This window comes from Hordeum vulgare, chromosome 1H (genome assembly GCF_904849725.1).
Source record: "Hordeum vulgare subsp. vulgare chromosome 1H, MorexV3_pseudomolecules_assembly, whole genome shotgun sequence".
Lineage (NCBI taxonomy): Eukaryota > Viridiplantae > Streptophyta > Magnoliopsida > Poales > Poaceae > Hordeum > Hordeum vulgare.
In genome coordinates, this window is record NC_058518.1 from 337,090,816 (window position 1) to 338,244,248 (window position 1,153,433).

The following is a 1,153,433-nucleotide window of genomic DNA, read 5'->3' on the forward strand; positions in this document are numbered from 1 at the left end:
GGTAGTTGTTGAAGTTGACCACGGTCAGCTGAATGCTCAACTCATCGTTGAGTCCTTCCATGAACTTCTCCTGCTTGGCCGCATCATCGGCCACATCTTCAGGTGCATATCGGGCGAGCATGCTGAATTCATCAACATGCCGAGCCACAGAGCGATTTCCCTGGCGTAAGTTGTGAAATTCACGCTTCTTCAGACTCATGGCTCCAGCTGAGACATGAGCTGTGCGGAAGGCTTGCTTGAACTATTCCCAAGTAAAACCAGCAATGGGGTATGTGGTGGTGTCGTTCTCCCACCATGTAGCTGCGGGGCCTTCAAGTTGATGTGCGGCAAAGCACACCTTCTCAGCTTCAGTACATCCAGCAGTGATTAGTTCCCTCTCCAACTTGCGGAGCTAATCATCCGCCACAATGGGCTCAACGCTGCTGGAGAAAGTCGGAAGGTTCAACCTCAGAAAACGGGTGAGATTGTTGGCCTCGGGTGGATGATGGTTTTTGTTATTGTTCTGTTTCTGAATGATCAACTGCATCAGGGTATTCTGCTATTGGATCAACTGAATGAGTTCCGGCGGGAAATTGAAGGCAAGGTCACGTCTCGGAGGCATCTGGTGGTTTAGAGGGATGGAATTAGCATAGAACAAGGGTCTAAAGAGAAAATACACTACCCATATGAAATGCAACAAACAATTATCACACCACACATTTATTCATTAATCTTCTCAAAAGGTTCAAACACGGGGATACAAGTTTGCGATAACCTAAACATCGGCCTAAACGTTTAACGATAAGATAAATTGGTGGACTTGTCTATGTGTCCTCCTCAGAAATGCATGGTGGTGGGTCCGTTGGTAGAGCCTGCTTCATAGTCCTCCTCGTTGCTGATCAAGGGGGCTACGTCTCCTTCAGGGTGAAGATTTTCGCCCATGTCAAATTCTTCCTCCAGATATGCGACGCTAGCCTTCAACTTCTCAATCCTCTGCAGGAAGTCCTTCACCTCCAATTCGTGCTCGTAGTGGGATTCTCGGGCTTCTTCTTCGAGGTCGAGTTCGCGGAGCGTCAGTTGCTTGATCTTCTTTGTGTCCTTGCTTACATGAAGCTCCAGAGTCCCGATGTATGTCTCCAAGGTGTGGGCATAGGACATGAGAGTGTCTTTAGTCTTGGTCTTGATGATTTCTCCATGTACTCCTCTTCGGGAGACTGTGAATAACTCTGGTGAAATGGGACAACCTCTGTACACCTCCTTGATACGTCCGAGTGCACAGTGAACCGCCATGTCCCTTCCAAGAATCCAGCTGGGTGCGATGAACTTGAAGTCCACAGGTTCTGTGCGCGGCTCGAAAGTTCTTTCGGGGATGTGCACCTCAATCTTGTAGCGTGCATCAGCCGGGTAAGACATGGTAGGTTTTCCGATGATGGTTGGCAGAGCAATCCTTAAGTCCTTGGTGATCTGCATCACCTCCTTTCTGAAGGGCATTGTTGCGTCAGGCTGGCAAAACTCCGTGAGCTTAACTAGGATGAAGGTGGCCATCTAGAAAATATTGGAAGATCGGGGAGAAGTTAGAAATGAGCAGAAGAGAAATATAGAAGATTTATAGATATAAGAAAATAGTTTTCTTCTTAAGGCTTTTACAATCCTAGAGGTTACGTCTTACGGTCAGCGTGTGCTCTGATACCATATCTGTAGCGACCCAACCTGAAACGACCAAGTCTCTGGTGTTTCTGTACCATCCCGAGATCATGCTGGTACACACAGTACATCAATGTATATATCGAGAGTTCAATCACACATCTGTATTAATCAGATCTCATACCGAGTACTTTATTACAATAAAGATTACAATAAAGAGGCTGAAGGCCAACTCATGAGATAACTAAATGAAGACTAGCAGAATCTTCAAAGGTAGTTGAGTCCGTCTGACTCCAGGGCATATCACCGAGCGTAGATCGTGACCTCACTCCTCGTCGGAAAATTACTCTGCAACATGACATGTTGCAGCCGTGTAAGTCAGCATATTGAATATGCCGGCAAGTCACAAAAGAGAGAGGTGAAAAAGTATCATCTATACTATATGCATATATGGCAGGTGGGGTTGTAAGTTTTTAGCAGGAAGCAAAGTTTTTTCCTACAACAAGAGAGGGGCTAATTTTTTTTACTATATTGTTGGTTGTTAATGAGATGGTTCCACCAACCATATCTGATACCCAAGTTGTCAATAATACCCACATCTTTAATATTATTTGTGTTGAGAATTCCAGATAATTTCAGTTCCTTCGGCTCAAGTTGTCCATGACCGTGGACACAGCTAACCGATTAGGTTAGGGTACTCTGCAGAGTTTTGCACACGTTCCCCACAAGATTTGATCGCCTCCGGTGGATTCCTCGCACTTCAAGGTGTTTGAGAACCGAATGATCAAAACATGGTCTTTCAACGGGTTCCTTTGAGCCACTGTCGGTGCCCATCCAATCCTACCGTTCTTCTACATCTCATAGCACCGCCCGTCCAGAGTCACCACGTTGTCCAACGAAGCCAGATCCCATAATGACTTGTGGCTGTGCAGGTAAGCCTTGGGTCTTGAAGCATCCATCCATCTCTTCGTGCTTGTGTGAAGCTTTCCGCAAGATGTCATGGCACTTCCCCATGCATCCCGGGTCCTTCGCTGGTTTTCCCGAGGGAGCCCATCTGAACCGTCCTTCACCCAAAGGTGTATTGCATCACGAGGTCTCGAAAAGTCTTGAAATAACCGGTCTTGATTATTAAATTCTCATAACACTCGTGATAAACACCCAACCAAAACCCCGTCTACTAAAAGCATAGCAAAATAAAAATTTATCATCCCGGGCCAAGTAACAAGGGTGATGGGTGCCTACCACATGATACTACATCAAGAACCAATTTTTTCCGAGTACCTACTTTGCATGCAATAGGTGAAAAAGGTAGAACTAGATGCATATAAAACAAAGGTAAAACATGATCAACGTGACTTGCCTTGTTGACGACTGTCGAACTCGAGCGCTTCTAGGTAATAAGCTTCGCACTCCGGATGATCTAACGAAACAATAATATCACACAATAAGCATCACAATAGCAAGTAATCAAAATAAAGCAACAAACAAAAAGTAGCTATAATATAAGAGAGAAAAATTGTCCTACAAGAACTAAAACAGAATCTGTTTTGTTGAAAATCTCAAGGTAAAATATCCAAACAATTCTGAAATTAAACCTACTAATAATTAAGATCAATAGTGATCAATAGCAAAAAGAATCAACTAAAAATCTGTTTTTAAACTCCACATATTAACAAAACAAGATTTAAATCAAATCTGTTTAAATTCAAAATTTATATTTTCAAACATGGTTAAATTTTATATCTACAGAAACTACATAACATTTTTGATCGAATGCAAAAAAGAATCACCTAATTTGGAGTTGTAGAATAAAAGTTATAGGGATTCTAAAATTTGGTTCAAATCTGTTTTTAGAATTAAAAAGAGAAAAAGAATAAAAGACTAGGCTACGTGGCAGATTTTTATTGGCTGGAAGTGTGTGATGCAGGTGCTAAACTAGCGGATGGCCGCAACTTAAAGAAAAACTCTTCGGCTAAAGTTAACTAACACAAAGCCGAATGGTTTTTTATACAAAACTGGAAGGGTATCTACTGATCTAATCTAGGGCGGAGATTGTAGATCCTACGGTGGAGGCAGAAGAGGGAGCTCACCGTTGGCTGTAGAGAAGAACTCCGACGAGGTTGCTCCAGCCGAAGGGGAGGGTGGCAAGGGGGGTTGCTTCGGTGGTAGTCCGTGGAGGCGGAGGGGTCCGGGCGGCGGGGAATGACTCCGGTGAGTCCCTGGTGGCGTCGGATGGCGCTAGGGGGCGACGGAGGGGTGCGGCAGAAGCTTGCCGAGCTTCGGCCTAAGCGGCACTTCCGGCGAGGTGGCTGGTGGCAGTGTGAGGCGAGGAGAGGGGCGGATCTTGGGGAAACAAAGAGAGGAGGGGGCGGGGGCTTATATAGGGGCCTCGAGGTGGCAGGAGGGAAAGGGATCAGCGAGATCCTCTTGGGATCCGGCGCACTGGTTCAACGGCACGAGCCCGTGCACAGAAGGAAGGGGATCGGGAGGTAGGGAAGAAGGGAATCGGGCCGGATCCGATTTCCCAACTGGCCGAGGGTGGTTTCCAAAAAAAACGATTAGGTTTCCTTTTAATTAAAATAGGAAAGAAAACTACAAAAAGGAAATAAATCCTTTTCCAAAAATATAAGTATTATATATCATAATTATCACAAAAATATTTCTGACAACGCGGACATTTTGTTTTTCACAAAATAAATACTTTATAAAAAATATATTTTTAAAATCCAATAAAAATCCAAATTTTGTCTTTTAACATTTTGGCACTATTTTTCTTCTGACTTTTTTTTGGGTGTCATGTTACCTCCTCTCTTTCTTGCTTGGCAAGTATTTGTGAGGAAAAATTTGTGGGTGAAATTTCTTGTGCCAAAATAAAAATTTCAAATCTAAAACCAAAAGAAATTCGAATGCCACATTCATACTAATAAAATGCATAGATGCTTAACTACAATTGTAAAACATTCCAAATTGAAAATTTGGGATGTTACATCGAATGAGTAAAAATATGCATACCAGCATGCTCACACAATAAGATGTCAATTAAAACAAGACAAACATACAAAACCACTCTAGTATGTATCAAGCACTTTGGCAATGACATAGTCATCTATGTATGAGTATGTTAATTAGGAGCCAAGTAAGAATACTTGATCATAGGTCATTCTCATCGTTTAATCACAAGTGGGGTTGCCAGTTTTACATAAAGCTTTTAATGTGTTCACATATTGTGAGATGCTTTGACTCAAATATTAGAGTAAAGCTCCCTCTTTGTTGTTGAAGACTTCATGTAGGTGTTGTAGTAGTGGATGCTCATAGTTGATGAAGATCATCTTGAGTTGGCAACTATCCTTGTTGTTTTGTATTCTTCTCACCTACATGGGTTAGTCCCACACAAGGAACAAATACAAGGATATCTATGGACGTGGACTGAAACACATGTAAGATGATGTCCCTTGATACATTAATTACCTTGCTCCTTGCTTACCTATGAGGGAATGTGTGACTCCTTGAACTATTGCATAAGGTTGGAGTTGATTGCAAATAGTTCTTGCCAATGATGAATGTGAGTAAACTTTGTTGGTAGAGTCACCCCTCAAGAACTTCTCTAGTTCTTCTTCTCGGGGACGCACATCAACTTGATGGGGATCCTTGGAGTTGAGGTAGCACTTGATGAAGTAGAGATAGTGGGGTCCTTGGGAACCCACTTGACCATGAGTTGGCATTCTTCGTCATATGAGTCAATGTCCTCTTGAAGCTTATCCTTGCCCTTGAGCTTGTGTTCTTGTGGTGGAAGGTCATCTTCAACATTTGTTCCCTTGGTGAGAGTAGGATCGTACTTCACCTTTTGAGGAACAAACTTCGCCTTGGGGTATTGATCTTCTTCCCATTGAACTCCATTTGCATTCAAATAGCCAATGCATTGGTTCTTTCGGTTCCATCCTTGCTTGTGTACAATCTCCTAAAATTGCTTACTTTCGGCAAGACTCTTGTAGACACCTTTCTCTATAATCCCTTTCAATAAATCGTTTCCTTGATCAAGTGTAACTTGGCTAAGAGAATCATTAGTGGAATCAATAGAACTCCTAGAAGCAACATCATTTGATTTAGCATTTTTGTTGTTGCTACTAGATGAAGAACCATTCTTGCGTGTGTTACTATTTTGCTTTGTTTTAACTTCCAGAACAAAGGTAGACAAGAGTAAACATTCGGTTAGATAAGATGAACTCTTCTTTCGAAGATCGTCATTGATAGATTTAAGAAACTCATGTTCTTGCTCTAAATTTAGCTTCTTGAAGCGTAACTTCTCATGAGTTCTTAGAAGCTCTCTATGATCTTCTTGAGTATATTCATGGGCTAACTTAAGAGTGTTTAATTGCTTAGTTATATGTTCAATCTCCTTCTTATCATCATCACATGACTTATCTTGACTAGCATGATTATTATCAAGTTAATTTTGACTAACATGACTAGTTTTATCAAAGATCAAGTCATCATATCCTAGTAAGTCATCCTCATCACTATTAAAGCCAACATATCTGTGGTGTGATACCTTGGGGCCTTTAGCCTTGAAGCTACTTCCACTTCCTTCATTTGGTGAATCAATTATGCCATAGGAATTGGGGATAGGAGTGCTAGTCTGGAAACACTTTCATCTTGACTACACTTGAAGTTCAAGTGGTAGCTTCTTTCAGATTGGTTGCGAGATTCAGAGCCAGAAACCCATTCACCAACATGAGCTTGATGTATTCTTCATGAGAATCTCTTGGTATACATGTCCTTGTTCTTTGAGTCCTTGCTTCTTCGGGAGAGTCTTCGTTCATAATGATCTTCTCTACTCCTTCCCTCTCTACAAGGTGACTCATATCTTGAGCTTCTTCTTCTAGGTGACTCTTATCTTCTCTTGGAGGGGGTTGAGAACTCATTGGAAAAGTGTCCGGGCCTTCCACAATTGTAACAATTTCGGCCACGACTAGATGAGCGCTTCCCTTCATATCTTGAGTTGTAGCTTCTCTATTTGCCTCTATTATTGCATAACTAGTTGAATTTCTTGACCATGAGGCCTATATCCTAATTGGTAACAAGGTTGTCACTTAAGGTAGTGCGAGTGTCACTTGAAGCTTTGTATGCACCGCTTGACTTGTTTTGAAGTTGTTCTTTATCCTTGAGTGACATTTCATGAGCAACAATCCTTCCAATGACTTTTGTAGGCCTAAGATCTTTGTAGTTTGGAATAATTCGGATCAATGTGCACACAGTGTTGTACTTCCTTCCATGGCTCTAAGGATCTTCTTGATGATGAATTTTTCGGTCATCTCTTCGCTTCCTAAGTCGGCAATCTCATTTGTGATGAGAGCAAGCCCAGAGTACATTTCAGCGAATCCTTCACCATCCTTCATCTTGAACTTATCAAGTTAACTTTGTAGCACATCAAACTTAGATTTCTTCCAGGATGTTGTACTGCTATGGCGAAAAAAATCTTCTGTCATCTCTTGAGCTTGCGTTGGTTTTTCCCTTGAAGAGGAAAGGGAGATGCAGCGCAGGAGCAGTAAGTATTTCCCTCAGTTTGAGAACCAAGGTATCAATCCAGTAGGAGAATCGCGTCAAGTCCAGAGTACCTGCACAAACACAAAAGAGCTTGCACCCAACGCTATAAAGGGGTTGTCAATCCCTTCAAGATTGATTGCAAAGTGAGAACTGAAGGCGGAAAGTGCAACGAAGTAAGAGTGTAAGGCTGAAAATATGGTGTGAAGTAGACCCTGGGACATAGTGTTCACTAGAGGCTTCTCTCAAAATAGCAAATATTATGGTGGGTGAACAAATTACTGTCGAGCAATTTATAGAACCGCACAAAGTCAGGACGATATCTAAGGCAATGATCATACATACATGCATCGCGTATGAGACAAGTAAACTGATACTTTCTCCATCTACTACTATTACTCCACACATTGACCGCTATCCAACATGCATATAGTGTATTGAGTTCATGACGAACAGAGTAACGCCTTAAGCAAGATGACCTGATGTAGAAGGATAAACTCAAACCAATGATGAAAACCCCATCTTTTTACCCTTGATGGCAACAACACGATGCGTGCCTCGCTACCCCTTCTGTCACTGGGTGAGGTCACCGCACGGTATAAACCCAAAACCAAGCACTTCTCCCATTGCAAGAATCATAGATCAAGTTGGCCAATCAAAACCCACAACTCGAAGACAATTACAAGGATATGAAATCACGCATATAAGAGATCAGAAGAAACTAAAATAAGATTCATAGATAATCTGATCATAAATCCACAACTCATCGGATATCGACAAACACACCGCAAAAGAAGATTACATGAGATAGATCTCCATGAAGATCATGGAGAACTTTGTATTGAAGATCCAAGAGAGAGAAGAAGCCATCTAGCTACTAGCTATGGACCCGTAGGTCTATGGTGAACTACTCACGCATCATCGGAGAGGTCATGGTGTTGATGAAGAAGCCCTCCATATCCGAATCCCCCCTCCGGCAGGGCACCAGAACGTGCCCCAGATGGGATCTTGCGGAGACAGAAGCTTGCGGCGGCGGAAAAGTATTTTCGTGGCTCTCTTGATTTTTTCTGGGATTTTAGGGAATATATAGGTGAAAGAGCTAGTGCAAAGGAGGCCCAGGGAGCCCACAAGCCTGGTGACCCTCTGCCTTGGCACTGAGTTAATAAGTTAGTCCCAAAAAGATATAAAAGGCATACAAAACATCCAAAGTTTGACAAGATAATACCATGAAACCATCAAAAATTATAGATACGTTGGAGACGTATCACGCATCCCCAAGCTTCAAGCATCCCCAAGCTTCAAGCATCCGCAATAGAAGTGATAAAGACTGAATTTTTGATGTGGAATGCTACCTAGCATCGTTGTCCTTTGTAACTTCTTTCATGTGACATGAATGTTCAGATCCATAAGATTCAAAACAATAGTTTGCTATTGACATGAAAACGATAATACTTCAAGCAAACTAGCAAGGTAATCATGAACTTTCAAAATAACAAGGCCAAACAAAGTTATCCCTACAAAATCATACAGTCTGGCTATGCTCCATCATCCCCACACAACTAATGTAAATCATGCACAACCCCGGTATTGGCCAAGTAATTGTTTTCGCACTCTTACTTTCTCAAACCTTTTACAACTATCACGCAATACATGAGCGTGAGCCATGGATATAACACTATAGGTGGAATGGAGTGTGGTGGTGGTTGTGGGACAAAAAGGAGGAGATGGTCACATTGACTCGGCGTATCAAAGGGTTATGGAGATCACCATTAATAGATATCAATGTGAATGAGTAGGGATTGCCATAAAAAGGATGCACTAGAGCTATAAGTATGTGAAAGCTCAAAAGGAGAACTAGTGGGTGTGCATCCAACTTGCTTGCTCACGAAGACCTAGGGAAATTTGAGGAAGCCCATCATTGGAATATACAAGGCAAGTTATATAATAAAGATTCCCACTAGCATATGGTGGTGACGAAACGAGAGGCTCTCAATCATGAAGAACATGGTGCTATTATGAAGCACAAGTGTGGAAAAGATAGTAGCATTGTCCCTTCTCTCTTTTTCTCTTTTTTTATTTGGGCTCTTTGGGCTCTTTTTCTCTTTTTTTATTTTGTGGGCAACTTTGGCCTCTTTTTTTCCTCACATGGGACAATGCCCTAATAATGATGATCATCACACTTTTGTTTACTCACAGCTCAAAGCTTAGAACAATGATGACTCTATAGGAAATGCCTCCGGCAGTGTACCGGGATGTGCAACGATCTAGTTTGGCGTATAACGTTGAAACATCTCGCTAGCTATCTTACAATCATCCAATGGAAATATGAGAGTTGCATGGCAATATATCTCGGAATAGCTATGAAAATGCCATAGTAGGTAGGTATGGTGGCTGTTTTGAGGAAGGCATATACTGGGTTTGTGCACCGGCGAAAATTGCGCGGTACTAGAGTGGCTAGCAATGGTGGAAGGTGAAAGTGCATCTATACCATGGACTCACATTAGTCATGAAGAACTCACATACTTGTTGCCAAAGTTTTTATTAGTAATCGAAACAAAGTGCTAAACACACACTCCTAGGGGAACGGTTGGTAGGTGTTAACCATCGCGCAATCCCGACCTCAACACAAAGGATGACAATCAATAGATCAATTATGCTCTGACTTCCTAACATAGCGGTTCACCATACGTGCATGTTACGGGAATCACAAGCTTCAACAAAAGTATTTCTAGATTCACAACACCCTACTAACATAACTCTTAGTATTACCAAATCCACGTCTCAAAACTAATTGAGAGGAATCAAAACTTCTCTTTCTACTCAATGCACATGAAGATGGAGGTTTTTGTATCCTCTTTGGGTACCTATCACCTTTGGGACTACTTTCATAGGACAAGACAACTACCAAGTCACGCACCGCCGTGCTCTAAAAGATCTAAGTGAAGCACATAGAGCAAAATGGTCTAGCTCAAAAGGTATAAGTGAAGCACGATGAGCATTCTAGCAAAACCACGATGAGTGCGTGTCTCTCTCAAAAGGTGTGCAGCAAGGATGATTGTGACACAACAAAAAAGAAAAGACTCCTACGATACAAGACACTCCAAGCAAAACACATATCATGTGGTGAATAAAAATATAGCTCCAAGTAATGTTACCAATGGATTGAAGACGAAAGAGGGGATGCCTTCCCGGGGCATCCCCAAGCTTAGGCTTTTTGGTGTCCTTGAATTTGGCTTGGGATGCCTTGGGCATCCCCAAGATTGAGCTCTTTCCACTGTTTTGACCTTTGTCCATGAGAACATCACCCAAAACTTGAAAACTTCACAACACAAAACTTCAACAGAAACTCGTGATATCATTAGCACAAGTAAACAAACTACCACCTCCTTAGGTACTGTAGCAATCTAGATTTCTATTTATATTGGTATTAGATTACTGTATTCTCACTTTTCCATGGCTAATACCCCCCGATACTATCCATAGTTTCATCAAAAGAAGCAACCAACTCAACAAAAACTGAATTTGTCAAGAACAGAACAGTCTGTAGCAATCTGTATACTTCGTATACTTCTGGTACATCACAAATTCTGAAAAAATACGACTGCCTGGGAAAAATGCATATCAACCAGAAGCAAAAAGAATAAACTCAAAAGCTCTTTCTGAATAAAAATGAAAAATAATATCGTGAGCGAAAAGTTTCTGTCTTTTTCCAGCAGGATCAAACAACCATCACCAAGACTAGTGATAAAGGTTTTGCTTGGCTCAAACACAAAAAGAAACACAAACGACACTATCATAACATAATTATGATGGTTTGGACGCAAAAAAATAGAAAGAAAAGATAAATTCATTGGGTTGACTCCCAACAAGCGCTATTGTTTAACACCCTTAGCTAGGCATAAAGCGATAGAATCACGTATCGTCGTCTTTGGTGCTCAAACCATAAGTAGCGTGATCACTCATCATCTACATGTCTTCATATTTCTTACTAGATGATTCACCACTACTTTTAGGAACAAAAACAGACTTGGTGACTTTATTGTGGGCAAAATTTGGAGTATTCTGCACATCGGCAAAAGCGGAACCCAAGTTGGTTATAACATCCTCTAGTTTGCGAATCCTAGCGGAGTCATGTCCTAATTTTTTGTTAACTGTGGGTTCCTTCTCCTTTAAATTTTTCAAAACCATTCCCACCTTAGATCGGTACTAAGTGATTTGATTGTGGATCTTTTTATCCAAATTCTCAGTAAGTTCGATCGCAACAAATTTATTTTCAATGACATCCAGCCTACGCATCACATGTTCCAGAGTTAAAGTAGTTCCATTAACCATGAGTGGGGGTGAGCCTACCAAATTTATTACAGCTCCATAAGAATCAAAGGTATGGCTACCCAAGAAATTTACGCCTACGATGGTGTCAAGAATATACCTATTCCAAGGAGAAATGCCCACATAAAAACTGCGAAGCAGGACGATAGTGGATTGCTTATGAGTAGATCTACTCTGAGCATTGCAAATCCTATACCAAGCATCCTTTAAGTTTTCTTACTCAATTTGTTTGAAATTGAGAACTTCGTTCTCGGGAGTATCGTTCGAAGTGGTGGATCTAGCCATGAGGACAGATAGACTATCCCACACAAACGATCAGAAAGAAAGCAAGAGAAAAGGGTGAACGAAAAAGGCAAACGAAGAAAAGGTCAAATATTTTTGTAAATTTTTGTTTTTCACAAGAGGGGGAGAGGAAAACGAGAGTCAAAAAAGGTAAATGCAAGAGATGAGTTTGCGACACTTACTTGGATGAGTTCTTGACTTGATCCTCCCTGGCAACGGCGCCAGAAATCCTTCTGCTACGTCGACGGAAATCTTCTGTCGTCTCTTGAGCTTGCTTGTTTTTTCCCTTGAAGAGGAAAGGGTGATGCAGCACAGGAGCAGTAAGTATTTCCCTGAGTTTGAGAACCAAGGTAGCAATCCAGTAGGAGAATCGCGTCAAGTCCAGAGTACCTGCACAAACACAAAAGAGCTTGCACCCAACGCTATAAAGGGGTTGTCAATCCCTTCAAGATTTATTGCAAAGTGAGAACAAAAGGCGGAAAGTGCAACGAAGTAAAAGTGTAAGGCTGAAAATATGGTGTGAAGTAGACCCGGGGGCCATAGTGTTCACTAGAGGCTTCTCTCAAAATAGCAAATATTACGGTGGGTGAATAAATTACTGTCGAGCAATTGATAGAACCACGCAAAGTCATGACGATATCTAAGGCAATGATCATACATATAGGCATCACGTCCTAGACAAGTAGACCGATACTATGTGCATCTACGACTATTACTCCACACATCGACCGCTATCCAGCATGCATCTAGTTTATTGAGTTCATGACGAACAGAGTAACGCCTTAAGCAAGATGACATGATGTAGAGGGATAAACTCAAACCAATGATGAAAACCCCATCTTTTTACCCTTGATGGTAATAACATGATGCGTGCCTTGCTACCCCTTCTTTCACTGGGTGAGGTCACCACACGGTATGAACCCAAAACCAAGTACTTCTCCCATTGCAAGAATCATAGATTAAGTTGGCCAAACAAAACCCACAACTCGAAGAGAATTACAAGGAATTGAAATCATGCATATAAGAGATCCGAAGAAACTCAAATAAGATTCATAGATAATCTGATCATAAATACACAATTCATCGGATCTTGACAAACACACCGCAAAAGAAATTACATCGGATAGATCTCCATGAAGATCATGGAGAACTTTGTATTGAAGATCCAAGAGAGAGAAGAAGCCATCTAGCTACTAGCTATGGACCCGTAGGTCTATGGTGAACTACTCACGCATCATCGGAGAGGTCATGGTGTTGATGAAGAAGCCCTCCGTATCCGAATCCCCCCTCCGGCAGGGCACCAGAACGTGCCCCAGTTGGGATCTTGTAGAGACACAAGCTTGCGGCGGCGGAAAAGTATTTTCGTGGCTCTCTTGATTTTTTCTGGGATTTTAGGGAATATATAGGCGAAAGACCTAGGGCAGAGGAGGCCCATGGAGCCCACAAGCCTGGGAGGCACGGGCCCCCTGGCCGCGCCATGTGGGCTTGTGGGGTCCCTGGTGACCCTCTGCCTTGGTTCTCAAGTCTCCCGATCGTCTTCTGTTTCGGAAAAAATCTTTTCAGAAGTTTTGTTCCATTTGGACTCCATTTAAGATCCTCCTGTGAAAAGGGTCAAAACATGGAAAAAACAGGAACTAGCACTTGACACTGAGTTAATAAGTTAGTCCCAAAAAATATATAAAAGGCATACAAAACATCCAAAGTTTGACAAGATAATAGGATGAAAACATCAAAAATTATAGATACGTTGGAGATGTATCATGTACCTCTGTGCATATCAACCAAAGTATCCAAAAAATTTATGCATTCTCAAGGCGGCTAATCTTCTTGAACTCTTCGGGGCATAGACCGTTGAATAGAATGTCACATGCTTGAATGTTGTATTGCAACATCTTCAATTCTACCGCAGTCGCTTCACAATCCGGTTCCTTCACAATCCAACATGAACAACAACCCAAAAGGCGGGGTTATAACCAAGAATATGTGTTTTCATTTTATGCTTCCAACTAGCAAAGTTTGTACCGTCAAACTATGGACCTCTAACATGATAATTTCCCTAACTAGATGCCACACTCTCCTAGGTTGTGAAACCAATGTGGTGAAGACCAAAACTCTCATACCACTTGTAGGATCCGAAGTATGTCTAAAGGGGGTGATTAGAATAAATAGCCAAATAAACTTAGCCTTTTCCCAATTTTAATAGTTGGCAAGTTTTAGCAATTATACCAAGTCAAGCACACCATACACATGCAAGTCTAAGAGTATAGCAGCGGAAAGTAAAGACATGCACATCTAAGTAGAGGGAAGAGATAAGAATATCAAACACAATGGGGACACGAAGATTATTCTCATCGTTCTGATAGGTGGTGCTATCGTACATCCACACTGATGGAGACTTCAACCCACAAAGGGTAACGGTCGTGAGAGTCCACGAAAGGCTCCACCCACAAGGGTCCATGAAGAAACAACCTTGTCTATTCCACCATGGCTTGTGTCCATGAAGGACTAGCCTCACTCGTGGTAGATCTTCACAAAGTAGAAGATCTCCTTGCCCTTACAAACTTCTTGGTAAAACTCCACGCAAAGTCAAAGGCTGCCAAGCGACACATAACCAATCTAGGATACACCACTCTCCAAAATGTAATAGATGTGGTATGGATAATGAACTCCTTGATCTTGTGCTTCAAAATATAGTCTCCTCACCATTCAATAACTCTCTCACAAATTTTGCTTGGTAGAAGAGCTTGATTGGGTGGAAAGCAACTTGGGAGGCTAGAAATCGAGATTCATATGGTTGGAGTGAAATATCTTGATCATAAGACATGAGTAGGTAGTTCTATCTCAAAAAAATAGATAGGGAAAGTGTTGGCTTTGTTCTGAGTGCTCCCTCTACGAATGAGAAGGAGGCGGAGGGGTATATATATGCGTATCCTAAAATCCAACCATTACAACATTATTGCCCAACTCGATGAAACTGAAGCAAAAGCTTGGTTGCACCGATTACTGCAAAATCTGGCAACTTTTGGCATTTCGGTGAGACCGATATATAGTTCTCGGTGAGTCCGATTTGGCTGGCCTAGGCAGTTACATAGACTCGGTGGCACTGATTCGTAAAACTCAGAGATTCCAACTTTTAGCAAATGGATACCTCGGAGTTGGTCATTGTTTTTTGGTTGCACCAAAATTAAACATGGTGTCACCGAGAAGGTAGGGCTGGCTCTAGATCTTTCTAGGTTAAAGCTCAGTAGGGCCGATTTTAGAAACTTGGTGGCACCGAATTTGGACTTTGGGGTTTGGACATAATGTTTATGTGGGTGATTTTCATGAGGATTTTTGGTGGCTAAATCTAAGCACTTGAGCAATGAGATCATCATGGATACCTCATCCCCTTTTAATAGTATTGGTTTTGTTATGGACTAAAATGTTATTTCTCACAAAATGCAAAATGTACAGTCGTGAAGCTTGAAGCCATTTGATGTTCCTTGTATCTCGGGGGTCTGATCACAATCCTTTCCAAATCCATTCATTAAACTTTTCTTGAAATATACTTGGTAGAATCATTAGTTCAATGAAATATACATTGTTATTAATTACGAAAACTATCTAGGGAGAAGTTGTGATGTCACTTGCCCATCAATAAGTTAAATATTTGGTGAATGGGAAAGAAATGTACCACAAGCGAGATGGTATATTTTGTATATATAAAGGTCATATGAGCAATATATTTTTACATGACATAAAATAATTCATGAAGGAATTTGTAGAGGATACATATAAGGTCATGAGAGCGTCAAGAGAATATGTTGCATCTTAGTTGGTTATCTTGTAAAGATTGTGTCAATAGAAGTTTTCTGTGCATGCAGATTTCTGACATTTTGTGCACACTACTAGTGGGACATATATACAAAAGATCAATTAGTGATGTTAAAGTTCATTTTGACTACACTAAAAGTACGAGCATAATATTTGGAAGGATAGAAATTTAAGTGAGTGTCAATTACATTATTGGTATCAAAGGTAAGTCGACATAAAAGTAACCTCAATAGGCATTATTGAACAATTATAATAGAAAGAAGAAAATAATCTTTTGTATTAACAAGAAATCAAAAATTATAAGATCTCATGTGAAAATTGAAAGAAAACCTTAATTAGTTAAAGGTCTCCATAGAAGTGTGGGTGTAGTACGAAACTAAATTTGTTATTTCGGAAGTTTTTTTTTTCAAAATCCCTCGCTACATGTTAGTGAATTAAAAAGTTTTACAATCATTCAACACAACAATAGACATGTAGGGCGAAGCACTATTAGGAAGCACACCATACGACCTATTATCAAACCTTACCTTATGAATGCCATGCGTTATCACATTAGCCTACCAATGAATCTTGTTAATCTTGAAGTTAATGGAAACAAGAGTGATACTAAGTACTTCCTTCTTTAGATCAATAAGATGGGACATGTCGAGGGTTTCATTTGCAAGGAAAGAATCCATGAAGGGAACAATCAGTTTCCAAAATAAGCGGCTTGTGAAGGGCAATACCAATATATAATCCGAGGAGGCATGCCCGAAGCTACGCTTTGTCCACACACGCACATGCCCCAATAAAATACTATGATGATATGATGACTTCACTAAAATGATCTCTACCCACAACCCCCATACTAGGTGTGTTAATGCTCTCGAAAAAACCGACGTCAATATTGATCTTAATATACTTAGCGGACCATGGTTGCCAAGGTACAAAGCTCCTCATTTTTAAGTATTACCGGACCTTAAACCATACATCCCTCCCTCCCTTTATAGCTAAACTCCAACTATGTATTGGTGTAGGAAGACAAGAAATTCTTTCAGAAATTATCCACAAAGATATAAAAGGAGGATATTGATTCTTTCCCCTTTCCATAACTCAAACCATTTCTGCAATGCTAAGATCTCCAAAAGATCAATAAAATTTGCTCGCGTACATGCAACCTCAGCAGATCCAAAAAATAAGAAGCGAGTCTAATTCCAAAATTTTAAATATATCATCTCCACAAATATTCACATGTCCCCAGAGCCAACCGTAGAGCATGAACCTTAGGACAAATCACTAGAGCATAAAAAAAAATCATCTTGAACACCACAAATAGAGGACAACCTTGTTGTAGTTTGGTTGTGAGGTACTCTACTAACCAGAACCACCAAGCTCCTAGACGTATCATGCCAGGCAAAGATTCTAATATTTTGTGGAACATTGTCCTTCCAAATAATATCTCAAAGAGTCATTTCCCCATTCACAACGCACTAGCTTGTCCCCTATCTTCCTTGCAATCTTTGAGATTTGCACATTTAGCAGAGAAAATACCATTCTTCTCGTAGTGGCACGCAATGGAGTCTACCTGTCTCGAAGACCGAAGACACATCTTTACGATATCCTTGGCATCATGGGGGTAGAACAAGTCCCAAATAAAAGTTTCACCCCATCTTCTCAACCTAGTCGTGAATAATTCCAACACCCATTTTTGTCTATTTATGTTCCTTTTAGGCCAAAAACAATTAACCAAAATTCCTTGGGAGCGAGTTATCTCTCCGGATATTTATACCAGTGACATCAAACACTCTCCAAATGAAACCCTTTTTAACCAGTTTCGGACCATGCGTAATACATTGCCAATTCACCGGCATGGACTGGGTGGAAGACAGAGTTTATAAGATGCCCATGGGGATAATACTTTGCCTTCAGCAACTTCGCACATAGAAGGCCTTGGTAAATCAGAAATCACCATGCATGTTTGGTCGGAAGCGCTTGACTGAATAACCTTAGATCACAGAAATCCATACCGCCCTCACCTTTTGGTCTCGTTAGTTTGTCGCATGCCATCCAATGTGTTTTCCTCTTAAACTTTTTCTCGTCACCCCACCAAAAAATATTGATGATCTGAGATAACTCCTCACAAAGTGAGACCGGATATTTGAAAATTCCCATGTCATACACGAGAAGATCTTGCAAACTGCCTTAATTTGAATTTCCCTGGCCCCGCCAGGGGCATATTTTTTAATCGAGTCACATACCATTTCAAAGCTTAATCTTTGGTAGAATGAAATTTACCAGTTTTCATTCTACCTTGTAGCAGTTGTAACCCAAGATAATCATCTTCAAAACCATCGTGTGTAAAAATTTAAATTACCATGGTAGGCACTTGATCTTCCAAATTGTACTTTTTTCAAACATTATCAAACACTTATTTGGGCTCGATAACTAACTAGTCCGCTTCTCATAAACCATCATTTGAAAAGATAAATACTTGATCCATGGACCCCTTAAAAAATAGGAGACTATCATCAACAAATAATGATGGGATATGCCTAGAGCTTGTCTATTAAACAGAAATCTTGAAGAACTCCCTTATCACAAACATCCTTTAACAGCAACGAAAGAGCCTCAACCATATTGCAACATTCATCGTTTCCACTTCCAAGAGTGTAAAATAGGCTTGCATTGTTGGCTTGCAACACCCCGAAGGATGCTCGTAGCATTCCTAGCGACCATTCACACAACGAAGGAATAGAGGCACCCCGAACGTACGACACCAATGGACACCCTTTAAGTGTTTGCAACCAGACTATAGCAATGTGTTTGCATCCTTGCAACACCCAAAGGTTGGCCTTGCATCGGGTTGAAGCATGCATGGTAGAGCCACCATCTCTAGCTTGTAGTAAGCGACGTCAGACATTTTGGTTTTCAGTACACGTTTGGTCAGTATTGCAACATGCATGGCACCACCTTGCTTAGTAGTAAGAACGAGGAGTGGGGAAAGTTTGTGGAGGATGTAGCGGGAAATATCAGAAAGTGGGGAATGTGTCGTGCGGACCACACACATGCGGTGTGCGCTGGGGAAGGCCAACACGAGCATGCTTTTGTCCCATCCCCCTCCTGCTATTTTTCTAACTGTTTACCGCAATAAAATTGGTCACATTTTGTCCCTCCATACATGTTGAAGAAAGGCCTAGCCGCATGAAGATACATATCAAAACAGAAACTACAAAAGAATAAAAAGATCGGTAATAATGGAAGAGTGTGATCAAGTGCGATTTAGAATGTGGATTTCATCTCCTCCCACAAATGATGATCACAATGATACCTAAACATTCGTTACGCTGGCTCACGTGATAGATTCCCACACGTGGTCATGCAACCACTCACAGGAAACACGTCGCCTCACACCACTTCGTTGCACCTTTCTCTACTTCATTGGTATTTTTAATCTGACAATATAGCCTCATGACACTATCACCTGCTCAAGAATCAACTTGTACTCAAGTTGGAGCATCCAGGTAGTGTTTATGTGCCACTTTGTGATCCTCCCATGTTGCCATAGACACTAGAAGGGAACTCTAGCGTACCAGGATTTGCAGGCGAGCAACATTACCTTTCTTCACCAAGCACATGACTAAGGTCGTTTCATTTTGCTGTTTGGAACTCTCGAGTTCAAAAATATGTGGAAGGGATATGTTGTGTTAAGGGATGTAAATACGATTGGGTGATCTGACGCATGTGACTTGAGTTGAGATACTTGGAGCACCATGTGAACCTAAATATCTTCACGAAGAGAGTCTATTGATATGCCAATGCTCTAGTGCAAGCTAGAATTGAGTAGTTGGTAGAGAGTTAGTATGAAAGCTTTGGGTAATTTGTGATGGATCTTATGATGCATGTATAAAAGAAATCTTTGGAGATCATAGTTCTTTGATTATTGTTGATCAATATACGGTTGAGAATGATAGTATTTCTCTCACTTATGATAGTTCTATTTATTTTCGAGTTCTCCATCCCATACTTTACATGAGAAATATGCTTAGTTTAAGGATTGCAATTGTGATTTGCAACTGGCTTGTGCTCATAATGATAATAATTGTAGATGTACTGATGTTTTTGATTCCTTAGGCTTGCAATTACTATGAGAGAGAAGCTATAACCATCAAATCCCACTCTATCTTCCCAGTATATTAAAATTACAAGAAGCTTCTTTTGTAGTCATTGTCTTCACCCACCTAGCATAGTTTATTCATGTATGAAATGTCGATTCATAGGAAGAGAGTAAATTCTAGCAATATTATGAGTTATGATTACAAAAATGAAAGGTGTTCTCTAGCCTTCTTAGTGGAATGCTATTAATTGACCTAGAGGCCATCAAAGTGATTACATGACAAATCAGTCTCTGATACCATATGGTATGTCTCGTCGTGGCTTAGAAAGAGAGGTTGAAAGGACATCATAGTATCATGTTTTTTGGTGATAGTTTCATATTATTAGGAGGTATCTAGTATTTGTGAGTATATGGAAAAGTTATAACCTCCATGAGATGAAACAAAAGGTGGCTGGAAAATGCACAATTCAAAACTATACAATAGGACATTGCATTTTATTTTTAGTTAGTATTCCATATATATGAGTTGATAGGAACAACATGCTATTAAGAGTGATTACATGATAATAAAGAGTTGTTCATGTCTAAATACAAAAATCCTAGACATGCGAAGCCTCTAAACCTGTTCACGAGGGGGTGGCACCAGATTTGACCTAGGAGCTCTTGGAAAACCCATAGATATATTCCTGGATAGGTTCATATTCTTGAGGGTCCCATAGCCTCTAGTATTGTCTGAATTTGTGAGTACTTGGCACGTCTAAATATGTGTGTACAATCAAAATAATGGGAGGAGTGCATCTAAGCACCCCTTTCTTACCTAGGGGGCATGACTAGATCTCTCTCTCCCCCCACCATAGTCATGACGTTAAGCTCACGTTGCTTCCCTTATGACCAATCAAATTTCGTTTCTTGAGAGGAAAATGGCGAACCCTAGATTTGTTATCCCATCAATGTGGAATCCCCCAAGAGTCCTTTATGCTAGTTGTTACTCTTTGGTTTTTGGAGAATCCTAGTTGATTTGAGTTAACTTAAGATCTTCAAGTATGTTGATTTTGGTCCAATGGGTATATGACAGTTAGGAGGGTCACCCGAAGGCCTACCACTTAGTGATTGAGCATGTACTTTGCCAGATGAGGATCAAGGAGAAAAAGGCTAGGCACTTGGTTTTATGAGCGCTGGTTTGGCTAATGTTTCTCCAATGGAGAACAACATCCTCCCAAGGGTGTGAAATTTAGGATATATATATTCATGTTCATGCAATGTGGTCATATTGTTCTTGAGCTTTACTACTTGTTAGATTGCTTTCTTGCTAACTTAACTTAATTATCTAGTTGCAAGTGGTGTTGTGTCATATATGTTGATTCACCTTAAATGCATTTTTGAAGTTATTACTTTACAATCGTTGATATGAAGTAAGAAAGTTAAAATTTAGTCATATATTCATCGCTCTGTAATTGATATATTTGTTCCTTCATAGGCCTAGCATTAGGATATGTATGGAGCAAAAACTACAATCGGAAGAAGAATAGGAAAATCGAAAGTCAGGGGCATGTGAGATTCATAATGTGTTTTCATATGTTTCTGCTCGTGATGGTCACCGCGAGACTCATATAGAACCATTACCACCTATGGAGAGTGGACCAAAAATGAGAGCGGGGATTGGTTGAAATTTTGTACTAAATGGGAGGAAGAAAAAAAACTAACATAGAAAAGTGCATGTATCATGTGTGTACCACGAGGCTTATATAGAATCATTACCACCTATGGAGAGTGGACAAAAAATGAGAGCGGGGATTGGTTCAAATTTTGCATTAAATGGGAGGAATAAAAAAACTAACATAGAAAAGTGTAGGTATCATGTCTGTAATAGGTATTCATAGCCATTTGAGAATATATATTGAGGCATTTAGTATCCCATTAAAATGTACAAGTTAAACTTGTAGAGTTGACTACATGAAACGTATTATTAAAAAAGTATGCTCTCATGTTTTTCAAGTTTTGAAGTCACAAAGCTATTAGCAAGGTAATCATCTTGCATTTTGTTTTACAACTTTGATAATCTTCAATTGAGAGAATGCACACTCAACACTAGTGGTGGAAAATGGAAGAGTGATTAGCAAAGGAATCAACATGTCAACAAATGTCACATATCCTGCATCATCTTTTCAAGACAAGACAACTACGAAGTGCAACCAAGGTAGTAGGCTTCTTGAGACCATCATTATTTGAAGCATTTAAACCAAAATAGTTTAATTGACACTCCAGTATAATTAATTGTTGATGTGTCAAATTTGCTAGATAGAACTTCTCAACCATTTTGCAGATGTCTTCAACATTGAAAGATGTAAATCCATTTTTTTACTAGAATAACACCTACATATAAAAGACCTGTCACTTTTTATTCAGTATCATATTCAACTAATTCAATTGGTCGTCCAATATCATTAAGAATATCTCCACTCAAAAGTTACACTCTCTAGTGAACTACTATCTTGACGAAGAGCACACCCCACCACATAGATTATATGTATCCTCCATGTCAGGAATATCAATGTCATGATACATACATAACTTAATGATGGCTAGATAATATAATCTTCCCACCCTCTATCTATTCTCAATTTCTAAAAGGCATATGTTGATGAAACTAAAAAAAAATAGTTACTCTCAATTTTTGAAAAGAGCGTTTGTGGATCAACCCAAATAAATAGCACCCATGATGTCTTATGGTTTGTAAACCTTTTCGATTTCCATTATTTCCCTCATCATACATAGGCCAAGTATAAACTCAAAGTTGACAAGGTAGATTTAGGAAGCATCAACCCTGTGTGTATGAACGGTCGTGCCACAAGCTATATTTTATAGAAGAGAAGTTGTCGTATTACACATATCCATAAGGGTAGATTCAAAATCTAAGTGAGACAAACCCCCATCCAATGTTTCCTTATGAAATTGAAATTCTCTTCCTTAGTGGGTTTTGGTGATAATTCCAATATGAAATGAAGAATAATCTTGTGTGCTAAGTATTTATAGGATGGATTCCTCAAAGAGTAGAAGAAATATGAATGTGGAATCTCATTTCACTAACAAAGAAGGCAATATACTAAAATTCATAACATTTTGTATTCACTCGAGTATAGGAAAACTGTACGATTAAGAGGGATGCTCAATGGAATTATGGTGGAACTCATTCTATTTTGCAAGATACCAAAATACACATCCCAATCTATACCATATATAAAACTTCCCAAATAGCCAAAGAACTAATCTTGAAACAATCAATTTGGGTTGTTTGTGCGCTTGCCAAAGGTTACGGCGACCAGCCTTCCTAATGTGTTTTTAGCCATCTGTCTAGATTTAATGGTGAAAGAGATTAGAATTTTTCGATTCCCAATAAATGTTTCCACGATTCCCAATAGATCTTTCCACAATTTGGAAAAGTTAGTAAAATCGCCTTATGTGTATCTCTACATTTATTTGTTTCACATCATTCAATTTTATTACATCTAATCATTTTCGTAATTCCCATTACCCATAGTCTAAGAGAGACAACATGGTTCCCTAAACGAGCTGCCACACTAGCAAGTTGTCGAATCATCAATAGAACTTGGCAAAGGGGATTGCTGGTGGATTTGTATTATTACAATAGGCAATAAGCTAGAAATAGCCAGCCCATCCTCAATCCTACAAGTCCTTTTATTTTGAATTCCTTGGCATAGTAGGCGTACTATTTTTTGCGAGAATATGCATACTATTTGTGTGGTAAATTGTGATATAGGAAATTGATTGTAGTTGCTATATAATTATGTAGTTCTTCCATAATTTTTTGTGTATACACTATAAAGAGGCCCCACTTTGTCCTCTTGCACTAGGGCCCCTGATGTGTCAGGAGCGGCCTTGCTTCTGGTAGTGGTTTCGACTAAATAATAGAGCATGTGTTGTTCTCCTCGAATACGTTCTAGAGTCATCTCTGAAATCCTTAATTATTGAGTCCTCCCCATAATCCAACAACAATGGAATCTGATGCTAATTCTGACATTGATACATCTCTAACGTGACTACAATTTTTATTGTTAAATGCCATAATATTATCACTTTTGTATGCTTTATATGCCATTTATATTATTTTCTGGACTAACCTATTAATTTAGTGCTAGTGTGAGTTCTTGTTTTTTCCATGTTCTTCGTTTCTAGAAGAACCATATCTACCGAAGTCCAAATATGTTGAAACTTTTTCTTGATTTTTTCTAGAACATAAGAGACCTTAGAAACTTTGAGGGGGCAAGAAGCCCCATGAGGGCCCACAAGCCAGACATGCCCACCTTGGGGCGGGGGGCAGGAGCGCCCCTTGACTGGTGGGCACCCCGTGGCTCTGCTTGACCTAAATCCTGGCCAATAAATTCACATATATTCTGAAACACTCATAATGAGACTGAAAACAATTTAGTCGCCGCCACAAGCCTCTGTTCCACCGTGATCCCATCAGGAGCCCTTTTCGATTACTCTGTTAGAGGGGGAAATCATAGGGGAGGCTATCTTCGTCAACATTGATGCCTCCATGATGATGTGTTAGTGGTTCCTTCACGACCTACAGGTCCATAGCAGTAGCTAGATGACTTCATGTCTCTCTTTTGATCTTCAATACAATGACCTTTTCAAAGATCATTCTGATGTAATCTTTTGCAATGTGTTTGCTGGGATCCGATGAATTGTGGGTTTATGATCAGATTATTCATTAATCTATTTTGATTTCTTGAGACTTCTTGCTTAATTCTATAGCTTTGTATTTCTCTCAGATCTACCATTCTACTTTGGCCAAATTTGATTGATTTATCTTTAGTGAGAGAGGTGCTTTGTAGTAGGTTCGACCTTGCAGTTATCCTGTCTAATGATAGAAAGGAGAAGGACATGTGTTTGTGTTATTGCTGCTAAGTATAAAGCAATGGGTTTTAATCATATTGATTGGTCTTGTTTTGTCTACATTTTGTCATCTTGCTTATTGTGTTACTCTATTTGTGATGAACTTAATACTCTGAGATGCATGTGATAACCCACAAGTATAGGGGATCGCAACAGTTTTCGAGGGTAGAGTATTTAACCCAAATTTATTGATTCGACACAAGGGGAAGCCAAAGAATATTCTCAAGTATTAGCAGTTGAGTTGTCAATTCAACCACACCTAAAAGATTTAGTATCTGCAGCAAAGTATCAGTAGCAAGGTAGTATCATCACATCTAGCAGCAACTCTAGCAATTTGTGCATCAAGGAATGCACCTAATGGCAAAGAAGTATCAAGTATAGCATCATCATAAGCATCATGGGCAGCAGAAGTAGAATCATCAAGCACAGGAGACACATCAAGATTTCTAGCAGGAGGTGGTGTCGAAACTTACTCATAACTGAAGGTGAATCAAGTGCAGAGCTAGATGGCAGCTCCTTACCTGTCCTCATAGTTGAGGGCAAGACTTTAGTTCTTGGATCTTTCGGATTCCTCATAGTGACCAGCAGACGTAAATCCCAAGTGACTCAGAGAATAGAGCTATGCCTCCCCGGCAACGGCGCCAGAAAAAGGTCTTGATAATCCACAAGTATAGGGGATCGCAACAGTTTTCGAGGGTAGAGTATTCAACCCAAATTTATTGATTCCACACAAGGGGAAGCCAAAGAATATTCTCAAGTATTAGCAGTTGAGTTTTCAATTCAACCACACCTGAAAGATTTGGTATCTGCAACAAAGTATCAGTAGCAAGGTAGTATGATAGCAGCAGTAGCAACAGTAACCAGTAGCAGCAAAGTGACAGCAGTAGCAGCAGTAGCTACAGAGTAACAGTAGCAACAATGACAGAAGTAGCGGCAAAGTAACGTAGCAAGAACCAGTAGGAAAAACTCGTAGGTATTGGATCGGTGATGGATGATTATGCCGGATGTTATTCATTATGCAACAATTATAACACGGAGAGATATGTAACTAGCTCCAGTTCGTCAATCTAATGTAGGCATGTATTCCGTATGTAGTCATACGTGCTTAGGGAAAAGAACTTGCATGAAATCTATTGTCCATCCCTCCCGTGGCAGCGGGGTCCTAATGGAAACTACGGGATATTAAGGTTCTCCTTTTAATAAAGAACCGGACCAACACATTAACACTTGGTGAATACATGAACTCCTCATACTATGGTCATCTCCGGGAGTGGTTCCGGCTATTGTCACTCCGGGGTTGCGGGGTCATAACACATAGTAGGTGACTACAACTTTCAAGATAGGATCAAGAACACACATATATTGGCGACAACATAATAGGTTCATATCTGAAATCATGGCACTTGGGCCCTAGTGACAAGCATTAATCATGGCAAAGTAGTAGCAACATCAATCTCACAACATAGTGGATACTAGGGATCAATCCCCGTCAAAACTAACTCGATTACGTGATAGATCTCATCCAACCCATCACCGTCCAGCAAGCCTACGATGAGATTACTCACGAATGGTGAAGAGCATCATGGAATTCGCGATGAAGGAAGGTTGGTGATGACGATGGCGATGATCTCCCCTCTCCGGAGCCCAGAATGGACTCCAGATCTGCCCTCTAGAGGAAGAACATGAGGTGGCGGTGCCTCCGTATCGTAAAACACGATGAACTCTTCTCCTCGATTTTTTTTCTAGACGAAAGAGGCTAAATAGAGCTGAGATTGGAGGCGGTGGAGCTTCATGGGCCCCACAAGCCTCCCAAGCGCGGCCAGGGGGCCCGCGCCTAGTGGGCTTGTGGGCTCCACGCTCCCTTCCTCCGTTGATTCTTGCGCCAGTTTTTTTGTATATTCCACAAAAATTGCCGTAAATTTCTAGGTCATTCCGAGAACTTTTATTTCTACGCAAAAACAACACCATGGAAATTCTGCTGTAAATAGCGTTAGTCCGGGTTAGTTCCATTCAACTCATGCAAATTAGAGTCCAAAACAAGGGCAAAAGAGTTTGGAAAAGTTGATACGACAGAGACGTATCAACTCCCCCAAGCTTAAAACCTTGCTTGTCCTCAAGCAATTCAGTTAACAAACTGAAAGAGACAAAAGAAAAACTTTTACGAACTCTGTTTGATCTTGTTGTTGCAACTATGTCTAACTCATATCCAGAATTTCAGCAAGATCACAAGCAAACCACATAAGCAAAAGACATCTAGGTCTCACGGTAAACTCATATCAATGGCATAATTAACTAGCGAGCAAATAATAATAGGTTTCAAACGTCAACACTTCAATCAAAACAATCATGAAGCAGTACGAACAGATGGTATCTCGCAAGATCTTTCTGAGACCGCAAAACATAAATGCAGAGCACCTTCAAAGACCAAGGGCTGACTAAACATTGTAATTCAAGGCAGAGAAGATCTAGTCACAGTCATACTCAATAGCAATTAAAAGCAAAGCATAAAAATGACAGCGGTGCTCTCTAATTGGTGCTTTTATAAGAAGAGGATGACTCAACAGGAACATAAATAGATAGGCCCTTCGCAGAGGGAAGCATTGATTTGCAGAGGTGCCAGAGCTCAAGCTTTGAAAACATATATAATAATTTTGGGTGGCATGCTTTCATTGTCAACAAAATGACCAAGAGTTCTCACCATCTTCCACGCTACACATGCTATAGGTGGTTCCCAAACAGAAAAGTAAAGTTTTGACTCCCCCACCACCGATCAATCACACTCCACGACTAGCCGAATACTTGGGTGCCGTCCATACCAACATCAATCCAGGGGGAGTTTTGTTTGCAATTATCTTTTCGATTTGAGCATGGAACTGGGCATTCCAATTACCGGCCCCTTTCTCGTGAATGATAGTGAATAAACACATATCGAGGATAACACGCCTAGCATGGAAGATACTGATAGCCTCCTGTCACCACATGAGCGGTTCGGGCATGCAAAGCAGATTATTTCTTGAAGGTTTAGAGAGTGGCACATGCAAATTTACTTGGAATGGCACGTAGATACCGCATATAGGTAGGTATTGTGGACTCATATGGAACAACTTTGGGTTTATGGAAGTGGATGCACAAGCAGTATTCACGCTTAGTACAAGTGAAGGCTAGCAAAAGACTGGGAAGCGACCAACTAGAGAGCGACAACAGTCATCAAAATGCATTTAGGTTAACCAACATTGAGTGCAAGCATGAGTAGGACATAAATCACCATGAACATGAATATCATAAAGGCTATGTTGATTTTGTTTCAACTACATGTGTGAACATGCGCCAAGTCAAGCCACTTGAATCATTCAAAGGAGGATACCATCTTATCATACTACATCATAGTCATCTCAAAATTAATGTTGGCATCCAAGACAAACAATTATAAGCTCCTAGCTAATTAAGCATGGCATCAGAAACTATGATCTCTAAGTTGTCATTGCAAACATGTTTCTCTCACAACAAAGCTGAATCAGGAACGATGAGCTAGTCATATTTACAAAAACAAAATAGATCGAGTTCATACCAGCTTTTCCAGGGTCAACCACTTCATCATATATCGTCATTATTGCCTTTCACTTGCACGACCGAATGATGTGAACAATAATAAGAGTGCTCGTGCATTGGACTAAGCTAGAATCTGCAAGCAAACACAAAGGAGAAGAAAAAGTAATATGGCTCTTTAACAGATAAACAGATATGCATGCGAGAGCCACTAAACATTGTAACCATGGTCTTCTACCTTGACCCAAAGAAAAAGAAAACTATTTACACGGAAAAGCTCCCAACAAGCAAAAAGAAGAAAAGAAAATCGTTTTGGGTTTTTCTCAAACTAGAAAAACACATGAGAAGAAAATGAGAAAATGAAATAAACTAGGATGGATGATAAAGTGGCAAAGTGTGAACACCGACTAACAAAGTGAAAGCGTAAACAAGAATATAAAGTCGGTGAGAAAAAATTACTCCCCCAAGCTTAGGCTTTTGGCCTAAGTTGGTCTACTCCCAAGGATGGTTCGGGCGATACCCAAAATCATAATGGGGGTTGTACGGGAGCGCTGCAGCCACTTCCTGAATAGCTGCCTCACGGAGACGAGCAGCCTTTGCCTCCCTCTCATACTCCTGTGCCTCTCCTCTGGTTATGTAATATCTCCGTTTTACCTGAAAGTCAAAGAAGGCAGGAGCAGGAAGGGTAATATGGAAAACACGCTGCCGGTTAAATATTAAACGGTATAGGAGGGATTCATCATCCCTCTCAAGGAACTGATAGCGTGTCAAAGCGGCGCAATCAAGGGAAGCTGTATGGAGTGGGGATCTCCTTCGCGGATAGGTACTCGAAGAAAATTTGCTATGCGAGTGGCATAGATGCCACCAAAGAAATCCCCTTCATTAGCATTATTATTCAGCCTCCTTGCTATTATATCTCCAATGTTGAAACTTCTATCACCCGTTACTGCGCTCTTAAGAATACTAAGGTCGGGTGCGTAGAGGTGACAATGCTCAATCTTGCCATTAATGCATCTACCTATGAAGAGGGCAAAGTAATGCAAGGCAGGAAAATGAATGCTCCCCATGGTAGCCTGTGTAATATCTCTAGTTTCTCCGATAGTTATACCAAAGAAAAAATTGCTAAGCAAAGATTTAGGAGGATCATTGAGACTACCACAAATAGGTATCTTGAAAATTCTATTGAAATCCTCTAAATCCATGGTATACGATTTGTCACAGAGATCAAATAGTACAGATGTGTCACGGCCAGCTGAAAATTTGAATCAACGAACAAAAGAGGCAGTGAGAGTAACATATTGTTCACATTTATCACAGATGAATTATTCGAGTCCGACATTGTGAACAAGTGTATCAAACTCGTCTTTCAAACCTGCCTCAATCATGAATTCATTAGAAGGCCATTCACATGGTTGTACCTGTGCGTTCCTTGGTTGGTAAGGGTCGGGCTCCCGAATTGCGAGACAGGGACCTCTCTTGCTTGAGGAACCACCATGATAGTTTTTCCTGAACATCTTCCTTTGCTGAAATTTTCAGTGACTCTAAGGAAAAGTGAACAAGGCCCAACGAAACTTGTAGCAACTACTCCCACAAGTGCCTAGAGGCCATATTACGCATCAAAACTACTTGGGACCAGCTAAAATTAGCATGCAAAGCTCAAGAACAGGGTCACCAAGGCAGCAAAAATACGCGAAGTATAAGGCACTAGAGAAAAAACTAATTGGACCAATGGAGGAGTCAGTTACGAAGGAGCAATTTCCCCAAAACAGTTTGGTGAATGGTGCTTTGCACAAGGATATCGAAAATCCCAGCAAGAAGAGCAACAACACGTGTTTGAGCTGCGAAACAATTGTTTTTCTGGAGGTAGGAGAAGCAGATGGGAGCTAGAATGAGTGAAGGGGGTACACGTGGGCCCCACAAGCCTGGGTGGCGTGGCCAGGGGGGTGCCCGTGCCTCCAGGGCTTGTGGCTCACTGGTGCAGCCCCCTGACTAGCTCTTCGTCTCAGTATTTTTCAAAAAATCCAGAAAATATCATACTTGATTTTCAGGACGTTCAAAGAACTTTTATTTTCGGGGTACTTTTCTAGTGACGCTAAGACAGAAAATAGGGAAAACTAAACTAAATCTATCGTTTTTCTTCTAAGCTACCGAAGGTGAAAGCTTGGAACAGAGGTTTTTGACTCCTCGATTCATCCATCGCATGGTCATCGAAAGAAATCCGTCAATGAGGTTGATCAAGTCTCCTTGACAAACTTTTTCGAATCGCAAAATGAAACGGAGAATTTTCGAATAGTCACTAGGTTACCTCAATGGGGATGTGCATCTCCCAACATGCAAATCATACTTCATTTTGACAGGAGGTATAGGGCATTCAAAGCTCCCAATAAGAATCGATGAACTTTTTTTGATAGCATTGATGCAATGTACTCGATATTGTTTCTTCAGAAAGTGCACCGTATGCTCATTACCGTTGACATGGAAAGTGACATTGCCTTTGTTGCAATCTATAACAGCCCCTGCAGTGTTTAAAAAGGGTCTTCCAAGGATGACCGCCATGGCATCATCCTCGGGAATATCTAGAATAACAAAGTCTATTAAGATAGTGACGTTTGCAACCACAACAGGCACATCCTCGCAAATGCCGATAGGGAAAGCAGTTGATTTGTTGGTCATTTGCAGAGAGATTTCAGTGGGTGTCAACTTATCCAGTTCAAGCCTACGATAAAGAGAAAGAGGCATAACACTAACACCAGCTCCAAGGTCGCATAAAGGAGTTCTAACATAGTTTCCTTTAATGGAGAAGGTCCTATGGGCACTCCGGGATCACCTAGTTTCTTAGGAGTTCCACCCTTGAAGGTATAATTAGCGAGCATGGTGGAAATCTCAACCTCAGGTATCCTCCTCTTATTAGTCTCAATATCCTTCATGTACTTAGCATATGGAGACATTTTGAGCATATCTGTGAAACGCATTTGCAGAAAGACACGTCTAACCATTTCAACAAATCTCTCAAAATCCTCATCATCCTTTTTCTTGGATGGTTTGGGAGGAAAGGGCATGGGTTTCTGAACCCATGGTTCCCTTTCTTTACCATGCTTCCTAGCAGCGAAGTCATTCTTATTGTATCTCTTACTCTTAGGTTGTGGGTTATCAAGATCAACATGTTCAATCTCCACATCCTTATCATTGCTAGGTTGAGCATCATCATGAACATCACTATTGATATTATCATTAGGCTCATGTTCATCATGAGATTGTGTTTCGGCATCAGAAACAGAGACATCGTTTGGACTCTCAGGTGTAATAGGGTTGCTAGTGCGCAAGTTCCTATCATCTTTGTTCTTCTTCCTAGGATGACCAGGTGCATCAGTGCTAACCCCCTGAGAATCTTGTTCAATTCTCTTAGGATGACCCTCAGGATACAAAGGTTCCTGGGTCATTCTACCGCCTCTAGTGACGACTCTGACAGGATTGTCATTCAACTCATTGAGCAAGTCATTATGAGCCTTAAGTACTTGTTCTACCTGAGTAGTATCCATAGAGGCATGTTTACTCAAGAGCTTAAGATCATTGACATTTCTGTCCACACAAGCACTCAAATGACTAAGCATACGAGCATTCTGTTCCAATTGTCTGCTAACATAATCATTGAAACTTTGCTGTTTGGCAACAAAGTTATCAGATTCATCCAGGCATAAGCTAGCAGGTTTATCAAAAGGAATATCACTCTCATCGAACCTACGAAGAGATATTACCTCTACTACCTGTATCGGGTTATCAAGACCATGGATCTCTTCAATAGGTGGTAGATTTTTGACATCTTCAGATTTAATACCTTTCTCTTTCGTAGATTTCTTAGCTTCTTGCATATCTTCAGGACTGAGGAATATAATACCTCTTTTCTTCGGACTTGGCTTAGGAGGTGGTTCGGGAATAGTCCAAGCATTCTCATTGCATAAGATGTTATTCAATAGGATCTCAGCTTGTTCTAGAGTTCGTTCCCTTAAAACACAACCATCACAACTATCTAGGTGGTCTCTAGAAGCATCGGTAAGTCCATTATAGAAGATATCAAGTATTTCATTCTTCTCAAGAGGGTGATCAGGCAAAGCATTCAGTAGCTGGACGAGCCTCCCCAAGCTTGTGGGAGACTCTCTTCTTCAACTTGCACAAAGTTGTATATTTCCTGCAAGGCAGCTTGCTTCTTATGGACAGGGAAATATTTTTCAGAGAAGTAGTAGATCATATCCTGGGGGTTACACACACAACCAGGAGCAAGAGAAGTGAACCAAGTCTTAGCATCATCCTTTAGCGAGAAAGGAAACCACTTAAGGATATAGTAGTGGCAGATCTTTTCCTCACTAGTGAATAGGGTGGCTATATCGTGCAGTTTGGTAAGATGGGCTACAACCTTTTGAGACTCATAACCGTGAAAAGGGTCCGATTCGACCAAAGTGATTAACTCAGGGTCGACAGAGAATTCATAATCCTTATCGGTCACAAAGATAGGCGAAGTAGAAAACTTCGCGTCGTATTTCATCCTAGCTTTCAGAGATTTTTCTTTCCACTTGCGCAGTAATTTCTCAACATCATAGCTATCCTTAGCTATCTCTCCCTCCATAACATAACACTCAGGCATATCAGGCAATTCATATCTAGGAGAGCTAGTTCTAGCAGGCAAAATAGCAGGTTCTACTTCAATAGTATCAGCAGTTTTCAGAAGTATCATCACATCTAGAAGCAACTCTAGAAATTTGTGCATCAAGGAATGCACCTAGTGGCAAAGAAGTATCAAGCATAGCATCATCATAAGCATCATGGGCAGCAGAAGTAGCATCATCAAGCACAGGCGACACATCAAGATTTCTAGCAGGAGGTGGTGTCGCAAACTTACTCATAACTGAAGGTGAATCAAGTGCAGAGCTAGATGGCAGTTCCTTACCTGTCCTCGTAGTTGAGGGCAAGACTTTAGTCCTTGGATCTTTCGGATTCCTCATAGTGACCAGCAAACGTAAATCCCAAGTGACTCAGAGAATAGAGCTATGCCTCCCCGGCAACGGCACCAGAAAAAGGTCTTGATAACCCACAAGTATAGGGGATCGCAACAGTTTTCGAGGGTAGAGTATTCAACCCAAATTTATTGATTCGACACAAGGGGAAGCCAAAGAATATTCTCAAGTATTAGCATTTGAGTTGTCAATTCAACCACACCTGAAAGATTTAGTATCTGCAGCAAAGTATCAGTAGCAAGGTAGTATGATAGCAGCAGTAGCAACAGTAACCAGTAGCAGCAAAGTGACAACAGTAGCAGCAAAGTAACAACAGTAGCAACAGAGTAATAGTAGCAGCAGTGACAACAGTAGCGGCAAAGTAACGTAGCAAGAAACAGTAGGAAAAACTCGTAGGCATTGGATCGGTGATGGATGATTATGTCAGATGTTATTCATCATGCAACACTTATAGCACGGAGAGATATGTAACTAGCTCTAGTTCGTCAATCTAATGTAGGCATGTATTCCGTATGTAGTCATACGTGCTTAGGGAAAAGAAGTTGCATGACATCTATTGTCCATCCCTCCCGTGGCAGCGGGGTCCTAATGGAAACTACGGGATATTAAGGTTCTCCTTTTAATAAAGAACCGGACCAACGCATTAACACTTGGTGAATACATGAACTCCTCATACTATGGTCATCACCGGGAGTGGTTCCGGCTATTGTCACTCCGGGGTTGCCGGGTCATAACACATAGTAGGTGACTACAACTTGCAAGATAGGATCAAGAAGACACATATATTGGCGACAACATAATAGGTTCAGATCTGAAATCATGGCACTCGGGCCCTAGTGACAAGCATTAAGCATGACAAAGTAGTAGCAACATCAATCTCAGAACATAGTGGATACTAGGGATCAATCCCCATCAAAACTAACTCGATTGCATGATAGATCTCATCCAACCCATCACCGTCCAACAAGCCTACGATGAGATTACTCACGAACGGTGAAGAGCATCATGGAATTGGCGATGAAGGAAGGTTGGTGATGACGATGGCGACGATCTCCCCTCTCCGGAGCCCAGAACGGACTCCAGATATGCCCTCCAAAGGAAGAATAGGAGGTGGCGGCGCCTCCGTATCGTAAAACGCGATGAACTCTTCTCCTTGATTTTTTCCCGAACGAAAGAGGCTAAATAGATGTAGTGCCCCATGTGTAACCTTCCCTATTTTGGAACCATTGCAAGTGGGTCCACTTGTCAGAGATTATGATGTTATAGTTGGTACCATGATTTCATGTGTGTTCCTTACAATTTCCTTCTCATGCATGCATGATAGCATATCATTGCATGCCCTTGTCTTGTGTTGTTGCAATATGATCCTAGCATTTCATGTGGTGTGGTGATCTTGTGGTTAGCTACCTTGTGATGCATGTGACCTTGTATATGTGATGAGGTGCTGCTATGATGTCATGTGTTGGAGTACTAAGAGTAGTGGTGATTGTCATATTTTTTCAAAACCCTCTATTTACTTGCAAACCCTTTTCTCTCCTCATTCTCAAGTTCAAAATTCCACCTTATTATCTCTTCTTTAAAAAAATGTCTTTTGATTAAGGAATATTGTGGGCATATCTCGGGTGCTAAATTTGGTGTTTTGAAAAGTGTTTTGAAGGTGTAAATAAACACAAAACAGAATCTACAATGCTGTTTTGTATTTATTTCATATGCAAAAAAAATCATTCTGTTATTTTATTTATTTAGCTTGCTATTTTTCAGGCCGAGAAACATTTTTGGTTTAATTTATCTTCTTTCTTTTTCTCTGTGGCCTTTTCCCTTTTCTCTGTGGTTTTATCTAATAGGAATTGCAGGGAGGGCCTTTTTTCTTTTAAGTGATGCTCTGGTGGGCTTCCTCCCACCAGAGAGGCCCAGCTCTCCTAGTAGCGCAGCAAGCACAGCAACAGGTCGTCTCCTTCCTCGGCTGTCGTCACCCCACTACCACGCCAACACCACCGTCGATCCCCTCTTCCCTTTGATCTGGTGGCTCCAAGCTCGCCTCCCGAGACGTTATAAGGAGCCCACAGCCTCCCCACCACTCTAGGGCTCCCGTTTTTTCCTTCTCCTCCCCCTCGCGCTGTCAAGGCAGGACCCCGAAGGCCACGCCATGAGAGGAGCTCGATGAGCTCGTAGCAGCAGCAGGCGCCGACTTCTCGCCCCTTCAGCAGCACCAGGAGGACGCGGTGACCGAGGAGATCGTGTTCCCGCAGCTACCCGATGGCTTCTTCCTCGACATCCTCGATGTCCATGACGTCCTCTTCTTCCCCGGCCGGCCACCTCCTCTGCTTCGGCTCGCTACCCTTCTTCCTCTCCGTTCGATCCTGTCGATGAGCCTAGGTGAGCTGCAGCGCCTCTTTCCGCTCCCCCTCTCTGCTTAGCGCGCGTAGACTAGGAGCGGCCGATGCCCTGCCGGAGTTCGACGGTAGACCACAGCGGTAGTAGCAGCAGCAGCTCCGGTGCAGTAACATGGTGCCAAGCGAGCACCTTTTCCTGCGCTTTGTACGAAAACGGAACCCCTGGGTTCCCCGCGTCCCCCGCCGATGTTCCTTCCTGCCGTAGGTGGTCGTGGTAGACGCCACCAGCTTCCTGTGATTCAGTCGCCGGCGGGATGCCCCGTACCAGGGGCGTGGTTCTTCAGAGCTAGCTCCCCTTCTCTGTCAAGTTCAACAGCGTAGCAAAGTGGAGTTGGTCTCTGCTTGTTTCCAACAGGTGTAGGGTTCGAATCCCCCTGGCGCAGCAAGCCCCTTTTTTTTCTTTTAGGCAGCAGTAGCATTTGCATCAGCAGGGCAGTTTTACCTGCTTAGTTATCTTACCCTGTCGAGCTAGCGCATGGTAGCAGGGTGGTTTGCTCCACAGGGCAGTACCAGGGGCACCTGGGATCGAATCCCAGGCCTGCCCATTTTTTCCCCTTTCCTTGCTCCTTTTATTTTTCTTTCCCTTGTTGTTGATTTTTATGCAGCCCAATGCTCTTTGTAGCCCTATAGTTTTCATGCACATGTAGGTTAGGAATTACCCCCCCCCCTCTCATAATCTGCTTGGAAGTTTGTGTGTTGCTAGTTATGATCCATGTTTATGCATTGTGAGTGAAGAAGTTGTATTTAGTAGAGCTTGTGTAGATTGTTTTATGCTAGTAGGATTGCAAGCATAGCCTTTTGTTGTGTGTGATGCACTAGAGTTTCATGTGAAAGTGCATCTTATGAGGGCTATGTTGTGTGTATGTTTGCCATGTGATGCAAGCTATGTTTAGCATGTGTAGGTAGGTGTGTTGATCTTGAGCTTGATGTGCTTGTGTGTGGAGTGGAGTAGATGTGTGTGTGAGAGGCACTCCACCTTTGCAAAACGAGCTTTGCACCTCACATGACCATATGTGAGAGGGCATGGTATGTTGTTTGTGTGGTTAGCTTGGTAGTAGTGTTATGAAGTTGATGTGCATGACACAAACATGGGGTTCAAACCCCCATGTCACTTTGTCATTGTGCACATGAGCTCAACCTTTGTAGTTGTTGATAGTGGAACTACAAGAAATGATGCCCTATTCACTAGGCATGATTTGGAGTAGTTTCCTCTCCCTTAATTTGTGGTCACTTGTTCCAAGTAAGTGCCCACATATTATATATGATTTTGGGGTAGAATCTCCCAAGTAATCCAGTGGTGAAGTTAGTTTTTCCATTAGGATACTTTGTGGAGTTGACATATTCAGATTTGTTGCAAGTTTGCTCTTTGTTTCCATGGAATAGGTGGAGCCCAAGGGCATGAGCTTTTGTGTGGTAGTAGTAGGAGTTTTGCTCTACATCATAGTGGTGTCATTTATCACTTGGTGCTAGTTGCGTGCAAACTATGCCATAGGTGGTGTTTTTATTGCTGTCAAAAAGCTTCAGAACAAAGACAGAAAGTCGGGTGCAGGAATTTTCACTAAGTCCCTGAGATCTGATGGTTTTGGGAAAGTTTGTGGCCTTGTATCTTCTAGAGTTTAATTCCTTTTGTTGTGATTCATGCTGGTGCTTGTAGTGTTCTTGGTGGGGCTACATCCACATATATTATTTGTCATATTTGGTGGGCTGTAGCTAGGTAGCATGTAGCTCACAAAGTGCTAAGATGCAGATTATGGCAGATTATGTAGTTTTGTCATTTTGATGATTGTGTGAGCTTAGTGGATGTTGTGGTGCTCTTCCTTGCTCCAATCCATTCATGTTGGATTGTTACATGTCTTGGCAATCTGGGAATACCAGATTTGTGCCAATTGTGAGTGTGGTGTTGATTCTTCCACGTAGGGCTTCATATCTTGTGTCATTGATTCCCGTTGATCCGTAGCTCCGTTTGCAATGTTATTTATATGGTTTGGCATCGTTTTCACGAGCCGCATCTGTTCATGCCATCCTTATGCATGTCAAAATAGCTTAGTGTACAGTTCTGTCCAGAAACTTGCAATAGTTTATTTTGCTTGTGCTAGTGATAGAAATAGTGGTGCATGCTCAATTTTCTCCTCATGCATCATGTGATTGTTGCATCTTGTGGTGCTGCTGTTCATTGGCTGTTATTCTTATGTTAGGTAGCACCGGGATCGGAGAACGAATACGTGGAGTCAGGAGAGTACGTGCATGACGAACCAGAACCATTCCAAGCTGAGGATATCGCAGGCAAGATGACATGACCTTGATTCCATATCTAGACTTGTTATGTTAGTTTCGTTTCCATGTCATATTGCTCGCTGCCTACCACTGAAACTAAATTGCCTCTTCATGTGCCATGAGCCCAAACACTGTTCCCCCTCCTAGCAAACTTGTATGGCTAAGTAGGCTTTGCTCAGCTACTAATGATAGCATTGCTAGATGCAGGTGCTTTGACGCATGTGCCAACATGAGCTTGATATCATTGTGTAAAATTCAGTCATTTAATTAATGCACCTATATACTTGGTAAATGAAGGGAGGCCTAGCCTTTTGCCGGGTGTTTTGTTCCGTTATTGCCGCCTTAGATTACCTGTTACCGGTGTTTGATTCCATAATGATCGCTCCTAACACGTTCGGGGTTGTTATGGGGACCCCCTCGATAAATCGCGTAGTGCTAAGGCTTGTCCGGCAGGACCCAACATTGGTGTTAATTTTCTAATCACTTAATAAACTGCATAGGGAATGATCAACCCGAGGATCTTTAAACAACAACCCGGGCCAGTGCTCCTCATGAGTGTTGGTCCAAACTGGTCTGCCTGCGGGGCCACCACAAGGAAACTTGAGGTTTGGTACCTGTAGCTAGTTCCATCCGGCATGTCCTAAGACTGAGATAAGCAGCTCTTATCGGGGTCGTCGACACGTCGGGAGGTCCTGCTAGTCTTGCCTTACCTTAGCGATATATCTTGCGTATAGGAATCCCAGTGAAGCTTTGGTTTCCTCTAGAGTTGAGGTTTTCCTCTAAGGAATCCGACAAGATCAAGAGATTCGTGATAGAGGGTTACTTTGCGGCCTGTGTACGTTTGTGATGGACCAATTGGAGCACCCCTGCAGGGTTTAATCTTTCGGAAAGCCGTTCCCGTGGTTATGTGGCAACTTGGAATATTTTGTTAACATCCGGTATTAGATAACTCAAACATAAGCTAATAAAATTGCCAACCGTGTGCGTAACCGTGACTGTCCCCCTCGATAATCTCTCTTCGATCGGGAACACGGTGGGGTTATGAATGCCGTAGGTAGGTGTTCAGGATCACTTAGTGAGCAAGTTATCACGACCGCTAGTGCATACCACCTTCATAATTGCTTTACGTAAGTTAGCCACTAAATCAAGCTTAGGATGCTGCAGCCTTATACACTTCACCTAATCCCTACCTAATAACATGACTAGTTCTCGCACCAAGGCCTTAGATTGCTGAGTCCCCGAGGCTCACGGATTCCTTCTAAACACCCAACAGGTACAGGTACCCCAGAGACAGATGATCCCGACGGCACCCAGCTGGCGTGGCAGTACGACGAGGAGACAGACCGCCTCTACGTGAACTATCTAGAGGACTGAGGCGTGGTCGTGATCGTGGGCCTGCAGGCCGGGAAGCATAGCATTTTCATGTTTTGTAGTCCGTAGTAGAACTACCTTGATTGTATCTGTGACGTACTCTGAGTTATTAATAAGAAGACAGTTGAATCCCGAATTGTCTACTTTTATTATTCTATTGTGCTATGTTACTTGCTTGCGAAACGCTTAGATGCGCTTCTTTCCTATTCGGGGGGCCTCGACCCCCAGATCGGAAAGGACCGCATCTTGGTCGTTACAAGTTGGTAATGAGAGCCTTACGACCATAGGAGCCTTTGTGTGATCGTATTTGGCCGAGTCGAGTCTAGAAAATGTTTTGAGTCTTAGTTATATCGGAGAGTAGGATTCTTTTTTCTCCTCTTCTATGCTCTGGTGAGGTACCCGTCTTAGGAAATCATTAACTCTACTCCTTTTCTCGCTCAATTTTTTTTTAGGATCACACGGGTATTTGTGAAATCTATATGATTTCGATGTGACGGAATCCTGTCCTGGTGCCTCCTATCTGCTCTAAGTATCAGGGGAGTTGAGCTCCAGGGATTATCGCGCACATTGCCATCATTCAGATTTCTGAGTATCTAAGAACGGAGGGTGTTCATTATTGCTTCAATACTGGTAGTGGTGAGATAACCCCGATGTCCCCAGTACTGGTGTAGATTGTTCGGGGGTACTACCACACTTGGTATCATTGTGATCACGAGGATCTGTTGTAGATGAAGGTCCGAGATGCTGGTTGTGTGTTGAAGGATGTGATACAGGTAACGGGTTAGTTTAGGAGTTGTGTGAAATACTCCTTGTATCCGTGTACCTGATTGCATGACCAGTTATTTCAGGAATTCATAGGTGGGAAATCTAGTAGTATCTTATAGGACTATCTTCCTACAGACGCTTGATTGAGGTTTGGGAAATCTCGGTCATATGTTTGTTCCGAGCAGTTCTAGCTCACACTTGTTTGTAGTGGTCCTTATCGGAATTTTGTCATTTGTTACTTTGAGGATGCACTCTTGCTATGTTGTTCGAGTGCAATGCTAAATTCTATTCAGATATTCTATCTTTTGATTCAGCAATATCTTCAATTATTCTGTGGACTAATATGTTGTCCGTCTTCAGGATGGCTCCACCGACTCGTCAGACCCCAGCGCGTGAGGATATGCCGCCTCCACCTCCTCCTCCTCCGCCGCCGCCGCCTCCTCCTGCAGAGGTCTGGCAGGTGATGATGGCAGCTACTAATGCAAACACTCAGATGTTGTTGCAGTTGATCCAGGAGAGAGCCAATCATCAGCAGGGCAATTTCCAGCAGGGTGGCAATCACTTCGCCAATCTGAGTCAGTTCCTGTCAAACCAGCCTAAGACGTTCACTTCTTGCGATCAGCCTTTTGATGCAGAAGATTGGATCCGTGATATGAACAAGCATTTCGAGTGTAGCAATGTGCGTCCGGAGGACTATGTCAAGTTTGCAACGTTTCAGTTGAAGGGACAGGCTTCTATATGGTGGCAGCAGCTCAAGGACTCCACAGGTGACACGGTGATGTCTTGGGACGAGTTTTGTCGTGACTTCAGGTCCCACTACATCCCTTCCAGTTTTTTGGAGGAAATGCGTGAGAAGTTCAGGCGTTTGAAGCAGGGCAGCAATTCTGTGTACAAGTACAATGTCGAGTTCCACGAGCTGGCACGCTACGCGCTGCAGGATGTCCCGGATCAGAAGAGCAAGATCTACCAGTTCAGGGGTGGCTTGAAGGAAGACTTGCAGTTGGCTCTTGCGTTGTACGATCCTGAGGAGTTTGACAAGTTCTACAACCTAGCTCTCAGGGCAGAGGCAGCCTTGCTCAGGGTGGAAAACTCCAAGAAGCGCTTCAGAGATTCCAGCTCTTCCTCGACTCAGGTGGTTCAGAAGCAACAGAGGTTTTGGGTTTCTCCTCCTCCTCCTCGGCACTCACAGCAGATGAAGCACTCAGGTGGACGTGGTTCTTCCCACCCACCCAACCCTGGCTTCCAGCAGAGATACCAGCATCAGAAGCAAGGGCCTCCTCAGATTCAGTTCCGGCAGCCAGCAGATGTCACTTGTCACAAATGTGGGCAGAAGGGTCACTATGCCAACAAATGTACTTCTCAGCTCCGACTGCCGCCTCCTCCTCCAGGAAAGCCTCCAAGCAACGCTCTTGTCAAATTCAACCCCAGATCCGCTCGAGTCAACATGGTGAACGCAGCTGAAGCAGACAACTCCTCTAATGTGATCATGGGTAACCTCCTCGTCAATGATATCCCTGCTAAACTGTTATTTGATTCTGGTGCTTCGCATTCCTTCATGTCATACCCCTTTGCATTTGGTAATAATATTGCGACCGAGTTCCTTCCCAAGTCATTGCAAGTTGTGTCTCCGGGTATGCGGATGAGCTCTCAGTTGTTCGTCCCAGATGTTTCTGTCAAGATGGGAGCTTATGCTTTTCTGGCATCTCCTATTGTCTTGGGCAATTCCGACATTGATTTGATCCTTGGTATGGAATGGTTGGCCATGAACAAGGCGTCAATTGATTGTGAAGCTAAAGAAGTCAAGCTTACCCACTCTTCGGAGGATGTGATTATATTCGCGGCGCGCGATGATACAATCCGTGTGTTCTCCTTGAATGAAAAGGGTGAGATCAATCCTTTTGAGCAAGTTCCAGTGGTCTGTGAATATCAAGATGTGTTTCCTGAAGAGCTGCCAGGCATGCCTCCGCACCGTGAAGTTGAGTTTGTCATTGAGCTTGAGCCAGGCACACAGCCAGTGTGCAAACGGCCGTACAAGCTGGGTCCAGAAGAATTGAAGGAACTCAAGAGGCAACTCGATGAGCAGGAGCGTTTGGGTTTGATCAGACCAAGCTCGTCTCCGTGGGGATGTGGTGTTCTATTTGTCAAGAAGAAGGATTGTTCGGACCGGCTGTGTGTCGATTACCGCCCATTGAACAAGAAGACAATCAAGAACAAATATCCACTTCCGAACATAACTGAGTTGTTCGAACAGTTGAAAGGTGCTAAAGTATTCTCCAAGCTTGATCTCAGAATGGGCTATCATCAGATTCGCATTCGCGAGGAAGACATTCCGAAGATGGCATTCAGGACTAGTTTTGGCTCGTATGAGTATACAGTCATGTCTTTTGGTCTGGCTAATGCTCCTCTGACATTTTGTCGATTGCTAAACTATATCTTCTCCCCACACAAGAATGAATTTGTCTTGCTCTATCTCGATGACATTCTGGTCTTTTCTAAGACTGAGGAAGAACATGAGAAACATCTCAGGTTGGTGCTTGATAAACTGAGAGAGTACAAGCTGTATGCCAAGTTTTCCAAGTGCGAGTTCTGGCTGAAAGAAGTGGTTTATCTTGGGCATATTATCTCTGCCGAGGGCATTAAGGTTGACCCGTCCAAGGTTCAAGCCATTGTTGAATGGGAACCTCGGCAAAATGTGAAGCAGCTTCGAAGCTTTCTCGGGCTTGCTGGATATTGCAGAAGGTTCGTCGAGAACTTCTCCAAAATCGCCAAGCCGCTCTCTGGTCTTCTTCAGAAGGGTGTTAAGTATGTTTGGTCTCCAGAGTGTCAACTGGCTTTCGATACACTCAAAGAGAAGCTTATCTCCACTCCGGTCTTGGCCCCTCCGGATGATTCCAAGCCGTACCAGGTCTTTTGCGACGCTTCTCTCCAGGGTCTTGGTGCAGTCTTGATGCAAGATAGGAAGGTGGTTGCTTATACCTCCAGGCAGCTGAAGCCTGCGGAGAAGAACTATCCCGTGCACGATCTCGAGCTAGCAGCTGTTATGCACGCCTTGATGACTTGGAGACATCTCTTGTTGGAATGTAAGGTTGAAGTTTTCACCGATCACAAGAGCCTCAAGTACATTTTCACTCAGCCTAACTTGAATCTTCGGCAAACACGTTGGGTGGAAATGCTCCAGGATTTTAATCCGAGTGTTGAGTACTCGCCAGGCAAGGCAAATGTTGTGGCAGATGCATTGAGCAGGAAGGCATATTGCAACAGTCTGATTCTGCAACCTCTCCAGCCGGGTCTTTCTGAGTCTTTCAGGAAGCTTAATCTTCAGCTAGTACCTCAGGGTTTTCTTGCGAACCTTCAGATCTCTCCTACCTTGGAAGATCAGGTCAGAGCAGCTCAGCTACTTGACGCTATGGTGGAAAAGGTCAAGATTGGCGTGGGAAAGAGTCTCCCCAAGTATAAGTGTTTCACTCTTGATGCGAGGGACACATTGTTTTTCGAGGATCGCCTTGTCGTCCCAAAAGGTGATCTCATGAAGGTGATCATGGAAGAAGCTCATAACTCTGTGCTCTCTATTCATCCTTGAAGCTCCAAAATGTACCATGACTTGAAGCAGACTTTCGGGTGGACTCGTATGAAACTTGAAATTGCACAGTTCGTAAACGAGTGTGATGTATGTCGAAGGGTGAAAGCAGAACATCAACACCCAGCAGGCCTCTTGCAGCCTTTGCCGATTCCCGAGTGGAAGTTTGATCACATTGAGATGGATTTCGTCACTGGGTTTTCGAAGTCCAAGAAGGGCAATGATGCTATCTTCGTCGTCATCGACAAATTGACTAAAGTGGCTCATTTCCTTCCAGTCAAGGAGTCCATTTCACTAGCTCAGCTGGCAGAGTTGTACACCTCCAGGATTGTCTCTTTGCACGGCGTACCTATGATGATCTCTTCAGATCGCGGAAGCATCTTCACTTCCAAGTTCTGGGATTCCTTTCAGTCTTCTATGGGCACGAAGATCCGCTTCAGCACAGCGTTCCACCCTCAAACTAGTGGTCAAGTGGAGAGAGTGAATCAAGTTCTTGAGGATATGCTGAGAGCTTGTGTTATCTCTTTTGGCATGAAGTGGGAAGACGATTGTCTACCTTTCGCGGAGTTCTCGTATAACAACAGTTATCAAGCTAGTTCTGGCAAGGCTCCGTTTGAAATTCTCTATGGCAGGAAGTGCCGTACTCCGCTCAACTGGTCCGAGACCGGCGAGCGTCAGATCCTTGGCAATGATATGATAGAAGAAGCTGAGGAGATGTGTCGGATCATTCGCGACAACCTCAGAGCAGCTCAGTCCCGTTAGAAGAGCTATTACGATAGCAAGCACCGTGACATGTCTTATGAGCTTGATGACTTTTTCTATCTCAAGGTGTCGCCTATGAAGGGTATGCAGTGTTTTGGCATCAAAGGCAAGCTTGCACCTCGTTTCGTTGGTCCGTTCAGAGTGGTTGGCAAGAGGGGCGACCTTGCGTACCAACTCGAGCTTCCGTCAACCTTTGCAAATGTCCATGATGTGTTCCATGTTTCTCAGCTTCGGAGGTGTTTCAAGACCCCCGAGCGCACTGTGCAACTTCAAGATATCGACCTTCAGCCTGACCTTTTTTATCACGAGCATCCAGTTGCGGTTCTCGAGGCGACTAAGTGCAAGACCCGTAACAAGACTGTCAAATTTCTCAAAGTGCAGTGGTCTCACCATTCCGATAAAGAGGCTACGTGGGAACGCGAGGACCACCTCTGTTCCGAATTTCCCGATTTCTTTCAGTCTTAGATCTCGAGGGCGAGATCTTCTTTGTAGTGTGGGAGAGTTTGTAGTGCCCCATGTGTAACCTTCCCTATTTTGGAACCATTGCAAGTGGGTCCACTTGTCAGAGATTATGATGTTATAGTTGGTACCATGATTTCATGTGTGTTCCTTACTATTTCCTTCTCATGCATGCATGCATAGCATATCATTGCATGCCATTGTCTTGTGTTGTTGCAATATGATCCTAGCATTTCATGTGGTGTGGTGATCTTGTGGTGAGCTACCTTGTGATGCATGTGACCTTGTATATGTGATGAGGTGCTGCTATGATGTCATGTGTTGGAGTACTAAGAGTAGTGGTGATTGTCATATTTTTTCAAAACCCTCTATTTACTTGCAAATCCTTTTCTCTCCTCATTCTCAAGTTCAAAATTCCACCTTATTATCTCTGCTTTAAAAAAAAGTCTTTTGATTAAGGAATATTGTGGGCATATCTGGGGTGCTAAATTTGGTGTTTTGAAAAGTGTTTTGAAGGTGTAAATAAACACAAAACAGAATCTACAATGCTGTTTTGTATTTATTTCATATGCAAAAAAATCATTTTGTTATTTTATTTATTTAGCTTGCTATTTTTTAGGCCGAGAAACATTTTTGGTTTAATTTATCTTCTTTCTTTTTCTCTGTGGCCTTCTCCCTTTTCTCTGTGGTTTTATCTAATAGGAATTGAGGGAGGGCCTTTTTCTTTTAAGTGATGCTCTGGTGGGCTTCCTCCCACCAGAGAGGCCCAGCTCTCCTAGTAGCGCAGCAAGCCCAGCAGCAGGTCGTCTCCTTCCTCGGTTGTCGTCACCCCACTACCACGCCAACACCACCGTCGATCCCCTCTTCCCTTTGATCTGGTGGCTCCAAGCTCGCCTCCCGAGACGTTATAAGGAGCCCACAGCCTCCCCACCACTCTAGGGCTCCCGTTTTTTCCTTCTCCTCCCCCTCGCGCCGTGAAGGCAGGACCCCGAAGTCCACGCCATGAGAGGAGCTCGATGAGCGCGTAGCAGCAGCAGGCGTCGACTTCTCACCCCTTCAGCAGCACCAGGAGGACGCGGTGACCGAGGAGATCGTGTTCCCGCAGCTACCCGACGGCTTCTTCCTCGACATCCTCGATGTCCATGACGTCCTCTTTTTCCCCGGCTGGCCACCTCCTCTGCTTCGGCTCGCTACCCTCCTTCCTCTCCGTTCGATCCCGTCGGTGAGCCTAGGTGAGCTGCAGCGCCTCTTTCCGCTCCTCCTCTCTGCTTAGCGCGCGTAGACTAGGAGCGGCCGATGCCCTGTCGGAGTTTGATGGTAGACCACGGCGGTAGTAGCAGTAGTGGGCCAATAGCTCCTGTGCGACGTCTTTCCTGGGAAGTGGAAGCAGTGCGACATCTTCCGATGGAATAGCTCTCGTGCGACGGTTTGCAGGGAGAAAATAGCTCACGGCCACACATGCGATAAAACCTTAGTCAACTAGTCCAATTTGCGTTAAGTCATGTCTTATCTAATTAGGGCCCAAATTAATTAGCACCGCATCTCGTGAAACTGCCCGACTAGAACTGTCCGAAACTGCCCGACATCTTCAGCTCCGGCGGCGGCTACGGCGGAGGAGCCCAATTTCTCGGCGGCGGCGTAGCCCCCTTCCGGCGGCGGCCATGGTGGTGAGTGAATTCGATACTCTAGTCCCAATCCCCTCCACCTTGTAGATTTGAGCTATCTGTTTTGCTTGGTGAAATCGATAGAAGGTGAGAGGGGGCGGCGCGGTTAGAGGAGCCCGTGGTCAGGTCGAGAAGGAGCCGCCAGATTCAGCTTCGAATAGGTAATGCGCCTCCCTTCCGCCCATTTTGTGAGTGCGATTGAAGGCAATCTTTGCTCTGTCTCACGCTGCCCGCCCGCCTATAACAGAGGGAATGCTGCTGAAACATTTGAATTTGCAATCAATTTCTTTCCATCGATGGCAAAATAAGTTGATGGTAGCATTGAGAATATCCAGAGAGACACAATTGTGAAATGGGAGGTTGATTGTGCCGAAATTGATCCCAATGAGATACAGTCGATGGAAGAGAAGGCAGTGAGTAAATTGGTGGAGAAAATTGGGGAAACTGTGCTTTGGGGTCCAGAGCAAGAGGTTTCACTATTGCAGTATGATGATTTCAAAGGAGAGTATGTCAGAATTGAAGATGGTGAAGATATTGTTGTTGAAATCGATAGGCAAGAGGGCTGGGCAAGCCTCAGGGCTGAATTTTTTGCTGAGCTCGTTGATCTGAATATTGACTCGAAGGTAGGTTATGTGCCGTCACACTTGGCTATGCAGAAGGCAGATGATGATTGGTCTTCGCAGAGGCATATCATTCCCATTATTACGGATCTAACAGTAATAGCCGATGGGGCTAATGCACATGCAGAAGAGGGAAATGTTAATGTCGTTGATTGGAATGCAGTTGAGTTGGAGGAGCCTACTGATTTGGTCATTGCACCAATTGCTGACACTGAGATGGCCAAACTATTTGGCATTCCAATCGATGACAGAGATGAGGAGGAGAGGGATGAAGCTAATACAAGTGATAATGATGACAGCGAATTGAGTGATGTAGATGAACAGTTGATGAAAGATGTTGCAGATGATGTAGATGATGCACATGATGAAGAGCTAGTGCATGTGTATGACAAGGAAAACCCTGTCATTCGAGTGGGGAAGTTGTGGCCAAACATGGATGAGTTCAGGTTGTCTTTCAAGACTTATGCAGTCAGACATTAGTTTGATGCCAAGACAGTTTGGACTGATAGAAAGAAGTTTTATGCTAAGTGCAGAGGTTTTGATGGTAGTGGTAGGAGGGCTTGCAAGTGGTACATCTCTGCTAGACTGCAGCCAGATGGAACTACTGTGAGGGTTAACCAAATCCCTAATAAACATACTTGTCTCACAAGTTCACAGAAAAAATCAAGCATGACATCACGGATTTGGGTTGCGGAAAAGATAACTCCAATTTTGGCCAAAACACCCAACACTACTGCAAAAAGACTCCAAGTAGACTTGGAAAAGTTGTACCCCATTAAACTGCATTATACCACAGTGTGGAAGGCTAAACAAAGGGCAATGAAGAATTTGTATGGTGATTGGGCAAACACATTTAGGCTGCTTTTCAATTTCAAAGCAGAGGTGGAGAAAAGGTCACCTGGCAGTGTTGTCGAGATAGATACTGAGGTATCAGAGGATGGCAAGGTTTATTTCTCCAATTTTTTTATGGCTTTAAAACCTTGCATCGATGGCTTCAAAGCAGGATGTCGTCCATATTTGAGCATAGACTCATCATTTTTGACAGGCAAGTGGAATGTTCAGTTGGCAGCATGTAATGCTCTAGATGGACATAACTGGATGTTTCCTGTTGCTATTGGCTTGTTTCAGTCAGAGACAGAGGCTTCATGGACATGGTTCATGATGCAGTTGAAAAGATGCTTAGGGCCAGTGTCACCTTTGGCAATACACACAGATGCATGCAAAGGTCTGGAAAATGCAGTTAAAAATGTGTTCCCACATGTTGAGGAAAGGGAGTGCTTCGGCCATTTGTGGATGAATTTGATCAAAAAATTCAGAGGAAATGAATTTGGGAGAATGTGGCCAGCAGCAAGATCTTACACTAAACACAGACATTCATATCATCTTAGTAAGGTAATGGCAACATGTGAGGAGTTTAGTACATGGATGAACACCTACCATTCTTTATTATGGTACAGGTCAGGATTCAACACTGCCATCAAGTGTGACCATATCAACAACAATTTGGCAGAAAGTTTCAACAACAAGGTGAAGCAGCTAAAAGATTTTCTTGTGCATGACATGGTTGATAAAATCAAGATCATGCTCATGCGGCTGTGGGAATTGAGAAAAAAGATTGCTGATTGTCTGCAAGGTGATAAACTTCCAGCAGTGGTGCAACAGGTGGTCAACAGAAGCAGAGTTCTTACACATTTGTCTGTTGAAAAATCATCACTGTGGGGTGCTGAAGTTAGAGATAACAAGACTGGAAGGAGGCATGTTGTTAACACTGAATTGCATGATTGCAGTTGCCTCGAATGGCAGGCCACTGGTAAACCATGTCATCATGCCATTCTATTCTTAGCCGGCCAACCAAAGATAAATATGCATCCATATCTGCATGAGTATTATTCGGTAGCAAAATTCAGAGCTGCATATGCAACTCCAATTCCACCTCTTACAGATCAGGAACAGTGGCCAGAAGTGCCGCTTGAATATTCCATGTGTCCACCTCTAACAAAAAGAAAGGCAGGCAGACCTAAACAGAGTAGATTCAAAGCATGGTTTGAAAAAGGTGGGAGTAGTAAGAAGGGCAAGAAGGACAAGAAAGATGCAAAGCCAAAAAGGGCTCAAAAGGGTAACAAAAACAGATGCAAAAGGTGCCAAATCCTTGGGCACAGAGAGGGATCCAGACTAGGCATTTTCTCTCCACCTAATCCAAGAAAGTATGTGCTTGTTTATTTGTGTTTGTTCATATTCTGATTTTGTTTAAATTATAAATAAGTGGCATGCTTTGTTGTTTTCAGGAGGAAGCTTCCAAGTCAGCCTATTGTTGTTGAACAGTGTTGGCCAACAAAAAGAGCAAGAGTGAGTGGCAGCAGAAGGCAAACAAGTGAGTGGATGGAATAGTTTGGTGCTGCAAGTGACGAAATTGAAGCTGTGCACACTGTCGAAACTGTCGAAACTGAAGTTGTGCACACTCTCGAAACTAAAGTTGTGCACACTGTCAAAACTGAAACTGAAGCTGTGCACACTGTCGAAACTGAAGTTGTGCACACTGTCAAAACTGAAACTGAAGTTGTGCACACTGTCGAAACTGTCGAAACTGAAGCTTCTATCGAGTTTCATGAGGCGATAGCATCGAGTCCAGTGAAGAAAACCAAGATGATCAGTGAACTTGTGTGTGCAGTACAACCAAAAACAAGAAATGCCAAGGCGAAGAAAGGTACACGGCGTGGTCGGAAGATATAGAACTGTTGATCATTTGAAATTTATGGCATGTAATAAATTTTGTTGGGCACTATGTACCCACATGTTTCCATCAAAACTTGTTTGACTATTATTGTTTTCAAACTAAATTTCAAATTTGATGAAAATAAAAATTTCGGTTTAAATTCAAATTTGGAGTAAGTTGAACTTTTGACTCGGGTATGATGTTTCAATGCTACCACAACAACTCAAATATGGTTGTTATGTCATCATTCTGAGCTCTTTTGTTAAGTTAGAGCCATAGTCATGAAAAATGTGTGACAAACGACCTCATAAGGTAGGGTAAACGCCATCTTCTTAAAGGCATTTTCCTGCAAATGTATATAAACCATGTTTATATATATTTTTGGTTGCTATGCAATATAATAGGACTATGGGCACAAGTTTTGATTTTTTTTGATTTTTTTTGAATTATTTGTGCTCATTTGAAAAATAGTCAACTTTTTCACAAAAACGTTGGCCGACTCAAAATCAAAGTTTATATTTTTGTTTGCTAAGTATGTGATATAAAATGATAATGTGTGCTGGTTTATTATTTTTTTGAATTAATTATGTTCAACCCTAGCTCATTTCGTCGATATCGTGAACGTGTGAATTTTGGTTTTAAACTTTGCATATAACAAGTTTCCATTTTTTTTATAGCAACTCAGTTGAATAAGTACACAATGTGCGCTGGTTTTGTATTTTTTGTATTTTTTTGAATTACTTGCTCTAGCCTAGATCATTCCATCAATAACATGAATTATGTGAATCTTTTTCATTTAAACACGGATATAACATGAATCAATTTTTTTATAGCAACGTAGTTGCATCAGTAGACAGTGGGAGAAAGTTTCATATTTTTTTGAATTTTTTTGAATTTTTTGTGCTCAACCCTAGCTCACTCCAACCCTAAACCCCGAAAAACCCATCCTAAACCCCTCTAGTACATTGTACATTGTAACAAAATCCCATCTTCTTGAAGGCATTTTCCTGCAATTGTATATAAACCATGTTTATATTTTTTTTGATTGCTATGCAACATAATAGAACTATGAGCACAAGTTTTGATTTTGTTTTGATTTTTTTTGAATTATTTGTGCTCATTTGAAAAATAGTCAACTTTTCACAAAAACGTTGACCGACTCAAAATCAAAGTTTATATTTTTGTTTTCTAAGTATGTGATGTAAAATGACAATGTGTGTTGGTTTTATATTTTTTTGATTTTTTTTGAATTAATTATGTTCAACCCTAGCTCATTTCGTCGATATCGTGAACGTGTGAATTTTGGTTTTAAACTTTGCATATAACAAGTTTCCATTTTTTTATAGCAACTCAGTTGAATAAGTACACAATGTGCGCTGGTTTTGTATTTTTTGAATTTTTTTTGAATTACTTATGCTCTACCCTAGATCATTCCTTCAATAACATGAATTGTGTGAATCTTTTTCATTTAAACATGGATATAACATGAATCAATTTTTTTATAGCAACGTAGTTGCATCAGTAGACAGTGGGAGAAAGTTTCATATTTTTTTGAATTTTTATGAATTTTTTGTGCTCAACCCTAGCTCACTGCAACCCTAAACCCCATAACCCCGGAAACCCCATCCGAAACCCCGCCATGTTTATAGCCGTCGATTATTGTTGAGTGAGCGGTTGGATCTAACGATCCGCGTTTGTGATCCGCTCGTGATCCGCGTGTGCTGATTGGCTGGCGAGCGGGGGTTTGAATCGAGGGCCCGAGTGAGGGCCTGTCCGTTGGATCTAGTTAGTTCGGTGAAGATCCGACGATTGGAAATGAATCGGTGCATGGATGTGGCGTACGCGCCCCTGACTTCGTGTGCTTCTTTGTTGCATGACACGCGTCGGTTTTTCTGCATGCATGCACGCGTCGCATCAGAGCCATTAGCAGCGCATCGAGGACCGCAGTCTGAATGGGCTCTGAATATGAGGGGTGTGCTCGACGCGGTGCACCGACGAAAGTGTGAACACCGGGCGTGCTCGACCCAGTCCTTGACGCAGTGTGTGAATCGGCGACGCACCCTTTGATCCAATAGGCAAATGCAAATGGGCGGCATCCATTAATTGCCGCAACTGAATCGACGAACCGACGCAGCCCAAAACCTGCTATTTAACCCTCCTCTGCCCCGTGCACATCTTCATCTTCCTCCTTGCCCTCCTTCTCCCCAGCCCCCCTCGCATCACATCGAAGCAACCGCAAGCCCCGACATGGAGTTCCACGGCTCGACGTTCCAAGCGCCCGGCACCAGGCCGGAAAGGATGTACCCCGCTGGGGTCGTCGTGGAGAACCAGCTCCGGGTCTGGGCCATGTCGCGCTGGCGGGGTGGACGGGAGTTCGCGGGGCACTTCCTTCGCGCCCTCTAACGCCACCTCCCTGTGGGAACTCCCCAGATGTTCACCATCGACGAGTCTCGCATGGGAGGAACTGGCATGATCGTGCGCTTCCGCAACCCCTACGACGCGTATCACCTCCTCGGCTGTGTCTGGTTTGGGGGGTGCCAGTTCATCTGCTTCACCACCTACAACATCTTCACCGACCTCGACAGCATCTGGCCCAACGAGCACGCCATGCACACCCTCCCCTACTACCTGCCGGCCGACGACGATGACGAGTGAGGGCGCCCGAGGAGTGAAGACGTGCGCCCGTCGCCCCTCCATGCCGGGTTTATCGTAGTTTCTTTCTTATCTATCGTATCTGTAATGTTAAACACTATCATATTTGTAAGTTTATTGTAATCGCCCGTACTGTTGTGCCCTACGTACTGTTGTGCCAGTTTATGTGATGCCCGTGTTTATATCTTATCTATGTTGTGCCCTACGTACTGTTGTGCCAGTTTATGTGATGCCCGTGTTTATATCTTATCTATGTTGTGCACATCTATGTGTTTATCTGTCAGTTTATATATTTATCAGTGACGCAGTGCACCAGGTATTGGGCTGATCCTTTCTTTTCACCATTCATGGTTCTGTGTTTATCTTGTCACCATTCACCAGGAACTAATCTCTCGTTTGGTTGACCCAGGAACAGCAAGGCAGCAATGGAGGGGGTGCCAATGGAGCGCAGCCGCAGCGACCAAGGGGCGGGCCAAAAAAGAAGCAGACAGAACCTGTTCCAGCCGGGCCCGTTCCAGCCACTGTTCCACGCATCATAGGCGATTCTGCAGCGAGTAAGGGGCAGAAAAGGAGCAGTCAGAAGACGTGCCCGACGTTCCTCACGTGTAGTTGCCCCGTGTAGTACTAGCTCTGTAGATTTTACACTTTTATCTTGCAGGCCGCTTAGGCCATGTTTGTAAATAATACAGATCAGATTACATGTTCAACCCTGTTAAGATAAATGAACTTGGATTGTTGTATATAATCCGTCGTTTTTATTTCCTATTGAAAATCATACATGACCAGTCAAATAATTTTGGGCCTGGTTATTCCTATTGAAATCAGTAGTACCTTTTGTAAATTACACCTTTGGGCCTGGTTATATTCTGTCGTTTTTATTTTGGGCCCAACATCTATTCGCCAGCCCACGAATAATTTTTTTGTACTGAAACTGAACTTTGTTTCGTCTCGCACTCGGCAGCCCAATTTTGTTTTTTTACTGCAAACTGAATTTGGGTGTGTACTCTGTTAACTTAAGAACAAAAAACAGAGGAAACACAACATGAAAATTCAATAATTTGTGTTCCAAACTGCTGATTCATTTAAGATACATGAACTTGTCATGGCGCACAGATCACATCATCTACACTGGACAGACCTAAATGCCCCCTCTAATGACGATGAATAGCAAGTAAAACATAAACAGAGCAATGACACAGCAATAAAAAAACACTGCCATGATATTTGCTTGCTTCTGCAAATCGATCATCTCCCTTTGATTTTTCTTTATCTTCTTCAGTTCATCGGTCAGTTCAGACTCCAAGTACCTCGCCATCGGCACAACTCTGCCCGCCCCTCTGCCCGAGCTCCCCCAATTCTCCATCTGCGGCACCCCGCCCAAATTAAGCTCCGAGGTTGCGGCCACGCTAGAATCAATGTAGCCCTCAGATTTAATCCTCTGAACATATTCATCAATCCACTCGAAATGTGTGCATTTCTTCAGGATCTGCAAACAACAAAACGAACCCTAAATCTCAAATTCGAGGAGAAAAAACAAAATATGGAGAAATCAAAGCAAACAACAGCGAAAGAACGGGCTTAGAACCGAGATCTAACCTTGCCATCCCTTCCTGCCATTGGTTTGCTCAAGCATTTCACAAACTCCCGCCAAGATTGCCATTCTCATCCGTCTTAGTCACCAAACATTTGAGAGGCTCTGGGCGCGGGCAGTTAGGGCACCTTGTGAGCATCACTGGACCATACTGATGCCAGTTTGATTGCGTGGCGGAGGAGGTGGACATCTGCACTAGGTCGCCGGAGACCCGAGGAAGAAGAAGAATGGGGAAAGGGGAAAGCAATGGGCGGCGGCGGACGTACGGGCACGGGCGGAATCGCTTCTAGCCGCGACGAGGTAGGTCCCGCGCTTACTGGACAAGTGGTGGGTCCCGCGCTTATGTGGATACGTTGTGGGTCCAACCCATAACAACTAATGAGGATATCAGTTCAGCTTAAGGGCCATGTCGCACAGGAGCTATTTACTCGCTCAAAAGTGTCGCTGCCGAGCCACTCTGTCGAACAATGTCTCATTCCATCCAATTCCCAGGAAAGACGTCGCACAGGAGCTATTGGCCCAGCAGCAGCAGCTCCGGTGCAGTAACATGGTGCCAAGCGAGCACCTTTTCCCGCGCTTTGTACGCAAACGGAACCCCTGGGTTCCCCGCGCCCCCCGCCGATGTTCCTTCCTGCCGTAGGTGGTCGTGGTAGACGCCGCTAGCTTCCTCTGGTTCGGTCGCCGGCGGGATGCCTCGTAGCAGGGGCATGGTTCTTCAGAGCTAGCTCCCCTTCTTTGTCAAGTTCAACACCGTAGCGCAGTGGAGTTGGTCTCTGCTTGTTTCCAACAGGTGCAGGGTTCGAATTCCCCTGGCGCAGCAACCCCCTTTTTTTGTTTCTTTTCGGCAGCAGTAGCATTTGCATCAGCAGGGCAGTTTTACCTGCTTAGTTATCTTACCCTGTCGAGCTAGCGCATGGTAGCAGGGTGGTTTGCTCCATAGGGCATTACCAGGGGCACCTGGGATCAAATCCCAGGCCTGCCCATTTTTTCCCCCTTTCCTTGTTCCTTTTATTTTTCTTTCCCTTGCTGTTGTTTTTTATGCAGCCCCATGCTCTTTGTAGCCCTATAGTTTTCCTGCACATGTAGGTTGGGAATTAACCCCCCCCCCCTCTCATAATCTGCTTGGAAGTTTGTGTGTTGCTAGTTATGATCCATGTTTATGCATTGTGAGTGAAGAAGTTGTATTTAGTAGAGCTTGTGTAGATTGTTTTATGCTAGTAGGATTGCAAGCATAGCCTTTTGTTGTGTGTGATGCACTAGAGTTTCATGTGAAAGTGCATCTTATGAGGGCTATGGTGTGTGTATGTTTGCCATGTGATGCAAGCTATGTTTAGCATGTGTAGGTAGGTGTGTTGATCTTGAGCTTGATGTGCTTGTGTGTGGAGTGGAGTAGATGTGTGTGTGAGAGGCACTCCACCTTTGCAAAACAAGCTTTGCACCTCACATGACCATATGTGAGAGGGCATGGTATGTTGTTTGTGTGGTTAGCTTGGTAGTAGTGTTATGAAGTTGATGTGCATGACACAAACATGGGGTTCAAACCCCCATGTCACTTTGTCATTGTGCACATGAGCTCAACCTTTGTAGTTGTTGATAGTGGAACTACAAGAAATGATGCCCTATTCACTAGGCATGATTTGGAGTAGTTTCCTCTCCCTTAATTTGTGGTCACTTGTTCCAAGTAAGTGCCCACATATTATATATGATTTTGGGGTAGAATCTCCCAAGTAATCCAGTGGTGAAGTTAGTTTTTCCATTAGGATACTTTGTGGAGTTGGAATATTCAGATTTGTTGCAAGTTTGCTCTTTGTTTCCATGGAATAGGTGGAGCCCAAGGGCATGAGCTTTTGTGTGGTAGTAGTAGGAGTTTTGCTCTACATCATAGTGGTGTCATTTATCACTTGGTGCTAGTTGCGTGCAAACTATGCCTAGACAAAGTGGGCATGTGTCTGAAAAAGTCCAGCTTAGTGAAATCTGGAATTTCACTAAGTCTGAGATTCTGGAACCATTTTCTTCTCCTATAGATGAGGATGTGCTGGTCATTGTGTTGAGAACTAGCCTTAGCTCTGTGCTAGGTTTTTGGACCTGATAGGTTTGTGAAGCTCCCTGTCAGATTTCATATCATTTGGAGTCCGGTAGGTGGTGTTTTTATTGCTGTCAAAAAGCTTCAGAACAAAGACAGAAAGTCAGGTGCAGGAATTTTCACTAAGTCCGTGAGATCTGATGGTTTTGGGAAAGCTTGTGGCCTTGTATCTTCTAGAGTTTAATTCATTTTGCTGTGATTCTTGCTGGTGCTTGTAGTGTTATTGGTGGGCTACGGCCACATATATTATTTGTTATATTTGGTGGGCTGTAGCTAGGTTGCATGTAGCTCACAAAGTGCTAAGATGCAGATTATGGCAGATTATGTAGTTTTTGATGATTGTGAGAGCTTAGTGGATGTTGTGGTGCTCTTCCTTGCTCCAATCCATTCATGTTGGATTGTCACATGTCTTGGCAACCTGGGAATACCAGATTTGTGCCAATTGTGAGTGTGGTGTTGATTCTTCCACGTAGGGCTTCATATCTTGTGTCATTGATTCCCGTTGATCCGTAGCTCCGTTTGCAATGTTCTTTATATGGTTTGGCATCGTTTTCACGAGGCGCATCTGTTCATGCCATCCTCATGCATGTCAAAATAGCTTAGTGTACAGTTCTGTCCAGAAACTTGCAGTAGTTTATTTTGCTTGTGCTAGTGATAGAAATAGTGGTGCATGCTCAATTTTCTCCTCATGCATCATGTGATTGTTGCATCTTGTGGTGCTGCTGTTCATTGGCTGTTATTATTATGTTGGGTAGCACCGGGATCGGAGAACGAATACGTGGAGTCAGGAGAGTACGTGCAGGACGAACCAGAACCATTCCAAGCTGAGGATATCACAGGCAAGATGACATGACCTTGATTCCATCTCTAGACTTGTTATGCTAGTTTCGTTTCCATGTCATATTGCTCGCTGCCTACCACTGAAACTAAATTGCCTCTTCATGTGCCATGAGCCCAAACACTGTTCCCCCTCCTAGCAAACTTGTATGGCTAAGTAGGCTTTGCTCAGCTACTAATGATAGCATTGCTAGATGCAGGTGCTTTGACTCATGTGCCCACATGAGCTTGATATCATTGTCTTAAATTCAGTCATTTCATTAATGCACCTATATACTTGGTAAATGACGGGAGGCCTAGCCTTTTGCCGGGTGTTTTGTTCCGTTATTGCCGCCTTAGATTACCGGTTACCAGTGTTTGATTCCATAATGATCGCTCCTAACACGTTCGGGGTTGTTATGGGGACCCCCTCGATAAATCACCTAGTGCTAAGGCTTGTCCGGCAGGACCCAAAATTGGTGTTAATTTGCTAATCACTTAATAAACTGCATAGGGAATGATCAACCCGAGGATCTTTAAACAGCAACCCGGGCCAGTGCTCCTCATGAGTGTTGGTCCAAACTGGTCTGCCTGCGGGGCCACCACAAGGAAACTTGAAGTTTGGTACCTGTAGCTAGTTCCATCCGGCGTGTCCTGAGACTGAGATACGCGGCTCTTATCGGGGTCGTCGGCACGTCGGGAGGTCCTGCTAGTCTTGCCTTACCTTAGCGATATATCTTGCGTATAGGAATCCCAGTGAAGCTTTGGTTTCCCCCAGAGTTGAGGTTTTCCTCTAAGGAATCCGACGAGATCACGAGATTCGTGATAGAGGGTTACTTTGCGGCCTGTGTACGTTTGTGATGGACCAGTTGGAGCACCCCTGCAGGGTTTAATCTTTCGGAAAGCCGTGCCCGTGGTTATGTGGCAACTTGGAATGTTTTGCTAACATCCGGTATTAGATAACTCAAACATAAGCTAATAAAATTGCCAACCGTGTGCGTAACCGTGACTGTCCCCCTCGAAGATCTCTCTTCGATCGGGAACACGGTGGGGTTATGAATGCCGTAGGTAGGTGTTCAGGATCATTTAGTGAGCAAGTTATCACGACCGCTAGTGCAGACCACCTTCATAATTGCTTTACGTAAGTTAGCCACTAAATCAAGCTTAGGATGTTGCAGCCTTATACACTTCACCTAATCCCTACCTAATAACATGACTAGTTCTGGCACCAAGGCCTTAGATTGTTGAGGCCCCGAGGCTCACAGATTCCTTCGAAACTCCCAACAGGTACAGGTACCCTAGAGACAGATGATCCCGACGGCACCCAGCTGGCGTGGCAGTACGACGAGGAGACATACCGCCTCTACGTGAACTATCCAGAGGACTGAGGCGTGGTCGTGATCGTGGGCCTGCAGGCCGGGTAGCATAGCATTTTCATGTTTTGTAGTCTGTAGCGGAACTACCTTGATTGTATCTGTGATGTACTCTGAGTTATTAATAAGAAGACAGTTGAATCCCGAATTGTCTACTTTTATTATTCTATTGTGCTATGTTACTTGCTTGCGAAACGCTTAGATGCGCTTCTTTCCTATTCGGGGGGCCTCGACCCCCAGATCGGAAAGGACCGCATCTTGGTCGTTACAATAGAGCTGAGATTGGAGGCGGTGGAGCTTCGTGGGCCCCACAAGCCTGCCAGGCGCTACCAGGGGGGCCGCGCCTAGTGGGCTTGTGGGCTCGACGCTCCACTTCCTCCGTTGATTCTTGCGCCAGTATTTTTTATATATTCCACAAAAAAACCCATAAATTTCCAGGTCATTCCGAGAACTTTTATTTCTGCGCAAAAACAACACCATGGCAATTCTGTTGAAAACAGGGTTAGTTCCATTCAAATCATGAAAATTAGAGTCCAAAACAAGGGCAAAAGAGTTTGGAAAAGTAGATACGACGGAGACGTATCAGCATGCTGGATAGCGGTCTTGGGGTGGAGTAATGGTAGTAGGTGTCAGTAAGTTTAGTGGTCTAGTTATCACACACGTAATGCCTATGTAATGATAATGTCATGGATGATCTTCATAACTACGCACAATTTTGTTAACTGCCCAATAGTAATTTGTTTACCCTTTGTTATTTTTCTTTTGGATAGATGCCACTAGTGAACGTATGGTCCCCGGGTCCGTTCTCAATTAATTTTCAAGTTTCTACAATTGTTATCATTATCTTGCTATCACTATCACTATTTTCATTTAATCTTGTAACTAGCAAGAACAAGAGGGTGACGACCCCCTTGACTTTGTTGGGTGCAAACAATTATTTTGTTTATGCACAGGTGTTGCTAACGTTGTTAGTGTGGTGGCTCCTACTGGTTCGATAAACCTTGGTTCTTAATTAAGGGAAATACTTTCTACTGCTATGCTAAATCACCCTTCATCTCGAGGGAAATTCAACCCCTTGTTCGGGATTATCAAGCACGTATTCCGGCTTGACACTAGAGCCTCTGATTTCAGCCGGAAAGTGTGGTCCAGAAGTGACTCTAGAATTTGGGACATGCCAGAAGCTCAGTTCGAAACTTCCACGACACACTTCCGGGAGGTGACAAAAGCCCTAACGACCATATTTTAGTGGACATATATATATGGCCACTTCATCTTTCCCAGGGGTTATTCTTTCTCTCTCTCTTCATTTTTTAAAAGCTAGAAATCTTAATAAAGTACTATAGGATGGTCCAAAGATGACACATCATCAGAGACCCTTTGACGAAACTGTGTGCGATGCATGAATCGCAAACAGTATAGTTCAAGCTTTGTCGCCAATAACGAAAAATGTGTGCGATGGCGGATCAATCAAATATGATTCATAAAAATGTTGCATGTGCGATCTATGGCAGACAACTTGTTCTTATGAATCATTTGTGATTAGCAAACATAACACAAACTATTATAAAGGTCCAGATGTGTGCGATAGACGACGCACAGTTCACTATGAAAAATTGTGTGCGATGATACAACTGAGCACACATGATTTAGAGTAACTAGGTGTGTGTGATAAGTGGCAAACAAGTCAACAATCAAAGTCATGTGAGAAGACAGATAATAACACAAACGAGTCATTATGACAAACTATGTGTGTTGTGTGTAGACGGTAGCTGGTAAACAATTGTGAGCGACTGTTAAAATCATTGCTAACGTGATCCTTAATTTAATTGTATGAGATGTGCTTTCTCTGTTTGCACATATATGCTATGTGTACGGAACAAAAACATATGTAATTATAAGAATATTATTGCATAACCAAAAAAGAACGTGATGCCATTTCAAATATTGTATCTCAAATACGAGAAATATTACAAGGTTCAAATTCCAGCTTTAATGGACCAAATTCAAAGATGAAAAGGTTCAAAATGATATTAAAAATCAAATTCATCTTCTTCAGAATTTGAGTCATGCAATATTTCTGCGATGGGATCCGCCACCGAGATGTCATTTATTGGCTTGGCACAGTGACTTCTGAATAATCTGTCATTTGAAGTTCCAAACTAAATCTTAGCTTCTGCAAAGGCTTTTCCATTCAACTGTAGACGCCTTCGCTGACCAGCAAAGCATTCATTTCGGTGCACTAAATATAGGGCAAACCTCATTACCTTGAGCACCCTTTCTTCTGAACAAAGAATCTGGCTACTTGAATCTTTTGTTTGGTGCCTCGATACTGGTTGAAAGTAATTTCGTTGAGATGGAAATCAAGGCATTCGATGAGATTGTTATATTGCGCCACATTTTCCACTTTCGGTCCTGCTTGTATGTGCAAATGAAGACAACATATCAGTGCCTAGATGTAGTTTTCTATATTATGTGCATCTTTGATTTGCCGGATTTCTAACATACACTAATACATTGAGATGTCATCCTCAATTGTTCATGATTAACATCTCAAAAATATGTATTGCAATCCTACAAATTTTCTTTAGAACTCCTTATACATTTGTCATTGTAATGACGGGTAAAGTACCAAAAACCGATCTTCACTATGTTTAACAGTTAAGAGGAATGTAGCATCACCTCAATATATAGCTTCTCCATGCACGACAAGCATATAAGGAATCTAACAATTTCATCCAGAATGGGGCTGATAGATTGTAGTGCCAGGATCTTCACTATGTGCATATATAGAGTTAAGCCCGTGGGAGTAAATTTCTACATGACAGAAAAACATAGGTTAACAAAAATGTGATAAAATGTGATGTACAATAATAAGAATGAGAAGAAGAATGTTGTACCTGAACTGGTATGTATCCAGCTGTAACAAGTTCGGAGAGTTCAACACATGAATAACCCAACACTTTCAATTTAGGCGTGTCAATGAACTTGGTTCTTGTTGGACCTTCTTTATCAAGTACAAACAATCTCTCAAGGAAAGGTGCATTCTCAATGACCATATCGTGAAACACCGTAGCAGACAGCATGTTGTAGCACCAACCATGAACAAAAATCGTACGGAGATTCGTCGTAGTGACGTGGAGGCTACTGAACACAAACATCACGTGAAAATGAAGGTACTGAAGCGCATTACAACCACAGAGCAGGAGTTCAAAATCCTCCTTCGATATGCTGACGGCAATCAGCTCAATGTCCTTCAGTTTAGGGAGATGAAGAACGTGTGCGACATTAATCCGAGGGAAAAGGCAGTCCATGAACGTAGCAGGGCGCAGCGTTGGCATGAGGCGGAGCGCGGACGGAGGCAGCGAGCGCCCATGTGGAGCTGCAAAACTAAGGTCCTCAAGCTGATCTAGGGCGGGGGATAAGATGTTGGGGAACGTTGCATGGGAAACAAAAAAATTCCTACGCACAGAAAATACCTATCGATGGTGATGATCATCTATGAGAGGGGAGAGTGAATCTACATACCCTTGTAGATCGCTAAGAGGAAGCATAAATAACACAGTTGATGTAGTGGAACATCTTCGCGATTCAAATTGCAGCCCATCCTGCGATCTCATCACGATCCGTTCCGCGATCCCATGACACCTCCGCGTTCAGCACACGTACATCTCTATGACGATCCCCGCCTTCTTGATCCAGCAAGAGAGGCGGAGAGGTAGATGAGTTCTCTAGCAGTGCGGTATGGTGGTGGTGGTGGTGGATCTATTCCAACAGGGCTTCGCCTAAGCGCTGCTGAAAAACCGATCTAGAGGAAGAACACATCTAGAGAGAAGTAGAGGGAGCACGTGACAATTAGGGTTAGCCCTCACCTCTAAAACCTCTAGTATATATAGGAGGGAGGGAGGGGAGGAGGCAGCCTCAAACACTCAAGGCTTGGCTGAAATTGGAGGTGCAGGAGTCCTACTCCAATCCTACTAGGAGTAGGATTCCTCCTCTCCACTTGGAAACCCTTTCCACCCTTTCCACCTTTGGGTTTCTTTCCTTCCACTTGGATACTTTTCTGGAGTTCAAAACCCACTTTCCTATATATAATCATTTACCTCCGGGCCATTCCGGAGCTCCTCGTGATGTCCGGGATCTCATCCAGGACTCTGAACAACTTTCGGTTTCCAAACACACATAACTCAATAATACCGAAACGTCACCGAACCTTAAGTGTGCAGACCCTGCGGGTTCAAGAACTATGCAGACATGACCCGAGACACTCCCCGGTCAACAACCAATAGCGGTACTTGGATGTCCATATTGACTCCTACATATTCTATGAAAATCTCTATCGGTTGAACCTCTATGTCAAGGATTCATTTAATCTCGTATGTTGTTCCCTTTGTCCTTCGGTATCTTACTTGCCCGAGATTCGATCGTCGGTATCTCCATACCTAGTTCAATCTTGTTACCGGCAAGTCTCTTTACTCGTTCCATAATACAAAATCTCGTAACTAACTCCCTAGTCACATTGCTTGCAAGGCTTTTTGTGATGTTGTATTACCGAGTGGGCCCCGAGATACCTCTCCGTCACACGGAGTGACAAATCCCACTCTTGATTCATGCCAACCCAACAAACACCTTTGGAGATACCTGTAGAGCACCTTTATAGTTGATGACCCACAAGTATAGGGGATCTATCGTAGTCCTTTTGATAAGTAAGAGTGTCGAACCCAACGAGGAGCAGAAGGATCTGACAAGTGCTTTTCAGCAAGGTAATATCTGCAAGCACTGAAATTATCGGTAACAAGTAATTGTGTGGTGAGATGAATCGTAGCAAGTAGCAAGTAACAAAAGTAGCAACGGTGTAGCAAAGTGGCCCAATCCCTTTTGTAGCAAGGGACAAGCCTGGACAAACTCTTATAGGAGGTAAAACGCTCCCGAGGACAGATGGGAATTTCTGTCAAGCTAGTTTTCATCATGTTCATATGATTCGCGTTCGTTACTTTGATAGTTTGATATGTGAGTGGACCGGCGCTTGGAACCGCCCTTACTTGGACAAGCATCCCACTTATGATTAACCCCTCTTGCAAGCATCCGCAACAGCGAAAGAAGAATTAAGACAAAGTCTAACCATAGCATTAAACTAGTGGATCCAAATCAGCCCCTTACGAAGCAATGCATAAATTAGGGTTTAAGCTTCTGTCACTCTAGCAACCCATCGTCTACTTACTACTTCCCCATGCCTTCCTCTAGGCCCAAATAAAGGTGAAGTGTTATGTAGTCGACGTTCACATAACACCACTGGAGGAAAAACAACATACAACACATCAAAATATCGAACGAATACCAAATTCACATGACTACTTATAGCATGACTTATCCCATGTCCTCAGGAACCAAAGTAACTACTCACAAAGCATAATCATATTCATGACTAGAGAGGTAATGATTAGCATCAAAGATCTGAACATAAACTCTTCCACCAAATGATCCAACTAGCATCAACTACAAAGAGTAATTAACACTACTAGCAACCTTACAAGTACCAATCGGAGTCGCGAGACGGGGATTGGTTACAAGAGATGAACTAGGGTTTGGAGATGAGATGGTGCTGATGAAGATGTTGATGGTGATGAGTCCCCTCCGACGAGAGGAGTGTTGGTGATGACGATTGCGACGATTTCCCCCTCCGGGAGGGAAGTTTCCCCGGCAGGATCGTCCTGCCGGAGCTCTAGATTGGTTCTGCTCAAGTTCCGCCTCGTGGCGGTGCCGAATCCTCCGAAAAGTCTCCTCTTGATTTTTTCCAGACCGAAACCCTTCTTGTAGAAAAAGAGGGGGGCCAGAGGGCCAACTGGGAGCCCACAAGCCCCCTTGGCGCGTCCAGGGGGGTGGCCGCGCCTAGCACGCTTGTGGCCCCCTACTGGCGCCCCTCCGGCACTTCTTCAGCCCAGTGTTTTTTATAAATCCCAAAAAAAATCCATGTTGATTTTCACGGCTTTTGGAGTTGCGCAGAATAGGTATCTCAAACTTGCTCCCTTTTCAGGCCAGAATTCCAGCTGCCGGCATTCTCCATCTTCATGTAAACCTTGCAAAATAAGATAGAAGGCATAAGTATTGTACCGTGAAGTGTAATAACAGCCCAAAAAGTGATAAATATCAACATGAAAGCATGATGCAAAATGGACGTATCAATAGTCACCCAGTAAAGTTGCGAGGTTTGATACACATAAGGTATTCCTCACGTGTCCGGGAGTTGCATGATCTCATGGTCATAGGAACACAGTAGCAATAAACTGACACACTCATATGCTACGTTTATAGTTTAGGTCTTGTCCATCACATCATTCTCCCAATGATGTGATCCCGTTATCAAGTTACAACACTTGTCTATGGCCAGGAAACCTTGACCATCTTTGATCAACGAGCTAGTCAACTAGAGGCTCACTAGGGACAGTGTGTTGTCTATGTATCCACAGATGTATTTGAGTTTCCAATCAATACAATTCTAGCATGGATAATAAACGATTATCATGAACAAGGAAATATAATAATAACCAATTTATTATTGCCTCTAGGGCATAGAGCCAATAATCTAGTTCACATCACTATGTGATTGCAATGAATCTAATACCCATACAGTTATGGGGCTTGATCATGTCTTGCTTGTGAGAGAGGTTTTAGTCAGCGAGCCCGAACCTTCCAGATCCGTGTGTGCTTTACAAATCTCTATGTCATCCTATAGATATTGCTACCACGCACCATTTGGAACTATTCCAAATGAGTGCTCCACTATACGAATCCGGTTAACTACTCATAGTTATTCGGATTAGTGTCAAAGCTTGCATCGACGTAACCCTTTACGATGAACTCTTTAATCACCTCCATAATCGAGGAAAATTCCTTAGTCCACTAGTTACTAAGGATAACTTTGACCGTTGTTCAGCGATTCAATCTTGGATCACTCTTTGTACCCCTTGACACACTCATGGCAAGGCACACATCAGGTGCGGTACACAACATGGCATACTTTAGAGCCTACGACTAAGGCATAGGGGACGACCTTCCTCCTTTCTCTTTCTTCTGTCGTGGTCAGGCTTTTTGAGTCATACTCAAAATCACACCTTACAATACAGTCAAGAACTCCTTCTTTAACCGATCCATTTTGAACTCCTTCAAAAATCTTGTCAAGGTATGTATTCATTGAAAGTTTTATCAAGCGTCTTGATCCATCTCCATAGAACTCGGTGCTCAATGTTCAAGTAGCTCAATCCAGGTTTTCCTTTGAAAAACTCCTTTCAAAAACCCCTTTATGCTTTCCAGAATTTCTCATTATTCCCGATCAACAATATGTCAACCACATATACTAATCATAAATTCTATAGTGCTTTGATACGTCTCCAACGTATCTATAATTTTTCATGGTTCCATGCTATTATCTTGTCAACTTTGGATGTCTTGTTTGCATGATCATGCTATTTTATATCTTTTTTGGGACTAACCTATTAACTAAGTGCCAAGTGCCAGTTCCTGTTTTCCCCATGTTTTTGACCCTTTTCACAGAAGGATATTAAACGGAGTCCAAACAAAATAAAACCTTCGCAAAGATTTTTTTTTCCGTAACAGAAGATACGCAGGGAACTTGAGAACCAAGGCAAAGGACTCCGAGGGAGGCCACAAGCCCCCTAGCCGCGGCCTTGGGGCGCACCTACCAGGCTTGTGTCCCTCCATGGATCGTTTCCCTACTTCTTCCGCCTATAAATCCCAGAAAAATCTCAAACTGCCACAGAGAGCCTCGAAAATACTTTTCCGCCGCCACAAGCTTATGTCTCCGCAAGATCCCATCTGGGGACCGTTGTGGTGCCCTGCCGGAGGGGGGATTCAGACACAGAGGGCTTCTTCATCAACACCATTGCCTCTCCGATGATGAGTGAGTAGTTCACCATAGACCTTCGGGGCCATAGCTAGTAGCTAGATGGCTTCTTCTCTCTCTTGGATCTTCAATACAAAGTTCTCCATAATCTTCATGGAGATCTATCCGATGTAACCTTCTTTTGCGGTGTGTTTGTCGAGATCCCGTGAATTGTGGATTTATGATCAGATTAGCTATGAATATTATTTGAGTCTCCTCTGATCTTATATGCATGATTTCGTATCCTTATAATTCTCTTCGAGTTGTGGGTTTCGTTTGGCCAACTTGATCTATAATTCTTGCAATGGGAGAAGTGCTTGGTTTTGGGTTCATACCTTGCGGTGTCCTCACCCAGTGACAGAAGGGGTAGCGAGGCACGCATCGTGTTGTTGCCATCAAGGGTAAAAAGATGGGCTTTATACCTATTGCATGAATTTATCCCTCTACATCATGTCATCTTGCTTAAGGCATTACTCTGTTTGTTATGAACTCAATACACTAGATACATGCTGGATAGCGGTCGATGTGTGGAGTAATAGTAGTAGATGCAAACAGTATTGGTCTACTTGTCTGGGACGTGATGACTATATGTATGATCATTGCCTTAGATATCGTCATGACTTTGCACGGTTCTATCAATTGCTCGACAGTAATTCGTTCACCCACCGTAATACTTGCTATCATGAGAGAAGCCTCTAGTGAACACTATCGCCCCCGGGTCTACTTCACATCATATTTTCAGCCTTACACTTTTACTTCGTTGCACTTTCCACCTTTAGATCTCACTTTGCAATCAATCTTGAAGGGATTGACAACCCCTTTATAGCGTTGGGTGCAAGCTCGTTTGTGTTTGCGCAGGTACTCTGGACACTTGGCTTGATTCTCCTACTGGATTGATACCTTAGTTCTCAAACTGAGGGAAATACTTACTGCTACTGTGCTGCATCACCCTTTCCTCTTCAAGGGAAAAACCAACGCAAGCTCAAGAGGTAGCAAGAAGAATTTCTGGAGCCGTTGCCGGGGAAGGAGGATCAAATCAAGAATAGTCTCCCGTCAACTTGCCAATTTCTGGCGCCGTTGCCGAGGAGTATCATGGCAAGAATAGTCTCCCTTCAACGTGTCAATTTCTGGCACCGGGGACTATTCTAAGTGAAGCTTATCCAAGTAACTTCCGCAAACTCATCTCTTGCATTTACTTTTTTTGCCTTTTGCCTCTCGTTTTCCTCTCCCCCACTTCTGAAAAAACAAAATTTACAAAAATATTTGCCTTTTTTGTTTGCCTTTCCTCTGCTTGTGTGCTATGTGCCTTCAATATGCTTGCATCTTTGCTTGCTGAAAATCTATTGATATGGATCCTCATCCACTTGGTAATCTCTTTAAGAGATCCAATTATGTTGAACCAATTGCTAGTGAGTTGAGTGCACTTGACTTTCTCTATGGAGTTTTGCTTGAGATGCGTGAATCTGAAAATCGTGATGAAGAAATTTACGAAGTGATTCACGAGGGTTCCTTTAATTAAAAGCATGATTGCAATGATTTCATTATAAATTCTATTAATGATAATCATGCTAAAAATATGCAAAACCCTAAGCTTGGTGATGCTAGTTTTGCTATGTCCACTACTTGTTGCAATGATCATGATTGGGGTAATGATTTTTCTTATGATCTTGAAAATTTGTTTAAGCCTCATGATGAATATGATATTTGCAATAATATTGAAAGTGGGTTTGGAGAAGTCATGACTTTAGTTTATGATAATCCCACTATTTTTGAAGAGCGTCAACTTTGCATGCATGTGGATCATGAAAAAAATATCCTATATGATAGCTATATTGTTGAATTTGTATATGATCCCACATGTAATTGTTAGGAGAGAGGAAAATATTGTGGTAGAAACTTTCATATCACTACATCACCTCTCGTTATGTTGAGATTGCTATTGTCTCTTTCTTCTTCCTTGCATATGGTAGTTATTGGTTGTCTTGATAATTTGTTTTACTATAAAATGCTTATGCATAGGAAGTATGTTAGACTTAGATGTGATTTTCACATGCTTTATGATGCTCTCATTGTGCTTCAATTCTTGTCTTTTGTGTGAGCATCATTGAATTATCAATGCCTAGCTAAGGGCGTTAGACAATAGCGCTTGTTGGGAGGCAACCCAATGAATTTATATTTGCTTTTTTGCTTTATGTTTTGTTGTGTCCACACCATCATAATTATTTTATGATTGTGTTTTTTATGTTTCTTTTTGTGTCTGTGCCAAGTAGAACCTTTATGATCAGTTTTGGTGATGGTTGTTTGATCGTGCTGAAAAAGACAGAAATTTGCGCTCACGAAATTATTTTTAGTTCCTATCCATAAAGAGCATTTGAGTTGATTCTTTTTGCTGCTGGTTGATATGCCAATTGTCCCTAATTTTCGTAAGTTTTCAGAATTTTTGAGATGTCAGAAGTATACGAAGTATATAGATTGCTACAGACTGGTCTGTTTTTGACAGATTCTGTTTTTTTGTTGTTGTGTTGATTGCTTATTTTGATGAAACTATAGATAGTATCGGGGGTACTAACTATGGAAAAGTTAGAATACAGTAATATAACACCAATATAAATAGAAATCAAGTTTACTACAGTACCTAAAGAGGTGGTGGTTTGTTTTCTTATGCTAATGTTATCACGAGTTTCTGTTTAAGTTTTGTGTTGTGAAGTTTTCAAGTTTTGGGTGATGTTCTCATGGACAATGGGATAAAGAGTGGAAAGAGCTCATGCTTGGGGATGCCCAAGGCATCCCAAGCCAAATTCAAGGACACGAAAAAGCCTAAGCTTGGGGATGCCCCGGGAAGGCATCCCCTCTTTCATCTTCAATCCATCAGTAACATTACTTGGAGCTACATTTTTATTCACCACATGATATGTTTTTTGCTTGGAGTGTTGTGTATTATAGGAGTCTTTTATTTTTGTTGTGTCACAATCATCCTTGCTGCGCACCTTTTTGAGAGAGACGTGCACTCATCGTGAATTTCCTAGAATACTCATTGAGCTTCACTTATATCTTTTGAGTTAGGCAATTTAGCTCACATGTGCTTCACTTATATCTTTTGAGCTAGATAATTTTGCTCTAGTGCTTCACTTAAATCTTTTTAGAGAACGGCGGTGTCATATTTTGGAGAAATAAGAACTCTCGATCTTCACTTATATCTTTTTGAGAGTGCTCTCTCTAATTAACTTGGTGATTGGCGTGTCTTATGAGAGTAGTCGTAAAGATGATAGGCATCCAAAGAGGATATAATAAAAACTTCCATATTCTTGTGAATTGATTAGTAAAGAGAAGTTTGATTTCTCTCAATTAGTTTTGAGATATGGATTTGGTAGTATTAGAGTTATGTCAGTAGGGTGTTATGAATCTAGAAATACTTGTGTTGAAGTTAGTGATTCCTGTAGCATGCACGTATGGTGAACCGCTATGTTAGGAAGTCAGAGCATAATTGATTTATTGATTGTCATCCTTTGTGTGGTGGTTGGTATCGCGCGATGGTTAACACCTACCAACCCTACCCCTAGGAGTACACGTTTAGCACTTTGTTTCGATTACTAATAAAACTTTCGCAATAAGTATACGAGTTCTTCATGACTAATGTGAGTCCATGGTATAGATGCACTTTCACCTTCCACCATTGCTAGCCTCTCTAGTGCCGCGCAACTTTCGCCGGTGCACAAATCCACCATATACCTTCCTCAAAACAGCCATCGTACCTACCTATTATGGCATTTTAATAGCCATTCTGAGATATATTGCCATACAACTCCCACCGTTCCGTCTCATGACATGTGCCGTCACTTTCATATTGCCATTGCATGATCGTAAGATAGCTAGCGAGATCTTTCAACGTCATACGCTAAGCTAGATCATTGCACATCCCGGTACACTGCCGGAGGCATTTCCTTTAGAGTCATCATTGTTCTAAGTGTTGAGTTGTAAGTAAATAAAAGGGTGATGATCATCATTATTAGAGCATTGTCCCATGCGAGGAAATCAAAAAAAGAGGCCAAAGATGCCCACAAAAAAAATGAAAAAGAAGAGGCCAAAGAGCCCAAACAAAAAAGAAAAAAAGAGAGAGAAAAAAAGAGAGAAGGGACAATGCTACTATCTTTTTCCACACTTGTGCTTCAAAATAGCACCATGTTCTTCATGATAGAGAGTCTCTCGTTTTGTCACCTCCATATACTAGTGGGAATTTTCATTATATAACTTGGCTTGGATATTCCAATGATGGGCTTCCTCAAAATTTCCCTAGGTCTTCGTGAGCTAGCAAGTTGGATGCACACCCACTAGTTTTCCTCTTGAGCTTTCACACACTTATAGCTCTAGTGCATCCGTTACATGGTAATCCCTACTTATTTACATTGATATCTATTGATGGGCATCTCCGTAGCCCGTTGATATGCCGAGTCAATGTGACCATCTCCTCCTTTTTGCCTCACAACCTCCACCACACTTTATTCCACCTATAGTGCTATATCCATGGCTCACGCTCATGTATTGCGTGAGAGTTGAAAAAGTTTGAGAAAGTAAGAGTGCGAAAACAATTACTTGGCCAATACCGGGGTTGTGCATGATTTAAATTTGTTGTGTGGGGATGATGGAGCATAGCCAGACTATATGATTTTGTAGGGATAACTTTCTTTGGCCTTGTTATTTCAAAAGTTCATGATAACTTTGCTAGTATGCTTGAAGTACTATTGTTTTCATGTCAATAGTAAACTATTGTTTTGAATCTTAAGGATCTGAACATTCATGCCACATGAAAGAAGTTACAAAGGACAAATATGTTAGGTAGCATTCCACATCGAAAATTCAGTCTTTACCACTTCCCTACTCGAGGACGAGCAGGAGTTAAGCTTGGGGATGCTTGATACGTCTCCAACGTATCTATAATTTTTTATGGTTTCATGCTATTATCTTGTCAACTTTGGATGTTTTGTTTGCATGATCATGCTATTTTATATTTTTTTGGGACTAACCTATTAATTCAGTGCCAAGTGCCAGTTCCTGTTTATTCTGTGTTTTTGACCCTTTTCAGAGAAGAATATTAAACAGAGTCCAAACGGAATAAAACCTTCGGAAATATTTTTTCCGTAACAAAAGATACACAGGGAACTTGAGAACCAAGGCAAAGGACTCTGGGGGAGGCCACAAGCCCCCTAACCATGGCCTCGGGGGGCGCGCCTACCAGGCTTGTGCCCCCCCCCCCCCGTGGCTCCTTTGCCCTACTTCTTTCGCCTATAAATCCCCGAAAAATCCCAAACTACCAGAGAGAGCCACGAAAATACTTTTCTGCCACCGCAAGCTTCTGTCACCGCAAGATCCCATCTGGGGACCGTTCTAGTGCCCCTTCGGAGGGGGGATTCGGACACGGAGGGATTCTTCATCAACACCATTGCCTCTCTGATGATGCGTGAGTAGTTCACCACAGACCTTCGGGTCCATAGCTAGTAGCTAGATGGCTTCTTATCTCTCTTGGATCTTCAATACAAAGTTCTCCATGATCTTTATGGAGATCTATGTGATGTAACCTTCTTTTGCGGTGTGTTTGTCGAGATCCGATGACTTGTGGATTTATGATCAGATTATCTATGAGTATTATTTGAGTCTCCTCTGATCTTATATGCATGATTTTGTATCCTTGTAATTCTCTTCGAGTTGTGGGTTTTGTTTGGCCAACTTGACCTATAATTCTTGCAATGGGAGAAGTGCTTGGTTTTGGGTTCATACCGTGCGGTGCCCTCACCCAGTGACAGAAGGGGTAGCGAGGCACGCATCGTGTTGTTGCCATCAAGGGTAAAAAGTTGGGATGTATATCTATTACATGAATTTATCCCTCCACATCATCATCTTGCTTCAGGCGTTACATCATATTTTCAGCTCTACACTTTTACTTTGTTGCACTTTCCACCTTCATATCTCACCTTGCAATTAATCGTGAAGGGATTGACAACCCCTTTATAGCGTTTTGTACAAGTTTGTTTGTTTTTGCGCAGGTACATTGGTGACTTGTCTTGGTACTCCTACTGGATTGATACCTTGGTTCTCAAACTGAGGGAAATACTTACTGCTACTTTGCTACATCACCCTTTCCTCTTCAAGGGAAAAACAAACGCAAGCTCAAGAGGTAGCATGCTCCCACTCACTTCTTTGGAAACACAAGTTTCTCATAAACTTTTATAAAACCAAAAACTTTGATCATCTCATCAAAGCGTATATTCCAACTCCGAGATACTTGCTCCAATCCATAGAAGGATCGTTGGAGCTTGCATACTTGTTAGCATCCTTAGGATCGACAAAACCTTCTGGTTGTATCACATACAACATTTCCTCAAGCAAACAATCAAGGAAACAATGTTTTGACATCCTATCTACAAGATTTCATAAATAATGCAACAACTGCTAACATAATTCCAACAGAGTCTTAGCATCGCTACGAGTGAGAAAGTGTCATCATAGTCAACTCTTTGAACTTGTCATAAACATCTTCGCGACAAGTCGAGCTTTCTTTGTGGTGACTTTTCACCATCATCGTCTGTCTTCCTTTTAAAGATCCATCTGTACTTAATAGTCTTACGACCATCAAGTAGTTCTTCCAAAGTCCACACTTTGTTTTCATACATGGATCCTCTCTCGGATTTCATGGCCTCCAGCCATTTGTCAAAATCTCGGCCCACCATCGCTTCTCCATAGCTCGTAGGTTCATTGTTGTCCAACAACATGACCTCCAAGACAGGGTTACCGTACCACTGTGGAGGAGTATGTGACCTTGTTGACCTACTAGGTTTGTAGTAACTTGATCTGAAGCTCCATGATCACTATCATCAGCTTCCACTTCAATTGGTGTAGGCGCCACAGGAACAACTTCCCGCGCCCTGCTACACACTTGTTGAAGTGACGGTTCAGTAACCTCATCAAGTTTCACCATCCTCCCACTCAATTCTTTCGAGAGAAACTTTTCCTCGAGAAAGGACCCATTTCTAGAAACAAACACTTTGCTTCCGGATCTGAGATAGGAGGTATACCCAATTTTTTTGGGTGTCCTACGAAGATGCATTTATCCGCTTTGGGCTCGAGCTTATCATGCTGAAACTTTTTCACATAAGCATCGCAGCCCCAAACTTTTAAGAAACGACGGCTTAGGTTTCTCCAAACCATAGTTCATACGGTGTCATCTCAAAGGGATTACGTGGTGCCCTATTCAAAGTGAATGTGGTTGTCTCTAAATCCTAACCCATAAATGATGTGGTAATTCGATAAGAGACATCATAGTATGCACCGTATCAAATAGGGCGCTGTTATGATGTTCGGACACACCATCACACTATGGTGTTCCACGCGGCATGAGATGTGCAACAATTTTCACATTGTCTTAATTGTGTACCAAACTCGCAACTCGGATATTCATCTCTATGATCATACCGTAGACATTTTATCCTCATGTCACGACGATCTTTAACTTCACTCTCAAATTACTTGAACCTTTCAATAATTCAGACGTGTGATTCATCAAGTAAATATACTAGTATCTACTCAAATCATTTGTGAATTAAAAAAACATAATGATATCCACTGTATGCCTCAACACTCATTGGACTGCACACATCAAAATGTATTACTTCCAAGAAGTAACTTTCTTATTCCATCTCACTGGAAAATGAAGCGTTCAGTCATCTTGCCCATGTGGTATGATTTGCATGTCTCGAGTGATTCAAAAATCAAGTGAGTCCAAACGATCCATCTGCATGGAGTTTCTTCACGCGTTTATACCAATATGACTCAAGTGGCAGTGCCACAAGTAAGTGGTACTATCATTACAACTTTATATCTTTTGGCATCAATATTATGAACATGTGTATCACTAAGATCGAGATTCAATAAACCATTCATTTTAGGTGCAAGACCATTGAAGGTATTATTCAAACAAATAGAGTAACCATTATTCTCTTTAAATGAATAACTCTATTGTGATAAACACAATCTAATCATGTCTATGCTCAACACAAACACCAAATAACTATTATTTAGGTTTAACACTAATCCCGATGGTAGATGGAGCGTGCAATGTTTGATCACAACAACCTTGGAAACACTTCCAACACATATCGTCACCTCGCCTTTAGCTAGTCTCCGTTTATTCCGTAGCTTTTATTTCGAGTTACTAACACTTAGCAACCGAACTAGGATCTAATACCCTCGTGCTACTAGGAGTACTAGTAAAGTACACATCAATATCACGTATATCCAATATACTTTTGTCGACTTTGCCACCCTTCTCATCTACCAAGTATCTAGCGTAGTTCTGCTTCAGTGACCATTCCCCTCATTACAGAAGCACTTAGTCTTGGGTTTGGGTTAAACCTTGGGTTTCTTCACTAGAGCAGCTACTGGTTTGCCGTTTCATGAAGTATCCCTTCTTGCCCTTGCCCTTCTTGAAACTAGTGGTTTTACTAACCATGAACAATTGATGCTCCTACTTGATTTCTACTTTCACGGAGTCAAACATCGCGAATAACTCAAGGATCATCATATCTATCCTTGATATTTTATAGTTCGTCACGAAGCTCTAGTAGCTTGGTGGCAGTGACTTTGGAGAACCATCACTATCTTATCTAGAATATCAACTCCCACTCGATTCAAGCGATTGTAGCACTGAGACAATCTGAGCACATGCTCAATGATTGAGCTTTTCTCCCTTACTTTGTAGACAAACAATCTTGTGGGAGGTCTCATACCCCTGAACAAGGGTACGAGCATGAAATACCACTTTCATCTCTTGGAACATTCAAAACGTCTTCGGCGCCTTAATTCTAAGCCGTTAGGCATTACGCACTGAACTATCACGTAGTCATCAAAAACGTGTATGTCAGATGTTTGCAACATCCACAGACGACGCTCGGGGTTCAACACACTGAGCGGTGCATTAAGGACATAAGCTTTCTGCGCGGCAATGAGGACAATCCTCAGTTTACGAACCCAGTCCGCATAATTGCTACTATCAACTTTCAACTAGATTTTCTCTGGGAACATATCTAAAAAAGTAGTGCTACAACGCAAGCTACAAGATAATTTGCAAAGACCTTTTGACTATGTTCATGATAATGAGTTCAATTAATCATATTACTTAAGAACTCCCACTCAAATAGACATCCCACTAGTCATTCGATTGGCGCATGATCCAAATCGACTAACTCAAGTCCGATCATCACGTGAGTTGAGTATAGTTTCAATGGTGATCATCTCAATGTTGATCATATCAACTATATGATTCATGCTCGACCTTTCGGTCTCTTGTGTTCTGAGGCCATGTTTGTACATGCTAGGCTCGTAAAGTTTAACCCGAGTGTTCTGTCTGTGCAACTGTTTTGCACCCGTTGTAAGCGAACGTTGAGTCTATCACACCCGATCATCACGTGGTGTCTCGAAACGATGAACTGTCGCAACAGTGCACAGTCGGGGTGAACACAATTTTATCTTGAAATTTTAGTGAGGGGTCACCTTATAATGCTACCGTCGTTCTAAGAAAAATAAGGTGCATAAAAGGATTAACATCACATGCAAATCATAAGTGACATGATATGGCCATGAACTTGTGCTTCTTGATCTCCATCACCAAAGCATTGGCATGATCTCCATCGTCACCGGCACCGCACCATGATCTCCATCATCTTGCCGCCATCGAGGTTGTCACGCTATCTATGCTATTACTACTAAAGCTACAACCTAGCAATATAGTAAAAGCATCTGCAAGCACAAACGTTAGTTTAAAGGCAACCCTATGGCTCGTGCCGGTTGCTGTAGCATCGACGTGCAAGTCCATATTTAACTATTACAACATGATCATTTCATACATCCAATATATCATATCATGTCTTTGGCCATATCACATCACAAGCATACCCTGCAAAAACAAGTTAGACGTCCTCTAATTTGTTGTTGCATGTTTTACGTGGCTGCTATGGGTATCTAGTATGATCGCATCTTACTTACACAAAGCCACAACGGTGATATGCATATTGCTATTTAACCTTCTCCAAGGACCGCCTCGGTCAAATCCGATTCAACTAAAGTTGAAGAAACAGACACCCGCCAGTCATCTTTATGCAACAAGTTGCATGTCAGTCGATGAAATCGGTCTCTCGTAAGCGTACGAGTAAAGTTGGTCCAGGCCGCTTCAATCCAACAATACCGCCGATTCAAGAAAAGACTAAGGCAAATTGAACATCAACGCCCACAAACTCTTTTGTGTTCTACTCGAGATATCATCTATGCATGAACCTAGCTCATGATGCCACTGTTGGGGAACGTTGCATGGGAAACAAAAAAATTCCTACGCACACGCAATACCTATCCATGGTGAAGATCATCTACGAGAGGGGAGAGTGAATCTACATACCCCTGTAGATCGCTAAGCGGAAGCATATATAACGCGGTTGATGTAGTGTAACATCTTCGCGATTCAAATCGCAGCCCGTCCCGCGATCTCATCACGATCCGTCCCGCGTTCCCATCACGATCCATCTCGATCAAGTGCCGAACGGACGGCACCTCCGTGTTCAGCACACGTACAGCTCGATGACGATCCCTGCCTTCTTGATCCAGCAAGAGGGACAGAGAGGTAGATGAGTTCACCAGCACGGCGGCATGGTGGTGGTCGTGGTGGATCTATTCCAGGAGGGCTTCGCCTCGCTGCTGAAAAACCGATCTAGAGGAAGAATAGATCTAGAGAGAAGTAGATGGAGCACGTGGAAATTAGGGATAGCCCTCACCTCTAAAGCCTCTAGTATATATAGGAGGGAGGGAGGGGAGGAGGCAGCCTCAAACACTCAAGGTTGGCCGAAATTGAGGTGGAGGAGTCCTACTCCAATTCAACTAGGAGTAGGATTCCTCCTCTCCACTTGGAAACCCTTCCACCTTTTCCACCTTTGGGTTTTCCTTCCTTCCCACCTCCAATCCGCCTTGGGACTTAGTGGAGGCTTAGGCCAGCCCACTAAGGGCTGGTCCACGTCCTCCCATAGTCCATGAGACCCTTTGGGGTGGGTGGGCCCACCAGGTGGACCCCGAGAACCCATTCGTCAATCCTGGTACACTGCCGGAAATGCGTGAAACTTTTTCGGAGTTCAAAACCAACTTTCCTATATATCAATCTTTACCTATGGACCATTCCGGAGCTCCTCGTGATCTCCGAGATCTCATCTGGCAGTCCAAACAACTTTCGGTTACCAAACACACATGACTCGATAATATCAAAATGTCGTCAAACCTTAATTGTGCAGACCCTGCGGGTTCGAGAACTATGCAGACATGACCTGAGACACTCCCCGGTCAACAACCAATAGTGGGACATGGATTTCTATATTGACTCCTACATATTCTATGAAGATCTCTATCGGTTGAACCTCTATGTCAAGGATTCATTTAATCTCGTATGTTGTTCCCTTTGTCCTTCGGTATGTTACTTCCCCGAGATTCAATCGTCGGTATCTCCATACCTAGTTCAATCTTGTTACCGAAAATTCTCTTTACTCGTTCCGTAATACAAGATCTCGTAACTAACTCCTTAGTCACATTGCTTGCAAGGCTTGTTGTGATGTTGTATTACCGAGTGGGCCCCGAGATACCTCTCCGTTACACGGAGTGACAAATCCCAGTCTTGATCCATCCCAACCCAACAGACACCTTTGTAGATACCTGTAGAGCACCTTTATAGTCACCGAGTAATGTTGCGACGTTTGATACACACAAGGTATTTCGCCGGTTTCCAGGAGTTGCATGATCTCATGGTCATAGGAACAGATACATTGACATGCAGAAAACAGTAGCAATGATGTGATCTCGTTATAAAGTGACAGGATCATATGCTACGTTTATAGTTTAGTTCTTATCCATCACATCATTCTCCCAATGATATTATCCCGTTATCAAGTGACAACATTTGTCTATGGCCAGGAAACCTTGACCATCTTTGATCAATGAGCTAGTCAACTAGAGGCTCACTAGGGACAGTGTGTTGTCTATGTATCCACACATGTATTTGAGTTTCCAATCAATACAATTGTAGCATGGATAATAAACAGTTATCATGAAGAAGGAAATATAATAATAACCAATTTATTATTGCCCCTAGGGCATATTTCCAACATAAGAACCACTCGTGAAACTTGGATTCAGCCTTGTAGTTGGAACGTAACTTGTCGATGGCAAGGCGTCTCACTGGTGCAGTGTGCATAGCGACGATGTGGGGCAATGCGTCCAAGCGTTGGCGATCCCTGTTGCAGAGCTCGTTGTCGTCGAGTGTTCAAGGGGTGTGGAGTTCCATAGGGGGCGCCACCGCCTCGAGAGGATGATGGTCTACACAACAGATTTGATGTGGAGGAGGGACATGATGGTTACCAACATCTCGTTGGGCATGCTGCTAATGAAGTCCACGCTCGCCGGAGGCTCTTGTGGTTCAGCCTCGACCTGCCACCACTTTTTGGCCACCTTGTCCTCCATAGAAAAAGGAGACAATCCCCTGCGGCAACCCATATAGATAAGAATGGATGAGAACGTGGAGCATTATTAATGGAGAGCTTGGGAGCAAGGCCGGGCTATGGGTGGAGGTCAAAGGGCTCGATTTTCGGTGAGTGATGCTCCCCTTTGAGCCATCCTAAATGGTTTCTAACAACCAAGCATTCTGGGCTTCTTTCCTATCACATTCCAAATTACCTTGCTTTAATTTATTGCAAATCAGTACAAACCTACCTAACCTGGACGTGTTCCCACTTAGCAGTTGTTTACTAGTAGGCTATAAAAAACACCTACTCGAAAATTACCACGCATTCCTCTCCCGTCACCAAAAAAACATGCCTTTCTTTGTTAGCCATTCATTTCGTCTGCCATGGTCGGTATGAGGGGGGTTCTGGGTCGAGATATAACAAAGGAAGGAAGACCCAGAACGTGGAAGCAACAGACATGTCCAGCCGTTGTCACGCCCGGAAAGCGTCAGAGAGCTCGAGCCACGCTGTGTTTGCCGCAGCAAAGATGTCCGGCAGTGCCGCAGACGTCTCGGAGGATCTATCATGGAGAGGTGACTGCTCTCACAATCACAAGCGCATTCGCCTTGGAGGCGAACTTGGTGAGCTGGCAGTGTTGGATTCCTCAGCCAACCACAACATTTGCGCTGAGCTAGACAAAAAGGAGGCGATGATCGATGCCTGGGTCAAGCTGCTAGAGAAGAGCGATGCTTCAGTTCACAAGGTGGCCAGCATCGCGGTAAAACTTATGGAGGAGAATGCCGCTTGGAAGAAACTGCTCGAGGAGAAAAGTGCCTCACAGGGGAGGGTGAAAGAACTCACCAAGGGACTTTTGGGAGATTTGGCAAAGCTCCACATCGAGCACGAGGAGCTGGTGAAGGAATTAGTGGCGCGGGTCAAGGAACTTCATGCGTCCGTGACCGAGAACATCGACGCTCTCAAGCAAAATACTGCGCCATGGCTACAATGCGGAAGATGGCGGAGGAGAGGCAAGAGGAGATGGAGTTCGTCAAGATGATGAAGAAGGAGATTAAGGAACTCCGCACCCAGCAATCCATCAAGAATTAGATAGCAGCGACCCAGATCGTTGTCTGTGTATTCCTTCTTCAGCCTCTTCCTTCTTCTTTTGCCCCTCTGTCTTTGGGGAGTTGTCGCACGTGGCATTTTGTATTATCCTGAATATGTAAGAGAATTATTATCCTTTGCGAGTGCAAATTTGTCGTTATATTATTTCGTTTGTAGGTACATGTATATGAGTCGAAAACAGACAAAAATTCAAGTTCTTGTTGAGGCACGAACAAAACAATAGTTACGTTGAGCGGGCCAATGGGATCACAAGCAAACTAGTCCATCCATTGAGGCGCGTTAACCGCATGATAAACAACGGGTTGGGCCCCTTTAATTCAAAATTTGGGAGCGAGGCGAGTGGTGGTTGGAGGTCAAAGTATCGCTTCTCGATAAGCCTTCATAGTAGACTGCTCTTATCCGTCCCGTCGAGCATGCATGACAGACAGCTCTTACGCAACCTGTTGAGCGCGCACGGTGGACAGCTCGCATGTGTCCCGCCGAGCCTATGCGGCGGAAAGCTCACATGTGTCGTGTCATCAACCAGCTTCACGCACGACACCCCCATATAAGGTAAAAAAAATTGGAGGAGTGGCACTAAATGGTTATCATACGAGTTTTGTATTTAGAGTAATTCAAAAACTGAGATTATCGACGATTGCCGTCGAGCTATCATGCCTAAATGTTTCTAATTCATTCACATTTGTTGCATGGGACCTAAGCAATCAACGAGGGACACAAAATAATTTTTCAATGAATTTTCGCGCATGAGAGCATGTGCTTCTAGTTCAAAGTTTGAACTACACATATTAAATCCCTAGAAAACTCAATTAGTGTATAAAAAGGACCGAATTGGTGCACTACAGGACGCATTGAATGTTGTTTCGCCACCAAAGGTGACATGTTCCCTATCGAAATCATGAGGCCAGAGCATGTGCTTCTAGTTCAAATTTGAACTACGCATATTAAATTCCTATAAAACTCAATTAATGTATAAAAAGGGCTGAATTGATGCACTAGAGGATGCATTGAATCTAGTTTCGCCACCAAAGGTGACATTTTCCCTATCAAAATCATGAGGCTTCTTGCATAAGCTTTGGCTTGTAAGGTGCATGTCCCAATATTTGTCCCAAATTCATCAGAAAAATGCACACCATATATGTGTCGTGGCATGACACTGTGTAAGTTCCATGAATTAGTGACGAGCTTTGTTTTCTCGGGGATTTTCAAACCAAGATTCTCAATGTTTGCATCCTAGTCACAACGCCACGATGTTTGTAATTTAGTGACCTTCACTGCATGGGATCTAAACATGGGCCCAAGGACAGAAAATGGTTTCTAATCCATTATGGTGCCCCCAAGCACGTGCTTGTAGTTCAAATTTGAGTTCTTCGCATTAAGTGCATGCCTAGAAAAAAACAAATGTCGGTTTAACCACAAAGGTGAGATGTTCCCTATCGAAACCACGATGTTTCTCATGGGGAGCTCCAGATTGTAAGAGGTTTGTGTCAAAACTTGTCCCAGATTGGTCAAAAAAATTACCATGTCTTATAAGTGTCGTATGGACACCCTAGTTTCAATAATTTCATATGAGTTTCAGGTTTATTGTAACGCCCCGGACACACCCGCCGGCGGTCGTTACTCCTGGCGGGATCTAGACTGTCCCCACATATCTTAACCTGAGAGTTCTGTCCGAATGGGCTCCCGGAAAAGAAGGAATTCCTTATTGATATGAGTAGTCTATCATCCCTAATAAGCCAGGCTATCACATTTATGGAGATTTAAAACCAAACTTTCTCAATGTTTGTAGCCTAGTCACAATGCCGAGATGTTTGTAACCATTGCATGGGATCTAAACAGGGACCTAACACTAGTAGAAAAGAGGGCTGTGGTCCATTTGACGAAATCCCATTAGTCCTGGTTCACTCACGAATCGGGACCCATGTGGGCATAGGTCCCGGTTCGTGAGGCCAGGGCGCCGGCCGGGCCTCGTGGGCCATTTGTCCCGGTTTGTTTGTCACCTTCGGTCCCGGTTCCAGACACGAACCGAGACCAATGTGCCTCGCTCCTGGCCCACAACCAGTCTTCCCGGTTTGTGGCTGGAATCGGGACCTCAGGTTGTCCTTTGGTCTCGCTTCCAGCCACAAACCGGGACCAACGGTTGGCCTACATATACCCCCGCGAGCAAAGCAGTGCAGTGCTCGGTTTATTCGGCCGGCCGTGGGAAAGCTTTGTGGTGCTCTAGCTCACCTCCTATGCACATGACGTGTTCGATGAAATGCCCGAGCCACACTTAAGCTTTCTCCTTTAGAAGCTCCTTGTCCAAGCTCCATTTTCATCAAGATTTGTGTAGTTTTCAATACACTTTATTATATAACGCACGCAGATGAACCGTCAATGGATGTACGGTGACCGACGCACCTCCGAGTATATTAATGGTCTGCATAATTTTCTCGAAGCAGCTAAGGCAAACAAGCGGAATGGTTTTATGCATTGTCCATGTACTGTCTGTAGGAATATGAAGGAATTCTCTGACTATAAAACCCTTCACTTCCACCTGCTTCAGAAGGGTTTTATGCCACACTATAATGTTTGGACCAAGCACGGAGAAAGAGGGGTTATGCTGGAAGACAGCGTAAAAGAAGAGGATGATGACAACTACACGCCCCTTGAATACGGTGATGCTGCGGGAAGCTGGAGATCAAGAGGAACCAGACGATGTGCCTGATGATGATCTTCGTCGGGTCATTGTTGATGCACATCGAGAATGTGAAAGTGAAAGGGAGAAGTTGAAGTTCGATCACATGTTAGAGAATCACAAAAAAGGGTTGTATCCAAATTGTGAAGATGACAACACAAAGATCTATACCACACTCGAATTGCTGCAATGGAAGGCAGACAATGGTGTATCTAACAAGGCATTTAGTTCACTACTGAAATTAATGAAGAAGAAGCTTCCAAGGGATAACGAATTGCCCGACAGTACGTACAAAGCGAAGAAGGTTCTATGCCCTCTAGGATTGGTGGTGCAGAAGATACATGCATGCCCTAATGACTTCATCCTCTACCGTGGCGCGTACAAGGATTTGAACGCATGCCCGGTATGCGGCGCATTGCGGTATAAGATCATAAGAGATGACCCTGGTGATGTTGAGGGCCAGCGCACCGGGAAGATGGTTCCTGCCAAGGTGATGTGGTATGCTCCTATAATACCACGGTTGAAATGTCTCTTCAGAAACAAAAAGCATGGCGAGTTGCTGCAATGGCACATAAAAGACCGTAAAAAAGACGGGAAGTTGAGAGCACCCGCTGATGGGTCGCAGTGGAGAAAGATCGAGAGAAAGCGGAGCGACTTTACACGTGACCCAAGGAACATATGGTTTGGTTTAAGTGCAGATGGCGTTAATCCTTTTGGGGAGCAGAGCAGCAAGCATAGCACATGGCATGTGACTCTATGTATGTATAACCTTCCTCCTTGGTTGTGCATGAAGCGAAAGTTCATTATGATGCCAGTGCTCATCCAAGTCCATAGGCAACCCGGCAGTGACATTGATGTGTACCTAAGGCCGTTAGTTGATGAACTTTTACAGCTATGGAATGGAAATGGCGTACGTGTGTGGGATGAGAACGAACAGGAGGAATTTGACCTACATGTGTTGTTGTTTGTAACCATCAACGATTGGCCTGCTCTTAGTAACCTTTCAGGACATACAAACAAGGGATACAACGCATGCACACACTGTTTAGATGACACCGACAGTATATATTTGGACAAATGATGGAAGAATGTGTACATGGGGCATCGTCGATTTCTTCCGACCAGCCATCAATGTCGAAAGAAAGGAAAGCATTTCAAAGGTGAGGCAGATCACCGGAAGAAGGCCGCCCTCCGTACTGGTGATCACATACTTGATATGGTCAATGATTTACAAGTAATCTTTGGAAAGGGTCCTGGTGGACTACATGTTCCGAATGACGATGTGGGACACACACCCATGTGGAAGAAGAAATCTATATTTTGGGACCTACCCTATTGGAAAGACCTAGAGGTCCGCTCTGCAATCGACGTGATGCACGTGACAAAGAATCTTTGCATGAACCTGCTAGGCTTCTTGGGAGTGTATGGGAAGACAAAAGATACACCGGAGGCACGAGAGGAACATCAACGTGTGCATGAAAAAGACGGCATGCATCCAGAGCAGTATGAAGGTCCTGCCAGCTACGCTCTTACCAAAGAAGAGAAGGAAATCTTATTTGAATGCCTGCTCAGTATGAAGGTCCCGTCTGGCTTCTCGTCGAATATAAAGGGAATAATAAATATGGCAGAGAAAAAGTTCCAAAACCTAAAGTCTCATGACTGCCACCTGATTATGACACAACTGCTTCCGGTTGCATTAACGGGGCTTCTACCGGAAGACATTCGATTAGCCATTGTGAAGCCCTGTATTTCTACACAATATGTTCCCCTTTGAGAGGTTCATGGGAGTCTTAAAGAAATATGTTCGTAACCGCACTAATCCAGAAGGAAGCATCTCCATGGGCCATCAAACAGAGGATGTCATTGGATTTTGTGTTGACTTCATTCCTGACCTTAAGAAGATTGGTCTCCCTCAATCGCGGTATGAGGGGAGACTGACTGGAAAAGGCACACTAGGAGCGGAGTCAATAATGTGTACAGACGGGTATTCTTGGGCTCAAGCACACTACACAGTTCTACACAATTCTACCTTGGTGACCTCGTATGTCGATGAACACAAGAATATTCTGAGCTCCATACACCCGGAGCAGTGTGACGACTGGATTACATTTGAACACATCAGGACTTTCAGCAGTTGGTTGCAAAAACGTCTCATGTGTGACAACACTGTTTCTGATGAGATATACTCGTTGGCCACGGGACCATCTTCAACTGTATTGACTTACCAAGGTTACGAGATAAATGGGAATACATTTTACACGATCACCCAAGATCAAAAGAGCACCAACCAAAACAGCGGTATCCGCTTTGATGCAGCAACCAAGAGGGGAAAGGACACATATTATGGTTACATAGTGGACATATGGGAACTTGACTATGGACATGATTTGAAGTTCCCGTTGTTCCATTGCAAATGGGTCAATCTGTCAGGAGGCGGGGTACAGATAGACCCACAGTACGGAATGACAACAGTGGATTTGAACAATCTTGCGCACGCAGAGGAACCATTTGTCCTAGCCAATGATGTGGCGCATGTTTTCTATATGAAGGACATGTCTACCAAACCAGCAAAAGAAAATATAAGGAAGCGAATACATCATATGATGAGCCAAAGCACCACATAGTTCTTTCAGGAAAAAGAGACATCGTGGGATTGGAGGGCAAGACAGACATGTCTGAAGATTATGAAAAGTTTCATGAAATTCCTCCCTTCAAAGCCAAGGTTGACCCACGCACCCTATAAAATGATGAAGATTATCCATGGTTACGGTGCAATAAGCAAGGAACACAAGCGAAGAAAAAGTGAAGAAATTAAATGCCCTTTGTAACAGATGAGTTTTCGTATGAAATCCTCATACTTCGAAAGAGATTGTCCATTTTGTACACGAAGTGCATCCAGTTTTTGCGCAACCCTCTCAGCTTTTTAGCACGTGTTATGTGGGTGAAATGATGATATCATGCCAAGTTTCAACCTTTTCAGAGTTCATTTCTAGTGCTTTTCAATTTAAGGGTCATTTAGCTCAAAAAATCGCTAAATGCATGAAAAATACCAAATGAAGTCAGAAATAGTTAAAAATTGATGATGTGTCTTTGAATGTAGCATTTTGAACACACAAGAAGTTTGGAGTTCAAATAAGTTGAAAAAATGAAATATCTTTATAACAGATGAGTTTTCGTATGAAACCTCATACTTTGAAAGAGATTGTCCGTTTTGTACACGAAGTGCACCCAGTTTTTGCCGCAACCCTCTCAACTTTTTAGCACATGCTATGTGGGTGAAATGATGATACAATGCCAACTTTCAACCTTTTCAGAGTTCATTTGTAGTGCTTTTCAATTTAAGGGTCATTTAGCTCAAAAAATCAGTAAATGCATGAAAAATACCAAATGAAGTCAGAAATAGTTAAAAATTGATGATGTGTCTTTGAATGGTGCATTTTGAACACACAAAAGGTCTAAAGTTCAAATAAGTTCAAAAAATGAAATCCCTTTGTAACAGATGAGTTTTCGTATGAAACCCTAATACTTCGAAAGAGATTGTGTGTTTTGTACACGATGTGCATCCAGTTTTTGCCGCAACCCTCTCAACTTTCTAGCACATGCTATGTGCGTGAAATGATTATACCTTGCCAACTTTCAACATTTTCTGGGTTCATTTGTAGTGCTTTTCAATTTAAGGGTCATTTAGCTCAAAACAAAAATGAGTAAATGTATGAAAAATATCAAATGGGCCGACGGACCTTTTGTCCCGGTTCTAGCCAACAACCGGTACGAAAGTACTCTTCTTCCCGCCCTTTTGGGCCAGCGGAAGTGTGGCTTTGGTCCCATATGGTGCCACAAATCGAAACCAAAGGTTTCACATATAGTGCGGGAGTTGTCGAAATTGACCTTTAGTCCCGGTTGGTGTAACAACCCGGGACTAAAGGTGTGCTTTGGTCCCGGTTTGAGCCAACAACCGGAACAAAGGTCTTCGTATATTGCGGGAGTTGTCAAAATTTCCACCAACATCCATCCCCCCCCCGTTCTCTCTTCGTCGTCGTCGCACCCGAGCCCGTCGTCGCCGGCCCGCGCCTCCTCCACGAGCCCGTCGTCGCCGTCGCCGTCGCTCACGATGCCGTCGTCGCCCCGAGCCCATCGCCATCGCTCACGAGCCCGTCGTCGTCGCCGTCGCCGTTGCCCCCAAGCCCATCGTTGTCCCCGAGCCCATCGTCGTCGTCGTTGCCCGTCGCCGTCATTGTAGTAGCCCCCGAGCCCATCGTCGTCGTCGTCGTCGCCCGTCACCCGTCGACGTTCTGAAGCCTGCCGTCGTCGCTTGTTGACGCACCGGTAGCACGTCCATCGATCTCTCCATCTCCCTATTTGCGAATCCATGTGTGTGAGAAGACGTAGTTTAATTGCGAATCCATGTGTGTGTATTATAGTCATATTAGAATATGTTGGGTGCATTTTTGAACCCCCCAATGTGACACAAGTTATAAAAATTATAAAAATATTTAGATTAGATTCAGTTTCAATAGCAAATAAAGTTATAAAAATATTTATATTAGATTTAGTTACAAATTAATTTTTTATGTTAATATTTGGGATTATGTATAAAGGGCTTCCCCCACTTTGTAATATTTGCACAAACAATGGATATTCCAAGAGACATGGAAAAAGAAGAAATTTTGGGGGATATAATCCACGGCGACGGTAGTAATGTCGAATTTTTGCTCAGCGAACTCGGTGACTACCAAATCCCGGAGGTAGGATATTATCACGATGGCTTCGGTGATCGAACAATGGAGAAGGAAGGACATTATCATGATGGCTTCAGTGACTACCGAATCCTGGAGGAAGGACACCATGATGACGGCTCCGGTGACCGAACGGAGGAGGGAGCTATTGAAAAGTCCAGATGGAGCCAAACTTCGGTAAAGAGACGAGGCCCGACGAGAAGGTTGGGCAAGGATCAAAAGTTCACGATCATAGAACTGTCGAACGATGGCCTACCGATTGTACCCAAGTGGACCAGGGACGCATTTTCTGCTTAGTGCGAAGCTATTGTCAGGGACAGCATCCCGATCAGCATCAAGCAATGGAATAAGCCTAAGGGCGACAACGTCCCTGAAGGTGATTATGTCACCGATAGGCTGAAAGATGATCTTTGGACCACGTTGAAGGAAAATTTCACCCTACCGCCTGAGGAGGATCCAAATAAGCCAGTTATAGAGCCACTGGTCAAGGCATGTGCTCTCAAGAAGATGGAAGAACTATTCAAGAGGTGGAAGAAAGAGTTGAAATCAAAGTATGTCGACCAAGGGAAGACTCCAGAATTCGTCGGCCGATTTGAGAATATTAGAGATCACTGGCCCGCATTTGTGGCCTACAAGTCATCAGACAAAAGTAAGGAAATGTCAGAGAGAAACAAGAACAATGATGCAAAGAAGCAGTATCACCATCACACGGGGTCAGGTGGCTAACTGAAAGGCTGTCCGTTGTGGGACAAAGCTGAGAATGACGTGATTGCTAAAGGGGTCCAACCACAGACATGGAACTCGCCCGACCGTTCAAGGAATTGGTTCTTCGGAGTTGGGCGAACTTTGGATCCCGAAACAGGGGAGTGTGGTTGGACGGACGAGCAACTTGCAACACCCGTCAACAAGCTTCAGCAGTGTATCACCGCAGCTCGAAAGACGAAAGCGGAGCTGAGCGACATGCAGAAGAACAAGGCAAGACTACAAATTCTAGAGGAACTTCACGTTGTGGAACGTTGCATGGGAAACAAAAAATTTCCTACGCACAGGAAGACCTATCATGGTGATGCCCTCTACGAGGGGCGAGTAGATCTACGTAGCCTTGTAGATCGCTCAGCGGTAAGCGTTAAGAAACGCGGTTGATGTAGTGGTACAACTTCGTGATTCAAATCACCGTCGTCCCATGATCCGTCCCACGAACGATTCCGATCTAGCGCCGAACGGACGGCACCTCCGCGTTCAGCAAATGTACAACTCGACGATGATCTTGGCCTTGTTGATCCATTAAGCAAGACGGAGAAGTAGATGAGTTCTCCAGCAGCGTGACAACGCTCCGGTGGTGGTGACGATCTACTCCTGCAGGGCTCCACCCGAGCTCTGCAGAAATCTGATCTAGAGGTAAAACTATGTGGAACAGCCTTGAGTTGCACGTGGCAAAGTTGTGTCTCAAAAAGACCTAAATCACCACTATATATAGTAGGAGGGGAGGGGCAAGCCTTGAGGCACAAGGGCCTCAAGGTGCGCCGGCCACCAGGAGGAGGGGGACTCCTCCAATTCGGTTTGGGAAGGAGGAGTCCTCCTCTTCCTTCCCACCTCCCTCTTTCCTTTTTCTTTTTTTTCCATTGGTATTTTCTTATGTGGCGCCATAGCCCTCTTGGGCTAACTCCACAAGCCCACTAGGGACTTGGTGCGCCACCCTAGGGCCTTGGGCTCACTCCCGGGTGGGTGGGCCCCTCCCGGTAAACACCCGGAACCCATTCGTCACTCCCGGTACACTCCCGGAAATGCCCGAAACTTTGTGGTGACCAAATGAAACCATCCTATATATCAATCTTCGTTTCCGTACCATTCCGGAAACCCTCGTGACGTCCGTGATCTCATCCGGGACTCCGAAGAACATTCGGTAACCACACATATAACTCAACTATACAAAAACATCATCGAACCTTAAGTGTGCAGACCCTGCGGGTTCGAGAACTATGTAGACATGACCCGAGAGACCCCTCGGTCAATATCCAATAGCGGGACCTGGATGCCCATATTGGATCCTACATATTCTCCGAAGATCTTATCGGTTGAACCTCAGTGTAAAGGATTCATATAATCCTGTATGTCATTCTCTTTGTCCTTCGGTATGTTACTTGCCCAAGATTCGATCGTCGGTATCCGTATACTTATTTCAATCTCGTTAGTGTCAAGTATCTTTACTCGTTTCGTAATACAAGATCCCGTGACTTACACCTAATCACATTTCTTGCAAGGCTTGTGTGTGATGTTGTATTACCGAGTGGGCCCCGAGATACCTCTCCATCACACGGAGTGACAAATCCCAGTCTTGATTCATACTAAATCAACGGACACCTTCAGGGATACCTGTAGAGCACCTTTATAGTCACCCAGTTACGTTGCGACGTTTGATGCACACAAGGTATTCCTCCGGTGCCAGTGAGTTATATGATCTCATGGTCATAGGAACAAATACTTGACACGCAGAAAACAATAGCAAGAAAACGACACGATCAATATGCTACGTTCATAGTTTGGGTCTAGTCCATCACATGATTCTCCTAATGATGTGATCCATTTATCAAGTGACAACACATGCATATAGTTGGAAAACCTTGACTATCATTGATCAACTGGCTAGCCAACTAGAGGCTTGCTAGGGACATTGTTTTGACTATGTATTCACACATGTATCTATGTTTACATTCAATACAATTATAGCATGGATAATAAACGATTATCTTTAAACAGGAAATATAATAATAACTATTTATTATTGCCTCTAGGGCATATTTTCAACACTTCAGAGCCAGCGAGCTGTCGACCAACCATCTCAGCGGCATGAAACTACCCCAGAATTTACCCCGTCATCTCAACGGAGAAGCAGCATAGTTTCCACGGAGCTCGTTCAGCCTAACTTCACGGCTCCTAGCTACCCCGTGGATACTATCACGGAGTCTCAACCTTGCGAGCTTTTGACGAAATGCTGGAACCTCACTTTCAAGGCTGCTATCGGCGTTGTTGCACCTCCTCAATCCAAAGGAACTTTTCACTGCCATCCGATTCCACATGGTTATGCTCTTGTGATGGTGGATGAAGTAAATAAGGATTTTGAGCAGCTCAAGCTTGACCACCCTACAGGTGAAGATGAGAATAATAAGCTGGTTCATGCTTTCAGGAGTACATGTCTATGGCCGAAGGAGTACATCAATCTTCCAAACTGGACACCTCCTCCTCCTCCTTCGACGAGTGATCAAGGCACTCCTCATCCTCCTCCGGCGACTGATCAGGGCACTCCTCATCCTCCTCCGGTGAATGATCAGGGCACTCCGGCTCCTCCAACGCGTGAGGGCACTCCGCCTTCTTCTTCGGCTCCTCCTCCGGCGGGTCAGGGCACTCCGCCTCCTTCTTCAACTCCTCCTCCGGCGCGTCGGAGCAGTCCGCCTCCATCTTCGGCTCCTCCTCCGGCGGGTCGGAGCACTCCGCCTCCTTCTTCGGCTCCTTCTCCAGCGCGTCGGAGCCGTCCTCCTCTTTTGGCTCCTCCTCCGGCGCGTCGGAGCACTTCGCCTCCTTCTTCGGCTCCTCCTCCGTCGTGTCGGAGCACTCCGCCTCCTTCTTCGGCTCCTCCTCCGCCGCGTCGGAGCACTCCGCCTCCTTCTTCGGCTCCTCCTCCGGCGCATTGGAGCACTCTGCCTCCATCTTCGGCTCCTCCTCCAGTGCGTCGGAGCAGTCCTCCTCCTTCGGCTCTTCCTTAGGTGCGTCACAGCAGTCCGCCTCCTCCGCAACAGCGGAAGACAGACATCGTCGCCGCTCCACCAAAAGTTACACAAATAAGAAAGATGCCGCCTCCTCCTCCTTCTCTCAAGTGGAAGAGAGACTCCGTCGCCGCTCTGGCGGCTTGCAGTGATGCAATGTTATCAAAACAAAGAAGTGGGAAAATAATTCCCCAGCTCGGCCAATAGAAGAAGCAATCGTGCCCCCCGCTCAAGGTGTCTAGCGATATCGTCGTCGCTAATGATTTGGGGTTGCTGCCTGGTACCAATCCTGGTGATTACGTGAGCGGTTCAGGAATTTTTAAGATGGCTGAGGTAATGATACGTCTCCGTCGTATCTATAATTTGTTATTGTTTCATGCCAATATTCTACAACTTTCATATACTTTTGGCAACTTTTTTTACTATTTTTTGGGACTAACATATTGATACACTGCCCAGTGTCAGTTCATGTTTGTTGCATGTTTTTTGTTTCGTAGAATATCCATACCAAACGAAGTCCAAACGTAATAAAAACTTACGGGGATTTTTTTGGAATATTTATGATTTTGGGGAAGAAGAATCAACGCGAGGCGACGCACAGAGTGCCCACAAGCCCTATCGCCGCGGCCAGGGGTGGGCCCGCCGCAGGGAGCTTGTGTACACTCCTTAACGCGGTTGGTGCCCTTCATTCGCCGCTAGAAAGATAATATCCGGAAGAAAATCGTGTTAAAATTTCAGCCCAATCGGAGTTACGGATCTCCGGGAATTTAAGAAACGGTGAAACGCAGAATCTGGGAGCGCAGAAACAGAAGGACACAGAGAGAGATATCCAATCTCGGAGGGGCTCTCGCCCCTCCGCTGCCATGGAGACCATGGACCAGAGGGGAAACCCTTCTCCCATCTAGGTAGGAGGTCAAGGAAGAAGAAGAAGGAGGGGGGCTCTCTCCCCCTCTCTCCCAGCGGCGCCGGAACGCCGCCCAGGACATCATCGTGTGATGGCGATCTACACCAACACCTCCATCATCTTCACCAACATCTCCATCATCTTCCCCCATCTATATTCAGTTGTATGTTGATAGGACTATGTATTGGCAGGCTAGAGTGACAGAAGCTTCAAACCTAGCATAGAAATTGATGCATATGGGATTGAAGGGGGACCAATATATCTTATTGTTATGGTTGGGTTTTACCTTAATGAACGTTACTAGTTGCGGACGCTTGCTAATAGTTCCAATTATAAGTGCATAGAATTCCAAGTAAGGGATGACATGCTAGCAAAGGCCTCTCCCACATGATACTTGCTATCGATTTAGTAACGCAGTCAATTGCTTAGGGACAATTCCGCAACTCCAACCACCACTTTTCCACACTCGTTAGACACTCGTAGTTTTTTTGTTTATCTAGCCAGCCCCTAGTTTTATTTACGTGTTCTTTACTTTCTTGCAAGCCTATCCTATCACTCCTACAAAGTACTTCTAGTTGCATACTTGTTCTAGGTAAAGCGAACCTAAAGTGTGCGTAGAGTTGTATCGGTGGTCGATAGAACTTGAGGGAATATTTCTCCTACCTTTAGCTCCTCGTTGGGTTCAACACTCTTACTTATCGAGAAAGGCTACAATTGATCCCCTATACTTGTGGGTTGTCAAAACCTTTTTCTGGCACCGTTGTCGGGGAGCAATAGCGTAGGGTGAATATCCTCGTGTGTGTTTGTTTGCTTTATCACTAAGTAGATTTATTTGTTGTTCTAAGCTGTTCTCTATCTTTAGTTATGGATATGGAACACGAAATACCAAAAACAATTACGTGTACTTGCTACTCATGGAGATAGGGAACCTCCTAAAACCCTCGAGGCTCGTTATGTGGAAAATATTATGCACTTCTTTAATGATCCTGAGAAAGCCCCATTCAATTATATAATGGGATACACGTTGGATCAACGTGAATACTTTAGGGATTACCGCTTGACTCAAAAAGGGAAACTTTTATGGGATCAAATCCATTTGTTGAAATGGTATGTTTGGGAACTATGCAAGAGATATGGTGTTACTTGTTGCTCTAGGATGAAGGCTCCACACCTTCCCTTTTCTTGTGAATTTAATGATCATAGAACCTTGGCTTCTTATGCTAATGGTATATATGATTACTATGATGTGGATCAAATAGAAGAGTTTGTTGCTTTTATGGGTGCTTATTAAATTGAGGCTCTGTTTAAAAGGTATGATGATAATGATGATGCTCCTTACCGATCTGAAAAATTTTCTATGCTTCGTTATTGTTATACTAATTATGAATATAATGCCCATATTGAACAATTTAAGGATAAATCCTATGCTGCCCAAGAAGAGACTATTATTTTGTAGGAAACTATGGAAGAAGGAAATGCTAAAATTGTGAGCTCATTAGATGAAAAAGATGAAGAGGAGAGCGAAGAACAAAAGGAGGAAGAGCGGACTAGCTACCCGTGTCCACCTTCTAATGAGAGTAACTCTTCTACTCATACATTATTTAATTTCCATTCGTTCTTACTGAAGGATGAATGCTATGATCCCTTGGATTCGTTTGAAATATCCCTTTTTGATGAACTTGATGCTTGCTATGCTTGTGGCCATGATGCCAATATGAATGATGCTTATGAATATGAGCTAGCTATAGTTCCTTAGGTTACACATGATGATTTTGATGAATATAATATGCATGTGCTTGCTGCTCCTACTTGCAATTATTATGAGAGAGGAACTACATCTCCACCTCTCTATGTTTCCAATACGATAAAATTGCAAGAAACTGCTTATGCTATGTATTGGCCTTTACTTGATGTGCATGAATTGTTCTTTTATGACATGACAATGCATAGGAAGAGAGTTAGACTTTATCATTGCTTGATATATGTTACCTTGTGCTCACTACTAAATTTCAAATCATTGCTAATTAAAATTGGCTTTGATATACCTTGGGATCCGGGTGGATCCATTACTTGAGCACTTTATGCCTAGCTTAATGGCTTTAAAGAAAGCGCTGCCTCGGAGACAAACTGGAAGTTTTAGAGAGTCATTTATTTCTGTTGAGTGCTTTTATTTAGTTTAAAACAAAAAAAATATAGAGGGGAACTTAAAACTTTTTCAAAAAGAGAAGCGATTGAATGGTGATGCATTGCGGAAGTGAGGGTCGACCTTGAACACTTGTGTTCATGCTCATGGAAACAACGTAGAACTTTTCATGGAAGTTTCTCACAAAAATAATAATCCCCTTGTACAATTCCTTTGTATTTTAAAAATAATGTGCCAAGCAAAGCCTTTACGATTAGTTTGGGTGATAGTTGTTTGATCACGCTGAGAAAAGACAGAAACTTTATGCTCACGAAATTAATTTCAATTTTTATTATGGAAGATATTTTGAGTTAATTCGTTTTGTTGATGATTGATATGCAAATTTTCCAGACGTTCGTAAGTTTTCAGATTTTTTGAGATATCAGAAGTATATGGAATATACAGATTGCTACAGACTGTTCTGTTTTGACAGATTCTGTTTTCTTTGCATTGTTCTGTTATTTTGATGAATCTATGGGTAGTATCGGAGGGTACGAACCATGGTGAAGTTGGATTACAGTATATATAATGCTAATATGAATTTAGAATGAGTTCACCACAGTACTTTAAGTGGTGATTTATTTTATTATACTAACGGATCTCACAAAGTTTTGTTGAGTTTTGTGTGATTGAAGTTTTCAAGTTTTGGGTGAGAGCACGATGGATGAAGGAATAAGGAGAGGCAAGAGCCTAAGCTTGGGGATGCCCGAGGCACCCCAAGGTAATATTCAAGGAAGACTCAAGCGTCTAAGCTTTGGGATGCCCTGGAAGGCATCCCCTCTTTCGTCTACAATCTATTGGTAATTTTACTCGGAGCTATATTTTAATTCGTCACATGATATGTGCAAATGCTTGGAGCGTCTTTCATGTTTATTTTTCCTTTTTCTTTTATGCACCATGCCGGAATGAGATAATCCTTGGTTGGCTTTATAGAATCACTTATATCTTTTGAAGTTTGGATTGCCTATTTCCCTACACATAGAAAACTGCCATTTGTAAAATGCTCTTTTGCTTCACTTATATTTGTTAGAGTGGGGCATATCTTTTGTAGAAAGAATTAAACTCTCATGCTTCACTTATACCTATTTAGAGAGTTAACAGGAGTTGGTCATTCACATGGTTAGTCATAAAATCCTACATAAAACTTGTAGATCACTGAATATGATATGTTTGATTCCTTGCAATAGTTTTGCGACATGAATATGTGATATTAGAGTCATGCTAGTGAGTAATTGTGTATTTTTAGAAATACTTGTGTTAAGGTTTGTGATTCCCGTAGCATGCACATATGGTGAACCGTTATGTGATGAAGTCGGAGCATGATTTATTTATTGATTGTCATCCTTTGTGTGGAGGTCAGGATCGCGTGATGGTTAACTCCTACCAACCTTTCCCCTAGGAGCATGCATGTAGTACCTTGTTTCGATGACTAATAGACTTTTGCAATAAGTATGTGAGTTCTTTATGACTAATGTTGAGTCCATGGATTATACGCACTCTCACCCTTCCACCATTGCTAGCCTCTCTAGTACCGCGCAACTTTCGCCGGTGCATTACACCCACCATATAGCCTCCCTCAAAACAGCCACCATACCTACCTATTATGGCATTTTCATAGCCATTCCGAGATATATTGCCATGCAACTACCACCGTTCCGTCTCATGACATGTGCCACCACTTCCATATTGCCATTGCATGATCGTAAGATAGCTAGCATGATGTTTCCATGGCTTGTCCGTTTTTTGATGTCATTGCTATGCTAGATCATTGTGACGGTACACTACCAAAGGCATTTCATATAGAGTCATCATTGCTCTAACAATTGAGTTGTAAGTGTGATGATCATTATTAATAGAGCATTGTCCCATGTGAGGAAATAAAAGAGGCCAGCGAAGCCCATTTACAGAAAAGAGGCCAAAGATGCCCACCAAAATAAAAAAAATAAAAAAATAAAAAAGAGGCCAAAGACCCCACAAAAAATGAGATAAAAGAGAGAAGGGACAATTGCTTCTATCCTCTTTCCACACTTGTGCTTCAAATAGCACTATGATCTTCATGACAGAGAGTCTCCTATGTTGTCACTTCCATAAACTAGTGGGAAATTTTCATTATATAACTTGGCTTGTATATTCCAATGATGGGCTTCCTCAAAATTGCCCTAGGTCTTCGTGAGCAAGCAAGTTGGGTGCACACCCACTAGTTTCTTTGGTGAGCTTTCATACACTTATAAGCTCTAGTGCATCCGTTGCATGGAAATCCCTACTCACTCACATTGATATCTATTGATGGGCACTTCCATAGCCCGTTGATACACCTAGTTGATGTGAGACTATCTCCTCCTTTTTTGCTCCACAACCACCATATTCTATTCCACCTATAGTGCTATGTCCATGGCTCACGCTCATGTATTGCGTGAAAGTTGAAAAAGTTTGAGAACACTAAAGTATGAAACAATTGCTTGGCTAAAACCGGGGTTGTGCATGATTTAAATACGTTGTGTGGGGAAGATGGAGCATAGTCAGACTATATGATTTTGTAGGGATAACTTTCTTTGGCCATAATATTTTTTGAAGACATGATTGCTTTGCTAGTATGCTTGAAATATTATTGTCTTTATGTCAAATGATAGACTATTGCTTCGAATCACTCGTGTTTTAGTATACATGCCATGATTAGATTATATGATCAAGATTATGCTAGGTAGCATTCCACATCAAAAATTATCTTTTTTATCATTTACCTACTCGAGGACGAGCAGGAATTAAGCTTGGGGATGCTGATACGTCTCCGTCGTATCTATAATTTTTCATTGTTTCATGCCAATATTCTACAACTTTCATATACTTTTGGCAACTTTTTATACTATTTTTTGGGACTAACATATTGATCCAGTGCCCAGTGCCAGTTCCTGTTTGTTGCATGTTTTTTGTTTCGCAGAATATCCATACCAAACGAAGTCCAAACGTAATAAAAACTTACGGGGATTTTTTTAGGAATATTTATGATTTTTGGGAAGAAGAATCAACGCGAGGCGATGCACGGAGTTCCCACAAGCCCTGTCGCCGCGGCCAGGGGGTGGGCCCGCGGCAGGGGGGCTTGTGGACACTCCTTAAGGCGGTTGGTGCCCTTCTTTCGCCGCAAGAAATATAATATACGGAAGGAAATCGTGTTAGATTTTCAGCCCGATCAGAGTTATGGATCTCCGGGAATTTAAGAAACGGTGAAACATAGAATCTGGGAGCGCAGAAACAGAAGGACACAGAGAGAGAGATCCAATCTCGGAGGGTCTCTCGCCCCTCCACTGCCATGGAGACCATGGACCAGAGGTGAAACCCTTCTCCCATCTTGGGAGGATGTCAAGGAAGAAGAATAAGGATGGGGGTTCTCTCCCCCTCTCTCCCGGCGGCGCCAGAACGCCACCCGGGACATCATCGTGTGACGGCGATCTACACCAACACCTCCGTCATCTTCACCAACATCTCCATCATCTTCCCCCGTCTATATTCAGCGGTTCACTCTCCCGCAACCCGATGTACCCTCTACTTGAACATGGTGCTTTATGCTACATATTATTATCCAATGATGTGTTGCTATCCTATGATGTCTGAGTAGATTATCGTTGTCCTATCGGTGATTGATGAATTGCTATGATTGGTTTAATTTTCTTGTGGTTATGTTGTTGTCCTTTGGTGCCCATCATATGATCGCGCGCGTGGATCACACCATAGGGTTAGTTGTATGTTGATAGGACTATGTATTGGCAGGCTAGAGTGACAGAAGCTTCAAACCTAGCATAGAAATTGATGCATATGGGATTGAAGGGGGACCAATATATCTTATTGCTATGGTTGGGTTTTACCTTAATGAACGTTAGTAGTTGTGGACGCTTGCTAATAGTTCCAATCATAAGTGCATAGAATTCCAAGTAAGGGATGACATGCTAGCAAAGGCCTCTCCCACATGATACTTGCTATCGATCTAGTAACATAGTCAATTGCTTAGGGACAATTCCGCAACTCCAACCACCACTTTTCCACACTCGTTAGACACTCGTAGTTGTTTCTTTATCTAACCAGCCCCTAGTTTTATTTACGTGTTCTTTACTTTCTTGCAAGCCTATCATATCACTCCTACAAAGTACTTCTAGTGTCATACTTGTTCTAGGTAAAGCGAACGTAAAGTGTGCGTAGAGTTGTATCGGTGGTCGATAGAACTTGAGGGAATATTTGTCCTACCTTTAGCTCCTCGTTGGGTTCGATACTCTTACTTATCGAGAAAGGCTACAATTGATCCCCTATACTTGTGGGTTATCAGGTAACAAAATAAGAAAAATATAAATTCATGGTCGGGAAGCCTCTCGTCAAACCTGGTCATCCTCCTCTAACACCGAGGATGCACAAATTGCATTAGTGGTACATGAACATCTTCCGGGAGAAAACTAATGTGTATATGAGACTGAAAAAAGATCACGAATTCATTGGAGCTGCAGTGCTGCTTGTTGAATTTGAGGAGTTATTTCAGTTATACAATGACCTAGCCCTCGACAAACAACTCCTGACTTCCTACTGTTTCTAAGTATTACTTCTATAGTTAACTCTCTAGCTCAGCTCGTTCATTGCATGTATCTATAATTATCCTCACTATATATATTATGCAGACTGAAGATCGTCGAATTAAAAAAAAGCAGGAATCTTCGACGTTGGGTTCATTAGCCCAGAATAGGTAAATGTATTGTCAATGTGAAATGAAACCAAAGAGACCAAGGTTAAGTTGCTAAATTCGTTGCTTGTAAATCAAAACAAAAGGGAAATACTCTTTCCATACAACTTCAGGTGAGTTTTGATGTCTTGTCTACATACTCGGTTTCGCTTACTCGAGGTTAATTAGTAAATGTAATTGATGAGTTATATATGTGTGCGCAGTTACCACTGGATTCTGCTAACCATTAAGCTTGATGCAGCAAAAGTAATTGTCTTAGACTCGAGACGTAAAGATCCCGAGGATTATGCGGACATGGCTGCAATGCTCAAGAAGTAAGTTCACTCAATACCGGGACCATACCGGCATGCAACTTTCGTTAATTTCCTGATATCAAGTAATCATTTTCTTTGCGTGGCAGGATATGGAAGAAGTTCACGAATAAGGTTCGCGGTATACCCAAAGAGTTGCAATGTACGCACCCCCAGTAAGTAGTACTAGCTAGCTAGTTCCGCACATCTCTAATTGATTCAAATTTTCATCAATATATCATTACCATGCTTTCTTATCAGTTTGATTAAACTCTATATATTCTCGTAAAGTACTTGTACCAGGTAGTTGGGACTGAAAAATGTGCATACTACGTGTGCGAGTTCATTCGCCTCTCGACCTCTCGGCGGGGCATCTCTGATGAACAATTTGAAGTACGTAAATAACATTCACAATTTTATTTTATATATTACCATCAATTGTGTTGAGTTTTATTCATATATATATGCATGTATTGACCTCCTTCTTTAAATTAGATTTTGAAGAAGCGGGATGAACCCCTATCAGATGATGGCATACGAGTAATTAAAGAGGAATTGGCGGGATTCCTTCTTGACCACGTCATACCTTGTGACGGAGAATACCATGTGAGCTATTTGTGATTGGATCTTAGGTAGATGATGTTAGGTCTTGTAAAAGATGTTAAGTATTGTAAATGGTTTGCTTCATTTTCTTATTAGCTATCGTCATGTTATCTCTCTATGTATAGTAGCTAGCGTCGACCAAGCACAAAGAAAGAGAGGACACTTCTCTCTATTAGCTAGCTAACACAATATGAAACCACTAAATTAACCCTCCAAACACCTCTCCCCCACCCCACGTAAAAAAACAAAAAAACCAGCTCTGGGCAAATGCGGCGCGTGGATGCCATGTTGTCCCGGTTGGTGTGACCAACCGGGACTAAAGAACCTCCTGCCCGGGCTCGCCGCAGCGGCCACATGGAGACCATTCGGTCCCGGTTCATAAGCATACTGGGACTAAAGGTTTTGGGCTTTAGGCCCGACCATTTAGTCCCGGTTCAAGAACCGGGGCTAATGGGCCTCTGGAACCGGGACAAATGGGCCATTTTCTACTAGTGTAAGGACATAAAAATGATTTCCCAACCCATTTTGGTGCCCTGGAGCATGTGCTTATAGTTGAAATTTGAATTATGTACATTAAATTGATAGAAAAGCTCAATTAATGTATAAAGGACGCCAAATGAGGCGTGAATAATTCCACATTTTAGCATTGGACTTGTATTAGCCTATGTTGCATGTAGAAAAAAATATCAACACAAGAAGAGATATTGAATGGTGTTCCCTCAAGAGAGGTGACATGTTCCGCATTGAAACCACGATGCTTCTTGAGAGAAATTTTGTTGTGCAAGAGACTTGTCCCAAATTGGACAAAAAATTACCATGTCGTATAAGTGTCGTGTCATGACATCGAGGTAAGTTTCAAGAATTTCAGACGAGTTTTGGATTGTGGCGATTTAAAAGCCAAGTTTCTCAATGTTTGTGGCCTTGTCACGACTCCGAGATGTTTGTAATCCATTCACGTACATTGCATAGGTCCTAAAAAGGAACCCAGGGACACAAATATGTTTTTCACCCCATTTTGGTGACATGGAGCATGTGCTTTTAGTTGAAATTTATATTATGCACATTAAATGCCTAGAAATTAATTATTGTAGTATAGAGAAGGCCAAAGGAACCATGAATAATTTAAAGCAGTTCTATACGACCGCATGGAGCCCATGCGTGTGTAAGCACGGTGTGCTCATGTGTCGTGCTAGCTCGAGCTTCCTTCTTTCATAAGTTATCCAATTTGTATTAAAATGGTGTTCTATCCAAACATGCTTCTCCCGCCACTCCCCCAATCGGTCTCCCGCCACTCCCCCAATCGGTCTCCCGCCGAAGCGCTGGCCCCGTCATCAACCTCCTGGACGAGGAGGACGAGATGGAGTAGGCCGAAGAGCAGCTAAAAGTGGCATCACGCCATCGAGCATGAGTGAGACGTCATCATCAGCCCATGCAAGTGTCGACAGGTGGCACCATGCCACCATCGCACACGGTTTATAGTACTACCAGAAATGTCCGCGATACATAGTTGGTCCCACGAGGTTCCCATCAGGGCATGCCTTGTAAATGATAGGAGGCAACCCTTGCAGCTTCCCAACCACTAACGCAGTCGAATGGAACTCGGAAGTTAAGCGTGATTTGGGTGGATTAGTCCAAGGATGGGTGACCGGTTGGGAAGTTTCTAGGTCTCATGGTTCATTTAGGCGGTGTGATACGATCACTACACGCATTTATCAATGATAGATGCCTGTAGTGATATGTCATTCCGACTAAATAAATCTTGAGATCCTTGTTTTGAAAATGACCATGATTTCCATTTGTTATTTTCCAAATTTCAAGGATCGATGACATGTGTGTGTGTGTGTCAACCCATGCCTGTTTGTTGGCCATGCCTACGTTGTGCGGTTTCCGATGACAAACCTATCACTGGGCCCTTAGAGTTTGTCATGCCATTTAGTGACAACTCTGGAACGCCAAGGATGGGTGACAATGTGTGTGTGTGTGTGTGAACCCATGCATGCATGTGTGTGGACCATATGCCTTTGTTGTGCGGTTTTCAATGGCACACCTATTGGTGGGCCCCTAGAGTATATCATCTCGTTGATTAACCATGCTAGAACGCCAAGGATCGATAATGTGTGTGTGTGTGTGTGAACCCATCCATGCATATGTGTGTGGACCATATGCCTCCATTGTGCGGTTTTCAATGACACACCTATCGGTGGGCCCCTAGAGTCTGTCATCCCTTTGAATAACCATGATGGAACACACAGGATAGATGACGTGTGTGTGTGTGTGTGTGAACCCATGCATGCATGTGTGTGTGGACCATATGCCCCCGTTGTGCGGTTTTCAACAACACACCTATCGGTGGGCCCCTAGAGTATGCCATCCCTTTGACTGACCATACTGGAATACCAAGGATTGATCGATGACGATGTGTGTGTGTGTGTGGACCATGCATGCTTGCATCCATTGTGCAGTTTTTGACAACACATCTATCGATGGGCCGCTTAATAGGGTATATATATCCATCTGATTGACAATGCTGGAATGCCACCCTAGCTACGTGCCATGTGTGTGTGTGGGTGGGCGAGCGGTACCATATATACGTCCATAACCTAGGTAGTAAACATATAACCAATCTTAAGGGGGGTATGCCCAGTTTTCTCAGGTAGGTGCATGCACATCATAGTGTCGTGCATTGTGTATTTAGACACCATGCCACACCCTTTTCCTATATGCATTTGGCCACATGCACGGCGATGTTGTTCTTCTAGCCCCGCTCAACCGATCTTCAACGACATGCCAACTCATGGGACCGCGTGGTCTATATATCCCTCTTGACCGACAACAATATGTGATGGTTTAACCAAATTAAGGTATAAATTCTCTTGGTTGTCTTATGACAAGTGAGGCATGGCTAAATGTGTGACAAAGTTAGATCCGGGTCATGTGTTCATAGGATCCCCCCCCCCTCTGAGACATACTGTAGGGACAACACCCTACGTTTATGTCATCAACCCTTTTCTGACACACTAGACACTTTTAGGCGTGCATGCTGAAAGCACATATGATCCCTTGGTAGTTTTGATAATTTATGAGAACACACATTCTCTCTTGGACTAACACTTTTACCTATTATATTTCAGGTATAGTCCACACAGAGCATTGGCTATAGGATTGTGACGAGAATCCCCTTGATACAAGGAAAGGGGTAGGATTGGCTTAAGCTTCAAGCAATAAGACTCCACATTTTACATTTGTGAGAATTCACTTTGAGTCCATAGCAAAGCCAATACTATTAAAAGGGGATGAGGTATTATGATGAATTGGTTGCTCAAGTGCTTAGAGGTCGCCACTAAAAATACTCAGCCATTCTCCCACAAAATATCTCTGTCCAAACACAAATCAGCAAAATCGGTGCCACCAACAATTTCCATTCAGCCCTACCGATTTTAGACTTGACAGAACCTATGCCAAACCCTACCATCTCGGTACCACCAACTTTCAGATCGGTGCCACCGAGATTCAGTCACCAACTTTTTGTTGAGTTGATTTCAAGAATAGTAATTTCCGAGTTGAAAATCGGTCTCACCGAGATTTGGAAACTGGACTAGGTCATCGTATCGGTACCACCAAGATTCCTATATCGGTCTCACCGAGAATTCAAAAGTTTCCATATTTAGTGAAAGTCGGTACCTCCGAGATTCATTTTCGTGTCACCGAGTTGGGCAATAATGTTGAAACAGTTGGATTTGCGGGATGCCTATATATACTCCTCCACCTACCTCTCATTCAAAGAGGAAGCACTCAGAACACACTTACACTTTCTAAATCCATTTTTCTCAAAGAGAACCACCTACTCAAGTGTTGATATCAAGATATTCCATTCCAATCATTTGAAACTTGATTTCTAGCCTCCCCAAGCTGCTTTCCACAAGATCAATCTCTCCTACCCCTGCCAAATCTGGGGTCCAAAATACATCCTAACGCATGAGTGCGTAAGATTATATGCAAAACATACAAGCACTCACTTCGCAACCTCTTACCGATACCACCAATGAATCAATAAGGAAGGAACCAAGTGACCGGCAAGGATCAAGTGATATCGCAAAGATGGGAGCCTACTGATGTGCACAAATTTTTAAGTGGACAATAGTCGTCTATGTATCCACATCGAAACTTGCATACATAAAACAGTCACAATTGATAAGAACATGATATGCACAAGTAAATCCATTATCATACACATGTTATCCTAACATAAGAGCAAGGCACATGGCACAAAGATCATGTCACAAATTGATCTCATTCGTATAACCATGAATTCCTAAGAAGATACCAAATACTACGAGCAATTATAGTGTTTTTGGAATTTTCATAAAAAATTTACATGAGAGAATATGTTAGGAATTGATATGCAATGAATTGCTTATTTGTCATGTCTTGGGATAAATGAACCATGAATATGATTATGTAGATCCCCATTAGATGATTCTACTCAATTTTCTAACCGTTGCAATAGAGTGTTTTCAAGAACATGCAGCAAAACACAAATAGAATAACTACTATTACATGCTATTATGCAACCTACACAAGGTTGACTCTACTTATATACATGCATGAAGTAAATACTTGTTACCAAGAAAGCATTGGTATGGTGTATTAATGACTGAGTCATATACTCTTGGCTCTAACCTCGTGGTGACACCACCTTCATTATGAATAAGCCAAGACAACAATACTTCTCCAATGTACCTAGATCACTTTTAAGTACAATATGGTCCCCAAACTTATTGGGTCCAAAGTAGTTAGTCTAACTACAATATATAGGGCAAAAACCACTGAATTATGTGCATATAGATATGAATTTCAATTTCATGCACATCTTAGCTTTGAAGGATATGACAGATTTACCATACATATATTGGATCAAAAATAAAGTAAACAAGGCATGAGAATTTACACATAGTAAATATGCCTACAGAAGCCTACCAAAATCCAAAGAGATACAAATTGGATAAATGAACACATAATTGTTAATACTTCCCATAACCTCACCAATCATTCATGTTGTCCAAAATAAATCAAGGTGACAAATCAACATATGATAGCACATTGCTGATGCAACAAAAGACCTTCCAACGGTGCCAGAAACACGTGCTGACGGGAGACTATTCTTGTCTTGATTCTCCTCAGCAACGACACCAGGAATCCTTCTGCTACGGCTACGCCTTAGGGACTTCCTTGGAAAATATGCAAACGATTCCCCCGTGGCCTTGGAGCCTTGCCTTGGTGTTCCCTCGAAGCGGAAAGGGTGATGTGGCACAGCGGTGGTAAGTATTTCCCTCAGTTTTGAGAACCAAGGTATCGATCCAGTGAAGGAGTATCACAAGTACCTACACAAACACAAAAAGCTTGCTCCCAACGCTATGAAGGGGTTGTCAATCCCTTATAGATTGTTTGCCAAGTGATAACTGAAAGCAACAAAGTAACAAAGCAAAGTAAAAGCGGAGGTGTAAACGATATGTGTGAATAGACCCGGGGGCCGTAGTGTTCACTAGTGGCTTCTCTCATGAAAGCAAGTAGACGATGGGTGAACGAATTACTGTCGAGCAATTGATAGAACCGCGCAAAGTCGTGACGTCATCTATGGCAATGATTATATCTATAGGCATCACATCCAAAACAAGTAGACCGATACTTTCTGCATCTACTACTATTACTCCATACGTCGACCGCTATCCAGCATGCATCTAGTGTATTAAGTCCAAAAGAACAGAGTAACGCCTTAAGCAAGATGACATGATGTAGATGGACAATCTCATATCTACGACAAAGCCCACCTTGTTACCCTTGATGGCAACTACACGATGTGTGCCTTGGTGCCCCTACTGTCACTGGGAAAGGTCACCACACGGTATGAACCCAAAACCAAGCACTTCTCCCATTGCAAGAATCATATATCTAGTTGGCCAAACAAAACCCAAGACTTGGAGAGACTTACAAGGATATCAAATCATGCATATAAGAAATCAGCAAAGACTCAAATATATATCATAGATAATCTGATCACAAATCCACAATTCATCGGATCTCGACAAACACACCGCCAAAGAAGATTACATCGGATAGATCTCCATGAAGATCATGGAGAACTTTGTATTGAAGATCCAAGAGAGAGAAGAAGCCATCTAGCTACTAACTACGGACCCGTAGGTCTGAAGTGAACTACCCACGAGTCATTGGAGGGGCGATGATGTTGGTGAAGAAGCCCTCCAACTCCAAACTCCCCTCCGGCAGGGCACCGGGAAGGGTCTCTAGATGAGATCTCGCGGAAACGAAAGCTTGCGGCGGCGGAAAAGTGTTTTCGTGGACGCCCTGATTTTTCTGGATTTTCAGGGAATTTATAGGCCAAAGACCTAGGGCAGGGGAGCGCCAGGGGGGCCACAAGCTTGGTTGCCGCGGCCTCCCCCCTGGCCGCAGCAACAGGGCTTGTCGGCTCCCTGTGGGCCCACTTGCTTGGCCCTCAAGCCTCCTCATCTTCTTCCGTTCTGGAAAAAATCATTTTGGGGATTTTATTCCGCTTGGACTCCATTCCAAAATCAGATCTGAAAAGAGTCAAAAACACAGAAAAAACAGGAACTGGCACTTGGCACTGAGTTAATAAGTTAGTCCCAAAAAAGATATAAAAGGTAAACAAAACATCCAAAGTTGACAAGATGACAGCGTGAAACCATCAAAAAATATAGATACGTTTGAGACATATCAAGCATCCCCAAGCTTAACTCCTGCTCGTCCTCGAGTAGGGAAGTGATAAAGAATGAATTTTTGATGCTTTCATGCTACCTAGCATAGATGTCCTTTGCAACTCCTCTTATGTGACGTGAATGTTCAGATCCATTGGATTTAAAACAATAGTTTGCTATTGACGTGGAAACAATAATACTTCAAGCAAACTAGCAAAGTAATCATGAACTTTCAAAATAACAAGGCCAAAAGAAAGTTATCCCTACAAAATCATATAGTCTGGCTATGCTCTATCATCATTGCACAACGAAGTTAAATCATGCACAACCCCGGTATTGGCCAAGTAATTGTTTTCACACCTTTACTTTCTCAAACTTTTTCAACTCTCACGCAATACATGAGCGTGAGCCATAGTTTTAGCACTATAAGTGGTGTGGAGTGTGGTGGAGGTTGCAAGACAAACCAGGAGAAGATGATCACATTAACTAGGCATATCAATGAGCTGTGGAGATGCTCATCAATAGATATCAATGTGAATGAGTAGGGATTGCCATACAAATGATGCACTAGAGCTAAGAGTGTGTGAAATATCTTAAAGAAAACTAGTGGGTGTGCATCCAACTTGCTTGCTCACGAAGACCTAAGGCAATTTTGAGGAAGCCTATCATTGGAATATACAAGCCAAGTTATATAATGAAAATTTCCCACTAGCTATATGGTGGTGACAAAACGAAAGACTCTCAATCATGAAGATCATGGTGCTTAATATGCACAAGTGTGGATAGGTGGTAGCATTGTCCCTTCTCTCTTTTTCTCTCATTTTTTTGGATGGGCTCTTTGGCCTCTTTTTTTGGTGGGCATCTTTGGCCTCTTTTATTTCCTCACATGGGACAATGCTCCATCAATGATGATCATCACACTTACAACTCAAAACTTAGAGCAATGATGACTCTATATGGAATGCCTTCGGTAGTGTACCGTGACAATGATCTAGCATGGCATAGACATAAATGGAAACATCATGCCAGCTATCTTACGATCATGCAATAGCAATGTAGACGTGGTGGCACATGTCACGGTGGTAGTTGCATGGCAATATATCTCGGAATGACTTTGAAAAAGCCATAGTAGGTAGGTATGGTGGCTGTTTTGAGGGAGGCTAATGGTGGGTTTTGTGCACCGGCGAAAGTTGCACGGCACTAAAGAAGATAGTGATGGTGGAAGGCGAAAGTGCATCTAAACCATGGACTCAGCATTAGTCATGAAGAACTCATATACTTGTTGCAAAAGTTTTATTAGTAATCGAAACAAAGCATTTAACGCATACTCCTAGGGGAAGGGTTGGTAGGTATAAACCATTGCGCGATCCCGACCGCCACACAAAGGATGACAATCAATAGACTAATCATGCTCAGACTTCATCACATAGCGGTTCACCATACGTTCATGCTACGGGAATCACTAACTTCAACACAAGTATTTCTAGATCCACAACACCTTACTAATATAACTTCAATATTACCATAACCACAACTCAAAACTAGTTGAGATGAATCAAACTTCTCAAACTATTCAATGCACATGAAGGTGGAAGTTTTTGTATCCCTTTGGATAACTACCCCTTTTGAGACTACTTTCATAGCATAGATCAACTACCAAGCCACGCACCGACATGCTCTAAAATATATAAGTGAAGCACATAGAGCAAAATCAACTAGCTCAAAAGATATAAGTGAAGCAAATGTGAGCTGAATTGTCTACCAAAGGATATAAGTGAAGCTCGACAAAATCACGGTGAGTGCATGTATCTCTCTCTAGGTGTGCAGCAAGGATGATTGTGACACAACAAAAATAAGAGACTCCTACGATACTCCAAGCAAAACACATAACATGTGGTGAATAAAAATATAGCCCCAAGTAACGTTACCGATGGATTGAAGACGAAAGAGGGGATGCCTTCCTGGGGCATCCCCAAGCTTAGACTTTTATGGCATCCTTGAATCTCTTGGGGTGCCTTGGGCATCCCCAAGCTTGAGCTCTTGCCACTCTTTATCTTTTTGTCCATAAGAACTTCACCCAAAACTTGAAAACTTCACAACACGAAACTTAAACAGAAATTCGTGATAACATTAGTATAAGAAAGCAAACCACCACTTCCTTAGGTACTGTAGCAAACTTGAATTATACTTATGTTGATGTTGGGTTACTGTATTTTCAATCTTTCATGGCTAATACCCCCCGATACTATCCATAGTTTCATCAAAATAAGCAACCAACACAACAAAACAGAATATGTTAACAGCAGACCAGTCTGTAGAAATCTGTATGCTTCATATACTTATGGTACTTCCAAAATTCTGAACAATTACGAAAGTCTAAAGCATTTACGTAGCAATCAGCAGCAAAAAGAATCAACTCAAAAGCTCTTACAGAAAAAAAATGAAAATTATTTTCGTGAGAAAAAAGTTTTTGTCTTTTCCAGCATGACCAAACGATCATCCCCAAGACTAATCATAACGGTTTTTCTTGGCACAAACGCAAAAAGAAACACAAAAAACACAATCATAACAGAATTATTAAAGTGTGGAAAACACAAAAGAGAAATAAAAAGGATTGATTCGTTGGGTTGCCTCCCAACAAGCGCTATTGTTTAACGCCCTTAGCTAGGCAAAAGGTGATGGAATCACGTATAATCATCTTTGGTGCTCAAACCATAAGTAGCGTGATCATTTATCATCTTCAGATCTTCATCTTTATTGGATGACTCACCACTAGCTTTAGGAACAAAAACTGACTTGCCGGTCTTTTTGAGAGTGAGATTTGGAGTATTTTGCATAGCGGCAAAAGCGGAACCCAAGTTGGTTATGACATCTTCTAGTTTGCCAATTCTAGAAGAATCATTAACTATAAGTTCCTTCACCCTTAAATTTTTTTAAAAATTTCCCACTTTGGATCCGTACTGAGTAATTTGATTGTGGATCTTTCTATCCAAACCCTCAATAAGTTCAACTATGGCAATTTTGTTTTCAATAGCGTCAAGCCTTTGCATCACGTGTTCCAAGGTTAAGATTGTTCCATTAACCATGAGAGGGGGTAATCCTACCAAATTCATGATAGCACCATAGGAGTCAACAATATGGCTCCCCAAAAAATTCCCGCCTATGATGGTATCAAGAATATACCTATTCCAAGGAGAGATTCCAACATAAAAACTGTGAAGAAGGACGGTAGTGGATTGCTTACGAGTAGATCTACTTTGAGAATTGCAAATCCTATACCAAGCGTCCTTTAAATTTTGTTCCTCATTCTACTTGAAATTGAGAAGTTCGTTCTCAGGGGTATCGTTAGGATTAGTGGGTCTAGCCATTGATGGACTATCCCACACACAAACGAGCAGGAAGTAAACGGGAAAAAGAGAACGGAAAAAAAGGCAAAAGGCAAAAGAAAACGGCAAAGGAGAAAGGCAAATGAAAACGGCAAATGTGAAGTGGGGGAGAGGAAAACGAGAGGCAACTGGCAAAAAAAGTAAGTGCAGGAGATGAGTTTGTGAGACCTACTTGGATAGATCTCTCCTTCCTCGGCAACGGCGCCAGAAATACTTCTGCTGATGCAACAAAAGACCTTCCAACGGTGCCAGAAAGATGTGCTGACGGGAGACTATTCTTGTCTTGATTCTCCTCAGCAACGGCACCAGGAATCCTTCTTCTACGGCTACGCCTTAGGGACTTCCTTGGCAAATATGCAAAGGATTCCCCCGTGGCCTGGGAGCCTTGTGTTGGTGTTCCCTCGAAGCGGAAAGGGTGATGTAGCACAGCGGTGGTAAGTATTTCCCTCAGTTTTGAGAGCCAAGGTATCGATCCAGTGAAGGAGTATCACAAGTACCTGCACAAACACAAAAAACTTGCTCCCAATGCTATGAAGGGGTTGTCAATCCCTTATAGATTGTTTGCCAAGTGATAACTGAAAGCAACAAAGTAACAAAGCAAAGTAAAAGCGGAGGTGTAAACGATAGGTGTGAATAAACCCGGGGGGCCGTAGTGTTCACTAGTGGCTTCTCTCATGAAAGCAAGTAGACGGTGGGTGAACGAATTACTGTCAAGCAATTGATAGAACCGGGCAAAGTCGTGATGTCATCTATGGCAATGATTATATCTATAGGCATCACATCCAAAACAAGTAGACCGATACTTTCTGCATCTACTACTATTACTCCACACGTCGACCGCTATCCAGCATGCATCTAGTGTATTAAGTCCAAAGGAACAGAGTAACGCCTTAAGCAAGATGACATGATGTAGATGGACAATCTCATATCTACGACAAAGCCCACCTTGTTACCCTTGATGGCAACTACACGATGTGTGCCTTGCTGCCCCTACAGTCACTGGGAAAGGTCACCACACGGTATGAACCCAAAACCAAGCACTTCTCCCATTGCAAGAATCATAGATCTAGTTGGCCAAATAAAACCGAAGACTCGGAGAGACTTACAAGGATATCAAATCATGCATATAAGAAATCAGCAAAGGCTCAAGTATATATCATAGATAATCTGATCACAAATCCACAATTCATCGGATCTCGACAAACACACCGCCAAAGAAGATTACATCGGATAGATCTCCATGAAGATCATAGAGAACTTTGTATTGAAGATCCAAGAGAGGGAAGAAGCCATCTAGCTACTAACTATGGACCCGTAGGTGTGAAGTGAACTACTCACGAGTCATTGGAGGGGCGATGATGTTGGTGAAGAAGCCCTCCAACTCCAAAGTCCCCTCCGGCAGGGCACCGGGAAGGGTCTCCAGATGAGATCTTGCGGAAACGGAAGCTTGCGGCGGCGGAAAAGTGTTTTCGTGGATGCCCTGATTTTTTCTGGATTTTTAGGGAATTTATAGGCCAAAGACCTAGGGCAGGGGAGCGCCAGGGGGGCACAAGCTTGGTTGCCGCGGCCTCCCCCCTCGCCGCGGCAACAGGGCTTGTCCGCTCCGTGCGGGCCCACTTGCTTGCCCTCAAGCCTCCTCATCTTCTTCCATTCTGGAAAAAATCATTTTGGGGATTTTATTCCGTTTGGACTCCGTTCCAAAATCCATCTGAAAAGAGTCAAAAACACAGAAAAAACAGGAACTGGCACTTGGCACTGAGTTAATAAGTTAGTCCCAAAAAGATATCTCTACCTAATAAAAAGCAAATAGTGTTTCTGGTCGTACGTCATTAAAATTGCCCCTGAAGTTGGCTTAAATTATCTACTATGCCATCCATAAGTGAAAAAAACGGTTTGGAAAATTTGTGTGAAAGCGGCCGTCAGCTGCGGTTATTAATATCTGAGAACTAAAAGAATCACTAGCACGGGCGTTGCTTGGTGGCCAGAGCGCGTGTCTTCCACGGGGAAGACCCATGTTCGATCCCTGGAATGCACCTTTTATCATCCCTTATTCTTTCTCTTTTTATAGCAACATGGGTTCATGGACGAGCCCATGTTTTATTATTTCAATATTTTTCTTCTATAAATTAGTTTGTAATTTTCTGAATTCCATTTTTTTGTTTTGAAAAAAATCTTCATGAAATCAAAGAATGTTTGGAAATTTTAAAAAAAAAGGCTTAAAAAATTAGAAAATGTTCACGGATTCATAAAATGTTGATGGTTTTCAAAAACTGTTCGCATATTATTAAATAATTTACAAAATGTCTATGAATTTTTTTAAAATGTTGAGAAAAACTATAAAAAACACGAATTTCCAAATTTCTTCCCCATTTACAAAAAGGTCCATCGATTCTAAAAATGTTCACTGAGTGAAAAAACTATCCATGCATTTCAGAAAAAAGATAAGTTTACATCAATTGACAAAACTTGATCACATGAACACTGCTTTTCTCTTTTGATAGCAGCAAACACAAGTTCATGGGCCAGCCCATGTTTTATTAATTCATTTTTTTTCTTATTTAAATTAATTCATGATTTCACAAAATTTCATATTTTTAGTTTTGAAAAAAAAATGTTCATGAAACCATAGAATGTTTGGGAACTGAAACATAGGTTCGGGAAATAATAAAACATGCACGGTTTAAAAAATGATGAATTTTAAAAATTGTTCACATATTATAAAATGATTCACAATTTTGAAAAATATATTCAGCAAGTGTAGAATGTTCATGATTTCTATAATGATCATTTATTCAAAACATATCCATGAATTCGAAGAAAATGTCTATGTAATAAAAAACAACATTGAGAAAAACTATAAAAATCACGAATTTCAAAAATTATTCCCCAATTTTAGAAAGTTCATAGACTGTGCAAAAGGTTGTCCATGCATTTCAAAAAAAAAATATAAGTAAACATCAATCAACAAAATTTGATCACACGAACATCATGACCATCATTAACGAGGATGGGAGAAAAGATAGGTGGCAACATGATGGGACACCGTGTTAAATAAAAAAATAGAGGATGCTCATATGTCGAGGTATTGAGTTATATTATACTTATTTGGCTATAACGTAATATTTTTGTCTCCCGTTGCAATGCACGGGCATATTTGCTAGTAAAAGGTAAACAAAACATCCAAAGTTGACAAGATAACAGCGTGAAACCATCAAAAATTATAGATACGTTTGAGACGTATCACACATCAGGTTCAACACATGAACCAAACAAAACAGATGAGCATATAAGATATGCGTTGCTCATATTCTTACGTGCATATCTCACTTAAGTGGATATATTATAGTAAAAGTAATAAGATAATAACTCCCACAATACCATAAAACTAGTAATAGGAACTCAAACAAAAGCATGGGAGATTACCGGGAGACAAATGAATTTCTCGGCTAGTTATGAAATGCCAGTAGAAGCAAAGACGATATAAAGATGACCATGAAACTCTACCATACAAGGAATACCATGTGTAAGAGAACATAATGGTAATTACAATTATCACTCGGTGATAGATTCCAAATAAGCACAAGGTCATTTATACTCACACAAGCATGATATGATAGTTTAGCAATAAGCACAATGCTTAGATACCATATTATTAACATGCCAATTAGCTAGATCATCATGTAGAGAAACAATTGGAAAGGCATATATCATATATACCCTTCTTTTAAGTATGATCTAGAAGCTAAACCATGAATAAACCTGTAGTAGAATGTCATACTCACACACATCTAAGGAATTAAACAACAAAAGAATTATTATGCAAATAGAGACGTGTTGAGCATGGCAAGCCACAAAGATATAAAATAATCTCAATAATAGATTCTAAGTGGCATAATCAAATGTTTATATTACCAATGATTGTGATATGCACAAAGCATATCACTCCACCATAATGTGATAATCCATGTATTTTCCACAAGAGGCAATTAAAATCCAACTAAAGATGATCAATAGATGAGAATTTGAACTTCAAATGAACTTGACATACCACATAGTAACTGGATAACCTTGCACCATAAATACTAGGTGGTGTCCAATATATACACATTTTAGGTTTGTGATGTGCGTAGAGCATAACACTCCCCCATAATGTGATGATCCATTAATATCTCAAAAGAGCCCAATAAGGTGCAACCAAGATACAAGTAAGGATCAAGACTACACACACAACTATATGGCATGCATAACAACCTTCGCATGCTAGATAACACAAATCAAGCATACTAGGAGGCACAACATATCAAAACACATGCTAGGTACCAAAGCTAAACATGAGAGGGGCTAGTAACTTTCAATGTGGACAATATATACAAGTTACCGCTAGGAGAGGCATTGTAACGACAAATATGATGGTAATATTCTTGACTTTTCTTGAACCATAATAAATGGTGAAAATAATTTTTCTTCATGAACTAGCCAAGTCTTCAATGCCCTCCACACACCTATCAAGTTTGAGATTGATGGTCCCCAACCAAGTTGGGTCCTAAAAAGTTAGTAACAATAGGCTTGGCAACCCAAATGATCTTATCGAATTCCGAACCACTTTGGGCACCAACATACTTGGCAAACAAATTGCCAAAAATATCCTTCCTAAGTGAATAATGATCATTGATAATTGGAGGCTTAGAGATGTTACCAGTGGGGCATGTTGAAGTTATGTGCCCCTTCTTTTGACAGATATATCAACATGTAATCCCCTTTTTGTTCTTCTTCTTTACTTCCTCAACTTGGGAAGAAATAACATGTTTTTATCATGCACAGTGGTCGTTCTAAAACATGAGGTTGAGCTCGAGATTGAGCTTGAGGTCTCTTCCCATGTAGCATATCTTTATAAGCCCTTATCTTTAATGGACAAGATCTCACATGATGCCCAACCTTTTTGCACTTAAAGAAAGAAATGTTGGACTTGTTCGTGGCTTGATCTTATCCCCTTTTCTTGTTCTTGGACTTCTTCTTATTGTAATGATAACTATGTCCATCATCACACTTTTCCAAGTCTTTCTTCAAACTAGTGACTTGGGCCTTAAGCTCATTAATTTCTTCTACATGGTTAGTTTCAGCACTAGAAAAGAGAGGACTAGTGGAAGTAGAAACTTCGTGGTTAGAGCAACAAGAAAATGTTCGAGGAGGTGTCAACTATGAAACAATTCCACATTGTCTTAAGTGAGCACCAAACTCGCAACTCGGATACTCATCTCCTCCATCGGGTCATAGGAATTTGATCTTCTTGTTACGATGATTTTCAACTTCACTCTGAAATTGATTGAACTTTTCAATCGTTTGAGACTTGTGTTTCATTAAGTAAATATAACTATATCTACTCAAATCATTAGTGAAGGTGAGAAAATAACGATATCCACCGCACGCCTCTATGCTCATCGATCCGCTCACATCAATATGTATGATTTCCAACAAGTCACTTGCACGCTCCATTGTTCCGGAGAACGGAGTCTTAGTCATCTTGCCCATGAGACATGGTTTGCATGTGACAAATGATTCAAAATCAAGTGACTCCAAAAGTCCATCAGCATGGAGTTTCTTCATGCGTTTTACACCAATATGACCTAAGCTGTAGTGCCACAAGAAAGTGGTGTTATTATTATCAACTCTACATCTTTTGGTCTCAATGTTATGTATATGTGTATCATCACTATTGAGATTCAACATGGATAAACCCCTCACATTGGGTGCACGACCATAAAAGATATTACTCATATAAATATAACTACCATTATTCTCTGACTTAAATGAGTAACCGTCTCGCAATAAACAAGATCCAGATATAATGTTCATGCTTAACGTAGACACTAAATAACATTTATTTTGATTCATCACTAATCCCGATGGTAACTGAAGTGAGATCGTGCCGACGCAATCGCATCAACCTTGGAACCATTTCCCACATGCATCATCACTTCATCCTTCGCCAACCTTCGTTTATTCTGCAGTTCCTGTTTCGAGTTGCAAATGTGAGCAACAAAACCGGTATCAAATACCCACGCACTACTACGAGAGATACTGAGGTACACATCAATAACATATATATCAAATATACCTTGTTTGGCGTTGGCCGCCTTCTTATCGGCCAGATACTTGGGGCAATTTCGCTTCCAGTGACCAGTTGATGGCCCACAAGTGTAGGGGATCTATCGTAGTCCTTTCAATAAGTAAGATTGTCGAACCCAACGAGGAGCAGAAGGATCTGACAAGTGGTTTTCAGTAAGGTAATATCTGCAGGCACTGAAATTATCGGTAACAAGTGATTGTGTGGTGAGATGATTCGTAGCAAGCAACAAGTAACAAAAGTAGCAACGGTGCAGCAAAGTGGCCCAATCCCTTTTGTAGCACAGGACAAGCCTGGACAAACTCTTATAGGAGGAAAAACGCTCCCGAGGACACACGGGAATTTCTGTCATGCTAGTTTTCATCATGTTCATATGATTCGCGTTCGTTACTTTGATAGTTTGATATGTGGGTGGACCGGCGCTTGGGTACTGCCGTTACTTGGACAAGCATCCCACTTATGATTAACCCCTCTCGCAAGCATCCACAACTATGAAAGAAGAATTAAGACAAAGTCTAACCATAGCTTTAAACTAGTGGATCCAAATTAGCCCCTTACGAAGCAACGGGTTTAAGCTTATGTCACTCTAGCAACCCGTCATCTACTTACTACTTCCCAATGCCTTCCTCTACGCCCAAATAATGGTGAAGTGTTATGTAGTAGACGTTCACATAATACCACTAGAGGAAAAACAACATACAACACATCAAAATATCGAACGAATACCAAATTCACATGACTACTATTAGCATGACTTATCCCATGTCCTCGGAAACAAAAGTAACTACTCACAAAGCATAATCATATTCATGACCAGAGAGGTAATGAGTAGCATCAAGGATCTGAACATAAACTCTTCTACCAAATAATCCAACTAGCATCATGTCACATCCCTAACCCTTAAGCAAGATAGCATTGTGCTCATGTCTTCTTTGCATTTGCATCTAAGAAGTTTCAACAAAAACAACAAAGTGGCAGAGGAAAAACTCAAAACCCTAGCCACCATTTCAATTAAAGGAAATCTCAAACTAGTTCAAAATCAATGAACCCAAAATGGCCTCAAGAAATGTTCAAACTTTCTGATAAATCATGAAAGCAAATGAGCATTGGAGAAAACTATTTTCTTGACACTTTAAGCTTTTTGATTAAATGAAAAAGGCTACTGGTTTCAAGTTTTAAATTTGAAATCAGAAACTATAAATTTCCAAAAATGTTGAAAACCTTGGAAATGGTTGGGGATATTATAACAAATATTTCAGGAGGTCTAAAATAGTTTTTACTTTTTGTTTTGGAGGTGAATTAATTAGCAAAACAATAATTAGCAAAACAAAAAAAACAAAAACAGAAAAAAATGGAAAAACCTTACCTGTCGCCTAAGCCTGGCCCGGCCCATCCCTGGCTCGTCCCCTCCCTCGGGCCAGTAGGCAGCAGGAGGTGGCCGCCGCCCCCTCCGGCCCGGCCACGCACCTGCGTGCCTTCCTGGCCGCCGCCTCGCGCTAGCGACGACGGGGATAAGCTCCCCAGGGCCTCCCCTATCCATTCCCTGCCTCGGTTCTCTTCCTCCTACCGGATCTCCTCCTCCTCCTTGCTGCCGCCATTAGAGCCGAGCTCGAGCTCGAGCTGCCCGTGCCCCTAGCCATAGGATTCCCTCCCAGAGCACGCCATTAGCTCCGCCTCGTCGCCCTGGTCATCTCTGCAGAAGTCGAAGCTTCCTCGAGCCCTGCAACGCCCGCAACGCCGTCGTCTTCCACCTCCGGCCGTCGGACCTCTCCCGTCGATTCGTCGCCCCCAGGCCTTCCCCGAGCCGTCTAAGCTCTGCTCTGCACTCCCCGTGAGCATGCGGTTGTTTCCCCTAAGTTTTCCCCGTCGATCCCCTCCTCTAGCTCTAGTTTCACCGGAGCCCGACGAGGACCGCCGCTGCCGCTCGTCGCCGGTAGCCCTCCGATGATCAGCTCGTCCTTCCGAGGGCACCAGCAGCTCCAGGTCGGCGCGTAGATGCTGTAGCAGCTAAGAACCGAGCGTAGATCCCTCTGATTCAACGACCTCGATGACGCCCGAGCCTTGGCCGCCGCCAAGCTCGTCGCCGGCGTCATCTCCGGCCAGATCAGCCCCGGCTAAGTGTAGAAATGAAGCTGCAGGAGACGTGACGTTCCTCTGGTGCTCTCCGCGCAGCATTTGGCCCCCTGTGCGCCGTTTCCGAGCCCCTCCGCCATGCTGGTGGTCGCCGGTGGATGTCGACGTGGCAAAGCTAACCCAGCAGCTCAGCAGTTAATCACTCGCTGACAAGTGGGCCCAAGGCCAACTCAAACCTCAGTTAGGGCTGGTCAGCGCGGGATTAGTCCCTCAGAGGCTGACCAGTGGGGCCCCCCTGTCAGGTTTGACCTGAACAGGTCGGCTGACCTGCTGACGTCAGTCTGGTGCAATAAATAGAATTTCCAGTATAAAACTAATTCAGGAAATTGCTAAAAATTGTAAAAATCATAGAAATTAATCTGTAACTCCAATGAAAATTATATATGAAAAAGTATCAGAAAAATTCAAGGATTCTGATTATGCTATTTTCAACCATGTTTAAAAAAGTTACAGAACCCTAAATTGTGGAATAAGGAATAATTCAATTCTTATAATCACTTTTTAAATGGAATTTGCAAAAATATTCAAATTTCATTATATATACAATGTTCACCACTGTCCTAATTACAAATCAGTACCATAACATGACATTTCATGCATGTTAACATCAAGTTGATCTGAGCATCAGGTCGAATCAATTAAACCGGTATCCGAGAATACCCCATTTGAATTGCTATTCGAATGTGATTCAAATCAACTCTAAACCTAATACATGTTGAAAAAAATAACTTATCACCTTGCATTCTCATGCCATGCTCATACATCATTTTGAGTGCATATGATTGTTATTGAATGTTGCCATTCATTTCGGTAGGCTCCGCACCCCCGGATTCCACCGAATATCCGTCTGACGGATATCGTTCCTCCTCTGAGCAACAAGGCAAGCAACCCTTTTGATCATCCCGATAATTCCCATGTTCTTGCTCCTACACCTATTTATTGCATTTAAGATCAAATGCTTCAACTGCTTTTGCCACGATAGTTGAACCCACTTCCTTTGCATGACTTAACCTTGTCACAGTAAATAGCCAAACCTTGCAACCTATCATACCTGGTAGTTGTTTGAGCTATGATGTGCCTTATCCTGCTATGCATGCTATGCTTAGAGTTGTGTGTGGTCTGTCATCTAGGAGATGAACAGAAATGTGGAATGTGTTCGGTAGGCAAAGGTTGTGTGTTGAACTTGAGTTGGTAAAGGTACCGGTGAAAGGCTGTGTAGGAGTACATGGCGGGTTGTTTCATTGGAACCGTCCTTAGGAACTGAGCTCCGTGTATGTATTCCAAGACTAGATACTACCACATGTTGGGCCCTGAAATATGACCCCGCTCGGCCTATTAATCGCGTAGTACCCGGTCCAGGAGTTGCAAGTAGTTTCTGGTGTTTATAGTAATGCTGGAGGCCGTGCATGGTGCTGACCTGAGAGGTGGGCCGTGATGCGGTAGGCAGTGGCACGGTGTACCAAGTGGCACCCGGATGGTGGGCTTGGGAACCCTGCGCACATCGTTTGAGGCCGTGGCGGAAACCTCGGCCGAACTTCCGTACGGGTTACTCTCAGATAGGCGATAAACCTGGACTAGGTACTAGTGTGGTTAACGGTCGTGGCCGACTCCCTCGCTGGGCTTCCGCTTGAAGGTTGCCGAGGTGCATGACGTGCACATAGCGATAAGTGGCGAGAGCGTGTGTGACGAAGTACACCCCTGCAAGGTTATGATCTATTCGAATAGCCGCGTCCGCGGATATGGACTACTTGGAGACATATGTTGTTCATAGATAACTTCAATGGCTACTCATAAAATTGTCAAGATAAGCGTGAGTGTCGTGGACGGCATTTCCGTATGGAGACGGAATGATTCCATGATAGTGTATTGTTGTGGTGTTAGTGGACTCGTGTGCGAGAAATCAAGTTGTCAAAACTAATTTCAAAATGCAAGTTGTCTAGCCACGAGTCAAATGCTGGCTTCCCGCATGAAACCCCACAATACCTTTTGATACCTTGCATGAGTAGTTAGTTCTCCTAAAGTCTTGCTGAGTACCTTCGTACTCATGTTTGCTTAATAAATGTTGCAGAGGTTGCTAATGACCCTAATGGAGGGTTCTTCGTAGACATCGACGACGACGAGTAGCTGGTGTCCCAGCTACGATCTAGCCCTACGTCGGCTCTGTAGTATAGTCAGGCCATGTGCCTTCTAGTTGCACTGTCTATTCCCAGACAGTTTATAACTCTTCCGCTGGCTTGTATTGTATGACTGCTATTATGGGTCGTGAGACCCTTAATTTGTAATATTATGTGTGTGGCTCTTCCGAGCCTTTTAAATAAAGGTTGTATGTTTATGGTTATGTTGTGATGCCATCGATGTATCTATACATATCGGTATGTCATGCGTACGTGTGTCGTACTTGATATGTATGGGGTTCGATTACCTAGTCGTGAACTTTAGTAGCACTCCTTACAAGGAAATTCCCCTTTGTGATCCAACGAGCCTTGGTAGTTCGCTACTGCTCCGGACACATTGGTTGACCGGCATGTGTCCTTCTTAGCTGCTGTGTCTGTCCCCTTTGGGGAAATGTCACGCGATGTAATGGAATCCTTGTAGCTTGCTACGACTCTCCTACATTCGCTGATGACCGACACCTGCTTTGTTGGGTCATGTATGCCTGTCCTTGTGCAGTACTGCCACTTTGGTTTATGACTAGACATGTCAATCCGGGTTCTTTGACATTGGATTGCTAGCGACACTATCACATACGTGAGTCAAAAGAGGCAAACGGTCCCGGCTAAGGTAAGGCTGCAGCCGTGGAGTTAACCGTGCGTGAGACCACAAAGGGATGCGATGTGTTACAGGCTAGATTCCTATGGCTTAGGATCGGGGTCCCGACACATCAACTACAAAGAGTAATTAACACTACTAGCAACCTTACAAGTACCAATCAGAGTCGCGAGACGGAGATTGGTTACAAGTGATGAACTAGGGTTTGGAGATGAGATGGTGCTGATGAATTTGTTGATGGTGATGAGTCCCCTCCGATGAGTGGAGTGTTGGTGATGACGATGGCGACGATTTCCCCCTCCGGGAGGGAAGTTTCCCCGGCAGGACTGTCCTGCTGGAGCTCTAGATTGGTTCTGCTCAAGTTTCGCCTCGTGGCGGCGGCGAATCCTCGAAAAAGCCTCCTCCTGATTTTTTCGGAACGAAACCCTTCATATAGCAGAAGAGGGGAGACAGTGGGCCAGCAGGGAGCCCACAAGCCCCCTAGGCGCGGCCAGGGGGGTGGCCGCGCCTACCAGGCTTGTGGCCCCCTGGTAGCGCTTCTCTGGCACTTCTTTGGCCCAGTATTTTTTATATATTCCCAAAAAAATCCACATTGATTTTCACGGCTTTTGGAGTTGCGCAGAATAGGCATCTCAAACTTACTCCTTTTTCAGGCCAGAATTCTAGCTGCCAGCATTCTCCCTCTTCATGTAAACCTTGCAAAATAAGAGAGAAAAGGCATAAGTGTTGTACCGTGAAGTGAAATAACAGCCCAAAAAGCAATAAATATCAACATGAAAGCATGATGCAAAATGGTCGTATCACCAGTCCCCTTGCAATAATAACACTCAGTTTCCGGCTTAGGTCCAGCCTTGGGTTTCTTCGTCAGAGGGGCAATAGGTTTTCCACTCTTCTTGGAGTTACCCTTCTTCCCCTTCTCGTTTTTCTTGAAACTGGTGGTCTTATTGACCATCAAAACTTGATGCTCTTTCAGGATTTCTGACTCTGCAACTTTCAGCATCGCAAACAGCTCGGCGAGTGACTTATTCATCCCTTGCATGTTTATAGTTCAACATGAAGCTATTATAGCTAGGTGGCAGTGACTGAAGAACTCTGTTAGTGATAGCCTCTTGCGGAGGAGCAATCCCTAGCTCAGCTACACGCTTAGAGTATGCAGACATTCTGAGTATGTGTTCACTCACAACCCCGTTCTCCTCCATTTTGCAAGCAAAGAATTTATTGGAGGTTTAATACCTATCGATTCGGGCATTCTTCTCAAAGATAAAATTCAACTCTTGGAACATCTCATATGCTCCATGATGTTCAAAACGTCTTTGAAGTCCCGGTTCTAAGCCATACAAAAATGCACATTGAACTAATGAGTAGTCATCCTTACGCGACTGCCAAGCATTCATAACGTCTTGGGTCGCCGTTTCGTGCGGTCCATCACCTAGCGTTGCATCAAGGACATATTGCTTTTGGGCATCCATGAGGATAAGCCTCGGATTAAGGACCCAGTCAACAAAGTTGCTTCCATCATCTTTCAGCTTAGCTTTCTCTAGGAACGCATTAAAATTCAGGGTTGCTACTGCGCGAGCCATTGATCTACAACATAAAATTTTGCAAATATTACTTAGACTATGTTCAAGATAATTGAGTTTAGCTAATCATATTACTAATAAATTCCCACTGAAATCGACATCACTCTGGTCATTCGAGTGTCGCACGATCCAAATTCACTAACTCAAGTCCGATCATCACATGAGTTGAGTATAGTTTCAATGGTGAACATCTCCATGTTGATCATATCAACTATATGGTTCATGCTCGACCTTTCGGTCTCTTGTGTTCCAAGGCCATGTCTGTACATGCAAGGCTCATCAAGTTCAACCTGAGTGTTTTGCGTGTGCAACTGTTTTGCACCCGTTGTATGTGAACGTAGAGTCTATCAGACCCGATCATCATGTGGTGTCTCAAAACGACGAACTGTCGCAACGGTGCACAGTCGACGAGAACACAATTTTATCTTGAAATTTAAGCAAAGGGGTGCCTTATAATTCTACCATCGTCCTAAGAAAAATAAGGAGCATAAAAGGATTAACATCACATGCAAATCATAAGTGACATGGTATGGCCATGAACTTGTGCTTCTTGATTTCCATCACCAAAGCACCAGCATGATATCCATCATCACCGGCGCCACACCATGATCTCCATCATTGTGCTGCCATCGAGGTTGCGCGCTAACTATGTTGTTACTACTAAAGCTACTACTAGCGTTAAACCAAAGCATCGCCAAGCGCAAAATAATTAAAGAGAACCCTATGGCTCTTGCTGGTTGCCGTAGCATCGACGTGCAAGTCGATATTTTAACTGTTACAACATGATCATCTCATACATCCAGTATATCATACCATGTCTTTGGCCATATCACATCACATGCATACCCTGCAAAAACAAGTTAGCCGTCCTCTAATTTGTTGTTGCAAATTTACGTGGCTGCTATGGGTATCTAGTACGATCGCATCTTACTTACGCAAAGCCACAACAGTGATATGAAAATTGCTATTTAACCTTCTCCAAGGACCGCCTTGGTCAAATCCGATTCAATGAAAGTTGAACAAACAAACACCCGCCAGTCATATCTATGCAACATGTTGCATGTTAGTTGATGAAACCGATCTCTCGTAAGCGTATGAGTAATGTTGGTCCGGGCCGCTTCAATTCAACAATACCGCTTAATCAAGAAAAGACTAAGGACGGCAGCAAACTGAACATCAACGTCCACAAACCACTGTTGGGGAACGTTGCATGGGAAACAAAAAAAACCTACGCACACGCAAAACCTATCATGGTGATGATCATCGACAAGAGGGGAGGTTGTATCCACATACCCTTGTAGATCGCTAAGCGGGAAGCGGTAAGAAACGCATTGATGTAGTCGAACGTCTTTGCGATCCAAATCGCAAGCGTCCCACGAAAGCCTTCCCGATCTAGTACCGAACGGACGACACCTCCACATTCAGCACACGTACAGCTCGACGACGATCTCTGCCTTCTTGATCCAGCAAGAGAGATGAAGGGGTAGCTGAATTCTCCGGCTACACGACGGCGTGCCGGTGATGGTGGTGGAGCTACTACGGCATGGCTTCGCCTACCATACCGAACTAGCTACGGGGTGTCACGAAGTGGTGGAGGGAGAGATGGCTGCACTTTGGCTTGGGGTGCCAAAATCCTCTCTCACCTCCACTATATGTAGGTGGGAGAGAGGGGTGGCCCCCTAGGGAAAAAACCTAGGGTCGGACGACGCAAGAGGAGAGGGAGGAGTCCTCCTCCAACACAACTTGGAAGGAGGAGTCCTCTTTCCCCAATTCGGTTTGGCCTCCTCTCCTTTCTTTCTCCTTCTTTCGGTCGAAGTGGCCTTCTTGGGCTGGCCACTATCCCACTAAGGGCTAGTGGGCCTCTTTGGTTCTCTCCCAGGTGGGTGGCCCCTCCAGGTGGAACTCCGGAACCCATTTGTCACTCCCGGTACTTTACCGGTAATGCCCGAAAAACTTCCGAAAGCCAAATGGATAATTCATATATATCAATCTTCGTCTCTGAACCATTTCGGAAACCCTCGTGACGTCCGGGATCTCATTCGGTACTCTGAACAACATTCGGTACTCCGAACAACATTCGGTTACCAACATCAATAATCCAACTATATCGAAACCTCACTGAACCTTAAGTGTGCAGACCCTACGGGTTCGAGAACTATGTAGACATGACCAAGACACTCTACGGTCAATATCCAATAGCAAAGAAATGGATGCCCATATTGGATCCTACATATTCTACGAAGATCTTATTGGTTGAACCTCTATGCCAAGGATTCATTTAATCCCGTATATCATTCCCTTTCTCCTTCGGTATGTTAATTGCCCGAGATTTGATCGCCGGTATCTCCATACCTATTTCAATCTCGTTACCGGCATGTCTCTTTACTCGTTCCGTAATACAAGATCCCATGGCTAAATCTTTAGTCGCATTGCTTGCAAGGCTTGTTTGTGATGTTGTATTACCGAGTGGGCCCCGAGATACCTCTTCGTCATATGGAGTGACAAATCCTAGTCTTGATCCATGCGAACTCAACGGACACCTTCGGAGATACATGTAGAGCACCTTTATAGTCACCCAGTTACGTTGCGATGTTTGATACACACAAGGCATTCCTCTGGTGTCAGTGAGTTACATGATCTCATGGTCATAGTAATGTATACTTGACATGCAGAAAACAATAGCAACAAAATGACATGATCACATGCTACGTTTCTAGTTTGGGTCTTGTCCATCACATCATTCTCCTAATGATGTGATCCCGTTATCAACTGACAGCACTTGTCTATGGATAGGAAACCTTAACCATCTTTGATCAACGAGCTAGTCAACTAGAGGCTCACTAGGGACATTGTTTTGTCTATATATCCACACATGTATTCGTGTTTCCATTCAAGGCAATTCTAGCATGGATAATAAATGATTATATTGAAATAGGAAATATAATAATAACTATTTTATTATCGCCTCTAGGGCATATTTCCAACAGCACCCCCAAGGTAAAATTCTAGGAAGACTCAAGCGTCTAAGCTATGCGATTCCTCGTAAGGGATGCTCCGTAAGGCATCCCCTCTTTCGTCTTAGTCCATCGGTATGTCACTTGAAGCTATATTTTTATTCATCACATCATATGAGTTTGCTTGGAGCATTGTTTGCTTTATTTTTCTTTTCATTTTAGTTTTCCAGAATCATCTTTTGCTGTACACACCAACCTGAGAGAAATACACATCTATCATGATTTTTTAGAATACTCTTTGTGCTTCACTTATACCTTTTGAGCTAAACAATTGCTCTGGTGCTTCACTTATATATTTTTTAGCATGGTGGCATGTAGATTTTGTAGTAATATTTGAACTCTCATTCCTCACTTATATTTGTTTGAGAGTTAATAAACAATAGAGGTAATTTCCATGGGTCCTAAAGCTAGTCAAAAAATAACAGGTATTCAATGGATGATAATCAAAACCATCATGTAGGACATAAAAGAGAAATTGTGGTTAATGATATTGATATGGTAATATGAAAAAGGTGTGAGTGCATTATTGTTGATTCATAGAGTAGCGTTACTGAGAGATGTGAATTCCTTGATTCTCGTCATATTAAAAGGGCTTGGCGGGGATGTGTGAGCATTTCTATTCCTTGCTGAAATCCTAGTGTTGTATTGAGTCGGAGTCCCGCGATGGTTAATTCCTCCCAACCCTCTCCCTCGGGGCATGCGGGGGGTGCTTTGATTTTTTATGAAACTAATATAACTCTACAACAATCATATGAGTTCTTCATGACTAATGTGAAACCAAGGACAAACGCAATCTCACCTTCTCATACTTTGCTAGCCTCTTGAGTACCGTGCATTGCCCATTCTCACATCGAGGGTCAGTGTGAACTTTCCCTATGCATCCAAACCCCGTGGCGTGATATGCTATGTCACACATAGACCTTTCTTTATCTTCCTCAAAACAGCCACCATACCTACCAATCATGGCATTTTCATATCCATTCTGAGATATATTGCCATGCAAATTCCACTGTTACATCATATGACTAGTTCATTCATCATCATATTGCTCTGCATGATCATATAGAGCTGACATAGCATTTGTGGCAAAGCCACCATTCATAATATTGATGAATACATGTCACTCTAGCTCATTGCACATCCTGGTACATGATGTCTACTACACAACTTGTTCTTGTAGACTCGTGTTGGGCTTCCAAGCATAGAGTTTGTAGGACAATAGCAAATTTACTCAAGTGGATGGCCTAAGGTTGATCAATCCATGGGAGTCGTAGGATGAAGATGGTCTCTATCAAACAACCCTACAACCAAATAACCAAGAATCTCTTGTGTCCCCAACACACCCAATACGATGGTAAATTGTATAGGTGCACTAGTTCGGCGAAGAGATGGTGATACAAGTGTAATATGGATGGTAAAATTATATTTTTATAATCTGAAGAATAAAAATAGCAAGGTAGCAATTCAAAAAATGTAGCACAAACAGTATTGCAATTCTGGAAAATGAGGCCTAGGGTCCATACTTTCGCTAGTGCAATCTGTCAACAATGTTAATATAATCTGGATCACATAACAATCCCTCAACGTGCGATAAAGAATCACTCCAAAGTTCCTATCTAGCAGAGAACATAAGAAGAAATTGTTTGTAGGGTATGAAACCACCTCAAAGTTATTCTTTCCGATCAATCTTTCCACGAGTTCATACTAAAATAACAAGTTATCCTTTCCGATCGATCTATCCAAGAGTTCATACTAAAATAACACCATAACAAATAATATTCATAATACTCAATCCAACACAAAGAACCTCAAAGAGTGCCCCAAGATTTCTACTAGAGAAACAAAGACGAGAACATGCATCAACCCATATGTATATATTACCCCAATGTCACCTCACGAATCTGTGAGTTGAGTGCCAAAAAATATATCAAGTGAATCAATATGGTACCCCATTGTCACCACGAGTATTCATAGCAAGACATAAATCAAGTGCTCTCAAATCCAAAAAAGTATTCAATCTGATAAAACAAAATCTCAAAGGGAAAAATCAATTCATCACAACAAGATAGAGAGGGAAAAACACCATATGATCCAACTATATTAACAAAGCATGTGATACATCAAGATCATGCCATCTCAAGGACACGAGAGAAAGAGAGAGAGACTAAACACATAGGTACTAGTGCAAACCCTCAGCCCCGAGGGTGGACTACTCCCTCCACATCATGGTGGCCATAGAGATGACGAAGATGGCCTCCGGTGATGAGCTCCCCCTGCGGGAGGGTGCCGGAACGGGCTCATGGTTGCTTTTTCGTGGCTATAGAGGCTTACTGCAGTGGAACTTCTGATCTAGGGTTATTTCTGGGGGTTTCTATATTTATAGGGTTTTTGGGTGTTGGAATCACGCCAAGATGGGCCACGAGGTGCCCACTACCCACCATTCCACGGGCAAGGCCTCTAGCGCGCCCCGGTAGGTAGTGGCCACCTCCTTCACCTGCTGGTCCTACCACAAAGCTTCTAGTGCCTCTTTTGTTCCAAAAATTTGTCAAAAAGTTGCATTGCATTTGGAGAACTTTTATTTCTCCACAAAAAAAACACCACAGTAGTTCTGCTGAAAACAATGTCAGTCCGGGTCAGTTCCTTTCAAATCATATCAAAACTATATAGAATTTTTTTAAACATGGCATGAATACTTCATAAATTATAGATACGTTGGAGACGTATCAGCATCCCCAAGCTTAATTCCTGGTTGTCCTCGAGTAGGTAAATGATAAAAGAAATAATTTATGAAGTGTGAAAGCTAGCATAGTGCATAAGTTTGATCAATGATAATTTCAATCACTTTTCCTAGCACCATAATAACAACTCTTTCTCATAAAACTCATCATGATAAAGTAGCAATTGAAAATGGAATTTTAGATGTGGAATTCCACCTATCATATTCCTCATATCCTCTGTTCTTTATAGCATGGAGATGTGGACTTGTAGATTATTCAAAGCAATAGTCTATAATTTGACATGAAAACTTTAATACTCAAGCATATCAACAGGCAACCAAGTCTTTCAAAATATCAATGCTAACACTGCCCCTAGCCCATCATGCTCAATCATTGATCCATTCATGCAACACACCCAAATATTAGCTACATCTAGTGTTCACGTATGATAACAGTGTTCCGTAGTTGGTGATTTATAAGAGAAGACGGAGACTCAAATAAATTTTTTTGCATAAAAGTAAACAGATAGGCCCTTTGCAGAGGGAAGCAGAGATTTGTAGCGGTGAGAGCACAAAGCAAAAAAAATTGAGAGATAAAATATTTTGGGTGGCATGATTTTCCTGTCAAGGAAAACGACTAAGAGTTCCCAGTATCTTCCATGCCAAAAAAATCATAGGTTGTTCCCAAACTGAAAATAAAGTTTATTCCTTTTTCCACCATTCTTTCACACTCCATGGCTAGCCGCATCCACGGGTACCGTCCATACCAACACTTTCCAAGGAATTTATTATTTGAGAACATAAAATAAATTTATTTTCATTTCGGGACTGGACATTCCTATTACCTCCATACTCTCGTGCGATGAAAACTGAATAAACACTCATCTTAAGAATAACCTATTTAGCATGGAAGATACCAGCCACCCCTCGCCACTTCATGAGCAGTACGGGCACACAAAACAGAAGTTTATTTTGAACATTAGAGTTGGGACATACAAATTTAATTGGAACGACACTGAAATACTGCATATAGGTAGGTATGGTGGACTCATTTGGCTCAACTTTGGGTTTAGAATTTGGATGCACAAGCAGCATTCCCACTTAGTACAAGTGAAGGCTAGCAAATAGATTGAGAAGCGCCCAACCAAGGAACGAGAACCATCATACGCAAACATTAAACATAACTAACACCGAATAATGCAACACAAGTAGGATGTAATTTCATAGCATAATTATGACTTCATGTGCATTCATAGGGAATCACAAACCTTAACACCAATATTCTTACTAAACCATAATTACTCATCAACACAACTCACATAACACTATCTTCATATCGTAAAACTATTGCAAAGAATCAAGTTTAACATCCAATGATCTTAATGAAAGTTTTTATTATATCTCCCCTGGATATCTATCACTTTGGGACTAATTTCATTTAGAGAAAATTGTCATTGCAAATAACAAGCTCTCAAACAAATATAGGTGAAGAACGAGAGCACAAGTTTCTTTAAAATTTTCAAATCTCAAAATAATATAAGTGAAGCAAGAGAGGATTTATTAAAAGTTTCTACTAACTCTCAAAATAATCTATGTGAAGCATGAGAGCATATTTCTTCAGAATAACAGCACTACCATGCTCAAAAAGATATAAGTGAAGTACTAGAGCAATTCAATCAAACTACTCTCAAAAGATATAAGTGAAGATCAATGAGTAGTCAAACAATTAAGTAGCTATGTGAGTACTATCTATCAATAAATATTTTCAGATGTGATATTTTATTTAAAATAGCAAATAAAACAAAAGACACTCCAAGAATATCACATATCATGTGGATGAATAAAAATTTAGGCTCAACATAGGCTAACCGATAATTGTTGATGAAGAAAGGTGGGATGTGTAGCATCCCCAAGCTTATACGCTTGAGACTTCTTGAAATATTTACTTGTGGTGCATTGGGCATTCCCAAGCTTGAGATTTTTTATCTCGTTCAATCCTCTCATATCCCGGATTCTCAAAAACTTCATCCACGCAATACTCGAAAAGAACTCGTGAGATAGGTTAGTGCACATAAGCATAAATCAACTCTTTATGTACTGCCAACACAAGTTGCATAATAATTTTCAAACATTAGGTATTGTATACTACCATTCCACAACTTATATCTACCAATATAAGCTATGGAAACTATGGGATAAGCAGATAACAAAACTATGACAGCAATCTGTCTAAATAGGACAGTGTAGCAATCTACTTAAAAGTTGTACTGGTGTATCTCAAAAAATCCTGAAAATTTAGGACACAATAAATAATTTGTATGAAAGTACTATGTAAACATTTCAAATACTTTCCATGTTCCAGTAAAATAAGATAATTCGAATACGATAGCATAAGCATTCTAAAGGCAATTCTTGGAACTTTTTATTGAAAAACAAGATTATAAATAAAATATAAGAGAGAAAACAAAATAAAATGATGCTCCAAGCAAAACACATATCATGTGATGAATAAAAATATAGCTCCAAGTAAGACATACCGATAATGTTGGAGATGATAGAGGGGATGCCTTCCGGGGCATCTCCAAGCTTAGACGCTTCATTATTCCTTGGATATTACCTTGGGGTGCCTTTGGAATCCCCAATATTAGGTTCTTGCTGCTCCTTATTCTCCTCATATTGGTATATCACCCAAAACTTGAAAACTTCAATCACACAAAGCTTAACAGAACTTTGTGAGATGGGTTAGTATGATAAAAATAGATCATTCACTTAGGTAATGCAATGAGAAGATTACTAATTGTTCTCACATGATTCCTACTGTATTATATCATTCCCATAATTTATATCACTCAATATAATCAATGGAAATACTAAAACAAGCAAATTATGCATGCAAAACAGAATCTGTCAAAAACAGAACATACTATGAAGATATGAATGAAAATTATACTTCCCTCACTCTAAAATTCTGAAAAATTAGGAAAACACATAGAATTTGCATAAAAACATTGTAGAAATTTCAGAATTTTTTGATGCTCCAGTAGAATCAGAGAAATTCTGCACTAGACATAAAAGTTTCTGTTTTTGCGTAGAATCAAACAAGCAAGTATCACACTATCCCAAAGGCTTTACTTGGCACTTTATTGAAATAAAAGCTATAAAATATGATGACCACAGTAGATAAATCATGTGAACACACATAAACATAAAGTAAAAGTGTTGGGTTGTCTCCCGACAAGCGCTTCTCTTTGCCTTTTAGCTAGGCATGATGATTTCAATGATGCTCGTATAGGAAGTAGTAATTGAGGCATGCAAGAGAGCATCATGAAGCACATGACACGCACATTTAATTCTAACCCACTTCCTATGCATATGGATCTTGTAAGCAAACAATTTATTGTAGCAAATAATCAACTTGCATAGGAAGGCAAAACAAGCATGACTTCAAAACTTTGAACACATAGGGAGGAAACTTGATATTGTTGCATTTCCTACAAGCATATGTCGCCCCTCATAATTGTAACATCCCAATTTTCCCAATTGGGAATGTTTTACATTTGTAGCTAAGAATCTATGCATATTGAATGGCAATAAAGATGTGCATTTGAATTCTTTCAAATTTTTTCTTTTGCATTTCTATTTGTTTTCTTCGTGCAAGAAGTGCCGGGAAATAATTTCTTGCAAGCAAGAAAGAGCAGAGGAAAATGACCCTCCAAAATGTGAGGCATTTTTGAAATATTTTGAGCCAAGAAAAACCAAAGTTTTATTGAGAAAATAATTGCAAACAGAAATTAAAGCTTTTAGGGTTTTTGTGAAAAAACATTTTTTAAAAGTTTTTATTTTGGTGTTGGAAAAATGATAAACGAGTATGAAATATTTTTCTGAAAATTTTGGTATATAATACCCCATATAAATTATTTTCATTTTGTTTCCTTTTATTTTTTTCTCTTGCTGTTTTAAAAAAAATCTTTTTTTGGAAGGCGCCATGGGCGCGATTTACTTGCGCCAGAATCCCCCCATCGCTGGGAGAGATCCGTGGCCAACCGCCGCAGCGCACCCCCCTCTTCTTTTTCTTTTTTTCCTTTTCTTTCTTTCCTTCTTTCTTCTTCCTGTTTCCTTCTTCTCCCGTGCCTCTTTCCTTCCCCAGCGACTGGCCCTCCCATGGCGTGACCTCCTGATCCGACGGGATCTCCCCCCCCCCCCCGATTCTCCCTTCCCCTTCCTTCTCTCGGCCTCCCTCGCCCCCTATATAATCCGCCGCCACAAGCACCCCCTCGGGCCCCTCCTCCCCACGCGAGAACACCCCTCTCCCCCACGCACCTCGCTGGAGCCAGGCTCTAGTAGGAAAACACCTCGCCACCCCAACCACCCGACACCACCAGAGAAACCCCCTTCGCCGCCGCACCCCATTTTTTCCCTCAGATCGCCCCCTCGCCGCCCTACGCCTCCGCCCCTCCACTCGTCGGAGTTCGGCCGGCACAGGAGCTCCCCAGCCTCCCCGAGCTCTTCCCCGGCCACGAGATGCCTCGCCGTCGCCGCCATCCGACGGAGGAGACCCGCCGCCACCTCCCCAACACCTTGGACGCCGTCACCGACCACCGCAGCGACGCCGCCGACGAGCACCACCTCTTGTCTTGCCGCAGCCGAGCCCAATCCCCTGCAACTCACGGTGAGCCACCCCCCACCTCCCGTAGCCGTTAGATCAAAGATAAACGCGCTAGATTAAATGTTAAATACCCCTTCGGTCTTTTAGATAAAACCGAACGGTTTTTCCCGTCACTCATTAGTTAGCCGGTGCTTTTGCATACATACCGGTCGTTTGCTGGTTATCCCCGCAACACACACCCCCCTTAGCGAGTCAGGAGCTGCCACCTACCCCCCCCCCCCCCCCCCCCCCGTTGACTAGTTAGTTTTCTGCTTATTCTGTTTTATTTCAAAAACAGAGAAAGTTCTAATTTTTTTTGGCTCATAACTTTTGATCTAGAGATCCAATGAGGTTGATTCTTTTTCGAGTAGATCACAATTTTTCTGTAGTTTTTACAAACATATAATTTGTCTATGTTTGAAGTTTTCAAAGTTGTTTTAGATCAGATTTAGTTTAAACCTTGTTTTGCTTATTCCAGGAGTTTAAAAAATGATTTAATCTGATTTTTTTTGCTACTGCTTCCTAGTGATTATATCTTTATGTAGTATAATTTTCAGATATTTTTAAATATTTTTTCTTAGGGTTTTAATAGAAACAATTTCTGCCTTAGTTAGGTGAAGTGAATTATTTCACTTTATGCCATAGCTACTTTATGCTTGTGATGTTATTTTACTTGTTGATGATTGTAGTGCTTATGGTGTGTACTTGTTTGTATCGGTAGATCACCCGGAGTGCGAAGCTTGTTACTTAGAAGCGCTCGATCAAGACAACTATCATCAAGGCAAGTCATTTTGATCATACTATCTCCTATGTTTTTCTATGCATGGTAGTTTCACCTTTCTTTGCCCAATTGCATGCTGAGTAGGTACTTGGAAATTTTAGTTATAGGTTGTAGTATCATGTGGTAGGCACACAACAACCCCGATACTTGGCCCGGGTCGACAAATTTCATATTGCTATGCTTGAGTAGACGGGATTCTGGTTGAGTGCATAACACGAGTGATGCGAGGATAATTAAATAACCAAGACCGGTTAAGTCAAGATTTTCAAGACCTCATGAAGCAATGCAACCCTGGGTGAAGGACGGTTTGACGGGCTCCCTGGAGAAACCAGTGGACGACCCCGGGATGCTGGAGACGTGCCATGACATCTTGCGGAAAGCTTCACCCAGGCTCGAAGAGACGGACGGAGGCTTCAAGACCCAAGGCTTACCTGCACAGCCACAAGTCATTATGGGCTCTGGCTTGGTTGGACAACGCGGCGACTCTGGACAGGCGGTGCTAGCAGATGTAGAAGAACGGTAGGAATGGATGGGCACCGACAAGGATTCAGAGGGACCCGTTGAAAGACCATGTTTTGATCATCCGGTCTTCAAACACCCTGAAGTGCGAGGACATACCCGGAGGCGATCAAATCTTGTGGGGAACGTGTGCAAAACTCTACAGAGTGCCTAAACCTAATCGATTAGCCGTGTCCACGGTCATGGACAACTTGAGCCGAAGGCATTGAAATTTCCCTGAACTCTCCACACAACTTAATAATGACGTGGGAATTATCAACAACTTGGGTACGAGAATTGGTTGGCGGAACCATCTCGTTAACAACAAACAATGTAGATTTTGCTTTTCAACCCTCTCTTGTTGTAGGAGAAAATTGGCTTTATGCTAAAACTTATAGCCCCACCTGCCAAATATGCATGTAGAGATAGTTGGTTATTATTATTTTTCCCTCTCTTTGATGACTTGCCGGCATATTCAATATGCTGACCTACACGGCTGCAACGTCTTATGTTGCAGATATGTTTTCCTCGACGAGTAAGAGTACGATTCAGGGTTACGGTCTACACTCAACTTGCCGTTGGTGTTTATTGGGACTCCACTCCCTCTGACTGTTTCCGCTGAGATTTTTAAGGTATATATCAGTTTTACGCTATTTACATGTGATTGCACTTTGACATATACATTGATGTACTGTGTGTGCCAGCATACTGATCCAGGGATGGCACAGAAACACAGAGGCTTGACTCGTTTTGAGTCGGGTCGCTACAATAATAAATTTCAGTAGCATCATGAAAGAATTCAACAATATAAGTATCACATAAAGCATTCTTTTCATGATGCGCAAGTATAGAATTTTTATTACTACCCACACAAGCAAAATTCTTATCATTCATAGTATTGGGAGCAAACTAAACAAAATAACTATCATGAGATACTTGATTGATATAATCCATGTGAAAATTAAAGTAATGATGACATGTTTCATGGTTATCATTACTCTTTATAGCATACGTGTCATCACAACAATCATCATACATAGGAGCTTTGTTGTCATAGTCAATTGAAGCCTCTTCCAAAATAGTGGACTCATCACTAAATAAAGTCATGACCTCTAAAAATCCACTTTTATCATTATGAAAATATTCAACACCCTCCAAAATAGTGGGATCATTAGTACCAAGAGTTGACACCCTTAAAAACCCACTTTCATCAATATAATCATCATAAATAGGAGGCATGCCATCATTATAATAAATTTGCTCATCAAAACTTGGTGGACAAAAAATATCATTTTCATCAGACATAGCATCCCCAAGCTTGTGGCTTTGCATATCATTAGCATAATGCATATTCAAAGAATTCGTACTAACAATATTGCAATCATGCTCATCATTCAAGTATTTTATGCCAAACATTTTATTGAATTCTTATTCTATCAATTGAGAATAATTTTCCTTTCCATCATTTTCAAGAAATACATTACAAAGATGAACGATATGAGACCACCTCAATTCCATTTTTTGTAATTTTCTTTTTATTAACCAAACTAGTGATAAAACAAGAAACTATAAGATTCAATTCCCAGATCTAAAGATATACCTTCAAGCACTCACCTCCCCGACAACAGCGCTAGAAAAGAGCTTGACGTCTACTACACAACTTGTTCTTGCAGACTCGTGTTGGGCCTCCAAGCGCAGAGTTTTCTAGGAAAGTAGCAAATTTCCCTCAAGTGGATGACCTGAGCTTTATCCATTTGTGGGAGGCGTATGATGGAGATGGTCTCTCTCAAACAACCCCACAACAAAATAAGAAAGAATCTCATGTGTCCCCAACACATCCAATACGATGGTAAATTGTATAGGTGCACTAGTTCGGCGAAGAGATGGTGATACATGTGCAATATGGATGGTGAAATTATATTCTTATAATCTGAAGAATAAAAACAGCAAGGTAGCAATTCATAAAACGTAGCACAAACAATATTGCAATTCTGGAAAATGAGGCCTAGGGTCCATACTTTCGCTAGTGCAATCTTGAAAATGAGGCCTAGGGTCCATACTTTCGCTAGTGTAATCTGAATAAATCAAAACAGGAAGGTAGCAATTCGTAAAAAGTACCACAAACGGTATTGCAATGCTTGAAAATGAGGCCTAGGGTTCGTACTTCCGCTAGTGCAATCTCTCAACAATATTAATATAATTGGATCACATAACAATCCCTCAACGTGCAATAAAGGATCACTCCAAAGTTCTTATCTAGCACAGAACATAAGAAGAAATTGTTTGTAGGGTATGAAAGCACCTCAAAGTTATTCTTTCTGATCAAGCTTTCAAAGAGTTCGTACAAAAATAACAAGTTATCATTTTTGATCGATCTATCCAAGAGTTCATACTAAAATAACACCATAACAAATTCAGATTCATAATACTCAATCCAACACAAAGAACCTCAAAGAGTGCCCCAAGATTTCTACTAGAGAAACAAATACGAGAACGTGCATCAACCCCTATGCATAGATTACCCAATGTCACCTCGAGAATCCGTGAGTTGAGTGCCAAAACATATATCAAGTGAATCAATATGATACCGCACTGTCACCATGGGTATTCATAGGAAGACATAAATCAAGTGCTCTCAAATCCATAAAATTATTCAATTCGACAAAATGAGATCTCAAAGGGAAAACTCAATTCATCACAACAAGATAGAGAGGGAGAAACACCATATGGTCCAACTATATTAACAAAGCCCATGATATATCAAGATCATGCCATCTCAAGAACATGAGGGAGAGAGAGAGAGAGATTAAACACATAGCTACTGGTACAAACCCTCAGCCCCGAGGGTGGACTACTCCCTACTCATCATGGTGGCCATATGGATGATGAAGTTGGCCTCCGATGATGAGCTCCCCCTTCGGGAGGGTGCTGGAACAGGCTCTCGATTGGTTTTTCGCGGCTACACACGTTTGCGGCGGCGAAACTTCTGACCTAGGGTTATTTCTGGGGGGTTGTGTATTTATAAGATTTTTAGCATTGGAATCATGCCAAGATGGGCCACGATGTGCCCACTACCCATCAGCCCACAGGAAAGGCCTCTGGTGCGCCTTGGTGGGTAGTGGCCACCTCCTTCACCTTCTGGTCCTAACATGAAGCTTCTAGTTCCTCTTTAGTTCCAAAAAAATGTCAAAAAGTTCTGTTGCATTTGGAAAACTTTTATTTCTACACAAAAAACAACACCATGGTAGTTTTGCTGAAAACAATGTAAGTGCGGGTTAGTTCCATTGAAATCATACCAAAACCATGTAGAATTGTTATAAATATGGCATGAATACTTCATAAATAATAGATACGTTGGATACATGTCAGTACACTACCAGAGGCATTCATATTGAGTCATGTCGAGATTTGATGAGTTGCAAGTAAATAGAAGTGTGATGATCATCATTATTTGAGCATTGTCCGAGTGAGGAAATGATGATGTAGACTATGATTCCCCCACGAGTCGGGAAGAGACTATAGGAGAAAAATAAATATGGGGGAGACCAAATGAGCCCACCAATAAAAAAATGAATTAGAGAAAAAGAGAGAAGGGACTTCGATACTATGCTTTACTACACTTGTGCCTCAAAGTGGCACCATGTTCCTCATATAGAGAGTCTCATGATATGTAACTTTCATATCCTAGTGCGAATCATATTATCATTATTGCAAACTCGGCTTGCATATTCTGATGATGGGCTTCCTCAAATTCCCGAGGTCTTCATGAGCCAGCAAGTTGGATGCACGCCCCAGTTAGCTTCATTTGAGCTTTCATACACTTACAGCTCTAGTGCGTTATTTGGATGTAAATCCCTACTCCTTGCATTGACATCTACCGATGGGCATCTTCATAGCATGTTGGTACGCCTAGTTGTTATGAAACCATATTCTCCACTTTTACCCCTTTGATACCTACTGAAAGTGCGTTATATCGATTTGAGGGGGGTGAATAGGAGATTTTTAGAATTTCATCACTGAGGAAATTCCTTTTGAGGAAATTCCTCACTAATGACTAACTTAGAGCGGAAACAGTAAAGGATCAGAAGTGCAAAGTTTCACAACAACCGTTTTTCAGAGTGAAGAATGTGAAAACAGATTGCACAGTGAGCAGGCACGCGGAATACAGATGAGAAACAACTAACGTGAAGAATTTGGGGTTGAGGGAATTCGGAGAAAGTCTTCAGCAAATTCTTCAAACAGTCACAGTGAAAGTCATCAACACAAAATACGGGGAAAGTAAAGAGTTGAGGAATTAGAACCCGTTTCTCAGTGAAGACAGTCGTTGATGACCCAGTTCCAACTGCTGTGACAGTCGTACATCTGGTTTGGAGCGGCTTGGTACTGAAACCAAAGGACACCCAGTCCCGGGACACACAGTCCCTACCGTATTCTCCTTGAGCTAAGGACACACAGTCCTCGCCCAACACTCGTGGTAAGTCTTCAGGGCAGACTTCCAAACCCTCACAAACTTGGTCACCCGGTGATCCACAATTGACTGCTGGAAAGCTCTAGACCATGACGCCTAACCGTCTGGAGGATGCACAGTCCTCAAAGGTAAAAGGCTTCAGTCCCACACAGGAACAACTTCTTCAGTGATGCTCAATCACTAGGTTTGGTTTGTGGTTTTGGTGGGTGGTGTATTTCCTCACTGATGATTTACTCTCGAAGGCTCTGAGGAATTTGGGTTGCTCTTATGACAAGTGTCAGTTTCTAACGGAGCAGCCAACCAGCTAATGGTTGTGGGGGTGGCTATTTATAGCCTGGGAGCATCCCGACATGATTTGACACTAATGCCCTTAATAATATGACCGTTGGAGTGGATAAGACCAATGACTTGGCGTGGCTATCGAAACGGTCGGGACCCTCAAGTGTGAGAGTCCTCATGTCACTCGTATTCCTCACTTGAGGCTTTTGGTAGGATTTAGGCTTGGGTTGAGCATCATGAGGAAATTCATTCCATAGTGTAACTTCGACCCCCTTTAATAGTACGGTGTTCCTATTACTCAAATGCGAAGAAAATAAAACAGAAAGTGTTAATCTTCATGTTTCAAATTCTTCAGAGTGATTTTCTTCAGGACACACCGGACTTCTCAATATTAGTATCTTCATGAGGAATATCAATTTCATCGCAGATTCCTCGCGATTCATTTCTTCAGCTTCAGACCGATTTCTTCAACTGAAGACATACATTTTTAGGGGTCGATATTCTTCAAATATCTCAAACTCCTCAATGACTTATATATCCTGTGTACACTCACAAACACATTAGATACTTAACCTATAAGTCTTCAAACCACGAAAATCACTAAGGGGCACTAGATGCACTTACAATCTCCCCCTTTTTGGTGGTTGATGACAATTAGGTTAAGTCTTCAACAGGGATCAAAAATATGAAGTGTAAATACTCATTTGAGGAATTTGAAATCAAGATTCAGAGAGACTCCCCCTGAAGATGTGCATATCTTGAAGATTTTGCTTTTCACAGCAAATGCACATTGATGATTTATATCATGGAGATCTCCCCCTGAGTCTTGTAAATCATGCATACATGTAACATCTCATATGAAGAAAATGAATATGCATGATGACAAATGGTATCTGACGAATTCCAGCATGCGTGCATTAAAACTTGAGGAATAAGCATGCGAAAAAACGTTCAAAAGCGTCAGAGTACCATCAGGCTTAAGTTACAACTCATTACATAAAAACTTCAGAAGAGCCAAGAGTTTGTAACTTAAATATAGTTCATAAGCCCCAAAAATATCCCGCTTTAAGACTAACTCTCAAGTTTCTCCCCCTTTGTCATCAAGTGACAAAAAGGGACAAACTGAGGACTAACGTCCGTGAAGATTTCACTTCGTGGCAGTTGAGGAAGAGCCGTGATGCTTCTTGGGAGTAGTCTTCTTCCTTGGACCGGTAGCAGTGTCGAGTTGTTCTTCATCAGTTTCAGCAGTGCGGAATGAAGAAAAGGAGCTGTCTTCAAGGTCTGGCACTGGAATAGGCCTGAACTTCATCTTGGAAGGCCACGACCATTCAAAGTCTCGCTCAAAGTCCGGGCCTACTGCCTTCTTCAATCACAAATTTTCCTTTTCCTTCAATGGACTTTAAAGTCTTCTTGTTGACCCGGATAGGAGGCATATAACCAACATGGTTTTGGCACTCAGCGAGAAAGTTGATGCCTGTCCTTGTCCTGATGAATCTCATGATCCATGGAGCATATATCTTGTGATCAAAAGGACACATAGCATTGTCGGCCAAAGTCCTCAAGAAGAAATCATGGATGTTGATAGAAATACCATGAATGATGTTGAAGAGGATATTCTTCATGAGGCCTACAACATCTTCTTCATTGTCATGGCCTTTGATCGGTGCGAGCACACTGTAGAGTATTCTGTAGACAGACCTGGGTGTGTACTTGAGCTCGTGGACGAGGAAGGTTGTTCTTGGAGATTTTCCTTCAGCCAAAGGCTTCATGAGGACTTCCATCATTCCATTTGGCAGCTCACGCTCACCATAAAGCTTCACAGCCTCATCTGAGGGAATTGGTACGGGCAGTTCTCTGAGGAGTTCAGTAGCAGGAGCCTTGTAGTGAGTGTTTTGGGTCATCCAATCAAACACCCATGTGTTAATGTCTTCAGGGTTGCCAGATATGTGAAGAGTGGCATAGAACTGAAGAATTAACTTGCTGCTCCACTCAGATATGTCGGAGCACATTGGGAGTAAACCTGCATCATGAAGGACACTCAGGACTGGCTCCAGGCACGGTATTGCTTCAAGCTCAACATGAGGAATATGCCTGTGTTGGAATATCTTGTTTCGTCCACAGAGCACAGAGGCATAGTAGTTCATCTGAGTCCTAGTCCAAAACTTCAGATGCCTCATTTGAGGCTTGTCATAGGGGTTCTCTCCGATGAAGTACATGCGTTCTTCAAATCAATTTTCCTTTTGAAACTTTGGACGCTTGGAGAACGGCTGACGCTGAACTGGCTAAAGATTTTGCTGAGGAATAGGAGGGAAGACAACAATAGCAGTCTCTGGCTTGAGCACAACGAATGCATTGTCTTGGGCAGGTGCATTCTCTTGAGCATGTTCCTCAGGGTGAGGAATTTCAGCAGCTGGTACTTCAGGCTGAGGAGATGGTGCTTGCTCTGGCTGAGCTTCAGGCTGAGGAATTTCTGCTTCTTTCTCAGTTGGAGGAGTTGGATCAGCCTGTTCCTCATCTTGAGGAGTCTGCTCAGAGTGTTGAATTTCGTCAGCTTGAGGATTTTCAGCTTGTTTTTCCTCAGCTGGCTTTGTCGCAGAGGCAGTTTCATCAGCTGGTGCAGCTGATGCTTGAACATTTTCTGTCTGAGGAATGAGAGGTTGAGGACTGTCGTCTATCTGAATTTCCTCATCAGTGTGTTCTTCAGGGGTGACATCTTTCATTTCCTCATCTTCCTTTTTCGTGGGATCATCAATGATGACCATCTCATAGGAAGGAGCGACATTCAGGGGCACAGGGTCCAGAGGAGCAGATTCTTCAAGTGCTTTGAGGCGCTTCGCCCCTGTTTCTTCTTCCGCTGAGAAGGCCTTTCTCTTTTTGGCTTCCTTTTCAGCAGCCCTTGTTTTCTTCACGTCTGATGCAGACGGAATCATCTTCTTCACCTTTGAAGCTTTTGGTGAAGGGGTTCTCTCTACAGATTCTTTAGCTGGTATTGAGGAACCAGCCGGAACAGAGTCATCAGCCTGCTTTGATGAAGCAGCTGGATCAGGAGCAGTCTCATCAGCGGCAGCAAATTCATCAGTTGAAGTTTCCATGATGATTTCTTCAATGGCCGGTTCATCAACACGGCGCTCTTGGTGTACTTCCTCAGCTTGAGGAGCTTCCTCCTCATGAGGAGATTCATCTGTTGGCTCCTCAATCAAGGGCTGAGGAGTTGGTGTTGGGGGTGCGGCTCTCTGGTTGTAGTCATCAACAACACTAGTGGCCAGCTTGATGAAATTGCTCTTGAGGCTTTTGCGATCTGACAGCTTTGCGTACTTGTCAGTCAATTTTTGCAGCTCTGCCTGTGTTGTCACCAGTGCATCAGGAGTCAATTTGAGGAGATTATGCCTGAGGAATTTCTCCTTTTTGATCTTTGCAACTTTGGCCTGCCTGGCCTGCTGTTCTTTCCACTTGGCTTCATTTATGAAAGTGGCCACCATGTGGCTGATGCCAGGGGGAAGTTTCAAGTCATCAATAGGAGTGTTTGGGTCCTCATACCAGATGTTGATGTAGTCAAGGAGGACCTTGGGGTCCATGGCCAGAGGAATGGCACTGCCTGATGCTTGAGCTACTCTTTCCTGCTTGTTTCTGATGATGGCTTGCAGGGTTTGATCATCATATTCATCACTGTCATCGGATGCAGATGGGACGGTGATGATTTTGTTGGGGCTTGGCAGAGTTGCATGTTCAGCAGTTACCAAAGTCTTCGCAGGAGGTGGTGAAGACTTTGTCTCCGAGCTGGTTGCAGCTGGGAGTGAGGAGCTGGAGCTGGCAGTCGTAGGCTTCATGACCTGCTTCTGTACTGGTTTCTCTTGAGGCTTTGGAGGTGGAGCTGAGGATTTTGGTACTGAGGAGATTGGTACTGAGGGCTTTGACGCTGATGGTTTTGGTGTTGAAGGTTTTAGTAATGAGGGTTTTGGTGCTGAGGGTTTTGTGACACAAGCCTGAGCAGACTTCTCTTGAGGCTTTGGAGCCCTTGGCTTTGATGGCACAGACTGCATTTGAGGAATTTCTGAGCCTGAGGTTTCTGCAGCTGAGGAATTAGCATCACCTGAGGCAGCAGCTGAGGATTCATTAAATTTCCTCACTGCAGCTTCTGCCTGTTTCTTGAGCTTAGCCAGATGCTTTTCTTTCTCATCTGGATAGTCATCAATGGTCATGAGGCTTGAGGGATGTGCTACTTGATGATCCTCAAGTGGGGCCCGTCTGCCACGGGGCTTCAGAGCGAATTTCTTCGCATACTTGGCAGTCACAAACCTGTATTCCTTCCATTCTTTTGCCCATCGGCGTTCTATCTTCTGCAGCCGTATTTTTCTCTTGGCCATTGTCTCATTTTCATCAGGCGTGCAGTAGTCCAAGTAAATATCCTCAAGGATATCCACAGCTGTGTTTTGCTCAAGTTTCTTTCCTCCCTTCTGTTTTCTGTCATCCTCCATTTTCTTCCGTTGAGGATTTTGCTGATGAGTTTGAACTCTTGAGGATTCTAATGAGCCTTGAAGAGTTTCTTCCAAAAATGCTGCAAATGAGTTAATGTGATGAGAACCGAGAGATTCATCAGCTGACATGTGTGTACCTGTGAACAGAGTATAGTTGCGAGGAATTTGGAGAGGTCATATGCGTTCTTAGATTTGAGGAAAATGAAAAAGTTTGAAGTTTGAGGAATATAACTAGTGCTTGAGGAATTTGCCTAAGCATACTGTTCTTGGGTTCCGGAGTTGTACAGATCCGAAAATTCGCACAATTGAGGAATCTTGTGAAAATCTTAGATGCTTAGCATAGTTCATCAATGATGTGGTGATAGGCAGTGTTTGAGGAATCAAGTGCTTATCGTTTCTTGAGGAAAAACAGATTTCACATAGAAGATGTAAAATTTTAGATCTAACTTGCTGTAAAAATGGGATTTATTTACCCTGGAAGGTGCGCACGAAGAGCACAGAAAGGTGTGTGCAGATAAGCTCTTCGGTTGAGTGTCCAATGCACCCTAACCCGGCGACAGAGGACGTCTACGGCGGTGGCGGACGAAGATGGTCCGACTCCAGCGTGGTTCCGGCGACGGAGAAGTTCAGGCAGTGAAGCTCTTCCTCACCGGCGACGAGACTACCAGCGATGGCGCTAGGGTTCGGTGGTGTATGTTGTGGGAGGAGAGTGATGGAGCGAAGAAGGGTATGCCGAGGGGGATAAGGACATATTTATAGCCAAAAGTTACTGTTGGCGCGAAAAATTTGGACCAAACCGCCCCTGCCTCTACGTCTCCGCAGGACACGTGTAGCTCCCGAATAGTGTGGTGGAGATAGTGGAGATCGTGGTTATCCGATCGTGGGAAGTGGGGTTCAGTTACTGTGTATTTAAAGAAACAATTTTTTGAAGATTTGAGGATTTTCGTCACAAAATCATCATCTCACACGGACGGAGTGAGGATTTTGAACAAAGTTTCAAGTAGAACGCATATGGAGAATTGAATAGACTGGATGAGTATAGCATAGAGGGTTTTTAGGGTCTGATCACATTCACTTAACAGAAACATCAACTTGAAGAAATAGCAATAAGTGAATGCTATTGAGGACTAGAAATCACAGTCTATCTAGTCAAATGAAAGTCATCAAGTGTTTTTGATGATTTTTGTAATAAATCATCACAATGAAGAACAGTTGTTTTGAAGAAAAACACATTTTGAGGAAATTGATCATTTGAAGAAAATCAACTTGAGGAATTTCACATTGGGCGGTGGCGTGACCCACCATATAAGAATGTTGATTACAGACGCCGCGTACAATTGTCATAGGGCCCTGAGAATCAATTTCTTCGTTAATTTCTTCACATTCAGAGTGACATTCTTCATCAGTTGAAGAAAATCGATTCATCATGTGTTGCACATCTAAGTCATCAACTTTGCATAAGTGTTAGGATGTGTGCATGCTTTTACAAAACACTTGAAGATTCTAAGATATTTAGCTCACACCGCAACTTGCAAAACCTTTTCTCATCCAAGGGCTTAGTGAAGATATCTGCCAGTTGATCATCAGTCTTCACATGGTCGATGAGGATATTGCCCTTGAGGACATGGTCCCGAAGAAAATGATGACGAATCTGGATGTGCTGGGTCTTCGAGTGCTGTACTGGGTTGTATGCAATCTTGATAGCACTCTCATTGTCACAGTAGAGAGGCACATTCTTCATGTTGATGCCGTAGTCCTTGTGGGTTTGCTTCATCCATAGCAATTGAGCACAACAAGAACCAGCAGCAATGTACTCAGCTTCGGCGGTGGAGAGTGATACGCAGTTCTGCTTCTTTGAGGACCAGCAAACTAGTGATCTTCCGAGGAAATGGCATGTGCCACAAGTTGACTTGCGATCCACACGGTCACCAGCATAGTCTAAATCAGAATACCCTACCAGATGAAGAGTGGAGCCCTTGGGATACCATAATCCTAGTGTTGGTGTGTGAGCTAAGTATCGAAGAATATGTTTCACAGCCTTATGGTGTGATTCCTTCGGTTTTCCTTGAAAACGTGCACACATGCAAACACTAAGCATTATGTCTGGCCTAGATGCACATAGATACAATAAAGATCCAATCATAGAACGATATACCTGCTGATCGAAATCTTTACCATTTTCATCAGTGCCGAGGTGGCCGTTGGTAGGCATAGGAGTCTTGGCACCTTTGCATTCGTGCATGTCGAATTTCCTCAGAACATCCTTGAGGTATTTCTCTTGTGATATGAAGATTCCATTGCTTTGTCGACGAATTTGAAGACCTAAGAAAAATTTCAGCTCCCCCATCATGGACATCTGATATTCTTCACTCATCATGTAAGCAAATTCATCAATGTATCGTTTGTCAGTACAGCCAAATATGATATCATCGACATATATTTGACACACAAATAGCTCATTATCATAGGATTTACTGGAAAGAGTTGGATCGAGTGAACCAGGTTTCAAGCCTTTCTTCATGAGGAATTCCTTCAATGTATCATACCATGCCCGAGGGGCTTTCTTGAGACCATAAAGAGCCTTTTTGAGTCTGAAGACTTTGTCTGGATTCTTTGGATCCTCAAAACCTGGGGGCTGAGCAACATATACTTCTTCCTCAAGCTTACCATTGAGGAATGCACTTTTCACATCCATTTGATATAAGATGATGTTATGATGATTAGCATAAGCAAGTAGTATTCGAATAGCTTCAAGTCTAGCAACAGGTGCAAAAGTTTCATCGAAATGTATTCCTTCAACCTGGGTGTAGCCTTGGGCTACAAGTCGTGCCTTGTCCCTCACCACTTGACCGTCCTCATCTTGCTTGTTTCGGAGAATCCACTTGGTGCCGATGATATTGTGCTTGCGAGGATCTGGTCGTTTGACGAGCTCCCATACGGCATTCAGCTTGAATTGAAGAACTTCGTCTTGCAAAGCTTGGATCCACTCCGATTCCAGAAAAGCCTCAGCAACTTTTGAGGGTTCTGTGATGGATACAAAGGAGAAATGCCCACAAAAGTTAACTAAGTGTGAAGCTTTTGAGCGAGTGAGAGGACCTGGCGCGTTGATGTCGTTGAGGATTTTGTCAAGTTCTACTTTATTTGGAATCCTCGGATGAGCTGGTTGAGGATTTTGTCTGGGCTGAGGAAGTGGTGCTGGTGCAATTTCCTCAGGAGCATCTTCTTGGTTTCTATCAGCGATGGGGATCGTTTCTTCACCAATTTCCTCAGTGGGGACAATGTCTTCAGTAGGCTTAAGCGTTATTGCTTCCTCAGGAGACAGTTTATCTGGATCATAAGGCAATTGCTCTCTTTGCGAGCCATTAGTTTCATCGAACCGCGCATCTACAGTCTCAACAACTTTGTTGTGATAGTTGTTGAAGATTGTGTAAGTGTGCGAGTCCTTTCCATAACCGAGCATAAAACCTTCATGTGCCTTAGGTGCAAATTTTGAGCTATGGTGAGGATCTCTAATCCAACATTTTGCACCGAACACTTTGAAATAACTTACATTGGGTTTCTTGTCAGTGAGGAGTTCATATGAGGTTTTCTTGAGGAATTTGTGAAGATATACCCTGTTGATGATATGGCATGCAGTGTTGATTGCTTCAGGCCAAAAGCGACGAGGAGTCTGATATTCTTCAAGCATAGTTCTTGCCATTTCAACCAGAGTCATGTTCTTCCTTTCGACGACACCATTCTGCTGAGGAGTATAAGGAGCAGATTATTCGTGAGTAATACCAAGTTCATCAAGATAATCATCAAGACCAGTGTTTTTGAACTCGGTTCCATTATCACTCCTGATATGTTTGATCTTGATGCCAAAGTTCGTTGAGGCCCTTGAAGAAAATCGTTTGAAGATTTCCTGCACTCCAGTTTTATACACTATGATATGCACCCAAGTATATCTGGAATAATCATCAACTATGACGAAGCCATATAAAGATGTTGCATTTGTTAGTGTGGCATAGTGAGTAGGTCCAAATAAATCCATATGAAGCAATTCGAATGGACGTGTAGTGGTCATGATAGTCTTAGAGGGATGCTTGGATCTGGTCATTTTCCCAGATTCACAAGCACCGTAGAGATGATCCTTGAGGAATTTGACTAATTCGATGCCGATGACATGCTTCTTCTTCGTGAGCGTGTGCAAATTCCTCATGCCTGCATGACCTAGTCTTCGGTGCCACAGCCATCCTTCTGAGGTTTTTGCTAGTAAGCAAGTGGCTGGTTGAGGACCTGTAGAGAAATCAACAATGTACAAATCCCCTCTTCTTACACCTTCGAAGACTTTGGATCTGTCAGATTCCATGATGACTACGCATCTATATCTACCAAAGATAACAATCATATCAAGATCACAAAGCATCGAGACTGACATAAGGTTAAAACCAAGGGATTCAACAAGCATCACTTTGTCCATATGCCTATCCTTGGAAATAGCCACTTTGCCAAGTCCCAATACCTTGCTTTTACCTTTGTCAGCATATGTGATTTGCTTCAGAGGTGATGGAGTTAGTGGCATATTCATCAATAAGCTTTTATCACCAGTCATGTGATGTGTGCAGCCACTATCAAGAACCCACTCAGTATTCTTGGGTTTGTCATCCTGCAGATGAATTAGTACAGCTTACCATCTCATATGCTTCAGATTTGAAGAATATGATACTAATTTCATCAGATCAGTAATTTCATCATAACAGAACTGTAAGGACGTGTGAAATATTTCTATTTCATCAATCATTAGCTTGCGTCCTATCAAGCATTTCCTCAGGTCTCCAGCAAATTCTTCAGATGATGATTTTCATCTGGAGACCTGACCTGCAGAAGTGATTTCCTCAGGGTTTGATGTCCTTTGAGGCTTTTGTACATGCCTGTTACGTACAATTCCTTCAACCCTGCATTTTCATCAGTAACATTTGTGTTTTCCTCAAGTGAGGAAATAGACACAACAGGTGCAGTTGAAGAATTTGTAGCAATAGTAGCATTTGATGATTCTGGTGAGGAATTAGCAGTTTCAAGTTCAATGCATTTAAGACATGGAGGAATGAATTCAACTTGACCAGCGCTGATCTGTTGAGCTAGTAATGAATCATTTTCCATACGAAGATCATCATGAGACATCCTCAGCTTCTCAAGATCAAGCTTCCTTTGAAGAAATTCATAGGAAAGCTTCTCATGATCAGTGAGGAGTGTATCATAACGATCCTGAAGATTATCAAATCTAGACTGAATACTTTTCACATCTTCAGTGAGGATTTGGGTAAGATTCATTTCATCATTCAACAGATCATCACTTTTATCTAGCAATTTCCGAAGCTTTTCCAGAGCAGTTTGTTGTTTAGTGGCAATGATAGCAAGTTTACTGTAACTGGGTTTTTTATAATTATCAGGTTCACAGTCACTTGAATCAGAGGAGGAGGCATTATTTGGTACCTTTGAACCTTTTGCCATGAAGCAATAGGTTGGAGCGAACTCATCAACATAGTCATCAGTATGGATGGTGCAATCATTTTCTTCAAGATTGAAGATTGACTTGCTGACGAAAGTGGTTGCCAGTGCAAGACTAGCCTGTCCGGAATCTTAGTCTTGATCAGAACCCTCTTCTTCATCACATTCCTATGATTCTGCCTCGGAGTCCATTTCCTTTCCAATAAGTGCCCGAGCCTTTCGGAAACTAGTCTTCTTGTGCGATGAGGGCTTTGAAGATGAGGATTTTGAAGATTTCTTCTTCTTCTTCGAGTCATCAGAACTGTCATCCTTGTATTTCTTCTTCTTTGATTCCTTTCCCCAACGGGGACAATCAGCAATGTAATGACCTGATTTCTTGCACTTGTGACAGGTTCGTTTCTTGTAGTCCTCAGATGAAGATTCTGATTTCCTCATGTCTCTTCTTGAAGATTTACCGAACTGACCACGTCGTGTAAATCTCTGGAATTTCCTTACGAGCATTGCAAGCTCCTGTGCAAATTCTTCAGGGACACAAATACTGTCATCTGTGTCTTCGTCTTCAGATGAGGAAATTGCTCTAGCCTTCAGTGCACGTGGTCTGGAATAGCTTGGTCCATATAGATCTCTCTTTTCTTCTAGCTGGAATTCATGAGTATTTAGCCTTTCTAGTATATCAGCTGGATCAAGCATCTTGTAATCTGGTCTTTCTTGAATCATCAGAACTAAAGTATCAAATGAAGAATCCAAAGATCTCAGCGGTTTCTTCACAACTTCGTGATTAGTGATGTCTCGAGCTCCCAGTGCTTGCAGTTCATTTGATATGTCAGTGAGGCGATCAAAGGTGTCTTGGCAGCTTTCATTCTCATGTCTCTTGAAGCGATTGAAGAGATTGCGAAGAATATAAACACGAGAGTCACGCTGAGTTGATACTCCTTCATTTACCTTGCACAGTCTCTCCCAGATCAGTGTTGCAGAGCCCAAAGCACTTACTCTTCCAAACTGGTCTGGGCTTAGATGGCCACAGATGATGTTCTTCGCTTGAGAATCGAGTTTCTTGAATTTCTTCACATCAGCAGCAGAGACACTGGCAGAGATGATGGGGACGCCATGTTCCACAATATACCAGAGATCATTATCAATAGCTTGTAGATGCATTTGCATTTTGTTCTTACAGAAGGGAAAGTTCTTTCCTTCGTAGGTAGGACATCCTGTAGTCACCTTAAACATGCCTGCAGTCGACATAACTAAAACTCCAGGTGGTTAAACCAAAATCACACAGAACAAGGGAGTACTTGCTCTGATACCTACTGAAAGTGCGTTATATCGATTTGACGGGGGTGAATAGTAGATTTTTAGAATTTCATCACTGAGGAAATTCCTTTTGAGGAAATTCCTCACTAATGACTAACTTAGAGCGGAAACAGTAAAGGATCAGAAGTGCAAAGTTTCACAACAACCGTTTTTCAGAGTGAAGAATGTGAAAACAGATTGCACAGTGAGCAGGCACGCGGAATACAGATGAGAAACAACTAACGTGAAGAATTTGGGGTTGAGGGAATTCGGAGAAAGACTTCAGCAAATTCTTCAAACAGTCACAGTGAAAGTCATCAACACAAAATACGGGGAAAGTAAAGAGTTGAGGAATTAGAACCCGTTTCTCAGTGAAGACAGTCGTTGATGACCCAGTTCCAACTGCTGTGACAGTCGTACATCTGGTTTGGAGCGGCTTGGTATTGAAACCAAAGGACACCCAGTCCCGGGACACACAGTCCCTACCGTATTCTCCTTGAGCTAAGGACACACAGTCCTCGCCCAACACTCGTGGTAAGTCTTCAGGGCAGACTTCCAAACCCTCACAAACTTGGTCACCCGGTGATCCACAATTGACTGCTGGAAAGCTCTAGACCATGACGCCTAACCGTCTGGAGGATGCACAGTCCTCAAAGGTAAAAGGCTTCAGTCCCACACAGGAACAACTTCTTCAGTGATGCTCAATCACTAGGTTTGGTTTGTGGTTTTGGTGGGTGGTGTATTTCCTCACTGATGATTTACTCTCGAAGGCTCTGAAGAATTTGGGTTGCTCTTATGACAAGTGTCAGTTTCTAACGGAGCAGCCAACCAGCTAATGGTTGTGGGGGTGGCTATTTATAGCCTGGGAGCATCCCGACATGATTTGACACTAATGCCCTTAATAATATGACCGTTGGAGTGGATAAGACCAATGACTTGGCGTGGCTATCGAAACGGTCGGGACCCTCAAGTGTGAGAGTCCTCATGTCACTCGTATTCCTCACTTGAGGCTTTTGGTAGGATTTAGGCTTGGGTTGAGCATCATGAGGAAATTCATTCCATAGTGTAACTTCGACCCCCTTTAATAGTACGGTGTTCCTATTACTCAAATGCGAAGAAAATAAAACAGAAAGTGTTAATCTTCATGTTTCAAATTCTTCAGAGTGATTTTCTTCAGGACACACCGGACTTCTCAATATTAGTATCTTCATGAGGAATATCAATTTCATCGCAGATTCCTCGCGATTCATTTCTTCAGCTTCAGACCGATTTCTTCAACTGAAGACATACATATTTAGGGGTCGATATTCTTCAAATATCTCAAACTCCTCAATGACTTATATATCCTGTGTACACTCACAAACACATTAGATACTTAACCTATAAGTCTTCAAACCACCAAAATCACTAAGGGGCACTAGATGCACTTACACTTACCACCATATTCTATTCCACCTTATGTTATGTCCATGGATCATGCTCATGTATTGCGTGAAGAATAAAAAGTTGATTGACTTTGAAAAAGTATGATCCAATTGCCTCACTTGGACACTATGGTGCTTAACATTTGTATCAGCGTGATGAAGACAAAGACATGCTTTGCTAATATGAAAGGCTAATGGGGTAAACATTCTTTTAGGATCGCATACTTTAAAATATTGATGATTTTGTTGCTTGTGCTTATAATTATTACTATGTTGATGTTTGTTAATTCATCATTTCTTAATGAGCTTACATACAAAAGACTACATATTGGATAGCATGTCACATCAAAAATTCTATTTTTATCATTTACCTACTCAAGGACGAGCAGGAATTAAGCTTGGGGATGCTTGATACGTCTCCAACGTATCTGTAATTTTTATTGTTCCATGTTGCTATATTATCATCTTTGGATACTTTTGGATCATAATGCACCAACTTATATTACTTTTGAGCACTAACCTATTAACCCAGTGCCAGTGCCACATGTTGTTTTCTACGTGTTTTTTTTTGTTTTTTAGGTTTTCAGTACCAATGAGGTCCATTTTCCACGAAACTTTTTGGTGATTTTTTTTGACCAAAAGAAAACCTGGAAACTCCGAGAGGAGACCCGGAGCTCCACGAGGAGCCCACAAGGCAAGAAGGCGCACCCTGATGCCTTGTCAACTCCCTGTGGCCCCTCTTGCCCCGTTCTCTAGTCTATAAATTCTCTAATGTTCCAAAAACCCTAGAGGCATCAACATAACACTTTCTACGCCGCCTCAAGTCTCTATTCCACAGCAATCCCATCCAAAGCTCTATTTGGGCACTTTGTTGGAGGGGGGATCGATCACGAAGGGCCTCTTCATCAACCTCGGTGCCTTCGTGATGATGTGTGGGTAGTTCACCCGAGACCTATGGGTCTGTAGTCAGTACCTAGATGGCAATCTCTCTCTCTCTTGATCTTCAATAACAATGATCATCGCATCTTTGCTTTGATCTATCCTATGTAATTCTTTTTGTTGGGATCTGATGAATTGTGGATTTATGTTCAGATTATTCATGAAAAGTATTTGAGTCTTATCTGAATTATTATCGTTCTGATTTGTATGATCATCATAGCTCCGTAAATCTATCCGATCTATTGAATTGCTTTGACCAAGTAGTTTGATCTTTCTTTAGTGGTAGATGTGTGTTGTAGTGGGTTCAACCTGATGAATTTCTATAACCTAGTAATAGAAGGGGACAAGTTATGTCTTTGTGTTGCTGCCACTAAGGATAAAATGATGGGGTTTATTCATATTGATTGAGTTTACTTTGTCTACATCATGTCATCGTTCCCCAAGCATTACTCTGTTTTACTTCATACTCTAGATGCATGCTAGATAGCGGTCGATGGGTGGAGTAATAGTAGTAGGTGTTGGCAGGAGTCGGCCTATTTGCTTATGGACGCGATGCCTATATACACATGATCATCACCGTGAAAATCGCATAACTATCTGTTGTTCTATCAATTGCCCAACAGTAAAAAAATTACCCACCATATGTTGCTTTCATGAAGATGCCACTAGAGAACACTACGACCCCTCGGTATATTCACTTATATATTTAGAAAACTTATATTTTCCTTGTTGCATTGTTTTATATTTATTTTAGTTACTATTCTTAACAATTATCTACACAACTCACTTGCTTGCAAATACCAAGAACAAGGGGATTGACAACCCTCTTGCCCGCGTTGGGTGCAAGAAGTTTGCTCTTTCGTGTACAACCACTGAAGATGATTGAGAATTGATATTCCTATTGGTTCAATAAACCTTGTTTTCTTAATCGAGGAAAATACTTACCCGTCATATGTCATTGCCGATGATGACGACGACCCTGAGTTTCTGCATAGGATGTAGATGGCATCACTTTGTCCATCTAGGAATCGGGCCTCGATACGTTCCTGTGCGACAAGGATGACTGTCGTCTCAGTGTCGGTGTGGAACAATGTATTGCATCTGCGGATTCCATTTGCAACGCGACTACGGATGTGAAGTGGTAGAAACGATGGGAGACTGCGAACAGGAAGCGGCTGATGAAGAACTCAGATGCAGTTGGCAAAAAGAGTCGGGAGCAGGACTAGAAGTCGGCCGAGCAGGCCACTGCATGCCTCTCAGCTGTGTTGGAGGCGAGTGCATGTCTTGCAGCTGCAGCGGCAGCCGTGGCACCAACGACCAGGGACAAAACTCTTGCGAGAGCGGCGCCCATCTGTATGCCGATGGCCCACGCGAACGCCACGACGGCTTTGTCGATGATGGTGGCTTCCCTAGGGAATGCTAAAGCGACAAAGGTAGCTTCGTCGATAGCGGCATACCTGGCGAGTGGCCCCGTACTTGCTCCGACTGATCTAGACCCGCCGGTTGTCATCGTGGAACCACTGGAGCTCATCGACTTGACGAGCTCCTTTGAAAACTCCTTCTGAGCCGAGGAAGGTCATGACGACGATGGAGGCGCGGTGTTTGTATGCATCCATGGTCTAGTGAATACTTTGTGCAGTTCATCTTTATTTAAATTGATGAACTGTTTCTAAATTATATAGTGTATGAACTAATGTCAACTAATCCGCTGCGAAATAAGGCATCTTGTGGTGAAAATTAGCCTAATGTTTGTGTCATATGTTTGTGGGCATATGAAAATTTAGGATGAATTTCATGTTTGCGTCTGAAAATGAGATGAACCGTGTGAGACGAACCCGCCTTGAGAAATCTCATAAAAAGTTACCCACCTTGAGCGATGCAAAAACTTGTGGTTTCGCGACACGGCATTCGTTACAGCGCACACACTTTATTATGTTTGGATCGTGTGTGATCTTGGTTGCTCCCGCCCTGCTCCAGTTCCTTTAGCAAAATTTAAGTGGAAGCGGTATTTCAACTACCGCCCTCCCTCGTCCACCATCGACCCTATAGTAAAATTTCAGCTGCAAAGGTATTTGAACCGTCGCCATCCCTCGTCCACCAATATCTCCACCCACATCATTACTACTAAAATTTTCAATAGCAGCGGCACATCCACAAACACACCACCTTTCGTCCACAGCAAGCCCGTCTCCCCTTCCTCCCTTACTTGAACCTAGATCACCCCCGTCGCCGCCTTCCACCACAAACCTCATCCGGTCTGCCCGTGCATCATAGCTAAACAAGTTCAGGGTCACGACCGATCCACATACACCATCGCTGCCCTGAGTTTTCAGATGAGGCCAGCGGTGTCCCTTTCCCCCAGATTCCCATCCAATACTCTATATAATCGCAACCTAATCATCCCGACCACATATCCCGTGGAGCTCGAGGAGCGTGCGAGCAAAAATAGATCTATAATGGCGAGGTGGGCGTCGTTCGTGTCGACCCTTCGATCCAGTAGGAACACGTCACTCAGGAAGCCAGTGAGGATGTTGACTATGTTGCCATGCCGAAGGCTGCAAGTCTGTGGGCTCGCGTATTCCTGTATCTCATGAGAGCCGGCTACGACATCAAGCTCATCAACATCACCGGCTTCACTCGAGCCACGGCATAGTTAAGTTGTTCACTGGAACGCCTCTGGTTCAACCGTCGCCGATCTCTTCAAAGGCCCTGCCGCTGATGTCCTCCGCCTCGTGGTTATGGATTTGCAATCCTTCTATGCCATAGAGCCCCTTTTGTCATTTCTGAAGGAAATGTTCTACGAAGGTGGCTTAGGATCCGTAGCTCCAAAGTTATATCTCACCGACCAAGATAAGCGCACACACTACGGCTGTTACAAGGGGAAACATCCTATCTGCGACATGAGGAGTGCACCGTGGGCACCACAAATTCCAAGTAAAGGAGCCCATCCATGACAAGTGAGGCAACATCCTTTGAGAAAATCATACTTTTTCTAGCTAGCCCTCTTATGCCCATTGTTATAGTAGCTTTTGCCATGAGATAATCATGCATTGTTTAATTGAGCAGTTGTCCAGTTTTCAAGCAGATGCCTTGCTTTTCTGCATCTGGTTGTAGGTTGGTTCCATTGGGTATTTGTCCAGTTGTCAACGGCTATAGTTGGTTGTTATAGTGAGCATATATGCCTTGTTTCTTTCAGTTATTCGCAATGTGATGTTCATTGTGCAAGTATGAACTATTCAGTTCAATTTCATCAATACTACCTGGTATGTCTGGTAATGTTAACTAGTGCCCTTAACTCCCGCTTTAAACATGTATGGATTCGCCCACCTTCCCTTCATCATTATTTCTCTGAATTTGGTTGTCAGGTTGGTCGTAGTGAGCATTTGTCTAGTTTTCAAGCAGATTCCTTGCTTTTCTGTATCTCGATGTTAGGTTGATTGCATGGAGCATTTGTCTAGTTTTCAAGCACATGCCTTGCCTTTTTGTATCTGGTTGTTAGATTGGTTGCATTGAGCATTTGTCTGGTTTCCAATGGCCATATTTGGTTGTTATAGTGAGCATATATGCCTTGTTTATTTTGGAGCCGGATACCTTCTATATCCAGTTCCATTTATTTCAAGCAGATACCTTGTATATTTGGTTGATGTTAAGCCTATTGTACTTATCATGACTTTCCATGTACTTGCACAAGACAACAATGGGAGTGGCCGATGTTTTCCACCAAGGTTTTTTCATCCCTCTGCTTATACTCCATCTGTTCCATAATGTAGTGCATATAGATTTTTTGAATAGTCAAACTTTGCAAATTGTGAACAAATGTATAGAGAATACTATTTATATATACCACACTAAAATGTATACTGTATGAAAGTAAAGTTTGTGATGTATCTAATGAAATGGAATTGCAATTCTAGATGTATATGTTTTTATCTATAAACTTGGTCAAAGTTTGTGAATGTCGACTTCTCAAAATGTTTATAGACAACACAATGTGGAACTGATGGAGTAAAATACTACACCATTCTGCAACTGCATTTTAGCTTCTAATATTGGCTTGTTGCTTGTAGGTACATATGTCCTTCGTAAAGATCCATGCATGGACCCTTTTTGAGTGTGGGGCAATGAAATATTCTTGAACTAGCATCAAGTGAGGAAATTGATAAGGATTTTTAGGGAAAATAGATGAACGATGCCAATTAGACTATTTGTTTATGCTCTATTCAACACAATAATGAGCTCTAGGATAATAACTACGAACTCTGTAGCCTTCTATTAGTACTACCCATAATGAGTTGTCACACAACAATGTCCGAATCTTTTTCTTTTGCAGTGGTTCCCAAAGCTATTTACTCAAGATTACCTTGCAAAGTACATGATTGGTGGACATGCAATGAAGGTTAAAGTGTATCGTCGAGACTACAATGAGTATCGGGAAGTCGTAATGAAGACATTGAAGGATGGGCAGGCGACCATCACTAGGGCTGGCCTAGAGTTGTTTGTGCTTTAGGCATGGAGGAGGGCACAATATGGGGATTCCGCTTCACCTTCTCCAGCAACCAGAATGTATTTCAGCAATCTCTTTGTCGTCTTTAATACAACCATGGATCCATCATTCTTTATATGTCCCTTCTATAGCTTTCCCTTTCTTGCAAATTGATTCTTATGTAGTTCTTGAGCATATGTACATGTGAATTCATATTGCATTTGTTCTTCAACCTATATTTAAACATGATTTCCTACTTTCAATTTTAAATTATGTGAATTATGAACACGTGTATTAAATTAGGGGTAAATTATGCTTTGTAAGACATTACAATGCAAACAGTTTGAGAAAGCAAAACATTTGCAATCAACTTTAAGATCACAAACGTTTCTCCAGTCGTGGCGTGTGCAATGAACCTCTGCTGCGCACATGGTCAGCCGACAAATAGTGTGTGAGATTAACAACACTAGCACACACAGTTACTTATGAAAAAGTGCTACTGATAGTATCCTTATCACACACGATTTGGTATCGTGAAGTGTTTATGATGTTGTGGCCATCGTAAACATTGGTCAAAGAAGAACGCGTGCGATAGGCCTTCATCTCACACAACCACATAGGTAGTTTGGATTAAACGTTTGGGAAGTATGGATCACATGTTTGGAAAATTTTGTAATTTACAAACGTTTATGAAAAGTGCCATGTGTGGGATAGATTCAACCTCCGCACATGGTTTTACAAGGATAAAGGTATGCACTCTTATATCCTATCACATACGGTCATAGTGGAACTAAATGTGTGTGATCATCCCCTTATCATACATGCTTTATAATCATGAACTGTTTGTAATTCGGTGCACATCATAAACGGTGCACCACAGAAGAGCTCGTGCGATGTTAGTGTGATCTCACACCAGTTGCAAGGATTGGCTTTATGGGAAGTCTGCCATATCTCAAATGGTTGATCGGTGACTCTCGTTTGCAATAGATGCGGACATCCCATAATCTTAATTTTGCCAAACATTAGCATTCATTGGTCACCATCGCTGACGATTTTTCTCTTTCGTGTGGGATGGACCCCCCTATCGCCCACACATGCAAGGTGGCAGTTTCAAAGTACGTCGTGGAAGGGGGTTAAAAACCGTTTGTATAGCACGTCGTGGCATGATACGTCTCAAACGTATCCACTTCTCCAAACTCTTTTGCCCTTGTTTTGGACTCTAATTTGCATGATTTGAATGGAACTAACCTGGACTGACGCTGTTTTCAACAGAATTGCCTTGGTGTTATTTTTGTGCAGAAATCAAAGTTCTCCAAACGTCCTGAAAATTTACGGAGATCATTTTTGGAAAATATGATAAATACCTGCGCGAAGATCCACCTGAGGGAGTGGGCCAGTGGGCCACAAGCCCTGCCTCCGCCACCCCCCTGGTGGCGGTGGGCAAGCTTGTGGGGCCCACACGGCTCTGCCACCCCCAATCTCAGCTCTATAAGTTCACTTTCGTCCCAGAAAAAATAAAAAGAGAAGAGTTCGTCAGGTTTGCGGTACGGAGGCGCCGCCACAACCTGTTCTTCATCTGGAGGGCAGATCTGGAGTCCGTTTTGGGCTCCGGAGAAGGGAAATCGTCGCCATCGTCATCATCAACCTTCTTCCCTCTCCAATTCCATGAAGCTCTTCGTTGTTCGTGAGTAATATATTCGTAGGCTCGCTGGGCGGTGATGAGTAGGATGAGATCTATCATGTAATCAAGTTAGTTTTGATGGGGATTGATCCCTAATATCCACTATGTTTTGAGATTGATGTTGCTACTACTTTGCCATGCTTAATGCTCGTCACTAGGGCCCGAGTGCCATGATTTCAGATCTGAAAGTATTATGTTGTCACCAATATATGTGTGTTTTAGATCTGATCTTGCAAGTTGTAGTTACCTACTATGTGTTATGATCCGGCAACCCCGGAGTGACAATAACCGGAACCACTCCCTGTGATGACCATAGTCTGAGGAGTTCATGTGTTTACCAAGTGCTAATGCATTGGTCCGGTTCTTTATTAAAAGGAGAACCTTAATATCCCGTAGTTTCCTTTTGGACCCCGCTGCCACGGGAGGGATGGACAATAGATGTCATGCAAGTTCTTTTCCCTAAGCACGTATGACGACACATGGAATGCATGCCTACATCACATTGACGAACGGGAGCTAGTCACATATCTCTCTGTGTTATAACTGTTGCATGATGAATATCATCCAAACAAATCACCGACCCATTGCCTACGAGTTTGTCCTACTGCTGCTGTTACTTGTCTTGCTCTGCTGCTGTTACTACTGTTGTTGCTGCTGTTACTTGTCTTGCTCTGCTACTACTGTCGCTTGCTACTGTTGCTACTTGCTACTGCTGTCACTACTGATGTTCCTTGCCGCTGCTATTGCTCGTTACACTGCTGCTACCTGCTACAATTTTGATTCGCTGGTCGTTGACGGGAACTGACAATTTCCGTCAACGAGGCAACTTGGCGCCATTGATACGACGGTTAGGAATAGTCTGCCTTATCACCAGATCGTTTCTGACACCGTTGTTATCATACTACTTTGCTACTGATACTTTGCTTGTAGATACTAATCTTTCAGGTGTGGTTGAATCTAACACATTCAGCTTCTAATACTTGAGAGTATCCTCTCACCTCCTATAGGCGATCAACAAATTTGGGTCGAATACTCTACCCTCGAAAACTGCTACGATCCCACGCGCTGGTGGGTCGTCAACAACATTCTTCTAGTTTCGGTTGCCGGAGAGTGCTAGCAGCATTCTTCTGGTGCCGTTGCAAGGGAAGGTCTGCTCTTACGGAGTCATGGCACTAGTGATAGCTCCGACTTCTCTCCCTAAAATTATTCCACACATTTGAGGGAAAATATGGAGTAGCCCCTCCTCTATATTCTCACCACATGAATTAGGGTTCCCCTAAGATTTCATTTAGGATTTTTTCTCTTGGAGGTTGGAGAACCCTTGGCGGTAGAAGCTCTCCGATGAGGAATCAACGTGTGATTTACCCACAAAAAGTTTCTGAAGGCTTGGAGGCCACCTCAAGGTATACCACTATTGGTTTGCAATCACCTTCGTGGTGATATCTCAAATAGAATAGGGGCAAGCCTTCGTGATGTTGGTGTGACTTTGTGGTAACACTCGTCCCTCCAACGGTGACTAGCTTCCCTTCAAGAAGTGAGCATTAGGATACATCCTCGTCTTTATGTATTTGATTACCTCTAACCTTAGCAAATTTACTTGTGATTTACTTTGGTCACTTGACCTTGCATTCACGACATCTTGTTGAGCTTATTATATTATGCTTGTTAACGAACCATAGAAATTGTTTAGGCTCACCTTTAATATATTGCATTGCATGAACTTGCTAATAACTAAGTAAATTTTTGTAATTTTACCAATTCATCGGCCTCTAGGTTCATATTTATCCGTTGACATGGATGCTTTTGTGCCTTGATTTGATTCCCTCCTTGGCATGTCTCGATCTTGTCCATTGCAAGGAACGTGCAATCTAAGACACTTGGGCATCATGTAGCTCATCATGTAACTTTGACAAGGAGTCATTTTTTATGACGTATATATTTTTTTGATGAAAAAACTCACTAACGAGAACCACATCCTTGTGTGCACAAACTAGGAAATGCTGCAGACAATGTGAAAATCAGTGGACATAGTATGCATATATAGAATCCTTGATGAAAGTGTTTATAATAAATTGAATCCGCCTTTCATATTTATAGCCCCGTCATATCCTCAGCCATGTATATTTTGAACATCAAAGTAATATTGATACAATAAAACAGAGAATTACTCCTTTATTGTTAGTGCTTTTGGCATTCTTTACATGTAACATATCAAAGAACAATTATTGTGGAAAACCTTCTTTATCGAGAAATATGAACACTACGACCATTTGATCTTTTTAGAAGCATCGCATGTTTCATCCACTAGAACTGAGACTTTTGAAATCACTAGTCCCTTGGAGGATATATTGCCTAGCTGTCATTGTGTAAATGAGGTCTCATGTTAAATTTCATGGGATGTGTATTGGCAACATCAAGAAGCATGGCCTAAAACTATGACTCTGATTTTCGTATTGAATCATGCAAGAAGCTTTACCAATTCAACTAAGTTCCCTATGTTTCTTGACTCACGTGTCTCGCGGTGGCCATTGAAAGCACATGATTGTAAGTTGACCCACTCCGGATTTGAACTTTATGTTCTTTCCCATAAAATAATCTCTTTCCTCCATCTTAGTTTGCACTTCCATTGTGATTACTATGTGGTTTTGTTGGTCCAACATAGCTTGACAATCCCTCACTACATTGTTGTGTTCAGAGCACATATTAGATCCAACATGAACTAAGAATGAACACCTTCCCCATTATTAGTTTCTTACGTTGGTCTAAACAAGGAGTTGTGATGGCTTCAAAACCACTTTGTTTCTTGATGTTTTGTTGTCGAGGAAGCAAACAAAGCAATATGTACGTTGGCCGCTGCTACTAAAGTATTCTAACCATGATGGGTAAGGATTCGAGCCTGCCAAATTGGAAGCATTGTTGGTGTCCAGATCTTCTACAAGGTTAATACTTCTTCAGTTTGGGTTGCATCAGACCTAGTTGGGAGTATGCTCTTCACACTTCATCTGCCACATTAAGGGGGTTTTGGTAAAACTTTGAGCACAATACATGATCTCTCTCGAAGGAATCAACGCTTTGAAATACGAACCCTCATTTTCTAGATCTTCTTCATTTTCACCTTGATGACATTCTTCATTAAGAGGTAGATGGTAGTTCAAGAGGCAAAAAGACCTCACTTCAACACTTGCGTCATATTTTCTTTGAAAGGGATTCCATACTTGTTTATTTCAGAATATTGGTACTCGTGCTGGAATTTACAAAAAAACACAACCAAACACCAATAATTCTACATAGGTTCTTTAACTCGAAGCAAACTACTTATTTACCAATCTAAGGTGAGGTGCTCTACAATTTACATTGCAATATACAATTGTATAACCAAATTCTGCATATGACATACCAATTAAAATAGCTTTGTAAGAATATTTCTCCTCCTCCCCCAGATTTTTATAGTTGCAGATTCACTTGATTGCTTGATCTGAGAAAGAATTCACTAGAAAAGAGGTATTACTGTTGGGGAACGTCGCATGGGAAACAAAAAAATTCCTACGCGCACGAAGACCTATCATGGTGATGTCCATCTAAGAGAGGGGATTTCTGATCTACGTACCCTTGTAGATCGCACAGAAAAAGCGTTAAGAAACACGGTTGATGTAGTGGAACGTCCTCACGTCCCTCGATCCGCCCCGCGAACCGTCCCACGAACCGTCCCGCGATCCGTCCCACGATCCGCTCCGATCTAGTGCCGAACGGACGGCACCTCCGCGTTCAGCACACGTACAGCTCGACGATGAACTCGGCCTTCTTGATCCAGCAAGAGAGACGGAGAGGTAGATGAGTTCTCCGGCAGCGTGACGGTGCTCCGGAGGTTGGTGGTGATCTAATCTCAGCAGGGCTCCGCCCGAGCTTCGCAGAAACGCGATCTAGAGGTAAAACCGTGGAGGTATGTGGTCGGGCTGCCATGGCAAAAGTTGTCTCAAATCAGCCCTAAAACCCCACTATATATAGGAGGGAGGGAGGGGAAGAGGCAGCCTCAAAACCTAAAGGTTTGGCCGAAATTGGAGGTGGAGGAGTCCTACTCCAATCCTACTTGGAGTAGGATTCCACCTTCCCACTTGGAAACTCTTTCCACCTTGTGTTTTTTCCTTCTCAAACCTTATGGGCCTTAGTGGGAACTTATTCCAGCCCCCTAGGGGCTGGTTTATCTCTTCCCATAGCCCATGAGACCCCTTGGGGCGTGACACCCCTATTGATGGTCCCCGGCACCCCTCCCGGCACTCCCAGTACACTACCGATGAGCCCGAAACTTTTCCGGTAATGCACGAAAACCTTCCGGTAACCAAATGAGGTCATCCTATATATCAATCTTCGTTTCCGGACCATTCCGGAAACCCTCGTGACGTCCGTGATCTCATCCGGGACTCCGAACAACATTCGGTAACCAACCATATAACTCAAATACGCATAAAACAACGTCGAACCTTAAGTGTGCAGACCCTGCGGGTTCGAGAACTATGTAGACATGACCCAAGAGACTCCTCGGTCAATATCCAATAGCGGGGCCTGGATGCCCATATTGGATCCTACATATTCTACGAAGATCTTATCCTTTGAACCTCAGTGCCAAGGATTCATATAATCCCGTATGTCATTCCCTTTGTCCTTCGGTATGTTACTTGCCTGAGATTCGATCGTCAGTATCCGCATACCTATTTCAATCTCATTTACCGGCAAGTCTCTTTACTCGTTTCGTAATACAAGATCGCGCAACTTACACTAAGTCACATTGCTTGCAAGGCTTGTGTGTGATGTTGTATTACCGAGTGGGCCCCGAGAAACCTCTCCGTCATACGAAGTGACAAATCCTAGTCTTGATCCATACTAACTCAACGAACACCTTCGTAGATACCTGTAGAGCATCTTTATAGTCACCCAGTTACGTTGCGACGTTTGATACACACAAAGCATTCCTCCGGTGTCAGTGAGTTATATGATCTCATGGTCATACGAACAAATACTTGACACGCAGAAAACAGTAGCAACAAAATGACACAATCAACATGCTACGTCTATTAGTTTGGGTCTAGTCCATCACATGATTCTCCTAATGATGTGATCCCGTTATCAAGTAACAACACTTGCCTATGGCCAGGAAACCTTGACCATCTTTGATCAACGAGCTAGTCAACTAGAGGCTTACTAGGGACAGTGTTTTGTCTATGTATCCACACAAGTATTGTGTTTCCAATCAATACAATTATAGCATGGATAATAAACGATTATCATGAACAAAGAAATATAATAATAACTAATTATTATTGCCTCTAGAGCATATTTCCAACAGTCTCCCACTTGCACTAGAGTCAATAATCTTGTTCACATCACCATGTGATTTCAACGAATCCAACACCCATATAGTTCTGGGGTCTGATCACGTCTTGCTCATGAGAGAGGTTTTAGTCAACGGTTCTGAAACTTTCAGATCCGTGCGTTCTTTACAAATCTTTATGTCATCTTATAGATGTTGCTACTACGTGCTATTCGGAAATGCTCCAAATATCTACTCTACTATACGAATCCGTTTCATACTCATAGTTATTCGGATTAGTGTCAAAGCTTGCATCGACGTAACCTTTATGACGAACTCTTTAACCACCTCCATAATCGAGAAAAATTCCTTAGTCTATTTAATAACTAAGGATAACTTTGACCGCTGATCAGTGATTCAATCCTGGATCACTCTGTGTACCTCTTAACAGACTTGCTGCAAGGCACACATCAGGTGCGGTACTCAGCATGGCATACGTTAGAGTCTACGGCTAAGGCATAGAAGACGACCTTCGTCTATTCTATTTATTCTGTCGTGGTCGGGTTTTGAGTCTTACTCAAATTCACACCTTACAACACAGTCAAGAACTCCTTCTTTGTTGTTCTATTTCGAATTCCTTCAAAAACTTGTCAAGGCATGCATCTTGTTGAAACTTCTATTAAGCATTTTGATCTATCTCCATAGATCTTGATGCTCAACGTTCAAGTAGCTCAATCCAGGTATTCCTTTGAAAAACTCCTTTCAAACAACCTTGTATGCTTTACAGAAATTCTACATTACTTCTGATCCACAATATGTCAACCACATATACTTATCAGAAATTCTATAGTGCTCCCACTCACTTCTTTGGAAATACAAGTTTCTCATAAACCTTGTACAAACCCAAAATCTTTGATCATCTCATCAAAGTGTATATTCCAACTCCGAGATGCTTGCACCAGTCCATTGAAGGATCGCTAGAGCTTGCATACTTGCTAGTATCTTTAGGATCGACAAAACCTCCTGGTTGTATCACATACAATGTTTGCTCAAGGAAACCGTCGAGGAAACAATGTTTTGACATCCTATGTGCAATATTTCATAAGTAATGCAGCAACTACAAACATAATTCTAACAGACTTTTAGCATTGCTACAAGTGAGAAAGTCTCATCATAGTCAACTGTTTGATCTTGTCGGAAACATCTTTGCGACAAGTCGAGCTTTTCTTAATAGTGACTTATCACCATCATCGTCTGTCTTCCTTTTAAAGATCCATCTTTACTCAATAGTCCCATGACCATCAAGTAGTTCTTCCAAAGTCTACACTTTGTTTTCATACATGGATCCTCTCTCGGATTTCATGGCCTCCAGCCATTTGTTGGAATCCGGGCCCACCATTGCTTTCTCCATAACTCGTAGGTTCACTGTTGCTCAACAACATGACCTCCAAGACAGGGTTACCGTACCACTCTGCAGTAGTACGTGACCTTGTCAACCTACGAGGTTTGTAGTAACTTGATCCGATGCTCGATGATCACCATCATCAGCTTTCACTTCAATTGGTGTAGGCGCCACAAGAACAACTTCCTGCGCCCTGCTACACACTGGTTGAAGTGATGGTTCGATAACCTCATCAAGTTCTACCACCCTCCCACTCAATTCTTTCGAGAGAAACCTTTCCTCGAGAAAGGATCCGTTTCTAGAAACAAACACTTTGCATTCGGATCTAAGATAGGAGATGTACCCAACTGTTTTGGATATCCTATGAAGATGCATTTATCCGCTTTGGGTTCGAGCTTATCAGACTGAAACTTTTTCACATAAGTGTCGAAGCCCCAAACTTTCAAGAAATGACAGTTTAGATTTCTCTAAACCTCAGTCTATACTGTGTCATCTCAACGGAAATACGCGGTGCCCTATTTAAAGTGAATGCGGTTGTCTCTAATGCATAACCCATAAACAATAGTGGTAATTCGATAAGAGACATCATAGCATGCACCATAGCAAATAGTGTGTGGCTATGACGTTCAGACACATCATCACACTATGATGTTCCAGGTGGCATGAACTGCGAAACAATTTCCACATTGTCTTAACTGCGTACCAAAACTCGTAACTCAGATATTCATTTCTATGATCATATCGTAGACAGTTTATCCTCTTGTTACGACGAACTTCACTCCAAAACAGAATTGAACTTTTCAATATTTCAGACTTGTGATTCATTAAGTAAATACTCTTGTATCCACTCAAATCGTCATTGAAGTAAGAACATAATGATATCCACTGCGTGCCTCAGCACCCATTGGATTGCATACATCAAAATGTATCACTTCCAACAAGTTACTATCTTGTTTCATCTCAATGAAAACAAGGCCGTGCTCATGTGGTATGATCTGCATGTCACTAGTGATTCAAAATCAAGTGAGTATAAAGATCCATCAGCATGGAGCCTCTTCATGCAATTTATACCAACATGACTCAAGCGGCAGTGCCACAAGTAAGTGGTACTATCATCATTACCTCGTATCTTTTGGCACCAATATCATGAACATGTGTAACACTGCGATCGAGATTCAATAAACCATTGAAGGTGATTATTCAAGAAAATAGAGTAACCATTATTCTCTCTAAATGAATAACCGTATTGCAATAAACACGATCTAATCATGTTCATGCTTAACGCAAGCACCAAATAACAATTATTTCGGTTTAACACCAATCCCGATGGTAGAGGGAGCGTGCGACGTTTGATCATATCAACCTTGGAAACACTTCCAACACGTATCGTCACCTCGCCTTTAGCTAGTCTCCGTTTATGTCGTAGCTTTCATTTCGTGTTACTAATCACTTAGCAACCGAACCGGTATCCAATACCCTCGTGCTACTAGGAGTACTAGTAAAGTACAAATCAACATCATGTATATCAAATATACTTCTTTCGAATTTTGCCAGCCTTCTTATCTACCAAGTATCTAGAGTTGCTCCGCCTCAGTGACCGTTCCCCTCATAACAGAAGCACTTAGTCCCGGGCTTGGGTTTAATCTGGGGTCTCTTCATTAGTGCAACAACTGCTTTGTCGTTTCATGAAGTATCCATTCTAGCCCTTGCCTTTGTCGAAACTTAGTGGTTTTACTAACCATCAACTATTGATGCTCCTTCTTGATTTCTACTTTCGCAGTGTCAAACATCGCGAATCAATCAAGGATCATTGTATCTATCCTTGATATGTTATAGTTCATCACAAAGCTCTCACAGCTTGGTGGCAGTGACTTTGGAGAATCATCACTATCTTATCTAGAAGATCAACTCCCACTTGATTCAAGCGATTGTCGTACTCAGATAATCTGAGCACACGCTCAATGATTGAGCTTTTCCCCTTTACTTCGTGGACAAAGAATCTTGTCGGAGGTCTCATACCTCTTAACAAGGGCACAAGCATGAAATCACAATTTCATCTCTTCAGAACATCTCTTATGTTCCATGACGTTTCAAAACGTCTTTGGCGCCTTGCTTCTAAGCCATTAAGTACTTTGTACTGAACTATCGTGTAGTCATTAGAAACGTGTATGTCGGATGTTCACAACATCTACAGACGACGCTTGAGGTGCAGCACACCGAGTGGTGCATTAAGGACATAAGCCTTCTGCGCACCAACGAGGACAATCCTCGGTTTTACAGACTCAGTCTGCAAAGTTTGCTACTATCAACTTTCAACTAAATTTTCTCTAGGAACATATAAAAACAGTAGAGCTATAGCGCAAGCTACATCGTAATTCGCAAAGACCATTAGACTATGTTCATGACAATTAGTTCAATTAATCATATTACTTAAGAACTCCCACTCAGAAAGTACATCTCTCTAGTCATTTGAGTGGTACATGATCCAAATCCACTATCTCAAGTCCGATCATCACATGAGTCGAGAATAGTTTCAGTGGTAAGCATCTCTATGCTAATCATATCAACTATACGATTCATGCTCGACCTTTCGGTCTCATGTGTTCCTAGGCCATGTCTGCACATGCTAGGCTCGTCAAGCTTAACCCGAGTGTTCCGCGTGTGCAACTGTTTTGCACCCGTTGTATGTGAACGTTGAGTCTATCACACCTGATCATCACGTGGTGTCTCGAAACGAAGAACTGTCGCAACGGTGCACAGTCGGGGAGAACACAATTTCGTCTTGAAATTTTAGTGAGAGAACACCTCATAATGCTACCGTCGTTCTAAGCAAGATAAGGTGCATAAAGGATTAACATCACATGCAATTCATAAGTGACATGATATGGCATCATCATGTGCTTCTTGATCTCCTTCACGAAAGCACCGGCACGATCTTCTGGTCACCGGCATCACACCATGATCTCCATCATCATGATCTCCATCAACGTGTCGCCATCGGGGTTGTCGTGCTACTCATGCTATTACTACTAAAGCTACGTCCTAGAAATATAGTAAACGCATCTGCAAGCACAAACGTTAGTTTAAAGACAACCCTATGGCTCCTGCCGGTTGCCGTACCATCGACGTGCAAGTCGATATTAACTATTACAACATGATCATCTCATACATCCAATATATCACATCACATCGTTGGCCATATCACATCACAAGCATACCCTGCAAAAACAAGTTAGACATCCTCTAATTTGTTGTTGCATGTTTTACGTGGTGACCATGGGTATCTAGTAGGATCGCATCTTACTTACGCAAACACCACAACGGATATATATGAATTGCTATTTAACCTCATCCAAGGACCTCCTCGGTCAAATCCGATTCAACTAAGGTTGGAGAAACCGACACTTGCCAGTCATCTTTGAGCAACGGAGTTACTCGTAGCGATGAAACCAGTCTCTCGTAAGCGTACGAGTAATGTCGGTCCAAGCCGCTTCGATCCAACAATACCGCGGAATCAAGAAAAGACTAAGGAGGGCAGCAAAAACGCACATCACCGCCCACAAAAACTTTTGTGTTCTACTCGAGATTACATCTACGCATGAACCTAGCTCATGATGCCACTGTTGGGGAACGTCGCATGGGAAACAAAAATTTTCCTACGCGCACGAAGACCTATCATGGTGATGTCCATCTACGAGAGGGGATTTCCGATCTACGTACCCTTGTAGATCACACAGCAGAAGCGTTAAGAAACGCGGTTGATGTAGTGGAACGTCCTCACGTCCCTCGATCCGCCCCGCGAACCGTCCCACGAACCGTCCCGCGATCCGTCCCACGATCCGCTCCGACCTAGTGCCGAACGGACGGCACCTCCGCGTTCAGCACACATACAACTCGACGGTGATCTCGGCCTTCTTGATCCAGCAAGATAGACGGAGAGGTAGATGAGTTCTCCGGCAGCGCGACGGCGCTCCGGAGGTTGGTGGTGATCTAATCTCAGCAGGGCTCCGCCCGAGCTCCGCAGAAACGCGATCTAGAGGTAAAACCGTGGAGGTATGTGGTCGGGCTGCCATGGCAAAAGTTGTCTCAAATCAGCCCTAAAACCCCACTATATATAGGAGGGAGGGAGGGGAGGAGGCAGCCTCAAAACCTAAAGGTTTGGCCGAAATTGGAGGTGGAGGAGTCCTACTCCAATCCTACTTGGAGTAGGATTCCACCTTCCCACTTGGAAACTCTTTCCACCTTGTGTTTTTTCCTTCTCAAACCTTATGGGCCTTAGTGGGAACTTATTCCAGCCCACTAGGGGCTGGTTTATCTCTTCCCATAGCCCATGAGACCCCTTGGGGCGTGACACCCCTCCTGATGGTCCCCGGCACCCCTCCCGGCACTCCCAGTACACTACCGATGAGCCCGAAACTTTTCCGGTAATGCACGAAAACCTTCCGGTAACCAAATGAGGTCATCCTATATATCAATCTTCGTTTTCGGACCATTCCGGAAACCCTCGTGACGTCCGTGATCTCATCCGGGACTCCGAACAACATTCGGTAACCAACCATATAACTCAAATACGCATAAAACGACGTCGAACCTTAAGTGTGCAGACCCTGCGGGTTCGAGAACTATGTAGACATGACCCGAGAGACTCCTCGGTCAATATCCAATAGCGGGGCCTGGATGCCCATATTGGATCCTACATATTCTACGAAGATCTTATCCTTTGAACCTCAGTGCCAAGGATTCATATAATCCCGTATGTCATTCCCTTTGTCCTTCGGTATGTTACTTGCCTGAGATTCGATCGTCAGTATCCGCATACCTATTTCAATCTCATTTACCGGCAAGTCTCTTTACTCGTTCCGTAATACAAGATCCCGCAACTTACACTAAGTCACATTGCTTGCAAGGCTTGTGTGTGATGTTGTATTACCGAGTGGGCCCCGAGATGCCTCTTCGTTATACGGAGTGACAAATCCCAGTCTTGAGCCATACTAACTCAACAAACACCTTCGGAGATACCTGTAGAGCATCTTTATAGTCACCCAGTTACGTTGCGACATTTGATACACACAAAGCATTCCTCCGATGTCAGTGAGTTATATGATCTCATGGTCATAGGAACAAATACTTGACACGCAGAAAACAGTAGCAACAAAATGACACGATCAACATGCTACGTCTATTAGTTTGGGTCTAGTCCATCACATGATTCTCCTAATGATGTGATCCCGTTATCAAGTAACAACACTTGCCTATGGCCAGGAAACCTTGACCATCTTTGATCAACGAGCTAGTCAACTAGAGGCTTACTAGGGACAGTGTTTTGTCTATGTATCCACACAAGTATTGTGTTTCCAATCAATACAATTACAGCATGGATAATAAACGATTATCATGAACAAAGAAATATAATAATAACTAATTATTATTGCCTCTAGGGCATATTTCCAACAATTACACACACTAAGGAGACGGTGATTTAGGGATTGGAATTGCAGGACGATCAAGCAAGAGGGGAATAGGGGAGGAAGAAGACTTAGCATTAGCAGGAGCCATGAGGGGGTCAGACGAGAGAGGGGATACAACAAGAGATGTGAAATAGGGATGAGGCCATGGGGTGTGTTGTGAAGTTGGACTTATCGATTAATCATCATTATCATCCTTCGAGAATCTACCTCTCAACCTCTCATAACCACAAAACCCACCCAAACAATGGTCGCATGTCTTATAATTAGTTTTGCGCTTTGGGAAGGGGTGTCCAAAGCCCCGAATGGCCCCCACTAAGCTCCACCATTGCTAATTACATTGTCCTGCATGCCACCCCTTCCTCTTATTCAAAGGGTCGCGTATCTCACTCACAAAATATAGGGCCTCACACCATTTTGTTGTTGACTTCCTCTTACTCTTTCATAGTCGGATGACACACTATAGCTCATCCTATTAGTTTCGTGTGACACGCCAAAACTCTAAAACTTGAAACACTTGCTATTTATGTTTTGCACTACATGTTCGGCAAGCATGCCAAAAGCAAGCACCCTCTAGTCGATACCTTGAGGGCTCTATAGGCGACCTTCATGTGGGTTTGCATATATTCCATGGAGATGCAACAATTTGCTCCTTCCACGACACTAAGATGATGTTCCCACTATGTTTGTGTTTGAGACTATAATTGGATTAATACAACAAGCCCATCCTAAATGATGAGCAACGCAAACATGTTCTGGTTATGCACAACAAGGAACCGAGCATTTGTCTGTGTTTACATAAGACATTTAGGCTCCTTAACAAGGGGACGATATTTTAGACAGATGGGTGGGGTTTTTGAGCCGAATAGGAAGAAAAGTGTGTGACAATGTTAACTTTTAGTGTTGACTCTGGTGTAAAGACAAATTAACATTGACTTTGTATAACATGTAAAAAAATTGTATGAGGCCTATAAAGTTCTTGGATAAGTGTTGAGTTTGTAGACCCTCATGATCTACAAAACCAATATGTTATCCACAATGTAAGTAACTCATGTAACTAATACAAACCTTTTCAAATAGGTATAACAAATAATCTATCAACAAACTATTTTATGTGATAGAATCCTATATACCAAAGAAATTCATACCCACTAACTTATTTATCTCAACACGCAAGCATGCCACCTCATCATACAATTATGAATGTGATAATTCCCACCTCAACATACAAGCATGCATGAGAAAATACCCACCACAATTTAATCATTGATAAGTCTCCAACGAGTCTATAATTTTTTATTGTTTCATGTTGTTATATTATCAATCTTGTATGCATTATATGCCATTTTATAACATTTTTGGACTAACCTATTAAATTAGTGCCCAGAGCTAGTTTTTGCTTTTTGCCTATTTATTTTCTTAGCACAAAATCCATACTAAATGAAGTCCTAACACGATAAAATTTTATAGTGATTTTTTGGACTATGTGAGGCCCTAGAAGCTTGGGGGACACCAGACGATGCCCAAGGGAGCCACTGTTGTGGAACGTCGCATGGGAAACAAAAAAATTCATACGTACACCCAAGATTAATCCATGGAGATCAACAACTACACGGGAAGGGGAGTGCATCTACATACCCTTGTATATCACTAAGCGGAAGCATTAAGAAATGCGGTTGATGTAGTCGAACGTCTTTGGAATCCAATGATGGTACGTCTCGCGATCCAACCACGAACGTCTCGATCAAGTGTCAAATGGACGATATCTCCGTGTTCAGCACACGTATAGCTCGATGACGCCTTTGCCACCACGATCCAGCGAGCGAAGGTGAACTAGTAGCTTGAGTTCCCCGGCAGCACAACGACATGGTGGCGGTAGTGGTGGAACTGTCCTGGTACGGCTTCGCCAAGCGGTACTGGGACAGAACGAGAGAGGAACTACGAGAGAGAGAGGAGGGCTGCGTAGTGGCGTTTTTCAGGTGCGGCTCCCTCCCTCTCCTCTAGTGTATATAGGAGGAAGGGAGGAGGGGTGTCGCCCAAGGGTTTTCCCTACGGTGAGGCATTGGCCACCAAAGGTGGCTTGGCCCCCAAGCTAGATCGGGCGCCGGCCTATTCCGGGCCAGCCCACCTCCTTGGCCGCATGGGCCTCAGGTGGGATTGATTGCCAGCCCACCTTGGGCTTGTGCGTCACTTCTCATAGCCCATGGGCCCCTCGAGGGTAGGTGGACCCTCCCGGTGGACCCCAAGAACTCTTCTGAAACCTCCTTCACAAAATCGGTAACCTTCCAAAACTCTTCCGGAACTCGAATACCAACTTGCCCTATATCAATTTTTACCTCCAGACCATCCTGAAGCTCCTCTTCATGTCCGAGATCTCATCCGGGACTTCGAACAACCTCCAGTCACCAACACAATAACTCAACTATAATAGATTGTCACCGAACATTAAGTGTGCAAACCCCGCGGGTTCGAGAACTATACATACATGACCAAGACACCTCTACGGTCAATAACCAACAGCAGGACATGGATGCCATATTGGTTCCTACATATTATACGAAGATCTATATCGGTCGAACAATGATGTCAAGGATTCACCTAATCCTGTATGCAATTTTTGTTGTCCACCGGTATGTTACTTGCCCGAGATTTGATCGTCGGTATATCTATACCTAGTTCAATCTCATTATCGTCGAGTCTCTTTCCTTTGTAAAACAAGATCCCGTGACTAACCCCATAGTCACATTTCTTGCAAGCTTATTGTGATGTTGTATTACCGAGTGGGCCCCAAGACACCTCTCCATCATATGGAGTGACAAATCCCAATCTTGATCCATGCCAACTCAATAAATACCCTCGGAGATACCTGTAGAGCATCTTTATAATCACCTAGTTAAGTTGTGACGTTTGATATACACAATGCATTCTTCTCGTGTCAGGAAATTGCAAGATTTCAATGTCATAGGAACACATACATTGACATGCAGAAAGCAAAAGTAGTAAACTTGATATAATCAAACACTATCCTTACGGTTTGGGTCTTGTCCATCACATCCTCCAAATGGTGTGATCCCGTTATCAAATGACAACTCATGTCTATGGCTAGGAGACCTTAACCATCTGTGATCAATGAGCTAGTCCAGTAGAGGCTTACTAGGGACACTTTGTTGTCTATGTATCCACACATGTATTTGAGTTTCCAATCAATATAATTATAGCATGGATAATAAATGTTTATCATAAACAAGGAAATGTAATAATAACCACTTTATTTTTGCCTCTAGGGCATGTTTCCAACAGTCTCCGAGTTGCACTAGAGTTAATAATCTAGTATTACAAGGTAATAAATCTAACACCCATAGAGTTATGGTGTTGATCATGTTTTGCTCGTGGAAGAGGTTTAGCCAATGGATCTGCAACATTCAAATCCGTATGTACTTTGCAAATGTTTATGTCCTCCTTCTTGATATAATCACAGATGGAATTGAAGCGACGCTTTACGTGTCTCATCCTTTTGTGAAACCTTGGTTCCTTGGCTAGAGGAATGGCAATAGTGTTGTCACAAAATAGGATCATTGGATCCAGTGTACTGGGCATAACTCCAAGATCCATTATGAACTGCTTCATCTAGACACCTTCCTTTGCTGCTTCAAAACAGCTATGTACTCCACTTTACATGTAGAATCACCTACCACGCTCTGCTTGAAACTGCACCAGCTTACCGCTCCACCATTTAGAGCAAATATGTATCTGGATTGAGACTTAGAGTCATCTGGATCAGTGTCAAAGCTAGCATCGACGTAACCCTTTACAACAAGCTCTTGAACACCTCATAAACGAGAAACATTTCCTTAGTCCTTTTCAGGTACTTAAGGATATTCTTGACCGTTGTCCAGTGTTCCACTCCTGGATCACTTTGAAACCTTCCGGTCATACTTATGGCAAGGCTGGCATGTGGTCTTGTGCACAACATCGCATACATTATAGAGCGTATGGCAGAAGCATAGGGGATGACACTCATCTTTTCTCTATCCTATGTAGTCGTTGGGCATTGAGTCTTACTCAACTTCACACCCTCTAGGATAGGTAAGAACCCCTTCTTGGACTGATCCATTTTGTACTTCTTCGAAACCATATCAAGGTATGTGCTTTGTGGAAGTCCTATTAAGCGTATCGATCTATCTCTATAGATCTTGATGCCTAATATGTAAGCAACATCTCCGAGGTCTTTCATTGAAAAACTCTTATTCTAATATATCTTCATGCTTTCCAAAAGTTCTACATTGTTTCCAATTAGCAATATGCCATCCACATATAATATTAGAAATGTTATAGAGCTCCCACTCACTTTCTTATAAATACAAGCTTCTCCATAAACTTGTAAAAACCCAGACGCTTCGATCACCTCATCAAAGCGAAGATTCCAACTCCGAGATGCGTGCACCAGTCCACAAATGGATCGCTGGAGCTTGCATACTTTGTCAGCATTCTGTGGATCGACAAAACCTTCTGGTTGCATAATATACAACTCGCCCTTAAGGAAACCGTTAAGGAACGCTATTTTGACATCCATCTTCCAGATTTCATAATCGAAAAATGCAGCTATGGCTAACATGATTCTGATGGACTTAAGCATCGCTACACGTGAGAAAGTCTCATCATAGTCAACTCCTTGAACTTGTGAAAAACCCTGTGCCACAAGTCGAGTTTTAGATACGGTGACATTACCGTCCGCACCCGTCTTCCTCTCAAAGATCCAATTGTTCTGGATAGCCATTCAACCTTCAGGTAATACTTCCAAAGTCTACACTTTGTTTTCATACATGGATCCCATCTCGAATTTCATGGCATCTAACCATTTGTCGGAATCCACGCCCACCATTGCTTCTCCATATTTCATAGGTTCATCATTGTCCAACAACATGACCTCTAAAATAGGATTACCGTACTACTCACGAGCAGTACGTGTCTGAAAAGGATCGAGATGGACCTAGAGGGGGGTGAATAGGTACAAATCCAAATTTTAATAATTACTTAGCAATTTTAGGCAAAAGTGCGGAATATGAGTGTAGGCCTAATAATTGCTACGACAAGGAGTAAGCTATTTAGAGTGAAGTAAGACAAGCGGTAAACAATAATCAAATACAAGTACGTAATAAGGATTAACACAAGTAGAGAGTTAGGGTTAGGAATAACCGAAACTCCAAGAGAGACAAGGATGTATCCCGATGTTCACTTCCTTGGAGGGAAGCTACGTCACCGTTAGAGGGGCGGATGTTACCACGAAGGCACACCAACGCCACGAAGGCTCACCCTATTCTCCCTTTGAGATAACTCCACGAATGTGTTTCTCAACCACTAGTGGTAAGCCTTGAGGTGGCTTCCAAACCTTCACAAACTTTTCGGGGGAAATCACAATGGTTTGATTCCTCTCCGAAGACTCCTACCGCCTATGAGTCTCCAACCTCCAAGAGTAACAAGATCACGGGGATTGCTCAAAACTTGCTCAAATCACAAATCACTTTGGTGGGAAGGAGGAGAGGGAGACGATCTATCTTTTGATTGGAACAACACTCAAAGGGACTCACAAATGCTCTTGGGACCTAGGATTTGGTGTAGACAAGAGTGAGTGAGAAGAAAGGTGTTCTTGGATGTATTCTAGCTGTGTTGAACACACTTTCACGAGGTGGGAGAAGAGTATATATAGTGGGGAGTGAGAAACAGCCGTTGGGGACACGTTAAGTCACACAGGGTCCGGACGTCCGACAGTTGCCGGAAGTCCGGGCGTCCGTGAGGGGTCGGACGTCCGACAGGGGTCGGTCGTCCGAGGCCTGTAGATATGATTGAAAATACTGTGAATTGAACAGCAACCGGACGTCCGGAGAAGAACGGAAATCCGAGTTATTCGACTCAACTTCTTCTGGTGGGAGGTCCCCGATTTCCGAAGGGGAACGGACGTCCGGCCCTCGGACGTCCGGAGAGAGCCGGAAATCCGAGTTATAGAGCTCATGATCTTCTGGTGCAGGGCTCCGGATTTCCGAGGCTGGTCGGACGTACGGCCCTCGGATGTCCCGAGGGAGCCAGAAATCTGAGTTATATGACTCACAAACTTCTGGTGGAGGGCTCCGGATTTCCGAAGCCTGCCGGTCGTCCAGCCCTCGGACGTCCGGAGGGAGCCGGACGTCCGAGACAATAGACATGTTTTGAGATAAGAACGGAGTGGAGAATATGTGGTATTGGGTATGACAGTGAAGATGTGGTACGAGCAAGTTCATCGCAAAACCTGTGATCCCCTCTTAATAGTGCGGGATCCCTATACTCAACATCAGTAAACTCAAAAGAATAGTCTACATCATCTTTTTTTAATCCCGAGCCTTCCCGAAATATAATTCCCGATCTTCTCAGACCACCTTTGGCACATAATTCTCAATCTACTAAAGTACTTGCCATCCTGAGATACACTCAACAAATAGGATTAGTTTCCTATGTATGTGTTGTCTTTAACACCAAAAGTCGATTAGGGGCATAGCATGCACTTAAAATCTCCCCCTTTTTGGTAGTTGATGACAACATATACATAGGTCTGAAAAAGATTTAACATACATTATAGTCTAGGAGATATTTAGTACGGAGCTCCCCCTTAGTATATGCATGATAAAATATCGAAGCTCCCCTTTAATGTGTTTATCGAACATATAATGGATCAACATGTAAAGATAATAGATCATCATAGAAAGACAATAGATCATCATAGAAGTAGTGGAGCAAAACATAATAGTCTATGATGATATCATAGCAATCCATAGCAATCACAATCATTCATAAGTAGCCATACATGAGTTGATCCATTACATTAAATCTCCAAAGACTAAAAACTACGATACATTACTCCCCCTTTGGCACCAAGTACCAAAAAGGGAGGCACCAACAGCACCAACCACGCTCAGAGCTCATCAGCATCATCAGGCAAGCCACTGCCACCAGCCTCGTCAAGGAAATCAGCCCACTCAGGACCAGATGGGAAGCCAAAGTCAGTAGGAGGAGCAGCAGGAGGGGCCTCATCATCACTCACATCAAGAGCGCCCGAGGCTCTCAGACGAGCCTTGAGGGCATTCTTGGAGGAGACTAAGCGAGAAACCACATCATGGGTTTGACCACACTAGAAGGAGACGGCCTTCATCATAGCAGAATGTGCCTTGCCAAGGAATTTGGCAATGCGACCGAGAGGAGCGGAGCTAGATGAGGGGGTGGCTGACCGGGCAGCAGTGCGGCGAGTGGATATGGAGGGTGAGGGGGTTTTCTTGGGAGCATAGTTATCCGCCATGTGAGCGGGAATGAACCACTTGCGATGTGTGTGAGTGACAACCACAGAGAAATCAGCAACATGGTTAATAAGAGCCTGGATGTAGGGGGCATGAGGAAAGGCTCGCTTGTACTGAAAGCTAGCAAGCCGAATCTCATGCCAGAGAAAATGAGGCACATTAATTTTGCTCTTGGGGTGCTCGTACAAGTGAGACATGATGTCAATACAATAGCCACTTCAAGAACCCTTATCACCCATCTTGGGATAGATGGTGCGGATGAGACACTGAAAAATGATGAAGTAAGGTAAGCGCCAGATGGATACCTGGTTAAGGTCCTTCATGCGTTCATCCGCATCAAGCTCACTTAGTGGTTTGAGAAGATACCCACACGCCTCAATGGACTTAGGCGCATGGTTAGGATCAACCTATGTATTTTGAAGCCGGAGTTGGGGAAACCAAGTGCGGCAACAAATGTATCATAAGAAGCTATGAAGCGAACATCAGAGGTGATCCAGCTGACAGTGTGGTTTGGAGCAAAGTAGCATGTGGCATAGAACTGGTGAATGGCAGCAGCATTAAAGTCGCGATGAAAGGCAAACGGGGCGGCAAGCCTCGATGCCTCAATAAGCTCAATGGCACCCGAATATTTCGTCGGGTGCATGCGAATATGCTCAACATCTATATAGAGATGAACAGATAAACCCTTAGGAACTATGACGGTGGTAAAAATGTCCGCCTGGACGTGTGTGCGGAAACGTGAGTCCATAGAGTCACGTACGACAGCGTATTGATCAATGTCGCGGTGGAAAGTGAGGTATGACGACTTGGCAAGTGTGGTGAAGTTTGTGATTGCATGACCTAAGGTAGCAGGAGGTTCTAGTGAGATGCGACGAGCTTCACCTGCGGGCTGGGCAGGAGGAGGTGGTGGCATGTAGGACACCCTCGAGTCCCGGGCTTTGGCTTGGACCTCCGATCGGCGTGCTGGTCAGCAAAGTCCTCGGCGGCAAGCTCCTCCTCGAAGTCGGGGTCATCACCATCAGACGACGAGGGGAGTTGTGGAGACGGAGAACGCCGGGCCAGAGGACGCCGGGCAGTCCATTTGAAGGGACGGCGTGGCCCATCCGAGTCCGACCCCGTGCTAGGAGGGGCGCGAGATGATGAGCCAACCACGTTCTTCCGAGCGACGTGCTTGCTCTTCGGCATGGTGCACAATATCCTATGCGGATGAAAAAAAAATCCCAAATAAGGAACGAACATGGAGACTTGGGAGAGAGAGGGAACCAAAACAAACGCGAAGGGAACAGAGGAGCAACCTGTAGATGGATCCCGCGAAGGAATAGGAGGAAGAATAGGAGGATCCACGGAGGAGATCGGCCCGATCTCGAGTCTGGCGGCGCTGGCGGGAGCTCCTGGAGCTGGCGGCGGTGGATGTAGGGGAGAAAAGGGGCGCGTGAGGGCTAGGGCAAAGCCCAGACCCGCACCCCGGCTATTTATAGGCCCGATGCATCGGACGTCCGACAGTCGTCGGACGTCCGGAGGGGATTGTGGCGTCGGACGACCGACACTGGTCAAATGACCGGAAGGGGATTTGCCGCCGGACGTCCGAGACATGTCGGACGTCCGAGAAGGAGGAGGAGGCAGAGGCTGATTCTGGATTTTTTGTTTTGATGATGAGATGATGACTTGCATGGTTTCTCACAAAAAGTACGAACATAGTTGCCTACAAGCATTACATGTACTACTTGGAGACAGAAATTGATTTATGCGTACTTTGTAAGCTTAAGAACAGAAAATTAAGACTCACTCCCCCTAAATGCATGCCCACATCAAGACACAAACATAATGTGAGTGTGTGTATGTGTGCAAGGTTTCAAGATATGTTGTCAAGCTCCAAGATACCAAGTTCACGCCTAAGTTGACAGAACCTAGCTACGCTAAGTGGCTTGGTGAAAATGTCGGCTAACTGCATGTCGGTACCCACATGGGTAATATCAATGTCACCCTTTTGCACATGGTCTCTCAAGAAATGATACCTAATATCACTATGTTTTGTGCGAGGGTGATCAATGGGGTTCTTGGAGATCTTTATGGCACTTTCATTATCACAGAGAAGAGGAACGTGTCGATACGTGATACCATAATCCTTTAGTGTTTGCCTCATCCATAGCAGTTGGGTTGCACAGCTTGTGGCTGCAATATATTCGGCCTCGGCCGTGGAGAGAAACACAGTTCTGCTTTTTCGAGGACCAACTTACCAAGGAGCATCCAAGAAACTGACATGCACCGGAAGTGGATTTCCGTCCCACTTTATCACAGGCCCAATCCGCATCGGAATACCCAATAAGATCAAACTTTGCATCCTTAGGATACCATAAGCCTAACTTTGGGGTGTGAACAAGATACCTAAGAATATGCTTAACCGCCATGTGATGGCTTTCCCTAGGGGAAGCTTGAAATCTAGCACATATGCCTACACTTAACATGATGTCCGGTCTAGATGCACAAAGATAAAGTAGCGAACCAATCATGGAGCGGTAAGTAGATGGGTCAAAAGGAATATCGTTTGTGTCTTCATTTAGAACTACATCGGTGGCCATGGGTGTCTTCATTGGCTTAGCATTTGTCATATCAAATTTTTCAAGAATGTCCTTGAGGTACTTAGTTTGAGACAAGAAAATCCTTTCTTGAAATTGTTGTATTTGAAAACCAAGAAAGAACTTCAAGTCCGTGTTGAGTGACATCTCAAAGGTCTTGGTCATGGAAGCCGCAAACTTCTTGCATAAATGGATGTTAGGGGAACCAAAAATGATGTCATCTACATAGATTTGGCATAAGATCAAATCACCATTTTCCCTCTTAGTAAAAAGAGTGGGATCGATCACCCCCACCACAAAGCCATCATCGAGTAGGAACTTCTTAAGATGATCGTACCAAGCACGGGGTGCTTGTTTGAGGCCATACAGAGCCTTGTGAAGTTTATATACATGGTCTTTGTGGTGAGGGTCAACAAACCCAGGTGGTTGTGATACATATACCTCTTCTTGTATAGGACCGTTAAGAAAAGCACTTTTCACATCCATTTGATGCAAAGTAAAACCATTGAAAGCAGTATAGGCCAATAAAATGCGAATGGACTCAAGACGAGCAACAGGGGCGAAAGTTTCACCAAAGTCCAAACCTTCAACTTGGGAGTACCCCTGTGCTACTAACCTTGCCTTGTTGCGTAGGACAATCCCGTTCTCATCTTCCTTGTTCTTGAAAATCCATTTAGTTCCAATGACATTATGTTCCTCGGTTGGTCGTTCTACCAATGACCACACTTCATTGCGTGTAAAACTGTTTAGCTCCTCTTGCATAGCAAGGAGCCAGTCATTGTCACACAATGCATCCTGAACCCTGTGTGGCACGGTACTAGAGACAAACGAAAAGTGAGCACAAAAGTTTGTTAATTGTTTACGAGTCACTCTACCTTCCGACACGCCGGTGAGGATTTGATCAATATCAACACGACCGGCCACACGTGGCATGATGGAGGTCAAGGTTTCACGAGGTTCGACTTTGTTTCCATCATCAACGTCCTCAACATATGGATCATTTATGTGCGGAGGAAGATATTCCTCTTCGCGTTGCACCTGTTGAGGTTCATCATCAAACATACCCATACTTTGGTCTACCTCTTGAAGATCAACTTGTTCTTGAGTGTGATCAGGGTGAGAGACATGTTCTCCCACTTGATCCTCAACAACTGGCATGATGTGTGTGCTAGTATCCTGTGGAGGTACGGGCAGTGAACTGTCTTGAGGATGAGAAATACTCTCATCATCTTCATCATCATCATGGGGTCTTTGTTCCATGGGAAGAAGTGCACCTACACCCATGTTTAAGATATCTTGTGGGGAGTCTTCTTCACCTGCATCATTTAGATCAACTTGCTCCCCATGGGAGCGGTTAAATTCATCAAACGTCACGTCACAGGTTTCTATAACACATCCAGTGGATTTGTTGTAGACTCTGTAGGCGTGAGAGTTTGACCCATAGCCAACAAAAATCCCTTCAGTTGTTTTGGATTGAAATTTTCCTAACCGTTCCCGTTTGTTGAGGATGAAACACTTGCATCCAAACACACGAAAGTACTTAACATTGGGCTTGTTCCCAGTTAGGAGCTCATATGGAGTCTTCTCCAATATTGATCGACGGAAGAGCCGGTTTGATGCATGGCATGCTGTGTTGACGGCCTCAGCCCAAAAACTATGTGGTGACTTGTATTCGTCTAACATGGACCTTGCCATTTCCACAAGTGTCCGGTTCTTCCTCTCTGCCACACCATTTTGTTGAGGGGTGTAAGGTGCGGAGTACTGATGTTCAATTCCCTCATCGCTAAGAAATTCTTCTAGGGTGTAGTTCTTGAACTCAGAGCCATTATCACTTCTTACTGCCTTGATGTCCTTGTCAAACTTCCGCTGGGCTTGTTTGGCAAAATCAATGAAGGTGATCTTCGTCTCGTCCTTGGACTTGAGAAAGAACACCCATGTATATCTTGAGTAATCATCAACAATGACTAGGTCATACTTTTTCCCTTCAAGACTTTCCCATGAAGGAGGCCCAAACAGATCCACATGAAGGAGCTCTAACGGCCTCGAAGTGGATACAATGTTCTTGGGTGGATGTTTTGATTGATGTTGTTTCCCAGCTATGCATGCACTGCACACACGATCTTTCTTAAAAGATACATTTGTTAGTCCAAGGATGTGATTGCCGTTTAAGAGATTTTGAAGATTTTTCATGCCAACATGGGCGAGCCGGCGATGCCACAGCCATCCCATGTCGGCCTTGGCCATTAGACAAGTTGTATGGAAGGTGCTCTCTTTCGAGAAATCAACCGTGTAAAGGTTGCCATCCAACTCTCCAACAAAGGCCACTTCGAGAGTGTCTCTCTTAAAGACTTTCACATTCGTTAGTCCAAATAATGTGTCATAACCGACGGAAGCCAATTGGCGAACTGAAACTAAATGATATTGAAGAGATTGGACAAGCATGACATTTGCAATAGACATGTCATTAGTGATTGCCACCTTGCCCAACCCAATTACCTGCCCTTTCGACCCTCCACCAAATACAATGCTCATGTATGGTCGAATGGCTTGCATGAAGTCATAGAGCAAGTTACTATCTCCGGTCATATGATTGGTGCATCCACTATCGATCACCCATTTGGCTCCTCCGGAGAAAACAGCCTGTAACGAATTAAGACTTGGTTTGAGGTACCCATTTGTCATGGGGCCTTTCACATTAGTTACAAGAGTCTTAGGGACCCAAATAGCATAGAATCGGAATGCATTACGGTGATCAACGAATTTAGCATAGACCTCTCCTTCCTTTGATTTGCGTAGTACATAGGATGGAGGCATGAATTCGGTTGTCTTGTTGTGAGTAGGCGAACCCCTAGTGGCCGATCCACTCACAACCTTACCTTTCTCCTTGTGTCCCTCTCGTACAAATATTTCTTTAAGCGGAGTGGTACACTTGAGAGGAGATGCACTTTTCTTGGCAGTGCTTGGGTTGAACCCAAGCCCTTCCTTGGCGAAGCCTCCATTGTGTCGACTTAAGATCTCATTGAGAGTCTTTTGTCCTTGTGCACATGTCATGAGACCTCTGTCTAACTGTGTCTTTAGCGAACAGTTTTCCTCAAGAATAGATGTCAGTTCACTACTAGAGTTAGTAGTGCAGGTATCAACATTAATGATAGGTGAGGAGTAGGCCTTAGCTAGAGTGTCAAGATAAGTAACCTTAAGTGCCTCAAAGCTCTTTGTAAGAACAGTGAGTTTCTCTTCCTTGTCTTTGAGAGACAAGGATAGACGCTCACAGTCCTTAGAAAGGGAAGCATGAGAGTTCACAAGTCGGTTTTTATCATTTAGTAATTCTTTGCACACAGATTCAGCCTTTTTCAAGGAGGCAAGATCATTAGCATGTTTATCAAGGTTTTCACCTACTTTTGAGCATAGTGCATCATTTTGTGCTTCCTCATACAGGACTTTCTGCTCAAGGATTTCATTTCTTTCCTTCTCCTCAGTGATGAGGGTTTCGAGTTCCTTGATGGTATTGGTGTGCTTACTCACCATTTCCATAAGTATGCGAAACATAGTGAGCTTCTTTCCTTTAAGAGAGCACATAAATTTGTTTATTTTAGCAAACATGGGATGATCTAAGTCATTATCCTCATAGTGATCTTCTGCATCAAGATACTCATCAGATGGAGTAGAAGCTAGACTGAAAGAGTTTAATCGTGGAGTTACCTTAACCTTATCATGGGAGCTTTGGTCTTCCTCATCTCCCATGGCAGTCTTTGCCATCAAACACTTGTGAGCGTTGCCCTTGTAGTCCTTCATATAGTTGTAGTGAACAACATCACCACTTTTGTTGACTAGCCTCAAGGTGTTTTGTGAATCCTGAGCTACTCCGGCAACTCCACCAACATCTTCTGGATCTGATTCTTCTTGTGCAACCATTGCTCTTCCATCTGTCCTCTTGAACTTGGAGTTCATAGGGTTTGGCAACTTCTTCTTTACAAAGGTCTTTGGAAACCTTGGTTTGTCTTCTCTCTTCTCATAAGGGCAGTCATTGGAGAAGTGGTTGGTTTCCTCACAGTTATAGAATTTCCTTACCTTCTTCTTTGGGAATCTTCCCTTGAACTTTCCTGCACTGAACTTCTTTACAAAGAGAGCAATGTCCTCATAAGATGGGCTTTCATCAGAGTCAACATCATCACCATCTTCGCAGTCATCATCACCCTCTTCTTCTTCACTTTCTTCTTCGTCACATTCATGCTTGGCTTTCAAAGCAAGATTGATCTTTGATGTTGAAGTGCCATGCATGGCAAGGTGCTTTGTTGCATTTGCCTTTGACTCTTCAAATAATTGGAAAGTGGATATGATGTCATCTGGAGTCATTTCTTTGAACCCATGGTGCTGCCTCATGTCCCATACCATTTGATGGTGATACGGAGCAAGAGCATGAAGTAACTTGTCCACAAGAAATCTCTTGGTCAGATTGAAACCATCTTGCGTCTTGTCACAGTCACATGACTCAATGTCTGCGGCAAGAGTCATGAGCCGTTCTAGTAGTTGCTTGGGATATTCACCCTTTTCCATATAGAAATTCTGTAATTGCCCCTTGGCAATTTCATATTGAGCAAGCCGAAGAGTGGAGGTACCGGTCTTGGTCCTTATAATGCTATCCCACAGTTCCTTGGCACTTGCGATGTGAATGTAAGGTCTTCGTTGCTTGTCATTCATTCCTTTTCTTATGCACATGATCGCAGTGTCATTGAGATGCTTGTCATAAGTTTCTCTGGGAGTGAGGCACCTTGGATCTACAGGATTGTACCCATGCTCGAGGATGTCCAACATCTCGTCATTGGCGTACCTAAGATGATCTTGCATACCAACTCTCCACAAAGCAAAATCGGAATTGTCATCAAGAAAGGGAGGTTTTCCTCCAGGATTGTACTTAGGTTTCTCAATTTGAGATCTAGCATAAAGCCATGGAACACTGGTTTGGTTCCTTTCCGGAGGTTGTTGGCCAAATGAAGTACCGTGCACATGTGGCCCTGAGGCCCTCGGGGACGTGGTTGTCCCCGTGGTTAGTGATGCTAGTCTCATTTGGACCATGGCCTCAAGAGAAGCATCATGATCCTCTTTTTTCTTGGTAAGGGTCCGTTCCAGGTCCTCAGAGGTGAAAGACTTGACTTCCGAGGAAGTCCCGTCCCTCTGCACTGGAGCTACCATAGCTGGAACCCCGTCCATCTCGCTCTAGGGCGGTTAAGCCACAAGAATAGAGCACGAGGCTCTGATACCAATTGAAAGGATAGAGATGGACCTAGAGGGGGGGTGAATAGGTACAAATCCAAATTTTAATAATTACTTAGCAATTTTAGGCAAAAGTGTGGAATATGAGTGTAGGCCTAATAATTGCTACGACAAGGAGTAAGCTATTTAGAGTGAAGTAAGACAAGCGGTAAACAATAATCAAATACAAGTACGTAATAAGGATTAACACAAGTAGAGAGTTAGGGTTAGTAATAACCGAAACTCCAAGAGAGACAAGGATGTATCCCGATGTTCACTTCCTTGGAGGGAAGCTACGTCACCGTTAGAGGGGCGGATGTTACCACGAAGGCACACCAACGCCACGAAGGCTCACCCTATTCTCCCTTTGAGATAACTCCACGAAGGCGTTTCTCAACCACTAGTGGTAACCTTGAGGTGGCTTCCAAACCTTCACAAACTTTCCGGGGGAAATCACAATGGTTTTATTCCTCTCCGAAGACTCCTACCTCCTAGGAGTCTCCAACCTCCAAGAGTAACAAGATCACGGGGATTGCTCAAAACTTGCTCAAATCACAAATCACTTTGGTGGGAAGGAGGAGAGGGAGACGATCTATCTTTTGATTGGAACAACACTCAAAGGGACTCACAGATGCTCTTGGGATCTAGGATTTGGTGTATACAAGAGTGAGTGAGAAGAAAGGTGTTCTTGGATGTATTCTAGCTGTGTTGAACACACTTTCACGAGGTGGGAGAAGAGTATATATAGTGGGGAGTGAGAAACAGCCGTTGGGGACACGTTAAGTCACACAGGGTCCGGACGTCCGACAGTTGCCGGAAGTCCGGGCGTACGCGAGGGGTCGGATGTCCAACAGGGGTCGGTCGTCCGAGGCCTGTAGATATGACTGAAAATACTTTGAATTGAACAGCGACCAGACGTCCGGAGAAGACCGGAAATCTGAGTTATTCGACTCAACTTCTTCTGGTGGGAGGTTCCGGATTTCCGAAGGGGAACTGACGTCCGGCCCTCGGACGTCCGAAGAGAGCCGGAAATCCGAGTTATAGAGCTCATGTTCTTCTGGTGGAAGGCTCCAGATTTCCGAGGCTGGTCGGACGTCCGGCCCTCGGATGTCTGGAGGGAGCCAGAAATCCGAGTTATATGACTCACAAACTTCTGGTGGAGGGCTCCAGATTTCCGAAGCCTGCCGGTCGTCCGGCCCTCGGACGTCCGGAGGGAGCCGGACGTCCGAGGCAATAGACCTGTTTTGAGATAAGAACAGAGTGGAGAATATGTGGTATTGGGTATGACAGTGAAGATGTGGTACGAGCAAGTTCATCGCAAAACCTGTGATCCCCTCTTAATAGGCGGGATCCCTATACTCAATATCAGTAAACTCAAAAGAATAGTCTACATCATCTTTTCTTAATCCCGAGCCTTCCCGAAATATAAATCCCGATCTCCTCAGACCACCTTTGGCACATAATTCTCAATCTACTAAAGTACTTGCCATCCTGAGATACACTCAACAAATAGGATTAGTTTACTATGTATGTGTTGTCATTAACACCAAAAGTCGATTAGGGGCATAGCATGCACTTTCAGTGTCCTTGTTGACCTACGAGGTTCGATAGTAACTTGATCTGAAGCTTCACGATCACCATCACTAGCTTCCTCTTCAACTGATATAGGTGCCACAGGAAGATCTTCCTGTGTCGTGCTACTCTCTGGTTGAAGTGATGGTTCAATAACCTCATCAAGTTCTATCTTCCTCCCACTCAATTCTTCCGAGAGAAACTCTTTCTCGAAAAAAGGTCTCGTTCTTAGCGACAAACAATTTTCCTTCGGATCCGAGATAGAAGGTGTACCCAACTATTTCCTTTGGGTATCCTATGAAGATACATTTATCCGCTTTGGGTTCAAGCTTATCAGGATGAAGCCTTTTGATATAAGCATCGCAGACCCAAACTTTAAGAAACGACAATTTAGGTTTCTTGCCAAACCATAATTCATACGGTGTTGTCTCAAGGATTTAGATGGATCCCTATTCAATGTGAATGTAACTGTCTCTAATGCATAACCTCAAAACGGTAGTGGAAAATTGGTAAGAGACATCATAGAATGCACCATATCCAATAAAGTACAATTACGACATTTGGACACAACATTACGCTATGGTATTCCAGGCAGCATGAGGTGTGAAACAATTCCACACTTTCTTAAGTGCATGCCAAACTCATAACTCAGATATTCTCCTCCTCAATCAGATCGCTAAAATTTAATCTTCTTGTTATGATGATTCTCAACTTCACTCTGAAATTGCTTGAACTTCTCAAACATTTCAGAGTTGTGCTTCATCAAGTAAATATACCCATATCTACTCAAATCATCGATGAAGGTGAGAAAATAACGATATCCAACGCGTGCCTGAACACTCATTGGAACGCACACATCAGTATGTATGATTTCCAACAAGTCACTTGCTCGTTCCATTGTATCGGAAAACGGGGTTTTAGTCATCTTGCGCATGAGGCAAGGTTTGCATGCATCAAGTGATTCAGAATCAAGTGAATCCAAAAATCCATCAGCATGGAGCTTCTTCATGCATTTTATACCAATATAACCTAAGAGGAAGTGACACAAAAAGTGGTAATATCATTATCAACTCTACATCTTTTGGCATCAATGTTATAACTATGTGTATCATCAGTATTAATATTCAACAAGAATAAACCATTCACATTGGGCGCGTGCCCATAAAAGAAATTAATCTTATAAATAGAACAATCATTATTCTCTTATTTAAATGAGTAACCGTCTCGCATTAAACAAGATCCAAATATAATGTTTATGCTCAACGCACTCACCAAATTACAATTATTTAGTTTTATCACTAATCCCGATGGTAATCAAAGAGCGAGCGTGCCGACGGCAATCACATCAAGCTTGGAACCATTTACCACGTGCATCGTCACTTTGTCCTTTGTCGGCCTTCATTTATTTTGTAGTTCCTCTTTCGAGTTACGAATATTTTTTTGAAAGGGGAATATATTAATATCAAGTTGACACCAATTACACCGAGCCTATGCACCAACAAGATGTTTAAAAACATCTAGGATGCATAGAGCCAAAAAATAAAATAAAAATAGAAAAAAAATAAAAGAAAAAAAACGCTATGGTGATCAATCACCTGTAGTAGCAACACTCTAACCACCACCAAAGACAACACCCGAACTACAAAGAAGGTTGTCCAAAAGCAACGCCTACACGAAAGTTGTCATTGCCCGATCAAAGATCGTAGGTTTTCACCCAAGAGAAAAATTGTGTTCCCAAAACATTGCCTTCAACAAGACCGCTACCACGCACAACCAATTAAGGCCAGACGTTGGGTTTTTACCCTGAAAATCATGACTCGGTACTCAAAGAAGCACCACCAACAAAGAAGTCCTCCAATGTTGCCGCCCCCACTAACGGAGGCTGCTACTACAAGTCACATACTACCAAGCTCATTGGAACTCGTGCCTAGTCTAGATAGGAACATACCCGCAAGCCAAGTCTGGACAACCGCCTCTGAAGCAAAGTCTTCACCGCATCCAAGACACCGCTTTCGCCACTTGCAGGTCCTCCAATCACGCCATGGCATTCTTCGCATGTGTTGATCCCTTCAAAAATCTTGATGCAGACATGTCCCAAGGTGTCAACAAAAACAAAGCTTAGCGCTACCCCAGTGAATTTGGTTATGCTAATGTTGCTGGTGCACACGATCGACCCCTCTCCAATCAAGGTGTCCAAAAGGCGTTTGATAACCCACAAGTATAGGGGATCAATTGTAGCCTTTCTCAATAAGTAAGAGTGTCGAACCCAACGAGGAGCTAAAGGTAGGACAAATATTCCCTCAAGTTCTATCGACCACCGATACAACTCTACGCACACTTTACGTTCGCTTTACCTGGAACAAGTATGAAACTAGAAGTACTTTGTAGGAGTGATAGGATAGGCTTGAAAGAAAAGAAAGAACACATAAATAAAACTAGGGGCTGATTAGATAAAGAAACAACTACGAGTGTCTAACGAGTGTGGAAAAGTGGTGGTAGCAGTTGCGGAATTGAACCTAAGCAATTGACTACGTTACTAGATCGATAGCAAGTATCATGTGGGAGAGGCCTCTGCTAGCATGTCATCCCTTACTTGGAATTCTATACACTTCTGATTGGAATTATTAGCAAGCGTCCGCAACTACTAACGTTCATTAAGGTAAAACCCAACCGTAGCAATAAGATATATTGGTCCCCCTTCAATCCCATATGCATCAATTTCTATGCTAGGTTTGAAGCTTCTATCACTCTAGCCTGCCAATACATAGTCCTATCAACATACAACTAACCCTATGGTGTGATCCACGTGCGCGATCATATGATGGGCACCAAAGGACAGCAACATAACCACAAGCAAATTAAACCAATCATAGCAATTCATCAATCACCGATAGGACAATAATAATCTACTCAGACATCATAGGATAGCAACACATCATTGGATAATAATGTTGGAATTATGCCCTAGAGGCAATAATAAATATAGTTATTATTATAATTCCTGTATCAAGATAATCGTTTATTATCCATGCTATAATTGTATTGAATGAAGACTCATTTACATGTGTGGATACATAGACAAAACACTGTCCCTAGCAAGCCTCTAGTTGGCTAGCCAGTTGATCGAAGATAGTCAGTGTCTTCTGATTATGAACAAAGTGTTGTTGCTTGATAACTGGATCACGTCATTAGGAGAATCACGTGATGGACTAGACCCAAACTAATAGACGTAGCATGTTGATCGTGTCATTTTGTTGCTACTGTTTTTCTGCGTGTCAAGTATTTGTTCCTATGACCATGAGATCATATAACTCACTAACACTGGAGGAATACTTTATGTGTATCAAACGTCGCAACGTAACTGGGTGACTATAAAGATGCTCTACAGGTATCTCCGAAGGTGTTCGTTGAGTTAGTATGGATCAAGACTGGGATTTGTCACTTCGTGTGACGGAGAGGTATCTCGGGGCCCACTCGGTAATACAACATCACACACAAGCCTTGCAAGCAATGTAACTTAGTGTAAGTTGCGGGATCTTGTATTACGGAACGAGTAAAGAGACTTGCCGGTAAACGAGATTGAAATAGGTATGCGGATACTGACGATCGAATCTCGGGCAAGTAACATACCGAAGGACAAAGGGAATGACATACGGGATTATATGAATCCTTGGCACTGAGGTTCAAACGATAAGATCTTCGTAGAATATGTAGGATCCAATATGGGCATCTAGGTCCCGCTATTGGATATTGACCGAGGAGTCTCTCGGGTCATGTCTACATAGTTCTCGAACCCGCAGGGTCTGCACACTTAAGGTTCGACGTTGTTTTATGCGTATTTGAGTTATATGGTTGGTTACCGAATGTTGTTCGGAGTCCCGGATGAGATCACGGACGTCACGAGGGTTTCCGAAATGGTCTGGAAACGAAGATTGATATATAGGATGACCTCATTTGATTACCGTAAGGTTTTCGGAGTTACCGGGAATGTACCGGGAATGACGAATGGGTTCCGGGAGTTCACCGGGGGGCAACCCATCCCGGGGAAGCCCATAGGCCTTGGGGATGGCACACCAGCCCTTAGTGGGCTGGTGGGACAGCCCAAGAAGGCCCTATGCGCCATAGGAAGAAAATCAAAGAGAAAAAAAAGGAGGAGGTGCGAAAGGAAAGAAGGACTCCACCCACCAAACAAAGTAGGACTCGGTTTGGGGGGGGGAGATCTTCCCCCCTTGGTTCGGCCGACCCCCTTGGGGCTCCTTGAGCCCCAAGGCAAGGCTCCCCCTCTCCCACCTATATATACGGAGGTTTTAGGGCTGATTTGAGACGACTTTTCCACAGCAGCCCGACCACATACCTCCACGGTTTTTCCTCTAGATCGCGTTTCTCCGGAGCTCGGGCGGAGCCCTGCTGAGACAAGATCATCACCAACCTCTGGAGCGCCGTCACGCTGCCGGGGAACTCTTCTACCTCTCCGTCTCTCTTGCTGGATCAAGAAGGCCGAGATCATCGTCGAGCTGTACGTGTGCTGAACGGGTAGGTGCCGTCCGTTCGGCACTAGATCGTGGGACTGATCGCGGGACGGTTTGCGGGGCGGATTGAGGGACGTGAGGACGTTCCACTACATCAACCGCGTTCACTAACGCTTCTACTGTACGGACTACAACAGTACGTAGATCACACATCCCCTCTCGTAGATGGACATCACCATGATAGGTCTTCGTGCGCGTAGGAAAATTTTTGTTTCCCATGCGACGTTCCCCATCAGTGGCATCATGAGCTAGGTTCATGCGTAGATGTCTTCTCGAGTAGAACACAAAAGTTTTTGTGGGCGGTGATGTGCATTTTGCTGCCCTCCTTAGTCTTTTCTTTATTCCGCGGTATTGTTGGATTGAAGCGGCTTGGACCGACATTACTCGTACGCTTACGAGAGACTGGTTTCATCGCTACGAGTAACCCCGTTGCTCAAAGATGACTGGCATGTGTCAGTTTCTCCAACTTTAGTTGAATCGGATTTGATCGAGGAGGTCCTTGGATGAGGTTAAATAGCAACTCATATATCTCCGTTGTGGTGTTTGCGTAAGTAAGATGCGATCCTACTAGATACCCATGGTCACCACGTAAAACATGCAACAACAAAATTAGAGGACGTCTAACTTGTTTTTGCAGGGTATGCTTGTGATGTGATATGGCCAACGATGTGATGTGATATATTGGATGTATGAGATGATCATGTTGTAATAGATAATATCGACTTGCACGTCGATTGTACGGCAACCGGCAGGAGCCATAGGGTTGTCTTTATACTAACGTTTGTGCTTGCAGATGCGTTTACTATTTTGCTAGGATGTAGCTTTAGTAGTAATAGCATGAGTAGCACAACAACCCCGATGGCGACACGTTGATGGAGATCATGGTGCGGTGCCGGTGACAAGAAGATCGTGTCGGTGCTTTGGTGATGGAGATCAAGGAGCACGTGATGATGGCCATATCATGTCACTTATGAATTGCATGTGATGTTAATCCTTTTATGCACCTTATTTTGCTTAGAACGACGGTAGCATTATGAGGTGATCTCTCACTAAAATTTCAAGACGAAATTGTGTTCTCCCCGACTGTGCACCGTTGCTACAGTTCGTCGTTTCGAGACACCACGTGATGATCGGGTGTGATAGACTCAACGTTCACATACAACGGGTGCAAAACAGTTGCGCACGCGGAACACTCGGGTTAAGCTTGACGAGCCTAGCATGTGCAGACATGGCCTCGGAACACATGAGACCGAAAGGTCGATCATGAATCATATAGATGATATGATTAGCATAGGGATGCTTACCACTGAAACTATGCTCAACTCACGTGATGATCGGACTTGAGCTAGTGTAAGTGGATCATGAACCACTCAAATGACTACAGAGATGTACTTTTTGAGTGAGAGTTTAGCAAATAATTTGATTAAGTTAAACTCTAATTATCTTGAACATATTCTAAGTCCACTTTGAATATATTTGTGTTGTAGATCATGGCTCACGCGACAGTCACCCTGAATTTTAATACGTTCCTAGAGAAAGCTAAGTTGAAAGATGATGGAAGCAACTTTGTAGACTGGGCTCGTAATCTTAAGCTAATATTACAAGGTGGGAAGAAGGATTATGTCCTTAATGCTGCGCTAGGAGATGAACCACCCGCTACGGCTGATCAGGATGTTAAGAACGCTTGGTTAGCACGTAAGGAGGACTACTCAGTAGTTCAATGTGCAGTCTTGTATGGCTTAGAACCGGGACTTCAACGTCGCTTTGAGCGTCATGGAGCATTTGAGATGTTCCAGGAGTTCAAGTTTTTCTTTCAGAAGAACGCCCGGATCGAGAGGTATGAGACCTCCGATAAATTCTATGCTTGCAAGATGGAGGAGAACTCGTCTGTTAGTGAACATGTGCTCAAAATGTCTGGTACTCAAACCGTCTAGCTGAGCTGGGGAATGAACTCCCGCAAGAGGCTATGACTGACAGAATCCTTCAATAACTGCCGCCAAGCTATAAAGGCTTTGTGTTGAACTATAACATGCAAGGGATGAACAAGTCACCCGACGAGTTGTTTGCGATGCTGAAAGTCGCACAGTCTGAACTCCGTAAAGAAAATCAAGTGTTGATGGTGAATAAGACCACTAGTTTCAAGAGAAACGGCAAAGGCAAGAAGGGTAAATCAAAGAAGAGCGGCAAGCCTGTTGCCAATCCAATGAAGAAACCCAAAGCTGGACCTAAGCCTGAAACAGAGTGTTACTATTGCAAGGGTATGGGTCACTGGAAGAGCAATTGCCCCAAGTATCTGGCAGATAAGAAGGCGGCCAAAGAAAAATCAGGTATATTTGATATACATGTTATTGATGTGTACTTAACCGGCTCTCGTAGTAGTGCTTGGGTATTCGATACCGGTTCTGTTGCTCATATTTGCAACTCGAAACAGGAACTGCGGAATAGACGAAGGCTGGCGAAAGATGAAGTGACGATGCGCGTAGGAAATGGTTCCAAGGTTGATGCAATCGCCGTCGGCACAGTTTCACTTCAGTTACCATCAGAATTAGTTATCAACTTGAATCATTGCTATTTAGTGCCTGCGTTGAGCATGAACATTATATCTGGATCTTGTTTATTGCGAGACGGTTACTCTTTTAAGTCAGAGAATAATGATTGTACTATTTCTATGAGTAACATCTTTTATGGTCATGCACCCAATGTGAGAGGATTGTTCATATTGAATCTTGGTAGCGATACACACATACATAACATTGAGACCAAAAGAGTTAGAGCTAACAATGATAGCGCCATATTTTTGTGGCACTGCCGCTTAGGTCATATTGGTGTAAAGCGCATGAAGAAACTCCATGCCGATGGACTTTTGGAGTCACTTGACTTTGATTCACTTGACACGTGCGAACCATGCCTCATGGGCAAGATGACTAAAACTCCGTTCTCCGAAACAATGGAGCGTGCAAGTGACTTGTTGGAAATCATACATACCGATGTGTGTGGTCCGATGAGCGTAGAGGCACGCGACGGATATCGTTATTTTCTCACCTTCACTGACGATTTGAGTAGATATGGTTATGTCTACTTAATGAAGCACAAGTCTAAAACATTTGAAAAGTTCAAGCAATTTCAGAGTGACGTTGAAAATCATCGTAACAAGAAGATCAAGTTCCTACGGTCTGATCGTGGGGGTGAATATCTGAGTTTCGAGTTTGGTGCTCACTTAAGACAATGTGGAATTGTTTCACAGTTGACACCGCATGGAACACCACAGCGTAATGGTGTGTCCGAACGTTGTAATCGTACTTTATTAGAGATGGTGCGGTCTATGATGTCTCTTACCGATTTGCCGTTATCGTTTTGGGGTTATGCATTAGAAACAGCTGCATTCACTTTAAATAGGGCACCATCAAAATCCGTTGAGACGACACCATACGAACTGTGGTATGGCAAAAGGCCAAATTTGTCATTTCTTAAAGTTTGGGGATGTGATGCTTATGTCAAAAAGCTTCAGCCTGAAAAGCTGGAACCCAAAGCGGAAAAGTGTGTCTTCATAGGTTACCCAAAAGAGACAGTTGGGTACACCTTCTATCTCAAATCCGAGGGCAAAGTGTTTGTTGCTAAAAACGGAGCTTTTCTCGAGAAGGAGTTTCTCTCGAGAGAATTGAGTGGGAGGAAGATAGAACTTGACAAGGTTGTCGAACATCTCATCCCTCTGGATGGTGGCGCAGGGCAAGTAGAAACCTCTGTCGTTGCGACGCCGGTTGAGAAGGAAGCTAATGATGATGATCATGAAACTCCGGTTCAAGTTTCTGACAAACCACGCAGGTCGACGAGACCACGTGCTGCTCCAAAGTGGTACGGTAATCCCGTCTTATCAATCATGTTGTTGGACAGCAATGAACCTGCAAATTATGAAGAAGCAATGGTGGGCCCAGATTCCAACAAATGGCTAGAAGCCATGAAGTCTGAGATAGGATCCATGTATGAGAACAAAATGTGGACTTTGGAAGTACTTCCTGAGGGCCGCAAGGCTATTCAGAACAAATGGATCTTTAAGAGGAAGACAGACGCTGACGGCAATGTGACCGTCTATAAAGCTCGACTTGTGGCAAAGGGTTTTTCAAAAGTTCAAGGAGTTGACTACGATGAGACATTCTCACCCGTAGCGATGCTTAAGTCCGTCAGAATCATGTTAGCAATAGCTGCATTTTTCGATTATGAAATCTGGCAGATAGATGTCAAAACGGTGTTCCTTAACGGTTTCCTTAAGGAAGAATTGTATATGATGCAACCCGAAGGTTTTGTCGATCCTAAGAATGCTAACAAGGTGTGCAAGCTCCAGCGATCCATTTATGGACTGGTGCAAGCATCTCGGAGTTGGAACAAACGTTTTGATGAGGTGATCAAAGCATTTGGGTTTATACAAGTGGTTGGAGAATCTTGTATTTACAAGAAAGTGAGTGGGAGCTCTGTGGCGTTTCTAATATTATATGTGGATGACATATTGTTGATTGGAAACAACGTAGAGTTTTTGGAGAGCATAAAGGATTACTTGAATAAAAGTTTCTCTATGAAGGACCTAGGAGAAGCTGCTTACATTCTAGGCATTAAGATCTATAGGGATAGATCAAAACGCCTGATAGGACTTTCACAAAGCACATACCTTGATAAAGTTTTGAAGAGGTTCAAAATGGAACAGTCCAAGAAGGGGTTCTTGCCAGTTTTACAAGGTACGAGATTGAGTAAGACTCAGTGCCCAGCAACTGATGAGGATAGAGAGCATATGCGCTCCGTCCCCTATGCTTCAGCCATAGGTTCTATCATGTATGCAATGTTGTGCACTAGACCGGACGTTAGCTTGGCCATAAGTATGGCAGGTAGGTTCCAGAGTAATCCAGGAGTGGATCACTGGAAAGCGGTCAAGAATATCATGAAGTACCTGAAAAGGACTAAGGAGATGTTTCTCGTGTATGGAGGTGACGAAGAGCTCGCCATAAAAGGTTACGTCGATGCAAGCTTTGACACAGATCCGGACGACTCTAAGTCGCAAACCGGATACGTATTTATTCTTAATGGGGGTGCGGTAAGCTGGTGCAGTTCCAAGCAAAGCGTCGTAGTAGATTCTACATGTGAAGCGGAGTACATGGCTGCCTCGGAGGCGGCAAAGGAGGGTGTCTGGATGAAGCAGTTCATGACGGATCTTGAAGTGGTGCCAAGCGCACTAAATCCAATAACCTTGTTCTGTGACAACACGGGTGCCATTGCCTTAGCAAAGGAACCACGGTTTCACAAGAAGTCCAGACACATCAAACGACGCTTCAACCTCATCCGCGACTACGTCGAAGGGGAGGACGTAAATATATGCAAAGTGCACACGGATCTGAATGTAGCAGACCCGCTGACTAAACCTCTTCCACGGCCAAAGCATGATCAACACCAGAACTGTATGGGTGTTAGATTTATTACAATGTAATTCGCATGATGATGTGAGGGCTAGATTATTGACTCTAGTGCAAGTGGGAGACTGTTGGAATTATTCCCTAGAGGCAATAATAAATATAGTTATTATTATAATTCATGTATCAAGATAATCGTTTATTATCCATCCTATAATTGTATTGAATGAAGACTCATTTACATGTGTGGATACATAGACAAAACACTGTCCCTAGCAAGCCTCTAGTTGGCTAGCCAGTTGATCGAAGATAGTCAGTGTCTTCTGATTATGAACAAAGTGTTGTTGCTTGATAACTCGATCACGTCATTAGGAGAATCATGTGATGGACTAAACCCAAACTAATAGACGTAGCATGTTGATCGTGTCATTTTGTTGCTACTGTTTTTCTGCGTGTCAAGTATTTGTTCCTATGACCATGAGATCATATAACTCACTAACACCGGAGGAATACTTTGTGTGTATCAAACATGGCAACGTAACTGGGTGACTATAAAGATGCTCTACAGGTATCTCCGAAGGTGTTCGTTGAGTTAGTATGGATCAAGACTGGGATTTGTCACTCCGTGTGACGGAGAGGTATCTCGGGGCCCACTCGGTAATACAACATCACACACAAGCCTTGCAAGCAATGTAACTTAGTGTAAGTTGTGGGATCTTGTATTACGGAACGAGTAAAGAGACTTGCCAGTAAACGAGATTGAAATAGGTATGCGGATACTGACGATCGAATCTCGTGCAAGTAACATACCGAAGGACAAAGGGAATGACATACGGGATTATATGAATCCTTGGCACTGAGGTTCAAACGATAAGATCATCGTAGAATATGTAGGATCCAATATGGGCATCCAGGTCCCGCTATTGGATATTGACCGAGGAGTCTCTCGGGTCATGTCTACATAGTTCTCGAACCCGCAGGGTCTGCACACTTAAGGTTCGACGTTGTTTTATGCGTATTTGAGTTATATGGTTGGTTACCGAATGTTGTTCGGAGTCCAGGATGATATCACGGACGTCACTAGGGTTTCCGGAATGGTCCGGAAACGAAGATTGATATATAGGATGACCTCATTTGATTACCGGAAGGTTTTCGGAGTTACCAGGAATGTACCGGGAATGACGAATGGGTTCCGGGAGTTCACCGGTTTGGGGGGGAGACCTTCCCCCCTTGGCTCGGCCGACCCCCTTGGGGCTCCCCAAGGCAAGGCTCCCCCTCTCCCACCTATATATACGGAGGTTTTAGGGCTGATTTGAGACGACTTTTCCACGGCAGCCCGACCACATACCTCCACGGTTTTTCCTCTAGATCGCGTTTCTGCGGAGCTCGGGCGGAGCCCTACTGAGACAAGATCTGTTGGGGAACGTCGCATGGGAAACAAAAAATTTCCTACGCGCACGAAGACCTATCATGGTGATGTCCATCTACGAGAGGGGATGAGTGATCTACGTACCCTTGTAGACCGTACAGCAGAAGCGTTTAGAGAACGCGGTTGATGTAGTGGAACGTCCTCACGTCCCTCGATCCGCCCCGTGAACAATCCCGCGATCAGTCCCACGATCTAGTACCGAACGGACGGCACCTCCGCGTTCAGCACACGTACAGCTCGACGATGATCTCGGCCTTCTTGATCCAGCAAGAGAGACGGAGAGGTAGAAGAGTTCTCCGGCAGCGTGACGGCGCTCCGGAGGTTGGTGATGACCTTGTCTCAGTAGGGCTCCGCCCGAGCTCTGCAGAAACGCGATCTAGAGGAAAAACCGTGGAGGTATGTGGTCGGGCTGCCGTGGAAAAATCGTCTCAAATCAGCCCTAAAACCTCCGTATATATAGGTGGGAGGGAGGGGGCCTTGCCTTGGGGCTCAAGGATCTCCAAGGGGGTCGGCCGATTCCAAGGGGGAGGACTCTCCCCCCCCCCCCCAAACCGAGTTGGACTAGGTTTGGTGGGAGGGAGTCCCCCTTCCTTCCCACCTCCTCCTTTTTTTTCTTTCTCTCTTGATTTTCTTCTCCTTGGCGCATAGGGCACTTGTGGGCTGTCCCACCAGCCCACTAAGGGCTGGCGTGGCTCCCCCAATGCCTATGGGCTTCCCCGGGGTGGGTTGCCCCCCCCCGGTGAACTCCCGGAACCCATTCGTCATTCCCGGTACATTCCCGGTAACTCCGAAAACCTTCCGGTAATCAAATGAGGTCATCCTATATATCAATCTTCGTTTCCGGACCATTCTGGAAACCCTCGTGATGTTCGTGATCTCATCCGGGACTCCGAACAACATTCGGTAACCAACCATATAACTCAAATACGCATAAAACAACGTCGAACCTTAAGTGTGCAGACCCTGCGGATTCGAGAACTATGTAGACATGACCCGAGAGACTCCTCGGTCAATATCCAATAGCGGGACCTGGATGCCCATATTGGATCCTACATATTCTACGAAGATCTTATCGTTTGAACCTCAGTGCCAAGGATTCGCATAATCCCGTATGTCATTCCCTTTGTCCTTCGGTATGTTACTTGCCCGAGATTCGATCGTCAGTATCCGCATACCTATTTCAATCTCGTTTACCGGCAAGTCTCTTTACTCGTTCCGTAATACAAGATCCCGCAACTTACACTAAGTTACATTGCTTGCAAGGCTTGTGTGTGATGTTGTATTACCGAGTGGGCCCCGAGATACCTCTCCGTCACATGGAGTGACAAATCCCAGTCTTGATCCATACTAACTCAACTAATACCTTCGGAGATACCTGTAGAGCATCTTTATAGTCATCCAGTTACGTTGCGATGTTTGATACACACAAAGCATTCCTCCGGTGTCAGTGAGTTATATGATCTCATGGTCATAGGAATAAATACTTGACACGCAGAAAACAGTAGCAACAAAATGACACGATCAACATGCTACGTCTATTAGTTTGGGTCTAGTCCATCATGTGATTCTCCCAATGACGTGATCCAGTTATCAAGCAACAACACCTTGTTCATAATCAGAAGACACTAACTATCATTGATCAACTAGCTAGGCAACTAGAGGCATGCTAGGGACGGTGTTTTGTCTATGTATCCACACATGTAAATGAGTCTTCATTCAATACGATTATAGCATGGATAATAAACTATTATCTTGATACAGGAATTATAATAATAACCATATTTATTATTGCCTCTAGGGCATAATTCCAAAAAGATCATCACCAACCTCCGGAGCGCCGTCACGCTGCCGGAGAACTCTTCTACCTCTCCGTCTCTCTTGCTGGATCAAGAAGGCCGAGATCATCGTCGAGTTGTACGTGTGCTGAACGCGGAGGTGTCGTCCGTTCGGCACTAGATCGTGGGACTGATCGCAGGACGGTTCGCGAGGCGGATTGAGGGACGTGAGGACGTTCCACTACATCAACCGCGTTCACTAACGCTTCTACTGTACGGTCTACAAGGGTACGTAGATCACACATCCCCTCTCGTAGATGGACATCACCATGATAGGTCTTCGTGCGCGTAGGAAATTTTTTGTTTCCCATGCGACGTTCCCCATCAAATAATATGTAGCATAAAGCACCATGTTCAAGTAGAGGGTTCAGCGGGTTGCGGGAGAGTGAACCGCTGAATATAGATGGGGGAAGATGATGGAGATGTTGGTGAAGATGACGGAGGTGTTGGTGTAGATCGCCGTCACACAATGATGTCCCGGGCGGCGTTCCGGCGCCGTCGGGAGAGAGGGGGAGAGAGCCCCCCTCCTTCTTTTTCTTCCTTGACCTCCTCCCTAGATGGGAGAAGGGTTTCCCCTCTGGTCCAGGGTCTCCATGGCAGCGGAGGGCGAGAGCCCCACCGAGATTGGATCTCTCTTTCTGTGTCCTTCTATTTGTGTGCTCCGAGATTCTGCGTTTCACCATTTCTTAAATTCACGAAGATCCGTAACTCCGATTAGGCTGAAATTTTAACACGATTTTCTTTCGGATATTATCTTTCTTGCGGCGAAGGAAGGGATCCAACCGCCTTAAGGAGTGGCCACAAGCCTGCCTGCCGCGGGCCCACCCCCTGGCCGCGGCGACAGGGCTTGTGGGCACTCCGTGCATCGCCTCGCGTTGATTCTTCTTCCCAAAAATCATAAATATTCCAAAAAAATCCCCGTAATTTTTTATTACGTTTAGACTTCGTTTGATATGGATATTCTGCGAAACAAAAAACATGCAACAAACAGGAACTGGCACTGGGCACTAGATCAATAGGTTAGACCCAAAAATAGTATAAAAAGTTGCCAAAAGTATATGAAAGTTATAGAATATTGGCATGAAACAATCAAAAATTATAGATACGACGGAGACGTAACAGCATCCCCAAGCTTAATTCCTGCTCGTCCTCGAGTAGGTAAATGATAAAAAGATAGTTTTTGATGTGGAATGCTACCTAGCATAATCTTGATCATATAATCTAATCATGGCATGAATACTAAAACACGAGTGATTTGAAGCAATAGTCTATCATTTGACATAAAGACAATAATATTTCAAGCATACTAACAAAGCAATCATGTCTTCTCAAAATATCATGGCCAAAGAAAGTTATCCCTACAAAATCATATAGTCTGGCTATGCTCCATCTTCCCCCACACAACGTATTTAAATCATGCACAACCCCGGTTTTAGCCAATCAATTGTTTCATACTTTAGTGTTCTCAAACTTTTTCAACTTTCACGCAATACCTGAGCGTGAGCCATGGACATAGCACTATAGGTGGAATAGAATATGGTGGTTGTAGAGAAGACAAAAAGGAGGAGATAGTCTCACATCAACTAGGTGTATCAACGGGCTATGGAGATGCCCATCAATAGATATCAATGTGAGTGAGTAGGGATTGCCATGCAACGGATGCACTAGAGCTTATAAGTGTATGAAAGCTCACAAAAGAAACTAGTAGGTGTGCACCCAACTTGCTTTCTCACGAAGACCTAGGGCAATTTTGAGGAAGCCCATCATTGGAATATACAAGCCAAGTTATATAATGAAAATTTCCCACTAGTATATGGAAGTGACAACATAGGAGACTCTCTGTCATGAAGATCATAGTGCTATTTGAAGCACAAGTGTGGAAAGAGGGTAGTAGCAATTGTCCCTTCTCTCTTTTCTCTCATTTTTTTGTGGGATCTTTGGCCTCTTTTTTAGTTTTTATTTTATTTTGGTGGGATCTTTTTTATAAATGGGCTTCGCTGGCCTCTTTTATTTCCTCACATGGGACAATGCTCTATTAATGATGATCATCACACTTACAACTCAATACTTAGAGCAATGATGACTCTATATGAAATGCCTTCGGTAGTGTACCGTGACAATGATCTAGCATAGCAATTACATCAAAAAATGGACAAGCCATGGAAACATCATGCTAGCTATCTTACGATCATGCAATGGAAAAATGGAAGTGGTGGCACATGTCATGAGACGGAATGGTGGTAGTTGGATGGCAATATATCTCGGAATGGCTATGAAAATCCCATAATAGATAGGTATGGTGGCTGTTTTGAGGGAGGCTATATGGTGGGTGTAACGCACCGGCGAAAGTTGCGCGGTACTAGAGAGGCTAGCAATGGTGGAAGGATGAGAGTGCGTATAATCTATGGACTCAACATTAGTCATAAAGAACTCACATACTTATTGCAAAAGTCTATTAGTCATCGAAACAAGGTACTACACTCATGCTCCTAGGGGAAAGGTTGGTAGGAGTTAACCATCGCGCGATCCCGACCTCCACACAAAGGATGACAATCAATAAATAAATCATGCTCCGACTTCATCACATAACGGTTCACCATACGTGCATGCTACGGGAATCACAAACCTTAACACAAGTATTTCTACGAATACACAATTACTCACTAGCATGACTCTAATATCACATATTCATGTCGCAAAACTATTGCAAGGAATCAAACATATCATATTCAGTGATCTACAAGTTTTATGTAGGATTTTACGACTAACCAAGTGAATGACCAACTCCTGTTAACTCTCTAAATAGGTATAAGTGAAGCATGAGAGTTTAATTCTTTCTACAAAATATATGCCCCGCTCTAAAAAATATAAGTGAAGCAAAAGAGCATTCTACAAATGGCGGTTTTCTATGTGTAGGGAAACAGGCAATCCAAACTTCAAAAGATATAAGTGACGCACAAGAAGCATTCTATAAAGCCAACCAAGGACTATCTCATACTGGCATGGTGCAAAAAAGAAAAAGGAAAAACACAAAAGACGCTCCAAGCATTTGCACATATCATGTGGCGAATTAAAATATAGCTCCGAGTAAAATTACCGATAGATTGTAGACGAAAGAGGGGATGCCTTCTGGGGCATCCCCAAGCTTAGACGCTTGAGTCTTCCTTGAATATTACCTTGGGGTGCCTCGGGCATCCCCAAGCTTAGGCTCTTGCCTCTCCTTATTCCTTCATCCATCGTGCTCTCACCCAAAACTTGAAAACTTCAATCACACAAAACTCAACAAAACTTCGTGAGATCCGTTAGTATAATAAAATAAATCACCACTTCAAGTACTGTTGTGAACTCATTCTAAATTCATATTAGCATTATATCTACTGTAATCCAACTTCACCATGGTTCATACCCCCCGATACTACCCATAGATTCATCAAAATAAGAGAACAATGCATAGAAAACAGAATATGTCAAAATAGAACAGTCTGTGGCAATATGTATATTCCGTATACTTCTGATATCTCAATCTTTTTTAAATATTACGAACGTCTGGAAAATTTTCATATCAATCAGCAGCAAAAAGAATCAACTCAAAAGCTCTTCCAGAATAAAAACTAAAATTAATTTTGTGAGCAGAAAGTTTTTGTCTTTTCTCAGCGTGATCAAACAACTATCACCCAAACTAATCGTAAAGGCTTTACTTGGCACATTATTTTTAAAAACACAAAGGAATTGTACAAGGGGGTAATTATTTTTGTGAGAAACTTCCATGAAAAATTCTACATTGTTTCCATGAGCATGAACACAAGTCTTCAAGGTCGACCCTCACTTCCGCAATGCATCATATTTCAATCGCTTCTCTTTTTGAAAAAGTTTTAAGTTCCCCTCTATATTTTTTTGTTTTTAAACTAAATAAAAGAACTCAACAGAAATAAATGACTCTCTAAAACTTCCGGGTTGTCTCCCAGGCAGCGCTTTCTTTAAAGCCATTAAGCTAGGCATAAAGTGCTCAAGTAATGGATCCACCCGGATCCCAAGGTATATCAAAGCCAATTTTAATTAGCAATGGTTTGAAATTTAGTAGTGAGAACAAGGTAACATATATCAAGCAATGACAAAGTATAACTCTCTTCCTATGCATTGGCATGTCATAAAAGAACAATTCATGCACACCAAGTAAAGGCCAATACATAGCATAAGCAGTTTCTTGCAATTTTATCGTATTGGAAACATAGAGAGGTGGAGATGTAGTTCCTCTCTCATAATAATTGCAAGTAGGAGCAGCAAGCACATGCATATTATATTCATCAAAATCATCATGTGTAATATAAGGAACTATAGCTAGCTCATCTTCATAAGCATCATTCATATTGGCATCATGGCCACAAGCATAGCAAGCATCAAGTTCATCAAAAAGGGATATTTCAAACGAATCCAAGGGATCATAGCATTCACCCTTCAGTAAGAACAAAGGGAAATTAAATAATGTATGAGTAGAAGAGTTACTCTCATTAGAAGGTGGACACGGGTAGCTAGTTCGCTCTTCCTCCTTTTGTTCTTCGCTCTCCTCTTCATCTTTTTCATCTAATGGGCTCACAATTTCAGCATTTTCTTCTTCCATAGTTTCCTGCAAAATAATAGTCTCTTCTTGGGCAGCATAGGATTTCTCCTTAAATCGTTCAATATGGGCATTATATTCATAATTAGTATAACAATAACGAAGCATAGCCAAATTTTCAGATCCGTAAGGAGCATCATCATTATCATCACACCTTTTAAAGAGAGCCTCAATTTCATAAGCACCCATAAAAGCAACAAACTCTTCTATTTGATCCACATCATAGTAATCATATATACCATTAGCATAAGAATCCAAGGTTCTATGATCATTAAATTCACAAGAAAAGGGAAGGTGTGGAGCCTTCATCCTAGAGTAACAAGTAACACCATATCTCTTGCATAGTTCCCAAGCATACCATTTCAACAAATGGATTTGATCCCATAAAAGTTTCCCTTTTTGAGTCAAGAGATAATCCCTAAAGTATTCACGTTGATCCAACGTGTATCCCATTATATAATTGAATGGGGCTTTCTCAGGATTATTAAAGAAGTGCATAATATTTTCCACATAACGAGCCTCGAGGGTTTTAGGAGGTTCCCCATCTCCATGAGTAGCAAGTACACCTAATTTTTTTGGTATTTCGTGTTCCATATCCATAACTAAAGATAGAGAACAACTTAGAACAGCAAATAAGTCTACTTAGTGATAAAGCAAACAAGCACACACGAGGATATTCACCCCACGCTATTGCTCCCCGGAAACGGCGCCAGAAAAAGGTCTTGATAACCCACAAGTATAGGGGATCAATTGTAGCCTTTCTCGATAAGTAAGAGTGTCAAACCCAATGAGGAGCTAAAGGTAGGACAAATATTCCCTCAAGTTCTATCGACCATCGATACAACTCTACGCACACTTTACGTTCGCTTTACCTAGAACAAGTATGAAACTAGAAGTACTTTGTAGGAGTGATAGGATAGGCTTGCAAGAAAAGAAAGAACACGTAAATAAAACTAGGGGCTGGTTAGATAAAGAAACAACTACGAGTGTCTAACGAGTGTGGAAAAGTGGTGGTAGGAGTTGCGGAATTGTCCCTAAGCAATTGACTACGTTACTAGATCGATGGCAAGTATCATGTGGGAGAGGTCTCTGCTAGCATGTCATCCCTTACTTGGAATTCTATGCACTTATGATTGGAACTATTAGCAAGCGTCCACAACTACTAACGTTCATTAAGGTAAAACCCAACCATAGCAATAAGATATATTGGTCCCCCTTCAATCCCATATGCATCAATTTCTATGCTAGGTTTGAAGCTTCTGTCACTCTAGCCTACCAATACATAGTCCTATCAACATACAACTAACCCTATGGTGTGATCCACGCGCGCGATCCTATGATGGGCACCAAAGGACAGCAACATAACCACAAGCAAATTAAACCAATCATAGCAATTCATCAATCACCGATAGGACAATGATAATCTACTCAGACATCATAGGATAGCAACACATCATTGGATAATAATATGTAGCATAAAGCACCATGTTCAAGTAGAGGGTACAGCTGGTTGCGGGAGAGTGAACTGCTAAATATATATGGGGGAAGATGATGGAGATGTTGGTGAAGATGATGGACGTGTTGGTGTAGATCGCCGTCACACGATGATGTCCCGGGCGGCGTTCCGGCGCCGCCGGGAGAGAGGGGAAGAGAGACCCCCTCTTTCTTCTTCTTCCTTTACCTCCTCCCTAGATGGGAGAAGGGTTTCCCCTCTGGTCAATGGTCTCCATGGCTGCGGAGGGGCGAGAGACTCTCCGAGATTGGATCTCTCTCTGTGTGTCCTTCTGTTTCTGCGCTCCCAGGTTTTGCGTTTCACCGTTTCTTAAATTCCCGGAGATCCGTAACTCCGATTGGGCTGAAATTTTAACACGATTTTTTTCCGGATATTATATTTCTTGTGGCGAAAGAAGGGCTCCAACCGCCTTAAGGAGTGGCCGCAAGCCTGCCTGCCGCGGGCCCACCCCCTGGCCGCGGCGACAGGGCTTGTGGGCACTCCGTGCATCGCCTCGCATTGATTCTTCTTCCCAAAAATCATAAATATTCCAAAAAAATCCCTGTAAGTTTTTATTACGTTTGGACTTCGTTTGGTATGGATATTCTGTGAAACAAAAAACATGCAACAAACAGGAACTGGAACTGGGCACTAGATCAATATGTTAGTCCCAAAAATAGTATAAAAAGTTGCCAAAAGTATATGAAAGTTGTAGAATATTGGCATGAAACAATAAAAAATTATAGATACGATGGAAACGTATCAGCGTCATATAATCCATTTTTTGTTTTCCTTTCAAGGAGAATCCCAGAACTCACCGATGGGTAGATCAAAGAAGGTTGAACCACCATTGCCTCGACATGTTGCCATACTAGAGCCGCCCCCGTAGCTCAAAGGGAGGAACCCCCGTGACAAGCAGACTCACTGCACACACTACTACGAACTGGTATCAAATAACCAGGCACTACTAGGAGAGCTAGTAAGGTACACATCAATAACATGTATATTATATATACTTTTGTTGATGTTGCCAGCCTTCTTCTCAGCCAGATACTTGGGGCAATTCCACTTCCAGTGGCTAGTTCCCTTCCAATAGAAGCACTCAGTCTCACGATTGGGTCCATCCTTTGGTTTCTTCACGAAAGTGGTAACTACTTTGCCGTTCTTCTTGAAGTTACCCTTCTTTTCCTGGGTGGCGGGTCCACCCCCTGTCTCCCTCCTTTGGCCTATATTTACTTCCCGAAGCGAAAACCCTAAATATATATCCCGCATCGCGAATTTCACCACCGTTTTGCCGTTGTAGCGCTTCCGAGATCGCGAGCGCCAGGAGACCTCTTCCCGGCACCCTACTGGAGGGCGGATTGACCTCCGGCAGCTTCTTCACCACCATGGACACTTCCCGGACGTGTCGTGAGTAGTCCTCCTTGGACCATGGGTCCATGACTAGTAGCTATGTGATGTATTCTCTCCAATCTTGTGCTTCAATGCTTAGCCCTTGTGAGCTGCCCTACATGATCAAGGCATCTATGTAATTTACCTGTTGTTGCTATGCTGAGTTTGCTGGGATCTGATGGATTATGAGATTATGTTCAGATTGTGATGAGTTATATATTTGGTTCTCCTTTTATATTTTGTTCTTGAGTAATTCATGCATGTTCTCCATTGCTTTATATTGCTTTGGCCAAGTAGTAGATTGTAACTCCAAGAGGGAGCGTTATGCATGATCGTGGGTTCATGCCCCCTGATGTATAGCTTGAGTGACAGAAACATGAGACTAGGGGATGTGTTGTTGCCACCAGGGAGAAAACAACGGTGCTTGTAACCACGGTTGCAAGGATTGTTTACCTTATGCAAAGTTTGTTATTGCAGTTGTCCGTTGCTTTGAGTTTACACTTTGGGTGGGGCTCGCAACTTAATACCAGCGAGATGTTCTGGATAGATATCTCAAGGTGGATGATTAGTGAGTAGATGATGATGGATAAATGGTCTACTTGTCTTGGCGTACTGCCCATACTTATGAGCCTCTAACTTTCTTGTAGCATGATTAGCATTGCGGTGCGTTTATAATTCTGTCAATTGCCCAGCTGTAATTTGTTTACCCAACATAGTTGTTTATCGTCTTTTGGGAGAGAGACATCACTAGTGAACATCATGGGACTCTGGTCCATATTTCCACCATTGTTTACACCTCCACCATTTACTGCTTTTTTTCCTTTTCCGTTGCAATCACCATCGCTATTCCCGCTTGTGTTTGATCCTTTGCAAACGATAAGGCCGGAGAGATTGACAACCTCTCTAAACTCGTTGGGAGCAAAGTTATTTGTTGTATGTGCAGGTCCACGTCTTCTACTAGCGCCAGAACAGCAGACACCTACTTGTTAATCCTTGGAGTCCTCCTGGTTCGATAAACCTTACAGTCCCCATGTAAGGTAAATCTGTTGCTGACTACATCTCAACCTTCCAGTTGGGGTAACCAACGAGGGACGAGAAGTATAGTTCCATCAACTCGTCATCAGGCACTCTCTCTATTTCCTTACGGTTTAAGAGCAATTTTGGTTTACCAAAATGCAGGCACTCTGTTTTTTGCGACATCGAAATTGACGCGTGAACCGCATCATACTGAAGAACGCATTGCTTCCGACAAAAAACCGCACTGCATATGACGGGCAAGTGAACTTCATGGTTTCTTTTGCCGGACGTAAATTGTCTCACACAAAAAAGTGAAGTGTGCTTCACATCGCGTGTAAATGAACCGGACACTATAAAGAAATGAATCACATCACTTTTTAGTAGTTTTCATAACTTTTTCTGGACTTCACATTGGGAGTAAGTGAACCGCCACACTACCGAAAACGAACCTCATGGGTTTTTGTTGTCTTTCTTCATACTTATTTTTTTTATGCGTGTAGACTAGGGTGAGTGGACCATAGGGACTGACCAAATGAACTACATTTTAACAAGAAATGAGCTTCTTTAGATGCTTTTCGTTTCTGTTTACAAATGAACCATACAAGAGAACAAGGTGAGCTTCAAACCATACATATCCATTCATTACTTTTATACATCATTAAAAAACTGCTTGATGTCCCTTTAAGATGAGAACAAAAACATAATATAATATACAAGGTATTGCAAGGTCAATTCATAAGAAAATCCAACTCGCCATGAGCAGATGGCCGAACTGCATTCTAGAATGGTCCAACTGCACGCGTTAGCATGGAGCAACCGCATGACACACACAAAGGGAACTTCAAAAATAAAAAAATTGACGCGCACCACCTCGCCCAAGTGAGCTGCATTTTCTTAACACTGCGAGCTAAAAAGTTTTAGAGAACTGGACTGGTTATACGAAGCACGCATCAACACTACAAAACTTGCAAGAGGTAACCAGTGCACAAATTTTCAGCCATCTGAACTTCATGAGGGGCACCGGCGAACGACACACGCACGCTCCACGGACTGCAAGGTCGACTGCTTGCACCTGCATGTTGCACATCAAATCAAAGTGGAGCTTCTCCTCACGGGGACGCCAATGAGGGAAAGAGATGAGGAGAGGAGTGGTATGGAAGGGGTAGGAGGCCTCTAGACGGTACAACATGGCCTCGGGGCCCCTAATGGCTGGGGAAGAGTGGGCCTCGTGGGGGCGCGTCGGATCTGGCGATGAGAAGGGTTGCCGGCATGGAACACGCAATGGCCTCGATGAACCGCGTGGAGAGGAGGGGCTGTGGGGCTGGATCAGGAAAGACGAGTTGAGGCTCGGCGGCGACTTGTGGGGCGGTCGACCACCCGAATCCTACGTCGGCGGGGTCGACATGAATGGTGGGAGTTTGTAGCACTATGTGTGCACTGATTTTAGTAGAGAGGTTGTACAAACCTCTAAGGTTTGTTTCCATAGTGGCCTTAGTTTCTTTTATTAGCTTGATTTGACAGTAGCTCGCCAATATGGTAGGTTCAACGGTTTTTATCTTTGATTGCCCAAATACACTTCATCTTTTCATATCGTTAAAAGCATTATTTCCAAGAAAGTCTTTTTTCAAACGTAGAATCCAAAATACGTCCATGAAATAGAGGTAAGCCAACATAAAAGCTTCTAAGGAGTAATTTACTATGACTCTTGGGATTAGCTCTCATTTATATTTCTAATAATCTATCCCAAGCTTCCTTTAAAGATTCATCACCCAAGTTTTTAAAACCTAGAACTTCTGAACCTTCTCCCAAGTAAGGAGGAAGAGGCATGTCCACACGAGAAGTAGCCATAGCAGCGAGCAAACAAGCAAACTAGCAAAGATAAATATTTTTGATTTTTGATTTTTATAGCAAGAAAAATATAACAGCAAAAAAAGTAGAACAAGTGAATGATAGTTTGTGTGAAGGTACCTGATAGGAAATTGATGATACTCCCCGACAACGGCACAAGAAATCCTTCCTGATACTTATGATCTATGTTGGGTTTTTCCTCGAAGAGGAGGGAATGGTGCAACACAATAAAGGTAAGTATCTCCCTCAGTGATAACGAAGTTTATCAAACCAATAGAAGAACCACGCAATTTCCCATCTTCAGCACCTACACACAAAAGAGCACACACTTGCACCCAACGCGGGCAACAGGGTTGTCAATCCCCTTGAACTCGTCACTTGAAAGCGATAAATAGTGATAGATAGATAGTTTAAATATATTAAATATAAAAGTAAATACAAATAATAAAAGGCAACGAGGTATTTAGAGTTTGTGTAGATATATTTTTGAATAGACTCAGGGCCATAGTTTTTGCTAGAGGCTTCTCTCTCGTAGAAAGCATATAGTGGGTAAACAAATTACTGTTGGTCAATTGCTAGAGAAGCACATAATTATGTACTCCCTCCGTCCTAAAATTCTTGTCTTAGATTTGTCTAGGTATGAATGTATCTAGTCATATTTTAGTATTTAGATACATCCATTTCTAGATAAACCTAAGATAAGAATTTTGGGACGGAGGGAGTAATATTTATTCATGGGAATGATCACACATATAGGCATCATGTCCGTAAGAAAGTAGACCGACTCCTTCCTACATCTACTACTATTACTCCATCCATCGACCACTATCCAGCATGCATCTAGAGTATTAAGTAAAAACGGCATAATGCTTGGAGGACAACGACATGAAGTATACAAAGTAAATCCAATTAATATGAATGAACCCCATAGTTTTTCTCTTAGTGATAGAAATACAATACGTGTCATGTCCCTTTCTGTCACTGGGATTGATCACCGCAAGATTTAACCCACTACAATGCACATCTCCCACTGAACATAAATCAATCTAGTTGGCCAAACCATATCGACAGATCGAAGAGAATTATGAATCTATCACAATCATGCATATAAGAATTCAGAGAAGACTCAAATATTATTCATGAATAATGTGAACATAAACCCACAATTCATTATATCACAACAAACACACCGAACAAGAGTGGTTACATAAGATAGATCGCTACGGGAATCACGGTGATCATGGCAACGAAGAACATAGAGAGAGATAGCCATCTAGGTATTAACTACGGACTCGTAGGTCTGTGGTGAACTACTCACACATCACCATGGGAGCAGCAAGGTTGATATAGAGGCCCTCCGTGATCGATCCCCCCTCCGGCAGGGCACCACAACAGGGCTCCAAATGGGCACACGACAGAACAGAGACTTGCAGCAGCGTTTTGAAAGGCTCTCTAGGGTTTTTGGAATATATGTGAATTTATAGGCCAGATAACGAGGCTGGAGGAGCTGGGAGGTGGCCTCAAGCCATTAGGGCATGGCCACCTCCCCTGGGCGCGCCTTGTTGGCTTGGGGGCGCCTCATGTGCCATCCGGTCTTCCTCCATAGTTTCTAGGTCTTTATTTAGTCCATAAAATATCATCAAAAAGTTTCGGGGTATTTGGACTTCGTTTGGTATAGTATTCCTGAAAAGCCAAAAACATACAGAAAACAGTAACTGGCACTTCACACTGGGTTAATAGGTTAGCGCTAAAAAATAATATAAAACAGAAATTAAATGCCTAAAAAGCATCATAGAATGATAATATATATCATGGAACAATCAAAAATTATAGATACGTCGTAGACGTATCACCTCTCCGTTGCCTAACTATCAACCGCGTTGATGCGAGACTTTCTATATTTTCTTCTTCCTATAACCCCAATCATCATTTTCTTTGCCATCCAAAGTGCTAAGTTCATGTCTCATGCTCATTTATTGAGTAAAGTTGAAAAAGTTGAAACGAGAAAAAGTATAATACAATTGCTTGATTTGGCATCCGGGTGTTCATGCTTTATACTTTATGCTAGGAAGACCGATTTATGCCATGCTTACATGATTAAATGTTTTGGAATAACATTCTTTGGCATTCTTTATTTTCAAATACAATTATTACTTTCTAGCATTCTTGCATAGTACCATTTTATCTAATAACTCAAACGCTTCTGAATATTCGTACCATGAAGAATTACATGTAAAACATGCTAGGTAGCATTTCATATAAAAAATTCTATTTTTGTCATTTACCTACTTGAGGATGAGTAGGAATTAAGCTTGGGGATGTTGATAAGTCTCCCACATATTTATAGTTTTTGATTGTTTCATGCTATCATATTATCAATCTTGTATGCTTTATATGCCATTTTATATTATTTTTTGGGACTAACCTAATAAATTAGTGCCCAATGCTAGTTTCTATTTTTTTGCCTATTTCTTTCTTCGCACAAAAACCATAGCAAACGAAATCCAAACACGATGAAATTTTATGGTAATTTATTCTAGATTAAGAGAAGCCCTAGAAGTTTTGGGGGTCACCGGGCCATGCCCGAGGGGGGGGGCACAAGTTCAGGTGGCGCGCCCCAAGGGCAGGGCACACCATGTTATCTTGGGGTGGGGGCTTCAATTGACGTAATTCGAGCGCTATATATTCGCAAATAGTAAGAAACCCCAGAGCGAGACCCAAAACAATTTATCATCGCCGCAAGCCTCTATTCTTCTGCGACCTCGTGTGTAGACCTTTTTCGAAGTTTTGTCAGAGGGGGAATCCATCACGGGTGCCATCTTCATCAACGTTCCTACCTCGATGATGATGTGTGAATAGTTCCCACAAGACCTATGGGTCCATATCAGAATCTCTCTCTCTCTCTCTTATGATCTTCAATGCGATGATCTCTTCGGAGACCTAGTCGATGTAATTCTCGTGGTGTGTTTGTTGGGGTCTAATGAATTGTGGGTTTAGTATTAGATTATTCATTGAAAGTAATTGCATCTTTTCTGATCTATTATGTGTAGTTTGATAGCTATGTATGATTTCTGATCTATAAGTTTTCTTTGGCCAAGTTAATGATCATATCATCACAGGGAGTAGTGCATAGTAGTGGGTTCAATCTTGCGGTATCCTTACTTTGTGACAGGAGGATATGTAAGGCACATATTGTATTGTTGCTACTAAGGATAAAACAATGGGATCTTAACATATTGATTGGTCTTATCTTGTGTATATTATGCCATCTTGCTTCAAGTATAACTCTTTTTGTTGTGAACTTAATACTTTGAGATGTATGTTGGATCACGGTCTTTGGATGGAGTAATAGTAGTAGGCGCCAGTAAGTTTAACAGTCTACTTGTCACGGACATAATGCCTATATATGAATTATGCCATGAAGAATCACAATCATAACTATGCGCTTTTCTATCAATTGCCCAACATTAATTTATTTACCCACGTATTATGCCCATGAGACTAGTGAGCACTATGGTCCCCCGATCCACTTTCCTATTGAATACTAAAAATACAAATTGCTTGATGTTCTTATTTACTTATTTACTTTATTCTATTATTTCTCTGTCACTACCGAATTTAATCCTTGCAATCAGCGGGAACAAGGGGATTGACAACCCTCTTGCCATTGTTTGGGTGTGGTCATTTGCGTTGTGTGTGTGTGTGTGTGCAGGTATTGGTGACGTTATATGTGTGGTGTCTCCTATTGATTCGATAACCTTGGTTCTTAACTGAGGAAAATACTATCTGCTACTATACTGCTTCATGCTTTCCTCTTCAGGGAAAACCCAACACCTAAACCAAGTAGAAATCATGTATGAGAAAATGTTTTTCATTAAATTATTCTATTTATATTCAATGAATACTGTTAGAACTATATACATAATCTATATGCTTAAGGTTGGTCAAAATAAAAGTATCATGGGTAGTGTCATGCATGTCAACTAGACATTTTTGGAGAGGTAGCACACAATTATATATGGAAAGAGATGTTTGAGTATCATAGCATGATAATACCGCATCATATTAAATGATGTACTAGTATGTGTCATGCATGACAATAAATGAAGTAATTATGGTATCCCCTCCCTTCTAGTTTATAGTGGTTACTTCAAAAATTTCACCAACCAAGATAGATGGTGAGTGGTGGAATAATTTCAGTAGTTTACATATGTATTCAATTAATGGGCTATTTTTTCTCAATCATTTATGTTTACAAATGTGTTAATTGCAATGCATGCATTCATGACAAATAAATGATCAAAAACTTTTATATACATTGATGAGTTTTCTCTTTATTCTTGCATGCAACGGTTTTATGCACCTTGAAATGTGAACAATGGGAAAACATTTTTTTTAAATAATCCCTAGAAACAGGAAGGGAAGGAGTAACAAACTATGATACTCTTCATTATGGAGGTGGTATCATACACTAGTATCATTTGCTTGATAGTAGTATATGATACTTACCATTGTGACCAGCCTAAGAAAGTCATCCCCACTAGCTTATTTATCTCAACATGCAAGCATGTCACCTCATCATACAATTATGAATATGATAAAGCCCACCTCAACATGCAAGCATGCATGAGAAAAGACCTACCACAACATTAAACCATGCATGGAAAAACATTTTTCATTAAATTATTCTACTTATTTTCAAAAAATATTGTTAGAACTATACATAATCAAATATAATAATTCATATGTATTTCTTAATCTCATGTTATAAGCCTAACTTTTCATCAACAGATTCTCGCAGCATTGCGCGAGGTATCCTTTAGTTAACTTAAAACTCCAATGAAGTGGGGCATGGTAGAGACTTCTTAGTGAGGTTATTGGGGATGCAAAGAGAAACCTTGAGACTAGCACTCGAGCTCAACTCCGGACGACTAAAAAATAAAGGAACGAGCATGAGCACAAATCACCATTCAACTAAAAATGAGTTGAACCAGCTCATTCAATTTTGGCTTCATACACCTTGCAACAATGTAAATGTTAGGGCATATTTTCAAGTTTTCATAGGTACATATATATGCAACTAATTTATTTGCACTTCCCATTGTAATGCAATAATTTATTATATAGGGTAGCTACAAGTTAACGAATTTCTTACATGCATTACATATTTGTATTGTTTTGAAATTATGACACGTGTGTTATAATTTATTCTGTACCTCCTTTTGTTTCACAAATGGTGCATCAAAATTTAGTTTCATCACCACATTTCCATTTTGAATGGTGTGTCTAATATTTCTATTTATTGTCATTGCGGTATACCATGTTTCAATTTTTTACATTCTAACAAGTGGAGATTTTAAAACATTTTCTCTTCCTCAAAAGTGGCCTAAGATCAAGAGCTTACTCCCAAACTCGACCTCTAGATCAACACAAACCGAATTAGCATGTTTTTATTAAACAAACTCATCATGTTTGCAGCTTTAGATGTGCAATGTGATACGCGCATCAAAAAACACATGCATGCCCGCTTGTACGTAACAATCAACCACCAACCACGACAAAATAATTACAATGGAAAGTAATTATTGAAATTTAACATTTTTTTGCCAGTTAGGAATCTTACTAACCAAAATACGGTCCAGAATACACACACACATAGATTACGAAAACAATATTTTCTCTGGCCGTTATGATATGATCTTTTCTAGAATTGATCAAAAATCAAAGAATTGATTCTAGAATTGAGGTGGACTACATGAAGCACTATTTCAAGGGCTTTTAGACACCAAATCATGTTTTTTTTTTAACTTTTGGGACCACACAGAAACGTGCGGTATTAGATATGATCCGGCTTATTTAAGACTATACATTTATCAGTTGCTCAAAGCATTCCCGGTTTACTCGCATCCGAATTAAGTTTTCCTTGCTTATCTCGCTCGTTTATTTATGAGCTTGGATATAGTTGCCGGCGTCCGTACACACCAGTCCTTTCCTTCCCCTCCCCGCAGACGATCCCCCCCCCCCATCGGAAGCCCAGCATCGGGAGGCGGAGATCTACCAGGCAGTCGGCCGCACGCCGCTCCCTCGCTGCCACTGCCCACCGCGTCCACTGACAGACCGGTCCCACGTACGCTGGCCCCGCATGTCAATGACCGGTCTCGCCGGCAGGTCGCCCCCACGTCTCCGCCCCCGCCACGTCACGGCCGAAATCATTAGTATTTTGCTCCCTTTCGCGACCTCGTTTGTTAAGCGTCCTTCCGTTCGCTATCTCCTCTTCCTCTTCCTCTCCTCCCCTCTCTCCAGCGTAGCCCCCCCCCCTCCTCTCTCCCTCCCTCTCTCTAGCATCTCTCCTCTCCCTCCTCCCAGCTCGCGCGGGAGGCACCGGTCAGAGGCCAGGCCGAGCGCGGCGGGGCGTGGGGTGGGTGAGCTCCGCTGGTCCCGAGGGCGTCGGAGGGCCGTCGGCGCTGCCTCCGGCGGCCGGTCGTAGCGACATGGGCAGGAACGGGAGCGTCAAGCGCGGCGCGGCCGCCGCGCCGCCTCCGTCGTTCACGCTGAACCCGGCCGACTACCGGCTCATGGAGGAGGTGGGCTACGGCGCGCACGCCGTCGTCTACCGCGCGCTCTTCCTCCCCAGGAACCACACCGTTGCCGTCAAGTGCCTGGATCTCGACCAGCTCAACAACAACATCGTGAGCATCCGTCTCGTCCCGTCCCGTCCTCCCTCCCTGCTCCCGTGTGGCTTCGGCGTTGGGTTGCTTCTGCTGTTTGATCTGGCGAGAGATCCATTGGTTGATTGGAGTGGATCCTACTGCTGATTTGGTAGCTTTGGAGATCGCGATGGAATTTGGCCTATCTGGCGTCCTAGTATTAGCCTATCATGCTCCAGGATTTGCTTCCACATGATACACTGGCTGTTAATAAATTATCATTTTAATGATGCGCCACTAGTCGTTGTGAGGAGGTTAGAAATAGAACGATCAGCTGAGTCCTGTGTATGCAGCATTTTCGATTCTTAGAGTGGCTGTGTTTTTGGATGACCTTTTTTTGCTTGCAGCTGGTTGAGACGGTGGGTTGTTTTTGCTAGAATGCCTACTACGGCACGCAGTGTCCGTTACATCATGGCTGCGTCTCGCTCACAGGCGGGCAGACAGATCGACCGAACGGCACACATCATGGTTGTGCTGCAAGACTCACATTTTGCACGCTGCGCGTTACTAGTCCTTTTTTTTCTTCTATCATTTACTTTGAGCATTTTTTTTGCCGATGTATGAACCTGATGGCGGTGGGTATGTCAAACACAGTGTCACTGCCAGAACCCTGCCTGGAGAGGGGAGGCACTTGAATTTGCATGCATGCTGCATGAGCAGGGACGCGGTCATGCAGCTTGGGTTTGTGCTTCCAGTTGGGTGGGCACACGTGTTCGTTGACGACGAAGGTCTTAGGAGAAGGGAACGTTGTCGTTTACTAGAATTCATGACTCATAGATAGATACAAGGATCAGCATTTCCTAGTGGTACGTAAGATTATGCGGTTTGTACCATGACATTATCCATTTGGGGGATTTGGGAGGATGTCTTTATTAGGGACTTATTATACATCTCTACATGTACCTTTACGCCATACATGTATGCGAATGCTAACAAGCTCAAGTATCAGGGTAATCAAAGTTCAACCAATGCCTCTTATATTTATGATTCACCCTTTACGTCACCAAAGAAAAGTAATAGCGTAAACTCGTGATTCTTATTTTCTAAATTCCAACTTTAGTTTCTCCTGCACCATTTGTCTTTAGTGCACTCGAAGACATGCATACAATTTTCTCTAAAAGAAACCCAAATTGCATACCAAATCATCATACAAGGCTACTTGCTTTGGGGGAGTTAGTGATATCTTTTTCGCATATGTAATATGTTAACTAGGGGTGCAAGTGCCGTCCCGCTTCTTCCTGCAAAACTCATAAATTAGCTCATCAGTTTCTGTAAAATTAACTCTACATTTGTAATGTGCTATTGTCCGCCAACCCGCCCCACTTGCATCCCCAATGTTAACACCGTGTAGTGCCAACTGTCAACACAATTCTTTTCTTGGTTTCTTTCCTTTCCGGTGGCTATAAATAAATTTAGATCTTACAAATATATATATCATTTGCAGGATGAAGTACAAAGGGAGGCTCAAATAATGAGCTTGATTGATCACCCTAATGTCATCAGGGCTTACTGCTCGTTTGTCGTGGAGCACAGTCTTTGGGTGATAATGCCATTCATGACGGAGGGTTCATGTTTACACTTGATGAAGATTGCGTATCCTGAAGGTTTCGAGGAACCTGTTATTGCATCAATTTTAAAAGAAACGCTCAAGGCTCTGGAGTACCTTCATAGGCAAGGACAGATCCATCGTGATATCAAGGTTTGCTTCTATAGAAGATTCTTGTGTAGTTCTTATAGTGTTTGATGTGGTTTGTGATGATTCTTTGTTTTTGCTCAATATGGCTCTATGCAGGCTGGTAATATCCTTATTGATAGTGCTGGCGTAGTGAAGCTTGGGGACTTTGGTGTTTCTGCTTGTATGTTTGATAGAGGTGATAGGCAAAGATCTAGGAACACATTTGTTGGAACTCCATGCTGGTAAGTGAATTTATGTATCTCGATGCTAGGGGTCAAATTAATACTGTATTATAGAACTTGAGAATGTTCTGACCCCCCTTTTTTTTCTTCTAATTCTACCTTTTAGGATGGCTCCAGAAGTGCTCCAGCCTGGCACTGGATATAACTTCAAGTATGTTACATTGCTAATTGTGCATACAAATGCACATTCCTTTTGGTAACAAATGCATTTTAGGAACTGCATTTGTTGTTTGATTTTATGTCATAAAGAGCGTCACTTTAATCACCTGGGACATCTTCTATCCATTGTACCTTTGTGTTATTATTTTCCATATGAATTCATTGCTATTATTCTTTTTAATAACCATCACCGCAAAAATGAAGGTTTGCTAAAATTACATTTCTGGAGGTGGTAATAGCCGGACCCGGGTCACACATCATCATCTCACTGGCAAGGATGGGGCTATTCTTTCCATTATGAATTACAAATCTATAATATAGTAAGGATAATGTATGACTATAGTATAAGACAAATATTGTATCTCATTTTGAAGTCAGCCCGTTCTTGCGATTTTGGCTTTCATGTTAATATTTCATAATGATGTCATGCTTGCTTTTAGTGCTCCAGAAAAGTTAATCTTCACAAAGCTGTTCGGTGATAGTCTGTCCTCAGTAAGATACCAAGATAACTCATGCCATGACATTGACAAATCACCTGTTGTTCGGAGACTTTCTTTCATATTATATTAAATGGCTTGTCAAGAGTCAGCACCCTGATGCTTTTTTGGCATGTTATTTACTAATAATCGAGATGGACTAACAGCTAATATCCATATTTTTTACAGAGCCGATATATGGTCGTTTGGAATCACTGCACTTGAACTAGCGCATGGACATGCTCCATTTTCGAAGTACCCTCCTATGAAGGTAACAATTTGGTTTGATTTGCAATAGAAAGTAATTAATCATTTGCGGATTTTTTTTCTTTTGATATTCTGGTGGTGTATGGGTTGGTGATGACTAATAATTTTTCCATGCCTCAGTGAGTCATTGCACTTGCTCATACTAATATTATAGTCCAACAGTATACTCTACACACTTATTTGTATTCTATTTCCATTGGCCAAGGTCCAAGGGCATCTGGTGGTCATGCCATGTCTTCATACTCCCTCTGTCCAAAAAAACTGTCTCAACTTTCTACTAGCTTTAGTACAAAGTTGTATTAAGCTTAAGACACTTATTTTGGGACGGAGGGAGTATTGAACAAGGGCAACATATTCATGCAAATCCTCATGTTTATTAAATATAATTCCTCTCGGCTACAGGTTCTTCTCATGACTCTCCAGAATGCGCCACCTGGTCTTGACTATGACCGAGACAGAAGATTTTCGAAGGTAATTTTGATCCTTTCAGCTAATTATTGGTTTTGGACCGTTTATGTGGTTACAAACTATGATAGAGTATATTCTACTGTTTACCTTTTGATGAAGCATTTTCTCTTGTAATCAGGCATTTAAAGAGATGGTTGCGATGTGCTTGGTAAAAGACCAAACAAAGAGGCCGACGGCTGAGAAGTTGCTCAAGCATTCATTTTTCAAAACTGCAAAACCTCCAGAATCGACAATGAAGGGTATCTTAACTGATCTACCTCCTCTATGGGAGCGTGTAAAGGCACTCCAGGTAACTACTATTCTTCTTCTTTTTTGTCTCAATAATCGAAGCAATGTATTTTCATATCTAATGCTTCTAACATATTTCCAGCTTAAAGACGCAGCACAATTGGCTTTGAAGAAGATGCCTTCTTCTGAGCAGGAGGCACTTTCCCTGGTTTGTGATATTAAACCTTCGTGTTTATATTTTATGGTTCTGTTTCAGTTAGTTCTCATGTGTAGTTAAGGCTATTTCGCATTTACAGAATCCAGTTATTCCGTAAGTTTCTTAGTGACTTCTAGAGCAGGCCAGATCAACCTGTGAATTGTTGATTCGGAAAAACACACACATCAGTGCTGCCTTTGAAAGTGCAATCTAGCATAATGAGTGTTGTATACGTCATATAGTGCGCATGGTAGGTAGACAGCCCTAGGTTGTGGTTGTTTTTGTTGGATATACTTTGCGATTGATTGGATTTTTTCACTAGATATCAACTTAGCAAGGCATAGGCGCATAGTGCTATGTTTTTCAATGATGATGAATCATTGTATCATACAGCAGAAGTTATCTTGTCAAGGTTGTTTGAAAATAACAAATGCAATGTTTAGTATCATGATGGTAAAGTTTAGAAACCTGACAAGAATGACCGTAAGACAGGCTTCTGGTACTTGGGGAATTAGGACCCTAGAACATCAAGAGAACCTTCTTATGTTCCGCATTTCTCTTTCTTACCTTCGCTCATCTGTCTCATACAACTGTTCCATACGTAGTCACATGTATCTGCAATGTGCAACGAATGTCTCTTCTCTCGCTATAAATTCTGTTGGAAATTGCACTTATATGTTCCAGTTCCCTATAAATTATTCAACATTTTGGATTTACAAATGTCTGTCCTTTTTAATAATCATAGATGTTAAATCTTCCTTCGACCAACCTAATTGTTTCATGTGCTTGATCGGTTTATCCAACAGAGTGAATACCAGCGAGGTGTTAGTGCGTGGCACTTTGATATTGAAGACCTCAAGGCTCAAGCATCACTAGTAAAGTTTACTGTTTTCTGTTAGCTTAACTTCAGTTCTACATTAATTGCATTATTATTAAGCTGTCTAAACTTCCAGATTTATGAAGATGAACCATCTGAAATGAAAGAAGATGATGTTGCTGCAAGAATCACTGAATCTGAAAAGGTTTTGTAGATTCATGACTCCCTTTCTTTACAGAAGAGTCCTTTAACAGTCCTCTTTAGAAAAGCTTCAACGTTACTTTCCAAGTGGAAGAAATGTCATGAATTTGGAATATTGTCCATCATTCAGCAGAACCATCCAAATAGCTTATATTGCAATATCCTCCTTATTTTTTCTTGTTGGCCAAACATAGCAATCTCAATGTGTGCGATGCTCTCTGTGTTTTTGAATTTTAGTTGTTGCTGCTCATGATCAAACTGTTGATTGGAATGTCCCACTGAAAATTCTTAACTATGTCTATGGGTGTAAGTTGTGTCAGTGAGAAATCATCATAACACCAGGCTTGTTATGCAAAATGAGGGAGGAAAAACTAGACTTCATAACCATATTGACATTTTTTACTTCATTCCGAATTTATCCTTCTGGAAATTTCTGGCTGGATCTAGGCTGATCCAGCGTCAGCAAACTTCAGAAATGCACCATGCGATAACTGTATAGGATACCTAGGTGCTACGCGGCTCCCATTTTATCAGTTAATTTCACAATATGAAGAAATGCACATATTGGATATTTCTGGTGTGACAGTTCTTTTTTTCGTCATCAGAGTTTATATTCGAGGAACCCTTCAGGACAGTCGCCATCTGCAAATGAAAACGCCTGCAGGTTAAGCAAAAAACTGCTACATATTGTTAAGTTTATTTACAACCTTTTTCTTGATATTTACCATCTGCAAATGAAAATAACTATAGCAAAGCCAAACTCTTGGTCATCTTCTGGTGATAAATCTTCTAAGAACGTTAAAGTGTGTACCTGTTGATTCTGCATATAACTGCAGAAGTACTGGTACAATTCAAGAAATCTAAGTAGGATGTTGTGGATAGAGAAAGACCAGTGACTTACATGATGTTAATATTTTGATTTTCAGCACATTATTCGTCGTGAAATTAATATCTCCTGTTGCATTTCAGTGAAGAAACCTGTACGACGAATCCTGATTGTAGAAGGATGCCCAATGGACATGCAAATTCTAGATCAGAGAATGATTCATTGCCCTCTACATCAAAGGAACCAGAGTCAAAATATTGGAGAACTAATATTGGACAGAAACAACAGACTTCTGGGGCTCCAGTTGAAGGTGGTGTTAATAGCTCAACAACTGAAAGGAGCCATAATTTTGAAAGGTCTGTTATCTTTACAACATTTTGTTTTCTTAGAAGTCTTATTCTGATTTCTTGTTGTGGAAGAACACTTCATCGTTTTCGTCATCAGTTTATCCTATATTAATATTCAATCATCCTTCTTTGTCATGGCAGGGATGCAACTGGTGACAAACATGGAAGTGATACGAGAAGAGCCGCAAATCTTAGTGGTCCGTTATCATTGCCAACTCGTGCCTCTGCGAACAGTTACTCAGCTCCTATACGATCTTCAGGAGGTACAATTCCATAGACACGTCCAGTTTTTGCTCTGGCATTGTTGCAGTACAGTACTCCCTCCGTTCGTTTTTGTAAGGCGTTTTAGACAGCTGGTTTTGAACTGTTTAGAGACTGTCTGAATAGGCTAAAACGTCTTATATAAATGAACAGAGGGAGTAGCATATACTAGGGCTTCTCTATTTCTCCTGTTCAACTGTGGCCTTCAAACATCAATTTTGTTTCCGATTTATGTGCTTTCTGGATGAGTGGTGCTGGAGGAGTTTCTTTTGATCATTGTAGGATATGTAGATTCATTGGGAGATAAATCTAAACGTAGCGTCGTGCATATTAAAGGCCGCTTTTCTGTGACATCTGAGAACGTTGATCTTGCAAAGGTAAGCAAATTTGGTGGATAAACTTAAAGGTGACAGTACAGAGCCTAAATGTTTTCTTTAACATATCCTTACTTTACAGGTTCAGGAAATTCCATTGAGTAGCATCTCACGCAAATCACCACATGTAAGATTGTTATGAACATTAACATTACTAGGCTATTTTCAGGGCATAGTTGTCTAGGTTAATTTGAATCTACAGCAGTCGTGTACATTTGCGATTAATACCTTTCTCGTGCAGGGTATACAGCTAAGAAAATCTGCAAGTGTTGGTGATTGGATTGTCAATGCCAAACCAACGGTATAATTCTTCTATCCGAGGTTTATTTGCTTAGTTTCACTTTCTTAAAGATACCATGTGAAAGGATTTTCCTTTTTAGTGGAGAGATGAAGACACACCTAAATGGCACACTGCACTTTAGTGATCTAAAACGCCTTATATTTGTTTACAGAGGTAGTAACCTTTCAAAATGGCAATAAACCTTAGAGATACCCATAGAGACAATCCATCATTTCTGTCCTTTTTGCAACTTCTGCTGTAGCTGATCAAGTTTTCTTGATGCATGGATGCTACAGTCTAACAGTCATCATCTGAAGGAACTCTGCAATAGCTCGGTATCATCGTCTATTCTCATTCCCCACCTTGAGAACCTCGTGCAACAGACTACGCTTCAGCAAGTATGGAAGAAGCTTGAACATGTTTAAGAATGTGTGATGCATGATAAGTTATATAGAAGACATTTATCAATTCTTGTAATTTTCTTACCTCAGGATCTGATCGTGAACCTACTAAGTAGCATGCAACAGAATGAGAAAGCTGACGGTAAATGTTTCTCTTCTGGCTATGAAATTCTCCTTATTTCTTTGGTTAAATCTTAAATCTCGTATTTTCTTCAGGTGCACAGTCTGGAACGTCGTCGCAAGTCCGAAATATGCAAAGTGGGACAGTGGTAAGCAGCGATGGTGTATGATTTCTTGTATTGTTAAGGCCTATCCTTACTGAATGATAGCGGTTCCTCAAGAAGATTGTTTGTCATCACTGAATCCTTTCTATTGTTTGGCAGGTTGAAACATCTAATACTGAGAAAGAACGGTCATTACTTGTTAAAATTTCAGAGCTGCAGTCTAGGTAGGCCCACTGCCTTGCGAATGATCTCACAAACAATTTCAACAAACACATCACTGAAACAGTTCTAGCATATTTACATGTTTATATGGCAGATAAATTGTTATTATGGTGACATCATGTTTAGTCTCGGAGATGCTGATTTGTCGGTCATCAGATTGAATCAACTTTTAATATTCCTATTAGATGCTCTGTAATCTTTATTTTTGAACATATGTATACATTGTATCAAGTTCATTGACTTCCCTTTTTTCCTGCAGAATGATTACTTTGACTGATGAACTGATTTCAGCTAAGCAAAAACATGTTCAGGTTGGTATGAACATTTGTCTTAGTTTGTCGCAATACATTTCTTATGCTGGCATTTGTTCATGGATGAATGAACCTTGATTTATGATGTCTCTTCCCGAATCGTTTTCAGTTGCAGCAAGAGCTTAATGCGTTATACTGCCGAGAAGAAATAGAAGACATTAGGGACGAGGACAACGAGGAAACATAGCAAGGTGAAATGTTCAGCTGATATGGGTACCCGCACTTAGCTTTTGCAGCATCAAGAGTTTCATAAGAGAAGCAGTACTTGCATAAGCTATATATATATATATCAACCGAATAAGCGCCGTCAGAAGAAGAAAATGGTCGTTGAAGGTGGACGTGCTCTTTGGCCTGTTGCCATCAGTGTGTATATTAGTTTTTATTTAGCTTCTTTTTCGGTTTAATTTATTCAATAGGTTTTTGGTGGGTCATAAATTGCGGTCCTGTGTATTCCCTGCTATGGCCACACCTATCATTCAAACATTTGTGATTATCCCGTAGATTGTGTAGGTGCCCGTTGGTTCGAACAGCATGCAGAAGAATGCAAAATAAATAAATTGTACTTTATCCAGCAGTGGCATGCACTGTATAATTCTGTTGCCAAAGCATTATCATTTGGCACCTTGCAGCCCTCCATTGCAGGCTGCAACGGAGGAACTGGGAAATCAATAGATTGGTGATATCGCTGAACATTGAATTGAAAATGACGATCTAGCAAGAATGAATACAAATTTTCATGTGTACTTATGGATGGCTCTTTCCAAAACCTAAACACAAAAGATAATCGCGCTGTCTGCTTCACTTGCTGAACAAGAACAAGGAAGCATGGCACTGTTTGTCACAAAATACAGATTACGTTTTCCGCTGTACTTCTGGATGGCTGTGAGAGTTGTCCAAGGCACAAACATATACTGATAGAAAGAAGAAAAGATCACCAAATTGTGTTTAGAGGAAAGAGAAAGCCGCCTACATTACAGTAACAATTAGTACAATGCAAAATTCACCCTTGTCTAGGAGTAATAAACAAAGGAAGCAAGTTTTACAACTACAACAACAGCAGTACATCTACGTTTGCCACTTGCCACTACGTCCTGTTGCTAATCTAATTGCTTTGTCTTGTCACCTTCCATGGTTGAGCTGCTAGGACCTTCACCGGCCTCATGTGCCGCATCGCGGCCCTGGCTGCGGACCTTTTCTGAGTACTTCGCAAACGCAGCGGTAAGGGCTGATTTGACATCAGAGCCTTTCTTGTTCTTGGATGTGTCTGACTTCTCTGGAGTGCCATCGTTGGTCGATGAAGGCTGACCAGATGCTTTCTCTCTGTCGGGAGTATCAGGTACTACGAGGTTTGGGCGGGGTGTAACTCGTTTAAATGGCTCATGGAAAGTATCATGGAGTCGCTTTACCTGCATTCGACAAATTCTACATGTTAGCCTAGCAAAACGTGGCCTTTCACGTTATTAAGCGGAAAAGTAAAACAATGAAAACATGACACATGGTTCTAGCTTATATCTTCAGGATGATCGATAAAAAATATGTTGGGTAATGACATGAACCATGACAAATAAAATTGGAGGTTTAGAGTGGCACCTTCCGCTCGCCAATTCCTGGACAACGAGCTAGTTCTTCCATAGAAGCATCCATGATTCGAGAAAGTGACTGCAAATACAAGACCCGATGCATGTAACTATATTGTGAATTGTTTGATGGATGATCTCGTCACGTGAAATGCTACTATTTTACAGTCATAAAGCTGTATGCAACGAGTACATTATGGAAGACAATGTAATAGTTCCAGTTCTTATTCCATCTTACCCCAAAAGACGAACCAAGTGTGATAACATCTGTTTTGTTAACACGCCGGATGGATGTAAGCGCATGAGTGAACTGCCAAAACCAGAACCAGAACATAAATGAGTAATACACCAAATAATGATCGTTGTTAACACAATGGACACTGCAAACAGGGCAATATAATTGAGTATTGAAACCAACAAAAATTGATCGTTGTTACACCAAATAATGAATGAACTTCTAATAGTCAGCCCAAAAGAACTATATAACTTCTGTATTGAAACCACTTGCAATGCTTGGACCTTGATAAATGAAAAAACAATATTGAGTCCTGCTGAAGTTGCGTATTTCTTTCCCCAAATCTTAATTACTCAACGTACTTATTAATCCGTCCCAGTCCAGTAAATGAGATAGATAGATTAAACCATGTTGTAACTGTAAGGGTGCATACCCGAGATAAATAATCATTATCAGTGTGCTCGCGAATGCTGTCAGCTGGCTTGTTTTCGAACACTTTAATAGTCTCCAAGTACCTGCCACATTCCTCCAGACTACAAGAGAGGACAGTTTGGTCAAAGAGCATATTAGTAAGCCTTTGCAACCAAAACAGTACATCATCATGTTGTTACTAAAACTTTCCAGTTAGCATGCTGGAAAGCCATTAGCATTTCTTCAACATGTACATGCATCCATTCTTGAAACTAATTTTCGTATGCAAAATGCTCAACAAGTATTAGATAACGAGGTTACTTAACAGTGCACCATCACAGTTTTATTTCAGTGCAAAGGAATCTAAACAAAAAGATCTTATAATTGCAATTACATTTATAAAGAACTGAAGCAACATTGCAAATTAAAACAAAGGGAATATAATTAAACATGGTATTGCATAATGCCAGCATATAAGAATGTTCTGAATAATACCTCCAACCACACAGAAGGGTGCAGTCATGCAGCAGTGATGTTCTTGTGATTTCATGTAAAGGCTTTACTACATCTTCCTGATCATAAAGTATATGAACATGGGTTAATAAATAACTTTTTTGAGATGTCTCAAAACTTCATTTCCGAATTAAAGCAAAATATGTTAGTCAGACGATTCAAACTCACAATATCAATATGGCACAAGATGACACGGAGTTTGAAATTCTTTTGGAGCTCCCTTATCCGATAGTACAAGTAGTCTGGGTGAAGAAGATGGTACCTGAGACTGCATCCACCAAGGTTACATGGTAAGAATCATGCCACTACCTCACGGTACACACCGTGGCACAAAACCTTTACTAACAATAGGTGACGCAAATCACTGAGACCGCAGCACTACTGCTCCAAACTAGTTGTCTAATAAGTAAATTGGTAGTGCAGTGCGCTATATGAAATGCCAGGGTGTTAAAAAACGGTCCCACACGAACCCATGAAATACGGAAGTGGGCAGTCTAGTTAAATTCCTTTCATGACCTGCCAATCGACCGATCAAGTTAGTACAAGAAATGAACTACAACCTGAAAAAAAATGTGTTTGAACACCCCTAGCAAAGTGTATCCGTTAGATGCACAGTACTTTCGCGTATCTCTGGTTCTAATAATTGAACTACAACTTGAAAAAAACCGTTTTCAAACACCCCTAGTGAAATGTAACCGTTAGATGCACAGTACTTTCGCGTATCTCTGGTTCTAAGAATTGGTTCCCAATGGTAACTATACATGCAGTGAAACCAACAAACAAAATAAGGGTGTCCCTCGTCAGCTCTGTTTTTGGTGGAATAGGCTAGTTTAACGTTACTTTTGATTCCCTGCCATCCTTCTTTCTGTTTGTTTATTTATCCTTGGTTTTGTTTGAGTTTTACTTTGTGCCTTCTTGGCATTGTTCTTCTAATGGAAAAAGAAACCAACAAATAGAATGATAGAGCAAGAACCTTATGTAGAGTGCACATGATGATTGCCCAATCACGTAGTCCGGAACGATGTCAGCGAACGTCCACCTCGCATTCCTGATGTGCTTCAGTAATGGGTTCCCTTTCTGCCAAGTAAAAATGAATAAAGACTCCAAATTTCACCCAGAAGGAGAGGGGGGGGGGGGGGGGGGATTACCAAACCATCACCACACTCCATTACCTGCCTATTGCTCACCAAAATGGAGTTCTTGCTCTGGGACGGCGTAGTGGTGGCGCCAGCCAGAGGCGGCCTGTTCAAAGAAACCGGACCTAGAGGGGTGAGGCCTCACTGAGAGAATCCGAGGAGAGGGCGAGGGGGGTGGTACCTCGGGGAGGTGGATGGCTGTGGAGGCGGCGGGGGAGGGGAGTAGAACTCGGAGGATTTGAGGAAGGAGAAGGCCTCGGAGAACGACGACGACGACGAAGAGCCGGCGGCGGCAGCGGCGGCGCTGGGGAGAGGAGGGTTGTAGGAGGAGGGCGTGGAGGAGGAGGAGGAGGCAGCGGCTCCGTTACCGAAGACCTCTTGGTAGGACGGGATCTTTATGAGGTTCTTGCCGGAGTCCGGCCGCTGCCGACCTTGCTCTCCGTCCATGGCGCGCGGGGACGTCAAGGGAGGGGACGACCCGCAGGCCCGACTACTGCCTCGCTGCAGCGTGGGGACGGCTATCAGGCTATTGTGGGCTCGTTGCGATGGTTCGACCTGTTAAGACTGTCGGCACGGGCCGGTCATGGACTAACGGAAGCTTTTAAATGGTGATAGCCCATGGGCCTAAGAGGCCAATTTGGACTAGAAGTTGACGCGCACTTGGCTGCGCCTATTTTTATTGTCGAATTCTCAGGAAAACAAAATTGTCGCGTTGGTTGTGTACCTTTTTAGCCGTTTTATGTACTAGTAAAAATGTCCGTGCATTACATCGGAAAAAAAATATCATCACACCCCGTAACCTATTACACGAGTAGTTGTTTGATTTATGACCCACATTAAACAGATAAAATGTTTCTGTTACCATGAGCAAACGGCTAGAATAAACCTCATTAAAATAGCATGAGTGATTTATCCAAGGACAAATCTCCCCTAATAATAAAGCGCACATCGCTTCTGTCGTCGTCGGTCATTTTGCAGAAAAGCCCTCGCAGTTTTAGTTAATTAACCCACAGTCCAACTTTAAGTCAGAACGAACTGTTTTCTGTCCTTTTGCAGAAAAGTCCTCACAGTTTCGCGGTCCATCTTTTAGTCAGAGCCGAACCGTTTTTTTTTCATAGAAAACTCCCTGATGTTTCAGGTAATCAACCCGCCGTTCCTATTTAAGTCAGCCGAAAAAACCCTGACTTTTCAGTTAATCAATCCATATTTTATCTAAAACAAAATTATCCATATCTTTTAAACCATAACTCCGATTTTAATATGTTATATATGAAATTTGATTGAAAAATGTGTAGAATCTAAATAGGATGTTATTTTAGCTGTTGAGTGCTTATTAAATATTATTTTTGGTGCAAACTTAATCTGTAATGCACTGTCTTTTTTTCTCTCTTTCCGACGACCATACGAATTGCAATAAATATCCATTAAATTAAAACCAAATTGAGAGGAAAGAAAACATCGTTAACCACACATGCACACCTTTGAAAAATCTCGTAGGGAGAAACAACATATTTCTCATCTTATTCTGAGTGATTGTACTTTCAAAGCGTGTGTTATTTTCTCTTCCGTTGCAACGCACGGGCTTTTTTGCTAGTAGTAGCTAAAACAAATACTACTGGCGGAAGGAAAAAAAAATAAGGAAATGGAGAGATTATACTTGGGAGTGCACAAGAAATAAGGAAATGGAGAGATTATACTTGGGAGTGCACCAAAGATTATTCCAAAGGAAGTACTTTCTTTTAGCCAATCGCTCAAAGCAAAAGATTAGTGCAATGGGTAAGAAGTACACATCTTCACAGAATATCTAGTTTTTGTAAATCATGTGCTCTACAAATTTCTGAAATGTGCCATTATAATTGTACAAAAATCTTGCTTTTGAAATCTGCCACTGTAATTGTACAAAAATCTTGCCACTAAAATCTGCCAACTGTCCACATAAGTTCTTCACTTCGGTCATAACCCAATTGATGAAAATAAGAAACTCTGCTAGTTGCATATATTTTAAAGCAAGAAAATAATTAATAATTACACCTCTCCATAGCCGGTATTTTCATCCAATTGGGTTTCTCCACCAGTGTCTACTCATTCACAATATACAAAGAAATTTAGATAACAGAACATTGTAGATCAGTAGGAAATTTTCATGGTAAAATTCATGTCAACAAAAAAACACAAGCATAGAGCCATCATGAGATTTGGGGCCACAAAAGTAGTAAGGAAAAGGAAGAAACAAACGAAGATAAGGACATTTTTGCTTGGTAGTACTCGTTGATCCGTGCGGAAGAAAAAGACATGAGACTCGACAGAGAAGCGCTGATCTACGTTGTGAACACACCCATCAGTTCATGCACATAAAGGGCACCATCCTTGAGCAAAATCAACTGAAAAAATTAACGTCAAAAAGAGAGGAGTATATCTTCTAAACTCAAATTATAGCTACAACAAAACAATGCTCGGCCTTCTCAAGCAAGGGCAAAATTCAGAGATGTACGTACTGAGGAGGTGTTCAAGATGAGCAGACGCGAGGCACTGGATGTCAAGAGGTACAAGGGTGTACATCATCGGCAGCGCTGGGGATTTGGCCGCTGCTGATGAAAGTATGACGTCTTTGCTCTCAAACACCACCAGATGGTGGTAAACTTCAGTCGTAGAGAGGACACCCAACCGAGAACATCTAAAAAAACACAAATCGTTAATTTACTCTAGTTTATTCTTGATAGGAAAAATAAGCAATAGCGTTGTAAAATAAAAGAAATTGTCAGATTCAGTAGCTTCATATGATAAATCAAATGGGCAGACGACGGTACTCGATAATCAAGTGGGTAAGATACACACATATCAAATATTATTTTACTAAGAGAATATTCTGCTCGCGATTCATGATTTCCTCTCCAAGAAATAGAATCTCCACTATCAGTTCCTATGTCTACAGGAATAAAAACAACAATCACACCCTTGAGCATGCAACTGAAACTCAATAGAGCACAAACTTTCTACAAACAGAGTCTACATTGACAAAATCCAATTGTGTTCCAGTCAGGCCTTCAGCACATGGTACATCAAACTGAATTTTGAGAATTTTGACAGCTCCTAGCCTCCTACTGCTCCTAGTGACAGTTCATTGAATTTTCAGTTGTGTGAAAGTACAACCGTGAAAATATATGCAGTTTTAGCAATCTTACAGGATGGCCATTGATATGCAACACCTCTCAGATAATGACTGTATATTCAGTAATTCAAACTCAAATAGGATGTTCTGCACCACCACAATTGTTCAAATGTACAGAGACTGCATATGTTCAAAATTGGATGATCTGCTCTTATTTTACAATATTAGCAATATTTGATCTAGACAAACATTCAATTTCAGCATCAGAGGTTCAAGATTTCAATACCTATCCCATGCGGCTCGTCGTCGCTAGCAGCAGCAAAGGTGGGGGCTCTGGAGGAAGCCAAGGTCGCCGATCACGCAGACAGATGCAGATGCGGAGAAACTGTTGGAAATATGCCCTAGAGGCAATAATAAAATGGTTATTATCATATTTCCTTGTTCATGATAATCGTCTATTGTTCATGCTATAATTGTATTAACAGGAAACAGTAATACATGTGTGAATAAATAGATCACAATGTGTCCCTAGCAAGCCTCTAGTTGGCTAGCTCGTTAGTCAATAGATGATCATGGTTTCCTGATCATGGGCATTAGCTGTCATTGATAACAGGATCACATCATTAGGAGAATGATGTGATGGACAAGACCCAATCCTAAGCATAGCACTAGATCGTATTGTTCGTATGCTAAAGCTTTTCTAATGTCAAGTATCTTTTCCTTCGACCGTGAGATTGTGCAACTCCCGGATACCGTAGGAGTGCTTTGGGTGTATCAAACGTCACAACGTAACTGGGTGACTATAAAGGTGCACTACGGGTACCTCCGAAAGTGTCTGTTGGGTTGGTACGAATCGAGATCGAGATTTGTCACTCCGTGTGACGGAGAGGTATCTCTGGGCCCACTCGGTAGAACATCATCATGAGCTCAATGTGACTAAGGAGTTAGTCACACGATGACGTGCTACGGAACGAGTAAAGAGACTTACCGATAACGAGATTGAACAAGGTATAGGTATACCAACGATCGAATCTCGGGCAAGTTCTATACCGACAGACAAAGGGAATCGTATACGGAATTGATTGAATCCTTGACATCGTGGTTCATCCGATGAGATCATCGTGGAGCAAGTGGGAGCCACCATGGGTATCCAGACCCCGCTGATGGTTATTGGCCAGAGAGGTGTCTCGGTCATGTCTGCCTGTCTCCCGAACCCGTAGGGTCTACACACTTAAGGTTCGATGACGCTAGGGTTATAGGGAATTGTTATACGAGGTTACCGAAAGATGTTCGGAGCCCCGTATGAGATCCCGGACGTCACGAGGAGCTCCGGAATGGTTCGGAGGTAAAGATTGATATATAGGACGGATGGTTTCGGATACCGGAAGGGTTACGGGCATCACCGGTAACGTACCGGACCACCGGGACCACCGGAGGTGGCCCCGGGGGACCACCGAAGGGGGGCAACGACCCCGGGAGGTAAGGTGGGCCAAGTGGGGGTGGGAACCAGCCCCTAGGTGGTCTGGTGCGCCTCCCCACTCAGCCCAATGCGCAGGGGAGAGAAAAGGGGGGGCAAACCCTAAGCCAGGTGGGCCTAAGGCCCACCAGATGGTGCGCCACCCCTCCTCCCCCCTCTGGCCGCCGCACCACCCATCTGGGGGGGGGGGGCTGCCGCACCCCCTAGGGTGGGAACCCTAGGGGTGGCACCCCCTCTCCCCTCCCCCTATATATATCGGGCACTTTTGGCCATTGAGACATAGACTTTTCCCTCTCCCTCGGCGCAGCCCTGCTCTTCTTTCTCCTCCTCTCTGCCGGTGCTTGGCGAAGCCGTGCCGGGAGACCTCGTCTCTCCATCAACACCACGCCATCGTGCTGCTGGAGTTCTTCCCCAACCTCTCCCTCCTCCTTGCTGGATCAAGGTGTGGGAGACGTCACCGGGCTGCACGTGTGTTGAACGCGGAGGTGCCGTAGTTCGGCACTAGATCGGAATCGCTGCAAGTACGACTGCATCAACCGCGTTCTAGCAACGCTTCCGCTTAGCGATCTTCAAAGGTATGAAGATGCTCTTACCCCTCTCTCGTTGCTGGTCTCTCCATAGGAAGATCTGAATATGTGTAGGAAAATTTTGAATTTATGCTGCGTGACCCATCAGTGGTATCAGAGCCAGGTTTTCTATGCGTAGATTCTATGCACGAGTAGAACACAAAAGTTGTGGGCGATGATTTGTCAATTTGCTTGCCGCTACTAGTCTTATTCTTTTCCGGCGGTACTGTGGGGTGAAGCGGCCCGGACCGACTTTACACGTACGCTTACGTGAGACTGGTTCCACCGACAGACATGCACACCGTGCATAAAGGTGGCTAGCGGGTGTCTGTCTCTCCTACTCTAGTCGGATTGGATTTGATGAAAAGGGTCCTTATGAAGGGTAAATAGCTTTGGCATATCATCGTTGTGGCTGTCACGTAGGTAAGAAGGCGTTCTTGCTAGAAACCCAAATCAGCCACGTAAAACTTGCAACAACAATTAGAGGACGTCTAACTTGTTTTTGCAGGGTTTGACATGTGATGTGATATGGCCAAAGTTGTGATGTTGCATGTATGATGTATGAGATGATCATGTTATTGTAATAGGTTTCATGACTTGCATGTCGATGAGTATGACAACCGGCAGGAGCCATAGGAGTTGTCTTAATTTATTGTATGAGATGCAACGCCATGTGCTTACTACTTTTACTTCATTGCTAACGGTTAGCTATAGTAGTAGTGATAGTAGTAGTTGGCATGACGACTTCACGGAGACATGATGATGGAGATCATGGTGTCACACCGGTGACGATGATGATCATGCGATGCCTGAAGATGGAGATCGAAAGAGCAAAGATGATAATGGCCATATCATGTCACTATATGATTGCATTGTGATGTTTATCATGTTTTACATCTTATTGCTTAGAACGACGGTAGCATAATAAGATGATCCCTCTTAAAATTTCTAGAACGTATTCCCTAAGTGTGCACCGTTGCGAAGGTTCGTTGTCTCGAAGCACCACTTGATGATCGGGTGTGATAGATTCTAACGTTCGCATACAACGGGTGTAAGCCAGATTTACACACGCGAAACACCTAGGTTGACTCGACGAGCTTAGCATGTACAGACATGACCTCGAATACAAGAGACCGAAAGGTCGAACATGAGTCGTATGGTTGAATACGATCAGCATGCAGTTGCTCACCATGGTGACTAGTCCGTCTCACGTGATGATCGGACACGGGTTAGTCAACATGGATCATGTATCACTTAGATGACTAGAGGGATGTCGATTTAAGTGGGAGTTCATACTTAATTTGATTAAATGAACTTAATTGTCATGAACTTAGTCTAAAAGTTGTCTTTATAAATATTGTAGATGGCCAACGTCAACCTCAATTTCAACGCATTCCTAGAGAAAAACAAGCTGAAAGATGATGGTAGCAACTATGCGGACTGGGTTCGCAACTTTAAGCTCATCCTTGAAGCAGCTAAAAAGGCTTATGTCCTTGATGCACCGCTAGGTGACCCTCCCGCTCCCGCAGCAGCCCAGGACATTCTAAACGTCTGGCAAACGCGGAGTGATGACTACTCTCTGGTTAGGTGTGGCATGTTATACAGTTTAGAAACGGGGCTCCAAAGGCGTTTTGAGCAACACCGGGGCATATGAGATGTTCCAGGAGCTGAAGCTAGTTTTTCAAGCTCATGCCCGTGTCGAGAGATATGAAGTATCCGACAAGTTCTTTAGCCGTAAGATGGAGGAGAATAGTTCTGTCAGTGAGCACATACTCAAAATGTCTGGGTTACACGGTCGTCTCACTTCACTTGGAGTCGAACTTCCGGATGATGCTATAATTGACAGAATCCTCCAGTCTCTCCCACCAAGCTACAAAGGCTTTGTGCTTAACTACAAAATGCAAGGGATGGAGAAGACCATTCCCGAGTTGTACTCGATGCTCAAATCTGCAGAAGTAGAAATCAAGAAAGAGCATCAAGTGTTGATGGTCAACAAGACCACTAGTTTCAAGAAAGGCAAGGGTAAGAAGAACTTCAAGAAAGACGGCAAAGCTGTTGCCGCGCCCGGTAAGCCAGATGCCGGGAAGAAGAAAAAGAATGGACCCAAGCCTGAGACTGAGTGCTTCTATTGCAAGGGAAAAGGTCACTGGAAGCGGAACTGCCCCAAATACTTAGCGGACAAGAAGGCCGGCAACATTAAAGGTATATGTGATATACATGTTATTGATGTGTACCTTACCAGCACTCGTAGTAGATCCTGGGTATTTGATACCGGTGTTGTTGCTCACATTTGCAACTCAAAGCAGGAACTGCGGAATAAGTGGAGACTGGCCAAGGACGAGGTGACGATGCGCGTCGGGAATGGTTCAAAGGTCGATGTGATCGCCGTCGGCACGCTACCTCTACATCTACCATCAGGATTAGTTTTAAACCTTAATAATTGTTATTTAGTACCAGCTTTAAGCATGAACATTGTATCAGGGTCTTGCTTAATGCGAGACGGCTACTCATTTAAGTCAGAGAATAATGGTTGTTCTATTTATATGAGTGATATGTTTTATGGTCATGCTTCGCTGGTGAATGGTTTATTCTTGATGAATCTTGATCGTGATGTTACACATATTCATAGTGTGAGTACCAAAAGATGTAAAGTTGATAATGATAGTCCCACATACTTGTGGCACTGCCGCCTTGTTCATATCGGCGTTAAGCGCATGAAGAAGCTCCATACTTATGGACTATTAGAGTCTCTTGACTTTGAATCATTTGACACATGCGAACCGTGCCTCATGGGCAAGATGACTAAGACTCCATTGTCAAGAATAATGGAGAGAGCAACCGACTTATTGGAAATAATACATACTGATGTGTGTGGTCCAATGAACGTTGAAGCTCGCGGTGGTTATCGCTATGTTCTCACTCTCACCGATGATTTGAGTAGGTATGGGTATATCTACTTGATGAAGCACATATCTGAGACGTTTGAAAAGTTCAAGGAATTTCAGAGTGAGGTTGAGAATCAACGTGACAGAAAAATTAAATGTCTACGATCTGATTGTGGAGGAGAATATTTGAGTCACGAGTTTGGCACACACCTAAGGAAGTGTGGAATCGTTTCACAACTGACGCCGCCTGGCACACCACAACGCAACGGAGTGTCTGAACGTTGTAATCGCACTTTATTAGATATGGTACGATCTATGATGTCTCTTACCGACTTACCGCTATCATTTTGGGGATACGCATTAGAAACTGCAGCATTCACTTTAAATAGGGCACCGTCTAAATCCGTTGAGACGACACCGTATGAACTATTGTTTGGCAAGAAACCTAAGTTGTCGTTTCTTAAAGTTTGGGGCTGCGATGCTTATGTGAAGAAACTTCAACCAGAAAAGCTCGAACCCAAAGCGGAGAAATGCGTATTCATAGGATACCCTAAGGAAACTATTGGGTATACCTTCTATCTTAGATCCAAAGGTAAAACCTTTGTTGCCAAGAACGGATCCTTTCTAGAGAAAGAGTTTCTCTCGAAAGAAGTAAGTGGGAGGAAGGTAGAACTTGATGAGGTAATTACACCCCCTCTCGAACAGGATACTAGCGCAGCACGGGAAGTTGTTCCTGTGGCGCCTACACCGACTGAAGAGGAAGTTAATGATGATGATCATGAAGCTTCGGATCAAGTTACTACTGAACCACGAAGGTCCACAAGGGCACGCTCCGCACCAGAGTGGTACGGCAACCCTGTGATGGAAATCATGTTGTTAGACAACGATGAACCTTCGAACTATGAAGAAGCGATGGTGGGTCCGGATTCCAACAAATGGCTTGAGGCTATGAAATCCGAGATAGGATCCATGTATGAGAACAAAGTATGGACTTTGGTGGACTTTCCCGATGACCGGTGAGCCATAGAAAATAAATGGATCTTCAAGAAGAAGACTGATGCAAACGGTAATGTAACCGTTTACAAAGCTCGACTCGTCGCAAAGGGTTTTCGACAAATTCAAGGAGTTGACTACGAAGAGACTTTCTCTCCCGTAGCGAAGCTGAAATCAGTCTGAATCATGTTAGCAATTGCCTCCTTTTATGATTATGAAATTTGGCAAATGGACGTCAAAACAGCGTTCCTTAACGGGAACCTTAAGGAAGAGTTGTATATGATGCAACCAGAAGGTTTTGTCGACCCTAAGGGTGATAACAAAGTGTGCAAGCTCCAGCGCTCCATCTATGGGCTGGTGCAAGCATCTCGGAGTTGGAACATTCGTTTTAATGAGGTGATTAAAGCGTTTGGGTTCATACAGGTTTACGGAGAAGCCTGTCTGTACAAGAAAGTGAGTGGGAGCTCTGTAGCTTTCCTCATACTGTATGTGGATGACATTTTATTGATGGGGAATAATATAGAGATGTTGGAGAGCATAAAGGCCTATTTGAACAAGAGTTTTTCAATGAAGGACCTTGGAGAAGCTGCATACATATTAGGCATCAAGATCTATAGAGATAGATCAAGACGCCTCATAGGTCTTTCGCAAAGTACATACCTTGACAAGATATTGAAGAAGTTCAATATGGAAAACTCAAAGAAAGGGTTCTTGCCAGTTTTGCAAGGTATGAGATTGAGTAAGACTCAGTCGCCGACCACGGCAGCAGATAGAGAGAAGATGAGTTCTGTCCCCTACGCTTCAGCCGTGGGCTCTCTAATGTATGCAATGCTGTGTACCAAACCTGATATAAACCTTGCCATAAGTTTGGTAGGGAGGTACCAAAGTGATCCAGGTATGGAACACTGGACAACGGTCAAGAATATCCTTAAGTACCTGAAAATGACTAAGGAAATGTTTCTCGTTTATGGAGGTGACGAAGAGCTCGTCGTAAAGGGTTGCGTCGACGCTAGCTTCGACACAGATCCGGATGACTCTAAGTCACAGACCGGATACGTATATGTGTTGAATGGTGGGGCAGTGAGCTGGTGCAACAGCAAGCAAGAAGTCGTGGCAGCATCTACATGTGAAGCGGAGTACATAGCTGCTTCAGAAGCAGCTCATGAAGGAATTTGGATGAAGGAGCTCATCACCGACCTTGGAGTGGTTCCAAGCGCGTCGGGTCCAATGACACTCTTTTGTGATAACACTGGGGCCATTGCCATAGCCAAGGAGCCCAGGTTTCACCGGAAGACGAAGCACATCAAACGCCGCTACAACTCTATCCAGGACCATGTCCAGAGTGGAGTGATAGATATTTGTAAAGTACACACGGATCTGAATATTGCAGACCCGTTGACTAAACCTCTTCCACGAGCAAAACATGATCAACACCATAATGCTATGGGTGTTCGATACATCACAATGTAACTAGATTATTGACTCTAGTGCAAGTGGGAGACTGTTGGAAATATGCCCTAGAGGCAATAATAAAATGGTTATTATCATATTTCCTTGTTCATGATAATCGTCTATTGTTCATGCTATAATTGTATTAACAGGAAACAGTAATACATGTGTGAATAAATAGATCACAATGTGTCCCTAGCAAGCCTCTAGTTGGCTAGCTCGTTAGTCAATAGATGATCATGGTTTCCTGATCACGGGCATTAGATGTCATTGATAACGGGATCACATCATTAGGAGAATGATGTGATGGACAAGACCCAATCCTAAGCATAGCACTAGATCGTATTGTTCGTATGCTAAATCTTTTCTAATGTCAAGTATCTTTTCCTTCGACCGTGAGATTGTGCAACTCCCGGATACCGTAGGAGTGCTTTGGGTGTATCAAATGTCACAACATAACTGGGTCACTATAAAGGTGCACTACGGGTACCTCCGAAAGTGTCTGTTGGGTTGGTACGAATCGAGATCGGGATTTGTCACTCTGTGTGACGGAGAGGTATCTCTGGGCCCACTCGGTAGAACATCATCATGAGCTCAATGTGACTAAGGAGTTAGTCACACGATGACGTGCTACGGAACGAGTAAAGAGACTTACCGGTAACGAGATTGAACAAGGTATAGGTATACCGACGATCGAATTTCGGGCAAGTTCTATACCGACAGACAAAGGGAATCGTATACGGAATTGATTGAATCCTTGACATCGTGGTTCATCCGATGAGATCATCGTGGAGCAAGTGGGAGCCACCATGGGTATCCAGACCCCGCTGATGGTTATTGGCCAGAGAGGTGTCTGGGTCATGTCTGCCTGTCTCCCGAACCCGTAGGGTCTACACACTTAAGGTTCGTTGACGCTAAGGTTATAGGGAATTGTTATACGAGGTTACCGAAAGATGTTCGGAGTCCCGGATGAGATCCCGGACGTCACGAGGAGCTCCAGAATGGTCCGGAGGTAAAGATTGATATATAGGACGGATGGTTTCGGATACCGAAAGTGTTTCGGGCATCACCGGTAACGTACCGGGACCACCGGGACCACCGGAGGTGGCCCCGGGGGACCACCTAAGGGGGGCAACGACCCAGGGAGGTAAGATGGGCCAAGTGGGGGTGGGAACCAGACCCTAGGTGGGCTGGTGCGCCTCCCCACTCAGCCCAATGCGCAGGGAAGAGAAAAGGGGGGGGGGGCAAACCCTAAGCCAGGTGGGCCTAAGGCCCACCAGATGGTGCGCCACCCCTCCTCCCCCCTCTGGCCGCCGCACCTCCCATCTGGGGGGGGGGCTGCCGCACCCCCTAGGGTGGGAACCCTAGGGGTGGCACCCCCTCTCCCCTCCCCCTATATATATCGGGCACTTTTGGCCATTGAGACATAGACTTTTCCCTCTCCCTCGGCGCAGCCCTGCTCTTCTTTCTCCTCCTCTCTGCCGGTGCTTGGCGAAGCCCTGCCGGGAGACCTCATCTCTCCATCGACACCACGCCGTCGTGCTGCTGGAGTTCTTCCCCAACCTATCCCTCCTCCTTGCTGGATCAAGGTGTGGGAGACGTCACCGGGCTGCACGTGTGTTGAACGCGGAGGTGTCGTAGTTCGGCACTAGATCGGAATCGCTGCGAGTACGACTCCATCAACCGCGTTCTAGCAACGCTTCCGCTTAGCGATCTTCAAAGGTATGAAGATGCTCTTACCCCTCTCTCGTTGCTGTTCTCTCCATAGGAAGATCTGAATATGCGTAGGAAAATTTTGAATTTATGCTGCGTGACCCATCAGAAGCCCCCCCCCACCACCAGCAGCAGATGCGGGGGAAGACAGCAGCAGCACAAGACGCTGATGTAACGCCCAAAATGCGACCCTATCCTTAATTTGGCATGAGGGCCTCGTCGGGGATAGAAGCGCATCTCGTCGTTTCGCAAGAATGGATATCGTTACAAGTACATGTACTGAAGATAAGAGTATATGAAATTGGCTTACACTCGCCACATGCTATATCAGAGTCACATCACTACAATACATAAATATCATGAAGAAGAGCAGGGTGTGACTACGGACGAAAACAAACGAGAAAAGAAAACGACGTCCATCCTTGCTATCCCAGGCTGCCGGCCTGGAACCCATCCTAGATCGATGAAGAAGAGGAAGAAGAAGCAACTCCAAATGAACAATCAACGCGCTCGCGTCAAGTAACCTTTACCTGTACCTGCAACTGGTGTTGTAGTAATCTGTGAGCCACATGGGACTCAGCAATCTCATTTCCAAAGGTATCAAGACTAGCAAAGCTTAATGGGTGAGGTATGATTAAGTGGTGAGGCTGCAACAAGCGACTAAGCAATATATGAGGTGGCTAACTTACGAGTACAAGAATAAAGAGGGGGGGGGTGATCTACGCATAGCGGACGTGAACTACTGGTGATCAAATGAATGATCCTGAACACCTACTTACGTCAAACATAACCCCACCATGTCCTCGATCGGAGAAGGGACTCGCCAAAGAGACAATCACGGTTACGCACTCAGTTGGCAAGTTTTAATTAAGTTAACTTCAAGTTATCTAGAACCAGTGTTAAACAAAGTTTTCACGTTGCCACATAACCGCGGGCACGGCTTTCTGAAAGATTTAACCCTGCAGGGGTGCTCCAACTACTCCATCACAAACTACCACAAGCCACATAGAAATCCCTCGATCACGAAACTCGCGATCTCGTCGGATTCCTTAGTGGAAAATCTCAACTCTGAGATTACCCAAAGCTTCACCGGAATCCCGATTGCACAAGATATTTCGTCAAAGGTAAAACTAATCCAGCAAGGCCGCCCGACGTGTCGACGAACCCGATATGAGACGCGTATCTCGTTCTCAGGACACGATGGATGGGTCACACTAGGGGTATACCAAACCTCGGGTTGCCCCGCCGTGGCCCCGCAGTCTGCCAGTATGGACCAACACTCATGCGGAGCACTGGCCCAGGGGTTGATTAATTATCCGCGGGTGCCGGCAGGTCCCTATGCATTTATTTAGTTATTAGGCAAATGTAAAACCAAAGTTGGGCCTTGCCAGACCAGTCTTAATCTAAAACGAATTATCAAGGGGGTCCCCATAACAATCCCGATTAGGAATGCTCAATTATGGAACATAACACCGGTAGCCGAAACTAAGGGGGAAAAGGTGGAACAAAACACCAGGCTAGAAAGGTCGAGCCTTCCACCTTTTACCAAGTATATAGGTGCATTAAGTTAAATAGCATTAATAGGGTGATATAACAAGAAACCCATGTTATCACATGGAAGCAACTGCACCTGCAACTAGCAACGCTAACACATGGTTAAGCAAGCGGTAACATAGCCAATCAGTGGTTTGCTAGGTTGTGAACGGGTTGAAGGTTTTTCATGGCAATGTTGAGAGGCTAATGTTTAACAGGTGGTAGGCAACGAGACATAGCGACAGAAATGATAATACTAGCATGGCAATGATAGTAATGGTATCTGGGGAAATGGTCATCTTGACTGAGATCCCGCTTGGAAGAAGAATGACTTCGTGAAGCAGACGAACCGATGTAGTCGAACGGGTCCTCACTTTCCGACACGCTTGCGGAACTCTATCGAGACGAAGGAAACCGGAAACAAGAATCCACACACGATACTCACCACACGATGCACAACACATATGATGCATGAACAGTTGAATATATGCAAGACATGGCATGACAATTCACAACAATCAAACACTACACATTAAGTGAAGTTCAGTATGCAACGAGTTGCATATTGACGAAACTCCACATACGAATTATTTAGTTCTATCCCGATTAAGTACATGGCAATATTAAATGTGGTTAAACATGGCAAAAGGTGAAGCGTAATTAAACTACCTACCTAGGCATTTTAAATGAGGTCGGAAACGACATATAGCATCTCCGAGATGACCTCATGCGATTAATTTATAATTCTGTCCAGATTTGAACTAACATGTTTAAATGTTTGTTAAACAGCAAAATAAATATATGATGACATGAATGCAATATGTGTGCAACGACAGTCAGAAGCATTCCAAAATATGCAACCCGCAAGATGATATGAAGCTACACGAGATTCTAAGCAAGTTTCATATAGGTCACGATCAAAACGGAGCAACGGTTCAACATATACAAGCTAAACAAGAAATCACTACAATTTGCCAAAATAAGCCACATGGCATTTTCTACACCCTCGAACAACTAGCTAGACAAATCCAAAATGCTCAAACATGGCATGAGACAGCATAGGGCAAGATGCACTACAACATACTACTAATAACATCTAGCATGGAAGCATGGATCACTAAGAAAAGAAATTATAAAATGGCATCTCACACACAGTTTCAGACTTAGTGAAAATATCAATTTATGACAGTGCAGTTTTTGATCTGAAGGCATATTGACAGCAGCAAAATTATATGCTACAGGGCACCAAATGGCATGAAAATTGACAACATGCTAGAGAATCTTAAGGGCTACAACTAACTCCATTGCACCAACCTCAAAAGAGCTACAGATCACTAGATAAACTCATGGAAAGACAGCAACAAAATATAACAGATTTCAGACTTAGAAATATTTCAGCATCTCCAAATCAGCATTATTTTCTAGCATGTTGAGAACGAGCAACCAACACCTAAACATGGATTTCTAATGCAACCAAAATTACCAGAGGCTAGCATACATATCCAAGGGCATATCTCTAGTTGACAACTTATTCATGTCATGCACGGATTAAATCACACAAAATAAACAAAAGGGAACCATGGCAAAATATCGCGCGCACTAACTTGTTCAAAAGCTAAAACTAAATGCACAGTTAAATTCTATGGATTTTTCTACCTGGAAAACATATATAACATGTGGGGTTGCAAAATAAAAATAATGTCACATGTATATGCGAGAAGATGTCCTAAACATGATATAGCAAACTAGCGACGGAATCCTACATGCAAAAATACCAACAACTACTCTAAAATACATGGCAAAAGGTCCCAAAAATGTGAGCATTTCATCTATGGGGTTTGAGCAATCTGGACACGCACAAAAATTAATACGGGATAATCCCCTATTAGGACAACACGTGTTTCTAGGTATATGGCAAGTTAAATCACTACAAACATGCATGCAAATTGTAAAATCATAATCTGCGCGGAAAACTAACCAAGTTACATATATAAATCGCTCCGATCCGACATCCGGATTAAAGTCTATGGGCGTTTTAATATCTAGCAAATTCCTGAAATATATATTAAATCGCAGGACCTAAATAAAATACTACGCCGGATCTCGACTATCGTGCCTAAATTGTGCATGCGCAAGATACTACATAGCGCCTAGTGCGCAAAATAGAGGCAGCAGGGGGGGCTCACCTGATGGGCTCGGCCCAAGTCGAAGAGGCGGAGGCGGCCTGGAGCTGGGCCTAACTCGGCCGGGGAAGAGGCCGATTGGGCCGAGGCGGGGGCGGTCGGAGGCGCTAGCCTGCTCCACGAACGGCGCGGGGCGCTGGCGCTCGCCTCGTCATTTCCTCCCGAGCCCGAGGTCACGAGGACTTGGCGACGCCGGCGGCGCAAGGCGGCACGCAGGCGGCGAGCCACTGCAGCGGCGGCGGGGATGCCTCCCCCGGACCGGATCTGGCCCAGATCCGGCCGGCGGCGGCGTAGGGGGGCCCCCGGCGGGATGACGACAAGGGAGCAGGCGGCGGTGGCGGCGTGGAGCAGATGGCGCTCGGCTCGGGGTTGCACGGAGGCAGGAGCTCGGCAGCTCACGCGGCGGCTCCAGCCCGAAACAGATCCGGCGAGGTCTGGGGCGACCGGAGGTGTGCAACCTCTTGAGCTTGTGTTGGTTTTTTCCCTTGAAGATGAAAGGGTGATGCAGCACAGTAGCAGTAAGTATTTCCCTCAGTTTGAGAACCAAGGTATCAATCCAATAGGAGTATCAAGATGAAGCATTGATGTACCTGCGCAAAAACAGCAAACTTGCACCCAACGCTACAAAGGGGTTGTCAATCCCTTCACGATTGATTGCAAGGTGAGATGTGAAGGCGGAAAGTGCAACAAAGTAAAAGTGTAAGGCGGATAATATGATGTGAAGTAGACCCGGGGGCCATAGTGTTCACTAGAGGCTTCTCTCAAAATAGCAAATATTACGGTGGGTGAACGAATTACTGTCGAGCAATTGATAGAACCGCGCAAAGTCATGACGATATCTAAGGAAATGATCATACATATAGGCATCACGTCCAAGACAAGTATACCGATACTTTCTGCATCTACTACTACTCCACACATTGAGCGCTATCCAACATGCATCTAGTGTATTGAGTTCATGACGAACAGAGTAACGCCTTAAGCAAGATGACATGATGTAGAGGGATAAATTCATGCAATAGATATAAACCCCATCGTTTTACCCTTGATGGAAACAACACGATGCGTGCCTCGCTACCCCTTCTGTCACTGGGTGAGGTCACCGCACGGTATGAACCCAAAACCAAGCACTTCTCCCATTGCAAAAATCATAGATAAAGTTGGTCAAACAAAACCCACAACTCGAAGAGGATTACAAGGATATGAAATCATGCATATAAGAGATCAGAAGAAACTCAAATAAGATTCATAGATAATCTGATCATAAATCCACAATTCATCGGATCTCGACAAACACACCGCAAAAGAAGATTACATCGGATAGATCTCCATGAAGATCATGGAGAACTTTGTATTGAAGATCCAAGAGAGAGAAGAAGACATCTAGCTACTAGCTATGGACCCCGAAGGTCTATGGTGAACTACTCACGCATCATCGGAGAGGCAATGGTGTTGATGAAGAAGCCCTCCGTGTACGAATCCCCCCTCCGGCAGGGCACCAGAACGTGCCCCAGATGGGATCTTGCGGAGACAGAAGCTTGCGGCGGCGGAAAAGTATTTTCGTGGATCTCTGGCGTGGTTTTGGATTTTTCGGGAATTTATAGGCGGAACAAGTAGGGCAGAGGAGCCACAAGGGGCCCACAAGCCTGCTAGGTGTGTCCCCCTGGCCGCGCCTAGGGGGCTTGTGGCCTCCCCTGGTGGCCTTTGCCTTGGTTCTCACGCTCCTGGCGTATCTTCTGTTCCGGAAAAACTCTTTTCGGAGGTTTTATTCTGTTTGAACTCCATTTAATATTCTCCTCTGAAAAGGGTCAAAAACATGGAAAAAACAGGAACTGGCACTTGGCACTGAGTTAATAAGACAAGGGCTAGGGTTAGGTGTTTCCAGGGCCGATTTCGACCGCGATCGAACGATCCCGGACACGGGGGGTGGCTAAGTGGGTTGTGAAAAATAGACTAGGTGGGGATGAGAGGGTGGTTTGCGGCACGACGACAAGAGTTTTAAAATACTGAAACAACCGACAAATAAACCGATGACCGCACTGCTAAAGTCGTCCGTTGAGGTACCAAACGACCTCTGATTACAACGAAATTTGGCAGGCGGCCTACCTATAGTAAAATAAGACTGCACGCCAAGTTTCAACCCAATCTGAGACTATTTTTAACGCACTTTTAAAAAAAAGATTTTAAACGATGCCGCGGGCACGTGCGGGTGTGATCAGGTTCAGAACGGGCAACGACGAACACGGAGAAAACCGACAACTAATAACGAATGCAATTTTTGAAAACTGGCGGCAACGGAGATGCCGGTGCAATGCAGATGATGCGAATGATGCGACAAATAAAAATAAACACATGCCAACAACGGAAAAGAGGGGAATCTTCTGGAATGTCGGTCTCGGGCTATCACAGCTGATCAACCCAAAAAATATAGCCGCTGTCCAAAATATCCAAGCAGAGAAGATAACAGGTGAAAGGACGTGGATGTCGCCTAGAGGGGGGGGGTGAATAGGCGCTTTAAAATAATTAAGGTTTAGGCTTGAACAAATGCGGAATAAAACTAACGTTTAATATGTAAAGCACAAAACCTCAAACAACTAGGCTCACCTATGTGCACCAACAACTTATGGTAAGCAAGATAAACAACTAAGTGATAGCAAGATATATGCAAGAGACAATATGGCTATCACAAAGTAAAGTGCATAAGTAAAGGGTTCGGGTAAGAGATAACCGAGGCACGCGGAGACGATGATGTATCCCGAAGTTCACACCCTTGCGGATGCTAATCTCTGTTGGAGCGGTGTGGAGGCACAATGCTCCCCAAGATGCCACTAAGGCCACCGTAATCTCCTCACGCCCTCGCACAATGCAAGATGTCGTGATTCCACTAAGGGACCCTTGAGGGCGGTCACCGAACCCGTACAAATGGCAAACCTTGGGGGCGGTCACCGAACCCGTACACGTGGCAACCCTTGGGGGCGGTTACCGGTACCCGTACAAATTGCTCGGGGCAATCTCCACAACCTAATTGGAGACCCCGACGCTTCCCGGAGCTTCACACCACAATGATTGAGCTCCGAGACACCACCAAGCTTCTAGGACGCCAAAGCATCCACGAAGAACAATATCTAGGGTACTAAGTACCAAAGGTAGTAAGCCTCTCAACTTCTCACTTCCACGTATCACCGTGGAGAACTCAAACCGATGCAACTAATGCAATGGCAAGAACACACGAAGTGGTCAAGTCCCTCCACAACAACGAAAGCTATGGAGAAATATGAGAGGAAGAACAAGGAGCTCACAAAGAACTCCAAGATCTAGATCCAAGGGGTTCCCCTCACATAGAGGAGAAAGTGATTGGTGGAGATGTGGATCTAGATCTCCTCTCTCTTTTCCCTCAAGAACAAGCAAGAATCATTGGAGGGACTGAGAGTTAGCAAGCTCTAAGAATGTCAACAATGGAGGTAGAACAAGAGCTCAACGGATGGATAAGACCAAGGGGGAAGAAGACCCCCTTTATATAGTGGGGGAAGGAATCATACTGTTACCCCCACTTACAGCCCGAGCTCAGCGGTACTACCGCTGACCCTCCGGCGGTACTACCGCTGGCTGCAGCGGTACTACCGCTGAGCCCATGGTAGCGCAAAGATACTACCGGGCCAACCACCGCCAAGAAAGTCTTCGCAAAAATGTCTGACGCAGTACAACCGCAAAGATGACGGTACTAAAATCTTGGAGCAGTACTACCACTGACCAAGGGCGGTACTACCGCTGGGACAGCGGTACTACCGCCAGCTCTAGTGGTACTACCGCTAGGGCCAGCGGTACTACCGCCAGCTCTAGCGGTACTACCGCTAGGTCCAGCGGTACTACCGCTAGGTCAAGCGGTACTACCGCTCGCCACTGAAACAGCCATAACTTTCGCATACGAGCTCCGAATCGAGCAAACCCAAGCTTGTTGGATTCAGGACGACAAGAGCTATCCAAACAGCGATAGAAATCTTAAGACCATGCAGATATGAAAATGCCAATGATATAGAGATGTGAGTCCTCTATGAATGAAGAACCGGCAAAAACTCCAACCTCGAAAACATCATAGTAGATGCATATGGACTCCATTTTCGATGAACTCGAGCTTGTCATGAAGATGACCATAAGCTCTAAAACTCACAAAGAGACACACCAAACAAGAACCAAGAAGTATGATGAAAGGATGCAAATGGCTTGATCTCTCAACGAACGATGCGATCAAGCTACTCACTTGAGAGTGTTGGGGAACGTCGCATGGGAAACAAAAAATTTCCTACGCGCACGAAGACCTATCATGGTGATGTCCATCTACGAGAGGGGATGAGTGATCTACATACCCTTGTAGACCGTACTGCAGAAGCGTTAGAGAACGCGGTTGATGTAGTGGAACGTCCTCACGTCCCTCGATCCGCCCCGCGAACAATCCCGCGATCAGTCCCACGATCTAGTACCGAACGGACGGCACCTCCGCGTTCAGCACACGTACAGCTCGACGATGATCTCGGCCTTCTTGATCCAGCAAGAAAGACGGAGAGGTAGAAGAGTTCTCCGGCAGCGTGACGGTGCTCCGGAGGTTGGTGATGACCTTGTCTCAGCAGGGCTCCGCCCGAGCTCCGCAGAAACGCGATCTAGAGGAAAAACCGTGGAGGTATGTGGTCGGGCTGCCGTGGAAAAGTCGTCTCAAATCAGCCCTAAAACCTCCGTATATATAGGTGGGAGGGAGGGGGGCCTTGCCTTGGGGTCCAAGGACCCTCAAGGGGTCGGCCGAGCCAAGGGGGAGGACTCTCCCCCCCCCAAACCGAGTTGGACTAGGTTTGGTGGGAGGGAGTCCCCCTCCCTTCCCACCTCCTCCTTTTTTTTTCCTTTTTCCTTTGATTTCTTATCCTTAGCGCATAGGGCCCTTTTGGGCTGTCCCACCAGCCCACTAAGGGCTGGTGCGCCACCCTTATGGCCTATGGGCTTCCCTGGGGTGGGTTGCCCCCCCGGTGAACTCCCGGAACCCATTCGTCATTCCCGGTACATTCCCGGTAACTCCGAAAACCTTCCGGTAATCAAATGAGGTCATCCTATATATCAATCTTCGTTTCCGGACCATTCCGGAAACCCTCGTGACGTCCGTGATCTCATCCGGGACTCCGAACAACATTCGGTAACCAACCATATAACTCAAATACGCATAAAACAACGTCGAACCTTAAGTGTGCAGACCCTGCGGGTTCGAGAACTATGTAGACATGACCCGAGAGACTCCTCGGTCAATATCCAATAGCGGGACCTGGATGCCCATATTGGATCCTACATATTCTACGAAGATCTTATCGTTTGAACCTCAGTGCCAAGGATTCGTATAATCCCGTATGTCATTCCCTTTGTCCTTCGGTATGTTACTTGCCCGAGATTCGATCGTCAGTATCCGCATACCTATTTCAATCTCGTTTACCGGCAAGTCTCTTTACTCGTTCCGTAATACAAGATCCCGCAACTTACACTAAGTTACATTGCTTGCAAGGCTTGTGTGTGATGTTGTATTACCGAGTGGGCCCCGAGATACCTCTCCGTCACACGGAGTGACAAATCCCAGTCTTGATCCATACTAACTCAACTAACACCTTCGGAGATACCTGTAGAGCATCTTTATAGTCACCCAGTTACGTTGCGACGTTTGATACACACAAAGCATTCCTCCGGTGTCAGTGAGTTATATGATCTCATGGTCATAGGAATAAATACTTGACACGCAGAAAACAGTAGCAACAAAATGACACAATCAACATGCTACGTCTATTAGTTTGGGTCTAGTCCATCACGTGATTCTCTTAATGACGTGATCCAGTTATCAAGCAACAACACCTTGTTCATAATCAGAAGACACTGACTATCATCGATCAACTGGCTAGCCAACTAGAGGCATGCTAGGGACGGTGTTTTGTCTATGTATCCACACATGTAAATGAGTCTTCATTCAATACAATTATAGCATGGATAATAAACTATTATCTTGATACAGGAATTATAATAATAACTATATTTATTATTGCCTCTAGGGCATAATTCCAACAGAGAGCCCCCCTTGATAGTACAACAATCTATCCTAAACAGAAAACCTATCAAGGGCAAACCTATACCTTGCACCTCGTCCTCTTGAGCTAGATGATGATGATCTTGGCTTCCTCACGATGGACCACCTTTCTTGATTGCGTTGGCTTGATGAAGACTAGTTGATTGCTCCCCCATACTCACTATGGGTGAGCCACTCTTCAGCATATCTTTACAAGTCCATTGCCACCACAATGTACGACAAGCTTCAAGCATGATATCTTCGTGCTGATCCACTTGAACTTGCACACCGCAATCTCGATGACGATCACCACTTGACGTCATCATTCATGGGTTGTATGAGATCTTCCTCTAGACGCAAGCCCATGGAAACACACCTAACCCCCACATAGAACCCTCACAAAGACCATGGGTTAGTACACAAATACGTACTGGACAATGCTTACCATACCATGGGATCACTTGATCCCTCTCGGTACATCTTGTACGCTTTCTGTGTTGATCATCTTGATTTACTCTTTGTATGACGATCTTGATCAACCTTGTGTCTCTATGACCATTCTTTGTATAATACCGTGAATACCACCTTGGTCATCATATAAACTCCTTGAACCCAATAGATGGACTTCAAGAAGTGCCTATGGACAAATCCTATAAATATAACTTAAGGCAACCATTAGTCCATAGGAATTGTCATCAATTACCAAAACCACATATGGAGATATATGCTCTAACAACAGGAAATTTAGAAAAAGGGTCGACGCTTGTATCATAGTAAAAAGATAAAACAGGATAGTCATATAGTCAGTGTTACTCATAAACAGGGTCACGTGCAGAATCCGACTTGTATTCGCAGACAGGGTGTCCGACTGGCAAGTTTTATTTCGTTGGCATGTCAATTAACAATTTGATCCGACCTTATAAGGTTGTCCCATTAGGAAAAACAATTGGACAATTGGACATGACAAACATTCAATTTCAGCATCAGAGGTTCAAAATTTCAATACCTATCCCACGCGGCTCGTCGTCGCTAGCAGCAGCAGCAAAGGCGGGGGCTCTCAAAAATAGATGCAGCGGCGGAGAAAACCCCCACCACCTCCAGCAGCAGATGCGGGGAAGACAGCAGCAGCAGAAGACACCGTAGTCACCGGATTTATCCACGGTCCGGCGGCCGAAGTTGATGAAGTACTTGCGGTGGCGGTGGTCACCTCGCCTCCGTGAACGCAGGTGGGCGGCGGCGGTCGCCTACGTGGCAGCGGTGCAGGGCAGCGCGGGTGGGAGTCGATGTTGTGCCCTATGGTGGATGAGCTGGTCACCTCCGTGGGCGGCATGCCAAGGTGGGGCAGCGGCGACTGTTGCCCCCTTAGCTACGGCGCAACTGGAGGAAGGTGACGGAGGTGAGAGGCGCAGTTGGGCGGTGCAAGTGGTGTCGGCGTTCGGCGCAACATCAGATCAACCGTCGCCGGGGTGGGGCGGGGTAGGAGGTGGCGGCGCGCTGGAGGTTGAGATTGGATCGGGAGGTGCCTGCGACTGCTTTTTTCTTTTATTTCGCCTGTACCGCTTCGTTGACTTGTATTGGTATAAGGACCGCGCATTGAATAGAGAAAACATGACGGACTTTTTTGTAAAAATGCCGCAACGGACGACAGAAGCAGTCGCGGCTTTATTATTAGGGAAAGATTGTTGATTGGTGTGTTTTCAGGGGTGTTGTTGATGTTTGTTGGATGATGTGTGTGTGCTATGTCATTTGTTTTTGCAGGCCGTTGGTGTGGCTGGCTTAGTCCATTTTTTGCAAGTGAAATATTTGTATTACTCAAACAATCAAGGAATTACAATCAGCGGTAGCTAGCTCAACCGCATAAGAGGGACCAGAGCCGAGCCAAGTCATTGTTCTTCCCTCTACATGAGCAAAATTCGCTAGACTATTGCTAACCTTATTTTGATCACGACTTATATGAGTAATACAATTATCACGAAGAGATAAGAGAAATCCGATCTCTTTAACTAAAGAAACATAGATAGACCTATCCAGATCTCGCCCTTGGATCATCTTGAGTGCAACTAATGAATCCATCTCAATGACAATGGGGAGCTCACTACGCTGAACTGCAAGCGATAATCCTTCCACATGCAAGCACACAACTCTGCCTATAACGCTTCACGACATGAATACAACGCCATGCAAGCGGAGAAGATAATGCCTCCTTGATCATATCGAAGCGTCATACCTACACCCGCAACACCGCTGAATGAGACCCATCTAAGTTGAGGTTAACCCACCCAGTTGGCGATGGAGACCATGGTGGGGCTGCCGCAGGCGTAACTCGAGCAGGAGTTTTCTGCAGCATATTGTCATATGATATGATTGTTTTCCCTTTATCTTCATCAAAATTTGAGTTTAACTTTATAGCAATCAGGGACTCAAGATAGCTGAGAAGGAACCTCCTGGAAACTTGAAGTGGTGGCGACTTCTTGTGGTGTATAATCTCATTGCGGATGAACCAACAGTGCCACATCGTCATGAGCAGCATGCACCTTTCTGTTTCATGTACGGGTTGGAGTACATGAAATAACCACTCTTTCCCTATGTTTTTACTTGATCAATAGTCGGAAGCTTCCACACCTTCGCCATATGGCACCACAGCTCACGAGCTCTAGGGCATCGGCACAAGGGATGAAAGTTATCCTCCGGTTCCAATCCAGAGACAAGACATATATCAGTAGTGTCCAAAGTTATCTTATGTTTATTAACCCACGTAGGAAGTGAGTCCGAGACTACACACCATGTAAAATTCCACACTGTTGGAGGTACACTAGCAGACCAAATCAGTTTCCACATTACCCCTTCGGCCATCTGGGTTAGAGCTTGATGAAGAAGCATGTTCTCTATTGGTTTCCTCAAAACTAAGCTCATAAGCAGTTTTAACAGAAAATGTCCAAACCTTCCCGGACCCTAAGCTAAAGTATCCTCCTCATGTCTTCGGGAAGCTCTGATTTTGAGGATCTCCTCAACATTACAAGGCAAGAAGTAGTTCTGTAGTAGCTCAACATTCCAGGAACCATTAGCATCAAGAAGTTCATATACGAAGCGAATGCGGCAAAGGCCTTTTGGTGATACCGGTTTAAAATAATATGGTCTTGGTATCCAGTTATCTCTCCATACTCTTATGCTTGCTCCATTGTCGACCCTCCATACTAGCTCTTTTTAAAATAGCTCAAGACCATAGCTAATTGCTTAGACATGAGTTTTAACTATGAGTGCATGATTGGTGGGCGATAGTGACCGTCCTGTTCAAATTTGAACTAAAATCTATTCTAAAATAAGTATTGTGGTTTTAATTCAAATTTAAACTAAAATCACGACACTTATTTTTGAAATGGAGCGGGTATATGATACCCCGTGTTTTGTTGGAGGAAACAATTACAATATATTTCAATGTGATTTGATTGTATGAAGCATGAATAACTGAATTAATAATACATGAACTAAAACTAAAACTACATTTTATATATTATACTTAGATTATTATATAGTTGAAAAACATATGTTGAATATAAGGGGTATAATATAATAGAAAAAAAGTTACATGCACAATGAGTGCGCCCTTCATGAGGTGGAATGTGTGGTAAGGTGTGTTGTTTGCGTGTTGAGATAAATAGAAGTAGTGAGTGTTGAGATAAATAGAAGTAGTGGAGATCAACTAATGATGAGAAAATAATTCCATACATATTTTAATGGACCTTTAATGAGGTGGCATGTGTGCATGTTAAGATATATTCTCTCCGTTCCTTTATGTAAACTGTATAATTTTTGACATGGTGATCAAGACACATAATTATAGAAAATGAAGGAAGAAATTATCCTTGGCAAATCTATTGGTTAGTGGCAAGTAAACTAGTTAGTCCATGAAAGAAAGTGATACACACAATGGAGAGAGATAATTATTATTTTTTGGGGAGTACTAGGCGTCGGCGCGCCGGCGCGAGCGCTAGCGCCGGTCGCAGGTTGACCACCCGATCTGCACCGGGGACCGTCAGATCTTTCCATGCAACATTTTTATCTCCATGCAATAAATTTCGACGTTATGCAGCATTTTTCGCAACAGTTGCAACAAAAAAAATTATAGCAAAAAAAAATCTACATGATCGTAGCAAAAAAACGAAGAAGATGATGCGTGGTAGCAAAAGTTAAACGCCGGTTGTAGCAAAAATCTACCTGACGTGTATGCAACCTTTTCAGTGAACGGTTGCAGCAAAAAATGATGCCGGTTGTAGCAAAAAATAACACGGTTGTAGCAGAAGTCAAAACGTCGGTTGTAACAAAAATTCAATGAACTTGAGTTGCAACCAAAACGTATATGCAACTTTTTTACTGTGCAAATCTAGTAAATAAAAAATACTTGTAGCAAATATGAACGCTGGTTGCAACAAATTTACACGAGAAAAAAGCTGCATGAAAAACGTTTGTAACAAAAAAAATACACGGTTGCAGTAATTTTTACGAAAAAATGTTGCATACACCTGCGAGCGAGCGCGACCCGCGTGCGACCGGCCGAACGATTCGGCCGGCGCGCCGGGGAGAAACGTTTCCCTTATTTTTTGCTATAGAGAGAGATACATGCAATCGGAAGAGAGATACTCTCTTTTTTTCGGGGAGTGAATAAAAATAGAATTAAGAGGAATTAGAAAAAATGCTTCTTATATTATAAAATTTTATTAAAAAATAAATACAACTTATATAAAAGAACGGGGAAGTAAGAGATAGGAGGGATCAGCTATATAGGTATACGATTCGTTATCAGTTAGTGACACGAGTCTAAGCCGTGATGCAGTTGTATATGTAACACCTCACACAAGAAAATTTGCATGTAGGCCACATACATCCAATAGTGGCATTTTTTTTGTGTTTTGACCCCTTTTTTTAAAAGTCGATCCAAATCTAACCCTAGTTTATAAAAAATGGTGATTTGACCCTTTTCTACCGCCAAGGTGATGGAGATTGTTGCATGAAAAATAATTCTACACACATACAAGATCTATCCATGGAGATGCATAGCTACGAGATGGAGAGTGTGGCTACATACACTTATAGATCGCTAAGCGGAAGCGTTAAAAACGCGGTTGACGTAGTCGTACATCTTCACGATCCAATCGCGATCCGTCCCAATCTAGCGCCGAACGGACGACACCTTCGCGTTCAGCACACATGCAACTCGATGACGTCTCCACCTCGTAGATCCAGCGAGCGAGGGCAGAGTAGTAGATGAGTTCTCCAACAGCACGACGGCGTGGTGACGGTGATGGAGCTAATCTAGGAGGGCTTCACCAAGCGCTACTGGAACTAGAACGAAGGAGCAAAGAGAGAGGGAGGGAGGGCTGCCGCCAGGGGTGTGGGAATAATGCGTGGGCAGTCCACCCTCCTCTCATATATATACACTGGACAACGGGAGGACGCCGACCCCTCTAGGGTTTCCCTCGAGGTGGTGGCGGCACCCTCGGGGGCTGCCTTGGCCCCCAAGGCAAGGGGGTAGCGGACACCCTAGCCCACCCTTGGCCGCATGGCCCACAAGTATAGGGGATCAATCGTAGTCCTTACGATAAGTAAGAGTGTCGGACTCAACGAGGACCAGAAGGAAATGACAAGCGGTTTTCAAGAAGGTATTTTGTGCAGGTGTTGTGAATAACAATAGTAGATAGTTTTAAAGCAAGATGATTCGTAACAACTAACAAGTGACAATAGTAAAAAAGGTACAACAAGGTAGCCCAATCCTTTTTATAGCAAATGACAGGAATGAAATTACTCTTATATTAAGCAAGCGCTCCCGAGGACACATGGGGATTTCTGTTTAGTCATGTCCATCTTGTTGAGTTGTTTCGCGTTTGCTACTTAAATAATTTGATAAGTGGGTGGACCGGTGCTAAAGTGATGTTCTTACTTGAACTAACAACCTACTTATGATTAGTCCCTCTCGCAAGCATCCGCAACTAAGAAAGAAGAATTAAGATAAATCTAACCATAGCATGAAACGTATAGATCCAAATCAGCCCCTTATGAAGCAACACATAAACTAGAGTTTAAGCTTTTGTCACTATAGCAACCCATCATCTACTTGTTACTCCACATTGACTTCCCTTAGGACCATAACAAGGTGAAGCGTCATGTAGTCGACGTTCACATGACACCACTAAGAGAAGTAACAACATACATATCATCAAAATATCGAACGAATACCAATTTCGCATGATTACTTATAACAAGATTTCTCCCATGTCCTCGAGACCAATAGTAACTACTCACACTTTATCAACATGTTCAAGATCAGAGATATAATGATAATGATTAAGGATCTAAACATAGTATCTTCCACCAAGCAATCCAACAAGCATCAGCTACAAGATGTAATAAACACAACTATTAACTCACAGGTACCAATATGAGGTTTTGGGACAAGGACTAAATACAAGAGATGAATTAGGGTTGGAGATGATATGGTGCTAGTGAAGATGTTGGTGAAGACTGGTCCTCCCATGAAGGATGAAGCATTGGTGATGACAGTGTCTTTGATCTCTCCCTCCCGGAGAGGGATTCCCTCGGTAGAATATAAGTGCCAGAGTGCAAACAAGCCTCTGCCCGGGTTTGTGGCTTGAGACGGCGACGCTTTGTCCCGAGAGATTGCTTATGATTTTTTCCAGGGTAAAACACACCATATAGGAGAATAGAGGGGTTGGGAGACCTGTAGGGGCCCCATAAGCCATCAAGGCGCGGCAAGGGGGTGGCCATGCCGTGTTGGCTTGTGGCCAGCAGGTGTCCCCCCTCTGGTATATTTTGGCCCAATAATTCTTAAATATTCCACAAAAATTCTCCGTGAAGTTTCAAGTCATTTGGAGTTTGGTGATTTTTCTGCCTTTTTCTTGGTTTCCCGGTCTAGAATTCCAGTTTCCACATATTTTCCTCTTTGTGATGTACCAGAGAGAAAGGGCATAAGAATTGTATGATAATAGGTAATAATGGACAATAATAACACAAATATCAATAATAAATCATGATGCAAAATGGACGTATCAACTCCTCCAAGCTTAGATCTCGCTTGTCCTCAAGCGAAAGCTGAGCTCGAGAATAATGACCACATGATTTGAGAGAGAGAGAGAGAAGTCGATAAAAACATAATATGGACATGAGAGCATCATGAATGTTAACATAGCAACAAGTTTTCCATCATATAGCTTTCTCATAAACAAGTAACAATCTATTCACAAAAGAGGTAGTATGAAACATAAACTTTATTGACAACCAAAAAATAGTGCCATTAGCCATTGAGATAATAATAATCCATCATATTAAAGAGAAGAGTCTATGTAAGAGCTTTTATTTCTAGCAAGTTTGCATACTCAACTATCATGTAGCCTTCTATGATTGTTGACACACATTGCATATTTTTGGAGCTAATGTTTCCATCGGACACGTAGGAAGATGGGGGCTTCATTATCTTTGCCACCCAACTTATTTACTTCAAAGATAATGTCATCAATAATGAATCATGATCACCTACATTCAGCTGGATATATTTGTCTGGATCTTTCCTCAACACATAATGCTTGCCGACTAAAGAGTTAATAGGTAGGAACAAGGGGAAATATCATTGACTCTTGCACGAAAATAAATTCTTGCAAGAGATAAAAGATAGGACCCTCACAGAGGGAAGCAGAAGTTGTCATGCGCTTTTATTCGTTATGAATGTGCAAACTCTTAATGCAAATGAACGCCACTTTGTATTGCCCCCTGTGATAGTGAACTTTATTATGCACTATGTCGCTTTTATTTCAAGTCTATCACAAGATCGTACAGAGCTTATTTTCACTTACAATAAAAGATAATACATATTTAGTGGCAATTTTTATTGCTTTGTTCACCGATGACAACTTACTTGAAGGATCATATTTAGTCCATAGGTAGGTATGGTGGACTCTCATGGAAAGAAACTAGGCTTAAAGGGTTATGGATGCACAAGTAGTATCTCTACCCCTTCACCCACCTCTCATGTGTGGGAGAACCACTCAGAACACACACTTCATTACCAGATCCATTTTCTGAAAGAGAACCACCTACTCATGTGTTGACACAAGATATTCCAATCCAATCATTTGAAACTTGATCTCTAGCCTCCCCAAACTGCTTTCCACCAAATCAACCTTCCCTACCCATGCATATTATGTGAGAGAGTGATTTTGTGTTGAGAGACTTATCTTTAGAAGCACAAGAGCAAGGATTTCATTGATCTGCCATATCTATTACCTTTTGGAGGGTGGTGCTTCCTAGATTGGTTAGGTGTCGCTTGGAAGCCTTCTACTTTGTGTTGTGGAGTTGAACCAAGATGTTTGTAAGAGCAAGGAGATCGCCTACTTCGTGAAGATCTACCGTGAGTAAGGCTAGTCCTCCGTGGACGGAAGTCGTGGTGGAACACACAAGGCTGCTTCTTTGCGTACCCTCCGTGGACTCTCACATCCGTTACCCTCCGTGGGTTGAAGTCTCCACTAACATAGACGTACGATAGCGCCACCTATCGGAACCATGCCAAAAATCACCGTGTCAACCTCATCGTTTGATTTCCCTACCTTACTCCTCTACATTATAGCTGCATGTTTTACTTTCCACTACTATACTCTCAGATCTGCTTGTGTAGGGTGCACTAGACTTGTTAGAAATGCTAAATTTCCGCCCTTCTAGAAAATGAGTTAGGCAAGAAATTTATCTTAACAAGTAGTCTATTCACCCCCTCTAGACACATCTTCTATCGACCCCTCAATTCTTAGGTTTGAGAATATTATTCTGATCCTGGGATCGAAATAGTGTTACTCCATATATATATACTAGCACCGAAGATGCGCGGTGCACGCCGCGCCCGTCACAAGCCTCGTCTATATTTTGAATAAGTAATTCAATTTTTATTTTTATTACACGTGTTTTTTCATGTTTAGCTGGTTGGAATTGTTTACTTTCATTTGTCTTTTATATGATGAAAAGAAGGTGTAAATTCGTTTTGACATGGTTCATTGGTGCAATAAAGTTATCAATAAAACATTTACATCTTTCGTAGTTATTCTTTTTGTCCTTGTGTGTAGAAATGCCTGACTTGTTTTTTGTATTGAGCGACAATAATTGTTGTTGGTGGCGTCCATTTCATGTGTTTTAATAGAACTAAAGCGTTTTAAGGATCATGCGATTGAAATTTTGAACGAGTTGTGATTTATTTATGCAAAGATTTAAGTATTACACATACGGTACAGAACAAATCATTCTAAATACGATGCACAAAGTGAAAATCTTTTTCTAATCTGCTTGTGGGTAAATCATTTATGTTTTTCCTTTTTGTCCTTGTGAAATTTCTTCAACATATGAGGCCCGACGACATTCAATAAGAGAAGAAGAATCAATGCTATGATATTTCTTAACTGTATTGTTTCTTATCATGGTGCCAAGGACTTCTTCTTGCATGAACTTTGTATATTATATTTGTATTTGGTTTGCTATGCCTTCATTGTAGTGATCTGGGAGTTTTAGTATGCGAATAATTTTAAAATCAGCAGCATTATTTTTTTTAGGTGTGAGTATTGTCGATAGAGTGAGATTTTTCTTATCTTGCATGGTGAAGGAAGGATGGTGTGGTGAGCGACGATCATAATGGATGTATAGGTTTAGTAGATCGTAACTCAACAGTAGGTAATACAACAAAACTAAGAGAGGAAAATAATCATTAATCTTTTTATAAATAAACTTTGGTTTTCCTTTTTGTATTTTCTCGGACTATTGTTCATGCAGATGCACTGTGTTGGTACTATTTCGGTTTAAATTTTAGGTATTGTTAGTACAAAGTTTTTTTGGTGGATATGGATATATTCCAGTTTATTCAGTGGGCATGGAAACAGGTCACATGAAACACTGTTCCATACAAAGTTACTGTTTTGAAAACAGTGTTCTCTTAAATTCAGGTTTTACTCGACTATTAGAGGAAAATAAAACCATGGGGCAACATTCTATAAGAATAAATCTAAGGAAAAATAAAATGAGCAATGCTATCTTAAACAATAAAAGAACTTGGTACCCAAGATGCCATCTTTTCCTTGGATTTTTGCTTCGTAGTAAAATTGGAGTGGAAGGACGATCACTTTATTATTACTAAGAGCAATGCTAATGGGTAAAATTAATTATTACATAATATGAATATAGATTGGATCAAACTAAGTTGGTATTTATTAGGCCCATATTTTTAACACTAAGAGCAATGCCAATATGTAAAATTAATTATCACATAATATGAATATTGACCAGGTCAAACTAAACTCGTATTTGTTCGGGTTTTTTACCTGTGTGTTTTTAAGTAATATAGATCTGTGTGTTTTTCAATTTAGGATATTATCTATAAATAAGTCTACAAGATAACATAATATAATTGTATTAGAGAAAACCCGTAACTGAGTAGGAATAATAATAATAATAATATTGGAGTACTTTCTACATGTAAGAGGGCAATAAAATATACATGAAGATCTTCTTTTGGAAATGTAAAAACATATGATAATATACAACATGTAAAAAAGAAGCCAATTTTTAATGGATACTATTCATAAATAATACTATTATATAAAAAATAGGTGATGCTATTCATAAATAATATTTTTCACAAAAATCCTTCTGGAAATCTGAAACCCTATGTTCTTTTTTTTATTTAAAAAGTGTTTTTTTCTTCTAAAATACTGTTCACAATCGGGGGGATTGTTTACCGTGATACTATTCAATGTTGAACACATTAATAAACACTAGAAGACTGAATGATTAATATTCACGGTTACTATTTGCATGTTGGACACGTAAATAAAGAGTAGAAAATTGAAAACAAAAATCAAAAAAGGAAAAAAGTAAAGCTACCCGCTCTAGTAATGAACAGTAGAAGATAAAAAAAAATCAAAAAAGGAGAAAAAGGAAAGCTTCCCGCTTTAATGTATACTTCCTTCATTTATAAATATAATACATTTTAAAGATTTTAATAGGGACTACATACGAAACAAAATAAGTGAATCAACACTCTAAAATACGTTTACATACTGTATGTAGTCTATATGCGTTTATATAGGGTCGCGCTATTCGTCACCTTGGGTGAGGAATAGTTATTCTTCACACCACCTCTATTTTAACATCAATGCACTGTAATTTTAAATTATGTAAACTTTAACTTATTTCATATGTAAAAAAAGACCGTAAGAAAATATAAAATCACCGTAAAAATATTTTATGTCACGTAAAATTACAAACATTAAAAATTTGTTTAAAATACAAAATAAATGCATTTTTCTTGTCTTGTGACCTCTATTTTTGTTTTCTTATATCAAATTTTACATAATAAATTAATATAAATGTAACTATTTGTATTTCAAATGTAATTTATTTATAAAACAATCATAAGATTATCTCGGATGAAGAATAACTTGTTCTAAACCCTGAGTGATGAATATAGTTTCTATATATATATAAAAGAGAAAGAGAGAGAGAGAGAGAGAGAGATAGAGCAAGGAGTCATGTTACTCTATACAAAAACTGAACCGCGCCGACAACAAATTGAGAAAAGTTGCAGCCCGCACAAAGTAAAAGCTGGCATAACCTTTACAACAAATGTGAGCCGTGAAACAGCAACCATCGTGCGATGACACATAACCGGCCAATAGCGGATGGAAGCAGCGAATCGGGTCGACGACGTGACGTGGATCAAAACGCTGCACGAAAAGTTCAACAACAAAAGATCATATATTTAAAAATTTAGATGCGACGTTGCTAAATCTGACCACAATGAGCAGTGGCGGAGCATGAGCCAAATATTAAGGGGGGAGGGGGCAAATAACTGAATATGACAGTAAAAGACCAAGTGATTATAGAGGTTGGAAGATTAGTAGATTGATTAGGTTTATTTGACAAAAAAAATCTAGGAAGGAGGCCAGGGCCCCTAATTGTCCCTAAGAAGCCCCGCCACTGCCAGTGAGTAACAATCTATGTGAAACAGACGCTCGTATACTCATACTTATGCAAATATCAAAGAGAACGAAAAACGACAACCAGTGCGACAAAAAAAACTAATCTAACAACGCAAATATCAGCACAACCCAAGAAACATGTATGTGAACAAAGCCGTGTTGCATGAAATATACTCCCTCCGTTCCTAAATACAAGTCCTTTAAGAAATTTCACTAAAAAACTACATATAGAATAAAATGAGTGAATATATACTTTAAAATATGTCTATATACATCTGTAGGTAGTCTATAATGAAACATCTAAAAAAATTATATTTAAGAACGGATGAACAATCGAGTGGTGAACAACTTAGGTGTAAAATCATATAGATGAGACTTAGCAAATCCAAAAGACAAATAAATAGAAATAACGATATTTAAATTAAAAGTAAAAGCAAAAAAGCAAACAAAAAATACGTGTGGCATGTCCATTTTCTGACTTCATTTTTCCACATGCTGTAAAACAACAAATAAGAAAAAAAATATTAAAAAATGCAACTGGTAGTACGCTGCAGGGTGTGTTTGTGCAAGCACATGCAGCGGAAGAATAACAACGAGAAGAAAACAACGCACTGAGCTGAGAAAAGAAAACTAATCTTAAAAGGCTTTCATCCTATGGTGATAGAGTTAGATGCGAGATACTCCCTCCTTTTAAAATATAAGACCTTTTAGGGATTTTGGATTTTACTAGAAGACTACATACGAAGCAAAATGAATGAATATATAGTCTAAAATATGTCTATGTACATCCGTATGTAGTTAATACTATAATCTCTAAAAGGTCTTATATTTAAGAACGAAGAGAGTACTATTTTACATTTAGATGTGAAATAGTAAATTTAATAAAGAAATATATGATCATTTAGATCACTAATAGTGACCTAAACGGTAAATGCCCAACTCAGAAGGAGAGCATATATCTAGAATTTACTTAACTTAGAACATCTCTAACACACTACATATATCGTCGGCCCGTAAAAATCGTTTACAATTGATGAAAAAACGTTTTTACGAATCGGTGTGGACGACGGCCGAGCAGACCCCGCAAAACGGACGTGTATAAAAGGATATTTGCGGCCGCCGCCCACGCCGGCCCGCAAATCAGTTATTTGCCTTTCAATTTTAAGCATGAAAACACATTTATTTGCTTCTTTATTTTTTAAAGACATTGGATACATAATAATTCACCAAACCTTTGCTAAAATAACAAGGCCAAAGAAAACAAGAATCACAATTAGGCATTTTAGAAGATATCCAACTTCTATAACTGCTCCCACTAGTTGGACCAACATCTTCTCCTTGCATTTGTTATTGATCCGTGGATTCTTGATCTTACATTCTTCATTCTTCGGCTTTGATTCTAAAGAATTAGATATTGCTTCCCCTCTAATTTGTTTTCTAATTGCACATGCAGCCGCATCATTAGACTCGATTATACTAAGGAATGCACGAACATTTATTAAGTTTCTTTCTATCAATAAATCGATGTATTTTTCTTTCCAATATCAAAATGGGCATCCACCTTCCTACACACACAAACACCTCAATAAGCTATGAAAATTTAACCAAATAAGTTGACAAAACCAAACAAAAAGAACATACCCCGTCGTTATTGCATTTAAAGAATACTCATCCGAGGTGTTGACGCGTGCTAGATGTCAGCCACGACACTGTCTCTGTGCAGTAATCGCACTCTATGAGCGACATCGGCAAGCCAGCGAGCCGCTGCGCGAGCACCGAGCCAGAGCAATGGTCGGAAGAGTTTTTGCCGGCAAACCGACGACGGCGACTAGAGGCCGAACCGGTACCTGCATGGGACGATGGCGCTTTGTCGGGGCTGTGATGGGTGCTCCCCAACCAATTCATGCCTTGGTGCAGCCGCCGGTGACCGGAAATGCCAAATCCGGTGACAGCAACAAACAAGCCGCCGATTTGCAACTTTCCGGCCAGCCGAGGCATGAGGGAGTGGCGAAGGTCAATCTCGGGCGTGTGGTGGCCCGCCGGCATGATTACGGCGGCTGATATGGCCGAAATCGAAGGCGACAGCCCGGTGACGGTGGGTGAGGGTAAAGCGCGGGCTGAAATGTTCCATCCACTAACCGCTCCCGATATATACACGGCACCAACGGGGCGTGAGGGACAACCTGCGTTTTTACGGGTTGGCGTGGGCATTTTGCCGCGCCCGTAATTTCTTTTACGGATCGAACGCGTTCGTGGCGTCTCGTCTGACAACATTTTTCACCCCGACCCATATTTTAATAGTTATTTTACGGATCGGGGCAATATACGGGATGTGTTAAAGATATTCTTGGATATGTATGTGCGTGCATTGCATGTACATAATATGCTTGAAAGAGACATGCATATATAGTTGCGTAAATGTGCATGCGAATATATTCAACACCAACACATACACTTGGGAAAGGACAACCTTTTAGATAACAATCTGTAAAAGAAAGGGAAAATATCTTATTCCAAAATCCACCACACATGAGCAAGTGCAGAGAGAAAAGAAGGGAATAGATCTACACCAATAGAAAAAAGCTAGAACAATTGAATAATATATATAGCCCTATCGGTTCAAGAGGATGAAGCTAGCCCATTAGATGGTAAGATTACGAAGGATTTTCCCAAGATTTCGAGAATGAGAGTAGAAGAACTACTATCCTATCTGGATTCTTGGTATCATGTGTCGTCCTTCTAGACCGAGAGGCTGTTAGCGCTTGCGAATTTGGTGCGCAAGAGATGATGCCATTGCTGGAGGTATATAGCTAGGATTTCTCCGTGTATTAGCAGTGACTAGCAAAAGGACCCATGCGTTGCAACGGAAGAAAGAAATACCACACGGCACACGCTTTTAATTTATAAAAAAGTCTATAATTTAAGAATTTATAGTTACGATACAAATAAAGATGGTCTTATCCTACAAAAATGCAGTTCAAAATTTCACAGGTCTTCTATTTTAACACGGCTTGCATGTAGATTTAATACGTACAAAGAATCAGTCAAGTGACCTTCAGTTTCATCTCTAATCCTGATTTTGTTGACGTGTTCATCCCCAACCCGGATGAGTACCGGTATGAAAGAAAGACGAATAATGACCTATTTATTAAGATTGCACCTAGATAGTATTTTTATTAAACGTTTAACAGATAAAATAATATCATATTTAAATTCTACATATTTTTCTAATCAAATTCCATGTATAATATGTTAAATTTAGAGTTACGGTTTAAAAGATATGAGTATTTAAAAAATATTTAATATATACTACGAGTTTAATGTCATAAACAGTAAGGGCTTTTTTGTAAAATCAACTCGGTGGGTTTTTCGACGAAAGCAATAGCCTCTTTATTATTAGGTAAAGATAAAGATTTTCGTGGGGTTTCCACCGCCTTATATCGTGGAATATTAGCAACGATCAGACGGACCCAATTCCATATCTCTCTGCTGAATTGGAGATCCACGAGAGTTGGACCCTCAGATCCCTCGCCCCCTTCGTCTGAATTTCCACATCCCAAACCAAACCATGATACTTGAATCTCACATCCCCTCAACTCCTATTTCCCATCATCACCTCCATCTCCAAACGAACGCGGATCTGCTGGTAACCAGGTTACTCTCAAGGATTGAAGAACAATCAACTTGTTCCTTCCCATTCCCCGGTCCCTCGTAAGAGCATCTTCAACAAGCGTGTAACCGCGCGAAGCGCTAAAATAAGAATACAATGTTAAAATAGTGTTTTTTGCGCGACGTACACCGCTGGATCCAACGATCGTTGTAAAAAATTGCGCGTGCGTCGCTCCAGCACACGTGTTAAACTTCCAGCACGTGCGAGCAGCTAGCGCGCTCGAGAGGGGGACATGTGGCTTCACGACGGGCGTCGACAAAACGCCATCCGCCGAGGTCGGACGTGGCACCATGAAAAGACCGCACGCGAGATCTTTGGTTGGAGGAGCACCCGCGGAGGCGAAGCCAAAGCTACCAGGCTAGAGTTGGCGGCGGCGACGGAGGGGTCGCGGGCGTAGGAAGGGGTGAGGGGGATATCGGCGCGGCCGTCCATCGGGTGAATTCACCGACGTGGTGTTGGAAATATGCCCTAGAGGCAATAATAAAGTGATTATTATTATATTTCTTTGTTCATGATAATTGTCTATAATTCATGCTATAATTGTATTAACCGAAAACTGTAATACATGTGTGAATACATAGACCACAACATGTCCCTAGTGAGCCTCTAGTTGACTAGCTCGTTGATCAATAGATGGTCATGGTTTCCTGATCATGGACATTGGATGTCATTGATAACGTGATCACATCATTAGAAGAATGATGTGATGGACAAAACCCAATCCTAAGCATAGCACAAGATCGTATAGTTCGTCTGCTAGAGCTTTTTATAATGTCGAGTATCATTTCCTTAGACCATGAGATTATGCAACTCCCGGATACCGTAGGAGTGCTTTGGGTGTATCAAAGGTCACAACGAAACTGGGTGATTATAAAGGTGCACTACAGGTATCTCCGAAAGTGTCTGTTGGGTTGGTACGAATCGAGACTGGGATTTGTCCCTCCGTGTGATGGAGATGTATCTGTGGGCCCACTCGATAGTGCATCATCGTAATGAGCTCAATGTGACTAAGGAGTAAGCCACGAGATGATGTGTTACGGAACGAGTAAAGAGACTTGCCGGTAACGAGATTGAACAAGGTATAGAGATACCGACGATCGAATCTCGGGAAAATACCATACCGGTAGACAAAGGGAATTGCATACGAGATTGAGTGAATCCTCGACATCGTGGTTCATCCGATGAGATCATCGTGGAACATGTGGGAGCCAACATGGGTATCCAGATCCCGCTGTTGGTGATTGACCGGAGAGGTGTCTCGGTCATGTCTGCATGGTTCCCGAACCCGTAGGGTCTACACACTTAAGGTTCGATGACGCTAGAGTTGTAATGGGAATAGTACATGGTTACCGAAGGTTGTTCGGAGTCCCGAATGAGATCCCGGACGTCACGAGGAGCTCCGAAATGGTCCGTAGGTAAAGATTTTTATATAGGAAGTCGAGTTTCGGCCACCGGAAAGGTTTCGGGGTATATCGGTATTGTACCGGGACCACCGAAAGGGTATCGAAGACCCACGTGGAGGGGCCACGATCCCCGGAGGGCCACAAGGGTCGAAATAAGGTGGGAGCCAGCCACCTAGGTGGGGCTGGCTCGACCGACCAAGGCCCATGGGCGCCTAGGGCTGGGAACCCTAGGGCGATGGTGGCCCACCTCCCAACTTGGGAGGCAAGCCACCTCCACCCTGGCCGCCGCCCCCTCCCTCGCTGCCGCACCCACCCTAGATTGGTCTAGGGTGGCCGGCCCTCCTCCTCCTCTTCCTCCTATGAATACCCAAGGGTTGAGGGCTGCAAGACACACCAATTTCTTCCTCCCTTGGCGCAACCCTACTCTTCCTCCTCCTCCTCCTCCGTAGCGCTTGGCGAAGCCCTGCCGGAGTACCAGGCAACTCCACCGTCACCACGCCATCGTGCTGCCGGCATTCTCCCTCAACTTCTCCTCTCTCCTTGCTGGATCAAGGTGAAGGAGACGTCACCGGACTGCACGTGTGTTGAATGCGGAGGCGTCGTTGTTCGGCGCTTAGATTGGAATCTTTCGTGATCTCAATCGCTACGAGTACGACTCGATCACCCGCGTTCATAGTAACACTTCCTCTTACCGATCTTCAAAGGTATGGAGATGCTCTACCCCTTGCTCGTTGCTAGCATCTCCGAGATTGATCTTGGTGCTTCGTAGGATTTTTTTGAATTATTACTACGATCCCCAACAGTGGCATCATGAGGCAGGTCTATGCGTAGATTCTATGCACGAGTAGAACACAAAAGTTGTGGGCGATGATTTTGTTAATTGCTTGTCGTTACTAGTCCAATCTTTTTTCGGCAGTATTGTGGGATGAAGCGGGTCGGACCGACTTTACACGTACGCTTACGTGAGACTGGTTCCACCGCTTGACACACACTTGTTGCATAAGGTGGCTAGTGGGTGTCTGCCTCTCCCACTTTAGTCGAATTGGATTCGATGAAAAGGGTCCTTATGAAGGGTAAATAGCATTGGCATATCAATGTTGTGGCTGTCACGTAGGTAAGAAGCGTTCTTGCTGGAAACCCAAATAAGCCACGTAAAACTTGCAATAACAATTAGAGGACATCTAACTTGTTTTTGCAGGGTATGTTATGTGATGTTATATGGCTAAAAGGATGTGATGATATATATGTGATGTATGAGATTTATCATGTTCCTGTAATAGGATTCACGACTTGCATGTCGATGAGTATGACAATCGGCAGGAGCCATATGAGTTGTCTTAATTTATTGTATGAGATGCAACGCCATGTGATTACTTTACTTTATTGCTAACCGTTAGCCATAGTAGTAGAAGTAATAGTTGGCGAGACGACTTCGCGGATATACGATGGAGATCATGGTGTCATGCCGGTGACAATGATGATCATGTCGTGCCCCGAAGAAGGAGATCAAAGGAGCAAGATGATATTGGCCATATCATGTCACTATATGATTTGCATGTGATGTTTATCATGTTTCTATATCTTATTTGCTTAGAACGACGGTAGTAAATAAGATGGTCCCTCACTAAAATTTCAAGAAAAGTGTCCCCCTAAGTGTGCACCGTTGCGAAGGTTCGTTGTTTCGAAGCATCACGTTATGATCGGGTGTGGTAGATTCTAACGTTCACATACAACGGGTGTAAGCCAGATTTACACACGCAACACACTTAAGTTGACTTGACGAGCCTAGCATGTACAGACATGGCCTTGGAACACGAGAGACCGAAAGGTCGAACATGAGTCGTATGGTTGATACGATCAACATAGAGATGTTCACCATTGATGACTAGTCCGTCTCACGTGATGATCAGACACGGCCTAGTCGACGTGGATCATGTATCACTTGGATGACTAGAGGGATGTCTATATGAGTGGTTGTTCATTAAATAATTTTGTTAGATGAACTTAACTATCATGAACTTAGTCTAAAAATGTCTTTACAAAAATTGTAGATCCAATGGCCAACGCTCATGTGAACCTCAATTTCAACGCGTTCCTAGAGAAAACCAAGCTGAAAGACGATGGTAGCAACTATGCGGACTGGGCTCGTAATTTAAAGCTCATTCTCATGGCTTCCAAGAAGGCATATGTCCTTGATGCACCGCTAGGTGACCCTCTCGTTCCCACAGCAGCCTAGGACGTTCTGAATGCATGGAAGTCGCGAAGTGATGACTACTCTCTGATTCAGTGCGACATGCTTTACAGTTTAGAACCGGGGCTCCAAAAGCGTTTTGAGCGTCATGGAGCATATGAGATGTTCGAGGAGCTGAAACTGGTTTTCCAAGCTCATGCCCGAGTCAAGAGATATGAGGTCTCCGACAAGTTCTTCAGCTGTAAGATGGAGGAAAATAGTTATGTCAGTGAGCACATACTCAGAATGTCAGGGTTGCACAACCGTCTGTCTCGGATGGAAGTTAATCTTCCGGATGACACAATTATTGACAGAATCCTCCAGTCGCTTCCACCTAGCTACAAGAGCTTCGTGATGAATTATAACATGCAAGGGATGGAAAAATACCATTACCGAGTTATATTCAATGCTGAGATCAAGAGAGGTGGAAATCAAGAAGGAACATCAAGTGTTGATGGTGAATAACACCACCAGTTTTAAGAAAGGCAAGGGTAAAAAGAACTTCAAGAAGGACGGCAAAGTAGTTGACGCGCCTGGTAAACCAGTTGCCAGTAAGAAGCCAAAGAAGGGACCCAAGCCTGAGACTGAGTGTTATTACTGCAAGGGAAACGGTCACTCGAAGCGGAACTGCCCCAAGTACTTAGCGGATAAGAAGGCCAACAACGTCAAAGATATATATGATATACTTGTTATTGATGTGTACCTTACCAACGCTCGTAGTACCTCCTAGGTATTTGATACCCGTGTTGTTGCTCACATTTGCAACTCAAAACAGGAACTGCGGAATAAGCGGAGACTGGCAAAGGACGAGGTGACGATGCGCGTCGGGAATGGTCCCAAGGCCGATGTGATCGCCGTCGGCACGCTACCTCTACATCTACCTTCAGGATTAGTTTTAAACCTCAATAATTATTATTTAGTACCAGCTTTAAGCATGAACATTGTATCTGGATCTCGTTTAATGCGAGATGGCTACTCATTTAAATATGAGAATAATGGTTGTTCTATTTTATGAGTGATATGTTTTACGATCATGCCCCGTTGGTCAATGGTTTATTCTTGATGAATCTCGAACGTGATGTTACACGTGTCCATAGTGTGAGTTTCAAAAGATGTAAGGTTGATAATGATAGTCCCACATACTTGTGGCACTGCCACCTTGGCCATATCAGTGTCATATGCATGAAGAAACTCCATGCAGATGGACTTTTGGAGTCTCCTGATTTTGAATCATTTGACACGTGCGAACCGTGCCTCATTGACAAGATGACTAATACTCCGTTCTCCAGAACAATGGAGCGAGCAAACCAACTTCTTGGAAATAATACATACTAATGTATGCGGTCCAATGAGCGTCGAGGCTCGCGCTAGTTATCGTTATGTTCTCACCCTCACTTATGACTTGAGCAGATATGGGTATGTCTACTTAATGGAACACAAGTCTGAAAGTTTTGAAAAGCTCAAGGAATTTCAGAGTGAGGTAGAGAATCAACATGACAAGAAAATAAAGTTCCTACGATCTAATCATGGAGGAGAATATTTGAGTCACGAGTTTGGCACACACTTAAGGAAATGTGGAATTGTTTCACAACTCACGCCGTCTGGCACACCTCAGCGTAATGGTGTGTCCGAATGTCGTAATCGCACTCTATTGCATATGGTGTGATCTATGATGTCTCTTACTGATTTGCCGTTATCATTTTGGGGATATGCATTGGAAACTGCTGCATTCACTTTAAATAGGACATCGTCTAAATCCGCTGAGACGACACCGTATGAATTATAGTTTGGCAAGAAACCTAAGCCATCGTTTCTGAAAGTTTGGGGCTGCGAAGCTTATGTGAAGAAACTTCAACCTGAGAAGGTCGAACCCAAAGCGGAAAAATGCGTCTTCATAGGATATCCTAAGGAAACTATTGGATATACCTTCTATCTCAGATCCGAAGGAAAGATCTTTGTTGCCAAGAATGGATCCTTTCTGGAGAAAGAGTTTCTCTCAAACGAAGTAAGTGGGAGGAAAGTAGAACTTGATGAGGTAATTGTACCTCTCCTCTCGAACCAGAGAGTAGCGCAGCGTAGGAAAATGTTTCTGTGGTGCGTGCACCAACTAGAGAGGAAGTTAATGATGATGATCATGAATCTTCGGATCAAGTTGCTACTGAACCTCGAAGGTCCACAAGGACACGTTCCGTACTAGAGTGGTACGGCAATCCTGTCATGGAAATCATGTTGTTGGACAACAGTGAACCTTCAAACTATGAAGAAGCGATGGCGGGCCCGGACTCCAACAAATGGCTTGAAGCCATGAAATCCAAGATAGGATCCATGTATGAGAACAAAGTATGGACTTTGGTGGACTTGCCCGATGATTGGCGAGCCATAGAAAATAAACGGATCTTTTAGAAGAAGACTAACGCGGATGGTAACGTGACCATCTATAAGGCTCGACTTGTCGCTAAGGGTTATCGACAAGTTCAAGGAATTGACTACGATGAGACTTTCTCACCCGTAGCGATACCGAAGTCGGTCCGAATCATGTTAGCAGTTGCCGCATTTTATGATTATGAGATCTGGCAAATGGACGTCAAAACGACATTCCTTAACGACTTTCTTAAGGAAGAATTGTATATGATACAGCCGAAAGGTTTTGTCGATCCTAAAAATGCTCACAAGGTATGCAAGCTCCAGCGCTCCATCTATGGCTGGTTCAAGCATCTCGGAGTTGGAACATTCGCTTTGATGAGGTGATCAAAGCGTTTGGGTTTGTACAGACTTATGGAGAAGCCTGTATTTACAAGAAAGTGTGTGGGAGCTCTGTAGCATTTCTCATATTATATGTTGATGACATATTGTTGATGGGAAATGATATAGAACTTTTCGAAAGCATAAAGGCCTATTTGAGTAAGTATTTTTCAATGAAGGACCTTGGAGAAGCTGCTTACATATTAGGCATCAAGATCTATAGAGATAGATCGAGACGCCTCATAGATCTTTCACAAAGCACATACCTTGACAAGATATTGAAGAAGTTCAATATGGATAAGTCGAAGAAGGGGTTCTTGCTTGTATTTCAAGGTGTGAGGTTGAGCGCAGCTCAACGACCGACCACGACAGAAGATAGAGAAAAGATGAGTACTATCCCCTATGCTTCAGCTATATGCTCTATTATGTATGCCATGTTGTGTACCAGACGTGATGTGAACCTTGCCATTAGTTTGGTAGGGAGGTACCAAAGTGATGCATGAGTGGATCATTGGACAGCGGTCAAGAATATCCTTAAGTACCTGAAAAAGACTAAAGATATGTTTCTCATTTCTGAAGGTGCTAAAGAGCTCATCGTAAAGGGTTACGTCGATTCTATCTTCGACACAGATCCAGATGACTCTAAGTCACAAACCGGATACGTGTACATTTTGAATGGTGGGGCAGTCAGCTGGTGCAGTTGCAAGCAAAGCGTCGTGGCGACATCTACATGTGAAGCGGAGTACATAGTTGTTTCGGAAGCAACACACAAAGGAGTCTGGATGAAGGAGTTCATCACCGACCTAGGAGTGATTCCCGATGCATCGGGGCCGATGACTCTCTTCTGTGACAACACTAGAGCTATTCCCATTGCCAAGGAGCCCAGGTTTCACAAGAAGACCAAGCACATCAAGCATCGCTTCAACTCCATTCGTGGATACATCTAGGATGGAGATATAGATATTTGTAAAGTACATATGGATCTGAATGTCGCAGTTTCGTTGACTACATCTCTTCCACGAGCGAAACATGATCAACACCAGAACTCTATGGGTGTTCGATTCAACACAATGTAACTAGATTATTGACTCTAGTGCAAGTGGGAGACTTTTAGAAATATGCCCTAGAGGCAATAATAAAGCGGTTATTATTATATTTCCTTGTTCATGATAATTGTCTATTATTCATGCTATCATTGTATTAATCGGAAATCGTAATACATGTGTGAGATCCCGTATGAGATCCCGTATGTCACGAGGAGCTCCGGAATGGTCTGGAGGTAAAGATTTATATATAGGAGGTCGAGTTTCGGTCACCGGAAAGGTTCCGGGGTATATCGGTATTGTACCGGGACCACCGAAAGGGTATCGGAGGCCCACCGGGAGGGGCCACCAGCCCCGGAGGGCCACAAGGGCCGAAATAAGGTGGTAGCCAGCCACCTAGGTGGGTTGGCTTGGTCGACCAAGGCCCATGGGCGCCTAGGGCTGGGAACCCTAGGGCGATGGTGGCCCGCCTCCCAATTGGGAGGCAAGCCACCTCCACCCTGACCGCCACCCCCTCCTTGGCCGCCGCACCCACCCTAGATTGTTCTAGGGTGGCCGACGCTCCTCCTCCTCTTCCTCCTATAAATACCAAAGGGTTGAGGGCTGCAAGTCACACCAATTTCTTCCTCCCTTGGTGCAGCCCTGCTCTTCCTCCTCCTCTGTAGCGCTTGGCGAAGCCGTGTCGGAGTACCATGCAGCTCCACCGTCACCACGCCGTCGTGCTGCCGGAGCTCTGCCTCAACTTCTCCTCTCTCCTTGCTGGATCAAGGTGAAGGAGACGTCACCGGGCTGCACGTGTGTTTAACGCGGAGGCGCCATTGTTCGACGCTTAGATCGGAATCTTCCACGATCTGAATCGCTACGAGTACGACTCCATCACCCACGTTCATAGTAATGCTTCAGTTTAGCGATCTTCAAAGGTATGAAGATGCTCTACCCCTTGCTCGTTGCTAGCATCTCCTAGATTGATCTTGGTGCTTCGTAGGATTTTTTTTGAATTATTACTATGATTCCCAACATGTGGCACAGGGCGAGGCAAAGGCGGGGCGGCCAGAGAGGGTGGCTTCAGGGCCGAGTGTGACACGCGCGGGAGCGGGCGCACGATGTCGTTTCGTCCCGTGCGCTAAACCATTTATGCCGTGCACGCCTTTCTCGCGTCTTCGCTGGAGGGTCCGAAATGGTTGCACGCGCAAAAAATACAATTTATCCAGCGCGACGCTAATATCAAACGCGTGTTGAAGATGCTCTAAGCGATGCGTAGGCCAAACTCTTTCCTTCTAGGCTCCGTCGGAGCATCTCTAGCAGACCTCGTATAAAGCCGCACCCGCAAAATAACCGCCAAAATATGGGTCGGCGCAAAAAATGCTGCCCGATCAGACCCGCAAATGCGTCAAACCCGCAATTTTTTTAAGGAGAGCAGCAAAATCCCCCCGACCCGCGAAAACACAAGTTTTCGCCTCGCCCCTATGGTGCCCCGTATCCCAAGAAACGGTTGGCGGGAGGGACATTTCAGCCTGCGCTCTTTCCCCACTCCCTTCCGCCGCCGCCCGTTCGCCACTAGCGATTCTGGACAAATCAGCGGGCGGAATCGCGCCGCGGGGGCACCCCTACCCTTTTCCGTCGAGCCGCTGCAACGGCTCCCCGGATCCACCAATCCACCGCGATTGGAGAGCCACTGCCGGAGATGGAATTGAGCCCGTGCGAGAAGTTTTTGCTCGATGATTCATCCGATTCAGATGACTCGGATGTTGATACGATGCTTCTCACCTTTTGCTACTCCCTCCTTCCATCTATATAAGGCCTCACCCCAAATTTCATTTTTCCATCTATATAAGGCCAAACGAGGTAACTGATGCGTCTTCCATTTAATTCCCTCTCACAGGTTGCGCGCTCCACTTTTGTTGGCCAATGCATGAAGTCCTAGAGGAGTTATTGTTGAGCTGCATGCAGAAAAAGGGGAGAGGAGGTTGCATGTGAGGGATTAATCTCGGCACCCAAAAAAACTTGCATGAGATTTGGTTGGCCAAGTACTATTCCCAACATTTCCTCCTCTTATTATTCAACAACCATGGTATGAGAGATTCAAAAGTTAGGCCCTATATAGATGGAAGGAGGGAGTAGCAGACTTTGGTGATGGCCCTTGCCATGAAGGAGTACGAAGACGAGAACTGAAAGAGGCGGCGAGGATCAATCATCGGCCGTCTTTGCATTCCTCAAAATCGCCAGCTCGGAAATGAGATGTTGATGCAAGACTACTTCGCAGACAATCCAATATATCCGCCGCACCTCTTCCGGAGAAGGTACCATGTGCGCCGATCCTTCTTTGTGAAAATTGTTCAAGCTTGCGACGCCAATTGTCTGTATTTTACTCAAAGAAGAAATACCGCAGGCTTGAAGGGATTTAATGCATATCAAAAAATCTCGACAGCTATGCGAGTAACTACAACGACATTCCGGCTGACTATGCCAATGAGTACCTTCGCATTGGTGAAGATAGTACAATTGAGTCGGTGCGTAGGTTTGTCAAAACGACCATCCGTGTCTTTAGTCATGAATATCTTCACGCATCGAACGAGGCCATTGTTCGTGGTCCTGCTCGGTTTTGGGACAAGCGATCCTTGAAAAATATCATGACATGTTGTGTTATTCTTCACAATATGATTATCAAAGATGAAAGAGACATCAACTTGGAGTTCTTCTACGACAATGTGGGTAGCCATGTCAAACCAGCTAGAGACCCTAACCGAATCAAAGCTTTTCTTCAAACCTACAAGGAGATTGAAAATGCAAGCACCCACTGTCAGCTTCAGATTGATCTCATTGAGCAACATTGGCAAAGGGTTGGATAGTAACACATTCCATTTTTCCATTCATTTTCATTTTATTCACGTGTGATTTGTATACGAGACAAGTTTGGTATTGAATTATTTAGTTTGCTAGGATGATTTGAATAATCATTGTATTGTAATATTGACATTTTTTATATATTACACATTAGTAATTCTGATTTACGGGGTTTGCGGGTCGATGCGACGACGCCCGAGCAGACCCCGCATAGCCGATCCGTAAAAGAGCATCTTCTGCGAATATCTTTTTTACGGATCTGTTTTACGGGATCTGCCTCTCTCCGCACAAACGTCGGCCCGCAAAACCGTTTTTCCGCAAACTGTATACTAGTTTGACGGATTTAGTTTATATGAGGTTTGCTAGAGATGCTCCTCTTTTAGGCGCTCGGATGAATCCCGATGTTTCGTGGTTTATGAGCGCCTGCATCCGCACTAGGTTTAGAAAATAGTACAAGTCCTAACCATTCTTGAAGAATTATTTTGTTCCTTCGACAAGGAATGGAAGCAGAAACGTCAACCCGCCCTGTTCAAAAAGCAGACAAGTAAGAAACCTCAGGCTTGCCCGCTGTATTCAAAGTCAAACCCACCGTCGCCCCGGCCACCAGACCTCTCCGACTGCGTTCGCCTCTATAACAACAGCTCCCCGTTGCCTCTGTCTCGCCTCCGCTCACACGCACACGCACACAGGTCCCGGTCCACACTTTCAGCCGCTGCTACACCAAACCAAACAGCGCACGCGCGACCGAGAACCAGCCCACCGACGACCGCGCGCGCGTCCGTAACCGCGGTCATCCATCCATCCATCCATGGCGCAGTCGCACAGGCGCGTGCTCCGCGTGGCTCCGCCGAGCTCCGCGGGGGACGGGGAGGCGTTCCCCACGGTGCAGGCCGCGGTGGACGCCGTGCCGCTGGGCAACAGGGAGCGCACCGTCATCCGCCTCGCCCCGGGGGTGTACCGGGAGCCCGTCTACGTCCCCAAGACCAAGAACTTTATCACCCTCGCCGGCGCCTCCGCCGAGGCCACCGTCATCTCCTGGGACAACACCGCCACCCGCATCAAGCACGCCCAGGTACTCCCTGGTCCCTACCTCCTTCCTGCTCGGTGAAATTCCCCTGCGAAGAATTGGATTGCTGCCTCGGGATCTTGCAAGATTTGCTTCCATTTCACATGCTTACATCGCCAAATGCTTTTTCTCTAAGCTCACGGGTCTGCTCTGCACTGCCAGGCAGGCCCACTTTGATATGCTTTCATCCCTTCCCCGTTGACATGGTTAGCAGGCCGGCAGATAGTAGATTATTACAAGTCATTTTCTATGTTTGATGGAAGTTTATAGGTATAATATCCATTGCGTCACACCCTTTCATGACTACTTCCATTCTATGATCTTATAATGTGTTGAAGATGGACAAGCGGGTAATTTAAGCAAACATTAAGCCAAATTATTATTTTTCATACAGTAATTCATGTTTATGCTTTGGAAAAGGAAGAATTCTGGTTCAGATAAGTTTAACCTAAATTTGGCTTCACAGTTCTGCTAAATGTGTAATGCGTTCATTCTCCGTAGTCTTAGTAATTCTAGTATCTCTCGAGTTGACCAACTGTACTTTATACTGTCATAAAGACATCCAGGGTCATTGGGACAGGAACATTTGGCTGTGGAACGGTTATCGTCGAGGGAGAGGATTTCATTGCAGAGAATATCACGTTTCAGAACTCAGCTCCCCAGGTACTGGTTGTTGACCTATTCTCCTTGTGCAAAGAGATGATCATGCAATGGGTGTGGGAAGTTGACGTATTCTCGTTGTGATACAGGGATCCGGGCAAGCAGTCGCAGTCCGGGTAACAGCAGATAAGTGTGCCTTCTATAGTTGTCGATTCCTTGGTTGGCAGGTATGCATATTTCGTCAACTCCTGGTTAAATCACCGCATTACTCAGAATATTAAGCAGCATTACTTGTGTGATTTTAACTTGGACTTAAATCATGCAGGATACATTATATTTACATTATGGAAAACAATACTTAAGAGACTGTTACATTGAGGGTAACTGTGACTTCATCTTTGGTAACTCTATTGCCCTTCTGGAACATTGCCATATACATTGCAAATCAGCAGGATTTATTACTGCCCATAGTCGGAAATCCTCTTCAGAGTCAACTGGCTATGTGTTCCTAAGGTGACCTATCACATGCCCATTGTTAGATCTTTTCAACTTTAGTTAGCTCATTAATAAGTTTTGTATGTAGCTTGAGCATTTCAATACGCGATATCTTATGCCTGCTTGTTGTCACACTCAGGTGTATTATTACAGGAAATGGAGAAGCTGGATATATATTCCTGGGTCGGCCATGGGGGCCCTTTGGGAGGGTTGTCTTTGCGCACACTTTTATGGACCGCTGTGTTAAGGCCACTGGGTGGCATAATTGGGACAAATCAGAGAATGAAAGAACCGCTTGCTTCTATGAGTACAGGTACTAGATTCATCAGAGTTAGAAATTTTAGTCCGATATATATGAACCTTAGATGTTCATATGCTACAATGGAACTTCTGTATGGTCTTGTCACTCACATCGATCCCTGATAAACAGTTGAACTTATGCTTCAGGAGTGATTCTGATTGCAATGTTCTTCACGATTAATAACTGCTATGAGATGCATGGCATATGTTGCTATGAACGTAGCACATCAACTCGGGTTACGCATATTGGTACTCAACCAAAACCCAAACCGAACCAAACTTGGGTTACGCATATAGTTTTTGGTTTTTGTTGCAGTAGTAAAATCCTTTACCATTCTAGGGTCGGTTAGTTTAGTATAAAACTGAAAAAGAAACCTGGTAAATTACTGAGCTCTAGGCCCAGAAAGGTTTCCTGCTCCCAGGCTTCCTGCAAAATCCTTCACCATTTTAGGGTGTATGCTGAACAATAGTAAAACGTTATCATCACATTTTTGAAATTTTGTCAACTTTGGTTAGTTTGGTATGTACCAAAACATTGCCAAAACTGCTTGATATTTATTGAACCGAACTCTATTTTGCTTCCATATCGTATATACCAAACTTTTAGTACCGTATTTAGCGAAAAAATGTGTTTACTGCAAACACCGTGTTTACGGAACCAAGCTAACCAAACTACCAGAATGCACACTTCTTTTTTTTTGGTGTGCTACATCGTTAACCTTCTGTTCATTATTTTTCCGCAGGTGCTCAGGGCCTGGTTCCCGGACATCAAGCAGAGTGGCTTGGTGTAGAGAATTGCTTGACCTTGAAGCAGAGCAGTTCCTCACACACTCGTTCGTTGATCCAGACCTTGATAGACCATGGCTTCTCCAGATGATGGCGATAAAGATACCAGCCTCAGCGTAGTCTGATCACAGGATCCTAGTTCGAACCTCCTTTGTAGCTTATCTAGTAAATAAATTTGGGGAATGTATTATAAGTTTGTCATATTTAATCACTTTTGTATCCACGTTAATCATATATTCTTGGGCACCATTAGGTAGCAGCGCCGCATGGCTGTCTTCCCATGTGGTGGTTCCCTTCTCCCTTTTTCTTGCGTGCAACTATGACTAAGCATGACATCAACGAAGATTCTTTCAAATTTGAGTTTAATTTTTTTTATATCCTAAACCGTTAACTTGATTGACGATCTGCTTTCATCATTAGCTTTCTCATCGATATCTTTGAAACTAGAACCCATGTTTGCATATTTTGATTTTTTTCCATCCATATTTGCCAGATTATTACTACTTACCATGTTATTAGCCACTTAGTTGTCAAACTGAATTAACTTAGTTGCCATATTGTTGAACCTTGATATATACAACTAAAGTGCTTGGTTCATGGTACCTGTGTGGAGTGATACCTCTTTTTTACTTATTTTATTCTAGGGGAACCTCTTTTTACTTATTGTTCACAGTAGAACATTCACTCTCCAGCTATGCACACCATTGCAATGTTTAGAAACACACAAAACTATTGCATAGTAACTACACATAATCAGCATGGCAACTATTCATGATTAAAGATGGCAACTATGTTAGCATAATCTAGCAATTGACGGTGAGACAAAATAAGTCTTAACATGTCAGACGGTGTTGGGATATTTCCCCTGACATGAGCCGGCCAGTCCAGGCCGGATCACGCAAGACGTGGGGCCAAACATAAGTCGACCCATGTAGGGCAAAGGCCCACTTACCTGCTTCGGAGGACAACGAAGACTAGGTCACTGGGCCGGCCATAACGACAACGGATCGAAGAAAAGGAGGCTTAAGCCAGCATATCCAATCCCAGCTTAGAGGGAAATCCACTTCGATCAGGAGTAGGAGATGTGCAAGACACAGACTCATTGTAAACCCAGGGGCTTGATCTAGGATATAAAGCCGAGCCCCGGGCGTTCCTAAGGAGATAGATCCAAGTTGTAATCTCTCGAGAGCTAGGTTAGCGAATCCACATCCTTGTAGTCGAGTTCACCATCAATATCATTCAAGCAGGAAGTAGATCTTTACCTCCATCGTGAGGGGCCGAACCTGGGTAAACTTGTGTCCTTCGTTCCCGACCAATCCTGTTCAAGAAACCACTTAGTTGCGATGGCTTCTAGACTTAATATTTTCACAAGGACATCTGCCGTGACAAAACCAGGACAATTAGCGTCCACCATGGGGCCTGCGCACAGTGGTGTTGAGTTCTTGGAGGGAGCTCTCCGAGGGTTCGAGGGATACGCGATCGGCCGAATAACGAAGAGCCGCCGTGGCAAGCTCTACATCGACGAATCTGACTAGGGTTGCGTGGCCTACTCAATCGAGTAAGGGAACCGACTCCCCTTCAGCAAAATACACGTCTTCATCGGCAAGATCGACGAATCTAGGCCCAAACCGGACATCATCCCTGACCTCATCAAGCCGGATCGTCGCACCAGACTCTACCGAACTCAAGCTGTTTGGACTCACGCTTTCGTCCGCTCCACTGATGGAGTCGACCTATCAGGGGATTCCACGTCTAGCGATGATACCCTTGTTTACTCTTACGGGAAATCCTCGGTCAGTGATACCGAGTCGATTCTCGCACTTTTTCAACAATAGGCTGGGGGCTAATCTGTTGACGAGATCGATCCGGAGGTTCTCAAGCCGCCACATTGCGCAACCGTCTACATGGCAGCGAATCATAACACAGCCAGGACTATGATAGTCCAGAAATCCACAACGACTGGTGCTGCGGCCATAGAGGATGCCTCAACGGCGGGTTTCTGACATAGCCGACTCAAATAACACTTCTGCTTCGGTACACCCCCCTAACACAAGGACGACCGAGATGGCCGATACCTCTTCATAACAAAGGACAGGATGGTCCTTCGAAAATATCCGCGACGTATAGCCGCCGGGGTGACGTGTCGTTAGCGCGCGAACCGCCATGACGTGGCACGTCCACGTCGTCTCGCGACGGTTCCCGAGGCCGCCGCCTTCAATCGCGCAGTCTCGTCGCCAGTGCGTCCCGTCGTTTCGGGGGCAGTTAATACCCCACCCGCGTCAGTGCGTCCCGTCGTTTCGCCGTCTCCCGAGGGAGCCATTAATGGCGGCAACGTCGTCAGTGTCTGGGCACGTCGTTCCCTGGCGGCGCCGCCAGCTGACCGTCGGTCTCCGCCGTCTCCCGAGGCGACGCGGGCTATTGACCGCGGGTCCGACGCGTTCCCGAGGCCGTCGCGCTCCCGAGGCACCGCGTTTACTCCCCCGGAGTAACGCCGACCACCTACCCCGTCGCCTCCCCTCCCCCCGCTGCGCTATAAAACCCGGCGCCCCCAGCACGTCGGCCCCCATCTCTTCCCGACGTCCTCTCCCCTTGCTGCCCGACGACCTCCTCCCTCCCTCCTCCGGCGACGCTCTCTGCCCGATGTTCTCCTCCCTCCCCCTCCTCCACCGACGATGGACCACGCCGGCGGGAGCAGCTCCGGTGGCGGCGGCGACCCGGAGAGCAACTGGCCGAATAGCCTCGACCAGCCGGCGATGGAGGAGCTCCACCGGCTCGGGCTCCTCGTCCCGCTGGGCTGCCGCCTTGCGAAGCCCTGGCGGGTCAGCAAGGATGGCTACCCGACGAAGGGTGACCCGCCGACGGCGGAGGAGCTTTGCACCCACCACGGCGGCCGGTACAATTCCGCGGCCTTCACGCCTTCTGGGACGGTAAGAGTTACTATGCCGTTGTCGCGCAGCTCCGCCCGAGGAGGCGGGCGGCCGTCCCCCAGCCCCCGCCGGCGGCCCCGTCGACGTTCCCGCCGGTTCCCGAGGAGGTCGACCTGCCGCCGGAGCAGGTTGTCCTCCGCGAGGACGGCGACCCCGACGACACGCCAGGGCTCCTCGTCGCCCTGCGCGCCTCTCAGGCGGCGGTGGCGGCCGCCGCGACAACGGAGGCGGCGAGGGAGAAGGCCGAGATCGCGTCGGCCATCCAAGCGGCGCATGCTATGGGAGCGGCGGACCTGCAGCCCGTCGCCGGCGATGATGATGATGACGTCGACTGGGACGGCCTCGCCGTCAGTTCCGACGAAGACGACGGCTCGGACGGGGGCGGCGCGGGGGTTCGGCAGGATGTCGTCTACGTCGACGAGTTCGAGTAGTTTTTTTAGTCGTTTTAATGAAAATCGAGTTATATTCGAATGTAATCGTGAACTATGTTTTATTAAGTTATGTATCAAAATTTATTATATTATCTAAGTTATTTATCGAAGTTATTATGTATTATTTTTCATAATATTTTAAATTTGTTTGACTATTTTAAAAAAATTAGAACTTCCATAAATTATTAGAAATAAATGAAAAATTTAGAAAACGATAAAAAAATAAATAAATAAACAAATTATTAAAATAAAAATAAACGATAAAACAAATGCTCTTGGGATCTAAGATTGGGTGTAGGCAAGAGTGAGTGAGGAAGAAGGTGTTCTTGTAAGTGTTCTTGCTGTGTTGGACCCCCTCTCACGAAGTGGGAGGGGGGTATATATAGTGGGGAGACTAAAATAAACCGTTGGGGTCACTTAAGTCTGACAGTGGTCGGACGTCCGATGGTTTCCGGACGTCCGAACGGCCACAGAGGTCGGACGTCCGACAGGTGTCGGACGACCAAGGAAGTGTTCATATCAGTTGGCCACTGTATAGTCGAACAGGGACCGGACGTCCGAAGATAGGGTCGGATGTCCGAGAGCACGGCTCTGTTCAAGGGCACCGAATTTCTGGAAGAGGTGGGACGTCTGGCCCTCGGACGACTGGAGGAAGCCGGAAGTCCGAGTTTTTTGACTCTGGTGCAAGGCTCTGGATATCCGAAAGGGGTCAGACGTCCGACCCTCGGACGTCTGGAGGAAGCCGAATGTCCGAGGCTTTGGTTCTGTTTTGGAAACATCACAAAGGAGAAATGGAGATGTAGTTTGAACAATTTCATCGCAAAACCCGTGATCCCCTCTTAATAGTGCGGGATCCCTATACTCAAAAATAGTAAATTAAAGGATAGGCTACATCATCTTGTTTCTCAATCCCGAGCCTTCTTGACATATAAGTCCCGATCTTCTCAAGCCACCTTGGCACATAATTCTCGATCTACTAAGAGTACTTTAAAAGCCATCCTGAGATACACTCAACAAATAAGATTAGTTTCCTATGTATGTGTTGTCACTAACACTAAAACTCAATTAAGGGCATGACTGCACTTTCAACATGTTGGAAGTGTAATGAAGCAGTTGCTACCCCCATGTGTCGACGTCTAGGGGGGGGGGGGAGGGGTAGACGGCGGGGGGCCATTTCTGTGATTTTTGTACAAAATAAAATAAAATAATATGTAAGTGGTGTAAAAATTGTATAGAATTGTGCATGTGATGCTGTTTTCATCATGTGAGTCTGTAAAAAAACATGGGGTGCTGTCTTGACTGTCAAAAATGAAGGTGCTCCGAGACGGAGCCTACAAGGCTAGTCTGAGAGACCCGTTTTAGAGTAGTTGATTTTTGGACCAACTCCGAACGATCTCATATTTTGGTAGGCCCTTGGTGTTGATATTATAGGTGTGCATGCGAAGTTTGAACGAGTTTCGACAAAGTTGGCAAGATTTGTCACGTTCGGGACTTTTTTGGGCATTTTAGACGGAAAAATGCAGAAAATGGATAATCATTGCAAACACATTGAAATTTGGCATGCTTGGTTTGCACGATGTAGGTAGTCACTACAAAAAATTACACATAATTCTGAGTCTCTGAAGATCCAGTTGCTTCACAAACTGAAGGGTGCGGGAGAAAGGTTCATGTGTATACACTACGGATTGATCGGAGTGAATACACGGTAATGCTCACATTGATCATCAGGGTAGCATGATGGTGTAGGATGTTTGTAAGGCTTTTCCTAACATGTTGGAGGTGTAATGAAGCAGTTGCTACCCCCATGTGTCGACGTCTAGGGGGGTAGACGGCCGGGGGCCTTATTTGTGACTTTTGTACAAAATAAAATAAAATAATATGTAAGTGGTGTAAAAATTGTATAGAATTGTGCATGCGATGCTGTTTCCATCATGTGAGTCTGTAAAAAACATGGGGTGCTGTCTTGACTGTCGAAAAATGAAGGTGCTCCGAGACGGAGCCTACAAGGCTAGTCTGAGAGACCCGTTTTAGAGTAGTTGATTTTTGGACCAACTCCGAACGATCTCATATTTTGGTAGGCCCTTGGTGTTGATATTCTAGGTGTGCATGCCAAGTTTGAACGAGTTTCGACAAAGTTGGCAAGATTTGTCACGTTCGGGACTTTTTCGGGCATTTTAGATGGGAAAAATGCAGAAAATGGATAATCATTGCAAACACATTGAAATTTGGCATGCTTGGTTTCCACGATGTAGGTAGTCACTACAAAAAATTACACATCATTCTGAGTCTCTGAAGATCCAGTTGCTTCACAAAGTGAAGGGTGCGGGAGAAAGGTTCATGTGTATACACTACGGATTGATCGGAGTGAATACACGGTAATGCTCACATTGATCATCAGGGTAGCATGATGGTGTAGGATGTTTGTTAGGTTTTTCCTAACATGTTGGAGGTGTAATGAAGCAGTTGCTACCCCCATGTGTCGACGTCTAGGGGGGGGGGTAGACAGCCGGGGGCCATATTTGTGATTTTTGTACAAAATAAAATAAAATAATATGTAAGTTTTGTAAAAATAGTATAGAATTGTGCATGTGATGCTGTTTTCATCATGTGAGTCTGTAAAAAAACATGGGGTGCTATCTTGACTGTCGAAAAATGAAGGTGCTCCGAGACGGAGCCTACAAGGCTAGTTTGAGAGACCCGCTTTAGAGTAGTTGATTTTTGGACCAACTCCGAACAATCTCATATTTTGGTAGGCCCTTGGTGCTGATATTCTAGGTGTGCATGCCAAGTTTGAACGAGTTTCGACAAACTTTGCAAGATTTGTCATGTTCGGGACTTTTTCGGGCATTTTAGACGAAAAAAATGCTGAAAATGGATAATCATTGCAAACATATTGAAATTTGGCATGCTTGGTTTGCACGATGTAGGTAGTCACTACAAAAAATTACACATCATTCTGAGTCTCTGAAGATCCAGTTGCTTCACAAAGTGAAGGGTGCGGGAGAAAGGTTCATGTGTATACACTACGGATTGATCGAAGTGAATACACGGTAATGCTCACATTGATCATCAGGGTAGCATGATGGTGTAGGATGTTTGTAAGGCTTTTCCTAACATGTTGGAGGTGTAATGAAGAAGTTGCTACCCCCATGTGTCGACGTCTAGGGGGGGGGGGGTAGACGGCGGGGGGCCATTTCTATGATTTTTGTACAAAATAAAATAAAATAATATGTAAGTGGTGTAAAAATTATATAGAATTGTGCATGTGATGCTGTTTTGGTGTTGATATTTTAGGTGTGAATGCCAAGTTTGAACGAGTTTCGACAAAGTTGGCAAGATTTGTCACGTTCGGGACTTTTTCGGGCATTTTATGAAGAAAAAAAAGAATTTTTTTTGCCAATCGTCGGCTGTAACGACGTGGTCGCGACTGTTTTCGACGGGTCTACCGGCGTGCCCTCATCTATCGGGATTTGCTTCCCTCGTCGGGTCTAACGACGTGGTCGCATCGGTTTCCGTGATTGTTGGGACTTCCTTATCACGTCGCGCCACCTCGACCCCGCACCTAGCCATACCCTCCCGCGACGTTGCAGATCCATCCGAGTTGAGGTAACACCGCCGCCGCCGCCGTCACAGGTAAACCTAACGCCGACGTCCGTCCGTTTGAACCTAACGCCCACTACCGTCCCGACACGTGTCAGTACTGACGTCGGGGTTCTTGTCAGGCAGTCGGGCGTGTCGCCGCCGCGCTGCTTCACGGGGGTCTCGCCGAGCGTCATTAGTACTGACGTCGGGGTCTCGTCGAGCGTCATTAGTCCGCCGTCGAGTCGTGAGGATCAGCGCGCCCCCGTCCGTCAGGGTTTCTGCCACAGTGACGTACGACGTCGTCGCGCCGTGATAAACTCACCGATGTCACAAGGTACTAATGTTCAATGTTTGTTAATTTTTAATTTTCTGTAATTTCTGGAAAAATATTATAAATTAGTAATATGTACTATAATTTTGTTTGTGTAGTATGGAGGAGCACAATGCAATATATTGTTCGATTGAAAAATGGTGCACATTAGTGGAAAAGTTGATTCCGAAGCAACGTTTGCGGCTACGTGGTACTAGCTTACAAAATATGTTGGGTATTCCTAGTGTGCTTATGAGAAAGAATCTACTTCAAACGTTGATTAAATCGTTTGATGTGACTAAAAGAAGGTTTGTTTTGCAACCTAAAAAGGTTGAGATGACAGTACGGTCCGCTGATGTGTTCCACATTTACAGATTAAAAAATAAAGGCAAAGATGTGATAAAACATTTAGCAACACTAGAAGAGGGATCAAAAGATTATGTACCAAGTAGATTCTTGAATGAAAAACTGGTACAATAGTCATAGACGAGTTGATCGATCATATTGTTAAGTCTGGATCATTTGATGATGATTTTGTGAGGAGGGCCGTACTTGTTCTTATTGGCACCGTCATAGCACCACACTCCACAAAGACTGTTCCTCGTCACTTGTATTCATTGGTGGAGGATGTAGACACTATCAAGTTATATAACTGGAATGCGTTTATGTTACACGTGTGCATTGATGGAATAGCAAAGACAGTTAAGGATCAACACAAATTCAAATGGCCGATCGGCAACTTATCACTAATTCAGGTATTTTATTAATGCATTTTAAATTTGTTTATAAACTTGTAATAGTGCTAATATTTTATGTACCAACAATACTCATATTGGGAAAAAGTGCAGCCGACAGGTATAGACGAACCTTTGTCATATGAGTATCCACTAATGCTTAATTGGTCTGAAATTAAGGCCAAGAAGCGTGACGAGTACAACTCAGAAAACGAGCGTGGCCATGGGAAGGTAATAAGTTATGCCTTATTGTCAAGTTATTTCTTTTATCACTGTTTATGTCATTTAATTGAGTGTATTTCGACATTATACAGTTCCATGATGTAATTGGGGAAGATCACAGAGAAGCGAAGGTAGCCAAAGAAGGAACACTTCCGGAGGTGGAGGCACGAGCAGAGACATCAAAACGGAATGGAGGTGCAAGTGGAGTCATCAATATCATGAAACAAATTTAGAAGGATGTTCTTACCCTTCCCAAAAAATGTGCCGAGGTAAATATTGCATCATCACTTATTAATTGTAAGATGCCATGTACTGAAGGTGTTCAATTTATTCTTGCAGATCGTCATTGAGAGGCTTAAGAAGGAAGGTTTAATATACAAACCTTCCTTCAAGGACATCAATCCTTCTGGTCGTCGTTGTGCCGTCCCAGCCCTGTAGCGACGATCTGCGCCAGCCCCATCGCTTTGTTGTTCTGGTCGTCATTGCGTCGCTGCGCCGCCATCCCCCGTCGCTGTCGCTGTGCACAGTCGCTGTGTCACTGTCGCTGTCCCTGCCCCGTCGCGCGCGCCCGACGTCGTGTAAAAAAAATATAAATAATCCATCGCGGGGCGACGGCTGGAGTCGACCCGGTGACCCGGCGGTCAGTTTATATAAAGGCACTGGGCTACCGCCGCTGCGCCAGCGAGCATGTTTATATTAACGTCACGTCGCGTTGTACATAACAACGGTCCAGCGGCCTCGCGTCGTACATGACGTCGATCCAGCGGCCTCGCGTCGTTAGTAACGTCGGTCCAGCGGCTGCAGCGACGGACCAGCGGCTACAACGACGCTCAGCGACGGTACAACATAATATCAACACTATTAATACAAATCAGAACATCATAATTAAGAAAACACCTCAAAAATGTCTCATAGATAAATATAAAATAGAATTTCAGTACAACGACGACGCACAACGACGGTACATTTCTCACATCACACAAAATATAATATTTCAAGTACAACTTAATTTTATTAAAATAACAAATGTATCATATTGTCTTCTTTTAACAAATGAAGCATCATGTTTACCGTTCGTACCTACATAATAAATATAAAATATTTGTTAGAAAATAAAGTCAATAAAATACATCATTTGAAAAAATTAATTTGTGTAAAACGTACCTCTTACTGCATGTTGCCTTGTTATGACCCGGATTGTGACATAGGCTGCACAAAGGACCACAATATTTTTCGTTAAAAGATTTTGGTCTACCATTTTTCGTAACTTCTGGACCACCTTTCTTGGTTTTTTTAGGTGCACCCTTGGATCTTATATTCGCAAGATCACCAATAGTACCTCGACTTTCTTCAGGTGCATTTGCAATCATCCTCTTATACCTTCTCTCGCCTATCATTTCTTCAAGTGGGATCTTTCTCTGTAATATTATATTTTCCAGACACTTCATCAAATCATCGAACAAGAAGGTATCATTTGATGCAACATGGAAAGCTTGTGCGCCTCTTATGCTAAGCCTACTATACCGAGAACATTGTTCTTCCCCTGACCAACCCCAGCCAAAAAGATCACTCTTGCGCTGTGCAGGCAATCCATGTGTCACATGTTTCGTCAACCGACGTAGCACACAACAATTTGGTATTTCAGACAATTTAAGAACATTCACCAGCATAAATAAAATATGTTTGCAAGGCAGCCCTTTTCGAACCATCCTTCCACAACTACATGATATCGTTTGATCTGAGTTATTTGGTTCATATATAACATCATACCTGAACTTGTGATTATTCTGCCATGTGACAATATAAGTAGACCGCTGAACTCCCACAAGCGTCTCAAATATCTCCAATTCTGCCAGCTTCAAAAGATCTTTTTGCAGAATATAAAAATTAGCTGGGGTGAAAACAAGGGCAGCATGATCCTCAATAGCCTTATATGCAGTAATTGATGGTGGAAGTGACTGATTAGCAGTGCAATCATCGTCCGCCTCGTTCTCATGTAGGCGATCTAAACAGTTCTCATAATGTACTAGCAGATCAACAATAGTCATACCATAGTCCAAATGGAGATGAAGGGAGGAGTTCAGACTTTCGCTTCTCTGATTTCTACGCATACCAAGAAAAAATTCATCTGAAAGATATGACGCTGCCCATAGTGTCTTCTTTCTGTACATCCTGTTAAGCCACTTTTCAGTTTTATGTGTCTGTCACCTAACAATGAAAGCATTCCATCTCTTCTCAAAGTTGGCTGGCGAGGTCGCATAATAAATCAGTGATTTGAACTCCATAAATGATTTCTGATAAAGGTGCCTCTGCATATTTTTCTCCACATGCCATGAACAAAGACGATGGAAAATATCCGGAAGAACAATACGAATAGCTCGAATCATTGAAGCGTCTCCATCTGTGATTACTGATTTTGGATTTACCTGACAATTTGCTTTCAGAAAGGTCTCGAGCAGCCACACATAGGTTCCTTCGGTCTCGTCAGTCACAATGGTGCAAGCAAACACGGTGGTGCAACGATGATTATTAACACCGGCGAATGGGATGAACGGCATACCGTATATTTTTATCTTATACGTGCTATCAAACACAACCACGTCTCCATAATCCTGATAGTCTCGCCTAGACTGTGCGTCACACCATAACATGCTCTTCAATCTCCCCTCTTTATCCAGCATATACTCAAAAAAGAAGTCCGGATCTTTCTCCTTTCTACTCCTCATTATACCAATCGCCGTGTCAGCATCACCTTTAGCAAGGAGCTTCCTTTTCTCTCTGCACCATAGGTTGTACACATCACGCCCCACAAGTCTGCATTTATCATACGAACCATATCTGCTGACGAAGTTATCAACTATGACGTGCTTTCGGATCCCCTTCCCTGATAGTGCTAAAATCTCCGCCTTCCGGAAATCATCTATCCGTCTATGTGACCACAAAAATGGCACCTCATCGGGTCGAGCGAGGTCATGGTTGTGCTCATCAAAAAATGTCGCGACGAACCAAACTCCACGGGCTTTATCCAGTTTCACCACCAAGTGCGCACCGCAATCACAATGAGTCCCCCTTAACCTGCGGGTGTGGCCATCCATGGTTATGAATTTCCTCCGCCGTCTTCCTGCTCTGAAGCAAACAAACCGCATGAACCTTATAATTCCTGCAGGACCTTTTCCTCATTTCACCTTCTCTTTCTTGATGCCGAACCCACGCTCTTTCGCTTGATTGTTGTAGAACATGTACACATCCCCTTGGGATTTAAATGTCATTTCCATAACCTTACAATGCGTATCCAGCATCTTTTCCAACTTCTCAGTCTCCGCAATGTCAATCTCTACTTCACCGTCATCATCGATACAATCATTTATGACCTCCTGAAGAAATACATAAAAAACCATGAGAGTTATGCTCTATCATAATCTAGTTCACACTACTGGCTACCGTACAAAAATGATTGAACATACCTGATTTACATTATCGTAGAAAGAGTCATCCTAATTATTTTTCGCATTCTCAACATCCACATCTTCCTGTACAATAAATACACACATGAAATAAACATTGTATTGTATTTTACAAACTTAAAAATCTAAATATATATCACTTACGTTTTCACTGCATGTATCATATTCATTATTTTGAAAATCCTCCGAAGGTAAATTATCATATGAAGACCATGATTCATTGGCGCTATTATAATCATCATCATTAATAGAACTGTTGTCAGTTGCATCACCGGTATCTATATCATACTCATCCTTCAAATAACCAGTGTACTCCTCCATTCAAACACGTCAAGCACTATACAACAGTAAATATATAAAAAAAATTACAATTAAATTTTTGTATAAGACTCGGTTTTATTTCAACAGCTTAGGTCGCAAACCTACGATGACTCCAGCGGCAGGGGATGATCCTTGATGGGGCGGCGGCTTGGTGATCCGGAACGAGGTGGCTGAGTGGCGGTCGGGAGCGGGGTGACGTCGTCGGCGGCGATTGCCAGGTGGTCGGCAGTGGTGAACGTGGACGAGTCGGCGGCAGAGTGGTTGCCGGGAACGGGGCGGCGTCGTAGGCGGCGATGTGTGGATGGGCGGCACTGGCGAACGCGTGGACAGGCCGGCGATGGGGTGATCCGCGGCGACGTGGTGGTCCGGAACGGGGCGGTGTCGTCGTGGGCAATGTGGAGAAGGTGCGGCGGGGGCTGATCGTCACGGGCGTCGGCGGCGGCGAGGTCAACCGCGGGCGACGTGAATTAGGTCAAGCGACGGGCTGGCCCAGCATGAACGACGAGTCAACCGGGGGTCGGGGGCGTGGGGTGCGACGTGATGAGGCGACAGTTTTCCACGTCAGCGGTGCCGACGTGGCGAGGCGGGGCGGGGAGGGCCGACGTGGCGGCGTACGTATATACTGTACGCGAATACGTTTGAAGGAAATGACCTTTCTATCCTTCTACGTTTTGGGGGAGGGGGGTGTACCAAAGTGGGACTCCTCAAATAAACGGTCGTCTCAAGCATTGTTGGAGCTGGGAATTGTCCTGAGCGCTCTCTTGGACGAACGTAGCGCGAAGGTTGCGAAGCTTCGTGAGCTGATGACCAAGGTCGAGGATGATATCAATGCAAAAATACTCGCGTGGCGGATTTACAAGTCCGTATCCTGAGTGAAATTAAGCGCCTACAAGAAGAGGTGGTTCGTCTCGGTTTCCATCAAAACAAGAATTATGTCGTCCACCAGAGGAGGCATAAAAGACGTCTGCCGATAACTTTTTAGCCGACTCGCTTATTTGATACTCCCTCCTTTCCGGTTCATAAGACGCTCAACCTATGCTGTAGCCTCAACTCAGCGCAGCACAACCGACTTCACGGTGCAGCACAGCCAACTTCACGGGGTGCCAGCTTAACTAGCAGGACCATTGGAACATCTTGCTTGGGTCTGACTTTGCGTAATGTGTATGCCCCTGATTTCAAGGGTCCTTGTAAAGTCCCTAGTTACATAGCTATTTTGGAGCCGACTGAGTGGATGAGAGCTATGATCTAGCCATGGATATGTTGGAGGTCAGCGTTGCTGTCTGTGCAAGATATCTGACCATGATGTTGGAAGGACCAACATGCACGTGGTTGGAAAACCTGCCCCCAACTCAATTAACACTTGGTAAGAATTGAAGGAGCTCTTCATTAAGAATTTACAAGGAACCCGCAAACACCCAACAACAATCGTTGACTTAGAGCATTGTGTTCAGTGTAACGATGAGTGTGCGCACCACTGGTCACGTTGTGTTGCACATATTATTCACTCTGTAGACAACATTACACTTGTTCTGGCTGTCCTTGTCCTGGAATGGAACTGTCACTTCCAGCCTTTGGTCCAAAAGCCTAGATGTGTGGAAAGGAAGATCAAATACATGGGTGATCTCATCGATGTACTTACTAGATTTGCTGAGTCGAATAACACAAAGGATCCATCCTCGGACGATGATAAATTTAGGAAGGGCAATAAAAACGATGGCATTAAGGGCTATCAACAGAATAACCAGGTGCAAAACAACAATGGCAACCATGGCAACAATGGTGGAAGCAAACGCAAAAATACCGACGAAACTTCAGAGTTTGTTGCCAACACTAACACCAACTTCAAGAACCAGCGCCCGAATAATAATTCTGGTCGTCCCTACAATGGAAATCATCACCTAATTATGAGGAAGCTCTCAAAGGCTTCTGCCCTAAACACGGTGTGGATGGTAAGCCGACAACTCATTCCTGCGAAAACTGTGACATCATGCAGGAATTCTGGAATTAGGCTTCTCAGAACCACCAAAATAATGGCGGCAATGGACCCCTTGGGAAACCATCAAGCTGGCGGCTTAGGAGCCAGCTTCCAGGGAAATTATCCCGGATTTGGGTTTCGAGGATCAGGCGGCCATGGGTCTCGCATCCAGGGTCTCGTAATGGTGGGGCAATAATCAACGACGTGGTGAGAGAAATCAAAATCAGGGAAATCCATCCGAGTTTCACAGCAATCCAAAGTAGTTGAACAATGGGAAATATCATGTTTTCACAACTAACACTTGAAAGCATGACTGAAAACTTCAGAAATGAGTCATCAACTTGGTTGAGCCAGCAGCTCCAAAGTATTCAATCTGGCTAGAATAACTTGTGACTTGGAGTCTTGTGGATCACCTTCCCCGGGTCGATAATATGGGTAGCATTGCACTAGTGGTAGCACCTCAAGTTGGTGGGTATATGCTGACTAAAGTACTCATGGACGAAGGGAGTAGCATCAACATCCTCTATTATGATACTTTTAAGCGAATGAATTTGTCATAAACACAGCTTAAGCCGTCTTCTAAAGTTTTCCATAGAATCGTTCTTGGTAAGTTGGCATACCTTATTGGAATGATCTCTCTCAAAGTTTCTTTTGGCACCGAATGCAACTACAGATTTGAGTTCCTGACATTTGAGGTGGATAAAATAAAGAGTACTTATCATGCCCTATTTGGACGGCCGGCTTATGCTCGTTTCATGGCACGACCATGTTTCGTTTACTTGAAGCTCAAGATGCCAGGACCCGACGACACCATCACAGTTAATGGTAATAGGAAAATCGATCATGAGTGTGAGGAAGGAGATGCAACTTACACTGAGATAGCCTGCATGGCTCAGGAGCTGAAATTTTATCAAGCTAATGTTGACCCGACTGATATGACCTCTTTGAAAAAACCAACCACTGAGTCAGATCCCTTGTCGGTTGAAGATACTAAACAAGTTGATTTCACCCTTGGTGACTCGTCTCAGCATTTCACCCTTGGGGCAAATATGGATCCTAAATAGGAAAGCGTGCTCATCGAGTTCATCCGTGAGAACCAGGACATTTTTGCATAGAAACCTTCTGATATGCCTGGTGTTCTCACAGAACTCATTGAGCACTTCCTAAATGTTGATCCCAAGATGAAACGTGTTTGACAATTCCTCCTCCGTTTTAACGAGAAGAGATGGAAAGCCATTGGTGAAGAGATAGCCTAACTGTTGTCTGCGAGATTCATTGTTGAAGTTTTTCACACTGAGTGGCTAGCCAACCCCATGCTCGTGGTGAAGAAAAATGACACGTGGCACAAGTGTGTGGATTACACCGACCTCAACAAAGCCTGCCCCAAGGGTCCTTTTGCTCTTCCACGCATTGATCATATTATTGATTCTACTGCTCGGTGTGAAAGTTTGTGTTTTTTGGATTCTTACGTACTCCGATTATCACTAAATCAAGATGGAGAAGGAAGACCAAGAGAAGACTTCATTTATCACACCTTTTGGAGCTTTCTCCTATACGTCAATGCCCTTTGGTGTAAAAAGTGAAGGAGCAAGTTATTAGCGTTGTGTTTAGAACTGCCTCCACACTCAGATTGGACACAACTGAAAGGATCGATATGGTTGACTAGCGGGGGGGGGGGGGAATGGGCAACTACCAATTTTTAGCTATTCTTAACAAGTTAGAGTTAGCAACATAAAGGTTCTCTAAAATGACAACTAGGTGAGCAACCTATATGATGCTACCAACTCTTATCGCTAAGGCAAGTAAGAAATACTCTACAACAATAACATACACAATGTAAAGGTTAGAGATAACCACAAGTGGAACCGATGAAGACGAGATTGTGTTACCGAAGTTCCTTCCCTTTGACAGGAAGTACGTCTCCATTAGAACGGTGTGGATGCACAATACTCCCCAATAAGCCACTAGGGCCACCGTATTCTCCTCACGCCCTCAAACAATGCAAGGTGCCGTGATTCCACTATAGGTGCCCTTGAAGGCGGCGACCGAGCCTTTACAAACAAGGTTGGGGCTATCTCCACATAAAGCTTGGAGGCTCCCAACTAGACCACAGAGTTTCACCACAATGGAATGTGGCTCCGAGGTGACCTCAACGGTCTAGGGTGCTCAAACACCCAAGAGAACAAGATCCACAAGGGATTAGTGGGGGGAATCAATTTTCTCTTGGTGAAAGTGTAGATCTAGGCCTTCTCAACCAATCCCTAGAAAATCAACAAGTTTGATTGGCTAGGGAGAGAGATCGGGCACATATGAGCTTAGGGAGCAACAATGGAGTCTTTGAGGGTCAAAGGTAGGGTTTGTGAGGTAGGTGAACCCTTTATATAGTGGGAGAACAAAATGAATCGTTATCCTCACTGTCAGCACGCTCCTGGTGGTACTACCGCTTGGGCGCAGCGGTACTACCGCTAAGGAGGAAGTGGTACTACCGCAAGCCCCAACGATACTACCGCCAGGAGCTGGCGGTACTACCGCTAGGCTGACACAAAGCCACGGTAGTATAAATACTACTACCGAGTCTACCATCGCCAGAAAAGTGTTCGCAAAAATTCCGACGAAGTACAACCGCTCAGAGAGGGAGGTACTACCCAACGGTACTACCGCCAGGAGCTGGCGGTACTGTTGGAAATATGCCCTAGAGGCAATAATAAATTAGTTATTATTATATTTATTTGTTCATGATAATCGTTTATTACCCATGCTATAATTGTATTGATTGGAAACACAGTGCATGTGTGGATACATAGACAAAACACTGTCCCTAGTAAGCCTCTAGTTGACTAGCTCGTTGATCAAAGATGGTCAAGGTTTCCTGACCATAGGCAAGTGTTGTCACTTGATAACGGGATCACATCATTAGGAGAATCATGTGATGGGCTAGACCCAAACTAATAGACGTAGCATGTTGATCGTGTCATTTTGTTGCTACTGTTTTCTGCGTGTCAAGTATTTGTTCCTATGACCATGAGATCATATAACTCACTGACATCGGAGGAATGCTTTGTGTGTATCAAACATCGCAACGTAACTGGGTGACTATAAAGATGCTCTACAAGTATCTCCGAAGGTGTTCGTTGAGTTAGTATGGATCGAGACTGGGATTTGTCACTCCGTGTGACAGAGAGGTATCTTGGGGCCCTCTCGGTAATATAACATCACACACAAGCCTTGCAAGCATTGTGACTTAGTGTAAGTTGCGGGATCTTGTATTACGGAATGAGTAAAGAGACTTGCGAGTAAACGAGATTGAAATAGGTATGCGGATACTGACGATCGATTCTCGGGCAAGTAACATACCGAAGGACAAAGGGAATGGCATACGGGATTATATGAATCCTTGGCACTGAGGTTCAAACAATAAGATCTTCATAGAATATGTAGGATACAATATGGGCATCCAGGTCCCGCTATTGGATATTGACCGAGGAGTCACTCAGGTCATGTCTACATAGTTCTCAAACCCGCAGGGTCTGCACACTTAAGGTTCGACGTTGTTTTATGCGTATTTGAGTTATATGGTTGGTTACCGAATGTTGTTCGAAGTCCTGGATGAGATCACGGACGTCACGAGGGTTTCCGGAATGGTCCGGAAACGAAGATTGATATATAGGATGACCTTATTTGATTACCGGAAGGTTTTGGAGTTACCGGGAATGTACTGGGAATGAAGAATGGGTTCCGGGTGTTCACCGGGGGGGGGGGGGGGCAGCCCACCCCGGGGAAGCCCATAGGCCTTGGCGGTGGCGCACCAGCCCTTGGTGGGCTTGTGGGACAGCCCAAGAAGGCCCTATGCGCCATAGATAGAAAATCAAAGAGAGAAGAAAAAAAGGAGGTGGGAAAGGAGAGAAGGACTCCACCTTCCAATCCTAGTTGGACTAGGATTGGAGGAGGACTCCTCCTCCCCTTGGTGGCGCAGCCTTGGGGCTCTTTGAGCCTCAAGGCAAGCCTCCCCTCCCCTCCTCCTATATATATGGAGCTATTAGGGCTGATTTGAGACAACTTTTGCCATGGCAGCCCGACCACATACCTCCACGGTTTTACCTCTAGATCGCGTTTCTGCGGAGCTCGGGCGGAGCCCTGCTGAGATTAGATCACCACCAACCTCCGGAGCGCCGTCACACTGCCGGAGGACTCATCTACCTCTCTGTCTCTCTTGCTGGATCAAGAAGGCCGAGATCATCGTCGAGCTGTACGTGTGCTGAACGCGGAGGTGCCGTCTGTTCGGCACTAGATCGTGGGACGGATCGCGGGACGGTTCATGGGACGGTTCGCGGGGCGGATCGAGGGACGTGAGGACGTTCCACTACATCAACGCGTTCACTAACGCTTCTGCTGTGCGATCTACAAGGGTACGTAGATCGGAAATCCCCTCTCGTAGATGGACATCACCATGATAGGTGTTCGTGCGCGTAGGAAATTTTTTGTTTCCCATGCGACGTTCCCCAACAGTGGCATCATGAGCTAGGTTCATGCGTAGATGTCTTCTCGAGTAGAACACCAAAGTTTTTGTGGGCGGTGATGTGCGTTTTGCTGCCCTGCTTAGTCTTTTCTTGATTCCACGGTATTGTTGGATCGAAGCGGCTCGGACCGACATTACTCGTACGCTTACAAGAGACTGGTTTCATCGCTACGAGTAACTCCGTTGCTCAAAGATGACCAGCGAGTGTCGGTTTCTGCAACTTTAGTTGAATCGGATTTGACCGAGGAGGTCCTTGGATGAGGTTAAATAGCAATTCATATATCTTCGTTGTGGTGTTTGCGTAAGTAAGATGTGATCCTACTAGATACCCATGGTCACGACGTAAAACATGCAACAACAATTAGAGGACGTCTAACTTGTTTTTGCAGGGTATGCTTGTGATGTGATATGGCCAATGATGTGATGTGATATATTGGATGTATGAGATGATCATGTTGTAATAGTTAATATCGACTTGCACGTCGATGGTACGGCAACCGGCAGGAGCCATAGGGTTGTCTTTAAACTAACGTTTGTGCTTGCAGATGCGTTTACTATATTGCTAGGACGTAGCTTTAGTAGTAATAGCATGAGTAGCACGACAACCCCGATGGCGACACGTTGATGGAGATCATGGTGTGACGCCGGTGACAAGAAGATCGTGCCGGTGCTTTGGTGATGGAGATCAAGAAGCACATGATGATGGCCATAGCATGTCACTTATGAATTGCATGTGATGTTAATCCTTTATGCACCTTATCTTGCTTAGAACGACGGTAGCATTATGAGGTGATCTCTCACTAAAATTTCAAGACGAAATTGTGTTCTCCCCGACTATGCACCGTTGCGACAGTTCTTCGTTTTGAGACACCACGTGATGATCGGGTGTGATAGACTCAACGTTCACATACAACGGGTGCAAAACAGTTGCACACGCGGAACACTCGGGTTAAGCTTGACGAGCCTAGCATGTGCATACATGGCCTCGGAACACATGAGACCGAAAGGTCGAGCATGGATCGTATAGTTGATATGATTAGCATAGATATGCTTACCACTGAAACTATTCTCGACTCACGTGATGATCGGACTTGAGATAGTGGATTTGGATCATGTACCACTCAAATGACTAGAGAGATGTACTTTTTGAGTGGGAGTTCTTAAGTAATTTGATTAATTGAACTAATTGTCATGAATATAGTCTAATGGTCTTTGCGAATTACGATGTAGCTTGCGCTATAGCTCTACTGTTTATATCTTCCTAGAGAAAATTTAGTTGAAAGTTGATAGTAGCAAACTTTGCAGACTGAGTCTGTAAAGCCGAGGATTGTCCTCGTTGCTGCACAGAAGGCTTATGTCCTTAATGCACCACTCGGTGTGCTGCACCTCGAGCATCGTCTGTAGATGTTGTGAACATCTGACATACACGTTTCTGGTGACTACACGATAGTTCAGTACAAAATACTTAATGGCTTAGAAGCAAGGTGCCGAAGACGTTTTGAAACGTCACGGAACATAAGAGATGTTCTAAAGAGATGAAATTGTGATTTCATGCTTGTGCCCTTGTTAAGAGGTATGAGACCTCCGACAAGATTCTTTGTCCACAAAGTAGAGGAGAAATGCTCAATCATTGAGCGTGTGCTCAGATTATGTGAGTACGACAATCGCTTGAATCAAGTGGGAGTTGATCTTCCAGATAAGATAGTGATGGTTCTCCAAAGTCACTGCCACCAAGCTGTGAGAGCTTCGTGATGAACTATAACATATCAAGGATAGATACAATGATCCTTGAGCAATTCGCGATGTTTGACACTGCGAAAGTAGAAATCAAGAAGGAGCATCAATAGTTGATGGTTAGTAACACCACTAAGTTTCGATAAAGGCAAGGGTTAGAAGGGATACTTCGTGAAACGGCAAAGCAGTTGCTGCACTAATGAAGAGACCCCAGATTAAACCCAAGCCCGGGACTAAGTGCTTCTGTTATGAGGGGAACGGTCACTGAGGCGGAGCAACTCTAGATACTTGGTAGATAAGAAGGCTGGCAAAAGTTGAAAGAAGTATATTTGATATACATGATGTTGATGTGTACTTTACTAGTACTCCTAGTAGCACGAGGGTATTGGATACCGGTTCGGTTGCTAAGTGATTAGTAACACGAAATGAAAGCTACGGCATAAACGGAGACTAGCTAAAGGCGAGGTGACGATACGTGTTGGAAGTGTTTCCAAGGTTGATATGATCAAACGTCGGACACTCCATCTACCATCGGGATTGGTGTTAAACCTAAATAATTGTTATTTGGTGCTTGCGTTAAGCATGAACATGATTGGATCGTGTTTATTGCAATATGATTATTCATTTAAAGAGAATAATGGTTACTCTATTTGCTTGAATAATCACCTTCAATGGTTTATTGAATCTCGATCGTAGTGTTACACATGTTCATGATATTGGTGCCAAAAGATACGAGGTAATGATGATAGTACCACTTACTTGTGGCACTGCCGCTTGAGTCATGTTGGTATAAATTGCATGAAGAGGCTCCATGCTGATGGATCTTTATACTCACTTGATTTTGAATCACTAGTGACATGCAAATCATACCACATGAGCAAGGCCTTGTTTTCATTGAGATGAAACACGATAGTAACTTGTTGGAAGTGATACATTTTGATGTATGCAGTCCAATGGGTGCTGAGGCACACAGTGGATATCATTATGTTCTTACTTCAATGATGATTTGAGAAGATACAAGAGTATTTACTTAATGAATCAGAAGTCTGAAATATTGAAAGGTTCAATTCTGTTTCAGGAGTGAAGTTCGTCGTAACAAGAGGATAAACTGTCTATGATATGATCATAGAAATGAATATCTGAGTTACGAGTTTTGGTACGCAGTTAAGACAATGTGGAAATTGTTTCGCAGTTCATGCCACCTGGAACATCATAGTGTGATGATGTGTCTGAACGTCATAGCCACACACTATTTGGTATGGTGCATGCTATGATGTCTCTTATCGAATTACCACTATCGTTTATGGGTTATGCATTAGAGACAACCGCATTCACTTTAAATAGGGCACCACGTATTTCCGTTGAGATGACACAGTATGGACTGAGGTTTAGAGAAATCTAAACTGTCGTTTCTTGAAAGTTTGGGGCTTCGACACTTATGTGAAAAAGTTTCAGTCTGATAAGCTCGAATCCAAAGTGGATAAATGCATCTTCATAGGATATCCAAAACAGTTGGGTACATCTCCTATCTCAGATCCGAAAGCAAAGTGTTTGTTTCTAGAAACGGATCCTTTCTCGAGGAAAGGTTTCTCTCGAAAGAATTGAGTGGGAGGGTGGTAGAACTTGATGAGGTTATTGAACCATCACTTCAACCAGTGTGTAGCAGGGCGCAGGAAGTTGTTCCTGTGGCGCCTACACCAATTGAAGTGAAAGCTGGTGATGGTGATCATCGAGCATCGGATCAAGTTACTACAAGGCTCGTAGGTTGACAAGGTCGCGTACTACTGCAGAGTGGTATGGTAACCCTGTCTTGGAGGTCATGTTGTTGAGCAACAGTGAACCTACGAGTTATGGAGAAAGCAATGGTGGGCCCGGATTCCGACAAATGGCTGGAAGCCATGAAATCCGAGAGAGGATCCATGTATGAAAACAAAGTGTAGACTTTGGAAGAACTACTTGATGGTCATAGGACTGTTGAGCAAAGATGGATCTTTAAAAGGAAGACAGACGATGATGGTGATAAGTCACTATTAAGAAAAGCTCGACTTGTCGCAAAGATGTTTCCGACAAGATCAAACAGTTGACTATGATGAGACTTTCTCACTCGTAGCGATGCTAAAAGTCTGTTAGAATTATGTTAGTAGTTGCTGCATTATTTATGAAATATTGCACATAGGATGTCAAAACATTGTTTCCTCGACGGTTTCCTTGAGAAAACATTGTATGTGATACAACCAGGAGGTTTTGTCGATCCTAAAGATACTAGCAAGTATGCAAGCTCCAGCGATCCTTCAGTGGACTGGTGCAAGCATCTCGGAGTTGGAATATACACTTTGATGAGATGATCAAAGATTTTGGGTTTGTACAAGGTTTATGAGAAACTTGTATTTCCAAAGAAGTGAGTGGGAGCACTATAGAATTTCTGATAATTATATGTGGTTGACATATTGTGGATCAGAAGTAATGTAGAATTTCTGTAAAGCATACAAGGTTGTTTGGAAGGAGTTTTCAAAGGAATACCTGGATTGTGCTACTTGAACGTTGAGCATCAAAGATCTATGAAGATAGATCAAAAGCGCTTAATAGAAGTTTCAACAAGATGCATGCCTTGACAAGTTTTTGAAGGAGTTCAAAAGAGATCAGCAAAGAAGGAGTTCTTGGTTGCGTTGTGAGGTGTGAATTTGAGTAAGACTCAAAACCCGACCCCGGCAGAATAAAGAGAATAGACGAAGGTCGTCTTCTATGCCTTGGCCGTAGAATCTGAAGTATGCCATGGTGGGTACCGCACCTGATGTGTGCCTTGACTCAAAGTCTGTTGAGAGGTACAGAGAGTGATCCATGATTGAATCACTAGCAGCGGTCAAAATTTATCCTTAGTAACTGATGGACTAAAGAATTTTTCTCGATTATGGAGGTGGTTAAAGAGTTCGTCGTAAAGGGTTACGTCGATGCAAGCTTTGACACTAATCCAAATAACTATGAGTAGTGAAACGGATTCGTATAGCAGAGTAGATATTTGGAGTATTTCCGAATAGCACATAGTAGCAACATCTATAAGATGACATAAAGATTTGTAAATAACACATGGATCTGAAAGTTTCAGAACCGTTGACTAAAACCTCTCTCTCGAGCAAGACGTGATCAGACCCCATAACTATATGGGTGTTGGATTCGTTGGAATCACATGGTGATGTGAACTAGATTATTGACTCTAGTGCAAGTGGGAGACTGTTGGAAATATGCCCTAGAGGCAATAATAAATTAGATATTATTATATTTCTTTGTTCATGATAATCATTTATTATCCATGCTATAATTGTATTGATTGGAAACACAGTGCATGTGTGGATACATAGACAAAACACTGTCCCTAGTAAGCCTCTAGTTGACTAGCTCGTTGATCAAACATGGTCAAGGTTTCCTGACCATAGGCAAGTGTTGTCACTTGATAACGGGATCACATCATTAGGAGAATCATGTGATGGGCTAGACCCAAACTAATAGACGTAGCATGTTGATCGTGTCATTTTGTTGCTACTGTTTTCTGCATGTCAAGTATTTGTTCCGATGACCATGAGATCATATAACTCACTGACACCGGAGGAATGCTTTGTGTGTATCAAACGTCGCAACGTAACTGGGTGACTATAAAGATGCTCTACAGGTATCTCTGAAGGTGGTCGTTGAGTTAGTATGGATCGAGACTGGGATTTGTCACTCCGTGTGACGGAGAGGTATCTTGGGGCCCTCTCGGTAATACAACATCACACACAAGCCTTGCAAGCATTGTGACTTAGTGTAAGTTGCGGGATCTTGTATTACGTAACAAGTAAAGAGACTTGCCGGTAAACGAGATTGAAATAGGTATGCGGATACTGACGATCGAATCTCGGGCAAGTAACATACCGAAGGACAAAGGGAATGACATACGGGATTATATGAATCCTTGGCATTGAGGTTCAAACGATAAGATCTTCGTAGAATATGTAGGATCCAATATGGGCATCCAGGTCCCGCTATTGGATATTGACCGAGGAGTCACTCGGGTCATGTCTACATAGTTCTCGAACCCGCAGGGTCTGCACACTTACGGTTCGACGTTGTTTTATGCGTATTTGAGTTATATGGTTGGTTACCGAATGTTGTTCGGAGTCCCGGATGGGATCACGGACGTCACGATGGTTTCCGGAATGGTCCGGGAACGAAGATTGATATATAGGATGACCTCATTTGATTACCGGAAGGTTTTCGGAGTTACCGGGAATGACGAATGGGTTCCGGGTGTTCACCGGGGGGGGGGGGGGGGGGGCAGCCCACCCCGGGGAAGCCCATAGGCCTTGGGGGTGGCGCACCAGCCCTTGGTGGGCTGGTGGGACAGCCCAAGAAGGCCATATGCGCCATAGATAGAAAATCAAAGAGAAAAGAAAAAAAGGAGGTGGGAAAGGAGAGAAGGACTCCACCTTCCAATCCTAGTTGGACTAGGATTGGAGGAGGACTCCTCCTCCCCTTGGTGGCGCAGCCCTTGGGGCTCCTTGAGCCTCAAGGCAAGCCTCCCCTCCCCTCCTCCTATATATATGGAGCTATTAGGGCTGATTTGAGACAACTTTTGCCACGGCAGCCCGACCACATACCTCCACGGTTTTACCTCTAGATCGTGTTTCTGCGGAGCTCGGCCGGAGCCCTGCTGAGATTAGATCACCACCAACCTCCGGAGCGCCGTCACGCTGCCGGAGGACTCATCTACCTCTCTGTTCCTCTTGCTGGATCAAGAAGGCCGAGATCATCGTCGAGATGTACGTGTGCTGAACGCGGAGGTGCCGTCCGTTCGGCACTAGATGGTGGGACGGATCGCGGGACGGTTCGTGGGACGGTTCGCGGGGCGGATTGAGGGACGTGAGGACATTCCACTACATCAACCGCGTTCACTAACGCTTCTGCTATGCGATCTACAAGGGTACATAGATCGGAAATCCCCTCTCGTAGATGGACATCACCATGATAGGTCTTCGTGCGCGTAGGAAATTTTTTGTTTCCCATGCGACGTTCCCCAACAGGTACTACCGCAAGCCCCAGCGGTACTACCGCTAGAATTTCTGCAAAGGCTGAGAGAGACCAAGAGGATGCTCCATTGCCGCAAAGAGAAAGTGGTGGAAATAAAAATGTGCGCGTGAGAGAGTTGATTCCACCCAAACCTTTCTGACGCGGACCCCCTCTTAATAGTACGACTTTCCTACTACTCAACACTAACACAGATAATCGTAGGAAACACCGTGCTCTAACAACACCGAGGGGCGACGAATCATCTTGTGCTTCGTTATGTATTATCTGAAATGCTCAACGCACACGATTAGTCTGCAGAGGTGCTGTCATCAATCACCAAAACTACTTAGAACAAAATATTCCCTAAAAACAACATTCACACTTATGTCGATGACATCGTCGTCAAGTCGAAGAAGATGGAGATATTGATGGTTGATCTCACGGATACATTTGATAACCTGCGAGTTTATCAGATGAAGTTGAACCCGACCAAGTGTGTTTTCGGTGTTCCTGCAGGAAAACTGCTGGGTTTCCTGGCCTCTGAGTGTGGCGTCGAGGCCACCCTAGATAGGACTCGATAGATCACCTCTTTGACCAAGCGACCAACATCAACAAAGTAGAAAAGCTCACGAGATGCATTGCAGCTTTGAGCCGGTTTATAAGCCATCTTGGTGAAAAGGTGATTCCCCTATATTGGCTTTGAAGAAATAAAATACTTCTGTGTGGGATGATCTGCATAACAGGGCATTCGAGGACATTAAAAAACATATTTCTGAAGCACCAATTTTAGCTGCTCCTCAGGCGAAAGAGCCCATGTTATTGTACATCGCTGCTAATAATAAAGCTGCCAGTGTGGCAATCACAGTGGAATGCAAAGAGGCAGGCAAGGAGTATCCAGCCCAAAGACCAGTATATTATGTCACTGAAGTACTGACCGAGTCAAATCAGAGATATCCACATCGGCAAAAAGTGGGTTTTGGCATTTTCATGGCTAGTCGCAAGCTAAAGCATTATTTTCACGAGCATCCTACCACTTTGTCACTTTTATACCTTTGGGAGATATCATCCAAAACAGAGAACCACGAGACAGATCACTAAGAGGTCTATCGAGATTGGTCCACATCACGTGAAGTATGTGCCCCGGACGACCATCAAGTCCCAAGTTTTTGTGGGTTTCATTAACATCTCGACCGAGTTGCAGGCCCCCGAGGAGATGCTAGATAATACATACTAGACAATACACTTAGATGTTTCCATACAATTGCAAGGCTCGGGGCTTGGATTGGTTCTAACTTCCCCGCGAGGTGATAAGTTTTGCTATGTTTTGAAACTCATGTTTCTATGTACCAATAATGCATCTCAATATGGGGCCTTGCTTCATGGGCTACGAATGGCTAAGGAGATGAATCTCACCCGGGTCAAATGTTTATACGACTCAGATTTGGTGGCTTAATAGGTTTCAAGGACTTGAGACTCTAAAGATCCCCTAATTGGGGCTTACAGGCGTGCTTTTACTGTTATCGCTAGTAGTTTTGTTGTTTACCAGGTTAATCATATTTATCGCCGACAGAATGAAACAACAAATGCACTATCTCTTTTGGGTTCTTAGTGCAAGCCTGTTTCGCCTAATGTTTTCCTTGATTTTCTGCATAACCCATTCGTCAAGTTACCAACGAAGGAAAATATTGCTATCCCTGACCGAGAGTCGGAACTAGTGGTTGTAGTACATGCCAACTCGGGTTGGACAATACCTTTTATGGCATATATTAGACATGGCGAGCTCCTGAAAGAGGAAATCATTGCCCGACAAATTGTGAGGATGTTTAAGTCTATGATGGTAATCAATGGCAAGTTGCACAGGAGCAGGAATACATGCCTTTTTCAATGTTGCGTTTCCCTCAAGAAGGTTGTCAGATTCTCAATGAGATCCACCTAGGTGATTGCGGTCATCATGCTGGCTCAAGGTCCTTGGTCTCAAAATCTTTTTTACATGGTTTTTACGGGCTCACAGCTCACACAAACGCGGAATATATCGTCCGTAATTGTGATGGATGTTAGAAATTTGCATGTTAGGATCATGTGCCGGCTCAAGAACTCTGGATCATCCCAATTACTTGGCTCTTCACAGCCTGGGGCTCATCATGGTTGATCCTTTTAAGAAATCAAATGACAAAAAGACTCACCTTTTGGTTGCAGTCGATAAATTCACCAAGTGGGCCGAAGCTGAAGCAATTAGCAATTATGATGCAACAACAACTATTAAATTCCTCAGAAAGTTGATTTTTTTTGCTTTGGTTACCCACATACCATTATCATCGATAATGGCACCAACATGTCCAAAGGAGCTATGAAGCATCTTTGCCAGAAGGAACACATCGACTTGATGTGGCTCTAGTAGCGCATGTGCAGTCCAATGGTCAAGTAGAGCATGCCAATCAGGAATTATTGTGTGGGATTAAGCCAACACTCATGATTCCCCCTGAGCGTACTCCTAGATGCTGGGTTGAGGAGCTTCCTACAATCCTTTGGATCATACATACTACTCCAGTATGTCCACAGGTAGACACCTTTTTCCTGGTCTATGGTGGAGAAACTGTATTGCCAAGTGATATCAGTCATGATCCCCGAGAGCTGCAACATGTGTTGAGGAACATAATGAAAAAGCTCGTCAAGATTCTCTTGATGCTCTGGAGGAAGAACATGACCTTGCAGCAACACTTTCAGCAATATATTAGCAAGACCTACATGGCTATCATAGCCATAGGGTGCGAATCCATACCTTTCACGAGGGTGGCTTAGTGCTCCGTTTGATAGAAGAACATGGCAGGTATGCATAAGCTGTCACATCCTTGGGAAGGACCTTTCATTATCAACAAGAACCTCAACAATGGGTCATATTATCTCATTGATATACGTGAGTCAGATAAGTCACTTACCTGTGGAGAAGAGAGCATAAGGCTTGGAATATTGCACATCTTCGGCCTTAGTACACTTAGAGCCATTGACTTCGGTCGTGTGTGAATACCTTCATCAGTGTACACACACATTTGGTGATCAATGAAATGAAGTTGGCATCTTCGGAACCTGGAGTTTGTCGTTTCATCCCAAATATTGTGTATTAAGTCTTTATTCTTTGACCATTGGTCACTTGGGGGCTTCCTACTCATCCAGTTTAGCCATTAATATCCCTCTTCACTCGGCATATGTCACCATTATGCTTGGTTAAATGTGCCTGCTAGCTTGATGCTACTCTGACAAGGTGACTCAGCTCTACTTTTGATAAGTCAGTCACATTGATGCCTATTATGGATTGTGTTGACCCTGAACTTACCAAAGTTAAAACACCGGCTTAAGTCACGCGGGAGCCGGCTTTCAAAGAGCTAGGATAAACCATAAGATGCTACAAGGCCTGCTTCCACAGGAAAGCAAACCAAGACTCAAGCCTTGAAAGTCATTCTTATGTCATGCCTCGAAAGCCGACTTTTATTCTAAAGGTACTTTTTATATATGTATATGTGTGTAGATTTCAACAATTTTCTTGTGCGGGTTCATAAAATTCCTGGTCATAAATACCGGGTCACAAAATATATCAGGTCATAAACTTGCTTGGGTCTTGGAAGTTCATTTTATGCTCTGAATCAGAGAGCAACACTTAATGGATTTGTTAAGATATCTTTTACCGGTTTGCACTGCAATCATGACTAAGGACTCGATCAAACTATTATCACTATATATGACTAGGTTAAGCAAACATATATGATAAACTGGTCCTACTTCAAAAGTGCGGTACTCAATGCATGAAGGTACTGCAAAAATATGAAGTTTGACATCACAACATCTTACAAGCCCTTATATGCCATAATATATTGGTTTTTTGCAGAAGTACACAAACTACTCTGCGTCTTGGCTAGACTGGTCCTCGATGAGTTGAACTTGAGCCAGCTTCTCAAGGAATAACTGTTCAACACCCTCGTTGTGCCTTGTCATTGTTAGTTCATGCGCAGATCTTACCGTCTCTTGAACTATTTCTTCTTTTTCATCCTTCTTTGCAGGCTCGCCACCATTGTTCTCACTGAAAATCTCGTACATAAGGAGAAACTGTTCTGGATCATCTTCAGTTGGAGCGCGAGGAGGAGTCGACATTGAAAGATTACCTGAACCGGCAGACACTTTTGATGAAGAAGGTTCTGTTGGGTCTTTTTTCTTGCTTACCAGCTGAGGGAGTCCGGGATTAAGGGGTCCTTGGATGGTCGGTCCATTGCTCACGGACCGATCTAATGGGCCACATTATTGAAGAACGGACTACGTGAAAACCTCGTGGACAAGGAGGAAGGCTCCAAAGACTGGTGTGTCATCCAAGTTGAGTAGGCTAGATCGGCGCCTCTGTCCCCGACTCAAGGTCGGTTGTATGTAACCCTAGGGACCCATGGTGTCTATATAAACCACATGGTTTCATCTGCATAGGAAGGTTGATTCATCTAGGGTTTTAGCTTACACAATCTCGAGGTAGATCAACTCTGTAATCCTCATACACCACCAATACAATCAAGCATGACGTATGGTTTTACCTCCTCAAGAGGGCCCGAACCTGGGTAAATATTGTCTCCTTCGTCCCCTGCAACCCATCGATCCAAGATCCACAGCTCGGGACCCCTTACCCGAGATCTGCCGGTTTTGATACCAACATTGGTGCTTTCGTTGAGAGTTCCGCTGTAGCATTGTTGAAAGGATTGTTGGCCCGCTTAATCATAAGCGACCGAGTCAGCAATGGGGCCATCTTCATCCCCGGGCACGTTCTCACGTTCGGCGGCTTCACACTTCGCGCCGACGCGATCGGACTCAGATACGTCTCCAACGTATCTGTAATTTTTGATGGTTTCATGCTATTATCTTGTCAAACTTTGGATGTTTCGTATGCCTTTTATATATTTTTTGGGACTAACTTATTAACTCAGTGTCAAGTGCCAGTTCCTGTTTTTTCCTTGTTTTTGAGCCTTTTCAGAGGAGGATTTGAAACGGAGTTTAAACGGAACGAAACTTCCAAAAAGATTTTTCCGAAACAGAAGAAGACCGGGAAGCTTGAGAACCAAGTTAGGGGGCCTCCAGGGACCCCACAAGCCCCCTAGCCGCGGCCAAGGGGGCCACGTCTCCCAGGCTTGTGGGCTCCCTGGGCCTCCCCTGCCCTAGGTCTTTCGCCTATATATTCCCATAAATTCGAGAAAAATCAGGAGATCATCGAAAGTACTTTTCCGCCGCCGCAAGCTTCTGTCTCCGCAAGATCCCTTCTGGGGCACGTTCTGGTGCCCTGCCGGAGAGGGCATTCGAATACGGAGGGCTTCTTCATCAACACCATGACCTCTCCGATGATGCGTGAGTAGTTGACCATAGACCTACGGGTCCATAGCTAGTAGCTAGATGGCTTCTTCTCTCTCTTGGATCTTCAATACAAAGTTCTCCATGATCTTCATGAAGGTCTATCCGATGTAATCTTCTTTTGTGGTGTGTTTGTTGAGATCCGATGAATTGTGGATTTATGATCAGATTATCTATGAATCTTATTTGAGTTTCTTCTGATCTCTCTTATGCATGATTTCATATCCTTGTAATTCTCTTCGTGTTGTGGGTTTTGTTTGGCCAGCTTGATCTATGATTCTTGCAATGGGAGAAGTGCTTGGTTTTGGGTTCATACCGTGCGGTGACCTCACCCAGTGATAGAAGGGGTAGCGAGGCACGCATCATGTTGTTGCCATCAAGGGTAAAAAGATGGGGTTTTCATCATTGGTTTCAGTTTATCCCTCTACATCATGTCATCTTGCTTAAGGCGTTACTCTGTGTCGTGGTTATAAGCCTGACAGTAGATGTGTAGGGTACGAAAGGATTGGCAGAGCCTTAGGTACGGCGAGGTTGTATGAGTTCAGGCCCCTCTACGGTGGAGGTAATGGCCCTACGTCTCAGTGCTCTGGGGAGCTTGTTGTCGAGTGGAATATGGATTACAGTGAATTGCTAACCCCTGCACCAGTGGGGAAGGGTGGCTTATATAGAGTGGGCTGCCCTTCACAACGGTTCGGTGCACAGGGGTGGAGTAGTGGCGAATAAATGCCTACGTTACAAGTAACGTATGTCTTAAATCCTAATAAAGGCACTTGGGAGCGTATGATCGTTTCCCTCCAGGGGGGTTATGATGCACAGAGTGGAATCCAGTCGGTTAGTTTGATACACTCCGAATGCTCATCTCCGACTGGGTGCTGGAGGATTCGTCACCGACTGGATGATGGGAAGTCCTTAATTCAGTCAGAACTGACTAAGGGCCTTATCCTTTATGAAGGGTAGTCCTTGGGTAGGACTTACAGGGCAGGCCTATGACCCTACCCTAGGACTATAACCCCATCATTAGTCCCCGAATGGATTGGGGTTGGAACGACGAAGCGATGCTTGGAGTACGGATCCGACTGGTACGGATGCGACTTTGGCGTTGTTTGCCTCGATCCATTTTATCTTCTTTGACCAATGATCCGAGTGGATGTATTTGTGAAACGAACCGTCAGGGACTGAGTGCTTCCGTGGTATCTTTTGACGTGACCAGTCAACTGACGGCGGCGGATTTTCCGGGATCCTCAAATTTCGGTTGCCGCACGCTCAGCGGGGATGACGACATCGCAATCGAGTAGTACTTGACGCCTCGATTCCCGCGCCTTCATCTTCTCCACTAATATCGCAGCCGCCGGTCGGGGATAAGATTTCGGGGCCACTTGCTAGTGACCCAGTCGGAACCCTATTTAAACTTCTGCGGCGAGGGTTTTTCGTTACACTCGCCGGATAACTTGCATTTGCTCTGCTTCTCTCGCCATCCCCTGCGCATCCCAAGCTCCTTCCTTCTCCTTCACTCTCACGAATCTGCAGCCTCCGCCATGACAAAGGGGCAGACTAGCAAGCTAGAGGCGCGGAAGAAGAAGGGGAAGGCGGCGGCTCCTGCTCAGCGGCGGCAGCGAGCGCTACCGGCGGGTTGGATCCAGGGGGACTTCCTCTCCTCCACGGTGACGGAGGAGAACTTGCTGGAGTTGGTGGAGCATGGGATGATTGCGCACAAGTCGTGGAGGTTGCCGGCGGAGAGCGAGACCGAGCCGACGCCCCGGGAGGGGGAGCGCATCTTGCTGCCCAGCCACGTGCATCGAGGTTTCTCTCTGCCTCCCCATCCCTTCTTCAAAGGTATAATGAACCACTTCGGGGCGCAGCTCCACCATTTTCCCCCAAACGCCATAGCTCATCTCTCTGCCTTCGTCGTGTTGTGCGAGTGTTTCATCGGCTGTCCTCCCCATTGGGGGCTTTTCAAACACATCTTCTCTGCTAGATCCCAAACCATCAAACGACTTAACCAGTCAGATGATAAACCTCACCTCCTCCAGCTCTGCGGAGGCTTAGGCTTCCAAAAGAAGAGTAAAAGTAGCTATCCCGCTCTTCAGTTGAGTGAATCTGTTAGGAACTGGCAGTCGACATGGCTCTACTGCCAGGACGTTGCATGCCCGAATGCCACAACTGGACTGCCTCCTTTTAGCTTAGACCGACCGGCTCCGCCTAAGCAGCTCGCGCTCACGAAGGCGGAGAAGGTTCAGATCCGGCCTCTGGTAGATGCGCTTGTAGATGTCTCGTCCGTAGGGGAGTCACCGGCATAGATTTGCTGGTGGTTTTCCTGGGTCGGCGTATCCAGCCCCTGCAAGCTCGACACCACGCCATGTGGCACTACACGGGGCCTGAGGACTCCACTCGGACGAATGTCGAGTGCGTGACCGGGGAGACGGTGGCGTCGTGGGTCCTCAACATCACGGGCGCTTGCGAAAACCCCAGAGGGGCCGGGCGAGTGAAGGCCTTCCGCGCGGACAACCCTCCTCCGAATGAGGTGAGTAAAACTCGTCGAGTGCGCACAATTGTCTTATTTGTCGCTTTCTTGAATCACTGTTTGACGTCTGATGTTGTCGACTGTATCTTGTGCAGGAGTGGACTAACTGGTTTTCCCCTGTCTCGAACGGGAATCCGGCCGAGGAGGAGGAAGGCAGCCAGGAGGACAGCGTGGAGAGCGTCGAGTACGTCTCCGACGGTGGGGAGACGGAGGAGGAGTCCGAAGAAGAAGAGGAGGAAGATGAAGAGCAGAACTCGCCACCCCCACCGCCAGAGCTTCGAACCAAACGCCGTCATGAACCCGCGGCTCCTTCGGCCCCTCCAGCATCCTCGAGTGCCCCGCCAGCCGCTCCTGTGGTTCCGAGCGCCTCACCAGCCGTTCCCGTGGTTCCGAGTGCTCGGAGCACCAAGAGGACCAGGGACACTGCTGTTGAGCCTGCGGGTCAGCCCTCTAAGGTGGTCAAACCGAGTGGATCTAAGCCTCGGAAGGCTTTGCCGCGGATGAGGGTCACAGTTCCCGTCACCTCAACGTAAGTGCATTGTTCTTCTATCTTCTTCCGGTATTCGATTGAACCCCTGTTTATTGGTCGAATGAATTTCACTCGACAGAGTTGCCACCTCTGTCACCTCTCCGGCATGCCAGGGGGACGATCCCATGGACATGGACAACGTTGTCACATCCCAGCCAGGTGTGTCGTGGCGATTCCGAGAGTTTACATTATTGCATCACGAATTCTGTCTTTGGTCTTGCCTTTTTCCTATGGTCTCACGCTGTTCAGTCGGGTTTCCCCCAGGGGTGATTTATGTGGAGGAGAGCGACCAGGGGAGGTCTGAGCAAGCTGCGGTGCCTGTCCTTGAGGCTGTTCTGCCGGTTACTACTCTCGCCATGGACGCGCCGCCGACTGAGGCGATGCCGTCGACTGAAACGGCGCTGATCGCTGCTGAACCGACTGGAGCAGGCCTTGGGATGCCCAAGGAGTCTCCTACGATGCCAGGTCCGTCGACTGTCCAGTACAACGTCTAGCGCCTCCCGGAAGATCAGGTGGGAGCTGCCAAGGGGGCCATGGTGCAGGCGGAGCTGATGGCGGGAGATGCCAAGAGAGCGTACGACTCCATCGCGTCCGTGTACAAGCGAAGCTTGGAACTGCGGAACGATATCCGAGTAAGTGGGCTAGTAAGTATTTACTTTCCTCTTGTAACCCAGTGGGTGTGAGCAATGCACTCGGATAGAGTATGATTATTTTGCAGTGGGTTCACTCTTAGTGAACCCAGTGGGTGTAGTCCCCGAGACTTCTGTCGAGTGCTTGCACTGGCAGTTGTCTTTATACACATTTCCTTTAACTTGATCAGATCAAAAACTAACCTGTTCGAATGTTACCGGTGGGGGCACTCCGAGTGCACCTACTGGATGAGTCCCCGAGAGTAATTTTACTCAGGTCGGGTAGTAGTAACCTCATAGGTTTGTTTGTTGTCATGTATCTCAATAGGGCTGACCTATTTGAGCTTCATGCCAGTGGGGTCACTCTTAGTGAACCCACTGGGTGTAGTCCCCGAGACCGCTGTCGACTGCTTGCGTCGGCAGGGGTCTAAAGAACTTAGAATTTTTATTGTTGTTCTTGTTGAATTTGTCTGATCGTCTTTTGACGCTGACTTGCAGAAAACTTGCGAGATGGGAGCAGCGTACGAGACTCTGAGGCTGAAAAGGTTCAGTTTGCTGGGGAACTGGATGCAGCAATGGTTGCCTTGGCTGGTATGAAGGATGTTCTGGCTGAACGAGAAAAGTCCTTGGAGGAGGCCCGTGAGGCAAACAAGGCGTTGGCGGCTAAAGTGGAAAAAATGGGGAAACAGAGGACCGAGCTGATGGGACAGATGCAAGTGTTGAACAGACGGTGTATAGCACAGGAAAATTTCGTCAGTGACTGGGCCCGGAAGATGGTAGCGCTTCTCGGTGGTAAGTTCTATTTTTCCGAGTGCTTGTGGACTGTGCATTGCATTCTGCGCTTACTGTTTGCTCGTCCTGTCTTTGCAGATTTTTGCATGCACGCTGAGGCTGAAACAGCTGACGTTGAGCGTTCGATTCTTCTGAACGTTCCACTCGGCGATGACGCCAATCGAGATATGCTCTGAGCGCACATTCGCCTGGGCAAAGTGGGACCTTTCATCGGTCGACTGAGAGAGGTCGTCGGCCGAATCGACAAGGAGCTTTGGCCTGAAGACGAGACTCGGCACGAGATGGAAGGCTTGATGACTCGGCTGGAGGAGGTCCCGAACCTAGTGCAGGCGTGGAAGAAGTCTGCGGCTCGCTGTGGTGCGGACGTCGCTCTGTCGCTGGTCCGAGTACACTTCAAGGAGGCTCGCGAAGAGAAGCTGAAGGCGTTGCAAGTCGCCAACACCAAAAAGCTTCGATTCAAAGATTTCATGGAGACCTTCCTTGAGAGTGCCACTCGTATCGCAGACGGGATCGACCTCGACACATTCGTGGAGCCTGCCAGTCCCAGTGCCAGTCCTGACGATGTTTAAGAAAACTTTTACCTCGGTATGCCGAGTGTTGGTTGTAAGAAACTTTGGCCACTGTTGTTGGCCGTCACATTTGTGGTTCGGTGTGGATAAGCTTGATCTACACTGAGCCACCTATCCTTAGGCGAACTTTGAGTTTGAATCGAATCTTTGTCTCTTCTTTTGCCAAAGAGTTGTTGACACGATTTTGGCTCGTGGTTTTTGTTTGGCGTTTCTTGGTGAAGCCAATGGCAAGCATGCAGAGCATGTAATTGTCAGTTGTCTTGACATCTGCATGAGCCTCACTGAGGGTCTGCTGAGTCTCCGAGTGGATCTGCAAGATACACTCGAAGGCAATTGAGTACTTAGGCGATTCGTGATCGCGACTAAGTCTTCGAATGCGACTGTAAGGTCGTACTCAGAGCGAGTTGGTACTCATGTAATTGTCAGTTGTCTTGACATCTACATGAGCCTCAATGAGGTTCTGCTACTCATGTAATTGTCAGTTGTCTTGACATCTACATGAGCGTCACCGAGGGTCTGCTGAGTCTCCGAGTGGATCTGCAGGATACACTCGAAGGCAATTGAGTACTTAGGCGATTCGTGATCACGGCTAAGTCTGCGAGTGCGACTGTAAGGTCGTACTCGGAGCGAGTTGTTAGTCATGTAATTGTCAGTTGTCTTGACATCTACATGAGCCTCGATGAGGTTCTGCTACTCATGTATTTTCCAGTTGTCTTGACATCTACATGATCCTCACCGAGGGTCTGCTCCTCATGTAATTGTCAGTGTTCTTGACATCCACATGAGCCTCAATGAGGGTCTGCTAAGCCTCCGAGTGGATCCGTGAGATACACTCGAAGAAAGCTTTCTATTTGAAGCGATTCTTGATCGCAGGCAAGTCCCCGAGTGCGACGTTAAGTGCACACTCAGAGAAAGTTTGTACTTAGGCGATTCTTGATCGCAGCTAAGTCCCCGAGTGCAACGTTTAGTGCACACTCGGAGAAAGTTAATACTTAGGCGATTCTGGATCACAGCTAAGTCCCCGAGTGTGACGTTTAGTGCACACTCGGAGAATGTTTGTACTTAGGCGATTCTTGATCGCAGCTAAGTCCCCGAGTGCGACGTCTAATGTACACTCGGAGAAAGTTTGTACCTAGGCGATTCTTGATCGCAGCTAAGTCCCCGAGTGCGACGTTTAGTGCACACTCGGAGAATGTTTGTACCTAGGCGATTGTTGATCGCAGCTAAGTCCCCGAGTGCAACGTTTAGTGCACACCCGGAGAAAGTTAATACTTAGGCGATTCTGGATCGCAGCTAAGTCCCCGAGTGTGACGTCTAGTGCACACTCGGAGAATGTTTGTACTTAGGCGATTCTTGATCACAGCTAAGTCCCCGAGTGTGACGTTTAGTGCACACTCGGAGAATGTTTGTACTTAGGCGATTCTTGATCGCAGCTAAGTCTCTGAGTGCGACGTTTAGTGCACACTCGGAGAAAGTTTGTACTTAGGCGATTCTTGATCATAGCTAAGTCCCCGAGTGCGACGTTTTGGTGCACACTCGAAGAATGTTAATACTTAGGCGATTCATGATCGCAGCTAAGTTTTTTTTGATACCGGAGTCTGTGACCGCGGAAGAATTTAGAATCTGCAAAAACTCAATCTGCTTTGTATTACTTCAACGATACTTGTTCTTTACATTGCTTCAGTCGACGGTCACGTGTAGAAGCGCTTCTGGAGATCTCCGTTCCATGCTCGCGGTTTGTCCGTTTCCCTATCGATGTTGTAGAGTCGGTATGCTCCGTTGTTCAGCACCTTGGAGATGATGAAGGGTCCTTCCCAGGCGGGAGCCAACTTATGAGGTCTCTGCTGATCCACTCGGAGCAGCAGGTCGCCTGCTTGGAATGTACGACTCCTGACATGTCGCGCGTGAAAGCGCCGCATATCTTGTTGATAAATGGTTGAGCGAGTCAGTGCCATCTCGCGCTCCTCCTCTAGAAGATCCACTCCGTCTTGCCTTGCTTGTTCTGCTTCAGCTTCAGAGAAGAGTTCAACTTGTGGAGCGTTGTGAAGCAAGTCACTCGGAAGGATTGCGTCTGCTCCATAAACGAGGAAGAACGGGGATCACCCTATAGATCTATTTGGGGTTGTGCGGAGACCCCAAAGCACCGAAGGTAGCTCGGTGACCCATGCGCCAGCGGCATGTCCCACCTCTCGCAGGAGTCGAGGCTTCAAACCTTGCAGAATAAGTCTATTCGCCCGCTCTGCTTGCCCGTTTGTTTGGGGATGCGCCACAGATGCAAAATCCACTCGGATACCTTGGCCTGTACAGAAACCTTTGAATCTGTCCGAGTCAAAGTTTGTTCCGTTGTCAGTGATTATGCTGTGAGGTACCCCGAATCTGGAGATGATGTCCCTGACAAACTTGATGGCCATTAGGTCGTCGAGCTTCTTGATGGGCTTGGCTTCGATCCACTTTGTGAACTTGTCGACTGCCACCAACAGATGTGTGAATCCCCCTTGGCCTGTCCTGAATGGACCGACTGTATCTAATCCCCATACCGCAAACTGCCAAACAAGAGGGATTGTGTTCAACACAGATGTTGGTTTGTGGGACTTGTTAGAGTAGAACTGACAACCTTCACATCGGTCGACCATATCTTTCGCCATTTCATTCGCCTGCAGCCAAAAGAAGCAGCTCTGAATGCTTTGGCGATGATTGCTCTTGAGGAGGCGTGATGACCGTAGGTTCCCGAGTGAATTTCTTCCAGGATCAACTGTCCCTCCTCAGGGGAGATGCATCGTTGAAGGACGCCTGAAATGCTTTCCTTGTACAACTGGCCATCAATGACAGTGAACGACTTTGACCTGCGGACGATCTGTCTAGCTTGGACTTCGTCTTCCGATAATTCTTGCCTCAGGATGCATGCAATGAATGGCACAGTCCACTCGGGAATGATAGCAAGAATCTCCATGATCAAATCAACCACAGCAGGGACTTCGACTTCAGTCGGATCTGTGGAGCTCTTTGGTTGTACTGGTTCCGCTGTGAAGGGATCTTCTTAAATGAGGGTAGGTGGAGGTGCTCGAGGGAGACGTCACTCGGGACTGGTCTCCGAGTGGATCCGAGTTTTGCCAACTCATCAGCTGCTTGGTTTTTCAGTCGCGGAACGTGGTGGAGTTCCAGACCTTCAAACTTTTTCTCGAGCTTCCTCACTGCATTGCAGTACGTGGTCATGGTGGGGTTCGTGACGTCCCACTCCATCATCACTTGATTGACCACCAAATCCGAATCGCCATAGACCATCAGGCGACGGACACCGAGTGAGATGGCCATGCGAAGTCCATAAAGGAGAGCTTCATACTCTGCCTCGTTGTTGGAGGAATCAAAGTGTATCTGCAGCACATACTTGAGTTTGTCGCCCTTTGGCGATGTGATCACAACGCCAGCGCCGGAGCCATTCAACATCTTGGACCCATCGAAGAACATTGTCCAATGAGCCGAGTAGATGTGGGTCGGTTGCTGTTGTTCTACCCATTCTGCTATGAAGTCAGGCAGAGCTTGAGACTTTACAACTTTCTTGGCCTCGAACTTGAAGTCGCAGTACAACATCTCCATTGCCCATTTCGCCACTTGGCCCGATGCGTCCCGATTGTGGAGGATTTCCGACAACGGAGCATCAGAAACGACAGACACCGAGTGATCTTGGAAATAATGAGCCACCTTCTTCTCAGTCATGTAAATCCCGTAGATAAGTTTTTGATAGTGGGGATACCTCTGCTTGGAAGGAGTCAGGACTTCGGAGACATAATACACTGGCCGCTGAACCTTGTATGCTTTGCCTTCTTCTTCCCGTCCGACTGTAAGAACAGTGCTGACGACTTGATTTGTAGCCGCGATGTTCAGAAGAAGGGGCTCTTTACTGAGCGGAGCAGTAAGAACCGGCTGGGTGGAAAGTAGGACTTTGAGGTCGTCGAATGCGACTTGGGCCTCGTCTGTCCACTCGAAGGTATTTGATTTTTTCATGAGTCGGTACAGAGGAAGTGCCTTCTCGCCGAGTCGACTGATAAACCTTCTCAAAGCCTCTAGGAAACCTGTGAGCCTTTGAACATCGTGTATTCTGACCGGCCGCTCCATTCGGATGATGGTCCCGATCTTTTCGGGGTTGACATCGATCCCTCGTTCAGAAACGAAGAAACCAAGTAACTTTCCGCTGGGAACACCGAATGAACACTTGGCTGGGTTGAGCTTGATATCGTACCTACGAAGGTTGGCGAATGTTTCTGCCAAGTCAGTCAGCAGGTCGGAACCTTTGCGTGACTTGACTACGATATCATCCATATATGCCTCCACATTCCGACCGATCTGGTCGAGGGGGCATTTTTGGATCATGCGCATAAAGGTTGCTCCTGCATTCTTCAAACCAAATGGCATAGTGATGTAGCAGAAGCACCCGAATGGGGTGATGAAGGCTGTTTTTAATTCGTTGGGGCCATACAGACGGATCTGATGATAGCCCGAGTAGGCATCAAGAAATGACAAACGCTCTCAACCCGCAGTCGAATCGACAATTTGATCGATGCGGGGGAGCAGAAAATGGTCTTTCGGGCAGACCTTATTGAGATGCTTGAAGTCGATGCACATTCGGAGCGACTTGTCTTTCTTGGGCACCATGACAACATTGGCGAGCCACTCGAAGTGGTGTACCTCACGAATGAAGTTGGCTGCCAAAAGCTTGGCTACCTCTTCTCCGATTGCCTTCCTCTTGTGCGCGGCGTACCGACGTAGGCGTTCTCGGACAGGCCGAGCGACAGGATCCACATGCAGTCGGTGCTCAGCCAACTCCCTGGGTACACCTGGCATGTCAGAGGGCTTCCATGCGAAGATGTCCCAGTTCTCACGGAGGAATTGGATGAGCTCGGCTTCCTATTTAGGATCGAGGGTGGTGGAGATGTTCGTCGGGGCAGTGTTGTCGTCCGTCGGGTGGATGCTGACCTTCTTCGTCTCTCCCGCCGACTGGAATGCGGACTCCGAAGCTGGCTTCTTCGAACGCATCAAGTCAGCGGGGTCGACTGTCTTCTTGTACTCGTTAAGCTCGAGGACAACCATCTGCTGATCGGCGATCCTCGATCCCTGCTGCGGACACTCCTCGGCCCGCTGCCGATTGCCTGTGATAGTGATCACACCTTTCGGGCCTGGCATCTTCAGCTTCAGGTACACGTAACATGGACGGGCCATGAAACGCGCATACGCTGGGTGGCCCAGAATCGCGTGGTACGCACTCTGGAAGCCCACCACCTCAAACGTCAGCTTTTCCTTGCGGAAGTTCTTGTCGGAGCCGAAGACGATGTCCAACGCGATCTGGCCAAGTGACTTGGCCTTTCGTCCAGGGACAACTCCATGGAACTGCATGCTGCTCTCGCTGAGTTTGGACATCGGAATGCCCATCCCCTTGAGAGTGTCGGCGTACATGATGTTCAAGCCACTGCCGCTGTCCATGAGGACTTTGCGCAGTCGGACTCCTTCCACCACCGGGTCGATGACCAGAGCCTGCCTCCCTGGGGTGGGTACGTGTGCTGGATGATCCGACTGGTCAAAGGTGATCGCAGTCTGAGACCATTTGAGGAACGTCGGGTTGGTCGGCGTGGCCATGTTCACCTCCGTGTTCACCAGCTTCAGTCGACTCTTGCTCTCAACGTTAGCAAAAATCATCAGTGTTGCATGGACTTGGGGGAACGGATCCTCCTTGTCCTCCTCATCCTGCTCATTGCCCTTTTCACTCGGTTGCCCTTCGCCGAACCCCTGGATCAGGAGGCGACATTGCCGAGTGGTATGCTTTGGATATATGGCGTTGCCCTCTTCATCCATCTTCGTGTGGACCGGACATGGCTGGTCCAGGATGGGGTTGCTGAACTGCTTCTTCTTGGGGGTGAATTGAGCCTTCCCCTTGCCTTTGAACTTGGCATTGGTAACAGCTGCGGCTTCTGCCTGCGGGGTGGACGGAGCTTTCTGCTTCTGCTTTCGAGTGTTATTCCCATCTCCATCGGCGACTGCTTTGTGCTTGCCGCTAGGGATGCGGTCCTCTTCTTCGCCATTTGCGTAGCATGCTGCTATCTCCATCATCTTGCTCATGGAGATGTCGCCTGTTCGACTGAACTTCAGGTACAGCTCTCTGTACCGCACGCTTGCCTTGAAAGCACAGGCTGCTTGGTGCTCTGTGACGTTCTCCACCGTGTGGTAGAGGGTCGTCCAATGCTGAATGAAATCGCGCAGGGGCTCATTCTGCTTCTGGACATAGTGCTGGAGCTCCACGAGGCCAGCACGACGTTTGCACGTCCCTTCGAAGGTCCTGATGAACACTCGGGCCAGATCTGCCCAGTTGTAGATGCTTGAGGGAGCCAATTGGTTCAGCCACGCTCGTGCCGAGCCGTCGAGCATCAGAGGGAGGTGCTTCATGGCGACGTGGTCGTCCCCTCCTCCGATCTGGACCGCCACTCGGTAGTCGTCCAGCCACGTTTCTGGCTTGGATTCTCCTGTAAACTTGCTGATCCCCGTCGCCAATCGGAAGTTGGGAGGGATGTCAGCCGACCGGATGGCTCGACTGAAACACTCGGGACCAGAGACGATGGTCCTGCTTCCACTCGGACGGTCCATATCGTGACCATCGCGGTGGGCTCGGCCCCTGTCGACCCTCCGCTGGACGATATGCCCTCTCGCGTCGGGCCTTGGATCGTAAGTGTCACCGACTGAACGCCGATCATCATGATGTCGGGGCCCGTAGGGCCCACCCCGCGGAGGGGTGCGTGAACTGCGACGATCTTCGGGATTTATGGAACGGCTGCCTCCCCTGTGTTGCTGATGAGAACCAGGGCTGTGAACTGACCGATGCGTGTTTGCATGAACAGAGCTATTGTGGATCCTGTTGTGCGACTAGGAGACCGCCGAATTTTGCTGCTGTGCCGTGTGCAGCAGGGCGCGGATTTTCTCGATCCCCCTACCAGCCTCTGAATCAGTCGGCTGAAGGGAATCGGCTATCTTGGCGACAGCACCCAAGTTGAGGATGGGTGTGCGGAACACCTCCACGTTGCTCCGCCAAGTGCGCCGACTGGCAGAACGGCGGGGCGGACGGCGAGCGCCGGATGTTTCGCCGATCTCGTGCTCGTTCCGGCCAGTTTGGCGGGGACTTTCATGAGAGTTGGCCATGTGCACTTCTGCTGCAGGCCCGCGACCCAAGTACTCAGAAGGAAACTCAGTCGGAACCGAGTCCGAGCGCTGGGACGGGGGGCAACCACAACCGACTCTAGGACCACCACTTGTGAAGTCGCTTCTGGCGCGCCTGGGCGTGTTGCACCCAACGCTGGAGCCGCGGACGGCGGGACCGCTTGTTGCGGCGCGTGACGGCAGTGAAGGTAGACACCGGAGCCGACTGTTGGAGAAGAAGAATACCGCGGGCGCCGGCACGGAAGTGCGTAGCCCCGCGACGGGGGAGCGCCTCGACGTCTAGAGGGGCATCCCGAAGCCACGCCGAAACGTCGACGATGAACGAGAGAGCATCGAAGAGGATCTCGTGACCCATGCTCAAATCTCCACCGGATGACATGACGAAAAGATGTAGTCGCAAACTCGCCGGAAGTCGCTTAGACGCCTGCCCCACGGTGGGCGCCAACTGTCGTGGGTATAAGCCTGACAGTAGATGTGTAGGGTACAAAAGGATAGGCAGAGCCTTAGCTACGACGAGGTTGTATGAGTTCAGGCCCCTCTACGGTGGAGGTAATAGCCCTACGTCTCAGTGCTCTGGGGAGCTTGTTGTCGAGGGGAATATGGATTACAGTGAATTTCTAACCCCTGCACTAGTGGCGAAGGGTGGCTTATATAGAGTGCCCGGCCCTTCACAATGGTTCGGTGCACAGGGGTGGAGTAGTGGCGAATAAATGCCTACGTTACAAGTAACGTACGTCTTAAATGATAATAAAGGCACATGGGAACGTATGACCGTTTCCCTCCAGGGGGTTACGATGCACAGAGTGGAATCCAGTCGGTTAGTTTGATACACTCTGAATGCTCATCTCCGACTAGTTGCTGGAGGATTCGTCACTGACTGGATGATGGTAAGTCCTTAATTCAGTCGGAATTGACTAAGGGCCTTATCCTTTATGAAGGGTAGTCCTTGGGTAGGACTTATAGGGCAGGCCTATGACCCTACCCTAGGACTATAACCCCATCACTCTGTTCGTCATGAACTTAATACACTAGATGCATGCTGGATAGCGATCGATGTATGGAGTAATAGTAGTAGATGCAGAAAGTATCGGTCTACTTGTCTCGGACGTGATGCCTATATGTATGATCATTGCCTTAGGTATCATCATGACTTTGCGTGGTTCTATCAATTGCTCGACAGTAATTTGTTCACCCACCGTAATATTTGCTATTTTGAGAGAAGCCTCTAGTGAACACTATGGCCCCCGGGTCTACTCCACAGCATATTTTCAGCCTTACTCTTTTACTTCGTTGCACTTTCCGCCTTTAGATCTCACTTTGCAATCAATCTTGAAGGGATTGACAACCCCTTTATAGCGTTGGGTGAAAGCTCGTTTGTGTTTGCGCAGGTACTCTGGACTTGACGATATTCCTACTGGATTGATACCTTGGTTCTCAAACTGAGGGAAATACTTACTGCTCCTGTGCTGCACCATCCTTTCCTCTTCAAGGAAAAAACCAACGTAAGCCCATCCTCCGTCAACGTGTCAATCTCTGGCACTGTTGTCTGTTGCCGCAGCAGAAGAATTTCTGGCGCCGTTGCCGGGGAGGATCAAGTCAAGAACTCATCCAACTAAGTGTCGCAAACTCATCTCTTGCATTTACTTTTTTTTTGCCTCTTGTTTTCCTCTCCCCACTTCTGAAAAACAAAAATTTACAAAAAAATATTTGCCTTTCTGTTCGCCCTTTTCTCTCGCTTGCTCTTTGTTTGCTTGTGTGCTTGCTTGCTTGTCGAAGTCACCATGACTGAAAACACCAAACTTTGTGACTTCTCGAATACTAATAATAATGATTTTATTAGTACTCCGATTGCTCCCGCCACTAGTGCGGAGTCATACAAAATCAATGCCACTTTGTTGAATCTTGTTATGAAAGATCAATTCTCCGGCCTTCATAGTGAAGATGCCACATCCCATCTTAATACCTTCATAGAGCTTTGCGATATGCAAAAGAAGAAAGATGTGGATAATGATATGATTAAATTGAAGCTTTTTTCCTATCTTGTTTCGAGATCGAGCAAAAACTTGGTTTTCGTCTTTGCCCAAAAATAGTATCGATTCTTGGGATAAGTGCAAAGATGCTTATATATCCAAGTATTTTCCGCCAGCTAAGATTATCTCTCTGTATAATGATATCATGAATTTTAAGCAACTTGATCATGAACATGTTGCACAATCTTGGGAGAGAATGAAATTTATGATTAGAAATTGTCCTGCTCATGGCTTGAGTCTTTAGATGATTATACAAATCTTCTACGCTGGCTTGAATTTCGCTTCTAGAAATATCTTGGACTCCGCCTCAGGTGGAACATTCATGGAAATCACGTTAGGAGAAGCCACAAAACTCCTAGACAATATCATGACGAACTACTCTCAGTGGCACACTAAAAGGTCACCTACTAGTAAGAATGTACACGCTATAGAAGAAATTAACTCGTTGAGTGCTAAGATGGATGAGTTAATGAATTTGGTTGCTAGTAGAAGTGCTCCTTTAGATCCTAATGATATGCCCTTGTCTTCCTTGATTGAGAGTAGCAACGCTAGCTTGGACGTTAATTTTGTTGGTAGGAATAACTTTGGCAACTCCTACAACAATACTCGTGGAAATTACAATAGATTACCCTCTGATATGGAGAGTAATATCAAAGAGTTTATCAATTCGCAAAAGATTTTCAATGCGTCCATAGAGGAAAAACTACTCAAAATTTACGATTTGGCTAAGAGCGTTGATAGAATTTCTATTGATATTGATGCTTTGAAAGTTAGATGTGCTCCTCCCAAGATCAATACGGATGAAACTTTGAAAGCTATGCGTGTTTCCATGAGTGAGAGCAAAGAAAGAACCGCCCAAATTCGTGCTAGACATGAATGGCTTAAAAGGGCGTGTTCTCGTGATAAGAATCACAAAGATCTTAAAGTGCTTGGTGTGACTCCCATTGAATCTTTGTTTTCTTGTGTCAAACCTAATGATGATGGGGCTGGATATGAATACACTTTGTTTGAAAAACGCCCCAATGATTCGGAGTCCATCTATCTTGATGCTAAAAGCATTGAAAGTGGAGTAGAAGATATTTAAACTTTAAGTAGTAATGATTTCAAGGAATTCAATTATGATAGTTTCTACTTGCTTGAATGCATTTCCTTGATGCAATCCATGCTAAACTCTCCACACGCTTATAGCCAAAACAAGGCCTTTACCGATCATATTGTCGAAGCTATGATAAAATTCTTGAAGAGAAACTTGAATTGGAAGTCTCCATCCCTAGAAAGCTTCATGATGAGTGGGAACCTACTATCAAAATAAAATAAAAAACTATGAATGTAATGCTTTGTGTGATTTGGGTGCTAGTGTTTCCGCGATTCCAAAGTCTTTATGTGATGTTCTGGGTTTTAATGAGATTGAAGAGTGTTCTCTTAATTTGCATCTTGCGGATTCTACTATCAAGAAACCCATGGGAAGGATCAATGATGTTCTTATTATTGCAAATAGGAACGATGTACCCGTGTATTTCATTGTCCTTGACATTGATTGCAATCCTACATGCCCTATTATTCTTGGTAGACCTTTCCTAAGGACTATCGGTGCTATCATCGATATGAAGGAAGGGAATATTAGATTTCAGTTTCCTTTAAAGAAGGGCATGAAGCACTTTCCTAGAAAGAAAATAAGATTGCCTTATGAATCCATGATGAGGGCTACTTATGGTTTGAGCACCAGAGACGACGATACGTGATTCTATCGCTTTATGCCTAGCCAAGGGCGTTAAACAATAGCGCTTGCTGGGAGGCAACCCAATGAATTTATCTTTTTATTTCTGTGTTGTTGCGTCCACACCATCATAATTCTGTTATGATTGTGTCTTTTGTGTTTCTTTTTGTGTTTGAGCCAAGCAAAACCTTTATGACTAGTCTCGGTGATGGTTGTTTGATCCTGCTGGAAAAAGGCAGAAACTTTTCGCTCACGAGATGATTTTTCATTTTTATTCAGAAAGAGATTTTGAGTTGATTCTTTTTCTTCTGGTTGATATGCCGTATGCCCAGGCAGTCGTAAGTTTTCAGAATTTTTGAGGTACCAGAAGTATACGAAGTATACAGATTGCTAAAGACTGGTCTGTTTTTGACAGATTCTGTTTTTGTTGAGTTGGTTGCTTGTTTTGATGAAACTATGGATAGTATCGGGGGTTACTAGCCATGGAAACATGAGAATACAGTAGCTCAACACCAATATAAATAGAAATCAAGATTGCTACAGTACCTAAAGAGGTGGTAGTTATTTCTCTTGTGCTAATGTTATCATGAGTTTCTGTTTAAGTTTTGTGTTGTGAAGTTTTCAAGTTTTGGGTGATGTTCTCATGGAAAAAGAGATAAGGAGTGGAAAGAGCTCAAGCTTGGGGATGCCCAAGGCATCCGAAGCCAAATTCAAGGACACCAAAAAACCTAAGCTTGGGGATGCCCCGGGAAGGCATCCCCTCTTTCGTCTTCAATCCATCGGTAACATTACTTGGAGCTATATTTTTATTCACCACATGATATGTGTTTTGCTTGGAGCGTCTTGTATCATAGGAGTTTTTTATTTTTGTTGTATCACAATCATCCTTGCTGCACACCTTTTGAGAGAGACATGCACTCATCGTGATTTTGCTAGAATGCTCATCGTGCTTCACTTATATCTTTTGAGCTAGATAATTTTGCTCTGTGTGCTTCACTTAGATCTTTTAGAGCACCACGGTGCGTGACTTGGTAGTTCGCTTATGCTATGAAAGTAGTCCCAAAGGTGATAGGTACCCAAAAAGGATACAAAAACCTCCATCTTCATGTGCATTGAGTAGAAAGAGAAGTCTTGATTCCTCTCAATTAGTTTTGAGACGTGGATTTGGTAATATTAAGAGTTATGTTAGTAGGGTGTTGTCAATCTAGAAATACTTGTTTTGAAGTTAGTAATTCCCGTAGCATGCACATATGGTGAACCACTATGTTTGAAAATCGGAGCATAATTGATCTATTGATTGCCACCCTTTGCGTTGAGGTCGGGATTGCGCGATGGTTAACACCTACCAACCCTTCCCCTAGGAGTATGCGTTTAGCACTTTGTTTCGATTACTAATAAAAACTTCCGCAACAAGTATGTGAGTTCTTCATGACTAACGTAAGTCCATGGTATAGATGCACTTTCACCTTCCACCATTGCTAACCTCTCCAGTGTCGCGCAACTTTCGCTGGTACACAAACCCACCATATGCCTTCCTCAAAACAGCCACCATACCTACCTACTATGGCATTTCCATAGCCATTCCGAGATATATTGTCATGCAAGTCCCACCGTTCCGTCTCATGACTTGTGTCGTCACTCTCATATTGCCATTGCATGATCGTAAGATAGCTACCGAGATGTTTCAACGTCATACGCCAAGCTAGATCGTTGCACATCCCGGTACACTGCCGAAGGCATTTCCCATAGAGTCATCATTGTTGTAAGCTTTGAGATGTGAGTAAGTGTGATGATCATCATTATTAGAGCATTGTCCCATGTGAGGAAATAAAAAAAGGCCAAAGAGCCCAAATAAGAAAAAAGAAATAAGAAAAAAGAGGCCCAAGTGCCCAAATAAAAAAAAGAGAAGAGAGAAAAAGAGAGAAGGGACAATGCTTCTATCTTTTTCCACACTTGTGCTTCATAATAGCACCATGTTCTTCATGTTTGAGAGCCTCTCGTTTCGTCACCACCATATGCTTGTGGGAATCTTTATTATATAACTTGGCTTGTATATTCCAATGATGGGCTTCCTCAAAATTGTCCTAGGTCTTCGTGAGCAAGCAAGTTGGATGCCCACCCACTAGTTCTCCTTTTGAGCTTTCACATACTTATTTCTCTAGTGCATCCTTTGTATGGCAATCCCTACTCATTCACATTGATATCTATTAATGGGCATCTCCATAGCCCTTTGATACGCCGAGTCAATGTGACCATCTCCTCCTATTTGTCTCACAACCACCACCACACTCTATTCCACCTATAGTGCTATATCCATGGCTCACGCTCATGTATTACGTGATAGTTATAAAAAGTTGGAGAAAGTGAGAGTGCGAAAACAATTACTTGGCCAATACCGGGGTTGTGCATGATTTACATTAGTTGTGTGAGGATGATGGAGCATAGCCAGACTATATGATTTTGTAGGGATAACTTTCTTTGGCCTTGTTATTTTGAAAGTTCATGATTACCTTGCTAGTTTGCTTGAAGCATTATTGTTTTCATGTCAATAGCAAACTATTGTTTTGAATCTTACGGATCTGAACATTCATGTCACATGAAAGAAGTTACAAAGGACAACTATGCTAGGTAGTATTCCACATCAAAAATTCAGTCTTTATCACTTCCCTACTCGAGGACGAGCAGGAGTTAAGCTTGGGGATGCTTGATACGTCTCCAACGTATCTATAATTTTTTATGCTTTCATGCTATTATCTTGTCAAACTTTGGATGTTTTATATGCCTTTTATGTCTTTTTTGGGACTAACTTATTAACTCAGTGCCAAGTGCCAGTTCCTATTTTTTCCATGTTTTTGACCCTTTTGAGAGGAGGATTTTAAACGGAGTCCAAACGGAACGAAACTTCCAAAAATATTTTTTCCAAAACAGAAGAAGATCAGGAAGCTTGAGAACCAAGTCAGGGGGCCTCCAAGGACCCCACAAGCCCCCTAGCCGCGGCCAGGGGGGCTCCCTGGGCCTCCCATGCCCTAGGTCTTTCGCCTATATATTCCCATAAATTCCAGAAAAAATCAGGATATCATCGAAAGTACTATTCCGCCGCGGCAAGCTTCTGTTTCTGCAAGATCCCATCTGGGGCACGTTCTGGTGCCCTGCCGGAGGGGGATTCGGATACGGAGGGCTTCTTCATCAACACCATGACCTCTCCGATGATGCTTGAGTAGTTCACCATAGACCTACGGGTCCATAGTTAGTAGCTAGATGGCTTCTTCTCTCTCTTGGATCTTCAATACAAAGTTCTCCGTGATCTTCATGAAGATCTATCCGATGTAATCTTGTTTTGCGGTGTGTTTGTCGAGATCCGATGAATTGTGGATTTATGATCAGATTATCTATGAATCTTATTTGAGTTTCTTCCGATCTCTCTTATGCATGATTTCATATCCTTGTAATTCTCTTCGAGTTGTGGTTTTTTTGGCCAGCTTGATCTATGATTCTTGCAATGGGAGAAGTGCTTGGTTTTGGGTTCATACCGTGTGGTGACCTCACCCAGTGACAGAAGGGGTAGCGAGGCAAGCATCGTGTTGTTGCCATCAAGGGTAAAAAGATGGGATTTTCATCATTGGTTTGAGTTTATCCCTCTACATCATGTCATCTTGCTTAAGACGTTACTCTGTTCGTCATGAACTCAATACACTAGATGCATGCTGGATAGCGGTCGATGTGTGGAGTAATAGTAGTAGATGCAGAAAGTATCGATGTACTTGTCTCGGACGTGATGCCTATATGTATGATCATTGCCTTAGATATCGTCATGACTTTGCACGGTTCTATCAATTGCTCGACAGTAATTTGTTCACCCACCGCAATATTTGTTATTTTGAGTTTAGCCTCTAGTGAACACTATGGCCCCCGGGTCTACTCCACACCATATTTTCAGCCTTACTCTTTTACTTCGTTGCACTTTCCGCCTTCAGATCTCACGTTGCAATCAATCTTGAAGGGATTGACAACCCCTTTATAGCGTTGGGTGCAAGCTCGTTTGTGTTTGCGCAGGTAATTTGGACTTGACGAGATTCTCCTACTGGATTGATACCTTGGTTCTCAAACTGAGGGAAATACTTACTGCTCCTGTGCTGCACCACCCTGTCCTCTTCAAGGGAAAAACCAACGCAAGCCCAACCTCTGTCAGCGTGTCAATCTCTGGCACTGTTGTCTGTTGCCGCAGCAGACTCCTTGGCCAGATCGGAGGCTTCGTCCCTGATCAGGAGATAAGGTTCGGGAACATCGAGTTCTCCGCCGTCTCCTAGGGAGATCTTTTCTCCACTAAAATCATGGTTTCGTCCGATGAGCCCCAAATTCCTGAAGCCTTGACTTTGGGTCTCTTGTCCGGTCATGACCTCGGTTCCATCTTTGTCGGAGAGTTGGGTTTGAGCCCGGATCCGACTGCAACGCCCGGACAACTGCAAACGGCCATTGACAAACACACATCCCTCGCGGAAGCTACAGAGGTCAGCTCCAAAAACCATCAAGAAATCGATTAGGACAACCTCTCAATGTTAAACGAGACGCTCGACTAGATCCAACCGCTGAAAATCGCGGACGACCTGAACTCGACCTATATTCGGAGCGTTCCAGAGGCGGATTATGAGGAATCTTATGGCCCACCCACCACCCACTTGGTATCCACTGTCGAGGATTTAACCGACATGTTGGATTACGCGTGTGAGGAGGCTGAAGACATGGATTACGAGGCCGATGACCCGGCCCCTGTAAAAACCGGGCGATGGACCACCACCTCCACCTACAACGTCTAGATGGAGGACACACCCAACGGCAATAGTGATCATACCCCCATACAAAACGACGATAAGTCTGGGGAGAAGCCATTAAAGAGCTGAAGGAAGCACAAATAATCCAAGGCGGACAAGGGAAGGGGGACCATATAGGGCACCGAGGAGAACACAACCTAAGAGGACACCGGTAACCTCGGACCTCCCGAGCAACCACCGGAGGACCCGAACAAGCCCGAAGGCCAGTCCGATCCCGACGACCCCGATGATTCACACAACGACAACTACCTCCCTCTTGACAACACGGAGGACAGCTTGGAGGCCGAAGACTTCACATTTCCCGAGGACCCTGAGGGTCAGGAACGGTTCAGACATCAGCTCATAACTACCACCCGCAGCCTTCAGGCGAAGCAAGAACGGCTCCAAGACGAAGAAGACACCATCAACTATAAATGGACAAAAGTACTCGAAACCGAAGAAGGATATGGCACCGAGTGGCTGGCTCAGAACAAAAGCTACCCACGTCGGTGCCTGCTGCCTCAGTTCGATGACGACGCCCTAGAGCCCGTGTCCCCTAGGGACACACAATACAACCAGCCCGATGGAGCACCTCGAGGGCGCGACACAGCGGACGGAGAAGCCGATTATAGACCCGGCCCCCCTAGGAAAGGAAAGGAACATGTGCAGCCCAAGGGAAGACACGACCTACGTCACGACTTGGACAACAGAACAGGTCGCAACAGATCCATTTATGGATCCATAAGGTACTCTCCCAGTCGATGGGTGGTACGTCCACTTTGCATCATGCTTTTATATTGATATTTATTGCATTATGGGATGATAATACACATTACAGTACAATACTTATGCGTTTTCTCTATTATTTTACAAGGTTTACATGAAGAGAGAGAATGCCGACAGCTGGAATTCTGGACTAGAAAAGGAGCAAATTTGAGTGACCTATTATGCACAACTCCAAAAGTCCTGAAAACTTACGAAGAATTATTTTGGAATATATAAAAAAATATTGGTGAAAGAAATACATCACGGGACCCACCAGGTGGCCACAAGCCGGGGGGCGCAGCCTACCCCCTGGGCACGCCCTGCAGGCTTGTGGGCCCCCTGGCAGGCCTCCGATGCCCATCTTCTGCTATGTGAAGGGTTTTGACCTGGAAAAATCCATATAATAACTTTCGGGTCGAAGCGCCACCGTCTCAAGGCGGAACTTCAGCATAACCAATCTAGAGCTCCCGCGGAGCTATTCTGCCGGGGAAACTTCCCTCCCGGAGGGGGAAATCAAAGCCATCATCATCAACAATGATCCTCTCATCGAGAGGGGGTCAATCTCCATCAACATGTTCACCAGAACCATCTCCTCTCCAAACCCTAGTTCATCTCTTGTATCCGATCTTTGTCTCAAAACCTCAGATTGGTACCTGTGGGTTGCTAGTAGTGTTGATTACTCCTTGTAGTTGATGCTAGTTGGTTTACTTGGTGGAATATCATATGTTCAAATCCTTAATGATTATTAATACTCCTCTGATTATGAACATGAATGTGCTTTCTGAGTAATTACGTTTGTTCTTGAGGACATGGGATAAGTCTTGCTATAAGTGATCATGTGAATTTGGTATTCGTTCGATATTTTGATGAGATGTATGTTGTCTCTCCTCTAGTGGTGTTATGTGAACGTCGACTATATGACACTTCACCATTATTTGGGCCCAGGGGAAGGCATTGGGAAGCAATAAGTAGATGATGGGTTGCTAGAGTGATAGAAGCTTAAACCCTAGTTTATGCGTTGCTTCGTAAGGGGCTGATTTGGATCCATATGTTTCATGCTATGGTTATATTTATCTTAATTCTTCTTTCATAGTTGCAGATGCTTGCGAGAGAGGTTAATCATAAGTGAGATGTTTGTCCAAGTAAGGGTAGCACCCAAGCACCGGTACACCCACATACAAAATTATCAAAGTAACGAACGCGAATCATATGAGCATGATGAAAACTAGCTTGACAGAAACTCCCATGTGTCCTCGGGAGCGCTTTGCTTTCTATAGGAGTTTGTCTAGGCTTGTCCTTTGCTACAAAAGGACTGGGCCACTTTTCTGCACCATTGTTACATTTGTTACTTGCTACCCGTTACGATACCTTATCACAAAACTATCCATTACCGATAATTTCAGTGTTTGCAGAGAATACCTTACTGAAAACCGCTTGTCATTTCCTTCCGCTCCTCGTTAGGTTTGACACAATTATTGAAAGGAGTACGATAGATCCCCTACACTTGTGGGTCATCAAGACTCTTTTCTGGCACCGTTACCGGGGAGTGAAGCGCCTTTGGTGAGTGGAACTTGGTCAGGAAAAATTTGTATATTGTGCTGAAATTTACCATCACTTGTCACTATGGAAAATAATCCTTTGAGGGGCTTGTTCGGGGTATGTTCACCCCTACCGGAAGCAAAAATGATGCTCCTCAACCTGCTGCACCTACTGAAAATATTTATTATGAAATTCCTTCGGGTATGATAGAAAAACTGCTAGCTAATCGTTATGCAGGAGATGGAACACTACATCGTGATTTGCATGTAATCTATGTGGATGAAGTTTGCAGATTATTTAAGCTTGCAGTTTTGCTCGAGGATGATGTCAAGAAGAAAGTATTTCCTTTATCTTTGAAGGAGAAGGCATTGACGTGTTATAGGCGATGTGATGATATTGGATCATGCAACTACAACCGATTGAAATTGGAATTTCATCACAAGTTTTATCCTATGCATATGGTTCATCGTGATTGGAATTATATTTATATTTTTTGGCCTCATGAAGGAGAAAGAATCGCTCAAGCTTGGGGGACGCTTAAGTCAATATAATATTCATGCCCCAATCATGAGCTCCCGAGAGAAATAATTGTTCAGAATTTTTATGCTCGGCTCTCTGCTTAGCAGTCCCCGGCAACGACAATAGAAGAATGTTGTTGACGAGTCCCTGACTTGATGCCTTCGCGACAATAGAGCCAGAACTGCTCCCAGTTGCTCAAGAATTAGCAATTGTCTTGCAATGGCCCACCAGCGCGTGGGTTCGCAGCAGTTTTCGAGAGTAGAGTATTCGACCCAAATTTGTTGATTCGCTAGGCAGGAGGTGAGAGGATACTCTCGAGTATTAGCAGCTGAATATATCAGATTCAACCACACATGAAAGATTAGTATCTACAAGCAAAGTATCAGCAGCAAAGTAGTATGATAACAACGGTGTCAAAAACGATCTGTTGACATGGCAGACTATTTCTAACGGTCGTATCAATGGCGCCAGAAAAGTATTGTAGTAGGTAGCAGAAGTGTAACGAGTAACAGCAGTAGCAAGGAACAACAGTAGTGACAGCAGTAGCAAGTAGCAACAGTAGTAATAGCAGCAGAGCAAAACAAGTAATAGCAGCAGTGGGACAAACTCGTAGGCAATGGGTCGGTGATTCATTTGGATGATATTTATCATGCAACAGTTATAACACGGAGAGATATGTGGCTAGCTCCCGTTCGTCAATGTGATGTAGGCATGCATTCCGTGTGTAGTCATACATGCTTAGGGAAAAGAACTTGCATGAAATCTATTGTCCATCCCTCCCGTGGCAACGGGGTCCAAAAGGATACTACAGGATATTAAGGTTCTCCTTTTAATAAAGAACCGGAACAACGCATTAGCACTTGGTGAACACATGAACTCCTCAAACTATGGTCATCACCGGGAGTGGTTCCGGTTATTGTCACTCCGGGGTTGCCGGGTCATAACACATAGTAGGTAACTACAACTTGCAAGATCGGATCTAAAACACATATATATTGGTGACAACATAATAATTTCAGATCTGAAATCATGGCACTCGGGCCCTAGTGACAAGCATTAAGCATGGCAAAGTAGTAGCAACATCAATCTCAGAACATAGTGGATACTAGGGATCAATCCCCGTCAAAACTAACTCGATTACATGATAGATCTCATCCTACTCATCACCGCCCAGCGAGCCTACGAATAGATTACTCATGAACGATGAAGAGCTTCATGGAATTGGAGAGGGAAGAAGGTTGATGATGACGATGGCGACGGTTTCCCCTCCCCGGAGCCCAAAACGGACTCCAGATCTGTCCTCCAGATGAAGAACAGGATGTGGCGGCGCCTCCGTATCGCAAACCCGACGAAATCTTCTCTTCTGATTTTTTCTGGGCGAAAGTGAATTTATAGAGCTGAGTTTGGGGGCGGTAGAGCCACGTGGGCCCCACAAGCTTGGTTGCCGCGGCCATGGGTGGTGGTCGCGGCAACAAGGCTTGTGGCCCAATGGCCCATCCCCTCCGGTGGATCTTTGCGCAGGTATTTTTCATATTTTCCAGAAAAATTCTCCGTAAATTTTCAGGATGTTCCGAGAACTTTCATTTCTAAACAAAAACAACACCATGGCAATTCTGCTGAAAACAGCGTCAGTCCGGGTTAGTTCCATTCAAATCATGCAAATTAGAGTCCAAAACATGGGCAAAAGAGTTTGGAGAAGTAGATACAACGGAGACGTATCAACTCCCCCAAGCTTAAAACCTTGCTTGTCCTCAAGCAACTCAGTTGACAAACTGAAAGAGAAAGAAAAACTTTGACAAACTCTGTTTGATCTTGTTGTTGCAACTATGTCTAACTCATAACCAGAATTTCAGCAAGATCACAAGTTAACCACATAAGCAAGTGACACAAAGGTCTCACGGTAAACTAATATCAATGGCATAATCAGCTAGCGAGCAAATAATAATGAGTTTCAGATACCAACACTTCAGTCAAAACAAGCATGAAGCAATATGAATAGGTGGTATCTCGCTAGCTCTTTCTGAGGCCGCAAAACATAAATGCAGAGCACCTTCAAAGATCAAGGTGTGACTAAACATTGTAATTCATAGCAACGAAGATCCAGTCATAGTCATACTCAATATCAATCAAAAGCAAAGCATAAAAATGACAGAGGTGCTCTCTAATTGGTGCTTTTATAAGAAGAGGATGACTCAACAGGAAAATAAATAGACAGGCCCTTCGCAGAGGGAAGCATTCATTTGTAGAGGTGCCAGAGCTCAAGCTTTGAAAACAGAGATAGTAATTTTGGGTGGCATGCTTTCATTGTCAATGCAATGACCAAGAGTTCTCAATATCTTCCACACTACTCATGCTATAGGCGGTTCCCAAACAGAGAAGTAAAGTTTTAACTCCCCCACCACCAATCAATCACACTCCATGGCTAGACGAATCCTCAGGTACCGTCCATACTAACATCAATCCAGGGGGAGTCTTGTTTTACAATTATGTTTTCAATTTAAGCGTGGAACTAGGCATTCCAGTTACCGGCCCCTTTCTCGTGAATGACAGTGAATAAACACATGTCGAGGATAACACGCCTAACATGGAAGATACCAATAGCCCCCTATCACTACATGAGCGGTTCGGGCATGCAAAACAGATTATTTCTTGAAGGTTTAGAGAATGTCACATGCAAATTTACTTGGAACGGCAGGTAAATACCTCAAATAGGTAGGTATGGTGGACTCTCATGGAAAAACTTTTGGGTTTATGGAAGTGGACGCACAAGCAGTATTCTGCTTAGTACAAGTGAAGGCTAGCAAAAGACTGGGAAGCGACCAACTAGAGAGCGACAACAGTCATCAAGATGCAATGAGTTTGACTAACATGCAGTGCAAGCATGAACATGATATAAATCACCATGAACACGAACATCATAGAGGCTATGTTGATTTTGTTTCAACTACATACATTAACATGCGCCAACTCAAGCCACTTGAATCATTCAAAGGAGAATACCATCCTATCATACTACATCATAGTCATCTCAAAATCTATGTTGGCATTCAAGACAAACCATTATAAGCTCCTAGCTAAATAAGCATGGCATCAGAAACTATGATCTCTAAGTTGTCATTACAAACATGTTTCTCTCAGAACAAAGCTGAATCTGGGACGACAAGCTAGTCATATTTACAAAAATGAAATCAATAGAGTTCATACTAGCTTTTCCAGTCTCAATCACTTCATCATATATCATCATTATTGCCTTTCACTTGCACGATCGAACGACGTGAACAATAATAAGAGTGCTCGTGCAATGGACTAATCTGAATCTGCAGGCAAACACAAAGGAGAAGACAAAGTAATATGGCTCTTTGAAAGCTAAACAGGTATGCATGCAAGAGCCACTAAACATTGTAACCAATATCTTCTACCTTGACCCAAAGAAAAAGAAAACTATTTACACGGGAAAGCTCCGAACAAGCAAAAAGAAGAAAGGAAAATCTTTTTTGGGTTTTCTCAAAAGGACACAAAAAACAAGAAAACAAGAAAACGAAAATAAACTAGCATGGATAATACAGTGGCAAAGTGTAAACACCGGCTAACAAAGTGAAAGCATAAGCATGAATGTAAGGTCGGTGAGAACACGTACTCCCCCAAGCTTAGGCTTTTGGCCTAGCTTGGTCTACTCCCAAGGACGGTCCTGGAGAAACCCAAAATCATAATCGGGGTTATACGGGAGCGCTGCAGCCACTGCCTGAATAGCTGCCTCACGAAGACGAGCAGCCGTCGCCTCCCTCTCATACTCCTGTGCCTCTCCTATGGTTATGTAGTATATCCGTTTTACCTGAAAGTCAAAGAAAGCAGGAGCAGGAAGGGTAATATGGAAAACACGCTGCCAGTTAAATATCAATCGACATAGGAGGGATTCATCATCCCTCTCAAGAAACTGGTAGCGTGTCAAAGCGACGCGGTCAAGGAAAGCTATATGGAGCGGGGGATCTCCTGCGCGGATGGGCACTTCAAGAAAATTTGCTATGCGAGTGGCATAGATGCCGCCAAAGAAATCTCCCTCAATAGCGTTCTTATTCAGCCTCCTTGCTATAATAGCTCCCATGTTGAAGCTTTTGTCACCCGTAACTGCGCTCTTAAGGATACTAAGGTCGGATGCGCATAGGTGACAATGTTCAACCTTACCGTTAATGCATCTACCTATGAAGAGGGAAAATTAATGCAAGGCAGGGAAATGAATGCTTCCTATGGTAGCTTGCGTGATGTCTCTAGTTTCTCCAACAAATATACTAGAGAAAAAATCTCTAACCGAAGATTTAGCAGGATCTTTAAGATTACCCCATCGGGTATTTTGCAAATCCTATTGAAATCCTCCAAATCCATGGCATAGGATTTATCATACAGATCAAACAGTATGGATGAGTCACGACCAACTGAAAATTTAAATCTACGCACGAAAGAGGCAGTGAGCATAGGATACTGTTCACATTTATCTGAGAGGAATTCTTCTAACCCGGCATTGCGGACAAGTGTATCAAACTCATCCTTCAAGCCTCCTTCGATCATGAACTCATCGGAAGGCCATTCACATGGTTGTATCGGTGCATCCCTTGGTTGATAAGGATCGGGCTCCCGAATAGAAAGACGGGGACCCTTCTTACTTGAGGAACCACCATGAAACTTTCTCCTGAACATAATTTCTCTTTGCTGAAATTTTGAAGTTCAAGAGAAAAGTGAATAAAGACCAACCACACCTTGTAGCAACTACTCCTACTAGTGCCTATAGACCGTATCACGCGCTAAAACTACTTGGGACCAGCTAAAATCAACATTTCAAGCTCAAGAATAGGGTCACCAAGGTAGCAAGAATACGCAAAGGATAAAGCACTAGAGCAAAAGCTAATTGGACCAACGGAGGAGTCACTTACCAAGGAGTAATTTCTCCAAAACGGTTCAAAGAATGATGCTTTGAGCAAGGAGATCGAAAATCACAGCCAAATGAGCAAGAACACGGGTTTGAGCTGCGAAACAATTTTTTTGGAGGTAGAGGAAGAGGATGGGAGCTGGAATGAGTGGAGGGGGCCCCTGTGGGCCCCACAAGCTTGCTTGCCGCGACCAGGGGGGTGGCCGCGGTGACAGGGCTTGTGGCCCACTGGGGTGGCCCCCAGGCCAGCTCTCTGTCCCCGTATTTCTCAAATATTCTAGAAAAAATCATACTAGATTTTCAGGACCATGGGAGAACTTTTATTTTCGAGGTATTTTTCTCCGGGATGCTAAAACGGAAAACAAGAAAAACTAAACTAAACCTATCATTTTTCTTCTAAGCAACAGAAAGTGAAAGCTTAAAACAGAGGTAAGTGACTCTTTGATTCATCCATTTCATGGTCATCGAAAGAAATCCGTCAATGGGGTTGATCAAATCCTTATGACAAAACTTTCTCGAATCGCAAAAGAGAACGGAGAATTTTCGAATAGCCACTAAGTCACCTCAATGGGGATATGTATCTCCCCAACAAGCAAATCATACTTCATCTTGACACGAGGAATAGGACATTCAAAGCTCCCAATAAGAATCGATGAAGTTTTTTCGATAGCATTGATGCAATGTACTTGATATCATTTCTTCGGAAAGTGCACAGTATGCTCATTACTGTTGACATGGAAAGTGACATTGCCTTTGTTGCAATCTATAACAGCCCCTGCAGTGTTTAAAAAGGGTCTTCTGAGGATGACAGCCATGGCATCGTCCTTGGGAATATCCAAGATAACAAAGTCTGTTAAGATAGTGGTGTTAGCAACCACAACATGCATATCCTCGCAAATGCCGACAGGGAAAGCAGTTGATTTATCGGCCATTTGCAGAGAGATTTCAGTGGGTGTCAACTTATCCAGTTCAAGTCTACGATAGAGATAGAGCGGCATAACACTAACACCGGCTCCAAGGTCACATAAGGCAGTTCTTACGTAGTTTCCTTTAATGGAGCAAGGTATAGTGGGCACTCCGGGATCACCAAGTTTCTTAGGAGTTCCACCTTTGAAAGTGTAATTGGCAAGCATGGTGGAGATCTCAAGATCTGGTATCTTAGGTTTATTGGTCACGATATCTTTCATGTACTTGGCATACGGAGACATTTTGAGCATATCAACTAACCGCATCTGCAGAAAGACGGGTCTTATCATTTCAATAAAGCGCTCAAAATTCTCATCATCCTTTTTCTTGGATGGCTTAGGAGGAAAGGGCATAGGTCTCTGAACCCATGTCTCTCTTTCTTTACCATGCTTCCTAGGAGTGAAGTCATTCTTATCGTATCTCTTAGGTTATGGGTTATCAGGATTAACCGTAGGTTCAATCTCCACATCCTTATCATTGCTAGGTTGAGCATCATTATGAACATCGCTGTCCATATTGTCACCAGGTTCATGTTCATCACTAGATTATGTTTCTGCATCAGACACATAAATATCATTTGGTTCTTCAGGTGTGACAGTATTTGGTGAACTAACATGCATGTTTCTATAATCCTTCTTCTTCTCCTTAGGATGACTTTCAGGATACAAAGGTTCCCGAGTCATTTTTCTTCCTCTAGTAATGACTCTGACAGAGTTGTCATTTAATTCATTGAGCAGGTCATTCTGAGCTTTAAGTACTTGTTCTACCTGAGTAGTAATCATAGAGGCATGTTTACTCAGAAGCTTCACATCATTGACATTTTTGTCTACACAAGCACTTAAATAACTAAGCATACGAGTACTTTGTTCCAAATGTCTGCTAACATAATCATTGAAACTCTGTTGTTTGGCAACAAAGTTGTCAAATTCATCAAAGCATAGGCTAGCAGGTTTATCAAAAGGAATATCACTCTCATCAAACCTACGCAGAGAATTTACTTCCACTACATGTATCGGGTTATCGAGACCATGGATCTCTTCGATAGGTGGTAGATTTTTGACATCTTCAGATCTAATGCCTTTCTCTTGCATAGATTTCTTGGCTTCTTGCATATCTTCGGGACTGAGGAATAGAATACCTCTTTTCTTCGGAGTTGGCTTAGGAGGTGGTTCGGGAATAGTCCAAGCATTATCGTTGATCAAGATGTTATTCAGTAGAGTCTCAGCTTGTTCTACAGTTTGTTCCCTAAAAACACAACTGGCACAACTATCTAGGTGGTCCTTAGAAGCATCGGTAAGTCCGTTATAAAAGATATCAAGTATCTCGTTCTTCTTAAGAGGGTGATCAGGCAAAGCTTTCTCTAGCTGGACGAGCCTCCCCCAAGCTTGTGGGAGACTCTCTTCTTTGAGTTGAGCAAAGTTGTATATTTCCTGCAAGGCAGCTTGCTTCTTATGGGCAGGGAAATATTTCTCACAGAAGTAACAGACCATATCCTGGGGACTACTCACACATCCAGGAGCAAGAGAAGTGAACCAGGCTTTAGCATCATCCTTTAGAGAGAAAGGAAACATCTTAAGGATATAATAGTGGCGGATCTTCTCCTCACTAGTGAAAAGGGTGGCTATATCGTGTAGTTTGGTAAGATGGGCTACGACCGTCTCAGACTCATAACTGTGGAAAGGATCATATTCGACTAGAGAGATTATCTCAGGATCGACAGAGAATTCATAATCCTTGTCAGTGATAAAGATAGGCGAAGTGGCAAACTTCGGGTCGTATTTCATCCTAGCTTTCAGAGATTTGCCCTTCCACTTGAGAAGTAATTTCTCAGCGTCATAGGCATCCTTACATGCAAGAAAATCCTCAGCTATCTCTACCTCCATAACGTAACCCTCAGGTATATCAGGCAATTCATATCTAGGAGAGCTAGATCTAGCAGGAGCAAAAGCAGGTTCTATCTCAATAGTATTGACACTTTCAGAAGCATCACGAGCATTGGCAGTAACTCTAGCAATATGAGCATCAAGGAACACCCCTAGTGGCACATCAGTAAAAGTAGTATCTCTAGCAGTATCAAGCATAGCATCATCAGGAAAAATAGCATATCTAGCATCATCAGGCAAAGCAGTATCAAGCATTATATCTCTAGCAGTATCAGGCATAACATCTCTAGCAGTATCAACCATAGCATCTCTAGCAGTATCAGGCATAGCATCTCTAGCAATATCAGGCATAGCATCTCTAGCAGTATCATAAGCATCATCGAGCACATGCGACATATCAAGATTTCTAGCAGGAGGTGATGTCGCAAACTTACTCATAACCGAAGGTGAATCAAGTGCAGAGCTAGATGGCAGTTCCTTACCTCCCCTCGTGGTTGAGGGCAAGACTTTGGTTTTTGGATATTTCAGATTCTTCATAGTGATCGGCAGATATAAATCCCAAGTGACTCAGAGAATATAGCAATACCTCCCCGGCAACGGCGCTAGAAAAATGCTGCTTAGCAGTCCCCGGCAACGACACTAGAAGAATGTTGTTGACGAGTCCCTGACTTGATGCCTTCGCGACAACAGAGCCAGAACTGCTCCCAGTTGCTCAACAATTAGCAATTGTCTTGCAATGGCCCACCAGCGCGTGGGTTCGCGACTGTTTTCGAGGGTAGAGTATTCGACCCAAATTTGTTGATTCGCCAGGCAGGAGGTGAGAGGATACTCTCGAGTATTAGCAGTTGAATGTATCAGATTCAACCACACCTGAAAGATTAGTATCTGCAAGCAAAGTATCAGTAGCAAAGTAGTATGATAACAACGGTGTCAGAAACGATCTGTTGACACGGCAGACTATTTCTAACGGTCGTATCAATGGCGCCAGAAAAGTATTGTAGCAGGTAGCAGCAGTGTAACGAGTAACAGCAGTAGCAATGAACAGCAGTAGTGACAGCAGTAGCAAGTAGCAACAGTAGTAACAACAACAGTGCAAAACAAGTAACAACAGCAGTGGGACAAACTCGTAGGCAATGGGTCGGTGATTCGTTTGGATGATATTCATCATGCAACAGTTATAACACGGAGAGATATGTGGCTATCTCCCGTTCGTCAATGTGATGTAGGCATGCATTCCGTGCGTAGTCATACGTGCTTAGGGAAAAGAACTTGCATGACATCTATTGTCCATCCGTCCCGTGGCAGCGGGGTCCAAAAGGATACTACAGGATATTAAGGTTCTCCTTTTAATAAAGAACCGGAAGAACGCATTAGAACTTGGTGAACACATGAACTCCTCAAACTATGATCATCACTGGGAGTGGTTCCGGTTATTGTCACTCCGGGGTTGCCGGGTCAAAACACATTGTAGGTAACTACAACTTGCAAGATCGGATCTAAAACACACATATGTTGGTGACAACATAATAATTTCAGATCTGAAATCATCGCACTCGGGCCCTAGTGACAAGCATTAAGCATGGCAAAGTAGTAGTAACATCAATCTCAGAACATAGTGGATACTAGGGATCAATCCCCGTCAAAACTAACTCGATTACATGATAGATCTCATCCTACTCATCATCGCCCAGCGAGCCTACCAATAGATTACTGACGAACGATGAAGAGCTTCATGGAATTGGAGAGGCAAGAAGGTTGATGATGACGATGGCGACGATTTCCCCTCTCCGGAGCCCAAAACGGACTCCAGATCTGTCCTCCAAATGAAGAACAGGATGTGGCGGCGCCTCCGTATCGCAAACGCGACGAAATCTTCTCTTCTGATTTTTTTCTGGGCGGAAGTGAATTTATAGAGCTGAGTTTGGGGGCGGCAGAGCCACGTGGGCCCCACAAGCTTGGTTGCCGCGACCAGGGGTGGTGGCCGCGGCAACAGGGCTTGTGGCCCACTGGCCCATCCCCTCCGGTGGATCTTTGCGTAGGTATTTTTCATATTTTCCAGAAAAATTCTCTGTAAATTTTCAGGACGTTCCGAGAACTTTCATTTCTGCACAAAAACAACACCATGGCAATTCTGCTGAAAACAGCGTTAGTCCGGGTTAGTTCCATTCAAATCATGCAAATTAGAGTCCAAAACAAGGGCAAAAGAGTTTGGAAAAGTAGACACGACGGAGACCTATCACTCTCTCGTAATGATCAATACATGCTTGATACTTCTTGTGCTGGTTCCTTTATGAAGAAAGATATTGAATTCAAATGGGACTTATTGGAAAGAATTAAACGCAACTCTAAAGATTGGGAACTCGACGAAGGTATAAGTCTTAAGTTTGATTGTGTTAAATCCTTTATGGATACCGATGCTTTTCGTGATTTTAGCACTAAATTGTAACACCTGGTTTTCGCTCCTGTTTTTTCCTTTGCGGGATTTGACTCCCGTCTTTTTTCTCGGTGTTATCGGATTTCATTCACTCCTAGGTATATGAAGATGGTCATCTATCCTTGCCTTCACCATCCAACCAGAGATTCTCCCCAGTCCAACCTTGCCACCCAAGATCTATCTCCGGACCTTGCCATTGAAACCCTACCTTCCAAGTTGCCGGAAGGGAAACCCTAATCCATCGAGTTACAAAGGAACCCCAAATTCCTTTGCCCTGTTGCCTCCCAATATTTTCCCAGTGATCATCCTTCATCTTTAAATGCTGGATATGCAAAAATATTGCCAGGTCATTTGCAATATTTTTCATTTATAATTAATTCCTTTAACTGGCAGAAAAAGGAATTAATTATAAATGAAAAATATTGCAAATGACTTGGCAATATTTTTGCATATCCAGGAAAATATCTATCCATCTCCAAAGTGCATGAAAACTTGTGGAGATATTTTTTGTGATAATATTGAGGTCCCATAAAATATCGGCCATTATTAAATGGGAATTTTTTTTCTTTTTCCTATTTAAAGTGAATATTGCATTTTGGGCACTTTCTAAAGGAACTACCTACTTGGTAGTTAGAAAAAATCCCAAATAATTTGTGGAGCTTCTCCTATACATATCTTCCCCATTTCCACCAATAACCCAAGTTTCATAGTTCAAACTTTGAGCACAACATCAATTTGCAGATTCTGTCTAGTTGGGCAAGTTGCAAAGGAAGTGCTCTATTCCTTTATCTATTTCAGCTGAAAGTTTTCATGGTGATTAGAAATGATAATTCACTCGTGGAGACCAAAAACCAACTCAATCCATCTATCCATTTCTCCACAACAATTTTCCCAAGTTTCTGTCCATTTGAAACCTTTGTGAAGGGAGTATCACTTTGGTATTCTCAAATGAGCTAAAACTTTTCGAGTATCTCCATATATTCAAATAACCTCCCAATACCAAATTTGAACCAGATTTATCTAGCGATTCTTCCCTAGCATTCTCATTTCCATTTCTGTCCAGTGTGCAAGGTTGCAAAGGAGGTACCATCTAGAGTGGTGCATTTGTGCTATAACTTGGCCAGGAGGGTCACCCTGGTGAATGATCAACCTCCGCCCAAGACCAGGACAAGATCAGCACTGTGGTGGCCACACCACATGTCAAACACTTGCTGGTCAGAAACCTTGTGAGCTCTCATCTATTATCTCTTGCCCCCACTCCCATCCAAACCGTGTCAAGTCAAGTATCTGACCTCTTGTGCATCTGTTTGACATGTCCTAGAGCCAAACAGGTGCTCTAGACGTGTGGTACTGGTGGTGACCATGCAGTGAGCGCGTCCAAACAGCGCTCTACGCCTCTTTCTCCGGCAGGCCTCCGCTCGTCTGGACATGTCCAGTGGCTTCGTGACGGCCGCGTGCCCACTCTCCGGCACCTTTCTCCTCCTCGTTCCCTCTCCTCGCGCCACGGCGAGCGCCATCGTGGCACTGTCCCGCGTGTGAACCCAGTCGTCGTTGTTTTCTCCCCTGTCTTCTTCCTCTTTCGAGCTCTCTCGAGCGCCCTCGAGCTCTCTCTCCGTCCCTTGAAGCCACTCGAGGCCGCTACCGTCTAGCCAACTCGCCTGCAAACGCCAGTGCGACGATGAGATCTCCATGGCGGCATCCTCATCCTAATCCAACGGCCGCCTATAAGTAGGCCACGACCCGAGCCTCCCCGGGCATTCCCAACCACCTCAACCTCTTCTTCTCTCTTGCATAGGTCTCCGCAACCTCTGAGCCAAGCTGGAGGAGCTCTCCTCACTGCCCTCTGCCGCCATGGCCGCCGCCTTTTGTCTCCACCTCGACTGGCCACCTCAGTGCGCCCCCGCCTCCGCCTCAACCACCCACGGGCGCGGGAAGGATCCGCGAGCCCATCCCCATAGCTGGCCGAGCCCGCCGTGCCTTGCCTCTCCGGCATCTGCCATGGTCGTTCGCCCCTGTTGCCCTGTCGGGAGGTAGAAGAAACTGAAAGTGCGTTATATCGACTAGAGGGGGGGTGAATAGGAGATTTTTAGAATTTCATCACTGAGGAAATTCCTCACTAATGACTAACTTACAGCGGAAACAGTAAAGGATCAGAAGTACAAAGTTTCACAACAGCAGTTTTTCAGAGTGAGGAATGTGAAAACAGATTGCACAGTGAGCAGGCACGCAGATAACAGATGAGGATTAACTAGCGTGAAGAATTTGGGGTTGAGGAATTTCAGAGAAAGTCTTCAGAAAATTCTTCAAACAGTAGCAGTGAAAGTCATCAACACATAATTTGAGGAAAGTAAGGAGTTGAGGAATTAGAACCCGTTTCACGGCGAAGACAGTAGTTGATGACCCAGTTCCAACTGCTGTGACAGTCGTACATCTGGTTTGGAGCGGCTTGGTATTGAAACGAAAGGACACACAGTCCCGGGACACACAGTCCCTACCGTGTTCTCCCTGGGCTAAGAACACACAGTCCTCGCCCAACACTCGTGGTAAGTCTTCAGGGCAGACTTCCAAACCCTCACAAACTTGGTCACCCGGTGATCCACAATTGACTGCTCGAAAGCTCTAGACTATGACGCCTAACCGTCTGGAGGATGCACGGTCCTCAAAGGTAAAAGGCTTCAGTCCCACACAGGAACAACTTCTTCAGTGATGCTCAATCACTAGGTTTGGTTTGTGGTTTCGGTGTATGGGGTATTTCCTCACTGATGAATTACTCTCGAGGACTTTGAGGAATTGGGTTGCTCTTATGACAAGTGTCAGTTTCTAACGGAGCAGCCAACTAGCTAATGGTTGTGGGGGGCGGCTATTTATAGCCTGGGAGCATCCCGACATGATTTGACACTAATTCCCTTAAATAATATGACCGTTGGTGTGGATAAGACCAATGATGTGGCGTGGCTATCGAAACGGTCGGAACCCTCAACTGTGAGAGTCCTCATGTCACTCGTATTCCTCACTTGAGGCTTTTGGTAGGATTAGGCTTGGGTTGAGAATCATGAGGAAATTCATTCCAAATTGTTACTTCGACCCCCTTTAACAATACGGTGTTCCTATTACTCAAGTGTGAAGAAAATAAAACAGAAAGAGTAAACCTTCATGCTTCAAAGTCTTCAGAATGATTTTCTTCAGGACACACCGAATTCCTCAGTTTCAATATCTTCATGAGGAATATCAATTTCATTGCAGATTCTTCGTGATTCAATTCTTCAGCTTCAGACCAATTTCTTCAACCGAAGATATACATTTTTAGGGATCGACATTCATCAAATATTTCAAACTCCTCAGTGACTTATAGATCCCATGTACACTCATAAACACATTAGATACTTAACCTATAAGTCTTCAAACCACCAAAATCACTAAGGGGCACTAGATGCACTTACAGAAATAGGCTAGGAGGAGAGAGAGAGATGAGGCGGGGCCCACGCGGCAGCCAGAGAGAGAGAGAGAGAGAGAGAGAGAGAGAGAGAGAGAGAGAGAGAGAGTCAACCCGCCAACTGGATAAATGGACGCGCCCCCAACATGTTTCCATTTTCCCTGCGGGAAGGTGCATTCTGCCCAAATCCGCGACTAGTCGCTCTGCCCAGGGACCTGGATGCAATTATTTATTTTGCGAACTAGTCCCCGGCAAACAAACACCCATATCTTTTCACCTGAGACTCCAATTCCGGTGATTCCAATGCCCACATCTTCATCTCGTCGAGCCCGTTCTTATGTTATTGTTTTCACAATGACTTCACATTGTGAAAAAGATCATGTTGCCCTTGCCTCCAATCAGCCCTCTCTGAGAGAGAACCGTTCCGGCGTGTCGTTCCGCGGCTTCATCGCACTTCTTCCGGAGTATTCCTTCACCCCCAAGCAAGCCGACCATCTAATATATGCCCTAAATCATTGCTTTGTGTTATGATTGCGTGTTTGATTAATAATTATGACTATGATAGGAATAGTTAAATTTATGTTAGATTGCACTTACTGATTACATTACTTGCACAATTGGCTATATGATAATTGAAAGTAATCTATATTAATGCATAGTAGCTGTCATCTCAAATTGTCGTGAGATATAACCGTTCTTGTTAAATGCTGCTACAGGGGAATGTAGTCGGTTGATCTAGAGTCACCTGTCCGGGCTTATCCGTGCAGCCACATTTGCCGATATGGGACGACCTTGACTTGGTCTGATCGCGTGCTCTTTCATCGGTACCACCAGACAGGGAAGGTTATGCACGCGCGCTACCTTGGCACGGTAGGCGCCAATAACCTTGTGATCCAGTTGAGTTGTTTTGTGCGCACGTCCCCGTTTGGGACAGTTTAGTTTGGGCACGACGGTGGCAGGTGTCATGAGGACACAGGGGCCGCCCGAGGCAGGACTCCGGGGGAGGATGAATGCCGGTGGTATGATGGGAGAATCAGGGGTCAGACAAGTTTCGTTGGAGCAACACTGGTCCACCCGAATGGGATCACGAGGTCAGTGCTCCATGATGTGGGTAAAGTGTGCCACCTCTGCAGAGTGTCAAACCTATTCGAATAGCCGTGTCCACAGTATTGGACAGCCCATCCAGACCCCAGTAGGTGGTCAACCGTATCAGTGATAATAATGATGGAAGAACTCGTCTTGTGCAGACATCCGATGATGTCAGGAATATGATATGTTAGCCATGGGTTGGCTATGAGGTGAGTGGTCGGAGGACCACATGAGTTGGATTGGATTTGGATCAGATTCAGATTGGATCATGAGAATACTCGGAGTATAATTTATTTACTTAATATGCTTTATCATACTTACTTTAGTAGTTACCTTGCCGGATAAACCTATTATACCATGATATTTAATCGTGCTAGATAGGTAAGCTATGCCATGATGATTAATATTGCTCTGGTATCAAATGCATGCTTGAATACCATGGATTGCATTGCTTAGCGTATATGTTAGTTTGGTTTTGCTTGCGAGTACATTCAAAAGTACTCATCGGCTTTTAACATGGCCAGGTTCATATAAGGATCCGTTGCCCGTCGTCGAGGAACCGGAGCATTCGCAGGCTATAAGAGTAGCCTAGTCTGATCCCCGTGGACTGGAGCCGCACCAGGACCATGCTGCCTTAGATAGAGCTTTTCCAGCTGCCATCACCCTTGTAGTTCATCATGTAAAAATATTATATTCATTAATAGAAATGCCTATGTTCATGATACTTGTTGTAAATGTGCATGCCAGAGTGATTTCCTGGGTTGGTATGCGCGACGACCGTTTGGCTACAGTGGTAATCAGGCGGGGCGCCACAAACAATGGTATCAGAGCAGCCAAGCTGACTATAGGTTACCCTAGCCAGACTTCACTTTCTTGTGTTCAGTAGAAAGCCTAGATTGATTTTAGCCATCTTTGCCACATGGCACGGCTACTATTGTTCATAAGGCAACCCCATAGGTTTTCGGCTCCATCAGACCCCAACTCTCATGGCCTTTGCCTCCAGTGTGAAATGCTTACACCCGGCAACGACCCATGAGCCGTGAAACCCCTAGGCAAATGAGATATCCTTACCCCTGCTTGCTAGCCATGAAATTTATCTCCTCACTCTAGTTTCCTTTGGGAAATGCTTATAAATTCCATCTTTCCCCGATAACCCTAGAATCGTTGACTAAGCCATTTTGGCTATGGTCCTGTGTCGAGAGTGATGTTCTCTAAGGAAGTAGTAGGAGCTTGACACCAGTGCTACGAGGAACATTGTGGTTTCGCTTCTAAATCCTTAGAGGTGCATCGAGTGCGCTATAATAGTTATACTAGTGGATCCTTGGCCATGTGTATAAGGTCCGCAACACTTGAGCTTTATTTGCTTTTTGGTTTTTCAAAGTTCTTGTTTCTTCTGTCGATTCTGTCTTTCCGCTCCGACTGGATCCATGTATAAGAGTTACCTAAGAAGATCAACATACAACTGGGATAATACCCAATAATTCCCATTTCAACAAAAGTCAAGCCATGCCAACTGCCTGATATTCAAAACATTACCACCGGATCTGTCAAGAATGAAGAAGGGGTCAGAAGCAGAATTTGTGTGCAATAGACAAGGCCAGAATATACTTAACAGAGTTTGCCTCATAAGAGATCACGCTTGAGGAACAGTTAGATGAGCTACCAAGAAGGAACAGCATGCACCCAAGAATCATTTATCACCCACCAAGGACATATTTCAAGAATGTGAATGAGCCAAAAGCAGCAACAAAACTCCGGTACGTTGGTACAAATTTCAAAGCATATTTTGAAGTTCACCAGAACAAATACAAAGTTTTCTGGGCACCGTGAACAAGGTTTGCGAGGAATATGGATAAGTTTGCTGTTGCCAGAATCAATGAGAACTTCGCATGCGTGGAAGCTTAGTTGAACCAAATGGAATTATCTGCCAACTGCTTATTATCAACAACACCTCGGTTGAATGCAAAGGGTATTTTGAATTAATCGTCAAGTTTGCACTAGCCGTGCAACCTTTACAACAGCGATGATCAGACCAGCAGAAGGACAAGCGATGTGCATGACCAATGGAATATCTTCAGTCAAGGTATGTCCTATATCAAGTTGTGGCTCTGCTATGGGTAAAATTTTGGATACTTCAAAAGGAAGCCAGAACCAGCCCTAGATCTAACAATACGTCCTAGCAAAAGGCTTATGGTATAAGGAACTCGGCCTCCCCTCACAAGCTACCAAGAAGACCTTACCAGACTGCCAATCTTCCTTGGTACGCCACTCGGGGAGAAACCCTTCTGGGATACGGCAGCCCCATCTTCCATAGTGTGCTACCGCGGAGAATTTCCGACATAAGGACCCAACCTTCAGCGGTAAGGCACATGAAGGAAAGATTTTGAGGTATGGTACCCAGCCTTCTTCAGCACACTACTCCAGCAGAAGCTTCGAGCATGAGGAATTCAGTCTTCGCCGTCGTGCCTAGAATAAGTGTGTTAGGAGCAAGAACCAGTCTGGATACACAAAACCAAGTGGTTATGAAATAATTTCTCCTACACGTGCATATGTTGTGAGCATGCAGTCCAGTGGACCAGTTCATGTGAGCCACTCATACATGAGAATAAGTGTGTCAGAGAAACATTGGCCCTATGTTTAAAAGAAGAATATGAGCATAGAAACCCCTACGAGATATGCAAGAGTAAGTTGTGAGAACATGAGAACACACGGGGAAAGCAATACAGGAATAATGTTGGCAGACATGAAAAGTACATCAAAGGAACCTTCAAGAACCAAAGAAGTTGTGGACAAACAACCTTCATGATGGTTAACAAGATACAACTTCGCAGACACAGAGATATTACCACTTTTTGTCAGGCTCTTGCATATGCGGCCACAACAATGCACTACTTACGATTACATGTGAGTTTGCCGCACTCATCATGAATATGGGCCATCAACCCAGATAAGAGGCTATGCCCTAAAAGATACACCAAGTGATAACCATACTATGCTTATATATAAGAGCCATCTCCACAAGCAACATAGTCTAAACAAGACATTATGATAGAATGGCTCAAAGCACGTCAATACCAACAACTCATAGACATCATGAAATCAATAAGAGATTACTGTCTATGATTATTTTGTGATCATGCCTGACATTTCAGTTGAGGATATAGCAGCGATAGCTCGGTCATGTTGATTCCTTGAGTTATGGATCACCTAAGGGAAAAGTTAGGATGCATAATCCAGAAGCAAACATTAGAATGGAACTCACAGCCAGACTGAGCATCCTGACACAGCAAAAATAAAGCCACTCCCATTCACTCGAGGACATACGAGCATGTGAGCCTGGTACCAGGAAAGGATGTATTACCCATGACAGTTAGGGTACAAAGCATTACAATAAAGTTCGAAGCAGATATTTCCAGGCCTTGGAAACTAAGCTATTTGTTGGTAGTACCCGTTACCTCACCCCGCAATATCACTATTAGAATAAAGGATACACCTAGAAGGAAGGAGAAGGATTCAAGAAAACTATGTGCAGAGACAACACCCGGTCCCTCCGAAGAGGCAGTTAAAAAGGTCAAAGAACCAATGAAGGAAGGACAATTAATGGATCCTAGTCGCACACAGGTAAGTCCCCCTTCACTGAAAGATAAGCTTGGAAATCCCGAGGACAAGATTTTCTTAAGGGGGTAGGTTTGTAACACCCTGGTTTTCACTCCTGTTTTTTCCTTTGCGAGATTTGACTCCCGTCTTTTTTCTCGGTGTTATCGGATCTCTTTCGCTCGTGGGTATATGAAGATGGTCCTCTATCCTTGCCTTCCCCATCCAACCAGAGATTCTCCCCAGTACAACCTTACCACCCAAGATCTATCTCCGGACCTTGCCATTCAAACCCTACCTTCTTAGTTGCCGGAAGGGAAACCCTAATTCTTCCAGGTACAAAGGAACCCCAATTTCCTTTGCCCTATTGCTGCCCAAACTTTTCCCAGTGGTCATCCTTCATCTTTAAACCCTGGATATTAAAAAATATTGCCAAGCCATTTGAAATATTTTTCATTTATAATTAATTCCTTTTTCTGCCATTTAAAGGAATTAAATCCAGAAAAAATATCTATCCATCTCCAAACTTCATGAAAACTTGTGGAGATATTCTTTGTGATCATATTGAGCTCCCATAAAATACTGGCCATTATTAAATGGGAAAAAATTGCCTTTTCCTATTTAAAGTCAATATTGCATTTTGGGCACTTTCTAAAGGAACTACCATTTTGGTAGTCAGGAAAAATCCTAGAATAATTTGTGGAGCTTCTCCTATACACATCTTCCCCATTTCCACCAATAACCCAAGTTTCATAGTTCAAATTTTGAGCACAACATCAATTTGCAGATTCTGTCTAGTTGGGAAAGTTGCAAAGGAAGTGCTCTATTCCTTTATCTATTTGATGTGAAAGTTTTCATGGTGATTAAAAATGATAAGTCACTCATGGAGACCAAAAAGCAACTCAATCCATCTATCCATTTCTCCATAGCAATTTTCCCAAGTTTCTATCCATTAGAAACCTTTGCGAAGGAAGTATCACTTTGGTATTCTCAAATGAGCTGAAACTTTTCCAGTATATCCCTATATTCAAATAATCTCCCTATACCAAATTTGAACCAGATCTATCTAGCCATTCTTCCCCAGCATTCTCATTTCCATTTCTGTCCAGTGTGCAAGTTTGCAAAGGAGGTACCATCTAGAGTGGTTCATTTGTGCTAAGACTTGGCCAGGGGGGTCACCCTGGTGAATGATCAACCTCCACCGCAGAATAGGACAAGATTAGCACTGTGGTGGCCACACCACATGTCAAACACTTGCTGGTCAGAAACCTTGTGAGCTCTCATCTGTCATCTCTTGCCCTCACTCCCATCCAAACCCTCTCAAGTCAAGTATCTGACCTCTTGTGCATCTGTTTGACATGTCCTAGAGACAAACAGGTGCTCTGGACGCGTGGTGCTGGTGGTGACCATGTATTGAGCGCGTCCTAACAGCGCTCTGTGCCTATGTCACCTCGGCCAGCTAGCCTCCGGCAGGCCTCCGCTTGTCCGTGCATGTCCAGTGGCTTTGTGACGGCCGCGTGCCCACTCTCCGGAACCTTCCGCCTCCTCGTCCCCTCTCCTCGCGCCACAGCGAGCGCGATCGTGGCACCATCCCAGGTGTGAACCCTGTCTTCGTTGTTTTCCCCCCTGTCTTCTTCCTCTTTTGAGCTCTCTCGAGCGCCTTCGAGCTCCCTCGCCTTCCCTTGAAGCCATTCGAGGCCGCTACCGTCCAGCCAGCTCGCGTGCAAGTGCCAGTGCGACGATGAGATCTCCAAGGCGGCATCCTCATCCGAATGCCATGGCCGCCTATAAGTAGGCCACATCCCGAGCCTCCCCGGGCATTCCCAACCATCTCAACCTCTTCCTCTTTCTCGAAGAGCTCTCCCCGACCTCTCAGCCGAGCCGGAGGAGCTCTCCTCGCCGCCCTCTGCCGCCATGGCCGCCGCCTTCTGTCTCCTCCTCGACTGGCCGCCTCAGTGCACCCCCGCCTCCGCCTCGACCACCCACGTGCGCGGGAAGGAGCCGCGAGACCATCCCCATAGCTGGCCGAGCCCGCCGTGCCTTGCCTTGCCGGCATCTGCCATGGTCGGCCGCCCTTGTTGCCCTGTCGGGAGGTAGAAGAAACATGCCAGGAGGAGAGAGAAAGATGAGGCGGGGCCCATGCGTCAGCCAGAGAGAGAAAGAGAGAGTCAACCCACGAGCTGGATAACTGGACGTGCCCCCAACGCGTTTCCGTTTTTCCTGCGGGAAGGCGCATTCTGCCCAAATGCGGGACTAGTCGCTCCGCCCAGGGACCCGGATGCAATTATTTATTTTGCACACTAGTCCCCGACAGACAAACACCCATATCTTTTCACCCGAGACTCCGATTACGATGATTCCAACGCCCACATCTTCGACTCGTCGAGCCCGTTCTTTTGGTATCATGTTCACATTGAGTTCAAATTGTGAAAATGACCATGTTGCCCTTGCCTCCAATCAGCCCTCTCCGAGAGAGAACCGTTCCAGCGTATCGTTTCGCGGCTTCATCGCACTTTTTCCGGAGTATTCCTTCACCCCCAAGCAAGTCGACCATCTAATATATGCCCTAAAGCATTGCTCTGTGTTATTCTTGCGTGTTTGATTAATAATTATGACTGTGATAGGAATAGTTAAATTTCTGTTAGATTGCACTTACTCATTACATTACTTGCATAGTTGGCTATATGATAATTGAAAGTAATCTATCTTAGTGCATAGTAGCTATCATCTCAAATTGTCGTGAGAGATAACCATTCTTGTTAAATGCTGCTAAAGGGGAATGTAGTCGGTTGAAGTAGAGTCACCTGTCCGGGCTTATCCATGCAACCACATTCGCCGGTATGGGACAGCCTTGATTTGGTCTGGTCGCGTGCTCTTTCATCGGTACCACCAGACAGGGAGGGTTATGCGCGCGCGCTACCTTGGCCCGATAGGCAACGATAACCTTGTGAACCAGTTGAGTTGCTTTGTGCGCATGTCCCCATTTGGGACAGTTTAGTTTAACCACGATGGTGGCAGGTGTCATGAGGACATAGGGGCCACCTAGGACAGGACTCCGGGGGAGGATGAATGCCGATGGTACGATGGGAGAGTCACGGGTCAGACAAGTTTCGTTGGAGCAACACTCGTCCACCCGAATGGGATCATGAGGTCAGTGCTCCATGATGTGGGTAAAGTGTGCCACCTCTGCAGAGTGTCAAACCTATTCGGATAGCCGTGTCCACGGTATTGGACAGCCCGTCCAGACCTTAGTAGGTGGTCAACCGTATCAGTGATAATAATGATGGAAGAACTCATCTTGTGCAGACATCCGATGATGCCAGTAATATGATATGTTAGCCATGGGATGGCTATGAGATGAGTGGTGGGAGGACCACATGAGTTGGATTGGATTTGGATTAGATTCAGATTGGATCATGAGAATACCTGGAGTATAATTTATTTACTTAATATGCTTTATAATACTTCCTTTTGTAGTTACCTTGTTGGATAAACCTATTATATCATGATATTTAATCCTGCTAGATAGGTAAGCTATGCCATGATGATTAATATTACTCTAGTATCAAATGCATGCTTGAATACCGTGGATTGCATTGCTTAGCGTATATGTTAGTTTGGTTTTGCTTGCGAGTACATTCAAAAGTACTCAACGGCTTTTAACATGGCCAGGTTCACATAAGGATCAGTCGCCCCTCCTCAAGGAACCGGAGCATTCGCGGGCTAGAAGAGTAACCTAGTTAGATCCGTGTGGATTGGAGCGGCACCAGGACCATGCTGCCTTAGATAGAGTTTTTCCCGCTGCCATCACCCTTGTAGTTCATCATGTAAAACTCTTATATTCATTAATAGAAATGCCTATGTTCATGATACTTGTTGTAAACGTGCATGCTAGAGTGATTTCCTGGGCTGGTATGCGCGGCGACCGTCTGGCTACAGTGGTAATCAGGCGGGGCTCCACATAAATATGGACTTGACCCTGAGGTAGTAGCTTCATTCTGTGAATCTTTTGCTACTCATGTTGTTCTCCCCAAGGATAAGTGGTTTATATATCATCCTCCCATTGAAGTTAAAGTGGTTGAACCTATTAAAGTTGAAGAAGAAACTATTTTTTGTAATGCTGATCCTGTTATTCCTACTGCTTATATTGAGAAACCATCCTTTCCTGTTAGAATAAAGGAACATGCTAAAGCTTCTACTGTGGTTTGTAAGAGTTGTATTAGAACACCTATACCTCGTGACCCAAGTAAAGATGAACCTAATGTTGCTATGGTTAAAGATCTCTTGGTTGATAATATTGATGGGCATGCCATTCATTTCTGTGATGAAGCTGCTAGAATTGCTAGACCTGATACTAAAGGTAAACATAGACCTATTGTTGGCGTGCATGTTGTTTCTGTTAAAATAGGAGATCATTGTTTTTCATGGATTATGTGATGTGGGTGCTAGTGTGAGTGCAATTCCCTTTACCTTATACCAAGAAATTATGAATGATATTAAACCAGCTGAATTAGAAGAAATTGATGTTACCATCAAGCTTGCTAATAGAGATACTATTGCGCCAATTGGGATTGTTAGAGATGTTGAAGTATTGTGTGGGAAAATAAAGCATCCTACTGATTTTCTTGTTCTTGGTTCCCCACAAGATGATTTTTATCCCATTATATTCAGTAGACCCTTCTTGAATACTGTTAAAGCTAAGATTGATTGTCAGAAAGAAACAGTTACTGTAAGTTTTGGGGATGTGTCTCATGAGTTAAATTTCTCTAAATTTCGTAGAAAACCCCATGACAAAGAATTTCCTAGTAAAGATGAAATTATTGGTATCGCTTCTATCGCTGTGCCTCATACTGATCCCTTAGAACAATATTTGCTAGATCATGAAAATGCTATGCATATGAATGAAAGAAATGATATAGATAAGATTTTCTTTGATCAGCAGCCAATTTTGATACACAACCTTCCTGTTGAAATACTTGGGGATCCTCCTCCACCCAAGGGCGATCCCGTGTTTGAGCTTAAACAATTACCTGATACTCTGAAGTATGCTTATGTTGATGAAAAAGAGATATATCCTGTTATTATTAGTGCTAATCTTTCGAGCATAAAGAAAAGAGATTATTGAAAACTTTGAGGAAGCACCGTGCCGCTATTGGATATGCTCTTGATGATCTTAAGGGCATTAGTCCCACTCAATGTTAGCACAAAATCAATATAGAGCCTTGAAAGGATCGATATGGTTGACTAGAGGGGGGGGGGGTGAATAGGAAACGACCACTTTTTAATTAATCTTAGCAAGTTAAGGTAAACAACATATGGGTTCACAAATATTACAACAATGGGGTGAACCCTAATGAAGCTAATAACGAGAGCTACTAAGACAAGTAAGAGATAGACGACAACATAAGCATACACAAAGTAAAGGTTAGAGATAACCACAAGTGGAACCGATGGAGACGAGGATGTGTTACCGAAGTTCCTTCCCTTTGACAGGAAGTACGTCTCCATTGGAGCGGTGTGGAGGCACAATGCTCCCCAATAAGCCACTAAGGCCACCGTATTCTCCTCACGCCCTCGCACGATGCAAGGTACCGTGATTCCACTATAGGTGCCCTTGAAGGCGGCGACCGAACCTTTACAAACAAGGTTGGGGCAAACTCCACACAAAGCTTGGAGGCTCCCAACAAGACCACGAAGCTTCACCACAATGGAATGTGGCTTCGAGGTGACCTCAACCGTCTAGGATGCTCAAACACCCAAGAGTAACAAGATCCGCAAGGGATTGGTGGGGGAATCAACTTTTCTCTTGGTGGAAGTGTGGATCTAGGCCTTCTCAACCAATCCCTAAAGAATCAACAAGTTTGATTGGCTAGGGAGAGAGATCGGGCACTTTTGAGCTTAGGGAGCAACAATGGAGCTTGGGAGGGTGAGAGATCAGGTTCCACAGCTAGAAGAACCCTTTATATAGTGGGGGAAAAATCCAACCGTTTTCCCACTCTCAGCCCGAGTCTAGCGGTACTACCGCTGGATGCAGCGGTACTACCGCTGGCTACAGCGGTACTACCGCTGGGCCCCTGGTAGTGCATAAGCACTACCATCGCCAAGAAAGTCTTCGCAAAAAGGTCCGTCCACGTACAACCGCTAGGCAGGCGGTACTAAGCTCCTGGAGCGGTACTACCGCTGACCAGGGGCGGTACTACCGCTGGCTGCAGCGGTACTACCGCTTGGCCCAGCGGTACTACCGCTGGGGGACCATTTGCATAGAAGAGGGAAACACAAAGGCAGGAGCCACTCCAAAGATGCTGGCAAGGGGAAAATATGTGAAGTGTGCGCGTGCAAAGATTGATTCCACCCAAACCTTTCCACTACGGTTCTCCTCTTAATAGTACGGCTTTCCTCTGACTCAAATAAAGAGAATCGTAGAGAACGCCAGCCTTCTGTTCCACGAACGAGGGGGCGAGTCGTCTTGTGCCGTTGACGTGTGTTATCTGAAATCTTAATCACACACGGTTAGTCCTTTGCGGTACTGTCATCAATCACCAAAATTACTTAGGCATAAACTATGCCCCAACAATCTCCCCCTTTTTGGTGGATTGATGACAATACCGGGTTTGCACAGAGAATAATATGAGAACTAAAAGATAGAGATATATAACAAAAAGGAGCATATGACTCACATCATATGATGGAAATAAATCTCTCACAAGTTCATGTCTCACAAAAGATAGCAAAATAGAAGCAAACCAAGTTCGAAGCAAAACACGAAAGATAAGCAAAGCAAAGCAAAGTTTGACTCTCAAAGCAAATCCTAGACTCTCTCCCCTTTTGGCACAAGACACCAAAAAGGGGCACACCTAACGCCACAAGTGGTTACTCCTCATCCTCAGCATCGCCAGACTCGTCCGTACCCTCTGGATCATCCTGCTCCTCCTCTTCCTCCTCAGCGCCAGACCACTGGTAACCTTGAGCCCGCATCCAAGTAGCCTCTGGAGTTATGTTGTCCTTTGATCCGCTGGAGATGTCAACATCAAGAGTCCTTAGGACACGCTTGTGCCTCTGACGGTTCTCCTTCTGAGCCACGTGCGTCTGGTACTGGCCCTTAGCCTGCATACAGAAGAGAGTCTTCATCTTATCCTGCAGTTTGATGGCCCAAGATGGCATGGCAGAACAGCGGGACTGAGAGGCGGTTCCTCTGTCAGCAGCAGTCTCTGTGTCAGTGTCCATGTGCTGAGAGGAAGTTGAGGGGTTGGCCCATTTATCCTTGACGCGAAGCTTGACAGGATCGTGCACAATGTAGTCAGCCTGAATGTATAACTCCTCCTGCGGATAGGTGTCTTGCCACTTCTGACGGATATAAGCAAACAGATAGGGCCCGTAGATGGGAACCTTGCGCATCATGATGCAGTTCCAGCGCTCAGTGAACATCACATCAGAAATATCAAGAGGGGCAGAATCCTTAGTCATAGCCTCCTCACAGAGCAGTAGCATCTCAGCCAGAGAGCTATGTACCTCGTCGAAGTTGCCAATGCGAGGAAAGAGGGTGTTGCGGAAGATCCGATGCATAATGTCCAGATGCTTGGGGAGCACACCTTTCTTCACATAGAGTTGCTGCAATCTGTCCTTGACGGAAGCCCTATCAGTGGGAGGTACGACATGAGGACGTGACCCAAGTGGAGTGTCAGCGCCCTAGAAATCAACCTTGAGGAATGCCATGAATTCACGCCAGGTACCGGTCATCTTCTGAGTCCCAGTCATCCACACCATGGAGCGCTCGTCATCAGGCGAGAAGTGAACGGTGACATAGAACTGGGCAACAACATTGGGGTCAAAGTCTGTCTTGAAAGATATGATATCCTTGATGCCCAGTTTGTCAATCAGAGAAAGAGCATCAACAAAATAGTCCATTTTCCGCTGAAGGTGAGCCAGGTCAATCCACTGAACGGGGACAAAGTTCTTCTTGAAATGGTTGATGATATCACGGTAGATCCTGCAGTGATCCCTTGTCCACACATGCTCGACATTCTTGATCACAGCCCGCTCTTGGAGATAGTGGTTTTGGGTGCGGAACCGCAGAAAATCCTTAGGGGGCATGGTGCGGACGTTGATCCCCTTATCCTTGTGAGCGGTCTTCTTGAAGGCCTGCTTTTTGGGTTGCAGACCTGAAGTGGCGGAACCCTCTGGAGCCTCTGGATTGCGAAAATGCTTGGATTGTGTGTCCCGTGGGGGGTTCGAGCGGCGAGCACCACCCGACACAAAACACACACCGAAAACGAGCGACAAAGAGGAGTCAAGGCAATGAACAAGAAAAAGCAGAAAAGTAAACACTCATTGCCAAGCACACGAGAAGAGTACACAAAGAGTCCTCCTGGCGGTAGTACCACTGGGGTCCTAGAGGTAGTACTGCTACCCTTGGCGGTAGTACCGCAGGGGTCCTAGCGGTAGTACCGCTACCCCTGGCGGTAGTACCGCTGGGGTTTGATATTCAGATCTGTAATAAAAATAGACCCCATAGATATGGCTACACGAATTTTACGAGGGGCATGGGTTGTGTATGAACATTAAGAACTCCACCACAGCCCTAATCACAAGAGGATCACAAGTACCATCTAAATAAGCACATGCCTAGTCAAGAGAGAGCAAGTTTTAGATCTAATCCAAACATAGTTCAAGTGCTTGATCTAAAACATGTAAATCCTAGGGCATGGCAAAATAAAAAGCAAAGATTCATAGGACCTACACTCCCTCAAATATCTCCTTCATGCCATCCAAGAACAAGGCACAATATCAAAGACATGGATCCAAACCACCAATGATCCTAACCCTAGAACAAGAACATCAACCAAGAGAAGAAGGAGAGGAGCTTTACTGGGGTCGATGGCACTTGGAGGAGGAAGGAGAAGTGAAGCAAATCCTCCAACTCAACGGAGAGAAGGAGCTCCACGTATAGAGATCGAAATAGGAGGAGTTCGGGGTTGGGGAGGGAGGATCCGCGAGGTAGAAGAAAGAGGCAGCAAAAAAAACGGGCTCCCCCTCCTTTATATAGCCCAAGGGGTACGGGCCAGCGGTAGTACCGCTGTGGTCCTGGCGGTAGTACCGCTACCTGCCGATAGTACCGCTGGCTGCAGCGGTAGTACCGCTGGGGTCCTGGCGGTAGTACCGCTCCCCCTGGCGGTAGTACCGCTCCCCCTGAGACAGCCCTAAAAATTTCCTAGTTAGGTCGTGGTAGATTGGGATCCTGGCGGTAGTACCGCTATACCCAGCTGTAGTACCGCTGGGGTCCTGGCGGTAGTACCGCTACCCCTGGTGGTAGTACCGCTGGCGTCCTGGCGGTAGTACCGCTACCCCTGGCAGTAGTACCGCTGCAAATGTCACAACGGGACCTAGGAGAAGAGAAGAACGTGGGCAAATGACAAGTAAGTGGAAAAACAAGATAACACCAGAAATATATACTGACTTGTCATTTTATGTCCTTTCTCCGATATGAGAGAAAGGTGGGGGGGGGGGGGCGGTGGCCGAGGCCACCTATGTTTGAGACAAAGGTATGACACCGCGAAGAATTATCCTTGGGTTCATGACCAATGCTCGTCTTTGAAGCACAAGTGCCATTTGGCAATGGCTAAAGTGAAAGACTAGATCGATTTATGCATAATGGGGGGAGGAAAAGTTCATTGAGAGAACAACACTCCCCCTATGTCCATGCCTACATCTAGACCAAAGATAGAATGCATAGTGAGGTGCAACATGCCTAGCTTCAATCCACATTACTTGAATCAATGATATTTAGCTCATGCCTTAACTCCCGGAACCTTGCTTCATCTAGAGGCTTAGTGAAAATATCTGCAAGTTGCTCTTTAGTGTGGATGAAGTGAACCTCAATATCACCTAGCTTGATATGTTCACGAATGAAGTGATGACGAATATCAATATGCTTGGTTTTGCTATGTTGCACTGGGTTGAGGGAATTCTTGATAGCACTTTGATTGTCACATAGAAGAGGCACTTTGTCACAAGTGACACCGTAATCCTTTAAAGTTTGCCTCATCCATAGCAATTGTGCACAACAACTTGCAGCTGCCACATACTCAGCTTCGGTGGATGATAGAGAGACGCAATTCTGCTTCTTTGAAGACCAACTTACCAATGAGCGACCAAGGAATTGGCATCCTCCAGAAGTTGACTTCCTCTCCACACAATCTCCTGCCCAATCCGAGTCAGAATAGCCAACTAGATTGAAGTTTGCTCCTTTGGGATACCAAAGACCAAAGTTTGGGGTATGAGCCAAATATCGAAAGATTCGCTTAACAGCCATATAATGACTTTCTTTTGGTGCGGATTGAAACCGTGCACATATCCCTACACTCAACATAATATCCGGTCTAGATGCACAAAGGTAAAGGAGGGATCCAATCATGGAGCGATATACCTTTTGATCCACTTCTTTACCATTGGGATCACTGTCAAGCTTGCATCTTGTTGGCATGGGGAACTTGACCGGTTTGACATCTTCGAGCTCGAACTGTTTGAGCATGTCTTGAGTGTACTTGGCTTGTTTGATGAAGGTCCCTTCTAGGCCTTGTTTAATCTCGAACCCGAGGAAGAACTTCAACTCTCCCATCATGGACATCTCAAATTTCTCAGTCATTAGTGCAACAAATTCTTCATTGAAGGAAATGTTAGGAGAGCCAAAGATAATATCATCAACATATAGTTGGCATATGAACAAATCCCCTTTAATCCTCTTAGTAAAAAGAGTGGGATCTATCTTCCCAATTTCAAACCCACGATCTTGTAACAACTCAGTAAGATATTCATACCACGCACGTGGGGCTTGTTTAATGCCATAGAGTGCCTTATTAAGTTTGTACACATGATTGGGGAGCTTGGGATGTTCGAATCCCGGGGGTTGTTTGACATAGACCAATTCATTTAAAGGACCATTAAGAAAGGCACTTTTCACATATATTTGTTGTAATTTTAAGTTATGATGAGAAGCAAATGCAAGCAACATGCGAATAGATTCTAGACGAGCAACAGGGGCAAAGGTTTCACCGTAGTCGATACCCTCGACTTGGGAGTAGCCTTGAGCCACCAATCTTGCCTTGTTTCGAATCACAATCCCATTGGCATCTTGCTTTTTCTTGAATATCCATTTGGTACCGATGACATTATGTTCCTCCGTTGGCCTAGGCACTAAATCCCAGACTTGGTTGCGCTCGAAGTTGTTAAGTTCTTCATGCATGGCCATAAGCCAATCCTCATCATCGAGCGCTTCCTGTACCTGTTGAGGTTCACAATACGAAACAAACGCGTGATGCTCACAATAATTCCAAATTTGTTGACGGGTGGATACTCCCCTTTTCAAACTGCCAAGTAAATTCTTCATAAGATGTGACTTGACTCTCAGCTTGTTCGCAATCTTGGCTGCTCGATGCTCCAAGAGTTCTTCATTGGATAACAGGGGAGCATCGACTTGTTTACTTTGCTTTCCCTTGCGTCTTGAGCCTCCCTTGGCACCAGCTGTTGGTGCTGCAGAAGGGAATTGTGAGACAGTATCCTGATCATCTTGTCCTTCGACTCGAGCAGGTTCACTAGTTTGTTCTTGTATTTGTGGTTTCTCTTGATCTTGATCTTGTGCTTCTACTTGGTCTGGATCTCGTGGTTGCACTTGATCTTGATCATGAGCAGGTTCGGAGTCTTGGGAGAGTGCTTGAATATCATGAGACACATCATCATTGTTGGGCAATTTATCTTGACCTTGAGCTTGTTCATTTTGTTGAGAGTCTTCTCTTTGTTCATCGGAAGCGTGTGGGGCTTGTGGAGGTGATGGCTCCACTTGAGTAGAGCATTGTCCTTCTGCTTCGGCCACAAGGGGTTCCTCAATGGGGAGTATTTGGCCAATCCCCATTCTTCTTATGGCTTGGGGAGGAATTTCATCACCTACATCACAAAGACCACTTTGCTCCACTTGGGAGCTATTATTTTCATCAAACTCCATGTTACACGTCTCCTCAATGAGTCTGGTGGACTTGTTGAGGACACGGTAAGCATGAGAGTTTGCAGCATAACCAACAAAGATGCCCTCATGTGCTCTAGAATCAAATTTAGCTAAACGTGCACCTTTCTTGAGAATGAAACACTTACAACCGAATACCCGGAAGTACTTGAGATTGGGTTTGTTTCCAGTTAGAATCTCATACGGAGTCTTGTTCAAGCCTTTGCGGATATAGAGCCGATTGGATGCATGACATGCTGTGTTGATGGCCTCTGCCCAGAAGTTATATGGAGATTTTAATTTTGCCATCATTGTCCTTGCAGCGTCTATCAAGGTCCGGTTCTTCCTTTCTGCCACGCCGTTTTGTTGTGGGGTATATGGTGCAGAATATTGGTGTTTTATTCCTTCATCACCTAGAAACTCATCCAAGGTGTAGTTCTAGAACTCGGTGCCGTTGTCACTTCTAATCATCAAGATCTTTGCTTCATGTTGACGTTGGGCTTCATTAGCAAAGTTGATGACAGTTTGTTGAGTTTCACTCTTCTTTTTGAAGAAATATACCCAGGTATATCTTGAGTAGTCGTCAACAATCACCAAGCAATACTTTCTACCTCCAAGACTATCAAATGAGGGAGGTCCAAACAGATCCATATGGACAAGCTCCAATGGCCTCTTAGTGTAGATAAGAGTCGTTGGACGATGAGCAGTTTCATGAATCTTTCCTTCAATGCAGGCACTGCAAACACGATCTTTAGCAAAACTCACATTTGTTAGTCCACGAATATGGTCCCATGTCAGAAGACTTTGTAGAGATCTCATATTGACATGAGCTAAACGGCGATGCCAAAGCCAACCCACATGAACTTTAGCCATTAAACATGTCGCGGTCTTAGTGGGTCGCTTTGAGAATTTCACCACATAAAGACCATTTTCAACATATCCAACATAGGCTACTTTAAGAGTCTTGCTCCTCAGGAGGACCACAGTATCAAGATTAAAGAATGTGGAAAAACCCATAATTGAAGTTGACGAACCGAAAGTAAATTGTAGTCAAGTGACTCAACAAGCATGACCTTCTCAATAGATAACTCTTGAGAGACGACCACCTTACCAAATCCCAATACCTTTGACGAGGATGCATCGACGAATTGGACATGGGTGGGCATAGATGGAGAAGGATGCACATCCACCACTAAGTCCTTGCTTCCGGTCATATGATTTGTTGCTCCACTATCGAGCAACCATGACACCCCACCAGAAGCAAACTCCTGCAATAAATCAAGGCTTGGTTTTAGGTACCCATTTTTTAATGGGTCCTTTCATGTTAGAGACAAGGGTCTTAGGAACCCAGATAGCCCATTCAATATACTCATCGTAGGAACCAACAAATCTGGCATAAACATGCCCATCACTAGCACAACATAAGACATAAGAAGAATTGAGTTTGTCAGCTGTGTTAGTTGGAATGGTTTTGCCCTTCTTGAGGTTTCCATAGTCCACCTTGTTCCTGTTCACCTTCTGAGTCCCCTCACCCTCTTTGACAAAGATTTCCATGAGGGTAGGAGATCGTTTGTTCCTGTTCCTCCTTTTACCTTTTGACTTGGAGGAAAGTCCAAGTCCCTCCTTTCCTACAACACCTTTTTGAGTGCTCAAGAGGTCGTTCAGGCTCTTCTCACCTTGTATGCATGCCACAAGGCCCTTCTCAAGTTTCTCCTTTAACTTGGCATTTTCCTCCACAAGATGTACATGCTCACAACAGGGATTAGTTGCACAAGCATTATCAATTAACACAAAGGGAGGACAAGTAGAGATCTCCTTGGTAAGCTTTGCTTGGAGTTGATCATGAGACTCTTTCAGAGAGAAATGAACACCTTTCAAGACCTTGTGGGCCTTGTCAAGTGTTTCAAACTCCTCTTTGAGTCTGTCATGGCCAATCCCAAGAGCATACTTTTCAGACTTAAGCATACGAGTAAGAACAACATCATGATCTAGTTTCTTTTGCATTTTAGCGTAGTCATCGTTATATGACTCCTCAAGAGCCAAACGAAGAGTGCGCTCCTTTTCTAGAGCAGTAGATAATTCAGCAATTTCATCGGCATAGTCACGACTGTGTCCTTGAAGCTCGGAGATGGTCTCCTCATGAGACTCAATGAGGTCAATGGCCTCACCCAGTTGTTCCAAGAGAGCAACAAAGTGCTTCTTGGGTTCTCCCTTAATAGTGCACAGAAACTTGTCAAGATCATGCTCATTAAGTTCCCCAACAACACTATCATCAACACAATTTAACAATGAAGGAGCAGTAGCGATGTTGGTCTTAATGATGGGAGTTACCTGATTGATACCTTTTGCCATGAGGCACTTGGTGATGTGGTTCTCGTTGGGGGCGTTGAAGAGAGACACCTTCTGGGGAGAGGTAGTGGCAATAGAAACAGTTGCCGTTGCCACTATATCATCATCATCATCATCATCGGAAGGGTACTCTTCAAGGGCCACCATCCCTTTTGGGTGGGGTTTCTTCACAAAGTTGTTCTTGATTGGAAATGATTTGGTTTTGTCTTTGCGAATGAGCTTGCCCCCGTTGTCTTCCCTTTTCTCATAGGGACATTCGGCCACGAAGTGACTCACGTTACCACAGTTATAATATGTCCTTACTCATTGTTTGGGTTTGAAACCACTCGAGTTGTTCTTGGTGAAGGTGGGTCTTGAGTTCCTCTTGTTGCCCCAGAATTGCCTTGATGCCAAAGCCATGTGCTCATGATAGGCATACTTTGTGTCTTCAGGGCAGCTCTCCTCTTCCTCATCCTCTTCTTCTTCTTCAAGCATTGCTTTTGCTTTCAACGCAAGGTTGGGTGAAGTTGTCTTTGAGCGAACACGAGCAAGTGCATTGTCGGCTGTTTCGTTCATGATTAACATTGCAATGAATTCATCCAACACCTCACTGGAAGACAAGGAGTGGAAGTCTGGCTGCTGACGAATGAAAGATGACATGGCTTTGTTGAAAGGCATGATGGCTTTGAGAAACTTGCGCTTGACCCATGTATCATCCACATCCTTGCTCCCATGATCCTTGAGTGCCACAGCAATAGCAGTCACCCTCCGATAGAGATCACAAGGGTCCTCGTCTTCCTTCATCACAAACTCATTGGTCTTATCAAGTATCACTTCATAGTTGGATCGTTGAATGCTTGAGCTTCCCTTGTACAACACCATAATATGCTCCCAACAATCCTTGGCCAATGTGAAGGGACGCAAGTGAGGAAGATCTTCAGGTGGCACTGCGGACTGGAGAATAAACAAAGCGGAGTGATTGTATTGATTGTCTGTATCTTCTCTTGGAGTGAGGTTGCTTGGATCATGGAGATAATATCCTTGCTCGATGATTCTCCACAAGTTTGTTGAGTTGTGATTCAAATGAGACTTAATAGAAAATACCCAGTTAGCAAAGTCACCTTTTACAAGCTTAGGAGGAGGACCAACATGATTAAGACGCGGTGCGGGAACGGATCCTCCATAGACCATGGGGGGTGGAACTGAGGCATATGTTCCAGTCCCATCCTTTTCGTGAGATGAGGAAGGTCGCATACCTTTAGCCGCTTCCTTAGAGGAGTTGGCCTCCGAATCGATGACGGTGGGTTTAACCACTATAGCCGGTTCGGGTGGACTTTTAAAACCCTCAATTAACTCTTTAAGCATGGTCTTGACTTTGTTCGTCAAGGACGTCTTGAGGGCGGCCATAGCCGTATTCAAGTCGTCCCTTGTGACCGAAGTCAAGTCCATGGCCTCGGGTTGCCCATGGTTAATTCCCTCTTCGCCTTCCATACACTTCGGGTGGTTAAACCCTTAATAAAGAGACGTGGCTCTGATACCAATTGAAAGGATCGATATGGTTGACTAGAGGGGGGGGGGGTGAATAGGCAACGACCACTTTTTAATTAATCTTAGCAAGTTAAGGTAAACAACATATGGGTTCACAAATATTACAACAATGGGGTGAACCCTAATGAAGCTAATAACGAGAGCTACTAAGACAAGTAAGAGATAGACGACAACATAAGCATACACAAAGTAAAGGTTAGAGATAACCACAAGTGGAACCGATGGAGACGAGGATGTGTTACCGAAGTTCCTTCCCTTTGACAGGAAGTACGTCTCCGTTGGAGCTGTGTGGAGGCACAATGCTCCCCAATAAGCCACTAAGGCCACCGTATTCTCCTCACGCCCTCGCACGATGCAAGGTACCGTGATTCCACTATAGGTGCCCTTGAAGGCGGCGACCGAACCTTTACAAACAAGGTTGGGGCAAACTCCACACAAAGCTTGGAGGCTCCCAACAAGACCACGAAGCTTCACCACAATGGAATGTGGCTTCGAGGTGACCTCAACCGTCTAGGATGCTCAAACACCCAAGAGTAACAAGATCCGCAAGGGATTTGTGGGGGAATCAACTTTTCTCTTGGTGGAAGTGTGGATCTAGGCCTTCTCAACCAATCCCTAAAGAATCAACAAGTTTGATTGGCTAGGGAGAGAGATCGGGCACTTTTGAGCTTAGGGAGCAACAATGGAGCTTGGGAGGGTGAGAGATCAGGTTCCACAGCTAGAAGAACCCTTTATATAGTGGGGGAAAAATCCAACCGTTTTCCCACTCTCAGCCCGAGTCTAGCGGTACTACCGCTGGATGCAGTGGTACTACCGCTGGCACTCCAGCGGTACTACCGTTGACTGCAGCGGTACTACCGCTGGCTCTCCAGCGGTACTACCGCGGGGCCCCTAGTAGTGCATAAGCACTACCATCGCCAAGAAAGTCTTCGCAAAAAGGTCCGTCCACGTACAACCGCTAGGCAGGCGGTACTAAGATCCTGGAGTGGTACTACCGCTGACCAGGGGCGGTACTACCGCTGGCTGCAGCGGTACTGACGCTCGCACTCCAGCTGTACTACCGCTTGGCCCAGCAGTACTACCGTTGGGGGACCATTTGCACAGAAGAGGGAAACACAAAGGCGGGAGCCACTCCAAAGATGCTGGCAAGGGGAAAAATATGTGAAGTGTGCGCGTGCAAAGATTGATTCCACCCAAACCTTTCCACTACGGTTCCCCTCTTAATAGTACGGCTTTCCCATGACTCAAATAAAGAGAATCGTAGAGAACGCCGGCCTTCTGTTCCACGAACGAGGGGGCGAGTCGTCTTGTGCCGTTGACGTGTGTTATCGGAAATATTAATCACACACAGTTAGTCCTTTGCGGTACTGTCATCAATCACCAAAATTACTTAGGCATAAACTATGCCCCAACAAGCCTGATGCTAAACTAGTTGTTGATCACCAACGACGGTTAAATCCTAAAATGAAGGAAGTGGTAAGAAATGCAATACTAAAGCTTCTAGAGGCACGTATAATCTATCGTGTTGCTGATAGTAGATGGGTTAGTCCCGTTCATTGTGTCCCTAAAAAGGGAGGTATTACCGTTGTTCGTAATGGTAAAAATGAATTGTTCCTGCAAAGAATTATTACAGGATATAGAATGGTAATTAATTTTAGGAAATGAAATAAGGCTACTAGGAAAGATCATTACCCGCTACCTTTTATTGATCAAATGTTAGAAAGACTATCCAAACACACACATTTTTTCTTTGTAGACGGTTATTCTGGTTTCTGTCAAATACCTGTGTCAAAAGAGGATCAAGAGAAAACCACTTTTACTTGCCCTTTCGGTACCTTTGCTTATAGACGTATGCTTTTTGGTTTATGCAATGCATCTGCTACCTTTCAAATATGTATGATGGCTATATTATCTGACTTTTGTGGAAAGATTGTTGAGGTTTTCATGGATGATTTTTCCGTTCACGAAACTTCTTTTGATGATTGCTTGAGCAGCCTTGATAGAGTTTTGCAGAGATTTGAAGAAACTAATCTTGTCTTGAATTGGGAGAGGTGCCACTTTATGGTTAATGAAGGCATTGTCTTGGGAAACAAAATATCCGAAAAAGATATTGAAGTTGATAAAGCTAAAGTTGATGTATTGAAAAAATGCCGTGTTCAAGAAATATCAAAGGTATAAGAAGTTTCCTTGGTCATGCTGGTTACTATAGGAGGTTTATTAAAGACTTCTCTAAGATTTCTAAGCCTCTCACTAATCTTTTGCAAAAGGATGTTCCATTCATTTTTTATGATGATTGTGTAGAAGCATTTGAAATTCTTAAGAGAGCCTTGATCACTACACCCATTGTTCAACCACCTCATTGGAATCTACCCTTTTAAGTTATGTGTGATGCCAGTGATTATGCTGTTGGTACTGTTCTAGGGCAAATAGTTGATAAGAAATTAAATTTCATCCATTATGCTAGTAAAACTATAGACAATGCTCAAAGAAACTACGCTACCACTGAAAAGGAATTTTTAGCAGTTGTGTTTGATTGTGATAAGTTCAGACCTTACATTGTTGATTCCAAAGTAACTTCTCACACTGATCACGCTGCTATTAAATACCTTATGGAAAAGAAAGATGCTAAACCTAGAATTACTAGATGGGTTCTTTTGCTACAAGAATTTGATTTGCATATTATTGATAGAAAGGGTGCTAATAACCCCGTAGCAGATAACTTGTCTAGACTAGAGAATGTTCTTGACGACCCACTACCTATTGATGATAGCTTTCCCGATGAACAATTAGCTGACATAAATGCTTCACGCAGTTCTCCTTGGTATGCTGATTATGCTAACTACATTGTTGCTAAATTTATACCGCCTAGTTTCACATACCAACAAAAGAAAACGTTCTTCTATGATTTAAGACATTACTGTTGGGATGATCCACACCTTTATAAAGAAGGAATAGATGGTATTATTAGACTTTGTGTACCTGAGCATGAACAGGGACAGATCCTACACAAGTGTCACTGCGAGGCCTACGGAGGACATCACGCTGTAGATAGAACTGCACACAAGGTATTATAATCTGGTTTCTATTGGCCTACTCTCTTCAAGGATGCTTGTAAGTTTGTCTTGTCTTGTGGTGAATGTCAAATAATTGGTAATATTAGTAGACGTCAGGAAATGCCCATGAATTACTCTCTTGTTATTGAACCAGTTGATGTTTGGAGTTTTGAATATATGTGAGCTTTTCCAAAATCCAATGGGTATAGTCATATTCTAGTTGTTGTTGATTATGTTACTAAGTGGGTAGAAGCTATTCCAACTAGTAGTGCTGATCATAACACTTCTATTAAAATGCTGAAAGAAATTATTTTCCCTAGATTTGGAGTCCTTAGATATTTAATGAATGATGGTGGTTCACACTTTATTCATGGTGATTTCCATAAATTGCTTGCTAGGTATATGTTAATCATAGAATTGCATCTCCTTATCATCCTCAGTCTAGTGGTCAAGTAGAATTGAGCAATATAGAAATTAAATTGATCTTGCAAAAGACCGTTATTAGATCTAGAAATAATTGGTCTAAGAAACCTGACAACACGTTATGGGCTTATAGAACTGCTTACAAAAACAATATGTGTATGTCTCTGTAGAAAATGGTTTATGGTAAAGCATGTCACTTACCTCTAGAGCTAGAACAAAAAGCTTATTGGGAAATTAAAGAGCTTAACTATGATTTCAAACTTGCTGGTGAGAAGAGGTTATTTGACATTAGCTCGCTTGATGAATGGAGAACCCAAGCCAATGAGAATGCAAGTTGTTTAAAGAAAAGGTTAAGAGATGGCACGATAGAATGATACAAAAGCGTGAATTCAATGTAGGTGATCATGTCTTGCTATACAACTCTCGTTTAAGATTTTTTGCAGGAAAACTTCTCTCTAAATGGGAAGGCCTTACATTATCAAGGAAGTATATCGTTCCGGTGCCATCAAGATCAAAAACGCCGAAGGCACAAATTTGAAGGTGGTAAATGGACAAAGAATCAAACATTATATCCGAGGTACTCCCATAAATGTTGAAACCAATATTATCAATACCATAACTCCGGAGCAGTACATTAGGGAGACCTATCAGAGCGTTTTAGACTCCGAAAAGTAATAGGTATGTGTTACGATAAGCAAACCGACTCCAAAACTTTTCCAATGGGAATTTTTACCAGTTTTAAAATATTTTGAAAAATAGGAAAATTCAAAGTAGTCCGAAGAGTTCACGAGGAGGCGACAAGGCAGGCGGGCGCGACCTACCCCCCTGGGTGCGCCCTGCAGGCTTGTGGCCACCCCGTGTATCCTCTAGACTCCGTTTTCTTGTGGAATACTCCTTCGATCGGTAAAAAATCATTATATAATCTCCCGAAAGTTTTGACCTTCGTATCACAACAGTATCTTCTGCTTTCGTCTTGAGATGTTTCTGCAGCAGATTTAAAGCAAGATGTCTTCGCAAGAGTCGGTCGGGGAGAGTCGTGCCTTTCACCTGACACCGGGGGCCGGAGCATTCAGCAAAGCCAACCACTTCTGGTAGGACACGGAGGAAGAGATGGAGGCTGACTTGAAAAGGATATATGCTATGGAGGAAGACCAAGAAGTTATCTCTCGTCTACTACCTGGAGTCATATTGGAAGAACTTCGGACCTCAACAATTCCGAATTCGGTTATCCCTCCCAATGCTAAATTTCTTACTTAAGAAAATATGAAAAAGAGTGTTGCTTTCCCCCCCGCAGCAATGGAACATCCATGGGTTATGGGAGCTCTAACCGTCACTGGAAAACTTTGCAAGGAAATAATGGATCTTAGACAGTGAAATAATAAGCCTGACGAGAAGAATCACATTCTGAGGGGCATCATCGCCAAGAATATAAAACCACCACCTCCGAAGAAAGAAAACTAAACACATGGGTATAGGGCACTCCCCTTGGCTTGTGCCAAGCTTGGGGGAGTTCCCCGGTATCATATCACCATCAAATCTTTTACTTTCTTCGTTTTTCCTCTTTGATCCTTTTGGTTATATCTTGATCTAGTAGAATAAAGTTTTAGTGAGATCTAGTTTCGAGTTTTTCTTTATGTTCCCCCTATGTAAGCAAGTACGAGAGTTATATAATGAAGAGTAGTTTTGAGTTGAGGGATTTAATTGCTTGCTATGATCTTAAGAATTAGAAATAGAAACAAATATAGAATAAAAGCAAAGACTATATATAACGATCTTATGGGGAGTGATGACTTCACATATAAAAAGTATCTTGATTGAAATTTGTTGTGAGTTGACAAAGAAAGCTATCGATCATTGTTGCAATTAAAATTAAGTAATAAAGAAAGAGAGGTTCACATATAAATATATTATCTTGGACATCTTTTGTGATTGTGAGCACTCATTAAAATATTATATGTTAAGAAGTTGATATTGGACAAGGAAGACAACATAATGAGTTATGTTTGCTTATTTCCGAATAGAAGTTATATGGTTATAGATCCTTCAACATGTGCTGCTTGCTTCCACCCCATATTAGCCAAAAACTTCCGCACCAAGTAGAGATACTACTTGTACATCCAAACACCTTTAACCCAGTTTTGCCTTGAGAGTCCACCATACCTACCTATGGATGAGTAAGATCGTTCAAGTAAGTTGTCATTGGTGCAAGCAATAAAAAATGCTCTCTAAATATGTGTAATATATTAGTGTGAGGAAAATAAACTTTATACGAACTTGTGATATAATAGAAATAAAATTGTCAGACTGCATAATAAAGTTCTTTATCACAAGGGGCAATATAAAGCGACGTTCTTTTGCATTAAGGGATTGCGCATCCAACTATGAAAGCGCATGACAACGTCTTCTTCCCTCTGCGAAGGGCCTATCTGTTACATTTACTTTCTTGTACTTACCTTTATGTAAGAGTCATGGTGATCGTCACCATTTCCTTTATTTCGCCTTTATATTTTGGAAAGCATCATGTGTTGGGGAATGATATAGACAAATATATCCACTCGGATGTGGGTGATCATGAGTTATTATTGTTGACATTACCCTTGAGGTAAATAGTTGGGAGGCAAAACTATAAGCCCCTATCTTTCTGTGTGCTCGATTGAAGCTTTGACCTCATAGGTACTGCATGAGTGTTAGCAATTATGAAAGACTATAAGATGATTGAGTATGTGGATTTGCTTTACAAGCTCTTATATTGACTCTTTCCTACGTTATGATAAATTGGAATTGCTTCAATGATTGAGATCATAGTTTGTTAGTTCTCAATAGAGTTCTTGATTCATATTTTACCTTGTGAATGAATTATTACTCTAGCATGAGAAATTATATGTCAATATGTGTTGTTGCTCTAAAGATAACCATGATGCCTTCATGTTCGTATTTTATTTTTATCAACACCTCTATCTCTAAACATGTGGGCATTTTTCTCGACCTCGATTTCGCTTGAGGACAAGCGAGGTCTAAGCTTTGGGGAGTTGATACGTCCATTTTGCATCATGCTTTTATATCTATATTTATTGCATTATGGGATGACAATACACATTATGGTACAATACTTATGCCTTTCTCTCTTATTTTACAAGGTTTACATGAAAAGGGAGAATGCCGACAGCTGGAATTCTGGACGAGAAAAGTTGAAAATGTGAGAGACCTATTCTGCACAACTCCAAAAGTCCTGAAAACTTACGGAGAATTATTTTGGAATATAAAAAAATATTGGGCGAAAGAAATACATGAGGGAACCCACTAGGTGGCCACAAGCCAGGGGGCGCGGCCTACCCTCCTGGGCGCGCACTGCAGGCTTGTGGTCCCCCTGACACTCCTCCGGTGGCCATCTTCTGCTATATGAAGGGTTTTGCCTTGGAAAAATTCATATCATAACTTTTGGAGCGAAGCGCCGCCGTCTCGAGGCGAAACTTCGGTATAACCAATCTAGAGCTCCGACGAAGCTATTCTGCTAGGGAAACATCGCTCCCGGAGCGGGAAATCGAAGCCATCGTCATCAACAACGATCCTTTCATTGATAGGGGGCAATCTCCATCAACATCTTCATCAACACCATCTCCTCTCCAAACCCTAGTTCATCTCTTGTATCCGATCTTTGTCTCAAATCCTCAGATTGGTACCTGTGGGTTGCTAGTGGTGTTGATTACTCCTTGTAGTTGATGCTAGTTGGTTTACTTGGTGGAAGATCATATATTTAGATTCTTAATGATTATTAATACTCCTCTGATTATGAACATGAATGTGCTTTGTGAGTAATTACGTTTGTTCCTGAGGACATGGGATAAGTCTTGCTATAAGTAAACATGTGAATTTGGTATTCGTTCGATATTTTGATGAGATGTATGTTGTCTCTCCACTAGTGGTGTCTTGTGAACGTCGACTACCTCACACTTCACCATTATTTGGGCCTAGGGGAAGGCATTGGGAAGTAATAAGTAGATGATTGGTTGCTAGAGTGATAGAAGCTTAAACCCTAGTTTATGCGTTGCTTCGTAAGGGGCTGATTTGGATCCATATGTTTCATGCTATGGTTAGATTTATCTTAATTCATTTTTCGTAGTTGCGGATGCTTGCGAGAGAGGTTAGTCATAAGTGGGATGTTTGTCCAAGTAAGGGCAGCACCCAAGCACCGGTCCACCCACATACCAAATTATGAAAGTAACAAATGAGAATCATATGAGCATGATGAAAACCAGCTTGACAGAAATTCCCATGTGTCCTCGAGAGCACTTTGCTTTATATAAGAGTTTGTCCAGGCTTGTCCTTTGCTACAAAAGGATTGGGCAACTTTGCTGCACCATTGTTACAAATTTTGCTTTCTACCCGTTACGAATTACCTTATCACAAAACTATATGTTATCGATCATTTCAGTGCTTGCAAAGAATACCTTACTGAAAACCGCTTGTCATTTCCTTCTGCTCCTCGTTGGGTTCGACACTCTTACTTATTGAAAGGAGTACGATAGATCCCCTACACTCGCGGGTCATCAATGGGATGGAGACCGACCTCGGTTTACCCACAACAACACAGACCGGGAGTCATATCGGACACAACCAACATCCATCTCCGGCACTGTATAGCCCGGGTGAGAGGTGCCGCCCACCCATTTTGCTTTACAGATGAGGTCATGCAACACTAATTCCTGGAAGGGTTTAAACCCCTGAACATAGAACAATATGACGGGACTACGGATCCCGCTGTGTGGATAGAAGATTTCCTTCTACACATCCATATGGCCAGAGGGGATGACCACCATGCCATCAAGTACCTGCCCCTAAAGGTGAAGGGGCCAGCGCGACACTTGCTAAACAGCTTACCTGAAAATTCAGCCGGGAGTTGGGAAGAGCTTGAAGAAGCCTTCCTGTCTAATTTTCAGGGAACCTACGTCCAACCACCGGACTCCACCGACCTGAGCAACGTCGTCCAAAACACGGGCAAATCGGACAGAGAATTCTAGAATAGATTCCTAACCAAGAAGAACCAGATCGTGTACTGTTTGGATGCCGAGGTAATAGCTTCCTTCACACACAATATCCAGGACGAATGGCTGGCTCGCCAGCGCGGCCAGGATAGGCCGATAACAATGTCAGCTCTCACTTTCCTCATGACTGATGAGCCACAAGTATAGGGGATCTATCGTAGAAGTTTCGATAAGTAAGAGTGTCGAACCCAACGAGGAGCAGAAGGATCTGACAAGTGGTTTTTAGCAAGGTAATATCTGCAAGCACTGAAATTATCGGTAACAAGTGATTGTGTGGTGAGATGATTCGTTGCAAGCAACAAGTAACAAAAGTAACAACGATGCAGCAAAGTGGCCCAATCCCTTTCGAAATAAGGGACAAGCCTGGACGAAGTCGTATAGGAGGAAAACGCTCCCAAGGACACACGGGAATTCCTGTCATGCTAGTTTTCATCAAGTTCATATGATTCACGTTCGTTACTTTGATAGTTTGATATGTGGGTGGACCGGCGCTTGGGTACTGCCCTTACTTGGACAAGCATCCCACTTATGATTAACCCCTCTCGCAAGCATCCGCAACTACGAAAGAAGAATTAAGAAAAAGTCTAACCACATCATTAAACTAGTGGACCCAAATCAGCCCCTTACAAAGCAACGCATAAACTAGGGTTTAAGCTTCTGTCACTCTAGCACCCCTTCATCTACTTGCTACTTCCCAATGCCTTCCTCTAGGCCCAAATAATGGTGAAGTGTTATGTAGTCGACGTTCACATAACACCACTAGAGGAAAAACAACATACAACACATCAAATTACCGAAAGAATACCAAATTCACATGACTACTATTAGCAAGACTTATCCCATGTCCTCAGGAACAAAAGTAACTACTCACAAAGCATAATCATATTCATGAACAGAGAGGTAATGAGTAGCATCAAGGATCTGAACATAATCTCTTCCACCAAGTAATCCAACTAGCATCAACTACAAAGAGTAATTAACACTACTAGCAACCTTACAAGTACCAATCGGAGTCGCGAGACGGAGATTGGTTACAAGTGATGAACTAGGGTTTGGAGATGAGATGGTGCTGATGAAGATGTTGATGGTGATGAGTCCCCTCCGATGAGAGGAGTGTTGGTGATGATGATGGCGACGATTTCCCCCTCCAGGAGGGAAGTTTCCCCGGCAGGATCGTCCTGCCGGAGCTCTAGATTGGTTCTGCTCAAGTTCCGCCTCGTGGCGGTGGCGAATCCTCCGAAAAGCCTCCTCTCGATTTTTTTCCGGACGAAATCCTTCTTGTAGCAAAAGGGGGGAGCCAGAGGGCCAGCTGGGTGCCCACAAGCCCCCTAGGCGTAGCCAGGGGGGTGGCCGCGCCTAGCAGGCTTGTGGCCACCTGCTGGCGCCCCTCTGGCACTTCTTCGACCCAGTATTTTTTGTAAATCCCGAAAAATCCTCGTTCAATTTTTACGGTGTGTGGAGTTGCGTAGAATAGGTATCTCAAACTTGCTCCTTTTTCAGGCCAGAATTCTAGCTGCCGGCATTCTCCCTCTTCATGTAGACCTTGCAAAATAAGAGAGAAAAGGCATAAGTATTGTACCGTGAAGTGAAATAACAGCCCAAGAAGCGATAAATATCAACATGAAATCATGATGCAAAATGGACGTATCAACTCCCCCAAGCTTAGACCTTGCTTGTCCTCAAGCGAAAGCCTAGCTCAAAAAATATGTCCACATGTTTAGGGAGAGAGGTGTCGACAAAACAAGATACGAACGTGCATGCATCATGATCATGATCAGAACAGCAATATCAACATATAATCTCTCATGCTAAAGTGACAGTTCCTTCACAAAGTAAAGCATGGATCAAGAACCTTACCGAGAAGTAACAACCGATAGCCTTTAGTCATTGAAGCAATTGCAATTTATCACAACATCCGAAAGAGTCAAATAAGAGCTTGTAAAGCAAATCCACATACTCAATCATCTTTTCATTCTCTACAATTGCTACAACTCACGTGGTACTCATGAGATCAAAGTTTTAGCTGGACACAGAGAAAGATAGGGGCTTATAGTTTTGCCTCCCAACAACTTACCTCAAGGGTAATGTCAACAATAATAATTCATGAATACTTACTTCCAAGTTGACATATGAATATAGATCTTTCCCAAGCATATGATGTTAGTCAAGATAAAGGCGAAATAAGGAATTGGTGAAGATCACCATGACTCTTTCAAGGACAAAAAGTAAAGGTACAATATAGGCCCTTCGCAGAGGGAAACATAGCTTGTCATGCGCTTTTGAGGTTTGGATGCGTGTCCTTTTAGTGCGGAGGAACGTCACTTTATATTGCCTCCCGTGATAAAGAACTTTATTATGCAGTCAGTCGCTTTTATGTCTTCCTCATCACAAGTTCGTACAAAGCTTATTTTCCACACACTAATAGATCATACATATTAGGTAGCAATTTGTATTGCTTGCACCGATGACAACTTACTTGAGGGATCTTATTCAATCCATAGGTACGTATGGTGGACTCTCATGGCAAAACTGGGTTGAAGGTTTATGGATGCACAAGTAGTATCTCTACTTGGTGCGGGAGTTTTGGCTAATATGAGGTGGAAGCAATCGTCACATGCTAAGGGATCTCTTATCATATAACATTGTTCGGAACCAAGCAAACACAATTCATTATGTTGTCTTCCTTGTCCAACATCTACTTCTAAGCATGCTATAGTTTAGTGAGTGTTCACAATCATAGATGGTGTCAAAGATGATATATTTATATGTGAACCTCTCCTTCTTTATCACTTCCTATTAATTGCAACAATGACCAAGGTCTACACTTGTCTACCCTCAACAAGTTTCAATCATCATTCTTTTTATATGTGAAGCCATCACTTCCCATAAGATCATTACATGATCTTTCATGCTTTTGTTCTTTTCTCACTCTTTTGATCGTGGCATGAGGCAAAGCCCTTCAACTAAGACACTCTTTATTATATGGCTCACGAGCTCGAATACATCGGGGGTGACACGAAGCAAAACTCAAGCCTAAAACACTAAGACCTTTATTCTACTAGAGAAAGAGAAAATTGAAAAGGAACAAACTAAAACAAAGGTAAAGGCAAAAGATGTGATGGTGATATGATACCGGGGCAACTCCCCCAAGCTTGGCACAAGCCAAGGGGATTGCCCATACCCATGTTTAGTTGTCTTCCTTTGGAGGTGATGGTGGTGGAGTTGTTTTGTCCGTTGATTCCAAGAGGGCCATCAATCTTTGATTTATACCTTGGAGATCTGTGATATGTTTCTCCAGCAAAACAACTTCACGGGTGAGATAAGTATTGCGAGCACGAGTTGTTTCACAAAACCTCAAGAGTTCAATCAAGGATGGAGACACTAGGTGGAGGTAGGGTTGGAGGAAATCCACTTCTTCAACTTCTTCTTTGTTGAACACAGATTGTGCTTCGTCCCACGCCTGATTCCTCTCCTTAGTTCTGCCCTTGGTTTCTTTAGGTAGCCTTTCCTTAGCCTCCATGACCTCCATCCTTTTCAGATCAACATTTACTTCTCCATAGACTTGAGGGAGATTGTTCTGCCCCACAGACTCCCGAGACGAAATCTTGCTCTAAATCTGCGGCAGTAAACAGGCTCGAAACGAAAATAGAGGAAATCTGCGTGATACGAGGGTCAGACCTTTCGGGAGAAGATATAATGATTTTTTTCCAGACCAGAAGGAGTACTCCGCACGAAAATGGAGTCCGGGAGGCACACGAGATGGCCACAAGCCCTCCAGGCGCGGCCAGGGGTGGGCCCGCGCCTAGCAGGCTTGTCGCCTCCTCGAGCGCTTTCCGAACTACTTCCATTTTTTTCAAAAATTCCAAAACGGAGAAAAATTCCTACTGGAAAAGTTTTGGAGTCTATTTTCTTAACGAATCACATACCTCTTCGTTTTCGGAGTGTGAAACAGGCTGATAAATGTCCCTTAGGTATTCTTCCGGAGTTATGGTATTGATAATATTGCTTTCAACATTTATGGGAGTACCTGAGAAATAATGCTTGATTCTCTGCCCATTTACCACTCTCGGACAATTACCTTCCATGTTGTTGATCTTGATAGCACCGGAACGATATACTTCCTCAACACTATAGGGACCTTCCCATTTAGAGAGAAGCTTGCCTGCAAAGAATCTTAAACGAGAATTATATAGCAAGACATAATCACCTACATTGAGCTCACGCTTTTGTATCCTCTAATCATGCCACCTCTTAACCTTTTCTTTGAACAACTTGACATTCTCATATGCCTGAGTTCTCCATTCATCAAGCGAGCTAATATCAAATAACCTCTTCTCACCAGCAAGTTTGAAATCAAAGTTGAGCTCTTTGATTGCCCAATAAGCTTTATGCTCTAGCTCAAGAGGTAAATGACATGCTTTACCGTATACCATTTTGTATGGAGACATGCCCATGGGATTCTTATAGGAAGTTCTATAAGCCCACAATGCATCATCGAGCTTCTTAGACCAATTCTTTCTAGACCTGTTGACAATCTTTTGCAGAATTAATTTAATCTCTCTATTGCTTAGCTCTACTTGACCACTGGTCTGAGGTTGATAGGGAGACACAATTCTATGATTGACATCGTACTTAGCGAGCGTTTTACGGAAAGCACCATGAATGAAATGTGAACCACCATCGGTCATTAGATATCTAGGGACTCCAAATCTAGGGAAAATAACTTCTTTAATCATCCTGATAGAGGTGTTGTGATCAGCACTACTAGTGGGGATAGCTTCTACCCACTTAGTGACGTAATCAAGAGCAAGTAGGATATGATTATACCCGCTGGATTTTGGAAAAGGTCCCATATAATCAAACCCCCAGACATCAAATGGTTCAATGACAAGTGAATAGTTCATAGGCATTTCCTGACGTTTACCGATATTACCTATTCTTTGACATTCGTCACAAGACAAGACAAACTTACGGGCATCCTTAAAGAGAGTGGGCCAATAGAAACCTGATTGCAATACCTTGTGTGCAGTTCTATCTCCCGCATGGTGTCCTCCGTAGGCCTCAGATTGACACTTCTGTAGGATCTGTCCCTGTTCATGTTCAGGTACACAACGTCTAATAACACCATCTACTCCTTCCTTATAAAGGTGAGGATCATCCCAAAAGTAATGTCTCAAGTCAAAGAAGAATTTCTTGTTTTGTTGGTATGTGAAACTAGATGGTATATATTTGGCAACAATATAGTTTGCATAATCAGCATACCACGGTGCACTACATGAAGTATTGATGACATTCAGTTGCTCATCGGGAAAGCTATCATCAATAGGTTGTGGGTCATCAAGAACATTCTCTAACCTAGACAAGTTATCTGCTACGGTGTTATCAGCACCCTTCCTGTCGACAACGTGCAAATCAAATTCTTGTAGCAAGAGAACCCATCTGATAAGTCTAGGTTTAGCGTCCTTCTTCTCCATAAGGTACTTAATAGCAGCGTGATCAGTGTGAATAGTGACTTTGGAATCAACTATGTAAGACCTGAACTTTTCACATGCAAGCACGACTGCTAAAAATTCCTTTTTCGTAGTAGCATAGTTTCTTTGGGCACTATCTAGAGTTTTACTAGCATAGTGAATAACATTCAACTTCATATCAACTCTTTGCCCTAGGACAACACCAACAGCATAATCACTAGCATCACACAAGATTTCAAAAGGTAAGTTCCAATCAGGTGGTTGAACAATAGGTGCAGTTATCAAAGCCTTCTTAAGTATTTCGAAGGCTTCCTCACAATCATCGTCAAAAACAAAAGGAATATCCTTTTGCAAGAGATTGGTAAGAGGCCTAGAAATCTTAGAGAAGTCTTTAATAAACCTCCTATAGAAACCATCATGACCAAGGAAACTTCTTATACCTTTGATATCTGTTGGGAATGGCATTTTCTCGATTGCATCAACCTTAGCCTTGTCTACTTCAATACCTCTTTTAGAAATTTTATGTCCCAAGACGATGCCTTCATTAACCATAAAGTGGCACTTCTCCCAATTCAAGAAAAGATTGGTGTCTTTAAATCTTTGTAAGACTCGATCAAGGTTGCTGAGGCAATCATCAAAGGAAGACCCATAAACGGAGAAGTCATCCATGAAAACCTCAACAATCTTTTCACAAAAGTCAGAGAATATAGCCATCATACATCTTTGAAAGGTGGTAGGTGCATTACATAAGCCAAAAGGCACACGTCTATAAGCAAAGGTACCGAAAGGGCAGGTGAAAGTGGTTTTCTCCTGATCAGGTTGTGCAACTGGTATTTGGGAGAAACCAGAATAACCGTCTAGAAAGCAGAAGTGTGTGTGTTTAGACAGTCTTTCTAGCATTTGGTCGATAAAAGGCAAAGGGAATGATCTTTCCTAGTGGCTTTATTCAATTTCCTAAAATCGATCACCATCCTATAGCGAGTAATAATCCTCTGTGGGATCAATTCATCCTTATCATTAGGGACAACGGTAATGCCTCCCTTCTTAGGGACGCAATGCACCGGACTCACCCAATCACTATGAGCAACATGATAGATAATACCTGCTTCCAGGAGCTTTATTATTTCTTTTCTTACTACCTCTTTCATCTTAGGATTCAATCTCCTTTGATGATCAGCAACTGGTTTGAAGTGAGGATCAGTTTTAATCTTGTGCTGGCATAGAGTGGGACTAATGCCCTTAAGATCATCAAGAGTATATCCAATAGCAGCAGGGTGCTTCCTCAGAGTTTTTAGTAACTTCTTTTCTTCATGCTCTGAGAGGCTAGCACTAATAATGATAGGATATATCTCCTTTTCACCAAGATAGGCATACTTAAGAGTATCTGGCAACTGTTTAAGCTCGAACACAGGATCACCCTTTGGTGGGGATGGATCCCCAAGCAGTTCAACAGGCAAGTTATTCTTAAGGATAGGATATTGTTCTAAGACAACTCTATCTATCTCATCCCTTTCATCCATATGCATATCATTTTCATGCTCAAGCAAGTATTGCTCTAAAGGATCAGTAGGAGGCACGACAATAGAAGCCAAGGCAATAGTTTCATCCTTACTATGCAACTCTTTTTCATGAGGTTGTCTACCAAACTTGGAGAAATTGAACTCGTGTGACACACCTTCAAAGCCAACAGTGACAGTTTGCTTCTCACCGTCAATATGAGCATTGACAGTATTGAGAAAAGGTCCGCCAAATATGATGGGACAAAAGCTATCTTGGGTGGTAGCAAGAACGAGGAAATCAACAGGATACTTCGTTTTACTGCACAAGATTCAACATCCCTAACAATTCCCACAGGGCAGATAGTATCTCTATTGGCAAGCTGAATAGTGACATCAATAGGATCTATCTCAACAGGTGCAATCTCGTCTTTGATTTCATCATATAAGGATTGAGGTATTCCACTAACACTAGCACCGACGTCACAGAAACCATGATAATAATGATCTCCTATCTTAACAAAAACAACAGGCGTGCCAACAAAAGGCCTATATTTGTCTCTAGCGTGAGGTTTAGCAATTCTAGCAGCATCTTCACAGAAGTGAATATTATGTCCCTCAACATCATCGGATAGGAGATCTTTGATAATAGCGATGCTAGGTTCAACTCTAATTTTCTCATGGGGTGTAGGTGTTTTAATGTAGCCCCTACGTATCACAATTGAAGCTTTAGAATGATCCTTTATCCTAACAAGGAAAGGTGGTTTCTCAATGTAAACACTAGGAACAATAGGATCATTATAGGCGATGACTTTCTCTTCAACTAAATTGGGTTTAACTACATTGACTTCTAAAGGGGGATGATATTTAAACCACTTCTCTTTGGGTAGATCAATATGAGGAGCAAATGATTCACACAATGAAGCTACTATCTCAGAGTCAAGTCCATACTTAGCGCTAAAGTCACAAAAAGTATTTGTTTCAACAAAGGATTTAACGCAATCAAACTTGAAATTCATACCTCACTCCTTACCTTCTTCAAGCTCCCAATCTTTAGAGTTGCGTTTAATTCTCTCCAATAAATTCCATTTGAAGTCGATATCTCTCTTCATAAAAGAACCGGTACAAGAAGTGTCAAGCATGGTGCGATCATCATGAGAAAGCCGAGCATAGAAGTTCTGAATGATAATTTCTCTCGAGAGATCATGGTTGGGGCATGAATATAACATTGATTTAAGCCTCCCCCAAGCTTGAGCGATGCTTTCTCTATCACGAGGCCAAAAATTATAAATATAATTCCGATCACGATGTACTAAATGCATAGGATAAAACTTTTGATGAAATTCCAATTTCAACCGATTGTAGTCCCATGATCCAGTATCATCACATAGCCTATACCATGTCAACGCCTTATCCTTCAAAGATAAAGGAAATACCTTCTTCTTGACCTCATCCTCGGGCAAACCTGCAAGCTTAAATAAACCACAAACTTCATCTACATAGATTAGATGCAAGTCTGGATGTGATGTTCCATCTCCTGTAAAAGGATTAGCCAGCAGTTTCTCAAGCATACCAGAAGGAAATTCAAAGCAAATATTTTCAGTTGGTGAAGGAGGTTGAGGAGAAAATCTTTGTGCTTCCGTTCGAGGTGAAGATACCCCGAACAAGACCCTCAAAGGATTTGTTTCCATAGTGACAAGTGACAATAAATTTCAGCACACTATATGAATGTTTCCTTACCAATTTCCACTTACCAAAGGCGCTTCACTTCCCGGCAACGGCGCCAGAAAAGAGTCTTGATGACCCACAAGTATAGGGTATCTATCATAGAACTTTTGATAAGTAAGAGTGTCGAACCCAACGAGGAGCAGAAGGATCTGACAAGTAGTTTTCAGTAAGGTAATATCTGCAAGCACTGAAATTATCGGTAACAAGTGATTGTGTGGTGAGATGATTCGTAGCAAGCAACAAGTAACAAAAGTTACAACGGTGCAGAAAAGTGGCCCAATCCCTTTTGTAGCAAGGGACAAGCCTGGACAAAGTCTTATAGGAGGAAAAACGCACCCGAGGACACACGGGAATTTATGTCATGCTAGTTTTCATCATGTTCATATGATTGGCGTTCGTTACTTTGATAGTTTGATATGTGGGTGGACCGGCGCCTGGGTACTGCCATTACTTGGACAAGCATCCCACTTATGATTAACCCTCTCGCAAGCATCCGCAACTACGAAAGAAGAATTAAGACAAAGTCTAACCATAACATTAAACTAGTGGATCCAAATCAGCCCTTTACGAAGCAACGCATAAACTAGGGTTTAAGCTTCTGTCACTCTAGCAACCCATCATCTACTTGCTACTTCCCAATGCATTCCTCTAGGCCCAAATAATGGTGAAGTGTTATGTAGTCGACGTTCACATAACACCACTAGAGGAAAAACAACATAAAACACATCAAATTACCGAACGAATACCAAATTCACATGACTACTATTAGCATGACTTATCCCATGTCCTCAGGAACAAAAGTAACTACTCACAAAGCATAATCATATTCATGACCAGAGAGGTAATGAGTAGCATCAAGGATCTGAACATAAACTCTTCCACCAAGTAATCCAACTAGCATCAACTACAAAGAGTAATTAACACTACTAGCAACCTTACAAGTACCAATCAGAGTCGCGAGACGGAGATTGGTTACAAGTGATGAACTAGGGTTTGGAGATGAGATGGTGCTGATGAAGATGTTGATGGTGATGAGTCCCCTCCGATGAGAGGAGTGTTGGTGATGATGATGGCGATGATTTCCCCCTCCGAGAGGTAAGTTTCCCCGGTAGGATCGTCCTGCCGGAGCCTAGATTGGTTCTGCTCAAGTTCCGCCTCGTGGCGGCGGCGAATCCTCCGAAAAGCCTCCTCTCGATTTTTTTCCGAACGAAACCCTTCTTGTAGCAAAAGGGGGGAGCCAGAGGGCCAGCTGGGTGCCGACAAGCCCCCTAGGCGCGGCCAGGGGGTGGCCGCGCCTAACAGGCTTGTGGCCACCCGCTGGCGCCCCTCTCGCACTTCTTCGGCCCAGTATTTTTTATAAATCCCGAAAAAATCCTCGTTGATTTTTACTTGTTTGGAGTTGCGCAGAATAGGTATCTCAAACTTGCTCCTTTTTCAGGCCTGAATTCCAGCTACCGGCATACTCCCTCTTCATGTAAACCTTGCAAAATAAGAGAGAAAAGGCATAATTATTGTACCGTGAAGTGAAATAACAGCCCAAGAAGCGATAAATATCATAATGAAAGCATGATGCAAAATGGACGTATGAATGACCTGCTTTTGTGTGAGCAAGGACAATTGTCTAGCTCGGCACATCCGTAATGCGGATGACCCCGACACGTCTGAAGTTCGGGATGGAAATGGCAAGCCAAGGCAAAACAAGACCAAACGCCGCCACTTTAACAATGACCCCGAGGACACAACCGTAAATGCTGGCTTTCTTAGCTCAAAACCCAGACAACGGAAGAAACCCTTTAAAGGGAACAAGGACGAAACGACAACATTAGATAAAATAATGGAACGGCCCTACCAGATCCATGGCACGCAAGACAAGCCCGCCACACACACCAACCATAACTGTTGGGTGTTCAAATAGGCCGACAAACTAGCATACGAGGAACAAGGAAAAGGCCCACGAAGCAAGGACAACGAAGGGCCCCACGGTCCGAACACTAGAGGCCAGAAATAGTTCCCTCCAGAGGTGAAATCTGTGAATATGATATATTATACTCACATACCAAAGAAGGAGAGGAAGTGTCCCCTTGAGGAGGTATATGCCATAGAGCCCATAGCCCCAAAGTGCAACCCATGGTCGGCTTGCCCAATAACCTTTGATCGTAGGGATCATCCGACCAGTATCCGTCACAGAGGCGTCGAAGCCCACTGCTCCAGAACGGTAATGCTGGAGGTTGTGTTCGGCTCACCTGAAAATTTCCGCAGCGAAGACTTGATCTTCGACATTGTCCCCTTCCACAGCAGGTATCACACACTACTTGGCTACACCTCATTTGCTCGCTTCAACGTTGTGCCTCACTACACCTACCTAAAACTCAAAATGCCCAGACCCAGGGGAGTTATCACCATCAATGGCAATACAGAACACTCCCTCCGAACCGAGGAGCACACGGCGGCCTTGGCAGTTGAATGCCAATGCGACAACGAAGCATGAGGTTGCAAGCTAGCCATCGAGACGCGGCAGGCGGGTAAGCGAGCTTGAGCTCAATCGGATCCCCCAAAGACAACTTCGGATCAAACCAAATAGGGATACGCTCCCCACAGCACGGCCCGATCACCCGTTAGGCATGTCCCTCGTAGACACAATTTCATTCTCAAAATACCATGGGAAGCTGTGGGGATCCACCACGAAGGACCATATGTTCGGTTCGAACAAACTATGGTCCAAATGCCTTCATAGACAAGAATGAGATGCCGTTAAGGATCTCTCAAGCGTCAAGCTCACCTATAGCACGACAACTTCTCAAGACCCTCTATTCAAGGTCGGCCTGCCGACAACAACCACATTTAAAGGATACTACCCCTCCCTTCTAAGAAGTATAGGAGAAACTATGCAGCTAGAAGCAGGGCACACGTCAAGTCACCCATGATAGGCCATGGAGAAAAAAGTCGCTCTGAAATATGTTGTTCAAAACAATAGTTCCCTGTAACAGCTGCCAGGGTGCCATGAATTATAGAAAATATTATTCATATACTCTTTTACAGTATCTTTACATAAATATGTGTCCCGCTCATTGGCACCGAAGGGTAAATTTATTTAATAAATATCAAGTGCGATCAACTAATAGACCGGGGGCTTGGATAGATACTGCCCGGAGCACTACCCCATCACTACCTTTTTAAGTGTTCGGTTTCTTGGATATTGCTTTATATGCATTGGTTCGAAATTATGTCTTGGGTCAGTAGTTGGGTTGCCCCGCTCCTGTGACTACCCCCTTACGTTCCACCAGTTTGGCTAAAGGGGTAAAGGGAGAACCACCGCGATTCTATTTCCAGCTGTCCTAGCTAAAAATACCTCTATGGAGAAAGCAGAAAACTGACTATCATAATAAGCGAGAATTGGTCTGCAATCCGAGCTTAAGTACTAAAGACTGGTGGAGGTCTTATTCCATGTCATACAAAGGGGTTTGTACCTTTGCAAACCTTGTGGTAATTATTTCAAAATCCGGTTTATCTCACTACCACACAAAACTGGGGGCTACCCCCTGAATTCAAGCTCCTAAGGCTAAGTGAAAGCACTAAAGCCGAATAGTCTGATTGCCTCGTTTCCTTCACACACTACTGTCTCTGGCACCGATACATCGACTAAGGTTCACAGTGCTGATGTTAAAATACCCTTTGTAGCCTCTACATGGGGGCTGAAGCCGACGACTGGAAAGTTTCAGATTAAACGGCCAAACAGGAGCCAAAGAATAATTCAAAGTGCATTACATCGGGACAAGTTTCATAATGATAGATTGTTGCAAAGGCATACTACAATATACCTACTCATAAATTTCATCTTTGGAACAATGGGCTTCGATCACCCGAGCACCCTCCGCCGCGGCAGAGAAATAAAGCTCTGGACCCAGATGTTCCTTTCCAGTAGGCGGAGGTGCGATTGCCATCGTAAGGGGCTTCACCCCTGGCCAGTGCATTATTATCCTTGCAAAAGCCATCCAAGATCCATCTATGCAGAGAGAGTGCTTCAGGACCTCGAGCCGAGGCACTACATCATACAACTTCCGCACTAAGCCAAAGTAGCTGCTCGGAAGAGGCTCGTCGAGCCACAACCGGATACAAAGGTCCTTCATGGCTGGCTCCGCCATCCTATGCAACTCCATGAGATGCTTCATCTGATTGACAAGAAGGGGGTTGGGCTCGGGAGTATAGAAACAGTGCCCAGAAAAGCCTATGCTCAGCATCGCCGTCGTGGACCGCGTAGTGCTTGGCCGGGTGTGCTGCACTCGGTGGGAGGTCCATGATGGCACCTGGGGAACACCATACCCGTGTAAGAAAGGCAAACATGTTTCCACCAAAGGCACTTTGCAGTAAGTACGACTTACCATCCGCAATCTTCTTGGCCTGGCGCACTTCTTTTTTGAAGAATCGCCTCTCTACCCATTGTGATTTGAGCTCGGAGGACAACTTGGAGAGCTTGGCCACTTGTTCCTTGACCTTTTGTTCCAAGGCCTTGATTTTAGAGCTCACATCTTGAAGATCCTGCTAGACCTCGGCCACTCTAGCTTTGTGCCTGTCGCTCTCAACCTTAAGCAAGCTTAGCTCGGCGATGGTCTGCTCTGCCACCATCTTATGAGCGGCGGCCTCCTCCTTGGACTTCTCCAATACGGCCCTGCGTTTCTCCAACTCCATGTCCATAGATGCTGACATAATCGAAAATACGATGTCATATACAAAAGCCACACAATACTAAACTTCTAAAGTACAACAAGAGTCTTAGCGGCATGGATTAAGCTTAGCATGCTTCTCGTTGAGCCGACTATTAAGTTGGCTGAGCTCCTCATCGGAAACCTGGAGTTTCCAGTTCATCTCGGCAAGTTCAAGGGCGTTGGTCGCCACAACCGGTGAAGAGGCCTGCGAGATAAAATAGGGATGAGTGGGACATTTGGCCGAAGTACCACACTCAGCTGTTGTAGTTCATGGGTCCCCGATCTGTTTTTGTTCAAGACCATGAGTTCTCTTGAGCCACGGGTATGTTTCTCAACTCACCCATGGCTCGGGGGCTATCATACCTATAAGGCATGTAAAAACCTTATAAACAAATTTAATACTACCTGGTTTACCCTGAAACCTACAAACAAACCGCTAAAGGTCCCTTCAGTGCACTATCAACAGACTGGATGGTTTCAAGAATCGCACCCATAAGTATGCGATGTTCATCAGTGATGGAGGAGCCGGATAGAGCCTCTTTCATCATTGTAGGCCACTCAGTCGTAGCCCGTTCTGCCATAGGCGACGCCAGAGGCAACGATGAAGATGCCGGAGGATTGGAGCTGTCTCCGGAGGAAGCTCGACCACATCATGTCCCTTCTCTCCCGTCGTTGGGAGGGGATCGACCTCCTGGGCTCCGGTGACCGAGGCATGAACCTCGGCTGGAACCTCTTGGTCTTTGGTGGCCAAGGTATTTACCTCGTCCATCACCACCCCGTCCCTAGTGTTCGGAGGGGCCTGGTGGGATATCACCTCCGCAGCCTCGTCCCTAGTGTCGGTGCTCAGGAAAAAAAGTTTTGTGTGGGTGGTTTTGGAAATGGGATTAGATTTAAGATTTGCTGACTATCCCAACCTTACATGTTCGACCACGATACCCCTTATGGACGGGGCTTTGTTGATTACTTTGGTCGCTGTTAGCAGAGAGCCCGCATTAGTAGTGGCGAGAGTGGCGTGGTCACTCTCGAGATGGGGTCGTGCTAGGTAGTGTGACCATGAGTTGTTTTCACATGCACCGGGCACACCGTTGGTCCCTTCATGGATGGTACGATGTAGAGCGAGGCTCGTATGATGTACACCATGAGGGCTGGGTACCAATCGAGTGGACTCTTTGTTTAGTGTCGCCAGGGGAAAGTCATTGTTCAGGTGGTTACCTCAGGCAGGTAATATACCGTGACTCGTGCATGACACGGAAGCTCCCCGGGTCTCGTGGGTACAACGCGCAACCTCTGCAGAGTAAAAAACTATACGAATAGTCGTGTCCACTGTCAAGGACAGTTGGGTAATCCTGCTTGAACTACATCGAGTTGTTTTCACATAAACTAAGTGTGTCTGTGTGATAGAAAGATGGTTGTGTGTGTAAGATTATACCCGAGCTAAGTCAGACGACTTGGCATGATAAATGAACGTGGGACGCACAACCTGGTTACTATGATACTTGAGTTAAATCATATGACTTGACATGGAAAATGAATGTGGGACGTTCGACCCCTGCTTATGATGATACCTATAACTTGTTCATATGGATATCTGCAACATGTTGATGCATGCTTTTGCAAGATTGATCATGTCATTGCACTCCAAATTAGCTTTCTACAGAATTATCTACTTAGTGCTATATCATGCTTTGTTATTGCGTATTTCCAAACATGGGTTGCTTGCGAGTACATTCAAAGTACTCATTGGCTTGCTAATGGTTATTTTATTGCCCAGGCATGAGAGAAACATGATATGACAAATATTACCTCGATCACGTGCATGCGAGCTAGGAGGCTTCCCAGTCAGAATGCCTATAGGGTTAAGGCAGATGGCACGGGTTCACGCTATCGATGAAGATATTTTGTTGCAATATATGTGAAGACTTGGCCATGAAGGCCATGACCAAGTAAAATGGTATGTAAACTATGTAAGTCTCTTGTTATTCAGTTTCTATGTCTTCAGTTAGCATTGATCTCTGGGATCACCGTACACGTGCATTCGGTGATCATGACTTAGGAGTCGGGGTCCCCACAATAAGTGATTCAATGTTGCCAAAATGGATCAAAGACAATGAGAATGAATTTAGCCTGCTCACTTTTGGATAGAGCATGAGCACCTTCAGAGACTGCGCATTAATATCATCAATCGCCATGCAGTAAGGGATGAGGGGATGTTGTACTTCGGGGCATGGTCTCAAGAAGAATGAGAAATGAGAATGAAACATCAACATGGCGATATATATGCTCGTTTCTAGTCTAGTAAATCGTGAAAAACATTAATCTATGTCATGAAACAATGATTGTTACCTTGTGATGGGGTTATAGTCCCAGGGTAGGGTCATAGGCCTGCCCTATAGGTCCTACCCAAGGACTACCCTTCATAGAGGGCAAGGCCCTTAGACAGTTCCGACTGAACTAAGGACCCCCATCATCCAGTCGGTGACGAGCATTCGGAGCATATTTATCATACCGACTGAATTCCACTCTGTACATCGTAACCTCCCAGGAGGGCAACGGTCATACGTTTTCATACACCATTATTAGCATTTAAGGCATACGTTACCTGTAACGTAGGCATTTATTCGCCACTATTCCACCCCTATCCACCGGGCCGTTGTGGAGGGCAGCGCACTCTATATAAGCCGCCCTTCCCCACTGGTGCAGGGTTGGCATTTACTGTAATCCTATATTCCACTCGACACTAAGCTCCCAAGAGCACTGAGATGTAGGGCTTTTACCTCCACCATAGAGGGGCCTGAACTCATACAACCTCGCCGTAGCTAAGGCTCTGCCCATCCTTTCGTATCCTACACATCTACTGTCAGACTTATACCCACGACAGTTGGCGCCCACCGTGGGGCACGCGTCTAAGCGACTTCCGGCAAGTTTGCAACTACACCTTTTCATCATGTCGACCGGCGGAGATTTATGCATGGGTCGTGAGATCCTCTTTGGCGCACTCTCCTTCATCGTCGACGATTCGGCATGGCTTCAGGATGCGTCTCTCGACGTCGAGGCGCTCCCCAGTCGCGGGGCTACGCACTTCCGTGCCGGTGCCCGCGGCGTGCTTCTTATCCAGCAATCGGCCCCGGTGTCGATCTTCGCCCCCGTCACGCGCCGCAACAAGCGGTCCCGCCGTTCGCGGCTTCAGCGTTGGGTGCGACACGCCCAGGCGCGACAGAGCGCGTCTTCTCAAGTGGCGGTCCTCGAGTCGGTTGTGGTCGCGCCGCCGTCCCAATGCTTGGACTCAGTTTCGACTGAGTTACCTTCCGAGTACTTGGGTCACGGGCCTGCAGCCGAAGTTCTCATGGCCAATTCCCATGAAAGTCCCCACCGGACTGGTCGGAACGAGCACGAGGTCGGCGAATCGTTCGACGCTCGCCGTCAACACCACCGTTTTGCCAGTCGACGCACTCGTCAGAGCAACGTCGAGGTGTTCCGCACACCCGTCCTCAACCTGGCTGCCGCCGCCAAGATAGCCGATTCCCTCCAACCGACTGATTCAAAGGCTGGTAGAGGGATCGAGCAGATCCGTGGCTTGTTGCACACGGCGCAGCAGCAGAATTCGACAGTCTCCCAGTGGCACAACAGGATCCACAACAGTTCTGTTCACGCGAACACGCATCAGTCGGTTTCCAGCCCCGACTCTCATCAGCGACGCAGAGGGGGTAGCCGTTCCATGAACCCCGAAGATCGTCGCTGTTCACGCACCCCTCCGCGGGGTGGGCCTTACGGGCCCCGACATCACGATGATCGGCGTTCAGTCGGTGACACGTATGATCCAAGGCCCGACGCAAGACGGTACATCGCCCAGAGGAAGGTCGACAAGAGTCGAGCCCACCGTGATGGTCACGATAGAGACCGTCCGAGTGGAAGCAGGACCATCGTCTCTGGCCCCGAGTGCTTCAGTCGAGCCATCCGTTCAGCTGACATCCCTCCCAACTTCCGATTGGCGACAGGGATCAGCAAGTTCACTGGAGAATCCAAGCCAGAAACGTGACTGGATGACTACCGAGTGGCGGTCTAGATCGGTGGGGGAGATGACCAGGTCGCCATGAAACATCTCCCCCTGATGCTCGACGGCTTGGCTCGAGCGTGGCTGAACTAGTTGGCTCCATCAAGCATCTATAGCTGGGCAGATCTGTCCCGAGTGTTCATCAGGACCTTCGAGGGCACGTGCAAACGCCCTGCTGGTCTCGTGGAGCTCCAACACTATATCCAGAAGCAGAATGAGCCCCTGCGTGATTTCATCCAGCGCTGGACGACCCTCTACCAGACGGTGGAGAACATCACAGAGCATCGAGCAATCTGCGCCTTCAAGGCAGGCGTGCGGTACAGAGATCTGTACCTGAAGTTCGATCGGACAGGCGACATCTCCATGAGCAGGATGATGGAGATAGCCGCACGCTATGCAAATGGCGAAGAAGAGGACCGCATACGTAGCGGCAAGCACAAGGCAGTCGCCGACGGAGATGGGAACAGCAATCGGAAGCAAAAGCAGAAACTCCGTCCAGTCCGCAGGCAGAGGCAGCTGCCGTTACAAATGCCAAGTTCAAGGGCAAGGGGAAAGCTCAGTACACCCCCAAGAAGAAGCAGTTCGGGAACTCCATCCTGGATCAGCCATGTCCAATCCACACGAAGATGGATGAAGAAGGCAACGCCATATTCCCGAAGCACACCACTCGGCAATGTTGCCTCCTGATCCAAGGGTTCGGCGAAGGGCAACCGAGTGAAAAGGACAACGAGCAGGATGATGAGGACAAGGAGGATCCATTCCCCCAAGTCCATGCAACATTGATGATTTTTGCTGATGTGGAAAGCAAGAGTCGATTGAAGCTGGTGAACACAGAGGTGAGCATGGCAACACTAACCAACCCCACGTTCCTCAAATGGTCCCAGACTGCGATCACCTTTGACCAGTCGGACCATCCAGCACATGTGCCCACCCCAGGGAGGCAGTCTCTGGTCGTCGACCCGGTGGTGGAAGGAGTCCGACTGCGCAAAGTCCTCATGGACGGCGGCAACGGCTTGAACATCATGTACTCCGACACTCTCAAGAGGATGGGCATTCCGATGTCCAAACTTAGCGAGAGCACCATGCAGTTCACGGAGTCGTCCCAGGACGAAAGACCAAGTCACTCGGCCAAATTGCGTTGGACGTCGTTTTCGGCTCCGACAAGAACTTCCGCAAGGAAAAGCTAACATTCGAGGTGGTGGACTTCCAGAGTGCATACCATGCAATTTTGGGCCGTCCGGCGTATGCACAATTCATGGCCCGTCCATGTTACGTGTATTTGAAGCTGAAGATGCCGGGTCCCAAAGGTGTGATCACGATCACAAGCAATCGGCAACGGGCCGAAGAGTGTCTGCAGCCGGGGTCGCGGATTGCCGATCAGCAGATGGCTATCCTCGAGCTGGATGAGTACAAGAAGACAGATGACCCCGCTGACTTGATGCGTTCGAAGAAGCCAGCTTCAGAGTCCGCATTCCAGTCGGCGGGCGACACGAAGAAAGTCAGCATCCACCCGACGGACGACACCGCCGCCCCGACGAACATCTCCACCACCCTTGAGCCAAAATAGGAAGCCGAGCTCATCCAATTCGTCCGTGAGAACTGGGACATTTTCGCATGGAAGCCCACTGACATGCCAGGTGTACCCAGGGAGTTGGCTGAGCACCGACTGCATGTGGATCCTACCGCTCGGCCGGTCCGAGAACGCCTGCGTCGGCCCACCACGCACAAAAGGAAGGCAATCGGAGAGGAGGTGGCTAAACTTTTGGCAGCCAACTTCATTCGCGAGGTACACCACTCCGAGTGGCTCGCCAATGTTGTCATGGTGCCCAAGAAGGAGAAGTCTCTCCGTATGTGCATCAACTTCAAGCATCTCAATAAGGTTTGCCCGAAAGATCATTTCCCGCTCCCCCGCATTGATCATATTGTTGATTCGGCTACGGGTTGCGACCGTTTATCATTCCTTGATGCCTATTCGGGCTATCATCAGATCCGTCTGTATGGTATGGATGAATTAAAAACAGCCTCCATCACCCCATTCGGGTGTTTCTGCTACATCACTATGCCATTCGGTTTGAAGAATGCAGGAGCAACTTTCATGCGCATGATCCAAAAATGCCTCCTTGACCAGATCGGTCGAAATGTGGAGGCATATATGGATGATATCATAGTCAAGTCACACAAAGGTTCCGACATGCTGACTGACTTGGCAGAAACATTCGCCAACCTTCGTAGGTACGATATCAAGCTCAACCCTGCCAAGTGTTCATTCGGTGTTCCCAGCGGAAAGTTACTCGGTTTCTTCATTTCCGAACGAGGGATCGATGTCAACCCCGAAAAGATCGGGACCATCGTCCGAATGGAGCGGCCGGTCAGAATACATGATGTTCAAAGGCTCACAGGTTGCCTAGCGGCTTTGAGCAGGTTTATCGCTCGACTCGACGAGAAGGCGTTACCTCTATACCGAATCATGAAGAAATCAGATACTTTCGAGTGGACAGACGAAGCCCAAATTGCATTCGACGACCTCAAAGCCCTGCTTTCCACCCAACCAGTTCTTACTGCCCCGCTCAGTAAATAACCCCTTCTTCTGTACATCGCGGCTACAAATCAAGTCGTCAGCACTGTTCTCACAGTCGAACGCGAAGAAGAAGGCAAAGCGTACAAGGTTCAGCGGCCAGTATATTATGTCTCCGAAGTCCTGACTCTTTCCAAACAGAGGTATCCCCATTATCAAAAGCTTATTTACAGGATTTACATGACTGCGAAGAAGGTGGCTTATTATTTCCAAGACCACTCGGTGTCCGTCATTTCTGATGCTCCATTGTCGGAAATCCTCCACAATCGAGACGCATCAGGCCGAGTGGCAAAGTGGGCAATGGAGATGTTATACTGCGACATCAAGTTCGAAGCCAAGAAGGCTATAAAGTCTCAAGCTCTGGCTGACTTCATAGCAGAATGGGTAGAACAACAGCAACCGACTCACATCTACTCGGCTCATTGGACTATGTTCTTCGATGGGTCCAAGATGTTGAATGGCTCCGGCGCTGGCGTAGTGATCATATCGCCAAAATGTGATAAGCTTAAGTATGTGTTGCAGATACATTTCGATTCTTCCAACAATGAGGCAGAGTATGAAGCTCTCCTTTACGGATTGCGCATGGACATCACACTCGGCGTCCGTCACCTGATGGTCTATGGCGATTCAAATTTGGTGGTTAATCAAGTGATGGAGGAGTGGGATGTCAGGAACCCCACCATGACTACATACTGCAGCGCAGTAAGGAAGCTCGAGAAGAAGTTTGAAGGTCTGGAACTTCACCATGTTCCGCGACTGAAGAACCAAGCAGCTGATGAGTTGGCAAAACTCGGATTCACTCGGAGACCAGTCCCGAGTGATGTCTGACTCGAGCACCTACATCTCCCTTCGGTGAAAGAAGATCCTTTTACAGAGGAACCGGTACAACCAAAGAGTTCAACAGATCCGACTGAAGTCGAGGTCCCCGCTGTGGTTGATTTGATCAGGGAGATTCTTGCCATCATCCCCGATTGGACTGTGTCGTTCATTGCGTACATCCTGAGGGAAGAATTACCAGAAGACGAAGTCCAAGCGAGGCAGATCGTCCGCAGGTCGAAGTCCTTCACCGTCATTGATGGCCACTTGTACAAGAAAGTGTTTCAGGCATCCTTCAGCGATGCATCTCCCCTGAGGAGGGACAGTAAATCCTGGAAGAAATTCACTCGAGAACCTGCAGCCATCATGCCTCCTCTAGAGCAATCGTCGCCAAAGCATTCAGAGCTGGTTTCTTCTGGTTGCAGGCGAATGAAATGGCAAAATATATGGTCGACCGATGCGAAGGCTGTTAGTTCTATCCGAACAAGTCCCACAAGCCAACATCTACGCTCAAGACAATCCCTCTTGTTTGGCCGTTCGCCGTGTGGGGATTGGATACAGTCGGTCCATTGAGAACAGGCCAATGGGGATTCACACATCTGTTGGTAGCAGTCGACAAGTTCACCAAGTGGATTGAAGCCAAGCCCATCAAGAAGCTCGACGCCCTTACGACCATCAAGTTTGTCAAAGACATCGTCGCCAGATTTGGGGTTCCGCACAGCATAATCACTAACAATGGCACAAACTTTGACTCGGACAGATTCAAAGGTTTTTGCATAGGCCAAGGTATCCGAGTGGATTTTGCATCTGTGGCGCACCCCCAAAAAAACGGGCAAGAAGAGCGGGCGAATGGACATATTCTTCAAGGGTTGAAGCCTCGACTCCTGCGAGAAGTTGGACATGCCGCCGGCGCATGGGTCACCGAGCTGCCTTCGGTGCTGTGGGGACTCCGCACAACTCCTAACAGATCTACAGGGCGATCCCCGTTCTTCCTCGTTTATGGAGCCGAGGCAGTCCTTCCGAGTGACTTGCTTCACAACTCTCCACGAGTCGAACTCTTCTCCGAAGCCGAAGCAGCGCAAGCCAGGCAAGACGGAGTGGTTCTACTAGAAGAAGAGTGCGAGATAGAACTGACTCGCTCAACAATTTATCAACAAGATCTGCACTGTTTTCATGCGCGGCACGTCAGGAGTCGCACATTCCAAGCAGGCGACCTAGTGCTCCGAGTGGACCAGCAGAGGCCTCACAAGTTGGCTCCCACCTGGGAAGGACCCTTCATCATCTCTAAGGTGCTGAACAACGGAGCATATCGGCTCTACAACCTCGACAGGGAAACGGACGAGCCGCGAGCATGGAACGGAGATCTCCTGAAGCGCTTCTACACGTGACTGCCGACGGAGGCAATGTAAACAACAAGTATCATTGAAGTAATACAAAGCAGACCGATTTTTTGCAGGTCCAAAATTCTTTTGCGTTTGCAGACTCCGGTCTAAAAAACTCTCTCCGAGTGTGCACTAAAAGTCGCACTCGGAGACTTAGCTACGACCCATAATCGCCTAAGTACAAACTCTCTCTGAGTGTGCACTAAAAGTCGCACTCGGGGACTTAGCTGCGACCCAGAGTCGCCTAAGTAAAAAACTCTCTCCGAGTGTGCACTAAAAATCGCACTCGGGGACTTAGCTGCGACCCAGAATTGCCTAAGTACAAACTCTCTCCGAGTGTGCACTAAAAGTCGCACTCGGGAACTTAGCTGCGACCCAGAATCGCCTAAGTACAAACTCTCTCCGAGTGTGCACTAAAAGTCGCACTCGGGGACTTAGCTGTGACCCAGAGTCGCGTAAGTAAAAAAAATCTCTCCGAGTGTGCACTAAAAGTCGCACTCGGGGATTTAGCTGCGACCCAGAATCGCCTAAGTACAAACTATCTCCGAGTGTGCACTAAAGGTCGCACTCGGAGACTTAGCTACGACCCAGAGTCGCCTAAGTAAAAAACTCGCTCCGAGTGCGCATTAAAAGCCGCACTCGGGGACTTAGCTGCGACCCAGAATCGCCTGAGTTCAAACTCGCTCCGAGTGCGCACTAAAAGCCGCACTCGGGGACTTAGCTGCGATCCAGAATCGCCTAAGTAAAAAGCTTCCTTCGAGTGTATCCTCGAGATCCACTAGGAGGCTTAGCAGACCCTCATTGAGGCTCATGTGGATGTGAAGACAACTGACAACTACATGAGTTCAAACTCGCTCTGAGTGCGCACTAAAAGCCGCAATCGGGGACTTAGCTGTGATCGAGAATCGCCTAAGTAAAAAAGCTTCCTTCGAGTGTATCCTTGAGATCCACTCGGAGGCTTAGCAGACCCTCATTGAGGCTCATGTGGATGTGAAGACAACTGACAACTACATGAGTATCAACTCCCTCCAAGTGCGCACGAGATGCCGCACTCGGGGACTTAGCTGCGATCCGGAATCGCCTAAGTAAAAAGCTTCCTTCGAGTGTATCCTCGAGATCCACTCGGAGACTTAGCAGACCCTCATTGAGGCTCATGTGGATGTGAAGACAACTAACAATTACATGCTTCGCATGTTTGCCATTGGCTTCACCAAGAAACGCCAAACAAAAACCACGAGTCAAAATTGTGTCAAAAAAACTTGGCGAAAGAAGAGAAAAATATTCTATTCGAATTCAAAGTTGGATCGGCTCGGTGTGGATCAGGCTTATCCACATCGAACCACAAATATGACGGGAAACAGCTGTGGCCAAAGTTTGATACAGATAACACTCGGGATTCCGAGGCAAAAGTGCGTTCACCATAAAGTTCTTCAAGCATCACCAGGACTGGCAGGCTCCACAAAGGTGTCAAGGTCGATCCCGTCTGCGATGCGAGTGGCTGTGTCGATGAAGGTCTCCATGAAATCTACGAATCGAAGCTTCTTGGTGTTGGCGACCTGCAACGCCTTCAGCTTTTCTTTGCGAGCTTCTTTGCAGTGCACGCGGACCAGAGATAGCGCCACGTCCGCACCACAACGTGCAGCAGACTTCTTCCATGCCTGCACTCGGTCCGGGACGTCCTCCAGCCGAGTCATCAACCCTTCTATTTCTTGCCGGGAATCGTCTTCGGGCCACAGCTCCTTGTCGATCCGGCCAATGACTTCTCTTAAGCGGCCAATGAAAGGTCCCACTCTACCAAGGCGAATATGTGCTCGGAGCATGTCCCGATTGGCTTCGTCGCCGAGTGGAACGTTCGGAACAACCGACCGCTCAATGTCAGCTGCTTTAGCTTCAACGTCCAGACAAAAAATTGCAAAGAAAAGACGAGCAGAAAGTAAGCGCAGAATGAACTACAAAGTCAAGAAGCACTCGGCAAAAAGCTTACCACCGAGCAGTGCAATCATCTTCCTTGCCCAGTCGCTGACGTACTTCTCCTGTGAAATGCACCGACTGTTCGTCAACTTCATCTGACCCATCAGTTCAGTTCTTTGCTCGCCCATTTTCTCAATTTCGGCCACCAATGCCTTGTTGGTCTCTCGGGACTCCTCCAAAGACTTCTCTCGGTCAGCAAGAGCCCCCTTCACACCAGCCATGTCATTCACAGCCGCCTCCAATTCCGCAGCAAGCTGAACCTTTTCAGCCTTCAGAGCATTGTACGCGGATCCCATTTCGCAAGTCTTCTGCCAAATCAGCGCAAAGGGAAGATCAGACAAATTCAACAAGGAAAACAAACAAAGCTCAAAGTTCTTCAGACCCCTGCCGATGCAAGCACTCGACAACGGTCTCGGGGACTACACCCAGTGGGTTCACTAAGAGTGACCCCACTGGCACGAAGCTCGAACAGGCCGGCCCTACTGAGATACATGACAAACAGACAAATCTATGACACTACTATCACCCGACCCGTGTAACACTACTCTCGAGGACTACACCCAGCGGGTGCAGTCGGAGTGCCCCCACTGGAAACATTCGGGCAGATCAGCTCTGATCCAGTCGGGTAACGGAAAATACATATAAAGACAACTGCCGGTGCAAGCACTCGACAGAAGTCTCGGGGACTACACCCACTGGGTTCACTCAGAGTGAACCCACTGCAAACTAATCCTACCGTATCAGAGTATATCACTTAAACCCCAGTGGGTTACAAGTGGAAAGTAAACACTTACTAGCGCACTTACTCGGATATCGTCCCGGAGTTCCAAACTTCTCTTGTACAAAGACGTGATGGAGTCATACGCCCCCTTGGCGTCACCCACCATCAGCTCCACCTGCACCATGGCCTCCTTGGCGGCCCCCACTTGGTATTCCGGAAGGTGTCGGGCGTCTTACTGGAAGGTCGACGGACCCGGCACGACAGAAGACTCCTTGGGCATCCCAAGTTCCGCTCCAGTCGGCTCCGCCGCGAGGGGCACCGTCTCAGTCGGCGGCATCGTCTCGGTCGGCGGCACGTCCATGATGGGAGCAGCATCAGATGGGACAACCTCAAGGACAGGCGCCAAAGCTGGCCCTGACCCCCTCTGATCGTCGTCCTCCAGGTGAATCACCTCCGAAGGAAGCCCGACTGAACAACATGAAATTATAGAAAAAGGGCAAGATTAAAGACAGCGCTCGCGAAGAAATAATACAAACTCTCGGAGTCGTGACAGTGAACCTTGCTGGGATGGGGCAGCGTTATCCGTGTCCATAGGATCATCGCCTTGGCGCGGCAGAGAGGTGGCGGAGGTAGAAGCTCTGTCGAGTAAAATCCACTCGGCGGATAAGCATGAGTTCAACTAGATACTGAAGCAAGATGGGAGAACAAGACACTTACGCTGAGGCGACTGGAACAGCGATCCTCATCCGAGGCAAAGCTTTCCGAGGCTTGGGCCCGCTAGGTTTTGCCACCTTGGATGGCTGCTCCGTGGGCTCCGCAGCAGGGTCCCTAGTCCTCTTCACGCTTCGAGCACTCGGAGCCACGGGAGAGGCTGGCGGAGCACTCGGGGCCGCTGAGGAGCCGACGGAGCCGCAGGTTCGTGACGGCGCTTAGTTCGAGGCTCTGATGGTGGAGGTGGCGAGCTCTGCTCCCCAACCTCTCCCTCCTCCTCTTCAGTCTCCTCCTCCGTCTCCCCACTGTCGGAGATGTACTCGGCGCTATCCACGCTGCCCTCCTAGCTGCCCTCCTTTTCCTCAGCGAGAGTCCCGTTCGAGACGGGAGAATGCCAGTTGGTCCACTCCTGCACAAAATACAATCGACAACGTCAGACATCAGGCGGCGACACAAGAAAAACGATAAATCTAAGAAGATTGAAAGCACTCGACAAGAGGTGCTCACCTCATTCGGAGGAGGATTATCGGCGCGGAAGGGTTTCACCCGACGGGCTCCTCAGGGGTTGTCGCATGCGCCTGTGATGCCGCGGACCCACGCTGTCACAACATCCCCGGTCACGCATTCTGGATGGGTCCGAGTGGAATCCTGAGGCCCCCCGTAGTGCCACATGGCGTGGTGTCGGGCTTGCAGCGGCTGGATGCACCGACCCAGAAAAGTCTCCAGCAAATCTGTGCCGGTGACTCCCTTGCGGACGACATCTATCAGCGCGTCGACCAGAGGTTGGATCTGGATCTTTTCCAACTTTGAGAGCGCAAGCTGCCTGGGAGGAGCCGGACGGTCTAAGCTAAAGGGTGGCAACCCAGTCGGGACATTCGGACAAGCGATATCCTGGCAATAGAACCAGGTGGACTGCCTGCTCCTAACTGACTCGGACAACTAGAGAGGAGGGTAGCTACTCTTCGTTTTCTTCTGGAAGCCTAAGCCCCCGCAGAGCTGGAGGAGATGGGTTTTATCGTCCGACTGGCTAAGTTTTTTGACAGTCTGGGACCTAGCGGAGAAGATGTACTTGAAGAGCCCTCAGTGGGGGGGGGACATCCGATAAAGCACTCGCAAAGGGTGACGAATGCGGCAAGATGGGCTATTGCGTTGGAAGGAAAATGATGGAGCTGCGCCCCGAAATGATTCATAATACCTCTAAAGAAGCGGTGGGAAGGCAAGGAGAAGCCCCTGAACACATGGCTGAGCAGCAAGATGCGCTCCCCCTCCTGCGGTGCCGGCTCCGTCTCGCCCTCCGCCGTCAGCCTCCACGACTTGTTGGCGATCATGCCGTGCTCCACCAGCTCCAGCAAGTCATCCGCCGTCACCGTGGAAGGGAGGAAATCCCCCTCAATCCAACCCGCCGGCAGTGCCCGCTCTCGCCGCTGAGCAGGGGCCGCCCCCTTCTTCTTCTTCTTCTGCGACTCGAGCTTGCTGGTCTGTCCCTTCGTCATGGTGAAGGCGACAGATCCGTCGAGGAAGAGAGGAAGGAGGAGGCTTGGAGCGCGCAGGGAGCTACAGGAAGAGCGGAGTGAATGCGAGTAACAAGGGCAGCGCAACAAGAAACCCCCGCCGGAGAGGCTTAAATAAACTTCCGACTGGGTCACTAACAGGTGACCCCGAAATCTTTATCCCCCGACCGGCTGCTGCGATGTTAGTGGAGAGGATAACGACGCGGTAATCGAGCGGCAGAAACTACTCGATGGCGATGTCGACATCCCCGTTGAGCGCTCGGCAACCGAAATTTGAGGATCCCAGAAAATCCGTCGCTGTCAGTTTGTCCGGTCACATCGAAAGATTCCGCGGAAGCACTCGGTCCCTGAAAGTTCGTTTCACTAGTATATTCACTCGGATCACTGGTCGAAAGGATAAAATGGATCGAGGCAAACAACGCCAAAGTCACATCCATACCAGTCGGATCCGTACTCCAGGCACCACTTCGTCATTCCAACCCCGATCCATTCGGGGACTAATGATGGGGTTATAGTCCCAGGGTAGGGTCATAGGCCTGCCCTATAGGTCCTACCCAAGGACTACCCTTCATAGAGGGCAAGGCCGTTAGACAGTTCCGACTGAACTAAGGACCCCCCATCATCCAGTCGGTGACGAGCATTCGGAGGATATTTATCGTACCAACTGAATTCCACTCTGTACATCGTAACCTCCTAGGGGGGCAATGGACATACGTTTTCATACACCATTTTTAGCATTTAAGGCATACGTTACCTGTAACGTAGGCATTTATTCGCCACTATTCCACCCCTGTCCACCGGGCCGTTGTGGAGGGCAGCGCACTCTATATAAGCCGCCCTTCCCCACTGGTGCAGGGGTTGGCATTTACTGTAATCCTATATTCCACTCGACACTAAGCTCCCAAGAGCACTGAGATGTAGGGCTTTTACCTCCACCATAGAGGGGCCTGAACTCATACAACCTCGCCGTAGCTAAGGCTCTGCCCATCCTTTCGTATCCTACACATCTACTGTCAGACTTATACCCACGACACCTTGTGATCTCTACTTTATATGTACAAGTGTGATATGTCTATATATTAACCTTGTGATCTTTTTTATATGTATATATTTTGAATGTTATTATCTGCTAAAAATAACAGATGGGACTGCCAGAAGATTCATAGGATGGGGTCTCTCCGGCGGACATGGAGAGGCACTATCTATGGACACGGGAAAAGTATCAGAGAGAGCACCTCAAGGAGGCGATGTTAGCTTGGATTAAAAGTGTTCGAATGGCCCATTGTTCTCTCCCAACGATTTGGAAGATTGTTGAGAGGTGGTTCACTGACCTTGCAGTGTGCATCCTTGTGGAGGCAACCCAGATGAGAGGCGGAGGATCTCACTGGGTATGAGTCCAACCACCATACCCACGCCCGCGGAGGTTGTGCAATGGGCTCTTCGAGAGGCCAGATCTCCAATTCCAGAGCAAGCGGCCCATTGGTCCCCATTCGTTCCATCAAGCACTAATTCATGTAGTATGTGCGGGTTCTACTGACGGTCTACATGTTAAACATTGACCAACACTCATTTCACTCCAAAGAGAACTCGTCAAACCCTTAATTATGTGATGACGCAACATATATGTGCTTATTAATTATTGTAATGCACTTGTTATATTTGATAACTGCTACTTTTCATTAATCTAAAATCATTGTAATGTGGTGCGTGTATGTGGATCAAGGTTCGAACCAAAATTTATGTATCAAATGCAATACGATGATATGATCCAGGTGCAATATGTTGTAACTCAACCATGCGGGCATTCAACAATAGAAGTGGCAAGCGGTAGAAAACGACCGCCACAATAGCGTGAAAATCGTGTGGCGGGCAACACGAAGTGTTGTGGCGGGCACGACCTAGAGCCCGCTACTGAACATGGTCTAATAGTGGATGGCGGGTGCCCGCCATTGATGGAACTCTAGAAGTGGTGGGAGGTTAGTGGGAGGCAACCCTGAGAGCCTTACCTACCACTGCTAGGCATTCCTGCAGTAGTGTCAAGCGAAACTCGAAACTTCTCTAAGAAGTCACGACTTGCCCCTCATTGTATGAGCCAAGAAAAAAAAACTAGTTAGACAATTTTGTCCATAAGCATACCATATGAAACTCAATCGGAACATGTTGAACTAAATTATATATGTACCTTCTTAGTGACGAAGTCTTTGGGAAATCTTGAAGAACTTCCTATTCTTCTGGCATGTCAAAACACCATAGGTCTCACACGGGGTATCCATTTACTCCTTTTATCATCGTTGACCAAAGTAAGCATAGATCATTAAAATAAATAACTAACACATTAAAATAGAACATATACTAGTAATTAAACAATTCTAAAAATGGTGCACGGTTCAAACATGAAATAACATGCATAAAACTGAACAACCATTCATATACGAAATAGCTAGTGCCACCCATCTAGCAAGCTACTGGCCAGAGGGGCCGGCCTCGTGGTCGTCACTGGTGGACCTACGATGACGCTGCATCAGTTGAACCTCCTCCTCCTCCTCCACCGCAAGCTTATCCCAATCTACAAAATCCCCCATTGCGCTCTTCCTCACTGCATACTGAAGCAACATTATCTTGTTGGTCTCTATGAGTTTTTCATCTCTCGAAAGCTCTGTCACTAATGGGTCGAACAACTGTTGCTCGACATGGAGGTTCTCCTTTTCCTCTGTCCTAGTTGGCCGATAATGTAATTAAACGTACGCTAGAATGTTGCACTACAATTACACTACATTCTTATATTATAGCTACACTATAACTAAACTAATTAAATACTACAATACAACTACACTACAAATCTCACTAAAAATATACACTATAACTAGAATACAAGTTTCGACACTAGCTATAACTACAATTACACTACAAATTCTGCACTAGAAATCTCACTAAAAAAATCTACACTACAACTATGCTAAAATCTCATACTACAATTACCTTAGAAATGTGCACTACAACTACACTAAAATCTGACATTGCAATTACCCTAAAAATTTACGCTACATTCTTAGACTACAAGTACACTACAATCTTACATTACACCTAAACTAAATTCTACATTTCAACTATAATAAAATCTTACACACGCAATCTCACTATAAATTCTACACAATAATTACTGTACAATTTTACACTACATTTACCCCAACAATTGTACACTACAACTACTCTAAAACTCACCGGCGACGGAGACGACATGGCTGGCCAATCCTTGACGATAGCACTGGAGGCGGAGACCATGGTGAGGGCACGACGGTGGAGGCGGAGACCACAGTGAGGGGCGACGATAGAGAAGACGGCGATGGGAGGGCGTGAGGCGAAGACGGAGACGACAATAGTGGAGGGGCGGAGACGGCAAGGAATGCGGTGGAGGTGGAGAAGGAGACGACGGCGATGGAGACAACGATGGTGTGGAGTCAGAGACGGAGACGACGTCCACGGGCTTAGTCATTGGCGGCGGCAATGGGGTTGGGTTTGGGGGTGCTGGTGGGTGGGGAATCGATATGTGTGTGTATATGGATGGTTGGATTTGATGGGCGGTGGTGTGTTTGATAGCATGGACCCACATGGCCAACACCATTGCTATATACTTTAATTTTAGTTTATTTATCTTTTGTATACATTATTTTGTATTTCTATATATGTTTACTTTTTATTTTATCACGTTATTTATCTCATTAATTATGATTTTTTTATTCATTTTTTGTGAATATATATATATGTACATACTAGTTACAATAAGAGTTTAAAAGATGATACATATATATATGAGAACAACATAGATTTCATCAATTAATCTGACCTGTGCACATACATTACCGAAGAATAATAAACAATGACAAATATAATTTACTACTACTAGATCTACATTAAGAACATCATCAGTGTGATGACTCACACACGAAGAGATATTGCGATCGATCTAGCCGAGAGAAATAGGCCAAGCATGCAACCGGCTGAAAGTGCATGTCAAAGCATCTTGAATTTTTTGATTTTGCCTCGCATCGCATTGTTCTTGTGTTACTTCTCATCTATCTGTTGTCTCAGTGGACTAGTGGAGTAGTCGAGCAACTCGCTTACGTACTTCTAGATGAGATCAACTCATATCCATGTGAAGCAATATTTCCACCATGTTATCCGTGAATCACAATATATATACACATATTAATGTGAGAGACACTAGAGGAGTTGAATTCTGAAAATTAGCTAAAAATATATCTAAGATGTATTTTTTTTCATATGCTTACCTTTCCATGGTCCAATGTAGATTCACGCTCTGAATTTTGATTCTATGGGCGATATATACATATCAATAGGGCATCGACAGCCGCAAACCAAAACAAGTGCCCTCACTTGATTCCTGGTATGTTCGACGCTGGTGGCATAGCTACCAGATTGAACTGAAGTCGTGCTACTACGGCAGGATGATTCACCGCACATGGCCGACTGCATTGGCCGTGGCGAGCTCATGGCTTAGCGAACAGGGCTAGACGGGAGCTCAGCCAAGGCAGCGGAGTCCCAAACTTTCTACATGCTCCGCCGATGTGGGTCCATAACTAAAAGGAGCTAGTTAGGGAGACGAATTTTGTGGATAATTCGAAGTGAATTTATTTGAGAAACAAAGTGGCTACCAATACTTATAGAGGAAATGTTCAGGAACAGTGAATGCTAGCACTACATTCTATAGCCATGACATGCGAGGATATCCGATGCCACCAATATATTCCGACTGGTTAGCACAGCAGGGCCCACACTTTGGTGGCGTTCCTATCTATATTGATGCCATCACTACTTGTACTAAGCTGGCATACGAATTTGTCCAACATCGGCGCTATTTGAAAATAATAGTGTTGGCGTCCCTTCAAATTGGCGGGCCACCCACATAAGTTGTGGCTAGCCATATATCCATTAGTGTATGTAATATTTATTCATGGCAATGATCATACATATACGCATCACATCCATAAGCAAGCACACCGACTCTTGCGTGCATCTACTACTATTACTCCATCTATCGACCCCTATCCAGCATCCACCTAGAGTATTAAGTAAAAATAGAGTAATGCTTGAAGCAAGATGACATGATGTAGACAAAGTAAACTATACTAATATGAATAAATTCCATCTTTTTATCCTTAATGAAAGAAATAAAAATACGTTCCATGTCCTCTTCTTTCACTAGGATTGAGCACCACAAGATTGAACCCATTACAACGCACCACTCCCGTCGAAGACAAATTAATCTAGTTGGCCAAACCAAACCGATAGATTGGACAGAAATATGAAGCAATCATAATCATGCATATATATAACCACCAAAGACTCAATGTATTTTCATGAATAATCTAAACATAAACCTTCAATTCATCGGATCCCAACAAACACAAAACGGGTCTGAACATAGAATAGATCACCGCGGGAATCGCGGTGATCTTTGCATTGAAAAACATAGACATAGATAGCCACCTAGGTACTAACTACACACGTGCAGGTCTGTGTTTAACTACTCACACATCACCATGGGAGCAACAAGCTTGATGTACAGGCCCTCCGTGATTGATCCCCCTCCGATAGGGCACCAGAATAGTGCTCCATATGGGATCACGGTGGAACAGAGACTTACATCGGCGAAAAAAGTATTTCGAGTGGAGCTTTGCTGTTTTACCAACATATTAGGATTAATAGATATGGAGTTAGCTTGAGAGGCCGTGGGAGGTGATTCAAGCCATTAGGGCGCGTCCACCCGTGGAGAACGTTGCATGGGAAACAAAAAATTTCCTACGCACATGAAGACCTATCATGGTGATGATCATCTACGAGAGGGAGATCAGATCTACATACCCGTGTAGATCGCTAAGCGGGAAGCGTTAAGAAACACGGTTGATGTAGTGGAACATCTTTGCGATCCAAATCGTCGCCGTCCCATGATCCGTCCCGATCTAGCACCGAAAGGACGGCACCTCCGCGTTTAGCACACATACAACTCGATGACGATCTCCGCCTTCTTGATCCAACAAGAGGGACGAAGAGGTAGCTGAATTCTTCGGCAACACGATGGCGTGGCAGTGATGATGGTGGAGCTACTCCGGCAGGGCTTAGCCGTGTCGTACCGATCTATTTACGATGTGTCACGAAGTAGTGGAGGGAGAGATGTTTGCACAAAGGCTTGAGGTGCAAAAACCCTCTCAAACCTCCACTATATATAGGAGGAACCAAGGGGTAGCTGCCTTGCCTCCTACTCCAAGTAGGAGGGGTCGGACGAGCCAAGGAGGAAGGTCTCCTCCTCCAATTCGGTTTGGTGGAGGAGTCCTTTCTTTCTTGTCCACCTACTCTCTTTTTTTCTTTTCCTTTCCTTTATTTTTGCTCTAGCCGAAATAGCCCTATTGGACTAGCCTCACCAGCCCACTATGGGCTGGTGCGCCACCCATGGGCCCATTAGGTTCTCTCCCGGGTGGGTGGCCCTTCCCGGTAAAACCCCAGAACCCATTCGTCACTCCCGGTACTTTACCGGTAATGCCCGAAATCTTTTCGGAAGCCAAATGCAACAATCTTATATATCAATCTTCATTTCCAGACCATTCGGGAGACACTCATGACGTCCGGGATCTCATCCGGGACTCCGAAAAACATTTGGTTACCAACATCAATAATTCAACTATATCGAAAATGTCACCGAAGCTTAAGTGTGCAGACCCCGCGGGTTTGAGAACTATGTAGACATGACCGAGACACTCTCTGACCAATATCCATTAGCTGGACCTGGACGTCCATATTGGATCCTACATATTCTATGAAGATCTTATCGGTTGAACCTCTATGTCAAGGATTTTCACAATCCCGTACATCGTTTCCTTTGTCCTTCGGTATGTTACTTGCCTGAGATTCGATCGTCGGTATCTCCATACCTATTTCAATCTAGTTACCGGCAGTCTCTTTACTCGTTCCGTAATACAAGATCCCGTGACTAACTCTTTAGTCATATTGCTTGCACGGCTTGTTTGTGATGTTGTATTACCGAGTGGGCCCCGAGATACCACTCCGTCACACGGAGTGACAAATCCCAGTCTTGATCCATGCTAAATCAACGGACACCTTCGGAGATGCCTGTAGAGTACCTTTATAGTCACCAGTTACTTGCGACGTTTGATACACACAAGCCATTCCTCCGGTGTCAGTGAGTTACATGATCTCATGGTCATAGGAATGAATACTTGACATGTAGAAAACAATAGCAACAAAATGACACGACCACATGCTACGTTTGTAGTTTGGGTCTTGTCCATCACATCATTCTCCTAATGATGTGATCCTGTCATCAAGTGACAACACTTGTCTATGGCTAGGAAACCTTAACCATCCTTGACCAACAGGCTAGTCAACTAGAGACTCATTAGGGACATTGTTTTGTCTATATATCCACACATGCAGTTGTGTTTCCTTTCAATTCAATCATAGCATGGATAATAAATGTTTATCTTGAAACAAGAAATATAATAATAACCATTTTAATATTGCCTCTAGGGCATATTTCCAACAGTCTCCCACTTGCACTAGAGTCAATAATCTAACACCTATACAGTTCTGGTGTTGTTCATGCTTTGCTCGTGGAAGAGGTTCAGTCAGCGGATTTGCAACATTCAGATCTGTGTGTACTTTGCAAATATTTATGTCCTTCTCCTTGATGTAATCGCGGATGGCGTTGAAGCATCGTTTTATGTGTCTGGTCCTCTTGTGCAACTTTGGTTCCATGGCTAGAGCAATGGCACCAGTGTTGTTACAAAACATATTGATTGGATCCAGTGCACTTGGCACTACTCCAAGATCTGACATGAACTGCTTCATTGAGACACCCTCCTTAGCCGCCTCTGAGGCTGCTATGTACTCCGCTTCGCATGTAGAATCATCTACGACGCTTTGCTTGGAACTTCACCAGCTTAGCACACCTCTGTGGAGAATAAATATGTATCCGATTTGCAACTTAGGGTCATCCGGATCAGTGTCAAAGCTAGCCTCGACGTAACCCTTTACGACGAGCCCTTTGTCACCTCCATAAACGAGAAACATTTCCTTAGTCCTTTTCTGGTACTTCAGAATATTCTTGACCGCTGCCCAGTGTTCCACTCTTGGATCACTTTGAAACCTGCCTGCCATACTTATGGCCAGGCTGACATCCGTTCAGTGCACATCATTGCATACATGATAGACCCTATGGCTGAAGCATAGGGGACGACACTGATCTTTTCTCTATCTTCTGCAATTACTAGACATTGAGTCTAACTCAACTTTATACCTTGTAACATAGGCAAGAAACCCTTCTTAAATTGTTCCATTTTTAACTTCTTCAAAACATTATGTATGTGCTTTGTGAAAGAGCTATTAGGCATCTCGACCTATCTCTATAGATCTTTATGCCCTATATGTAAGCAGCTTCTCCTAGTTATTTCATTGAAAAACTTTTATTCAAGTAATCCTTTACGCTTTCCAAAAACTCCACATTGCTTCCAATCAGCAATATGTCATCTAGATATAATATTAGAAATCCTATAGAGCTCCCACTCACTTTCTTGTAAATACAAGCTTCTCCAAAAACTTGTATAAACCCAAACGCCTTGATCACCTCATAAAAGCGCCGATTCCAACTCCGAGATCCTTGCACCAGTCCATAAATGGATCGTTGGAGCTTGCACACCTTGTCAGCATTTTCTGGATCGACAAAACCTTCGGGTTGCATCATATACAACTCTTCCTTAAGAAACCCATTAAGGAACGCCGTTTTGACATCCATCTGCCAGATTTTATAATCTAAAAATGCAGCTATTGCTAACATGATTTAGATGGACTTAAGCATCGCTACGGGTGAGAATGTCTCATCATTGTCAAATCCTTGAACTTGTGAAAAACCCTTTGCCACAAGTCGAGCTTTATAAACGGTCACATTACCGTCTGCGTCCGTCTTCTTCTTAAAGATCCATTTGTTCTGAATAGCCTTGCGACCTTTAGGTAATACTTCCAAAGTCCATACTTTGTTTTCATACATAGATCCTATCTTAGATTTCATGGCTTCTAACAACATGTTAGAATCTGGGCCCACCATTGCTTCTCCATAATTTGCAGGCTCATTGTTGTCCAATAACATGATCAACAAAACAAGATTCCGTACCACTCTGGAGCAGTACGTGCTCTTGTCGATTTGCGCGGTCCGACAGTAACTTAATCTGAAGCTTCATGATCATCATCATTAGCTTCTTCTTCAACTAGTGTTGCCTCGACAAAAAAATCTTTCTATCCCGCGCCACCTTTTTGTTGAAGCAGAGGTTCCGCAACCTCATCAAGTTCTATGTTCCTCCCACTCAACTCTTTCGAGAGAAACTCTTTCTCAAGAAAAGCTCCGTTCTTAGCGACAAATACTTTGCCCTCGGATCTGAGATAGAAGGTATACCCAACTGTCTCCTTTGGGTAACCTATGAAGATGCACTTTTCTGCTTTGGGTTCCAGCTTTTCAGGCTGAAGCTTTTTGACACAAGCATCACATCCCCAAACTTTAAGAAAAATCAACTTTGGCTTCTTTCCATATCATAGCTCATATGGTGTCGTCTCAACGGATTTTGACGGTGCCCTATTTAAAGTGAATGCAACTGTCTCCAATGCATAGCCCAAAAATGATAATGGCAAATCGGTAAGAGACATCATAGAACGCACCATATCTAATAAAGTACGATTACGACGTTCGGACACACCATTACGATGTGGTGTTCTAGGCGGTGTCAACTGTGAAACAATTCCACATTGTCTTTAAGTGAGCACCAAACTCGTAACTCAGATATTCACATCCTCGATCAGATCGTAGGAACTTGATCTTCTTGCTGCGATGATTTTCAACTTCACTATGAAATTGTTTGAACTTTTCAAATGTTTCAGACTTGTGCTTCATCAAGTAGATATAGCCATACCTACTCAAATCATCAGTGAAGGTGAGAAAATAACGATATCCGGCCCGCGCCTCTATGCTCATTGGTCCGCACACATCAGTATGTATGATCTCCAACAAGTCACTTGCACGCTCCATTGTTCCAGAGAACGGAGTCTTAGTCATCTTTCCCATGAGACATGGTTCGCATGTGTCAAGTTATTCAAAAATCAAGTGACTCCAAAAGTCCATCAGCATGGAGTTCCTTCATGCGCTTAACACCAATATGACCTAAGCGGCAGTGCCACAAGAAAGTGGCGCTATCATTGTTAATTCTACATCTTTTGGTCTCAATGTTATGGATATGAGTGTCATCACAATCGAGATTCAATATGAACAAACCCCTCACATTAGGTGCATGACCATAAAAGATATTACTCATATAAATAGAACAACCATTTTTCTCTGATTTAAATGAGTAACCATCTCGCAATAAACAAGATCCAGATATAATGTTCATGCTCAACGCAGGCACTAAATAACAATTATTTAAGTTCATAACTAATCCCGATGGTAACTAAAGTGAGACCATGCCGACGGCGATCACATCAACCTTGGAACCATTTTCCACGCGCATCGTCACTTCATCGTTCACCAACCTTCATTTATTCCGCAGTTCCTGTTTTGACTTGCAAATGTGAGCAACAAAACTGGTATCAAATACCCAGGCACTACTACAAGAGCTGGTGAGGTACACATCAATAACATGTATATCATATATACCTTGTTTGGCGTTGGCCGCCTTCTTATCGGCCAGATACTTGGGGCAGTTGCGCTTCAAGTGACCAGTCCCCTTACAATAATAACACTCAATTTCCGGCTTAGGCCCAGCATTGGGTTTCTTCGTCGGAGGGGCAACTTATTTGCCACTTTTCTTGGAGTTACCCTTCATGCCTTTGTCGTTTTTCTTGAAACTAGTGGTATTATTGACCATGAACACTTGATGTTCTTTCTGGATCTCTAACTCAGCGACTTTCAGCATCGCAAATAACTCGTCGGGTGACTTATTCATCCCTTGCATGTTATAGTTCAACACGAAGCTCTTATAGCTAGGTGAAAGTGACTGAAGAATTCTGTCAGTGATAGCTTCTTGCGGGAGAGCGATCCCCATCTCAGCTAGATGGTTTGAGTACCGAGACATTTTGAGCACATGTTCAGTGACAGACGAATTCTCCTCCATTTTGCAAGCATAGAACTTATCGGAGGTCTCATACCTCTCGATCTGGGCATTCTTCTGAAAGATAAACTTCAACTCCTGGAACATTTCATATGCTCCATGATGTTCAAAACGTCTTTGAAGTCTCAGTTCTAAGACATACAAAATTTCACATTGAACTAGTGAGTAGTCATCCTTACGTGCTTGCCAAGCGTTCAAAATATCTTGGCTAGCCGTAGCCGGTGGTTCATCTCCTAGCGCTGCATCAATTACATAATTAGTTTGGCCATCTTGGAGGATAAGTCTCAGATTTCGAGCCCAGTCAACAAAGTTGCTACCATCATCTTTTAGCTTAGCTTTCTCTAGGAACGTATTGAAATTAAGGGTTGCTACTGCGCGAGCCATTGATCTACAACATAAAATTTTGCAAAGATTACTTAGACTATGTTCAAGACAATTTGAGTTTATCTAATCATATTACTAATAAACTCCCACTCAAATAGACATCCTTCTAGTCATTCAACTGTCGCATGATCCAAATTCACTAACTCAAGTCCGATCATCACGTGAGTTGAGTATAGTTTGACTGGTGAACATCTCCATATTAATCATATCAACTATATGATTCATGCTCGATCTTTTGGTCTCTTGTGTTCCGAGGCCATGTATGTACATGCTAGGCTCTAACCCGAGTGTTCCGCGTGTGCAACTCTTTTGCACCTGTTGTATGTGAACATTGAGTCTATCACACCCGATCATCACGTGGCGTCTCGAAACGACTAACTGTCGCATGGTGCACAGTCGGGAAGGACACAATTTTATCTTGAAATTTTAGTGATGGATCACCTTATAATGCTACCGTCGTTCTAAGCAAAATAAGGTGCCTAAAAGGATTAACATCACATGCAAATCATAAATGACATGATATGGCCATGATCTTGTGCTTCTTGATCTCCATCACGAAAGCACCGGCTTGATCTTCATCGTCACCGGCGCCACACCATGATCTCCATCATCATGATCTCCATCATTGTGCCGCCATCGAGGTTTTCATGCTATCTATGCTATTACAACTAAAGCTACTACCTAGAAATACAGTAAATGCATCTGCAAGCACACATTTTAGTTTAGAGACAACCCTATGGCTCCTGCCGGTTGCCGTAGCATCGTCGTGCAAGCCGATATTTAACTATTACAACATGATCATCTCTTACATCCAATATATTATATCATATCTTTGGCCATATCACATCACAAGCATACCTTGCAAAAACAAGTTAGACGTCCTCTAATTTGTTGTTGCATGTTTTACGTGGCTGCTATGGGTATCTAGTATGATCGCATCTTACTTACGCAAAGCCACAACGGGGATATGCAAATTGCTATTTAACCTTCTCCAAGGACCGCCTCGGTCACATTCGGTTCAGCTAAAGTTGAAGAAACAGACACCCGCCAGTCATCTTTATGCAACAAGTTGCATGTCTGTCGATGAAACCGGTCTCTCGTAAGCGTACGAGTAATGTTGGTCCGGGCCGCTTGAATCCGACAATACCGCCGAATCAAGAAAAGACTAAGGAGGGCAGAAAATTGAACATCAACGCTCACAAACTCTTTTGAGCTCTACTTGAGAAACCATCTACGCATGAACCTAGCTCATGATTCTACTGTTGGGGAACATTGCATGGGAAACAAAAAAATTCCTACTCACACGAAGACCTATCATGGTGACGATCATCTACGAGAGGGCGATCGGATATACATACCCTTGTAGATCGCTAAGCGGGAAGCGTTAAGAAACGCAATTGACATAGTGGAACGTCTTCGCGATCCAAATCGCCACCGTCCCACGATCCGTCCCGATCTAGCATCGAACGGACGACACCTCCGCGTTCAGCAGACGTACAACTCGATGACGATCTCTGCCTTCTTGATCCAGCAAGAGAGACGAAGAGGTAGCTTAATTCTCCGGCAGCACGACAGCGTGGCGGTGATGATGGTGGATCTACTCCGGCAGGGCTTCGCCATGCCGTACCAATCTAGCTACGATGTGTCACGAAGTAGTGGAGGGAGAGAGGTTTGCACAAAGGCTTGAGGTGCGAAAACCCTCTCAAACCTCCACTATATATAGGAGGAACCAAGGGGTGGCTGCCTTTCCCCCTACTCCAAGTAGGAGTGGTCGACCGAGCCAAGGAGGAAGGTATCCTCCTCCAATTCGGTTTGGTGGAGGTGTCCATTCCTTCTTGTCCACCTCCTCTCTTTTTTTCCTTTCCTTTCCTTTATTTTTGCTCTAGCCGAAATAGCCCTATTGGGTTGGCCTCACCAGCCCACTAAGGGCTGGTGCACCACCCATGGGCCTATTAGGTTCTCTCCCGGGTGGGTGGCCCCTCTCGGTAAAACCCAGGAACCCATTCGCCACTCCCGGTTCTTTACCCCTGAAATATTTCCGGAAGCCAAATGCAACAATCCTACATATCAATCTTCATTTCCACACCATTTCGGAGACACCCGTGACATCCGAGATCTCATCCAGGAGTCCGAACAACATTCGGTTACCAACATCAATAATTCAACTATATCGAAAATGTCACCGAACCTTAAGTTTGCACACTCTGCGGGTTCGAGAACTATGTAGACATGACCGAGACACTGTCTTGCCAATATGCAATATCGGGACCTGGACGTCCATATTGGATCCTACATATTCTACGAAGATCTTATCGGTTGAACCTCTATGTCAAGGATTCAGACAATCCGTACATCATTCCCTTTGTCCTTCGGTATGTTACTTGCCCGAGATTCGATCGTCGGTATCTCCATACCTATTTTGATGTCATTACTGGCAAGTCTCTTTACTCGTTCCGTAATACAAGATCTCGTGACTAACTCTTTAGTCACATTGCTTGCAGGGCTTGTTTGTGATGTTGCATTACCGAGTGGGCCCCGAGATACCTCTCCGTCACACGGAGTGACAAATCCCAGTCTTGATCCATACTAACTCAACGGACACCTTCGGAGATGCATGTAGAGTACCTTTATAGTCACCAGTAACGTTGCGACATTTGATACACACAAGGCATTCCTCCGGTGTTAGTGAGTTACATGATCTCATGGTCATAGGAATGAATACTTGACATGCACCAAACAATAGCAACAAAATGACACGATCACATGCTATGTTTATAGTTTGGCTCTTGTCCATCACATCATGTTGGGGAATGTTGTATGGGAAACAAAAAATTTCCTACGCACACGAAGACCTATCATGGTTATGTCCATCTACGAGTGGTGATTAGATCTACGTACCCTTGTAGATCGCACAACAGGAAGCGTTAAGAAATGCGATTGATGTAGTGGAATGACTTCACGTCCCCCGAACCGTACCACAAACCGTCCCGCGATCCGTCCCACGATCCATTCCGATCTAGCGCCGAACGGACGGCACCTCCGCATTCAGCACAGATACAAATCGACGATGATCTCAGGCTTCTTGATCCAGCAAGCAAGATGGAGAAGTAGATGAGTTCTCCGGCAGCGTGACGGCGCTCCGGTTGTGGTGATCATCTACTCCTGCAGGGCTCCGCCTGAGCTCCGCAGAAATCTGATCTAGATGTAAAACTATGTGGAATAGGCTAGAGTTGCACGTGGCAAAGTTGTGTGTCAAAAAGACCTAAACCACCACTATATATAGGAGGGAGGGGTAGGGGCTAGCCTTGAGGGACAATGCCCTCAAGGTGCACCGGCCGCCAGGAGGAGGAGGACTCCTCCTCCAATTCGGTTTGGGAAGGAGGAGTCCTCCTCTTGCTTCCCACCTCCCTCTTTCCTTTTATTTTTCTTTTTTCCTTTGATATTTTCTTTTGTGGCACCATAGCCCTCTTGGGCTGACTCCACCTGCCCACTAGGGGCTTGGTGCGCCACCTTAGGGCCTTGGGCTCACTCCCAGGTGGGTGGGCCCCTCCCGGTAAACACCCGGAACCCATTCGTCACTCTCGGTACACTGTCAGAATTGCCCGAAACTTTCGGGTGACCAAATGAAACCATCCTATATATTAATAATCATTTCCGGACCATTCCGGAAAACCTCGTGACGTCCATGATCTCATCCGGGACTCCGAACAACATTCGTTAACCCACATATAACTCAACTATACTAAAACATCATCGAACCTTAAGTGTGCAGACCATGCGGGTTCGAGAACTATGTAGACATGACCCGAGGCACTCCTCGGTCAATATCATATAGCGGGACCTGGATGCCCATATTGGATCCTATATATTCTCCGACGATCTTGTCGGTTGAATCTCAGTGTCAAGGATTCATATAATCCCGTATGTCATTCCCTTTGTCCTTCGGTATGTTACTTGCTCGAGATTCGATCGTCGGTATCCGCATACCAATTTCAATATCGTTACCGACAAGTCTCTTTACTCGTTTCATAATACAAGATCCCGTGACTTACACTTAGTCACATTGCTTGCAAGGCTTGTGTGTGATGTTGTATTACCGAGTGGGCCTCGAGATATCTCTCCGTCACACGGACTGACAAATCCCAGTCTTGATCCATAATAACTCAACGGACACCTTCGGAGATACCTATAGAGCACCTTTATAGTCACCCAGTTACGTTGCGACGTTTGATGCACACAAGGTATTCCTCCGGTGCGAGTGAGTTATATGATCTCATGGTCATAGGAATAAATACTTGACACGAAGAAAACAATAGCAATAAAACGACACGATCAATATGCTACGTTCATAGTTTGGGTCTACTCCATCACATGGTTCTCCTAATGATGTGATCCAGTTATCAAGTGACAACATTTGCATATAGTTAGTAAATCTTGACTATCATTGATCAACTGGCTAGCCAACTAGAGGCTTGATAGGGACATTGTTTTGTCTATGTATCCACACATGTATCTATATTTTCATTCAATACAATTATAGCATGGATAATAAATGATTATTTTTAATAGGAAATATAATAATAACTATTTATCATTGCCTCTAGGGCATATTTCCAACAGTCTCCCACTTGCACTAGAGTCAATAATCTAGTCCTCACATTGCCATGCGATTTACATTGTAATAAATCTAACACCCATATAGTTCTGGTGTTCATCATGTTTTGCCCGTGGAAGAGGTTTAGTCAGAGGGTCTGCTACATTCAGATCCGTGTGCACTTTGAAAATATTTACGTCCTCTCCTTTGACGTAGTCGCGGATGAGGTTGAAGCGTCGTTTGATGTGCCTGGTCTTCTTGTGAAACCTTGGTTCCTTTGCTAGAGCAATGGCACCAGTGTTGTCACAGAACAGAGTTATTGGATTTAGTGCGCTTGGCACAAATATAAGATCCGTCATGAACTGCTTCATCCAGACACCCTCCTATGTTGCCTCTAAGGCAGCCATATACTCTGCTTCACGTGTAGAATCTGCTACGACGCTTTGCTTGGAACTGCACCAGCTTACTGATATGTCTCAAATGTATCTATAATTTTTGATGGTTTCACGCTGTTATCTTGTCAACTTTGGATGTTTGTTTACCTTTTATATCTTTTTTGGGACTAACTTATTAATTCAGTGCCAAGCGCCAGTTCCTGTTTTTTCTGTGTTTTTGACTCTTTTCAGATCTGATTTTGGAACGGAGTCCAAATGGAATAAAATCCCCGAAATAAATTTTTCCAAAACAGAAGAAGATCGGGAGGCTTGAGGGCCAAGCAAGTGGGCCCACAGGGGGCCCACAAGCCCTGTTGCCGCGACCAGGGGGGAGGCCGCGACAACCAAGCTTGTGCCCCCCCTGGCGCTCCCCTACCCTATGTCTTTGGCCTATAAATTCCCTAAAAATCCAGAAAAAATCAGGGCATCCACGAAAACACTTTTCCGCCAACGCAAGCTTCCGTTTCCACAAGATCTCCTCTGAAGACCCTTCTCGGTGCCCTGCCGGAGGGGACTTTGGAGTTGGAGCGCTTCTTCATCAACATCATCGCCCTCCAATGACTCGTGAGTAGTTCACTTCAGACCTACGGGTCCGTAGTTAGTAGCTAGATGGTTTCTTCTCTCTCTTGGATCTTCAATACAAAGTTCTCCATGATCTTCATGGACATCTATCCGATGTAATCCTCTTTGGTGGTGTGTTTGTCGAGATCCGATGAATTGTGGATTTGTGATCAGATTATCTATGATATATATTTGAGTCTTTGCTGATTTCTTATATGCATGATTTGATATCCTTGTAAGTCTCTCCGAGTCTTGGGTTTTGTTTGGCCAACTAGATCTATGATTCTTGCAATGGGAGAAGTGCTTGGTTTTGGGTTCATACCGTGTGGTGACCTTTCCCAGTGACAGAAGGGGCAGCAAGGCATGCATCGTGTTGTTGCCATCAAGGGTAACAAGATGGGCTTTTATCGTAGATATGAGATTCTTCATCTACATCATGTCATCTTGCTTAAGGCGTTACTCTGTTCTTTTGGACTTAATACACTAGATGCATGCTGGATAGCGGTCGACGTGTGGAGTAATAGTAGTAGATGCAGAAAGTATCGGTCTACTTGTTTTGGACGTGACGCCTATAGATATAATCATTGCCATAGATAACGTCACGACTTTGCGTGGTTCTATCAATTGCTTGATAGTAATTCGTTCACCCACCGTCTACTTGCTTTCATGAGAGAAGCCACTAGTGAAAACTACGGCCCCCGGGTCTATTCACACCTATCGTTTCCACTTTTGCTTTTACTTTGCTTTGTTCCTTTTTGCTTTCAGTTCTCACTTGGCAAACAATCTATAAGGGATTGACAACCCCTTCATAGCGTTGGGTGCAAGTTCTTTGTGTTTGTGCAGGTACTTGTGATAATCCTTCACTGGATCGATACCTTGGTTCTCAAAACTGAGGGAAATACTTACCGCCGCTGTGTGTATCACCCTTTCTGCTTTGAGGGAACATCAACGCAAGGCTCCAAGGCCACGGGGGAATCCTTTGCATATTTGCCAAGGAAGTCCCTAAAGGCGTAGCCGTAGCAGAAGGATTCCTGGTGTCGTTGTTGAGGAGTATCAAGACAAGAATAGTCTCCCGTCAGCATGCTTGTTTCTGGCGCTGTTTTAAGATTTTTGGTCCCTAAAGGCGTAGCCGTAGCAGGGGGAATCTTTTGTTGCAGTAGGAGAAGTATTTCTGCTGCCGTTGCCGGGGAGGGAGAGATCTATCCAAGTAGGTCTCACAAACTCATCTCTTGCATTTACTTTTTTTCGCCAGTTGCCTCTCGTTTTCCTCTCCCCCACTTCACATTTGCCGTTTTCATTTGCCTTTCTCCTTTGCCTTTTTCGTTTGCCTTTTTCGTTTGCCTTTCCTTTGCTTGAGTGCCATGTGCCTTCAATATGCTTGCATCTTCGCTTGCTGAAAATCTATTGATATGGATCCTCATCCAGTAGCTAATCTCTTTAAGAGATCCACTTATGTGGAACCAATCGCTAGTGAGTTGAGTGCACTTGACTTTCTCTACGGAGTTTTGCTTGAGATGCGTGAATCTGAAAATCGTGATGAAGAAATTCATGAAGTGATTCATGAGGGCTCCTTGGATGAAAAGCATTATTGCAATGGTTTCACTTCTATTAGTGACAATCATGCTAAAGTTATGCAAAACCCTAAGCTTGGGGATGCTAGTCTTGCTATGACCACTACTTGTTGCAAAGATCATGATTGTGGTGATGATTTTTCTTTTGATCTTGAAAATTTGTTCAAGCCTCAAGATGAATATTATATTTGCAATATTATTGAAAGTGGGTTTGGAGAAGTCATGACTTTAGATGATAATCCCACTATTTTTGAAGAGCGTCAACTTTGCATGCATGTGGATCATGAAAATAATATCCTATGTCATAGCTATATCGTTGAATTCGAATATGATCCCACATGTAATGAGAGAGGAAAATATTGTGGTAGAAACTTTCATGTTACTAAATCACCTCTCGTGATGTTGAGATTGCTCTTGTCTCATTCTTCTTCCTTGCATATGGCAGCTATTGGTTGTCTTAACAATTTGATTTCCTATAAAATGCCTATGCATAGGAAGTATGTTAGACTTAAATGTGATTTTCACATGCTTTAGGATTCTCTCGTTGTGCTTCAATTCTTGTCTTTTGTGAGAGCATCATTGAATGCCTAGCTAAGGGCGTTAAACAATAGCGCTTGTTGGGAGGCAACCCAACGAATCTATCATTTTTCTTTCTGTTTTGTGTTTTCCACACTTTCATAATTCTGTTATGATTGTGTTTCTTTTTGCGTTTGTGCCAAGCAAAACCGTTATGATTAGTCTTGGGGATGATCGTTTGGTCATGCTGGAAAAGACAGAAACTTTCTGCTCACGAAAAGAATTTTCGTGTTTTTTCTGTAAGAGCTTTTGAGTTGATTCTTTTTGCTGGTGATTTCTACGCAAATTCTTCAGACTTTCGTACTTTTTCAGAATTTTTGAAGTACAAGAAGTATACGAAGTATACAAATTGCTACAGACTGGTCTGCTGTTAACAGATTCTGTTTTTGTTGAGTTGGTTGCTTATTTTGATGAAACTATGGATAGTATCGGGGGGTATAAGCCATGGAAGATTGAAAATACAGTAATCCAACATCAACATAAGTGAAATTTAAAGTTTGCTATAGTAACTAAGGAAGTGGTGGTTTGCTTTCTTATACTAATGTTATCACGAGTTTCTGTTTAAGTTTCGTGTTGTGAAGTTTTCAAGTTTTGGGTGAAGTTCTTATGGACAAAAAGATAAAGAGTGGCAAGATCTCAAGCTTGGGGATGCCCAAGGCACCCCAAGATGATTCAAGGGTGCCGTAAAAGCCTAAGCTTGGGGATGCCCCGAGAAGGCATCCCCTCTTTCGTCTTCAATCCATCGGTAACGTTACTTGGGGTTATATTTTTATTCACCACATGTTATGTGTTTTTCTTGGAGCGTCTTGTATCTTAGGAGTATTTTTTTGTGTCACAATCATCCTTTCTGCACACCTAGAGAGAGAGACATGCACTCACCGTGATTTTGTCGAGCTTCACTTATATCTTTTGGTTAGACAATTCAGCTCACATGTGATTCACTTATATCTTTTGAGCTAGTTGATTTTTCTCTATGTGCTTCACTTATATATTTTAGAGCAATGCGGTGCGTGTCTTGGTAGTTGATCTATGCTATGAAAGTAGTCTCAAAAGGGGTAGTCATCCAAAGGGATATGAAAACTTCCACCTTCATGTGCATTGAATAGTTAGAGAAGTTTGATTCATCTCAACTAGTTTTGAGTTGTGGTTATGGTAATATTGAAGTTATATTAGTAAGGGGTAGTGGATCTAGAAATACTTGTGTTGAAGTTAGTGATTCCCATAGCATGCACGTATGGTGAACCACTATGTGATGAAGTCTGAGCATGATTAGTCTATTGATTGTCATCCTTTGTGTGGCGGTCGGGATCACACGATGGTTTATACCTACCAACCCTTCCCCTAGGAGTATGCGTTGAATGCTTTGTTTCGATTACTAATAAAACTTTTGCAACAAGTATATGAGTTATTCATGACTAATGTTGAGTCCATGGTTTAGATGCGCTTTCACCTTCCACCATGACTATCTTCTTTAGTGCCGTGCAACTTTCGCAGGTGCACAAAACCCACCATTAGCCTCCCTCAAAATAGCCACCATACCTACCTACTATGGCTTTTTCAAAGTCATTCCGAGATATATTGCCATGCATCTACCACCATGACATGTGCCACCACTTCTACTTTGCCATTGCATGATCGTAAGATAGCTAGCGTGATGTTTCCATTTATGTCTATGCCATGCTAGATCATTGTCACGGTACACTACCGAAGGCATTCCATATAGAGTCATCATTGTTCTAAGTTTTGAGTTGTAAGTGTGATGATCATCATTGATGGCGCATTGTCCCATGTGAGAAAATAAAAGAGGCCAGCGAAGCCCATTTACAAAAAGAGGCCAAAGATGCCCACCAAAAAAAAAGAGGCCAAAGAGCCCACCAAAAAATGAGAGAAAAAGAGAGAAGGGACAATGCTACCACCTTTCCACACTTGTGCATATTAAGCACCATGATCTTCATGATTGAGAGTCTCTCGTTTTGTCACCGCCATATAGCTAGTGGGAAATTTTCATTATATAACTTGGCTTGTATATTCCAATGATAGGCTTCCTCAAATTTGCCTTAGGTCTTCTTGAGCAAGCAAGTTGGATGCACACCCACTAGTTTTATTTAAGAGCTTTCACATACTCTTAGCTCCAGTGCATCATTTGTATGGCAATCCCTACTCATTCACATTGATATCTATTGATGAGCATCTCCATAGCTCATTGATATGCCTAGTTAATGTGACCATCTTCTCCTTGTTTGTCTTGCAACCTCCACCACACTCCACACCACTTATAGTGCTAAAACCATGGCTCACACTCATGTATTGCGTGAGAGTTGAAAAAGTTTGAGAAAGTAAAGGTGTGAAAACTATTACTTGGCCAATACCGGGGTTGTGCATGATTTAAATCCGTTGTTGAAGGATGATAGAGCATAGCCAGACTATATGATTTTGTAGGGATAACTTTCTTTTGGCCTTGTTATTTTGAAAGTTCATGATTACCTTGCTAGTTTGCTTGAATTATTATTGTCTCCATGTCAATAGCAAGCTATTGTTTTGAATCTTATGGATATGAACATTAGCGTCACATCAGAGGAGTTACAAAGGACATCTTTGTGAGACAGCACGAAAGCATCAAAAATTCATTCTTTATCACGTCCCTACTCGAGGACGAGCAGGAGTTAAGCTTGGGGATGCTTGATACGTCTCAAACGTATCTATAATTTTTGATGGTTTCACGCTGTTATCTTGTCAACTTCGGATGTTTTGTTTACCTTTTATATCTTTTCTCGGACTAACTTATTAATTCAGTGTCAAGCGCCAATTCCTGTTTTCTGTGTTTTTGACTCTTTTTAGATCTGATTTTGGAACGGAGTCCAAACGGAATAAAATCCCCGAAATAAACTTTTCCAGAACAGAAGAAGATCGGGAAGCTTGAGGGCCAAGCAAGTGGGCCCACAGGGGGCCCACAAGCCCTGTTTCCGCGGCCAGGGGGAGGCCGCGGCAACCAAGCTTGTGGCCCTCCTGGCGCTCCCCTGCCCTAGGTATTTGGCCTATAAATTCCCTAAAAATCCAGAAACAAATCAGGGCATCCACGAAATCACTTTTCCGCCACCGCAAGCTTCTGTTTACGCAAGATCTCATCTGGAGACCATTCCTGGTGCCCTGTCGCCGGGGACTTTTGAGTTGGAGGGCTTCTTCATCAACATCATCGCCCCTCCAATGACTCGTGAGTAGTTCACTTTAGACCTACGGGTCCGTAGTTAGTATCTAGATGGCTTCTTCTCTCTCTTGGATCTTCAATACAAAGTTATCCATGATCTTCATGGAGATCTATCCGATGTAATCCTCTTTGGCGGTGTGTTTGTCGAGATCATATGAATTGTGCATTTGTGATCAGATTATCTATGATATATATTTGAGTCTTTGCTGATTTCTTATATGCATGATTTGATATCCTTGTAAGTCTCTCCGAGTCTTGGGTTTTGTTTGGCAAACTAGATCTATGATTCTTGCAATGGGAGAAGTGCTTGGTTTTGGGTTCATACCGTGTGGTGACCATTCCTAGTGACAGAAGGGGCAGCAAGGCACGCATTGTGTTGTTTCCATCAAGGGTAACAAGATGGGCTTTTATCATAGATATGAGATTGTCCATCTACATCATGTCATCTTGCTTAAGGCGTTACTCTGTTCTTTTGGACTTAATACACTAGATGCATGCTGGATAGCGGTCGACGTGTGGAGTAATAGTAGTAGATGCAGAAAGTATCGGTCTACTTGTTTTGGACGTGATGCCTATAGATATAATCATTGCCATAGATAACGTCACGACTTTGCGCGGTTCTATCAATTGCTCGACAGTAATCCGTTCACCCACCGTCTACTTGCTTTCATGAGAGAAGCCACTAGTGAACACTATGGTCCCTGGGTCTATTCACACCTATCATTTCCACTTTTGCTTTTACTTTGCTTTTTTCCTTTTTGCTTTCAGTTCTCACTTGGCAAACAATCTATAAGGGATTGACAACCCCTTCATAGTGTTGGGTGCAAGCTCTTTGTGTTTGTGCAGGTACTTGTGATAATCCTTCACTGGATCGATACCTTGGTTCTCAAAACTGAGGGGAATACTTACCGCCGCTGTGCTACATCACCCTTTCCGCTTCGAGGGAAAAACAACGCAAGGCTCCAAGACCACGGGGGACTCCTTTGCATATTTGCCAAGGAAGTCCCTAAAGGCGTAGCCGTAGCAGAAGGATTCCTGGTGCCGTTGCTGAGAAGTATCAAGACAAGAATAGTCTCACGTCAGCACACTTGTTTCTGGCGCCATTGGAAGGTCTTTTGTTGCAGTAGCACTTACCGCAACCCCATTAAGAATAAATACATATCCGTTTTGTGACTTAGAGTCATCCGGATCGGTGTCAAAGCTTGCGCGACGTAACCCTTTACGACGAGCTCTTCGTCTCCTCCATAGACGAGAAACATTTCCTTAGTTCTTTTCAGGTACTTCAGAATATTGTTGACCGCCGTCCAGTGATCCACTCCTGGATTACTCTGAAACCTGCATGCCATACTTATGGCCAAGCTGACGTCTGGTCTAGTGCACAACATTGCATACATGATAGAACATATTGCTGAAGCATAGGGGACGGAACTCCTTTGTTCTCTATCTTCCACAGTTGTTGGGCACTGAGTCTTACTCAATTTTATACCTTGTAACACTTGCAAGAACCTTTTCTTGGACTGATCCATTTTGAACTTCTTCAAAACTTTATCAAGGTATGTGCTTTCTGAAAGTCCTATTAGGCGTCTCGATCTATCCCTATAGATCTTAATGCCTAGAATGTAAGCAGCTTCTCCTTGGTCCTTCATAGAGAAACTTTTATTCAAGTAATCCTTTACGCTCTCCGAAAACTCCACGTTGTTTTCAATCAGCAATATGTCATCCACATATAATAGTAGAAACGCCACAGAGTTCCCACTCACTTTCTTGTAAATACAAGATTCTCCAACCACTTGTATAAACCCAAATGCTTTGATCACCTCATCAAAGCGCTTATTCCAACTCCGAGATGGTTGCACCAGTCCATAAATGGATCGTTGGAGCTTGCACACTTTGTTAGCATTCTTTGGATCGACAAAACCTTCGGGTTGCATCATATACAACTCTCCTTAAGAAAATTGTTAAGGAATGCCGTTTTGACATCCATCTGCCAGATTTCATAATCGAAAAATGCAGCTATTGCTAACATGATTCAAACGGACTTAAGCATCGCTACCGGTGAGAACGTCTCATCGTAGTCAACTCCTTGAACCTGTGAAAAACCCTTTGCCACAAGTCGAGCTTTATAAATGGTCACATTACCGTATGCGTCCATCTTCTTCTTAAAAATCCATTTGTTCCGAATAGCCTTGCGACCTCCAGGTAGTACTTCCAAAGTCCACACTTTGTTCTCGTACATGGATCCTATCTCGGACTTCATGGCCTCCAGCCATTGGTTGGAATCTAGGCCCACCATTGCTTCCTCAAAATTCGCAGGTTCATTGTTGTCTAACAACATAATTGATAAGACATGATTACCGTACCACTCACGAGCAGTACATGATCTTGTCGACCTGCGAGGTCCGATAGGAACTTGATTCGAAGTTACACGATCATCATCATCAACTTCTTCCTCAACCGGCGTCGCAACGACATGAGTTTCCCCTTGCCCTGCGCCACCATCTAGAGGGATTAGAGGTTCGACAACCTCATCAAGTTCTATCTTCCTCCCACTCAATTCTTTCGAGAGAAACTCCTTCTCAAGAAAAGCTCCGATTTTAGCAACAAACACTTTGCCCTCGGATTTGAGATAGAAGGTGTACCCAGCTGTCTCCTTTGGGTAACCTATGACGACACACTTTTCTGCTTTGGTTTCCAGCTTTTCAGGCTGAAGCTTTTTGACATAAGCATCACATCCCCAACTTTAAGAAATGACAACTTCGGTCTTTTTCCACACCACAGTTCGTATGGTGTCGTCTCAACGGATTTTGATGGTGCCCTATTTAAAGTGAATGCAGTTGTCTCTAATGCATAACCCCAAAATGATAACGGCAAATCGGTAAGAGACATCATAGATCGTACCATTTCTAACAGAGTACGATTACGACGTTCGGACACACCATTAAGTTGCGGTGTTCCATGCAGTGTGAACTGTGAGACAATTCCACATTATCTTAAGTGAGCACCAAACTCGAAACTCAGATATTCACCCCCACGATCATACCGCAGGAACTTGATCTTCTTATTACGATGATTTTCAATTTCACTCTGAAATTGCTTGGACTTCTCAAACGTTTCACACTTGTGTTTCATCAAGTAGATATATCCATATCTACTCAAATCATCAGTGAAGGTGAGAAAATAATGTTATCCGCCGCGCGCCTCCACACTCATTGGACCGCACACATCGGTATGTATGATTTCCAACAAGTCACTTGCACGCTCCTTTGTTCCGGAGAACAGAGTCTTAGTCATCTTGACCATGAGGCATGGTTCGCACGTGTCAAGTGAATCAAAGTCAAGTGACTCCAAAAGCCCATCGGAATGGAGTTTCTTCATGCGCTTTGCACCAATATTACCTAAGCGGCAGTGCCACAAAAACATGGCGCTATCATTGTTAACTCTAACTTTTTTGGTCTCAGTGTTATGTATATGTGCATCAGCGCTATCATGATTCAATATGAACAATCCTTTCACATTGGGTGCATGACCATAAAAGATATTACTCATAGAAACAGAACAACCATTATTCTCTGACTTAAACGAGTAACCGTCTCGCAATAAACAAGATCCAGATATAATGTTCATGCTTAACGCAGGCACTAAATAACAATTATTTAAGTTCATAACTAATCCTGATGGTAACTGAAGTGAAACTGTGCTGACGGCGATTGCATTAACCTTGGAACCATTTCCCACGCGCATCGTCACTTCATCTTTCGCCAGCCTTCGTTTATTCCGCAGTTCCTGTTTTGAGTTGCAAATATGAGCAACGGAACCGGTATCGAATACCCAAGTACTACTACGAGAGTTGGTTAGGTACACATCAATAACATGTATATCGAATATACCTGATTTTTCCTTGGCCGCCTTCTGATCAGGCAAATACTTGGGGCAGTTGCGCTTCCAGTGACCCAGTCCCTTGCAATAATAACACTCTATTTCAGGCTTAGGTCCAGCCTTGGGTTTCTTCTTCGGATTGGCGACAGGCTTGCCGCACTTCCTGGAGTTACCCTTCTTGCCTTTGCCGTTTCTCTTGAAACTAGTGGTCTTATTGACCATCAGCACTTGATGCTCTTTCCGGAGTTCTGACTCTGCGACTTTCAGCATCGCGAACAACTCGTCGGGTGACTTGTTCATCCCTTGCATGTTATAGTTCAACACAAAACTCTTGTAGCTTGGTGGCAGTGATTGAAGAATTCTGTCAGTGATAGCCTCTTGCGGGAGTTCAATCCCCATCTCAGCTAGACGGTTTGAGTACCCAAACATTTTGAGCACATGTTCACTTACAGACGAATTCTCCTCCATCTTGCAAGCATAGAATTTATCGGAGGTCTCATACCTCTCGATCCGGGCGTTCTTCTGAAAGATAAACTTCAACTCTTGGAACATCTCATATGCTCCATGACGCTCAAAGCAACGTTGAAGCCCCGGCTCTAAGCCATACAAGACTACACATTGAAGTACTGAGTGGTCCTCCTTACGTGTTAACCAAGCGTTCTTAACATCTTGGTCTGCCGTAGCGGGTGGTTCATGTCCTAACGCAGCATTAAGGACATAATCCTTCTTCCCAGCTTGCAGGAGCAACTTAAGATTACGAGCCCAGTCTCTAAAGTTGCTTCCTTCATCTTCCAACTTAGCTTTCTCTAGGAACATATTAAAATTCAGGGTGACTATTGCGTGAGCCATTGATCTACAACACAAATATTGCAATGTGGTATTAGACTATGTTCAAGATAATTAGAGTTTAATTAATCAAATTACTAAAAACTCCCACTCAAAAAGTACATCTCTCTAGTCATTTTAGTGGTTCATGATCGAAATTCACTAACTCAAGTCCGATCATCACGTGAGTTGAGAATAGTTTCAGTGGTAAGCATCCCTATGCTAATCATATCAACTATACGATTCATGTTCAACCTTTCGGTCTCATGTGTTCCGAGGCCATGTCTGCACATGCTAGGCTCGTCAAGTTTAACCCGAGTGTTCCGCGCGTGCAACTGTTTTGCACCCGTTGCATGTGAACGTTGAGTCTATCACACTGGATCATCACGTGGTGTCTCGAAACGACGAACTGTCGCAACGGTGCATGATACATCTCCAACGTATCTATAATTTTTTATGGTTCCATGCTATTATCTTGTCAACTTTGGATTTTTTATATGCTTAATATGCTATTTTATATATTTTTTTAGGACTAACCTATTAACTCAGTGCCAAGTGCCAATTTCTGTTTTTTTCCGTGTTTTTCGCCCATTTTCAAACGGAGTCCAGATGGAATAAACTTTACAATGAATTTATTTGGACCAAATGAGACCCCCGAAGCTTTGGGAGAAGGCCAGATGGGCCACGAGGGAGTCACAAGCCCTCACGCCGCCACCCCCCCCCCCCCCGGTGGTGGCGCGCAGGCTTGTGACCTCCTCGTAGGCCCAACCGACGCAATTCCACCGCCATAAATTCCTATAAATTCAGAAACCCCCAAAAAGAAACCTAGATCAAGAGTTCCACCGCCGCAAGCCTCTGTAGCCACCAAAAACCAATCTGGAGCCCGTTCTGGCACCCTGCCGGAGGGGGAATCCATCTCCGGTGGCCATCTTCATCATCCCGGCGATCTCCATGATGACGAGGGAGTAGTTCTCCATCGGGGCTGAGGGTAGTACCAGTAGCTATGTGTTTGATCTCTCTCTCTCGTGTTCTTGAGATGTCTTGATCTCGATGTACCATGGGCGTTGCTACTATAGTTGGATCTTATGATGTTCTTCCCCCTCTCCCTCTTGTAATGAATTGAGTTTCCCCTTTGGATTTATCTTATCGGATTGAATGTTTGAGAACACTTGATGTATGTCTTGCACGAGTCTATCTGCTGTGATCAACTTGCGGGTTTGTGACAATTGGGAGCCTATGCATATGGGTTGGCACACATTGGATTCATGTGAGTACTTGATGTATGTTTGGGTGATCAACTTGCGGGTTCGTGACATTGGAAACCTATGCACAGGGGTAGGCACACGTTTTGACTCTCTGGTAGAAACTTTAGTGCACTCTTTGAAGTTCTATGTATTGGTTGAATAGATGATTCTGAGATTGTGTGATGCATATCGTATAATCATACCCGCGGATACTTGAGGTGACAACGGAGTATCTAGGTGACATTAGGGTCTTGGTTGATATGTATCTTAAGGTGTTATTCTAGTACAAGCTCTTGAATAGATTGATCACAAAGAACAACTTTGTGGTGGTTTCGTACCCCACAATAATCTCTTCGTTTGTTCCCCGCTATTAGTGACTTTGGAGTGACTCTTTGTTGCATGTTGAGGGCTAGTTATATGATCCAATTATGTTATCATTGTTGAGAGAACTTCACTAGTGAAAGTATGAACCCTTGGCCTTGTTTCCACGCATTGCAATACCGTTCGTGCTCACTTTTGTTATTTGTTACCATGCTGTTTTTGTAATTTCGGATTACAAAAACCTATATCTACCATCCATATTGCACTTGTATCACCATCTCTTCGCCGAACTAGTGCACCTATACAACTTACCATTGTATTAGGTGTGTTGGGGACACAAGAGACTCTTTGTTATTTGGTTGCAGGGTTGCTTGAGAGAGACCATCTTCATCCAACGCCTCCCGCGGATTGATAAACCTTAGGTCACCCACTTGAGGGAAAATTGCTACTGTCCTACAACCCTCCGCACTTGGAGGCCCAACAACGTCTACAAGGAGAAGGTTGTGTAGTAGACATCAAGCTCTTTTCTCGCGCCGTTGCCGGGGAGATTAGCGCTTGAAGTTATATCTTTAGATCTTGCAATCGAATCTTTTTGTTTCTTGTTCTTTCGCTGAAAATTACAAAAAAATGGAATTGAGGATGCCTCATATGCTCCATTGTAACATCCCAAATTTTGGAATGTTAATATAATTATTATATTGTTTGTTTGCTTGAGTGATTGAAACTTGAGTGAAATTTGAAACTTTTCAAAAACTTTTGAATGAGAGGGAATAAAATGACTTTCCCCATCTCCGATGAATTCAAATTCAATCTTTTCAAAGCAAAAAGAGAAGATGACATGACTTCTTCAACTATAAAGAATTTGAACGGAGTTTGCATTTGAATCCCTTCAAAATATTTGCCCTTGCTTCTATATTTTTCTTCCCCGAGAAAATGCCCCGACAAAATTCTTGCACGCAAGAAAGAGTGGAGGAAAATGACCCTCCAAAATGTGAGGAATTTATGAAATATTTTGAAGCAAGAAGACCCAAGTTTGTGGGGAAAATATTTTGCCAAAAGAAAATATAGCATAAGAGATTTTTCTGAAAAAACATTTTTTAAAAGTTTCTATTTTGGTGTTGGAAAAATGATAAACGAGAAGGAAATATTTTTCTGAAAATTTTGGTATATAATACCCCATATAAATCTTTTTATTTTGTTTCCTTTTATTCTCTTTCTCTTGTTGTTAAAAAAAACAAATCGGGAGATTGCCTGGGCGAGATCCCCAGATCGCTGGGAGAGAATTCCCACGGAGCCACATCGCTGGCCAACCACCCCCACGCAGCGCACCCCCTTTTCTTTCCTTTTCTTTTTTCTCTTTCTCCTTTCTTTCTTTCCTTCTTTCTTCTCCTTTCCTTCTTTCTTCCCCGTGACTCTTTCCTTCCCGGCGACCAGCACCCTTCCATGGCGATCCCCTGGATCACGGGATCCTTTCCTCCTCCACGCCACCCCCCTTCCTTCCCTCTCCCCCTGCCCCTATATAAACTGCGCCTCCACGCCCCCCTCGCCCCTCCTCCCCACGCCAGAATCGCCCCCATGCACCTCGCTGGAGCCAGGCTTGAAGCTCTAGTAGAATAACGCCCTCGCCACCCTGCACCACCCCCTCGCCGCCCCAACCACCCGACGCCACCAGAGAAACCCCCTTCGCCGCCGCGCCCCATTTTCCCCCTCAGATCACCCCCACGTCGCCCTACGCCTCCGCCCTCCACTCGCCGGAGTTCGGCCGGTACAGGAACCCCCGAAGCTTCCCGAGCTCATCCCCACCCACGAGAAGCCTCGCCGTCGCAGCTATCCGACGGACGAGAACCGCCGCCGTCGACTGGTGCCCTTCCCCATGTCGGAACTTCGCCGGAGCGACGCCCCCGGACCACCGCCACTTCTCTGCCTCGCCGGAGAAGCCCCTGCAGACCCTCCCCACGGTGAGCCCTTGTCTTTTTTTCTCAACCGTTAGATCTTGCGTATACGGTGTAGATTAGAACCCGGATGCCCCTTTGGTTTTAGTTAAAAGACCGCCCGATTTTCTATCCACTTAAACTGAGCCGAAAACGTTTTCATTAGATTGCGTCCGTGTGCTAGTATCCCTCGCAGCAAACACCCCCGCAGCCAAAAAGAGACTGCCACATGTACCCCTGTCCGATTAGTAGCAAATCTTTTTTTTTCTGTTTAATTCAAAAACAGAGAAAGTTGTAAATTTGTTTCCCCTATAACTTTTGATCTAGAGATCCAATGAGATTGATTATTTTTCCAGTAGATCACAATTTTTCTGTAGTTTTTAAAAACATATAATTTGTCTATGTTTGAAATATTCAAATTTCAATTAGATCAGATTTAGTTTAAACCTTGTTTTTCTTATTTCAAGAGTTAAAAAATTTCTTTTAATTTGATTCGTTTTGCTACTGATCACTAGTGATCTTAGTTATCAGTGGTGAAAATTGCAGAATTATTTGAGTATTTTAGCTCATTGTTTCTTGTGAAACAATTTCTGTTTCACCTCTTTTAGGATTATGGCTATTTCCTTTTCAATAATTGTTTTTAAATTATTTCCTTTTATGTTTCAGAAAAATTATGTTTTGTTTATGTTAGTTAACAGTAGGTTTGCAACAAGTTTTTATTTTTATTTTTATATGTTATCATGAAATCAATTCTAGTTCTCTAGTAACTTGCAATTGGTTTCTCCACTGTTTCAAATCCCGTTTGGAAATACCTTCAAAACGTTTTGGTGAAAAATACTCTATTTTATCTTAGTTAAATTTAGATCTTAGTTCCCTGTTATTTAAGTATTTTATTTTCTGTTAGACAAAAACTATTTAGTGTTTGACGTAGTAGAAGACTCCCTAGTCTTATTTGAAGTTTCCTTCGGATTCCTATTCGCTCTCTCTTTTGTTTTGATTGCTAGAATGATTGCTAGTATGAGTGCTTATGTGAATGATATGTTTGTTATATAGATTTCATCGGAGAGTCACGAGTAGTCTATCAAGTTATTTCTCGAGAAATTATTCTTCGTCAACATCGCCAGGCAAGTCATTTGATCATGTATCACCTATGTTTTATGCATCGTAGTTCTACCATCCTATGCCCAATTGAATGCTCACTAGGTACTTTGAAATTATGGTTACATATTGTAGTATCATGTGGTAGGCACCCAACAACCCTGTTACTAGGCCCGGGACGACAAATTTCATATTGCTATGCTTGAGTAGACGGGATTCTGGTTGAGAGTTTATCACGAGTGATGCGAGGATACTTTAAAAACCAAGACCGGTTAAGTCAAGACTTTTCAAGACCTCGTGATGCAATGCAACTCTGGGTGAATGACGGTTGATCGGCTCCCTGGAGAAACTAGTGGATGACCCGGGATGCTGGAGACGGCCATGACATCTTGCGGAAAGCTTCACCCAGGCTCAAAGCGACGGACGGATATTTTCAAGACCCAAGGCTTACCTGCACAGCCACAAGTCATTATGGGCTCTGGCTTGGTTGGACAACGCGGCGACTCTGGACAGGCGGTGCTAGCAGATGTAGAAGAACGGGGATTGGATGGGCACCGACAGGGATTCAGAGGGACCCGTTGAAAGACCATGTTTTGATCATCCGGTCTTCAAACACCCTGAAGTGCGAGGACATACACGGAGGCGATCAAATCTTGTGGGGAACGTGTGCAAAACTCTGCAGAGTACTCAAACCTAATCGATTAGCCGTGTCCACGGTCATGGACAACTTGAGCCAAAGGAACTGAAGTTATCTGAAATTCTCAAAACAAATAATAATATTGATGTGGGTATTATTGACAACATGGGTACGAGACTTGGTTGGTGGAACCATCTCGTTAACAACCAACAATGTAGTAACATTTTGCTTTTAGCCCTCTCTTGATGTAGGAGAAAACTTGCTTTTCGCTAAAAAAAACTTATAGCCCCACCTGCCATATATGCATGTAGTATAGATGATTACTTTTCACCCCTCTCTTATGTGACTTGCCGGCATATTCAATATGCTGACCTACACGGCTGCAACGTCTTATGTTGCAGATATTTTTCTTCGACGAGTAAGAGTACGATTCAGGGTTACGGTCTACACTCAACTTGCCGTTGGTGTTTATTGGGACTCCACTCCCTTGAGTGCTTCCGCTGAGATATTTAAGGTATATATCAGTTTTACGCTATTTACATGTGATTGCACTTTGATATATACAATGATGTACTGTGTGTGCCAGCATACTGATCCAGGGATGGCACAGAAACACAGAGGCTTGACTTGTTTTGAGTCGGGTCTCTACATCCATCTTTTCAATGTCTTTCGTGAGCATGATGGGAAGGAAAATTGTGCTCAAGTGCTGAAAGAAGAATTACATAGAATGCTTGGCATATAATATGTGAATGATGAGCATGATTGCAATGTTCTTAGCATGAATTCTTTGAATACCCATGATGCTAATGATATGCAAAGCCACAAGCTTGGGGATGCTATATTTGATAAAGATGATCTTTTTAGTTCTTCCACTTTGAATGATCAAAATTATTTTGATGAAAGCATGCCCCCTATCTATGATGATTATTGTGAGAATACTTATGCTTTAAAGAAGAGGGGTGATAAAACTTGACATACTCTCGAGAACCCCTTTGCTAAACCTTGCTTTTTCATTGTGGACACAATTTGTAGTGCTCAAGTCTTTTACGATACTCCCACTACTATTCTTGAGAATAGATTTCCTTATCTGGAGAGTAGTAAAATTTCTATGCTTGTAGATCATGAAAAGAAAGCCTTAGGTGCTGGTTATATTGTTGAATTCATCCATGATGCTACTGAAAATTACTATGAGAGAGGATCATATGCTTCTACTTATTGTAATAGTATCAAGCTTCCTCTCCATATGTTGAAATTTTTGAAGCTATGCTTGTTTTGCCTTCCTATGCTAGTTGATTCTTGCTCCAATAAATTGTTTGATCACAAAATCCCTATGCATAGGGAGTGGGTTATACTTAAATGTGCTAGCCATTTGCTCCATGATGCTCTCATTGTGTTTCAATCCTTACCATTTATGTGAGCATCATTGAAATCAATGCCTAGCTAAGGGCGTTAAACGATAGCGCTTGTTGGGAGGCAACCCAATGAATAAATTTTTCTTTGCTTTTTGCTTCCTGTTTTGTTTTCTCCACACCATCATAATTCTGTTATTATTGTGTATTTTGTGTTTCTTTTTGCGTTTGTGCCAAGCAAAACCGTTATGATTAGTCTTGGGGATGATCGTTTGGTCATGCTGGAAAAGACAGAAACTTTCTAGTCACGAGAATAATTTTCATTTTTTTCTGTTAGAGATTTTGAGTGGATTTTTTTTGATGATGATTGCTACGCAAATTCTTCAGACTGTCGTAAGTTTTCAGAATTGTTGAAGTACCATAGGTATACAAAGTATAGAGATTACTACAGACTGGTCTGCTGTTAACAGATTCTGTTTTTGTTGAGTTGGTTGTTTACTTTGATGAAACTATGGATAGTATCCGAGGGTATTAGCCATGGAAGATTGAAAATACAGTAACCCAACATCAGCATAAGTAGAATTTAAGTTTGCTACAGTACCTAAGGAAGTGGTGGTTTGCTTTCTCATACTAATGTTTTCACGAGTTTCTGTTTAAGTTTCGTGTTGTGAAGTTTTCAAGTTTTGGGTGAAGTTCTTATGGACAAAGAGATAGAGAGTGGCAAGAGCTCAAGGTTGGGGATGCCCAAGGCACCCCAAGTTGATTCAAGGATGCCGTAAAAGCCTAAGCTTGGGGATGCCCCGGGAAGGCATCCCCTCTTTCGTCTTCGATCCATCGGTAACGTTACTTGGGGCTATATTTTTATTCACCACATGTTATGTGTTTTTGCTTGGACTGTCTTGTATCGTAGGAGTCTTTTATTTTTGTTGTGTCACAATCATACTTGCTGCACACCTAGAGAGAGATACATGCACTCACAGTGATTTTGTCGAGCTTCACTTATATCCTTTGGTAGATAATTCAGCTCACATGTGCTTCACTTATATCTTTTGAACTAGATAGTTTTGCTCTATGTGCTTCACTTATATCTTTTAGAGCACAGCGGTGTGTGGCCTGGTAGTTGATCTATGCTTTGAAAGTAGTCTCAAAAGGGGTAGTTATCCAAAGGGATACGAAAACTTCCACCTTCATGTGCATTGAATAGTTAGAGAAGTTTGATTCATCTCAATTAGTTTTGAGTTGTGGTTGTGGTAATATTGAAGTCAGGCTAGTAAGATGTTGTGGATCTAGAAATACTTGTGTTGAAGTTAGTGATTCCCGTAGCATGCACGTATGGTGAACCGCTATATGTGATGAAATCTGAGCATGATTAGTCTATTGATTGTCATCCTTCGCTTGGCGGTCGGGATCGCGCGATGGTTTATACCTACCAACCCTTCCCCTAGGAGTATGCGTTGAATGCTTTGTTTTGATTACTGATAAAACTTTTGCAACAAGTATATGAGTTCTTCATGACTAATGTTGAGTCCATGGTTTAGATGCACTTTCACCTTCCACCATCACTATCTTCTTAGTGTCGTGCAACTTTCGCCGCTGCACAAAACCCACCATTAGCCTCCCTCAAAACAGCCACCATACCTACCTACTATTTCTTTTTCAAAGTCATTCCGAGATATATTTCCATGCAACTACCACCATGACATGTGCCACCACATCTACATTGCCATTGCATGATCGTAAGAAAGCTAGCATGATGTTTCCATTAATGTCTATGCCATGCTAGATCATTGTCACGGTACACTACCGAAGGCATTCCATATAGAGTCATCATTGCTCTAAGTTTTGAGTTGAAAGTGTGATGATCATCATTGATGGAGCATTTTTCCATGTGAGGAAATAAAAGAGGCCAAAGATGCCCACCAAAAAAAAAGAGGCCAAAGAGCCCACCAAAAAAATATGAGAGAAAAAGAGAGAAGGGACAATGCTACCACCTTTCCACACTTGTGCATATTAAGCACCATCATCTTCATGATTGAGAGTCTCTCGTTTTGTCACCACCATATAGCTAGTGGGAAATTGTCATTATATAACTTGGCTTGTATATTCCAATGATAGGCTTCCCCAAAATTGCCTTAGGTCTTCCTGAGCAAGCAAGTTGGATGCACACCCACTTGTTTTCTTTAAGAGCTTTCACATACTCGTTGCTCTAGTGCATCATTTGTATGGCAATCCCTACTCATTCACATTGATATCTATTGACGAGCATCTCCACAGCTCATTGATATGCCTAGTTAATGTGACTATCTTCTCCTTTTTTGCCTTGCAACCTCCACCACACTCCACACCACTTATAGTGCTAAAACCATGGCTCACGCTCATGTATTGCGTGAGAGTTGAAAAGGTTTGAGAAAGTAAAGGTGTGAAACAATTACATGGCCAATATCGGGGTTGTGCATGATTTAAATTCGTTGTGCAATGATGATAGAGCATAGCCACACTATATGCTTTTGTAGGGATAACTTTCTTTTGGCCTTGTTATTTTGAATGTTCATGATTACCTTGCTAGTTTTCTTGAATTATTATTGTTTCCACGTCAATAGCAAACTATTGTTTTCAATCTAATGGATCTGAACATTCATGTCACGTGAGAGAAGTTACAAAGGACAACTATGCTAGGAAGCATGCAACATCAAAAATTCATTCTTTACAACTTCCCTACTCGAGGACGAGCAGGAGTTAAGCTTGGGGATGCTTGATACGTCTCCAACATATCTATACTTTTTGATGGTTCCATGCTATTATCTTGTCAACTTTGGATGTTTTATATGCATGAATATGCTATTTTATATCCTTTTTGAGACTAACCTATTAACTCAGTGCCAAGTGCCAGTTTCTGTTTTTTCCGTGTTTTGGCCCATTTTCAGACGGAGTCCAAATGGAATGAAACTTTACGATGATTTTTTTGGACCAAAAGAGAATCCCGAAGCTTTGGGAGAAGGCGAGATGGGCCACGAGGGAGTCACAAGCCCTCACGCCGCCACCACCCCCCCGGTGGTGGCGCGCAGGCTTGTGACCTCCTCGTAGGCCTAACTGGCGCAATTCCACCGCCATAAATTCCTATAAATTCAGAAACCCCCCAAAAGAAACCTAGACCGGGAGTTCCGCCGCCACAAGCCTCAGTAGCCACCAAAAACCAATCTGGAGCCCGTTCTGGCACCTTGCCGGAGGGGGAATCCATCTTCGGTGGCCATCTTCATCATCCCGGCGATCTCCATGACGTGGAGGGAGTAGTTCTCCCTCGGGGCTGAGGGTATGTACCAGTACCTATGTGTTTGATCTCTCTCTCTCTCGTGTTCTTGAGATGTCTTGATCTCGATGTACCATGGGCTTTGCTACTATAGTTGGATCTTATGATGTTCTCCCCCCTCTCCCTCTTGTAATGAATTGAGTTTCCCCTTTGGAGTTATGTTATCGGATTTAGTCTTTGAGAATACTTGATGTATGTCTTGCACGTGTCTATCTGCTGTGATCAACTTGCAGGTTTGTGACAATTGGGAGCCTATGCATATGGGTTGGCACACGTTGGATTCATGTGAGTACTTGATGTATGTTTTGGTGATCAACTTGCGGGTTCGTAACATTGGGAGCCTATGCACAGGGGTTGGCACACGTTTTGACTCTCTGGTAGAAACTTTGGGGAACTCTTTGAAGTTCTATGTGTTGGTTGAATAGATGATTCTGAGATTGTGTGATGCATATCATATAATCATACCCGCGGATTTTTGAGGTGACAATGGAGTATCTAGATGACATTACAGTTTTGGTTGATATGTATCTTAAGGTGTTATTCTAGTACGAACTCTTGAATAGATCGATTAGAAAGAATAACTTTGTGGTGGTTTCGTACCCGACAATAATCTCTTCGTTTGTTCCCCGCTATTAGTGACTTTGGAGTCACTCTTTGTTGCATGTTGAGGGCTAGTTATATGATCCAATTATGTTATCATTGTTGAGAGAACTTCACTAGTGAAAGTATGAACCCTAGGCCTTGTTTCCACGCATTGCAATACCGTTCGTGCTCACTTTTGTTATTTGTTACCTTGCTGTTTTTGTAATTTCAGATTACAAAAACCTATATCTACCATCCATATTGCACTTGTATCACCATCTCTTCGCCGAACTAGTGCACCTATACAACTTACCATTGTATTAGGTGTGCTAGGGACACAAGAGGCTCCTTGTTATTTGGTTCCAGGGTTGCTTGAGAGAGACCATCTTCATCCTACGCCTCCCGCGGATTGATAAACCTTAGGTCACCCACTTGAGGGAAAATTGCTACTGTCCTACAACCCTCTGCACTTGGAGGCCCAACAACGTCTACAAGAAGAAGGTTGTGTAGTAGACATCAGTGCACAATCGGGGAGAACACAATTTTGTCTTGAAATTTTAGTGAGAGATCACCTTATAATGCTACCGTCGTTCTAAGCAAAATAAGGTGCATAAATAGATTAACATCACATGCAATTCATAAGTGACATGATATGGCCATCATCTTGTGCTTATTGATCTCCATCACTTAAGCACCGACATGATCTTCTTGTCACCGGCGCTACACCATGATCTCCATCAACGTGTCGCCATCGAGGTTGTCGTGCTATCTACGCTATTACTACTAAAGCTACGAACTAGCAATATAGTAAAAGCATCTGCAAACACAAACCTTAGTTTAAAGACAACCCTATGGCTCCTGCCGGTTGTCGTAGCATCGACGTGCAAGTTGATATTTAACTATTACAACATGATCATCCCATACATCCAATATATCACATCACGTCATTGGCCATATCATATCACAAGCATACACTGCAAAAACAAGTTAGACATCCTCTAATTTGTTGTTGCATGTTTTACGTGGCTGCTATGGGTATCTAGTATGAGCGCATCTTACTTACACAAAAACCACAACGGAGATGTGCAAATTGCTATTTAACCTCTCCAAGGACCGCCTCGGTCAAAACCAATTCAACTAAAGTTGAAGAAACTCACACCCGCCAGTCATCTTTTTTGCAACGAGGTTGCATGTTAATCGATGAAACCAGTCTCTCGTAAGTGTACGAGTTATGTTGGTCCGGTCCGCATCAATCCAACAATACCGCCGAATCGAGAAAAGACTAAGGAGGGAAGCAAATCGAACATCACCGTCCACATAACCTTTTGTGTTCTACTCGAGATAACATCTACGCATGAACCTAGCTCAAGATGCCACTTTTGGGGAACGTTGCATGGGAAACAAAAAAATTCCTACGCACACGAAGACCTATCATGGTGATGTCCATCTACGAGTGGAGATTAGATGTACACACCCTTGTAGATCCCACAGCAGGAAGCGTTAAGAAACGCGGTTGATGTAGTGGAACGTCTTCACGTCCCTCAAACCGTCCCACGAACCGTCCCGCGATCCGTCCCATGATCCATTCCGATCTAGCGCCGAACGGACGGCACCTCCATGTTCAGCACACGTATAACTCGTTGATGATCTCGACCTTCTTGATCCAGCAAGCAAGACAAAGAAGTAGATGAGTTCTCCGACAGCGTGATGGTGCTCTAGTGGTGGTGATGATCTACTCCTGCAGGGCTCCGCCCAAGCTCCGCAGAAATCTGATCTAGAGGTAAAACTATGTGGAATAGGCTAGAGTTGCACATGGCAAAGTTGTGTGTCAAAAAGCCCTAAACCACCACCATATATAGGAGGGAGGGGAAGGGGCTAGCCTTGAGGGACAAGGCCCTCAAGGTGCGATGGCCGCCACGAGGAGGAGGACTCCTCCTCCAATTCGGTTTGGGAAGGAGGAGTTCTCCTCTTGCTTCCCACCTCCCTCTTTCCTTTTATTTTAATTTTTCCTTTGGTCTTTTCTTATGTGGCGCCATAGCCCTCTTGGGCTGACTCCACCAGCCCACTAGGGGCTTGGTGCACCACCCTAGGGCCTTGGGCTCACTCCCGGGTGGGTGGGTCCCTCCCGGTAAACACCCGGAACCCATTCGTCACTCCCGGTACACTGCCGAAATTGCCCGAAACTTTCCAGTGACCAAATGAAACCATCCGATATATCAATCTTCGTTTTTGGACCATTCCGGAAACCCTCGTGACGTCCGTGATCTCATCCAGGACTCCGAACAACATTCGATAACCACACAAATAACTCAATTATACTAAAACATCATCCAACCTTAAGTGTGCAGACCCTGCTGGTTCGTGAACTATGTAGACATGACCCGAGGCACTCCTCAGTCAATATCCAATAGCGGGACCTGGATGCCCATATTGGATCCTACATATTCTCCGAAGATGTTATTGGTTGAACCTCAGTGTCAAGGATTCATATAATCCTGTATGTTATTCCCTTTGTCCTTCGGTATGTTACTTGCCCGAGATTCGATCGTCGGTATCCGCATACCTATTTCAATCACATTACTAACAAGTCTCTTTACTCGTTCCGTAATACAATATCCCGTGACTTACACATGGTCACATTGCTTGCAAGGCTTTTGTGTGATGTTGTATTACCGAGTGGGCCCCGAGATACCTCTCCGTCACACGGAGTGACAAATCCCAGTCTTGATCCATACTAACTCAACGGACACCTTCGGAGATACCTGTAGACCACCTTTATAGTCACCCAGTTACGTTGCGATGTTTGATGCACACAAGGTATTCCTCCGGTTCCAGTGAGTTATATGGTCTTATGGTCATAGGAACAAATACTTGACACGTAGAAAACAATAGCTATAAAACGACACAATCAATATGCTACGTTCATAGTTTGGGTCTAGTCCATCACATGATTCTCCTAATCATATGATCCAGTTATCAAGTGACAACACTTGCATATAGTCAGAAAACCTTGACTATCATTGATCAACTGGCTAGCCAACTAGAGGCTTGCTAGGGACATTGTTTTGTCTTTGTATCCACACATGGATCTATGTTTTCATTCAATACAATTATAGCATGGATAATAAACGATTATCTTTTAACAGGAAATATAATAATAACTATTTATCATTGCCGCTAGGGCATATTTCCAACACATCATTATCCTAATGATGTGATCCCGTCATCAAGTGACAACACTTGTCTATGGCTAGGAAACCTTAACCATCCTTGACTAACACGCTAGTCAACTAGAGACTCACTAGGGACATTGTTTTGTATATATATCCACACATGCATTTGTGTTTCCATTCAATACAATTATAGGATGGATAATAAACGGTTCTCTTAAACAAGAAATATAATAATAACTATTTTGTTATTGCCTCTAGGGCAGATTTCCAACACCACCCTCCTGGACGCACCCTATTGGCTTGGCGACACCCGTGTGGCCTCCGGTCTCCCTCCAAAGCTTCCACGTCTTATTTTTGTCTAGAAAAAACCATCAAAAAGTTCTATTGCATTTGTTCTTCATTTGGTACAGTTTTCCTAAAAAGCCAAAAAACACACAGAAAACAACACGTGGCACTAGGCACTGGGTTAATAGTTTAGTTCCCAAAAATTATATAAAACAACATATAAATGTATATAAAGTATCCATATTGATAATATAATGGCATGGAACAATAAAAAAAATATACATACATTGGAGACTTATCAATGGCCATGGCATTAGAACTTGCCGTCTACACGCCAACGTTGGTAGTAGATGGCTACGCCATCTTATCCTTCAACACGACCTTTGTGCTAGTTACAAAATCACAAGCATCAAAACAAAGGACAAGTAGGGGGAAATGCAACATATTACCCTTGGGAAAGATACTTACCCAATGTTTACAGCAAAATTGGCATTGCCTTTAGAAGCACCTGACGGAGGCGAAGAGGCGAGGTCGGAAGGGCTTAGCTGATCTCGTGGTCTAACCTGCCAACGAGAGGGATCGAGTGACAACCCCTCTAGAAGATATTCTGAGCTGAAACTCCAGATTTTCCTCTTCTTGCTCTCAAGAGGTGCTATATTTTCTTCAAAGATAAGTGTGGATCGAAATAAGTGGATGCGTGGGAAAATGGTACCTTTCGAACATCAAGACGGGTTTGCCTCCTAACAATAGTTTTGGAGTCTGAGGCACTAGAAGTTACCACTTTCTCAACTTGTTCTCGTGCAACATAGACTTCCTGCAAAGAGTTGGCATCAGAAAGCTATTTCAAAAGCCATCCTAGAGAATCGAGCTCTACCTCGTTTTTCTCTTCCTCATCATCGGCTTCAATTACTTCCTTTCATGAGTGATAGGAGCCTGGTAGTTTGTCTCCCACCAATCGTCATCAACCTGCAAAAACATGACCTGGACAAATTAGACAAATATATGTTGTAAAGGCACTAAGAGGAGCAAACCAAAGAAACCAACTCACCTCTTGGTCGGGTTAACTTCCGAGAAGGGAGCTAAGCGAACAATGCAAATATCTTCAATGGTCTCCCCAACTAGCTTCTTGATGGAGCTAGTCATGATCTTAGCATTGGCCTTCTCCTTGCAAAACCGCAAAATATCTGTCGGCTCTTCTGAATATTCCCACGTGAGCCCGTTGTCAAGGCTCCGAGGCTCGATTCTCCAATGGATCAACATCGGGGCAAGTTGATCCCTTGAAGGCCACGAGAAATCAACGCATTTATGCACGCATAGGTTGGCTTGAACTTCTTCTTTTTAGGCAGGGGACCAAAGTGGCACAAGTTTTCACCATATATGAGCCGACTGTCGTGTTAAACCGACAATGGGGGCCTCACCAACACGAGATATGTCTTTCCAGTAGAAGTAAGTCATATGCCATCCTTTGGGTGACTCTCTAGTTTTATGCTTGGAAATATGAAATCCTTGCATTTTTGGATAGTTATAGCGCCACACTCAACAGGCTTCCCAATACTGAATTAAGTCTGCTTGTTAGAGTAGAAAAATTCGAAGAACAAGTGAAGTGTGGATTTCATTTGTATGTAAACCTCATATAAGGTCTGAAAGTTACACCAATTGAGGTTTGAGTTGGGACCTAAGTCCCGAGGATGCAGGTTGTAATGCCGAAGAACCTCCCTAAAGAAAGGGGAGCCCGACAATCTAAAACCCCAAGTCAGATGATCTGCCAAAATTATGACCTCGCCTTTGCCTGGCTGAGGCCGACTCTCTTCTTCAGGGAATTGCCACTCTATGTCATCTTGAGCCGACACAATGCCTCTACTTACCAACTCTTGGAGCCGTAGTTTTGATAGTGAATAGTTGGCCCAGTTGACTTGCTTGTGCTGCCTAGCTGCCAATTTAGAAACCGACACGCTCACTTTCTTGCTTTTCCATCCATGGACTTTGCGCACATAAGCTGACAAAGTGATGCTAATAAAATAGCCTATTTTCACCAACAAGTTTAAAATCATAGCTAAGTTCTTTAATTGACCAATAAGCTTTATGTTCTAATTCAAGAGGTAAATGACAAGCTTTTCCGTAGACCATTTTATAGGGGGCATTCCCATGGGGTTTTTATAAGCACTTCTATAAGCCCATAAAGCATCATCCAATTTCTTAGACTAGTTCTTTCTAGATCTATTAACAATCTTTTGCAAAATTAATTTTATTTCTTGATTGCTCAATTTAACTTGGCCACTAGACTGAGGATGATAAGGTGATGCAATTATATGCTTAACATCATATTTAACTACGAGTTTACACAAAGCACCATGAATAAAATGTGAACCACCATCAGTCATTAAATATCTAGGGACTTCAAATCTCAGAAAAATAATATCGTTAAGAATTTTAGTAGAAGTGTTATGGTCATCACTACTAGTTGGAATAGCTTCTACCCATTTAGTAACATAATTAACAACAACTAGAATATGAGTATACCAATTAGAGGAAGGAAAAGGTCCCCTAAAATCAAAGCCCCAAACATCAAATGGTTCAATAGCAAGTGAATAATTCATAGGCATTTCCTAACGTCTACCTATGTTACCAATGCTTTGACATTCATCATAGGAAAGGACATTCTTACGAGCATCTTTAAAAAGAGTGGTCCGATAAAATCCGGATTGTAATACCTTGTGTGTAGTTCTGTCCCGAGCATGGTGTCCTCCATAAGCTTCAGAGTGGCACTTCTGTAGGATCAGTCTTGTTCATGCTCAGACACACAACTTCTAGTAACACCATCAACTCCTTTATAAAGATGTGGGTCATCCCAACACTAATGTCGCAAATCATAAAAGAATTTTTATTTTGTTGATAGGTGAAACTAGGTGGTATATGTTTAGTGACAATATAATTAGCATAATCTTCATAACTAGGAGTACTATGTGAAGTGTTTATAGCAACAAGTTGATCACGAGGAAAACTACCATCAATAGGCAATGGGTGACCAAGGACATTTTTCATCCTAGACAAGTTATCTGCTATAGGGTTTTCAGCTCCCTTCCAATCGACGATATGCAAGTCAGGCCCTTGTAGCAAAACCACCCACCTATACAAGGTATTTTATATTAGCGTGATCAGTGTGAATAGTGATTTTGGAATCAACAATGTAGGGTTTAAACATATCACATGCAAACATGACTCCTAAAAATTCCTTCTCGTTGGTGTCATATTTTTTTGAGCATTGTCTAGTGTTTTACTAGCATAATGAATAACATTCAATTTGTTATCTATTCTTTGCCCTAGAACAACACCAACGGCATAATCACTAGCATCACACATAATTTCAAATGGTATATTTGTTGGAATTATGCCCTAGAGGCAATAATAAATGTATAGTTATTATTATAATTCCTGTATCAAGATAATAGTTTATTATCCATGCTATAATTGTATTGAATGAAGACTCATTTACATGTGTGGATACATAGACAAAACACCGTCCCTAGCATGCCTCTAGTTGGCTTGCCAGTTGATCGATGATAGTCAGTGTCTTCTGATTATGAACAAGGTGTTGTTGCTTGATAACTGGATCACGTCATTGGGAGAATCACGTGATGGACTAGACCCAAACAAATAGACGTAGCATGTTGATCGTGTCATTTTGTTGCTACTGTTTTCTGCGTGTCAAGTATTTATTCCTATGACCATGAGATCATATAACTCACTGACAACGGAGGAATGCTTTGTGTGTATCAAACGTCGCAACGTAACTGGGTGACTATAAAGATGCTCTACAGGTATCTCCGAAGGTGTTAGTTGAGTTAGTATGGATCAAGACTGGGATTTGTCACTCCGTGTGACGGAGAGGTATCTCGGGGCCCACTCGGTAATACAACATCACACACAAGCCTTGCAAGCAATGTAACTTAGTGTAAGTTGCGGGATCTTGTATTATGGAACGAGTAAATAGACTTGCCGGTAAACGAGATTGAAATAGGTATGCGGATACTGACGATCGAATCTCGGGCAAGTAACATACCGAAGGACAAAGGGAATGACATACGGGATTATACGAATCCTTGGCACTGAGGTTCAAACGATAAGATCTTCGTAGAATATGTAGGATCCAATATGGGCATCCAGGTCCCGCTATTGGATATTGACTGAGGAGTCTCTCGGGTCATGTCTACATAGTTCTCGAACCCGCAGGGTCTGCACACTTAAGGTTCGACGTTGTTTTATGCGTATTTGAGTTATATGGTTGGTTACCGAATGTTGTTCGGAGTCTCGGATGAGATCACGGATGTCACGAGGGTTTCCGGAATGGTCCGGAAACGAAGATTGATATATAGGATGACCTCATTTGATTACCGGAAGGTTTTTGGAGTTACCGGGAATGTACCGGGTATGACGAATGGGTTCCGGGAGTTCACCGGGGGGCAACCCACCCCGGGAAAGCCCATAGGCTTTGGGGAGACACACCAGCCCTTAGTGGGCTGGTGGGACAGCCCCAAGGGGGCCTATGCGCCAAGAGAAGGAAATCAAAGAAAAGGAAAAAAAAAAGAGGGAAGAAGTGGGAAGGGAGGGGGACTCCTCCCACCAAACCAAGTCCAACTCGGTTTGGGGGGGAAGTCCTCCCCCCCTTGGCTCGGCCGACCCCTTGGGAGTCCCTTGGACCCCAAGGCAAGGTCCCCCTCCCTCCTCCTATATATATGGGGCTTTTAGGGCAGATTTGAGACGATTTTTCTCACGGCTGCCCGACCACATACCTCCATAGTTTTTCCTCTAGATCGCGTTTCTACGGAGCTCGGGCGGAGCCCTGCTGAGACGAGATCATCACCAACCTCCGGAGCGCCGTCACGCTGCCGGAGAACTCTTCTACCTCTCCGTCTCTCTTGCTGGATCAAGAAGGCCGAGATCATCGTCGAGCTGTACGTGTGCTGAACGCGGAGGTGCCGTCCGTTCGGTACTAGATCGTGGGACTGATCGCGGGATTGTTCGCGGGGCGGATCGAGGGACGTGAGGACGTTCCACTACATCAACCGCGTTCTATAACGCTTCTACTATACGATCTACAAGGGTACGTAGATCACTCATCCCCTCTCGTAGATGGACATCACCATGATAGGTCTTCGTGCGCGTAGGAAAATTTTTGTTTCCCATGCGACGTTCCCCAACAGTGGCATCATGAGCTAGGTTCATGCGTAGATGTCTTCTCGAGTAGAACACAAAAGGTTTTGTGTGCGGTGATGTGCGTTTTGCTTCCCTCCTTAGTCTTTTCTTGATTCCGCGGTATTGTTGGATTGAAGCGGCTTGGACCGACATTACTCGTACGCTTACGAGAGACTGGTTTCATCGTTACGAGTAACCCCCTATGCTCAAAGATGACTGGCAAGTGACGGTTTCTCCAACTTTAGTTGAATCGGATTTGACCGAGGAGGTCCTTGGATGAGGTTAAATAGAAACTCATATATCTCCATTGTGGTGTTTGCGTAAGTAAGATGCGATCCTACTAGATACCCTTGGTCACCACGTAAAACATGCAACAACAAAATTAGAGGACGTCTAACTTGTTTTTGCAGGGTATGATTGTGATGTGATATGGCCAACGATGTGATGTGATATATTGGATGTATGAGATGATCATGTTGTAATAGAAATATCGACTTGCATGTCGATGGTACGACAACCGGCAGGAGCCATTGGGTTGTCTTTATACTAACGTTTGTGCTTGCAGATGCGTTTACTATTTTGCTAGGATGTAGCTTTAGTAGTAATAGCATAAGTAGCACGACAACCCCGATGGCAACACGTTGATGGATGATCATGGTGTGGCGCCGGTGACAAGAAGATCGTGTCGGTGCTTTGGTGATGGAGATCAAGAAGCACGTGATGATGGCCATATCATGTCACTTATGAATTGCATGTGATGTTAATCCTTTTATGCACCTTATTTTGCTTAGAACGACGGTAGCATTATGAGGTGATCTCTCACTAAAATTTCAAGACGAAATTGTGTTCTCCCCGACTTTGCACCATTGCTACAGTTCGTCGTTTCGAGACACCACGTGATGATCGGGTGTGATAGACTCAACGTTCACATACAACGGGTGCAAAACAGTTGCGCACGCGGAACACTCGGGTTAAGCTTGACGAGCCTAGCATGTGCAGACATGGCCTCGGAACACATGAGACCGAAAGGTCGATCATGAATCATATAGTTGATATGATTAGCATAGGGATGCTTACCACTGAAACTATACTCAACTCACGTGATGATCGGACTTGGGATAGTGTAAGTGGATCATGAACCACTCAAATGACTAGAGAGATGTACTTTTTGAGTGGCAGTTTAGCATATGATTTGATTAAGTTGAACTCTAATTATCTTGAACATAGTCTAAGTCCACTTTGAATATATTTGTGTTGTAGATCATGGCTCACGCAAGTGTCATCCTGAATTTTAATACGTTCCTAGAGAAAGCTAAGTTGAAAGATGATGGAAGCAACTTTGTAGACTGGGCTCGTAATCTTAAGCTAATCTTACAAGCTGGAAAGAAGGATTATGTCCTTAATGCTGCGCTAGGAGATGAACCACCCGCTACGGCTGATCAGGATGTTAAGAACGCTTGGTTAGCGCGTAAGGAGGACTACTCAATAGTTCAATGTGCAGTCTTGTATGGCTTAGAACCGGGACTTCAACGTCGCTTTGAGCGTCATGGAGCATTTGAGATGTTCCAGGAGTTGAAGTTTATCTTTCAGAAGAACGCCCGGATCGAGAGGTATGAGACCTCCGATAAATTCTATGCTTGCAAGATGGAGGAAAACTCGTCTGTCAGTGAACATGTGCTCAAAATGTCTGGGTACTCAAACCGTCTAGCTGAACTGGGGATTGAACTCCCGCAAGAAGCTATCACTGACAGAATCCTTCAATCACTGTCGCCAAGCTATAAAGGCTTTGTGTTGAACTACAACATGCAAGGGATGAACAAGTCTCCCGGCGAGTTGTTTGCGATGCTGAAAGTCGCAGAGTCTGAACTCCGTAAAGAGCATCAAGTGTTGATGGTGAGCAAGACCACTAGTTTCAAGAGAAACGGCAAAGGAAAGAAGGGCAATTCGAAGAAGAGCGGCAAGCCTGTTGCCAATCCGCCGAAGAAACCCAAAGCTGGACCTAAGCCTGAAGCAGAGTGCTTCTATTGCAAGGGTATGGGTCACTGGAAGCGCAATTGCCCCAAGTATCTGGCAGATAAGAAGGCGGGCAAAGAAAAATCAGGTATATTTGATATACATGTTATTGATGTGTACTTAACCGGCTCTCGTAGTAGTGCGTGGGTATTTGATACCGCTTCTGTTGCTCACATTTGCAACTCGAAGCAGGAACTGCGGAATAGACGAAGGCTGGCGAAAGACGAAGTGACGATGCGCGTAGGAAACGGTTCCAAGGTTGATGCAATCGCCGTCGGCACAGTGTCACTTCAACTACCATCGGGATTAGTGATGAACTTAAATCATTGTTATTTAGTGCCTGCGTTGAGCATGAACATTATATCTGGATTTTGTTTATTGTGAGACGGTTACTCTTTTAAGTCTGAGAATAATGGTTGTTCTATTTCTATGAGTAACATCTTTTATGGTCATGCACCGAATGTGAGAGGATTGTTCATATTGAATCTTGATAGCGATACGCATATACATAACATTGAGACCAAAAGAGTTAGAGTAAACAATGATAGCGCCATATTCTTGTGGCACTGCCGCCTGGGTCATATTGGTGTAAAGCGCATGAAGAAACTCCATGCTGATGGACTTTTGGAGTCACTTGACTTTGATTCACTTGACACGTGCGAACCATGCCTCATGGGCAAGATGACTAAGACTCCGTTCTACGGAACAATGGAGCGTGCAAGTGACTTGTTGGAAATCATACATACCGATGTGTGTGGTCCAATGAGCGTGGAGGCACGCGGCGGATATCGTTATTTTCTCACCTTCACTGACGATTTAAGTAGATATGGTTATGTCTACTTGATGAAGCACAAGTCTGAAACATTTGAAAAGTTCAAGCAATTTCAGAGTGAAGTAGAAAATCATCGTAACAAGAAGATCAAGTTCCTACGGTCTGATCGTGGGGGTGAATATCTGAGTTTCGAGTTTGGTACTCACTTAAGACAATGTGGAATTGTTTCGCAGTTAACACCGCCTGGAACACCACAGTGTAATGGTGTGTCCGAACGTCGTAATCGTACTTTGTTAGAGATGGTGCGATCTATGATGTCTCTTACTGATTTGCCGTTATCATTTTGGGGTTATGCATTAGAAACAGCCGCATTCACTTTGAATAGGGCACCATCGAAATCCGTTGAGACGACACCATACGAACTGTGGTATGGCAAAAGGCCAAAGTTGTCGTTTCTTAAAGTTTGGGGATGTGATGCTTATGTCAAAAAGCTTCAGCCTGAGAAGCTGGAACCCAAAGCGAAAAGGTGCGTCTTCATAGGTTACCCAAAAGAGACAGTTGGGTACACCTTCTATCTCAAATCCGAGGGCAAAGTGTTTGTTGCTAAGAACGGAACTTTTCTCGAGAAGGAGTTTATCTCGAGAGAATTGAGTGGGAGGAAGATAGAACTTGACAAGGTTGTCGAACCTCTCATCCCTCTGGATGGTGGCGCAGGGCAAGGGGAAACCTCTGTCGTTGCGACGCCGGTTGAGGAGGAAGTTAATGATGATGATCATGAAACTCCAGTTCAAGTTTCTGTTGAACCACGCAGGTCGACGAGATCACGCGCTGCTCCAGAGTGGTATGGTAATCCCGTCTTGTCAATCATGTTGTTGGACAACAATGAACCTGCAAATTATGAAGAAGCAATGGTGGGCCCAGATTCCAACAAATGGCTAGAAGCCATGAAATCCGAGATAGGATCCATGTATGAGAACAAAGTGTGGACTTTGGAGATACTGCCTGAGGGTCGCAAGGCTATTCAGAACAAATGGATCTTTAAGAAGAAGACGGACGCTGACGATAATGTGACCGTTTATAAAGCTCGACTTGTGGCAAAGGGTTTTTTACAAGTTCCAGGAGTTGACTACGATGAGACCTTCTCACCCGTAGCGATGCTTAAGTCCGTCAGAATCATGTTAGCAATAGCTGCATTTTTCGATTATGCAATCTGGCAGATGGATGTCAAAACGGCGTTCCTTAACGGTTTGCTTAAGGAAGAGTTGTATATGATGCAGCCCGAAGGTTTTGTCGATCCTAAAAATGCTGACAAGGTGTGCAAGCTCCAGCGATCCATTTATGGACTGGTGCAAGCATCTCGGAGTTGGAACAAACGCTTTGATGAGGTGATCAAAGCATTTGGGTTTATACAAGTGGTTGGAGAATCTTGTATTTACAAGAAAGTGAGTGGGAGCTCTGTGGCGTTTCTAATATTATATGTGGATGACATATTACTGATTGGAAACAACGTAGAGCTTTTGGAGAGCATAAAAGGTTACTTGAATAAAAGTTTCTCTATGAAGGACCTAGGAGAAGCTGCTTACATTCTAGGCATTAAGATCTATAGGGATAGATCAAAACGCCTGATAGGACTTTCACAAAGCACATACCTTGATAAAGTTTTGAAGAGGTTCAAAATGGAATAGTCCAAGAAAGGGTTCTTGCCAGTGTTACAAGGTACGAGATTGAGTAAGACTCAGTGCCCAGCAACTGATGAAGATAGAGAGCATATGCGCTCCGTCCCCTATGCTTCGGCCATAGGTTCTATCATGTATGCGATGTTGTGCACTAGACCGGATGTTAGCCTGGCCATAAGTATGGCAGGTAGGTTCCAGAGTAATCCAGGAGTGGATCACTGGACAGCGGTCAAGAATATCCTGAAGTACCTGAAAAGGACTAAGGAGATGTTTCTCGTGTATGGAGGTGACGAAGAGCTCGCCGTAAAAGGTTACGTCGATGGAAGCTTTGACACAGATCCGGACGACTCTAAGTCGCAAACCGGATACGTATTTATTCTTAATGGGGGTGCAGTAAGCTGGTGCAGTTCCAAGCAAAGCGTCGTAGCAGATTCTACATGCGAAGCGGAGTACATGGCTGCCTCGGAGGCGGCTAAGGAGGGTGTCTGGATGAAGCAGTTCATGATGGATCTTGGAGTGGTGCCAAGTGCACTGGATCCAATAACCTTGTTCTGTGACAACACTGGTGCCATTGCCTTAACAAAGGAACCAAGGTTTCACAAGAAGACCAGACACATCAAACGACGCTTCAACCTCATCCGCGACTACGTCGAGGAGGAGGACGTAAATATATGCAAAGTGCACACGGATCTGAATGTAGTAGACCCGCTGACTAAACCTCTTCCATGGCCAAAACATGATCGACACCAGAACTGTATGGGTGTTAGATTTATTACAATGTAATTCACATGGTGATGTGAGGGCTGGATTATTGACTCTAGTGCAAGTGGGAGACTGTTGGAATTATGCCCTAGAGGAAATAATAAATGTATAGTTATTATTATAATTCCTGTATCAAGATAATATTTTATTATCCATGCTATAATTGTATTGAATGAAGACTCATTTACATGTGTGGATACATAGACAAAACACCGTCCCTAGCATGCCTCTAGTTGGCTAGCCAGTTGATCGATGATAGTCAGTGTCTTCTGATTATGAACAAGGTGTTGTTGCTTGATAACTGGATCACGTCATTGGGAGAATCACGTGATGGACTAGACCCAAACTAATAGACGTAGCATGTTGATCGTGTCATTTTGTTGCTACTGTTTTCTGCGTGTCAAGTATTTATTCCTATGACCATAAGATCATATAACTCACTGACACCAGAGGAATGCTTTGTGTGTATCAAACGTCGCAACGTAACTGGGTGACTATAAAGATGCTCTACAGGTATCTCCGAAGGTGTTAGTTGAGTTAGTATGGATCAAGACTGGGATTTGCCACTTCGTGTGACGGAGAGGTATCTCGGGGCCCACTCGGTAATACAACATCACACACAAGCCTTGCAAGCAATGTAACTTAGTGTAAGTTGCGGGATCTTGTATTACGGAACGAGTAAATAGACTTGCCGGTAAACGAGATTGAAATAGGTATGCGGATACTGACGATCGAATCTCGAGCAAGTAACATACCGAAGGACAAAGGGAATGACATACGGGATTATACGAATCCTTGGCACTGAGGTTCAAACGATAAGATCTTCGTAGAATATGTAGGATCCAATATGGGCATCCAGGTCCCGCTATTGGATATTGACTGAGGAGTCTCTCGGGTCATGTCTACATAGTTCTCGAACCCGCAGGGTCTGCACACTTAAGGTTCAACGTTGTTTTATGCGTATTTGAGTTATATGGTTGGTTACCGAATGTTGTTCGGAGTCCCGGATGAGATCACGGACGTCACGAGGGTTTCCGGAATGGTCCGGAAACGAAGATTGATATATAGGATGACCTCATTTGATTACCGGAAGGTTTTTGGAGTTACCGGGAATGACGAATGGGTTCCGGGAGTTCACCGGGGGGGGCAACCCACCCCGGGGAAGCCCATAGGCTTTGGGGAGACACACCAGCCCTTAGTGGGCTGGTGGGACAGGCCCAAGGGGGCCTATGCGCCAAGAGAAGGAAATCAAAGAAAAGGAAAGAAAAAGAGGGAAGAAGTGGGAAGGGAGGGGGACTCCTCCCACCAAACCAAGTCCAACTCGGTTTGGGGGGGGAGTCCTCCCCCCCTTGGCTCGGCCGACCCCTTGGGAGTCCCTTGGACCCCAAGGCAAGGTCCCCCTCCCTCCTCCTATATATATGGGGCTTTTAGGGCAGATTTGAGATGATTTTTCTCACGGCTGCCCGACCACATACCTCCATAGTTTTTCCTCTAGATCGCGTTTCTGCGGAGCTCGGGCGGAGCCCTGCTGAGACGAGATCATCACCAACCTCCGGAGCGCCGTCACGCTGCCGGAGAACTCTTCTACCTCTCCGTCTCTCTTGCTGGATCAAGAAGGCCGAGATCATCGTCGAGCCGTACGTGTGCTGAACGCGGAGGTGCCGTCCGTTCGGTACTAGATCGTGGGACTGATCGCGGGATTGTTCGCGGGGCGGATCGAGGGACGTGAGGACGTTCCACTACATCAACCGCGTTCTATAACGCTTCTGCTGTATGATCTACAAGGGTACGTAGATCACTCATCCCCTCTCGTAGATGGACATCACCATGATAGGTCTTCGTGCGCGTAGGAAAATTTTTGTTTCCCATGCGACGTTCCCCAACAATATTCCAATCAAGTGGTTGTACAATAGGTGAAAAAATCAAGGCTTTGTGAAGTATTTCAAAGGCTTCTACACAATCATCATCAGAAACAAAAGGAATATCTTTTTGAAGAAGATTAGTTAGTGGCCTAGAAATCTTTGAGAAATATTTAATACAAATCCTATAAAAACCAGCATGACCAAGAAAACTTCTTATACCATTGATATATTTAGCACATGGCATTTTTGTATTACATCAACTTTAGCTTTGTCTACCTCATTGCATCATTCAGAAATTTTATGCTCGAGTTCTATATCTTCATTCACCATAAAGTGACACTTCTCCCAATTGAAGATAAGATTAGTTTCTTCACATATCTGCAAAACTCTATCAAGGTTGCTCAAGCAATCATCAAAAGAAGTACCATAAACAGAAAAATGATCCACGGAAACCTCAACAAATTTTTCACAAAAATTAGAGAATGTGGCAGTCATGTATGTTTGAAAGGTAGCAGGTGCATTGCATAAACCAAAAGGCATACGTCCATAAGCATAGGTTCCAAAGGACATGTAAAAGTAGTTTTATCTTGATCCTCTTTTGACGTAGGTATTTGAGAGAAACTAGAATATAAATCTATAAAACAAAAGTGTGTGTGCTTAGATAATATTTCTAACATTTTATCAATAAAGGCAAGGGGTAAAGATGTTTTCTACTAGCTTTATTCAATTTCCTAAAATCAATTACCATCCTATAGCCAGTTAATATTGTTTGTCAAATGAGTTCGTTCATATAATTAGGAACAACAGTTATACCTCTTCTTTTAGGAACACAATGAACATGACCTACCCATCCACTATCATCAATATGATAAATTATACATGCCTTGAGAAGCTTTCGTGTTTCAGTTCTTACCACATACGTCATCTTAGGATTTAAGCGGCATTGATGATCAACAAAAGGTTTAGCATCCAGTTCCATATTAATTTTGTGCTGACATAGAGTGGGGATCCTGCCGTTAAGATCATCAAGAGTATATCCAATAGCAGCCTTCTGCTTCTTCAGAGTTTTGAGTAATCTATTTTCTTCATGCTCTGAAAGATTAGCACTAATAATAACAAGATGTCGGGGAAATCGACACCTATGAGAAACTCGAGGAGTCCCTTGATCATTTGGTGGGGAGAGAGAGGTACGACGTCGAGAGCAGAGCTAGCGATCAACACCGGCAAGGTCTTTTACCCGGGTCCGGGCCGCTTGGCGCGTTAAACCCTACTCCTGCTTAGTTTGTATTATGTGCTTACTGTCGGGTGATTTGCTAGAGTAACTTAGTAGGTGATTAGGGAGTCTCTGATCCCAAAAATTCCAACCCATGAGAATGAGCCTTGGGCCTCCGTTTATAGGCAAAGGGGTTACCAAAAGTGTGCTCACGGAGTGCATAATGAACATTGTGCACTGCTCTTCTTCTTCGGTGGTGTCAGGGGCAGTAAATGCCTTGTCTGATCCCTGACCTACCGCAAGTTGTTCGCGACACGTACCCAGGTGAATCGACAACCGGGTCTTGTGCTAGCACATGAGGGATGTGCTGGAGTGATTGGATTATGGTAGACACGGGGGAGGACACCTGGCGAGCGGAAGGGGCTTGCTGGCCTAGAGTTTCTGTCGGACGACTTGGTCACCTTCCCGGCAAGGAGGGCTTGCCAGGGGATTGAACACTTTCCCGGCAAGGAGGGCTTGCCGGGGGCCTTGCCAGTTTGTGCAAGCCTTCCCAGCAAGGGAGGCTTGCCGGGGTCTTGCTAATCTGCGGGAGTCTTCCCGGTGAAGTGGGCTTGCCGGGGCCTTGGGAATCTTCCTGGTAAGGAGGGCTTGCCCGGGCCTTGCATCTGGAGCCCTTGTACTCCACGCCCTTGGAGAGCGGGAGAGGCGTGGCCTTGGTGGGTCTTGAATTGCCTTACTGCAGTTCTTCCCTATGCACTGCTGTCAGGGGCGTCGCCGATGCCCGTGCACAAGTCTGGGGCACAAGGGACCCAGTCTCTAGTGCACCGAGAGGAGGCCTCGGGCCTGGGCCACGCACGCGCGCGGGGCGTTGCTGGGCCAGGCCCAAAGTAGTGCACGGGCTTCCTTGGCAGGGGACTCTGTAGCTTCGGAGCCGTTGTAGACGGCCCTTCCCCACGTTGCACATCAAGCGCGCGAGGTGGAGAAGTGCGCGCACGGTAGCTTCCCCACCTCCTGACGCGTTACTGCCACACGTGAAGCATGCACAGTAATGGTTAGGAAAGTGGCGTTCGTGGACATAAAGGCCATAGTCGTGGCAGGGCCCGCCCCCGCATGTCTTGGTGCAGCAGGGCGGTTCCCTGTTCACCCGTGATCATGGGTGATTGGACGAGAGGGGCGGCGGTTTCTGGAGTGAGGGGAGCTAGCCTCCCGCGCCTCGCCCTATAAATTAGGAACTTTGCGAGGGGGTTTTGCTCATCCATCTACTCCTGTAACATTCACCACCCCCAGCATGCATCTGCAGAATCTTCTCTAGTTCCAGGTGGCGCTCGCCCTAACCATGGTTAGGGGACAAGGGAGGCCACCATCGGCCGTCAGGGCGGCAAGGGGATCCCACTCGGATCATGCCACAACTTCAGGGGCCATAGCTGCGGAGGGCGGCACGAGTGCCCGTGGTGGCGGAGGGGCGAGGGGACGCGGTCGCCGCGGAGACCGAGGCCGGGGGAGGCAGAGTGCTACTCTAGCACCCCCGTCTTCTCCTCCAAGTTATGCCTCTCCTCCGTGGGGCGGGCACTCTGACAGGACGGTGCTGGAGTTCATCGTGGAAGTGCACGACATCCCTCGTGGCCATTTGCAGCTCCCTCGCCCTTTTGCTAGGGCGATGGAGGCTGTCAAGCCCCGTGTCTTGTGGTTGCGGGCGTACGGTTGCTCCCACAGTGCTATGCAGGTTCACGTGGAGTAACCGAAACGCCGCGCCATGTTGCTCGGGCGGGGTTGAAAAGCCTTCGCCCGTGCCCACAGCGTCGAGGATGGGTATATCCTCCGCTTTAAGCTAGTAGAGGACAATATGCTATCCGTCAAGTTTTATGGGCGCTCAGGTGTGCGTCTCAGCTACTGTGAAGAGAGCTTAAGAGGTGCCGAATGTACCTCCTCGAGAGATAGCGACGAGGAGGACATCGACGGTAGTGGCACTCTTGGTAGGTCAGGATCTTGGCGGTCAAGTCGTAGTACGACTACCCGAACTCCTACTGACTACCGGCCCTGCCGCCAAGGCCCGCTCACGCCTCTCCCTTGCCTGGTAGGGTTATCTTGCCAGAGCTGGCGTCGGTGCCTCATGTTCGAGAGGGAGGCACCTCCGCAAGCTCTAACTTCTCCACCCCCCCTACTTGGGCCACCTCACCGGAGCGGGTGCCGGTCCCCCGGCTCTAAGAGGAGGCGCGCTCGTGGACTCCGGATCCTTCGCCCCTTCCTGTGCCGTGCCCTCTGGTATCAAGCCATAGGGGGCCAGGTGGTGCTTGTCGGGGCTGTTCCCGTTCTCGTCGGCACAGTGCTGGTACTGGGGGAGACAGCCCTCACCGTGCCGCGCGCGCCGCCTTTTTGTCTTCTTGAACTTCTGTCTGGCGAGCATGTCCCTTGCAAAAGATAGTACGATAGGTTAGAGTAGCAAAAATCATTCATGTAATATGCCTGAGTTTGTTTCAAATAAATGAATGAAATGTTGTTTCCTTTGCGTTTGATCCTTTGCCTTGTATGATACGCTTTTTGCATTTTCCGGAAGCTTGCCGGCGTGACTGCTCCTGCTGCTAGTGCTTTGAGGAACGGATCCTTAGCAGTTAGCTTGAGGGGTCGTTACCGGCAAGTCTCCTTGCCGCACTCAGTGCAACCGTTAGATCGTCGGGCGCGACTCGAGGCGAAATAAGGTGTTGTGTAGCAGCTTAGCCTGTTGAACAGGTTCGAAATAGTGTGAAGGTGCTGTGTGGCCATTCATGTCGTTGAACTAGTTCAAAACATAGCTAAGGCGCACTGATCCTGACAAGGTTCCATCTACGCGCAAGTTTCTCAAACAAGGTTTGGGATCTTCTAGGAAGGAAACAACCTATCTACTCTGAAATCTCATCTGAAATATTTATCACTCATCTGTCGTGCCGCGACACTTCTCCCCATGGCGCTTGGGTCCTTTGCCGGGGACTCAGGTCCCCAACAAGCAGGAGACTATACTTTCCCGGCAACTTTCCCTCCGGAAAGGTACGTGTCGACAGTTCTTGACTGCTCTATAGAAGGGGGTTGCCGGAGCATAACTCCTTTTCATGTTTTGCCAGACCGTGTTGACGGAGCCCCCGAGCGCATCTTTGGCGACGACGTGATGCTTCCCGGGGGAAAGCGTTTCGGCCGGAGTGCGTGCCTGGGTTCCGAGGCCTCTACGCGCATTCTCAACGGCTATGCATCCCTTCATGGGGGTGCATCGGCCGGAGTATGCGCCGGAGGCCTCGTTGAATCCCTCGAGGCACACCCTCGACAGCAGTGCACTGTCCCGGAGCAGTGCATCAGCCTGATGCCTTCAAGCTCGAGGTTTCCGTATCCCTAGCCTGCGTTCGCGCAGCTGGGCGCCCACGCAGGAGTTAGGAGGCAGGGGCGAAGTAGAGCGACCACCGCTGCACCCTGCTTCGAGGGACTGCAGTGGTGCGCGCTACTTCCCAAGATCTGACGCGGAACTTTCTTGAATCCGTGAAAAAGATCTCAACCACCACACCCCCTACCTGGCGTGCCAAAGATGTTGGGGAAACCAACACCTATGGGAAACTCGAGGAGTCCCTTGATTGTTGGGCGGGGAGAGAGAGGTACGGCGTCGAGAGCGGAGCTAGCGATCAACACCGGCAAGGTCTTTTACCCAGGTTCGGGCCGCTTGGCGGGTAAAACCCTACTCCTGCTTAGTTTGTATTATGTGCTTACTGTAGGGTGATTTGCTACAGTAACTTTGTAGGTGATTAGGGAGTCTCCGATCCCAAAAAGTCCAACCCTTGACATTGAGCCTTGGGCCTCCTTTTATAGGCAAAGGGGTTACCAACAGTGTGCTCACGGGGTGCATAGTGAACAGTGTTCATCGCTTTTGTTCTTTGGTGGTGTCACGTGCAGTAAATGCCTTGTCTGACCCCTGACCTTTCGCAAGGTGGTCGCGACACGTACCTAGGTGAATCGACACCTAGGTCTTGTGCTCGCACATGAGGGATGTGCTGGAGCGGTCGGATTGTGGTAGAAACGGGGGAGAACACCTAGCGAGCAGCACGGGCTTGCTGGCTTGGAGTCTTTGTCGGTCGACTTGGTCACCTTCCTGGAAAGGATGGCTTGCTGGGGGCTTGAACACTTTCCTGACAAAGAGAGCTTGCCGGGGGCCTTGCCAGTCTATGCGAGCCTTCCCGACAAGGGAGGCTTGTCGGGGTCTTGCTAATCTTCGGGAGTCATCCCGGTGAAGTGGGCTTGCCGGGGCCTTGGGAATGTTCCCGGCAAGGAGGGATTGTAGGGGCCTCGCATCTGGAGCCCTTGTACTCCACGCCCCTGGAGAGTGGGAGAGGCGCGGCCTTGGGGGGTCTTGAATTACCTTCCAACAGTTCTTCCATGTGCACTACTGTCAGGGGCGTCGCCGATGCCCGTGCAGAAGTCTGGGGCACAAGGGACCCCAGTCTCTAGTGCACCGACACAATATATATCGTGTTTTCATCAAGATCAACATATTTCAAAGTATCATACAATGTCTTTAACTCAAACACGAGATCTCCTTTTGGTAAGGGAGGATCCCTTAAGATATCAACAGTCAAGTTGTTTTGAGGATAGGTGTATGTCTAAGGAATATATCATCTATCACATTTCTTTCATTCATATGCATATAATTCTCATGGTCTAACAAATATTGTTCTATAGGATCTGTAGGAGGCACAACAATAGAAGCAAGACTATTAATTTCATCTTTACTTGATAACTCCTTCTCATGTGGTTGTCTACCAAAGTTAATTAAAGAAATTAAATTCATGAGACTCAAGCTTACTTTGACTTTCTCTGTGACACAATTGATTTCAGCACTAACAATGTTCAAGAGAGGTCTACCAAATATAATGGGACAAAAGTTATCTTATTCATAGCCATGTACTAAAAAGTCAGTGGGGTATTTGAATTTTCCACACAAGACTTCAGCATCTCTAACAATCCCAAGCGGTGAGATAGTATCTCGGTTTGCAAGTTTAATAGTGACATCAATATCTTCAATCTCAGAGGGTGCTATATCATTCATAATTTCTTTTTATAAGGAAAAAAGGTATAACACTAACACTTGCACCCATGTCACATAAATCATGATAGCAATGATCTTCAATCTTAACAGAAACAACAAGCATGCCAACAACATGTTTGGTTTTATCTAGCTTGTCCCGCTCATTTCTAACATGCTTTGCAATTCTAGCAGCTTCACTACAGAAGTAAATAACATCCCCATCAATATCATCAACCAAGAGATCTTTAACTACAACAATATTAGGCTCCACATTTATTTGTTTAGAAGGTTTGGATGTTCTAACATAACTTCTATTAACCACAATTGTAGCTTTAGCATGTTCCCTAATCCTAAAGTAAAAGGCAGTTTCTCGATATAAGAAGTAGGCACAACTGGATCAGCATGATAAACAATTGCTTCCTCCTTAACTTTAATGGGTTCCTCTAAACATTTTTCACTATGTGTATTATATTTAAACCAATTCTCCTTAGTGATCAACATGAGTAGCAAATGATTCATAGTAAGTAGCTACTATCTCGGAGTCAAGCCCGTATTTATTGCTACACCAATGAAAAGCATTGGTTTCCATAAAATATTTATACCTAGCTCTTTACCTTTTCGAGCTCACAATATTTAGAGTTGCGCTTAATTCTCTCTAGAAGATCCCATTTGAAATCAATAATATTTTCCATATAAGATCGAGTTGAAGAAGAATCGAGTTGTACTTGATCATCATGAGAAAGTCGAGCATAATAAATTTGTATAATCATTTATTTAGAGAGCTCATTATTGGGGCAGGTATGCATCATATATTTAAGATCTTCAAAGCTTGGGAGGAGGCGCTTCACTCCTGGCAACGGCGCCAGAAAAGAGTCTTGATGACCCACATGTATAGGGATCGATCATAGTACTTTCGATAAGTAAGAGTGTAGAACCCAACGAGGAGCAGGAGGAAATGATAAGCACTTTTCAGCAAGGTATTCTGTGGAAGTGCTATAAGTAACGGTGACAGATAGTTTTGTAGCAAGATAATTCGTAACAGGTGACAAGTAAAAATAGTTGCAAGTGTGAAGCAAGGTAGCCCGAGAGTACTCTTATATAAAACAAACACTCCCGAGGATACATGGGAATTACTATGTAGTCATGTTCATCATGTTGAGTTGATTCATGTTCGTTACTGTGATAATTGGATATGTGTGTGGATCGGTGCTACGATGTTGTTCTTAATTGAACAAGAAACCCACTTATGATTACCCTCTCTCGCAAGTATCCGCGACTATGAAAGAATAATTAAGAAATATCTAACCATATCATGAAACATATGGATCCAAATAAGCCCCTTATGAAATAACACATAAACTAGAGTTCAAGCTTCTGTCACACTAGCAGCCCATCATCTACTTGTTAATCCAAAATACCTTCTCTTAGGCCCATAACATGGTGAAGTGGTGTGTAGTCGACATTCACACGACACCATTAAGAGAAGCAACAACATACACACCATCAAAATATCAAAAGGATACCAACTTCACATGATTACTTATAACAAGAGTTCTCCCATGTTCTCAAGAACAATAGTAAATACTCAAACCTCATCAACAATTCAAGATTAGAGGTATAATAATAGTAATTAAGGATCTGAAGATAATATCTTCCACCAACTAATCTAACAAGCATCAACTACGAGATGTAATAAACACTACTAGTAACTTGCAAGTACCAATCTTAGGTTTTGAGGAAAATATTGAATACAAGATATGAAATAGGGTTTCACTAGCGCAGAAGAGCCTAGCTACGGTGTGGCAAAAATGTCCTTGCTAGCGTAAACAACAGATGCCACCAATATGGCACCACAACTAAAACATAGTGGCAGCGCTGGGTCCAACGTCGGCAGTAAATAACATGTTGATGGCGTCCACATTTGTCCAACGCTAGCATATTATTATTTTTATAATAAAAAAATACCAATTCACAAAAGATACTGATCAACTAAACATACTTATAAATTTTAGATTTTAAAACTTAGTATTAATCAACTAAACATACTCATAGTTAAACTTTAGTGTTTAAATCTTCACAAAAGATACTTAAATAATTAAACTAGCTATATAACTAGTCTTCATCAAGGATTATCCTCAACTAGCAAAGTTCTTTCAATCGTTCTCTCCATCTATTTTGGAGTAAGCAATGTCTCTTTGTCGGTCAATCCTCTCTATCCTGAGTTGTTTTTTCTCCATCTTTAATATATCACTCTCCTCCGTCAACTTATCCCCCAGCTCCATCAGTTTGTCTACCTTAATGAGGGAATTAGCACCCTCTATGAGCAAGTTGTCCCTTTCATTTGTCACGTCGTCATTGTCTTCTTTGAGTTTTTTGATTCTCCACTCTTATGAATCTAAGAGGTACTAATTCCGCCGCTCCACATCTCCCACCAATTTGTTGTTGCTTGACGAATTGTCCATGTGTGCTATTTCAAATTATGTATAAGTATGAATCATTATGTAGTACACCAATTTATATATATCACGTCGAATTCATCTAATGAAGTAGCAAAATAAATCAACAATTCTAGTTTTGTAGCAATCTAGCATTCTAGTTCTCTTGTTTTCTAGCAATCTAGCATTCTAGTTTTCTAGCAAAATCAATCAACCATTCTAGTTTTCTAGTAATCTAGCATTCTAGTTTTCTAGCAAAATCAATCAATCATTATGTAATGTACAAGTATCAATCATTAATAACCCTAATCCTAAGCAAAATGAGAGAGCAAGGGGGCGTCGGACTTACCGCAGACGTGCTCGGGGGCAAGGAGAGGTGTGAGGGGCCGTGTCGGGTGGAGGTGGCGGAGGCATCAGGCGGAGGCAGTAGTCGGGGAGGCCGTGACGTCTGGTGGGGTGGGGCGGGAGGCGGGGCAGCGCGACGTCCGGTGGGGCGGAGGCGGTGGGCAGGGCAGCGACAACATGTGTTGGGGCGGAGACATGAGGTAGGGCAATGGCGGCGGCGGGCGGGGCGGAGCGGTGGGCGAGTTGGAGTTAGGATCGGGAGCAGGACGAAATGATAAGTTTTTTACTATGTCGGGAGCCGTTAAAACCGACTTGTGCTCGCGTGGGCCTAATGTGCAACGACGGGCCTAATATTGCAATGTCAGTACTAAGAAAATAGCTATGGCGTGCGAATTTGGCCTACGTCAGCACTATTTGAAAATATTATTGGTGGCGTTGGTGAGAAATGGCACGCCACAAACAAGAGTCATGGCTAGCCATTTATCCACTAGTGTTTCGAGATGAGATGGTGCTGGTGAAGATGTTGATGAATATTGGTCCTCCCACAAAGGAGGAAGGGTTGGTCATGACAATGCCTTCGATTTCCCCCTCTTGGAGAGGAATTCCTCCTACAGATTCTCTTACTTGAGAGCAAAAGGGCCTCTATCCAGGTTTCCACCTTGAGGAACTAGCTCTTCATCCCGAAAGTATTCTTACGATTTTTTCTAGGTCAAAACAAACCATATAGGAGAAGAGGGGGGTCCGAAGACCTGCTGGTGTACTACGAGGCAACAGGGCGCGCCCTATTGGCTCGTGGCCCACACGTGGACCCCTCTGGTATATTTTTGGCCCAATTATTCTTATATATTTCATAAACATTCACCGTGCAATTTGAGGTCATTTGGAGTCGAGTGAGTTTTCACACTTTTTCTTGGGTTTCAAGTCGAGAATTCCAGTTTCTAGTAATTTCCCTCTTTGGGGTGTACCTTTGTAGGATCGAAGTATGTCTAGAGGGGGGGTGATTAGACTACTTGATAAGATAAAAAAAATTGCCTTTTCCCAAATCTACTTGAGAAACAGCTACGACAGTTATAGCAGGTCAAGTACATCCTACACATGCAATTCTAATAGTACAACAACAGAAAGTAAAACATGCAAGTGCAAAGTAGAGGAGTAAGATAGGGAGATCAAATGCATGACGTTAACCCGGCGATTTTTGGCATGCCTCCGATAGGTGGCACTATCATACGCCCATGTTAGTGGAGACTTCAAACCACGGAGGGTAAGGGCTGCGAGAGTCCATGGAGGGCTCCACTCACGGAGGGTCAACAAAGAAGCGGCCTTGTCTATTCCACCACGGCTTCCGTCCACAGAGGACTAGCCTTACTCATGGTAGATCTTCACGAAGTAGGCGATCTCCTTTCCCTTACAAACATCTTGGTTCACCTCCACAACACGAAGTAGGAGGCTCCCAAGCGACACCTAACCAATCTAGGAAGCACCACCCTCCAAAAGGTAATAGATATGGTAGATCAATGAACTCCTTGCTCTTGTGCTTCTAAATATAGTCTCCTCAACAAAAATCACTCTCTCACAGAATATGGATGGGTAGGAGAGGTCGATTTGGTAGAAAGCAGTTTGGGGAGCCTAGAGATCAAGTTTCAAATGATAGGATTGTAATATCTTGGTCTCAACACATGAGTAGGTGGTTCTCCCTCAGAAAATGGATGTGGCAATGAAGTGTGTGTTCTGAGTGCTTCTTCCACGAATGAGAGGTGGGGGAAGGGGTATATATAGGCAGCAGCCAAAACCCAACCATTACACACAAAAGGGCATACTCGGTGACACCGAAGTTGACAACTCGATGGTACCGATTAGCACTAAAGGTGTGAACTTTTGAATCTCGGCGAGACCGATATATGAAACTCGGTGGCACCAAAAAGGTGACTAAGGGTCAGATGGACAAACTCGGTGTCACCGATACTCGAACTCGGGAATTCCGATTTTGTGTATCTTGGCAACAAAATGTTGATCACACTGAACTCGGTAGCGCCGACTTGGTTTCTGTTGCACCGATTTGGTGGGAAGGGCTTGGGTTTCTGTGTAAGTTCAAACTCAGTGGGTCCGATATGGAAATGTTGGTGACACCGAATTTGTGAATGTGGAACTTGACAGAGTGGATATGTGGGAAAAATGATTGAATGTTTTGGTGGCTAACTTTGAGCATTTGAGCAATCAATTCATTTTATTACCGCATCCCCTTTTAATAGTATTGACTTTCCTATGGACTCAAAAGTGATTTCTCACAAATATAAAATTAATAGTCTTCTAGCTTGAATTTTGAGCCAACATTATTCCTTTCTTGCATTCAGGGGCATCTCCACATAAACCTTAAGCCATAGCATATTTTGAACTTTTTCTAAAGTATACTTGGAAAACATATTAGTCCAATGATGCATATGTTGTGATTAATTATCAAAACCACCCTAGGGAGCAATTGTGCTTTCAATCTCCCCCTTTTTGGTAACTGATGACACCATATAGATCAAAGCTTCGACAACAGATATAATCAATGATTAGTATCGATGCTTTGAGAAGTATGTGAAAAGCAAGAGCTCCCCCTAAGTTTGTGCATTATTTAAAATTTGTGTTTGAATGCAAATGCACAATCTATTTGGATCATGGGTCACTCTTCCATGTCACATACATCTTGGTGGTGAGTAAACAAGATAGGAGTGAATAACAATACACATGGCACCAACAAGATAAGTGAATGATCATCACAGAGATAGCTAAGAGATAATAGTGTAGCATCACACAAGATAAAGCATATGATCAATCACACAGATAGGATAAAGTCATCCAGAAGACCATAGTTTTTAAAATCAAACGGAAGCAAATAAGTTCAAAAGATCTCTCTCACACAAAGTCTATGATCTACACATTTCTCCCCCTTTGGCAACAAGTTACCAAAAAGTTCAAAAGGTATAGAACTACTCGCCTCTCTGGGCAGCTGATGACGGAGTCGACAGAAGGGCGTCCACGAAGGCTTCTGCTGAATGTCCTGGAGCTGGAGGAGTTTATACTGAAGGTTCTTGAGCTGGAGCTGGTGCTGAAGGTGCTAAAGCTTGTGCTGAAGATGTCTGTCTTGTCTCCTGAGCAGGTACAACAGCTGACCTAGGCATGGTGCTGAACTGGGTAGTAGTGGGAGGAGGAGACTCTTCATCATCATCATCATCATCTTCACCTTCATCTTCTGAGTGTGGGATCTCCACTGAGTCAACTTCATGTTGAAGTTGTTTGACTATAGTTGTCAACTCAGAAACCTTCACATCCATGTCATGAAACTTGGTTTCCATGACTCTCTCAAGGCTTTTCTGACTTTGCAATATCTCCTGAATGTCCTTCTCCATGCCTTGGACAGAACTAACTAGAAATGCCATTTGCTCAGCTTGAGTTCTGAGCTGTGGAACTGGAGGTGGCCTATTTCTAGCAGCCTCAGCTTATGTTGCCTCTGCTGCCATTCTTGCTGCAACTGAGTTAGGATCATTGTCATCCATTACCACTTCATTGTCTTAAAACTCTAGCTGAAGAGGTAGATGGGGACGATGAAGTAGATATGCATGCTTGTCTAGCTTGGCATTGATAAGCATTTGAATGTATGGAGCATATCCACATGATCTCTTCTGATCCACAACAGTTCTCCGGATAGTCTCTACTATCAAATCCATCACTCTGAATCTGATATGAGTGTCTAGCAGGTGCATCAGGTTGATGGAATGTCATCTAATCATCTTTTCATCTCCTGATTTAGGCATTAGGGTGTATCTCGGCACTGTGTTTGTTCTAGGAATGCCTGCTTGCAGAAATTACACATAACCCATCTTGTGACTAGCCAAGTACTTGTGTGGAATTGTCTTGTACATATTGGCCATTGAGCTGTGACTCTGCTTTGCTTCTGCATACGCATCTACATCTCGATCTTCCTCCTTGGGGGAACCAATGATAGCAGCCCATTCAGCAATTGCGGCTTTATACTTGTGACCATCAGTCACTGAGACTAAAGAATCATCATAGAAATGAACAGTCTCATAGAATTGCACGATCAGCTCGTCATTCCATGGGGTCATCTCTTTGCCAACAAACTTTTCAATGTGCACTAACCTGAAGTTCTCTTGGACTTGGGGAAATAAATTCTCATGTTCCTTGATATATGCCCAGTCGACCTACCCATATCACTAACGGCAGGACTCTTGTCAAACAAGACAGTCTCAGAAAAATTTTGTTGTTCCTTGGTGTGAAACCTTGGATAAACAACAGTTCTTCTTCTGACAACATATGGATCATTTGCTGTCCACTTTCTAAGTCCAGCATCCTTCCTCTTCTTCATATCTTCTACTATTGGATGAGCAGCATTGTGAATTGGAAGGGTTGGTCTTAGTTTCCTCAGAATTGGTACATTCTCATCTTCTTCCTCCTCTGCAGCATGGGCACTGGATGCAGGGCCTCTGCTCTTGGCAGCTGTAGGTATGTCCTTGGTAGTCCTTCTGGGAGCTACAACCATCTTTGCTTTGGGAGGAGGCTTAGGAGAAGATTTCATAACATCAGCCATCAGCTTCGTCTTCTTCGGAGGAACTGGGATCTACTCAGGAGCTTCTTCCTCAGCATCTTCTGGGTGTCCATACGTTGAAGTCTTTCTTCCAACAAGATGAACAGTTCTCTTCCTAGGCCTCTCCACACCAACATTTTTGGCAGGTACATCTCTGGAAAGTGTTGTTCTCTTCCTGGCATGTTCAGTTGCTCTCAGATCAGCACGGGTAGCAGTTACTTTCCTGATAGTCTTCCTTGGAGCCTTTCAAGGAGCTGAAGTTTCCTCTGGCATAAAATCTGAGTCCTCTTCATCAGAAATTAGCTTCTTCCTTTGCGTGGTGGCTGCCTTGGGCAAACCATGAGATCTGGGAAGACTTGGGTCTGAAGCAGACTTCTCTGGACTAGTGCGTGAGTCCATTTCAACACTGTGCTCTCTCAAGTCATTTTGACTATCTTCTGAACTAGACATATCTGACAGGCAAGCACAAACTCAACAGCAAACAGCAAAACTTGTGAAGTGGATATAGGAAAGACACAAAGGATGAGCATCACAACATTCGGATGTTTTTGAAATTTTGAAAAGAGAAATCCTTAGTTTTAACTTTCTACATAACACATATCGGTGGAACCGAGTTTGAACTTTCGGAGTCACCGAGACACATGAACTCCTTAATAGAAACTTGGTCATCATTTGCTGGAACCGAAAATAACAGCTCGGTCTCATGGAGTCCACTCTGAGGAACCGTAGGTTCAAAATCGTTAGCACCGAGTTTTGCAACTCGGAGTCACCGAGATGGGGTCTGCGGGCTGTTAACCCTAAAAACTTCCTAGTTCTCTAATCTACGGGATTCATCTGGTGGATAGAGAGGATGCACATGGTGGCTTGTGGATAAAATTTTCCCATTGCGTATGAATCAGATGGAGAAACGCAGAGGGGGTCTGAACCATACCCTAGCTTGGCGATGGTCCAGCTACGACGGCGAAGATGGTGAGGATTCCGTCGGTGGCGGTGATTCCGGCGACGGAGAAGCACGGGGACTCAAGGGCGACGACCAGGGGTCCAGGAGGAAGCTTAGGTTTTGAGGCAAAACGGCTTTGACGATTGGAAATCAAAGAATCGGTCCATTGGAATATATATCCATTCATTGTTGGTGTCACCGAGATTATGAAATTGGTGTCACCAAGTTCCTCTACTGTCAGCTGACGTGGAAACTCAGTGGAACTGGTTTGCCATCTCGGTGGTACCGAGATGAAAAACCTAGATCAACTCTGGAATTCGGTGGAACCGAGTTTGTGAAGTTGGTTTCACCAAGTTCATTCACAAAGAGGTTTCGGAGGTCAGCCATTGACGATACAGAACTCCGAGTGCTCCTTCACACAGAGCGATCAACAAGTACTTGTTCAAGTTTTGTGATGAAGCATGAATAGAACATGAGATGAGATATCATAGATAGTAGAGAAGGGTCATAGGCATTCTTGTCCATCCAATTAGCAAAAGATAAATCAAGATCCAAATAACAACAATTGAATGTCCTCGAATGATCAAACCCATGCAGACCAACATGCTCACGCAATAAGAATGATATATAAAAAATGGTGAACATGCACAAACATCCTAGCAGCTATCAAGCACTTGGGCGATGACAAAGTCATCTATATATGAGTATATTGACATAGGAGCCAAGCAAGATTACTTGATCATAGGCCATACTCATCGTTAAGCATAATTGGGGTTACCACTTTTACATAATCATTAATGTGTTCAGATCCTTCGGAGATATTTATACTCAAGTCTTACATTAAAGGTCCCCCTTGATATGACATCCCGCTAAGAGGGATCAACTAACCTTGGATTTTGTCATAGAAGACTTCAAGTAGGTGATGTAGTGGTGGATGCTCAATGTTGATGAAGATCATCTTGAGTTGGGAGTAATCCATGATGTTTTCATACTCTTCTCACCTACATGGATTAGTCCCAAAGCAAAAAGGAACATATGCAAGAATATCTATGCACATGGAGTGAAACACAAATGGGATAATGTCCAAAGATGCATTAATTACCTTGTTCCTTGCTTACCTTTGAGGGAATGTGTGACTCCTTGAACTAATGCATATGATTGAGGTTGATTGCAAATAGTTCTTGCCAAAATGAATAAAAGTGAATTTCATTGGCGGAGTCACCCCTCAAGAACTTCCCCAGTTCTTCCTCTTGGGGATCCATATCAAATTGATGGGAATCCTTGGACTTGTGGTAGCACTTGTTGAGGTAGAGCTAGTAGTGTCCTTGGGAATCCACTTGATCTTGGCTTGGGGTTCTTCTTAAAATAGGTCAATGTCATCTTGAAGCATTCCCTTGCCTTTGTGGTCTGGTGGTAGAAGGCCATCTTGTGTGCTTGTTCTATTGAAGGAGTGGGATCACACTTCTCCTCTTGGGGAACAAACTTAGGAGTGGGATATGGACGTTCTTCCCAAACATCTCTGTTGGCGTTGAAGTAGCCAACACCCACTAGTAGGAAAAACCTTATTGGTAGGAGGCTAGTAGTGGCACTGGAATATGGCACGCGTTGTTGCTACTTAGCAGTAGAGCTAGATCTGACAAGCGCTACTGGTCATGGCCGTAGCAGTAGAGCTTGATTTGTAAACAGCTCTACTGCTAAACATGGCCCAACGAGCCCACCGACGGTAGCAGTAGTAGCAGCACGCGCTTGGGAAAAGCGCTACTCCCAAGTAGAATAGCAGTAGCGCTCTTGGGGAATCAGCGCTACTGGTACGCGTTCTCCTGTGTCGGCTCCCAAATCCCCTAACTCTCCCTCCACTCCTTCCCTCTTTCCCTTCTTCCACACGCGCTCCTCTGTCGCTGCTTCTGCCCGCCGAAGCCCTCCCTGCCCGTCCCTGCGCACGCCTTCGACCCCCTCCCCTACCGCTCCGGTAAGCCCCCCACCCCTCCTCCCCATGGCTCTATCCCTCGCGTCGGACGCCCCCGCCCCCTCCTCACCATGCTCTGGTGTAGTTAGAGATCAGGAGAAGAAGATTAGGAGAAGAAGAAGAGGAGGAGGAGAAAAGGAACAAGAAGAGGAGGAGAAAAGGAATAAGAAGAGGAGGAGAAGTAAACGAAGAGGAGGAGGAGAAGAAGAAGAGAAGAAGAAAAGCAAGAAGAAGAGGAGAAGATAAGGAAGAAGAAGAGGAGGAGAAGAAGACAAAGAGGACAAGAAGAAAAATATTTAGAATTTATTTTATTTTATTTTTTGTCATTTAATTGCTATATATTGTTATTAGGTTAGTGCTAGATTATTAGGGTTAGTAATATTTGGAATTAGGTTAGAGTTAGAAGAAGAAGAAAGATGAACAAAAAGAAGAATAGGAGAATAGGAGAAAAGGAAAATAAGAAGAGGAGGAGAAGAAAACAAGAAGAAGAAGGAGAATAAGAAGAGGAGGAGAGGAGAAGAAGAGGAAAAATAGAAGAAGAGGAGAAGTAGAAGAAAAAGGGGAGAAGAAGAATCGGAGAAGAAAAGAAGAAGAAGAAGAAGAAGAAGAAGAAGAAGAAGAAGAAGAAGAAGAAGAAGAAGAAGAAGAAGAAGAAGAAGAAGAAGAAGAAAAGGAAGAAGAACAGGAGGAGGAGAAGAAAAAGAGGAGAAGAAAAAAATAAGAATAGGAAAAAGGAAAATAAGTAGAGGACGAGAAGAAAAGAAGAAGAAGAAGGAGAATAAGAAGAGGAGGAGAGGAGAAGAAGAGGAAAAGTAGAAGAAAAAGAGGTGAAGAATAAGAGGAGAAGAAAAGAAGAAGAATAAGAAGATGATGATGAAGAAGAAGAAGAAGAGAAGAAAAGGAAGAAGAAGAGGAGGAGGAGAAGAAATAGGTTAGCTAGTGTGCTAAGTTAAATCTGTCTTTTTGTCATTTGATTGCTATTGGTATTAATTTTTGTTGATAAGTTTGTGTTAATTCATCACATATTGTTTTGTGTTAATTAAGTACTCCGTTCAGTAATGTTGGTCATTTCTGCCATGGTCACACGAATTAAAAATATCCTCAGTTTTGTTGAAATGTCCGAGTTGTCTATGTTTTGCCGAAAAGTTGATTTATTTCTGTTCCGACAAAGTTCAGGCGCTCCATATGTCCACTTTTTAGCAAAGGCCGTGCCGAAAATTTCCGTGAATTTCGGCATGACTTGTGCTAGAAACTAGGACATATTGAGTGCCCGGGAATTGTCGGAAAGGGGAATGAATCAACATTCTAACCAAATACATTATGTTCAATTATTTTTGATATAGTGTCATGGTTGTTGTTTACACATTTACAAACATGTTCCATGGATTCTAAGTTAAATTACCACATTAAAATGGGAAATGTCTGATGATGATTATTGGGAGTGTGAGTATTGTGGCGACTATCGGGGTTTGTGCGACCGGCCTCACTTGCGAGACGACAGGTTCTTCAGCATCAAGCTTGACGAGACCTTCGAAGATTCTATGGTACACAATGATGACAAGTGTTTTTTCGTAATTAAGCATGCATGACTTCTGTTTATTTGCTTCAACGTTTAATTTATGTTATGTGCAATTCGACTAATTCCTCCCTTGCCATGCAAGAAGATATGTGTTGGAGAGGCTCGGTTTCGAAGAACACGAGAGTATGGAGGCGAGGAGAGCTAACCTGAGGACTATACATGGTCACACATTTCTGACCAAAGTAATGAATTGAATTTTTAACACAGAAATAGGGTGCCCAAATTCGGAAGATCTTTGCAAGGCATATGGATTTCATAAGGGTATGGAAATAACCCTCGATCTTCGTGCTGAAGATAATATGCCAGGCAACATCTAGATTTGGGTGGTTGTCGATATGCTTCCTGTTTTACCTCCATGTGAGTTCCTCAACCATATTTGTCAAGTAATTTGCATTCTATATCTATAAATAGCTGGTGTTCATCCATATACTAAATTTGTTAAATTATAATTTACAACTTATTTCTTTCTTCGAGTGAATTACGGAAATTAGTTGACACGACACACTACACGTATGGATCACATCTAACTTGGGAGGAGAAGGATGTTATTCTCTACTTTCTTGTTGGTGTCCTGGTTTGTAGGGATAACTTCCCATATAATTTGGGAATTGGCCCAAATTATACATTTTACATGCCACTAGTGCATTGGTTGAGGACGGTTGACACTCACTGAAATATCTTGGTAAGAGTTTGCTAATTAAGTACGCTTTACTATTGCATAAATGGTGTTGATTACATTGCTAACTAGGTTATTATTATGTTCTTCAACAACAACTTCCTAATGATGTAGTGCCTCTCTTGATGCACCAGAGGTCATATGAAAATTAAAAGCCCGTTGAGGGATGATTTTGATGCTCCATACCCTACTAACCGCAAACCAAAAAGGCTCCAAATTGAAGCATGGAGAGAAATAAAGAAGGATCGCAAGCCAAAAGTTGGAGACCGTTGGATCTCTGTGCTTCATCGTGGAGACATAGGTGTTATTCTGTTTTATGACATTATACCTAGGAGCGAGGACTAGGTCTTATGAGAGACATGTTTTTCTGGTTTATATTAACTTGGCATGATCTATTAGGATGCATGCATATGATGACTATTATGATGTTTTTCTGTTATACGAGATTTTAACTTGGTATATGATTAAGATGATGATGAGTACATAAGATGATGATGAGTTATATGACATCACTTTTGTGCCATGACTTGTGTGTATCTCTATTTTCGAGATTTGATGATATTTGTGTTGGATAACGATATATATGTTGGATAATGATGATAATGGTATGAATGACGAGACTACTTTATTTGTATGATAAGATGAGAATAATGCATGTTTACTATGATACGATGAAACTATTGTTTAGAGCATGCACAAATATGTAGAGGGGGCATAAATATGACGGGAATTAAATATTGAAAGCATGAGTATTAGCAGTAGCGCTTGAATATTAGCCCCAGTGCTACTGGTAAGGGAAAAACCAGCGCTACTCGAAATGTTTCTCCTAGTAGTGACCTTGTTTATTCCGATGTCATCCATGCTTGCGCACAATTTCTTCGAATTGTTTACTTCTATCAAGGATCTTGAAAACACCTTTCTTTATAATCCCTTTCAATAGATCATTTTCTTGCTCAAGTGTAACTTGGTTAAGAGAATCATTAGTGGAATCAATAGAGCTACTAGCAACAACGTTATTGGTTTTAGCCTTAGCATGGTTGTTACTAGATGAAGAAACCTTCTTGCCTTTGTTACTAGTGTTCTTATGTTTAACTTGTGGAAGAAAGTTGGACAAGAGTAATCATTTGGCTAGATAAGAAGAACTCTTCTTTCAAAGATCATCATTGATCACTTTTAAGAACTCATGTTCTTGCTCCAAGTTGAGATTCTCGAAGTGTAGCTTCTCATGGGTTCTTGCAAGCTCTCTATGATCTTCTAGAGTATTCTCATGAGCTAACTTAAGATTTTTTAATTCTTGAGTTAGTCATTCAATTTCTTTCTTATCATCATCATTCGATTTCTCTTTCCTAGCATGATAAATAGCAAGTTTATTTTCAGTGCAATCACTAGTTTTATCAAGAAGCGAGTCATCTTTTCCTAACAAGTCATCCTCATCACTATTAAAATCAAGATACTCGGGATGTGATACCTTGGGGCCTTTAGCCATGAAGCAGTTTCCGACTCCCTTATTTGGTGAATCAAATAAGTCGTAGGAGTTGGTGGAAACAAGTGCAATCCCGACAACATCTTCATCTTGACTATAGTCGGAGTGGGAGTGATATCTTCTCTCGGAGTGGTGATCAAACTCGGAGCCACACATCCATTCGCCAACATGAGCTTGATGTCTTCTTCCTGAACTCCTCTTCGATTCCTTGCCTCTCCATGAGTGTATTCGTTCATAGTGATCTTCTCTACTCCTTCTCTCTCTGCGAGGTGACTCATTTCTTGAGCTTCGTCTTTGAGGTGACTCTTCCCTTGTTTTGTAGGGAGCCGAGCACTCATTTGAGTAGTGTCCGGGGTTCCCACAATTGTAGCAGTTTCGGTCATGACTGGACGAATGCTTCTCTTCATGTCTCGAGCTTGAGCTTCTCTCTTTGCCTCTACTCTTATAGAACTTGCTGAATTTTCTCACCTTGAGGCTTATCTCTTCATTAGTGACAAGATTGTCCTTTGAAGTAGAGGGAGCATCACATGAAGCTTTATAAGCACCGCTTGACTTGTTGTGCAGCCCTTGAGTGACATCTCATGAGCAACAATCCTACCAATGATTTCAGTGGGCTTGAGATCTTTGTAATTTGGCAACATTTAGATCAATGTGCACACTGTGTCATACTTGCCATTGAGAGCTCTAAGTATCTTCTTGATCATGGATTTGTCGGTCATCTCTTCGCTTCCTAAGTCGGCAATATCATTGGTAATGAGAGTTATCATAGAGTACATTTCGACGAAACCTTCACCATCCTTCATCTTGAACTTGTCAAGCTGACTATGAAGCACATCCAACTTAGATTCTCTGATGGAATCAGTACCTTCGTGCATATCAACCAAATTTCCCAAATTTCTTTTGCATTCTCAAGACGACTGATTTTTTTGAATTCTTCAAGGCATAGGTAGTTGAAGATGATGTCGCATGCTTGAGCATTAAGTTGCAACATCTTCAGGCATCAGTTGTCACATCACGACCTGGCTCATGCCCTTCTCCAAAGAAGTTTCATTGCACACCAACATGAATAATAGCCCAAACACGAGGATCAAAGCCAAGAATATGCATTTTCATTTTATGCTTCCAACTAGCAAAATTAGTGCCATCGAAATATGGGCCTCTACGATGATTACCCTCGCTAGATGCCATACTCTCCTAGGTTGTTAAAGCAATGCAATGGAGACCAAAGCTCTGATACCACTTGTAGGATGAAAAGTATGTCTAGAGGGGGGTGATTGGACTACTTGACAAGATAATTTGTTTGCCTTTTCTTAGTTCTACTTGATAAATAGCTACGACAGTTATAGCAGGTCAAGTACACCCTATACATGCAATTTTAATAGTATAGCGGCGGAAAGTAAAACATGCAAGTGTAAAGTACATGAGTAATGTAGGGAGATCAAACGCATAAGGTTGACACGGTGATTTTTGCCATGGTTCCGATAGGTGGCGCTATCGTTCATACATGTTAGTGGAGACTTCAACCCACGGAGGGTAACGGATCCAAGAGTCCACGGAGGGCTCCACCCACGGAGGATCCACAAAGAAGCGGCCTTGTCTATACCACCACGGCTTCCGTCCACAAAGGACTAGCCTTACTCACGGTAGATCTTCACGAAGTAGGTGATCTCCTTTCCCTTACAAACATCTTGGTTCAACTCCACAAACGAAGTAGGAGGCTCCCAAGCGACACCTAACCAATCTACGAGGAACCACCCTCCAAAAGGTAATAGATGTGGTAGATCAATGAACTCCTTGCTCTTGTGCTTCTAAAGATAGTCTCGTCAACACAAATCACTCTCTCACAAAATATGCATGGGTAGGAGAGGTTGATTTGGTGGAAAGTAGTTTGGGGAGGCTAGAGATCAAGTTTCAAATGATAGGATTGGAATATCTTGGTCTCAACACATGACTAGGTGGTTCTCTCTCAAGAAATGGATCTGGCAATGAAGTGTGTGTTTTGAGTGATTCTCACACGAATGAGAGGTGGGTGAAGGGATATATATAGGCATCAGCCAAAATCCAACCGTTACACACAAAAGGGAAAACTCAGTGACACCAAAGTCGACAACTCAGTGGTACCGATTAGCACTAAAGGTGTGAACTTTCGAATCTCGGTGAAACCGATATATGAAACTCGGTGCCACCGAAAAGGTGACTAACGGTCAGATGGCCAAACTCGGTGACAGCGATACTCAAACTCAGAAATTCCGATTTTGTGTATCTTGGCAACATAATGTTGTTCACACTGAACTCGGTAGCACCGACTTGGTTTCGGATGTAGCGATTTGGTGAGAATGGCTAGGGTTTCTGTCTGAGGTCAAACTCGGTTGGTCTGATATGGAAATGTTGGTGACACCGAATTTGTGAATGTGGAACTTTACAAAGGTTATATGTGGGAAAAATGACTGAGTGTTTTGGTGGGTAACTTTGAGCATTTGAGCAATCGGTTCATTTTACTACCTCCTCCCCTTTTAATAGTATTCGCTTTCCTATGGACTCAAAAGTGATTTCTCACAAATATAAAATGAAGAGTCTTCTAGATTGAAGGTTGAGCCAACATTATTCCTTTCTTGCATTTAGGGTCATCTCCACATAAACCTTAAGGCATAGCATATTTTGAAATTTTTCTAAAATATACTTGGAAAACATATTAGTCCAATGATGCATATGTTGTGATCAATTATCAAAACCACCCTAGGGAGCAATTGTGCTTTCGACCTTGCATATTCAGAGAGAAAAGGTATAAGAATTGTATAATAATGAGGAATAATGGACAAGAATATCATAGATATTAATTAGAATTCATGATGAAAAATGAATGTATCATGCACGAGTTGAATGTCTCCAATGTGTTCCTGCATGGGCATCTCACCGAGGAGGTGTTCTACGAGCAGCCCACTCGCTTCATCGATGCTACTCATCTGAAGAACGTGGGCTTGCTTTCCTAGTCACTCTACGAGCTTAAGTAGGCACCACAGGCATGGTAACAACTTGGGTTCCGAACCACACGCTCAGATGCATTGCTATTTGTCCGTCGTCAAGGGACAACGAATGCTTATCTTTTGCTCTATGTCAACGACATAATCCTGAAGACGTCCTCTCGTGAGCTTCTGTGAGAGCTCACATCTCATCTTCGTGATGAGTTTGCCCTCAAGGATTCGGGAGCTCTCCACTGCTTCCTCACCATCGAGTTCGCTCGGTGCATAGATGGGTTCTTTGTGCATCAGCAGAAGTATGCCCATGAGATCCTTGAGCATGCTAGAATGCTTGACTGCAAGCCCGCCTCCACACTTGTCGACACCAAGGCGAAGGTGTCTGCCTTAGAGGGCTCTCCTGCCCCTGATGTTGCGTTCTATCGCTCCATCGTCTGTGCCCTGGAGTACGTGACTCTTACACACCCGGATTTGTAGCATGCAGTCTAGCAAGTGTGCCTACAGATGTACTCCCCGCATGATTCCCATTGGACTCTGGTGAAGCGTATTCTTTGATACATACGAGGCACTATGACCCTTTGGCTCACTCTAACAGCTTCCTCCTCCTCCGACATCGTCCCATACTCCGATGCAGATTGGGTTGGCTGTCCCGACACTCGGCGCTCCATATTTGGCTCATGTGTCTATCTTGGGCCCTCGTTGATATCATGGTCGTCCAAGTGATAGCCCACGATCTCTCGCTCAAGCAGAGTATCGCGCAGTGGCTAATGTTGTTGCCGAGTGCTCTTGGCTCCGTTAGCTTCTCTAGGAGTTGCTTTGTGAGGTGCACAAAGCCACGATTGTTTATTGTGACAATGTCTCAATGGTCTATCTCTCCACCAACCCGGTACATCATCACCGAAGGAAGCACATTGAGCTCGACATTCACTTCGTTCATGAATAGATGGCACTTGGACGGATTTGAGTCTTGCATGTTCCTACTACTCAGCAATTCGCTGATGTGATAACCAAGGGCCTTCCGACATCGACCTTTGAGGAGTTTCGGTCCAATCTCTGTATCTTCTGATGTTTCGATTGCACGCGGGGGTGGTGGTTGAACATGTCTATATTGCGTCTACGTATATAGGTCTAGGCCGTGTAGATTGCACCTGTCATGTATCCCTCACATTATAACGTGTATGTAACTTGGGAGACAAGGCAGCCGTGCACCCCATCTCTACCGATATATGTGTCAGGTGCACGATCAATAAAGTTATACATGCGACCAATCCAATTCTCTCATCCAACAACTTCGATGATAGTGGTGGCTTCGATGTCGTCGTCGAGACTCACTTTAAATTCAACCTTTAAGAGGCCACATCTTTCATGATATGATGAAACATAGCATCATGAGATAATTGAATTTCACCAAACCCTTGGCAAGCCTCACATAAGACCCCAAGAAGTAATTAATTATTGCCCGCCAATATAATCCAACACGCCATAGGAACCACTTCATCTTGTTTGTCGAGTTATGAGTATAACAAATCCCTCGCATACCTATCCCATAGTAATTCTTACTTTGTCCTCATCCAAGCATTTCAAAAGAATATCTTTAATTGTACATTCACAAAATTCATCATGTATAAATGTATATTTGAAAGTCATTCGCTGAAGGATCGCGTTCACCCTTCTTATAAGCTATCAACAATGGGCTTCTTCCGATCTTTGTTTTTACATGAGCTAATTTTTTTTCCATTAGTAGTCAAGCGGTGGGCTCTTGTTTAGCGTTAACTATGTATGTGAGACTAAGCATCGACTTTTAATATGAATGAAATACACCATGATCAACATAGTAGCTGAATACTTGGTGTGCCATCTCATTTGTTCTCCAGATTTCATGTCTAGATATATCAACAATACTAAAACAACCCAATGTGCTAATAATATCTAGACACTTATCAAGGTGCATATTAAGTGATTCATCGAAACATTTGTAAACCTTGGATATTTGTTGCATTGTTAACAAGAAATTACTAAAAGCTAGAGTAAGTGTTGTACCTATATCAACCGAAAGCTCTAGACCAAACAACAATCCTTCATATTGGGCTTGACTATTTTGTATAAAAATATTCTGAGCGACACGAGGCTTCATAAACAACATCATAATGAGGAGATAGATAGACAATACCAACACCTTGGTCATTGCTACAAACTGAACAATCAAATATTACAAAGAAACACGGTTATTATTAATATTAGGCCTATGATTAATCCGATGTTTAACAACGAATTAGCAGTGATTTCATAGTTTTAAAACTTCATAAGTCGAATGATGGTCAACGCAAGCATAAGCCTATTTAGCCATTCTACTACTTAGAATTGGTCAGTGCATCATGTATTTAATGGCCATCATTTTCACAAGCTATTAATCAAGCACTAGACAGTAAATGATGTATTAGCACTTGCATTATCGAGAGGACATGATGCTCCCTTGTGAGTTTTTCAAAAAATTGTTGGTTGAGGATATGAGAGATGGAGGAGGCAGTCGAAGCCATACATGTGCTGAAGCTCTCAGATCATGCAAACACTTGTGTGAGTGATGGATAAAACATGTGGCTTTGGCAGGGACATTTTCATGTTAATATGGATTATTAATTACATATGTTAAAGCAAGGTTGTCAGAATCATGATTCTATTGTACGATTCTATGACTTTACGATCCAAACTAACCCCTTTGATTCTACGATTTTGGTTCATAGAATCTATGTTTTTACAATCCTGATAGTGAAGATTCTATGATTTGTAATTCTACCATCGGAGCTCTGATCCGATTCAGAATCGCGATTCTGACAACCTTGCGTTAAAGGATAGGAACTGTAACAGGCTTTCTAGAATACAAACATGCCCTTTTAGATAATGGTACACCGATCCCTTGTGAACATGGGTTCGTTTAAAAGCCACACATCATATATAACTAAATAGTTGACCCCCACTGAGATAATTATCTCAACATGTAAGCTATGTCATCAGAACACAACTATGCTTAGAAAGAACCCGCCTCAACATACAACCATGCATACAAAAAGACTCAAATGTCTTAATTATACTATAGAAATTATATTTCAAGAAATATTCTATAAGTATACATTAATTATATATATATATATATATTGGTTTATTTTTATGTTATTAATCTAAATATTGTTGTTGATATAGATAAATCTCATTAAAATATGTTGCAAGCGATTCTAGCTGCAACGCGTGGCGGGCCGTATCATCTAGTGATCTAACATGGGACGCGTTTTCCATCAATTCGAGTTCCTTTTAGGACATGCGCGGTTTCTACTCCCTCCGTTTCTAAATATATTTTTTTTAGAAATATTTCACTATAGACTACATACGAAATAAAATGAGTGAATCTACACTTTAATATATATCTATATGTAGTCCGTTAGTGAAATCTCTAGAAAAACTTATACCAGGAATGGAGGGAGTATTTGATAAGTGAGCAGGTGCCTCATTCTTCCTTATTTGGCTTATTGTTTTGAACAAATCACATGAATAGTGTCACCATATAAAAATTTGCTATTGCTACATTTTTCTTTCACTTTTCTTTTGAACAAAAGGAGCCCTAAAAATGCGGGTGTTGTTTTGTTCAAAAGCTCATTGATATAGTTGCTAGTGGAAGTTTGGTTAATACTCTCTCAGATCCTGTTATAAGATTTGCTCTTTGTTTTCTAAACCGGATGTATGTAAACATGTTTTAGAGTGTGTTTATTCATTTCACTCTGTATGTAGTTTATATTAAAATATCCAAAACATTTTACAATAATGAACGGAGGGAGTATATGTGACTTTGATGGAAAGCTGTCAAGAGAACAAGGACGTGTAACAGGGACGTAGTGATGCCCATGGACCAACAAATACGAACGTTTCTTGCAAGCCATGGCAGATAAGATCATGACATACTAGCATTTACACATTAGACAGAGATGGAGATATGAATGAGAGGAGGATCCAACGATTCTGGATGGACGTACAGTATTTTACTGGAAAACTACAGGAGCCTAACAAAACTTTAGGACGCTGCATCGACATATGGTTGGTTGCTCGATCGGTGCGTAACTGCGTACGGTATCACAACGGTGTGGCGTGTGATACCAGCCGTATCTGCTGGATAGAAACCCAATCCGCCTCGAGAATTGATGAGAGGGAGGCGTGTACGCGCGCACTCATGGTCGATCGCCACTCCGGCCGTGTGGTCGCGTTGCTGCGATGATGAGGACGGGTGGGTAGATGGAGACGTAACACAACGTCTTGGCAGCCACCCAAAATGTTGGGGTGCGGTGTCGATCGCCTTGCAGGCTTGCAGCTTGAGTTATTTCAACGCGCATCTTGCTTGGACTTTCAAGTTCAAGGCCAGAATACGAATGTGATGGATTTCGTTAGACATATGAGTGTAACATATAGCCACTATTTTTTCATAATTAATGGACACATATTCATCTTTTTGACAAAGGACTTTCATTGACTCGTAGGGTAGCATAAAGCGATGTAAGGACACGAATATACACCTAACCTCCGCATAATTAAAATGCACACAATCAGATACACACAAAAACTCTCTGTTTAGTCCAACAAGCATAGAAAGTCAAAGATAAAACCTAATAAACTGTCTAAGAGCATCTACAACTTTTTTTTTGCGGGTGAAGAGCATCTACAACTTGACTTAGCAAATCGGCCCCTTACCCATAGGCACATCCGGATACGTTCACAGACAGCGCTTATGGTCCCTCATTTGTCATATAAGACATACACATACACTATTAGAAAATGGGTCTTTCGACCGAAGCAGAAAAGACCATTAGCCCCGGTTCAAACTAAAACTGGGACCAATGCCAGGTATTGGTTCGGGTTCAGTTTGCCAGGGCATTGGTCCCGGTTCGGTTCATCTCATTTGTCCCGGTTCGGGGCAAAAACCGGGACTAAAGATCCCGCGACTGCCACATGGCATGCCGCGGAGCATTAATCCCGGTTTTTGGTCAGAACCGGGACTAAATGGTAGGCTATTAGTTCCGGTTTTAGACAAAAACAGAGACTAAAATGTTGCCTATATATAACCTCGTCCCTGTCACCCTCTCCTCTGTTTTTTGGTTGTTGAGGTGTGCATGTCATGCTCTTGCCACCCTTCTAGTTCATGCACATGAGGTGTTCGATGAAATACCAAGCCACACTACTTAAGCTTTCTCCTCTCCAAGCTCGACCTCCAAGCTTCATTTTTCTCAATATTTATCTAGGTTTGGCCGTGCACCAACTACACAAGTGTTCTAAAAAATTAACTACTTCATCCTTTCATCTCTCAATGCTAGTTTAGCTCATTTCAAATGCTCTAGAAGTAGAGTGGTTTGTGGGTTTTAGTGTAGGAGTGTATGTGGGAGTTATTTTGTTTTAGATGCAAAATTTGAGCACAAATTAACTTCTTAGAGTCTGCACATGTGTAGGGTGTCGTCCCGTGTCTGTCCTCACCGTTGTCGATCGCCCGCGCCGATCTCGTCGCGAGCACCACTGTGGTGAGCCTCTTGTTTTTGTCTTTTTAAAAAAAAAATTCTTACTTGTATGATTTAGATAGATACTTGTATAAATTACTTACTTTCATTATTTTTTGTTATTATATAGTGCGATGGTTTTGGTATCCACCTCCGTCGGCCCTCGTCATGTCTATGATTCGGATGTGGTATATATTATCTTTTATAACTATTTGTTTTATTTAGTGTTTATGACAATTATGACGCCCAACGTGACATATATTTTTTAATCCAGGAGGTATCTGAACCGGAAATTCCAACCCACATAGAAATTCTGGTCGAGAAGTTAAATTTGGTTAAAAAAGAAAACAATTACTTGAAGAAAAATTGAAAATAATTGAGGAGAAGAATATGAAACTGGAGTTGCATGTTGCTGGTGTTGTCGATGATCGCAAGATAAAGATGGATGCGATGCGGTTGAAGATGGATGCAATGCGCTTGAAGATGGATGAAATGCGCTTGAAGATTAGGAATATTAGAAAATATGCCATTGATAAAGAGGCTTGGTATGATTATGTTGTTGGGTCAATTGTTACCTTAGTTGTGATTTTGATCGCATTTGTTGTTGCATTTAAATGTTTTACATAGTTGTATGTTGTTTTATGAGAGAACTTGATGTATTTATTTTTGCAATAATAACATCTGATCACTACTGTGCTTTGGTTTTAATGTGATGATGAACTAGTATTAATTTGATCATTTCTCTATTCATGATGTTCTACAATGGTTTTTTGATATATTTAATTTCATAATACAGATAAACCGTCAATGAATGTACGGTGACTAATGCCCGAGTCACACTTAAGTTCACACAAAATGGTATCCTCGACCGAGGTTAGCAACCTTATCCTTTTCATATGTAATTCATACAAAAATATTGCATGTGTTAATGTACGATGGTCATTTCAATATTCATGTATGATGCCAGATCGATGCACGGAAGCGATGGATGTACGGCGAACGACGCGGTTCCGGATTTATTGCACGCATCCATAAATTTATCGATGTGGCTGAGGCAAACAGATGAGTTCTTGTTAGAAACCCTGATACTTCGAAAAAGATTGTCTGTTTTGTACACGAAGTGCATCCAGTTTTTATCGTAATCCTCTCAACTTTTAGCACATGCTATATGGGTGAAATGATGATACCATGCCGACTTTCAACATTTTTAGAGTTCATTTGTAGTGCTTTTCAATTTCAGGATCAATTAGCTCAAAAACAAATAAGTAAATGCACGAAAAATATCAAATGAAGTCATAAATTGTCGAAAATTTGTGATGTGCCTTTGAATGGTCATTTTGAACACACGAAAAGTATGGAGTTCGAGTAAGTTTTAAAAAATGAAATCCCTTTGTAACAGATGAGTTCTCGTTCGAAACCATGATACTTCGAAAGAGATTGTCCGTTTTGTACACGAAGTTCATCCAGTTTTTGTCGTAACCCTCTCAACTTTTAGCGCATGCTATGTGGGTCAAATGATGATACCATGCCAACTTTCAACATTTTCATAGTTCATTTGTAGTGCTTATTAATTTCATGGTCAATTAGCTCAAAAACAAATAAGTAAATGCACGAAAAATATCAAATGAAGTCAGAAATTTTGGAAAATTAGTGATGTGCCTTTGAATGGTGCATTTTGAACACACAAAAAGTATGAAGTTCAAATAAGTTCAAAAAAATGAAATCCCTTTGTAACAGATGAGTTCTCGTTCGAAACCCTGATACTTCGAAAGAGATTGTTTGTTTTGTACACGAAGTGCATCTAGTTTTTGTCGTAACCCTCTCAAATTTTTAGCACATGCTATGTGGGTGAAATGATGATACCATGCCAACTTTCAACATTTTTAGAGTTCATTTGTATTGCTTTTCAATTTCAGGGTCAACTAGCTCAAAAACAAATAAGTAAATGCACAAAAAATATCAAATGAAGTCAGAAATTGTTGAAAATTTGTGATGTCAACTAAAAAGAATCAACTAAAACATTAACTAAAAAGAATGAACTAAAATTATCAAATTGTTTTATTAGTTAAAAAGAATCAAGTAAAACATTACCTAAAAAGAAACAAAAAATTATCAACTCAAAAGAATCTTTATAAAGTTTTTTTTATTAAAATCTTAAATAGAAAACTGAAATAAAAGAGAAAAAAATCTTTAATAGCAAAGAATTAAAATATACACTCCGACTAAAAATTATTAAAGTAAAAAAAATGCCGCCTATTGGGCCATCACGGCGTGCATACGACTAGAAACCCTACCCGACAGGTGGGCAAGGAATGCAGGCCCGTGGGCCCAATAGGTCCAACGGGCAACGAGAGGAGAGTTAGGCCCATAGGCCTGCAATAGAGAGAAGCTCAAATGAGCTGGCGCGGCGGTGCTTATAAAGCACTGCGAGCGCTCCTCGCTCGGCGAGGTGGGACTAAAGATTGCCCTGCACCACGCCGGAGCCAACCCATGCCTTTAGTCCCGTGTCGGGGCTCAAACCGGGACTAAAGACCCCCTTTAGTCCCTGGTGGAGCCATGACCCGGGACTAAAGGGCCGTGCTTCCCGCCCTTTGGGCTAAGGGTCTTTAGTCCCGGGTTGTGGCTCCACCCGGGACTAAAGGGTGTCTTTAGTCCCGGTTCGAGCCCCGACCCGGGACTAAAGCTCCGTCTATATAAGCGGGAGTTGGAAATTTCCAACCCAAATCGCCGTTTCGATCTTTCTTCCTCCTCTCGCTCGCCTGCAGCACCGAACGACCTGCTCGACACCGCTAGGCTGCGCGCCATCGCCATCGCCCTGCCGCCCTCCTCGTCGTCGCCGTCGCCGTGTCGTCCTCCTCGTCGACGTCGTCGCCCTTCGGTCCTCCTCGTTGTTGTCGTCGCCCTGCCGTCCTCCCCGCCGTCGTCGTCGCCCTGCCGTCTCCGTTGCCCTGCCGTCCTCCTCGATCCAACACCCCCTGCCATCGGTGAGCCTCTCTCCTCTCCCCTCTCGATCGATCATTGACATGCAAGCTTATGTAATTTTGTACGAATATAGATGCTTAATTAGTGTTTTGTAGATTATTGCATAATTTTGCTATTGTATATGCTTAAGTTTTATTTGTAGAATATTTGGTGAATTTAGGGCTAGGTTGGTTAGTGTTAAATAGGTTATTTGTGTTATTTTTGTGTTATGTAAATTTATGTTATTAGGGTTAGGTAGTTAGTGTTAATTAATAGGTCATTGTTAGTTTAGGGTTATGTAAATTTAAGTAAGTTAGTTTAGGGCCTTTAGTTTAGGCACAGTTAGTGTTTAAGCATATACAAATCTACAATCTACAAATATCACTTAAATCACTACAAATATCACTTAAGCATATAAATTCTGAAGTGATATTTGTAAATTGTAGAATATTTGTAGATTGTAGATTGTACATGTATAAATGAATTTTCTTTTCGGTGTAGGTTAAGCTAGAGAAAACAACATTGTTAGTATTAATAATGGATTTATCAAGACTGCCACTTTATGTATCTGCACAAGTTGATTCAATTTTTTTTGTCTCATCTATGTAACCTAGCTAGCTAGATTCTATATGTCACGTTGTTGTCTGTCAAAGTATTGAAGAAATCCATGGCTTCATCATTACCTGGTAGTAACAGACGCATGGCGCTATCGAGCTCTCGAAAGTAGTTTTGGAACGGAGTTCCTTATAGAATGATTCGTTTTTCGGTACGAATTTAAGCAAAGTCCTTCCAAATAGCGATATTCAGATGGCTCTTTTTGAACTGCGTACCAAAAAGCTAATCATCCTATTCGGGATTCCATTACAAAACAACTTTGTAAAGCTTCATAGCATCATGCGCCTATTACTACTAGGTAATGATGAAGTCATGGTCCATGGCTTAATTATTACCAGGTAGTAACAGACGCATGGCGCTATCAAGATCTCGAAAGTTGTTTTGGAACGGAGTTCCTGATAGAATAATTCATTTTTTTGGTACGAAGTTCAGCAAAGTCCTTCCAAATAGCGATATTCGGATGGCTCTTTTTGAACTACGTACCAAAAAGCTAATTATCCTATTCGGGATTCCGTTACAAAACAACTTTGTAAAGCTTCATAGCATCATGCGCCCATTACTACTAGGTGATGATGAAGTCATGGTTTTCTTGAAGAAATCTATGGATTCATCATTACCTGGTAGTAACAGACTATAACGACTAAGATGCGGTCCTTTCCGGTTTAGGGGAACGAGGCCCCAAAGAGGAAAGAAGCGCATCTAAGCGTTTTGCAAGAACGGTAACATCGCTCATACATAGTAATAGAATGAGAATTAGGAATTCAACTGCCATTTCGTAAATAATATCAGAGTTTACATCACGCACCCAAACAAGGTAGTTCCGCTACGGACTACAAAACATGAGAAATGACTATGCTACCCTGCATGCTTGCCCACGATCACGACCATGCCTCAGTCTTCTGTATAGTTCACGTACAGGCGGTCGTTCTCCTCATCGTACTGCAACGCCAGCTGTGTGCCGTCCAGATCATCTGTGTCGGGGGTACCTGTGTTGAAGTAATCTGTGAGCCACACGGACTCAGCAATCTATGACCTCGGTGCCAGAGCTAGTCAAGTTATTAGGTAAGGAAGGTGGATTATTTAGGTTGCAGCATCCTAAGCATTTATGGTGGCTAACTTACGTAGAACAAGTATTGAAGGTGGTCTATACTTCTGGTCGATGTTTAGCTTATCACTAAGTGATCCTGAACACCTACTTACGTCAATCATAACCCCACCATGTTCCCGATCGAAGAGAGGTCTTCGAAGGGGACAGTCACGGTTACGCACATAGTTGGCAATTTTATTATATCATGTTCAAGTTATCTATAACCGGATGTTAACAAATATTCCAAGTTGCCACATAACCGCGAGCACGGCTTTCCGAAAGATTAAACCCTACAGGGGTGCTCCAACTAGTCCATCACAAACGGTCACGGCCGCAAAGTAATCCTCTCTCACAAATCTCGTGATCTCGTCGGATTCCTTAGAGGAAAACCTCAACTCTGGGGGAAACCAAAGCTTCACCGGGATTCCTATACGCAAGATATATCGCTAAGGTAAGACAAGAGTAGCAGGACTTCCCGTCGTGTCGACAACCCCGATAAGAGCCGCGTATCTCAGTCTCAGGACACGACGGATGAGCGACGCGTACAGTGGCCTGATAGAAACCTCTCAAGTTGCCCTGAATTGGCCCCGCATGGTGCTCTAGTTTGGACCAACACTCATGAGGAGCACTGGCCTGGGTTGTTGATTAAATTCCTCGGGGAGGCCATTCCCTATGCAGATTATTATTAAGTGATTAGAAAATTAACACCAAGGTTGGGTCCTGCTGGACAACTCTTAACACTACGCGATTTATCAAGGGGGTCCCCATAACAACCCCGAACGTGGTAGGAGCGATCAGTTATTTAATCAAACACTTGTAGCCGGTAACTATGGCGGCAATAACGGAACAAAACACCCGACAAAAGGCTAGGCCTTCCGTTATTTACCAAGTATATAGGTGCATTAATTAAATAACAGATTTAACATAATGATATCAAGCTCATGTTATCACATGAGACAAAGCACCTGCAACTAGCAACGCTAACATTAGTAGCTTAGCAAAGCTTACTTAGCCATTCAAGATTTGCTAGGAGGGGAAAAGTGTTTGGGTTTCACGGCAATATCAGGAGGACTTGGAGCCATGCTTGCCAATTACACTTTCAAAGGGGGAACTCCTAATAAACTTGGTGATCCCGGAGTGCCCACTATACCTTGGTCTATTAAAGGAAACTACGTAAGAACTGCCTTATGTGACCTTGGAGCCGGTGTTAGTGTTATGCCGCTCTCTCTTTATCGTAGACTTGAATTGGATAAGTTGACACCCACTGAAATTTTTCTGCAAATGGCCAACAAATCAACTGCCTTCCCTATCGGCATTTGTGAGGATGTGCCTGTTGTGGTTGCTAACACCACTATCTTAACAGACTTTGTTATCTTGGATATTCCCGAGGACGATGCCATGGATGTCATCCTAGGAAGACCCTTTTTAAACACGGCAAGGGCTGTTATAGATTGCAATAAAGGCAATGTCACTTTCCATGTCAACGGTAATGAGCACACGGTGCACTTTCCGAAGAAATGATATCAAGTACATTGCATCAATGCTATCGAAAAGACTTCATCGATTCTTATTGGGAGCTTTGAATGCCCTATTCCTCGTGTCAAGATGAAGTATGATTTGCTTGTTGGAGAGATAAATATCCCCATTGAGGTGACTTAGTGGCTATTCGAAAATTCTCCGTTCTCTCTTGCGATTCGAGAAGGTTTTGTCATGAGGACTTGATCAACCCCATTGACGGAAAAAAAAATTATGACCATGAAATGGATGAATCAAAGAGTCACATACCTCTGTTTTAAGCTTTCATTTTCTGTTTCTTAGAAGAAAAATGATAGAATTAGTTTAGTTTTTCCTATTTTCTTTTTTAGCGTCCCGGAGAAAAATACCCCGAAAATAAAAGTTCTCCGATGGTCCTGAAAATTTAGTATGATTTTTTCTGGAATATTTGAAAATTACTGGGCCTGAGAGCTGGCCTGGGGGGCAGACCAGTGGGCCACAAGCCCTGCCACCGCCACCCCCTGGTGGCGGCTAGCAAGCTTGTGGGGCGCACAGGGACCCCCTCCACTCATTCCAGCTCCGAGCCTCTTCTTCCACCTCCAAAAAAAAATGTTTCGCAGCTCAAACCCGTGTTCTTGCTCATTTGGCTGTGATTTTCGATCTCCTTGCTCAAAGCACCATTCTCCGAACCGTTTTGGGGAAATCACTCCTTGGTAAGTGACTCCTCCATTGGTCCAATTAGTTTTTGCTCTAGTGCTTTATCCTTTGCGTATTCTTGCTACCTTGGTGACCCAGTTCTTGAGCTTGAAATGTTGATTTTAGCTGGTCCCAAGTAGTTTTAGCGCGTGATACGGTCTCTAGGCACTAGTAGGAGTAGTTGCTACAAGGTGTGGTTGGTCTTTATTCACTTTTCTCTTGAACTTCAAAATTTCAGCAAAGAGAAATTATGTTCAGGAGAAAGTTTCATGGTGGTTCCTCAAGTAAGAAGGGTCCCCGTCTTTCTATTCAGGAGCCCGATCCTTATCTACTTTGCCCTCTTCATAGGTAGGTGCATTAATGGCAAGGGTGCACATTGTCACCTCTGCGCTTCTGACCTTAGTATCCTTAAGAGCGCAGTAACAGGTGACAGGAGCTTCAATATGGGAGCTATAATAGCAAGGAGGCTGAATAATAATGCCAGTGAGGGGGATTTCTTTGGTGGAGTTTATGCTACATGCTTAGCAGATTTTCTTGGAGTATCCATCCATTCAGAAGACCCTCCTCTCCGTACAGCCTACCTTGATTGTGTCACTCTAACACGCTGCCAGTTCCTTGAGAGAGATCACGGATCCCTCCTATGTCGCTTGATATTTTACCGGCAACGTGTTTTCCATATTACCCTTCCTACTCCTGCTTTCTTTGACTTTCAGGTAAAACGAAGATACTACATAACCATAGGAGAGGCAGAGGAGTCTGAGAGGGAGGCGACGGTGCTCGACTACGTGAGGCAGCTATTCAGGCAGGGGTTGCAGCACTCCCGTATAACACCCATTATGATTTTGGGTTTCGCCAAGACCATCCATGGGAGTAGACCAAGCTAGGCCAAAAGCCTAAGCTTGGGGGAGTACGTGTTCTCATCGACATTACATTCATGCTTATGCTTTCACTTTGTTAGCCGGTGTTCACACTTTGCCACTGTATTATCCATGCTAGTTTATTTTTGTTTTCTTGTTTTCTTGTTTTGTGTCCTTTTGAGAAAACCCAAAAAGATTTTTCTTTCTTCTTTTGCTTGTTGGGAGCTTTCCCGTGTAAATAGTTTTCTTTTTCTTTGGGTCAAGGTAGAAGATATTGGTTACAATGTTTAGTGGTTCTTGCATGCATACTTGTTTATCTTTCAAAGAGCCATATTACTTTGTCTTCTCCTTTGTGTTTGCCTGCAGATTCCAGCTTTAGTCCAATGCACGAGCACTCTTATTATTGTTCACATCGTTCGATCGTGCAAGTGAAAGGCAATAATGATGATATATGATGAAGTGACTGAGACTGAAAAGCTGGTATGAACTCTATCTATTTTGTTTTTGTAAATATGACTAGCTTGTCAACCCAGATTCAGCTTTGTTGTGAGAGAACCATGTTTGTAATGACAACTTAGAGATCATAGTTTCTGAAGCCATGCTTATTTAGCTAGGAGCTTATAATGGTTTGTCTTGAATGCCAACATAGATTTTGAGATGACTATGATGTAGTATGATAGGATGGTATTCTCCTTTGAATGATTCAAGTGGCTTGACTTGGCGCATGTTCATGCATGTAGTTGAAACAAAATCAACATAGCCTCTATGATGTTCATGTACATGGTGATTTATATCTTGTTCATGCTTGCATTCAATGTTAGTCTAACTCATTGCATCTTGATGACTGTTGTCGCTCTCTAGTTGGTCGCTTCCCAGTCTTTTGCTGGCCTTCACTTGTACTAAGCGGAATACTGCTTGAGCATCCACTTCCATAAACCCAAAAGTTTTTCCATGAGAGTCCACCATACCTACCTATTTGCGGTATATACCTGCCGTTCCAAGTAAATTTGCATGTGCCACTCTCTAAACCTTCAAGAAATAATCTGTTTTGCATGCCCGAACCGCTCATGTGGTGACAGGGGGCTATTGGTATCTTCCATGCCAGGAGTGTTATCCTCGACATGTGTTTATTCACTGTCATTCACGAGAAAGGGGCCGGTAATTGGAATGCCGAGTTCCACGCTTAAATCGAAAACATAAATGTAAAACAAGACTCCCCCCGGATTGATGTTAGTATGGATGGTACCCGAGGATTCGGCTAGCCGTGGAGTGTGATTGATTGGTGGTGGGGGAGTTAAAACTTTACTTTTTTGTTTCGGAACCGCCTATAGCATGAGTAGCATGGAAGATATTGAGAAATCTTAGTCATTGCGTTGACAATGAAAGCATGCCACCCAAAATTATTATCCTTGTTTTCAAAGCTTGATCTCTGGCACCTCTGCAAATCAATGCTTCCCTCTGCGAAGGGCCTGTCTATTTATTTTCCTGTCGAGTCATCTGTTGGGTAACGTAGCATAAATTCAAAATTTTCCTACGCATATTCAGATCTTCCTATGGAGAGACCAGCAACGAGAGAGGAGTAAGAGCATCTTCATACCTTTGAAGATCGCTAAGCGGAAGCGTTGCTAGAACGCGGTTGATGGAGTCGTACTCGCAACGATTCCGATCTAGTGCCGAACTACGGCACCCCCGCGTTCAACACACGTGCAGCCCGGTGACGTCTCCCGCACCTTGATCCAGCAAGGAGGAGGGAGAGGTTGGGGAAGAACTCCAGCAGCACGACGGCGTGGTGTCGATGGAGAGACGAGGTCTCCCAGCAGGGCTTCGCCAAGCACCGGCAGAGAGGAGGAGGAAGAAGGGCAGGGCTGTGCCGTGGGAGAGGGAGAAGTCTGTCTCCCAAGGGCCAAACCCCCTCTCTATTTATAGGAGGAGGGGGAGGGGGTGAGCCACCCCTAGGGTTCCCCCTAGGTGGTGCGGCAGCCACCAGATGGGAAAGGGGGCGGCGGCTACGGTGGGAGGGGGTGGCGCACCACCTCGTGGGCCTAAGGCCCACCTGTGCCTAGGGTTTCCCCCCCCCTTCCCTCTCCCCTGCGCATTGGGCTGAGTGGGGAGGCGCACCAGCCTACCTAGGGGCTGGTTCCCTCCCCCACTTGGCCCACCTTACCTCCCGGGGTCGTTGCCCCCCTTCGGTGGACCCTCGGGGCCACCTCCGGTGGTCCCGGTACGTTACCGGTGATGCCCTAAACACTTCCTGTGTCCGTAACCATCCGTCCTATATATCAATCTTTACCTCCGGACCATTCCGGAGCTCCTCGTGACGTCTGGGATCTCATTCGGGACTCCGAACAACTTTCGGTAACCTCATATAACAATTCCCTATAACCCTTGCGTCACCAAACCTTAAGTGTGTAGACCCTACGGGTTCGGGAGACAGGCAGACATGACCGAGACACCTCTCTGGCCAATAACCATCAGCGGGGTCTGGATACCCATGGTGGCTCCCACTTGCTCCACGATGATCTCATCGGATGAACCACGATGTCAAGGATTCAATCAATCCCGTATACAATTCCCTTTGTCTGTCGGTATAGAACTTGCCCGAGATTCGATCGTCGGTATACCAATACCTTGTTCAATCTCGTTACCGGTAAGTCTCTTTACTCGTTCCGTAGCACGTCATCGTGTGACTAACTCCTTAGTCACATTGAGCTCATGATGATGTTCTACCGAGTGGGCCCAGAGATACCTCTCCGTCACACGGAGTGACAAATCCCGATCTTGATTCGTACCAACCCAACAGACACTTTCAGAGATACCCGTAGTGCACCTTTATAGTCACCCAGTTACGTTGTGACGTTTGATACACCCAAAGCACTCCTACGGTATCCGGGAGTTGCACAATCTCACGGTCGAAGGAAAAGACACTTGACATTAGAAAAGCTTTAGCATACGAACAATACGATCTAATGCTATGCTTAGGATTGGGTCTTTTCCATCACATCATTCTCCAATGACGTGATCCCGTCATCAATGACATATAATGCCTATGATCAGGAAACCATGATCATCTATTGACTAACGAGCTAGCTAACTAGAGGCTTGCTAGGGACACATTGTGATCTATTTATTCACACACGTATTACTGTTTCCAGTTAATACAATTATAGCATGAACAATAGATGATTATCATGAACAAGAAAATATGATAATAACCATTTTATTATTGCCTCTAGGGCATATTTCCAACAGTCTCCCACTTGCACTAGAGTCAATAATCTAGTTACATTGTGATGTATCGAACACCCATAGCAGTATGGTGTTGATCATGTTTTGCTCGTGGAAGAGGTTTAGTCAACGGGTCTGCAATATTCCGATCCGTGTGTACTTTACAAATGTCTATCACTCCACTCTGGACATGGTCCCGGATGGAGTTGTAGCGGCGTTTGATGTGCTTCGTCTTCCGGTGAAACCGGGGCTCCTTGGCTATGGCAATGGCCCTAGTGTTATCACAGAAGAGTGTCATTGGACCCGGCGCGCTTGGAACCACTCCAAGGTCGGTGATGAGCTCCTTCATCCAAATTCCTTCATGAGCTGCTTCTGAAGCAGCTATGTACTCCGCTTCACATGTAGATGCTGCCACGACTTCTTGCTTGCTGCTGCACCAGCTCACTGCCCCACCATTCAACACATATACGTATCCGGTCAGTGACTTAGAGTCATCCGGATCTGTGTCGAAGCTAGCGTCGACGTAACCCTTTACGACGAGCTCTTCGTCACCTCCATAAACGAGAAACATTTCCTTAGTCCTTTTCAGGTACTTAAGGATATTCTTGACCGCTGTCCAGTGTTCCATACTGGGATCACTTTGGTACCTCCCTACCAAACTTATGGCAAGGTTTATATCAGGTCTGGTACACAGTATGGCATACATTAGAGAGCCCAAGGCTGAAGCGTAGGGGACATAACTCATCTTCTCTCTTTCTGCTGCCGTGGTCGGCGACTGAGTCTTACTCAATCTCATACCTTGCAAAACTGGCAAGAACCCTTTCTTTGAGTTTTCCATATTGAACTTCTTCAATATCTTGTCAAGGTATGTACTTTGCGAAAGACCTATCAGGCATCTTGATCTATCTCTATAGATCTTGATGTCTAATATGTATGCAGCTTCTCCAAGGTCCTTCATTGACAAACTCTTGTTCAAATAGGCCTTTATGCTCTCCAGCATTTCTGTATTGTTCCCCATCAATAATATGTCATCCACATGCAGTATGAGGAAAGCTATAGAGCTCCCACTCACTTTCTTGTACAGACAGGCTTCTCCGTAAACCTGTATGAACCCAACCGCTTTAATCACCTCATTAAAGCGAATGTTCCAACTCCGAGATGCTTGCACCAACCCATAGATGGAGCGCTGGAGCTTGCACACTTTGTTAGCACCCTTAGGGTTGACAAAACCTTCTAGTTGCATCATATACAACTCTTCCTTAAGGTTCCCATTAAGGAACGCTGTTTTGACGTCCATTTGCCAAATTTCATAATCATAAAAGGCGGCAATTGCTAACATGATTCAGACTGATTTCAGCTTCGCTACGGGAGAGAAAGTCACTTCGTAGTCAACTTCTTGAATTTGTCGAAAACCCTTTGCGACAAGTCGAGCTTTGTAAACGGTTACATTATCGTTTGCATCAGTCTTCTTCTTGAAGATCCATTTATTTTCTATGGCTCGCCGGTCATCGGGCTAGTCCACCAAAGTCCATACTTTGTACTCATACATGGATCCTATCTCGGATTTCATAGCCTCAAGCCATTTGTTGGAATCCGGGCCCGCCATCGCTTCTTCATAGTTTGAAGGTTCACCGTTGTCTAACAACATGATTTCCATCACAGGGTTGCCGTACCACTCTGGTGCGGAGCGTGCCCTTGTGGACCTTCGCGGTTCAGTAGTAACTTGATCCGAAGCTTCATGATCATCATCATTAACTTCCTCTTCAGTTGGTGTAGGCACCACAGGAACAACTTCCCGCGCTGCGCTACTATCCTGTTCTAGAGGGGGTGCAATTACCTCATCAAGTTCTACCTTCCTCCCACTTACTTCTTTCGAGAGAAACTCTTTCTCTAGAAAGGATCCGTTCTTGGCAATAAAGGTTTTACCTTCGGATCTAAGATAGAAGGTATACCCAATAGTTTCCTTAGGGTATCCTAAGAATACGCATTTCTCCGCTTTGGGTTCGAGATTTTCTGGTCGAAGTTTCTTCACATAAGCATCGCAGCCCCAAACTTTAAGAAACGACAACTTAGGTTTCTTGCCAATCCACAGTTCATACGGTGTCGTCTCAACGGATTTAGACGGCGCGCTATTTAAAGTGAATGCTGCAGTTTCTAATGCGTATCCCCAAAATGATAGCGGTAAGTCGGTAACAGACATCATAGATCGTACAATATCTAATAAAATGCGATTACGACATTCAGACACTCTATTGCGTTGCGGTGTGCCAGGCGGCGTCAGTTGTGAAACGATTCCACACTTCCTTGGGTGTGTGCCAAACTCGTGACTCTAATATTCTCCTCCACGAACAGATCGTAGACACTTAATTTTTCTGTCACGTTGATTCTCGACCTCACTCTGAAATTCCTTGAACTTTTCAAATGTCACAAATTTGTGCTTCATCAAGTAGATATACCCATACCTACTCAAATCATCGGTGAGAGTGAGAACATAACGATAGCCACCGCGAGTTTCAACGTTCATTGGACCACACACATCAGTATGTATTATTTCCAATAAGTCGGTTGCTCTCTCCATTATTCCTGAGAATGGAGTCTTAGTCATCTTGCCCATGAGGCACGGTTCGCATGTGTCAAATGATTCAAAGTCAAGAGACTCTAATAGTCCATCAGTATGGAGCTTCTTCATGCGCTTAACGACGATATGACCATGGCGGCAGTGCCACAAGTATGTGGGACTATCATTATCAACTTTACATCTTTTGGTACTCACACTATGAATATGTGTAACATCACGATCGAGATTCATCAAGAATAAACCATTCACTAGCGGAGCATGACCATAAAACATATCACTCATATAAATAGAACAACCATTATTCTCTGACTTAAATGAGTAGCCGTCTCGCATTAAGGAAGACCCTGATACAATATTCATGCTCAAAGCTGGTACTAAATAACAATTATTAAGGTTTAAAACTAATCCCGACGGTAGATGTAGAGGTAGCGTGCCGACGGCGATCACATTGACTTTGGAACCATTACCCACGTGCATCGTCACCTCGTCCTTGGCCAGTCTCCGCTTATTCCGCAGTTCCTGCTTTGAGTTGCAAATGTGAGCAACAGCACCGGTATCAAATACCCAGGAGCTACTACGAGCACTGGTAAGGTACACATCAATAACATGTATATCACATATACCTTTAACGTTGTCGGCCTTCTTGTCCGCTGAGTATTTGGGGCAGTTCCGCCACCAGTGACCTTTTCCCTTGCAATAGAAGCACTCAGTCTCAGGCTTGGGTCCATTCTTTTTCTTCTTCCCGGCATCTGGCTTACCGGGCGCGGCAACAGCTTTGCCGTCTTTCTTGAAGTTCTTCTTACCCTTGCCTTTCTTGAAACTAGTGGTCTTGTTGACCATCAACACTTGATGCTCTTTCTTGATTTCTACTTCTACAGACTTGAGCATCGAGTACAACTCGGCAATGGTCTTTTCCATCCCTTGCATGTTGTAGTTAAGCACAAAGTCTTTGTAGCTTGGTGGGAGAGACTGGAGGATTCTGTCGATTATAGCATCATCCGGAAGTTCGACTCCAAGTGAAGTCAGACGACCGTGTAGCCCAAACATTTGAGTATGTGATCACTGGCAGAACTGTTCTCCTCCATCTTACAGCTAAAGAACTTGTCGGAGACTTCATATCTCTCGACACGGGCATGAGCTTGAAAAACTAGCTTCAGCTCCTGGAACATCTCATATGCTCCGTGTTGCTCAAAACGCCTTTGGAGCCCCGTTTCTAAACTGTATAACATTCCACACCTAACCAGAGAGTAGTCATCACTCCGCGTTTGCCAGACGTTCAGAATGTCCTCGGCTGCTGCGGGAGCGGGAGGGTCACCTAGCGGCGCATCAAGGACATAAGCCTTTTTAGCTGCTTCAAGGATGAGCTTCAAGTTGCGAACCCAGTCCGCATAGTTGCTACCATCATCTTTCAGCTTGTTTTTCTCTAGGAATGCGTTGAAATTGAGGTTGACGTTGGCCATCTACAATATTTATAAAGACAACCTTTAGACTAAGTTCATGACAATTAAGTTCATTTAATCAAATTAAGTATGAACTCCCACTTAAATCGACATCCCTCTAGTCATCTAAGTGATACATGATCCATGTTGACTAACCCGTGTCCGATCATCACGTGAGACGGACTAGTCACCATGGTGAGCAACTTCATGCTGATCGTATTCAACCATACGACTCATGTTCGACCTTTCGGTCTCTTTTATTCGAGGTCATGTATGTACATGCTAAGCTCGTCGAATCAACCTAGGTGTTTCGCGTGTGTAAATCTGGCTTACACCCGTTGTATGCGAACGTTAGAATCTATCACACCCGATCATCACGTGGTGCTTCGAGACAACGAACCTTCGCAACGGTGCACACTTAGGGGAATACGTTTTCGAAATTTTAAGAGGGATCATCTTATTATGCTACCGTCGTTCTAAGCAATAAGATGTAAAACATGATAAACATCACAATGCAATCATATAGTGACATGATATGGCCATTATCATCTTTGCTCTTTCGATCTCCATCTTCAGGCATCGCATGATCATCATCGTCACTGGCGTGACACCATGATCTCCATCATCGTGTCTCCGTGAAGTCGTCACGCCAACTACTACTATCACTACTACTATAGCTAACCGTTAGCAATGAAGTAAAAGTAGTAAGCACATGGCGTTGCATCTCATACAATAAATTAAGACAACTCCTATGGCTCCTGCCGGTTGTCATACTCAGTGACATGCAAGTCGTGAAACCTATTACAATAACATAATAATCTCATACATCATACATGCAACATCACAACTTTGGCCATATCACATAACATGTCAAACCCTGCAAAAACAAGTTAGACGTCCTCTAATTGTTGTTGCAAGTTTTACGTGGTTGATTTGGGTTTCTAGCAAGAACGCCTTCTTACCTATGTGACAGCCACAACGATGATATGCCAAAGCTATTTAACCTTCATAAGGACCCTTTTCATCAAATCCAATCCGACTAGAGCAGGAGAGACACACACCCGCTAGCCACCTTTATGCACGGTGTGCATGTCTGTCGGTGGAACCAGTCTCACGTAAGCGTATGTGTAAAGTCGGTCCGGGCCGCTTCATCCCACAATACCGCCGGAAAAGAATAAGACTAGTAGCGGCAAGCAAATTGACAAATCATCGCCCACAACTTTTGTGTTCTAGTCGTGCATAGAATCTACGCATAGAAAACCTGGCTCGGATGCCACTGTTGGGTAACGTAGCATAAATTCAAAATTTTCCTACGCATATTCAGATCTTCCTATGGAGAGACCAGCAACGAGAGAGGGGTAAGAGCATCTTCATACCTTTGAATATCGCTAAGTGGAAGCGTTGCTAGAACGCGGTTGATGGAGTCGTACTCGCAGCGATTCCGATCTAGTGCCGAACTACGGCACCTCCGCGTTCAACACACGTGCAGTCCGGTGACGTCTCCCGCACCTTGATCCAGCATGGAGGAGGGAGAGGTTGGGGAAGAACTCCAGCAGAACGACGGCGTGGTGTCGATGGAGAGACGAGGTCTCCCGGCAGGGCTTCGCCAAGCACCGACAGAGAGGAGGAAGAAGGGCAGGGCTGCGCCGAGGGAGAGGGAGAAGTCTGTCTCCCAAGGGCCAAAACCACTCTCTATTTATAGGAGGAGGGGGAGGGGGGTGCGCCACCCCTAGGGTTCCCCCTAGGTGGTGCGGCAGCCACCAGATGGGAAAGGGGGCGGCGGCTAGGGTGGGAGGGGGTGGCGCACCACCTGGTGGGCCTAAGGCCCACGTGTGCCAAGGGTTTGCCCCCCCTTCCCTCTCCCCTGCGCATTGGGCTGAGTGGGGAGGTGCACTAGCCTACCTAGGGTCTGGTTCCCTCCCCCACTTGGCCCACCTTACCTCCCGGGGTCGTTGCCCCCCTTCGGTGGACCCCCGGGGCCACCTCCGGTGGTCCCGGTGGTCTCGGTACGTTACCGGTGATGCCCGGAACACTTCCGGTGTCCGAAACCATCTGTCCTATATATCAATCTTTACCTCCGGACCATTCCGGAGCTCCTCGTGACATCCAGGATCTCATCTGGGACTCCAAACAACTTTCGGTAACCTCATATAACAATTCCCTATAACCCTAGCGTCACCGAACCTTAAGTGTGTAGACCCTACGGGTTCGGGAGACAGGCAGACATGACAGAGACACCTCTCTGGCCAATAACCATCAGCGGGGTCTGGATACCCATGGTGGCTCCCACTTGCTCCACGATGATCTCATCGGATGAACCACGATGTCAAGGATTCAATCAATCCCGTATACAATTCCCTTTGTCTGTCGGTATAGAACTTGCCCGAGATTCGATCGTCGGTATACCAATACCTTGTACAATCTCGTTACCAGTAAGTCTCTTTACTAGTTTCATAGCACGTCATCGTGTGACTAACTCCTTAGTCACATTGAGCTCATGATGATGTTCTACCGAGTGGGCCCAGAGATACCTCTCCGTCACACGGAGTGACAAATCCCTATCTCGATTCGTACCAACCCAACAAACACTTTCAGAGATACCCGTAGTGCACCTTTATAGTCACCAAGTTACGTTGTGACGTTTGATACACCCAAATCACTCCTACGATATCCGGGAGTTGCACAATCTCACGGTCGAAGGAAAAGACACATGACATTAGAAAAGCTTTAGCATACGAACAATACAATCTAGTGCTATGCTTAGGATTGGGTCTTGTCCATCACATCATTCTCCAATGATGTGATCCCGTCATCAATGACATCTAATGCCCATGATCAGGAAACCATGATCATCTATTGACTAACGAGTTAGCTAACTAGAGGCTTGCTAGGGACACATTGTGATCTATTTATTCACACATGTATTACTGTTTCTTGTTAATACAATTATAGCATGAACAATAGACGATTATCATGAACAAGGAAATATGATAATAACCATTTTATTATTGCCTCTAGGGCATATTTCCAACATCATCCTCCTCTTATATAAGCACCAATTAGAGAGCACCTCTGTAATTTTTATGTTTTGCTTTTGATTGATATTGAGTATGACTATGACTGGATCTTCGTTGCTATGAATTACAATGTTTAGTCAGCCCTTGATCTTTGAAAGTGATCTGCATTTATGTTTTGCGGTCTCAGAAAGAGCTAGCGAGATACCACCTATTCATATTGCTTCATGCTTGTTTTGATTGAAGTGTTGGTATTTGAAACTCATTATTATTTGCTCGTTAGCTAATTATGCCATTGATATTAGTTTACCGTCAGACCTTTGTGTTACTTGCTTTTGTGGTTAACTTGTGATCTTGCTCAAATTCTGGTTATGAGTTAGACATAGTTGCAACAACAAGATCAAACAGAGTTTGTCAAAGTTTTTCTTTCTCTCTCAGTTTGTCAACTGGGTTGCTTGAGGACAAGCAAGGTTTTAAGCTTGGGGGAGTTGATATGTCTCCATCGTATCTACTTTTCCAAACTCTTTTGCCCTTGTTTTGGACTCTAATTTGCATGATTTGAATGGAACTAACCTGGACTGACGTTGTTTTCAGCAGAATTGCCTTGGTGTTGTTTTTGTGCAGAAATCAAAGTTCTCCAAACGCCCTGAAAATTTACGGAGATTATTTTTGGAAAATATGAAAAATACCTGCGCAAAGATCCACCTCAGGGGGTGGGCCAGTGGGCCACAAGCCCTCTATCCGCCACCCCCTGGTGGCGGTGGGCAAGCTTGTGGGGCCCACGTGGCTCTGCCGCCCCCAATCTCATCTCTATAAGTTCACTTCCGTCCCAGAAAAAATAAAAAGAGAAGATTTCGTCGTGTTTGCGACACGGAGGCGCCGCCACAACCAGTTCTTCATATGGAGGGCACATCTGGAGTCCGTTTTGGGCTCCGGAGAGGGGAAATCGTTGCCATCGTCATCATCAACCTTCTTGCCTCTCCAATTCCATGAAGCTCTTCATCGTTCGTGAGTAATCTATTTGTAGGCTCGCTGGGCGGTGATGAGTAGGATGAGATCTATCATGTAATCGAGTTAGTTTTGACGAGGATTGATCCCTAGTATCCACTATGTTCTGAGATTGATGTTGCTACTACTTTGCCATGCTTAATCCTTGTCACTAGGGCCCGAGTGCCATGATTTCAGATCTGAAATTATTATGTTGTCACCAATATATGTGTGTTTTAGATCCGATCTTGCAAGTTGTAGTTACCTACTATGTGTTATGATCCAGCAACCCCGGAGTGACAATAACCGGAACCACTCCCGGTGATGACCATAGTTTGAGGAGTTCATGTGTTCACCAAGTGCTAATGCGTTGGTCCGGTTCTTTATTAAAAGGAGAACCTTAATATCCCATAGTTTCCTTTTGGACCCCGCTGCCACGGGAGGGATGGACAATACATGTCATGCAAGTTCTTTTCCCTAAGTACGTATGACGACACACGGAATGCATGCCTACATCACATTGACGAACGGGAGCTAGCCACATATCTCTCCGTGTTATAACTGTTGCATGATGAATATCATCCAAACAAATCACCAACCCATTGCCTACGAGTTTGTCCTACTGCTGTTGTTACTTGTCTTGCTCTGCTGCTGTTACTACTGTTGCTGCTACTGTTACTTGTCTTGCTCTGCTGCTGTTACTAGTGTTGCTGCTGTTGTTACTTGTCTTGCTCTGCTGCTACTGTCGCTTGCTACTGTTGCTACTTGCTACTGCTGTCACTACTGTTGTTCCTTGCCACTGCTATTACTCGTTACACTGCTGCTACCTGCTACAATCTTGATTCGCTGGTCGTTGACGGGAACTGACAATTTCCGTCAACGAGGCAACTTGGCGCCATTGATACAATCGTTAGGAATAGTCTGCCATGTAAACAGATCGTTTCTGACACCGTTGTTATCATACTACTTTGCCGTTACTACTTTGCTTGCAGGTACTAATCTTTCAGGTGTGGTTGAATCTGACACATTCAGCTGCTAATACTTGAGAGTATCCTCTCACCTCCTATAGGCGTATCAACAAATTTGGGTCGAATACTCTACCCTCGAAAACTGCTACGACCCCACGCGCTGGTGGGCCGTCAACAACATTCTTCTAGTTTCGATTGCCGGAGAGTGCTAGCAGCATTCTTCTGGTACCGTTGCAAGGGAAGGTCCGCTGTTATGGAGTCATGCCCTTCCTAGGCGCTTCCTCAATTGCTGCAAAGTGGATTTGTTTGTTGTCATGGGGATTAGATATGGTCTTTACAAACACACCCACTAAGGATAGATACCATCGGCATGGTAGTACCCCGTTGTTGCTGGACATACGTATGTGGCGTTTAGGCCGATGATGATTTCCCGACAACGAGAACGGATGGGAGAAATGGTGTGGCAGTGTTGCGGGGCCGAGGGCTCAAAATGGTGTTGGGTCGAGGAGAGGGTTGTCGCGGTGGAGAAAGAAGAGATGAGAGGCACAAATGAAATCAGCGAGACTGGGGTGGATTTGGAACAATTTGTAATGGACTCGGGCTTGTTTGGTCTGGCATGGTGGACAAACCTGGCCTTCCGAGTATTCTCCCTAGATTTAGGTTTGATATGAGGAGTGCTGATTAGCCCGGACGTTTATGACCGGTATGAGGAGCCTGGTTAGGCCACTTCTTTTTATCGGTCAGTGACTCGGACATCCGCCCGAACATTTAAAGCGGGTACGAGGCACCAGAGTGTAGATGCTTTAAAACTAGGGAGGTGCAGAAGCAATCCAAAGACTATGTAGCGATCCAAATTGGATAAAAATATCCCAAGCGCCCACACCAGCCACATACACATTGTCATATATAAGGATTAATGCTTTTCTTGCTCCAGAACAAATCATGAATGAAGTCAGCGCTTAAAAGAGTAGATATTTTGCAGATTTCATCGTTCAACAATATATCATTTCTACATAGTGAGAAAAATGAACCAAGGCAATCACGTGCTGCTCCCACCCTTATGTATGCACAAAACTTTTGATCCATGTTGTGGAACTACTTACCGAACTTGTTGGCAGCACTACATGATGGATAAATGTTAGACACAACTTGGATAAATAACCATGCAACGTGCGCAAGATTGCAGTAAGAAAAAAGACGCTTCAACAGATTAGACGAAACTTGGGTGACTAACCATGTAACGCGTGTAAACTTACAATGAAAAAATAGATGTTTAATTGTCTCATCGTGAAGACAAAATCATCGTTTCTTAATTCCACATCATTGTGACGATAGAGGTTTTCCTTTGTCAAGATGACACCTCTATACAGGTAGCACACAAATATTTCATTTTAATGGTACTTTTAACTTTCAAATCTTTTTTTATTATTTATGTCGTGTATCGACTCAACAAGTACAAAGTAAATAGAGTCAAACAATATTTTTTCTTTTGGTAGGGCTCTCAACGGAAGACATCTCAGCCAACCAAACCAACAGAGCAAGCCTTGTGGCGGGAACCAACCTATGATTGAGTGGCTAGGGCATCTCCAAGCTCATCCATCAAAACATACACTCTTGTCGCGGGCAAGGGGGTTGTCATCTCTGCCAAAAGTTGCATGCAAGGATCCACCCAAAAATAATCAATGGCTAAACCATGCATAAAAAGGAGATAAGCATCCATGCATAGGAATGTTCAACAAAATACATAGCTAAGTCATAGACGACACCTCCCGTGGCAGACACGGCTTGAGTGTTGTAAAGGCACCTACCTTTGGTTCCCTCACATGTGCGCCAGCCACCTGTTGGGTACACATGTCAGCTCGACTCGATGGCACTATGACTCAATCAATAGATGTTCAAGTTCAATTAATATCTGGCTAAATTTGAAAAGTAATGAGTTGTGTAATAAAAATAACAAGATGAAATGACAATGCATATGAGCATGATATCAGCATAAACATGGATGGGGAGTATAAGCATTTAACATATGAAGCATTAGCATCAACAATAATAAAGCACTTAGTCTACTCGATGCAGATGAACATGGCATAGCGATGATCATGCATATCACAGGTACTTTCCATAACCGACGTTAATCATGCATCAGATGAACAATACTATCACCAGCATGTACTAATAACAAGCATGACATTTGAGAATAACATTAGCAAGTAATCACATAACTAACAGGGTTCATAAGATCATATCATGATAATAAGCATGGATTCACAAGCATAGTTGAAACAGGAATAACAGTAGTAGCTGAGAAAACAATTATTTAACATTCAAGTGGAAACCATGGCTATTGCAAGTCCATCATGCAAGTGACTGTCATGGCTTGTGTGGGGATGAAGGATTCACCGAGGAGAAGCGCGAGAAGCTCGCGAGAAGCATCGCTAGAAACACTTCTCTCTCAGAGGGGGCTAAACAAGGGCAAGGGCAAAATGTTCATTTTCAGAAATGTGACAACATATTGAAAATGATACCAACAGGACGAGCTCCACGAGATGAAGACAAGGGCTTTGGAATCATCTGAATCAGAGTTACGGGTGGGGAGTTATGGCCGTTCGTTCGTTAGGTAGAAAAATAACCAGAATCTGTCAATTTCTGCTCTAAACGGACGAACTTCCACAATTTAACACATTCTGTCGGGAGGGATCGGCTGAAAGCGCCTTTCACAAAAATATGTCTTTTGCAAATAGAAAGCATAGTCTTAGCCGAAACAGAAACAAAGTACGCTTTCCCACCGGGAAAACGTATTTCAAGCAATGCTTCTCCACTTACTCGGGTCAATGGTCAGACCGGTCAACTCTTGGGCCACTGACGCGCTGGGCCCACCGCTGGCTACGGCGGTTCCGACACCTCCGGTGGAGCTAAGACCACCGGAGTGCTCGCCGTGGAGTGACGCATCGAGGAGGCCCGACATGGGTTGCGAGGGGGAGGGGGTCTGAGGCGCCGATGTCGTGGCTCGGGGTGGGTTGGCTGACGGGCATCGAAAGGAGATGCACCGGCAGGGTTTCCCCAGCTGAATGGAGGGTGGAGAAGGCTGTGCAAACTCCAGGGGGAGCCGCATGCAAGAAGAGAAGGATGGGGAGGGGCTTTGGGGAGGAGTTTGGCCATGGGATTGGCGGCGGCCATCTCCGTCAATGGAGGGGTTGGATAACTCCAGGAGCTTTGGGGAGGAGTTTGGGAGGTTTCTTAGAAGTGGAGGAGCTCGGGGGAAGCTACTTATAGAGCTAGGAAGGGATGTGGCGACGTGGTCAACACGCCATGGCAGAGGAAGACAACACGGTCACGGATGCACTCTATTCCTCGAAGGGGACGGATTGAAGAGGAAGAATCCAGAGGGGAAGAGGTGTCCAGGGCGAATACGAGGCCAAGATGTAGCTTCTAGACAAGGCTAGGTGTCGAGGGCTTGAAGAAACAGACGAGGGGGAGGGAGGCAACTGCTAGAGCGCGAGCAATATCAAGCCATCCGCATGGTCACCACATGAACAAGGCAGTGACACGTGTTCTAGTCATCCAGACATTGTCTACGTGAAGGGTCATTCTCCACAGAGTGCCAAAGGGCAAAGGAACAAACACAGGGACTCAAGATGTGACCATAGGGAGCTTGAAGACAACAGAACAACAAGGTGTTTGTTGCTTCGTGAGGAAGATTGGTCTTCGGAGAGACTCTGATCTTTGGCTGACAGTGATCAATCACTAACATGATCATCTATGCAAATTTTCAACTCAAAAGGATGAAGCTAGATAGCACTTGTTGTACAATGTATCCCACTGGACATAAATGAAAAATAGGAAGAGGCACTCACATGATTGATTGGGTTGAGCTTAAACTTGGGGGAGATGATCTATTTGGGCATATGGATGCACTATAAAAATTTCATAGCAACTAGATACACCAAAATGGCACTTCCTCCACAATGCATCTCTCTGGACTGAAAATAAGCAAAATTCTAAAGAAATATTGGCTCAAAGAAATGATACTTAATTTGTCATAGAGGGGTTATATAGGTAGGAGCATGTCGTGGTAATTGTTCAGCAATAATGAAGCAATACAAAATATAGTTGCTTTACAAACTACAAATCTAACCAGAAAGTAAGATTTGATGCTGGGCTCACATGGATGAAGAAAAAATGCTCAAATTTGGGGGAGGTCTATCTTTTGAGCATATTAAGGTCATGCCGAAATTTCAAAACATTTGGATCATCCTAGATAGTACCTCCTTCACAAAGTTCCTTTCTGGACAGAAACTTTGTATATTAGCTAAGGAAAATTTACTAGGCAAATGAAGTTGAATTTTGATATGAATATGGATAGGAAATCTTTACCTAATAATAAAGAGGCTATCGCTTCCGTCGGACAACCCACCGAGGTGATTTTACAAAAAAGCCCTTACTGTTTATGACATTAAACTCGTAGTATATATTAAATATTTTTTTAAATACTCATATCTTTTAAACCGTAACTCCAAATTTAACATATTATACATGGAATTTGATTAGAAAAATATGTAGAATTTAAATATGATATTATTTTATCTGTTAAACATTTAATAAAAATACTATGTAGGGTGCAATCTTAATAAATAAGTCATTATTCGTCTTTCTTTCATACCGGTACTCATCCGGGTTGGGGATGAACACGTCAACAAAATCAGGATTAGAGATGAAACTGAAGGTCACTTGACTGATTCTTTGTAAGTATTAAATCTACATGCAAGCCGTGTTAAATTAGAAGACCTGTGAAATTTTGAACTGCATTTTTGTAGGATAAGACCATCTTTATTTGTATCGTAACTATAAATTCTCAAATTATAGACATTTTTTATAAATTAAGAGCGTGTGTCGTGTGGTATTTCTTTCTCCCATTGCAACGCATGGGCTCTTTTGCTATGAAAATTTACTAGGCAAATGAAGTTGAATTTTGATATGAATATGGATAGGAAATAGTCCACAAAATTTTTGAGGACAATCTAACGGTTGGTGAGGAGGCTTACGTTTGCATGTTATCCCGGTTGATCCGCGGTGGTGGCCTTTAAAAATACGTGGGCATACATAGACGAACATAATGCACTTTCTCGTATTTTAGCAACCTATATGTACGCTTTATTAACTTCGGCATTGGTAACAGTGAGGAAGTAACGAACAAGATGGACTTCATAGACACATCAGCAGAAAACTACGGGGTTTGCACAATTGCATTGTGCGCCTTGTGTCACCCATCGATGCGCCGGAGCCCCGGCGGATCGGGTAACCTGCGCACCGCAGCCATAGGCGACACATCTACCGCCCTCCGGCTCACACACCCCGTCAGTAGCCCAACTGGCCGGTCCCGGTTCTGCCTCACGGCCACCGGGGGCCTCCCGCGGGCGCCACCGCCCTCCGACGCGGCGGACATGTCCACGGCGCTCGCGGTCACCACGCTCCACTGGATGCTCGCCTCGCTTGGCTCGTACGGGCAGTCGCCGATCATGAGGCTCTTGATCTCGAACAGGTCCGAGCTCGAGTCGCTCCCGCCATCGTCGTCATCGTCGTCGCCACCTCCACCGCAGCTGACCTTGACCGGAGCCTGAAGAGTAAAGCTTCCTTTCCTGAAGCTCGCGCTCGAGTACTCGCCCGCCTTCTCCCGACTCCCTACTGCTGCCACTTGTGACGCGCCGAGATTCAAATTTGGCGGGAGGCCAGCGACCACGCCACGGTCGCCGTCGCCGGCTAGCCCGAGGCCAGCCTTCTGCATCCTCAGGTCTCGGTACCACTCGATCCTGCTCGCCGCCAGCTTGCTCGATTCGGTCGTCTCCGTCGCCGCACCGCCGTTGACGCGCACGGCCCGCTTCCCGGAGCACGGACGCAGGAGCGCACCGACCTGCAGGCAGCACTTCTTGCTGCTGTATCCCGGGTGGCTGCGCGCTTCCCGAAGGAGCACGGTCTGGCTGTTGGCAGTGGCCGCGGAGCCGGCGCTCGCCACCGACGCGCACGTCGACGCCGGCTTGCTCACCGGCACAGCTGCCCTCGTCCCTGCGGCCACAGTTTCCACGGGCGTGGCGGAGCCCTCCTTGCTCTCACCGTCCATTGCACCCTTGAAGTAACGCTCAGCCGAGAACACATCGAGCTCGCCGTCAGCGTAAGTGCGCCGCCGGCTCGGCGTGCTCTTCGGCGGCACTGGCCCCCTAGCCGGGCCGGTGGCGATGGCCTCCCTGGTGAGGTTCGGGTACGCGGGTAAGGTGCCGTTCCGGCGCCGCCCGAATAGCTCCTGCTCATAACTGACCTTCAAATCACCATTTCTTGTGTGCTCCATGGTGCAATCAAATACGGAGTACACAACTAGGCAACTGGTGCTACTAGCCTACTACTACTGATAGTATTATCAGGTTTTCATGTATCTCAAACACGAAGAAACGGTGTGAAATAGCCACACTTATATAGACAACACAATGATTGGATCACGATTTGAAAAACTTCTGGTGTAAAGTAAATCAAAATGATTTGGTTAATCCATCAAAAGGAAGTTTGTTGCTAATCTGTCCCTGTGAGGCGACAGTGGGGATAACAGGTAGGAGATAATGAGGCTGTGAACGGGTTGAGAGGAAGAATGATTGGACCGTATGTTTTCGCAACATTTGTTGGGAATGGATGCAATTTTGTGATGGAGGTGGTGGTTGGCGCCTCGACATCCACATGTCACGGGAGCTCCAGGAATTCTGATGTATCTCTTGTTAACGTTAACACTTCCATTGAAACTGTTTTGCAGTACAAAACAGACAGTGACATGCATAAAGGAACAGGGGACACAGGCAGTTTCTTGTCCATTACATTACATGTAAGACACACCGGAAATTCGGGGGAACAATGACGCATGTCTAGATGTAAGACATGAAATTGAGATTATAAGGTTGTCGTGTGGACACATACAGGATTGTTTTTTTCTTTGTGTGCCAAATGACAGGTAAGGAGGCAAGGAAACAAAAAGTACTATCTGGAATGGATTGTTGTGCACCAGTTCAGCAATTTAGTTTTAAGCTTTTCATGGAACTAGTTGAATGCCCTTCGCGTAAAAGTTGAGTTCTTTTTGCATAACAATATGCATTTAAATCCTAATACTTAGCGAACTTGATTTTTTATGAATAAAATAATTATAGTAGATAATTTTGACCGGTTTGCTATTTTGCAACAAAAGTTTTAAATAGCAGGTCATGTCATTTAGGGGCCGCTAGCTAGAGTACAATTTTTGGGTTTTAACCTATATAGCTAACAAAATTCAGATTTAACCTCATTTAATTTTTTTTCCAATCTAACCTCTTTACGTGACGTCAACATTCCCGGCGTCTCGATTGCACAGAAGACGTCAGGGATCATGGCGTGTGGTACGGGCCCGCTCGATCGTCCGTTGCGTTGACTCGCTTGTGTGGCAAAGGGCCAGACGTGAGGACCCTCGTGTCTGGTCTCCACACCTAGACGCCGTGGAGCCTGGCGTCTGCCCCGGGTAACTTACACAGCCTGCGGGCCTGCCCCACCCGGCCATCTTCTTCCTCCCCCTCCACCAGAACGAATCTCGCTCTATCTTGCCCCACCTCTTCCGCCTCACACCCCCCTCCCTTGATCTACTCCCTCCTTCACGAAAATCCGTAGATCCAAGCCCCCCGAGCATCCTTCGGGTATTCTCCTCCAATCCCTCTAATTTTTTGTTTTAGCATCTTATTTTGAGAGCATTTTTGAATAGGGACTGTTTTGTAGTTGTTAGATGATATAGTTGTGTAGTTGTTAGATGATAAATTTTTTGTGTAGTTCAATATGTTCAATATAGTTGTGTAGTTGTTAGATGATAATTTTTTGTGTAGTTCATTATGTTCAACAAAATTGGCAGATTTTATTTTGGCCTTTACATTTTCTTCAATATGTTAGTAGTTGATGTTTTGTAGATTTTGACAGATGGACACGTTGTTTAATATGTTGGATGATGATATAGATGGACATATTGTTGGCATTTTTTTAATATGTTGGATGATGATATAGATGGACATATTGTTGGTATTTTATTATTTGCAAAAGAGATGATGAAATTTGATGTTTGTTATTTTTTGGTAGGATGGTGGATGATGATGGCCCTTGGTATGATAGGTTAATTGAAGAGTTCGGCAGGGAGCATGCCATTGAGAATTGCACGCCAAAAAGTTTGACTTATCAATTATTCGTGTTTTTCATTTGTGTTTCTCGTACTAATATAAAGCTCACATTCTTTGCCGCATGTAGTAGTTATGTGCATGAAGGGTGATACGTCTCCGACGTATCTATAATTTTTGATTGTTCCATGCTATTATATTATCTGTTTTGGATGTTTTATATGCATTAATATATTGTTTTATATTATTTTTGTGACTAACCTATTAATCTAGAGCCTAGAGCCAGTTTCTATTTTTTCCTTGTTTTTGGGTTTTGCAGATAAGGAATATTAAACGGAGTCCAAACGGAATAAAATCTTTGGGATGATTTTTTCTCGAACGAAAGAGACCTGCCACACTTGGATAAGGGGGCAGGGAACCTGCCGGGACGCAACAAGCCTGCACGGCGCGGCCAGGGGTAGGCCGTGCCCCATGGCTTGTGCGTCCCCTGCGGGTCTCCTAACCCTAATATTCATCCTATAAATTCCCAAATATTCCCACATTATCGAAGAGAGACCAAAAAATACTTTTCCACCGCCGGGAGCCTCTGTTTCCGAGAGATCCAATCAGGGAGCCTTTTCTGGTAATCTGTCGGAGGGGGATTCGATCACGGAGGGCATCTACATCAACTCCGTTGCCTCTCTGATGATGCGTGAGTAGTTTACCATAGACCTACGGGTCCATAGCTAGTAGCTAGATGGCTTCTTCTCTCTCTTTGTTCTTCAATACCATGTTCTCCATGATCTTAATGGAGATCTATCCGATGTAATACTCTCTTGCGGTGTGTTTGTCAAGATCCGATGAATTGTGAGTTTATGTTCAGATTATCTATGCATATTATTTGAATCTTCTCTGAATACTTATATGCATGATTTCATATCTTTGCAAGTCTCTTCCAATTATTGGTTTGGTTTGGCCAACTAGATTGGTCATTCTTGCAATGGGAGAAGTGCTTAGTTTGGGGTTCAATCTTGCGGTGTCCTCACCCAGTGACAAAGTAGGGGTAGCGAGGCACGTATTGCATTGTTGCCATTGAGGATAATAAGATGGGGTTTTCATCATATTGCTTGAGTTTATCCCTCTACATCATGTCATCTTACTTAATGTGTTACTCTGTTCTTCATGAACTTAATACTCTAGATGTAGGTAGGTGTCGGTCGATGTGTGGAGTAATATAGTAGATCGAGAATCATTTCGGTCTACTTTACACAGACTTAATGCCTATATGCATAATCATTGCCTTAGATATCTTCATGATTATTCACTTTTCTATCAATTGCTCGACAGTAATTTGTTCACCCACCGTATAATTTTCCTTCATGAGAGAAGCCTCTAGTGAAACCTATGGCCCCCGGGTCTATTTTCCATATTATAATTTCAGATCTATACACCAAAAATACCAAAAACTTATTGCTGCTATTTATTTACTTTTGTTTTACTTTTAGTTGTTTCAATCTTTTATTTATATCTCTATCAGATCTCATCCTTGCAAATAACCATGAAGGGATTGACAACCCCTTTGTTGCGCTGGGTGCAAGTGTTTGATTATTTATGTAGGTGCTAAGATTGGGGCCTTTCTTGTTCCTCCTACTGGATTGATACCTTGGTTCTCAACAAACTAAGGGAAATACTTATCTACTTTGTTGCTTCACCCTTTCCTCTTCAAGGGAAAACCAACGCAAGCTCAAGAAGTAGCAAGAAGGATTTCTGGCGCCGTTACCGGGGAGGATACATAGCAAGATCAAGCTTACCAAGTACCCATCACAAACTCATCTCTTGCATTTACTTTATTTCCTATTTGCCTCTCATTTTCCTCTCCCCCACTTCTAGAACGATTTTTAGAAAATACCAAAAAGATTTGCCTTTTTATTTGCCCTTCTCCCGTTTGCTTTTCATTTGCTTCGGTGTTAGATTGCTTAAACTCATGGCTAGCCTTGCTACTATCGCTAGTATTCTCGATAACGAAGTTCTTAATTTTAAGCAAAGGGGTGGAGAAAACTTAAAAGATGCTTGGTATAGAATTTGCAATGCTTAAAATAGATCTATTCGTAAGCAATCTACTACCATTCTCCTTCGCAATTTTTATGTGGGTGTCTCTCCTTGGAATAGATATGTTTTGGATACCATTGTGGGAGGCAACTTGTTGGGCAGCCATACCTTTGATTTTTTTATGCTATGACAAATTTGGTAGGTTCACCCCCACTCATGGTTAATGAAACAATATTAACTTTGGAACATGTGATGCGAAGGCTTCATACTATTGAAAATAAAGTCGCTACCATAGAGCTAATCGAAAACTTGGAAAAATATATCCATAATCATATTACTCAATATGATCCAAGGTATGAGTTACTTTGAAAAACCTTAGGAAAAGGAACCCATAGTTAATCAAAAAATAGATCATAATTCTTCTACAATTGGAAAGCTAGAGGACATTATTACCAACTTGGGTTCTGGTTTTGCCTCTATTCAAACTACTCCAAAATCTCCTCCTCCTAAAACTGCTAAGTTTGTTTATGTTCCTAAAAATAAAGAAGAATCCTCTAAAAAGGGGGATGGAGATCTTAAGATGATAAGTGTTCACCCTAGCGTCGATACCGTTAGGGAATCTATTACTACATGTGAGTTTCTAGATTTCCTGCTTAGGAGTATGATTATTGATAAACCAAAGAATCTCCTAGGGTTACAAATGTGCAATTGAGGTGTTGAATGCTAAAGATGGCAATACCTAGATCTATTGCGTTATGCCTAGCTAGGGGCATTAAACAATAGCGCTTGTTGGGAGGCAACCCAATTTATTTTCTATGTTTTTGCTTCTATTTTTGAGTGCAGCACACATTATTACTTGTGTAATAATTGTGTTCTATTGTTTTCATTAGTGTTTGAGCCAAGTAAGACCTTTTGGATGGTCTACGGTGTTTGCAATTTGATTTTGCTGGAAAAAAATACAGAAAATTTCGCCCTCGGACCAGGAATTTTGTAAATTCACTGAAACGTGATTTTCATCTGAAGTTTTTACAGAAGATTGATATACAAATTTCCTAGGTCGTCCTAAGTTTTCTGAATTTTTGAAGTTACAGAAGTATTCGAAGTAATCAGATTGCTACACATTGTTCTGGTTTTGACAGATTCTGTTTCTTTGTGTTGTTTGCTTATTTTGATGAATCTATGGGTTGTATAGGGGTTTGAACCATGGAGAAGTTGGAATACAGTAAATATTACATCAATATAAATAAAGAATGAGTTCAAAACAGTACCTAAAGTGGTCATTTATTTTTCTTACACTAACGGATCTCTTGAGTTTTCTGTTGAGTTTTGTGTTGTGAAGTTTTCAAGTTTTGGGTAAAGATTTGATGGACTACGGAATAAAGAGTGGCAAGAGCCTATGTTTGGGGATTCCCAATGCACCCCAAGCCATATTCAAGGATACCAAAGAGCCTAAGCTTGGGGATGCCCCGGAAGGCATCCCCTCTTTCGTCTTCAATCCATCGATAAATTTACTTGAGGCTATATTTTTATTCACCACATGATATGTGTTTTGCTTGGAGCGTCTTGTATGATATGAGTATTTATTTTTAGTTTGCCACAATCATACTTGCTGCACACATCTTTTGAGAGAGACACGCTGAATCGTGAATTTATTAGAATACTCTATGTGGTTCACTTATATCTTTTGAGCTAGGCAATGTTGCTCTAGTGCTTCACTTATATCTTTTAGAGCACGTCGGTGTTTTGTTTTATAGAAATTATTGAGCTCTCGTACCTCACTTATATTATTTTGAGAGTCTCTAAACAACATGGTAATTGGTTTAGGTTACGAATTTAGTCCTAATTTAATGGGTAACCAAGAGGGATATAATAAAAACTTTCATAATAAGTGCATTGAATATGATGAGAAGTTTGACTCCTTGCATATAGTTTTGAGATATGAAGATGGTAATATGAGAGTCATGCTAGTAAGTAATTGTGAATTGGTAGAAATACTTTTGTTGAAGGTTGTGATTCCCGTAGCATGCACGTATGGTGAACCGTTATGTAATGAAATCAGAGCATGATTTGTTTAATGGTTGTCAACCTTTGTGTGATAACCGGGATCACGTGATGGTTAACTCCTACCAACCCTTCCCCTAGGAGCATGCGTCTAATACTTTGCTTCGATAACTAATAAACTTTTGCAATAAGTATGTGAGTTCTTTTTGATTAATGTTGAGTCCATGGATTATACACACTCTCACCCTTCTACCATTGCTAGCCTCTCTAGTACCGCGCAAATTTCGTCGGTGCATTAAACCCACCTTCCTAAAAACGGCCACCATATATTTTCCTCAAAACAACCACCATACCTACCTATTATGGCATTTCTATAGCCATTTTGAGATATATTGCCATGCAACTTTCACCATTCCGTTTTTATGACACGCACCATCATTGTCATATTGCCTTGCATGATCGTAAGATAGCTAACATGATGTGTCATTGCTACGCAAGATCATTGTGCATCCCGGTACACCGCCGGAGGCATGCATATAGAGTCGTATTTTTCTCTACGAACTGAGTTGTAATTTTCGAGTTGTAAGTAAATAAAAGTGTGATGATTTGCATTACTAGATCATTGTCCCATGTGAGAGAAAAGGATGATGGAGAGCTATGATTCCCTCAAAAGTTGGGATGAGCATCAAGACTTTACAAAAAACAAAAGAGGCGAGTGAAGCCCATAAAAAATAAAAGAGGCCAAAGATGGCCACCAAAAAAAGGAAAAAAATAGAAAAAAATGAGAGAAAAGAGAGAAGGGACAATGCTACTATCTTTTTGTTGGAAATATGCCCTAGAGGCAATAGTAAATTATTTATTATTATATTTCCTTGTTCATAATAATCGTTTATTATCCATTCTAGAATTGTATTGATTGGAAACTCAAATACATGTGTGGATGAATAGACAACAGACTCTCCTTAGTGAGCCTCTAGTTGACTAGTTCGTTGATCAAAGATGGTCAAGGTTTCCTGGCCATAGGAAAGTGTTGTCACTTGATAACGGGATCACATCATTAGGAGAGTCATGTGATGGACAAGACCCAAATTATAAACGTAGCATGTGATTATGTTATTTTGTTGCTATTGTTTTCTGCGTGTCAAGTATTTATTCCTATGACCATGAGATCATGTAACTCACTGTCGCCGGAGGAATACCTTGTGTGTATCAAACATCGCAACGTAACTGGGTGACTATAAAGGTGCTCTACAGGTATCTCCAAAGGTGTCCGTTGAGTTACTATGGATCAAGACTAGGATTTGTTACTCCGTGTGACGGAAAGGTATCTCGGGGCCCACTCGATAATACAACATCACACACAAGCCTTGCAAGCAATGTGACTAAGTTTAAGTCATGGGATCTTGTATTATGGAATGATTAAAGAGACTTGCCGGTAACGAGATTGAAATAGGTATGCGGATACCGACGATCAAATCTCGGGCAAGTAACATACCGAAGGACAAAGGGAATGGCATACGGGATTATATGAATCCTTGACACTGAGATTCAACCGATAAGATCTTTGGAGAATATGTAGGATCCAATATGTGCATCTAGGTCCCGCTATTGCATATTGACCGAGGTGTGCCTCGGGGCATGTCTACATAGTTCTCGAACCCACAGGGTCTGCACACTTAAAGTTCGATGATGTTTTAGTATAGTTAAGTTATATGTGTGGTTACCGAATGTTGTTCGGAGTCCCAGAGGAGATCACGAACGTCATGAGGGTTGCCGGAATGGTCCGGAAACAAAGATTGATATATAGGATGGTTTCATTTGGTCACCAGAAAGTTTCGGGCAATTGCGGGAGTGTATCGGGAGTGACGAATGGGTTTCGGGAGTTCACCGGGAGGGCCCACCACCCGGGAGTGAGCCCAAGGCACTAGGGTAGCGCCACAAGTTCTTAGTGGGCAGGTGTAGTCAGCCCAAGGGGCCCATGGCGCCACATAAGAAAATACCAAAAAGAAAAGAAAAAGAAAAGGGAAAGAGGGAGGTGGGAAGGAAGAGGAGGACTCCTCCTTCCCAAACCGAATTGGAGGAGGAGTCCTCCTCCTCCCTTGGCCGGCGCACCTTGAGGCATTGTGCCTCAAGGCTAGCTCTCCCCCTCACTCCTATATATATTGGTGGTTTAGGGCTGATTTGAGACACAACTTTGCCACGTGCAACTCTAGCCTATACCACATAGTTTTACCTCTAGATCGAATTTCTGCGGAGCTCGGGCGGAGCCCTGTGATACGTCCATTTTGAATCATGCTTTCATGTTGATATTTATCGCTTTATGGGCTGTTATTACACTTCACGGTACAATACTTATGCCTTTTCTCTCTTATTTTGCAAGGTTTACATGAAGAGGGAGAATGCCGGCAGCTGGAATTCTGCCCTGAAAAAGGAGCAAGTTTGAGATACCTATTCTGCGCAACTCCAAAAGTCGTGAAAATCAACGAGGATTTATTTTGGAATTTATATAAAATACTGGGCCGAAGAAGTACCGGAGGTGAGCCAGCAGGAGGCCACAAGCCTGCTAGGCGCGACCTAACCCCCTGGCCGCGCCTAGGGGGCTTGTGGGCTCCCTGCTGGCCCTCTGGCCCCCCTCTTTTTCTATAAGGAAGGTTTCGTTCCAGAAAAAATCAGGAGGAGGCTTTCGGAGGAATCGCCGCCGCCACGAGGCGAAACTTGAGCAGAACCAATCTATAGCTCCGGCAGGGTCGTCCTGCCGAGGAAACTTCCCTCCCGGAGGGGGAAATCGTCGCCATCGTCATCACCAACACTCCTCTCATCGGAGGGGACTCATCACCATCAACATCTTCATCAGCACCATCTCATCTCCAAACCCTAGTTCATCTTTTGTAACCAATCTCCGTCTCGCGACTCCGATTGGTACTTGTAAGGTTGCTAGTAGTGTTAATTACTCTTTGTAGTTGATGCTAGTTGGATTACTCGGTGGAAGATTATATGTTCAGATCTTTCATGCTATTCATTACCTCTCTGGTCATGAATATTATTATGCTTTGTGAGTAGTCACTTTTTGTTCTTGAGGACATGGGATAAGTCATGCTATGAGTAGTCATGTGAATTTGGTATTCGTTCGATATTTTGATGTGTTGTATGTTGTTTTCCTCTAGTGGTGTTATGTGAACGTCGAGTACATAACACTTCACCATTATTTGGGCCTAGAGGAAGGCATTGGGAATTAATAAGTAGATAATGGGTTGCTAGAGTGACACAAGCTTAAACCCTAGTTTATGCGTTCCTTCGTAAGGGGCTGATTTGGATCCACTAGTTTAATGCTATGGTTAGACTTTGTCTTAATTTTTCTTTCGTAGTTGTGGATGCTTGTAAGAGGGGTTAATCATAAGTGGGATGCTTGTCCAAGTAAGGGCAGTACCCAAGCGCCGGTCCACCCACATATCAAACTATCAAAGTAGCGAATGCGAATCATATGAACATGATGAAAATTAGCTTGACAGAAATTCCCATGTGTCCTCGGGAGCGCTTTACCTCCTATAAGAGTTTGTCCAGGCTTGTCCCTTGCTAAAAAAGGGATTGGGACACTTTGCTGAACCGTGGTTACTTTTGTTACTTGCTACTTGCTACGAATCATCTTATCACACAACTACTTGTTACCGATAATTTCAGTGCTTGCAGAGATTACCTTAACTTGCTGAAAACCACTTGTCAGATCCTTCTGCTCCTCGTTGGGTTCGACACTCTTACTTATCGAAAGGACTACGATAGATACCCTATACTTCTGGGTCATCAAGACTGTTTTCTGGTGCCGTTGCCGGGGAGTGAAGCGCCTTTGGTAAGTGGAATTTGGTAAGGAAACATTTATATAGTGTGCTGAAATTTATTGTCACTTGTTACTATGGAAACTAATCCTTTGAGGAGCTTGTTCAGGGTATATTCACCTCAAACGGAAGCACAAGGAGTTGCTCCTCAACCTGCTGCACCTACTGAAAATATTTGCTATGAATTTCCTTCGGGTATGCTTGAGAAACTGCTGGCTAATCCTTTTATAGGAGATGGAACATCACATCTAGACTTGCATCTAATGTATGTAGATGAAGTTTGTGGTGTATTTAAGCTTGCAGGTTTGCCCGAGTATGAGGTCAAGAAGAAGGTCTTTCCCTTATCTTTGAGGGATAAAGCATTGACATGGTATAGGCTACGTGATGATACTGGATCATGGAACTACAACTGGTTGAAATTGGAATTTCATCAAAAGTTTTATCCTATGCATCTAGTACATCGTGATCGGAATTATATTTATAATTTTTGGCCTCGTGATAGAGAAAGCATCGCTCAAGCTTGGGGGAGGCTTAAATCAATGTTATATTCATGCCCCAACCATGATCTCTCGAGAGAAATTATCATTCAAAACTTATATGCTCGGCTTTCTCATGATGATCGCACCATGCTTGACACTTCTTGTACCGGTTCTTTTATGAAGAGAGATATTGACTTCAAATGGAATTTATTGGAAAGAATTAAACGCAACTCTGAAGATTGGGAGCTTGATGAAGGTAAGGAGTCAGATATGAATTTCAAGTTTGATTGCGTTAAATCCTTTGTTGAAACAAATACTTTTTGTGATTTTAGCGCTAAGTATGGACTTGACTCTGAGATAGTAGCTTCATTGTGTGAATCATTTGGTTCTCATATCGATCTCCCCGAAGAGAAGTGGTTTAAATATCATCCTCCCTTCGAAGTCAATGTAGTTAAACCCAATCCAGTTGAAGAGAAAGTCATTACCTATAATGATCCTATTGTTCCCAGTGCTTACATTGAGAAACCACCTTTCCCTGTTAGGATAAAGGATCATCCTAAAGCTTCAACTGTGATACGTAGGGGCTACATTAGAACACCTACACCCCATGAACAAATTATAGTTGAACCTAGCATTTTTATTATCAAATACATCATGTCCGACAATGTTGATGGCCATGATATTCACTTCTGTGAAGACGTTGCTAGAATTGCTAAACCTCATGCTAGAGACAAATATAGGCCTGTTGTTGGCATGCCTGTTGTTTCTGTTCAGATAGGAGATCATTGTTATCATGGTTTATGTGATGTGGTGCTAGTGTTAGTGCAATACCTCAATCCTTATATGATGAAATCAAAGACGAGATTGCACTTGTCGAGATAGAACCCATTGATGTCACTATTCAGCTTGCTAATAGAGATACTATCTGCCCTTTGGGAATTGTTAGAGATGTTGAAGTCTTGTGTGGTAAAACGAAGTATCCTGCTGATTTCCTCGTTCTTGCTACCACACAAGATAGCTTTTGTCCCATCATATTTGGCAGACCTTTCCTTAATACTGTCAATGCTCATATTGACTGTGAGAAGCAAACTTTCACTGTTGGCTTTGAAGGTGTGTCACACGAGTTCAATTTCTCCAAGTTTGGTAGACAACCTCATGAAAAAGAGTTGTCTAGTAAGGATGAAACTATTGCCCTAGCTTCTATTGTTGTGCCTCCTACTGATCCCTTAGAGCAATACTTGCTTGAGCATGAAAATGATATGCATATGGATGAAAGGTATGAGATAGATAGAGTTATCTCTGAACAATATCCTATCCTTAAGAATAATTTGCGTGTTGAACTGCTTGGAGATCCACCCCCACCAAAGGGTGATCCTGTGTTCGAGCTTAAACAGTTGCCTGATACTCTTAAGTACGCTTATCTCGATGAAAAAGAGATATATCCTGTTATTATTAGTGCTAGCCTCTTAGATCATGAAGAAAAGAAGTTACTAAAAACTCTCAGGAAGCACCGTGCTGCTATTGGATATACTCTTGATGATCTTAAGGGCATTAGTCCCACTCTATGCCAACACAAGATTAAAATTGATCCTGATTCGAAACCAGTTGCTGATCATCAACGGAGATTAAATCCTAAGATGAAAGAAGTAGTGAGAAAAGAAATACTAAAGCTCCTGGAAGCATGTATTATCTATCATGTTGCTCATGGTGATTGGGTAAGTCCGGTGCATTACGTCCCTAAGAAGGGAGGTATTACCGTTGTCCCTAATGATAAGGATGAATTGATCCCACAGAGGATTATTACTGGCTATAGGATGGTGATTGATTTTAGGAAATTGAATAAAGCCACGAGGAAAGATCATTAACCTTTGCCTTTTATCGACCAGATGCTAGAAAGATTGTCCAAACACACACACTTCTGCTTTATAGATGGTTATTCTGGTTTCTCCCAAATACCTGTTGCACAATCTGATAAGGAGAAAACCACTTTCACCTGCCCTTTCGGTACCTCTGCTTACAGACGTATGCCTTTTGGCTTATGTAATGCACCTGCCACCTTTCAAAGATGTATGATGGCTATATTATCTGACTTTTGTGAAAAGATTGTTGAGGTTTTCGTGGTTGACTTCTCCGTTTACGGGTCTTCTTTTGATGATTGCCTCAGCAACCTTGATCGAGTCTTGCAAAGATGTAAAGACACCAACCTTGTCTTGAATTGGGAGAAGTGCCACTTTATGGTTAATGAAGGCATGGTCTTAGGACATCAAATTTCTGAAAGAGGTATTGAAGTTGATAAGGCTAAAGTTGATGCGATCGAGAAAATGCCATGCCCCACAGATATCAAAGGTATAAGAAGTTTCCTTGGTCATGCTGGTTTCTATAGAAGGTTCATTAACGACTTCTCTAAGATTTCCAGGCCTCTTACCAATCTCTTGCAAAAGGATATTCCTTTTGTTTTTAACGATGATTGCGAGGAAGCCTTCGTAATACATAAGAAGGCTTTGATAGCTGCGCCTATTGTTCAACCACCTGATAGGAACTTACCTTTTGAAATCATGTGTGATGCCAGTGATTATGCTGTTGGTTCTTGATAACCCACAAGTGTAGGGGATCGCAACCGTTTTCGAGGGTAGAGTATTCAACCCAAATTTGTTGGTTCGCCAAAGGGGAAGCGAAAGAATATTCTCAGGTATTAGCAGCTGAGTTTGTCAGATTCAACCACACCTGAAAGATTAGTGTCTGCAAGAAAAGTATCAGTAGCAAAGTGGTATGATAACAACGGTGCGAGAAACGATCTATTGACGGCAGACTATTCCTAACTGTTGTATCAATGGAGCTAGTAAGTTGCACATGGGCGAGTAACTATTCTTCCCCGAAAACAGTGTTAGAAAAGATCGTGCAACAAGTAACAGTGAAGTAGCAAGGAACAACAGTAGCAGCAGCAGAGTAACAACAGTAGCAACAGTAGTAGCAAACTGGCCCAATCCCTTTTGTAGCAAGGGACAAGCTAAGACAAAGTAACGTAGTGAGGACCAGTAGTAAAAGACTCGTAGGCAGTGGATCGGTGATGGATGAGTATTACGGATGTGATTCATCATGTAACAGCTATAACACGGAGAGATATGTAACTAGCTCCCGTTCGTCAATCTAATGTAGGCATGTATTCCGTATGTAGTCATACGTGCTTAGGGAAAAGAACTTGCATGACATCTATTGTCCATCCCTCCCGTGGCAGCAGGGTCCTAATGGAAACTACGGGATATTAAGGTTCTCCTTTTAATAAAGAACCGGACTAACTCATTAACACGCGGTGAATACATGAACTCCTCATACTATGGTCATCTCCGAGAGTGGTTCCGGCTATTGTCACTCCGGGGTTGCCGGGTCATAACACATAGTAGGTGACTACGACTTGCAAGATAGGATCTAAAACACACATATATTGGCAACAACATAATAGGTTCAGATCTGAAATCATGGCACTCGGGCCCTAGTGACAAGCATTAAGCATGGAAAAGTAGTACCCACATCAATCTAGAACATAGTGGATACTAGGGATCAATCCCCGTCAAAAACTAACTCGATTACATGATAGATCTCATCCAACTCATCACCGTCCACAAAGCCTACGATGAGATTACTCACGAACGATGAAGAGCATCATGGAATTGTCGATGGAGGAAGGTTGACGATGACGATGGTGGCGATTTCCCCTCTTCGGAGCCCCAAACGGACTCCAGATCTGCTCTCCAAATGAAGAACAGCGGGTGGCGGCGCCTCCGTATCGTAAAACGTGATGAATCCTTCTCTCTGATTTTTTTTCGGGCGAGACGGAAGATATACAGCTGAGTTTGGGGGCGGTGGTGCCACGTGGGCCCCACAAGCTCTCACGGCACGGCCTAGGGGGGTGGACGCGGCCTGTGGGCTTGTGGCCCACTAGAACGCCCCCTGCGGTGGATCTTTGCGCATGTATTTTTCTTTTATTCCAGAAAAAATCTCCGTAAATTTTCAGGACATTCCGAGAACTTTTATTTCTGCACAAAAACAACACCATGGCAATTCTACTGAAAACAGCGTCAGTCCGGGTTAGTTCCATTCAAATCATGCAAACTAGAGTCCAAAACATGGGCAAAAGAGTTCGGAAAAGTAGATACGACGGAGATGTATCAGTGTTGTTCTAGGACAAAGAGTTGATAAGAAGTTGAATGTTATTCACTATGCTAGTAAAACTCTAGACAGTGCCCAAATAAACTATGCTACTACGGAAAAGGAATTTTTAGCAGTCGTGTTTACATGTGAAAAGTTCAGGTCTTACATTGTTGATTCCAAAGTCACTATTCACACTCATCACACTGCTATTAAGTATCTCATTGAGAAGAAAGACGCTAAACCTAGACTTATCAGATGGGTTCTCTTGCTACAAGAATTTGATTTGCATGTTGTCGATAGGAAGGGTGCTGAGAACCCCGTAGCAGATAACTTGTCTAGGTTGGAGAATGTTCTTGATGACCCACAACCTATTGATGATAGCTTTCCTGATGAGCAATTGAATGTCATCAATACTTCATGTAGTACATCGTGGTATGCTGATTATGCAAACCATATCGTTGCCAAATATATACCACCTAGTTTCACATACCAACAAAAGAAGAAATTCTTCTTTGATTTGAGACATTACTTTTGGGATGATCCTCACCTTTATAAGGAAGGAATAGATGGTGTTATTAGACGTTGTGTACCTGAACATGAACAGGCACATATCCTACAGAAGTGTCACTCCGAGGCTTATGGAGGACACCATGCAGGAGATAGAACTGCACACAAGGTATTGCAATCAGGTTTCTATTGGCCCACTCTCTTCGAGGATGCCCGTAAGTTTGTCTTGTCTTGTGACGAATGTCAAAGAATAGGTAATATCATTAAACGTCAGGAAATGCCTATGAATTATTCACTAGTCATTGAACCATTTGATGTTTGGGGCTTTGATTATATGGGACCTTTTCCAAAATCCAACGGGTATACTCATATCCTAGTTGTTGTTGATTACGTTACTAAGTCGGTAGAAGCTATCCCAACTAGTAGTGCTGATCACAACACTTCTATCAAGATGCTTAAAGAAGTTATTTTCCCTAGATTTGGAGTCCCTAGATATCTAATGACCGACGGTGGTTCACATTTCATTCATGGTGCTTTCCGTAAAACGCTTGCTAAGTACGATGTCAATCATAGAATTGCATCTTCCTATCATCCTCAGTCCAGTGGTCAAGTAGAGCTAAGTAATAGAGAGATTAAACTAATTCTGCAAAAGACTGTCAATAGGTCTAGAAAGAATTGGTCTAAGAAGCTTGATGATGCACTGTGGGCTTATAGAACTGCTTATAAGAATCCCATGGGCATGTCTCCTTACAAAATGGCTTACGGTAAAGCTTGTCATCTACCTCTTGAGCTAGAGCATAAGGCTTATTGGGCAATCAAGTAGCTCAACTTTGATTTCAAACTTGTTGATGAGAATAGGTTATTTGATATTATCTCACTTGATGAATGGAGAGCTCAGGCATATGAAAATGCCAAGTCGTTCAAAGAAAAGGTTAAGAGGTGGCATGATAAAAGTATACAAAAGCGTGAGTTCAACGTAGGTGATTATGTCTTGCTATATAATTCTCGTTTAAGATTTTTTTGCAGGCAAGCTTCTCTCCAAGTGGGAAGGTCCTTACATTGTTGAGGAAGTATATCGTTCCAGTGCCATCAAGATCAACAACACGGAAGGTAATTTTCCGAGAGTGGTAAATGTGCAGAGAATCAAGCATTATATCTTAGGTACTCCCATAAATGTTGAAAGCAATATTATCAATACCATAGCTCCGGAGGAGTACATAAGGGATATTTATCAGCCTGTTTCAGACTCCGAAACGAAGAGGTATGTGATGCGGTAAGTAAACAGACTCCAAAACTTTTCCAGTAGGAATTTTTCTCCGTTTTGGAATTTTTGAAAAAGTAGAAAATTTTAAAGTAGTCCGGAAAGCGCACGAGGAGGCGACAAGGGTGCCAGGCGCGGGCCACCCACCTGGCCGCGCTTGGGGGGCTTGTGACCACCTCGTGTGCCTCCTAGACTCTGTTTTCTTGCGGAGTACTCCTTCTGGTCTGGAAAAATCATTATATATTCTTCCAAAAGGTCTGACCCTCGTATCACGCAAATTTCCTCTGTTTTCGTTTCGAGCCTGTTTCTGCTGCAGATCTAGATCGCTATGGCGTCCCCAAAAGCTCCAAAGGACAGGATCTTTGAGAAGGTCATCAATCCTTACCTCGCGGGAGTGATGCAACACCCTCAATCTATCGAGATGCGTGAGGGGATGCTGCACATACGTGATGTTGAGGGGCCCAAGAAGACCGGAAGCATGGAGGCGAGGCTCGAGGCAATGGAGCAACAAGTCTTCAAGTGCCAAGGGATGGTGGAGCGTGGACTCAACGCCAACTACATGATGATCACGGAGTTCACCAACAAGCACAAGATCGATGCCAATGACAACGGGAAGCACCTCTCCAGGCTCTATGACAGAATTGATCACCTCCAAGCCCAGATCTATGACATGCAGAACCAAAACTGTGAGTATGATTATAGATTTAAATCAATATGGTTGGTTGCAGATTTGAGGATTCCGGAGACTCGGTCATCTTTCCATGATGGAGCACCTATGCCTTGGAAGACGGAGGATCAAACCCATGTCCCAACAACTCCACCACCATCACCTCCAAAGGAAGACAACTAAGCATGGGTATGGGCAATCCCCTTGGCTTATTCCAAGCTTGGGGGAGTTGCCCCGGTATCGTATCACCATCACATCTTTTGACTTTACCTTTTCTTAGTTCGTTCCTTTTTGGTTTTATTTTTCTCTAGTAGAATAAAGTCCTTAGTGTTTTAGGCTTGAGTTTTTCTTTGTGTCACCCCCGATGTATTCGATCTCGTGAGCCTTATAATAAAGAGTGTTTTACTTAAGGGCCTTGCCTCATGCCATGATCAAGAGAATGATAAAAGAACAAAAGCATGAAAGATCATGTAATGATCTTATGGGAAGTGATGGCTTCACATATAAAAAGAATGTTGATTGAAACTTGTTGAGGGTGGACAAACATAGACCTTGGTCATTGTTGCAATTAATAGGAAGTGATAAAGAAGGAGAGGTTCACATATAAATATATCATATTGCACACCATCTATGATTGTGAACACTCACTAAACTATTACATGCTTAGAAGTAGATGTTGGACAAGGAAGACAACATAATGAATTATGTTTGCTTGGTACCGAACAATGATTATATGACTAGAGATCCCTTAGCATGTGACGATTGCTTCCACCTCATATCAGCCAAAACTTCCGCACTAAGTAGAGATACTACTTGTGCATCCATAAACCTTCAACCCAGTTTTGCCATGAGAGTCCACCATACCTACCTATGGATTGAATAAGATCCCTCAAGTAAGTTGTCATCGGTGCAAGCAATAAAAATTACTCCCTAATTATGTATGATCTATTACTGTGTGGAAAATAAGCTTTGTACGAACCTGTGATGAGGAAGACATAAAAGAGACAGACTGCATAATAAAGTTCTTTATCACAGTAGCCAATATAAAGTGACGTTCCTTCACACTAAGAGGTCGCACATCCAAACCTCAAAAGCGCATGACAACCTCTGCTTCCCTCTGCGAAGGGCCTATCTTGTACCTTTACTTTTTGCCCTTGAAAGAGTCATGGTGATCTACCCCAATTTCTTATTTCGCCTTTATCTTGGCTAACGTCATATGCTACGGAAAGATCTATATTCATATGTCAACTTGGAAGTAAGTATTCATGAACTATTATTGTTGACATTACCCGTGAGGTAAGTAGTAGGGAGGCAAAACTATAAGCCCCTATCTTTCTCTGTGTCCAACTAAAACTCTGATCTCATGAGTACCATGTGAGTTGTAGCAATTGTAGAAGATGAAAGCATGATTGAGTATGTGGATTTGCTTTACAAGCTCTTATTTGACTCTTTCCAATGTTATGGTAAATTGCAATTGCTTCAACGACTAAAGGCTATCGGTTGTTAATTCGCATTAAGCTTCTTGATCCGTACTTTACTTTGTGGAGGAATTATCACTTTAGCATGAGAGATTATATGATGGTATTGCTGTTCTGAGTATGATCATGATGCATGCATGTCCGTATCTTGTTTTGTCGACACCTCTCTCTCTAAACATGTGGGCATATTTATTGATCTCGGCTTTCGCTTAAACACAAGCGAGGTCTAAGCTTGGGATAGTTGATATGTCCATTTTGCATCATGCTTTCATGTTGATATTTATCGCTTTATGGGCTGTTATTACACTTCACGGTACAATACTTATGTCGTTTCTCTCTTATTTTGCCAAGTTTACATAAAGAGGGAGAATGCCGGCAGCTGGAATTCTGGCCTGAAAAAGGAGAAAGTTTGAGATACCTATTCTGCGCAACTCCAAAAGCCGTGAAAATCAACGAGGATTTATTTTGAATTTATAAAAAATACTGGGCCAAAGAAGTACTAGAGGGGAGCTAGCAGGAGGCCACAAGCCTGCTAGGCGCGGCCTACCCCCCTAGCCGCGCCTAGGGGGCTTGTGGGCTCCCTGCTGGCCCTTTGTCCCCCCTCTTTTTCTATAAGGAGGGTTTCGTTCCGGAAAAAATCAGGAGGAGGATTTCGGAGGAATCGCCGCCGCCACGAGGCAGAACTTGAGTAGAACCAATCTAGAGCTCCGGTAGGGTCGTCCTGCCGGGGAAACTTCCATTCTGGAGGGGGAAATCGTCGCCATCGTCATCACCAACACTCCTCTCATCGGAGGGGACTCATCACCATCAACATCTTCATCAGCACCATCTCATCTCCAAACCCTAGTTCATCTCTTGTAACCAATCTCCATCTCGCGACTCCGATTGGTACTTGTAAGGTTGCTAGTAGTATTAGTTACTCTTTGTAGTTGATACTAGTTGGATTACTCAGTGGAAGATTATATGTTCAGATCTTTGATGCTATTCATTACCTCTATGGTCATGAATATTATTATGCTTTTTGAGTAGTCACTTTTGTTCCCGGGGACATGGGATAAGTCATGCTATAAGTAGTCATGTGAATTTGATATTCGTTCGATATTTTGATGTGTTGTATGTTGTTTTTCCTCTAGTGGTGTTATGTGAACGTCGACTACATAACACTTCACCATTATTTGGGCCTAGAGAAAGGCATTGGGAAGTAATAAGTAGATGATGGGTTGCTAGAGTGACAGAAGCTTAAACCCTAGTTTATGCGTTGCTTCGTAAGGGGCTGATTTGGATCCACTAGTTTAATGCTATGGTTAGACTTTGTCTTAATTCTTATTTTGTAGTTGCGGATGCTTGCGAGAGTGGTTAATCATAAGTGGGATGCTTGTCCAAGTAAGAGCATTACCCAAGCGCCGGTCCACCCACATATCAAACTATCAAAGTAGCGAACGCGAATCATATGAACACGATGAAAACTAGCTTGACAGAAATTCCCATGTGTCCTCGGGAGCGCTTTACCTCCTATAAGAGTTTGTCCAGGTTTGTCCCTTGCTACAAAAGGGATTGGGCCACTTTTCTGAACCGTGGTTACTTTTGTTACTTCCTACTTGTTGCGAATCATCTTATCACACAAATACTTGTTACCGATAATTTACTGCTTGCAGAGATTACCTTAACTTGCTGAAAACCACTTGTCAGATCCTTCTGCTCCTCGTTGGGTTCGACACTCTTACTTATCGAAAGGACTACGATAGATCCCCTATATTTGTGGGTCATCACCCTGTAGGAGTAGATCATCACCACCACCGACGCACCGTCACGCTGCCGGAGAAATCATCTACTTCGCCGTCTTGCTTGCTGGATCAAGAAGGCCGAGATCATCGTCGAGTTGTACGTGTGCTGAACGCGGAGGTGCCGTCCGTTCGGCGCTAGATCGGAACGGGTCGGGGGATCGGATCGCAGGGCGGTTCATGGGATGGTTCGAGGGACGTGTAGACGTTCCACTACATCAACCGTGTTTCTTAACGCTTCCCGCTGTGCGATCTACAAGGGTACGTAGATCTAAAGCTCCACTCATAGATGGACATCACCATGATAGGTCTTCGTGTGCGTAGGAATTTTTTTGTTTCCCGTGCAAGGTCCCCAACAGTGGTATCATGAGCTAGGTTCATGCGTAGATGTTATCTCGAGTAGAACACAAAAGGTTTTCTGGACGGTGATGTTCGATTTGCTGGCCTCCTTAGTCTTTTCTCGATTCGGCGGTATTGTTGGATCGAAGAGGCCCGAACCGACATAACTCGTACGCTTACGAGAGACTGGTTTCATCGATTGACATGCAGCCTCGTTGCATAAAGATGACTGGCGGGTGTCGGTTTCTCCAACTTTAGTTGAATTGGTTTTGACCGAGGCGGTCCTTGGAGAGGTTAAATAGCAATTTGCACATCTCCGTTGTGGTTTTTGCGTAAGTAAGATGCGATCATACTAGATACCCATAACAGCCACGTAAAACATGCAACAACAAATTAGAGGACGTCTAACTTGTTTTTGCAGGGTATGCTTGTGATATGATATGGCCAATGACGTGATGTGATATATTGGATGTTGTGGTAATAGTTAATATCGACTTGCACGTCGATGCTACGGCAACCGGTAGGAGCCATAGGGTTGTCTTTAAACTAACGTTTTGTGTTTGCGGATGCGTTTACTATCTTGCTAGGTTGTAGCTTTAGTAGTAATGGCATAGATAACACGACAACCTCAATGGCGACACGTCGATGGAGATCATGATGATGGATATGATGGTGTGGCGCCGGTGAGAAGAAGATCGTGTTGGTGCTTTGGTGATGGAGATCAAGAAGCACAAGATGATGGCCATATCATGTCACTTATTAATTGCATGTGATGTTAATCCTTTTATGCACCTTATTTTGCTTAGAACGACGGTAGCATTATAAGGTGATCTCTCACTAAAATTTCAAGATGAAATTGTGTTCTCCCCGACTGTGCACTATTGCGACAGTTCGTCATTTCGAGCCACCATGTGATGTTCGAGTGTGATAGACTCAACGTTCACATACAACGGGTGCAAAATAGTTGCACACGCGGAACACTCGGGTTAAACTTGACGAGCCTAGCATGTGCAGACCTGGCCTCGGAACACATGCGACCGAAAGGTCGAGCATGAATCGTATAGTTGATATGATTAGCATAGGGGTGCTTACCACTGAAACTATTCTCAACTCACGTGATGATCGGACTTGAGTTAGTGAATTTGGATCATGTACCACTCAAATGACTAGAGAGATGTACTTTCTGAGTGGGAGTTCTTGAGTAATATGATTAATTGAACTAATTGTCATGAACATAGTCAAAAGGTCTTTACGAATTATGATGTAGCTTGCGCTATAGCTCTACTATTTTTATATGTTCCTAGAGAAAATTTAGTTGAAAGATGATAGTAGCAACTTTGCGGACTGAGCCCGTAAAACTGAGGATTGTCCTCATTGCTGCGCAGAAGGCTTATGTCTTTAATGCACCACTCGGTGTGCTGCACCTTGAGCGTCGTCTGTGGATGTTGCGAACATCTAACATACACGTTTTTTATGACTACTTGATAGTTCAGGGCGTAAGACTTAATGGCTTAGAAGCCAGGCGCCGAAGATGTTTTGAAACATCACGGAACATAAGAGATGTTCTAATAGATGAAATTGAGATTTCATGATCATGCCCTTGTTGAGAGGTAAGAGACCTCCGACAAGATTCTTTGTCTACAAAGTAAAGGAGAAAAGCTCAATCGTTCAGCTTGTGCTCAGATTGTCTGAGTACAACAATCGCTTGAATCAATAGGGAGTTAATCTTCCAGATAAGATAGTGATGGTTCTCCAAAATCACTACCACCAAGGTGCTAGAGCTTCGTGATGAACTATAACATATCAAGGATAGATATGATGATCCTTGAGCCATTCGCAATGTTTGACGCTGCGAAAGTAGAAATCAAGAAGGAGCATCAATTGTTGATGGTTAGTAAAACCACTAGTTTCAAGAAGGGCAAGGGCTAAAAGGGATAATTCATGAAACGACAAACCAGTTGCTGCTCTAATGAAGAAACCCAAGATTGAACCCAAACCCGAGACTAAGTGCTGCTGTTATGAGGGGAACGGTCACTGAGGCGGAGCTACCCTAGATACTTGGTAAATGAGTAGGCTGGCAAAGTCGACAGAAGTATATATGAGATACATGATATTGATGTGTACTTTACTAGTACTCCTAGTAGCACGAGGGTATTAGATACCGGTCCGGTTGCTAAGTGATTAGTAACTCGAAATAAAAGCTAAAGAATAAACAGAGACTGGCTAAAAGCAAGGTGACGATACGTGTTGGAAGTGTTTCCAAGGCTGATGTGATCAAACATCGCACGCTCCCTCTACCATCTGGATTGGTGCTAAACCTAAATAATTGTTATTTGGTGTTTGCATTGAGCATGAACATGATTGGATTGTGTTTATTGCAATACGATTATTCATTTAAAAGAGAATAATAGTTATTCTATTTGCTTGAATAATTACCCTCAATGGTTTATTGAATCTTGATCGTAGTGTTACACATGTTCATAATATTGGTGCCAAAAGATACAAAGTAATAATGATAGTACCACTTACTTGTGGCACTGCCACTTGAGTCATGTTGGTGTAAAATGCATGAAGAAGTTCCATGCTGATGGATCTTTATACTCACTCATTTTTGAAACGTTTGAGACATGCAAACCATATGTGTTGGTATAAACGCATGAAGAAACTCCATGCGGATTGATCATTTGGATTCACTTGATTTTGAATCACTTGAGACATGCAAAATCATACCACATGGAACAAGAAAGTAACTTGTTGGAAGCAATGCATTTTGATGTGTGCAGTCCAATGAGTGCTGATGCACGTAGTGGATATTGTTATGTTCTTACTTCACTGACGATTTGAGTAGATACAGGAGTATTTACTTGATGAATCACAAGTCTGAAATATTGAAAAGTTCAAGGCTATTTCAGAGTGAAGATCGTCGAGACAAGAGGATAAATTGTCTACGATATGATCATAGAGATGAATATCTGAGTTACACATTTTTGGTACACAGTTAAGACAATGTAGAAATTGTTTCGCAATTCATGCCGCCTAGAACACCATAGTGTAATGGTGTGTCCGAACGTCATAGCCACGCCCTATTGGATATAGCGCATACTATGATGTCTCTGATCAAATTACCACTATCGTTAATGGGTTATGCATTAGAGACAACCGCGTTCTCTTTAAATAGGGCACCGCATATTTCCGTTGAGATGTCACAGTATAGACTATGGTTTGAAGAAACCTAAGCTGTCGTTTCTTGAAAGTTTGGGGCTGCAACGCTTATGTGAAAAAAGTTTCAGTCTGATAAGCTCGAACCCAAAATGGATAAATGCATCTTCATAGGATATCCAAAACAGTTGGATACAACTCATATCTCAGATCCGGAAGCAAAGTGTTTGTTTCTAGAAACGGGCCCTTTCTCGAGGAAAGGTTTCTCTCGAAAGAACTGAGTGGGAGGGTGGTGGATCTTGATGAGGTTAGTGAACCGTCACTTCAACCAGTGTGTAGCAGGGCACATGAAGATGTTCATGTGGCGCCTACACCAATTGAAGTGGAAACTGATGATGGTGATCGTTAAGCTTCGGATCAAGTTACTACAAACCTCTAGGTCAACAAGGTCGCGTACTACTATAGAGTGGTATGGTAACCCTGTCTTGGAGGTCATGTTGTTGAACAACAATGAACCTACGAGCTATGGAGACGCGATGGTGGGCCCCGATTCTGACAAATGGCTGGAGGCCATGAAATCCGAGAGAGGATCCATGTATGATGGCAAAGTGTAAACTTTGGAAGAACTACTTCATGGTCGTAGGACTATTAAGTAAAGATGGATCTTTAAAATAAAGACACACGATGATGGTAAAAAGTCACCATTAAGAAAAGCTCAATTTGTCGCAAGGATGTTTTCGACAAGTTCAAAGAATTGACTATGTTGAGACTTTCTCAATCATAGTGATGCTAAAAGTCTGTTGGAATTAGGTTAGTAGTTGTTGCATTATTTATGAAATATTGCACATAGGATGTCAAAACATTGTTTCCTCGACTGTTTCCTTGAGGAAAGGTTGTGTGTGATACAACCAGAAGGTTTTGTCGATTCTAAGCATGCTAACAAGTATGCAAGCTCCAGTGATCCTTTTATGGACTGGTGCAAGCATCTCGGAGTTGGAATATACGCTTTGATGAGATGATCAAAGCTTTTGGGTTTATACAAGGTTTATGAGAAACATGCATTTCCAAAGGAGTGAGTGGGAGCACTATAGAATTTCTGATAAGTATATGCGATTGACATGTTGTTGATCAGAAGTAATGTAGAATTTCTGTAAAGCATAAAAGTTGTTTGAAAGGGGTTTTTCAAAGGAAGACCTGGATAGAGCTACTTGAACATTGAGCATCAAGATCTATGGAGATAGATCAAAAAGCTAAATAGAACTTCCAAATAAAATGCATGCCTTGACAAGTTTTTGAAGGAGTTCAAAATAGATCAACAAAGAAGGAGTTCTTGGCTGTGTTGTAAGGTGTGAATTTGAGTAAGACTCAAAAGCCCGACCACAGTAGAAGAAAGAGAAAGGACAAAGGTCGTCTCCTATGGCTTAGCCATAGACTCTAAAGTATGCCATGCTGTGTGCCGCACATCATGTGTGCCTTTCCATGAGTCTGTCAAGGGGTACAAGGAGTGATCTAGGATTGAATCACTAAAACAACGGTCAAAATTATCCTTAGTAACTAGTGGACTAAGGAGTTTTTTCCTCGATTATGGAGGTGATTAAAGAGTTCATCGTAAAGGGTTAGGACAATGCAAGCTTTGACACTAATCTGAATAACTCTGCGTAGTAAAACACATTCGTATAGTAGAGTACATATTTGGAGTATTTCCGAATAGCACGTAGTAACAACATCTATAAGCTGACATAAAGATTTGTAAAGCACACACGGATCTGAAAGATTCAAAACGTTGACTAAAACCTCTCTCACGAGCAAGACGTGATCAAACCCTAGAACTGTATGGGTGTTGGATTCGTTAAAATCACATGGTGATGTGAACTAGATTATTGACTCTAGTGCAAGTGGGAGACTGTTGGAAATATACCCTAGAGGCAATAATAAATTAGTTATTATTATATTTCCTTGTTCATAATAATCGTTTATTGTCCATGCTAGAATTGTATTGATTGGAAACTCAACTACATGTGTGGATACATAGACAACACACTATCCTTAGTGAGCCTCTAGTTGACTAGTTCGTTGATCAAAGATGGCCAAGGTGTCCTGGCCATAGGAAAGTGTTGTCACTTGATAACGGGATCGCATCATTAGGAGAATCATGTGATGGACAAGACCAAAATTATAAACGTAGCATGTGATCATGTCATTTTGTTGCTATTGTTTTCTGTGTGTCAAGTATTTATTCCTATGACCATGAGATCATATAACTCACTATCACCGGAGGAATACCTTGTGTGTATCAAACGTCACAACGTAACTGGGTGACTATAAAGGTGCTCTACAGGTATCCCCGAAGGTGTCCGTTGAGTTAGTATGGATCAAGACTGGGATTTGTCACTCCGTGTGACGGAAAGGTATCTCGGGGCCCACTCGGTAATACATCATCACACACAAGCCTTGCAAGCAATGTGACTAAGTGTAAGTCACGGAATCTTGTATTACGGAACGAGGAAAGAGACTTGCCGGTAACGAGATTGAAATAGGTATGCGGATACCGACGATCAAATCTCGGGCAAGTAACATACAGAAGGACAAAGGGAATGACATACGGGATTATATGAATCCTTGACACTGAGGTTCAACCGATAAGAACTTCGGAGAATATGTAGTATCCAATATGAGCATCCAGGTCCCGCTATTGGATATTGACCGAGGAGTGCCTCGGGGCATGTCTACATAGTTCTCGAACCCGCAGGGTCTGCACACTTAAAGTTCGATGATGTTTTAGTATAGTTGAGTTATATGTGTGGTTACCGAATGTTGTTCGGAGCCCCAGATGAGATCACGGCCGTCACGGGGGTTTCCGGAATGGTCGAGAAATGAAGATTTATACATAGGATGGTTTCATTTGGTCACCGGAATGTTTCAGGCACTTGCGGCAGTGTATCGGGAGTGGCGAATGGGTTCCGGGAGTTCACCGGGAGGGGCCCACCCACCCGGGAGTGAGCCCAAGGCACTAGGGTGGTGCCACAAGTCCTTAGTGATCTGGTCGAGTCAGTCCATGGGGCCCATGGCGCCACATAAGAAAATACCAAAAAGAAAAGAAAAAGAAAAGGGAAAGAGGGAGGTGGGAAACAAGAGGAGAACTCCTCCTTCCCGAACCAAATTGGAGGAGGAGTCCTCCTCCTCCCATGGATGGCGCACCTTGAGGCCTTGTTCCTCAAGGCTAGCCCTCCCCATCCCTGCTATATATATTGGTGGTTCAGGGCTGATTTGAGACACAACTTTGCCACGTGCAACTCTAGCCTATACCACATAATTTTACCTCTAGATCGGATTTCTGCGGAGCTCGGGCGGAGCCCTGCAGGAGTAGATCAGCACCACGACCGGCGCGCCATCACGCTGCCGGGGAACTCATCTACTTCTCCGTCTTGCTTGCTGGATCAAGAAGGCCGAGATCATCGTCGAGCTATACGTGTGCTAAACGCGGAGGTGTCGTCCGTTCGGCGCTAGATCGGAACGGATCATGGGAAGGATCGCGGGGCGGTTCGTGGGACGGTTCGAGGGACGTGAAGACGTTCGACTACATCAACCGCGTTTCTTAACGCTTCCTGCTGTGCGATCTACAAGGGTACGTAGATCCGAATCTCCACTCGTAGATGGACATCACCATGATAGGTCTTCGTGTGAGTAGGAAATTTTTTGTTTCCCATGCAACGTTCCCCAACAGTTTTTCCACACTTGTGCTTCAAAGTAGCACCATGATCTCAATGATAAAGAGTCTCCTGTTTTGTCACTTTCATATACTAGTGGGAATTTTTCATTATAGAACTTGGCTTGTATATTCCAATGATGAACTTGCCCTAGGTCTTCATGATCAAGAGAGTTGGATGCACACCCACTTAGTTTCGTTTTGAGCTTTCATACACTTATAGCTCTAGTGAATCCGTTGCATGGCAATCCCTACTCATATTGATATCTATTTATGGGCATCTACATAGCCCGTTGATATGCCTAGTTGATGTGATATTATATTCTCCTCTTTTTCCTTTGCTACCTCCACCATGTTCTATTCCACCTATAGTGCTATATCCATGGCTCACGCTCATGTATTGCGTGAGAGTTGAAAAGGTTTGAGAACATAAAAAGTGTGAAACAATTTCTTGACTTTCATTGTGGTTGTGCATGATTTGAATACTTTCTGTGGTGAAGAGGGAGCATAGCCAGACTATATGATTTTTTAGGGATAACATTCTAAGGCCATGTTATTTCAAAAAGACACAATTGGCTTGTTAGTATGCTTGAAGTATTACTGTTTTTATGTCAATATTAGACTTCTGTTTTGAACCTTATGGATCTGAATATCCATGCCACAATAAAGAATATTACATGGATAAATATGTTAGGTAGCATTCCACATAAAAAAATATGTTTTTATCATTTACCTACTCGAGGACGAGCAGGAATTAAGCTTGGGGATGTTGATACGTCTCCAACGTATCTATAATTTTTTATTGTTCCATGCTATTGTATTATTTGTTTTGGATATTTTGTATGCATTAATATGTTGTTTTATATTATTTTTGGGACTAACCTATTAATCTAGAGCCTAGAGCTAGTTTCTATTTTTTCCTTGTTTTTGAGTTTTGCACATAAGGAATATTAAATGGATTCCAAATGGAATAAAATCTCCGGAATGTTTTTTTCTGGAACGAAAGATACCTGCCAGACTTCGAGAAGGGGGCAGGGCACTTGCCGGTAGGCCACAAGCCTGCAGGGCGCGACCAGGGGGTAGGCCGCGCCACCTGGCTTGTGGGTCCCCTGCAGGTTTCCTAACCCTAATCTTCATCCAATAAATTCCCAAATATTCCCACAGTATCGAAGAGAGACCAAAAAATACTTTGTCGCCGCCGTGAGCCTTTGTTTCCGAGAGGTCCAATCTTGGAGCCTTTTCCGGTAATCTGTCGGAGGGGGATTTGATCACGGAGGGCATCTACATCAACTCCATTGCCTCTCCGATGATGCGTGATTATTTTACCACAGACCTACGGGTCCATAGCTAGTAGCTGGATGGCTTCTTCTCTCTCTTTGTTCTTCAATACCATGTTCTCCATGATCTTCATGCTCTTTTGCGGTGTGTTTGTCGAGATCCGATGAATTGTGAGTCTATGTTCAGATTATCTATGAATATTATTTGAATCTTCTTTGAATTCTTGTATGCATGATTTCATATATTTGCAAGTCTCTTCAAATTATTGGTTTGGTTTGGCCAACTAGATTGGTAATTCTTGCAATGGGAGAAGTGCTTAGTTTTGGGTTCAATCTTGCGGTGTCCTCACCCAATGACAAAGTAGGGGTAGCGAGGCACGTATTGCATTGTTGCCATCGAGGATAAAAAGATGGGGTTTTGATCATATTGCTTGAGTTTATCCCTCTGCATCATGTCATATTACTTAATGTGTTACTCTGTTCTTCATGAACTTAATACTCTAGATGTAGGCAGGAGTCGGTCGATGTGTGGAGTAATAGTAGTAGATGCAGAATCGTTTCAGTCTATTTGACACGGATGTGATACCTATATGCATAATCATTGCCTTAGATATATTCATGATTATTCACTTTTCTATCAATTTCTCCGATAGTAATCTTTTCACCCACCGTATTATTTTCCTTCGTGAGATAAGCCTCTAGTGAAACATATGGCCCCGAGGTCTATTTTCCATATTATACTCTCAGATCTATAAACCAAAAATACCAAAAACATATTGCTGCTATTTATTTACTTTTGTTTTACTTTTAGTTCTTTCAATCTTTTATTTCTATCTCTATCAGATCTCATCTTCCAAATAACCGTGAAGGGATTGACAACCCCTTTGTTGCGTTGGGTGCAAGTGTTTGATTATTTGTGTAGGTGCTAATATTGGGGCCTTAATTGTTCCTCCTACTGGATTGATACCTTAGTTCTCAACAAATGGAGGGAACTACTTATCTACTTTGCTGCATCACCCTTTCCTCTTCAAGGGAAAACCAACGCAAGCTCAAGAAGTAGCAAGGGGTCATGGTGCGAATGACTTTCCGTACAACGTGCGATACGAGCCATACATTGCAAGATTGTGTATTCTCCCCTTTGTGTTGCAATTCAAGCGAACCCCGACACCGGTGAACCATGCAGCACTCACCGCACTTACGGATAATTGGAGGCTTGAGACACACTCTTTCCACCTTGCCTGTGGGGAGATGATGTTGACCCTAGAGGACATGGCCATGATAAGCGGCCTTCTTATCAACGGCTTTGCTCTTACTGGTCATGTCAGTGTCGTTGACTCACGATACCGTGTTGGCTTTTTAATTGGTGTTCATCCCCCTCCCCTTCTGCCAGGAAAGGCTGATAGCTCTAAATTGAAGCATTCTTGGCTAAAAGAAGTCAAAGGAGCAAACAATCCGTGCCATGCGGATGCCGATGAGATGGTTGTGGAGAAGTATTCTCGGGCCTATCTTTGGTATGTACTAACAAAAGTAGTCCTCACAAACGCAACTAGGAACTCAGCCCTCAGGATGTATTTGGATCTACTCATGAACTGGGATACTCAGTATAACTGGGGTTTAGCAGCACTAGCATACTTGTATCATTAGGTAAGATCTATCTACATACATTTATCTTTCATTTGGCATGCTCCACACATTGCTAACATGTATGTTTAACTACAGTTGGGCCACGCGTCAATGGGGACAAAAGACACATCTTCATTGTGCGGGTTTGTGTGGATCCTCTCTCTGTCGATGTGGGAGCGGTTGTCAGTTGGATGGCCCATGTTAAAGAATCACAATAAGCCAAACCCCAATCTGCATGAAGGGCTTCATGATCAAGATCCATATTGTCTCCCCACAATTGCCTATTGTTGGGATCAGGTGTCTGTTTACAACGGAAGCTCTCATTGGTGATACAAGTGCTATGTGAATGAGCTGGATACCTTATCTACTGAGCATGTACCAACATTTTAGCTCCTCCTATTGTAGGTTTTCTGGTGGACTTATGAGAATCTGTACCTAATATCTCAGCTCGTCCTATTGTAGGTTTTCTCGCGGCCTTATGAGAAATCGTGATTTCAACCTCAAGGAGATGTGCACGCGTGATAATCTTCTTGTGGGCGAGGTGTCCAATGATATTATTTTATGTTGTCGAGTGGCACTTTGTAGACCATGTTACTAGGAAATTTGGGAAACTACAAGTTATTCCAATTGAGGAGAGCAAGGAGACAATGAGAAAGCTACATAGGTTAGCAAAAATGCCTATGAGATTTGTACTTCTAGCATTGTGAAAGTCTATGTTTGCTAATGTTTTAAAACGTGCATCATTTGTAGGTTCAGTCGAAGAAACAATCAAGATATATTGGATTGGGCGAACAAACACCATCAACATGAGTGGGTGCCCACTTGTGCTTCTCGTTGAAATTCCTGGTTAAGAATTCTCAACATCAATACAATGAAACCCTTCCTCTACCTCATCCAAATCATTATCAACATCATCATCACCATCTTTTTGAATTACTTTCTCACTAGCAATCACATCAACTTCATTTGGTTGGTTGGCTAGTGGTTGGCTACAAGCATTAGGGGCATACAATTCAACCTCACTTTCTTTGCTAGTTGGTGGTTGGCTATAAGGATTGGATGCATCAATCATAATCCTTTGCTCAACAGAAGGCACACTTGTCCTCTTGGTCATTGGGGAAGATACAAGTCGGTTCAAGTCAATTGCAACCTGAGGAGGTTCAACCTTGGTGGCAAACAACTCAAGTTACTTGTCTTCTGATTAGTCAACTTTTTCCTTGTACAAATCCCAATACAACTCAGAGGTGATAGACATACTTCTCAATCAAGATTTGTCTCCAACTCCAACATCATACCTTCCTATTAACTTAACGGTATCATTGAGGTCCATCCACTCTAAGACATGTATCACTTTTGCAACAAGCTCATCATAGCTAGGGCTTGTATAAAAACAATGGCTTCCTCATCCTCGACGACATTGTTAGTCAAGACTGCCTCCTTGTCCATATAATGAACATTAACAAGTCTCCCCATCTAAAAACAACAATAATGAATTAAGCACATCAATGACAATTGTTTGTTGCCTAAAATCAATCCATTATATCCTCATCATATCAACACTAAATTATTAACCAAAATCTACAACACATCATCTACTAACATATTGAACAAAATGCCCCAAAGGCAAAAAAAATCTACCAACATATTGAACAAACCATATATATAATCTAACAACTACGCAAAAATCCCTAAAACTAAGAAATAAACTACTAATCTAACATCACCCATTCTTCAAAAATACTCTCAAAATAAGATGTTAAAACAAAAATAAATTGAAGGGTTGAGGAGATTATGTCAAGGATGCTTGGGGGGCTTGTATTCACAAACTTTGGTGGAGGAGGGAGTAGATCACGGGAGGGGTATGAGGGGGAAGAGGGGCGAGAGAGGTGGCAGATGTGTTTCTCTAGTGGAGGAGGAAGAAGATGGACCGGGTGGGGCGGGCCCATTCGGATGATTAATTTAACAGGGCCAGACGCCAATGTCCATGGTGTCTAGGTCTGGAGACCATACGCCCAGGTCCCTGACGTCTAGCCCGTTGCCACGTGAGCTAGTCAACATAGCGGGTGATCGAGCGGGCCCCGCACCAGACACCATGGTCCCTCGCATCTCCCGTGCAATCCAAACTTTGCGGACATTGGCGTCACGTAAAGAGGTTGGATTGGAATTTTTTAAAGCGAGGTCTGGATTTTGTTAGCCATATAGGTCAAAACCAAAAAATTGTCCCTAGCTAGAAGCTATGAAAAAAATTATCGTGAAGCTAAGCCTTGTTTACCAGTTTCGGTTAAAACATGAAAAAAGCATACAATTATGCATTAATATCACATAGGTGTATACTTGACAAATCACATGCATACATATTCTATATCCTATATATACATAAGAAGTTCACGAAAATTGCTTTTGAAGGCCAAGCTCCATGGAGGCCTCCAAATGCAAAATTCAAATTTCATGAAAATTCACATTTTAACATTTCAAAGAATTCTGAAAAAATACATTGGAATAAGTGATGTGCAAAAAAGATAAATCTCATGCTTTTTAACATATAATATTATTCATCCTTTGAGATCATGAATTTGTCTTTTTTGTACAGGTCATGGTTCAAAGTATTCCGTCCTGAAATTTAACACACCCATGGATCACACCCTTGTTTAGTTGTTCAATTTGTTTCAAATGTTTTTGAAACCAAATTTTTTAGTTTTGATTTTTTCAAAAATTCGACTTCCATGAAGGCCGAGAGCCAAAACGCCATTCTGACAAGTGCATCCCATTATCTTATTTATCTTAACATGCAACCTTGATACGTCTCCAACGTATCTATAATTTTTGATGGTTCCATGCTATTATGTTGTCAAACTTTGGATGTTTTGTATACCTTTTATATCTTCTTTGGGACTAACTTATTAACTCAGTGCCAAGTGCCAGTTCCTGTTTTTCCCGTGTTTTTGACCCCTTTCAGAGGAGAATATTAAACGGAGTTCAAATGGAATAAAACTTCCGAAAAGATTTTTCCGGGACAGAAGATACGCAGGGGGCGTGAGAACCAAGGCACAGGCCACCAGGGGAGGCCACAAGCCCCCTAGGCGCAGCCAGGGGGGTGCGCCTAGCGGCCTTGTGGGCCCCCTGTGGCTCGTCTGCCCTACTTCTTCCGCCAATAAATCCCCGAAAAATACAAAACCACGAGAGATCTCCACGAAAATACTTTTCCGCTGCCGCAAGCTTCTGTCTCCGCAAGATCCCATGGGGGGCACGTTCTGGTGCCCTGCCGGAGGAGGGATTCGGATACAGAGGGCTTCTTCATCAACACCATTGCCTCTTTGATGATGCGTGAGTAGTTCACCATAGACCTTCGGGTCCATAGCAAGTAGCTAGATGGCTTCTTCTCTCTCTTGGATCTTCAATACAAAGTTCTCCATGATCTTCATGGAGATCTATCCGATGTAATATTCTTTTGCGGTGTGTTTGTCGAGATCCGATTAATTGTGGATTTATGATTAGATTATCTATGAATCTTATTTGAGTTTCTTCTGATCTCTTATATGCATGATTTCATATCCTTGTAATTCTCTTCGAGTTGTGGGTTTTGTTTGGCCAACTTGATCCATGATTCTTGCAATGGGAGAAGTGCTTGGTTTTGGGTTCATACCGTGCGGTGACCTCGCCCAGTGACAGAAGGGGTAGCGAGGCACGCATCGTGTTGTTGCCATCAAGGGTAAAAAGATGGGGTTTATATCTATTGCATGAATTTATCCCTCTACATCATGTCATCTTGCTTAAGGCGTTACTCTGTTCATCATGAACTCAGTACACTAGATGCATGCTGGATAGCGGTCGATGTGTGGAGTAATAGTAGTAGATGCAGACAGTATCGGTCTACTTGTCTCGTACGTGATGCCTATATGTATGATCATTGCCTTAGATATTGTCATGACTTTCGCTATTCTATCAATTGCTCGACAATAATTCGTTCACCCACCGTAATATTTGCTATCTTGAGAGAATCCTCTAGTGAACACTATGGTCCTCGGGTCTACATCACATCATATTTTCAGCCTTACACTTTTACTTTGTTGCACTTTCCGCCTTCAGATCTCACCTTGCAATCAATCATGAAGGGATTGACAACCCCTTTGTAGCGTTGGGTGCAAGCTCGTTTGTGTTTGCGCAGGTACTCCGGACACTTGGCTTGATTCTCCTACTGGATTGATACCTTGGTTCACAAACTGAGGGAAATACTTACTGCTACTGTGCTGCATCACCCTTTCCTCTTCAAGGGAAAAACTAACACAAGCTCAAGAGGTAGCAAGAAGAATTTCTCGCACCGTTGCCAGGGAGCATCAAGTCAAGAATAGTCTTCCTTCAACGTGTCAATTTCTGGCACCGGGGACTGTTCTAAGTGACGCTTATCCAAGTAACTGTCGCAAATTCATCTCTTGCATTTACCTTTTTTGCCTCTCGTTTACCTCTCCCCCACTTCTGAAAAACAAAGATTTACAATTTTTTTTGCCTTTTTCGTTCGCCCTTTTCTTTCGCTTGCTTTCTGTTCGCTTGTGTGCCATGTGCCTTCATCATGCTTGCATTTTCGCTTGCTGAAAATCTAGTGATATGGATCCTCATCCACTTGCTAATCTCTTTAAGAGATCCAATTATGTTGATCCAATTGCTAGTGAGTTGAGTGCACTTAACTATCTTTATGAAGTTTTGCTTGAGATGCGTGAATCTGAAAATCGTGATGAAGAAATTTATGAAGTGACTCACAAGGGCTCCTTGAATGAAAAGCATGATTTCAATGGTTTCACTATAAATCCTATTAGTGTCAATCATGCTAAAAATATGCAAAACCCTAAGCTTGGGGATGCTAGTTTTGCTATGACCTCTACTTGTGGCAATGATCATGAATGGGGTGGTGATTTTTCATATTATCTTGAAAATTTGTTTAAACCTCATGATGAATATGATATTTGCAATATTATTGAAAGTGGGTTTGGACAAGTCATGGCTTTAGTTGATGATAATCCCACTATTTTTGAAGAGCGTCAACTTTGCATGCATGTGGATCATGAAAAGAATATCCTATGGGATAGATATATTGTTGAATTTGAATATGATCCCACATGTAATTATTATGAGAGAGGAAAATATTGTGGTAGAAACTTTCATGTTACTAAACCACCTCTCGTTGTGTTGAGATTGCTATTGTCTCTTTCTTCTTCCTTGCATATGGTAGTTATTGCTTGTCTTGATAATTTGTTATCCTATAAAATGCCTATGCATAGGAAGTATGTTAGACTTAGATTTGATTTTCACATGCTTTATGATGCTCTCGTTGTGCTTCAATTCTTGTCTTTTGTGTGAGCATTATTGATTTATCAATGCCTAGCTAAGGGTGTTAAACAATAGCACTTGTTGGGAGGCAACCCAATGAATTTATCTTTGCTTTTTTTCTTTCTGTTTTGTTGTGTCCACACCATCATAATTCTATTATGATTGTGTCTTTTGTATTTCTTTTTGTGTTTGAGCCAAGTAAAACCTTTATGACTAGTTTGGTGATGGTTGTATGATCCTGCTGGAAAAAGACACAAACTTTTCGCTCACGAAATTATTTTTCATTTTTATCCAGAAAGAGCTTTTGAGTTGATTATTTTTGTTGCTGGTTGATATGCCAATTTCCCAAACTGGAGTAATTGTTCAGAATTTTTGAGATACCATACGTATACGAAGTATACAGATTGCTACAGACTGGTCTGTTTTTGACAGATTCTGTTTTTTGTTGTGTTGATTGCTTATTTTGATGAAACTATGGATAGTATCGGGGGGTACTAGCCATGGAAAAGTGAGAATACAGGAACCTAACACCAATATAAATAGAAATTAAGTTTTCTACAGTACCTCAAGAGGAGGTAGTTTGTTTTCTTGTGCTAATGATATCACGAGTTTCTGGTTTTCATGTTTTGGGTGATTTTCTCATGGACGATGAGATAAAGAGTGGAAAGAGCTCAAGCTTGGGGATGCCCAAGACAGCCCAAGCCAAATTCAAGGACACCAAAAATCCTAAGCTTGGGGATGCCCCAGGAAGGCATCCCCTCTTTCCTCTTCAATCCATCGGTAACATTACTTGGAGCTATATTTTTATTCACCACATGATATGTGTTTTGCTTGGATTATCTTGTATCGTAGGAGTTTTTTCTTTTTGTTGTGTCACAATCATCCTTGCTGCAAACCTTTTGAGAGAGACATGCACTCATCGTGAATTTGCTAGAATACTCTTTGAGCTTCGCTTATATCTTTTGAGTTAGGCAATTTAGCTCACATGTGCTTCACTTATATCTTTTGAGCTAGAAAACTTTGCTCTAGTGCTTCACTTAGATGTTTTTAGAGCACGGGATGTCATATTTTGGAGAAATAAGAACTCTCGATCTTCCCTTATATCTTTTTGAGAGTGCTCTCTCTGAGTAACTTGGTAGTTCGCTTGTGCTATGAAAGTCGTCCCAAAGATGATAGGTACCCCAAAGAGGATACAATGAAACTTCCATCTTCTTGTGCATTGATTAGAAAGAGAAGTTTGATTCCTCTCAATTAGTTTTGAGACACGGATTTGGTAAAATTAAGAGTTATGTTAGTAGGGTGTTGTGAATCTAGAAATACTTGTGTTAAAGTTAGTGATTCACGTAACATGCACGTATGGTGAACCGCTATGTTAGGAAGTCGGAGCATAATTGATCTGTTGATTGTCATCCTTTGTGTTGCGGTCGGGATCGCGCCATGGTTAACATCTACCAACCCTTCCCCTAGGAGTGTGCGTTTAGCACTTTGTTTCGATTACTAATAAAAACTTCCGCAATAAGTATGTGAGTTCTTCATGACTAATGTGAGTCCATGGTATAGATGCACTTTCGCCTTCCACCTTTGCTAGCCTCTCTAGTGCCGCGCAACTTTTGCTAGTGCACAAACCCACAATATGCCTTCCTCAAAACAGCCACCATACCTACCTATTATGGCATTTTCATAGCCATTCCAAGATATATTGCCATGCAACTCCCACCGTTCCGTCTCATGACATGTGCCGTCACTCTCATATTGCCATTGCATGATCATAAGATAGCTAGCGAGATGTTTCAACGTCATACGCCAAGCTAGATCGTTGCACATCCCGGTACACTACCGGAGGCATTTCCTATAGAGTCATCATTCTTCTAAGCTTTGAGCTGTGAGTAAATAAAAGTGTTATGATCATCATTATTAGAGCATTGTCCCATGAGAGGAAATAAAAAAAAGATGCCGAAGATTCCCACAAAAAAATATATGAAAAGAGGCCAAAGAGCCCGTCCAAAAAAAAGAGAGAAGGGACAATGTTACTATCTTTTCCACACTTGTGCTTCATAATAGCACCATGTTCTTCATGATTGAGAGTCTCTTGTTTCGTCACCACCATATGCTAGAGGGAATCTTCATTATATAAATTGGCTTGTATATTCCAATGATGGGCTTCCTCAAAATTGCCCTAGGTCTACGTGAGCAAGCAAGTTGTATGGACACCCACTAGTTCTCCTTTTGCGCTTTCACATACTTATAGCTCTAAGTGCATCCATTGCATGGTAATCCCTACTCTTTCACATTGATATCTATTAATGGGCATCTCCATAGCCCTTTGATACGCCGAGTCGATGTGACCATCTCCTCCTTTTTGGCTCACAACCTCCACCACACTCTATTCCACCTATAGTGCTATATCCATGGCTCATGCTCATGTTTTGCGTGAGAGTTGAAAAAGGTTTGAGAAAGTAAGAGTGCGAAAACAATTACTTGGCCAATACCGGGGTTGTGCATGATTTAAATTAGTTGTGTGGGGATGATGGAGCATAGCCGGACTATATGATTTTGTAGGGATAACTTTCTTTGGCCTTGTTATTTCGAAAGTTCATGAGTACCTTGCTATTTTTCTTGAAGTATTATTGTTTTCATGTCAACAACAAACTATTGTTTTGAATCTTACAGATCTGAACATTCATGTCACATGAAAGAAGTTACATAGGACAAATATTCTAGGTAGCATTCCACATCAAAAACTCATTCTTTTTCACTTCCCTACTCTAGGACGAGCAGGAGTTAAGCTTGGGGATGCTTGATACGTCTCCAACGTATCTATAATTTTTGATGGTTCCATGCTATTATCTTGTCAAACTTTGGATGTTTTGTATGCCTTTTATATCTTTTTTGGGACTCACTTATTAAGTCAGTGCCAAGTGCCAGTTCCTGTTTTTTCCGTGATTTTAACCCTTTTCAGAGGAGAATATTAAACGGAGTCCAAACGGAATAAAACTTCTAAAAAGATTTATTCCAGAACAGAGGATACACAGGGGGCGTGAGAACCAAGGCAGAGGCCACCAGGGGAGTCCACAAGGCCCCTAGGCGCGGCCAGGGGGGGCGCGCCTAGCAGGCTTGTGGGCCCCCTGTGGCTTGTCTGCCCTACTTCTTCTGCCTATAAATCCCCAAAAAATCCAAAACCACGAGAGATATCCACAAAAATACTTTTCCGCCGCCGCAAGATTCGGTCTCCGCAAGATCCCATCTGCTGCACGTTCAGGTGTGCTGCCGGAGGGGGGATTCGGATACGGAGGCTTTCTTCATCAACACCATTGCCTATCCGATGATGCGTGAGTAGTTCACCATAGACCTTCGGGTCCATATCTAGTAGCTAGATGGCTTCTTCTCTCTCTTGGATCTTCAATACAAAGTTCTCCATGATCTTCATGGAGATCTACCCGATGTAATCTTCTTTTTCGGTGTGTTTGTCGAGATCCGATGAATTGTGGATTTATGATCAGATTATCTTTGAATCTTATTTGAGTTTCTTCTGATCTCTTATATGCATCATTTGATATCCTTGTAATTCTCTTCGAGTTGTGGGTTTTGTTTGGCCAACTTGATCTATGATTCTTGCAATGGGAGAAGTGCTTGGTTTTGGGTTCATACCGTGCGTGACCTCACCTAGTAATAGAAGGGGTAGCGAGGCACGCATCATGTTGTTGCCATCAAGGGTAAAAAGATGGGGTTTATATCTATTGCATTAATTTATCCCTCTACATCATGTCATCTTGCTTAAGGCATTACTCTGTTCGTCATGAACTCAATACACTAGATGCATGCTGGATAGCGGTTGATGTGTGGAGTAATAGTAGTAGATGCAGACAATATCGGTCTACTTGTCTCGGACGTGATGCCTATATGTATGATCATTGCCTTAGATATCATCATGACTTTGCGCGGTTCTATCAATTGCTCGACAGTAATTCGTTCACCCACCGTAATATTGGCTATCTTGAGAGAAGCCTCTAGTGAACACTATGGTCCCCAGGTCTACCTCACATCATATTTTCAGCCTTACACTTTTACTTTGTTGCACTTTCCGCCTTCAGATCTCGCCTTGCAATCAATCGTGAAGGGATTGACAACCCCTTTGTAGCGTTGGGTGCAAGCTCGTTTGTGTTTGCGCAGGTACTCTGGACACTTGGCTTGATTCTCCTACTGGATTGATACTTTGGTTCTCAAACTGAGGGAAATACTTACTGCTACTATGCTGCATCACCCTTTCCTCTTCAAGGGAAAAACTAACGCAAGCTCAAGAGGTAGCAAGAAGAATTTCTGGCACCGTTGTCAGGGAGCATCAAGTCAAGAATAGTCTTCCTTCAACGTGTCAATTTCTGGCATCGGGGACTGTTCTAAGTGAAGCTTATCCTAGTAACTGTCGCAAACTCATCTCTTGCATTTACCTTTTTTGCCTCTCGTTTTCCTCTCCCCCACTTCTGAAAAATATTTTTTTTTAAATTGCCTTTTTCGTTCGCCCTTTTCTTCCGCTTGCTTTCTGTTCGCTTGTGTGCTATGTTCCTTGAATATGCTTGCATCTTCGCTTGCTGAAAATCTAGTGATATGGATCCTCATCCACTTGCTAATCTCTTTAAGAGATCCAATTATGTTGATCCAATTGCTAGTGAGTTAGGTGCACTTGACTATCTTTATGAAGTTTTGCTTGAGATGCGTGAATCTCAAAATCGTGATGAAGAAATTTATGAAGTGATTCACGAGGGCTCCTTGCATGAAAAGCATGATTGCAAGGGTTTCACTATAAATCCTATTAGTGTCAATCATGCTAAAAATATGCAAAACCCTAAGCTTGGGGATGCTAGTTTTGCTATGACCTCTACTTGTTGCAATGATCATGAATGGGGTGATGATTTTTCTAATGATCTTGAAAATTTGTTTAAACCTCATGATGAATATGATATTTGCAATATTATTGAAAGTGGGCTTGGAGAAGTCATGACTTTGGTTGATGATAATCCCACTATTTTTGAAGAGCGTCAACTTTGCATGCATGTGGATCATGAAAAGAATATCCTATGGGATAGCTATATTGTTGAATTTGAATATTATCCCACCTGTAATTATTATGAGAGAGGAAAATATTATGGTAGAAACTTTCATGTTACTAAACCACCTCTCATTGTGTTGTGATTGCTATTGTCTCTTTCTTCTTCCTTGCATATGGTAGTTATTGCTTGTCTTGATAATTTGTTTTCCTACAAAATGCCTATGCATAGGAAGTATGTTAGACTTAGATGTGATTTTCACATGCTTTATGATGCTCTCGTTGTGCTTCAATTCTTGTCTTTTGTGTGAGCATCATTGAATTATCAATGCCTAGCTAAGGGCGTTAAACAATAGCGCTTGTTGGGAGGCAACCCAATGAATTTACCTTTGCTTTTTGCTTTCTGTTTTGTTGTATCCACACCATCATAATTTTGTTATGATTGTGTTTTTTGTGTTTCTTTTTGTGTTTGAGCCAAGTAAAACCTTTATGACTAGTTTGGTGATGGTTGTTTGATCCTGCTGGAAAAGACAGAAACTTTTCGCTCACGAAATTATTTTCCATTTTTATCCAGAAAGATCTTTTGAGTTGTTTTTTTCTGTTGGTTCATATGCCAATTGCCCAAACTATAGTAATTTTTCAGAATTTTGGAGATACCAGAAGTATACAGATTGCTACAGACTGGTCTGTTTTTGACAGATTCTGTTTTTTTGTGTTGATTGCTTATTTTGATGAAACTATGGATAGTATCGGGGGGTACTAGCCATGGAAAAGTGAGAATACAGTAACCTAACACCAATATAAATAGAAATTAAGTTTGCTACGGTACCTCAAGAGGTGGTAGTTTGTTTTCTTGTGCTAATGATATCACGAGTTTCTGTTTTAGTTTTATGTTGTGAAGTTTTCAAGTTTTGGGTGATGTTCTCATGGACGATGAGATAAAGAGTGGAAAGAGCTCAAGCTTGGGGATGCCCAATACATCCCAAGCCAAATTCAAGGACACTAAAAACCTAAGCTTGGGGATGCCCCGGTAAGGCATCCCCTCTTTCGTCTTCAATCCATCAGTAACATTACTTGGAGCTATATTTTTATTCACCACATGATATGTGTTTTGCTTGGAGCGTCTTGTATCGTAGGAGTTTTTTCTTTTTGTTGTGTCACAATAATCCTTGCTGCACACCTTTTGAGAGAGACATGCACTCATCGTGAATTTGCTAGAATACTCTTTGAGCTTCGCTTATATCTTTTGAGTTAGGCAATTTAGCTCACATGTGCTTCACTTATATCTTTTGAGCTAGAAAACATTGCTCTAGTGCTTCACTTAGATCTTTCTAGAGCACGGGGTTCCATGTTTTGGAGAAATAAGAACTCTCGATCTTCACTTATATCTTTTTGAGAGTGCTCTCTCTGAGTAACTTGGTAGTTGGCTTGTGCTATGAAAGTAGTCCCAAAGATGATAGGACCCCAAAGAGGATAAAATAAAACTTCCATCTTCTTGTGCATTGATTAGAAAGAGAAGTTTTATTCCTCTCAATTTGTTTTGACACATGGATTTGGTAATATTAAGAGTTATATTAGTAGGGTGTTGTGAATCTAGAAATACTTGTGTTGAAGTTAGTGATTCCCGTAACATGCACGTATGGTGAACCGCTATGTTAGACAGTCGGAGCATAATTGATCTATTGATTGTCATCCTTTGTGTTGCGGTCGGGATCGCGCGATGGTTAACACCTACCAACCCTTCCCCTAGGAGTATGAGTTTAGCACTTTGTTTCGATTACTAATAGAACTTCCGCAATAAGTATGTGAGTTCTTCATGACTAATGTGAGTCCATGGTATAGATGCACTTTCACCTTCCACATTTTCTAGCCACTCTAGTGCCGCGCAACTTTCGTCGGTGCACAAACCCACCATATGCCTTCCTCAACACAGCCACCATACCTACCTATTATGGCATTTTCATAGCTATTCCAAGATATATTGCCATGCAACTCCCACCGTTTCGTCTCATGACATGTGCCGTCACTCTCATATTGCCATTGCATGATCATAAGATAGCTAGCGAGATGTTTCAACATCATACGCCAAGCTAGATCGTTGCACATCCTGGTACACTACCGGAGGCATTTCCTATAGAGTCATCATTGTTCTAAGCTTTGAGTTGTGAGTAAATAAAAGTGTGATGATCATCATTATTAGAGCATTGTCCCATGAGAGGAAAAAAAGAGGCCAAAGATGCCCACCAAAATATATATGAAAAGAGGCCAAAGAGCCCATCCAAAAAAATAGAGAAAAAGAGAGAAGGGACAATGCTACTATATTTTCCACACTTGTGCTTCATAATAGCACCATGTTCTTCATGATTGAGAGTCTCTTGTTTCGTCACCACCATATACTAGTGGGAATCTTGGTTATATAACTTGGCTTGTATATTCCAATGATGGGCTTCCTCAAAATTGCCCTAGGTCTTCGTGAGCAAGCAAGTTGGATGCACACCCACTAGTTCTCCTTTTGAGCTTTCACATACTTATAGCTCTAAGTGCATCCGTTGCATGGTAATTCCTACTCTTTCACATTGATATCTATTAATGGGCATGTCCATAGCCCTTTGATACGCCGAGTTGATGTGACCATCTCCTCCTTTTTGTCTCACAACCTCCACCACACTCTATTCCACCTATAGTGCTATATCCATGGCTCTCGCTCATGTATTGCGTGAGATTTGAAAAAGGTTTGAGAAAGTAAGAATGCGAAACAATTACTTGGCCAATACCGGGGTTGTGCATGATTTAAATTAGTTGTGTGGGGATGATGGAGCATTGCCAGACTATATGATTTTGTAGGGATAACTTTCTTTGGCCTTGTTATTTCGAAAGTTCATGATTACCTTGCTAGTTTGCTTGAAGTATTATTGTTTTCATGTCAACAGCAAACTATTGTTTTGAATCTTATGGATCTGAACATTCATTTCACATGAAAGAAGTTACAAAGGAAAAATATGCTAGGTGGCATTCCACATCAAAAATTCATTCTTTTTCACTTCCCTACTCGAGGACGAGCAGGAGTTAAGCTTGGGGATGCTTGATATGTCTCCAACGTATCTATAATTTTTGATAGTTCCATGCTATTATCGTGTCAAACTTTGGATGTTTTGTATGCCTTTTATATCTTTTTTGGTACTAACTTATTAACTCAGTGCCAAGTGCCAGTTCCTGTTTTTTCCGTGTTTTTGACCCTTTTCAGAGGAGAATATTAAACGGAGTCCAAACAGAATAAAACTTCCAAAAAGATTTTTTCTGGAACAGAAGATACGCAGGGGGCGTGAGAACCAAGGTAGAGGCCACCAGGGGAGGCCACAAGCCCCCTAGGCGCGGCCCCCTGTGGCTCGTCTGCCCTACTTCTTCCGCCTATAAATCCCTGAAAAATCCAAAACCACGAGAGAGATCCACAAAAATACTTTTCCGCCGCCGCAAGCTTCTGTCTCCGCAAGATCCCATCTGGGGCATGTTCTGGTGCCCTACCGGAGGGGGATTCGGATACGGAGGGCTTCTTCATCAATACCATTGCCTCTCTGACGATGCGTGAGTAGTTCACCATATACCTTTGGGTCCATAGCTAGTAGCTAGATGGCTTCTTCTCTCTCTTGGATCTTCAATACAAATTTCTCCATGATCTTCATGGAGATCTATCCGATGTAATCTTCTTTTGCGGTGTGTTTGTCGAGATCCGATGAATTGTGGATTTATCTTCAGATTATCTATGAATCTTATTTGAGTTTCTTCTGATCTCTTATATGCATGATTTCATATCCTTGTAATTCTCTTCGAGTTGTGGGTTATTTTTGGCCAACTTGATCTATGATTCTTGCAGTGGGAGAAGTGCTTGGTTTTGGGTTCACACCATGCGGTGACCTCACCCAGTGACATAAAGGGGTGGCGAGGCACGCATCGTGTTGTTTCCATCAAGGGTAAAAAGATGGGGTTTATATCTATTGCATGAATTTATCCCTCTACATCATATCATCTTTCTTAAGGCGTTACTCTGTTCGTCATGAATTCAATGCACTAGATGCATGCTGGATAGCGGTCGATGTGTGGAGTAATAGTAGTAGATGCAGACAGTATCGGTCTACTTGTCTCGGACGTGTTGCCTATATGTATGATCATTGCCATAGATATCGTCATGACTTTGCGCGGTTCTATCAATTGCTCGACAGTAGTTCGTTCACCCACCGTAATATTTGCTATCTTGAGAGAAGCCTCTAGTGAACACTATGGCCCCCGGGTCTACTTCACATCATATTTTCAGCCTTACACTTTTACTTTGTTGCGCTTTCCGCCTTCAGATCTCACCTTGCAATCAATCGTGACGGGATTGACTACCCCTTTGTAGCGTTGGGTGCAAGATCGATTGTGTTTGCGCAGGTACTCTGGACACTTGGCTTGATTCTCCTACTGGATTGATACCTTGGTTCTCAAACTGAGGGAAATACTTACTGCTACTGTGCTGCATCACCATTTCCTCTTCAAGGGAAAAACGAACACATGCTCAAGAGGTAGCAAACCTATCCACCTCATTATATATGTCCCACACATACCACTTTTCATTTAAATGCACATGCAACCTATCTATTCCCTCCATTCCTAAATATAAGCCTTTCGAGAGATTTCATTAGTGTACTAAATACGGAGAAAAATTAGTGAATCTACACTCTAAAATATGTCCATAAACATCCATACGTAGTCTTCTAGTAAATCCCCTAAAAACATGTATTTAAGAACGAAGGAAATATATCATGGAGAGCATGTAATGAACTAGCTTTTCACTTTTCACCACATGCACGCCCTTCAGATCATCAAGAACGCATACAAGCTCTCCACATCAAAGAACATGAACATTTCTCCACATTATTCTTTTTTTTCCAATATTAAATAGTTGAACTTGAATGTCGATAATATAAACCTGCATCCACCGACCATTTATTTGTAGGTTCAATGTGATGCGGTATAATTCTCATATATACTAATTTTATTTTGATAAGTTCACCGGTAAACATTTTTGCAGCAACGTGTGGGACATTATCTAGTAGCACTTATAGTTCACATACAACTATAGCAATGGAAAGCTTGGATCCAACCATAAAAAATGCCTAGCAGCAAAGCATCCAATCATAACAAAGCAAATCTTCGCATAGCTTGTGTCGCTAAACTCAAGTCCAACTTTAGCGCTAAATCAGGCCATAGCCTCCTATTAGCGACAAAATTCAATTAGTGCAAAACACACATAGTTTTAGCATAATGACAATTTAAATTCTTAAGCAATGTTATTGCCTGCTAAATAAATATTGTATCTATAAATCACAAAATATTCCAAAACACCCAAGAACAATCAAAAACACTTTTTCTGTCGCCACAAGTCTCTATTCCGTCGCGATACCATCTGGAGACCTTTTTTGGTGCGCCGTCGGAGGGGGGATCGATCATGGAGGCCTTCTACATCAACCTTGCTGCCTCTATGATGATATGTGAGTAGTCCAGCACATACCTACATGTCCATAGCTAGTACCTAGATGGCTTCTTCTCTCTCAGTGATCTTCAATACAATGTTTATTGTGATTACCGCGATGATCTATCCGATGTAATCCTCTTTTGCGATATGTTTGTTGGGATCTGATGAATTGTGGGTTTATAATCATCTTATTCATAAACTGATCATAAACCCACAATTCATCTGATCCCAACAAACACACCGCAAAAGAGGATTACATCGAATAGATCACTGCAAGAATCATGGTGAACATGGTATTGAAGATCAAAGAGAGAGAAGAAATCATCTAGGTACTAGGTATGGACCCATAGGTCTATGACGGACTACTCATACATAATCATGGAGGCATCAAGGTTGATGTAGACAGCCTTCCTGATCGATCCCCCTCTGGTAAGGTACATAAAAAGGTCTTCAGATAGGATCGTGGCGGAAATAAGACTTGCAGCGGCGCAAAAAGAGTTTCTAGTGGCTCTGTATTATTTTTCGAATATTTGAGGATTTATAGAAGTGGAATTATGTGAGGAGTTGTGCAAGAGGGCCACGAGCTCTGTGGGCGCCTCCTATCCCCTAGGGTGCACCCACTAGACTCGTCACACCCTCGTGCGACTTTGTGACTCCCCCTGAACCTTCATGGGTCCCAATTGGTCCAAAAAGGATCACCAAAAAGTTTCATCCTGTTTGCACTCTCTTTGGTATAGATTTTATGAAAAAGTCATAAACACACAAAAAACAGGAAATGTCACTAGGCACTAGGTTAATACGTTAGTCCCAAAAATGATATAAAATAGCATATTATTGCATATAAAGTATCCAAGATTAATAATATAATAACATGAAACAATCAAAAATTATAGATACATTGGAGACGTATCAGGGTCGTGCATGCGTCCTCGGCTGCGTGGACCACGGCTCCGAAAGCCGCGATTTTCTCCTCTATGGAAGAGAGTGTTCACTATTACCATTGATTATGATAACACCCACTGGTCCTGGCATTTTAAGATTTAACTAAGCATAGTGCATGACACCATTGAAACGTGAAAAGGCAGCCCTCCCGAGGAGTGCGTGATAGCCGCTATGGAACAGGGCGATATTGAAGAACAACTCTTCGCGTTGGAAGTTCTCAGGGCATCCAAAGACTACCTCCAATGTGATGGTCCCCGAGCAATGTGACCCCACTCCATGTAGGACATCCTTAAATGTGGTGTTGTTGGGTTTGATCCTTGCCGGATTGATACCCATTTTTTGGATCGTGTTAGCATAGATCAAATTTGCACTACTGCCACCATCCATGAGGAGTCGTGTTAGGTGGAAACAATCTATGATTGGATCGAGCACCAGCGCCATTGATCATCCATGATAGATACTAGTCAGATGGTCTCTTTGATCGAAGGTGATTGGGTAAGCCAACCATGGATTATACTTTGGTATTACAAGCTCTAAGGCGTAGACATGTCGAAGTGCTTGCTTCCTCACATATATCATGTTCACATCCTTGACTTCAAGAGGGAATTGCTTTTGTCCTTCATTGTGTGGCCTGGGTGGTGTGTCCTCATCTTCGCTATGAGGTTGTCACTACAGGAATCACCTTCTTTCCCGTCTGCCATCACAGACGGCAAAGACAATATCCCGGACGGCAAAGACAATATCACAGACGGCAAAGATTGTCACGGCCGGCAAAATTTCTGTGTCAGCCTACGACGACATAGGACCTTCTTTGCCGTCTGCCCGCGCAAGGCGGACGGCAAAGCTCTTTGCCGTCAGCTTTCCTCAGGAGCTGTCGGCAAAGCTCTTGAGACGGGAGCAGACACGCGTTGCCTCCGTTAGGGGTTAACGGAGCCTTTGCCGTCTTCCTCCCCGTCCATCTTTGCCGTCTGCCTCCCCGTCCATCTTTGCCGTCTGCCTTCTCCTCCCCTTGCCTGATCCTTCAGCTTTAGTTTTGCAAGCCTTCTTGATAACCCAACAGTTCTAGTTTGAGGGTTTATCCATAGCGCCATGAATTTGGCAAGGTATATCGATGATATTGTCCAGTGCAGATGGCGAGATCTTGTCCCCTTTAAAGGGTTTCTTCTTCTAGCCATTCCGTTGGTTACTGTATTCCACATTTACCAATGTATTGGTTGTGTATTTATGAATACGTTTATTGTTCTTGTTGCGCCGATTTTACCCGTTCTCATCATGCACTTCACACATGTCGGGGTCGTCATCGTGACTACCACTTCGGGCTAACTAGCTATCCACGCCCGCACCAAACTTTGTCATGAGAGAGGTGAGGACCGGCATTGACTTTGATTTGTCTTGATCAAGATGTCGAGCCAAGCATTCGTCCCAAACACTGTTTCTGGATGCAGCTAGTGCCTGATACGTCTGCAACATATCTATAATTTTTTATGGTTCCATGCTATTATCTTGTCAACTTTGGATATTTTATATGCATGAATATGCAATTTTATATCTATTTTGGGACTAACCTATTAACTCAGTGCCTCGTGCCAGTTTCTGTTTTTTCCATGTTTTTGACCTTTTTCAGAAAAGAATATTAAGCGGAGTCCAAACGGAATAAAACCCGCGGGATGATTTTTTTCCATAACAAAAGATACGCAGGGGACTTGAGAACCAAGGCAGGAGACCTCGTGGGAGGTCATAAGCCCCCTAGGCGCGCCCTAGGGGGCGCCTAGCAGGCTTGTGGGCCCCATGTGGCTCCTTTCCCTTCCTCTTTCGCCTATAAATTCTCTAAGGCGTTACTCCGTTTGTTATGAACTTAATACACTAGATGCATGCTGGATAGCGGTCGATGTGTGGAGTAATAATAGTAGATGCAGACAGTATTGGTCTACTTGTCTCGGACGTGATGCCTATATGTATGATCATTGCCTTAGATATCGTCATGACTTTGCGCGATTCTATCAATTGCTCGACAGTAATTCGTCCACCCACCATAATGCTTGCTATCATGAGAGAAGCCTCTAGTGAACACTATGGCCCCCGGGTCTACTTCACATCCTATATTCAGATCTACAAAAATACCAAAAATACTTTGTTGCACTTTTCACCTTCAGATCTCACCTTGCAAATAATCATGAAGGGATTGACAACCCCTTTTTCGCGTTGGGTGCAAGTTTGTTTGTTTTTACGTAGGTACATTGGTGCCTCATCTTGATACTCCTAATGGATTGATACCTTGGTTCTCAAACTGAGGGAAATACTTATTGCTACTTTGCTGCATCACCCTTTCCTCTTCAAGGGAAAAACCAACGCAAGCTCAAGAGGTAGCAGTGTCTCTGCGTCCAGGAAGTCGATTACCTAATTCTTCTTAGTGAAGAACCGATTCCAAAATTTTCGAGCAAATTCGTCGGGCTGCTGCTTGATACATCTCCAATGTATCGATAGTTTATCACCCCTATTTACAATACTTTTGTATGGTTTTGATGCACTTTTATATGATTTAATGGAACTAATCTGGACTGACGTTATTTTCAGCACAATTGTCGTGGTGTTGTTTTTGTGTAGAAAATAGAAGTTCTCGGAATTAGATTAAACTTTGTGGAAATTTTTTATGGAACATATAAAATACTGGAGTGAAGAACCACCGGAGGGGGTCCACTAGTTTCCCACAAGGCAATGGAGTGCGCCCACCCCCTTAGGGCGAGCTCTCATGCCTTGTCCGCCCCTTCTGGCAATTCTTTGACATCATATAAGCCCCCAAAAAATAACCTAGAAATTATGCTCTGTTGCCGTAAAATTTTGTTTCGAATTGATCTCATCCGAGGCCCAGTTCCAGCACCATGCGAGAGGGGGAAATCATCATTGGAGGCGATATTCATCATCCCAGCAATCCCCATGACAAGGAGGGAGTAGTTCACCCACAGGGCTGAGGGTATATACCAGTAGCTATGTGTTTGACCTTTCTCCTTCTCTCGTGTCTTGAGATGACACGATCTTGATGTATCACAAGCTTAGTTAATATAGTTGAATCATATGGTGTTCTTCCCTTGCTATCTAGCTGCGATGAATTGAGTCTTCCCCTTTGACGTTTTGTTATGTTGGATTGAATACTTTGGATTTGAGAACACTTGATGTGTGTATTGCATGTGAATACCCGTGGTGATAGTGGGGTGTTTTATTGATCCACTTGATATATGTTTTGGTAATCAACTTGCGGATTACCGTGGTGACAATGGGGTAATCTATGCATATGGGTTAATACACGTCTTGTCCTACTTTCTTTGATAGAAATCTTGGCGTACTCTTTGAAGTTATTTTAGTTGGATTGAATATGATGAATCTAAAATTGTTTGATGCATATTGTATAATTGACTCATGGATACTTGTGGTGACATTAGAGTATTTAGGTCACATTAGAGTTGATTAAGTCATATCATATGGTGTTATTTTAGTAAGAACTCCAGGGTTGTTTGTGACAATTATAGGAATAGCTCAATAGATTGATCGGGAAGGATAACTTTGAGGTGGTTTGCTACCTACAACAATTTCTTCTTATGTTCTCTAGTTGATAAGAACTTTGGTGTGATTCTTTGTCGCACGTTGAGGAATTGTTATATGATTCAATTATGTTAGCATCGTTGAGAGATTGCACTAGTGAAAGTATGAACCGTAGGCCTTGTTTCCAAGCAATTATATAATGTTTTGCTAGTTGTTTACTACTTGTTACCTTGATGTTTTTATATTTTCAGATTAAAAAAACCTATATCTACTATCGATACTACACTTGTATCACCATCTCTTTGCCAAACTAGTGCGCCTATACAATTTTCAATTGTATTGGGTGTGTTCGGGACACAAGAGATTTCTTGTATTTGATTGCATGGTTGTTTTAGACAGACCATCTTCATCCTACACCTCTCACGGATTGAGGGAAATTTGTTGTTGTCCTACAAAACTCTACACTTGGATGCCCAACAACGTCTACAAGAACAAAGTTGTGCAGTAGACATCACTGCCTGATATGGCTCAATTCATCAGTGTTCGAGCATCGCACATAAGTGCCCTAGAAGTTAGCTTGAAAGGCATCCTCAAGTTACTCCAAGCTTCTAACAGAATTCTTGGGCAAACTGTTAAGCCAATGCCTTCCTAGCCTTTAAGTTTTAATGGTATGTATTTAATAGCATGCAGGTCATCTCCTTGAGCCATGTGTATGTGGAGAAGAAAATCCTCAATCCACACTACTCGATCCATAGTCCCGTCATATGATTCAATCTTGACGAGTTTCAACCCTTCTAGAATTTTGTGTTCCATGACTTCGTTCATGAGGCACATTAAGTGTGCATCTCCTCAGAACCGAGCTATAGATCGTCAAGGATCTGGTGTGTTCCAGGTGTGCATATCTTCTCGGGTTCGATTATTTTTGCCTAGGTAGGCCTAGTATCCCTCTTCTCCGGTGGGTGTTTGAGCCCTTGACCTATATATGGATTGAGGCGGAGCATAAACCTTTCCTGCAAATTGAATGTTCGGATGGTATTTCTACCCTCGTGGTGAGAGTTTGCATGAGGGTCTCAGGGCCACGGTGATGGCAGGTACCCCCCCAGGAGGATGGTGAGGTTGATCGGTAAGATCATCATTATGGTGTAAGTCGTCGGTTGTTTCATCGTCAAATGCTGGGAGCAGACGTCCTATTGGGTAAGATTTAGGTTGGCTCTCGAGGTCCTAATCAGCTGTCAAGACCTTCACCCATTTGTTGTTGAGTGTGTCCTGATCGTCTTTGAGTTGTGCATGCCCCTATATAATACTTCGGGTTGTTGTAAGGACGACTACCAAAAGGTTGCAAGGGCTAGGTAATTTTCGGGGAGATCAAACTCGTCGGTTTCAAGGGTGGCTTCCTTCTCTAATTCTGACATGTAATATCCTTCGTCGAGGCCATCCAATTCTTTGTCCACTCCAATGTCATCGATCTGACCAAGTGTGACTTTATTGGTGTTGTCTTGGTCATCGGCACCTGCCGGGTGTTGGTGTTTCTCGAAGTGATATCAGCGAAGTTATCGCGCCAGTGTTTCCTCTACTAGGTCTTCGGCGGTACTTGACATTGTGTCAACATTTGTGAGGGTCCTCTGGCACCCCTCCTTCATAATCTATGGGGCTATCTACCTTGTATATGTCATAGGCGGAGGTAACCGCCCACTTCCCAGCCTTGGATTGAGTGGCGCTAGGTCGACCACGAACATCTTCCTCCATGTCGTATTCATCATAGTCAAGCACGTCGTTTAAATCCTCAACCATGGTGACTTGGCGGGTGGTGGGTGGGACATAAATTTACCGGTCATCGGCTTTACATTCGATTCGATCATAGACTAACGTCTGGTCATCCTATATCCCAAGTTTTCGGATCCGGTCCGACATCTGGTTTAAGAGCAAGAGTTACGTCGGGTTCATTACATGGATATAGGTGAGGCTGACCTGAGCATGTTTGTTGGAGCTGGAGAGTCGACGTTAAGGTTTGAATCGGCCATCATAGGTGTGAGGTCATTGCGGGAGGGATCGGATCTGAGCTCAAGGCTGGCTTTGAAGTAGGATGAGGTTTAGGTTCAATATTCGAGGTGGTGATTGGTTCTGCGCCCAATGATAGATCAGATGCGGAATCCAGGCTCAAAGCCGACTTAGGAAGGGGATCAGAGACATTTATTGGATACATGCGTGACACTAGGTCCACTGTGAAATCTAGTGCAAGACCCGGATCAGAGATTAATTTTGCAGTTAAGGCCGCGATGCCCAATGAGTTCACCGGCCGACCCGAGCCCAACCGGAGAGGATGAGATCACCGCAGGAGTCCACAGTGTACTCCAGGAAGATGAAATGAACACTTGACCAGGGGTGAAGCCCTCAAGTTAGAGAAGATACTTGGCGGCGCTAGAGTGGAGAACAACGATGGCGAACACAAAAAGTTGACCAGGGACGTAGATGTCACCACAATCGATGTCGTCGTTGATCCAAAGACGAGCCATTGATCTGATTCGACCATAGAGAGGGACCTGCATTCATCACCAATGTGACTACTAAAACCAGCTAATCTTGGGTAGGGGGTCTCAAGGTGTGCATCTAGGATCAATGGTATTAGGAGACAAGGGATACGTTGTTTACCCAGGTTCGGGCCCTCTTGAAGAGGTAGAACCCTACATTCTACAAGATTGTACTAATGATGGGGTATCAAATACAGGATGATGATCTACCTCGAGATGAATTGTGTAAGCTCTAAACCCTAAGTTGACTAATTATCTCCCTATAAACTAAAACCCTCGACTTATATACATGCCCACGGTACTGAGGTTTACATTAGGTCGGTTCACCAACATGCCAAATAAAAGGTCAATCTTGGAGTGCTTGCCAAGTATTTGATAGTTTCCAAGATGCTCACGAATTATTCATTTAGGCCTAGGCCGTCCTCCAGGTGGTGGCTTGATGGACCCTAATTCGGCCCACGGGCATAAAGCACCTGGGGCTGGTACCCCCTAGTCCAGGATAACCTCAATGCTTATGTAGTTTTTTATAAATGGTGCTTCTATAGTTCTTCAATATGTGTTCCTATGAATATAATTATGAATTTGTTCTCGAACCGATATTTGTAAAAATTCTCTATGAAATAAGTAATTGCCTACTTTCAAATTTAAAGTATGTGATTTTTTAATGCATGGATTAAATTAGGGATAAATTATGTTGTGTTGGCCACTACAATGCAAACAGTTTGAGAAAGCAAAATGTTTGTGATCAACTTCAAGATCAAACACGTTTGTCCACTCAGAATGTGTGCGGTCAATCTCTACTGCACACCAAATCAACCTAGAAATAATGTGTGAGATTAACAACATCAGCACACACATAGTTCCTTCTTATCAAGTGTTTGTGATAGTATGACTTTTGCTTCGAGCGTCGTTTGCTTTAATTTTTCTTTTATTTTAGCTTTTCGAACAATTGTTTACTAGACACACCCACTTGAGAGAGGCACATGTTCACCATGATTTTTTAGAATAATATTTGTGCTTCACTTATATCTTTTGAGCTAATATGTTGCTCTAGTACATCACTTATATCTTTTATAGCACAGTGGCATAGAGATTTTATAGATATAATTGCACTCTCATTCTTCACTTAAATTTGTTTGAGAGGTAATAAACAATGTTTTTTTTGCATGGGTTATCATATTAGTAGAAAAATAATAGGTATTGAAGGAGTGCATAATAAAAACCACATGTAGCACATAAAAGAGAAATTGTGGGTTAATGATATTGATGTGGTGATATGAAAGGGTATGAGTGCATGATTGTTGGTTTGTAAAAATATCGATTGTTAAAGGATGTTAATTTGTTGTTCATCTAAATATTGGTTATGGCATGTTGATGATGTGTGAGCATTCTTATTCCTCGTTGAAATCATGCGCTCCCTAGGTCGAGGGCGGGCGATGGTTAACTCCTACCAACCTCCCCCCTAGGAGCATGCGAGTAGTACTTTGCTACAAGAGAGCTAATAAAACCTTGTGATAAGTATGTGATTTATTTATGAATAATGTGAATCCATGGATGTATACACTCTCACCACCTCATATTTGCTAGCCTCATCGGCACCGTGCATTTCCCATTCTCACCTTGAGGGTCGGTGCAAACTTCGCCGGTGCATCCAAACCCCGCGACATGATACGCTTTGTTGTACATAAGCCACCTTATATTTTCTTCAAAACAGCCACCAACCTAACTATCATGGATTTTTCATAGCCATTCTGAAATATATTTCCATCAACTTCCACCGTCAAGTCATATGACTAGTATATTCATTCTCATATTGCTTTGCATGATCATGTAGATGACCCAGTATTTGTGGCATAGCCACCATTCATCATTGTCATACATGTTACCCTAGATCATTGCGCATCCTAATACACTGCCACATGCATTGATATAGAGTCATATTATTTAGTAGTTTTTCATATTGAGTTGTAAGTTAACAGAAGTGTGATGCTATTCATTATATATGGCACTATCTCAGTGAAAAAAGGATGATGGAGACAATGATACCCCACAAGTTGGGATGAGACTCCGAACGAAAAAGAAGAAAAGGAAAAAAGGGAAATAAAAACAAGAAATAAAAAGGAAAAAATAAATAAAATTAGATAAAAGAGAGAAGGGATTGTGCTACAACCTCCTTTTCCACACTTGTGCCTCAAAGTGGCACCATGTTTTTCATATAGAGAGTCTCTTGTTTTGTCACTTTCATATGCTAGTGGGAATTTTTCAATACAGAACTTGGCTTGTATATTTTGATGACGGGCTTCCTCAAATGCCCGAGGTCTTCATGAGCAAGCAAGTTGGATCCACACCCACTTAGCTTCAGTCGAGTTTTCATACACTTATAGCTCTAGTGCATCCGTTGCATGGCAATCCCTACTCCTCACATTCGTATCTATTGATCGGCATCTCCATAACCCATTCATACGCCTAGTTGATTAGAGACTTTCTTCTCCACTTTTACCCCTTTGAAACCTACCACCATATAGTATTCCACCTATATTATATGTTTGTGGTTCGCTCTCGTGTATTGAGGGAGTAATAAAAAGCTAAAGCGTGTTAAAAGGTACGATCCAATTGCCTGGCTTAACACTGTGGTGCTTGACATTTGTATTTATGTGGTGAAGACGGAGCAATGGTATGCTAATATGAGAAAATGAATGGGGGTAAACATTCTTTAAGGATCGTATATTTTGAATATTGATAATCATGTTACTTATGTTCATGGATATTACTATGTTGGAGTTTGTTAATTCATCGTTTCTCAATGATCAGACCTGCAATAGATTACATGTTGGGTAGCATGTCACAGCAAAAAAAATGTATTTAACATTTACCTACTCGAGGAAGAGCAGGAATTAAGATTTGGGATGCTCATATGTCTCCAACATGTCCATAATTTTTTAGTGTTCCTTGTTATAATATTATAATTCTAGAATAACTGTTAGCATTTATTTGGTGATTCATATTATTTTTAAGCACTAACCTATTAACCTAGTGCCAAGTGCAAGTTGCTCTTTTCTACATGTTTTTGGCCAGGTTTACAGTACCAAACGATGTCCAAATACCATGAAACATTTTGATGATTTTTTTCTAGACCAAAAGAAGACCTGGAAGCTTCGGAAGAAGGTCAGGTGCCACATGAGGGGTCCCACAAACCAACAAGGTGTGCCCAGGGACATGGCCATGCCATGTTAGCTTGTGGGCTACTTCCTCGTATCCCGTCCTCATTCTCTAGCTTATAAATCCTCATATATTCTAAAAACACTAGAGGAGATCCCGAAACACTTTTTACATCGCTGAAAGTCTTTGTTCCGCTTTGTGTCCATCTGGAGCCATGTTCCGACACCCTATCAGAGGGGGAATTGATCACGGAGGGCCTATACATCAACTTTGCTTCTCCCATGGTGATGTGTGAGTAGTCTACCATGGACCTATGAGTCCATAGCTAGTATCTAGATGTCTCTCTTTGTATGTTCTTCAATACAAAGTTCATAACATCTTCATGATGATCTATTTGATGTAATCACTTTGTGGGGTGCGTTTGTTAGGATCCGATGAATTGTGGGTTTATGTTCAGATTATTCATGACAAAAATTTCAGTCTTCTCTGAATTATATGATCTTTATTTGCATCATTATTATAGCTTCATAAATCTCTCCAATCTATTGATTTGGTTTGGCCAACTAGATTGATCTATCTTCAGTGAGAGGGGTGCGTTGTAGTGGGTTAAATCTTGTGGTATTCAATCCCAGTGACATAAAGGGATATGACATGTATTAGTATTGTTGCCACAAAGGATAAAACAATAGGGTTCATTCGTATTGATTGAGTTTATTTGTGTACATCATGTCATTATTCTCCAAGCATTACTCTGTTTCACTTAATACTCTACATGCATGCTGGAAGTGGTCAATGGGTGGAGTAATAGTAGTACATGCAGACAGGAGTCCGTCTACTTTCTTATAGAAGTGATTCTTATATACGCATGATCATTGTCATGAATAAATATTGCATAACTATGCATTGTCCTATCAATTGCCCAACAGTAATTTGTTTACCCATTGTATGCCTTCTTCAAGAGAGATCCCACTAGAGAACACTATGACACCCTGATGTCCCACAAGCATATGGGATCACAACAGTTTTCGAAGGTAGAGTATTCAACCCAAATTTATTGATTCGCTCACAAGGGGAAGCTAAAGGATATTCTCAAGTATTAGCAGCTGAGTCGTCAATTCAACCACACCTGAAAGATTAGTGTCTGCAAGCAAAGTATCAGTAGCAAGGTAGTATGATAACGACGACACCAGGAAAAGCTTTGACAATTCCCAGCAATGGTGCCAGAAAAGGCCCTGTTGACGGGATGTTAGCGCCAACAAAGTCTTGCAACAAGTAATAGTGGAGTAGCAAGGAACAATAGTAGCAGCAGCAGCAAAGTAACAAGTAACAGCAGTAGTGACAGCAGCAAAGTGATAGCAGCAGCAAAGTGGCCCAATCCCTCTTGTAGCAAGGGACAAGCCTAGGCAAAGTAACGTAGCGAGGACCAGTAGTAAAAGACTCGTAGGCAGTGGAGCAGTGATGGATGAGTGTGACGGATGTGATTCATCATGTAACAACTATAACACGGAGAGATATGTGGCTTGCTCCCGTTCATCGATCTAATGTAGGCATGTATTACGTATGTAGTCATACGTGCTTAGGGAAAAGAACCTGCATGACATCTATTGTCCATCCCTCCCGTGGCAGCGGGGTCCTAATGGAATCTACGGGATATTAAGGTTCCCCTTTTAATAAAGAACCAGACAAACGCATTAACACACGATGAATGCATGAACTCCTCATACTAGGGTCATCTCCGGGAGTGGTTCCGGCTATTGTGACTCTGGGGTTGCCGGGTCATAACACATAGTAGGTGACTACAACTTGCAAGATAGGATCTAAAACACACATATATTGGCGAAAACATAATAGGTTCCGATCTGAAATCATGGCACTCGGGGCCTAGTGACAAGCATTAAGCATAGCCAAGTCGTAGCAACATCAATCTAGAACGATAGTGGATACTAGGGATCAATCCCCGTCAAGAACTAACTCAATTACATGATAGATCTCATCCAACTCATCACCGTCCAGCAAGCCTACGATGAGATTACTCACCAACGATGAAGAGCATCATGGAATTGTCGATGGAGAAAGGTTGATGATGACGATGGCGACGATTTCCCCTCTCCGGAGCCCGAAACACGCTACAGATCTGCCCTCCAGATGAAGAACAGGATGTGGCAGCGCCTCCATATCGCAAAACGCGATGAACCTTCCCTTTGATTTTTTTTTCCAGGCGAAACGGAAGATATAGGACCGAGATTGGGAGCGGTGGTGCCACGTGGGCCCCACAAGCCTACATGGCGCGGCCTAGGGGGGTGGTCGCGCCGTGTGGGCTTGTGGCCCACTGGCACACTCCCTCACGTGGATCTTTGCGCAGGTACTTTTCTTTTATTCCAGAAAAAATCTTCGTAAATTTTCAGGACGTTCCGAGAACTTTCATTCGTGCACAAAAACAACACCATGGCAATTCTACTGAAAAGAGCGTCAGTCCGGGTTAGTTCCATTCAAATCATGCAAATTAGAGTCCAAAATAAGGGCAAAAGAGTTCGGAAAAGTAGATACGACGAAGATGTATCAACTCCCCCAAGCTTAAACCTTGCTTGTCCTCAAGCAACTCAGTTGACAATCTGAGAGAGACAAAAGAAAAACTTTGACGAACTCTGTTTGATCTTGTTGTTGCAACTATGTCTAACTCACAACCAGAATTTCAGCAACATCACAAGCAAACCACAAAAGCAAATGACATCTAGGTCTCACGGTAAACTCATATCAATGGCATAATCAACTAGCGAGCAAATAATAATAAGCCTCAAGTGTCAACACTTCAATCAAAACAACATGAAGCAGTACGAATAGATGGTATCTCGCTAGCTCTTTCTGAGACCGCAAAACATAAATGCAGAGCACCTTCAAAGACCAAGGGCTGACTAAACATTGTAATTCAAGCCAATGAAGATCCAGTCATAGTCACACTCAACACAGTTAAAAGCAAAGCATAAAAATTATAGAGGTGCTCTCTAATTGGTGTTTTTATAAGAGGAGGATGACTCAACAGGAACATAAATAGACAGGCCCTTCGCAGAGGGAAGCATTGATTTGCAGAGGTGCCAGAGCTCAAGCTTTGAAAACAGAGATAATAATTTTGGGTGGCATGCTTTCATAGTCAACGCAATGACTAAAAGTTCTCAACATATTCCACGCTACACATGCTATAGGCGGTTCCCAAACAGAAAAGTAAAGTTTTTACTCCCCCACCACCAATCAATCACAATCCACGGCTAGCCGAATCCTCTGGTACCGTTCAAACCAACAACAATCCTGGGGGAGTTTTGTTTGCTATTATCTTTTCGATTTGAGCATGGAACTGGGAATTCCAATTACCGGCCCTTTCTCGTGAATGATAGTGAATAAACACATATCGAGGATAACATGCCTAGCATGGAAGATACCAATAGCCCCCTGTCACCACATGAGCGGTTCGGGCATGCAAAACAGATTATTTCTTGAAGATTTAGAGAGTGGCACATGCAAATTTACTTGGAACGGCAGGTAGATACCGCACATAGGTAGGTATGGTGGACTCATATGGCACAACTTTGGGTTTATGGAGGTGGATGCACAAGCAGTATTCCACCTTAGTACAAGTGAAGGCTAGCAAAAGACTGGGAAGCGACCAACTAGAGAGTAACAACGGTCATCAAAATGCATTGAGAGTAACTAACATTGAGTGCAAGCATGAGTAGGACATAAATCACCATGGAACATGAACATCATAGAGGCTATGTTGATTTTGTTTCAACTACATGCGTGAACATGCGGCAAGTCAAGCCACTTGAAACATTCAAAGGAGGATACCATCCTATCATACTACATCATAGTCATCTCAACATTCATGTGGGCAACCAAGACAAACCATTATAATCTCCTAGCTAAGTAAGCATGGCATAAGCAACTATGATCTCTCACTACTGAAATCAGAGATTTTTCCATCTGCTGCTTCTTTGTCGTCTGCCATCAGCTACCAAAAACCAGACGACAAAGAGCAGGCTGATGGCAAAGATACTATTTTCCATTAGCCAGCTCTTAGTCGTCTGCCAGCTCACGGCAAAGAGCATTCAGGTAGACGGCAAAGAGCATGGGCGGCCCACCCCGCAGCCCCTCTCTCCCCCCTAACGGCCTCTCTCTTTGCCGTCCGCTTTTCTCCTCTGTGCCGTCGGGAGGCGGACGGCAAAGAGGGTGCCCCCCTAACGTCCGTTAGCCCCACCCCCACGCGCCTCTCTCTCACCCCTAACGGCCACCCCGACACCCCTCTCTCTCACCCTCGACACCACCACCGCCACCGCGCCCTCCTCTGGCCTCCCTGCGCTGCCGGCCCTCCTACTCCGGCATCCCTGTGCCCCCTCCTCCTCCGGCCTCCCTGCGCCCCCTCCTCCTCCAGCCTCCGGCCTCCCTGTGTTGCGGCCCCCTCCTCCTCTGGCCTCCCTGCGCCCCCTCCTCCTCCCTCCTCCGGCCTCCGGCCTCCCTGCACCACCGCCCCCTCCTCCTTCGGCCTCCCTGCGCCCTCCTCCGGCCTCCCTGCGCCCCCTCCTCCCTGCGCCCCCTCCTCCACCATGCCCCCTCCTCCTCCCCGGGACCTCCTCCTCCACCACCGTCGTTGGAGCTCGCCCCTTCTCCACCACCACCCCCTCTGCCACCACCGCCGTCTCCTCAACCGCCGCACCCTTCTCCTCCCCGGCCACCTCCCTCCGGTGAGTCATTTTTCTTATTTTTTTGCTAATTTACAGATTTAGTTTTGTTTTGTTAATTAGTGATACTAGATTATTGTTAGTAGTTGTAGTGGTAGATTTAGTTAGGTTAGTAGTTTTAGTTAGGTTAGTTAGTTAGCTTGGTGAGTTAGGTGGAGGAGGAGAAGAGGAGAAGAGGAGGAGGAGGAGGACGAGAAGAGGAGAAGAAGAAGAGGAGTAGGAGGAAGAGGAGGAGGAGAAGAAAAATAATAATAATAAGAAGAAGAAGAGGAGGAGAAGAAAAAAATAAGAAGGAGAAGAAGGAGAAGAAGAAGAAGAAGAAGAAGAACAGAAGAAAAAATAAGAAGGAGAAGAATTAAAGAAGAAGAGAAGAAGAGAATAAGAAAAAAATAAGAAGGATAAGAAGAGAAAAAAGAAGAAGAAGTTGATTTTTTATTGTTTGGTATTTAGTGGTAGCTAGATTCTTTTTTAGTTACTTAGTGGTAGATTCTTTTTTTTGCTGTTTAGTGCTATCTAGGTTTAGCGATAGGTTTAGTTAGCTTGGTTAGTTAGGTTAGTTAGTTAGCTTAATAGAAAGAATAGGAAGAAGAAGAGGAGGAGGAGGAGGAGAAGAGGAGGAGGAGGAGAATAAGAAGAAGAAGAAGAAGAAGAAGAAGAAGAAGAAGAAGAAGAAGAAGAGGAGGAGGAGGAGAAGACAAAAATAAGAAGGAGAAGAAGAAAAGAAGAAGAGAAGAAGAGAAGAAGAATACCTTCTCCTCCTCCTTCTTCTCCTCCTTCTTCTCCTCCTCCTCCTCCTCCTTCTTCTTGATTTCTTCTTCTTCTCCTCCTCCTCCTCTTTCTTCTCCTCCATCTTATTCTCCTTACCTTATTTTCCCCAACAATGAGATAATTAGCCCATTTAGCTACAAAATGGCATAAAAACCTTGGTTAGCTCATGAATATTATATTCTTAACTTGTTTTCCTCTAAAATGACATAATTAGAATATTTGTGTTGATCGGTGGATTTACATGTGATAGTTGTCTCGTCGCTGTGAGGTCTGCTGTGCGAAGACCTGCCCGTGCATTGTACGAGCTCCGCCCCTGCATTCGTGGGTCAGTGCAAATTTCATCTCCTCCCCGCCCCTTCATTTACTATGGCTCGGTTTCCGGATGAAACTTTCTAGATTTAGGTAATTAAATTAATTTATCAGTATGCGTGACCAGTATGCGTCTCCCGTTCGAAAGGGCGAAATCTATAAATATGCATGTCTTTGCATATTTATAACCGCCATCCTTTCGAATTGTCCAACATTATCCATGCACAACCCGAGTATGTGTAGATTGGGTTCGTTTTCCCGTATGATGTGCTCTGGATCCGATGCGGAATTTCGTCAGTGCCTCCCTGTTGTTCTCCGGATGCACATCCTCTCTGTTTATTGCGGAGACGTGTATCAGGAGAACAGCGGGGACGTGATGCCGAAATTTTGCGTTGGATTCGGAGTAGAGCATGGGAAAACGAACCCAATCTACACATACTCGGGTGGGATTAGGACCTATCTTTACCTATTAGCGTGTAGGTTGCCTGGACGTAATAAAAATGGCGAACCTGATTAACCGATGAATATAAATGCTAAATTATATATAAATACATTTCTTCTGTCTTTAGTAGCTACGCAAGATGAGTGATCGTGCGTGGATGTATACCGGTCACCCTAGTCAGAAAGAGATGATGAAAGAATGGTTTGTAAAAACAAAGGAATTTGTGAAAGCCGCATTCGCAAATGGCCAGGAAAGAAACTATTGCCCCTATCCTGGATGCGACAACTATAAAAAGACGACAGAGGCTGTAATGATTAAACACCTGCAGAGGAGGGGTTTTAAGCCTAATTATACGGTGTGGACATTTCATGGTGAGTCTATACAATGCACAAGAGCTGAGGTGGTCCGTCGTCGCACGGACGAGCATGGTACCGGGATCGAAGACATGGTGCAAGACTTTGATGATGCTCGGGATTCGGAAGATGAGATGGAGGAATCTGCAAAGGCCTTTTATGAAATGTTGGAGTCTTCAAAACATCCTCTCCATGAGCACACTGAGCTCTGTCAGCTGGATGCAATTGCACAAGTAATGGCTCTGAAGGCTCACTTCAACTTGCGAAGAGAATGCTACGACGCGATGATGACACTATTTGGACGCTTCCTACCCAAAGGCCATGTGATGCCTGCAAACCTGTACCAGTCGGACAAAATACTTCGTGTACTTAAGATGCCCTATGAGAAGATAGATGCATGTGAGAAAGGATGTGTCTTATTTAGGAAGGAGTATGCACACTTGGACTATTGTCCCAATTGCGAGTCTTGCGGGTATCTTGTGGTAGACAACGGTATGGGTGACAAGAGGCAGACCAAAATCGCAGTTAGTGTTCTTCGGTATATGCCAATCGTACCAAGACTTCAACGTCTTTTCATGGTCGAAGAGACAGCCAGACAGATGACATGGCACAAATTGGGCAAAAGAACCGAACTAGATGCGGATGTAAATAAGATGATGGTACACACATCGGATGGGGAAGCGTGGAAACATTTCGATGGATTGCATCAGGATAAAGTGGCAGATCCAAGGAATCCTCGAGTCTGCACCGCCACGGATGGTTTTAATCCCTTCGGCATGACGGCAACCCAATACAGTTGTTGGCCTGTATTTGTCATTCCACTCAATCTCCCCCCCCCCCCCCCCGAGCAGATTATGCAAAGAAAGAACATATTTCCGACGTTGATAATTCCAGGGCCCAATTATCCGGGGAAGAATATCAATGTGTACCTGCAACCGCTTAGGGTGAATTGGAAGAAGCTTGGGATAATGGGGGTCAAGACATACGATGCCGCTAGATAAGAAAACTTCAAAATGCATGTGTGGTACATGTACTCTATGCATGACTTGCCAGCGTATGCGCTATTCTCTGGATGGTGTGTGCATGGAAGGTTCCCGTGCAACCAATGCAAGGCAGCTCTTCAGTTTCATTGGTTGCAGGAGGGTCGGAAGTATTCTTGCTTTGACTTGCATAGACAGTTCCTGGATCCTGACCATCAGTTCAGAAAAGACAAGAAGAACTTTACCAAAGGTAAAGTTGTCAAAAACTTGGCACCACCTGCGTTCACAGGCCAACAGATCCTAGATCAGTTAAACGCCCTCGAGCCTGATCCAGAGCGTCCAGGGTATTTCAAGGGGTATAATTCAAAACACGCCTGGACTCACAAGCCATGCTTCTGGGATCTGCCTTACTTCAAACACCTCCTTCTTCCACACAATATCGACATGATGCACACTGAAAAGAATATCGGAGAGGCTATTTTTGGTACATTGTTCGACATAGATGGGAAGACAAAGGATAATACTAAGGCTAGAGTCGATCAAGAGACACTATGTCATAGACCGTTACAAAACATGCGAGAAGGCAAAGGAAAGCAGAAGTGGTCGAAGCCAAAGGCCTGGTTCAATCTTGGAAGGCCAGCTATGAGGGAAATTATCTTGTGGGTCAAAATGCACTTGATGTTCCCCGATGGGTATGCAGCGAATCTAAATAGGGGAGCGAGTCTTGAAAAATTAAAAACCTTTGGTCTCAAGAGTCATCATTGGCACATATGGCTAGAGCGGGTAATGTTGGTGATGTTACGTGGCTTTGTTCCTGAGGATGAATGGCTAGTACTGGCGGAGCTGAGCTATTTCTTCTGTGTTCTTTGTGCGAAAGAATTGTCGCCTGGCGTGGTAGAAGACATGGAGGAGTTTGCACCGGAGTTGTTGTGCAAGTTCGAGAAGATCTTTCCACTGGGCTTCTTTAATCCAATGCAGCATTTGATTTTGCATCTACCGATCGAGGCAAGATTGGGTGGGCCCGTGCAAGATCGTTGGTGCTATGAAACTGAGAGGATGCAGAAGGCCCTTCGAGCTAAATGTAAAAATAAGCGTAGAATTGAAGCATGGATGGCTGAGGCATTCATTACTGAGGAGGTGGCAAACTTTGTGACAGCACACTACGAAGCCAAAAATCATCATTTGCATAATCCGAAGCCTCGGCACAATGATGCAAACCCTAAAAAAAGGTGGGTCCAACCTCAGCCTATTCAAAGGGAAGCTCGCACCAGCCGGTGCTTCGAAACTTATAACGTTGGATGTCGAAGAATGGCAGAACATTTCGTTGTATATCTTCAACAACCTAACAGAAGTGCGGCCGTACATTGAGTGAGTTCTCTGCACATTTTCCCGTAACTCCTAATTCATTTGAACCGCTCTTATTCCCGGATATTTCAAACAGACGTTACGTCGCCAAATTCTCGGATGGAGCGGTGATCGAAAATGATTTCGTCGAAGAGTATGAGCTTCTATCAAAGACAGGAGGTGGCTATCCCGGTTTCATCTCTTGGTTCAAACAAACGGTAATTATCAATAATGGACCATTTCATTTCTTGGCCTAACTTGCGGCTAATGCAACAATCGTTTCGTATTAAACTTGTAGGCTAATTTAGAGTCTATGGACGCCAAATTGAGACAAGTCGCTAATGGTTTTGACTATAAGGTCCGTTCATTTGAGAAATACAACATCAATGGGTATCTCTTTCGTACCTTTGGCAAAGAGCTATCTATGCCCGACCGGAAATCTACAAATTGTGGTGTCTTTGCTATCGGCGAAGGTGTTATCGAGTATTATGGAAGAGTTGAAGGAATTTATGAACTTCAATTCTATGGTGAAAACCCACCGAACGTCGTAGTCTTCAAATGTTATTGGTTCCAGTCGAAGAAGACTCGAAGGACTCATGAACATATAGGACTAGTCGAAATCAATCCAAACACCCATTTAGATGTTCCCGATGTCTATATTACGGCTCAACAGGCAACCCAAATTTTCTATTTACCATGGGCATGCCAAACGTATAAGAATCTGGAAGGTTGGTATGTTGTTTATGAAGTGCCGCCACATGTCAGACCACCTCTCCCAAATGAACATGATTATGAACCTCACATTAACCCAGACACATATGATGGAGAATTCTTCCAAGAAACACGTCTTTCCAAGAAACGTTTCAAGAACCGCCATGCTTCACCCAAGAACATGGAAGTAGACAGCGACAATGAATCCAACTCCAGCCCTGAGCCGGAACCAGAAGACCTGGAACTCGTAGAGGTTAATGATGCGGATGACCTGTCAATGCTTCAACGATTAAAGGAAGGCCTTTCACAACTTCACGCCGTTGAACCCGACGAGCATGTCATTCATGAAGACATGCGTGATAGTGATGATGATGCATTTATTGATGATGATGATTAGTTTGTAAGATTCACAACTTAAATTATATATACTTTAATCTTTATTATTCATCTACATATTATTATTCATGTCAGTTATTAATTTTTTTATGTTGTACTAATTTCTTTTAATATTTATCATGGCAGGTCACCAGCTGTGGAAAGATGGTGGGTGCTAGTCCAAATCGTTCGACGGGTTCTTCCCAGGCGCCCCGCACGAGGGGTGGTACTTCCCTTCCACCCCTATCTCTCCGTAGAGCCTTGGCAGACAGTCTGTCGACACCAGCCGTGGGTTCTTCTTCGTCGGCGGCATTGCCCACTGGGAGAGGTGCTGGTCGGGTAGGGAAGAAGGGGAAGGGTACAGGGAGAGGTGGTGGCCGCGGAAGAACCAGGAGGACTGTTGAGCCGTCCTCGCCACCACCACCACCTCATTCACCCAAGCATAGGACTACTATGGTCGACCCGTTTGCGGAGGAGGCTACGGGGACTCCGTTCCAGGAGCCTGGTGTTGACGGGCATTCGTCCCATGAGACTCCGGTCCACGAGCAGCCTCGGGTCGAGGTGCATACGACACAAGAGATTACGGTTCCGGAGGCTTCACCCGACGTGGAGAGGCCCGGATGGGAGACCTGGCCGGATCGTACCGAGTTGCCGGATTGGACCGAGGGTGCGGGTGGCTCAGGGGGCGGGGATGGCGGGGATGAGCTTACGGATAGTGAGGGCGATGTGCAGGTGGACGGGGCCACCGTGTACAAGCGTGGTAGTGCACGTCTCCCGATCGCGCCGGCTACCCGCGAGCAGAGGTCGGTGATTAAACCTGAAGGAGATAAGTAAGTACATTTACTCTTTTTTAGCTTTTTCCTTCAAGTTTGTTCAAATATCTAATGCGTTGACCTTATCATACTGCAGGGGATGGGTACACCCTCTTGGAGTCCGCAGGCCGAACTCCGTCCTTGGTGTGCTTTGCCGGACAAATTTCCCGGGGTTTGTCACGTTGCATGGTGAGGGTCAGGTTCCTACACTAGGATTTTCCTCGGAGCACTACCAGGCTGCGCAGGCCCCACCGGAGGAGATTATAGATGGTGTATTGTGCCACACAAGGGCCGAGATGGTGATCAAGAGATTTTGGGTAAATTATCCTTTTAGAGAATCTAAAATTAACAATATAGCTAATTATTGTACTAATTGGTGTTTTCACGTTTGATTGCAGACCTTCTATAGGTGTGAGGATGGATATAAGGAGGAGGCGGCCAGGGTTCTTGAGGCCAAGTGTAGGCGGTTACTACAGAACTTGTGCTACGAGGCTCGGCCGCCGGCTATTCGATATTACTACGCCACGCGTGGTATTAAGAAGCAGAAGAAGGATTGCCGCGGAAAGTTTCTACAGAAGGAGCAATTCATGAAGGTAATTACCTATTCTTAAGTCCTTCTACATAGTTTTCTTTATTTCATTCATAGGCGTAGCGCTGAAAATTCTTTCTAATAACTTACAGGTGCCCCCGAGATGGTGTGCGGATAAGATGGATTGTTGGGAGGTGTTGGTTGATGAGTGGTGCACAGGCAGCTGGCGAGCCTTCCACGAGAATGTGAAGGATCGGCGTAGCCAAATGGTTGGTGTGCCACACCATCAAGGCAGCGCGAACTTACTTCAGTTCGGACGAAACTAGGTATGTGATTTGCTTCATGATTCATGCAATTCATTCTTCAAGCTAATATTTTGTTCCTCTCTTTTAGGCGCATCCCAAAAATACGGAGATGCCACACTTGTACGACCTTTATGGCATGGCCCATACTGCCTCGTACAAGAAGGCGAAGGCATTCTCTGAGTCTGACCTGGATGATCCCAATAACTTCACCAACATATCATCCCACCAGAAGCTCGTGGTATACAGGGACGCGGGGAAGGCTACGAAAGGGGATGACTTTAATCCTACCCAGGAACCTTTGGATCCAGAGCTGGTGATGATATCTGGTGGTGGGAGGCCCCATGGCTCGATAGCCATTGGAGATGGTATAATACGTTGTCCACTCACTCTCCCGGAGATCAAGGCGCGCAGTCGAGCAGCTGTCCTGAGATAATGCGTCGTCCACGGCCAGTTGATCTTGCCATCGAGGTTAGTTGTACGGACTAAGAACACTTTCATCCATTTCATTATGTGTGTCACCATAGATCATTACTGTGGTAACGAGGAATGGTGTTTCAGGCTGCTCTTCAGAAAGAGAGATTGGCAAAACAGGCTGCTCTTGAGAAAGAGAGATTGGCAAGCCAGGCTGCTCTTGAGGCTGCTCTTGAGAAAGAGAGATTGGCAAGTCAGGCTGCTCTTTATGAGAGGGACCAGACCATGACACGATTGATTGAGGAGGAGAGGTCCCGGAATGAGGCGGGTCAACGGGCCCTGTACGAGTTTTTGTGGTAAGTTTTTTTTTCACATTAGCCAAATCATGTGTGTAATGTCTGTTTCATTACTAACTAATACGACCCACTCTTCACAGTCTGTGCGAGAAGAGCTATCAAGTCTTCTCTTCGATTGGCACGGTGAGTTTCATTATAAACTAGTATTAATAATTGAGTGTCATCATGCTAACTGAGACATTGCAAAATATCTATTCTGCAGAATAACTCCCGAGCGGCATCGCACGACCCTTCTCCAGGTGTTTCTCCTCCTTGATCACCACTATGGTAAGTTTCTCTTCTCCTCTTTCATATTCTCCTTGCCTTAATTTCCCCCAACAATGACATAGTTAGCCCATTTAGCTCCAAAAACACATAATTAGCCCATTTAGCTCCAAAATGCCATAATAATCTCAAAATGGCATAAGAACCTTGGTTAGCTCATTAATATTATATACTTAGCTTGTTTTCCTCTAAAATGAGATAATTAGCCCATTTAGCTCCAAAAAGACACAATTAGCTAATTTAGCTCCAAGAAGAGGAGAAGAAATAGGAAAAACGAAAAGAAATAAGAAGAAGAAGAGAAGAAGGAGAAGGACGAGGAGGAGGAGAAGGAGGAGAAGGCCAAGGACCTTCTAGTCCTTCTCCTCCTCCTCCTCCTTCTTCTCCTCCTTCTTTATTTATTCTTCTTCTCCTCCTCCTCTTTATTCTCGTATTTCATATTCTCCTTGCCTTAATTACCCCAACAATGACATAATTAGCCCATTTAGCTCCAAAATGCCATAATAACCTCAAAATGGCATAAGAACCTTGGTTAGCTCATTAATATTATATACTTAGCTTGTTTTCCTCTAAAATGGGATAATTAGCCCATTTAGCTCCAAAAAGACATAATTAGCTAATTTAGCTCCAAGAAGAGGAGAAGAGGACAAATGAAAAGGAAGAACAAAAATAAGAAGAGAAAGAGAACAGAAGGAGAAGGAGAAGGAGGAGGAGAAGAAGGAGAAGGAGGAGGAGGAGGAGGAGAAGAAGGAGGAGAAGGCCAAGGACATTCTAGTCCTTCTCCTCCTCATCCTCCTTCTCCTCCTTCTTCTTTATTTCTTCTTCTTCTCCTCCTCCTCCTCTTTCTTCTTCTCTTTCATATTCTCCTTCCCTTAATTCCCCCAAAAAGACATAATTAGCCCATTTAGCTCTGAAATGCCATAATAAGCTGAAAATGGCATAAGAACCTTGGTTAGCTCATTAATATTATATACTTAGCTTGTTTTCCTCTAAAATGAGATAATTAGCCCATTTAGCTCCAAAAAGACATAGTTAGCTAATTTAGCTCCAAGAAGGGGAGAAGAAATAGGAAAAATGAAAAGAAAGAAGAAGAAGAAGAAGAAGATAAGAAGGAGAAGGAGGAGGAGGAGGAGAAGGAGGGGAAGGCCAAGGACCTTCTAGTCCTTCTCCTCCTCCTCCTGCTTCTCCTCCTTCTTCTTTATTTCTTCTTCTTCTTCTCCTCCTCCTCTTTCTTCTCCTATTTCATATTCTCCTTGCCTTAAATTCCCCAACAATGACATAATTAGCCCATTTAGCTCCAAAATGCCATAATAACCTCAAAATGGCATAAGAACCTTGGTTAGCTCATTAATATTATATACTTAGCTTGTTTTCCTCTAAAATGGGATAATTAGCCCATTTAGCTCCAAAAAGACATAGTTAGCTAATTTAGCTCCAAGAAGAGGAGAAGAGGAGAAATGAAAAGGAAGAACAAAAATAAGAAGAGAAAGAGAACAGAAGGAGAAGGAGAAGAAGGAGGCGGAAAAGAAGGAGAAGGAGGAGGAGGAGGAGGAGGAGAAGGAGGAGAAGGCCAAGGACATTCGAGTCCTTCTCCTCCTCCTCCTCCTTCTCCTCCTTCTTCTTTATTTCTTCTTCTTCTCCTCCTCCTCCTCTTTCTTCTCCTCTTTCATATTCTCCTTGCCTTAATTCCCCCAAAAAGACATAATTAGCCCATTTAGCTCCAAAATGCCATAATAAGCTGAAAATGGCATAAGAACCTTGGTTAGCTCATTAATATTATATATACTTAGCTTGTTTTCCTCTAAAATGAGATAATTAGCCCATTTAGCTCCAAAAAGACATACTTAGCTAATTTAGCTCCAAGAAGAGGAGAAGAGGAGAAGAAATAGGAAAAATGAAAAGACAGAAGAAGAAGAAGAGAAGAAGGAGAAGGAGGGGAAGGCCAAGGACCTTCTAGTCCTTCTCCTCCTCCTCCTCCATCTTCTTTATTTCTTCTTCTTCTTCTCCTCCTCCTCTTTCTTCTCCTATTTCATATTCTCCTTGCCTTAATTTCCCCAACAATGACATAATTAGCCCATTTAGCTCCTAAATGCCATAATAACCTCAAAATGGCATAAGAACCTGGTTAGCTCATTAATATTATATACTTAGCTTGTTTTCCTCTAAAATGGGATAATTAGCCCATTTAGCTCCAAAAAGACATAGTTAGCTAATTTAGCTCCAAGAAGAGGACAAGAGGAGAAGAAATAGGAAAATGAAAAGAAAGAAGAAGAAGAAAAAGAGAAGAATGAGGAGGAGGAGGAGGGGGAGGAGGAGAAGGAGGAGAAGGCCAAGGACCTTCTAGTCCTTCTCCTCCTACTCCTCCTCCTCCTCCTACTTCTTTATTTATTCTTCTTCTCCTCCTCCTCCTCCTCTTTCTTCTCCTCTTTCATATTCTCCTTGCCTTAATTTCCCGAACAATGATATAATTAGCCAATTTAGCAGCTAAAAGACATTATAAGCTCAAAATGGCATAAGAACCTTGGTTAGCTCATTAATATTATATACTTAGCTTGTTTTCCTCTATAATGACATAATTAGCCCATTTAGGTCCAAAAAGACATAGTTAGCTAATTTAGCTCCAAGAAGAGGAGAAGAGGAGAAATGAAAAGAAGGAAGAAGAAGAATAAGAAGAAGAGAAGAAGAGAAGGAGAAGGAGAAGGAGAAGAAGAAGGAGGAGGAGGAGAAGAAGAGAAGAAGAAGGAGAAGGAGGAGAAGGAGGAGAAGGAGCCCTCCTTCTTCTCCTTCTCCTTCTCTTCTTTTTTCTTCTTCTCCTCCTCTTTCTCCTTCTCCTTCCCCTCCTCCTCCTCCTCCTCATCCTCCTTCTTGTTTTTCTTCTCCTTGTTCTCTTCTTCCTTCTTCTCTTTCTTCTTCAATTTAGCTTATTTGTCATAAATATGTTGTTGTTCTTCTTCTTCTGACTTTCTTATTCCCATTTTGCAGATTGGATGTACTACATGCGTGGAAGCTGGCATTGGAGTGCTTTAGTTTCTGTTTTTATTTGAGTTGATGAACAATGTGGAACTATATGTATATGTATATATGGATGAACAATATATGTGCAACTATATGTATGTATATATGGATGAAACTTTGTATGTGTTGGTTCTTTTGATATATGGGTTGTACGTTGATGAACAACTGGCATTGATGAACAAATGGCATTGATGAGCTTTATATGTATATCATATATGTGTTTTGACCTATTTATCATATATGTGCTATGAATTATATGTATATGTGTTGTGAAATAGAAAAAATAAACAAAAATGTGACAATATAGGCTCTTTGCCGTCTGCCAGCTGATGGCAAAGGCCTTTGCCGTCAGCTGGCCAACGGCAAAGGTGCCACATGGCGACCAGCTGTGCAACCTGGGCAGTAGCAGCTGGCCATATAGTATCTTTGCCGTCTGCTTCCAGGAGGGGCAGATGGCAAAGAAGAGGGCACAGAGGAGGGGGGGAGGGGTTGGGAGACGGCAAAGAGTGGAGGGGCGAGGAGGAGGAGGCAGACGACAAAGAAGAGGGGGGAGGCAGACGGCAAAGAAGAGGGGGGAGGCAGACGACAAAGAAGAGGGGGAGGCAGACGGCAAAGCCTCCGTTAGACCCTAACGGAGGCAACGCCTGTAGGCTGCCGTCTCGATCACTTTGCCGACTGCTCCTATGAAAAGCTGACGGCGAAGCTCTTTGCCGTCCGCTTTGGGGAGACAGACGGCAAAGAAGGTACGATGCCGTTGTAGGCGGACGAAGAAATTTTGCCGGCCGTGAGATTCTTTGCCATCTTTGATATTCTCTTTGCCGTCTGGGATTTACTCTTTGCCGTCTGTGATGGCAGACGGCAAAGAAGATGATTCCTGTAGTGTCTAAGTTGTCATTGCAAACATGTTTCTCTCACAACAAAGCTGAATCAGGCATGATGAGCTAGTCATATTTACAAAAACAAAATAGATCGAGTTCATACCAGCTTTTCCAGGCTCAGTCACTTCATCATATATCGTCATTATTGCCTTTAACTTGCACGACCGAATGATGTGAACAATAATAAGAGTGCACGTGCATTGGACTAAAGCTGGAATCTGCAGGAAAACACAAAGGAGAAGACAAAGTAATATGGCTCTTTTGAAAGCTAAACAGGTATGCATGCAAGAGCCACTAAACATTGTAACCAATATCTTCTACCTTGACCCAAAGAAAAAGAAAACTATCTACATGGGAAAGCTCCCAACAAGCAAAAGAAGAAAAGAAAATCTTTTTGGGTTTTCTCAATCTAGACAAACACACGAAAAGAAAACGAGAAAAAGAAATAAACTAGCATGGATGATACAGTGGCAAAGTGTGAACACCGGCTAACAAAGTGAAAGCATAAGCAAGAATGTAAAGTCGGTGAGAACACGTACTCCCCCAAGCTTAGGCTTTTGGCCTAACTTGGTCTACTCCCAAGGATGGTCCTCGCGAAACCCAAAATCATAGTCGGGGTTATACGGGAGCGTTGCAGCCACTACCTGAATAGCTGCCTCACGGAGATGAGCAGCCATCGCCTCCCTCTCATACTCCTCTGCCTCTCCTCTGGTTATGTAATATCTCCGTTTTACCTAAAAGTCAAAGAGAGCAGGAGCAGGAAGGGTAATATGGAAAACACGCTGCCGGTTAAATATCAGTCCGTATAGGAGGGATTCATCATCCCTCTCAAGGAACTGGTAGCGTGTCATAGCGACGCGATAAAGGAAAGCTGTATGGAGTGGGGGATCTCCTGCGCGGATGGGTACTCCAAGAAAATTTGCTATGCAGGTGGCATAGATCCCGCCAAAGAAATCCCCATCAATAGCATTCTTATTCAGCCTCCTTGCTATAATAGCTCCCATGTTGAAGCTTTTGTCACCCGTCACTGCGCTCTTAAGGATACTAAGGTTGGGTGCGCAGAGGTGACAATGCTCAATCTTGCCATTAATGCATCTGCCTATGAAGAGGGCAAAGTAATGCAAGGCAGGAAAATGAATACTCCCCATGGTAGCTTGCGTAATGTCTCTAGTTTCTCCAACCGTAATACCAGCGCAAAAATCTCTAATGGAAGATTTAGGAGGATCATTGAGGTTACCCCAAACAGGTATTTTGCTAATTCTACTGAAATCCTCTAAGTCCATGGTATACGATTTATCATAGAGATCGAACAGTACCGATGGCTCACGGCCAGGTGAGAATTTGAATCTACGAACAAAAGAGGCAGTGAGAGCAACATACTGTTCACATTTATCGGAGATGAATTCTTCAAGTCCGACGTTGCGAACAAATGCGGCAAACTCATCTTTGAAGCCTGTGTCAATTATAAATTCATCAGAAGGCCATTCACATGGTTGGAACTGCGCGTCCCTAGGTTGGTAAGGATCAGGCTCCCGAATCGCAAGACGGGGACCTCCCTTGCTTGAGGAACCACCATGATAGTTTCTCTTGAACATCTTCCTTTTTCTGAAATTTTCAGTGACCCAAAGGAAAGGTGAACAAGGTTCAACTAAACTTGTAGCAACTACTCCCACTAGTGCCTAGAGACCATATTACGCATCAAAACTACTTGGTATCAGCTAGAATCAACATGCAAAGCTCAAGAACATGGTCACCAAGGTAGCAAAAATACGCGAAGTATAAGGCACTAGAGAAAAAACTAATTGGACCAATGGAGGAGTCACTTACCAAGGAGTAATTTCCCCAAAACAGTTCGGAGAACGGTGATTTAAGCAAAGAGATCGAAAATCCCAGCAAAAGGAGAAAGAACACGGGTTTGAGCTGCGAAACGATTTTTTCTGGAGGTAGGAGAATAGGATGGGAGCAAGAATGAGTGGAGGGGGTGCCTGTGGGCCCCACAAGCCTGGGTGGCGCGGCCAGGGGGTGCCCGCGCCCCTAGGGCTTGTGGCCCACTGGTGTGGCCCCCCAGACAGACTCTTTGTCCCAGTATTTTTCAAATATTACAAAAAAATCATACTAGATTCTCACAACGTTCGGAGAACTTTTATTTTCGGGGTACTTTTCTACCGGACGCTAAGACAGGAAACAGGGAAAACTAAATTAAGTCTAACATTTTTCTTCTAAGCAACCTAAGGTGAAAGCTTGGAACAGAGGTTTGTGACTCCTTGATTCATCCATCTCTTGGTCATCGAAAGAAATTCGTCAATGGGGTTGATCAAATCCCCTCGACAAAACTTTCTCGAATCGCAAAAGAGAATGGAGAATTTTCGAATGGTCACTAGGTCACCTCAATGGGGATATGTATCTCCCCAACAAGCAAGTCATACTTCATCTTGACACGAGGAATAGGGCATTCAAAGCTCCCAATAAGAATCGATGAAGTCTTTTTTGATAGCATTGATGCAATGTACTCGACATTGTTTCTTTGGAAAGTGCACCGTATGCTCATTACTGTTGACATGGAAAGTGGCATTGCCTTTGTTGCAATCTATAACAACCCCTGCAGTGTTTAAAAAGGGTCTTCCGAGGATGACAGCCATGGCATCGTCCTTAGGAATATCCATGATAACAAAGTTTGTTAAGATAGTGGTGTTGGCAACCACAACAGGCACATCCTCGCAAATGCCAATAGGGAAAGCAGTTGATTTGTCGGCCATTTGCAGAGAGATTTCAGTGAGTGTCAACTTATCCAATTCAAGCCTACGATAAAGAGAAAGAGGCATAACACTAACACCGGCTCCAAGGTCGCACAACACAGTTCTAACGTAGTTGCTTTTAATGGAGCAAGGTATAGTGGGCACACCGGGATCACCTAGTTTCTTCAGAGTTCCACCCTTGAAAGTGTAATTGGCAAGCATGGCAGAGATCTCAAGATCACGTATCCTCCTCTTATTAGTCACAATATCTTTCATGTACTTAGCATACAGAGACATCTTGAGTATATCCGTCAAACGCATCTACAGAAAGACAGGTCTGATCATCTCAACGAAGCGCTCAAAATCCTCATCATCCTTTTTCTTGGATGGTTTGGGAGGAAAGGGCATAGGTTTCCGAACCCATGGCTCCCTTTCTTTACCGTGCTTCCTAGCAGCGAAGTCATTCTTATCGTATCTCTTAGTCTTAGGCTGTGGGTTATCAAGATCAACACTAGGTTCAATCTCCACATCCTTATCATTGCTAGGTTGAGCATCAACATGAACATCACTATTGATATTATCATTGGGCTCATGTTCATCACGAGATTGTGTTTCAGCATCAGAGACAGAGACATCGTTTGGACTCTCAGGTGTAGCGGCAACAGGGTTGCTAACGTGCAGGTTCCTATCTTCTTTCTTCTTCTTTCTAGGATGACTAGGTGCATCAGTGCTAACTCCTTCAGAATCTTGTTCAATTCTCTTCGGATGACCCTCAAGATACAAAGGTTCCTGGGTCATTCTACCGCCTCTAGTGACGACTCTGACATAATTTTCATTCAACTCATTGAGCAAGTCATTTTGAGATTTAAGTACTTGTTCTACCTGAGTAGTAACCATAGAGGCATGTTTACTCAGAAGTTTAAGATCATTGACGTTTCTGTCCACACAAGCACTTAAATGACTAAGCATACGAGCATTCTATTCCAATTGTCTGCTAACATAATCATTGAAACTCTGTTGTTTGGCAAAAAAGTTATCAAATTCATCCATGCATAAGCTAGCAGGTTTATCAAAAGGAATATCACTCTCATCAAACCTACACAGAGAATTTACTTCTACAACCTATATCGGGTTATCGAGACCATGTATCTCTTCGATAGGTGGTAGATTTTTGACATCTTCGGATTTAATGCCTTTCTCTCGCATAGGTTTCTTGGCTTCTTGCATATCTTCGGGACTGAGGAATAGAATACCTCTTTTCTTTGGAGTTGTCTTAGAAGGTGGTTCGGGAATAGTCCAAGCATTCTCATTGCACAAGATGTTGTTCAACAGAATCTCAGCTTGTTCTACAGTTCGTTCCCTAAAAACACTACCGGCACAACTATCTAAGTGGTCTTTGGAAGCATCAGTAAGTCCATTATAGAAGATATCAAGTATTTCATTCTTCTCAAGAGGGTGATCAGGCAAAGCATTCAGCAGCTGGATAAGCCTCCCCCAAGCTTGTGGGAGACTCTCTTTCTCAGAAGTATAGTAGCAGGTTCTACTTCAATAGTATCAGCAGTCTCAGAAGTATCATCACATCTAGCAGCAATTCTAGCAAGTTGTGCATCAAGGAATGCACCAAGTGGCAAAGCAGTATCAGGCATAGCAGGCATAGTATCAAGCATAAGATCATCAGGCATAGTATCAAGCATAGCATCATAAGGCATAGTATCTAGCATAGCATCATCAGGCATAGTATCAAGCACACCATCATCATAAGCATCATGGATAGCAGAAGTAGCATCATCAAGCACAGACGACATATCAAGATTTGTAGCAGGAGGCGAAGTCGCAAACTTACTCAGAACTGAAGGTGAATCAAGTGCAGAGCTAGATGGTAGTTCCTTACCTCTTCTCATAGTGGAAGGAAAGATTTTAGTTCTTGGATCTTTCGGATTCCTCATAGTGATCAGCAGACGTCAATCCCAAGTGACTCAGAGAATATAGCTGTGCTTCCCCGGCAACGGTGCCAGAAAAAGCCTTGATGTCCCACAAGCGTATGGGTTCGCAACAGTTTTCGAGGGTAGAGTATTCAACCCAAATTTATTGATTCGCTCACAAGGGGAAGCTAAAGGATATTCTCAAGTATTAGAAGCAAAGTCGTTAATTCAACCACACCTGAAAGATTAGTGTCTGCAAGCAAAGTATCAGTAGAAAGGTAGTATGATAACAACGGCACCAGGAAAAGCTTTGACAATTCCCAGCAATGGTGCTAGAAAAGGCCCTTATGACGGGATGTTGGCGCCAACAAAGTCTTGCAACAAGTAACAGCGGAGTAGCAAGGAACAATAGTAGCAGCAGTAGCAAAGTAACAAGTAACAACAGTAGTGACAACAGCAAAGTGGCCCGATCCCTCTTGTAGCAAGGGGCAAGCCTAGGCAAAGTAACGTAGCGAGGACCAGTACTAAAAGACTCGTAGGCAGTGGATCGGTGATGGATGAGTGTGACGGATGTGATTCATCATGTTACAACTATAACACAGAGAGATATGTGGCTAGCTCCCGGTCATCGATCTATTGTAGGCATGTATTTCGTATGTAGTGATACGTGCTTAGGGAAAAGAACTTGCATGACATCTATTGTCCATCCCTCCCGTGGCAGCAGGGTCCTAATGGAAACTACGGGATATTAAGGTTCTGCTTTTAATAAAGAACCGGACCAACGCATTAGCACGCGGTGAATACATGAACTCCTCATACTATGGTCATCTCCGGGAGTGGTTCCGGCTATTGTCACTCCGGGGTTGTCGGGTCATAACACATAGTAGGTGACTACAACTTGCAAGATAGGATCTAAAACACACATATATTGGCGACAACATAATAGGTTCAGATCTGAAATCATGGCACTCGGGCCCTAGTGACAAGCATTAAGCATAGCCAAGTAGTAGCAACATCAATCTAGAACATAGTGGATACTAGGGATCAATCCCCGTCAAGAACTAACTCGATTACATGATAGATCTCATCCAACACATCACCGTCCGGCAAGCCTACCATGAGATTACTCACGAACGATGAAGAGCATCATGGAATTGTCGATGGAGAAAGGTTGATGATGACGATGGCGATGATTTCCCCTCTCCGAAGCCCGAAACGGACTCCAAATCTGCCCTCCAGATGAAGAACAGGATGTGACGGCGCCTCCGTATCACAAAACGCGATGAAACGTTCTCTCTGATTTTTTCCACCCGAAACGGAAGATATAGGACTGAGATTGGGGGCGGTGGTGCCACGTGGGCCCCACAAGCCTGCATGGTGTGGCCTAGGGGGTGGCCGCGCCGTGTGGGCTTGTGGCCCACTGGCACACCCCCTCACGTGGATCTTTGCGCAGGTATTTTTCTTTTATTCCAGAAAAAATCTCCGTAAATTTTCAGGATGTTCCGAGAACTTTCATTTCTGCACAAAAACAACACCATGGCAATTCTGCTGAAAACAGCGTCAGTCCGGGTTAGTTCCATTCAAATCATGCAAATTAGAGTCAAAAACAAGGGCAAAAGAGTTTGGAAAAGTAGATGCGACGGAGACGTATCACACCCACGTATATTCACTTATAAATTTACAAAAACTCTAAATACCTTGCTACGTTTTACTATTTGTATTTACTTTTTATATTTAATATATTTAAATTCTATATCTACAGTATTTATCTTCTTGCAAGTAACGAGTTCAAGGGAACTGATAACCCTCGTGCCATCGTTGGGTGCAAGACGGGAGTTGGTGGTCCTCATATTGGTTTGATAGTTCTCACTAACGGAAATACTTATCTAAACTGAGACGCATCATGCTCTCCTCTCCGGGAAAAACCCAATGTAGATCACAAGTATCAGTTGTCCACCTACTTGCATATCTAGCTACATATTTTATCATTTAGCCTAATATGTTAAAAGAAGATAAAAAAATTAGTCGCCTATTCACCCCACTCTAGTCAAACCATATCGATCTTTTCAAATAGGACATGGTAAAAGTCCTTGATACGTTACTAAATTGAATGCGTCTAGAACACTAGTTGGTTCAAATTAATGGGATGGTGCACACGGCCGCTCATATTGGTCCGGCATAGTATCAATCGGTTGTGAAGCTATCGCTCATTTTCTTCTCGTAAAGATGATTTTTTAATATTTTATCCCCAACCTTTTTTTTGGGGTTTTGTTTTCTTGGTATTAACATTTTTATTTTCTTTTCCCTTTCAATTATTTGTTTCTACTTTCTATGTTTATAAATTCATGTAAGTTTCATGATTTTTAAAACTTCATGAACATTTAAAAAATACACAAGCATTGGGAAAATCTGAGATTTGTTTTTACAAAAACAAACATGATATTGTATATAATAACAAACATTTTTTATTTCAAGAATATATTATTTTTTAGATTTCAAAAAAAATATCTAAATTCCTGAATTTAATTTTTGTTACTTGAATAATATATTTCAAAATCTATTGAAACTCTAACGTACGAAAACTCTAAGTTTTGGAATGGTATACTAAATTAACTTTATTGATTGATTGAATGAATGATTGATTGAAAATGAGTGGAATCGAAAACTTTTGAAAATGAAAAGAGAGGGAATAGAAGGATTTGAATTCCATTTTTTAATATTTTGAAAACTTCATGTCACTCATGTACCTTCATGAGAGAAGGTGAAATTAATTATTCAATCTTAACTAAAAGAGAGTGGGGAGTTAAAGGAAACTATTTTGAATTTCATTTGAATCATTTTCATTTTTGGATTTTAATAAATTCAAATGCCCATGACCACATTCAAAATAAAGAGAGGAGCAAAATGATACTCCAAACCAGGGGAAAATTTGAATTTCATTTGAATCTATAAACTAAGAAAAATATTTGGAAAATATTTGACCTTTGGATCAAAGTCATTTTTGAATTTTGGAAAATACTTGTTTTAAAAGTATTTCATATGTCTCTCAAAATGTGTTCATCTTTTAGGAAATATTTTTATGAAAAGGAAATGTTTACTTATTAATGTTTATTTTCTTTTTTTCACTTTTCTATCCTTGTTTTATTGAAAAAGGAAATGTTTCTTTTATTTATTACAAAACGGTCGAATCTAGTTGGCCTAGCAGCGCCCCCAAGCCCAACTAGCTCGTGTGCGGCCCAGCCCAACGTGCCCGAGCCGAATCCCCTCCAAATTGACTGCCTGCGCCTTCCTAATCTCTCTCTCCCTTTGTGACAAACGGAACCCACCAACCAACCGAATTCCTCCCGTGCTCTCCTTTCTTACTTCGTCGGAGCCTCGCCGGAGCCCGATCCCCGTCGTGATTTCTTGCCTTTTTTCGACCCCGCGCCCCTTCATATAAATTCTAGGACCCCACGGCCCTCTCCCCTCGCAAAATTCCCTTCGCGGACGCCTCCCTCACCGTCAATCGCTTGTCGTAGTTGTCGCAAGCCGTCGTCGCCATTGCGAAGCCTCACTCACCTTTTGCGTCCCCATCCGCTGTCGTCACCACCATCGTCATCGTCATAATCGTCCACATCTCTAGGACGCGTACCTGAGCCCGAAGACCCCCTCGAGCCATCGCGTGCATCACCCAGGAGCCCGCCGCCGCGTGCGACATCGCTAGAGTTCTACTTCGTCCTTTGTAAATCGCGGGGATCAACATTATGCGTCAAATCTAGATGGAACCCGCTAGATTAGAACTAAGTTATAACCAAACCTTTTTCTTTACCGATCGGTCGTCCACGCGTAACCAATAACGCCTCCTCGGCCACTCCGAGACTGCCATGTGTACCTTATCTGCTGTGTAGTCGTTCTCCTTCTTTTTTTTGTCTGTTTACTAAGAGTAGTGTTGATTTTGTTTTCTTTATATATTTTATGTTTTTATTCCAAATGGATTAATTTATTTTCATTGTGTCACAAAATATTTGATCTTTCTTATAGAACCAAGAGTTTTCAAATTTGAAACTTTAAATTTTGAATTTGATGAAATTGGCTCAAATCTCCAATTCGGGAATATCTTGTGTTTAAAAATATATTTTTGAGTGAACCTTTTTGCTACTAGTCACTAGATGAATTGTTTTTTCAATGAGTCTTTAGTGATTTATTTATAGTTTATTTAATATTAGGTTTTTATCAAAACAACACTGTTTTACTAATATTTTTTGTTGTAGACTTTACCTTCTTGTTTTAATAGTTTTTAAATTATTTTTATTTTGTAACTTTTGCCAAGTTTTGTTTTATTTGTGTTAGTTAACAGTATTGTTTCAACAAAATTTTTTTATTGTTTTTTAAGCTAAATTGCATGGAATCAATTCTAGTTTAATAATAACTTGCAATTGATTTCATTGCCAAATTAATTCATATTTGAAAATACTTTCTATAAATTGTTTTATAAGTTTTATTCTTCGTTAACTTCAATTTAGATCTGAAACAATATTTATTAAAGTTGAAACTGTTTTTGGTTTAATTCAAGGTTATTATTGTTTTCGTCGTAAGTATAGTTTATTAAAAGCTTTTCAATTACTTCTTTTTGTTAATAAATTTTTATGAAAAATACATTATGATTACTTTGTTTTATATTTATTTCCTATTCATTTACTAATATTTTATTTTTATTTTCTTGTTAAGTTTGATTAGGACAAAAACTTGTATTGCTTAGTGTGTTACTCTTTATAGTTTCTTTAGTTGTTCTTCAAAAGTAATTCTTTTTGCTAGTAGAAGATTTATTAAAATGTTTTATGTTTAATATTTATTTTTATTATTTTTTTGTTGTTGATAATAGGTTATTTATAGAAAAACTATTAATGGTTGCTTTGACAAGTTTTTTGGTTTTAGCTTTTGTCTTAAGTGTTTCCTTCATCTCAACACTACTGTGTTTAGTACTTTCTTTTGCTTCTTGAATTGTTAGATTGATAGCTAGTGTGATTGCTTATATGAGTGCAATGTTTGACTATATAGATTTCATCGGAGAGTGACGAACAGTTCTGTCAAGTTATTTCTGAGAGCGATATTATCTTCATCAAATTTACCAGGAAAGTTCACTTTGACCATTTGTTTACGTGTGTTTTGCTTGCATGTAGTGTCACCTTTTCAACAATCCCTCTAGTAGTGATATTGAATCTTGTAGTTGAGTAGAATGCATGAGGTAGGAACCCACCACAATGTTATCAGGCCCCGAGACGTTATTGATTTTTATGCTACATTATAGTAGATGGGGATTGGTATGAGTGCACGAGAATGGTGGGAGAAGGAGGAGTCCACGTCAAAGACGACAACTTCATGATGGCATCTTCAAGGCATGCATTTTCAAGACCTGAAGACTTCGATAGTCGAGACAAGTTTTCAATACACATTACTGGATGAAGGATGGATTTGATGTGCACCCAGGAGAAACCAGTGGATGACCCGGGATGCATGCAAAAGCGCCATGACCTCTTGCAGAAATCTTGACCCAGACTCAAAGAGAAGGAATAATACTTCATGCCTCGGTGCTTACATGTGCAGCCACAAGTAAATATGGGCTCTCGCTTGGTTAACCTTAGTTGTGACACTGGCTGGGACGATGCTAGAAGATGTAGACGAACGGTAGGGTTGGATGAGCACCGGATAGTGGTCATAGGAACTCTTTGAAAGACCACGTTTCGTTCGTCCTGTTCTCCAACACCCGGAAGTGTGAGGACTTAGAAGGAGAGAACGATTCTTGTGGGTAAAGCGCACAACACTCTGCAGATTTAAAACCTAATCGATTAGCCATGTCCCCATTTACGAACAATTTGAGCCTGTGCAGTTGGATCTATCTCTGAACTATCAACACTGCATTGACAACTAATTGTGGGCAACTTATGATACTTGTGGGCTATGAGACATCGGTTGGCAGAACCTTGTCATCGTAGATAAATCTATAGTGAAGAGAACTGATATCCCTTTGTTGTAGGAAAAATTCCAATGTAAGGGCATATTACTACCCCTATAATTTTTGTGATTGATGACGAAACTTTTGCGGACTAATCATGTGCAATAAGCCTTTCAGGTATTTTCTAGGATTGCACAAAGACGATTCTTTCCCCTCGGTGTCTTGGTATGAAGACAATTTTCGTTCTTACGCTTCATTGTCGGTGGACTTGGGTCGTAGGAAAAACCATACTATTAAGAGGGGATCCGCTTTGGAAAAGTCTGGGTGGAATCATCACGTACACTTCTCCCTCACCCCTTTTCCGCTTCGATGGAGATTTTCTACCCTCCCTAAACCTGTCTTGCATCTTCCAAGCACTAGTGCCGCTTATCACCGATGATACCACCCTACTGGCGGTAGTACCACTCAGTGCGGTAGTTATCTTCTCGTGTCGCTGGCCTGTACAGCTCTCAAAAGTGTGAACACTTTTGTGGGCGCGTTTTGCGGTAGTGCAGGGCGGTAGTACCGCCCACAGTGCGGTACTATCGCATGGTACCACTGCCCTCAGTGGTACTAGCGGCTCTGCCTTGATTTTGGCATGCCTCCTTTTTGCTGAGCGGTACTACCTCTGATCATCATAGTACCGCTCCCAAGAGCGGTAGTACCGCTCTGTGTTGTGCACAGGGGGTGGGTAAAGGGCACATTCCCTCCCCCACTATATAATGGGGTTCTTCTTCCCTGAGAACCCTACCTTTGACCCCCCCAAGCTCCATTGTTGCTCCAAGCTCCATTTAACCCGATCTCTCTCCCTAGCCAACAAAACTTTTTGATATTCTAGGGATTGGTTGAGTGGGCCTTGATCTACACTTCCACCGAGATAAAATTTCTTCCCACCACTAATTCCTCGCGGATCTTGTTACTCTTGGGTGTTTGAGTACCCTAGAAGGTTGAGGTCACCTCGAAGACATATTCCATTGTGGTGAAGCTTCGTGGTCTTGTTGGGAGCCTCCAACTTACTTGTGGATATTGCCACAACCTTGTTTGTAAAGGTTCGGTCATCGCCTTCAAAGGCACCACTAGTGGAATCACGACACCTTGAATCGCGTGGGGGCGTGAGGAGAATATGGTGGCCATAGTGCCTTCTTGGGGAGCATTGTGCCTTCACACCGCTCCAACGGAGACGTACTTCCCTTCAAAAGGAAGGAACTTCGGAAACTCATCCTGGTCTTCATCGGATCCACTTTTGGTTATCTCTTACCTTTACTTGTATTTACTTCTTGCTTACTATTGTAGTTGTTAGCATCTTATAGGTTGCTCACCTAGTTGCATATCTAGACAACTGTTTGTTGCTAAACTTAATTTGTAAAAAGAAAAGTTTAAAATTTGTTAATTGCCTATTCACCCCCCTTCTAGTTAACCATATCTATCCTTTCAATTGGTACCAGAGCCTCATCTCTTCATTAAGGGTTTCACCACACAAAGAGTATGGTTAACGACGGGGGACGGGTTGATGAGGTGCCCGAGGGATCTGTTGCAAACTAGGTCACCTGAGAGGAATTAAATGAGGTCATGTCCACATTTAAATCCTTAGTGGCTATTAAAGTCAAAAACATGCCGAAGGATTTCCTTGATATTTACAAACCGTCTACCGACCCGTTGTTGGTGGCTCCCACAACTTCAGCTTTGTGGGGCAATACCAAAAAGGAAAATGCTAGTAGTGGAAAGGATAAATCGCCTCAAGGAACAAGTGGGGCAAATTCTTTTGCCTGTGTACCTCCTCCCATGGTCTATGGAGGACCGGTCCACCCACCGCATATTGTTAATCTAGGTCCTCCACCAAAGCTAGTTAAGAATGATTTTGCTAACTGGGTTTTTCGTATCAAGTCTCATTTGAATCACACCTCAACACAACTTTCGAGAATCATTGAGCAAGGGTACTACCCACATGATCCAAGCAACCTCACGCCAAGAGAAGAGGCCGACAATCAGCTCAATCACTCAGCCTTGTTCATTCTTCAAGCTATTGTTCCTTTTGAAGATCCTCCTTACTTGCGTCCCTTCACTCGTGCCAAAGATTGTTGGGAGCACATCATCTCCATGTGCAACGGGAGTTCTAGCATTCAATGATCCAACTATGAAGTGGTTCTTGACGAGGCCGGTGAATTTTCTACGATCAAGGATGAGGACCCTCGTTAGCTATATCGAAGAGTTACAACTCTTGTTGTTTCTCTTCACGTTCATGGAAGCAAATATGTGGATCATACTTGGATTAAGCGCAAGTTTCTCAAGGCCGTCGTGCCCTTCAACAAGTCCATGTCCTGTGTCATTCGTCAAAGGCGAGAATTTAATTTCTTGTCCTCAAGTGATGTGTTGGATGAGTTTATTTCCATGGACATTTGGAACAAGACCGCTGACAATGCTCTAGCCCGTGTTCAATGGTCAATAAAAGACTCTCCCAACCTTGCTTTGAAGGTCGAGGCTGCTATGGAGGAAGATGAGGAAGACGAAGAAGAATCTTGTCCTGAAGACACCAAGTATTCTTACCACGAGCACATGGCTCTTGCATCAAGGCAGTTTTGGGGCAACAAGAAAAACTCAAGGCCCAACTTCTCCAAGAACAACTCAAGCGGGTCTAAGGGAAAGCAACGCGTGAGAACTTGCTACAATTGTGGCAATGTGAGTCACTTTGTGGCAGATTGTCCCTATGAGTAGATCGAAGACAATGGTGGCTGATACATCCATTCTGCATCATGCTTTTATGTTGATATTTATTGCATTATGGGCTGTTATTACACATTATGGTACAATACTTATGCCCTTTCTCTCTTATTTTACAAGGTTTACATGAAGAGTGAGAATGCCGGCAGCTAGAATTCTAGATCAGAAAAGGAGCAAATCTGAGAGACCTATTCTGCACAGCTCCAAAAGTCTTGAAATATTACGGAGAATTATTTTAAAATATATAAAAAATACTGGGTGAAAGAGATACCTGAGGGGACCCACTAGGCAGCCACAAGCCAGGGGGCACGTCCTACCCCCCTGGCCGCGCCCTGCAGGCTTGTGGGCCACCTGACACGGCCCCGGTGCCCATCTTCTGCTATATCGAGGGTTTTGACCTGGAAAAAATCAAAAGACATCTTTCAGGATGAAGCGCCGCCGTCTCAAGGCGGAACTTCGGCAGAACCAATCTAGAGCACCGACGGAGCTATTCCATTGGGGAAACTTCCCTCCGAGAGGGGGAAATTGAAGCCATCGTCATCACCAACGATCCTATCATCGAGAGGAGGTCAATCTCCATCAACATCTTCATCAGCACCATCTCCTCTCCAAACCCTAGTTCCTCTCTTGCATCCGATCTTTATCTCAAACCTCAGATTGGTACCTGTGGGTTGCTAGTAGTGTTTATTACTCCTTGTAGTTGATGCTATTTGGTTTACTTGGTGGAAGATTATATGTTCATATCATTAATTATCATAAATACTCCTCTAATTATGAACATGAATATTCTTTGTGAGCAGTGACGTTTATTCGTGAGTACATGGGATAAGTCTTGTTATAAGTAATTATGTGCATTTGGTATTCATTCGATATTTTTGATGAGATGTATGTTGTCTCTCCTCTAGTGGTGTCATGTGAACGTCGACTACATGACACTTCACCATTATTTGGGCCTAGAGGAATGCATTGGGAAGTAATAAGTAGATGATGGGTCGCTAGAGTGACATAAGCTTAAACCCTAGTTTATGTGTTGCTTCGTAAGCGGCTGATTTGGATCCATATGTTTCATGCTATGGTTAGATTTATCTTAATTCTTATTTCATAGTTGTAGATGCTTGTGATAAAGGTTAATCATAAGTGGGAGGCTTGTCCAAGTAAGGGCAGCACCCAAGCGTCGGTCCACCCACATATCAAATTATTAAAGTAACGAACGTGAATCATATGAACATGATGAAAACTAGCTTGACAGAAATTCCCATGTGCCCTCGGGAGCACTTTGATTTATATAAGAGTTTGTCCAGGCTTTTCCTTTGCTACAAAAAGGACTGGGGCACCTTGCTGCACCTTTATTACATTTGTTACTTGTTACCCGTTACAAATTATCTTATCACAAAACTATCTGTTACGGATAATTTCAGTACTTGTAGAGAATACCTTACTGAGAACTGCTTGTCATTTCCTTCTGCTCCTCGTTGGGTTCGACACTCTTACTTATCAAAAGGACTACGATAGATCCCCTGCACTTGTGGGTCATGAAGACTCTTTTCTGGCGCCGTTGCCGGGGAGTGAAGTGCCTTTGATAAGTGTAACTTGGTAAGGAAAAAAAATATACTGTGTAGAAATTTACTGTCACTTGTCACTATGGAAACTAATCCTTTGAGGGGCTTGTTTGGGGTATCTTCACCCCAACCGGAAGCGCAAAGAAATGCTCCTCAACCTGCTGCACCTACTGAAAATATTTACTATGAAATTCCTTCGGGTATGATAGAAAAACGACTAGCTAATCCTTATGCAGGAGATGGATCACTACATCCTGATTTGCATCTAATCTATGTGGATGAAGTTTGCGGATTATTTAAGCTTGCAGGTCTGCCCGAGGATGAAGTCAATAAGAAGGTATTTCCTTTATATTTGGAGGAGAAGGCATTGACATGGTATAGGCTATGTGATGATATTGGATCATGGAACTACAAGCGATTGAAATTGGAATTTCATCAGGAGTTTTACCCTATGCATATGGTTCATCATGATCGGAATTTTATTTATAATTTTTAGCCTCGTGAAGGAGAAATAATCGCTCAAGCTTGGGGGAGGCTTAAGGCAATGTTATATTCATTCCCCAATCATGAGCTCCTGAGAGAAATTATTATTCAGAACTTTTATGCTCGACTCTCTCGTAATGATCAATCCATGCTCGATACTTCTTGCGCTCGTTCCTTTATGAAGAAAGATATTGAATTCAAATGGGACTTATTGGGAAGAATTAAACGCAACTCTGAATATTGGGAACTTGACGAAGGTAATGAGTCAGGTATAAGCCTTAAGTTTGATTGTTTTAAATCCTTTATAGACACGGATGATTTTCGTGATTTTATAACTAAATACAGGCTTGACTCTGAGGTAGTAGCTTCATTCTGTGAATCTTTCGCTACCCATGTTGATCTCCCCAAGGAGAAGTGGTTTAAATATCATCCTCCCATTAAAGTTAAAGTAGTTGAACCTATTAAAGTTGAAGAGGAAACTATTATTTATGATGTTGATCCTGTTATTCCCACTGCTTACATTGAGAAACCACCTTTTCCCGTTGGAATAAAAGATCATGCTAAAGCTTCAACTGTGGTTCATAAGAGTTGTGCTAGAACACCTATACCACCTGAACAAATTAAAATTGAACCTAGTATTGCTATGGTTAAAGATCTCTTGGTTGATAATATTGATGGGCATGTTATTCACTTCTGTGATGAAGCTACGACAATTGCTAAACCTGACACTAAAGGTAAACATAGACCTATTGTTGGCCTGCATGTTGTTTCTATTAAAATAGGAGATCATTGTTAGGATGGCTTATGTGATATGGGTGCTAGTGTGAGTGCAATTCCCTTTACCTTATACAAAGAAATTATGAATGACATTGCAACAGTTGAATTAGAAGGAATTGATGTTACCATCAAGCTTGCTAATAGAGATACTATTGTACCAATGGGGATTGTTAGAGATGTTGAAGTCTTGTGTGGGAAAATAAAGTATCCTACTGATTTTCTTGTCCTTGGTTCCCCACAAGATGATTTTTGCCCCCGTTATATTTGGCATACCCTTCTTGAATACTGTTAATGCTAGGATTGATTGTGAGAAAGAAACTATTACTGTAAGTTTTGGGGATGTGTCTCATGAGTTCAATTGCTCTAAATTTTGTAGACAACCCCATGACAAAGAATTTCCTAGTAAAGATGAAATTATTGGTCTCGCCTCTATCGTTGTCCCTCCTACTGATCCCTTAGAACAATATTTGCTAGACCATGAAAATGATATGCATATGAATGAAAGGAATGAAATAGATAAGATTTTCTTTGATCGGCGGACTATTTCGAAACACAACCTGCCTGTTGAAATACTTGGGGATCCTCCTCCACCCAAAGGTGATCCCGTGTTTGAGCTTAAATAATTACTTGATACTCTAAAGTATGATTATCTTGATGAAAAGAAGATATATCCTGTTACTATTAGTGCTAACCTTTCAGTGCATGAAGAAAAGAAATTATAGAAAACTTCGAGGAAGCACCATGTTGCTATTGGATATACTCTTGATGATCTTAAGGGAATTAGGGCCACTTTATGTTAGCACAAAATTAATATGGAGACTGATGCTAAACAAGTTGTTGATCATCAACGATAGTGTCATATCCCTGAATCCCTAATAGAGTTTAGCAATATTGTGCTCATGTCTTTTCTTTGCATCCAAGAAAATGGAAAGAAAACAAAAGCAAACCCTCGCAACTCTAATTCAAAACAATTCCAAATTTGGTGTCAAATCAATGAATCCAAAATGGCCATTATAAAAGTTCATCTTTTCTGATAATTCTTGAAAACAGAATATCAAGGGTGAAATATATTTTCAAAATGCTTTTGGCATTTTATTTTAAACTTAAAAGTCACTAAAATCAATTATATATTGATTTCAAATATTTCAAATTCTCATAAAATGTTGAAACTTTTATTTGTGTTTGGAAATATTCCAAATAACACCCAAGTATTTTTCAAACTATTATAGAAATAGTTTGGAGCCAAAAATAAAATAAACTAAACCAGAAATGATAAAACAAAAACTAGAAAAGAAAGTAAAAATGAAAAGAACTATACCTCGCTCACCTGGCCCAACCCAACTCCCCTTCTATCGTCTTCCTCCTTCGCAGTCGGAGCAGGAGCTGGCCGCCGCTTCTCCCGGCGCGCCCACGCACCTATGTGCGTGCCTGGCTCGCCCTAATGAACTAGACAGCAAGGATAAGCCTCCCCGGACTCGTTCCCATCCTCTCCCCCTGCTCACTCGCCCCCTGCATCTCTCTCTCTCTCTCTCTCTCTCTCTCTCTCGGCCGCCATTGCTGCGAGCTCGAGCTCGAGCTAGCCATCGCTCCGGCCGTCCTCCCTCGCCTCTGAGTGCGCCGTTTGCTCCGCCTCGTCGAGCTGGTCGACCCTGCCAATGGAGAACTTCGCTCGAGCCCTGAGGCACCTTGGATCCCCGGAGCTCGCCGCCGTCGTTCTCCCTCCTCAGTCCTTCCACGAGCCTGATCTCGAAGCCTCTTTAATCCCTCACGTTTTCCCCCACGTTTTTCCCCTCGATTCCTTCCTCTAGCGTCCGAGTCCACCGGAGCCGACGAGATCCACCGCGGGAGCTCGTCGCCGGTGACTCTCAGGTGATCGGTTGGTCGATCTGAGGCCACCGTTAGCTTTAGTGTGTTGCATAGGTGCTGTAGGAGCCTAGCCCCGCGCGTGTTGAGCCCCGTAGCAGTGATTCCAATGATGCTCAAGCTCCAGCAGCCGCCGAGCTCGTCGCCGGCGTCATCTCCAACCATCTTAGCCCCTGATCTTTGCAAAAATGGAACCGCGATCGACCACCCGTTCCTCCGGTGCCTTCCGTCATGCGCTTGGTCGCCGGAATAGCAAATCCGATGCGCTCGGCCGTACCTGTGGTCGCCGGAGCTCATCGCCGGCGAGATCCACCTCGCCGCTGGTGGATCTGAGCCCCCTGTGCCACTGACATGTGGGGCCACCCTTAAACTAATTAAGTTTAATAAAAATAAAAATAAAGTATTTATTAAAACCTAATCAGACACTGACATGTGGGTCTAGACCTGTTAAATACCTATTTAATTTTAAACTTAATTAACTTCTGGCCAGAGTCACTGACCAGTGGGTCCCACTGGTCAGGTTTGACTTTCAAACGGCCAGCTGACCTGCTAATGTCATGCTGATGCAATAAGTCCAATTCTGGTTTTAAAATAATTCCAGAATAATTGCAAAACTTTGGATATTCCTAGAAATTTGATTATAACTCCAAACCAGACAAATAATATATGCAAATTGATCAGAAAAATTCAATGAACACAATGGTGCTACTTTCATGCATGAAAAATAAAGTTATGAAACAACATCAGGTCAAATAAATTAAATGATTAAGATAAATATGCCATTTCAAATGATATTTGAAATTTGGATTTCAAACCAGAAGTAAACTAAGGTTTCACCAACCACACTAAATCCTATCACCCTTCATTTCGTGCCATGTTCATGCATCATGATTGCTGCATATGATTGCTATTAATTGTATGTTGTTATTCCGGTAGGCCCCGCCCCTCCGGATACGACTGAATATCCGACTGACGGATATTACCCCTCTGCTGAGCAACAAGGCAAGCACCCCTTTGATCATCCCGATATCATCCCATGATCTTGCTCCTGCTCCCACTTATTGGATTAGGACAAACTATTTCAAATGCTTTACTTCGGTAGCTGCTCCTATTCCTTTGCATGACCTGTCATTGTCACAGTAAATAACCAAACCATGCAACCTAGCATACCTGGTAGATGCTTGAGTTGTGATGTGTTATTTCTGCTATGCTTGCTATGCCTAGAAGTTGTGTCAGGTCTGTTTCATCTGGGTGATGAACAGTAATGGATGAATGTGTTCTAGTGACAAGAAATAAGTGTGGAACCTGATTTGGTAAAGGTACCGATGAAAGGCTATGTAGGAGTACATGGCGGGTTGTTTCATTGGAACCGTCGTTAGGAACTGAGTTATGTGTATGTAATCCAAGACTAGATACTACCACATGTTGGGATACTTAATTGACCCTCTCGACTTATTAATCGCCTAGTACTCGGTCCAGGAGTTGCAAGTAGTTTCTGGTGTTTGTATTCAAGCTCGAGGCCGTGCATAGTGCTCACCTTAGAGGTGGGCTATGATGCGGTAGGCAGTGGCACAGTGTACCAAGTGGCACCCGGATGGTGGGCTTGGGAACCCTATGCACATCGTTTGGGGCCGTGGCGGAAACCTCGGCCGGACTTCCATGCGGGTTACCCTCAAATAGGCGATAAACCTGGACTAGGTACTAATGTGGTTAACAGTCATGGCCGACTCCCTCGCTAGGCTTCTGCTTGAAGGTAACCGAGGTGCATGACGTGCACATAGCGATAAGTGGCGAGAGCGTGTGTGAAGAAGTACACCCCTGCAGGGGTATGATCTATTCGAATAGCCGCGCCCGCGGATATGGACTACTTGGAGACATATGTTGTTCATAGATAACTTTAATGGCTACTCATAAAAGTATCAAGATAAGTGTGAGTGTTATGGATGGCATTTTCGTAGGAATACGGGATTGATTCCATGATGGTGTATTGTTGTGGAGTTAGTGGACTCGTGTGCGAGAAAACAAAGTTGTCAAAACTATTTAAAAATGTAGTTTTGTCTAGCCAAGAGTGAAAGCTGGCTTGGTGCATGAAACACCACAACCCCCTTTGTTGATACCAGAGCATGAGTAGATAGATCTATTCTAAAGTCTTGCTGAGTACTTTTGTACTCATGTTTGCTTAATAATTGTTGTAGAGGATACCCACAAGCCAACAGCTGGGTTCTGTCTAGACATCGATGATGATGAGTAGTTGGTGTCCCAGCTACGACCTGGCCCCATTCAGAAGGGATCTATAGATAGTCAGGCGTTATGCCTTATCCTTTCATCTGTCTGTACTCAAACAGCTTTATGCTTCCGTTGGTTTGTATGACATTGGGTGTCGGGTCGTGTGACCCCTGCTTGTATGAACATATTATGCAAGACTCTTCCAAGTCTTCTAAATAAATGTCGTGATGTTGTATGGTTAAGTTGTGATGCCATTGTTGTATCTACGCATATCTAGTATGTCATGCGTACGTGTGATGCACTGTGATAGGTATGGGATTCGACACCTAGTCGTATGCCTTAGTAACTCTCTATCCAGAGAAATGCCCCTTTGTGATTCCACCGAGCCCTGGTAGTTCGCTACTGCTCCAGACACATTGGTTGACCGGCATGTATCCTTCTTAGCTGCGATGTCTGTCCCTTTGGGGAAATGTCACGCGGTGTAATGGAGTCCTTGTAGCTTGCTATGACTCGTCTACACTCGCTGTTGACCGACACTTGCTTTGCTGGGTTATGTATGCCTGTCTCTGTACAATCGAGCCACTTGAGTTTATGACTAGATATGTCGACCCGGGTTCTTTGACTTTGGAATGCTAGCGACACTAATGCATACATGAGTCAAAAGGCGCAAACGGTCCTGTCTAAGGTAAGGTGGCAACCGTGGGGATAACCGTGCGTGACACCGCAAAGGGATGCAATGTGTTACATGCTGGATTCTTATGGCTTAGGATCGGGGTCCCGACAGCGTTGGTATCAGAGCCTGACTGACTGTAGGATTACCAAGCCAAACTGGTAGAAGTTGAGTCTAGAATTGCTTTAGTTATATATAAGGGAATTGTTTGTGGAAGGGAACGTAAGATTCTTGCTTCTCTTCTCAAGTCATTCTATTCTGGTCATCCTCGTCTTTTCTGCGGGGATTAAGAACTAGGTTACTTATCTTTCTCTCAGGATCGTGTATTACTAATCGGAAGATTGTAGGAAAACGAGTCGAGAGTTACTCCGAGTTTCTTTTGTTCCAAGGAAAAGAATGTAAGTTTTGATGGCCATGGAATTGAACTTGATAGTTCAGTGGTTATGTTATCCTATCTTTTGTGGGTTGTCTCAAAATTGGTTTTGAGCATTTACAGCCGTTATGCTGCCCAATTTTGTCTCCACAGCTCTAATGCCTTTTGCATTACTCTCTATGCTCAGATGCCTGGTCGTCCTTCTTGTATGGTGGTTCGTCTGACTAGGTGCATTGATGTGCCGGGTCACACGGCCATGCTGGTCAAGATGATGTCAGTAGCCGGTTACCGCTGGTACCCAGAGTATACAGTGGAGGAGCAGTACCGGGATTTCAACCAGAGTCGGTACCTGTGCACTGTTAGGGTATTCCTAGATTACCCTAGAGCCGAGGAGCCGATCCATTGGTCTTATGGATTTGGGGTTACTATTGATATGGAGGTACAAGATGCTGCCTATTCAATGTTGACCATCATGAGGGCCAGATATGCACTGCTGCAGAATTCAGAATTCTGCTATGTTCCCGCCTCTCAGCCAGGAGAAGAAGGATACCTCAGTTGGGTCTACTTTGATTCCTCTATGGAGGATCTGCTGCTACAGTCCACCGCTGAGATGTTAGAGAATAGAGACAAAGATGCTCGTGCCCTTCGCATGGAGCTCTATGCTACACGTGCCCGTCTGTGGACGGCTTTGACACAGCTGGCACCTGTAGTCCAGACAGGGTATGGAGATATGGAGATGTTGAACCCTGTTAGGAACCATCTTCCAGTTCATGTTGACTGGCCTGCTATAGGAGGACTCACCCCTCTTCGGGGACCTCTACTACCACCAGTCAGGGGACCAAGGCCACACCCGTGTCCTTACGGTTCCCAGGGGTCTCAGGCTCGAGTATTTCCTGATCCGCAGGTTGAGCTCCCAGGTCATGGAGGAAACTTTTATGAGATGTTTTTTGCGGATGCTTGAACCCGTGAGTGGAAGAGTAGTATGGTAGTGGATGTACTTCCACCGTCCTATGTGTCTTGTGGAGTATGCATATGACGTAAGATGAATTCCAGAGGCATGGATAAATAATGTATAGGAAGCTTAGAAAGCCTCTGAGGATTAGTATTATCCTTTCAGTAGCTTGCTCTTCGGTTGAGGTTGTACTGAACTATGTAATGGTGTGTATGAACCATGGTGTATATATAGCAGTTGCTTGTTACCATGTTGTTCGGATGTTCATTTCCGCATTCCATGTGTTGAGTGCATTCTTAATCCATAGCTAGTAATGATGTTGATATTAGTCTAAGCTGTGAGTTTGTTTGTTAGGATGGTGTTCACCAGGCTGAACCGTGCCCCTGCCCATGAGTAGGGAGAAGGTAGTCAGGCATCGCAGGAGGAATTGCCTCACCCACCTTCTCTGGCGGAAGTTATGCTTTAGGCGGAAAGAAACAAAAGAGAGACCAACCGTCTGCTAGAGCGTATTGAGCAAAATACGGCTCGTCAGCCACGGAATGATGAAGTGTCCCTCAATGACTTTGTGAAGCTGAATCCCCCGAAGTTCCATCACTCCGTTGATCCTCTCGATGTTGATTACTGGTTGTGCAGTATATCGTGCAAGATTCGCTCTGCCAATGTTTCTGAGGCCGACAAGGTGACCTTTGTGGTGTACTTTCTGGAAGGACCCGCCAATCTGTGGTGGGAGAATTTTGAAGCTATGCGTCCTGCCGGACCAGCAGCCACATGGGCAGACTTCAGTGCAACCTTCCGTCCGCACCACATTCCAGAGAGTCTGATGGACCATAAGAGAGAGGAAGTCTGCGCCTTCACCCAGGGAAAGTTGACGAGGATGCCTATAGCTGCGAGTTCGGTAATTTCGCTCGCTATGCAACTGAAGAGGTGTCAACTGATGCCAAGAAGCTAGCAAGATTCCGTAAGGGTCTGAGCCCTTAACTTCGTCGTGACCTGCGCCTTCACGATTGTACAAGCTTTCAAGATCTTGTCAACAAGGCGATGAGTGCCGAGACTGGTCATACCGACAATGAAGCCACGAAGAAGCACTCCCGTGACTCTGGCTCCTCATCTGGTTCCGCGTTTCCAAAACGCAGGCTGTGGGTTCTGAATAGCTCTCTGCTGCCAAGATATACCCCGAGGCCATCCAATGTGGCGCCTCAGGCGAACCAGACCAACCCTCCAGCAAAGACCTATGGTGGTCCAGCTAGCAATGTTGCACCCCGTGCCAATCAGGTGATCTGCTACAAGTGTGGAGAACCAGGGCACTACTCACGAGAGTGTCCCCAGAATATAGGTGCCAAGCAACCTGGAAAGTCCATTGGGCAAGGCAAGTCGGGAAAGCTTACTATGTGAAGCCAACTCCTGCACATGGCCGCGTGAATTATGTTTCAGCAGAAGAAGCTGCAGAGGATCCCGACGTCATATTAGGTACGCTCCTTGTCAATCATCACCCAGCGTCTGTTCTTTTTGACACTGGGTCATCTCATACCTTCATTTCATAAAGTTATGCACAGTTGCATAACATGTACTTTTGTGATATGCCAATCCCATTGGTTGTCCAAACCCCTGGTAGTAAGTGGCAAACCTCCAGGATAACCTATGACAATGAAATCCTAGTAGACAGGATAGTTTTTCTAGCATCTTTGATAGCCCTGAAATCTTCGGACATCAATATCATCTTGGGTATGGACTGGATGTCAGCTCATTATGCCAAGATTGATACTCATTCTAGAAATGTTCAGCTTACCCATCCCTTGGGTGAGATAGTTAATATCTCTACTCGAGTTGCCAAATGCCAACTCTATTCTCTCAATGCCAATCCTCTTCCAGAACTTGAAGACATTCTGGTAGTCCGTGACTTCCCGGATGTTTTTCCAGAAGAGCTGCCAGGAATTCCACCTAACAGGGATGTAGAGTTTGTGATAGACCTTGTTCCAGGAACTATTCCAATAGCCAGAAGAACTTATAAGATGGCACCCTTGGAGCTAGCCGAACTTAAGAAGCAACTAGATGGGGCCTTGAATAAATGTTTCATTCGTCCTAGCTCTTCTCCTTGGGCTTGTCCCGTCCTCTTCGTCAAAAAGAAGGATTGAACGGACCGGATGGTTGTAGATTATCGACCAGTTAACCTGGTCACCATAAAGAACAAGTATCCACTCCCCAGGATCAACAATCTGTATGATCAGCTCGCTGGATCCTCAGTCTTCTCCAAAATGGATTTGAGGTTGGGTTACCATCAAATCAAGATCAAGAACGGGGACATTCCTAAAACGGCTTTTGTCACTCGTTATGGCCAATACGAGTACACCATCATGTCCTTCGGTTTAACCAATGCCCTAGCCACCTTCTCTCTCTTGATGAATTCAATCTTCATGGAGTATTTGGATAAATTCGTCGTGGCATACCTCAATGATATTCTCATCTAATCGAAGAACGAACAAGAACATGTCGAGCATCTAACACTGGTATTGATGAAACTTCGAGATGTGAATATTGGTTACCAGAAGTGACCTATCTAGGCCACGTAATCTCTGGTAAGGGTATTGCTGTCAATCCCAAGAGAGTTCAAGCCGTCCTTGATTGGACTCAACCTGAATCTGTTAAGAAAGTTAGGAGTTTTCTTGGTCTACCGAGCTATTGTCGCCGCTTTGTCGAGAATTTATGCAAGGTTGCAAAGCCTCTAACCGAACTCCTCAAGAAAGATAAGAAGTTCGAGTGGACACCATTGTGTGAGCATAGTTTTCAGGAACTGAAAAGACGCCTGACTTCCACACCTGTGTTGCTACCACCAGATTTTTCTAAGGACTTTGTTATCTATTGCGACGCCTCGTGACAAGGATTAGGTTGCATTTTCATGCAGGATCGTCACGTGATTGCATACGCATCTCGACAGTTGCGTCCACATGAGGATAATTATCCCACATATAATCTTGAGCTTGCAGCTGTAGTCCATGCACTTAAAACCTGTCGACATTACCTTCTTGGTAATCGTTGCGAAATATTCACTGATCACAAAGTCTGAAATATATCTTCACCCAGCCGGATTTGAATATCAGGCAAATACGATGGGTTGAGTTGATCACAGATTACGACTTAGGAATAACTTACACCCCGGGTAAGGCCAATGTTATGGCTGATGCACTAAGTTGTAAGTCTTACTGTAACAATCTGATGTTACAACGAGGTCAACCACATCTCTATGAGGAATTTCGGAAGTTAAACCTTCACATTGTTCCTCAAGGATTCCTTTCTAACCTGGTGGCGAAACCTACTCTTGGGGATCAAATCATAGTTGTGCAGACATATGATAAGGGTATATCCCGGATCAAGGAGAATATTGCTAGCGGAAACGCTAGGGATTTCTCTATCAATGACCAAGGTGTCGTGTTCTTTCAGAACCGTCTAGTGGTTCCGAAGAGAAAACGTCTGCAGCAGTTGATTCTCAAGGAGGCTCATGATTCTCCTCTCACCATTCATCCTAGTAGTACTAAGATGTATCAGGACCTACGTCAGACGTTTTGGTGGACTAGGATGAAGAGAGAAATTGCTGAGTTCGTGGCTAACTGTGATGTTCGTCGTCGAATTAAGGCAGAACATCAAAGTCCTGCTCGCACCCTTCAACCTTTAGCTATTCCTGAATAGAAATGGGATAAAGTCGGTATGGATTTCATCACTTGATTTCCCAAGACCAAGAAAGGAAATAATGCTATCTTTGTGGTCATTGACCGTCTTTCCAAAGTAGCTCATTTTCTTCCAATTCGTGAGAGTATAACAGCTAGCCAGCTAGCAGAGTTATATACCTCTCGAATAGTGTCTCTTTATGGTGTTCCTCTGGAGATTAACTCAGACCGTGGCAGTATTTTTACTTCTCGCTTCTGGGAAAGTTTTCAGAATGCCACGGGGACTCACCTATCTTTTAGCACTGCTTTCCATCCTCAATCAAGTGGTCAAGTAGAAAGAGTGAATGAAATCCTAGAAGATATGCTCCGAGCTTGTGTTATATCATTCGGTATGAATTGGGAGAAGTGCCTTCCATTCGCCAAATTTTCTTATAACAATAGTTATCAATCAAGCTTGGGCAAAGCTCCTTTTGAAGTTCTCTATGGACGAAGATGTCGAACACCTCTTAATTGGTCAAAAACCGGAGAGAGGCAACTCTTTGGTCCGAATATGATCCAGGAAGCAGAAGAGCAAGTTCGCATTATTCGTGAAAAGTTGAAAACAGCTCAGTCTCGTCAAAAGAGCCAATATGATCTTCATCATAAGGATGTGATATATGAAGTTGACGAGAAGGCTTACCTTTGGGTTACACCTCTGAAGGGTACCAATCGTTTCGGTATCAAGGGCAAGTTGGCTCCCCGTTACATTGGTCCTTTCCGCATTCTTGCCAAATGAGGAGAAGTTGCCTACCAGTTGGAACTTCCTCCGCGTCTTCCAAGGTTCATGATCTATTCCACGTCTCGCAACTCAGGCGTTGCTTTTCGGATCCTATCCGTGAAGTGGAGCACGAAACGCTTGATCTCCAAGATAACCTTTCATACCGAGAATACCCTGTTCGTATTCTTGATCAAGCTGAGCGTACCACTCAACGTCGAAACCTCAAGTTTCTTAAAGTTCAATGGTCAAATCATTCTGAAAAAGAGGCAACATGGGAAAGGGAGGACCGTCTTCGACTTGAGTATCCCGCGCTATTCCCGACGACTTCCAAATCTCGGGATGAGATTCTTTTGAGTGGGGGTGAGTTGTCACATAACTTAATCCCAAACAGAGTTTAGCAAGATTGTGCTCATGTCTTTTCTTTGCATCCAATAAAATGAAAAGAAAACAAAAGAAAACCCTAGCAACTCTAATTCAACACAATTCCAAATTTGGTGGCAAATCAATGAATCCAAAATGGCCATTTTAAAAGTTCATCTTTTCTGATAATTCTTGAAAACAAAATATCAAGGGTGAAATATATTTTAAAAATGCTTTTGGCATTTTATTTTAAACTTAAAAGTCACTGAAATCGATTATATATTGATTTCAAATATTTCAAATTCTCATAAAATGTTGAAACTTTTATTTGTGTTTGGAAATATTCCAAATAACACCCCAGTATTTTTCAAACTATTTTAGAAATAGTTTGGAGCCAAAAATAAAATAAACTAAATCAGAAATGATAAAACAGAAACTGGAAAAGAAAAGAAAAAATGAAAAGAACTATACCTCGCTCACCTGGCCCAGCCCAACTCCCCTTCTGTCGTCCTCCTCCTTCACCAGTCGGAGCAGGAGTTGGCCGCCGCTTCTCCCGGTGCGCCCATGCACCTATGTGCGTGCCTGGCTCGCCCTGATGAGTTGGAGAGGGAGGATAAGCCTCCCCGGACTCGTTCCCATCCTCTCCCCCTCCTCACTCGCCCCTTGCATCTCTCTCTCTCTCGGCCGCCATTGCCACGAGCTCGATCTCGAGCTAGCTATTGCTCCGGTCGTCCTCCCTCACCTGTGAGTGCGTCGTTCGCTCCGCCTCGTCGAGCTGGTCGTCCATGCCAAAGGAGAAGAGCCCTCGAGCCCTGAGACGCACGGACGCCATCGTCTTCAACCTCGGATCCCCGGAGGTCGCCGCCGTCGTTCTCCCTCCTCAGTCCTTCCCTGAGCCTCATCTCGATGCCTCTGCAATCCCTGCGAGCCCAGGAAGATTTCACCCACGTTTTCCCCCTGGATTCCATCCTCTAGCGCCCGATTCCACCGGAGCCGACGAGATCCACCGCGGGAGCTCGTCGCCAGTGACTCTCAAGTGATCGGTTGGTCGATCTGAGGCCACAATTAGCTATAGTGTGTTTCATAGGTGTTGTAGGAGCCTAGCCCCACGCGTGTTGAGCCCTGTAGCAGTGATTCCGATGATGCCCGAGCTCCGGCAGCCTCCGAGCTCGTCGCCGGTGTCATCTTCGGCCATCTTAGCCCCTGATCTTTGCAAAAATGGAACCACGATCGACCACCCGTTCCTCTGGTGCCTTCCACCGTGCGTTTGGTCGCCGGAATAGCAAATCTGGTGCGCTCGGTCGTCCCTGTGGTCGTCGGAGCTCATCGCCGGCGAGATCCACCTCGCCGCCGGTGGATCTAAGCACCCTGTGCCACTGACATGTGGGGCCACCCTTAAACTAATTAAGTTTAATAAAAATAGAAATAAAGTATTTATTAGAACCTAATCAGACACTCACATGTGGGTCCAGCCCTGTTAAATACATATTTAAGTTTAAACTTAATTAACTTCTGGCGAGAATAACTGACCAGTGGTGGTCCCACTGGTCAAGTTTGACTTTCAAACGGCCAGCTGACCTGCTGATGTTATGCTGATGCAATAAGTCCAATTCTGGTTTTAAAATAATTCCAGAATAATTGTAAAACTTTGGAAATTCATAGAAATTTGATTATAACTCCAAATGAGACAAATAAGATATGCAAATTCATCAAAAAAAATTAAATGAACACAATGGTGCTACTTTCATGCATGAAAAATAAATTTATGAAACAACATCATGTCAAATCAATTAAATGATTATGATAAATATGCCATTTCAAATGATATTTGAAATTTTGATCTCAAACTAGATGCAAACTAAGGTTTCACCAACCACACTGAATCATATCACCCTTCATTTTGTGCCATGTTCATGCATCATGATTGCTTCATATGATTGCTATTAATTGTATGTTGTTATTCCGATTGGCCCCACCCCTCCAGATACGACTGAATATCCGACTGACGGATATTACCCCTCTGCTGAGCAACAAGGCAAGCACCCCTTTGATCATCCCATGTTCTTGCTCCTGCTCCCACTTATTGCATTACGACAAACTATTTCAAATGCTTTACTTCGGTAGCTGCTCCTATTCCTTTGCATGACCTGCCATTGTCACAGTAAATAGCCAAACCATGCAACCTAGCATACCTGGTAGATGCTTGAATTGTGATGTATTATTTATGCTATGCTTGCTATGCCTAGAAGTTGTGTCAGGTCTGTTCCATCTGGGTGATGAACAGGAATGGATGAATGTGTTCTAGTGACAAGAAATAAGTGTGGAACCTGATTTGGTAAAGGTACCGATGAAAGGCTATGTAGGAGTACATGGCGGGTTGTTTCATTGGAACCGTCCTTAGGAACTGAGTTATGTGTATGCAATCCAATACTAGATACTACCACACGTTGGGATACTTAATTTACCCTCTAAACTTATTAATCGCCTTGTACTCGGTCCAGGAGTTGCAAGTAGTTTCTGGTGTTTGTAGTCATGCTGGAGGCCGTGCATAGTGCTGACCTTAGAGGTGGGCTATGATGCGGTAGGCAGTGGTACGGTGTACCAAGTGGCACCCGGATGGTGGGCTTGGGAACCCTGCGCACATAGTTTGGGGCCGTGGCGGAAACCTCGGCCGGACTTCCGTGTGGGTTACCCTCAAATAGGCGATAAACCTGGACTAGGTACTAATGTGGTTAACGGTCGTGGCCGACTCCCTCGCTGGCCTTCCGCTTGAAGGTTGCCGAGGTGCATGACGTGCACATAGCGATAACTGGAGAGAGCGTGTGTGAAGAAGTACACCACTGCAGGGTTATGATCTATTCGAATAGCCACGTCCACGGATATGGACTACTTGGAGATATATGTTGTTCATAGATAACTTTAATGGCTACTCATAAAAGTATCAAGATAAGTGTGAGTGTTATGGATGGCATTTCCATAGGAAGACGGGAATGATTCCATGATGGTGTATTGTTGTGGAGTTAGTGGACTCGTGTGCGAGAAAAAAAGTTGTCAAAACTATTTAAAAATGTAGTTTTGTCTATTCAAGAGTCAAAGCTGGCTTGCTGCATGAAACACCACAACCCCCTTTGTTGATACCTGAGCATGAGTAGATAGATCTGTTCTAAAGTCTTGCTGAGTACTTTTGTACTCATGTTTGCTTAATAATTGTTGCAGAGGATACCCACGAGCCAACAGGTGAGTTCTTTCTAGACATCGATGATGACGAGTAGCTCGTGTCCCAGCTACGACCTGGGCCCTTTCAGAAGGGATCTGTAGATAGTTAGGCTTTATGCCTTATCCTTTCATCTGTGTGTACTCAGATAGCTTTATGCTTCCATTGGTTTGTATAAATTTTAGTGTCGGGTCGTGTGACCCCTGCTTGTATGAACATACTATGCAAGACTCTTCCGAGTATTCTAAATAAATGTCGTGATGTTGTATGGTTATGTTGTGATGCCATTGTTGTATCTATGGATATCTAGTATGTCATGTGTACGTGTGATGCACTGTGATATGTATGGGATTCGACACCTAGTCGTATGCCTTAGTAACTCTCTATACTGTGAAATGCCCCTTTGTGATTCCACCGAGCCCTCGTAGTTCGCTACTGCTCCGGACACATTGGTTGACCGGCATGTATCCTTCTTAGCTCATGTGTCTGTCCCTTTGGGGAAATGTCACGCGGTGTAATGGAGTCCTTGTAGCTTACTATGACTCGTCTACACTCGCTGTTGACCAACACCTGCTTTGCTGGGTTATGTATGCCTGACTCTGTACAGTCGAGCCACTTGAGTTTATGACTAGATATGTCGACCCGGGTTCTTTGACTTTGGAATGCTAGCGACACTAATGCATACGTGAGTCAAAAGGCGCAAACAGTCCCGGCTAAGGTAAGGTGGCAGCCGTGGGGATAACCGTGCATGAGACCGCAAAGGGATGCAATGTGTTACAGGCTGGATTCCTATGGCTTAGGATCGGGGTCTCGACAGATAGTTAAATCCTAAAATGAAGGAACTGGTAAGAAACGAAACACTAAAGCTTCTGGAGGCAGGTATAATTTATCCTATTGGTGATAGTAGATGGGTTAGTCCCGTTCATCGTGTCCCTAAAAAGGAAGGTATTACTGTTGTTCCTAATGATAAAAATGAATTGATCCTGCAAAGAATTGTGAGAGGATATAAAATGGTAATTGAATTTAGGAAATTAAACAAAGCTACTAAGAAAGACCATTACCCTCTACCTTTTGTTGATCAAATGGTGGAAAGGCTATCCAAACATACAAATTTTTTCTTTCTAGACGGTTATTCTGGTTTCTCTCAAATACTTGTATCAAAAGATGATCAAGAGAAAACCACTTTTACTTGCCCTTTCGGTACTGATACGTCCATTTTGCATCATGTTTTCATGTTTATATTTATCGCTTCTTTGGCTGTTATTTCACTTCACGGTACAATTCTAATGCATTTTCTCTGTTATTTTGCAAGGTTTACATGAAGAGGGAGAATGCGGGCAACTGGAATTCTGGCCTGAAAGTGGAGCAAAGTTGAGATACATATTCTGCGCAACTCCAAACGCCGTAAAAATCAACGAGGATTTTTTTCCCGATTTATCAAAAATACTGGGCTGAAGAAGTGCCAGAGGGGCGACCACAAGCCTGCACGGCGCGACCACCCCCCCAGGCCGCGCCATGGGGGCTTGTGGGCAGCCCACTGGCCCACTTGCTCCCCTATTTTGCTATATGGAGGGTTTCGTCCAGGAAAAAATCAAGGAGGAGCTTTTTCGTGGTTTCGCCGCCGCCACGAGGCGGAACTTGAGCAGAACCAATCTAGAGCTCCGGCAGGACGATCCTATCGGGGAAACTTCCCACCCAGAGGGAGAAATCATCGCCATCGTCATCACCAACACTCCTCTCATCGGAGGGGGCACGTCACCATCAACATCTTCATCAGCACCATCTCATCTCCAAACCCTAGTTCATCACTTGTAACCAATCTCCGTCTCGCGACTCCGATTGGTACTTGTAAGGTTGCTAGTAGTATTGATTACTCTTTGTAGTTGATGCTAGTTGGATTACTTGGTGGAAGAGTTTATGTTCAGATCCTTGATGCTACTCATTACCCCTCTGATCATGAATATGATTATGCTTTGTGAGTATTTACTTTTGTTCCTGAGGACATGGGATAAGTCATGTAATAGTAGTCATGTGAATTTGGTATTCTTTCGGTAATTTGATATGTTGTATGTTGTTTTTCCTCTAGTGGTGTTATGTAAACGTCGACTACATAACACTTCACCATTATTTGGGCCTAGAGGAAGGCATTGGGAAGTATTAAGTAGATGATGGGTTGCTAGAATGACAGAAGCTTAAACCCTAGTTTATGCGTTGCTTCGTAAGAGGGTGATTTGGATCCACTAGTTTAATGCTATGGTTAGACTTTATCTTAATTCTTCTTTCCTAGTTGCAGATGCTTGCGAGAGGGGTTAATCATAAGTGGGATGCTTGTCCAAGTAAGGGAAGTACCCAAGCGCCGGTCCACCCACATATCAAACTATCAAAGTAACGAACGTGAATCATATGAGCATGATGAAACTAGCATGACAGAAATTCCCGTGTGTCCTCGGGAGCGTTTTTCCTCCTATAAGACTTTGTCCAGGCTTGTCCCTTGCTACAAAAGGTATTGGGCCACTTTGCTGCACCGTTGCTACTTTTGTTACTTGTTGCTCGCTACGAATCATCTCACCACACAATCACTTGTTACTGACAATTTCAGTGCCTGCAGATTTTACCTTGCTGAAAACCACTTGTCAGATCCTTCTGCTCCTTGTTGGGTTCGACAGTCTTACTTATCGAAAGGACTACGATTGATCCCCTATACTTGTGGGTAGTCAAGACTCTTTTCTGGCGCCCTTGCCACGGAGTGAAGCGCCTTTGGTAAGTGGAACTTGGTAAGGAAACATTCATATAGTGTGCTGAAACTTATTGTCACTTGTCACTATGGATACTAATCCTTTGAGGGGCTTGTTAGGGGTATCTTCACCTCGATCGGAAGCACAAAGAGTTGCTCCTCAACCTGCTGCACCTACTAAAAATATTTTCTTTGAATTTCCTTCGGGTATGCTCGAGAAACTGCTGGCTAATCCTTTTAGAGGAGATGGAACATCACATCCAGACTTGCATCTGATCTATGTAGATGAAGTTTGTGGTTCATTTAAGCTTGGAGGTGTGCCCGAGGATGAGGTCAAGAAGAAGGTCTTTCCTTTATCTTTGAAGGATAAGGCGTTGACATGGTATAGGCTATGTGATGATACTGGATCATGGGACTACAGTCGGTTGAAATTGGAGTTTCATCAAAAGTTTTATCCTATGCATTTAGTACATCGTGATCGAAGTTATATTTACAATTTTTGGCCTCGTGATAGAGAAAGCATCGCTCAAGCTTGGGGGAGGCTTAAATCCGTGTTATATTCATGCCCCAAGCATGAGCTCTCGAGAGAAATTATCATTCAGAACTTCTATGCTCGGCTTTCTCATGATGATCGCACCATGCTTGACACTTCTTGTACCGATTCTTTTATGAAGAGAGATATTGACTTCAAATGAAATTTATTGGAGAGAATTAAACGCAACTCTGAAGATTGGGAGCTTGAAGAAGGTAAGGAGTCAGGTATGAATTTCACGTTTGATTGCATTAAATCCATTGTTGAGACAAATACCTTTAGTGACTTTAGCGCTAAGTATGGACTTGACTCTGAGATAGTAGCTTCATTGTATGAATCCTTTGCTGCTCATACTGATCTCCCCAAAGAGAAGTGGTTTAAATACCATCCTCCTTTATAACTCAATGTAATTAAACCAACTCCAGTTGAAGAGAAAGTCATCGCCTATAGTGATCATGTTGTTCCCAGTGCTTACATTGAGAAACCACCTTTCCCTGTTAGGATAAAGGATCATTCTAAAGCCTCAACTGTGATATGTAGAGGCTGCATTAGAACACCTACACCCCCTGAGCAAATTAGAGTTGAACCTAGCATTGCGATTATAAAAGATCTTCTGTCTGAAGAAGTTGAGGGACATAATATTCACTTCTGTGAAGATGCTGCTAGAATTGCTAAACCTCATGTTAGAGACGAACATAGGCCTGTTGTTGGCATGCCTGTGGTTTCTGTTAGGATGGGAGATCATTGTTATCATGCCATATGTGACGTGGGTGCTAGTGTTAGTGCAATACCTCAATCCTTATACGATGAAATCAAAGATGAGATTGCACCTGTTGAGATAGAGCCTATTGATGTCACTATTCAGCTTGCCAATAGAGATACTATCTGACCTGTGGGAATTTTTAGGGATGTTGAAGTCTTGTGTGGTAAAACGAAGTATCCTGCTGATTTCCTCGTTCTTGCTACCGCACAAGATAGCTTTTTTCCCATCATATTTGGTAGACCGTTTCTCAATACTGTCAATGCTCATATTGATTGTGAGAAGCAAACTGTCACTGTGGGCTTTGAAGGTGTGTCACATGAGTTCAATTTCTCTAAGTTTGGTAGACAACCTCATGAAAAGGAGTTGCCTAGTAGGGATGAAACTATTGCCTTAGCTTCTATTGCCGTGCCTCCTACTGATCCCTTAGAGCAATACTTCCTTGAGCATGAAAATGATATGCATATGGATGAAAGGGATGAGATAGATAGAGTTGTCTTAGAACAATATCCTATCCTTAAGAATAACTTGCCTGTTGAACTGCTTGGGGATCCACCCCCACCAAAGGGTGATCCTGTGTTCGAACTTAAACAGTTGCCTGATACTCTTAAGCATGCCTATCTTGATTAAAAGGAGATATATCCTGTCATTATTAGTGCTAGCCTCTCAGAGCATGAAGAAAAGAAGTTACTAAAAACTCTGAGGAAGCACCGTGTAGCTATTGGATATACTCTTGATGATCTTAAGGGAATTAGTCCTAACCTATGCCAGCACAAGATTACAACTGATCCTAATTTCAAACCAGTTGCTGATCATCAAAGGAGATTGAATCCTAAGATGAAAGAAGTAGTGAGAAAAGAAATACTAAAGCTCCTGGAAGCAGGTATCATTTATCCTGTTGCTCACAGCGATTGGGTGAGTCCGGTGCATTGTGTCCCTAAGAAGGGAGGCATTACCGTTGTCCCTAATGATAAGGATGAATTAATCCCACAGAGGATTATTACTGGCTATAGGATGGTGATTGATTTTAGGAAACTTAATAAAGCCACTAGGAAATATCATTACCCTTTGCCTTTTATCGACCAAATGCTAGAAAGGCTGTCCAAACACACACACTTCTGCTTTCTAGACGGTTATTCTGGTTTCTCCCAAATACCAGTTGCACAATCTGATCAGGAGAAGACCACTTTCACCTGCCCTTTTGGTACCTTTGCTTATAAATGTATGCCTTTTGGCTTATGTAATGCACCTGCCACCTTTCAAAGATGTATGATGGCTATATTCTTTGACTTTTGTGAAAAGATTGTTGAGGTTTTCATGGATGCCTTCTCCGTTTACGAGTCTTCCTTTGATGATTTCCTCAGCAACCTTGATCGAGTCTTGCACAGATGTAAAGACACCAATATTGCCTTGAATTAGGAGAAGTGCCACTTTATGGTTAATGAAGGCATCGTCTTACGACATAAAGTTTCTGAAAGAGGTGTTCAAGTCGATAAGGCTAAGGTTGATGCAATCGAGAAAAAGCCATACCCCATAGATATCAAAGGTATAAGAAGTTTCCTTGGTCATGCTGGTTTCTATAGAAGGTTCATTAAAGACTTCTCTAAGATTTCTAGGCCTCTTACCAATCTCTTGCAAAAGGATATTCCTTTTGTCTTTGACGATGATTGTGAGGAAGCCTTCGAAATACTTAAGAGGGCTTTGATAACTGCACCTATTGTTCAACCACCTTATTGGTACTTACCTTTTGAGATCATGTGATACGCTAGTGATTATGCTGTTGGTGCTGTTCTAGGGCAAAGAGTTGACAAGAAGTTGAATGTTATTCACTACGCTAGTAAAACTCTAGACAGTGCCCAAAGAAACTATGCCACTACGGAGATGGAATTTTTAGTAGTCGTGTTTGCATGTGAAAAGTTTAGGTCTTACATAGTTGATTCCAAAGTCACTATGCACACTGATCATGCTGCTATTAAGTACCTCATGGAGAAGAAGGACACTAAACCTAGACTTATCAGATGAGTTCTCTTGCTACAAGAATTTGATTTGCACATTGTCGATAGAAAGGGTGCTGTTAACCGAGTAGCAGATAACTTGTCTAGGTTGGAGAATGTTCTTGATGACCCACAACCTATTGATGATAGATTTCCCGATGAGCAACTGAATGTCATCAATGCTTCACGTAGTGCACCGTGGTATGCTGATTATGCAAACTATATCGTTGCCAAATACATACCACCTAGTTTCACGTACCAGCAAAAGAAGAAATTCTTCTTTTACTTGAGACATTACTTTTGGGATGATCCTCACCTTTATAAGGAAGGAGTAGATGGTGTTATTAGACGTTGTGTACCTGAACATGAACAGGGACAGATCCTATAGAAGTGTCACTCCGAGGCCTACGGAGGACACCATGCGGGAGATAGAACTGCACACAAGGTATTGCAATCAGGTTTCTATTGGCCCACTCTCTTCAAGAATGCCCGTAAGTTTGTCTTGTCTTGTGACGAATGTCAAAGAATAGGTAATATCAGCAAACGTCAAGAAATGCCTATGAACTATTCACTTTTCATTGAACCATTTGATGTTTGGGGCTTTGATTAAATGGGACCTTTTCCAAAATCCAATGGGTATACTCACATCCTAGTTGCTGTTGATTACGTCACTAAGTGGGTAGAAGCTATCCCCACTAGTAGTGCTGATCACAACACCTCTATCAAGATGCTGAAAGAAGTTATCTTCCCTAGATTTGGAGTCCCTAGATATCTAATGACCGACGGTGGTTCACACTTCATTCATGGTGCTTTCCGTAAAACGCTTGCTAAGTACGATGTCAACCATAGAATTGCATCTCCCTATCACCCTCAGTCTAGTGGTCAAGTAGAGCTAAGCAACAGAGAGATTAAACTGATTCTGCAAAAGACTGTCAATAGGTCTAGAAAGAATTGGTCTAAGAAGCTTGATGATGCACTGTGGGCTTATAGAACTGCCTATTAGAATCCCATGGGCATGTTTGCGTACAAATGGTGTACGGTAAAGCATGTCATTTACCTCTTGAGCTAGAGCATAAAGCTTATTGGGCAATCAAAGAGCTCAACTTTGATTTCAAACTTGCCGGTGAGAAGAGGTTATTTGATATTACCTCGCTTGATGAGTGGAGAACTCAGGCATATGAGAATGCCAAGCTGTTCAAAGAGAAGGTTAAGAGGTGGCATGATAAGAGGATACAAAAGCGTGGGTTCAATGTAGGTGATTATGTCCTGCTATATAACTCTCGTTTAAGATTCTTTGCTGGCAAGCTTCTCTCTAAATGGGAAGGTCCCTATGTTGTTGAGGAAGTATATCGTTCTGGTACTATCAAGATCAATAACATGGAAGGTAATTGTCCGAGAGTTGTAAATGGGCAGAGTATCAAGCATTATATCTCAGGTACTCCCATAAATGTTGAAAGCAATATCATCAATACCATAACTCCGGAAGAATACCTAATGGATATTTATCAGCCTGTTTCAGACTCCGAAAACGAAGAGGTATGTGATTCGGTAAGAAAACAGAGTCCAAAACTTTTCCAGTAGGAAATTTTCTCCGTTTTGGAATATTTGAAAAAAATACAAAAATTGGAAGTAGTCCGGAAAGTGCGCGAGGAGGCGACAAGCCTGCACGGTGCGGGGCCACCCCCTGGCCGCGCCGTGGGGGCTTGTGGCCACCTCGTGTGCCTCCCGGACTCCGTTTTCGTGCAGGGTACTCCTTCTGGTCTAAAAAATCCTTATATATACTCCCGTTTCGTCTGGCCCCTGCATCACGCAGATTTCCTGTGTTTTTCGTTTCGAGCCTGTTTCTGTTGCACATCTAGATCGCTATGACTTCCCCAAAAGCTCCGAAGGACAAGATCTTCGAGAAGGTCATCAATCCCTACCTCACGGAAGTGCTGCAACACCCTCAATCTTTCGAGATGCGTGAGGGGATATTGCACATCCGTGATGTTGAGGGGCCTAAGAAGACCGGAAGCATGGAGACGAGGCTCGAAGCAATGGAGCAACAAGTCTTCAAGTTCCAAGGGATGGTGGAGCGTGGACTCAACGCCAACCACATGATGATCACGGAGTTCACCAACAAGCACAGGATTGATACCAATGACATTGGGAAGCACCTCTCCAGGCTCTATGACAGGGTTGATCAACTCCAGGGCCAGATCTATGACCTGCAGAACCAAAACTGTGAGTATGAGTATAGATTTAAATCAATAAGGTTGGTTGCAGATTTGAGGATTCCGGAGACTCGTTCATCTTTCCATGGTGGAGCACCTATGCCTTGGAAGACGGAGGATCAAACTCAGTTGCAACAACTCCACCATCACCATCAAAGGAAGACAATTGAGCATAGGTATGGGCAATTCCCTTGGCTTTTGCCATGCTTGGGGGAGTTGCCCCGGTATCGTATCACCATCATATCTTTTGCCTTTACCTTTGTTCTAGTTTTCCTTTTCAGTTTTCTCTTTCTCTAGTAGTTTAAAAGTCCTAGTGTTTTAGTCTTGAGTTTTGCTTTGTGTCTCCCCCGTTGTATTCTTGCTCGTGAGCCATATAATAAAGAGTGTCTTAGTTGAAGGGCTTTGCCTCTTGCCATGATCAAAAGAGTGAGAATAGAACAAAAGCATGAAAGATCATGTAATGATCTTATGGGAAGTGATGGCTTCACATATAACAAGAATGAGGATTGAAACTTGTTGAGGGTAGGCAAACGTAGACCTTGGTCATTGTTGCAATTAATAGGAAGTGATAAAGAAGGAGAAGTTCACATATAAATATATCATCTCTGACACCATCTATGATTGTGAACACTCACTAAACTATTACATGCCTAGAAGTACATGTTGGACAAGGAAGACAACATAATGGATTGTGTTTGCTTGGCTCCGAACAATGCTATATGATTAGAGATCCCTTAGCATGTGACGATTGCTTCCACCTCATATTAGCCAAAAACTCCCGCACCAAGTAGAGATACTACTTGTGCATTCATAAACCTTCAAACTTGTTTTGCCATGAGTGTCCACCATACCTACCTATGGATTGAATAAGATCCCTCAAGTAAGTTGTCATCGGTGCAAGCAATAAAAATTGCTCTCTAATATGTATGATCTATTAGTGTGTGGAAAATAAGCTTTATACGAACCTGTGATGAGGAAGACATAAAAGCGACAGACTGCATAATAAAGTTCTTTATCACAGGAGGCAATATAAAGTGACGTTCCTCCGCACTAAGAGGACACACATCCAAACCTCAAAAGCGCATGACAACCTCTGCTTCCCTCTGCGAAGGGCCTATCTTGTACCTTTACTTTTTGCCCTTGAAATATTCATGGTGATCTTCACCAATTCCGTATCTCGACTTTATCTTGGCTACCGTCATATGCTTTGGAAAGATCTATATTCATATGTCAACTTGGAGGTAGGCATTCATGAATTATTATTGTTGACATTACCCTTAGGGTAAGTAGTTGGGAGGCAAAACTATAAGCCCTTATCTTTCTCTGTGTCTAGCTGAAACTTTGATCTCATGAGTACCACGTGAGTTGTAGCAATTGTAAAGAACGAAAGAATGATTGAGTATGTGGATTTGCTTTACAAGCTCTTATTTGACTCTTTCTGATGTTGGGATAAATTGCAATTGCTTCAATGACTAAAGTCTATCGGTTGTTACTTCTCGGTAAGGTTCTTGATTCATGCTTTACTTTGTGAAGGAATTATCACTTTAGCATGAGAGATTATATGTTGGTATTGCTGTTCTGATCTTGATCATGATGCATGCATGTTCATATCTTCTTTTGTCGACACCTCTCTCCCTAAACATGTGGACATATTTATTGAGCTAGGCTTTCGCTTGAGGATAAGCGAGGTCTAAGCTTGGGGGAGTTGATACGTCCATTTTGGATCATGTTTTCATGTTTATATATATCACTTCTTTGGCTATTATTTCACTTCACGGTGCAATTCTTATGCCTTTTCTCTCTTATTTTGCAAGGTTTACATGAAGAGGGAGAATGCCGGCAACTAGAATTCTGGCCTGAAAGTGGAGCAAAGTTGAGATACCTATTCTGGGCAACTCCAAACACCGTAAAAATCAACGAGGATTTTTTCCCGATTTATCAAAAATACAGGGCTGAAGAAGTGCTAGAGGGGCACCAGGGGGTGCCCACAAGCCTGCACGGCGCGGCCACCCCCCCCCCCCAGGTCGCGCCATGGGGGCTTGTGGGCAGCCCATTGGCCCACTTGCTACCCACTTTTGCTATATGGAGGGTTTCATCCAGGAAAAAATCAAGGAGGAGCTTTTTCGTGGTTTCGCCGCTGCCACGAGGTGGAACTTGAGGAGAACCAATCTAGAGCTCCGGCACGACGATCCTGTCGGGGAAACTTCCCTCCCGAAGGGGAAATCGTCGCCATCGTCATCACCAACACTCCTCTCATCGGAGGGGACTCGTCACCATCAACATCTTCATCAGCACCATCTCATCTCCAAACCCTAGTTCATCACTTGTAACCAATCTCCGTCTCGCGACCCCGATTGGTAGTTGTAAGGTTCCTAGTAGTGTTGATTACTCTTTGTAGTTGATGCTAGTTGGATTACTTGGTGGAAGAGTTTATGTTCAGATCCTTGATGCTACTCATTACCTCTCTGATCATGATTATGATTATGCTTTGTGAGTATTTATTTTTGTTCCTGAGGACATGGGATAAGTCATGCTAATAGTAGTCATGTGAATTTGGTATTCGTTCGGTAATTTGATATGTTGTATGTTGTTTTTCCTCTAGTGGTGTTTTGTGAATGTCGACTACATAACACTTCACCATTATTTGGTCCTAGAGGAAGGCATTGGCAAGTAGTAATTAGATGATGCGTTGCTAGAGTGACAGAAGCTTAAACCCTAGTTTATGCGTTGCTTCGTAAGGGGCTGATTTGGATCCACTAGTTTAATGCTGTGGTTAGACTTTGTCTTAATTCTTCTTTCGTAGTTGCAGATGCTTGCGAGAGGGGTTAATAATAAGTGGGATGCTTGTCCAAGTAAGGGCAGTATCCAAGCACCGGTCCACCCACGTATGAAAATATCAAAGTAACGAACGCGAATTATATGAACATGATGAAACTAGCATGACAGAAATTCCCGTGTGTCCTCGGGAGCGTTTTTCCTCCTATAAGACTTTGTCCAGGCTTATCCCTTGCTACAAAAGGGATTGGGCCACTTTGTTGCACCGTTGCTACTTTTGTTACTTGTTGCTCGCTATGAATCATCTCACCACACAATCACTTGTTACTGACAATTTCAGTGCATGCAGATTTTACCTTGCTGAAAACCACTTCTCAGATCCTTCTGCTCCTCGTTGGTTTCAACACTCTTACTTATCGAAAGGACTATGATTGATCCCCCATACTTGTGGGTCATCAGGTACCTTTGCTTATAGAAGTATGCCTTTTGGTTTATACAATGCACCCGCTACCTTTCAAAGATGCATGCTGGCTATATTCTTTGGCTTTTTTGAAAAGATTGTTGAGGTCTTCATGGATGATTTTTCTGTTTGCGGAACTTCTTTTGATGATTTCTTAAGCAACCTTGATTGGGTCTTGCAGAGATGTGAAGAAACTAATCTTGTCTTGAATTGGGAGAAGTGCCACTTTATGGTTAATGAAGGCATTGTCTTGGGACCCAACATCTCCGAAAGAGGTAATGAAGTTGATAAAGCTAAAGTTGATGCTATTGAAAAAATGACGTGTCCAACAAATATTAAAGGTATAAGAAGTTTCCTTGGTCATGCTGGTTTTTTAGGAGGTTTATTAAAGACTTCTCTAAAATTTCTAAGCCTCTCAGTAATATTTTACAAAAAGATGTTCCGTTTTTTTTATGATGATTGTGTAGAAGCTTTTGAAATTCTTAAGAGAGCCTTGATCACTGCACCTGTTGTTCAACCACCTGACTGGAACCTACCCTTTGAAATTATGTGTGATGTCAGTGATAATGTTGTTGGTGATGTTCTAGGGCAAAGAGTTGATAAGAAATTAAATGTTATCCATTATGCTAGTAAAACTCTAGACACTGGTCAAAGAAATTACGCTACCACTCAAAAAGAATTTTTAGCAGTTGTGTTTGCTTGTGATAAGTTTAGACCTTATATTTTTGATTCCAAAGTAACTATTCACACTGATCATGTTGATATTAAGTACCTTATGGAAAAGAAAGATGCTAAACCTAGACTTATTAGATGAGTTCTTCTGCTACAAGAATTTGATTTGCATATTATTGATAGAAAGGGTGCTCATAACATCGTAGGAGATAACTTGTCTATATTAGAGAATGTTCTCGATGACCCACTACTAATTGAGGATAGCTTTCCTGATGAACAATTAGCTGTCATAAATGCTTCACACAATCCTCCTTGGTATGCTGCTTATGTTAACTAAATTGTTGCTAAATTTATACCGCCTAGCTTCACATACCAACAAAAGAAATAATTCTTCTGTGATTTAAGACATTACTTTTGGGACGATCCGCACCTTTATAAAGGAGTAGATGGTATTATTAGACGTTGTGTACCTTAGCATGAACAGGGACAGATCCTATACAAGTGTCACTTTGAAGCCTCCGGAGGACACCAAGCTGGAGATAGAACTGCACACAAGGTATTACAATCTGGTTTTTATTGGCCTACTCTCTTCAAGGATGCTTGTAAGTTTGTCTTATCATCTGATGAATGTCAAAGAATTGGTAATATTAGTAGACGACGGGAAATGCCTATGAATTATCTCTTTTTATTGAACCATTTGATGTTTGGGGTTTTGACTATATGGGACCTTTTCCAAAGTCCAATGGGTATACTCACATTTTAGTTATTGTTGGTTATGTTACTAAGTGGGTAGAAGCTATTCCAAATAGTAGTGTTGATCATAACACTTCTATTAAAATGCTAAAATAATTTATTTTCCATAGATTCGGAGTCCCTATATATTTAATGATTGATGGTGGTTCACACTTTATTCATGGTGCTTTCCGCAAATTTCTTGCCAAGTATGATGTTAATCATAGAATTGCATCTCCTTAGAATCCTCGGTCTAGTGGTCAATTAGAATTGAGCAATAGAGAAATTAAATTGATTTTGCAAAAGACCGTTAATAGATCTAGAAAGAATTGGTCTAAGAAACTTGATGATGCATTATGGGCTTATAGAACTGCTTACAAAAATCCTATGGGTATATCTCCGTATAAAATGGTTTATGGTAAAGCATGTCACTTACCTCTAGAGCTAGAACATAAATCCTATTGGGAAATTAAATAGCTTAACTATGATTTCAAACTTGCTGGTGAGAAGAGGTTATTTGACATTAGCTCACTTGATGAACGGAGAACCCAGGCTTATGAGAATGCCAAGTTGTTTAAAGAAAAGGTTAAGAGATGGAATGATAGAAGGATATAAAAGCGTGAATTCAATGTAGGTGATGATGTCTTGCTATACAACTCTCGTTTAAGATTTTTTGCGGGAAAACATCTCTCTAAATGGGAAGGACCTTACATTATCGAGGAAGTATATCGTTCTGGTGCCATCAAGATCAATAACACCGATGGTACAAATCTGAAGGTGGTAAATAGGAAAAGAATCAAACATTATTCTCAGGTACTCCCATAAGTGTTGAAACCAATATTATCAATACCATAACTCCGGAGGAGTACATTAGGGAGACCTATCAGCATGTTTCAGACTCCGAAAAGGAATAGTTATGTGTTACAGTAAGCAAACCAACTCCAAAAATTCTCCATTGGTAATTTTTATCAATTTTGCAATATTTAAAAAATTAGGAAACTTTAAAGTAGTCTGAAGAGTGCACGAGGAGGCGACAAGCCAGGGGGCGCGGCCTACCCCCCTGGCCGTGCCCTACAGGCTTGTGGCCACCCCGTGTACCCTCCGTACTCCGTTTTCTTGTGGTATACTCCTTTGGGTCGGTAAAAATTCATTATATAATCTCCTGAAGGTCTTGATCTTCGTACCACGACAATATCTCCTATTTTCGTTTTGAGCTATTTTCTGCAGAAGATCTAGAGTAAGATGTCGTCCCAGGATTCCGATGGGGAGAGCTATGCATCGCATTATCTTGCTAATCCCAAGATCTACGGGGACATAGATCCTTATGGATTGTTCTCGGAGGAGGAACAGGAAGGCAAGTATGAGGAAGAGAGCTTGGATGAAGAGGAGATCCCCCTGCCTCAACCCGGAGATATGCATGTGGAGTTCAAGAAATCGAGCCTCCCAAATACAAGGAGAAAACCCGAGGTTCTATTTATCCCTTCTCGTTTTCTGTAGGAGAGTAAGGCAGAACTATGTTAAAGGATATTGAGGCTCGAGCAGAAAGTAGACAACGTGAGAGAACATAATTTTATGCTTAAGAGGAAACTAAACAAGCCTCCAACCTCACCACCTCCGAAGAACGACAACTAAATACATGGGTATGGGCACTCCCCTTGGCTTGAGCCAAGCTTGGGGGAGGTGCCCCGGTATCGTACCACCATCACATCTTTTACTTTTATTTTCATTTTTCTTGCAATCCTTTTGGTTATATCTTGATCTAGTAGAACAAAGTTTTAGTGAGATCTAGTTTTGAGTCTTGCTTTATGATCCCCCTATGTAAGCAAGTCCGAGAGTTATATAAAAAACAGTAGTTTTGAGTTGAGGGCTATGCTTGCTTGCTATGATCCTGAGAAAAAGAAATATATAATAAAAGCAAGAGTATATATAATGATCTTATGGGGAGTGGTGACTTCACATATAAAATGTATGTTGATTGAAATTTGTTGAGAGTCGACAAACATAGTTATTGGTCATTGTTGCAATTAAAAGGAAATATTAAAGACAGAGAGGTTCGCATATAAATATATTATCTTAGACATATTTTATGATTGTGAGCACTCAATTAAAATATTTTATGTTAAGAAGTTGATGTTGGACAAGGAAGACAACATAATGAGTTGTGTTTGCTTATTTTCGAATAGAAGTTATATGGTTATAGATCCTTCAACATGTGTCGCTTGCCTCCACCCATATTTGCCAAGAACTCCCGCACTAAGTAGAGATACTACTTGTGCTTCCAAACACCTTTAACCTAGTTTTTCCTTGAGAGTCCACCATACCTACCTATGGATTGAGTAAGATCCTTCATGTAAGTTGTCATCGGTGCAAGCAATAAAAATTGCTCTCTAAATATGCATGATCAATTAGTGTGAGGAAAATAAACTTCATACGAACTTGTGACATGGAAGAAATAAAAGCAATGGACTTCATAATAAAGTTCTTTATCACAAGGGGAAATATAAAGTGGCATTCTTTTGCATTAAGGGGTTGTGCATCCAACTATAAAAGCGCATGACAACCTCTGCTTCCCTCTGCGAAGGGCCTATCTGTTACTTTTATTCTCTAGTACTTACCCTTAAGCAAGAGTCATGGTGATCTTTACCATTTACTTTACTTTGCCTTTATCTTTTGGCAAGCGTCATATGTTGGAGAATGATCTAGACACATATATCCACTCGGATGTGGGTAATCATGAGCTATTACTATTGACATTACCCTTGGGAGGCAAATTATAAGCCTCTATCTTTCTCTGGGTCTGATGGAAGCTTCGACCTCACAGGTACCGCAGGATTGTTAGCCCTTGTGAAAAACCATGAGATAATTGAGTATGTGGATTTTCTTTAGAAGCTCTTATATTGACTCTTTCCTATGTTATGCTAAATTGGAATTGCTTCACTGACTAAGATCATAGTTTGTTAGTTCTCAATAGAGTTCTTGACTCATATTCTACCATGTGAATGAATTGTTACTCTAGCATAAGAGATTATATGTCAATATGTATTGTTTTTCTAAATATTACCATGATGCCCTCATGTCCATGTTTTATATTACCGACACCTATATCTCTAAACATGTGGGCATATTTATCGATCTCAGCTTTCGGTTGAGGACAAGCGAGGTGTAAGCTTGGGGGAGTTGATGCGTCCATTCTGCATCATGCTTTTATATTGATATTTATTGCATTATAGGCCGTTATTACACATTATGGTATAATACTTATGCCTTTTCTCTCTTATTTTACAAGGTTTACATGAAGAGGGAGAATGCCGGCAGCTGGAATTCTGGACCAGAAAAGGAGCAAATCAGAGAGACCTATTCTGCACAGCTCCAAAAGTCTTGAAAACTTACGGAGAATTATTTTGGAATATATAAAAAGTACTCGGCGAAAGAGATACCTGAGGGGACCCACCAGGCAGCCACAAGCCAGGGGCGCGGCCTACCACCCTAGTCACGCCCTGCAGGCTTGTGGGCCACCTGGAAGGCCCCTGGTGCCCATCTTCTGCTATATCAAAGGTTTTGACCTGGAAAAAAATCAGGAGACATCTTACGGGATGAAGCGATGCCGTCTCGAGGCGGAACTTGGGCAGAACCAATCTAGAGCTCCGGCGAAGCTATTCCACCGGGGAAACCTCCTTCCCGAAGGAGGAAATTGAAGCCATCGTCGTCACCAACGATCCTCACATCGAGAGGGGCTCAATCTCCATCAACATATTCATCAGCACCATCTTCTCTCCAAACCCTAGTTCATCTCTTGCATCCGATCTTTGTCTCAAACCTCAGTTGGGACATGTGGGTTGCTAGTAGTGTTGATTACTACTTGCAGTTTATGCTAGTTGGTTTACTTGGTGGACGATTATATGTTCAGATCATTAATTATCATAAATACTCCTCTAATTATGAACATGAATATGCTTTCTGAGTAGTTACGTTTGTTCCTCAGGACATGGGATAAGTCTTTTTATAAGTAATCATGTGAATTTGGTATTCGTTCGATATTTTGATGAGATGTATGTTATCTCTCCTCTAGTGGTGTCATGTGAACGTCAACTACATGACACTTCACCATTATTTGGGCCTAGAGGAAGGCATTGGGAAGTAATAAGTAGATGATGGGTTGCTAGAGTGAGAGAATCTTAAACCCTAGTTTATGTGTTGCTTCGTAAGGGGCTGATTTGGATCCATATGTTTCATGTTATGGTTAGATTTATCTTAATTCTTCTTTCGTAGTTGCGGATGCTTGCGAGTGAGGTTAATTATAAGTGGGAGGCTTGTCCATGTAAGGGAAGCACCCAAGCGCCGGTCTACCCACATATCAAATTATTAAATTAATGAACGCGAATCATATGAACATGATGAAAACTAGCTTGACATAAATTCCCATGTGTCCTCGGGAGCACTTTTGTTTATATAAGAGTTTGTACAGGCTTGTGCTTTGATATAAAAAGGGTAGGGCCACCTTCCTGCACCTTTATTACATTTGTTACTTGTAACTCGTTACAAATTACCTTATCACAAAACTATCTATTACCGACAATTTCAGTGCTTGCACAGAATACCTTAGTGAGAACTCCTAGTCATTTCCTTCTGCTCCTTGTTGGGTTCGACACTCTTACTTATCTGAAGGACTACGATAGATCCCCTACACTTTCCCAAACAAGAACAACTTCGCCAAGAAGATGCCCCCGAAGGGGTTGATGGCTCAAGAAGAGTACCTCTCCGATGAGGATGATGACAATGAGACAAGTGGTGAAGCAAGGCGAATGGCCACGGTGGCCATTGCATCTTCTTCTCCAAACAAGGTGTCTCTCTTCAAGGCCCCTAATGAGAACCTATCGCAAGTATCTGATAGCCAAGGCATCCAACAAGGTAACATCTATCGCTCAAACTTCCAACATCAAAACTACCATTTCTGCTACCATAGTTAGCGGAGATGAAAAGTAAGAGGGAGAGGAGGAGGAAAACTCCTTTGGTAATTTCATGAGAAATCTCAAGGGTAAATCCAAGAAGCATGTTGTTGCTCTCTTGGAACAACTCGGTGAGGCTAATGACGTTATTGAATCTCATGAAGATATTATTTCTATGCTGCAAGGTCATAGTCGTGACTATGCCGATGAGATTGTGGATCTTTCCATTGCTCTTGAAAAAGAGCAAGGACTTCGTTTGATTCTTGAGGAGTCACCTAACGATGTCCTTGCTAAGTTAAAGAAAGATCTTGATCATGCTCTTATTCTTACCATTGTGCTTCAATCCAAAAAGAGTGCACTTGGGCTTGATCATGTTAGACTCAAGAAAGAGCTTGCAACACTTGACAAGGCTCACAAGGCCTTGAAGAGTTGTCGTGAATCCTTAAAAGAGTCTCATGCACAACTCGAATTAAAACTCACTAAGGAAATGGCCACTTGCTCTCCATTGTCTAAATTGATAATGTCCATACTCTAACCCCTGTTGTGAGCATTCACATCTTGTGGAGGACAAATCCAAACTAAAAAGAGCAGCTTGAGAAAGGCCTTGCGACTTGCATCCAAGGTGAAATGAATCTTAATGATCTCTTGAACAGTCAAAAGTAAGTGGTTGCAAAGGAAGGATTTGGGTTTGCACCCAAATCCAAGAAGAAAAACAACAAGAAGAAGACCAAGCAACCTCCCCACCTTATGGAATTTTTTCTTAAATCTGGGGAGGGTACTCATGGGAAGAAAAAAGGACCAAGCTAAGGGTGGTGATGTTGTGAACCGCAATACCCCTCTAGCCAACACAGACGGCGACTTTAACCCCTCATATGTATTGTGTCGTGCCAGTGATGGAAATGTTTTTGCTAAATTGGTTGGTTCTTATGATGAGTACATTGCATGGTCTATTTGGGTTCCTAAGACCCTTGTTACTAAAATAAGAGGACCCATAAAAGAATGGGTACCAAAATTCAGGCTTTGATCTTATGCAAGAGTTTGCTTCTAGTGGGGTGTCATGGTTGCTTGATAGTGGAGCAACAAATATAATGACCGGAAGCAAGGATTTGGTGATGGACGTTCATCCCGACCCATCCATTGCCACCCAAGTCTCCTTTGATGATGATGTGATTTCAAAGGTATTGGGTCTCGGCAAGGTGGTACTTTCTCTAAAACTTACCGTTGAAAAGGTTATGCTTGTTGAGACCCTCGCATACAATTTACTTTTTGTTCATCAATTTGCTCTTATGGGCTTTAGTACCTTCTTTGGCATTAACTTTGTGGCCCTTTTGTGGAGCAAGACTCTTAAAGTAGCCTTTGTTGGGCATGTCGAGAACGGTCTCTATGTGGTTAACTTTTCGGAGCAACCCACTGAGACCGCAACTTGCTTAATGGCTAAAGTTGATGTGGGATGGCTTTGGCATTGCCGGCTAGCCCATGTCAATATGAGATCTTTGCAAAGTCTCCTCAAAGGGGATCACGTTCTTGGACTAACCAATGTGAGTTTCGCCAGAGATCGTGCCTGTAGTGCATGTTTTGAAGGATAGATTCATGAGACAGCTCACCGCCCCACGATTATCATCTACTCAAAAAGGACCTTGGAACTCCTTCACATGGATCTCTTTGGTCCGCCATCTTATGGTAGTCTTGGGGAAGAAAGTATTGTTGGTGATAGTGGATAATTACTCAAGATATAGTTGGGTATACTTTTTAAGAAAAAGAGTGAGACTCAAATAACCATCATCGACTTTGCTAACGAAGCTCAACGCCAACCTGATGCAAAGATATTGATGATCCGAAGTGAAACTGGCACCGAGTTCAAGAACTACACCCTACATGAATTTCTGAGTGACGAAGGAATTAAGCATCAAAACTCTTCTCCTTTCACTCCTCAACAAAATGGTGTGGCAGAAAGGAAGAACCGTACGTTGATGGATGCGGCAAGAACCATGATGGCTGAGTTTAAATCTCCGTATAACTTTTGGGCCAAAGCCATCAACACCGCATGTCATGCATCCAATCGGCTCTACCTTTGTAAAGGCTTGAACAAGACTCCATATTAAATTCTTACCAGCAAAAAGCCCAACCTCAAGTACTTTCGGGTGTTTGGTTGTAAGTGTTTCATTCTTAAGAAAGGTGCTCGTTTGTCTAAATTTGAACCTAGAGCTCAAGAGGGCATATTTGTTGGTTATGCTACAAACCCTCGCGATTACCGTGTCCTCAACAAGTCATCAAGACTCATTGAGGAGATGTGTAACGTGGAGTTCGGCAATAATAACGGCTCCCAAGTAGAGCAAAGTGGTCTTTGTGATGTAGGTGATGAAATTCCTTCCCAAGCCATAAGAAGAATGGGCGTGGGATATGCTACGACAACAAAAGTCCTTCCTTGGAGCTAGGAATTCTTCTTGTCACTTCTCTGGTTTGCGTTGGTTTATTCCCTTGAAGAGGAAAGGGTGATGCACCAGAGGAGCAGTAAGTATTTCCCTCAGTTTGAGAACCAAGGTATCGATCCAGAAGGAGGGTCTCATCAAGTCCAGAGTACCTGCGCAAACACAAACAAGCTTTCACCCAACGCTTCAAAGGGGTTGTCAATCCCTTCAAGATTGTTTGCAAAGTGAGATCTGAAGGCGGAAAGTGCAACGAAGTAAAAAGTGTAAGGCTGAAAATATGGTGTGGAGTAGACCCGTGGGCCATAGTGTTCACTAGAGGCTTCTCTCAAAATAGCAAATATCACGGTGGGTGAACAAATTACTGTCGAGCAATTGATAGAACCGCGCAAAGTCATGACAATATGTAAGGAAATGATCATATATATAGGCATCACGTGTGAGACAAGTAGACCGATACTTTATGCATCTACTACTATTACTCCACACATCGACCGCTATCCAGCATGCATCTAGTGTATTGAGTTCATGACGAACAGAGTAACGCCTTAAGCAAGATGACATGATGTAGAGGGATAATCTCAAACTAATGATGAAAACCCCATCTTTTAACCCTTGATGGCAACAACATGATGTGTGCCTCGCTACCCCTTCTGTCACTGGGTGAGGTCACCGCACGGTATAAACCCAAAACCAAGCACTTCTTCCATTGCAAGAATTATAGATCTAGTTGGCCAGACAAAACCCACAACTCAAAGAGAATTACAAGGATATGAAATCATGCATAAGAGAGATTGGATGAAACTCAAATAAGATCCATAGATAATCTGATCATAAATCCACAATTCATCGGATCTCGACAACCACACCGCAAAAGAAGATTACATCGGATAGATCTCCATGAAGATCATGGAGAACTTTGTATTGAAGATCCAAGAGATAGAAGAAGCCATCTAGTTACTAGCTATGGGCCGGTAGGTCTATGGTGAACTACTCACGCATCATCGGAGAGGTCATTGATACGTCCATTTTGCATCATGTTTTCATGTTGATATTTATCGCTTCTTTGGCTATTATTTCACTTCACGGTACTATTCTTATGCCTTTTCTCTCTTATTTTGCAAGGTTTACATGAAGAGGGAGAATACCGGCAACTGGAATTCTGGCCTGAAAGTGGAGCAAAGTTGAGATACCTATTCTGCACAACTCCAAACGCCATAAAATCAACGAGGGTTTTTTCCCGATTTATCAATTATACTGGGCCGAAGAAGTGCCAGAGGGGCACCAGGGGGTGCCCACAACCCTGCACGGCGCGGCCACCGCCGATGCCGCGCCATGGGGGCTTGTGGGCAGCCCACTGGCCCACTTGCTCCCCTCTTTTTCTCTATGGAGGGTTTCGTCCAGGAAAAAATTAGGGAGGAGCTTTTTCGTGGATTCGCCGCCACCACGAGGTGGAACTTGAGCAGAACCAATCTAGAGCTCCGGCAGGACAATCCTGCCGGGGAAACTTCCCTCCCGGAGGGGGAAATCGTCGCCATCGTCATCACCAACACTCCTCTCATCAGAAGGGACTCGTCACCATCAACATATTCATCAGCACCATCTCATCTCCAAACCCTAGTTCATCACTTGTAACCAATCTCCATCTCGCGACTCTGATTGGTACTTGTAAGGTTACTAGTAGTGTTAGTTACTCTTTGTAGTTGATGCTAGTTGGATTATTTGGTGGAAGAGTTTATGTTCAGATCCTTGATTGTAGCGACCCAACTCAAGACGAGTCAAGCCTCTGTGTATCTGTGCCATCCCTGGATCAGTATGCTCGCACACACAGTACATCAATGTATATATCAAAGTGCAATCACATGTATATAGCGTAAAACTGATATATACCTTAATTATTTCAGCGGAAGCAGTCAAGGGAGTGGAGTCCCAATAAACACCAACGGCAAGTTGAGTGTAGACCGTAACCCTGAATCGTACTCTTACTCGTCGAAGAAAAATATCTGCAACATAAGACGTTGCAGCCGTGTAGGTCAGCATATTGAATATGCCGGCAAGTCACATATGAGAGGGGTGAAAAGTAATCATCTATACTATATGCATATATGGCAGGTGGGGCTATAAGTTTTTAGCGAAAAGCAAGTTTTCTCCTACATCAAGAGAGGGCTAAAAGCAAAATGTTACTACTTTGTTGGTTGTTAACGAGATGGTTCCGCCAACCAGTTCTCGTACCCGAGTTGTCAATAATTACCCTCATCAAATATATATAATGGTGTTGAGAAATCCAGATAACTTTAGTTCCTTTGGCTCAAGTTGTCCACGGCCGTGGACACGGCTAATCGATTAGGTTTGAGTACTCTACAGAGTTTTGCACACGTTCCCCACAAGATTTGATCGCCTCCGTGTATGTCCTCGCACTTCAGGATGTCTGAAGACCGGATGATCAAAACATGGTCTTTCAACGGGTCCCTCTGAATCCCTGTCGGTGCCCATCCATTCCTACCGTTCTTCTACATCTGCTAGCACCGTATGTCCAGAGTCACCGCGTTGTCCAACCAAGCCAGAGCCCATAATGACTTGTGGCTGTGCAGGTAAGCCTTGGGTCTTGAAAATATCCGTCCGTCTCTTTGAGCCTGGGTGAAGCTTTCCGCAGGATGTCATGGCCGTCTCCAGCATCCCGGGTCATCCCTTGGTTTCTCCAGGGAGCCGATCAACCGTCCTTCACCCAGAGTTGCATTGCATCACGAGGTCTTGAAAAGTCTTGACTTAACCGGTCTTGGTTATTAAAGTAGTCTCGCATCACTCGTGATAAACTCTCAACCAGAATCCCGTCTACTCAAGCATAGCAATATGAAATTTGTCGTCCCGGGCCAAGTAACGGGGTTGTTGGGTTCCTACCACATGATACTACAATATGTAACCACAATTTCCAAGTACCTACTCAGCATGCAATTGGGCATAGGATGGTAGAACTACGATGCATAAAACATAGGTGATACATGATCAAATGACTTGCCTGGTATTACTTGATGAAGATAGTCACTCTCATAATCCTGATAATTCTACCCGCCACACTCCGAGCAATCTATCATAAACAAATAGCATTCAATAAACATTCATGCCAAAGAGGAAGATCCAAGAGAACATAAGTACAAAGCATGTCTTGGTGCAAAATAAAAACGTACTAAGGTTTAATAAAAAGGTCCTAAGTGTGTTGTAAAGTGAAGGTGCATGAATGAGATCAAAAGAGTTAATGGACGAGGAACCGTTGCTATATAAGCTCGACTTGCATACACTATGGGAGATGATCAAAAATATTGGGAGAACAACATGAATGTTGTTTGACAAATAGTATAAGACATAAGAATTTATTTGTAGAAAGAATTTCTTGAAATGGAGCACTACAACGCAAGTTATAGCGAATTGAAGTATGAATTAAATTTGCATTAAAAAGGTCAAGAGAAGTTGAACTGAAATATGATGGTTATGTACAAAAATATATGACATGAGTGTTTGGGGGTGAAATGAATCAATTGAAAAGGTGGTACGATTTGCAAGATAAGATCAAATGAATGTTTGAATACAAATTTGAATCGCTCAAATTTTAAGGTTCAAAGGTCGAAACTAATGATGCTATTGGATATAGTAGATCAATATGAGCGTGTAGAAAAAAGACTTACTAGATTTGAAATAGCGGATCAAAAGATACAAATACTTCAATATAACATTGAATCGGCTTATAACGATGTGAACACTTTTGGGCACTAATAGATAAATCTGATTTGATCAAAATTATAAGTTGAAAAGTTAAAACTAATGATACAAACGGGAAGATTACTTTGATATGAATCCGACGCAATTGAATTCATCTAAAACGGAGCTACGGATAAAAAGATATGATCAAAAGAAGTTTGAATATGAATATGAACAAATTTAGAAATTTGAAAATTTCAAAAAGTTGATATGATAGGTTCACATGATAGGTGGGATCAAGACGAAACTCTACGCGTTGGTTTCATCTAATTCGGATAAACGAGTAAAAAGTTATGACTATTTGAAAAATCAGGGCCAAGCTGTTTTATGGAATAAAAGTGCTACGTCTAAAAGAATTCTAGTACTAATGTGGAAATACGAAGACTAATTAATATATCTAATTACTCTACCGTATACTAGTGTAGGAATACTAGTCTAGAAATAATAAACTACGAGAGTATAAAAAAATACGAAGAGAAATACCTTTAGAATGCAGAGTAAGAATTAATTCCAATGAGGAGACGACTTCGAGAAATCCCGCCGAAGAGAAGAAAAAATATTTTTATTTAATAAATCTAGTTAAACCAAAAGATTGATTTAACCCGAAATAGATGATTTTCGGATGCTCCTATGGATCTATATTTATAGGTGGAAGGGAGGTCTAATGGTCCATAGATAGGCAATGTGGGACTAAACATATACGTAAAGAGGAGAAAATAGAAAAAAGAGAGAAGAAGTGCCGCATGGGCTCAAAGACTTTGGCCAGCCGCATGAGCCGCTGGGCGAGCTGTTGCCTTTGTTTTTTTTTTGCGAACGAACAATTTTTTTAAAAAAACAAAGAAGAAAAACGTATAAATGAAAAAGAGAAAACATTTTATATAGACATATTATATATCAAAATTTTCAGATAAAATTTTCTAAAACATGAACATATTTTCAAAACAAAAAAAATATTTTTTTTCAAAAAAAATATTTTTTTGCAATAACTTTAAAATGAAAAGGAATTTGAATTTCAAATAAATTGCAAATACTTAAAATTTGAATCAAGACATTGTCTCTGATTTTGGAGGGTCATTTTCCTCCTCTTGTTTGATTTTTTTTTAATCAAAGGGTTTTGAAAATATTCAAACTCAAAATTGAAAAGGGATTCAAAATAGAAAATTTTGGGAAAGTCATTTTATTCCCTCTCATTTTTTTGAGAAGTTTCAAATTCCACTCAAGTTTCAATCACTCAAACAAACAAACAATCAATCTAATAATTATATTAACATTCCAAAATTTATAATTTTGGGATGTTACATTGATGCTACTCATTACCTCTCTGGTCATGAATATGATTATGCTTTGTGACTAGTTACTTGTCTTCCTGAGGACACGGGATTAGTCATGTTAATAGTAGTCATGTGAATTTGGTATTCGTTCGGTAATTTGATGTGTTGTATGTTGTTTTTCCTCTAGTGGTGTTATGTGAATGTCGACTACATAACACTTCACCATTATTTGGGCCTAGAGGAAGGCATTGGAAAGTAGTAAGTAGATGATGGGTTGCTAGCCTAACAGAAGCTTAAACCCTAGTTTATGCGTTGCTTCGTAAGGGGCTGATTTGGATCCACTAGTTTAATGCTATGGTTAGAATTTGTCTTAATTCTTCTTTCATAGTTGCGGATGCTTGCGAGAGGGGTTAATCATAAGGGGGATGCTTGTCCAAGTAAGGGCAGTACCCAAGCGCAGCTCCACCCACATATCAAACTATCAAAGTAACGAACGCGAATCATATGAACATGATGAAACTAGCATGACAGAAATTCCCGTGTGTCCTCAGGAACGTTTTTACTCCTATAAGACTTTGTCCAGGCTTGTCCCTTTCTAAAAAAGGGATTGGGCCACTTTGCTGCACAGTTGCTACTTTTGTTACTTGTTGCTTGCTACAAATCATCTCACCACACAATCACTTGTGACCGATAATTTCAGTGCTTGCGGATATTTCCTTGCTGAAAACCACTTGTCAGATCCTTCTGCTCCTCATTGGGTTCGACACTCTTACTTATCTAAAGGACTACGATTGGTCCCCTATACTTGTGTGTCATCAAGACTCTTTTCTGACACCGTTGCCGGGGAGTGAAGCGCCTTTGGTAAGTGGAACTTGGTAAGGAAACATTCATATAGTATGCTGAAATTTATTGTCACTTGTCACTATGGATACTAATCCTTTGAAGGGCTTGTTCGAGGTATCTTCACATCGAACAGAAGCACAAATAGTTTCTCCTCAACCTACTGCACCTACTGAAAATATTTGCTTTGAATTTCCTTCGGGTATGCTTGAGAAACTGCTGGCTAATCCTTTTACAGGAGATGGAACATCACATCCACACTTGCATCTAATCTATGTAGATGAAGTTTGTGGTTTATTTAAGCTTGCAGGTGTGCCCGAGGATGAGGTCAAGAAGAAGGTATTTCCTTTATCTTTGAAGGATAAGGCGTTGACATGGTATAGGCTATGTGATGATAGTGGATCATGGGACTACAATCGGTTGAAATTGGAATTTCATCAAAAGTTTTATCCTATGCATTTAGTACATCGTGATCGGAATTATATTTACAATTTTTGGCCTCGTGACAGAGAAAGAATCGCTCAAGCTTGGGGGTGGCTTAAATCAATGCTATATTCATGCCCCAATAATGAGCTCTCGAGAGAAAGTATCATTCAGAACTTCTATGCTCGGCTTTCTCATGATGATCGCACCATGCTTGACACTTGTTGTACCGGTTCTTTTATGAAGAGAGATATTGACTTCAAATTGAATTTATTAGAGAGAATTAAACGCAACTCTGAATATTGGGAGCTTGAAGAAGGTAAGGAGTCAGGTATGTATTTTGCGTTTGATTGCGTTAAATCCTTTGTTGAGACAAATACCTTTAGTGACTTTAGCGCTAAGTATGGACTTGACTCTGAGATAGTAGCTTCATTGTGTGAATCTTTTGCCGCTCATATTGATCTCCCCAAAGAGAAGTGGTTTAAATATCATCCTCCTTTAGAAGTCAATGTAGTTAAACCCAATCCAGTTGAAGAGAAAGTCATTGCCTATAATGATCATATTGTTCTCAGTGCTTACATTGAGAAACCACCTTTCCCTGTTAGGATAAAGGATCATTCTAAAGCTTCAACTGTGATACGTAGAGGCTACATTAGAACACCTACACCCCCTGAGCAAATTAGAGTTGAACCTAGCATTGCTATTATCAAAGATCTTCTGTCCGACGATGTTGAGGGACTTAATATTCACTTAATTGAAGATGCTGCTAAAATTGCTAAACCTCACGCTAGAGACAAACATAGGCTTGTTGTTGGCATGCCTGTGGTTTCTATTAAGATAGGAGATCATTGTTATCATGGTTTATGTGACATGGGTGCTAGTGTTAGTGCAATACCTCAATCCTTATACGATGAAATCAAAGATGAGATTGCACCTGTTGAGATAGATCCCATTGATGTCACTATTCAGCTTGCCAAAAGAGATACTATCTGCCCTGTGGGAATTGTTAGGGATGTTGAAGTCTTGTGTGGTAAAACGAAGTATCCTGCTGATTTCCTCGTTCTTGCTACCTCACAAGATAGCTTTTGTGCCATCATATTCAGTAGACCTTTTCTCAATACTGTCAACGCTCATATTGATTGTGAGAAGCAAACTGTCACTATTGGCTTTGAAGGTGTGTCACATGAGTTCAATTTCTCTAAGTTTGGTAGACAACCTCATGAAAAGGAATTACCTAGTAGGGATGAGACTATTGCCTTAGCCACTATTGTCGTTCCTCCTACTAATCCCTTAGAGCAATACTTGCTTGAGCATGAAAATGATATGCATATGGATGAAATGGATGAGATAGATAGAGTTGTCTTAGAACAATATCCTATCCTTAAGAATAATCTGCCTCTTGAACTACTTGGGGATCCTCCCCCACCAAAGGGTGATCCTGTGTTCGAGCTTAAACAGTTGTCTCATACTCATAAGTATGCCTATCTTGATGAAAAGGAGATATATCATGTTATTATTAGTGCTAGCCTCTCAGAGTATGAAGAAAAGAAGTTACTAGAAACTCTGAGGAAGCACCGTGCTGCTATTGGATATACTCTTGATGATCTTAAGGGCATTAGTCTCACTCTATGCCAGGACAAGATTAAAACCGATCCTGATTTCAAACCAGTTGCTGATCATCAAAGGAGATTGAATCCTAAGATGAAAGAAGTAGTAAGAAAATAAATACTAAAGCTCCTAGAAGCGGGTATTATCTATCATGTTGCTCATAGTGATTGGGTGAGTCAGGTGCATTGCGTCCCTAAGAAGGGAGGCATTACTGTTGTCCCTAATGATAAGGATGAGTTGATCCCATAGAGGATTATTACTGGCTATAGGATGGTGATCGGTAGGAAATTGAATAAAGCCACTAGGAAAGATCATTACCCTTTGCCTTTTATGGACCAAATGCTAAAAAGGTTGTCCAAACACACACACTTCTGCTTTCTAGACGGTTATTCTGGTTTCTCCCAAATACCAGTTGCACAATCTGATCAGGAGAAAACCACTTTCACCTACCCTTTCGGTACCTTTGCTTATATATGTATGCCTTTTGGCTTATGTAATGCACCTGCCACCTTTCAAAGATGTATGATGGTTATATTCTCTGACTTTTGTGAAAATATTGTCGAGGTTTTCATGGATGACTTCTCCGTTTACGGGTCTTCCTTTGATGATTGCCTCAGCAACCTTGATCGAGTCTTGCAGAGATGTAAAGAAACCAATCTTGTCTTGAATTGGGAGAAGTGCCACTTTATCGTTATTGAAGGCATCGTCTTAGGACATAAATTTCTGAAAGAGGTATTGAGGTCCATAAGGCTAAGGTTGATGCAATCGAGAAAATGCCATACCCCACAGATATCAAAGGGTTAAGAAGTTTCCTTGGTCATGATGGTTTCTATAGAAGGTTCATTAAAGACTTCTCTAAGATTTCTAGGCATCTTACCAATCTCTTACAAAAGGATATTCCTTTTCTCTTTGACGATGATTGTGAGGAAGCCTTCGAAATACTTAAGACGGCTTTGATAACTACACCTATTGTTCAACCACCTAATTGGAACTTACCTTTTGAGATCGTGTGTGATGCTAGTGATTATGCTGTTTGTGTTTTTCTAGGGCAAAGAGTTGATAAGAAGTTGAATGTTATTCACTACGCTAGTAAAACTCTAGACAGTGCCCAGAGAAACTATGCTACTACGGAGAAGGAATTTTTAGCAGTCGTGTTTGCATGTGAAAAGTTCAGGCCTTACATAGTCGGTTCCAAAGTTACTATTCGCACTGATCATGCTGCTATTAAGTACCTCATGGAGAAGAAACACGCTAAACCTAGACTTATTAGATGGGTTCTCTTGCTACAAGAGTTCGATTTGCACGTTGTCGACAGAAAGGGTGCTGATAACCCAGTAGCAGATAACTTGTCTAGGTTGGAGAACGTTCTTGATGACCCACAACCTATTGATGATAGCTTTCCTGCTGAGAAATTGAATGTCATCAATACTTCACGTAGTGCACCGTGGTATGCTGATTATGCAAACTATATTGTTGTCAAATATATACCACCTAGTTTCACGTACCAGCAAAAGAAGAAATTCTTCTTTGACTTGAGACACTACTTTTGGGATGATCCTCACCTTTATAAGGAAGGAGTAGATGGTGTTATTAGATGTAGTGTACCTGAACATGAACAGGGACAGATCCTACAGAAGTGTCACTCCGAGGCCTACGGAGGACACCATGCGGGAGATAGAACTGCACACAAGGTATTGCAATCAGGTTTCTATTGGCCCACTCTCTTCAAGGATGCCCGTAAGTTTGTCTTGTCTTGTGACGAATGTCAAAGAATAGGTAATATTAGCAAACGTCAGGAAAATCCTATGAACTATTCACTTGTCATTGAACCATTTGATGTTTGGGGCTTTGATTATATGGGACCTTTTCCAAAATCCAATGGGTATACTCACATCTTAGTTGTTGTTGATTACGTCACTAAGTGGGTAGAAGCTATCCCCACTAGTAGTGCTGATCACAACACCTCTATCAAGATGCTGAAAGAAGTTATCTTCCCTAGATTTGGAGTCCCTAGATATCTAATGACCGACGGTGGTTCACACTTCATTCATGGTGTTTTGCGTAAAACGCTTGTTATGTACGGTGTCAACCATAGAATTGCGTCTCCCTATCACCCTTAGTCCAGTGGTCAAGTAGAGCTAAGTAATAGAAAGATTAAACTGATTCTGCAAAAGACTGTCAACAGATCTAGAAAGAATTGTTCTAAGAAGCTCGATGATGCACTCTGGGCTTATAGAACTGCCAATAAGGATCCCATGGGCATGTCTCCGTACAAAATGGTGTATGGGAAAGCATGTCACTTATCTCTTGAGCTTGAGCATAAAGCTTATTGGGCAATCAAAGAGCTCAACTTTGATTTCAAACTTGCCGGTGAGAAGAGGTTATTTGATATTAGCTCGCTTGATGAGTGGAGAACTCACGCATATGAGAATGCCAAGCTGTTCAAAGAGAAGGTTAAGAGGTGGCATGATAAGAGGATACAAAAGCGTGAGTTCAATGTAGGTAATTATGTCTTGCTATATAACTCTCGTTTAAGATTCTTTGCAGGCAAGCTTCTCTCTAAATGGGAAGGTCCCTATGTTGTTGAGGAAGTGTATCGTTCCAGTGCTATCAAGATCAACAACACGGAAGGTAATTGTACGAGAGTGGTAAATGGGCACAGAATCAAGCATTATATCTCAGGTACTCCCATAAATTTTGAAAGCAATATCATCAATACCATAACTCCGGAGGAATACCTAAGGGATATTTACGAGCCTTTTTCAGACTCCGAAAACGAAGAGGTATGTGATTCGGTAAGAAAACAGAGTCCAAAACTTTTCCAGTAGGAAATTTTCTCCGTTTTCGATTATTTGAAAAAATAGAAAAAATGGAAGTAGTCCGGAAAGTGCGCGAGGAGGCGACAAGCCTGCACGGCGCGGGCCCACCCCATGGCTGCGCCGTGAGGGCTTGTGGCCACCTCGTGCGCCTCACGGGCTCTGTTTTCGTGCAGGGTACTCCTTGTGGTCTGGAAAAAATCATTATATATACTCCCGTTTGGTCTGACCCCTGCATCACGCAGATTTCCTCTGTTTTTCGTTCCGAGCCTGTTTTCTGCCGCAGATCTAGGTCAAGATGTCTTCTCAGGATTCATAGGGGGAGAGATATGTGTCTGATTACCTTGCTAACCCCAAGGTCTATGGGGACTTGGATCCTTATGGCTGGACAACTGATGAGGAAGAAGATTATGATCCGAAGGGGAAGGAACAAACAAGTTCCGATGAAGAGGAGGTTCCTCTACCTCAACCTAGACACACTCATGTGGAGTTCAAGAAGTCGAGCCTCCCTGACTCAAGGAAGAAGCCTAAGACCTTGTTTATCCCTTCTCGTCTCTTGCAGGAGAATAAGCAGGAATTATGCCAAAGGGTGTTGAAGCTTGAAGAGGAAAATGATGATCTGAGGGAGCAAAATTTTATGCTCAAGTGGAAATTAAACAAGATCAAGACCTCTGCATCAACTTCACCATCACCACCAAAGGAAGACAACTGAGCATTGGTATGGGCAATCCCCTTGGCTTGTGCCAAGCTTGGGGGAGTTGCCCCGGTATCGTATCACCATCACATCTTTTGCCTTTACCTTTGTTTTAGATTTCCTTTTCAGTTTTCTTTTTCTCTAGTAGTTTAAAAGTCTTAGTGTTTTAGTTTTGAGTTTTGCTTTGTGTCACCCCCAATGTATTCTTGCTCGCGAACATATAATAAAGAGTGTCTTAATTGAAGGGCTTTGCCTCTTGCCATGATCAAAAGAGTCAGAATAGAACAAAAGCATGAAAGATCATGTAATGATCTTATGGGAAGTGATAGCTTCACATATAAAAAGGATGATGATTGAAACTTGTTGAGGGTAGGCAAACGTAGACCTTGGTCATTCTTGCAATTAATAGGAAGTGATAAAGAAGGAGAGGTTCACATATAAATATATCATCTCTGACACCATCTATGATTGTGAACACTCACCAAACTATTGCATGCCTAGAAGTAGATATTGGACAAGGAAGACAACATAATGAATTGTGTTTGCTTGGCTCTGAACAATGTTATATGATTAGACATCCGTTAGCATGTGACGATGGCTTCCACCTCATATTAGCCAAAACCTCCCGCGCAAAGTAGAGATACTACTTGTGCATCCATAAACCTTCTAACCAATTTTGGCATGGGAGTCCACCATACCTACCTATGGATTGAATAAGATCCCTCAAGTAAGTTGTCATCGGTGCAAGCAATAAAAATTGCTCTCTAATATGTATGATCTATTAGTGTGTGGAAAATAAGCTTTATACGAACCTGTGATGAGGAAGCCATAAAAGCGACAGACTGCATAATAAAGTTCTTTATCACAGGAGGCAATATAAAGTGACGTTCCTCCGCACTAAGAGGACACGCATCCAAACCTCAAAAGCGCATGACGACCTCTGCTTCCCTCTACGAAGGGCCTATCTTGTACCTTTACTTTTTGCCCTTGAAAGAGTCATGGTGATCTTCACCAATTCCCTATTTCGCCTTTATCTTGGCTAACGTCATATGCTTGGGAAAGATCTATATTCATATGTCAACTTGGAGGTAAGTATTCATGAATTATTATTGTTGACATTACCCTTGAGGTAAGCAGTTGGGAGCCAAAACTGTAAGCCCCTATCTTTATCTATGTCCAGCTGAAACTTTGATCTCATGAGTACCACGTGAGTTGTAGCAATTGTAGAGAACGAAAGAATGATTGAGTATATGGATTTGCTTTACAAGCTCTTAATTGACTCTTTCTGATGTTGTGATAAATTGCAATTGCTTCAATGACTAAAGGCTATCGGTTGTTACTTCTCGGTAAGGTTCTTGATCCATGCTTTACTTTGTGAAGGAATTATCACTTTAGCCTGAGAGATTATATGTTGGTATTGCTGTTCTGATCATGATCATGCTGCATGCATGTTCGTATCTTGTTTTGTCGACACCTCTCTCCCTAAACATGTGGACATATTTATTGAGCTAGGCTATCGCTTGAGGACAGGCGAGGTCTAAGCTTGCGGGAGTTGATACGTCCATTTTGCATCATGTTTTCATGTTGATATTTATCGCTTCTTTGGCTGCTATTTCACTCCACGGTACTATTCTTATGCCTTTTCTCTCTTATTTTGCAAGGTTTACATGAAGAGGGAGAATGCCGGCAACTGGAATTCTGGCATGAAAGTGGAGCAAAGTTGAGATACCTACTTTTGTTACTTGTTGCTTTCTACGAATCATCTCACCACACAATCACTTGTTACCGATAATTTCAGTGCTTGCAGATATTTCCTTGCTGAAAACCACTTGTCAGATCCTTCTGCTCCTCGTTGGGTTCGACACTCTTACTTATCAAAAGGACTACGATTGATCCCCTATACTTGTGGGTCATTAGTCATGGTGTTGATGAAGAAGCCCTCCGTGTCTGAATCCCCCCTCCGGCAGGGCACGAGAACGTGCCCCAGATGGGATCTTGCGGATACAGAAGCTTGCGGCGGCGGAAAAGTACTTTCGATGATCTCCTAAAAGAAGATTACATCGGATAGATCTCCATGAAGATCATGGAGAACTTTGTATTGAAGATCCAACAGAGAGAAGAAGCCATCTAGTTACTAGCTATGGACCCGTAGGTCTATGGTGAACTACTCACGCATCATCGTAGAGGTCATGGTGTTGATGAAGAAGCCCTCTGTGTCCGAATCCCCCCTCCGGCAGGGCACCAAAACGTGCCCAAGATGGGATCTTGCAGAGACAGAAGCTTGCGGCGGCGGAAAAGTACTTTCGATGATCTTCTGATTTTTTTGGGATTTTTAGGGAATATATAGGCGCAACCCCTAGGTCAAAGGGCGCTCAGGGGGGCCACAAGCCTATGGGCCGCGGCCTGCCCCCCCTGGCCGCGGGGTGGGCGCTTGTGGGGCCCCTGAGGCTCCCCTGCCTTGGCTCCCAAGCTTTCCGATCTTCTTCCGTTATGAAAAAAATCTTTTCGGGGATTTTCTTCCGTTTGGACTCTGTTTCAAAATCTCCTCCGAAAGGGGTCAAAAACATGGAAAAAACAGGAACTGTCACTTGGCACTGGGTTAATAAGTTAGTCCTAGAAAATATATAAAAGGCATGCAAAACATCCAAAGTTTGACAAGATAATAGCATGAAACCATCAAAAATTATAGATACGTTGGAGACGTATCAAGCATCGCCAAGCTTAACTCCTGCTCGTCCTCGAGTAGGGAAGTGATAAAGAATGAATTTTTGATGTGGAATGCTACCTAGCATAGTTGTCCTTTGCAACTTCTTTCACGTGACATGAATATTCAGATCCGTAATATTCAAAACAATAGTTTGCTATTGACATGAAAACAGTAATACTTCAAGCAAACTAGCAAGGTAATCATGAACTTTCAAAATAACAAGGCCAAGGAAAGTTATCTATAACATCCCAAAATTATAAATTTTGGAATGTTAATATAATTATTAGATTGATTGTTTGTTTGTTTGAGTGATTGAAACTTGAGTGAAATTTATACCTTTTTAAAACTTTTGAATGAGAGGGAATAAAATGACTTTCCCATTTCCTGACAATATACTTGCCAAGCAAGAAAGAGAGGAGGTAACATGACACCCCCCAAAAAATAAAAGTCAAAAGAAAAATAATGCCAAAATATTTAAAAACAAAATTTGGATTTTATTGGATTTAAAAAAATATATAAAGTTTTTATTTTGTGAAAAATAAAATGTTCATGTTGTAGGAAATTTTATTCTGAAAATTTTGATATATAATATGTCTATATAAAATGTTCTCTCTTTTTTATTTATACGTTTTTCTTCACTGTCCTTTTAGTTTATTTTTTCAAAAAAATTCTGTCCATAAAAAACGAAATAGAAGTTCACGTGGCCATGCACGTGTGTGTGTGCGTCGTGTGCTTGGGCCATGCGGCTGGCCGAACAATTGGCCCATGCGGCACATCTTTACCTCCTTTTCTATTTTCTCCTCTTTACGTACATGTTTAGTCCCACATTGCCTATCTATGGACAATTAGACCTCCCTTCCACCTATAAATATAGATCCATAGGATCATCCAAAAATCATCTATTTTGGGTTAAATCAATCTTTTGGTTTAACAAGATTTATTAAATAAAAATATATTTTTCTTCTCTTCGGCGGGATTTCTGGAAGTCGTCTCCTCATTGGAATTAATTCTTAACTACATTCTAAAGGTATTTTTCTTCGTATTTTTTTTATACCCCGTAGTTTATTATTTCTAGACTAGTATTCCTACACTAGTATACGGTAGAGTAATTAGATATATTAATTGGTCTTCGTATTTACACATTAGTACTAGAGTTCTTTTAGACATAGCACTTTTCTTCCGTAAAACAGCTTGGCCCTGATTTTTCAAATAGCCATAACTTTTTACTCGTTTATCCGAATTAGATGAAACCAACGCCTAGAGTTTCGTCTTGATCCACCTATCCGGTGAACTTATCATATCAACATTTTGAAATTTCAAATTTCGAAATTTGTTCCCACTGATCATATCTTTTTATCCGTAGCTCCGTTTTAGATGAATCCAATTGCGTCGGATTCGTATCAAAGTAATCTTCCCGTTTGTCTCATTAGTTTTAACTTTTCAACTTATAATTTTGATCAAATCAGATTTATCTATTAGTGCCCAAAATGCTGAAGTGCGAGGACATACACGGAGGCGATCAAATCTTGTGGGGAACGTGTGCAAAATGCTGCAGAGTACTCAAACCTAATCGATTAGCCGTGTCCACGGTCATGGACAACTTGAGCCAAAGGAACTGAAGTTATCTGAAATTCTCAACACAAATAATAATATTGATAACTTGGGTATGAGAAATGGTTGGCGGAACCATCTCATTAACAACCAACAGCGTAGTAATGTTTTGCTTTTTAGCCCCTCTCTTGTTGTAGGAGAAAACTTTGCTTTTCGCCAAAAAACTTACAACCCCACCTGCCATATATGCATATAGTATAGATGATATTTTACCCCCTCTCATATGTTACTTGCCGGCATATTCAATATGCTGACCTACACGGCTGCAACATCTTATGTTGCAGATATTTTCTTCGACGAGTAAGAGTACGATTCAGGGTTACGGTCTACACTCAACCTGTCATTGGTGTTTATTGGGACTCCACTCCATTTGACAGTTTCCGCTGAGATTTTGAGGTATATATCAGTTTTACGTTATTTACATGTGATTGCACTTTGATATGTACATTGATGTACTGTGTGTGCCAGCATACTGATCCAGGGATGGCACAGATACACAGAGGCTTGACTCGTTTTGAGTCGGGTCGCTACAGAAATGGTATCAGAGCACATGTGGACTATAGGACGTGACCCTAGAAACTGGAAACTTTTTAGGAAAGGATCTCTCAAAATTTCTATTTTTCACAAACACCTTTTACTTCTCATCTCTTCTGATTTCATCAAACATTCTCTCTCACCTCAAATAGTTAGACAGTACCCTTACCCCTTTGACCACATGAAGGATCAACTGAGTCCCACTTCGAAGTAAAGAGGATTTCACCACGCATTTGAAGAATTGAAGCTACACCAACAGAAGACTCTCAAGACCCGAAGAACTAGAAGACCCTGAAGTGTTCGAATAATTATATGACCATTAGAAGTCCAAACCCCTTTTATATACCCACATTAGATACGATGATTTGTGAGCCATCATTGGTGTGTGTTTTCCGACAGCCACAAATAAAACCTATTCTCAAAAATATTGTTTGTATCGTGTGTAACTCCCTCTCTATCTTACCTGTCTCATCCCAAAAACCTTGGACCCAATAGATGGCGTATGAAGCTGGACTTGTAGTTTCTGGACCAATGACCCAGCTGGAGGCTGATATATGGATTCAAAACATGGAGAACCACTTCGGGAGCAACTTCATCTTAAGGAAGTATGAAGTGGAACACGCTCTTCAGTACTTTACACAAAGTGCTGCAATCTGGTGGAAAATGCATCATGCCATACAAGGATTTAGTGGAGCAGAAACCCGGGACAAATTCAAGAAGACTTTGTTAAGATCCCGTCTTATTCAGAAGTGCTATGATAATCCGAAGGAGAAGACTTGTGCATGCAAGATCTGTGGAGAAATAGGACACACCCAGGAAGAACACAAGGATGGATGCACTCATTGTGAAGAAAATCACCCAGCTGAGGAGTGCCCAAGTAGTCAGGTGACTTGTTTCCTTTGTGAAGGAACCAAACACTATCCAACTCAGTGTCACATTTACCCCAAGGTACAACAAGTTGTCCAGCAGCATAAAGAAACTTGGAAGAAGCTATGATGTATCAGCAAACATTTTCTTAGGAGCATATGAAAACCCGAGAGTTGTGAAGATACGATAGATGTTTTGTTGAGCTTGCAGAACCAATGGATTATCCGAACTTCGTTCGTGGACAAGAGATATTCTGCAATTCTTGTGAGGATGCCCAAGTGTTAGAATACGAGATAAACTAAGCCTTATACAAGGTAATGATTTCAGTGCGACATGGCTTGGCCACCATGACGACTTACTATTATCATTCTCTTGCTATTCGGAATGGTAAATCTGAGAGACTTACCCATAGTGAGAGACGACGTTCTTTGAAGCTTTTGTTTAAGCCTTAGAATGGTATGATGAAAGACCCATGTACATGGCACTTGTTGTCACGCGTAACAAATTTTACGGTGAGGATGAAGCCAAGACCCATTTCACTGCAGGATAACCACAAATGATAGACCACCATCAGAACCATCGATAAGTTATTTAGAATGATCACGAGACATGTCAGTTAAGAAGACCCAGTAACGGAAGAAGCTTATATCAACAGAAGAACCCTTGATTTTGATGGAAATATTATGAATACAATGGAAGAGCTTCACCAAAGTAGTTACCATGAAGAATGTGAGGAGTGAGATGCCAAGATCCCAGAGGATTGTTAATAATTTGAGGGACCGGTAACTCTCATTTTAAGTGTGGTAGCACCCCACTTTGCAGGAGATTGGATTTGTTAGAAGACCTCCAAAACCTAAACCTTTTCTTTCTAGCCTCTTCGAATCTCGAGGACGAGATTCATTTTAATTGTGGTACTTTGTAACATCCCAAAATTATAAATTTTGGAATGTTAATATAATTATTAGATTGATTGTTTGTTTGTTTGAGTGATTGAAAATTGAGTGAAATTTATAACTTTTTAAAACTTTTGAATGAGAGGGAATAAAATGACTTTCCCATTTTTCTTTTGAATTCAAATTCATCCATTTAAAATCAGTGAGAGAAGATAACCTGACTTCTTCAACTATAAAGAATTTGGATGAATGTGGCACTTGAATTTTCCTTTGGTTTTTGATTTGAATTTTTATTTCATTTTTGGCACAAGATTTCAACGACAAAATATTTCCTGACAATATACTTGCCAAGAAAGAAAGAGAGGAGGTAACATGACACCCCCAAAAAAATAAAAGTCAAAAGAAAAATAGTGCCAAAAAAATTAAAGACAAAATTTGGATTTTATTGGATTTAAAAAAAAATTATAAAGTTTTTCTTTTGTGAAAAATAAAATGTTCATGTTGTAGAAAATTTTATTCTGAAAATTTTGATATATAATATGTCTATATAAAATGTTCTCTCTTTTTCAGTTATACGTTTTTCTTCACTGTCCTTTTATTTTATTTTTTCAAAAAAAAACTGTTCATAAAAAAAATGAAATAGAAGTTCACGTGGCCATGCAAGTGTGTGTGCGCGCGTCGTGTGTTTGGCCCATGCGGCTGGCCGAACAATTGGCCCATGCGGCACATCTTTACCTGCTTTTCTATTTTCTCCTCTTTACGTATATGTTTAGTCCCACATTGCCTATCTATGGACCATTAGACCTCCCATCCACCTATAAATATAGATCCATAGGAGCATCCAAAAATCATCTATTTCGGGTTAAATCAATCTTTTGGTTTAACTAGATTTATTAAATAAAAATATATTTTTTTCTCTTCGACAGGATTTCTGGAAGTCGTCTCCTCATTGGAACTAATTCTTACTCTGCATTCTAAAGGTATTTTTCTTTGTATTTTTTTATACTCCCGTAGTTTATTATTTCTAGACTAGTATTCCTACACTACTATACGGTAGAGTAATTAGATATATTAATTAGTCTTCGTATTTACACATTAGTACTAGAATTCTTTTAGACATAGCACTTTTCTTCCGTAAAACAGCTTGGCCCTGATTTTTCAAATAGCCATAACTTTTTACTCGTTTATCCGAATTAGATGAAACCAACGCCTAGAGTTTCGTCTTGATCCCACCTATCCGGTGAACTTATCATATCAACTTTTTGAAATTTTCAAATTTCGAAATTTGTTCACACTGATATTCAAACTACTTTTGATCATATCTTTTTATCCGTAGCTCCGTTTTAGATGAATCCAATTGCGTCGGATTCATATCAAAGTAATCTTCCCATTTGTATCATTAGTTTTAACTTTTCAACTTATAATTTTGATGAAATCAGATTTATCTATTAGTGCCCAAAAGTGTTCACATCGTTCTAAGCCGATTCAATGTTATATTAAAGTATTTGTATCTTTTGATCCGCTATTTCAAATCTAGTAATTCTTTTTTCTACACGCTCATATTGATCTCCTATATCCAGTAGCATCATTAGTTTCGACCTTTCAACCTTACAAATTTGAGCAATTCAAATCCGTATTCGAACATTCATTTGATCTTATCTTGCAAATCGTACCACATTTTCAATTGATTCCTTTTACCCCTAAACACTGATGTCATATACTTTTGTACGTAACCATCGTACTTCAGTTCAACTTCTCTTGACCTTTTGAATGCAAATTCAATTCATACTTCAATTCGCTATAACTTGTGTTGTAGTGCTCCATTTCAAGAAATTCTTTCTACAAATAAATTCGTATGTCTTATACTATTTGTCAAATAACATTCATGTTGTTCTCCCAGTATTTTATATCATCTCCCATAGTGTATGCAAGTCGAGCTTATATAGCAATAGTTCATCGTCCATTAACTCTTTTGATCTCATTCATGCACCTTCACTTTACAACACACTTAGGACCTTTTTATTAAACCTTAGTATGTTGTTATTTTGCACCAAGACATGCTTTGTTCTTATGTTCTCTTGGTTCTTCCTTTTTGGCATGAATGTTTATTGAATTCTATACGTTTACGATAGATTTCTTGGAGTGTGGCGAGTAGAATTATCAGGATTTTGAGAGCGACTATCTTCATCAAGTAATACCAGGCAAGTCATTTGATCATGCATCACCTATGTTTTATGCATCGTAGTTCTACCATCCTATACCCATTTGCATGCTGACTAGGTACTTGGAAATTATGGTTACATATTGTAGTATCATGTGGTAGGCACCCAACAACCCCGTTACTTGGCCTGGGACGACAAATTTCATATTGCTATGCTTGAGTAGACGGGATTCTGGTTGAGTGCATAACACCAGTGATGCGAGAATAATTTAATAACCAAGACCGGTTAAGTCCAGACTTTTCAAGACCTCATGATGCAATGCAACTCTGGGTGAAGGACGGTTGATCGGCTCCCTGGAGAAACCAGTGGATGACCCGGGATGCTGGAGAGGTGCCATGATCTTGCGGAAAGCTTCACCCAGGCTCAAAGAGACGGACGGATATTTTCAAGACCCAAGGCTTACCTGCACAGCCACAAGTCATTATGGGCTCTGGCTTGGTTGGACAACGCGACAACTCTGGACAGGCGGTGCCAGCAGATGTAGAAGAACGGTAGGATTTGGATGGGCACCGACAGGGATTCACTGGGACCCGTTGAAACACCATGTTTTGATCATCCGGTCTTCAAACACCCTGAAGTGCGAGGGCATACACGGAGGCGACCAAATCTTGTGGGGAACGTGTGCAAAACTCTGCAGAGTACTCAAACCTAATCGATTAGCCGTGTCCACGGTCATGGACATCTTGAGCCAAAGGAACTGAAGTTATCTGGAATTCTCAACACAAATAATAATATTGATGTGGGTAATATTGATAACTTGGGTATGAGAACTGGTTGGCGGAACCATCTCATTAACAACCAACAGCGTAGTAATATTTTGCTTTTTAGCCCCTCTCTTGTTGTAGTAGAAAACTTTGCTTTCCACTAAAAACTTACAACCCCACGTGCCATATATGCATATAGTATAGATGATATTTTACCCCCACTCATATGTGACTTGCCGGCATATTCGATATGCTGACCTACACGGCTGCAACGTCTTATGTTGCAGATATTTTCTTCGACGAGTAAGAGTACGATTCAGGGTTACGGTCTACACTCAACCTGTCGTTGGTGTTTATTGGGACTCCACTCCCTTTGACAGTTTCCGCTGAAATTTGGAGGTATATATCTGTTTTACGTTATTTACATGTGATTGCACTTTGATATATACATTGATGTATTGTGTGTGCCAGCATACTGATCCAGGGATGGCACAGATACACAGGGGCTTGACTCGTTTTGAGTCGGGTCACTACATTATCCCTACAAAATCATATTGTCTCGCTATGCTCCATTATCCTCACACAACTAATGTAAATCATGCACAACCCCGGAATTGTCCAAGTAATTGTTTTCGCACACTTACTTTGTCAAACTTTTTATAACTATCACGCAATACATGAGCGTGAGCCATGGATATAGCACTATAGGTGGAATAGAGTGTGGTGGTGGTTGTGAGACAAAAGGGAGGAGATGGTCACATTGACTCGACATATAAAAGGACTATGGAGATGCCCATTAATAGATATCAATGTGAATGAGTAAGGATTGCCATACAAGAGATGCACTAGAGCTATAAGTATGTGAAAGCTCAAAAGGAAAACTAGTGGGTGTGCATCCAACTTGCTTGCTCACGAAGACCTAGGGCAATTTTGAGGAAGCCTGTCATTGGAATATACAAGCCAAGTTATATAATAAAGATTCCCACTAGCATATGGTAGTGACAAAGCAAGAAGCTCTCAATCATGAAGAACATGGTCCTATTATGAAGCACAAGTGTGGAAAAAGATAGTAGCATTGTCCCTTCGCTCTTTTTTCTCATTTCTTTTTTTAATTTGGGCTCTTAGGCCTCTTTTTTCTCTTTTTTGGGCTCTTTGGCCTCTCTTTTTTTATTTCCTCACATGGGACAATGCTCTAATAATGATGATCATCACACTTTTATTTACTCATAGCTCAAAATGGTGACGACTCTATAGGAAATGCCTCCGGCAGTGTACCGGGATGTGCAACGATCTAGCATGGCGTATGACGTTCAAACATCTCGCTAGCTAGTACGATCATGCAATGGCAATATGAGAGTGACGACACAAGTCATGAGACGGAACGGTGGGAGTTGCATGGCACTATATCTCGGAATGGCTATGAAAATGCCATAGTAGGTAGGTATGGTGGCTGTTTTGAGGAAGGCATATGGTGGGTTTGTGCACCGGCGAGAATTGTGCAGCACTAGAGAGGCTAGCAATGGTGGAAGGTGAAAGTGCATCTATACCATGGACTCACATTAGTCAAGAAGAACTCACATACTTGTTGCGAAAGTTTTTATTAGTAATCAAAACAAAGTGCTAACCGCATACTCCGAGGGGAAGGGTTGGTAGGTGTTAGCCATCGCGCGATCCCGACCTCAACACAAAGGATGACAATCAATAGATCAATTATGCTCCGACTTCCTAACATAGCAGTTCACCATACGTGCATGCTACGGGAATCACTAACTTCAACACAAGTATTTCTAAATTCACAACACCCTACTAACATAGCTCTTAATATTACCAAATCCACGTCTCAAAACTAATTGAGAGGAATCAAAACTTCTCTTTCTACTCAATGCACATGAAGATGGAGGTTTTTGCATCCTCTTTGGGTACCTATCACATTTGGGACTACTTTCATAGCATAAGCCAAGTACCAAATCACGCACCGCCGTGCTCTAAAGATATAAGTGAAGCACTAGAGCAAAAGTATCTAGCTCAAAAGATATAAGTGAAGCACAAAGAGCAAAAGTATCTAGCAAAATCACGATGAGTGCATGTCTATCTATCTCAAAAAGGTGTGCAGCAAGGATGATTGTAACACAACAAAAGTAAAAGACTCCTAAGATACAAGACGCTCCAAGCAAAACACATATCATGTGGTGAATAAAAATATAGCTCCAAGTAATGTTACCGATGGATTGAAGACGAAAGAGGGGATGCCTTCCCGGGGCATCCCCGAGCTTAGGCTTTTTGGTGTCCTTGAATTGGCTTGGGATGCCTTGGGCATCCCCAAGCTTGAGATCTTTCCACTCTTTATCTCTTTGTCCATGAGAACATCATCCAAAACTTGAAAACTTCACAACACAAAACTTAAACAGAAACTCGTGATAACATTAGCACAAGAAAACAAACTACCACTTCTTTTGGTACTGTAGAAAACTTGAATTCTATCTATATTGATGTTGGGTTACTATATTCTCACTTTTCCATGGCTAGTACCCCCCGACACTAACCATAGTTTCATCAAAACAAGCAACCAACTCAACAAAAACAGAATCTGTCAAAAACAGACGAGTCTGTAGCAATCTGTATACTTCGTATACTTCTGTTACCTCAAAAAATGTGAAAACTTACGAAGGCTTGGGAAAAAGGCATATCAACCAGCAGAAAAAAGAATCAACTCAAAATCTCTTTCTGAATAAAAATTAAAAATCATCTCGTGAGCGAAAAGTTTCTGTCTTTTTCCAGTAGGATCAAACAACCATTACCAAGACTAGTCATAAAGGTTTTGCTTGGCTCAAAAACAAAATAAACACAAAAACACAATCACAACAGAATGGTGAAGGTGTGGACGCAACAAAACATGAAGAAAAAGATAAATTCATTGGGTTGCCTCCCAACAAGCGCTATTGTTTAATGCCCTTAGCTAGGCATAAAAGCGACAGAATCACATATCGTCGTCTTTGGTGCTCAAACCATAAGTGGCCCTCATCATGGATTCATAAGGCAATCTTATTTTCTTTCTAGGAAAGTGTTCCATGCCCTTCCTTAAAGGAAACTGAAATCTAATATTCCCTTCCTTCATATCAATGATAGCACCGATAGTCCTTAGGAAAGGTCTACCAAGAATAATAGGGCATGTAGGATTGCAATCAATGTCAAGCACAATGAAATCCACAGGTACATAGTTCCTATTTGCAATAATAAGAACATCATTGATCCTTCCCATGGGTTTCTTGACAGTAGAATCAGCAAGATGCAAATTAAGAGAACACTCTTCAATCTCATTAAAACCGAGAACATCACATAAAGACTTTGGAATCGCAGAAACACTAGAACCCAAATCACACAAAGCATTGCATTCATAGTTTTTGATTTTGATTTTGATGGTAGGTTCCCACTCATCATGAAGCTTTCTAGGGATAGAGACTTCCAATTCAAGTTTCTCTTAAAGAGATTTTATCATAGCTTCGACGATATGATCGTTAAAGGCTTTGTTTTGGCTATAAGCGTGTGGAGAGTTTAACATGGATTGCATCAAAGAAATGCATTAAATCAAGGAGCAACTATCATAATTGAGTTCCTTGAAATCCACGGTAGTAATTTCATTACTACTCAAAGTTTTCACATCTTCTACTCCACTTTCAATGCTTTTAGCATCAAAATAGAAGGACTCCGAATCATTGGGGCACTTTTCAAACAAAGTGGATTCATATCCAGCCCCATAATCATTAGGTTTGACACAAGAAAATAAAGATTCAATGGGAGTCACACCAAACACTTTAAGATCTTTGTGATTCTCATCACGAGAACACGCCTTTTTAAGCCATTCATGTCTAGCACGAATTTGGGCGGTTCTTTCTTGGCTCTCAATCATGGAAACACGCATAGCTTTCAAAGTTTCATCCATGTTGATTTTGGGAGGAGCACATCTAACTTTCGAAGCATCAACATCACTAGAAATTCTATCAACGCTCTTAGTCAAATCGTCAATTTTGAGTAGTTTTTCCTCTATGGACGCATTGAAAATCTTTTGAGAGTTGATGAACTCTTTGATATTACTCTCTAGATCAGAGGGTAATTTATTGTAATTTCCATGAGTATTGTTGTAGGAGTTGCCAAAATTATTAGAGGAGTTACTAGGAAAAGGCCTAGGAACATAGTTTCCTCTAAAAGCATTGTTGTTGCCAAAGTTATTCCTACCAACAAAATTAACGTCCAAGCTAGTGTTGCTACTCTCAATCAAAGAAGACAAGGGCATATCATTGGGATCCAAGGGAGCACTTCTACTAGCAACCAAATTCATTAACTTGTCCATCTTAGCACTCAACGAGTTAATTTCTTCTATAACGTGTACGTTCTTACTAGTAGGTGACCTTTCAGTGTGCCATTGAGAGTAGTTTGTCATGACGTTGTCTAGGAGTTTTGTGTCTTCCCCTAACATGATTTCCATGAACGTTCCACCTGAGGCGGAGTCCAAGATATTTCTAGAAGCGAAATTCAAGCGAGCGTAAAAGATTTGAATAATCATCCAAAGACTCAAGCCATGAGCGGGACAATTTCTAATCATTAATTTCATTCTCTCCCAAGATTGTGCAACATGTTCATTATCAAGTTGCTTGAAATTCATGATGTCATTACGGAGAGAGATGATCTTAGCCGGTGGAAAATACTTGGATATATAAGCATCTTTGCACTTATCCCAAGAATCGATACTATTTTTGGGCAAAGAAGAAAACCAAGTTTTTGTGGGATCTCGCAACGAGAAAGGAAAAAAGCTTCAGTTTAATCACTTCATTATCCACATCACCCTTCTTTTGCATATCGCAAAGCTCAATGAAGGTATTGAGATGGGTTGCGGCATCTTCACAAGGAAGGCTGGAGAATTGCTCTTTCATCACAAGATTCAGCAAAGCGGCATTGATTTCGTATGACTCCGCACTAGTGGCGGGAGCAATCAGGGTACTAATAAAATCATTATTATTAGTATTCGAGAAGTCACAAAGTTTGGTGTTTTCATTCATGGTGACTTCGGCAAGCAGGCAAGCGCACAAGCAAACAAGAGAAAGCGAGGACAAAAGGGCGAACGAAAAGGCAAACGAAAAAGGAAAATGAAAAAGGCAAATTGTGAAGTGGGGGAGAGGAAAACGAGAGGCAACTAGCAAACAAAGTAAATGCAAGAGATGAGTTTGCGACACCTACTTGGATGAGTTCTTGACTTGATCTTCCTCCCCGGCAACAGCGCCATAAATTCTTCTGCTACGGCAACAAAAGTCCTTCCTTGGCACTAGGGATTCTTCTTGTCACTTCTCTGGTTTGCGTTAGTTTTTTCCCTTGAAGAGGAAAGGGTGATGCAGCACAGGATCAGTAAGTATTTCCCTGAGTTTGAGAACCAAGGTATCGATCCAGAAGGAGGGTCTCGTCAAGTCCAGAGTACCTGCGCAAACACAAACAAGCTTGCACCCAACGGTTCAAAGGGGTTGTCAATCCCTTCAAGATTGTTTGCAAAGTGAGATCTGAAGGCGGAAAGTGCAACGAAGTAAAAAGTGTAAGGCTGAAAATATGGTGTGGAGTAGACTCGGGAGCCATAGTGTTCACTAGAGGCTTCTCTCAAAATAGAAAATATCACGGTGGGTGAACAAATTACTGTCGAGCAATTGATAAAACCACGCAAAGTCATGACGATATCTAAGGCAATGATCATACATATAGGCATCACATCCGAGACAAGTACACCGATACTTTCTGCATCTACTACTATTACTCCACACATCGACCGCTATCAAGCATGCATCTAGTGCATTGAGTTCATGACGAACAAAGTAACGCCTTAAGCAAGATGACATGATGTAGAGGGATAATCTCAAACCAATGATGAAAACCCCATCTTTTTACCCTTGATGCCAACAACATGATGCGTGCCTCGCTACCCCTTCTGTCAGGGGGTGAGGTCACCGCACGGTATGAACCCAAAACCAAGCACTTCTCCCATTGCAAGAATCATAGATCTAGTTGGCCAGACAAAACCCACAACTCGAAGAGAATTACAAGGATATGAAATCATGCATAAGAGAGATTAGAAGAAACTCAAATAAGATTCATAGATAATCTGATCATAAATCCACAATTCATCGGATCTCGACAAACACACCCTAAAAGAAGATTACATTGGATAGATCTCCATGAAGATCATGGAGAACTTTGTATTGAAGATCCAAGAGAGGGAAGAAGCCATCTAGTTACTAGCTATGGACCCGTAGGTCTATGGTGAACTACTCACGCATCATCGTAGAGGTCATGGTGTTGATGAAGAAGCCCTCTGTGTCCGAATCCCCCCTCCGGCAGGGCACCAAAACGTGCCCAAGATGGGATATTGCACAGACAGAAGCTTGCGGCGGCGGAAAAGTACTTTCGATGATCTCCTGATTTTTTTGGGATTTTTAGGGATTATATAGGCGCAACCCCTAGGTCAGAGGGCGCTCAGGGGGCACACAAGCCTGTGGGCCGCGTCCTACCCCCCTGGCCACGGGGCAGGGGCTTGTGGGGCCCCTGAGGCTCCCCTGCCTTGGCTCCCAAGCTTCCCGATCATCTTCCGTTACGAAAAAAATCTTTTTGGGGATTTTATTCCGTTTGGACTCTGTTTCAAAATCTCCGCTGAAAGGGGTCAAAAACATGGAAAAAACAGGAATTGGCTCTTGGCACTGGGTTAATAAGTTAGTCCGAGAAAATATATAAAAGGCATGCAAAACATCCAAAGTTTGACAAGATAATAGCATGAAACCATCAAAAATTATAGATACGTTGGAGACGTATCAGGATACTTCCTTCCTGTTGAGGAACCCCTTGTGGCTGAAGGAGAAGTACAATGTTCCACTCATGTGGAACCATCACTCACCCAAGACCCACACGCTTTCAAAGAACATTCTGACGGCCCAAATCCCCATGATCCCGATCAAGGAGAAGATCAACCTCAAGATGTTCCTGCACCAAATGATGTCCTTGATCCTGCTCACCCATGTGAGGATGCTCGAGATCAAGAGAAAGCTCAAGATCGAGACCAAGTTCAAGATCAAGAGAAAGCACAAGAACAAAATCAAGCTCAAGATCAAGGGTAAACTAAAAAGGGCAGTAAAAGTCTCAAACAGGCTCCTCGGCTCACCTGTGAGGAGATTCGAGAAAGACGTGCTGCCAAGAATGCCAAAACACTCAAAAATCTTTCTTGTGTGTTGGAGAATGTCTGCGGCGGCTTACAAAGAGGGGTAACCACACGTCGTCAATTATGAAACTTTAGTGCCCATCATGTGTTTGTTTCTTGCATTGAACCACTAATGGTACAAGAGGCTCTTGAAGACATGAATTGGGTTGAAGCCATGCATGAAGAACTCAATAACTTCGAGCACAAGAAAGTGTGGAGACTAGTGCCAAGACCAAAGGAGAACCGCAATGTCATTGGGAAAAGTGGATCTTTAAGAACAAACAAGACGCGAACGGTGTCGTCACTCGGAACAAGGCAAGATTGGTAGCACAAGGCTAATCCCAAGTCGAGGGTATCGACTACAGTGAAACATTTCCTCCTATCGGTCGCCTTGAATCTATTAGCATGCTGCTTGCATTTGCTTCTCATCATAACTTCAATTTATACCAAATGGATGTGAAGAGTGCATTTCTTAATGGTCCCCTTAAGGAGCTGGTTTATGTCAAGCAACCCCAAGGGTTCAAGGATCCCAAGTTCCCTAATCATGTGTATGTTCTCGATAAGGCACTCTATGGCCTTAAACAAGCCCCATGTGTGTGGTATAAGTACCTTACCTAGATGTTACATGATCGTGGACTTGAAGTTGGGAAAATTGACCCCCACTCTTTTTACTAAGAAGGTTAAGGGGAACGTGTCCATATGCCAACTATATGTTGATGATATTATCTTTGGTTCTCCTAACAAAGCTTTTAATGAAGAATTTGCTGCACTAATGACTAAAAAGTTTGAGATGTCTATGATGGGAGAGTTGAAGTTTTTTCTTGGATTCGAAGTCAAGAAACAAAGTCAAGGAACCATCATCAATCAAGCAAAGTATACTCAAAACATGCTCAAAAGGTTCAAGATGGATGATCTCAAACCAGCCAAGGCCAACACTCCCATGGATCTTAGTTGCCATGTGGACCTCGATCCCAATGGTAAATCTATGGATAAAAAGGTATATCGCTCTATGATTGGATCTCTGCTTTACCTTTGTGCATCTAGACCAGATATTATGTTAAGTGTGGGAATTTTTGCATGATTTCAATCCCGCACCTAAGGAAAGTCACTATGTGGCGGTCAAGTGAATCTTCTGATATTTGTCTCATACCCCAAACTTTGGCTTATGGTATCCCAAAGGGGCTTCATTTGATCTCACATGATATTCAGATTTTTATTGGGCGGGAGACCGTGTGGATAGGAAGTCAACTTTCAGAGGTTTCCAATTCCTTGGCCGCTCTCTGGTGAGTTGTTCTTCCAAGAAACAAAATTGTGTTTCTCTCTCGTCCACTAAGGCTGAATATGTAGCTGCTGCAAGTTGCTATGCTCAGTTGTTATGGATGCGACAAACTTTAAAGGATTACGGTGTCACTAGTGACAAAGTGCCTTCTTTACTGTGATAACATCAGTGCCATCTCAATCTCCAACAACCCGGTTCAACATTGCAAGACGAAGCACATTAGTATTCGTCACCACTTCATTCGAGAGCATATCAAGCGTGGGGAGAATGATCTCATTTACCTCAACACTAATGATGAGCATGTTGATATCTTCACAAAGTCGTTGAATGAAGAAAGATTCCGCGAGTTAAGGCATGAGCTAAATATCATTGATTTGAGCAATGTGGATTGAAACTAGGCACACCCTACCACTCTAATAATTTTATCTTGTTTAGGTGTAGGCATGGATTTAGGGGGGATGTTGTTATCTCAATGAACGCTCTCTCCCCCTATTATGCATAAAACGATTTGGTCGTTCACTTTGGTCATCTTCGATGGCACTTGTGCTTCAACGGCGAGTTATGGTTCCAGGCCCAACGTTAAAATCTTCGCGGTGCCATACCTACCAACTCAAACATAGGTGGCTTCCACCATCGCCCCCCCCCCCATTCCTTATGGCATGTGTCTCACGGGAACCTCTCACGTTTGCCTCTATATCTCCAACATATTCTCTATGTGTGCTTCTTTTCCATTTTGGAGTGAACTCACCTTGCTGCCATGGCCTTCTATACTTTTCTCTTTCTAAGTCTGGTCTTTCCTGGTTTTTTAGATGATTTGGGGCCTTCTGGAGCGGTACTACCGATATAAGAGGTAGTGCCGCCCATAGCAGTAGTACTACCGTTGAGCGGTACTACCGCTCGGGCAGCGGTACCACCGCTTCGAGTATCCCACGAGGGGTTATGGGGCCGGGCAGGGGTAGTTTTCTCTCCCCTTTCGCATTCCTCCCCACTCCTCCTCATGGGAATCTCTCCCCAGGCGACCCCAAGGGTCCGGTGGCCGTCTGCGATCTCCATTTTTGTCCACCCATTCGTGATTTCAACCGGAGGAATCTTCATCCACCCTCTCCTCTTGTCATGGATACCGATATTGTCCCCGTTCTTCTTCTCCTTTGGTCACTTTTTTAGATCTAGGTCTTGGACAATATGTGATGTATCTAGGTTTTTTGGTTCCGATTTGCAGGATATAAGGGGAGTGGGTTATAGCTTGAGTGTAGATATGTTGATCTTCTAGAAATTTTGTGGTCCAGGCATCCATGGTAGTACCGGATCTGACTTGTTGTGGCTTTCAGCCCACGGTTTCAGCCCTAAGCGGTACTACCGCTCGTCTGAACAGTAATAACGCTCCTATGAGTGGTCTACCGCCCCTATCAGCGGTACTACCACTATGGGCTGGCCTTTTCCCATTTGTTTTGTTTTGTTCATCATGTCTTTCTCGACTATCATTGTGTCTTGTTGTCGTATTCTCATCGTTATTCTCTTGTGCTTTCGTCTGGTTGTGTTTTTTCTCACAAGGTGGCAGCTCGGCTGCTCCGGAGCATAGGACGAATCCCAAGCATGGTAGCACGAAACAGTACCATTCCTATGAGGGTGATAGTTCCAGCCAACCACAGGAGACTACTCCCGCCAAGCAGGTCAACCAGTCTGCTTCCAAATCCAAGGGGAAGTGCCCTGTTGTTCGGCCCTTGAAGTCCCAATCCATGGCTAGTCTGAAGGCTAAGGAATTCTGGATGTCTCGCAAGCTTAATCCCTATGTGGATCCTCAAGAGCCTTCAATGCTCAACTGTCCCTTCTGGACCCGGAAGCAACTGTCCATCTACAATGAAACTCTGAAGCCAAGGGAGAATTTGTATGTTCCTCATCTCAAGTCTATTGATGTCGAACATATGCAATGCAATGAAAGGTATTTGAGGACAACTCCCTCCCTCTGTGAGAAGATGGGCATCCTTGGTATTATGCAGTTCAACAAAGACTTTGATGTTGAGCTCATTGTGGTGTTCTTTGCCACGGTTCACCTGGGAACTTACGAGGCCCAAACTCTTCAATGGATGACCAACGGTAGGCTGCTTTTTGCTCCTTGGAAATTCTTTATGGATCCTCTTCACTTTAAGGACAAGGGTCTTGACACCCCTCTAGGATTCCGTCCTCAACATGAGTATGATGCTACCCACAAGCAAGACATGCACAAGTTCAGCCATGAGAAGATCTCCTCTACTACAGGCAAGTCCACTTGGGTGGTTGATACGTCTCCATCGTATCTATAATTTTTAATTGTTTCATGCCAATATTCTACAACTTTCATATACTTTTGGCAACTTTTTATACTATTTTTGGGACTAACATATTCATCCAATGCCCAGTGCCAGTTCCTGTTTGTTGCATGTTTTTTGCTTCACATATTATCCATACCAAACGAAGTCCAAACGCAATAAAAAAACCTATGGGGATTTTTTGGAATATTTATGATTTTTGGGAAGAAGAATCAACGCAAAACGATGCCCGAGGGGGTCACAAGCCCCCTAGCCGCGACCTGGGGGTGGGGCCGCGCCTGGCAGGCTTGTGACCAATCCCTAAGGCGGTTGGGGGCCTTCTTTCTCCGCAATAAAGATAATATCCAGAAGAAAATCTTGTTAAAATTTCAGCCCAATCGGAGTTACGGATCTCTGGGAATTTAAGAAACGGTGAAAGGCAGAATCTAGGAGCGCAGAAACAGAAAGACACACAGAGAGAGATACAATTGATCCCCTATACTTGTGGGTTATCAAGACCTTTTTCTGGCGCTGTTGCCAGGGAGAGACAGCGTGGGGTGAATATTCTCGTGTGTGCTTGTTTTCTTTATCACTAAGTAGATTTATTTGATGTTCTAAGTTGTTCTCTATCTTTAGTTATGGATATGGAACACGAAATACCAAAAAAATTAGGTGTACTTGCTATTCATGGAGATGGGGAACCTCCTAAAACCCTCGATGCTCGTTATGTGGAAAATATTATACACTTCTTCAATAATCCTGAGAAAACCCCATTAAATTATATAATGGGATACACGCTGGATCAACGTGAATACTTTAGGGATTATCGCTTGACTCAAAAAGGGAAACTATTATGGGATCAAATTCATTTGTTGAAATGGTATGCTTGGGATCTATGCTTGAGATATGATATTACTTGTTGCTCTAGGATGAAGGCTAAACACCTTCCCTTTTCTTGTAAACTTAATGCTAATGAAACCTTGTCTTCTTATGCTAATGGTATATATGATTACTATGATGTGGAACAAATAAAAGAGTTTGTTGCTTTTATGGGTGCTTATGAAATTGAAGCTTTGTTTAAAAAGTGTGATGATAATGATGATGTTTACCGATCTGAAAATTTGGTTATGCTTCGTTATTGTTATACTAATTATGAATATAATGCCCATATTTATCGATTTATGGAGAAAATCTACGCTGCCCAAGAAGAGACTAATATTTTGCAGGAAACTATGGAAGAAGAAAATGCTGAAACTGTGAGCTCATTAGATGAAAAAGATGACGAGGAGAGCGAAGAACAAAAGGAGGAAGAGCGGACTAGCTACTCGTGGACACCTTCTAATGAGAGTAACTATTCAAGTCATACATTGTTTAATTTCCCTTCGTTCTTACCGAAGGATGAACGCTATGTTGATTGCTATGATCCCTTGGATTCGTTTGAAATATCCCTTTTTGATGAACTTGATGCTTGCTATGCTTGTGGCCATGATGCCAACATGAATGATGCGTATGAAGATGAACTTGCTATAGTTCCATATGTTAAACATGAAGTTGTTGCTATCGCACCCACTTATGATAGTCCTATTATCTTTTTGAACTCTCCCAACTACACTATATCGAAGAAGTTTGTTCTTATTAGGGATTACATAGATGGGTTGCCTTCTACTATCACACATGATGATTTTGATGAATATAATATGCATGTGCTTGTTGCTCCTACTTGCAATTATTATGAGAGAGGAACTACATCTCCACCTCTCTATGTTTCCAATACGATAAAATTGCAAGAAACTACTTATGCTATGTATTGGCCTTCACTTGATGTGCATCAATTGCTCTTTTATGACATGCCAATGCATAGGAAGAGAGTTAGACTTTGTCATTGCATGATATATGTTACCTTGTGCTCGCTACTAAATTACAAATCATTGCTAATTAAAATTGGCTTTGATATACCTTGGGATGCGGGTGGACCAATACTTGAGCACTTTATGCCTAGCTTAATGGCTTTAAAGAAAGCGCTGCCTGGGATACAACCCGGAAGTTCTAGAGAGTCATTTATTTCTGTTGAGTGCTTTTATATAGTTTAAAAACAAAAAAATATAGAGGGGAACTTAAAACTTTTTTCAAAAAGAGAAGCGATTGAAAGGTGATGTATTGCGGAAGTGAGGGTTGACCTTGAACACTTGTGTTCATGCTCATGGAAACAATGTAGAATTTTTCATGGAAGTTTCTCGCAAAAATAATTATCCCCTTGTACAATTCCATTGTATTATAAAAATAATGTGCCAAGTAAAGCCTTTATGATTAGTTTGGGTGATAGTTGTTTGATCATGCTGAAAAGGATAGAAACTTTGTGCTCACGAAATTATTTTTAATTCCTATCCAGAAAGATCTTTTGAGTTCATTCTTCTTCCTGTTGATTTATATGAAAATTTCCCTAATTGACATAATGTTTCAGAATTTTTGGAGTATGACAAGTATGGTATAAGTTCATATTACTACATATTCTGTTTTCTTTGCATTGTTCTCTTGTTTTGATGAATATATGGGTAGTATCGGGGGGTATGAACCATGGTGAAGTTGGATTACAGTAGATATAATGCTAATATGAATTTGTCATGAGTTCACAACAGTACTTAAAGTGGTGATTTACTTTATTATACTAACGGAACTCACGAAGGTTTTGTTGAGTTTTGTGTGATTGAAGTTTTCAAGTTTTGGGTGAGACCACGATGGATGAAGGAATAAGGAGAGGCAAGAGCCTAAGCTTGGGGATGCCCAAGGCACCCCAAGGTAATATTCAAGGAAGACTCAAGCATCTAAGCTTGGGGATGCCCCGGAAGACATCCCCTCTTTCGTCTACAATCTATCGGTAATTTTACTCAGAGCTATATTTTTGTTCGTCACATGATATGTGCAAATGCTTGGAGCGTCTTTTGTGTTTATTTTTACTTTTTATTTTATGCACCATGCTGGTATGAGATAGTCCTTGGTTGATTTATAGAATTCTCTTTGCACTTCACTTATATCTTTTGAGTATGGCTTTATAGAATGCTTCATGTGCTTCACTTATATCATTTGAAGTTTGGATTGCCTGTTCCCTACACATAGAAAACCGCCATTTGTAGAATGCTCTTTTGCTTCAGTTATATTTGTTAGAGCGGGGAATATCTTTTGTAGAAAGAATTAAACTCTCATGCTTCACTTATACCTATTTAGAGAGTTAACAGGAGTTGGTCATTCACATGGTTAGCCATAAAATCCTACATAAAACTTGTAGATCACTGAATATGATATGTTTGATTCCTTGCAATAGTTTTGCGACATGAAGATGTGATATTAGAGTCATGCTAGTGAGTAATTGTGTATTCATAGAAATACTTGTGTTAAGGTTTGTGATTCCTGTAGCATGCACGTATGGTGAACCGTTATGTGACGAAGTCGGAGCATGATTTATTTATTGATTGTCATCCTTTGTGTGGAAGTCGGGATCGCGCGATGGTTAACTCCTACCAACCCTTCCCTTAGGAGCATGCGTGTAGTACCTTGTTTTGATGACTAATATACTTTTGCAATAAGTATGTGAGTTCTTTATGACTAATGTTGAGTCCATGGATTATACGCACTCTCACCCTTCCACCATTGCTAGCATCTCTAGTACCGCGCAACTTTCGCCGGTGCATTACACCCACCATATACCCTTCCTCAAAACAGCCACCATACCTACCTATTATAGCATTTCCATAGCCATTCCGAGATATATTGCCATGCAACTTCCATCGTTCTGTTTATTATGACACGCACCATCATTGTCATATTGCTTTGCATGATCCTAAGATAGCTATCATGATGCTTTCATGGTGTGTCCATTTTTTTATGTCATTGCTACACTAGATCATTGCACATCCCGGTACACCGCGGAGGCATTCATATAGAGTCATATTTTGTTCTAAATATCGAGTTGTAAGTAAATAAAAGTGTGATGATCATCATTATTAGAGCATTGTCCCATGTGAGGCAGTAATAAAAGAAGCCAATGAAGCCCAAATAAAAAAAAGAGGCCAAAGAAGCCCACCAATTAAAAGAAAAAATATATAATAATAAATTGAGAGAAAACAGAGAAGGGACAATGCTACTATCCTTTACCACACTTGTGCTTCAAAAGTAGCACCATGATCTTCATGATAGAGATTCAACTATGTTGTCACTTTCATATACTAGTGGGAAATTTTCATTATAGAACTTGGCTTGTATATTCCAATGATGGGCATCCTCAATTGCCCTAGGTCTTCGTGAGCAAGCGAGTTGGATGCACACCCACTTAGTTTCTTTTTGAGATTTCATACACTTATAGCTCTTGTGCATCTGTTGCATGGCAATCCTTACTCACTCACATTGATATCTATTGATGGGCATCTCCATAGCCCGTTGATACACCTAGTTGATGTGAGACTATCTCCTCCTTTTTGTCTTCTCCACAACCACCATATTCTATTCCACCTATAGTGCTATGTCCATGGCTCATGCTCATGTATTGCGTGAAAGTTGAAAAAGTTTGAGAACACTAAAGTATGAAACAATTGCTTGGCTAAAACCGGGGTTGTGCATGATTTAAATACGTTGTGTGGGGAAGATGGAGCATAGCCAGACTATATGATTTTGTAGGGATAACTTTCTTTGCCCATGATATTTTGAGAAGACATGATTGCTTTGTTAGTATGCTTGAAATATTATTGTCTTTATGTCAAATGATAGACTATTGCTTTGAATCACTCATGTTTTAGTATTCATGCCATGATTAGATTATATGATCAAGATTATGCTAGGTAGCATTCAACATCAAAAATTATCTTTTTTATCATTTACCTACTCGAGGACGAGCAGGAATTAAGCTTGGGGATGCTGATACGTCTCCGTCGTATCTATAATTTTTGATTGTTTCATGCCAATATTCTACAACTTTCATATACTTTTGGCAACTTTTTATACTATTTTTGGGACTAACATATTGATCCAGTGCCCAGTGCCAGTTCCTGTTTGTTGCATGTTTTTTGTTTCGCAGATTATCCATACCAAACGAAGTCCAAACGTAATAAATACCTACGGGGATTTTTTTGGAATATTTATGATTTTTGGGAAGAAGAATCAACGCGAAATGATGCCCGAGGGGGTCACAAACCCCCTAGCCGCGGCCTGGGGGTAGGGTCGCGCCTGGCAGGCTTGTGACCAATCCCTAAGGCGGTTGGGGCCTCTCCCACATAAAACTTGCTATCGGTCTAGTAACGTAGTCAATTGCTTAGGGACAATTCCGCAACTCCTACCACCACTTTTCCACACTCACGTAATTGTTTCTAACCAGCCCCTAGTTTTTAATTACGTGTTCTTTACTTTCTTGCAAGACTATCCTATCACCCCTACAAAGTACTTCTAGTTTCATACTTTTTCTAGGTAAAGTGAACGTAAAGTGTGCGTAGAGTTGTATCGGTGGTCGATAGAACTTGAGGGAATATTTGTCCTACCTTTAGCTCCTCGTTGGGTTCGACACTCTTACTTATCGAGAAAGGCTACGATTGATCCCCTATAATTGTGGGTTATCAGTGGTGGAACCCTTCTTAGATATCATGCACCACATCTTTCGTGCCACCTTATTCCCCCGTGTTGGCAATATGGATCAGGTCTACTCCTATTTGGTCGACATGCTTCTGTTCCGTGAGAAGCACAAGTTCAAGAGTCGGGTACAACCTGTAGATATCTCTCATGTTATGTGGTCTGAGCTCCGTTCTATGGTGTCTGAGCGTAAGTGCCCCATATATGGACCCTTTATTATGCATCTAATTGAGAAGACTTGCAAAGCAACCTTTCTAGATGACTTGTTTGAAGCTAGGGACTAGGTTTGTCATAAGGTTGTGCAGCTTAGGGAGAAGGATAAGTGGGCTACTGATACGTGTCCAACGTATCTATAATTTTTGATGGTTTCATCTTATTATCTTGTCAAACTTTGGATGTTCTGCATGCCTTTTATTTATTTTTGGGACTAACTTATTAATCCAGTGCCAAGTGCCAGTTCCTGTTTTTTCCATGTTTTTGACCCCTTTCAGAGGAGATTTTGAAACAGAGTCCAAACGGAAGAAAATCCCCGAAAAGATTTTTTCTGGAACGGAAGAAGATCGGAGAACTTGGGGGCCAAGCCAGAAGAGCCCCAGGGGCCCCACAAGCCCCCACCCCACGGCCAGGGGGACCGCGCCATGAAGGCTTGTGGGCCCCCTGGAGGTCCCCTGACCTAGATCTCGCGCCTATAAATTCCCAAATATTCCCAAAAAAATCAGGGGAGCATCGTAATCACTTTTCCGCCACCGCAAGCTTCTGTCTCCGCAAGATCCCATCTGGGGCACGTTCTGGTGCCCTGTCGGAGGGGGGATTCGGACACGGAGGGCTTCTTCATCAAAACCATGACCTCTCCGACAATGCATGAGTAGTTCACCATAGACCTACGGGTCCATACCTAGTAACTAGATGGCTTCTTCTCTCTCTTGGATCTTCAATACAAAGTTCTCCATGATCTTCATGGAGATCTATCCGATGTAATCTTCTTTTGCGGTGTGTTTGTCGAGATCCGATGAATTGTCGATTTATGATCAGATTATCTATGAATCTTATTTGAGTTTCTTCTGATCTCTCTTATGCATGATTTCATATCCTTGTAATTCTCTTCGAGTTATGGGTTTTGTCTGGCCAACTAGATCTATGATTCTTGCCATGGGAGAAGTGCTTGGTTTTGGGTTCATACCGTGCGGTGACCTCACCCTGTGACAGAAGGGGTAGCGAGGCACGTATCGTGTTGTTGCCATAAAGGGTAAAAAGATGGGGTTTTCATCATTGGTTTGAGATTATCCCTCTACATCATGTCATCTTGCTTAAAGCGTTACTCTGTTCGTCATGAACTCAATACACTAGATGCATGCTGGATAGCGGTCGACGTGTGGAGTAATAGTAGTAGATGCAGAAAGTATCGGTCTGCTTGTCTCGGACGTGATACCTATATGCTAGATCATTGCCTTAGATATCGTCATGACTTTGCGCGGTTCTATCAATTGCTCGACAGTAATTTCTTCACCCACCGTAATACTTGCTATTTTGAGAGAAGCCTCTAGTGAACACTATGGCCCCGAGGGTCTACTCCACACCATATTTTCAGCCTTACACTTTTTACTTCGTTGCACTTTCCGCCTTCATATCTCACTTTGCAAACAATCTTGAAGGGATTGACAACCCCTTTGAAGCGTTGGGTGCAAGCTTGTTTGTGTTTGCGCAGGTACTCTGGACTTGACGAGACCCTCCTTCTGGATCGATACCTTGGTTCTCAAACTGAGGGAAATACTTACTACTCCTGTGCTGCATCACCCTTTCCTCTTCAAGGGAAAAACCAACGCAAGCCCAATCTCTGTCAACGTGTCAAATTCTGGCGATGTTGTTTGAGAAGTAGCAGAAGGATTTCTGGCGCTGTTGTCGGGGAGGAAGATCAAGTCAAGAACTTATCCAAGTAAGTGTCGCAAACTCATCTCTTGCATTTACTTTGTTTGCCAGTTGCCTCTCGTTTTCCTCTCCCCCACTTCACCAATTTGCCTTTTTCGTTCGCCCTTTTTGTTCGCCCTTTTTCTCACCCGCTTTTTGTTTGCTTGTGTGCTTGCTTGCTTGCTGAAGTCACCATGAACGAAAACACCAAACTTTGTGACTTCTTGAATACTAATAATAATGATTTTATTAGTACTCCGATTGCTCCCGCCACTAGTGCGGAGTCATACAAAATAATGCCGCTTTGCTGAATCTTGTTATGAAAGAGCAATTCTCTGGCCTTCCTAGTGAAGATGTCGCATCCCATCTCAATACCTTCATTGAGCTTTGCGATATGCAAAAGAAAAAAGATGTGGATAATGACGTGATTAAATTGAAGCTTTTTCCTTTCTCGTTGCGAGATCGTGCAAAAACTTGGTTTTCTTCTTTGCACAAAAATAGTATCGATTCTTGCGGTAAGTGCAAAGATGCTTATATATCCAAGTATTTTCCGCCGGCTAAGATCATATCTCTCTATAATGATATCATGAATTTCAAGCAACATGATCATGAGCATGTTGCACAAGCTTGGGAGAAAATGAAATTAATGATTAGAAATTGTCTCGCTCATGGCTTGAGCCTTTGGATGATTATTCAAATCTTTTGCGCTGGCTTGAATTTTGCTTCTAGAAATATCTTGGACTCCACCTCAGGTGGAACGTTCATGGAAATCACGTTAGGAGAAGCCACAAACCTCTTAGACAACATCATGACAAACTACTCTCAATGGCACACTGAAAGGTCACCTACTAGTAAGAAGGTACACGCTATAGAAGAAATTAACTCGTTGAGTGATAAGATGGACGAGTTAAAAAATTTGGTTGCTAGTAGAAGTGATCCTTTGGATCCTAATGATATGCCTTTGTCTTCTTTGATTGAGAGTAGCAACGCTAGCTTGGACGTTAATTTTGTTGGTAGGAATAACTTTGGCAACAACAATGCTTTTAGAGGTAACTATGTTCCTAGGCCTTTTCCTAGTAACTCCTCTAATAATTTTGGCAACTCCTACAACAATACTCAAGGAAATTACAATAGATTACCCTCTGATCTAGAGAGTAATATCAAAGAGTTCATCAACTCTCAAAAGATTTTGAATGCGTCCATAGAGGAAAAACTACTCAAAATTGACAATTTGGCTAAGAGCGTTGATAGGGTTTCTTGTGATGTGGATGCTTTGAAAGTTAGATGTGCTCCTCCCAAAATCAACATGGATGAAACTTTGAAAGCTATGCATGTCTCCATGATTGAGAGCTAAGAAAGAACCGCCCAAATTCGTGCTAGACATGAATGGCTTAAAAAGGCGTGTTCTCGTGATGAGAATCACGAAGATCTTAAAGTACTTGGTGTGACTCCCATTGAATCTTTGTTTTCTTGTGTCAAACCTAATGATTATGGGGCTGGATATGAATCCACTTTGGTTGAAAAGTGCCCCAATGATTCGGAGTCCATCTATCTTGATGCTAAAAGCATTAAAAGTGGAGTAGAAGACGTTAAAACTTTGAGAAGTAATGAAATTACTACCGTAGATTTCAAGGAATTCAATTATGATAGTTGCTCCTTGATTGAATGCATTTCTTTGATGCAATCCATGTTGAACTCTCCACACACTTATAGCCAAAACAAAGCCTTTACCGATCATATCGTCGAAGCTATGATGAAAGCTCATGAAGAGAAACTTGAATTGGAAGTCTCTATCCCTAGAGAGCTTCATGATGAGTGGGAACCTACCATCAAAATCAAAATCAAAAACTATGAGTGCAATGCTTTGTGTGATTTGGGTGCTAGTGTTTCTGCGATTCCAAAGTCTTTATGTGATGTTCTGGATTTTAATGAGATTGAAGACTGTTATCTTAATTTGCATCTTGCTGATTCTACTGTCAAGAAACCCATGGGAAGGATCAATGATGTTCTTATTATTTCAAATAGGAACTATGTACCCGTGGATTTCATTGTGCTTGATATTGATTGCAATCCTACATGCCCTATTATTCTTGGTAGACCTTTCCTAAGGACTATTGGTGCCATCATCGATATGAAGGAAGGGAATATTAGATTTAAATTTCCTTTAAGGAAGGGTATGGAACACTTTCCTAGAAAGAAAATAAGATTGCCTTATGAATCCATGATGAGGGCCACTTATGGTTTGAGCACCAAAGACGACGATGCGTGATTCTATCGCTTCTATGCCTAGCTAAGGGCGTTAAACAATAGTGCTTGTTGGGAGGCAACCCTATGAATTTATCCTTTTCTTTCTGTTTTGTTGCATCCACACTTTCATAATTCTGTTATGATTGTGTTTTTTGTGTTTCTTTTGTGTTTGAGCCAAGCAAAACCTTTATGATCAGTCTTGGTAATGGTTGTTTGATCGTGCTGGAAAAAGACACAAACTTTTCGCTCACGAGATGATTTTTTATTTTTATTCAGAAAGAGATTTTGAGTTGATTCTTTTTTCTGATGATTCATATGATTTTTCCCCAGACCGTCGTAATTTTTCAGATTTTTTGAGGTACCATAAGTATACGAAGTATACAGATTGCTACAGACTGGTCTATTTTTGACAGATTATGTTTTTGTTGAGTTGGTTGCTTGTTTTGATGAAACTATGGTTTGTATCGGGGGGTACTAGCCATGGAAAAGTGAGAATACAGTAGCCCATCATCAATATAGATGGAATTCAAGTTTGCTACAGTACCAAAAGAAGTGGTAGTTTGTTTTCTTGTACTAATGTTATCACAAGTTTCTGTTTAAGTTTTCTGTTGTGAAGTTTTCATGTTTTGGGTGACGTTCTCATGGACAAAGAGATAAGGAGTGGAAAGAGCTCAAGCTTGGGGATGCCAAGGCACCCCAAGCCAAATTCAAGGACACCAAAAAGCCTAAGTTTGGGGATGCCCCGGGAAGGCATCCCCTCTTCATCATCAATCCATCGGTAACATTACTTGGAGCTATATTTTTATTCACCATATGATATGTGTTTTGCTTGGAGCGTCTTGTATCATAGGAGTCTTTTATTTTTTTTGTGTCACAGTCATCGTTGTTGCACACCTTTTTGAGAGAGAGAGACATGCACTCATCGTGATTTTGCTAGAATGCTCATTGTGCTTCACTCATATCTTTTGAGCTAGATACTTTTGCTCATAGTGCTTCACTTATATCTTTTGAGCTAGATACTTTTGCTCATGTGCTTCACTTATATCTTTTGAGCTAGAAACTTTTGATCTAGTGCTTCACTTTTATCTTTTGAGCTAGATACTTTTGCTCTTGTGCTTCACTTATATCTTTAGAGCACGGCAGTATGTGATTTGGTAGTTTGTTTATGCTATGAAAGTAGTCCCATGTGCTAGGTACCCAAAGAGGATGCAAAAACCTCCATCTTCATGTGCATTGAGTAGAAAGAAAAGTTTCGATTCCTCTCAATTAGTTTTGAGAAATGGATTCGGTAATATTAAAAGCTATCTTAGTAGGGTGTTGTGAATCTAGAAATACTTGTGTTGAAGTTAGTGATTCCCGTAGCATGCACGTATGGTGAACCGCTATGTTAGGAAGTCGGAGCATAATTGATCTAATGATTGTCATCCTTTGTGTTGAGGTCGGGATCGCGCGATGGTTTACACCTACCAACCCTTCCCCTCGGAGTATGCGTTTAGCACTTTGTTTCGATTACTAATAAAAACTTTCGCAACAAGTATGTGAGTTCTTTATGACTAATGTTGAGTCCATGGTATAGATGCACTTTCACCTTCCACCATTGCTAGCCTCTCTAGTGCCGCGCAATTCTCGTCGGTGCACAAACCCACCAAATTCCTTCCTCAAAACAGCCACCATACCTACCTACTATGGCATTTTCATAGCCATTCCGAGATATATTGCCATGCAACTACCACCGTTCCGTCTCATGACTTGTGCCGTCACTCTCATATTGCCATTGCATGATCATACTAGATTGTTGCACATCCTGGTACACTGCCGGAGGCATTTCCTATGGAGTCATCATCATTGTGATCTTTGAGCTTTGAGTAACTAAAAGTGTGATGATCATCACTATTAGAGCATTGTCCCATGTGAGGAAATAAAAAAAGGAGGCCAAAGAGCCAAAAAACAAAAAAAAGAGGCCTAAGAGCCCAAATAAAAAAAGAGAAGAGAAATGAGAGAAAAAGAGAGAAGGGACAATGCTACTATCTTTTTCCAAACTTGTGCTTCATGTTAGCACCATGTTCTTCATGATTGAGAGCTTCTTGCTTTGTCACTACCATATGCTAGTGGGAATCTTTTATATAACTTGGCTTGTATATTCCAATGATGGGCTTCCTCAAAATTGCCCTAGGTCTTCGTGAGCAAGCAAGTTGGATGCACACCCACTAGTTTTCCTTTTGAGCTTTCACATACTTATAGCTCTAGTGCATCTCTTGTATAGCAATCCCTACTCATTCACATTAATATCTATTAATGGGCATCTCCATAGCCTATTGATACACCGAGTCAATGTGACCATCTCCTCCTTTTTGGTCTCACAACCACCACCATACTCTATTCCACCTATAGTGCTATATCCATGGCTCGCGCTCATGTATTGCGTGATAGTTATAAAAAGTTTGAGAAAGTAAGAGTGCAAAAACAATTACTTGGCCAATTCCGGGGTTGTGTATGATTTACATTAGTTGTGTGAGGATGATGGAGCATAGCCAGACTATATGATTTTGTAGGGATAACTTTCTTTGGCCTTGTTATTTTGAAAGTTCATGATTACTTTGCTAGTTTGCTTGAAAGATTACTGTTTTCATGTCAATAGCAAACTATTGTTTTGAATCGTACGGATCTGAACATTCATGCCTCGTGAAAGAAGTTGCAAAGGACAACTATGCTAGGTAGCATTCCACATCAAAAATTCATTCTTTATCACTTACCTACTCGAGGACGAGCAGGAGTTAAGCTTGGGGATGCTTGATATGCCTCCAACGTATCTATAATTTTTGATGGTTTCATGCTATTATCTTGTCAAACGTTGGATGTTTTGCATGCCTTTTATTTATTTTTTGGGACTAACTTATTAATCCAGTGCCAAGTGCCAGTTCCTGTTTATTCCATGTTTTGACCCCTTTCAGAGGAGATTTTGAAACGGAGTCTGAACGGAAGAAAATCCCCGAAAAGATTTTTTCTCGAACGCAAAAAGATCGGAGAGCTTGGGGGCCAAGCCAGAAGAGCCCCAGGGGCCCCACAAGCCCCCACCCTGCGGCCAGGTGGCCGCGCCATGCAGGCTTGTGGGCCCCCTGGAGGTCCCCTGACCTAGATCTTGCGCCTATAAATTCCCAAATATTCACAAAAAAATCAAGGGAGCATCGTAATCACTTTTCCACCGCCGCAAGCTTCTGTCTCCGCTACATCACATCTCGGGCACGTTTTGGTGCCCTTCCGGAGGGGGGATTCAGACACGGAGTGCTTCTTCATCAACACCATGACCTCTCCGATGATGCGTAAGTAGTTCACCATAGACCTACGGGTCCATAGCTAGTAACTAGATGGCTTCTTCTCTCTCTTGGATCTTGAATACAAAGTTCTCCATGATCTTCATGGAGATCTATCCGATGTAATCTTCTTTTGCGGTGTGTTTGTCGAGATCCGATGAATTGTGGACTTATGATCAGATTATCTATGAATCTTATTTGAGTTTCTTCTGATCTCTCTTATGCATGATTTCATATCCTTGTAATTCTCTTCGAGTTGTGGGTTTTGTATGGCCAACTAGATCTATGATTCTTGCCATGGGAGAAGTGCTTGGTTTTTGGTTCATACCGTGCGGTGACCTCACCCAGTGACATAAGGGGTAGCGAGGCACGTCGTGTTGTTGCCATAAAGGGTAAAATGATGGGGTTTTCATCATTGGTTTGAGATTATCCCTCTACATCATGTCATCTTTCTTAAAGCGTTACTCTGTTCGTGATGAACTCAATACACTAGATGCATGCCGGATAGCGGTCGATGTGTGGATTAATAGTAGTAGATGCGGAAAGTATCGGTCTACTTGTCTCGGACGTGATGCCTATATACTAGATCATTGCCTTAGATATCGTCATGACTTTGTGTGGTTCTATCAATTGCTCGACAGTAATTTGTTCACCCACCGTAATACTTGCTATTTTGAGAGAAGCCTCTAGTGAACACTATGGCCCCAGGGTCTACTCCACACCATATTTTCAGCCTTACACTTTTTACTTCGTTGCACTTTCCGCCTTCAGATCTCACTTTGCAAACAATCTTAAAGGGATTGACAACCCCTTTGAAGCGTTGGGTGCAAGCTTGTTTGTGTTTGCGCAGGTACTCTGGACTTGACGAGACCCTCCTTCTAGATCGATACCTTGGTTCTCAAACTGAGGGAAATACTTACTGCTCCTGTGCTACATCAGCCTTTCCTCTTCAAGGGAAAACCCAATGCAAGCCCAATCTCCGTCAACGTTTCAAATTCTGGCGCTGTTGTTTGAGAAGTAGCACCTACTCACAGTGCACCTGAACAAGATTTTCCTGAAGACATGGATGAAGATTCTGCTGATGATGCGGCTGATGAGGACTTTATGGCTGACGCAGACACTGCTTCCCCTGCTGCGCCCACCACTGGCGAACCTTCTTGGGCTCAGAAGCTTAAGGAGAAGATGAAGAAGCTCTTTTGTATACACGCGCAGGGTCAGTACTCGGCTCACGTAGCCGACAAGGCGGCTATTAGTTGTCACAAGGCTCTTGGGAAGCATGTTGGTCTAACTATTGAGAGCGGTTCTCAGGATATTCTCACTAATGAGGACACCTGGATTGCTCGCCACTGCCCACGGGATTCCGATGTTGAGTTACCTCGCCCTCCTCCTGCTCCTGGCACTGTTTAGCATGACTCTGAGTCTGCTGAGTACTGATGTGTCTTCTCTGACCTTTTTGGCGTCTTGCTGCCAAAGGGGAAGAGTGTCACGCCCAAGATGCGACCCTATCCTCAATTTGGCACGAGGGCCTCGTAAGGGATAGAAGCGCATCTCGTCGTGTCGCAAGAATGGATATCGTTACAAGTACATGTACTGAAAAGAAGATATAAATATACAGAATTGGCTTATACTCGCCACAAGCTACATCAGAGTCACAGCAGTACAATACATAAACATCATGAAGAAGAGCAGGGTCTGACTACAGACGAAAACAAACGAGAAAAGAAGAACGGCGTCCATCCTAGCTATCCCAGGCTGCCGGCCTGGAACCCATCCTAGATCGATGAAGAAGAAGAAGAAGAAGAAGAAGAAGCAACTCGAAATGAACAATCAACACGCTCGCGTCGAGTAACCTTTACCTATACCTGCAACTGGTGTTGTAGTAATCTGTGAGCCACAGGGGACTCAGCAATCTAATTTCCACAGGTATCAAGACTAGCAAAGCTTAATGGGTGAGATATGATTAAGTGGTGAGGTTGCAGCAATGGCTAAGCATATATTTGGTGGCTAACTTACGAGTACAAGAATAAAGAGGGGAATGATCTACGCATAGCGGACGTGAACTACTGATGATCAAATGAATGATCCTGAACACCTACCTACGTCAGACATAACCCCACCATGTCCTCGATCGGAGAAGGAACTCACGAAAGAGACAGTCACGGTTACGCACACAGTTGGCATATTTTAGTTAAGTTAACTTCAAGTTATCTAGAACCACTGTTAAACAAAGTTTCCACGTTGCCACATAACCGCGGGCACGGCTTCCTGAAAATGTTTAACCCTGCAGGGGTGCTCCAACTAGTCCATCACAAATTACCACAAGCCGCATAGAAATCCTCGATCACGAAGCTCACGATCTCATCGGACTCCTTAGTGGAAAACCTCAACTCTGAGATTACCCAAAGCATCACCGGAATCCCGATGCACAAGATATCTCGTGAAAGGTAAAACTAATCCAGCAAGGCCGCCCAGCGTGTCGACGATCTCGATAGGAGCCGCGTATCTCGTTCTCAGGACACGACGAATGAGCGACGCGTACGGTGGCCTGATAGAAATCACCCAAGTTTCCCTGGGTTGGCCCCGCACAGTGCTTTGTTTTGGACCAGCACCATCAGCACTGGCCCTCCCTGTAATATGTAGAAATTACTCCTCGGGTCATCACGCCCTATGCTTTCATTATTAACAAAGTTATTATGTTGGGCAAATGTAGTACCAATGTTGGGCCTTACCGGACCAGCTTTAATCTAAAACGAATTATCAAGGGGGTCCCCATAACAACCCCGATCGTGTTAGGAGCGCTCGTTTATGGAACATAACACCGGTAGCCGAAACTAAAGGGGCAAAGGTGGAACAAAACACCAGGCTAGAAAGGCCGAGCCTTCCACCTTTTACCAAGTATATAGGTCCATTAAATTAAATAGCATTTAATATAGTGATATGACAAGGAACCCATGTTATCACATGGAAGCAATGCACCTGCAACTAGCAATGCTAACACATGGATAAGCAAGCAGTAACATAGCCAGTCAGTGGTTTGCTAGGTTGTGAACAGGTTGAAGGTTTTCATGGCATTGATGAGAGGTTGATATTTAACATGTGGTAGGCAACGAGACATAATTGATAGAAGCGATAAAACTAGCATGGCAATGATAGTAATGGTATCTGGGGAAATGGTCATCTTGCCTGAGATCCCGCTTGGAAGAAGAACAACTCCGAGAAGCAGCCGAACCGATGTAGTCGAACGGTCCTCACATTCCGACATGCTTGCAGAACTCTATCGAGACGGAGGAAACCGGAAACAAGCATCAACACAAATATTCACCACACGATGCACAACATGATGCACAACCTAATATGATGCATGATCAGTTCAATGATGCAAGGCATGGCATGGCAATTCACCTCACACAAACTCTACGCATTAAGTGAAACTCGATATGCAGCGGGTTGCATACCGACGGAACTCCACGTTTAATTATTAGTTCACTCCCGTTAATTTACCGGCAAGATTAAATTGTTGTTAACATGGCAAGGGGTGAAGCGGAGATCCTACCTGTCATCCTAGTCGCTTAACACATGGGACTTAGAATGGAGCTATGGCACAAGAGACATGCAACACAACATATATATGTCATGAATGTGACATGCATGCAAGTTCACAACAACACGGGTAAGAAGAGAAGAAGCAGGTGTCGCCATGGCGAGCGAGAGGGAACCATGGTGGCAAAACGGAAACGAAGCCACGACAACGTTCCTATCCGGATACTCAAGGAGATGTCGGTGCCACGAACTGGAAACGCGTGCGGGACATGCCAAATAAAGATGGGGTGATCCCGGTTACCGGGTTCCCATGTGTCGGGGTCGCAGCAAAAGAGGAACACGTGCAACGGGCAACATAAGGCGCAAACATACGATACATCTCATACAACATATGCATTCGTTTCACGACAACGTCCCATCGGTATACTTTCGAAGCGTGCGAATCGGAGGGGTTCGGTTCCAGAGGGAGAACAATGGTTGTCGTGGTCGTCGTGGAAGTCGTGGTACTCGATCTCTGTAGCGACCCGACTCAATACGAGTCAAGCCTCTGGTGTTTCCAAACAATCCCAAGATCATGCTGGTACACACTCAGTACATCAATGAATATATCAAGAGTTCAATCACACAGCTTTATTAATCGAAATCTCATATCGAGTACTTTATTACAATAATGAATTACAATAAAGTGGCTGAAGGCCATCTCATGAGATATCTAACGAAGACTAGCAGAAGTATCAGGTAGACGAGTCCATCCGACTCCAGGGCATGTCGTTGAGCGTAGATCGTAGCCTCACTCCTGGTCGGAAAAGTACTCTGCAACATGATATGTTGCAGCCGTGTAGGTCAGCATATGGAATATGCCGGCAAGTCATCAAAGAGAGGGGAAAAATAATAACCAACTATCTCTACATGCATATTTGGCAGGTGGGGCTATAAGTTTTTTAGCATAAAGCCAGTTTTCTCCTACAACAAGCCAGTTTTAAAAAATGTTTTTTTTCAGAAAAACTCCTTATGCTATATTTTCTTTTGGCAAAATATTTTCCCCATAAACTTGGGTTTTTCTTGGCTCAAATAATTTCAAAAATGCCTCACATTGTGGAGGGTCATTTTCCTCCGTTCTTTCTTGCGTGCAAGAATTTTCTTTGGGGTATTTTCTCGGGGAGGGAAAATAGAAAAGCAAAAGCAAGTATTTGACGGAATTCAAATGCAAAACTTTATTGCAAACAAAATGCATAGATGCTTAGCTACACTTGTAGAACATTCCCAATTAGGAAAATTGGGATGTTACAAACCTACCCACCTTAAGATGAATCTCGCCCTCGAGATTCGGGTTGGCTAGAAAATAGGTGCGGGTGGTCTCGATGAAGATCTTCTTCTCGTTCCCAGGTGGCTTCTTCCTCGGTGTGGTGGCTCAACAACACCTTGCAGAACTTGATGATCTTGTTGCGGGTAACTCCGTTGGCAGTCTCGAGAATCCTGACGGGTTTCTCCTCATACATCAGATCACTGTCAAGCTGTATGGCCTCTAGGGGCACTGTATCTCTCAACGGAACATCAGCCATCTCAGCGTGGCATTTCTTCAACTGGGAAACATGGAAGACATCATGAACTCCGGACAATCCTTCCGGCAGTTCCAGTTTATATGCAACTTCGCCTCTACGTTCAAGAATTTTGTAGGGGCCAATGAATCGGGGTGCTAACTTTCCTTTCACACCGAATCTCTTGATTCCTCGAAGTGGAGACACCCGAAGATATGCTCGGTCTCCCACTTCGTATGTTACTTCCTTGTGTTTGCTGTCAGCATAACTTTTCTGCCTGGACTGAGCTATCTTGAGTCGGTCACGAATCAATTTGACCTTCTCTTCAGAATCTCGGATAAGGTCGGGACCAAAAAGTTGTCGGTCTCCAACTCCATCCCACATCAACGGTGTTCTGCACCTCCTTCCGTATAGAGCTTCGAAAGGGGCCATCTTCAGACTGGTCTGACAGCTGTTGTTGTATGAGAACTCGGCATAAGGCAAATTGTCATCCCAACTAGACCCATAGTCTAGTGCGCAAGCTCTCAACATGTCCTCCAGAATCTGATTGACTCTCTCGGTCTGTCCATCTGTCTGTGGGTGAAAAGTTGTACTGAACTCCAGTCTTGTTCCCAAGGATTCATGGAGTTGGTGCCAAAAATTTGATGTGAATTGAGTCCCTCTATCTGACACAATACTCTTCGGTACTCCATGCAGACATACGATCCTGGTCATATATATATTGGCCAGCTTGGCACTCGTGTAAGTAGTCTTCACGGAAATGAAGTGAGCTACCTTGGTCAAACGATCGACCACAACCCAAATAGAATCATAGCCAGAACGGGTCCTGGGTAATCCTGTGATGAAGTCCATACCAAGCTTTTCCCATTTCCACTCGGGTATCGGCAGAGGTTGAAGCAAACCTGTTGGCTTCTGATGCTCGGCTTTTACTCGCTGACAAACATCGCATATTGCTACAAACTCGGCAATGTCTTTCTTCATTCCTGTCCACCAGAAACTTTCCTTCAGATCCAGATACATCTTGGTGTTGCCGGGGTGTATCGAGTACGGGGAATCATGGGCCTCCTGAAGTATCAACTTCCTGAGTTCGGGATCATTGGGCACATAAATGCGATCCTCAAACCATAAAGTTCCGTGTTCATCCTCACGAAAACCTTTAGCCTTCTCGTCTTTCATTTTCTGCTTAATCTCAGCTATCTCCTTGTCTCATTTCTGAGCTTCGCGGATCTTTTCTGTCAAGGTAGACTGAATTTCTAGTGTGGTTACAAATCCTCTTGGAACTATTTCCAATTTGAGCTCTCGGAGATCATCGGCTAACTCCTGGGGTAATCCTCCTGCTATGAGTGTGTTCACATAACTCTTGCGGCTCAACGCATCGGCTACAACATTTGCCTTGCCTGGGTGATAATGCAATCTCATGTCATAGTCCTTGATCAATTCTAGCCATCGCCTCTATCTGAGGTTCAACTCCTTCTGCGTGAAGATATATTTCAGGCTCTTGTGATCAGTGTAAACATCACAACTATTTCCGATCAGGAAATGTCTCCAAGTCTTGAGAGTGTGCACTACGGCTGCTAGCTCCAAGTCATGCGTGGCATAATTCAACTCATGGGGTCTGAGCTGTCTGGATGCATAGACTACAACTTTACCTTCTTGCATGAGCACTCCTCCGAGACCTTGACGAGAAGCGTCACAGTAAACCTGGAAATCCTTCCGAATGTTCGGCAATATCAGCACTGGGGATGTAACCAGACGTTTCTTCAACTCTTGAAAACTGGATTCACATTCCTCGGTCCAAACATACTTGGACTCCTTCTTCAACAACTCTGTCATGGGCTTGGCGATCTTTGAGAAATTCTCAATGAACCTCCGGTAATATCCGGCAAGTCTGAGGAAACTGCGGATCTCCTTAACTGAAGTGGGTGCTACCCATTCGGTGACTGTTGCGACCTTGGCAGGGTCCACTGCTATTCCTTCTCCTGAAATGACGTGTCCGAGGAATCCGACTTCCTTCAACCAAAATTCACATTTGCTGAACTTTGCATACAGCTGATGCTCTCGAAGTTTCTCCAGAACTAGACGCAGATGTTCCTTGTGTTCCTCCTCGTTCTTGGAGAATATCAGTATGTCATCGATGAACACCACGACAAACTTGTCCAAGTATTCCATAAATACCTTGTTCATCAGATTCATAAAATATGCCAAAGCATTAGTCAGTCCAAATGACATGACCGTGTACTCATACAAGCCGTACCGAGTGGTGAAGGCTGTCTTGGGTATATCTTGTTCACGAATCTTCAGCTGATGATACCCGGATCGGAGATCGATTTTGGAGAACACTCGGGCTCCAACTAACTGGTCAAACAGATCATTGATCATCGGCAAGGGATACTTGTTCTTGATGGTCACCTCGTTTAATGCACGATAATCGACAACCATTCTCAAGGACTTATCCTTCTTTTCAACCAAGAGCACTGGGGCTCCCCAAGGTGAAGAACTTGGGCGAATATACCCTTTGTCCAACAACTCCTTAATTTGCTTCTTGATTTCTACCAAGTCATTTGCGGGCATCCGATAGGGTCTCTTGGATATCGGGGTTGTTCCGGGTAATAGCTCAATCAGGAACTCAATCTCTCTATCCGGTGGCATGCCCGGCAATTCCTGCGGAAATACATCTGGGTATTCTTGTACAATCGGCACTTCCTCCTGGACTACTCCCGTGAGGGAGTTTACTCGTTTACTCCGTGTCGGGCGCTAAGACACGTACTTTTCGCTTTTGCTCGGGGGTGGTGAGAAAAATAGACTTAAGGGCACAATCAATATTCCCTTCGTACTTGGCCAACCAATCCATGCCTAGGATTACATCCAATCCCTGAGACTCTAATATAATGAGGTCGGTGGGAAACTTATGGTTCCCGATGTTGAGACTCAAAGCATGGCATCCTATCCCAGCTGTCATCATGCCTCCTAGGGAACTGAACTTAATAGGTTGGCTGAGGGTTCTAGTTGGCAAACTATACTTCTCCACAACTACCCTTGATATGAACGAATGCGTTGCACCAGAATCAAAAAGTACCAATACTGGACGTGAATTTAGCAAAAACTTACCAACCACAGTATCGGGGTGATCATAGACATCTTCAACATGAATGTGATTCACCTAAGCTCGAGGAAAAGGATTGGGCTTCTTTGCTGCAGAGTTGTCGTTACCGTTTCCATTTCCCTGCTTGTTCTGGGGACATTCAGTGGCATAGTGTCCTTTCTTCTGACACTTGAAGCAGGTGATGTGATTCAGATCCTTCTGAGCTGGAGCTGAATGATGCTGAGTGTCGGTACCGCCATTCTTGAAGTTGTTGTTGTTGCGGTGGTTCCCGTTTCCTCCATGGTTGTGGCCTCCATGGTTGTGCACTGGGTGGTTATGCTCGACGTGTCCTCCAAACTTACCGGATCCAGTCCCGGTATTCCCTGAATAGGGGGTGTAGCGAGGCTTCTGCTGAGTGCCGGTGTTGAACTTTCCATTGCCATACTTCCGCTTGAGGTTCTCCATCTGCTGATGTTTCCCCTCCAAGATGAGGACCTTATCTACCAGCTCCTGGTAGTTGTTGAAGTTGGCTACAGTCAGCTGAATGCTCAGCTCATCATTGAGTCCCTCCAAGAACTTTTCCTTCTCGGCCGCATCATCGGCCACATCTCCAGGCGCATAACGGGCGAGCATGCTGAATTCATCGACATACTGAGCCACAGAGCGATTTCCCTAGCGTAAGTTGCGAAACTCATGCTTCTTTAGACTCATTGCACCAGCTGAGACATGTGCGGTGCGGAAGGCTTGCTTGAACTGCTCCCAAGTGACTCCAACAATGGGGTATGTGGTGGTGTAGTTCTCCCACCATGCAGCTGCAGGGCCTTCAAGTTGATGCGCGGCAAAGCGCACCTTCTCAGCTTCAGTACAACCAGCAGTGATTAGTTCCCGCTCCATCTTGCGGAGCCAATCATCTGCCACAATGGGCTCAATGCTGCTGGAGAAAGTCGGAGGGTTCAACCTCAGGAAACGGGTGAGATTGTCGGCCTGGGGTGGATGATGGTTGTTGTTATTGTTCTGGTTCTGGATGATCAGCTGCATCAGGGTATTCTGTTGCTGAATCAACTGAGTGAGTTCCGGCAGGAAGTTGGAAGCAGGGGCACGTCTCGGAGGCATCTAGTGTTTATAGAGGGGTGAGATTAGCATAGAACAATGGTCTAAAGAGTAATTACACTACCCATATGAAATGCAACAAACAAGTATCACACCACACATTTTATTCAATACCATCACAAAAGGTTCACACACGGGGATACAAAATTCGATAACCTAAACATCGGCCTAAGCGTTTAATGATAAGATAAATTTGGTGGACTAGTCTAAGTGTCCTCCTCAGAAAAGCATGGTGGTGGGTCCTTCGGTGGAGCTTTCTTCATAGTCCTCCTCATTGTTGATCAAAGGGGCTATGTCTCCTTCGGGATGAAGGTTCTCGCCCATGTCCAGTTCCTCCTCCAGGTATGCGACACGAGTCTTCAGCTTCTCGATCCTCTCCAGGAAGTCCTTCACCTCCAATTCATGCTCATAGTGGGCTTCCCGGGCTGCTTCTTCGAGTTCGAGTTCGCGGAGCGACAGTTGCTTGATCTTCCTGGCGTCCTTGATCACACGATGCTCCAGAGTCCCGTTGTGCTTCTCCAAGGTCTGGGCATAGGACAGGAGAGCGTCCTTGGTCTTGCTTGAGATGATTTCTCCATCTTCTCCTCTCCGGGATACCGTGAATAGGTCCGGTGAAATAGGGCAGCCTCTGTACACTTCCTTGATACGTCCGAGTGCACAATGGACCGCCATGTCCCTTCCGAGAATCCAGTTGGGTGCGATGAACTTGAAGTCCACAGGCTCAGTACGCGGCTCGAATGTCCTTCCAGGAACGTGCACCTCGATCCTCTAGCGTGAATCCTCCGGGTAAGACAAAGTAGGCTTCCCTGTGATAGTCGGCAGAGCAATCCTTAAGTCCTTGGTGATCTGTATCAGCTCCTTTCCGGAAGGCATAGTGGCGTCGGGCTGGCAAAACCCCATGAACTTAACGGGGATGAAGGTGGCCATCTAAAACATTGGAAAATCGGAGAAAAGTCAGAAATGATCAGAAGAGGAAATAGAGGATTTATAGACATAAGAAAATAGTTTTCTTCCTAAAGCTTTTCCATTCCTAGAGGTTACGTCATACGGTCAGCGTGTGCTCTGAATACCATTTCTGTAGCGATCCAACTCAATACGAGTCAAGCCTCTGGTGTTTCCGTACCATCCCAAGATCATGCTGGTACACACTCAGTACATCAATGTATATATCAAGAGTTCAATCACACAGCTTTATTAATCGAAATCTCATATCGAGTACTTTATTACAATAATGAATTACAATAAAGTGGCTGAAGGCCATCTCATGAGATATCTAACGAGGACTAGCAGAAGCATCAGGTAGACGAGTCCATCCGACTCCAGGGCATGTCGTTGAGCTTCGATCGTAGCCTCACTCCTGGTCGGAAAAGTACTCTGCAACATGATACGTTGCAGCCGTGTAGGTCAGCATATGGAATATGCCAGCAAGTCATCAAAGAAAGGGGGAAAATAATAACCAACTATCTCTACATGCATATTTGGCAGGTGGGGCTATAAGTTTTTTAGCATAAAGCCAGTTTTCTCCTACAACAAGAGAGGGCTGAAAAAAAAAATATTACTACATTGTTTGTTGTTAACGAGATGGTTCCGCCAACCAATTCTCGTACCCGAGTTGTTGATAATTCCCACATCATTATTAAATTGTGTCGAGAGTTCAGGGAAATTTCAATGCCTTCGGCTCAAGTTGTCCATGACCGTGGACACGGCTAATCGATTAGGTTTGGGCACTCTGCAGAGTTTTGCACACGTTCCCCACAAGATTTGATCGCCTCCGAGTATGTCCTCGCACTTCAGGGTGTTTGAAGACCGGATGATCAAAACATGGTCTTTCAACGGGTCCCTCTGAATCCATGTCGGTGCCCATCCAATCCTACCATTCTTCTACATCAGCTGGCACCGCCTGTCCAGAGTCGCCGCGTTGTCCAACCAAGCCAGAACCCATAATGACTTGTGGCTGTGCACGTAAGCCTTGGGTCTTGAAAATATCCGTCCGTCTCTTTGAGCCTGGGTGAAGCTTTCCGCAAGATGTCATGGCACGTCTCCAGCATCGCGGGTCATCCACTGGTTTCTCCAGGGAGCCGATCAACTGTCCTTCACCCAGAGTTGCATTGCATCACGAGGTCTTGAAAAGTCTTGACTTAACCGGTCTTGGTTATTAAATTATTCTCGCATCACTCGTGATAAACTCTCAACCAGAATCCCGTATACTCAAGCATAGCAATATGAAATTTGTCGTCCCGGGCCAAGTAACGGGGTTGTTGGGTGCCTACCACATGATACTACAATATGTAACCATAATTTCCAAGTACCTAGTCAGCATGCAAATTGGGCATAGGATGGTAGAACTACGATGCATAAAACATAGGTGATACATGATCAAATGACTTGCCTTGATGATAGTTGTCTTGATCGAGCGCTTCTAAGTAACAAGCTTCGCACTCCGGGTGATCTACCGATACAAACAAATACACACCATAAGCACTACAATCATCAACAAGTAAAATAACATCACAAGCATAAAGTAGCTACGGCATAAAGTGAAAGAATTCACTGCACCTAACTAAGGCAGAAATTGTTTCTGTTAAAACCCCAAGTAAAAATATTTAAAAAATTTGAAACTTATACTACAGTAAGATATAATCACTAGGAAGCAGTAGCAAAAAGAATCAAATAAAAATCATTTTTTAAACTCCTGGAATAAGCAAAACAAGGTTTAAACTAAATCTGATCTAAATTAAATTTGAAACTTTCAAACATAGACAAATTATATGTTTTTGAAAACTACAGAACAATTGTGATCTACTGGAACAAGTTTCAACTCCATTGGAATTCTGGATCTAAAGCTATGATCAAAACAAGATTGGAACTTTCTCTGTTTTTGAATTAAAATAGAATAAACAGAAAACTAACTAGTCAACGGGGGGGGGGGGGGGGGTAGGTGGCAGCTCCTGATTGGTTGGAAGGGTGTGCGCTGCAGTGCTTTCTAGCAAACGGCCGCAGTCTAAGCAAAGGCGCCGGCTAACTAATAAGTGAAAAGAAAATTGTTTCGGTTTTATTTAAAAGACCGAAAGGGTACGTGGGTTCTAATCTCATGCGTTTATCTTTGATCTAACGGCTACAGGAGGTGGTGGTGGCTCACCGTGAGTTGCTGGGGATTGGGCTCGGCTCCAGCGAGACAGGAGGTGGTGCTCGTCGTCGGCGTCGCTGCGGTGGTCGGTGACGGCGTCCGAGGTGTTGGGGAGGTGGCGGCGGGTCTCCTCCGTCGGATGGCGGCGACGGCGAGGCTTCTCGTGGCCGGGGAAGAGCTCGGGGAGGCTGGGGAACTTCGGGGACTTCCTGTGCTGGCCGAACTCTGGTGAGACAGGGGCGGAGGCATAGGGCGGCGAGGGGGGCAATCTGAGGGGTAAAATGGGGCGCGGCGGATGTGGGGAGCTCTCTGGTGGGGTCAGCTGGTGTGGTGGGGCGAGGTGGTAGCCGAGGCGGAGCGGGGTCGGTCCACTGGTGCGTGCTCCGGCGAACAGTAGCAGGGGCGGCGATGGGGCTCGGCCGGGCGAGGGGAAACGGGGTCGAGGGGGGCCGGGGGTGCGGTTCATATAGGAGAGAGAGGGGGCTCCAAAGGGAAAGGAATCGGAGGCGATTGGGAGGGGATCGGCAGCGGCGCTGGGAAGGGAAGGGGGCACGGGAGAAGAAAGGAAGGAGGAAGAAGGAAGGAAAGAAAAAAAGAAAAAAAGAAAAAAAAGGAAAGAAGGGGTGCGAGGGGGGCTGGAGGCGGCGGTTTGCCAAGGATCTGGCTCCCAGCGATGGGGATCTGGCCCAAAAAAAATCTCCCGATTATTTTTTGTATTTCTTTTAAAACAGCAAGAGAGAAAAATGAAAGGAAACAAAATAAAAATAATTTATATGGGGTATTATATAACAAAATTTTCAGAAAAATATGTCCTACTTGTTTATCATTTTTCCAAAACCAAAATAAAAACTTTTAAAAAAATTTCCAGAAAAACTCCTTATGCTATATTTTCTTTTGGCAAAATATTTTCCCCATAAACTTGGGTTTTTCTTGGTTCAAATAATTTCAAAAATGCCTCACATTGTGGAGGGTCATTTTCCTCCGCTCTTTCTTGCGTGCAAGAATTTTCTTTGGGGTATTTTCTCGGGGAGGAAAAATAGAAAAGCAAAAGCAAGTATTTGACGGAATTCAAATGCAAAACTTTGTTGCAAACAAAATGCATAGATGCTTAGCTACACTTCTAGAACATTCCCAATTAGGAAAATTGGGATGTTACAATCTCGTCGACGGTAGTCGTTTGCTTGGCGTTGTGGTTCACGGTCTTCGGCGTCGGTAGTCGAACACGTTCCGGGGGTCGTCGAGGACGTCGTGGTACTAATGAACTTGTCGACTCCACGGCGGTGGGGATGGTCTATGCGGCGACGGCAACATAAGCAAGCAATAGCAATCTACCTCGGCAACAGCAAAACAACAGCAACTAGCATCTGGCAGCAAGAGCTACAAGCTACCTAGCAATCAAGCAACAACTAGGCAGCAAGCAACCTACAAACAGCAAAGCAGCTAGCATCTAACACCACAAGCAACTAACAGTACTAGCTAGCAGCAAGGCAAGCAAGCAGCAACAGCATCTACAGCAGTAGCAAACGACAAGGCAACTAACCTAGCAGCAGCAAGCACTAGGCAGCAGAGCATCTACTAGCAGCAATGCAAGGCAGCAGGAAATAGCAGCAACTAAGCAACAGCACACAGTAGCAACATCATCGGTGGCAACACGCATTAGGCAAGCACAAACGGCAGCAAGAGCAACTACCAACAGCAAGCTGAGCTAGCTAGCTGGCAGCAAGGCACGGCGACACCAACACATCAACAGCCACCATCTCTCGGCACAGGCAACAGCAACACATGCAGGCAACCTTAGCAGCAGCTACAACTATCAACAGCAACAGGGCAGGCACACATCGGCTCGGCACAAGCAGCAGCAGGAGCATGCGGCGACAGCACCTCGAGGCAGGCAGGCAGAGCGGCAGCAACAGCAAGCACTATAGCAGGCCACAACAGCAGCAACTCCATCCGGCAGCAGCAAGGCAGGAGGAGGAGGTCGCCAAGCGCGGGGAGGCGAGGTCCTTCAGCGCGGCGGCGAGGCCGAGGATAGGAATCATGCGGCGGCGGAGGCAGTGGAGAGGCACACCGGCTATTGGTCGGCATGGGGCCGCGGCGGCGCAGCACGACGGGGCCAACGGAGGCGGTGGCACGCAGGATACGCATAGGGCGGCGACCATAGGCGCGGCGACGGCGGTAGCGGGGGCGCGCACCAACGGGGGATGCGGGTGTGGGAGGCGGCGCGCAGGGGAACGGTGAGGCCAGGCGGCGCGGCGGCGAGGCCGAGGCCATGGAGGCGGCGGAGAGGGGCGAGGGCGAACGGCGGCGGCGGCCACGACCACGACGGGGTCGGGGCTAGGAGAGGACGGGGATGCTCTACGGGAGAAGAGGGAATCGAGGCCATGAGAATCGGGAGGAGGAGGCGCACGGGAGGACGAGGGGTTCGGCTGGAGCGCGCTAGGGCAGGAGAGGGGAGGCCTTGGGCCTGGGGTCCTCCTCTCTACCTCTAGTTTTTTTTGTTTTTAAAAAAACAGAACACACCGCAAAAATAAAAAGGTTTAAAGAAAAAGGAAATAAAATAAAAGCTTTTGGGCTCCTTGAAAATAAATCCCAACTATAAGAAATAGATTGGGCTTTTTAAACGAAATAAAATAAAACCTTTTGAAGAATTAGAATAAACCCTTTTTTAGAAATGGAAAGAGACTCAAATATTAATAGAAAACAAAAGGAAATAAATAAAGGTTACCCAAGGGTTGCCCCCACATATAATAAAAGGATTTTTTTAAATGGAGACGAACCTTTTAAAATAGGGGTTAAAATGGAAACTGTAGCAAAACCACGAAAAGAATAAGAGTGGAAAGAGAAGGGAGTTACTATCGCACTAAGACTCGGAGAGCACTTGAAGCACACACACTCAAAACACCACACGCGACAGACGATGCAAGATGCCATGCATGATGCGACGATGCAAACTAAATGATGATGCAACAACTAAAATAATCACACGACGGAAACAGAAATAAAGGGGAATCTTCTGGAACGTCGGTCTCGGGCTGTCACAACTCTCCTACACTACAAGAGGATCTTGCCCCGAGATCCAAGAATGAAAGGGGGGAGAGGATGAGAAAGCAAGAGGTAAAACTTAGTCGCTTCTTGACAAACGAGTGAAACCAACGATCCTTGAAGGTTGCAAGCAGATGAGGAATGATATGAGAAACAAGCAAGAATTCACGAAAAATTTCGGCAGCACTTCGGTAGGAAAATGGGACAAAAAATTCGATAAGATGGAAGAATTAGACAATATACATAACAAACAACTAAATAGAGCAAGGGAACACCATGATCTTGATAGAACAACATAATAGACCCAAAAGAGCAACATCACAATGCCTCCGGAACAATAGAATATGAACTAGCTCAAGCGGAAGAAGAGAATGAAGAAAAGAATGACAACTATCATCACAATAGAATTGAAGAGCCTCCGGACAGAGAGTTGGCGTAGTATTTGGAAAAAACAACAACGAAAAGAACAAGATAGTAGTGGGCTTATGAGAATCATCTCAACAAATGTGAGGTGACAACCAACCACTAAAAGAAACAAGGATAAATTGAGAGCAACAAAATATGAACACTTCTTACACCAAGAGGATACATGGAGAGCTTGGATTAATGACAAGCACCATGATAGCACAATCCATAGTGAAAAGCTTTAGGTGAAATCCAAACCAAGATAGCTCAATGAAGAAATCATGGGTAGAAAAAATCTCATGATCAAAGAATTGGTGGATTTAATTATCTCATTGTTGAAGGAAATCTCCTCGAGGCTCCTACACTAACAAGAATGCTATAATACCACCTCAAAGGATAAAGAAGAACAAATGCACTAAAATTCAAGGGAAGGAATGCTTGAGGTACTCCAACAAGAATCTTGAAGAACACTTGAGAATGAATTGATATCATGAGCCGCTCTGGAAGAAGACTTGAAATCTCTTGGAAGAAGGAAGAACAAGAATAAGGATTATGTTATGCTCATCCTTCGTCAAATTAAATTGATGACAAGCAACGGATTTAGCAAACCACTTAATCTTCTTGAAATGATTGAGGAGAGATATGAGCACAAACTAGAAGAAATCTTGAAAGAGGCACCGGTAAGAATTCATAATTGAATGGAAATACCAAGAATTAATGGGGATACATGAGAATGAATAGATCATGATCCACGTGAGAGAAAAATTTAAACAAGTGACCAGAATAATTGAGAGACGAACGAAGAGACAACAATGGAGAAGAATTAGAGAACGGAAGCTGAAAGCTGAGAACGAAGAAGTCTTCTGAAATGATGGCCTTCGAAGGAACGAGAATGAAAACAACCCAGAAAAGCACCGGATAGCAAGAAAGGGATTACCCATGATTGGAACAAATGAGAGGATAACACGAAGCTGAGATGACAATCTTCACAAGAATGGAGCAAAACTGAGAGAAACACTCCTTCGAATTGCAAGCTGAGAATGACGAGGAGAACAACACCAAGAATAACCGAGACACTCCGGAATAAAGAATAATGAAAGGTTGAGCCAAATATGAGAATTAATTCAAATAGATCTTGAATAAGTAATATGACTGATGGAAATCATAATTACGTCATAGTTGAAAAGAATTAATGATCTCCGGGAAAAGATTAGAAGAGCCAGGAAAGATCATGGGAAAGAACCTGTGGGTTATGGGCCCACTCAAAGAAACCACTGTTGAAAGGATTTCTAGAAAGATTGATATTGCACCGGTACAAATGAAGACTAGATGAGGTTAGCACCTCGAAATAGTTAAAAGAATTGAAAACACGAAACTCAGAGATATCTTCAGCACTCCGGACAGAAAAGAGATGAATGAATAACAGGATAGGCTGATAAGAATTCCCAATCATAGGAAAGAATTACAAGGATAAAAAAGGATATGATGAACACGGACAACTGAATTAAATTCACCGGTAAGGATGACAAGAATGAGCAATTATGACACGAATCTCCTGAGAATCTTCACAATGAATCACCGGGTAAGAGAGAAAAGAACAGACAACGGAAGCACATGAAAAGAAAATTCTTGGATGAAAATTGAAACACTGAAGAAAAGGGTGGGAGGGCGGGGGAAAACAAAGACAACTTGGGCTGGATGAGATGAACTCCGGAAAGAATTGAGAGAATGATCTGCAACAATTGGAGAGGAATGAATTCACTTGGACAGAAACACGTCGGTTGAATGGAATTGATACGATGACTCCGGTTGAAAAGAATTGATAAGTCCACTGGTTGAGCAAAAGAATTAATACTCCCATAGAAATATGAGAACACCACTTAGGAAAGATCTGAAATCACCACTTGACATCGAAGCAACACGAATTACCATAATCAACAAAATAAAGGGATGAGGCTTATGAAACAAGCCAGAACAAACTGGTGGGGTAAATCTGAGGGGTAAAATGGGGCGCGGCGGATGTGGGGAGCTCTCTGGTGGGGTCAGCTGGTGTGGTGGGGCGAGGTGGTAGCCGAGGCGGAGCGGGGTCGGTCCACTGGTGCGTGCTCCGGCGAACAGTAGCAGGGGCAGCGATGGGGCTCGGTCGGGCGAGGGGAAACGGGGTCGAGGGGGGCCGGGGGTGCGGTTTATATAGGAGAGAGAGGGGGCTCCAAAGGGAAAGGAATCGGAGGCGATTGGGAGGGGATCGGCAGCGGCGCTGGGAAGGGAAGGGGGCACGGGAGAAGAAAGGAAGGAGGAAGAAGGAAGGAAAGAAAAAAAGAAAAAAAAGGAAAGAAGGGGTGTGAGGGGGGCTGGAGGCGGCGGTTTGCCAAGGATCTGGCTCCCAGCGATGGGGATCTGGCCCAAAAGAAAATCTCCCGATTTTTTTTATATTTCTTTTTAAACAGCAAGAGAAAAAAAATAAAAGGAAACAAAATAAAAATAATTTATATGGGGTATTATATACCAAAATTTTCAGAAAAATATGTCCTACTCGTTTATCATTTTTCCAAAACCAAAATAAAAACTTTTAAAAAACAAATTCCAGAAAAACTCCTTATGCTATATTTTCTTTTGGCAAAATATTTTCCCCATAAACTTGGGTTTTTCTTGGCTCAAATAATTTCAAAAATGCCTCACATTGTGGAGGGTCATTTTCCTCCGCTCTTTCTTGCGTGCAAGAATTTTCTTTGGGGTATTTTCTCGGGGAGGAAAAATAGAAAAGCAAAAGCAAGTATTTGACGGAATTCAAATGCAAACCTTTATTGCAAACAAAATGCATAGATGCTTAGCTACGCTTCTAGAACATTCCCAATTAGGAAAATTGGGATGTTACAATCTCGTCGACGGTAGTCGTTTGGTTGGCGTTGTGGTTTACGGTCTTCGGCGTCGGTAGTCGAACATGTTCCGGGGGTCGTTGAGGACGTCGTGGTACTCATGAACTTGTCGACTCCACGGCGGTGGGGATGGTCTATGCGGCGACGGCAACATAAGCAAGCAATAGCAATCTACCTCGGCAACAGCAAAACAACAGCAACTAGCATCTGGCAGCAAGAGCTACAAGCTACCTAGCAATCAAGCAACAACTAGGCAGCAAGCAACCTACAAACAGCAAAGCAGCTAGCATCTAACACCACAAGCAACTAACAATACTAGCTAGCAGCAAGGCAAGCAAGCAGCAACAGCATCTACAGCAGCAGCAAACGACAAGGCAACTAACCTAGCAGCAGCAAGCACTAGGCAGCAGAGCATCTACTAGCAGCAATGCAAGGCAGCAGGAAATAGCAGCAACTAAGCAACAGCACACAGTAGCAACATCATCGGCGGCAACACGCATTAGGCAAGCACAAACGGCAGCAAGAGCAACTACCAACAGCAAGCTGAGCTAGCTAGCTGGCAGCAAGGCACGGCGACACCAACACATCAACAGCCACCATCTCTCGGCACAGGCAACAGCAACACATGCAGGCAACCTTAGCAGCAGCTACAGCTATCAACAGCAACAGGACAGGCACACATCGGCTCGGCACAAGCAGCAGCAGGAGCATGCGGCGACAGCACCTCGAGGCAGGCAGGCAGAGCGGCAGCAACAGCAAGCACTATAGCAGGCCACAGCAGCAGCAACTCCATCCGGCAGCAGCAAGGCAGGAGGAGGAGGTCGCCAAGCGCGGGGAGGCGAGGTCCTTCAGCGCGGCGGCAAGGCCGAGGCTAGGAATCATGCGGCGGCGGAGGCAGTGGAGAGGCACACCGGCTGTTGGTCGGCATGGGGCCGCGGCGGCGCAGCAGGACGGGGCCTACCGTAAGCGGCGGCACGCAGGATACGCATAGGGCGGCGACCATAGGCGCGGCGACGGCGGTAGCGGGGGCGCGCACCAGCGGGGGATGCGGGTGAGGGAGGCGGCGCGCAGGGGAACGGTGAGGCCAGGCGGCGCGGCGGCGAGGCCGAGGCCATGGAGGCGGCGGAGAGGGGCGAGGGCGAACGGCGGCGGCGGCCACGACCACGGCGGGGTCGGGGCTAGGAGAGGACGGGGATGCTCTACGGGAGAAGAGGGAATCGAGGCCATGAGAATCGGGAGGAGGAGGCGCACGGGAGGACGAGGGGTTCGGCTGGAGCGCGCTAGGGCAGGAGAGGGGAGGCCTTGGGCCTGGGGTCCTCCTCTCTACCTCTAGTTTTTTTTGTTTTTAAAAAAACAGAACACACCGCAAAAATAAAAAGGTTTAAAGAAAAAGGAAATAAAATAAAAGCTTTTGGGCTCCTTGAAAATAAATCCCAACTATAATAAATAGATTGGGCTTTTTAAACGAAATAAAGTAAAACCTTTTGAAGAATTAGAATAAACCTTTTTTTAGAAATGGAAAGAGACTCAAATATTAAAAGAAAACAAAAGGAAATAAATAAAGGTTACCCAAGGGTTGCCCCCACATATAATAAAAGGATTTTTTTTTAAATGGAGACGAACCTTTTAAAATAGGGGTTAAAATGGAAACTGTAGCAAAACCACGAAAAGAATAAGAGAGGAAAGAGAAGGGAGTTACTATCCAACTAAGACTCGGAGAGCACTTGAAGCACACACACTCAAAACACCACACGCGACAGACGATGCAAGATGCCATGCATGATGCGACGATGCAAACTAAATGATGATGCAACAACTAAAATAATCACATGACGGAAACAGAAATAAAGGGGAATCTTCTGGAACGTCGGTCTCGGGCTGTCACAACTCTCCTACACTACAAGAGGATCTTGCCCCGAGATCCAAGAATGAAAGGGGGGAGAGGATGAGAAAGCAAGAGGTAAAACTTAGTCGCTTCTTGACAAACGAGTGAAACCAACGATCCTTGAAGGTTGCAAGCAGATGAGGAATGATATGAGAAACAAGCAAGAATTCACGAAAAATTTCGGCAGCACTTCGGTAGGAAAATGGGACAAAAAATTCGATAAGATGGAAGAATTAGACAATATACATAACAAACAACTAAATAGAGCAAGGGAACACCATGATCTTGATAGAACAGCATAATAGACCCAAAAGAGCAACATCACAATGCCTCCGGAACAATAGAATATGAACTAGCTCAAGCGGAAGAAGAGAATGAAGAAAAGAATGACAACTATCATCACAATAGAATTGAAGAGCCTCCGGACAGAGAATTGGCGTAGTATTTGGAAAAAACAACAACGAAAAGAACAAGATAGTAGTGGGCTTATGAGAATCATCTCAACAAATGTGAGGTGACAACCAACCACTAAAAGAAACAAGGATAAATTGAGAGCAACAAAATATGAACACTTCTTACACCAAGAGGATACATGGAGAGCTTGGATTAATGACAAGCACCATGATAGCACAATCCATAGTGAAAAGCTTTAGGTGAAATCCAAACCAAGATAGCTCAATGAAGAAATCATGGGTAGAAAAAATCTCATGATCAAAGAATTGGTGGATTTAATTATCTCATTGTTGAAGGAAATCTCCTCGAGGCTCCTACACTAACAAGAATGCTATAATACCACCTCAAAGGATAAAGAAGAACAAATGCACTAAAATTCAAGGGAAGGAATGCTTGAGGTACTCCAACAAGAATCTTGAAGAACACTTGAGAATGAATTGATATCATGAGCCGCTCTGGAAGAAGACTTGAAATCTCTTGGAAGAAGGAAGAACAAGAATAAGGATTATGTTATGCTCATCCTTCGTCAAATTAAATTGATGACAAGCAACGGATTTAGAAAACCACTTAATCTTCTTGAAATGATTGAGGAGAGATATGAGCACAAACTAGAAGAAATCTTGAAAGAGGCACCGGTAAGAATTCATAATTGAATGGAAATACCAAGAATTAATGGGGATACATGAGAATGAATAGATCATGATCCACGTGAGAGAAAAATTTAAACAAGTGACCAGAATAATTGAGAGACGAACGAAGAGACAACAATGGAGAAGAATTAGAGAACGGAAGCTGAAAGCTGAGAACGAAGAAGTCTTCTGAAATGATGGCCTTCGAAGGAGCGAGAATGAAAACAACCCAGAAAAGCACCGGATAGCAAGAAAGGGATTACCCATGATTGGAACAAATGAGAGGATAACACGAAGCTGAGATGACAATCTTCACAAGAATGGAGCAAAACTGAGAGAAACACTCCTTCGAATTGCAAGCTGAGAATGACGAGGAGAACAACACCAAGAATAACCGAGACACTCCGGAATAAAGAATAATGAAAGGTTGAGCCAAATATGAGAATTAATTCAAATAGATCTTGAATAAGTAATATGACTGATGGAAATCATAATTACGTCATAGTTGAAAAGAATTAATGATCTCCGGGAAAAGATTAGAAGAGCCAGGAAAGATCATGGGAAAGAACCTGTGGGTTATGGGCCCACTCAAAGAAACCACTGTTGAAAGGATTTCTAGAAAGATTGATATTGCACCGGTACAAATGAAGACTAGATGAGGTTAGCACCTCGAAATAGTTAAAAGAATTGAAAACACGAAACTCAGAGATATCTTCAGCACTCCGGACAGAAAAGAGATGAATGAATAACAGGATAGGCTGATAAGAATTCCCAATCATAGGAAAGAATTACAAGGATAAAAAAGGATATGATGAACACGGACAACTGAATTAAATTCACCGGTAAGGATGACAAGAATGAGCAATTATGACACGAATCTCCTGAGAATCTTCACAATGAATCACCGGGTAAGAGAGAAAAGAACAGACAACGGAAGCACATGAAAAGAAAATTCTTGGATGAAAATTGAAACACTGAAGAAAAGGGTGGGAGGGCGGGGGAAAACAAAGACAACTTGGGCTGGATGAGATGAACTCCGGAAAGAATTGAGAGAATGATCTGCAACAATTGGAGAGGAATGAATTCACTTAGACAGAAACACGTCGGTTGAATGGAATTGATACGATGACTCCGGTTGAAAAGAATTGATAAGTCCACTGGTTGAGCAAAAGAATTAATACTCCCATAGAAATATGAGAACACCACTTAGGAAAGATCTGAAATCACCACTTGACATCGAAGCAACACGAATTACCATAATCAACAAAATAAAGGGATGAGGCTTATGAAACAAGCCAGAACAAACTGGTGGGGTAAATCTGAGGGGTAAAATGGGGCGCGGCGGATGTGGGGAGCTCTCTGGTGGGGTCAGCTGGTGTGGTGGGGCGAGGTGGTAGCCGAGGCGGAGCGGGGTCGGTCCACTGGTGCGTGCTCCGGCGAACAGTAGCAGGGGCAGCGATGGGGCTCGGTCGGGCGAGGGGAAACGGGGTCGAGGGGGGCCGGGGGTGCGGTTTATATAGGAGAGAGAGGGGGCTCCAAAGGGAAAGGAATCGGAGGCGATTGGGAGGGGATCGGCAGCGGCGCTGGGAAGGGAAGGGGGCACGGGAGAAGAAAGGAAGGAGGAAGAAGGAAGGAAATAAAAAAAAGAAAAAAAAGGAAAGAAGGGGTGTGAGGGGGGCTGGAGGCGGCGGTTTGCCAAGGATCTGGCTCCCAGCGATGGGGATCTGGCCCAAAAAAAATCTCCCAATTTTTTTTGTATTTCTTTTAAAACAGCAAGAGAAAAAAATAAAAGGAAACAAAATAAAAATAATTTATATGGGGTATTATATACCAAAATTGTCAGAAAAATATGTCCTACTCGTTTATCATTTTTCCAAAACCAAAATAAAAACTTAAAAAAAAAATTCCAGAAAAACTCCTTATGCTATATTTTCTTTTGGCAAAAATATTTTCCCCATAAACTTGGGTTTTTCTTGGCTCAAATAATTTCAAAAATGCCTCACATTGTGGAGGGTCATTTTCCTCCGCTCTTTCTTGCGTGCAAGAATTTTCTTTGGGGTATTTTCTCGGGGAGGAAAAATAGAAAAGCAAAAGCAAGTATTTGACGGAATTCAAATGCAAAACTTTATTGCAAACAAAATGCATAGATGCTTAGCTACACTTCTAGAACATTCCCAATTAGGAAAATTGGGATGTTACAATCTCGTCGACGGTAGTCGTTTGCTTGGCGTTGTGGTTCACGGTCTTCGGCGTCGGTAGTCGAACACGTTCCGGGGGTCGTCGAGGACGTCATGGTACTCATGAACTTGTCGACTCCACGGCGGTAGGGATGGTCTATGCGGCGATGGCAACATAAGCAAGCAATAGCAATCTACCTCGGCAACAGCAAAACAACAGCAACTAGCATCTGGCAGCAAGAGCTACAAGCTACCTAGCAATCAAGCAACAACTAGGCAGCAAGCAACCTACAAACAGCAAAGCAGCTAGCATCTAACACCACAAGCAACTAACAATACTAGCTAGCAGCAAGGCAAGCAAGCAGCAACAGCATCTACAACAGCAGCAAACGAAAAGGCAACTAACCTAGCAGCAGCAAGCACTAGACAGCAGAGCATCTACTAGCAGCAATGCAAGGCAGCAGGAAATAGCAGCAACTAAGCAACAGCACACAGTAGCAACATCATCGGCGGCAACACGCATTAGGCAAGCACAAACGGCAGCAAGAGCAACTACCAACAGCAAGCTGAGCTAGCTAGCTGGCAGCAAGGCACGGCGACACCAACACATCAACAGCCACCATCTCTCGGCACAGGCAACAGCAACACATGCAGGCAACCTTAGCAGCAGCTACAGCTATCAACAGCAACAGGGCAGGCACACATCGGCTCGGCACAAGCAGCAGCAGGAGCATGCGGCGACAGCACCTCGAGGCAGGCAGGCAGAGCGGCAGCAACAGCAAGCACTATAGCAGGCCACAGCAGCAGCAACTCCATCCGGCAGTAGCAAGGCAGGAGGAGGAGGTCGCCAAGCGCGGGGAGGCGAGGTCCTTCAGCGCGGCGGCGAGGCCGAGGCTAGGAATCATGCGGCGGCGGAGGCAGTGGAGAGGCACACCGGCTGTTGGTCGGCATGGGGCCGCGGCGGCGCAGCACGACGGGGCCTACCAGAGGCGGCGGCACGCAGGATACGCATAGGGCGGCGACCATAGGCACGGCGACGGCGGTAGCGGGGGCGCGCACCAGCGGGGGATGCGAGTGAGGGAGGCGGCGCGGCGGCGAGGCCGAGGCCATGGAGGCGGCGGAGAGGGGCGAGGGCGAACGGCGGCGGCGGCCACGACCACGGCGGGGTCGGGGCTAGGAGAGGACGGGGATGCTCTGCGGGAGAAGAGGGAATCGAGGCCAAGAGAATCGGGAGGAGGAGGCGCACGGGAGGACGAGGGGTTCGGCTGGAGCGCGCTAGGGCAGGAGAGGGGAGGCCTTGGGCCTGGGGTCCTCCTCTCTACCTCTAGTTTTTTTTGTTTTTAAAAAACAGAACACACCGCAAAAATAAAAAGGTTTAAAGAAAAAGGAAATAAAATAAAAGCTTTTGGGCTCCTTGAAAATAAATCCCAACTATAAGAAATAGATTGGGCTTTTTAAACGAAATAAAATAAAACCTTTTGAAGAATTAGAATAAACCTTTTTTTAGAAATGGAAAGAGACTCAAATATTAAAAGAAAACAAAAGGAAATAAATAAAGGTTACCCAAGGGTTGCCCCCACATATAATAAAAGGATTTTTTTTTAAATGGAGACGAACCTTTTAAAATAGGGGTTAAAATGGAAACTGTAGCAAAACCACGAAAAGAATAAGAGAGGAAAGAGAAGGGAGTTACTATCCAACTAAGACTCGGAGAGCACTTGAAGCACACACACTCAAAACACCACACGCGACAGACGATGCAAGATGCCATGCATGATGCGACGATGCAAACTAAATGATGATGCAACAACTAAAATAATCACACGACGGAAACAGAAATAAAGGGGAATCTTCTGGAACGTCGGTCTCGGGCTGTCACAACTCTCCTACACTACAAGAGGATCTTGCCCCAAGATCCAAGAATGAAAGGGGGGAGAGGATGAGAAAGCAAGAGGTAAAACTTAGTCGCTTCTTGACAAACGAGTGAAACCAACGATCCTTGAAGGTTGCAAGCAGATGAGGAATGATATGAGAAACAAGCAAGAATTCACGAAAAATTTCGGCAGCACTTCGGTAGGAAAATGGGACAAAAAATTCGATAAGATGGAAGAATTAGACAATATACATAACAAACAACTAAATAGAGCAAGGGAACACCATGATCTTGATAGAACAACATAATAGACCCAAAAGAGCAACATCACAATGCCTCCGGAACAATAGAATATGAACTAGCTCAAGCGGAAGAAGAGAATGAAGAAAAGAATGACAACTATCATCACAATAGAATTGAAGAGCCTCCGGACAGAGAATTGGCGTAGTATTTGGAAAAAACAACAACGAAAAGAACAAGATAGTAGTGGGCTTATGAGAATCATCTCAACAAATGTGAGGTGACAACCAACCACTAAAAGAAACAAGGATAAATTGAGAGCAACAAAATATGAACACTTCTTACACCAAGAGGATACATGGAGAGCTTGGATTAATGACAAGCACCATGATAGCACAATCCATAGTGAAAAGCTTTAGGTGAAATCCAAACCAAGATAGCTCAATGAAGAAATCATGGGTAGAAAAAATCTCATGATCAAAGAATTGGTGGATTTAATTATCTCATTGTTGAAGGAAATCTCCTCGAGGCTCCTACACTAACAAGAATGCTATAATACCACCTCAAAGGATAAAGAAGAACAAATGCACTAAAATTCAAGGGAAGGAATGCTTGAGGTACTCCAACAAGAATCTTGAAGAACACTTGAGAATGAATTGATATCATGAGCCGCTCTGGAAGAAGACTTGAAATCTCTTGGAAGAAGGAAGAACAAGAATAAGGATTATGTTATGCTCATCCTTCGTCAAATTAAATTGATGACAAGCAACGGATTTAGCAAACCACTTAATCTTCTTGAAATGATTGAGGAGAGATATGAGCACAAACTAGAAGAAATCTTGAAAGAGGCACCGGTAAGAATTCATAATTGAATGGAAATACCAAGAATTAATGGGGATACATGAGAATGAAGAGATCATGATCCACCTGAGAGAAAAATTTAAACAAGACACCAGAATAATTGAGAGACGAACGAAGAGACAACAATGGATAAGAATTAGAGAACGGAAGCTGAAAGCTGAGAACGAAGAAGTCTTCTGAAATGATGGCCTTCGAAGGAACGAGAATGAAAACAACCCAGAAAAGCACCGGATAGCAAGAAAGGGATTACCCATGATTGGAACAAATGAGAGGATAACACGAAGCTGAGATGACAATCTTCACAAGAATGGAGCAAAACTGAGAGAAACACTCCTTCGAATTGCAAGCTGAGAATGACGAGGAGAACAACACCAAGAATAACCGAGACACTCCGGAATAAAGAATAATGAAAGGTTGAGCCAAATATGAGAATTAATTCAAATAGATCTTGAATAAGTAATATGACTGATGGAAATCATAATTACGTCATAGTTGAAAAGAATTAATGATCTCCGGGAAAAGATTAGAAGAGCCAGGAAAGATCATGGGAAAGAACCTGTGGGTTATGGGCCCACTCAAAGAAACCACTGTTGAAAGGATTTATAGAAAGATTGATATTGCACCGGTACAAATGAAGACTAGATGAGGTTAGCACCTCGAAATAGTTAAAAGAATTGAAAACACGAAACTCAGAGATATCTTCAGCACTCCGGACAGAAAAGAGATGAATGAATAACAGGATAGGCTGATAAGAATTCCCAATCATAGGAAAGAATTACAAGGATAAAAAAGGATATGATGAACACGGACAACTGAATTAAATTCACCGGTAAGGATGACAAGAATGAGCAATTATGACACGAATCTCCTGAGAATCTTCACAATGAATCACCGGGTAAGAGAGAAAAGAACAGACAACGGAAGCACATGAAAAGAAAATTCTTGGATGAAAATTGAATCACTGAAGAAAAGGGTGGGAGGGCGGGGGAAAACAAAGACAACTTGGGCTGGATGAGATGAACTCCGGAAAGAATTGAGAGAATGATGTGCAACAATTGGAGAGGAATGAATTCACTTGGACAGAAACACGCCGGTTGAATGGAATTGATACGATGACTCCGGTTGAAAAGAATTGATAAGACCACTGGTTGAGCAAAAGAATTAATACTCCCATAGAAATATGAGAACACCACTTAGGAAAGATCTGAAATCACCACTTGACATCGAAGCAACACGAATTACCATAATCAACAAAATAAAGGGATGAGGCTTATGAAACAAGCCAGAACAAACTGGTGGGGTAAAACTGAGGGGTAAAATGGGGCGCGGCGGATGTGGGGAGCTCTCTGGTGGGGTCAGCTGGTGTGGTGGGGCGAGGTGGTAGCCGAGGCGGAGCGGGGTCGGTCCACTGGTGCGTGCTCCGGCGAACAGTAGCAGGGGCGGCGATGGGGCTCGGTCGGGCGAGGGGAAACGGGGTCGAGGGGGGCCGGGGGTGCGGTTTATATAGGAGAGAGAGGGGGCTCCAAAGGGAAAGGAATCGGAGGCGATTGGGAGGGGATCGGCAGCGGCGCTGGGAAGGGAAGGGGGCACGGGAGAAGAAAGGAAGGAGGAAGAAGGAAGAAAAGAATAAAAAGAAAAAAAAAGGAAAGAAGGGGTGCGAGGGGGGCTGGAGGCGGCGGTTTGCCAAGGATCTGGCTCCCAGCGATGGGGATCTGGCCCAAATAAAAATCTCCCGATTTTTTTTTGTATTTCTTTTAAAACAGCAAGAGAAAAAAAATAAAAGGAAACAAAATAAAAATAATTTATATGGGGTATTATATACCAAAATTTTCAAAAAAATATGTCCTACTCGTTTATCATTTTTCCAAAACCAAAATAAAAACTTTTTAAAAAAAATTCCAGAAAAACTCCTTATGCTATATTTTCTTTTGGCAAAATATTTTCCCCGTAAACTTGGGTTTTCTTGGCTCAAATAATTTCAAAAATGCCTCACATTGTGGAGGGTCATTTTCCTCCGCTCTTTCTTGCGTGCAAGAATTTTCTTTGGGGTATTTTCTCGGGGAGGAAAAATAGAAAAGCAAAAGCAAGTATTAGACAGAATTCAAATGCAAAACTTTATTGCAAACAAAATGCATAGATGCTTAGCTACACTTCTAAAACATTCCCAATTAGGAAAATTGGGATGTTACAATCTCGTCGACGGTAGTCATTTGCTTAGCGTTGTGGTTCACGGTCTTCGGCGTCGGTAGTCGAACATGTTCCGGGGGTCGTCGAGGACGTCGTGGTACTCATGAACTTGTCGACTCCACGGCGGTGGGGATGGTCTATGCGGCGACGGCAACATAAGCAAGCAATAGCAATCTACCTCGACAACATCAAAACAACAGCAACTAGCATCTGGCAGCATGAGCTACAAGCTACCTAGCAATCAAGCAACAACTAGGCAGCAAGCAACCTACAAACAGCAAAGCAGCTAGCATCTAACACCACAAGCAACTAACAATACTAGCTAGCAGCAAGGCAAGCAAGCAGCAACAGCATCTACAGCAGCAGCAAACGACAAGGCAACTAACCTAGCAGCAGCAAGCACTAGGCAGCAGAGCATCTACTAGCAGCAATGCAAGGCAGCAGGAAATAGCAGCAACTAAGCAACAGCACACAGTAGCAACATCATCGGCGGCAACAGGCATTAGGCAAGCACAAACGACAGCAAGAGCAACTACCAACAGCAAGCTGAGCTAGCTAGCTGGCAGCAAGGCACGGCGACACCAACACATCAACAGCCACCATCTCTCGGCACAGGCAACAGCAACACATGCAGGCAACCTTAGCAGCAGCTACAGCTATCAACAGCAACAGGGCAGGCACACATCGGCTCGGCACAAGCAGCAGCAGGAGCATGCGGCGACAGCACCTCGAGGCAGGCAGGCAGAGCGGCAGCAACAGCAAGCACTATAGCAGGCCACAGCAGCAGCAACTCCATCCGGCAGCAGCAAGGCAGGAGGAGGAGGTCGCCAAGCACGGGGAGGCGAGGTCCTTCAGCGCGGCGGCGAGGCCGAGGCTAGGAATCATGCGGCGGCGGAGGCAGTGGAGAGGCACACCGGCTGTTGGTCGGCATGGGGCCGCGGCGGCGCAGCACGACGGGGCCTACCGGAGGCGGCGGCACGCAGGATACGCATAGGGCGGCGACCATAGGCGCGGCGACGGCGGTAGCGGGGGCGCGCACCAGCGGGGGATGCGGGTGAGGGAGGCGGCGCGCAGGGGAACGGTGAGGCCAGGCGGCGCGGCGGCGAGGCCGAGGCCATGGAGGCGGCGGAGAGGGGCGAGGGCGAACGGCGGCGGCGGCCACGACCACGGCGGGGTCGGGGCTAGGAGAGGACGGGGATGCTCTGCGGGAGAAGAGGGAATCGAGGCCATGAGAATCGGGAGGAGGAGGCGCACGGGAGGACGAGGGGTTCGGCTGGAGCGCGCTAGGGCAGGAGAGGGGAGGCCTTGGGCCTGGGGTCCTCCTCTCTACCTCTAGTTTTTTTGTTTTTAAAAAAACAGAACACACCGCAAAAATAAAAAGGTTTAAAGAAAAAGGAAATAAAATAAAAGCTTTTGGGCTCCTTGAAAATAAATCCCAACTATAAGAAATAGATTGGGCTTTTTAAACAAAATAAAATAAAACCTTTTGAAGAATTAGAATAAACCCTTTTTTAGAAATGGAAAGAGACTCAATTATTAAAAGAAAACAAAAGGAAATAAATAAAGGTTACCCAAGGGTTGCCCCCACATATAATAAAAGGATTTTTTAAATGGAGACGAACCTTTTAAAATAGGGGTTAAAATGGAAACTGTAGCAAATCCACGAAAAGAATAAGAGAGGAAAGAGAAGGGAGTTACTATCGCACTAAGACTCGGAGAGCACTTGAAGCACACACACTCAAAACACCACACGCGACAGACGATGCAAGATGCCATGCATGATGCGACGATGCAAACTAAATGATGATGCAACAACTAAAATAATCACACGACGGAAACAGAAATAAAGGGGAATCTTCTGGAACGTCGGTCTCGGGCTGTCACAACTCTCCTACACTACAAGAGGATCTTGCCCCAAGATCCAAGAATGAAAGGGGGGAGAGGATGAGAAAGCAAGAGGTAAAACTTAGTCGCTTCTTGACAAACGAGTGAAACCAACGATCCTTGAAGGTTGCAAGCAGATGAGGAATGATATGAGAAACAAGCAAGAATTCACGAAAAATTTCGGCAGCACTTCGGTAGGAAAATGGGACAAAAAATTCGATAAGATGGAAGAATTAGACAATATACATAACAAACAACTAAATAGAGCAAGGGAACACAATGATCTTGATAGAACAACATAATAGACCCAAAAGAGCAACATCACAATGCCTCCGGAACAATAGAATATGAACTAGCTCAAGCGGAAGAAGAGAATGAAGAAAAGAATGACAACTATCATCACAATAGAATTGAAGAGCCTCCGGACAGAGAATTGGCGTAGTATTTGGAACAAACAACAACGAAAAGAACAAGATAGTAGTGGGCTTATGAGAATCATCTCAACAAATGTGAGGTGACAACGAACCACTAAAAGAAACAAGGATAAATTGGGAGCAACAAAATATGAACACTTCTTACACCAAGAGGATACATGGAGAGCTTGGATTAATGACAAGCACCATGATAGCACAATCCAGAGTGAAAAGCTTTAGGTGAAATCCAAACCAAGATAGCTCAATGAAGAAATCATGGGTAGAAAAAATCTCATGATCAAAGAATTGGTGGATTTAATTATCTCATTGTTGAAGGAAATCTCTTCGAGGCTCCTACACTAACAAGAATGCTATAATACCACCTCAAAGGATAAAGAAGAACAAATGCACTAAAATTCAAGGGAAGGAATGCTTGAGGTACTCCAACAAGAATCTTGAAGAACACTTGAGAATGAATTGATATCATGAGCCGCTCTGGAAGAAGACTTGAAATCTCTTGGAAGAAGGAAGAACAAGAATAAGGATTATGTTATGCTCATCCTTCATCAAATTAAATTGATGACAAGCAACGGATTTAGCAAACCGCTTAATCTTCTTGAAATGATTGAGGAGAGATATGAGCACAAACTAGAAGAAATCTTGAAAGAGGCACCGGTAAGAATTCATAATTGAATGGAAATACCAAGAATTAATGGGGATACATGAGAATGAAGAGATCATGATCCACGTGAGAGAAAAATTTAAACAAGTCACCAGAATAATTGAGAGACGAACGAAGAGACAACAATGGAGAAGAATTAGAGAATGGAAGCTGAAAGCTGAGAACGAAGAAGTCTTCTGAAATGATGGCCTTCGAAAGAACGAGAATGAAAACAACCCAGAAAAGCACCGGATAGCAAGAAAGGGATTACCCATGATTGGAACAAATGAGAGGATAACACGAAGCTGAGATGACAATCTTCACAAGAATGGAGCAAAACTGAGAGAAACACTCCTTCGAATTGCAAGCTGAGAATGACGAGGAGAACAACACCAAGAATAACCGAGACACTCCGGAATAAAGAATAATGAAAGGTTGAGCCAAATATGAGAATTAATTCAAATAGATCTTGAATAAGTAATATGACTGATGGAAATCATAATTACGTCATAGTTGAAAAGAATTAATGATCTCCGGGAAAAGATTAGAAGAGCCAGGAAAGATCATGGGAAAGAACCTGTGGGTTATGGGCCCACTCAAAGAAACCACTGTTGAAAGGATTTCTAGAAAGATTGATATTGCACCGGTACAAATGAAGACTAGATGAGGTTAGCACCTCGAAATAGTTAAAAGAATTGAAAACACGAAACTCAGAGATATCTTCAGCACTCCAGACAGAAAAGAGATGAATGAATAACAGGATAGGCTGATAAGAATTCCCAATCATAGGAAAGAATTACAAGGATAAAAAAGGATATGATGAACACGGACAACTGAATTAAATTCACCGGTAAGGATGACAAGAATGAGCAATTATGACACGAATCTCCTGAGAATCTTCACAATGAATCACCGGGTAAGAGAGAAAAGAACAGACAACGGAAGCACATGAAAAGAAAATTCTTGGATGAAAATTGAATCACTGAAGAAAAGGGTGGGAGGGCGGGGGAAAACAAAGACAACTTGGGCTGGATGAGATGAACTCCGGAAAGAATTGAGAGAATGATCTGCAACAATTGGAGAGGAATGAATTCACTTGGACAGAAACACGCCGGTTGAATGGAATTGATACGATGACTCCGGTTGAAAAGAATTGATAAGACCACTGGTTGAGCAAAAGAATTAATACTCCCATAGAAATATGAGAACACCACTTAGGAAAGATCTGAAATCACCACTTGACATCGAAGCAACACGAATTATCATAATCAACAAAATAAAGGGATGAGGCTTATGAAACAAGCCAGAACAAACTCATGAGAAAGTTTTCCGTTCGATATTTTCGTGGACAGGATCGCACGGGCTCGAACCTTACAGTAGACATCAAGTGCAAGGCAGTGCACCCGACATACGAAGCGTCCCCGACTCATAGCAAGCTACAAGGACTCTTTAAGACACAACGAGAACCGCTGTAAGTCGACCGTCAACAAACGCATCCACTAGATGTCGAACCCCAACCTAACATCATGCATTTGTTGGAAAATTGTCCTATAAGAGACTACTTGAATTCCCACCTAAGAATTCCCGAAATATCTGGTCATGCAATCTGGTACACGGATACAAGGAGTAATATCACACAACTCCTATACTAACCCGTCACCTGTATCACATCTGTCCAGACACAACCAGAATCTCGGACCTTCATCTACAACAGACCCTCGTGATCACAACGATACAAAGTATGGCAGTACTCCCAAACAATCTGCACCGGTACTGGGGACATCGGGGTTATCTCGCCACTACTAGTATTGAAGCAATTACGAACATCCTTCGTTATGAGATACTAAGAAATCTGAATGATAATGATGTGCTCGAGAATCCCGTGGAGCTCAACTCCCCAGAAGAAGATCAATTCAGACAGGAGGCACCAAGACAAAACTCCGTCGCATCGGCATCATATAGATTCCAAAAGTATCCGCGTGATTCTAAAAAAATTTGAGTGAGAAGAGGAGTAGAATTAAATTATTACGTCAAGATTCCTCACCAGAGCATAGAAGAGAAGAAAAAAGAATCCAACTCTCCAATATATAACTAGACTCAAAGCAGTTTTTCACTAGACTCGACTCGGCCAAGTTCGATCAATCAAGGGGGCTCCTAGGTCGGTACTGCTCTGATACCAACTTGTCACGCCCAAGATGCGACCCTATCCTCAATTTGGCACGAGGGCCTCGTCAGGGATAGAAGCGCATCTCGTCGTGTCGCAAGAATGGATATCATTACAAGTACATGTACTAAAAAGAAGAGATAAATATACAGAATTGGTTTACACTCGCCACAAGATACATCAGAGTCACAGCAGTACAATACATAAACATCATGAAGAAGAGGAGGGTCCGACTACGGACGAAAACAAACGAGAAAAGAAGAACGACGTCCATCCTTGCTATCCCAGGCTGCCGGCCTGTAACCCATCCTAGATCGATGAAGAAGAAGAAGAAGAAGAAGCAACTCCAAATGAACAGTCAACGCGCTCGCGTCGAGTAACCTTTACCTGTACCTGCAACTCGTGTTGTAGTAATCTGTGAGCCACAGGGGACTCAACAATCTCATTTCCAGAGGTATCAAGACTAGCAAAGCTTAATGGGTGAGATATGATTAAGTGGTGAGGTTGCAGCAGCGGCTAAGCATATATTTGGTGGCTAACTTACGAGTACAAGAATAAAGAAGGGAATGATCAACGCATAGCGGACGTGAACTACTGATGGTCAAATGAATGATCCTGAACACCTACCTATGTCAGACATAACCCCACCATGTCCTCGATCGGAGAAGGAACTCACGAAAGAGACAGTCATGGTTACGCACACTGTTGGCATATTTTAATTAAGTTAACTTCAAGTTATCTAGACAGTGTTAAACAAAGTTTCCACGTTGCCACATAATCGCGGGCACGGCTTCCCGAAAATATTTAACCCTGCAGGGGTCCTCCAACTAGTCCATCACAAATTACCACAAGCCGCATAGAAATCCTCGATCACGAAGCTCGCGATCTCGTCGGACTCCTTAGTGGAAAACCTCAACTCTGAGATTACCCAAAGCATCACCGGAATCCGATGCACAAGATATCTCGTCAAAGGTAAAACTAATTCAACAAGGCCGCCCGGCGTGTCGACAATCCCGATAGGAGCCGCGTATCACGTTCTCAGGACACGACGGATGAGCGACGCGTACGGTGGCCTCATAGAAATCACCCAAGTTTCCCTGGGTTGGCCCCGCATAGTGCTCTGCTTTGGACCAGCACCATCAGCACTGGCCCTCCCTGTAATATGTAGAAATTATTCCTCGGGTTCATGAGCCCTATGCTTTCAGTATTAACAAAGTTATTATGCTGGGAAAATGTAGTACCAATGTTGGGCCTTGCCGGACCAGCTTTAATCTGAAACGAATTATCAAGGGGGTCCCCATAACAACCCCGATCGTGTTAGGAGCGCTCATTTATGGAACATAACACCGGTAGCCGAAACTAAGGGGGCAAAGGTGGAACAAAACACCAGGCTAGAAAGGCCGTGTCTTCCACCTTTTACCAAGTATATAGGTCCATTAAATTAAATAGCATTTAATATAGTGATATGACAAGGAACCCATGTTATCACATGGAAGCATTGCACCTGCAACTAGCAACGCTAACACATGGATAAGCAAGCAGTAACATAGCTAGTCAGTGGTTTGCTAGGTTGTGAACAGGTTGAAGGTTTTCATGGCATTGATGAGAGGCTGATATTTAACATGTGGTAGGCAACAAGACATAATCGATAGAGGCGATAAAACTAGCATAGTAGTGATAGTAATGGCGTCTGGGGAAATGGTCATCTTTCCTGAGATCCCGCTTGGAAGAAGAACAATTCCGAGAAGCAGTCAAACCGATGTAGTCGAACGGTCCTCACATTCCGACACGCTTGCGGAACTCTATCGAGACGGAGGAAACCGAAAACAAGCATCATCACAAATATTCACCTCACGATGGACAACATGATGCACAACCTAATATGATGCATGATCAGTTCAATGAGGCAAGGCATGGCATGGCAATTCACCTCACACAAACTCTACACATTAAGTGAAGCTCGATATGCAACGGGTTGCATACCGATGGAACTCCACGTTTAATTATTAGTTCACTCCCGTTAATTTACCGGCAAGATTAAATTGTTGTTAACATGGCAAGGGGTGAAGCGGAGATCCTACGTGTCATCCTAGTCGCTTAACACACGAGACTTAGAACGGAGCTACGGCACAAGAGACATGCAACACAAGATATATATGCCATGAATGTGACATGCATGCAAGTTCACAACAACACGGGTAAGAAGAGAAGAAGCAGGTGTCGCCATGGCGAGCGAGAGGGAACCATGGCGGCAAAATGGAAACGAAGCCACGGCAACGTTCCTATCCCGATACTCAACGAGATGTCAGTGCCACGAACTGGAAACGCGTGTAGGACAAGCCAAATAAAGATGGGGTGATCCCGGTTACCGGGTTCCCATGTGTCGGGGTCGCAACAAAAGAGGAACACGTGCAACGGGCAACATAAGGCGCAAACATACGATACATCTCATACAACATATGCATTCGTTTCATGACAACGTCCCATTGGTATACCTTCGAAGCGTGCGAATCGAAGGGGTTCGGTTCGGTGAAGGAGAACAACAGTCCTCGTGGTCATCGTGGAAGTCGTGGTACTCGGTCTTGTCGACGGTAGTCGTGCGCTTGGCGTTGTGGTTCACGGTCTTTGGCGTCGGTAGTCGAACATGTTCCGGGGGTCGTCGAGGACGTCGTGGTACTCATGAACTTGTCGACTCCATGGCGGTGGGGATGGTCTAAGCGACGACGGCAACATAAGCAACCAACAGCAATCTACCTCGGCAACAGCAAAACAGCAGCAACTAGCATCTATCAGCAAGAGCTACAAGCTACGTAGCAAGCAAGCAACAACTAGGCAGCAAGCAACCTACAAACAACAAAGCAGCTAGCATCTAACACCACAAGCAACTAACAATACTAGCTAGCAGCAAGGCAAGCAAGCAGCAACAGCATCTACAGCAACAGCAAACGGCAAGGAAACTAACCTAGCAGCAGCAAGCACTAGGCAGTAGAGCATCTACTAGCAGCAATGTAAGGCAGCAGCAAATAGAAGCAACTAAGCAACAGCACACAGTAGCAACATCATCGGCGGCAACAGGCATTAGGCAAGCACAAACGGCAGCAAGAGCAACTAGCAACAGCAAGCTGAGCTAGCTAGCTGGCAGCAAGGCACGGCGACAGCAACACATCAACAGCCACCATCTCTCGGCACAGGCAACCTTAGCAGCAGCTACAGCTATCAACAGCAATAGGGCAGGCACACATCGGCTCGGCACAAGCAGCAGCAGGAGCATGCGGCGACAGCGCCTCGAGGTAGGCAGGCACAGCAGCAGTAACAGCAAGCACTATAGAAGGCCACGGCAGCAGCAACTCCATCCGGCAGCAGCAACGCAGGAGGAGGAGGTCGGCAAGTGCGGGGAGGCGAGGTCCTTCGGCGCGGCGGCGAAGCCGAGGCCAGGAATCGCGCGGCGGCGGAGGCAGGGAGAGGCACACTGGCTGTTGGTCGGCATGGGGCCGCGGCGGCGCAGCACGGCGGGGCCTGCCGGAGGCGGCGGCACGCAGGAGACGCACAGGGCGGCGACCATAGGCGCGGCGGCGACGGCGGGGGGCGCACCGGCGGGGGACGCGGGTGAGGGAGGCGGCGCGCAGGGGAACGGCGAGGCCAGGCGGCGCGGCGGAGAGGCCGAGGCCATGGAGGCGGCGCGCAGGGGAACGGCGAGGCCAGGCGGCGCGGCGGAGAGGCCGAGGCCATGGAGGCGGCGCAGAGGGGCGAGGGCGAACGGTGGCGGCGGCCACAAGCACGGCGGGGTCGGGACTAGGCAGAGGAGGGGGATGCTCTGCGGGATAAGAGGGAATCGGGGCCATGGGATTGGGAGGAGGAGGCGCACGGGAGGACGAGGGGAGGACGAGGGGTTCGGCTAGAGCGCGCTAGGGCAGGAGAGGGGAGACCTTGGGCCTTGGTCGGCTGGGCCTTGGGCCTGGGGTCCTCCTCTCTACCACTAGTTTTTAAAAAAAATAGAACACACCGCAAAAAGAAAAAGGTTTAAATAAAAAGGAAATAAAATAAAAGCTTTTGGGCTCCTTGAAAAATAAACCCCAACTATAAGAAATAGATTGGTCTTTTTAAACAAAATAAAATAAAACCTTTTGAAGAATTAGAATAAACCCTTTTTTAGAAATGGAAAGAGACTCAAATTTTAAAAGAAAACAAAAGTAAAAAAATAAAGGTTACCCAAGGGTTGCCCCACATATAATAAAAGGATTTTTTTAAAGGAGACGAACTTTTTAAAATAGGGGTTAAAACGGAAACTGTAGCAAAACCACGAAAAGAATAAGAGAGGAAAGAGAAGGGAGTTACTATCGCACTAAGACTCGGAGAGCACTCGAAGCACACACACTCAAAACACCACACGCAACAGACGATGCAAGATGCCATGCATGATGCGACGATGCAAACTAAATGATGATGCAACAACTAAAATAATCACACGACAGAAACGGAAATAAAGGGCAATCTTCTGGAACGTCGGTCTCGGGATGTCACAAAGAGTGTTGGGATTTGAGTATCACGAGTGCTCTTTCACTGCTTCTTTTTTTCTCACTCGTGATCTCTTCTATCGTTTGCTTTGCTTAGAAGACTAAGTCGTGTGATGTGGAAATTATTGGTTTGCATTTTTAATATGTGTGAGACTCCTGTGAGAGTATGTCATATGGTGTGAGACATATACTACCTTAGCTTTATCATATGTCTTTAATTTGGTGAGATGCTTAAATTGTGTCCTTATGATCATGATCACTTCACTTCTTGCAGCTATATTACTCTCAGTTGTTTCACATATGCAAGTAGTGTTTGTCTATAAAATATAGGGGGGGTCTTGATCCTAGTGTGTGCCCTTTGCATTCCAAAGGCATACCTAAATAGTGCACACACTTAGGGGGAGCCTGCCTATATTTTTGTAGACTCTGGGGTTGGATTCTATCTCAAGTTTTATTCTCTATGCAAATCCCATGTTGTCATCAATCCACCAAAAAGGGGGAGATTGTAAGGGCATATTTTTACCCCTGTAATTTGTTGGGGAACGTCGCATGGGAAACAAAAAATTTCCTATGCTCACGCAATGCCTATCATGGTGATGTTCATCTACGAGAGGAGATTCAGATCTACATACCCTTGTAGATCGCACAGCAGGAAGCATTAAGAAACGCGGTTGATGTAGTAGAACGTCCTCACGTCCCTCGATCCGCCCCGGGAACCGTCCCACGAATCGTCCCGTGATCCGTCCCACAATCCGTCCCACGAACCATCTCGCGATCCGTTGCACGAACCGTCTTGCGATCCATCTCACGATCCGTTCCGATCTAGTGCCGAACGGGCGGCACCTCCGCGTTCAGCACACGTACAGCTCGACGATGATCTCGGCCTTCTTGATCCAGCAAGAGATACGGAGAGGTAGATGAGTCCTCCGGCAGCGTGATGGCGCTCCGGAGGTTGGTGGTGATCTATCTCAGCAGGGCTTCGCCCGAGCTCCGCAGAAATACGATCTAGAGGAAAAACTGTGGAGGTATGTGGTCGGGCTGTCGTGGCAAAGTTGTCTCAAATCAGCCCTAATACCTCAGTATATATAGGAGGGAGGGGAAGGGACCTGCCTTGAGGCTCAAGAGAGCCCCAAGGGGTCGGCCGAACCAAGGGTGGAGGAGTCCACCTCCAATCCTAGTCCAACTAGGATTGGAAGGTGGAGTCCTTCCCTTCCTTCCCACTTCCCCTTTTTTTATTTCTCTTTGATTTTTCTTTCTCCTGCACATAGGGCCTCTTGGGCTGTCCCACCAGCCCACTAAGGTCTGGTGCGGCACCCCTAAGGCCTATGGGCTTCCCCCGGGTGGGTTGCCCCCCCCCCCCCCGGTGAACATCCGGAACCCATTCGTCACTCCCGATACATTCCCGGTAATCAAATGAGGTCATCCTATATATCAATCTTCGTCTCCGGACCATTCCGGAAACCCTCGTGACATCCGTGAACTCATTCGAAACTCTGAATAACATTCGATAACCAACCATATAACTCAAATACGCATAAAACATCATCGAACCTTAAGTGTGCAGACCCTGCGGGTTCGAGAACTATGTAGACATGACCCGAGAGACTCCTCGGTCAATATCCAATAGTGCGACATGGATGCCCATATTCGATCCTACATATTCTCCGAAGATCTTATCGGTTGAACCTCAGTGTCAAGGATTCATATAATCCCGTATGTCATCCCTTTGTCCTTCGGTATGTTACTTGCCCGAGATTCGATCGTCGGTATCCGCATACCTATTTCAATCTCGTTTACCAGCAAGTCTCTTTACTCATTCCGTAATACAAGATCCCGTGACATACACTAAGTCACATTGCTTGCAAGGCTTGTGTGTGATGTTGTATTACCGAGTGGGCCCCGAGATACCTCTCCGTCACACGGAGTGACAAATCCCAGTCTTGATCCATACTAACTCAAGTGGACACCTTCGGAGATACCTGTAGAGCATCTTTATAGTCACCCAGTTATGTTGTGACGTTTGATACACATAAGGTATTCCTCCGGTGCCAGTGAGTTATATGATCTCATGGTCATAGGAACAAATACTTGACACGCAGAAAACTATAGCAATAAAACGACACGATCAATATGCTACGTTCATAGTTTGGGTCTTGTCCATCACATGATTCTCCTAATGATGTGATCCCGTTATCAAGTAACAACACTTTCCTATGGTCAGGAAACCTTGGCCATCTTTGATCAACGAGCTAGTCAACTAGAGGCTTACTAGGGACAGTGTTTTGTCTATGTATCCACACAAGTATTGTGTTTCCAATCAATACAATTATAGCATGGATAATAAACGATTATCATGAACAAAGAAATATAATAATAACTAATTTATTATTGCCTCTAGGGCATATTTCCAACAGTCTCCCACTTGCACTAGAGTCAATAATCTAGTCCACATCACTATGTGATTCTAACGAATCCAACACCCTTAGAGTTCTGGGGTTTGATCACGTCTTGCTTGTGAGAGAGGTTTTAGTCGACGGTTCTGAACCCTTTCAGATCCGACTAAGCTTTACAAATCTTTATGGCATCTTATAGATGCTGCTACTACATGCTATTCGGAAATACTCCAAATATCTACTCTACTATACAAATCCGTTTCACTACACATAGTTATTCGGATTAGTGTCAAAGCTTGCATCGACATAACCCTTTACGACGAACTCTTTAACCATCTCCATAATCGAGAAAAAAAATCCTTAGTCCATTTAGTTACTAAGGATAACTTTGACCGCTGATCAGTGATTCAATCCTGGATCACTCTGTGTACCTCTTAACAGACTTGCTGCAAGGCACACATCAGGTGCGGTACTCAGCATGGCATACTTTAGAGTCTACTGCCAAGGCATAGAAGACGACCTTCGTCTATTCTCTTTATTCTACCGTGGTCGGGTTTTCAATCTTACTCAAATTCACACCTTACAACACAGTCAAGAACTCCTTCTTTGCTGATCTATTTTGAACTCCTTCAAAAACTTGTCAAGGCATGCTCTTGTTGAAACTTCTATTAAGTGCTTCGATCTATATCCATAGATCTTGATGCTCAATGTTCAAGTAGCTCAATCCAGGTATACCTTTGAAAAACTCCTTTCAAACAACCTTTTATGCTTCACAGAAATTCTACATTACTTCTGATCAACAATATGTCAACCACATATACTTATCAGAAATTCTATAGTGCTCCCACTCACTTCTTTGGAAATACAAGTTTCTCATAAACCTTGTACAAACCCAAAATCTTTGATCATCTCATCAAAGTGTATATTCCAACTCCGAGATGCTTGCACCAGTCCATTGAAGGATCCCTGGAGCTTGCATACTTGTTAGTATCCTTAGGATCGAAAAAACATTCTGATTGTATCACATACAATCTTCCCTCAAGGAAACCGTCGATGAAACAATGTTTTGACTTCCTATGTGCTATATTTCACAAATAATGCAGCAACTACTAACATAATTCCAACAGACTTTTAGCATCGCTACGAGTGAGAAACTCACATCATAGTCAACTCTTTGATCTTGTTGAAAATATCTTTGCGACAAGTCGAGCTTTTCTTAATCATGACTTATCACCATCATCGTCTGTCTTCCTTTTAAAGATCCATCTTTACTTAATAGTCTTACTACCATCAAGCAGTTCTTCCAAAGTCTACACTTTGTTTTATACATGGATTCTCTCTCGGATTTCATGGCCTCCAGCCATTTGTCAGAATCCGGGCCCACCATTGCTTCTCCATAACTCGTAGGTTCATTGTTGTTCAACAACATGACCTCCAAGACAAGGTTTCCGTACCACTCTGTAGTAGTACACGACCTTGTCGACCTAAGAGGTCTGCAGTAACTTGATCTGATGCTCAATGATCACTATCATCAGCTTCCACTTCAATTGGTGTAGGCGCCACAGGAACAACTTCCTGCGCCCTGCTACACACTAGTTGAAGTTATGGTTCAATAACCTCATCAAGTTCTATCACCCTCCCACTCAATTCTTTCGAGAGAAACCTTTCCTCGAGAAAGGACCCGTTTCTAGAAACAAACACTTTGCTTCCGGATCTGAGATAGGAGATGTACCCAACTGTTTTGGATATCCTATGAAGATGCATTTATACGCTTTGGGTTCGAGCTTATCGGACTGAAACTTTTTCACATAAGTGTCGCAGCCCCAAACTTTCAAGAAATGACAGCTTAGATTTCTCTAAACCTCAGTCTATACTGTGTCATCTCAACGGAATTACACGGTGCCCTATTTAAAGTGAATGTGGTTTTCTCTAATGCATAACCCATAAATGATAGTGGTAATTCGATAAGAGACATCATAGCATGCACCATATCAAATAGGTCGCGGCTATGACACCATCACACCATGGTGTTCTTGGTGGCATGAATTGCGAAACAACTTCCACATAGTCTTAACTATGTACCAAAACTCGCAACTCAGATATTCATCTCTATGATCATATCGTAGACAGTTTATCCTCTTGTTACGACGAACTTCACTCTGAAACAGAATTGAACTTTTTCAATATTTCAGACTTGTGATTCATTAAGTAAATACTCCTGTATCTACTCAAATAGTCATTGAAGTAAGAACATAATGATATCCACTGCGTGCCTCAGCACCCATTGGACTACATACATCAAAATGTATTACTTCCAACAAGTTACTATCTTGTCTCATCTCAATGAAAAAAAGGCCTTGCTCATGTGGTATGATTTGCATGTCACAAGTTATTCAAAATCAAGTGAGTATAAAGATCCATCAGTATAGAGCCTCTTCATGCAATTTATACGAACACGACTCAAGCAGCAGTGCCACAAGTAAGTGGTACTATCATTATTACTTTGTATCTTTTGGCACCAATATTATGAACATGTGTAACACTACGATCCAGATTCAATAAAACATTGAGGGTAATTATTCAAGCAAATAAAATAACTATTATTCTTTTAAATGAATAATCGTATTGCAATAAACACGATCCAATCATGTTCATGCTCAACGCAAACACCAAATAACAATTATTTAGGTTTTACCACCAATCCTGATGATAGAGGGAGCGTGCGACGTTTGATCACATCAACCTTGGAAACACTTCCAGCACGTATCGTCACCTCGACTTTAGCTAGTCTCTGTTTACACCATAGCTTTCATTTCGAGTTACTAATCACATAGCAACCGAACCAGTACCCAATACCCTCGTGCTACTAGGAGTACTAGTGAAGTACACATCAACATCATGTATATCCAATATACTTCTTTCGACTTTAGCCAGCCCTCTTATCTACCAAGCATCTAGGGTAGCTCCGCCTCAGCGGCCGTTCCCCTCATAACAGAAGCACTTAGTCTCGGGTTTGGGTTTAATCTTGGGTCTCTTCATTAGTGCAGCAACTGTTTTGCCGTTTCACGAAGTATCCCTTCTAGCCCTTGCCTTTCTTGAAACTTAGTGGTTTAATTAACCATCAACTATTAATGCTCCTTCTTGATTTCTACTTTTGCAGTGTCAAACATCGCGAATCGCTCAAGGATCATTGTATCTATCCTTGATATGTTATAGTTCATCACGAAGCTCTCACAGCTTGGTGGCAGCGACTTTGGAGAACCATCACTATCTCATCTAGAAGATTAACTCCCACTTGATTCAAGCGATTGTCCTACTCACACAATTTGAGCACACGCTAAACGATTGAGCTTTTCTCCTTTACTTCGTGGACAAAGAATCTTGTCGGAGGTCTCATACCTCTTAACAAGGGCACAAGCATGAAATCACAATTTCATCTCTTTAGAACATCTCTTATGTTTCGTGACGTTTCAAAACGTCTTTGGCGCCTTGCTTCTAAGCCATCAAGTATTTTGCACTGAACTATCGCGTAGTCATCAGAAACGTGTATGTCGGATGTTCACAACATCCACAGACGACGCTTGAGGTGCAGCACACCGAGTGGTGCATTAAGGACATAAGCCTTCTGCGCAGCAATGAGGACAATCCTCAGTTTTACAGACTCAGTCCGCAAAGTTTGCTACTATCAACTTTCAACTAAATTTTCTCTAGGAACATATAAAAACAGTAGAGCAATAGCGCAAGCTACATCTTAATTCGCAAAGACCATTAGACTATGTTCATGATAATTAGTTCAATTAATCATATTACTTAAGAACTCCCACTCAAAAAGTACATCTCTCTAGTCATTTGAGTGGTACATGATCCAAATCGACTATCTCAAGTCCGATCATCACGTGAGTCGAGAATAGTTTCAGTGGTAAGCATCTCTGTGCTAATCATATCTGCTATATGATTCATGTTCGACATTTCGGTCTCTTCTATTCCGAGGCCATGTCTGCACATGCTAGGCTCGTCAAGTTTAACCCGAGTGTTCCGCGTGTGCAACTGTTTTGCACCCGTTGTATGTGAACGTTGAGTCTATCACACCCGATCATCACGTGGTGTCTTGAAACGATGAACTGTAGCAACGGTGCACAGTCGGGGAGAACACAATTTCATCTTGAAATTTTAGTGAGAGATCACCTCATAATGCTACCGTCATTCTAAGCAAAATAAGGTGCATAAAAGGATTAACATCACATGCAATTCATAAGTGACATGATATGGCCATCATCATGTGCTTCTTGATCTCCATCACCAAAGCACCGGCACGATCTTCTTGTCATCGGCGCCACACCATGATCTCCATCATCATGATCTCCATCAACGTGTCGCCATCGGGGTTGTCGTGCTACTTATGCTATTACTACTAAAGCTACTTCCTAGCAATATAGTAAATGCATCTGCAAACACAAACGTTAGTTTAAAGACAACCCTATGGCTCCTGTCGGTTGCCGTACCATCGACGTGCAAGTCGACATTAACTATTACAACATGATCATCTCATACATCCAATATATCACATCACGTCGTTGGCCATATCACATCACAAGCATACCCTGCAAAAACAAGTTAGACGTCCTCTAATTGTTCTTGCATGTTTTACGTGGTTGCCATGGGTATCTAGTAGGATCGCATCTTACTTACGCAAACACCACAACGGAGATGTATGAATTGCTATTTAACCTCTCTCCAAGGACCTCCTCGGTCAAATCCGATTCAACTAAAGTTGGAGAAACCGACACTCGCCAGTCATCTTTGAGCAACGGGGTTGCTCGTAGCGATGAAACCAGTCTCTCGTAAGCGTACGAGTAATGTCGGTATGAGCCGCTTCGATCCAACAATACCGCGGAATCAAGAAAAGACTAAGGAGGGCAGCAAATCGCACATCACCACCCACAAAAACTTTTGTGTTCTACTCGAGATAACATCTACGCATGAACCTAGCTCATGATGCCACTCTTGGGGAACGTCGCATGGGAAACAAAAAATTTCCTACGCTCACGCAATTCCTATCATGGTGATGTTCATATACGAGAGGAGATTCAGATCTACATACCCTTGTAGATCGCACAGCAGGAAGCGTTAAGAAACGCGGTTGATGTAGTGGAACGTCCTCACGTCCCTCGATCCGCCACGCGAACCGTCCCACGAACCGTCCCGCGATCCGTCCCACGAACCATCTCGCGATCCGTTGCAAGAACCTTCTTGCGATCCATCTCACGATCCGTTCCGATCTAGTGCCAAACGGGCGGCACCTCCGCGTTCAGCACACGTACAGCTCGACGATGATCTCGGCCTTCTTGATCCAGCAAGAGATACAGAGAGGTAGATGAGTCCTCCAGCAGCGTGACGGCGCTCCGGAGGTTGGTGGTGATCTATCTCAGCAGGGCTCCGCCCGAGCTCCGCAGAAATACGATCTAGAGGAAAAACTGTGGAGGTATGTGGTCGGGCTGTCGTGGCAAAGTTGTCTCAAATCAGCCCTAATACCTCAGTATATATAGGAGGGAGGGGAAGGGACCTGCCTTGAGGCTCAAGAGAGCCCCAAGGGGTCGGCCGAACCAAGGGTGGAGGAGTCCACCTCCGATCCTAGTCCAACCAGGATTCGAAGGTGGAGTCCTTCCCTTCCTTTCCACTTCCCCTTTTTTCTCTTTGATTTTTCTTTCTCCTATGCATAGGGCCTCTTGGGTTGTCCCACCAACCCACTAAGGTCTGTTGCGGCACCCCTAAGGCCTATGGGCTTCCCCCGGGTGGGTTGCCCCCCCCCCCCCCCGGGGTGAACATCCGGAACGCTTTCGTGACTCCCGGTACATTCCCGGTAATGTCGAAAACTTTCCGGTAATCAAATGAGGTCATCCTATATATCAATCTTCGTCTCCGGACCATTCCGGAAACCCTCGTGATGTCTGTGATCTCATACGGGACTCCGAACAACATTCGGTAACCAACCATATAACTCAAATATGCATAAAACATCGTCGAACCTTAAGTGTGCAGACACTGCGGGTTCGAGAACTATGTAGACATGACCCGAGAGACTCCTCGGTCAATATCCAATAGCGGGACTTGGATGCCCGTATTGGATCCTACATATTCTCCGAAGATCTTATCGGTTGAACCTCAGTGTCAAGGATTCATATAATCCCGTATGTCATTCCCTTTGTCCTTCGGTATGTTACTTGCCCGAGATTCGATCATCGGTATCCGCATACCTATTTCAATCTCGTTTACCGGCAAGTCTCTTTACGCGTTCCGTAATACAAGATCCCGTGACATACACTAAGTCACATTGCTTGCAAGGCTTGTGTGTGATGTTGTATTACCGAGTGGGCCCCGAGATACCTCTCCGTCACACAGAGTGACAAATCCCAGTCTTGATCCATACTAACTCAGCGGACACCTTTGGAGATACCTGTAGAGCATATTTATAGTCACCCAGTTATGTTGTGACGTTTGATACACACAAGGTATTCCTCCGGTGCCAGTGAGTTATATGATCTCATGGTCATAGGAACAAATACTTGACACGCATAAAACTATAGCAATAAAACGACACGATCAATATGCTACGTTCATAGTTTGGGTCTTGTCCATCACATGATTCTCCTAATGATGTGATCCCGTTATCAAGTAACAACACTTGCCTATGGTCAGGAAACCTTGACCATATTTGATCAACGAGTTGGTCAACTAGAGGCTTACTAGGGACAGTGTTTTGTCTATTTATCCACACAAGTATTGTGTTTCCAATCAATACAATTATAGCATGGATAATAAACGATTATCATGAACAAAGAAATATAATAATAACTAATTTATTATGGCCTCTAGGGCATATTTCCAACATAATTTTGGTGCTTGATGATGACACTTTTGTGGACTAATCATGTTCAATAAGCCTTTCATGTCTTTCCTAGGATTACACAAAGACGATTCTTGCCCCTTGGTGTTTTGGTATGAAGACGGTTTTCACTCTTACGCTTCGTTGTCGGTGGAATTGGGTCGTTGGAAAAGTCGTACTATTAAGAGGGGATCCGCTTTGGAAAAGTCTGGGTGGAATCATCACATACACTTCTCCATCACCCCTTTTCCGCTTTGATGGAGCTTTTCTACCCTGCTAAACATGTCTTGCATGTTCCAAGCGGTAATACCGCTCCCAGGAGTGGTAGTACCGCTTATCACCGATGGTACCGCCCTACTCGCGGTAGTACCGCTTATCACCGATGGTACCGCCCTACTGGCGGTAGTACCGCTCAGTGCGGTAGTCCCCTGCTCATGCCGCTGGCTTGTACTGCTCTCGAAAGTGCGAACACTTTTGTGCGCTCGTTTTGCGTTAGTACAGGGCGGTAGTACCGCCGCAGAGCGGTACTACTGCGTAGTACTACCACCCTCAACGGTACTAGCGGCTCTGCCTCAGTTTTGGCATGCCTCCTTTTGCATGAGCGGTAGTACCGCTCCCCTGAGTAGTACTGTCTCTTATCATCCTAGTAACTCTCCCAGGAGCGGTACTACCGCTTTGTCTCGTGCACAAGGGGTGGGTAAGGGGCACATTCTCTCCCCCATAATATAATGGGGTTCTTCTTCCCTGAGAACCCTACCTTGGACCCGCCCCCCAAGCTCCATTGTTGCTCCAATCTCCATTTAACCCGATCTCTCTCCCTAGCCAACAAAACTTGTTGATATTCTAGGGATTGGTTGAGAGGGCCTTGATCTACACATCCACCGAGAGATATTTGATTCCCACCACTAATCCCTCGCGGATATTGTTACTCTTGGGTGTTTGAGCACCCTAGACAGTTGAGGTCACCTCGTAGCCATATTCCATTATGGTGAAGCTTCGTGGTCTTGTTGGGATCCTCCAATTGAGTTGTCGAGATTGCCCCAACCTTGTTTGTAAAGGTTTGGTCGCCGCCTTGGAATCACGACACCTTGCATCGTGTGGGGGGCGTGAGGAGAATATGGTGGCCATAGTGGCATCTTGGGGAGCATTGTGCCTCCACACCACTCTAACGGAGACGTACTTCCCTTCAAAAGGAAGGAACTTCGGAAACACATCCTCTACTTCATTGGTTCCACTTGTGGTTATCTTGTACCTTTACTTGTATTTACTTCTTGCTTACTATTGTTGTTGTTAGCATCTTATAGGTTGCTCACCTAGTTACATATCTAGACAAGCTATTTGTTGCTAAACTTAATTTGTAAAAAGAACAATTTTTAAAAAATTAGGTGCCTATTCACCCCCCCCCCTCTAGTCAACCATATCAATCCTTTCAACTAGCTTCTACGCTAAAACTGAGACACACAGCCACAAAGCTATATTACATATAGAATAGTTTGTCATCTCTTCTTCTTATTGTAAATCTTTCTGGTACATTCAATATACTGATCTACACGGCTGCAACATCTTATGTTGCAGGTATTTCTACGACGAGTAAGACTAATATATAGGGTTACTGTCTACACTCAACTTGCCCTTGACGTTGATGGGACTCCACACCCTTAATATTTTGTTTTCGTTGTGACATAAGGTATACTATGGATCTATGGTACTTATTTTACATGTGATGTTATGGTATTTCATTCAAGTATTGTATGTGTCGGCATACTGTTCTAGGATGGCACAGAAAGCACAAAGGCACCGATCCATTTGGGTCGGGTCGCTAGAGAAACAAATCAAGAAGTCGATTTCTTGTGGAAAACCGACATGAAGACTAGGTAAGCAGAAATGAACTTACAACAAAAAAAGCCTTGGGACAAGGGCGCATCATGGAGTTGGGCCAGTTCTTTTGTGGCTTCTAGTAGCTTACTACAGAAATAAGGTAGAAGCCCAAAATAACTCATTTTGGGAAGCTAGCTCAACTTATTTCTAAACTCTCTCTTCTTCAAAATGTAAAAAAGATGGAGGAGGGTAGCTTCCCACCACTTATGACTTAAACCAAAGGGGTATTCCAAAAAGGCACTATCGTTCGCTCAAATTCCAAAGAACGTACCCCTTCCATCCCGCGTCACCCAATACCCACGTAGCAAGAGAAAAACGGTCTCCTTGATCCCCTTCTCGCTCTCACTCTCGCACGCGAACTCGCTCCCGCATAGAAAGGCTAGGGTTCCTCTTTTTAGTCGCTGCCGCGTGGCTGCGACTAGTCTGCTTCCCGTCGCGGCAAGCGCTTGCAACATGGCCGGCGGGTATGAGCACAAAAAGTCTAGAGTTTGACATCTAGCCCCATACAAAAGACGATGCTACCATGTTCCGGATTTCCAACAAGTACCACCACAAGGTATAAATGGGCCTACAATTATCTACATTCATCATTATGGAACATCAACGATCGTTTGGTGTTATGAAGATGAAATGGCAAATCCTCCTCTGCACCACACGGTACAAACCTCCTACACAAACATAGCTCATTACTACATGCGTGTGTCTTCATAACTACATACGTGAGACCAAACTAAGTGATCAACATTTCAACGTGGTTGAATGGACCTTATGCTCACGAGAAGAGCAATTCTCATCAGTTTGCATCCAATCAATGACGGTACTACACGGTCCATCTGTGATGCTATTGCTACAAGTCTATTCTCATGATGGTAACTCTAGGGTGTATGCTTTTGTAGGGAGAACCGTGTAATAATGTCAAGATCTTTCTATTCATGTCTTGTTCTCAATTACTCATGCTTGTATGTGAGATAATGATGCTTATATGATACTCATATTTCGCGCAATGACCTTCCATATATTTGATTATAACCTATTATGGTGTTTGATAGTCGAATTTATGTTCACACGAACAACAAAATGATAACAAATAATGTGATATCATTTAACCCGAACAACATATAGTGTGAGGGCATTAGAGGCTTTTCACTGCCCATACCATAAATAAGCTGAAAGAAAAGACACTAAAAAGAACCAGCTAGCTTATTGTGTGAAGCTTATATTCACATGAGCTTATCTAGAGCTTATTTCTACAACATAACACAAAAGAACTAGCCCTTAAGCCGGATCAAGGAGCAATGACTCGCTCTCTGTGTTATTTTTTAACACGAGATGGAAGGAGACCACCTCCTCAACGCTTCACGCGTCAAAAACGCACACTCGTACTCACACGGGATAGACGGGCCACGGTCGAATAGTGCTTTCTTAGTTGCTCGGTCATCTAGCTTGTTCCCTCCGTCGTGTGCATTTTTTTAATCTGAGTTGGCGCTTTCACTCTCACATACTTATGCCTTTTCCCCTAGCTTTTGCTTCTACAAGCAGAAGCTTTTATCATAAAAATGTGAAACAAGAAAAAAATAACGATTTTGAAAAACAAAGTTTGCTAATTTGACAAAAAAAATCACTGACAAAAACAGAATATGCAGTCCTAAAAAAATACATTAATTTGAAAAAAAGTTTGTGAACATCAAAAAGCACATTAATTTTCAGAAACGATCATGAATTTGGAAAAGGATTACCATTTGAAAAACCCAAAATGTGAGGAGGAGGTCTCAACCGCCCATTTTACGAAAACGATTATTTGAAATTGTTCATGAAAATATTGTTGCAGATTTAAAAAACCATGAATTCAAACGAATTAAAGGGTTCAAAAAATATCATGTTTTTGAAAAAATATCGCGAACTCTAGAAAGTTCACAAGTTCGAAAAAAATCAAGTGGTTTTAAAAAGCTTAGCAGATTTGAAAATAGTTTTTGAACTCGGAAAAATTCACGAGCTCAAATAACGTCCGCAGGATTTGTACACATTTTTTAAACTAAAAAATAAATCACGAGTTCAAAAGATTGCCTGATTATAAATTGTTCGCGAACACAAAAAAAGTTCACGAGCTCAAAAGAAGCTCAAGTGATAAAAAGTTTGTGTATTTTCAAAAGTTCAGCAATTTTAAAAGGGTCACACATTTGAAAAAAAAAATCCACCAAAAGGAGAAAAAAGTAAAAGAAAGGGTCAAATAGAAAAAAATAACTGGTCGGAAACTAGTGAGGCTTCTAGAAGCTTCACAAAACCGGCTAGAAAAGCTCAAAAAAAAAAACAATCGCCTACAAAGCAACACATTCACGTACGGCGTAGTGCGTTGCAGAAATATAAAACAAAATGGGCCGTTTACAACGTGGAAGAGTCTGTGGAAATGCGTGTAACTCGCGCTGAGCGCGCCAAATAGGAATTGGAAGATGGACCCAAATCTCGTCGGAAGGATTTCCTGTGAGTTATAATACTCGCCTAGCCCTCCATTCGTCGATCGCTTGCGCGTTGCTTCGCTGGTGCGCTATTCGCTTCAGTTTATTTCCTTTTTTACCATTTTTTTTTCTTTTTATTTTAACTCCAATTTTTTTATTAATCAATCGGTACTCTTCGGTTCTTCCTTTTCATTATATTTCGACTTTATTTATGTTATACCTGTTTTCTTTGATTTATAGGGATTTCTTCGTTATAGTTTTGTTTTCTTTGTTTCCTTTGTTATCTTTGTTTTCTTCAAACACGTTGAACATTTTAAAAATACATGATGTATAGTTTTTCTTTCAATACACGTTTTAATACATTTCTGAATGCATTGTCAATATTTTTTCAAATAGACATACACAAATTCTTAATGGTTATGAACATTTCTTCTCGTCTCACATTTTTTTGCGTTCTTTTATCAGTTTCACTGTTTTTATTTTTCATTCTCTTTGGTTTTCTTTGCTTCTTTCTCGATTCTAAATGTTTTCTATGCAGTAGGCACATTTCTTTCATCCTCATTAAACATATTTCAAATAAAAATAAAAATGTTTTCAGATATGTGTTTTTCTGTCTAGTTTTTGCATAAGAATTGTAAGCATAATCCATAATAAATATATTTATTGTACAAGTTTAACATTTTTGAAGTACATGATTACATTTTTTTTTCAAATATATGTTTTGATGTCTACTTCTTTCATACAGATTGTATTTTTGTGTATACACGGTCAACATTTTTCTTGTATATAATTAACATTTTGGGTTTTTATGTATACTTTTTCTCATATGGATTGTGCATTTTCTGTATAAATAAAATACATTTTTCTTACACACATTTAACATGACTAACATTTTCCAAGAACATAATTAACATGTTTCTCATGTAAATCTTTTGATGTCAAAAAATATTCATGCATACTACACATTTTCCCTATACATCAGGATCATTGTTTGAGACAGGTTCAGTACTATTTAAAGACGTTAATAACACTTATGCATGTTGACATTGACGTAAAAAAAATCCATACACCATGTACATTTTTTACACCTGAAACATTTTTCTAAACATGTTTAACATTTTCCAAACACGTTAATATTTTTGCAAAATATAAAAAATATTATTATTTATATTTTAACATTTTAAAAATTCAAGATTAACATTTATTTAAAATGATTTACTATAATGTATGTTAAGAATGTTTCAAATATAAAGAAGGATAAAAAGGAAAGTAAAAAAACAAGAAAAATGTGTAAAAAAAACGTGTGCTTATGGCCTATGAACAACTATCCCGCTGGACCTGCCCATTGCCAACCGTTTCAGGCCGGACCTCGATTTCGCAATAATAGGCACATTGTTGAGAGGACCTAATGAAGTTAGCGCAATACGCACGGCCGAACCAGCCAATGCACATGGGGCGCTGCCGAACTAGCCAATGCACATGCGGCTTCCTGCAGTGTGCCCTTTTCGGCCGGTCCATGGTGTGACAGGATCCCCTTGTCTTTTTATCATTTTTATTTATTTTTGCTTCTTCCTTTTTTTACTTCTTAAAAATAAATTCGCGTTTCAAAAAGTGTTAAATTTCAAGTGAAATGTGAGTCTTGAAAAATATATTAAAGAAATCATAAAACATTAGTGTACGAAAAAATGTTAATTATTTTGAAAAATGGTTGAGAAATCATAAAAAGGTCGCTGATTCAAAACATGTTCATAATTTGGAAAATAATCAATATTAAAAATGTTCACGAATTTAAAAAATAATAGGAAATAATTGAAAAAATAATAGGAAAAAATGTTCTTGATTGTGAAAAAATATTTGAGTAAAAGAAAACCATGAATTTCAGCTAATATTCAAGACCACAAAAAAAGATCATGAATTTTTCAAAAAGTTCAAAAAATCAAAAAGAATCATGAACTTAAAAAATAGTTCTTAAATTTCAAAAAGAAAATAAAACTCGCTTATTCCAAAAATGTACAAGGATTCAAAAATTGTTCATGCATTCAAAAAGAACATAGTCAAAACAAGTAAATGCTCGTGAATAGAAAAAATGTTGGTCAAGAGTTTGTGAACTTAAAAAATCATTATTTTGAATAAAATAGCAAAACTCTTCTCGAACAACACATGGAAGAATTATATCATACTCTCCACACGCTTGGTTGTCTCTTTCCTCCTCAAAAAAAGTTCTTTTACCTCCTTCGGTCGGTGTCGCCACCGATCCGCACCAATGACCGTGTTGAAAATATGCCCAAGAGGCAATAATAAATTGGTTATTATTATATTTCCTTGTTCATTATAATCATTTATTATCCACGCTATAATTGTATTGGTTGGAAACACGCATACACGTGTGGATACATAGACAACACATTGTTCCTAGTGAGCCTCTAGTTGACTAGCTCGTTGATCAAAGATGGCAAGGTTTCCTGGCCATAGACAAGTTTTGTCACTTGATAACGGGACCACATCATTGGGAGAATAATGTGATGGACAAGACCCAAACTATGAACGTAGCATGTGATCGTGTGAGTTTATTGCTACTGTTTTTCTGCATGTCAATGTATCTGTTCCTATGACCATAAGATCATGCAACTCCCGGACACTGGAGGAATACCTTGTGTGTTATCAAACGTCGCAACGTAATTGGGTGACTATAAAGGTGCTCTACAGGTATCTCCAAAGGTATCTGTTGGGTTGGCATGGATCAAGACTGGGATTTGTCACTCCGTGTGACGGAGAGGTATCTCGGGGCCCACTCGGTAATACAACATCACAACAAGCCTTGCAAGCGATGTGACTAAAGAGTTAGTTACGGGGTCTTGTATTACAGAACGAGTAAATAGACTTGTTAGTAACGAGATTGAACTAGGTATAGACATACGACGATCGAATCACAGGCAAGTAACATACCGAAGGATAAAGGGAACAGCATACGGGATTAACTGAATCCTTGACATAGAGGTTCAACCGATAGAGATCTTCGTAGAATATGTAGGAGCCAATATGGACATCCAGGTCCCTCTATTGGCTAGGTTATGTTTGCATAGTTCTCGAACCCGCACGGTCTGCACACTTAATGTTCGATGATGTTTCGGTATAGTTGAGTTGTAGGTGTTGGTAACCAAAAGTTGTTCGGAGTCCCGGATGAGATCCAGGACGTCACGAGGAGCTCCGAAATGGTTCGGAGGTAAAGATTGATATACAGGAAGTACTGTTTTGGTCAACGAAAAAGTTTCGGGCTTATCGGTAGTATACTTGGAGTGCCGGGAGGGGTGCCGGGGACCATCGGGAGGGGTGTCATGCCCCAAGGGGCCTCATGGGCTGTGGGAAGAGATAAACCAGCCCCTAATGGGCTGGAATAAGTTCCCACTAAGGCCCATAAGGTTTGAGAAGGAAAACACAAGGTGGAAAGAGTTTCGAAGTGGGAAGGAGGAATCCTACTCCAAATAGGATTGGAGTAGGACTCCACCTCTCTCCCTTGTGCAAGGGAAGAGAATGCATCCCTAGGGCGCAGCCCTCTCCCTCCTCTACTCCTATATATACTAAGGGTTTTGAGGGGTTTTGGCACAATCTATAGAAAACAGCCACGTGCTGCCCTCTCTCGAGATCGGTTTCTCCTCTAGTTTCAGCGATGCTTAGGCGAAGCCCTGCTGGAATAGCACCACCACCACCACCACCACCACGCCGTCGTCCTGGAGAACTCATCTGCCTCTCCACTCCCTCTTGCTGGATCAAGAAGTTGGAGATCTTCATCGAGCTGTACGTGTGTTGAACGCGGAGGTGCCGTCCGTTCGGCACTAGATCGGGAAGGATCGTGATGAAGATCGTGGGACAGATCGTAATGAAGATCATGGGACGGATCGTGATGAACATCGCGGGACGGATCGTGATGAACATCGCGAGACGGATCGTGATGAGATCGCGGGACGGATCATGATGAGATCGCGGGATGGATCGTGATGAGATCGTGGAACTACGGCGATTTGAATCGCTGAAACGTTCCACTACATCAACCGCGTTATATACGCTTCCGCTTAGTGATCTACAAGGGTTTGTAGATTCACTCTCCCCTCTCGTAGATGATCATCACCATAGATAGGTATTGCGTGTGCGTAAGAAATTTATTGTTTCCCATGCTACGTTCCCCAACAGCGGCATCATGAGCTAGGTTGATGCATACTCCCTCCTTTTCGGATTATAGGGCCTAACTTAAAATCTTTAGATTTCCAGATAACAGGGCTTATCTCGTGGTCTCTTCGTTTGCAGCGCTGCGGTCGCTTCGATCCCCACAAGGCAATTAATACAGCGGCTGCGGGTTCTCGCCCTTCCTCTCCTCTTTCTAGTTGCATGCATGCACCACACAGGTCCTTTAAATAATCAAAGCATCCATCTCCTTCCATCCAGCCTCCCCTGCTCCTTTCATCCACACACAAACGAGAGCAGCAAAGCAATGGCGGATGTTGCCGTGGGCACTGCCCGTTCCACCGCGGAAGAGGTCCTCGTCCCTGACCAGGAGATGGAGATACAAGCGTACGTGGAGGCAGTGTGTGATCCAGACGCCGAGACGCAATCCGCTGCTGATGTTGTGTGTGATCCAGATGCGGAGACGCAGTCCGCGGAGTCCGTCACTGGAGACAAGTCTGATCCAGATGCGGAGACAGAGCTTCCTGCCGGCGGCGAGGGTCAGCCCGGTGTTGATGATGAAGTGGGGGCGCTTCTAGACCAGTTCGAGGCGTTCGTCGACAACTTCTCATCGCTCCTCGACGTGGTCGAGCACTTCGTTCATGAGCTCACGAACACCCATCACATGGGCGAGGTCATGCCAGCGCTGGGGAGGGCCTCAGTGATGCAGGCTAGCGATGGAGCTGTGGTAAGGCCTCCGCGGCGATACACTTTTGCTGACATGTTGAAGTATTTGAATGAATTGTCACCGGATGAAGAAGGCGAGGGAGATAAGTGATGATGTTTGCATGCTTTTGAAGTATGTTTGCATGCTGAATAATCTGTGTGTGTAAACTTGATTTAAATTTATGTATGCTTAATGATTAATGTATGCAAACTTCATCTCTGAAATCCTTTTTTAATGCAAATCAGAAATGACACTCATCATTCAATCGTTTACATTACAATTTCTACTACATCATCCCTAGAAAACTAAACTATTCAACCGCATTCAAGTACTCTTCCGCCACAGCCACAAACTCCTGCTCGCAACCATATTGGTTTGGGAGTCCACCATTATTCTCAAGTGTTTCTTTCTTCATGTGAGGAATCTTGTAGAAATTTGATCCTTTATTCCGGATGATCTCTCTCATGCATGCCATATGCGTCAAGAAAATTCGGTTTAACTTCTTAGCAGAGTACCTTCGAAAAGCCTTCTGTAATTTCTTGCATATGTCCTCCAAATTCTGCGGCATCATCTTATGAAATGATGCCTGCAATGATGCGAAAAAACCTAGATCGTTTACATTTGTTTCAGGGGAATTTGGTGGCTGGCACGTTAACCTAATGTCCCATCCACCATGTTGCATAGTATAAACAACATCCGGATCATCGACGCGTACATGAGTTTTTGCGTTATCTTGCTGTATAAAAATAGTAGTACCACGGCCTGGCCACTTAGCCTTGATTGCTGGCAGCACTGCGTTGATGAGGAAGTGTTTGCTAACCTGCATTTTGAAGGAAAATAACATTAGGTAACCATCAAATCTTATACCGTGAAGGAAAAAATTAAATGAAGGCGAACCTCCTTAGTGACTGGACTAATGTGCTTCAATTCCAAAGTTCCCCTTAACCTGTTTTGACTGCCCCTTTCGGCAGGCTTCCACTCTATGAATGGCCAAACTCCAATCTTGCCATCAAAAACGCAATTCCCATTGCTGTCAAATCTTGGTCTAGCTACAGCCGCGAGGAACATCACTTTTTGAATCCACCCCTTATTTTTGCAATGTCTCTCTGGCTCAGGCTCTTCGTTCGTCAAATAGAACCATTGATTTTCACGGGTGCGATAAAACCATTTTTCATCAATGTGAACTATGTTGTATGCAGACTTGAAGAGTCGCTTCTCATGGAAACTTGAAATCGGAGGCTCTAACATAGAAAGGCAATAACGTACCCTGGTCTTCTTATTCTCTTCCGTTAGTGTTGGCTTCAACGCATTGCTGTGGCGTCGAAACTTCTTCTCCTTTAGACGCCGGTGCAAGGTTGTAACGGACATGTGAATGGCCTTCGATAGTGATTCAAGTGTTGTCCTTTCTTGTGGTGGTATTTGTTCCATGGCGGCGGTGTCAAGCTCAATCCGTTTGCGACCACATCGCTTCTTCTTCTTGTTGATCACAGCGTTTACACCTCCACCAAGCATGCCATTCTTCCATACACGCACAACACTCCTCCGTGACATATTGCATTGAAGTGCCACGGCCTTGCTCACTCCATGCTTCAGCCGACCTAGTCGACCATTTTTCTGTAACAGCACGTTATAAACATGTCGCTTGTCCTTGTTGGTGTAATGAGTTCTTGTTTGAATGTTCGCCAAACGATCTGCGTATAGACAAAAACTTATGAGAATGTGAATAATATTGTACCCGAGAGTAATGTATAGACACAAACGATGCGTACTTAGGTCCACCGCTCGGCTGTTGTTGTTGTCGCTGTCCGAGTCGCTCTCGGTATCATTGTCGGAGTCTTCGTCCATGCTAGAATCACCGGCGTCATCATCTTCTCCATACCAGGGACCTAGTATACGGCGACCACGTCCTGCTCCATGGACGACGCTAGGCCCGGTGCCACGTCCGATGCCAACCACCACGGCCTCGTGGACATTGCCAAGCCCGCGGCCACCTCCGGCTCCCCGGCCACGTCCTACTGCACGACCGATGCCACGACCGACAGCCTGCTCGATGTCATTAAGTCCACGGCCACGACCGGCTGCGCGACCGGCTCCACGACGGGCACCATGGCGGGCACTATCTCCCGATCCACGTCCACCGTTGCCATGCCCAACACCATGGCCAGCGTCGTGGGAGTCTCCTTGGCCACCTCCACCGCCTAGGCTGCGTCCGTGCCCGGTGAGGCCGAGCGGCGGACCTCGTGCTTGCCCGATCAGACCCGCACCAGCAGACCACCTGGCGGTCATACCGCGTCCTGACAGGCCTAGCTGGCTGGGAACACGGCCTGCAGTGGAGCTACCAACTCCGTCGTCCGCCATGCTGGTGTGTCGAACTTCAGTTTCACGGAAGCCTGCTAGAACAGCGCTGGCGAGCCCGTGAACTCCATGCCCGCTCCCGGCATTAGCAAAACTAGCACCTATGCCAACTTCGAACCTCTCATTCCCCTCTGGTGGTGGCTCGTTTAGGTCAATGAGGACCATGGTTTCTGAAAGAAGAAGAAGATGGAGATGTGGGAGAAGAATGATGTGACCAGACTTGCTTTGTCCACCATTTTATACTCCGGTGCATGTACCATTTGCTATGGGGGAGAAGCAGTCTTCGAGTCATGGCGCCAACGCTGAAAAAACAAAAATTAGCTAATGGCGCTACTCCCATCCGTTGTTTGGCGCCATGCATGTAAACTATGGAAGCCAAAATTAAAAGCTGACCCATGCATGCATGTGCCATGCAGATGAGAGAGGGAGAAAAGGATACACATGCAAGAGTGAAGGCGGGAGAGGTTCTCGGGCAAGAGAAGAATTCAGAGGAAAGGCGGGAGAGAGCGCGCACATGCTGTAGCGCTAGCGCGCATGCAAGGGATGGAGTTATTGCATTTGGAATCGAAACGGCCTGAGAATAAATACGACGGCGTGCACGGTTTTTCGTGAGAGAAAGCAGTAAGCTAATTGGACACTTTTCAAACAAACTTAATTTATCTCAACCAATAGACATGTACCTTGGTTGATGGGATTTCAGATATAAGCCCTATAATCCGGAAAGGAGGGAGTAGATGATATCTCGAGTAGAACACAAAAGAGTTTGTGGGCGTTGATGTTCGATTTGCTGCCCTCCTTAGTCTTTTATCGATTTGGCGGTATTGTTGGATTGAAGTGGCCCGGACCAACCTTACTCGTACGCTTACGAGAGACCGGTTTCATCGACTAACATGCGACTTGTTGCATAAAGATGACTGGCGGGTGTCTGTTTCTTCAACTTTAGTTGAATCGAATTTGACCAAGGCGGTCCTTGGAGAAGGTTAAATAGCAATTTGCATATCACCGTTGTGGCTTTGCGTAAGTAAGATGCGATCATGCTAGATACCCATAGCAGCCACGTAAAACATGCAACATCAAATTAGAGGACGTCTAACTTGTTTTTGCAGGGTATGCATGTGATGTGATATGGCCAAAGACATGATGTGATATATTGGATGTATGAGATGATCATGTTGTAATAGTTAAATATCGACTTGCACGTTGATGCTACGGCAACCGGCAGGAGGCATAGGGTTGTCTTTAAACTAACGTTTGTGCTTGCAGATGCGTTTACTATATTGCTAGGTACTAGCTTTAAGTAGTAATAGCATAGATAGTACGACAACCTCGATGGCGGCACGATGATGGAGATCATGGTGTGGCGCCGGTGACGATGAAGAAGATCATGTCGGTGCTTCGGTGATGGAGATCAAGAAGCACAAGATCATGGCCATATCATGTCACTTATGAATTACATGTGATGTTAATCCTTTTTATGCACCTTATTTTGCTTAGAACGACGGTAGCATTATAAGGTGATCCTCACTAAAATTTCAAGATAAATTTGTGTTCTCCCCGACTGTGCACCGTTGCGATAGTTCGTCGTTTCGAGACACCACGTGATGATCGGGTGTGATAGACTCAACGTTCACATATAGCGGGTGCAAAACAGTTGCACATGCGGAACACTCGGGTTAAACTTGACGAGCCTAGCATGTATAGACATGGTCTCGGAACATAAGAGACCGAAAGGTCGAGCATGAATCATATAGTTTATATGATCAACATGGAGATGTTCACCACTGAAACTATACTCCACTCACTTGATGATCGGACTTGAGTTAGTGGATTTGGATCATGCGCCACTCAAATGACTAGAGGGATGTCTATTTTGAGTGGGAGTTATTAGTAATATGATTAGCTAAACTCGATTATCATCAACAAAGTCAAAAAGGTCTTTGCAAATTATGTTGTAGCTTGCGCTGTAGCTCTACTGTTTTTATATGTTCCTAGAGAAAATTTAGTTGAAAGATGATAGTAGCAATTTTGCGGACTGAGTCCGTAAACTGAGGATTGTCCTCATTGGTGTGCAGAAGGCTTATGTCCTTAATGCACCGCTCGTTTTGCTAAACCTCGAGCATCATCTGTGGATGTTGCGAACATCTGACATACACATTTTTGATGACTACGTGATAGTTCAGTGCGTAATGCTTAAACAACTTAAAATTGGGGCGTCGAAGATGTTTTGAAACGTCACGGAACATATGAGATGTTCCAAGAGATGAAATTGAGATTTCATGCTTGTGCCCTTGTTAAGAGGTATGAGAGCTCCGAGAAGTTTCTTTGTCAACAAAGTAAGGGAGAAAAGCTCAATCGTTGAGCATGTGCTCATATTGTATGAGGTGCTACAATCGCTTGAATCGAGTGGGAGTTGTTCTTCCACATGAGATACTGATGGTTCTCCAAAGTCACTGCCACTAAGCTACTAGAGCTTCCTGAGGAACTATAACATATCAAGGATACATATGATGATCCTTAAGCTATTCGCAATGTTTGACACTACGAAAGTAGAAATCAAGTAGGAGCATCAATTGTTGATGGTTAGTAAAACCACTAGTGAAGAAACCTAGGGTTAAACCCAGACCCAAGACTAAGTGCTTCTATTATGAGGGAAACTATTGGGGCATAGTTTATGCCTAAGTAATTTTGGTGATTGATGACAGTACCGTACAGGACTAACCGTGTGTGTTAAGGTTTCAGATAACACACGTCAACGGCACAAGACGACACGTCTCCTCATTCATGGAACGGAAGCACGGCGCTCTCTACGATTCTCTTTATTTGAGTCATAGGAAAGCCGTACTATTAAGAGGGGATCCGTACTGGAAAGGTTTGGGTGGAATCTATCTTTGCACGCGCACACTTCACATTCTCCCTTTCCTTCATCTTTGGAGCGGCCCCCGCCACTTTGTTTCTCGCATCTTTGCAAAATGGTCCCCAGCGGTAGTACCGCTGGCTCTAGCGGTAGTACCGCTGGATTGCTAGCGGTAGTACCGCTGTAGCCAGCGGTAGTACCGCTAGCTGGCGGTAGTACCGCCCCTGGTCAGCGGTAGTACCGCTCCAGGAGCTTTGTTCCACCTGCCGAGCGGTAGTTCGTGGACGGACCTTTTTGCGAAGACTTTCTTGGCGGTAGTAGTGCTTTTGCACTACCAAGGGGCCAACCGTAGTACCGCTGGTGTCAGCGGTAGTACCGCTGGAGTCCCAGCGGTAGTACCACTGCATCCAGCGGTAGTACCGCCAGGAGGCGGTAGTACCGCACCTGTTCAGCGGTAGTACCGCAGGAGTGCCAGCGGTAGTACCGCTGCAGCCAGCGGTAGTACCGCTGGAGCTCGGGCCGAGAGTGGGAAAACGGTCTGATTTTCCCCCCACTATATAAAGGGTTCTTCTAGCTGAGGAACCCTATCTCTTACCTCTCTAAGCTCCATTGTTGCGCCCCAAGCTCAAAAGTGCCCGATCTCTCTCCCTAGCCAATCAAACTTGTTGATTCTTTAGGGATTGGTTGAGAAGGCCTAGATCCACACTTCCACCAAGAGAAAAGTTGATTCCCCCACCAATCCCTTGCGGATCTTGTTACTCTTGGGTGTTTGAGCATCCTAGACGGTTGAGGTCACCTCGAAGCCATATTCCATTGCGGTGAAGCTTCGTGGTCTAGTTGGGAGCCTCCAAGCTTTGTGTGGAGTTGCCCCAACCTTGTTTGTAAAGGTTCGGTCGCCGCCTTCAAGGGCACCTATAGTGGAATCACGGTACCTTGCATCGTGCGAGGGCGTGAGGAGAATACGGTGGCCTTAGTGGCTTTTTGGGGAGCATTGTGCCTCCACACCGCTCCAACGGAGACGTACTTCCTGTCAAAGGGAAGGAACTTCGGTAACACATCCTCGTCTCCATCGGTTCCACTTGTGGTTATCTCTATCCTTTACTTTGTATTTGCTTATGCGTGTGACTATATCTTACTTGTCTTAATAACTCTTGTTGTTAGCTTCGTTAGGGTTCACCTCATTGTCGTATTATTTGTGAACCCATATGTTGTTTACCTTAACTTGCTAAGATTATTTAAAAAGTGGTCGTTGTCTATTCACCCCCCCCCCCCTCTAGCCAACCATATCGATCCTTTCAATTGGTATCAGAGCAACGTCTCTTTATTAAGGGTTTAACCACCCGAAGAGAATGGAAGGCAAAGAGGGAATTAATCATGGGCAACCCGAGGCCATGGACTTGACTTCGGTCACAAGGGACGACTTGAATACGGCTATGGCCGCTCTCAAGACGTCCTTGACGAACGAGGTCAAGACCATGCTTAAAGAGTTAATTGAGGGATTTAAAAGTTCACCCGAACCGGCTATAGTGGTTAAACCCACCGTTTCCGATTCGGAGGCCAACTCCTCTAAGGAAGCGGCTAAAAGTATGCAACCTCCCTCGTCTCACGAAAAGGATGGGACTGGAACATATGCCTTAGTTCGACCCCCCATGGTCTATGGAGGATCTGTTCCCGCACCACGTCTTAATCCTGTTGGTCCTCCTCCTAATCTTGTGAAAGGTGACTTTGCTAACTGGGTATTTTCTATTAAGTCTCATTTGAATCACAGCTCAACAAATTTGTGGAGAATCATTGAGCAAGGATATTATCCCCATGATCCAAGCAACCTCACTCTGAGAGAAGATGCAGACAATCAATACAATCACTCTGCTTTGTTTATTCTCCAGTCTGCAGTACCACCTGAAGATCTTCCTCACTTGCGTCCCTTCACTTTGGCCAAGGATTGTTGGGAGCATATTATGGTGTTGTACAAGGGAAGCTCAAGCATTCAACGATCCAACTATGAAGTGATACTTGATAAGGCCGATGAGTTTGTGATGAAGAAAGACGAGGACCCTCGTGATCTCTATCGGAGGGTGACTGCTATTGCTGTGGCACTCAAGGATCATGGGAGCAAGGATGTGGATGACACATGGGTCAAACGCAAGTTCCTTAAAGCCATCATGCCTTTCAACAAAGCTATGTCATCAGTCATTCGTCAGCGGCCAGACTTTCACTCCTTGTCTTCGAGTGAGGTGTTGGATGAATTCATTGCAATGTCAATCATGAACGAAACAGCCGACAATGCACTTGCTCGTGTTCGATCAAAGACAACTTCACCCAACCATGCGTTGAAAGCAAAAGCAATGCTTGAAGAAGAAGAAGATGATGAGGAAGAGGAGGGCTGCCCTGAGGACACAAAGTATGCCTATCATGAGCACATGGCTCTTGCATCAAGGCAGTTCTGGGGCAACAAGAGGAACTCAAGACCCACTTTCACCAAGAACAACTCAAGTGGATTCAAACCCAAACAACGAGTAAGGACATGCTATAACTGTGGTAACGTGAGTCACTTCGTGGCCGAATGTCCCTATGAGAAAAGGGAAGACAACGGAGGCAAGCTCATTCGCAAAGACAAAACCAAATCATTTCCAATCAAGAACAACTTTGTGAAGAAACCTCACCCAAAAGGGATGGTGGCCCTTGAAGAGTATCCTTCAGATGATGATGATGATGATGATACAGTGGCAACGGCAACTGTTGCTATTGCCACTACCTCTCCCCAGAAGGTGTCTCTCTTCAACGCCCCCAACGAGAACCACATCACCAAGTGCCTCATGGCAAAAGGTATCAATCAGGTAACTCCCATCATTAAGACCAACATTGCTTCTGCTCCTTCATTGTTAAATTGTGTTGAAGATAGTGATGTTGGGGAACTTAATGAGCATGATCTTGACAAGTTTCTGTGCACTATTAAGGGAGAACCCAAGAAGCACTTTGTTGCTCTCTTGGAACAACTGGGTGAGGCCACTGATCTCATTGAGTCTCATGAGGAGATCATCTCTGAGCTTCAGGGACATAGTCGTGACTATGCCGATGAAATTGCCGAATTATCTAGTGCTCTAGAAGAGGAGCGCACTCTTCGTTTGGCTCTTGAGGAGTCATATAACGATGACTGCGCTAAAACGCAAAAGAAACTAGATCATGATTTTGTTCTTACTCGTATGCTTAAATCTGAAAAGTATGCTCTTGAGGTTGGCCATGACAGACTCAAAAAGGAGTTTGACATACTTGACAAGGCCCACAAAGCCTTGAAAGGTGCTCATTTCTCTCTAAAAGAGTCTCATGATCAACTCCAAGCAAAGCTTACCAAGGAGATCTCTACTTGTCCTCCCTTTGTGTTAATTGATAATGCTTGTGCAACTAACCCCTGTTGTGAGCATGTACATCTTGTGGAGGAAAATGCCAAGTTAAAGGAGAAACTTGAGAAGGGTCTTGTGGCATGCATACAAGGTGAGAAGAGTCTGAACGATCTCTTGAGCACTCAAAAGGGTGTTGTAGGAAAGGAAGGACTTGGACTTACCTCCAAGTCAAAAGGTAAAAGGAAGAACAAGAACAAACGATCTCTCACCCTCATGGACATCTTTGTCAAAGAGGGTGAGGGGACTTAGAAGGTGAACAGGAACAAGGTGGACTATGGGAACCCCAAGAAGGGCAAAACTGTTCATACTAACACAACCGACAAACTCAATTCTTCTTATGTTTTGTGTTGTGCTAGTGATGGGCATGTTTATGCCAGATTTGTTGGTTCCTACGATGAGGATATTGAATGGGCTATCTGGGTTCCTAAGACCCTTGTCTCTAACATGAAAGGACCCATTAAAAAATGGGTACCTAAAACCAAACCTTGATCTATTGCAGGAGTTTGCTTCCGGTGGGGTGTCATGGTTGCTCGATAGTGGAGCAACAAATCATATGACCGGAAGCAAGGACTTAGTGGTGGATGTGCATCCTTCTCCATCTATGCCCACCCATGTCCAATTCGCCGATGCATCCTCTTCAAAGGTATTGGGATTTGGTAAGTGTTGGAATTATGCCCTAGAGGCAATAATAAATGTATAGTTATTATTATAATTCCTGTATCAAGATAATAGTTTATTATCCATGCTATAATTGTATTGAATGAAGACTCATTTACATGTGTGGATACATAGACAAAACACCGTCCCTAGCATGCCTCTAGTTGGCTAGCCAGTTGATCGATGATAGTCAGTGTCTTCTGATTATGAACAAGGTGTTGTTGCTTGATAACTGGATCACGTCATTGCGAGAATCACGTGATGGACTAGACCCAAACTAAATAGACGTAGCATGTTGATCGTGTCATTTTGTTGCTACTGTTTTCTGCGTGTCAAGTATTTATTCCTATGACCATGAGATCATATAACTCACTGACACCGGAGGAATGCTTTGTGTGTATCAAACGTCGCAACGTAACTGGGTGACTATAAAGATGCTCTAGAGGTATCTCCGAAGGTGTTAGTTGAGTTAGTATGGACCAAGACTGGGATTTGTCACTCCGTGTGACGGAGAGGTATCTCGGGGCCCACTCGGTAATACAACATCACACACAAGCCTTGCAAGCAATGTGACTTAGTGTAAGTTACGGGATCTTGTATTACGGAACGAGTAAAGAGACTTGCCGGTAAATGAGATTGAAATAGGTATACGGATACTGACGATCGAATCTCGGGCAAGTAACATACCGAAGGACAAAGGGAATGACATACGGGATTATACGAATCCTTGGCACTGAGGTTCGAACGATAAGATCTTCGTAGAATATGTAGGATCCAATATGGGCATCCAGGTCCCGCTATTGGATATTGACCGAGGAGTCTCTCGGGTCATGTCTACATAGTTCTCGAACCCGCAGGGTCTGCACACTTAAGGTTCGACGTTGTTTTATGCGTATTTGAGTTATATGGTTGGTTACCGAATGTTGTTCGGAGTCTCGGATGAGATCACGGACGTCACGAGGGTTTCCGGAATAGTCCGGAAACGAAGATTGATATATAGGATGACCTCATTTGATTACCGGAAGGTTTTCGGAGTTACCGGGAATGTACCGGGAATGACGAATGGGTTCCGGGAGTTCACCGGAGGGGGGCAACCCACTCCGGGGAAGCCCATAGGCATTTGGGGGGGTCACACCAGCCCTTAGTGGGCTGGTGGGACAGCCCACCAATCCCCTATGCGCCAAGAGAGAAAAAATCAAAGGAAAGAGAAAAAAAAGGAAAGAAGTGGGAAGGGGGAAGGACTCCCTCCCACCAAACCAAGTAGGACTCGGTTTGGGGGGGGAGAGTCCTCCCCCCTGGCTCGGCCGACCCCTTGGGGATCCCTTGGACCCCAAGGCAAGGTCCCCCTCCCTCCTCCTATATATATGGGGCTTTTAGGGCAGATTTGAGACGATTTTCTCACGGCTGCCCGACCACATACCTCCATAGTTTTTCCTCTAGATCGTGTTTCTGCGGAGCTCGGGCGGAGCCCTGCTGAGATAAGATCATCACCAACCTCCGGAGCGCCGTCACGCTGCCGGAGAACTCTTCTACCTCTCCGTCTCTCTTGCTGGATCAAGAAGGCCGAGATCATCGTCGAGCTGTACGTGTGCTGAACGCGGAGGTGCCGTCCGTTCGGTACTAGATCGTGGGACTGATCGCGGGATTGTTCGCGGGGCGGATCGAGGGACGTGAGGACGTTCCACTACATCAATCGCGTTCTCTAACGCTTCTGCTGTGCGATCTACAAGGGTACGTAGATCACTCATCCCCTCTCGTAGATGGACATCACCATGATAGGTCTTCGTGCGCGTAGGAAAATTTTTGTTTCCCATGCGACGTTCCCCAACAGTGGTATCATGAGCTCGGTTCATGCGTAGATGTCTTCTCGAGTAGAACACAAAAGGTTTTGTGGGCGGTGATGTGCGTTTTGCTGCCCTCCTTAGTCTTTTCTTGATTCTGCGGTATTGTTGGATTGAAGCGGCTTGGACCGACATTACTCGTACGCTTACGAGAGACTGGTTTCATCGTTACGAGTAACCCCCTTTGCTCAAAGATGACTGGCAAGTGTTGGTTTCTCCAACTTTAGTTGAATCGGATTTGACCGAGGAGGTCCTTGGATGAGGTTAAATAGCAACTCATATATCTCCGTTGTGGTGTTTGCGTAAGTAAGATGCGATCCTACTAGATACCCTTGGTCACCACGTAAAACATGCAACAACAAAATTAGAGGACGTCTAACTTGTTTTTGCAGGGTATGATTGTGATGTGATATGGCCAACGATGTGATGTGATATATTGGATGTATGAGATGATCATGTTGTAATAGAAATATCGACTTGCACGTCGATGGTACGGCAACCGGCAGGAGCCATAGGGTTGTCTTTATACTAACATATGTGCTTGCAGATGCGTTTACTATTTTGCTAGGATGTAGCTTTAGTAGTAATAGCATAAGTAGCACGACAACCACGATGGAAACACGTTGATGGATGATCATGGTGTGGCGCCGGTGACAAGAAGATCGTGCCGGTGCTTTGGTGATGGAGATCAAGAAGCACGTGATGATGGCCATATCATGTCACTTATGAATTGCATGTGATGTTAATCCTTTTATGCACCTTATTTTGCTTAGAACGACGGTAGCATTATGAGGTGATCTCTCACTAAAATTTCAAGACGAAATTGTGTTCTCCCCGACTGTGCACCGTTGCTACAGTTCGTCGTTTCGAGACACCACGTGATGATCGGGTGTGATAGACTCAACGTTCACATACAACGGGTGCAAAACAGTTGCGCACGCGGAACACTCGGGTTAAGCTTGACGAGCCTAGCATGTGCAGACATGGCCTCGGAACACACGAGACCGAAAGGTCGATCATGAATCATATAGTTGATATGATTAGCATAGGGCTGCTTACCACTGAAACTATACTCAACTCACGTGATGATCGGACTTGGGATAGTGTAAGTGGATCATGAACCACTCAAATGACTAGAGAGATGTACTTTTTGAGTGGGAGTTTAGCATATAATTTGATTAAGTTGAACTCTAATTATCTTGAACATAGTCTGAGTCCACTTTGAATATATTTGTGTTGTAGATCATGGCTCACGCAAGTGTCATCCTGAATTTTAATACGTTCCTAGAGAAAGCTAAGTTGAAAGATGATGGAAGCAACTTTGTAGACTGGGCTCGTAATCTTAAGCTAACCTTACAAGCTGGAAAGAAGGATTATGTCCTTAATGCTGCGCTAGGAGATGAACCACCCGCTACGGCTGATCAGGATGTTAAGAACGCTTGGTTGGCATGTAAGGAGGACTACTCAATAGTTCAATGTGCAGTCTTGTATGGCTTGGAACCGGGACTTCAACGTCGCTTTGAGCGTCATGGAGCATTTGAGATGTTCCAGGAGTTGAAGTTTATCTTTCAGAAGAACGCCCGGATCGAGAGGTATGAGACCTCCGATAAATTCTATGCTTGCAAGATGGAGGAAAACTCGTCTGTCAGTGAACATGTGCTCAAAATGTCTGGGTACTCAAACCGTCTAGCTGAACTGGGGATTGAACTCCCGCAGGAAGCTATCACTGACAGAATCCTTCAATCACTCCCGCCAAGCTATAAAGGCTTTGTGTTGAACTACAACATGCAAGGGATGAACAAGTCTCCCGGCGAGTTGTTTGCGATGCTGAAAGTCGCAGGGTCTGAACTCCGTAAAGAGCATCAAGTGTTGATGGTGAGCAAGACCACTAGTTTCAAGAGAAACGGCAAAGGAAAGAAGGGCAATTCGAAGAAGAGCGGCAAGCCTGTTGCCAATCCGCCGGAGAAGCCCAAAGCTGGACCTAAGCCTGAAACAGAGTGCTTCTATTGCAAGGGTATGGGTCACTGGAAGCGCAATTGCCCCAAGTATCTGGCAGATAAGAAGGCGGGCAAAGAAAAATGAGGTATATTTGATATACATGTTATTGATGTGTACTTAACCGGCTCTCGTAGTAGTGCCTGGATATTTGATACCGGTTCTGTTGCTCACATTTGCAACTCGAAGCAGGAACTGCGGAATAGACGAAGGCTGGCGAAAGACGAAGTGACGATGCGCGTAGGAAACGGTTCCAAGGTTGATGCAATCGCCGTCGGCACAGTGTCACTTCAGCTACCATCGGGATTAGTGATGAACTTAAATCATTGTTATTTAGTGCCTGCGTTGAGCATGAACATTATATCTGGATCTTGTTTATTGCGAGACGGTTACTCTTTTAAGTCTGAGAATAATGGTTGTTCTATTTCTATGAGTAACATCTTTTATGGTCATGCACCGAATGTGAGAGGATTGTTCATATTGAATCTTGATAGCGATACGCATATACATAACATTGAGACCAAAAGAGTTAGAGTAAACAATGATAGCGCCATATTTTTGTGGCACTGCCGCTTGGGTCATATTGGTGTAAAGCGCATGAAGAAACTCCATGCTGATGGACTTTTGGAGTCACTTGACTTTGATTCACTTGACACGTGCGAACCATGCCTCATGGGCAAGATGACTAAAACTCCGTTCTCCGGAACAATGGAGCGTGCAAGTGACTTGTTGGAAATCATACATACCGATGTGTGTGGTCCAATGAGCGTAGAGGCACGCGGCGGATATCGTTATTTTCTCACCTTCACTGACGATTTAAGTAGATATGGTTATGTCTACTTGATGAAGCACAAGTCTGAAACATTTGAAAAGTTCAAGAAATTTCAGAGTGAAGTGGAAAATCATCGTAACAAGAAGATCAAGTTCCTACGGTCTGATCGTGGGGGTGAGTATCTGAGTTTCGAGTTTGGTACTCACTTAAGACAATGTGGAATTGTTTCGCAGTTAACACCGCCTGGAACACCACAGCGTAATGGTGTGTCTGAACGTCGTAATCGTACTTTGTTAGAGATGGTGCGATCTATGATGTCTCTTACTGATTTGCCGTTATCATTTTGGGGTTATGCATTGGAAACAGCTGCATTCACTTTAAATAGGGCACCATCGAAATCCGTTGAGACGACACCATACGAACTGTGGTATGGCAAAAGACCAAAGTTGTCGTTTCTTAAAGTTTGGGGATGTGATGCTTATGTCAAAAAGCTTCAGCCTGAAAAGTTGGAACCCAAAGCGGAAAAATGCGTCTTCATAGGTTACCCAAAAGAGACAGTTGGGTACACCTTCTATCTCAAATCCGAGGGCAAAGTGTTTGTTGCTAAGAACGGAACTTTTCTCGAGAAGGAGTTTCTCTCGAGAGAATTGAGTGGGAGGAAGATAGAACTTGACGAGGTTGTCGAACCTCTCATCCCTCTGGATGGTGGCGCAGGGCAAGGGGAAACCTCTGTCATTGCAACGCCGGTTGAGGAGGAAGTTAATGATGATGATCATGAAACTCCAGTTCAAGTTTCTGTTGAACCACGCAGGTCGACGAGATCACGCGCTGCTCCAGAGTGGTACGGTAATCCCGTCTTATCAATCATGTTGTTAGACAACAATGAACCTGCAAATTATGAAGAAGCAATGGTGGGCCCGGATTCCAACAAATGGCTAGAAGCCATGAAATCCGAGATAGGATCCATGTATGAGAACAAAGTGTGGACTTTGGAGATACTACCTGAGGGCCGCAAGGCTATTCAGAACAAATGGATCTTTAAGAAGAAGACGGACGCTGACGGTAATGTGAGCGTTTATAAAGCTCGACTTGTGGCAAAGGGTTTTTCACAAGTTCCAGGAGTTGACTACGATGAGACCTTCTCACCCGTAGCGATGCTTAAGTCCGTCAGAATCATGTTAGCAATAGCTGCATTTTTCGATTATGAAATCTGGCAGATGGATGTCAAAACGGCGTTCCTTAACGGTTTCCTTAAGGAAGAGTTGTATATGATGCAACCCGAAGGTTTTGTCGATCCTAAAAATGCTGACAAGGTATGCAAGCTCCAGCGATCCATTTATGGACTGGTGCAAGCATCTCGGAGTTGGAACAAACGCTTTGATGAGGTGATCAAAGCATTTGGGTTTATACAAGTGGTTGGAGAATCTTGTATTTACAAGAAAGTGAGTGGGAGCTCTGTGGCGTTTCTAATATTATATGTGGATGACATATTACTGATTGGAAACAACGTAGAGCTTTTGGAGAGCATAAAAGGTTACTTGAATAAAATTTTCTCTGTGAAGGACCTAGGAGAAGCTGCTTACATACTAGGCATTAAGATCTATAGGGATAGATCAAAACGCCTGATAGGACTTTCACAAAGCACATACCTTGATAAAGTTTTGAAGAGGTTCAAAATGGAACAGTCCAAGAAAGGGTTCTTGCCAGTGTTACAAGGTACGAGATTGAGTAAGACTCAGTGCCCAGCAACTGATGAAGATAGAGAGCATATGCGCTCCGTCCCCTATGCTTCATCCATAGGCTCTATCATGTATGCAATGATGTGCACTAGACCGGATGTTAGCCTGGCCATAAGTATGGCAGGCAGGTTCCAGAGTAATCCAGGAGTGGATCACTGGACAGCGGTCAAGAATATCCTAAAGTACCTGAAAAGGACTAAGGAGATGTTTCTCGTGTATGGAGGTGACGAAGAGCTCGCCGTAAAGGGTTACGTTGATGCAAGCTTTGACACAGATCCGGACGACTCTAAGTCACAAACCGGATACGTATTTATTCTTAACGGGGGTGCAGTAAGCTGGTGCAGTTCCAAGCAAAGCGTCGTAGCAGATTCTACATGTGAAGCGGAGTACATGGCTGCCTCGGAGGCAGCTAAGGAGGGTGTCTGGATGAAGCAGTTCATGACGGATCTTGGAGTGGTGCCAAGTGCACTGGATCCAATAACCTTGTTCTGTGACAACACTGGTGCCATTGCCCTGGCAAAGGAACCAAGGTTTCACAAGAAGACCAGACACATCAAACGACGCTTCAACCTCATCCGCGACTACGTCGAGGAGGAGGACGTAAATATATGCAAGGTGCACACAGATCTGAATATAGAAGACCCGCTGACTAAACCTTTTCCACGGCCAAAACATGATCGACACCAGAACTGTATGGGTGTTAGATTTATTACAATGTAATTCACATGGTGATGTGAGGGCTAGATTATTGACTCTAGTGCAAGTGGGAGACTGTTGGAATTATGCCCTAGAGGCAATAATAAATGTATAGTTATTATTATAATTCCTGTATCAAGATAATAGTTTATTATCCATGCTATAATTGTATTGAATGAAGACTCATTTACATGTTTGGATACATAGACAAAACACCGTCCCTAGCATGCCTCTAGTTGGCTAGCCAGTTGATCGATGATAGTCAGTGTCTTCTGATTATGAACAAGGTGTTGTTGCTTGATAACTGGATCACGTCATTGGGAGAATCACGTGATGGACTAGACCCAAACTAAATAGACGTAGCATATTGATCGTGTCATTTTGTTGCTACTGTTTTCTGCGTGTCAAGTATTTATTCCTATGACCATGAGATCATATAACTCACTGACACCGGAGGAATGCTTTATGTGTATCAAACGTCGCAACGTAACTGGGTGACTATAAAGATGCTCTAGAGGTATCTCCGAAGGTGTTAGTTGAGTTAGTATGGACCAAGACTGGGATTTGTCACTCCGTGTGACGGAGAGGTATCTCGGGGCCCACTCGGTAATACAACATCACACACAAGCCTTGCAAGCAATGTGACTTAGTGTAAGTTACGGGATCTTGTATTACGGAACGAGTAAAGAGACTTGCCGGTAAACGAGATTGAAATAGGTATACGGATACTGACGATCGAATCTCGGGCAAGTAACATACCGAAGGACAAAGGGAATGACATACGGGATTATACGACTCCTTAGCACTGAGGTTCGAACGATAAGATCTTCGTAGAATATGTAGGATCCAATATGGGCATCCAGGTCCCGCTATTGGATATTGACCGAGGAGTCTCTCGGGTCATGTCTACATAGTTCTCGAACCCGCAGGGTCTGCACACTTAAGGTTCGACGTTGTTTTATCCGTATTTGAGTTATATGGTTGGTTATCGAATGTTGTTCGGAGTCCCGGATGAGATCACGGACGTCACGAGGGTTTCCGGAATAGTCCGGAAACGAAGATTGATATATAGGATGACCTCATTTGATTACCGGAAGGTTTTCGGAGTTACCGGGAATGTACCGGGAATGACGAATGGGTTCCGGGAGTTCACCGGAGGGGGGCAACCCACTCCGGGGAAGCCCATAGGCATTTGAGGGGGTCACACCAGCCCTTAGTGGGCTGGTGGGACAGCCCACCAATCCCCTATGCGCCAAGAGAGAAAAAATCAAAGGAAAGAGAAAAAAAAAAGAAGTGGGAAGGGGGAAGGACTCCCTCCCACCAAACCAAGTAGGACTCGGTTTGGGGGGGGGGGAGAGTCCTCCCCCCTGGCTCGGCCGACCCCTTGGGGATCCCTTGGACCCCAAGGCAAGGTCCCCCTCCCTCCTCCTATATATATGGGGCTTTTAGGGCAGATTTGAGACGATTTTCTCACGGCTGCCCGACCACATACCTCCATAGTTTTTCCTCTAGATCGTGTTTCTGCGGAGCTCGGGCGGAGCCCTGCTGAGATAAGATCATCACCAACCTCCGGAGCGCCGTCACGCTGCCGGAGAACTCTTCTACCTCTCCGTCTCTCTTGCTGGATCAAGAAGGCCGAGATCATCGTCGAGCTGTACGTGTGCTGAACGCGGAGGTGCCGTCCGTTCGGTACTAGATCGTGGGACTGATCGCGGGATTGTTCGCAGGGCGGATCGAGGGACGTGAGGACATTCCACTACATCAACCGCGTTCTCTAACGCTTCTGCTGTGCGATCTACAAGGGTACGTAGATCACTCATCCCCTCTCGTAGATGGACATCACCATGATAGGTCTTCGTGCGCGTAGGAAAATTTTTGTTTCCCATGCGACGTTCCCCAACAGTAAGGTGGTCATCTCTCAAGATTTATCTATTGAGAAGGTCATGCTTGTCGAGTCACTTGCCTACAATTTACTTTCGGTTCGTCAACTTGCAATTATGGGTTTTTCCAAATTCTTTAATATTGACACTGTGGTCCTCCTAAGGAGCAAGACTCTTAAAGTAGCTTATGTTGGATATGTCGAAAATGGTCTTTATGTGGTGAACTTCTCAAAGCGACCCACTAAGACTGCGACATGTTTAATGGCTAAAGTTGACGTGGGCTGGCTTTGGCATCGCCGTTTAGCTCATGTCAATATGAGATCTTTGCAAAGTCTTCTGACAGGGGACCATGTTCATGGACTAACAAATGTGAGCTTTGCTAAAGATCGTGTTTGCAGTGCTTGCATTGAAGGAAAGATTCATGAAACTGCTCATCGTCCAACGACTCTTATCTACACTAAGAGGCCATTGGAACTTCTCCATATGGGTCTGTTTGGTCCTCCATCATTTGATAGTCTTGGAGGCAGAAAATATTGCTTAGTGACTGTTGACGACTACTCAAGATATACCTGGGTATATTTCTTTAAAAGGAAGAGTGAAACTCAACAAACGGTCATCAACTTTGCTAATGAAGCGCGACGTCAACATGAAGCAAAGATCTTGATGATTAGGAGTGACAACGGCACCGAGTTCAAGAACTACACCTTAGATGAGTTTCTAGGTGATGAGGGAATAAAGCACCAATATTCTGCACCATATACCCCTCAGCAAAACGGCGTGGCAGAAAGGAAGAACCGGGCCTTGATAGACGTTGCAAGGGCAATGATGGCAGAATTCAAATCTCCATATAACTTCTGTGCAGAGGCCATCAACACAGCATGTCATGCATCCAATCGGCTCTACATCCGCAAAGGCTTGAACAAGACTCCTTATGAGATTATAACTGGAAACAAACCCAATCTCAAGTACTTCCGGGTATTCGGTTGTAAGTGTTTCATTCTCAAAAAGGGAGCACGATTAGCTAAATTTGATTCTAGAGCACATGAGGGTATCTTTGTTGGTTATGCTACAAATTCTCATGCTTACCGTGTCCTCAACAAGTCCACCGGACTAATTGAGGAGACGTGTAACGTAGAGTTTGATGAAAATAATGGCTCCCAAGTGGAGCAAAGTGGTCTTTGTGATATAGGTGATGAAATTCCTCCCGAAGCCATAAGAAGAATGGGGATTGGTCAAATACTCCCCATTGAGGAACCCCTTGTGGCCGAAGGAGAAGGACAATGCTCTACTCAAGTGGAGCCATCACCCCCACAAGCCCCACACGCTTCCGATGAACAAAGAGAAGACAATCAACAAATTGAACAAGCTCAAGGTCAAGATCAATTACCCAACAATGGTGATGTGTCCCATGATATTCAACCACTACCCCAAGACTCCGAACCGGTTCATGATCAAGATCAAGTGCAACCCCGAGATTCAGACCAAGTAGTAGCACAAGATCAAGATCAAGAGCAACCACTAATACAAGAACAAGATGATCAGGAGACTGTCTCACAATTCCCGTTTGGAGCTCCAACAACCGGCTCAAGACGCAAGGGCAAGCAAAAGAAACAAGTCGATGCTCCCCCATTATCTAATGAAGAACTCTTGGAGCGTCGAGCAGCCAAGAATGCGAACAAGCTGAGAGTCAAGTCACATCTTATGAAGAATGTACTTGGCAGTTTAAAAAGGGCAGTATCCACCCGTCAACAGCTTTGGAATTATTGTGAGCATCACGCGTTTGTCTCGTATTGTGAACCTCAACAGGTACAGGAAGCGCTCGATGATGAGGATTGGCTTATGGCCATGCACAAAGAACTTAACAACTTCGAGCGCAACCAAGTCTGGGATTTAGTGCCTCGACCAATGGAGGAACATAATGTTATCGGGACCAAATGGATATTCAAGAACAAGCAAGATGCCAATGGAATTGTGATTCGAAACAAGGCAAGATTGGTGGCTCAAGGCTACTCCCAAGTCGAGGGTATCGACTACGGTGAAACCTTTGCCCCTGTTGCTCGTCTAGAATCTATTCGCATGTTACTTGCATTTGCTTCTCATCATAACTTCAAATTACAGCAAATGGATGTGAAAAGTGCTTTTCTTAATGGTCCTTTGAATGAGTTGGTCTATGTCAAACAACCCCCGGGATTCGAACATCCCAAGCTCCCCAATCATGTGTACAAACTTAATAAGGCACTCTATGGCCTTAAACAAGCCCCACGCGCGTGGTATGAGTATCTTACTGAGTTGTTACAAGATCGTGGGTTTGAAATTGGGAAGATAGATCCCACTCTTTTTACTAAGAGAGTTAAAGGGGATTTGTTCATATGCCAACTATATGTTGATGATATTATCTTTGGCTCTCCTAACATTTCATTCAATGAAGAATTTGTTGCACTAATGACTGAGAAGTTTGAGATGTCCATGATGGGAGAGTTGAAGTTCTTCCTCGGGTTCGAGATTAGACAAGGTCTAGAAGGGACATTCATCAAACAAGCCAAGTACACTCAAGACATGCTCAAACGGTTCGAGCTCGAAGATGTCAAACCGGTCAAGTTCCCCATGCCAACAAGATGCAAGCTTGACAGTGATCCCAATGGTAAAGCAGTGGATCAAAAGGTATACCGCTCTATGATTGGATCCCTCCTTTACCTTTGTGCATCTAGACCGGATATTATGTTGAGTGTAGGGATATGTGCACGGTTTCAATCCGCACCAAAAGAAAGTCATTACATGGCTGTTAAGCGAATCTTTCGATATTTGGCTCATACCCCAAACTTTGGCCTCTGGTATCCCAAAGGAGCAAACTTCAATCTAGTTGGCTATTCTGACTCAGATTGGGCAAGAGATTGTGTGGAGAGGAAGTCAACGTCTGGAGGATGCCAATTCATTGGTCGCTCTTTGGTAAGTTGGTCTTCAAAGAAGCAGAATTGCCTCTCCTTATCATCCACCGAAGCTGAGTATGTGGCGGCTGCAAGTTGTTGTGCACAATTGCTATGGATGAGGCAGACTTTAAAGGATTATGGTGTCACTTGTGACAAAGTGCCTCTTCTATGTGACAATCAAAGCGCTATCAAGATTTCCCTCAACCCAATGCAACATAACAAAACCAAACATATTGATATTCGTCATCACTTCATTCGTGAACATATCAAGCTAGGTGATATTGAGGTTCACTTCATCAACACTGAAGAGCAACTTGCAGATATTTTCACTAAGCCCCTAGATGAAGCAAGGTTCCGGGAGTTAAGGCATGAGCTAAATATCATTGATTCAAGTAATGTGGATTGAAACTAGGCATATTGCACCTCACTTTGCATTCCATCTTGGTCTAGATGTAGGCATGGACATAGGGGGAGTGTTGTTCTCTCAATGAACTTTCCCTCCCCCCATTATGCATAAACCAATCTAGTCTTTCACTTTAGCCATTGACAAATGGCACTTGTGCTTCAAAGACGAGCATTGGTCATGAACCCAAGGATAATTCTTCGCGGTGTCATACCATTGTCTCAAGCATAGGTGGCCTCGGCCACCGCCCCTCCATCCTTTCTTGCGTATAGAAGAAAGGATATACAATGACAAGTCAGTACATTTTCCTAGATGCTATCTGTTTTTACTCACTTGTCATGTGCGCAAGTTCATCTCTTTTCCTTAGCTGCGTTGCGACATTTACAGCGGTACTACCGCCAGGGTAGCGGTACTACCGCCAGGACCCCAGCGGTACTACGCCAGGGGGAGCGGTACTACCGCCAGGACCCCAGCGGTACTACCGCTAGGGATAGCGGTACTACCGCCAGGATTCCCATCTAACATGACCGGCTAGGAAATTTTTAGGGCTGCCTCAAGGGGAAGCGGTACTACCGCCAGGGGGAGCGGTACTACCGCCAGGTAGCGGTACTACCGCTAGGTCCTCAACGGTACTACCGCTGGCCCGTACCCCTTGGGCTATATAAAGGAGGGGGAGCCCGGTTTTTCTCAACCTGTTTCTTCTTCCTCGCGGCTCCTCCCTCCCCTAGCCCGAAAAATCCCTGTTTGGATCTCGTTTCGTGGAGCTCCTTCTCCCCGTTGGTTTGGAAGGGTTGCTCCACCTCTCCTTCCTCCTCCAAGAGCCATGAATCCCGGTAAAGCTCCTCCCTTCTTTATTTGGTTGATGTTCTTGTTCTAGGGATAGGAGCATTGGGGATTGAATCCATATCTTTGATCTTATGGCTAGTTCTTGGGTGGCATGAAGGAGATATTTGAGGGGAGTATAGGTCCTATGGATTGTTGTTGATTATGTTGCCATGCCCTAGGATTTACTTGTTTTAGATCTAGCACTTGAACTTTCTTTGGATTAGATCTAAAACTTGCTCTCTCTTGCCTAGGCATGTACTTACTTCGGTGTTACTAGTGTTCCTCATGTAAAGTAGGGCTGGGGTGGAGTTCTTAGTGTTCATATACAGCCCATGCCCTTGTAACGATTTTTATGTGTCAGATCTGAAAGTCAAACCCCAGCGGTACTACCGCTAGGACCCCAGCGGTACTACCGCCAGGGGTAGCGGTACTACCGCTATGACCCCCAGCGGTACTACCGCCAGGGGTAGCGGTACTACCGCTAGGCCCCAGCGGTACTACCGCCAGGGGTGGCGGTACTACCGCCAGGAGCATTCACTGTGTATTTTTTTTTGTGTGTTTTGTGCTTAGCAATGAGTATTTATGTTTTTTTTCTGCATTTTCAAGATTCATTGCCTTGACTCTTCTTGTCGCCTCTTTTCGCTGTGTGGTCTGTGTCACAGGTGGCTCTCGTCGTTCGAACCCCCCACGAGACACGCAGTCAAAACAGTATCGCAACCAAGAGGCTCCCGAGGGATCTGCCACCTCAGGTCTGCAACCCAAAAGGCAGTCCTTCAAGAAGGTCACGCACAAGGAGAAGAGGGTCAATGTCCGAACAATGTCCCCCAAGGACTTCTTGCAGTTTCGCACTCAGAACCACTATCTCAACGAGAGGGCTGTGATCAAGGATGTTGACCATGTCTGGGCAAGGGATCAGTGCAGGATCTACAGTGATGTTGTCGCGCATTTCAAGAAAAACTATGTCTCTGTTCAGTGGATTGACCTAGCTCATCTTCAGCGGAACCTGGACTATTTTGGTGATGCCCTCTCTCTGATTGACAAACTGGGCATCAAGGACATCATCACTTACAAGACAGATTTTGATCCCACTGTTGTTGCTCAGTTCTATGTCACGGTCCACTTCTCTCCTGATGCAGAGCGCTCTATGGTGTGGATGACTGGGACTCAGAAGATGACCGGTACCTGGCGTGAGTTCATGCAATTCCTCAACATTGACTTCCAGGGAGCTGAGACTCCACTTGGGCTGCATCCTCATGTTGCAGCCCCCACCGATAGGGCCCCCGCAAAGGAGAGATTGCAGAAGCTCTATGTAAGGAAGGGTGTGCTCCCCAAGCATCTGGACATCATGCACCGGATCCTTCGCAACACCCTATTCCCTCGCATTGGTAACTTCGACGAGGTTCATGGTTCCTTGGCTGAGATGCTGCTGCTTTGTGAGGAGGCTATGTCTCAGGAGTCTGCCCCTCTGGATATTTCTGATGTGATGTTCACGGAGCTCTGGAACTGCATCATCATGCGTAAGGTTCCCATCTACGGGCCCTATCTGTTGGCATATATTCGCCATAAGTGGCAAGAGGCTTTTCTGGAGGAGGTGCTCTACGCTCAGTCAGACTACATTGTGCACGACCCGATCAAGCTTCGCGTCAAGGACAAATGGGCCAACCCATCCACTTCCTCTCAGCACATGGATACTGACACTGAGACTGCTGCTGACAAAGGAACCGCCTCTCAGTCCCGCTCTTCTGCCATGCCATCTTGGGCCATCAAACTGCAGGATAAGATGAAGACTCTATTTTGTATGTAGGCCAAGGGTCAGTACCAAACGCACGTGGCTCAGAAGCAGAGCCGCCAGAGGCATAAGCGTGTTCTCAGGACTCTTGATGTGGACATCTCCAGTGGATCAGAGGACAACATCACTCCAGAGGCTACTTGGATGCAGGCTCAAGGATACCAGTGGTCTGGCGATGAGGCGGAAGAGGAGGAGCAGGCCGATCAGGAGGGGACCGATGAGTCTGGCGATGCTGAGGATGAGGAGTAGCTACCTGTGGCCTTAGTGTTGGGGAACGTCGCATGGGAAACAAAAAATTTCCTACGCGCACGAAGACCTATTATGGTGATGTCCATTACGAGAGGGGATGAGTGATCTACGTACCCTTGTAGATCGTACAGCAGAAGCGTTAGAGAACGCGGTTGATGTAGTGGAACGTCCTCACGTCCCTCGATCCGCCCCGCGAACAATCCCGCGATCAGTCCCACGATCTAGTACCGAACGGACGGCACCTCCGCGTTCAGCACACGTACAGCTCGACGATGATCTCGGCCTTCTTGATCCAGCAAGAGAGATGGAGAGGTAGAAGAGTTCTCCGGCAGCGTGACGGTGCTCCGGAGGTTGGTGATGACCTTGTCTCAGCAGGGCTCCGCCCGAGCTCCGCAGAAACGCGATCTAGAGGAAAAACCGTGGAGGTATGTGGTCGGGCAGCCGTGAGAAAGTCGTCTCAAATCAGCCCTAATTGCTCCATATATATAGGAGGAGGGAGGGGGCCTTGCCTTGGGGTCCAAGGACCCCCAAGGAGTCGGCCGAGCCAAGGGGGAGGACTCTCCCCCCCCCCCAAACCGAGTTGGACTAGGTTTGGTGGGAGGGAGTCCTCCTCCCTTCCCACCTCCTCCCTCTTTTTTTTTTCTTTTCCTTTGATTTCTTATCCTTGGCACATAGGCCCCTTTGGGGCTGTCCCACCAGCCCACTAAGGGCTGGTGTGTCTCCCCAAAGCCTATGGGCTTCCCCGGGGTGGGTTGCCCCCCCCCCGGTGAACTCCCGGAACCCATTCGTCATTCCCGGTACATTCCCGGTAACTCCGAAAACCTTCCGGTAATCAAACGAGGTCATCCTATATATCAATCTTCGTTTCCGGACCATTCCGGAAACCCTCGTGACGTCCGTGATCTCATCCGGGACTCCGAACAACATTCGGTAACCAACCATATAACTCAAATACGCATAAAACAACGTCGAACCTTAAGTGTGCAGACCCAGCGGGTTCGAGAACTATGTAGACATGACCCGAGAGACTCCTCGGTCAATATCCAATAGCGGGACCTGGATGCCCATATTGGATCCTACATATTCTACGAAGATCTTATCGTTTGAACCTCAGTGCCAAGGATTCGTATAATCCCGTATGTCATTCCCTTTGTCCTTCGGTATGTTACTTGCCCGAGATTCGATCGTCAGTATCCGCATACCTATTTCAATCTCGTTTACCGGCAAGTCTCTTTACTCGTTCCGTAATACAAGATCCCGCAACTTACACTAAGTTACATTGCTTGCAAGGCTTGTGTGTGATGTTGCATTACCGAGTGGGCCCCGAGATACCTCTCCGTCACACGGAGTGACAAATCCCAGTCTGATCCATACTAACTCAACTAACACCTTCGGAGATACCTGTAGAGCATCTTTATAGTCACCCAGTTACGTTGCGACGTTTGATACACACAAAGCATTCCTCCGGTGTCAGTAAGTTATATGATCTCATGGTCATAGGAATAAATACTTGACACGCAGAAAACAGTAGCAACAAAATGACACGATCAACATGCTACGTCTATTAGTTTGGGTCTAGTCCATCACGTGATTCTCCCAATGACGTGATCCAGTTATCAAGCAATAACACCTTGTTCATAATATGAAGACACTGACTATCATTGATCAACTGGCTAGCCAACTAGAGGCATGCTAGGGACGGTGTTTTGTCTATGTATCCACACATGTAAATGAGTCTTCATTCAATACAATTATGGCATGGATAATAAACTATTATCTTGATACAGGAATTATAATAATAACTATACATTTATTATTGCCTCTAGGGCATAATTCCAACACTTAGGTGTGCCTCCTTTTTGGTGTCTTTTGCCAAAGGGGGAGAGAGTCTAGGAGCTGGATTTGCTTTCATATTCGAACTTTGCGTTGCTTTGCTTTATTTTGTGTGGTTTGCTTCGAACTTGGTTTGCTTCTAGTTTACTATCTTTTGTGAGACATGAACTTATGTGTGATTTATTTCCATCATATGATGTGAGTCATATGCCCCGTATTGTCACATATCTCTATCTTTTTGTTCTCATATTATTCTCTGTGCAAATCCGGTATTGTCATCAATCCACCAAAAAGGGGGAGATTGTTGGGGCATAGTTTATGCCTAAGTAATTTTGGTGATTGATGACAGTACCGTACAGGACTAACTGTGTGTGTTAAGGTTTCAGATAACACACGTCAATGGCACAAGACGACACGTCTCCTCATTCATGGAACGGAGGCACGGCGCTCTCTACGATTCTCTTTATTTGAGTCATAGGAAAGCCGTACTATTAAGAGGGGATCCATAGTGGAAAGGTTTGGATGGAATCTATCTTTGCACGCGCACACTTCACATTCTCCCTTTCCTTCATCTTTGGAGCGGCCCCCGCCACTTTGTTTCTCGCATCTTTGCAAAATGGTCCCCAGCGGTAGTACCGCTGGCTCTAGCGGTAGTACCGATGGATTGCTAGCGGTAGTACCGCTGCAGCCTGCGGTAGTACCGCTAGCTGGTGGTAGTACCGCCCCTGGTCAGCGGTAGTACCGCTCCAGGAGCTTTGTTCCACCTGCCTAGCGGTAGTTCGTGGACGGACCTTTTTGCGAAGACTTTCTTGGCGGTAGTAGTGCTTTTGCACTACCAAGGGGCCAGCGGTAGTACCGCTGGAGTCCCAGCGGTAGTACCGCTGCATCTAGCGGTAGTACCGCTGGAGTGCCAGCGGTAGTACCGCTGGAGCTCGGGCAGAGAGTGGGAAAACGGTCTGATTTTACCCCCACTATATAAAGGGTTCTTCTAGCTGAGGAACCCTATCTCTTACCTCTCTAAGCTCCGTTGTTGCGCCCCAAGCTCAAAAGTGCCCGATCTCTCTCCCTAGCCAATCAAACTTGTTGATTCTTTAGGGATTGGTTGAGAAGGCCTAGATCCACACTTCCACCAAGAGAAAAGTTGATTCCCCCACCAATCCCTTGCGGATCTTGTTACTCTTGGGTGTTTGAGCATCCTAGACGGTTGAGGTCACCTCGAAGCCATATTCCATTGTGGTGAAGCTTCGTGGTCTAGTTGGGAGCCTCCAAGCTTTGTGTGGAGTTGCCCCAACCTTGTTTGTAAAGGTTCGGTCGCCGCCTTCAAGGGCACCTATAGTGGAATCACGGTACCTTGCATCGTGCGAGGGCGTGAGGAGAATACGGTGGCCTTAGTGGCTTTTTGGGGAGCATTGTGCCTCCACACAGCTCCAACGGAGACGTACTTCCTGTCAAAGGGAAGGAACTTCGGTAACACATCCTCGTCTCCATCGGTTCCACTTGTGGTTATCTCTATCCTTTACTTTGTATTTGCTTATGCGTGTGACTATATCTTACTTGTCTTAATAACTCTCGTTGTTAGCTTCGTTAGGGTTCACCTCATTGTCGTATTATTTGTGAACCCGTATGTTGTTTACCTTAAATTGCTAAGATTATTTAAAAAGTGGTCGTTGTCAATTCAACCCCCCCCCTCTAGCCAACCATATCGATTCTTTCATAAACGGTCACTGAGGCAGAACTACCCTAGATACTTGGTATATAAGAAGGTTGGCAAAGTCGACAAAAGTATATTGGATATTGATGTGTACCTTACTAGTATTCCTAGTAGCACCAGGGTGTTAGATACCGGTTCAGTTGCTAAGTGTTAGTAACTCGAAGATATAGCTATGGATTAAAAGGATACTAGCAAGGGTGAGGTGACGATGTGTGTTGGAAGTGATTCTAAGGTTGATGTGATCAAACATCGCACGCTCCCTCTATCATCGGGATTTGTGTTAAAACTAAATAATTGTTACTTGGTGTTTGCGTTGAGCATCAACATGATTGGATCTTGTTTATTGCAATACGATTATTCATTTGAAGAGAATAATGGTTATTCTATTTGCTTGAATCTTTAATGGTTTATTGAATCTCGATTAAAGTGCTACACATGTTCATAATATTGATGCCAAAAGATACAAAGTAGTAATGATAGTACCACTTACTTGTGGCACTGCCACTTGAGTCATGTTGGTATAAAATTCATGAAGAAGCTCCATGCCGATGGATCTTTGTACTCACTCATTTTTGAAACGTTTGAGACATGCAAAACATACCTATTGGTATAAACGCATGAAGAAACTCCATGCAGATGGACCGTTTGGACTCACTTGATTTTGAATCACTTGAGACATGCAAATCATACCACATGGGCAAGATGACTGAAGGCCTCGTTTTCCAGTGAGATGGAACAAGAAAGTAACTTGTTGGGAGTAATACATTTTTTATGTGTGCAGTCCAATGAGTGCCGATGCACGCAATGGATATCGTTATGTTCTTACTTCACTGGCGATTCGAGTAGATACAGGAGTATTCACTTGATGAATCACAACTCTGAAATATTGAAAAGTTCAAAGCTATTTCACAGTGAAGATCGTCGTGACAAGAGGATAAACTGTCTATGATATGATCATAGAGATGAATATCTGAGTTGCAAGTTTTGGTACATAGTTAAGAGAATGTGGAAATTGTTTCGCAATTCATGCCACCTAGAACACCATAGTGTGATGGTGTGTCTCAATGTCATAGCCGCGCCCTATTGGATATAGCGCATACTATGATGTCTCTTATCGAAATACCACTATCGTTTTGGGTTAGGCATTAGAGACAACCACATTCACTTTAAATAGGGCACCACGTAATTCCATTGAGATGACACCGTATGAACTATGGTTTGGAGAAACCTAAGCTGTCGTTTCTTGAAAGATTGGGGCTACGACACTTATGTGAAAAAGTTTCCGTTTGATAAGCTCAAACCCAATGCGGATAAATGCATCTTCATAGGATAACCAAAACAGTTGGGTACATCTCCTATCTCAGATCCGGAAGCAAAGTGTTTGTTTCTAGAAACGGGCCCTTTCTCGAGGAAAGGTTTCTCTCGAAAGAATTGAGTGGGAGGGTGGTGGAACATGATGAGTATATTGAACCGTCACTTCAACCAGTGTGTAGGAGGGCGCAGGAAGTTGTTCCTCTGGCGCCTACGCCAATTGAAGTGGAAAATGATCATAGTGATGATTAAGCTTCGGATCAAGTTACTACAAACCTCGTAGGTCGACAAGCTCGTGTACTTCTACAGAGTAGTACGGTAACCCTGTCTTGGAGGTCATGTTGTTGAACAACAATAAACCTACGAGCTATGGAGAATCGATGGTGGGCCCGGATTCCGGCAAATGGCTGGAAGCCATGAAATCCGAGAGACGATCCGTGTATGAAAACAAAGTATACACTTTGGAAGAACTACTTGATGGTCATAAGAATATTAAGTACATACAGATCTTTAAAAGGAAGACAGACGATGATGGTGAAAGGTCACCATTAAGAAAGGCTCGACTTATTGCAAAGATGTTTCCGACATGTTCAAAGAGTTGACTATGATGAGACTTTCTCACTCGTAGCGATGCTAAAAGTCTCTTGGAATTATGTTAGCAGTTGCTGCATTATTTATGACATATTGCACATAGGATGTCAAAACATTGTTTCCTCGACGATTTCCTTGAGGAAAGGTTGTATGTGATACAACCAGCAGGTTTTGTTGATCCTAAGGATGCTAACAAGTATGCAAGCATCTCGGAGTTGGAATATACGCTTTGATGAGATGATCAAAGCTTTTGGGTTTATACAAGGTTTATGAGAAACTTGTATTTCCAAAGAAGTGAGTGGGAGCACTATAGAATTTCTGATAAGTATATGTGGTTGACATATTGTTGATCGTAAGTAACTCGAATTTCTGGAAAGCATAAAGGGTTGTTTGAAAGGAGTTTTTCAAAGAAAAACCTGGATAGAGCTACTTGAACATTGAGCATCAAGATCTATAGAGATAGATCAAAACGCTAAATAGAACTTTTAATGAAATGCATGCCTTGACAAGTTCTTGGATGTGTTGTAAGGTGTGAATTTGAGTAAGACTCAAAGCCCGACCACGGCAGAATAAAGAGAAAGGATGAAGGTCGTCCCCTATGACTTAGCCGTAGGCTCTAAAGTATGCCATGTTGCGTACCGCACCTGATGTGTGCCTTGCCATAAGTCTGTCAAGGGGTACAAAGAGTGATCTAGGATTGAATCACTGAACAGCGGTCAAAGACATCCTTAGTAACTAATGGACTAAGGAATTTTTCTCGATTATGGAGGTGATTAAAGAGTTTGTCGTAAAGGGTTACGTCGATGCAAGCTTTGACACTAATCTGAATAACTCTAAGGAGTAAAGCGGATTCGTATAATGGAGCAGTCATTTGGAATAGTTCCAAATGGCACGTAGTAGCAGCATCTACATGATAACAAAGAGATTTGTAAAGCACACAAAAATCTGAAAGGTTCACACGTGTTGACTAAAACCTCTCTCACAAGCAAAACGTGATCAAACCCCAGAACTGTATGGGTGTTGGATTTGTTAAAATCACATAGTGATGTGAACTAGATTATTGACTCTAGTGCAAGTGGGAGACTGCTGGAAATATGCCCTAGAGGCAATAATAAATTGGTTATTATTATATTTCCTTGTTCATGATAATCGTTTATTATCCATCCTATAATTGTATTGATTAGAAACACAAATACATGTGTGGATACATAGACAACACACTGTCCCTAGTGAGCCTCTAGTTGACTAGCTCGTTGATCAAAGATGGTCAAGGTTTCCTGACCATAGACAAGTGTTGTCACTTGATAACGGGATCACAGCATTGGGAGAATGGTGTGATGGACAAGACGCAAACTATGAACGTAGCATGTGATCGTGTATGTTTATCGCTAGTGTTTTTCTTCATGTCAATGTATCTGTTCTTATGACCATGAGATCATGCAACTCCCGGACACCGGAGGAATACCTTGTGTGTTATCAAATGTCGCAACGTAACTGGGTGACTATAAAGGTGCCCTACAGGTATCTCCAAAGGTGTCTGTTGGGTTGGCATGGATCAAGACTGGGATTTGTCACTCCGTGTGACGGAGAGGTATCTCGGGGTCCACTCGGTAATACAACATCACAAGAAACCTTGCAAGAAATGTGACCTAAGAGTTAGTTACAGTATCTTGTATTACAGAATGAGTAAAGAGACTTGCCAGTAACGAGATTGAACTAGGTATGGACATACCGACGATCGAATCTCGGGCAAGTCACATACCGAAGGACAAAGGGAACAACATATGGGATTAAATAAATCCTTGGCATAGAGGTTCAACCGATAGAGATCTTCGTAGAATATGTAGGAGTCAATATGGACATCCAGGTCCCGCTATTGGTTATTGACCGGAGAATGTCTTAGGTCATGTCTGCATAGTTCTCGAACCCGTAGGGTCTGCACACTTAAGGTTCGGTGATGTTTCGGTATAGTTGAATTATAGGTGTTGGTAACCGAAAGTTGTTCGAAGCCCCGTATGAGATCCAGGATGTCACGAGGAGCTCCGGAATGGTCCGGAGGTAAAGATTGGTATATAGGAAGTCCTGTTTTGGTCACCGAAAAAGTTTCGGGCTTATCGGTAGTGTATCGGGAGTGCCGGGAGGGGTGTCGGGGACCATCGGGAGGGGTGTCACGCCCCAAGGGGCCTCATGGGCTGTGGGAAGATATAAACCAGCCCCTAATGGGCTGGAATAAATTCCCACTAAGGCCCATAAGGTTTGAGAAGGAAAAAACACAAGGTGGAAAGAGTTTCCAAGTGGGAAGGAGGAATCCTACTCCAAATAGGATTGGAGTAGGACTCCACCTCTCTCCCTTGCACAAGGGAAGAGAAGGCAGCCCTAGGGCGCAACCCTCTACCTCCTATCCTCCTATATATACTAAGGTTTTTGAGGGTTTTTGGCACAATATATAGAAAACAGCCACGTGTTGCCCTCTCTCTAGATCTGTTTCTCCTCTAGTTTCAGCGATGCTTAGGCGAAGCCCTGCTGGAATAGCACCGCCACCACCACCACGCCACCGTGCTGGAGAACTCATCTACCTCTCCAACACCTCTTGATGGATCAAGAAGGTGGAGATCGTCATCGAGCTTTACATGTGCTGAACGCGGAGGTGTCGTCCGTTCGACACTAGATCGGGAAGGATCGTGATGAAGATCGCGGGACAGATCGTGATGAAGATCGTGGGACGGGTCGTGATGAGATCGTGGGACAGATCATGATGAGATCGTGGGACTATGGTGATTTGAATCGCGGAAACGTTCCACTACATCAACCTCGTTATATATGCTTCCGCTTAGCGATCTACAAGGGTATGTAGATTCACTCTCCCCTCTCATAGATGATCATCACCATGGATAGGTATTGCGTGTGCATAGGAAATTTTTTGTTTCCCATGCTACGTTCCCCAACAGACCGATGGCCTTTGGGCCATGGATGTGCGGAGGGTCTCGTCTCCCCCTCCCCCGCCGGTGGCAAGGACCCCGTTCTCGTTTTTGTTAGGTTCACCATCTTGGTTGGGGCTCTGTGGTGGTTGTGATGTCCCTCGATAGGAATAATGTCCCCCACATCCTATCCCCACCCCGATGGTGCGAATAACATTGTCAAAGGATGTGTGGAGGTGTGTATCCATTGGATCTCGCGGGATTCGGTCAGTGTCGGTCTACAGTGGATCTATTTGGATCCAAGTTTTGTTTGTCTTTGTTCGTTTGGTTACAGGTTTGAATTTCTCGACCTAGACCTCTCTTCATCGACGATGATTTCTGATGTCTACTACACAACTTTATTCTTATAGACGTTGTTGGGCCTTCAAGTGCAGAGCTTTATAGGACATGAGAAAAAATTTCTCAAATGGATGGCCTAAGGTGTATCAATCCGTGAGAGGTGTAGGATGAAGATGGTCTCTCTCAAACAACCCTACAATAAAATACAAGAACCTCTTGTGTCCCCAACATACCTAATGTAAGGGTAAATTGTATAGGTGCACTAGTTCGACGAAGACATGGTGATACAAGTGTAATATGAAGAGTAGAAATAAGTTTTGGCAATCTCAAAATATAAAAATAGGAGGTAACAAGTAGTAAACAACGAGAAAAACTATATATCAATTCTTGGAACAAGGCCTAGGATTCATACTTTAACTAGCGCAATCTCTCAAGAGTGCTAACATAATTGAATCATATAACCATCCCTTAACGTGCGTCAAAGAGTCACTCCAAAGTTCCTATCTAGTGAAGAACATGAGATGAAATTGTTGTAGGTAGCAAAACCACCTCAAAGTTATCTTTTCTTATTAATCTACTGAGCCATACATATATGTGTCACAAACAGTCCTAGAGTTCATACTAGAATAACACCTATGATACACATCAACCAACTATAATATCACCTAGATACTCCAATATCACCATAAGTATCCGTGAGTTGATTATTCGGCATGCGTCAAATAGTTTTAGATTCATCATATTCAATCCAACAAAAAGAACTTCAAACAGTACCCCAATATTCTATTGGGGGAAAGTAGGACGAAAACATGCATCAACCTATGTGCATAGATCACCCCAATGTCACGGGAATCCGTAAGTTGATGACCATAACATATATCAAGTGGCTTAATAGAATACCCCATTGTGAGCATGGGTATCCACATGCAATACATATATCAAGTGCTCTAAAATCAAATCCAACATAACAAAATCTCAAAAGGAAAGACTCACTTCATCACATCAAGATAGCAAGGGAAGCACACCATATGATTCAACTATATTAACAAAGCCCGTGATACATCAAGATCGTTCCGTCTCAAGAACACGAGAGAGATAGAGAGATCAAACACATAGCTATTGGTACATATCCTCATACCTGAGGGTGAACTACTGCCTCCTCGTCATGGAGACCGTCGAGATGAAGAATATGGCCTCCGGGGATGATTTCCCTCTGGCAGGGTGCCAGAACAGGGAACGGCTGAGATCGCTGCGGGGAAAAGGCTTACAGCGGCGGAGCGGAAGTTCTAGGTTAACTTTTGGAGGTTTATGAATATATATATATATATATATAAGATTTTTTAGCATTGGAATTGAGCCAAGAGGTGCCATGGGGGGGACAAGGTATCTCGGCGCGGCCACCCCCGTGGGCATGCCCTAATGCCTTGTGGGTCTCCTGTAGGTCTTCTGGTACTCCCACGAAGCTTCATGTATCCCTTTCCTTCCAGAAAAATATCATCAAAATTTTCAAGCGATTCCGAGAACTTTTGTTCTTTGCACAAAAACAACACCACGGTAATTCTACTGAAAAAATGTCAGCCCGGGTTAGTTCCATTTAAATGATATAAAAGTGCATCAAAACCATACAAAACTTGGGTAAATAGGGCATGAATACTTCATAAATTACCGATACATTGGAGACTTATCACCATCCCCAATCTTATTTCCTACTCGTCCTCGAGTAGATAAATGATAAAGTAAGTAATTTATGAAGTGTAAATGCTAGCATAGTGTATAATTTTGATCAATGATAATTTTAGTCGCTTTTATTACATCATAACGAGAAATTATTTCTCATAAAACTCATCATGATAAAGTAGCAATCAATTCACATGTTATGGTTCAAACAATGCATTCTCTTGAAACTTAACAAACCATGTTCTTAGTCATTAAACAATTATAGTTCATCTTATTTTGTAAGTAAGAGATTCAGATACTAAATTATCATATAGTCGTCTATGATCGCTAATACTCAAAGCATATTTTTGGAACAAATATCATCCATTGAACAAAGAGAAAGATAGGGGCTTAATGTTTCGCCTCCCAACACACTTATCATAGTCATAATTGTCAACAATAATAACTCATGATCAAATATATTTGACTGGATATAGGTGCTTCAATCTTTTCCCACTTTCCACATTCTCGTGAAATAAATAAATTCAAACACTGGAGGAAAAGTTTTTATTTTTGAACACACACATCAAACATGCAATTCAAGCATCCTCAAGGCAATTCTTGGTACTTTTTGTTGAAAAGCATGATTATAAATAAATGCAAGTAAGTAAAAACAAAAAGAATTATGCGCCAATAAAAACACATATTATGTGACGGATAAAAGTATAGCTCCAAGTAAGATATACCGATAGTGTTGAAGAAGAAAGGGGGGATGCATTCCGGGGCATCCTCAAGATTAGACGCTTGATTATTCCTAGGATATTACCTTTGTGGTTCCTTGGGCATCCCCAAGCATAGGGTCTTTCTCCTTATTCTACTCATATCAGTATCTCACCCAAAATTTGAAAACTTCAATCACACAAAACTTAATGGGACTTCGTGACATGGTTTACTGTAGTAAAGATAGATCATTCACTTAGGTATTGCTAAGAAAAAAAATCATAATTATTCTCACATAATACCTATTTTATTATATCATTCCCATAATTTATATATCTAAATATAAGCTATGGAAACACTAAAACAAGCAAACTATGCATGCAAAACACAATATGTCAAAAACAGAACAATTTGTAAAGGTCTAGACTAAAACCATACTTCTCTATGTCTGAAAATTCTGCAAAGTAGGACAACATAGGCAATTTTCAAGGAAATAATGTGTAAAACTTTCATAATATTTTTATCCTCCAGTAAATTAGGACACAAAAGTTTATGCTATTGCGCACACTCAAACTAACAAGTATCCACACTATCCCAAAGGCTTTACTTGGCACATTATTGAAATAAAAGACACAAAACATGATTAATACATCAGCTTAATCATGTGAACACACAAAAACAGTAGGTATAAGTATTGGGTTGTCTCCCAACAAGCGTTTTTCTTTAATGCCTTTTAGCTAGGCATGATGATTTTATTGATGCTCACATAAGAATAGTAATTGGTACATGTAAGAGATCATCATGAATCTCATGAAAAGCACATTTAAGTCTAACTCACATCCTATGAATAGGGATTTTTCAAGTAAAAAGCTTATTGTAGCAAGAATCAACTTGCGTAGGAAGGCACAACAAGCATAACTCCAAAATTTTCAACACATAGAGAGGAAACTTATATTATTGCAGTAACTAGAAGAATATGTTCCTCCCTCATAATAAATTTTTAGTACCACCGTGAAGGAATTAAATAATATAAATATCACATAAAGCATTCTCTTCATGATACATAAGCATAGAATTTTTATTACTACCTACACAAGCAGATTTCATCCCATTCATAATATTGGGAGCAAACTCAACAAAATAACTATCATGTGATACTTGATTGGCATAATCCAATTGGAAATTAAAATCATGATGACAAGTTTCATGATTATTATTATTCTTTATAACATGCATGTCATCACCATAATTATCATAGATAGCAACTTTGATGTCCTAATCAATTAGAACCTCTTCCAAAATAGTGGACTCATCACTAAATAAAGTTACGACCTTTGTAAATCCACTTTTATCATCATTCCAATAAGCTTAAACACCGTCCAAAATAGTGGGATAATTAGTACCTAGACTTGACACTCTTCCAAACCCACTTTCATAAATGTAATCATCATAAATAGGAGGCATGCTATCATCATCATAAATTTGCTCATTAAAACTTGGGGGACTAAAAATATCATCTTCATCAAACATAGCATACCCAAGCTTGTGGCTTTACATGTCATTAGCATGATGGATATTCATAGAATTCATACTAACAACATACAATCATGCTTATCATTCAAGGATTTAATAGCAAACATTTTATTGAATTCTTCTTCTAACTCTTTGGCATAAATGTTTTATCCATCATTTTCAAGAAAGACTTCATAAAGATAAATAACTTGATGCAACTTCAACTCCATTTTTTTGTATTTTTATTTTTATAAACCAAGCTAGTGAAAAACAAGAAACTAAAAGATTCAACTGCAATATCTAAAGATATACCTTCAATCACTCACCTCCTCCACAACGACGCGAGAAAAGAGCTTGATGTCTACTACACACCTTTATCCACGTAGACGTTGTTGGGATTCCAAGTGCAGAGTTTTGAAGGACAGCAACAAATTTCCTTCAAGTGGATGGCCTAAGATTTATCAATCTGTGGGAGGTGTAGGATGAAGATGGTCTCTCTCAAACAACCTTGCAATCAAATACAAGAAATCTCTTGTGTCCCCAACACACCCAATACAATGGTAAATTGTTTAGGTGCACTAGTTCGGCGAAGCGATGGTGATACAAGTGTAATATGAATGGTAGAAATAGGTTTTTGTAATCTGAAAATACAAAAAAACAAGGTAACAAGTAGTAAGTAGTAAGTAGTGATAAAAATGATATATCAATGCTTGGAAACAGAGCCTAGGGTTCATACTTTCACTAGCGAAATCTCTCAACAGTGCTAACATAACTGAATCATATAACCATCCCTCAACATGTAACAAAGAATCATTCCAAAGTTCCTATCTAGTGGAGAACATAAGATAAAATTGTTGTAGGTAGCAAAACCACCTCAAAGTTATCTTGTCCTATCAATCTATTGAGACATACCTGTGTGTGTCACAAACATCGCTTGAGGTCGTACTAGAATAACACATATGTTACACATGAACCAACTCTAATGTCACCGAGATACTCCAATGTCACCACAAGTATCCATGAGTTGATTATTCAACATGCATCAAACAATTTCAGATTCATCAGATGTAATCCAACAGAAAGAACTTCAAAGAGTGCCCTAATATTTGTATCGAAGAAAGTAGGATGAAAACGTGCATCAACCTATGTGCATAGATCACCCCAATGTCACGGGAAACCGCAAGTTGATGACCATAACATATATCAAGTGACTCAATATAATACCCCCATTGTCACCATGGGTATCCACATACAAGACACATATCAAATGCTCTCTAATCCAATCCAACATAACAAAACCTCAAAGGGAAAAGCTCTATTCATCACATCAAGATAGCAAGGGAAGAACACCATATGATTCAATTATATTAAAGACCTATGATACATCAAGATCGTGCCATCTCACAAACACGAGAGAGAGATAGAAAGCACATAGCTATTGTTACATACCCTCAGTCCCGAGGGTGAACTACTCCCTCATCGTCATGGAGACCGTCGGGGTGATGAAAATGCCTCTCGTGATGATTTCCCCCTCTAGCGGGGTGGCGGAAGAGGGCTCCAGATGAGATATCTTTGGTACAAAGGCTTGCGGTGGCAGAGCGGAAGTTCTAGGTTAACTTTCGAGGGTTTCTGAATATATAAGATTTTTTAGCGTTGGAATCAAGCCAAGAGGTGCCAAAGGGACCCACAAGGTATCTGGGCGCGACCACTCCCCTTGGCATGTCATGATGCCTTGTCAGGCCCGTGTAAGTCTTATAGTACTCCCTCTAAGCTTCGTGGGTCCCTTTCCTTGTAGAAAAAATTGTCAAAAAGTTACAGGCGATTCCGAGAATTTTTATTTTCTGCACAAAAACAATAGCACAGTAATTCTGCTGAAAACAAAATCATTCCGGGTTAGTACCATTGAATCATATAAAAGTGCATCAAAACCATACAAAACTTGGATAAATAGGGCATGAATACTAAATAAATTATCGATACGTTAGAGACATATTAATTGCTACTCTAGTGCGTCGGTCCATTGGGGCCTTAGCACGACGACTTCCCAACTTTGTATTACAACAAGGTTTGTCCAGCTCTCATGATGGAGCGGTGATGACGAACGCACGCCTTTTCCACCCTCTTGTGCCTGTAGTCGTCGATAGGTGGTCCATGGACCTCGTTTTAGTTTTTATTACCTCTAATGTTCTCTATACTGCCATCATTGATGAATGGATTGAAAATTTCTCTCACAAAAAACGATTTCAAAATATGATCATCATTTTGAAAAATGTTCGTGGATTCCTAAAAAATGATCATGATTAAAATAAATTCTAAATACAAAATATAGTCATGATTTCAGAAATGTTAAGAATTTACAAAATATTCATGAATTTGAAAGATGTTCTTAAAATGAAAATGAAAAAGAAAAGACATAAAAATCAAAAATAAATAAAAACAAAAGGAAAATGGAAATGAAAACAAAAAAGGAAAGGAAGAACAAGCAAGAAAAAAAATCAAGAAAGAAGGTAAAAAAGGATCGAAAAACAAAAAGTTAAAGGAAGAAAAATACTGAAAGAGCAAAATTTATCTAGGAAGGTTCTAGGACCTTTCCAAAACCGAAAAGGAGCTAGTTGGTTCGGCCGAGTATATGTAGCACGGAGCAAGGTGAGCAAGGTGGGGGAGGGGGTACGCGTTTGGTTGCTAGTTGGTGATACGTCTCCAATGTATCTATAATTTTTGATTGTTCCATGCTATTATTATCTGTTTCAGATGTTTTATATGCATTCATATGTTATTTTATATTATTTTTGGTACTAACCTACTAATCTAGAGCCTAGTGCCAGTTTCTATTTTTTCCTTGTTTTAGAGTATTGCAGAAAAAGAATATTAAAGAGAGTCCAAACAGAATAAAATCTCCAGAATGATTTTTCTTGGACCAGAAGAAACTTGTCAGACTTGGAGAGGGGAGGAGGAGACCTGCCTGGAGACGAAAAGCCTAAGGGGCACACCCTAGGGGGCGGCCCTGGCTTTTGGGCCCCTCCAGGCCTCCTAACCCTAATCCTTGGCCTATAAATTCCCAAATATTCCCCATTACCAGAACGGCAACAAAAAATACTTTTCCACCGCCGGAAGCCTTTGTTTCCGTGAGATCCAATCTGGGAGCCTTATTGGGTAATCTTCGGGAGGAGGAATCGATCATGGAGGGAATCTACATCAACTCCATTGCCCCTCCGATGATGCGTGAGTAGTTCACCACATACCTACGGGTCCATAGCTAGTAGCTAGATGTCTTCTTCTCTCTCTTTGCTCTTCAATACCATGTTCTCCATGACCTTAATGAAGATCTATCCTATACTCTGAAGTAGCATGAATTGTGGGTTTATGTTCAGATTATCTATGAATATTATTTGAATCTCCTCTAAATTCTTATATGCATGATTTCATATCTTTGCAAGTCTCTTCGAGTTATTGGTTTGGTTTGGCCAACTAGATTTGTAATTCTTGCAATGGGAGAACTGCTTAGTTTTGGGTTCAATCTTGCAGTGTCCTCACCCAGTGACAATGTAAGGGTAGCAAGGCACGTATTTGTATTGTTGCCATCGAGGATAAAAAGATGGGGTTTTCATCATATTTCTTGAGTTTATCCCTCTACATTATGCCATCTTGCTTAATGCTTTATTCTGTTCTTCATGAACTTAATACTCTAGATGCAGGTAGGAGTCGGTCGACGTGTGGAGTAATAGTAGTAGATGCATAATCATTTCTGTCTAGTTGATATGGACATGATGCCTATATGCATAAAATCTTCATAATTATTCGCTTTTCTATCAATTGCTCGACAATAATTTGTTCACCAACCGTATTATTTTCCTTCATGAGAGAAGCCTCTAGTGAAACCTATGGCCCCCGGGTCTATTTTCCATATTATACTTTCATATCTATAAACCAAAAATACCAAAAATAACTTACTGTAATTTATTTACTTTTGTTTTACCTTTTGTTTCCACAATCTTTTATATCTATCTCTATGAGATCTCATCCTTGCAAATAACCGTGAAGGGATTGACAACCCCTTTGTTGTGTTGGGTGCAAGTGTTTGATTGTTTGTGTAGGTGCGAACATTGGGGCCTTGCTTGTACCTGCTACTGGATTGATACCTTGGTTCTCAACAAACTGAGGGAAATAATTATCTACTTTGTTGCATCACCCTTTCCTCTTCAAGGGAAAACCAACGCAAGCTCAAGAAGTAGCAAGAAGGATTTCTGGCGCCGTTGCGGGGGAGGATACATAGCAAGATCAAGCCTACAAGTACCCATCACAAACTCATCTCTTTCATTTACATTATTTGCCTATTGCCTCATGTTTTCCTCTCCCCCACTTCACCAATTTGCCGTTTTATTCACTTTTTTCTCGTCGGATCTCTTTTTGTCTATTGTGTTACCATGTGCCTTCTATTTGCTTGCATCTTTGCATGCTAAAAATCTATTGATATGGATCCTCATCCACTTGCTAATCTTTTCAAGAGATCCAATTATGATGAACCAATTGCTAGTGAGTTGAGTGTACTTGATTATCTCTATGAAGTTTTGCTTGAGATTCGTGAATCTAAAAATTGTGATGAAGTGATTCACGATGTTTCCTTGAATGAAAAGCATGATTGCAATGATATTGTTATAAATTCTATCAATATCAATGGTGATAATGATATGCAAACCCACAAGCTTGGGGATGCTATATTTGATGAGTTTGTCGTGACCACTACTTATTGCAATGATCATGATTGGGGTGATAATGATTCTCATGATCTTGATAATTTATTTAATATTTATGGTGATTATGATATTGGAAGTGGGTTTGGAAGAGTGTCGGCTTTAGGCATTATTTATCCCACTATTTTGGAGAGCGTTCGATCTTATGAAGATAAAAGTGGGTTTGGAGATGTCACGACTTTAGTTAACGATAATCCCATTATTTTGGAAGAGTGTCAAATTTGCGTGCATGTGGATCATGAAGAGAAAAATTTGTATGATAGTTATATTATTGAATTACTTCAAGATGCTACTGAAATTTATTATGAAGGGGGGACATATGCTTGTAGTAATTGTAATAATATCAAGTTTCCTCTCTATGTGTTTAAAGTTTCGAAGTTATGCTTGTTTTGCCTTTCTATGCTAGTTGATTCTTGTTCCCATAAATTATTTCCTCACAAGATACCTATGAATAGGTAGTGGGTTAGACTTAAATATGCTTGACATGTGATTCATGATGCTCTTTTTATGTTTTTGTTCTTTACCTTTATGCGAGCATCATTCAAATCATCATGCCTAGCTAAGGGCATAAAACGATAGCGCTTGTTGGGAGGCAACCCAATGAATAAATCTATTTTTATGCTTTTGTTTTTTCTTTTGTTTTTGAGTGATGAACGCATTATTACCTATGTAATAATTTTGTTTTCTTGTATTAATTAGTGTCTGATCCAAGTAAGACCTTTGGGATGGTCTACGGTGTTTGTGATTTGATTTTGCTGAAAACAGAAACTTTTGCTCTCAGTCCAGGAATTTTGTATATTCACTAGAACATGATTTTGATCTGAATTTTTTACACAAGATTGATATAAAAATTTACTTTATATTACTAATTTTTCAAAAAAAAATGGATTTACACAACTATTTGAAGTATACAGATTGCTACAGACTGTTCTGTTTTTGACAGATTTTGTTTTCTTTGTGTTCTTCGCTTATTTTGATGTATCTGTGGGTTGTATCGGGGGGTTGTAATACAGTAAATATTACACCAATATAAATAAATAATGAGTTCACAACAGTACCTAAAGTGGTGATTTATTTTTCTTATACTAACGGATCTCATGAGTTTTCTATTGAGTTTTGTGTTGTGAAGTTTTCAAGTTTTGGGTAAAGATTTGATGGACTATGGAATAAGGAGTGGCAAGAGCCTAATCTTGGGGAATCCCAAGGCACCCAAGCCATATTCAAGGACACCAAAGAGCATAATCTTGGGGATTCCCCGAAAGGCATCCCCTCTTTCGTCTTCAATCCATCGGTACATTTACTTGAGGCCATATTTTTATTCACCATGTGATATGTGTTTTGCTTGGAGCGTCTTGTATTATATAAGTATTTGCTTTCTAGTTTGCCACAATCATCCTTGTGTTGGAAATATTCCCTAGAGGCAATGATAAATAGTTATTATTATATTTCCTGTTAAAAGATAATCGTTTATTATCCATGCTATAATTGTATTGAATGAAAACATAGATACATGTGTGGATACATAGACAAAACAATGTCCCTAGCAAGCCTCTAGTTGGCTAGCCAGTTGATCAATGATAGTCAAGGTTTTCTGGCTATGTGCAAGTGTTGTCACTTGATAACTGGATCACATCATTAGGAGAATCATATGATGGACTAGACCCAAACTATGAATGTAGCATATTGATCGTGTCGTTTTATTGCTATTGTTTTCTACGTGTCAAGTATTTGTTCCTATGACCATGAGATCATATAACTCACTGGCACCGTAGGAATACCTTGTGTGCATCAAACGTCTCAACGTAACTGGGTGACTATAAAGGTGCTCTACAGGTATCTCCAAAGGTGTGTGTTGAGTTAGTATGGATCAAGACTGGGATTTGTCGCTCCGTGTGACGGAGAGGTATCTCGGGGCCCACTCGGTAATACAACACCACACACAAGCCTTGCAAGAAATGTGACTAAGTGTAACTCACGGGATCTTGTATTACGGAACGAATAAAAAGAGTTGTTGGTAACAAGATTGAAATAGGTATGCGGATACCGACGATCAAATCTCGGGCGAGTCACATACCGAAGGACAAAGGGAATGACATACGTGATTATATGAATCTTTGACACTGAGGTTCAATCGATAAGATCTTTGGAGAATATGTAGGATCCAATATAGGCATCCAGGTCCCGCTATTGGACATTGACCGAGGAGTACCTCGGGGCATGTCTACATAGTTCTCGAACCCGCAGGGTCTGCACACTTCAGGTTCGATGATGTTTTAGTATAGTTGAGTTATATGTGTGGTTACCGAATGTTGTTCGGAGTCCCGGATGAGATCACGGACGTCATGAGGGTTTCCGGAATGGTCCGAAAACGAAGATTGATATATAGGATGATTTCATTTGGTTACCGGAAAGTTTCGGGCAATTCCGGCAGTATGCCGGGAGTGACGAATGGGTTACGGGAGTTCACCGGGAGGGGCCCACCCACCCGGTAGTGATCCCAAGGCCATGGGGTGGCACCACAAGTCCCTAGTGGGCTGGTGGAGTCAGCCCAAGGGGCCCATGGGGCCACTTAAAGAAATTCCGAAAGAAAAGAAAAAGAAAAAGGGAAATTGGGAGGTGGGAAGGAAGAGAAGGACTCCTCCTTCCCAAACCGAATTGGAGGAGTCATCCTCCTCCCTGGCCGGCGCACCCCTTGAGGGCTTGGCCCTCAATGCAAGCCTCCTCCCCCTCCCTCCTATATATAGTGGTGTTTTAGGGCTTATTTGAGACAACTTTTGCCATGTGCAACTCAACCTTAGACCTCATAGTTTTACCTCTAGATCGGATTTCTGCGGAGCTCGGGCAAAGCCTTGCAGAAGTAGATCGTCACCACCACCGGCGCGCCGTCATGCTGCCGAAGAACTCATCTACTTCTCCGTCTTGCTTGCTGGATCAAGAAGGTCAAGATCATCGTCAATCTGTACGTGTGCTGAATGCGGAGCTGTCGTCCGTTCGGCGCTAGATCGGAACGGATCGTGGGACGGATCGCGGGACAGTTTGTGGGGTGGATCGAGGGACGTGAAGACGTTCCACTACATCAACCGTGTTTCTTAACGCTTCCTGTTGTGCGATCTACAAGGGTACGTAGATCCAAATCTCCTCTCGTAGATGGACATCACCATGACAGTACTTCGTGTGCGTAGGAATTTTTTTGTTTCCCATGCAACGTTCCCCAAGTGTGGCATCATGAGCTAGGTTCATGCGTAGATGTTATCTTGAGTAGAACACAAAAGGTTTTGTGGACGGTGATGTTTGATTTGCTGCCCTCCATAGACTTTTCTCAATTCGGCCGTATTGTTGGATTGAAGCGGCCCGGACCGACATTACTCGCACGCTTACGAGAGACTGGTTTCATCGACTAACATGCAACCTCGTTGCATAAAGATGACTGGCGGGTGTTGGTTTCTTCAACTTTAGTTGAATTGGTTTTGACTGAGGCGGTCCTTGGAGAGGTTAAATAGCGATTTGCACATCTCCTTATGGTTTTTGTGCAAGTAAGATGTGATCATACTAGATACCCATAGCAGCCACGTAAAACATGCAACAAAAAATTAGAGGACGTCTAACTTGTTTTTGCAGGGTATGCTTGTGAAATGATATGGCCAATGATGTGATGTGATTTATTGGATGTATGGGATGATCATGTTGTAATAGTTAATATAGACTTGCACGTCGATGCTACGACAACCGGCAGGAGCCATAGGGTTGTCTTTAAACTAACGTTTGTGTTTGCAGATGCGTTTACTATATTGCTAGGACGTAGCTTTAGTAGTAATAGCATAAGTAGCACGACAACCTCGATGGCGACACGTTGATGGAGATCATGATGATGGAGATCATGGTGTGGCGCCGGTGACAAGAAGATCGTGCCAGTGCTTTGGTGATGGAGATCAAGAAGCACAAGATGATGGCCATATCATGTCACTTATGAATTGCATGTGATGTTAATCCTTTTATGCACCTTATTTTGCTTAGAACGACGGTAGCATTATGAGGTGATCTCTCACTAAAATTTTAAGACGAAATTGTATTCTCCCCGACTGTGCACCGTTGCTACAGTTCGTCGTTTCGAGACACCACGTGATGATCGGGTGTGATAGACTCAACGTTCACATACAACGGGTGCAAAATAGTTGCACATGCGGAACACTCGGGTTAAGCTTGATGAGCCTATCATGTGCAGACATGGCCTCAGAACACATGAGACCGAAAGGTCAAGCATGAATCGTATAGTTGATATGATTAGCATAGAGATGCTTACCACTTGAACTATTCTCAACTCACGTGATGATCATACTTGAGTTAGTGAATTTGGATCATGAACCACTCAAATGCCTAGAGAGACATACTTTTTGAGTTGGAGTTTAGCAAGTATTTTGATTAGTTAAACTTTAATTATCTTGAACATAGCCTAAGTCCACTTTGAAATATTTGTGTTGTAGATCAATTGCTCACGCGACAGTCACCCTAAATTTTAATACGTTCCTAGAGAAAGCTAAGTTGAAAGATGATGGAAGCAACTTTGTAGACTCGGCTCATAATCTTAAGTTGCTCCTGCAAGCTCGGAAGAAGGATTATGTCCTTAATGCTACGCTAGGAGATGAACCACCCGCCGCGGCTGACCAAGATGTTAAGAACGCTTGGTTGACACGCAAGGAGGACTACTCAGTAGTTCATTGTGCAGTTTTGTATGGCTTAGAGACGGGACTTCAACGTCGATTTGAGCGTCATGGAGCATTTGAGATGTTCTAGGAGTTGAAGTTTATCTTTCAGAAGAACACCTAGATCGAGAGGTATGAGACCTCCGATGAATTCTATGCTTGCAAGATGGAGGAGAATTCGTCTGTGAGTGAACATGTGCTCAAAATGTTTGGGTACTCAAACCGTCTAGTTGAGTTGGGGATTGAACTCCCGAAGAGGCTATCACTGACAGAATTCTTCAATCACTGCCAGCAAGCTACAAGAGCTTTGTGTTGAACTATAACATGCAAGGGATGAACAAATCACCTGGTGAGTTATTCGTGATGCTGAAAATCGCAGAGTCGAAACTCCGTAAAGAGCATCAAGTGTTGATGGTGAATAAGACCACTAGTTTCAAGAGAAATGACAAAGGAAAGAAGGGTAATTCCAAGAAGAGACGCAAGCCTGTTGCTAATCCGACGAAGAAACCCAAGGCTGGACCTAAGCTTGAATCGGAGTGTTATTATTGCAAGGGTCTGGGTCACTGGAAGCACAACTACCCCAAGTATCTGGCTGATAAGAAGGCGGCCAAGGAAAAATCAGGTATATTCGATATACATGTTATTGATGTGTACTTAACCAACTCTCGCAGTAGTGTGTGGGTATTTGATACCGGTTCTGTTGCTCATATTTGCAACTCAAAACAGGAACTGTGGAATAAGCGAAGGCTAGCGAAGGATGAAGTGACGATGCGCGTGGGAAATGGTTCCAAGGTTGATGCAATCACCGTTGGCACAGTTTCACTTCAGTTACCATCAGGATTAGTTATGAACTTAAATAATTGTTATTTAGTGCCTGCGTTAAGCATGAACATTATATCTGGATCTTGTTTATTGCGAGACGGTTACTCGTTTAAGTCAGAGAATAATGGTTGTTCTATTTCTATGAGTAATATCTTTTATTGTCTTGCACCCAATGTGAGAGGATTGTTCATATTGAATCTTGATAGCGATGATACACATATACATAATATTGAGACAAAAAGAGTTAGAGTTAACAATGATAGCGCCATGTTTTTGTGGCACTCCCGCTTAGGTCATATTGGTGTAAAGTGCATGAAGAAACTCCATTCCGATGGACTTTTGGAGTCACTTGACTTTGATTCACTTGACACGTGCGGACCATGCCTCGTGGGCAAGATGACTAAGACTCCGTTCTCCGGAACAATGGAGCGTGCAAGTGACTTGTTGGAAATCATACATACCGATGTCTGCGGTCCGATGAGTTTGGAGGTGCGTGGCGGATATCGTTATTTACTCACTTCACTGACGATTTGAATAGATATGGTTATGTCTACTTGATGAAGCACAAGTCTGAAATGTTTGAGAAGTTCAAGCAATTTCAGAGTGAAGTTGAAAATCATCGTAACAAGAAGATCAAGTTCCTACGGTCTGATCGTGGGTGTGAATATCTGAGTTTCGAGTTTGGTGCTCACTTAAGACAATGTGGAATTGTTTCAGAGTTGACACCACCTGGAACACCACAGCGTAATGGTGTGTCCGAACATCGTAATCGTACTTTATTAGAGATGGTGCGATCTATGATGTCTCTTACCGATTTGCCATTATCGTTTTGGGGTTATGCATTAGAGACAGCTGCATTCACTTTAAATAGGGCACCATAAAAATCCGTTGAGAAGACACCATACGAACTGTGGTATGGCAAAAGACCAAAGTTGTCGTTTCTTAAAATTTGGGGATGTGATGCTTATGTCAACAAGCTTGAGCGTGAAAAGCTGGAACCCAAAGTGGAAAAGTGTGTCTTCATAGGTTACCCAAAAGAGACACTTGGGTCTACCTTCTATCTCAAATCCGAGGGCAAAGTGTTTGTTGCTAAAAACAGAGCTTTTCTTGAGAAGGAGTTGCTCTCGAAAGAATTTAGTGGGAGGAAGATAGAACTTGATGAGGTTGTCGAACCTGTAGCCCCTCTAGATGGTGGCGCAGGGCAAGGGGAAACCCGTGTTGCTGCGATGCCGATTGAGGATGAAGTTGATGATGATGATCATGAAACTTTGGATCAAGTTCCTATCGGACCTCGCAGATTGACAATATCACGTACTGCTCCTGATTGGTACGGTAATCATGTCTTATCAATTATGTTGCTAGACAACAATGAACCTACGAATTATGAAGAAGCAATGGTGGGCCTGGATTCCAACAAATGGCTGGAGTCCATGAAGTCCGAGATAGGATCTATGTACGAGAACAAAGTATGGACTTTGGAGGTACTACCTGAAGGCCGCAAGGCTATTCAGAACAAATGGATCTTTAAGAAGAAGACGGACGTGGACGGTAATGTGACCGTTTATAACGCTCGACTTGTGGCAAAGGGTTTTTTCACAAGTTCAAGGAGTTGACTACGATGAGACGTTGTCACCCGTAGCGATGCTTAAGTCCGTCCGAATCATGTTAGAAATAGCTGCATTTTTCGATTATGAAATCTGGCAGATGGATGTCAAAACGGCGTTCCTTAACGGTTTTCTTAAGGAAGAGTTGTATATGATGCAACCCGAAGGTTTTGTCGATCCAAAGAATGCTAACTAAGTATGCAAGCTCCAACGATCCATTTATGGACTGGTGCAAGCATCTTGGAGTTGGAATAAGCGCTTTGATGAAGTGATCAAGGCGTTTGGGTTTGTACAAGTTGTTGGAGAATCTTGTATATACAAGAAAGTGAGTGGGAGCTCTGTAGAGTTTCTAATATTATATGTGGATGACATATTGCTGATTGGAAACAATGTGGAGTTTTTAGAGATCGTAAAGGATTACTTGAACAAATGTTTTTCAATGAAAGACCTAGAAGAAGCTGCTTACATATTAGGCATTAAGATCTATAGAGATAGATCAAGGCGCCTAATAGGACTTTCACAAAGCACATACCTTGATAAAGTTTTGAAGAAGTTCAAAATGGAGCAGTACAAGAAAGGGTTCTTGCCAGTGTTACAAGGTATAAAATTGAGTAAGACTCAGTCCCCAGCAACTGCGGAAGATAGAGAACAAATGAGTTCCGTCCCCTACGCTTCAGCCATAGGTTCTATCATGTATGCAATGTTGTGCACTAGACCAGACATCAGCTTGCCATAAGTATGGCAGGAAAATTTTCGAGTAATCCAGGAGTGGATCACTGGATGGAGGTGATGAAGAGCTCGTCGTAAAAGGTTACGTCGACGCAAGCTTTGACACCGATCCGGATCACTCTAAGTCGCAAACCGGATACGTATTTATTCTTAATGGGGGTGCGGTAAGGTGGTGCAGTTCCAAGAAAAGCGTCATAGAAGATCCTACATGTGAAGCAGAGTACATGGCTGCATCGGAGGTAGCAAAGAAGGGTGTCTGGATGAAGCAGTTCATGACAGATCTTGGAGTTGTGCCGAGCGCACTAAATCCAATAACTCTGTTATGTGACAACACTGGTGCCATTGCCTTAGCAAAGGAACCAAGGTTTCATAAGAAGACCAGACACATAAAACGATGCTTCAACCTCATCCGCGACTACGTCGAAGGAGAGGACGTGAATATTTGCAAAGTGCACACGGATCTGAATGTAGCAGACCCGCTGACTAAACCTCTTCCACGGGCAAAACATGATCAACACCAGAACTGTATCGGTGTTCGATTTATTACAATGTAAATCGCATGGCGATGTGAGGACTAGATTATTAACTCTAGTGCACGTGGCAGACTGTTGGAAATATGCCTTAGAGGCAATGATAAATAGTTATTATTATATTTCCTGTTTAAAGATAATCGTTTATTATCCATGCTATAATTGTAATGAATGAAAACATAGATACATCTGTGGATACATAGACAAAACAATGTCCCTAGCAAGCCTCTAGTTGGCTAGCCAGTTGATCAATAATAGTCAAGATTTTCTGGCTATGTGCAAGTGTTGTCACTTGATAACTGGATCACATCATTAGGAGAATCATGTGATGGACTAGACCCAAACTATGAACGTAGCATATTGATCGTGTCGTTTAATTGCTATTGTTATCTGCGTGTCAAGTATTTGTTCCTATGACCATGGGGTCATATAACTCACTGGCACCGGAGGAATACCTTGTGTGCATCAAACGTCGCAACGTAACTGGGTGACTATAAAGGTGCTCTATAGGTATCTCCGAAGGTGTCCGTTGAGTTAGTATGGATCAAGACTGGGATTTGTCGCTCCGTGTGACGGAGAGGTATCTTAGGGCCCACTCGGTAATACAACATCGCACACAAGCCTTGCAAGCAATGTGACTAAGTGTAAGTCACGAGATCTTGTATTATGGAACGAGTATAGAGACTTGATGGTAACGAGGTTGAAATAGGTATGCGGATACCGATGATCAAATCTCGGGCGAGTAACATACCGAAGGACAAAGGGAATGACATACGGGATTATATGAATCCTTGCCACTGAGGTTCAACCGATAAGATCTTCGGAGAATATGTAGGACCCAATATGGGCATCCAAGTCCCGCTATTGGATATTGACCGAGGAGTACCTTGGGGCATGTCTACATAGTTCTCGAACCCGCAGGGTGTGCACACTTAAGGTTCGATAATGTTTTAGTATAGTTGAGTTATATGTGTGGTTACCGAATGTTGTTCGGAGTCCCGGATGAGATCACGGACATCATGAGGGTTTCCGGAATGGTCCAGAAATGAATATTGATATATAGGATGGTTTCATTTGGTTACCGGAAAGTTTCGGGCAATTCCGGCAGTGTACCGGGAGTGACGAATGGGTTCCGGGAGTTCACGGGATGGGCCCACCCACCCGGGAGTGAGCCCAAGGCCATAGGGTGGCGCCACAATTCCCTAGTGGGCTGGTGGAGTCAGCCCAAGGGGGACATGGCGCCACTTAAAGAAATTCCAAAAGAAAAGAAAAAGAAAAAGGGAAGTTGGGAGGTGGGAAGGAAGAGGAGGACTCCTCCTTCCCAAACCGAATTGTAGGAGGAGTCCTCGTCCTCCCTGGCCGGTGCACCCCTTGAGGGCTTGGCCCTCAAGGCAAGCCCCCTCCCCCTCCCTCCTATATATAGTGGTGTTTTAGGGCTGATTTGAGATAACTTTTGCCACGTGCAACTCAACCCTAGACCACATAGTTTTACCTCTAGATCGGATTTCTGCGGTGCTCGGGCGGAGCCTGCCGGAGTAGATCGTCACCACCACCGACGCGCCGTCACGCTGCCGGAGAACTCATCTACTTCTTTGTCTTGCTTGCTAGATCAAGAAGGTCGAGATAATCGTCGAGCTGTACGTGTGCTGAACGCGGAGGTGTCGTCCGTTCGGTGCTAGATCGGAACGGATCGTGGGACGGATCGCGGGACGGTTCGTGGGACGGTTCGTGGGACGGTTCGTGGGGCGGATCGAGGGACGTGAAGACATTCCAGTACATCAACCGCGTTTCTTAACACTTCCTGATGTGCGATCTACAAGGGTACGTAGATCCAAATCTCCTCTCGTAGATGGACATCACCATGATAGGTCTTCGCATGCGTAGGAAATTTTTTGTTTCCCATGCAACGTTCCCCAACACCTTGATGCACACATCTTTTGAGATAGACACTCTGAATCGTGAATTTATTAGAATACTCTATGTGCTTCACTTATATCTTCTGAACCAGGCAATGTTACTCTAGTGCTTCACTTATATCTTTTTAGAGCACGGTGCTGTTTTATTTTGTAGAAATTATTCAACTCTCGTACCTCACTTATATTATTTTGAGAGTCTTAAAACAACATGGTAATTGGTTTAGGTTATGAATTTAGTCCTAAAATAATGGGCATCCAAGAGGGATATAATAAAAACTTTCGTGTTAAGTGCATTTAATTCGATGAGAAGTTTGATTACTTGCATATAGTTTTGAGATATGAAGATGGTAATATGAGAGTCATGCTAGTAAGTAATTTTCAATTGGAAGAAATACTTATGTTAAAGTTTGTGATTCCCGTAGCATGCACGTATGGTGAACCGTTATGTAATGAAGTCGGGGCATGATTTGATTAATGGTTTTCAACCTTTGTGAGAGAGTCGGGATCGCGCAATGGTTAACTCCTACCAACCCTTCTCCTAGGAGCATGCGTCTAATACTTTGTTTCGATAACTAATAGACTTTTGCAATAAGTATGTGAGTTCTTTATGATTAATTTTGAGTCCATGGATTATACGCACTCTCACCCTTCCACCATTGCTAGCCTCTCTAGTACCGTGCAACTTTCACCGGTCCAATAAACCCACCTTCCTCAAAACAGCCACCATATATTTTCCTCAAAACAACCACATACCTACCTATTATGTCATTTCCATATCCCTTCCGAGATATATTGCTATGCAACTTCTACTGTTCCGTTTTTATGACATGCACCATCATTGTCATATTGATTTGCATGATCATAAGATAGCTAGCATGATGTTTTCATGGCTTGTCCGTTTTTTATATCATTGCTATGCTAGATCATTGCACATCCCGGTACACCGCCGGAGGCATTCATATAGAGTCATATTTTGTTCTAGGAATCGAATTGTAATTTTTGAGTTGTAAGTAAATAAAAGTGTGATGATTATCATTATTAGAGCATTGTCCCATGTGAAAGAAAAGGATGACGGAAGCTATGACTCCCTCACAAGTTGGGATGAATACCCGAACTTTACAAGAAATAAAAGAGGCCGGCGAATCCCACAAAAAAAGAGGCCAAAGATGCCCACCTCAAAAAAGGGAGAGAAAGAGAGAAGGGACAATGCTACTATTTTTTTCACACTTGTGCTTCAAAGTAGCACCATGATCTTCATGATAGAGAGTCTCTTATTTTGTCACTTTCATATACTAGTGGGAATTTTTCATTATAGAACTTGGCTTGTATATTCCAATGATGGGCTTCCTCAAATTTCCCTAGGTCTTCGTGAGCAAGCGAGTTGGATGCACACCCACTTAGTTTCTTTTTTAGCTTCCATACACTTATAGCTCTAGTGCATCTGTTGCATCGCAGTACCTACTCACACTTATAGCTCTAGTGCATCCGTTGCATGGCAATACCTACTCACTCACATTGATATCTATTGATGGGCATCTCCATAGCCCGTTGATACGCCTAGTTGATGTGAGTCTATCTTCTCCTTTTTCTTTGCAACCTCCACCTATAGTGCTATATTCATGGCTCACGCTCATGTATTGCTTGAGAGTTGAAAGGTCTGAGAAGATAAAAAGTGTGAAACAATTGCTTGACTTTCATCGGGGTTGTTGACGGGGAACGTTGCATGGGGAACAAATATTTTCCTACGCACACGAAGACCTATCATGGTGATGTCCATCTACGAGAGGAGATTAGATCTACGTACCCTTGTAGATCGCTAAGCAAGAAGCGTTAAGAAACGCAGTTGATGTAGTGGTACAGCTTCGTGATTCAAATCACAGTCGTCCCATTATCCGTTCCGATCTAGCGCCGAACGGACGGCACCTCCACGTTCAGCACACGTATAGCTCGATGACGATCTAGGCCTTATTGATCCACCAAGCAAGACGGAGAAGTAGATGAGTTCTCCGGCAGCGTGGCAGCGCTCCGGTGGTGGTGATGATCTACTCCTGCAGGGCTCCGCCCGAGCTCCGCACAAATCCGATCTAGAGGCAAAGCTATGTGGAATAGGCTTTAGTTGCACGTGGAAAAGTTGTGTCTCAAAAAGCCCTAAACCACCAATATATATAGGAGGAGAGGAGGGGCTAGCCTTGGGGCACAAGGGCCCCAAGGGTGCGCCGGACGAAGGAGTGGAGGAGGACTCCTCCTCCAATTCGGTTTGGGAAGGAGGAGTCATCCGTTTCCTTCCCACCTCACTCCTTCCTTTTTTTCTTTTCCTTTGGTATTTTTACTTGTGGTGTCATAGCCCACTTGGTCTGGCTCCACCAGCCCACTAAGGACTTGGTGCGCCACCCTAAGGCCATGGGATCACTCCCGGGTGGGTGGGTCCCTCCCGGTAAACACCCGGAACCCATTCGTCACTCCCCGTACACTGCCGGAAATTCCCGAAACTTTCCGGTAACCAAATGAATCCATCTTATATATCAATCTTCGTTTCCGGACCATTCCGTAAACCCTCGTGACGTCTATGATCTCATCTATGACTCCGAACAACATTCGGTGACCACACATATAACTCAACTATACTAAAACATCATCGAACCTTAAGTGTGCACACCCTGCGGGTTTGATAACTATGTAGACATGACCCGAGACACTCCTCGGTTAATATCCAATAGCGGGACCTGGTTGCCCATATTGGATCCTACATATTCTCCGAAGATCTTACCGGTTGAACCTCAGTGTCAAGGATTCATATAATCCCGTATGTCATTCCCTTTGTCCTTCGGTATGTTACTTGCCCGAGAACCGATCGTCGGTATCCGCATACCTATTTCAATCTTGTTACCGGCAAGTTTATTTTCTCCTTCTGTAATACAAGATCCCCTGACTTACACATAGTCACATTGCTTGCAAGGCTTGTGTCTGATGCTGTATTACCGAGTGGGCCCCGAGATACCTCTCTATCACATGGAGTGACAAATCCCAGTCTTGATCCATACTAACTCAACGGACACCTTCGGAGATACCTGTAGAGCACCTTTATAGTCACCCAGTTACGTTGCGACGTTTGATACACACAAGGTATTCCTCCGGTGCTAGTGAGTTATATGATCTCATGGTCATAGGAATAAATACTTGACACGCAGAAAACAATAGCAACAAAATGACAGGATCAATATGCTACGTTCATAGTTTGGGTCTAGTCCATCACATGATTCTCCTAATGATGTGATCAGTCATCAAGTGACAACACTTGCACATAGTCAGAAAACCTCGACTATCCTTGATCAAATGGCTAGCCAACTAGAGGCTAGCTAGGGACATTGTTTTGTCTATGTATCCACACATGTATCTATCTTTTCATTCAATACAATTATAGCATGGATAATAAACGATTATCTTGTAACAGGAAATATAATAATAACTATTTTATAACTGCCTCTACGGCATATTTCCAACAGTCACCAACTTGCACTAGAGTCAATAATCTAGTCCTCACATCGCCATGCGATTTACATTGTAATAAATCTAACACCCATACATTTTTGGTGTTGATCATGTTTTGCCCGTGGAAGAGGTTTAGTCAGCGGGTCTGCTACATTCAGATATGTGTGCACTTTGAAAATATTCGCTTCCTCTCCTTTGACGTAGTCGTGGATGAGGTTGAAGCGTCATTTGATGTGCCTGGTCTTCTTGTGAAACCACGGTTCCTTTGCTAAAGCAATGGCACCAGTGTTGTCACAGAACAGAGTTATTGGATTTAGTGCGCTCGGCACAACTCCAAGATCCGTCATGAACTGCTTCATCCAGACACCCTCCTTTGCTGCCTCCGAGGCAACCATGTACTCAGCTTCATATGTAGAATCTGCTACGACGTTTTGCTTGGAACTGCACCAGCTTATCGCACCCCCATTAAGAATAAATACGTATCCGGTTTGATATTTAGAGTCATCCGGATCATTGTCAAAGCTTGTGTCGACGTAACCCTTTACGACGAGCTCTTCGTCACCTCCTTAAACGAGAAACATTTCCTTGGTCCTTTTCACGTACTTCAGAATATTCTTGACCGCCGTTAAGTGATCCACTCCTAGATTACTTTGAAACCTGCCTGCCATACTTATGGCCAAAATGACGTCTGGTCTAGTGCCCAGCATTGCATACATGATAGAACCTATAGCTAAAGCATAGGGGACGAAACTCATTTGTTCTCTATCCTCCGCACTTGCTGGACACTGAGTCTTATTCAACTTTATACCTTGTAACACTAGCAAGAACCCCTTCTTGGACTGTTCCATTTTGAACTTCTTCAAAACTTTATCAAGGTATGTGCTTTGTGAAAGTCCTGTCACGCGTTTCGATCTATCCCTATAGATCTTAATGCCTAGAATGTAACCAACTTCTCCTAGATCCTTCATAGAGAAACTTTTATTCAAGTAATCATGTACGCTCTCCCAAAACTCCACGTTGTTTCCAATCAGCAATATGTCATCCACATATAATATTAGAAATGCCACAGAGCTCCCACTCACTTTCTTGTAAATACAAGATTCTCCAACCACTTGTATAAACCCAAATGCTTTGATCACCTCATCAAAGTGCATATTCCAACTCCGAGATGCTTGCACCAGTCCATAAATGGATCGCTGGAGCTTGCACACTTTGTTAGCATTCTTTGGATCGACAAAACCTTCGGGTTGCATTGTATACAACTCTTCCTTAAAAAACCCGTTAAGGAACGCCGTTTTGACATCCATCTGCGAGATTTCATATCGATCCGTTCCGATCTAGCGCCGAACGGACGGCACCTCCGTGTTCAGCACACGTACAGCTCGATGAAGATCTCGTCCTTCTTGATCCAGCAAGCAAGACGGAGAATTAGATGAGTTCTCCGGCAGCATGACATCGCTCTGTTGGTGGTGATGATCTACTCCTGCAGGGCTCTGCCCGAGCTCCGCACAAATCCGATCTAGAGGCAAAACTATGTGGAATAGGCTTGAGTTGCACGTGGCAAAGTTGTGTCTCAGAAAGCCCTAAACCACCAGTATATATAGGAGGAGGGGAGGGGCTAGCCTTGGGGTACAAGGGCCCCAAGGGTGCACCGGCCCAAGGGGTGGAGCAGGACTCCTCCTCCAATTCGGTTTGGGAAGGAGGAGTCCTCCTCTTCCTTCCCACCTCCCTCCTTCCTTTTTTTCTTCTCCTTTGTTATTTTTACTTGTGGCGCCATAGCCCTCTTGGGCTGGCTCCACAGCCCACTAAGGACTTGGTGAGCCACTCTAAAGCCATGGGCTCACTCCTGGGTGGGTGGGCCCCTCCCAGTAAACACCCGGAACCCATTCGTCACTCCCGGTACATAACGGAAATGCCCGAAACTTTCCGGTAACCAAATGAAACCATCCTATATATCAATCTTCGTTTCCGGACCATTCCGTAAACCCTAGTGACATCCGTGATCTCATCCGGGACTCCGAACAACATTAGTTAACCACACATATAACTCAACTATACTAAAACATCATCGAACCTTAAGTGTGCAGACCTTGCGAGTTCGAGAACTATGTAGACATGACCCGAGACACTCCTTGGTCAATATCCAATAGCGGGACCTGGATGCCCATATTGGATCCTACATATTCTCCGAAGATCTTATCGGTTGAACCTCGGTGTCAAGGATTCATATAATACCGTATGTCATTCCCTTTGTCCTTCGGTATGTTACTTGCCCGAGATTCGATCGTCGGTATCTGCATACCTATTTCAATCTCGTTACCGACAAGTCTCTTTTCTCGTTCTGTAATACAAGATCCCGTGACTTACACTTAGTCACATTGCTTTCAAGGCTTGTGTGTGATGTTGTATTACCGAGTGGGCCCCGAGATACCTCTCCATCACACAGAGTGACAAATCCCAGTCTTGATCAATACTAACTCAATGGACACCTTCGGAGATACCTATAGAGCAACTTTATAGTCACCCAGTTACGTTGCGACTGATATACACAAGGTATTCCTCCGGTGCAAGTGAGTTATATGATATCATGGTCATAGGAATAAATACTTGAGACACAGAAAATGATAGCAACAAAATGACATGATCAATATGCTACGTTCATAGTTTGGGTGTAGTCCATCACATGATTCTCCTAATGATGTGATCCAGTCATCCAGTGACAACACTTGCACATAGTCAGGAAACCTTGACTATCCTTGATCAAATGGCTAGCCAACTAGAGGCCTTCTAGGGACATTCTTTTGTCTATGTATCCACACATGTATCTATGTTTTCATTCAATACAATTATAGCATGGATAATAAACGATTATCTTGTAGCAGGAAATGTAATAATAACTATTTTTTTATTGCCTCTAGGGCATATTTCCAACAGTTGTGCATGATTTAGATACTTTGTGTGGTGAAGATGGAGCATAGCCAAACCATATTATTTTGTAGGGATAACTTTCTAAGGCCATGTTATTTCGAAAAGGACACAATTGCCTTATTAGTATGCTTGAAGTATTACTGTTTTTATGTCAATATTAAACTTTTGTTTTGAATCTTATGGATCTGAATATTCATGCCACAATATATAATATTACATGGATAAATATGTTAGGTAGCATTCCACGTCAAAAATTCTGTTTTTATCATTTACCTACGCGAGGACGAGGATGAATTAAGCTTGGGGTGCTTGATACGTCTCCAACGTATCTATAATTTTTTATTGTTCCATGCTATTATATTATCTGTTTTGGATGTTTTATATGCATTAATATGCTATTTTATATTAATTTTGGGACTGATCTATTAATCTAGAGCCTAGTGCCAGTTTCTATTTTTTCCTTGTTTTTGAGTATTGCACAAAAGGAATATTAAACGGAGTCCAAATGGAATAAAATCTCCAGAATGATTTTTCTTAGACTAGAAGAAACCTGCCAGACTTGGAGCGGGGGGAGGAGACCTGCCGGGAGACGACAAGCCTGAAGGGCGCGCCCTAGGTGGTGCGCCCCGTGGATTTTGGGCCCCCTGTCACCCTCCAAACCCTAATCCTTGGCCTATAAATTCCCAAATATACCCCCATTACGAGAACGGCAACAAAAAATACTTTTTCACCGTCGGAAGCCTCTGTTTCCTTGAGATCCAATCTGGGAGCCTTTTCCGGTAATCTACCGGAGGGGGAATCGATCACGGAGGGCATCTACATCAACTCCATTGCCCCTCCGATGATGCGTGAGTAGTTCACCACAGACCTATGGGTCCATAACTAGTAGCTAGATGGCTTCTTCTCTCTCTTTGTTCTTCAATACCATGTTCTTCATGATCTTCATAAAGATCTATCCGATGTAATACTCTTTTGCAGTGTGTTTGTCGAGATCCTATGAATTGTGGGTTTATGTTCAGATTATCTATGAATATTATTTGAATCTCCTCTAAATTCTTATATGCATGATTTCATATCTTTGTAAGTCTCTTCGAGTTATTGGTTTGGTTTGGCCAACTAGATTGGTAATTCTTGCAATGGGAGAAGTGCTTAGTTTTGGGTTCAATCTTGTGGTGTCCTCACCGAGTGACAAAGTAAGGGTAGCAAGGCACGTATTTGTATTGTTGCCATCGAGAATAAAAAGATGGGGCTTTCATCATATTGCTTGAGTTTAACCCTCTACATCATGTCATCATGTTTAATGCTTTACTCTGTTCTTCATGAACTTAATACTCTAGATGCAGGCAGGAGTCGGTCGATGTGTGGAGTAATAGTAGTAGATGCAGAATCGTTTCGGTCTAGTTGATACGTACATGATGCCTATATGCATAATCATTGCCTTGGATATCTTCATAATTATTCTCTTTCCTATCAATTGCTCGACAATAATTTGTTCACCCACCGTGTTATTTTCCTTCATGAGAGAAGCCTCTAGTGAAACCTATGGCCCCCAGCTCTATTTTCCATATTATACTTTCAGATCTATAAAACCAAAATACCAAAAATATCTTGCTGCAGTTTATTTACTTTTGTTTTACCTTTTGTTTCCACAATCTTTTATATCTGTCTCTATGAGATCTCATCCTTGCAAATAACCTTGAAGGGATTGACAACCCCTTTGTTGCGTTGGGTGCAAGTGTTTGATTGTTTGTGTAGGTGCTAACATTGGGGCATTGCTTGTACCTCCTACTGGATTGATACCTTGGTTCTCAACAAACCGAGGGAAATACTTCTCTACTTTGCTGCATCACCCTTTCCTCCTCAAGGGAAAACCAACGCAAGCTCGAGAAGTAGTAATTGGCGACGTACTCTCGAAACAGGACCCACCTTTATGATGCCCCTTTTGTTCAACTGTTTGACACACAAAGCTGCTCTGAAACAACGACAAGCCATGGGCATTGGACTTTTCCGGGGTTGGCAGTGGGTTGGTTGACTCGCACATCTGGTAGTCAGGCACAACCTATTCTGATCATTGTTCATTGCGTGTATCATGTCCTTCTATCTTTCGTTTACAAAAATCATGTCCTTCTATTGATTCTCTAAACAAAAAGTCCTTCGGTCGAGACCCTCGTGCACACTGTTGTAGCAGGGTCAGGCCAACAGTGGTGTATAATGTGCCAACTAAACAACACCCACAATTTGTTTGGGGGGGATTTTGTCTATAAAACTAGTAGTATTTCTCAAGGAAAATCATACTTGATGGAATTGTGTGTGAGTCAACCGGGAGTTGGAGTTGGGCCTGAGTCAAGGCCATCGAGCACAAGTGCTTGATCGATATTTCTAAGGAAAAAAATGAAACCTCTCGATCAATAATATGGAAATGCTACCATAAGTCTAATAAAGGTACCATCGCTATAGGAAACAGGATCGTCTCGTCGCCTTCGCCTCATTAGATTGATCGGATTTAGGTTGATGTCGTTGTTGCCTTCGTAGCTTCCCCTCCCAAATTTCGGAGTCGTCACCTCAATGGATCGATCCGTGACCGACTCTATCCTTCAGGTGCTTAGCGAGTCCTCCTTTCCGATTAACTTCTATTCCTATGCCTAGTTCTGAATTTCCTAGTTAACTTTTGGTAGGGATCATTACTTCGCTAGAGATCGATATTTACCTCCACGGTTAAAGACCATAGTGTAGCAGTTCAATAGGAAAATGACCCAAAACTAGGTGAGTTATACGGTTTGTCTAATATTTACACATTGATGCATGATCTCCAATTAATATATGCTACTTTATACTTTTATTTTATTTTATTCATCTTTTTTATCTTGTGTTTCAATAATGCAGATTTGCATCATCATGGACAACATTAGTGTGTTTTCTATAATTTCTCTTTAACTCATTTTTAATGAGATAGGGCCCTATTTTTTAGTTTTGCTGAGGGCGCTGGATTTTGCCGACCCGGCCCTACACTATAGTGTATTCCATTAGAATTGAAACGCCAATATACTCATTGTTCTTTGTTTCCTTGTGCCATATTTGTCACGGTGAGTCAATGTTTGGAAATTTTGATAAAATAATGGCATGATAAATTATTTTGCAGAGGGTCCATGACAGTGCGACATCCTTTTATTTTGAAACAACTACATACATATATCTGAATTATCCGTCAAGGAATACAAAGATCCACAAAGCGACCGAAGAAACAAAGAAAAATACAATCAAAATCAGAAGGGTCTTCAACTCCACAAATGCTACCGTTGCAATACGATGTTCGTCACCATCAACCACCAACTAGTAGTGTCCAAGGTGCATGAACACGAGATGCCAAAAATGGCTACAAACACTGCAGTGGACACCCATCATTGGAGATGGGACAAAGTCATCCTTAGAGCATCTTTAACAAACACGGGGTAGTGCGTCTCACTAATTTTTTTTCCAAAGCACAAATAGCCTTTTTGCGCCATATATTGGTGATTTCCTTTAACATAAGCGTTATAATATTGCACGCCACGGTAAGGCTTCAACAATGATCCTAAAAGTATAGCACACGCGTCCAACACGAACACATTTTCCAATTAAAAATAAACCCAAGAAGATCAAACATACAAAAAGTAAATCAATAATAAATAATACAATTATTATTCCAACTCAAACAAATATTTTTTTTCAATACAACAAACATTTCATGAATAATACAACAAATAGTTCATATAACATCAACTCGTACATTGCCCATTCCATGACCACCACTCCTCGACTAGGTCCTTTTGAAGGTCATCATGTGTTTCACCATGTCGAATGGCATCATAGGAGGAAACAAAGCCGACCACCTTTGCAGCACTCCTCTGCCCTCGCACGGGTTCACATCTGTTGGGGTACGTAGTAATTTCAAAAAAAAAATCCTACGTCATACAAGGATCAATCTATGAAGAAACCAGAAACGAGCAAAGGGGTAGAGCATCTTCATACCTTTGAGGATCACTAAGCGTAAGCGTTGCTAGAACGCGGTTGATGGAGTTGTACTCGCTGCGATTCAGATCGCGGTGGATTTCAATCTATGCACTGAACAACGGTGCCTCCTCGTTCAACACATGTGCAGCCCGGTGACGTCTCGTCCTTCTTGATCCAGCAAGGAGAGAGGAGAAGTTGAGGAAGAGCTCCGGCAGCACGACGGCATGGTGGCGGTGGAGCTATGTGGTTCTTTGGCACGGCTTCACCAAACACTGCGGAGGAGGAAGAATAGAGAGGTAGGGCTGCGCTGTGGGAGAGAAATAATTGTGTGTCTCAAAAGGGCCAAAACCTCAAGTATATGTAGCAGGAGGGAGAGGGAGGGCTGCCTTGGCCCCTCCACCAAGGAGGAGATGTTCGGCCGAGCTAGGGAGGAGTCCACCTCCCACAAGGGAGGTGAATCCATTCCTTTTAAATCCTCTTTTGCCTTATCTCTTTATCCCTAGCCACATGGGCCTTTCGGGAAGGCCTTGGCCAGCCCAATAAGGGCTGGTCCACCTCCTCTAACAGCCCATGAAGTCCTTTGGGTCACACCCCTCCCGGGGGTCCCCCGGCACCCTCTCGGCACTCCCGATACACTACCGATGAGCTCGAAACTTTTTTGGTGACCAAAATAGGACTTCCTATATATCAATATTTACCTCTGGACCATTCCGGAATTCCTCGGGACGTCCGGGATCTCATCCGGGACTCCGAACAACCTTAGGTAACCACATACTATTCCCTTTACAACTCTAGCGCCATCGAACCTTAAGTGTGTAGACCCTACGGGTTCGGGAACCATGCAGACATGACCGAGACACCTCTCCGGTCAATAGCCAACAACGGGGTCTGGATATCCATATTGGCTCCCACATGTTCCACGATGATCTCATCGGATGAAGCACGATGTCAAGGATTCACTTACTCCTGTATGCAATTCCCTTTGTCTATCGGTATGATACCATCCCGAGATTCGATCGTCGGTATCCCCATACCTTGTTCAATATCGTTAATGGCAAGTCTCTTTACTCGTTCCGTCCCACATCATCATTGAGCTCATTATGATGATGTTCTACCGAGTGGGCCAAGAGATACCTCTCCGTCACACAGAGTGACAAATCCCGATCTCGATTCATACCAACCCAACAGGCACTTTCGGAGATACCCGTAGTGCACCTTTATAATCACCCAGTTGCGTTGTGACGTTTGATGCACCCAAACAATTCCTACGGTATCCGGGAGTTGCACAATCTCATGGTCTAAGTAAAAGATACTTGACATTAGAAAAGCTTTCGCACACGAACAACATGATCTAGTGCTATGCTTAGGATTGGGTCTTGTCCATCACATCATTCTCCTAATGATGTGATCCCGTTATCAATGACATCCAATGTCCATGATTAGGAAACCATGATCATCTATTGATCAATGAGCTAGCCATATACAGGCTCACTAGGGACACATTGTGATCTATGTATTCACACATGTATTACGGTTTCCGGTTAGTACACTTATAGCATGAATAATAGACAATTATCATAAAGTGGAAATATAATTATAACCACTTTATTATTGCCTCTAGGTCATATTTCCAAGAGTCCCCCACTTGCACTAGAGTCAATAATCTAGTTACATTGCGATGAATCCAACACCCATAGAGTTCTGGTGTTGATCATGTTTTGCTCGTGGAAGAGGTTTAGTCAACGGGTCTACGATATTCAGATCTATATGTACTTTACAAATATCTATATCTCCATCCTGAATGTAATCACGGATGGATTTGAAGCGATGCTTGATGTGCTTGGTCTTCCTGTGAAACCTGGGCTCCTTGGCTATGGCAATAGCTCCAGTGTTGTCATAGAAGAGGGCCATCGGGCCCGACACATTTGGAATCACCCCTAGGTCGTTGATGAACTCCTTTATCCAGATCCCTTCTTGAGCTGCTTCTGAAGCAGCTATGTACTCCGCTTCACATGTAGATGTCGCCACGATGCTTTGTTTGCAACTGCACCAGCTGACTGCCCCACCATTCAGAACATACACGTATCTGGTTTGTTTGGAGTCATCCGGATCTGTGTCGGAACTAGCATCGGCGTAACCCTTTACGACGAGCTCTTCAGCACCTCCATAAATGAGAAACATATCCTTAGTACTTTTCAGGTATTTAAGGATATTCTTGACCGCTGTCGAGTGTTCTATACCGGGATCACTTTGGTACCTCCCTACCAAACTTATGGCAAGGTTCACATAAGGTCTGGTACACAGTATGTCATACATAATAGAGCCTATGGCTGAAGCATAGGGGATGGTACTCATCTTTTATCTATCTTCTGCCATGGTCGGGCATTGAGTCTTACTCAATCCCACACCTTGCAAGACAGGCAAGAACCCCTTCTTCGCCTTATCCATATTGAACTTCTTCAATATCTTGTCAAGGTATGTACTTTGTGAAAGACCTATGAGGCGTTTCGATCTATCTCTATAGATCTTGATGCCTAATATGTATGCAGCTTCCCCAAGGTCCTTCATTGAAAAACTCTTATTCAAATAGGCCTTTATGCTTTCCAAGAGTTCTATATCATTTCCCATCAACAATATGTCATCCACATATAATATGAGAAATGCTACACAGCTCCCACTCACTTTCTTGTAAATACAGGCTTCTCCATAAGTCTTTACAAACCCAAACGCTTTAATCACCTCATTAAAGCGAATATTCCAACTCTGAGATGCTTGCACCAGCCCATAAATGGAGCGCTCGAGCTTGCATACTTTCTTAGCACCTTTAGGATGGACAAAACCTTCTGGCTGCAACATATACAATTCTTCCTTAAGGAAACCATTAAGGAATGCCGTTTTGACGTCCATTTGCCAGATTTCATAATCATAAAATGCGGTAATTGCTAACATGATTCGGTTGGACTTCAGCATCGCTACGGGTGAGAAAGTCTCATCGTAGTCAACTCCTTGAACTTGTCGATAACCCTTCGCGACAAGTCGAGCCTTATAGATGGTCACATTACCATCCGCGTCCGTGTTCTTCTTGAAGATCCATTTATTTTCTTTGGCTCACCAATCATCAGGCAAGTCCACCAAAGTCCATACTTTGTTCTCATACATGGATCCTATCTCGGATTTCATGGCCTCAAGCCATTTGTTGGAATCCGGGGCCGCCATCCCTTATTCATAGTTCGAAGGCTCACTGTTGTCTAACAACATGATTTCCATGACAGGATTGCCATACCACTCTGGTGCAGAACGTACCCTTGTCGACCTTCGAGGTTCAATAGCAACTTGATCCGAAGCTTCATGATCATCATCATTAACTTCTTCTCTAGCCGGCGCAGGCACCTCAGAAACGTTTTCTTGTGCTGCGTTACTATCGAGTCCGAGAGGAGGTACAATTACCTCATCAAGTTCTATTTTCCTCCCACTTACTTCTTTCGAGAGAAATTCTTTCTCAAAAGGATCCGTTCTTGGCAACAAAGATTTTGCCTTCGGATTTAAGATAGAAGGTGTACCCAATAGTTTCCTTAGGGTATCCTATGAAGACGCACTTTTCTGCTTTGGGTTCAAGCTTCTCTGGTTGAAGTTTATTCACATAAGCATCGCAGCCACAAACTTTCAGAAACGATAGCTTAGGTTTCTTGCAAAACCATAATTCACACGGTGTCATCTCTACGGATTTAGATGGTGCCCTATTTAAAGTGAATGCGGCAGTTTCCAATGCATATCCCCAAAATGATAGCGGTAAATCGGTAAGAGACATCATAGATTGCACCATATCCAATAGAGTGCGATTACGATGTTCAGACACACCGTTACGCTGCGATGTGCCAGGCGGCGTGAATTTTGAAACTATTCCACATTTTCTTAAGTGAGTGCCAAACTCGTGACTCAAATATTCTCCTCCACGATCAGATCATAGTCACTTTATTTTCTTGTCACGTTGATTCTCCACCTCACTCTGAAATTCCTTGAACTTTTCAAAGGTTTGAGACTTGTGTTTCATTAAGTAGACATACTCATATCTGCTTAAGAGGGTGAGAACATAACGATAGCCACCGCGAGCCTCAACGCTCATTGGACCGCATACATCGCTATGTATTATTTCCAATAAGCTGGTTGCTCGCTCCATTGTTCCGGAGAACGGAGTCTTGGTCATCTTGGCCATGAGGCACGGTTCGCATGTGTCAAATGATTCAAAATCAAGAGACTCCAAAAGTCCATCTGTATGGAGTTTCTTCATGCGCTTGACACCGATATGACCAAGGCGGCAGTGCCACAAATATGCGGGACTATCATTATCAACCTTGCATTTATTGGTACTAACACTATGAATATGTGCAACATCACGATCGAGATTCATGAAGAATAAACCATTGACCAGCGGAGCATGACCATAAAACATACCACTCATATAAATAGAACAACCATTATTCTCAGATTTAAATGAGTAGCCATCTTGCATCAAGCGAGATCCCGATACAATGTTCATGCTCAAATCTAGTACTAAATAACAATTATTAAGGTTTAAAACTAATCCCGAAGGTAGATGTAGAGGTAGTGTGCCGATGGCGATCACATCGACCTTGGAACCATTCCCGACGCGCATCGTCACCTCGTCCTTAGCCAGCCTATGCTTGTTCCGCAGTTCCTGCTTTGAGTTGCAAATGTGAGCAACAACACCGGTATCAAATACCCAGGAGCTACTACGAGCGATGGTAAGGTAATAACATGTATATCATATATACCTTGGATATTGCGGGCCTTCTTGTCCGCTAAGTACTTGGGGCAGTTCCGCTTCCAGTGACCGGTTCTCTTGCAGTAATAGCACTCAGTCTCAGGCTTGGGTCCTTTCTTCGACTTCTTCCCGGCAACTGGCTTACCGGGCGCGGCAACTGCTTTGCCATCTTTCTTGAAGTTTTTCTTACCCTTGCCCTTCTTGAAACTGGTGGTCTTATTGACCATCAACCCTTGATGCTCTTTCTTGATTTCTACCTCCGCAGATTTCAGCATTGAATACAACTTGGGAATAGTCTTTTCCATCCCTTGCATGTTGTAATTCATCACAAAGCCTTTATAGCTAGGTGGAAGCGACTGGAGGATTCTATCAATGATTGCATCATCCAGAAGTTCAACTCCCAGTTGAGTCAGACGACCGTGCAACCCAGACATTCTGAGTATGTGTTCACTTACAGAATTATTCTCCTCCATTTTACAGCTAAAGAACTTGTCGGAGACCTCATAACTCTCAACCCGGGCATGATCTTGAAAAACTAGTTTCAGCTCCTGGAACATCTCATATGCTCCGTGTTTCTGAAAACGCCTTTGGAGCCCTGGTTCTAAACTTTAAAGCATGTCGCACTGAACGAGAGAGTAGTGATCACTCTTCGACTGCCAGGCGTTCCTAACGTCCTGGGTCGCTGCGGGAATGGGAGGATCACCTAGCGGTGCATCAAGGACGTATGCCTTCTTGGACGCAATGAGGATGAGTTTTAAGTTACGGACCCAGTCTGCATAGTTGTTGCCATCATCTTTCAGCTTTGTTTTCTCTAGGAACACGTTGAAGTTTAGTGGGACATTTGCGTTGGCCATGGGATCTACAATATTTGTAAAGACAATTTTAGACTAAGTTCATGATAATCAAGTTCATCTAATCAAATTACTAATGAACTCCCACTTAGATAGACATCCCTCTAGTCATCCAAGTGTTACATGATCCACATCGACTAGCCCGTGTCCGACCATCACGTGAGACAGACTAGTCATCAATGGTGAGCATCTCCATGCTGATCGTATCAACCATACGACTCATGTTAGACCTTTTGGTCTCCCTTATTCGAGGCCATCTATGTACATGCTAGGCTCGTCGAGTCAACCTAAGTGTTCTGCGTGTGTAAACTGGCTTACACCTGTTGTATGCGAATGTTAGAATCTATCATACCCGATCATCACGTGGTGCTTCGAGATAATGATCCTTCTCAATGGTGCACACTTAGGGGAATACTTTCTCGAAATTTTAACGAGCGATCATATTATCTTTGCTACCGTCGTTGTAAGCAATAAGATGTAAAACATGATAAACCACTACAAGGAATATGCTAGTACACGACGCTATTTTTTCGTCGCTACATCGTCACAGTTTTTAATTTACGACGATCGTACGACGAAAAACCAAGCGTCGGAAACGGAGCGTCAGAAATGAACAGCAACGACGTTTTGATCAAAATCGTCGTAACTTTACGACGATTCCTGGATTGTCGTAACCTTTACGACGATCCTAAATCATCGCTGACAATCAAACCCAGTCCTATGTGGCAGTCCTACGTGGCAAAATTACGACGAAATCAAAACGTCATGGCTGAAATCAGCCCAACCCATTTCAATTGATCACATGGGCTGGTTTTAGTTTTTTGGGCTTTTTCTTATTGGGCTTCTTTTTGGGCCTTAGCCTATTTACAGCCACTTCTAGTATTTTTTCGAATTTTTTTATATTATTATAATTTGGGCCTTGGCCTTTTAGTGCCCAAATACATTTGGTCCAGATTCAGTTTTTGACCTTTTTCATTTTGGAATTCAGCAACTTTTTGTTCCAGAATTTGGATTCATTTCTATTTGTTGGGCCTTTTCAACCAAATTATTTGTCCAGTATTAAATCCAACACTATTTCATATTCAAATCAAAAATACTCCAAGTCGAATTAAAATCATCCATCATATAACATCACAAAATACATATCCCAGGTTTACATAACACAATAAATCATCTCATGAATACATTTTCTTACACAGGAATATAGCAAAAAGAACAAAATTGCACAATAGAGTAATGGCATGTGTGCTACTGTTCCCAACAGTACAGTGGACTTCATTCTGCTCTCCTATGAGGCATGCTCGAAATGCCACAACTTGTCAACCTACAAGAACATTACACGGCACATGAATCAATCAAAAGGAAACAAATGTAAAAAATATTAGAAATAAAAAGATTTTGTGTTCATCCTGAAGATGATGTTAAAAATCCTGAGATATAAATTCTAGAGTATAATTAGTCCAACCTAAACACGTCACAGAAACTAAAAATTAAACTTCAAACTATCTAAGATTGTTCCAGAAAATTCTGGACAAAGGAAATGCAGACAAGCAAACTCAATATGTTTATGGTATTTTTGCTTTACTGGAGGAATTTAAGCACTGACACAAGCAGGATCAATGACACAATAATTAGCAGACATGTAAGATAATACAAAACAAGCTACTCCACATTACTGTGATAACCAAGTGCAAACCAGGGTGTAAGAATATTAGCCCAAAAAATCCTTTCGGCAACATACATCAATAAACTACGCTATCAATAAGTGCACCAGAGACTCTAATTTATTACCTTCAGAAGTTTTAGATCGAATCAAATGAAAACATGAAAAAGGGACTACCAAAGAGCATTATTGATTTAGATAGAGCTTGATGCTGAGTTGATTTCTGGTGTCAACTAGGGGAATTCTTTAGCCTGATTGGAGAAAGGAAACCTGACTAGCACTCAAAATATTAACCAGAAGACAATAGTAAAACATAAAAGATGGACCAGATTTCTGGCTTGGAATCCTGATGGGATTACATTTGCGCATTGTATAGTCATAGTCGATAATTTGGGGAAAGTATCCTCAGGTCCATATAATCCAAGGAAAAAAGCAATTGATCATCACAGTAAGTGCAGAAACGTGGTATGGATATGATATCATCACTTCTCACAGCAAACAAAAAATGGTGTAGGAGTTTCTATTTATTTAAGACAAGACAACTATACAGCATCCATGACAGAATGTGTTGCTTACTAGACATTCAGAATAAGCAGGAGGAAATTATCATCAAATAGATCACAAACTGTGTGTCTTAATGTCAAAAACAGTTATATTTGAAAACTGAAAAATAACAAATAAATGAATTAATGCTCTCTCGGACAAATGCCTCGATTGTCAACATGGTTTAATAGAATGGATTACATCAGACTCATCATCTGTTTTCATCATCACAGAGAGAACCAACTAAAAAAATTAAGAGTGGGTAGAGATACAAAAACATGACTTCAGATGCCGAATATGCACAGCTTAATAATATACTGTATCATAAGACACCTAACAAGTGTTGATCATCATTGATGAATCAACCACAGAAACCAGCTGCAGAAAGAACAATATAGTTGATATGTGTAAACGGGGGTATAGTAACAGGAAGCTCCTTGTATGAGAGCAGCTAGTGTCGCAAAAACCCGTTTCCTTCTTGATGTCTTCCAATCTAATGAGAAACAAGGCCATGAAAGCAGACCAAGCATCACATACCTCATGGCATCCCAAATACCACTATCGAAACAATATTCAGTTCAGTGCTAAGATATGTATGGACAAGTTGAATGCAAAAACCATCTCAAAGAATGGTTCGTGCTAGTATCTTAACCCAAAGTATCTCTAGGCAACGTACAATGCTGAATTACGCTACAAGATAAGCTATCCATATAACTTTCATGTCTGATCTGCTTGGAATATATAAAGGAAGTGTATGTACTTTCTGTCCTATTTCTGAATCAAATATGTATCATTGCATTTTCAGCCCATGCATGTGAATGCTTAGGAAGACACAACATACATCGTTCAGTTTTGTTGTTGTTCAATGCTATTTACAGAAACAAGCCCACACATAAATTCAATTTTATTTACTAACACTTCTCTATTGAGAATGCTTTCCATTAATTTGTCTCCTTGATAATTTATTGTCCCCTTGGCATCGATCCACCTGATGGACTCTGATAAATGAATCTTGGCTATCAATCTATATGATGTAATCCATGAAGGACATGGCATTAGTAGGAGACAACAAACTATGTGAACGGTGAGCAAAACCGTATATTTTCAAATATTTCTTCTTTTGGTGCAGTGCTGCTCAATGAATCATCGGTTTTGTTTCAGTATTGTTACAACCAGCCCTCGGTGCTGAAGATAGTTTCTGAATCTAAACTCAAGCAGCATGCATCAATTGTAAGAGGGGGCGAGCAATTCAAAGCCACACAGACAGAACACAAGTAAACATAATGGATAAAAACTTCTCCGGAAGTAGAGAACAAAAGTAAGTCACAATTGATGCAATGTACAACACAATGGAATTTTAATCTTCTTACAGAGCAAACATTTAAAATTCCATGTTCAGGTATAGACTAATTGTGTGAACTGATGATGTTGCATCATTCATAGGCTATTCAGAGATGGAAGGAAACATAGCAAAATAACGATAATCACCTTGAGCTCCTCAAGGGTGAAGCCTCTGCCAGCCCTCGCCTTCATGTTGTACTTGCGGGTCTGGCATTGCATGATGGGGCGAAGAGGTCGAGAGGTAGGGTGGGGGAAGATCTTCACAGCCTTCTTTTGGCGAGCTGTATACAAAAAGAACATAATGTAAGATGACAGTGAGTCAAACAAACACCACAACAACACAAACATGTTGTCGGACGATTGGATGGTAGTGTATCAGTAAATCCATAATGAAACCAATGGTGATACATCTACTCTGCCCTGCTGTAGCAAACATGTACTTAACTCCTTATTTTATCAGCTCGCAATGCATGGTTTTGTGTTTGCCTGATTACTCAAATCGCGGCCATGCGTTACAATAGGATTAAACAAATAACAGAAAATTAAATACTCGGAGGTCGACTCTACTATGATTACTCAAATTTGGCTTGCTTAGTATAAATAATTTTGTAAGTAGATATTTTAGATGTGTTCTGTTCTGTTAGAAGGGTGTGGGGATAAAAACATTCATTGTGAGACACATGAGGGGATTGTGAAAGAAGCATACCCTGAGTGTGATAATGAAGCTCATCATCTGAGATTGATTGTGTTCGTTGTGAATAGATGGACAACATGACCACGATGGCAAAGAGAGTGGTAGCACAAATGGATCGTCTGGAACATGCGAGGATTTATTTTTCCCGTTGCAACGCACGGGCACATGTGCTAGTATAGAAACAATATAATAGAAAACAAAAGTAGTTTGTCCTAGTAAAATGTGTTGAGGGAAGAAAATCATAGCATATAAATCAATGAGTTTTAACAACTGACATCATGAACATTCAGTGATCAGTTTTTTATGTATATGAAGCTGAATGAGCTTAACTAAGAAGATATCCTATGGTCTCATCATCAGAATATGTGCCTTGCGAAGCCTCTTGATGCCGTGATTTACTCCGTGAAAGGTCCACTGAAGGCGGCTCCTTATTTTTGGTTCTGCCATAGATAAAGAGAAACACTCAATATGTCAAAATAGACAAAGACATAGCATAAAACTATTTCACATATCTGTGGCATGTTCACTCTCAACTTTATACTAGCTCTAATATAAAATTGTAATTCTTTTGGGACGGAGGGAGTACATCAAAACACCAAGACATAAGAATCTCATCCCAAACCTATAAGAACAGGGGAATACCTGAATGTTAGGAGCAAAACCACCTTCATCTCCGACATTGGTGGCATCCTGCCCATACTTCTTCTTGATAACAGACTGTTACAGAAAATGACAGTTTCAGTCAATTTATTTATTTACAAGATGATAAAGCTAGGGTGTGTCTCCATCCATAGAGTTATAGATCGGTTGCAGTTGCACACATGACATAATGACCAGTAACAATATGTACTCTCATCTACCGATCTACGGCTGATGCACGAGCAGGACACACCGTGTGTACACTCTACGTGCAGATGATATCTGCATCCATATCATTGTACTACTATTTATTTTGCATCTGGAGGAAACTTCAAGGAAGCACAGGACATTTTTAGGAGAGCGTGGCAAATGCATCCTTCATGCACCTACAGCTTTGGGTCTCTCATCACATTCATGGTGCAATGCATATGCTAATTTATTTATATCAACTAAAATTTCTCTTCCATTATTTTCAGGTGGAACATTCAGATGCCTACAATAATCTTTCACTTATTTACAAGATGATAAAGAGACAAAAAAAGCCTAGTATGAACCATTTACGAACTCAGATTCAGATTTAAATGTCGTGAGCATAGCTTGCAAAGAGTAAGTAAGTGGTACTGGTACTACCCGTTGATGTGGACCGGACGAGGCCGTTCTCGTTGCAGCCTGTGCAGGTGCAGAACACACCACCGCCCTTGAGGCTGTATCGCTTGTGGCGCCTATCGCAGCTGCCGCACAGGACGCACCGCTCGCCGCCGCACCGGCCGTAGGCAGTGAGGGACGTGGCGCCGGCCGCGACGCGTCGGAGCTCGCCCGACTCATGCAAGTGGCAGAGCTCCTCGGCGCTGCTGAGGTGGCGGCCCCCGACGAAGACCTACGAGAACGTGATCCGGCGGGCGCGCGGGAGGAGCGCCGTGAGCTCCTCGAGGTAGCAGGCGTCCATGGCAAGGTCGCGCTCGTCGACGGAGGCGCGGAGCCCACGCGGGATGGCGCGCGCGGCGCGGCAGTCCTCGTAGGTGCCCCACATGACGTCCAGGGAGGTGTAGTAGAGCAGGACGCGGTGGTCGGTCTCGGCGGCGGGTGGTGGCGCCTGGACCCTGGAGGGTGCGGAGCGCGCGGAGGGCAGAGGCAGCCACGCGGACGCGGTGGAAGATGCGGGCGGCGGAGGGGGATGGGGAGGAGGTGGTGGCGGCGAGAGGAGGGGGATGGGGAGGAGGAGGGTTCGATAAGATCTGACTTAGGGTTTGGGTAGTTGGGCTGCGGGTGGGGGTTTCCCTTTTCTTTTTTCCTTTTTTTCTATATATAGATGGATGTGAGATGGATGGATGGATGGATGGATGGATGGGTGGATGGCCATGTCATCGATCCGTGTGACCACTAATTCCACCAATGAGAATAAAACGTATGAATTGTATTTTTTATTTTGTTTTTATTTTATAATTTCACGTGAAAATTACAAAGAAATGATGTCTTATTATATACAGGGGTGCATATTAGAATGACAAACCATGTTTTTAAAGGGAGCTTTCATTTTCTTTGCACGAAAATTTCGTTTTTCATTTTCCGAATGCCCAAAATGAGTTTTGGGCACATTAAGGCACTATAAAAATTCATGAGATAATGATTTGGATAGAAAAAAGTGCCCAAAAAATATGAGGGTAATCAAAGAAATAGAAATAGCACTTTCTTGACAAAGTGCTATTCTGAACAGAATAGGAAAATGAATATTGTTGAATTATTTTTGAACTATGGAAGGAAGGTTTTCACATATTTGAGGAATATATGATCCAAAGTATTTATGAGATTTTTTAGAGATTTTTTGGAATGACAGAATAGCAGGTTGCTTCACAAACTAGGATGAGGTGGGATAAAATGGACCCACGAGTGACATGTCAACATAGTTAGAACATGTTACGACATTTTTATAATCATCATAAAAGTTATGACGATCTCATCTTATGCGGTTACGACGTTTTGACTCACATCGTCGTAATTTATATGTAGATTTGATCCCCTCAAACGGTTTACGACGATCTCGGATGAAATCGTCATAGATTTATGACGAATTCATCAACGACATTTTAAAAAACATCACATATGAGCATATTTCTTGTAGTGAACATCACATGCAATCATATAGTGACATGATATGGCCATTATCATCTTGCTCCTTGGTCTCCATCATTGTGTCTCCGTAAAGTCGTCACGCCAATCTATTACTTCTACTACTATAGCTAACGTTTAGCAATAAAGTAAAGTAATCACATGGCGTTTGCATCTCATACAATAAATTAAGACAACTCCTATGGCTCCTGCCGGTTGTCATACTCATAGACATGCAAGTCGTGAATCCTATTACAAGAACATGATCAATCTCATACATCACATATGTAACATCACATCCTTTTGGCCATATCACATCACATAGCTTACCCTGCAAAAACAAGTTAGACGTCCTCTAATTGTTGTTGCAAGTTTTACGTGGCTGATTTGGGTTTCTAGCAAGAACGCTTCTTACCTACGTGAGAGCCACAAATTTGATATGCCAATGCTATTTACCCTTCATAAGCACCCTCTTCATCGAATCCGATCCGACTAAAATGGGAGAGACAGACAGCCGCTAGCCACCTTATGCAACAAGTGCATGTTAGTCGGTGGAACCTGTCTCACGTAAGCGTACGTGTAAGGTCGGCCCGGGCCGCTTCATCCCACGATGCCGTCGAATCAAGATAAGACTAGTAATGCCAAGCAATTGACAAAATCAGCGCCCACAACTTTTGTGTTCTACTCATGCATAGAATCTACGCATAGAACCTTGGCTCGGATGCCACTGTTGGCGAATGTAGTAATTTCAAAAAAAATCCTACACCATACAAGTATCTATCTATGGAGAAACCAACAACGAGCAAAGGGTGGAGCATCTTCGTACCTTTGAAGATCGCTAAGCGGAAGCGTTGCTAGAACGTGGTTGATGGAGTCGTACTCGCTGGGATTCAGATCGTGGTGGATTTTGATCTATGCACAGAACAACGGTGCCTCCGCGTTTAACACACGCGCAGCCCGATGACGTCTCCTCCTTCTTGATCTAGCAAGGAGAGAGGATAAGTTGAGGAAGAGCTCTAGCAGCACGACGGCGTGGTGGCAGTGGAGCTATGTGTTTCTCCGGCAGGGCTTCGCCAAGCACCGTGGAGGAGGAAGAAGAGAGAGGTACGGATGCGCTCTGGGAGAAAAATAATTGTGTGTCTCAAAATGACCAAAACCACAAGTATATGTAGTAGGAGGGAGAGGGAGGGCTGCCTTGGCCGCTCCTCCAAGGAGGAGAGGTTCGGCCGAGCTAGGGAGGAGTCCACCTCCCACAAGGGAGGTCGATCCCTTCCTTTTGAATCCTCTTTAGCCTTATATCTTTATCTCTATCCGCATGGGCCTTTAGGGAAGGCCTTGGCAAGCCCAATGAGGGCTGGTCCACCTCCTCTAACAGCCCATGAAGTCCTTTGGTCGTCACACCCCTCCCGGGGTCCTCCGACACCCTCCCGGCACTCCCAGTACAGTACCGATGAGCCCGAAACTTTTCTGATGACCAAAATAGGACTTCCTATATATCAATCTTTACCTACGGACCATTCCGGAGCTTCTCGTGATGTCCGGGATCTCATCCGAGACTCCTAACAACCTTCGGTAACCACATACTATTCCCTTTACAACTCTAGCGCCATCGAACCTTAAGTGTGTAGACCCTGCGGGTTTGGGAACCATGCAGACATGACCGAGACACCTCTCCGGTCAATAGCCAACAACAGGGTCTGGATATCCATGTTGGTTCCCACATGTTCCACGAGGATCTCATCGGATGAACCACGATGTCAAGGATTCACTTAATCCCGTATGCAATTCCCTTTGTCTATCGGTATGATACTTGCCCGAGATTCGATCGTCGGTATCCCCATACCTTGTTCAATCTCGTTACCGGCAAGTCTCTTTACTCATTCCGTCGCACATCATCCCGTGGCTAACTCCTTAGTCACATTGAGCTCATTATGATGATGTTCTACCGAGTGGGCCAAGAGATACCTCTCCGTCACACAGAGTGACAAATCCCGATCTCGATTCGTACCAACCCAATAGGCACTTTCGGAGATACCCGTAGTCCACCTTTATAATCACCTAGTTACGTTGTGACGTTTGATGCACCCAAAGCATTCCTACGGTATCCGGGAGTTGCATAATCTCACGATCTAAGGAAAAGATACTTGACATTAGAAAAGCTTTACCAAACGAACAACACGATCTAGTGCTATGCTTAGGATTGGGTCTTGTCCATCACATCATTCTCCTAATAATGTGATCCCGTTATGAATGACATCCAATGTCCATGATGAGGAAACCATGATCATTTTTTGGTCAACGAGCTAGCCATCTACAGGCTCACTAGGGACACATTGTGATCTATGTATTCACATATGTATTACGGTTTGCGGTTAATACACTTATAGCATGAATAATAGACAATTATCATGATCTGGAAATATAATAATAACCACTTTATTATTGCTTCTAGGACATATTTCCAACAACATCAACTCATAATGAAAATAGTCTAAATTTTGCCCACGTTCATTCTCGATGATCATGTTATGCATGATCACAAAAGCGTTCACGATGTATCAAAGGATGTTTTGATCCCAAAATCTAGTCGGTCCTCTCACAATAGCAAATTGAGCTTCAAAACCTCAAAATATCTCTCCACGTCTTTCCTAACTGCCGCTTGAGCATCGTAGAAATCAAGGATTTTCTTACCTTGCGGTGCCTTCAACGGATTGACAAATGTTTGCTACCTTGGGTAGATGCCATCCGCAAGATAGTAGCCATAGTTGTATGTATGGCCATTTGCTAGAAACTCCACGGGTGGAGTTTCACCATTTGCAATCCTTTTCATGAGCGGTGACCGTTGAATAACATTGATGCCATTACAAGATCAAGCATTCCAAAAAGGCATGCCAAATCCAAGTCTCATGATCGGCCACCACTTCAAGGATTATAGTGGAACACTTTTTCTAGCCGTGGAATTGTCCATGCCATGTAGCAAGACAATTCTTCCAACTCCAAGGCATGCAATCTATTGAGACAAGCATACTTGGAAACCCGCAAGCTTTGTTGAACTCCAATAGCCTTGAGATATTTTCAGCATTGGGAGCTCTGAAATATTTCAGACCAAACACTTGCACAAGTCGAACTACGAAGCGCTTGACACACATGATGGCTTGACTCTCACCCATGGCCAAGTGGTCATCAACTATATCCACCGGAATACCGTATGCCAACATACGCAAAGTGGCGGTCACCTTTTGGAAGGTTTTATGCCCGAGTTCTCCAGCGGCATTCCTCCTTTGTTGAAAAAACCGATCATGCCTCGTCCGTTTCTCTGCAATGTGTTTGAGCAACTCGATGCTCATCCTAAAACAATGTTGAAAGTAGGATGCGAGGTATGTGGGATTCACCACAAAATAGTTCGTCGTCAATCTGTTGTGGGTATCGATCCTTTCCCTCCATAATTTTTCACATTCGAAAATCGAACCATCATGCTTCGGTTCCTTATTGACATGGATAGCTACGATCATTACGATTTCCTCCTTCTCTTGAAGATTAAATTCATTATCAGAAGAATTGTAGGACGAACCCATCTACAAACTTGAATTTAAACTAATTTAAAAGTACAAACAACAAGCACCAAATTCATCGACATGTATAAAGTTAAGCAATATATACTTTGTAGGTATTTTGTCAAACACCTTGTGTGCGCAGAGCTGTGGACAACCATCGGTACTGTTCGTCGGAGGAACGGGGCGCTCGAGGGGCGGCAAGAAGGAGAGCAGATAGAGGAAGCAGTGGAGGCCATCGGGAGAAGCAAGGGGAGTGGCAGCGTGCTCGGGAGTGGCGGAGAGAAGTGTCGGGGACAGGTATGGGCGGAGGCACCGACGACGGGAGGTTTCAGATCCTGCGGTTTGTGGTTCACGCGTGAGATTCGCTTGTCCAACGCGCTAAGCGGGCGCATCAAATAGACCACGCGTGATGCCCTTTTTCTAGCTCACTTGCAACTTTTTACCGCGCGCGGAACTATAACGCGGCTAGTGGAGCGCTACTTTCGGCAACACGCGCTATATGACCGTTTTTTAGGACCCAAAATTTATTTAGAGAGTTAAAGATGCTCTTACAATAACAAAGTTCCCTAGGAATTAAGGCCTAGCAAAGCTTAATGTTTTTCTCGAAGTGGGCCCAACCAATAAGGGTCTGCTCCCGTCATGGGTCCCTCGTGATAGTACTGAACTGAGATTCTAGTAAAACACTTTCCAAAAAAAAAACTAAACTTTTTGTTTGTAAATTACAAAAAAATGTTCACAATTTAAAAACACATTCAAGTATTTATTTGATGCTCAAAGAATTAAAATTTCTTCACAAATAAGAAAAACCATTGAATTTAAAAATGGCTGTGAGTTCTATAATTGTTCACAATTCTTTAAAAAATGGGAAACGATTGCCTTTAGATGGCAGATAATCACAATGTGTCCGTCGCTTCCGTTGGGTGCCACGCGTCCTGAGCGTAGAGGCAAATGCAAGTACCTAATTCAACAACCATGGTATTGTTGCAAATCTTACCGGCGAATGACTGTTGTGATACAACACGGAGTTTATTTTAGAAAAATAATCATATAACAAGATAATTGTTGCAAAAAAATACAACAAGACGTCCGTTGCAAAAAAAAATGTAAAAAGATGTCTATTGCAAGAAATTTTTGCAACAATGCATGTGTTGCAATGGTGAAGGATAACGCTCGGCCGCTCGATTGGTCAAATTTAACCGCTCACATTCGACAGATATTTTAAAAAGAAATTAGACGACGGACACGAAACACGCCCCTTAAAAGATGTGCACGGACTTAAAAAGCGTTCCTAATTTGATAATTGTTCATGGATGTAGAAAATCATGATTTTTAAAAATATTCACAATTTTGAATTAAACATTTATGAAGTAGAAAATATATTCAAGAATTTCTATTATGTCCCGCAATTTCGAATAAATAAATAATATTCACAAATTAAAAATGAAAATACAAAAACGCAAACAAGAAAGTAAAACATGGAAAAAAAATAGAGAAAAGGGGAAAAGGAAAACTGAAGAAACCTTCGGTTTCGCTCGAGATCAGACAGAACAGAAGCATTCTGTTGGCACTCCGCTCGAGATCAGACTGTCGTTTCCGTTTCTCCATCCGAGTGTGCAAAGATAATATTCCCAATAAACCATCGCGATTTGCCGGCAAGTTTCAGCAAAATTCCAGCTACCCGAGTCACTTTCCGCAGAAGACAAAATGAACCAGTTCCTAGTTTATACTCTAGCGGCTCTTGAATCTTGATGTTCGATCGTGTCTGCTTCTACTTCTACTTACGTGGGGTTAGCCGGTGAGGGCGATGGACGGTTCAACAACTTGTGTACGCAGGACTACGTCTCGCACCACTGTCGCAGTACGAGTGGATACATAGGCGTACCCATCAACTTCCATATGGTAGCGTCGACGCCTCCAAATCGCATCATCATCTTATAATTGGCGTTGGTCACTTAAACATTTTCCCTTCTTCTTTGGTGGGACATCGCCCTTAAAAACTCGATTGTTAGATGTGTATCAGTGCATACGTATTCGTTGATCTGATTCTGATTCTCAACCTAAGCAACCACTCACGCCGTTTAAGTAACATTCCAGTAGCAAAGCATCTATCTTGTTGCTCCGCTGAAAAAAAAATCTAGTATCTTGTTGCTGGCGTAGCTCATCTCAACATAATACATGGGAATAAAATCGTACCCAGAAATATATGTTCCTGGATAAGTTTCCGACGTTGATGCGTGGCGTGTCATCTCAACGACATGGCTGGTTCAGGCGTGAGGCGTCCCGCACCGGTCAAACACATCCCTGCCTGCAACTCTGCAAGCTACAACCACGGCCATGTCGTGGGAGCAGGACTCCGATTCGGTTCAGTTCGGCGAAGGATCCGTGACGCGTCAGGACATGGCGAACCTGCGCTTCCGCAGCGTCACATTCTCCTCCAAATCCCAAGGAACGGAACGACGTGACCCGGCCATCGATCATGGGCTCATGGCAGAGCACGGACATATGGAGAAAAAGTCCAAAACAAACCTTAAAATTAAAGACGAAAGCTAAATCAAATCCTGAACTTTGAATCCCTGAAATTGCACTCCGAACTTGTAATCCCGGTCTATTTTGAACCCTTGACCCATTTGGCACACTGGGATTCTCACAATACTACAGTCCTGACCGGGATAATCTGCTAGGCTGCTACTCTAATAGACAGAAATTGGACCGGCTCACTAACAAAAAAATTACGAAGTTTAAAAAAAGTTCGCGCATTTTTAAAATTGTTCAGAAGTTAAAAATATTTATGTTTTCTATTTTTCTCACAAATTCTATGTTTTTTTTGTTTCAAAAAAATGTTTGGCTTTTTTTAACTCTATTCGTATTTTTAGTTCTATTCGTATTTTTAATTCTATTCGTATTGGTCCAACATGCATTTTATAAATTTGTAGGATCATAATCCTAGCGCCAAACATTCAACGTTTATTGTTATTTATACCTCAAAAATATATATATCAATTTTATAAAATGTTTATTGTTATTTATAAAATATAAAATATTTTATTTAGAAAAATATTGCCATGTATTTTTTTTGTAAGATGTACTTTTAAAATGTACATAATGTGTTGAAAAATATTGGAAGTTTATCAAAAAATGTACATATATGTGTTAAAAAATACATTGAATACTAAAAAAATATACACATGTGGAAAAGCAAAAAGAAAATGAAAAAACAAAAAAAACAGAACAGAGGGTGCGCGCGTGCGCAACTGCGCTAATGGGTCCGGCCCAATTCAGCAAATCCCGGCTAAGTTCTGTCAAGGTTTAAAATAGACCAGGATCGGTGAGTTCGGTGTGTCGATTTCAGGGATTCAAAGTTCAGGGTTTGATTTGCCTTTCGTCTATAACTTCAAGGTTTCTTTTGGACTTTTTCCGACATATGGGGACGAAAAGCTGCGCAGCGACAAGAGCGTAACAGAAGGTGCGTGCATTGCAGCGCCGATAGAGAACAAAGTCACTGTTTTGATCTTTCTTCGGAAGTGAGGATGATTTGACTTCTATTCAAAAAGTTTAGCAAGATCTAATGCATTTGCATTCACGGGAAACGCCGCAGTTTATATCGTTTCCTTCTGAGGTTTCCCTCGACAAGGGCCTCGGTGTAGAGCCAGTCCTGAATTTTTTGGGGCCCGGGCTAAGTAAAATCGAGGCCCCTTTAACATAAACTTAAATATAAATTCACCATCGGTTCTTGAGCATCCAAAAATCTAAGTATGTTTACGTAAATTTAAAATCATTTCTGACGCACTCATATATAAATTTCTAGGCTATAAATCTTGGTACACTTTACCAAATGAAGAAAACAAGTAAATCAGCATGTCCAACGGGAAGTTATCTACATGTTTCATGTTGTAATAAAAAACTGGTTATGCCTGAAAATAGAGTAGTTCTTGCAAAATAGAGATCTGCTAAAATTTGCACACACAAACAATGTACCTAAACTATTGTGGTGATGCCTCATCAACCATTAACCCAAACTGAGCAAATTTGATTCGATGGGAATGCAACCCAAAAGCATTATGAATTTGATTTTTGTGTCATCTCAAAACTAAACCTGGGCATTCCTTGGGCCTGGTCGGGTTTTGGTCCGGGCTTATAAAGGCTCGACAGGCAAAGTCTAGGCCCAAGCCCAGCCCGGCCCAATCAAAGAAACGAAAATTTAGGCCCGAGCCCAATCCGAAGGGGACTAAAAAGAGCACTTTCGGGACGGGTCGGGTCGGGCCTCCATGTAAACTACCTAACTTATCAAGTCCGAGCCCGGCCGAGTGTACACACCGGGCCAAAATATAAAGGTCGAGCCCTGCACAAACATAAAACCTGACCTGGCACTGCCTCGATTTTTCAGGCCGGGTTCGGGCTAGGTCGTCGGGCCGGGCTGTCCATGCTCAGGTTTAATCAAAACTAAGCACAAATAATGTGGCTTCCAAAAAAATAATCCCATTAAATAATTGGATTATCAAAACCAACTCTCCGCGTCGACTTTACTTAACAAACAACAAATTTAGGAAATAGAAAAAACCACACTAATTGTTCTTACTTTTGATAGTCCAATCATTGGATGGGATTAGTGTTTTGAAAACCACACCATTTTGATAATCCGTTCATTGGATGGGATTAGTTTTCATAATCCAATCCATGTTCTAGAGCTGAAAGGTTGCCATTGAGTTGTAGAACATGGATTTCAATATCAATTGATTGATTTGGATCTATTATAAGTAGCATTCGTCCACTCTTGTCGCTCTTGTTCCTGGCTGCTCCTGTGCATATAAGACGAGCTGAAGGTGCAAGGCCAGCCAACGATCAGGTCATGCCAAAGGTGCTCGGCACGGGGAACGTATCTCGTGCATAAGGGGAATTGGTGCTACCGGTGCACCGGACTCGTTTGCACATCCAAAATGTTGATAAAATTTGGATTTTTTTTAGTGCATTGACACAACAACAATGTAGGTTGTCGTAAAAATTATAATAGAAATTTGAAACATTGCTCGAGATACAAGAATAACAAATTTGACATCCATATTTCAATGGGCCAAAAGTGAAGCCCAAATTGTGTTACGTACTATTTGGTGTCAAATACGTGATTTTTGTATGTGGAGCAATGTTTCAAATTTTGATCTGAATTTTATGGCAACATACATTGATGTTGTGTTAACGCATAAAATATTTTCCGAATTTTTCTGAATATTTTGAAATGTGCAACGGAAGACCGGTACACCAATAGCATCAATTGCCTCCGGTGCTAAAATCTACCCATCGCCAACGCACTGTAGCCAATGGACACTATAGAAGGGTCGGTTATTTTTGAACATTTTTCTGAAATATAAATATGAAAATGCTACTTATTTTTGAAACAGCTGAATAATGTTTGAAAAATGTGATTTTTTTTTTGAAAAATATGAGCATTTTTTCGAAGTTTTGAACATCTTTTCGAAATATCAAACATTTTAAAACTATGAATTATTTTTGAAATTTCTGATTTTGCTCGACAAAAAGTTCAGTGTAACTAAAAACATCCATCATATGATAAAAAATGTTCATCATTTAAAAAAAATGTATTAAAAATGTTCATGATATAATTTAACAAGTTCATCCTATCTTAAGAAATGGTCAATATATAAATAAAAAAGTTCATCATATATTAAAAAAATAGTGTGTATTTGAAAAATGTCCGACGTGTACAACATAATGTTTAGTGTGTATTTGAGAAAATGATCACGGTATACTGGGAAAAAGGTTCACGCATATTGCGAAAACTACAAAAAAAAGTAAAACACAAAAAACCAGAAGAAAAACGAAAATCTGGAAAAAGAAAGCGAAAAAAAAAACACTCGTTATTAGAGCATCTCCAACCGCCGCGCTTCGCGCCGCGCCCAAAAAATGTGTTTGCCGCGCGCGCTTCGGCGGCTGGTTTAGCGCGGGGATAGGCGCTGGCTCCAACAGCCGCGCTATAAAGCAGCGCGCGCCGCTCCAGCAGTGCCAAAAAATGCAGCGCGCGCACACCATTTTTTAATAAGTAGATTGCATTAAAATAAAAAGGATACAAAAATATTTTACATAGATTGCAACTTGATAGGTAGTTCGAAAACATAGATAGATAATTCGATGCTAGATAGTTCGAAAACATAAAAACTAATCCCAGTCGCTCCAATCATCTGCACCATCATCATCGTCGTTGGTGTCGTCACAGGTTGACAGCTAGATGTCGAACCAACGCAGTGAAGAAGGACCTCCTGCCTGTATTGACGATGTCGGCCTGCGCACTCGCCAATGCCTTCCGTCGACGCCTGTCCAACCGCTCCTCGCGGTGCCTTGCCCAATAACCCTGCTCGTAGGCGACCTCCTTCGGGTGACGCCGGCGCCACTTCGTCATGACCCGGTCGTCCTCCTGGGCGACGAGGAGGCGGCGTTGCCGCGCAGTGTGCTCCGCACGGTCTTGTGCGGAGTTTACACGAGGCGGCGGGGCGACGTCTAACGCCTGCTGGAGCGTGTGGACGTCCTGGAAGTTCATTTGGCGGCGCGGCCTGCCTAGGCGCCACGCCGCCGCGTCGAACGCGTGCGCGGCCTCGTGCGCCGTGTCGTATGTGCCGAGGCTAAGCCGGAGATCGCCAGAGCGTATCTCGGCGTAGAACCCGTCGTTGGGGCGCTCGCGGACGCCGCGGTAGCCCGACGCAGAACGGCGGCGCGGCGACATGGTGGCTCGTCGGGGGCGGGGCACTGGAGCGGTGGCGGCGCGCTGGAGCGGCGGTGACGCGAGAGGTAGAGGGAGAGAGAGAGAGTGAAGCGGTGGCGGCGCGAGGGAGCGGCAGAGCCCTGCGCTTTTTGTTGGAATTATGCCCTAGAGGCAATAATAAATGTATAGTTATTATTATAATTCCTGTATCAAGATAATAGTTTATTATCCATGCTATAATTGTATTGAATGGAGACTCATTTACATGTGTGGATACATAGACAAAAACACCGTCCCTAGCATGCCTCTAGTTGGCTAGCCAGTTGATCGATGATAGTCAGTGTCTTCTGATTATGAACAAAGTGTTGTTGCTTGATAACTGGATCACGTCATTAGGAGAATCACGTGATGGACTAGACCCAAACTAATAGACGTAGCATGTTGATCGTGTCATTTTGTTGCTACTGTTTTTCTGCGTGTCAAGTATTTATTCCTATGACCATGAGATCATATAACTCACTGACACCGGAGGAATGCTTTGTGTGTATCAAACGTCGCAATGTAACTGGGTGACTATAAAGATGCTCTACAGGTATCTCCGAAGGTGTTAGTTGAGTTAGTATGGATCAAGACTGGAATTTGTTACTCCGTGTGACGGAGAGGTATCTCGGGGCCCACTCGGTAATACAACATCACACACAAGCCTTGCAAGCAATGTAACTTAGTGTAAGTTGCGGGATCTTGTATTACGAAACGAGTAAAGAGACTTGCCGGTAAACGAGATTGAAATAGGTATGCGGATACTGACGATCGAATCTCGGGCAAGTAACATACCGAAGGACAAAGGGAATGACATACGGGATTATACGAATCCTTGGCACTGAGGTTCAAACGATAAGATCTTCGTAGAATATGTAGGATCCAATATGGGCATCCAGGTCCCGCTATTGGATATTGACCGAGGAGTCTCTCGGGTCATGTCTACATAGTTCTCGAACCCGCAGGGTCTGCACACTTAAGGTTCGACGTTGTTTTATGCGTATTTGAGTTATATGGTTGGTTACCGAATGTTGTTCGGAGTCCCGGATGAGATCACGGACGTCACGAGGGTTTCCGGAATGGTCCGGAAACGAAGATTGATATATAGGATGACCTCATTTGATTACCGGAAGGTTTTCGGAGTTACCGGAAATGTACCGGGAATGACGAATGGGTTTCGGGAGTTCACCGGGGGGGGGGGGGGGGGCAACCCACCCCGGGGAAGCCCATAGGCTTTGAGGAGACACACCAGCCCTTAGTGGGCTGGTGGGACAGCCCCAAGGAGGCCTATGCGCCAAGAAAAGAAAATCAAAGGAAAAGAAAAAAAAAAGAGGGAAGAAGTGGGAAGGGAGGGGGACTCCTCCCACCAAACCAAGTCCAACTCGGTTTGGGGGGGGGGAGTCCTCCCCCCTAGGCTCGGCCGACCCCTTGGGAGTCCCATGGACCCCAAGGCAAGGTCCCCCTCCCTCCTCCTATATATATGGGGCTTTTAGGGCAGATTTGAGACGACTTTCTCACGGCTGCCCGACCACATACCTCCATAGTTTTTCCTCTAGATCGTGTTTCCACGGAGCTCGGGCGGAGCCCTGCTGAGACAAGATCATCACCAACCTCCGGAGCGCCGTCACGCTGCCGGAGAACTCTTCTACCTCTCCGTCTCTCTTGCTGGATCAAGAAGGCCGAGATCATCGTCGAGCTGTACGTGTGCTGAACGCGGAGGTGCCGTCCGTTCGGTACTAGATCGTGGGACTGATCGCGGGATTGTTCGCGGGGCGGATCGAGGGACGTGAGGACGTTCCACTACATCAACCGCGTTCTCTAACGCTTCTGCTGTACGATCTACAAGGGTACGTAGATCACTCATCCTCTCTCGTAGATGGACATCACCATGATAGGTCTTCGTGCGCGTAGGAAAAATTTTGTTTCCCATGCGACGTTCCCCAACAGTGGCATCATGAGCTAGGTTCATGCGTAGATGTCTTCTCGAGTCTTTTCTTGCTGCCCTCCTAAGTCTTTTCTTGATTCCGCGGTATTGTTGGATTGAAGCGGCTTGGACCGACATTACTCGTACGCTTACGAGAGACTGGTTTCATCGTTACGAGTAACCCCCTTTGCTCAAAGATGACTGGCAAGTGACGGTTTCTCCAACTTTAGTTGAATCGGATTTGACCGAGGAGGTCCTTGGATGAGGTTAAATAGCAACTCATATATCCCCGTTGTGGTGTTTGCGTAAGTAAGATGCGATCCTACTAGATACCCTTGGTCACCACGTAAAACTTGCAACAACAAAATTAGAGGACGTCTAACTTGTTTTTGCAGGGTATGATTGTGATGTGATATGGCCAATGATGTTATGTGATATATTGGATGTATGAGATGATCATGTTGTAATAGAAATATCGACTTGCACGTCGATGGTACGGCAACCGGCAGGAGCCATAGGGTTGTCTTTATACTAACATATTTGTGCTTGCAGATGCGTTTACTATTTTGCTAGGATGTAGCTTTAGTAGTAATAGCATGAGTAGCACGACAACCCCAATGGCAACACATTGATGGATGATCATGGTGTGGCGCCGGTGACAAGAAGATCGTGCCGGTGCTTTGGTGATGGAGATCAAGAAGCACGTGATGATGGCCATATCATGTCACTTATGAATTGCATGTGATGTTAATCCTTTTATGCACCTTATTTTGCTTAGAACGACGGTAGCATTATGAGGTGATCTCTCACTAAAATTTCAAGACGAAATTGTGTTCTCCCCGACTGTGCACCGTTGCTACAGTTCGTCGTTTCGAGACACCACGTGATGATCGGGTGTGATAGACTCAACTTTCACATACAACGGGTGCAAAACAGTTGCGCACGCGGAACACTCGGGTTAAGCTTGACGAGCCTAGCATGTGCAGACATGGCCTCGGAACACATGAGACTGAAAGGTCGATCATGAATCATATAGTTGATATGATTAGCATAGGGATGCTTACCACTGAAACTACTCTCGACTCACGTGATGATCGGACTTGGGATAGTGTAAGTGGATCATGAACCACTCAAATGACTAGAGAGATGTACTTTTTGAGTGGGAGTTTAGCATATAATTTGATTAAGTTGAACTCTAATTATCTTGAACATAGTCTAAGTCCACTTTGAATATATTTGTGTTGTAGATCATGGCTCACGCAAGTGTCATCCTGAATTTTAATACGTTCCTAGAGAAAGCTAAGTTGAAAGATGATGGAAGCAACTTTGTAGACTGGGCTCGTAATCTTAAGCTAATCTTACAAGCTGGAAAGAAGGATTATGTCCTTAATGCTGCGCTAGGAGATGAACCACCCGCTACGGCTGATCAGGATGTTAAGAACGCTTGGTTAGCACGTAAGGAGGACTACTCAATAGTTCAATGTGCAGTCTTGTATGGCTTAGAGCCGGGACTTCAACGTCGCTTTGAGTGTCATGGAGCATTTGAGATGTTCCAGGAGTTGAAGTTTATCTTTCAGAAGAACGCCCGGATCGAGAGGTATGAGACCTCCGATAAATTCTATGCTTGCAAGATGGAGGAAAACTCGTCTGTCAGTGAACATGTGCTCAAAATGTCTGGGTACTCAAACCGTCTAGCTGAACTGGGGATTGAACTCCCGCAAGAAGCTATCACTGACAGAATCCTTCAATCACTGCCGCCAAGCTATAAAGGCTTTGTGTTGAACTACAACATGCAAGGGATGAACAAGTCTCCCGGCGAGTTGTTTGCGATGCTGAAAGTCGCAGAGTCTGAACTCCGTAAAGAGCATCAAGTGTTGATGGTGAGCAAGACCACTAGTTTCAAGAGAAACGGCAAAGGCAAGAAGGGCAATTCGAAGAAGAGCGGTAAGCCTGTTGCCAATCCGCCAAAGAAACCCAAAGCTGGACCTAAGCCTGAAACAGAGTGCTTCTATTGCAAGGGTATGGGTCACTGGAAGCGCAATTGCCCCAAGTATCTGGCAGATAAGAAGGCGGGCAAAGAAAAATCAGGTATATTTGATATACATGTTATTGATGTGTACTTAACCGGCTCTCGTAGTAGTGCCTGGGTATTCGATACCGGTTCTGTTGCTCACATTTGCAACTCGAAGCAGGAACTGCGGAATAGACGAAGGCTGGCGAAAGACAAAGTGACGATGCGCGTAGGAAACGGTTCCAAGGTTGATGCAATCGCCGTCGGCACAATGTCACTTCAACTACCATCGGGATTAGTGATGAACTTAAATCATTGTTATTTAGTGCCTGCATTGAGCATGAACATTATATCTGGATCTTGTTTATTGTGAGACGGTTACTCTTTTAAGTCTGAGAATAATGGTTGTTCTATTTCTATGAGTAACATCTTTTATGGTCATGCACCGAATGTGAGAGGATTGTTCATATTGAATCTCGATAGCGATACACATATACATAACGTTGAGACCAAAAGAGTTAGAGTAAACAATGATAGCGCCATATTTTTGTGGCACTGCCGCTTGGGTCATATTGGTGTAAAGCGCATGAAGAAACTCCATGCTGATGGACTTTTGGAGTCACTTGACTTTGATTCACTTGACACGTGCGAACCATGCCTCATGGGCAAGATGACTAAGACTCCGTTCTCCGGAACAATGGAGCGTGCAAGTGACTTGTTGGAAATCATACATACCGATGTGTGTGGTCCGATGAGCGTGGAGGCACGCGGCGGATATCGTTATTTTCTCACCTTCACTGACGATTTAAGTAGATATGGTTATGTCTACTTGATGAAGCACAAGTCTGAAACATTTGAAAAGTTCAAGCAATTTCAGAGTGAAGTAGAAAATCATCGTAACAAGAAGATCAAGTTCCTACGGTCTGATCGTGGGGGTGAATATCTGAGTTTCGAGTTTGGTGCTCACTTAAGACAATGTGGAATTGTTTCGCAGTTAACACCGCCTGGAACACCACAGCGTAATGGTGTGTCCGAACATCGTAATCGTACTTTGTTAGAGATGGTGCGATCTATGATGTCTCTTACTGATTTGCCGTTATCGTTTTGGGGTTATGCATTAGAAACAGCTGCGTTCACTTTAAATAGGGCACCATCAAAATCCGTTGAGACGACACCATACGAACTGTGGTATGGCAAAAGACCAAAGTTGTCGTTTCTTATAGTTTGGGGATGTGATGCTTATGTCAAAAAGCTTCAGCCTGAAAAGCTGGAACCCAAAGCGGAAAAGTGCGTCTTCATAGGTTACCCAAAAGAGACATTTGGGTATACCTTCTATCTCAAATCCGAGGGCAAAGTGTTTGTTGCTAAGAACGAAACTTTTCTCGAGAAGGAGTTTCTCTCGAGAGAATTGAGTGGGAGGAAGATAGAACTTGACGAGGTTGTCGAACCTCTCATCCCTCTGGATGGTGGCGCAGGGCAAGGGGAAACCTCTGTCATTGCGACGCCAGTTGAGGAGGAAGTTAATGATGATGATCATGAAACTCCAGTTCAAGTTTCTGTTGAACCACGCAGGTCGACGAGATCAGCGCTGCTCCAGAGTGGTACGGTAATCCCGTCTTATCAATCATGTTGTTGGACAACAATGAACCTGCAAATTATGAAGAAGCAATGGTGGGCCCAGATTCCAACAAATGGCTAGAAGCCATGAAATCCGAGATAGGATCCATGTATGAGAACAAAGTGTGGACTTTGGAGATACTACCTGAGGGCCGCAAGGCTATTCAGAACAAATGGATCTTTAAGAAGAAGACGGACGCTGACGGTAATGTGACCGTTTATAAAGCTCGACTTGTGGCAAAGGGTTTTTCACAAGTTCCAGGAGTTGACTACGATGAGACCTTCTCACCCGTAGCGATGCTTAAGTCCGTCAGAATCATGTTAGCAATAGCTGCATTTTTCGATTATGAAATCTGGCAGATGGATGTCAAAACGGCGTTCCTTAACGGTTTCCTTAAGGAAGAGTTGTATATGATGCAACCCGAAGGTTTTGTCGATCCTAAAAATGCTGACAAGGTGTGCAAGCTCCAGCGATCCATTTATGGACTGGTGCAAGCATCTCGGAGTTGGAACAAACGCTTTGATGAGGTGATCAAAGCATTTGGGTTTATACAAGTGGTTGGAGAATCTTGTATTTACAAGAAAGTGAGTGGGAGCTCTGTGGCGTTTCTAATATTATATGGATGACATATTACTGATTGGAAACAACGTAGAGCTTTTGGAGAGCATAAAAGGTTACTTGAATAAGAGTTTCTCTATGAAGGACCTAGGAGAAGCTGCTTACATTCTAGGCATTAAGATCTATAGGGATAGATCAAAACGCCTGATAGGACTTTCACAAAGCACATACCTTGATAAAGTTTTGAAGAGGTTCAAAATGGAACAGTCCAAGAAAGGGTTCTTGCCGGTGTTACAAGGTACGAGATTGAGTAAGACTCAGTGCCCAGCAACTGATGAAGATAGAGAGCATATGCGCTCCGTCCCCTATGCTTCAGCCGTAGGCTCTATCATGTATGCAATGCTGTGCACTAGACCGGATGTTAGCCTGGCCATAAGTATGGCAGGTAGGTTCCAGAGTAATCCAGGAGTGGATCACTGGATGGCGGTCAAGAATATCCTGAAGTACCTGAAAAGGACTAAGGAGATGTTTCTCGTGTATGGAGGTGACGAAGAGCTCGCCGTAAAAGGTTACGTCGATGCAAGCTTTGACACAGATCCGGACGACTCTAAGTCGCAAACCGGATACATATTTATTCTTAATGGGGGTGCAGTAAGCTGGTGCAGTTCCAAGCAAAGCGTCGTAGCAGATTCTACATGTGAAGCGGAGTACATGGCTGCCTCGGAGGCGGCTAAGGAGGGTGTCTGGATGAAGCAGTTCATGACGGATCTTGGAGTGGTGCCAAGTGCACTGGATCCAATAACCTTGTTCTGTGACAACACTGGTGCCATTGCCTTAGCAAAGGAACCGAGGTTTCACAAGAAGACCAGACACATCAAACGACGCTTCAACCTCATCCGCGACTACGTCGAGGAGGAGGACGTAAATATATGCAAAGTGCACACGGATCTGAATGTAGCAGACCCGCTGACTAAACCTCTTCCACGGCCAAAACATGATCGACACCAGAACTGTATGGGTGTTAGATTTATTACAATGTAATTCACATGGTGATGTGAGGGCTAGATTATTGACTCTAGTGCAAGTGGGAGACTGTTGGAATTATGCCCTAGAGGCAATAATAAATGTATAGTTATTATTATAATTCCTGTATCAAGATAATAGTTTATTATCCATGCTATAATTGTATTGAATGAAGACTCATTTACATGTGTGGATACATAGACAAAAACACCGTCCCTAGCATGCCTCTAGTTGGCTAGCCAGTTGATCGATGATAGTCAGTGTCTTCTGATTATGAACAAAGTGTTGTTGCTTGATAACTGGATCACGTCATTAGGAGAATCACGTGATGGACTAGACCCAAACTAATAGACGTAGCATGTTGATCGTGTCATTTTGTTGCTACTGTTTTTCTGCGTGTCAAGTATTTATTCCTATGACCATGAGATCATATAACTCACTGACACCGGAGGAATGCTTTGTGTGTATCAAACGTCGCAACGTAACTGGGTGACTATAAAGATGCTCTACAGGTATCTCCGAAGGTGTTAGTTGAGTTAGTATGGATCAAGACTGGAATTTGTTACTCCGTGTGACGGAGAGGTATCTCGGGGCCCACTCGGTAATACAACATCACACACAAGCCTTGCAAGCAATGTAACTTAGTGTAAGTTGCGGGATCTTGTATTACGAAACGAGTAAAGAGACTTGCCGGTAAACGAGATTGAAATAGGTATGCGGATACTGACGATCAAATCTCGGGCAAGTAACATACCGAAGGACAAAGGGAATGACATACGGGATTATACGAATCCTTGGCACTGAGGTTCAAACGATAAGATCTTCGTAGAATATGTAGGATCCAATATGGGCATCCAGGTCCCGCTATTGGATATTGACCGAGGAGTCTCTCGGGTCATGTCTACATAGTTCTCGAACCCGCAGGGTCTGCACACTTAAGGTTCGACGTTGTTTTATGCGTATTTGAGTTATATGGTTGGTTACCGAATGTTGTTTGGAGTCCCGGATGAGATCACGGAGGTCACGAGGGTTTCCGGAATGGTCCGGAAATGAAGATTGATATATAGGATGACCTCATTTGATTACCGGAAGGTTTTCGGAGTTACCGGGAATGTACCGGGAATGACGAATGGGTTCCGGGAGTTCACCGGGGGGGGGGGGGGGGGCAACCCACCCCGGGGAAGCCCATAGGCTTTGGGAGACACACCAGCCCTTAGTGGGCTGGTGGGACAGCCCCAAGGAGGCCTATGCGCCAAGAAAAGAAAATCAAAGGAAAAGAAAAAAAAAAGAGGGAAGAAGTGGGAAGGGAGGGGGACTCCTCCCACCAAACCAAGTCCAACTCGGTTTGGGGGGGGGGAGTCCTCCCCCCCTAGGCTCGGCCGACCCCTTGGGAGTCCCTTGGACCCCAAGGCAAGGTCCCCCTCCCTCCTCCTATATATATGGGGCTTTTAGGGCAGATTTGAGACGACTTTCTCACGGCTGCCCGACCACATACCTCCATAGTTTTTCCTCTAGATCGTGTTTCCGCGGAGCTCAGGCGGAGCCCTGCTGAGACAAGATCATCACCAACCTCCGGAGCGCCGTCACGCTGCCGGAGAACTCTTCTACCTCTCCGTCTCTCTTGCTGGATCAAGAAGGCCGAGATCATCGTCGAGCTGTACGTGTGCTGAACGCGGAGGTGCCGTCCGTTCGGTACTAGATCGTGGGACTGATCGCGGGATTGTTCGCGGGGCGGATCGAGGGACGTGAGGACGTTCCACTACATCAACCGCGTTCTCTAACGCTTCTGCTGTACGATCTACAAGGGTACGTAGATCACTCATCCTCTCTCGTAGATGGACATCACCATGATAGGTCTTCGTGCGCGTAGGAAAATTTTTGTTTCCCATGCGACGTTCCCCAACACTTTTATAGGCGTGCGGGAAGCGGCGCGGCAAAAATGATGCGCGAGCTGCCGCCTTTTCGCGCGCGGTTTTTCCGCCGCCGCTGGAGCGCGTCATTCTGTCCCGCACGTGCTAAAATGACAGTTTACCGCGTGCGCACCTTTTCGTGCGGTTGTTGGAGATGCTCTTAGGACTGGCCCGTCAGGACGAGACTTCAGGCAAAATTCGACTATACGGCGTACACGGTCCTTATATAGATATAGAATTCACTCTCAAATACACCATTTTAAAAGAGTAGATGTTTGTGTTTCTCCACTGATTGGCCAGTCATCTCAACAACTGGTAAGCTATGGTGGGTTTAAAAGAGTTACTGAATCATCAAGTTTACTCACATAGGATGTCATGGGCGTCTTTTCTGGATTGCACGCATGCTCTTGTTGTTGAATTAATTTATACTCCCTCAGTTCCTAAATATAAGACCTTTTAAAAATTGCACTATAAACTACATACGGATGTATATAGACATATTTTAGAGTGTACATTCACTCATTTTGCTTTGTATGTAGTCTTCTAGTGAAATCTCTAAAAGGTCTTATATTTTAAAACGGAGGGAGTAGTTTATATCCACGGTATATTGTATCCGAGGTAAGTCGAATATAATTCAACATGCATCTTGAGGTCTTAATGATCCCAAACTTGAAACTTTCTCTATATTTTGTTTTCTTTATAGTTTATAGCGTACTCATTTATTTCATGTTGTTTACGAATTTTCATGTGTGTTATTGTGTGCTTTTTCCAAAGCCAAAAGTCTATGGCAACGCGAGAGGTACCTTCTAGTTATGTGATCTAGACACGACGGAAGAAAGAAACGATGATCTACCCTTTCGTCGCTAGGAACTGGCCTTCGTCCCCGGCCTCCGACGGCTCCCCTCCGTCGACGAATTCGGACGTTGGTGGTGAGAGGGGTCGCCGGATCCACGCGTGTAGATCATTTTTAGACTCTTGTAGATTAGTTGTTTAGGTTGTTCATCGCCTTTGCTTCGGCGGTGGTGATGACGACGTTGAATAGTGTTTCTTTAGATTCTACTCCGGCGAGGTGATCGGTCCTATGATTGGAGATGATTTTGGAAATCAGTCTGTTTTAATAAGGATGGTGTGGCGGCATCCTCGTTGTGGACATGTGTCCTCGGGCCATGCCGTTGCGGCGACGTTTGCTCCAGCGTTGGCGTGGAGCTTGGAAGGTAGTCCAGGAGCGGATGTAGATTGTGGTCTGCATCGACGACATGTGGAAGATGATGGATCGTGTGTTGGGTTCGTGGTTCATGGATGGCATGCATGGTTTCTTCCTCTGATGTCTTAGTCATGTGGGAGGTGTCAAACTAGAGTTTGATGGCGTGTCTGAGGTGTTGCTTCGGTGTGATTCACTCAACGGTAATGATTTCGTCTTTGATGAGCCACCTTAAATGTCCATAAAACTGCATATCAGCGATGGAGCTGCTCGAGCTCGCGTATGGAGGTGATATGCCATCTTTTCTTTTGGTGACAACTCTCGTGGTGCGAGAGGCAGGTGACATGTGTCGGTGTCAAGCTTAGAGGACTCTTCGGCGTTGTCTGTAATTATACTTTATGGTTGGTATTCATCTATGCAAAGGCTAGCTTTTTTTGTCTTTTCAGTTTTATCGAGTCGGTTTGTACGTGACTTATACGAAGATACTTATGATATATAAATGGACAAGTATTTTACCATGTAAAAAAAGTGTCTTCTAGTTTATTATGCACTTTTGCCCCTTGTATCTTTCTAAATCTGAAAAAAAAAAACTCCAACACATGATTAGAGTAGTATAATTGCTTATCATGTCCCTACATGGGTAGGACTTGATTGAATTTCAGAGGAAACAAATGAGAGCAATTTTCACGGAACCCGCAGAAATACTTGCCTTATCGAAGGAGTCCGGAATATTTGGTTTCCTTTTGAGCAGGGAACACGGAAGCAGCAACCTGATGATCTGATCTCTCTGCTAATCCAAAAGTCCAAAGGAAGAGCCACTTCTAATCTAATAAAACGTCATCACGTCAAATCAATCAAACAAAACCAATGACGCTGCCCGGCCGCTTTTGCGGACCGGCCAGAAGCACGCATGTTTCCGGGCCAAAAAAAAAAAAAAAAAAAAAACAGAAGCATGCCTGAACCGAACACGGGCTCGGAGTTTCGACAGAAAGAGGCTCTGTCTGCTCATGATGTCGAGGGTTCCCCGAAAGGACAGCACCGGAGGTCTCCTGTTCTTCTTCTCTTGTTAAAATAAATAAATAAGCACTCCGTCTAATCCTTGCGTTTTACGGCACAGGCATGCCGGCCTCCACACGACGAGTGCGATCATGTAGTACTCCAGTATTCAAGTGCCGTGCCATCGATCATGTAATCCTTCTGTATTTATGTTTTCAAACGGAGAGTTTTCTGTATTTGGCTTTGTTATTACAACAAAATCAATCTTATGAAGTACAGTACAGTATTTCTACTACTATAATGTTCAAACCCGGGAGACAGAGAGATGATGCTCCGAAAGCTGTATAGATCGAGAAAAATAAATTGGGATGTTGCCATCCCATCATGCGGTGCACCGATGGACGCCGTCCAACTGGCCGATGGCGCCGTGCGTGCATCCTGTGATTCTGTGTGTCAGCTCAGCCGTTTGCCAACCTCCACACAGTTCACCAGACAGAGATACTCGTACCAGCAGAAACGAAAGCTGGAACGGCAGAGAGGACACCTGTGCTGTGCTGTGCAAGCGAGCGGCGGCTGGTCCTAACTCCACACAGCTACCTGTGAACGAAATCAATAGAATTCATTTGTTCCTCAAAACGCATCACCTACCTGCTAGATCGATTGCTGCCGCACAACACATATACAAATACAGAACGGAAAAAAGGCGGGCGGGCGGGCAGGCAGGCAGGCCGTGCCAAACGCAATCATCATCGAAACCCCGCGGTTTGCGAGGCGAGACGAGACGGCGGTAGGTCCCAATCATCACCGGATGCAATATCAAAAGTCCTCCACGAACGCACTATTTCGTTGTTAATTTGGACGCGTTGTTTAAAGCTGCAGCCGCTCCCCAGCTATGCACAGCAGTACTGACTTCAACAAACGCATAAACATGATGCCCGGTGAAACAGTGCTCGTGTATACAAAAACAGAAGGCTCCTCCTTCTGAGGAAACACTGTGCTTCTCGCATGAATCATACTCGAACTAGCTACCGAATTCATACGTTCCGGAGGGACGGCATAAAACTAGCAGTAAGACGTAAGCAGATACGGTATGACTAGAGTTAATTAAGCTCGAGACGAGCACCAGCTGCTTATAGTTATATATACGGCTGAAACTGAAAGCAGCGGGAGCGAGGCGGCAAAGTCGCAACCACAGCCGATACAAGTGACCTACTAGTACTAATCAAAGCACAGTGGGCGATCTGGTTGCGGCCAGCACTTGTTTTCGCTCATCTGATTATGCCGGAGTACATAAAACAAAGCCCATGGGGCCACATTCAGCGGCACAGAGATGCCAACGTAATCGGCGGCGAGGGCCTGCCTGCCTGCCTGCCTCGGGGGTGCCGCCGGCCGGACTGCCGTCGAGGGCCGGGACCATCCGCACTGGTCCGTTCGTCCTGACAAACGGTAAAGGCGGGATTGATGGCAAGGCCTTGGTTGGTGCTGTGCTGCATAGTGCGAACCCAGCTGGGCATAGAGCGGATTTGTTATTAATCGCTATACTACCAGTATATACGAGTAGTAGCAACTGAGAGGGAGAGAGAGTACATCAGAGCATTGTTTAGGCGTTTTCTTTTCTGATGAAATTCAGCAGCTTCTGGAGAATCATTTCATAGTGCTGATTGTTGAGCACATATTTTTTGTGAAATCCTTAGGCATCATTTGATTAAGGGGGATTGGGGGAGATTTAGAGAGAAAAATCCCCGGAAGGGCCAGAAACCCCATAAATTCTCGGGCGTCCATTTGATAGGAGGGGTTTGCTTAGCCCAATCCCCTCTGTTCCCCTTCAATCCCTTTCTATCCATGTGTTTTAAAACCCTACTGGAGGGACTAGTGAAAGCAAAGCACCGAGGATTTGAGATGATTGGATGGAAGAAAGGGATTCACCCAATCCCCTGAAATCCCTTCCTCTCAAAACCTTCCAAATCCCTCTTAACCAAACGAGGCCTCAGGCTTTATTTGGTAGAAGTGGCTTGGGAAGGTTCGGGAAGGAGAGAATTTGGTGAATCCCTTCCTTCCACCCAATCCTCTCAAATCCTCGAAATTTTGCTTTCATTAGTCCCTCGAGAAGGATCCTGAAATACATGGATATGAAGGGATTGAAGGAGAACGTAGGGGATTCGGCTGAGCAAACCCCTCTTACCAAATGGGCGCCCGAGGTCCTGTGGGATTTTCCTCTCAAAACCTCCCGAATCCCTCAAAACAAGGCCTCAGGGCTTGTTCCGTTAATCCCCATCACAAAGGGATTGAGGCGTCGTTTGGTTAAGGGGGATTGGGGAGGTTTTGACAGGGAGGGATTTCAGGGGATTGGGTGAATCCCTTTGTACCCAATCCTCTCAAATCCCCGAGGCTTTGCTTCCACTAGCCCGAAGGAGGGTTTTGAAACACATGGATAGGAAGGGATTGAAGAGAACGGAGGAGATTGGGCTAAGCAAATCCCTCCTATCAAATGGGCGCCCGAGGATCTGTGGGGTTTTTGGTCTTCCCGAAGATTTTCCTTTCAAAACCTCCCCAATTTCCCTTAACCAAATGAGGCCTGAAAGAGATTAAAGGGGTTTGAGATTTTGACTTAGATTCAATCCCCTTCAAATCATATGGAACCGGAATAGCACTGGTATCTCACCTGTGATCCAAGTGCCAAGTGTGCAGTTACTATTTCCACATGTGGACGGATACCAACCATGAGATCTAGGGTGGGCAACCTACCAGGGCTACAAATTCATGGCGGTTTCGGGGTCATTGCTTGGAATGCAAAGAGAAACCGTGTAGGGTTCTAGTAGAAGACTTTACAGTTATACATATATTCGTATAATCATATGTATGTAGCCAGTTCTCATCTATGTACAACTACTTTCGATTATTTTTTTCGATAATTTTGTTCCCAACTTGTGCCATCCGTTTGCAATTGCCTTACACTAGCTAGACTACAATGTACAACCCCCAAATTACAATCGAGAACAGAAGGAAAAAAAAAGAGGCGCTTAAAGGTTAAGCGATCACGATCATATCAGGTGTGAAGACGCGCAAAGCAAAACCAAAAAGATGTGCGTTCATTAATCACCGGTCCTTCTCGCTGCTGGCGTCGCTGCCCCGCCCGTTGGCCGACGCCGTGTCGTCCACCGGCACCACGCCGCCCTCCTTGCGGCTCCTGATCTTGATCAGCCCGTACAGCTTCTTGAACTCCCTCATCGGCGCGTCCTTCCCGAACCCCCCGCCGGCGCAGGCAGCCACCGGCGACTGGCTCTCCGCCGCCGGGCTGGAGGACCCGTCGAGGTGCCCGGACAGCCTTGAGGTCAGCCTGGGAGGCCGCGCGGCGGTTGTGCTCGTCCGCCCGTGCGCCGGCGGCGCCGCCACCACGTGCTGCAGCGCGCTGATGACGGTGCGCAGCGCGCGGCTCGGGGATCCGCGGTTGGCGAGCATGATCTCGCCGAGCTCGGCCGGGCTCAGGCGGGCGCCGGCGTGGAAGCCCTCCTCCACCTGAGGGTAGAGCTTGTGGTCCTTGAGGCCCAGGTAGTTGCTGGCCAGCGCCTTGAAGCCGTCGAAGTCGCACATGGTGAAGTGGATGTGCACGTCCAGCCTCCCCGGCCGCAGCACGGCCGGGTCCACGCCCTCCTTGCCGCCGCCGCTCATGGTGAAGACCATCACGCGCTCCTCGCCGCAGCACGACGAAAGCCCGTCCATGAACCCCAGCACCCTGGCGGCCCGCGCCGCCGACGTCTCCCCGTCGCCGCCGCGCAGGTACCGGTCGAGGTCCTCCACGAGGATGACCGACCGCGGGGCGGTGTCCAGGAGCAGCGCGCGGAGGTCGTCGGTGCCGGCGCGGGAGAGATCGATGTCGTAGACGTCGTACCCGAGGAACCTCGCCATCGCGGCGGCGAACGTGGACTTGCCGGTGCCGGGCGGGCCGTACAGCAGGTAGCTCCGGCGCCAGACGCGGCCCAGGCGGTGGTAGTAGGCGCGGCCCTTGAGGAAGCTCTCCAGGTCGGAGCGGACGCGGGTCTTGAGGTCCGGGTCCATGGCCACCGTGTCGAGCGTGGCCGGGTGAGTGAAGGGCGCGGACGACCAGCGCGGCGCGAGGGCGGCGCCGGTGTTGGCGTAGAGCCGCAGGTCGCGGCGGCGCAGCTCCATCTCGTCGGCGACGGACTCGACGTGCTGCAGGTAGGGGCGCAGCACGCGCGTGCGGTCATGGCGGCGCACGCGGAGGACCAGGCGCTCCCCGCCGTTGGTCCACGCGAGGCGCGCGCCAAGGAAGGCGTCGTGCGCGGTGTGGCCCGGGCCGAGCTGGAGCGAGAAGTCGTTGCTCTTGCTGGCGGAGGAGAGCACGCAGGCGGCGTCCGCGTCCTCGAGCGACGGCAGCGACGCCACGTACGCCGCCGCCTTGCGGAAGAGCGGGTTCTCGGCCCCTTCGCCGGCGAAGCGCGGCACCTCGTAGTACTGGTACGCCTGCGCCCACTCGTCCGCCCACCGCCACAGCCGGCGCGCCGCGTGCGCCGCCGACTTGTAGGACAGCACCGCCCGCACCGCCGCCACGGCCAGGGCCGCGTACGCCACGAACATGACCGCCGCCCCGCCGCCGCCGCCGTCCAGCGGCATCGCGCGGCCCCACTAGGAGGAGGAGTCGCGCGCACGGTTGCGCGGTTTGATTCGGTCCGGTTAGTCCGTGCGTGTGGGCGAGAAGGGTAGGAGAAGGAGAGAGATCGGATGGTGGGTTGTCGTGGGGTTTTAAAGGGAGGTGGGGATCTCATCGCTGTGGCGCGCGCGCGGGTCAAAGAAGAAATGCGGGGCCGTCTCGGGCTGCGTGCGAGTCGCGGATATGAATGTTTTTTTTTAATCTTTTGCTGTTGCTGCCGATTTGAATGGTCTCTTTTTTGTGGTGGTTTGATTGATTGAAGGGAAACTGTTTGGGCTCGCCGTGTTTAAATCCTATAGTATATATCTTAGTATTTCCTGAGGTGAGATTTCTATCTACTGGAGCGGAGCATTGGTGTGGTTGAGGTGATTGGGGGCAGGTGCGTGTGCGTGGTCGAAGGACTTCTGATTCGGTTGCTGGATTGCATCCGTTTCTTATCTCCTTGTTAAATGCTCTTCGTCGGGACGTGAATTACCCAAATCAACAGGATGATGCCTGCCTGCATGGACAGAACGGACGGACACGACGGCGGGTGATACGGTCGACCGATATGATACGGTTGGGCGTGTTGGCGACAACCAGATGAAGAGAATGTTCCGTAGCTGGCCCGGGAGCTCTTTTGGAAGGGTGCCTATGGGACGGACGCGTTCGCGCCGCGTTTCATGAGCTTCTATAAACACCTTGTTTCATTCATTTATTTGTTAGTAGTATAATTTATTTTGGACGGAACAGCTTGTTCCATTCATCTCTAGGTTGTCGCGTGGCCTAACTTGATGATTAGCCCCCTCAGAGATGATTTGCAGCATGGTATTTGTCGTTGCATATGAATGAACAGACGCCCAGTAATACCAATACCAATACTGTCTTGGATAAATTAACCATAGTATAGTAGAGTAGTCTGACTCGGTGCCTCGCCAACTCTAGTTCCTAGAGGCTTATGTGGGCAGGCACACCCGCGAATGAACCGACGTCTCTCTCCATCTCATGCAAGTTGCGACCGTAAGGTAATTTTCATCACGGTCTCTCACTTTCGACCTCTCGAGCTTGCCTTTTGGGGAGACCCATTCTAAAGTCAAATGCCGACAGAGAATCGATTGATGAAAGTCAAATTCCATGCAGTGTGTTGCTTTTACATCCTTCTGGTTGCGAAAGAAACATTCTTATGCTGCTTTTGCAAGATGCTTTGCTCTGGTGCTAGAATGCCATGGACACCACAAGAAGCGAAACCAAGGTTGGCTGCACCGCACGTTGAGCCGATTCATTCCCGAGTGGTGTTCTTCGTGATAATCACTTCCTTGAACATCATCTATATCTATATATATACTAATATAAAAAAAATCTAAAAAGATAGATCCAGCAAATATCAACCATCAAACAATGTCAATCCGACTATCAACCATGACGAACTCGTAACATGTCTAATGTGCAACTAATAACATACCTCCCCTATATCAAAATATATGACGTTTTCTCACACTATGATGATTCCAATAAACGTCTTATATTTTGATACGGAGGGAGTACCAAATATGGACTATCAACATAACTAACGCCCAGCTCACATTCTACCTAATATCAAATGCACAATTAATTTTTTACCTTTTTACCTAAGTAATTATAGTTGTAGAGAACTAAACTACTAGCTTTTTAACTATAATTATTTAGATACAGATAGAGTATCAGATATTAATGTGCGATCGATTTTCCGCATGATAATAACGTGCAATAAAACTAGTACTACGACTCCCGTCGCTCTCCAAGGGAGCGGCCCGAGCGTCCCCTAGCACCGCCGTCGCCTCCCCACCCGCTCCTTCCCGCCCCCCGCCGCCGTCGGGCGTCGCTGCCGGGCAAAGCCCGTGCAGTAGCCGGCGGCGGCGGGCCTCTCTCGCGCGGATGCGTCCCGGGACCGGCCCTGGACGGTGCGGCTCGCTCGGCGAGGTTGGGCGTCGGGGCGGCAGCCCGGTGGTGGCGGCTCGACGACTCGGCGAGGCTGGGCGTCGGGGCGGCAGCCCGGTGATGGTGGCGTGGACGGCTTGGCGGGGATGGGCCTCGGCGCGCCTTCTCCCCCGCTCGGGTTGGTGATGGGCGGGTCCCGTGGTGGCGACTTGGCGGCGTGGTGCGGCGGAGCTCCAGCGCGGGCTGGGTCCTCTAGCTGGCCGGAGGGCAGGGCGCCGTCCAGTGGTGCTGCCTCCGCAGCGACTACGGCCTGCCCTTGACCCCAATCTGGACCTGGATCTGGATCTGGTGGTGCTCGGGCCTAGGTCATGGTGGCTTCGAAGGTGTCGTGTTGCTGGGGGTGTTGCGTGGAGGACGTGTTTGGTGGCTCCCCGGTGCCGCTGGCGCGTTGGCTTCGTAGGAGGCGTGTGGGCTAGTGGAGGTGTTGTGCGTGGGGTTGTGGTGTTGGGAGGTGCTCCGGGCGAAAGCTTGCCGGGCAAGAGCTTGCCGGCCTGCGGTGGCGGCGGCTGTGGACGTCGTCTCACCTTCTTGGAGGCACCGTTGATGAGTTCTCTTTCTACACACCCTCGGATCCAGTTCTTCGGGTGAAAACCTTAGGCCTGGTTGGGCCGGACGACGGCGTCGGCATCATCGCTTCCTCCTTGGGGGCGTCGTCTTGAAGAGCTTTGGATTTTGATTGCACTCTCGAGGGGCTAGACGCTCGCGAGTCGCGACATTGCGATCGACTGGGGCGCGTCCGGCAATGTGGATGATCTGCGCGGCTTCTTGTGCGGCAACGATAGCCCCTTCAAGCGGAGAAGGATTTGTTGTTGAGTTCTGGTAGTCGGTCTCGTCCGGCGTGTTCGAGGAGTCGCCGTGCCTCTCTTGTCTTCTGAAGTCGGAGCTGTTTGAGGGGGATCCTTGCGGCGACGATGACGTGAAGACGGGTGGTCGGTTCTGGCACTGGCTCGGCGCAGGTCCTGTGCTTTTCTTCCTTCAATGCTCGTCGGCTGAGTCGAAGCTGCCTGGTCGCCGGCGCGTGTGGTGGACTTTTGGCATTGTCCGACACAGGCCTCTACGCTTGTCTGCGGTGGAGGCTACATCGGTGGTCGTCGATGGTGAAGTCGGAGTAGCCATCGCGGAGGCGTGATGACGATGATGTCGGATTACAACCTCGACGGAGCTCTTCCCCTAGGCGGCGTGTGTGCTTTCTTGTGTAGGTTGCCAGGTCGTCCTGTGTGCCTTGTCGTGGCGGGCGCATTGTGACGGTTTTAGTCCGATTTTCCGATTATTAACCGGACAACTCTCTTCAACCTTTTTTAATGAGATCGGTACCTAAGGGACCGCATTTAAAAAAAAGATAATAACGTGCAATGCATCGTATGCATATAGTAATAATTGTCTAAAAAAAGGAAACTTCCTTGCACATCAAAACAACGGATCAAGCCTTAGACTACTACTTGCATTTGGGTGTATGATATACGGACTAGCCATGAGTCATACACCCAAAGATAGGTGCAGTTAAGTCAGTGATGTTGCCTCTCAAAACAATATACTTCGTGTTATTTATAAAAAAAACCATGAAGGAAACATCGTGTAGTTATTCTTCATAAGCTAAGAGCAACTCCAATGGGACGACCCATTTCGTCCACCGCCCGTTAGTTTGGATCGGCGCGGACAAAAAAGACGACCCAACGCGCCAACTCAAATGGACGCACGTCAGCTTGGCGTCCGCGTGGCGACCCATTCCCAGCCCAATTTTGAGCTGGATTTGCGTCGTCGCGGACACGAGACGGACGCACGCGCACCTACTCCTATCCCCGGGCCCGCTGGTCGGTGGCATCCACCACCATTTCCCCCCAAAACCCTCACGCCCTCGTGCGCTCCCGCTCCCGCCCACGCCCGCCATGGACGACGACCTCGCCGCCGCCGCTAGCCTCACCTCGTCCGGCAAAACTAGCGCCCCGCGGAAGGCCGCCGCGCCGAAGCCGAAGAAGGTGTTGACGGCCGAACAACGGGCAAATGAGCCGGCCAAGAGGAAGGACCGGAGGCACGCGGCGGACGCGAGGGAAGAAGCCGCCGCCGTCGTCGTCGCGCAACAGCAGGTCACCAACGCCCGCGTCGCGGCGACAACGAGGGAGGCGCTGTGTATACTGGGGTTAAACCCTAGCTAGCACGGCCTCGTCAACACCGTCGTGGCCGCCGCGTCAGCATCGACTCATCCCGCTTCCCTCGGACGGTGCTGCCCGACTCGCTGCGCACGTCGGCTTGCAACCCGGTGCCCGGCTTCCACGTCTACCCACAGGCCTCTCGCCTCTCGGGGGAGTGCTCGCTCAAGGTGAGTGTGGTCGCGCCTTCCATGCCCCCACCCGCGCCCATCGACCTCAACGCCACACCGGTGGCCGCTGGCTCGTCAGTCGAAGGTGCGAGGAAACGCAAGCGGCAGACGCCAGCCGACAAGGTGCCGGGTGCGCGCAACATGTTCGACGGAATGTCGGCCGCTGGCGACGACGACGACTGCATGCAAAACATGATCTTCGAGGGTGGTGCGCCGTCCGCTTGTTTTGATCCCGACGAGACATAAAGCCAGGATGGCCGAGGGCCCGCTGACTACAATGAAGATGAGGCTTTCATGCGTGATCAGGTCGGCCTGGACCTGGATGGCTTCCCTGTGGACCATGAATTCTCGGAGGACTATGGGCTAGAGGAAGAGGACGAGTGCGACATCGATTTGGAGCCTTTGTTTGAGGACGAGCTCGCCAACCAAGCCGTCGGGACGAAGCCGAAGCGCAAGAGCAAGTGGACCAAGGCATACACATCGGTCGAGGACAAGCTTCTTTGCAAGTGTTGGAGAGACATTGGGTAAGACCCCAAGACGGGCGCCGAACAAAAGCATTCAACCTTTTGGATTCGTGTGCACCGTGAGTTTGAAAGTGCGTTATATCGACTAGAGGGGGGTGAATAGGAGATTTTTAGAATTTCATCACTGAGGAAATTCCTTTTGAAGAAATTCCTCACTGGTGACTAACTCACAGCGGAAACAGTAAAGGATCAGAAGTGCAAAGTTTCACAACAACAGTTTTTTAGAGTGAGGAATGTGAAAACAGATTGCACAGTGAGCAGGCACGCAGAATACAGATGAGGATTAACTGACGTGAAGAATTTGGGGTTGAGGAAATTCAGAGAAAGTCTTTGCCAATTTTTCAAACAGTAGCAGTGAAAGTCATCAACACATAATACGAGGAAAGTAAGGAGTTGAGGAATTAGAACCCGTTTCTCAGTGAAGATAGTCGTTGATGACCCAGTTCCAACTGCTGTGATAGTCGTACATCTGGTTTGGAGCGGCTTGGTATTGAAACCGTCTGGAGGATGCACAGTCCTCAAAGGTAAAAGGCTTCAGTCCCACACAGGAACAACTTCTTCAGTGATGCTCAATCACTAGGTTTGGTTTGTGGTTTCGGTGTATGGGGTATTTCCTCACTGATGAATTACTCTCGAAGACTCTGAGGAATTGGGTTCCTCTTACGACAAGTGTCAGTTTCTAACGGAGCAGCCAACCAGCTAATGGTTGTGGGGGGTGGCTGTTTATAGCCTGGGAGCATCCCGACATGATTTGACACTAATGCCCTTAGATAATATGACCGTTGGAGTGGATAATACCAATGACTTGGCGTGGCTATCGAAACGGTCGGACCCCTCAACTGTGAGAGTCCTCATGTCACTCGTATTCCTCACTTGAGGCTTTTGATACGATTAGGCTTGGGTTGAGCATCATGAGGAAATTCATTCCAAAGTGTAAATCTTCATGCGAAGAAAATGCGAAGAAAATAGAACAGAAAGAGTAAATCTTCATGCTTCAAATTCTTCAAAGTGATCTTCTTCAGGACACACCAGATTCCTCAATCTCAGTATCTTCATGAGGAATATCAATTTCATCGCAGATTCCTCGCGATTCATTTCTTCAGCTTCAGGCCAATTTCTTCAACCGAAGATATATATTTTTAGGGGTCAATATTCTCTAAATATCTCAAACTCCTCAATGACTTATAGATCCTGTGTACACTTATAAACACATTAGATACTTAACCTATAAGTCTTCAAACCACCAAAATCACTAAGGGGCACTAGATGCACTTACAATCTCCCCCTTTTTGGTGGTTGATGACAATTAGGTTAAGTCTTCAACATGGATCAAAAATATGAAGTGTAAATACTCATTTGAGGAATTTGAAATCAAGATTCAGAGAGACTCCCCCTGAAGATGTGCATATCGTGAGGATTTTGCTTTTCACAGCAAATGCACATTGATGATTTATATCATGGAGATCCCCCCGTGAGTCTTGTAAATCATGCATACATGTAACATATCATATGAAGAAAATGAAAATGCATGATGACAAATGGTATCTGACGAATTCCAGCATGCGTGCATTAAAACTTGAGGAATACGCATGCGAAGAAAAACGTTCAAAAGCGTCAGAGTACCATTGGGCTTAAGTTACAACTCATTACATAAAAACTTTAGAAGAGCCAAGAGTTTGTAACTTAAATATAGTTCATAAGCCCCAAAAATATCCCGTTTGAAGACTAACTCTCAAGTTTCTCCCCCTTTGTCATCAAGTGACAAAAAGGGACAAACTGAGGACTAACGCCCGTGAAGACTTCACTTCTTGGCGGTTGAGGAAGAGCCGTGATGCTTCTTGGGAGTAGTCTTCTTCCTTGGACCGGTAGCAGTGTCGAGCTGTTCTTCATCAGTTTCAGCAGTGCGGAATGAAGAAAATGAGCTGTCTTCAAGGTCTGGAACTGGAATGGGCCCGAACTTCTTCTTGGGAGGCCACGACCAGTCAAAGTCTCGCTCAAAGTCCATTTCTCCAAGCTCTGTCTGAGTCTTCAGATGTGCAAGTGTAGCCCAGGTGCGATCAAAAACCTCATGCAGATAGTGATGGTTGAGCTTCACAAAGTTCTGTGTCTCAGTGAGGGTTTTCACAATGGCGCCAAACTGGCGTTTGACCCACTTGTGATTGCGATCCACCTTCTGGTGAAGACTGAGGAGGAGCTCTCTTGTATTCATCACACGAGGAGGAACGGGGCTTGCCGGACGAGTCTCAGTATCATCCCATTAAGAATAAGCTTCTGGCTCTCTGAACTGGCCATCAAGGGGCCTACTGCCTTCTTCAATCACTGATTTGCCTTTTCCTTCAATGGGCTCGAAAGTCTTCTTGTTGACCCGGATAGGAGGCATATAACCAACATGGTTTTGGCACTCAGCGAGAAAGTTGATGCCTGTCCTTGTCCTGATGAATCTCATGATCCATGGGGCATATATCTTGTGATCAAAAGGACACATAGCATTATCGGCCAAAGTCCTCAAGAAGAAATCATGGATGTTGATAGGAATACCATGAATGATGTTGAAGAGGATATTCTTCATGAGGCGTACGACATCTTCTTCATCATCATGGCCTTTGGTCGGCACGAGCACACTGCAGAGGATTCTGTAGACTGACCTGGGTGTATACTTGAGCTCGTGGACGAGGAAGGTTTTTCTTGGAGGTTTTCCTTCAGACAAAGGCTTCATGAGGACTTCCATCATCCCATTGGGCAACTCACGCTCACCATAAAGCTTCACAGCCTCCTCTGAGGGAATTGGTACAGGCAGTTCACGGAGGAGCTCAGTAGCAGGAGCCTTGTAGTGAGTGTTTTGTGTCATCCAGTCAAACACCCAAGTGTTAATGTCTTCACGGTTGCCAGAGATGTGAAGAGTGGCATAGAACTGAAGAATTAGCTCGCTGTTCCAGTCAGAGATGTTGGAGCACATTGGTAGTAAACCAGCATCATGGAGTACATTGAGGACTGGCTCTAGGCACGGTATAGCTTCAAGTTCAACGTGAGGAATGTGCCTGTGCTGGAATATCTTGTTTCGTCCACATAGCACAGAGGCATAGTAATTCATCTGTGTCCTAGTCCAAAACTTCAGATGCCTCATTTGAGGCTTGTCATAGGGGTTCTCTCCAATGAAGTACATGCGTTCTTCAAAGAAATTCTCCTTTTGAAACTTTGGACGCTTGGAGAATGGCTGACGCTGAACTGGCTGAAGATTTTGTTGAGGAACAGGAGGGGAGACAACAATTGCAGTCTCGGGGTTGAGCACGACGAATGCATTGTCTTGGTCAGGTGCATTTTCCTCAGGGTGAGGAATTTCAGCAGCTGGTACTTCAGGCTGAGGAGATGGTTCTGGCTGGGCGTCAGGCTGAGGGGCTTGCTCTGGCTGTGCATCAGGCTAAGGAGCTTGCTCTGGCTGTGCATCAGGCTGAGGAATAGTTTCATCTTGCTTACTTGGAGGAGTTGGGTCAGCCTGTTCCTCATCGTGAAGATTTTGCTCAGAGCTTTGAATTTCATCAGCTTGAGGATTTTCAGTTTGTTCTTCCTCAGCTGGCTTGGTGGTAGAGGTAGTTTCTTCAGCTGGTGCAGCTGATCCTTGAGCAGTGTCCTTCTGAGGAATGAAGGGCTGAGGACTGTCGTCAATATGAATTTCTTCGTCGGTGTGTTCCTCAGCGGCGGCATCCTTCATTTCCTCATCTGCCCCTTTTGCTTGTTCATCAAGGATGACCATTTCATACGAAGGAGCGACATTTAGGGGCACACGGTCTAGAGGGGCAGTCTCTTCAAGTGCTTTGAGGCGCTTGGCCTCTGTTTCTTCTTCTGCTGAGGAGGCCTTTCTCTTTTTGGCTTCCTTCTCAGCAGCCCTGGTTTTCTTCACGTCTGATGCAGACGGAGTCATCTTCTTCACCTTTGAAGCTTTTGGTGAAGGTGTTCTCTCGACAGATTCTTCAACTTGCTTTGATGAAGCAGCTGGGTCAGGGGCAGTCTCATCAGCTACATCAGATTCATCAGCTGGAGCTTCCATGATGATTTCTTCAATAGCCGGTACAGCTGCACGACTTTCTTGGTGGATTTCCTCAGCTTGAGGAGTTTCCTCAGCTTGAGGAGATTCATCTGCTGGCTCCTCAATCAAGGGCTGAGAAGTTGGTGCTGGAGGTGCAACCTTCTTGTTGTATTCATCAACAGCTTTAGTGGCCAGCTTGATGAAATTGCTCTTGAGGCTCTTACGATCTGACAGCTTGGAGTACTTGTGAGTCAAATTCTTCAGCTCTGCCTGTGTTGATACCAGTGCATCAGGCGTCAAGCTGAGGAGATTCTGCTTGAGGAATTTCTCCTTTTTAAGCTTTGCTACCTTGGCCTGCTGTTCTTTCCACTTGGCTTCATTGATGAAAGTGGACACCATGTGGCTGATGCCAGGGGGAAGTTTCAAATCATCAAGCGGAGTGTTTGGGTCCTCATGCCAGATGTTGATGTAGTCAAGGAGGACCTTGGGGTCCATGGCCAGAGGAATAGCACTGCCTGATGCTTGAGCTACTCTTTCCTGCTTGTTTCTGATGATGGCTTGCAGGGTTTGATCATCCTATTCATCACTGCCCTGTGAAGCAGACGGGACGGTGATGATTTTGCTGGGGCTCGGCAGAGTTGCTCGTTCAGCAGACACCCGAGTCTTCACAGGAGGTGGTGAAGACTTTGTCTCTGAGCTGGTTGCAGCTCGGAGTGAGGAACTGGAGCTGGCGGTCATAGGCTTCATGACTTGCTTCTGTACTGGTGTCTCTTGAGGCTTTGGTGATGGAGCTGAGGATTTTGGAGCTGAGGAGATTGGCGCTGAGGGTTTTGGCGCTGAAGGTTTTGGTGCTGAGGGTTTTGTGACTGATGCCTGAGCAGACTTCTCTTGAGGCTTTGGAGCCCTTGGCTTTGACGACACAGACTGCATTTGAGGAATTGCTGAACCAGAGGTCTCAGCGGCACATGAAGTAGCTGGAGCTGAGGCAGCACCTGAGGATTCATTGAATTTCCTCACTGCAGCTTCTGCCTGCTTCTTGAGCTTAGCTAGATGCTTTTCCTTCTCATCTGGATAGTCATCAATGGTCTTGAGGCTTGAGGGATGTGCTACTTGATGAGCCTCAAGTGGGGCCCATTTGCCAGGGGGCTTCAGAGCGAATTTCTTCGCATACTTGGTAGTCACAAACCTGTATTCTTTCCATTCCTTCGCCCATCGGCGTTCTATCTTCTGCAGCCGTATCTTTCTCTTGGCCATTATCTCATTTTCAACAGGTGTGCAATAGTCCAAGTAATATCCTCAGGGATATCCACAGATGTGTTTTGCTCAAGTTTCTTTCCTCCTTTTTGTTTCCTGTCATCCTCCATTTTCTTCAGCTGAGGATTTTGCTGGTGAGATTGAACTCTTGAGGATTCTGATGAGACTTGAAGATTTTCTTCCAGAAACGCTGCAAATGAGTTAATGTGATGAGAACCGAGAGATTCATCAGCTGACATGTGTGTACCTGTGAACAGAGTATAGTTGCGAGGAATTTGGAGAGGTCATATGCGTTCTCAGATTTGAAGAAAATGAAAAAGTTTGACAGTTGAGTTATTTAACCAGTGGTTGAGGAATTTGCCTAAGCATACTGTTCTTGGGTTCGAGAGTTGTACAGATCCGAAAATTCGCACAATTGAGGAATCGCGTGAAAATCTTAGATGCTTAGTATAGTTCATCAATGATGTGGTGATAGGCAGCGTTTGAGGAATCAAGTGCTTATCGATTCTTGAGGAAAAACAGATTTCACATAGAAGATGTAAAATTGTAGATCAAACTTGCGGTAAAAATGGGATTTTATTTACCCTTGAAGGAGCACACGAAGAACACAGAGAAGTTGTGTAGAGAGGCTCTTCGGTCGCGTGTCCAATGCACCCTAACCCGGCGACAGAGGACGTCTACGGCGGCGGCAGACGAAGATGGTCCGACTCCGGCGTGGTTCCGGCGACGGAGAAGTCGAGGCAGTGAAGCTCTTCCTCACCGGCGACGAGACTACCAGCGATGGCGCTAGGGTTCGGTGGTGTTTGCTGTAGCAGGAGAGCAATGGAGCGGAGAAGAGTTTGCCGAGGAGGATAGGGACATATTTATAGCCAGACAGTTACTGTTGGCGCGAAGATTTCGGACCAAACATCCCCTGCCTCTACGTCTCCGCAGGACACGTGTAGTTCCCGAACAAGGCGGTGGAGATAGTGGAGATCGTGGTTATCCGATCGTGGGAAGTGGGGTTCAGTTACTGTGCATTAAAGAAACAATTTTTGAAGATTTGAGGACTTTCGTGACAAAATCATCAGCTGACAAGGACGCAGTGAGGATTTTGAACAAAGTTTCAAGTAGAACGCATATGAAGATTTGAATAGACTCGACGAGTATAGCATAGAGGGAAAGTAGGGTCCGATCACATTCACTTAGCAGAAATATCAACTTGAAGAAATAGCTATAAGTGAATGATGTTGAAGACTTGAAATCACAGTCTATCTAGTCAAATGAAAGTCATCAAATGTTTCTGAAGATTTTGTGATAAATCGTCACAATGAAGAACAACTGTTTTGAAGAAAAACACATTTTGAGGAAATGGAACTTTTGAAGAAAATCAACTTGAGGAATTTCACATTGGCCGGTGGCGTGACCCACCATATAAGAATGTTGATTACAGACGCCGCATACAATTGTCGTAGGGCCCTGAGAATCAATTTCTTCGTTGATTTCTTCACATTCAGAGTGACATTCTTCATTAGTTGAAGAAAATCGATTCATCATGTGTTGCACATCTAAGTCATCAATTTTGCATTAGTGTTAGGATGTGTGCATGTTTTTACAAAACATTTGAAGATTCTAAGATATTTAGCTCACACCGCAACTTGCAAAACCTTTTCTCATCCAAGGGCTTAGTGAAGATATCTGCCAGTTGATCATCAGTCTTCACATGGTCGATGAGGATATTGCCCTTGAGGACATGGTCCCGAAGAAAATGATGACGAATCTGGATGTGCTTGGTCTTAGAGTGCTGTACTGGGTTGTATGCAATCTTGATTGCACTCTCATTGTCACAGTAGAGAGGCACATTCTTCATGTTGATGCCGTAGTCCTTGAGTGTTTGCTTCATCCATAGTAATTGAGCACAACATGAACCAGCAGCAATGTACTCAGCTTCGGCAGTGGAGAGTGATACGCAGTTCTGCTTCTTTGAGGACCAGCAAACTAGTGATATTCTAAGGAAATGGCATGTGCCAGAGGTTGACTTGCGATCCACACGATCACCAACATAGTCAAAATTAGAATACCCTACCACATGAAGATTTGAGCCCTTGGGATACCATAATCCTAGTGTTGGAGTGTGAGCTAAGTATCGAAGAATATGCTTCACAGCCTTATGGTGTGATTCCTTCGGTTTTGCTTGAAAACGTGCACACATGCAAACACTAAGCATTATATTTGGCCTAAATGCACATAGATACAATAAAGAACCAATCATAGAACGATATACCTGCTGATCGAAATCTTTACCATTTTCATCAGTGCCGAGGTGGCCGTTGGTAGGCATTGGAGTCTTGGCACCTTTGCATTCATGCATGTCGAATTTCCTCAGAACATCCTTGAGGTATTTCTCGTGTGATATGAAGATTCCATTGCTTTGTTGACGAATTTGAAGACCTAAGAAGAATTTCAGCTCCCCCATCATGGACATCTGATATTCTTCACTCATCATGTAAGCAAATTCATCACTGTATCGTTTGTCAGTACAACCAAATATGATGTCATCGACATATATTTGACACACAAATAGCTCATTATCATAGGATTTAGTGAAAAGAGTTGGATCGAGTGAACCAGGTTTGAAGCCTTTCTTCATGAGGAATTCCTTCAATGTATCATACCATGCCCGAGGGGCTTGCTTGAGACCATAAAGAGCCTTTTTGAGTCTGAAGACTTTGTCTGGATTCTTTGGATCCTCAAAACCTGGGGGCTGAGTAACATATACTTCTTCCTCAAGCTTACCATTGAGGAATGCACTTTTCACATCCATTTGATATAAGATGATGTTATGATGATTAGCATAAGCAAGTAGTATTCAAATAGCTTCAAGTCTAGCAACAGGTGCAAAAGTTTCATCAAAACCTATTCCTTCAACCTAGGTGTAGCCTTGGGCTACAAGTCGTGCCTTGTTCCTCACCACTTGACCATCCTCATCTTGCTTGTTTTGGAAAATCCACTTGGTGCCGATGATGTTGTGCTACCGAGGACCTGGTCGTTTGACGAGCTCCCATACGTCATTCAGCTTGAATTGAAGAAGTTCGTCTTGCACAACTTGGATCCACTCCGGTTCCAGAAAAGCCTCAGCAACTTTTGAGGGTTCTGTGATGGATACAAAGGAAAAATGCCCACAAAAGTTAACTAAGTGTGAAGCTTTTGAGCGAGTGAGAGGACCTGGTGCGTTGATGTCGTTGAGGATTTTGTGAAGTTCTACTTCATTTGCAATCCTCGGATGAGCTGGTTGAGGATTTCGTCTGGGCTGAGGAAGTGGTTCTGGTGCAATTTCCTCAGGAGCATCTTCTTGATTTTCATCAGTGATGGGGATCGTTTCTTCACCAATTTCCTCAGGGGGGACAATGTCTTCAGTAGGTTTGAGCTTTATTGCTTCCTCAGGAGACAACTTATCTGGATCAGAAGGCAATTGCTCTCTTTGCGAGCCATTAGTTTCATCAAACCGCACATCTACAGTCTCAACAACTTTGTTGTGATAGTTGTTAAAGACTTTGTAAGTGTGCGAGTCCTTTCCATAACCGAGCATAAAACCTTCATGTGCCTTAGGTGCAAATTTTGAGCTATGGTGAGGATCTCTAATCCAGCATTTTGCACCGAAGACTTTGAAATAACTTATATTGGGTTTCTTGTCAGTGAGGAGTTCATATGAGGTTTTCTTGAGGAATTTGTGAAGATATACCCTGTTGATGATATGGCATGCAGTGTTGATTGCTTCAGGCCAAAAGCGACGAGGAGTCTGATATTCTTCAAGTATAGTTCTTGCCATTTCAACCAGAGTCCTGTTCTTCCTTTCGACGACACCATTCTGCTGAGGAGTATAAGGAGCAGATAATTCGTGAGTAATACCAAGTTCATCAAGATAATCATCAAGACCAGTGTTTTTGAACTCGGTTCCATTATCACTCCTCATATGTTTGATCTTGATGCCAAAGTTCGCCGAGGCCCTTGAAGAAAATCGTTTGAAGATTTCGTCCACTTCAGTTTTATACACTATGATATGCACCCAAGTGTATCTGGAATAATCATCAACTATGACGAAGCCATATAAAGATGCTGCATTGGTTAGTGTGGCATAGTGAGTAGGTCCAAATAGATCCATATGAAGCAATTCAAATGGACGTGTAGTGGTCATGATAGTCTTCGAGGGATGCTTGGATCTGGTCATTTTCCCAGATTCACAAGCACCGCAGAGATGATCCTTGAGGAATTTGACTGATTCGATGCCGATGACATGCTTCTTCTTCGCAAGCGTGTGCAAATTCCTCATGCCTGCATGGCCTAGTCTTCGGTGCCACAACCATCCTTCTGAGGTTTTTTCTAGTAAGCAAGTGGCTGGTTTAGGACCTGTAGAGAAATCAACAATGTACAAATCCCCTCTTCTTACACCTTCAAAGACTTTGGATCTGTCAGATTCCATGATGACTACACATCTATATCTACCAAAGATAACAATCATATCAAGATCACAAAGCATCGAGACTGACATGAGGTTAAAACCAAGGGATTCAACAAGCATCACTTTGTTCATATGCCTATCCTTGGAAATAGCCACTTTGTCAAGTCCCAATACCTTGCTTTTACCTTTGTCAGCATATGTGATTTGCTTCAGAGGTGATGGAGTTAGTGGCATATTCATCAGTAAGCTTTTATCACGAGTCATGTGATGTGTGCAGCCACTATCAAGAACCCACTCAGTATTCTTGGGTTTGTCATCCTGCAGATGAATTAGTAGAGCTTACCATCTCATATGCTTCAGATTTGAAGAATATGATATTCATTTCATCAGATAAGAATTTCATCATAACAGAGATATAAGGACGTGTGAAATATTTCTATTTCATCAATCATTAGCTTGCGTCCTATCAAGCATTTCCTCAGGTCTCCAGCAAATTCTTCAGATGATGATTTTCATCTGGAGACCTGACCTGCAGAAGTGATTAGTTCGATTTCTTCACCACCCACATCTGAAGGGCTGGGAAAGCATTCATCATCCTGCGAGCACCATATGAGAAAGGTGGCATTGAAGCCAATGCACTTCTCTTAACAGTAGGGGGGTTAAAGTACTCATATGAATATGCAGAGAACTGGTTTGAGGATTTATGAACATAATGATTTGAGGAGTAACGCTCATATTCATATTCCTTGTAGTTTCCCTGCATGTTAGACGCATTAGCACGGGTACGAGCATAGTTTTGACCAGTTGAGGATTTTGATCCTCTTGAAGACTTTGGTCCTCCTGAGGAGTTTGATCTGGGGTTCAGATTCTTCAGTGGTGGTGTCATGAGAACATTCACCTGAAGATTTTCAAGACAACTTTTGGGAACCCAGATTTTCCTCAGGGGAGGACCATTCCTGCAGTTAGTTCCAACATATCGAGCAAATACTTCACCAGATTGATTTTTGAACAGTTTATAGTTGGAGTCAAATGACTCATCTGAGGAATAGGATAATTCACATGAAAAGCCAGTTAGATTAGATGGATCAAAAGGAGGCCCAGTAGCAGCAACCCATGAGGTTTTGGGATACTGCTCAGGTTTCCCATAAGATCCATCAGCATTTAATTTCCTCTCAAAGGCAATTCCTTCTTTCCTCGGGTTCCTGTTCAAGATCTGCTTTTTGAGCACATCACAAAGGGTTTGATGTCCTTTGAGGCTTTTGTATATGCCTGTCACGTACAATTCCTTCAACCCTGCATTTTCATCACTAACATTTGTGTTTTCCTCAAGTGAGGAAATAGACACAACAGGTGCAGTTGAAGAATTTGTAGCAATAGTAGCATTTGATGATTCTGGTGAGGAATTAGCAGTTTCGCGTTCAATGCATATAAGACATGGAGGAATGAATTCAACTTGACCAACGTTGATCTGTTGAGCTAGTAATGAATCATTTTTCATACGAATATCATCATGAGACATCCTCAGCTTCTCAAGATCAAGCTTCCTTTGAAGAAATTCATAGGAAAGCTTCTCATGATCAGTGAGGAGTGTATCATAACGATCCTGAAGATTATCAAATCTAGACTGAAGACTTTTCACATCTTCAGTGAGGATTTGGGTAAGGTTCATTTCATCATTCAACAGATCATCACTTTTATCTAGCAGTTTCTGAAGCTTTTCCAGGGCAGTTTGTTGTTTAGTGGCAATGATAGCAAGTTTACTGTAACTGGGTTTCTTATAATCATCAGGTTCACAGTCACTTGAATCAAAGGAGGAGGCATTATTTGGTACCTTTGAACCTTTTGCCATGAAGCAATAGGTTGGAGCGAAGTCATCAGCATAGTCATCAGTGTGGATGGTGCAATCATTTTCTTCAAGATTGAAGATTGACTTGCTGACGAAAGTGGTTGCGAGTGCAAGACTAGCCTGTCCGGATTCCGAGTCTTCATCAGAACCCTCTTCTTCATCACCTTCCTATGATTCTGCCTCTGAGTCCATTTCCTTGCTAATAAGTGCCCGAGCCTTTCTGAAACTAGTCTTCTTGTGCAATGAGGGCTTTGAAGATGAGGATTTTGAAGATTTCTTCTTCTTCTCCGAGTCATCAGAACTGTCATCCTTGTATTTCTTCTTCTTTGATTCCTTTCCCCAACGGGGACAATCAGCAATGTAATGACCTGATTTCTCGCACTTGTGGCAGGTTCGTTTCTTGTAGTCCTCAGGTGAAGATTCTGATTTCCTCATGTCTCTTCTTGAAGATTTACCGAACTGGCCACGTCGTGTAAATATCTGGAATTTCCTCACGAGCATTGCAAGCTCCTGTCCAAATTCTTCAGGGTCACCAATGCTGTCATCTGTGTCTTCTTCTTCAGATGAGGAAATTTCTCTAGCCTTCAGTGCATGTGGTGTGGAATAGCTTGATCCATATAGATCTTTCTTTTCTTCTAGCTGGAATTCGTGAGTATTTAGCCTTTCGAGTATATCAGCTGGATCACGCATCTTGTAGTCTGGCCTTTCTTGAATCATCAGAACTAAAGTATCAAATGAAGAATCCAAAGATCTCAGCAGTTTCTTCACAACTTCGTGATCAGTGATGTCTCGAGCTCCCAGTGCTTGTAGTTCATTTGATATGTCAGTGAGGCGATCAAAGGTATCTTGGCAGCTTTCATTGTCATGTCTCTTGAAGCGATTGAAGAGATTGCGAAGAATATCAACACGAGAGTCACGCTGGGTTGATACTCCTTCATTTACCTTGCACAGTCTCTCCCAGATCAGTGTCGCAGAGCCCAAAGCACTTACTCTTCCAAACTGGCCTGGGCTCAGATGGCCACATATGATATTCTTCGCTTGAGAATTGAGTTGCTTGAATTTCTTCACATCAGCAGCAGAGACACTAGCAGAGATGATGGGGACGCCATGTTCCACAATATACCAGAGATCATTATCGATAGCTTGTAGATGCATTTGCATTTTGTTCTTCCAGAAGGGAAAGTTCTTTCCTTCGAAGGTAGGACATGCTGGAGTCACCTTAAACATGCCTGCAGTCGACATAACTAAAACTCCAGGTGGTTAAACCAAAATCACACAGAACAAGGGAGTACCTTGATCTGATACCAATTGAAAGTGCGTTATATCGACTAGAGGGGGGGGGGGTGAATAGGAGCTTTTTAGAATTTCATCACTGAGGAAATTCCTTTTGAGGAAAGTCCTCACTGATGACTAACTCATAGCGGAAACAATAAAGGATCAGAAGTGCAAAGTTTCACAACAACAGTTTTTCAGAGTGAGGAATGTGAAAACAGATTGCACAGTGAGCAGGCACGCAGAATACAGATGAGGATTAACTGACGTGAAGAATTTGGGGTTGAGGAAATTCAGAGAAAGTCTTCAGCAAATTCTTCAAACAGTAGCAGTGAAAGTCATCAACACATAATACGAGGAAAGTAAGGAGTTGAGGAATTAGAACCCGTTTCTCAGTGAAGACAATCGTTGATGACCCAGTTCCAACTGCTGTGACAGTCGTACATCTGGTTTGGAGCGGCTTGGTATTGAAACCAAAGGACACACAGTACCGGGACACACAGTCCCTACCGTATTCTCCTTGGGCTAAGAACACACAGTCCTCACCCAACACTCGTGGTAAGTCTTCAGGGCAGACTTCCAAACCCTCACAAACTTGGTCACCCGGCGATCCACAAATTGACTGCTGGATAGCTTTAGACCATGATGCCTAACCGTCTGGGGGATGCACAGTCCTCAAAGGTAAAAGGCTTCAGTCCCACACAGGAACAACTTCTTCAGTGATGCTCAATCACTAGGTTTGGTTTGTGGTTTCGGTGTATGGGGTATTTCCTCACTGATGAATTACTCTCGAAGACTCTGAGGAATTGGGTTGCTCTTATGACAAGTGTCAGTTTCTAACGGAGCAGCCAACCAGCTAATGGTTGTGGGGGTGGCTATTTATAGCCTGGGAGCATCCCGACATGATTTGACACTAATGCACTTAAATAATATCACCGTTGGTGTGGATAAGACCAATGACTTGGCATGGCTATCAAAACGGTCAGACCCCTCAATTGTGAGAGTCCTCATGTCACTCGTATTCCTCACTTGAGGCTTTTGATAGGATTAGGCTTGGGTTGAGCATCATGAGGAAATTCATTCCAAAGTGTAACTTCGACCCCCTTTAACAGTACGGTGTTCCTATTACTCAAATGCGAAGAAAATAGAACAGAAAGAGTAAATCTTCATGCTTCGAATTCTTCAAAGTGATTTTCTTCATGACACACCGGATTCCTCAATTTCAGTATCTTCATGAGGAATATCAATTTCATCGCAGATTCCTCGCGATTCATTTCTTCAGCTTCCGGCCAATTTCTTCAACCGAAGATATATATTTTTAGGGGTCGATATTCTCCAAATATCTCAAACTCCTCAATGACTTATAGATCCTGTGTACACTTATAAACACATTAGATACTTAACCTATAAGTCTTCACACCACCAAAATCACTAAGGGGCACTAGATGCACTTACCGAGTTCCATGAGCGCAAGAAGTTTGCGTTGTACCAAATAGTAAGCGTGCGGGTGGGTGTCCAAGTTTGGAGGGTGATCCAACAAGAGTGCAACAAGTTTTGTCCCACTCTTGAGAGCGTCAAGGCCCGCCCCGTGAGTGGCATTGGCATGCAAGACATGGTATGCTAGCAAGCCTCCCTCTTTTTGTGTCATCAAGTTTATGCTTGGGTGTTCGTTTGCATATCGTTTTGCCCAATATGCTTGCATGAAATACATTTGTAGGCATTCAAGGTCCAACACAATGGCAAGTGCTTCAACCTCGCCCATTGCTCTAGGGTGATCAAAGACGATTAGAAGTTCAAGGCGCAATATGCCCCCCTCAAGTCGCGTGGTGGGAAGCAAGCCGTGGAGGATCTTGGGGACGGCGAGAAGGTTCGGCCGTGGGGGAAGACCAACTCCAAGAAGGAGGACAAGTGGGATGCAGCATCGATCTCCTTGATCGCAATAGTGGAGGGCATGATCACCAAGAAGGACTCAAGGGAGGAGAAGCGCCGACAAGAAAGAGAAGAGTAAATGAACGCCTTCTAGGAGATCCAAAGGAGGAGGCTTGACATGGAGGCGGAGAAGCAAGAACGCCAAAGAAGTGGCTCTCGCGAGCATGAAGACCGGGGTGGAGATCATGAAGGTGGATCTCAACACCGTGTCGCCAAGGAAGAGGCCTAGGTTCGAGAAGATGCGGGCCGACATGCTCAAGTTCAACTGTGGTGTTATTTTTTGGAGCTGGCATTGTATGTCGGCGCTGGCATGGTGCTGACATGAGATATGAACGCTGGCATGATTGGCCGCGAGCCCTTTTATTCAAATGTTGATTGCGGATATGAACTGGGTTGACGCGTTGGGCGCACTGCTGACCCACATCTAAAACAGGGTGGACGCCGGGCGGGCGGCCGACCCAAAGGGACAAAGTCACCATCCGTTTGGGTCGGCCCGTTGGAGTTTCCCTAATGACTCTCTCTTGTACACTCGTTGTTTTCACTATGATTACTAGTTCTCCATTTATTGCGAGTAGTAATGATCAAGTCCTTGTGATATCCTCTTTCTGCAAAAAGGTCAATGACATATGCAGTATTAGAATTGTCCAATCTTACGAGATTGTCTTTTAAAAAACATAAGTGTTTGGGTATATGAACTTTGTCTTCCTTTTGCACTCGGCGGTGAAGCATCATGCACAAAGCTCGATGTCACCTCCTCATCTCCAAAATACATTCAAAGTTAGTGTGACATTTTTCATGTTGAACCGGTGTTTGTGATGCCGGTGATGACCCACAAGCGTAGGATATCTATCATAGTCCTTTGATAAGTAAGAGTGTCGAACCCAACGAGGAGCAGAAGGAAACGACAAGTGGTTTTCGGCAAGGTATTGTCTACAGGCACTGAAATTATCCGTAACAGATAGTTGTGTGATAAGATAATTCGTAGCGAGTAGCAAGTAACAATAGTAAAAAAGGTGCAACAAGATGGCCCTATCCCTTTTGTAGCAAGGGACAAGCCTGGACGAACTCTTATAGGAGGTGAAGCGCTCCCGAGGACACATGGGAATTTCTGTCAAGCTAGTTTTCATCATGTTCATATGATTCACGTTCGCTACTTTGATAATTTGATATGTGGGTGGACCGGTGCTTGGGTGCTGTCCTTACTTGGACAAACATCCCACTTATGGTTAACCCCTCTCACAAGCATCCGCAACTACGAAAGAAGAATTAAGACAAAGGCTAACCATAGCATTAAACTAATGGATCCAAATCAGCCCCTTACGAAGCAATGCATAAACTAGGGTTTAAGCTTATGTCACTCTAGCAACCCATCATCTACTTATTACTTCCCAATGCCTTCCTTTAGGCCCAATTAATGGTGAAGTGTTATGTAGTCGACGTTCACATAACACCACTAGAGGAAAAACAACATACAACGCATCAAAATATCGAACGAATACCAAATTCACATGACTACTTATAGCAAGACTTATCCCATGTCCTCAGGAACAAAAGTGACTACTAACAGAGCATAACTAGATCATGATAGGCGCGCGTTGCCGCGTCCATAGAATTGTATCGAATGATAGAAATTTTGTTGTTATTTAGTGCACAGTACAATTAAAATTAAATATCAAATTTGGTGCAGTGTGCAAATTAAATCTACGCATGCACGAAAAATTGTATATTAATAGCATTGTTCAAGAAATATCAGGAACACTCGAGTGATAACGACATAACCAAATAAAAAGGTTATATACCAAAACACATACTTTTATCAATGCCTAAGGGAGGGCATAGCGTCAAACATTGTATAAGTCATAAAACCCTAATGCCAAATATTTAAGTGCAAATGTATGAATTAATTCAGCAATACAGTTAGACTATCACATTAAGAAATCATTTGCTTTCCCGTGTTTGTTTTTTCAATGAATATTTGGTTGTCATCCAGTGGCACTTTTGAGCATTTACAAACAAGCTTACATATGTTCTTTGTAATGTTACAAAATATCAGTAGTAGCATGACAACATGGACAATATCGATCAGAATAAGAAAGGATATGCACGAATCATGCTTTCAGCTGGGAATACAGGAGGAAAAAAGAGGTGGGCACAGACCATGGAAGGAGCACAAAATAGAGTAGGAGAGGAAGATGTCAAATCGACTCACCACTTGGTTCCATGGAGAGTCATTCCTGACCTCGGTGGTCTCTGATTAGGGCGGTGAGGATATCCAGGGAGACTTTTTTTTTCTGAAACGAAATCAAGGGAGACTTTGGCTTCGGGTAGTGAGAGACGCAGTTGTGTTGCGGGCGTTGTAGGTGGCGGTATCATGAAGGTTGCTAGCTTTGCAGGCTGCACCGCATATAGGCCTACGCCACCGGAAGCAGTGGTGACCTACACATTTAATGGCTTGTCGATGCCAGCAAACTTGGCACCAGTGGAACTCAATGCATGTAGCATCGTGCCTGCAGCAATGGGAAGCCGAGCACCCTTAGCTGCAGAAACCTCAGCTCGCCTTTTGAGAGTCCACCTCCCTTCAGTAACAACAAAGATATTGTCACACCCATGAGCTTACAACAAAAAATAAGAGGATTTGTTCTGAAATATTCTACTTTTCTAAGTATGAAGATGACAACAATGGAAATATGTTGTCATGAGTGAAGTTCACTCACAAAATAGTTCAACATGCCGACAACCCGCTGTGAGAATTTTCGCTCTAGGACCAACATCAACAACTACTCGTGCAACATCAGACACTGCAGGAAAAGTAGCAGTAGAGATTCAATCATTAGCAAGTTGTTTGACGAATTGAGCAATACACACACACACTATCTTTATCATAAGCTAATTATCAGGCAGGAGACATCCTAGATAGTTGTTAATGGTGAAGAGCAAAATAACATAGCAAGACTGAAAGACAACCATGATTAGATAACCTTCTCACAACATAGCAAGGATGAAACACATCCTTGGTGCTATTTTGCTCTCTACATAGAAGATCTGCAAACAAAACTCATGATTGATAGAAAATTGGTAGCATCCACACAATGACACTATGAATTATGATAGTTACCTGGGATAAAAGACCGCAAGTCCCCTTTTTGTATCTTCCAGTCAACTGGATTGATGGTTGCAGCTTGTAGTTTCAACAGGGCCTCATTCCTCTTGCTGAAGGACGGGGACGTCTACATGCTGCATTAGAGGGATTTAAAAATCACAGGTTTAAAGGTTTTACTGTTTTATCTTCATGGGAGAAGGAAATCTTGATGTTTGCAGTTTTCCTTTCTTTCTTAAGAAAACAAACTCCTCTGACTTGTTTGTTAATTAAGTGGTACAAACATCAAGCTGTCAGCAAATCTCTCTAGAGTAAAATAGGGTTCTTGTTTAGAGAAGATGGATCCCCTTGAGCACGCCGGTTGGATCCGCTCAGAAGACCTATAGCTCGCATCGCCCTCGTTGGCTGGATTCCCTCGTAGACTGCCCGCGTCACCTTGCGTCAAGTGTGGGTGGATCCCCTCCGACAGTGGTGGTGTGGAGCAAGCGCAGCAACCTGTCGACGGGGATCGAGATGTACATGGGGATGACGCTTGATCTCTGATCCGGAGGTGTCGTTAGTTTTGACCTATATACGCACGGGAATGACGACATGGTCTTTAAATAAAGAAGCACTACAATGCAACATGGACCTCTGGAACAAACAAAAGTGGATTGGCCTTACCGAGCAGCCCAAGCAACATGAGGGCCAGGAGTTCGGAGGCGGCTACATGTGGCCGGCGGCGGCGACGCCGGGAGGGGGGCACAAAGGGAAGGGAATCATCCTCCCGTGCCTCCCCGCTCGAGTGCGTCAGCAGATGGATCCGGCGCCTCCACTCGATCGACACAAATAGCCCGCTCGTTTGTATCCCGCGTCGCACCCTCTGTATCGAGCATCACGCCCTAGGCTGGACCAGGATCATGTGCCCCCATTCGATCTAAGCTCGTGCCCGCAACACTGATGGATTCTGCTTCATGGAGTCGATGCGGTCTCGCTCCTCTCAGCGGCTTAGCCTCCATCGGATTGGATTAGGGTTCGTGGGTGGTCAACACGGTCGCTCCTAGGCCTCCCTCATTCGAATGGGCTGGCGGCTCGCGAAGGCCCAATGCACGAGAGGCCTCTGTTTCAGTCCCTGGAGCAGCCGTCAAAGGACAGTTGGGCCAATTTAAAGAGATTGCGAAACAAATCATCTTAGACACTAAATCTGACGGCCAAAAACTCTTCAATCCTAAAAACGGACGACCGAGAATGCAAATCAATGTGAGAGCAGGGATTAGGTGCGGTTTTACTGTCCTTAATTATGTTCATGATCCGAGAGGCATTGAATAGCATTAAGGATCTGAACATATGATCTTCCACCGAGTAATCCAACTAGCATCAACTACAAAGAGTAATTAACACTACGAGCAACCTTACAACTACCAATCAGAGTCGCGAGATGGAGATTGGTTACAAGAGATGAACTAGGGTTTGTAGATGAGATGGTGTTGATGAAGATGTTGATGGTTATGAGTCCCCTCCGATGAGAGGAGTGTTGGTGATGATGATGGCGACGATTTCCCCCTCCGGGAGGGAAGTTTCCCCGGCAGGACGGCCCTGCCGGAGCTCTAGATTGGTTCTGCTCAAGTTCCGCGTCGTGGCGGCGGCAATTCCTCCCGAAAGCCTCCTCTTGATTTTTTCTAGGACGAAACCCTCCTTATAGCAAAAGATGGGAGCCAGAGGGGCAACAGGGGCCCACAAGCCACCGAGGCACGGCCAGGGGGTAGGTCGCGCCTCGCAGGCTTGTGGCCTCCTGGTGGCTCCCCTCCGGTACTTCTTCTGCCCGTATTTTTTATAAAATCCAAAATAATTCCTCGTTGATTTTCACAGCTTTTGGAGTTGCCCAGAATAGGTATCTCAAGCTTGCTCCTTTTTTTAGACCAGATTTCCAGTTGCCGGCATCCTCCCTCTTCATGTAAACCTTATAAAATAAGAGAGGAAATGCATAAGTATTGTACCATAAAGTGTAATAATAGCCCATAAAGCGATAAATATCAACATAAAAGCATGATGCAAAATGGACGTATCAACTCCCCCAAGCTTAGACCTCGCTTGTCCTCAAGCGGAAGCCGAGATCAATAAATATGCCCACATGTTTAGAGATAGAGGTGTCGATAAAACAAAATACGGACATGCAGGCATCATGATCATATTTATAACAGCAATATCGTCATATAATCTCTTATGCTAAAGTGATAATTCCATCACAAAGTAAGGTATGGATCAAGAACCTTATTGAGGATTAACAACCAATAGCCTTCAGTCATTGAAGCAATTGCAATTTATCATAACATCGAAAAGAGTCAAATAGGAGCTTGTAAAGCAAATCCACATACTCAATCATCCTTTCGTCTTCTACAATTGCTAAAACTCACGTGGTACTCATGAGATCAAAGTTTCAATTGGACACAGAGAAAGATAGGGGCTTATAGTTTCGCCTCCCAACTATTTACCTCAAGGGTAATGTCAACAATAATAAATCATAAATACTTACTTCCAAGTTGACATATGAATATAGATCTTTCCCTAGCACATGACGCTAGCCAAGATATAGGCGAAATAAGGAATTGGTGTCGATCACCATGACTCTTTTAAGGATAAAAAGTAAAGGTACAAGATATGCCCTTCGCAGAGGGAAGTAGAGGTTGTGAGGCGCTTTGAGGTTTGGATGTGTGACCTCTTAGTGTGAAGGAACGCCACTTTATATTGCCTCCTGTGATAAAGAACTTTATTATGCAGTCTGTCGCTTTTATGTCTTCCTGATCACAGGTTCGTACAAAGCTTATTTTCCACACACTAATAGATCATACATATTTAGGGAGCAATTTCTATTGCTTGCACCGATGACAACTTACTCGAGGGATCTTATTCAATCCATTGGTAGGTATGGTGGACTCTCATGGCAAAACTGGGTTGAAGGTTTATGGATGCACAAGTAGTATCTCTACTTAGTGCGGAAGTTTTGGCTGATATGAGGTGGAAGCAATCGTCATATGCTAAGGGATCCCAAGTCATATAACATTGTTCGGAACCAAGCAAACATAATTCATTATGTTGTCTTCCTTGTCCAACATCTACTTCTAAGCATGTAATAGTTTAATGAGTTTTCAAAATCATAGACGGTGTCAAAGATGATATATTTATATGTGAACCTCTCCTTCTTTATTACTTCCTATTAATTGCAACAATGACCAAGGTCTACGTTTGTCCACCCACAACAAGTTTCAATCAACATTCTTTTTATATGTGAAGCCATCACTTCCCATATGATCATTACATGATCTTTCATGCTTTTGTTCTTTTATTATTCTTTTCTTTAGATCATGGCATGAAGCAAGGCCCTTAACTAAAACACTCTTTATTATATGACTCACGAACTGGAATACATTGGGGGAGACACAAAGCAAAACTCAAGCCTAGATCATACTAAGAACTTTATTCTACTAGAGAAAGATAAAACTAAAAAGGATCGAACTAAGAAAAAGGTAAAGACAAAAGATGTGATGGTGATACGATACCGGGGCAACTCCCCCAAGCTTGGCACAAGCCAAGAGGAGTGCCCATACCCGTGCTCAATTGTCTTCCTTCGAAGGTGATGGTGGTGGAGTTGTTGCAGAGTTCTTGGACTTGCTTAATTTCCTCTTGAGCACAAAATTCTGCTCCTTCAGATCATTAATTTCCTCTTCAAGCCTCAACACCCTTTGGCATAACTCTTGCTCACTCTCCTGCAAAAGACGAGAAGGGGTAAATGATATGTCTCAAACGTATCTATAATTTTTGATGGTTTCACGCTGTTATCTTGTCATCTTTGGATGTTTTATGTACCTTTTATATATTTTTTGGGACTAACTTATTAATTCAGTGCCAAGTGCCAGTTCGTGTTTTTTTGTGTGTTTTTCGCTCTTTTCAGATCTGATTTTGGAACGGAGTCCAAACGGAATAAAATCCCCGAAATGATTTTTTCCCGAACGGAAGAAGATCACGGGGCCTATGGGCCAAGCCAGGTGGGCTCCTGGGAGCCCACAAGTCCCCACTCCGCCACCAGGTGGAGGCGGCGGTGGCAGGGCTTGTGGCCTCCCTGGCCGCCCCCTGACCTAGATCTTTGGCCTATATATTCCCTAAAATACAGCGAAAAACCAGGGGAGCCTCGAAAATACTTTTCCGCCGCCGCAAGCTTCCGTTTCTGCGAGATCTCATCTAGAGACCCTTCCCGGCGCCCTGCCGGAGGAGACTTTGGAGTTGGAGGGTTTCTTCATCATCATCATCGCCCCTCCAATGACTCGTGAGTAGTTCACTTCAGACCTACGTGTCCGTAGTTAGTAGCTAGATGGCTTCTTCTCTCTCTTGGATCTTCAATACAAAGTTCTCCATGATCTTCATGGAGATCTATCCGATGTAATCTTCTTTGGCAGTGTGTTTGTCGAGATCTGATGAATAGTGGATTTGTGATCAGATTATCTATGATATATATTTGAGTCTTTGCTGATTTCTTATATGCATGATTTGATATCCTTGTAAGTCTCTCCGAGTCTTGGGTTTTGTTTGGCCAACTAGATCTATGATTCTTGCAATGGGAGAAGTGCTTTGTTTTGGGTTCTACCATGTGGTGACCTTTCCCAGTGACAGTAGGGGCAGCAAGGCACACATTAAGTAGTTGCCATCAAGGGTAACAAGATGGGATCTGTCGTTGATATGAGATTGTCCATCTACATCATGTCATCTTGCTTAAGGCGTTAATCTGTTCTTTTGGACTTAATACACTAGATGTATGCTCGATAGCGGTCGACGTGTGCAGTAATAGTAGTAGATGCAGAAAGTATCGGTCTACTTGTTTTGGACGTGATGCCTATAGATATAATCATTGCCATAGATATCGTCACGACTTTGCGCGGTTCTATCAATTGCTCGACAGTAATTTGTTCACCCACCGTCTACTTGCTTTCATGAGAGAAGCCACTAGTAAACACTACGGCCCCCGGGTCTATTCACATCCATCGTTTACACCTCCGCTTTTACTTTGCTTTGTTACTTTGTTGCTTTCAGTTCTCACCTGGCGAACAATCTATAAGGGATTGACAACCCCTTCATAGCGTTGGGAGCAAGCTTTTGTGTTTGTGCAGGATCTTGTGATACTCCTCCACTGGATTGATACCTTGGTTCTCAAACTGAGGGAAATACTTACCACTGCTGTGCTACATCACCCTTTCCGCTTCGAGGGAACACCAACGCAAGGCTCCATAGCCGTAGCAGAAGGATTCCTAGTGCCGTCAACACGACTATTCCTGTCGCCATTGCCGGGGAAGCACAACTGATATCAGAAGTATTTCTGGCGCCGTTGCCGGGGAGGAGAGATCAAGATCTATCCAAGTAGGTCTCACAAACTCATCTCTTCCATTTACTTTTGTTGCCAGTTGCCTCTCGTTTTCCTCTCCCCCACTTCACATTTGCCCTTTTTCATTTGCCTTTCTCCGTCGCTGTTTTCTTTTGCCTTTGCCGTTTCCCTTTGCCGGTTTTCTGACTTGCTTGTGTGCTTGTTTGTTTGTTGAAGTCATCATGGCTGAAAACACCAAACTTGGCGACTGCTCGAGCACTAATAATAATGATTTTATTAGTACTCCGATTGCTCCCGCCACTAGTGCGGAATCGTATGAAATCAACGCAGCTTTGCTGAATCTTGTTATGAAAGAGCAATTCTCTGGCCTTCCTAGTGAAGATGCCGCATCCCATCCCAATACCTTCATTGAGCTTTGTGATATGCAAAAGAAAAGAGATCGCGCAAAAACTTGGTTTTCTTATTTGCCTAAAAATAGTATCGGTTCGTGGGATAAGTGCAAAGATGCTTACATATCCAAGTATTTTCCGCCGGCTAAAATCATCTCCTTACGCAACGATATCAAGAATTTCAAGCAACTTGATCATGAACACGTTGCACAATCTTGGGAGAGGATGAAGCTTATGATTAGAAATTGTCCCGCTCATGGCTTGAGTTTGTGGATGATTATACAAATCTTTTACGCTGGCTTGAATTTCGCTTATCGCAATATCTTGGACTCCGCCTCAGGTTGAACGTTCATGGAAATCACGTTAGGAGACGCTACAAAACTCCTAGACAATATCATGACCAACTACTCTCAGTGGCATACTAAAAGGTCGCCTGCTAGCCAAAAGGTGCACGCTATAGAAGACATTAACTCGCTTAGTGCTAAGATGGACGAGTTGATGAATTTGGTTGCTAGTAGAAAATCTACCGTAGATCCTAATGGGATGCCACTATCTTCTTTGATTGAGAGTAGCAACGCTAGTTTGGACGTGAATCTTGTTGGTAGGAACAATTTTGGCAACAACAATGCTTTTAGAGGAAACTATGTTCTAAGCCTTTTCCTAGTAACTCCTCTAACAATTATGGAAATTCCTACAACAACACTTATGGAAATCACAACAAATTACCCTTTGATTTAGAGAGTAATATCAAAGAGTTCATTAACTCTGAAAAGATTTTCAATGCGTCCATAGAGGAAAAACTTGTGACAGCCCGATGCCGACGTTCCAAAAGATTCCCCTCTCTTTCCGTTTTCGTCGTGTGTCTATTTTGTTTGTCGCTTCATCATCGCATCGGCATCTCCGTTGCCGCCAGTTTTCAAAACTTGCATCCGTTGTTAGTTGCCGGTTCGCGTCGTCGTCCGTTCTAAGCCCGACCGCACTCGCACGCGCCTGCGGCACCGTCGAAACCCTGTTTTTCAAGTGCGTTTATAACTTTCTCTGATCGGGTTGAGATTTGATGTGCGGTCGTGATTAGTTATAGTGAGGCCGAGTGTCGAATTTCGTCGCGCTCGGAGACCGTCTGGTACCCGAACGGTCGCCCGTAGCGGCACCGTATTCGGTCTACCGTCGGACGTGTTCCGGTGTTTAAAACTGTGTCGCCGCGCCGCCCGTTCTCCCTCTCGTCTCCGGTTATCCCCTCCACACGGCCGCGTACCCATTCCCACGTTCGGAATCGTCCGAGTCCGACCCCGCGGTTGGATCCAGAACGAAATTCCGGTTAACCGAGCCCCCCGTTTGCCTATATATAGACCCCTTCTAATTTTCGGACAGCCTCCCTCTAATCCCTCCTCGTTTTCCGCACCAAACCCTAATTTTTCCACACTCTCTCTCCCCCTCCAGTCCCAGCCGCCGTGGGCCCGGCAGGCCCATCTGGAGCCCGGCCGAGCCCATCCGTCGCGCCGCCGCCAGCCAGCAGCTCGAGGGGAGGAGCCCCCGAGCCTGCTCGCGCCGAGAGCCAGTGGCGTGGCCACCGCCTCCGGCCAGCCTGCTCGCCGCCGGACAGCCGCCTCCTGCCGTCGCCTCGTCGGGGAATGCCCCGCGCCGGATCCCGCCGCCACAGCAGGTACACCGGCTGCCGCCGCCCGCCGCCGGCCCGATCTGGTACGGGCTGGGGTCCCTTTGCCCCGCGCCGGCGCCTCGCCGCCGCCCTGCGTCGACCGACAATAGCCCTGCCACCGCCGCGTACGTCTCGTGCGAATCGGGAGGACGAGGAGCTCCCGTGGTGGCTGCGCCACCAACCGCGTCGCCCGCGTGGGCCAAGTGGCACCGGCCCACCTCGCCTCGACAGCTCGGCCCACTCCCGCGTCAGGCCACCTCGCCTCTCCTCCGCCTGGGCCCCGAGCCCCCTACGCCAGGCCGGCCCAAGTGGCCAGGTGAGCCAGTCCCCTGCCTGAGCCTTTCTTTTTTTATGTAGCGCCCCTGTTCGGCCCAATAGATTGTTAGGTTTATTTTTCCTTTTCTCGGAATTAGTTTTATTCGAGAGAATAGACGTACAATAAAATGCCCGTAGATCTTTATCCGTAAGTCGGATCGAGGCAAGTTATATATGTTTTTCGCGTAGTTTTATGCATAGATTACGTTTGTGCACCTCGCGTATTTGTTCGATTTAGTTTAGCGTGCCAAATGCATTGTTTACCGTGCTGTCTATATAGTATAGACGCCGTATTTTTTTTTTGCGCTAGACCGTATTGCCCGGATGCCATTTTAGAAATGCCCATGTTTTCGGGACCATTATTCCATGTATTTTAGAGCGGTCACTCGTATTTTTTGCGTGTAGGATTTGCCGGTAATATATTTTTCCGCGTATAGATGTTTATCTCGCATTAATGTGTGGCATTATTTTGTGTTGCAAATCCCACATATTTTATATGTTTCCGGGGTAGAAAAATCCCATGGATTTTTCTGTGCAATTAGTTTTAGCTTTTGAGTAAATTACTTCGTGAGATATTTTGCTATGTTGCCCTTTTGATTAATTCGTAGGATTTATTCCGTGCGTTGTTTGACGGAGTTGTCAACTAGAGAGTTGATCTTGGATGTTTTGTTTAGCCCCTGGTATTTTTAGTTGTAGTAGAAATGCATGTTTAGGTGTTGTTTGCTTGCTCTCAAGTTGCTAGAATAGTGCTGTTTTAGAGGAGCTGAAATATTTCTAAGTCTGGAATCTGTTATATTTTGTTGCTGTCTTGTCTTGCTTGCATCTTGTGATCTGTAGCTCTTTTGAGGCTGGTCCAATGGAGTTAGTTGTACCCCTTATGTTTCTCTAGCGTGCTGTGAAGTTTCATGCCATTTGGAGTCCTGTAGCTATAGGTTTTGCTGCTGTCAATATTGCTTCAGGCTGAAAACTGCACTTTCATGAGGTGTTATTTTCACTAAGTCTGAAATAGTGTGTGAGATGCCTTTTTGTGTCTTCTTGCCCTAGTGCTCCTTTCTGCCATGCTAGTTGTTGTTAGTTGTTTGTAGTAGAGCGTCTTGCCCTCTTTCGTGCCATGCCTTGCTTGAGTTTATCGGAGTTGTGTAGGCGTAGTTGTGAGGCGTAGAAAATGCTATGTGGCTGATTTTGACAGATTGTAGCCAATTCTTGTCTTGGTCGTAGTTTTTTGAACCGTAGCTCCGATTAGATCGTGTCCTACATGAAACTTGCTTAGAATCTTGTGTAGTTTCATTTTCTCTTGCTGGTTGCATGTGTTGAAGTGCTCGTAGCCGCCGTTGCACACATTTTGCATTCATGCCATCATATCTTGCGGAGCTTGTATCTTTTGATCCGTAGCTCTGTTGGAGATGTTCTTTATGTGTAGATTGCTTGCCTTGACGCGTAGAATCATGTGAACCTATTTGTTTTGCTCTTTAACAACTAATTAAATGCATTAGTTCAGATCTGGACAGAATTGTAAATTAACTTGTGAGGTCGTTTCGGAGGTGCTATATGTCATTTCCGACCTCACGTAAAATGCCTAGATAGGTAGTTTAACTTCCGCTTCACCTCTTGCATGTTTGACAACATTAATATTGCCGTGTATCTAATCAGGATAGAACTAAATAAATTAACGTGGAGTTTCGTCAATATGCAACTCGTGCATATTGAACTTCACTTAACGTGTAGTGTTTGATTGTGTGATTTGTCATGCCGTGACTTGCATGTTTTCAGCTGCTCATGCATCATATGTGTTGTGCATCGTGTGGTGAATTTCGTGTGTTGATTTGTGTTTCCGGTTTGCTTCGTCTCGATAGAGTTCCGCAGCGTGCCGGATTGTGAGGACCCGTTCGACTACGTCGGTTCGTCTGCTTCACGGAGTCATTCTTCTTCTCAGCGGGATCTCAGGCAAGATGATCATTTCCCCAGATACCATTACTATCATTGCCATGCTAGCTATTTCGATGCTATCGCTTATGTCTCGTTGCCTACCACATGTTAAATATCAGCCTCGCAACAATGCCATGAAACCTTCAACCTGTTCAACCTAGCAAACCACTGATTGGCTATGTTACTGCTTGCTTAACCTTGTTGTTAGCATTGCTAGTTGCAGGTGCAGATGCTTCCATGTGAAAACATGGGTTCCTTGTTATATCACCATATTTAAATGCTATTTAATTGAATGCACCTATATACTTGGTAAAAGGTGGAAGGCTCGGCCTTTCTAGCCTGGTGTTTTGTTCCACCTTTGCCCCCTTAGTTTTCGGCTACCGGTGTTATGTTCCATAAATGAGCGCTCCTAACACGATCGGGGTTGTTATGGGGACCCCCTTGATAATTCGTTTTAGATTAAAGCTGGTCTGGCAAGGCCCAACATTGGTACTACATTTGCCTAATCACCTAATATTAATGCATAGGGACCCACCGGCACCCGCAGACTATTTTAATCAACCCCCGGGCCAGTGCTCCTCATGAGTGTTGGTCCAAATTGGCAGACTACGGGGCCACCGCGGGGCAACCCGAGGTTTGGCACTCCTAGTGTGACCCATCCGTCGTGTCCTGAGAACGAGGTACGCGACTCCTATCGGGATCGTCGACACGTCGGGCGACCTTGCTGGATTAGTTTTACCTTTGACGAGATATCTTGTGCATCGGGATTCCGGTGATGCTTTGGGTAATCTCAGAGTTGAGGTTTTCCACTAGGGAATCCGACGAGATCGCGAGCTTCGTGATTGAGGATTTCTATGCGGCTTGTGGTAATTTGTGATGGACTAGTTGGAGCACCCCTGCAGGGTTAAATCTTTCGGAAAGCCGTGCCCGCGGTTATGTGGCAACGTGGAAGCTTTGTTTAACACTGGTACTAGATAACTTGAAGTTAACTTAATTAAAACTTTCCAACTGTGTGCGTAACTGTGCATGTCTCTTTCGTGAGTTCCTTCTCCGATCGAGGACACGGTGGGGTTATGTCTGACGTAGGTAGGTGTTCAGGATCATTCATTTCATCATCAGTAGGCACGTCCGTTATGCGTAGATCACCCCCCTCTTTATTCTTGTACTCGTAAGTTTAGCCACCAAATATATGCTTAGCCGCTGCTGCAACCTCACCACTTAACCATATCTCACCCATTAAGCTTTGCTAGTCTTGATACCTTTGGAAATGAGATTGCTGAGTCCCCTGTGGCTCACAGATTACTACAACACCAGTTGCAGGTTCAGGTAAAGGTTACGTGATGCGAGCACGTTGATTGTTCATTTGGAGTTGCTTCTTCTTCTTCTTCTTCATCGATCTAGGATGGGTTCCAGGCCGGCAGCCTGGGATAGCAAGGATGGACGTCGTTCTTCTTTTGTCGTTTGTTTTCGTCCGTAGTCGGACCCTGCTCTTACTCTTGATGATTATGTAATGTACTGATGTGACTCTGATGTAACTTGTGACGAGTGTAAGCCAACTCTTTATATATCTCTTCTTTTCAGTACATGTACTTGTAACGATATCCATTCTTGCGACACGACGAGATGCGCTTCTATCCCTGACGAGGCGGTCGTGCCAAATTGAGGATAGGGTCGCATCTTGGGCGTGACAAGTTGGTATCAGAGCAAGGACCGACCTAGGAGCCCCCTTGATTGATCGAACTTGGCCGAGTCGAGTCTAGTGAAATACTATTTGAGTCTTAGTTATATATCGGAGAGTAGGATTCTTTTGTCTCCTCTTCTATGCTCTGGTGAGGATTCTTGACGTAATATTTTAATTCTACTCCTCTTCTCACTCAAATTTTTTTAGGATCACGCGGATATTCTTGGGATCTATATGATGCTGATGTGACGGAGTTCTGTCTTGGTGCCTCCTGTCTGACTTGATTTTCTTCCGGGGAGTTGAGCTCCAGGGGATTCTTGAGCACATCGTTATCATTCAGATTTCTTAGTATCTCAGAACGAAGGATGTTTGTAATTTCTTTAATACTAGTAGTGGCGAGATAACCCCGATGTCCCCAGTACTGGTGCAGATTGTTCGGGAGTACTGCCATACTTTGTATCGTTGTGATCACGAGGGTCTATTGTAGATGAAGGTCCGAGATTCTGGTTGTGTGTTGACGGATGTGATACAGGTGACGGGTTAGTATAGGAGTTGTGTGATATTACTCCTTGTATCCGTGTACCAGATTGCATGACCAGATATTTCGGGAATTCATAGGTGGGAATTCAAGTAGTTGCTTATAGGACAATCTTCCAACAAATGAATGATGTTAGGTTGGGGTTCGACATCTAGTGGATTCGTTTGTTCACGGTCGACTTATAGCGGTACACGTTGTGTCTTAAAGAGTCCTTGTAGCTTGCTACGACTCGGGGACGCTTCATATGTCGGGTGCACTGCCTTGCACTTGATGACTACTGTAAAATCGAGCCCGTGCGATCCTGTCCACGAAAATATCGGACGAAATCTTTCTCATGAGTTTGTTCTGGCTAATTGCAAGCCGCACCCTTTGTTTTGTTGGAATATGGTAATTCAAGTTGCTTCGATGTCAAGTGGTGATTTCAGATCTTTCCTAATTTGTGTTCTCATATTTTTATGTGAGAGTGCTAATTCTTTTGCTCAATCAATTGTCATATCAATTCTTGTCAACCGGAGTCGTCATATCAATTCCATTTTGCCGGTGTGCTTCTCTGCAACGGAATTCAATCTTCTCCAGTTGTTACAGATCATTCTCTCATCTTATTCCGGAGTTCATCTCATCCATCCCAAGTCGTCTTTGTTTTTCCCTGCCCTCCCGCCCTTTTCTTCAGTGATTCAATTTTCATCCAGGAGTTCTTTTTCTTTTCATTGTGCTTCCGCTATCTCTTCTTCCTTTCGTAGCCGGTGATTCATTGTGAAGATTCTCAGGAGCTTCGTGTTCCTGTTTGTTCATTCTTGTCATCCTTACCGGTGAATTCAATTCAGTTGTCTGTGTTCATCATATCATTTTCATCCTTGTAATTATTTCCTATGTTGGAAATTTTTATCAGTCTATTTTCTTGTTGTTTTTTGTCTCTATTCTATCCGGAGCGTTGAAGTTATGTCAGTAGTTCTTGTTTCCAATCTTTTCAATTATTTCGAGGGTTAACCTCATCTAGTTCTCTTCATACCGGTGAAATATCTCTCTTTCTAAGCAATCTTTTCTAACGGTGGTTCTTTGAGTGGGCCCATAACCCACAGGTTTTCCCAGGATCTTACCTGGCTCTTTAATCTTTTTCGGAGATCCTTAATTCTTTTCAACTATGACGTAAGTATGATTTTCATCAGTCATATCCCTTCTCCAAGATCTATTCGAATTAATTCTCATATTTGGCTCAACCTTGCATTCTTCTTTATTCCGGAGTGTCTCAGCTATTCTTGCTGTTGTTCCTCGTCATCATTCTCAGCTTGCAAATTCGAAGGAGTGTTTCTCTCGAATCTTGGTTCATTCTCTTGGAGTTTAATCATTTCAGCTTGGTGCCATCATCTTAATTGTTTTCAATCATGAATATCCCTTTCTTGCTATCCCGTGCATTTCTGAATTGTTTCATTCTCGATTCTCCGAAGGCCATCATTTTAGAAGATTCTTCGTTCTCAGCTTTCAGCTTTCATCCTCAATTCTTCTCCATTGTTGTCTCTTCGTTCGTCTCTCGTTTATCCGGTGCCTCTTTCAAGATTTCTTCTAGTTTGTGCTCATATCTCTCCTCAATCATTTCAAGAATAATAAGTGATATGCTAAATCTGTTGCTTGTCATCACTTAAACTTGATGAAGGATGAGCATAACATAATTCCTATTCTTGTTCTTCCTTCTTCCAAGAAATTTCAATTCTTCTTCCGGAGTGGCTCTTGATATTAATTCTTTTCTCTAGCACTTATCTTTCTTTTCCGGAGTTTCAAGTTCTTTTAAGTATCTCTTTGTGAATCTTCATCTAAATTTTCGCAAGGTCATAATCTTATTCTTTTCTACCTTCATCAAGGTTTCAATCCATTCTCAAGTGTTCTTCAAGAATCTTGTTGGAGAACCTCAAGTTTTTCTTATCTTGCATTTCCAAGTGCATTTGTTCTTCCTTTATCCTTTGAGGTGGTATTATAGCATTCTTGTTAGTGTAGGAGCCTCGAAGAGTTTTCCTTTCAAGAATGAGACAATTAAACACACCAATTCTATGATCATGAGACATGTTTCATCCCATGATTTCTTCATTGAGTTATCTTGGTTTGGATTTCACCTAAAGCTTTTCCTAGGGATTGTGCTATCTTGGTGCTTGTCATTAATCCGAGTTCTAAACGTATCCTTTTGGTGTAAGAATTGTTCTTATCTTGTTGCTCCCAATCCGTCCTTGTTTCTTTTAGTGGGTGGTTGTCACCTCATATTTGTTGAGATGATTTTCGTAAGCCCACTACTATCTTGTTCTATCGTTGTTTATTTTCCTATTACTCCGTCAATTCTCTATCCGGAGGCTCTTCAATTCTATCGTGATGATAGTTGTCATTTCTTTCTTTATTATCTTCTTCCGTATGAGCTAGTTCTTGTTCTATTGTTCTGGAGGCATTGTGATATTGCTCTTTTGGGTCTATCTTGTTGTTCTATCAAGATCATGGTGTTCCCTTGCTCTATTTACTTGTTTGTTGTGAATATTGTCTAATTCTTCCACGTTTTCGGATTTTTTGTCCCATTATCCTACCGAAGTGCTGCCGAAATTTTCCGTGAATTCCGGCTTCTTTCTCATGTCATTCCTCATCTCCTTGCAACCTTCAAGGATCGTTGGTTTCACTCTTTTGTCAAAGAAGCGACTAAGTTGTTACCTCTTCTTCCTTCTCACCCTCTCCCCCTTTCATTCTTGGATCTCGGGGCGAGATCCTCTTGTAGTGTAGGAGAGTTGTGACAGCCCGATGCCGACGTTCCAGAAGATTCCCCTCTCTTTCCGTTTTCGTCGTGTGCCTATTTTATTTGTCGCTTCATCATCGCATCATGCGCATCATCAGCATCTCCGTTGCCGCCAGTTTTCAAAACTTGCATCCGTTGTTAGTTGCCGGTTCGCGTCGTCGTCCGTTCTGAGCCCGACCGCACTCGCACGCGCCCGCGGCACCGTCGAAACCCTGTTTTTAAAGTGCGTTTATAACTTTCTCTGATCGGGTTGAGATTTGATGTGCGGTCGTGATTAGTTATAGCGAGGCCACGTGTCGAATTTCGTCGCGATCGGAGACCGTCTGGTACCCGAACGGTCGCCCATAGCGGCACCGTATTCGGTCTACTGTCGGACGTGTTCCGGTGTTTAAAACTGTGTCGCCGCACCGCCCGTTCTCCCTCTCGTCTCCGGTTATCCCCTCCACACGGCCGCGTACCCATTCCCACGTTCGGAATCGTCCGAATCCGACCCCGCGGTTGGATCCGGAACGAAATTTCGGTTAACCGAGCCCCCCGTTTGCCTATATATAGACCCCTTCTAATTTTCGGACAACCTCCCTCTAATCCCTCCTCGTTTTCTGCAGCAAACCCTAATTTTTCCACACACTCTGTCTCCCCCTCCAGTCCCAACCGCCGTGGGCCCGGCAGGCCCATCTGGAGCCCGGCCGAGCCCATCCGTCACGCCGCCGCTCGATCCGGGCCAGCGCCGCCGCCAGCCAGCAGCTCGAGGGGAGGATCCCCCGAGCCTGCTCGCGCCGAGAGCCAGTGGCGTGCCCACTGCCTCCGGCCAGCCTGCTCACCGCCAGACAGCCGCCTCCTCCCGTCGCCTCGTCGGGGAACGCCCCGCGCCGGATCCTGCCGCCACAGCACGTACCCCGGCCGCCGTGTGCGCCGCCGCCCGCCGCCGGCCCGATCTGGTACGGGCTGGGGTCCCTTCGCCCCGCGCCGGCACCTCGCCGCCGCCCTGCGTCGACCGACAACAGCCCTGCCGCCGCCGCGTACGTCTCGTGCGAATCGGGAGGACGAGGAGCTCCCGTGGTGGCTGCGCCACCAACCGCGTCGCCCGCGTGGGCCAGGTGGCGCCGGCCCACCTCGCCTCGACAACTCGGCCCACTCCCGCGTCGGCCGCCTCGCCTCTCCTCCGCCTGGGCCCCGAGCCCCCTACGCCAGGCCGGCCCAAGTGGCCAGGTGAGCCAGTCCCCCGCCTGAGCCTTTTTTTATGTAGCGTCCTTGTTCGGCCCAATAGATAGTTAGGTTTATTTTTCCTTTTCTCGGAATTAGTTTTATTCCAGAGAATAGACGTATAATAAAATGCCCGTAGATCTTTATCCATAAGTCCGATCTTCAATGATTCGGAGTCCACCTATCTTGATGATAAAGGTGTGGAGAGTGGAGTAGAAGAAGTCAAAATTTTGGGTAGTAATGAAACTCCCACTTTGGATTTCAAGGAATTCAATTATGATAATTGCTCCTTGTTTGAATGCATTTCTTTGATGCTATCCATTGCAAACTCTCCACATGATTATAGCCAAAGCAAAGCCTTTACCGCGCATATCATAGATGCTATGATGAAATCTCTTCAAGAGAAGCTCGAACTAGAAGTCTCTATACCTAGAAAACTTCATGATGAGTGGGAACCTGCTATCAAAATCAAGATCAAAAACTATGAGTGCAACGCTTTGTGTGATTTGGGTGCTAGTGTTTCCGCGATTCCAAAGTCTTTATGTGATATTCTTGGTTTTCATGAGATTGAAGAGTGTTCTCTTAATTTGCATCTTGCGGATTCTACTGTCAAGAAACCCATGGGAAGGATCGATGATGTTCTTATTGTTGAAAATAAGAACTATGTACCCGTGGATTTCATTGTACTTGACATAGATTGCAATCCTTCATGTCCCATTATTCTTGGTAGACCTTTCCTAAGTACTATTGGTGCTATCATCGATATGAAGGAAGGGAATATTAGATTTCAATTTCCTTTAAAGAAGAGCATGGAGCACTTTCCTAGAAAGAAAATAATATTGCCTTATAAATCTATGATGAGGGCTACCTATGGTTTGAGCACCAAAGATGACTATACGTGATTCCATCACTTTTTGCCTAGCTAAGGGCGTTAAAAAAAGCGCTTGTTGGGAGGCAACCCAACGAATCTATCTTTTTTCTTTCTGTTTTGTGTTTTTCACACTTTCATAATTCTGTTATGATTGTGTTTTTTGTGTTTCTTTTTGCGTTTGTGCCAAGCAAAACCGTTATGATTAGTCTTGGGGATGATCGTTTGGTCATGCTGGAAAAGATAGAAACTTTATGCTCACGAAAAGAATTTTCATTTTTTTCTGTAAGAGCTTTTGAGTTGATTCTTTTTGCTGCTGATTGCTACGTAAATTCGTTAGACTGTCGTAATGTTTCAGAAGTTTTCAACTACCATAGGTATACGAAATATACAGATTGCTACAGACTAGTCTGCTGTTAACAGATTTTGTTTTTGTTGTGTTGGTTGCTTATTTTCATGAAACTATGGATAGTATCGGGGGGTATTAACCATGGAAGATTGAAAATACAGCAACCCAACATCAGCACAAGTAGAATTTAAGTTTGTTACAGTACCTAAGGAAGTGGTGGTTTGCTTTCTCATACTAATGTTATCACGAGTTTCTGTTTAAGTTTCGTGTTGTAAAGTTTTCAAGTTTTGGGTGAAGTTCTTATGGACAAAGAGATAAAGAGTGGCAAGAGCTCAAGCTTGGGGATGCCCAAGGCACCCCAAGAGATTCAAGGATGCCGTAAAAGCCTAAGCTTGGGGATGCCCCGGGAAGGCATCCCCTCTCTCGTCTTCAATCCATCGGTAACATCACTTGGGGATATATTTTTATTCACCACATGTTATGTGTTTTTGCTTGGAGCGTCTTGTATCGCAGGAGTCTTTTATTTTTTTTGTGTCACAATCATCCTTGCTGCACACCTAGAGAGAGAGACATGCACTCACCGTGATTTTGTCGAGCTTCACTTATATATTTTGGTAGACAATTCAGCTCACATGTGCTTCACTTATATCTTTTGAGCTCGATACTTTTGATCTATGTGCTTCACTTATATCTTTTAGAGCACAGCGGTGCGTGGCTTGGTAGTTGATCTCTGCTTTGAAATTAGTCTCAAAAGGGGTAGTTATCCAAAGGGATACGAAAACTTCCACCTTCATGTGCATTGAATAGTTGGAGAAGTTTGATTCATCTCAATTAGTTTTGAGTTGTGGTTATGGTAATATTGAAGTCATGCTAGTAAGGTGTTGTGGATCTAGAAATACTTGTGTTGAAGTTAGTGATTCCCGTAGCATGCACGTATGGTGAACCGCTATGTGATGAAATCTGAGCATGATTAGTATATTGATTGTCATCCTTTGCGTGGCGGTCGGGATCGCGCGATGGTTTATACCTACCAACCCTTCCCCTAGGAGTATGCGTTGAATGCTTTGTTTCGATTACTAATAAAACTTTTGCAACAAGTATATGAGTTCTTCATGACTAATGTTGAGTCCATGGTTTAGATGCACTTTCACCTTCCACCATCACTATCTTCTTAGTGCCGTGCAACTTTCGCCGGTGCACAAAACCCACCATTAGCCTCCCTGAAAACAGCCACCATACCTACCTACTATAGCTTTTTCAAAGTCATTCCGAGATATATTGCCATGCAACTACCACCATGACATGTGCCACTACGTCTACATTGCCATTGCATGATCGTATGATAGCTAGCATGATGTTTCCATTGATGTCTATGCCATGCTAGATCATTGCCACGGTACACTACCGAAGGCATTCCATATAGATTCATAGTTTCTCTAAGTTTTGAGTTGAAAGTGTGATGATCATCATTAATGGAGTATTGTCCCATGTGAGGAAATAAAAGAGGCCAAAGAATCCCACCAAAAAAAGAGGCCAAAGAGCCCACCGAAAAAAATAAAAAAATGAGGGAAAAAGAGAGAAGGGACAATGCTACCACTTTTTCCACACTTGGGCATATTAAGCACCATGATCTTCATGATTGAGAGTGTTTCGTTTTGTCACCACCATATAGCTAGTGGGAAATTTTCATTATATAACTTGTCTTGTATATTCCAATGATAGGCTTCCTCAAAATTGCCTTAGGTCTTCGTGAGCAAGCAAGTTGGATGCACACCCACTAGTTTTCTTTAAGAGCTTTCACATACTCGTAGCTCTAGTGCATCATTTGTATGGCAATCCCTACTCATTCACATTGATATCTATTGATGAGCATCTCCGCAGCTCATTGATATGCCTAGTTAATGTGACTATCTTCTCCTTTTTTGTCTTACAACCTCCACCACATTCCACACCATTTATAGTGCTATAACCATGGCTCATGCTCATGTATTGCGTGAGAGTTGAAATGGTTTGAGAAAGTAAAGGTGTGAAACAATTACTTGGCCAATACCGGGGTTGTGCATGATTTAAATTTGTTGTGCAATGATGATAGAGCATAGCGAGACTATATTCTTTTGTCGGGATAACTTTCTTTTGGCCTTGTTATTTTGAAAGTTCATGATTACCTTGCTAGTTTGCTTGAATTATTATTGTTTACACATCAATAGCAAACTATTTTTTTGAATCTAATGGATCTGAACATTCACGTCACATAAGAGGAGTTACAAAGGACATCTATTCTAGGTAGCATGAAAGCATCAAAAATATTCTTTATCACTTCCCTACTCGAGGACGAGCATGAGTTAAGCTTGGGGATGCTTGATACGTCTCAAACGTATCTATAATTTTTGATGGTTTCACGCTGTTATCTTGTCATCTTTGGATGTTTTATGTACCATTTATATATTTTTTGGGACTAACTTATTTATGCAGTGCCAAGTGCGAGTTCCTGTTTTTTTCTCAGTTTTGGCTCTTTCCAGACCTGATTTTGGAACGGAGTCCAAACGGAATAAAATCCCCGAAATGAATTTTTCCCGAACGGAAGAAGATCAGGGGACCTGTGGGCCAAGCCAGGAGGGCTCCTGGGAGCCCACAAGCCCCCACTCCGCCACCAGGGGGCAGGCAGCGGTGACAGGGCTTGTGGCTTCCCTGGCCGCCCCCTGACCTAGATCTTTGGCCTATATATTCCCTAAAATACAGCAAAAAATCTGGGGAGCCTCGAAAATACTTTTCCGCCGCCGCAAGTTTCCGTTTCCGCGAGATCTCATCTGGAGACCCTTCCCGGCGCCCTGCCGGAGGGGACTTTGGAGTTGGAGGGCTTCTTCATCATCATCATCGCCCCTCCAATGACTCGTGAGTAGTTCACTTTAGACCTACGGGTCCGTAGTTAGTAGCTAGATGGCTTCTTCTCTCTCTTGGATCTTCAATACAAAGTTCTCCATGATCTGCATGGAGATCTATCCAATGTAATCTTCTTTGGCGGTGTGTTTGTCGAGATCCGATGAATTGTGAATTTGTGATAAGATTATCTATGATATATATATTTGAGTCTTTGCTGATTTCTTATATGCATGATTTGATATCCTTGTAAGTCTCTCCGAGTCTTGGGTTTTGTTTGGCCAACTAGATCTATGATTCTTGCAATGGGAGAAGTGTTTGGTTTTGGGTTCTACCATGTGGTGACCTTTCCCAGTGACAGTAGGGGCAGCAAGGCACACATTAAGTAGTTGCCATCAAGGGTAACAAGATGGGCTCTGTCGTTGATATGAGATTTTCCATCAACATCATGTCATCTTGCTTAAGGTGTTACTCTGTTCTTTTGGACTTAATACACTAGATACATGCTGGATAGCGGTCGACGTGTGGAGTAATAGTAGTAGATGCAGAAAGTATCGGTCTACTTGTTTTGGACGTGATGCCTATAGATATAATCATTGCCATAGATATCGTCACGACTTTGCGCGGTTCTATCAATTGCTCGACAGTAATTTGTTCACCCAACGTCTACTTTCTTTCATGAGAGAAGCCACTAGTAAACACTACGACCCCCGGGTCTATTCACATCCATCGTTTACACCTCCGCTTTTACTTTGCTTTGTTACTTTGTTGCTTTCAGTTCTCACTTGGCGAACAATCTATAAGGGATTGACAACCCCTTCATAGCGTTGGGAGCAAGCTTTTGTGTTTGTGCACGATCTTGTGATACTCCTCCACTGGATTGATACCTTGGTTCTCAAACTGAGGGAAATACTTACCACTGCTGTGCTACATCACCCTTTCCACCTAGAGGGAAAACCAACGCAAGGCTCCATAGCCGTAGCAGAAGGATTCCTGGTGACGTCGACACGACTATTCCTGTGGCCGTTGCCGGGGAAGCACAACTGACATCTGTAAACAAAATCTTAGGCTTCTTCCTTGAGTCAGGGAGGCTCGACTTCTTGAACTCCACATCTGTGTTTCCAGACTGGGGTAGAGGAGCCTCCTCTTCATCGGAACTTGTTCCTTCCTTCCCCTTGGGATCATAGTCTTCTTCCTCATCAATCGTCCAACCATAATGTTCCAAGTCCCCATAAACCTTGGGGTTAGCAAGGTAACTGGCCACATAGCTCTCCCCTCTGAATCTTGAGAAGACATCTTGCCCTAAATTTGCGGCAGAAACAGGCTCAAAATGTAAACAGAGGATATTTGCGTGATATGAGGGTCAGACCTTTTGGGAGAATATATAATGAATTTTTCCCGACCAGAAGGAGTAACTCTGCAAGAAAACGGAGTGCGGGAGGCACACAAGGTGCCCACAAGCCACCCACACGTGGCCAGGGGGGTAGGCCGCGCCTGGCAGGCTTGTCGCCTCCTCGTGCGCTTTCCGGACTACTTTAAATTTTTCTAATTTTCTAAAAATTCCAAAACGGAGAAAAATTGCTACTGGAAAAGTCTTGGAGTCGGTTTACTTACCGAATCACACACCTCTTCGTTTTTGGAGTCTGAAACAGGCTGATAAATATCCTATATGTACTCCTCCGGAGTTATGGTATTAATAATATTGCTTTCAACATTTATGGGAGTACCTGAGATATAATGTTTGATTCTTTGCCCATTTATAACTCTCAGAAAATTACCTTCTGTGTTGTTGATCTTTATGGCACCGGAACGATATACTTCCTCAACAATGAAAGTACCTTCCCATTTAGAGAGAAGCTTGCGTGCAAAAAATCTTAAACGAGAATTGTATAGCAAGACATAATCACCTACATTGAACTCATGTTTTTGTATCCTATCATGCCACCTCTTAACTTTTTCTTTAAACAACTTGGCATTTTCATATGCCTGAGTTCTCCATTCATCAAGTGAGCTAATATCAAATAACCTCTTCTCACTAACAAGTTTGAAATCAAAGTTGAGCTCTTTGATTGCCCAATAAGCCTTATGCTCTAGCTCAAGAGGTAAATAACATGCTTCACCGTAAACCATTTTGTACGGAGACATGCCCATGGGATTCTTATAAGCAGTTCTATAAACCCACAGTGCATCATCAAGCTTCTTAGACCAATTCTTTCTAGACCTATTAACAGTCTTCTGCAGAATTAGTTTAATCTCTCTATTACTTAGCTCCACTTGACCACTGGACTGAGGATGATAAGGAGATGCAATTCTATGGTTGATATCATACTTAGCAAGCGTTTTACGGAAAGCACCATGAATAAAATGTGAACCACCATTAGTCATTACATATCTGGGGACTCCAAATCTAGGGAAAATAACTTCTTTAAGCATCCTAATAGAGGTGTTGTGATCAGCACTACGAGTTGGGATAACTTCTACCCACTTAGTAACGTAATCAACAACAACTAGAATATGAGTATACCCTTTAGACTTTGGAAAAGGTCCCATATAATCAAAACCCCAAACATCAAATGGTTCAATGACAAGTGAATAATTCATAGGCATTTCCTGACGTTTACTGATATTACCTATTCTTTGACATTCATCACAAGACAAGACAAACTTACGAGCATCCTTGAAGAGAGTAGGCCAATAAAATCCGGATTGCAATACCTTGTGTGCAGTTCTATCTCCCGCATGGTGTCCTCCGTAAGCCTCGGAGTGACACTTCTGTAGGATATGTCCCTGTTCATGCTCAGGTACACAATGTCTAATAACACCATCTACTCCTTCCTTATAAAGGTGAGGATCATCCCAAAAGTAATGTCTCAAATCAAAGAAGAATTTCTTCTTTTGTTGGTATGTGAAACTAGGTGGTATAAACTTGGCAACGATATAATTTGCATAATCAGCATACCAAGGTGTACTACGTGAATCATTGATGACATTCAGTTGTTCATCTGGAAAGCTATCATCAATAGGTTCTCGGTCATCAAGAACATTCTCCAACCTAGACAAGTTATCTCCTACGGGGTTCTCAGCACCATTCCTATCAACAACATGCAAATCAAATTCTTCTAGCAAGAGAACCCATCTAATAAGTCTAGGTTTAGCATCTTTCTTTTCCATGAGATAGTTAATAGCAACATGATCAGTGTGAATAGTAACCTTGGAATCAACAAAGTAAGATCTGAACTTTTTACATGCAAACACGTGTGCTAAAAATTCCTTGTCAGTAGTAGCATAGTTTCTTTGGGCACTGTCTAGAGTTTCACTAGAATAATGAATAACATTCAATTTCTTATCAACTCTTTGTCCTAGAACAGCACCAACAACATAATCACTAGCATCACACATAATTTCAAAAGGTAGGTTCCAATCAGGTGGTTGAACAATAGGTGCAGTTATCAAGGCCTTCTTAAGTACTTCAAATGCTTCCTCACAATCAACGTCAAAAACAAAAGGGATATCTTTTTGCAAGAGATTAGTAAGAGGCGTAGAAATCTTAGAGAAGTCCTTAATGAACCTTCTATAGAAACCAGCATGGCCAAGGAAACTTCTTATACCTTTGATGTCTGTAGGGCATGGCATTTTCTCGATCACATCAACTTTAGCATTATCGACTTAAATACCTCTTTCAGAAATTTTATGTCCTAAGACGATGCCTTCATTAACCATAAAGTGGCACTTCTCCCAATTCAAGACAAAGTTGGTATCTTTATATCTCTGCAAAACTCGATCAAGGTTGCTGAGGCAATCATCAAAAGAAGACCCCTAAATGGAGAAGTCATCCATGAAAACCTCAACAATATTTTCACAAAAGTCAGAGAATATAGCCATCATACATCTTTGAAAGGTAGCAGGTGCATTACATAAGCCAAAAGGCATACGTCTATAAGCAAAGGTACCGAAAGGGCAGGTAAAGGTGGTTTTTTCCTCATCAGGTTGTGCAACAGGTATTTGGGAGAAACCAGAATAATCATCTAGAAAGTTGAAGTGTGTGTGTTTAGACAATCTTTCTAGCATTTGGTCAATAAAAGGCAAAGGGTAATGATCTTTCCTAGTGGCTTTATTCAATTTCCTAAAATCAATTACCATCCTATAGCCAGTAATAGTTCTCTGTGGGATCAATTCATCTTTATCATTAGGGACAATGGTAATGCCTCCCTTCTTAGGGACGCAATGCACCAGACTTACCCAATCACTATGAGCAACATTATAGATAATACCTGCTTCCAGGAGCTTTAGTATTTCTTTTCTTACTACCTCTTTCATCTTAGGATTTAACTCCGTGATGATCGGCAACTGGTTTGGAATCAGGATCGGTTTTAATTTTATGCTAGCATAGAGTGGGACTAATGCCCTTAAGATAATCAAGAGTATATCCAATAGCAGCACAGTGCTTCCTCAGAGTTTTCAATAATTTCTTTTCTTCATGCTCTGAAAGGCTAGTACTAATAATAACATGATATATCTCTTTTTCATCGAGATAAGCATACTTAAGAGTATCAGCTAACTGTTTAATCTCAAACACATGATCACCCTTTGGTGGGGGTGGATCTCCAAGCAGTTCAACACGCAAATTATTCTTAAGGATAGGATGTTGTTCAAAGATAACTCTATCTATCTCATTCCTTTCATCCATATGCATATCATTTTCATGCTGAAGGAAGTATTTCTCTAAAGGATCAGTAGGAGGAACAACAATATACGCTAGGGCAATAATTTCATCCTTACTAGGCAATTATTTTTCATGAGGTTCTCTACCAAACTTGAAGAAATTGAATTCATGTGACACACCTTCAAAGCCAACAGTGACAGTTTGCTTCTCACAGTCAATATGAGCATTGACAGTATTGAGGAAAGGTCTGCCAAATATGATGGGACAAAATCTATCTTGTGTGGTGGCAAGAATGAGAAAATTAGGAGGATACTTAGTTTTACCACACAAGACTTCAACATCTCTAACAATTCCCAAGGGCAGATAGTATCTCTATTGGCAAGCTGAATAGTGACATCAATAGGTTCCATCTCGACAGGTGCAATCTCGTCTTTAATTTCATCATATAAAGATTAGGGTATTGCACTAACACTAGCACCCACGTCACATAAACCATGGTAACAATGATCTCCTATCTTAACATAAACAACAAGCGTGCCAACAACATGCCTATGTTTGTCTCTAGCATGAGGTTTAGCAATTCTAGCAGCATCTTCACATAAGGGAATATCATGCCCATCAACATTGTCGGACAGGAGATCTTTGATAATAGCAATGCTAGGTTCAAATTTAATTTTCTTAGGGGGTGTAGGTGTTCTAATGTAGCCCCTACGTATCACAGTTGAAGCTTTAGAATGATCCTTTATTCTAACAGGGAAAGGTGGTTTCTCAATGTAAGCACTAGGAACAATAGGATCATTATAAGCAATGAATTTCTCTTCAACTGGATTGGGTTTAACTACATTGAATTCTATGGGAGGATGATATTTAAACCACTTCTCTGCAGGGAGATTAACATGAGCAGCAAAGGATTCACATAATGAAGCTACAATCTGAGAGTCAAGTCCATGTTTAGCGCTAAAATCACAAAAAGTATTTGTTTCAACAAAGGATTTAACGCAATCGAACTTAAGATTCATACCTAACTCCTTACCTTCATCAAACTCCCAATCTTCAGAGTTGCGTTTAATTCTTTCCAATAAATTCTATTTGAAGTCAATATCTCTCTTCATAAAAGAACCGATACAAGAAGTGTCAAGCATGGTGCGATTATCATTAGAAAGCCGAGCATAGAAGTTCTGAATAATAATTTCTCTCGAGATCTCATGGTTGGGGCATGCATATAACATTGACTTAAGCCTCCCCCAAGCTTGAGAGATACTTTCTCTATCACGAGGCCAAAAATTATAAATATAATTCCAATCACGATGTACCAGATGCATAGGATAATTTTTTTGATGAAATTCCAATTTCAATCGGTTGTAGTTCAATGATCCAGTATCATCACATAGCCTATACCATGTCAATGCTTTATCCTCAAAGATAAGGGAAAGACCTTCTTCTTGACCTCATCCTCGGGCAAACATGCAAGCTTAAATAAAACACAAACTTCATCTACATAGATTAGATGCAAGTCGGGATGTGATGTTCCATCTCCTATAAAAGGATTAGCCAACAGTTTCTCTAGCTTACCCGAAGGAATTTCATAACAAATATTTTCAGTAGGTGCAGTAGGTTGAGGAGCAACTCCTTGTGCTTCACTTCGAGGTGAAGATACCCCAAACAAGCTCCTCAAAGGATTAGTTTCCATAGTGACAAGTGACAATAAATTTTAGCACACTATATAAATGTTTCCTTACCAAATTCCACATACCAAAGGCGCTTCACTCCCCGGCAACGGCGCCAGAAAAGAGTATTGATGACGCACAAGTGTAGGGGATCTATCGTAGTCCTTTCGATACGTAAGAGTGTCAAACCCAACGAGGAGCAGAAGGAAATGACAAGTGGTTTTCGGCAAAGTATTCTCTGCAGACACTGAAATTATCGGTAACAGATAGTTGCGTGATAAGATAATTCGTAGCGAGTAGCAAGTAACAATAGTAACAAAGGTGCAGCAAGATGGCCCAATCCCTTTTGTAGCAAGGGACAAGCCTGGACGAACTCTTATAGGAGGTGAAGCGCTACCGAGGACACATGGGAATTTCTGTCAAGCTAGTTTTCATCATGTTCATATGATTCACGTTCGCTACTTTGATAATTTGATATGTGGGTGGACCGGTGCTTGGGTGCTGTCCTTACTTGGACAAACATCCCACTTATGATTAACCCCTCTCGCAAGCATCCGCAACTACGAAATAAGAATTAAGACAAAGTCTAACCATAGCATTAAACTAATGGATCCAAATCAGCCCCTTACGAAGCAACGCATAAACTAGGGTTTAAGCTTCTGTCACTCTAGCAACCCATCATCTACTTAGTACTTCCCAATGCCTTCCTATAGGCCCAAATAATGGTGAAGTGTTATGTAGTCGACGTTCACATAACACCACTAGAGGAAAAACAACATACAACGCATCAAAATATCGAACGAATACCAAATTCACATGACTACTTATAGCAAGACTTATCCCATGTCCTCAGGAACAAAAGTGACTACTCACAAAGCATAATTATGTTCATGACGAGAGAGGCATTGAATATCATTAAGGATCTGAACATATGATCTTCCACCGAGTAATCCAACTAGCATCAACTACAAAGAGTAATTAACACTACTAGCAACCTTACAAGTACCAATCGGAGTCGCGAGACGGAGATTGGTTACAAGAGATGAACTAGGGTTTGGATATGAGATGGTGTTGACGAATATGTTGATGGTGATGAGTCCCCTCCGATGAGAGGAGTGTTGGCGATGACGATGGCGACGATTTCCCCCTCCGGGAGGGAAGTTTCCCCGCTAGGACGGCCCTGCCGGAGCTCTAGATTGGTTCTGCTCAAGTTCCGCCTCGTTGCGGCGGCGATTCCTCCCGAAAGCCTCCTCTTGATTTTTTTGGGACGAAACCCTCCTTATAGCAAAAGATGGGAGCCAGAGGGGCAACAGGGGGCCCACAAGCCACCCAGGCGCGACCAGGGGGGTAGGCCGCGCCTGGCAGGCTTGTGGCCTCCTGGTGGCTCCCCTCCCGTACTTCTTCCGCCCAGTATTTTTTATAAAATCCAAAATAATTCCTCATTGATTTTCACGGCTTTTGGAGTTTCGCAGAATATGTATCTCAAACTCGCTCCTTTTTCAGACCAGATTTCCAGCTGTCGGCATTCTCCCTCTTCATGTAAACCTTATAAAATAAGAGAGAAAAGACATAAGTATTGTACCGTAAAGTGTAATAACAGCCCATAAAGCGATATATATCAACATAAAAGCATGATGCAAAATGGACGTATCAGCCGACAATGACGTAATGTGGATTAGAGCGCTGCCGTCGGAGAAGAAATCAACAAGGATAGATCAACATGTTGGAAATATGCCCTGGAGGCAATGATAAAATAGTTATTATTATATTTCCTATTTCAAAATAATCGTTTATTATCCGTGCTATAATTGTATTGAATGAAAACACAAATGCATGTGTGGATATATAGACAAAACAATGTCCCTAGTTACCCTCTAGTTGACTAGCCAGTTGATCAAGGATGGTTATGGTTTTCTGACCATATGCAAGTGTTGTCACTTGATGACTGGGTCACATCATTGGGAGAATGATGTGATGGAAAAGACCCAAATTATGAACATAGCATGTGATCGTGTCATTTTGTTGCTATTGTTTTCCGCGTGTCAAGTATTCATTCCTATGAACATGAGATCATGTAACTCACTGACACCGGAAGAATACCTTGTGTGTATCAAACGTCGCAACGTTACTGGGTGACTATAAAGGTGTTCTACAGGTATCTCCAAAGGTGTCCGTTGAGTTAGCATGGATCAAGACTGCGATTTGTCACTCCGTGTGATGGAGAGGTACCTCGGGGTCCACTCGGTAATACAACATCACATATAAGCCTTGCAAGCAATGTGTCTAAAGTGTTAGTCATGGGATCTTGTATTATGGAACGAGTAAAGAGACTTGCCGGTAACGAGATTGAAATAGGTATAGGGATACCGATGATCAAATCTCGGGCAAGTAAGATACTGAAGGACAAAGGGAATGGTATACGGGATATACGAATCCTTGGCACAGAGGTTCAACCGATAAGATCTTCGTAGAATATTTAGGATCCAATATGTACATCCAGGTCCCGCTATTGGATATTGATCGGAGAGTGTCTCAGGTCATGTCTGCATAGTTCTCGAACCCGCAGGGTCTGCACACTTAAGGTTCGGTGACGTTTTGGTATAGTTGAGTGATAGGTGTTGGTGACCGAAGGTTGTTCGGAGTCCCGTATGAGATCACAGACATCACCGGGGTTTTTGGAATGGTCTAGAAATGAAGATTGATATATAGGATTGTTTCATTTGGCCTTCGGAAAGATTTAGGGCATTACCGGCACTCTATCGGGAGTGACGAATGGGTTCCGGGTTTTTACCGGGAGGGGGCCACCCACCCGGGAGAGAACCAAATAGCCCATGGGTGGCGCACAATAGGGTTATGTCGGCTAAAGTAAAAATCAAAGGAGAGAAAGGAAAAAAAAGAGAGGGTGGTGGGAAGGAAGGAGGGGACTCCTCCTTCCCCAACCCGAATTGGAGTTGGAGTCCCCTCCTCCTCCACTCGGCCGACGCCCTAGGGGCTCTCTTGAGCCCCAAGGCTAGCCCCTCCCCTCCTCCTATATATACTAGAGGTTTTAGGGTTTTTGAGACATAACTTTGCTACGTGCAACCCTGAACCTCTAACTTCGTTGTTCTTCCTCTAGATCGGTTTTCTGCGGAGCTCGGGCGTAGCCCTGCAGGAATAGATCATCACCATCACCGGCGCGCCGTCACGCTGCCGGAGAACTCATCTACATCCCCATGTCTCTTGTTGGATCAGGAAGGCGGAGATCGTCATCGAGTTGTACGTGTGTTGAACGCGGAGGTGCCGTCCGTTCGGCGCTAGATCGGAATGGATCATGTGACGACGGTGAGTTGAATCACAAAGCTGTTCCACTACATCAACCGCGTTTCTTAACGCTTCCTGCTTAGCGATCTACAAGGGTATGGGAATCCGATCTCCCTCTCGTAGATGAACATCACCATGATAGGTCTTTGTTGCGTAGGAATTTTTTTGTTTCCCATGCAACGTTCCCCAACAGTGGCATCATGAGCTAGGTTCATGCGTAGATGTAATCTCGAGTAGAACACAAAAGTTTTTGTGGGCGTTTATGTTCGTTTTGCTGCCCTCCTTAGTCTTTTCTTGATTCGGCGGTATTGTTGGATTGAAGCGGCCCGGACCAACATTACTCGTACGCTTACGAGAGACCTGTTACATCGACTAACATGCAACTTGTTGCATAAAGATGACTAGCGGGTGCCTATTTCTTCAACTTTAGTTGAATTGGATTTGACTGAGGCGGTCCTTGGAGAGATATTAAATAGCAATTTGCACATCTCCGTTGTGGTTTTGCGTAAGTAAGATGCGATCATACTAGATACCCATAGCAGCCACGTAAAACATGCAACAACAAATCAGAGGATGTCTAACTTGTTTTTGCAGGGTATGCATGTGATATGATATGGAAAAATACATGATGTGATATATTGGATGTATGAGATGATCATGTTGTAATAGTTAAATATCGACTTGCACGTTGATTGTACGGCAACCGGCAGGAGCCATAGTGTTGCATTTAAACTAACGTTTTTGTTTGCAGATGCGTTTACTATATAGCTAGGTTGTAGCTTTAGTAGTAATAGCATAGATAGCACGACAACCTCGATGGCGGCACAATGATGGAGATCATGATGATGAAGATCATGGTGTGGCGCCGGTGACGATGAAGATCATGCCGGTGCGTTGGTGATGGAGATCAAGAAGCACAAGATCATGGCCATATAATGTCACTTATGAATTGCATGTGATGTTAATCCTTTTATGCACCTTATCTTGCTTAGAACGAGGTAGCATTATAAGGTGATCCCTCACTAAATTTCAAGATAGAATTGTGTTCTCCCCGACTGTGCATCGTTGCGACAGTTCGTCGTTTCGAGACACCACGTGATGATCGGGTGTGATAGACTCAATGTTCATATACAACGGGTGCAAAATAGTTGCACACGCGGAACAATCAGGTTAAACTTGACGAGCCTAGCATGTGAAGAGATGGCCTCGGAACACACGAGACCGAAAGGTTGAGCATGAATCGTATAGTTGATATGATTAACATAGAGATGTTTAGCACTGAAACTGCACTCAACTCGCGTGATGATTGGACTTGACTTAGTGAATTTGGATCATGCCATACTCAAGTAACTAGAGGGATGTCTATTTGAGTGGGTTATTAGTAATTTTATTATCTAAACTCTAATTGTCTTGAACATAGTCTAAGTCCACTTTGCAATATTTGATTTTGTAGATCAATGGCTCACGCAGTAGCAACCCTGAATTTCAATACGTTCCTAGAGAAATCTAAGCTGAAAGATGATGGTAGCAACTTTGTAGACTGGGCTCGTAATCTAAGGCCCATCCTACAAGCTGGGAAAAAGAATTATGTCCTTGATGCAGCGCTAGGTGATGAACCACCCACTACGTCTGATCAAGATGTTTTGAACGCTTGGCAAGCACGAAGGAGGACTACTCAGTAGTTCAATGTGCAGTTTTGTATGGCTTAGAACCGGGACTTCAACGAAGCTTTGAACGTCATGGAGCATATGAGATGTTTCAGGAGTTGAAGTTTATCTTTCAGAGTAATGCCCGGATCGAGAGGTATGAGACCTTCGATAAATTCTATGCTTGCAAAATGGAGGACAATTTGTCTATTAGTGAACATGTGCTCAAAATGTCTGGGTACTCAAACCGTCTAGCTGAACTCGGGATTGAACTGCCGCAAGAGGCTATCAGTGACATAATTCTTCAATCGCTGCCACCTAGCTACAAGAGCTTTGTGTTGAACTATAACATGCAAGGGACGAATAAGTCACCCGGCGAGTTATTCGCGATGCTGAAAGTCATAGAGACAGAACTCTGGAAAGAACATCAAGTGTTGAAAGTGAATAAGACCACTCGTTTCAAGAAAAGCGGCTAAGGCAAGAAGGGTAACTCCAAGAAGAGCGGCAAAGCTGTGTAACATCCCAAAATTATAAATTTTGGAATGTTAATATAATTATTAGACTCATTTTTTTGTTTGTTTGAGTGATTGAAACTTGAGTGGAATTTGAAACTTTTTTAAAACTTTTAAATGAGAGGGAATAAAATGACTTTCCCATTTTCTTTCGAATTCAAATTCATCCATTTAAAATCAGTGATGCGAGAGTAATTTAATAACCAAGACCGGTTAAGTCAAGACTTTTCAAGACCTCGTGATGCAATGCAACTCTGGGTGAAGGACGGTTGATCGGCTCCCTGGAGAAACCAGTGGATGACCCGGGATGCTGGAGACGTGCCATGACATCTTGCGGAAAGCTTCGCCCAGGCTGAAAGAGACGGACGGATATTTTCAAGACCCAAGGCTTACCTGCACAGCCACAAGTCATTATGGGCTCTGGCTTGGTTGGACAACGCGGCGACTCTGGACAGGCGGTGCCAGCGGATGTAGAAGAACGGTAGGATTGGATGGGCACCGACAGGGATTCAGACGGACCCGTTGAAAGACCATGTTTTGATCATCCGGTCTTCAAACACTCTGAAGTGCGAGGTCATACACGGAGGCGATCACATCTTGTGGGGAACGTGTGCAAAACTCTGCAGAGTACTCAAACCTAATTGATTAGCCGTGTCCACGGTCATGGACAACTTGAGCCAAAGGAACTGAAGTTATCAGGAACTCTCAACACAATTTAATAATGATGTGGGAATTATTGACAACTCAGGTATGAGAATTGGTTGGCGGAATCATCTCGTTAACAATAAACAACGTAGTAATATTTTTCTTTTAACCCTCTCTTGCTGTAGGAGAAAACTTGCTTTTCGCCAAAAACTTATAGCCCCACCTCCATATATGCATGTAGAATAGATGATTATTATTTTACCCCGCTCTCTTATGTGACTTGCGAGCATATTCAATATGCTGACCTACACGGCTGCAACATCTTATGTTGTAGATATTTTCCTCGACGAGTAAGAGTACGATTCAGGGTTACGGTCCGCACTCAACCTGCCGTTGGTGTTATTTGGGACTCCACCCCCTTGACTATTTCCGCTGAGATATTTAAGGTATATCAGTTTTACGCTATTTACATGTGATTGCACTTTGATATATACATTGATGTACTGTGTGTGCCAGCATACTGATCCAGGGATGGCACAGATACACGGAGGCTGACTCGTTTTGAGTCGGGTCGCTCCAGAAATGGTATCAGAGCAAATGTTGACTGTAGGACGTGACCCTAGAAACTGGAAATTTCTTAGGAAAGGATCTCTCTAAAATTTTATTTCCAAGAACATTCTTTACCTCTCATGTCTTCTGATTTCACCAAATGTTCTCTCTCACCTACAATAGTTAGACAATACTCTTACCCCTTTGACCTCATGGAGAATCAACCGAGGTCTACTCCAAAGTAAAGAGGATTTCATCATGCAATTGAAGCTACACCAATTGAAGACTCTCAAGACCCCGAAACGTTCCAATGTTTATATGACCATTAGAAGTCCAAACCCCAATTATATACCCATGTTAGTTACGATGATTTGTGATCCGTCATTGGTGTGGGTTTTCCGACAGCCAGAAAGAAAACCTATTCTCAAAAATATTGTTTGTATTGTGTGTATCTCCCTCCCTCTCTTACCCGTCTCATCCCCAAAACCTCAACCCTACCAGATGAAGTATGAAGCTGGACTTGTAGTCTGTCGACCAATGACCCAGCTGGAGGTTGAGATATGGATTCAGAACATGGAGAACCACTTCGGGAGCAACTTGATCTCAAGGAAGTATGAAGTGGAACACGCTCCCCAATACTTTACCCAAAGTGCTCCTATCTGGTGGAAAATGCACCATGCCGTACAAGGATTTAGTGGAGCAGAAACTTGGGACGAATTCAAGAAGACTCTGTTAAGATCCCGTCTCATTCGGAAGTGCTATGATAATCCAAAGGAGAAGACTTGTGCATGCAAGATCTGTGGAGAAATAGGACACACCCAGGAAGAACACAAGGATGGATGCACTCATTGTGAAGAAAATCACCCAGCTGAGGAGTGCCCAAGTAGTCAGGTGACTTGTTTCCTTTGTGAAGGAACCACCCACTACCCAGCTCAGTGTCACATTTACCCCAAGGTGCAACACGTTGTCAAGCAGGAGAAAGATGCAGTGAAGGAAAGCCTCAAGAAGAAGATTCTAGAAGAACCTGTGATGATTGAAAATATAGAAGACCCTGATGAACAAGGTCTGACCAGATTTTTCTCCAATGCATGCTACTCATGTGGAGGAGAAGGACATTATTCACAGGATTGCACGAAAAGAAGCCAAGAGTATCTGGGGAACTTCCCGACGGAAAAAGTGGAGTTTGATCCACTTGAAATAGAAGAACTGGCCAAAATAAAGGAGTCCGGAAAGAAGAAAAAGTACCCTCGGCAGAGCCAAATCTCTGCAGATATAGACCTGAGTCATGTCAGATGTTACAAGTGCATGGAATTTGGCCACCACAAATACATGTGCCCACGAAGGAAGCAGGAAACCCAAGGAGCAAAAACAAACACCAAGAAGCCCCGAGACTTGTCGGAACTCATTTGCTTTTGTTGCAAGGAAGCAGGACATTATGCTAGTAATTGTCGAGAGGGGAAGAAAGCTAAAAGATTGAGTAGTTAAGATTTGACAATGGCAATACATGTAACATGAAGCCCTCTTGTTATGATGAGTTTATGGAGCTAAATTTTGTAACGTAAGTCTCGGAGATTGTAGTAACTTCATGAATCAATGGAATTTATTGTGTCATGATTTCCTATGTTGAAACAGTATGCGCGGTTTCTCTACGAACAAAAATCTTGGAACGTTTACGAGGATATGAGAAAATATGGTCTATGACGGCATGAGTATATTTCATTTTAAATGTGGTAGTAATCGGTAAACCCAGAGGACCCAAGGAGTAGGAATGTACCATGCATACCAAGGAGTCAAACCCACTGAATACCATCGAAGGAAATGCTGGATCATATCAAACTATGGGGATGGCAACAAATGAATAATGCACCTTGGAATTGGAAATTTGAGGAAAGATTTAATATGAGGAAAAACACTTTTGTTGGTACACAAACCAATGACAAGGAAAATGAGTTCAAGGAATACAACCCGTACCACGGACGCACCCCGAGATTTTCATGAAGGTTATCCTAAGAGCATGAAGGGATAAGCTATGATGGATCGACAAACGTTTTCTTAGGAGCATATGAAAACCTGAGAGTGGTGAAGAAGACGATAGATGTTTTGTTCAGCTTGCAGAACCAAAGGATTTGTACGAACTTCGTTCTTGCACAAGAGAAATTCTGCAACGCTTGTGAGGATGCCCGAGTGTTAGAATACGAGATTCGCTAAACCTTATACAGAGTAATGATTTGGGTGCGGAATGGATTGATCACCATGACGACTTACTCTTATCATTCTCTTGCTATACAGAATGGTAAATCTGAGAGACTTACCCACAGTGAGAGACGACGTTCTTTGAAGCCTTTATTAAGCCTTAGAATGGTATAATGAAAGCCCATGTACATGGCACTTGTTGTCACGCGTAGGATTTTTTTTACGGTGAGGATGAAGCCAAGACCCATTTCACTGCAGGATAACCACAAATGATAGACCACCATGAGAAATCATCGATAAGTTATTTAGAATGATCATGAGACCTGTCAGTTAAGAAGACCCAGTGACGGAAGAAGCTTATATCAACAGAAGAACCCTTGATTTTGATGGAAACATTATGAATATAATGGATGAGCTTCACCAAAGTAGTTACCATGAAGAATGTGAGGAGTCAGATGCCAAGATCCCAGAGGATTGTTAATAATTTCAGGGACCGGTAAATCTCATTTTAAGTGTGGTAGCACCCCACTTTGCAGGAGATTGGATTTGTTAGAAGACCTCCAAAACCTAAACCTTTTCTTTCTAGCCTCTTCGAATCTCGAGGACGAGATTCATTTTAAGTGTGGTAGTTTGTAACATCCCAAAATTATAAATTTTGGAATGTTAATATAATTATTAGATTCATTTTTTGTTTGTTTGAGTGATTCAAACTTGAGTGGAATTTGAAACTTTTTTAAAACTTTTGAATGAGAGGGAATAAAATGACTTTCCCATTTTCTTTCGAATTCAAATTCATCCATTTAAAATCAGTGAGAGAAGATAACATGACTTCTTCAACTATATAGAATTTGAATGAATGTGGCATTTGGTTTTTTTCTTTGGTTTTTGATTTGAATTTTATTTTTGGCACAAGACTTCAACCACAATTTTTTTTCCTGATAATATAGTTGTCAAGAAGAAAGAGAGGAGGTAACATGACACCCCCCCAAAAAATAAAAGTCACAAGAAAAATAGTGCCAAAAATTTTAAAGAGAAAATTTGGATTTTATTGAATTTAAAAATAAATAATTTTTTATAAAGTTTTTATTTTGTGAAAAATAAAATGTTCCTGTTGTAGGAAATTTTATTCTGAAAATTTTGATATATAATATGTCTATATAAAATATTTTATTGTTTCCTGTTTTTTTTTCAAAAAGAAAACAAATTTGAAAAAAGCCCACGATGCCAAACAGCCCAGCCAGCACGTGTGCGTCGCTGTGTGCACGGCCGGCCGATTCCTTTGGCCCATGCGGCACCTTTTTACTTTTTTTTTCTAGTTTCCCTACATTACGTATATGTTTAGTCCCACATCGCCTACCTATGGACCATTAGACCTTCTCCACCTATAAATATAGACCCATAGGAGCATCCAAAAATCATCTATTTCGGGTTAAATCAATCTTTTGGTTTGACTAGGTTTATTAAATAAAAATATTCTCTTCTCTTCGGCGGGATTTCTCGAAGTCGTCTCCTTATTGGAATTAATTCTTACTCTGCATTCTAAAGGTATTTCTCTTAGTATTTTTTTATACTCCCTTAGTTTATTATTTCTAGACTAGTATTCCTACACTAGTATATGGTAGAGTAATTAGATATATTAATTAGTCTTCGTATTTACACATTAGTAATAGAATTCTTTTAGACATAGCACTTTTCTTCCGTAAAACAGCTTGGCCCTGATTTTTTAAATAGCCATAACTTTTTACTCGTTTATCCAAATTAGATGAAACCAACGCCTAGAGTTTCGTCTTGATCCCACCTATCGGGTGAACCTATCATATCAACTTTTTAAAATTTTCAAATTTCGAAATTTGTTCACACTGATATTCAAACTTCTTTTGATCATATCTTTTTATCCGTAGCTCCGTTTTAGATGAATCCAATTGCGTCGGATTCGTATCAAAGTAATCTTCCCGTTTGTATCATTAGTTTTAAATTTTCAACTTATAGTTTTGATCAAATCAGATTTATCTATTAGTGCCTGTCGTGGGTATAAGCCTGACAGTAGATATGTAGGGTACGAAAGGATGGGCAGAGCCTTAGATACGGCGAGGTTGTATGAGTTCAGCCCCCTCTGTGGTGGAGGTAATAGCCCTACGTCTCAGTGCTCAGGGAGCTTGTTCTCGAGTGGAATATAGAATACAGTGAATTGCTAACCCCTGCACAAGTGGGGGAGGGTGGCTTATATAGAGTGCGCTGCCCTCCACAACGGTTCAGTGCACAGGGGTGGACTAGTGGCGAATAAATGCCTACATTACAGGTAACGTACGTCTTAAATGCTAACAAAGGCACATGGAAACGTATGACCGTTTCCCTCTAGGGGGGTTACGATGCACAGAGTGGAATCCAGTCGGTTAGTTTGATAAACTCCGAATGCTAATCTCCGACAGGATGGACGAGGATCTGTTACCGACTGGATAAGGGAACTCCTTAGTTCAGTCGGAACTGACTAAGGGCCTTGTCTCTTATGAGGGGTAGTCCTTGGGTTGGACCTACGGGGCAGGCCTATGACCCTACCCTAGGACTATAACCCCATCATTAGTCCCCGAATGGATTGGGGTTGGAACGATGAAGCGATGCTTGAAGTTTGGATCCGACTGGAACGGATGTGACTTTGGCGTTGCTTGCCTCGATCCATTTTATCTTTTCTGACCAACGATCCGAGTGGAAGTATTTGTGGAACAAACTATCGGAGACCGAGTGCTTCCAGGGTATCTCCTGACGTGACTAGTCAACTGACAGCGGCGGATTTTCCGGGATCCTCAAATTTCGGTTACCGCACGCTCAGCGGGGATGACGACATCGCGCTCGAGTAGCGCCTGACGCATCGATTCCCGTGCCTTCATCTTCTCCACTGATATCGCCGCGGTTGGTCGGGGGATAAGGTTTCGGGGCCACCTGCCAGTGACGCAGTCGGAACCTTACTTAAACCTCAGCGGCGAGGGTTTTCTCGTTACGCTCGCCGGGTCTCTTGCCTTTGATTGCTCCGCTCCTCTCGCCTCCTCCTACGCACCCAAGCTCCTTCCCTTTCCTTCTCCTCCGCGGACCCGCAGCTTCCGCCATGACCAAGGGACAGACTAGCAAGCTCGAGGCGAAGAAGAAGAAGGGGAAGGCGGCGGCTCCTGCTCAGCGGCGGCAGCGAGCGTTACCGGTGGGGTGGATCCAGGTGGACTTCCTCCCCTCCACGGTGACGGAGGGGATCTGCTAGAGCTGGTGGAGCACGGGATGATCGTGCACAAGTCGTGGAGGTTGCCGGCGGAGAATGAGATCGAGCCGGCGCCCCGGGCGGGGGAGCGCGTCCTGCTGCTCAGCCACGTATATCGAGGTTTCTCTCTGCCCCCGCATCCTTTCTTCAAAGGCATAATGAACCACTTCGGGGCGCAGCTTCACCACTTTCCCCCGAATGATATAGCTCATCTCTCTGCTTTCATAGTCTTGTGCGAGTGTTTCATCGGCTGTCCCCCCATTGGGGGCTTTTCAAACATATTTTCTCTGCTAGATCCCAAACTATCAAACGACTTCACCAGTCGGATGATAAGACACACCTTCTCCAGCTCTGCGGGGGCTTAGGTTTCCAGAAGAAGAGTAGAAGTAGTTATCCTGCTCTTCAGCTGAGTGAGTCGGTTAGGAACTGGCAGTCAACATGGTTCTACTGCCAAGACGTTGCTTTTCCGAATGCCACGACAGGGTTGCCTCCCTTTAGCTTAGATCGACCCGCTCCGCCTAAGCAGCTTGCGCTCACGAAGGCGGAGAAGATCGACATCCAGCCTCTGGTCGACGCACTCGTAGATGTCGTCAGAAGGGGAGTCACTAGCATAGATTTGCTGGAGGTTTTCCTCGGTAGGCGCATGCAACCACTGCAGGATCGCGACCACGCCATGTGGCACTACACGGGGCCCGAAGACTCCACTCGGACCAATGTCTTGGGTGTGACCGAGGAGAAGGTGGCGTCGTGGGTGCTCCAGATCACACGCGCCTGCGAGAACCCAGATGGTCCCGGCGAGTGAGGGCTTTCGGCGCGGACAACCCTCCTCCGAACAAGGTGAGTACCACTTGTCGAGTGCACGTAACTGTCTTAGTTTTATCGCTTTCTTGAATCTTTGTCTGACGCCTGATGTCGCCGACTGTATTTTATGCAAAAGTGGACCAACTGGTTTTCCCCTGTCTCGAACGGGAACCCGGCCGAGGAGGAGGAGGAGGGCAGCGTGGAGGGCGTCGAGTACGTCTCCGACAGTGGGAAAATCGAGGAAGAGTCTAGTGAAGAGGAGGGGGAAGATGAAGAGCAGGACTCGCCACCCTTGCCGCCAGAGCATCGAACTAAGCGCCGACATGAACCTGCAGCTCTCTCGGCCCTTCCAGCGTCCTCGAGTGCTCCGCCAACTGCTCCTACGGTTCCGAGTGCCCCGTCAACTGTTCCCGGGGGTCCGAGTGCCCGTAGCACCAAGAGGACCAGGGACGCTGCTACTGAACTTGTGGGTCAGCCTTCCAAGGTGGCCAAACCGAGCGGATCTAAACCTCGAAAGGCTTTGCCGCGGATGAGGGTCACCGTTCCCGTGACCTCGACGCAAGTGTATTGTTCTTCTAACTTCTTCTGATATTCGATTGGACTGCTGTTTATTGGTCGAATGAATTTCACTCGACAGAGTTGCTACCTCTGCCACCTCTCCGGCACGCCAGGGGGATGACCCCATGGACATGGACAACGTCGTCTCGTCTCAGCCAGGTGCGTTGTAGCGATTCCGGGAGTTTTACATTATCGCATCGCGAATTCTGTCTTCGGTCTTGCACCTTTCTTTTTCTGAGATCTCACGCCGTTCGGTGTGGCAGGGGTGATTTATGTGGATGAGGGTGACCAGGGGAGACCTGAGCAAGCTGCGGTGCCTGTCCTTGAGGTTGTTCCGCCAGTTACTGGTCTCGCCGCGGACGTGCCGCCGACCGAGGCGATGGCGTCGACTGAAACGGCGCTGGTTGCTGCTGAACCGACTGGAGCGGGTCTTGGGATGCCTAAGGAGCCTCCAACGATGCCAGGCCCGTCGAATGTCGAGTACAACGTCCAGCGCCTCCCGGAGGATCAGGTGGGAGCGGCCAAGGGGGCCATGGTGCACGCAGAGCTGATGGCGGGAGAAGCCAAGAAGGCGTACGACTCCATCGCATCCCTGTACCAGCGGAGCTTGGAGCTGCGGGACGATATCCGAGTAAGTGGGCTAGTAAGTATTTACTTTTGTCTTGTAACCCACTGGGTGTGCTCGGATACCGTATGATTTTTGCAATGGGTTCACTCTTAGTGAACCCAGTGGGTGTAGTCCCCGAGACTTCTGTCGAGTGCTTGCACCGGCAGTTGTCTTTATACACATTGTCTTTGACGTGATCAGATCCATAATTAATCTGGTCGAATGCTAACAGTTGGTGCACTCGTGTAGCGACCCGACTCAACGAGTCAAGCCTGTGGTGTTTCTGTACCATCCCAAGATCATGCTGGTACACACACAGTACATAATGTATATATTCAAGAGTGCAATCACACAGCTTTATTAATCGAAATCTCATAAAGAGTACTTTATTACAATAACGGAGTACAATAAAGTGGCTGAAGGCCAACTCATGAGATTATCTAACGAAGACTAAGCGGAAGCATCAGGTAGACGAGTCCATCCGACTCCAAGGGCATGTCGCTGAGCGTAGAACGTAGCCTCACTCCTGGTCGGAAAAGTACTCTGCAACATGATATGTTGCAGCCGTGTAGGTCAGCATATTGAATATGCTGGCAAATCATCAAGAGAGGGGGTAAAATAATAATCAACTATCTCTACATGCATATTTGGCCGGTGGAGCTAAGTTTTTGCATAAAGCCAGTTTTATCCTACAACAAAAGGGGTCGAAAGCAAAATATTACTACATAGTTTGTTGTTAACGAGATGGTTCCGCCAACAAGTTCTCGTACCCGAATAGTTGTTAACACCCACATCATTATTAAGTTGTGTCGAGAGTTCAGGGGAAATTCAATGCCTTCGGGTCAAGTTGTCCATGACCGTGGACACGGATAATCGATTAGGTTGGGTACTCTGCAGAGTTTTGCACACGTTCCCCACAAGATTTGATCGCCTCCGGGTTTGTCCTCGCACTTCAGGGTGTTTGAAGACCGGATGATCAAAACATGGTCTTTCAACGCGTCCCTCTGTATCCCTGTCGGTGCCCATCCATTCCTACCGTTCGTCTACATCTGCTAGCACCGCCTGTCCAGAGTCGCCGCGTTGTCCAACCAAGCCAGAGCCCATAATGACTTGTGGCTGTGCAGGTAAGCCTTGAGTCTTGAAGTCTCCGTCCTTCCCTTTGAGCCTGGGTGAAGCTTTCCGCAGGATGACATGGCCTCTCCAGCATCCCGGGCATCCACTGGGTTTTCCAGGGAGCCGATCAACCGTCCTTCACCCAGTGTTGCATTGCGTCCGAGGTCTTGAAAATCTTGTCTTAGTCCGGTCTTGGTTATTATATCAATCTCGCATCTCTCGTGGCATACACTCAACCGATAACCCGTCTACTAGAGCATAGCATATATAACATTGTCGTCCCGGGGCCAAGTATCGGGGTGTTGGTGTTCCTACCACATGATACTACACCTATGACTAAAGTTTCCAAGTACCTAGGCAGCATGCAAATAGGGCAAAGAAGGTGATCTACTATGCACTGAAAACATAGGTAAAATAACATGATCAAAGATGACTTGCCTTGATGATAGTTGTCCTGCTCGAGCGTCTCTAAGTAACACGCTTCGCACTCCGGATGATCTACCGATACAAACACAAAGCACACCATAAGCAATTCAATCATGCCACGAGTAAAAATAACATCACATGCAATGATTGGCAAACGACTACGCAAAAGAATTTTATCGCGCGTTGGTAGGACAGAAACTTTTTTCTGTTGACAACACTAGTAAAAATACTTGGAAAATTCTGAAAATTCTACTACAGTAAGGTTTTATCACTAGAAAACAGTAGCAAAAAGAATCAACTCAATATCATTTTTCAAACTCCTGGAATAGGCAAAACAGTGTTTAAACTAAATCTGCTCTAACTTATATTTGAAAATTCCCAACACAGAACAATTATATATTTTTAACAACTACAGGAAATTTGTGAGCTACTGGAAAAAGAATCAATGTCATTGGACGTAGGGATAAAAAGTTGTGATCAAAACAAGATTGAAAGTTTCTGTTTTCGAAATCTGGACAGAAATTACGAAACTGCTAGTGCTAATGAGAGGCACACGTGGCAAGCTTCTAATGGCTGAGATGGAGTGCATGAAATAGAGAGAGAGAGGTTGCTACCCGCTGCTGGAGGTGTTGCACCGGCAAGAAAGGAGATGGCCGGCGAGGAAGGAGGGAGTAGCTCCGGGCAGTGGGGCGTCGGGCGGCGGCGGTGAGGTTCCTCCTCCGCGGGGGAGGCGACGGTGGAGACGGCGGGGCTTGACGGGGCTGCTCCTCCTGGCGAGGCGAAGTGGTGCAGCCTCGGGCTGCTGCGGGAAGCTTGTGGCGGCGGCGGCTTGTGGAGGCGGCGGCTCGTGGAGGCGGCGGCGGTGGGGTGAAGTGGCGGCGGCTAGGGTTGGGGAGGGGTGGCGGTGGAGAGGGGTTTATATAGGCCTAGGGGAGGTGGCAGCTATGGAAAGGGGAGGGAGAATAAAAGAAAGAAATCACGGTTCCTGTAGGGAAGGAAAGAGAGGGAGGAGAAAGAAGGAAGGAGGAGAGTGCACGGGGTGGAAGGAAATCATGGGAGAAGAGAGGAAGCTGCGGTCTTGAAGAAAAAAGGAAAGAGAGGGAGAGACGTGGGGAGGAGAAAGGAAGAGAGAGTTAAGGAAGGAGAGGGAAGCGCTGGGAGAGAGAGAGGAGAGAAAAGAGAGAAGTACGTGGGGAGAGAGAGAGGAGAAGGAAAAGAGAAAAAACGGGAGAGAGAAGGCTGCATGCCTTGGGTGGATGCATGTACGTGCATGCATGCATGCAAGGTATTGCATGCCTTGGTGCAAGGCTGGGTTAGAGCCTCTTTGGCTCGGCCTGGCAGTTTTCTTTTTTTCTTTTTTGAAAAAAACAAACAAACAGCAGCAACAAAAAAAAGAAAAAAAACAAAACAGAAAAAATATATTTTCCTAGCTAACAAAATACTAGAAAAAAATAGGTGCTAATATACATATATGCACTAGAATACTAGGAGAAAAACAAGACAGAAAAATATACTACTAATATATATATAATATATATAGGAACCCTAGTTCCACCTAATGCCACTTTAAAAAAAATATGCAATAGGTCACACAACGCGATTGAAAAAAAAACTCGACTAAAATAATTCGGAGTTTGGAAAAATTTGCAAAAACCAAAAATGATGACTTTAACTCACAGGGGAGAAGTCATATTATCTCCGCTCCGATAAATTGCCTGCAGTCACATGACGATAAAATTTTCACAAGAACACAATGATGCATAAAATATGGGATGCAAATGAATGATCTATTAACATCCGAATTTACGAAAATTGGGATGTTACAACTCGGAGTGCACCTACTGTAAGAGTCCCCGAGAGTAATTTTACTCAGGTCGGGTAGTATTAGCCTCGTAGGCGTAGGTGTTGTCATGTAGCTCAATAGGGCGGACCTGTTTGAGTTTCAAGCCAGTGGGGTCACTCTCAGTGAACCCACTTGGTGTAGTCCCCGAGACCGCTGTCGACTGCTTGCGTCGGCCGGGGTCTGAAGAACTTAGACTTTTTATTGTCGGATTTGTCTGATCGTCTCTTGGCGCTGGCTGGCAGAAAACTTGCGAGATGGGGACAGCGTACGAGACTCTTAGGGCTGAAAAGGTTCAGTTTGCTAGTGAGCTGGATGCGGCACTGGTTGCAATGGCTGGCATGAAGGATGTTCTGGTGGAACGAGAGAAGTCGTTGGAGCAGGCCCGTGAAGCAAACAAGGCACTGATTGCTGAAGTTGAGAAGATGAAGGCGCATAGGTCTGAGCTGATGGGGCAGATGAATATGCTGAACAAGCGGTGTATAGCACAGGAAAAATACGTCAGTGATTGGGCCCGACAGATGATAACACGTCTGGGTGGTAAGTCCTGTTTTTCCGAGTGCTTGTGGTATGTGCGTTACACTCGGCGCTTATTGTTTGCTTGTCCTATGTTTGCAGATTTTTGCATGGACGCTGAGGCTGAAGCAGCTGATGTGGAGCGGTCGATTCGCGAGAACATTCCACTCGGCGAGGACGCCAATCGAGATCTACTCCGAGCGCACATTCGCCTGGGCAAAGTTGGGCCTTTCGTCGGTCGACTGAGAGAAGTCGTCGGTCGGATCGACAAGGAGCTTTGGCCTGAAGACGAGTCTCGGTATGAGATGGAAGGCTTTATGACTCGGCTGGAGGAGGTCCCAAACCGAGTGCAGTCATGGAAGAAATCTGCGACTCGCTGTGGTGCAGACGTTGCGTTGTCCTTGGTCCGAGTGCATTGCAAGGAGGTGCGCGAAGAGAAGCTGAAAGCGTTGAAGGTCGCCAACACGAAGAAACTTCGATTCGAAGACTTCATGGAAACCTTCCTTGAGAGTGCCACCCGCATCGCCGACGGGATCGACCTGGACACATTCGTGGAGCCCTCCAGTCCTAGCGCCAATCCGGGCGACGCTTAAGAAAACTTTTACCTCGGTATGCCGAGTGTTGGTTGTAAGAAACCTTGGCCACTTCTGTTGGCCGTCACATTCTTGGTTCGGTGCGGGTAAGCTTGACCCGCACTGAGTCAACTATCCTTAGGTGAACTTCGAATTTTAATCAAATCGTTTGCTCTTCTGTTGCCAAAGAGTTGTTGACACCATTTTGGCTCGAGTTTTTGTTTGGCTTTTCTAGTTGAAGCCAATGGCAAACATGCGGAGCATGTAATTGTCAGTTTCCTTGACATCTGTGTGAGCCTCTCTGAGGGTCTGCCAAGTCGCCAAGTGGATCTGTAGGATACACTCAAGGGTAATAGAGTACTTAGGCGATGCATGATCGCGGCTAAGTCTTCGAGTGCGACGGATATGCCGCACTCGGAGCGAGTTGTTACTCATGTAATTGTCAGTGGTCTTGACATCCACATGAGCCTCAATGAGGGTCTACTGAGTCGCCGAGTGGATCTGTAGGATACACTCGGAGGTAATAGCGTACTTAGGAGATTCATGATCGCGGCTAAGTCTGCGAGTGCGACGATCATGCCGCACTCGGAGCGAGTTGTTACTCATGTAATTGTTAGTGGTCTTGACATCCACATGAGCCACAATGAGGGTTTGCTGAGTCCCCGAGTGGATCTGTAGGATACACTCGAAGGTAATAGAGTACTTAGGCGATTCATGATCGCGGCTAAGTCTTCGAGTGCGACGATCATGCCGCACTCGAAGCGAGTTGTTACTCATGTAATTGTCAGTGGTCTTGACATCCACATGAGCCTCGATGAGGGTCTACTGAGTCCCCGAGTGCGACGTTTAGTGCACACTCGGATAAAGTTAGTACTTAGGCGATTCTTGATCGCAGCTAAGTCCCCGAGTGCGACGTTCAGTGCACACTCGCAGAAAGTTAGTACTTAGGCGATTCTTGATCGCAGCTAAGTCTCCGAGTGCGACGTTTAGTGCACACTCGGAGAAAGTTATTACTTAGGCGATTCTTGACCGCAGCTAAGTCCCCGAGTGCGACGTTTAATGCACACTCGGAGAAAGTTAGTACTTAGGCGATTCTTGATCGCAGCTAAGTCCCCGAGTGCGACGTTTAGTGCACACTCGGAGAAAGTGAGTACTTAGGCGATTCTTGATCGCAGCTAAGTCTCCGAGTGCGACGTTTAGTGCACACTCGTAGAAAGTTATTACTTAGGCGATTCTTGATCGCAGCTAAGTCCCCGAGTGCGACGTTTAGTGCACACTCGGAGAAAGTTAGTACTTAGGCGATTCTCTATCGCAGCTAAGTCTCCGAGTGTGACGTTTAGTGCACACTCGGAGAAATTTATTACGTAGGCGATTCTGGATCGCAGCTAAGTTTTTTTTGAGACCGGAGTGTGCGACCGCGGAAGAATTTTGGATCTGCAAAAGCTCAATCTGCTTTATATTATTTCACCAATACTTGTTCTTTACATAGCTTCAGCCGACGGTCACGTGTACAAGCGCTTCAGGAGATCTCCGTTCCATGCTCGCGGCTCGTCTGTCTCCCTGTCGATGTTGTAGAGTCTGTATGCTCCGTTGTTCAGCACCTTGGAGATGATGAAGGGTCCTTCCCAGGCAGGAGCCAACTTGTGAGGTCTTTGCTGATCCACTCGGAGCACCAGGTCGCCTGCTTAGAACGTGCGACTCCTGACATGTCGTGCGTGAAAACGCCGTAGATCTTGTTGATAAATGGTTGAGCGAGTCAGTGCCATCTCGCGCTCCTCCTCTAGAAGGTCCACTCCGTCTTGCCTTGCTTGTTCTGCTTCAGCTTCGGAGAAGAGTTTGACTCGTGGAGCAGTGTGAAGCAAGTCACTCGGAAGGACTGCTTCTCCTCCGTAAACGAGGAAGAACGGTGATCGCCCTGTAGATCTGTTCGGGGTTGTGTGAAGACCCCAAAGCACTGAAGGTAGCTCGGTGACCCATGCGCCAGCGGCATGTCCCACCTCTCGCAGGAGTCGGGGCTTCAAACCTTGCAGAATAAGTCCATTCGCCCGCTCTGCTTGTCCATTGGATTGAGGATGCGCCACGGATGCAAAATCCACTCGGATACCTTGGCTTGCACAGAAACCTTTGAATCTGTCCGAGTCAAAGTTTGTCCCGTTGTCCGTGATTATGCTGTGAGGTACACCGAATCTGGAGATGATGTCCCTGACAAACTTGATGGCTGTTAGGGCGTCGAGCTTCTTGATGGGCTTGGCTTCAATCCATTTTGTGAACTTGTCGACTGCCACCAACAAATGTGTGTATCCTCCTTGGCCTGTCCTGAATGGACCGACTATATCTAATCCGCATACTGCAAACGACTACACAAGAGGGATTGTCTTCAACGCAGATGTTGGCTTGTGGGACTTGTTGGAGTAGAACTGACAGCCTTCACATCGGTCGACCATATCTTTAGCCATTTCGTTTGCCTGCAACCAGAAGAAACCAACTCTGAATGCTTTGGCGACGATCGCTCTCGAAGAGGCGTGATGACCACAGGTTCCCGAGTGAATATCTTCCAGGATTAACTGTCCCTCCTCTGGGGAGATGCATCGTTGAAGAACGCCTGAAACGCTTTCCTTGTACAACTGGCCATCAATGACAGTGAACGACTTCGACCTGCGGACTATCTGCCTGGCCTGGACTTCGTCTTCTGGTAATTCCTACCTCAGGATATATGCAATGATCGACACAGTCCAATCGGGGATGACATCAAGAATCTCCATGATCAGATCAACCACAGCAGGTATGTCGACTTCAGTCGGATCTGTCGAACTCTTTGGTTGTACTGGTTCCTCTGTGAAAGGATCTTCTTTGACTGAGGAAAGGTGGAGGTGCTCGAGGCAGACGCCACTTGGGACTGGTTTCCGAGTGGATCCGAGTTTTGCCAACTCATCAGCTGCTTGGTTCTTCAGTTGCGGAACATGGTGGAGTTCTAGCCTTCAAACTTCTTCTCGAGCTTCCTCACTGCATTGCAGTATGTGGTCATGGTGGGGTTCCTGACGTCCCACTCTTTCATCACTTGAGTAACCACCAAATCCGAATCGCCATAGACCATCAGGCGACGGACGCCGAGTGCGATGGCCATACGCAGTCCATAAAGGAGAGCTTCATACTCTGCCTCATTGTTGGAGGAATCAAAGTGTATCTGCAGCACATATTTGAGTTTGTCGCCCTTCTGCGATACGATCACAACGCTAGCGCCGGAGTCATTCAACATCTTGGACCCATCGAAGAACATTGTCCAATGAGCCGAGTAGATGTGGGTCTGTTGCTGCTGTTCTACCCATTCTGCTATGAAGTCAGCCAGGGCTTGAGACTTTATAGCTTTCTTGGCCTCGAACTTGATATTGCAGTACCACATCTCCATGGCCCACTTCGCCACTCGACCTGATGCATCCCGATTGTGGAGGATTTCCGCCAACGGAGCATCAGAAACGGCAGACACCGAGTGGTCTTAGAAATAATGGGCTACCTTCTTCGCAGTCATGTAAATCCCGTAGATAAGTTTTTGATAGTGGGGATACCTCTGCTTGGAAGGAGTCAGGACTTCGGAGACGTAATACACTGGCCACTGAACTTTGTACTCTTTGCCTTCTTCTTCTCGTTCGACTGTAAGAACAGTGCCGACGACTTGATTTGTAGCCGCGATATACACAAGAAGGGGTTCTTTACTGAGCGGAGCAGTAAGAACCGGTCGGGTGGAAAGTAGGACTTTGATGTCGTCGAATGCGACTTGGGCTTTGTCTGTCCACTCGAAAGTATCTGATTTCTTCATGAGTCGGTACAGAGGAAGTGCTTTCTCGCCGAGTCGACTGATGAACCTGCTCAAAGCTGCTAGGCAACCTGTGAGCCGTTGAACATCGCGTATTCTGACCGGCCTCTCCATTCGGACGATGGTCCTGATCTTTTCGGGGTTGACATCGATCCCTCGTTCGGAAACGAAGAAACCGAGTAACTTTCCGCTGGGAACGCCGAATGAACATTTGGCGGGGTTGATCTTGATATCGTACCTACGAAGGTTGGCGAATGTTTTTGCCAAGTCAGTCAGCAGGTCAGAACCTTTGCGTGACTTGACTACGATATCATCCATATACGCCTCCACATTCCGACCGATCTGGTCGAGGAGGCATTTTTGGATCATGCGCATAAAGGTAGCTCCTGCATTCTTCAAACCGAATGGCATAGTGATGTAGCAGAAGCACCCGAATGGGGTGATGAAGGATGTTTTTAATTCATCGGGGCCGTACAGATGGATCTGATGATAGCCCGAGTAGGCATCAAGAAATGACAAACGCTCGCAACCCGCAGTCGAATCGACAATTTGATCGATGCGGGGGAGCGGAAAATGGTCTTTCGGGCAGACCTTATTGAGGTGCTTGAAGTCGATGCACATTCGGAGCGACATGTCCTTCTTGGGAACCATGACAACATTGGCGAGCCACTCGGAGTGGTGAACCTCACGAATGAAGTTGGCTGCCAAAAGCTTGGCTACCTCTTCTCCGATAGCCTTCCTCTTATGCACGGCGGACCGACGCAGACGTTCTCGGACAGGCCGAGCGGTGGGATCCACATGCAGTCGGTGCTCAGCCAACTCCCTGGGTACACCTGGCATGTCAGAGGGTTTCCATTCGAAGATGTCCCAGTTCTCACGGAGGAATTGGGTGAGCTCAGCTTCCTATTTAGGATCGAGGGTGGTGGAGATGTTCGTCGGGGCAGCAGTGTCGTCCGTCGGGTGGATGCTGACCTTCTTCGTCTCTCCCGCCGACTGGAATGCAGACTCCGAAGCTGGCTTCTTCGAACGCATCAAGTTAGCGGGGTCGACTGTTTTCGTGTACTCGTCAAGCTCGAGGACGGCCATCTGCTGGTCGGCAATTCTTGATCCCTGCTGCAGACACTCTTCGGCCCGCTGTCGATTGCCCGTGATGGTGATCACGCCTTTCGGGCCTGGCATCTTCAGCTTCAGGTATATGTAACACGGACGGGCCATGAAACGCGCATATGCTGGGCGGCCCAGAATTGCGTGGTAAGCGCTCTGGAAGTCCACCACTTCGAACGTCAGCTTTTCCTTGCGGAAGTTCTTGTCGGAGCCGAAAACGACGTCCAACACGATCTGACCGAGTGACTTGGCCTTCTGTCCAGGGACGACTCCATGGAACTGCATGCTGCTCTCGCTGAGTTTGGACATCAGAATGCCCATCCCCTTGAGAGTGTCGGCGTACATGATGTTCAAGCCACTGCCACCGTCCATGAGGACTTTGCGCAGTCGGACTCCTTCCACCACTGGATCGACGACGAGAGCCTGTCTCCCTGGGGTGGGTACGTGTGCTGGATGATCCGACTGGTCAAAGGTGATCGCAGTCTGAGACCATTTGAAAAACTTGGGGTTGGTAGGGGTGGCCATGTTCACCTCCCTGTTCACCAGCTTCAGTCGACTCTTGCTCTCAACGTCAGTAAAGATCATCAGTGTTGCATGGACTTGGGGGAACAGATCCTCCTTCTCCTCCTCATCCTGTTCATTGTCCTTTTCACTCGGTTGCCCTTCGCTGAACCCCTGGATCAGGAGGCGACACTGTCGAGTGGTATGCTTCGCATATATGGGGTTGCCCTCTTCATCCATCTTCGTATGAACCGGACATGGCTGGTCCAGGATGGGGTTATTGAACTACTTCTTCTTGGGGGTGAACTGAGCCTTCCCTTTGCCCTTGAACTTGGCATTGGTTACGGCTGCAGCTTCTGCCTGCGGAGTGGACGGAGCTTTCTGCTTCTGCTTCCGAGTGTTACTCCCATCTCCATCGGCGACTCTTTTGTGCTTGCCGCTTCGGATGCGGTCCTCTTCTTTGCCATTTGCATAGCGTGTTTCTATCTCCATCATCTTGCTCATGGAGATGTCGCCTGTTCGGCTGAACTTCAGGTACAGATCCTTGTACCGCACGCGTGCCTTGAAGGCGCAGACTGCTTGATGCTCTGTGACGTTCTCCACCGTGTGGTAGAGGATTGTCCAACGCTGAATGAAATCCCGTAGGGCTCATTCTGCTTCTGGACGTAGTGCTGGAGCTCCACGAGGCCAGCAGGGCGCTCGCACGTCCCTTCGAAGGTCCTGATGAACACTCGGGCCAGATCTGCCCAGCTGTAGATGCTTGCGGGGGCCAACTGGTTCAGCCACGCTCGCGCCGAGCCGTCGAGCATCAGAGGGAGGTGCTTCATGGCGACATGGTCGTCTCCTCCTCCGATCTGGACTACCACTCGGTAATCATCTAGCCACGTTTCTGGCTTGGACTCTCCTGTAAACATGCTAATTCCCGTCGCCAATCGAAAGTTGGGAGGGATGTCAGCCGAACGGATGGCTCGACTGAAACACTCGGGACCATATCGTAACCATCGCGGTGGGCTCGGCCCCTATTGACCCTCCGCTGGGCGATATGCCCTCTCGCGTCGGGCCTTGGGTCGTAAGTGCCACCGACTGAACGCCGATCATCATGATGTCGGGGCCGTAGGGCCCACCCCGCGGAGGGGTGCGTGAACAGCGACGATCTTCGGGATTTATGGAACGGCTGCCTCCTTTGTGTCGCTGATGAGAACCAGGGCTATGAACTGACCGATGCGTATTCGCATGAACAGAACTATTGTGGATCCTGTTGTGCGACTCGGAGACCGCCGAATTTTTCTGCTGCGCCGTGTGCAACAGGGCGCGGATTTGCTCGATCCCCCTGCCAGCCTCTGAATCAGTCGGCTGAAGGGAATCGGCTATCTTGGCAGCCGCAGCCAAGTTGAGGAGGGGTGTGCGGAACAACTCCACGTTGCTCCGCCGAGTGTGCCGACTGGCAGAACGGCGAGGTGGACGATGGGCACCGGATGTTTCGCCGATCTCGTGCTCGTTCCGGCCAGCTTGACGGGGATCTTCGTGGGTGTTGGCCATGTGTACTTCTGCTGCAGGCCCGCGACCCGCGTACTCGGAAGGAAACTCAGTCGGAACCGAGTCCGAGCACTGGGACGGCGGGGCAACCACAACTGACTCTAGAACCGCCACTTGTGAAGACGCGTTCTGGCGCGCCTGGGCGTGGCACACCCAATGCTGGAGCCGCGGACGGCGGGACCGCTTGTCGTGGCACGTGACGGCAGTGTAGGTCGACACCGGAGCCGACTTCTGGAGAAGAAGAATGCCGCGGGTGCCGGCATGGAAGTGCGTAGCCCCGCGGCGGGGAAGCGCCTCGACGTCGAGAGGGGCGTCCCGAAGCCATGCCGAATCATCGACGATGAAGGAGAGAGTGCCGAAGAAGATCTCGTGACCCATGGTCAAATCTCCACCGGACGACATGACGAAATGATGTAGTTGCAAACTCGCCGGAAGTCGCTTAGACGCCTGCCCCACGGTGGGCGCCAACTGTCGTGGGTATAAGCCTGACAGTAGATGTGTAGGGTACGAAAGGATGGGCAGAGCCTTAACTACGGCGAGGTTGTATGAGTTCAGGCCCCTCTCCGGTGGAGGTAATAGCCCTATGTCTCAGTGTTCAGGGAGCTTGTTGTCGAGTGGAATATAGAATACAGTGAATTGCTAACCCCTGCACCAGTGGGGGAGGGTGGCTTATATAGAGTGCGCTGCCCTCCACAACGATTCGGTGCACAGGGGTGGAGTAGTGGCGAATAAATGCCTACGTTATAGGTAACGTACGTCTTAAATGCTAATAAAGGCACATGGAAATGTATGACCGTTTCCCTCCAGGGGGGTTACGATGCACAGAGTGGAATCTAGTCGGTTAGTTTGATAAACTCCGAATGCTAATCTCCGACTGGATGGACGAGGACCTGTTACCGACTGGATAAGGGAACTCCTTAGTTCAGTCGGAACTGACTAAGGGCCTTGTCTCTTATAAGGGGTAGTCCTTGGGTTGGACCTACGGGGCAGGCCTATGAACCTACCCTAGGACTATAACCCCATCAGTGCCCAAAAGTGCTCACATCATTCTAAGCCGATTCAATGTTATATTGAAGTATTTGTATCTTTTGATCCGCTATTTCAAATCTAGTAATTCTTTTTTCTACACGCTCATATTGATCTCCTATATCCAGTAGCATCATTAGTTTCGACCTTTGAACCTTACAAATTGGAGCGATTCAAATTTGTATTCGAACATTCATTTGATCTTATCTTGCAATTCGTACCACCTTTTCAATTGATTCCTTTTACCCCTAAACACTCATGTCATATATTTTTGTACGTAACCATCGTACTTCAGTTCAACTTCTCTTGACCTTTTGAATGCAAATTCAATTCATACTTCAATTCGCTATAACTTGTGTTGTGTGCTCTATTTCAAGAAATTCTTTCTACAAATAAATTCGTATGTCTTATACTATTTGTCAAATAACATTCATGTTGTTCTCCCAATATTTTTGATAATCTCCCATAGTGTATGCAAGTCGTGCTTATATAGCAATAGTTGATCGTCCATTAACTCTTTTGATCTCATTCATGCACCTTCACTTTACAACACACTTAGGACCTTTTTATTAAATCTTGGTATGTTGTTATTTTGCACCAAGACATTCTTTGTTCTTATGTTCTCTTGGTTCTTCCTTTTTGGCATGAATGTTTATTGAATACTATTCGTTTATGATAGATTGCTCGGAGTGTGGCGAGTAGAATTATCAGGATTTTGAGAGCGACTATCTTCATCAAGTAATACCAGGCAAGTCATTTGATCATGTATTACCTATGTTTTATGCATTGTAGTTCTACCCTTCAAACACCCAATTGCATGCTGAGTAGGTACTTGGAAATAATGGTTACATATTATAGTATCATGTGGTAGGCACCCAACAATCCCGTTACTTGGCCCGGGACGACAAATTTCATATTGCTATGCTTGAGTATACGGGGTTCTGGTTGAGAGTTTATCACGAGTGATGCGAGAGCAATTTAATAACCAAGACCGGTTAAGTCAAGACTTTTCAAGACCCCGTGATGCAATGCAACTCTGGGTGAAGGACGGTTGATCGGCTCCCTGGAGAAACCAGTGGATGACCCGGGATGCTGGAGACGTGCCATGACATCTTGCGGAAAGCTTCACCTAGGCTCAAAGAGACGGACGGATATTTTCAAGACCCAAGGCTTACCTGCACAACCACAAGTCATTATGGGCTCTGGCTTGGTTGGACAACGCGGCGACTCTGGACAGGCGGTGCTAGCAGATGTAGAATAATGGTAGGATTGGATGGGCACCGACAGGGATTCAGATGGACCCATTGAAAGACCATGTTTTGATCATCCGGTCTTCAAACACCTTGAAGTGCGAGGACATACACGGAGGCGATCAAATCTTGTGGGGAACGTGTGCTAAACTCTGCAGAGTACTCAAACCTAATCGATTAGCCGTGTCCACGGTCATGGACAACTTGAGCCAAAGGAACTGAAGTTATCAGGAACTCTCAACACAATTTAATAATGATGTGGGAATTATTGACAACTCGGGTATGAGAATTGGTTGGCGGAACCATCTCGTTAACAACAAACAACGTAGTAATATTTTGCTTTTAACCCTCTCTTGATGTAGGAGAAAACTTGCTTTTCGCCAAAAACTTATAGCCCCACCTGCCATATATGCATGTAGAATAGATGATTATTATTTTACCCCGCTCCCTTATTTGACTTGCCAGCATATTCAATATGCTGACCTACACGGCTGCAACGTCTTATGTTGCAGATATTTTCCTCGACGAGTAAGAGTACGATTCAGGGTTACGGTCCACACTCAACCTGCCGTTGGTGTTATTTGGGACTCCACCCCCTTGACTGTTTCCGCTGAGATATTTAAGGTATATATCAGTTTTACGCTATTTACATGTGACTGCACTTTGATATATACATTGATGTACTGTGTGTGCCAGCATACTGATCCAGGGATGGCATAGATACACGGAGGCTTGACTCGTTTTGAGTCGGGTCGCTACAAGCTGTTGCTCCTCCGACGAAGAAACCCAAGGCTGGACCTAAGCTGGAAACTGAGTGCTATTATTGCAAGGGGATGGGTCACTGGAAGCGCAAATGCCCCGAGTATTTGGCTGATAAGAAGGCGGCCAACGCCAAACCAGGTATATGTGGTATACATGTTATTGATGTGTACCTAACCAACTCTCGTAGTAATGCCTGTGTACTTGATACCGGTTCTGTTGCTCATATTTGCAACTCGAAGTAGGAACTGCGAAATAAATGAAGGCTGATGAAGGATGAAGTGACGATGCACGTGGGAAATGGTTCCAAGGTTGATGCAATCGCCGTCGGCACAGTCTCACTTCAGTTACCATCAGGATTAGTTATGAACTTAAATAATTGTTATTTAGTGCCTGCATTAAGCATGAACATTATATCTAGATCTTGTTTATTGCGAGAAGGTTACTCATTTAAGTCAGGGAATAATGGTTGTTCTATTTTTATGAGTAATATCTTTTATGGTCATGCACCCAATGTGAGGGGTTTGTTCATTTTGAATCTTGATTATGATGACACACATATACATAACATTGATACCGAAAGATGTAGAGTTAACAATGATAGCGCCACCTTTTTGTGGCACTGCCACTTAGGTCATATTGGTGTAAAGCGCATGAAGAAACTCCATGCTGATGGGATTTTGGAGTTACTTGATTTTGAATCACTTGACACGTGCGAACCATGCCTCATGGGCAAGATGACTAAGACTCCGTTCTCAGGAACAATGGAGCATGCAAGTGACTTGTTGGAGATCATACATACTGATGTGTGCGGTCCAATGAGTGTGGAGGCGCGCGGCGAATATCGTTATTTTCTCACCTTGACTGATGATTTGAGTAGGTATGGATATATCTAATTGATGAAGCACAAGTCTGAAACGTTTGAAAAGTTCAAGCAATTTCAGAGTGAAGTTGAAAATCATCGTAACAAGAAGATCAAGTTCCTACGATCTGATTGAGGGGGCGAATATCTGAGTTTCGAGTTTGGTGCTCACTTAAGACAACGTGGAATCGTTTCAGAGTTGACACCGCCTGGAACACCACAGCGTAATGGTGTGTCCGAACATCGTAATCGTACTTTGTTAGATATGGTGCGATCTATGATGTCTCTTACCGATTTGCCATTATCGTTTTGGGTTATGCATTAGAGACAGCTGCCTTCACTTTAAATAGGGCACCATCAAAATCCGTTGAGATGACACCATATGAGCTATGGCATGGCAAGATGCCAAAGTTGTCGTTTCTTAAAGTTTGGGGATGCGATGCTTATGTGAAAAAGCTTCAGCCTGAAAAACTGGAACCCAAAGCAAAAAAGTGCGTCTTCATAGGTTACCCAAAAGAGACAGTTGGGTACACCTTCTATCTCAGATCCGAGGGCAAAGTGTTTGTTGCCAAGAACGGAGCTTTTCTTGAGAAGGAGTTTCTCTCGAAAGAATTGAGTGGGAGGAAGATAGAACTTGATGAGGTTGTGGAACCTCTGCTCCCTCTAGATGGTGGCATAGGGTAGAGGGAAATCTCTGTCGAGGCAACACCGATTGAGGAGGAAGCTAATGATGATGATCATGAAGCTTCATATCAAGACACCGCCGGACCTTGCAGGTCGACAAGATCACGTATTGTTCCTGAGTAGTACGGGAATCCTGTCTTATCTATCATGTTGTTAGACAACAATGAGCCTGCAAATTATGAAGAAGCAATGGTGGGCCCGGATTTCAACAGATGGTTAGAAGCCATGAAGTCCAAGATAGGATCTATGTATGAAAACAAAGTGTGGACTTTGGAAGTATTACCTGAAGGTCGCAAGGCTATTCAGAACAAATGGATCTTTAAGAAGAAAACAGATGCGGACGGTAATGTGACCATTTATAAAGCTCGACTTGTGGCAAAGGATTTTTCACAAGTTCAAGGAGCTGACTATGATGATACATTCTCACCGGTAGCGATGCTTAAGTCCGTCCGAATCATGTTAGCAATAGCTGCATTTTTCGATTATGAAATCTGGCAGATGGATGTCAAAACGGCGTTCCTTAATGGTTTTCTTAAGGAAGAGTTGTATATGATGCAACCCGAAGGTTTTGTCGATCCAAAGAATGCTAAGAAAGTATGCAAGCTCCAACGATCCATTTATGGATTGGTGCAAGCATCTTGGAGTTGGAATAAGCGCTTTGATGAAGTGATCAAGGCGTTTGGGTTTGTACAAGTTGTTGGAGAATCTTGTATATACAAGAAAGTGAGTGGGAGCTATCTAGAGTTTCTAATATTATATGTGGATGACATATTGCTGATTGGAAACAATGTGGAGTTTTTAGAGAGCGTAAAGGATTACTTGAACAAATGTTTTTCAATGAAAGACTTAGAAGAAGCTGCTTACATATTAGGCATTAAGATCTATAGAGATAGATCAAGGTGCCTAATAGGACTTTCACAAAGCACATACCTTGATAAAGTTTTGAAGAAGTTCAAAATGGAGCAATCCAAGAAGGGGTTCTTGCGAGTGTTACAAGGTATGAAGTTGAGTAAGACTCAGTGTCGAGTAACTGCGCAAGATAGAGAAAATACGAGTACCATCCCCTATGCTTCAGCCATAGGGTCTATCATGTATGTAATGCTGTGCACAAGACCGGACGTCAGCCTGGCCATAAGTATGGCATGCAGGTTTCAAAGTGATCCAGGAGTGGAACAATGGGCGACGGTCAAGAATATTCTAAAGTACCTGAAAAGGACTAAGGAAATGTTTATCATTTATGGAGGTGACGAAGAGCTCGTCGTAGAGGTTTACGCCGATGCAAGCTTTGACACCGATCCGGATGACTCTAAGTCTCAAACCGGATACGTATTTATTCTTAATGGGGGTGCGGTAAGTTGGTGCAGTTCCAAGCAAAGCGTAGTAGCTGATTCTACATGTGAAGCGGAGTACATGGCTGCCTCGGAGACGGCTAAGGAGGGTGTCTGGATGAAGCAGTTCATGACGGATCTTGGAGTTGTGCCGAGCGCACTAAATCCAATAACTCTGTTATGTGACAACACTCGTGCCATTGGTCTAGCCAAGGAACCAAGGTTTCACAAGAAGACTAGACACATGAAAGGACGCTTCAACCTCATCTGCGACTATGTCAAAGGAGAGGACGCAAATATTTGCAAAGTGCACACGGATCTGAATGTTGCAGATCCGCTGACTAAACATCTTCCACGAGCAAAGCATGATCAACACCAGAACTGTATGGGTGTTAGATTCATTCCAATGTAAATCGCATAGCGATGTGAGACTAGATTATTGACTCTAGTGCAAGTGGGAGACTGTTGAAAATATGCTCTAGAGGCAAAGATAAAATAGTTATTATTATATTTCCTCTTTCAAGATAATTGTTTATTATCCGTGTTATAATTGTATTGAATGAAAACATAAATGCATGTGTGGATGTATAGACAAAACAATTTCCCTAGTAAGCCTCTAGTTGACTAGCTAGTTGATCAAGGATGGTTAAGGTTTTTTGACCATATGCAAGTGTTGTCACTTGATGACTGGATCACATCATTGGGAGAATGATGTGATGGACAAGACCCAAAATATGAATGTAGTATGTGATTGTGTCATTTTTTTGCTATTGTTTTCTGCGTGTCAAGTATTCATTCCTATGACCATGAGATCATGTAACTCATTGACACTGGAGGAATACCTTGTGTGTAACAAGCGTCACAACGTTATTGGGTGACTATAAAGGTGCTCTATAGGTATCTCCAAAGGTTTCAGTTGAGTTAGCATGGATCAAGACTGGGATTTGTCACTCCGTGTGACGGAGAGGTATCTCGGGGCCCACTCGATAATACAACATCACATATAAGCCTTGCAAGTAATGTGTCTAAAGTGTTAGTCATGGGATATTGTATTATGGAACGAGTAAAGAGACTTGCTGGTAACGAGATTGAAATAGCTAAAGGGATACCGACGATCAAATCTCGGGGAAGTAACATACCGAAGGACAAAGGGAATGGTATACGGGATTATGTGAATCCTTGGCACGAAGGTTGAACCGATAAGATCTTCGTAGAATATGTAGGATCCAATATGGAGATCCAGGCCCGGCTATTGGATATTGACCGGGGAGTGTCTCAGGTCATGTCTGCATAGTTCTCGAACCCGCAGGGTTTGCACACTTAAGGTTCGGTGATGTTTCAGTATAGTTGAGTTATAGGTGTTGGTGACCGAAGGTTTTTCGGAGTCTCGGATGAGGTCACGGACATCACGAGGGTTTTTGGAGTGGTCCGGAAACAAAGATTGATATACAGGATCGTTTCATTTGGCCTCCGGAAAGATTTCGGGCATTACCGGCAGTGTACCGGGAGTGACGGATGGGTTCCGGGTTTTACCAGGAGGGGCCACCCACGCGGGAGAGAACCCAATAGCCCATGGGTGGCACACCAGCCCTTGGTGGGCTGGTGAGGCCAGCCCAATAGGGCTATGTCGGCTAAAGGAAAAAAATCAAAGGAGAGAAAAAAAGAGGGAGGTGGGAAGGAAGGAGGGGACTCCTCCTTCCCCAAACCGAATTGGAGTTGGAGTCCCCTCCTCCTCCACTCGGACAACGCCCTAGGGGCTCTCTTGATCCCCAAGGCTAGCCCCTCCCCTCCGCTTATATATACTAGAGGTTTTATGGTTTTTGAGACACAACTTTGCCACGTGCATCCCTAAACCTCTAACTTCGTAGTTCTTCTTCTAGAGTGGTTTTCTACGGAGCTCGGGCGGAGCCTTGCAGGAATAGATCATCACCATAACCGGCGCACCGTCACACTTCCGAAGAACTCATCTACTTCCCCGTCTCTCTTGCTGGATCAAGAAGGCAGAGATCATCATCGAGCTGTACGTGTGCTTAACGCGGAGGTGCCGTCCGTTCGGTGCTAGATCGAAACGGATCGTGGGACGGCGTTGATTTGAATCACGAAGCTGTTCCACTACATCAATCGCGTTTCTTAACGCTTCCCGCTTAGCGATCTACAAGGGTATGTAGATCCGATCTCCCTCTCATAGATGAACATCACCATGGTAGGTCTTCGTGTGCGTAGGATTTTTTTTGTTTCCCATGCAACGTTCCCCAACACAACATCCATCTACACATAAGTGGGGATGCCCAACCTCAGTGTCTTCCTAACAAAGTCGAATACATGTGCACTTAACCAAATGAACAAGAAGCAAAAATACCAAAGCACAAACCATCATTGTCTACTCTGCAAAATAACGTTGATGAAAAAAAGATATTTCTCACGATGTATCATATCGGAGTGGTACGTTAGTTAAGAAGCCGGCCAATGGGCCAACCTCACGACCCAACAATCCAGGGCCACTCATTCTGTAGGAAGCCCTCCTTCTCGAAGGTTCTCACCTTGGCGTGTGGTACATCTCCAAGGTATCTACATTTTTTGATTGTTTCATGCTATTATATTATCGGTCTTGAATGCTTTATATGCAATTATATGCTATTTTATATCATTTTCTGGGACTAACATATTAACTCAATGCCTAGTGTCAGTTACTTTTTTCAGTCCTTTTGACCTTTTCAGATAAACAATACCAAACAAAGGCCAAACACGATGAAACTTTACGAGGATTATTTCTGGACATAAAGAGACCCTAGAAGCTTTGGGTGGTGGCAAATGAGCCATGAGGGAGCGACAAAGCCCGCATGGCGCACCTAGGGGGTAGGGCGTGTCGTGCAGGCTTGTTACTCCCTCGTGTGCCCTGACCTACTTCCACTTCTGTACATTTGACAATACCCCAAAACCAACAAAGAGCCACTCGAAATACTTTTTCCGCTGCTGCAAGCCTCTATTCCGACGTGATCCCATCTGAAGGCCTTTTTCGATAATCTCCCGGAGGGGCAATCGATCATGAAGGCATTCTTCATCAACCTTATCTCCTCCATGATTATGTGCGAGTAGTTCACCATGGACCGATGTGTCCATATTTAGTAGCTAGATGGCTTCTTCTCTTTGATCTTCAATACTATGTTCTTCTTGATCTCCATGGAGTTCTATACCATGTAATCTTCTTTTGCGATGTGTTTGTTGGGATCCAATGAATTGTGGGTTTATAATTGGATTATCCATTGAAACTAATTGAGTCAAATATGAACTTTATTATGCATGTTTTTATAGCTCCGTATTTCTTTCCGATCTATCTGTTTGGTTTGGCCAGCTAGATTGATTTATCTTCAGTGGGACTGGTGCGTTGTATTGGGTTTCATCTTGTGGTGCTCTGTATCCGAGTGACAAAAGGGGACAAGGCACATATTTTTATTGTTGCCATTAAGGATAAAATGATGGGGTTTATTCATATTGTTTGGGTTTAATTTGTCTACATCATGTCATCTTGCCTAAACTATGTTTGCTATGAACTTAAGACCATAGATGCATGTTGTATAGCGGTCGACTGGTGGAGTAATAGTAGTTGATACATACATGAGTCGGTCTACTTGTTTATGGACGTGATGCCTATATACATGATCATTGCCGTGAATAACACCATAACTATGTGCTTTTCTGTCAATTTGAAAGCACATATGCTCCCTTGGAGGTTTTGATAGTTCATGATAACATTCATTATCTCTTGGACTAATAGTCCTACCTAGTTTATTTCACATTGAGTCCAAAAGATTGCAGTGGCTGGGAATTGTGAGGAGGATCCCCGAGAAAAAAAGCAAAGGATTGGCAAAGCTTCAAGCTTCAAGACTCTAAATTTTATCTTTATGTGAGAAATCACATTTTTGTCCATAGCAAAGCAAATACTATTTATAGGGGATAATGTAATTATGATGATCTGGTTGCTCAAAGTGCTTAGATATTAGCCACCAAAAGCCTCGGCATTTCCCCCACAAAATATTCTGTCCAAAACCCTAAAGTTAAAATTCGGTTCCACCAACATCTCCACTTCGGCCACACCGAATTTCCCTTAGACAGAATACAAAGCCAAACCCTAGCAAATCCGTGCAACTGAGTTTTGTCTCGGTACAGCCAAAAAGTAGTGACCAACCTGCTCGTGTCCATTTGTTAAAAATCGGAATTTCCTAGCTTTACAGATTGTTGTCATCAAAGTGAGGAACTGCCTAGGCTAACTGAATCTGACTAGCCGAGATGATGTATATCGGTCTCACCGAAAAGCCAAAAGTTAGGACAATTTTCATTAGTCGGTGCAACCAAGTTTTTTTGACTTTGGTTCCACCGAGTTGGGCAATAATGTTGGAATAGTTGGATTTTTGGAGATGGCTATATATACCCCCACCCCCTCTCATTCACAAAGAGAGAACTCAGAACAAGCAAACACTTCCACCGTTCATTTTCCGAGAGAGAACCACCTACTCATATGTTGAGACCAAGATCTTCCACTCCAACCATATGAATCTTTATTTCTATCCTCCCCAAGTTGCTTTCCACCCAATCAATCTATTCTACCAAGCCAAATTCTATGAGAGAGTGATTGAGTGTTGAGGAGAAAATCTTATGAAGCACTAGAGCAAGGAGTTCATCATCCATACTACATCTATTACCTTTTGAGAGTGGTCTCTCCTAGATTGGTTAGGTATCGCTTGTGAGCCTCCAAATCATGTGGAGTTTAACCAAGAAGTTTGTAAGGGCAAGGAGATTGTCTACTTTGTGAAGATTTGAGTCGAGTGAGGATAGTCCTTCATGGATATAAGCCATGCTGGAATAAACAACGTTGTTGTGGACACCTTGTGGGTGGAGTCCTTCGTGGACTAGCACAACCGTTACCCTTCGTGGGTTGAAGTTTCCATCAACATGGACGTACGATAGCACCACATATCAGAACCATGCCAAAAATCATTGTGTCTTCTTTGCGCTTGATCTTCCTATCTCTACTCCTTACTTACATGTGCATGCCTTTATTTTCCACTTCTATACTCGTAGACTTGCATGTGTAGGGTGTGCTAGACTTGCTATAATTGATAAAACTTGCCAACCATTAAAATTGGGAAAAGGTTAGGTTTTTACTGGTCAAGTAGTCTATTCACCACCTCTAGATGCCTCTTACCGATACCATGATTGATATGAGCGTTGGTCTCCATTGCTTTTGTTTTATCACCATTGGAGGAAGATGGATGTGCCTAATTTGGGGAGTCTTAGTTGTAAAGTGCTTATTCTCAATGGGGAGTATTATAGTCAATGGAAAGACAAAATGTTTGATGATACGTCTCAAATGTATCTATAATTTTTGATGGTTTCATGCTGTTATCTTGTCATCTTTGGATGTTTTATGTACCTTTTATATATTTTTTGGGACTAACTTATTAATTCAGTGCCAAGTGCGAGTTCCTGTTTTTTCTGTGTTTTTGGCTCTTTTCAGATCTGATTTTGGAACGGAGTCCAAACGGAATAAAATCCCCGAAGTGATTTTTTCCCGAACGGAAGAAGATCAGGGGGCCTGTGGGCTAAGCCAGGAGGGCTACATGGATCCCAAAAGCCCCCACTCCGCCACCAGGGGGGCGGCGGTGGGCAGGCTTGTGGCCTCCGTGGCGCCCCCCTGACCTGGATCTTGCGCCTATATATTCCCTAAAAATCAGAAAAAATCAAGGGAGCCACGAAAATACTTTTCGGCCGCCGCAAGCTTCCGTTTCCGTGAGATATCATCTGGAGACCCTTCCTGGTGCCCTGCTGAAGGGGAATTTGGAGTTGGAGGCCTTGTTCATCATCATCATCGCCCCTCCAATGACTCGTGAGTAGTTCACTTCAGACCTACGGGTTCGTAGTTAGTAGCTAGATGGCTTCTTCTCTCTCTTGGATCTTCAATACAAAGTTCTCCATGATCTTCATGGAGATCTATCCGATGTAATCCTCTTTGGTGGTGTGTTTGTCGAGATCCGATGAATTGTGGATTTGTGACCAGATTATCTATGATATATATTTGAGTCTTTGCTGATTTGTTATATGCATGATTTGATATCCTTGTAAGTCTCTCCGAGTCTTGGGTTTTGTTTGGCCAACTAGATCTATGATTCTTGCAATGGGAGAAGTGCTTGGTTTTGGGTTCTTACCGTGTGGTGACCTTTCCCAATGATAGTAGGGGCAGCAAGGCACACATCGTGTGGTTTCCATCAAGGGTAACAAGGTGGGCTCTGTCGTAGATATGAGATTGTCCATCTACATCATGTCATCTTGCTTAAGGCTTTACTCTGTTCTTTTGGACTTAATACACTAGATGCATGCTGGATAGTGGTCGACATGTGGAGTAATAGTAGTAGATGCAGAAAGTATCGGTCTACTTGTTTTGGACGTGAGGCCTATAGATATAATCATTGCCATAGATATCATCACGACTTTGTGCGGTTCTATCAATTGCTCGATAGTAATTTGTTCACCCACCGTCTACTTGCTTTCATGAGAGAAGCTACTAGTAAACACTACGACCCCCGGGTTTATTCACATCTATCGTTTCCACTTTCATTTTACTTTGCTTTGTTACTTTGCTGCTTTCAGTTCTCACTTGGCGAACAATCTATAAGGGATTGACAACCCCTTCATAGCGTTGGGAGAAAGATTTTTGTGTTTGTGCAGGCTCTTCTGATACTCCTTCACTGGATCGATACCTTGGTTCTCAAACTGAGGGAAATACTTACCACCGCTGTGCTACATCACCCTTTCTGCTTCGAGGGAACACCAACGCAAGGCTCCAAGGCCACGGGGGAAATCCTTTGCATATTTGCCTAGGAAGTCCCTTAAGGCGTAGCCGTAGCAGAAGGATTCATCGTGCCGTTGCTGAGGAGTATCAAGCAACACTCCTATTTCTGGCGCCGTTGGAAGGTCTTTTGTTGCAGTAGCAGAAGTATTTCTGGCGCCGTTGTCGGGGAGGGAGAGATCTATCCAAGTAGGTCTCACAAACTCATCTCTTGCATTTACTTTTTTTTGCCAGTTGCCTCTCGTTTTCCTCTCGCCCACTTCACATTTGCCGTTTTCATTTGCCTTTTTCATTTGCCTTTTTCGTTCACCCTTTTCTCTCGTTTGCCTTTCCGTTGCTTGTGTGCTATGTGCCTTCAATATGCTTGCATCTTCGCTTGCTGAAAATCTATTGATATGGATCCTCATCCACTAGCTAATCTCTTTAAGAGACCCACTTGTGTGGAACGAATTGCTAGTGAATTGAGTGCACTTGACTATCTTTATGGAGTTTTGCTGGGGATGCGTGAATCTGAAAATCGTGATGAAGAAACTTATGAAGTGATTCATGAGGGCTCCTTGGATGAAAAGCATGATTACAACGATTTCACTATAAATCCTATTAGTGACAATCATGCTAAAAATATGCAAAACCCTAAGCTTGGGGATGCTAGTTTTGCTTTGACCACTACTTATTGCAATAATCATGATTGGGGTGATGATCTTTCTTATGATCTTGAAAATTTGTTCGAACCTCATGATGAATATGATATTTTAAACAATATTGAAAGTGGGATTGGAGAAGTCATGACTTTATTTGATGATAATCCCACTATTTTTGAAGAGCATCAACTTTGCAGGCATGTAGATCATGAAAAGAATATCCTATGGGAGAGCTATATTGTTGAATTTGAATATGATCCCACATGTAATTGGTATGAGAGAGGAAAATATTTTGGTAGAAACTTTCATGTTACCAAATTACCTCTCGTTATGTTGAGATTGCTATTGTCTCTTTCTTCTTCCTTGCATATGGCAACTATTGGTTGTCTTGACAATTTGTTTTCCTATAAAATGCCTATGCATAGGAAGTATGTTAGACTTAGATGTGATTTTCACATGCTTTAGGATGCTCTCGTTGTGCTTCAATTCTTGTCTTTTGTGAGAGCATCATTGAATGCCTAGCTAAGGACGTTAAACGAAAGCGCTTGTTGGGAGGCAACCCAACGAATCTATCCTTTTTATTTCTGTTTTGGGTTTTCCACACTTTCATAATTCTGTTATGTTTGTGTTTTTTGTGTTTGTTTTTGTGTTTGTGCCAAGCAAAACCGTTATGATTAGTCTTGGGGATGATCGTTTGGTCATGCTGGAAAAGACAGAAACTTTCTGCTCACGAAAAAAAAATTCATTTTTTTTCTGTAAGAGCTTTTGAGTTGATTCTTTTTGCTGCTGATTGCTACTAAAACTCTTCAGATTGTCGTAAGTTTTCAGAATTTGTGAAGTAAAGAAGTATACGAAATATACAGATTGCTACAGACTGGTCTGCTGTTAACAGATTCTGTTTTTGTTGTGTTGGTTGCTTATTTTGATGAAACTATGGATAGTATCGGGGGGTATTAGCCATGGAAGATTGAAAATATAGTAACCCAACATCAACTTAAGTAGAATTTAAGTTTTCTACAGTACCTAAGGAAGTGATGGTTTGCTTTCTCATACTAATGTTATCACGAATTTCTGTTTAAGTTTCATGTTGTCAAGTTTTCAAGTTTTGGGTGAAGTTCTTATGGACAAAGAGATAAAGAGTGGCAATAGCTCAAGCTTGGGGATGCCCAAGGCACCCTAAAAGTTTCAAGGATGCCGTAAAATCCTAAGCTTGGGGATGCCCCGGGAAGGCATCCTCTCTCTCGTCTTCAATCCATTGGTAACGTAACTTGGGGCTATATTTTTATTCACCACATGTTATGTATTTTTGCTTGGAGCGTCTTGTATCATAGGGGTCTTTTAATTTTTGTTGTGTCACAATCATCCTTGCTGCACACCTAGAGAGAGAGAGACATGCACTCACCGTGATTTTGTCGAGCTTCACTTATATCTTTTGCTAGACAATTCAGCTCACATGTGCTTCACTTATATCTTTTGAGCTAGATACTTTTGCTCTATGTGCTTCACTTATATCTTTTAGAGCACAGCAGTGCGTGGCTTGGTAGTTGATCTATGCTTTGAAAGTAGTCTCAAAAGGGGTAGTTATCCAAAGGGATACGGAAACTTCCACCTTCATGTGCATTGAATAGTTAGAGAAGTTTGATTCCTCTCAATTAGTTTTGAGATATGGTTGTGGTAATATTGAAGTTATGCTAATAAGGTGTTGTGGATCTAGAAATACTTGTGTTGAAGTTAGTGATTCCTGTAGCATGCACGTATGGTGAACCGCTATGTGATGAAATCTGAGCATGATTAGTCTATTGATTGTCATCCTTTGCGTGGTGGTCGGGATCGCGCGATGGTTTATACCTACCAACCCTTCCCCTAGGAGTATGCGTTGAATGCTTTGTTTCGATTACTAATAAAACTTTTGCAACAAGTATATGAGTTCTTCATGACTAATGTTGAGTCCATGGTTTAGATGCACTTTCACCTTCCAGCATCACTATCTTCTTAGTGCCGTGCAACTTTCGCCGGTGCACAAAACCCACCACTAGCCTCCCTCAAAACAGCCACCATACCTACCTACTATGGCTTTTTCAAAGTCATTCCGAGATATATTGCCATGCAACTACCACCATGACATGTGCCGTCACGTCTACATTTCCATTGCATGATTGTAAGATAGCTAGCATGATGTTTCCATTAATGTCTATGCCATGCTAGATCATTGCCACGGCACACTACCGAAGGCATTCCATATAGATTCATAGTTTCTCTAAGTTTTGAGTTGAAAGTGTGATGATCATCATTAACGGAGCATTGTCCCATGTGAGGAAATAAAAGAGGCCAAAGAATCCCACCAAAAAAAGAGGCCAAAGAGCCCACCAAAAAAAATAAAAAAATGAGGGAAAAAGAGAGAAGGGACAATGCTACCACTTTTTCCACACTTGGGCATATTAAGCACCATGATCTTCATGATTGAGAGTGTTTCGTTTTGTCACCACAATATAGCTAGTGGGAAATTTTCATTATATAACTTCGCTTGTATATTCCAATGATAGGCTTCCTCAAAATTGCCTTAGGTCTTCGTGAGCAAGCAAGTTGGATGCACACCCACTAGTTTTCTTTAAGAGCTTTCACATACTCTTAGGTCTAGTGCATCATTTGTATGGCAATCCCTACTCATTCGCATTGATATCTATTAGATGAGCATCTCCACAGCTCATTGATATGCCTAGTTAATGTGGCCACCTTCTCCTTTTTTGTCTTGCAACCTCCACCACACTCGACACCATCTATAGTGCTATAACCATGGCTCACACTCATGTACTGCGTGAGAGTTGAAAAGGTTTGAGAAAGTAAAGGTGTGAAACAATTACTTGGCCAATACCGGGGTTGTGCCTGTTTTAAATTCATTCTGCAATGATGATAGAGTATAGCCAGACTATATGCTTTTGTAGGGATAACTTTCTTTTGGCCTTGTTATTGTGAAAGTTCATGATTACCTTGCTAGTTTGCTTGAATTATTATTGTTTCCATGTCAATAGAAAACTATTTTTTTGAATCTAATGGATCTGAACATTCACGTCACATAAGAGGAGTTACAAAGGACACCTATGCCAGGTAGCATGAAAGCATCAACAATTCATTCTTTATCACTTCCCTACTCGAGGACGACGAGGAGTTAAGCTTGGGGTTGCTTGATACGTCTCAAACGTATCTATAATTTTTGATGGTTTCATGCTGTTATCTTGTCATCTTTGGATGTTTTATGTACCTTTTATATCTTTTTTGGGACTAACTTATTAATTCAGTGCCAAGTGTCAGTTCCTGTTTTTTCTGTGTTTTTGGCTCTTTCCAGGTCTGATTTTGGAACGGAGTCCAAACGGATTAAAATCCCCAAAATAATTTTTTCCTGAATGGAAGAATATCTGGGGGCTTGTGGGCCAAGCCAGGAGGGCTACAGGGAGCCCACAAGCCCCCACTCCGCCACTAGGGGGCAGCGGTGGGCAGGCTTGTGGCCTCCTTGGCGCCCCCTGACCTAGATCTTGCGCCTATATATTCCCTAAAAACCAAAAAAAATCACGGGAGCCACGAAAATACTTTTCGGCCGCCGTAAACTTCCGTTTCCGCGAGATCTCATCTGGAGACCCTTCCTGGTGCCCTGCCGAAGGGGACTTTGGAGTTGGAGGGCTTATTCATCATCATCATCGCCCCTCCAATGACTCGTGAGTAGTTCACTTCAGACCTACGGGTCCATAGTTAGTAGCTAGATGGCTTCTTCTCTCTCTTGGATCTTCAATACAAAGTTCTCCATGATCTTCATGGAGATCTGTCTGATGTAATCTTCTTTGGCGGTGTGTTTGTCAAGATCCGATGAATTGTGGATTTGTGATCAGATTATCTATGATATATATTTGAGTCTTTGCTGATTTCTTATATGCATGATTTGAAATCCTTGTAAGTCTCTCCGAGTCTTGGGTTTTGTTTGGCCAACTAGATCTATGATTCTTGCAATGAGAGAAGTGCTTGGTTTTGGGTTCTTACCATGTGCTGACCTTTCCCAGTGACAGTAGGGGCAGCAAGGCACACATCGTGTGGTTGCCATCAAGGGTAACAAGGTGGGCTCTGTCATAGATATGATATTGTCCATCTACATCATGTCATCTTGCTTAAGGCGTTACTCGATTCTTTTGGACTTAGTACACTAGATGCATGTTGGATAGTGGTCGACGTATGGAGTAATAGTAGTAGATGCAGAAAGTATCGGTCTACTTGTTTTGGACGTGATGCCTATAGATATAATCATTGACATAGAAATCGTCACGACTTTGCGCGGTTCTATCAATTGCTCGAAAGTAATTTGTTCACCCACCGTCTACTTGCTTTCACGAGAGAAGCCACTAGTAAACACTACGGCCCCCGGGTCTATTCACATCTATCGTTTCCACTTTCGTTTTACTTTGCTTTGTTACTTTGCAGCTTTCAGTTCTCACTTGGCGAACAATCTATAAGGGATTGACAACCCTTCATAGCGTTGGGAGCAAGCTTTTTGTGTTTGTGTATGCTCTTGTGATACTCCTTCACTGGATCGATACCTTGGTTCTCAAACTGAGGGAAATACTTACCACCGCTGTGCTACATCACCCTTTCCGTTTCGAGGGAATACCAACGCAAGGCTCCAAGGCCACGGGGGAAATCCTTTGCATATTTGCCTAGGAAGTCCCTTAAGGCGTAGCTATAGCATAAGGATTCCTGGTGCCGTTGCTGAGGAGTATCAAGCAACACTCCTATTTCTGGCGCCGTTGGAAGGTCTTTTGTTGCAGTAGCACTTGATCTATTTGGTAAATTCCATTTGACCAAGTATTTTGATAGTCCCTCTGTGCCCCCGGAGGGAGTCATGGATTAAGGGGTCCTCGGATGGTCGGCCCATCTTTTAGAGGTCGACCATATGGGACGTATTATTGAAGACCGGGCTGCATATCGACTTCGTATTCGGGAAGGAAAACTCTGAAAAATGGCGTCTCGTCCAAGTTGAGTAGGCTAGATCGGTTCATCTATCCCCGACTAGAGGTCGGTTTTATGTAACCCTAGGGACCCCTAGTGTCCATATAAACGAGAGCGTTTCATCCGCATAGGCAGGTTGACTCATCTAGGGTTTAGCTCATACGATCTCGAGGTAGATCAACTCTGTAATCCTCATATACCATCAATATAATCAAGCAGGATGTAGGGTTTTACCTCCTCAAGAGGGCCCGAATCTGGGTAAACACCGTCTCCTTTGTCTCCTGCAACTCATCGATCCAAGGTCCACAGTTCGGGACCCCCTACCCAAGATCCGCCAGTTTTGACACCGACATTGGTGCTTTCGTTGAGAGTTCCACTGTAGGATCACCCGAAGGATTGATGGCCCTCTTAATCGTAATCGACCGAATCAGCAACAGGGACATCTTCGTCCATGGGCAGATTTTCACGTCCGGCAGCTTCACGTTGCGCGCCAACCCGACCGGTTGCCTTGGCTAGATCGGATGGCTTGTCCCCGACCAGGAGATAATGTTAGAGAACCTCGAGTTCTGTGCCGACTCCCGAGGCAATCGTCTCCCTGCTAAGGTCATGGTGTTGTCGATGAGATCCAAAATCCCGAAGCTTAACTTCCGGTCTCCTGTTCGGCCATGACCTTGGTTCCCTCTTCGAAGAGTTGTCTTCGAGCCCGGATCCGACCTTTGCGCCCAGGTAACTGCAGGAAACTCGCGAAAGCTACGGAGGTTGATAACACACAAGTATAGGGGATCGCAACAGTTTTCGAGGGTAGAGTATTCAACCCAAATTTGTTGATTCGACACAAGGGGAAGCCAAAGAATATTCTCGAGTATTAACAGTTGAGTTGTCAATTCAACCACACTTGAAAGACTTAGTATCTACAGCAAAGTATCACTAGCAAAGTGGTGTGATAGCAACAATAGCAACGGTAATAGTAGCAGAAGTGACAGCAGTAGTGACAGAGTAACAGTAGCAGCAGCGACAACAATAGCGACAGAGTAACAGTAGCAAGGACCAGTAGGAAAAACTCATAGGCATTGGATCGGTGATGGATAATTATGCCGGATGACATTCATCATGCAAAAGTTATAACATGGGGAGATATGTAACTAGCTCTAGTTTGTCAATGTAATGTAGGCATGTATTCCGTATGTAGTCATACATGCTTAGGGAAAAGAACTTGCATGACATGTATTCTCCATCCCTCCCATGGCAGCGGGGTCCTAATGGAAACTACGGGATATTAAGGTTCTCCTTTTAATAGAGAACCGGAACATCGCATTAGCACTTAGTGAATACATGAACTCCTCATAGTACGGTCATCTCCGGGAGTGGTTCCGGCTATTGTCACTCCGGGGTTGCCGGGTCATAACACATAGTAGGTGACTACAACTTGCAAGATACGATCAAGAACACACATATATTGACGAGAACATAATAGGTTCAGATGTGAAATCATGGCACTAGGGCCCTAGTGACAAGCATTAAGCATGACAAAGTAGTAGCAACATCATTCTCAGAACATAGTGGATACTAGGGATCAATCCCCATCAAAACTAACTCGATTACATGATAGATCTCATCCAACCCATCACAGTCCAGCAAGCCTACGATGAGATTACTCACAAATGGTGAAGAGCATCATGGAATTGGCGATGAAGGAAGGTTGGTGATGATGATGGCGACGATCTCCCCTCTCCAGAGCCCAGAACGGACTCCAGATCTGCCCTCCATAGGAAGAACAGGTGGTGGCGGCTCCTCCGTATCGTAAAACGCGATGAACTATCCTCCTTTATTTTTTTCCGGACGAAAGGGACTAAATAGAGCTCGAGTTGGAGGCGGCGGAGCTCCGAGGGCCCCACAAGCCTGCTAGGCGCGACCAGGGGGCGCTTGGTGGGCTTGTGAGCTCCTCGCTCCACTCCTCCGGTTGATTCTTGCGCCAGTATTTTTTATATATTCCACAAAAAATCCTCGTAAATTTCCAGGTCATTCTGAGAACTTTTATTTCTGCGCAAAAACAACACCATGGCAATTCTGCTGAAAACAACGTTAGTCCGGGTTAGTTCCATTCAAATCATGCAAATTAGAGTCCAAAACAAGGGCAAAAGAGTTTGGAAAAGTAGATATGATGGAGACGTATCAGAGGTCACCTCCGAAAACCATCAAGTGATCGATATGGAGAACCTCTCGATGTTAAATGAGAAGCTCGACTAAATCCAATTGTTGAAAATCACGGATGGCCTAGAATCGACCTATGCTCGGACCAGTCGAGATGCGGATGACGAGGGCTTCTATGGCCCACCCATCACCCACTTGGTAGCCACCGTCGAATACTTAACCAACGTGTTGGATTATGCCTCCGAGGATACTTAACCACTTGGTAGCCACGGTTATCGAAGCGTCACATGGCCCACAAATTTTAACTTTGCACAAAGATTAATAACAATTCTCAATTCTTGATTGCCTTCATAGAGGAAAGCACTTTCGACAATCCCTGATGGAACCATTCCCTATAGCAAGAGGAGGTAACGCCGTGTATAAACAAATCAAAATCTGTTCTGAGTCTCCATTGCCTCCCAGCCTTTCCAAGACACCCTAGAGCTCCAACACTCCGTGAGTCATGGCAGGCTCCTCCTCACGCACCCTTGCCCCCCTTCCGGGGGACTGGGCCAGTTGATCCATTTCTGTTCTTCACCTGTGCGATCTTGAAACTCATGGATATCTTCCCCAATCGGATCTTGCACCCACTCGCACTGGTCTACCCTCCCTTGTTGGCAAAGCCTTCGCGAAAAACTTCCCCTCTCCTCAAAGGGGAGAACGAGTTTGCTTCGTTTACTTACTACTGCGAGGGGTGGGATTCCCCATTCACCCTTTCTTGAGGGCTTCATGGGACTTCTACGGGCTATAGCTCCACAATCTCACCCCCAGTTCCATCCTTCATATCTCAGGCTTCGTGAGCTTGTGCAAGATATTCTTGGGTTGCGAGCCCCACTTTGATCTATGGAGAAAGTACTTCTGCATCATTCCCCGAACTAGAGGAACGACAATTCAGGAAGTGGGTGGAGCCGAAGTATGGTGCATAGCCGCCACAGGATACCCGATTGGGACGCCGAAGAAGGAGCTCGACGAATGGCCCTCCGAGTGGTTTTATATTGAGGATGTTCCACTATTCAAGCCAGTCCAGAGAGGCCTTCCGGAATACTCCGTGGCTCCTTTAAATACGCAATTCAGCTGGAGGCTGAAGAGCTCTTCCCAAGAAGAGAGCTCCAAAGTCAAGCGATGATGACCCACAAGTATTGGGATCAATCGTAGTCCTTTCGATAAGTAAGAGTTTCGAACCCAACAAGGATCAAAAGGAAATGACAAGTGGTTTTCAACAAGGTAGTTTCTGCAAGCACTGAAACAAGCGGTAACATATAGTTTGGTAGCAAGCTAATTTGTAGCGAGTAACTAGGGACAAATGTAAATAAAGTGCAACAAGATAGTAGAATCCTTTTGAGTGAAAAGTACATGCAGGAACAAGTACTTATAATGATGCAAATGTTCTTGAGGACACACTGGAATTTCATCTAGTCACTTTCAGCATGTTCTTTTTATTTTGCGTTCGCTACTTTGATGATTTCATACGTGGGTGGACCGGTGCTTGGGTTCTGTTCTTACTTGAACAAGCCTCCCACTTATGATTATCCCCTCTCGCAAGCATCCGCAACTACGAAAAGAGAATTAAGACAAAGTCTAACCATAGCAATAAAAGTTTGCATCCAAATCAGCCCCTTATGGAATAGCCCATAAACTCGGGTTTAAGCTTGTGTCACTCTAGCAACACATCATCTAATTACTACTCCACAATGAGTTCCGTTAGGCCCAATGTCATGTAGTCGATGTTCACGTGACACCACTAAGAGAATCATAACATACATTTCATCAAAATATCAAACGAATACAAATTCTCATGATTACTTATGACAAGGCTTCTCCAATGTCCTCAAAACCAAAATTAACTACTCACTCATCATCACGGTGTTCAGGATCAGAGGGGTATTGAATAACATAAAGGATCTAAACATTTAATATCTCAAGAGGAAACCGAACTAACATCAAATACGATAAGTAATCAACACTACAAGCCAATCACATGTACCAATCTGAAGTTCTGACACAAAGACTGAATACAAAAGATGAACAAGGGTTTGATATGAGATGGTGCTATTGATGGTGATGATGAAGGTTGGTCCTCCCACGATGAGAGGGTTGTTGGTGATTATGAAGACTTCGAGTTCCCCCACCCGGAGGGAAGTGTCCCGGCGGAATCTGCCCGCCGGAGAGTAAAAGTGCTCATGCTCTAGTTCTGCCTCGTGGCGGTGGTGCCTCATCCCGAAAGTCTCTCCATAAAACTTTTAGGGTAAAATGACTTATATACCAGAAGGAGGAGGCGAGACGTGGGCCAGGGGCTCCACACAACATCAGGGTGTGCCCTGGTGCTGTGTGGGCATCTGGCTTACCTCCTCCACTGGATCTTTGGCCCAATATTTTTTATATATTCCAAAATAATTCTGTGTGAACTTTCAGACCATTCAGAGAAGTGTAGAATAGGTATCTCTGTTGTAGCTTTTTTAGGCCTTGTAATCTAGCCGCACGCATTCTCCCTCCTTGTGTAAATCTTGCGTATTAAGAGACAAAAGGCATTTGAAATACCCCATGATGTGTTATATTGATCAAAAGTTTTTATAAACAACAATAAAATATGATGCAAATTGACGTATCAACTCCCCCAAGCTTAGACCACGCTTGTCCTTAAGCGAAAGCCAAAATCGAAAAACATGTCCACATGCTTAGAGAGAGAGAGGTGTTGATAAAAATAAAATACGGACATGGAAGCATCATGAACAATAAAATAACAACAATAAATATCATCATAGACTTCTCATGAGAAAGTGAGAATTCACCACAATATTGAAGTATGAAGCATAAACTTTCTTGAAAACTAACAAACTATGTTCTGAGTCAACAATGCAATTGCAATTCATTGTACTTTCAGGAAGGGTCACATGTAGGAGCCTTTTGGCAAGTCCACATACTTAACTATAATCTAGTCTTTCATTACTTCTAACACTCACCCCATACATACGGAGCATCAAGTTTAAGCCGGACATAGAGGAAGATAGGAATCCCAACCTATTCACCTCAAGGGTGATGTCAACAATAATAACTCATGCTCACCCACATTCAACTAGATATATGTGCCTAGCTCTTTCCCCACCACATGATGCTTGCCAAAGGATAAAACAAAAAGGAATAGAGGTAAAACATTGACTCTTTGCATATAATAATTGATAGGCCCTTCGTAGAGGGAAGTAGAGGTTGTCATGCGCTTTTAATTTTGGATGCAGTCACTCTTAGTGCAAAGGAACATCACGTGATATTGCCCCTTATGATAGCAACCTTTATTATGCAGTCTGTCGCTTTTATTATTTGCCATTACAAGTTCGTACCACACTTATTTTCCATTACAATAAAAGATCGTACATATTTAGGAGCAATTTTTATTGCTTTATTCCACCGATGATAATTTACTTGAAGGATCTTTCTCAATCCATAGGTAGGTATGGTGGACTCCTATGGCATGTATTTGGTTAAAGGGTTTTGGATGCACAAGTAGTATTTCTACTTAGTGCAGAGTTTTTGGCTAGCAAAGGTATTGGGCAAGCACTCCATGTTGGACGATCCATGAAAATATAACTTCTATGTGAATATGAACAAACACAACTCATTACGTTGTCTTCCTTGTCCAATATCAACTGTTTGGCATATAATATTTAATGGTTGCTCTCTATCAATAAAGATGTCCAAGATAGTATATTTGCATGTGAATCTTCTCTTCCTTATTAAATTTTTCATGAATTGCATCATTGACCAATGCTATGTTTGTCAACCTTCAATAAAATTTACCACTTATACTCTTCCTTATGTGATGTCATTACTCACCATAAGATTAGCATATGATCTTTTTATTTTCATTATTTCATTGCTATTGATTAGAGCACAAGAGTAAAGAAACAAAACTCAAACTACTCTTTATTATATAGCTTACACACGATTACATAGATAGATGGAAAGAAACTAGCACTCAAACATAGATCATACTAAACTTCTATTATACTAGATCACAAAATAACTATGGATCGAATCGAAAATAGGTAAAGATAATAAAAATTGATGGTGATACGATACCGGGCACCTCCCGCAAGCACGGCACAAGCGAAGGGAAGTGCCCATACCCATATGATGAAGCTTCCTCCTTAAGTGTTGGTGGTGAGGAAGCAATCCTATTTTTTAGCTCCATTAGAGCAATCAATCCACGGTTTACGGTTCTGCGGGTTGTCATGTGTCCCTCCAACAAAATAACTTCACGGTGAGATAAGTGTTACGAACACGAGTTATTTCACATAACCTCAAGGCCTCGATAAGAGATAGGGGTAGAAGGTGATAACAAGGTTGAAGGATATGCTCTTCCTCCACATTCTTTTCATTCAAAGCAAATTGTCCTCCTTCTCGGTCTTGATTCTCCACCTCCATCTTGCCCTTTGCTTTCTTGAGTAACTCTTCCTTGACCTCCGTAACATCCACCCTCTTAAGATCAGCATCCGTTCCTTCATAAGCTTGGGGAACATGGTTCTCCCTGACAGATTCCTGGGATGACTTATTTTTGGATCTGCCAGAAAACAACAAGAAATAAGAACATAAGATATCTCGTGATGCGGTGGTCAAATCCACAAGGGAGCACATATAGATTTTTTTATCTTGCATAACAAGTAAAACGGGAGGACAATGGAGTCCAGAAGATGCACCAGGGCCCCACACAACATCAGGGCGTGCCCTAGGGGGAAGGGCGCGCCCAGGTGTTGTGTGGGCACCTGGTGTACCCTCTCGTCTTCCTGCTATTTTTATATTTTTCTAAATATTCCAAAACTGATATAATACATATTTGTGGAATTTTCGAAGTCAGTTTACTTACCGTATCACTTACCTATTCCTTTTTGAGTATTTTGGAGTGTACTGGAAGAACTCCTTGATATGTTCCTCCGGTGTAATAGCCTCAATAATATTAGTTTCAACATTAATGGGTGTACCTGAAATGTAGTGCTTGATCCTTTGCCCATTTACCACCTTCGGGTTAGTACCCGCGACATTACTGATCTTTATGGCTCCCAAACAATAAACTTCTTCGATAATATATGGTCCTTCCATTTGGAGAGAAGTTTACCTGCAAAGAACCTAAGACGAGATTTATATAATAAAACATATTCACGCACTTTAAATTCTCTCTTTTGGATCCTCTTGTCATGCCATCGTTTGATTTTTTCTTTAAACAAGTTGGCATTATCATAGGCCTGGGTTCTCCATTCATCAAGTGAGCTAATGTCAAAAAACATCTTTTCACGTGCAAGCTTGAGTTCATAGTTAAGTTCTTTAACAACCCAAAACGCTTTATGTTCTAATTCAAGAGGTAAATGACATGCTATTCCATAAACCATTTTATAAGGAGACATACCCATAGGATTCTTAAAAGAAGGTCTATAAGCCCACAAAGCATGATCTAATTTCTTAGACTAATTCTTTATAGATCTATTGGCAGGTCTTTAGCAAAATCAAGTTTATCTCCCTATTGCTCAATTCAACTCGACCGCTAGATTGAGGATGATAGGGAGACACAATTCTATGATTATTATCATATTTAGCAAGCATCTTACTGGGAGCAACATGAATAAAATGTGAACCACCATGAGTCATAATATATATAGGGAATCCAAACCTTGGAAATATTACTTCCTTAAGCATTTAAAAAGAAGTGTTGTGATGAGCATTGCTAGTGGGGATAGCCTCAGCCCACTTAGTGACATAAGCAACAGCAACCAGAATATGAGTATACCCATTGGACTTGGGAAAAGGTCCCATATAATCAAAACCCCAAACGTCAAATGGTTCAATATCAAGAGAATAATTCATAGGCATTTTCTGACGTCTACTGATATTACCAATCCTTTGACACTCATCACAAGATAAGACAAACTTACGAGCGTCCTTGAAGAGAGTACGCCAATAAAAACCGGATTGCAATACCTTATGTGCGGTTCTATCTCCTCCATGGTGTCCTCCATAAGCTTCAGAGTGACACTTCCGAAGAATTTGTTTCTGTTCATGCTCACGTACACAATGTCTAACAATACCATCCACACCTTCTTTATAAAGATGTGGTTCATCCTATAAATAGTGTCTCAAATCATAAACGAACTTTTTCTTTTGCTGGTAAGCAAAACTAGGAGGTATAAACTCAGCAACAATATAATTAGCATAGTCTGCATGCCAAGGAGTATTATGAGAAACATTAATAGCAGCTAATTCCTCATGAGGAAAAACTATCATTAATAGGTTGTGGATCATCAAGCACATTTTCCAATCTAGACAAGTTATCAGCGACGTGATTCTCAGCCCCTTTCCTATCAACAATATGAAGATCAAACTCTTGTAACAAAACAACCCACCTAATAAGCCTAGGCTTAGCATCTTTCTTTTCCATAAGATACTTAATAGGAGCATGATCAGTGTGAATAGTAACTTTGGAATCAACAATATAAGATCTAAACTTATCACAAGCAAACGCAACTACTAGAAATTCTTTTCAGTGGAGCATAATTCCTATGGGCAGTGTCCAAAGTCTTACTAGCATAATGTATAACATTCAACTTCTTATCAATCTGCATCCTAGAACAGCCCCAACAGCATAATCACTAGCATCACACATAATTTCAAAAGGTAAATCCCAATAAGGTGGCTGAACAATAGGTTCAGAAATTAAAGCTAACTTAAGAGTTTCAAAGGCTTCTACAAAATCATCATGAAAAATAAAAGGAACATATTTTTGCAAAAGATTGGTAAGAGGCCTAGAAATTTTAGAGAAGTCTTTAATAAATCTCCTATAGAACCCAACATGACCAAGGAAACTTCTTATACCTTTAATATCCTTCGGGCGTGGAATCTTCTCAATAACATCCATTTCTGCTTTATCAACCTCAATACCTCTTTCAAAAATTTCATGGCCAAGACAATACCTTCATTAACCATAAAGTGGCACTTGTCCCAATTCAAGACAAGATTTGTTTGTTCACATCTCTGCAAAACTCGGTCATGGTTGCTTAAGCAATCATCAAAAGAAGTTTCGCATACGGAGAAATCATCCATGAAAACCTCAACAATATTTTCACAAAAATTAGAGAAGATAGTAGTCATACTCCTTTGAAAAGTAGCACGTGCATTGCATAAACCAAAAGGCATACGTCTATAAGCAAAAGTTCTGAAAGGGCAGGTAAAGGTGGTTTTCTCTTGATCAGATTGTGCAACAGGTATTTGAGAAAAACCAGAATAACCATCCAAGAAACAAAAGTGTGTATGCTTAGACAACCTTTCTAACATTTGATCAATTAAAGGTAAAGGGTAGTGATCTTTCCTATTAGCTTTATTCAACTTTCTAAAATCTATCACCATCCTATAACCAATTACTATCCTCTGAGGTATAAGTTCATTCTTATCATTAGGAACAATAGTAATACCACCCTTTTTAGGAACACAATGAACTGGACTCACCCATCTACTATCAACTATGGGGTAGATAATACCTACTTCCAGAAGCTTTAATATTTCAGTTCTTACCACATCCTTCATCTTAGGATTTAAACATCCTTGGTGGTCAACAACGGGTTTAGCATCTGGTTCCGTATTAATCTTGTGCTGGCATAGAGTGGGACTAATGCCCTTAAGATAATCGAGAGTATATCCGATAGAGACACATTGCCTCCTTAGAACTTTTAATAAGCTCTTTTCCTCGTGCTCTGAAAGGTTAGCACTGATAATAACAGGATATAATTTCTTTTCATCAAGATAAGCATATTTCAGAGTATCATGCAATTGCTTCAATTCAAACACACGATCACTCTTAGGTGGAGAAGGACCTCCCAAAGTTTCAACAGGAAAATATGCTGAAGGATAGGTGGCTGCTTAAGGAAAACCTCATATATTTCATTCCTTTCATTCATATGCAAATCATTCTCATGCTCAAGCAAATATTGTTCCAAAGGATCAGTAGGAGGCACAACAATAGGAGCAAGACTAAAAATTTCATCTTTACTAGGCAACTGTATATAATGTGGTTGTCTATGTAACTTAGAGAAATTAAACTCATGAGACACACCACCAAAGTTGACACTAACAATCTCCTTAGCACAATCAATTTGAGCATTAACAATATTCAAGAATGGTCTACCAAATATGATTGGACAAAAGCTATCTCGTGGAGAACCAAGAACAAGAAAATCAATAGGGTATTTGATCTTACCACATAAGACTTCAACATCTGTGGCAATACCAAATGGTGAAATAGTATTTCTATCGGCAAGCTTAATAGTGACATCAATATCCTCAATCTCCGCACGTGCAATATCATTCATGACTTATTGATATAAAGTAAAAGGAATAGCACTTATGATAGAACCCACATCACACAAACCATGATAGCAATGATCTCCAATTTTAACAGAAATAACGGGCATGCCAACAACGGGTCTATTTTTATTCTTAAGATCAAGACTAGCAATTCAAGAAGCATCATCACGCAAGGAAATAACATGTTCATCCAATTCATCAACTAAAAGATCTTTAACTAAAGCAATGCTAGGTTCAACCTTAATTTGCTTAGAAGGTGTAGGTGTTCTAACATAACTTTTCCTAATTACAGAAGAAACCTTAGAGTGCTCTTTAATTCTAATAGGAAAATGTGGTTTCTCAAAATAAGTAGTAGGAACAAATTGATCAACATTGTAGACAATAGTTTTCTCTTCTTTAATCTCACGAGGTTTTTCCTTAATTGCTATAGGAGGATGGTATTTAAACAACTTCTCCTTAGGAAGATCAACATGAGTAGCAAAAGATTCACAAAAAATAGGCTACTATCTCAGAGTCAAGTCCATACTTGGTGCTAAAGTTTTGAAAGGCATCTGTTTCCATAAAAGATTTAACACAATCAAACTCAAGATTTAGACCTCACTCATTACCTCTGTCGATCTCCAATCCTCATGGTTGCACTAAATCTTTTCAAGAAGATCCCATTTAAATACAATAGTCTTCTCATAAAAGAACAAGTTGAAGAAGAATCAAGCATATTTCGATCATTATGAGAAAGTCGAGCGTAATTTTTTTGAAGAATTATTTCTCTTGAGAGCTCATTATTGGGGCATGTATGAAGCATATGCTTGAGACTCCCCAAAGATTGAGCGATACTTTCTCCCTCACGAGGCGAGAATTTATAAATATAACTCTAGTCATAATGAACCAAATGCATAGGATAAAATTTCTGGTGGAACTCGAGTTTCAAACGATTCCAATCCCATGTGTCACTATCATCACATAACTTATACCATGTCAATGCCTTTCCCTCCAAAGATAAAGGGAAGACTTTGTTCTTAGCCTTATCTCCAGATAAACCTGCAAGCTTAAACAATCCAAAAATTTCATCCACATAAATTAAGTGCATATCACGATGTTTAGTTCCATCGTCTACATAAGGATTAGCTAAAAGTTTCTCAATAAGGCCGGTAGGAATTTCATAAGCAATATCTTCAGTAGCTTCAGTAGGTGGTGGAGAGGCAACTGTAGTGGGTTCCGGTCGAGGTGAAGATACCCCGAACAAGCCTCTCAAAGGATTACTTTTCATAGTGACAAGTAGCAATAAATTTCAACACGTAACACAAAATATTTCCCTACCAATTTCCAGTCACTAAAAGCGCTTCAATCGCCGGCAACGACACCAGAAAAGAGTCTTGATGACCCACAAGTATAGGGGATCAATCGTACTCCTTTCGATATGTAAGAGTGTCGAATCCAACAAGGAGCAGAAGGAAATGACAAGTGTTTTTCAGCAAGGTAGTTTCTGCAAGCACTGAAACAAGTGGTAACAAGTAGTTTGGTAGCAATATAATTTGTAGCGAGTAACTAGGGAAAAATGTAAATAAAGTGCATCAAGATAGACCAATCCTTTGGAGTACAAAGGACAGGCCGGAACAAGTACTTATAGTGATGCAAACGTTCTTGAGGACACACGGGAATTTCATCTAGTCACTTTCACCATGTTCTTTTGATTTTGCGTTCGCTACTTTGATGATTTGATATGTGGGTGGACCGGTGCTTGGGTGATGTTCTTACTTGAACAAGACTTCCACTTATGATTAACCCCTCTCACAAGCATATGTAACTACGAAAAGAGAATTAAGACAAAGTCTAACCATAGCAATAAACATTTGGATCCAAATGAACCCCTTACAGAATATCACATAAACTCGGGTTTAAGCTTCTATAACTCTAGAAACCTATCATCTAATTACTACTCCACAATGAGTTACCTTAGTCTCATGAATGGTGAACTGTCATGTATTCGACATTCACATGACACCACTAAGAGAATCACAACATATATATCATCAAAGTATCGAACGAATACCAAATTCACATGATTACTTACGACAAGACTTCTCCCATGTTCTCAAGAACAAAAGTAACTACTCACTCATCATCATGGTGTTCAAGATGAGAGGGGTAATGAATAACATAAAGGATCGAAACATTTAATATCTCAAGAGGCAAACCAACTAGCATCAACTACGATAAGTAATCAACACTACAAGCCAATCAGAGGTACCAATCTGAAGTTCAGACTCAAAGATTGAATACAAGAGATGAACCAGACTTTGAGATTAGATGGTGCATTTGATGGTGATGATGAAGATTGGTCCTCCCGCGATGAGAGAGTTATTGGTGATGACGAAGGCTCCGATTTCCCCCTCCCGGAGGGAAGTGTCCCCAGCGGAATCTGCCCGCCGGAGAGCAAAAGTGCTACTGCTCCAGTTCCACCTCGTGGCTGCGGCGCCTCATTCCGAAAGTCTCTCCATAATATTTTTAGGGTAAAATGACTTACATACCACAAGGAGGAGGTGAGACGTGCGCCAGGGGCTCCACACAACATCAGGGCGCACCCTCATGCTGTGTGGGCACCTCGCTTGCCTCCACTATTGGAATCCTAAAATTTGTCGTCTGCCATGTCTTCGTCGTCCGCTGACACATGGCAAAGATCCTCTTTGTCGTCAGCTGGCACAAAGCTGACGGCAAACAAAAGCCTGATGGCAAAGGTGCTGTTTGCCGTCAGCCTGGCCTTTGCCGTTTGCCAGCGGACGGAAAAAGCACCGAAGGCGGAGGAAAAAGGAGAGGCAGACGGCAAAGGGTGCGCCACCCTAACGGTCGAAGCCCACCCACCCACCCACCCATTTGCCGTCTGCCCCCTAGCCTTGGGAGACGACAAAGGGGGCGCCACCCTAACGGCAGTCAGCACCCACCCCGCCCCCCTAATGGCATTCACCCCCCTCTCTCTCTCAAGCCCCCCTCTCTTGCGCGCGCCCCCTGCCCACCCCAGCGCCGTCGCCACCACCACCAGAGCCGCTCCGGCCCACCATCACCGCCCACGACCGGAGCTCCCCGCGCCCTGCCAACCCTAGCGCCGCCGCCACCACCACCACCGGAGCCGCTCCGGCCCACCACTGCCGCCCACGACCGGAGCTGGCCCTACCCCTCCTCCCCGCGTCGGTGCTCCCTACGTCTCCGAAGCTACCCTCCCCTCCTCCCCAGGCCGCCGGAGCTCGCCCCCCACCACCACCGATCGGGCCACCCACCGCCCCGGCCACCCACTGCCCTCCTCTCCGGTTCAAGCTAATAGGTGAGTTTGTTTTTTGTTATTTGATTAGATTTAGTTAGTTGATTTAGTTATTTGATTTAGTGGTAGTTTAGTTAGTTGATTTAGTTAAATAGTAGATTTAGTCCTAGGTTTAATTAATTAGTGCTAGGTTATTTGTTATTTGTTAATTTAGAGGTAGATTCTTTTTTGTTAATTAGTGGTAGATTCTTTTTTAGTTAATGATTGGTAGATTCTGTTTTTGTTATTTTTTTGTTTTTTAGTGCTATATAGGTTTAGCGATAGGTTCAGTGATAGGTTTAGTGTTAGGTTTAGTTACATAGTCATAATTGAAATAAGTAGAAAAAAGATGAAGAATAAAAGAAGAATAAGTAGATAAGGGAAGAAGAATAAGAAGAAGAAGAAGAGGAGGAGGAGGAGAACAAGAAGAAGAACAAGAAAAAGAGGAGAGAGGAGAAGAATAAAGAAGATGGAAAAGGAAAAGAAGGAAGAAGAAGAAGAAGAAGAGGAAAATGGAAAAGAAGGAAGAAGAAGAAGAAGAAGAAGAAGAAGAAGAAGAAGAAAAAGAAGAAGAAGAAGAAGAAAATGAAGGAAGGAAGAAGAAGAAGAAGATGAAAAGGAAGAAGATGAAAAAGAGAAGATGAAGAAGAAGAAAATGACACCCTAACACCACGACACCCCGACACGATGCCTCGAAACCCCGATACGACGCCCCGACCCGACATCCTGACGACACCCTGGTAGAAAGCACCGCGCAGCTGTTAATATGCCACCCCGACGCCACTGACCCCCAACCCCCGACCTCCGACACCTCTTCGGCCTCTTGTTGACCGAAAAAGCCCCCGACCCCCGATGCAACTGACCCTGGACCCCCGACGAAATTGACCCTTGACCATCGACGCCACTAACCCCCGACCCCTAATGCCACCGACACCCGACACGACCGACCCTCGACGACACTGACTCCCGACGCCACTAACCCCCGACCCCCGACACTTCTTCTGCCTCCTTTTGAACGAGAAGGTGCCTTTCGACCTTCTAGAGGTCGACGGGGTCATAGTTTTGTAAATTATGAGTTAGGTCACATATTTTTCGATTATGTTATGAAAACATCATATTTGTGTTGGTCGGGTGAATTTCAATGTGCAGTTATTCGACGACCTCCCCGTGCATTGGACGAGTTCCGCCCCTGCGTTTGTTGGTGAGCACAAATGACTTCTCCTCCTACCCCCTTAATTTACTATGTTCCTATCTTCGTGCCGATGAAACTTGCTAGCTATAGGTTTCTTCAATCATCAGTATGCATGACCAGTATGCGTCTCCCGTTCGAAAGGGAGGCATCTATAAATATGCATGTCTTTGCATATTTATAACCGCCATCCTTTTGAATTGTCCAACGTTATCAATGGACAGCCCGAGTATGTGTAGATTGGGTTCGTTTTCCTGTATGCTCTGCTCCGGATCCGATGCGGAATTTCTTTAGTGCCTCCCTGTTGTTCTCCGGGTACACATCCTCTCTGTTTATTGCCGAGACGTGTATCAGGAGAACATCAGGGAGGTGCTGCCGAAATTCTGCGTCAGATCTAGAGCAGAGCATGGGAAAACGAACCCAATCTACATATACTCGGGTGGGATTAGGACCTATCTTTACCTATTAGCGTGTAGGTTGCATGGACGTAATAAAACTGACAAACTAGATTAGCGAATGAATATAGATGACGAATTATATATATATATATCTTGTGCCCCCATAGGTAGCTAGGCAAGATGAGTGATCGTGCTTGGATATACACTGGTAACCCTAGTCAGAAAGACATGACCAATGAATGGTTAATAAAAACCAGGGGGTTTCTGAGAGCCGCATTTGCAAATGGCCAGCAAAAAACATGGTGCGCGTGTCCTGCTACGGCAACAGAAATCCTTCTGCTGCCTCTTGAGCTTGCGTTGGTTTTTCCCTTGAAGAGGAAAGGGCGATGCCACACAGGACCAGTAAGTATTTCCCTTAGTTTGCGAACCAAGGTATCAATCCAGTAGGAGAATCGCGCCAAGTCCAGAGTACCTGCGCAAACACAAAAGATCTTGCACCTAACGCTATAAAGGGCTTGTCAATCCCTTCAAGATTGATTGGAAAGTGAGATCTGAAGGCAGAAAGTGCAACGAAGTAAAATTGTAAGGCTAAAAATATGGTGTGAAGTAGACTCGGGGGCCATAGTGTTCACTAGAGGCTTATCTCAAAATAGCAAATAATATGGTGGGTGAACAAATTACTGTCGAGCAATTGATAGAACCGCGCAAAGTTATGACTATATCTAAGGCAATGATAATACATATATGCATCACGTCCGACAAAAGTAGACCGATACTTTCTGCATCTACTACTATTACTCCACAGATCGACCGCTATCCAGCATGCATCTAATGTATTGAGTTCATGACGAACAGAGTAACGCCTTAAGCAAGACGACATGATGTACAGGGATAAACTCAAAACAATGATGAAAACCCCATCTTTTTACCCTTGATGGCAACAACATGATGTGTGCCTCGCTACCCCTTTTGTCACTGGATGAGGTCACCCCACGGTATGAACCCAAAACCAAGCACTTCTCCCATTGCAAGAATCATAGATCAAGTTGGCCAAACAAAACCCACAACTTGAAGAGAATTACAAGGATATGAAATCATGCATATAAGAGATCAGAAGAAACTCAAATAAGATTCATAGATAATCTCATCATAAATCCTCAATTCATTGGATCTCGACAAACACACCGCAAAAGAAGATTACATCAGATAGATCTCCATGAAGATCATGGAGAACTTTGTATTGAAGATCCAAGAGACAGAAGAAGCCGTCTAACTACTAGCTATGGACCCGAAGGTCTATGGTGAACTACTCACGGATCATTAGAGAGGTCATGGTGTTGATGAAGAAGCCCTCCGTATCCGAGAGGGCACTAGAACGTCCCCCAGATGGGATCTTGCGGAGACAGAAGCTTGCGGCGGCGGAAAAGTATTTTTGTGGATCTCTCTCGTAGTTTTGGAATTTTTCTGAATTTATATGCGGAAGAGGTAGGGCAGACGTGCCACAGGGGGCCCACAAGCCTGCTAGGCGCGGGCCCCGTTGGCCGCACCTAGGGGGCTTTTGGGGTCCCGTGCTGGCCCCTGCGTTGGTTCTCAAATCTGGTGCGTATCTTCTGTTCCGAAAAAAATCTTTTCGGAAGTTTTATTCCGTTTGGACACTGTTTAAAATCCTCCTCTGAAAAGGGTCAAAAACACGGAAAAAACAGGAACTGGCACTTGGCACTAAGTTAATAAGTTAGTCCCAAAAAAGATGTAAAAGGCATACAAAACATCCAAAGTTTGACAAGATAATAGCATGGAACCATAAAAAATTATAGATACGTTGGAGACGTATCAAGCATCCCCAAGGTAAACTCCCTCTCGTCCTCGAGTAGGGAAGTGATAAAGACTGAATTTTTGATGTGGAATGCTACCTAGCATAGTTGTCCTTTGTAACTTGTTTCATGTGACATGAATGTTCAGATCCGTAAGATTAAAAACAATAGTTTTCTATTGAGATGAAAACAATAATACTTCAAGCAAACTAACAAGGTAATCATGAACTTTCGAAATAACAAGGCCAAAGAAAGTTATCCCTACAAAATCATATAGTCTGGCTATGCTCCATCATCCCCACACAACTAATTTAAATCATGCACGACCCCGGTATTGGCCAAGTAATTGTTTTCACACTCTTACTTTCTCAAAACTTTTTCAACTCTCACGCAATACATGAGCGTGAGCCATGGATATAGCACTCTGGTGGAATAGAGTGTGGTGGTGGTTGTGAGACAAAAAAGGAGGAAATGGTCACATCGACTCGGCGTATTAAAGGGCTATGTAGATGCACATTAATAGATATCAATGTGAATGAGTAGGGTTTTCCATACAAAGGATGCACTAGAGCTATAAGTATGTGAAAGCTCCAAAGATGAACTAGTGGGTGTGCATCCAACTTGCTTGCTCACGAAGACCTAGGGTAATTTGAGGAAGCCCATCCTTGGAATATACAAGCCAAGTTATATAATAAAGATTCCCACTAGCATATGGTGGTGACAAAATGAGAGGCTCTCAATCATGAAAAACATAGTGCCATTATGAAGCACAAGTGTGGAAAGAGATAGTAGCATTGTCCCTTCTCTCTTTCTCTTTTTTTGTTTGGGCTCTTTGGCCTCTTTTTTCTCTCCCCCTTTTTTTATTGTGGGCAACTTCGGCCCCTTTTTTTTATTTCCTCACATGGGACAATGCTCTAATAATGATGATCATCACACTTTTATTTACTCACAACTCAAAGCTTAAAACGATGATGACTCTATAGGAAATGCGTCCGACAGTGTACCGGGATGTGCAACGATCTAGCTTGGCGTATGACATTGAAACATCTCGCTAGCTATCTTACGATCATGCAATGGAAATATGAGAGTGACGACACAAGTCATGAGATGGAACGGTGGGAGTTGCATGGCAATATATCTCGGAATGGCTATGAAAATGCCATACTAGGTAGGTATGGTGGCTGTTTTGAGGAAGGCATACGGTGGGTTTGTGCACCGGCGAAAATTGCACGGTACTAGAGAGGCTAGCAATGGTGGCAGGTGAAAGTGCATCTATACCATGGACTCACATTAGTCCTGAAGAACTCACATACTTGTTGCGAAAGTTTTTATTAGTAATCGAAACAAAGTTCTAAACGCATACTCCTAGGGGAAGGGTTGGTAGGTGTTAACCATCGCGCGATCCCAACCGCAACACAAATGATGACAATCAATAGATCAATTATGCTCCGACTTCCTAACATAGCGGTTCACCATACGTGCATGTTATGGGAATCACTAACTTCTACACAAGTATTTCTAGATTCACAACACCCTACTAACATAACTCTTAATATTACCAAATCCACGTCTCAAAACTAATTGAGAGGAATCAAACTTCTCTTTCTACTCAATGCACATGAAGATGGAAGTTTTTGTATCCTCTTTGGGTACCTATCACCTTTGGGACTACTTTCATAGCACAAACCAACTACCAAGTCACGCACCACCGTGCTCTAAAAGATCTAAGTGAAGCTTATAGAGCAAACATTATCTAGCTCAAAAGATATAAGTGAAGCACGATGAGCATTCTAACAAATTCACGATGAGTGCATGTCTCTCTCAAAAGGTGTGCAGCAAGGATGATTGTGAAAAAAAAGAAAATACTCCTAGATACAAGACGCTCCAAGCAAAACACATATCATGTGGTGAATTAAAATATAGGTCCAAGTAATGTTACCGATGGATTGAAGACGAAAGAGGGGATGCCTTCCCGGGGCATCCCCAAGCTTAGGCTTTTTGGTGTCCTTGAATTTGGCTTGGGATGCCTTGGGCATCCCCAAGCTTAGGCTTTTTGGTGTCCTTGAATTTGGCTTGGGATGCCTTGGGCATCCCCAAGCTTGAGCTCTTTCCACTCTTTATCCCTTTGTCCATGAGAACATCACCCGAAACATGAAAACTTCACAACTCAAAACTTAAGCAGAAACTCGTGATATCATTAGGACAAGAAAACAAACTACCACCTCTTTAGGTACTGTTGAAATCTTGATTTCTATTTATATTGGTGTTAGATTACTATATTCTCACTTTTACATGGCTAGTACCCCCCGATACTATCCATAGTTTCATCAAAACAAGCAACCAACTCAACAAAAACAGAATCTGTAAAAAAAAGACCAGTCTGTAGCAATTTGTATACTTGTATACTTATGGTACCTCAAAAATTCAGAAAATTACGACTGCCTGGGAAAAAGGCATATCAACCAGCAGCAAAAAGAATCAACTTGAAATCTCTTTCTGGATAAAAATGAAAAATAATTTCGTGAGCAAAAAGTTTCTGTCTTTTTCCAGCAGGATCAAACAACCAACACCAAACTAGTCATAAAGGTTTTGCTTGGCTCAAACACAAAAATAAACACAATCATAAGTGAATTATGATGGCGTGGTCGCAAAAAACAGAAAGAAAAGGATAAATTCATTGGGTTGCCTCCCAACAAGCGCTATTGTTTAACGCCCTTAGCTAGGCATTGATAATTCAATGATGCTCACACGAAAGACAAGAATTGAAGCACAACGAGAGCATCATAAAGCATGTGAAAATCACATCTAAGTCTAACATTCTTCCTATGCATAGGCATTTTATAGGAAAACAAATTGGCAAGACAACCAATAGTTACCAAATGCAAGGAAGAAGAAAGAGACAATAGGAATATCAACATAACGAGAGGTAATTTGGTAACATGAAAGTTTCTACCACAATATTTTCCTCTCTCATAGCAATTACATGTGGGATCATATTCAAATTCAACAATATAGCTATCCCAAAGGATATTCTTTTTATGATCCACATGCATGCAAAGTTTACGCTTTTCAAAAATAGCGGGATTATCATCAACTAAAGTCATGACTTCTCCAAACCCACTTTCAATCTTATTGGAAACATCATATTCGTCATGAGGCTTAAACAAATTTTCAAGATCATAAGAAAAATCATTACCCCAATCATGATCATTGCAACAAGTAGTGGACATAGCAAACTAGCATCCCCAAGCTTAGAGTTTTGCATATTTTTAGCAATATTGTCATTTATAGAATTTATAATGAAATCATTGCAATCATGCTTTTCATTCAAGGAGCCCTACTGAATCACTTCATAAATTTCTTTATCACGATTTTCAGATTCACACATCTGAAGCAAAACTCCATAGAGAAAGTCAAGTGCACTCAACTCACTAGAAATTGGATCAACATAATTGGATCACTTAAAGAGATTAGCAAGTGGATGAGGATCCATATCTCTTGATTTTTAGCAAGCGAAGATGCAAGCATATTGAAGGCACATAGCACACAACCAAAGGAAAGGCAAACCAAAAAGGCAAATATTTTTGTAAATTTTTGTTTTTCAGAAGTGGGGGAGAGGAAAACGAGAGGCAAAAATAGTAAATGCAAGAGATGAGTTTGCGATACTTACTTGGATGGGTTCTTGACTTGATCCTCCCTGGCAATGGCGCCAGAAATTCTTCTGCTACGGCAACAGAAATCCTTCTACTACCTCTTGAGCTTGCGTTGGTTTTTCCCTTGAAGAGGAAAGGGCGAGCAGCACAGGAGCAGTAAATATTTCCCACAGTTTGAGAACAAAGGTATCAATCCAGTAGGAGAATCGCGCCAAGTCCAGAGTACCTGCGCAAACACAACGCTATGAAGGGGTTGTTAATCCCTTCAAGATTGATTGCAAAGTGAGATCTGAAGGCGGAAAGTGCAACGAAGTAAAATTGTAAGGCTGAAAATATGGTGTGAAGTAGACCCGGGGGCCATAGTGTTCACTAGAAGCTTCTCTCAAAATAGAATATAATACGGTGGGTGAACAAATTAATATCGACCAATTTTTAGAACCGCGCAAAGTCATGACGATATCTAAGGCAATGATCATACATATAGGCATCAAGTCCGAGACAAGTAGACCGATACTTTCTGCATCTACTACTATTACTCCACACATCGATCGCTATCCAGCATGCATCTAGTGTATTGAGTTCATGACGAACAAAGTAACGCCTTAAGCAAGATGACATGATGTAGAGGGATAAACTCAAACCAATGATGAAAACCCCATCTTTCTACCCTTGATGGCAACAACATGATGCGTGCCTCACTACCCCTTCTGTCACTGGGTGAGGTCACCGCACGGTATGAACCCAAAACCAAGCACTTCTCCCATTGCAAGAGTCATAGATCAAGTTGGCCAAATAAAACCCACAACTCGAGGAGAATTACAAGGATATGAAACCATGCATATAAGAGATCAGAAGAAACTAAAATAAGACTCATAGATAATCTGATCATAAATCCACAATTCATCGGATCTCAACAAACACACCGCAAAAAAAGATTACATCGGATAGATCTCCATGAAGATTGATACGTCTCCGTCGTATCTACTTTTCCAAATTCTTTTGCCCTTATTTTGGACTCTAATTTGCATGATTTGAATGGAACTAACCCGGACTGACGTTGTTTTCAGCAGAATTGCCTTAGTGTTATTTTTGTGCAGAAATGAAAGTTCTCGGAACGTCCTGAAAATTTACGGAGAATTTTTATGGAAAATATGAAAAATACCTACGCCTGGATCCACCAGAGGGGGTGGGCTAGTGGGCCATAAGCCCTGTTGCCGCGACCACCCCCCTGGCCGCGGCAACCAAGCTTGTGGGGCCCACGTGGCTCTACCACCCCCAATATCAGGTCTATAAATTCACTTTCGCCCAGAAAAAAATTAGAAGAGAAGATTTCGTTGCCTTTGCGATACAGAGGTGCCGCCACATCCTGTTCTTCATCTGGAGGACAGATCTAGAGTCCGTTTTGGGCTCCGGAGAGGGGAAATCGTCGCCATCATCACCATCAACCTTCTTCCCTCTCCAATTCCATGAAGCTCTTCATCGTTCATGAGTAATCTATTCGTAGGCTCGCTGGGGGTGATGAGTAGGATGAGATCTATCATGTAATCGAGTTAGTTTTGACGGGGATTGATCCCTAGTATCCACTATGTTTTGAGATTGATGTTGCTACTACTTTGCCATGCTTAATGCTTGTCACTAGGGCCCGAGTGCCATGATTTCAGATCTGAAATTATTATGTTGTCACCAATATATGTGTGTTTTAGATCCGATCTTGCAAGTTGTAGTTACCTACAAGTGTTATGACCCGACAACCCCGGAGTGACAATAACCGGAACCACTCCCGGTGATGATCATAGTCTGAGGAGTTCATGTGTTCACCAAGTGCTAATGCGTTGTTCCGGTTCTTTATTAAAAGAAGAACCTTAATATCCTGTAGTATCCTTTTGGACCCCGCTGCCACGGGAGGCATGGACAATAGATGTCATGCAAGTTCTTTTCCCTAAGCACGTATGACTACACATGGAATGCATGCCTACATCACATTAAAGAACGGGAGCTAGCCACATATCTCTCCGTGTTATAACTGTTGCATGATGAATATCATCCAAACGAATCACCGACCCATTGCCTACGAGTTTGTCCCACTGCTGCTGTTACTTGCTCTGCTGTTACTGCTGTTACTTGTCTTGCTCTGCTGCTACTAATGTTGCTACTTGCTACCGTTGTTACTACTATCGCTTGCTACGGCTGCTACCTGCTACAATTTTGATTCGCTGATCTTTGACGGGAACAGACAATTTCCGTCAATGAGGGAACTTCTGGCGCCATTGATACGACAGTTAGGAATAGTCTGCCGTCAACAGATCGTTTCTGACACCGCTCTTATCATACTACTTTGCTGTTGATACTTTGCTTGCAGATACTAATCTTTCAGGTGTGGTTGAATCCGACATATTCAGCTGCTAATACTCGAGAGTATCCTCTCACCTCCATTTGGCGTATCAACAAATTGGGTCGAATACTGTACCCTCGAAAACTGCTACGATCCCACGCGCTGGTGGGCCGTCAACAACAATCTTCTAGTTTCGTTACCGGGGAGCGCTAGCAGCATTCTTCTAGTGACATTGCAAGGGAAGGTCTGTTGTCACATGGAGTCAGCATTTTTCTGGCACTGTTGCCGGGGAGGTATTGCTATATTCTCTGAGTCACTTGGGATTTATATCTGCTGATCACTATGAAGAATCTGAAGGATCCAAAAACCAAAGTCTTGCCCTCAACTACGAGGGGATGTAAGGAACTGCCATCTAGCTCTGCTCTTGATTCACCTTCAGTTATGAGTAAGTTTGCGACATCACCTCCTGCTAGAAATCTTGAGATGTCGCCTATGCTTGATGATGCTTATGATGCTACTGCTAGAGATGCTATGCTGGATACTATGCCTGATGATGCTATGCTTGATACTATGCCTGATGTTATGCCTCATACTGCTAGAGATACTATGCCTGATGATGCTAGAGATGATATGCTTGATACTATGCCTGATGCTATGCCTGATACTGCTTTGCCTGATGATGCTAGAGATGCTACTTTGCCAGATGTGCCACTAGGGGTGTTCCTGGATGCTCATATTGCTAGAGTTACTGCCAATGCTCGTGATGCATCTGAAACTGCCGATACTATTGAGATAGAACCTGCTTTTGCTCCTGCTAGACCTAGCTCTCCTAGATATGAATTGCCTGATATACCTGAGGGTTACGTTATGGAGGGAGAGATAGCTGAGGATTTTCTTGCGTGTAAGGATGCCTATGACGCTGAGAAATTACTTCTCAAGTGGAAGGAAAAATCTCTGAAAGCTAGGATGAAATATGACCCGAAGTTTTCCACTTCACCTATCTTTATCACCGATAAGGATTATGAATTCTCTGTCGATCCTGAGATAATCTCTCTAGTCGAATCTGACCCTTTCCACGGTTATGAGTCTGGAACGGTCGTAGCCCATCTTACCAAACTACACGATATAGCCACCCTTTTCACTAGTGAGGAGAAGCTCCGCCACTACTATATCCTTAAGCTGTTTCCTTTCTCTCTAAAGGATGACGCTAAAGACTGGTTCACTTCTCTTGCTCCTGGATGTGTGAGTAGTCCCTTGGATATGATATACTACTTCTGTGAGAAATATTTCCCTGCCCATAAGAAGCAAGCTGCCTTGCAGGAAATATACAACTTTTCTCAACTCAAAGAAGAGAGTCTCCCACAAGCTTGGGGGAGGCTCGTCCAGCTACAGAATGCTTTGCCTGATCACCCTCTTAAGAAGAACGAGATACTTGATATCCTCTATAACGGACTTACCGATGCCTCTAGAGACCACCTAGATAGTTGTGTCGGTTGTGTTTTTAGGGAACGAACTGTAGAACAAGCTGAGACTCTACTGAATAACATCTTGATCAATGATAATGCTTGGACTATTCCCGAACCACCTCCTAAGCCAACTCCGAAGAAAAGAGGTATTCTATTCCTCAGTCCCGAAGATATGCAAGAAGCCAAGAAGTCCATGCAAGAGAAAGGCATTAGATCTGAGGATGTCAAAAATCTACCACCTATCGAAGAGATCCATGGTCTCAATGACCCGATACATGTAGTGGAAGTCAATTCTATGCGTAGGTTTGATGAGAGTGATATTCCTTTTGATAAACCTGCTAGCCTATGCTTTGATGAATTTGACAACTTTGTTGCCAAACAACAGAGTTTCAATGATTATGTTAGGAGCCATTTGGAACAAAGTACTCGTATGCTTAGTCATTTAAGTGCTTGTGAAGACAGAAATGTCAATCATCTGAAGCTTCTGAGTAAACATGCCTCTATGATTACTACTCAGGTAGAACAAGTACTTTAAAGCTCAGAATGACCTGCTCAATGAATTAAATGACAACTCTGTGAGAGTAATTACTAGAGGAGGCAAAATGACTCAGGAACCTTTGTATCCTGAGGGTCATCCTAAGAGAATTGATCAAGATTCTCAAGGAATTAATGCAGATACACCCAGTCATGCTAAGGAGAAGAAGAAGGATGATAGAAACCTGCATGTTAGTTCACCAAATACTGTCACACTTGAAGAACCAAATGATATTTCTGCGTCTGATGCAGAAACACAATCTGGTGATGAACATGAACCTGGTGACAATGTGGACAACATTGTTCATAATGATGCTCAACCTAGCGATGATAAGGATGTGGAGATTGAACCTACGGTTAATCCTGATGACCCACAACCTAAGAGATATGATAAGAATGACTTCACTGCTAGGAAGCATGGTAGAGAAATAGAGCCATGGGTTCAGAGACCTACGCCCTTTCCTCCTAAGCCATCCAAGAAAAAGGATGATGAGGACTTTGAGCGCTTTATTGAAATGATAAGACCCGTCTTTCTGCAGATGCGGTTAGTTGATATGCTCAAAATGTCTCCATATGCCAAGTACATGAAAGATATCATGACTAATAAACGGAAGATACCAGATCTTGAGATCTCCACCATGCTTGGCATTTACACTTTCAAAGGTGGAACTCCTAAGAAACTTGGTGATCCCGGAGTGCCCACTATACCTCGTTCCATTAAAGGAAACTACTTAAGAACTGCCTTATGTGACCTCGGAGCCAGAGTTAGTGTTATGCCTCTCTCTCTTTATCGTAGACTTGAACTGGATAAGTTGACACCCACTGAAATCTCTCTGCAAATGGCCGACAAATCAACTGCTTTCCCTGTTGGCATTTGCGAGGATGTGCCTGTTGTGGTTGCTAATACCACTTTCTTAACAGACTTTGTTATCTTGGATATTCCCGAGGACGATGCCATGGCTGTCATCCTCGGAAGACCCTTCTTAAACACTTCAGGGGCTGTTATAGATTGCAACAAAGGCAATGTCACTTTCCATGTCAACGGTAATGAGCATACCGTGCACTTTCCGAAGAAACGATGTCTAGTACATTGCATCAATGCTATCGAAGAAACTTCATTGATTCTTATTGGGAGCTTTGAATGCCCTATTCCTCGTGTCAAGATGAAGTATGAATTGCTTGTTGGGGAGATTCATATCCCCATTGAGGTGACTTAGTGGCTATTTGAAATTTCTCCGTGCTCTCTTGCGATTCGAGAAAGTTTTGTCATGAGGATTTGATCAACCCCATTGACAGATTTCTTTCGATGACCATGAAATGGATGAATCAAAGAGTCACATACCTCTATTTTAAGCTTTCACTTTGTTTTGCTTATAAGAAAAACGATAGATTTAGTTTAGTTTTTCCTGTTTTCTGTTTTAGCTTCCCGGAGAAAAATACCTCGAAAATAAAAGTTCTCCGATGGTCCTGAAAATCTAGTATTATTTTTTCTGGAATATTTGAAAAATACTAGGACAGAGAGTTGGCCTGGGGGCCACCCCAGTGGGCCACAAGCCCTGTCACCAAGGTGTACCCCCTGGCCGCAGGGAGCAAGCTTGTGGGGCCCACAGGGCCCCCCTCCACTTATTCTAGCTCCTATCCTCTTCTTCTTCCTCCAGAAAAAATTGTTTCGCAGCTCAAACCCGTGTTCTTGCTCATTTGGCTGTGATTTTCGATCTCCTTGCTCAAAGCACCATTCTCCGAACCGTTTTGGGGAAATTACTCCTTGGTAAGTGACTACTCCATTGGTCCAATTAGTTTTTGCTCTAGTGCTTTATCCTTCGCGTATTCTTGCTACCTTGGTGACCCTGTTCTTGAGCTTGAAATGTTGATTTTAGCTGTTCCCAAGTAGTTTTAGCGCGTGATACGGTCTCTAGGTACTCGTAGGAGTAGTTGCTACGAGTTGGGTTAATACTTACTCACTTTTCTTCCGAAGTCTCTAAAAATTTCAGAATTTTTCAGAGCTAGAAAAGGAAAAAGACGACGAGGTTCTTGAGAGGATCTTCAAGCCGTAACCCCAAGGAGGATGAGAAGAACCTCCCCAAGTACGTGGTTCCTCGAGTCAGAGAAGTTCGAGCGTGCGAGTGGCCAAGTGATGAATTTTTGCGCGCCGCCGGGCTTTATGAAGACTTTTATTACTTGGTGGAGAACGCAGGTCCTACTGCGTTTGTTGAAGATAAGTGCTCACAATACCTCCTACTCACCAATATTTTCGTTCAAAGCTTCAACTTTTATCCGAGGAAGAATCCTCCCATGGTTGAGTTCATGTTGTACGATATCCCCCATTGCATGACACTACAGGATTTTTGCAATGCATGCAAATTACCTTATGTTGGGGATATTCATGATCCTCGTCCACGGGACTTGGAGGATTTCATAGGTACTATTGATGTTGGAAAGGAGAGAGGAGTGTCTCGTGCTAGAATTGCTAGCATACATTTTCCTGTGCTTTGGTACTTCTCATTATTTGTGGGAAAACGTTTGATTGGACGTGGGGAGGCTGGATCACTTAGCTCTCCAGACCTTGCAGTTTTGCGCGAAGGCCTTTATAGCACTAAGACTTATAGCCTAGGTGCTATAGTAGCTCACGGTTGAACACAAAACGTTGCAAAGGTGTCGTCTATGGAGGTATCTATGCTACTCGTCTTGCTAGACACTTTGAGATACCTATTAGACTTCGTGAGGAAGAAGAGATGCTTCTTCGTGAGAAATATCTGGATTATGACAACATGGTTCGCCATGATTTTCTGGATAGAGATGCTAGTAGGCAGATGATTTATAACCTGGTATTTAGTCAGGGTATTCAAGAGACTATTACTTTGCCTGCTCCTTCTTTGTTTGATATTCATGCAGGCAGGTACATTATTATGCCCTCGGACATCTACGCATATTAGGGCTTGGCCCAACCATAGGTGCCCGTGCCCGAGCCGCCGGTCGAGTACCGGACGCCAGTTTATCAGTGGGAGACAGAGGAGCTCACACAACAGTGGCATCCACAGTCTGCTCCGGAGTATCCCAGAGCTGGTTATTTCCCGCCTTGGGAGTAGACCAAGCTAGGCCAAAAGCCTAAGCTTGGGGGAGTACGTGTTCTCACCGATCTTACATTCATGCTTATGCTTTCACTTTGTTCGTCGGTGCTTACACTTTGCCACTGTATTATCCATGCTAGTTTATTTTCGTTTTCTTGTTTTCTTATTTTGCGTCCTTTTGAGAAAACCCAAAAGGATTTTCCTTTCTTATTTTGCTTGTTGGGAGCTTTCCCGTGTAAATTGTTTTCTTTTTCTTTGGGTCAAGGTAGAAGATATTGGTTACAATGTTTAGTGGCTTTTGCATGCATACCTGTTTAGCTTTCAAAGATCCATATTACTTTGTCTTCTCCTTTGTGTTTGCTTGCAGATTCAGCTTAGTCCATTGCACGAGCACGCTTATTATTGTTCACATCGTTCGATCGTGCAAGTGAAAGGCAATAATGATGATATATGATGAAGTGACCGAGACTTGAAAAGCTGGTATGAACTCTATCTATTTTGTTTTTGTAAATATGACTAGCTTGTCGTCCCAGATTAAGCTTTGTTGTGAGAGAACCATGTTTGCAATGACAACTTAGAGATCATAGTTTCTGATGCCATGCTTATTTAGCTAGGAGCTTATAATGGTTTGTCTTGAATGCCAACATAGATTTTGAGATGACTATGATGTAGTATGATAGGATGGTATTCTCCTTTGAATGTTTCAAGTGGCTTGACTTGGCGCATGTTCATGCATCTAGGTGAAACAAAATCAACATAGCCTCTATGATGTTCGTGTTCATGGTGATTTATATCCTGTTCATGCTTGCATTCCATGTTAGTCAAACTCATTGCATCTTGATGAGTGTTGTCGCTAGCCTTCACTTGTACTAAGCAGAATACTGCTTGTGCATCCACTTCCATAAACCCAAAAGTTTTTCCCATGAGAATCCACCATACCTACCTATTTGCGGTCTTTACCTGCCGTTCCAAGTAAATTTGCATGTGCCATTCTCCACACCTTCAAGAAATAATCTGTTTTGCATGCCCGAACCGCTCATGTGGTGACAAGGGGCTATTGGTATCTTCCATGCTAGGTGTGTTATCCTCGACATGTGTTTATTGACTGTCATTCATGAGAAAGGGGGTGGTAATTGGAATGCCCAGTTCCACGCTTAAATCAAAAACATAACTGTAAAACAAGACTCCCCCTGGATTGATGTTAGTATGGACGGTACCTGAGGATTCGGCTAGCCGTGGAGTGTGATTGATTGGTGGTGGGGGAGTTAAAACTTTACTTTTCTGTTTGGGAACCGCCTATAGCATGAGTAGCATGGAAGCTATTGAGAACTCTTGGTCATTGCGTTGACAATGAAAGCATGCCACCCAAAATTATTATCTCTGTTTTCATAGCTTGAGCTCTGGCACCTCTGCAAATCAATGCTTCCCTCTGCGAAGGGTATTTCTATATATTTAACTGTTGAGTCATCCTCTTCTTATATAAGCACCAATTAGAGAGCACCTGTGTCATTTTTATGCTTTGCTTTTGATTGATATTGAGTATGACTATCACTGGATCTTCGTTGCTATCAATTACAATGTTTAGTCAGCCCTTGATCTTTGAAAGTCCTCTGCATTTATGTTTTGCGGTCTCAGAAAGAGCTAGCGAGATACCACCTATTCATATTGCTTCATGCTTGTTTTGATTGAATTGTTTGTATTTGAAACTCGTTATTATTTGCTCGCTAGCTGATTATGCCATTGATATTAGTTTATCGTGAGACCTTTGTGTCACTTGCTTATGTGGTTAACTTGTGATCTTGCTGAAATTCTGGTTATGAGTTAGACATAGTTGCAACAACAAGATCAAACAGAGTTTGTCAAAGTTTTTTTTTCTCTTTCAGTTTGTCAACTGAGTTGCTTGAGGACAAGCAAGGTTTTAAGCTTGGGGGAGTTTGATACGTCTCCGTCGTATCTACTTTTACAAACTCTTTTGCCCTTGTTTTGGACTCTAATTTGCATGATTTGAATGGAACTAACCCGAACTGACGCTGTTTTCAGCAGAATTGCCATGGTGCTGTTTTTCTGCAGAAATGAAAGTTCTCGGAACATCCTGAAAATTTACGGAGAATTTTTATGGAAAATATGAAAAATACGTGCGCCAAGATCCACCAGAGGGGGTGGGCGAGTGGGCCACAAGCCCTGTTGCCGCGGCCACCCCCTGACCGCGACAACCAAGCTTGTGGGGCCCACGTGGCTCTGCCGTCCCCAACCTCAGCTCTATAAATTCACTTTCGCCCATAAAAAAAATCAGAAGAGAAGATTTCGTCGCATTTGCAATACGGAGGCGCCGCCACATCCTGTTCTTCATCTGGAGGACAGATCTGGAGTCCGTTTTGGGCTCCAGAGAGGGGAAATCATCGCCATCGTCATCATCAACCTTCTTCCCTCTACAATTCCATCAAGCTCTTCATCGTTCGTGAGTAATCTATACGTAGGCTCGCTGTGTGGTGATGAGTAGGATGGGATTTATCATGTAATCGAGTTAGTTTTGACGGGGATTGATCCCTAGTATCCACTATGTTCTGATATTGATGTTGCTACTACTTTGCCATGCTTAATGCTTGTCACTAGGGCCCGAGTGCCATGATTTCAGATCTGAAATTATTATGTTGTCACCAATATATGTGTGTTTTAGATCCGATCTTGCAAGTTATACTTACCTACTATATGTTATGAGCCGGCAAGCCCGAAGTGACAATAACCAGAACCACTCCCGGTGATGATCATAGTTTGAGGAGTTCATGTGTTCACCAAGTGCTAATGCATTGTTCCGTTCTTTATTAATAGGAGAACCTTAATATCCCGTAGTATCCTTTTGGACCCCACTGCCACGGGAGGGATGGACAATAGTTGTCATGCAAGTTCTTTTCCCTAAGCACGTATGACTACACATGAAATGCATGCCTACATCACATTGACGAACGGGAGCTAGCCACATATCTCTCCGTGTTGTAACTGTTGCATGATGAATATCATCCAAATGAATCACCGACCCATTGCCTACGAGTTTGTCCCACTGCTGCTGTTACTGCTATTACTTGTCTTGCTCTACTGCTACTAATGTTGCTACTTGCTACCGTTGTTACTACCGTCGCTTGCTACTGCTGCTACCTGCTACCATTTTGATTTGCTGATCGTTGACGGGAACAGACAATTTGCGTCAACGAGGCAACTTTTGGCGCCATTGATACGACAGTTAGGAATAGTCTGTCGTCAACAGATCGTTTCTGACACCGTTGTTATCATACTACTTTGCTGTTGATACTTTGCTTGCAGATACTAATCTTTCAGGTGTGGTTGAATCCTACATATTCAGCTGCTAATACTCGAGAGTATCCTCTCACCTCCATTTGGCGTATCAACAAATTAGGTCGAATACTCTACCCTCGAAAACTGCTACGATCCCACGCGCTGGTCGGCCGTCAACAACATTCTTCTAGTTTTGTTACCGTGGAGTGCTAGCAGCATTCTTCTGGTGCCATTGCAAGGGAAGATCTGTTGTCACACGGAGTCAAAGATCATGGAGAACTTTGCATTGCAGATCCAAGAGAGAGAAGAAGCCATCTAGCTACTAGCTATGGACCCGAAGGTCTATGGTGAACTACTCAGGCATCATCGGAGAGGTCATGGTGTTGATCAAGAAGCCCTCCATATCCGAATCCCCCCTCCAACAGGGCACCAGAACGTACCCCAGATGGGATCTTGCGGAGACAGAAGCTTGCGGCGACGGAAAAGTATTTTTGTGGATCTCTCTCGCAGTTTTGGAATTTTTCTGAATTTATAGGCGGAAGAGGAGGGGCAGATGTGCCGCAGGGGGCCCACAAGCCTGCTAGGCGCGCCCCCCCTTGCCACGCCTAGGGGGCTTGTGGGGTCCCCTTCTGGCCCCTGCCTTGGTTCTCAAGTCTGGTGCGTATCTTCTGCTCCGGAAAAACTCTTTTCGGAAGTTTTATTCCGTTTGGACACCGTTTAAAATCCTCCTCTGAAAAGGGTCAAAAACACGGAAAAACAGGAATTGGCACTTGGCACTGAGTTAATAAGTTAGTCCCAAAAAAGATATAAAAGGCATACAAAACATGCAAAGTTTGACAAGATAATAGCATGGAACCATCAAAAATTATAGATACGTTGGAGACGTATCATGTCCCAAATGCAACAACTGGAAAAAGTAGACAGAGTTTGAAATGGGTAAGCACCTGCATAAGTGGGGTTTTACGCCTAATTATACGGTGTGGACTTTTCATGGTGAGTCAGACCAACGTGCCAGAGCTGTGGTGATTCGTCGTTGCACCAACGAGCATGGTACCGGGATCGAAGACATGGTGCAAGACTTTGATGATGCTCGGGATTCGGACGATGAGATGTAGGAATCTGCAAAGGCCTTCCATGAAATGTTGGAGTCTTCAAAACATCCTCTCAACGAGCACACTAAGCTTTATCAGCTGGATGCCATCACGCAAGTAATGGCTCTGAAGGCTCAATTCAACCTAGGCAAAGAATGCTACGACCCGATGATGACGATATTTGGACGCTTTCTACCCAATGGCCATGTACTGCATGCAAACCTGTACCAGTAAGAGAAAATCCTCCGTGTACTTAAGATGCCCTATGAGAAGATACATGCTTGTGAGAACGGATGTGCCTTATTTAGTCTTGAGTATGCGGCCTTGAACTATTGCCCCATTTGCAATTCTTCCAGGTATATTATGGTAGACAACGGTATGGGTGTGAAGATTTGGACCAAAATCCCCATTAATGTTTTTCGATATCTACCAATCGTACCAACACTTCAACATCTTTTCATTGTCGAAGAGACGGCCAGACAGATGACATGGCACAAATTGGGCAAAAGAACCGAACTAGATGCGGATGGGAACACGATGTTGGTACACACTTCAGATGCTTTTGCATGGAAGCACTTTGATGCATTACATAATGATAAATCGACAGATCCAAGGCATCCACGAGTTGCCATCAGCACGGATGGGTTCAATGTGTATGGTATGACGGCAACACAATACAGTTGTTGGCCTTTTTCTGTCATTCCACTCAATCTCCCCCTGGAGAGATTATGAAAACAAAGAACATTTTCCTAACATTGATAATTCCAGGGCCCAACTATCTGGGGAAGAATATGAATGTGTACATGCAGCCGCTTAAGGATGAATTACAAGAAGCCTGGGATAATGAGATCTAGACATACGACGCTGCTACGAAAAAAATTCAAAATGCATGTGTGGTACATGTACTCGATGCATGACTATCCGGCGTATGCGCTATTCGTTGGCTGGTACGTGCATGGAAGGTTCCCGTGCACCACATGCAAGGCAACTCTTCAGTTCCATTGGCTGCACGCGGGTCGCAAGTTTTCTTGCTTCGACATGCATAGACAGTTCCTGGATCCTGACCATAAGTACAGAAAAGACAAGAAGAATTTCATCAAAGGTAGAGTTGTCAAAAACACTGCACCAACTGTGTTGACAGGATCACAGACCCTTGATCAGTTAAACGCTCTCGAGCCTGATCCTTTGCATCGAGGGTATTTGAAAGGGTATAATACGGAACACGCGTGGACTCACAAGTCATGCTTATGGGATCTGCCTTACTTCAAAGACCTCATTTGCCCACACAACATCGACGTGATGCACAGTGAAAAGAATATTGTGGAGGCCATTTTGGGTGCATTGTTCGGCATAGAGGGGAAGTCAAAGGATAATCGTAAGGCTATAATCGAGCAGGAGGCTCTATGTGATAGATCGTTACAAAACTCGCGACAACGGAAAGGAAAGCAAAGCGTAGAGAAGCCAAAGGCATGGTTCAATATAGAAAGGCCAGCTATGAGGGAAATGCTATTGTGGGTGAAAATGCGGTTGATGTTCCCCGATGGGTATGCTGCAAATCTAAAAAGTGGAGCGAGTCTTGAGAAATTGAAAATATTTGGTCTCAAGAGTCATGATTGGCACATATGAATTGAGCGGGTAATGCGGTGATGTTGCGTGGCTTTATCCCTGAGGAAGAATGGCTAGTACTGGCTGAGCTGAGCTATTTCTTCTGTTCTCTTTGTGCGAAAGAACTATCGCCTGGCATGCCAGATGAAATGGAAGAGTTGGCGGTGGAGTTGATCTGCAAATTAGAAAGGATATTTCCACCGGGCTTCTTTAATCCAATGCAACATTTGATTTTGCATCTCCCGTCCAAGGCAAGATTGGGGGGGGGGGGCTTCAAAATCGACGGTGCTTCTCAACTGAGAGGATGGATAAGATGCTTCGAGCTAAATGTAAAAATAAACGTAGAATTGAAGCATCGATGGCCGAGGCATTCATTACTGAGGAAGCGGCAAACTTCGTGACAACACACTACGAAGCCAAAAATCATCATTTGCATAATCCGAAGCCTCGGTACAATGATGGCGATCCTAAAAAAGGTCGATCCAACCTCAGCCTATTCAAAGGGAAGCTCGCACCATCCGGTGCTTCGAAAGGGAAATCATTGGATGTCGAAAAATGGCGGACCATTTCATTGTATATCTTCAACAACCTAACAGAAGTGTGGCTGTACATCGGGTAAGTTCTCGGTAAATTATAGTTCCGCAACTTCTAATTCCTTTGAACTTCTTTTATTCCCGGATATTTGATATTGTCTATACGTCGCTGAATTCTCGGATGGAGCGGTCATCGAAAATGATTCCGTCGAAGAGTATGAGCTTATGGCAAAGCATGGAGGCGACTATCCCGATTTCATCTCTTGGTTCAAACAAAGGGTAATTAATAACCATTAATGGGCCATTTGATTTCTTGGTCTAATTTGTGGCTAATTCATCCATTCTTCCATATTAAACTTGTAGCCTGATGCAGAGTCTATGGACGCCGAGCTGAGACAATTCGCTAATGGTTTTGACTACAAGGTTCGTTCATTTAACAAGTGCAACATCAACGGGTATCACTTTCGTACCTTTGGCAAAGAGCTATCTATGCCCGACCTAAAGACTACAAATTGTTCTATCTCTGCTATCGGCGAAGGAGGTACCAAGTATTATGGAAGAGCTGAAGCAATTTATGAACTTCTATTCTATGGTGAAAACCAACCGACCGTCGTAGTCTTCAAATGTTATTGGTTTGAGCCGAGGGAGACTAGAAGGACTCATGAACATATAGGACTAGTCGAAATCAAACAAAACACCCACTTAGAAGTTCCCGATGTCTATATTATGGCTCAACAGGAGACACAAGTTTTCTATCTACCATGGGCCAGCCAAACTGATCCAAATCTGAAAGGTTGGAATGTCGTTAATGAAGTGCCGCCACGTTTTAGACCACCTACCCTCAATGAAGAGGATTACGAACATCACATTAACCCAAACACACATGAAGGAGAATTCTTCCAAGAAACACGTATGTCCAAGAAACATTTCAAGAACCGCTCTACTTCACCCCAGAACATTGAAGTAGACAGAGACAGTGAATCCGTCTTAACCCCTGAGCCCGAACAGGAAGAGCCAGAACAAGAAGAAGTTACTGCTGCGGATGACCTAGCACTTCTTGACCGATTACATAATGGTGGACTTCCACATGTTCTTCCTGATAGCGATGATGATGCTGCATTTATTGATGATAGTGATGATCATGATGCATTTATTGACCCCGAAGCATATATAGACGAGAACGATTGTTATTAGTTCATGTCAGGTATTCAACTATTACTATATATACATATATAACTTTTTTAGTTCATGCCAGGTATTTAATTTGTATTAATCATGTTGGTATTTATGATGATGATACACTTAAATTATATACATTTTATTACTCGTGTTGGTATTTATGTTGTACTAATTTCATTTACTCTTTGTCATGGCAGGTGTTGAAAGATGGTGGGAAAGGGTCGAAAGCACTCTGCAACTCCTTCTTCGTCGGCGGGTGGTGGGATGGGTACTTCCATTCCTGCCTCGCCTCTTCGGAGTGTGTTGCTCTCTACTCTGCATGGAGTGTCCGCTTCTTCGACTCCCGCGACCCTCGTGAGAGGAGGTTACCCCCCCCCCCCCCGCGAAGCGGAGAGCTACTAAAGGTACACGTGGCCGCGGGAGAGGTAGGGTGGCTGCCACGCCTTCCTTGCCGCCACCCCAAGATGATTCACCTGAGCACAGGACTGCTAGGGTGGATTCGTGTGAGGTGGACGCTACACGGTCTCCGGTTCACGAGCCTCAGGTCAACGAGCCTTCGACCCACGAGACTAGTGTCCCAGATGCTTCGTGCTAGGAGACTCCGGAGCAAAGCAGGTATGAGGGTACGTCCCATGAGACCCAGTGGGATACCTGGCCTGATCTGGGTCAGCCTGAGCCAAGTGGCCATACTGATAGTGACGAGGAGTTGGGTGAGGGGCCACCGTCTACCAGCGTGGTAGTACGGGGCTCCCGGTTGTTTCGGCGACCCGCGAGCAGAGGTGGTCGATTAAGCCAAATGGGGACAAGTAAGTTCATTTACTCTTATTTAACCTTTTGCCTTCATGTTTTCTCAAATATCTAATGTTTTGGCATTAATTTGTCATACTACAGGGCTTGGATTGTTCCCAAGGGTGTCCGCAAGCCCAACATCGTCCTTGGTGTGCTTTGCCGGCGAAACTTCCTGGGGTTTGTTATGTTGCCCGGTCGGGGTCAAGAGGTAGGAATGACCTGGGAGCACTACTTGGGTGCCCCGGCCCCGTCGGAGGTGGAGATCAACGGTGTTTTGTGCCACACGAGGGCCGACATGGCGATTAGACAGTTCTGGGTAATTTCTCCGTTACACAATTAAAAAATCAACAATGGCTAGTTATTGTACTAATCAGTGTTGTCTCGTTTGAAGACCTTCTACATGTGTGAGGAGAGATACGAGGAGGACGCGGCAAAGGTTATCGAAACCGAATGGCGCCGCCTACTTCAAAACTTTTGGCACGAGGCTCGGGTGTAGGCTGTTCGAGACTACTACGCGTCGCGGCATATTAGGAAGGAAAAGGCGAAGTGCCGTGATTCTAAGATGGAGAAGGAGCATTACATGAAGGTAATTACATATTATTAAGGCCTTGTAGTTAGTTTCCTTGATTTGATTCTTACGCATAGCGCTCAAATTTCTCTTTATTAACTTAGGTGCCCCCGAGATGGTGTGTGGATAAGATGGATTTTTGGGAGGCTTTGGTGGATCAGTGGTGCTCAGAGAAGTGGGAGGCCAACCACAACAACACCAAGGAGAGGCGTGGCAAAATGGTTGGTATGCCACATCATCAAGGGAGTGTCAACTTAATCCAATTTGGTGAGAACTGGGTATGTGGTTTGCTTCATGAGTCATGCAATTTATTCTGAATGCTAGCTTGACCCTTTACTAATACATTTTCCCTCTCTCTCTTTTAGGCGCGTCACAATAAGATGGAGGTGACACAAATGTACGACCTCGATGCGATGGCGCATACTGCCTTGTACAAGAAGGTCAAGGCATTCTCTGAGTCTGACCTCGAGCATCCTGAAAACTTCACCAACATCTCCTCCCACCACAAGCTCGTGAAGTACAGTGATCACGGGAAGGCGAGGAAAGGGAAGGAATTTAACCCAAGCCAGGGGCCTATTGATCCAGAGCTGGTGATGATAGCTGTCAACAGGAGGCCCCATGGCTCGATCGTGATTAGAGACGGCCTTATACGTTGTAGCACTCTCCGGCAGATAAAGGCACACCAAACGTGCTCCTGTCTTGAGATAACACGTCGTCCTGGGCCAGTCGAGCTCGCCATCGAGGTTAGTTTAATGGACTCAACTATGTTTCTACATTACCTTGTGTGTGCGAACCAATATGATTACAGTTCTAACAATGATTTGTGTTGCAGGCTGCTATTCTGAAAGAGAGAGAGAGAGAGAGGCAATGCAGGCGCTTTTGGCAGAGAAGGATAAGGAGATGAAGAAGCTGGAGGACAAGACGACTGTGCTACTGGAGGCAGAGAGGGCACGGAATGATGCGTCTAATAGGGCCATGTACGAGCTCTTCGTGGTAAGTTTCTTCTTCATATTCGTCAAATCTTGCATTTTAATGTTCGTTTCATTAATAACTAAAAAGTTTGACTTGTCGAGACCAAATGTACAATCTCTGTGCGAGAAGACCGACCACGTCCATCCGGCGATGCCAGTCAATAACATGGCGGGGACGGTGAGTTCCATTTCAATGTAGCGATCTTTTGAGTGCCATCATGCTAATGACACACTACAAACGATGTTTGGTGCAGAACATCTCCCGAAACGCATCCGCACGACCCTTGTACATCGGAGCCTTCTCCACGACAGCCTTCTCCAGGTGAAACAAGCCAGAGCCACCGTGCTTGACCACCGTGATGACGAGAATGGTATGTTTTTTCTAATGATGTTTACTTACCTTACCTTAGCTCCAAAATGACATATTTTACCCAAGTTAGCTCTAGAATGACCTATAATTAGCTTAGTTCCCTCCTAAATGACATAGTTAGCTTAGTTAGCACCAAAATGGCTTAATAAGCATAGTTAGCTCCTAAATGACCTATTTTTACCTAAGTAGCTCCAAAATGACATATACTTAGCATAGTTTCCTCCTAGATGACGTAGTAAGCTTAATTAGCTCTGAAATGGCCTATTTAATAAATAATGACCTATACTTAGCAAAGTTCTCTCCTAAATGGCATTATATGATTATGTAGCTCCAAGATGACCTATTTTACATAACTTAGCTATTAAATGGCCTATAGTTAGCTTAGTTTGCTCCAAAATGTCTTAATAAGCATAGTTAGCTCCTAAATGACCTATTTTTACCTAAGTAGCTCCAAAATGACTTATACTTAGCTTAGTTTCCTCCTAGATGACGTAGTAAGCTTAATTAGCTTTGAAATGACCCATTTAATAAAAAAAATGACATATACTTAGCTAAATTCTCACCTAAATGACATAATATGCTTATGTAGCTCCAAGATGACCTATTTTACCTAACTTAGCTATTAAATGGCTGTCGGGACCCCGATCCTAAGCCATAGGAATCCAGCCTGTAACACATCGCATCCCTTTGCGGTCTCACGCACGGTTAACCCCACGGCTGGAGCCTTACCTTAGCCGGGACCGTTTGCGCCTTTTGATTCACGTATGCATTTGTGTCGCTAGCATTCCAATGACAAAGAACCGGATCGACATGTCTAGTCATAAACCAAAGTGGCAGTTCCGCACAAGGACAAGCATACATGACCCAGCAAAGCAGGTGTCGGTCACCAGCGAATGTAGACGAGTCGTAGCAAGCTAGAAGGACTCCATTACATCGCGTGACATTTCCCCAAAGGGGACAGACACAGCAGCTAAGAAGGACACACGCCGGTCAACCAATTTGTCCGGAGCAGTAGCGAGCTACCATGGCTCGTTGGATCACAAAGGGGAATTTCCCTGTAAGGAGTGCTACTAAAGTTTACGGCTAGGTAATCGAACCCCATACATATCACGAACCACACACGTACGCATGGCATACCGATATGTATAGATACATCGATGGCATCACAACATAACCATAAACATACAAGCTTTATTTAAGAGGCTCGGAAGAGCCACACACATAATATTACATAGTAAGGGTCTCACGACCCATCATAGCAGACATTCAGTTACAAGCCAGCGGAAGTGTTTTAAAACTGTCTGAGTACAAACAGGTGAAACTAGAAGGCACATGGCCTGACTATACTACAGACCCAACCTAGGGCCAGATCGTAGCTGGGACACCAGCTACTCGTCGTCGTCGATGTCTAGGAAGAACCCTCTGTGAGGGTCATTAACAACCTCTGCAAAAATTATTAAACAAACTGGAGTACGGAGGTACTCGGCAAGACTTTAGGATAACTATCTACTCATGCAATGTATCAATAAGGAATTGTGGGGTTTCATGCGGAAAGCCAGCATTTGACTCGTGGCTAGACAACTTACATTTTAAAACAACTTTTGACAACTTGATCTCTCGCACACGAGTCCACTAACACCACAACAATACTCCATCATGGAATCATTTTGTCTCCATACGGAAATGCCGTCCACGACACTCACGCTTATCTTGACAATTTTATGAGTAGCCATTTAAGTTATCTATGAACAACATATGTCTCCAAGTAGTCCATATCCGCGGACGTGGCTATTCGAATAGATCATAACCCTGCAGGGGTGTACTTCGTCACACACGCTCTCGCCACTTATCGCCATGTGCACGTCATGCACCTCGGCAACCTTCAAGCGGAAGCCCAGCGAGGGAGTCGGCCACGACCGTTAACCACACTAGTACCTAGTCCAGGTCTATCGCCTATCTGAGGGTAACCCGCACGGAAGTCCCGCCGAGGTTTCCGCCACGGCCCCAAACGATGTGCGCAGTGTTCCCAAGCCCACCATCCGGGTGCCACTTGGGACACCGTGCCACTGCCTACCGCATCATAGCCCACCTCTCAGGTCAGCACTATGCACGGCCTCCAGCATGACTATAAACACCAGAAACTACTTGCAACTCCTCGACCGAGTACTAAGCGATTAATAAGTCGAGCGGGGTCATATTTCAGGGCCCAGCATGTGGTAGTATCTAGTCTTGGATTACATACACGGAACTTAGTTCCTAAGGACGGTTCCAATGAAACAACCTACCATGTACTCCTACACAGCCTTTCACCGGTACCTTTACCAAATCAGGTTCAATACACAACCTTTGCTTACCGAACACATTCTCACAATTCTGTTCATCTCCCAGATGACAGACCATACACAACTCTAAGCATAGCATGCATAGCAGGATAAGGCACATCCTGGCTCAAGCAACTACCAGGTATGCTAGGTTGCAAGGTTCAACTATTTACCGTGACAAGGATAGGTCATGCAAAGGAAGTGGGTTCAACTAACGTGGCAAAAGCATTTGAAGCATTTGATCCTAATGCAATAAGTAAGTGCAGGAGAGAGAACATGGGATTTATCGGGATGATCAAAATGGTTGCTTGCCTTGTTGCTCAGAGCAGGGACAATATCCGTCAATCGGATATTCGGTGGAATCCGGAGGAGCGGAGCCTACCGAAAAGAGTGACAACAATCAATCACAAGCATATGCAACAAGATGATGCATGAGCATGGCATGAGGATGCAAAGTGGTATACTATTATAGCTAACATTTATTAGGTTTGAAGTTGATTTGAATGAAATTCAAATATTACTTCAAACGAGGTATTCTCGGAAACCATTTTAATTGATTCGACCTGATGCTCAGATCAACTTGCTTTTAACATGCATGGAGTGACATGTTAGGTTGCTGGTTTGTGATTTGAACAGTGTCCGATCATATAATTTGTAGTGAAATTTAAATAATTTCCAAATTCCATCTCCAAAGTATTTATAAGAATTAACTTATTCATTAATCTACATGTTTGGGTTCAGTAACATATTCAAACATGTTTGAAAATGACATATTCAGATTCCTTGAATTTTTCTGATACTTTTTCATATATAAATTATTTTCATTGGACTTAGAGATTATTTTCTATGAATTTTAGAAGTTTTACACATTACTGGAATTATTTTTATATTAGAAAATCCCTTTATTACGTCACAGTGATGTCTCTGGTCAACAGAGACTGGGCCAGGTCAAACCTGACCAATGGGGTCCACTGGTCAGTGACCAGGGACTAATCCCCGAGTTGACCAGCCCCTAACTGGGGTTTGACCTACGCTGGGGCCCACTGTCAGTGGCTAGGGGGGGGTGTTTAGTGGGTAATTAGTTTGACCACGTCGGCCCCCACCGGAATATGGCCGGCGGCGACCACGGGCGCGGCGGAGGACTCGCCGGAGTTGAGCTAAATGGCGCTACAGGCATCGGTTTTAGTGCTACGGCTAGCTAGTGAAGCGCCGCATCTAAAGGGGGAGGAGCTGGACCCAGTGGTCACCGGAATCCACGTCGGCGACGAGGTCACTGGCGGCTGCGGCTCGGGCATCGTCGGGTGTGGCGTTGCGGGGCACTAGCGAGCTGGGGAAGAGGCTCTACGACATCTACAGAGCTCCAGGAGCTCATTTCTGAGCTCGGTCTCGCGAGCGGGGTACCACAACGATGGCAACGACATGGCCGACGACGAGGACCTTCAGGCTCCGGCGGCTAACGAGGTTAGAGGAGGGGAAATGCCTCGGGAAGAGGGGGAACGGGAAGAGGAGCTGACGACGGTTCTTGTGAGGCTGCCGGCAGGGTCGGGGAGGACCGGGAGGCGACAGATCGACGGCGACCGGAGCTTCGGGGAGAGAGAGATCCGAGAGGGGAAAGGGGAATGAGAGGCCGAGGTGAGGGGATAAGGCCGCGGGGAGGAGGAGAAGTAGGCTCGGGGCATCGCGCTGGCGCTCCTAGGGGCCTCCAGCGGCGAGCAGGCAGGCAGGAGGTGGTCGGGGCTTGGCCGCCGTGCTCATCTTCTCCTCTGCCTACTAGCAGGAGGAGGAAGATGACCGGGGAGCCCTTGGTGGGCTGGGCCGGCGACACATAACAGGTAAGCTCTTCCTTTCTCTTTTCCTTCTGTTTTATTTACTAACATTGTTTCCCATTTATTTTGGCTTCACAAACAAACTATAAATTGTTTGAAAAATGCTGGGGTGTTAGTTGGAATATTTCCAATCACCCATAAAGTTTTCAGCATTTTTGAAAACTATAAATCTTTGAATTCAAATTTAAAACTTGAAACCAGTAGTCTTTTGCATTTATTTAAAATGCCAAAAGTATAAAGGAAATGGTTTCCTTCATTGCTTATTTGTTTTCAAGAATTAACACAAAAGTTGAACTTTTCTTGAGGCCATTTTGGCTTCATTGATTTGAATAAGTTTATAATTCCTTTGAATTAAAAAGTGGCTAGGGTTCTGAGTTTCCCTTCACCACTTACTTTGATCTTGTTGCATTTTCTTGGATGCGATGCAAAGAAAATATGAGCACAATGCTAGACCTTGGCTAGGGTTCCAGGGATGTGACAACTCACCCCCACTCAAAAGAATCTCGTCCCGAGATTTAGAAGTCGTCGGGGATAGCGCGGGATACTCTTGTCGAAGACGATCCTCTCTTTCCCATGTTGCCTCTTTCTCAGAATGATTTGACCATTGAACTTTAAGAAACTTAATGTTCCGACGTCTAGTAGTACGCTCAGCTTGGTCGAGAATACGAACAGGGTATTCTCGATAAGAAAGGTTATCTTGGAGATCAAACGTTTCGTGGTCCACTCCACGGATAGGATCCGAAAAGCAACGGCTGAGTTGCGAGACGTGGAAGACATCATGAACCTTGGAAAGATGCGGAGGAAGTTCCAACTGGTAGGCAACTTCTCCTCGTTTGGCAACAATGCGAAAAGGACCAATGTAACGAGGAGCCAACTTTCCCTTGATACCGAACCGATGGGTACCCTTCAAAGGTGTAACCCGAAGGTAAGCCTTCTCGTCAACTTCAAAGGTCACAGCCTTATGATGACGATCATATTGGCCCTTTTGACGAGACTGGGCTGTTTTCAACTTTTCACGAATAATGCGAACCTGCTCTTCTGCATCCTGGATCATATCCGGGCCAAAGAGTTGCCTCTCTCCGGTTCCTGACCAATTAAGAGGTGTTCGATATCTTCGTCCATAGAGAACTTCAAAAGGAGCTTTGACCAAGCTTGATTGATAACTATTGTTATAAGCAAATTCGGCGTATGGAAGGCACTTCTCCCAATTCATACCGAATGATATAACACAAGCTCAGAGCATATCTTCTAAGATTTGATTCACTCTTTCTACTTGACCACTTGATTGGGGATGGAAAGCAGTGCTAAAAGATAAGTGAGTCCCCATGGTATTCTGAAAACTTTCCCAGAAGCGAGAAGTAAAGATACTCCCATGGTCCGAGTTAATCTCCAGGGGAACACCATGAAGAGACACCATTCGAGAGATATATAACTCCGCTAGCTGGCTAGCTGTTATACTCTCACGAACGGGAAGACAATGAGCTACTTTGGAAAGACGGTCAATGACCACAAAGATAGCATTATTTCCTTTCTCGGTCTTGGGAAATCCGGTAATGAAATCCATACTAACTTTATCCCATTTCCATTCAGGAATAGCTAAAGGTTGAAGGGTGCCAGCAGGCCTTTGATGTTTTGCCTTAACTCGACGACAAACGTCGTAGTTAGCAACGAACTCAGTAATTTCTCTCTTCATCCTAGTCCACCAGAACCTGTGGCGTAGGTCCTGATACATCTTAGTACTACCGGGATGAATGGTGAGAGGAGAATCATGGGCCTCCTTAAGAAATAACTGCCTTAGATGTAGGTTCTTAGGAACCACTAGACGATTCTGGAAGAACACAACACCTTGATCATTCATGGAAAATTCTTTAGCGTTTCCGCTAATAATATTCTCCTTGATCCGTGATATACCCTTGTCACACTTCTGGCCAGCTATAATTTGATCCTTAAGGATAGGCTTCGCCACCAGGGTAGAAAGGAATCCTTGAGGAACAATATGAAGATTCAACTTCCGAAAGTCCTCATAGAGATGTCGTTGACCTTGTTGTAGCACCAAATTGTTACAATAAGATTTACGACTTAGTGCATCAGCCATAACATTGGCCTTCCCTGGGGTGTAAGTTATCCCTAAGTCGTAATCTGAGATCAACTCAACCCACCGTCTTTGCTTGAGATTCAGATCCGGGTGGGTGAAGATATATTTCAGACTTTGGTGATCACTGAATATTTCACAATGATTACCCAGAAGGTAATGTCGCCAGGTTTTTAGTGCATGGACCACAGCTGCAAGCTCAAGGTCATGTGTGGGATAATTATCCTCATGTGGACGCAACTGTCGAGATGCGTATGCGATCACATGGCGATCTTGCATGAGAATGCAACCTAATCCTTGTCGCGAGGCGTCGCAATAGATAACAAAGTCCTTAGAAAAATCTGGTGGTAGCAACACAGGTGCGGAAGTCAGGCGTCTTTTCAGTTCTTGAAAACTATGCTCACACTGTGGTGTCCACTCGAACTTTTTATCCTTCTTGAGGAGTTCAGTTAGAGGCTTTGCAACCTTGGAGAAATTCTCGACAAAGCGGCGACAATAGCTCGCTAGACCAAGAAAACTCCTAACTTGCTTAACCGATTCAGGTTGAGTCCAATCAAGGACGGTTTGAACTCGCTCGGGATTGACAACAATACCCTTACCAGAGATTACGTGACCTAGATAGGTCACTTCTGGTAACCAAAATTCACATTTTGAAAACTTGGCATAAAGGCGATGCTCTCGAAGTTTCATCAATACCAGCCTTAGATGCTCGGCATGTTCTTGTTCGTTCTTCGAGTAGATGAGAATATCATCGAGGTATACCACGACGAATTTATCCAAGTACTCCATGAAGATGGAATTCATCAGACGAGAGAAAGTTGCTGGGGCATTGGTTAAACCGAAGGACATGACGGTGTACTCGTATTGGCCATAACGAGTAACAAAAGCCGTTTTTGGAATGTCCCCGTTCTTGATCTTGATTTGATGGTATCCCAACCTCAAATCCATTTTGGAGAAGACTGGGGATCCAGCGACCTAATCGTACAGGTCGTTGATCCTGGGGAGCGGATACTTGTTCTTTGTGGTGACCAGATTAACTGGTCGATAATCTACAACCATCCGATCCGTTCCGTCCTTCTTCTTGACGAAGAGGACGGGGCAAGCCCAAGGAGAAGAGCTAGGACGAATGAAACCTTTATTCAAAGCCTCATCTAGTTGCTTCTTAAGTTCGGCTAGCTCCAGGGGTGCCATCTTATATGGTCTTCTGGCTATTGGGACAGTTCCCGGAACAAGATCTATCACAAACTCTACATCTCTATCAGGAGGAATTCCTGGCAGTTCCTCTGGAAAAACATCCGGGAAGTCACGGACAATCGGGATGTCTTCAAGTTCCGGAAGAGGGTTGGCATTTAGGGAATAGAGTTGGCATTTGGCAACTCGAGTAGAGACATTGACTATCTCACCCGAGGGATGGGTAAGCTGAACATTTCTAAAATGAGTATCAATCTTGGCATAGTGAGCTGACATCCAGTCCATACCCAAGATGATATTAATATCCGAAGATTTCAGGGCTATCAATGAGGCTAGAAAAACTAGCCTGTCTACTAGAATTTCATTGTCATAGGTTATCCTAGAGGTTTGCCATTTACTACCAGGAGTTTGGACAACCAATGGAATTGGCATATCAGAAAAAGACATGTTATGCAACTGTGCATAACTTTCTAAAATGAAAGAATGAGAAGACCCAGTGTCAAAGAGAACAGACGCTGGGTGATGATTAACAAGAAGCGTACCCAGTATGACGTCGGGATCCTGTGCAGCTTCTTCTGCTGAGACATAGTTCACACGGCCACGTGCAGGAGTTGGCTTCACATAGTAAGCTTTGCCCGACTTGCCTTGCCCGACGGACTTTCCGGGTTGCTTGGCACCCACATTTCGAGGACACTCATGGGAATAGTGCCCTGGTTCTCCACACTTGTAGCATATCACTTGGTTGGCATATGGTGCAGCATTGCTAGCTGGACCACCATAAGTTTTTGCTGGAGGGTTGGTCCGATTCGTCTGAGGCGCCACGTAGGATGGCCTCAGAGTGTATCTTGGCGGCACATAACTGTTCGGAACCCACAGCCTGCGTTTTGGAAACGCGGAACCAGATGACGAGCCAAAGTCACGGGAGTGCTTCCTTGTGGCTTCAAAGTCGGTATGACCAGTCTCGGCACTGATCGCCTTGTTGACCAGGGCTTGAAAGCTTGCACACTCGTGGAGGCGCAGATCACGACGAAGCTCAGGACTCAGACCCTTACGGAATCTTGCTTGCTTCTTGGCGTTAGTAGACACCTCCGCTGTTGCATAGCTGTTGAGGTTACCGAACTCGCGGCTATAGGCATCCACGGTCATCTTGCCCTCGGTGAAAGCACAGAACTCCTCTCTCTTTCTGTGCATCAGGCCCTCCTGAATATGGTGCAGACGGAAGGCTGCACTGAAGTCTTCCCATGTGGCTGCTGGCTCAGCAGGACGCATAGCTTCAAAGTTCTCCCACCACAGATTGGCGGGTCCTTCCAGAAAATACGCCGCAAAATTCACCTTGGCGGCCTCAGAAACATTCGCAGAGCGAATCTTGCATGAGATGCTGCACAACCAGTCATCAGCGTCGAGGGGATCGACGGAGTGATGGAACGTTGGAGGATTTAGCTTCACAAAGTCGTTGAGGGACACTGCAGCATTCCTAGGCTGGCGAGCCGTATTCTTCTCAATACGCTCTAACAGTCGGTTGGTCTCTCTTTTGTTCCTCTCGGCCACAAGCATAACCTCCGCCAGAGAGGGCGGGTGAGGCAGGTCTTCTTGCGACGCTTGAGTACCCTCGCCTTGCTCATGAGCAGGGGCACGGTTCAACCTGGTGAACACCATCCTGGCAAACAAACTCACAACTTAGACCAATATCATATCAATACTAGCTATGGATTAAGAATGTACTGAACACATGGAATGCGGAAATGAATATCCGAACAACATGGTAACAAGCATATGCTATATATACACCATGGTTCATACACACCCTTACATAGTTCAGTACAAACTTAATCGAAGAGCAAACTACTGAAATTATGAAACTACTCATCAGAGGCTTACAAGCTTCCTATACATTATTTATCTAGGCCTCCGGAATTCATTTCACATCAGAGGCATACTTCACAAGTCACGCAGGACTGTGAACGTACGGCTACTACCATACTATCCCTCCACACACAGCTCAGGCATCCGCATAGTACATCTCACAGAGATTACCTCCATGGCCTGGAAGCTCAACCTGCGGATCAGGAAACACTCTGGCCTGAGATCCCTGGGATCCATAAGGACACGGATGTGGCCTCGGTCCCCTGACTGGTGGTAATAGGGGTCCCCGAAGAGGGGTGACTCCTCCTATAGCTGGCCAGTCAACGTGGGTCGGAAGATGGGTTCTAACAGGGTTCAACATCTCCAAATCTCCGTACCCTGTCTGGACTACCGGTGCCAGCTGCGTCAAATCCGTCCACAGACGGGCACGTGTAGCATAAAGCTCCATGCGGAGAGCACGAGCATCCCTGTCTCTGTTCTCTAGCATCTCAGCAGTGGACTGCAGTAGTGGATCCTCCATAGAAGCATCAAAATCGAAGAGCCACACACATAATATTACACAGTAAGGGTCTCACGACCCATCATAGCAGACATTCAGTTACAAGCCAGCGGAAGTGTTTTAAAACTGTCTGAGTACAAACAGGTGAAACTAGAAGGCACATGGCCTGACTATACTACAGACCCAACCTAGGGCCAGATCGTAGTTGGGACACCAGCTACTCGTCGCCATCGATGTCTAGGAAGAACCCTCCGTTAGTGTCATTAACAACCTCTGCAACAATTATTAAACAAACATGAGTACGGAGGTACTCAGCAAGACTTTAGGATAACTATCTACTCATGCAATGTATCAATAAGGAATTGTGGGGTTTCATGCGGAAAGCCAGCATTTGACTCGTGGCTAGACAACTTACATTTTAAAACAACTTTTGACAACTTGATCTCTCGCACACGAGTCCACTAACACCACAAGAATACTCCATCATGGAATCATTCCGTCTCCATACGGAAATGCCGTCCACGACACTCGCGCTTATCTTGACAATTTTATGAGTAGCCATTTAAGTTATCTATGAACAACATATGCCTCCAAGTAGTCCATATCCGCGGACGCGGCTATTTGAATAGATCATAACCCTGCAGGGGTGTACTTCGTCACACACGCTCTCGCCACTTATCGCCATGTGCACATCATGCACCTCGGCAACCTGCAAGCGGAAGCCCAGCGAGGGAGTCAGCCATGACCGTTAACCACACTAGTACCTAGTCCAGGTCTATCGCCTATGTGAGGGTAACCCGAACGGAAGTCCGGCCGAGGTTTCTGCCATGGCCCCAAACGATGTGCGCAGGGTTCCCAAGCCCACCATCTGGGTGCCACTTGGTACACCGTTCCACTGCCTACCGCATCACAGCCCACCTCTCAGGTCAGCACTATGCACGGCCTCCAGCATGACTATAAACACCAGAAACTACTTGCAACTCCTGGACCGAGTACTAAGTGATTAATAAGTCGAGCGGGGTCATATTTCAGGGCCCAGCATGTGGTAGTATCTCGTCTTGGATTACATACACGGAACTCAGTTCCTAAGGACGATTCCAATGAAACAACCCTCCATGTACTCCTACACAGCCTTTCACCGGTACCTTTACCAAATCAAGTTCAACACACAGCTTTCCTTACCGAACACATTCTCACAATTCTGTTCATCTCCCAGATGACAGACCATACACAACTCTAAGCATAGCATGCATAGCAGGAGAAGGCACTTCATGGCTCAAGCAACTACCAGGTATGCTAGGTTGCAAGGTTCAGCTATTTACTGTGACAAGGATAGGTCATGCAAAGGAAGTGGGTTCAACTAACGTGGCAAAAGCATTTGAAGCATTTGATCCTAATGCAATAAGTAAGTGCATGAGCGAGAACATGGGATTTATCGGGATGATCAAAATGGTTGCTTGCCGTGTTGCTCAGAGGAGGGACAGTATTCGTCAATCGGATATTCGGTGGAATCCGGAGGAGCGGAGCCTACCAAAAAGAGTGACAACAATCAATCACAAGCATACGCAACAAGATGATGCATGAGCATGGCATGAGGATGCAAAGTGGTATACTATTATAGCTAACATTTATTAGGTTTGAAGTTGATTTGAATCAAATTCAAATATTACTTCAAACGAGGTATTCTGGGATACCATTTTAATTGATTCGACCTGATGCTCAGATCAACTTGCTTTTAACATGCATGGAGTCACATGTTAGGTTACTGGTTTGTGATTTGAATAGTGTTTGATCATATAATTTGTAGTGAAATTTAAATAATTTCCAAATTCCATCTCCGAAGTATTTATAAGAATTAACTTATTCGTTAATCTACATGTTTGGGTTCATTAATCCCCGAGTTGACCAGCCCCTAACTAGGGTTGGACCCACCCTGGGGCCCACTGTCAGTGGCTAGGGGGGGTGTTTAGTGGGTAATTAGTTTGACCACGTCGGCCCACACCGGAATATGGCCGGTGGCGACCACGGGCGCGGCGGAGGACTTGCCGGAGTTGAGCTAAACGGCGCTACAAGCATCGGTTTTGGGCGCGGTTTAGTGCTACGGCTAGCTAGTGAAGCGCTGCATCTAAAGGGGGAGGAGCTGGACCCAGTGGTCACCGGAATCCACGCCGGCGACGAGGTCAGCGGCGGCTGCGGCTCGGGCATCGTCCGGTGTGGCGTTGCGGGGCACTAGCGAGCTAGGGAAGAGGCTCTACGGCATCTACAGAGCTCCAGGAGCTCATTTCTGAGCTCGGTCTCGCGAGCGGGGAACCACAACGACGGCAACGACATGGCCGACGACGAGGACCTTCGGGCTCCGGCGGCTAACGGGGTTAAAGGAGGGCAAAGGCCTCGGGAAGAGGGGGAACAGGAAGAGGAGCTCACGGCGGTTCTTGTGAGGCTGCCGGCAGGGTCGGGAGGACCGGGAAGTGATGGATCGACGGCGACCGGAGCTTTGGGGAGAGAGAGATCCGAGAGGGGAAAGGGGAACGAGAGGCCGAGGTGAGGGGATAAGGCCGCGGGCAGGAGGAGAAGTAGGCTCGGGGCGTCCCGCTGGCGCTCCTGGGGGCCTCGAGCGGCGAGCAGGCAGGCAGGAGGTGGTCGGGGCTTGGCCGCCGCGCTCATCTTCTCCTCTGCCAACAGGCAGGAGGAGGAAGATGACCGGGGAGCCCCTGGTGGGCTGGGCCGGCGACAGATAACAGGTAAGCTCTTCCTTTCTCTTTTCCTTCTGTTTTATTTACTAACATTGTTTCCCATTTATTTTGGCTTGACAAACAAACTATAAATTCTTTAAAAAATGCTGGGGTGTTAGTTGGAATATTTCCAATCACCCATAAAGTTTTCAGCATTTTTGAAAACTATAAATCTTTGAATTTAAATTTAAAACTTGAAACCAGTAGTCTTTTGCATTTATTTAAAATGCCAAAAGTATAAAGGAAATGGTTTCCTTCATTGCTTATTTGTTTTCAAGAACACAAAAGTTGACCTTTTCTTGAGGCCATTTTGGGTTCATTGATTTGAGTAAGTTTATAATTCCTTTGAATTAAGAAGTGGCTAGGGTTTTGAGTTTCCCTTCACCACTTACTTTGATCTTGTTGCATTTTCTTGGATGCAATGCAAAGAAAATATGAGCACAATGCTAAACCTTGGCAAGGGTTCGAGGGATGTGACAATGGCCTATAGTTAGCTTAGTTAGCTCCAAAATGTCTTAATAAGCATAGTTAGCTCCTAAATGACCTATTTTTACCTAAGTAGCTCCAAAATGACATATACTTAGCTTAGTTTCCTCCTAGATGATGTAGTAAGTTTAATTAGCTCCGAAATGGCCTATTTAATAAAAAATGACCTATACTTAGCTTAGTTCCCTCCTAAATGACATAATATGCTTATGTAGCTCCAAGATGACCTATTTTACCTAAATTAGCTATTAAATGGCCTATAGTTAGCTTAATTAGCTCCAAAATGGCTTAATAAGCATAGTTAGCTCCTATATGACCTAATTTTACCTAAGTAGCTCCAAAATGACATATACTTATCTTAGTTTCCTCCTAGATGACGTAGTAAGCTTAATTAGCTCCGAAATGGCCTATTTAGTAAAAAATAAAATATACTTAGCTAAATTCTCTCCTAAATGATTTAATATGCTTATGTAGCTCCAAGATGAACTATTTTACCTAACTTAACTATTAAATGGCCTATAGTTAGCTTAGTTAGCTCCAAAATGGCTTAATAAGCATAGTTAGCTCCTAAATGACCTATTTTTACCTAAGTAGCTCCAAAATGACATATACTTAGCTTAGTTTCCTCCTAGATGACGTAGTAAGCAAAATTAGCTCCAAAATGGCCTATTTAATATAAAAAATGACCTATACTTACCTAAGTTCTCTCCTAAATGACATAATATGCTTATGTAGCTCCAAGATGACCTGTTTTACCTAACTTAACTATTAAATGGCCTATAGTTTGCTTAGTTAGCTCCAAAATGGCTTAGTAAGCATAGTTATCTCCTAAATGACCTATTTTTATCTATGTAGCTCCAAAATAACATGTACTTAGCTTAGTTTCCTCCTAAATGATGAAGTAAGCAAAATTAGCTCCGAAATGACATATACTTCTCTTCTTCATCTATTCTTCTTCTTCTAACTTTCTCATTTCCCATTTTGCAGAATACATTCAATTCACGGAAGCTTGGATTGATGGAGTGCTTGGGTTCCTTGTATTTTTTTGGATAATATGTATGGATGAAACTATTGTAATATATGGATATGAAACTTTGTATGTATGGATGAAACTAGTGTAATATATGGTTTGCTACGGATGAAACTTGCATAATATGTATGTATGTATGGATGAAACTTATTTTAATATGGTTACTAGTATGGCAACGACATTATTTCTGTCATATATATATATCCCTAATTCCTGTGAAAATTGTTGGATATAATAAAAAATAAAATAAAAAGGGGCATTTTGGAGCCTTTGTCGTCCGCCCACCAACGGCAAAGGTGCCCGAGCAGACGGGAAAGGGCCCCGAGGCCTGGGCTGTAGCAGACTGGATGCCCCTTTGCCGTCAGCCATATGTGTGGGTGGACGGCAAAGGGCTCCCAGGGCAGACGACAAAGGGGGCCAAGGGCAGATGACAAAAGGGCGATGGGCCTAGCACACAACAAAGGGTGCTGTTAACACTTGATGGCTCTATCTCACAGATGTGTCGTCCATGGTCTTTGTCGTCCGCCCCCACTACAAATTTTCTTTGTTGTCCGCAGTCCCAATGCAGACGACAAAGAACCCCTTTACCGGATATTTCTTTGTCGTCCAGTTTGCCGTCCGCAGACGGACGACAAAGGCCTTTGCGGTCCGGGGTGCTCCCCTCTGCCGTCTGCCATGGTAGACGACAAAGTCTCTAATTCCTGTAGTGCTCCTCTAATGGATCTTTGGCCGAGTATTTTTTTATATATTCCAAAATAATGCTCCGTGAAATTTCAGCCCATTCGGAGATGTGCAGAATAGGTATCTCTGCTGTAGTTTTTTCACGCCTTGAAATCCAGCTGCCGGCATTCTCCCTCCTTGTGTTAATCTTGCATATTAGGAGAGAAAAGGCATTAGAAATACTCCGTGAAGTGTTATATTGATCAAAAACTTTATAAATAGCAGCAATAAAATATGATGCAAAATGGACGTATCAAGCGACTATCCTCCAAGGTTAGGGTACTTACTCATAGCGGGCTAACTGTCATCAACGTGATGGCCGCAGTTAGTACCTGGTGCATCCAACTACTCCCACACTGCACACATCTTTTGTGGAGCAACAGCGGGATGAGCGATTCTACCTGATCCATAAGGTAGGAACCGAATGACTAGAAGGCCTTTGCAGCCATTCTGGCTGATTTCTTGAAAGGGGAAAAAGAAGATTTTGCCCGCCACACCCTCAAGGACGGTTATTCGGCATACAACCCCATCAAATGGGTAAGTGTGTTCATATTCACAGTCCGGGCGTTCATGCCCATTATTATTGATTTGTAACTCATACCCCTTCTTTGCAGCCCTGGAAGCGCTAGATCGAGACGGTAAACTGTCCCGCACCCCATCCCGGGGACATTGCCCGTGACGATGACCCCCGGTTTCATGAAGACACAGAGTTTTTGATTATGTTTGAGGACGGGTCTTTTATCAAGAGAGCGTTGACGAGCAGTAAGAGAAAAACGGCTGCCGACGAGGGGTAATGCCTAGGGGTCATGGGAGCGCACGCTGGACCACTCATCGGATTAAATCAGCTGAGGTTCCGTCAAGCGAGGACAGAATTACCGATCAAGAGGCGGAGGAAGAAAGGACATCGGCTGTCTCTCCAGCCAAGAGGCATACAGATCAATTTTTATCCCTTACGATAGCAACTGTTCTACTAAATTTTTATGACCCTTGGCCAAACAATTCAGGAGGCGCGCCCATCCTTCCCCGTCCGAGGACGGCGTTGAGGTATTGGGTAGTCAACAAAACCCAAGAGCATCGGCTTACGCCGGAGTGCGAAACAAGGGCCCGCTCCGATTTACAAGCAAGTAGGACCGAGCTGGAAGATGTGAAGATATTCACAACAGAAGCCCATGGTAAGGGAATTTATTTGTGATACGCTAAATTTCCTTTTTTAATGGCCAAGAAATTTGCTACAACGGGTGAATCAATAGGCCAAATGCAAAAGGATCTGGATGCATCTCGAGAGTTTCAACGGTATGTCGAATCTCAGCTTGAAGTCGGTCATCACGCATTGAAAACAACAACTTCGAAGAAGAGAATAAAAAACAAGCTAAGGAAGTTGAGAGTTTGAAAACATAGTTGGCGCAAACTCGAGAAGAGAAGGAGAAATTAAAAGTTGGCCTATTATGTAAGTAAAGGACCGACCTGTAACTGATCAAGGTTTAATTGTGTTGATCATGAAAATGTGCGCTTATTTTTGAGTAGGTCCCCTAATTGGGCGTCCTCAAGAGGAGTCCAATTCCTTTGCGGTAACCTGTTGAAGGAGCTGTCCATTGTGCATGAGCGGGCTCGAAAGGCTATGCGGAGTATGGTCCAAGCTCTATGGCCGAACCAAAACCCTCCGGATGGGATGGCCGAGCTTGCCGAGCAATTTAAAGGGGCCCGACGCCGCTTTGAATTTTGGAAGACTTCGGCCTGTTGAGAAGGAGCTAGAGAGGTGTGTGCTACGGTGAAGACCCGATTTGCCCGTCTAGAACCCGAGCACATGACCTAGATTGGACAGGTGCGGCGAGATTGGAAGGAAGTTCCTCTACACCTGGTGTATAATCAAGTGATGCCGCCACACTCCTGTCACAAGAGGACTGCTCATTAGATGTTATAATAGATCAAATGGACCAATCGCCAAGCGTGTGATGATATGTAATGTAATATTTGTCATTAACCGGCCATCGGCTTCTACCTGCCCTGTTATCAACTAGGTAGTGTTTCGTACTTTGCATCCTACGAAATTAGGAATTAATTTCCGATAACCAGGCAATCCATCCATGTGGTACTAAAAACAAAGATTATACGGGAGGATTATGTTATATTACGACGACATGTAAAAAACATCTTCTGGAATAAATAGTTCCTTGATGGGTTCCTTTTCCGGGTTGCTACATAGTTTGTAGTCGGTGTGGTCGTTTACCCGTGTAACATGGACAATCGTTTATGACATAAAATTTCTTAGTAGATGGGCATCGTTCTAACCGACCAAGTTGTATTTTAAGAAACGCTAGCCTTTGGCTTTACCCGTCTGAGGTACGTATCTCTGTGAACCGGTCATAACAATCGCAGCGGTGCTCCCTTTACCCTCTAGCCAAACATATCGGGAACATAGAGAGTAAGCACAGGAGCGAGGCAACCCAACATTGCTAAAATCTTAAGTCCAATTGATGCCTAAAATGGCAGTATTCGATGTCTGAGTCGAAGTGTATATATAAACAAATAGGTATGTCGAGTACACTGAGCGGCTTCTCGAGGAACCGCCCATGTGCTATTGCATCATTCCGCTTAACACTGATGTTTTGATAAATACTTGAGACACTTCGGTTAAGTTGAACACGCCCTGGGACCAAGCCCTATAGAGAAAAAAATAAGGAATTTTCACAAAAAGGGAAAAACAATGATGGAATAAAGGTAATGACTTCGGTCTAGCCGTAAAAACGTCGATGACGATCTGCATTCCACGGGTTCGGCTCGAGGCGGTTGTCCTCGGGGTTGTGTGGGCGATAAGCTTCTCCTCTTAAGACTTCATAAATTATAAAGGGGCCTTCCCACTTTGGGTCAAGTTTATGCTTGAGCTTCTCGGGGAGGCATTGGACGAGTTCTCCTATTTTGTATGCCTTTTCCCAAACTTCCCTGCTCTGATAGCGCCGAGCTTGTTGTTGGTAGAGAGCAGATCGGGCCAGATCTATGTCGCGCTTGCCTTCGAGTGCACCTAAGTAGTCTTGCCGATCCAACTCAGCCTCTTTTTCCTTGTACATACGCACTCGAGGTGTATCATGTATAATGTCGTAGGAGAGGGCCGCATCATCCATTTACACCATAAATTGTGTGTGTGCCCTCTCGAACAATTTGGGGTGGTGCGCAAGCCCCATAGTATGGAGTCGAGCTCCTCAAACGATTGGCAGTTGTATTCTTGAAGTTAGCGGACCAACCAAGGTTTGATACCAGTCATGATGAGCCCATTGGCTCTTTACACTTGTGCATTCGTCTACGAGTGGTATACACAGGCATAGTCGAGCTTGATGCCCAAGTTTGCACACCAATATTTTACCTCCTTGGCGGTGAAATTGGACCCACTTTATGTTATTATGCTATGCGGGACACCATATCAGTGTACGACACCAGAGATGGATTCGATTACTCGCCCGTCTTTGGCGGAGCTAACGTGCTTTGCTTCAATCCATTTAGTAAATTTGTCGGCCATAAACAGGAGGTATTTCTTTTTCTTGGTCCCCCCTTTAAGTGGGTTGACCATGTCCAGACCCCAGACCGCAAAGGGCCACATGACCGGGATTGTCCGAAGAGTTTTTGGGGGCATGTGGCTTTGATTCGCAAAGTGTTAACACCTAGCACAACGCTGAATGAGTGCGTGCGTGTCCTCTTGAGCTGTTGGCAAAAAGAAACCTGTCTAGAGAGCCTTGCTGACCAAGGTCCGAGATGTTGTGTAGTGACTGTCCAAACCAGCGTGTACTTCGGCCAGAAGTTGCCTCCCCTCTTCCTCGGATATGCACCGTTAGAGGACTCTTATGGTGCTCTTTTTATATAGCTCGCCCCTGTGGACTTTGTAAGCCTTTTATCGTTGGATGATATGCCGTGCCCCGGCCTGGTCATCTCGGAGTTCCTTGCGCAGTACGTAATCAAGGAAAGGTTCGATCCATGGTGCAATTATGGCCATGACCTCGTGGGTAGAAAGCGTTCCTTCAATTGAAGTTCCGTCGATGACTTGATCGTCCTGCTCGGCCAAAGGGGGTACAGTCTTCTGATCGCCATTCGCTCCCGTGTTACCCATTTAGTCCTGCCGTACTACCGATGGCTTAAACAACCGTTCTAGAAATATGTTGCTGGGGACGGGGTTGCACTTTTCGCGCACGCGGGCGAGAACGTCCGTGGCTTGGTTATTGTCTCTTGAGATGTGGTGGAACTCCAACCCCTCAAATCGTGCTGATATTTTGAGGATGGCGTTTCTATAAGCCGCCTTCTTTGGATTTTTTTCATCAAATTCACTGTTTATTTGTGAGATGGCGAGGTTGGATTCTCCTGTTACCTCGAGCCGTTGTATGCCCATTGAGGCTGCTACCCAAAGACACTGTAATAGAGCTTCATAATCTGCTGCATTGTTTGAGTCGGCATACATGATCTGTATCATGTACGAAACCTTATCCCGGTAGGGGATGTGAGAATCACTCTAGCCCCCAGACCAATGAGAGTTTTGGACCCATCAAAATATATGGTCCAATGAGCATAAGTGTTTTACTCTCTGGGGAGTTTGGCCTCAGTCCATTCAGCCATGAAGTTGGCCAAAACCTGAGATTTGATGGCCTGCCGCGGTTTGTAAGTGATCTCGAATGGCAGGAGCTTGATGGCCCATTTGTCGATTTGGTCGGTGGCATCTTTATTGTTGATGATATCGTTCAATGGCACTTGTGAAGTCACAGTGACCGCACATTCCTGGAAATAGTGTCGAAGCTTCCGAGATGCCATATACAATGTGTATGCAATCTTTTGGTAGTGCGGGTACCTCCTTTTGCATGGGGTGCACACTTTGGATACGTAATAGACCGACCTTTGAACTCGTAGTTGTTGGCCCTCAGTTTCTCATTCTACGACGAGTACCGCACTAACCACTTGATTGGTGGCTGATATATATAGCAACATCAGCTCCCCGGTGAAGGGTGCTTCTAGTATGGGGTTGCTGGCTAGTATCGCCTCGATATCCTATAGAGCCGTTGTTGCCTCATCCGTCCATTTGAAGTCTTTGGTTTCCTTCAACAACCTATAGAGCGGGATGGCCTTCTCGCCTAGCAAGATACAAATAGTCCTAAGTCTGCCATGCATCCTGCCAACTTTTGGGTGTGTTGTAGCTCTGTTGGTATCGCGAGCTGTGATAACGCTCGTATTTTGGCCAGATTGGCTTTGATTCCTCTTTGCGACACGATGAATCCGAGAGCTTGCCGGGTGGGACTCGGAAGATGCATTTATCCGGATTAAGCCGAATATCGTATGCCCGTAAGTTGGCGAAGCTCTCCCTCAGGTCGTCCACCAGCTAGTTGACGTGTCTGCTCTTAATGACCACATCATCCACATATGCCTCTACCGTTTTGCCGATTTGTTTCCCCAAGCATGTCTGGATCATGCGTTGGTAAGTGGTACCCGCATTTTTAACCTGAACGACATTGTGTTGAAGCAGAATGCCAGTAGGGCATTATAAAAGTGGCTGTTGCCTGATCGGATTCGTTCATCTTGATATGATGGTATCCGGAGTAGGCATTGAGGAAACACAACGAGTCATGTTCGGTTGTAGCGACGATAATTTAGTCTATTCGGGGCAACAGAAAAGGATCCTTAGGCCAGGCTTTGTTTACATCTTTAAAATTGACAAATAGCCGCCAAGATTTGTCCTTATTTGGTACCATGACCAGGTTTGCCAACAAGTCAGGGTGTTTAATATCCCTGATAAACCCGACTTCCAATAGCTTGGCAAGCTCCTCGCCCATAGCTTGATGCTTAGGTTCGAAAAATCGGCGAAGGGCCTGTTTGACCGGTTTGAAACCCACAATTATGTTCAGGCTGTGCTCTGCCAGCCCTCGAGGGATTCTTGGCATGTCTCAGGGGTACCATGCAAACATGTCCCAATTTTCGCGCAGAAAGGCGCGTAGTGCTTCGCCCATTTCGGGCTCGACTTGTGCCCCGATAGATGCTATTTTATTAGGGTCCATTGGGTGTACCTAGAACTAGATGATTTTGTGTGCAGGTTTGAAGGATGTGGACATGGGCCTTTTGCCGAGGATCATGTCATCTTTGTCTACCAAGGCACGTAGTGTTGTGAGTTCCTCTGTGGCAAGGGTCTCAGCTAACACCTCTAGAGCGAGGGTTGCCATTTTATTTTCAGCTCGGAGGGCTCTTTGGGGGTCACTGATTACTATATTCACTCTATTTGGCCCTGGCATTTTGCGTTTCATGTATCCGTAGTGCGGCATGGCCTCGAATCATGTGAAGGCTTCACGTCCCAACAAAGCGTGGTAACCGCTATGGAACGAGAAGATATGAAAGAGGATCTCTTCGGATCGGTAGTTATCGGGTGTACTGAATACCACGTCGAGCGCTACTCGTGCCGTACAGCGGGCCTCCCTCTCAGGGACAATTCCCCAGAAGGTGGTTGTGCTCAACTCGATTCGAGATCGGTCAAACAACATTTTTTGAAGCGTGTCCTCGTAGATGAGGTTGATGCTGCTGCCCCCATCGATTAGTACTTTGTTGAGTCTGAATCTGTCGACTATGGGGTCCAGGACTAAGGCGGTAGGTACCTGGCCTGTGCTAGTCATCGGCTCGTTGCCTTGGTCGAAGGTGATAGGTCTGTTCGATCATGGGTTTGCCGCTACTACATGGTGGATTTGATGGAGCTCCCGGAAGGCTCTCTTTCTCTGATTTATTGAGGTGAACGTCTCGTAGATCATTAAGATTTCTAAGGAAATATCCGGCGGTGCTACTGACCGGCGCTTCGCGGTTGTTGCCTTGAGGATGCTTTCCCGCTTTTTGAAACCTTCCTGACAACCTAACATGCTCTAAGGCTATGGGTGGAGCTTCATTCAGGCGGGGCAGAATGTATGGGGCATGGCTTTTCCAATAGCACATCAAGGACCGACCTAGCCCTCGTCCGTGTTCTCTTTGTTGAGTGTCCACACATGATTGGTCCCATGAGTAGGTGTGCACACCTTTTCCATGTTTGTCTGGTTTGTTCGGCAAGGCTAGGATCATTGCACATTTGTTGTATTTGCCAAGTGCTTTCCATGGCACAATATTTGAGAACAAGGCTTGATAACATGGTGAGGGTTTGAATCTGACGACGGGAGAGGGCATTCAGGATACCCTCATCACGACAATGATGCTGGAAAGCGTGAAGGAGCTCCTGCTCGTCATGGCCCTCTGTCCTATTCTTGAGGAGGAATTTGGCCCAAAAGTGGTGTACTAATTCCCCCGGTCATTGCGTGACTTCATGTGGCGCTGAAGAACCTTATTATTTGACGTTATGCTCGAGTTGGATGGTGGGTGGGAAAAGATTTTGAATTCCCGTGATTTGTGGGAAAGAGACCTTGGTGGTCGTGTTTCTGGCTAGGTCTGGCACTAGACCTGCCGCTAGCCCAGAAACATTGCTGGGGAGAGATAGGTTCTTCGGACTATCGGGTAAGCCCAAATGATCATTGATCTGGACGTAAACCGTTCTCAACTCTGGTGACTGGTGCGGGGTGCCTACAACCGGGCACTCGATAATGCTGATCAAGTGTGCGATGGGCGGGACGTAAATTTCACTGTCGTCGGGTCTAAGCCCGATCTGATCATAGACTGTAGCATGATTGTTTGTCATGCCCATGACTTAGCATGATTGTTTGTCATGCCCATGACTTGTATCTGGTCGAGTAGTTCGTGAATACCGGGGTTTCGGTGGAGGTTGCTCCACCTATGAGTTCGGGATTAACCCGTGTCACTTATTCCTAGGTGGCACTCAAGGTCGCTTCCAGAGTGTTCCCGACTGAGACGAGCTCAGGCGTGTTTACCACGTCCAGTTCTAGGGCCGGGATGGGGACGCACATCATCCCAGTGGTGAGATCTACGATTTCCGATGCCGAAGTATCGGGACCCACAGATTCCTCGAGAGGAGGTGAAAGTCTTGTTAATGCAACATATCCCCGGGGGTCAGTGGTAAACTCCAAGATCCCGAACCTGACTTCCTAACCGGGGGTGAAGTTCTCGACCAAGCCGAGGTGGCCGGACTAATTGGCGTGTAGAACGATGCTTCCAAAAGCGAAGATCTATCCGGGGATGAAGATATACCTATTGATGATCTCCTCACTGATGACTAGGCGTTCCATCGATCCTTCCGGTGTTCCAATTAGTGGTACTCTCAATGAAAGCACCAATGTCGGTGTTAAAACCGGCAGAACTCGGGTAGGTGGTTCCGAACTATGGACCTTAGATCGATGGGTTGCGAGAAAGATGGGGAGATAGTATTTACCCAGGTTCAGGCCCTCTTGAGGAGGTAAAACCCTATGTCGTGCTTGATTATATTGATGTGGATGATGATTACAGAATCTACCTCAAGATCGTGTATACTAAACCCTAGATGAATCAAACTGTCTACATGGACGAGGATCCCCGGTTTATATAGTCACTGGGGGATCTAGGGTTACATACGACGGACCTAGTATAATTTACCTTGACGCCATGCCAGTCTTCAGTGCTCTTCTCCTTGAGTACGAGATGACCGCACAACCTGGCCTCCAATTAGTATGGCCCATTTGGCCAACCTCTTCATAGTAAGTCGACTAACTGCGAAGCCCTTTATCCCGGACTCCCTCAACAGCCATCTCCACCTACGACGTTACATGGTGGACACACACAACGACAACGGAGATCGTAACCCCATACCACAAAACGATGATAAGTCCAGTGAGAAATCATGAAAGGGCTGAAAGAAACACAAACAATCCAAGGCGAACAAGGGAAGGAGGACCATAGAGGGCACGCAGAAGAACACAACCCACCAGGACACCCGTGGCCTCGTAGCTCCAAAGCAACCACCAGAGGACCCGAACAAGCCCGAAGGCCAGTCCGATCCCTACTACCCCGATGATTTAGACGATGACAACTACCTCCCTACTGACGACGAGGAGGACAGCTTGGATGCCAAAGACTTCACAGTTCTCGAGGACCTTGAAGGTGCGGAATGATTCACGCAACAACTCATAGCTACTGCTTAGACCCTATAGGCGAAGCAACAATGGCTTCAGGTTGAAGAAGACACCATCAACAATACATGGACAAAAGTACTGGTAGCCAAAGAAGGATACGACACCGAGCGGCCAGCTCAAAACAAAAGCTACCCACGCCGTCGCCTGCTGCCTCACTTTGACGATGAGGCCCGAGAGCCCGTGTCCCCCAGGTGCACACAGTACGACCAGCCCGATCGACCACCTCGCGGGCACGACAAAGTGGTCAGAGAAGCCGGGTACAGACCCGAGCCTCCCCGCAGGAAAGGAAAGGAACATGCATAGCCTAGGTGCAAACACGATCGACGTCACGATTTGGACAACAAAACAGGTCGTAACAGATCCATCTATGGATCCAGAAGGTACTCTCCCACTCCATGGGAAGGAGAGCGACCTCAGCTTACCTACAATAAGAAAGACCGTGAATCATACCGGGCACAACCTGTTGTAAATATGCCGTGGAGGCAATAATAAAATGGTTATTATTATATTTCCTTGTTCATGATAATTGTCTATTGTTCATGCTATAATTGTATTAACCTGAAATTGTAATACATGTGTGAATACATAGACCACACCATGTCCCTAGTGAGCCTCAAGTTGCCTAGCTCGTTGATCAATGGATGGTCATGGTTTTATGACCATGGACATAGGATCTCATTGATAACGGGATCACATCATTAGGAGAATGATGTGGTGGACAAGACCCGGTCCTAAGCATAGCACAAGATCGTGTAGTTCGTCTGCTAGAGCTTTTCTAATGTCAAGTATCACTTCCTTAGACCATGAGATTGTGCAACTCCTAGATACCGTAAGAATGCTTTGGGTGTATCAAACGTCACAGCGTAACTCGATGGCTATAAAGGTGCACTACAGGTATCTCCGAAAGTGTTTGTTGGGTTGGTACGAATCGAGACTCGGATTTGTCACTCCATGTGATGGAGAGGTATCTTTGGGCCCACTCGATAATACATAATCATAATGAGCTCATTGTGACTAAGGAGTTAGTCACGGGATCATGTGTTACGGAACGACTAAAGAGACTTGCGAGTAACGAGATTGAACAATGTATAGGGATACAGAGGATCGAATCTCGGGCAAGTAACATACCAATGGACAAAGGGAATTGTATACGGGATTAATCGAATCCCCGACATCGTGGTTCATCCGATGATATCATCATGGAACATGTGGGAGACAATATGTGTATCCAGAACCTGCTATTGGTTATTGCCGGAGAGGTGTCTCGGTCATGTCTGCGTGGTTCCCGAACCCGTAGGGTCAACACACTTAAGGTTCGATGACGCTAGAGTTGTGATGGGAATTGTATGTGGTTACATAAAGTTGTTCAGAGTCCCAGATGAGATCCCGATTGTCACCAGGAGTTGTGGAATAGACTGGAGGTAAATATTTATATATGGAAAGTCTAGTTTCAGTCATCGAAAAGGTTTTGGGGTTTATCGGTATTGTACCGGGACCACCTAAAGGGTTCCGGTGGTCCACCGGGAGGGGCCACCTGCCCCGGAGGACTACATGGGCTCAATATGGGTGGGAACCAGCCCCCTAGTGGGCTGGTGCACCCCCTACAAGGGCCCAAGGTGCCCAGGGTTGGAAACCCTAAGGGGTGGGGGCGCCTCCCACCAAACTTGGAGGGCAAGCCTCCCCCCTTTGGCCGCCGCCCCCCTCTAGATGCATCTAAGGGGGCAGGCCCCCTCTGTCCTTCCCCTTTTAAATAGAAGAGGGGTCGGAGGGCTGCCGAACCCCCTGAAACCCGTGTACCTAGCGCAGCCCTTCCCCTCTCCTACAACTCCTCCTCCTCCGTAGTGCTTAGCGAAGCTTTGCCGGAGAACCATGAGCTCCACCGCCACCATGCCGTCATGCTGCCGGAGCTCTCCCTCAACTTCTCCTCCCCCCTTGCTGGATCAAGAAGGAGGAGATGTCCCCGGGCTGTACGTGTGTTGAACGTGGAGGTGCCATTCGTTCGGCGCTTGGATCGGATCTTCCGTCATTTGAATTGCCGCGAGTACGACTCCATCAACCGCGTTCTTGCAACGCTTCCCCTTAGCGATCTTCAAGTGGTATGAAGATGCACTCTTTATCTCTTGTTACTAGCATCTCCTAGATTGATCTTGGTGAAACGTAGGAAAATTTTGAATTAATACTACATTCTCCAACAGTGGTATCAGAGCATGGTCTATGCGTAGATTCTATGCACAAGTAAAACACAAGTAGTTGTGGCTGATGATTTGGTGAATTTTCTTGCCGTTATGAGTCCTATCTTGATTCGACGGCATTGTGGGACGAGGCGGCCTGGACTGACTTTACACGTACACTTACGTGAGACTAGTTCCACTGCCTGACATACACTTGTAGCATAAGGCGGCTAGCGGGTGTCTGTCTCCCACTTTAGTCGAATCAGATTCAGGGAAGAGTGTACTTATGAAGGGTAAATAGCAATTGGCATATCGCTGTTGCGGCTGTTGCGTAGGTAAGATATGTTCTTGCTAGAAACCCATAGCAGCCATGTAAAACTTGCAACAACAATTAGAGGACGTCTAACTTGTTTTTGGACGGTATGCTATGTGATGTGATATGGCCAAAAGAATGTGATGAAATATATGTGATGTATGAGATTGATCATGTTATTATAATAGGAATCACGACTTGCATGTCGATGAATATGAAAACCGGCAGGAGCCATAGGAGTTGTCTTAATTTATTGTATGACACGCGTGTCAATAAAAAACGCCATGTATTTACTTTACTTTATTGCAAACCATTAGCCATAGTAGTAGAAGTAATAGTTGGCGAGACAACTTCATGAAGACACGATGATGGAGATCATGGTGTCGTGCCGGTGACGATGGTGATCATGTCGCGCCCTGAAGATGGAGATGTCAGGCGCAAGATGATATTGGCCATATCATGTCACTTTATGATTTGCATGTGATGTTTATCATGTTTCTACATCTTATTTTCTTAGAATGACGGTAGCATAAATAAGATGATCCCTCAATAAATTTCAAGAAATGTGTTCCCCCTAAGTGTGCACCGTTGCGAAGGATCGTTGTTTCGAAACACCACGTGATGATCGGGTGTGATAGATTCTAACGTTCGCATACAATGGGTGTATGCCAGATTTACACACGCGAAACACTTAGGTGGATTTGACAAGTCTAGCATGTACAGACATGCCCTAGGAACACGAGATATTCACTATCGATAGGTCGAACATGAGTTGTATTGTGGATACGGTCAACATGCAAATATTCACTATTGATGACTAGTTCGTCTCACGTGATGATCAGACACGGCCTAGTCGATATGGATCATGTATCACTTAGATGACTAGAGGGATGTATATTTGAGTGGGAGTTCATTAAATAATTTGATTATATGAACTTAATTATCATGAACTTAGCCTAAAATGTCTTTACAATCCATCTTGTAGATCCAATGGCCCACGCTAATGTTGCCCTCAACTTCAATGCGTTCGTAGAGAAAATCAAGCTGAAGGACGATGGAAGCAACTATACAGATTGGTTCTATAACTTGAGGCTCATCCCCATAGCTTCCAAGAAAACATATGTCCTTAATGCACCGCTAGGTTATCACCCATTTTCCCAGCAACTCAAGATGTTATGAACGCCTCGGAGTCGCGTAGTGATGATTAATCCCTGGTCCAGTGCGGCATGCTTTACAGTTTAGAACCGGGGTTCCAAAATCGTTTTGAGCAACACAGAGCATATGAGATGTTACAAGAGCTGAGAATGGTTTTCCAAGGTCATGCCAGGGTCGATAGATAAGAAGTCTCCGACAAGTTCTTGAGTTCTAAGATGGAGAAAATAGTTCTGACACCGAGCACATACTCAAAATGTCTGGGTTGCACAACCACTTGTCTTAGCTGGGAGTTAATCCTCCGGATGACTCGGTTATTGACAGAATCCTCTAGTCGCTTCCACCTAGCTACAAGAGCTTTGTAATGAACTAAAATATGAATTGGATGGAGACATCCATTCCTGAGTTGTATTCGATGCTAAAATCAGCGGAGGTGGAGATCAAAAAGGAACATCAAGTGTTGATGGTTAATAAGACCACCAGTTTCAAGAAAGGCAAGGGTAAGAAGAACTTCAAGAAGGAAGGCCAAGTAGTTGTTGCGCCCGGTAAATCAGTTTCCGGGAAGAAGCCCAAGAATGCACCCAAGCCTGATAGTGAGTCTACTATTACAAGGGAACCAGTCAGTGGAAGCAGAACTGCCCCAAGTACTTAGCGGATAAGAAGGCCGACAATGTCAAAGGTCAATATCATATACATGTTATTGATGTGTACCTTACCAGCGCTCGTAGTAGCTCCTGGGTATTTGATACTGGTGTGGTTGCTCACATTTGCAACTCAAAACAGGAACTGCGGAATAAGCGGAGACTCACGAAGGACGAGGTGACGATGCGCGTCGGGAATGGTTCCAAGGTCGATGTTATCGCCGTCGGCATGCTACCTCTACATCTACCTTCGGTATTAGTTTTAAACCCCGATAATTATTATTTAGTACCAGCTTTGAGCATGAACATTGTATCTGGATTTCGTTTGATGCAAGATGGCTACTCATTTAAATCCGAGAATAAGGGTTGTTCTATTTATATGAGAGATATGTTTTATGGTCATGCCTCGCTGGTCAATGGTTTATTTTTATTGAATCTTGAATGTGATGTTACACATATTCATAGTGTGAATACCAAACAATGTAAGCTTGATAATGATAGTCCCACATACTTGTGGCACTGTCGCCTTGGTCATATTGGTGTCAAAGGCTTGAAGAAACTCCATGCACATGGACTTTTGGTGTCTCTTGATTAGGAATCATTTGACACGTGCGAACCATGCCTCATATGAAAGATGACTAAGACTATGTTTTCCGGAACAATGGAGTGAGCAACCAACTTGTTGCAAATAATACATACCGATGTATGCAGTCCAATGAGTGTTGAGGCTCGTGGTGGCTATCGTTATGTTCTCACCCTCACTAATGACTTAAGAAGATATGGGTATGTCTACTTAATGAAACACAAGTTTGAGACCTTTGAAAAGTTCAAGAAATTTCAGAGTGAGGTAGAGAATCAACATGACAAGAAAATAAAGTTCTTACGATCTGATCGTGGAGAAGAATATTTGAGTCACGAGTTTGGCACGCACTTAAGGAAATGTGGAATTGTTTCACAACTCACGCCGCCTAGCACACCTCAGCGTAATGGTGTGTTCGAACATGGTAATCGCACACTATTGGATATAGTGCGATCTATGATGTGTCTTACTGATTTACCGCTATCATTTTGGCGATATCCATTAGAGACTGCCGCATTCACTTTAAATAGGGCACCATCTAAATCCATTGAGATGACACCGTATGAATTATGGTTTGGGAAGAAACCTAAGTTGTTGTTTCTGAAAGTTTGGGGATGCGATGCTTATGTCAAGAAACTTCAACCTGAAAAGCTCGAACCCAAATCGGAAAAGTGCGTCTTCATAGGATACCCTAAGGAAACCACCTGGTATACCTTCTATCTCAGATCCAAAGGTAAGATCTTTGTTGCCAAGAATGGATCCTTTCTAGGGAAAGAGTTTCTCTCGAAAGAAGTGTGTGGGAGGAAATTAGAACTAGGTGAGGTAATTGTACCCCTCTCGAACTGGAGAGTAGCGCAGCGGAGGAAAATGTTCCTGTGGTGCATGCACCGACTAGAGAGGAAGTTAATGATGATGATCATGAAACTTCGGATCAAGTTACTACTGAATTTCGTAGGTCCTTGAGGACATGTTCCGCACGAGAGTGGTACGACAACCCTCTCTTGGAAATCATTTTGTTAGACAAAAGTGAACCTTCGAACTATGAAGAAGCCATGGTGGACCCGGATTTTAACAAATGGCTTGAAGCCATGAAATCCGAGATAGAATCCATGTATGAGAACAAAGTATGTACTTTGGTGGACTTTCCCGATGATCGTCAATCCATGGAAAATAAATGGATCTTTAAAAAGAAGACTGACGTAGATGGTAATGTGAGTGTCTATAAGGCTCGGCTTGTCGCTAAGGGTTATCGACAAGTTCAAGGAGTTGACTATGATGAGACTTTCTCACCCGTAGCGATGTTGAAGTCCGTCCGAATCATGTTAGAATTTGCCGCATTTTTATGATTATGATATCTGGCAAATGGACGTCAAAACGGCATTCCTTAACGGTTTCGTGAAGGAAGAATTGTATATGATGGAGCCAGGAGGTTTTGTCGATCCTAAGAATGCTGACCGGATATGCAAGCTCCAGCGCTCCATCTATGGGTTGGTGCAAGCATCCCGGAGTTGCAACATTCGCTTTGATGAGGTGATGAAAGCATTTGGCTTTATATAGACTTGTGGAGAAGCGTGTATTTACAGGAAAGTGAGTGGGAGCTCTGTAGCATTTCTAATTTTATGTGTGGATGACATATTGTCGATGGGAAATGAGATAGAACTTTTGGAAAGCATAAAGGGTTACTTGAATAAGTGTTTTACAATGAAGGTCCTTGGAGAAGTTGCTTACATATTAGGCATCAAGATATATAGAGATAGATCGAGACGACTCAATGCCCGACCACAACAAAATATAGAGAAAAGATAAGTGTCGTCACCTATGCATCAGCAATAGGCTCTATTATGCATGCCTTGCTGTGTACCAACCTTGATTTGAACCTTGCCATAAGTTTGGTAGGAAGGTACCAAAGTGATCCCGAAATGGAACAGTGGACAGCGGTCAAGAATATTCTGAACTACCTGAAAAGGATTAAAGATATGTTTCTCATCTATGGAGGTGCCGAAGAGCTCGTCGTAAAGGGTCACGTCGATGCTACCTTCGACACAAATCCGGATGACTCCAAGTCATAAACCGGATATGTGTATATTTTGAATGGTGGAGCAGTCAGCTGGTGCAGTTGCAAGCAAAGTGTCGCGGCGACATTTACATGTGAAGGAGAGTACATAGCTGCTTCAGAAGCATCGCAGGTGGGAATCTGGATGAAGGAGTTCATCACCGACCTAGGAGTGATTCTCAATGCGTCGGGCTCGATGACTCTCTTCTGTGACAACAGTAGAGCTATTGACTTTGCCAAGGAGCCCAGGTTTCACAAGAAGACCAAGCACATCAAGTGTCGCTTCAACTCCATTTGTGGCTACATTCAGGAAGGAGATATAGATATTTGTAAAGTACATACGGATCAGAATGTTGCAGATCCGTTGACTAAACCTCTTCCACGAGCGAAACATGATTATCACCTGAACTCTATGGGTGTTCGATTCATCACAATGTAACTAGATTATTGACTCTAGTGCAAGTGGGAGATTGTTGGAAATATGCCCTAGAGGCAATAATAAAATGGTTATTATTATATTTCCTTGTTTATGATAATTGTCCATTGTTCATGCTATAATGTTATTAACCGAAAACCGTAATACATGTGTGAATACATAGACCACACCATGTCCCTAGTGAGCCTCTAGTTGACTAGCTTGTTGATCAATGGATGGTCATGGTTTCCTGACCATGAACATTGGATGTCATTGATAACAGGATCACATCATTAGGAGAATGATGTGATGGACAAGACCCAATTCTAAGCATATCACAAAATCGTGTAGTTTGTCTGCTAGAGCTTTTCTAATGTCAAGTATCATTTCCTTAGACCCTGACCTTGTGCAATTCCCGGATACCATAGGAATGCTTTGGGTGTATCAGATGTCACAACATAACTCGGTGGCTATAAAGGTGCACTATAGGTATCTCCGGAAGTGTGTGTTGGATTAGTACGAATCGAGACTACGATTTGTCACTCTGTGTGACGGAGAGGTATCTCTGGGCCCACTCGGTAATACAACATCATAATGAGCTCAATGCGAGTAAGGAGTTAATCACAGGATCATGTGTTACAGAACGAGTAAAGAGACTTGCCGGTAATCAGATTGTACAAGGTATAGGGATACCGATGATTGAATCACGGGAAAATAACATACTGATGGACAAAGGGAATTGTATACGGGTTTAACTGAATCCCCGACATCGTGGTTCATCCGATGAGATCATCGCGGAACATGTGGGAGCCAATATGTGTATCCAGATCCCGCTACTGGTTATTGGCCGGAGAGGTGTCTCGGTCATGTCTGCATGGTTCCTGAACTCGTAGGGTCTACGCACTTAAGGTTCCGTGACGCTAGAGTTGTGATGGGAAATGTATGTGGTTACCGAAAGTTGTTCGGTGTCCCGGATGAGATCCCGGACGTCACGAGGGGTTCCTGAATAGTCCGGAGGTAAAGATTTATATATGGGAAGTCCAGTTTTAGTCACCGGAAATGTTTTGAGGTTTATCGGCATTGTACCGGGACCATCGAAAGGGTGCCGGGTTCCACCGGGAGGGGCCACCTGTTCCGGAGGACTATGCGGGATGGATATGGGTGGGAACCAGCCCCCTAGTGGGCTGGTGCACCCTCCCCCCACAAGGGCCCAAGGCGCCTAGGGTTGGAAACCCTAAGGGGTGGGGGCGCCTCCCACCAAACTTGGAGGGCAAGGCTCCCCCCTTTGGCCGTTGCCCCCCTCTAGATGCATCTAAGGGGGTCGGCCCCCTCTCTCCTTACACCTATAAATAGAAGAGGGGTGGGAGGGCTGCTGAACCCCCTGAAACCCTTGCACCTGGCGCAACCCTTCCCCTCTCCTACACCTCCTCCTCCTCTGTAGTGCTTAGCGAAGCTTTGCCAGAGAACCACGAGCTCCACCGCCACCACGCCGTCATGCTGCCGGAGCTCTCCCTCAACTTCTCCGCCCCCCTTGCTGGATCAAGAAGGAGGGACATCCCCGGGCTATACGTGTGTTGAACACGGAGGCGCAGTCCGTTCGGCGCTTGCATCGGATCTTCCGCAATTTGAATCTCCGCAAGTACGACTCCATCAACCGCGTTCTTGCAACGCTTCCGCTTAGCGATCTTCAAGTGGTATGAATATGCACTCCTTCTCTCTCGTTGCTAGCATCTCCTAGATTGATGTTGGTGTCATATAGGAAAATTTGGAATTATTACTACATTCCCCAACACAACCAATAGCCAATGTCGGATACAGTATAGCCTGGATCAAAGGCGCCGCTCACCCACTGTGCTTCACAGATGAGGTCATGCAACAATAGCTCCTGGAAGGGTTTAAACCCATAAATATAGAACAATACGATGGGACTATGGACCCTGCCATGTGGATAGAAGATTTCCTTCTCCAAATCCATATGGCCATGGGATATGACCTCCACGCCATCAAGGACCTTCCCCTAAAGCTAAAAGGGCCAGCACGACGCTGGCTAAACAACTTACTCGAAGATTCTATCAGAAGTTGGGAAGAGCTCGAGGAATCCTTCCTATCTAATTTTCAAGGAATCTATGTCCGACCCCCGAACTCCTCCGACCTCAGCAACGTCGTCCAAAAGGCGCGCGAGTTGGCCGGAGAATTCTGGAATAGGTTCCTAACCAAAAAGAACCAGATTGTGGACTGTACGGATGCTGAGGCAATAGCCTCCTTCAGGAACAACATCCGAAACGAATGGGTGGCTCGCCAACTCAGCCAGGATAGGCCGAGAACAATGTACGCTCTCACTTCCATCGTGACCCGCTTTTGCGCGAGTGAGGATAATTGGCTACCTCGGCGCAACCATAATGCGGACGACCCCGATACCTATGAAGTCCGGGATGGGAACGACAAGCCAAGGAGAAATAAGAGCAAGCGCCGCCACCGTAACGGTGACACCGATGGCACAACAGTAAATGCCTACTTCCGGAGTTCAAAATACGGACAGTGGAAGAAACCCTTCAAAGGGAACATGGATGGACTGATTCCATTACAAAAAATTATGGAAAGGCCCTGCCAGATCCATGGCACCCAAGACAAGTCCACCACCCACACCAACCATAACTGTTGGGTGTTTAAACAAGCCAGCAAACTAGCAACCGAGGAACAAGGCAAGGGCCAACGCAACAAAGACGATGAAGAGCCCCGCGGTCCAAACATTGGGAGCCGGAAACAGTTCCCCCAGAAGTGAAATCCGTGAACATGGTATATGTTACCCACATACCAAAGAAGGAGAGGAAACGATCCCTTCGGGAGGTATATGCCGTAGAGCCCATAGCCCCGAAGTGCATCCCATGGTTGGATTGCCCGATCACCTTTGATCGTAGGGATCACCCAACTAGTATCCATCATGGACGGTCGGCCTCCCTTGTCCTAGATCCCATCATAGATGGTTATCACCTCACGAGAGTCCTTATGGATGGAGGAAGTAGCCTTAATCTGATTTACTCAGATACGGTGAAAAGATGGGCATAGACTCATGAAGAATTAAACCCAACAACACTATGTTTAAAGGAGTGATCCCAGGTGTCGAAGCCCGCTGCTCTGGGACGGTAACGCTAGAGGTTGTGTTCGGCTCACCCGACAACCTTCGCAACGAGCACTTAGTCTTCGAGTTCGCCCATTTCTGCAGCGGGTACCACGCTCTACTTGGTCGCACAACATTCGCCTGCTTCAATGCTATGCCTCATTACTCTTACCTAAAGCTCAAGATGCCCAGACCCAGAGGTGTTATCACCGTCGATGGCAATACAGAGCGATCCCTCCGGACCGAGGAGCACACATCAGCCTTGGCAGCCGAATGCTAATACAACATCCAAACATCGAGCAAAAAGCTCGCCATCGAGGCACGACAAGCGGGAAAGCGAGCATGTGCTCAATCGGATCCCCCAAAGACGTCTCTGGCCTAAAACAAATAGGAATACACTCCCCACGACACATCCCAGTGATAAATACGCACGATTCTATTCTTGTAGACAATGCGGGCCTCAAAGCACAGAGGTTTGTAGGACAGCAGCAACTTCCCTCAAGTGGATGACCTAAGGTCTATCGAACTCAGGGAAGTAGAGGTTGAAGATGGTCTATCTCAAGCAACCCTGCAATTAAGAAACAAGAAGTATCTTGTGTCCCCAACACACCTAATACAATTGTCAGTTGTATAGGTGCACTAGTTCGGTGAAGACATGTTAAAAGACGAGTGATATGGATGGTAAACAAGGTATTGTAAATCTGAAATAAAAATGGTAGCAAGGTAGCAAGTGACAAAACTGAGCACAAACGGTGTAACAATGGTGAGAAACAAGGCCTAGGCTTCATACTTTCACTAGTGGCAACTCGCAACAACATTAACATAGTCTAATCACATGATATTTCCACTAAAACATGCAATGGTGACGTACTCGGAGGTCATTCCTTTGTGATCAAGAGAGGACGAGAAATATGTAGGGCTACAAAATCACACCTCAGAGTTCGTAGTTCTCATCTATGGATTTACCAATGTCACTGCTGCCATCCAGAGAGAGTACCACAATCACCACAACGTATGTCAAGGATAGTCAAAGACAAGCACCAAGAGACTCTCAATCTTCAATCAATTCACAAAAGAGGAAATCACTCATGAAAATATTCTTCTAATCCCTGTCCAATAAACCGCTGTCACCATGGTCTCGGGGATTATACTAGATAAGATCAAGTGAGTACATCAATCCAATACATAGAAGAAGGGGAAACATCATGGGATCACCCTAGGTTAACATAGCCTATGGTCACAATCAAGATCACATCATGGGAGAGAGAATTAACCACATAACTACTGTAGAAGACCTCAGCCCCGAGGAGGAACTACTCCCACTTCTTGGATGGAGGAAGCAACGTCGATGGAGATGAATCCGGGGGCACTTCCTCGTCTTGGTAGGGTGCCGACATAGGATATCTGGTCCCCCGAAACTTCTTGGAAATGGCGGCGGAGATCGGAATTGCTTGTGGATAATAGAGTTCCGGAATGAGGGTTTCCTACACGAGGGTAAAAATAGGAGCCAAGGTAGGGCACGAGAAGGGGTGGCCCCCACCCAGGCGGCCTCCTCGCGCGGCCAGGGCGCAGGCCGCGCCACGAGGTCGCTTGGAGGCCTGGTGGCGCCCCTCTCGCCCTCCTTTGGTCGTCTAGAGTCTTATGGAACATTGATTATTTATATATTTTTGTGGAATTTTTCGGGCACTGTAAATATGGGTATAAACCTGCAATTCAGATACATCACCAAACAGAAACTGACACTGGGTGCACTGAGTTAGTAGGTTAGTCCAAATATGTTGAAAAAGGTATGGAAGTGTACAAAACAGATAGCAATATCAGTTAAAACTTGCATGGATCAAGCAGAAATTATAGATACGTTTGGGGTGTATCAGCATACCCAAGCTTAATTCCTGCTCGTCCTCGAGTAGGTAAATGATAACACACATAATTTGTATGGTGACATGCTAACATACATATAAGAACTTCAAAGTAAAGCAAGTAAGATATGCAATTCAAGTCAAGACAATAACAAGCAAGAGTCTATATCTAGTATTGAAACTAGCAAAGTAAGAACATAAAGGTGCAAGACCTCTCGCTGTCCATGACTGGAATGTCTCCAAATGGTGTTTGCGCGCAAGAAGTGAGAGATGAGTTTAGAGCATAAAAATACTATATATTTTAATTGAGAACTCAATCTACTAAAACTTCACACTTGGTCTCCTTCGGAATCTTATTTTGACTCATCCCCAGACCACTAGTCATGCACAAGTCAAAATGATCCTCTCCCTTTAGACTTTGAGCACTCATGTAATGGATGAGTGCGAGAAAGATATATTGGCACTTAGGATGGCAACCAGAATAATGATGGGGAAGGAAGACAAAAAAGGTGTGGAAGGCTCACATCAATGAGGGCAATCATAGGCGAGAGAAAGCCAAATGATAGATATGATGTCAGGAGTAGGGATTGCCATGCAACGGATGCACATATGAGCTAAGGTAAGCTCTCCAATGGAACTAGTGGGGATGCATTCAACTTGCTTGCTCATGAAGACCTAGAGCTCATTTGAGGAGGCTCATCATTGGAATATACAAGCCAAGTTCTATAGTGTAAGGGTCCCCACATAGTTATGCATGAATGATAATCTCTATGGAGTACAAATATAACAATTGAGTATGAGTGTGGATCTTTCAAAACGAATAGTAGTGTTGCACCCTTCTCTCTTTTTCTTTTTTTCTTTCCTTTTTTAATATTTTTGTGGCCTCTTTGGCTCTTTCTATTTATCTCTCATTTGTCCTCTGCGGGATCTTTTCATGTGTCCTATTTTGGATCTTTTAATTTGTCCTCTTTGGGATCTTTTCCTCACCTAAGGGCAACACTCTATATTTTACAAGACATAAAAAGAAGATATTCACACTTTATAAGAAGTACTCAACATAAAGATAAATTAAAACTATCATGATGTATGCAAATGTACGCCTCTGTCAGTGTAGTAGCATATGCAATGAAACTAGTGAGTCATGTAGCAATAATAAGGGCAATGCCCAACTAGCATGCGGCTCCTCGATCAAGAAAAAGCATGTATGACATGAAGATCAAGTCATGAGATGGTTGATGTTGCATGGCAATGTATGTTGGAAAGGCTATGGAAATGCCTTAATAGATATGTATGGTCGCTGCTTTGAGGAAGGATATAATGAGGCTTATGAAGATAGAGCGTATCATGCCAAGGGTTTGGATGCACCGACGAAGTTTACACCAACCCTCAAGATGAGAAAGGGCAATGCATGGTACCGAAGAGGCTAGCAAAATATGGATGGTGGAAGTGCCAACAATTGAATACTCACATTAGTCCGAAGAACTCTTGCATTGATTATCGGTAACTCTCTATCTAGTCAGGAGATTCATGAAGAGACAAGTACCCCGAGGAGGAGTGTTTGGGGTTTGGTTATCCTTGCGCATCCTCGACCCATGGTAACGTGAGGGTACTCTATATATTCCAACCCCTCCAGAGGTTAGCGATCCATCTAGTAGCTAGAGTTCTCAACTATTTTTTTTGTTTTCAAAAATACACACGGATTTACCAAAATACGACACCTATCACTAATAGGCTCAAGCTCTTGACACCAATAGTCCAAACATTACTCAAATCAATACCTGAAAACTATTGCAAGTTACAACTATACTTAAATAGCAACCTCAATTACCTACTCATTCAAGACACACAACTCAGTGCAACAAGCCAACTCTCTAAACAAGATAAGCATGATTACTCAAGAGAGTTCCAAAAGCAACCTAAATAAAATCTGATAAAAAGATAAAGCATGAAAACTAAGAGCTAAGCATGACATGAGCTATGAAAGATAAAGAACACACAAAAAAGATAAGCATGAAAACCTATGTTGTGTTCTAGGGTGGAATGGTGTGTTTACCTCCCAAACAAAGAAGGCTAGGTTCCAACTTGTTATGAATAGCAAGCAAAACTAAAACTAACTAAAAAGTAAAGAGCGGGACGCTCCAAGCATAACACATAACATATGAAGTGATAAAAATATAGCATGGAGAAGGACGAACTGATGATTGTTGATGGAGAAGGGGATGCACGGGGGCATCCCCAAGCTTACACACTTGAGTCTCGATGGATATTTCTTGGGGTGCATGGGGACATCCCCAAGCTTGAGCCTTTGACATTCCTCGATCTTCTTTCATCATCTTCCATCGCATACTTGAAAACTCCCTTCATACGAAACTCATAATAAGCTGATTAGAGTGGTTAGTACCCACAATAAAATAATATTTCTCCACTGTAAATAACGATTTTCATGAAGATCTACTGTTTCTCAAGATTTCCAAAAAGTTTGTGCAAAGAAAAAGCAAGCTTAAGATTTGCAAAACGATGAAAATGCAAAATGTGGCACAATCTGTGAAAACAGACTAGGAGGTAGTAAAAAACTTTTTCAGGGCACTTCTGCAAATAAAATCAAAAAACTTAGAACAAACGCCGAAAATCCTATTGTATATAGCAGACTTTCAAAAAAATTCACATCAAAAAGATGATCGGGTTATTTTTGGTGAATTTTTCCGTCAAGCAGACAAAATCTGTTTCTCGCAGCATGTCACCACTTTTGAACTTTCTTGCAATCGGAGGCTAAAACTTGGCACAAAGCTTAAAAATAAAGATACAATGATGTTTCTATCGTAGTAAAACACATCAGGACCACTAAAAACTGAAAGTAAAAAACTCAATGTAAAGATAACAAGGGTTGTCTCCCTAGAGCTCTTTCTTTATAGCCATAAAGATAGGCTTAAGATTTTAATGATGCTCTCGTAGGAATAAGAGTTGTAGAACGAAAGAGAGAATCAAGAAGCAAATACCAAACACATTTAATTCTAGCATGCTTCCTTTGCATAGGAATATTGCAATATAATAATTCGTTGAAGCACAAAGCAATAAGCATAGGAAGGCAAAACAAGTGCAGCTTCAAAACCTTCGACGTAAAGAGGGGAAACTTGTTATTTTTTAGATATTTAGAACCTTGTCTCCCCCTCTCATTATAAATTTCAGTGGCATCATGGATGAATTCAACAATATAACTATCACATAAGGCATTATTTCCATGATCCAAATGCATAAAAGTATCATTACTCTTATAAGCAAAATCTTTCTTATTAGGAATAGTGAGAGTGAAGATATCATTATCATCGTGGTAATCATCATATTTAGGAAGCATAGTATCATCAAAGCAAATTTTCTCCTCAAAAGTTGGGGGACTAAAAATATCATGTTCATCAAACCCGTCATCCCCAAGCTTAAAGCTTTCCACGTCATTAGCAATATTGATATTCAAAGAAAGCATACTAATAGCATTGCCGCCATCATAATTCTTATGCAAATAATAAAGTTCCACGGGTTTTTTTAATTTTCTCCTCAAACACTTCATGTCCTAGTTCAAGATAAAGTTTATTAAGATCTCTCATATTTTTGTTGTTTTCCATTATGCCTAAATAGTGAAAATAAAAACAAGAAACGAAAAGATTTAATTGCAAGATTTAAAGATATACCTTCAAGCACTCACCTCCCCTACAACGGCGCCAGAAATAGCTTGATGTCTACGCACGCTTCTATTCTTGTAGACTATGTAGGACAGCAGCAATTTCCCTCAAGTGGATGACCTAAGGTTTATCGAACTCAAGGAAGTAGCGGTTGAAGATGGTCTCTCTCAAGCAACCCTGCAATTAAGAAACAAGAAGTCTCTTGTGTCCCCAACACACCTAATACAATTGTCAGTTGTATAGGTGCACTAGTTCAGCAAAGAGATGTTAAAAGACGAGTGATATGGATGGTAAACAAGGTATTGTAAATCTGAAATAAAAATGGAAGCAAGGTAGCAAGTGACAAGAGTGACCATAAACGGTGTAACAATGGTGAGAAACAAGGCCTAGGCTTCATACTTTCACTAGTGGCAACTCCCAACAACATTAACATAGTCTAATCACATGATATTTCCACAAAAACATGCAATCCTAATGTGCTTGGAGGTCATTCCTTTGTGATCAAGAGAGGACGAGAATTATGTAGGGCTACAAAGCACACCTCAGAGTTCGTAGTTCTCATCTATCGATTTCCCAATGTCACCGCGGCCATCCAAAGAGAGTACCACAATCACCACAACGTATCTCAAGGATAGTCAAAGACAAGCACCAAGAGACTCTCAATTTTCAATTAATTCACAAAAGAGGAAATCACACTTGAAAATATTCTTCTAATCCATGTCCAATCGACCCCTGTCACCATGGTCTCGAGGATTATACTAGATAAGATCAAGTGAGTACATCAATCCAATACACAGAAGAAGGGGAAACATCATGGGATCGCCCTAGGTTAACATAGCCTATGATCACAATCAAGATCACATCATGGGAGAGAGAATTAACAACATAACTATTTTAGAAGACCTCAGCCACGAGGAGGAATTACTCCCGCTTCATGGAGGGAGGAAGCAACGTCGATCGAGATGAATCCGGGGGCACTTCCCCGTCCCGGTTGGGTGCCGACACAGTAATTCTGGTCCCCCGAATCTAGTTGGCGATGGCGGCGGAGATCGGAATTCTTATGGATAAAAGGGTTCCGGAATGAGGGTTTCCTCCACAGGGGTAAAAATAGGAGCCAAGATAGGGCACCAGAAGGGGTGGGCCCCACCCAGGCGGGCTCCTCGCGTGGCCAGGCGGCAGGCCGGGCCACCAGGTCGCCTCGAGGCCTGGTGGCCCCCCTCTAGCCCTCCTTCGACCATCAGGAGTCTTCTGGAACGCCGATTTTTAATATATTTTTTGTGGAATTTTTTGGGCACTGTAAATATGGGTATAAACCTGCAGTTCACACACATCAGCAGACAGAAACTAGCACTGGGTGCACTGAGTTAGTAGGATAATCCAAATATGTTGAAAAAGGTATGAAAGTGTACAAAACACATAGCAATATCATCCAAAACTTCCACGGAGCAAGCATAAATTAAAGATACATTTGGGACGCATCACCCCGTAACCCGTAAGGTATGTCCCTCGTAGACATAATTTCATTCTGCAAATACCATGGGCAGTTGTGGAGATCCACCACCAAGGACCATATGTTTGGTTCAACCAAACTGCGGTCCAAATGTCTTCACAGACAAGTACGAGATGCCGTTAAAGATCTCTCAAGCGTCATGCTCACCTATAGCATGGCAGCTTCTCAAGACCCCCTATTCAAGGTCCGCCTGCCGATAATAACCACCTTTAAAGGATACTACCCCTCCCATCCAAGAAGTATGGAAGAAACTGCGCAACTCGAAGGAGGGAGGACATCAAGTCACCCATGTTAGGCCATGGAGAAAAGGTCGCCTTGAAATACGTTGCTCAAAACAATAGTTCCCTGTAACGGCTGCCTTAGAGTGATGAATGATAGTAAATATTACTCATTAACTATTTTTGTAGTATCTTTACATATATATATATATATATATATATATATATATATATATATATATATATATATATATATGTTCTGCTCATTGGCGTCAAAGGTAGATTTGTTTAATAAGTATCAAGTGCAATCGGCTAATCGACCGGGGGTTTGGATAAATATTGCCCCGAGCACTATCCCGTCACTGCCTTTTTCAGTGTCTGGTTTCTTGGATGTTGCTTTATATGCATCGGTTTTGAATTTTTTCTTGGATCGAAAGTTGGGTTGCCCCGCTCCTGTGCATACCCCTTTACTTATGCTAGTTCGGCTAAAGGGGTAAAGGGAGAACTACTCCGATTGTATTCCCAGCCGGGCTGGGAAAAATACCTCAGTGGAAAACGCCAAAAACTGAGTGTCATAATGATCGAGAACCGGTTTGCAATCCAAGCTTAAATACTACAAACAGATGGAGGTTTTGTTCCATGTTATAACGAGAAGTTTGTACCTTTGCAAACTTTGTGGTAACTATTTCACAGTTTGGTTTATCCGACTACCACAAAAAACTAGGGGCTAGCCTCTAAATTAAAGCTCCTAAGTCTAAGTGAAGGCGCTAAAGCCGAATAGTCTGATTGCCCCGTTTCCTTCACACACTACCACCTCCAGGTACTCATACATCGGCTAAGGGTCGCAGTGCAGATGTCGAAACACCATTTGTAGTCTCTACATGGGGGCTAAAGCCAACGACTCAAAACTTCCACATTAAAGCGACCAAAACAAGAGTCAAAAAAATAATTCAAAGTGCACTACATCGGGACAAGTTTCATAATGATAGATTGTTCCAAAGCACAATACAATATCCCTACTCATAAATTACATCTTTATGAGCACTAGGCTTCGATCGCCCGAGCACCCTCCGCCACGACACAAAAATAAAGCTCTGGACGCCGATGTTCCTTTCCAGTAGGCGGAGGAGCGGTTGCCATTGTAAGGGGCTTCTCCCCTCGGCAGTGCATCATGGTCCTCGTGAAAGCAATCTGAGCTCCCTCTATGCAAACAGAGCACTTCAGGACTTCGAGACGGGGCACGACGTCGTACAATCTCTGCACTAGGCCGAAGTAACAGCTCGACAGAGGCTCTGAAGGCCATAGCCGAATGTAGAGGTCTTTCATGGCCGGCTCCGCCATCCTATGCAACTCCATAAGTTGCTTCATTTGACTGACAGTACGCCCCGAAAAGCATGTGTTGGCCTTAGGAGCTTGAAAGTGCGCCCAGAAAAGTCTGTGTTCGGCGTCCCCGCCATGGACCACGTAGTGTGTGGCCTCGTCTGTTGTGCTCCGCGGGAGGTTTGTAAAGGCTCATGGGGAACGCCATAGCCATGTAAGAAAGGCAAACCTGTTTCCAACAAAGACACTTTGCAGTAAGTATGGCTTACCATTAACAATCTCCTTGGCCTGGCGCACTTCTTCTTCGAAGAAGCGCCTGTCTACCCGCTCCGAGAGCTCGGAGGAAAGCTTGGAGAACTTGGTAGCCTGTTCCTCGAACTTTGTTCCAAGCCCTCGCTCTTGGCGCTTGCATCTTGCAACTCCTACTGGACCTCGGCCACTCTAGCCTTGTGCCCGCTACTCTCGATCTTCAACGAGTTTTGCTCGGCGGCGGTTTGCTCCACCACCATCTTATGAGCGGTGACCTCGTGCTTCGCCTTTTCAAATTTGGCCTGCAGTTTCTCCAACTCCATGTCCATGGCTGCCGACATAATCAAAATAACAAAGTCATATACAAAAGCCAGACGGTACAAGACTATTAAAGTACAACAAGAGTCTCACTGGCATGTATTAAGCTTACCTTGCTTCTCGTCTAGCGGACTATTAACTCGGCTAATTTCCTCATTGGAAACCTGGAGTTTCTGGTTCAACTTGGCAAGTTCAAGAGCATTGGTAGCCACAACCGAGGATGAGGCGTGCGAAAACAGGATATGATTTTATAAGCATCCACATTCACGAGATCAGGATATTTGGCCGAAATACCGCACTGAGTTGTCATAGTTCATGGCTCCCCGAACTGATTTTGTTTAAAGATAATAAGTTCTTTTGAGCCACGGGCAAGTTTTTCAACTCACCCATGGCTCGGGGGCTAGCATACCTATAAGGCATGTAAAAACCTTATAAACAAAATTAACACTAATTGGTTTACCTTGAAACCTACTAGCAAACCACTAAAGCAGTCCGCTATCAACAGACTGGATGCTCTTTAGAATCGCACCCATAAGGGTGCGATGTTCATTGGCAATGGATGAACCAGATAGGGCCTCCTCCATCATGATAGGCTATTCAGCCGCAACCTATTCTATCACATGCGACGCTGGAGGTAACGTTGAAGACGCCGAAGGAGGAGAGCTCCTTGGAGTTTTACCCGGAGGAAGCTCGGACGAATCACGGCCTTCCTCTCGCCTCGTTGGGAGGGGATCGACCTCCTTAGTCCCGGTGACCGAGGCATGAACCTCGGCTAGGAGCTTCCGATCTTTGGTAGCCGAGGTAGTTACCTCGTCCATCACCACCTCGCCCCCCGTGTTCTGAGGGGCTTGGCGGGATATTACCTCCGCGGCCTCATCCGATTGTTGATGGAGAGTAGTGCGGAATGCATTCCCGCTCTCCACCAGTTTGGCTGGTAGTGACCCACCCCCCCCCCCCCGAAACTTGGTTCGTCGGGAGGACTCGGGCAGGGCTGCGGTGGAGAAAAGAGCATGTGTAATTATCAATGAAAGCTCAGTATTACTCATGAAATATAGATTGGATTTCGTACCTTCGGGCCGGGGGCTTGACCATGCGCGTTCTTTGGGGGACTCTTTCGAAGGCCCTGGAGTCCTCCTTGGAAACCAGGCTATTGTCGGGCAGGACGACCTTGCTTCTGCATAGTCTCTTCGGGGCCTGGGGAGGCATGCCTTCCTTGGCATTCTCCTGTGCCGCCTGCTTTCTCGTTTGGAGGGAATCCTTTTCCTCTTCATCCTCCACCTCCTCTTCCTCGTACACGGAGGATGCGTGTGCATCTCCGGTCTTGGTATCCGGGGGACCCCTTGATCGAAGGCCCTCGCGGGTCTCCTTTTTCTTCTTCTCCTTCTTCCGTGGCGTCGTGTATGGCGCCACCACGAGCATCACAGTCAGCAATTGCGACCTAGGATACTCGGGCGGGGGGGGGGGGGGTATTTTCTTAGATTTCTCTAGTCAGCTCTGCACGAGTGGTGGGAGAAAGAATAAGATCTCTGATTAAAAGCTTTAAATAAATAATAAAGGGGTGGTCATACCTCTAGTGGAGGGTGAGCGGCATGCAAGCTGATGTCTTCCTCCTTGGCCGACCATTCTTGTTGAGGTTTGAACATTACTTTCCATCCTTCTCGAGGGTAATATGGTAGAATTGGGTCACACTGCCATGGTCGCCAAGCTTGTAGGACCACATTGGAGTGTCCGGGCGCCGACAGGGAAGAATGCGGCGGCGGAGCATGACAAGAACCATGTCGGTCAGCTTGACATTTGACTCCACCATCTGCCTGATGTGCTTTTGCAGCGCCTTCACCTCTCAGGACGATCCCTAGTTGAGACCCCTTTTCACCCACGAGGTTAGCCTCTCAAGGGGTCTGGATCTAAACTCGACAGGTGCCGACCAGCTTGCCTCTTGAGGTTCGGTGATGTAAAACCACTCCTTTTGCCAGGCCTTGATCACGTCGATGGAGGTTCCCTCTAGCCATTTCACCCCGGGGAGTTTGCAGACCACGGCCCCGCAACAGTCGGCATGTTGGGCGCTGGCTGATTTTGGCTTCACATTGAACGTCTTGAGCCATAAGCCAAAGTGGGGATGAACCGGTAGGAAGGCCTCACAAAGAATAATGAATGAAGAGATGTGCATGAAGGAGTTTGGTGGAAGATCCTGCAAATCTAAGCCATAGTAGAACATCAGGCCCCTAACGAAGGGGTGGAGTGGGAAGGCTAGTTCCCGTATGAAGTGGGGGACGAACACTACTCTTTCGCTTGGCCTTGGAGTGGGCACCACCTGGCCTTCCACCGGCACACGGTCAGCGATAGCCGGTGAAAGATAGCCGGTGTCCTTCAGCTCGCGGATGTCTTGTTCGAAGATGCAGAAGGCCTCCCACTTGTCATGAGAACCTGATCCGGGCATGGCAGTGTTTGGGAGAGAACGGCTAGCAGGGTGATGATGTCTCTTACCGATTTGCCACTATCGTTTTGGGGTTATGAACTATGGTTTGGCAAGAAACCTAAGTTGTCGTCTCATGAAGTTTGGGGTTGCAATGCTTATGTCAAAATGCTCCATCCTGATAAGCTTGAACCCAAAGCAGATAAGTGTATCTTCATAGGATACCCAAAGGAAACAGTTGGGTGTACCTTCTATCTCAGATCCATGTGCAACGTGTTTGTTTCTAAGAAGGGATCCTTTCTCGAGAAAGACTTTCTCTCGAAAGATTTGATTGGGAGAGTGGTGGAACTTGATGAGGTTACTGAACCATCATTTCAACCAGAGAGTAGCAGGGCACAGGAAAGTGTTCGTGTGGCACCTACACCAGTTGAAGGGGAAGCTGATGATGGTGGTCATGAAGCTTTAGATCAAGTTACTACCGAACCTCATAGGCCGACAAGGAAACGTACTGCTCCTGAGTGGTACAGTAGTCCTATCTTAGAAGTCATGTTATTGGACAACAATGAACCTACGAGCTATGGAGAAGCGATGGTTGGCCCGGATTCCAACAAATGGCTAGAGGCCATGAAATTCGAGATAGGATCCTAGTATGAAAACAAAGTATGGACTTTGTAAGTATTACCTAGAGGTCGAAAGGCCATTTAGAACAAATGGATCTTTAAGAGGAAGACAGACGCAAACGGTAATGTTCCTGTCTATAAATCTCGACTTGTTGCAATGGGGTTTTCACTAGTTCAAGGACTTGACTATGATGAGACTTTCTCACCCATAGCGATGCTTAAGTCCATCAGAATCATGTTATCAATAGCTGCATTTTTTGATTATTAAATTTGGCATATGAATGTCAAAACAACATTCCTGAATGGTTTCCTTAAGGAAGAGTTGTATATGATGCGACCGAAGGGTTTTGTCGATCCAGAGACTGATAATAAAGTACGCAAGCTCCAACGATCCATTTATGGACTGGTGCAAGTATATCAGAGTTGAACTCTTGTATTTACAAATTTTTGGAGAAGCTTGTATTTACAAGAAAGTGAGTGGGAGATCTACAGTGTTTCTAATATTATATGTGGATGACATATTGCTGATTGGAAACAATATTTTTTTAGAAAGCATGAAGACATATTTGAAGAAGAGTTTTTCAATGAAAGAACCTCAGAGAAGCTGCTTACACATTAGGCACAAAGATCTGTAGGGATAGATCGAGACGCTTAATTGGATTTTCACAAAGCACGTACCTTGATAAAGTTTTGAAGAAGCTCAAAATGGATCAGTCCAAGAAGGGCTTCTTGCCTGTCCTACAAGGTGTGAAGTTGAGTAGGACTCAATGCCTAGCGAGTGCAATGTTATGCACAAGACCAGATGTCAGCCTTGCCATAAGTATGTCTGGAAGGTTTCAAAATAATCCATGAGTGGAACACTGGACAACAATCAAGAATATCCTTATGTACCAGAAAAGGACTAGGTATATGTTTCTCATTTATGGAGGTGATCAAGAGCTCATCGTAAAGAGTTATATCGATGCTAGCTTTGACATAGATCTGGATGACTCTAAGTCTCAAACCAGATACATATTTATTCTAAATGGTGGAGCGGTAAGATGGTGGAGTTCCAAGAAAAGAGTGTTATGTGATTCTACATGTGTAGCAGAGTACATAACTGCTTCATAAGAAGCGAAGGAAGGTGTCTAGATGAAGCAGTTCATCACAGATCTTGGAGTTGTGCCCACTTCACTGGATCCAATGAACCTATTTTGTGACAACACTGATGCCATTTCTCTAGCCAAGTAACGAAGGTTTCACAAAAGGACCAGACACATAAAGCATCGCTTCAATGCCATCCATGTTTATATGGAGGAGGAGTACATGAACATTTGCAAAGTACATACGGATCTGAATGTTGCAGATTCTTTGACTAAACCTCTTCCACGAGCAAAACATGATCAACACCACAACTCTAGTGCAAGTGGTAGGCTGTTGGAAATATGACCTATAGGCAATAATAAAGTAGTTATTATCATATTTCCTTGTTCATGATGATTGTTTATTATCCATGCTATAATTGTATTGATTGGAAACTCAAATACATGTGTGGGTACATAGACAACAAAGTGTCCCTAGTATGCCTGTGCTGGACTAGATCATTGATCAAAGATGGTTAAGGTTTCGTAGCCATAGAGATGAGTTGTCATTTTATAACGGGATCACATCATTAGGAGAATGATGTGATGGACAAGACCAAACCTTAAGCATAGCGTTTGATCGTATCCAGTTTAGTACTATTACTTTCTGCATGTCAATGTATCTATTCCTATGGCCATGAGATCATGCAACTAACTGACACTAGAGGAATGCCTTGTGTGTATCAAACGTCGCAACGTAACTGGGTTACTATAAAGATGCTCTACACATATCTTCGAGGGTGTCCCTGGAGTTGGCATGGATCAAGACTAGGATTTGTTACTCCGTGTGATACAGAGGTATCTCGGGGCCCACTCGGTAATACATCATCACAATAAGCTTGCAAGCAGTGTGTCTAAGGGAACTACATCATCACAATAAGTCATGAGATCTTGTATTACAGAACAAGTAAAGAGACTTGCGGTAGCGAGATTGAACTAGGTATGGAGATAACGATGATCGAATCTCGGGCAAGTCATATACCGATGGATAAAGGGAACTACATAGAGGATTAGCTGAATCCTTGACATCATTGGTTCGACCAATAAATATATTCGTAGAATATGTGGGAACCAATATGGGATCCAGGTACTACTATTGGTTATCACCGTAGAGGTGTCTTAGTCATGTGTGCATAGTTCTCGAACCCGCAGGGTCTGCACAATTAATGTTTGGTGACGATATAGACATAGTTGAGTTATTGTGTTGGTGACCGATGGTTGTTCGGAGTCCCGGCTGAGATCCCGGTCATCACGAGGAGTTCCGGAATAGTCCGAAGATAAAGATTTATATATAGGAAACTGGTATTCGGGTTCTGGAAAAGTTTCGGGTGTTTTTGGTATTGTACTGGGAGTGTCGAAAGGATTCCGGGGGTCCTCCGGGAGGGGCCCACCCACCCCGGGGGACAAATGGGCCTAAGAGGTGGCGCACCAACCCCTGGTGGGCTCGACAGCCGACCCCTATAGGGTGCATGTGCCCAAGCGTGGAGGAGTCCTCCCTAGGGTGCCCACCTCCCTTGTTGGAGGTGGACTCTTCCCCTCTTTGGCCGGCCAACCCTCCTTAGAGGACGGGGCAAGGTTGCGCCCTACCTACACCCTCCTCCTATATATATAGAGCGAGAGAGATGGCAGCACGTCCCGAAGACATAGGTGCAGCCCTACTTCTCTCCCTAGATCGATTTCTCCTCTGAAATGCATCTGCGGCAGTGCTTGGCGAAGCCGTGCTGAGATCGCACCACCATCACCGCCACCATGCTGTTGTTCTGCCAAAGAACTCATATACCACTTCACCCACGCTCGCTGGATCGAGGTGGTGAAGGCGTCATTGGGTTGTACGTGTGCTGAATGTGGAGGTTTCGTCTGTTCGACACTTGATGGAGACGTTCGTGATTGGATCGCGGTATAAAAAGTGATTGGATCGTGAAGACGTTGGACTACATCAACCGCATTTCTCAATGCTTCCGCTTAGCGATCTACAAGGATATGTAGATGTACTCCCCCTCTCGTAGATGTTGATCTCCATAGATTGATCTTGGTGAGCGTAGGGAAATTCTTGTTTCCTATGCGACGTTCCCCAACATAACTTGATCACCAATTTTAATTTCTCATTTGTGAATTATTTTATGATGCCATATTTTATTTTAGTTTTCTTTAAATAACATGGAATTCTCACAAGTTTGTGTTGACCACTCATACAGAGAACTAATGTCAAATAACATATTTTCATTGGCAAGTTTTAAACCATAATTGAGTTCTTTAATTTCCCAACAAGCTTTATGTTCTGATTCAAGAGGTAAATGACATGCTTTTCAATACACCATTTTATATGGGGACATACCCATAGGGTTTTTATAAGCAGTTCTATATGCCCATAATGCATCATCAAGTTTTGTAGGATCGATAGTATGTCTCGAGGGGGGGGTGATTAGACTACTTGACAAGATAAATTTTTTGCCTTTCCCAAATTTTACTTGAGAGGCAGCTATGATAGTTATAACAAGTCAAGTACACCCTACACATGCAGTTCTAATAATGTAGCAGCGGAAAGTAAACATACAAGTGTAAAGTAGAGGAGTAAGGTAGGGAGATCAAACACGTGAGGTTGACACGACGATTTATGGCATAGTTCCGATAGGTGGCTCTATCGTATGTCCATGTTAGTGGAGACTTCAACCCATGGAGGGTAACGGCTGCGAGAGTCCATGGAGGGCTCCACCCACGGAGGGTCCACAAAGAAGCGTCCTTGTCTATCCCACCTTGGCTTCCATCCACGGAGGACTAGACTTACTCACGGTAGATCTTCACGCGATCTCCTTGCCCTTACAAACATGTTGGTTCAACTCCACAACACGAAGTAGGAGGCTCCCAAGCGACACCTAACCTATCTAGGAGGCACCACCCTCCAAAAGGTAATAGATGTGGTAGATCAACGAACTCCTTGCACTTGTGCTTCTAAAGATAGTCTCCTCAACACTAAATCTCTCTCTCACACAATATGCATGGGTAGGAGAGGTTGATTTGGTGGAAAGCAGTTTGGGGAGGCTAGAGATCAAGTTTCAAATGATTGGATTGAAATATCTTGGTCTCAACACATGAGTAGGTGGCTCTCTCTCAGAAAATGGATCTGGAAATGAAGTGTGTGTTGTGAGTGCTTCTCACACAAATGAGAGGTGGGTGAAGGGGTATATATATGCAGCAGCCAAAATCCAACCGTTACACACAAAAGAGAAAACTCAATGACACCGAAGTAGACAACTCGGTGGTACCGATCAGCACAAAGGTGTGAAGTTTTGAATCTCGGTGAGACCGATATATAGAACTCGGTGCCACCGAAAAGGTGACTAACGGCCAGATGGCCAAACTTGGTGGCACCGATACTCAAACTCGGTAATTCCGATTTTGTGTATCTTGGCAAGAGAATGTTGGTCACACTGAACTCGGTAGCACCGACTTGGTTTTGGTTGCACCAACTTGGTGGAAATGGCTAGGGTTCTGTATCAGGTTCAAACTTGGTGTGTCTGATATGGAAATGTTGGTGACACCGAAATTGTGCATGCGGATCTTGACAGATCGGACATGTGGGGAAAATGACTAAGTGTTTTGGTTGCTAACTTTGAGTATTTGAGCAATCAGTTCATTTTACTAGCTCACCCCCTTTTAATAGTATTGGCTTTACTATGGACTCAAAAGTGATTTCTCACAAATATAAAATGAAGAGTCTTCTAGCTTGAAGCTTGAGCCAATATTATTCCTTTCTTGCATCTAGGGGCATCTCCACATAAACCTTTAGCCATAGAATCTTTTGAACTTTTTTGAAATATAGTTGGAAAACACATTAGTCCAATGATGCATATGTTGTGATCAATTATCAAAACCACCCTAGAGAGGAATTTGCTTTCAATCTCCCCCTTTTTGGTAATTGATGATAACTTATAGATCAAAGCTTCGACAAAATATATAATCAATGATTAGCATCGACGCTTTGAGAAGTATGTGAAAAGCATGACCTCCCCCTGAATTTGTGCATTACTTAAAATTAGCATTTGAATGCAAATGCACAATCAATTAGGATCATGGGTTATTCTTCCATGTGACATACATCTTGGTGGTGCATAAAAATAATAGCAATGCACATAATACCAACAAGGTAAGTGAATGATCATCACATGGATAGCTAAAAGATAATAGCATAGCATCAAATAGGATAAAGCGTATGATCAACCACACAGATAGGATAAAGTCATCCAAATGAGACCAAATTTTTTAAAACCAAACGAGAGTAAATAAAGTCAAAATCTCTCTCTCACACGAAGTCTACGATCTATACATTTCTCCCCCTTTGGCAACAAGTTACCAAAAAGTTCAAAAGTATTGAACTACTCGTCTCTCTGGGCAGCTGATGACGGATTCGACAGAAGAGTGGCCACGAAGGCGTCTGTGGAGTGTCCTGGAGCTGGAGGAGTCGATACTGGAGGTTGTTGAGCTGGAGCTGGTGCTGAAGGTGCTGAAGCCTATGCTGAAGATGTCTGACCTGTCTCCTAAGCAGGAACAACAAATGACCTAGGCCTGGTGCTGAACCTTGTAGTAGTGGGAGGAGGAGTCTCATCCTCATCATCATCATCTTCATCTTCATCTTCTAAGCGTGGGATTTCCACATAGTCAACTTCATGTTGAAGCTATTTGACGATAGTGGTCAACTTAGTAACCTTCACATCCATGTCATGGAACTTAGTTTCCACGACTCTCTCAAGGCTTTTCTGGCTTTGTAGTATCTCTTGGATATTTTTCTCCATGCCTTGGACACAGCTCAGTAGAAATGTCATCTGCTCACCTTGTGTCCTGACCTGTGGAACTGGTGGTGTCATGTTTCGAGCAACATCAACTTCTGTTGCCTCTGCTGCCATTCTTGCTATAGCTGAGTAGGGACCATTTTCATCCATTAGAACTTCATTATCTTCAAACTCAGACTGAAGAGGTAGATGGGGACGATCAAGTAGATATGCTTGCTTACCTAGGTTAGCATTGATAAGCATCTGAATGTAAGGAGCATATCCACAAGATCTCTTCTGATCCACAACAGTTCTCCGGATAGTCTCAAATATCCAGTCCATCATTCTAAATCTGGTATGTTTGTTTATCAGGTGCAGCAAGTTGATAGAATGTCCTCTAATCATCTTCTCATCTCCTGATTTGGTATCAGGGTGTATCGCAGAATAGTGTTTGTCGTAGGAATGCCACCTTGCAGAAAGTACACTGAACCCAATCTGTGAATAGTTTAGTACTTGTGTGGAATGGTCTTGTACATGTTGGCCATAGAGTTGTGATTCTGCTTCGCTTCTGCATACACATCTACATCTGAATCTTCCTACTTGGGGGCACCGATGATAGTATCCCATTCATCAATTGTAGCTTCGTATATGTGTCCATTAGTCATCCAGACAATAGAACCATCTCCATATAAATGCATGGTTGCATAAAATTGCATGATCAGCTCATCATTCCATGGGGTCATTTCTTTGCCAAAAAATTTCTCAATGTCCACTGCCTTGAAGTTCTCTTTCACATGTGGTAAGAAATTCCCATTTTCCTTTATGTATGCCGAGTCGACATACCTCATATAACTGACAGCGGGACTCTTGTCATACAAGAGAGTCTCATAAAATCTTTTTGTTCCTTGGTGTGAAACCTCGAATCAACAACATTACTTCTTCTGACAGTATATGGATCAAGAGCTCTCCACTTTCTTAATCTGACATCCTTCCTCTTCTTCATATCTTCTGCTACAGGATGAGCAACATTATGGATGGGAAGGGATGGTCTGATCTTCCTGAGAATTGGTGCATTCTCATCTTCTTCCTCTGCAGCAGGGGCACTGGATGTAGGGCCTTTTGCCTTGGGAGCTGCAGGTATGTCCTTGGTGGTCTTTCTGGAAGCTGAAGCCTTCTTAGCTTTGGCAGGAGGCTTAGGTGCAGACTTTGTAGCATCAACCATCATCATCTTCTTCTTGGGAGGAACTGGGATCTCCTTAGGAGCTTCTTCCTCGGCAGCTTCTTCACGGTCTTCATACATGGAAGTCGGTCTGCCAACAAGGTGAATAGTTCTCTTCTTGGGCCTCTTCACACCAGCTTTATTTGCAGGTGCATCCTTGGAAATCTCAGTGCTCTTCCTAGAATACTCAAGTGCTCTCAGATCAGCAGGGGTAGCAGTAACTGTCCTGACAACCTTCTTAGGAGGAGCCTTTGAAGGAGCTGAAGTCTATTCTGGCATAAAGTCTGAGTCCTCATCAGAATTAAGCTTCTTTCTCTGCCTGGTGGCTGCCTTGGGCAAGCCACGGTAACTAGGAGAACTTGTGTCTGAAGCAGTCTTCTTTGGGCTAGTGCGAGCATCCAACTCAAGACTTTGCTCTGAAGTCATTATGACTATAATCTGAACCACACATAATAACACGCAAGCTCAACAGCAAACAACGGAACCTGTGAAGTGGATATAGGAAAGACAAACTCGATGAGCACCACAAAATTCAGATATTTTTGAAAATTTGAAGTCCGAAACTAAGGGTCTGATCTTCTGCGGGATGTAAATCGGTGGCACCGAGTTGTCATTTTCGGAGTCACCGAGAAGGCTTACTCGCTTAACATAGACTTGGCAGGCACCCTAAAAAGGAAATCGGTGGAACCGATTTTGCAAACTCGGTTTCACCGAGTTGCATACTATGGTAGATCAGATCCGAAATTTCTACATGTACTATGCTATGAGATTCATGTGGTGGACAGGAAGAGTTTGCACATGATGGCTCGAATATAAAAATTTCCAATGCGTAAGATTCGGAAGGGCAAACACAAAGGAGATCGGAACCGTACCCTAGCTCGTTGGCGGTACGGCTACGACGACGATATCGGTGATGAGTACGTCAACGACGACAATTCCCAGCGGCGGAGGCACTCGGGGAGGCAAAGGCGACGACCAGGGGCCTTGGGGGCAGCGAGGGTTTGGCGAACGAAGCGGTTTTGAGGAAGTGAAGTCAAAAGATTAGGTCCATGGATATATATAAATACTCGTACATTGTCGGTGTCACCGAGATGACAAAATCGGTGTCACCGAGTTCCCGAACTGTTAACAGACAAGGAAACTCAGTGTAATCGAGTTGGTGATTATGGTGGTACCGAGATGGGAAAACTAGATCAGCTTTGAAAAATTGGTGGAACCGAGTTTGTGAAGTTGGTCACGTCGAGTTTTGCAAAGAGGTTTTGGAAGGCAGCCTTTGACGATACGGAACTCCTAGTGCACCTTCACACAGAGGGATCGACAAGTGCTTGTTCTAGTTTTGTGATAAAGCATGAATAGAACTTGAGATGAGATAGAATAGATAGCTAGAGAAGGGTCTAAGGCATTCTTTTCCACCCAATTGGCAAAAGATGAATTAAGAGCCAAATAACAACAATTGGATGTCCTTAAATGATCAAACACATGCAGACCAACATGCTCACACAATAAGAATGATGAATAAAACATGGTGAACATGCACAAACATCCTAGCAGTTATCAAGCACTTGGGCGATGACAAAGTCATCTATATATGAGTATATTGACATAGGAGCCAATAAGAGTACTTGCTCATAGCTGATACTCATCGTTAAGCACAAATGGGGTTACCACTTTTACATAAGCATTAATGTGTTCATATCCTTAGGAGATGCTTATACTCAAGTCTTAGAGTAAAGCTCCCACTTGATATGATATCCCCACTAAGAGGGATCAACTAACCTTGGGTTTTGTTGTAGAAGACTTCAAGTAGGTGAAGTAGTGGTGGATGCTCAATGTTGATGAAGATCATCTTGAGTTGGGAGAAATCCTTGGTGTGTTCATACTCTTCTCACCTACATGGGTTAGTCCCAAAGCAAAATGAACATATGCAAGCATATCTATGGACATGGAGTGAAACTCAAATTGGAAGATGTCCAAAGATGCACTTATTACCTTGTCCCTTGCTTATCTTTGAGGGAATGTGTGACTCCTTGAACTAATGCATATGGTTGAGGTCGATTGCAAATAGTTCTTGCCAAAATGAATATGAGTGAATTTCATTGGCAGAGTCACCCCTCAAGAACTTCTAGTTCTTCCTCTTGGGAATCCACACCAAATTGATGGGAATCCTTGGAGTTGTGGTAGCACTTGTTGAGGTAGAGCTACTAGTATCCTTGGAAACCCACTTGACCTTGGCTTGGGGTTCTTCTTCAAATAGGTCAATTTCATCTTGAAGTATTCCCTTGCCTTTGAGGTCTTGTGGTAGAAGGCCATCTTGTGAGCTTGTTCCTTCGGGAGGAGTGGACTTCTCCTCTTCGGGTACAAACTTAGGAGTGGGATATGGACCTTCTTCCCAATCATATCCGTTGACATTGAAGTAGCCAACACCTTGTTTCTTCCGATGTCCTCCTTGCTTACGCACAATTTCCTTGAATTGTTTACTTCCGGCAAGACTCTTGAATACACCTCTCTCTGTAATCCCTTTCAATAGATCATGTTCTTGCTCAAGTGTAACTTGGCTAAAAGAATCGTTAGTGGAATCAATAGAGTTACTCGCAACAACATTATTGGATTTAGCTTGAGCATTGTTGTTACTAGATGAAGAAACCTTCTTTCCTTTGTTACTAGTGTTCCTAGGTTTAACTTGTGGAACAAAGTTAGACAAGAGTAATTGTTAGGATAGTTAAGAAGAACTCTTGTTTCGAAGATCAACATTGATTGCTTTTAAGAACTCATGCTCTTGCTCCAGGTTGAGCTTCTCGAAGCGTAGCTTCTCATGGGTTCTTGCAAGCTCTCTATGATCTTCTAGAGTAGTCTCGTGAGCTAACTTAAGAGTTTTTAATTCTTGAGTTAGTCGTTCAATTTCTTTCGTATCATCATCATTCGATTTCTCTTGACTAGCATTGTAAATAGCAAGTTCATTTTTAGTGCAATCACTAGTCTTATCTAGAAGCAAGTCATCTTCTCCTAACAAGTCATTCTCATCACTATTAAAATCAAGATACTCGGGATGTGATACCTTGGGGCCTTTAGCCATGAAGCAGTTTTCGACTCCCTCAATTGGTGAATCAAATAAGTCGTAGGAGTTGGTGGAAACAAGTGCACTCCCGACAACACCTTCATTGTAAGTGCATCTAGTGCCCTTAGTGATTTTGGTGGTTTGAAGACTTATAGGTTAAGTGACTAATGTGTGTGTAAGTGTACACAAGCTCTATAAGTCACTGAGTTGTTTGAGTTATACGATGAATGTCGACCTCTAAAAATGAATGTCTTCGGCTGAAGAAATTGGTCTTAACTTGAAGACTGTGATCGCGAAGAAATTGCGATGAAATTGATATTCCCCACGAAGATATTGAAGATGAGGAATACGGTGTGTCCTGAAGAAAAACAGTCTGAAGACTTTGAAGCATGAATATTTACTCTTTTTGTTTCATTTACTTTACTCTTGAGTCATTGGAACGCCGTACTGTTAAAGGGGGTCGAAGTAATACTACGAAATGAATTTCCTCATGATGCTCAACCCAAGCCTAAACCTACCAAAGCCTCAAGTGAGGAATATGAGAGACATGAGGACTTTCACAGTTGAAAGTTCCGACCGTTGCCGCGACACGCGCCACCTGACAGATGTTGTCCACCCAATGGTCACAATAGTTAAGGGCATTTATGTCAAATCATGTCGGGATGCTCCCAGGCTATAAACAGCCGCCCCACAACCACTAGCTGGTTGGCTACTCCAAGAGAAACTGACACTTTTCATCTAGAGCAACCCAAATTCCTTAGAGTCTTCGAGAGAAAATCATCAAGTGAGGAAATACGCCAAACACCGAACCCCAAACCAAAAACCAAGTGATTAAGCATCACTGAAGAATTTGTTCCTGTGTGGAACTGAAGCATTTTACTACGAGAAAAGAACCTGCCAAAAATGCAAGAAATTTGGTCACTATATTGCTGATTGTCCTCGCTGGGTGTAGGAATCAAAGAAGAAAAAATACAAGGATGAAAGTTCTAATGACTCGAAGAAAAAGAAGATATCTTCAAAATCCTCATCCTCAAAGTCCTCATCAAACAAGGAGACTAGTTTCAGAAAAGCTCGGGCACTCATTGGCAAGGAAATGGATTCTGAGGAAGAACCTGAGGAATGTGATGAAGAGGAAGGATCTGAAGAACATTCAGAGTCTGGAGTGGCAAGTCTTGCACTAGCTAGCTCACTCGTCAACAAGTCAATCTTCAACCTTGAAGAAAATGACAACGCTATCTACACTGATGACTATGCTGATGACTTCGCTCCAACCTATGGCTTCATGGCAAAAGGTTCAAAGGTACCGAATGACACTTCCTCCTGTGACTCAAGTGTGTGTGAACTTGATGATTATAAAAACCGAGTTACAGAAACTTGCCAACATTGCAACTAAACAACAAAGTGCCATTGAAAAGCTTCAAAAACTGCTAGATAGAAGGGATGATTTGTTGAATGATGAATTGAGTCAAACTCAAGTCCTCACTCAAGATGTGAAAAGTATTCAGTCTAGATTTGATAGTCTTCAAGATCGTTATGGCACACTCTTGGCTGATCATGAGAAACTTTCCTATGAATTCCTTCAAAGGAAACTATACTTGAGAAGTTGAAGATGTCTCATGATGACCTTGGAAAACAATTCATTGCTTGCTCAACAGATCAGTGTTGCTCAGGTTGAATTTACACGACCGTGTCTCAAATGCATTAAACATGAAACTGCTAATTCTTCACCAGAATCATCAAATGCTTCTATCGCTACAAATTCTTCAACTGTTCCTGTGGTATGAAATTATTCACTTGAGGAAACCACAAATGCTACTGACGAAAAGGCAAGGTTGAAGGAATTGTATGTGACAGGCATGTACAAAAGTCTCAAAGGGCATAAAACCCTTTGCGATGTGCTCAAAAAGCAGATTTTGAATAGGAACCCGAGGAAAGAAGGAATTGCCTTCGAGGGGAAATTGAATGTTGATGGATCATACTGGAAACCTGAGCAGTACCCCAAAACCTCATGGGTTGCTGCTAAAGGACCTCCTGTTGATCCATCTACCATAATAGGATTTGCATGTGAATTATCATATTCCTCAGATGAGTCATTTGACTCCAACTATAAATTGTTCAAAAATCATTCTAGTAAAGTATTTGCTCGATATGTTGGAACTAACTGCATGAATGGACCACCCGTGAGGAAAATCTGGGTCCCCAAAATTTGCTTGGAAAATCTTCACATGAATGTCCTCATGACACCACGTGTGAACAACCTGAACCCTAGATCAAATTCCTCAGGTGGATCAAAGTCTTCAAGACGATCAAAATCCTCAACTCGGCAATAATATGCTCGTACTCGTGCTAATGCTTCTGATATGCAGGGAAATTACAAGGGATATGAATATGAGCATTATTCATTAAATCATTATGTTCATAAATCCTCAAAGAACTTCCCTGCCTATTCATTTGAGTACTCTAACCCCCTACCGTGAAAAGAAGTGCATTAGCTTCAATGCCCCCTTTCTCATATGGTACTCGCAGGATGATGAACTCTTTGACGCCCCTTCAGATGTGGGTGGTGAAGAAATTGAACTAATCACTTCTGCAGGTCAGGACTCGAGATGAAAATCATCATTTGAAGAATTTTCTAGAGTCCTTAGGAAAATGCTTGATTGGGCGCAAACTAAAATTGATGAAATAATAACATTTCACATGTCCTCAAATTCACTGTTTATGATGAATTTCTTATCTGATGGAATTGAAATCATATTCTTCAAGTCCGAAGCATATGAGATGGTAAGTTGTACTAATTCATCTATCGGATTACAAACCCAAGAGTAATGAGTGGGTTCTTGATAGTGGTTGCACAAACCACATGACTGGTGAAAAAAACTTGATGATGAATATGCCACTGCCTCCATCAGCTGTGAAGAAAATCACTTATGCTCACAAAGGTAAAAGCAAAGTATTGAGACTTGGCAAAGTGGCTATTTCCAAGGACAGGCACATGGACAAAGTAATGCTTATCGAATCCCTTGGGTTTAACCTCATGTCAGTTTCAATTCTTTGTGATCTTGATATGGTTGTTATCTTCCGAAAATATAGATGTGTAGTCATCACGGAATCTGATATATCCAAAGTCTTCGAAGGCCTTAGGAGAGGAAATTTGTACATTGTTGATTTTTCCACACGTCCTCAACCAGCCACATGCTTACTAGCAAAAACCTCAGAAGGCTCGCTATGGCATCGAAGACTTGGTCATGTAGGCATGAGGAATTTGCACACACTAACAAAGAAGAAGCATGTCATTGGCATCAAATCAGTCAAATTCCTCGAGGACCACGTCTGCGGTGCTTGTGAGTCTAGAAAAATGACCAGATCCAAACACCCCTCGAAGACTATCATGACTACTACTCGTCCGTTTGAATTGCTTCACATGCATCTATTTGGACCTACTCATTATGCTACTCTAACCAATGCAGCATCCTTATATGGCTTTGTCATCGTTGATGACTATTCTCGATATACTTGGGTACATATCATTCTATACAAAACTGAAGTGCGGGAAGTCTTCAAACGATTTTACTGAAGGGCCTCGACAAACTTCAGCGTCAAGATCAAAAACATGAGGAGTGACAATGGGACATGATTCAAAAACACTGGTGTTGATGATTATCTTGATGAACTTGGTATTACTCACGAATTATATGCTCCTTATAGTCCTCAACAGAATGGCGTCGTTGAACGCAAGAACAGGACTCTGGTTGAAATGGCATGGACTATGCTTGAAGAATATCATACTCCTCGTCGTTTTTGGCCTGAAGCAATCAACACTGCATGCCACATCATCAACAGGGTATATCTTCACAAATTCCTCAAGAAAACCTCATATGAACTCCTCACTGGCAAGAAACCCTATGTAAGTAATTTCAAAGTCTTCGGTGCAAAATGCTGGATTAGAGATCCTCACCATAGCTCAAAATTTGCACCAAAAGCACATGAGGGTTTTGTGCTTGGTTATGAAAAGGACTCGCACACCTACACAGTTTTCAACACCTATCACAACAAGGTTGTTGAAACTGTAGATGTGCGGTTCGATGAAACTAATGGCTCGCAAAGAGAGAACTTGCCTCCTGTGCCAGTCAAATTATCTCCTAAGGAAGCTATCAAGTTCAAAGCTACTGAAGACATCGTTCCTACTAAGGAAATTGTTGAAGAATTCGTCCCCAACACTGATGAAATTCAAGGAGGTGTACCTGAGGAAATTGCTCCAGATCAAATTCCTCAGCCCAAGCAAAGTCTTCAACCAGCTCATCCGAGGATTGTAAATGAAGTGGAACTTGACAAAATCCTCAATGACATCAATGCGCCAGGTCCTCTCACTCGCTCAAAAGCTTCACATTTAGTTAACTTTTGTGGGCATTTATCTTTTGTGTCTATCACAGAACCCTCAAAAGTTGCTAAAGCTTTCGTGGAACCTGAGTGGATTCAAGCCATGCAACAGGAACTTCTTCAGTTTAAGCTAAATGATGTATGGGAACTCGTCAAACGACCAGATCCTTGCAAGCACAATATCATCGGCACCAAGTGGATTTTCCGAAGCAAGCAGGATGAGGATGGTTAAGTGGTGAGGAATAAGGCACGGCTTGCAGCCCAAGGCTACACACAGGTTGAAGGAATTGATTTCGATGAAACTTTTGCACCTATTGCTAGACTTGAAGCTATTCGAATTCTACTTGCTTATGCTAATCATCATAACATTACTCTATATCAAATGGATGTGAAAAGTGCATGCCTCAATGGTAAGCTTGAGGAAGAAGTATATTTTGCTCAGCCCCCAGGTTTTGAGGATCCGAATGATCCAGAGAAAGTCTTCAGACTTAAAAAGGCACTCTATGGCCTCAAGCAAGCCCCTCGGGCATGGTATGATACATTGAAGGAATTCCTCATGAAGAAAGGCTTCAAATCTGGTTCATTCGATCAAACTCTTTTCACAAAATCTTATGACAGTGAACTATTTGTGTTCCAAATATATGTCGACGACATTATCTTTGGTTGTACTGACAAACGTTACAGTGATGAATTTGCTTACATGATGAGTGAAGAATATCATATGTCTATGATGGGGGAGCTGAAATTATTCTTAGGTCTTCATATTCATCAACAACGCAATGGCATATTCATATCACACGAGAAATACTTCAAGGATGTTATGAGGAAATTGAACATGCATGAATGCAAAGGTGCCAAGATTCCTATGCCTACCAACGACCACCTCTGCACTGACGAAAGTGGTAAAGATTTCGATTAGTAGGTATATCGCTCGATGGTTGGCTCTTTATTGTATCTATGTGCATCTAGGCCAGATATAATGCTTAGTGTTTGCATGTGTGCTCATTTTCAAGAAAAACCGAAGGAAACACACCATAAGGCTGTGAAGCATATTCTTCGATACTTAGCTTACACACCAACACTAGGATTATGGTACCCCAAGGGCTCAAATCTTCTTCTCGTTGGATATTCTGATTCTGATTATGCTGGTGACCGTGTGGATCGCAAGTAAACATCTAGCACTTGCCATTTCCTCGGAAGATCATTAGTCTGCTGGTCCTCAAAGAAGCAGAATGGTGTCTCTCTCTCCACTGCCGAAGCTGGGTACATTGCTGCTGGATCCTGCTGTACTCAACTGCTATGGATGAAGCAAACCTTGAGAGACTACAACATCAACATGAAGAATGTGCCCCTTTACTGCGATAATGAGAGTGCAATCAAGATCGCCTACAACCCAGTACAACACTCGAAGACTAAACACATCCAGATTCTTCATCATTTTCTTCATGACCATGTCCTCAAGGGCAATATCATCATCGATCATGTGAAGACTGATGATCAACTAGCTGATATCTTCACCAAGCCCTTGGATGAGAGAAGGTGTTGCAAGTTGCGGTGTGAGCTAAATATCCTAGAGTCTTCAAATGTTTTGTGAAAATATGCACACATCCTAACACTTATGCAAAATTGGTGACTTAGATGTGCAACACACGAAGGATCGTCTTTCTTCAATAAATGAAGAATATCACTCTTAGTGTGAAGAAATTAATGAAGAATTTGGTTCTCTAGGCCCTACGACAATTTTACGCGACGCATGAAATCATCATTCTTATACGGTGGGTCACGCCACCACCAAAGTTTGAAATACTTCAAGCTATATTTCTTCAAAGTTGAAATTCATCCATCTGGCACTTTGTCAAAAAATCCTCAAGTTTTCAAAATCTTCAGAACCTTCAAATCCTCCAAACGTTTGATGATTTTCATTTGGTATATATATATTTCAAAGTCCGCAACATCATTCACTTATGGATCAGTCTTCAATTTGATATTTCATCTAAGTGAATGTGATCGGACCCGACTCCCCTCTAAGGTAAGCTCAATCGAGTCTATTCATTTCTTCATATGCGTTCTACTTGACACTTCTTCAAAATCCTCATTGTGTCCTTGTCACATGAGGACTTTGCAATCAAATCCTGAAAAATTCAAAAATCATTTTTATATCGTTACACATTAACTCGACCCACTTCTCACGATCGGAGAACCACGAACTCCATCGCTTCAGTTGTGGGCTCCACGTGTCATGCGAAGACGAATGGGCAAGGGGAGCTCGGTCCGAAAGTTTTGGCCGAATAGTTGTTCACTTTAGATATAAATAGGCCCTTACCACCTCAGTCAAAACTCTTCGCCGTCTCGTCTTCTCCGTTTGAGCTCAACCCTAGCGCCACCGCTAGCAATCTCGTCGCCGGTGAGGAGAAGTTTCGCTGCCTTGCCCTCGCCGTCGCTGGACTCGCGCCAACTGCGGAAAATCGTCTTCCGCCGCAGCCGTAGCTGATTTCAGTTGCCAAGTTAGGGCACTGAAGATTTGAACTAAGGAACTTCCCTCTTTTACTACTCCAGTTATTCGTGTTTTTCACTTAGGGTAATTAAAATCCTATTTTACTACCTGTGTTGATCCTTTAAATCACTTTAGACTCACGAAATCTGTTTTTCCTCAGAGTGTATGTCAGCCTTGCACACTCATTCGTCAAACACTTGATGAATTTCACTAAGCCACGAAAATTCTTCATGAGATTCCTCAATTGTGTAAATTCTCGAATTTCCACAACTCTGGAATCCAAGATGAGAAGGCTTAGTCAAATTCCTCAACCCACCGGTCAAATTCCTCAACTTCTAAAATTTTCAATTTCTTCAAATCTGAGAACGCATATGACCTCTCCAAATTCTTCGCACCTATACTTTGTTCACAGGTACAAAAATGTCAGCTGATGAATCTCTAGGTTCTCATCAACTTAACTCATTTGCAGCATTTCTTGAAGAAACTCTGTTTGTGTCATCAGAATCATCAAGAGTTGAGCTTCCTCAGCAAAAGCCTCACTTGAAGAAATTGGAGAATGACAGGAAGCAAAAGGGAGGAAAGAAACTTGAATAGAACACATCATTTGAAATCCCTGAAGACATATATGCTGACTATTGCACTCCGGATGAGGAAATTCATGGTAAAGAAACCATGGCGAAGCGCAAAATAAGGCTTTAGAAAATTTAACGCACGTGGGCTTAGGAGTGGAAGGAGGACAAATATGTTATTCCAAAGTTTGCGAAGAAATTCGCCCTCAAGCCACCTTGCAAAAGGCCTCCACAGGGTGATCAACAAGTCGCTCATCCCTCAAGCGTTGAAACTATTGAGGATTACCCTCATGAGAAAGACAAATATTTGTCTAAGTTACAGAAGAAGGCAGAAGCAGCTATGAAGCAATTCAATGATGACTCTGCTGCTGCACCCACTACTGCCACTTCTTCAGCTGCTCAGGCCTCTGCTACAGCAATTCCTCAGAAGAAGGCATTGTTGAAGAAAACCAAAGCCTCGGTGCCAAAAGAGCAATTGCCTCAGAAGGCTGCAACGGCAGCAAAATCTTCAACAACACCACAGTCTTCACAACCACAACAGAAGTAACTCATTAAGCATCAACCTGCTCAATCAAGTTCCTCAGTGTCGTCTACCACTAGATGTGGTGCAAAGTCTTCACCCACTTTATTGAAGACTAAAATGACTGCTGGAAGAGGCATCATGCTAAGTCCTAGCAATGTGACCAACGTTCCTTCTGCATCAGAAGGAAGTGAAGAATTTGATGAGGAGACACTTCGAGCTATCATCACAAACAAACAGGAACGGGTTGGACAAGCCTCCGGCAGCTCCATTCCTCTAGCCATGGACCCAAAGGTTTTGCTGGATTTCATCGACCTCTGGTATGAAGATCCAAACACCCATGTTGATGACTTAAAGCTTCCACCTGGTGTAAGCCACATGGTGGCCACTTTCATCGATGAGGCATGGTGGAAAGAGCAGCAAGCCAGGCAAGCTAAGGCTACAAAACTTAAGAAGTAGAAATTCCTCAAGCAGAATCTCCTCAAGATGACGCCTGAAGCACTTGTATCAACTCAGGCTGAACTGAAAACCCTAACATACAAGTATACAAGTCTTCACACTGACCGTCAAGGCGTCAAGATGAATTTCATCAAGGCTGCATCAGCTGTAGTTGATGAATGCAACAAGGGAACGACCCCTCCAAAGAAGCAAACATCACTTCAGTCAAGCTACACTGTTCGGATGCCTCAGGAAGATGAAACTGATGAACCAGCCGCTGAGGAAATTCCTCAAGATATTTCAGCTGAAGAAAATACTCCAGCTGAAGAAACTGCCAGGCCTGACACTGCACCAGTGCGTGAGGAAGCTGCTCCCTCACCTCAACCCTCAAAGGTGAATAAAGTGATTCCGTCTGCATCAGACGTGAAGAAGACTAAAGCGGCTGAGAAAGAAGCAAAGAAGAGAAAAGCTTCAATGACCTCAGAAACCTTAGTGGCCAAACGCCTGAAGGTCACTCGGTAATAGTCTTCAACTGCCCCAGTGGATGCTACTCCTCTGAATGTAGCACCATCATACTTGATTGTTCCCTTCGGAGTTGACTATGTCATTCCTGAAGAAGATGATGAAATGGATGATGTTGAAGATGAAGAAATAATGGATGAGGAAATACAGATAGGTGATATTCCTCCGTCCACCATTCCTCCCAAGACCACTGAAGAACAAGTGGGTGATGATGACACTGGGTGCAACACACTAGTAATTCATGATGATTTCTGAGGAGAAACTCATCCTCGCTCACCAAGGTCAACTCAAATTCCTCCAACTCTTGCTGCAACTGAAATCCTCACTGGATCTGATGGGAAAAGCATTCGTGAGGAATCTTCTCAAGAATCAGCTGCATCAGCTGAAGACAATGCAGCAACGAATACTACAACTGCCTCCTCCAACAAGCAATTTCCTCAAGCTGAGGAAAATCCCCATACTAAGGAAAATACTCACACTTAAGAAAATGCTAGTGCGTCGAGCACTGAAACTGCTATTGTTGTGGTAAACAAAGAACAAACAATGGTAGTGGCTAGTCCTCGAGAACAGCAGCATAATCTTCAACCACAGCAGAATCAGCCTTTCTCCAAAAGGCCAAAGTTTCAGAAAGAGGCATTCTATGAAGAACGCATGTACTTCACTGGCGAAAATCCATATGACAAACTTCGCATCAGACACAGGAAGTTGTGGACTAGAAATTAGCTTAACTATTATGCTTCTACGCTCTATGGGAGGAACAAGATATTTCAGCATACCCATATTCCTCACTGTGATATGGAGGAAATGCCTTGCTTCGCTGCAGTCCTCAACGTTCTTCACGAAGCTGGATTACTGCCTTTCTGCACTGACATTGGAGATTGGAACACCGACATCATTCTTCAATTCTACGCCACACTGCACATCTTTGGCGATCCAAAGGATGTCAATACTTGGGTTTTGGATTGGATGACTCAACACACGCACTACAAAGCACCTGCTACTGAATTGCTTTGAGCTCCTCCAATCTCAATTCCCTCAGAGGATGCAGTTCTGATGTATGATGAACGTGAACTGCCCAACATGCTGATGGAAGTCCTCATGAAGCCTTTGGCCAAGGACCAACCCCCAAGGACTTGATTTCTGGTATAGGACTTTAAGTATGAACCAAGAATAGTCTACAGAATCTTGTCTTATGCCATTGCTCCTATCAAAGGGCATGATGATGAAGAAGATGTTGTAGGCATCATGAAAAATATCATGTTCAATGTCATCCATGGCAAACCGATGAAACTTCATGATTTCTTCTTGAGGACTTTGGCTGACAATGCCATGTTGCCATTTGAATTGAAGATTTATGCTCCATGGATTACGAGATTCAGTAGAAATAGGTCAGGCATCAACTACCAAGCTGATTTTCAGAATCACCTCGGATATCTGTCGCCGATCAAAGTCATCAAGAAATCATTTGAGACTGTTGATGGCAAAGGCAAGTCTGTAATTGATGAAGGAAATCGGCCCCTTGATGGCCAATTTTGCAAGGCAGATTCTTATTCTTCATATGATGACACTACTACCCAAGATCCTCCAAGCCCAGCTGCCCCAGAGTGATGAATATCAGACAGCTACTGCTCAGTCTTCATCAGAAGGTCGATCGCAATCACAAGTGGGTTAAACGTCAGTTTAATGCCATTGTGAAAACCCTCAACAAAACTCAAAATGTAGTGAAGAAAAATCACTATTATCTTCATGAGGTGTTTGATCGCACTTGGGCCACCTTGGCTCATCTCAAGACTCAAGAGGAACTTGAGGAATTGGAGTTTACTCAAGACTTCGACTGGTCGTGGCCTCCAAAGAAGAAATTCAAGCCAATTCCAGTTCCTGACTTGGAGGACAGTTCATTTTCTTCATTCCGCACTACTGAGTCAGATGAAGAACCAGAAGACACTGCAACTGGTCCAAGGAAGAAGCCTGTCTCCAAGAATCCTCATGCCTCTACATCAGCCAATAAGTGAATTTCTTCAAAGGGCGTTAGTCCTCAGTTTTGTCCCTTTTCGTCACTTGATGACAAAGGGGGGGGGAATCTGAGAGTTAGTCTTCAAATGAGATCTATTTTGGGGCTTATAAACATTATTAAGTTACAAACTCTTGGTTCTTCTGGAGTGTTTTGATGTAATGAGTGGTAACTTAAGCCCGATGGTGATGTGACTCTTTTGAACGTTCTTCTTCGCATGCTTATTCCTCAAAGTCTATTAATGCAGGCATGCTGATATTCGTCACACACCATTTTTCATCATGCATTTTCAAATTCCTCGTATTATATGTCAAATGTATGCATGATTTATAAGATACAGGGGGAGATCTCCATGATATAAATCATCAATATTCATCTGTTATGCAAAGCAAATTCCTCAAAATATGCACATCTTCACGGGGAGTGTCTCAGTATCTTGATTTCAAATTCCTCAAACTCAGTATTTACACTTCATATTTTTATCTCTGTTGAAAACTTAACATAATTGTCATCAACCACCAAAAAGGGGGAGATTGTAAGTGCATCTAGTGCCCTTAGTGATTTTGGTGGTTTGAAGATTTATAGGTTAAGTGACTAATGTGTGTGTAAGTGTACACGGGCTCAATAAGTAGCTGAGGAGTTTGAGTTATGCGATGAATATCGACCCCTAAAAATGAATGTCTTCGGCTGAAGAATTTGGTCTTAACTTGAAGACTTTGATTGCGAGGAAATTGCGATGAAATTGATATTCCTCATGAAGATATTGAAGATGAGGAATACGGTGTGTCCTGAAGAAAAACAGTCTGAAGACTTTGAAGCATGAAGATTTACTCTTTTTGTTGCATTTTCTTTACTCTTGAGTCATAGGAACATCGTACTATTAAAGGGGGTCGAAGTAATACTATAGAATGAATTTCCTCATGATGCTCAACCCAAGCCTAAACCTACCAAAGCCTCAAGTGAGGAATATGAGAGACATGAGGACTTTCACAGTTGAAAGTTCCGACCGTTGCCACGACACGCGCCACCTCACGGATCTTATCTACCCAACGGTCACAATAGTTAAGGGCATTTATGTCAAATCATGTCGGGATGCTCCTAGGCTATATATAGCCGCCCGGCACAACCACTAGCTGGTTGGCTGCTCCGAGGGAAACTCACACTTGTCATTTAGAGCAACCCAAATTGCTCAGAGTCTTCGAGAGAAAATCATCAAGTGAGGAAATACCCCAAACACCGAACCCCAAACCAAAAACCAAGTGATTGAGCATCACTGAAGAATTTGTTCCTGTGTGGAGCTGAAGCCTTTTACCTTTGAGGACTGTGCATCCTCCAGACGGTTAGGAGTCATGGTCTAGAGCATCCAACAGTCAATTGTGGATCGCCGGGTGATCCAGTTTGTGAGGGTTTGGAAGTGTGTCATGAAGACTTACCACCAGTGTTGGGAGAGGACCGTGTGTCCTTAGCTAAAGGAGAATACGATAGGGACTGTGTGTCCCGGGATTGTGTGCCCTTTGGTTTCAATACCAAGCCGCTCCAAACCAGACGTACAACTGTCACAACAGTTGGAACTGGGTCATCAACAACGATCTTCATCATGATACGGGTTTTATTTCTTCAACTCTTTCATTTCCTCAGAATTGTATGTTGAAGATTTTCATTTCTGTTGTTTGAAGAATTTGTCTGAAGACTTTCTCTGAATTTCCTCAACCGCAAATTCTTCATTCGAGTTAATCTTCACTTGCGTTCTGTGCAAACCTATTCTCATAATCTTCACCAAGTAATCTGTTGTAGTAGTCTTTGCACTTCTGATCTTGCGCTATTTCCGCTGCACGTCATCATTGAGGAATTTCCTCACAAGGAATTTCCTCATCGATGAAATTCTAAAAATCGCCTATTCACACACCCTCTAGTCGATATAACGCACTTTCATTCATCGTGAGTATAGTCGGAGTTGGAGTGATAACTTCTCTCGGAGTGGTGATCAGACTCGGAGCCAGAAACCCATTCACCAACATGAGCTAGATGTCTTCTTCTTTAACTTCTCTTGGTGTATTTGTCCTTCTTCTCCGATTCCTTGCCTCTCCTTGAGTGTCTTTGTTCATAGTGATCTACTCTACTCCTTCTCTCTCTGTGAGGTGACTATTCTGTACTTTTGTAGGGATCCGAGCACTCATTTGAGTAGTGTCGGGGCTTCCACAATATTAGCAGTTTCGTTCACGACTAGACGAACGCTTCTCGACATGTCTTTGACTCGAGCTTCTATCTTTGCCTCTACTCTTATAGAATTTGTTGAATTTTCTGACCATCCGGCTTATCTGTTCATCAGTGACAAGAATATCTTTTGATGTAGCGGGAGCATCACATGAAGCTTTATAAGCACTGCTTGACTTGTTGTGCAGCTCATCTTTGTCCTTGAGTGACATCTCATGAGCGACAATCCTACCAATGACTTTAGTTGGCTTGTGATCTTTGTAATTTGGCATCATTTGGATCAATCTGCACACTCTGTCATACTTCCCATTAAGACCTCTAAGTATCTTCTTGATGATGAATTTGTTGGTGATCTCTTCGCTTCCTAAGCCGGCAATCTCATTGGTGATGAGAGCTAGCCTAGTGTACATTTCAGCGATACCTTCACCATCCTTCATCTTGAACTTGTCAAGCTGACTTTGAAGCACATCCAACTTAGATTTTTTGACAGAATCAGTACCTTCGTGCATATCAACCAAAGTAAATTTCTTTTTCATTCTCAAGACGACTGATTTTCTTGAATTCTTCGGGGCAAAGGCAGTTCAAGATGTTATCGCAGGCTTGAGCATTATGGTGCAACATCTTCAGTTCATCAACGGTCGCATCACGGTCCGGTTCATGCCCTTCTCCAAAGAAATTACCTTGCACACCAACACAAATAATAGCCCAAACATGAGGATTAAAGCCAAGAATATGCATTATCATTTTATTCTTCCAACTAGCAAAATTAGTGCCATCGAAGTAAGGACCTGTGTGATTATAATTTCCCTCACTAGATGCCATACTCTCCTAGGTTGCTAAACCAATGAAATGGAGACCAAAGCTCTGATACCACTTGCAGGATCAAAAGTATGTCTAGAGGGGGGGTGATTAGACTACTTGACAAGATAATTTTTTTTCCTTTCCCCATTTTTACTTGAGAGGCAACTATGGCAGATATAACAAGTCAAGTACACCCTAGACTGCAGTTCTAATAATATAGCAGCGGAAAGTAAACATGCAAGTGTAAAGTAGAGGGGTAAGGTAGGAAGATCAAACGCATCAAGTTGACACGGAGATTTGTGGCATGGTTCCGATAGGTGGCACTATCGTACGTCCAAGTTAGTGGAGACTTCAAACCACTAAGGGTAACAGCTGCAAGAGTCCACGGAGGGCTCCACCCACAAAGGGTCCACAAAGAAGCAGCCTTGTCTATCCCACCTTGGCTTCCGTCCACAGAGGTCTACCCTTACTCATGGTAGATCTTCATGAAGTAGGTGATCTCCTTGACATTACAAACATCTTGGTTCAACTCCACAACACGAAGTAGGAGGCTCCCAAGAAACACCTAACCAACCTAGGAAGCACCACCCTCCAAAAGGTAATAGATGGGGTAGATCAATGAACTCCTTGCTCTTGTGCTTCTTAATATAGTCTCCTCAACAATAAATCTCTCACACACAGAATATGCACGGGTAGGAGAGGTTGATTTGGGGGAGGATAGAGATCAAGTTTCAAATGATAGGATTGGAATATCTTGGTCTCAACATATGAGTAGGTGGCTCTCTTTCAAAAAATGGATCTGGAAATGAAGTGCGTGTTCTGTGTGCTTCTCCCACGAATGAGAGGTGGGTGAAGGAGTATATATAGGAAACAACCAAAATACAACCGTTACACACAAAAGAGCAAACTCGGTTACACCGAAGTGGACAACTCGGTGGTACCGATTAGCCCAAAGGTGTGAACTTTTGAATCTCGGTGAGACCGATATATAGAACTCGGTGGCACTGAAACGTGACTAACGGCCAGATGTCCAAACTCGGTGCTACCGATACTCAAACTCGGAAAATCCGATTTTGTGTATCTTGGCAACATAATGTTGGTCACACTTAACTCGGTACACCAACTTGGTTTCGGTTGCACTAATTTGGTGGAAATGGCTAGGGTTGTGTCTGAGGTTCAAACTCGGTGTGTCCGATATGGAAATGTTGGTGGCACCGAATTTGTGTATGTGGATCTTGACAGAGTAGATATGTGGGTAAAAATGACTGAGTGTTTTGGTGGCTAACTTGACAGAGTAGATATTTGAGCAATGAGTTCATTTTACTATCTCACCCCCTTTTAATAGTATTGGCTTTCCTATGGACTCAAAAGTGATTTCTCACAAATATAAAATGAAGAGTATTCTAGCTTGAAGCTTGAGCTAGTATTATCCCTTTCTTGCTTCCACGGGCATATCCACATAAAGCTGTAACCATAGCATCTTTTGAACTTTTCTGAAATATAGTTGGAAATCACAATGATGCATATGTTGTGATCAATTATCAAAACCACCCTAGTGAGCAATTGTTATTTCAGAACACAAATAGGATGTTGTCCAAAGATGCATTAATTACCTTGTCCCTTGCTTACCATTGAGGGACCGTGTGACTCCTTGAACTAATGCATACGGTTGAGGTTGATTGCAAATAGTTCTTGCAAGAATGAATATGAGTGAATTTCATTGGCAGGGTCACCCCTCAAGAACTTCTAGTTATTCCTCTTGGGAATCCACACCAAATTGATGGGAATCCTTGGAGTTGTGGTAGCACTTATTGAGGTAGAGCTAGCAGTATCCTTGGGGACCCACTTGACCTTGGCTAGGGGTTATTATTCAAATAGGTCAATGTCATCTTGAAGCTTTCACTTGCCTTTGAGGTCTTGTGGTAGAAGGTCATCTTGTGAGGTTGTTCCTTTGGGACGAGTGGACTTCTCCTCTTGGTGTACAAACTTAGGAGTGGGATATGGACCTTCTTCCCAAACATCTCTGTTGACGATGAAGTAGCCAACACCTTGTTTCTTTTGATGCCCTACTTCATTCCGCACAATTTCCTCGAATAGTTTCCTTCCGGCAAGATTCTTGAAGACACCTCTCTATATAATCCTTTTCAAAAGATCATTTTCTTGCTCACGTGTTACTTGGCTAAGAGAATAGTTAGTGGAATCAATGGAGTTACTAGCAACAACATTATTGGATTTAGCTTTGGCATTGTTGTTACTAGATGAAGAAACCTTCTTGCCTTTGTTACTAGTGTTCCTAGGTCTAACTTGTGATACAAAGTTAGACAAGGGTAATCGTTTGGCTAGATAAGAAGAACTCTTCTTCTGAAGATCATCATTCATTGCTTTTAAGAACTCATGCTCTTGCTCCAAGTTGAGCTTCTCGAAGCGCAGCTTCTCATGGGTTCTTGCAAGCTTTATATGATCTTATAGAGTAGTCTCCTGAGATAACTTAAGAGATTTTAATTCATGAGTTAGTCATTCAATTTGTTTCGTATCCTCATCATTTGTTTTCTCTTGACTAGCATGATAAATAGCATGTTCATTTTTAGTGCAATCACTAGTCTTATCTACAAGCAAGTCATCTTCTCCTAACAAGTAATCCTCATCACTATTAAAATCAAGATACTCGGGATGTGATACCTTGGGGCCTATAGCTATGAAGCAGTTTCCGTTTCCCTCATTTGGTGAATCAAATAAGTTGTAGGATTTGGTGGAAACAAGTGCAATCTCGGGAACACCTTCATCTTGACTATAGTCGGAGTTGGAGTGATAGCTTCTCTTGGAGTGTTGATCAGACTCGGAGCTAGAAACCCATTCACCAACATGAGCTTGATGTCTTCTTCTTGAACTGCTCTTGGTGTACTTGTCCTTCTTCTCTGATTTTGTGCCTCTCTGTGAGTGTATTCGTTCATAGTGATCTTCTCTACCCCTTCTCTCTCTACGAGGTGACTCATCTCTTGAGCTTCGTCTTCGAGGTGACTCTTCTCTTCTTTTGTAGGGATCCGAGCACTGATTTGAGTAGTGTTCGGGTTCCCATAGTTGTAGAAGTTTTGGTCACGACTAGACGAACGCTTCTCATCATGTCCTGAACTTGAGCTTCTATCTTTGCCTCTAGTCTTGTAGAACTTGTTGAATTTTCTGACCATGAGGCTTATCTCTTCATCAGTGACAAGATTGTCCTTTGAAGTAGCATGAGTATCACATGAGGCTTTATAAGCACTGCTTGACTTGTTGTGCAGCTCATCTTTGTCCTTGAGTGACATCTCATGAGCAACAATCCTACCAATGACTTCAGTTGGCTCGAGATCTTTGTAATTTGGCATCATTTGGATCAATGTGCACACTGTGTCATACTTCCCATCAAGAGCTCTAAGTATCTTCTTGATGATGAATTTGTCGGTCATTTCTTCGCTTCCTAAGCCGGCAATCTCATTGGTGATTAGAGCTAGCCTAGAGTACATTTCAGCAACACCTTCACCATCCTTCATCTTGAACTTGTCAAGCTTATTTTGAAGCACATGCAACTTAGATTCCCTGACATAATCAGTACCTTCGTGCAAATACACCAAAGTATCCCAAATTTATGTTGCATTCTCAAGACGGCTGATTTTGTTGAATTCTTTGGGGCAAAGGTAGTTGAATATGATATCGCAGGCTTGAGCATTAAGTTGCAACATCTTCAGTTCATCAGCTCTCCCATCATGATCCGGTTCATGCCCTTCTCCAAAGAAGTTACCTTGCACACCAACACGAATAATAGCCCAAACATGAGGACTAAAGCAAAAAATATGCATTTTCATTTTATGCTTCCCACTAGAAAAATTAGTGCCATCGAAATAAGGACCTCTACGATGATAATTTCCCTCACTAGATGCCATACACTCCTAGGTTGCTAAACCAATGAAATGGAGACCAAAGCTTCGATACCACTTGTAGGATCGAAAGTATGTCTAGGGGGTCGGGGTGATTATACTACTTGACAAGATAATTTTTTTGCCTTTCCCAAATTTTACTTGAAGGGAGCTACGGGAGTTATAACAATTAAATTACACCTTACACATGCACTTCTAATAATCTAGCAACGGAAAGTAAACTTGCAAGTGTAAAGTAGAGGAGTAAGGTAGGGAGATCAAACGCATGAGTTTAACACGGTGATTTTTGGCATGGTTCCGATAGGTGGCGCTATCGTACGTCCATGTTAGTGCAGACTTCAACCCACGGAGGGTAACGGCTGCGAGAGTCCATGGAGGGTCCACAAAGAAGCGACCTTGTCTATCCCAGCTTGGCTTCCATCCATGGAGGACTAGCCTTACTCATGGTAGATCTTCACAAAGTAGGCGATCTCCTTGGCCTTACAAACATCTTGGTTCAACTCCATGATGTCTACTATGCAACCTTCTCCTTGTAGACGTTGTTGGACCTCCAAGTGCAAAGGTTTGTAGGACAGTAGCAATTTTCGCTCAAGTGGGTGACCTAAGGTTTATCAATCTGTGGGAGGCGTAGGATGAAGATGGTCTCTCTCAAGCAACCCTGCAACCAAATAACAAAGAGTATCTTGTGTCCCCAACACACCCAATACAATGGTAAATTGTATAGGTGCACAAGTTCGGCGAAGAGATGGTGATACAAGTGCAATATGGATGGTAGATATAGGTTTTTGTAATCTGAAATTACAAAAACAACAAGGTAACTAGTAACAAAAGTGAGCACGAACGGTATTGCAATGCGTGGAAACAAGGCCTAGGGTTCATACTTTCACTAGTGAAGTTCTCTCAACAATAATAACATAATTGGATCATATAACTAGCCCTCAACATGCAACAAAGATTCACTCCAAAGTCACTAATAGCGGAGAACAAACGAAGAGATTATTGTCGGGTACGAAACCACCACAAAGTTATTCTTTCTGATCGATCTATTCAAGAGTCCGTAGTAAAATAACACGAAGCTATTCTTTCCGTTCGATCCATCATAGAGTTCGTACTAGAATAACACCTTAAGATACATATCAACCAAGACCCTAATGTCACCTAGATACTCCATTGTCACCTGAAGTATCCGTGGGCATGATTATACGATATGCATCACACAATCTCAGAATCATCTATTCAACCAACACATAGAACTTCAAAAAGTGCCCCGAAGTTTCTACCAAAGAGTCAAAACGTGTGCCAACCCATATGCATAGGTTCCCAATGTCACGAAACCCGCAAGTTGATCACAAAAACATACATCGAGTACTCACATGAATATCCAAATGTGTGCCAACCCATATGCATAGGTTCCCAATGTCACAAACCCGCAAGTTTATCACCACAGATAGACACGTGCAAGACATACATCAAGTGTTCTCAAAGATTCAATCCGATAAGATAACTTCAAAGGGGAAATCATAACAAGAATGGAGAGGGGGAAGAACATCATAAGATCCAACTATAGTAGCAAAGCCCGGGGTACATCGAGGTCAAGACATCTCAAGAACACGAGAGAGAGAGAGAGAGATCAAACACATAGCTACTGGTACATACCCTCAGCCCCGAGGGTGAACTACTCCCTCCTCATCATGGAGATCGTCGGGAAGATGAAGATGGCCACCGAAGATGGATCCCCCCTCCGACAGGGTGCCGGAACGGGCTCCAGATTGGTTTTGGTGGCTACAGAGGCTTGCGGCGGTGGAACTCCTGATCTAGGTTTCTTTCTGGAGGTTTCTGGATTTATAGGACCAGATGGCAGTGGAGTTGCGTCAAGTGGGCCCCTGAGGATCCCACAAGCTTGGTAGGTGCGGCCTGGGGGTGGCCACGCCTACATGGCTTGTGGCTTCCTCGGGACCCCTCTCTGGTATCTTTTTCTTCTCGTATTTTTGATATTTTCCATAAAACATCATCGCAAAAGAATTATTCCGTTTGGACCCTGCCTGAAAAAGGGTCAAAAACACGAAAAGAACAGGAACTGGCACTTGGCACTAAATTAATAGGTTAGTCCCAAAAAAGATATAAAAGGCATATAAAACATCCAAAGTTTGACAAGATAACAGCATGAAGAAATCAAAAATTATAGATACGTTGGAGACGTATCAAGCATCCCCAAGCTTAACTCATGCTCATCCTCGAGTAGGGAAGTGATAAAGAATGAATTTTTGATGCTTTCATGCTACCTAGCATAGATGTCCTTTGTAACTCCTCTAATGTGGCATGAATGTTCAGATCCGTTAGGTTCAAAACTATAGTTTGCTATTGATGTGGAGACAATAATACTTCAAGCAAACTCGCAAGGTAATCATGAACTTTCAAAATAACAAGGCCAAACGAGAGTTATCCCTCCAAAATCATATAGTCTGGCTATGCTCTATCATCCTTGCACAACGAATTTAAATCATGCACAACCTCGGTATTGGCCAAGTAATTGTTTTCACACCTTTACTTTCTCAAACTTTTTCAACTCTCACGCAATACATGAGCGTGAGCCATGGTTATAACACTATAGGTGGAATGGAGTGGTGGAGGTTGTGATACAAAAAAGGAGAAGATGGTCACATTGACTAGGCATATCGATGAGCTATGGAGATGCTTATCAATAGATATCAATGTGAATGAGTAGGGATTGCCATGCAAGAGATGCACTAGAGCTATGAGTATGTGAAAGCTCTTAAGGAAAACTAGTGGGTGTGCATCCAACTTTCTTGCTCACGAAGACCTTGGGCAATTTTGAGGAAGCCCATCATTGGAATATACACGCCAAGTTATATAATGAAGATTCCCACTAGCATATATGGTGGTGACAAAACGAGAGGCTCTCAATCATGAAGAACATGGTGCTTATTATGAAGTACAAGTGTGGAAAAAGATAGTAGCATTGTCCCTTCTCTCTTTTTCTCTTTTTTTTCATTTGGGCTCTTAGGCCTATTTTTTTGGTGGGAATCTTTGGCCCCTCTTTTTTTTCTCATGGGGCAATGCTCCAACAATGATTATCATCACACTTACAACTCAAAACTTAGAGCAATGATGACTCTATATGAAAAGCCTTCGGTAGTGTACCGTGACAATGATCTAGCATGGCATAGACATCAATGGAAACATCATGCTAGCTATCTTATGATCATGCAATGGCAATGTAGAAGTGGTGGCACATGTCATGGTGGTAGTTGCATGGCAATATATCTCGGAATGGCTTTGAAGATGCCATAGTAGGTAGGTATGGTGGCTGTTTTGAGGGAGGCTATATGGTAGGTTTATGCACCGGCGAAAGTTGCACGGTACTAAAGAAGATAGTGATGGTGGAAGGTGAATGTGCATCTAAACCATGGGTCAAAATTAGTCAAGAAGAACTCATATACTTGTTGCAAAAGTTTTATTAGTAATCGAAATATAGCATTCAACGCATACTCCTAGGGGAAGGGTTGGTAGGTATAAACCATCGCGCGATCCCGACCGCTACACAAAGGATGACAATCAATAAACTAATCATGCTCAAACTTCATCACATAGCGGTTCACCATACGTGCATGCTACAGGAATCACTAAATTCAACATAAGTATCTCTAGATTCACAACACCATGCTAACATAACTTAAATATTACCACAACCACATCTCAAAACTAATTGAGAGGAATCAAGCTTCTCTTTCTACTCAATGCACATGAAGATGGAAGTTTTCGTAACACTTTGGATAACTACCACTTTTGGGATTACTTTCATAGCATAAGCCAACTACCAAGCCACGCACCACTGTGCTCTAAAAGATATAAGTGAAGCACATAGAGCAAAATCAACTAGCTCTAAAGATATAACTGAAACACATGTGAGCTGAATTGCCTAACTCAAAGGATATAAGTGAAGCTCGACAAAATCACGGTGAGTGCATGTCTCTCTCTCTAGGTGTGCAGCAAGGAAGATTGTGACACAACAAAAATAAAAGACTCCTACGATACAAGACGCTCCAAGCAATACACATATCATGTGGTGAATAAAAATATAGCTTCAAGTAACATTACCGATAGATTGAAGACAAAAGAGGGGATGCCTTCCCGGGGCATCCCCAATATTAGGCTTTTTCGGTATCCTTGAATCAACTTCGGGTGCCTTGGGCATCCCCAAGATTGATCTCTTGACACTCTTTATCTCTTTGTCCATAAGAACTTCACCCAGAACTTGAAAACTTCACAACACAAAACTTAAACAGAAACTCGTGATATCATTAGTATAAGAAAGCAAATCACCACTTCCTTAGGTACTATAGAAAACTTAAATTCTACTTATGTTGGTGTTGGGTTGCTGTATTTTCACTTTTCCATGGCTAGTACCATCCGATACTATCCATAGTTTCATGAAAATAAGCAACCAACTCAACAAAAACAAAATCTGTTAACAGCAGACCAGTTTGTAGAAATCTGTATACTTTGTATACTTATGTTACTTCAAAAAATATGAAAAATTACGACAGTCTGAAGAAATTGCGTAGAAATCAGAAGCAAAAATAATAAACTCAAAATCTCTTATAGAATAAAAATGAAAATTCTTTTCGTGAGCAGAAAGTTTTTGTCCTTTTCCAACATGATCAAACAATCATCACCAAGACTAATCATAACGGTTTTCTTGGCACAAACACAAAAAGAAACAAAAAAGACACAATCATAACAGAATTATGATGGTGTGGAGAAAACAAAACAGGAAGCAAAAATCAAAGAAAAATTTATTCATTGGGTTGGCTCCCAACAAGCGCTATTGTTTAAAGCCCTTAGCTAGGCATTGATTTCAATGATGCTCACATAATAGGTAAGGATTGAAACACAACGAGAGCATCATGGAGCAAATGGCTGGAGCATGGCTAGAACATTTAAGTCTAACCCACTTCCTATGCATAGGGATCTTGTGATCAAACAATTTATTGGAGCAAGAATCAACTAGCATAGGAAGGCAAAACAAACATAGCTTCAAAAATTTCAACATATGGAGAGGAAGCTTGATACTATTGCAATAAGTAGAAGCATATGATCCTCTCTCATAGTAATTTTTAGTAGCATCATGAATGAATTCAACAATATAACTAGCACCTAAGGCTTTCTTTTCATGATCTACAAGCATAGGAATTTTACTACTCTCCACATAAGGAAATCTATTCTCAAGAATAGTAGTGGGAGTATCGTAAAGGACTTGAATGCTACAAATAGTTTCCACATTGAAAAAGAAAGGTTTAGCAAAGGGGTACTCAAGAGTATGACAAGTTTTATCATCCCTCTTCTTTATAGCGTAATTATCCTCACAATAATCATCATAGATAGGAGGCATGCTTTCATCAAAATGATTTTGATGATTGAAAGTGGAAGAACTAAAAAGATCATCTTCATAAAATATAGCATCCCCAAGCTTGTGGCTTTGCATATCATTAGCATCATGGGTATTCAAAGAATTCATGCAAAGAACATTGCACTCATACTCATAATTAACATATTCTATGACAAGCATTCTATGTAATTCTTCTTTCAGCACTTCAGCACAATTTTCCTTCCCATCATGCTCACGAAAGACATTGAAAAGATGGAGCATATGAGGCATCCTCAATTCCATTTTTTTGTAGTTTTCTAGCGAAAGAACAAGAAACAAAAAGATTTGAATGCAAGATCTAAAGATATACCTTCAAGCGCTAACCTCCCTGGCAACGGCGCCAGAAAAGAGCTTGATGTCTACTACGCAACCTTCTCCATGTAGACGTTGTTGGGCCTCCAAGTGCAAAGGTTTGTAGGACAGTAGAAATTTTCCCTCAAGTGGGTGACCTAAGGTTTATCAATCCGTGGGAGGCGTAGGATGAAGATGGTCTCTCTCAAGCAACCCTGCAACCAAATAACAAAGAGTCTCTTGTGTCCCCAACACACCCAATACAATGGTAAATTGTATAGGTGCACAAGTTCGGCGAAGAGATGGTGATACAAGTGCAATATGGATGGTAGATATAGGTTTTTGTAATCTGAAATTACAAAAAAAACAAGGTAACTAGTAACAAAAGTGAGCACGAACGGTATTGCAATGCGTGGAAACAGGGCCTAGGGTTCATACTTTCACTAGTGAAGTTCTCTCAACAATAATAACATAATTGGATCATATAACTAGCCCTCGACATGCAACAAAGATTCACTCCAAAGTCACTAATAGCGGAGAACAAACGAAGAGATTATTGTCGGGTACGAAACCACCACAAAGTTATTCTTTCTGATCGATCTATTCAAGAGTCCGTAGTAAAATAACACGAAGCTATTCTTTCCGTTCGATCCATCATAGAGTTCGTACTAGAATAACACCTTAAGATACATATCAACCAAGACCCTAATGTCACCTAGATACTCCATTGTCACCTAAAGTATCTATGGGCATGATTATGCGATATGCATCGGTTCCCAATGTCACAAACCCGCAAGTTGATCACCACAGATAGACACGTGCACGACATACATCAAGTGTTCTCAAAGACTCAATCCGATAAGATAACTTCAAAGGGGAAATCATTACAAGAAGGGAGAGGGGGAAGAACATCATAAGATCCAACTATAGTAGCAAAGCCCGCGGTACATCGAGATCAAGACATCTCAAGAACACGAGAGAGAGAGATCAAATACATAGCTACTGGTACATACCGTCAGCCCCGAGGGTGAAGTACTCCCTCCTTGTCATGGAGATCGCCGGGATGATGAAGATGGCCACCGGAGATGGATTCCCCCGCCGACGGGGTTCCGGAACGGGCTCCAGATTGGTTTTTGGTGGCTACAGAGGCTTGCAGCGGCGGAACTCCCGATTTAGGTTTCTTTCTGGAGGTTTCTGGATTTATAGGACCAGATGGCAGTGGAGTTGCGTCAAGTGGGCCTCTGAGGAGCCCATAATCTTGGTAGGTGCGACCTGGGGGGTGGCCGCGCCTACAGGGCTTGTGGCTTCCTCGGGACCCCTCTCCGGTATCTTTTTCTTCCGGTATTTTTGATATTTTCCATAAAAAATCATCGCGAAAGAAATATTCCGTTTGGACTCCGCCTGAAAAAGGGTCAAAAACATGGAAAGAACAGGAACTGGCACTTGGCATTGAATTAATAGGTTAATCCCAAAAAAGATATAAAAGGCATATAAAACATCCAAAGTTTGACAAGATAACAGCATGAAACCATCAAAAATTATAGATACGTTGGAGACGTATCACACCACAACACGAAGTAGAAGGCTCCCAAGCGACACCTAACCAATCTAGGAGGCACCACCCTCCAAAAGGTAATAGATGGGGTAGATCAATGAACTCCTTGCTCTTGTGCTTCTAAAGATAGTCTCCTCAACACTAAATCTCTCTCTCATCGAATATGCATGGGTAGGAGAGGTTGATTTGGTGGAAAGAAGTTTGGAGAGGCTAGAGATCAAGTTTCAAATGATTGGATTGGAATATCTTGGTCACAACACGTGAGTAGGTGGCCCTCTCTCAGAAAATGGATCTAGAAATGAAGTCTGTGTTCTGAGTGCTTCTTCCCTGAATGAGAGGTGGGTGAAGGGGTGTATATAAGCAGCAGCCAAAATCCAACCGTTACACACAAAAGAGCAAACTCGGTGATACCAAAGTGGACAACTCGGCGGTACCGCTTAGCACAATTGTGTGAACTTTTGAATCTCGGTAAGAGGTGGCACCGAAAATGTGAATAACGGTAAGATGGCCAAACGCGGTGGCACCGATACTCAAACTCGGAAATTTCGATTTTGTGTATCTTGGCAACACAATGTTGGTCACACTGAACTCGGTAGCACCGACTTGGTTTCGGTTGCACCGATTTGGTGGCAATGGCTAGGGTTCTGTTTGAGGTTCAAACTTGGTGTGTCCGATATGGAAATGTTGGTGACACCAAATTTTTGAATGTGGGACTTTAGAGAGTGCATATGTGGGAAAAATGACTGAGTGTTTTGGTGGGTAACTTTGATCATTTGAGCAATCAGTTCATTTTACTACCTCACCCCCTTTTAATAGTATTGGATTTCCTATGGACTCAAAAGTGATTTCTCACAAATATAAAATGAAGAGTGTTCTAGCTTGAAGCTTGAGCCAATATTATTCCTTTCTTGCATCCACGGGAATCTCCACATAAACCTTTAGCCATAGCATCTTATGAACTTTTCTGAAATATACTTGGAAAACACATTAGTCCAATGATGCATATGTTGTGATCAATTATCAAAACCAACCTAGGGAGAAATTGTGCTTTCAAGTTTCTTAGACCAACTCTTTCTAGATCTATTAACAGTCTTTTGCAAGATTAATTGTATTTCTCTATTGCTCAATTCAACTTACCCCACTAGACTCGGGATTATAAGGTGACGCAATTCTATTGCTTACATCATATTTAGTTATGATCCTACGAAAAGCACCATGAATAAAATGTGAACCACCATTAGTCATTAAATATCTAGGGACTCCAAACCTCGAAAACATAACTTCTTTAAGAATTTTAATAGAGGTGTGGTTATCAAGACTACTAGTTGGAATAGCTTCTACCCATTTAGTAAAATAACCAATGATACGTCTCCATCGTATCTACTTTTCCAAACTATTTTGCCCTTGTTTTGGACTCTAATTTGCATGATTTGAATGGAACTAACCTGGACTGACGCTGTTTTCAGTAGAATTGCCTTGGTGTTATTTTTGTGCAGAAATCAAAGTTCTCCAAACGTCCTGAAAATTTACGGGGAGAAGTTTTGGAAAATAAGAAAAATATCTGCGCCAAGTTCCACCTCAAGGGGTGGGCCAGTGGGCCACAAGCCCTGGCTCCGCCAACACCCCCCTGGTGGCGGTGGGCAGGCTTGTGGGGCCCACACGGCTCTGCCGCCCCCAATTCCAGCTCTATAAGATCCCTTTCGTCCCAGAAAAAATAAAAAGAGAAGTTTTCGTCACGTTTTCAATACGGATGCGCCGCCACCACCCGTTCTTCATCTGGAGGGCAGATGTGGAGTCTGTCTTGGGCTCCGGAGAGGGGAAATCGTCGCCATCGTCATCATCAACCTTCTTCCCTCTCCAATTCCATGAAGCTCTTCATCGTTCGTGAGTAATCTATTCGTAGGCTCGCTGGGCGGTGATGAGTAGGATGAGATCTATAGTGTAATCGAGTTAGTTTTGAGGGGGATTGATCCCTAGTATCCACTATGTTCTGAGATTGATGTTGCTACTAGTTTGCCATGCTTAATGCTTGTCACTAGGGCCCGAGTGCCATGATTTCAGATATGAAATTATTATGTTGTCACCAATATATGTGTGTTTTAGATCCGATCTTGCAAGTTGTAGTTACCTGCTATGTGTTATGATCCGGCAACCCCGGAGTGACAATAACCGGAACCAATCCCGGTGATGACCATAGTTTGAGGAGTTCATGTGTTCACCAAGTGCTAATGCGTTGGTCCGGTTCTTTATTAAAAGGAGAACCTTAATATCCCGTAGTTTCCTTTTGGACCCCGCTGCCACGGGAGGGATGGACAATAGATGTCATGCAAGTTCTTTTCCCTAAGCACGTATGACGACACACGGAATGCATGCCTACATTACATTGACGAACGGGAGCTAGCCACATATCTCTCCGTGTTATAGTTGTTGCATGATGAATATCATCCAAACAAATCACCGACCCATTGCCTACGAGTTTGTCCTACTGCTGCTACTACTGTTGCTACTTCTGTTACTTGTTTTGGTGTGCTACTGCTACTACTACTGTTGCTACTGCTGTTACTTGTCTTGCTCTGCTGCTGCTGCTACTACTGTTGCTACTGTTGTTACTTGTCTTGCTCTGCTGCTACTACTGTTGCTACTGTTGTTACTTGTCTTTCTCTGCTGCTACTGTTGCTATTAATGTCGCTTGCTACTGTTGCGACTTGCTACTGCTGTCACTACTACTGTTCCTTGCCGCTGCTATTACTCGTTACACTGCTTCTACCTGTTACAAACTTGGTACGCTGGACGTTGACGGGAACCGACAATTTACGTCAACGCGGCAACTTGGCGCCATTGATACAATCGTTAGGAATAGTCTACCGTCAACACATCATTTCTGACACCGTTGATATCATACTACTTTGTTGTTACTACTTTTCTTGCAGATACTAATCTTTCAGGCGTGGTTGAATCTGACATATTCAGCTGCTAATACTCGAGAGTATCCTCTTACCTCCTATAGGCGTACCAACAAATTTGGGTTGAATACTCTACCCTCGAAAACTGTTGCGAACCAACCCGTTGGTGGGCCATCAACAACATTCTTCTAGTTTCGTTGCCGGGGAGTGCTAGCAGCATTCTTCTGGTGCCGTTGCAGGGGAAGGTTTGTTGTCATCAGCGTTCGTCTAGCCATCGCCAGAGATTGCAATCAGCATTTTTCTGGCGCCGTTGCTGGGGAGGTATTGCTATATTCTCTGAGTTACTTGGGATTTATATTTGCTGATCACTACGAAGAATCTGAAGGATCCGAAGACCAAAGTCTTGCCCTCAACTACGAGGGGAGGTAAGGAATTGCCATCTAGCTCTGCACTTGATTCACCTTCAGTTATGAGTAAGTTTGCGACATCACCTCCTGCTAGAAATCTTGATATGTCGCATGTGCTTGATGATGCTTGTGATACTACTGCTAGAGATGCTATGCTTGATACTGTGCCTGATGATACTATGCTTGATACTATGACTGATACTGCTAGAGATGCTATGCTTGATACTACTTTGCCTGATGATGCTAGAGATGCTATATTGCCTGATGATGCTATGCTTGATACTGGTAGAGATACTCCTTTGCCTGATGTTCCACTTGGAGTGTTCCTTGATGCTCATATTGCTAGAGTTACTGCCAATGCTCGTGATGCTTCTGAAACTGCCGATACTATTGAGATAGAACCTACTTTTGCTCCTGGTAGATCTAGCTCTCCTAGATATGAATTTCCTGATATACCTGAGGGTTACGTTATGGAGGGAGAGATAGCTGAGGATTTTCTTGCGAGTAAGAATGCCTATGACGCTGAGAAATTACTTCTCAAGTGGAAGGAAAAATCTCGGGAAGCTAGGATGAAAAATGACCCGAAGTCTGCCACTTCGCCTATCTTTGTCACCCATAAGGATTATGAATTCTCTTTCGACCCTGAGATAATCTCTCTAGTCGAATCTGATCCTTTTCACGGTTATGAGTCTGAGACGGTCATAGCCCATCTTGCCAAACTATCCGAAATAGCCAACCTTTTCACTAATGAGGAGAAGATCCGCCACTACTATATCCTTAAGTTGTTTCCTTTCTCTATAAAGGATGACGCTAAAGTCTGGTTCACCTCTCTTGCTCCTGGATGTGTGCGTAGTCCCCAGGAGATGGTCTATTACTTCTGTGAGAAATATTTCCCTGCCCATAAGAAGCAAGCTGCCTTGCAGGAAATATACAACTTTGTTAAACTCCAAGAAGAGAGTCTTCCACAAGCTTGGGGGAGTCTCGTCCAGCTACAGAATGCTTGGCCTGATCACCCTCTTAAGAAGAACGAGATACTTGATATCCTCTATAACGGTCTTACCGATGCCTCTAGAGACCACCTAGATAGTTGTGTCGGTTGTGTTTTTAGGGAACGAACTGTAGAACAAGCTGAGATCCTACTGAATAACCTCTTGATCAACGATAATGCTTGGACTATTCCCGAACCACCTCCTAAGCCAACTCCTAAGAAAAGAGGTATTCTATTCCTCAGTCCCAAAAATATGCAAGAAGCCAAGAAATGTATGCAAGAGAAAGGCATTAGATCTGAAGATGTCAAAAATCTACCACCTATCGAAGAGATCCATGGTCTCGATAACCCGATATAGGTAGTGGAAGTGAATTCTCTGCGTAGGTTTGATGAGAGTGATATTCCTTTTGATAAACCTGCTAGCCTATGCTTTGATGAATTTGACAACTTTGTTGCCAAACAACAGAGTTTCAATGATTATGTTAGCAGACATTTGGAACAAAGTACTCGTATGCTTAGCCATTTAAGTGCTTGTGTAGACAAAAATGTCAACGATCTGAAGCTTTTGAGTAAACATGCCTCTATGATTACTACTCAGGTAGAACAAGTACTTAAAGCTCAGAATGACTTGCTCAATGAATGAAATGAAAACTCTGTGAGAGTCATTACTAGAGGAGGCAAAATGACTCAGGAACCTTTGTATCCTGAAGGTCATCCTAAGAGAACTGATCAAGATTCTCAAGGAATCAATGCTGATACACCTAGTCATCCTAAGGAGGAGAAGAAGGATGATAGGAACCTACATGCGAGTTCACCAAATATTGTCACACCAGAAGAACCTAATGGTATTTCTGCGTCTGATGCAGAAACACAATCTGGTGATGAACATGAACCTGGTGACAATATGGATAGTGATGTTCATAATAATTCTCAACCTAGCCATGACGAGGATGTGGAGATTGAACCTATGGTTAATCCTGATAATCCACAACCTAAGAGATACGATAAGAATGACTTCACTGCTAGGAAGCATGGTAAAGAAAGGGAGCCATGGGTTCAGAGACCTATGCCCTTTCCTCCTAAGCCATCCAAGAAAAAGGATGATGAGGATTTTGAGCGCTTCGTTGAGATGATAAGACCCATCTTTCTGCAGATGCGGTTAACTGCTATGCCCAAGATGTCTGTGTGTGCCAAGTACATGAAAGATATCGTGACTAATAAACGGAAGATACCAGATCTTGAGATCTCCACCATGCTTGCCAATTATACTTTCAAAGGTGGAACTCCTAAGAAACTTGGTGATCCCGGAGTGCCCACCATACCTTGCTCCATTAAAGGAAACTACGTAAGAACTGCCTTATGTGACCTTGGGGTCGGTGTTAGTGTTATTCCGCTCTCTCTTTATCGTAGACTTGAATTGGATAAGTTGACACCCACTGAAATTTCTCTGCAAATGGCCGACAAATCAACTGCTTTCCCTATCGACGTTTGCGAGGATGTGCCTGTTGTGGTTGCTAATACCACTATCTTAACAGACTTTGTTATCTTGGATATTCCCGAGGACGATGCCATGGCTATCATCCTCGGAAGACCCTTTTTAAACACTGCAGGGGCTGTTATAGATTACAACAAAGGCAATGTCACTTTCCATGTCAACGGTAATGAGCACACCATGCACTTTCCGAAGAAACGATATCCTGTACATTGAATCAATGCTATCGAGAAGACTTCATCGATTCTTATTGGGAGCTTTGAATGCCCTATTCCTCGTGTCAAGATGAAGTATGGTTTTCTTGTTGGGGAGATACATATCCCCATTGAGGTGACTTAGTGGCTATTCGAAAACTCTCCGTTCTCTCTTGCTATTCGAGAAGGTTTTGTTATAAGGACTTGATCAATCCCATTGACGGATTTCTTTCGATGACCATGAAACGGATGAATCAAAGAGTCACACACCTCTGTTTTGAGTTTTCATTTTCTGTTGCTTAGCAGAAAAATATTAGAACTAGTTTATCTCTTCCTGTTTTCTGTTTTAGCATCCCGGAGAAAAATACCTCGAAAATAAAAGTTCTCTGATGGTCCTGAAAATTTAGTATGATTTTTTCTGGAATTTTTGAAAATTTCTGGGCCTGAGAGCTGGCCTGGGGGCCTGACCAGTGGGCCACAAGCCCTGCCACCGCCACCTACCCCCCTGTTGGCGGGGTGCAAGCTTGTGGGGCCCACAGGCACCCCCTCCACTCATTCCAGCTCCCAGCCTCTTCTTCCACCTCCAGAAAAAATTGTTTCGCATCTCAAACCCGCGTTCTTGCTCATTTGGCTGTGATTTTCGATCTCCTTGCCCAAAGCACCATTCTCTGAACCGTTTTGGGGAAATTACTCCTTGGTAAGTGACTGCTCCATTGGTCCAATTAGTTTTTGCTCTAGTGCTTTATCCTTCGCGTATTCTTGCTACCTTGGTGACCCTGTTCTTGAGCTAGAAACGTTGATTTTAGCTGGTCCCAAGTAGTTTTAGCGCGTGATACGGTCTCTTGGCACTAGTAGGAGTAGTTGCTACAAGGTGTGGTGGGTCTTTATTCACTTTTTCTATTGAACTTCAAAAATTTCAGCAAAAGGAAATTATGTTCAGGAGGAAGTTTCATGGTGGTTCCTCAAGTAAGAAGGGTCCTCGTCTCTCCTTTTGGGAGCCCGAACCTTTTCAACTAAGGAACGCACCGGTACAACCATGTGAATGGCCTTCCGATGAGTTCATGATCGAAGCTGGTTTCAAGGATGAGTTTGATGCACTTGTCTGCAATGCCGGGTTAGAAGAATTCCTCTCAGATAAATGTGAACAATATGCTTTGCTCACTGCCTCTTTCGTGTGTAGATTTAAATTCTCAGTTGGCCGTGACTCATCCATACTGTTTGATCTGTACGATAAATCATATACCATGGATCTGGAGGATTTCAATAGGATTTGCAAGATACCTGATGGGGGTAGTGTTAATGATCCTCCTAAGTCTTCGGTCAGAGACTTTGTCTCGAGTATAACTGTTAGAGAAACCAGAGATATCACGCAAGCCACCATAGGAAGCATCCATGTCCCTGCCTTGCACTACCTTCCCTCTTCATAGGTAGGTGCATTAACGGCAAGGGTGCACATTGTCACCTATGCGCTTCCGACCTTAGTATCTTTAAGAGAGCACTAACTGGTGACAGGAGCTTCAATATGGGAGCTATAATAGCAAGGAGGCTGAATAAAAATGACAGTGAGGGGGATTTCTTTGGTGGAGTTTATGCTACACGCTTAGCAAATTTTCTTCGGGTATCCATCCGTCGAGAAGTCCGTCCTCTCCGTACAGCCTACCTTGATCGTGTCGCTCTAACACGCTACCAGTTCCTTGAGAGAGATCATGGATCCCTCCTATACCGCTTGATATTTAACCGGCAGCGTGTTTTCCATATTACCCTTCCTGCTCCTTCTTTCTTTGGCTTTCAGGTTAAATGAAGATACTACATAACCATAGGAGAGGCAGAGGAGTATGAGAGGGAGGCGACTGCTGCTCGACTTCGTCAGGCAGCTATTCAGGCAGTGGCTGCAGCACTCCCGTATAACACCCATTATGACTTTGGGTTTCGCTAGGATCATCCATGGGAGTAGACCAAGCTAGGCCAAAAGCCTAGGCTTGGGGGAGTACGTGTTCTCACCGACTTTACATTCATGCTTATGCTTTCACTTTGTTAGCCGGTGTTTACACTTTGCCACTGTATTATCCATGCTAGTTTCTTTTCGTTTTCTTGTTTTCTTGTTTTGTGTCCTTTTGAGAAAACCCAAAAAGATTTTTCTTTCTTCTTTTGCTTGTTGGGAGCTTTCCCGTGTAAATAGTTTTCTTTTTCTTTGTGTCAAGGTAGAAGATATTGGTTACAATGTTTAGTGGTTCTTACATGCTTACCTGTTTAGCTTTCAAAGAGCGATAATATTTTGTCTACTCCTTTGTGTTTGCCAGCAGATTCAGCTTAGTCCAATGCGCTTATTATCGTTTTCATCGTTCGATCGTGCAAATGAAAGGCAACAATGAAGATATATGATTAAGTGACCGAGACTGAAAAGCTGGTATGAACTCTATCTATTTTGATTTTGTAAATATGACTAGCTTGTCGACCCAGATTTAGCTTTGTTGTGAGAGAACCATGTTTGCAATGACAACTTAGAGATCATAGTTTCTGATGCCATGCTTATTTAGCTGAGAGCTTATAATGGTTTGTCTTGAATGCCAACATAGATTTTGAGATGACTATGATGTAGTATGATAGGATGGTATTCTCCTTTGAATGTTTCAAGTGGCTTGACTTGGCGCATGTTCATGCATGTAGTTGAAACAAAATTAACATAGCCTCTATGATGTTCGTGTTCATGGTGATTTATATCATGTTCATGCTTGCATTCAATGTTAGTCAAACTCATTGCATCTTGATGACTGTTGTCGCTCTCTAGTTGGTCGCTTCCCAGTCTTTTGCTAGCCTTCACTTGTACTAAGCGGAATACTGCTTGTGCATCCACTTCCATAAACCCAAAAGTTTTTCCATGAGAGTCCACCATACCTACCTATTTGCGGTATCTACCTGCCGTTCCAAGTAAATTTGCATGTGCCATTCTCTAAACCTTCAAGAAATAATCTGTTTTGCATGCCCGAACCGCTCTTGTGGTGACAGAGGGCTATTGGTATCTTCCATGCTAGGAGTGTTATCCTCGACATGTGTTTATTCACAGTCATTCACGAGAAAGGGGCCGGTAATTGGAATGCCCAGTTCCACGCTTAAATCGAAAACATAACTGTAAAACAAGACCCCCCCCCCCCCGGATTGATGTTAGTATGGACGGTACCCGAGGATTCGGCTAGCCGTGGAGTGTGATTGATTGGTAGTGGGGGAGTTAAAACTTTACTTTTCTGTTTGGGAACCGCCTATGGCATGAGTAGCATGGAAGATATTGAGAATTCTTGGTCATTGCGTTGACAATGAAACCATGCCACCCAAAATTATTATCTCTGTTTTCAAAGCTTGAGCTCTGGCACCTCTGCAAATCAATGCTTCCCTATGCGAAGGGTCTGTCTATTTATTTTCCTGTCAAGTCATCCTCCTCTTATATAAGCACCAATTAGAGAGCACCTCTGTCATTTTTATGGTTTGCTTTTGATTGATATTGAGTATGACTATGACTGGATCTTCGTTGCTATGAATTACAATGTTTAGTCAGCTCTTTATCTTTGAAAGTGCTCTGCATTTATGTTTTGCGGTCTCAGAAAGAGCTAGCAAGATACCACCTATTCATATTGCTTCATGCTCGTTTTGATTGGAGTGTTGGTATTTGAAACTCATTATTATTTGCTCGTTAGCTGATTATGCCATTGATATTAGTTTACCGCGAGACCTTTGTGTCATTTGCTTATGTGGTTAACTTGTGATCTTGCTGAAATTCTGGTTATGAGTTAGACATAGTTGCAACAACAAGATCAAACAGAGTTTGTCAGAGTTTTTCTTTCTCTCTCAGTTTGTCAACTGAGTTGCTTGAGGACAAGCAAGGTTTTAAGCTTGGGGGAGTTGATACGTCTCCATCGTATCTACTTTTCCAAACTCTTTTGCCCTTGTTTTGGACTCTAATTTGCATGATTTGAATGGAACTAACCTGGACTAAAACGTTATTTTTGTGTAGAATTGCCTTGGTGTTATTTTTGTGTAGAAATCAAAGTTCTCCAAACGTCCTAAAAATTTACAGGGAGCAGTTTTGGAAAATAAGAAAAATATCTGCGCCAAGTTCCAGCTCAGGGGGTGGGCGAGTGGGCCACAAGCCCTGGCTCCGCCACCACCCCCTGGTGGCGGTGGGCAGGCTTGTGGGGCCCACACGGCTCTGTCGCCCCCAATTCCAGCTCTATAAGATCCCTTTCGTCCCAAAACAAATAAAAAGAGAAGTTTTGGTCGCGTTTTCGATACGGAGGCGCCGCCACCACCTGTTCTTCATATGGAGGTTAGATCTGGAGTCCGTCTTGGGCTCCGGAGAGGGGAAATCGTCTCCATCGTCATCATCAACCTTCTTCCCTCTCCAATTTCATGAAGCTCTTCATCGTTCGTGAGTAATCTATTCGTAGGCTCGCTGGGCGGTGATGAGTAGGATGAGATCTATCATGTAATCGAGTTAGTTTTGATGGGGATTGATCCCTAGTATCCACTATGTTCTGAGATTGATGTTGCTACTACTTTGCCATGCTTAATGCCTGTCACTAGGGCACGAGTGCCATGATTTCAGATATGAAATTATTATGTTGTCACCAATATATGTGTGTTTTAGATCCAATCTTGCAAGTTGTAGTTACCTACTATGTGTTATGATCCAGCAACCCCGGAGTGACAATAACCGGAACCACTCCCGGTGATGACCATAGTTTGACGAGTTCATGTGTTCACCAAGTGCTAATGCGTTGGTCCGGTTCTTTATTAAAAGGAGAACCTTAATATCTCGTAGTTTCCTTTTGGACCCCGCTGCCACGGGAGGGATGGACAATAGATGTCATGCAAGTTCTTTTCCCTAAGCACGTATGACGACACACGGAATGCATGCCTACATCACATTGACGAACGGGAGCTAGCCACATATCTCTCCGTGTTATAGCTGTTGCATCATGAATATCATCAAAACAAATCACCGACCCATTGCCTACGAGTTTGTCCTACTTCTGCTACTACTGTTGCTACTGTTGTTACTTGTTTTGCTCTGCTGCTGTTGCTACTGCTGTTACTTGTCTTGCTCTGCTGCTGCTGCTGCTGCTGTTGCTACTGCTGTTACTTGTCTTGCTCTGCTGCTGCTACTACTGTTGTTACTGCTGTTACTTGTCTTGCTCTGATGCTACTGTTGCTATTACTGTCGCTTGCTACTGTTGCTACTTGCTACTGCTGTCACTACTGCTATTCCTTGCCGCTGCTATTGCTCGTTACACTGCTGCTACCTGTTACAAACTTGGTACGCTGGACGTTGACAGGAACCGACAATTTTCGTCAACGCGGCAACTTGGCGCAATTGATACAATCGTTAGGAATAGTCTGCCGTCAACAGATCGTTTCTCACACCGTTGTTATCATACTACTTTGCTGTTACTACTTTGCTTGCAGATACTAATCTTTCAGGTGTGGTTGAATCTGACATATTCAGTTGCTAATACTTGAGAGTATCCTCTCACCTCCTATAGGCGTACCAATAAATTTGGGTTGAATACTCTACGCTCGAAAACTGCTGCGAACCCACGCGCTGCAGGTCCATCAACAACATTCTTCTAGTTTCGTTGCCGGGGAGTGCTAGCAGCATTCTTCTGGTGCCGTTGCAGGGGAAGGTTTGTTGTCATCAGCATTCGTCTAGCCATCACCAGAGATTGCAATCAACCAATAACAACTGGAATATGAGTATACCCATTGGAGGAAGGAAAAGGCCCCATATAATCAAAACCCAAACATCAAATGGTTCAATAACAAGTGAATAATTCATAAGCATTTTGTAACATCTACAATATTACCAATTCTTTGACATTCATCACAACACAGGAAAAACTTACGTTCATCTTTGAAGAGAGTAGGCCAATAAAAAACAGATTGTAATAACTTATGTGTCGTTCTATCTCCTCCATGATGTCCTCCATATGCCTTAGAATGGTGCTTCCTTAGGAACAAATTGCAGTCGTATGTGGATGAACTAGCGATGAACTACAAAGAGTTACGACAATGAAGTAGATCGGAGGAGGATGGACACTTACATATATGGAGGGGCAGTACATGAAACTTCGGGCTTCATGTATGCGACCGCGGACGACATAGTTGACCCTCGGCGGATGTAGGTGAGGTCTGGCGACGGAAAAAATTGAGATGGACGGATTTCGCCTTTGATGTTGGTGAGTAGCTCGAGCGAGCATGAGGGTGATGGGAGCGAGAGGTAGAAGAATGGCTTGTAGGAGTGTGTTGTAAAATGTATCTGGGTTCCCCACTGCTTTATTTATAGGGGGTAAAACACCCAAGCGTCATGATGAAAACCCTAAGCACCACAATAACTATTTCCCGAAAAGGCTCCTCAATTCTTGTTGACAAGATTTGACCTGATGCAAAAGAGATTGTTGTGAGATTTTGACACATGTCCAGGAAGAAAAGATATGTTACAATAAGGCAGAATAAATGCTGAGTACGAAAAAGATGTTGATAACCCGACCATTTATATGGGTTTTTGTGAAGACATGATAGTATGGACCGGAGATGGAATGACAAGCGTCCGAACTCAAGTAGACCAAGGCTGGCTATGGATGACGAGACCTGGATTTTTAGTCTGTAATAGTTGTAGCTTACTCTTATTTTCAAGGAGAGCTTAGCATGAATAAATCCAAGCTAACGTGGGGGCTAATATTGGGGATATTCCTCACGGGTGAGACCCGGCTAAAGTAAACCCATCAAAAGGCCGAGGAGTATAACCTAACCTGGATTGAGACGAGCCAAGATCCGAAAAGCTCAAACTAGGAGGCATCGGAAGAGATAAGTTGATTGGTCCATGGGCTTGTAAAGAGGACGCGACCTAAGAAATTCGGCTAACAAAAAGTATCAGTCCAGAAGGATTTTTCCTAACTTGGAAGGCAAGGGAGGTCTACAAGATTTAGAGTATGACTGTAATTATGGGTACAACCCGGAATCCATTGTAAGCCAAGGAGCCGATCTGAAATATAAAGGGGGTTCCTAGGGTGTTCACGGGGACAAGCTAGAATCTCTTGAAAGCGAGGTAGAGGAATATCACCCTTGTAATGGAGAACCATCATCACCAATAGTAATCAAGTAGGAGTAGGCTTTTACCTCCTCCGCGAGGGTCCGAACCTGGGTAACTCGCATCTCTCGTTTTCGACCAACCCCGCCAAAGCTTTCACCAAGCAGCGATGGCCACACAACGTAGTTCTCCTATGAGGGCATGTATCGTGACAAAACCACAACACATGTCTTTTTTATTATAAGTGTTTTCAATTTTCAAGATTCTTTCAAAAGCTTGGTAGAAACCCCTGATTTTAAGGTGCCTTTCTCTCATGGGTTCGACAACTCTGTGTCACCTTTGCAGGAAACAACGAGAAATATTTCTGCTCCTTTGCCAGATCACTAAAGGAACTAAGTAGTATTATTCTATCAACCACGCTTGAACCTGTAAAATACTTGTCTCTTTTGTGATGCTGATAGAAACAAATCCAGAGCGTTTTAGCCCCTGGCCGGACACATAAATATGAGGTATCCTTGGTCCTTGGTGTCCCGATTTTACACTCCGACAACATGCTTAGTTTAGTTTCCTTAATGTAAATATTTCTTTGTATTGTTGTGTGTGTGTTTATCCCAAAAATAGCTTCATTTGAAGATTAAAATCTTCCATTCACCCCCTCTAGTCTTCAATACACGCTGAGGGAGTCTCGGATTATGGAGTCCTTGGGCGGCCGGTTAGTCAATGCCGGGTTGGCCCATTGGGTCGTACTATTGCAGATTGGGCCTAATGATGACCTCTACTCTGGAAGGAATGTTTTGAAGATTGGCGTGTATTTTAAGCTTAGAAGGATTAAGTCGGCCCATCTACCCTCAACTATAGTCGGTAACTTGTAAACCCTAGGCTCCCTGGTGTCTATATAAACCAGAGACACCTATCTGTGTAGAGGAGGCTGAATCATCTAGGGTTTACAATATAAGATCTTGAGGTAGATCTACTATGTAATCATCTTCATCAATACAATCAAGCAGGAAGTTGGGTGTTACCTCCATAGGAGGGCCCGAACCTGGATAAACCGTTGTCTCCCCCTTCTTCCTACAACCCATCGATCCAAGGTCCATAGTTCGGGACCCCCTACCCGAGATGTGCCGGTTTTGACACCGACATTGGTGCTTTCATTGAGTGTTCCACTATGGGATCGCTGAAAAGATTGATGGCTCGCTTAATCGTCAGCAACAGAGGCATCTTTGTCACCGGGCAGGTTCTCTCATTTGGCAGCATTACGCTGCGTGCAGACCCAACCGTCCGTTTTGGCCAGATCGGAGGTTTCGTCCTCGACCAGTAAACAAGGTCAAGGAGTTTCGAATTCCCAACCCATCCGTGGACCGATCTGGTCCTCACAAGAATCCCGGCTTCGGCCGATGAGTTCAAAAACCTTGAAGCTTTAACTTCGGGTCACGCGTCTGGCCTTGTCCTCGGATCCCTCTCTTTCAAAGAGTTGGCCCCTAGATCGGACCTGAACCTGATGCGTGGATCACAACAAACGGCTCTTTCCCAACACGCCTCCCTCACGGAGCCCCGGAGGTTAACTCCGAAAACCATCCAACGATGTACCAGGATGAACCCTTAGTATTAAATGATATGATCGGCCAGATCCAATCATTTAACATCTCAACCAGCCCGACATGCTCGCAGCATGGCTCTAAGTCAGAATATGGGGACTTTTACGGCCAACCCACCACCCACTTGGTAGCTACCATCGTAGATTTAACTGATGAGTTAGACTACGACTCCGAGGAGCTTGAGGGCATGGACGACGAGGCCGTTGAACCCACTCCCACAAATAAAGGGCGATGGGCCACAACTTCTACTAATGACGTCTGCATGGTGCACACGCCCGGTAACAACGGCGACCTCCCCCTAGCCAAACGATGACAAATCTGGTGAGGAGAATTCAAAGCGCCAAAAGCAGCGTAAGCATGCTAAGGCAAACAAGGGAAAAATCTCTGCACAAGGCACTAGGTAAAATAAAACCCGAGATGACCACGGTAACCTCGAAATTAAAGAAGATCCCCAAGAGGATACGGAGAAGCCCGAGGAGGAGGACGACCCCGATAACATCAACAAGTCGGCCGATGATCATTACTCCCCCCCCCCTGCGTTGACGACTACCCAGAGGATGAAGTCTACGCAGTTCCCGATGACCTTGGAGGCCAGGAAGAGTTTTGGCGGGTACTCCTAGCTACCGCTCGAAGTTTAAAGGCAAAGGAGTGTCAATTTGAGGCTGAACAAGACATTATAAACAGCAGGTGGACCAAGGTACTGACCGCCGAAGAAGAACACAGACTTAGATGGCTGGATCAAAAGAAAAGTTACCCACGTCGCTGACTGCTGCCACAATTTGATGACAAGGCCCCGAAGCCCGCATCCTCCAGGCGCATAGATTACGACCAACCTCACCGCGCTCCCCGGGGGCGTGACAGGGTGGCATTGGACGCCGAATACTATCCCGGGCTTCCCCGTGGAAAGGGGAAGAAAAAAGTGCACCCTCAGGGCAGACACGATCTACGATACAACCTCGATAACAAGACAGGTCGCAATAGGTCCATTTACGGGTCCAGAAGGTACTCCCCCACTAGATGGGATGCAGAGCCACCTCGGCTCTCCTACTATGTCAGAGTCTGGGATGCATACCGGACTCAACCCAAAGCCGACCTTCGGCACAAGATAGCCCAGACTAGAGGCGTCGCACACCCACTATGCTTCACAGATGAAGTAATGCAACATCAATTTTTGGAGGGATTCAAACCCGTCAACATAGACCAGTACGACGGAACTACGAATCCTACCATGTGGATAGAAGACTTTCTTCTCCATGTTCACATGGCGAGAGGATATGATCTCCACGCCATCAAATACTTACCCCTGGAGTTAAAAGGGCCAGCACGACACTGGTTAAACAGCCTGCCCGAGGACTCGGTCGGAAGCCGGGAAGAGCTCGAAGAAGCCTTCCTGTCCAATTTCCAGGGGACCTATGTCCGACCCCCAGATTCCTCCGACATAAGCAATGTCGTCCAAAAGGTGGGCGGGCCGGACAGAGAGTTCTGGAACCGGTTCTTAACAACGAAAAACCAAACTGTGGATTGCTCGGATACCGAAGCAATAGCCTCTTTTAGGAAAAAACATTCGAGACGAGTGGTTGGCTCGCCACCTCGGAGAGGACAGGCTGAGGACAATGTCCACCCTCACTTCCCTCATGACCGGCTTTTGCGCGGGCGAGGATAACTGGCTAGCTTGGCGCAGACACAACACAGACGACCATGGAACCTCTGAGGTTCGGGACGGAAATGGCAAGCCGAGGAAAACCAAGAACAAGCGCCGCCTCCGCACTAGCGATGCCGAAGACACAATACTAAATGCTGGGTTCTGCAGCTCCAAGCAAGGACACATGAAAGAAACCCTTCAAAGGGAACAAGACAGACGAACCAAATGGGAAAAACTATGGAACGACCCTGTCAAATCCACGACCCCCAAGATAATCTAGCTACTCAAGCCAACCGTAATTGTTGGGTATTCAAGCAGGCCGGCAAAGCAGCAGCCGAAGAACATGGAAGGATCCCTCGAAGCAAAGATGAAGAGGAGCCCCGTGGCCCGAACAACGGGGGCCAAAAACAATTCCCTCCCGAGGTAAAAACCGTCAACATGATTACGTGACTCACACACCCAAGAAGGAGTGGAACCGAGCCCTCTAAGAAGTCTACGCCGTAGAACCTGTAGCTCCAAAGTATGATCCGTGGTCGCCTTGCCCAATCACATTCGACCGTAGGGATCATCCGACTAGTATCCGTCACGGAGGGTCATCCGCTCTCGTTCTCGATCCTATCATAGATGGGTACCACCTCACTAGAGTCCTCATGGAAGGAGAAGTAGCCTTAATCTGATTTACGTAGATACGATGAAAAAGATGGGAATTGACCCATCCAAAATAAAACAAAGAAAAACTACCTTAAAAGGAATGATTCCAGGCGTTGAAGCCCACTTATGTGGTACCATAACACTCGAAGTTGTGTTCGGATCAATTGATAACTTCCACAGCGAAGACTTGATCTTCGACATTGTCCCCTTCTACAACGGGTACCACGCACTGCTCGGTCGCATTGCCTTCACCTGATTCAATGCGGTGCCTCACTATGCCTATCTCAAGCTCAAGATGCCCACACCTCGAGGAGTCATCACCATCAATGGCAATACAGAACGATCTCTTTGGACAAAGAACACACCGTAGCCTTATAGGCCGAAGGCGAGCACAACGACAAAATGACAAGTCACAAGACAATCAAGCCGCGACAGGTGGGTAAGCGATCCCGAGCTCAATTAGGTCCCTCGAAGAGTTCCTCGACTTCTAATACATAGGGGAAACTGCTACTGCAACAAAAGACCTTCCACCGGCACCAGAAACAAGCGTGCTGATGGGAGACTATTCTTGTCTTGATTCTCGTCAGCAACAGCACCAGGAATCCTTCTGCTACGGCTACGCCTTTAGGGACTTCCTAGGCAAATATGCAAAGGATTCCCCCGTGGCCTTGGAGCCTTGCGTTGGTGTTCCCTCGAAGCGGAATCGGTAATTTAGCACAACGGTGGTAAGTATTTCCCGCAGTTTTGAGAACCAAGGTATCGATCCAGTGAAGGAGTATCAAAAGTACCTGCACAAACACAAAGAGCTTGCTCCCAACGCTATGAAGGGGTTTTCAATCCCTTATAGATTGTTTGCCAAGTGAGAACTGAAAGCAACAAAGTAACAAAGCAAAGTAAAAGCAAAAGTGGAAACGATAGGTGTGAATAGACCCGGGGGCCATAGTGTTCACTAGTGGCTTCTCTCGTGAAAGCAAGTAGACGGTGGGTGAACGAATTACTCTCGAGCAATTGATAGAACCGCGCAAAGTCGTGACGTTATCTATGGCAATGATTATATCTATAGGCATCACGTCCAAAACAAGTAGACCGATACTTTCTGCATCTACTACTATTACTCCACACGTCGACCGCTATCCAGCATGCAACTAGTGTATTAAGTTCATGAGAACAGAGTAACGCCTTAATCAAGATGACATGATGTAGATGGACAATCTCATATCTACGATAAAAGCCCATCTGGTTACCCTTGATGGCAACAACATGATGCGTGCCTTGCTGCCCCTTCTATCACTGGGAAAGGTCACCACACGGTATGAACCCAAAACCAAGCACTTCTCCCATTGCAAGAATCATAGATCTAGTTGGCCAAACAAAACCCAAGACTCGGGGAGACTTACAAGGATATCAAATCATGCATATAAGAAATCAGCAAAGACTCAAATATATATCATAGATAATCTCATCACAAATCCACAATTCATCGGATCTCGACAACCACACCGCAAAAGAGGATTACATCGGATAGATCTCCATGAAGATCATGGAGAACTTTGTATTGAAGATCCAAGAGAGAGAAGAAGCCATCTAGCAACTAACTACGGACCCGTAGGTCTGAAGTGAACTACTCACGAGTCATTGGAGGGGCGATGCTGTTGATGAAGAAGCCCTCCAACTCCAAAGTCCCCTCCGGCAGGGCACTGGGAAGGGTCTCCAGATGAAATCTCGCGAAAACGGAAGCTTGCGGCGGCGGAAAAGTGTTTTCGTGGATGCCCTGATTTTTTCTGGATTTTTAGGGAATTTATAGGCCAAAGACCTAGGGTAGGGGAGCGCCAGGGGGGCCACAAGCTTGGTTGCACCGGCCTCCCCCCTGGCCGTGGCAACACGGCTTGTGGGCTCCCTGTGGGCCCACTTGCTTGGCCCTCAAGCCTCCCGATCTTCTTCCGTTCTGGAAAAAATCATTTTGGGGATTTTATTCCGTTTGGACTCCGTTCCAAAATCAGATCTGAAAAGAGTCAAAAACGCAGAAAAAACAGGAACTGGCACTTGGCACTGAGTTAATAAGTTAGTCCCAAAAAAGATATAAAAGGTAAACAAAACATCCAAAGTTGACAAGATAACAGCGTGAAACCATCAAAAATTACACATACGTTTGAGACGTATCAAGCATCCCCAAGCTTAAGTCCTGCTCGTCCTCGAGTAGGGAAGTGATAAAGAATGAATTTTTGATGCTTTCATGCTACCTAACATAGATGTCCTTTGTAACTCCTCTTATGTGACGTGAATGTTCAGATCCATTAGATTCAAAACAATAGTTTGCTATTGACGTGGAGACAATAATAATTCAAGCAAACTAGCAAGGTAATCATGAACTTTCAAAATAACAAGGCCAAAAGAAAGTTATCCCTACATAATCATACGGTCTGGCTATGCTCTATCATCATTGCACAACGAATTTAAATCATGCACAACCCCGGTATTGGCCAAGTAATTGTTTTCACACCTTTACTTTCTCAAACTTTTTCAACTCTCACGCAATACATGAGCGTGAGCCATGGTTTTAGCACTATAAGTGGTGTGGAGTGTGGTGGAGGTTGCAAGACAAACAAGGAGAAGATGGTCACATTAACTAGGCATATCAATGAGCTATGGAGATGCTCATCAATAGATATCAATGTGAATGAGTAGAGATTGCCATACAAATGATGCACTAGAGCTAAGAGTATGTGAAAGCTCTTAAAGAAAACTGGTGGGTGTGCATCCAACTTGCTTGCTCACGAAGACGTCAGGAAAATTTGAGGAAGCCTATCATTGGAATATACAAGCCAAGTTATATAATGAAAATTTCCCACTGGCTATATGGTGGTGACAAAACAAGAGATTCTCAATCATGAAGATCATGGTGCTTAATATGCACAAGTGTGGAAAGGTGGTAGCATTGTCGATTCTCTCTTTTTCTCTCATTTTTTTGAATGGGCTCTTTGGCCTCTCTTTTTTTATTTTTTTTCTTTTGGTGGGCATCTTTGGCCTCTTTTATTTCCTCACATGGGACAATGCTCCATCAATGATGATCATCACACTTACAACTCAAAACTTAGAGCAACGATGACTCTATATGGAATGCCTTCAGTAGTGTACCGTGACAATGATCTAGCATGGCATAGACATGAATGGAAAAATCATGCTAGCTATCTTACGATCATGCAATGGCAATGTAGACGTGGTGGCACATGTCATGGTGGTAGTTGCATGGTAATATATCTTGGAATGACTTTGAAAAATCCATAGTAGTTAGGTATGGTGGCTGTTTTGAGGGAGGCTAATGGTGGGTTTTGTGCACCGGCGAAAGTTGCACGGCACTAAAGAAGATAGTGATGGTGGAAGGTGAAAGTGAATCTAAACCATGGACTCATCATTAGTCATGAAGAACTCATATACTTGTTGCAAAAGTTTTATTAGTAATCGAAACAAAGCATTCAACGCATACTCCTAGGGGAAGGGTTGGTAGGTATAAACCATCGCGCGATCCCGACCGCCACACAAAGGATGAGAATCAATAGACTAATCATGCTCAGACTTCATCACACAGCGGTTCACCATACGTGCATGCTATGGGAATCACTAAGTTCAACACAAGTATTTCTAGATCCACAACACCTTACTAATATAACTTCAACATTACCATAACCACAACTCAAAACTAGTTGAGATGAATCAAACTTCTCTAACTATTCAATGCACATGAAGGTGGAAGTTTTCGTATCCCTTTGGATAACTACCCCTTTTGAGACTACTTTCATAGCATAGATCAACTACCAAGCCACACATCATCGTGCTCTAAAAGACATAAGTGAAGCACATAGATCAAAATCAACTAGCTCAAAAGATATAAGTGGAGCACATGTGAGCTGAATTGTCTACCAAAGGATAAAAGTGAAGCTCGACAAAATCACGATGACTGCATGTCTCTCTCTCTAGGTGTGCAGCAAGGATGATTGTGACACAACAAAAATAAAAGACTCCTATGATACAAGACGCTCCAAGCAAAACACATAACATGTGGTGAATAAAAATATAGCCCCAAGTAACGTTACCGATGGATTGAAGACGAAAGAGGGGATGCCTTCCCGGGGCATCCCCAAGCTTAGGATTTTACGGCATCCTTGAATCATCTTGGAGTGCCTTGGGCATCCCCAAGCTTGAGCTCTTGCCACTCTTTATCTTTTTGTCCATAAGAACTTCAACCAAAACTTGAAAACTTCACAACACGAAACTTAAACAGAAACTCGTGATAACATTAGTATAAGAAAGCAAACCACCACTTCCTTAGGTACTGTAGCAAACTTAAATTATACTTATGTTGATGTTGGGTTACTGTATTTTCAATCTTCCATGGCTAATACCCCCCGATACTATCCATAGTTTCATCAAAATAAGCAACCAACACAACAAAAACAGAATCTGTTAACAGCAGACCAGTCTGTAGCAATCTGTATACTTCATATACTTCCGGTACTTCAAAAATTCTGACCAATTACTAAATTCTGACGAATTTTTGTAGCAATCAGCAGCAAGAAGAATCAACTTAAAAGCTCTTACAGAAAAAAAAATGAAATTATTTTCGTGAGCAGAAAGTTTCTGTCTTCTCCAGCATGACCAAACGATCATCCCTAAGACTAATCATAACGGTTTTGCTTGGCACAAACGCAAAAAGGAACACAAAAAACACAATAATAACAAAATTATGAAAGCGAGGAAAACACAAAAGAGAAAGAAAAAGGATGGATTCGTTGGGTTGCCTCCCAACAAGCGCTATTGCTTAACGCCCTTAGCTAGGCATCAATGATGCTCACACAAAAGACAAGAGTCGAAGCACAACGAGAGCATCATAAAGCATGTGAAAATCACATCTAAGTCTAACATACTTCCTATGCATAGGCATTTTATAGGAAAACAAATTGGCAAGACAACCAATAGTTACCAAATGCAAGGAAGAAGAAAGAGACAATAGCAATCTCAACATAACGAGAGGTAATTTGGTAACATGAAAGTTTCTACCACAATACTTTCCTCTCTCAAAATAATTACATGTGGGATCATATTCGAATTCAACGATATAGCTATCACATAGGATATTCTTTTCATGATCCACATGCATGCAAACTTGACGCTCTTTAAAAATAGTGGGATTATCATCAACTAAAGTGATGACTTCTCCAGACCCACTTTCAAAAATATTGCAAATATCATATTTATCATGAGGTTTGAACAAATTTTCACGATCATAAGAAACATCATCACCCCAATCATGATTATTGCAACAAGTAGGGGACATAGCAAAATTAGCATCCCCAAGCTTAGGGTTTTGCATATTATTAGCATGATTGTCACTAATAGGATTTATAGCGAAACCATTGCAATCATGCTTTTCATTCAAGGAGCCTTCATGAATCACTTCATAAGTTTCTTCATCACGATTTTCAGATTCACACATCTCAAGCAAAACTCCATAAAGATAGCCAAGTGCACTCAACTTACTAGCAATTGGATCAACATAATTGGATCTCTTAAAGAGATTAGCAATTGGATGAGGATCCATATCACCAGATTTTCAGCAAGCGAAGATGCAAGCATATTGAAGGCACGCGGCACACAAGCGAACAAAAAGCAAACGAGAGAAAAGGGCGAACGAAAAAGGCAAACGAAAAAAAGGCAAATGTGAAGTGGGGGAGAGGAAAACGAGAGGCAACTGGCAAAAAGTAAATGAAAGAGATGAGTTTGTGAGACCTACTTGGATAGATCTCTCCTTCCTCGGCAACGGCGCCAGAAATACTTCTTGCTACTGCAACAAAAGAGCTTCCAAGGGCGCGAGAAACCAGCGTGCTGATGGGAGACTATTCTTGTCTTGATTCTCCTCAGCAACGACACCAGGAATCCTTCTGCTACGGCTACGCCTTTAGGGACTTCCTAGGGAAATATGCAAAGGATTCCCCCGTGGCCTTGGAGACTTGCGTTGGTGTTCCCTCAAAGCGGAAAGGGTGATGTAGCATAGCGGTGGTAAGTATTCCCCTCAGTTTTCAGAACCAAGGTATCGATCCAGTGAAGGAGTATCACAAGTACCTGCACAAACACAAAGCGCTTGCTCCCAACGCTATGAAGGAGTTGTCAATCCCTTATAGATTGTTTGCCAAGTGAGAACTGAAAGCAACAAAGTAACAAAGCAAAGTAAAAGCGAAAGTGGAAACGATAGGTGTGAATAGACCCGGGGGGCCATAGTGTTCACTAGTGGCTTCTCTCGTGAAAGCGAGTAGACGGTGGGTGAACGAATTACTTTCGAGCAATTGATAGAACCGCGCAAAGTCGTGACGTTATCTATGGCAATGATTATATATATAGGCATCACGTCCAAAACAAGTAGACCGATACTTTCTGCATCTACTACTATTACTCCACACGTCGACCGCTATCTAGCAGGCATCTAGTGTATTAAGTTCATGAGAACAGAGTAATGCCTTAAGCAAGATGACATGATGTAGATGGACAATCTCATATCTACGATAAAAGCCCATCTTGTTACCCTTCATGGCAACAACATGATGCGTGCCTTGCTGCCCCTTCTGTCACTTGGAAAGGTCACCACACGGTATGAACCCAAAACCTAGCGCTTCTCCCATTGGAAGAATCATAGATCTAGTTGGCCAAACAAAACCCAAGACTCGGGGAGACTTACAAGGATATCAAATCCTGCATATAAGAAATCAGCAAGGACTCAAATATATATCATAGATAATCTGATCACAAATCCACAATTCATCATATCTCGACAAACACACCGCCAAAGAGGATTACATCGGATAGATCTCCATGAAGATCATGGAGAACTTTGTATTGAAGATCCAAGAGAGAGAAGAAGCCATCTAGCTACTAACTACGGACCCGTAGGTCTGAAGTGAACTACTCACGAGTCATTGGAGGGGCGATGATGTTGATGAAGAAGCCCTCCAACTCCAAAGTCCCCTCCGGCAGGGCACCGGGAAGGGTCTCCAGATGAGATCTCGCGGAAACGGAAGCTTGCGGCTGCGGAAAAGTGTTTTTGTGGATGCCCTGATTTTTTCTGGATTTTTAGGGAATTTATAGGCCAAAGACCTAGGGCAGGGGAGCGCCACGGGGGCACAAGCTTGGTTGCCGCGGCCTCCCCCTGGCCGTGGCAACAGGGCTTGTGGGCTCCCTGTGGGCCCACTTGCTTGGCCCTCAAGCCTTCTGATCTTCTTCCGTTCTAGAAAAAATCATTTTGGGGATTTTATTCCGTTTGGACTCCATTCCAAAATCAGATCTGAAAAGAGTCAAAAACACAGAAAAAACAGGAACTGACACTTGGCACTAAGTTAATAAGTTAGTCCCAAAAAAGATATAAAAGGTAAACAAAACATCCAAAGTTGACAAGATAACAACGTGAAACCATCAAAAATTATAGATACGTTTGAGACGTATCAGAAACCCTCCCACAACATGCACTGAGCAACTTCAAGGTATGTCCCTCGCGTACACAAATCCATTCTCCAAATAACATGGGATGTTGTGGGAGCCTTCGAACATGTACCATATGCTCGGCTAAACCAAACTAGGGCACCAACTTTTCCTAGACCCATCAGGGATACCATAAATAAACTCCCAAGCGTCAAGCTCTATGTCATCGGCAGCTTCTCATGGCTACTCGATTGAGAGCCCGTCTGCCATCTGCAACAACCTTTTAAGGACCTACCCACCCCCACCCTTCACTGTTTTGGAGAGTTAATGCACCCACGAGACAGGTGTACCTCAAGTCACTCGCAAAAAGGCTGCAGGAAGGCGTTGCTGAATTTCAATAGTTTCATGTACATAACGGCCTTGGCGCCGAGAATAATAAAAATTCCTCGCTCATATCTGTCACATATGCTTTTCTTTACCTTTTAATGTGCTCATTTTTATGCATGTTTCCCTACTGCATGGCGCTGATGCTACCTCTTGAGCTTGCATTGGATTTTTTCCTTGAAGAGGAAAGGGTGATGCAGCACAGTAGCAGTAAGTATTTCCCTCAGTTTGAGAACCAAGGTATCAATCCAGTAGGAGTATCAAGATGAATCACTGATGTACCTGCGCAAAAACAGCAAACTTGCACCCAACGCTACAAAGGGGTTGTCAATCCCTTCACGATTGATTGCAAGGTGAAATCTAAAGGCGGAAAGTGCAACAAAGTAAAAGTGTAAGGCGGAAAATATGATGTGAAGTAGACCTGGGGGCCATAGTGTTAACTAGAGGCTTCTCTCAGAATAGCAAGTATTACGGTCGGTGAACGAATTACTATCGAGCAATTGATAGAACCGCGCAAAGTCATGACGATATCTAAGGGAATGATCATACATATAGACATCATGTCCGAGACAAGTAGACCGATACTTTCTGCATCTACTATTATTACTACACACATCGACCGCTATCCAGCATGCATCTAGTGTATTGAGTTCATGACGAACAGAGTAACGCCTTAAGCAAGATGACATGATGTAGAGGGAAAAATTCATGCAATAGATATAAACCCCATCTTTTTACCCTTGATGGCAACAACACGATGCGTGCCTCACTACCCCTTTTGTCACTGGGTGAGGTCACTGCACGGTATGAACCCAAAACCAAGCACTTCTCCCATTGCAAGAATCATAGATCAAATTGGCCAAACAAAACCCACAACTCGAAGAGAATTACAAGGATATGAAATCATGCATATAAGAGATCAGAAGAAACTCAAATAAGATTCATACATAATCTGATCATAAATCCATAATTCATCGAATCTCGACAAACACACCAAAAAAGAAGATTACATCGGATAGATCTCCATGAAGATCATGGAGAACTTTGTATTGAAGATCCAAGAGAGAGAAGAAGCCATCTAGCTACTAGCTATGGACCCGAAGGTCTATGGTGAACTACTCACGCATCGTCGGAGAGGCAATGGTGTTGATGAAGAAGCCCTCCATATCCGAATCCCGCCTCCGGCAGGACACCAAAACGTGCCCCAGATGGGATCTTACGGAGACAGAAGCTTGCGGCGGCGAAAAAGTATTTTCATGGATCTCTCTCGTGGTTTTGGATTTTTCGGGGATTTATAGGCAGAAGAAGTAGGACAGAGGAGCCACAGGGGGCCCACAAGCCTGCTAGGTGCGGCCCCCTGGCCGTGCCTAGGGGGCTTGTGGCCTCCCCTGGTGGCATCTGCCTTGGTTCTCATGCTCCCTGTGTATCTTCTGTTCCGGAAAAAATCTTTTCGGAGGTTTATTCCGTTTGGACTCCGTTCAATATTCTCCTCTGAAAAGGGTCAAAAACACGGAAAAAACAGGAACTGACACTTGGCACTGAGTTAATAAGTTAGTCTCAAAAAAGATATAAAACTCATACAAGACATCCAAAGTTTTACAAGATGATAGCATGGAACCATAAAAAATTATAGATACGTTGGAGACGTATCAATCTTCCCCAAGATTAACTCCTGCTCGTCCTCGAGTAGGGAAGTGATAAAGACTGAATTTTTTATGTGGAATGCTAACTAGCATATTTGTCCTTTGTAAATTCTTTCATGTGACATGAATGTTCAGATCCGTAAGATTCAAAACAATAGTTTGCTATTGACATGAAAACAATAATACTTCAAGCAAACTAGCAAGGTAATTATGAACTTTCGAAATAACAAGGCCAAAGAGAATTATGCCTACAAAATCATATAGTCTGGCTATGCTCCATCATCCCCACACAACGAATTTAAATCATGCACAACCCCGGTATTGGCCAAGTAATTGTTTTCGCACTCTTACTTTCTCAAACCTTTTTCAACTCTCACGCAATACATGAGTGCGAGCCATGGATATAGCACTATAGGTGGAATAGAGTGTGGTGAAGGTTGTGAGACAAAAAGGAGGAGATGGTCACATCGACTCGGCGTATCAAAGGGCTATGGAGATGCCCATAAATAGATATCAATGTGAAAGAGTAGGGATTACCATGCAATGGATGCACTTAGAGCTATAATTATGTGAAAGCTCAAAAGGAGAACTAGTGGGTGTGCATCCAACTTGCTTGCTCACGAAGACCTAGGGCAATTTTGAGGAAGCCCATCATTGGAATATACAAGCCAAGTTATATAATCAAGATTCCCACTAGCATATTATGAAGCACAAGTGTGGAAAAAGATAGTAGCATTGTCCCTTCTCTCTTTTTCTCTCTCTCTTTTTTTTGTTTGGGCACTTTGGCCTCTTTCCATATATCTCTCTCTATTTTTGTGTGGGCAACTTTGGCCTCTCTTTTTTTATTTCCTCACATGGGACAATGCTCTAATAATGATGATCATCACACTTTCATTTACTCAAAGCTCAATGCTTAGAACGATGATGACTCTATAGGAAATGCCTCCGGCAGTGTACTGGGATGTGCAACGATCTAGCTTGGCGTATGACGTTGAAACATCTCGCTAGCTATCTTACGATCATGCAATGGAAATATGAAAGTGACGGCACAAGTCATGAGATGGAACGGTGGGAGTTGCATGGCAATATATCTCGGAATGGCTATGAAAATGCCATAGTAGGTAGGTATGGTGGCTGTTTTGAGGAAGGCATATGGTGGGTTTGTGCACCAGCGAAAGTTGCGCGGCACTAGAGAGGCTAGAAATGGTGGAAGGTGAAGTTGCATCTATACCATGGACTCACATTAGTCATGAAGAACTCACATACTTATTGCGAAAGTTTTTATTAGTAATCGAAACAAAGTGTTAAACGCATACTCCTAGGGGAAGGGTTGGTAGGTGTTAACCATCGCGCTATCCCGACCGCACCACAAAGGATGACAATCAAACAATCATTTATGCTCCGACTTCCTAACATAGCGGTTCACCATACATGCATGTTACGGGAATCACTAACTTCAACACAAGTATTTATAGATTCACAACACCCTACTAACATAACTCTTAATATTACCAAATCCGTGTCTCAAAACTATTAGAGAGGAATCAAACTTCTCTTTTTAACCAATGCACAAAAAAATTGAAGTTCCATTATATCCACTTTGGGCGCCTATCATCTTTGGGACTACTTTCATAGCACAAGCCAACTACCAAGTTACTCAGAGAGAGCACTCTCAAACAGATATAAGTGAAGATCGAGAGTTCTTATTTCTCCAAGATATGACACCGCCGTGCTCTAAAATATCTAAGTTAAGCACACAGAGCAAAGTTATCTAGCTAAAAACATATAAGTGAAGCACAATGAGCTAAATGGCCTAACTCAAAAGATATAAGCGAAGCTCAATGACTATTCTAGCAAATTCACGATGAGTGCATGTCTCTCTCAAAAGGTGTGCAACAAGGATGATTGTGACACAACAAAAAGAAAAGACTCCTACAATACAAGATGCTCCAAGAAAAACACATATCATGTGGTCAATAAAAATATAGCTCCAAGTAATGTTATCGATGGATTGGAGACGAAAGAGGGGATGCCTAACCAGGGCATCCCCAAGCTTAGGCTTTTTGGTGTCCTTTAATTGGGCTTGGGATGCCTTGGGCATCCCCAAGCTTGAGCTCTTTCCACTCTTTATCCCATTGTTCATGAGAACATCACCCAAAACTTGAAAACTTCACAACACAAAACTTAAACAGAAACTCGTGATATCATTAGCACAAGAAAAAAAACTACCAACTCTTTAGGTACTGTAGCAAACTTGATTTATATTTATATTGGTGTTATATTACTGTATTCTCAATTTTCCATGGCTAGTACCCCCCCTATACTATCCATAGTTTCATCAAAATAAGCAATCAACACAACAAAAACAGAATCTGTCAAAAAGAGACTAGTCTGTAACAATATGTATACTTCGTATACTTCTCATATCTAAAAAATTGTCAAAAATTACGAAAATTTGGGCAATTGTCATATCAACCAGCAGCAAAAATAATCAACTCAGAAGCTCTTTCTGGATAGGATTGAAAAATAATTTCGTGAGCGCAAAGTTTCTGTCTTTTTCAGCAAGATCAAACAACCATCACCAAAACTAGTCATAAAGGTTTTACTTGGCTCAAACACAAAAATAAAAACAAAAAACACAATCATAATAGAATTATGATGGTGTGGACAGAACCAAACAGAAATCAAAAAAGCAAAGGTAAATTCATTGGGTTGCCTCCCAACAAGCGCTATTGTTTAATGCCCTTAGCTAGGCATTGATATTTCAATGTTACTCACACAAAAGACAAGAATTGAAGCACAATGAGAGCATCATAAAGCATGTGACAAGCATATCTAAGTCTAACATACTTCCTATGCATATGCATTTTATAGGAAAACAAATTGTCAAGACAACCAATAGTTACCATATGCAAGGAAGAAGAAAGAGACAATAGCAATCTCAACACAACGTGAGGTGGTTTAGTAACATGAAACTTTCTACCACAATATTTTCCTCTCTCATAATAATTACATGTGGGATCATATTCAAATTCAACAATATAGCTATCCCAAAGGATATTCTTTTCATGATCCACATGCATGCAAAGTTGACGCTCTTTCAAAATAGTGGGATTATCATCAACTAGAGTCATGACTTCTCCAAACCCACTTTCAATAATATTGCAAATATCATATTCATCATGAGGTTTAAACAAATTTTCAAGACCATAAGAAAAATCATCACCCCATTCATGATCATTGCAACAAGTAGAGGACATAGCAAAACTAGCATCCCCAAGCTTAGGGTTTTGCATATTTTTAGCATGATTCACACTAATAGGATTTATAGTGAAACCATTGCAATCATTCTTTTCATTCAAGGAGCCCTCGTGAATCACTTCATAAATTTCTTCATCATGATTTTAGGATTCACGCATATCAAGCAAAACTCCATAGAGAAATTCAAGTGCAGTCAACTCACTAGCAATTGGTTCAACATAATTGGATCTCTTAAAGAGTTTAGCAAGTGGATGAGGATCCATATCAATGGATTTTCAGCAAGCAAAGATGCAAGCATATGGAAGGCACAAAGCACACAAGCTAAGGAAAGGAAGACGAAAAAGGCAAATATTTTTGTAATTTTTTTTTTCAGAAGTGGGGGAGAGGAAAACGAGAGGCAAAAAAGATAAATGCAAGAGATGAGTTTGCGACACTTACTTGGATAAGCTTCACTTGATGCTCCCCGGCAACGGCGCCAAAAAAATTTCTTGCTACCTCTTGAGCTTGCGTTGGTTTTTTCCCTTGAAGAGGAAAGGGTGATGCAGCACAGTAGCAGTAAGTATTTCCCTCATTTTGATAACCAAGGTATCAATCCAGTAGGAGTATCAAGATGAAGCACCAATGTACGTGCGCAAAAACAGAAAACTTGCACCCAACGCTACAAAGGGGTTGTCAATCCCATCACGATTGATTGCAAGGTGAGATCTGAAGGCGAAAAGTGCAACAAAGTAAAAATGTAAGGCGGAAAATATTATGTGAAGTAGACCCGGGGCCATAGTGTTCACTAGAGGCTTCTCTCAAAATAGCAAATATTACGGTGGGTGAACGAATTACTGTCGAGCAATTTATAGAACCGCGCAAAATCATGACGATATATAAGGCAATGATCATACGTATAGGCATCACGTCCGAGACAAGTAGACCGATACTTTCTGCATCTACTATTATTACTCCACACATCGACCTCTATCCAGCATGCATCTAGTGCATTGAGTTCATGACGAACAGAGTAACGCCTTAAGCAAGATGACATGATGTAGAGGGATAAATTAATGCAATAGATATAAACCCCATATTTTTACCCTTGATGGCAACAACATGATGCGTGCCTCGATACCCGTTCCGTCACTGGGTGAGGTCACCGCACGGTATGAACCCAAAACAAAGCACTTCTCCCATTGCAAGAATCATAGATCAAGTTGGCCAAACAAAACCTACAACTCGAAGAGAATTACAAGGATATGAAATCATGCATATAAGAGATCAGAATAAACTCAAATAAGATTCATAGATAGTCTGATCATAAATCCACAATTCACCGGATCTCGACAAATAGACCGCAAAAGAAGATTACATCGGATAGATCTCCATGAAGATCATGGAGAACTTTGTATTGAAGATCCAAGAGAGAGAAGAAGCCATCTAGCTACTAGCTATGGACCCGAAGGTCTATGGTGAACTACTCATGCATCATCGGAGAGGCAATGGTTTTGATGAAGAAGCCATCGGTATCCGAATCCCCCCTATGGCAGGGGACCAAAATGTGCCCCAGATGGGATCTTGCGGAGACAGAAACTTGCGGCGGCGGAAAAGTATTTTCGTGGATCTCTCTCGTGTTTTTTGGATTTTTCAGGGATTTATAGGCGGAAGAAGTATGGCAGAGGAGCCACACGGGGCGCACAAGGTTGCTAGGCGCGGGCCCCCCTGGCCGCGCCTAGGGGCCTTGTGGCCTCCCCTGGTGGCCTCTACCTTGGTTCTCACGCTCCCTGCGTATCTTCAGTTCCGGAAAAAATCTTTTCGGAGGTTTTATTCCGTTTGGACTCCGTTCAATATTATCCTCTGAAAAGGGTCAAAAACACGGAAAAACAGGAACTGGCACTTGGCACTGAGTTAATAAGTTAGTCTCAAAAAAGATATAAAAGGCATACAAAACATCCAAAGTTTGACAAGATAATAGCATGGAACCATCAAAAGTTATAGACACGTTGGAGACGTATCAGCTTACAGGACAAATTTATTTCATAACTACTAAAAAACTGCAACTCCTACTAAACCGGGGGCTCGGATATATTCACCTCTCCGAGAACTACATTGTCACTCTTTCTTTTACACATGTGTTCAGTTTCTTAGGATTCTGCATTATGCATCGGTTCCAAATTATGTCTTGGGCCTACATTTAGATTGCCCCGCTCCTGTGCTTACCCCCTTATGTTCTGCTAGTTCGGTTAAATGGGTAAAGGGAGAACCACTTCGATTGTATTCCCACCTTACCTAGTTTTGAAATACGTCATTGGAGAAAGCCGAAAACTAACTGTCATAATGAGCGAGAACTCGTCTGCAATCCGAGATTATTTACATAGTCGATAGACGCTATTCCGTGTCACACAACAGGTTTGCAATTAAACAAACCCTCTGGTAATCATTCCGATCTTTGGTCTTTCCGATTACTACAACAAGGGTTGGGGCGCGTCATTAGCCCTCGCATCATAACATTCCTAAGTCTAAGGGCATTCTCCAACTTAAGTGTTTTGGTGATGATGAAAACTCACAATGTTATCTAACCGGGTATCAAGTATGCATGTATCATATGTTAGACACAATACGGTTAGGTATTCCCTACAAACGGAAAGATCGAAGACGTGTTTCCTTCGTGTTTATTATCTTTAGTCGTAGGGATCCCGTACTAATAAGAGGGAATCCACATTGCAAGTCTAGGGTGAATCAATTCTTCTCTCACACTTTTGTACCCATCTCGTTCCATCACATCATTGAGAGAGAGGCCCCTGGTTTTCTAACTGATTGGTTGTACCGCTGCCATGGGCGGTTGTACCGCTCAACACCTGGGCAGTTGTACCGGCTCGGCATCGGTCCACAACCTATCACGGCTCTGTTTCACTGCAGTTCTTGGGCGGTGGTGGCCCGGTTGTACCGCTATATTAATTATAGTAAGTTCCAAGCGGTTGTACCGCTTGGGACTTAGCCACGCCTAGCGGTCGTGGCTGGTGTAACCTCACGGCCAAGTCTCTGTTTTGGCCCGGTTGTTGGGCGGTGGTTGGCCGGTTGTTCCGCTAATATTGGAAGACCGGTTGTACCGGCCTCGAAACCGGTTGTACCGCCTAGTGTAAAAAGGGGGTGTAACGGTTAGAAATCTGGGGGGCCTATATAAGGAGGGCTTTCTTCCTCCTCCCTCTTATCTTTTACCTCTCTCTCTCTCTCTCCACCATTGATGCACTCAAGCTTTCTTGCCCGATCTCTCTCCCTAGCCACCCAAACTTGTTGTCTTTCTAGGGATTCAAGCAGGAGACCTAGAACTACACTTCCATGAAAGGAAAATTGATTCCCCCAAGTTCTTGTGTGGATTTTGTTACTCTTGGGTGTTTGAGCACCCTAGACGGAAGAGGTCATCTCGGAGCCACATTCCATTGTGGTGAAGGTCCGTGGTTTTGTTGGGAACTTCCAATTGAGTTATGGAGAGAGCCCCAACCTTGCTGTAAAGTCCGGTTGCCACATTCATGGGCACCACTTAGTGGAATCACGGTACTTCGCATTGTGTGAGGGCGTGAGGAGAATATGGTGGCCTTACTGGCATCTTGGGGAGAATTGTGCCTCCACACCGCTCCAACGAAGACGTACTTCCGCTCAAAGGGAAGGAACTTCGAGAACACATTCTCGTCTTCGCCGGTTCCACTTGTGGTTATTTTTTACCTTTACTTGTATTTACTTATTGCTTATTATTGTTGTTGTTAGCATCATATAGGTTGTTCACTTAGTTGCATATCTAGACAACCTATTTGTTGCTAAACCTAATTTGTTTAAAGAAAAGTTTAAAATTTGTTAGTTGCCTATTGACCCCCCTCTATTCAACCATATCGATCCTTTCAATTGGTATCAGAGCCTCGTCTCCTTATTAAGGGTTTCACCACCCAAAGAGTATGGTTGACGACGGGGAACGGATTGAGGAGGTGCCCGAGGGAGTTTGTGCAAACTCAGTCACCCGAGAGGAATTAAATGAGGTCATGTCCACATTTAAATCATCATTGTCTATCAAAGTCAAAAACATGCTTAAGGATTTCCTTGATGTTTACAAACCGCCTACCGACCCGTTGCCGATGGCTAATCCCAGAACTTCGATTTTGGGGGGGCAATTCCGAAAATAAAAATGCTTGTAGTGAAAAGGATAAAACGCCTCAAGGAACAAGTGAGGCAAATGCCTTTGCCTATGTTCCTCTTCCCATGTCCATGGAGGACAAGTCCACCCACCGCATATTATTAATCTAGGTCCTCTACCAAAGCTTGTTAATAATGATTTTGCTAACTGGTTTTTTCGTATCAAGTCTCATTTGAACCATGGCTCAACACAACTTTGGAGAATCATTAAGCAGGGATACTACCCACATGATCCAAGAAATCTCACGCCAAGGGATGAGGCCGACAATCATATCAACCACTCCGCCTTGTTCGTTCATCAAGCAGTTGTACCTGTTGAAGACCTTCCTCACATGTGTCCCTTCACTTGGGCCAAAGACTGTTGGGAGCACATCATCTCCATGTACAAGGGAAGCTCTCTCATTCAACGGTCCAACTATGAAGTGGTTCTTGATGAGGCTGATGAATTTGCCATGATGGAGGATGAGGACCCTCGTGAACTATGTCGAAGAGTTACAACTCTTGTTGTTTCTCTTTAGGATCATGGAAGCAAAGATGTGGATGACACTTGGATTAAGCGTAAGTTTCTCAAGGCCATCATGCCTTTCAACAAGTTCATGTCCTCCGTTATCCTTCAAAGGCTGGACTTCCATTCCTTGTCCTCAAATGATGTGTTGGATGAGTTTATTGCCATGAACATTCTGAACAAGACCGCTAACAATGCTCTTGCACAAGTTCAATTTAATAAAAGACTCTCCCAACCTTGCTTTGAAGGCCAAGGCTGTTGTGGAGGAAGATGAGGAAGACGAAGAATAAACTTGTCCTCAAGACACCGAGTATGCTTACCACAAGCACATGGCTCTTGCATCAAGGTAGTTTTGGGGCAACAAGAAAAACTCAAGGCCCAACTTATCCAAGAACAACTCAAATGGGTCCAAGGGAAAGCAATACATGAGAAGTTGCTACAATTGTGGCCATGTGAGTCACTTTTTGGCAGTCTATCCCTATGAGCATAGGGAAGACAATGGTGGCAAGCTCATTCGCAAAGACAAGACAAAATCTTTCCCAAACAAGAACAACTTCCCAAGAATATGCCCCTTAAGGTGTTGATGGCTCAAGAAGAGTACTTCTCGGATGAGGATGATGACAATGAGACAAGTGGTGGAACAATGGGAATGGCCACATTGGCCATTGCATCTTATTCTCCAAGCAAGGTGTCTCTCTTCAAGGCCACCAACGAGAACCGCATTGCCAAGTGCCTAATGGCCAAGGCATCCAACAAGGTAACATCTAACACTCAAAATACCAACATCAAAGCTACTATTTCCACTACCATGGATAGCGCAGATGAAAAGCAAAAGGTAGAGGAGGAGGAAAACTCCTTTGGTAAATTCATGAGAAAACTCAAGGGTAAATCCAAGAAGCACTTTGTTGCTCTCTTGGAACAACTCGGAGAGGCTAATGACCTCATCGAATCTCATGAAGAATCTATCTCTACATTACAAGGTCATAGTCGTGACTATGCCGATGAGATTGCCGATCTTTCTATTGCTCTTGAAAAAGAGCAAACACTTCGTTTGATTCTTGAGGAGCCACTTAACGATGACCTTGCTAAGTTAAAGAAAGATCTTGATCATGCTCTTGTTCTTACCCGTGTGCTTCAATCCAAAAAGAGTGCACTTGGGCTTGATCATGTTAGACTCAAGAAAGAGATTGCAACACTTGACAAGGCTCACAAATCTTTGAAGAGTGGTCATGTCTCTTTAAAAGAGTCTCATGCTCAACTCCAATTAAAACTCACTAAGGAAATAGCCACTTGCTCTCCATTTGTTTTAATTGATAATGTCCATGCTACTAACCCCTATTGTGAGCATGCACATCTTGTGGAGGAGAACTCCAAATTAAAGGAGCATCTTGAGAAAGGCCTTGTGACATGCATCCAAGGTGAAAATAATCTTAATGACCTTTTGAGCAGTCAAAATGAAGTGGTTGCAAAGGAAGGAGTTGGGTATGCACCCAAGTCCAGAAAGAACAACAAGAAGAAGAAGACCAAGCAACCTCCCCAGCTTATGGATAGCTTTTTTAAATCTGGGGACGGTACTTATGGGAAGAAATAGGACCAGGATGAGGGTGGTAATGCCATCAAGGGCAATACCCCTCCACCCAACACAGCCGGCGACTTTAACCCCTCTTATGTTTTGTGTCGTGCCAGTGATGGGAATGTTTTTGATAAGTTTGTTGGCTCTTATGATGAGTACATTGAATGGTCTATTTGGATTCCTAAGACCCTTGTTACTAACATATGAGGACCTATTAAAGAATGGGTACCTAAATCCAAGCATTGATTTTATGCACGAGTTTGCTTCCGGTGGGGTGTCATGGTTGCCTCATAGTGGAGCAACAAATCATATGACCGGAAGCAAGGACTTGGTGGTGGACGTTCATCCCGCCCATTCATTGCCACCCAAGTCTCCTTTGGTAATGATGCGATTTCAAAGGTATTGGGTCTCAGCAAGGTGGTAATTTCTCCGGAAAATACCATTCAAAAGGTTATGCTTGTTGAGACCCTCGCATACAATTTACTTTCCGTTTATCAACTTGCACTTATGGGCTTTAGTACTTTCTTTGACATTGACCGTGTGGCCCTTTTGTGGAGCAAGACTCTTAAACTAGCCTTTCTTGGGCATGTCTCTATGTGGTTAACTTTTCAGAGCGACCCACTAACACCGCGACTTGCCTAATGTCTAAAGTTGATGTGGGATGACTTTGGCATCGCCGGCTAGCCCATGTCAATATGAGATCTTTGCAAAGTCTCCTCAAAGGGGATCACATTCTCGGACTAACAAATGCGAGTTTTGCTAGAAATCATGCTTGCATTGTGGGTATTGAAGGAAAGATTCATGAGATAGCTCATCGCCCCACAACTATCATCTACACATAAAGGACCTTGGCGATCGTCCACATGGATCTCTTTGGTCCTTCATCCTATGATAGTCTTGGGGGAATAAAGTATTGCTTTATTATTGTGGATGATTACTCAAGATATACCTGGGTATACTTTTTCAAGCAGAAAAGTGAGACTCAACAAACCGTCATCGACTTTGCTAATGAAGCTCAACGCCAACATAATGCAAAGGTATTTATGATCATAAGTGACAATGGAACCGAGTTCAAGACTACACCCTAAATGAATTTCTAAGTGATGAAGGAATCAAGCATCAATACTCTGCTCCTTACACTCCTCAACAAAATGGTGTGGCGGAAAGGAAGAACCGGACGTTGATGGATGCGGCAAGAACCATGATGGCGGAGTTTAAGTCTCCATATAACTTTTGGGCCCAAGTTATCAACACCGCGTGTCATGCATCCAATCGGCTCTACCTTCGCAAAGGCTTGAACAAGACACCATATGAAATTCTTACGAGCAATAATCCCAACCTCAAGTACTTCTGGGTGTTTCGCTGTAAGTGTTTCATTCTTAAGAAAGGTTCTTGTTTGTCTAAATTTGAACCTAGAGCTCAAGAGGGCATATTTGTTGGTTATGCTACAAACTCTCGCGCTTACCGTGTCCTCAGCAAGTCCTCAGGACTCATCGAGGATACGTGTAGCATGGAGTTTGATGAGAATAATGGCTCCCAAGTGGAGCAAAGTGGTCTTTGTGATGTAGGTGATGAAATTCCTCGCAAGCCATAAGAAGAATGGGCGTGGGATACTTCTTGTCCATTGAGGAACCCCTTGTGGGTGAAGGAGAAGGACGATGCTCCACTCATGTAGAACCATCACCGACGCAAGACCCACACGCTTCCGAAGGATGCTCTAAAGGCCCTCATCCCCGTGATCCCGGTCAAGGAGGAGATCAACGTCAAGATGGTCCGGTACCAAATGATGTCCTTGATCCTGCTCACCCCTCTAAGGATGCTCATGATCAAGAGCCAGCTCAAGATCAATACCAAGTTCAAGATCTTGAGCAAGAACAAGAACAAAATCAAGCTCAAGGTCATGGGTAAACTTGAAAAGGTAGATAAGGTCTCAAACAAGCTCCCCAGCTTACTCGTGAGGAGATTCAAGAAAGAGGTGCTGCCAAGAGTGCCAAAACACTCAAAAATTATTCTCATGTGTCGGAGAATGTCTACGACAGCTTAGAGAGAGGGGTAACCACATGTCGTCAATTATCAAACTTTAGTGCCCATCATGCATTTGTTTCTTAATCAAACCACTAAAGGTTCAAGAGGCTCTAGAAGACATGGATTGGGTTGAAACCATGCATGAATAACTCAACAACTTCGAGTGCAACAAAGTGTGGTGGCTGGTGCCAAGACCAAAGGGGAACCACAATGTCATTGGGACAAAGTGGATCTTTATGAACAAGCAAGATGCGAACGGTGTCGTCACTCGGAGCAATGCAAGATTCGTAGCACAAGGCTACTCCCAGGTCGAGGGCATCGACTATGGTGAAACCTTTGCTCCCATCGCTCGCCTTGAGTCTATTCGCATGTTGCTTGCATTTGCTTGTCATCATAGCTTCAAATTATACCAAATGGATATGAAAAGTGCATTTCTTAATGGTCCTCTTAAGGATTTGGTTTATGTCAAGCAACACCCGAGGTTCGAGGGTCCCAAGTTCACTGATCATGTGTATGTTCTCTATAAGGCGCTCTACGGCCTTAAACAAGCCCCACATGCACGGTATGAGCACCTTACCGAGATGTTACATGACCACGGATTTGAAGTTGGGAAAATTGACCCCACTCTTTTTACTAATAATTAAAAAGGGAGCTTGTACATATGTCAATTATATGTTGATGATATTATCTTTTGTTCCCCTAACAATGCTTTTATTGAAGAATTTGCGGCACTAATGACTAAAGAGTTTGATATGTCCATGATGGGAGAGTTGAAGTTTTTCCTTGGATTCGAAGTCAAGTAACGAAGTCATGGAACCTTCATCAATCAAGCAAAATATACTCAAGACATGCTCAAAAGGTTCAAGATGGATGATCTAAAACCTGCCAAGGCTAACACTCCCATGCCTCTCAACTGCCACCTTGACCACGATCCCAATGGTAATGTTGGAAATATGCCCTAGAGGCAATAAAAAATTGGTTATTATTATATTTCCTTGTTCATGATAATCGTTCATTATCCAGGCTATAATTGTATTGATTGGAAACTCAAATACATGTGCGGATACATAGACAAAACATTGTCCCTAGTAAGCCTCTAGTTGACTAGCTCGTTGATCAAAGATGGTTAAGGTTTCCTAGCCATAGACAAGAGTTGTCACTTGACAACGGGATCACATCATTAGGAGAATGATGTGATGGACAAGACCCAAACTATAAACGTAGCATATGATCGTGTCAGTTTATTGCTACTGTTTTCTGCATGTCAATATATCTGTTCCTATGACCATGAGATCATGCAACTCCCGGACGCCGGAGGAATAACTTGTGTGTATCAAACGTCACAACATAACTGGGTGACTATAAAGGTGCTCTACAGGTATCTCCAAAGGTGTCTGTTCGGTTGTCATGGATCAAGACTGGGATTTGTCACTCCGTGTGACGGAGAGGTATCTCGGGGCCCACTCGGTAATACAACATCACAACAAGCCTTGCAAGCAATGTGACTAAGGAGTTAGTTACGGGGTCTTGTATCATGGAATGAGTAAGGAGACTTGCCGGTAACGAGAATGAACTAGGTATGGAGATACCGACGATCGAATCTCGGGCAAGTAACATACCGAAGGACAAAGGGAATAGTATACAGGATTATATGAATCCTTGACATAGAGGTTCAACTGATAGAGATCGTCTTAGAATATGTAGGAGCCAATATGGACATCCAGGTAGTGATGTTGGTTATTGATCGGAGAGTGTCTCGGGTCATGTCTGCATAGTTTTTGAACCCGCACGGTCTGCACACTTAAGGTTCAGTGACGTTTCGGTATAGTTGAGTTATATGTGTTGGTGACCGAAGTTTTGTTTGGAGTCCCGAATGAGATCCTGGACATCACGAGGAGTTCGGAAATGGTCCGAAAACAAAGATTGATATATAGGAAGTTGGTGTTTGGATTCCGGAAGGTTTTCGGGCGTTGCCGGCAATGTACCGGGAGTGACGAATGAGTTCCGGGAGCCCATTGGGTGCGCCCACCATGCCCCAAGGAGTCCACGTGGGTTTATTGGATACGCAATAAGGCATAATGGGCTGACAAAGTCATCCAAGTAAAGCCCATGAGGAAAAAGTGGAAAATCCAAAAGAGGTGGGAAATTAAGGAAGGAGTCCTAATCCAAGTGGGATTGGTGGAGGACTCCTCCCTCCTCCACTTTGGCCGACCCAAGGGAGCCTTCCTTGTGGCACCAAGGCTGCCTCCTCCCTCCACCTATATATATTAGAGGTTTAGGGCTTTTTGAGACACAACTTTGCCATGTGCTGCCCTCTCCTCTAGATCGTAGTTCTTCCTCTAGATCGGTTTTTTTGCAGAGCTCGGGCGGAGCCGTGCAGGAATAGATCACCACCACCACCGGAGCACCGTCACGCTGTCGGGAAACTCATCTACATTCTCGTCTCTCTTGCTGGATCAAGAAGGCGGAGATCGTCATCGATTTGTACGTGTGCGGAACGCGGAGGTGCCGTCCGTTCGGCACTTGATCGGGACGGATCATGGGACGGATCATGAGACGGTTCGCGGGACGGATCGTGGGACGGTTCGTGGGACGAATCGTGAAGACGTACCACTACATCAACCGCGTTTATTAAAGCTTCCTCTTAGTGATCTAAAAGGGTATGTGGATCCGATCTCCCTCTCGTAGATGATCTTCACCATGATAGGTCTTCGTGTGCGTAGGAAATTTTCTGTTTCCCATGCAACGTTCGCCAACAGTGGCATCATGAGCTAGGTTCATGCGTAGATGTAATCTCGAGTAGAACACAAAAGTTTTTGTGGGCGTTGATGTTCGATTTTCTCGATTCGGCGGTATTGTTGGATTGAAGCGGCCCGGACCAACCTTACTCGTACGCTTACAAGAGACCGGTTTCATCGACTAACATGCAACTTGTTGCATAAAGATGACTGGCGGGTGTGTGTTTCTTCAACTTTAGTTGAATCGGATTTGACCGAGGCGGTCCTTGGAGAAAGGTTAAATAGCAATTTGCATATCACCGTTGTGGCTTTTGCGTAAGTAAGATGCGATCATACTAGATACCCGTAGCAGCCTCGTAAAACATGCAACAACAAATTAGAGGACGTCTAACTTGTTTTTGCAGGGTATGCATGTGATGTGATATGGCCAAAGACATGATGTGATATATTGGATGTATGAGATGATCATGTTGTAATAGTTAAATATCTACTTGCACGTCGATGCTACGGCAACCGGCAGGATCCATAGGGTTGTATTTAAACTAACGTTTGTGCTTGCATATGCGTTTACTATATTGCTAGGTTGTAGCTTTAGTAGTAATAGAATAGATAGCATGACAACCTCGATGGCGGCACGTCGATGTAGATCATGGTGTGGCACCGGTGATGATGAAGATCATGCCGGTGCTTTCGTGATGGAGATCAAGAAGCACAAGATCATGGCCATATCATGTCACTTATGAATTGCATGTGATGTTAATCCTTTTATGCACCTTATCTTGCTTAGAACGACGGTAGCTTTATAAGGTGATCCCTCACTAAAATTTCAAGATAAAATTGTGTTCTCCCCGACTGTGCACCATTGCGACAGTTCGTCGTTTCGAGACACCACGTGATGATCGGGTGTGATAGACTCTACGTTCACATACTAAGGGTGCAAAACAGTTGCACACGTGGAACTCTCGGGTTAAACTTGAGGAGCCTAGCATGTACATACATGGCCTCGGAACACAAGAGACCGAAAGGTCGAGCATGAATTGTATGGTTGATATGATTAACATAGAGATGTTTACCACTGAAACTACACTCAACTCACGTGATGATCGGACTTGAGTTAGTGAATTTGGATCATGCGACACTCAAATAACTAGAGGGATGTCTATTTGAGTGGGAGTTTATTAGTAATATGATTAGTTGAAGTCTAATTATCATGAACATAGTCAAAAAGGTCTTTGCAAATTATGTTGTAGCTTGCGCTGTAGCTCTACTGTTTTTATATGTTCCTAGAGAAAATTTAGTTGAAAGATGATAGTAACATTTTTGTGGACTCAGTCCGTAAGCTGAGGATTGTCCTCATTGCAGTGCAAAAGGCTTATGTCCTTAATGCACTGCTCGGTGTGCTGAACCTCGAGCATCATTTGTGGATGTTGCGAACATCTGACATACATGTTTTTTATGACTACGTGATAGTTCAGTGTGTAATGCTTAACGACTTAGAATTGGGGCGCCGAAGACGTTTTGAAATGTCACGGAACATATGAGATGTTCCAAGAGATGAAATTAGGATTTCATGCTCATGCCCTTGTTAAGAGGTATGAGACCTCCGACAAGATTCTTTGTCTACAAAGTAAGAGCGAAAAGCTCAATCGTTGAGCATGTGCTCAGATTGTCTGAGTGCTACAATCGCTTGAATCGAGTGGGAGTTGACACTACTAGGAAAAATATTTTTAACGACGGTATATGTAGTCGTTAAAAGTCACATTATGGTCGTTAAAGATCATTAACGACCACAAGATGTTGGTCGTAGTAGGCTCCGTCGTTAAAAGTAATTATTCGGTCGTTATTTCTTATAACGACCAGATGGTGTGTGGTCATCATCTCTAAGGCAATAACAACCAGAACTACAGTATTAACGACCACTTTTGATGACCACTTTTGTCATCGCTAATATTTTATATCATTTCCATTCAACCATCTATAGAATCGTTAGCAACATTGAACACTTACATGATATCCACATTAATTAAGAAACAAAAGAATCTGAATATTGAAAGGGCCATACCCTCCTTTATTAATAAAAAAGATAAGCTAACAAAATTCTGACATACAATTATGGAATTAAAATAGAATTTAAGAAATTTGAGTCAAAAGCACTCCTTTTACATTACCAATGTACTGCTCATATCTAATTTGGAAATGAAATAACTGGAAAATATAATATTTATTAATCTTCAATAGAGGGGCGCCATCATTGTTTGAATGGATATAACTTCATCGCCAACTACAATACTCCTCATGCTTCTTTATATTAAATTGCACCATCATTCCTGCAAAATGTTGAGTAATTTATATAAGTCAATTCATGTAAATAAATTGGCACAAAGTATAGTTGCAGATAAAATTGGTATATGAGAGCAACTTACTTGAGCATCTTGTCTTTTATCAGTCCGGTAGACCTATAAGTAATGGTAGAAATTGGGACAAAGTACAAGACATAAGATGACGCTTCCCCTAATTTTTGACACTTCTTGCTCTAATTCCACCACCAAAGCCAGGCCAAATGATCATGTCGATTAGATGAGTCATATTATTGCACGAATTAATTCAAAAATATCAGCAAACAATTGAAATATATTGTTAATTTGTGTGTGAAGTGCCAGTAGTAATAAAAGAACCAAGCGAGCAATGATGGTTGCCAAATACCAACTCTCAACATTCAAACATATGAATCTGAAGTTGATATCATTTTATACCACCCAAATTAGTATATCAAGTTCATCTTCACCTCAGTACTGCAAAGGTAAGGATGGGTGGAGTCATATCTGGCCCCGTAGTTACGAATCAATATTTGTTGCAACTAAATAGTAAAAGGAAGTACCTGCATATGCCCTGAGTGACAAAACAGAACATAATTACAAGGAATAAATGGTTATAGGCATAGAGAGAATCAATATATACTAATATATGAGTGCTCATAATGGAAATCAAATGCAAACATCTGTGGCTCTTATTAAAATCATACATGAGCACCGACCACCGGGTGCAGCTGGTAGTCCTAGGTGCTATATATATACGCATGCACACCCATTTGTAAACATTGAAAAACAAAGAGAAATAAAGGAAAACAATCGGGCTCAATACAAGGCAATACACCTAGTTGTTTGCCTATACGTTTCCAGCCGTGAGGACAAATCAATGCAAAGATCCATCAGGAGTTGTGTATGTGCGTGTTGCTACACGCTAGAGTGAATTATCTTGATACTAGCTTTTGTACTGCATATTGCTTTAGACAGTTTGGGGCAAGAATCAACTTGATTGTTCTCTTTTACTAAAACCTCTACATATGAACAATCAATTTCCATGTACAAATAAATATAATTTATTGACTACTTATTATACAGGCTAAATGATACCTCACGCATTGGCATGATTGCTGCACGAAACAAATATCATCTTCTCTCAACTTAAAGTTGAGGATGAACTTAATACATTATTGAGGACGAGAAAAAATTGTGATCTCAAATGGATTTTTCTGACTGTAGTACTCGAACCTATAGAAATAAAAGGAACCAAATCAACACCATATTTATTGGAACTAATTCATGAAAAACCAGACATATCCAGAATCATCTACTCCATACAAAACAACTAAAGCGATTGTCATCTTCCTGAAATACCTTAATTGGAGAAAGGTCATATAAGAAAACATGTGAGGAAGAGCTTGCTTGACCAATCTCACGAATTATCTTCTTTTACAAATAAATCTGCAACAACGAATAAGAGCATCTTGAAGGTCAGGTCTTCCTTGGTGTTGTAGTGATGCATGCGCCTTCTCCTTCTCCCCACCCAGATACTACTCCCACTGGAAAAACACTCGGCCCCTGCACCCGTCGCCTCTCCATTCTCCTTACCCATAGCCCCTACACCACGTGGAAGGTCGGTCTAGGCTTGACCAGTACCTCTCCTGCTCGGCTTCCTCCCGATGGTTGTGGATGTGGAGGACATGGACCTCCTATATCTTAGGAACTTGTTGGACGAGGGGCATAACCAAAGGTGTATGTCAAGCTCGTGGCGGTGGATCAGGTGGAAGAGGAACGAGGGAGAAGCGCCAGGTCATGTGGGAGATGAAACGAGGGTGAGATGGGGATAATTAAGGAAGAGGTGATTTGGTCAATAACGACCACACCCACGGGCTCTTGTAGCCACGAGTAATTCGGTGTTTGTTACATGTATTTTGTAGCCTGATTTTTACTGTGCGAGGTTTGCTTAGGTTTTCAACAACCAAGAGTTTTTTTTTCACGCATCGTTACTAATGGTTCTTCCAGTAGTGTGATCTTCCAGATGACATAGTGATGGTTCTCCAAAGTCACTGCCACCAAGCTACTAGAGCTTCGTGATGAACTATAACATATCAAGGATACGTATGATGATCCTTGAGATATTCGCAATGTTTGACACTATGAACATAGAAATCAAGTAGGAGCATCAATTGTTGATGGTTAGTAAAACCACTAGTTTCAAGAAAGGGCAAGGGTAAGAAGGGATACTTTATGAATGGCAAAACAGTCACTGCTCTAGTGAAGAAACCCAGGGTTGAACCCAAACCCGAGAGTAAGTGCTTTTGTTATGACGGAAACGGTCACGGAGGCGGAACAACCCTAGATACTTGGTAGATGAGACGGTTGGCAAAGTCGACATAAGTATATTGGATATACCTAATAGTGATGTGTACCTTACTAGTATTCCTAGTAGCACTAGGGTATTAGATACCAGTTCAATTGCTAAGTGTTAGTAACTCGAAGTTATAGCTACGGATTAAAAGGATACTGGCAAGGGTGAGGTGACGATGTGTGTTGGAAGTAATTCTAAGGTTGATGTGATCAAACATCGCACGCTATTGCTACTTCTCAAACAACAGTGCCAGAAATTGACACGTTGACGGAGACTTGCTTGCGTTGGTTTTTCCCTTGAAGAGGAAACGGTGATGCAGCACAGGAGCAGTCAGTATTTCCCTCAGTTTGAGAACCAAGGTATCAATCCAGTAGGAGAATCTCGTCAAGTTCAGAGTACATGCACAAACACAAAAGAGCTTGCACCCAACGCTATAAAGGGGTTGTCAATCCCTTCAAGATTGATTGCAAAGTGAGATCTTAAGGCGGAAAGTGCAACGAAGTAAAAGAGTAAGGCTGAAAATATGGTGTGAAGTAGACCCGGGGGCCATAGTGTTCACTAGAGGCTTCTCTCAAAATAGCAAATATTACGGTGGGTGAACAAATTACTGTCGAGCAATTGATAGAACCGTGCAAAGTCATGACGATATCTAAGGCAATGATCATACATATAGGCATCACGTCCAGACAAGTAGACCGATACTTTCTACATCTATTACTATTACTCCACACATCGACCGCTATCGAGCATGCATCTAGTGTATTGAGTTCATGACGAACAGAGTAACGCCTTAAGCAAGATGACATGATGTAGAGGGATAAACTCAAACCAATGATGAAAACCCAATCTTTTTACCCTTGATGGCAACAACACGATGCGTGCCTTGCTACCCCTTCTGTCACTGGGTGAGGTCACCGCACGGTATGAACCCAAAACCAAGCACTTCTCCCATTGCAATAATCATAGATCAAGCTGGCCAAACAAAACCCAGAACTCGAAGAGAATTACAAGGATATGAAATCATGCATAAGAGAGATCAGAAGAAACTCAAATAAGATTCATAGATAATCTAATCATAAATCCACAATTCATCGGATCTCGACAAACACACCGCAAAAGAAGATTAGATCACATAGATCTCCATGAAGATCATGGAGAACTTTGTATTGAGTATCCAAGAGAGAGAAAAAGTCATCTAGCTACTAGCTATGGACCCGTAGGTCTAAGGTGAACTACTCATGCATCATCGGAGAGGTCATGGTGTTGATGAAGAAGCCCTCCATATCTGAATCCCCCTCCGGCAGGGCACCAGAGCGTTCCCCAGATGGGATCTTGTGGAGACAGAAGCTTGCGTCGACGGAAAAGTACTTTCGATGATCTCCTGATTTTTTCTAGAATTTTTGGATATATATAGGCGAAAGACCTAGGGCAGAGGAGGCCCAGGGATCCCACAATACTGGGAGGCACGGGCCCCCCTGGCCGTGCCATGAGGGCTTGTGGGGTCCCTGGTGACCCCCTGCCTTGGTTCTCAAGTTCCCCGATCGTCTTCTGTTTTGGAAAAAATCATTTTGGAAGTTTCGTTCCGTTTGGACTCCGTTTAAAATCCTCCTCTGAAAAGGGTCAAAAACACGGAAAAAACTGGAACTAGCACTTGGCACAGAGTTAATAAGTTAGTCCCAAAAAAGATAAAAAAGGCTATTATTTGACAAGATAATAGCATTAAACCATCAAAAATTATAGATACGTTGGAGACGTATCAGCTACCTCTACCATTGAGATTGGTGTCAAACCTAAATAATTGTTATTTGGTGTTTGCGTTGAGCATGAACATGATTGGATCGTGCTTATTGCAATACGATTATTCATTTAAGTAGAATAATGGTTATTCTATTTCATTGAATAATTACCTTCAATGGTTTACTGAATCTCGATCGTAGTGCTACACATGTTCATAATATTGATGCAAAAAGATACAAAGTAGTAATGATAGTACCAATTACTTGTTGCACTTCCACTTGAGTCATGTTGGTGTAAAATTCATGAAGAAGCTCCATGCTGATGGATCTTTGTACTCACTCATTTTTGAAACGTTTGACACATGCAAACCATACCTATTGGTATAAACGCATGAAGAAACTCCATGCAGATGGATCGTTTGGACTCGCTTGATTTTGAGTCACTTGAGACATGCAAATCATACCACATGGAACAAGAAAGTAACTTGTTGCAAGTAATACATTTTTGATGTGTGCAGTCCAATGAGTGCTGAGGCACGCAGTGGATATCGTTATGTTCTTACTTCACTAACGATTTGAGTAGATATAGAGTATTTACTTGATGAATCACAAGTCTGAAATATTGAAAAGTTCAAAGCTATTTCAGAGTGAAGATCGTCGTGACAAGAGGATAAACTGTCTACGATATGATCATAGAGATGAATATATGAGTTGCGAGTTTTGGTACACACTTAAGACAATGTGGAAATTGTTTTGCATTTCATGCCACCTAGAACACCATAGTGTGATGGTGTGTCCGAACATCATAGCCGCACCCTATTTGATATGGTGCATACTATGATGTCTCTTATCGAATTACCACTATCGTTTATGGGTTATGCATTAGAGACAACCGCGTTAACTTTAAATAGGGCACCACGTATTTTCGTTGAGATGACACCGTATGAACTATGGTTTGGAGAAACCTAAGCTGTCGTTTCTTAAAAGTTTGGGGCTGCGATGCTTATGTGGAAAAGTTTCAGCATGACAAGCTCGAACCCAAAGCGGATAAATGCATCTTCATAGGACAGCCAAAACAGTTGGGTATACCTCCTATCTCAGATCCAGAAGCAAAGTGTTTGTTTCTACAAACGGGTCCTTTCTTGAGGAAAAGTTTCTCTTGAAAGGGTTGAGTGGGAGGGTAGTGGAACTTGATGAGGTTATTGAACCATCACTTCAACCAGTGTGTAGCATGGCGCGGGAAGTTGTTCCTGTGGCGCCTATGCCAATTGAAGTGGAAACTGATGATAGTGATCATTAAGCTTCGGATCAAGTTACTAGAAACCTCGTAGGTCGACAAGGTCGCGTACTTCTACACAGTGGTACGGTAACCCTATCTTGGAGGTCATGTTGTTGAACAACAATGAACCTACGAACTATGGAGAAGCGATGGTAGGCCTGGATTCTGACAAATGGCTGGAGGCCATGAAATCTGAGAGAGGATCCGTATATAAAACAAAGTGTAGACTTTGGAAGAACTACTTGATGGTCGTAAGACTATTAAGTACATATGGATCTTTAAAAGGAAGACAGACGATGATGGTGAAAAGTCATCATTAAGAAAAACTCGACTTATCACAAAGATGTTTCCGACAAGTTCAAAGAGTTTACTATGATGAGACTTTCTCATTCGTAGCGATGCTAAAAGTTTGTTGGAATTATGTTAGCAGTTGTTGCATTATTTATGAAATAATGCACATAGGATGTCAAAACATTGTTTCCTCGACAGTTTCCTTAAGGAAAGGTTGTATGTGATACAACCAGAAGGTTTGTCGATCCTAAGGATGTTAAAAAGTATGCAAGCTCCCGCAATCCTTCTATGGACTGTCGCAAGCATCTCGGAAGTTCGAATATATGCTTTGATGAGATGATCAAATATTTTGGGTTTATACAAGCTTTATGAGAAACTTGTATTTCCAAAGAAGTGAGTGGGAGCACTATAGAATTTCTGATAAGTATATGTGGTTGACATATTGTTGATCGGAAGTAATGTAGAATTTCTGGAAAGCATAAAGGGTTGTTTGAAAGGAGTTTTTCAAAGGAAAACCAGGATAGAGCTACTTGAACATTGAGCATCAAGATCTATAGAGGTATATCAAAACGCTAAATAGAACTTTCAATGAAATGCATGCCTTGACAAGTTTTTGAAGGAGTTCAAAATAAATCAGCAAAGAAGGAGTTCTTGGCTCTGTTGTAAGGTGTGAATTGGAGTAAGACTCAAAGCCCGACCATGACAGAAGAAAGAGAAAGGACGAAGGTCGTCCCCTATGCCTTAGTTGTAGGATCTAAAGTATGCCATGATGTGTACCGCACCTAATGTGTGCCTTGCCATGAGTTTGTCAAGGTGTATAAAAAGTGATCCAAGTTTGAATCACTGAACAACAGTCAAAATTAACCTTAGTAACTAGTGGACTAAGGATTTTTTCTCGATTATGGAGATGATTAAAGAGTTCGTCGTAAAGGGTTACGTCGATGCAAGCTTTAACACTAATCTGAAGAACACTCGGTAGTAAACCAGATTCGTATAGTAGAGCAGTCATTTGGAATAGTTCCACATGGTGCGTGGTAGCAACATCTATAGGATTACATGGAAATTTGTAAAGCACACACGGATCTGAAAGGTTCAGACCCATTGACTAAAAACCTCTCTCACAAGCTAGATATGATCAAACCCCATAACTGTATGGATGTTAGGTTCATTACAATCACATAGTGATGTGAACTAGATTATTGACTCAAGTGCAAGTGGGAGACTGTTGGAAATATGCCCTAGAGGCAATAATAAATTGGTTATTATTATATTTCCTTTTTCATGATGATCGTTTATTATCCACGCTATAATTGTACTGATTTGAAACTCAAATACATGTGTGGATACATAGACAAAACATTGTCCCTAGTAAGACTCTAGTTGACTAGCTCGTTGATCAAAGATGGTTAAGGCTTCCTACCCATAGACAAGAGTTGTCACTTGATAACGGGATCACATCATTAGGAGAATGATGTGATGGACAAGACCCAAACTATAAATGTAGCATATGATCGTGTCAGTTTATTGCTACTATTTTCTGCATGTCAATGTATCTGTTCCTATGACCATGAGCTCATGCAACTCCTGGACACCAGAGGAATACCTCGTGTGCATCAAACGTCGCAATGTAACTGGGTGACTATAAAGGTGCTCTACAGGTATGTCCAAAGGTGTCTGTTGGGTTGGCATGGATCAAGACTAGGATTTGTCACTCCGTGTGACGGAGAGGTATCTCGGGGCCCACTCGGTAATACAACATCACAACAAGCCTTGCAAACAATGTGACTAAGGAGTTAGTTACGGGATCTTGTATCACGGAACGAGTAAAGAGACTTGCCGGTAACGAGATTGAACTAGGTATGGACATACCGGCGATCGAATCCTGGGCAAGTAACATACTGAAGGACAAAGGGAATAGTATACGGGATTATATGAATCCTTGACATAGAGGTTCAACCGATAGGGATCTTCGTAGAATATGTAGGAGCCAATATGGACATCTAGGTCCAATTGTTGGTTATTGACCGGAGAGTGTCTCAGGTCATGTCTGCACAGTTCTCGAACCCGCGGGGTCTGCACACTAAAGGTTCGGTGACGTTTCTGTATAGTTGTGTTATATGTGTTGGTGACCGAAGTTTAGTTAGGAGTCCCGGATGAGATCTCGGACGTCACGAGGAGTTCTGGAATGGTCCAGAAACGAATATTGATATATAGGAAGTTAGTGTTTGAATTCCGGATGGTTTACGAGCGTTGTCGGCAGTGTACCGGGAGTGATGAATGGGTTTCGGGGGCCCACTGGGTCGGCCCACCACGCCCCAAGAGGTCCACGTGGGTTAATTGGATGCGTAATAAGGCATAATGGGCTGACAAAGTCATTCAAGGAAAGCCCATGATGAAAAAGTGGAAAATCCAAAAGAGGTGGGAAATTAAGGAAGGAGTCCTAATCCAAGTGGGAATGGAGGAGAACTCCTCCCTCCTCCACTTCGGCCGACCCAAGGGAGCCTCCCTTGTGGCGCCAAGGCTGCCTCCTCCCTCCTTGTAGTGCCCCAAGTGTAAATCTTTCCCTTTTTGTAACCTTCCATGTGGGACCACCTTGACATTGTCATGAGAGCTATCTATGCATGTATGAATTCATGTGTTCACCTTGTTTTCTTCTTTTGCATGCATGCATCCATGTCATACCATTCTTACCATGCCTTGTTTTGCTTGCATCTATACCTTGCCATGTCTTAGTGTGGTGTCTTGTGATTTCATGTGATGTTGGTGCATATGTGTTGGGGTGAGTAGTAGTAGTGTTTGTGGTGATAGTTGGTTTGCAAAACCCTTTGTTTGCAAAACCCATCTCTCTCTTTATTCCCTAGTTCAAATATTTACTTGCACCTAAGCTAATTTAAAAATGTCTTTTATTTAGGGGATATTGTGGGTGTTTAGTTGTGCAAGTTTGGTGATTCTAAAAATGTTTTAAACAGGTGCACTAAATACAAAACAGAGTCATCTAATTCTGTTTTGTGGAAGAATTACTTGCTCCTAAAAGTCTTGTTTTGTTTTATTTAAATAGGTCATATTTTTCTATGACCAAGGGATATTTTTGTTTGATTTTATCCCCAGTGTTTTAGTCTGTGCTTTATTTTTCGTCTCTGTGTTTTTCTGTATTAGGAAATGAGGGAATTCCTCTTTCCTTCTATCTAGCGCTCCTAAGTGGGCTTACTCCCACTTAGCAGCCCATTTCCTTTTCCTTCGCGCAGGAGCACGCGCACGACGTCGTCTACCTCCTTTCCAGCGCGGCGCCCGTGGGCCCCACCTGTCATCCTCTCTCTCCCGTTCCCCTCTGTTCCACGGAGAGGAGCACGCGCACATGGCCGACGGCACGTCCCTCGCCTCCCCCTCTCGCGCTATATAGGCCTTGGCGTCCGTGCAGAAGCGTTAGGGTTCCTCCCCGCCGCCGCACCGTCTAGATCTCGACCCCCCTCTCCCTCTCTCGTCGCAGCAAGGTAGGAGGAGCTCGGGTCCGCCATGGCCGATGGGTGAAGATCGTCGCCGCCGTCGTTCTGCTACCCCTGCTTCCTCTTCAAAGACGCCAGCAGCTCGAGGGCATCTCCAGGAGCCCGTTCCCGCCGCTGGATCGCCTTCCCCCGCTCTGCTTCCACTACTTCCCGACGGCAACGCATCTCCGACGAGCTCCGCCGCACCACGCTCTTCTTCCTGCTACTTCCTCTACGGCCGCTCCCTCCTCGACCTGTACGCGAGGTAGTGCACCTCCTCCTTCCTCCCTGTCTTAGATCGGGCGCTGAAGCAGTAGAGATCGTCCGCGAGTTGTCCCTGTCGCCGGAGCCGCTGGTCGCCGTGGCCACGTCGCTGTAGAGCCCCTTGGGCATAGATAATTGCGGGAATGAGTTCGTGTGTGTGTGGGCTTCCTCCCCTCCACGAGCCGGAGCTGGATTTGGCTCGCATCGCCGGCGAGACCCCTCCCCTGTTCCGGACAGCCGCCGGTAGCAAATAGGCAGAGAGGACCCCTTCAGTTGTTTCTTTGCGCGTTATAGTTCAGACATCGATTCGTAGCGCAGTGGTCGGAACCTTGGGCTTGCTGTCAGCAGGTCGTGGGTTCGATCCTAGGGAGAAAACCTCCCCTTTTTTGTTGATTTCTTCGGCACAGTAGTCGCAGCAACAGGACACCTTAACCTGATAGGTGCCCCTGTTCTGTCGAGCGCATGGGCCATAGTAGAGTGGTTTCGTTGCAGTAGAACCAGCAGCAAGGTGTGGAGTTCGATTCCAGACCATGCCCTTTTTTGTTTTTTCTATTTTTTTACTGTTGCAAGATTTTGCTATTTATTTTTCCTGTGCACATGTCTTGGCAACATCTTAGCATTTGTTTTTCCTTTTGCGCACCATGTATGTCTTCCTGCAGATTGTTAGTGTATGTAGGTGATCTATGTGAGCTTAGGTGTGTGCATACACATGGTGATGATCATGTGTGTGTCTGTGTGGAGATGCTACCCTAGTATGGGATGATATGTAGGTGGCTTATGTTCTTTGCTTGTGTGACTAGTTGGATGGTAGTAGATGATGTGCATGTGTGTGTGTGTTGCGCACACATGAGGTGTTGCTTATGTAGGTGTGCAAGTGGGTGTAGCCTTACTATCATTTGCTTGATATCTTCCCTTGTATTGTTCTTGGAGTCTTAGATCTTATGATGAGATTGTGGTGTGATTTGTAGGTGGTAAACCAGCCCCATGTGCAAGTTGTGCACCTCCTCATGTTTAATATGAGAGAAAGCATGATGTGTGTGGGGGTGACTTAGTGAGAAGTATTTGTGTTGTTGATGTGCATGACACAAACATGGGGTTCAAACCCCCATGTCACTTTGTCATTGTGCGCATGAGCTCAACCTTTGTAGTTGTTATCTTAGTAGGAACTACATGAAATGATGCACTAATTACTAGGCATGATTTGGAGTAGTTTCCTCTTCCTTAATTTGTGGTCACTTGTTCCAAGTAAGTGTCCACATATTATAGATGATTTTGGGGTAGAATCTCCCAAGGAATCCAGTGGTGAAGTTTGTTTTACCATTAAGATACTTTATTGAGTTGACATATTCAGATTTGTTGCAAGTTTGTTCCTTGATACCATGGAATAGGTGGAGCCCAAGGGCATTAGTTTTTGTGTGATACTAGTAGGGGTTTTGCTCTACTCCATAGTGGTGTCATTTATCATTTGGTGTTATGTGTGTGCAAACTATGCCTAGACAAAGTAGGCATGTGGTTGAAAATTCCAGATTAGTGGAATCTGGAATTTCACTAAGTCTGGGATTCTGGAAACATTTTCTTCTCTTATAGATGAGGATGTGCTGGTCATTGTGTTGAGAACTAGCCTTAGTTCAGTGCTAGGGTTTTGGACCTGATATAGTTGTGAAGCTCCCTGGAAAGTTTCAAATCATTTGGACTCAAGTAGGTTGTGTTTTCATTGCTGTCAAAAATCTTCAGAACAAAGACAGAAACTCAGGTGCAAGAATTTTCACAAAGTCCGTGAGATCTGATGGTTTTGGAAAAGTTTGTGGCCTTGTATCTTCTAGAGTTTAATTCCTTTTTCTGTGATTCTTGCTGGTGCTTGTAGTGTTCTTGGTTGGCAACAGCCACATATATTATTTGTCATGTTTGGAGGTCTGTAGCTATGTTGCATGTAGCTCCCAAAGAGCTAAGATGCAGATTATGGCAGATTATGTAGTATAGTCTTTTTGATCAATGTGTGTGCTTAGTTGATGTTGTGGTGATCTTCCTTGCTCCAATCCATTCATGTTGGGTTGTTACATGTCTTGGCAACCTGGGAATACCAGAGTTGTGCCAATTGTGGGTGTGGTGTTGATTCTTCCACGTAGAGCCCCATATCTTGTTTCGTTGATTCCCGTTGATCCGTAGCTCCGTTCGCAATGTTCTTTATATGGTTTTGCATCTTTTCACGTGCCGCATCTGTTCATGCCATCCTCATGCATGTCAAAATAGCTTAGTGTACAGTTCTGTCCAGAAACTTGCAGTAGTTTATTTTGCTTGTGCTAGTGATAGAAATAGTGGTCCATGCTCAATTTTTCATCTCATGCATCATGTGATTGTTGCATCTTGTGGTGCTGCTGTTCATTGGCTGTTATTCTCATGTGGGGTAGCACCGGGATCGGAGAACGAATACGTGGAGTCAGGAGAGTACGTGCAGGACGATCCAGAACCATTCCAAGCTGAGGATATCACAGGCAAGATGATATGACCTTGATTCCATCTCTAGACTTGTTATGCTAGTTTAGTTTCCATGTCATATAGCTCGCTGCCAACCACTGAATTAAATTGCCTCTTCAAATGCCATGAGCCCATTACACTGATCCCTTCCCAGCATGACTTGTATGGCTAAGTAGGCTTTGCTCAGCTACTAATACTAGCGTTGCTAGATGCAGGTGCTTTGACTCATGTGATAACATGATCTTGATATCATTATCTTAAATGCTGTTATTTAATTAATGCACCTATATACTTGGTAAATGACGGGAGGCCTAGCCTTTTGTCGGGTGCTTTGTTCCGTTATTGCCGCCTTAGTTACCGGTTACCGGTGTTTGATTCCATAATGATCGCTCCTAACACGTTCGGGGTTGTTATGGGGACCCCATTGATAAATAGCGTAGTGCTAAGACTTGTCCGGCATGACCCAACTTTGGTTTTAATCTGCTAATCACCTAATAACCTGCATAGGGAATAGCTACCCCGAGGAATTTAATCAACAACCCGGGCCGGTGCTCCTCATGAGTGTTGGTCCAACTGGTCTGCCTGCGGGGCCACCACAAGGAAACTTGAGGTTTGGTACATGTAGCTAGTTCCATCCGACGTGTCCTGAGACTGAGATACGCGGCTCTTATCAGGGTCATCGACACGTCGGGAGGTCCTGCTAGTCTTGTCTTACCTTAGCGGTATATCTTGTGTATAGGAATCCCAGTGAAGCTTTGGTTCTCCCCAGAGTTGAGGTTTCCTCTAAGGAATCCGACGAGATAACGAGATTCGTGATAGAGGATGCCTTTGCGGCCTGTGTTCATTTGTGATGGACTAGTTGGAGCACCCCCGCAGGGTTTAATCTTTCGGAAAGCCGTGCCCGCGGTTATGTGGCAACCTGGAATATTTTTGTTAACATACGGTATTAAGAACTCAAACATAAGCTAATAAAACTCCCAACTGTGTGCATAACCGTGACTGTCCCTTCGAAGATCTCTCTTTGACCGGGAACACGATGGGGTTATGAATGCCGTAGGTAGGTGTTCACGATCATTTTGTGATCAAGTAGTCCCGACCGCTAGTGTAGACCACCTTCACTTCTACTTTGTGTAAGTTAGCCACTAAATCAAGCTTAGGATGCTGCAGCCTTATACACTTCACCCTTACCCTACCTAATAACATGACTAGTTCTGGCACCAAGGTCTTAGATTGCTGAGTCCCCGTGGCTCACGGATTCCTCCGAAACTCCCAGCAGGTACAGGTACCCCAGAGACAGATGATCCCGATGGCACCCAGCTGGCGTGGCATTACGATGAGGAGACATACCGCCTCTACGTGAACTATCCAGGGGACTGAGGCGTGGTCGTGATCGTGGGCCTGCAGGCAGGGTAGCATAGCATTTCCATGTTTTGTAGTCCGTAGCGGAACTACCTTGATTGTATCTGTGATGTACTCTGAGTTATTAATAAGAAGACAGTTGAATCCCGAATTGTCTACTTACATTATTATTTGTGCTATGTTACTTGCTTGCGAAACGCTTAGATGCGCTTCTTTCCTATTCGGGGGCCTCGACCCCCAGATCGGAAAGGACCGCATCTTGGTCGTTACAAGTCGGTAATCAGAGCCTTACGGCCATAGGAGCCTTTGTGTGATCGTACTTGGCCGAGTCGAGTCTAGAAAATGTTTTGAGTCTTAGTTATATCGGGGAGTAAGATTCTTTTTTCTCCTCTTCTATGCTCTGGTGAGGTTCCCGTCTTAGGAAATCTTTAACTCTACTCCTTTTATCGCTCAAATTTTTTTAGGATCGCGCGGGTATTTGTGAAATCTATATGATTTTGATATGATGAAATCATGTCCTGGTGCCTCCTATCTGCTCTAAGTATCAGGGGAGTTGAGCTCCAGGGATTCTTGCGCACATCGCCATCATTCAGATTTCTGAGTATCTAAGAACGGAGGGTGTTCGTTATTGCTTCAATACGGGTAGTGGTGAGATAACCCCGATGTCCCCAGTACTGGTGTAGATTGTTCGGGGGTATTACCACACTTTGTATCGTTGTGATCACGAGGATCTTTTGTAGATGAAGGTCCGAGATGCTGGTTGTGTGTTGAAGGATGTGATACAGGTGACGGGTTAGTTTAGGAGTTGTGTGAAATACTCCTTGTATCCGTGTACCTGATTGCATGACCAGTTATTTCGGGAATTCATAAGTGGGATATCTAGTAGTATCTTATAGGACTATCTTCCTACAAACGCTTGATTGAGGTTTGGGAAATCTCGGTCATATGTTTGTTCCGAGCAGTTCTAGCTCACACTTGTTTGAAGTGGTCCTTATCGGAATTTTGTCGTCTGTTACTTTGAGGATGCACTCTTGCTATGTTGTTCGAGTGCAATGCTAAATTCTGTTCAGATATTCCTGTCTTTTGATTCAGCAATATCTTCAATTATTCTGTGGACTAATATGTTGTCAGTCTTCAGGATGGCTCCACCGACTCGTCAGACCCCAGGGCGTGAGGATGTGTCGCCTCCACCTCCTCCTCCGCTGCCGCCGCCTCCTCCTGCAGAGGCCTGGCAGGCGATGATGGCAGCTACTAATGCAAACACTCAGATGATGTTGCAGTTGATCCAGGAGAGAGCCAATCATCAGCAGGGCAATTTTCAGCAGGGTGGCAATCACTTCGCCAATCTGAGTCAGTTCCTGTCAAACCAGCCTAAGACGTTCACTTCTTGTGACCAGCAGTTTGATGCGGAAGATTGGATCCGTGATATGAACAAGCATTTCGAGTGTAGCAATGTGCGTCCTGCGGATTATGTCAAGTTTGCTACATTTCAGTTGAAGGGGCAGGCTTCTATTTGGTGGCAGCAGCTTAACGACTCCAGAGGTGACAGGGTGATGTCTTGGGACGAGTTTTGTCTTGACTTCAGGTCCCACTACATTCCTTCCAGTTTTGTTGAGGAGATGCGTGAGAAGTTCAGGCGTTTGAAGCAGGGCAGCAATTCTGTGTACAAGTACAATGTCGAGTTCCACGAGCTGGCCCGTTACGTGTTGCAGGATGTCCCGTATCAGAAGAGCAAGATCTACCAGTTCAGGGGTGGCTTAAAGGAGGATTTGCAATTAGCTCTTGCTTTGAACGATCCTGAGGAGTTTGACAAGTTCTACAGCTTAGCTCTTCGAGCAGAGGCAGCCGTGCTCAGGGTGGAGAACTCCAAGAAGCGCTACAGAGATTCCAGCTCTTCCTCGACTCAGGTGGTTCAGAAGCAACAGAGGTTTTGGGTTTCTCCTCCTCCTCCTCGGCACTCACAGCAGCTGAAGCACTCAGGTGGACGTGGTTCTTCCCACCCACCCAACCCTGGCTTCCAGCAAAGATACTAGCATCAGAAGCAAGGGCCTCCTCAGACTCAGTTCCGGCAGCCAGCAGATGTCATTTGTCACAAATGTGGGCAGAAGGGTCACTATGCCAACAAATGCACTTCTTAGCTCCGTCTACCGCCTCCTCCTCCAGGCAAACCTCCAAGCAACGCTCTTGTCAAATTCAACCCCAGATCAGCTCGAGTCAACATGGTGAATGCAGCTGAAGCAGACAACTCCTCTGATGTGATCATGGGTAACCTCCTCGTCAATGATATTCCTGCTAAAGTGTTATTTGATTCTGGTGCTTCGCATTCCTTCATGTCATACCCCTTTGCATTTGGTAATAATATTGCGACCGAGTTCCTTCCCAAGTCATTGCAAGTTGTGTCTCCGTGTATGCGGATGAGCTCTCAGTTGTTCGTCCCAGATGTTTCTGTCAAGATGGGCGCTTATGCTTTTCTGGCATCTCCTATTGTCTTGGGCAATTCCGACATTGATTTGATCCTTGGTATGGACTGGTTGGCCACGAACAAGGCGTCAATTGATTGTGAAGCTAAATAAGTGAAGCTTACCCACTCTTCGGAGGATGTGATTATATTCCCGACGCGTGATGATACAATCCGTTTGTTCTCCTTGAATGAAAAGGGTGAGATCAATCCTATTGAGCAAGTTCCAGTGGTGTGCGAATATCAAGATGTGTTTCCTGAAGATCTACCAGGCATGCCTCCACACCGTGAAGTTGAGTTCGTCATTGAGCTTGAGCCAGGCACAGAGCCAGTGTGCAAACGGCCGTACAAGCTGGGTCCAGAAGAGTTGAAGGAACTCAAGAGGCAACTCGATGAGCAGGAGCGTTTGGGTTTGATCAGACCAAGCTCGTCTCCGTGGGGATGTGGTGTTCTATTTCTCAAGAAGAAGGATGGTTCGGATCGGCTGTGTGTCGATTACCGCCCATTGAACAAGAAGACAATCAAGAACAAATATCCACTTCCGAACATAACTGAGTTGTTCAAACAGTTGAAAGGTGCTAAAGTATTCTCCAAGCTTGATCTCAGAATGGGCTATCATCAGATTCACATTCGCGAGGAAGACATTCCGAAGACGGCCTTCAGGACTAGTTTTGGCTCGTATGAGTATACGGTCATGTCTTTTGGTCTGGCTAATGCTCCTCCGACTTTTTGTCGATTGATGAACTATATTTTCTCACCATACAAGAATGAATTTGTCTTGCTCTATCTCGACGACATTCTGGTCTTTTCTGAGGATGAGGAAGAACATGAGAGACATCTCAGGTTGGTGCTTGATAAACTGAGAGAATACAAGCGGTATCCCAAGTTTTCCAAGTGCGAGTTCTGGCTGAAAGAAGTGGTTTATCTTGGGCATATTATTTCTGCCGAGGGCATTAAGGTTGACCCGTCTAAGGTTCAAGCCATTGTTGAATGGGAACCTCCGCAGAATGTGAAGCAGCTTCGAAGCTTTCTCGGGCTTGCCGGATATTGCAGAAGATTCGTTGAGAACTTCTCCAAAGTCGCCAAGCCGCTCTCTAGTCTTCTTCAGAAGGGTGTCAAGTATGTTTGGTCTCCAGAGTGTCAACTGGCTTTCGATACACTCAAAGAGAAGCTTATCTCCACTCTGGTATTGGCCCCTCCGGATGATTCCAAGCTGTACCAGGTCTTTTGCGACGCTTCTCTCCAGGGTCTTGGTGCAGTCTTGATGCAAGATAGGAAGGTGGTTGCTTATACCTCCACGCAGCTGAAGCCTGCGCAGAAGAACTATCATGTGCACGATCTCGAGCTAGCAGCTGTTGTGCACGCCTTGATGACTTGGAGACATCTCTTGTTGGAACGTAAGGTTGAAGTTTTCACCGATCACAAGAGTCTCAAGTATATCTTCACTTAGCCTAACTTGAATCTTCGGCAAACACGTTGGGTGGAAATGCTCCAGGATTTTAATCCGAGTGTTGAGCACACGCCAGGCAAGGCAAATGTTGTGGCAGATGCATTGAGCAGGAAGGCATATTGCAACAGTCTGATTCTGCAACCTCTCCAGCCGGGTCTTTCTGAGTCTTTCAGGAAGCACAATCTTCAGCTAGTTCCTCAGGGTTTTCTAGCGAACCTTCAGATCTCTCCTACCTTGGAAGATCAGGTCAGAGCAGCTCAGCTACTTGACGCTATGGTGAAGCAGGTCAAGATTGGCGTGGGAAAGAGTCTCCCTAAGTATAAGTGTTTCACTGTTGATGCCAGGGACACATTGTTTTTCGAGGATCGCCTTTTCGTCCCGAAAGGTGATCTCAGGAAGGTGATCATGGAAGAAGCTCATAACTCTCTGCTCTCTATTCATCCTGGAAGTTCCAAGATGTACCATGACTTGAAGCAGACTTTCTGGTGGACTCGTATGAAACGTGAAATTGCACAGTTCGTAAATGAGTGTGATGTATGTCGAAGGGTGAAAGCAGAACATCAAAGACCAGCGGGCCTCTTGCAGCCTTTGCCGATTCCCGAGTGGAAGTTTGATCACATTGAGATGGACTTCGTCACCGGGTTTCCGAAGTCCAAGAAGGGCAATGACGCTATCTTCGTCGTCATCGACAAATTGAGTAAAGTAGCGCATTTCCTTCCAGTCAAGAAGTCCATTTCAGCAGCTCAATTGGCAGAGTTGTACACCTCCAGGATTGTCTCTTTGCACGACGTACCTATGATGATCTCGTCAGATCGCGGAAGTATCTTCACTTCCAAGTTCTGGGACTCCTTTCAGTCTGTTATGGGCACGAAGATCCGCTACAGCACAGCGTTCCATCCTCAGACTAGTGGTCAAGTGGAGAGAGTGAATCAAGTTCTTGAGGATATGTTGAGAGCCTGTGTTATCTCTTTTGGCATGAAGTGGGAGGATTGTCTGCCTTTCGCGGAGTTCTCGTATAACAATAGTTATCAAGCTAGTTCTGGCAAGGCTCCGTTTGAAATTCTCTATGGCAGGAAGTGTCGTACTCCGCTCAATTGGTCCCAGACAGGCGAGCGTCAGATCCTTGGCAATGATATGATATAAGAAGCTGAGGAGATGTGTCGGATTATTCGCGACAACCTCAGAGAAGCTCAGTCCCGTCAGAAGAGCTATTACGATAGCAAACACCGTGACATGTCGTATGAGCTTGATGATTTTGTTTATCTCAAGGTGTCACCTATGAAGGGTATGCAGCGTTTTGGCATCAAAGGCAAGCTTGCGCCTCGTTTCGTTGGTCCGTTTAGAGTGGTTGGCAAGAGGGGCGACCTTGCATACCAGCTCGAGCTCCCGTCAACCTTTGCAAATGTCCATGATGTGTTCCATGTTTCTCAGCTTCGGAGGTGTTTCAAGACCCCCAAGCGCACTGTGCATCTTCAAGATATCGACCTTCAGCCTGACCTTTCTTATCGTGAGCATCCAGTTGCGGTTCTCGAGGCGACTGAGCGCAAGACCCGTAACAAGACTGTCAAGTTTCTCAAAATGCAGTGGTCACACCATTTCGATAAAGAGGCTACGTGGGAACGCGAGGATCACCTCCGTTCCGAATTTCCCGATTTCTTTCAGTCTTAGATCTCGAGGGCGAGATCTTCTTTGTAGTGTGGGAGAATTTGTAGTGCCCCAAAATTAAAGCTTTCCCTTTTTGTAACCTTCCATGTGGGACCACCTTGACATTGTCATGAGAGCTATCTATGCATGTACGAATTCATGTGTTCACCTTGTGTTTCTTCTTTTGCATGCATGCATCCATGTCATACCATTCTTACCATGCCTTGTTTTGCTTGCATCTATACCTTGCCATGTCTTAGTGTGGTGTCTTGTGGTTTCATGTGATGTTGGTGCAAATTTCTTGGGGTGAGTAGTAGTAGTGTTTGTGGTGATAGTTGGTTTGGAAAACCCTTTGTTTGCAAAACCCATCTATCTCTTTATTCCCTAGTTCAAATATTTACTTGCTCCTAAGCTAATTTAAAAATGTCTTTTATTTAGGGGATATTGTGGGTGTTTTGTTGTGTTTGGTGATTCTAAAAGTATTTTAAACAGGTGCAATAAATACAAAACAGAGTCATCTAATTCTGTTTTGTGGAAGAATTACTTGCTCCTAAAAGTCTTGTTTTGTTTTATTTAAATAGGTCATATTTTTCTATGACCAGGGGATATTTTTCTTTGATTTTATCCCCGGTGTTTTAGTCTGTGCTTTATTTTTCTTCTCTGTGTTTTTCTGTATTAAGGAAATGAGGGAATTCCTCTTTCCTTCTATCTGGCGCTCCTAAGTGGGCTTACTCCCACTTAGCAGCCCATTTCCTTTTCCTTCGCGCAGGAGCCCGCGCACGGCGTCGTCTACCTCCTTTCCAGCGCGGCGCCCGTGGGCCCCACGTGTCATCCTCTCTCTCCCGTTCCCCTCTGTTCAACCGAGAGGAGCACGCGCACATGGCCGACGGCACGTCCCTCGCTTCCCCCTCTCGCGCTATATAGGCCTTGGCGTCCGCGCAAAAGCGTTAGGGTTCCGCCCCGCCGCCGCACCGTCTAGATCTCGACCCCCCCTCTCCCTCTCTCGTCGCAGCAAGGTAGGAGGAGCTCAGGTCCACCATGGCCGATGGGTGAAGATCTTCGCCGCCGTCGTTCTGCTACCCCTGCTTCCTCTTCGAAGACGCCAGCAGCTCGAGGGCATCTCCAGGAGCCCGTTCCCGCCACTGGATCGCCTTCCCCCGCTCTGCTTCCACTACTTCCCGACGGCAACGCATCTCCGACGAGCTCCGCCGCACCGCGCTCTTCTTCCTGCTACTTCCTCCACGGCCGCTCCCTCCTCGACCCGTACGCGAGGTAGTGTACCTCCTCCTTCCTCCCTGTCTTAGATCGGGCGCCGAAGCAGTAGAGATCGTCGGCGAGTTGTCCCTGTCGCCGGAGCCGCTGGTCACCGTGGCCACGTCACTGTAGAGCCCCTTGGGCATAGATAATTGCGGGAATGAGTTCGTGTGTGTGTGGGCTTCCTCCCCTCCACGAGCCGGAGCTGGATTTGGCTCGCATCGCCGGCGAGACCCCTCCCCTGTTCCGGTCAGCCGCCGGTAGCAGATAAGCAGAGAGGACCCCTTCAGTTGTTTCTTTGCGCGTTATAGTTCAGACATCGATTCATAGCGCAGTGGTCGGAACCTTGGGCTTGCTCTCAGTAGGTCGTGGGTTCGATCCTAGGGAGAAAACCTCCCCTTTTTTGTTGATTTCTTTGGCACAGTAGTCGCAGTAACAGGACACCTTAACCTGATAGGTGCCCCTGTTCTGTCGAGCGCATGGGCCGTAGTAGAGTGGTTTCGTTGCAGTAGAACCAGCAGCAAGGTGTGGAGTTCGATTCCAGACCCTGCCCTTTTTTGTTTTTTTCTATTTTTTTACTGTTGCAAGATTTTGCTATTTATTTTTCCTGTGCACATCTTTTGGAAGCATCTTAGCATTTGTTTTTCCTTTTGCGCACCATGTATGTCTTCCTGCAGATTGTTAGTGTATGTAGGTGATCTATGTGAGCTTAGGTGTGTGCATACACATGGTGATGATCATGTGTGTGTGTGTGTGTGGAGATGCTACCCTAGTATAGGATGATATGTAGGTGGCTTATGTTCTTTGCTTGTGTGACTAGTTGGATGGCAGTAGATGATGTGCATGTGTGTGTGTGTGTTGCACACACATGAGGTGTTGCTTATGTAGGTGTGCAAGTGAGTGTAGCCTTACTATCATTTGCTTGATAGCTTCCCTTGTATTGTTCTTGGAGTCTTAGAGCTTATGATGAGATTGTGGTGTGATTTGTAGGTGGTAAACCAGCCCCATGTGCAAGTTGTGCACCTCCTCTTGTTTAATATGAGAGAGAGCATGATGTGTGTGGGGGGGTGACTTAGTGAGAAGTATTTGTGTTGTTGATGTGCATGACACAAACATGGGGTTCAAACCCCCATGACACTTTGTCATTGTGCACATGAGCTCAACCTTTGTAGTTGTTGTCTTAGTAGGAACTACATGAAATGATGCACTAATTACTAGGCATGATTTGGAGTAGTTTCCTCTTCCTTAATTTGTGGTCACTTGTTCCAAGTAAGTGTCCACATATTATAGATGATTTTGGGGTAGAATCTCCCAAGGAATCCAGTGGTGAAGTTTGTTTTACCATTAGGAAACTTTATGGAGTTGACATATTCAGATTTGTTGCAAGTTTGTTCCTTGATTCCATGGAATAGGTGGAGCCCAAGGGCATGAGTTTTTGTGTGATAGTAGTAGGGGTTTTGCTCTACACCATAGTGGTGTCATTTATGATTTGCTGTTATGTGTGTGCAAACTATGCCTAGACAAAGTGGGCATGTGGCTGAAAATTCCAGATTAGTGGAATCTGGAATTTCACTAAGGCTGGGATTCTGGAAACATTTTCTTCTCTTATAGATGAGGATGTGCTGGTCATTGTGTTGAGAACTAGCCTAAGTTTAGTGCTAGGCTTTTGGACCTGATATGGCTGTGAAGCTAACTGGCAAGTTTCAAATCATTTGAATTCAAATAGGTTGTGTTTTGATTGCTATCAAAAAGCTTCAGAACAAAGACAGAAACTCAGGTGCAGGAATTTTCACAAAGTCCCTGAGATCTGATGGTTTTGGGAAAGTTTGTGGCCTTGTATCTTCTAGAGTTTAATTCCTTTTGTTGTGAATCTTTCTGGTGCTTGTAGTGTTCTTGGTTGGCAACAGCCACATATATTATTTGTCATGTTTGGAGGTCTGTAGCTATGTTGCATGTAGCTCCCAAAGAGCTAAGATGCAGATTATGGCAGATTATGTAGTATAGTCTTTTTGATCAATGTGTGTGCTTAGTTGATGTTGTGGTGATCTTCCTTGCTCCAATCCATTCATGTTGGGTTGTTACATGTCTTGGCAACCTGGGAATACCAGAGTTGTGCCAATTGTGGGTGTGGTGTTGATTCTTCCACGTAGAGCCCCATATCTTGTTTCGTTGATTCCCATTGATCCGTAGCTCCGTTCGCAATGTTCTTTATATGGTTTTGCATCTTTTCACGTGCCGCATCTGTTCATGCCATCCTCATGCATGTCAAAATAGCTTAGTGTACAGTTCTGTCCAGAAACTTGCAGTAGTTTATTTTGCTTGTGCTAGTGATAGAAATAGTGGTGCATGCTCAATTTTTCATCTCATGCATCATGTGATTGTTGCATCTTGTGGTGCTGCTGTTCATTGGCTGTTATTCTCATGTTGGGTAGCACCGGGATCGGAGAACAAATACGTGGAGTCAGGAGAGTACGTGCAGGACGATCCAGAACCATTCCAAGCTGAGGATATCAGAGGCAAGATGATATGACCTTGATTCCATCTCTAGACTTGTTATGCTAGTTTCGTTTCCGTGTCATATAGCTTGTTGCCTACCACTGAATTAAATTGCCTCTTCAAATTCCATGAGTCCATTACACTGATCCCTTCCCAGCATGACTTGTATGGCTAAGTAGGCTTTGCTCAGCTACTAATACTAGCGTTGCTAGATGCAGGTGCTTTGACTCATGTGATAACATGATCTTGATATCATTATCTTAAATGTTGTTATTTAATTAATGCACCTATATACTTGGTAAATGACGGGACGCCTAGCCTTTTGTCGGGTGCTTTGTTCCGTTATTGCCGCCTTAGTTACCGGTTACCGGTGTTTGATTCCGTAATGATCGCTCCTAACACGCTCGGGGTTGTTATGGGGACCCCATTGATAAATCGCGTAGTGCTAAGACTTGTCCGGCAGGACCCAACTTTGGTTTTAATCTACTAATCACCTAATAACCTGCATAGGGAATAGCTACCCCGAGGAATTTAATCAACAACCCGGGCCAGTGCTCCTCATGAGTGTTGGTCCAACTGGTCTGCCTGCGGGGCCACCACAAGGAAACTTGAGGTTTGGTACCTGTAGCTAGTTCCATCCGGCGTGTCCTAAGACTGAGATACGCGGCTCTTATCGGGGTCGTCAACACGTCGGGAGGTCCTGCTAGTCTTGTCTTACCTTAGCGGTATATCTTGTGTATAGGAATCCAAGTGAAGCTTTGGTTCTCCCCAGAGTTGAGGTTTTCCTCTAAGGAATCCGACGAGATCACGAGATTCGTGATAGAGGATGCCTTTGCGGCCTGTGTTCATTTGTGATGGACTAGTTGGAGCACCCCTGCAGGGTTTCATCTTTCGGAAAGCCGTGCCCACGGTTTTGTGGCAACCTGGAATATTTTTGTTAACATCCGGTATTAGAGAACTCAAACATAAGCTAATAAAACTGTCAACTGTGTGCGTAACCGTGACTGTCCCTTCAAAGATCTCTCTTTGATCGGGAACACGGTGGGGTTATGAATGTCGTAGGTAGGTGTTCAGGATCATTTTGTGATCAAGTAGTCCCGACCGCTAGTGTAGACCACCTTCACTTCTACTTTGCGTAAGTTAGCCACTTAATCAAGCTTAGGATGCTGCAGCCTTATACACTTCACCCTTACCCTACCTAATAACATGACTAGTTCTGGCACCAAGGTCTTAGATTGCTGAGTCCCCGTGGCTCACGGATTCCTCCGAAACTCCCAGCAGGTACAGGTACCCCAGAGACATATGATCCCGACGGCACCCAGCTGGCGTGGCAGTACGACGAGGAGACAGACCGCCTCTACGTGAACTATCCAGAGGACTGAGGTGTGGTCGTGATCGTGGGCCTGCAGGCAGGGTAGCATAGCATTTCCATGTTTTGTAGTCCGTAGCGGAACTACCTTGATTGTGTCAGTGATGTACTCTGAGTTATTAATAAGAAGACAGTTGAATCCCGAATTGTCTACTTACATTATTATTTGTGCTATGTTACTTGCTTGCGAAACGCTTAGATGCGCTTCTTTCCTATTCGGGGGCCTCGACCCCAGATCGGAAAGGACCGCATCTTGGTCGTTACACTCCTCCTATATATACTAGAGGGTTAGGGCTTTTTGAGGCACAACTTTGCCACGTGTTGCCCTCTCCTCTAGATCGTAGTTCTTCCTCTAGATCGGTTTTCTTCGAAGCTCGGGCGGAGCCCTACGGGAATAGATCACCACCACCACCGTCACACTGTTGGGGAACTCATCTACATCCTCGTCTCTCTTGCTGGATCAAGAAGGCGGGGATCGTCATCGAGTTGTACGTGTGCGAAACGCGGAGGTGCCGTCCGTTCGGCACTTGATCGGGACGGATCGTGAGACGGTTCGCGGGACGGATTGTGGGACGGTTCATGGGACGGATAGTGAAGACGTACCACTACATCAACCGCGTTTATTAACGCTTTCGCTTAGCGATCTACAAGGGTATGTGGATCTGATCTCCCTCTCATAGACGATCATCACCATGATACGTCATCGTGTGCGTAGGAATGTTTTTTGTTTCCCATGCAACGTTCCCCAAGAGGTAAAGCTGTGGACCAAAAGGTATATCGCTCTATGATCGGTTCTCTAATTTTCCACTGTGCATCTAGCCCGGATATTATGTTGAGTGTGGGAATTTGCGAACAATTTCAATCCGCACCTAAGGAAAGCCACTATGTGGCAGTCAAGCGAATCTTTTGATACTTGGCTCATACCCCAAACTTTGTCTCATGGTATCCCAAAGGTTCTTCATTTGATCTCATGGGATATTCGGACTCCGATTGGGCAGGAGACCGTGTGGATAGGAAGTCAACTTTCAGAGGTTGCGAATTTCTTGGTCACTCTCTAGTAAGTTGGTCTTCAAAGAAACAAAATTGTGTTTCTCTCTCGTCCACCGAGGCCGAATATGTAGTTGTTGCGAGTTGTTGTGCTCAGTTGCTCTGGATGTGGCAAACTTTAAAGGATTATGGTGTCACTTGTGACAAAGTGTCTCTTTATTTGTGATAATATTAGTGCTATCTCAATATCCAACAACCTTGTTCAGCATTGCAAGATCAAGCATATGAGTATTCACCACCATTTCATTCGGGAGCATATCAAACATGGGGAAATTGATCCCGCCTATCTGAACACTAATGATCAACTTGGAGATATATTCACAAAGCCTTTGAATGGAGAAAAATTTAGCGAGTTAAGGCATGAGCTAACTATCATTGATTTGAGCAATGTACATTGAATTTTGGCACATCCCACCACTCTCATCATTATATTATGTTTAGATGTGGGCATGAATTTAGGGGGAGTGTAGTTCTCTCAATGAACTATCCCTCCTGCTATTATGCATAACACAATCAAATCTATCACATTCGCCATTTTTTATGGTATTTGTATCTCAAGGACGAGTTTTGGTCATGGGACTAAGGTTAAAATCTTCACAATGCCATACCAAACCACTCAAACATAGGTGGCCTTGCCACCGCCCCCTCCAAGTGAGGTACTTGCCTTTGGTGTTTCTTAACATTGCATCTTTTCGGTCCTTGCTTCAGTTGTAGGTGTGGGTATCCTTCAAGGTTTGCATTTCTGTGTTTCTTCTCATTCACTTTGGAGCCTACCTGATACGTCTCCAACATATCTATAATTTTTGCTGGTTCCATGCTATTATCTTGTCAAACTTTGGATGTTTTGTATGCCTTTTATATCTTTTTTGGGACTAACTTATTAACTCAGTGCCAAGTGATAGTTCCTGTTTTTCCGTGTTTTTGACCCTTTTCAGAGGAGAATATTAAACGGAGTACAAACGGAATAAAACTTCCGAAAAGATTTTTTCCGGAACAGAAGATATGCAGGGGGCGTGAGAACCAAGGCACAGGCCATGAGGGGAGGCCACAAGGCCCTAAGCACGGCCAGGGGGGCCCACGCCTAGCAGGCTTGTGGGCCCCTATGGCTCGTATGTCGTACTTCTTCCGCCTATAAATCCCCGAAAATTCCAAAACCACGGGAGAGATCCACGAAAATACTTTTCCGCCGACACAAGCTTCTGTCTCCGCAAGATCCCATCTGGGGCACGTTCTGGTGCCCTGTCGGAGGGGGGATTCGGATAGGGATGGCTTCTTCATCAACACCATTGCCTCTCCGATGATGCGTGAGTAGTTCACCATAGACCTTCGAGTCCATAGCTAGTAGCTAGATGGCTTCTTCTGTCTCTTGGATCTTCAATACAAAGTTCTCCATGATCTTCATGGAGATCTATCCGATGTAATCTTCTTTTGCGGTGTGTTTGTCGAGATCCGATGAATTGTGGATTTATGATCAGATTATCTATGAATCTTATTTGAGTTTCTTCTGTTCTCTTATTTGCATGATTTCATTTCCTTGTAGTTCTCTTCTAGTTGTGGGTTTTGTTTGGCTAACTTGATCTATGATTCTTGCAATGGGAGAAGTGCTTGGTTTTTGGTTCATACCGTGCGGTGACCTCACCCAGTGACAGAAGGGGCGGCGAGGCACGCATCGTGGTGTTGCCATTGATGACCCACCAGTATAGGGGATCTATCGTAGTCCTTTCGATAAGTAAGAATATCGAACCCAACGAGGAGCAGAAGGATCTGACAAGTGGTTTTCAGCAAGGTAATATCTGCAAGCACTGAAATTATCGGGAACAAGTGGTTGTGTGGTGAGATGATTCGTAGCAAGAAACAAGTAACAAAAGTAACAACGGTGCAGCAAAGTGGCCCAATCTCTTTTGTAGCAAGGGACAAGCCTGGACAAACTCTTATAGGAGGAAAAACGCTCCCGAGGACACACGGGAATTTCTGTCATACTAGTTTTCATCATGTTCATATGATCCGCGTTCGTTGCTTTGATAGTTTGATATGTGGGTGGACCAGCACTTGGGTACTTCCCTTACTTGGACAAGCATTCCACTTATGATTAACCCCTCTTGCAAGAATCCACAACTACGAAAGAAGAATTAAGACAAAGTCTAACCATAGCATTAAACTAGTGGATCCAAATGAGCCCCTTACGAAGCAACACATAAACTAGGGTTTACGCTTCTGTCACTCTACCAACCCATCATCTACTTACTATTTCCCAATGCCTTCCTCTAGGCCCAAATAATGGTGACGTGTTATGTAGTCGACGTTCACATAACACCACTAGAGGAAAAACAACATAAAACACATCAAAATATCGAACGAATACAAAATTCACATGACTACTATTAGCATGACTTATCCCATGTCCTCAGGAACAAAAGTACCTACTCACAAATCATAATCATATTCATGACCAGAGAGGTAATGAGTAGCATCAAGGATCTGAACATAAACTCTTCCACCAAGTAATCCAACTAGCATCAACTACAAAGAGTAATTAACACTACTAGCAACCTTACAAGTACCAATCAGAGTCGCCAGACGGAGATTGGTTACAAGAGATGAACTAGGGTTTGGAGATGAGATGGTGCCGATGAAGATATTGATGGTGATGAGTCCCCTCCGATGAGTGGAGTGTTGGTGATGACGATGGCGACGATTTCCCCCTCCGGGAGGGAAGTTTCCCCGGCAGGATCGTCTTGCCGGAGCTCTAGATTTGTTCTGCTCAAGTTCCGCCTCGTGGCGGCGGCGAATCCTCCGAAAAGCCTCCTCCTGAATTTTTTTGGAACGAAAACCTTCATTTAGCAGAAGAGGGGAGCCAGTGGGCCAGCAGGGAGCCCACAAGCCCCCTAGGCGCGGCCAGGGGGTGGCCGCGCCTAGCAGGCTTGTGGCCACCTGCTGGCGCCCCTCTGGCACTTCTATGGCCCAGTATTTTTTATATATTCCCAAAAAAATCCACGTTGATTTTCACGGCTTTTGGAGTTGCGCAGAATAGGCATCTCAAACTTGCTCCTTTTTTCAGGCCAGAATTCCAGCTCCCGGCATTCTCCCTCTTCATGTAAACCTTGCAAAATAAGAGAGAAAAGGCATAAGTATTGTACCGTGAAGTGAAATAACAGCCCAAAAAGCAATAAATATCAACATGAAAGCATGATGCAAAATGGACGTATCAACTCCCCCAAGCTTAGACCTCACTTGTCCTCAAGCGAAAGCCCAGCTCAATAAATATGCCCACATGTTTAGGGAGACAGGTGTCGACAAAACAAGATACGAACATACATGCATCATGATCATGATCAGAACATCGATACCAACATATAATCTCTTATGCTAAAGTCACAATTCCTTCACAAAGTAAAGTATGGATCAAGAACCTTACCGAGAATTAGCAACCGATAGCCTTTAGTCATTGAAGCAATTGCAATTTATCACAACATCGGAAAGAGTCAAATAAGAGCTTGTAAAGCAAATCCACATACTCAATCATCTTTTCGTTCTCTACAATTGCTACAACTCACGTGGTACTCATGAGATCAAAGTTTCAGCCGAACACAAAGAAAGATAGGGGCTTATAGTTTTGCCTCCCAACTGCTTACCTCAAGGGTAATGTCAACAATAATAATTCATGAATGCTTACCTCCAAGTTGACATATGAATATAGATCTTTCCCTAGCATATGACGTTAGCCAAGATAAAGGCGAAACAAGGAATTGGTGAAGATCACCATGACTCTTTCAAGGGCAAAAAGTAAAGGTACAAGATAGGCCCTTCGCAGAGGGAAGCAGAGGTTGTCATGCGCTTTTTAGGTTTGGATGCGTGTCCTCTTAGTGCGGAGGAACGTCACTTTATATTGCCTCCTGTGATAAAGAACTTTATTATGCAGTCTGTCGCTTTTATGTATTCCTCATCACAGGTTCGTACAAAGCTTATTTTCCACACACTAATAGACCATACATATTTGGGAGCAATTTTTATTGCTTGCACCAATGACAACTTACTTGAGGGATCTTATTCAATCCATAGGTAGGTATGGTGGACTCTCATGACAAAACTAGGTTGAAGGTTTATGGATGCACAAGTAGTATCTCTACTTGGTGTCGGAGTTTTGGCTAATATGAGGTGGAAGCAATCGTCACATGCTAAGGGATCTCTAATCATATAACATTGTTCGGAACCAAGCAAACACAATTCATTATGTTGTCTTCCTTGTCCAACATCTACTTCTAAGCATGCAATAGTTTAGTGAGTGTTTACAATCATAGATGGTGTCAAAGATGATGTATTTATATGTGAACCTCTCCTTCTTTATCACTTCCTATTAATTGCAACAATGACCAAGGTCTACGTTTGTCTACCCTCAACAAGTTTCAATCAACATTCTTTTTATATGTGAAGCCATCACTTCCCATAAGATCATTACATGATCTTTCATGCTTTTGTTCTTTTCTCACTCTTTTTATCATGGCAAGAGGCAAAGCCCTCAACTAAGACACTCTTTATTATATGGATCACGAGCTCGAATACATCGGGGGTGACACAAAGCAAAACTCAAGACTAAAACACTAAGACTTTTAATCTACTAGAGAAAAAGAAAACTGAAAAGGAACAAACTAAAACAAAGGTAAAGGCAAAAGATGTGATGGTGATACAATACCGGGGCAACTCCCCCAAGCTTGGAACAAGCCAAGGGGATTGCACATACCCATGCTTAGTTGTCTTCCTTTGGAGGTGATGGTGGTGGAGTTGTTGCGACATGGGTTTGATCCTCCATCTTCCAAGGCATAGGTGCTCCATCATGGAAGGATGAACGAGTCTCTGGAATCCTCAAATCTGCAGCCAACCGTATTGATTTAAATCTATACTCGTACTCACAGGTTTGGTTTTGCAGGTCATAGATCTGGGCCTGGAGGTGATCAATCCTGTCATAGAGCCTCGAGAGGTGCTTCCCAATGTCATTGGCATCGATCCTGTGTTTGCTGGTGAACTCCGTGATCATCATGTGGTTGGCGTTAAGTCCACGCTCCATCATTCCTTGGCACTTGAAGACCTGTTGCTCCATTGCTTCAAGCCTCGCCTCCATGCTTCCGGTCTTCTTGGGCCCCTCAACATCACGGATGTGCAACATCCCCTCACGCATATCAATAGATTGAGGGTGTTGCAGCACTCCCGTGAGGTAGGGATTGATGTTCTTCTCGAAGATCTTGTCCTTCGGATCTTTTGGGGACGTCATAGCAATCTAGATCTGCAACAGAAATAGGCTCGAAACGAAAACAAAGGAAATTTGCGTGATACAAGGGTCAGACCTTTCGGGAGTATATATAATGATTTTTTCCAGACCAGAAGGAATACTCCGCACGAAAACGGAGTCCGGAAGGCACACGAGGTGGCCACAAGCCCCCAGGCGCGGCCAGGGGGTGGGCCCGCGCGTGGCAGGCTTGTCGCCTCCTCGTGCGCTTTCCGGACTACTCCAATTTTTTGTATTTTTATAAATATTCCAAACCGGAGAAAAATTCCTACTGGAAAAGTTTTGGAGTCTGTTTTCTTACCGAATCACATACCTCTTCGTTTTCGGAGTCTGAAACGGGCTGATAAATATCCCTTAGGTATTCTTCCGGAGTTATGGTATTGATGATTTGCTTTCAACATTTATGGGAGTACCTGAGATATAATGCTTGATTATGTGCCCATTTACAACTCTCGGACAATTACCTTCCATGTTGTTGATCTTGATAGTACCGGAACGATATACTTCCTCAACAATATAGGGACCTTCCCATTTAGAGAGAAGCTTGCCTGCAAAAAATCTTAAACGAGAATTATATAGCAAGACATAATCACCTACATTGAACTCACGCTTTTGTATCCTCTTATCATGCCACCTCTTAACCTTGTCTTTGAACAACTTGGCTTTTTCATATGCCTGAGCTCTCCATTCATCAAGCAAGCTAATGTCAAATAACCTCTTCTCACCAGCAAGTTTGAAATCAAAGTTTAGCTCTTTGATTGCCCAATAAGCTTTATGCTCTAGCTCAAGAGGTAAATGACATGCTTTACCGTACACCATTTTGTACGGAGACATGCCCATGGGATTATTATAGGCAGTTCTATAAGCTCACAGTGCATCATCGAGCTTCTTAGACCAATTCTTTCTAAACTGTTGACAGTCTTTTGCAGAATTAGTTTAATTTCTCTATTGCTTAGCTCTACTTGACCACTGGACTGAGGGTGATAGGGGGACGCAATTCTATGGTTGACATCATACTTAGCAAGCGTTTTACGGAAAGCACCATGAATGAAATGTGAACCACCGTCGGTCATCAGATATCTAGGGACTCCAAATCTAGGGAAAATAACTTCTTTAAGCATCCTGATAGAAGTGTTGTGATCGGCACTACTAGTGGGGATAGCTTCTACCCACTTAGTGACGTAATCAACAACAACTAGGATATGAGTATACCCGTTGGATTCTGGAAAAGGTCCCATATAATCAAAGCCCCAAACATCAAATGGTTCAATGACAAGTGAATAGTTCATAGGCATTTCCTGACATTTACCGATATTACCTACTCTTCGACATTCGTCACAAGACAAGACAAACTTACGGGCATCCTTGAAGAGAGTGGGCCAATAGAAACCTGATTGCAATACCTTGTGTGCAGCTCTATCTCCCGCATGGTGTCCTCCGTAGGCCTCGGAGTGACACTTCTATAGGATCTGTCCCTGTTCATGTTCACGTACACAACGTCTAATAACACCATCTACTCCTTCCTTATAAAGGTGAGGATCATCCCAAAAATAATGTCTCGAGTCAAAGAAGAATTTCTTCTTTTGCTGGTATGTGAAACTAGGTGGTATATATTTGGCAACGATATAGTTTGCATAATCAGCATACCACGGTGCACTACGTGAAGTATTGATGACATTCAATTGCTCATCGGGAAAGCTATCATCAATAGGTTGTGGGTCATCAAGAATGTTCTCTAACCTAGACAAGTTATCTGCTACGGGTTATCAGCACCCTTCCTGTTGACAACGTGCAAATCAAATTCTTGTAGCAAGAGAACCCATCTGATAAGTCTAGGTTTAGCATCCTTCTTCTCCATGGGGTACTTAATAGCAGCGTGATCAGTGTGAATAGTGACTTTGGAATCAACTATGTAAGACCTGAACTTTTCACTTGCAAACACAACTGCTAAAAACTCATTTTCCGTAGTAGCATAGTTTCTTTGGGCACTGTCTATTGTTTTACTAGCATAGTGAATAACATTCAACTTCTTATCAACTCTTTGCCCTAGGACAGCACCAACAACATAATCACTAGCATCACACATGATTTCAAAAGGTAAGTTCCAATCAGGTGGTTGAACAATAGGTGCAGTTATCAAGGCCTTCTTAAGTATTTCGAAGGCTTCCTCACAATCATCGTCCAAAACAAAAGGAATATCCTTTTGCAAGAGATTGGTAAGAGGCCTAGAAATCTTAGAGAAGTCTTTAATGAACCTCCTATAGAAACCAGCATGACCATGGAAACTTCTTATACCTTTGATATCTGTGGGGTACAGCATTTTCTCGATCGCATCAACCTTAGCCTTATCGACTTCAATACCTCTTTCAGAAATTTTATGTCCTAAGACGATGCCTTCATTAACCATAAAGTGTCACTTCTCCCAATTCAAGACAAGATTGGTGTCTTTACATCTCTACAAGACTCGATCAAGGTTGCTGAAGAAATCATCAAAGGAAGACCCGTAAACGGAGAAGTCATCCATTAAAACCTCAACAATGTTTTCACAAAAGTCAGAGAATATAGCCATCATACATCTTTGAAAGGTGGCAGGTGCATTACATAAGCCAAAAGGCATACGTCTATAAGCAAAGGTACCGAAAGGGCATGTGAAAGTGGTTTTCTCCTGATCAGATTGTGCAACTGGTATTTGGGAGAAACCAGATTAACCGTCTAGAAATCAGAAGTGTGTGTGTTTAGACAGTCTTTCTAGCACTTTGTCGATAAAAGGCAAAGGGTAATGCTCTTTCCTATTGGCTTTATTCAATTTCCTAAAATCGATCACCATCCTATAGCCAGTAATAATCCTCTGTGGGATCAATTCATCCTTATCATTAGGGACAACGGTAATGCCTCCCTTATTAGGGACGCAATGCACCGGACTCACCCAATCATTATGAGCAACATGATAGATGATACCCGCTTCCAGGAGCTTTAGTATTTCTTTTCTCACTACTTCTTTCATCTTAGGATTTAATCTCCTTTGATGATCAGCAACTGGTTTGGAATCAGGATCAGTTTTAGTCTTGTGCTGGCATAGAGTGGGACTAATGCCCTTAAGATCATCAAGAGTATATCCAATAGCAGCACGATGCTTTCTCAGAGTTTTTAATAACTTCTTTTCTTCATGCTCTGAGAGGCTAGCACTAATAATAACAGGATATGTCTCTTTTTCATCAAGATAAGCATACTTAAGAGTATCTGGCAACTGTTTAAACTCGAACACAGGATCACCCTTTGGTGGGGGTGGATCCCCAAGCAGTTTAACACGCAAATTATTCTTAAGGATAGGATATTGTTCTAAGACAGCCCTATCTATCTCATCCCTTTCATCCGTATGCATATCATTTTCTTGCTCAAGCAAGTATTGCTCTAAGGGATCAGTAGGAGGCACGGCAATAGAAGCCAAGGCAATAGTTTCATCCTTACTGGGCAACTCTTTTTCATGAGGTTGTCTACCAAACTTGGAGAAATTGAACTCATGTGACACACCTTCAAAGCCAACAGTGACAGTTTGCTTCTCACAGTCAATATGAGCATTGACAGTATTGAGAAAAGGTCTGGCAAATATGATGGGACAAAAGCTATCTTGAGTGGTAGCAAGAACGAGGAAATCAGTAGGATACTTTGTTTTACCACACAATACTTCAACATCCCTAACAATTCCCACACGACAGATAGTATCTCTATTGGCAAGTTGAATAGTGACATCAATAGGTTCTATCTCAACAGGTGCAATCTCGTCTTTAATTTCATCATATAAGGATTGATGCATTGCATTAACACTAGCACCCACGTCACATAAACCATGATAGTAATGATCTCCTATCTTAACAGAAACAACAGGAGTGCCAACAACAAGCCTATGTTTATATCTAGCGTGAGGTTTAGCAATTCTAGCAGCATCTTCACAGAAGTGAATATTATGTCTCTCAACATCACCGGACAGGAGATCTTTGATAATAGCAATTCTAGGTTCAACTCTAATTTGCTCAGGGGGTGTAGGTGTTCTAATGTAGCCTCTACGTATCACAGTTGAAGCTTTAGAATGATCCTTTATCCTAACAGGGAAAGGTGGTTTCTCAATGTAAGCAGTGGGAACAATAGGATCATTATAGGCAATGACTTTCTCTTCAACTGGATTGGATTTAACTACACTGACTTCTAAAGGAGGATGATATTTAAACCACTTCTCTTTGGGGAGATCAATATGAGCAGCAAATGATTCACACAATGAAGCTACTATCTCAGAGTCAAGTCCATACTTAGTGCTAAAATCACAAAAAGTATTTGTTTCAACAAAGGATTTAACGCAATCAAACTTGAAATTCATACCTGACTCCTTACCTTCATCAAGCTCCCAATCTTCAGAGTTGCGTTTAATTCTCTCCAATAAATTCTATTTGAAGTCAATATCTCTCTTCATAAAAGAACCAGTACAAGAAGTGTCAAGCCTGGTGCGATCATCATGAGAAAGCCGAGTATAGAAGTTCTGAATGATAATTTCTCTCGAGAGCTCATGGTTGGGGCATGAATATAACATTGATTTAAGCCTCCCCCAAGCTTGAGCGATGCTTTCTCTGTCACGAGGCCAAAAAATATAAATATAATTCCGATCACGATGTACTAGATGCATAGGATAAAACTTTTGATGAAATTACAATTTCAACCGATTGTAGTTCCATGATCCAGTATCATCACATAGCCTATACCTTGTCAATGCATTATCCCTCAAAGATAAGGGAAATAACTTCTTCTTGACCTCATCCTCGGGCAAACCTGCAAGCTTAAATAAACCACAAACTTCATCTACATAGATTAGATGCAAGTCTGGATGTGATGTTCCATCTCTTGTAAAAGAATTAGCTAGCAGTTTCTCAAGCATACCCGAAGGAAATTCAAAGCAAATAATTTCAGTAGGTGCAGCAGGTTGAGGAGCAACTCTTTGTGCTTCTGTTCGAGGTGAAGATACCCCGAACAAGCCCCTCAAAGGATTAGTTTCCATAGTGACAAGTGACAATAAATTTCAGCACACTATATGAATGTTTCCTTACCAAGTTCCACTTACCAAAGGCGCTTCACTCCCCGGCAACGGTGCCAGAAAAGAGTCTTGATGACCCACAAGTATAGGGGATCTATCATAGTCCTTTCGATAAGTAAGAGTGTCGAACCCAACGAGGAGCAGAAGGATCTGACAAGTGGTTTTCAACAAGGTAATATCTGCAAGCACTGAAATTATCGGTAACAAGTGGTTGTGTGGTGAGATGATTCGTAGCAAGCAACAAGTAACAAAAGTAACAATGGTGCAGAAAAGTGGCCCAATCCCTTTTGTAGCAAGGGACAAGCCTGGACAAACTCTTATAGGAGGAAAAACACTCCCGAGGACACACGGGAATTTATGTCATGCTAGTTTTCATCATGTTCATATGATTCATGTTCGTTACTTTGATAGTTTGATATGTGGGTGGACCGGTGCTTGGGTACTGCCCTTACTTGGACAAGCATCCCACTTATGATTAACCCCACTCGCAAGCATCCGCAACTACGAAAGAAGAATTAAGACAAAGTCTAACCATAGCATTAAACTAGTGGATCCAAATCAGCCCCTTACGAAGCAACGCATAAACTAGGGTTTAAGCTTCTGTCACTCTAGCAACCCATCATCTACTTACTACTTCCCAATGCCTTCCTCTAGGCCCAAATAATGGTGAAGTGTTATGTACTCGACGTTCACATAACACCACTAGAGGAAAAACAACATACAACACATCAAAATATCGAACGAATACCAAATTCACATGACTACTATTAGCATGACTTATCCCATGTCCTCAGGAACAAAAGTAACTACTCACAAAGCATAATCATATTCATGACCATAGAGGTAATGAGTAGCATCAAGGATCTGAACATAAACTCTTCCACCAAGTAATCCAACTAGCATCAACTACAAAGAGTAATTAACACTACTAGCAACCTTACAAGTACCAATCGGAGTCGCGAGACGGAGATTGGTTACAAGAGATGAACTAGGGTTTGGAGATGAGATGGTGCTGATGAAGAAGTTGATGGTGATGAGTCCCCTCCGATGAGTGGAGTGTTGGTGATGACGATAGCGACAATTTCCCCTTCCGGGAGGGAAGTTTCCCCGGCAGGATTGTCATGCCGGAGCTCTAGATTGGTTATGCTCAAGTTCCGCCTCGTGGCGGCGGCGAATCCTCCAAAAAGCCTCCTCCTGAATTTTTTTGGAACGAAACCCTTCATATAGCAGAAGAGGGGAGCCAGTGGGCCAGCAGGGAGCCCACAAGCCCCATAGGCGCTGCCAGGGGGTGGCCACGCCTAGCAGGCTTGTGGCCACCTGTTGGCGCCCCTCTGGCACTTCTTCGGCCCAGTATTTTTTATATATTCCCAAAAAATCCATGTTGATATTCACGGCTTTTGGAGATGCGCAGAATAGGCATCTCAAACTTGCTCTTTTTCAGGCCAGAATTCCAGCTGCCGACATTCTCCCTCTTCATGTAAACCTTTCAAAATAAGAGAGAAAAGGCATAAGTATTGTACCGTGAAGTGAAATAACAGCCCAAAAAGCAATAAATATCAACATGAAAGCATGATGCAAAATGGATGTATCAGCCATCAAGGGTAAAAAGATGAGGTTTATATCTATTGCATGAATTTATCCCTCTACATCATGTCATCTTGCTTAAGGCGTCACTCTGTTCGTCATGAACTCAATACACTAGATGCATGCTGGATAGCGGTTGATGTGTGGAGTAATAGTAGTAGATGCAGACAATATCGGTCTACTTGTCTCGGACGTGATGCATATATGTATGATCATTGCCTTAGATATCGTCATGACTTTGCGCGGTTCTATCAATTGCTCGATAGTAATTCGTTCACCCACCGTAATATTTGCTATTTTGAGAGAAGCCTCTAGTGAACACTATGGCCCCCGGGTGTACTTCACATCATATTTTCAGCCTTACACTTTTACTCCGTTGCACTTTCCACATTCAGATCTCACTTTCCAATCAATATTGAAGGGATTGACAACCCCTTTATAGCGTTGGGTGCAAGCTCGTTTGTGTTTGCGCAGGTACTCTGGACACTTGGTTTGATTCTCCTACTAGATTGATACCTTGGTTCTCAAACTGAGGGAAATACTTATTGCTACTGTGCTGCATCACCCTTTCCTCTTCAAGGGAAAAACCAACGCAAGCTCAAGAGGTAGCAAGAAGAATTTCTGGTGCCGTTGCCGGGGAGCATCAAGTCAAGAATAGTCTTCCTCCAACGTGTCAATCTCTGGCACCGGGGATTATTCTAAGTGAAGCTTATCCAAGTAACTGTCGCAAACTCATCTCTTGCATTTACTTTTTTTGCCTCTCATTTTCCTCTCCCCCACTTCTGAAAAACAAAAAATTACAATTTTTTTGACTTTTTGGTTCGCCCTTTTCTTTCGCTTGCTTTCTGTTCGCTTGTGTGCTATGTGCCTTCAATATGCTTGCATCTTCGCTTGCTGAAAATCTAGTGATATGGATCCTCACCCACTTGCTAATCTCTTTAAGAGATCCAATTATGTTTCACCAATTGCTAGTGAGTTGAGTGCACTTGACTTTCTCTATGGAGTTTTGCTCGAGATGCGTGAATCTGAAAATCGTGATGAAGAAATTTATGACGTGATTCACAAGGGCTCCTTGAATGAAAATCATGATTGCAATGATTTCATTATAAATTCTATTAATGACAATCATGCTAAAAATATGCAAAATCGTAAGCTTGGGGTGCTAGTTTTGCTATGTCCACAACTTGTTGGATGATCATGATTGGGGCGATGATTTTTCTCATGATCTTGAAAAAAGTTTTAAGCCTCATGATGAATATGATATTTGCAATACTATTGAAAGTGGGTTTGGAGAAGTCATTACTTTAGTTGATGATAATCCCACTATTTTTGAAGAGTGACAACTTTGCATGCATGTGGATCATGAAAAGAATATCCTTTGTGATAGCTATATTGTTGAATTTGATTATGATCCCACATGTAATTGCTATGAGAGAGGAAAATATTGTGGTAGAAACTTTCATGTTACCAAATTACCTCTCGTTATGTTGAGATTGCTATTGTCTCTTTCTTCTTCCTTGCATTTGGTAACTATTGGTTGTCTTGCCAATTTGTTTTCCTATAAAATGCCTATGCATAGGAAGTATGTTAGACTTAGATATGTTTGTCACATGTTTCATGATGTTCTCTTAGACTTAGATATGTTTGTCACATGTTTCATGATGCTCTCTTCCTGTCCGATTGCTATCTTTTATGAGAGCATCATTGAATTATCAATGCCTAGCTAAGGGCGTTAAACAATAGCGCTTGTTGGAAGGCAACCCAATGAATTTATCTTTGCTTTTTTGCTTTATGTTTTGTTGCGTCCGCACCATCATAATTCTGTTATGATTGTGTATTTTGTGTTTCTTTTTGTGTTTGAGCCAAGTAAAACCTTTATGACTAGTTTGGTGATGGTTGTTTGATCCTGCTGGAAAAAGACAAAAAACTTTTCGCTCACGAAATTATTTTTCATTTTTACCCAGAAAGAGCTTTTGAGTTAATTCTTTTTTGCTGCTGGTTGATATGCAAATTTCCCAAACTTTCGTAGTTTTTCAGAATTTTTCAGATACCAGAAGTATACGAAGTATACAGATTGCTACAGACTGGTCTGTTTTTGACAGATTTTGTTTTTGTTGTGTTGCTTGCTTGTTTTGATGAAACTATGGATAGTATCGGGGGGTACTAGTCATGGAAAAGTGAGAATACAGTAATCTAACACCAATCTAAATAGAAATCAAGTTTTCTACACTACCTAAAGAGGTGGTAGTTTGTTTTCTTGTGCTAATGATATCACGAGTTTTTGTTTAAGTTTTGTGTTGTGAAGTTTTCAATTTTTGGTTGATGTTCTCATGGACAAAGGGATAAAGAGTGGAAAGAGATCAAGCTTGGGGATGCCCAAGGCATCCCAAGCCAAATTCAAGGACACCAAAAAGCCTAAGCTTGGGGATGCCCCGGGAAGGCATCCCCTCTTTCGTCTTCAATCCATCGGTAACATTACTTGGAGCTATATTTTTATTCACCACATAATATGTGTTTTCCTTGGAGCGTCTTGTATCATAGGAGTCTTTTATTTTTGTTGTGTCACAATCATCCTTGATGCACACCTTTTGAGAGAGACATGCACTCATCGTGAATTTGCTAGAATACTCTTTGAGCTTCGCTTATATCTTTTGAGTTAGGCAATTTAGCTCACATGTGCTTCACTTAGATCTTTTAGAGCACGGCGGTGTCATATTTTGGAGAAATAAGAACTCTCGATCTTCATTTATATCTTTTTGAGAGTGATCTCTCTGAGTAACTTGGTAGTTGGCTTGTGCTATGAAAGTAGTCCCGAAGGTGATAGGAATTCAAAGAGGATACAATGAAACTTCCATCTTCTTGTGCAATGATTAGAAAGAGAAGTTTGATTCCTCTCAAATAGTTTTGAGACATGGATTTGGTAATATTAAGAGTTATGTTAGTAGGGTGTTGTGAATCTAGAAATACTTGTGTTGAAGTTAGTGATTCTCGTAACATGCACGTATGGTGAACCGCTATGTTAGGAAGTCGAAGCATAATTGTTCTATTGATTGTCATCCTTTGTGTTGCGGTTGGGATCGCGTGATGGTTAACACCTACCAACCCTTCTCCTAGGAGTATGTGTTTATCACTTTGTTTCGATTACTAATAAAAACTTTCGCAATAAGTATGTGAGTTCTTCATGACTAATGTGAGTCCATGGTATAGATGCACTTTCACCTTTCACCATTGCTAGCCTCTCTAGTGTCGCGCAACTTCCGCCGGTGCACAAATCCACCATATGCCTTCCTCAAAACAGCCACCATACCTACCTACTATGGCATTTTCATAGCCATTCCGAGATATATTGCCATGCAACTCCCACCGTTCCGTCTCATGACTTGTGCCGTCACTTACATATTGTCATTGCATGATCGTAAGATAGCTAGCGAGATGTTTTCAACGTCATACGCCAAGCGAGATCATTGCACATCCCGATACACTGTCGGAGGCATTTCCTATAGAGTCTCCATTGCTCTAAGTATTGAGCTGTGAGTAAATAAAAGTGTGACGATCATCATTATTAGAGCATTGTCCCATGTGAGGAAATGAAAAAAAAGAGGCCAAAGTTGCCCACAAAAAAAAGAGATATGGAAAGAGGCCAAAGAGCCCAAACAAAAATAAATAAATAAATAGAGAGAAAAAGAGAGAAGGGACAATGCTACTATCTTTTTCCACACTTGTGTTTCATAATAGCACCATGTTCTTCATGATTGAGAGTCTCTTGTTTTGTCACCACCATATGCTAGTGGGAATCTTCATTTTATAACTTGGCTTGTATATTCCAATGATGGGCTTCCTCAAAATTGCCCTAGGTCTTCGTGAGCAAGCAAGTTGGATGCACACCCACTAGTTTTCCTTTTGAGCTTTCACATACTTATAGCTCTAGTGCATCCTTTGTATGGAAATCCCTACTCATTCACATTGATATCTATTAATGGGAATCTCCATAGCCTATTGATACGCCGAGTCAATGTGACCATCTCCTCCTTTTTGTCTCACAACCACCACCACACTCTATTCCACCTATAGTGCTATATCCATGGCTCGCGCTCATGTATTGCGTGATAGTTATAAAAAGTATGAGAAAGTAAGAGTGCGAAAACAATTACTTGGCCAATATCGGGGTTGTGCATGATTTACATTAGTTGTGTGAGGATGATGGAGCATAGCCAGACTATATGATTTTGTAGGGATAACTTTCTTTGGCCTTGTTATTTTGAAAGTTCATGATTACTTTGTTAGTTTGCTTGAAGTATTACTGTTTTCATGTCAATAGAAAATTATTGTTTTGAATCTTATGGATCTGAACATTCATGCCACATCAAAAATTCAGTCTTTATCACTTCCCTACTCGAGGACGAGCAGGAGTTACGCTTGGGGATGCTAGATACGTCTCCAACGTATCTATAATTTTTGCTGGTTCCATGCTATTATCTTGTCAAACTTTGGATGTTTTGTATGCCTTTTATATCTTTTTTGGGACTAACTTATTAACTCAATGCCAAGTTCCAGTTCCTGTTTTTTTCCGTGTTTTTGACCCTTTTCAGAGGAGAATATTAAACGGAGTCCAAATGGAATAAAACTTCCGAAAAGATTTTTTTCCGGAACAGAAGATACGCACGGGGCGTGAGAACCAAGGCAGAGGCGACCAGGGGAAGCCACAAGCCCCCTACGCGCAGCCAGGGAGGCCCACGCCTAGCAGGCTTGTGGGGCCCCTATGGCTCGTCTGCTCTACTTCTTCCGCCTATAAATCCCCGAAAAATCCAAAACCATGGGAGAGATCCACGAAAATACTTTTCTGCCGCCGCAAGCTTCTGTCTCCGCAAGATCCCATCTGGGGCACGTTCCGGTGCCTTGCCGGAGGGGGGATTCAGATACGGAGGGCTTCTTCATCAACACCATTGCCTCTCCGATGATGCGTCAGTAGTTCACCATAGACCTTCGGGTCCATAGCTAGTAGCTAGATGGCTTCTTCTCTCTCTTGGATCTTCAATACAAAGTTCTCCATGATCTTCATGGAGATCTATCCGATGTAATCTTCTTTTGCGGTGTGTTTGTCGAGATCTGATTAATTGTGGATTTATGATTAGATTATCTATGAATCTTATTTGAGTTTCTTCTGATCTCTTATATGCATGATTTCATATCCTTGTAATTCTCTTCGAGTTGTGGGTTTTGTTTGGCCAACTTGATCTATGATTCTTGAAATGGGAGAAGTGCTTGGTTTTGGGTTCATACCGTGCGGTGACCTCTCCCAGTGACAGAAGGGGCAGCTTGGTTTTGGGTTCATACTGTGCATCGTGTTGTTGCCATCAAGGGTAAAAAGATGGGGTTTATATCTATTGCATGAATTTATCCCTCTACATCATGTCATCTTGCTTAAGGCGTTACTCTGTTCATCATGAACTCGATACACTAGATGCATGCTGGATAGCGGTCGATGTGTGGAGTAATAGTAGTAGATGCAGACAGTATTGGTCTACTTGTCTCGGACGTGATGCCTATGTGTATGATCATTGCCTTAGATATCGTCATGACTTTGCGCGGTTCTATAATTCATTCACCCACCGTAATATTTGCTACTTTGAGAGAAGCCTCTAGTGAACACTATGGCCCTCGGGTCTACTTCACATCATATTTTCAGCCTTACACTTTTACTTCGTTGCACTTTCCACCTTCAGATCTCACTTTGCAATCAATCTTGAAGGGATTGACAACCCCTCTATAGCATTGGGTGCAAGCTCGTTTGTATTTGCGCAGGTACTCTGGACACTTGGCTTGATTCTCCTACTGGATTGATACCTTGGTTCTCAAACTGAGGGAAATACTTACTGCTACTGTGCTGCATCACCCTTTCCTCTTCAAGGGAAAAACCAACGCAAGCTCAAGAGGTAGCACTACCCCACCATACTCCTTTGTCTGATTTCTGTCCCAAGCTCTCCTCACCTCGAAACACTCTCATGTCTAATTGTACGCATTGAATCACTTATGGTGGCGAATGTGGCAGGGCGGTACAACCAGTGATAAAAGCAGTACTACCGCTAATCCCAAGTTTTCTCGCCCAAGCGGTACAACTGGTCATTGTTTGCGGTTCTACCGCTAACTCCCAAGTTTTTCCAGGCCGGTACAAGCGGTCTTCGGAGCGGTACAACCAGTTGCAGCAACCGACGCTTAAAAGGAGGATCAAGCCAAAGGGGTACTCAGATTCCCCTTCATGCCCAACTCCTCTCGGTGTCCTAGTCGCCTGCCGCCGTGACCACCACGTCGAAGTGCCTCCAGCACCCCGGATCTGGTGCCTCCGTTCTAATTCGCTTCGTGGAGGCCCTTCCTCCCCTAGCCTCCTCCAATGGACACTCGTAATGCCCTCTCCCCTTCTTGTTCTTGGATCCTCTTCTTTGGGTCCACTTTTTCTTTGGGCATTGCTAGGATCCCGCGTTTTTGGACAAACTATTGAAAGGAGGAGGTCCTATATATGCTTCTCATCACTTATGCGGTGTAGAACCTAGAATCATTGGCATATGTCTCAGATCTAGATGTACCGACCACCCAAAGCAGCGGTACAACCGCTTGCATCTGCACTACAACCGCTCGGGTGACCGGTACAAATGTTCTGCTTGGTTCCCATGCCATAGCTTCTTTGTTCTAGTATGCATACCTGATCTATTCCCTTTTTGCATACAATCCTCTCATCTTTTTTGGCTTTCTTTCTCTGTGCTTCTCTGGTGTGTGTCTGCAGGTGGCTCTGGTTCTTGTTCTGCTGCTCGAAAGAACACCAAGAAACATGGTCATAGGTGTAGGCTCATAGATGACTCCGAGCACGAGGAAGTTGTGATGCCTACCAATCCCTATCGTCTAGAAAAAGCCTTGGCCACCAAGCAGAAATATGCCAAGCGAGTGCACTCATGGAAGCAAGCTGATTGGGAACAAGTTCTTTTTCACAATCCGTATGAGGTACCATTGCTCCCAACTAGACCACCCCTCAGTTCCGGAATGTGCTTCAGATGCGCATTATGCATGAACACTATGACCATCACAAGAACAAATTTTCCAAGCAGTGGGCTATTTACATTGAGCACTAGAAGAACAACATGGACTACTTTGGAGAAGCATATACTCTCTGTGACAAATTTGACTTGCTCAAGCTCATGACTCTCAACTTTCCCTTTGATGTGCATCTCATTCACAAGTTCTATGACACTGTTCACTTTGGCTCGGATGACGCTCTGATACGTCCCAAACGTATCTATAATTTTTGTTTGTTCCATGATCATTTGGGTGACATTGTTATATGTTTTGCTACACTTTCATACCTTTTTACACATATTTGGACTAACCTACTAACTCAGTGCAGCCAGTGTCAGTTTCTGTCTGCTGATGTCCTTTTTGCAGGGACTTTTACCCCAATTTACAGAGCCCCAAAAATACCGAGAAAATTATATAAAAATCAGCGTGACGGAAGCTTCACGAGCACCAAACGTGGGCCAGAGGGGAGCCAGGGCCTGCCCAAGCGGCCTCCCTGCACGGCCCACCCCCTGGTCGCGCCACCAGATCGCCTTGGTGGGTCCCACCTCCTCTGGTGCCCTCCATCGTCCTATATTTACCTCTCCGATAAGAAACCCTTCTAGAGGATCCAGAATCACGAATTTCGCCATTGTTCCGCCGCCGCAGCGCTTCCGAGACCAGGAGCATCAGAATACCTCTTCCGGGCACCGTGCCGGAGGGAGGATTAACCTTCGGGAGTTTCTCCACTGCCATGGATGCTTACCGGACGTGTCGTGAGTAGTCCTCCTTGGACCATGAGTCCATGACCAGTAGCTATGTGATGTCTTCTCTCCAATCTTTTGCTTCAATGATTAGCCCTTGTGAGCTGCCCTACATGATCAAGGCATCTATGTAATTGTCCTGCTATTGCTATGCTTGGTTTGCTGGGATCCGATGGATTATGAGATTATGTTCAGATTGTGATGAGTTATATATTTGGTTCTTTTTTATATTATGTTCTTGAGTAATTCATGCATGTTCTCCATTGCTCTTTATTGCTTTGGCCAAGTAGTAGATTGTAACTCCAAGAGGGAGTGTTATGCATGATTGTGGGTTCATGCCCCCTGGTGTCTAGCTTGAGTGACAGAAACATGAGACTAGGGGATGTGCTGTTGCCACCAGGGACAAAACAACGATGCTTGTGACCACATTTGCAAGGATTGTTTACCTTACGCAAAGTTCGTAAATGCAGTTGTTTGTTGCTTTGAGTTCACACTTTGGGTGGGGCTCGCAACTTAATACCAGCGAGATGTTCTGGATAGATATATCAAGGTGGATGATTAGTAAGTAGATGCTGATGGATAAACGGTCTACTTGTCTTGGCGTACCGCCCATTACTTTTGAGCCTCTAACTTTCTAGTAGCATGATTAGCATTGCGTGCGTTTATAATTTTGTCAATTGCCCAGCTGTAATTTGTTTACCCAACATTGTTGTTTATCGTCTTTTGGGAGAGAGACATCACTAGTGAACATTATGGGACTCAGGTCCATATTACCACCATTGTTTACACCTCCACCATTTATTGCTTTTATTTACCTTTCCGTTGCAATCACTATCACTATTCCCGCTTGTGTTTTGATCCTTTGCAAACCACAAGGCCGGAGAGATTGACAACCTTTCTGTACTCGTTGGGAGCAAAGTCATTTGTTATGTGTGCAGGTCCACGTCTTCTGCTAGCGCGAGAGCAGCGGACACCTACTTGTTGATCCTCGGAGTCCTCCTGGTTCGATAAACCTTACAGTCCCCGTGTAAGGGAAATATGTTGCTGACTACATCTCCACCTTCCACTTGGGGTAACCAACGAGGGGCGAGAAGTATATCCATCAACTCGTCATCACGCTCGCACCCTTACCTTCATGTGTGGTGATGACCTTTTCGAGGTCCAGTGACGTGCCTTCTGCAATGCTCTTGGGTATGATGACACCGGTCTCACTGGGAAGGCCGGCATTCATCCTCATGATCGGGCTCATCGTATGGATAAGGTGAAGCTTGACCCCTTGTACATTCGCGGACGAGGGATTCCTGAATCTTCTAAGGACCTACTATCGATTTATGATATTATGCGTCGTGTTTTCCAGAATGTTCTCCTTCCCAAGGTAGGTAATCAAGATGAGATTCATGGTTACTTAGTTGATCTTCTTATTGCCATGCGGGAGAAAGCTGGCATTGGGGCTACATTTGATGCTTACAAATGGTTATGGGAGGAGCTCTACTCCACGGTCTTCTACAAGTTGGTCCCCAAGTATGCTCCGTTCATTCTGTGCTTCCTCAACTCTGTGTGGGCAGTTCGTAGGCATGGCAATCCTCTCTCTTCTCTTGAGAATATCACTGAGCATGAGGTCAAGCAACTCCGGAAGAAGAAGCATGTTGCTCCTCGCTTCCCCGAGGACGCACCTGAGGATGTTTTTGCTACTTCCAGTGACAGTGACTTTGAGCTTCGTGCGGCTGTCAAGCCATCTTGGGTCTCCAAGTTCTCAAATAAGTTAAAGAAGACATTCTGCCTCCAAGCTCATGTTCAGCAGAAGCTCTATGAATCCCATGTCAACGAGAATCTTGCTAGGCGCAGACAGATTCAGATTATGTGGGCTCTCAAGCTTGAGGCAGCCAATGGTTCAGAGAAGTCCATCACCACTAAGGAGAAGTTGATCTATGGTCATAACACTTGGACTGATGATGAGGTCTCAGGTCAGCCTGTTACCTCCTCTGTTGTTGCTGCTGCTCAGGATGTGTCTGATAGTGATGATGGTGATGGTGATGATGAGTCTCCTAGAGGTGATTCAGAGGAGTCTGATGGATCTAGCGAGCTCTATTGAGCAATGGGGCGATAGCATCTCTCTTTTCCTTTTTGGTGTCCTCATGCCAAAGGGGGGAGAGCTGTATCATGACGGGATTTGCATGGGGGGGTCTTGCTATCATTTCATCGTATCTTTCGTTTTGATTTCAAGTTGAACTCTTATTTGCTTGTTAGTTGGTCTTTGAACTTGTTAGTTGGTCTTGAACCTATCTTGTGGAGAATACTTGAGTTTCAGTGGAGACTATGTTTATTATTACCCGTATCATTTAAAGCTCTACTCTTATCTCGTACATACGCTACTTAATGTTAATTCCTCTATGTACCCTGTGGATGGTCTCTAAAACCAAGGGGGAGCTCCAATTCCTGTTTCTGTCTCATCAGGGGCACACAACAGGGGAACTTTGCTTCTACTTTAGAGACCATCTATGCAAATTATCTTGTTTGTCATCATCCACCAAAAAGGGGGAGATTGTAAGAGCATTCTCCAGCTTAAATGTTTTGGTGATGATGACAACTCACTGTGTTATCTAACCGGGTGTCAAGTATGTAGGTATCATATGTTACACACAAGACGATTAGGTATTCCCTCCAAACGGAAAAGATCGAAGACGTGTTCCCTTCGTGTTTATTCTCTTTGGTCGTAGGGATCCCGTACTATTAAGAGGGAATCCACATTGGAAGTTGAAAGTTCAATTGCTCCCTAGGGTGGTTTTGATAATTGATGACAACATATGCATCATTGGACTAATGTGTATTCCAAGTGTATTTCAGAAAAAATCAAATGATGCTATGTCTTAAGGTTTATGTGGGGACACCACTGGATGCACGAAAGGAATAATATTGGGTCAAGTTTCAAGCTAGAAGACTATTCATTTTATATTTGTGAGAAATCACTTTTGAGTCCATAGGAAAGCTAATATTATTAAAAGGGGGTGAGGTAGTAAAATGAACTGATTGCTCAAATGCTCAAAGTTAGTCACCAAACCACTCAGTCATTTCCCCCTCATATCCACTCTATCAAGTTCCGCATTCACAAATTCGGTGTCACCAACATTTCCATTTTGGACCCACCGAGTTTGACCTCAGACAGAAACCCTAGCCATCCCCACCAAATTGGTGCAACCGAAACTGCATCGGTACTACCGAGTTCAGTGTGACCAACATTCTGTTGCCAAGATACACAAAATTGGAATTTCCGAGTTTGAGTATTGGTGCCACCGAGTTTGGCCATCTCACCATTAGTCACCTTTTCGGTGCCACCGAGTTCTATATATCGTTCTCACCGAGATTCAAAAGTTCACACCTTTAGTGCTAGTCGGTACCACCGAGTTGTCCACTTTGGTGTCACCGAGTTTGCTCTTTTTTGTGTAGCGGTTGGATTTTGGGTGTTGCCTATATATGCCCCTTCACCCACCTCTCATTCATGGGAGAAGCACTTAGAACACACACTTCATTTCCAGATCTATTTTCTGAGAGAGAGCCACCTACTCATGTGTTGATACCAAGATATTCCAATCCAATCATTTGAAACTTGATCTCTAGCCTCCCCAAACTGTTTTTCACCAAATCAACCTCTCCTACCCATGCATATTACGTGTGAGAGAGATTTAGTGTTGAGGAGACTATCTTTAGAAGCACAAGAGAAAGGAGTTCATTGATCTACCCCATCTATTACCTTTTGGAGGGTGGTGCCTCCTAGATTGGTTAGGTGTCGCCTGGGATCCTCCTACTTCGTGTTGTGGAGTTGAATCAAGATGTTTGTAAGGGCAAGGAAATCGCCTACTACGTGAAGATCTACCGTGAGTAAGGCTAGTCCTCTATGGACGGAAGCCAAGGTGGGATAGACAAGGTCGCTTCTTTGTGAACCCTCCGTGGGTGGAGCCCTCCGTGGACTCTCGCAGCCGTTACCCCTCCATGGGTTGAAGTCTCCACTAACATGGACGTACGACGGCGTCACCTACCGGAACCATGCCAAAACTCGTTCTCTCAACCTTATGTGTTTGATCCTCCTTCCTTACTCCTCTACTTACACTTGCATGTTTACTTTTCGTTGCTATACTATTAGAACTGCATGTGTAGGGTGTACTTGACCTGTTATAACTCCAGTAGCTGCCTCTCAAGTAAAATTGGCAAAAGGCAAAAAAAAATATCTTGTCAAGTAGTCTAATCACCTTCCACTAGACATACTTTCAATCCTACAAGTGGTATCAGAGCTTTGGTCTTCATTTCAACGATTTAGCAACCTAGGAGAGTATGGCATCTAGTGAGGGAAATTATCATCTTAGAGGTCCTTACTTTGATGGCACCAATTTTGCTAGTTGGAAGCATAAAATGAAAATGCATATACTTGGCTTTAATCCTCATGTTTGGGCTGTTATTTGTGTTGGTGTGCAAGGTAACTTCTTTGGAGAAGGGCATGAACCAGATCGTGAAGCGACACTTGATGAACTGAAGATGTTGTAACTTAATGCTCAAGCCTGCGATATCATCTTCAACTGCCTTCGCTCCGAAAAATTCAACAAAATCAGTCGTCTTGAGAATGCAAAAGAGATTTGGGATACTTTGGTTGATATGCACGAAGGTACTGATTCCGTCAGAAAATCTAAGTTGGATTTGCTTCAAAGTCAGCTTGACAAGTTCAAGATGAAGGATGGTGAAGGAGTCGCTGAAATGTACTCTAGGCTAGCTCTCATCACCAATGAGATTGTCGGCTTAGGAAGCGAAGAGATGACCGGCAAATTCATCATCAAGAAGATATTTAGAGCTTTTGATGACCAGTATGACATACTGTGCACATTGATCCAAATGATGCCAAATTACAAAGATCTCAAGCCAACTGAAGTCATTGGTAGGATTGTTGCTCATGAGATGTCATTCAAGGATAAAGATGAGCTGTATAACAAGTCAAGCGGTGCTTATAAAGCTTCATGTGATGCTTCCATTACTTCAAAGGATAATCTTGTCATTGATGAAGAGATAAGCCTCATGGTTAGAAAAATCAACAAGTTTTACAAGAAGCTCAAGTTCAAGACATGATGAGAAATGTTCGTTCAGTCGTGACCGAAACTGTTACAATTATGGGAAACCTGGACACTACTCAAATGAGTGCTTGGCTCTCTAAAAAAAGAGTCACCTCGAAGACGAAGCTCGAGAGATGAGTCACCTCGTAGAGAGAGAAGGAGTAGTAGTAATAGCCTAGAAGATTAGAAGGCTGAATCGTACACATTGCAGGGCGCAAGGAATACAGCAAGCAAGCGAACACGGACAGTTAGGGGCTGTTCGAATGCTCTCCGCTCCGCAACTGCAGCTCCCGGAGCGGAGGGAGCCACAGCACAATTCCAGGGAGTTGCTCAAACCGAGCTTCGTGCGCGGAGCGGAGCTGTCAACCTAGAGAGGATCCCAACTGTCCCTTAGATAGACCTAGAAAGATTTTTGGCGCACACGTTCTTGTGTCCAGAAGGAAATAGAGGAGGAGCGTGCGAGAATCCGGGCATCAAATACGAAAAGAAATGGCACGCACGTGGCTTTAGTCCCAGTATATATAATCAGCAGTCATCTAGCTTTTCGATGAGTACTACTTTTCTATGCCAAATTATTAACAAAAGAGTTCTGGACACGGAGCGGTAGTTGAAGTTTGATTGCCACTGCAGCGGTACCCCGTATACCGGGAACAGTGCGTGATGGCACGCCCAATCGAAATCAATGCGCGTTGCTACGAACGCTCCAACAGAACCGAACAGGACCAGGGACGAACTGACCAGACAATCGAGACATGGCACGCACGGTGCAGTACGTTGAATTGAAGCGGTCAAGCGACGGTTGCCGTTAGGTGGTACCGTACGTACGAGCCCGGAACGAGCCACAGCCCATAGAGCTCGGGCCTGCTAGTACCTGGCTAGCCAGGCACGTTACTCGCACGACTGCGTGGAGTGTCTAGACAACAAGATCGTCGACCTGTTCAGTGAGGCACTGTGGCTAACAATTATCTACTTTGTGTTCATTGTGTTAGTCAAAAGGGGGCAAGGAAATAGAGCACGTTTGGCCAAGATGAGAAAGAATGATTCCCTCGTGGGTTAGCCGATTCGAGGGAGATCCTATCCGGGAAAGAGTAGAAAAATAGTAGTACTAGCGGACAAGCGTCCGAGAAAGGGAAAAGGCAACCGCGGGTCTGGAAGCACCACCGCGACGGGCGCCCCCGTCCTGCCAATCCCCCGCGGCCGCGCGGAGGCAAACGGCGACGCGGGCTGGGATTCCGACGGCGCGGAACGGCCGGTGGTCGCGCGCGAGGGCACGGCTCTGGTGGTCTGGTCCAGGACGGCGTTGGCAGCCCGGCGGGTCGGTTTTGCTGCTCTTGCGCCCGAACCGCGCGGCCCACCGCACGCGCGACACGGCGACGGCGTCACGTACGTGCTGGGCCACGGGGGTGGTTGGTTTACTTGGTAGTCTGCGTGTGGTCTTGTCAGCCAGTGTTGTTGAGACCAGTGACATTTTCCTTGGGGGTTAAGGTTAAGGAAGGGATCGACACTTGGACCGATGTTGTTGAGACAAGCGAGTCTCCGCGTGTTTGGACTTATTACGGACCGGCCGCTGATCTCACTGGGGTCGTCAGATACTAAGCCAAATGGAGAGTGCACACAAAAATTGATACCTGTTCCTTTACGGTATGTCATTAATTTTTTATATATATGATAATACATGTCTCATTTATATCATATATTTTTTTTGCATCACATTTATATCATTAATTGATGAAGAAAAATAGATGCATCGTTGTATAAAAATGGTCCAATTCTACGTATATAGTACAATTGCACAAAAATGATCTACGTACACACAAAATGGTGGAGGTGAAAAATGCAGCGTGCGGTGTACCTGTTGTGTTCAAAACATACGGAAACGGGTTGCTGCTCCCACCACATACGACGATCCCAAGAGTTTGAGAGCCTGAGCAAATATAAAATTCGAGGCCTCTAATATAAACATCATAAAATTTGTAACGAATATGATTCTATAGAATTTGTTAGTAGTGGGCAAATAAACTTTTCATGTCAATCCACCTGATCTCTTAGTACTTGTGTTAAACGAAAAAAAAAAATCTTTTAGTACTTGTGTAATTTTTGTTGTAGGTATAGTTGAAAGTAAGTGTGTTTTGCAAAGTTTATGATGACAGTTGACATTGTAAACACTGTGTAGCTTCGCCATTGGAATTTGTTATTGTTGTAGGTAAAATATGAAAGGTGGTTAAAGCCTTCTAAAACTTTGAGAAATCAATAAAAATGAAAACCTAGGTGTTGGAGGGGTGTTATATGATAGAAATCAGAAGGGATGGAGGAAGGAGAAATGTTGAAAAAGGGAGGACAAGGAAACCTATGAAAATTTATTCCAAAGTTTGTTAAAAGAACACAAAGGAGTTTCAAACCAAATCATTTCGAAGAGAGGCAAACAAAAGTCATTCTTAAACCAGACATGTTGGGAAAAGAAAGCTCAAAAGATTTTCTAGAAAGGTTTTCAAGGAAACTCAAGAGTTTTCATCAAGCCAAAATTTTAAATCCCTTTTTAAAACAACTCAAAGTCAAATAATCAAATTTTAAAAGTTGTGAGTGTTACAGTCCTTTAACGAGGACATCTGTCGTGACAAAACCACGACAGTTTGGATACTTCTTTGCCTAATTGGGTCCACCTTTTCCTTCTTCTCCTGGCGTGATGTCATGTTCCAAAATGCGACGATTCTTCAGAATCGACAATGACGATCGACGTCCACATCTTAATAGGTGCCCCTCCACATGTGGTTGGGCCTTGCTCGTAGTTGGGGATGACATGGAAGAGCTCCACCTGGTCGGGGAGAAACATCGGTGGGCCCAGTGTTGCCAGGGAAAACAAAAGGTAATTGAAACCCAAAGTTCACTATAGTCTCGCCGAGGATGGTAGTAGGAGCAAGGTGAGGCTGGAGGGTGGGAGGGGGGCTTAGGGCCGACGGCATCGCTAGGCTGATCGAGTTGTGACACACTCAAGTTTTTCATTTTCACTAGGATAATAGGGGCAAAGAAATTGAAAGTATCCTTGTAATCTTGAGCTCAAACGCTCCTGTTGTGAATAGTAAATTCAAAAAAAATAGAAAAATGTTCAAACAATTCTGTTTTTTTTGGCAAACTTTAAGAAATGTTTGAAGTGCATGCAAATTTTCATCACGAAATCACGTTGTAGGAAGTTGTGGCAAAGAGCTCCCAAATGTGTTTGAAAGTAACATTTTCACAGCATTTATTTTGTTTTTTTACCATTCTTCCTACTATGTGATTATGTGATGATTTTTGCATGCACTATAAAAAAATCCTTAAAGTTTCTCAAAAATTCTGATTTTAAAATATATTTTTATTTATTTTCAAATTTATTGTCCATCTAGGAGCATTTGAGATCGAGATTAGAAACTTTGTGTCATAATAAATGCTATTTTTCAAAAGTAAATGAAATGGGAAATGGGCTAAATAGGCGTTAATCCCTCAAACAAAAAAAACTTCTCCACATTTGACAATTGGGGATGGGTTAGAGATGTCCTAACAAGTAACAACCCATGTGCATGATTTTGAATAGTATGGCTTATAAGCGATCTACATAATTAGTAAAGCATATATTACCGCAATCCCAATTTTTTTGACTTACATTTGTCTAGGTACAGGTGTATCTTGACAAATATAAGCAAGTAATTCGGCACTGAGGCAGTATAACATATAAGTATTTAGAACGATATCATTTTAGCATGTTAAAAGTCCATGTGAATTAGCATATATTAATGTCAAGGTTTAAAATGTTACCTACACTGTACCAATGTGCCTTATATTATGTCATACAAGGACTATCCGTCCCACTATACACTTCTTTAAAAGGCACATCTTTTGTTTCTCAATTATAGCCTTAGTTCAATTTTTAGTCTCTCAACTTAAATACTTGGCCACATGACTTTTAAACTTTTGAAATCAGACATTTTTAATCGGCAGATCCATATTTTTGGATATAAATTTCAAATTAGATAAAATAGAAATATGAATGTTCTTTTTTCAAAAAAGGAGGATAAGCTCTTGCATATGCATCCTTACGATGCACACAATTATATATTTATAAAAATACGAGTATCAAGCTCAAATACCAAAGTATAAAATGACAAATAAACAAGGTACAACCAAAGAAAATAGTAATATATGCCTACACACATTGAATAACACCCGAGCTCATGTGAACAGTAAATAAAAGAATACTAAAAAATAAAAATAAAAAGCGGAATTTTTACATGGAAGATGTTTAGGTGCATGATGCCCGTCTTAATTTGTTTGGACATATGAGTAGCTCTCAGTAAAAAAATCTAATATCATTTTCTTTTTAGCATTCTCCGAGCTAACTCTCTACACGGTTATTGCTTGCAAAATACTTCTCGGTTTTAAAATAGATGTCTCAACTTTATATTAATTTTAGGATAAATTTTTAGTAATGTTAAGACACTTATTATAAAACGGAGGGAATATCAGGTTTATCAAGTTTATTTATATTTATAAGCGTGTGTCGCCATCTTGTATTGAAGATGTGGAAGGGTGGTGTGTGACACATACTCTCGTCTCACCTGCGCCGCTACTTGGAATACAAAATCTTCGTCGAAAGAGAATGCTCGGAACACAAATCTGCACCCAGGAACGCCGCGGCCGCGCGCTCCATCGAATCGACGCCGCAGCTTTCACCTTTGAGGACGAAAACGATGACCAGCTCGCCGCCATCACCCGGTGCAGAAGAGGTGTTTCGAGACCAGACGGGTCATGCATTTGTTGCTGTCAGCCGAGCCCTCCAGGACAAGAATATCCTGGGACTTTGGTTTTTGATCCTCTCGCATTTATTTATAGCTAGGATCAAGAGAGGATCTCTCCTGCTCTCTCCCAAGTCCCAACAATGAAACGATGCATGAACAACGGCGATCCCGGCCTCCATTTTTGTTCCTCGGTTTGGAATCGACAGCATAGCGTCTTCGAAACTGGAAGTTCTGGTTATACCCTAACTAATACTGATGTGGCGAAAGATCAAGCCTGTCATCGAGGAATATATGCTTACACCTTAAACCAACTTGTATCCGTGGGAGCATTTCTTTTCTGAAGAAAAATGCACATCCTTTGGATTCTCCTTGTTATCTGAAAGCGACTCCTTGTGCTTTCTTCAGGTAAATATGCACGGCAATTCTCTCCCGCAAACCAAAGAAATAAATCTTCACTGCAATTCCGGGAAAAAGGTTTGTTTCCGGCATCTATTCGATCTGGGAAAATGCTAACGCAGGCCCACGCACGTCTAGCTAATAGCTTTCTGCCGGTGTCCAGGGCGAGCTTTGTAGCTGGAATTGCATCTGGACACACCGGAAAGCGTAAAATGGTATCGAAGCTTTTCTTAACTGGAGATTTAACGGGTAGAATCGATGGCCTAACATGATCTGTGAAGAATCGACAACATATGCGGATGTGCTATTGTAGATTAAACATTGACGATCTCATGTTGTTTCGCTTGAAAAAGCGACCATTGACGCTTAGATGTTAAGAAATGAACAGGTCTGAAATGCCCATCTGAAATCCCCGGAGAAACCTTGGCCATGATGACCTACTGAGTACTGAATAGTAAGAGCAGAACACAAGACCTTTCCTAGTGAAGTCCTCCAGTGAAGGCACATATGTCCTACAGGTGCATGGCAGCATATATTCTACTAATCGAAGCCTTTGGCAGGAAGATGAGACATATACCTTCTCCAAGAAAGTTTCCCCGCAGAAGCAAAGGGATATTGATCAACTAGCACAAGCAGATGGTGCCATTGGCAGGGGGGAGTGGCAAAGGCACCGACTCCGTTGGTATATCTGCCGTAAGCGAAGCATTGTTAAGCTAATTTTTGGCAGGATAACCATAGTGTGACGGGTTAGAAAGATGACCGGCAAACAGTTCACACTTCCTAATACCACGTTAGATTATAGGAGTAATGTTTTTTGATGCTGATGCAACAGAGGGCGCCATCACCTGTAAAGAGCTTTAATGTGTTGGTGTTGGCTACTTACGTGGTCACCTTTCTAGTCTTATCTAGATATGTGCAAGTGAATGAGATTAGGCATAGTAAAATTTGATGAGTGTGAGGGCACTGCTGCATGAGAACGTAATCTCCATCTTAGAGTTTTGCCTCCGTTAAAAAAAAAGTCACACAGTTTCTTCATGCTTCAGAAGTCACATAGAGAAAAAGTTATTATAAAGAGTCAATTACACAACAGGTGTTTGAACTTGGCAAGAAAAATCAGTTTGGTGCAAAAACTTGGCGCATACATTGAATTCATGATAAAACTTGACATGGACGTGCATCTACGATGCTAATCATGTTTTGTATACATATCACGTGCTGACGAGGCACGCGAACATGACGTGGAATTCAATGTCAGTGACCGGAAGATGAGGACGGACATGTGGCCTGATTCTTTGCAAAAACACCCTGAAATTTTACCTTTTCTCACAAAAACCTTCACATTTAAAAAAAAATAAACATAAAAAGCGACGAGGACAATTGGGCCCCACCCGCGACGACAAAATGCAACAAAGGAAAATGAGGAGGCAAAATTAAATATTGTCCAGGTTCAAACACACGACCTTCGACGTTAGTTCGGACAAGCTAGCCATCACACCACATATCACTTGATGTATAAAAGTGATTTCTATCTACTACGAAAATTGCGCATGGCTAAAATGTTGATCAAATGAGACTACATCAATATAGAAAAATGATCCCAGGTATATATAAATTAAATAGATACACAATATTCATGATGTTGCTCAAGTTATATTTTCAAAACTGAAATGTCATTGTAGGCATGCTGCTGAATTCTGCTCGGTTGCTTTTCTTGGTGTATTCTCCTTAGCTAGAACAACCATCTTCTTGGTGCAGAGTGACCCTACGTTGGTGGTTTACACAAAAATTGGATGGAAGGCTAGAAGAATTCAAACCAACCGGTTGACAAGAATGAACTTCTCAATATAAAACAGTGATCCGGGACATATTCTTGGGGCATATAAATTTGGAGAGTACCGTAACAAATTTTGAAGCAGTACATCATCATTGATAAAACACCGTGAACAAAATGAAGTTGATACGGTAAACCTCCTGACTGTGCGAACTGGGGCATCGGGCCAAGGCTAAAGGTGTTGGTAGCGGCGTCCTTGAGCACCAACAATCCCTTCCTTGTCCTGTGACAGTGCACAAAATAGCGATTTAGTTAAATTTCACTACTTGAGGTAGTCTAGCCTGCCAACTTAACCAATGCAGTAGCTGCCTTTACAATGCCAAGTGAAGTAAAGGAAGTTTGCAATACAGGATTGTTTTCTCGATTCTGGTCACAACAGTAATAGACATGACAAGAATATATTCACTACAAAATAATTATATTCTGGTCATAAGAATTATTTTATGGATGTGTGATTTGAAACAGAAGATAGGTACCTTCACAACAACAACTACAACACTGAAAAGCATAATACATTGAAGTGAAGTATGAAGCATACCGTGAATCGTGTTGTTTCCATCGTTGCGCAGGAGGTGATAGGTTTTACCATCAAGAACAAAGCGGGCGTTGGCGATTCTATTGGCTACACGCCCAACCGTCGCTCCGAATGAAGCAGAGCCACGCTGATGAAGAGACCAGCACACAAACAC

At 43.6% G+C, this 1,153,433-nt stretch overlaps 5 protein-coding genes, 2 non-coding genes and 1 pseudogene across 7 annotated transcripts; 2 read left to right on the forward strand and 6 right to left on the reverse strand.

Moving 5' to 3' along the window:
- Positions 1-217,279: 217,279 nt before the first annotated feature.
- On the forward strand, positions 217,280-226,283 carry LOC123434756 (STE20/SPS1-related proline-alanine-rich protein kinase-like). The gene is made up of 22 exons (XM_045115532.1): positions 217,280-217,719; positions 219,182-219,436; positions 219,530-219,654; positions 219,761-219,805; positions 220,479-220,560; positions 220,959-221,027; positions 221,143-221,313; positions 221,395-221,460; positions 222,255-222,323; positions 222,402-222,470; positions 223,072-223,130; positions 223,436-223,648; positions 223,781-223,902; positions 224,183-224,277; positions 224,357-224,401; positions 224,516-224,575; positions 224,851-224,952; positions 225,046-225,097; positions 225,172-225,224; positions 225,339-225,403; positions 225,661-225,712; positions 225,822-226,283. The coding sequence occupies exons 1-22, from the start codon at positions 217,522-217,524 to the stop codon at positions 225,897-225,899; spliced, it is 2,145 nt and encodes a 714-aa protein (XP_044971467.1). The 5' UTR covers positions 217,280-217,521; the 3' UTR covers positions 225,900-226,283.
- Positions 226,284-226,601: 318 nt separating this feature from the next.
- Positions 226,602-230,097, reverse strand: LOC123434772 (DNA excision repair protein ERCC-1). Its single transcript, XM_045115533.1, has 9 exons — positions 229,766-230,097; positions 229,621-229,690; positions 229,422-229,525; positions 228,617-228,716; positions 228,431-228,507; positions 227,958-228,057; positions 227,528-227,599; positions 227,303-227,371; positions 226,602-227,118 (listed from the first exon to the last, which is right to left on the reverse strand). The coding sequence occupies exons 1-9, from the start codon at positions 230,029-230,031 to the stop codon at positions 226,810-226,812; spliced, it is 1,167 nt and encodes a 388-aa protein (XP_044971468.1). The 5' UTR covers positions 230,032-230,097; the 3' UTR covers positions 226,602-226,809.
- A 48,077-nt stretch (positions 230,098-278,174) lies between these two features.
- Positions 278,175-281,142, forward strand: LOC123434788 (pectinesterase 31). The gene is made up of 6 exons (XM_045115534.1): positions 278,175-278,601; positions 279,154-279,258; positions 279,345-279,422; positions 279,521-279,708; positions 279,830-280,003; positions 280,734-281,142. The coding sequence occupies exons 1-6, from the start codon at positions 278,338-278,340 to the stop codon at positions 280,894-280,896; spliced, it is 972 nt and encodes a 323-aa protein (XP_044971469.1). The 5' UTR covers positions 278,175-278,337; the 3' UTR covers positions 280,897-281,142.
- Positions 281,143-512,094: 230,952 nt separating this feature from the next.
- On the reverse strand, positions 512,095-513,728 carry LOC123410519 (protein PHYTOCHROME KINASE SUBSTRATE 1-like). Its single transcript, XM_045103470.1, has one exon. The coding sequence runs from the start codon at positions 513,304-513,306 to the stop codon at positions 512,227-512,229; it is 1,080 nt and encodes a 359-aa protein (XP_044959405.1). The 5' UTR covers positions 513,307-513,728; the 3' UTR covers positions 512,095-512,226.
- A 294,793-nt stretch (positions 513,729-808,521) lies between these two features.
- LOC123423046 lies at positions 808,522-808,616 on the reverse strand. The gene has a single exon (XR_006620875.1). It is a non-coding gene; the product is annotated as a small nucleolar RNA Z103 (small nucleolar RNA).
- A 277-nt stretch (positions 808,617-808,893) lies between these two features.
- Positions 808,894-808,980, reverse strand: LOC123424114. The gene has a single exon (XR_006621604.1). It is a non-coding gene; the product is annotated as a small nucleolar RNA SNOR75 (small nucleolar RNA).
- Positions 808,981-810,125: 1,145 nt separating this feature from the next.
- On the reverse strand, positions 810,126-812,617 carry LOC123399051 (annotated as a pseudogene).
- Positions 812,618-837,891: 25,274 nt separating this feature from the next.
- Positions 837,892-840,586, reverse strand: LOC123434804 (AAA-ATPase At2g46620). The gene has a single exon (XM_045115535.1). The coding sequence runs from the start codon at positions 839,697-839,699 to the stop codon at positions 838,164-838,166; it is 1,536 nt and encodes a 511-aa protein (XP_044971470.1). The 5' UTR covers positions 839,700-840,586; the 3' UTR covers positions 837,892-838,163.
- Positions 840,587-1,153,433: the final 312,847 nt, after the last annotated feature.

Bases quoted from the DNA above. Each gene is read 5' to 3' on its own strand.
- LOC123434756 (XM_045115532.1), top strand. From the start codon at position 217,522: ATGGGCAGGAACGGGAGCGTCAAGCGCGGCGCGGCCGCCGCGCCGCCT. The intron at 219,437-219,529 runs GTTTGCTTCTAT...GGCTCTATGCAG, and splicing joins AGATCCATCGTGATATCAAG to GCTGGTAATATCCTTATTGA. The intron at 221,314-221,394 runs GTAACTACTATT...ACATATTTCCAG, and splicing joins AGCGTGTAAAGGCACTCCAG to CTTAAAGACGCAGCACAATT.
- LOC123434772 (XM_045115533.1), bottom strand. From the start codon at position 230,031: ATGGACGGAGAGCAAGGTCGGCAGCGGCCGGACTCCGGCAAGAACCTC. The intron at 229,691-229,765 runs GTACCACCCCCC...TTCTTTGAACAG, and splicing joins CAGCCATCCACCTCCCCGAG to GCCGCCTCTGGCTGGCGCCA. The intron at 228,717-229,421 runs GTTCTTGCTCTA...TGGTGGATGCAG, and splicing joins TCATGTGCACTCTACATAAG to TCTCAGGTACCATCTTCTTC.
- LOC123434788 (XM_045115534.1), top strand. From the start codon at position 278,338: ATGGCGCAGTCGCACAGGCGCGTGCTCCGCGTGGCTCCGCCGAGCTCC. The intron at 279,259-279,344 runs GTACTGGTTGTT...GTTGTGATACAG, and splicing joins TTCAGAACTCAGCTCCCCAG to GGATCCGGGCAAGCAGTCGC. The intron at 279,423-279,520 runs GTATGCATATTT...TAAATCATGCAG, and splicing joins GTCGATTCCTTGGTTGGCAG to GATACATTATATTTACATTA.
- LOC123410519 (XM_045103470.1), bottom strand. From the start codon at position 513,306: ATGGAGCACACAAGAAATGGTGATTTGAAGGTCAGTTATGAGCAGGAG.
- LOC123434804 (XM_045115535.1), bottom strand. From the start codon at position 839,699: ATGCCGCTGGACGGCGGCGGCGGCGGGGCGGCGGTCATGTTCGTGGCG.